General features: G+C 45.1%; 1 protein-coding gene across 1 annotated transcript; it reads left to right on the forward strand.

Moving 5' to 3' along the window:
• Window positions 1-15,224: 15,224 nt before the first annotated feature.
• Window positions 15,225-902,415, forward strand: LOC144809499 (sodium- and chloride-dependent betaine transporter-like). Its single transcript, XM_078673718.1, has 15 exons — window positions 15,225-15,481; window positions 237,680-237,891; window positions 345,161-345,295; window positions 530,712-530,852; window positions 533,006-533,087; window positions 541,116-541,248; window positions 544,835-544,969; window positions 574,735-574,838; window positions 690,844-690,968; window positions 805,024-805,136; window positions 806,635-806,772; window positions 839,814-839,916; window positions 867,501-867,601; window positions 888,837-889,007; window positions 897,834-902,415. Exons 2-15 carry the CDS (start codon window positions 237,684-237,686, stop codon window positions 897,993-897,995), a joined length of 1,851 nt encoding a protein of 616 aa, XP_078529844.1. The 5' UTR covers window positions 15,225-15,481; window positions 237,680-237,683; the 3' UTR covers window positions 897,996-902,415.
• The last annotated feature ends 251,018 nt before the right edge of the window (window positions 902,416-1,153,433 follow it).

A 1,153,433-nucleotide genomic window follows, 5' to 3' on the forward strand; every position in this document is an offset into this window, starting at 1 on the left:
GGGAGGAAAGAGAGCAGGAAAGCAGAATTATAGAATCTGCTTGGTGCTCCTAGAACAGAACAGCAGAGCAGGCTGGTGGAATAAAAATATAGAGACATGAGCGCAGCACTGTGAGACCCTTGTGGGGTTGGGTGGGTGTGTTAGCGGGGAAGGATGGCTGCAACGTGGGATCTGAAAGCTGGGCACAGGGCGAAATTACAAGATACAGTGGCAGTAGAGACACAGGGTAGGAGAACACAAATATGTGACCAACAGAGCCTTCCAAGAGCAATAAAGTGGAGTGGTCCAGCTAGGGAAGACATAGAGATTGGAAGGGAGCATTGAAGGACCCATGAGAGGTTTTCTGGGGGCGTTAGAATGGCAGTAGTGTTATATTGTGGGACCTGCAGTGGGGGAAGGGCAGGAGGGAAACATTACAAGATCAGTAGCCTCTCCCGGAGCAGGAGAATGGAACGGTCCTCGGTGTAAGACAAAATAAATTCACTATTCACTTTCCTGAGTGTAGATTTACACCTATGTGTGGATTAACTTGTCTCTACCCTCTCAGTCCAGGAGGTGGAGGCATCCAAGGTGGAATTTACAGGGTAAAGTTACTACTTTTTCACATGTAGGTGGAGATCTCTGCCTCTGGAGAGATATCTTCCTACCCAGTCTAGTATGATGCTAGACTTACTCCAAGGCTGGGCTGGAGTACACGTAGTACCATCTTGTGATCTTTCAGGCTGTATTAACTTTAGAACTACAATTTGTGAATAGCAATACTGGCTATTCACATCTAAATTAAACAGAAAAGTGTACCTCCATAATTAACACAATTAATTATTAATTAGACACATATTATTAATTATAAAACATATTTAAAAATTTAAAACTTAATGTACAAACCAAACGTTACAGCTTTTGAACCTAAACCCCCAAACAAAATAAAAACTAAACAATTAACAAAAATATTTATCAATTAATAAATGAATATTAATGATCAAGTAATGATTCATTAATTTAAACTAAATTAATTTCCACCCTCTACCCCAATACACGCCAAACACACACCTAAAAATATTTACACAATTTCCATACCTAATTTTACATTCATAAATTAATATCAATTAACAGCAAATCAATAATTAATTTTTAAAAAAAATACTTCCCACCAATTACCACTATAAACCCCACAACTTACACATCAAAATTATTACACAATTGGCATATTTAAAATTCAATTAATTAATTAGCAATTATTAACAAATAAATAATTAATCATAAATAAATTGCCTCCCACCATATCCCCCTATAAATGCCACCGCCAAGTTCGTAAAACATGACACAATTAACATAATTAATTAACAATTAAATAATTAACAATAATTAACAAACAAAATATAAATAATTATTAATTTATTCACAAAAATAGCACTATAAAATAGAATCAATTAAATATTATATTAAAAATTTAAATAAATGTATTAAAATTAAATTACCTCCCACCTTACTCCCCTATCAACCCACAACTTGCTCCTAAAAAATAGCACAATTAAAATAATAACCAATTAACTAATAATACTTAATAATAATTAACAACCAATTAATAAATAATTAATAATACATTCATTCCCAGAATTAACAATATAAAATATAAAATAATTCAATATTAATTCATAAAAAATAATAATAAATTAATTATAATTTATTTATTTACCATCCTACTCCCATATCAACCCACAACCCGCTCCTAAACAAATGACACAATGAACATAATTGCCAAATAATTAATAATAATTATCAACCAATTAATAAATAATGAATAATAAATTAATTCCCACAATTAACAATATAACATATCAAAATAAATAAATATTAATTAATAAAAAATATTATTCCTTATAATTAAATTACTTCCCACCCTATTCCTCTATAAACCGACAACCAGCTCCCAAACAAAATTACAAATTAACATATTTACCAATTAACTAATCAATAAAAGTAACCAGCCAATTATAAATTAATTATAAATTAATCACCACAATTACCACTATAAAATCAAAAATAAATAAATTCTAATAAATAAAAATTAATATTCAATTTATTATAATTAAATTACTTTCTACCCGATTCCCCTATAATCCCACAACCCGCTATGGAACTAAAACGCAAAATTTACTTAAAATAAAATTAATAACTTCCTAAAATTTAACACATATGTTAAAAAACAAATGCAATACTTGAACAAAAAAAAGAGCACATACACTTAAAATACATAACACTAACTAAAAAAACAATATTTTTTACAACTATATTTTTGCAAACGATATTAATCACGTCAATATTTTAGAAAACGATATTTCTTACCTTAAACTGCATATTCTTGACCACGGTATTCTTGCTGTTTATATTTATGTATCTTGATATTTTGCATCCAATATTAATGCAAGTCGACATTTCCAACTCGATATTCTGACTCTTTACCACGTGTGCTAAATCTGTGGTTTGCGCTGAATAGTGCATGCATGTGTTCATCGGTGTGTTTATTTGTTGTATAGCTCTTCAATCCCTGGCGGCCCAGCACCCACGATAATATCCTGCATAGCTAAAATGTATATGGTCCCAATGGCGGGACCTTTTGACTATGCCAATGCTTGTTTTCTGATACCGGCCGGGGACCAACTCCGACAATGTGAGGTGGGTGGGACAAAGCCACATTAATGTGGGAGGAGAGGTGGGAAAAAAGCAGAAAGATAGCTGAGGGAAGGAACCAGCAAAATGGATGGGGTGGTTGGGAAAGAGGCAAAGGGGAGAGAGAGGGGAAGAAGTAATGGATGGAAAAAAGTAAAGTATCTGATGCACAACAAGCAGCAGATAGACAGCAGACTCAAATAAAAGTAAATCAATCAGTAATTGGTTGCTGCACCAAACTGTTAAATAGGGAGCGACATCTGCAAGCGCTGGCCAATTAGGAGGCAGCAAATAAGAATGCCAATGAAGCAAGCAAATGGGAAGCAACGGGCGAGTTCCAAGCCCACTATTTAAAGAATACCCCTCACTGAAACAGGAAATGCTCTGTCAGCAGGTGTGACGGAAGAAGCAGAATGGGGAGTGGTGGGGGACACAATAGGAGAGCCATGAGGTGGAAGAAAGCAATGTTGAGAATAAGGGGGATAAGCGACATAAACAGAGAAGTAACTGCAAACACAACAATGATGGACAGAATGTGGATCAATGTCACACATTCACCCCAGTCCAAAGATCTGGGCCCAAATCCATCGTTTTTCTACTCCACACCACCCTGGGTTAGACAATGGCGATATGCAAATCAGCTCTGACCCTGTGCCCCATGGGAACAGTCCAGTCCGAACTACAAAAGCCATGTCCTTCCCAGAACGGAAACAAGCATCCGAGGACCGGCACGGTTTCGAGGTAACACCTCTCTTCAGCCCGGCTAGCTTGATTCCAGTGGTGTGGAGTAACTGGGACTCACGTCTGAGCATCCCCAGTACACTTAGAGCGGTAACTGCAAACACAACAATGATGGACAGAATGTGGATCAATGTCACACATTCACCCCAGTCCAAAGATCTGGGCCCAAATCCATCGTTTTTCCACTCCACACCACCCTGGGTTAGACAATGGCGATATGCAAATCAGCTCTGACCCTGTGCCCCATGGGAACAGTCCAGTCCGAACTACAAAAGCCATGTCCTTCCCAGAACGGAAACAAGCATCCGAGGACCGGCCCGGTTTCGAGGTAACACCTCTCTTCAGCCCGGCTAGCTTGATTCCAGTGGTGTGGAGTAACTGGGACTCACGTCTGAGCCTCCCCAGTACACTTAGAGCGGTAACTGCAAACACAACAATGATGGACAGAATGGGATCAATGTCACACATTCACCCCAGTCCAAAGATCTGGGCCCAAATCCATCGTTTTTCCACTCCACACCACCCTGGGTTAGACAATGGCGATATGCAAATCAGCTCTGACCCTGTGCCCCATGGGAACAGTCCAGTCCGAACTACAAAAGCCATGTCCTTCCCAGAACGGAAACAAGCATCCGAGGACCGGCCCGGTTTCGAGGTAACACCTCTCTTCAGCCTGGCTAGCTTGATTCCAGTGGTGTGGAGTAACTGGGATTCACGTCAGAGCATCCCCAGTACACTTAGAGCGGTAACTGCAAACACAACAATGATGGACAGAATGTGGATCAATGTCACACATTCACCCCAGTCCAAAGATCTGGGCCCAAATCCATCGTTTTTCCACTCCACACCACCCTGGGTTAGACAATGGTGATATGCAAATCAGATCTGACCCTGTGCCCCATGGGAACAGTCCAGTCCGAACTACAAAAGCCATGTCCTTCCCAGAACGGAAACAAGCATCCGAGGACCGGCCCGGTTTCGAGGTAACACCTCTATTCAGCCCGGCTAGCTTGATTCCAGTGGTGTGGAGTAACTGGGACTCACGTCTGAGCATCCCCAGTACACTTAGAGCGGTAACTGCAAACACAACAATGATGGACAGAATGTGGATCAATGTCACACATTCACCCCAGTCCAAAGATCTGGGCCCAAATCCATCGTTTTTCCACTCCACACCACCCTGGGTTAGACAATGGCGATATGCAAATCAGCTCTGACCCTGTGCCCCATGGGAACAGTCCAGTCCGAACTACAAAAGCCATGTCCTTCCCAGAACGGAAACAAGCATCCGAGGACCGGCCCGGTTTCGAGGTAACACCTCTCTTCAGCCCGGCTAGCTTGATTCCAGTGGTGTGGAGTAACTGGGACTCTCGTCTGAGCATCCCCAGTACACTTAGAGCGGTAACTGCAAACACAACAATGATGGACAGAATGTGGATCAATGTCACACAATCACCCCAGTCCAAAGATCTGGATCCAAATCCATAGTTTTTCCACTCCACACCACCCTGGGTTAGACAATGGCGATATGCAAATCAGCTCTGACCCTGTGCCCCATGGGAACAGTCCAGTCCGAACTACAAAAGCCATGTCCTTCCCAGAACGGAAACAAGCATCCGAGGACCGGCACGGTTTCGAGGTAACACCTCTCTTCAGCCCGGCTAGCTTGATTCCAGTGGTGTGGAGTAACTGGGACTCACGTCTGAGCATCCCCAGTACACTTAGAGCGGTAACTGCAAACACAACAATGATGGACAGAATGTGGATCAATGTCACACATTCACCCCAGTCCAAAGATCTGGGCCCAAATCCATTGTTTTTCCACTCCACACCACCCTGGGTTAGACAATGGCGATATGCAAATCAGCTCTGACCCTGTGCCCCATGGGAACAGTCCAGTCCGAACTACAAAAGCCATGTCCTTCCCAGAACGGAAACAAGCATCCGAGGACCGGCCCGGTTTCGAGGTAACACCTCTCTTCAGCCCGGCTAGCTTGATTCCAGTGGTGTGGAGTAACTGGGACTCACGTCTGAGCATCCCCAGTACACTTAGAGCGGTAACTGCAAACACAACAATGATGGACAGAATGTGGATCAATGTCACACATTCACCCCAGTCCAAAGATCTGGGCCCAAATCCATCGTTTTTCCACTCCACACCACCCTGGGTTAGACAATGGCGATATGCAAATCAGCTCTGACCCTGTGCCCCATGGGAACAGTCCAGTCCGATCTTTGGACTGGGGTGAATGTGTGACATTGATCCACATTCTGTCCATCACTGTTGTGTTTACAGTTACTGCTCTAAGTGTACTGGGGACGCTCAGACGTGAGTCCCAGGCACTCCACACCACTGGAGTCAAGCTAGCCGGGCTGATGAGAGGTGTTACCTCGAAACCGGGCCGGTCCTCGGATGCTTGATTCCGTTCTGGGAAGGACATGGCTTTTGTAGTTCGGACTGGACTGTTCCCATGGGGCACAGGGTCAGGGCTGATTTGCATATCGCCATTGTCTAACCCAGGGTGGTGTGGAGTGGAAAAACGATGGATTTGGGCCCAGATCTTTGGACTGGGGTGAATGTGTGACATTGATCCACATTCTGTCCATCACTGTTGTGTTTGCAGTTACCGCTATAAACAGAGAAGTAGCACACAATGAGAGAGCCAGAAAACACATTCGCTCCTATGATGAGATTAAAGTTAAAGAAAAAAGTAGTCCAATAAATGCTAGCAATGTCAGCAGTGGAAGGATACAATCCAACCAATCAGTACATTGTGAGACCTAAATATTGAGACCTAAATATTGCTCGGGCGGACAAACACATAAATAAGGAGGAAAGCCGGTAAAACAGGAAAACACAACTGAGATAGACAACAAATCCATCTACTCATGAGCAAAGGACTGACACAACCCCAGCTCAAGTATGTCTGATGTATAGGAAACAATAGGTATACTTATAGAAAGGTAACTTGTTAGTAGCCAAGGCCTCAAAAGTTGAAAGGCAGAATTATCCAGTTGCAATGCAGGGTCCCTTCCTTTTTTGTTAAAATGTGGCTGCTTAGGGGCTGTTTAAGCTGGCCTGGTTAAAATAAATTGTGTATACACAGCTGTTAATTACAAATGTAAAGCACCCTGTTAGACCTGGCTTTTTTTGGCGTGATTACCCCTGACTTTCTGCCTCTACCTCCTCTATTTTAGATGCTTTGGGCACTTTGCCACTGCTGGTCAGTGTCAAAGTGCAATTGTTCCCTGTGTAAAGTGTAATTGTAATTGGTTGTCCATGATTGGCATGTTTGCCTTACTAGTAAAGTACCTAGTAAAGTGCATTATGTGTGTGAGGCCTGGTAATGCAAATGCTACTAGTGGGCCTGCTACACTAATTGTGCCACCCACACAGGTAGCCTTACAGAGAGAACTCAGGCCTGCCACTGCAGTGCCTGCGCGCAGTTTGTTAAACTGCGATGTTGTCCTGACAAGTGCACCCACTTGCCAGACCTTACCCTTTCTTTTCTATGCACATCAGACACCCCTATGGTAGGTCCAAGGTACCCCCTGGGCAGGGTGAAGTGTATGTGAAAGGTAGGACATGTACTAAGGTGTGTACCATGTCCTGACAGTGAAATATGCTCCATTTCTTTTTTCACTGTTGAAAGGCCATCTTGCCCATAGTGCAGAATGGGGAGGCTGTGTAATATGTTTTCCAGCCTATCTTCCCATAAGCTTAAGATGGAGAGGTGAAATTTAGTATGCCTGAACTCACAATTCAATAACACATCTTTTTGTGAAGGTGGTTTTTGTATTGTGTGTTTAGAAACCACTCTTTTAGAAGTGCCTGGGTGTTTGTGCTCTAACATTTCTGTGTGTCTCTGCCTGGTTTTGGATTGACTGTCTGGATCTGAAAGTGATAGGATCTGGGGAATGTCTTGACCCAGGGGAGGAGGTGAGAGAGCAACAGGCTGACCTGCATCTGGAGGGTAGGGGGGAGGAGTAGCCCCTGGAGGTGAAAAGGCCTGGGCTGCTGCCTTAAAACAATGGCTAAATAAATATTAGGAGCGATTAAGGATCCAGACCCCACTATCAAAGGAAGGAGGTGTCACTGGCAGGGAGACACACAGACTGATTTGGACAGGGGTCATGGCCCCCCTGAACACACATACTTCAATGACATTTAGGGGTATAACTATGAGAGCTGAAAACCCCTGAACATTGGAATGGAACTGATCAAGACTGAACAGGATTGAAACTACTTTGTGGTCAAGAGGAACCTCTGCTAAGGAAGAAACAGCTGAAGAAGCTGAAGAAAAGGACTGGCCCTTGCTGTGTGTTCTGGGGCAGGCCTGCAGTTTGCTGATTAAACCAAGGAGAGGCTAAAGGACTTTGCTGTGTACTGTGTCCCCCCTGCTTGAAAGGACTTTGCTGTGTGCTGTATCCTAAAGTAACTTGTCCCCAAAGGCCAGAGGAGAGCTGGCTCCCTGTTGTGGAAATTCAGGAACATAAAAGTTTCCAAGGTCACTCAGCGACGCTGTGTGTATGTGCTTTGTGCAGCCCGAGACCTTTATGAGGACTGTCCTGTGATTGTATGCACCCGGAGTCCAAGTGAGTCTCAGCGATGCTGTGTGTGTGTGTGTGTGCTTCATGCAGCCTGAGACCTTCGTGAGGATTGCCCTGTGATCGTGCGCACCCGAAGTCCAAGTGAGTTTCAGCAACATTGTGTGCGTGTGCTTTGTGCAGCCTGAGACCTTAATGAGGATTACCCTGTGACCATGTGCACCCGTAGCTCAAGTGAGTCTTAGAGACACTGTGTGCATGTGCTGTTTTGCAGGCTGAGACCTTCGTGAGAAATTGCCTTGTGACTGTGTGTCCCGGAGCAGTCGTATTTTCTGAGTTGATCAACAGCATGACCAGAAGTACTGGGATCGTCATTGCCATTGCCCTGGACCGGCATCCCCAGAGGAGCTGTGAGGATTCACCGACGCCAGCCCGAGCCTGCCTTTGCCAAGGAGAGACCCCGAACCATCACGTCAGGGGTCCGTGTTCCACTGTCCAACATCAATGAAGTTGTATTAGAGGTGCAAGCCATGAGGAGAGGAGAGGATAGTGAGATCGTACCCCCAGGTAACGCTCAGCGACCGTGTGTGTGTCGTGCCTGGGGCGGGGTGTGGGCTACGAGAGAAACGCTCTCGGCCTTTCCCATCTTTGCAGCGCGAGCCTCCGCTCAAGTTCGTATCGCAGCCCATACTTGCCGAGGAGTGGCAGCACCAGGGCCAGAGTGTGGAGCTGCACTTTGTTTTACACCATACCCGTGTTTGGGGAATATTTTGGCAGTAGCAGACCGCGAGACGGTAAGAGTGGCATAGAGACTGTCCAGAGCACTGTGATCAGTGCCAGAGTACATTATTTGTGGCATTATCAACTGCTTGATTGTTGCATTATGCATTGCATTATTTTTGCTTAATGAACTGCCTGATTATTGCATTATTTTTGCATTATGAACTGCCTGATTGTTGCATTACGCATTGCATTATTTTTGCATTATGAACTGCCTGATTGTTGCATTACGTATTGCATTATTTTTGCATTACGATCTGCCTGATTGTTGCATTACGTATTGCATCATTTTTGCATTACGAACTGCCTGATTGTTGCATTACGCATTGCATTATTTTTGCATGACGAACTGCTTGATTGTTGCATTACGAATTGCATTTTTTGGGGCATTACGAACTGCCTGATTGTTGCATAATGAACTGCATTATTTTGACATCACGAAGTGCCTGATTCTTGCATTACGAACTGCATAGCATTTCATTAGGACTGCATTGGATCATTGAGAATTGCTCATTAATACTGCAAGAACCTACAAGGGCTTGCTGGCCTAATAACCGGCAAAGTGAAATATTACAAATACGCATATGTTGGATTTTTATTGTGTGGTCTCATTGTATATCTTTTCTTTTACAAACATATAATTGTTTTTTTAATGAAACTCGTGTGGAGTCCATTTATGGTGTCATCATTGGGTCGCTGAGAGCGTGGTTGCAAATACTTTACACATTTGCCTTGGAGATAAACCTGGCTGCTCGTGCCAAGCTACTGAGGGGCTGAGCAGATACTATCTCAGAAGATGTCCTTTCTTTCCCTGACATAGAAGCAAGGGTCCCTATTTGGACTACGGTACCTACCTTAGCCAACTAGAAACCCCCTGTTCTAACACACCCCAACTCAAACTCAATTTTCACTAGATAGGGGTGTGTTTTTGTACCCTGTTAACTCTATGGGGCAAACAAATAGGCAAAAACATGAACAAACGCATTTGCTCCACTTTTATCCATTATTACTCCAGCCCCAACATTCTAAAGGCATACTAAAGACAAGCCTGTCAACTCCCACCCACGCCTGAAGTGCGCCCGCCCAGCACCAGGGACCCTGGTTCTCCCCCTACCCACTGATACAATGCAGCGCTCATCCATGCTCTTAACCTTGGCCCCCGTTCAATGTACTGCAGTTACTCATTACCACACAGCTCAGAAGGAGCATTCACATGTGCCTCCTGCAAGTTCCTATGCAATCTCTGACAACTTACACCCATCACTCATGCACCGACAGCACCCATCACTCCACTTGCTCACACAAGGCAGCCACACCCTCATACTTACACAGACCAAACACCATCCAAATACCATACCACACTTGCATACGTGCTCCTCAAGACATGTTTGCTCACCAAACACATCACAGAGATATGGGCCCAACCATGCAACCATGCTCTGGACATGCTCATTCTTTTGGAAACATGGCTAATCCCAACCTTAGCACCAGACATCGCTACAGCCATCCCTGTCAGCTATAAAATCATTAAGCAAGATTGTCACCTCAAGTACAGAGGTGAATTGCCATAATATTCAAAGATACCATGAGCTGCACCACCTACATGCACACCCCCACCAATGATATGGGAAAACTCACATTCAAGAAACTCATCACAGCTAACTTTTCCCTGGGAAGAAATCCATATATACAGGCCACCAGAACCCTGCACCAATTTTGCCAGTGACATCATGAACTTTGTCCCTCCATCATTGACGCCAGCACCTGTATCCGACTCTGAGACCTTAACTTTCACCTAGACCACTGCACTGACCCGAACTCTATGGTCCTTCTAGAAAACCTCAGAAAACTTGGCTTAACCCAACACGTTACCGAATTCACCCACACTGCAAGACACCTTTTGGACCTGATTTCGCCTCAATCAGTAACATCACAGCTGACAAGCCAGCAACTATATCCTGGACAGACCATGCCCTCGTCAGTTTCTGCACACCTATCCCCATCCAGCACCCTACCCATCATGCACCATCACAGGCCTACCATCACTGAACGACCCACCACAGCTGCAAAAGCATCTCAGAAGAAAAGTGGGCTTAGACCCTCTCCGAACACTCACCCGAGCATACAAGCGACTTGCTGAAAGCCATCAAAAGCATCCACCACTTGATCAACACATGCAGAGTTTCAACAAAATATTGAGTCCAAATTATCAAGTGAATAAAATGTTGTGTCAAGAATATTGAGGACAAGAATATTGTAAAGGTACGTTTCTACTGGTATACAAAGTGTTACTGTACTTTGACAATATATATATATCTTCAAGGTACGTAGATGTGGAGTTAGTAATAGTAAATCCATACTTACCTATTTGCACTTCCCTTCTTGATATTTTGAGCCTTGATATTTTTGACACCATATCCTGTCCACACTATATTTTGTCCTCGATAGTCTGTCAGTAATCCCTGTATGCACCGACACCTTGGCTCCTCTCATCCTCAACCCAGCAGCACGAGCCCGACCACAGATCAGCCGGTACACAGAGACACTCGGCTCAAGAAAAGCCACGGCAAGCAAATAGAGTGCAAAGAGAGAACAAGTGCAGATAAAGAAATCTTCAAATCAACCCTAAGATGGTGAAGATCAACCCTAATATGGAACACCAAGTGCACAGCTCTTGCAGATTGCATCAATACCAGCACTTACAGCAGCAGGGAAATCTTCACCATCATCAAAGATTTATTTGCACCTCCTGATGCCTCTCACATCACTCCCTTACCACAGTTTTGCAAAAAGCTCCCTGAATTCTTCTGCAACAAAATCCCCTCCATCTACAGCAACCTCAACCCTCAACTGTACCCTGTCACCAACTCAACTTCCCTTCACAGCAGATGAAAGAACCCTGTTCTCTTAGGCTGCCATCAAATTGTCAAAATCCCTGCTACCATGAAGACCATCCTCTCGGGGGCTACATCTGACCATTGTTCATACCTAGCCTTCACCAAAGCACTCCTACCAATCAGTAAATTACTAACACCCATCCTTAATGCCTCCATCGAGTCACCCACATTACAGAACACCTGTAAACATGCCATCGTCATGCCCCGGCTCAAGAAACTATCCGCTGACCCAGCCATGCTTTCCAAATACAGAACCATCTTCCTCCTATTATATCGAGCAAAAGTCTACAGAAACTAATCAACCTGCCCCTCTCCGACCACCTCAGCAACCACCAACTACTTCACACCATGCAGTCTAAATTCAGGTCCAAAAAGAGTAAACCATGCCAGGAATGGCTTGGCAGTTCGGACTGGACTGTTCCCATGAGGCACAGGGTCAGACTGATTTGCATATAGCCATGTCTGAAATGGGGTGGCTGAGTGGGCTAAAGAATGGTGATGGATTAAACCCAGATCAGTTGACTGGGGGTGAGTGTTTGATTTGCTCAAACGCTCCGTCCATCATCCCCTTTTGTATCGCTTTGTTCGCCCTAAGTGTGGCAGGGTATGCTCAGACATGAGTCCCTTGCTCACTTGGCCACTGGATTCAAGATAGCCTGGCTGATGAGGTTTATGAATCCAAAACCGGTCCCAGGATGCTTGTTTCCGGTCCATGGAAGACATGGCTTGGCAGTTTGGACTGGACTGTTCCCATGAGGCATAGGGTCAGACTGATTTGCATATAGCCATGTCTGAAATGGGGTGGCTGAGTGGGCTAAAGAATGGTGATGGATTAAACCCAGATCAGTTGACTGGGGGTGAGTGTTTGATTTGCTCAAACGCTCCGTCCATCATCCCGTTTTGTATCGCTTTGTTCGCCCTAAGTGTGGCAGGGTATGCTCAGACGTGAGTCCCTTGCTCACTTGGCCACTGGATTGAAGATAGCCTGGCTGATGAGGATTATGAATCCGAAACCGGTCCCAGGATGCTTGTTTCCGGTCCATGGAAGACATGGCTTGGCAGTTCGGACTGGACTGTTCCCATGAGGCACAGGGTCAGACTGATTTGCATATAGCCATGTCTGAAATGGGGTGGCTGAGTGGGCTAAAGAATGGTGATGGATTAAACCTAGATCAGTTGACTGGGGGTGAGTGTTTGATTTGCTCAAACGCTCCGTCCATCATCCCCTTTTGTATCGCTTTGTTCGCCCTAAGTGCGGCAGGGTATGCTCAGACGTGAGTCCCTTGCTCACTTGGCCACTGGATTCAAGATAGCCTGGCTGATGAGGATTATGAATCCGATACCGGTCCCAGAATGCTTGTTTCCGGTCCATGGAAGACATGGCTTAGCAGTTCGGACTGGACTGTTCCCATGAGGCACAGGGTCAGACTGATTTGCATATAGCCATGTCTGAAATGGGGTGGCTGAGTGGGCTAAAGAATGGTGATGGATTAAACCCAGATCAGTTGACTGGGGGTGAGTGTTTGATTTGCTCAAACGCTCCGTCCATCATCCCCTTTTGTATCGCATTGTTCATACCTCGCCTTCACCAAAGCACTCCTACCAATCAGTAAATTACTAACACCCATCCTTAATGCCTCCATCGAGTCATCCACATTCCAGAACACCTGTAAACATGCCATCGTCATGCCCAGACTCAAGAAACTATCCGCTGACCCAGCCATGCTTTCCAAATACAGAACCATCTTCCTCCTATTATATCGAGCAAAAGTCTACAGAAACTAATCAACCTGCCCCTCTCCGACCACCTCAGCAACCACCAACTCCTTCACACCATGCAGTCTAAATTCAGGTCCAAAAAGAGTAAACCATGCAAGGAACCTCGAAATAATCCTCAGCAGCAAACTGGACATGACCGCACTATACAACGCCCTTAATGCATACTGTTTCTACTCTCTGAAGATGATGAAGAAGATCTTTAATAGGCTCCCTCACAACACTAGAAAAACTGTCACTCATGTCCTAGTCAGCAGCAAGTTGCACTATGAAAACACCCTCTTCACAGGTATCACCAGGCAACTCAGTAGAAGACCACAAACCACCTAGAACTCAGCAGCCAAAGTCATCCTCAAACTCTCACACAGAACTAACATCACGCCAGGAACCTCAGAATAAACGTCAAATGCAAACTGAAAAGGACCGTACTAGTCAACGCCGCCAACGCATACCGTTTCCACACCCTGAAGATGATGGGGAAGTCTTCAAATGGCTACCAAGCAACACTAGAAAAACTATCACTCATGCCCTAGTCACCAGCCAGTTGGACTATAGAAATACCCTCTTCACCGAGCTCACCAAGCAACTCACTAGAAGACCATAAACCACCCAGAACTCAGCAGCCAGATTCATGCTTAACTTCCCACCCAGAACACACATCACACCACACCTCAGTGAACTTCACTGACAAATGCATTCAATTCAGACTCCTCACACACACACACACATTCATGGCACTACATTAATCAAGCTCCACCTACCTGAACAGCTACATCTCCTTCCACCAGCCATGGAGACACCTCCACCCTGCAAGACTCTTACTTACACACATCCAAAGCATATACAGAACTAGATCAGGAGAACAGGCTTCTCTTACATCTCTCCTAAAGCTTGGAATGGCCTCCCACTGCACATCAGACCGCCTTCTCCTCTCTTCCTGAAGCTGAGGGCATAGCTTTTCCATTCACCAACCTACCAGAGGCAGGGCAAGGCACACACAACTGCTCAGTGCCAGGATATCCTCGTGGGTGACAGCGCGGTCTACAAATACACATAACATAGTATAGCAAAGCAGGCACTAAATGCCGATTAAACCTGCTTTAGTACTAATTGTAAGGACTTCATTACCCATTTGACACTGTATGATAATGTGCAAACGCAACCAACCAAGGCAGGTTTTTACCACAGACTCTGTAGTGCCAAACAAATGTGTTTCAGAGCGCGCGCCAGGAGCAGGCCTACACTATTTTTCAAAGCTGGATGAGTTGCTTGCACTTGTCAGGAGTTCAGATATTTAAACCCATCGCTTTTGTTTGTTTGAAAAACTGGGGCAGACTGCATCAGCATTTGATCTTTCCTCAGTCAGACAGGCTGTGCACCTGGCCAAAGAAAGACAGATAATTGCCCTTTGAAAATGAAGCTTGTCTAAGGGTGAAAGGAGACTGGGATTATTTTTGTGATGATGTTGCGATGACGCCCACGAAGGCCTGGCACGCGTTCAGCACACGAGGTCTGGCGACCTACCATGCCAGTTTTAGTTCTCAGCTTGCGCATTTCACCCACATTGTGTGAACCTGGGCAAGCCATTCTATGCTCCACGGAGTCAGTCCACTTTTCAAGGAAAATGACGAGTGCTTAGAAAGGGATTGCAACATCCTTATTAATTGGGAGATTAAAAAGCTGCCACTTCGATGAGCTCCTAGAAGTCATTATGTTTGGTGCGTTGTGCAATATCACTCTTTTCAATTACTCTCTCTTTCTGCCCAGGCATTTTCCTAGCGTTTTATGTTTAATCGAAGTGCAAAATCCCTCGCCTATTAATGCAGAACAAAATATGATAGAAGGCAGTGCCTTCCTCGCCCTCTCTCTGACACTCTCCCCTTCATCCGCTTCCGCCCTCTTTTCAATGGCAGGTTTGGGATAGTGGGAAGGAGGAGGAGGGACTTTGCTCCCCAGCCCTCTCTCACAGCCTGGGTTTGTTTAACTTCTTCCTTCTCATGCCCGCGTACAGTGGGTCTGCTGCTGCCTGACGTCCACGGTGAAGTGCATGCACGGCCTTGAAAGCACAGGTGAGCACGGGGCGGCTGCTGGCTCGTGCCTGCTGTCTGCTCGAATGGCGCTTTGTGTCCTGCGCCCGCACATTGAGAGAACTGCTTCTAGGCGCTGCTGCGACCCAAGTCAGTGGAACTTGAATGCTCTCATGATTAGGAAGATTCGAACACATGCTGCTTGCTCCGAAAACTATATTCTCTCCTGCTCTCATTCATTTTATATTTCTGCTTCCACCTCGAGACTCGCGCACTTAGAGCAGCAACGTATTACTTGGCAGATCCCCTCACTGCGTGTGCTGGGGCGGAGCAGGCAGCGGCTCCTATTACACGTCCCCGGGGTGTTATTGCAAAAGGACAATGCGAAAGAATTCTGCTTTCAGGCTTTTATTGGGAGCATAGTTTCACCATGTGTTAGAATGTTAGGATACTTCCCATGGGAGTACTATTGTTGTTGGGAATACGGAGAAATGCAACTCACAACTCGTTACGTTACGCTCCCTTGTGTTATGTTTTCCTATGTCATATTGTGATATATATAGTGTTGTTATTACGTAATTATACACTGTGATGTGTTAAGTTATGCTGTGCTACCTGCATGATGGTGTCATTTTAGTTGAGCGCTACATGCACAAGAGTTATGCTTTTTTGTGTTGGAGCGGTGAGCAGGATGAAATGTATCTCACACATACTTATGTTATGCTGGGCTGTTATGTTGCGTTATGTTTTACTGCGTTGTAGCATGTCATACCATGCTGTTACGATATGTTGTGTTATGTTTTATTGTGTCACTAAATATAGCGATAGTGCTATGCTATGTTGTGTGTATGTTATGCTATACTTTCCTTCCTGTGTGTGTAGTTTTGGTATTTTGCTGTTTTAAGTTGAGCGCTACATGCACAAGAGTATTTTTTGCGAACAGGGTGCACGGTGGCTGACATTTTACATGCTAGGCTGTGTTGTGTTATGTTGCACTATGATATAACTAACTATCAGCCAGATTCATCAATGCCCCGATTTGCGAGTCCTTAATAGCGATAATTAAGGAATCGCTATTAATGACTCGCAAAACGGGATTCATATAGAAATCGCAATTTTATTTGCGATTTCTACAGCTTCCTTATTTGCGATTAGCAAATAATTTGCTAATCGCAAATAAGGATGCGATTACAAGGGTGCCAGGGGTGTCCAACGGACAACCTGTAGCACCCCTGAAATGTAAATGTAGACTGATGTTGCACACACACATGTCCAAAGGACGTGTGTGTGTGTAACATACAACTTAGAAAAATGCACTAAAGTGCATTTTTCTAAGTTTTCGCTATTTACCACGAAGTCAGACTTCGCGGTAAATAGCGGCCAAAAATAGCGATTTCGCAATTCAAAAATGGATCATGAATTGCATTTAAGGAATCTCAAATAGAGATTCCTTAAATGCAATTCCTTGCAATTTAGCCATTTCGCAATTTGCGATTTATGCATTTGGGGGTGATGAATCCCAAATGCAAAAATTGCGCTTGCAAAGGGCCAGATTCTCAGAATCTGGCCCTTTGCGAACCGATTTTACAATGATGAATCTGGCTGTTTATTATGCGATGTTGCGCTACCTGTGTTATGCTGTGATATTATTTTTTGGGGGGAGAGAGATTCCAGGCAGGGGCGCAACACAGGCTCTTACAGCCCCTACTGCGCAGAGGGGCTTCCAGTCCTCACGGGGTGAAGGGGGGGAGGATACTAAATATTTAACGGGAGCTCCTATCAGCCCAATGCAACTACATATATTTGAGATATGGGAGCTCTGGCACTCCAGCCAAAGTGGTCTATTTTTGTCCTGTTTACACTATTTCGGCGTGTTTCTCGCAATCCATATTGTGACGTTTAAATCGCATTGTGTTTCATACATGACTGAATGAGTAGGCGACAAAAAGGTCCCAGGAGTTGTAGATCCCAATTCCACCTTAAGGTTCTTGTCATGGAAAGTCGCGGGCTTAAGCACTAAACTAGACAACATAGATGGGGGTCAAGTTTTTATTGACCAGTTTGTTATTTGTCTCTTCAAGAAACCTGGTTAAACAAAAAGGCACAGCGAGCTGGTTTTGTAACTCATAGTGCAGAAGCTACAACCAGGAGCAGGGGTGGGCTGCCTGGGGGGGCTTCTGCCATACGTGGGGAGTGGTGAAATAGTATATATAGTGAAATATGTAAATCATTTGTGAGGTGGACATGTTAGTCTATTATTTGTTTTTAAAAGGATAGTGGAGAAAAAGAAGAGGAAACACTTGTGACTTTTTTGTTTTGGAGGTCATAGCAGTCCGTGGAAGCTTGGGATGAGTAAAAGGGGTGTGGTCGGGGAAGAGTCAGAGGGAATTGCCTAGAAAGGCTTTTTTTGGGGGCTCAAAATAGTAAAAGAGGTATGAGGTGATGCAAAGAGGGGTAGAGTAGGGAAGAGTTTACAAAAGGTTATGTTACGTTATATTATCAATATTTTTAGAATGCAGCGGTTGCCCGTGGGTGTCCTGGCGCTAGTCACTTATCCTTTGAGCACTAAACGGTAGAGACAAGTTTTACTTATCAAAAATTCAGGTTTTTAGTCCCTTCCTGAATGCCAAAAGGGTTATTTTGGGGATCATAATAGTGGTGTGGGGTTTGGGATGAATAAGAGAGCGGAGGTTAGAGGATATAATGATCGTGGTATAGGGTGAAAAATAGGGTAGTGCATTGGATATGCTGAATTCCCCAAAAAATTAATAAATATATAGATCCATAAGTACATGGAAGGTATATAGATGCATAAAGGAAGTAAGTATATGTAGATTAAAGATGCATAAAATAAACTCTTTTCAATCAATCAATCAATCACAGAATTTGAATAGCGCGCTACTCACCCGTAAGGGTCTCAAGGCGCTGAGGGGTAGGGGGAGGGGGTCGCTACTGCTCGAATAGCCAGGTGTTGAGTTGTTTCCTGAAGGAGAGATGGTCCAGGGTCAGCCGTAGGTGAGTGGGGAGGGAGTTCCATGTCTTGGCCGCCAGGTAGGAGAAGGGGCGCCAGGTAGGAGAAGTGTTGTTCAAGTGTTGTTGTACTTAAAATTAATTTTATTATATATATATATATATATATATATATATATATATATATATATATATATATATATATATATATATATATATATATATATATTTGTAATTCAATAGTGAAGCAATTGTAGATGCATAGCTATGATAAAATAATTACTTATTTATGCAGTCACTAATATATGTGTTTAAAACATAGAATAATATAACTATCAGTAATATGTACATTTGTTTCACAGAACTAATGAATATCTATATTTTTCTAAAAACAATTATTCTACATGTTTATACAAAGCAATACACATATATAGGTACATATCTATAGTACAAATAAATGCTTATATACAGAGGGATAGGATGTATATTTCCGTTTGCGTATGGTGCTTATGTGGGGAAGAGCCAATTCTTGAGTAGTTTTTTGAAGATAAGGTCGTTATCTGTGGATCTTATGTTGGGGGCTAAAGAGTTCCATAGTTTGGCTGCTTGAACAGAAAAAGATGTGGCACCCATGTTTTTTTTGTTTGAATATTGGGATTTTGAGGCGAGGTGCCACTCTAGAGCAGAGGTTCCTTTGTTGAATGTGTTTGGTGATTTTATTCCTGATGAAGAGCGGTCCCGTTCCATTTATTGCTTTGTGGGTGATATAAAGCAGCTTGAACGTGAATCTTCTGGCAACCGGTAACCAATACAGGGCTTTCAAGGCAGGGGAGATGTGACCTTGCGGTTTTATATGTAAGAGTAGTCTGACAGCCGAGTTCTGAATCTGTTGTAGTCTTTTCATGGTCATTAAAGGTCATCCGTGGAACAGGCTATTGGCGTAATCGAGTTTGGACAGAACAAAGGAGATGGTAGCCTGAACCTTGTGTGAAATCCCAAATAAGGGAAGATTCGTCACATAGTTTTTATATTAACAATACTTGATTTTGCCAGTTTGTCCACTTGGACATTCATTGGTAGATTAGACTCCATGGTCCTTCCAAGGTTTCTTACTTCCTTTAATACTTTAGGCAGTGTTCCCAGCTCATCAGGCCAGGCATCGAGTGGGTCATAATGTTTCCAATCGCCACACATAAGTATTTCTGTTTTGGAAGCATTCAATTTGAGATGGCTCCACGTCATCCATTGATCCACGGCTCGGAGGCAACTGAAAACGGGCGAGTTTCCAATGTCTTTGGGGCATTCCAGCTGAAGGAGTATTTGCATGACCTCTGCATAGTTGTAGCACATGAGGTGAAATTGATTGATCAGTACCGGTAATGACTACATGTAAATGTTGAAAAGCATGAGCAAGATGATAGAACCTTGAGAGACCCCTGCTTTTGTGGAGTACGGTTTGGACAAGAAAGGTAACATTAGTTCTGTTGCGATCATAAGATACAACCCTTTCTAGAGCAGTCCCCTCTATGCCAGCTTCGTGGAGTCTTTGTATCAGTAGTGAAGGAACAGACCGCAATCACAAAACTAAGACTCTGGGGCAGCCGTCAGGTGCTGTAATGTTATACAGAAACTGTCCCAATAAATAAAATAGGTTAAAACATTACATCAGAGCACCACGGAGCATGCTCATGTAAAGCACTGCAATCACTTTTTTTGAGTTTACGCTACATACACATGAAGAATAGCTCTTGTATATTTGCTTTACTTTTAAAACGCAATGGTTATTACAACATTTATAATTTGATCACAATGACCAAGTGGATTAAATTGTCAAAATCAATCTGATAATGCCTACAATGTGCAAAGAAAGGTACTGAGGAATGAATAGAAAATGCCACAAACGTTCTACGGCTAAAGCATCTGCTTTACACAACATAGTAATAACAAGTAAGAAGAGTTTTGCAGGAATAGCTTGAGGACTGTTGAGAGGGTAGAGCACAGCAATGCTATAGATGGGAATTTGGAGGGCTTGAAAGGCATAACTTCATTATAGATAAGAAGTATGAGGGGAGGGCACAGCCCACTTGTCAACTGCAAAGACAGGGGTAATGTTGTTGTTATGGAAATGCCCTTCACATTAAACAAAAACAAACAGAAGAAGTAAGAGCTCAACCCCATTACGATATAAGGGATTATTTGTCGTGGTGCTCGCTTGGCACAAATTAATGTAATGCATTGCCCCAATTTACTTACCATTAAAAAGGCCAGCATGAGCAGTTCAAAATTATTCGGAGTCACCCAAGCACACACAATGCCCCTATTAAATATAGATCATAGTATGGTATCTTCGAAACACTCATTTTAATAGTAGATGGGAGACTGGAAGTGAGCAGCTTTGTTCTGCGTGGGCCGGTGGTCATGAGGACATGGAACAAGTTTTCGGAATGTTTACAAAGTCTGCCTGCTGCTGCTCAATCATAGATAATTGACCAACACTTGCTGTAAGTGACAAGCATGGCAGGAGAGATGGTCCTCACGCGCCCTTCCTGTTAAACTGAAGATTCTTGCTCACAGCACCAAATTACTGGGCTGAGCGGTACATCCTGCTTCATAACATCAATTAGATGTAAGCGTTGGGAACTTCTGCCAAGGAGCCCCGGCTTTCAGACTGGCACATTCTGCTATTGTGTCGCATGGTTGATTTACTTGACATTGCACACAGAAGTATTGTTCTTTTTCTAGGATGATGGTAGCAGAGGTCATTACAGAGCCCTTGAGTGCTGTCAGGACCTCAGATGGATCTGCATAGCCAGGAGGAGGCAGAACCAATCACTTGATTTATACTTGCATGGACCCTGAGCACGGGTGCTCGGAAGGGGTATTCTGAAGTGGAAAGAGAACACAGAAGTACATTCTGCAAAGTTTTATAAGCCAGAACAGTCCAGGCAGTGTATTTTCGATGTAAACAAATGATTCTTACTTTTTGCACCTGGCTGAATTTCTTGGGATATTTTCTAGCTCACACCTCTCAACTCACCTGCCTTCCAAGGCGCTCACTCTCCTTGGACCTAGTGCTTACTTTAAAACAAGTGGTCTTAATAGCCCATCCCTTTGAGGATGAAGTGACCGCAAGTTCACCATCTACAAATATGGTGGCACTGGGAGCAAGGCTTGCTGTGCGAACCACAGAGGCATGGAGCAGATGTGCGTTCCAAATCAAAAGAAAGAGAAGATGCGCTAACCAGCTGCTCAAACAGGCCGGATTACCGTATCACTGCCATAGCGCGTCAAAACCGTGCCAGGAGTGCATAATATAGAAGTCAAGTTATAGAAAGACCCCCACAACTAAAACCAGTGGGCTCCTATATCATCGGGGCTCAGATGCAACCCCCCACGTGTGATCTTGGCCTGCTCCGACGTCGCCTGGAACTCAGATGTAGCCGAGGAGCACGCTTGAAATGCGTGCAACGGTGAGATTAGGTAAAGGGTAGACCACAAACAAAGCAAGTACTGTACTCTGCAAAACATGAAAAAAGGTTCCCCAAAAGTGGATTAGAACAATACTGAAAGGAGCAGACACAAAAGGAACATCAGCAAATAGTGTGCTACACCCAATAGAAATAGAGGAAAAGTAAGTGACAAGCACAGGAACCAATGAAAAGCAAGAGGAGAAGATGTAAGCCCCTTATAAGATTTATATTGAATACAATAGATTTCACAAGCACAGCACAAGCAACATGCAGGAAAAACCTAAAAGTAGCTCCCCCTTGGTGCCAGCAAACTACAGCCCCCTCAACCTCATTGATACTACACAGAAACTTTTTTGTAGGATTATTTTATCAAAACTACAAGATTAGCTAGAGGCTAACAACAGTCTAAGCCCTATGCAAGCAGGATTCCGTATTCGCACATCAACAATAGATCAAGGGTTTTAGGCTGCAGCTAATACACTGGAAAAAATCCATTATCCTTGAAAAGGGCAGGCTTTACATGGTATTTGTAGATTTATGATCTGCATTTGATCTGTTTCCCAGAATTGTGCTACGGAAAGTGCTGGCTAAGATGGGTGTCCCAATTCACTTATGCTGAATCACTGAAAGGCTACACAAACAGAACTTTGCCTAAGTCCATTGTGGCCGACTAGGAGAAGTAACAGAACACTTTCCAGTTCGTGCTGTGCTGGGCTGTGATTCGGATCCAATACTTTTCACACTGTGTGTTAAGGATTTTGTTGCCTACCTGAACTCCTGTGATAATGATGCCCCTAGATTAGCCAATATGAGACTCCCATTGTTAATGTTTGCAGACAACACATTACTTTTATCTAAATCGCTCATGGGCATGCAGAGAATCCATGACAAATTCAAATGGTTCTGTATACAGAGAGGGTGGGAAATAAATGTAAGAAAAACAAAGTATATGGTATTCAACCTGTGTCGTGCATCACACGACAAGCCCACCTTAATTGGGTCCTCACTAGAGCAGGTCCATCTGTTTGAGTATCTAGGCATCACTCTGAACGAAAAGCTAGACAGGGCACCACATATCTTAAAACGAAGGCTCAATTTGGAGCAATATGTTGGCAGGTTGCTGAAGGACCACCAGGGCTCCTTTTTCAAACTAGTTATTCCAGTGGTCCAAATATACATCTACTAAGCACTGGGTGCTTCTCTTTATGGCGCAGAGTGCTGGAGTCACAAGGACACGAAACCCCTAGAAGTAGTTGAGAACAGGTTCCCTGAGCTTTCCGGTTAGCACTCCGCTAGTCCCATTAAGGCTAGATTTTGGGGAACAAGCCAATCTAAAAAAATAATTGCTGTCAGACCAATAATCTATTAGAGAAAACTATTGACTACTCCTAAACTCCTCCACTGCCGCCAGAGTCTAGAAGAGATACTTAGGGCCCCATTAGGATGTCGGGGGGCTGGGTGGGCAATCCGCCCGCCATCCCTGTACAAAAGACCCCCTGCCATATTATTATGGCTTGGGGGTCCGCGGCGGACGGAAAGACCGTCCGCCGCTTTTCCGCCCGGTAGACATGTTGACCAGGCGGAAAAGGGTTCAATATGGTGGCGGTGTCTAATAGACACTGCCAGCCATATTAGAATGCCTTTCTGTGGCGGCATGCGGAGGATGCTTGGGGGGCCCGTTGCAGGCCCCCAGGTACTCCGGGGGGATGGGGGGTGCACATGAGGGTAACTATGGTACCCCCTGCAGTTCCATGCACAACATGCCTCCCTGGCATTGTGTCGGGCGGTGCTGAGTGCACCACCTGCCACAATGTTAGGAATGCAGGATGCGCCTGCTAGTGTGGCAGGGGTATCCAAATGGCACATACGGGACTCTCGCCCTATGGCGGGCAGTCCGCCATCCTAATGTGCCCCTTAGTCTCCCAGGTGCTGGCAATCTCCACAGGATCAATCATTTTAGAGACACACTGTCAAGCTTGGGGTTAGCCAAACTCTGGGTAGATCCTGGGGCATTAATCCACTAACTAGCAAATTAGAGTTAAGAGGGGTTTTAGGAACTTTGAAACTGGTATGCTCATGTAAAGTCTGGCCCGGGGTACTTTGACTGACTCCTTTTTAAGGTTAACAGACTTTTCCCCAACATAGGAGTTCCCTAGAGTAAGTCTAACAAAATCTGTCCAGAAAGCTGTATATTCAGTTTAGACACGCATCACTATCATTTCGATCAAACATGTCGAAATGGGTGAGTACAGATAGTCAGTCTGAGTCAGTCTAACCATCTTGTGGTCACAGCGAAGAAAAGGAGGCTCACGCCCTGTCTTTGCCCTGAGTATAGTAGGGCCAGGGCCTAATGGATAATTCCTATTAGCAGGAACCTGGGAACTACACACTGTTAGGAGGCCTGCAAAATTGTACAATTAGACACTAGCAGGCAAATTGTATTTACAGTCTCCAGTTATCTATTTGCTATGTGGCGAATAAGGCGGAAAAATGTTTTTATATCGGCCGCTTGAAAGGGCTGTAGCACTGTAAGGTTGTTAGGAGAACCTCACATGGGGGAATGGTTTGTATTGGCTGTCGTTTCAATTAATCTTTTAACCCTAATCTACTAGTTAGTTGAGAGCATTGGTGCCTTGCATCAAGTTGATGGATTTAATTGTAGCCCTTTGAAAATTAGCGTTTCTGTTTTTAAGATGCAGCCTCACATTTGTGTATATATGATGTGGGGTACTGTTTTACCGATTTTACCTAACCATTTTAATGTATTTAAATTAGAGGTGGGTGGGGCTCATGGAGTTGCACTACACGGAATTCTGCGGCGTCGCATAAAAACTCAGTGAAATTCTGTGGTGGTCTGCTCCACCCTAATTTTTTTACACCTCTCTTGTTATCTGTCCTTCTGGCAACACCATCTGCAACAACGTGACCCATAAGCACAAGATCACTGAAAACCAGCTCGAGCTCGGCTGTAAAGCTGTCTGTGAGGCATCGGCTGTGCCTGCCTTTTCCAGATCTTGGCAAGGGGCACCCAACACAGCTGGCAGGAGCTGCCCGGTGTGCAAGGCACCTCCCAGCAACGCTGTCACATGCCGGTTATTAAGCCCCTGCAGGCCTCGTGCTGTTTACGAAGGGATGTTTACCCACTGGCACTTGGGCAGTCACTTCAGTCTCAAGGAAGAACACTACTCAGACAAAAACAACAACAAACCGATCCTTGGTCTCCATACATCGAAGGAAGGAAGTTTGGGCTGAGAACGTGGTCTGTTCACAGCGCCCTACAGTCCAGTAATTGTTTGCCGCTATATGAAACACACTGTTTTTCTATTGGGCAGTTTACAAAGCGCCACACGTCTACGAGGCCACTTCGGAACACCAGTTGTATGATAACTATAAACACAATTAATTAATTAATTAATTAATTGAATAAATAAGTCAGATAGTGAATGCCCCCAAAAGACGTGTCTCACCTGCTCAGGGAATAACAGAGAATAACAGAGCAATTAATGCCGGGGCATGCATTTTTTCTGGTTGATTTTCAGACCGATAGCGTATACTTTCCCCCATAAATACTTCTTAAAGATATGCTTTGCTAGTTATATTTAAAAAGCGGTTGGAGATTGCCCCACACAACTTCTGACCACAAAATATCTTTATTTTTAACTTTCCATTCGTACACTAAGTTATTTTTTAACAAAACAGTATGTGCCCATGCAACGCAAGTACAGTTGTCAAGTTGTTGGCTTCTTGATAGTGTAAGAATATAAAATGTAAGACTGCAGCTGAAAATGAATAGAAATATAGCATAAACTGACAGATAGCAAAGCGCATCCCTGTCTTGCACAAGCCTTGCACTTGCTTATTTTATTTGTTTTGCACTCAACCCCAGGCATGGACCTCCATTCTTTAGGTGCCAGCACTAGCAGTAGCAAATCAGCTCAATCAACACTAGCAGCCTGGTATTTTCACAAAGGGCCTAGCCTTGCTTTAGAAGGGGCTCTAATGCACTATGAGGCCGGATCCCTCAATGTGACAGGGGCTGCCAGACATTCACTCGGCAGCTGATGCTCACCCACTCTTCTGCTCCTGCAGGAACTCTGGGGACACAAGGTCTTTTCCGTAGCTCTGCCTCACAGATTCTTTTTCTATCAAGGACAGACCCCCTCATAAGCAAATAATGTCCATGTCTAGGGCCTACCACTGTGTGCATATAGAAGTAAGACTGATACAAGGGTCCACATGCTGCCTGGGTCCAGGTCCCTCCTTGCCAGTGGTCTGACTCCCTGCCTCACCCCACCCCCACACCAGGGCTGCTGGGGACAACCAAAAGAGGGAGGCTTGGCCTGGGAAACAGAGTTGGCGCATGCACAGCCCATCAGCAGCAGCTCAACGCTGATTGACAGAAGCCTTTGGTGAGGGTCCTCTTGCTTGCCTTAGGGCAAATGTTTTCTTCGTCTTGGGCCAAGGTAAAGCCATAGGCAATGAAGACTACCATTTCAGGCCTCTTGTGCTGTACAGTGCTCACACAGCCCACTGGCCTCTAGGCTGGATCTCGCTGCAGCGCAGCTCAGTCTGAAGCACACTTCCCTTCACCAACTTCACTCCTTTACAAACTTGCTATGGTTGGACGCCAGTGCCCCGGAGAACAGGATAGGAAGGCAGCCTTTCTGCTCAAATCAGTGCTGATGCTGCCACAGAAGCCAAGGTAAGCGAGGACCCAGCTACCTTAATTACAGGCACAAAGCACATTCCAATACTGCCTACCACACTTCAACCTAGAGCCTCAGTGCTTAAAGAGACAGAGAGGTGGGCGCTGGTAACCTCCGCTCCACCGGTGCTTGATAGATTTTTTTGTATCAAACTCCACACTGCAAGCAGAGCGTGGAGTTCCAAACCTCCACGAACTCCACCAGTGGAGCGGACACCCCTAATTTAAATGTTGGTTGTATGCCATTTTTATCACGTTGCATGTTGCACATAGTCACATTGATGTCGTACGTTTAATGTTTTTTATTTGCATGTCTCTTTTATGGCAATTGGCCGAAATAAAGAGTACTGACTGACTGATGACTAGCATTGTGTTTCACAAAATACAACCAGGATGGATATATTTCCTGCAGACAATCTGCAAAAGGGACTGGAGTATGTGTGCAGAGAGGGTGCTGTGTGCTGTGCTGCTACATGTGCAGTGTGTTCCCAGCATTGTCCCGGCAGGCTGCTCCCATCAGAAATGGATACTAGGAGGGGCATTACTGGACCGCTGTCTGGCCCGTGCTCTTGGTTCTCAGCAGAGCACAAATCCCCCCCAAAAAAGTGGGTGAGCTAACCAAGTGAGGCAGTAAGCAAGTGACATCCTGGCATCTGACATCACAGCTATGACATGACATCATGGTGTGTGACATCACACGTGGCATCACAGGTAATGATAGCACAACCCATGACCACACAGGAGGAGAAATCATAAGAAATTACATCATATGTGAAGGCCTCACACATATGTTAGCAGGTCTACCATGAGTACATTTGAGCGCATTACAATATGTAACAAATGATATTTTGGGGTGTTTTATATTTACACTTTGTCTATCCCTCTGTAGTGGGCCCATTTCCTCTTTATTAAACATAACACACTCACAGGGATGTTTTACTGGATTAACCCTAGAGCTAGTCATATCCTTGCTATAGAAGAAGGGGACCCAAAACATATAAAAAAAGATTAGATGTGTGTGCCATATCAAGGGTTTCTACAAAGCAGTGTCAATCAACAGGGAACAGGGAAGTGGGCAGGTTATAGAGGCACAGCGACGTTGATCTCACACCAATTTCTAGATCTGTAATTTTCCCTTTCTCGAGGCTTTACTTATTATTTCACAGACTGAAATGTAATATAAACCATGCTACAGTTAATGATGGAGGTCTCCACTGCCCCATCTGTGGCTGCAAGCTTCTCCATACACCCCCAGCGGCGAAATGAAAGTCAACACTGGGAATCCACCACTGACACAGAAAGCCAAAGCGGAAGTGGCGATGAAACCCGTCCCAGTCCAGCCAGACGGGGCAATGTCATGCGCCGCCGAGCCGGGACACCTGAACGGCATGACCGGCCCAGGCGACAGACCAAGCGGCCAGTGCGCCTTATTGAAGTAATCTAAGAAACAGCGAGACTTTGTACAAACGGGGACGGTGTCATATCGTCACTGCCTGACCCATGTCTGCGACAGGACAGGCAGGACAGGAAGGGGTGTGGGGAGGAAGAGTAAGTGAGGTTGGGGAAGTTGGGAAGTTCAGTTGCGAGTAGACACGCAAGAATAAAGACGTGTTGAATGCTACTCCTGGCTCCAGTGGTGATTAAGGGGAAGGCGCGACACTGGCGACGAGGGTGGGATCTGCTCCAAGCCCACACACTGCCTAAAACCCCTGCCGTCCGTGAACGGCCAAAGAACAGTGAGTCTGCAGCCGGTGTCGGCGCAGCATGTAAGGAGCGCGCAAAACGGAAAGCTCCACACGCCGCGCCCGAATGCTGTCCTAATATGCAACGACGGCGGCAACCACGAAACTGCCACACGACTGGAAGGCCACCCAGAGCGCATTCAGGAGAAGCGGCCAGAAAGAAAAAAAAACAGCGCGAAAACGACGCGAAAGCCAGGGAGCGCCCGGAGACAACCTGCCACGATCGGTGGTGCGAGGGTGAGTCCCGAAAGCCCGGAATTAGCCCAGAAGTCAGTTTCAAGACTTGGCAGGCGAGCTTAGGGCCTACACTGACCCAGCAAGAGACACTGAAGACTGCAAGTGCGAGCCTTCCTAAGGCCACGTGTCCTGAGCGGCGGCTAACTTAAAGTCAGGCATTTGCCCATTGACAATCATTGAAATTTTGATGTTGGCCATTTTGAGGTCAGGTGTCATTGAACTACATGCATAAAACATGCCAAGTGAACGTCAGAGAAGCTGAATTCACTGATTAAACTGCAGCAGCCAGCTGAGGGGACCAGCAAGCAAAGATGTCGGTTACCTGCTCAACAGGTGCCTCAGGAGGAGCGTCGACAGCCCCAGGCAACCCACCAACGATAGCACCAGCTCACCCAGCACTCATGGGAGTGCCATATCTGAGGCCACCGGACTCCCTGGAGCTGACGTCCGGTAACAGCATGGGGCCTAAGTGGAAGAGCTGGGCAGAAGATTTTGAAGATTACATGACCGGGTCCCAAGTACAAGACCCCGAGCAGAAGTTAATAGCCCTGCGAACCTGGTGGGGAAATATATCGCGCAGATCATTAAGGAACTGCCTAACGCGGCCACCGCCTCATACGACGATGTCAAGGGAGCCCTTGACCGTAGATTTCTACACAAGCACAACTTGGACTATGAACGTTACACGTTCAACCTGGCCACGCAAGAGAGAGACGAGCGCATGTGCGACTTCATCATGCGCATCAGACGGCTGGCTCGTCACTGCGAATTCGACAACTTCAACACAGAGGATGCGCTACGGCTCCGCATAATTGAAGGGTGCCACTCTGAGTCATTACGCCGGCGACTGCTGAAGAAGCATTACACCCTCGAAGACATTGAGGAAATGACACGCATTAACGACCAGGCTGAGGACCACGCAAAGAAGATGGAGACCAATAAGACTGACCGGAAAGAGCAAGCATTCAGGATGCAAGCACACAAGGAAAATAAGCATCGGACCGATCGCCACAAAACAAGTAAACCAGCACATTCTACGTCTTCCCGGAGGGTGTCGTCACGTCATGAATCACGACATAGCAAACCCAGTAAACCGGCACCCGCGTGCTACAGATGCGGCCAGGACTACCCCCATTCCGGACAATGCCCAGCCATCGGGCAAAGGTGCCACCGCTGCGGCAGGGACAATCACTTCGAAATTGTCTGTCAGACCCAATGCTCGGGGCGAAGGTCATCCAAAACTCGAACTACTACACAGCATCACGCCCGTGCGGTGAAGGGGAGAGAAGACCGCTCCTCTAGTTCTTCCCGGTCAAGTGTCCGGTCTGTGAGCTCATACCGATCACGAAGATCAACACGTCTTTATTCTTGCGTGCCTACTCGCAACTGAACTTCCCAACTTCCCCAACCTCACTTCCTCTTCCTCCCCACACCCCTTCCTGTCCTGCCTGTCCTGTCGCAGACATGGGTCAGGCAGTGACGATATGACAGCTACCTGGCATTGACCCAATGCTGCAGGCTCCTCTGCACTTCCATGGATAATGCAGGTTTCCCTGCACTGCTCCACGTCACAAGCTTATACTTAGAAGCCTTCACTACTGCAGGCTTCCCAAGGCTGCCCCTACATCACTTCAAGCTAACTGGCACTGCCCAAATGTTGCATGCCCCAATGTTTGCATGCTCCTCTGCACTTCCCTGGATAGTGTAGGCTTTCCTACACAGCTTCACATCAGAAGCTTTTACTCAGAGGCCTTACTACTGCAGGCCTCCCCACACTCCTCACTTCTGCAAGCTTCCCCAGGCTGACCCTACATCACTGTGAGCTACCTGGCCCTTCACCAATGCAGCTTTCTCCTTTGCACTTCCCTGGATTGTGCATGCGTCCCCAACTGCCACATACCTCAAGCCTATACTCAGAGGCCTTCACTACTGTAGACACCTCCATGCTGCCTCACACTGCCCTAGATGTTGCAACTCTTCTTTGCACCTCCTTTCAGTTGTGGCGCTAGAAGCAGAGGTGTGGGTGTCCACAACTAAGTCTCTATGTAGCCTCAATGGAGAATTAACAATAAAGAGTTCTTTATTTGTTAGCCTTGTTGCATTTACTGTGTCCAGGCCCAAGCTTTCATTGAGAAAGTTGTGCTAATTTTATGAACATTTCGAGCTGTGTTTGGTGTTTCTTTCTATCACTGCATATTCAGGGTATTTTGTCATTTTAACTGGTGCACTCTTGCTTGGGTACAGATGAAAGGTAATGCCACGGTATTCCAGTGCTTTTGCAATCCATTTGTATAAGTAAAGAAATTCAAAACCCCTGCTTGACGCATCTAAGCCTGAAACTACTGGCCTATATCATTGCTTCCTCTTTTTCCAAGATAGCAGAAAAACACATGAATAGGCAGCTCCCCAGTTTTCTGTAGGACAACTAGCTCCTGCACAAGACCCAATCAGGCTTCTGAACCTCTTACAGCACAGAGTTTGCCTTGCACCTAGCCTCTGAGTCCTCGCGGTGGATAATGGACGATGACAACACTGCGGCAATTCTTATGCTTGATATCCATGCCACGTTCAATACTGTATCCCATAATATCTTGGTCAAGAGTTCTCTGGAACACTGGCATTGGTGGTAAAACGCTTCTTTGACTGTCCTCATTCTTATAGGTATATACTTTTCAGGTCTCACAAAAGCCATTACAGTCAATGGTCCACTCTTTGCAGCAAGGAGTGCCACAGGGTTCCTCACTGAGCCCAACCCTTTTTAATGTTCATGTCCGCCCTATGGCAGAGGTCATTGAGCTCTCCGGTTTTACCATGCAACTTGTCATCACCATATCTCAGAACAGCGAGCTCATGGCCTCTTTCCTCTGTGCCTTTTTGTCAGAGGTGACTGCATGTATGGATCTCAACTGCTTGAAGCTGAATGCCGGAAAGAAGGAGGAACTGGTCCTGGGCAAGCACCTCAATATCTGGTCCAAATACTGGTGGCCTGATAGCCTTGGTCTTTTACCACCTCTCAAGGTCAAAAACGTGGGCATATGGTTTCACAAGAAATTCTCCTTCAATACCCAAATAATGCCCTTTCAGAAAAATGTTTTGGGATACTAAGATCCTTCTCCTTCCTGAATCTGCCCCGAAAACACAGTCCTGGTACAGGTTAAATCCAAGATAGACTATTGTGAGGTCCTCTACATTGGTCGTATCTCAGTCCCGTTTGAACAGAGTTCAATGGGTCCAGAACGCATCAGCTCGGGCACTGCTCATACTTCCAAGGCGTGCCTCCATACGTACTGCACTGAGAAAACTACACTGGTTGCCGGTGACGCAAAAAATTGCCTTCAAAGCTCTCTGCCTTTTGCAACAGGGCCCTCTCTTTTCAAGGCCTTGTTTACCTACAAATGATAATTACTCCTTATGTCCTAACTAGGAACTTTAAGATTGGCTACAGCAAAGTAGGCCGTCATTCAACATTTTTGGAGGTAGCGCTTTCAGTCATCTTAAACCAAAAGTCTGGAACTTACTCCCTGCTAAACTCTGACTAGCTCCTGCTGAATCGTCTTTCAGGTAAAACTTAAAATCTGGCTCTTTGGATTTGGTTAAGACCATCCAGCCATTTGAGTGAGACTTTTTCTCCAAAGTCAGTAGCCTATCACTGGGACACTTCGCAAGAAGTAGTCACATTTTGCAAGCTTTAATACACTATTACAAACGATGTAAGCATCTCTGTACTGTTCATCAATACTGCATGCATCCACAACAGTGCTCTTCATCACTGTCGTTTCTCATTGTGGCTCCCTAGTACTCACTTTTTCTCACTACTCCCCCACTGAACCAAACTTCCTTTCCTAGACTACTCCCAGCACATAAATATTCCCATACTGTCCCATTTCCACAATGCCCAGTATTACAAAGTGGTACCTAACCATTGTTGCAAACTTCTTACACTGCACTACCTATATTGCATGCTTATACATGTTGTCCACTGAAAACTGCAGGTTTGCTCAATCTGCCCCAATATATTTGTCAGCTTCCACTCACTTATGTTTAATTCAGCAAGCAAGTCCGCAATGCCATAACAGCTCTGCAAAATTAACTACAGTACACTCCCCTGCAAACCCTACACTAACCTAATCTGCCATTTACCCCCTCCTCTTTGTGGTGGATATCTGGAGTGCAGAGGAGGCCATTTTATCGGTTTCCTTTCCCACCACATTTACGATTTCAATCCAAATGCCTGGCTTTAGACAGTAAATGTGATGAAGTCACTGACCTTCACTTTTGGGGTTTGGAGTTTGAGTCTTAGTTCTCTTCTTGGACACATTGTAGTGTGTTGGTGAAAAGGTGATCCACTTCTGGTGTGAATGCTGGGTTAAAAAAAAAAAACTTTCAGAGAGTTCTATGTATGACTTTTTAAACTTTAGGCGACGAGTGTGCTTTAAAGGCCCAATGCAGCACTGTTTGGAGAAAGTTTTATTAGTGGATATATGATGGGAAAAACATGAGTAGAGCTGCGTGTGTGCCATGGTTTGAAATTCCTTGGCACATCTATGTGACTGCAGGAATTTGCACATTAAAACTCATCAAAAGGTGGATTCATTTTTAGGTTTGGCTTGACAGTGCAGTGCCAGAGAAACCTATTTTTCCAGGCATGGGCGGAAATTGCAGAATTTTACTGCATGGAATTTTGTGAAGTTACAAAAAAACTGCGAGATTCTGTAGAGTTCCACCAACAGGCAGAAATAGGAATGTTGCACTGCTTGCCCTGTGATTTAGCGCCAGGAGTGCATTCCGCGCTGAGAAATCAGTGCGAACAGCACCATCTGGTGCAACAAACGGCGCAGCTAATCAAGTTGATTTTGTTGCCGCTCAAGTCGATTTTCTACTTGAGTGGCAGCCTTGTGAGCGCGAATAGTCGCGACCACCCGCGTTGAAAAAATCTGGCCAGATGTCCTCCTAGTGACCAAAATTGCGCTTAGGGATGCCAAATGTCGCTCGGAAACGTACTGTCTGGCACGCGCAGAAGAAAAAATTCCACTGTGCGGCAATTGACTGAATTTGGCCGGAACAATGCGGAGTCACCAAAATTACACCAATTCCTCCAGCAAAACAGAATATACCACCCACTACTAATGTTTACCAATACTTTAAAATAAAGATATATATATATCTAGAGCAGGCTACGGCTCCACACAGATGAGTAGAAATGTCTGATCTTTTTCTATTTGTTATTTGATGTTTCCTGAGACCTCCTATGGATTACTTTCATTGCAATGCATGAGGCACTATTGTATGTATCAATCATATACTGAACCATTACACATTGTTATCTAGTAGAGGCCTTGTAGAAGAAAATAATTGTTTTAATTTTTTTCTCTGGGACGAATGTTAGGTTGCACCTATCAGGCAGTACAAGCTATCTTGTTGCGAAAGATCTATTGTGGGTTTAGCAAGAACTTACAGCAGGTTTAACCCCTGCCAATTGCTTACAATTGGTTGTCTTTAGTAGCATTCTCATTTGCTTGCTTCTTATTTGATTTCTTGCCTTGTCTCATCTTGTTCTTGTCACTCCCCTGAAGCATAGTCTCTTCACCATCCTCTGACTGACTAACTGGTATCTTTTCCACCTCTCACTTTTATCTTTTTTTGTTAAACACTCCAAAAGAGTGTATGTGTTTTCCAGCTCTCTCCTTTCTGTGATCCCCCCTCCGCTAAATATTCACCCTCCACACTCTGGGGCCGATTCCAATGTCGGATGGACCTGAGTCCGTCCGACATTGGCCGCTGTCGTCGGTTACAGCCCTGCTAGTACGATGCGACCGAACAGGGTTTGGTTGCATTCGTATACTTTGCAATACAAGCATGCATTCTGAGCGGAATGCACACCTGCATTGCTGAAAGTAGGGGTGCAGTTCATCCCTGCACCCTGTGGCCGGCAACCCAAGGTGCCTGCCACTGGGTGCAGGGGTCAACGGAGGGGTACCATAGGTGCCCCAGGCTGCCATCCGGCAGCCTCACACCCATGGGGGACACTGCCTTTTCGTGCCGGACACACTGGCACGAAAAGGCAGTGAACAGCTGCCATCGTACTCCCTCAGTTGTGAAGAGGCGACCGGGGGAGTACTAAGGGATTTCCGGACTGCGAACAGTAGTCCGCAATCCGGAAATCCGAGTCGGATTCCTTTCTGACCAAGCCCATCATAATGGCTCGGTCGGAAACGAATCCGGCCGGCACTGACCAATTTGGTCGGAAGGGCTCCGAACATGGTTCAGAGCCCTTCCAGCCGAAATCGGAATCGGCACCTCTGTGTTGTTCTACCCATCACATGCTCACTCTCTAATGTGCTTTTCTTCCTCATGTGTGGCTTTCCTCCTCCCACTCCCTGTTGCTTTCCCACTTCTGCCATTCCCTTCTGCTTCCTTTTTCAAACCTAATCTCGAATGCTTCTCACCTTCTGCTCATTCTTCATTGCTTTACCCCTTCTGCCAAGTTCCCCTTGCTTCACCTAGCCTGCTCATACATTTTTAAAGGATTTCTTTTACTGATACAAGATGGTGGAAATCCAAGTACTATCTGCCATCTTAAATTGGTTAATAAAAAAAATGGGAAAATGTGTCCGCGTCCTTACATTGGCATGCATATGTCATCATGTGTGCACAACGATGCAGGCAGCATTTCCTGTGAGTCATCTCACCTTTTTTAATTTCTTTTTGCCAGTGCTGCACAGCATCATCAAAATGTTTTGGCACAACCAGTAGCTCAACATGGGGAGTCTTATTGGCTTTGCCAATGCTTGTTTAATGTTTTAGTCAGGACTTAAAATGCAGGACAGACCTATTAGCTTTACCAATACTTCTTCTTTAAGGAGGCGGTGTTGGTGTCAGTTCTGCTGTTCACAGGACTGTGCTTCAAAGACGTTTCTTTGAACATTGAAGGATCGGCTTCATTGCGTGGTGCAGGGGATTTTCAGTTGAGGTCAGCTGAATGAGTGGAGGCAGAATCTACTATAATGGGTTTTATCTGGATGAAGAGATTGGCAGTGAGCTGTTGCTTCACCCCATGTAAGCATTTGAATACCAGAATTCTGAAAGTCCTCATGGCGTTTATTGAAGCCTCAGAGACTCTAAAGGTCTGAGATCTGATCCCATCTTTTCAGGCCAAAAACATACATCACAGAGGCATTCTAAATGCATTGAAGATGGAACAATTGAATTCTTTGCTGTAATTCAATATGAAATTTACTGAGGGCCACATTATCACTTTATAACTTTCCGGTGCTGTAATTGCAGTTCGTCTGCAGTTTGCAGGTTCACTCTTTTATCACAGCCCAAATGTGTGAACTAAGGTTAAGGTTACAAGTTAAGCTGTACTTTATCACTCTTCCTAATTAGTTGGGAAAATAAACAAGGTAGGCGGTTGCAGATAGACTTCTGGGTTTTAGATTGGATGTGGAGATCTGCACAACATGACTCAATTTTGTCCGCATTCAGCTTCAGCCTACTTATTTGGCAGCTCTTCAACCGTCCAATTAAGGCCCTTATTAGGAGCATCCTAGTAATCCAATTTTAGCTCAAAACTGTCAACTGGAAATACAATTGATGTAGTGTTACTGCACCAGGGGCCCTATAATGCATAGGGCGCCCTTTTAATGTTTGAGCCACGGTGTACCTTTAAATAGGACAATGTGCCCTATTATAGTGAACTAGCAGCCCGCCCCGACGTTGTCCGGGGGCAATGAGGCTTTAGGGCCAACCGCCCGCCCCGGCCCCCGCCCGCCCCGACATTGTCCGTGTCTCGGAGCCGGAGCCTTACCTGAGCCGCCGTTCTTCAGGGTCAACCGCCCGCCCTGGCCCCCTCTCGCCCTGACATTGTCCGTGTCCCGGAGCCTTACCTGAGCCGCTGCTCCTCCCCGTGCTCCTGACTTCACCGCCGCTCCTCGCCGCTCGTCACCGCTTCTCCCCGCCTGTCCTCCTCTCCTCCCCGCCTGTCCGCCGCTCCACCCTGCGCTCATGTCCGCCGCTCCTCCTCGTCAGCACGCACGTCGCGGCCAGAGCTACGTCGCGGCCGGCGCTACTTCCAGGGGACTATTTTTTTTTATGTTAAATTTTTTAAATAACGTTTCATTTTGACTTTATATAGCCTATGTCCATCTGCACACCCTGACAATTCCAACGATGTATCGGGTGTGTGGAATGGCGCTGTGGTTCCCGAGTTTACCCGACTCAAAGCTTCAAAGTTCTTCCTTTATTATAGTAGTATAGATTAGGTGCCCCCAGGGTAGCTGCGAATTTGTGCTGCCTTGCTGGCAGCGCCAATTCGCTCCGTCTTACACAGAGGAGGCATAAACCAGCCTGCACCTTAAGGAGGGACTAGAGATCCCTTTGCAGGTGGGTGCAGTTACTCACTGCACCCAGGTTCAAGGTAGTGTCTAGGGGAGTCCCATTCGACACGCCCTTACCTACTCCAGAAGGATGCCATCAGGGGACGCACTGACAGTGCACCACCTGTTTGTGCCACACTGTCAGTGCACCTCCTGACAGCTTCTTTGCGCCCACATCCATAATACTGTGTGGGTGCAGAGGTAAAGAGATTCGCTTATATGCAGGGGAATGACCCCATGCAAGTGAGGGAACGCTCTCTTGAGATAACACTGGTGCTACATGTGGCACCAGTGATATTTGTATTAAAAAAGTGGCTGCACAAGCATCTATGGCCCCTTCTGTAATACTTTACTTCCCCACCTGAGCACAAAGCAGGCACATATGCCAGTTGCGCCCGTAGGGCACTTTCTGTAATGAGGCCCCTGGTATTCCTGAGTGCCTTAATGCTGCATAGAATTCTAGGCACATATCCACCTGTTAAAAGCAGGTGAAAAGACATGCCTGGGAATATGGCCATAATTCTGGGTTTCAGTCAGTGCAGTAACATTAGTTATGTTATTCTCCATTCCGTAAGACCCTGCAGGGGACCAACTTGTCATGTTACAGTTATTCTGGGATGTTTTACTACAAAAAAAAAACATAGCGGGAGCCAAGCTTGAGCCAGCTGCCATGCTCTGGTTTAGGCTCGATGGCGTTTTGGAACCTGATTCTAAAATAAGCCAAGCAAAGCTTCTGTAGGAGGCGATGAGGCCTAGTATTTGCAGCAGCCCACCGAGTAGTATGCTAATCAAAGTTTGAATCCTCGCCTCAGCTTAGCATCCTATACATCATAGCAAATCACCCTGTGGCTAAAAAAGATGTAATGTAAGCTGTGTCTGTTGAGTGTTTTAATGTCCTTGTAAAACTGCCTCAAAAATGTGAATTCTGCCTGTCACTCATGCTCTCCTCTTATCCTTCAAGCATTAAGGACAAAACATAAAACTTTGATGTCAGAGAGTGATACCCATCTAGTGGCTGAAGTGCACACCGAGAAACTGAAAATCTCTGATCAATCCCAGCTTCCTTGCTTGTCCGATGCATGTGATCCAGGACAAATACTTTATTTCAACAAGCCCCCTTTTTTGCTCATTCATATGAAAGCACCTTCAAATACGTTAGGATATGGGCTGTACATAAATCTCTCTTATGTTATTATTGCATATGACGGCACCTTCAAATATGTTAGTTCAGGATATGTGCGGTACAAAAATCTCTGTTGTGTTTAGCTTGATAGTCTATAGTATTGGTCCATCTATAATACGTATCTGGGCCACATTTAAGGTACGTATGGCTATTGACTTGCCTGCTAGTTTATTAGAGCACTGTGTTCTGGATGGTGGCTGGCATGTTTCTCAGTTCATAATTAAAAACTTACTTTCAATAAACACTTCGCAATGCAGAGATATATTCTGATATACTACAGTGAATCACTTCCACATGTTAAAGAACTTCATTATTTTTTTATTTTGAAGACATTTTATCACATTTTTACATGTGTGTTGCATTATTCGCAAGCTAAATATCTTCACAGGCTCTTCCACAAGCTCTTAGAGCCATAGCTGATCCGTGACTTGGCTCCAGCTTGGCTCCCCCTTTTAATTTGTTAAGTCACTCACCTCTATGTGCATTCCTCAAAATGCAGAGAGGGACTGAGGTATATATTAACAAGTATTAGCAAAGCAAATAGGTCTCGCCTAAGTGAAAGTTGTTGGCTTTGCCATTGTCTTTTAACAGCCATGTTGGACAGCAGCGAGGCTGTGCAGCACAGCTAAATGTAAAGTTACAAAAAAAGAAAACGATATGACACAGCCAGTACTGGTCACGTCATAGCACACGAACAACAGTGAAGTTGGGGGTGGGCAGGAAGGCACATGCATAACGGGGACAGTCAACACCAGACAAGCAACAGCGTGGGAATAAGAAAAAAAGGGCCTTAATCCAAGTGCGAACAGCAGCAGAAGGACTCTAATCAAAGAAAATCAATTTGTACTCGGTCCATGTTCCTGAAGAAAGAAGAGGAACAGGAAGGGAAGCCAGCAGGAGCTGCCCAATTCGGAGGCAGGAAATAAGTGACAAGGAAGGGTAAGTAGTAAGCAGCTCCAAGCCTCTTGTTGTATACAATATCTCTTTCAAGCGAGAGCCCATGGAGCACATGCAATGTTGTAGGTGAGACCTAAAAATAGATAATAAGAATAGCCCCTAGGCATCCCACATTGGAATGGACCTAACCTTAGAATGAGAAATCCGCTCATTAAACAAGGGGCAGGATCTAATGAGTAAGATGGTCTAACTCATTGCCATCTTAATGCCTGGGCATGCTGGGCAGTTGCCCAGGGTCCCCACAAGCATAGGGGCCCATGCTAATCAATGCACAGACCAGAGTTTAACCAGGGGCGGCTCCTCAATAATTTACATTTTCATTCCTGTGAGTAGTTATGTAGGCAGGGACCACTGCACTGCTTTGCCAGGGGGCCTATAATGTTGTTAAGTGCTGGTCCCACTGACAGCTCGAACAAATTGAATAGGGACAGTTTTCCATTATCAGACTCACCACAAAATCATGTAAAACAGCAACCAACGCAGTCTCCACCCCATGGTCTTTGTGCTACATTTATCGAAAAGGGTATCATCCACCCGTTAAAAAAAATAATTTACTTGGAAAACCCATTCCTCACTTTTGCACATTTGTTACGGTGGCTGAAATTCAGCAAATTTCATGGTATTATGCCATTTTCGACCGTCATGAAATGAGAAACCACAAAACAGGTTACCAGCAAAATGCCGCCTTTTTTGTGAACGCGAAAAATCAAGGAAAAAATTGTTTATGGTGCGTTTAGTGATAGACAAAAACATTCTTCCAGAATTGTTTATGACACATTTTGCCGAAGCGCATGCTCAGAGGAGATAAAAAAAATATCTGTTTTGATCCTATTCGATATAAAATATCATGCTGGGATCTGACCATCACCACCCCTTGTTGTTAAATATTTTGTCCACCCTAAGCGTGGAAGGGTATACTCAGATGTGAGTCCCTTGCTCATTGCACCATCAGGATTCAAGCAAGCCGGGCCGACGACGGCTGAAATGCCAGAAACCGGTCCCCGGAAGCTTGTTTCCTTCCCAGTGTAAGAATTGGCTTGGTAGTTTGGTTTGCCCTGTTCCCATCATGCACTGGGACAGGAACAGACTAATTTGCATATAGCCAGGTTCTGAACTGGGATGGTGCAGTGAGCTAAAAAACGGTGTTGGATCTAGCCCTGATCTCTTGACTGGGTGAGAGTATTCTGCTTAATTCAGAAACTCTGTCCATCACCACCCCTTGTTGTTAAATATTTTGTCCACCCTAAGCGTGGAAGGGTATACTCAGATGTGAGTCCCTTGCTCATTGCACCATCAGGATTCAAGCAAGCCGGGCCGACGACGGCTGAAATGCCAGAAACCGGTCCCCGGAAGCTTGTTTCCTTCCCAGTGTAAGAATTGGCTTGGTAGTTTGGTTTGCCCTGTTCCCATCATGCACTGGGACAGGAACAGACTAATTTGCATATAGCCAGGTTCTGAACTGGGATGGTGCAGTGAGCTAAAAAACGGTGTTGGATCTAGCCCTGATCTCTTGACTGGGTGAGAGTATTCTGCTTAATTCAGAAACTCTGTCCATCACCACCCCTTGTTGTTAAATATTTTGTCCACCCTAAGCGTGGAAGGGTATACTCAGATGTGAGTCCCTTGCTCATTGCACCATCAGGATTCAAGCAAGCCGGGCCGACGACGGCTGAAATGCCAGAAACCGGTCCCCGGAAGCTTGTTTCCTTCCCAGTGTAAGAATTGGCTTGGTAGTTTGGTTTGCCCTGTTCCCATCATGCACTGGGACAGGAACAGACTAATTTGCATATAGCCAGGTTCTGAACTGGGATGGTGCAGTGAGCTAAAAAACGGTGTTGGATCTAGCCCTGATCTCTTGACTGGGTGAGAGTATTCTGCTTAATTCAGAAACTCTGTCCATCACCACCCCTTGTTGTTAAATATTTTGTCCACCCTAAGCGTGGAAGGGTATACTCAGATGTGAGTCCCTTGCTCATTGCACCATCAGGATTCAAGCAAGCCGGGCCGACGACGGCTGAAATGCCAGAAACCGGTCCCCGGAAGCTTGTTTCCTTCCCAGTGTAAGAATTGGCTTGGTAGTTTGGTTTGCCCTGTTCCCATCATGCACTGGGACAGGAACAGACTAATTTGCATATAGCCAGGTTCTGAACTGGGATGGTGCAGTGAGCTAAAAAACGGTGTTGGATCTAGCCCTGATCTCTTGACTGGGTGAGAGTATTCTGCTTAATTCAGAAACTCTGTCCATCACCACCTCTTGTTGTTAAATATTTTGTCCACCCTAAGCGTGGAAGGGTATACTCAGATGTGAGTCCCTTGCTCATTGCACCATCAGGATTCAAGCAAGCCGGGCCGACGACGGCTGGAATGCCAGAAACCGGTCTCCGGAAGCTTGTTTCCTTCCCAGTGTAAGAATTGGCTTGGTAGTTTGGTTTGCCCTGTTCCCATCATGCACTGGGACAGGAACAGACTAATTTTCATATAGCCAGGTTCTGAACTGGGATGGTGCAGTGAGCTAAAAAACGGTGTTGGATCTAGCCCTGATCTCTTGACTGGGTGAGAGTATTCTGCTTAATTCAGAAACTCTGTCCATCACCACCCCTTGTTGTTAAATAAGGGATCTGAGCAAGAGATCTGAAGACGGGCATGTTATCTTGGGAAACGACCTTAACAACGCGGTCAAAACACCGCAATACATATACATTGTTGCTTTTACAACGCAAGTCGTTGCACTGGAGGGCGCTCTAGACTAAGGAATAGTGTGATTTACTATTCCAACACCTTCCCTACTATACGTAGGCTGGAGTTGGAATAGTAACTCATACTATTCCTAAGACCAGCGCCCTACAGCGCAAGTCATTTTAACGACTTGCGTTGTAAAAACAGCAATGTAATGTACCGCAATCAAAATGATCGCGTTGTAACATCATACATCCGTTATCTTCATTTTGGATGATCTGGGTCATTTCTGTTCATGATCTTTGCATGGGGTTCACTTTATCCAGAAATTAGGTATACACTGTCTACTTACCTACCCAGCAACAGTACTATTTCGCACACTAGGAACTATTTTGTTTGCCCTTAAATAATATGAGCTCATTCTATCCTACTCGTTTTATTGATTCCAGGCAGATGAAAGGATAAACCATATCTTGGAAAATGTACACAGACAACTCTGCAGATTCTTCAGAGCAAAGTGAGATGATCTACAGGAATACATTCTCTGAATATTACTGAATCCATTTACAAACCAAGTTAAAGCTCCCAGTCTTCTTTCACATTACAGCAATATTTTCTAGCTAGAAGCAGTGGCAGTCTAAGTCCTCTCACAAGATGGCCGACCTGGTATACTGGTTATTATTTTTTTCTAATCTATTTATTTTCAAGAAAAGGGAAAGCCACAACACAGCGCAGCTTTGCAAAATTCAATATTAGTGCAACAAAAATTTTTATTTTTTATTATGCTGCATTAGTCTGAATTTCTCTCTCACTACTGTTCACCACTTGCATCACTAAAGGTGCATTCAAGTTTATGTCTTTAAAGACCTTATACTATTTGACAGTTTTGATGGAGCTCTTGGTCCTTGACAAATTCTTCTTCTTCAGTCGAAAAATCTTTAATATAGGTTGAGAGGTAAGAGGGAGTTAAACATCAGTCTCAATTTTAGTAACAGTGTAACGCATTAGGTCACACGATTAGACTTGGGCAGTTAATGAAATTTAAGTGGGCTTAAGACAGACTCAGAAAAAAACTCAATCAATCAATCAAGCAATTGTAGAGCGCACTAATCATCCTCAAGGCGCTGGGGTGGGGCGAGGGGGAGGGGTGCAGCTACTGCTCGAACAGCCAGGTTGCAATAAATGAGTCTCAAAAGCATTTTGTAAAAATATTAAATCACTAAAATGAGTCAGAAGCAGCTAAAGAAATTCAGTCTAAATAGCATGAAGCACACCAAGAACTCAGTAGCAGCGATACAGAATATGAGAAACAAAATATGCATGTAAATTTGAATCCTCTTGCCTAATCATGAGTAAACTCATGAAAATCGAATTATTCTACTCTACGGTAGGGGAAAGCCTAGTTATTCAAGGGATTAAAGAAAGGTATTAGCATACCGGAGACTTCCATACAAGTACTCCAGTTAGAAAGAGCGTTTGACCTAAAGCCACAAAATATCAGAGAGGTATGTACTTCAGGCCAGTCTAATGTCATTTGCTCTCTAACTAGCTAAGCAATACTATTTTACAAAGTTGGAGCCTGATTACGATGCCGGTCGGATTCTCTGCCAACAGGCACCGTGGTGGAAGCAGGACCGCCCGACTAGAAGTCGGTGGTCCCGCTGCCCAGATTACCTGAGGACCGTCTTCACAGCAGTCACAATGTGTATATTTTCTATTGTGCCCAATAGAAAATAAAAACATTTAAAACATCCCTGCATTATGTGGCAGGCACCATGCGTGGCCTGCCACACGGTGCAGGGATGTTTAGGGGGGAACTTAAGTGCCTACTAGGGGCCCCCAAAGTCACTTTCCTCCTGCTTTTACATGGCGGGTGAACCGCCATGAAAGGGCAGAGAGAAACGGAGATTGTAATCCCTACGGCCTGATTAGGCACCGCCCTCATTGTAGGGATTACTGACCCTCGACGTACCGATGTGCTCCTTGAGCCCGTATAAAGCGCGGCCCGTGTTTCCACCACCAGATGCCTCCGCCCCCTGCATCGTAATGTGGTGGGCGGACCGCAGGGGCCGATGTCCGTGGGTCCACCACAGATAAACCGTTGGTGTCAGACTCACTGACATCGTAATCAGGCCCAATGTTCAAAGAAATATTTGTTCTTGGTTCCCTCACTTTTCCATCTTTCAAAGCTTCCTCCCTCGAAGACATCAGTCAATCTTGAGCACCTCCTTTCTGCTTCGAATTTCATCTCCATCCTCTTTAACATATTTTCTTTTGTGAAATAAACCATCTCGTACCATGCTAGCACTACACAAACACTTGAAAACTACAGTAAATTAGGGGTAATCAATCACTCCATCTTCAGTAAATTAAGAGAAACATTTTATAGACCCTGCCCGCGGAGCACAAGAAGTCAACAAAAGGTCACGTGGTTTAACAGCATCTGTAAACAGGCAAGGAATACTCTTATAGAGGCTATTAAACATAAATCTCAGAGTGCCATCAAATCAGCTAGGGCCCAGTACAAAAACAGTATTGCTTCTTCCGAAGTTGCTTGGGAAATAGACAAATAGGACAGGTTAAAAACCGCCCTGGAATCCAAGGATCCAAGATCATTCTGGAATATTGTTGCAACCAGCAGTAGTGAGGGGCGGACTGACTTGGATGCAAATATAGCGGCAGAGAGTTGGGTTACTCACTACCAGGCACTGTATTCCATACCATCAGATAATGGTTCCATGGTAGTATCATCTCCCTTTACACTCCATACCGCAGATATAGATTCCCCTCAAATCTCCCTGGCTGAATTAGAAACTGTAATAAAAAAAATTCCCATAGGAAAAGCTGCAATACTTGACAACGTCCCTGGAGAGCTATATAGAAAAGAGCCTACAGTTTGGGCCTGTGGTTGATTTTTAATGCCATTCTAAAATGAATGAACCCACCTGAATCGTGGTTGGGGACTGAGGTAATTCCGGTATTTAAGAAGGGCTGTCCCCTCCAGCCCTCTAATTATAGACCTATAAGTCTAATAGACATACCCCAAAAGGCCTTCGCAAGGATCATTCTTGATCGAGTCCAGACCTGGCTGCAGGAAAACAAAATCATGTCTCATCTAGAGGCTGGGTTTAGATCCAAAACTTCGACCATGGACCAGATATTTAGGCTCCAACTCCTCCATTGGAAATAAGTAGTAGTGGAGGGGGGGGGAGCCTTTATCTGGTCTTTGTCGACCTGCGGAGCGCCTTTGACATGGTTTCTAGGGAGACCTTGTGGAGAGTGTTGTGGGAGCTGGGGAAACCCCCATATCTTTTAGAGATCATCATTCGGCTCCACGCAGGGAACTATGCCAAAATTAGGTATGGGAAAGGGGGGATCTCACCATCCCTATTTCAGTCAATAGGGGAGTTAGACAGGGGTGCGTCCTGGCCCCCACCTTATTTTGTATCTACATCAATGGCCCGGTGCGCGACCTGAGCCAATGCAAGAACATCGATGCCCCGAAGCTGGCTCGGGTCGCGTGCCGGCATTGATGTTTGCTGATGACACGCTACTCCTGTCTAAGTCCCCTATGGGGCTACAAAGAATTATGGATGGATTTTCACTCTTTTGTAAAGAGAGGGGGTTGGAGAATAAAAAAACAAATATTTGGTTTTCTACTCCGGGAAATCGCTCCATTCTGGCCCCTGCCTGAATGGCTCGCCCCTAGAGAGGGTTAGCGAATTTGAGTACCTGGGGGTCACCCTAAATGAAAAAATGATTTGGGGGCCCCAGGTCACAAAGGCTAATCTTAGACTAACCCAAACCTCGGGGGCCTGGCCAAAGGTTTTAGGGATACCCACCATAAACCTATGAGCCCCGTCTTAGAGATTTACAAAACTCAGGTGAGAAGTGCGTCATTGTATGGTGCTGAGATATGGGGCTACACAAATATTAGTCCAATGCTGATCACCGAAAACAAATTTCTAAGACAATTAGTTGGTCTTCCAGTGAGCACCCCTCTATTCCCTCTCCGCATGGACCTAGGAGTAAGACCAATCACCCAGGTTGTAGGATGTAGGCCACTTCTTTTTGGCGAAGGATATGGGCCACCCCGGACCTCGCTGTGTATAGATCTGAGCTAGAGGAGATTCTTAGCACTTCGGGGAACTGGAAGTTTCCATGGCTCATGCATGTTAAAAACTGCTTGATCACTCTAGGATTCTGTGACTTATGGAAGAACCCCAGATTGGCCCATGTAAGCATTACCAGGAAGGTCCTGATAAGAAGATACTGGGATGTTCAATTGGGCAATTTGTATCTCAGTCCTAGGGCCGGCTCCTGGCCGTCCATATTCCTGGATGTGAAATGTACATACTTGTTGGAGACTGTACTCGACGTTATTTATCCAACCCTGGCTAGGAAACTCTATTTGAAGTTCCGACATGGTTGTCTCCCGCTCAATGCATACACAAACCAATGGGTACCCGCGCAGGACCTGGGCTGCCTGGCTTGTTAAGCCAAGGAGGAGACTGACCTGCACGTGCTCATTTTCTGCCGAGGATACGGCAAAATACGTCGGAAAGAGGTTATAAATTTGTGCAAAAACTTGGGCTCTGGTCACTGCATGGAAGTCTACAGACTCTTAAAACAAATACGGACTTGCATATTGTATTTGCAGTCTCCAGATTTTTGTGTCGTATGTGGTGGGCAAGGTCAGAAATTTTAAAATTGGGTTGATTTTTAAATTATTTATTATTGTCACCTTTGTAAAAATTAAATTTTCCTGGTTTTTAATTATTTTTTTAATATTGTTAAATGTTTAACTTGCTGCTTCTTTTATGGCTTACGCCGTAATAAAGACTTTTTGACTGACTGGCAACAAACAATAGCTTTTTTACTAGCTAACGAAGTCAATCCACACCTGCAAATAATTGGAAAAATACAGGCAAAGGCACTTTCACGTTGAAGGTTAACCATTGGAACACAAAGGCTTAAGGCCTTTGTCTATACTAACTTAATGAAATAGACAAATGCACTCAAGATTTGAATATATGTGTACAGGTGACCACAACATGAAAACAACAATAGGATTATACCTTCTATGAATGCATCATAGTTTTAAGGATATCATGCATATATTATGACGATATAGTAAAACACACACATATAAATGAAACTAAACACATTAATAATCACACAATGCATGATTAATTTTCTCTAACCCTGATGAATGTACTGCATAAAATGCATTTTATCTCACCACTTTACAGTCTAAGCCTATGGAAGTTTTAATATCAGCAATCCAAGTACTCCTACAAAAGAAAACGTTAGTATACAGCTACACAGATCAAGGAAAACACATAATGGAATACACGTTTATATATTTTATGCACCATGTCTCGATTGCTAGCATTGTTTCACACAGATATAGAAGACTAAAATCAAAATGTATGTGGTCTAGTCAGATGCACAATGGTGGAGCCAAAATGGCTGCTCCAGTTTCCTCATAAGAACACGTGACAGGCCTCCTTTCCAAACAGCAAGCAAGGAAATGTCCCTCTTTGACTAATGCTGGAGTAGTAAAATGCAACAGTTAGGAGGGTTCAGTGGGCGCCTCAGGACTCTAAACCCTGGTGCCACTTCACCTGCTCTACCAACGGTAGCCACGCCCCTGGCTATCGGATTGTAAAACTCTTGGTCGGATCTTAGTTTTAGGTGAAACAGTGGCACCTTTAGCCCTCTCACTAGGCACTTTTTTGACCACTATATATTCCCTTCCCACTTTGAGAATAATACTCCCTTGGATTCGCCTCGATAATAAATGTAATTTAAACCAATCGTCCCTCACTGTTAGAGGTCAGCTGCCGATGACCTCTTTGAAGTTTTTATTGACAATGCTTTCAATTGTTTTAGGGTTTTAATTTGAAAAGCGCATTATTGTTTAACAAGAGCCAATAAACTAGACCTTTAATTGAGATACCTGGAGAAAAAGCGTAACCATCGATTATTGCTGACTGGCATTTTTTTTGTGAATCCATTTTTGATATATAGGGGAACTGATGCAAACAGAATCATGTGTTCGCAGTCACACCAGTTTGCTCAAGTGAGTAAACTGGAATGAGAGGATATGCTTAAAAGGTTCTAGGGTTTTAACTTGTTCACTTGTCCATCTTTCCTCCAACAAAGTTGTAAGAGCAATTTTGCTCTGGCTCCTAAGCGGATTAATACATCCACTGGAGGTTTCTATGTTTGACATCAGTTTCACGGGGGTTTAACTCACGCTGTCACATATAATACAGTAATCAGGAAAAGTCCATCTAAAAGTCTGTACAACTACAGGTGCGCCCTGGAATACAGATATAAAAATTGTATTAGTCAATGCTGCAGTTACCTTGTATTGTATTGTTTACCAGCATTATATTGTGCTTCCTTCCCATATGTGGGCCGCTGAATCACTTGCTTACATGAGTAACCCACTACACTGTGTAGGGAGTGTTCTTTTAGTTTTGATCCTATGTGGGAAGTGTTTCCATGTCGTCTGTGATGACCACTGAGGTGCTGTTATAGTATTACGGGACGCAGCATGCAGCAGTCCCTTTATGGTATTTCATATGATATAGTCTGCTGAGCTGGTTACTGCAATTGGTTATCCAATCTGATATTTTGTATATAGCTATTGTCCTGAACTGACATAGTTGACTTGAAAGAGAAGTGGAGAGATCTGTTGGGATGGATATATTTATCATCTCATATCTGAGTGTCTTTGTGTGATGTAAAACCAGTCAGATTGTATAGATATTTGGGACTCCAGTGGTTTGCTTTTTGTGTGTGTACAGTGCTGGTAATGGACAATCTTTATAGCAGATATGTCTTATGTGAATTTAAGAGGTATAGTTACACTTTGTTGCTGACCACAACATATTATGGTTTTAGTATTATTGTGGGCCATAACTGTTATATGTTGATGTGCATAACTATATAATGTTATGGCAAACCATAGGTCGGCCCTTTTTTTGTTTACCTGCATAACAACATCAGTTAGCTGGTTGAGTTGTTTCCATATTGTGGGTTGTAAACTGAGGATTGTGCTTGAGGGTGTTTCTGTTTTATGGGCTCTGTTGCTGGGATGCAAATGGTGCAGTTATTGAGAAAAAAAACAAGTTATTACCTGTCTTTATAAGTATATATGCTCCTGGGTGCTTCTAATGTTGGCTGGTAGTGAGTTCCAGAGCTAGGCGGTGTGTGCTGAGAAAGCAGTGCCTTCTACAGATTTTTACGGTAAGGTAGTATGATAATAAGTGGTGGAAGCTTGGAGCTCAGTATTCTGTTCAGTTTGTATTGCTTGAATTTAATGTTGGCGGCTCTGTGGACAATGCAGGGTGCCTTGAACATTGTCCATCTAGCGATAGGTAGCCAGTGGATCAATTGCAGGACTGATTTCATGCTTTCTTTAGGGTAAATCGGTAAAGAAGCCTTGCAGCAGCATTTTGAATGGGTTGTATTTTGAGTATAATGAATGCGGGTGCACCAAAGTATAGGCTGTTAGCATAGTTAAGCTTGGAGATTGCGACTGTAAGGATGGCTTGAAGTTTAAGTTTGTATGCAAGATATGGGAAGATCCACCATAGTGTTTTCATAGTGTAGAAGGCAGACTGTGTGACGTTGTTAGCATGTGGTATCAAGTTTAGGCCTCAATCCATCATTACTTCTAGGTTCCTAATTTCTCTTGATGTTGGAGGGGCTTCAAGTTACTTATGCAATATTGAGGTAGGCTGGTAGTTTTATCATTGTCTGCATATCATAATCTCTGTTTTTGCGGTATTGAGCTTTAGATGGTTATTCATTGTCCATGTATTTATGGCATAAAGGCAGGCATCGAGTTTCGAATTGTAGAGCACCTGCAGCACTTGAGCACTTCCAAAACACTTTGAAAACTCAAGGCTACAAGGCCACCGTACTCACCGACCTAGGGATACTTTAATATCCCAGAATCTTTGGTGCCAATAGACTCAAGGTCCGGTGCCAAGTCCTTTTAAGAGGGTAGTCAGAAATTAGAATGTACAACTGGATCTGTAGCACTCAAGGATCCCTGAGCACTTTGGACACCCAAGGGCGCAACAACAAATGTTCCACAAGCCAGACAATTCAACATCTCCAAACTTTTGGCACTGATAGACTTACGGCCTGGATCCAAGTGTCACCTCATAGAGAAATGAGAAATTATAAGGAACTCAGGTACTTGAACATTTTCAACAGTAAAGATCCATTCTTTTAACAATGAATTATTTGTCACCTTTTAATCTTTAACTAATTGATTTTAATTGAATAACGGATTAACATTGTTTTGGATTTTCTCCCACTTGCCTATTTAATGCATGGAATCATCTTTATTGATCTGCATTGACAGTAATAAAACTTGAACTTGAAACTTGAATTGTAGAGACCATTTGGAGTTATCCATTTTAAAAGTGATTTGGTTGTTATCCTCATAGATGAAACAGGTGAGGTTGTATGATTTATTAAGATTGGGCAATGGTGTTAGGTAGATGTTGAATAATAGAGGGGATATGATGGACCCCTGAGGAATGCTACAGTGTTTTGTGTGAGGAGGTGATTAGAAGGAGGGTAGTTAGACTACACATCTGTTTATGACATAAGAAGCAATCCACTTCAAAGTATTTTCATGGATTCCAATTATTGTGAAGTCTTTCCCCGTGTAGTAGTAAATAGTGTCTAATGCAGATGATAAATCCAGACGTAATAAGGCAGCTACTCTGTTTTTGTCCACTGTGAGTTTTAGATCATCCTAGATAGATATGATAGCTGACTCTGTGCCCCAGCCTGGCCTGAAACTGGACTGTTGGTCTGACAGGAAGCCATGATGTTTGGTAAAGTTAGAGAGTTAAGTAAAGAACGGTTTCTCAAAATGTTTTCCTAAAAATGGTCTATTTGATATGGCCCTGTAATTTGCTGGGTTGAGGTTTTTCTTTCTGAAGAGAGGTCTGATGTAGGAGGTTTTGAGTTTAGATGGGAATGAACCTATTTCCAGGGACTCGTTAGGTAGGCACCTCGCTACCACTCCTGCACAGGTTGAGAAAAGGATAGCTTTAAAGATTCTTGGCTGTGCTGAATTTGATGGTGATCCTGATGGCCTGACTGCAATGATATCGAGAAAATCTTTTCTTGACAGTGTATTGATGGTGTGCATTTATGGATAGTTATTGGTGTCCCTTAATGTGGTGGTTAGTTCATTTGCTGTTGTCCGCATTCTCCGTCAGGTAATTTTCAATCTTTGTAACTTTTGAGATCAATTCATTGAAGGTTTTCTCACAGAAGTCTTGTGATTGTAGTGTTTCTGTGTTTAGGTACTCTGGATTACGAAATTCTGTTATAATTTAATGGCATTCATTAGCTGTGTCGTCTGCTTCAATTACATGCATGGATTAGTGGTGTCTTTTTGGGTTTCTGATTGCTGTTTTCTAAGCTCTGTTATAGTTCCATAGTGTACTTTTGACTGTTTCATCTCCTAATTTTTTCCATTTGCATTGCAGTGTGTTGGGTTATGTTTTCATTCTTTTGATGTTTTGAGTAACCCATATGGTGTTCTTTTTCTCGTCAACTCTGGATGGGGTTTCTTTGGTATCTGTTTGTCCAGTGTAGCTCATTCAGAATTACTTATGTCAATTGCTCTATCGATTTTACTACTCTCACAAGAGTTACTTGTGTCAATTGCTCCCTGAATTTAACTACTGTAACATAATTACTCAAGTAAGTTGTTCCAACAATTTGACTACACTAATCTAAACTACTTGAGGTAATTCCTCTCTTAATTTAACTTATCTGACCTGAGCAACTCAAATCAAATGCTCCATGAATTTAAGAAGGCCAACTGGAGTTACTCAAGTCAATTTCTAAATGAATGTGATTACTTTAATATGAGTTACTCTACTCAATTGTTCTATGAAATTAACTACCCTACTCTGAAACAATCAAGGCAATTTCTCTGGGAAATTTACTACTGTAACCTGGATTACTCCGGCGAGTTACTGCGTGAGTCAGTGCTGCTTGGACAGTTATCTGAGTTGAGGCTTTGACATTGAAATAATATATATATATAATAATAATAATCCACATTTGTATAGCGCACAATTACCCGTTAGGGTCTCTAGGCGCTGGGGGGCCGTCGGGAAGATTAAGCAAGCTATTGCCCAGAGTCGCATGGTGCTGGGCTAACCTGCCGCCGGAGCCGGGGATCGAACCCTGATCCCCAGATTCCAGCGTCAGTCGCCCTGGCCGCGGCGCCACACCTCTCCACTAAAGTCAGTGGATTTGTTACCAATTCAATTGCTACTTACATTTTTAGTGTACAAAAGCCTTGAACGCTGTTCAGTGGAAGAGAGGAGTGTGTCTGTCATGCAATTTGAGGATAATGTTCACAAATATAGAGCTGAATGTTGCATGGTATTCTCATTTACAATAAACACATTCTCCAGCAAAATAATGGCTTTTTCGACTAAGCCACCAGAAATAATGAGTAAAGAAACAACCTAGTTTCAATTGGGGAAGAGTAAGGACATTTAAAATTGGAAAAAGTAAGGTGGTCTCTGCCTGTCTTTTGCCATTTGAGTATCAGCATGCCCCATCAAATACATGTCCTTTCCAGTATGCCACATCAATAAGACTAATTGCTTAGAATTGAGAGGTGGCTGGGGAACACTGGAGATGGCTAAATAGTTCTCCCATCTTATTTCGTATGTGAATCTATTGATTCTGAATTTTTCAATGCAAAGAAGGTGCCGCAAAAAGTAGGGAGGTTTATGTTCCTTTCCTCTGTCTCTCAGAGTGTGAAAATGATTTGAGAAATACTGTGGTCGAGGTGCAATCATTCTCGGGTGTCCCTGTTGTGGCCCTCTTGATTTGAAAGCAGCTTCAAGAAACCATTTAATATTTCACCATTTCTAAAGAGTCTTTGAAGTATTGTTGTATTACAGGGCTAACACTTATATATGTCAGGTATAAACATTTTATGTACACTTTCTTTAATTCCAGAAATGGATATATCCTGAAACAAACAGTCAGTTACAGCGAAGTAATGCCAACCATTAATACTGTAAGGGAAGTAATGACAATGTATAATATTGTGTTATTGTAAAGCAATAAGCAAAGAAGGCTCGTTATGCCTGATCAGGTAAACTTTGATTTCAGAACTATAACATGCCTATTAAAATGATGTCCCTTAGTGCTGGTCTGCAGTACAGTATTGCCTCTTAAGTACCTGCCTCTTGAATACTGGCTAGCAACTAAGCTTGAAAAATAATATGACAGATACCAATGCCGACTGTCTAAGCAGGAAGCACAATCCTAGTCAGGGTAAGTGAGGTACTTACCAAAAGATTCGAAAAGGATTGGGTTTGAGTTGGGAGAACAGGAAGCAATGGCGCTCTGAGCAGTGTGATCTTGCTGCTGAAATGTTCGTGTGGTAGGCACACATTGCAAAACAGGACAGGGGAACAGAAACCCAAAGGAAAAACAACCCCTGAGATGGTCTCGGTAGGCCTAAACCAAAAGGAAGTAGGACAGATCCTGTGCACACACTAGTAAGGTGCGTTGTCCTGATTTAGGGACTTGTGTACAACCTCTAACAAAGATATTTTGCATCAAAGTACAAAAACGTCAAACACAATGGTTCTTGTGAGTGAAAGTTGTTTATAAGTCAATTGTTGGTCAGTACAAAAAATAGTAGCCAGCCGACACATGTTTCGTCACACCATGAAAGAGATGTGACTCATCAGGGCTGAGGGGCTACGATAATATCAAGATCGTGGCGGCAATGAAAGGTAGAGTGCCAGACACGTAGTTGTGGACTGTCAGCGAAATCGTCAAAGACACCTGCTCATCTAGGAGGAGAAACACTCAAAGACGTGTACGTCCTGAGCTTCAAAAAGGGGCCTAAGACGGGGAGAGCGCACCTAGACCGTGCGTCCGTGTGGCGTGCGAGATCCGAGTGATGGATCTGGCCCCACAGCCCTGATGAGTCACATCTCCTTCACGGTGATGTGAAAGAGATGTGACTCTTTTTCCCACTTTCCTTTCCCCGTCACCTGGGGGTACATACACAGGCCGCTGATAACGCCACACACCGAGTATACGAATGTAGCACGCATGCTCTCACAAAAGGCCGTATGTAACCCAACCGGCATATAATGTTGTCAAGCTTTTTCCCCCCTCGGGCGACCTATACTATACTCCTGTATACTGTACCTTGTATATAAAACTCTTTTTCAATAAAATTCCCTTGAAATAAAAAACCAAAAAAAAGAATTGTGATGTACCTCGAGCTGCAAGCAAGAACTTTTGAGCTTCTTATTGATGCTGTGTTCTTAATTTTAAGACCTGAAAAAACACGAACATCTAGTGTCAGTGTCACATTATATGTGTTTCACACTTTATGCACCAAAGTCAAAGGAAATGTTTGACTTACGTTTTTTTTTTACGCGGAGGGGGAAAATGTTTAAACAGTTATGTGTCTTCTAAACTTTATGGCTGTCTGTTTCGTATTGGCATAAGCGATCTAAGGGTAAACAGAAAGTACAACCACATTTTAATAAGACGGTGAATTCACATTGAGGAATTGCAGTGAGAAGAATCTTTTGTGCGGGCAACTTACTTGAAAGCATGCATTAGCTTTTCGTGGTTAGGAGATGTAATATAGTTGACAGTCTAGTAGCTGGGGTGGGCGGAGCTAGGAGGGCTGAGGGGAAGAGGAGGAGTTAGAACAGGATGAGGGCAGTTAGAGTAGGGACAGGAGACAGGCTGGATGTATAAGAATAAAGCTCCAGTACCAATAACTAATAGTGTCTGTGGTTATTGTAGCAGGATGCTACAACTGGCGACGAAGGTGGGATGAGCAAGCCCACTGCGTGCAGAACCCCAAGAAGACACCCTGTCCCCTGCAGCGTCGAAAAGATAAAGTCTGCTGCTGTATGTGATGCTGCCAGCCAAAGGAGAGATAATAGTAGGTGACCCTGCCCCTCCTGTAATTGTGGGAGCCCAGAGGGAGCCGCTACCACGAGCGCTGAAGCGCTCGAGAAAAGAAGATGCCTTTGCGCCGAAAACGCGAGCTCCGCCTGATGCGTGAGTTTTGGCACGCTGCCGGCACCGGAGAGCGGGAACTCCGAAAGTGAGTTGGGAGCCTACCCCAACCCAACCTGACGACTGTAGTGGCCAGAGAAGAGTGAATCCTGGGGTGGATCGCCCCACGAAGGTCTACTGCTAAGTGCTGCTGAGCGCGCTGAAATTTGAGCCCGGGTGAGGTCCCATGTCGGAAAACCTCACCCCCGATGCGTGAGCTTTGGCAGGGCGCCGCTGAAGGAGCGCGAGACCCTGCAAAGTAAGGCGGGAGCCCACCCCAACCTCACCTGATTGTAGCAGTGACCAGAGGGAGCCAAATCTGGAGTATGCTGACCCTGGAAGCAACTGCCGGTGAGTCCTGTGTGAAGAATCAGGTCGAGTGCAGAGAGAGAAAGTAGTGCCTGCAGATAACCACGGCGGCCATCTTTGAGTCAGGCAACTCTTGGGACATCATCCCTGTGCGAACTGTAGGCGGCCATTTTGAAGTCAGGCAAGAGGCTGTAAGCAAGCATTGGTTGAAGCAAACAAACAAGCATTGGCAAGAAAAGATAAACAAGCATTGACGAGAGCAAAGAAACAAGCATTGGAGGAGACCAAACAAACATTAGCAAAAGCAAACAAGCATTGGTGAGTGCAAATAAACAAACATTGGTATATGCAAATAAAACAAGCATTAGCGAAGACCAAACAAACATTGGCAAGGCCAAGCAAGCAAGCATTGGTACATGCAAATAAACAAGCGTTGGTACATGCAAATAAACAAACATTGGTATATGCAAATAAAACAAGCATTGGCGGAGACCAAACAAACATTGGCAAAGACAAGCAAGCAAGCATTGATACATGCAAATAAACAAGCATTGGCACATGCAAAGAAACAAACATGGTATATGCAAATGAAACAAGCACTGGTGAATGCCAAGAAACAGGCATTGGTAAGGCAAATAAATAAGCGTGGATAACGGCGCGTGAACAACAATGAACAAGTCTTGGCAACCAAAACAGGATAAGCACGAGCAACCACAAGAGTGACTTAACAAACATGCATTGACAAAAACAAATGTCAGCACGGGTGGAAACTCGAACATTGAGAAACGCAAGCGAATGCGCAGTGGCGAATGTCATGAAGTAACACGTGTCTGTAAAATAAAAGAAGCACAATCGAACACCAGGACCAAGCAAAGACAACAGCACAATGGAACAAGCATAAGCAAATGCAAGAGACAGATAAAGACAACGCTGAGCACAAACCGAAGAGCGCCGAAGGGAGAAGAGCTGCTGGGCAGAACTGCAGAAGACCCAGAGGAGGGCAGTCCTACAGAGGACCCCGGAGAGAGTAGAACCATCCAAGTTCATTCACCGGCGCATACTGTGATGGTTACAAAGACTATCAATTTCTAAGCAAACGACCAGACCAAAGACCTTGACCAGAATCTCCCTCTCTCATGGCGGGAAGAGACGTAGCACAGCGGGCCACTCCATACATTGAAGTACCGCCCCCAGCGGTGCAGACTGATGATTGGATCTCGGATCTCAAACGACACTGGTGGCTCGAAGCTTTGGAAGATTTCTTAAAAGCCAATGGTGAGCAAAGAGAGAGAAAATGTTTGATACTACTCTTCCATCTGGTGGGTCCTGAGGGCCGATGCCCAATCAGGACATTTTCCAAAGAGGATACAGAAATCTATAAAAGACTCCAAAGGGAGCTCTGTGCCCATCTCAACGCACAGACAGATGTGGATCATAATCGCATGGTTTTCAATACAGCACGGCAGGAACCAGGCGAACCGTTGCCAAACTTCATCACTCGGTTACAAAGTCTGGTACGAGGCTGCCACTTCAACACTTTTACAAATGAGGATGCGGTTCGACTTCGGATAGTTGAAGGTTGCACAAACCCTGACACCAAGCGCAAGATCCTGCAAGGGCATTGGTCGTTAAAGGAAATCATCAAGAAGGCCGAAATTGGAATGCAGATAAAAGCAAGAGACGGATACAAGGACGTGCACCTGAGAGCAAACCATCAAGATACCGGGGAAGATAGAACTCAGAAAACAAACAAAACTGAAAGGAGAGAGAGGGAAGGCAGACCAGCAAACAAAAGACAACGGGAAAGATACAGCGACAAAGAAAGTGACAAGGATTACTCAGAGTCAGACTCCTCAGCGTCCGACTACTCAAAGTCAACCAAGGATTACTCAGAGTCAGACTCCTCAGCGTCCGACTACTCAAAGTCAACCAAGGATTACTCAGAGTCAGATGACTCAGAGTCAACCATCCAAAAGACAATTCCAAGGAGTTATTCACCCTCCAAGAGTTCCTCAAGGACTCATTCAAAGTATGACACACAGTACTCTGATGAGGAAAGAGCGTCAAGTGGGACAGATCGCACTCCTGGACAAGAGGGCATCCTGCACAACAAGTGGGAGAGAAAGACAAACCCTAGAAGAAGGGGTCGCACTGGTCAACACCGGAAGTCGGCGCAGGAACATCAGTCGCCAAGCAGTGAAGACGAGTCCAAGGAAACATCTGGCAGGAGAACACATCACCCCCAGATCAGAGGTGTTAGAGCATCAAACAAGCGTGAAGGAGAAACAGGTCGCACAAGACGGACTGATCCTCCACAGCAACAAATCAGAAAAGATCCATGCATCTTTGGCTCCCGCGACAACGAAGAAACGGAGAGGAAATCGTTAACTTCAGGCGAGAAGGACAAAGAGGCAAAAGCTTGGGATCAAGCACAAGGAACAAGCACGGGGTCATCAAACAACCCCCCAAATGAGACAGCATTGAAGATGCTCCAACAAAGGCACACGGAGAAGCATCTCAAAGACAATTCAAAGGGAAAGAGCAATTTGTCACGGACTACGGAATTCAAAAATCCATTACCCGAGACAGTGTCAAAGAAATGTTTGAGAAGGAATGGGAAGAAGGATCTCTCTGACGCGGAGCGCACATCCATCCAATCCTGGAAGTCGACAAAAGACTTCTCTGACCCAGAGAACATGTCTGTTCAATCCCGTGAGTCGACCGAGTCAAGGTCCCGACAACAGACATGGCGTCAACCATCCGAACGCACCATGGAACCAAAGGACATCCTTCCCGTCAAGAGCAACATGTCACACACTAAGGTCTCTGAATACTCAGTCACTCCACAGGACAACCTGTCATGTCAGTCACAAGTATATCCAGACACAGATCAGACACCGTCACCCCTGAAGGGGTCCGCGAGGCTGACTCAAAGGACCTACAAAAGGAAAACAGAGACAGTGGACCTTAGTAACCGGATGGGAAGGGACCAGCCAGTCACTCCGCAAGGAAAGCCGGACGTGTCAGGAGAGAGAGATCATCAGATGAGAGAGAAACATGCCTATGCACAGAAGCTGGACGTATCAGTAGAGAAATATCATCAGATGAAAGAGAAACATGCCTATGCACCGATAGCTCACGAGCTCGCCAGACAACCCGAGGCCGTGAATGAGTTATCGAACCAAACCAAGACCGTCTCAGCAGATAGCACCGTACTGTCTGGCATACATGACCCTGAATTGGAGGGCAGTGTTGCTCTCGACCGGACTAGCCAAAAGGAAGTAAGGGTAGATGCGGCGAATGAATTACCGAACCAAACCAAGACAGTCTCATCAGGTAACACCGTACTGTCTGGTATACATGACTCTGAATTTGAGGGCAGTGTTGCCCTCGGCCGGACAAGACAAAAGGAAGTAAAAGTAGACGCGGGTGCTCGGAAGAGGACCGGGACATTATCCACTCGTGAAAGAGATCGAGCATCTGAACCAACCGTAGTTACACCACCGGAAGGACACATGAGGACTGCGGACCGTGAGAGTAAACAGTTAACACGCAATGTGGTCAAGAATGCCTTGATCAAGACGACAGAAAGATTGACCAAAGCCAAGCCCACCACTGATTCGACACTACTGAAGCTTGAAAAACAGGCCGTCCGCCGACCCGTGTGGTGGATTGAAGAATTGCGAACACTGAAGACATTAAGCTCATTTTGTTAAGAAAGGGGGAGATGTAATATAGTTGACAGTCTAGTAGCTGGGGTGGGCGGAGCTAGGAGGGCTGAGGGGAAGAGGAGGAGTTAGAACAGGATGAGGGCAGTTAGAGTAGGGACAGGAGACAGGCTGGATGTATAAGAATAAAGCTCCAGTACCAATAACTAATAGTGTCTGTGGTTATTGTAGCAGGATGCTACAGGAGCCTTCAAGTTCGTAGTGTGTTTACCTCACTTCATCAAAAAAAAAAAAAAGGGATCAGGCACATTTTAACTTTAAGCATTTCATGAAAAGCGGCAGAAAACTGACACATGTTGGATACGTTGTGTCTACTGAAACCGGGACACACTTACTTGAAACTGTCATCTCTGCGCAAGTATTTTTCCAATTGCAGACTTGCTCCGCGGGAGCTAAAAAGTAAAAAGTGGAACCCGTATTTAGTCTATTTATGCAAACAGGCTTCTTCTAGTACGAAATTCATGCCTGTTTAATCACTTGTGGTCTTACCAACTGCGTTTCAAAATGATCCTCCTGTCCTAAGATTCGATAAGTAGAGAAGGAAGTGTGTCTGTTTGAAATGCAGTCATTGACAGGACGTTGAAATGACATACTTTTGCAGAATTGTAGGAATTAAAGGGGCATATTATCAAGGACCAGTGATAAAATTATCGCCGTTTTATCGGCAGGAAACTTTCGATAAAACGGCGATAATGGCCTTTATAATACGCCCTTGTTAATTCCCATGGAAGCCCATGTTAACACCATAACATGGGCTTCTATGGGAATTAACAAGGACGTATTATCAAGCCCATTATTGCCGTTTTATCGGCAGTTTCCTGCCGATAAAACGGCGATAATTTTATCACTGGCCTTTGATAATATGCCCCAAAGTTCCCGTAGTTATTATGGACGCTCCTGAGGGATTATGGGATTACATATAACTAATTATAAATTGAATTGGTGCAACATATTTTTATCCGATATGTTTGTGTATGGTTATGTACTTTGATGGCTTTTGCGTCAAAATAAACTAATCCGATTGAGTCATAGTAATCTAATATAGGATTGAAAGATGTGAGCAAACTCTAAACTAGCGAGTAAACTATTGGTACAATAGTTCAGTGGGGTAATGCGCCTGATGAAACGTCTGCACAATATTTCACAGAGAAAAGACAAATATTGTAAGTCTAAAGATAAAATAGCATATTAGTGATAAAATAATTGTAACATCCTATATCGCAAAGTTTGAAGTACATACACATCTTCGTCATTATAGCTCTAGTCTCTTTTGCCCATTCTAATTCACTATTCCGAATTTCGTTTTTACACCATTGTGATATTTTGGTGTTCTCCCCCTACTCCTAGGCCTTGCCAAAAAAGAAGAAGAGCCATACTGGCTAAGATGCCCCAAGCGGTCAGTCCTAGTTCAAGTCTCATGGCCTGTACCATTGCCGACGAGGGGAGTGAGAATAGATCTTTTACCTTCCTCGGCATCCCAACCCTTTTTGCCACTCAAACATAAAAGTTCCGCACCGTACAGAAACTGTGGAGGTACCATGGCAGAGTAGGCTTTTAACCCTGGTGCATCTGACATTGCGCCATAGGTTTTGTTGAACAATTTCAAACCACAAATCGATGCTGATGTTCTTAATTTTAATGCATCCAGATGGGTATGCCATTTCAAATTTCTTTCAATCCACATTCCTAAATACCTGTATTCTGGTTTCTACTTTCTCAGACCCCAAAAACCATGCAAACCCGACTTTCCTCCGACCAAAACTTTAGTCTTATCCATGTTCACCGGCAGTTTTTTTTGGAGCAATAATCATGAAATATATTTAGTTTCCTCTGTAGGCCGATTTCTGTCTGATCCATGATTACAAGATCGTCCGCATAGAGCAAACATGCAATATGCTTACCATCTTGTTTTGGGCTTGCCCCATTGGCGTTCTCTAAGGTCAATGGCAAGTCTGCCAAGAACAAGGAGAACAGCAGGGGAGCCAATACACATCCCTGCCGCAACCCATTTCCAATCTCAGTCTTCCTGGTTAAACTTCCATCTACATCTAAAATTATCTGAGCCCAATTCTTTATGTGGAGCATTTGGATCAGACTTAACAAATCTTTTGGGATACCATAACTGATTAGGGCCTCCCACAATAGCTCCCGGTCCACCAGATCGAAAGCTGCGCGGAAGTCTACAAAACACCAAAATAAATTCCCCCGCTGTTCGATCGATTTCCGCACTATCGCCCAGAGAGCAAAACAATGGTCAACTGTGGAATGTCCTGCTTTAAATCCCCCCTGTTCTGGGGGAATATAATCAGATTTTCTCCTGACCACTCTGTAAGTAGTCCTAAAATGACTTTTGCAAAAACTTTCTCCCCTATATCTAGGAGATTTATTAACCTGTAGTTCTTTGGTTGATTTCGATCCCACTTCTTGTGGATTGGTCTTATAATTGCACCCCTCCAGCTTTCTGGTACAATTCCAGTCATCAAAATCCCTTGGTACATCTTTGCAAAAAACTCTGCCCACTATTCTGGTCTGGTTTTTATTATTACTGCTGGGAGATTGTCTGGGAGACATGTAGTAAAGAGCCTAGTATTTCCAGGTCCAGCATGTTATTCCTCATTCTGGACTAAAAACTTGTGATGAACTATACCTGGAGACGTGATTCCGACCAGAATTTGGAATTCCAGGCTCAGTACTACCACCACTTGTTATCTGCAATCTCAGAATAAGGGCCATAATGTACTGAGCAATATGTGTAGACATCAGCTTTAAGCATGAAATATTGGTTGACACTGTAATGAGTCAAATATGTGAGAATGAAAATAAATCTAACTAGGCCAATGATACTCTTTTTTTTTTTTTTTTGTTAACATTTTTTTATTGAGCAATCATATAAAATACAAGGATGGGCCCACAACCACACGGGCTGGCCGCTAAGTCACATAGCAGTACACATGAATGAAACAATCATTTCCGAGGCCAGGCCAAATCATAGAATGAAATTGCTCCAGACAGAAAACCGGATACAACAATTTTCTATATAAAACATAAATGAACGAACACAAAAACAAGGCGAGTGCAATAATCAAGTCAGCCCAAAAAGCAGCGGGGAAGGTCACTAAACAGGAGAACAGACGTAAATCAATGAGATTCGGTAAGGCCGTGAGGGGGGGGGGGAGCAGGGAGGACAGGAAGATCCTAGAACAAAGTGAAAGATTACGGGAATGTCGGCCTAAGGAGACAGGGTAACATCGGAGGTGGCAACCAAGGGAGGGGTACAAATTTCTCCACGGTATGCATTCCATTGACCCCAAATTTTCGTCCATGCCCCTGGCCTGCCCCTAGCCACGTAGACTGTCTTCTCTCGGAACATGGACCAGTCCATGTTGTCCTCCCACACCGAAACGTCAGGAGGTCGGGATGCGCCCCAGAGTTGCGCAATGTCGCGCTTTGCGACCATGTAACCCAGGGTCGCCCATCTAGTCTGGGCCACAGAGTAATCGGAGGGTTCCCACACATTCAGCAGGCATCGTCGGGCCTCAGGTCGCAAGGCAACACCCGTCACTACAGTCATTATCGCAAGCACATCCACCCAATAGGCCGCCACCACAGGACACTCCCAAAGTATGTGCAAGAAAGTAGCGCTCATCCCACAACCACGCTTACACAAACCATCTGGGGAAAAACCCATCACGACTAGACGCGGACCGGTCACATACACCTGGTGGAGGATCTTAAGTTGCACCAAACGAAGACGGGCGGGAATGGCAACCTCCTTTGGGGAGGAGAGTGCCGACTGCCAGTCCTCGTCATCCAGTTCCAATCCATCACCGACCCACATCTCCCGGAGTCGGACCAACAAATCCGCACGATTATGAATCAGTTTCTTGTAGATGAGCGAAATAGTGCTGTCCGGCAAGTGTCCATCTAGTATACGATCTTCAAGGGGGGAAGACTCGGGTAGGGTCACATCAGGAGTCAAAACCGAGGCCAAGGCATGCCGGACTTGCAGATACCGGAAAAACTCTCTATCACTCAAGTCGTATTCCGCCTTAAGGGCCTGGAATGACTTCACGCGACCATTCACACATACGTCACCCACCTTACAAATCCCAATCACATCCCAGCGTTCAAAACCCTTAGTAGACCAGAGACATCCCAAACGTTCAGAAGCATAAAGCGGAGTCGCCAGCGTCAGTCGATTCTCCCACCCCAAACTCACATTCGCACTTTGACCGCAGCCCTGGACGGGCCCACAAGATGGTTCCCGGCTGATCTAGAGTATAGCGCTCTATTAAAGTCCCCACCCGGCAACTGGAGCCTATCCATCTCAAAAGCCGGATCGCGACCCGGCAAGTACATCGCGTGATTAATGGCCGATAGCTGGGCAGCCCAGTAGTATCTCTTGATGTCGGGGAGCGCCATGCCCCCATCATACCAAGGGATAGTGAGTTTCGCAAGGGCTATACGTGGGCGCCCGTCCCAAATCAATTGTCTTTGCAGACTCTCGATTTCTCTGAAATAAATAGCGGGAATGTCGTCGAAGGAGTTCTGAAGGGCGTAGAGGAACCGCGGCAAGGACATCATTTTAAATAGAGCTGCCCGACCCAGAGGAGACAGGGGTAGCTTACGCCAACGGGCCACATCCAGTCGTAATCGAAGAAGCGGGGGGAGGAGATTACGCTCAAACCGGAGAGAGGGATCCAGGGTAATAAAAATCCCTAAATACTTGAAGCCAGACTGGACCACCTGGATAGGGAACCTGTCCGGCAAAGGGGGCAAAACAGCCGAGAGAACATACACGCAGGACTTAGCCCAATTAATAATAAGGCCCGAATTAGCACCGAACGAAGTAAGAACATCAAATAAGACGTTCAAGGATTTACGCGGGGATGTAAGATATAGAAGAATGTCGTCCGCGTAAAGAGAGACACGGTCTTCAAAGTCTGGTGACCAACGGATCCCCTTGAGTGAAGGCTCCCATCGAAGCCACGCAGCCAACGGTTCCAGGGCCAGCGCGAAAAGCAATGGAGATAAGGGACAACCCTGACGGGTCCCTCTACCAAGGCCGAAGGGGACAGAAACTCTACCGTTCACCACAACTTGCGCTAAGGGTTCAACATACAACAACTTCACCCATCCGATAAATTCAGGTCCAAAACCAAATTTTTCGAGAGCTGCCCAAAGATAGGGCCACTCGACCGTGTCAAAAGCCATCGAGGCATCCAACGAGGCCAAAATGGCCGGCTCCGTCAGACGCCCCGCCCTCGCAACAGCACCGTGGAGACGACGTAGGTTAAGAGCCGTGTTGCGATGCGGGATAAATCCGGACTGATCCGGATGAACCAAGTCGCTAATGACCGTCAGTAGTCGAGTCGCAAGGAGCTTAGCCAGGACCTTAGGTTCAACATTTAACAGGGAAATGGGCCTATAAGACGAACAAAGGTCTCGCGGTTTCCCGTCCTTGGGAATTACCACTATCGTAGCAAGACGCTGGTCATACGGGAGAATACCCCGTTCCCGGGACTCCAAAAACATAGCACGAAGATGGGGCGCTACCTTGTCAGGGCGTAGCTTGTACAACTCAATCGGCAACCCGTTCGGGCCCAAGGCCTTGCCCGAACGGAGCGAACGAATGGCAGTCACTATTTCATCCGTAGTAAAAGGGGACTCTAACGAGGCACGGTCCAAATCGGAAACACTGGGCAAAGCTATATCGCGCAACAAAAGGCGAGAGTCAGCCACATCCCGTCCAGACACAGGGGTATAAACCACACGAAAATATTCTGCAAAACATTCCACTATTCCAACCGGGTCCGTCACTTCGACACCATTCAACGACTGAATCACAGGCACCACACGATTCGCTCTCTCTTTCTTATCCAACCACGCCAGCAATTTACCCGCTTTGTCCCCCACATCATACAGACGACCCTGCTGTTCACGAAACATCAGTCTAGCCGCATCCGTGACCAAGGATTTATAAGCAAATTGTTTCAGACCCAGGGCGTGGAGTTTATCAAAGGTGACTTCAGACTCTAAGTCGGCCTCCCTCTCCGCAATCTCTGTCTCAAGGTCCACAACCTCCCGATTTCTAGCCTTCTTGGATTTAGCAATAAGGGAAAGGGCCTGCCCACGTATCACTGTTTTAAAAGCCTCCCACAGGGACACAGCCGAGGAAACCGACCCCTCGTTGTCCAAAAAATAGGCATCTAAAGACTTAGTCAAAAGGTTCCGGGTCTCAGGGGAGGCAATATACCAGGGGTTAATAGGAGCCACTCGGCCCGCCGCCTCAACCCCAAACTCAAAACAAAGCCAGAGCGGAGAATGATCGGAGATGCCCCGGGGGAGGTGTTTGATCTCACGCACCGCCGGCGTCTGCGCCGCGGGCATCAGGAAATAATCCAGTCTAGACAGACTCCCATGGGCCCCCGAATGGAAGGTGTATTGGAGCTGGGCAGGATGCATGAGCCTCCAGCAGTCCACCAGACCAAATGTGTCCAAAAACCCACCCAGCCATTGTTGGGCCGAAGGAGTATCTCTAGGGGGGTAGCGATCCTGCTGACCGGATATAACAGAATTAAAATCGCCTGCAAGAAAAAGAGTACTGTCAGGAAGGTTCAGCAACACACGGCCCAAATCGGAAAAGGTGGAAGTCTGCAGACCGGGGGGCACATAAACAGTAAACAAGGAGAGGGTACGACCCTCATAGCGTCCCACGAGGACAGCATAACGCCCCCGATCATCAAGGATCACATCATCAATGGATAGGGGGAGGGAAGCCCGAACAAGGATACCCACCCCCCTGGAACCAGTGGTAAACCCCGAATGTGCAGCAAGGCGATATCCCCACCTATTCATCGCACGACAAGAATTGCCCACCAAATGAGTTTCCTGCAAAATAATATCTGGAGATAAACGGCGTAGACATTTTAACACCACGCTCCGCTTAATGCGGTCTCCCAGACCATTAACATTCCACGAAACCAGCCTCAACCCGCTACCCCCCATCCCACACAGTAACGCCGAAACCCCCCCGCAATGAGCATGACATAAAAAATATCAGAAACAAGATGGATTCGCCTTGAAAACATAACACTAAAACCTCAAACAACCCAATCACCCACCCCCCAACAATGAAGAAAACACCCCCCACCCTGCACCCCTGCAAAATGCTAAATAGCCACCCCAACATGCAGTGTGCCTGTCGCCCAAGAACCCCTATTCTACAAAAAGAACCCCGGAGGAGGAAAGGCTCTGGCCCACCCGCCACCCCGAGTAGGACAGACAATGAGGAGAACACACAAACAGTAGAGGCACTGAGGCATTAAATCCCCAAAGAGTTTACTCTATTCGAGGGCCCAGGTGTAGGCGGATTGTTCAGCTCTCCACGCCACCCTCAGCACCGCCCGGGTGGGCAGCGGACTCAGTCCCAGGAGGTCGGTCAGGCAGAGAGTCCATCCAGTCATTTACAGAATCAGGCCGATCAAAGAAGTAGGTTCGGTCGTTGTACTCGACGCGCAGCCTGGTCGGAAAAAGCATGGCGTAGCGAAGCCCCATGTCTCGGAGACGTTTCTTGACATCACGGAAGCCCATACGCTATCTCTGGACCTGTTGAGAAAAGTCCGGATAGAAGTTCACCGTGGCGTTCTCAAAGGCCACCGGGCCCTTCACACGCGAGGCTTGCAGGATAGCGTCCCGATCCCTATAATGGAAGAGTTTCGCAACAATAGGCCTCGGCGGGGCACCCGGCTTACCCTTGCCCCCCGGAACACGATGGGCACGCTCCACTGCGAAAAACTTTGTCAAACCAGACGGAGAGAGGTGGTTCTGGATCAAGTCCTCAACATGGAGATCAACAGAGTGAGGTTCTGGATTTTCCGGAACTCCGACCACGCGCACGTTACAGCGACGGGCCCTGTTCTCAAAGTCCTCCAAGCGCGGGGTCACGAAGTCGTTCACCTTACGAAGGTTGCCGATCTCCGTCTGTATCTCCGAAACGTCCTCCATGAGAGTGGACGACTTGAGATCCAATGATTTCACCTTCTCATTGGTTTTCGACAGGTCAGCGCGAATCAAGTTCACATCAATGGCCACGGTGTCAATTTTGTGGGCCAAAGCTTCATATTGTTGGCCTATTGTCTCCTTCATGGCAGAAATGGCGCCCATGACGTCCTGTAAGGATGGCTCCGTTGACGCATCCACAGTGTGATCACCGGTACTCGATCCGGGCAGGGCGGCTCCGGGAGACCCTTTGGAATGGGTGTAGCGGTCCATAACGTTGGACTGGACCGGGCCCCCACGCAGGGGCGTCTTGGTCTTCCGAGTCTCTCGGTCCCCTCTGCCAGCCATAATAGAACTGCGTCACCAGGAGATCAACCAGGCTCGATGGAATGGCCACCGGAAAGCAGGGCCTCGGGACCAAAGAACCGCAGCCAGGGTACCACTAGTAGGAGGGCCAACAGATAGGAGAAGAAACCAGCCAAAGGTCCGACAGCCGTTCCGTGCCCCGACTTCAGCCCAGGCCAGGCTCCTCTGCCAGATGTATCAGTCTGAGGCAGAAACGAAACCGAAACCTAAGAGGGGGGCCCACAAGTCGAATCCCCCTGCCGTTGTTGTTCAACTGCAAGACGGCCACTGAGACTCACCCCGTCCCGGGCGGACTTCGGGGGCGGAGCCCGAAAGTTCGAATCGATGTAACTCCGGCACCCCGGGTCCAAATCAAATGCCAAAAAGTCCAGGGCAATCAGCCCAGTGTCCTCTACACAAATCCTCGTAAAAAGTCAGGATTAATTCAGGATATCATGCCGGGAGTGGCGGGGGTCCGGGGAGCGCTGTGCTCACGCGGCCATCTCGGATGCCCGCCAAGCTCCTCCTGACCCAATGATACTCTTAACTTTACTCCTTCGCCAGAAAATAAAATAAGTTTGGGTTTCTAAAATTCTGTCAGTTGCACATTGAAACAGGACGTTACAAACATAGAATTACTAAATGAGAGAAGGTTTTACCATCCACATCAGTCAAATTAAATGCATTGATGTTTCAACATGCTTTATTCCCATCACACTGATGGTTACAGAAAGAATGGGTTTTGTTTATATTTCTCTTGCTGTTGATATGTTTGGAAAAAATTTAATATTTACTTGAAAAGGAAGTGAATGATTTTTATCGGTGCTTTACAAACCGTTAAGCCTTTCACATTGGCCTCAGTTCCCACTCACAGAAAGATCAACATGGCTCTCCAACTTAAAAGAATGAGCAGTAACTTGTCAGAAGTTGCCTGGCATTTAACAACCTTTGGATGAACACAAAGCAGATGCTGCAAGAAATAACAAGCATTTGCAATGCAATAGGTCTCGCATTTACACGAGTTTAAGTTATTGGCATTGTAAATGACAATGCGTTTTATTTATGTTTCAAAAACCAAAAGAGAAATAAAAGGCATTGTAATTTACAATGCCAATAGCTGAAACTTCTGTAAATGCGAGACCTGTTGCATTGCAAATGCTTGTTTTAAATTCTTGCAATTCTGACAAGATCTGGAATTTCAGGAGGTGAGCATTCCGTCAATACTGCGGATACAGAAAAAATGACGAGGTAATACATGCTTCCAACCCTACGATCTCAAATTGTAGTACAATTCAGGGCTTTTCGAGAACCCTGTAAGACCCATTATCTTCACCACAGGAGCCTGGTAGGATTGGACCATTAAATGAATGACCATTATGGCATGAACAGTCCAGTGTGAACTGGAATCTGGCGTCCAGGGGTAAACAATGATGCTCTTTGCTGAATGTTTTCTTTTCGAAGTGTCCGGATGGACCTTTCCTAGACATGTGTTGCAGAATGTTTGAAAGGTGAAAACTGTGTACACGTTCACAGCTGCTAGCGGCATCTTCCGGCAAGACAGGGCATCTGGTGTGCATTAGTGAACCAACAGGAGAAGCACTGGACCGTGGTTGACCTTTCACCTCTTGACAGCGAATGCCAGTCAGAACACGAGATGTTTCAGGCACCCACACATCTATGAGAAGAAACTCGTAATAATTCGATTTTAATAGAGATTTATCCGAACTTTTTATGTATTCAGTTTGGCCGATGCATTTTGATCCTCTCTGTTACACACCGACATGCGAGGAGTATCAGATTTAACTTTGACAAAGTGTTGCACCATTTGTTGCCAGAGTGGAATGGACGTTTATTTAAACCTGAAATGTAGAAATTGAATTATCTAAATTTTCTAAGCAATCGGATTGAACAGTTCTTTACTTAGCAGGTACTACGAACTGCTCATTTATTACCCAGTAATTATGCTAATTCAGTTACCTTTAAAAGGGTATGGCCGAAGATGGCGTCGGAGTGAGACGTGCCTCTGTGTCCCTCCGGCGCCACAACGTACCTAGCGTTGTAAAGCTGTCTCCTGAGGCCGAATTCACAGTCGACTCTGCGCCTGCCGGGGCCCGTGGTTCGGCGGGGGCGAGGGGAGAGGCATTCCGACCTCCCGGAACGGACAAACGAGCGACTTGCGGAGGAGCGGGAGGAGGCTTCTTCCGACGGCCGCTGTTGCCTGGGCCTGCCTACCGGCTCTGTCCCTGGATCCAGGTGGGCTGCGGCGCCGTGAACGCTCTGCCGGAGACTGCGCCTGATACGCTTGGATTCCCTGGCCGCGAAGCAGACCCGGCCTCGGCGTGTCCTGGGGCCGCGGGGACATGGTCGTGGAGAGGTGCCCGGGGATCGGCCGCTCCCAGAAGCCGGAGCCGCTACCTGAGGCCGCTGCTTTTGGGCCTTGTCGGACTGGAGGGCCTACTGTGCCTTGCGGGCCCTCCGCGCCCCCAGGTCCGGCCGTGAGTGCGGCGGGTTCCGCCGCCTTGGTCCTGTAGCGGGGAAAGCATCGGGAGCTGCCTGGGATCGCTGCTTGGTTCGGAGGGGACCCAACCATGTGTGCCATCGGGCCCATTCAGAGGAGGTGCAGCGGAGCTCGCTGGGCTGGCGGGGAACCCCACGGGAGCCTTCCTACCTGGTGGCGCCGGGATCGGTGGTGGCCCGGCCCTTGACCGGAACGCAGAGTGACCAGAGTCTGGGGTGAGCCTTGACCTCGGGGCCTACCTGTGTCAGCACTCCTGGCCCTGCCGCTGGCTGCACGGAGGAGGGGCGACAGCGGAGGCCGGCCTGGAACCTCGCTGGGGAACTCTCCGAGGGATTACGACGTAGTTGCTATCAGCGGGGCTTGCAGTGGGGGTCAACGATGTCCAGTGTCTGCAACCTACCGGCTTTGTGCTCTCGGACCTCCCGGTGACAGCGACCGAGGGTGCTTTGGACTCTGGACCCTGGCAAAGAGCACACCACTGAGGGTAGCTGCCGCAAAGTCCCCACTGCGGATCTGCTGAAGATACGAGCATCGTCACGACGGCTTGTCTGCGCTCACTGGCCCCGCACTCTTGGAATCAGTTGTGCGGAAAGACGTCGGACTGCCTTCACTAATTTGGACGACTTCTGGCCTAGAGCTATGACGACCAGACCACGTAAAGACAAGCCGGGCAAAGATGGCGCTTCGAAAGGCCTGTCGCAAGCCCCGTCCCCTGGAACCAGCAAATCGCCCCCACGTGGAGATGATGATGCGCCCGCCACCAAGGCCTTCATGGTCGAACTCTTTACAGCCATTAAGGATGACATCTCGGAGCTCCGCTCTCAGCTGGCCTCGGTCTTACGAGAGGTGAGGAGAGATGTGGATGGCATCGGAGAGAGAGTGGCGACACTTGAAGAGCACGACTTGGGGCTCGCGGAGGACGTACACCAGCTCCAACAGGAGGTACTTCGGCTATCGGAGCAGAATTTGGACCTGCAAGCCCATGCCGAGGACCTAGAAAATAGATCACGCCGGAACAACATTAGGATACGTGCGGTGCCCTGGGAAGGTGAGGGGGGAGACTTGCGAGGCTATGTGGAAGCTCTCTTCCTACAGATCTTGGCGGACGATGACCTCAAGGAAATTCATATAGATAGGGTCCACCGGGTGGGCCTACCACGGGGCCAGAGAGCGCCACCCCCTGATATATTAGTTTGTGTCCATGACTTCCAGCTGAAGGAGCGCATACTGAGGAAAGCACGAGGAATTAACCCCCTGCAATTTCGGGATCACCGCCCTCAGCTTTTTCAAGATCTGGCTGCCTCGACTCTGCAGAAACTGAGAGACTTTCTTCCCGTGACGGCATTCTTGTGGGTGCGGAATGTGGCCTATTCCTGGGGTCATCCCTTCCGCCTCATTTTTCGACGGCAAAACAGGCTCGTTCAGATCAGATCACTTTTGGCGGCCAGAGAGCTTCTTGGCCTGGATGACACCTCTGCGCCCCCCGAAGGGGGGGGTTCCCCGGCGAGACATCGCTCGCGCTCTCCGGCCTGGAGGAGAGTGGGCAGGCCTGCTGCAGTGGAGGGGCCGGATCTGTCGGCTCGCCTGCATGAGAGAGGGACAGCGGTTGCTTAGGTTGCGCAAGTGACTCAGGCGACCCGAACAGACAGCTCATCGGCGGCATGATACCTCAGGAGGGAGCTACGCGGACGCCGGAGGGACACGTTCCCATCAGGTACTACGTTTGATCTCTGAACTCCCTGGTGCGTCTCCCCAGAACTGTGTTATGGGTGGACACTTCCTGGCCCACCGCCCAGACCCTTGCGGTCATTGTTGGGGGATCCCCCTTTTGGGGTCTTGCAGTATTTTTGTTATATGGTTTTTTCTTGAACTTGTTTCCTTTCTCAGGGTTGGGAGGGGAAGGGTGACTAGTGAGAGAGGGGGGGCTGAGGTGGTGAGTAGTGGTGGTAGCAGAATGCCTTGTATTCGGACCCTGTGGTGGATGGAAGAGGTTCGATGCACTGTACTTGGAGGCTTGGGGGTGGGGGGAGGAGGGTCCGGGCATTGCTGGATGAGATGCGGATGTGGTCCAGGGCCTCTATACACTGCTTACACTTGTGGTGGGGGGCGTATGCAGGGACATTGGGCCTGGTTGGAACAGGGGAGACCTGCTAAATTGACTGTGTGCACGGAGCGAGGGGGGGGGGGTTCACCATCTATTATGCCGCTCACCTTAGGCACCTGGAATGTGAAGGGTTTAAACTCCCCTCAGAAACGCCAAAAGGTGTGGAAATATATCCTTGACCACCAATTAGATGTGGTGTGCCTCCAGGAGACCCACTTGGCGCGTAGGGATGAAACCCGCTTTAAGCATAAACAATTTCCCATTATATACCAATCTTCTGCCCCCACGAAACACAGAGGGGTGGCCCTTCTTTTCCGCTCAACCCTTCACTTTCAGCCCTGGGGTGTGAGCAATGACAAGGAGGGTCGTTGGCTTATGGTTAAAGGTATGCTCCTCGGCAAGCTAAGCACTTTTTTGGTACTGTATGCCCCCAATGTAAGCCAAAATGCGTTCATTCAAGATCTGCTGCAGAGGGTTGAGGACTTCGTTGAAGGGACCCTGGTCGTGATGGGGGATTTTAACCTAGTGTGGAATAGGGAACTGGACAGCTCTCATCACCAGAGATCCGATACGGGCCTCTTCTCCGTCGAGACGCAACAGCGATTGGGAGACTTGGGTCTTGTGGACGGCTGGCGCTTTCTTCACCCCCAGGCTAGGGACTTTACCTCTTTTCCCACGTACATCATTCTTATTCCCGCTTGGACCACATTTTCATTAGTCAATCCCTTCGGGGGTCCCTGCGCGATGCCAGAATATTCCCCTTATCTGTCTCGGACCATAGTTTGCTTACACTTTGCTTACACTGGGCAGCGGGCGGCAATGTCCGACGCCAGTGGTACTTTCCGGCCTCTTTGGTCCGGGATGATCCATCCTGTAAGGCGCTGGGGAAGGATATTCGGGATTATTTTGACCATAACCGCGAGAATGATACCTCTATCTTTATTCGGTGGGACACCTTCAAAGAAACGATACGAGGCAGTTGTTTAGCACTCAATGCCGCCCTTAACAAATTGAGACGGACGGAGCGGGAGGAGCTAGAAAGGGAACTCTCCGCTCTTGAGTTGGCGCACAAACAAAACCCCTCCAGACAGACACTTAGGCCGCTGACGGCTGTCCAGAGTAAGCTAAGAGCTCATTACAATAATAGAGCGGAATTAACTACTTAAATTGCGTCGCCTTTCCTACTCTCAGGGGAACAAGGTGGGTAGGCACCTGGCCCGACAACTTCGGGACAAGAGAGAGAGAGAATACATCGGAGGGATCTGCGATGTGGCAGGGTCCTTGGTACACAGTGACGAGGCCAAAGCGAACCTCTTCGGCGATTTCTACGCTGCATTGTACTCGGGCGATACCCTTGACCCCGAGAAGCAGAGTGATTATCTGGCTGAGCTCCCCCTCCCTCGAGTCTCTGAGGAATGGAATGAGCTGCTCACTGCTCCCTTCACCAGGGAAGAGGTCATGTCTACCATCAAGGCACTGAAGCCCCATAAGGCCCCCGGAGCAGATGGCTTCACGGCTCTTTTTTACCAGACCTTTGCCTCTGAGGTGGTTGATTTTTTGGTGCAACACTTTAACACCATGGCGGAGACTGGCATGACCTCCGGCTCCATGGCGGAGGCTATTATATCGGTCATCCCCAAGCCAGGGAAGGACCTCTCCAAATGCTCTGCATATAGACCAATCGCCTTACTTAATGTGGATGCCAAGTTATACTCCTCCATTCTTGCTACCAGGCTACAGGACCTGATGCCGGCCCTCATCCACCCGGATCAGTCGGGGTTCATTAAAGGGCGCCAAACTCACGATAACACAAGAAGAATAATCCACCTCATCGAAAAAGCCAACAAATTCAGGATCCCGGCAGTTCTGGTTGGCCTTGACGCCGAGAAGGCCTTTGACCGAGTGGACTGGGGCTTACTGTTTCGGACCTTGACGGCGTTTGGCTTCTCGGACGCGTTTTTGACTAATGCTCAGGGCGAATTACAGTACTCCCCAATCCAGAGTGGTGATTAACGGGCATCTTTCGGCGTTTTTCCGCATTCTCGAGGTACTAGACAGGGCTGCCCCCTTCGACCCCTGCTTTTTGCCCTGAGTATCGAACCTCTGGCCCTCGCAGTGAGAGAGAACGAGGATATTCAGGGACTGCCTTTCTCGGGGGAACAACACAAGATCACCCTGTTCGCCGAAGACGTCATGCTTTCCCTTTCGGACCCCGCTTGCTCCCTCCCCCACGTCCAGTCCGCCCTGCTGCGCTTTGAGGATGTGGCGGGCTTTAAAATCAACCACGATAAATCCTATATTCTTAATCTCACACTTTCCGCAGCCGCGGTGGATCATGTTCGGTCGCTCGCGCCCTTGCCGTGGTCCCACTCACCCCTATTGTACCTGGGGATACACCTGACCCCCTCGATTGGGAAACTATACTCTGCCAATTTTCCTCCACTAGTGGAGAAGATGCGGAGTGACCTAGCACGCTGGCGGCCGCTATTTATCTCTTGGTTGGGAAGAATCCACGCTCTCAAAATGACCCTTCTCCCTAAGTTCCTATACCTCTTCCAGGCGCTTCCCATTACTCTTGAGAGGGACTTCTTCCGCCGTGTCAAAACATTGATGCTTTGCTTCATCTGGCAGGGGGGTCGTGCTCATTTTTCCTTTAACATTCTCCGACGTCCGAGGAAGGAGGGAGTGGTGGGCCTTCCGGACTTGCATTTATACTACAAAGCGGCACAATTGCGGGTGTTAGTCGAGTGGTCTCAGCCCACTTCCGAAAAGCATTGGTTGCACATGGACAGAAGTATCGCGGGGAGAACGATCTGGGACTTGATATGGAAGCCCAAAGACGATAGGCCCCTGAACGCATACATTAGTACTCCCACCAGCACTACTTTGAAGGTGTGGGACTCGGTCTCTGGTGATGAGCGATGGACGTCATTCCCGTCCCCCTTTACGCCTATACACTTTAAACCTGCTTTTCCCCCTGCTGAGCGCGAGGGGCCCTTTGATGCCTGGCGGGAGGGGGGCTGCCTAGCTCTCGCGCACTTATTCCATGGCTACACCCCGCTTACTTTTGATAACTGTATGCGAGACTACGGGGTCTGGCGGCCAGAGCGGTTCCACCATATCCAGTTACTTCATTGGGCGTTGTCCACTTTGGTCAGAGACGCGGCCACTAGGCCGCTTACCCCATTTGAGGCCTTCCTCACTAAGACGACCACCATGCGGGGCACCATTTCCTTCCTATATGGCCTTTTGCTGTGCACGACCGTTTCCCCTAGACCGCGCTACATGGCCCTTTGGGAAGATCTCCTTGATAGAAGTATCTCAGACGAAGAATGGTCCCATCTGTGGCATGATATAGCTAAACACAACCACTCCTTGGAGCTTCGGGAGGCCCATCTTAAAACTATGCTGGACTGGTATTTATACACAGCTAAACTGAGCCGGATTTTCCCGGGCCCCTCGGATCGGTGCTGGAGGGGCTGTGGCCTTCTGGGAGATTTCAGGCACATATGGTGGGATTGCCCTGTCATACGTCCCTATTGGGAAGAAATTCTGTCCCACATAAAGGAGATTCTGGGCTACCCAATTGCGGACTCTATGGCTCATATTTTACTAGGCCTTCGGGATCCTGCATTGGAACACCAAACCAGAGCTGACAAAAAGATCCTTTGGCTTTGTGTTGGCGTGGCCAAACTGACCCTAGCAGCGGCCTGGAAGATCAGGGGGGCCCCAGCGATTTCCCTGTGGCATGCAAGATTGTGGAAGTTGTTGTGCATGGAGCGTATGACTGATATCTTCCTTGCGATTTTTGGAACTTTACATTCCGTTGGGGACCTCTGGTCCGCTTTCTCTCTACTGGCTTACCATCTGCGGTTTGCCCTCCTACGGTGCGAGCCCTTCATCTATTTCAAGTGTGAGAAGTACTTGACCAATGATGACGTGTATGTGTCTTAGCTACCACCACTGGGGGGGGGAGTGGGGAGGGGGTGGGATATGGGTAGTTTAGATCAAGTTCTTGTGACGCCCGACACATGGAGGAGGCGGTGAGATGGACACACATGAGACTGGGCTGGCCTCTTTCATCATTTTGTATATGCAATGGCACCTACTCTGGCTCCTGGCCCTGACTCTTTATGGACTGATCTTGCCTTTGGCCTGTGCCGCAATTACTTCCCTTTGAATTGTGCCTCCTTAGATATGGCTGCATGCACTTCTTTGAACTTATGACATCTCAGCCGCCTGTCAGAATATATGCCCCCTGCGTGGGAAGTTGTGCAGGACTGTCGCATGTTTTCTTCCTCTGTTTAAAAATACTCAATAAAAATACCTTTGACAAAAAAAAAGGGTATGGCCCTTGCTTACACAAAGGGTGGCACCGAGCACCTGTTTTGATAAAGCCTGAGGATGCCACCAACAGGCAAGGCCAGAAATGCATGGATGGATCGCCAGATGAACTCAAATGCCATCTGCGCCGGCTTTACCACTGGTGGTGCCCGGTGCGAAAATCTTTGCCCCTCCCCACCTTCATCCTTTGATTCCATCACTAACAACCCGGCAACAGTCCCCCTCATCTCTCCATAGCTCCTCTCTCATACATTTCATTTGCTTTAAACCACTGCCAAATTCTGGGTTTACTAATCCCCTCAGTTATCCACATAAAATAAAGATCTGTTCTTTGCAGCAGGTATATTAACCCTCTGCGCTACTCTGTGGTGAGTCAAAACTACCACTAGACATAGTTCCGATCTCTCTCTCTAGCAGGAACATTAATGGCAAGAGTTATTTTGACATTTTTATTGCCGCCTGAAAGCGGGGCGCACAAGGAACTCACCAGCAGGTGCTTTTAACTCGTAAACTATTGCTAAACACAGTGCCCCATCTCCCTCCTTAGTCCCCCCGCCAGGTGCCATCTCTTCAGCCCCTGGCTTCAAAGACCCATTCAGCATTATGGATTTGGCCAAGAAAGAGAGCGCGATGCGCTCAGTTAGACCCTCGAATAGAACTGACTTTTGTTGGCCCAGACCTGAGAGGTGTATGTGGGGAGCACCGTTAGGTTTTTAGCCTTGAGGATGTCTCGGTGAACCCCGAACCCTGCTCTAGCGTGAGCCAAACCACCCCTCATATCGAGGGTACGTGATGTGGCCCTCTTGTATTCTGTGTGGAAATGTTCACATGGATGGCGTGGGGGAAAACTGTCTACAACAGCATGTTATCTGGGTTTCTCGGGTTATCTTTCCGTAAAAAGAAAAAAACAAGTGACTATTTCCCACTGCACCAACCAAGATTCAATCCTGTGGCCCTCTGGCTAAATAAACAAATGAAAAAGTAAAACAAATGTGTTATTGTAGTATGGTTATGCTCATGTAATTAGAGGAAAGTCCAGAAAAATTAGGTCACGAGGGAGTTGTTTCATAGTAAATACACAAACCCCTGCAGTCATTGCAATAACCAACAGAGGTTTCATAAAATAGGGCATTTCCACTGATTCGTTTGACCTGCATTTCTTTTTCATTTTACATGCAGTTACCTGAAGATGACAGGCCAACACAATAGTCATAGAATATTTTGTTCAATTTAGCCACCCCCACGCTTACTGACATCACCCCATGGCACTCAGGATCACAGTTTCCAATTTTATTTTAATCAACTTCGACAGCTGTTAAGAATAAGATCTAATAAGATTAATGCATGTACATGAGTTGTAACTATTCGGACACAAATAATTCAGATTGCCACCTTTATGGGAGAAAAGTTCTAACGATCCGTAGTAATTTTCCTCCAGAAAGCGGTCTTTACCCTGCTTTTCTTCTGCTCGTAAAGGTTCTGTGTCTTTCACGGATGCACTGTGGTGTAAACAACGTCTAGGTTGCTTCACCCACAGAAAACAAGTCGTGTTCACACAATTCTTTCTGTTCCAAGGAGCCTGCTCACAGTGCCCGGCAGGTGGCAGCACAGCACATTAATGGCGAGGACTGAGGCACGGAGTTCCGCTGCGATCTTCAGCAGCACTCAAAACATGTTTTTGGGCCGTCTGTTGTGCCTCAGCTGATGCATTGTCTCGGAAAGGAACCCTGCCGAGTTCCCAACAAATTGACAGTTCTGCTGCCTGGAAAAAAAAACATTGCTTAAGCTTAGTGCATTACCAGCGTTTGACTGATAACTGCAGATTGGTTGCATTTAATGACTGACACACTTCGCGGACTTTCAGTGGCTTTTGTCTTTTTATTCCCATACTGAAATGATGTTGCTGTTTTTGCTTCCTGCTCTTTTCCACCCTTATGTGCCTTGCTTGCAGTTTCCTTTTTCTCCTCTTTGCTGGGCGGAATATGCTCCAGGTTGTGTGTGCGCGGATTTGTGTTGCATGATCGGCCATTAGCGGCATATCTGGGGGACAATGACCGGCGATCCCATATTCATTTGTCAGGGTAAAACATCAGGGCTCTGGGTCATATGTGCAGATCTGTACATGCTTTGTAAAAACCTACCTTGACATTAAAATGTTTTGGCAGATTCTGTGGCATTTATAAACAAGCACAGTAGGAGGTGGCGCGGCAGCAGGGGGAAGGAGGGGGGCCTGCACTTGCGGGAGCGATAATTGCTGCCATTTGCGGCGTGCGCTCCTGCAAGTAGATCGCCTCACATGCACGCATTGCCATTGATGGCAATGCAACAAGTTTTTTTTGTCCCAAAAAGCAAGTCAATTACATCAGGTCCCCTCCTATGCAACGCATGCGCGTTGCGTAGGCGAGACCTAAAACTACAGGGCTCTTTATGCTCCTTTTTTACTTGAACTGCTGAATCACCTCATACATCCCTAGGTCCAGTGCCACTGCCACCAATTTAACTGCTAAGAGCCTGATTTAGATGGTGGAGGACGGGCTTCATTCTGTCAGTGCAACGGAGTAAAATAGTCTGTTGCCCTGACGGAGTACCCACCCTCTACATTTAGAGATGTGCACTGGTCCTCGGACATCTCTTAGCATTTAGAGGAACTGGCTTTAGGCGGTTCTTGTCAATGTGAAAAATGTTGATTGACACCCAGTCAAACATGAATGCCGCCCATCAGACTTTTCATTTGTTTTTTCAAAAACAAAATCCAGCAACACAATCATACTTTTGGGATTCTGTTTTTGAAAAAAAAAAACTAAAGGCCTCCATACAATGGGAGTTGTCACCAGGCCGTGGGTCATTTAAAGATTTTCACTGTCACTTACCACCAGGTTTTTCACTGTGTTCAAGGAGAGTGAAAACTGCTATTCAACCACCCAATGTAAAATTAATTGCAATTCAATGGCCAAAAAGGAGTATATCATCAAAGGAGTCTGAGTAGGCTCCCTCGCTGACATTCTTAAGGTCCACCTGCCTGTTATTCAGGCGGGTGGACCAAGATTTTGGCGGAGAGGGTACTCTGTCAAGGTTGTGGGGGCGTAGCCTATACAGCTGACTCTAAATCAGGCCCTAAAACAGGAAGTCCTGTGGTCTGTTACTATTGTTGTGCAAAAATTGTATAATTTGTTTTCACATATATTACGGGACAATTATGCCAAATTCAACAATTACACAAATGTAGTACTATGTTTAGTGCAAAATGTATCCTTGTGTCAATATTTGAAGTAAGGAGGCATTTTGAACCCCAAAAAGTAGCGAGAAAAACACAATTGATGTGAGCAATAGCCACTTATATTGCAATTGTCTGTGTTGTTCCCACACCATATATTTTGCTTCACACACTGACATAATTACACAATGTGACGTAATAGCGTCATTTGGAGAATTTCTTGCAACAAGCGTACCATGAAATTATGAGAATAATGTCAGTTTAAATTAAATTACATTTTCCCTTGGTCTATCAATTACTCTTTGAATTGAACTACTTTAGAACAATCTGTATTGTTATTGCCGAATACATACTGCAGTATTTCATTCTTCCTGAACACTAATTGAAAGCAACAAATGCTCAAAGTCAATGCACCAGAGAATATACATAAGAAATCATTGATAGGCCTGGGAGTAATTTTAATTATGCTGGAGTAATCAGGATAATTTCGGTACATCCTTATTACTATTGATGCAGAATTACCAATAATTACGTGACTACACTCGCTCGCATAATTAAAACTAATTTGGGGTGAAAATAAACAATGTAGCCTCACATCCATATTGGATGTGAGGGTGCATTTTGCACTAAGAAAATAATACTAAATGCTGAAAGTAAGTTGGTAAAAGAATCACGCTACTGTTCATTTTCTGTTTCATTAAGCACTATTACTTTTTGCAAAATGCATCTCCAGGTCCGTTTGAGATGCGAGGAGCCATTTTTGCAGTAAGAAAATAGCTCTGCATGTCAAACTACTCCAGTCACGTAATTGCACAGAATCTCATTGATCATAGATATCCAGAGGGATTTTAGGCGATGGAGCATAGAAAACCAAGGCAGAGGCCCCCATGAGCGAATCTGATGATATAAAAAGTGTCCCACATTTCCAAATTGGGGCAGTTTTGAACTTTTAACGATGTGCCTCGCAGCCGCATTGCAAGGTCTGAGAGTCTGCCTGTGGGCGCGCTTGCTGCCTGTAATGTTTGTGCTAATATCAGGGACATCAACATTAAAAAATGGCCCATTGGACCATAAAACATGCCGAGAAACAGCCCAAAAAGGGACCACTAACTGACCTGTCAAACTAGCCCTTCTGGAACTGCCAGATTGCTCTATATACCAGTCCGACAATGACCTTACTTTTGGACGCAGGTCTACGGCATCTCATTCAGAAGTTTTATACAAATACTTGGATGCAGATTCACACCGACAATGACCCATTTTTCAAGAAACGAATGTAATGTAATGTAAATGGATGAAAGCAAGGCTGCATTTTGTCCCCTGTACTGTTTAATAGCTGCACTAGAGAACTATTTAACCAATATAAAGGAGTGAGTTGTTCCCCTCGCAAATTAGAGGGGCAGCATATTGATGATGGCTTATGTGTATGAACTATTATTAATCTATAAAACACCTAGTGACCTCCAGTTAACTTTTCTAGCACATTATAGCCAAAGTAATGATTTAAGAGTGAATCTCAGGAAAACAAAGATTATTATTTTTGGAAAGTCACCAACCTCATACTTATAAAGGATGGACTAAAGACATTGTAAATGAATATGACTACATTAGCATAACAAGCATTGGCATTGCAATAGGTTTCGTCTTTGGGACCTTACAAGTGTATAGCTGGAGCTATTGTCTTTGCCCCTATGTTTAAGCTATGTTGGGAGCTTACTTCAAGGGAGTTTTAGTGCGTAGTTGATTGGGGAGTAAAGGTGGGGTAATCATGTTCGTAGATCAATGAGACGTAGAAGATAGGATACAGGAAATCAGTTATAAATAAACCAAAATGGGCTACCAGTAGGGTAAGGAATGTGCCTCCTTTAGGAGAATGTAGCAGACTTCAGCACCCATTAGAAGCTACCTAGCCGTCCATTTTAGACAAAAAGGTTATAATTAGGGTTTAGTGTTAACCACACAGCGGAATGCCTGGATCCTTTAATACTTTATGGAATTTGAGCAGATTACCACCTACTAAAATTATAGCTTGCATTAAGGGTTTATATGTGGAAATCGGCGCAGTAATATTGATTTTGTAATGGTAGTCCCAAATGTATATGACCTTATGAGGTGTTATCTCAGTTTCTCTATTATAGCAAAGCGTTTGGATTCGCAAGAACGAGATTAAAAGTTAGAGTAAAAGACAAGAGATACAAAGGAAGGGAGAACAAAAAAATGGAATGCAGGGTGAACGACGGTAAAGCTTAGCTTTAATGTAATCGTAATATAATCATACGCTCTTGTATAGCGCCTTATCACCGTAAGGTCTCAAGGCGCTTGCTTTTGGGAACCCGTCCTGGTCTTTCCCTGCGAGATTACCCCTACTGGGCATCCCCAAGGTGAAGACCAGGCATCCCATCGCAGTGGGGCCGTAGTGGAGATTAAGCAAGCTATTGCCCAGAGTTGCAGAGTGTGAACCCACGATTCGAGTAGGCACCGAGGCGAGAATTATCGAGTCCGTGGACATTATGAGCTCAAGACCCTGCCGCGTCGGGAATTGAACCCTGGTCCTGGGTCTGACCTCTGCATCAGGGTCTGCCTCCTCTAACCGGTGAGCCACACTTCTCCACTCCACATGTACTATGCAAAAATCAGTTTTGCTGCACAACTGAAACTAAATAATCAAACTAGCCAAAGAGAAGTCTCGACATTGAAAATTCCTATGCAGTATATATAAGTGGATGGCCAAGGAGGAGGAAAGAGCAAACAGGCAACTGAGCTGCTGGGATTGAAGTGAGGAGTCATTAGATACCTAAGCCTTCAAGATAGTTCTGCTTTGTGAAGGCTGAGCTTTTAAGTTTGGTGTCAACTTAGGGTAGTGCCGCTATCTGAAACCTGGCCTGCAAATTCTCCGTACCCTGCTACATATGCTGTCTACTGCCGAAGCGTGTATGATCTGTTTCACCTGAAGGATAGATCTGCATAAAGCAAACGTCTAAAGCCAGGTTTTGTGTCTTATGTGGGATGCAGTGCAGTGTAGTTCCTATATCCCTAATAGGCTCTGCACATTGGAATAATATACACTATAGTTTTGACATAGGACTGACGTCAGCATGTCTCTATTGAGTAGATTAAACTTAATTACTTGTGTGTGCCAGCTAACTCTGAGGTCACTAGAAACTTTCTCGAAGGAACAAGAAGGGATTAGTTTCTGACAACAGCATAAACATGACAACTTTGTTTCCCTTAGAGTCGGTACAATATCTTCAGAGTGGTGGAAACAATAGATAACCATTTCACTCAGTCAATCGTGCATGCTTTGTTTCAACAGAGTTGCATAGAAGTAGATAGGCAGGGCGTTTAAATAAAAGGGTTTATTGAACAGTCGTATTTCTCATGCAAGAGATATGAACTGCTACAATCATAAGATAGAATGCAAAGTATAATGCGTACAGCGTTAACAGTAATATAAAATAATACTGTAATAGCATGGTCTGTAGCTATGACATATATAAAAATACATACATAAATAACACTGGCTAAAATACTCAACTGGTGCTTCTTAAAATAATCCTACCCCAGTGTACCTAACCTAAGTCTAGTACGAGGGAAGAAGTAGGTGCTGTTTTAGCTATAGTTTAGTTGTGCCAAGAATTGCCAAAAGTTTCTCTAGGTTCTAATCAGCTCCATACCTTTAGAATGAGAGAGGTTGGTGTCTCTTTCCCGGGACTCGATCTCTAACACTCCGCAAGGGGAGTCAGAAACACTGGAGCTGGATTCTGAGCGAGGAGGATGACAGCGTCTGGTCAGTGCGTCAGTTGGGGAGTTGACTTCCTTCGGGACTTGCTGTGGCGAGCCGCATCATGCAAGTAGGTAGCCGAACCACACCGTGCCTTGCCATAGCAAGTGAAGGTATATTTATACCTTGAAGGTGTTTAGGAATGCCTGTATTGACGTACAAGTCGGGCATATGAATGTCATCAATGAGCCCCTAAGGAATAGATGTTCATGCATAATAAATGAGTTCTTGGAGAAATCAATATCCAGGCAAGGGGAAGTCCTAAAGGCTTAAGAGTCTGGCTTTCCAAGAATTCGTTGTAACGAAGAGGATCGGATGTAGTTGACCATGCCTGTATTTGGTTAGCATGAGCAATGCCTAAATATGGGCTGGATTTCTATGCCCAAATAAGGGCAATGTGAATTTTACCTATATAAGGGCATGAATCTGGAAATCTAAAGACGGTATCTAAATCGACACACAACAACGGTAGCCTTGGCACTTTCCTCTACAAATTAGGGCAGCTTGCCCTTTAGAATTAAATAAGAATGCAATTGATTGTTAAGTAACAGCCCAGAACTAGAGCACGGTGCCTCGGATGAGATGGAGTGGTGGAGTGACCTTATGTAAAACCTGACTAACTTGAGAGATAGTCGTGCTGTGAGCCTAAATGCCTTTTGTGAATACCTAAAGACGTAAAGTTAGGGTTTTGTCTCGGATTATGTTTGTGAATCAGGCCCTCAGTTCTTAATTATATATTTATGTACATATAGGTATTCTTCAATACATTTATTATTTGCTTAGGTTGTGTTCCCTTGCATTTCACTTATTAATGTTTCATTATTCTCTGACTTGTAAGTGTTTTTTGCATTTGTTTTCCCATCATTATCTGCTTGTGTTTTATCCCATGCATTTAATTATTTTGTGAGGGTTTCATTATCATTTGCTTGCACATGTATATAAGTATGTATGAATTTTGCATGTTGTTTGACCTGATTTATTTGACATCTGGGAAAGCCTTTCTGTTAAAGAGTGTTGAGCTAATAAAACCCTACGCTTTATTTTGAAAATTGTCTTTTGATTTGCCTCATTTCATAAGTGTGGAGCCTCCTTTCACGGTACATTCTAGCTTTACTGAGGGCCTCTGCTAGGGAGCTCTGAATTTCTTTTATTTGGGAGCCTAAAGCAAGACTGCTCTATTCCCTGGAATCAATGAAGGGCTTTGGTGCGGTGAATGGGTGCCGATTACTGTCAGATTGCTGGTGAATACAGCAAAGGCAGGCAGAGTGCTCTAAGCAATCATCCGTTCCTCTGCTCAGCATGGCCACGCCCCTGACAATGATTGTTTTAAATGTTTTCTCTGCTCTGCATCTTTTCCTGTTGAGTGAGGCACAGCACCTGCTCTGGGGCGGATTTGGACTTCAGGGTTCAGATTTACAAACATTCTGCACCAGGTTCGCATCACAAAAGTGTCACAAATCCAGCACAAAGTTTGTAACTTACTTTACTATGCAAATCGTGATTTGCTAGGGAAAGTTGCCTAATTTAACACAAAAGTAGAAGTATGCATTACTTTGTGCAACTTTACACCAACACGGTGTCCCATGGGTGGTACATGGTATTTGCCATGCCATCACCCATGTGTTTTGCCGCAAATCTCTATTTACTAATATTTGTAGACAGGCATTTGCTGAAACCTAATATGCTTTTTCTAGATGGGGTAAATAGTTGAGCAAGTTTTGCATTCTCCATGTTTTTCCAACTTTGCTTGTGTTCTGCACTGTACAGCACCCATACAAAGTGGGAAAAGTAGTCAGGTACGGAAAGGGCCTTACATAGCAGGGGAAAAGCCTAGTTTGCCTGTTTGAGAATGTGTCTTTGGTGACACAAATTAACCAAATGTTTCAGAACAAACACATTGCAAAGCAGATCACTCCAAAAATAAAATATATATATATATATAACATAAATGTCAAAAAAAAACAACAGTAGAGGTCTGTTATACATTTGTAGTTAAATTCACTTCTTCATTCAGTTCATTTAGAATACTGTAGCCATTGTCTGTTTTTCACAAAAGTTTTAATTCATCATATAGAAAATTCTCTGTCCAGGCCAAAGTGTTTCATCCAATAAAATGGACTTCATCAGGGCTGCAAGAAACATGCAAAAACACCCAATGAATAAAAACGTATTAAAAAACTTTTTTTTAAATAAAATTCCACCCAACACATTATGGCTCACCTACCACCACACAGGTGGTTTTGCATTTACTAATTGACAAAATCGGAACTATCTCCAACATGAATCTTGCACAAAGTCTGTATCAAGTATCCAATTATATTCCACAATACTCAAAAGAAAATTCCATCAAACAATAATCTTAACTGTTGTGTGGTTATGTAGGCCCCGGATAAACACACTCGAATTTTACATGCACACATTTAAAGTTGACATCTTTTTAGACAATAACTTTTAACACACATTTGCTTGCATGGCCTCATTAGATAGAGTACTCAGAAATGGTTTTGCTTAGAGTTAAACTTCTTCATAGGCACACTATCAGGCCACATAACCTTCCGTACAAGGACTTAATACACTGAGTAAAATGTTGCTGTTTGTTGTCCGTTCGGAGACAGCCGTGCGTGGATAGGATCAACAATGACAGGAGGACCAGGACTTAGGCATGTAACGAATAAGTGCAGTTTATTATATAAACAACACTACACCTCTGTTTATGCGGAGGAGCATCTTGAAGGATTGCCGAAGATGTAAACATACATGAATTCTAGCCAAGCTCAATTCCAAAACCATCCTGAAGAGGATAGTGGCCTGTTCTACACCAAGGCTGGCTGCCAGATGGTACATGCCCACAGGTAAATGGGGAGTTACGCCACTCTAAAGTATTCTGGCAGACTCACACACCATATGCATTATAGGATAGGCAGCTCTAGGCAGGAGTGCAGCTGTATGTATTCATATAATCCAAAGCAAATACACAATGGTGAACTGTTCACTCTGTTCACCATTCTTGTAACTCTGGTAACCTTGTTCTGCCCTATTCTATTAATCATTGCAGCACACATATTTTACACAAGAGTACAACTGTTTCAATAAATGTATGAAATGCCAATTTGTGTAATTCTTTTGTCTGCCTTTGGGCATGCCGAAAGGGTAAGATCAGTGTCCACAATTTCCTTGGGATAAAGGGTTCTCATGTTCTGAGGTTGCAGATACCATCCTGTCAGTTTAGGGGCCCAGTTTGCACACCGTGAACTAGCAAGGAATTAAGTCAAGATATTCTGATGGTATGGGTGGACTCAGTCCTACTTAGTTTTGAAACTTATGTTGCCTGAACGCACAGTCTAACAGAGAAAATAGGAACTGTACGACAAAACCTCCAACCTATTGTCTCTTATCTTTCACATAAAGTTACTTTCATAATTCTCAATCCAATATTTAATTGAACTCAACATAAGGATAGAGAGCTATACCCTTAATTGCAACAAATATACTAAATTATTGAATCACCACATACGTCTCTTGGTAAAAGTGACATCTTAATATATCAACTAAACCTTTTGTGGTGATTAACATATGAACAGAGGACTTTAGTAATGATTTTCTCCAAAACTGGACATGTATAACTCACAAAGTGCCATAAAGCTGAGAAGCCTGCTCCGTAGAGATTCCAATGCCAAGAAGAGTTTCACAAGCTGCGGAGTGAGTTAGGTCACAGCGTTTGCGCTGATTTTTAGCACTGGGTGTTTGTCCCATGCTGGAAAATTAGCATGAATGACACCATGTGCAGCACAAGAGGGTGCTGCTTCTTTCTGTCACTCGACTTGATGTTCTACTTGAGCTGCAGCTTCCTCAATGCGAACGTATGGTTTCTCAATGCAAGCGGTCGTGACAATCCACGACCGCCAGCATTGAGAAATCTCACTGGGTGGTGGTCTAGCTATGGATTTTCCCCGCTATTAACTTTGGCGAGCGAGGAGAAAACTCTGCTTTGCAAAAGGGGTGCACTTCAACGTCCAGGCCAGCCCTTGATAATGATTGAATGTCTTTGGTCTTTATCACACTTCCCAAATCCTAATTCAATTGTTTGCCTCCCTCTTTTTGTGTTTGTTCTCACCAGAAATATTGAGGTCTTACAGTGTTCTAATTGCCTGAGTGCAGCCTTCCACTGTATGCATGAGTTAACTAAGTACTCCATGGGGGGCACATATGTCCATGATCTCTCCATGTTTTCCTCCCTCTTGTGTGCTCTCTCTTTACTCCCACCATTCACTTCTACTTCCTACCGCTGTGCATGTCTTACATTTTTTTAATTTACGCATCCTTAGATGACAATTTTGTTTTATCATTATAGATTTTTTTTTTACCAGTGCTTAGCAACTGGAAAGTGCTGCTGGGTCATTCGCTCAATTTTTCATGCTATGCACATCTTGTTTTATCTTTTTTTAATGTTAATTTACTAATAAAACATAACTCTCTGTCATGTTGGATTAGTAAATTAAAATGGACGGCTCGCTGCATTATGATGCTAGTGTGTTTGCATCACCACACGTGTGTGTTCTTTGATGGCAATTTTGTGCTAAGTTTTCTTAAATAGAAAATCAATTTCAATATTGTGAGTCACACATGTGCAGTTGTGTTGATCCATGCACACATAGGCAATTGGACAAAAAAATTGGCAAAGCCAATAGCTTAGCATTTTAGAGTTAATACCTACTGGTTTTGCCAATGCTTGTGTCCATTCTGACCCATTATATAATATCATTATTTACCCTCTCTTCTTGGTTCTTACTTTTCTTTCTAGGTCTCACCTAGGCAGTGCGCATGCGCTGCTCTAGGAGGGCCCTTAGCCATCGGTCTTCACTTTTGAAGCACTGCACTCATGCTTGTGGCGGCATCCACCTTGCGGGAGCGAGCAGCAGTCATATGTTTGTAATTAACGTGGCCGCGCCACTGCTCTCTCCCACAAGGTGGATGCTGCCACAAGCACGAGTGCAGTGCTTCAAAAGTGAAGGCCGCTTGGTTACCCCGAGTTTGTTCTGCTTTTCGCGGCTTACGGAGCGTCATTACGCTGCTCATGATTTCCGTGATGCCAAGAGGCATTGCAGCCCCTCCCACTCCTCCTCTTGTGCCAACATGTTCAACAGTTTATTTAAATAAAAAGAATTCGTATGTGTATACATTTCTGTACACCCGCTATCGATGTTTCCTTTTTTGCGTGCTTTTGAACTTTTAGCAAAGTGGCTATGACGTTTGCATAATCTTTTGTCTAAACTCCACCCAGTTGGACATGCGTGTTCGCGTAAGACGTTGTCTTGCAGGAGGGGCCAGAAACTCACAGGAGGCCGACACTTATAGGACAACAACTACAATTGGTTGTTGACATTTACTTCCAGGTAGCGTGATTTCCCAGTGGAGCATACTGGAATATTTCCCAGCAGGGGCAGGGGATTTCAGATGTGCTGCTGAGAGCTCAGGTCACACCAGATTCCAAGGTGCGAGTGATACTGTCTCAAACAGGTAGGCATGTTGCCAGCCACTACAACATTATGAACTCTATTTGGCTCAGAAATCAATTTTTCTTCATCTGCGAACCATCACGCTGAATAGTTTTCAAAATAAAATACTTAAAGGGCTAACTCAGTTTACGTTTTAACTTGCGCAGATTTTTTTTTATAACAGAACGATTTAATCGAAATGGGTGATGCTTAAATGAAGTCTGTTGGGGGACACAATGTACATACCTATATGGTGTTTCAGCGCTCTTCATCCCCATGATTAATTTTCTGATTAATGCACAGGTCACCATTGTGTATCAGTGACTGGCACATAATGACATTTTGTGAAGCTGTGTGACTCGATTACATGCGTCCAAGTATTTATTGTCTGCGTAAAACACAGTGAGTGAAGTGGAAAAGTATTTAATTCAGGGAGTCAGTTGTCCTATGTTCTGTTGAACAAGCTGAGCAGCATGTTTTCCCATGTGAGTGTTTAGTATGTCTTGTAATTATTAGAGATTTACAAAAAGAGGGAGATACCTTACTACTTGCGATAGGGACCGGGTCAAAGCTGAGCAACAAAGAATGTCCCACTATTTCCTATACAATTATGTGAACACAATTAAACAACAAAACATGTATAAGCAGCTACAGAATAACAGCTAAAACAACTCTACTTTCATTGTGTCAGCCAACACTGAAATAATAACCACGTATTCAAAAAAGGTTTGGTGTATAAAAAAGTTTTCATGACATTTATTTGTACATACACATATTAAAAACTGTTTATTGTTAAAAGGCATAAAAGTCACAAGCAATTAAAATACAATTAGTTACAGAAAACAGAAGTCGACGCAGCGTTTTGGTGATATTTGATTGATAGTTCACCTTCTTCAGGACAGTTTTCTAGACAGTAAAGAATACATGTGTTATTATTAAATAAACGTGTAGCTGACACCTAACTTACATAATGCATCTCCCATCTCTCATATATAATTTATTATACATCAAAAAGTCCTTTTATTGACTTTTTAAACTTTTTAAACAGAAACAGCCATTTAAAATATCTCCATGTGGATCTAACAATATTAATTCACAAGCTTGTATACAATTCCTTATTTGCAATGAACAATATGACTAATGGGGACACTGCAAAACATAAACAAAGGGTCCATTACTGATTTCCGAGCTATTGAGTGTGGATCTTAGTCCTCATACAAAAATAAATTAATAATATCGTACCTCGCTGTATTGCCTGGAAATAATTACAGCGTATCTGTGCGGAACTCCTATCTGATGGCGGAATCACTCACACTAGGTATCTATAAGTAATACAGATGGTACTTGAGTATTTTTTATATTTATCGGTCTATGCCCCCTGGAGTAGTACCGTTTATACATACCAGTTGAACTTTTCGTTCTAGATGGGGACTTTGAATGTAGCCACCGTAACCAATAAAAACAATTGTTTTGGATACAATCTGAAAGAACCAACCGAAGGCAGAAATTAGGGGTGTTGGTATCATTTCACATTTTAACTCTTAGTGGTCAATTAATTAGCCCTAATATCTAAGAGTAAGCTAGCCACTTGCCTCAAAACGCGCTGTATTTTCCAGTAGCCTGATGGGGTCTGCTGGACAGTCGCGATTAGATGCCTCCAACCATCGAGACGCCTCAAAGAGTATGATGAGTATCGACCTGATTAATAAATGGATAAAACCATATTTGCTCTTGTTCAGTCTATATTCTTAGTTATTGCTCTTCATTGTAACCTATCATCATTTGTGTTAATATACCTGTTTGAAGTCTTTTTATCGTCACCCTCAGTCGATAAAGGTGTATATATCTTCTTTTTAGTTCTTTTTTAGGTCATCTCCAATAGGCCTGCCGATGTATGGAGAAATTAATATAGGTTAATGTCCGTCTCTTCGGTAACTATGTTTCTATTTTTATCCCTGTTATTCTAATACACCACCTTTCGTACCCGAATATTTGTTGGTGGTCTTTTCCTTAAATGCCATACTCTATTTAAATTTACATTTACATGCAGTGCTCGATTTAAAAATTCGGCTTATAGTGTCAATTGGCGATTACAGGCTCCAAAAATAGTATGGCTGCATGCGCCACCACAGTAATTATTTCCTGCTCCCTGTCTTACTAAGATGCCTTATACTAATAAAAGAGCCCTTTAAAATTAGTAGCAAAGCCCCTGTCTGTTATTCTAAGGATTCTCGCCTTTTTAGCTTACCTTTTAGTCAAATTCCGGCCTCCCTGCATGCATCCAAAGTCCCGGTTTCCTCTGTTTAGGACATGATGACGGAACCCGATATTTATATCCAGGGTCAATTAGGAAGGGGCGTTGCCTTAGGTTAAGTTGTTTAGCGTATATCGTATATTTCTTTACACGTTATTTAAAAAAAAACGTAAACGGGTTCTATTGGTGTTTTCAATGTCCATATGTCTTAAATGCAAAATCCTAACGTAAAGACTATAAATACGAGTATATCGTCATTACTTCAGTTGGAAATTACCTATATGTCGAACAAAAGCGGCCAAAGGTGCGTATACGCGGCGGCCATCTTAAGTTAGTCATGTAAACAAAATTCCGACATTACTCTGAATCTATTTTTGTCCAATCTCTGTTGTTCATTAAAGTTATTCGTGGGTCCATTTGCTGATATACCGCTAGCCTCAGTATACACTACTTGTTTGTTATCACAGCTAGGTGGGAACCATTATTAGTCCTATGCGGGCTTTAATATTTGTTCGCATGTTGTCATGAAATTTTATGTTTTATATGTTTTCCGATGGTGTTTGTAAAACAGAAATTAGTTTTTACGCCAAACTTCAAGAGTTATCCGATTACATTTAGGTCAGCATGGAATACCAATGGCCATATTTGAAGATGAGGAGCTGGTAGATCAGTTAATTTGTGGAGGTAATATGAAGTACACATTAACTCACAGTAGTACAACCTCACATATGATGAATTAAGGAGAGGTCCATCCGTATCTACACTGGGTGAATGTCATCAGTAACCTATAATACAGGAATTACAGCCAATAGGTTTCTATTTCACTAGTGTTGGAATCTCAAAAGTGATAAGTCCTTTATTATCCGGGCAGCGATGTGGCATTTCGAGAGGCTCTTCCTGAGGCTGTCTGTTCACTGGCAGTAGGGTGTGCCAACTTTTCCATCATTGGAGATTTGAACCTCCATTTTGACACCATGGCCCTACCCTCAGTGGGCAGGTTGGGGGCTGATCTTGAGGCCCTTCAACTGGTCCAACTGGTCTCGGATTCCACTCATGTTGGGGGACATACTTTGGACCCCTTCTTTTCAAACTTAGTGGGGGTAAAGGTTGCCCCCTCCCTTCCCATGCCTTGGACAGATCACTCGTTGGTGACGATTCACTGCCCAATGTCAGAGGCTCTTTTTAAGTCCTTGCCGCGAGCTTTGCCCAGGCGACGTTTGAGCAAATTAAAGTTGGAAGACTTTTACCGCCTTCTTACGGAAGACCCATTGGGCGTAGTGGAGGATGTGGAATCTGGTTATGACCATTTCTGCGAATGGGTAACCAGGGCACTTGACTCCCTTATCCCGATGATATCGAGTAAGTGCGGTCCTCGTGATCCCAGCCCCTGGTATAATGATACTCTGCGCGCACTGAAAAGTTCTTGCAGACGTGCAGAGAGAGACTGGCGGAGAACGTACAATCAGAGTAAAAAAACCTTCTATATGGCCACTGTCAAGGTCTATCATCGAGCTGTTTGCAGAGCCCGGGCCGCTTTTTATGCTCTGGAATTTCGCAACAGCTCGAATCCGGTCAAAACCATCTTTAAGGCTCTTAAGGACCTTGTGGCAAAAAAGCCCGCTTCTGATACCATCAGCTCTAATGCTCATTGTGAAACGCTGGCGGTCTTTTTTCTGGAGAAGGTTCGTACCATCTACAGAGCCTTTCCTGCCACTGTGCAGGCCGGCACCGGGCCGCATACTGTGCCTGGACAGGTGGTGTTAGATTCTTTCCCCTGTCTAACTCCGGAGACTTTCAAGATTTTGGCTCTTCGAGTCAAATCTGGGTCTCCGGCAGATCCACTCAAGCCAGTAATGTTTAGAGACTCGACACTCTCTCACCCGGTCCGCGATTTGATTAACATCTCGCTTACATCTGGCCGGGTGCCTTCGAGGTGGAAGCAGGCAGTAGTAATGCCCATTTTGAAGAAGCCATCTCTCGACCCCAGTAAATCGGAGAACTATCGACCCATCTCACTTCTCCCGTGGCCAGCCAAACTCGCGGAGGGGCATGTTAACATCGCCCTCACTGACCATCTGTCGCGCACCAACGTTCTGGATGATACGCAGAACGGTTTTCGAGCTGGTCACAGTACGGAGACAGCTCTCCTGTTTATGGTCGAGCATTTGAGGGCAGTGCTTGATGCAGGTCAAACGGCGGCGCTTGTTTTGTTAGATCTGAGCGCCGCCTTTGACACTGTCTCGCATGAGATCCTCCTGCAGCGCCTCGAGGAGGCAGGTGTGACTGGTACTGCACTTCAGTGGTTCCGGTCGTTTCTAGCGGATCGGTCCTTCTGTGTGGCCGCCCCGCCCTACCAGTCAAAATCCCATCCTCTGTCGTTTGGGGTCCCGCAGGGTTCCTCGCTGAGTCCCACGTTGTTCAATCTCTACGTGAGGCCGCTGGCTGAGGTTATGAAGCTCTGCGGTTTGACTATGGTGTCATACGCAGATGATACTCAGCTAGCGGTCACGATCAGCGGGGACCCCGAGGTGGAGGCCCCACGATTCAGGGACGGACTTCGGGCGGTGGCGAGTTGGATGACGGCCAACTGTCTCCAACTGAACGCCAATAAAACAGAGGTGATGGTCTTCGGCAAGCGGACGGATCTCTGGGGAGATACCTGGTGGCCCTCTGAGTTGGGTCCCATCCCCACTCCGGTTTCGGAGGTTAAAAATCTGGGGGTGTGGTTGGCCCCTCACTCAGTTTTGTTGGTCATACCAAAAGGACGGCAGCCTCCTGCTTTGGCATTCTGCGTAATCTGAGACCTGCACTCAAATATTTTGACGCCGCAACCCGCCAACTTGTGGTTCAGGAGACGGTACTGGCTCGGCTAGATTATGCCAGCTCCCTTTTTATAGGGTTAAATCAGGCCGAGCTGACTCGTCTCCAGCGAGTGCAAAACGCAGCAGCCAGAGCAGTTGTAGGCCTCCCTAGGTTCTGTTCGGTCTCCCGCACCTTGTGTGCTCTCCACTGGCTGCCGGTCAGGCAGCGGATTCACTTCAAGGTGCTTTGTTTGGCTTTTAAGATCTTAAAAGGCCCTTCTGCTCCCATACTGCATAATCTTTTGCGCCCCTATATCCCAGGCCGTTCCCTCCACTCCTCTGATCACGAACTGGCAGCAGCTCCACGCTTTAAACTTAGTCGAGCTGGGGGACGCTCCTTCAAGGTGCGGGCAGTAGTTCTGTGGAATGCATTGCCTCGCGAAATTCGGACCCTTGCCGACCTGCTTTCCTTTCGCAAGGCCGTCAAGACTCTCTTGTTTCCTTAGCCCTGTTAAAACTCGAACTTTTAAATAAATCTGTTCCTTGGTTATGTTGCGTGGCTACCTTGTCGGGCGCCGGGACGCTCCTTCGCTGGAGCAGCTGCGCGCATCACAAATGCCATTAACATAACATAACATAACATAACATTGTATCACTTTTTCCCAATCTTCTCTGCTGTTTAATTCTCTTTTTACAGTATTGAACAGACACATGTAGTACTGTTCGCGTTTTTTTCTTTTTATAGACTCACTGCCCCCTCTAATACTAGTTGTCATGACTTCAATACCACACCATTTTAGTTCTTCAACCGTGTGTTTATTTTGTGTCCAATGATCAACAAGTGGGGCATTTTTCTTTTGCGTTCTTATGGCTGATTTATGTTCTGTTATCCTAATTTTAATTTATCTGGCCGTTTCCCCTATATACCCTAATTGACATGGGCATACGATTAAGTAAACTTTATTTTTGGTGTGGCAGTTGATAAAGTTCCTCACACTGGGTTTTACATTGTTGACCTCAATTTGGGGTCCCTTCAGTATGCTGGAGCAATTTTTACAATTGCAACATGCAAAGGTACCTGTTGGTAGATTAGTGTTAGGTATCAGGGCCTGTTTGTTCATCTTTACCTCTCTATAGGTATTAACAAGGCAGTTTCTTATCGTGCGGGTCCTTCTGACGGTTGAAGAACTAAAATGGTGTGGTATTGTGGTATTGAAGTCATGACAACTAGTATTAGAGGGGGCAGTGAGTCTATAAAAAGAAAAAAACGCGAACAGTACTACATTTGTCTGTTCAATACTGTAAAAAGAGGATTAAACAGCAGAGAAGAATTGGAAAAAGTGATACAATAAAGGACTTATCACTAGTGAAATAGAAACCTATTGGCTGTAATTCCTGTATTATAGGTTACTGATGACATTCACCCAGTGTAGATACAGATGGACCTCTCCTTAATTCATCATATGTGAGGGTGTACTACTGTGAGTTAATTTGTACTTCATATTACCTCCACAAATTAACTGATCTACCAGCTCCTTATCTTCAAATATGGCCATTGGTATTCCATGCTGACCTAAATGTAATCGGATAACTCTTGAAGTTTGGCGTAAAAACTAATTTCTGTTTTACAAACACCATCTGAAAACATATAAAACATAAAATTTCATGACAACATGCGAACAAATATTAAATCCCGCATAGGACTAATGATGGTTCCCACCTAGCTGTGATAACAAATGAGTTGTGTATACTGAGGCTAGCGGTATATCAGCAAATGGACCCACGAATAACTTTAATGAACAACAGAGATTGGACAAAAATAGATTCAGAGTAATGTCGGAATTTTGTTTACGTGACTAACTTAAGATAGCCGCCGCGTATACGCAACTTTGGCCGCTTTTGTTCGACATATAGGTAATTTCCAACTGAAGAAATGACGATATACTCGTATTTATAGTATTTACGTTAGGATTTTGCATTTAAGACATATGGACATTGAAAACACCAATAGAACCCGTTTACATTAAATTTTTTAATAACGTGTACAGAAATATACGATATACTCTAAACAACTTAACCTAAGGCAACGCCCCTTCATAATTGACCCCGGATATAAATATCGGGTTCCGTCATCATGTCCAAAACAGAGGAAACCAGGACTTTGGATGCATGCAGGGAGGCCAGAATTTGACTAAAAGGTAAGCTAAAAAGGCGAGAATCCTTAGAATAACAGACAGGGGCTTTGCTACTAATTTTAAAGGGCTCTTTTATAAGTATAAGGCATCATAGTAAGACAGAGAGCAGGAAATAATTACTGTGGTGGCGCATGGAGCCATACTATTTTTGGAGCCTGTCATTGCCAATGGACACTATAAGCCGAATTTTTTAATCGAGCACGGCTTGTAAATGTAAATTTAAATAGAGTATGGCATATAAGGAAAAGATCACCAAAAAATAATCGGGTACGAAAGGTGGTGTATTAGAATAACAGGGATAAAAATAGAAACATAGTTACCGAAGAGACGGACATTAACCTATATTAATTTCTCCATACATCGACAGGCCTATTCGAGATGACCTAAAAAAGAACTAAAAAGAAGATATATACACCTGTATCGACTGAGGGTGACGATAACAAGACTTCAAACAGGTATATTAATACAAATGATGATAGGTTACAATGAAGAGCAATAACTAAAAATATAGACTGAACAAGAGCAAATATGGTTTTATCCATTTATTAATCAGGTCGATACTCATCATACTCTTTGAGGCGTCTCGATGGTTGGAGGCATCTAATCGCGACTGTGCAGCAGACCCCATCAGGCTACTGGAAAATACAGCGCGTTTTGAGGCAAGTGGCTAGCTTACTCTTAGATATGAGGGCTAATTAATTGACCACTAAGAGTTAAAATGTGAAATGATACCAACACCCCTAATTTCTGCCTTCGGTTGGTTCTTTCAGATTGTATCCAAAACAATTGTTTTTATTGGTTACGGTGGCTACATTCAAAGTCCCCATCTAGAAAGAAAAGTTCAACTGGTATATATAAACGGTACTACTCCAGGGGGCATAGACCGATAAATATAAAAAATACTCAGGTACCATCTGTATTACTTATAGATACCTAGTGTGAGTGATTCCGCCATCAGATAGGAGTTCCGCACAGATACGCTGTAATTATTTCCAGGCAATACAGCGAGGTACGATATTATTAATTTATTTTTGTATGAGGACTAAGATCCATACTCAATAGCTCGGAAATCAGTAATGGACCCTTTGTTTATCTTTTGCAGTGTCCCCATTAGTCATATTGTTCATTGCAAATAAGGAATTGTATACAAGCTTGTGAATTAATATTGTTAGATCCACATGGAGATATTTTAAATGGCTGTTTCTGTTAAAAAAGATTAAAAAATCAATAAAGGACTTTTTGATGTATAATAAATTATATATGAGTGATGAGAGATGCATTATGTAAGTTAGGTGTCAGCTACACGTTTATTTAATAATAACACATGTATTCTTTACTGTCTAGAAAACTGTCCTGAAGAAGGTGAACTATCAATCAAATATCACCGAAACGCTGCGTCGACTTCTGTTTTCTGTAACTAATTGTATTTTAGTTGCTTGTGACTTTTATGCCTTTTAACAATAAACTGTTTTTAATATGTGTATGTACAAATAAATGTCATGAAAACTTTTTTATACACCAAACCTTTTTTGAATACGTGGTTATTATTTCAGTGTTGGCTGACACAATGAAAGTAGATTTGTTTTAGCTGTTATTCTGTAGCTGCTTATACATGTTTACATGTTTTGTTGTTTAATTGTGTTCACATAATTGTATAGGAAATAGTGGGACATTCTTTGTAATTATTAGAGCAAATGTATTGCTTAAAGCACTGACCACCGTAGTATGTCTCCGTATGAATCCAGCCCACCCTTCGATCTGCTAGAGAAGGGGTACTGCGTTAACAGTATATCAGCGTATCTGAGACTGACAAAGGTGAGGGGATGAACTTTCTTGCTTACCAGAAAAAGTTCATCTTCAAATATAAATATGTAACTTATAAAATATATCACAGTCTTACATAGTTATTATGAATCATGTTCATGGTTGCAAACTAAGAATTTAGTGTGTTAGGCAGAAGTACAATCCTGTCTAGATGTACTTCAAATAAATGTGTTTAACTCTAAGAAAAAGCTTCCCTGCTATTACCTCCTCTCTCTGTGCCCACCACCACCTCTCTCTATGCCTATCACCACTTCCTCTCTCTATGCCCACCATCACCTCCTCTCTTAGTGCCCTCCACAACCTCCTCTCTCTGTGCCCTCCACCGTCTCTCTATGTGCCTTCCACTGCCTTTCTCTCTGTGCCTCGCACCATCTCTGCTCTCTGGCCCTCCACCACCTTCTCTCTCTGTGTGCCCTCCACCTCCTAACTCTGTGCCCTCCACCACCTCCTATCTCTGTGCCCTCCACCCCCTCCTCTCTCTGTGCCCTCCACCACCTCTCTGTGCCCTCCACCGCCTCTCTCTGTGCCCTCCACCACCTCCTATCTCTGTGCCCTCCACCACCTCTATGTCCCCTCCAGCTCCCCTATCTGTCCCCTCACGCTCCTCTCTCTACCCCTCAATCTCCTCTCTATGTCTCCACCAGCTCCTCTCTCTCCTCCCTCCAGCTCCTCTCTTTTTCCTCTCCAGCCCTTCTCTCTGTGCCCACCAGCTCCTCCCTGTGTGCCCTCCAGCTCCACTCTCTGTGACCTCCAGCTCCTCTCTCTGTGCCCTCTAGCTCCTTTCTGTGCCCCAGCTGCTCTCCATGTGCCCTCAACCACCTCCTCTCTCTGTGCCCTCCAGCTCCTCTCTGTGCCCTCCAGCTCCTCTCTCTGTGCCCTCCACCTCCTCTATCTGAGCCCTCCACATCCTCCTCTCTGTGTGCTCTCCACCACCTGTGTTCTCTATGCCCCCAACTACTCTCACTGTGCCCTCCAGCACCCCTCTCTGTGCCCTCCACGACCTGCGCTCTCCAAAAAAACAAATCATACCTTTTATTCGCTGGTGCAGCAAGAGGTCAATCAACTATAGAACACTGATTGGCTGGGTGGCCTCACTTCCATTTCTGACTGGTGGCATCTGCTTGCCGCTGGGCGTGTCTAGTTGGTGGCGACGGTGGACAATTGATCATTTAGTTGCTTGACTTTTGTGCTGCGGGCTACTGCAGTTCAAGTGGTTGTTTGTGTGCGATGTATGCGAATTTAGGGGTTATAGGTAGGCTTTGTGCAGCCTTATACTGGATCAATTCGAATACCACATCCAAATTCCTGTACATTTAAACACTGCCTGTATTTCCAGCATATTATTCGTTTAGGACTAAATCAAGAAAATTAGCTTGTGTGTTTCTAATTTTAAAATGAGAGCAAGTTTAGAAAATACATGGATTGGGGGTTGGGAGCACACTGCCTCACAGTCCCAGCAAAGTTCGCCCCTTTGCATCCTGGTAAATGCAGGACACAGTTCAAACTTACTTCAAAAGTAGCTGGAGTTTTTCCCCAAAGTTGGTGCAGACATTGCTGTATATCTCCAGACACGTGTTTCTGGGTTGAGCCCTTCATCAGTAGAGAGAAGCAGTTTTAGAGAGCAAAGAAAAATCATCTGGGGTTGCTGAAAAGGCTGCCAAGTTCCTCTCAGGTCACAGTACCACTCACAGGCACACAGATGTATCTCCAAAGTTCATCAGCTTGCTGGCTCAAGGGAGCCTTTTAAACAGAATGGGGGTTGGCAGCACACTGCCTCACAGTCCCAGCACAGTTTGCCCCTTTGCATCCTGGTAAATGCAGTACACAGTTCAAACTTACTTCAAAAGTAGCTGGAGTTGTTCACCAAAGTTGGTGCAGACATTGCTGTATATCTCTCGACATGTGTTTCTGGGTTGAGCCCTTCATGAGTAGAGAGGAGCAGTTTTAGAGAGCAAAGAAAAATCATCTGGGGTTGCTGGAAATGCTGCCAAGTTTCTCTCAGGTCACAGTACCACTCACAGGCACACAGGTGCATCTTCAAAACTGGTCAGCGAGCCCTTCATCAGTAGAGAGCAGCAGTTTTAGAGAGCAAAGAAAAATCATCTGGGGTTGCTGGAAATGCTGCCAAGTTTCTCTCAGGTCACAGTACCACTCACAGGCACACAGGTGCATCTTCAAAGCTGGTCAGCTTGCTGGCTCAAGGGAGCCTTTTAAAAAGAATGGGGGTTGGGAGCACACTGCCTCACAGTCCCAGCACAGTTCACCCCTTTGCACCCTGGTAAATGCAGTACACAGTTCAAACTTACTTCAAAAGTAACTGGAGTTGTACCCCAAAGTTGGTGCAGACATTGCTGTATATCTCTAGACACGTGTTTCTGGGTTGAGCCCTTCATCAGTTGAGAGCAGCAGTTTTAGAGAGCAAAGAAAAATCATCTGGGGTTGCTGGAAATGCTGCCAAGTTCCTCTCTGGTCACAGTACCACTCACATGCACACAGGTGCATCTCCAAAGCTCGTCAGCTTGCTGGCACAAGGGAGCCTTTTAAACAGAATGGGGGTTGGGAGCCCACTGCCTCACAGTCCCAGCACAGTTCACCCCTTTGCACCCTGGTAAATGCAGTACACAGTTCAAACTTACTTCAAAAGTAGCTGGAGTTTTTTACCATAGTTGGTGCAGACATTGCTGTAGATCTCTAGACACGTGTTTCTGGGTTGAACCTTTCATCAGTAGAGAGCAGCAGTTTTAGAGAGCAAAGAAAAATCATCTGAGTTTGCTGGAAATGCTGCCAAGTTCATCTCAGGTCACAGAATTGCTCACAGGCACACAGGTGCATCTCCAAAGCCCGTTAGCTTGCTGGCTAAAGGGAGCCTTTTAAACAGAATGGGGGTTTTGAGCACACTGCCTCACAGTCCCAGCACAGTTCCCCCCTTTGCATCCTGGTAAATGCAGTACACAGTTCAAACGTACTTCAAAAGTAGCTGGAGTTTTTCACCAAAGTTGGTGCAGACATTGCTGTATATCTCTAGACACGTGTTTCTGGGTTGAGCCAGTCTTCAGTAGAGAGCAGCAGTTTTAGAGAGCAAAGAAAAATCATCTGAGTTTGCTGGAAATGCTGCCAAGTTCATCTCAGGTCACAGAATTACTCACAGGCACACAGGTGCATCTCCAAAGCCCGTCAGCTTGCTGGCTCCAGGGAGCCTTTTAAACAGAATGGGGGTTTTGAGCACACTGCCTCACAGTCCCAGCACAGTTCCCCCCTTTGCATCCTGGTAAATGCAGTACACAGTTCAAACGTACTTCAAAAGTAGCTGGAGTTTTTCACCAAAGTTGGTGCAGACATTGCTGTATATCTCTAGACACGTGTTTCTGGGTTGAGCCCATCTTTAGTAGAGAGCAGCAGTATTAGAGAGCAAAGGAAAATCATCTGGGGTTGCTGGAAATGCTGCCAAGTTTCTCTCAGGTCACAGTACCACTCACAGGCACACAGGTGCATCTTCAAAACTGGTCAGCGAGCCCTTCATCAGTAGAGAGCAGCAGTTTTAGAGAGCAAAGAAAAATCATCTGGGGTTGCTGGAAATGCTGCCAAGTTTCTCTCAGGTCACAGTACCACTCACAGGCACACAGGTGCATCTTCAAAACTGGTCAGCGAGCCCTTCATCAGTAGAGAGCAGCAGTTTTAGAGAGCAAAGAAAAATCATCTGAGTTTGCTGGAAATGCTGCCAAGTTCATCTCAGGTCACAGAATTACTCACAGGCACACAGGTGCATCTCCAAAGCCCGTCTGCTTGCTGGCTCAAGGGAGCCTTTTAAACAGAATGGGGGTTTTGAGCACACTGCCTCACAGTCCCAGCACAGTTCCCCCCTGTGCATCCTGGTAAATGCAGTACACAGTTCAAACGTACTTCAAAAGTAGCTGGAGTTTGTCACCAAAGTTGGTGCAGACATTGCTGTATATCTCTAGACACGTGTTTCTGGGTTGAGCCCGTCTTCAGTAGAGAGCAGCAGTATTAGAGAGCAAAGAAAAATCATCTGGGGTTGCTGGAAATGCTGCCAAGTTTCTCTTAGGTCACAGTACCACTCACAGGCACACAGGTGCATCTTCAAAACTGGTCAGCGAGCCCTTCATCAGTAGAGAGCAGCAGTTTTAGAGAGCAAAGAAAAATCATCTGGGGTTGCTGGAAATGCTGCCAAGTTTCTCTCAGGTCACAGTACCACTCACAGGCACACAGCTGCATCTTCAAAGCTGGTCAGCTTGCTGGCTCAAGGGAGCCTTTTAAAAAGAATGGGGGTTGGGAGCACACTGCCTCACAGTCCCAGCACAGTTCGCCCCTTTGCACCCTGGTAAATGCAGTACACAGTTCAAACTTACTTCAAAAGTAACTGGAGTTTTTCCCCAAAGTTGGAGCATACATTGCTGTATATCTCTAGACACGTGTTTCTGGGTTGAGCGCATCATCAGTTGAGAGCAGCAGTTTTAGAGAGCAAAGAAAAATCATCTGGGGTTGCTGGAAATGCTGCCAAGTTCCTCTCTGGTCACAGTACCACTCACATGCACACAGGTGCATCTCCAAAGCTCGTCAGTTTGCTGGCACAAGGGAGCCTTTTAAACAGAATGGGGGTTGAGAGCCCACTGCCTCACAGTCCCAGCACAGTTCACCCCTTTGCACCCTGGTAAATGCAGTACACAGTTCAAACTTACTTCAAAAGTAGCTGGAGTTTTTTACCATAGTTGGTGCAGACATTGCTGTAGATCTCTAGACACGTGTTTCTGGGTTGAACCTTTCATCAGTAGAGAGCAGCAGTTTTAGAGAGCAAAGAAAAATCATCTGAGTTTGCTGGAAATGCTGCCAAGTTCATCTCAGGTCACAGAATTACTCACAGGCACACAGGTGCATCTCCAAAGCCCGTCAGCTTGCTGGCTAAAGGGAGCCTTTTAAACAGAATGGGGGTTTTGAGCACACTGCCTCACAGTCCCAGCACAGTTCCCCCCTTTGCATCCTGGTAAATGCAGTACACAGTTCAAACGTACTTCAAAAGTAGCTGGAGTTTTTCACCAAAGTTGGTGCAGACATTGCTGTATATCTCTAGACACGTGTTTCTGGGTTGAGCCCGTCTTCAGTAGAGAGCAGCAGTATTAGAGAGCAAAGAAAAATCATCTGGGGTTGCTGGAAATGCTGCCAAGTTTCTCTCAGGTCACAGTACCACTCACAGGCACACAGGTGCATCTTCAAAGCTGGTCAGCTTGCTGGCTCAATGGAGCCTTTTAAAAAGAATGGGGGTTGGGAGCACACTGCCTCACAGTCCCAGCACAGTTTGCCCCTTTGCACCCTGGTAAATGCAGTACACAGTTCAAACTTACTTCCAAAGTAGCTGGAGTTTTTCCCCAAAGTTGGTGCAGACATTGCTGTATATCTCTAGACACGTGTTTCTGGGTTGAGCCCTTCATCAGTTGAGAGCAGCAGTTTTAGAGAGCAAAGAAAAATCATCTGGGGTTGCTGGAAATGCTGCCAAGTTCCTCTCTGGTCACAGTACCACTCACAGGCACACAGGTGCATCTCTAAAGCCCGTCAGCTTGCTGGCTCAAGGGAGCCTTTTAAACAAAATGGGGGTTGGGAGCCCACTGCCTCACAGTCCCAGCACAGTTCGCCCCTTTGCATCCTGGTAAATGCAGTACACAGTTCAAACGTACTTCAAAAGTAGCTGGAGTTTTTCACCAAAGTTGGTGCAGACATTGCTGTATATCTCTAGACACGTGTTTCTGGGTTGAGCCCTTCATCAGTAGACAGCAGCAGTTTTCGAGAGCAAAGAAAAATCATCTGCGGTTGCTGGAAATGCTGCCAAGTTCCTCTCAGGTCACAAAATTACTCACAGGCACACAGGTGCATCTCCAAAGCCCGTCAGCTTGCTGGCTCAAGGGAGCCTTTTAAACAGAATGGGGGTTGGGAGCACACTGCCGCACAGTCAAAGGTTGGTTGATGTCACTTATGGTGATGTCTTTGGTGGAGGGCATTATAATGGTGGGCAATGCAACTTCCAGTACCCTGCGATATTTGTGGACAGAAGACAGAGGGCGGGGGCTGCAGAAGTTACAGTGATTCACCATCCTTTCCCTGGCTTACTATTACTTGCTTAACGTCACGAGATGACAACCTATTGAATCAAGCAGAGGAAGGAATACTTGTGACGATTGTGCTCCCAAAATGAGGCAGGATATTTTCAAGTTTTGCAATGGCATTCCTGTGTATGAAATCACAATCCTCTACTACAATTATTTATTTATGTATTTATTTGAGAGTTTTTACAGCGCGACCCGAAGGTATCAGAGCGCTTTACAACAGTAAATGGACACATCATGACATCCCGTTCACATACTTTGGCAATAGTTTTCAGTCTCTGTGAATGTGTTTCATAACAATTATTTTACATGCCTTCTCCAAGAGCAGTTGAATGACCTGAAAAACATAACTCTCCATTGTAAATCTGTGGGTTTGTCAAGTATTAGAAGGGCTTAAGGCTCAGCAGTCATGGCTTCGCCAGGCATATACTTTAACCTCTAGCTGGGATGCAGCAGAGCCGTGTGATCTTTGAGCTCGATCTTCTATGGAGCAGGATGTGTTTTCAAACTTTCCTTTCTTGTACTTTGTTTGCCTGGTCAAAGTGTTGGCTGCCCAGAGTTCTATCATGCCTCTGAAGTTTCAACATCAAAGGCCCTGGGCATTGTCCTGCCACTTGGCACGACCTGCATTGGCAGGCATGTGTGTTGAGGAACAGATGCCATCATCAAGTTGGAACTGAACCCATGTTTTCTAGATCAGCAAGCCATTGGTACAAAGAATCTGAATTGTAATTGTAAATGTAATCATAAATTGTATTTGTTTAGTGCCTACTACCTCTAAAGAGGTGTTGAAGCGCTTTGAATGGAATAAATACTTCCATGTAGCTGCAGTTTATTCTGTATGTTTGCACTGCATGTTACTGGGTGTGATGGGTGTTATAAATGGTGCAGTATGCTTGAGACTTTGGAGCCTCTGGTAACCGCCCTTCGTGATGGCATAGCCCAAAGTTGAAAGAAAAGGGATGAGGTATGTTTTGAAAAAAATAACTGCAATGTTTGAAAGCCATTAAATATTCAGAAAAGACCTAGTACGCGACCTTCTATCAATTACTTGGTGCTTTATCACAAGATAGAGTTTTTATTATTGTCCCACCATTGTCTTCAGAATGGCAACTACCACAGAATTGTGAAGGCAACTCTGTATAGGTAAGTGTGAACTTAGTGTTTTTAACCCCACAGCAACTTAACTTGAAGATATTGTTTATTGGAGTTTTTACATGTGGAATTAGAATAGTAAATGTAAGGTTACCTACATATAGGTACTTTTACAATAATATGGTAGCATGATATTATGGCTGGGGATAGTTGCAACTCAATATATGATATATACATTATTTCCCTCCAAAATCCTCAGTTGTATAACTGCAAATTGCAAGTGCCTCCAAAACGCCTCACGTCATCCCGGCACTAACCATTTTTTGTTCAAATGACTCCTAAAGTTCACTTAGTGTTGTTCAGACTCCCATTCATGACACGAAGCCGGCCCTGATAGGTCAGCAAGCGGCTCCGCCCACTCCGACACTAATGAAGACAGATGTCCTTCGGCACAAGGCGCTGCCAAAGAAACATAAAGTGCTCCTCCAAAAGCTGGCACGCTGAGGAGATGGCGGAAGAGTAATGGTTCCCTAAATTAGTCACGGCGGCAGTCTGCTTCCAACAAACACTTTGTTTCTTTCCGGAGAATTATAACCGTCCCTGTGTCCATTCACCCCGGGCAAAATGGCCCCGCAAACCCCCTTTTTCACTAAGTTTTTTATTCCTTGATATTCAAGAACGTGGGGCGGCGCTGGCGTATGCTCCTTGAAGAACAAGCGCCCCTTTGGCGCAGAGCCTCCTTTCATCCTTTCAGAGCAGCCTTTTCTCTTCAGCAGCATCACTCTATCAATGGTGGTCTTTTGGCCTAAGCACGCCGTGGTTCTCAGGAGAGACGAGCATGAATGTCAATTCAACAAAATGCCTGGGGTAGTGGAAGTGACATCACCTGCCATTTGATCTTTACTTTCACTCACTCACACATGCTTACACACACATATTCAAACACACACATATGCAAACATACTCACCATCTCTTCGGTTAACACACACTCACCCTCAGCCAGCCAGGTACACAACATACATTTAAAACCATTTTTTACTTATTTCAGCTGCCAGAGAGGGTCATATTTTACCTAACTGTTCTCCACTCTTTATTGCACTAATAATGAATAATGTAATACTATTCACTACTAGTGTAATCAAAATGTGACTGTAAACAAGGAAACTGGGAGCCCAGCCAATGTCCAAAAGGACCAGCTGCGCTTATGTTCCTGACACTGATTTTGCCACCTCTATGGCCAGGGGTCTCAAAGGCTGTACTTAGGGTCACAAGGGGCAAGCCAGGGATTGCAGCTGTGACCCTTAAATGACATCCATGGAGACAGAGCCATAACAATGCAGTGCTAGTCCATGGGGCTGCGGGTGTAGCAGGACTGGTTAACCTCTAGGTATCTCCATAAGGATGTTATAAGCAACCACATTTAGGCAGATTGACTAGCATGAACAGCAGGCAGGCCCGACTGACACTTGATCCAGGGTCGGTCAAGGGCAGAAGTCATGACCTTTGGAAATCTCTCTCCTATTTGGTCATCTATTTGGTGGTCTGAGGAATTAGGATCTCCTCCCTGCCCAGTCACCAAGGTTAGAAATTTAGGAGTGATCTTTGACGATAAACTATCCTTTCTCCCTCATGTTAACTCTATTGTTTCTTCATCATTCCACACTTTAAAGATGATAACTAAAATCATACCGTGGCTCCCCGACAATGTAAGCAAGACACTAATAAGCACATTAGTAATGTAAAAAACGGATTATTGTAATGCCCTCCTTTTAAACGCCCAGGAAAAAGTAATAAGAAAGCTCCAACTAGTGCAGAATGCTGCCGCAAGAATTATATCAGGCACACCTAAATTCAGTTCAGTAACAAAAGTTCTTACTCAGTTACATTGGTTGCCCATAAGATCAAGAACCAAATTTAAGGCCTTATGCATTGCCTTTAAAGCCACCCGAGCTCTAGGACCAGGATATCTAAAAAAGCTTTTTCTTTCTATACCACTATTCGATCCCTCTGTTCTGCTTCAGCTTTCTTTTTGCCTGTCCCCCGTACTAACAAGGCCTCATGGGGTGACAGAAGATTTCTGTTCGCAACTGCTAAACTTTGGAACTCTCTTCCTCTTCATATTAAAACCAGCCCCTCTTTGCTTAGCTTCAGAAAAAATGTTAAAACCTGGCTCTTTACCCAATAAACTAACATGACCCTGTTGACCACAGCGCCGAGACACCCAAGGGTATTTGAGCGCTCTATAAATTGTAATAAATAAATTAATAAATAAATTACTAAGCTGCCTGACACAACCAAGCATGCTTAAACCACACATTCCTTAACAATCAGCTCGGAACAACAAATGTGTCTTAACCACGTATCCCTTTACCATGCAAGTCATTACAAGGACTTGCCTTAGGGAAAGCGCTGGACTTTAGAACAGTATAAGTTACTATACCATTTCTAGTCCACGCAACAGAAGGGAAAGCGTTTGACTTTAAATTCCAATGCCGCTTTACCTAAGGTATGTCGTTGTAATGACGTGCATGGTAAAGGAATGGGTGGTTAAGAAGACGCATTCATTGTTTGGGTGCGTTGCAAAGGCACTGTGTGTTTCAGCCGTATATGTAAATACTGTTTCCCCTTGCAAAGGGGTTGGGGGGAGGGACTGCCCCTATGGATACCAAATGTTGGCATATTATTGTGGAAGAATGAATGGTGGCGAAATGTCACTTCAACCAGGAAATAAACTACATTACTCCGGTCCTGCCCTAAACCCAAGATCCTTTGAGAGGGAAATGTCTGGTTTACCATGGTACTCTGGGAGTATTAAATGCATACTGCTTGATAATGTAGGGTGAGCATAAATTAAGCAAACAGCAAAATATGCCCTGAGTCAGTTTGTGGAGAGAACATCTATAGTGAAATGCATCAGCAAGCCAGAGGCACTCTGCTGCCAGCCCAACAATCAGTTTTCTCACAAAGTCCTTAAGCTTTGGATTATTGAAATTCTATTCACACTGAGCCAAACATGCCGTAAGAATACACGCCTTTAGTCAAAGAATTGTAACATTCAGCTAAAAACAAGACAACTCAAGTCCTCCTGGAGTGAAATAAAGTCAATCCTCATACGCTTGATTCTCCCAGAGTGTGCGGTCTCTCTACAGAGGAGCGGGGATCCCAAACACAGCCACACTTCTGTCACAACAGCCGGGTGCACACCAACTGTATTAGTGAGACAAGACAAACTGGGGAACAGCAAACCACTGGCTAAACCCAGACACAAATCCTCAATACCACTCTGACAAGAGAACTGGGAGATCTACAGATCAGGAACAGGAACAGTCCCAAACAATCACTGGCCAAGCCAGCAGGTCTTGCCTTTCAGCCTTATTAAAAATGTTTTACAACCCTTGTACGTTTTCGGTAAGCCTGTAATGGGTCTTGTGCTGTACGGAAGGGTGAACAACCTTTACAACGCAACTTTTACCACGCAGTGCCTTTACGACGCAACTTTTACAATGCAAACCATTACAACGCATTGTGCTGGGGGGCGCTCTAGGATAGGGAATAGGTTTAATGTACTATCCAACACCTTCCCTACTATCCACGGGGACTGGAGCTGGAATAGTAAATTAAACTATTCACTATCCAGCGCCCAAAAGCATTATGTGTTGTAAAGGTATTCGTTGTAAATACCGCGTTGTAAAGGCATGCGATGTAAAAGCATGCGTTGTAATGTCATACATCCGTACGGAAGGCTCAACCCAAAAATAGGATTACCAATAAAGGCTGTGAACAAATTCAGTCTGTAATGAGTGATCTATGGTCTGTCTGTGGTAGGCACTCTGGAGATTAAATGTCATGTACCTTCAGGTCAATAGGAACTGTCCTCATAGAAGGGAACAGTCCTGGGATCTCAGAGAAACCCGTCAAAAAATGTAAAGAGAAAGATCTAGCTCCAACTCCGAGCAAGTGATTTTCAACCCACCCACTCATTGCTTAAAGTCACAAAACTGCCTTAGTAGGCTCAGAATCCACGGTCCCAGGGACCGTAATGATTCTAAACCTTCAATGTCCAGTAGGATCGCGGTATAAACTACATACGACTTAGTAACACTCTTCATGCACTCAGGTACAAAGTTGATGTGGGGGGTCATGTGCAACAAGAGGCACCGGGGGTGGTGCACACCTAGAGGGTGGTCCCTTCCATAATGAAAATTCTGTAAGTGAAAGAGAGGATCCTTGTCCTCATATGCCTTGTAATAGCAACATTTGTGCTCCGTTAATTTGTGATCCCTTGTGGCGACCCACTGGTACCTTGGTGAAGCCCTCAAGCCCCAAAACTACTTAGTTAAAGTGGGGTGTGGGGTGCCAACATTCAGAAATATGTGGCAAAATGCTCTGTTTATGTTTTCAATCTCAATACGGTTGCAGAACACAAGGAGTCTAGTCTAGGTTTCTATAAATGTGTATATAATCTGAATCTTTTTTGTTTAAAAGAAATTACAATAAACATGATCAATAAGGTTCATAAATGTAACAATTTTCTATTTCAGCTCTAGGATCATACAACCTATATCCATAATTGAATTGCGTAAAGTTCATCCACATCCCCTCAATCAGCACAAAGAATGATACAGAAATTAGCTGATCTAAGTCGGGCACCTCTGTACTGCAGCTTAGAGTTGGAAATAATTACTGAACTTCTCAGCTGCACGTTAATCCGTCCTGAGTCTTAGAAATCTATATTTATTTTCATCCAGAACTATTAAAAAGCAATATGGGGCCTAGAAGGGCGATGCTGTGAGGTTCGGGAGAAATGGTGGAGTAAGATCTCCCTGTGGCAGACCATCAGAAGATGTAAAATAGTGGGTTAATATGCTTGCCAGGAGTATCTTTTCAATTCTCTCAAAGCACTCAAGTAACTGCAAGAAAAACAAGTAGCGTCTATAGGAGGGACAAACACAAGAAGAGGAAAGCAAGACATCGAATGAAAAGCAAGTCAATGACAGTGCCAATAATGCCAACCACTGGTAATCAATGGGCTGACTGTACACCCCTAAGTTTTTGGGAAGCCCACAAAAGGTCTTTCGCAACCAGTTTGCCCTGAATGGTTAGTGGGACCTAAAAATGGACAGTGAGAACTAATATTCCTCATGCCTCAAAGCAGCAAGAAAGGGGCATGACCTGTGTACACAGCAGGTTATGAATACTGTCCATGGTAGGGCACACATTAGCAGTATAGATTGATGGCAAGAGGTGGAGGAATTGCCATAATCTATCGTTCTGACTATACTGTCAGATTCACTTCTGAGTCTATAGTAGACGCGGAAGTAATGTCCTTCTCTATAAAAATCAACAATGCAGAACTATTTCCCGGTCTACTAATTTATAGACCCCCTGGCTCCAGACTGTCCTTTTTAAATTCCCTCCACGCCTATTTAGAATCCTGCTTGAATACAGACCTTTTTACTTTAGTAGGTGATTTTAACTTCCACTTGGAAGATAATAATAATTCAGATACTGCCAGTTTATTAGACAAATTAGCCAGTTTTGAACTTAATCAGATTATCATGGAACCCACACACATAGCAGGACGCACGCTAGATGGCATATGTACCAATAATTCATGTATAGAGGTTAGGAAGGTCTGTCCTCTGCCTTAGTCAAACCATTTTGCAGTGTACTTTAATATCATGCCTACTACATCTAACATGAACGGAGCTTTAGACCTTTGGCTGACAAATATCGTGCCTGGAAGTCAGTAAGTAAATCAGACTTCGTGCTGGCACTTAGTAACAGACCAGTAATCTCTACCGACGCAAACCAAGCTGCCGCAAATTTTCACAGCTGGTTAAAGATAGCTGCAAATAAGGTTGCACCCGAAGTGACCATGAAACCACAACATAAAAAAGTCTTGTCTCCCTGGTACTCTGCCAACCTTAAATTAATAAAAATTAAGTGCAGGCAAAAAGAACGTGTTTGGAGAGCCCACTATGATGATGCACATAAGAAATTATATTGTGCTGCCCTTGAAGAATATAAGGCCACTATTATACAGGCTAAAGCTGCTTACTATACTACTAAAATCCAAGAAGCCACTAACTCTCCAAAAGAACTGTTTCAAACGGTTTCTGCCTTGTTCAAATGTTATGTTATGTTATGTTATGTTACTTTGGTTTATATAGCGCCAACTCACCAACAGGTCTCGAGGCGCTCTAGACCAAAGGAACCACACCATATTCTTACCAGCAGAAAAGATGAAGTAGTGTACAGATTAACATATAGATCCAAAGGCCTCCCTAAACAGGATAGTTTTCAACTGCTTTCTAAAGCAAAGAAGATTGGACTCTTTGCGCAAGGAAACTGGCAACTTATTCCACAACAGTGGAGTGGAGAAGTGTGGCTCACTGGTTAGAAGCGGCAGACCCTGAAGCAGAGATCGGCCTGGGACCAGGTTTCAATTCCCGACGCGGCAGGGTCTTGGGTCAATGTCTGCGGACTCGATAATTCTCGCCGAGGTGCCTACGCTAACCATGGGTCCCACTCTGCAACTCTGGGCAATAGCTTGCTTAATCTCCACTACGGCCCCATCAACGCCGGGGATGCCTGGCTTCACCTTGGAGGTGCCCAGGAGGGACCATCTCACAGGGAAAGCCAGGACGGGTTCCCCAGCGGTATACAGCGCCAGGACACTCCGAGATGGAGTAACAGTGCGCTTTACAAGTATACTTACCTACCTACCAGTAAGTATAGAAAAGGATCTTCCACCTTTTGTAGCCATTTTAAAGCGAGGGCAGGTCAGCAGCCGAGCATCAGACGATCTTAAAGGTCGTTTCGGATTGTAAGGCATCAGACGATCCTTTATATAGACAGGTGCCTGCCCATATATTGCCTTGTGTGCAATGCACAGGCTTTTGAATTCCACCCTCTGTTTCACAGGGAGCCAGTGAAGCTTAAACAATAGAGGGGACACATGAGATCTTCTAGGAAGCTTGAAGATTAAACGTGCAGCGTTGTTCAAAACAACCTGCAGTCTGTTTATCAAGTTCTTTAGTAGGCCTAAATAAAGGACATTGCCATAGTCCAGTCTTGATAATATTCTGGCCGAAACCACAGTCCGAAGCATAGATTCGGATAGAAGGGGGACAAATCTACGCAATTGCCTGATTAGCCCAATGCAGGTTCCCACGACGGCTGAAATCTTGGCAGTCATTGACAATTCTTTGTCAATTTTTATACCCAGACTTTTTACATTTGACACTGGTGTTGGAGTGGGCCCCAGTTCTTTTGGCCAAAACAGATCACCCCACGGTGATATGCCAGTTGACACCACCAGAACCTCCGTCTTCTCGGGGTTGATTTTCAGCAGGTTATTAGTCATCCAGCTGACTGTATACCTAAGAACCTCCTGCACATGTAACTGTGCTCTATTAGAGTTCTCAATACTAAATAACAGTTGTGTGTCGTCAGCGTAGTTAAACACCCGACAACCCATGTGTACTAAGGACTCAACAAGGGGTTGCAGGTAAAGGTTAAAGAGCAGCGGTGATAACGCAGAGCCCTGCGGGACCCCACAATCCACATTGCCCACCTCAGAGATCTCCTCTCCCAGTTGGATCCTCCCATGCCCATGGGTTGTAATCTTTACACCAGACCAAAAATTTGTAGACAAATTAGCTGGTTTTTTTTCAAAACAAGGTTCAATCTGTATATAATGGTTTGGAAAAATCAGCTAAGGCAACAAGAGGAAATGCCCTAGAACAATCTGAACTTAGGGCTAAATACAGAGGCCTGCGGTACTTTCCGTTAATGACAGAGGATAAAGTGGCGGAGCTATTGTTAAACATCAAATCAGGCACCCCCCAGACCCCTGTCCACCGTACATATTACATGTAGCCTCAGAGGAGGTCAGTATGTCACTATCACCGGTATTAAATACAATTCTGTTATCAGGAGATTTTCCCATGGCCTGGAAAAAAGCTTGTATCCGTCCCCTTCTAAAAAAGCCCAAGCTGGATCCGCTTGATGAAAAGAACTATCGTCTATCTCCTGTCTACCGTTTGCTGCCAAAATTCTTGAGAAGGCCATAAATCTAGAACTTACATCGTATCTAGAGACAAATAAGATTCTGGATAATACGCAACATGGTTTCCGTTCAAAACACTCTACGGAGACAGCCTTGATCATAGCAGCGTAGGAGATTCGCAAGGTGATGGATGTAGGAGGAAAGGCCATACTGGTCCTGCTCGATTTAACAGCAGCCTTTGATACTGTAAGTCATGCAGTATTAATTCAAAGACAACATGATGCAGGTATCAGTGGTACATCTCTTACCCTCCTATCCTCCTTTTTATCATCTAGAACACAAATGATCCACTGGGATGGATATCGACCAGAGGAATTTACACTTCCTGGTGGAATCCCTCAAGGCTCGGCCTCATCACCTACACTCTTTAACATTTACGTAGCCCCTTTGGCTAGATTAATAAAGAGTTACGACTTCACATTGGTGTCATACGCTGATAACACGCAGCTTATAGTTTCTGTAACTGGCTCCGCGGATGTTACGGCAGCTGATTTTTGTAACTGCACCTCAGCTTTGATGACATGGATGAGCTCTAACTTTTTGAAATTGAACGCTGAGAAAACTGAGGTCTTGGAGTTTGGTCCAAAACCTCCTATTTGAATCAACGATGGTGGCCCACTACAGCCAGCACTTGTCCTGTGCCAGTTATAAAGGATAGGATTCTTGGAGTCATGTTTGATACAAATCTCACATGGGCATCGCAGATTAACCAAGTCTCTTCTGCATGCTTTTTTATGCTGAGGGGGTTGAGAAAAGTTCTTCCGTATATCTCTTTCTCCTTGAGGAAAACAGTGGTAGTAGCCACCATTTTAGCTAGAATCGATTATTGCAACACCCTCTATTTGGGAGCAGGCGCAGCTCAACTTGCCAAACTTCAATCTGTTCAAAACTCAGCAGCCAGAATTTTGCTTGGGTTACCTATATATCATCCCACATCAAAAGCTATAAAACAGCTTCACTGGCTTCCGGTACGGCGACGTATCGATTTCAAGACGCCTCGTCTAGTGCACAAAGATTTGTTTGGTGGTGGAGCTGAGGAAGTGCCATCCTTATTCTCACACTACCTTCCTCTGCTGCCTTTAAGGTCTTCCACCTCTGGCCTAGTTCAAGTTGCTAAAATAAAAAGAGTAAGATGTGGAGGAAAATGGTTTTTCTTTTTAGCATCTAAACTCTGGAATACACTTCCTGTGTATCTGAGAAAAGTACCTAACAGATCAGCTCTTAGGAAACAAATCAAGACATGGCTTTTTTTGCCAACCCTAACGTGTTAGTGGTTATAGCTCAGTCTCTTTACCTCAGAGCCAAGACGCCTCGACAGTAGTGCGCTTTATAAATACAATCAGTCAGTCAGTCAGTAGCATTCCCAAAGCAGCAGTTCTGACAGCAGTCCCCCTGTTTTGCTTTCATATTCGTCTATGGACCTGATTTAGAGTTTAGTGGATGGGTTACTCAGTCACAAATGTGGCGGATATCCGGTCCGCCGTATTACAAGTCGATTATATTCAATAGCACTTGTAATAATAAGGCAGAAAGGATATCGGTCATGTTTGGGCCAGTGTAACCTATATGCCAAACAAAATCAGCCCCTATGCCCCTATAGCATGCCACCTATGACCACCTTTTCATGGTCTTTGGAAGTGAAAAAAAACAAAAACAAATAATTGATGTGAATTCCAATGAAGTATCAAATCAAAATCCCATTGCTGATATTATAGCACACTCACGAAGCCAACAAGTATCAAATGCAAATAAAAAATTACAAAACTTTTTACTGTGTGTGCATTAATAAACAGCACTTTAAGAATCTATGCCTACATTCCCGCTGCGATTTACTTGCTGTATTTTATTTGTAGCGGTTTACAATTGTATTTTGTGCTCCAATTGACAAAATAAATAATAATGTTAAATAAAAATAAAATGCGGAATAAATGAAATTGTATGCACCCCTTCCAAAACAGCAAACCTCTGGGGGTTCTGGAAGATACTGAACACTAAAGCAGGGCCGAATTTAGCACTAGAGGGGCTTAGTGCTACACTGTTTGTTGGCACCCACAAATGACCACCTCTGCCATGGTTTCCCTCACTACCACCCTTTAGCAGCGCCCCTCAAGTCTCCTTAACCGTTCTCTCTCAGATGCATTTAATTCGTTTTATAGCTCCACCCCCACTCATATTAGCGTAGGATGTCAGACCCCATTACAACCCACATACTACACAGAAACAATCAATCATACGTGTGTGAATCAGTGTATAGTAAGCATTACATAAGATAGAGGACTACAAGGGGTGGGAGTCACATGCCACACATACTGGTAGACAGTACAATTTAAGAATGCTTGGTCTGGATAAGCACAACCTAGGAATTTTGAATGTAACACCATGGTTAGGGGTTCTCTTAAATAATTAGAATTGATTTCTATCCCAATGAACCCTTTTTCCAACATTTGGATAATGAAAGATTGCGTAAACAAATAATGCTCTAATCTGAACCTTGCAGTTTGCATTCAGCTCTTTGATGGCATTAAATAACTCGCTGTTTTATGTTAGGATTATAATTTATAAACTGCAAGTAACAAAGGATCTCTCAGAAAAAAAGCAGCAATCCACTGATCAATTTACCTTATATGCCCTTTGTGATCTGCGTGGTAGGTCATTTGCAGCATGCATCATAACCCCCGCAGCGTCGGATTGGTAACGCGGGCATTAGGGCAATGCCCGAGGGGCCGGTGTCCGAGTTCCTGCCATGGGCTGCTTTTTTTAGCAGTCTGGGGGCCGATTTGGGCGCTGTCTCAATTGTTCGAACAGCCAGCGGCCCAGTGGGGGTCTGAGTGGCCCTTCTATAGGCAGATGGGCGCTCGTTACCTCCTGTTTAGCAACAGGCAGAGGTATTACTCCCTTTGTCTCGCTGGCCGGCCCATTAATGTGTGCACATACTGAGCGGGGGCAGGGGGCCTGAGTAGGTGTATTTTAGCACTGTAAACTAACGTGTCCATTTTTTTTACCCCCGCTTTTTTTATAAGATTACGCCGAAGCAGTCATTTGAGGAAAGGCATTATGCAAATGTGGGCCGATTTTTTTTTTGCGTGCCCGGGCCGATTTTCAATCCCAATCCAATCCTGCCCCTGCGTTACCCTGCCATGAGTCAAACCTTACACGAGTCGAACGTCCGATCACTCTCTAGGAAAAACATTAATAAACGGAGTTATCTTGACATTTGTATTGCTGCCTGAACATTTCTGGAGACCAGGAACGGGGCAGCATATGCTTTTAATACCATATTATACTTCAAACACGACGCCCCCACCTGAAGTCAGCACTGGTGAGGTCGCACCGGTCGCACTGCCCTAGAGCGGGCCCTGCACTTCAGCACGCAAGTAAAAAGAGGGACAGCGCTGGCTGTGCCCAGACAGGATGCCGGGGTCATACTTAGAGCCAAGAATGTGGGCCTGCCTCCAAGACTACTATTGTGACCTCGTGTCTGAGCAGCGGAGCTACGGGCCCAGACTCGCAGGTTTATGTGCTGAGCAGCCGGTCCCGGGGCTCCACGGAGCACAGCAGACACTGTGTGACCCTCGGCAGTAATGGCATCTCAGCAAGGCAGGCGTGGGAAATGCTGCGTGTTCACACAGGCAACTCTAGAAAGCACGTCTACTGCTGCTAGGTGCAAGCAAAGGTAGACGTGCTCCGGGCACGTCACCAGCCAAGCGACGGAGAACACAGCGCCATTGTAAATTGAAACGCCTCTGGGCGCTGAGCAGCAACATGCATACAGATCTAGCACCCAGTGCTATAAATGTGCGAGCAGCATCGCTAGGGGCAGTCACTGAGCGGTAGATATGTAGAATGTGCACCAACAGATTGACATGCATTGCTTGGTATGTAGAGTGCATGCGTCACTTTGCATGTTGGTAGAGTACTAGATTGGTACAACGTGCATTAAGATATGGGCATGCATGTATGGCTTAATATGCCTAATGCGCTTACATCACTGGTAATGTGCATTCATTGATGGAGGTACATTTTCAGCCGTTGGCCACATACTTTCAGTGGTAGACGTATGAGCCGCTGCTAATGCAACACATGGGCACTGCATGAACAACCTGATTGCATCACAGCACATGTACGATACGCATCAAGTACCAGGCACGTGTAATCCGCGTAGCCAGATTTTCATTATCAATAGCCCTATGGAAAAAAATATAGATTTTACCACAGTGCACACAATTTTTCAGCGAGAAATAGAGTAACAAACGCCGGCTCACGTGTGGCACACTGCACATGAAGGCACCTAGAGAATGGCATAGGCAGTCTGCAGATACCATTTCCTTTTACTGTTTTACTGACAGATCTAAGATGGCGGGAGCCACTCAGATATGTCAATTAAGACAAAAATAAATTGATTTAAAAAATGAATGACAGAAGTTGGGGAGCGGTGGAGCGGGTGTGGCAGCGAGTTGGGGGTAAGCAACCGGGAGTGGGTTGGGGGAATGGTGGAAAGAGCAAGAAGGGGCCAGAGGAGAAGCACACACGGAAGAAAGCACAGAAGGAGAGAAGTGCACTAGGGACACAGCAACAAGAAGCAGGGGATGGGGATATTGGAAAAGTGTACAAGAGAGAGTCTGTGAGAGAGAGCAGCCACGAGGGATGGAGCAAACACACATATGTTTGGGGTGGGTACTTGGTGTGGTACTTGGTGTGGCAGGGAGTGAATAACATACAAGAGGGAGAGAACTTGAAAACACATGCACAATCATAGAGTGCTTAAACTTAAAGAAAAAGTTGTTTCCTAAAAGTAAGCAGTAGATGAACATGAGTCTGCCAGTCAAGGGGATGGTCAAGAGGCTGTGCTCGTGCTCCAAGAATGGGCAAACCCAGTGTTAAAAATGGCATCTAATAAGAGGCAAGCACATGAGAGTGACACTAAAGCCAGCCCATGGTAAGCAATGGGTCAGCTCTAAGCCCCTGCAAATTCACTATGCCTCTTCTCCAACCAGACAGCTTGGGCTATCTGGTAAGCACGAGCTGAAAAAGCATACCAAAAAGATAAAGACAGCTTACAGCCCACTAGAGCCGCTGCATTTGTGCAGATGCCTGGTCTGAGATGGCAGATGTGTTTTTGCCTGGTTCAGTACATGGTGCGACAGGGCAGATCTGAGGATAGTAGCATTTATTTGCAAGTCTCCTTGTTTTGACCTGAGTGTTCTTGGCAGATGTGGTTTCATTCAGGGAGGTGAGGAAGAATGAAGGCAGTGACTAACATAGGAGAAGTTAGATGCTTTCAATTGTTACTATAGCAGTTGCTAGAATGCCTGACTATTTACACATTGCGTAAGAGGAGTTGGTTAGTCCTGAACAAATAGTAGCCCAAAGGCACGCAATGTGTGATCCCTGGGTGTATCCCGGGTGCTTCAGGTCGTGCGAGCCTGTTGAGGGGTGCTCTCGGTAGTCCATACAAATTGTGAACTCCAAAACAATTCTGGGTCACCGGGAGTACACAATTTCTTGAAATTTAGTTTTCCTAGTAAAAGAATCCGGTGACCATAAATGGGAATCAACGGATTCTCCATGGAAATTCTGGGATACTGTATTATTAGGTTGTGTCCATATGCCCCAGATGTAAGCCACTACTAGAGGCATAGCTATCAAGAGTGAAGCAAGAGCATTGGCTCTGGGCTCTAGACCTATTAGGGCCAAACACACTTCAATGATGGCTGTCTTGTACTACTCAACCAGAAGGAAGGCCGATTTTCAATGTTTGTATTAGGGCTTGTGGCACCCTAATTACTTTACTAGCACCAACCCCTAACTCTTTGATGCCAACTCAGATCCCCAGTACTGTTGTCCAAAGTAAAATGTGTCCTTCCATCCTCAACCCCATAAAGTGTCTAGTTTTGATATACTTATAACACTTTTGGTTGTTGAACTGCCTACCATGTGCAAGGCTGAACTTGCCATTGAACTGAAAGGTGCCCCATTGCATCTTCAAACAGCAGCATGAGGTGCGCTTTTAGTCTTCAATGTAAACTCAAGCTGTGAGCTTGGCACAGATGGGCAGAGGCTTGATAGCACCAAGTACTGAAGTCCATTTCATCAAAGCAACACTCATTGCATTGCCCACCACATATCAAACCTGCTTGGAAGGTTTGAAAGGAAGTACAACGGTAGCACTCAATTAATCCATGTACTTCCTTCTGAGACTGACGACTTAGGGCCTTATTGAGAGTTTGGCATACGAGTGGATTCCGTCCACCATATTACAATGCATTATAGCCTATGGCACTTGTAATGCTGCAGATGGCATACACAACACGTTGTGATGGAGTACCCCATCCATCTAACTCCAAATCAGGCATTTGGCTGCATATGGCTCCGCTGGTGGGACACCCGCCAACTGATGTCAGGTTGGCAAAACTGCGGAATGTGGCCAGCATGTCACTGCTGCTTGGAATCAGTAGTTCAAGATAATAAAAATGGAATGGCTGCATGCCACAAAGTTATAATTTGAATTTCAAGAGTTAGAAAATTAAGGACACTGTGAAACATTTATCTTCAACCCAGCAACATACAGATTTTTTAAAATGTCTTTATGTTTTTGGTCTGCTGCAAAGCAAATCTGTCTGCATGAGTATGTTACAATGTTTAAAAAATATACATTGAGTGCGCTTTAGCTCCACCCAGAGCAGGATCACATTCTCAGCTCATTCTATTGGTTGTTTGGTGTTTAATTACGACCACCATGACGACCACTACCATTATCACCACTAGTACCACCAGAATATTTGTTGTGCCTGCCAGTGTTTGTATATTTTACTACATGAAAGCCAGACTTCTTGCCATTGCCAATGCTTGCACATATCGGTCAGTATGTTTTGCATTTAAAAGGAGCACCTCTAATGCTCACCAAATACACATAAAGGGGCATGACCCATACAATGCAGGGTTTTAGATAGGTCACCCTGTTTAACATTGGTTTCTTTTGAGCAATGGGAGCTCAAATCGCTCACTGCTTAACTTTCTTCTTTGTGCACAATGGTGTTGTTCACCACTGTGGTTTCATGGCCCCTTGTGTTGTGTTTCACATATGTTTGCAATAGCTGCATGAGAACTTGGCCAGAATGTGGTTTACTCAAGGGGTGACTTATTGCAGCTTAACCTGGGTAGATCCCATCTGGAGCCGGGTACTATATATCGGCTGGGTTGCGAGGGCCTGCTGATCTCACCCAGGAGTATTAGTGGGCGACAGCGCTCTTCCAATATACATACCCTGAGCTACGGTCTATTGAATACCCGCTCTTTGCAGAGCCATAGGTTGGAGGTTTTCACACTTCTGGAAGACGGGGAGTTAGACGTCCTCGCACTCACTGAAACATGGTTGGAGGATTGCTCAGCGCCGGATTTGGTGGCGGCTCTTCCAGATAACTATTTGGCTATTTATTTTAATAGGGAGGGAGCCAAGAGAGGAGGAGGAGTAGCCCTTTTATATCAGTCATGCCTCCGTGCCGATAGGAGGAGCAGAGGTTATGGGGGTTAAGCTCAGGAGGGGAGCGGTCTGTGTGGTGTTCTTGGTGGTATATCGGCCACCCTGGGCGTCGCCAGATTTCCCCACTCTCTTCTTAAGATTGGTCCAGGACCTGTGCACAAGATATGACAAAATGGTGATCTTAGGGGACTTCAATTATCATTGGGAAAAATCCCCCAAAGAAGGCCAAGCATTACAGATTGAGGAGGCGGTTTCCTCCTTAGGTCTCACTCAACAGGTCAAGGGACCGACACATGAGAAAGGTCATGTGCTCGACTTAGTCTGGACCACCATGCCAGTCCAGGGCACTACGGAAATTTTCCCCTGTGCCTGGTCTGACCATTCTCTAATAAAGGGTAGACTCATACTGAGGGGCCCCCTGTCCAAACCTGGGGAGGGCTGGATAACGGCCCGCAAATGGAGAAATCTTGATGGGGAAAAATTGGTTCACCTCTTAGAACACCACCCTTCAGCAAAAGAGCAGGATGTCAACGTTGATGCTCTATGTGGACTCCTCCAGCATAAACTGGGGAGTGCCATTGATGTGGTGGCACCTCTTCGCAGGATGAAGAAGGTGGCGAGAGGAGCTGGGGCGCCTTGGTATAATGACTCCCTAAGGGAGATGAAACGTGGGGTGAGGAAGAAAGAACGGGCTTGGCGTAAAAAATATGACGCCATCTCCAAACAAGAATATGTCTCATCCTTAGCCCAGTATAAACTAGCCATACAATCTAGAAAGGCTGTCTTCTTCGAGGAAAGAATAGCTGCTGCAAGAAATCCGCAAAAAGAAATTTTTCGGGTCCTGGCGGAGCTCAGGGTGAACAAAGAGCAAAGGCCCGAGTTCACTCAGGAGGACTGTCAGAGGTTTCAAGACTTCTTCGTAAAAAAGATATCCGATATCTTGGACGAAATTGCGGAAACTGCACCCCTCGAATGTCCTCGCCTACCGGACCTTATTGCCCCGTTAAACATCCCACCATTAGTTGAGTTCTCCCCTATCTCCAAACAGGAATTACTTAAAATCATAGGCCGAGTTAAATCGGGTTCCTTGGTGGACCCTTGCCCTCCAGACATACTCAAGGTGGCAATGCCAGGAATAGAGGAAGAGGTCCTGCATCTATTGAACACTTCTCTTCGCACAGGACAGATCCCTCTAGCTTTTAAGGAGGCTCGCCTGATCCCCTTACTGAAGAAACCTGGTGCAGACACAAAATGTCTGCAAAATGTCCGGCCCATCTCTCAGTTGCCTTTTTTGGCTAAAGTGGTTGAGCAGCATGTGTTAGCTCTACTATCAGACCATCTAGAGAATAACAACCTGCTGGAGACCAATCAGGCAGGGTTCCGTGCTAATCATAGCACGGAACTAGTTATGTTATCCATTCTAGATGAGCTAAGAACGCGGGCCGATGTAAAAACACCGAGCGCCCTGATACTATTGGATCTCTCCGCGGCGTTTGATACCGTGTGTCACAAACAGCTTCTGTCGCGGTTGAGATCCTTTGGCGTCATGGGTACAGCACATGCATGGCTTACATCATTTTTGCAGGGTAGGACACAACGAGTGCAGCTGGGTGACCTACTTTCCACCCCTGCCCCGATCACCTGTGGGGTTCCACAGGGCTCTGCCTTGTCACCCCTACTCTTCAACATCTACCTGCAGCCACTGATTGCCCTCCTGAACAGGATGGATTGCCTAGTGTATAACTATGCCGATGACACCCAGATAATCATCCGGTTGGATGATGGTCCGGGAGCATCCACTAGGCTACAGGACATACTGAAAACTACAGTCAATTGGATGTCCGAGAACTCTCTGAAAGTCAATCCGGATAAGACGGAAGTGTTGCCCATTTCCACCTCGGGTAACCCTTGGAGCGAGAAATTCTGGCCTAAAGAGCTGGGCGCACCACCAAAACCGGCAGTCGCAGTTAAAAGCTTAGGCCTATACGTGGATAATAAATTGTCCATGGAAAAACAAGTTACCACCGTAGTGGGCACCTGTATAGGCCTTCTAAGACAACTAAGGAAGATCTCTGCCCTACTCTCATTCCCAACTCTGAAACACGTGGTTTCAGCCACAATTTTGGCAAGGCTGGACTACGGGAACTCCTTATATTTAGGTTTGCCACAGCGGCTGCTGGACAAATTACAGGGAGTGATGAATGATGCTGCTAGGCTGATATTCAAAAAACCCAGGACTGCTCATGCCTCTCCTCTGATGCAGGAGCTGCACTGGCTCCCAATTCGTCAGAGAACTGTCTTCAAAGGACTGTGTATCGCTCACAAGGCTCGGTATGGCAAAGCACCAAAATACCTGAAATCCCGATTATCCCCCTACACACCGGGTAGGACTTTGCGTTCGTCGGACGCCACTCTTCTGTCCCAATCCCGCTTCAAATTGACCACGGTGGGGGGCCGTGCGTTTTCCAACACGCTCCCAGCTTTTTGGAACAAACTGGATCCAGAGCTCAGGAAGGAAAGTAATCTACTTTCCTTCAGGAAAAAACTAAAAACTGTATTGTTTAAGCAAGCATGGTGCAGATCTTAGGTGCACAGCTGGTTTCAAGTGAATGTAACATCTTATCACGTAAATCTGGACAGACAGCGCTTAGAGACCCCTGTGGTTATAACGCGCCATATAAATTAAATAAATAAATAAATAAATAAATAAACTTGATTGTGATGTCAACAAGATAGACACAGGTTGTGGTTTGTTCCGTGTGTCTACAGGATAGGCCTCCCCAAATTCTAATGGGAAACCCCAAAATAGACGCAAAGGGCTCAATGCACAGAGACTTTTGTCTGGGTAGATGTGACTTGGGGGCTCATTAGGATGGTGGACAGACTTGAGTCTCTCTGCCATTGTCACAGGAATTGGGACCGTCTGCCTATATGGTAGCGATCCCGACCATGGAATTACAATGGTGGCGGTCGGCTGCCTGTGGCAGATTCACCGCTATCGTAATGAGCCCCTTAGTCCTGAATGTGCAGGAAGAAGTCTCACTTACTCACAGAAAAGAGCTCTGTGAACCAGGACCAAACTCCTTCATTTCACCTTCTCATCTATGTTATTATTTGAACAAATTAAGGGACAAGTTGCAAAGCTTTTGAAAGTTTGGACTGATAAATAGGATCTGTTCAGCTCTACAGGTTTGTAAAGCTTGTGCTGAGAAATAGGAGCACTTAATCTCTACAGGTTTGTAAAGCTTGGGGTGACACATAGGAGCAGCCCATATCTATAGGCGTTTCTACAGAGCTGAGAAGGAATCCGTAAATGTGGAATTCTGTGGTTTCCTGACCTGCAGTGTTTTTTGGTCCAACCTACCATACATATGCATGGTTGGAGTGGGGAGTGCAAGCTCTAGTCTGTGAGACAGTAAAGAAGAAAGAGATTGTGCTGGTACTTCATTTGCGTTTTTACTGTGCCCTGTGATCCTGTGCCTCTGGTGTTATTTGCTCTGTTTCTGTTTCTGTTGCCCCTGGTTTCCTGATTGTGTTTTGACCCCTGCCGCCCGTTTCGGGACCGTTTTTTCCCGCTCTTTGCTCCCCCCCGCCGCTGCTCCCCTGCGGCCCGCCCCCCCCTTTTCTCTTCTGTACCCTCTCCCCTCCCCATTCACCGCCCCGCTCCCGCCTCCCAGCTGCTCCTCCCTCCCTCCTCGCCATTATGGCAGAGACCACACGAACGCGCAGCAGGCGCGCCGAAGGCAAGCCCGTCATTGCCGGTCCACGCCTGGACTGCGCTCAGCACCAGGACCCCTGACCCTCAACGTTACCGGCCCACCCGACTGAATTACGTCGCCGCCACCCTCCACGCACTCAACACTGGCCGGAAACCCGCCTGCCACCGAGCCACCCCGTAACGCACCCATGGACCCTTCACCAGCCGAACCTGCAAATTCACCTGCCTCCGGACCTGCACAGCACCCGCCAGGACAGACGCCAGCGACAACCACCTCAAGTGCATCCTGCTCAACACCCGCTCCATCCACAGGCACGCCGTCGAACTCTGGAACCTCCTCGACACAACAGCGCCGGACGTCGCCTTCCTCACAGAAACCTGGATGAATGCCTCCTCAGCCCCCGACATCGCCATAGGCATCCCGGATGGCTACAAGATCACCCGGAGAGACCGCGTCAACCAAACCGGAGGAGGCATCGCCATCGTCCACAAAAACGCCATCCGCATCACGACCAACTCCGACGACACCCTCACCACCGCAGAGCACCTTCACTTACAGATACACACCGACCCCAAGACCACCCTCAGAGGAACTCTCATCTACAGACCCCCGGGACCACGCACACAATTCAGCGAAGCCATCGCAGACTTCATCAGCCCGCACGCCCTCACCTCCCCAGACTACATCCTCCTAGGGGACCTCAATTTCCACCTGGAAAACAACAAAGACAACAACACCACCACCCTGCTGGACAACCTCGCCAACCTCGGACTCAAGCAACTGGTGAACACCCCCACCCACTACGCCGGCCACACGCTTGACCCAGTCTTCTCCTCCAGCAACCACATCTCCTTCAGCCACTCCACCGGACTACACTGGACAGATCACAGCTGCGTCCACTTCAACTTCAGGAGAACCACGACCCACCACCACCCGCAACAGGTTCCCTGAAGATGCTGGAGCAAGATCACCGCCGACCAGCTCATCACCTTCCTGAGCCAGAACCCTCCCACCAACACGACGGACTCCAACGAAGCAGCCCGCAACCTCACACAGTGGCTCACCAACTGCGCCAATGCCCTTGCACCACTGAAGAATCCTCCCAGCAGACCCGGCAGCAAGAAAGCCTTGTGGTTCACTGACGACCTCAAAAACTCCAAGAAAACCTGCTGTACCCTCGAGAAAGCCTGGCGCCACGACCAGTCAACAGAAAACATGGCAGCCCTCAAGAACGCCATCCGCAAACACCACCAGCTGATCCGCACCACCAAAAGGACAACATTCAGAGAACGACTGAACAACAACACGGAACTCTTCAGCATCGTTAAAGAGCTCCCCAACACCAGCGCCAGCAACAACGGCATCACACCCTCGCAAGACCTCTGCGACTCACTCGCCTCGTTCTTCCACCTCAAGATCGCCGACATACACCACAGCTTCGACGCCCAGACCACTCACCTAACCACCGAACCAGCACCCCCACCTCCACCATCTGCACCTGGACCTCGGTCAGCACTGAAGACACCACCCGGCGTGATGAACACCATTCACTCCGGCTCCCCAGCCGACCCCTGTCCACACCACATCTTTAACAAAGCCATCTCCATATCGCACCCCAACTCCGGAACATCATCAACAGCTCCTTTGCATCTGCCAACTTCCCGGAGAGCTGGAAACATGCGGAGCTCAGCGCCTTCCTGAAGAAACACACCGCGGACCCCACGGACCTCAAGAACTTCCGCTCCATCTCGCTCCTCCCTTTTCTTGCCAAAGTCATCGAGAAGACCGTCAACAAGCAACTATCCGCCTTCCTCGAGACAAACGGCTCCCTCGATCCCTCGCAGTCCGGTTTCCGAGCAAACCACAGTACCGAGACCGCCCTCATCGCAGCTACCGACGACATCAGGTCCCTGCTCGACAACGGGGAAACTGCTGCACTCATCCTCCTCGACCTTTCGGCCGCATTCGACACAGTCTGCCACCGCACCCTAACAACCCGACTCCACCACGCCGGGATCCAGGGGAAAGCTCTAGAATGGATCATCTCCTTCCTCTCCGACAGAACTCAGAGAGTCCGCCTCCCCCCCTTCCGCTCAGAAGCAACCAAAATCATCTGCGGCGTTCCTCAAGTCTCTTCATTCAGCCCGACCCTCTTCAACGACTACATGAGCCCCCTCGCAGCTATCGCACGCCAACATAACCTAAACATCCTCTCCTACACTGATGACACCCAGCTGATCCTCTCCCTCACCAACGACCCTACCACCGCCAGAGCCAACCTCCAGGAAGGAATGAAAGACGTCGCGGAATGGATGAAGCTCAGCAGTCTGAAACTGAACTCAGACAAGACGGAAGTCCTCATCCTTGGACCATCCCCCTCCGCCTGGGACAACTCCTGGTGGCCCCCCGCGCTGGGCACCACCCCCAAGCCCACGGACCACGCACACAACCTGGGCTTCATCCTAGACTCCTCCCTCACGATGACCAAACAAGTCAACGCCGTCTCGTCATCTTGTTTCAACACCCTGCACATGCTCCGAAAGATCTTCCGGTGGATTCCCACCAAAACCAGAAAGACGGTCACCCAGGCCCTCGTCACCAGCCGACTGGACTACGGGAACGCCCACTACGCTGGAACCACAGCCAAACTACAGAGAAGACTCCAGCGCATACAGAACGCTTCGGCACGACTCATCCTGGACATCCCCCGCCACAGCCACATCTCTGCCCATCTGAGAGACCTGCACTGGCTCCCCGTCAGCAAGAAGAACATGTTCAGACTGCTCACCCACGCACACAAGGCTCTCCACGACATGGGCCCCAACTACCTCAACAACCGCCGCACATGCTACACACCCACCTGCCAGCTCCGATCCGCCAGCCTCGCCCTCGCCACCGTCCCACGGATCCGCAGAACCACCACCGGAGGAAGATCTTTCTCCTACCTGGTGGCCAAGACATGGAACTCCCTCCCCACCCACCTCCGGCTGACCCAGGACCACCTCTCCTTCAAGAAGCAACTCAAGACCTGGCTCTTCAAGCAGTCGCAGCACCCCTGTCCCTCCCGTCCCCCCTCCTCCCAGCGCCTTGAGACCCTAGCGGGTGAGTAGCGCGCTCTATAAATGTGTTTGATTGATTGATTGATTGATCCTGAACCATGAGAGTTACTCCAGGGAATGGCACAGCTTCTTCCTGATTGGCTACATAGGAGAGGCGAGCCACAACAGCAGAGGTAGATACATACGGTCCAAGGGTGTAACGCAAAATGATGGGGCCCCTGTAGAATGTGATGAGGGGACCATGAGCCTCCCATATCTCACGTATATTCATCTACCTTGGGGTGAATTGGGCCCCCTTGAAGAGATGACGGGTTGGGGTCCCCTGCAAAGCAGGGGCTGCAGGGGCCTGTGTTACACTTGTGTACATATCCCTCACCAACTCTACAGGTTGACATGCATTTCAGTGCAGCCACAAGGGAAGCAGATCCGGACAGGCCTTTGATTCCATAATTCATTTCCCCGGAGGGCTGGAGCCCAGCTTTGAAAGCCAAGAATAACTTCTGGTGCCTCTATACCTTCCACAGCTGTCAGCTCCCCAAGGTTCACTGTAGAAGGCACTAAAAGGCATTAAGTGGGAGAAAAATACAAGGTGAGGAGGTAGCAAGAAAGTAATCAGAGAGGGAAAAGAGAGAGAATTGATGGAAACAACCAGAGTAAGAAGAGGAAGGGGGAGGTACTGGTTTGTGCATGTTTGCCGGAGCTTCTTTTGGTTCCTCAGTCCGGCGAAACGGAACTAGAGCTGCGCTCAGAACACTTGCAGAATCGAAAAGAAGTATTACTGGCAATGCCATCGTGTCAGCCAAAGACAAACAGCTCTAGAACATATAAAGTGGTCTCTAACCAGTATCTCGTGAGCTGCTGTAGCTCTCCAGTTACCTCTGAGTAGCTCACCTGTGTTGCACCCCAGCTTATTAAATTAGAAAGTTTTTGCTTGGTTGAATTATTATGCATATAAAATGTTTTTAATTATACAGCACTAGTTATATTAGACGCTGTCAATATGTTTATCTCTGTTTGGGGTCTGTTGATAGCTTCCGAGGTGTGGTGGTGTATTTTCAGATAGGGATATTCTAAGGAGGGCTTACAGCAAAAATGAACGGAATTGAGAAAGGAGTAAATTAATGGATAATTCTTCCAGCTTCAAACGCTCTAGAAAGATACAGCCCTCTCCACCCTCAGCTGATCCCTAGAGCCCTTTAAATAGGCATTTCAATACGAAAGCAAGGGGCACACATCGGTATAGAGCACTTAACTGGGGAAGGACCGTGTTTTAACATCAATCATTCAAAGTTAAACACAACAGACACTTCGCATCTCTTTAAAGTGTGTTGACAGGGCACTAACACCCGTAACTATGAGGTGCTAAAATCATATCCAACAGTTACCGAAATGGGAAAGGCAATGGATTTTTTCAAAAACAGGAGAATGAAAGAAACAACTTTAAAAGCAAGTAGACACCGTGTTCCTGAGACAAAGCCATCCTATTCACGAGTGTCTGGGAATTTGTCGTACTCGGGAGGGACTGTCTCTCCCAATACCCCTATTAACACTATTTCCTTACCTAATCACTAGAGAATACGTTCTGGTCGGTGTTATAAATTGGCCGGAAAGCGATACATCATTACACACATAAAGAGCACGGATAAAATAAAGACACGCCATTTTGAAGCCGCAGTATTTACTGAAACAGCATTATTAAGTGCTGAGTTCCCACAAAGAGGACACATTAGGCAGATTAGGCAGAACCCCACACTCATCCTGCACAGCAGAGATATGCCAAACAGGCACAAATCGAATTGCCTCAACACCTGCATAGAGGATTGGTCACAGAAAATAATGCAATGGGACTCCTTAGACAGAGAATCCCACATGCATCTCATGCAGTATAGATTTGCTAAACAGCCAGCAATCACATTGCACGCAACAGCAGTCTCCACTGAGAGCTCTCTCCTCTGAAACACAATAGAAGTTATTGGAGAAACCATCACCCATAAACTCAACCCAAATCACTGGCAAACCTGTTACTCCAAAAGCAGTAACTACTAAAGTTTCCACACACAAACAAAACAAAAAACATTTGACCCAAGCCCCCACTTAATATACAACCTTGGAAGAAACATAATCTCCTGTGCACTCACTGCTATCATCAACACCTCCATAACCACTGCCACCTTCCTTTCTTGCTGGAAAAATGCAGAAGTCAATGCTCTAGTGAAGAAACCAACAGCGGGCCCCAACACCCTCAGCAGCTATAGTCCCATCTCACTCTTCCTTTTCCAGCTAAAGTCATAGAGAAACCTATCAATACCCAACTCACAGACCACCTAGAACTCCATCAACTCCAAGATAGCTCTCAATCAGGCTTTCGCACCAACAACAGCACAGAGACAGCTCTCATTGCGGTCATGGATGACATCAGAAGCATCCTTGATCAAAGAGAAATCGCCACACTCATCCTCCTTGACCTCTACACAGCTTTCGATACAGTCTCCCTCAAGTCACTCATCAGAAAGCTTCAGCACTTGGGTATCTGTATATCGGCTCTCAAGTGAACATCCTCATTCCTCACAGACAGAACACAATGAGTTAGACTTCCCCCCTAAACCTAAGAACCCAAGAAAGTTATCCGCCGATTCCCACAAGGATTGTCGCTCAGCCAAACACTCTTCAACATCTACATGACAGCCCTCGCGTACATCGTCAGAGCCCGCAGCATCAACATAGCATTCTACACTGATGATAACCTACTCTCCTCTCCCTTACCAACTCAACCAGCACCTTCAATCCAAACTTTGCCAACTTGATGAACAACATCACTTCTTGGATGAAAAACAACTGCCTCCAGTGCAACACAGACAAAACCGAAGGCCTAATCTTCAGCAACCACTCCTCCTGGTATGCCTCTTAGTAGCTCTTCAAACTTGACCCTCCATCTATCCTTGCAGACAATGCCAAGAACCTTGCGATCATCCTCTCTGTGAGCAGGCAGATCAACGTCATCTTCCCATCATGCCTCCACATCCTGCGAATGCTATGCAAGATTTTCAAGTCGATTCCACTGAACACTAGACAAACAGTTACCCAGACTCTTATCACAAGTAGGCTTGAGTACAGAAATGCCCTATATATCAGAATTCCTGCCCATGTCCTACTCAACTCACAACTCTTCAGAATGTCGCCGCCAGACTGATCCTGAACATCCTGCAAATTAACCACATTTCTCCACAGCTTAACAGTCTCCACTGGCTCCCAGTCCAGGAAAGATGTAAGTTCAAGTTACTCAGCCACACCCACAAAACTCTCCACAACACCGGTCCAGCTTACCTCAACCACTGCCTCAACTTCTGCCAGCCCACCAGACTCCTTCAATCTGCGTCCCAGACAAGATCACATGTCCCTCGCATCAAGAGAACCAGAAGGAGGACGCTCCTACTCATACCTCACAGCAAAGACCTGGAATGACCTCTCAAAAAACTCCAAACCCTACCCCCCTGGACTTTCAAAGGAACCTCAAGACTTGGGTGGCTCTTCCAGACAAAACACGCATAATCTCCTTCTCTTCCCTCAGGCCTGCCCTATTTAGCAGCTGGATAACCTCAAGGGTGATTAACCGCGCTCTACAAATTCACATAATATACCATCTCACATACATCCAGGGCAGTACCGAAGCCCATATAGTCAGCTTTAACATCATACCAAACAGCACAAGCAATCAATATACACTACACATACAAGTTATATTATCTTATGTAGATCTGTAGAGCACACTATCCCTCCAGTAGTGTATCCTGGCACTGAGCAGGTGTGATTCTAGCCACAAGTAGGTGGAACTACATGAAAAGCCTGGTCTTCAGCTACTTGTGGAGGTCAATAATTTTGGAGGAGGCAGCAGGTCACCCATGCTATAGGAGTGATGTAGGGGAAGGCTTGATTGCCAGATATGGTTGTTTGTATGCATGGGATTTGTGCAAATAGTAGTCCGGATGTGTGTAGGTGTCTGGAAGGCTTATGGAAGGAGATGTGATTCTTGAGGCATGCTTGACCTGGATTATGTAGTGCCTTGAAAGTGTGGGTGAGAAATTTGAATTATGCTAGTTTTTGAATGGAGAGCCAGTGGAGCTCCTTCAGATGTGGTGTAAATGTGGTGTGAAAGGGTGAGACTTTTGGACGAGCCACCCAGTTCTGAATGGTTTTCAGCCTTCTGATGAATTTTTTGTTGATCCCGGAATAGAAGGTGTTCCTAAAGTTCAGCTTGCTTGTGACCAGGTCAAGCATCATAAGGTTCCAGATGCTGATTGGGAGCCATTTGAAAATCTTCCTCAGCATCGAAAGCACATGGAAGCATGAGGTAGTGATGGCGTTGACTTGGATGGTCATGTCCAGTTTGCTGTCGATGATGATCCAGAGGTTCTTATTGTGGGTGGTGGTGGTGGGTGTCCAGTGGACCCCCTATTATCCTCTCTGGGTTTTTTTTCACTTGTTTTGTTTTTGCTACTTCCTCTGTCTTTTTCTGTTCTGCACTTTTCTGCTTTTTCTAATTTTTCCACTTTTTCTTATTTCCGTTAGCCTCCTTTGTCTCGCTATGCTGTCCGCTCAGTCCTTCACTTGTTTATCACCTTTTTTCAGATCGTTTCTGCACTCTGTGCTTTTCCTGCCTTCTGCCTTATTTCACTCTTTTTCTCCTTTTTTCCCCCTTATTCCTCCTTTCCCGCCTGTTTTTTCCCTGCCGCTGCTGCTGCCCTTGCGTCCCCTCCCGCCCAGCACGACCTGCGTGATCAATCCTGCTCCCCTCCACGCTCCCGCCTCTCAGCTGTCCAGCCTTCTTGACCCCTACTTAATGGCAGCCACTGTGCGGCCACGTCATTGGCACGCTGTAAATACACCAAAGGCAACCGCCCGTCTGCGCCCGTTTTCAACCCGACCGCGACCAGCGCCAGGAACCCTGATTCTCCGCACCGCCAATGCTTCGACCCGGCGGCACTCCACACCCTCAACCCAGGCAGCAAAAACAACTGCAAGCTACCATCACCGGCCGACACCCATGGACCCTTCAGCTGTCACTGCTGCTGGCACACCTGCAGCACCGCCAAGACCACGGACCCAGAGCAACCCACCTGCAAGAACACACCTGAACTGAAGACCCTGCAATGCATCCTCCTCAACATCCGATCTCTCCACAAACACCACCCAGGACGTAGCGTTCCTCACCGAAACATGGACCAACACCTTCTCGGGACTGGACATCGCCATTGCCATCCCCAAAGATACAAGAGCTCAAGGAAGGACCGCCCCAACCGCCCAGGAGGAGGAATCGCCATCATCCACAAATCCACCCTCCACCTGAGCACACTCCCCGACGAACCCCCAGACCTGAAGGAACACCTTCACTTCAAGATACTGGCTAGCCCTACCACTGAGGAACCCTCATCTACTGACTTACGGGACTCTGCGGACCTTTTGTCCAATCCATCAGAGTCATCATCTCCCCACAGGCCATAGCATCCACCAACTACACCCTGCTGGGAGAACTCAACTTCCACCTTGACGACCAACTGGACCCCAGCACCACATCCCTCCTGGACAACCTCCACAACATTGGACACAGCCAGATCGTGACTGAACCCACGCACTCAGCAGGACACACCTTCGGCCCCCTCTTCACAACAGGAAACTCCATCAGCTTCAGCCACACCACCAAAATCCCATGGACCGACCATCGATGCGTCCACTTCACCTTCAGAACCCCACCATCCACAGACACCGGCACCTGCTCCCACAAAGAAATAGGACCAGAATCCCCAACGACCAGCTAACTGCAGGACTCAGCAACTCCACCTCTACCGTCACGGGAAACGACAACCCCAACGCCACAGCCCGAACCTTGCACAGATGGATCACCGACAGCGGCAACACCTTAGCCCCCCTCAAGAAAAACAACAACACCCACACCAGGAAAGCTAGATGGTTTACCACCAAACTTTGAGAGTACAGATGCACCTGCCGCCTCCTCAAAAAGGACTGGAGGAACACCTAATCCACAGGAGCCCACAATAACTTCAGAGACGCCACCAAAGTGCACCACCAACTCATCAGAAAAACAAGGAAAAAAGCGATCGAAGATAGAATCTCCACCCACGCACACAACAGCAAAGAACTCTGCAACATCATCAAGGAGTACGCCCAATCTACTAGCGAGTCCACCGACATCCCAACCTCACAAGACCTCTGCGACAAACTCAGTAACTTTTTCCACCACAAAATCAAGAGCATCTATGACAACTTCTATGAAGACAACCAACACACTGAACCCTCAACAACCACCCCCAACACCATGAAGCCAACGATCGACAACTGGACAGCCCTCACAACTGAAGACACACTGAAGACAATGATTTCAATCCACTCTGGGGCCCCCACGGACCCCTGCCCCACCACGTTTTCAATAGAGCCGCCGACACCATCGCACCCATGCTCCGCTATACCATCAACCGCTCCCTGGCAACCGCATCGTTCCCGACGACTGGAAATACACCAAGATCAACCTCCTCCTCAAGAAACCCTTGGAGGGCCCCACTGACCTCAAAAACTACAGACCCATCTACTTGCTCCTCTTCCCAGCGAAAGTCATCGAGAAAGCCATCAACAGCCAACTCGCCGTATTCATTCATTAATTTTGTTGTTGTTGTTGTGCCTGGGAGCCCGTCCCCTACGACCCGATCCCGCCTCCCAGCTGATCCTCCCTCGCCCCTCCCCCCTCCACTATCCACTTATGACAGATGCTTTTGCGCGCAGCGTTCACGCGCAGCGGTCGCGCCGAAGGTGTGCCACAGGTAAGCCCGTCTACGCCCGTCCGCGCCTGGACCACGCCCAGCACCAGACCCCCTGGCCCCCGCATTCCCCAGCTCTCCCACATAACATACGACACCGCAACCCTCACTGCCCTCAACCCCGGCCGTCCACCAAACTGCCACCAAGCCACACCAGGACACACACATGGACCCTTCTCATGCCACTCCTGCAAGTTTGACTGCACCAAGACCCACACCAAACCCACAAACACCAAACAGACATCCGACACTAACCACCTCAAAGGCATCCTGCTCAACACCCGCTCGATCCACAGACACGCCATCGACCTCTGGAATCTACTAGACACCGTTTCTCCGGACGTCGCCTTCCTAACAGAAACATGGATGAACGCCTCATCAGCTCCAGACATCACCATAGCCATCCCAGACGGCTACAAGATCATCCGAATAGACCGCGCCTCCCAAATAGGAGGAGGCATCGCCATCGTCCATAAGAACTCCATCCGCGTCTCAACCAGCTCCGACGTCAACTTCACTATCGCCGAACATCTTCACTTCCAGATCCACACCGACCCCAAGACCACACTCAGAGGCACCCTCCTCTACAGGCCACCAGGACCCCGTACACAATTCAGTGAAGACATCACTGACTTCATCACCCCACACGCCCTCCCCTCCGAGAACTACATTCTACTGGGAGACCTCAATTTTCACCTGGAAAAGAGCAACGACAGCAACACCACCACCCTTCTGGACAATCTAGCCAACCTCGGACTCAAACAACTAGTAAACGCCCCCACCCACTACGCAGGACACACACTCGACCCTATCTTCACCTCCAGCAAGCACATCTCATTCAATCACACCACAGCTCTCCATTGGACGGACCACAGCTGCGTTCACTTTAACTACAATAAAACCACAATCCACAACCACCCTCATCCTACTCTGCGAAGAAACTGGAACAAAATCACCATCGACCAGATCTCCACATCGTTTCTCCAAAACACCCCTGCCTATTCGTCGAACCCTAACCAAGCAGCCATCAACCTTACACAATGGCTAACCCACAGCGCCGACAACCTAGCACCCCTGAAAAAACGTCAAATCAAGCTAGGCAGCAAAAATGCCCCCTGGTTCAACGATGACCTCAAGAGTTCCAAGAAACTCTGTCGCTCACTCGAGAAAGCCTGGAAAAAAGACCCAAACTCTATCACCAGAGACGCCTTCAAAAACGCCACCCGAAAACACCACCAACTGATCCGAACAGCCAAGAAATCCGCATTCAAAGACCGACTAGATAACAACGCCCACAACAGCAAGGAACTATTCAACATCGTCAAAGAGTTTACCAACCCCACTGCCAACTCCAACGACATCACTCCCTCTCAAATACTTTGCGACTCCCTAGCCTCATTCTTCCACGACAAAATCGCCGACATCCATAACAGCCTCAACAACCAACCCGGAGACCAACCCACCCAACCTACCTCCGAACCCAAAACCTCCTCGAACATCCTTTATGACTGGAACACAATCTCCACTGAGGACACCATTCACCTGATGAACTCCATCCACTCAGGATCCCCCACAGATCCATGTCCCCACCACATCTTCAACAAAGCAGACTCCATCATCGCACCCCACCTCCGAGACGTCATCAACTGCTCCCTCAACTCCGCCACCTTCCCGGAAAGCTGGAAACACGCCAAACTCAGCGCCCTTCTGAAAAAACCCACAGCAGACCCCACCGAACTCAAAAACTACCGCCCCATCTCGCTCCTACCATTCCCGGCCAACGTTATCGAGAAAGCCGCCAACAACCAGCTCGCCACCTTCCTCGAATCCAACAAATCCCTCGACTCCTCACAGTCCGGCTTCCGAGCGAAACACAGTACCGAAACCGCACTCATCGCAGCAACAGACGACATTCGAACACTACTGGACAACGGAGAAACAGTCGCCCTCATCCTCCTTGACCTCTCCGCAGCCTTCGACACAGTCTGCCACAGCACCCTTATACAACGCCTCTACAACATCGGAATTCAAGGAAAAGCACTTGACTGGATCACCTCGTTCCTTGCCGGAAGAACTCAGAGAGTCCGCCTCCCACCGTTTAAGTCAAAAGCCACCGAAGTCATCTGCGGCGTGCCACAAGGATCTTCACTCAGCCCCACCCTCTTCAACGTATACATGAGTCCCCTCACGACCATCGCACGCCAACACAACCTCAACATCATTTCCTACGCTGATGACACTCAACTGATCCTCTCACTCACCAGAGACCCTAACACCGCCAAAACCAACCTACATGAAGGGATGAAAGAAGTAGCCGAGTGGATGAAGCACAGCCGTCTTAAACTGAACTCAGACAAAACAGAAGTCCTCATCTTAGGTACTTCCCCTTCCGCCTGGGACGACTCTTGGTGGCCAGCGGCCCTAGGAAAAGCACCCATCCCAACGGACCACGCACGGAACCTGGGCGTCATCCTGGACTCCTCTCTCTCGATGTCCAGACAAGTCAACGCCGTTTCCTCTTCTTGCTTCAACATTCTTCGCATGCTCAAAAAAAATTTCGTTGGATCCCCACCGAAACTAGAAAAACGGTAACCCACGCACTAGTTACTAGCCGCCTGGACTACAGAAACACCTTGTACGCCGGTACCACCGCAAAACTTCAGAAAAAACTCCAACGCATCCAAAACGCTTCAGCCAGACTCATACTAGACATCCCGCGTAAAGACCACATTTCCGATCACCTGAAAGACCTCCACTGGCTCCCTGTCAATAAGAGGATAACGTTCCGCCTCCTCACCCACGCACACAAAGCACTCTACGAACTTGGACCCGAGTGCCTCAACACGCGACTATCCTTCTACACCCCCTCCCGCCAGTTACGTTCATCCAACCAAGCCCTCGCTACTGTTCCACGCATCAACAAAACCACCATGGGAGGAAGATCCTTCTCCTACTTAGCGGCTAAAACCTGGAACTCCCTCCCCATTCACCTCAGCCTTACTCAAAATCACCTAGCCTTCAGAAAGCAGCTTAAAACCTGGATATTTGACAAATAACTTCCCACCCATCCTCAAGCGCCTTGAGACCCTCTGGGTATGTAGTGCGCTATATAAATTAATTGACTTGACTTGACTTGAAAAGGGCACAACATCCTCGACTCCTCCTAATCCGGCTTCAGAAAAAACCACAGCACGAAAACCACCCTCCTCGCCATAACAGACAGCATCTCCGCCCTACTGGACAAAGGAGAAACAGCAGCCCTTATCCTCCTCAACCTCTCAGTGGAGTTCGACACAGTCTCTCACTGAACAGGGATTCAAGACAAGGCCCTCGACTGGATCCGCTCCATCCTCTCGAGCAGAACGCAGCGGGTCAGACTCCCCCGTTTCCTCTCGGACCCTAAACCAACAACATGCGGAGTCCCCCAGGAGTCATCCCTCAGCCCTCCGCTCTTCAACGTCTACATGGCTCCACTCGCCCCCATCGTCAGAACCTATGGACTCAACATTGTGTCATACGCAGACAACACCCAACTCACCCTCTCCCTATCCAACTAACCCAACACCGCCAGACACGATTTTCAAGAAGGCATGGAAGTCGTTGCCAAATGGATGAAAAACAGGTGACTTCAACTAAACACCACCAAACAGAAGTACTCATCATGGGCCCACACCCAGAGGCGAAAACTGTAGGTCTGATGAAAATGTGTGAGCGCTGCAAGCCAGCCAAACTCAAAAGAGTTATGCAGGTGTATTTCTTGCCCTCTCTCCCCCAAGAAAATTTTGAACAAAACTGATTCAAATTGTAGATTACACAGCACACTGCCAGTAATGGAAAACTTTGCATTTCATGGTAACGTGTAGAGCAGTAGCACAGTGGGTATTATTTTTACCTAGCCATAGCTGCACACAAACACAAGTATGCACTGCCTTAATAGCCATAAGATCTCAGTAGAAAATGTGTATGTGTGCAGAATACTTTCTAACATCAGTCACTTTCTACAGTTCTATTGTATGTTTCGGCCTTCAATAGGTTAACACTGTAAATGATTGAATACATTAAAAAGGAAGAGGCCCACAGACACGTTGATCTCGTCCTTCAACATTTAAATTACTTTTAGAATGGTTCATATAGCCCCACAGTACAATTAACACATGCCAGCAAGCGTGCTCTCTGCATGCTGTAGTATGCCCAGTGTAACTGCTGCAGGGTGTATTCGTTTCCACTGCAGGGGGACGTGTTTGCTTCTGTCCACTGGGTCTTGTTTCATAACACCGCTCGTGACGAGCAGCAGTTTCTGGCTTCCAGCGCCTGGAACCATCCTCGGCTCGTGGCGCTGAGTGAGAGGTGATGGGCCACTTTGCGTGCTTCATCTGCTGTGAGCAGCTGATTCAATATTGAAACATGGCGGCGCATCTCCGAGTGGTGGAGGGCTCTGCTGGCAGTGCCCAGCTGGCAGGCCTGGCACTGGGGGCTCTCTCCAGCTCGAAGAAGCAGAGAACACCGCCTGTGGCAGCGCAGAAACAACGCAAGAGAAACTCAGAGGTGTCTATGGTGCAAAGACGAGTTTACAATTTAAGAAAAAAAGCTTACCAGACCAGGTCCATGAGGCGCCTCTCTGTTTCTCGGCCGGGTCCCGTTGGCGCCTCTTCTATGGAACAGCACTGGTTGGCCACCCCTCTAAGCCAATACTGACGCTCCTGCAGCGCCAGCATTGGCTTAGAGCAGGGTCACTCACCACCCGCCTGCCCATTAGGAGAACGAGGTTTGAGCCTTTGCTCAACCCTCGCTGTCCTAATGGGCATGCGCCAGCCACAGAAGACAGTAGTGCGCATGACTGGGCACGGCGAAAAAATTTGCAAACCTTCACCCAGCATACGCACTGCTGCCTGCTGTGCGCTCTGCACCACCCCTGGTCTGGTGCATGTCGGTCACTCAGCAGCATGATGCTGGACTGCCCACCCCCTTCAGACTCTGAAGGGGGTGGGCGGTCTGAGTTCATGCTGACTGACATGATTGTCAGACAGTTCTCCCTCGGCCTCTCTGAACTTTAGTAAACTGAGTCAGTTTACTTGAGTTTAGAGACGCCGAGGGAGTTGCGGGTGCGGGCGGCTTGTGGGGCAATGCCCCAGCGCCCTTAATAACCGCACCGCCACTGCTGCTATTGCTGTATGTATGATATTTCGCATTCTGTCTTACGATTGTAGAAGTTCATATCTCTTGCAGGAGAAATGAGACTGTTCAATAAACCCTCTTTTTATTGAAACGTCCGTCTATCTATTTCTGTGTAAACTCTGTAGAAACGAAGCATGCACAATTGACTGAGTGAAACTGTTATCTGTTGTTTCTACGATTCTCAGACTGTTCTGAGTCCAATGGAAACAAAGTTGTCATGTTTATGGGGTTGTCAGAAACGAATCCCTTCTAGTTTATTCGAGAAGTTTCTAGTGACCTCTGAGTTAGCTGGCACACACAAGTAATTAAGTTTAATGTACTCAATAGAGACATACTTACCTTAGTCCTATGTCAAATCTCTAGTGTATATCATTCCAATGCGCAGAGCCTATCAGGGATATAGGAACTGCATTACACCCCAAATGACCCTACGATCAGTCCTGCTCTCCTATGCCGGGGTCCCCATCACCAGAAAAACCAGATCAGGCGGTAGCTCCTTCTCCTTCCTCGCGGCCAGTGCCTGGAACGCCCTCCCTCTCGACCTCAGGCAGACAACAGCTCTCTCCAGCTTCACAAGAAACCTCAAAACCTGGCTCTTCGACAGACCCCTTCCTTGATGGACTGGAACCTGTGAAACCGCCCTCCCCTCGCGCCTTGAGATGCTCACGGGTAAGTAGTAGCTCTTATCAAACGCATAAATGATGATTGATTGATTGATTTCAGTCAGGCAGACAAGTAACAGAAAAAATTAGATGGAACTTTCCACATACATCGCACACAGCACAGATATGCCCTCTTGTTAGATATCACTTTGCTCCAAGAGTACGAGCCACTAAGATACCTCACCGCCAAGTCTTGCAATGACCTGCCAACATCTCCATCACTCGTGGACTTCAGAAAGTGCCTCAAGACCTGGATCTTCAACTGAGGACTGGTGATACCTCAGTGTCCTGATACCCCAGGGTTGAAAACCCACACTCTATAAGTATTAACTGATTCAAACAATGAGAATTCCACTAAACTACGTGTTGCGTAAGCCACTTCTCTTCCACACTAAAAACATATACTCATAGCTCGGTGAATAAGACACTGCTAACCAACCATCTAACATGACCTCTTAGGATGAACACAATACCTAATATTCACATTTTGCACTTGACACAATACAGTCTTAGGGATGGAGCATAAGCACAACACCTGGACCATAAGCACAACACCTGAAACACAAATGACTCATGCACAAGTCTGTAAGCAAATACTGGAATGCATACAGTGGAAGGCCATAGTGCAACAGGGCCATAAAATTGGCAATGTGCATTGCATAAATGTTGATATCATCGCATAACATGAGATGAAAGGTTTTTCAATAGCACTTTAGTGGACGATAGGGCAACTGGGCAAAGTGCACCTTTTCTCCTTTCTCCTAAACAGTGCTTTTACAGAAGAGCACCATTGTGCAGGACACAATGGTAAATAAGGTGCTCTGATTCTGGTTTTTTTTAAATGATTGACAATGGTTCCCGTTTATTGCAAGTTCAGTCAAAGGTATGCAGTTCCTAAGGAAGGGAAAGGAAAGGTCACGAGCACCTGATGTATCAGATCAGGAGATCTGATCCATCAAGAGCAGGAGTCCTCACACACCCTGAGGGGTGTCATGCATCATCATTGGGCAGGTCCACATTGGTCTGGCACTGCAATGTCCAATGGGCTGTGAGTGAAGCAGGAAGTGGTTAGGAGTAATTCCAACTGTTGCGGGTGCCGGAACTTTGTGGCCCGTGCCGCTGGACAGCATACTGGAAACTAGCATGGCAAAAACCGTAACTTGTTGGATTAGGTCTCACATATCATATATTCGGTGGCTAAAGTGATAGAAAGCCACAGGACGTGTCAGGCAGGATCATTTTAGGAGTGAGTGTTGTGTCTGTGGCTTTTAAATAAAGAAGCAAATATATGCAGCAGTATACACTAAACCTTCCCACTCTCACTATCCCTTGATTGCGGCTGGGTTATACATTGAGTCACTTATGCACTTTGTGGGGATTCCCACCTCCCCATCAAATGTCTACCCAATACTCCCAAGTGGAATGCCTTTCACTGGACTCATCCACTTACTGTGTGTCACAACCAGCTCGCCGCCTTCCTCGAAGCCAACAATTCACTCGACCCCTCACAATCTGGCTTCCGAGCCAAACACAGTACTGAGACCGCCCTCATCGCAGCAACAGACGACATTCGAACTCTACTGGACAATGGAGACACAGTCGCCCTCATCCTCCTCGACCTTTCTGCAGCCTTCGACACAGTCTGCCACAGCACCCTTTTACACCGCCTCAGAAACATCGGAATCCAAGGAAAGGCACTGGAATGGATCACCTCGTTCCTCACCGGAAGAACCCAGAGAGTCCGCCTCCCACCATTCAAGTCCGAGGCCTCTGAAATCATCTGCGGCGTACCACAAGGATCCTCACTCAGTCCCACCCTCTTCAACGTATATATGAGCCCCCTCGCGGCCATCGCCCGCCAACACAACCTCAACATCATCTCTTACGCGGATGACACTCAACTGATCCTATCTCTCACCAAGGACCCCAGCACCGCCAAAACTAACCTTCACGAAGGAATGAAAGAAGTCGCCGAATGGATGAAACAAAGCCGACTGAAACTGAATTCAGACAAAACAGAAGTCCTCATCTTAGGTAAATCCCCCTCTGCATGGGACAACTCCTGGTGGCCGGAAGCCCTCGGAAATGCACCCATCCCGACAGACCATGCACGGAACCTTGGCGTCATCCTGGATGCCTCACTATCAATGAACAGACAAGTCAGCGCCGTATCCTCTTCCTGCTTTAACATTCTTCGCATGCTCAGAAAAACATTTCGCTGGATCCCCACCGAAACAAGGAAAACAGTCACCCATGCTCTGGTCACGAGCCGACTGGACTACGGAAACACCCTCTACGCAGGTACCACCGCTAAACTCCAGAAGAAACTACAACGAATCCAAAACGCCTCAGCCAGGCTCATATTAGACATCCCACGCAACGAACACATCTCTGGTCACCTTAAAGACCTCCACTGGCTACCCGTCAATAAGAGGATCACTTTCCGACTGCTCACCCACGCACACAAATCACTCTACGACATCGGACCAGATTGCCTCAACTCTCGACTGTCCTTCTACTCCCCCTCCCGCCAACTCCGCTCTTCCAGCCAAGCCCTCGCCACTGTACCTCGCATCAACAAGACCACCATGGGAGGCAGATCCTTCTCTTACCTGGCTGCCAAAACATGGAACTCACTCCCCGCCTACCTTCGCCTAACCCAGAATCACCTAGCGTTCAGAAAGCAGCTTAAAACGTGGATATTTGACAAATAATCCTCCTCCCCTTCCTAAGCGCCTTGAAACCCTCTGGGTATGTAGTGCGCTATATAAATTTCATGACTTGACTTGACTTGACTGTGTACCCAGCTGTAGTACACATACAATGGTTTTCATAACCCTCTGCTACGCCTAGTGGCTTCTTAATTTAAGAGTCACTAACACAACACTCCTGACTGTGTCCTGTGGCTTTTTATCACTTTAGCCACCGAATATACGATACATGAGACCCGATTCAACATGGCATAATTTTTTGCAATGCTAGTATCCAGTATGCGGTCCAGCGCCATGGGCCAGGAAGTTCCAGCACCCGCAACAGATGGAATTACTCTTAACCACTTCCCAATCCATTCACTGACCATTCAGTGGATGCAGAGATCGGGGTAGGTCGGGGTAGGTCGCGCGCTAGTAGCATCTACAACCAATCGGGAGTACAAACCTAATTGATTTCATCAACACTGACCCTCAGCTGTCCTGCACCCGACTCCCGTCAATAGGACTCAGAGATATTAGCTTATTTGTTTGTTTATTTATTTGCCTTCCATGCGGACCAACACTATTGAGCGCACTCCACTACCAACTTTGGGGGCATATCGTGTCTTTTCAGAAGTAAGATCTCTGTCCCCCCTTGTTATTGAGACAGTAACCTCATGCTTGTCCCCACACTTCGCATCAGTATGGTATTTAGATTCATTATCACGTTGGGTAATTTCTGTGATATGGTATAAGGCTTTTCTTTAATGGTTCGCCATACTATGGGCCTGCCCGCCTTTATTTGTCTCTATGAAGTAATGTACTCAGCATGCAGACCTTTACATGTACAGCATTCTAATGTGCATGCATTGACTCAAAGCTGCTGCTTGATGTTCTGTTCCCTCTTTCCCCCTTTTTGTTCCCTCCAGGTCGGTCTATATACGTGTCTGAAGGTATACTGCATACTATGTGTTATTGGGGTATGGTATGGCTTTAGAAAGCACACATTCCTTTGACAGACATGCCCTCGAGTAGTCTAGCCTTCACTTTTCCCGGTCCTAAGGAATTGCCACAAATATATCGACCTCAACTTGATTTCAGAGTCAACGTGGACCATCGCATCAATTTTTGGCCATCCCTTCTTGTTACTGTAACAAAGCGATCCAAACATCAAATTAATTTTTGGATTGATTTTAGTTAATTTTAAATTCCCTTCAGTCTACTCACTTCAGCACATTCACACTGCACCTCACTCTTTACATCGGCAATAGCAAAAGAACTCCATCAAAGAGCCCCCCCCTGCGGGGCCAGGTGGGCATTGCAGCGCCGGCACAACGAGTAGCTGCCCGATGATGAAGCATGACACCCCTCAGGGTGTGTGAAGGCTCTTGCTCCTAATGGGTCAGATCCCCTGACCTGATACAATAGGTGCGCCCAACTTTTCCTTTCCTTTCCCTTCCTTAGGAACTGCATACCTTTGACTGAACTTGTACTATTGGAGGCATGTATACTGGACCTTCATTCGCCCCTTGTCCCCTTTTTGTAGACTTCACATTTATTGCAGCCAGTGGAAGGAGTATGTGGCAGCATTGCTTTGGTCTCTTTCCAGGTGACTCATTCCTCTTTTGGCACAGGTAACCTCACCAGTTTCACCAGAGAATACTACCTGGCCATTCTGTAGGGTCCCATCACTTCTCTTTGGCAAGTAAGACTTGGCCGAACCACAGAGATGGTATGAGGTCCTGTCCCAGCCCCAGCAGTGCACCCACAGTCTCCCTATAGAAGGAAGCACATTACAAGGACAGTAGAACCTTGTGGCCTATCAAGGAATAGTACAGGTATGTTGCACTACCAGTGGTATGTGTCCCAGTCCTCCCCGTAGCTCTCACTGTTAAAAGGAACAGCGTGGGACATCTAGGTCTGCAACACTGGTGAGGGGTGCAGAAACGTTGCCCTTTAACGATTGTGCAAAAGGAATGGGCTAACAGGGGTATCACTTGTTTCACCAGATAAGTCCACATTCTCTGTCATTACTGCCAGTCCCTGCTTCAAACTAGCCCTGGTGGCTTCTCTAGTGCCCTCTCCTGTTGCTGTTTTTTGTATGTGAGTGATGCCTGTACTGCTGCTGTCTGTGGTATTCCTATTCTGAAGGCTAATGAACTACTCATGCAGCTCTCATCTGTGTGCAAGGGAAGCTTGCTTGGTTACTGCCTGTGCTGTATTTATTCTGTGCTTGCTTTCTGCTGCCTTTGCTGTTTATGTTTTGTATATTTGAGGGGAGCATGGCACACTAACACCTATAAGGTACCTGTTCTGTGTATGAGGAAAACTCAGTTGCTGCTGTCTTTGTATCTTTGTATGCCTGTGAAAAACAAATTCCATATACAAGATCCCCAACTATTGGTTTTGTCAGCCTTTGTTTCTAGGTGCTGAGATGCAAAGGACACTATGATAAAGGAGTGAACCCACTGATTGCCAGTGCTCATCTTTCAGGGCTCAAATAAGTTGATCGCGAAGTAGCGCTACGCGTAGCTACGCGAAGTGCACTACGCGAGCTACGCGTAGCACTACGCGTACTGCGTAGTAGCATGTTCGCATTGTGCAAGATGTCCTTTTCAATGATTGCACAGTGCGGACAAGCATCCGGCACTGTGCAATCATTGAAAACAGCATCTTGCACAGTGCGAGCTGTTCTTTTCTGCCTCTCGAGTAGATTTTTACTCGAGCTGCAGCTTTCTCAACGCGGACTGGTAGTTTCTCATCGCGATCGGTCGCGAGCATGCGCGACCGCTCGCAATGAGAAACCTGACCTCCCCGCGTTGAGAATCTCGCCGGGAGGTTTATTTTCCATGCTCGCGATCGGCAACTTGATGTTGCTGATCGCGAACAAGGAAAAAGTCTCGCGATGACGTCATTTTGCTTGCTCGCGGTCGCCAACTTGATGTTGAGGACCGCGAGAAAGCAAGAAATTACCGCTGTGCTACGCATGTTTGCACTGTGCTACGTGTAGTTCGCGTAGTGCGAAGTTGCGCAAACTACGCGAGCGTAGGGTAGTGCTTCGCCCAGGGTTCATCTCAAGCCCAATGTAGTGAATCTGACTGAAGGGTCAGTCTGAACAAGCACAGCATGTTATGCTGAGGCCATTCATTAGTTTCAGACTCTTGGCTTTGCTCCTTAACAAAGGAAAACAGGGCTGTCAGAAGGTTCCCCAAAAGTTTGTTAAGTGGAATGCAAAAGGTTAGTATCACTAAAAGGGTTGAAGCCAAGAAACCTACCTAGGAATCCTTTTCAAGAGGCATGCCTATGAAATTAAAGGTGTGGCTAAAAACATGTGAACTAAAATCCCATGCTTCACACTGCCTGCCACATGACCGTTCTTTGGTTCCCTTTCAGCCAGTCTTCTCCTCTTGCATTAACATCACACAATGGTCCTAAGCCTAAAACAAGCCAATGCTTGTTAGCAGTATCAAATAACTTAGTAACAACGATTTCATAGTGAATTATTAGAATTCAAATGATTTAATTCTGAAAATATGATCCAGTTAATTAAACATTGCTAAAGCCTGTGGAAGAGAAACTTTCCATGCACATATCTCGTCATCTGTTTCCTTTTCACCACCGTCCTTTCTCCTTCTGCATGTACTTCATTTCATTTCCCCCACTTCCTCATCCCCCACACACGCATACCCAGAGCTCACCTGTAAGCACAGCATTTTTGTTTCCCTTTCCTGTATTTCTATCTACAAAAAGGCATGCGATTCCTATGCAGAATAGAGTGGAGGAGGGCAGGGTAGCAGGTCGGATAAAGCAGATCACGGGGATCTAGTTTTTCAGAAGCAAGAGCCCTCACACACCCAGATGGGTGTCATGCTTCATTATCGGGCAGCTCCTAACTGGGCTGGCGTGCTGCAATGCCCAACGGGCCCCTCCAGTGGGCTCTTTGCCGGAGATCTTTTGAAGTTTTAAAGAGCTGTGATGGTGTGTGTGTGGAGGTGCAGTGTGTGTAGATTGGTGACTATGTGGTTTACAAATGACTAAGAGGAACCAATCAGGTTTTGAACAAGCAAGTACTCCTGTCATGAGTAAACACATTGTGTGGCTGTGCTGGAAACGATGATCCTTTACAGCTCAAAACGTGGTGAAAAACAGGGGTCAACATGTTTGTTGCCTTTAATCGTAACAGTAGATCTTGGCAGTTCATCAGGACCATAACTAAAACTTAATCTACAGTTGATTGAGATTACAGGTACAATGTTCACTACAGTAGCCAATTAAAAATCACCTGAATGGTGTAGGGTTTACCGTATACAAGTACGTTTATACGAAGCATCTGTAAAAGAGAGAGACAGCAGGTGAGAGGCATCACTTCATGGGCAGGCGCGTGATGGTACCCATACGTGATTTGCAAAACCATTAGGCAATATAAACCATAATCATGCCTTAGGTGAAATCACGCCTGTCAGTGAACGTGCAAAAATGTAACAACAAACACACAGGCAGGTGGTCCACATGCGACAAGACAGAAACCCAAAATGCCAAGTGTAAATAAATGTAGCACATAGGTAAATGTCCAAATGTAATTTAGAAGTAGAAATGCAGTAATATGCCCTAATAGCGGATGATCAAAATGATTGCATTCTGTAAATATGCAACAGAGAATTAAACATTATTCAAGTCTGCGGAAGGTACATTTTCCATCTACATATCTCTTCATATGTTTCCTTTTCACCGCCGTCCTTTCTCTTTCTGCACATAATGTATTTCATGTTCCCCACTTCATCATCCCATCACACACACATCCCAAACACTCACCTGTAAGCACTGCTTTTTTATTTTATTTTCCTTTGACACTATCAGTATTTCATCAGCATTGTATCTTCTTCACAAAGTTTCCTACAATTATAATTGGTACAAATGTGACCATCGTTCAGTTTGCTCTACAGAGAGGGCATTCATCATATGTGTGCATGTAGTATCAACACATTAAAGATGCACTGACAGGCACTGTTGGAAATTCACAGTGTCTTAAGCCTTAGCTCTAGAGCTCGATTATATAACATCACCACACCATGCCTTTACCATGCATGCCTTTACACGCTGCCTTTGCACCATGTAGATGCCTTTATCACGCACACCTTTAACACCCATGATAAGTATCTTTACGGAAAGTAAAAAAATATATATATCCATGAGGTAAAAAGGAGCAGCGCTTAACAGCTGGTGCCAGTGTAGGAGTCCGACCCAGACCCCAATCTCCAATATGATACAAAGGTTCACTGCACTAAAGGAACTTCAATTTTCAAAGTATTTATTGCCCAAGACAATGCACGCACAACTGGTATTTCTCACGATTGGTGAGTCTCTCATCAGTTTCAGTTTATACGGTTCAAGGAGGCATTATGAGATGTGTAGTTCCAAATCAATCATAATAAAACTTCGGTATTATTATGCAATGTGTTTGCTACAGGATCACATGTTTTGCCTGATAATCGCTACATGTGTTGTTAAATGTAATCTACAGCGTTGGATGTATTATTAACATCCTTATTTATTGATATGTCCATAGTGCACTAAAAAGTCTCTCTGAGAGGCAGACACAGTGACGAGACATGCTATGATATGGGAAATGTAATGAATGTCATTGTATTACGTTATAGTTAACATTTAGTGTAACTTGTGTTACACTAGTGTAACTAGTGTTAGTGTAATCAGGGTGTCATGCTGTGGTTGTGAAGTATTTAAACGCTCCATGTCTAGTACATGCATATCATTCCCTTCATGGTGCCAAAGTGCGGTGGTGAAAAATGTAGCATTCTATGTCTAGTACATGCCCATCATTACCTCATGGTAGGGCATATGTGACAAGTTTAGTATGTTGTGTGCCTTTCAATTTTGTGTTCAGCATACTATATACAGTTGTAAACTTTCACCAAAACACGATATGGTATTATCTGAAGCCTTGTACTTTTAAAAAAAACTTTCTTTTCCTTTTTATAGTACCATACACATAAAACCACATTTTTGCAGATGGGGAATAGCAATACAATATCTTCTGTTATATGTCACAGACATCAGGTGAGACACAGGAAGTGAAACAGACATAAAAAATCTATAACCTCACAGGTCATTGTAAATGGATACAGAAGTTTGGAGTAGTCTCTTGTCATCCACCAAGTTCGTGTAGCAGCATATGTAATCACTGGCAGCCACCACTTACAAAAAGTGTGGGGGGTGGAGGGGGTGGGGAGGGGAGGGGAGGGACTATAATAATAATTTAAAAAAGTTAAATTTACCTGCTGCCGGCTGCCCCTCACATCACGCCTTGGTGCTGGAACTTCCTTGTCCCAGCAACATTGTGACTACATCACAGACTCACTGTCCAATCCCCACGCTGATTGGCCTGAGCGGGCTGTAAAGACGCTCCGGTCAGGGAGTCTGTATGGTTTCTCTGACCTGGCTGTTCAATACAGCTGAGTTAGAGAAAGCTAAGTGTGCATGTGTGTTTTGGTCAGCCTGAGACAGCCGGCCAAACACACATGAGCACTTAAGGAGTGCACGTAGCACTCTTCCTCCGCCCTCCCATGCCTCGCCCCTACCCCTCCCTGCACACGCTGACTGAGTCTGCAGCACAATAATAAAATTATAACGAAATATCGTTTTATTTTTTTTCTGCCTGCTCTGAGCCAGTGGGGCAACACTTTTCCACCATTGCGGAAGAGCCGCCTCTGTATGTGATGCCTTAGTGCATGAGGGAGGTTGCCTATAGCGATTGAGTGGTATCTGAAGTGGTAATTGTTAGAAGGTAGTCCCTCAATGGTTGCCAGATATCTTTAGGTCTAGAAGTGGGCGGCTGCAGAGATGCATAGAGCTCACTATAGGTGTTGCAAGGTATTAGGATGTTAATGCAAGCCTTTGTGGTAGGTGGGTGTTTGCTTCCCCAATTTATAGCCATCTCCCTCTTTGCAAAGAGCAAGGCAGTGGCCATGAAGCAGCACAGTGATTTGGATATGTTTTGTACATATCCCAGTAGGGCTAGCCAAGGGGAAGGTTCAGTAGTGTGTTGCGTCAAGTCTAGTACTTGAATTATCCATATCAAGATGTAGTTTATAAATGCACAGAATGAACTATGCTGGAGCCATATGTTGCATGAAAAACATACAACATCTGGAAAAAGCAAACACTTTTAGGGAATGCGAGATACATTAAAACGTGAAATGTAAAACAGGAACTGATTTGCTGAGGTGGATTATTCTAAGAGTATTTATAGTCATAGTTAAGAAAATCGGTCTGCATTTTCGCCTGTTAAGGTCAGGACATGATTATAGGGGTTGAAAGCGACCTGTTCCAAAGTCAGTTTTTAATCACTGCTGAGTCTGAGACCCGGCAGGACCAGCCCCTATTACAGCCCTGTCTCCAGTGCACAATCAGGAAGCCTCATCTCCCTTCGAGGAATGTCTGTTATTATTTATCATCAGTCTCACTTTTTGTGTAGGGAGAAATCCAATATTTGATTACATTTCTTCTCAGCGTGCAGGTTTGCAAACGCCTGGTGCAATTTTCAAATTCTCACGTGGGCTATTAGGAACCAGAGCTATTATCTGATCTGATCAAAGAAAGGCCTTTTCAGTTTCTTCATTTTATAATGGTGCGTTTTTATTGCGCTTCTGACAAAACAATTTGTCACACATACCAATACCTATAGTCTGACAGTTGTTTGAGGATCGAATATCACAGCTGTAGATGACCTGATATATTATGATAATTTAGGCGTTTTAGACAATACTTTTTTGGTTTTACTATTTAGCCAAAAGATTGTTAATATTTAACCCATACTTTTGATAATTAACCATGTATATATTACTGAACAGTTAACTGAATACGAATAAATGTATTTCACGCTTTTCATTTGTTTAGAACCTACAAGAATTCCGTGATAAACTTGGACTTTTGCATCGATTCACTACTTCCATCTCCCTGCTTTATCTGTTTTCCCTGCCACCCCAACACCCACGAGTCACCCTCCTCCCTGGAGCATCTGAATTCTGGAAGGGTCGAAAAGATATATTGATGTGCTGTGAAACAACCCCAAAATGTATAAACAATCATATGAATAAATATCCCTCTTGATCCCTCAATAGTCTTATTTTTTAAAACTAAGATCTAGTTTTGTCTTTGAAGTTAGCTTTTGTCTGCTCCAGTAGGTAAGGATTTTCACCTTTGGTAACAGCCTTTAAAACAAGCATTTGCAATGCAACCGGTCGCACCTTGGGGACATTATACTTTTTTAGCTATACAGCATCATCCTGGGTGCTAAAAAATCAAAGAAAGACATCAACAGCACTAGAGTCTGCAAAGACTATGACAGCAGAATATAAAGTTTAAGAACATGCCCAGTTGGATGACTAAATTCCGCAGTAAAGGAACATACAATTACAGGTATTACCACATGTGGGTCAGACTATGAACATCAAATTTCAGCTAATAGGCAACACCAGGGACCCATAAGGTATTACACGCTCTGGAATATCACGGGGACGAAACGCTTGTTTTAGTTATTGTTAGACCTGGCATCCTTGGCGTGGTTTTCCCTAACTTTTTGCTCTACCCCCTGTGTTTTTGACGCTATGCTGGATTTTGTTTTGCTGGCTAAGATGCTTTGGGCATTTTTGCACTGCTGATCAGTGTCAAAGTGCAAGTGCTCCCTGGGTAAATTGTGAATATGATTGGTTCTCCCTCATTGGCATATTTGATTTACTAGTAGGTCCTGAGTAAAGTGCCTTAAGTGTGCCAGGGCTGATAAACCAAATGCTACTAGTGGGCCTGCAGCACTGATTGTGCCAACCACATGAGTAGCCCTAAAAAGAGGTCTCAGGCCTGCCACCACAGTGCCTGCACGCAGTTTGCTAACTGCCATGTCGCCTTGACAAGTGTACCCGCTTTCCAGGCCATACCCTTCTCTTTCTGTGCACATAGGACACCCCTATAGCAGGTCCAAGGTACTCCCCTGGGCAGGGTGCAATTTATGTGAAAGGTAGGACATGTACTGATGTGTGTACCATGTCCTGTGATCCAGCGTGGCTCCAGACAAAACCTGCAAATCCATCACCATACTCCCTAAAAGCTATTTACACATTACTCGTCAGTGGGGCCCATAACACAGCGAATCATCTGTACACACATTCACCTTGCTCCCAGGATTGGTGAAGACTTAGAGGAGAGATGCTGGATTTTAGCGGAGTGTCGTATTTCATACTAACATTTATACACTATATACATCTGCAGTTTATCAATATTACCATGGTTTTATTTTCTAGAAACATTAAAGCACCCCACCATTATTGTCAATGGATCTGCTAGTAAAAGTTAACTAATGGACAACAAGACCAGCTTAATTCTCCATGTATTTCATTTTTGTTTAGAGATTAAGGGCCCGATGTTGGTAAATCTAATTTACCACTTCTAAAATACCGAATCATACCGATTCGGTATTTAAGAAGTGGTAAATTAGAGGGGGGGAAATGTAGGTAATTCTGATTCGGTAAATACCGAATCTGTAAGATTCGGTATTTACCGATTCTGTAAATACCGAATCGGTATCCCCCATTGATTCCTATGGGCCTTGAAGCCCATAGGAATCAATGTGGAATACCGAATCGGTATTTACCGATTCGGTAATTACCTATTCTTGCAAGGGTGCAGGGGGTGTCACTTTGACACCCTCTAGCACCCCAATTACAGGCTTTTGTGCCATGTGGCACACAGACATGCCCTAAGGGCATGTCAGTGTGTCACATGGCACAGGTGTGCATGCACAGATGTGCATTCACACCTGGATTCGGTATTTTACCACCCAATTGGATTGGATGGTAAAATACCGACTCTTGAAGGCCTGTGGCACTCTTCAGAGTGCCACCTACATCTTTATTTACCGATTCTGTACATTTACCGATTCGGTATTTTACCGAATCGGTAAATGTACAGAATCGGTAAAATTACCAAATCTGTACTTATGTAGCCCCCTAAATAAGAAAACCGTAATACCGGTCGGAAACGGCTGAATTCGTCCGTTTCCGACCGGTATTAGGGCTCCTACATCGGGCCCTAAGTCTCCTAGCATGACCTTACTTTTATTCACTATATTTTAATAATCACTTAAACATTTAATACCCTAGAGAGAAAGAGAAGTTACATTCAAACATGTATATTTATTAGCATGACAGTTCAGAAAATAAATTGAAAATATATTACCAAGATCTCAGGACACAGACATCAGAACAAGGACAGAACAGTTCCCAAAAACCACCTCTCTATTCTTTCTTGATTTTCACCTCCCAACAGAACTCTGCACCCATTCAAAAGTTAAAGTCCAGAAAAATGTTAAAGTCTTTGCACCATAGCAAAAATTCGTCAATCCGACAGCAAGCTTTTTTCTTACTTCCAAACGTCCTATTTTATACCCTTTTTCCCTAACTTATCTATCTAAGATTCGAAACTTTTAGGGTCCTCATTCATTCTTATTGGTCGAATAAAGGGGTGGATGAGCATAACTTCATCTCCTCATTGTCCATATTTCCACCAAGTCATCGTTAAAATAAAAAAAGAAATAAAGTCTCAATTGTCCTTTAGCAGTTCTTTCTGCTTGTGTCCTTTAAATTGTTATTTCAGATCATTTTCCCATGCTCACGATGCGGACATACAAATTGTTGGCACTAGCACGAACGTCCAGGCCACCTTGACCTTGACCCATGCTGTACAGGCACAGGCTGCTTGCACTTCTCTCGAGCACAGTCGCGCATGCGTACATCATCACAATCTCGGAGTCTTGAAACCCCCATCCTTTTGTAGGCCGCATGGGCCATAATGGGAACTATAATAGAAACAAACACAATTAAACGTAATTTTCGAAGTATAGCCCTTCTGTTTACCTCCCCCCATTCTAAGGTAACCCTGTTAGTTATTACCTAGCAATTTAGCCACATATAAGCATGGGTTACTCACCATTCTCCATCATTTCTGCCACAATTAGACATACAAAAAGCATGTACACACAGATTTTGGTTAGATTATGACATTTGTGCACAGGATTAATATAACAACTTCACTTAATTAGTAAATTATGATTCGCAACATAAGCAAATTAGTATCCCACGTTTATTTGTGTGTGCATTCTATTCTATGTTGGTTACTTTCAAAACCACATGATTAGTACATATTACTGTTATGGGGAAATGACTTCACGAGGGGTATACAAAAATATTTGTTTTCATCCTCGCTCCATCAACTCCCTCCTTTGGTGACTTATCACCAAAGAACACCCAAAATGTTGTAAATTTTATCTCAACATGCTTCAAATTCTTTCAATTAGTATGAGTTATACTCTAGTTTCTTCTAGTTTATTTCTGTCTTGATAAAGTTTCTCTTTGAACTCTTCCATCTCAATATCACCTATTTCATGTTCCCTTTCTTGTCTTTCTTCAAATTCTTTCTTTATAGACTTTGTAATATTTCTTCTCTTTCTGAGTTTACAATGTAATCTTAAAATCAAAAATACTACTATTATTACTGTTACTGGAATTAATACCTTCCCTATTATGGATCTACCTATTTCATAAATCCAATTTCTAACTGCTGAAAAACTTCTACCAAGTTTCTCAAGAATACTATCAACCTCCAGTGGTTCAACTTCATTATGCAACTCTGTAAGATGTGTAATATATCTTTCAATGTTTTGACTTTTGTGTAGAATGTAAGTACAACAGTGTTGTACATTTAAAACTCCACAGACTCCTCCTTCTTTTAGCAAAATTATATCAAGAGCAAGTCGATTTTGCATCACCATAGCTCTCATAGCAATCAGTTCAGTGTTTACCATTAGAAATCCTCCTGCTGTTTCTGTTGACAAACGATCTACTATAGTTGACAATTTCCGAATTCAGTTTGCATTAAAGGATATACCCACTGCTGGTATCAGTGCTCCAAAAACATCACCTATTATTTCTATCACACTTTCTCTTCTTTTACGACTTAAAGGTTTACCTATCTCATGAATTCCATTAGTTCCTCTATCTACATGGAAAATTTTAGGAAAGACCAGGCCTGCATAACATGTCCCATACCAGTGATCAGGCAATATATAACAAGCTTTGTTCCCACAAAGAAAGTATATCCCAGCAAAGACTGGGTCATTACCACATTTAAATTCCCAACCCCCTTTTATAATGTATGTATCTTCACATTGACTTGCTCCCACAAAATAATTATCATACAAAGTGTTATCTCTCCGAATACATAGTTTCCCTAATAATGGTGTATCTATATTTATAGCTACATTCACCGTACGTCCTTCTATATTATCATCCTCAAATGTCCACATTGTAGATTTAGTTTGCTTTGCTTTTTCTCTTCTTTTATACTGATTTCTCCTTTTTTCTACCATATCCAAAAAGGCTTTTTCTTCATTTCTCATTTTACAGGTCAAATTATGTTTAAAAGCATAATCATGGGTCAACTCTTGTGTTTCCCAAAAATATTATCCAAAAAGTTTTGCAGGTTTGATTTGATTCAGTTCAGCTGCAATTTTCAGTTTCGCAAAAGCATCATCAGAATTAGAATAATAATACTCTAATTGACCTGTTCTATAAAACAAACTAGTTAATACACTACAAGTAACTCCATATGTTAATGGAAGATGATGGTATGTAACACCCTCTGATACAGATGCTGGTAATTTTACACACACATAACAATCACTTGCATGAATTCTCACATATTCAGACAATAATCTTGAAAACGAATTACGGGAAAAGTCGCTAATCGAGTTATATTGATGTACTTCAGGTCTAGATACATGTAACATTTCACCCTTTGTCTCATAGGTTTTTTCTTTCATACTCTCATTTGCCTTTGCTTTTTCAAAATCAGGCCTGAAAGGAATTATGATAGCTAAGATCAACCATACCAACATTAATAATCCAGTACATATTAACCACATTCTACACCATGTTCTAAAAATGGTACATTTCGATTTTGTTACATCATTAGTAGCCCTTTTTTTTTTACACAGCGCTTTTCACAATCTTTTCTGCCCTTATATTGTCTCTTTAAACCTTTTCTTTGCACTTAGAGTGTGCTTACCACCAAAAAATTTCTAAATTATTGTTCCTTTCCTCTTTTACAGTTTCTCAGTTTTGGTACTACTTTTCTTTCTTTTGAGTTACAGTTCACTCACTTTCTTTTTCTTCACATTGGCAAATCAAATTTTCTTGGCTGCTATTCACTTCACTTATTGGAGGCAAAACCATATATGTCCATTCAGGAGACTTGTATTTTTGATTTAGTCTTCTCACTCTTTTTGGCCTTTGAAAAATCTCTATCTTTGTACCCAACGACTCCTTTTGACTGGTTATTTTGTTTACTTGGTGTTCTGGTACTCTTGCTTTATTAATCAGTTTGACTTTCAGACCAATGATTTCTTTAGGCCAATTATCTCCTTTACGAGCTCTCTGGTTTCAGGTCCAACAGTGTTACTTTTATTTATTTTATTTATTAATACAATTTATAAAGCGCATACGTATGCCCGTGAGCGTCTTGGCGCTAAGATTACAGCATAGGATCTCTGGGTGGTAGCGATAATTAGCCGTAAGGACTCATTACTGGTTGAACAACCATGTCTTCACCTGTTTTCTGAACTGGAGAAGGGATTGAGCCGAACGGATTGCTAACGGGAGAGAATTCCAGAGTCTGGCTGCAGACACCGTGAAACGCCTGTCTCCCCAGGTGACTGTTCTGGTGCGAGGAATAGCTAGTAGATGCAACTGCGTCGATCTCAATTGTCTTGACGGGCAGTAAATAAAAAGCTGCTCTTGCAAGAACCTTGGGCCTTGATTATGAATGGCTTTAAAAGCTAGACAGAGTGATTTAAATTTAATACGGTTTTTAATTGATAGCCAGTGATAGCTTTTTATTATATGGCTGACTGATTTAAATTTTGGGGTTCTGGAGAGTAATCTTGCTGCCGCGTTTTGGATCATTTGAAGTTTGGAGATTACCCTGGATTGTGCATGAGCGAATAGGCCATTACAGTAGTCAAGAGAGGAGAGCACAAGTGTGCTCACCACTGTTTTTCCCGCGCTATCCGAAAGAAATGGGACGATTTTCCTTATGATTCTGAGTTTGTGATGAGCATTTGCCACTGTCTGATTGGCATGTGCTTCAAAATTAAGCTTGTCATCGAAGACTATACCCACGTTTCTGACCTTAGCTGATGGAGTTGGTAGAACTCCTAAAGACGAAGGCCACCACACAGGAGACCATTGTGGGGCGATCTTCCCAAAAATGACTACCTCCGTCTACTCGGAGTTCAACCTTAAGCAATTGGCCTGCATCCAGTCTTTAATAGCCAGCATGCCTTCTTGAAACAGTGCCGCTACCTGTTCCCCATCATTATTGATAGCGAGCACCAGCTGAGTATCATCAGCGTATGAGGTAAGGCTCATCTGGTAGGTTTTAATCACTCTCGCCAAGTCCAACACATAGATATTAAACAGTGTTGGACTTAGCGATGAGCCCTGGGGAACTCCACAAGGTAAGGCCAGCTCCGGTGATTTGAAAGGTCCTAGCGTAACTGCTTGCGTTCTGCTGGAGAGAAACGAGGTAAGCAGCTCTTTCGCGCTGGATCGAATGCCCAGATTTCCGACACGGTCAATCAAGATGGAATGATTGACCGTGTCGAAAGCCGCCGATAAGTCAAGCATTATAAGAACAGCTGTCCCTCCATGATCTCTGATGGTTCGGATATCGTCTGCGGCTTTGATAAGAGCCGTCTCCGTGCCATGGAGCTTTCGAAACCCGAACTGCGTGTCATCCAGCAGCGTATTTTGCTCAAGGTAGTCAGCCAGCTGGGTATTCATTGCCTTTTCAAGCACTTTGGCCAGGAATGGGAGACTAGCGATAGGTCTGTAATTTTTCAACAACTCCTTGTCTAAAGATGGTTTTTTAAGGAGCGGTTTTAGCAGGGTGTTTTTTAGCATGTTTGGGTAAATCCCGGACCTGAAGATCGTAGTACAGACTTGTGTGATGGTAGTACTGATGGAGTCAATTACCGGTAAAAAGACTTTGGGGGGGCATGGGTCCAGAGCCGAGCCTGTTTTTATAGACATCATAATGTCCCTAGTTTGTTCCTCCTCCAATCCTTCAAATTGATCTAATGAGCAGGTGGGTAGGTTGATTTGAGAGACTGGGAAAGTAGTCATAAGTTGAAAACTCAGAATAAATGTCATTGACTTTGGTAAAAAAGAAATTGGCCAAAGAGTCACAGAGAGCCTGCGATGGAAGGGGGGTTATATCTGAGGACTTCCCCGCCAATTGCTTCACTACTTCAAATAGCTGTTTGCTAGAATTTTTAGAAGAATCAATTTGATCTCCAAAAAACGTCTTCTTAGTCTCGATAATCAAGTTTTTATAAATAAGCTGTGCATCCTTATAGCGAATTTTACTGACTTGATCGTAAGACCTTCGCCAGTGTCGTTCGTGCTTTCGACATTCTTGTTTTTGTTTCCTGAGTTCTTCTGTGAACCATGGGGAGGATGGGGTCTTTCTGTTTTTGGATATTGACTTAAGTGGAACTAGTTGATTCATCGCATTTCCAATCCACTCTGTGAATTGTTTGGCGGCTAAGTTGGAATCCGTAGATATAGTAGGGCGGGACTTAATCAATACCTCAGCAAGAGTTCCACTCTCCAAGCTCTTTTTCTTGAGCTTCTTCTCAATTGAGTTTCATCTTCACTGTCATCAGACTCAGTTTATGATCTCTCTACAGTTTCATTTGTGATGAACTTTATAATGTCTGTTTCTTTCTCTGAGCTTGTTTTCTCTTTGGTCAGTTCTTTCACTCTGTTAGGAACTTCTCCATAGCTGGTACTTGGAAGCTCATCCTCATCATGAGATATTTCCTTTTCACAAGTCTCGAGATTCTGGTTCCTGCTTTCAGAGCTTTTAGACTGCCCTTCAGTATTTTTCTTACTACCAGTTTTATCTTCACTTTGCTCAGTGTCCTTATTGGTATCAGTTCTTACCAAATCTCGACTTTCAGGTCGATCTTCAGAATTTGGTACTTCAATAGCTTCACTTTCTCCTTCAGACGCAGAACTTGCATCGGATATTTCCAGATGTCGACGAACAGGTTGAGCTTCAGTATCTGAATCTTTCTCTGGTTCACCCTCACAATCTGAATCAGTTGTGCTTTCTCCTTCGTCTTGTGGATTTTCAGGCTCAGGCACACAGATGGTGTGGCTTGCACGGACCCATCTCTTCACTCCAGCACATTTAACTGCAGGCGTGCTAACCAAAATGACTTGTCTGGGCTTCTGCCAACGAGGGACTAAGCAATTTCTTCTCCTGTGTACCTTCATCCGAACCCAATCTCCAGGGACTAGATCATGAGCTGGATGTTTATTCTTTTGAGTTTGCCTCAGTTCCCACCTGATGGAACACAGAAGTTACCACGTCAGACAGGTTTTTGCAGTAATCCAGTATGATATAATCATTAATAGTCAATAGTTTATCAACTTGCTCAAATGCTTGTCTCATCACTCTTCCCATCAGAATTTCATGTGGACTTAGTCCTGCCCATCAGAATTTCATGTGGACTTAGTCCTGCTTTTTTATCAGGTATGCTCCTTAGGGTCAACAGAACAAGTGGCAAAGCATCAGGCCATTTCAGTCCGGTGGCCAAACACATTTTTGAAATTCTGTTTTTTATGGTTCCATTTAATTGCTCAACTACCCCAGAAGCATCTGGTCTGTAAGCACATGCAATTTCTGGCGAATATTTAGTGCTTCACAAATCATCTGCATTAACTCGTTGTGAAAATGTGTTCCACGATCTGTTTCAATGGTTACTGGGAAACCGTAGCGTGGAATGATTTCTCGCAACAACAGGTTTGCAACAGTCACTCCATTATTCCGCTTTGTAGGAAAGGCCTCCACCCACTGAGAAAACAGGCAAATGATCACAAGTACATATCGAAGTTGATTACAAGGCGGTAGTTCAATGAAATCCAATTGCATTCGCGTGAATGGACCTCCCTCCCTTCCTATGGTTCCCAGACTCACAACTGTCTTTCTTCTTGGGTTCAACTGTTGACAAACAAGACATCCCTGACAAAGGCTCTCAGCAATCATCCTGAATTTAGGATTATACCATGTCTGTCTGAACATACGGATCATGGCATCCCTACCAATATGGGCTTGACCATTGTACATTCGGGCCATATTTGAAATCATGTTATCAGGCATTACTGGTCTTTCACCTTTATAAACCCAAACTTCTTCCTGTTTTCTTTTTCTACATCCTGATTTTAACCAGACATCTTAGTCCTCCTCACTTGCTTCTTCATGCATTTGTCTTACTTCCTGCCAATTCTCAACTACTGTGGTTAGCATTAAAGAACGTGAAACATGTTCAGCTTTTCTGTCCCGATTTATAGATGCAAGATTTTTAGCACAGTATTTTGCAATTGAGTCAACAAAAAGATTACCTCTGGTGACATAGTCATCTCCTTTCTTGTGAGCTGCACATTTCACAACAGCAATTTTATCAGGTAATTAGATTGCATCAATCGAAGTTTTCACAAATTCAGCAGAAGTTAAATAACCTCTTTGGGACCATAGCTGACCATAATCATGGACAACCCCGAAGCCATATTGACTGTCAGTCACTATGGCGACTCTTATCTCTTTTCCCAGTACACATGCTCGAATCAAAGCAATCAATTCTGCTATCTGAGCAGAACGAATTCCTTTTAGACAAGATGCTTCCAGGACATCTGCCACTGTGCATACAGCATATGCAGCACTCAGAACACCCGCATCTGTTCTCAGGCATGAACCATCAACAAACATTACATAATCAGATTCAGGCAATGGTCCATCTTTAATGCCAGGTCTTGGCTTGGTACAGTATTCAAGAACATCCAAACATTTATAATCAACTTCGTTTCTCACCTCAGCATCCATAAACATCAGGTAACTGTGTAGATGGGTTTACATTCACTCATCGTGAAATTGTCACGTTATCTGCACCTAGAATTGTCTTCTCATATTTTTTCATCCTGTTATTAGTAAGGATCTGCTAGTAAAAGTTAACTAATGGACAACAAGACCGGCTTAATTCTCCATTTATTTAATCTGTATTTAGAGATTACGTCTCCTAGCATGACTTTACTTTTATTTACTATATTTTAATAATCATTTAATTATTTAATAACCTAGAGAGAAAGAGAAGTTAAATTCAAACATTTATATTTATTTGCATAACAGTTCAGAAAATAAATTGAAAATATATTACCAAGATCTCAGGACACGGACATCAGACCAAGGACAGAACAGTTCCCAAAAACCACCTCTCTATTCTTTCTTGATGTTCACCTCCCATCAGGACTCTGCACCCATTCAAAAGTTAAAGTCCAGAAAAATTTCAAAGACTTTGCACCATAGCAAAAATTTGTCAATCCAACAGCATGTCGTGGTGCGAAATAAAATCGGAAAACAAGCTTTTTTCTTACTTCCAAACGTCCTCTTTTATACCCTTTTCCCCAAACTTACCTATCTAAGATTCGAACAGCTATTGCTGGTGAGGAGAAGAGAGAGACCGCACTACCCCAGGTAAACGCTCGGATGAAAGTCCAGGGAGCGTGAGTGTGGCGCCGCCTGGAGCGGGGGATCGAGTCTGTGGGAATTGGCTCCTGGTCTGACCTTGGCAGTGAGAGACTCTGCCCGAGTGCTCGTAGTGGCCCATACTTACCCCAAGAGGAGCGGCAGTACCGGGGCCTGTATCGAGACAGTTCTTATTTTCCATCTAGAGCAATTGGGGCATATTTTGGTAGTCCTTGACCGCGAGCCAGCCGTAAGTGGCACGAGGCCCGCACCAGACACGTGAAACCGTGCTGGACAGTATTGTCGATCTTTGATTAAGTAATTAGCCTACAGAAACCAGACCTTACAAACTCATTTTCGTTTCCTTACTAAGAACCCTATCAAAGGCATTTCTAAAGAAGAATCACTGTGTATGTTGGAATTCCTGTCGTTTTGTTCTTGCCTTAAATTCAGATAAAGATAACTATATTTTTATAATAACCTGTGTGGTGTCCATTTGTGGTGTTTCACTGTGTTACTGTGGGTGTTGGTGCAAATGCTTTGCACATTGCCTTCGGGATAAGCCTGTATGCTTGTGCCAAGCTACCCAGGGGGTGAGCAGGGGTTATCTACAGTGTTTTCCCCCTTACCCTGACTAGAAGCAAGGGTCCCTATTTGGTCAAAGGTACCTACCTCTGCCAACTAGAGACCCCCAGTTCTAACAGTTATCAACAGCCACGAAGGCTAAACAGGTTGAAAAATTGCATCCAAAGACTGTGTTCCAGTGCAGGTCACCGAAACTAGATATGATAGCTCCTCCAGGACAGGGCTACACTGACTTACCTGCAGGAAAACAGGTTGATAGGTCAAAGCCAGAAGAATTAAGCGTGGTAAAAAAAAGTTTGGTTTGGGCTCACAAAGTAAAAGTTTTGTTTCAATAACGGTGCCCTTCTGCTCGAAAGAGAGGTATCCCTCGATCAGGCCTAGTTATAAATAAAGAAATGCAGTTGTGGGCAGTCAGATCTACATAAGGTGTCGAAACTGGAAACGTGAGCTGACCATGGATGTAAAACAAGCACCTGCAGCCCCTGCGGTGCGGGGGGGAGGCGGGGTTGCAACCCTTTAAGGGGGCCCAATTCATCTGAAGGCCAAGTATTATCAGTGAGATACGGGAGACTATGGGACCCCTCTACACATTCTGCAGGGGATGGGCATTATTTTGCATTAGGCCACTGAAACTGACCCTGAGTGCACTTTGAAGACAAATCCTGAAGGACAGAATGCCATATACTAAACGTGCTTTAAAAAGCAGCAGCAACAAGCACTTGTGTTATTGTGGCCACACATCTCATGAGAGGCCCGGGATTTGTGGGAGGAATAAATACTGAAGACTGAGAATAAACCTAGCTCAACAGAAGAAAGAAGATTTTCCGTATTGAGCAGAGAAATGACAGCGCTCTACTCACAGGAACGGCGTACTGCAATGAGGTCCAAGGTTTGTAACGGTCTAACAGCACGTCAAAAAATAATAGCTCCCTCACTGGATAAACTGTAACCACCCCTCCACCAAAACGCCTGCCATAAAGTAATAATCCAAACAAGTGAACAGCATAATTTAATACAGCAAACTATAGCACAAGTTGCCAGGGTGTAAGAAATATTCCAAACCCTCCTGTAGGGAAATCCGTAGTTTATTTTTCCTGCTGCCTACTTTATACCATATCCCTACTCTGTATAGTGGACCATAATATTATAAACGAATTCCCGATAACAAAGTGCTATCAGGTTTGCTAAAAATTCTAATGGATTCTTGAAGTCATCACCCCTGTGGACTTCTTGGATTTGTATTTATAAGAAATTCCCAGAGGGTTAAAGGATTTCCCTACTAACAGTGTGATAAACACACATGCTGGCAGACATGGTTTTTGGTGGAAATGTGAAGCAAAGCTGTTTTTACAATGACTACTTGCTCCTAAGTCTACTAAACCTATTTTGTTTGGCTTACCACACTAAGGTTACTAGAGATTTAGATGAGTAAAAGTGGGTTTGCTGCCCACTTTTCTCAACCCAGTGTGTGCGGATCACACCACCCCCACTCCAGCTGATGAAGTGTGGGGTTGACAACGCTAATGAAACACTAACCATCTATCTTCTTAGTTTCTTTAGCTTTTGGTAGTGGCGTGTTGGGCTTCCACAAGGCGTTCCTCTGCTGAGAGATGCTCCTCTCTCAGCTGCAGAGTTCTGCAACCAAAAGTGATAGTAAGCAGTGAGTATTACCTCCTCGTCAGCACTCCCCATCCCAGTCCTAACCACATGAGCATAGCTCCTCCCACCAGAAACTCCCAAGCAAACTAAAAGCCCATCCCTTCCCTCCAGGCCACACCCACACCCTCAGGCATATAACCTGTGACCGACCCCCTATCCATATCCTGCTGTTTTTTTCTGTGGAAGATTACTTCCGGGCAAGACTTCGTCATGAGGGCTGCTGGAACGGTCTGCTTGGCGAACGTTAACTCCCCTAAGTGCCTGTCGTGTACGCGTGCGTTGAGTCCCTGCTTTGGTGGGCCTGTGGGCTTAGGGGGTCCAGACTGCCTGCTGTGGGGTGGTGGCTCCCTGCTGCGGCTTCCCCTCTTCCGGGTTAGTTCCCTGCTCTAGCGGGAACACCCGGGGTGGGAGTGGAAGTGTGATGGGCGCAGCTGGCTTTTCTGTGCGCGCCAGGGGTGTGGCGGATTAGCTCGCCCTAGGAGGTCTGTTTTGGGTGCTCGGTTCTTGTCTCTTTTTAAGCCTGGCTTTTTCCTTTCTTGTTTCCAGTTTATGGCAAAAATGGTGTGGGATTTGAGGTCCCGGCTTATTAATAAGGCGGTCTACACCTCGTGGTATCCCGCGGTTCTATGGAAATTAGCCCACTCATTGGGGGCTGCCTATAGTTCTAAACCAATGGGGGGTTCCATTTCCCTGTATAAGTGGGGGCGCCCGGTGTGGGATTCCCTGTCGTTTGCTCAGTGTTTTCTGACATGTGTGAGGCTTGAGGTGTTTTATTTGCAATAGAACACTGCTCCTTGCTGAGCTGCAGGGATATGTAGGTTCCTTACCTGAGTGTCCACTGGTTCCTGTATCGGGGGCTTCTGGAATCCTTCAGGTCCTTACAGTTGGGGCCTGATTCTGTCTTTCCTTTTATGGGATTGTGTTGTCTTTGATTGGCCGGTTTGGAGGCTGGCCTTCGGTCCTGCTTGGGGATTGGCTGTGGGTCTGGGTGGTGTTCTCTGGTTGGCCCTGGTGGATTTTTCATTGATTGGTCCAGGGTATTTCTTAGGAGCTGGTACGCTGTTCTCCTGTTCACATCATGGAGGGTAGAGGTTCGGACGTGTGTGAGCTCCGCTATGAGGTGGAGGTGGTGGTCGCTGGGTCTTCCGCTGCTCCTTCCATGGAGGATGTGCAAAAGATGATTGAGGCTGCTGTGGCGGTGGCCTTCATGGCTTGTGAGCCCAAGGGGCCTAAGAGGCAGAAATTGGATGCCTCGGTGGCGGTTGATAGGGACATTGATTCTGATTAAGTTGTGGCTTAAGTCTTGGAAAGTGGATTCTGCTCAAAAGGCTACAGTGATGAAGCTTCCCTTCACGGGCTCTAAACTGTTTGGGGAGCCATTGGAGGCTTTAATTAAGAAAACGTCTGAGGACAAGAAATTGTTGGCTGCGGTCCACTCTTCTCAGAAGAGGAGGTTTGCGGGGTATAAGCGGGCTTTTGGGAAGGCGTTTCAATCTAAGATGGCAGTTCAGCCCTTATGTGGTAGGAGACGTGGCCGGGGTGTCTCTTCCTTCCACAAGTTCAGGGGTCAACAGGGTGTTTCCTCTTCTGCAGGTCCCTCCAAGTCATAACTATGTGAAGAGTTCGTTGGTGGTACCGGTTTGGGATCACCTCATGTCTTTTTTTCTAGTTTGGGAAGAGTTTGTTCGGGTTCAGTGGGTCCTGCAGGTGGTCCGGTTGGGCTACAGGATCGAATTTGGAACTCCTCCCGTGGATGTGTTCAAAACTACCCCTATTCCCAGATCTCAGACAAAATGTCGTGCTCTGTTGGATGGTGTTCGGGACTTGGTTTCAAAAGGGGCTGTGGTGAGGGTGCCTGTAAGTCGGCAGGGTCAGGGGGTTTACTCGATCCTGTTTCTGATCCAAAAGCCAAATGGGGACTACCGTCCTGTCCTGGATCTAAAGGCTGTAAACTTGGGTATCCCTCATCAGTCCTTCAAAATGGTGACTCTGCAGTTGATTCTTCCCTTCCTGTCGTTGGGGGATTTCGTGGCTTCTCTGGAACTCCGGGATGCCTACTTTCATGTGCCGGTGCAACCGTCTTCGCTGAGGTTCCTGCATTTCTGTGTAGGGGTGGATCATTACCAGTTCCAGGTATTGCCATTTGGCCTGTCTGCCTCGCCTAGGGTGTTTTCTAAAGTGTTAGCACCCTTGGTGGGTTTGTTGCATGCTCAGGGGATCCAGGTGTTCCCTTACTTGTACGATTGGTTGATTTCTTCCTGTTCTTTCCTTCAGGCTCAAGCCCATACCCAGGAGGTTTGCAGGCTCCTTCAATGGTTCAGGTCGACCCTGAACTTATAGAAATTCCATCTTTGCCCCACTCAGGAACTGCTGTTCATTGGGGGGGGTCAACACTAGGTTGGGGAAGGTTTTCCTGTTGGAACGCCGCAGACTGACTCTGATGCATGAACTGAGGAAGGTGTTGGGGGCTCAGTCTTCCACGGCTCACCAGTGGTTGCGTGTTCAAGGGCTGATGTCGGCCACTGTGATGATTGTTCTTTGGGCCCATTTGCACTTGTACCCCCCTGGTGAATCATGTTCTGGGGAATTGGGATCTGGCCTCTCTGGATTTCGAGCTGTTAATACAGGGGGTGTGGCCATGGCCCAGGAATTGTCCTGGTGGATCGGAACCTCTTGCAGGGCTCCTCCTTTGTGTCCCAGGAGAGGTTGGTCCTTATGACCGATGCCAGCAAACTAGGTTGGGGGGCGGTGTTGGCTCAGGAGTCAGTCCAGAGGCTGGAGGCAGGAATGTCTTCGAATTGGAGAGAGTTGAAGGCGGGTCAGTTGCCTTTAGATAATTTTCTGCTTGGGTCCTCCAGAGGGATGTGATGGTGCAGTCGGACAACAGGGTGGTGGTGCATTATGTCAACCGTCAGGGGAGTGCGAGGGTGCCTTCCTTCAACTTGTTAGCTCAGCAGATCTGCCAGTGGGCGGAGTCGCACTTGTTATCTCTGAGGGCTTTACATCTGCCGGGGGTTTTCTACTCGGAGGCGGATCGCCTGAGCAGGGTGTTTCCCTCCCTGTCCGACATGTGCCTGATGCAGGAGGTGTTTAGTTGCCTGATGGCCTGGTTCAGGGTCCCGTGGTGGACCTATTTGCGGGCCCGTAGAACACCTTGATGGAGAGGTTTTATTCTCTAGTTCGGTCTGACGCGGTTTGGAGGGGTGATGCCCTGTCCTTCCGGTGAGAGGGGGGCCTGATGTATGCTTTTCCCTAGATTGCTCTAATTCTGCGAGTCCTTCTGAAAATCAAGCTGGATCGGGCCTCAGTGGTCCTGAGGGCTCCGGTTTGGTCCAGGAGGCCTTGGTTCCCCCTGTTATTGAAGTTGGTGGTGGGGCCTTGCTGGAGACTGCTGCTGGTCCCTTTTCCCCTGTTGTTTGCCCCTCTGTCTCGGAGGTGTTTGGACCACCTGAGACTGGCAGGTTGTCTGTTGAGAGGATGAACCTTGTAGCTTTGGGGTGTTCTCCTTCTGTGGCGGAGTTTATTCAGAGGTCCAGGCACCCTTCGACTCTCAGGTCCTATGCCAGGCATTGGGGGTCTTTTCTGTCTTGGTGTACGGCGCACGGGTGGTCTGCGTTGGAGGTGGATCCAATGCGTGTCACTGATTTTTTGAAAGATGGGTTTGACTTGGGTCTGGTTGTGACCTCCCTGAGGGCTCAGTGGGTGGCTATTCGGGCCTTTAGGGGTTCGGACTGTGAGCCGGTGGTTCCCCTGGTATCCCGGTTGTTGAAGAGCTGTTTCCTCCAGAAGCCTATCATTAAGTCCTTTGAGCTTAGTTGCGATTGACCTCTGGTCTTCGGGGCCTTGCAGGGAGCTCCCTTTGAACCTCTACATGAGGTTTCTTTACGGTTTTTATCGATCAAGGTGCTTTTCCTTGTCGCTATTACCTCGGCTTGGGGGATTGGGTAGTTGGGCTCCTTGCTTTGTTCTGTTCTTTTTTTGTGTTTTTTTCCTGATCAGGTTGTTATGTGGCCTGATTCTTCCTTTGTTCCCAAAGTCCCTTCCTCGTTTCATTACTCAGAGGAACTGGTTTTGCCTGTTTTCCTTCCAGGTCCTCTTTTGGAGATTGGGGTGTGGCTGCACTGTTTGTATGTTCGGCGGGCTCTGGAGGTCTACTTGCTATGTGCTAAGCCTTTTCGTAAGGTGGATTCCATTTTTGTGACCTTTGGGCTGGCTGGTCATGGTCTGAAATCTTCTGGGGCTACCCTCAGTCGTTGGCTGTGGTGGGTTGTGGGGGCTGCGTCTGAGGCTTGTGGTGTGTTGGCTCCTGGGTCGGTTCAGGGGAGGTCAACTCGGGGGGATGGCTGCTTCCTGGGCTTGTTCTCAAGGGGCTTCCATGGCCGAGATCTGCAGGGCAGCTACCTGGAGTTCTCCACACACCTTTATGTCCCATTATCGTTTGGTGGTGGGTGGGACTGATTCTGCTGGGTTTGGGGACGCTGTGTTGCGTTCTGCTCCGGTGGTGTGACTTTTGCTGTACTTTAATCAAGTCTGTTTTTGCTACTGAGTGAAGCCAATTCTTGCTTTGGTATCTGCTCATGTGGTTAGGACTGGGACAGGGATGGCTGACGAGGAGGTAATGACCGGTTACTTACCAGTAATATTCATTACTCCGAGTAGTAGCCCTCCCCGTCCCATTACAGGTTCCCATCCCTCCCTCTCTGTTCGGCTTCTGGTGCTTGGTGGTGCAGGATGTGGATAGGGGGTCACAGGTTATATACCTCAGGGTGTGGGTGCGGCCTAGAGGGAAGGGATGGGATTTTAGTTTGCTTGGGAGTTTTTGGTGGGAGGAGCTATGCTCATGTAGTTAGGACTGGGACGGGGAGGGCTACGACTCGGAGTAATGAATATTACCGGTAAGTAACCGGTCATTACTGCACCTCACCTTTCGTCTGCTGCCTTGTACAGTGGGGAATACAGCTCATATGGAGATGGACCGGGTGCCTGGAACTGTGGAGAGCAGCTTATGTAGAGCACCACACTGGAGCATAAGCTGGAGCAGAACACACAGCTCCAGCCAGCTCTGGTATTGGAAATAGCAGTGCCACAGGTAGGACTACTTAACCATTGTGGTAGTAGCTAACCCGGGGATGACGTCTGCACAGAGGAGCATCCTACGCATGAAGAGAAGAATATAAGGTGGGAGATGCGACATAATGGCCAGAGCTGCTGGCCTTGCACTGGGGAAAGAGGTTTGAGTGCTGGCCTTGGCTTAACATCCTCCGATCTTAGGCAAAATTACTTATCACCCATGCTAACAAGAAACTAACTGCGTGATGTAACCTGATGCTTGTGCAAAGCACTCTAATGTCCTTGAGCTAAGCTTGGGCTATGTAAAAAACTGGAAAAAATAATAGAATAAGATCCGTAGCAGAGATGTGCACATAGTGTGGCGCACATTTTCTGAGTTGTGTGTGTGTGTGTGTGGGAACAATAACCACATGTTTGCTGTGTGAGATAAAATAATAAAGCTGAACTCTAGCATAGCTTGCATTCAGACCGTGCTTTAACATTAAAAATGCCTGATGTGAAACATATTGCAAAATGCAATGCCTCTAATAAAACAAGAAACAGAAGAAATAAAACATACTTCTTTGTTTTAAAGTACACATGGGGCACAAGTCTTAAGCTAGCGCTGGTGTTCCGCCGACAGAAATACATATTCCTGGAAATTAGAGCTGTTGGAGCAAAGCATGCGCCTCATCGCAGCAGCAGCCACTGTGCGTGCTCCTGCTCGCTCCTGCAGCAATTCTCCATGGGAGTGAAGTTATGAAGAAAGGTGGGACATACACCCACCATTAGCCATTTGCAGGCTATGTTTTTTTAAGGACACACACGAAAGCCAATCCAAAGCGTGGGAAGAGTCAAACCCCCACAAAGTATCTACAACAGATCGTCTAACAGCACAAGTGCTGTATAGGCTCGACCTAAAAGGAGTTTGAAATGAAGATCAATACATCCAATATCGAGCAGCATTCCAGGAGATAAAGTCAGTAAAAAGAACAAATATCTGACATCCCCCTTAGAAACCTGGATATAAAAGCATATGCAGTGAAGCTCCCGAGGCAGTGGTTGAAGGGGCTGGATTCCACCATGACCTAAGTCACGTGTTTGATATGCTAGATGACAACAACCCCTCTTCTGACATTTCTCAGAGTGACAGACTTGTGCTTCCAAAAGTTGTCTGTTGTTTTGGAAAGCCTGTAGTTTTAACATGACTCTTAGAATGTGACTACTGCTGTGCGACAGCTGATTTAATTTTGCGGCTCCACTGACAACATCGAAAGACAACAGGGTACCAAGAACTATGGATTTCACTACCTTTTTTTACACCTATCGAGCCTACTGAAGCTCCAGCTTGACCCCAACTAACCCTATTGCCTCAGCAAGAGGATTATTGTAATTTAAGATCAAGCGGCCTGCATGTTTTCCAAAGCCAAAGTCACTGGAGGCATGTGGCAATCCTGAGCCACATTTTGGGTCCTAATAGCTTAGTTATGCGGGACGAAAAGTCAGATTACTTTGCATAATAGAACTTATTCAGTGGCAGCATTGTTAAACTATTTTGTCAGTTCAAAACTCAATAATACTGTTTTAGCAAGAGATTAATTTAATTAAGTCCGCTTTAAGACATTTTTTGCTGAAATCTGTAATTTATGCAACAGATGGTAGGTTATGTGGCAGGTATGGTAAATGTGCAATTATTCAGAAAACGCTGTAGAATTGCAGAATTCCATTGGCCTTCCTGTGGTCAAATGGGGGTCAACGTGGAAGTGAGAATATGAGGATAAACGTTGATGATATGTTCCCTGCCCCTAGCAGCATGGCAGACTAGGTGTATCACTGACCAAACTATAGTACCCACCATTTGTCTAAGTCGTCCTTTAAATCCAAAGTATTTCAAATTAAACTCACGGAGCTCCTTTTGTGTAGTAAGAGCCAGCCACGGTTGGTAGGGGAGTACCTGCCGGGGCGGTGACGTGCGGAGGGGGAGTGGCAGGGTGGGGGTTAGTAATGTATGATTAATGGAGGTTTGCAGGTAAGTAAACATTCAAATAAATCAAACGAATTTCGGTGCGCGCACTGCATCCCAATTGCAATGCAGTGCGCGCAACGAAATTTGTTTGATTTATTTAAATGTTTACTTACCTGCAAACCTCCATTATCCATACATTACTAACCCCCACCCTGCCCCTCCCCCTCCCCATGTCACTGCCCCGGCAGGTACTCCCCTACCGACCGCGGCTGGTAAGAGCACCAGCCTTCATGCTACTCCCCCTTACCATCCACCTATTCACTGTTTAGTCAGTATAACCGCTGGAAATGAAGTGCTGTTTTATGAGAGAGTGAGTATGAATGATTAATCCATGGGTTCAGAGGGCTGGTTCTTGCGCGGAATATTTCTTACTTGTGGTTCTCCCTAGTGGATGTCATTCCAGCATTTATTTAGTAAAACCATTTTGCTTTTGGCAGGACAGATTGTACATTGATAACACATGATTTTAAATGTCTCTGCACAGGACACGCTGCAGAACCCATCTTGAACTAGCTGATGCAAAGATTCACCCAACTGGCACAATACCCAACTCTCCTATAACTTCCCTTCTTGGTAAAGGATATAAAGAAGTAGAGAAATATGCAAGTTCCACTCCTTGCTAGGGATTATTTTACTTCATTTGATTGTCTGTTTTCCTTGCATTCTACAGTCTTTATTGGGCTGATCCTCCTGTGCCTAATATGGTTTAAAAAAGTGCAGGCACTCAAGGTGTTTATTCAGCCCTTTGCTGGATCTGCAGACTTATGGGATTTCCAGGTTCAAGGCTACCTCGTCTTGTTTCGGCTACATGCCCCTTTCTTCCATGACCCTTTACTTTCTGTCTGTTTATCTCATTCTTGCAGGCTCTTTTTTTTTATTTCCGATTTCTCCCATTGTCACTGATTTACCATCTTACTTTTCATCTTCCCTTGTTCTGCATCAAAATCTGTTGATGAATTATAGGCCAATAGGTCTGGCATTAAAGGAATGATGTATTGTAACGTGAAGCCTTACAAGTAGATAGGTTGGGATTGGATATGTATTTATGTGGAAGCAAACAACTATAGAATAATATTGGTGTGGTTAAAAGGTCAGGTACCAGATTTAAAAATCCATGTAGGTTAATAACTACCCTCCTCCCTTCTGTGCTGCTGCCAGAGAAAAACCACCATAAATGATCTAGTTATCTAAGACACTGTAATAGCATTACACTGTCATGTGTGTGCCCAGAAAATTCAACTTCAGGAAGCTGGATAAGTAAACAAAATGATCACAGCTGTGTGGAGTGCAAGCATCTTTTTGTGGAAGCACACAACTTCTGCCCAATCAAAACATGTACTCCTTTCCCAGTGGCGTAACATAGGCCCACGTGATGCGGGGTTCCCATGAGCTGTCGGGGGCCCTGCCCTGATAGCTCCTCAGTGATTCCGGAGGGGGGCCCTCTGCATACTTTGCAGGGGGGGCTACAAGTTTTATTACACCACTGTCCTGATTCCCAACATGTGGCCAGAACCAAAGCCATCTCCTGGTGATTCTTTCTCATATAATTGTCTAGCAACAGCTGCTCTGTCAAGTCAGACCAAACAAATGAGTGTTACTGCCCCAGATCATAAACATGAGTGTTTCAACCCACCACATGCAACCACCACCACAAAATAAGCACTGTGGTCCTCACTGTTGTTTTAGAAAGGCTATAAATGTGGATCGAGTTGGAGAAACAGCCAGAGAGTCTTGAAGCAGCACAAGGGGTCTGCATACAAATATTGTGGATGGTAAAGACCGTGCCAAGTGCGCTGATAAAAGACTAGAAAAAGGGATCACTCAGTTTTGGGTGCAAATGTGTTATATACTGTTAGAAACTGGGTTTCTGGTTGGCTAGGGTATGCACCTAAGCCAGGCTGAAATCACCACTCTAGTCTGGGCAAGGGAGTTACATGCTGAAGATAACCCCTGCTCACCCCCTTGGTAGCTTGGCAGAGCAGTCAGGCTTATCCCAGAGACAATGTGTAAAGCATTTTGGCAACACACTCACACAGCAGCGACACACTATGCACACCACAAAAGAAACTGAACATAAGGTTATATAAAAATAGCCATTGTATTATCCATAAAAACACATTAGAACATAATCACATATATCACTGTGCCGCTAGGCACTTGCCCTGACTTTACAGGGATTACGTAAATCACTTGGCCGATAGGGCAATTGTGATAAACATTTAGAGTCACCAGTAACTACTGGCAGGATTGCACTTAGCATGAAGCACTAGACATAAAGCCTCATCAGCAGTGCACCATAGTAAGCACTTGCAGCTGTCCACAAATCCTGTAATACCTTAAGTACATCATGCCCCTCTTAGGCGTAAACTGCACAATATCTTATGTATACACAACATCATTAGTAGTGCATCATAGTAAACATTTATCAGAGTGCACACATCAATAAAATCACCATAGTGATGCATCGGGTTCCAACCTTGGCAATATAACCCCAAAGCTTAATCACAACAGGGCATAGCGCAGCCCATAGGTTAGGACAACAATAAGAGCAGCCCTGGCTCTCCTAAGACAAGGCCAGCAGCATGTACAAATACCGTAGCCACAATTTACCAGGAAGGCCTCCTGGTCGTGTAGGTTTTCCCCCTGTAGGAATTGCGGAGGTCCACTTGACCCCCGGCACGAGGCCTCCAAATCAGCCTCCAAATGCCGCCAGGGCTGTCTCATGTCTGGGCCAGCTGCACGAGGGCAGAACCCGGCCCCAAGTTGTTCCTGGGCACTCCTGGGCTACCGGCCTATCTATGCTGGGAAATGCAGGAATCACTTTGGTGCTGCGAAAGCATCAGATTGGGCTCCGCCAGTGGCCCCCGGGCCAGAAAACAACAGTGCGGTCTGTTTCCTTCTGAGGGCACTCCTGAAACCTCGACTGGTCTCCCGTTGCCTCGTCCAAGACAGTGTGGCTCGGGAGAGAGACACGCCGTTCCCGCATGTACTGGCCCTGCTCCCTGCCTGGCTTCCGTGGTAGTCGCTGCTTCTCTTGCCTGAGCGCGGCCGCACGGCCCTTTGCTGCTGGGGCGCCTTGGTTGCCTGGCAACGCCCTCTGGGGTCGTTCCATTCTGCCGGACCTCAGCTCTATGGTGTTTCTTCACAGCACAAATGCGCTCCTCTGCGCCCGCCGTACTCTGAGTGTGAGTCCACATCTCGGGCTCCAACAACCAATTCCAGGCCCACCACACAGTGATCAGTGAGGTGAGCAGCCAACACGCTCTTCCCGCCAGGGCCTGTAAAAGCACCCACCATGCATTGATCAGGGAGGAGAGCAGATAGACGGCACAGCGCTCAACACATGCCATATCGGACAAAAAGCACAGCGCTCACCACACGCCGCTCCAAATCACCCAGCGCAAGCCACTCAGCCCTGGGATATCACTGGAGATACCAACAACAGGGCACAGGTAGGCCAGCACAAAAGGTCTAGGTAACCATAGTGGCAGTCCTTCTTTCTACCCAGCAGGCAGCTGGTCAGCACTCTTATTCATCAAGTCCCATGGCGGTTCCTCCAGGCGGCCAGTTGCAGTCCCACACAGTGTCTTCTTTTTCCAAATAATAGCAAGGTCAACAGACATGGGGGCACAGCCCCAGTACTTATAGTACTAAAAGTCTTTGTTCTTCCCCCTGGCGCAGGGCTCTAAGATCAGTCTAAACCAGTTCTGGGGGGCACTTTGCAAGTGCAAAACACTCCCCATTGTAAGTGTAAGCCCTGGCCCAAAACACACCACAGGGGGGCGGATCAATCATTCTGGAAGGCAGGCATAGCCCTATTCATGTGCAGCTGCTACTCCTCCACCACTCCAAATGCAGACCAGGCCTATTCAGCCTAGCGCAGACTCATCCAGACTCTCTGGCGCCACTGCACCTCCCCAGCCCTTGTCACTCCAAAGCCAGAAAATCAATACACATCCTAGCAGAGGACCAAAGATACATAGCACACAGAAATGCCTACTTCTAAAAGTGGCGTTTCTAAAATAGTAATAATAAATATGCTAACACCAATGCACAGCATTTATCACCACTATTCTAAACATACCAAACTTTATGACATTACCCCTCTCATGTCAGGAATTACCACTGAAGCACTTATCACTATCAGGGAATCTCCAATGCAACCCTATGAGAGGGTAGCCTCAAAATAGTGAGAAACCAAATGGGCTGTTTGCCACTACCAGGACATGCCACACAGTTAAGGCACATGTCCTACCTTTTATCTACACCGCACCCTGCCCATAGGGCGAGCTAGGGCCTACCTTAGGGGTGACTGATATGTAGTAAAAGGGGAATCACAGACGTGGCAACCAGTTTATGTGCCACGTCACAGCAGCAGTAAACTGCGCACGCAGGCCCTGCAGTGGCAGATGCCTGAGACAGGTTTGAAAGGCTACTTTGGTGGGTTGGGCAAGCAGCGCTGCAAGCCCATCAGTAGCATTTAATTTACTAGCCCTAAGTACATGGGATACCACTGTACAAGGGACTGACGGGTAAATTAAATATGCAAAACAGGTGTAGACCAATCTTACCAAGTTTACTATAGAGAGCACATGCACTTTAGCACTGAACAGCAATGATGTGCCCAAAGTTATAAAACCACAGGTCAGAAAAAAATAGAGGAGGACGGCAAAAGGTACTGGGATGACCCTGCAACAACATATACTGATAATGAGTAGCAGGGCTTTAGGCCCATCATTAGGGATAACTGTCTACAACCTAAAACACTGCAGCAGTTTACATTAAAAGAAACTGGCTTGACCAGTAGAAAACCCTGATTTTAAATATCAGCTAAGCCACCCATAACAGCTTGTGTAAAAGACTGGCTACTAAATGTACAAAAGTGCTGTGCATGTTATTCTCCATTCCAGGGACAATGCCACTGACACCTGGTATTCCTGCACCAAAATATCTGAAAGTTGTGCTGCTTAAAAAGCTCACACACATTTCTCTGGGAGAAGCATGTTGCTGTGTACCATAAGTTACCTAATAGGTTAAGCCAAGTTTTTTGCAGTTAACCTGTGCAGGTTATTAAGTTAGGAGGATACCTCATCTCAAATATATAACACAAAAATGCACTCAGTGTGTTCTACCGTTGTGAATCCATCACATAAAATAATAATTGCCACCCATTTTAATGTATGATTTTATGTTTTTAATTAACTGAAATAAATTGTTGATTGATTGATTGATTGCCATAGAATAATCTACCTTCCAAACGTGATCTGTAAAATTTTGGGATCTTTAGAAGATTTCCATTGGAGATCAAAGACCCTCATTAGGATAGATGAGATATTTGTGCCTACTGATAAATAACATTACTGATGGGATGTTATTTATCATGTGCTACAACTATGACGAGTTCATCCCCTAAAATGGGGCACAGCGTGTGGAATGTAGTGCTTTTTGCACTGAAATCTTTGTGTCCCGGTATTTAACAGGCATTTTCCCCAGATAAATATCAGCAGGTTGACCTTTCAAAATTTATCGGAGGATGCAATTTTTATCACAAAACTCATAATTCTGATATGTGCAGCAACTGGAGTTACCACACATATTGAAATTGATCAGCCAACATGTAATGCGTAGCCAAGTGCTTTAGTCAGGGAGTTGTGTGTAATCTTGTTTGCAAGGCCTGATAAGCAATATAAATAGTTTTGGAACCTAGACATTTTGCTTCAGCACTGCAGAAGTGTCTATGAAGACTAATGGCAATATGCCAATACATCTTCAAAAGGTAAACTGAAATATCATTATCAATATTCAGATATTAACCCTCTTACCTGCTGTAACTTTCCCCCCTGCAGTGCTGAGCCCTTTTTTGGCTATTTGGGGTAGTTTGCGCTTAGGGCGCCATCATTTTTTTTTTTACATTGGGGATTCACACCAAATTTTTGTCCTTTTCTTCTAACGTCCTGGGGATAATGAAGGTACCCAGGGTTTGTAGATTCCTTTGGATGCGACCAAGAAATTAGGCAAAACATCGCTAAATATTGAGGGGCTTATTTACAAGACCCTTTGCTCCACCGGTGCCTCACTTTATAATGGGAATATGGATCCCCCTAGGTCTCTAGTTTTCAAACGTGCAGGTTTGCTAAATTTCCATAGGTGCTGGCAGAACTAGGACCCAAAATCTACAGCTATCCACATTGCAAAATAAGGGCCACTGTTTCAATGCAAAAATTTGAGCATCTATGTTGCGTTTTGGGCCTTTTCCAGTTACAGGCACTAGACCTATCCACACAAGTGAGCTACCATTTGTATTGAGAGACTTGAGGGAATGGTGGGTGGTAGGTAATTTTTGGCTCACCGTAAATTCCAGTACTTCCCCTCACACAAATGTGAGGAAAATGTGTGTTTTAAGCACAATTGGAGGTTTGTAGGCTATTGGGCAGTAAGAAAACTGCACAAGACATGTTACCCTGGACTCCCCTAGTTCTTCAGTTCTCAGAAATGTGCAGGACTGTACATTTTCCTTCTGAGTCTATCGACATCTGAAGAACAAATTGATAGCGGTTGGCTCTGGCAATACCAGTAGTTATGGGTCAATGCATCAACACTACTAACAGCATCTGACTATTGAACCCATTACGTAGTGTAAGGAAGCCATCAATCCGCATCCAGGCACCAACCACTTTACAGTCTATGCACACCCCTTTTGTGCACGCCACACAGTGCCATTCATGCCGCCTGTCACAGACCCAACACACACAACAACTCGCACAATATTCACATCAACAAACTGGAGCGAATCAAAGGCCCATCACATTTAAACGGCAACTAGACTAAACATCAGTCACACTGCCAAATAGCCACTCATCAAGTTTTTATACAAACACACCACTTGCAAACCAATAAACATATTCCATTGACCAAACGCCACACATTTTGCTATTCTGACAGTTAACAGTTACACACTCTGCTAGCTGACAGCCACATTTTCCACTAACCAATTGCCACACTTTCCGCCAGCGGACAGCCACCCTTTCCGCCAGCCCACAGCCACCCAATCACCACTACAAACATACTCCCAGCTGTGGTTGGTCAGTTCTTGAACAGTTTCACTTTAGCCATGAACATCTGCTTCTACCTACACAAGATTACTATGAAAACAAAAACAAATCTAGGTCATGGTTTGACTTCCTGTTCATGTCCATCTCACCCACTGTCTAATACTGCAAAGGTGCAAGATGCACCTTTATTAAAGCCTCACCGTGGTAGCCTGATTAGGCCCAGAAAGAACTTTTTTTTCATGCCCCTTCACACACTAAATCCAACTCCTTCCAGTGTATGGAAGTCAGTTCTGGTGTGTGTGAGGATGCAACCTTTGAAAATGGAGCAAAACGTTCTTCAGTAGACTATACTAAGAGCCTGATTTAGAGTTCAGCGGATGGGGTTACTCCATCACAAACAAGACCAATATCACTTCCGCTGAATTACAAGCGCACGAAATCCTATGGCACTTAATTAGGCAGACAGGATATCCATCTTGCTCATGATGGACTATCCCATCTCCAAAATCTAAATTAAGCCCTAAATACCCTTAAGAGCACATCTGGAAAGACTAAGGTCCTTTGGGTTTGGTGGACTCAGTAAATGCATGAGGCATATCTTGTTGACCTCTACAGGCCGTGCACCTACTGAAATACACTTTTAATACAGTGGACAGAACCTCCACCACATTTGTGATGGGAGATGAAGGTGACAAGCAGACACAAGCAAGACCAATGTGTACCTCTTTACTGGAGTCAGTAAATACATTGTGGCTCAAATCTAATTTAGAAATAAAACATCTTTGATTAGAGTTCTTCTTTAAAAATTAGATGTCCTAATTTCCAAGGCTACACAGCTACTCATTTAATGGCCCAAGGAACGCTAGGTTTCCATGACCATTCATTTGGGGCAGATAGTAACTCCTAATCTATGTGCTCAACTTCAGTCAGTTTCCCAGAACTTCACTTTTGGGTGGTACAAAGTAAAGAAAGTTGGCAAACATAGGCCATGCTGAGATGGTCACTGGGGACAATACTATCTACTCTTCTGTCTCTTTCCTTACCGAACACAAACACAGCATTAGTGATCTCTACGACCCTTCTGCTCCGTTGCAGGAATGCAGTCAGCAAAGTACAGATCCTGTAGCCTTGCAACACCCTCCACAACAGTCATAGTAGAGGCTACTGCTTCTACTGCACTAAGGCTTTAAATAACAGATAACTGATAGTCAAGGAAGGACATCAGTCTTCTTGTGTTGGTCTCCTGATATATATACAATATACGCATTGTAAGCTGCCAACTGAATCAGATGAGCAGCCAACTTCTTATACCATATGCAAGTTTTACGACTCATATTATATGGTTGAAGAACTTTGTTGTTGTTATCCACTCCACCCATGTACTTGTTGTTATCAGGTATATAGGTCGACTTCTGCCATCTGTCCCAAATCGTGATGGGAGAAGTGCTCTCATCGTGAAGTATAGTGAGCACATATACCTCCTGCTTGTCTCAGAACTTGACAGCCAGCAGTTTGTTGCAAAGCCACCTACTACTCTGCCCTTTTTGGAGCTTCTTGCAAACAAGGTACTAAGGAAATCCTTTGTAGTGCTTTCCAGTTGAAACGCAAGCCGCAGTGCCATCTTTGTACACTTCACTAAACAGCTCGACTCCTGTATCGAAGTTATCTATATAAAGGTTAAAACCTTTGTGAAGGAGAGATTGGGCAAGCTCCCATGTGATCTTCTCACCTATTCCTAATGTGGAAGGACAACCTACAGAATGTATTGCAGAGTCCTTCCCTGTGTATACTCTCAGGCTGTACACATAACACGTAGACCTCTCACACACCATGTACATCTTCATACCAAAAGGGGCTCTTTCACTAGGGATTTACTGCTGAAACAGCTGTCACTCTTTGTACAATATCAAGAACCTACCAATTGCTAAATTCTTTCCTGGGGTATAAATCACTGAAAACTTGACAGACAATTGTTCAATGACAGGTCGAATTTTGAATAGCCTGTCATGGCCTGGGTGGTCCCAAAGCAATGCAGCAGTATTGTCATTGAAATGCATTATACATGGCAAAATCCAAAACCTGTCTCTGCTCATGACCGGTGAGAATCGGGTGTTAACCAAACTGCATGAGTAGACCAGTAGGACTGCACAATTCGTTTGTGGGCTCTTCCCATCATCAGCATTAGTCCCAGAAATCTTTTCAGCTCCCCACGTGAAGTGGCAGTCTGTAGGTGTGCCCGAGAGTGAGGCATGAGAGTGCCTCCATGCTCCCTCAGACAGTTCAGTATACAAATTTACTGGCTGAATACTTTTCTCAAGGAAGTGTGTCACCAAAAAAAGATGGAAGTAGTCAATAGGCAAAATTGTCGCTGTACTGACCCAACATCCACCATCTGCAGTGAATGGGGTAATTACTGGCTGAACTAAATTAGAAGTCTGCCAAGTGAGCACTCTGTCTGTGCTCAGCGCCCTATCTGCCTGCACTCAACACTGGTCTAGATTGTCACTAGTTCTTTGCTGCACAGGTAGTGCTTGCAAAGGGACCTCATGACTACCAGGCTCATGTTCCCCTGAATCACTGGAAAATGAGTTGTCATGTGAAGAAACTCCAATGGAAAAATCACTCCCAGAACCTGATCCATGACCCTCCCCTCAGTATCAGACCATGCCTCAGAGCTCTGTCCCATTATTTGAGTTAGAGCCTCAGAACAGAAGCAGTCATTCAACAAGATACCATCTCTGGTTTCTAACTAAAACATTCTGATCTACGTTGAATACAGTGGCATTTGTAGAAATGATTGCTGTGTGTAGGAAACAAGAAGGTATACTATGAAGTGAAAGAATGTAATGGTGTGAGAGTTTAGTACAGTGTGATCACAAGAGCAACAGTCTCAAACTCGCACTTAACTGACACAAAGAACTTCTTCAAAGATGCATTGCTGCCAGTGATTTATTTAAACATTCAACATTGCCAAAAACCTCTCCAACAAACCTAATAGAAAAAGATAAGAAACATATTAGTTCATGTTGAAACACACACAATAAGACAAAAGCACAATATGCTACATTTCTCCCCAATTTCTGGAGTAAATACTTTGCAAGACGTGCTTCTTATGAAAGAGCAGAATGCGGATGACTCACAATGAAGTTTGCCATTTCCAGTATGTACTGTTCTGCTTCCATCTACCACGGACCATATCAGGCATGGATCAGTTCTTGTGTCATTCACATCTTAGTTTCCCCAACACAGCATATATCATTATGAAAATTGGTGATCACACTACAGCCATTTACCAGTTATTGTGCCATTCAGATGATGTCTACCCAGCATGGCGGAAGCCACTTCAGCTGCTGCTCAGTCATTGCCCCATACACCTTTTCCTTCTGCCCCCACAGCATAGGCCAATGCTTCAGCCCACCCTTTATGGCATCCTAAAATACTGAGGCCATACTAAAACGAATGACTGCATAACTAATCACTGGCTAACATGAGCTCACCACTACCTCATGATCTAAGCTGTGCTGGGTGTAAATAAAATGTGAATGCGCAACTAATCAGTGGCTGAACTGCTGCCTCGGGAAAGGGCACCTAAAAACCCCAAGGCAACAATAATTAAGAAATGACTGGCAAAAACACCAGGCACATATACACATAAAAGGCACTCATATTTTCCCTTCATGGCCAGGTCGATCGTGCACCCCTCAGGGGCCCAATCTGCCCCCTATGAAAAAGGAAAACAACCAAATGTAATATATTGACTCCTGCGGGGATCCACACATGAGTGGGGGGGCTGAAAAGCCCCGGGTATATTTTAAGAAAACATTGCTGCCAAACATCTCTTCTCTGGGGGACCATTTAGGCACCACCTTGGACCAATATGGTCCAACCCTAGAGAAGGGAAAAGATAAATATACAAGGAAGGATTGACCATGCCTGGTGGGCTGACCCCTACACAAAGTAAGAATCCCTGTTCTTGAATTGTAGTACAGTCATGATATACAAGTGCGGATCTGTTTTATTATTATTATATTATTATATTAATTTTATAGAGCGCGTAGTCACCCGTAGGTATCCCAGCGCTAGGATCAATACAACTGGCGGGTCAGCAGGGCAGGGATGGCTTAAGGGAAGAGGTGGGTTTTCAGTTGCTTCCTGAACCTTAGGTAGATGGATTCAGTTCTCAGGTTGTGAGGTAGGGCGTTCCAGAGGCGTGCGGTATGGACCGAGAAGCGCCTACCTCCTGTTCGGGCCTTCTTGACTCTAGGGGTGACGATAAGATGTTCCTGGTCGGAGCGAAGGGATCTGGGGGCTTTGTAGGGTTTGATAAAAAATTTTAGGCCTGGGGGGCCAGTATTTTGGATCAGCCTGTGTGCCAGGCAGAGGGCTTTGAACATCACCCGTTCTCTCACCGGGAGCCAATGGAGGCGCTTCAGAGCTGGTTTGGCCGAGGCTCTGGCGGGGGTGTTAGTGAGGATCTGGGCCGCTGTGTTTTGGACCCTTTGTAGTTTGTTCAGAGTTGCCTCTGGGGCCCCTAGATAGATGGAATTGCTAAAATCCAGCCTGGAAAGAATCAGGCCTTGAATCAGCAATTTTTGGGAGTTGTGGGGGAGTAGGGGCAGGATCTTCCGAATCGACCTGAGCAACCCAAAGCACGTCCCGGCTACTTTATGTGCCTGTGTTGTGAATGATAGTTCTTTGTCGAGCCAAACGCCCAGGCTTTTTACCTCGGGTTTCGAATCCGGGAGCGGGCCTAAGCAGGGAGGCCAGATATTTTGGAGTGAAGTGGGTCCCTTCTGTCCAAGGAGGAGAATGTCAGTCTTTGACCCGTTGAGCTTCAAAGACGACCTATTCATCCACCCTTGTATCTGTGTCAGACAGTTGAAAAGGTCCGCAGGTTGTTGTTTAGGATGGGAGAGGGACACCACTAACTGTGTGTCGTCAGCATAGCTGACGATGCTCACTCCGAACGGAAGGACGACCTCCTCCAAGGGGGACATGTAGATGTTGAATAATGTGGGGCTCAGGGAGGAGCCCTGAGGCACGCCACATTGGAGGGGATTGTCGGAAGAGCAGGAGTTATTCTCCCAGATTTGAAAGGAGCGTTGACTCAGAAAGGACATCAAGGCATCACTGGAAGGGTGAAACTCTACCCTTCCCAATGATGCCTTTACACTTTTTGTGCTGCCCAAGAAAACCGGAAAGGCATCCGGCAGCACATAACTAAAATGGCTGCCGATTTGTCCCTTCCCAGGGGCGATGGGGGCGATTATGCCCCCCCTCAAGGGTTGATCACCCCCCAGAGAAGGGAAAGCATAAATATATAAATATATGGCCCACAGGGTGATCAACGATGAATGGGCCCGACCCCCCCACTTCTAAAATATTCCACTGGTGTCTAGTGATCCCTACTGATGAATCATGGTTTATCCGTGATCCATAAGCAGGTTTGAAAAAGGCATCCCTGGAAAGGGGAGAGTCTCTCCTTAACGGTGGTGCCTTTATATCTTTTGTGCTGCCTGGAAAGCTGGAAAGGCCCAGGCAGCACAAACGTAAAACAAATATAGCTGCCAAATAGTCCCTTCCCTGGGGGTGATCAAGCCCCGCTCTGGGACCAATCACCCCCCAGGGAAGGGAAAATACAAATATATAACATGTACCCCTTGGAGGGGTCGGCTGTGGCTGAGGTGCTGACCCCCTACTTCTAAAATAATATTGCCGGTGTCTAGTGGTCCCTACTCATGGATCGCGGTTCATTCGCGATCCACAAGCAAGGATCAATTTGAAAAAGGCATAGCAGGAAGGGAGATTCTCTCCTTTCCAGCGATGCCCCTCTCAAAACTAAAAAGTGTGCCTGGAGGGGCAAAAACCCACAAGACAGGCAGGGAACTGCCTTACCTGCTCCTCTTTGTACTGTCCGGTGGTATTAGTGAGATCAGCACCCACTGAATATACCAAGCGGGGAAGCCTCAGGTCAGAGACCTTGAGGTTCCTCAATGACCCCTGTGGAAGACAAACCGTTGATGTCCTCTACACTGTGAAGGTAGTGCAGAGAACATCAAAGGGTCATCCTCCGACTTAAAGGAATCAAAATATGTTTCATAGACAGAAAAATATCAGTGCCCGATTCACAAAGTGCCTCCACACTCGTGGTGGGGGCCTTGCAGTCCTGACAGGGGCCCCACACTTGTGGCGGGACTTTCGTAATTGCAGTGCGGACGTCTCACCACAAATGCAACATCCTCGCCATGGCTGCGGGGCACCGGCTACGAACGGCGGAGACCCTTTGTGAATCAGGCCCTCAGTGAACATCAGTCATTGTCTACATTTCTAAGAGGACATTCATCCAAAAAAAACTATATGTTTCTGCTTGCTTTCTCCCAATCTTTTCAATTTCACATATTGAATATAATGTGGAAAATTATTTCCACACAAGACTCTTTCTCTTGTCGGCATGCAAGTCTTATAATAAGTATTGTTTTTTACGTGGTCAACCTGATTTTTCACCTTTTGTTGGATTCTATTTTCTAGCTGGCTTTATACCTCTCTGCACTTTTTCCCTTCTAACCATTAGCAAAGTGCCTGTGCACCCCCTTTAAACATGGTTGAATTGGCTTATTCCCAACTGGTATATCTAACTTACCTATAAGTCCCTAGTGTATGGTGTTAGGTTTACACAGGGCCTGTAAGTTAAATGCCAATATCGGACCATAGCACCTATTGTGTCATCCACAACATTGTCAGTGCAAACATGGGTACAGGCCTACCACTGTCTCCTGATTGTTGCAGTATAAATTGCTCTACAACATGCCCAAGCTAGTGATTAGCACGTGTATGATTGGGAATGAGGTGTGAAATATGCCCCAGGAGCTACACAATGGGCCACAGTCATTGACTGGTCAACCTGAATAGACAGGGATCACTCCTTTGAGCTCAGCAGTAGGGTAGAGTCTCTGATGATCCTTTTTGACATTACAGTGCCCAATCCTGCTTGACATGGCTGCTGAGTACAACATTGGGGTGAATTTGAAAGGACAGTTACAGGATACCAAGACAATTCTTGTGTATCCATTGCCTGGTTGCTGGAAACCACTATTTTATTCTAAACGACTTCGGTCTCTGAATTTTCAATTGGTACAGGGATTGTCCCAAACTGGATTTCAGTATTAGATGTGGAGGTCACTAGGATTAACAGAGTACAATCCCCCACACCCTCAGAGCCCAACTTTAGTGTGACCGAACACTTTTGCTCTTTTGAAAATGTACAAAGTGGGTAGAGTTAACCCCAAGAACTTTTATCCCATTGGTTGCTGCTGCAGAGCAATCATGCCCACCCTTTAACTTGTGCCAGGCAGGCACCCACTTCAGAATGCTTCCTGGACCTTTGAAATATCAGAAAAGGACTTAACCTGTTGCTGAAGACCTGAGACAAACCCTGAAGTACTGCACCCGCTCCCTTTTCTACCCTGGACAAAGAAGTGCACTCCACAGTTTATGAGGCTGACCATTTGTTCTAACTACAGGAATACAAGCTACAAGAGGCCTTTCCTACAACTTCCCAGCTAATCAGTGGCAACTGGACTAGGCCTGGACTATGCTGTTGACCTCTGCCTGACACTCTGTAATTCTCTGAGTGGCTCCTCTGAAGGCCTGGGGTTTTAGAAGTATACTTCTGTGGTGGATTAAGACTTAACTTACTAAAGTAAGAAGGTAACTTTGTTGACCAGGACAAATCTGGTTGGTGCATCTGATCCATTCTCCATTGCCTCAGCACCAAATTATGCCTAGGTCCCGTCTACCACAACAATTGACTATCAATGGCACTTTGTGCTTCTTGGCACTATTCCTACTTACTAATTTTTAAAAATGCATATCTGTGGTTTCCTGTATTGGATTTTTGTCATTTTCATGTTGTTTTGTTTGTTAAATTGCACTCTATTTTTCAAATTTAGATTGGTATTTTTATTGGTTTGCAGTTTGACTTTATTACTGTTTTGGTACTGCATAAATACTCGCCTCTTTGCCCTAGTTTAATCCTCTCTGCTCTGTGCTGCAGCTGTCAGGGGGTTGAGCTCAGGGTAATTTAGTGGCTTTGAGGGTTCACCCTGACAAGGGTTGTAATGATTCCCTGAGGTGGCTAGTCACCCACCCCAAATAATAATCCAATTTCCTAGAGCATTATTACTTTTTGAATACATTTCCCAGACAGGGGCTTGGCACAAAAACTTTAAAGATTGGTGAACGACCAAATTATGGCTTCAAATTACAACAATCTTACAATCTATGTACTGTTTTGCTTGAGAAGTGCTTAGAGGCAGACCTAGGTCAAGAAACACATTTCCACCCCATGAAGTATTCTGGCAAAGCAGAAAGCAGCCATCGACTTAGCATTTTACAGAATCCCATGTCTCTTTTTACTTTTCTACATTTCCAAACCTTCTAAAGTGACATTATCTTGGCTGATGGGAGATCTAACAGTACTGCCATACTTTGCAAGACAGAAAATTGTAGGTGGAAATCAATGCTTTAATCATGGGGTAGGGGTAGATGGGTAGTTTAGGATCCCAGGATTTCACATTTTTCTTTTTGACGTAAATGAAACATACAGTCTAATTTATGAGATCATCCCTACATCTCATGGATAGATCTAACCATCATCATGTCATAATGACGTGGGCCAGTGGTTGAGGCACTGGAAATAGAATTCAATTTCCATTTCAACAAAAATCAATCTGTAATTGTTAGACCTGGCACCATTGTCGTGGGTATACCCTGTATTTTTGGCCTTTGCCTCCTGTGTTTTTGCTGTGTGTTGGACTCAACTTTGCTGGTCTAGATGCTTTGGGCACTTTGCCACTGCTATGCAGTGCCAAAGTGCACTTTGTAAATAGTTGTCATGGATTGGTGTTCCCATGATTGCCTGATTTGATTTACTAGTCAGTCCCTAGTACAGTGTACTGTGTGTACCCAGGGCCTGTAAATCAAATGCTGCTAGTGGGCTGCAGCACTGATTGTGCCACCCACATAAGCAGCTTGTAAATGTGACTCAGATCTGCTACTGCAGTATCTGTGGGCAGTCTAGTACTGCCATGTCAACTTGGCAAGTGTACTCACTTGCCAGGCCCTAACCTTCCCTTTTCTTACATGTTAGTCACCCCTAAGGTAGGTTCAAAGTACCCTTGTGGGCAGGTTGCAGTGTATGTGAATGGTAAGACATGCCCTGGTGTGTGTGGCATGTCCTGATAGGGAACTACTGCCAATTCTTCACTATTGCAAGGCTATCTGTTCCCATAGGATCGAAAGGGGAGTTTGTAACCACCCCTGGGAACAAGGTAGGAAAATAAGCAGCAGTAAGGAACCGACGCATCACCACCCGCGGAGCAAGGAACCAATGCATCAATTTCCCTGAGTGAAAGGAACCGCTGCATCACCTTCCCTGCGGCCCGTTTTATTTGTTTGCAAGACGCATCCAAGGTACTTTCTGTGAAAAGTGTTTCACCTGCAATTTGCTTTGAACTGAACTATTTCTACCATCTGAAAGTCATATTTTTATTACTGTATTGTGGATTTTTATTGTTTGGTCTTGTTTTGGTTTAGATAAATATTACTAATTTTTCTGAACTGGTGTGGTGTCCATTTGTAGTGTTGTCACTGTGTTACTGTATGTGTTCACAAATGCTTTACACACTGCCCCTGAGATAAGCCTGTCTGCTCGTGCCAAGCTACCAAGTGGGTGAGCAGGGGTTATTTTAGAAGTGTATCACCCTTACCCTGACTAAAAGCAAGGGTCCCTCTTTGGACAAAAATACCTACTACTGCCAACTAGAGACCCCCATTTCTAATAGTAATCTATTAGGCTAACTTGTTCTGTCATACATCAAGGATCAATCATCATGAAATTCACTGTGAAAGCACTCTTTTAATAACGCCTGGTCAAAACATCCGAAAAGAGGTAATGGCAGAGGCTGAAACCTCCCTCGATTTTCTCCCTACTCGCCGAGAATGACTCATGAATATAATCAAGATACCTTACTCATGGAGAAATACATCTGATTTGGCATTTCCAGACGATGAAGACATTACTACACTGGATGCTAAAATACACCATTCAACATCTTTCTAGTTCTAACCCCATATTGCATAGAGTACCAGCCTGTCAGAAGGGAGGGTGGCAGACGGTTCATTATTCAGCAAGCCCTGTGCTTTTTCAAAGACCAGCACTCATGCTGCTACATTTCCTTGTGGATTATAAAGCATTGCTGTCCTATTTATTAATGACAAGGCAACTGGCACAGCTAATATCACTAATGGGTTCCCAGATAATGGATATGTTGTGTTTTCTCGATGCAGGGCCTTTATTCCAGTCTTTGATACCCCTGCAGGGCCCTAGTTCAGTTTGTTAACCTGGACCCTATTTAAGCTAGCAAGAGCGGTGAGAGAGCTCAGCCCTCTTCCAGGAGAATCAGATCAGATCAGAAAAGGGGGCAATTCCTCAACAAAAATTCTATTTGCAGTTCGATTCAGCAAAGATAGTGGCTAAAAGCAACATTCTTTTATAGCAGTTTTAAGAGAAACTTTAGCAATATTTTAATTATTTAATACCTGGATTGCTACCCCTTAGCATTACTATTCTTCAGCTGCAGATCTTGTATGTGCCTGTAAGTAAATTGTGTGTCACTCAATCATTCCTACGTACTGAGAATTCCGAAGACCACCCAGCTCCAAAAGTGCCCCACTATCCTGGAGTCTACCAAGGTTTTGCCTGTATCCAGAATGGCCCTGGATAATGACAAACCCGGACTAGGAAACTGCCAAAAACCCTTGCTTTGCTGATTGTATGCAGTAACACCTAGTGTATTGTTAGATTTGTGCTTCATGCGCCTGTGCTCTGGTGCTTGCAGCTGTGCTTCAGTGTATTGTATTACTTGTACTCGTCTTATACAGCCATAATACATTTCGGCCAATTATGCCATTTCAATTACATTGGGACTGTCTGACTTGTCCCCTCAAATCATTTCATGCTCCACCGACCCCTGCTCTACGAAAAGTAGACCGCCTTAAGTATAAAATTGACTCCTTCCCCAGAATGAGATATGGAAAAATACTCTTGGGACTTTTAAAGATTTAAGGGTTATCATTTGCTTGGTTATTTATATGTTATAACGTGCTGAACGCCTCCCTTACGGAAAGCTTTGAGAGACAAACAATGCAAATAAATAATCCATACACACACCAAAGAATGCATTACACCACAGGGCAGTGAATATATATACAATTCAGTTATGTTAGCTGGTACTCCTGTTGCATTTTTGTTTGTTTTTTGCTATTCCAAGTAAGAGACACAGGCCCTGATTACAAGTGTGGTGAATGTACCCTGTGCTAAGGGATTCACCAGGTGCAGTAAATACCTCCTATTTCTCTATTTAGGTCTGGCGTAGCTAAGACCTTTAGATTTTACGCAAATATATGTAATATACTTACGTATAGGAGCTTTCAGCCATCTCTCTTCATCTATTGGCCTGTTGGTCTGCCATTCACATTTTGCTTCCACCCAATACAGCATACAGCACGGGGTAGTGGGTCAGGCTACTTAAACCACTGGTGAATTTCACTTTGAGTGTTCCTTCCTTCCTTCCTTCGTTCCTCCTTTCTCCATTTCTTTCCTCCTCTTTTTCATTCCTTCCCTTTTCTTCTCTCTTCCTATCCTTCTCAAATTGATACATTTCAAATGTAACTTTGTTTATTTAACATAAAGAGTTAATTAAAACCATTGCATAACTAAAAGCATAAAATGTCACAGCTCTTAGGTTATCCCTTTAATTACAAGTGAAACCCAGAACTTAGTACGATACAGATCAATCATTTCTTAATTGTCAGCAAATGAATGGTAAGGTTAAATAAAAAAGAAAAAAGCACAGGTAAACACAGTAGACCCCACACACTAACCTACAAACAATTAAATTAATTTAGTGCTTGTGCTAACATGAAGGCAGGTAGAAATAACCTTCCTAAATTCAAATAAAATAGTTGAGTGATCAGCAAGAAAAGGATGAACACATTACCATACCAAAGTGTTTGCTTAAACCTCAGAAATAAATATAAGATATATTCAGAGAATATATCTGCTTTCCGGGCACAATTGCAGTGCATTTAGTCATATGCAAACAGTTAAATTGTGTTAGACCTGTCAGCCTTAGGGTGGTCTCCCCTACATTTTTGCCCTTTTTGCCTCCCATTTTTATCCCATATTTTATTGGACTTAGGACTCTGGGCGCCTCACCACTGCTAAACAGTGCTGAGGTGCAGGTGCTCTCCCCTAAAACCTTGTGAGGCTGGCATATCTGCCACAAGCCACTGCTAACGCAGTAAGGCTTACTCCTCCATAGGCTAACATTGGGAACCTCCCCTTATGGACTAACTTCTGACAGTGACCTAATAAGTCTATCATGTTTGGTCTTGTTGGACTCTGGTTGGGGAACCCTTTCCAATGATATATTGGGTTTGGGCATTCCTTCGCTAGGGATCCCACTTTTATAAAGGGGACCTTTTCCTGCCTACACTTAGATTAGGCTGCAGACTCCCCCCTCCCCTCTGCATACTGATAGCCTGCCTGGGTTGGGAGGTGGGAGTGGTGATTCACACCTTCTTCCCTGGGATGAGCTGTGATGGGCTGCCCACTGTAGCCTTAACGGCCTGTCTCTCGTCACTGTGACAGCTAGGTCAGGGAAGGCAGGGAACATACCAGAACTCCCTGGACTCTTCCAGAAGCCCCTGCCCCCAGACCCTTCTAGAGACTTCCACCACTTTCTAGCCCCTAGACTAAAAAGATATATAAGGGAGGGTCCTGGCCTCACATTCTTGTTACACTACTGGACTTGGAAGAATCCCTGCTGGAGTGAGGACTGCTGCGCAAGAGGATTGCCACTGGGAAGGAGGCTGACTGCTCCAAGGAACTGCTGCCCCACAACCTGCTGAGCTGCCCTACTGTCTGCTGATCCTGCCCTGCATGGGAGCCTGCAACATCACCACCAGAGTGTCTCCACAACATCCCAAAGGAACTGCTTTTCTTTGAACAACATTTTAAAGAGTCTTCAACCTTTTAAAGATTGCCTTTTTGGGACTGCACCCTTTTTAAGCTAAAGGAAACTACCTGTCCTTGGACCACAGCGTTTTAAAGACTGCCCTTTGGAAAAGCAACAACACTCTCAAGATTTGCCCTGCAACGCTGTGCCTGCCCTCAGCACTGCATGCCCTGTGATCCTCCCGAGGGCTCTGTGATTGCCTCTGCTTCTGGTGCAAGCCGACTGAAACTGGCCCTGAGGTCACCGCCACTGGGACCGGAGCGCGCTGTGTAGCGCTGAGAAGCGAAGCGCTGTGTGGCAGGAGGCTCCGTTGTTGCCCCAGACTTGGAGGCACTGTTAAGCGCTGTGCTAAAGGAGCGCTGTGTGGCCGTGACCCTCACCCGTGCAGCACCTGCTGAGCCCGAGGCCCCAGGGGGAGAGGAGCCTCGCACCCGCGCCCGCAACCATCACCCCAGGTAACGCCTCAGTGCAACCGGGCTGCTGCGAGGGGGCGGGGTGCGGGTTGGCTGGTTACTTGGAGTGTGAGCTTTGTGCTTGGCTGGGAACCGTCCTTCACTGACCGGCCTACGGGGGCATAATTACTTGGTATTTGACACTGGGGCATTTTTTAGCATTACCAGCAGCGCCTGGGAAGCCGCACTTCCTATGCTGGGAGCATCATTTGTATGAGAGGCAAACTTATTACGCTACAAGGGAACTTTGGCCTAAGAACCTTCCCACAGTGAATTTTTACCATCAGAACCTACCTCAAGTGAACTTTTGCCATCCAAGGACACTGTGAGAAAGACATTACCAGCAGGAGCCCTTGGCACACATGAGCTGTTGGTGATTTGATCAGGCCTGGGTACTGGATTCATTCTTATTGGTTATTGATCTTGCTTGGAAACTGGAATCCTTTTTATTATTGATCAGGCCTGGGAACTGGATTCATTCTTATTGATTATTGATCTTGCTTGGAAACTGGAATCCTTTTTATTATTGATCTTGCCTGGAGCTGGATTTACCTGCTTTTGGTTCTCGCATAATTTTTAGATAAAGAAATTCTTATTCCTATACAAAACTGGTGTGGTGTTCCTTTTGTGAGTGTTTTTACTGTGTCATCGCCATTGTGTGTTGTACAAATACTTTACACATTGCCTCTGAAGTTACGCCTTTGCTGCTCTGCGCCAAGCTACCAGGTCAGAAGCGGTGGTCCCTACTTGGACTAGGGTGCATACCCCTGCCAACTAGAGACCCCGGTTCTAACATTGGTGGCAGCGGTGGGATAGGACTTGTGCTTGTGTAACACCACGCAGCGACGCAGTGTACACCTCAACCCTACACCTGACTCTACTGAATTTTTGTCTACCCTCTCCAATTGGCATTTTTGATTTTTTTTAAATTCTCCCTGACTGGCTGCTCTTTTTAAAAGTCCTTTTGCCTAAGTCTCAATTGGTTTTCTCTACAAACGTCTGAGGCCCCACCTAGCAACATGGAATTCGAGCTGGCCAATCTGGAAGTTTATACAGTGGCGCAACTCAAAGAGTTCTGCGAGGAGAAAGGGGTGCCCTTCAAGCGAAGCGCCAAGAAGGCAGAGCTTCAGAAAGCTTTGAGAGCATGGGTAACAGCCCACTCAGAAGGAGATGGGGATGAGCAAGGACCAGAGCATGACGCCACAGGAAACCTTGACCTACTGCACTTGGCGGGAAATGGTAATTTGTTACCAGGTACAAGGGTACCTTCCAGGGCAGGCAGTAGTGTGTCAGTGAAGAGCCTGTCCGTAGAGGACCTGGAGGACAGGAGGGAGGAGAGACAGCTCAAGTTGGAGCTTGCCAAGCTGGAGAAAGAGCGGGAAAGAGAAAGGTGGGCCATGGAGCAGGATCGCGAGAACAAGCGACTGGCTATGCGAGAAAAAGAACTTGCCCATGAGCTCAGCCTGAAGGAACTGGAAATCCGGGCCCTAGAAGTAGGGGCCAACAGCAACAAGAATGGTGGCAGCGTACCTATGGAAGCTTCACGTGAGTCCAGGGTCTTTATGCCTAAAGATGTGATGGCCAGTTTTAAGGTGGGGGATAATATTGATAAGTGGTTAGCCGCCTATGAGGTATCTTTAAGAGCCCATGGGGTCCCAGAGAGTTATTGGTGGGGGTGGTTTGTATAAGTACCTACCTCCAGATGTTAGGGACTCCCTCCTTTACCTAGAGAAGGAAGACCAGACTAACTATTCTGTCATGAAAGCCGCATTGCTTAAGAAGTTCGGTCTTACCCCTGAGAGGTATAGGCAGAGGTTTAGGAATAGCCACAAACTTCCCACACAGAACTGGGTAGACTTCCTGGACTACGCTAGTAAAGCTTTAGATGGTTGGGTGCGGGGCAGCAATGTGCATGACTATGAAGGGTTGTATGACTTGTTTTTAAGAGAGCACCTTCTAGAGAAATGTTTTCCAGAGCTGCGCCAACACCTGGTTGACCGCAAGTTGACCAATCCTAGGAAGCTTGCGGAGGAGGCGGACACCTAGGTCAGTACCAGGGTGTCCAACAAGGGTTCTGGGGGGACTCCCTAAGGGGTGGTCAGGGTTCCTACCAGAAGAAAGAGGGGGGAGATAAAAAGAAAGAGTTTCCCAAAGGCCCCCAAAATAATTCACAAGGGAAAGGGTCTGGGTCCCAGCCCCAATCTGGCCACCAGAAGACCACTTATCCTGACAAAGGTCAGCAGCCCAGAATTGTCCGGTGCTATGAGTGTGGTGAACTTGGACACTACAAGGGGGATCCCAAGTGTCGCAAGAGAGCACCACAGCCCACTGGAGGTAAAAACCCTGGGGTGGCTAGTGTAGCGCTTGGGGAGGAGCTGTCCCTAGATGATGGGAGTGAGGGGGCAGGGCTTGTCCTAGTGTCTCTGGGAGACAGCGAGATGGTTCCCAAGGTCCATGTGCCCTCAAATACTACCAAGTATAGGCAGTGGGTCACCCTCAATGGTCGGGGGTGGAGGCCCTGAGGGACACCGGTGCCAGCATGACTATGGTAAGGAGTCAGCTGGTGTCCCCAGAGCAAATAATTCCCGATGCAGTCCATCCAGTTGTGATGGCTGACAACAGGGGGGGGTCACTATCCCATAGCACAGGTTCCATTTGAGTGGGGAGGGGTTTCAGGCCTTTTAAGAGTTGCTGTGAGCCCTGCCATGCCAGTGGACTGTCTGTTAGGGAATGACCTAGAGCATACTGCCTGGAAGGAGGTAGAGCTCAAAGCGCATGTGGAGATGCTGGGGTTACCGCAGTGGATTTGTGCTACCACACGGTCTATAGCTGCCCGGAAAGGGAGTCAGCCAGGGCTGGAGCCTGGAAAAATGGCACAGCCAGCTGCTAAGAAGGGAGGAGCCCGAGGGCGTGGGAAGCCTGCCCCGGGGCAGTCACCCCGTGAGATGGATGGGGCACCTGAGGAGGTTGCACCGGAGTCCACGGAGGGGGACGTTGCTCCCTTGGGGGACCTACCTACCCCTGCAGGGTGGCAGGTGGAAGGAGGGCCCACCAGGGAGGAGTTTTGCCGGGCACAGAAGGAGTGTCCTACCCTTGAGGGCATGAGGCGACAGGCCGAAGCCCAAGCAGCAGGCAATGCCTCCGCGAAGTATCATATTTACTGGGAGGATGGGCTCCTTTACAGTGAGCCCAAGGCTCCTGTGCATGGGTCATCAAGGGCCTTAGTGGTCCCCCAGTGCTACAGGGCCTTTCTTTTGGAACTGGCTCATGAGATCCCATTGGCAGGACACTTGGGCCAAGACAAGACCTTTGCTAGGCTTGTCCCACATTTTTATTGGCCGCAGATGAGGATCTCCTCAGATACATTCTGCAGGACCTGTCTGACCTGCCAAGCTAGTGGGAAAACAGGGACTAAGCTGAAGGCTCCCCTGGAACCGCTGCCTGTCGTTAGCACCTCCTTTGAGAGGGTGGGCATCGACATTGTGGGGCCCATGGATCCACCGACTTCTTCTGGTCACAGGTTTATCCTGGTTCTGGTTGACCACGCCACCCGGTACCCAGAGGCTATTCCTCCGAGAACCATCACTGCACCTGCAGTGGCACGGGCCCTGATGGGGATTTTTACCAGAGTGGGTTTTCCCAAAGAGGTGGTGTCCGACAGGGGTACCAACTTTATGTCTGCCTACATGCAAGCCATGTGGAAGGAGTGTGGGGTTACTTATAAGTTCTCCACCCCTTACCACCCACAAACCAATGGTCTCGTGGAGAGATTTAACAAGACCCTAAAAGGCATGATCAGGAGTCTGCCTGAGGGCCTGAGGAAAAAGTGGGACATCCTCTTGCCCTGTTTGCTGTTTTCCTACAGGGAGGTACCGCAGAAGAGGGTGGGTTTCAGCCCCTTCGAGCTTTTGTACGGTCACCCTGTTAGGGGGCCTCTCAGTTTAGTGAAGGATGGGTGGGAGAAGACTCCAAGGAGGCTTCCCCAGGATGTAGTGAGCTACATGCTGGCCTTCCGTAGCCAAATGGCTAAGTTGTGGAAACAAGCTTCTGACAACTTAGAGGGCAGCCAGGCGGTAATGAAGGAATGGTACGACCAGAATTCTCACCCTGTGGAGCTAAAACCTGGACAGAAGGTGTGGGTCATGGAGCCTGGAGAGCTTAGTGCCCTCCAGGATCGCTGGACAGGCCCTTATGAGATATTGGAGAAGAAGGGCAAGGCCACTTACCTAGTGGACCTTAAAACCCCCAGGCAGCCCCACAGGGTGCTACACGCCAACCGCCTCAAACCCCACCATGAGAGGTCTGAGCTTACCTTACTGATGGTAACTGATGGGGCCGAGGAAGATGAAAGTGAACCTCTCCCGGACCTCTTTGCTTCCAAAGAGAAGGATGGAGCGGTGGAGGGAGTGGTCCTCTCCCCATCCTTGACTCCTGAGCAACAGAGGGACTGCCGCCAGGTCCTGGGGCAGTTCTCCTCAGTGTTCTCCCTTATCCCTGGGATTACCCACCTGTGTACCCATGATATGGACACAGGAGACATCCCCCCTGTCAAGTCCAAGTCTTACAGGTTGTCAGATAAGGTGAAGGCCAGCATCCAGAGTGAGGTCACTAAGATGCTGGAGTTGGGGGTGATAGAGCCCTCCAACATCCCTTGGTCCAGTCCGGTGGTTCTGGTACCAAAAGCTGCCCCACCGGGCACCACACCAGAACTTAGGTTCTGTGTGGATTACAGGGGACTGAACTCTGTGACCAAGACTGACGCTCATCCTATCCCGAGGGCGGATGAGCTCATTGACAGGCTGGGGGCTGCCCGATACCTGAGTACCTTTGACCTCACGTCAGGGTACTGGCAGATCGCCCTAACAGATGGAGCTAAAGAGAGGTCCGCCTTTTCCACCCCAGAGGGCCACTACCAGTTTAGAGTGATGCCCTTTGGGCTGAAAAACGCTCCTGCCACCTTCCAGCGGCTGGTGAACCTGGTGCTCTCCGGTTTAGAGGCCTTCTCTGCTGCCTACCTGGACGACATAGCTGTCTTCAGTAGCAGCTGGGAGGACCATTTGGGTCACCTCCAGGAAGTGCTTCAGGCTCTGCAGCAGGCAGGCCTAACTATCAAAGCTAGCAAATGCCAGATAGGGCAGGGGTCGGTAGTCTACCTAGGACACTTGGTGGGCGGGGGCAAGGTGCAGCCCCTACAGGCCAAGATAGAAACCATCCTGGCTTGGGAGCCTCCCAAAACACAGACTGAGGTTAGGGCATTCCTGGGCCTCACATGTTACTACCGCAGATTTGTCAAGGGCTATGGCACCATTGTGGCCCCCTTGACTGAGTTAACCTCTAAGAAATACCCTAGAAAAGTCATTTGGACAGAGGCTTGTCAAAAAGCCTTTGACTCTCTAAAGCAGGCCATGTGCACAGCTCCTGTGCTCAGGGCCCCTGACTTCTCCCAAGAGTTCATTGTCCAAACGGACGCCTCAGAACATGGCATAGGGGCGGTACTTTCGCAACTCAATGAGGAGGGAAGGGACCAACCAGTAGCCTTCATCTCCAGGAGGCTGCTCCCCGAGAACAGCGGTGGAGTGCGATAGAGAGAGAAGCCTTCGTGGTGGTCTGGGCTGTAAAGAAGCTGAGGCCATATTTGTTTGGCTCCCACTTCCTGAATCAGACTGACCACCGGCCCCTCAGATGGCTCATGCAAATTAGGGGCGAGAATCCCAAATTGTTGAGGTGGTCCATTTCCCTACAGGGGATGGACTTCAGGGTGGAACACAGACCCGGAGTAGACCACGCCAATGCTGACGGTCTCTCTCGGTATTTCCGCCTTAGTGATGAGAACTCCCTGGAGGTTGGGTAGTTCTCCCCACTTTCAGCTGGGGGGGACACATGTTAGACCTGTCAGCCTTAGGGTGGTCTCCCCTACATTTTTGCCCTTTTTGCCTCCCATTTTTATCCCATATTTTGTTGGACTTAGGACTCTGGGCGCCTCCCACTGCTAAACAGTGCTGAGGTGCAGGTGCTCTCCCCTAAAACCTTGTGAGGCTGGCATATCTGCCACAAGCCACTGCTAACGCAGTAAGGCTTACTCCTCCATAGGCTAACATTGGGAACCTCCCCTTATGGACTAACTTCTGACAGGGACCTAATAAGTCTATCATGTTTGGTCTTGTTGGACTCTGGGTGGGGAACCCTTTCCAATGATATATAAGGTTTGGGCATTCCTTCGCTAGGGATCCCACTTTTATAAAGGGGACCTTTTCCTGCCTACACTTAGATTAGGCTGCAGACTCCCCCCTCCCCTCTGCATACTGATAGCCTGCCTGGGTTGGGAGGTGGGAGTGGTGATTCACACCTTCTTCCCTGGGATGAGCTGTGATGGGCTGCCCACTGTAGCCTTAACGGCCTGTCTCTCGTCACTGTGACAGCTAGGTCAGGGAAGGCAGGGAACATACCAGAACTCCCTGGACTCTTCCAGAAGCCCCTGCCCCCAGACCCTTCCAGAGACTTCCACCACTTTCTAGCCCCTAGACTAAAAAGATATATAAAGAAGGGTCCTGGCCACACATTCTTGTTACTCTGCTGGACTTGGAAGAATCCCTGCTGGAGTGAGGACTGCTGCGCAAGAGGATTGCCACTGGGAAGGAGGCTGACTGCTCCAAGGAACTGCTGCCCCACAACCTGCTGAGCTGCCCTACTGTCTGCTGATCCTGCCCTGCATGGGAGCCTGGAACATCACCACCAGAGTGTCTCCACAACATCCCAAAGGAACTGCTTTTCTTTGAACAACATTTTAAAGAGTCTTCAACCTTTTAAAGATTGCCTTTTTGGGACTGCACCCTTTTTAAGCTAAAGGAAACTACCTGTCCTTGGACCACAGCGTTTTAAAGACTGCCCTTTGGAAAAGCAACAACACTCTCAAGATTTGCCCTGCAACGCTGTGCCTGCCCTCAGCACTGCATGCCCTGTGATCCTCCCGAGGGCTCTGTGATTGCCTCTGCTTCTGGTGCAAGCCGACTGAAACTGGCCCTGAGGTCACCGCCACTGGGACCGGAGCGCGCTGTGTAGTGCTGAGAAGCGAAGCGCTGTGTGGCAGGAGGCTCCGTTGTTGCCCCAGACTTGGAGGCACTGTTAAGCGCTGTGCTAAAGGAGCGCTGTGTGGCCGTGACCCTCACCCGTGCAGCACCTGCTGAGCCCGAGGCCCCAGGGGGAGAGGAGCCTCGCACCCGCGCCCGCAACCATCACCCCAGGTAACGCCTCAGTGCAACCGGGCTGCTGCGAGGGGGCGGGGTGCGGGGTGGCCGGTTACTTGGAGTGTGAGCTTTGTGCTTGGCTGGGAACCGTCCTTCACTGACCGGCCTACGGGGGCATAATTACTTGGTATTTGACACTGGGGCATTTTTTAGCATTACCAGCAGCGCCTGGGAAGCCGCACTTCCTATGCTGGGAGCATCATTTCTATGAGAGGCACACTTATTACGCTACAAGGGAACTTTGGCCTAAGAACCTTCCCACAGTGAATTTTGACCATCAGAACCTACCTCAAGTGAACTTTTGCCATCCAAGGACACTGTGAGAAAGACATTACCAGCAGGAGCCCTTGGCACACATGAGCTGTTGGTGATTTGATCAGGCCTGGGTACTGGATTCATTCTTATTGGTTATTGATCTTGCTTGGAAACTGGAATCCTTTTTATTATTGATCAGGCCTGGGAACTGGATTCATTCTTATTGATTATTGATCTTGCTTGGAAACTGGAATCCTTTTTATTATTGATCTTGCCTGGAGCTGGATTTACCTGCCTTTGGTTCTCGCATAATTTTTAGATAAAGAAATTCTTATTCTTATACAAAACTGGTGTGGTGTTCCTTTTGTGAGTGTTTTTACTGTGTCATCGCCATTGTGTGTTGCACAAATACTTTACACATTGCCTCTGAAGTTACGCCTTTGCTGCTCTGCGCCAAGCTACCAGGTCGGAAGCGGTGGTCCCTACTTGGACTAGGGTGCATACCCCTGCCAACTAGAGACCCCGGTTCTAACAAATTGCTTTTAGCGGTAGTAGAAATATGCAAGCAATGGAAAGTGGACCAATACTTAAACTCTTACACAGACATGGAATAGGTAGTCTTACACAGAGGATTTCCGGTAAACAACCTTTACAACGAAACTTTTACAACGCACTACCATTACAACGCGGTCATTACAACGCAAACCATTACAACGCATTGCGCTGGGGGGCGCTCTAGGATAGGGAATAGGTTAATTTACTATCCAATAACCTTCCCTAGTGTCCACGGGGACTGGAGTTGGAATAGTAAATTAAACTATTCACTATCCAACACCAAAAAGCACTATGTGTTGCAATGGATTGCGAAGTAAAAACCGCGTTGTAAAGGTAGGCGTTGTAATAGCCTGCGTTGTAACGTCATACATCCAGGATTTCCATGATCGAATATCGAACTGCACACTCTTATCATAAAAGTAGATTATTTTAATTCTCTTTCCTTATCTCTTTCCTATTTCTTAACTGCTCTCTTTTCATCTCTCTTTCCCTATTTCTTTCTTTTGCTCTTAATTCTTTCTTTCTATCTCTTTGCTTCTTTCTTTCTTTCAATCTTTTTGCTTCTTTCTTCCTTTCTTTCGTTCTCTTTCTTTCTTTCTCAAAGACAAAAGGCTTGCAGCCAGTGCATATTCCCAAACAATAACGTTTTGCTTTTTCAATTGAAAATTAGGCTTAGCATGTGGAATTGATACTTAAAGCACCAAAGGCCATATGTACAAACATTAGGGATACCGATTTCGTAGTTACGATTCTTTCCGAATAGCAATTAGGAAATTGGTTTCCCGAATTTATAAAACTCATTGAGTTCCATATAGGATTCTTTGTGGATCACAAATTGGCCTTCTCATGAATATTAATGAGGCAGATCACAGTTTACGACCCATTTGGAATCACAGCCATCACAGGAATGGTGGCCTGCTGAGGTCACCATGTCTGTGATTGCTTTTTAATAAAGCAATATTTGTTTTTCTTTTTTTAAATGCAGCCTGTTTTCCTTCAAGGAAAACTGGATGCATTTAAAAAAAAAAAAAAAATCAAACCTTGACTTTTCAATTTTTAAAAGAAGGCATTGATACATGGAACCACTGCCAGCTCTTACAAAATATTGATATTTATATTCTCAAAGGGGAAGGTTACCTTGGGGGATCCTTCCCCTTAGCGGATGGATAAAACTGTTTTACGACTGAAATTGGATCGCAAAACAATAATACATTCCATAGTGATTCAGCGTTTGGGAGGGACGCCCTAAAAACGCAGGCGAATCAAATTTTGAATTTTGTACATTTGAAAAGGCATTTTTCCAGTGACAAACAGCTTTCGGAAAAATGCTTTGTACATCTGGCCCCAAATAATGTATGTTTTGCAAGTTTGTCTTTACGAAATCTGTCAGGGAAAAACAGCCGGGCTAAACTATATAAAATGTTCCAAAAGATTAAACAGTCTTGCTGTCTATTTTTGCGTCCGTGGTGCACTTTGGAATTAAAGAAAGGGTCGTAGATGCTTGCACTGCCCTTTTTGTAAAGTTTATCATGCCAGCATACATTTACTGCTGATGTGATCACAAGTGGGCACAACCTTATTTATGTGTCAAAGATGCAGACAGAGAGGCCGTCAGGAGGCACACTGACTCTGCAGCACATACTGGTGATACACAGTCGATGTGACTCCAAAGGGCACCCCTGGAGAGGAGGGCACAACAACAACTGCATTGTAAACATAGAACATCATTTAGGGTTTCCCCAGCCATCCGCCTGCAGGCATGTGCAATCACTCACTGCCCCACCTGCAAGGGTATCCCTAACACCCTTTGTTAATGCTTTTTAACTTTTATATAGTTAATGAAATTTAGTTTGAGATAGATGACATCAAACAATGAGCAATGTACACAGCAGTCATAGGAACTGTTATCATAAGGTAAATGCATATGACGACAAACTACATGGTGTCATAGCACTGTGTGTGGGGCGAAGAGCTAAATATATATATATATATATATATGTATATATGTATATATATATATTATATATATATATATATATATATATATATATATATATATATATATATATATATATATATATATATATATGGTCGGTCAATGGTACCCCTATTTTTTATTTTTTTTAATTTAAGAAGTTTTCTATAGCGCTAGCCAGACCCCAGGGTATTGGAGCGCTTTACAGTAGGTACAGCACAGATAATCATCAGATATAGAATAGAGGGGAGACATATCCACCGAGGAGTGAAAAAGTGAAAGAGCAACACATTGTAGTAAATGACATTTTTTTTCTTCAAGGATCTTCAGAGTCTTAGAGCTGGAGCGGAGCTCGATCATTGTTAATTGCTCCCCACTATCCATTTCCAAAGGAGCGGTTGAGGAACAGGTTTTTGAGTTGGCGTTTGAATTCTACATAAGAGGGAATGGTTCTGATATGCGGGGGGATGGAATTCCAGATTCTGGGAGCGCTTCCGGTGAAAGATCGGTCAGCAGTTTTTTCTTTCTGGTCTTAGCTGGGATGAGTAGAAGGGAGTTTGAGCTTCTTAGGTTCCTGGACTGACCTGCTTTTATGAGTTTTTTTGCCAGGTAATCTGGTTTGCCGGTGTGACGGGCTTTATGGGTGAGGCAAGCTGTTCTGAAGCTAATCCGCATTTCTGCTGGGAGCCATATCAGTTCCTTGAGTGCGGGGGAGATATGATCATATTTCTTGATACCGGTGATCATTCTAGCAGCCGTATGTAGCGTTGTTTTGATGGGAGCCAAGTGTGATTTTGGAATTCCTGAGAGGACTGCGTTCCCATAGTCCAGTCTTGACAGAACCAGAGATTGGGTGGCCTGTTTGAGGTCATTGGGCGGAATGTAGGGTTTTAATTTGTTCAGTAGTCTTAGGCTAAGGAACGCGCTTTTGGCCAAATTCTTAATGTGTCTCGTCATATTCAGTTTTGGATCGAGAGTAATGCCTAGGGATTTGACAGAGTCCGCTAGAATCAGATTTCCATTAAGTGCATCAATATAGATATCAGCTGACTGTAATATCCCACCCTGCTTCAAATGTGAGGATGATCTGCTGCCTCAGTGAAAAGCAGACCGGGGGCTTCTATCAGCTACATACATGCCTTTCACCAATGCCCTGTTACCACGCAGGCTGGAGTTCAAGCCTGCACTGGGAACAGTGCATTGACTGAAATAGGCAGGGCCGGACTGGCTATAGCGGGCACAGACGTTTCCCCGGTGGGCCGGAAGGGTGGGGGCCTTTTTTGTTACTGGGGGCTGGTTTTTCAGCCCCTTGTAACAAAAGCGCAGTTGCAGTGCTAGCCCTCCACACCGACCTCCCACTTCGGGGCCGGCCTTATGTAATTGCCGGGGCTGGTTTTTCTGTCCCAGTTCGGCCCTGCGGGCTGTAATAGGGCACACAGCCTCAGTACATCCTCATAGAGCAGAGTCAATATTTTGGATGCGATAATTATGGTACGCGCCTGTTTGTACAGGGTTTGGAATTTAATCCCCAGACTAATTTGTTAAACAATCTAAGTAGCACTTCATGATAAAATGAGGAATCATAAAATATGAAGTGAATGAAATATCAGTTATGGAATGGAGGGCTGGAGTGTGTTCAGGAAGATTAAACTACGTCTAGTACACACTTAAACCACGGTGTTCACATTGAAAAGCTTTCCAAGGCGAGCATGAAACATTTTATTTGATTGGGACCAATAAAACACTAGAACTCAAATGCGATAATAGAAAACCTTGTACACCTGTTTAGTTCTCATTTTCACCTGATATTTGGAGGTAAAATAGTATTACAATGGAACAGCAAATCAGACGAGACATATATCAGGACGCAGGTACAGGGCTTTTTCACTTGGATTAACAGAGAACGACTTGATAGTGTCATGCTGTGGGGTGGGGGGGTAAGGGGGGGCACAAGGACTATCAGTGCTGGATCCTCCAGGCCCACTGCAAGGGGATATGCCATCACTTCCTTCTAGGCCCATTAGGAGGTGGGAAGGTTATTCTTCTCCAGGTCTCGCACTTTTTAAGGTGCCTTAAGTCATGCTGCAATATATTTATTTAAAGATTTACCAAAAAGCTGCCATCTCTATTATTGACGAGACAGCAAACATGGGTAAATTCTCTAGATTGCGCCAGATGCTGATCGGCCGTCTTTTCTCTCTCCCTAAAGGACATATTTGTAAACTTTGAAACAGGTTCCAGTCCTATAAAAGGTCTAGCGTTAATATGATGGCCTCACAAGAACCTCTGACATCAGTTGCACAAGCACAAAGGACTGGGCAGGGAGAATGGGGAGGAGTGGGGAACTCCAGGGTAGGTCAGCATAGTTATTCAGCTATTTGTTTTTGTTACAACTGTAAACTCAGTACAGGACGTCGTTATTCAACACTGCAAAGCAGCATTGTCACAATCAATGAAGAACATATTGTGAAACGAAAGAGTTACATCTTTTCAAGAAAGCTATTTAGTTGAAAATTGCGAAATGTCCTTAAATGCACTCATTAAATATAACAACAATTTTTGGTCTGGATTCAGGAACATCTGTGCAGAAAATTAGAATATTCAATATGAATCTGGGACAAAGATGTTCTTGAGAACTGTTTAATGCATTGAGGTATATGAAAGCATTCTTTTTTTTTTTTTTTTTTTTTTAAAACCTTTATTGACAATGAAAGCTCACAAATACTGGCCTACAACCCCACGGGCCGGCCAGAAACAGAATGGTCAAATAACCAGCATACAAAAAGAAGATCTGCACAGGATATAACATCAGGAGCACTGGTGAAACAAGAAAGACCATCGAGCGTTCAGCAAGAGCAGGATAATAAAGGTTAAGTTTTCTAGCACGGGGAGGGGACCAAAAGAATAACGGGCCGTATACGAGAATACAAGGGAGGGACCGCGGCAAGCCGCCATTTTATAAACACAACGTAAAAAATGAAGCCATATAATCAATTCGAGCAAAGGACAAAAACAGAATCAGACCATCAAATAGCGACAGTGGCAACAATCAATCGCGCACACTCACCTCCGCCCCCACCCAAACAAAGAAGACGTGGTCAAAAAGCCCCATCACAAAGACTATGCAATACGCTCCCCAACGGAAAAAGGGCACCTCCATAAAGGAGGAAGGGAAAGAGGGAAAAAGAACAACAGAAGGAACACCCGCCAGACCATGCATCCTCAGGGGGAAAAACAGGACAATAAAACCGGCATGCGATGTAACAGCAACATAATACCAGAATAGGCAGCAAACCACAATCAGCCACACACCGGAAGAAGAACAGAATACCCCCGGGGGAGATACAAGGTGACAGAGTCCCGAAAAAGTGAATACACAAGAGCCATAGAACAAAAGGGGAAAATAAGGGGGGAAAAGACCCCCCGACACAAACAGACCCCCCCCACCCACCCCTAAGCCCACCCTGCACCCCTGCAGAAGGCTACGGCCTACCCCCCCGCAGCGTGCCTGTCGCCCTAAGTTGAACCCGAAATTTAGTGGAACAAGAAAAGTTGGAATTAGAAGACAAAAAAGGGGGGGGGGGAAAGGGAGGGAAGGAAAGAAGGGAATAAAGACATACAAACATACACACGGGGGAGGGCCAAAGACAGGAGTAAATGCACCCATCCACCCGCCCGGGTCAAGGGTCCAAGTCCTCGGGAAGCCAAAGGGTATCAGGCCAAAGTCCAGGAGCACTAACCAGTTACACAGAGCCATATCAGGACACAGAGATCATCCAAACCGTTCATGAACCACCGCAAATAGGAGCCAGTTTTCATCAGCCCTGACCCTTTTTATCCAAAGCAGTAAGGGTCCGATCCAACGAGGACCCTGCCAGAAAGAGCAGAAGGCAGGCAGCAGGAAAGTCGAACGGCAGTCCAAAAAAGTCACAGGAAGAAAAGCATGGAAGATCCAGGAAAGTCACAGAATATAGCAAACGATGCAGGCACAGTTCCAAGGATATATCCATAAAAGCCGACCCATCCGGGCCGGTACAGGAGACGTCATCGGGCAGTGGTGATTGAGAGGGACCAGGAGAATCATGAAAGTCCGGCAAAACAAAATCCGGCTCCCGGGCCAAGGGCAGAGGAGGCAGCACAGGAGGAGAAGGCGCCATCAGGATGCGCGCCTCTGGGGTGGCAGCCGGGGCCGAGTCCGCCAGGAGAGTACCAGCCACACCCCGCGATATCGATGCCTCATCCGGTCGCGGGGGCCCGGAAGGCCCGTAGTGAGGAACCGTCTCGAGAGCCAGGAGTGGCGCGGCCACCGATAGCCGCCAGGATAGCAGGATGGTCAGGATCCCCTTAAGTGCAGGAAAACATTCACAGTATCCGACACCCGGGCCCTGTGGCGGGCCCCCAGTGCTCGTCTGGGCCCGGCCCAAACAAATGGGGCTGGTCGCCATCTTGAGAGCCCGAACAGGCCGCGCGGCCAACAACCTCCGCCGGGGCGGCATTAAAGCAGATGAAGTCCCGTCGACAGGCAGAAGAACACCCCGGACAGGAAGGGGGGCCACCAGAAGAAGGGGATTCGCCGGCCCTCCAATGTCGCCAGTCCCGATCTCCGAGTCCGGGCGGCAAAGAACAAAATGGCCGGACCGGAGAACAAAGGGGGAGGAAGCCGAACACACGAGGAACCCCAATAATGAAGGGCAGCGTCACCATCCAAGGCCGCTGCCACACAGGAGTCTCTCAGCCAGGAACCTCCGGCTCACACGAACAGCGGCCCTCCAATCACCTCCAGCGCGCCCCGAAGGGCAAGCCCGCAGGCTGCATCCGGCCCAGGAGCCGGGACGAAGAACCAGGCCAGTCCGCTCTCGAGTCCCGGGAACGATCGGGGACACTGCACCGGACCCACAGCAGCCAGGACAACCGGAACAGGTGGTAAGTGCCTGCAGTGCGTCGTAGTAGTACCACACAGCAAGGAGGGCTTCCCGGGGCAGGATAAATGCAGGATAAATGTGAAAAACACAGGCGGGCGAACGGAGCCGAGCTAAAGCGCGGCCATCTCGGTCGCGAGCTAGGCTCCTCCCCTATGAAAGCATTCTTATGTGTGCAGCCAGATTTCAGATGAAAGGACAGGTTCTTCTTCAGCTTTGGTGGTATCAATTGATACTGATTAGTAGAAGGTTCATGCTTCATCTTCCAGTCTCAGATCATTGTAACATATTTCCCAATCACTCCTCTTCCCACATCTACCTACCCATGCTTCAACGCTAGAATAATGCAGCGTTTAAATGTATAAAAGTGCAATTTACACACACACACAAAATAGTCAAGACCACATTGATGTTCTTGCCACAGGTCTCAAAAACCTTTTTCTATAGCAAAGTATGTTATATATAAGTGTTTTGTTTGGATTTATTTAGATTAATTAGATACATTACTTAAGAAGCTACTGTATTAATTAACCCTATATTGTCTGTTTCATTTAATTTATTTTTATCCAAAGTCATGAGTTAGCTTTGCTAGTGTCTAGATTAAAAATCTTCTCAATTTTAACACACCAAGTTTATGTTTATGGAATTTATAACGCGTACAACTACTCAAAGAGTGTCCCGACGCAAACCAAGTGGGGAGAGGTGGAAAGGACTACTAGATAAAAAGAAATGTCTTCAGTCTCGTCCTGAAGAGCTTGGTGTCCTGAGTGCTGCGGGGTTCCAAGGGAAGCCGGTTTCAAGTAAATTAGACAGCAATTTATAAAGCTCATACATGACCCATGTGTATCAAAGAGCTGTATAAAACCAATTTGGGATAAGAACATATTCAAGGTTATATACGAGGAAGAATATTTACAAGTTTTAGATACAGGAGCTAGAGAGAAAGGGAGAAAATCAATTCACCTCACTGAAAGGATTTAAGGCACTATCTTCAGTACATAATGACAGGTCAGTTGATAGATATCTTTCAAGCAGGAGTGATTTAACGCTCTTCTTGAAATAATCTGGGAAGGGGTTTGTGTGAATCTACGGGGATATCAGTAGCGGCTCATAGAGGGAGTGCTGCGGGGCGGGGGAGGGGCAGGGTGGAAGTAGTAAACTCCGGCATGCGGCCAATCGGAGTTAGGTAAAGAAAGAAAGAAATAAAACAAATTAAATTGCTTGCACTGCAACGAAATTTGGCCTTGCAGCAAACCCAATTTAATTTGGTTTATTTCTTTATTTCCTTACCTAACTCCGATTGGCCTCATGCCAGAGATTACTACCTGCCAACCTCCCCCTCCGCCACCCCACCCCACCCCACCGCCCCGCAGCACTCCCTCCAGAAGCCGCTACTGGGGAATAGTGAATTCCAGATCCTTGGAGTCTCTTAAATCTAGGTGGTTCAAGAAGTAGCGTGACTAAGCTGCACAGGGAGTGGCTGCCTCAGTATTGGATGAGTTTGCGGGCCAGTTATTTATGGGTCCCAAGGTGTAGTGCTTTTTTGAGTAATGCAAGCCATATTGACAATTCTGTTGGCTTCAGTCGGGAGCCTCTTGAGTGTGATCAACATGTGAGTAATATGGTCAAAGCATCTGGCTACCAAGACTAGCGTGCCCACCACATTAAGTCTGGCCTTCGTGAGAGGTGAGGTGAGACTTCAGCGTGCTGGCTAGAATTGCAGTATCATAGTCAAACCTAGAGATTACAAGTGCTTGTACAACATTCTGGAAGTCAAGTAACAGGTTAAAAGGGTTGACACTTTTTTAGAAGTCTGAGTTGGTATAAGGCCCTTTTGGCCATGGAGAAGGTATATATAAGCATATTTAGGTTTTTGTCCAATTTTATTCCAAGGAATGTGATTTTGGAAGTGCAATTAAGTCCATGTAGGCTGATGAGCCTGTATTCAATCTGAGGAGCTTTGTGCAGGGAGCAATGCGGCAGTCTTAGGAGGGCTTACTTTCAAATGGTTGGACAAAAGACACGGATGAACATGAAGTACATCATCCAGAGATGTAGGTAAAGCTGCATGTCATCCACATACAAATGATATGCTTGTTGAAGTATCAATGCAAGGGAATTCAAACAGAGATTGAAGAGTTTTAGAATGGAGCACTGAGTTACCCCTTAGCTGACTGGGGAAGGACTCATGATATCATCGAAGGTCCTGAGCACGTGATGGGAGCATCACCACAGGGAGGTGTAGAATGGGAAGGTGCAACACAAAATGATGATGAGCAGAATGTTGGCCATTGTCAAACATTCACCCCAGTCACAGATCCGGGTTTAATCAATCATTATTTTGCTCACCACGCCACCCCAGTTCAGACATAGACATATGTAAATCAGTCTTGACCCTGTGCCTCATGGGAACAGTCCAGACCGAACTGCCAGGCCATGTCTTCCCTAGACCAGAATCAAGCATCCTAGCACCGGTTTCGGGGTTCCACCCCTCTTCAGCCAGGATAGCTTGACTCCAGTGGCGTAGTGAGCATGGGACCCATGTCTGGGCATACCCTTCCCACTTAGGGTGAAAATGCAACACAAAAAGATGATGGACGGAATGTTAAACATTGTCAAACATTCACCCCCAGTCACAGATCTGGGTGTAATCCATCGTTATTTTGCTCACCACACCACCCCAGTTCAGACATAGCCATATGCAAATCAGTCTTGACCCTGTGCCTCATGGGAACTGTCCAGACCGAACTGCCAGGCCATGTCTTCCCTGGACCAGCATCAAGCATCCTAGGACCGGTTTCAGGTTTTTTTTTTGTGTTGCACCATCTTTTTCTGTAGAATGGGAAGGCCCAGTGGTCTAGTCCTGTGCTCTGTGCTTGCAGAGGCTTCATCTCTTAAAGGTGGAGAGGAGGTGAAAGGAGGGAAGACTGCTAGGCTCTCTGCTGGTAGGTAGAGGACTAAATGTCTAATCTTGCACTCTTCCTACCTTTCAGAAGATACTTCTTAACTGACAATTAGTATTCGAGCTATTGTCCCAAATGATACATACATCATTGGCATGACTTCTGTGCAACTCTGTTAGCAAATTTACAGACGGCATCACAACAGCAGCCACTCATTAAAATGTGGGCATTCCCTCATCTGTCTGTGGGCAGACATTCCCACGAATGACAGAGTATACCTTGGCTATGGGCATGCTCCCAATAGAGACGCTTGTGCAAGCAGGCTGGGAAAGGGCACTCTGAATGTCTGTCAGCCACGAAATGATGAACTCTCCCACCCCTCCTACACGGGAAGTGGGATGCAATCCTTACTTGCACTTCCCACTTTGGGGGGTGGGGTCTGACCCTATTCCAATGCAGGCCGGGGAGTGCACATGCACACATTCTGTGAGTGTGGTCAGGGGCACAGTAACTGGATATGTTCATGAGCATTATTTACACGTGCCCTTTAAATTGAACCTGGGGCCCATAATGATGAGTCCAGTCAAATATTGATCCTTCCATGCTTGAGGGAGGGTCTGAGGGACCACACAGTACCTGATTGCACCTGAGAAATAATGTTAATGCCGTCATTTCCTGTCACCCCAAATGTTTTCCCTGATGCATTTCAGTAGGTTTGCCTGCTAGATTTAAAAGTGAAGAAAAATTAGAGAAAATCTATCAGACATGTGGAAATAGACACACCAAAGACCCGTTTGTGGATGTAACTACACTACTTCCAAGTCTGAATTTGAAGTTCAGTCAGTCAGTCATGGATATTTATATGGCGCACAAATCACTTCCAGGAAGTCTCATGGCGCCTGCAGCAGACTCTGACATCAGAAAACGGTATTAATTTGCAAATAACCAGGTCTTTAGTCCTTTGCAAAAATGGCCATGCTCAGGGGAGTTACGGAGATGGAGCGGAATTTTGTTCCATGCGGCTGGGGCCAAACACGAGAATGCTCGGCCACCATTTCTGGAGGTACGTACTTTCAAAGGTATTAATAGAAATTCATTCTTGGACCTGAGATTTCTTGATGGCTGATACCATCTGAGTTTTTTGGACCAGTATTTAGGACCCCTTCCATACAATTGTCTATGCACCAGACATAGTGTTTTGAAAAAGATACGCTTTTTTACTGGCAACCAATGTAGGCTCTTTAAACAGGCAGCGGAGGATGTTTTTCTCGGGAGGTTAAGAACCAGCTGGGCTGCTGTGTTCTGGAGAACCTGGAGCCTCTTCAGATGGTGTTCATTTATAGAGAGCAGAAGAGCATTCCCGTAATCCATTCTGCTTATTATAAGGCCTTGGACCAAGGGTTTGTGGGCCTGAATGGGGATCCACTTAAAGATTTTTCTCAGGCTCCGCATTAGTCCAAAACAGGTGCCAACTATGCTGTTTATTTGGCTATTCATGGACAATTTGTTATCTAACAAGAAGCCCAAATTGCGGGTATGATCCTTTGGCACTGGGCATGTGCCCAACTTAGTTGGCCACCAGTCATCTGTCCAATGTTCCGCCTCCTTGCCGAAGAGCATAATCTCTGACTTACTGCCATTTAGTTGAAGGTGATTGATGGTCATCCACTCTTCAACTTGTACCAGGCATTTTTTGAAACGTTGTTTGGTTTCATTATAGTCAGAATCTAGCGTGACAAGAATCTGCGTATCATCGGCATACGACAGAACATCAAAACCATGGTCTCTGATAATATTGGCCAAGGGGGTCATATAGATATTAAAGAGCGTTGGGCTCAATATAGAGCCCTGAGGAACGCCCATTTTGACAGCTCTTTCATGTGCACTATGTTCTCTGATTTGGACCGCCGTAGTGCGGTTGGACAGATAACTAGCAAACCAGTCCAGGGCATTTCCTCTGACACCAATCTCCCACAGCCGACGAATTAGAATACGGGGGGAGATGGTGTCGAAGGCTGCCGATAAATCCAGCAGCACGAGGATAGCTGATCGGCGCTTATCCAGCGCCAGTCTGACGTTATCAACCACTTCAATCAATGCGGTTTCAGTGCTATGCTGTGCCCTAAAACCGGATTGTGAAGGATCCAGAAGTTCATGGCTTTCAAGGTGGTTCACAAGCTGCTTGTTCACGGGTGATTCAAGCATTTTCCCGAAGTATGGGAGCAGGGATATAGGCCTATAATTTATCAGGATGTTAGGGTCAACCGTGGGTTTTTTCAAAATGGGCCTGACTTTAGCGGCTTTCCATATTGTCGGAAAATCAGCATCTGTAAAAGACTTATTAAAAAGGTCAGCAAGATGTCCAACCAGCACCGGTGCAAGTGTAGAGAAAAGTTTAGGGGGGATGAGATCTGTAGGGGTCCCTGACTTAATTATTTGACAGGCTGACATCACCATCTCATGGTCGCATTTAATGAACTCCTCCAAAATGTGGGGGGAATCTAGATAAGGTGTAACCGAAGCAATCAGCTGCAGTTGGTCGTGATGATCGGGAAAAGAGAGATGAATGGTGGTAATTTTATCTTCAAAGAACTGAGACACTGCATTTGTCCATTCTAGAGTATTAGGGATTTCTAACGCAGCACTGGGGGCAGTAAATTCCTTCACTATTTGGAAGAGTTCCTTGGAGGAGTTTTGGGCTCTATCTATTCGCTCCGTGAGAAATGCTCTTTTCCTTAGTTTTATTTCCAGCATATAGCTAGAGTGCAGAAGTTTAAATGTTTTCCTATCTTTCTGGTCTTTACTCCTCCGCCATTTCTTCTCTGCGGTTCTACATTCTGATTTTGCAGTTCTTAGTTCCTCTGTGAACCAAGGCACCTTTCTGATTTTATGTTTAATTCTGCTCATAGGAGCGATTTTATTCAGTGCTATTTCTAGTGCTAGATCAAATTGCATTGCTATAGTACTAGCACTTGATGAAGGAGTATGCGGCGGGAACTGAAAATTTTTATGAAAAAGGGGTAGAGTGATCTTTTTCATTGATCTCTGCAGCCTTAAACCAATTACTGGTGCTATTTTTGTTTTAACCATTGGAAAGGAAAAATGCACCAGATAATGGTCGGTCCAGAGCAATGGGATGGGAGGGGCTACTTCCAGGTCGGAAGAGTTGGTGAAAAGAAGATCAAGTGTGTGGCCAGCTTGGTGTGTAGGGCCCATAATCTTCTGATCCAGTCCTATAGTTATTACCACAGCCAGTGAACGAGGCCTCTCGGGATATCCGTATTTCCGTACCCTATTACCCCCCACTAATAATCAGGGCCTCGTTATTTGCAAGGCATGGTGACATCACTGGCAGGTAGAGTCTGATAAGATGAGCGAAATACAAACAATTTGAAAGAAAAGCGCTTTTTGTTACAGAAATATTGCTTGGCGTGTGGTTGTATGTTCAACAATGTTGTATATCCAAAATTAACCAGAGTAATTAATTCATGTAGAACAATGAACGTCATACCATATCTAAATTCCTAGTTTAATCCCAGAAATGTATAATTTGAAATACAGGTACATTGTCAGAGACCATTTCTGAATTTGCACTGCCGGTTGAAAATGGACAAATCATTTGTTCTACCAGCAGCTAGAGTAAAAGCCGTGAGTCAAATTCCAGATGTTTTCATCAGCATGCTTTCCTGGGCACACATGATTGGTTTACTGCAAGCTAGTAATTGAGACAATACTGATGCAATTGAAAACCATGCTCAGGTCACTACTGGCAATGAGCCCACGTCTTTCTTGCACAATCTTCCGTCCTTTTCACAGCATTTCATGGTGGCTTTTCCCCCTTAACATTACTCTAGCACCTCTATGAAAACCAAGTATCAAATGAATCCTTACTTTGCAACATTCAAATCCCAATTCCTTCCTCTGTTGGTGCTTTGGTCTAAGAGCAATCAAGGGAGGGCAGTTGTATTTACACCTTACATGATTGGTGCAGACTAGTACTGTGTGTACTTAACTGACATACCTCTATTCCTCCAAGATGTTTCAGCGCGCTGTCTTCTACCCACAGCAAGGCAGGTTGCTCTAAACACACTATACTATTGTACAAAATCATGTCCCTAACTACAGCTGCCCTTGAAGACGGATTCATTAATGTCAAAGAATTCGACTTCCTGAATCACAATCAGGGAAAAACTGCGTGTATTTATGGCCTCCCCAAAATACATAAGCACGCCAGCAACCCCCCGTACCGTCCCATTGTTTCCACCATAGGTACTGCAACTGAACCACTGTCCAAATATGTGGACAATTATTTGCGTCCGTTCATCCCCAAAATTGACTCATACATACGCGATACAGGCCATATGATACAGAAAATTGAAGGAATTTCTTTTAACTGCAACAATGAACTATTAGTCACCATGGACGTAGAGTCCCTATATAGTAATATTCCCCTTACTGATGCTATGAAAACCACGAGTTGGTTCATTGATTTACACAAAATTCCCTGCCCAAAAGAATTTTTGCTCGCTTGCCTAGAAATTGTATTAACAGAGAATATATTTGAATTTGGATCCCATATCTACCGCCAAATCAAAGGTGTAAGCATGGGTGCCTCAGTAGCACCATCGATAGCCAATATCTTTATGGCAGCCTTCGAGAAGGAATTCATTCAAAATGAGATTGCCCCCTTTTACGAGTCTATCTCCCATTGGTCCAGATACATTGATGACATCTTTTTTGTCAGGACCGATGGGAGAGAAACTCTAGAAGAATTCCTTCAATGGATAAATGCAGCAAACCCTAACCTCCATTTCACCTCCAATATCAGTAACAAGAAAGTAGAATTTTTAGATATTGAAATCACGAATGAAGAAGGTGCCCTAAAAGTAGATCTCCACATAAAACCTACAGCTAGGAATACACTACTACACTATCGTAGCTTCCACCCAAGATCGCAAAAAAATAGCATTCCCTTCTCTCAATTCTTACGTGTCAGACGTAATTGTACGAACTTGAATGACTTTGATAAGCAAGCTATAGCTATGAGAACTAAATTTATTGATAGAGGTTATCCTCACCGTTTAGTGAGAGACTCATACAAGCGAGCAAGGTACTATGACCGAGACTGTCTCCTGCGAACCAAACCTTCCAAATCTACTGACCAAATAGTGTGCATAACAAAACACTCCACTGTAAATGAAAAGGTTAAACAAGTCATAAATTCGAATTGGCATATATTAAACAGTAATTGCACCAGTGAACAAAAATTGGCGAAGCCTCTCTTTGCTCACAAGAGAAATAAAAATATAAAAGAGTTCATTGTCCACTCCCGCTTTCAAAATAGTACTCAGAGAGAGAACTTTAGTCAAAGATCAATTTTAACAAATGATCCAATAAAAGGGACCTTCCCCTGTTCCTCATGTAACTCATGTGGCAATATTCTGCGAGGCGAAGAATTCGAACACAATGGCCACAAAACAAAAGCAAAGGAAATGTGGAACTGTAAATCAACCAACGTAGTATACTTCATACAATGTCCTTGTCTTCTAGGATACGTGGGAGAAACTTCGCGTATGATCCAGACACGCTTGAACGAACATCGCTCGGCGATAAGAACTAAAAAAATTGCATGCCCAATGGTAAAGCACTTCATAGAGAAGGGTCACTGTGCAGATGAATTTAAATGGAGGATTCTTGAAAAAATCCACACCCCAGACTCCAAAGGCGGTACAGCCATCCGAAAGAAAAGGGAAGTCTTTTGGATTTTTATTTTTAATACTTTCCGCCAGGGAATGAATAATGAAATTCCGTGGGAACACGCCATCTCCTGAAAATTCATGTCCTGTAAATTAACTAGATGCCTGCAAACCAAAAAAAACCCCCCAGTAAATATAAATAATGCTGTCACTAATCAGAACGGAGAATCAATAAAAAATTGATGAAGCTACTATCAAAACAAGGTAATAACATGAGTAATAGTCCTAAAAACGTAGGAAGCAATCCCTGTAGCGTAACACTATTCCAAAAAAGAATATACATTGTACAGCCTGCAATCTACAAATACCATTTAGAGAATAGCCGCTATTTTCTCTATATCAAAAAATAGGTTACCTTGAGTGAATTCGTTATTTTCATAATCATGTAATTCACTAAAATCCCTTATCCCGTAAGTCCCCCCTCCCCAATAACCAATCACATTATGGGTGCTTAATAGCCACAATGAAGAATCTACCTGCTAATTACAGAAATCAAAGTCTGTCTTCTCCTGTAAGCGCAAATAATATAAGCACGCAAATAGAATCTCTCAAATGCTTCACCCTCATGGGTTTATTTTGCCTCAGAATTAGGTACAGTTTAGGCGCTTCCCTTACCACCAAGTACTTTGTAGGCACCTAAATCGCCTCAATGATGTATCTACCTCCAAACTGCAGAAATCGAAGTCGGTTTTCACTCGTAAGCGCAAATAATACCAGCGCGAGAGTATAATCATTTATATGCATTTCCTTCGTGGATGTATTTTCCATAGAATCATGTGTTTTGTAAATGCCTAAATCGCTACATTTACCACCAAGTACACTGTAGGCACCTAAATCGCCTCAATGATGTATCTACCTCCAAAACTGCAGAAATCGAAGTCTGTCTTCACTCGCAAGCACAAATAATACCAGCGCGAGAGTATAATTATTTATATGCATCCCTTTCGTGGTTTTACTTTCCCTTAGAATCATGTGTTTTGTAAATGCTTAAATCGCTGCATTTAAAACATTTACCTCCAATTATAGTATCAAAGTCTGTCGTTTGACACAACCGCTAAACAACATAAGCAAGTGTATCCCACCACACTAAAAACTACAGAACTAAGTCCGTTTTCGCTTTCAGCGCACTTAAACAGGAAAGCGCCTCACTCCCAATCACAGAAGTGTGCAGAGCCAAACCACCATCAGGTGTTTACATGGGATACTCCTCACCAAAACTAGCGCGCTAGAAGAACTTCACGAAGAAACAACAGAGGTGTATGCAATTAACATTAATTATCAAAGATATATAAACACCTCCCACCGTCGGGCAGTTTATCAGCCTTTCCCGAACCATCACATCGCTAGACGGACTATCCCGCTGTCGCCGGACATAATGAGCCCTGCCGATCATCGTGAGGTAAGACGCTACAACAAAATGCTATGAATAAATAGCAGTACCCCAGTTTTCCAACCATTTATTAAAATAGAATTTAACACGCTTCCCTCTTTATGTCCCCAGGCAGGGAGATCTTTTAACATCACCTCCCCACCCAGCTAGAATTTTGGAACATCCTGTTAGCGCCATCCACGCTTTCTGAAATAGAAGACCTTGCAATCACTGGTAAGATTAAAAGAGTCAGAGAAATACTCTAGCCTGATCGGTCCAAAGATATAGATACAATTTTTGCATTCTCTCCTTTTCTCTTTTTTGGACCCTCAGAATATCACGTCTTAACTTATATGTAGCCCATGATCACATCAAAGATCAACAAGTGGGCTCACGAAAAAGAAATCAAGAATTACAGACATCATAGGTAAGATCAAAAATAAGTCTAGACAACTAACCTACTAAAAACTAAGTCCACCACTGTGTAAGAAACTGAATCTAATTAAATCATTGCTAAGATCAAAACCAATGGATACAATTCTGGCTTTACACTTTTTAAAAAAAAACAGATACCAGAAGTCAACTGAGGTGGATTCCGACCTAGGGAATCTTATCCGGCATTTCTTCATTTAAAGGGCTCCGGCCAGCGGGAATTTACTACTTGGGTCCTGGTCAATCAGGTAAAAACATTACTAAATAATACCTGTAAACTGACTTTCTCATCTGGAATATATAAAAAAGTAATAATTGAGATAATTTTATACCCAAGCTCCTGTAACACTGGATCCAAAAAGAGTTACCTAAGAAGTAGAGCACCGTCTTGACCAGTGTCAAATAAGTGATCTTTATTGTAAGTATTACAGACGTAAATACCAAACCATTATTTAGGAAAAACACCCACAAAACAAAAGAAACAAAGAATTTTATTTCCTCTGCCCTGTATAAAAGTAAGTTAAAATAATTTTCATGTCATTTGGTCGTTTTCTCATCAATACAGCATAATAAATAAGCCCTCAAAAGACCATTCGCTTATCTCCTCCTACACTAATTGAGTGGCTATACGTTGTCTGAAGCATATCAAATGCTCTTCAAACTACTGAAGTAGGATATCTTTTATAAAAATATCTTAATCTATCATGTAACCTCGTATCCCACTTTTTTCAATTCCCAAGTTAAGACAGATGTCTTTTTGGACTCAGAGAGAACATGTAAGGAAATGACAAGAATAAAATTGAACAATGGAAATTACTGTTGCTTCATAAATCTGTTAAACAGAAACTGGACTAAATGGCTGTATAGATTAAAATTGAAGATTTTAATAAACTTGTCTAAATTGCATAAATTTTGTCATTATGTGTATATATAATCTATGTATATTTTCACTCTCTAGAAATTGTGTGGCTACTCCATGAAGAAGGCGCTGGCCGCCGAAACGCGCGTAGAGACTCATTTCTCGCCACTGATTTATCACTGATGAATATATTTTTTACTTATGTCTTCATTTGTCCTTGTTTTAGAATCTTGTATGATATTTTAACTTTTATGATTGCGTTATAATAATGATTTATTAACTGTGTAACTGTTAAATAAAAACACTCAAGTCTTACAGTCAGTCTCAGCCAATTGTTTATTTAATTCACCATTAATGTGTTTGAGAAATTAGTTGCCTAGGTTGTTGCCTTTCAATTGTAACAATTCTAGTATTAGCCAGAGCTGGGGATCCTTGGTTTATGTAAACAAGGTCTTCTCCAACTAAGGGACCATTCACTGAATTTAGGTCCAATTGTTTAGAGACAAACGCATCAATAACATGTTTACCTGAGTAACACAGTAACATGCATGATGTGATGTCCCTATGCAGATATAGAACTGTAATAGGTGGATCAAACTGAAGTAGCATAATTTTGTCTCCATCATTCAACGCTTGGCTAGGTCACATATATATTATTACATATGGACTTATCTACTCATGTGACACAATAATATTAATACAATATATTACGTGTTTTGACATATGTGTGTAGGCTTGTTAAATTTTCTTTTCCTTTTTAGAGACATCTGGATTGCAGATAATAAATGTTCCATAGGTTTAGGTTGGAAGGTGCTGAGCTAAAATGCATTGCATTCACCAGGGATTAGTGAGAATAAATCACATGTGTGTTTAATGTTTCCTTTATAAATGCTGACGAGTTGTCGTTTTTGCTTAAAATGACTAGTATTGGTTATTGTGCCACACAAGAGAGCATTGCACAATAGAGCTGGATTCATTATTAAAGATTTTATTTTTTTGATTATGTGAAGGTTGGAATATTTAAATGTTTAAAGAGAAATGTTAAGTTAATGTGAATGTAGGTGCAGACCAAAGGCATTCGTTAGTTAGTGAAAAGCACATTGTATTTCACAGATAGAGAGGTGAAGAAAAGTTGAGAAGGTGAAATGATTTTAATAAGCAAAAAAGGGAGTGTTACCAGTTGGTACTACCAGTTTGAAGGGAGGACATCACTGATAGTGTTGCCTAATGCTATACATGACTCTATACTTAAGAACTTCTACAGAGGTTCTGATGCTGACATGTTTCTTGCTATCTGGAATCAATAGGGTTTCCCCTATCCTTAGGTTAGTGTAGGGCTTACTAGATGCTGCACATCTTTTTCATGTAAGGGGAATAATGTGTCTAGCTATCAAGTTCCTTTCCTCATATTTTGTATCGCTGAAACTGAGATTTTTATGTAGTGTTTGCTGTTGAGGACCAATATTGTAACATGCTTCGGGTTTCCTTTGATACTTTTATACTTTTACAGTATGTTCTTGAGATTGATTTATATTAGCCTGTTTTGAGTTTCTAATAATGCTTTTAGCCCCAGGTTATGGATACAGGGCTAGACGTAGGTAAATAGGTTTTACCGATTCTAAATTACCGAATTTTACCGATTCGGTATTTTAGAATCGGTAAATCCGATGTAGGTAATTAATCGGTAAAAAATACCGAATGGTTAAGATTCGGTATTTACCAAATCGGTAATTACCGAGGCCCATAGGAATGAATGTCAATTACCGAATCGTTAATTACCGATTCGGTAAAATTGGGAAAAATTCAAGGGTGACAGGGTGTCACTTTGACACCCTATTGCACCTCTGATTAGTGCTAGTGTGCACATGTGGCATACATACATGCCCCAAGGGCATGTATGTCTGTCACATGGCACAGGTGTAAATGCACATTTATGCATTTACATAGGAATTCCTTATTTACCACCGACTAATAGTTGGTGGTAAATATCGAATTCTTAAAGCCCAGAAGCACTGTTTACAGTGCTTCCTACATTTCATTTACCGAATCGGTAAATACCGAATCGGTAAATGATGATTCGGTAAATACCGAATCAGTAAATACCGATTCGTTATTTACCGAATCGGTAAAATAGGCTCCTACACAGGAAAAGGCTTTTACCGGTCGGTAACAGACGATTTCGGCTATTACCGACCGGTAAAAGCCTACCTACATCTGGCCCCTAGTCTTTAATTGTGTGGTCCTCACAATCACACTGTATTTTGAGATTTAAACTAATGTCAACCCCTGTTCTCTCAGGCAACTACAAAAGTCTATTGCCCAGAGCTAAATTGGGATGTAGGTAAATAGGTTTTACCGATTCTAAAATACAGAATTTTACCGATTCTGTATTTTAGAATCGGTAAATCCTATGTAGGTAATTAATCGGTGACAAAAATACCGAATCGTTAAGATTTGGTATTTACCGAATCGGTAATTACCGATTCGGTAAAATTGGGAAATTCTGACACCCTGTTGCACCCCTGATTAGTGCTGGTGTGCACATGTGGCATACATACATGCCCTTGTGTCTTTTTTTTTTTTAAAGATTCTTTATTGAAATTTTTCACAGTTTAATATACCCCCCCCCCCCCCAAATAAAATACCCCCTCCATACAGGCAACATTGATTGCTAAACGCGTACATCATCTTGATGTTATCCCAAACAAGATTACATTAAATAAGGTGATACAAAAAAGAATAAGAAAAAAATAACCAAGAAACAGGAGAACAGAGCACAAGAAATGCGGAGAACATTTCTGTTACAGAATTTAATCAAAATTACGCAACCGTTCTCCCTATCCACTGTGTGAGAGGATCCCATATGTCTAATCCTTTACTTTTCTTCTTTATACCCTTGCGGCTATATATAGCACTATCTACAACCCTTTCATCCAGGTAGTTAATTTGTCTATTAATTATAATCTGGGTTTTGGTTTGGTTCAATATATACCTTGAAATCTCCCAAAACCTTTTCGCTTCTTCTTCCATTAGCTTAACTGCCTCCCTTGGATCGGCTGTAACAATTGCAATATCGTCTGCAAAAGCCAAGGTTTTAGTTTTACCATTGGCGGTCTTCATGGGTAGTATAGATTGGTTTGTTCCCAGCCTCAAAATTAATGGATCTATAAAAATAGCAAACAGTAGGGGGAGCAAGGGCAGCCCTGCCTTGTACCTCTAGTCACTTTGATGGTATCGGATATGTCCCCATTAACCATGACCACTGCTTCAGGAGTGGCATACATCGTCCGAACAGCTTTGATGAAATGGTCCCCGATTCCTCTTTTTTTTTTTGTAAAATATATTTTTATTGTATTTATTCAGAGGAAAAAGGGGAAGGGAGGAAAGGGGGAAAAGAAAGGGAATAGGCGACAACCCCGCCACAAATCCCACACAGGGGAGTGTAATAAGCTGTAACGAAAATGCTGTAAGCAGTCCACGATAGTACACGCTACATCAGGTACGGACAGACACAACGCTCGTGCCATCCCAATGGACCAAAGAAACACTGTCCAGAAGCAATCAAGGAAAGGTGCTTGAAGCCATAGCAGTTCCTAGGCACCAAGCTAAGCAGAGTCGCAACAATAAACAGTAACCAAAAAAAAAACCCCAACTGGATCTCCCCCCCACCCCCGACCCCTCCCCGGTGGTGACGACACAGCCATGCTCCCACATATCCCGGAGGCAGGACACACAAACCAATCATACTTGGAACAAGTGCAAAGCTCGTAGCGTGGGCGGGCATACAGCAGACGGGAGTCCAGATGACAAAAAGCGGACTAGTGGACCCCATCGAAAGTGGAAATTCTTAAAGTCCCCCAGGAAGATGTCCGACATTCTCTCCATGCTCAGTAGGCCCCACAACCTCGAGTGCCACAATGATACAGCCGGTGCTTGCGGCTTTTTCCACGCCGCCGCCAGGGTGAGCTTAGCCGCCCGAGACATAACCACTGAATACGCTTATCAGCCTTAGTCTGGTGTTCCAACAATGGGTCTCGAAGACCCAACAGGACATGAGCCACCGAGTCTGAGATCGAGGACCCCAATATCTCCTTGATGTGGGAGAGAATCTCCGACCAAAAGGGGCGGATGATCGGGCAATCCCACCAAATATGGTGGAAATCACCCAACAGGCCACACCCTCTCCAGCAACGGTCCGATGACGTAGGAAAGATACGATGGAGCCTGGAGGGGTACAGGTACCAATCATACATCGTTTTCAGATGGGCTTCCCGAAGGCTCACAGAGTGATTGTGTGCTGCCACATCCCTCCAGAGGTGTTTCCATTCCGTGTCAGAAATGTCCCGCTCCAAAATGCTCTCCCATCGTTCCATATATCGAGGGCGCGGAGCAATCGCCGTGCGCAGGAGCAGGCTGTATAAAAAAGAAATCGCTCCCCGCATCGTCGAAGTGCGAAGTAAGAAGGATTCGAAGAGAGAGAGTGGATGAGTAGTCGCCTCACGCACCCCCTCTGTGGTCGCCCAGTGAAGAAGCTGGGCATGGCGATAGCTCTCTGTGGGTAAGAGACCATAATCACGCATACAATTATGGAAGGTGAGGGGTACGTTCCCATGAAACAAGTGCGTAAGCGCCCGACATCCACCCTCACGCCACTGGCGATAGGGACCCTCCTGAGCGGCCGGCGGAAAGGCCGGATTAAAGTGGATAGGAGTGAAGGGAGATGGGAAAGTGGTCCACCGATCGTCACCAGTGACCGTATCCCACACCTTTAAAACCGTGCTAGTGGGTGTGCTAATGTAAGCATTCTTTGGGCGATCTATCTTAGGCTTCCACGCCAGGTCCCAGATTGACCTACCTGCCACTGCCCGGTCCATATGTAGCCAATGCTTCTCAGAAAGCTGCTGGGTCCACTCAACTATCACCCGCAGCTGTGCGGCCTTGTAATACAGTAGCATGTCCGGGAGTCCAACTCCCCCCTCCTCCCTAGGCCGACGAAGCGTCGTAAAGGGTATCCGAGCCCGGCCCCCCTGCCAAACAAACTTCAGCATCATCGTCTTCAGGCAGCGAAAGAAATCCGCGTCCAAAGGTATAGGTAGGGCCTGGAAAAGGTAAAGGAACTTGGGGAGGAGGACCATTTTAAGCGCATGTATCCGACCGAGCCATGAAAGGAACTTTGGCTTCCACCGGTCAAGGTCATTGCGCACCGAGGCCAACAGGGGGGGAAATTCGCCGCAAAGAGGGAGCCCACAGTTGGCGTGAGGCGTACCCCCAGGTACAGTAAGGACGAGGGGGTCCAAGACAAAGTCGTCATTACGCGTAGTCGGTCTACCTCCGCTGAGGAGAGGGTCAAATTCAGGACATGCGACTTGTCAAAGTTGACTCGAAATCCCGCCACTGCTTCAAACCTGGATAGCTCCTCATGGACAGGCGGCAGGGACTGAGCGGGGTCAACTAAAGACAGCAGGACATCGTCTGCAAAAAGAGAGATTTTGTGTTGCTCCCCCGTGAAGGGTATGCCTTTGATGCGGTCATTCTCCCGAATCGCTAATGCCAGAGGTTCAATACTCAAGGCAAAGAGGAGAGGGGAAAGAGGGCACCCCTGCCTCGTACCTCTAGAGTGGGGGAAGGCAGCCGATCGGTGCCCGTTAATCAGTACCCTCGAGGTAGGACGATGGAAATTAGCCTGCAGCATTGTAAGGAATTGGTGGGAGAATCCGAAAGCAGTCAGGGTGCGGAACAAGAAGCCCCAATCGACTCGGTCAAAGGCCTTTTCAGCATCCAGACCTACCAACACCGCAGGAATCCGGAACCTAGAGGCCTTCTCAATCAGGTGGATCACTCTCCGTAAGTTGTCGTGAGTCTGCCGTCCCTTAATGAAACCAGATTGGTCCGGATGTATAAGGGCCGGCATCAGATCTTGCAACCAGCGGGCGACGAGAGAGGAATACAGCTTGGCATCCACATTTAATAAGGCTATTGGGCGGTACGAGGTACAGCTGGAGGGATCCTTCCCCGATTTGGGGATCACAGATATCAGGGCCTCAGCCATAGTGCCCGTGGTCTCCCCGGCTGTCGCCATGCTATTGAAAAGGGAGACCAGGCAATCAACAAGTTCCGAGGCAAACGACTGGTAAAAATAAGCCGTGTACCCATCAGGCCCCGGGGCTTTATTGGGTTTCAGGGCCTTGATCGCTTCAAGGACTTCCTCCCTAGTAAAGGGGGCAGCCAATTGGTCATTGCTGACGGCAGAGACCTGTGGGAGGGGGAGGCCGGATAAAAAGGCGTCTTGCGCCTCCGCATCTAGAGAATCGCCTGTATAAAGCGTCTCGTAGAACCGCCTTATCCCCGTCCCGATGATGAATCGTGCCTCCCGGGTCCCGGATTCCCCCTATATATTCCCTCTCCCTTTTTTCTCGAAGCTGGCGAGCCAAATGGCGGCCCACCTTGTTCCCCTGAGCATACGAACCCCGGCGCAACCGCAAGAGGGTTAGTTCAGAGCGGTTGGTGTAATGCGCCTTCAACTTCCCCCTAATAGCCGTCAGAGGTCGGAGTGTCATGCAAGAAGGATTCAGTTTGTGGGCCCGCTCAAGTCTCTCAAGCTCAGCCTCCAAGGTCTCTCTCTCCTCCCTACGCAGGCGATTAAGAGCTGCATTAAGCCCTATGCAGGTGCCCCTCAGTGAGGCTTTACAAGCATCCCTGGTATTAAACACCGAGGTGTCCGAACTCGGGTTAAGCGTCAAGAACTCCCTAATGGCTTTCCTGAGTTCCTTACAGGATGCCTCATCACGCACCAAAGCCGCCGGAAAGTACCACTTCCGATACCCATCCCCCCTCACTGACCACTGAAGCTGGAGTGTCAAGAGGCCATGATCTGAGACAGAGAGAGGAAAGATCGTAGAGGCCCGGACATCTCCCCTAAGGGCCTGATTCACAAAAATATGGTCAATGCGTGAGTAGGTGTGGTGCACATGAGAAAAAAACGTATAGTCCCTGGACTGCATATTCACCGCACGCCACCCATCTAGAAGACCCAGCTCCTCCATCCTTTGCTTAGTCACAGCAGAGAATACGCCAGAGTCCGACCTCTGGGCACGGGAGCTATCCACAACCTGATCCCATACCATATTAAAGTCCCCCATAACCACCAGGTGACCCTCGACGAAGGCCCCCACCGCATCCAACAGTACCTGAAGAAAATTATTTTGCTGGGCATTCGGCACATACACCACTACAAACGTACACAAGCGCCCATGAAGCACCCCTTTAACCATCAGCCACCTGCCATCCTTATCGCTATTCACTCCTAGAGGCTGGAACTGTATAGAGGACCGAAACAGAAGGGCCACCCCTCTATGCTTAGTAGAAGCGGAAGACCTGTATATGAGGGGGAATTGCTTATGTCGGAGCCGGAGCTCATCTCTACGGGCCAGGTGGGTCTCCTGGAGCCCCACCACATCTAATTGGTGATCCAAGAGGTATTTCCACAATTTCAGGCGCTTCTGCGGCGAGTTAAGGCCTTTTATATTCCAGGTACCCAAACTAATAGGCATGTGGGTAGTTCGGGCCTCCCAGCTCTCCAGCAGCTAAATCCAGTAAACCCCCTTCCTCTCGGCAATCCCCCTCTCCAGACACCTCCCAGGCCCAGGAAGTCTCCCCTCACACCAGCCCAGACACGCACAACCGACCACCCGTCGTCACCACCCCTCCCCCCCATCCCCCAGCCCCCATCCACCCAACAGCACCCCTCCTTTCCCCATTCTGCCCCCACCTACCCCTCAACTCCCCAACTACCCAACACACAAACAGAATGAGTCCCAAGGTGGACAGTCCCCGTAGTAAGTCTCCCAGGGGGCGTAGTCGGAGACCCAAGAACGAGTCTCCCAGGGCCAAAGACCGGGGTGTCTTCTCGGAAAGTACATTCATCGCCCCATTACCTGTAGGTGCGTGCCCCTCCGGCACCAAGGCAAGCAGGACAAAGATCAGGCCGCCCCAGAGCTCTGCTGCGACGGCGGAAGCGTGGCGGAGGCCACAGAGGCCACAGCATTTCCTCGTTCCTGAAGGCTAGTCGTGCGGTCGGGCCTCCTGCGATTCTCCGGGCCCACCCTGTGCCAGGACGATGAACGGCGCCTTCTCCGCGGTGAGGAGCTCCGACGGTCGGGTGTCGGGGTCTCATCCTCAAGTCCCAACAGCTCTTTTGCTTCCCGGAGAGAGCTAATCTGAGCCAACCTGTTCTGCCATCGAAAGATGATCCGGAAAGGGTGCCCCCAGGAATAGGAGACATTGTGCTCTCCGAGGTAGGTAGTGACAGGACGGAACTCGCGCCTCTTCTGGAGCGTCGTCGCGGCCAAGTCCTGGTAAAGCTGAGGGCGATGATCTCTAAATTGTAGGGAGGGTATGTCTCGCGCCTTCCTCAGAATCCTTTCCTTGACCTGGAAGTCGTGGACGCACACCAGTATATCAGGGGGGGGACCTCCATTCCGCCGGGGCAGGCACACTCTATGAACCCGATCCATTCTGATCTCCTGCACGTCTTCCTCATCCAGAATCTGAAGAAAGAGCGCCTGCACATATTCCCGGAGATCCCCCGCCTCACCGTCCCAGGGAACCGCCCGAATGCGAATGTTGTTCCGGCGGGAACGGTTCTCCAGGTCTTCCACATGGGCCTGCAAGTCTATATTCTGTTCCATCAGGCGGAGCACGTCCTGCTGCAGCAAGTGCACATCATTGGCCATGCTAAGGTCGTGATCTTCCAGGGTGGCCACTCTTTCCCCAATGCCGTCGACGTCCCGCCGCACCTCGCGAAGATCCGACGTCAGCTGGGCGCGAAGCTCCGATATATCATCTTTGATGGAGGTAAAAAGTTCCTTCATGAAGGCCTTAGTTGCGGGGGCCTCATCGTCAGATCTCCCCGATGATGAACTCTGGCCAGGGGAGGCCGGAGCCCGAGAGTTCTTGGCAGCTCCCTCTTTCCCAGCCTTCACTTTGCGGGGATTATTGGCCATCACTGCTCCAGTGCCTTGCTCCCAAGAGTCGGAAGAGCGTCCCGCAGAAGGATGGAGGACAGGCAGGGCAATCACAAGTGCGCCAGTTGTCTCTCACCGTTCCAAGATCCCAAGGCAGTCTCAAGGCGGCCACTACAGGAATGCTGCAGACGCTGGGCAAGCCGGTGCCACCACCTCGATCTCACTCCGTGCACCCAAAGCCCCAGCCGCAGCAACTAGCTTCAGATGTGCCCTCACCGCAAGCAGGTCCACAACTGTAAGGGAAGCCCCCGCAGCTCCAGCTCCCACACAACGCCCGCAGCTATCCACAACCTCAGCTGCGCTGATCGCTCGGGGGGTCCACCTCTCCCCTCCCTGCCGGCCCCTCAGGTTCAGTCTCGTAAACCAGTCCCCAACACGCAGGGGGGGCCACACCGGAGCTGTATGGTCAATCCGCAGCCTCCCCAGGGCTCTCAGCGACTGTTCACCCAAGTGAAGGGCCCACTGCTCATCCGCCTCCTCACCGCTATGTCTCTCACCTCAAGGGGCCCCACAGTCACGACGTCCCACGTCTTCGCCGCGATCTTCAGGCCTCAGGTCCGGCCAGCCACAACTCGTGGGCCCCAGACGAGGGACCCGACTCAGCCAATGATCATGGGGGGGGGCCCACCACAGTCCCCACAGGCCGCCACCACCACTCTCCGCAGATCGGGGGGTCCGGACGAGGCCCCCGGCAGCAGGTCAGCACGTCCGGCAGCTAGGCCTCAGACCCCGGCCTCGAGTGCGCCGACAGCCGTAGCGCAATGCCGGGTGCTTGGCCAGGAGGCTCCGCCCCCTCCCCGGCGCCGAGACTGATGCGCCGAGCCGGCCTCCTCTCGTCTCCGCTGGTTCCCCTCCACTCCGTGGCACCCGGTCTCGATGCCCCCAGCTGCGATGGGCCGTCGGGTCCCCGCCAGGGTCCCCACTCCGCCTCTCCGTGGTCCAGCCTCGGCGTCACCCAGGCCCCGGACACCGCCGCGGTCCCCGCCTCGCCACCGCGGGCTCAGAGACCGCCGGAAAGCACTCCTCCGTCGGCCGCTTCAGTGATGAGGCTCCGGAGCAGCCCAAAACCCCAGGTAGGCACCCGGGGACAGTGCTAGACAAAGCTATTTCAGGGCCCGGCGCCGGAGGGGACAAATGCACGTCCTACTCCGACGCCATCTTGGCCACGCCCCCCCGATTCCTCTTTTTGACATGGCTGTCCATAGATACTGCCATGAGACCCTATAAAATTACTTTTCTGCATCTAGCAGTATCAGGGCCATAGGGTCTCCTGCTACTTCTTCCATATCAAAAAGCGTGATCACCCTTTGAATATGGTCGGTGGTTGATCTCCCTGGGACAAAACCATGTTGCCTGACAGATATGATATTATGAATTAATGGTGAGAGTCTACTGGCTAATAGTTTAGAATATATTTTTGAATCATTGTTTATTAATGTAATTGGACGCTGTGCACCTAGTTCTGTAGGGTCCTTATTTTTCGGGGGGAAAACAATAATGTTTGCCCGGGCCCAAGATTCTGGAGGGCGTCCACCTTAAAAAACATGTATCATTAAATTAGTTAGGATGTCTTTCAGTGTACTGCTAAATCTGGCGTAAAATTCCACGGGAATTCCATCTAGGCCTGTTGCTTTGCCTGAGGGAAGGCTATTTATTGAAAGCAGAATTTCTACCCAATCCGGAATATCTGAGAGACTATCTTGATCTGATTGAGATAGGCGGGGCCGTGTAACTAGATCTAAATATTCATCAATTTTCACCTGGCTGTTACCTACCTCAGTGTAGAGATCCGAATAATACCTCTTGAAAGCTTCCCTGATTTCTTTGGGGTCATGAGTTAATCCATGGATAGGGTCTCTAATTGCTTTAATCGTGTTTTCTGAGTTCTGCTGTCTTGTGCTGATTGCCAGTTGGTGGCCCACCCACTCGCTCAATTCGTAGATTTTCTCCTTGTTCATTGTAGCCTTGCCAATCGCTTTGGTAGTAAATATTTCAGATATAAGATTTCTTCCTATAGCTACATCCATTACAGCCCTGTCTATATTGTTTCTGTCTTGAACAGCTCTAACTAGGTCTTCTTCCTTTCTTGCTAAGTTTTCCTGCAGATTTATTAGCTTTTTTTTTTCCTCTTTATTGTTTTTTATTGAAAATCTAAGAGTTTCCCCCCTTATTCCTGCTTTCAGTGAATCTCAGACCACCTCCAGCGGGGCACTTCCCATGTTAAATTTTAAAAATTCTGGGATCCGAGGAGGAGCCTAACCGACAACCATGATGGCCGCCTGATTCCTCGGCTCCGCCGACCCTCTCGCTTTTCTCCCGTTTTCCGCTCTATCCTGTTGTCGATCCTCCTGTTGTGTAACACCGGCGGAACCGGGAGGCGACCCCGGATTTATTGGTGTGTTTTTTGCTCGATCCCGGCAGTGAGAACACTGGAACGTCTCCGCCTCCTCCTGGCGCTGCGCGGCGGTGGCCGGGTCTTTGTTCTCGGACTGGGGCCGGCCCTGCTTCTACTAACGGCCACCATTGCCGGCGGATCGGACACGGTGGCGTAAGGCTCGTCCTGCTCCCTGCAATCTGCTTCATCACTTTGCGAACCCGCACGCCGCCGAGGCGCGGAACACATTGTATCGTGTCCTTCACCCGGAGACGTCTTTGCTGGATGCTTTGTCTCCCAACAAGCTGGGCTGGGCGCCATCTTACAGCCTGCTCTCCTTTCCTGGGATAGCGGACTCTGGGCTGCCACCGACGGAGCTGCTGCCTGCTCACATTACGCTGATACTGTGTGCAAATGGAGTGTGCTTCCCCTGTGTCCCAAGCCTGGTTGTGCCATGGCTCGTGTCTGCGCGGTGCCCAGCTGACTACGAAGGGTGATGGTGGACTGCTTATGGGTCAGTGCTGTGTTTGTTCGCCTGGCGTGCGGAGGACTGCTGAATCCTCTCTCACTGCTGCACCAGTGCTGATCGGTGACGTTTTGGGCGCCCTAGCTACTCTGAGAGCGGCTCTATGTACATTTGCCCGTGTATTGGGAGACCGGCTGGATGTGATTTCACCTGCAGCACCATTGTTTGATCGTGGATGCCTACAGGGGCAGGACACTTTGCCACACTCTGCTTCTGCCTTAGGTTGTTCCTCATCTTGGGCTGCTATTGCCGCGCTGAAGGTGCGAGATCCTGTTGTTTGTGAGGTGCCGGCGGTGGTGCTAAACTTGGGGCGAACTGTAGTTTCCGAAGATGCGATGTGGTTGGAGCCGCACAGCCGGGCGCCATGTTTAGCTGCCCTTCTGGAGGTCCCCGGCACGAATTGCTTCCCTATCCTGACGCGGCTCCTATTGACTGGGCTTGTCGATTCTGGTGGATCTGTGTTGTACGTTGTCACTTCCTGCGCTGCTGATATCTACATGGCTGTGTCTCGTGTGGACTTTATTGGTCGTCCCCCCACCCGGTTCTGGATTCTTAGCTCGCTCGCCTCCTTCAAGATGTCTGCCATGAGACTGGACTGTGTCGCTGCTGCGCATCGCAGGGGGCAGGGTTAAGTGTGCCTCTCATCATGTCAGGACTGTTCTCAATCGTACTGCTGGGACGCTGATGGACTGCCGGGGATGTTGAACATGGGTATTGTACTGGTCGCGGGGTCTGGGATCGGGCGGCCGGAGTGATACATGAGGGTGGTTTTGGGAATATCTACTGGCCCTCCTCCGGGCTTATGTGACTTATGTCTCTTCTTTTTCCTCTCTTTTTCCCTTTTCTGTTCTACATTTCGGGTTCAGTTTGTGGGCGACAGGCACGCTGCTAAGGGTGGGGTAGGCCGTAGCCTCTGCATGTGTGCAGGGTGGGGGGTTGGGGATGGGGATTTTGTTTTAGTTTCAGTTTCTATGGGCCCTTTTTCCTTTCGTCTTTTCTTGGTTTCCTTTTCTTTTTCTTCCTTTGGGTCAGTTAGGTGCGTCGGGGTAGTGATACCTATTCTTTCCGCTGTTGATGTTGTTATCTTCGTGGATTTGGGTTTACTGAGTCCGTGGGGCGGGCGATGACCGACATGTACTGTTTTACTGTGCATCTATCCTGAAGATTATTATCCTTTCCTAATTCCTCTCCTTTGTTTTGTTGCTGACTCGCTGGTTCGTTGCCTGCCATTTGCTTTAGGTGGATTGAATGCATCTGATCCTTCTTATCTACAAAACTTTTTAAATTAACCTTACTCCTCCTGTGCCTAGCGGTTCCACCTTGTTTGAGTCAGGTCTTGGACACTTATCACGTAGGTTTTCATGGGGACTGCTGGATCGTTCTATTCTTACTTTTTGTGCTACCGAATGCTTTCGAGGCCGGCCCGTGTGGTTGTGGGCCCGTATCTGTACGCTTACTATGCACAATAAAGGTTTTAAAAAACAAAAAAAAACAACAAAAAAAAAATTCTGGGATCCAATTTTCCATATGAATTCAGTACTTTTTGTAAATCAGTAGTGCTCTTTCGAAAGTCCAAATACTACGATCAGATTGGATCGTCCCAGTGTCCATGCTCATAATTAGAGGATTGTGATCCGAAAGAACCCTGGGTAGCCGCTCTATAGAGCAACTAGAAACAATAGTATGTGATACAAATATATAGTCCAGTCTAGCTAGTTTTTGATGGGGGTGGGAAAAGAAAGTGTAGCCGGGGTTGTATGGGTGTTTCATCTCCCAACAATCTACTAACCCTTGGGTATGGCAAAGCGCTTCAAGGACTTTAAAAGTTTTTGGTTTTCTGCCTTGATAATTAAAGTTGTTGCCTGAAAACCAGTTTGGTGGAAAGTTAAGATTAAAATCGCCGCAGACAATCATGGGTACCGACCAATGTGCGAGTTCATTAGATAAAAATAGCAATAATTCCGGGTCATCAACAACACACCCATACACTGAGAAAATCGTACGTTTTTTACCCGTAGCACATTGGCCCTCGGTGATTGCCCATCTACCACATGGGTCTGCAGCAGATCTTGTAAAATGAAATCCACCACCACGTGCCAAAATAGCCACCCCACGTGTTTTGTTTGTCTGTGTGGTAGCAACGACTAATCTATATCCTAGATTTTTTAATATATGTCTTTGGGACCCCTCGACATGTGTCTCCTGGAGACAAACGATATCCACCCCAATTGACTGGAGACCAATCGCTGTTTTTTGTAATTTTTTAAGATCATTAAGCCCACATATGTTGATAGTCAGTATTTTTAGTTTAGCCATTTATAAATGTTAAGGTTTTTTTTTTTTTGGTATATTTTGGAACATGTTTTTTTTTTTTTAATCGTGAGGAGTGCCCGTTTTTCTATCTTCATTATACAACAAGTCATAAATTCTGACCCGTTTTTTTGCCTGTATGGTCGCCCCCTCCCTCCTCCCCCTAGAACCCCTCTCTTAGCTCCCCACCCCCCTCCCCTAGACCCTACCCCTCTCCCTCCACCATCTAGTGAGGCTACGTGGGCATCATGTGATCAGTGGGCAGCTGGCATCTCCGCGTCCTAACCCCTGTATCTATTGGGAGTGGAAGTATAGTTAGTCTTAGGAAATAAATGTTCTTATATTCATTACGCAAAAACATAATATCTGTCTATGCTACCAATGCTATTCCCCCCTCCTCTCCCTTTCTCAAAATGTCCTTCACTTCATGCCGCTGGTGACCTATTGGTTAGCTTATAATTACAAACTATTTATTATGGTTTTTTCCCAGTTTATCTCTGTCTTTGATGTTTTCTGTAATCTCCTCTAGGTATGTTTGCGCCTGTATTTCACTAATGAACTTCTGGTGACACCGTTTAAGATGATCTTCAGTCTGGCAGGGTTTTGTAGAAATACTTTGGCTCCCAACTGTTCAAAAGGGGTAAAGAGTTGCCGCAGCCGCCATCTTCTTTCCACCGTCACGTTGGCGAAGTCAGGTCTACTAAAAAACATATACCCTTTGTGTTCTCTTTTGCGGGTTGGATGTGCCATGTCAAAGATTGCTTCACGAAGGATAAAGTTGCCAAAATAGACCAACATTGCTCTTGGATATTTCTCCGATGTGTGCGACCGTTTGTTGAGAGTAAGAGGAAAACGATGAGCCCGCTGGACCTCTTTGTCCCAATCCCAATTGGTTAGTTCTGGGAATGATTCTTTAAATAGGGATATAATGTATCCCCTAGAGTCGTTCCCTTCTACTCCCTCGGGAATTCCCAGGAGGCATAAGTTATTTCTCCGGGCCCTGTTTTCCTGGTCCTTCACTTTCATCATCAAGTCCCGCACAATTCCTTCGTATTCTTTTCCTTGTTTCTGGAGGACGGAAACATCCTTTTCAAGGTTCTCTGTCCGTAACTCAACCGAAGCCATTCTATCCGAAATTTCTAGACAAGTTTGGCCCACCTTGTTGATCGTTCCTTGAAGTTTTTTATTGTCAAGTTTGACGTCTTCTTGGAATTTCCGAAATGAGTTGAATACATCCCCCAAGGAAGGTTCTGTTTGACCTCCCCTTCGCCAAATTGTTTATGCTCGATCTTGTTCACATCTCTTAACAGATTATAATTTGGATCGGACAATGATGTGACTTGTGAAGATGGACTCCTATGTCGATGATCCACCCGTTCTGTATTGCTTCCTTGATCGGTAGTGTCTTCGTCGATAAGTTTATTTTATCTCCTTTGTCTTCTTTTCTTTTTTTCCTGCTTTTTCCTTGCACTGTTATCTTTAGGAGAATCGTTCGTCTTTTTAGAGTTAGGTTTAGAGTTAGAGTCAGAGGGTTCTGAGGTTTCAGTATTTATCTGCTCGTATCTCAATCTCTGAGGTTCACTTGAAGTAGACATCCCAGTCTCATATATTTCCGACTCCGCCTCTGACTCTGAATCAGATCCAGGCCTGTCTGAAAGTGGAGCTATATTGTCAGGATTTAGATCCGGGTATCGAGAATGAGCGTTTTTTTTCCGGCTCTGCACTAGTCGAGCTTAGAGGTGGTGGTAAAAGGTAGGTTGAAACAACATGGCCAGCTGTCTGTACAGATTCTTCAAGTGGTGCTGCTGTCGGATCTTCTGCAGATTCTTTGGGTTCAACTGTTGTAGAACTCGCACCAGTCGCTAGTCCGGTCGTGAATTTTCCACTTATGGCTTCCTGGTGCTTGCTCCGATTACCAGGTATTTTTGACAGATTTCTTGCATTGCTGTCAGTTTCTGCTAGCCTCCCCTATTCGAATTGTTCTTTGATTACTGGAGTAAAGATGCTTGTGATCCGGGGTTGAGAATCATTAGACAGACCACTAGTTTTAGTGTCAGACTTTAGATTTTTAATGGCCTGTAGCCGCTTTGCTTTTTTTGCCAATAGTTCCATTTTAGCAGATGCTTGCAAACCATCTAGACACATTTCTGTATCATGTTCATTGTCTTTATTTTTGTCTTTTGCCTTGTCCCTCTCCTTATCCCTCTCCTTATCCTTCTGTTTATCTTTGTCCTTATCCTTATCAATGTTTTTACATTTTTCTTCCTTATTTTTTGCCCCCTTGTCTCGGGCCGCCTTGCTGGGTTTACAGGGCCTTGTATGGTTACTTCATCAAAGCGGCTACCTGCCCCCTGTGTGCCCGTCGTGGTTATCTCGCTCTTAGCGCTCTCTATGCATTGTTCGCGTTGTACATACCTGGGACTGGACTCCATTCCAGCCATGCAGACCACCTTATTGTCCATCGATCTCTTGCCCTGCTGTAGTTTCTCTTGGCCCCCTGTACACCGACAGGAGCAGGAGCAGGCAGTTTTCCCCTCAGCTCTCATGTCTGCCTGCACTTCTTTGGCCTCAATGGATACCGGCACGATGATCAGCAACAGAACCGCTTCAAGGGGGTTCCACAACCCAAACGGGACACTGACCTCTGGAGTACAAGCCTCAGGAGCGCTACCACCGGGCAACCTGGACAGTGCTACCTGAATAGAAGCGCACTGAGCCTGAGCCTGTTCGAGCGTTCTGAATTGGGCCGATCTGCATTGGATGCTGGCGGTGTCGGGCAGCGTCTTGCAGCGTCTCCTTGGCTACCGACTGCGGAAGGCTGGGAGAGCCACGGAACAGCGAAGCATCGAACGGTGAGCGTCGAGACAATCTGTCAGTCGATCCGCCTCGAGGTTTAGCCAAGTCGATATCGGCGGTCATAGGCGGGATCTTCCACGAATTTCCACGGATTTCCGAGCATCTAAAAGTTGGGTTTTCAGCGGGGTTTCAGGTTTCAGGTTTTCAACGCCGGATCCCAGGCCCGACAGCAGCCCAACAGCAATGGAAACAGTGACACCAAAGCTGAGTCCAAGAGCCGTGACCCAAGAGCTGTAAAGTCGTGGATAGAGAGCCGCTATAGAGCCGCTGTAGAGCCGCTAATCCCCGCTTTAAACCGGGAGAATACCTCAGAATCGCCCCGATCACTCCTGACAGCCGATGCACCCGGGTTCATGAACAAGCATCAAGCGTCAGTCAGTCCAGTGCATATACAGGTAAGCTTCATCAAATCTATCGCTAAACAACCTTTACAACGAAACTTTTACAACGCACTACCATTACAACGCGGTCATTACAACGCAAACTATTACAACGCATTGCACTGGGGGGCGCTCTAGGATAGGGAATAGGTTAATTTACTATCCAATAACCTTCCCTAGTGTCCACGGGGACTGGAGTTGGAATAGTAAATTAAACTATTCACTATCCAACACCCAAAAGCACTATGCGTTGTAATAGATTGCGATGTAAAAACCGCGTTGTAAAGGCAGGCGTTGTAATAGCCTGCGTTGTAACGTCATACATTCAATCTATCTTTTCCGACTGAGCGTTGTTTCCGCCCGTTGCTTGGCTTGTAATACTGTGGGTATGCCAGCCGGTTACTTTGTGTACTGCAGCCTGTCGTCTCTATCAGGGGATCGATTGCCGACACTTCTCTGTGTTCACCATTATATCAATATCTATTACACACCACGGCAGGATTTAACCAAAGGGTCACCAGAAAGCCAGAAAGCCAGAAAAGCTGAAGCAGCAAAGAAATATCCATTTTGCACGGCACAACAACGCTCGGCAGAGTGGCAGAGTGGCAGACAAGAGTACAGGGGTCCGGGACCTCGCGGAGCTCAGCTTACTGCTCCAATCACACCGACGCCATCTTGCCTCCCCTCAGCCTCACTTTGAAAATCTAAATCTAAGGGCATGTATGTCTGTCACATGGCACATGTGTAAATGCACATTTATGCATTTACATAGGAATTCCTTATTTACCACCAACTAATTGTTGGTGGTAAATAACAAATTCTTAAAGCCCAGAAGCACTGTTTACCATGCTTCCTACATTTCATTTGCCGATTTGGTAAATACCGAATCGGTAAATGATGATTCGGTAAATACCGAATCGGTAAATACCGATTCGTTATTTACCGAATCGGTAAAATAGGCTCCTGCATAGGAAAAGGCTTTTACCGGTCGGTAACGGCCGATTTCGGCCATTACCGACCGGTAAAAGCCTACCTACATCTGGCCCCTAGTCTTTAATTGTGTGGTCCTCATGATCACACTGTATTTTGAGATTTTAACTAATGTCAACCCCTCTTCCTCTCAGGCAACTACAAAAGTCTATTGCCCAGAGCTAAATTGGAATAAACAGTCCAGAGCGTTCTCAAATATGTCACATGTAAACCCTCATTAAATGTGGCCCTGTAAAACTGGTTTGTATTGACTGACATAAAAAATGTGGCCTAAACATTGTTTACAAAAATATTGGTCCACTAGGTGTAGATATCCTATTGTTAATACCAATGGGACCTTTATTTTCGAAATTATTTCTGGGATACAATATTTTTGCCATACAATATTTAGGCCACGATATTCTGGTACCATAGAAACCCAGGTGGGATAAGTAACTGAAAGCAGAAGTGTCCAGGCAAAATACTGGGCAAAACCAAGTGGGAATTGATGCGGAAACACCATTCCCCATGTTATTTCCACTTGACTGTATTTATCAATCACTTGATTGCTGAGTGGTATTTAAATGTTACTAGAACTGCTGAGATGGCAATGTAGGACCATATTACATGTTACCAATCATCACGTTTCATATTACTTGTTTATTTTGGAGCAGTTAACATAAAAATAATCTGTCTATCTATCTATCTCTCTCTCTCTCTCTCTCTCTCTCTCTCTCTCTCTCTATCTATCTATCTATCTATCTATCCATTCACAAAAAAGACATCCTGTGTTTCATGGTTGAGGCAATGCCCTGAGAATTCCGAGACTTCACTTTTGCTGTACAGATACTCACTCTTAGACCCAGCTCTGCCCATGGATATCATCTACAGAAATATTATTTGACATAAGTATTGTGTAATAAATATAGCGTCTTGGGGCAGATTGTCTTTTATTAACCCCAATGGGTCAATATCTTTGTAGACGACTTTTATCCAACAATAGTTATGTCAGCCAGTATTCTATTTAGACGATATGTTTGTACCATACCCACAGGCCGAGCTGGAAGAATGAAAAACATGTATTCTGTGTTTTCCTTAACACATGCTCATCCCCAGTGCAGACGGAATAGCTCCCAGCCTGCAAGTGAAGTACAGAGCTGGTCTACAGTCCTCTCTTCCTGTCTGGTGGGGCACAGACACCGCTGGACTTTGCTGAAGAGGGCAGAGTTGCCTTCACCCTCAGTGGCGGCTCGCATAGGGCGTGCTATAGGGCGGGGCGGGGGAGGGGCAGGGCTGGATGGTAGTAAACTCGGACATACGACCGAATGAAGGAAGGTAATAATTACTTTCATCCGTTCCGTTGTATGTCCCAGTTTACTACCCTCCACTCAACCCGTCTCACCGCCCCGCAGTACGCCCTATGCGAGCCGACACTAACTCAGGCCGGTAGCACCACTGAATAGCAGTGTAGTTTGAGAAGGTTTTATTTTCAAGATGAGTCTCTGAGGCAGGTGTCATGCTTTCAAGGCATTTTTTTGAAAGAGGAAAGTCGCTTTTTTTCTAATGACTTCTTTTGTGAATAAGTTATGATTTTAATATTTTGTTAAATTACTCAACATAAGTGTGTTAAACCGACAATGGCGTAATGATGTCTTGTGGCTTTTATTTATGATCGACACATTTTGACAGTTTACTGTTTCTCTCTCTCTCCTTCTCTCTCTGTGCTCTACCGTGCACATACAGGGCCATGGACAGTAACATTTGCGTGGATGGCTCCAATGTGGTGGTGAAGCCCATTCAGATCCAGGGCAAAAGGAGGAATGAGGAGCAAGAAGAAACTAGAGACAGGGGACAGTGGAGCAACAAGGTGGAGTTTGTGCTGTCTGTGGCTGGGGAGATTATTGGCCTTGGAAATGTGTGGAGATTTCCCTACCTATGCTACAAAAATGGAGGCGGTAAGTCCAAACATTCAGTTGTCAGTCACCCATGATGTGGTTTTACAGAACTGGGCCACAACTGATTGGGGTTCGGCTAGTTGCTCTCCGTAGAGGTATAGTGCACAAAAAAACATTGGAATGGAATGCGGGCCCAAAGTGAGTTTCAGTGACTGTGATTCAGTCGTGCAATGCATCACCAATGCTTTTCTTTTCTCAGTCGATATACTTCCTGCCTGTAAAGGTTGATCTCTGACGCTTTTATCTAAGGCAGGGTAGACATACTGTGAAAGAGTATCTTTGAAACAGATGCAGTTAGGTGTAATTGAATTTCATGGGTTCTGTCATAGTGTATACGACTATTGCAAGTACCAAAGTTCTAGCTTCGTAAGCCAAAGTTATTCGTTATGGTAGCTTGGCAAGATCAGTCAGGCTTATCCCAGAAGCAATCTGTAAATCGTTTGCACTACAAACACACACCAGCAACGCAATGAACACACTACAAAAGAGACTCCACACAGCATTATATAAAAATAAACTGTATTCCATATACAACTTAGACTAAAATAGCATGAACCAATAATTACATTGCCTACTAGGCAATTGTGAAGCATCACAATGAGTGCAATAAAAGTAAGGTTTTTATGTTGCACATCACCACAAAACAATCACAGTGGATATTATGCAGCACCTGAAGTAACAGTTGGTATCCTGACAGTGCAGGGAAAACGACACAATATTATGCATTCAGGGCAGGTAACGCAGCAGGTAATGAACCAAGACACAGGGATCACCACATATTACTATTGAAAGACAGGGCACCACGCTCTTGTGCTCCTGCTGCACTCTATACTGTAATTGGGGACCCCAGGCAGGGCATAGCAGCACCTGCATGCCTCTTAGTAGTAGTACTGTAAGCCTTAAGCTCTACTCAGAACTACTCAGATTGTGTTGTCAAAGATGTGGGTGCTCTTATTAGGGGATTTACAGTACTTTGAATGAGCCCTCTGGCCCCGGGTCTACACGTGGAACCAAGCTCAGCACTTCGGCTCACCGGCCCCAGCGGGATCGGTGAGCATCCGGTAACACACGACTTCCGAACAAAGCACCCATGCCCAGTAGTGTGTGCGGTATCCACAGGAAATGCCTTCCCAGTCATGGAGGACTGCTCAAGCCTGTAGGCTTCCTCACTCTGCAGAGCTCGATGTCAAGGCTCCATTGTAAACACAGGCAACACATAGCACCTGCAGACATGCCCTAGTCAACAGTCTTTCCATTCACGGGGACACACCCTCGGTGAACAGCTGGGCATGTGAGATGCCAAGTATGCTGCTTTTGAGGGCTGCTGAGAAATTCTCCATGGCGCTCTAAGTTGGAAGGCAGACAGCTCAGCGCTGCAGGTAGAATCTCAGACATGCTTGGTAGAGAGCGATCTCTCCCTTCATCCTTAGGGGTCACGGCTTCACTGGGCACCAGCCCTCACCATGCACTGAATGCTGGCACACTGGGTGAGGAGAGACAAAGAAGCTCTCACCACATACTTCACTTCAAAGCAAAGATCCATCCCCAATGAAGCACTCTCCCCACTCTAATGGTAGGTGACTCGGAAGGCCGGACTGAGAGTCCCACATCCATTTCTGGGCATTCACTGGTCCCAGGAGAAGAACTGGAGGAACAAAAGCAAAGAACCAACAGCAAGCTAGCAAACCAAAGTCCTTGCAGCAAAGTTGCAATCCTTCTTGCAGCCCAGCAGGCCACAGGTCAGCACAACAAGCAAATCAGCCCCATAGCGGTTGTTCCTGGGAGCATAACAGTTCCTACTGGCAATGTGTAGTCTGTAGACCCAGCTGCGTCTGGTTACAAGTTTATGTAGTGTCTATCTAAAAACATCGGGCCAGAGCCCCAGTCCTTATACTCAAAATGTGTTTGATCGGTGGAAACTTCAAAAGAAACTTTAGAAGTGCACAACACACCTTCTCAACACAGTCCTGGCTACAGAAGTACAGTAGGGGATAAAAAAGCCCTTTGTATAAATACAGGACACACCCTATATAAATGTAAGTGCGCCCTGCCTCCCTCTCTCCCAGCCCAGGAACACTATTCAGTATGCAGATGAAGGCAGGTCCTACCCTGTCACACTCAACCCTCCCTGCGTGATGGTTGTCTGGAATGTATGCACAAAGGGTAACTGTCAATCAGGCCTAGAAGTGGATTGGAGTCAGACTGCAAAGCACAAACATAAGCATAGAGAAATGCCCCCTTTGTAAAAGTGGCATTTCTACAATAGTAATGCAAAACCCACCTAGACCAATAAGCAAGATTTATCACCACTATTTCAAACATACCAAACATGGTAACAATACTCCTTTCTGATCAGGAATGACCACTTAAGTACCTATAAGGGAATTCTTAATAGAATGAGAGAAGTAGGCCTCACTGGCGAGAAACCAAATTGGCTGTTTGTCACTACCAGGACATGCCATTCAATAAAAGCATTTGTTCTACCTTTTACCTACACAGCACCCTACCCAAAAGGCTACCTGAGTCCTAGCTTAGCAGTGAACTATATGTAGTAAAGGTGAGTTTCTTGCTTGCAAGTAATTTTAAATACCACGTCAATGTGGCAGTAAATTGTGCACGCTGGTCCTGCTGTGGCAGAGGCCTGAGACTGTTGCGAAAGGCGGCTTCTGTGGGTGGCGCAAGCAGAGCTGCAGGCCCATTAGTAGCATTTAATTTATAGGCCCTGGGTATAGAGGATACCACTGCACTAGGGACATACAGGAAAGTTAAATATGCTAAACAGGTGTAAACCAATCATACCATGTTTTAAAGGAGAAAGCACATGCACTTTAGCACTGATTAGAAGCAGTAATGTACACAGAGTCCTAAAGACAACAAAAACAGGGTCAGAAAAATACAGGCAGAAGGCAAAAAGTTTGGGCATAACTCTGTAAAAAGGGCCAGGTCCAACAATATCTTTACATCAGTTTTAAAGAACATCAACCTAATTATGTAGGGATATTACGCCATATATGATGGGGGACGTTACAGTACGAGAGATAGTCAGGGAAGAAGTAATGTGCAGGATAGACACTTGAGACATAGTACAGAAATAATGGCATTTACTTTTTTTGTACTTGCACCTTTTGGACTCTGACCTTCATATGATGCTTTTCCATGTCTTATGCCACTCTCCCCTCCTCAGAAGTCTTTACTTTGCCTGCAAAGTGGCGGGGTATAAGAAAGATCGCAATTTTATAGATGATTCCAGATAAAAGTGGGTACTGGGAGGCAATACAATTCTTTAACAGCACGTATGAGTCTGTCAAGTTTTCTGAGGTACTTGATTGATTCAAGCCACCAAGTGTGGAACACATGGTGTGCTTTGGAAATGCCAGGCAGAAGAGCATTGCCACTATCAAGGTGGGTCAGTTCCAGTGTTTGAACAGTTGTTCAGAAATGAGATTCCGCTAAGAAGGTGTTCAACTGATGTAACTGAGCGCTGAGTCAATATAGAAGACCAAGAACGTTGTACTCAGTGGAATGAGACGTGAAGCTGCCTAGTGACATCTATGCTACTCATTCCTGCACCTGAGGCTGTCAGCTAGTGGTGAATAGGACATCTGTACTGCTGAGGTTTCTTGATAGTCAGGCTAGGACGGACAGAGACAGTCTTTTACTTGAGAAATGGCCTTATGAGACCTGTAAGTACAGCTATGTGTCATTGCATACATATTAGTGGATGCTGATATGTTTCGGCTCCCATGGATTCCACGTACAAGTTGATAATAATGGTAGCACATTCACCATGGTCTTGCCTCACAGTCAGCAGTCTGTGAGGGCAAGCCCACTCTATGACCGGGATTGTGGATCCAGCCCTCTTGTACCCATAAGTTGTAATTGCCTGGAACCAGGAGCCCTACCAGGTTTTTCCTGTAAGGCTAGAGTTCAGGCTTCTGGCAGGAGCATTGACGTAAGCTTTTTTGACAGCTTACTGCACTTTGCCCTTGTGAATCATTCTCTACCACCGGTCTACTTTAGTTTCTTCTGTCTTTCTCTGTTAGCTGGTCACACTAGGAATGCACCAAAGAGATTACTTGAAGATAGCAAGTAGTATTTGCAGAGTGTGCCTTTCCTGTTCCTTTCAATACCTATACATTTATAATATGCAAGACTAGCTGGTGTGGGAGTGCACTCTGAATATCAATCCCAGAATATTGATGGAGCAAAAATTGAGGACAAAATATCAAAAAAGATATTGACAAGTAAGTTAGTCCAGATTTTCTATACTCAAAACCACATATTTGCACATATTCAGTACCTATAGCTTTATTGTTTGTATTTGGAGTTAGGAATAGTAAATCTATATGTCCCTATATGCACCTTTTGATATTTTGCCCCAGAATATTCTGTCCTCAGTATTCTTGTACCACATTATTCTGGGGGGTTGATGTTCTGTAGTACAATCTCTGCTTGTAGGCTCCTTCTGAGCCTGCTGATCATTTGCTTTTGTAACTGCTGAGTGTGTGTCTCAGTATCACAAATGTTTCTTCCTATTACTAAGCACACTCTTGTCTACTTCCCACAACAGGATGCGCAGCCAGTAATGTTCAATGTCAGCAATGAGAAGGGAGGTTGACAACCACTTGGATCATTTCTGTTTCTGAGGTCCTAATCGAGAATAGGTATCCTGAAGGAGGGCGTTGGTTTTTTTTCTTGTGGTGGAAGGTTGTGACCATCATCTCCATTATCTTCCTCAGGAGTAGCAGGTTTGTCATTCTACAGTTTGTGGGCTCCTTGAGTTCCATTTTATATATTTTTCAGATGTGGCCAGATCTGTCAAGCTTTGAGGGAATCAAGAAAGATGCCTTGCAAATGGGACACAAATTCATTAGAGGACTCCGGGCTTTTGTGGTTAACTTCATCACTGTAGATGATGAGATAAAACTAAATTCATATGGGCTAGTTTAATGGTGTGGAGTAAATTGGCTAACTGCTTACTGGTGAGGGTGTTGAAGGATGTCTATTTGTGCGCCTTGCAGAGTAGGATTGACAAGGGACTGTTGGGAGATGAGCATTCGCAAATATTTTGGTGGATTATAGCGATGTAATTATTGTGGAAGTTGCTGATGGCTATGCACTCCTCATTGTAGTTGGGCATAGGAGAGTCTGGGTTAAAGTTCACATAATGCTTAACTTCTAAGAAGCATGTCTTGTTGAAGGCCACATGGATGTTAATCTTGTAGTAAATGGCCTTGTTTCCTATGATGAGCTGCCAAGCTTCATGATAGGAGCGCGATTGGATCAGGTGCATCTGCTGTAGACATAAGAGTGTGATAAAGCGGTTGACTCAAGCACTGTGCTTAGAGGTTGCTTCAGAGTGCATCAGGTTATGGTCCAACACATTCTTAGATAATTCTTGAGTGACATTCTATTTATTATTTCTGATTTGGGTTAGTCCAGAAGGTTATTCAGGCATGGGTTAAGTCAATTCCTACGATGGCATGATCAGTCCATAAGCTGAGGTGCATGGTAGGTGCATCAGTTTAAGAAATTTCAGATGAGGTCAAGTGCATTCCCTCTTTTGTGGGCTGGGAGTGTCGTGGACTGGGATTGTCATGAGCTGTATAGTGTCAGAAGTGGTCTGCAGTCTGAGGATGGTGTCTCTTGTCATCTTAGTTCATGCATCAAGGGGATTTGAAAATGCAGATAAACACTTTGTTTGTGTAATAGCTGGAGGCTCATTTGATCTGGTCAGGTACCTTGAGGTTGGATGCAAAACAAAACTGCAGACTACCACGATAACAATGAAAGCAAAACAAATCCTAGAGGAACTGTTTCCGAGGAGAGTAGGCACTTAGGGTCTTATTTAAGTTTGGCAGATAGGATACTCCATCAAAACGTGGTGGATATCTCGTTATATTACAAGTTATGTTCAAAATATTTTATTAGATTTTTGAGAATAGATAACATACAAAAAAGAGCTCCAAAAAGGTATTAACATGAATCCAATTCTATAATATGAATAAAGATAAACATTATATTATTATAAGCAAAGAATTCGATATTATAGTACAAAATACCTACATAAAAGAATGATATCACTATAAATAAAATCACAAGAACAACATCAAAACTCATAAGAACAGATTACTGAGCTACTAAAGCTAAGAAGTCATACTATAGAAAGATAAAATTAAACTTGTACATACTATGGATTCAACAATAGATAATCATCAATTGGTTTCCATAAATGCAAATAGTTCGAATTAATATGATTAATACCAGATAAAGTCAAATTAGCACCCTTTCTTGTAAAAATAATCCAAACCCACCATGCATTGACAGATAAAGAAGAAGATTCTTTCCAATTAGTAGTCATTGACTTCACAGCTACTGACATTAAAAAATCGAAAAGTTTATTAAAAAAAAAGTTTAGTATTGAGGGAAGAGGATTTGCAAATAATGAATTCATATGACAAAGTATCTAATACATTCATAATACTAGAAATTCTTTGCCAAACTTTATCCCAAAAAGGTCAATCAAATAACATATGTCTTAATGATCCAACATTTAAAGAACAATTCCAGCAAGTAGAAGAAGTTAAAGGTTTGACAGTATATAATTTTAAAGGGGTCCAGAAACAATTAAAAAGTATAAAGGAGTTAGGGGGTCATTATGATGGCAGAAGGACCGCCACCATCGGCCCATCGGTGGCAGTCCTTCCATCATCACTGAGCATTTTACCCACTGCAAAATTTGGATGGCAGTGCATATCGCGGCGGACACAAAGTCCTTCCGCCGCATTTCTGGCTAAGGCAATCGCACCGATTGCCTGGCGGACGTAAAAGGGCCACAATTATAAGGTGGCGTGCCTAGCAGGCACTGTGCGCCATATTAGCATGTCTCCTGGAAGAGGCCTTTCTCCATTGAAAGGCTGGCGGGGATTGGTTTTGGGGGCCCATAGTGGTCCTCCTCTGTGTGGGGGAGGGTTTATGTGCACTGGGGGTACCCAAGATACCCTCCTACATTTCCATGCCCAAGGTGGCAGGCACCGCATGGTGTCTGCCACGTTGTGCATGGAAATGCACATTGTGGCATTTTGGCCCTAGATGCACCCGCCATAGTGGCGGGCACATCCTAATACACTCAGCGGGACCGCCGCCTTACCAGCGGCTGGTCCCAGAACCGCAACGATGTCAGGTGGACTGTTGTCGGCCCGCCATTGTAATGAGCCCCTTAGTTTGATATAATGTTACAGGCAACCAAATCTTCCTCCATGATTCCAAAGGAAAGGACGACTGTAATTCTGCATTCCAAAATCGTGCAAAAAAGTTGATATTATCTCCATCAAAAATATTTAAATTTTTATATAGTAAGGAAACTATTTGAGAAGAGGGCGCCGTTGTTTGGAGAAACACTACTAAATCAGAATAAACAGTGAAAGGAAAGATTTTCGGGAAAGAATCAAGAATAGAGTTACAAAGCAATTAATATTTAACAATATCTGATGATAGCAAATGAAATCTTTGTTGTAAATTATCAAAACTCATAAAGGCATTATCATGAAAAATATCTTTAAAGTACACAATTCCAGCTTTTATCAATGGATTCCAGAAACTTGTATGACAAATTAATTTTAATGATGAGCTATACCAAAGTGATAAACTCAATGTATTAGAAATAGTACACTGAAAAATAGAATCTAAATCACATAAAATTAATCTAGTAGATTACAATATTACTGATTTCTTTAAAATAACTGAAGAGTTAGACATTGTAAGCAGAGCAGCTAGAGGAAAAGGTGATACTGAATTCTGTTCAATACATAGCCATGCCAGTGAGTTATTATGCTCCAAATTTTGGAACCATAAAATAGTTTGTTTTAAAATAACGGCTTTATGGTATTTTAGACAATCTGGTAATCCAAACGCACCATTGAGTTTAGACCGTTTCCATTTTTTGTAAACTAACCATGGCTTTTTATTATTCCAAATAAAATTAGATAAAACTTTACCTATATCGCTATAATATTTGAGAGGAAGTTGAACAGGAATCATTGACAAAAATATAAAACAATTTCGGAGTTAAAATCATTTTAAAAGCATCTATTCTACCTCACCAACATAAACACAAAGAGGACCATTTATGAATTTTGACCTTATTATAAGTCAAAGGAGACTCAAAATCGAGAGACACAGTTTGTTTTACATTTTTGACAAATAATATACCCAAGTATTTAAGTTTATCTTTTTGCCAAACAATCTCGTTATTAGTTAGCATATCAGGTGAACAATGAATATTTAAAGGGAAAAATTCTGTCTTATTAGTGTTAAGTTTATAACCTGAAATAGTAGAAAAAATACCAATTTGATTCAGCAATGGAGGAATGGAAGATTCAGGATTTGCAATATATAAAATAATATCATCAGCATAAGCTGGTGTTTTAATAGGCACATTGTTTATTTGAAGGCCTTCAATTTCAGAGCAATTTCTAATAGCAGTTAACATTTGCAATAAAAAAAGTAATGTAGATAATGGGCAACCTTGCATGGTTCCTCGAAAAAGGTAACACTTCTGTGAAAGTCTGCCATTAATAAAAATGTTTAGCCGAAGGACTATAATAGAGTGCTAAAATCATACAGACAAATAAGGAGCCACACCTGAATGCATACAAGGAGCGAAAAAGGTATTGCCAATGAATTTTATCAAAAGCCTTCTCCGCATTTAATGCTAAAACTCCAGCCGGAAAAGAAAATAATGCTCCAGTTTCAATTGCATGAAATAATAGTCTAATACTATTTGATGAATGTCTCTTTTTCAAAAATACAGACTGATCCATATGGATAATAGAAGAACATATACAAGTTTACCTAGACGCAAGGATTTTAGCATATAGTGTACAGTCTTGATGTATTAAAGAAATAGGACGGTAATTAGTAACCAATTAATGGACTTTATCTGGTTTCGACAGGACAATAATCAGAGCTTCCATAAATGACCCAGACATAGACCCAGTATAACTAAAACGTGAAAATAAAGCAAGCACATATGATGAGAGTTGAGAAGAAAATTCCCTATATAATTCTGCAGGAATACTACCCGGACCTGGAGATTTCTTTAACTTTGACTAGTGATTTAATAGCTGAAAGTATTTCCTCCTTTGTAATCGGAAGTTCCAATTTAGTTTTATCTGTTTGTGAAATTTTAGGGAACCTACAACCTTCCAAAAAATTATCTATAAGAGCTGTATCTGATGAAGCTCGCATGGGAGGCAGATCCTTTCGCTACTTGGTGGCAAAGGGCTGGAACGCTTTACCCTTGGACCTTCGCCTAGAATTGGCTGAAGCCGACTTCAAGAAGAAGCTAAAAACACATCTCTACACACGCTAACTTTAGCTGACTCTGCGGCCTGCTTGTATGAGTTTTTTCTGTCTTAGCGCAGGGACACGCTAGTTGAGTGTAACCGCGCGCTTTATAAAACTCCCTTATTATTATTATTATATTATTATTATATAAAACTGAATAATAATTCATGAATTCTTTAATAATCTCATCATGGGATAAAGCAATTGCGCCATTTGGGGAATGTATAGCATTAATTTGATTTTTGTCATTTTTAATACGGAAGTAATTCGCTAAGATCTTGCCAGACCTATTTGCACTAAAACAAAATTTAGCTTTATTATAAGAATATTAAAATAGAATTCAATTCATAATGAAGTTTCTGTGATTTTTCTTTATATAAGAGTTTATTGGAAGTAATATATAGGCATTCGTATTTAGCTATCTGCTTTCCTAAGTTGTCAATTTTCACATTAAATAATTTATTTTCATGCGCCATAATGGAAGTAGACTCTCCTTTAATATATGGTTTAAATGCGTCCCAACGATTAACAATAGATGTGGAATCATCATTGGTTAAATGAAAAAAACTCTTTATTAGCTAATAAAAGTCTAGGTTTATTATTTCCATTAAGAACAATATTGGTATTCATACGCCAACAATTATGACTATCATGTTGGGATTCATTGCATAAAAAACACAAGATTAAAGCATGGTCCGAAATATCTATATTCTGAATGTCAAGTTTAGAAATTGAGGAAATTAAATTATGAGAAATTTAAAAATAATCCAACCTAGAATAAGAGTCATGAGGATTAGAGAAAAAAGTAACTAGTTTGCCAGTAGGATTATGTAGACGCCAAATATCCACCATTTTTGTATTCTTAAAAAATGCTTTAAGTGTGAAAAACGCCTTTGGAGGACGGAATTTAGCTTGAAATATTCTATATAGTAAGGGGTCAGAAATAAGATTAAAATCACCTCCAATATTCAGAGGAACATTACCCAAGTTTAAAACCTCTTAACCAAAACTCTGGATCATCATTTGTAGGCCCATAAACATTAATGAGGTGAAAAACTTTATTGTGAATTTTAATCTTAGCTATTAAAAAAACAACCTTCGAATCAGTATGTTTATGCAAAATTTGAACATCTTATTTTTTTGTAAAAAGAATTGCAACCCCATTTTTTTGGGTCTCGAATAGGCAACGCATGCGCTGCCTCTACCAGGCATCAAGTAATCTCTATATGTTAGCAAGCAGCTGATAGTTTCTCCTGCCTCTTGCCATTTGGTGAATGTTGACACAGCTCCTGTTACTGGTTTTTTACTGGCGGTTCATGTCAAATTGACTTCTGTGTAGTCCGGAAGCAGCGGCCACAAACTACAGTTTTCGTCCGCTAGATCGCACTTTTTTTTGTCACGTTTCTTTGCCTGACGTAAACATAGCAGCGGTGCATGTACATTCTACACCATATTCAGTGCTGTACTAAGCAGCCCTGTGACGTTGTATGTTTTAACCTGGGCCCAACTGGTGTCTGTCACGGAGGTTGCTTTGCCTGCACCTAATTGACCCCACGTATCACCTCTATGGTTCGGGCGCGCGTTTCGGCGCACAGCTGTTGTCTGCTGATCACCTGCTCCAGCCTGAGTTCCAGGACGAGGACTGCGTCACTGGAGAAGCTGGGCCATTGCTGGGTAACCAAGGACGCCTCAGCGAGAAAGCGCTGGCAGCATTGCACTCCGCCCAGCAGGACGTCAACAACCGGAAGAGGAGCTGCGCTTAAAGTTGGGAAGGCTGCCTGACCCCTCCGTGAGGCACCTTTGAGGGAGGAGAAGCCCTGTCTGCCGATCGCCCCGGCGGGGGCCGCAGTACCAGAATAGCTCCCCAGGTAAAAATCTTCTACCCGCATTACAGCTACGAATTTCCATAGCAGGTTGGAAGTTAACGGGTCTGCCGAGGGTAGACCAGAGATTATTGTGGACACTTATTTTTTTGCTCATGTTACTGTCCTAATACGTCTGGAACAGTGTTCATTGTGCGTGGGTGCTGATTTAGAAGTGGTACAGATGTGCTGAAGTGTCAGAGTGAACGTGTTGATGTACGCATGTGTGCGTCTGTTAATCCATGTGAACATGTCTGTGCCCGTATACAGATGTGTTCGTGTGTGTGCGTCTGTATACTGATGTGTTTGTGTGAGCCTGTCTGTGTCCGTATACAGAAGTGTTTGTGTGCGTGTTTCAGTATGCAGATGTGTTTGCGTGCACATGTCTGTATACAGTTGTTTGTGAGTGTGTCTGTATACAGATGTGTTTTGCGTGTGTGTCTGTATCCGTATACATATGAGTTTGGGTGTGTCAGTAAGAAGATGTGATTGTGTGTCAGTGTCAGTATGCAGATGTGTTTGTGTGCGTATATCAGTGCCAGAAAGCAGGCTGCTGTGTCAGTGCCTGTGGGTGGTAGTCTGTGTCAGACAATAGGTGTATGTGATTTCATTGTATTACACCACTGAAAATGCGCATCAATCCTTCTGAAAGTGTGAGAGCCCCCGTGTCACACTGTTTTTAAGTCCCAGGGAGGGGATCTCTGATGTTGATTCAAGTGTCAAAGTGGATGGGAGAAAATCATATGTTTTTTCTATTAGATTTCCCACCTGAACACATGCATGTTTTTGGAATGAGGTGACATATTTCTGGGTTTATATACAACATAGGGAACAATATTGACAAGGGAGCACGTACAAAATACAATACCATACTATGCTATACCATTAAAGTTAGTTAAAGCACATTATTGGACAATAACATTAAGTTGAACTAACACATTGCATTCTATTACAGCTGTACAATTTCTCATGTAAAAGTCAAAGCCAGCTAGCTTTTAAAAGCATAGTACAGCGCGATCTCATAACCTAGTCGGTTACCCAAAGGCTACTTTTTATCATACCCTTACCATATCACAGAAGACTCAAGCTGATGAACCCATTGACTTTTTCAGAAAAAAATAAATCTGGTCTGTTGTTTGCACCTGACATGGCCCTTAAGTGCTTCCTGACCACGCGGACAATGCACAGGGCCAGTGGTGTCACAACCACTTGAGTGTCAAATATATGCCCCCTTTATTTTGTCCCAAAAAATGTGTCTACTTTTCCTCAAAGTTGATTTTGAATAGTTATAAAAAATAAAGTAAAATGTACTGAGGGCAGCACTAAAATTAGTTCCAGATGATTTGAAATGCAGACAGCCCTATCAGTGAGGCTGGCTGCTTGCATCAGTCATAATCAGGTCATGAGGCCTGTTACGTCATCAGCCCTATCTTTGGCGCTAAACTCCACTCCCTGATTATGTGGTGGTAAAGTTGGCCCTAGGTGCTGCAGGCTAAAGTCCTGCATGGCCAAGAGCTTCAGTCAATCAGGGACAGGAGCAAACTCAACCCACCATTTTTTAAAACACTTGACAGGGTAGAATGGGTCAGTAAGCATCAGTGACGCCATCAAACCATGTGACGAGTTGTGGAAGGGCGAGGTTGGAAGATGTATGTGACAAGCTGAATACTGCAGTCGATGACGTTCATCACCCCACGTTTTGGTGACGCACGGGGCAGGTTCCAGCGCTCAGCTTCCAGTGCTGCAGTCAGCTTGTTACGCTGTTTGGTGACCGATATTTGAGAGGAGTGAATTCTGTGGATCATCATTGAGGCATCTTGAGCGCTCCCTCTAGTGTAAAATAAGAAGTGCATGATAATGTCACAATTTAATATGGTTTTAAACGGGGGCCGATTGTAATACATATTTTAAATCAAATTTTAATCATGTTCCTCTGATGATTCACCCATAAAATGTCATAAAAAGCATATGTAGTCCCTGGGTTCTTGTGTATGCATTAAAACGAATGAGTTAATCTGCAACATCTGTAACCCAACCAATCAAACAAGAATTTGCAATGCAATAGGTCCCGCATTCGCGAGAGTTTGAGCTATTGGCATTGTAAATGACAATGCCTTTTTGTTTACAAAACCTGCTAGCAGTGTGTAAACACCCACTTTGTACTTATAGTCCTTGCTTACAAGAAGCAAGTCATGCAGTAAAAGAGATGCAGTTACCGCCAGCCTTGCTTCTTATAAGTAACTACTATAAGTACAAAGTACAGGTTTACCCAGCACTTGCAGGTTTTCCAAACACATAAATAAAGGGCACTGTCATTTACAATACCAATAGCCCAAACTCTCGCAAATGCGAGACCTATTGCATTGCAAATGCTTGTTCCTATTTAGAGCTGGAGAAGAAATAACAATCCCAACCCATTTCTTATTCATATAATATAGAACTTTATCATCTACATGAGTTTCCTGAATAAAACAAATATTCGTTTTATACCTCGCTGAATAATCCAAATCTTTAGTACTTTTAACAGGGTGCCTTAAGCCTTTAACATTGAATGAAACGATTCTAATACCTTTAACACTTGACATTTTGAAAGAAGAAAAAAAGAAGAGTGGAAAATAGGTGAACTCGATAAATTAGAAAAAGAATAATAGTTCGAGAATTGAAATATAAAAGACACAACTAAAACCAACATACAACAAAAATAATAATAATAACCAAATAACACAGAAACACATATAGAACTTTTGAATCATGCACTACGCATATCAAGAGTAAGCCACTAAACAAGCCCTAAAAGAATACTTCAATCAAATTAAACATACTAGCAGTAAAAATTAAGCAATAAGGAATTCATGTGGTATCTGCATTTGTTTTCATCGAAGACTGAGACTACAAATCCAGAAAACGGCGAAGATCTTCAGGATGCTGAAAAGATTTAGGAAAACCATCCTTCCCGATTCGCATAGTAGACAAATCAAACAAACCATATCTATAACAAGCATTTCTTAGTCTAGGACGTAGGTTTGCAAAATACTTACAAATATTAACTGTCTCTTTAGCAAAGTCTCGGTGCATGAAAATGTTATTCCGTTGACCATTAAAGAAGGGATATCTCTGGAAGTCTTTCTCGTTAAAATTAGATGGTGATGACGCAGCCCATTGAAAATCATTTGACGAGGCTTATCTTGTCTTGGATTGCGATGAGAGGGTATTCTATGCGCCTTAACAATTTCAAAATTTTCATGAAACTTAATTTGCAAAAAAACTGGAATCAGGTTTTCTAATTATGCCCTGCAATCATTACCCTACACATCCTCTGGCAAATTGAAAATTCGCAGATTATTTTTTCTATTGCGATTTTCCAAATCTAATAGTAATTTATTCATTGACTCAATTCTGGCTGCGATGGGCAAAAGATGGTAAATCTTAACTCTATTGTCTTGAATTTTAATAGTATTGCCAGAGACCTTCATAGAAACACCAGCCATATCTATTCGTACATTTTTTATCTCAGTCACAAATATTATCAGTATTAAAACGCACAGCTTGAAATTCCTCCAATAAAGGGGATAATGAAGGCTCATTAATATCCACTAATTTAGATTTTACTGGTGGTGGAGAACATTTTGCTTCAATTTAGAAGACATACTGTGTGACTGCTTGCCTTCCATAAGTAAAAAAAGATAAACAAATGCAGGCAGTAATAAAAGAGCAGTCAAAAGTTCAGTTCCTGAGGCTCAGCCGGGAACACGCGCACATACTTTGTTTACAACGCTTGCAGTGTGATTTACAACTACTGTTTGCAATTTTTTTTTCCGGAGGACAGTGTGTTCTAAAGCTACTGTCTCACTCTCTCTTAGGTGCGGATGTCACTGTGAGGGTTTCTGCAGCCTTACCTGACTCGGGGCTGTAGTTTCACGTTCGTTTGCAGCGCGGCCGCCATCTTGGGGGGGAATCAGGTTAGCACGCTAGTGTTTAGCGTCTTGTGACCTTAAAAGGTCGGTCTGCCCTCGCCGCGTTAGTTCAGTTCCTGAGGCTCAGCCGGGAACACGCGCGCATACTTTGTTTACAACGCTTGTATCTGGATATTTTAAATATTTTAACCTTGCAGTGTGATTTACAACTACTGTTTGCAATTTTTATTTTTCGGAGGACAGTGTGTTCTAAAGCTACTGCCTCACTCTCTCTTAGGCGCGGATGTCATTGTGAGGGTTTCTGCAGCCTGACTCGGGGCTGTAGTTTCACGCTCCTGTGCAGCGCGGCCGCCATCTTGGGGGGAATCAGGTAAGCACGCTAGTGTTTAGCGTCACGTGCCCTACTCTCTCCTCCCTATTTAATTAGAATGCCCCTGAGGACGTGCAGGGGACGAGTGCAGCGGGCGCGCCTAATGTGCGCCGAAGGAAAGCCCGATTCGCGCCCGTCCGCGTCCCGGAGGCATCCGGGCTAGACCCCATTAACGGAGCCCAAGTAGGAACGCCACATAACATGCTTAAATATGATTCTATTCACTTGCTCACTCTGAGGGGAAATGTCGATTGCCATTGTCCCATGCTCCACATTAATCCATCGGAGGCCTTAAGCTGTGCATTTTGTGGATGGACAACTCAGATCCCTTCCCTTATTAAGGGCATTGTGTGTGTTTCTGACCCTTCTGCTCCGGTGCCGACTAGGGATAACTATCAAAACAACCGTTCTTGCATGCTATTAAATACTCGGTCTCTGGGCAAACATGCGCTTGATCTATTTAATCTGATCACCGAGTACAAGCCGACATGCCTTTTCTTGACAGAGACCTGGTTAGGTGACTCTTCTAGCCCCGATATCTCCATGGCTCTCCCTCTCAATCATTATATGGTGAGGAAAGATCGAGCGTTAGGGAGAGGAGGGGGAGTTGCCATTGTGGTGGATAGGCGCTATGCATGTTCGGTGATTGCGACGGAGGATATTACTGGGGTGGAGTCACTTGGCTTCTGTCTGTCCTTTTCTCCCCATCACTTGTGTGCTGGTCTATTGCTTTATAGACCAACTGGCCACACAGGCCCCTTTTATGATAAATTGCATGCTGCTTTGGCCCCATTAATCATGACATTTAAGCACTGCCTACTCTTAGGGGAGTTCAACATACATATGGATGATATCGGTGCAGTTGATACTCTGAAACATCAGGATGTCACTGGTACATTTAGTTTGTCACCTTAAGTTTTTTCGGCTACCCATAACAAAGGCCATACTCTTGACCAGATTTTTCTTCTTTGCCCATTATCTCCTCCCCTCCTATACCCCTGATTTGGACTGATCATTTGTTATTAAATTTTGATATTTTTGGCATTTCTAAAGTGACCAGTAGTGCTGTGGGTTTTCAGCTTTCAACCTCCCGCCCTTATCATCGTCTTACAGCCGACATGCTGGAGCAGTCCTTAGTGTCCCATCCCTGCCAATTTACGGGCAAGCTAGCGAACGACTTAGCTCTTTTTCAGGCCTGGCTTACGCAGCGTCTGGATGAGTTGGCCCCCCCTTTCCACTCAGCCTAAAAAAGATCAGCGGGCATCGGCTCCTTGGTTCACCTCGGTGCTCCATGAAAGCAGAAGACGCTGCAAAAAAGCCGAAAGAGTGTGGCGAAAAAGCTGTGATGCTTCACTAAAAAAGACATATAGGGACCTTATTAAAGGATACCATACTGCGATTGTTGCAGAGAAAAAGTTGCATCTTTCTAAAAGATTGGAAGCGGCAGCTAATATGAGTAAAGAACTTTTAAATGTAGTTAGGGAATTCACCTCCCCTATTTCTTTAACCGTAAAATTCTCTCCCACAGAGCTTTGGGTCAATCAATTGGCCAGTTTCTTCACAAATAAGATCATAAACATCCAGGCCTCTTTTTCACCTGTTGCCTCCTTAAGCGAATCCAGCCCAAATTCCTCCCCAATCTGTCCCTGTTCTGAGAATCATTTGCTTTCTTCCTTTCCCCCAATATCCCCCCAATCATCATTGGACTTATTACTCAAATTAAAGTCAGGTTCTCCGTCTGATCCCTGCCCTGCTAAAATCTTGGCCAAGTTGGCACATGTGATAAACCCTATCATCAATCCTCTCCTCAATGCCTCTCTCACAACGGGTACAGTTCCCAGTGCATGGAAAAGGGCACACATGCTCCCACTACTAAAAAAGCCGAATTTGGACCCCTTAGAGCATTCCAACTATGGACCGATCTTGTTACTCCCCGCTTTTGCTAAAATTGTGGAAAAGCATGTTCACTCCACTCTCTTGAACTTCCTTGAAACCCGCGACATTCTTCACCATACTCAATCTGGCTTCGCTCAAATGTGAGCACTGAGACTGCATTGTTGGAAGTCACAGAGTCACTAAAGGAAGTCCTGGATAATGGAGGAAAGGCGATGTTGGTCCTACTCGATTTATCGGCGGCCTTTGATACCATCCCTCACGGGCGTCTTCTTGCAAGACTCCAGGAGATTGGACTGAGAGGGACGGTATTCAATTGGTTCACGTCTTTTCTGTCAGATCGCAATCATTCGATATGGGCCCCCCATTTCACCGCCAATGTTTTGCCGCTGAACGTGGGAGTGCCACAGGGGTCAGTACTGAGCCCCACTCTTTTTTAATATTTATTTTTCTCCCTTGGCCAATCTGGTAGAATCTCATGGTGCCCGGATTGTGTCCTACGCTGATGACACCCAGCTTCTTTTCACCTGCGATAAGAACATGGACTTCGCAGGTGATGCCATCAGAAGCTGCCTTGGGGCCGTCTTTTCTTGGTTTCAAGTAAATCAGCTGAGATGCAATTCGGACAAGTCCGAGATTTTGTTTTTTGGCTGCCCTCCAGATGGCCATTGGAAATAAAGGTGGCCCTCCAATATGTACCCCCCATCTTCGGCTGCACCTCTGGCAAAGAATTTGTGTGTTAAAATCGATAATGGCCTAACCCTCAAACCCCAGATTCTCAATGTAGTTGGCCAGTGTTTTGGCTTGTTACGAGCATTTATTCCTTCAGCCATAGGAGGAATACGGTACAGGCATTGATTGGCTCCAGGTTGGATTGTGCCAACGTACTATATCTGGGCCTGCCGGAATATCTTCTCCGCGCCTCCAATCAGTACAGAATGCTGCGGCAAGGGCCATTTTTGGCCTTAGCCGTAGGGCCCATACATCGGCCCTTCTAATCTCGCTCCACTGGTTGCCGCTGCGGAAACTGATTCATTTTAAGACTCTGATCATGGCCTTTAAGTCCTTACACGGCATTGGTGCCGTGTACTTAAGGAAAAGAGTATGATTCTACTTTCCTTCTAGATCTCTCCGTCCCGCCTCGCAAGCACTGGCCATAGTGCCTGCAACCAAACGAGCATGCATTGGAGGTCGCTCATATAGACAGCTGGCACCTCAACTCTGGAATTAATACACAATTGACCTAGACCTTATAGGCACTTAAAAATTAGTCCTTTTTAGGTATACTGTATGTTACATGAACATTACAACTATACTCCCCTTCCTTTAATTATTGGGGTAGAAGGTATATCCAGAATTAGTGCCTCCTTAAACATTCGCCCATTCCCTGATAGAAATAATCCAGTTGCGAGACAACAAAGGCAAACACACCCTAGTGTCAAATTATAACAGAGAAAACGAAAAAAGTGTGTGGGAGCGAGATGGCACCTCACGGGCGCACCACCAACGGGAACCTGGCAGGTACTCACCAGGGTTGCCCTGTTCTCATCATTGGCACCATCAAGCTCGGAAAGGAAAATTGTGTCCAAGAAACACAAAAGTAAAGTATTTTGTGAAGGTATGCAGTGAAAAAAGACCACAAAACAACCAATAAAGTGTCAAACAACATATAAACCACACAGCAACACAGATATGCAATTTTATTCTGTCTCTTGTGTTGGGTGTGGAATCTAAAAAAAGTGAGTGTGGTTACTAACTATCCAACCAACACCACTTTACTTGCCGACATGTTTCATTGCCATCAAACTTTTTGGCAATTTCTTCAGGGCGTCACACATATTAAAGCCACTGCATAAGGACAACATAGTCTTCACAACTGAAAAACTGATAAAAACACTTGTGTAACAACTTGCCTTTAGAACGTGTACCGCCTCATCCTCAGCTCTGGAACAAACAGCCCTTTGCTCTTAGAAAACTAGATAACCTGCTGTCTTTTAGGAAAGGGCTCAAGACCTGGCTGTTTGAACAATAGTTTGCATGCTCTTTCCTGGGCACTTCTCTGTTGATCTGTATAGCGCCGGGACACTCTGCCTGAGTAGCTGAGCGCTCTATAAAACACCCAATAACATAACATAACATAACAAAAGCAATATTGTGAAAGCAATACTGATGAATGAGGAAAAGCACTCCTGAAAAAGCAATGTGCAGAAGCTTAAACCAGCTGTGGGAGTGGACCAGGACTCAGCCTTGCCCTCTCCCAAGCTGCTCTCCACCCCTCTGACAGGAAATCCTGGGAGAAAAACACACCACCCACCGGGGAGCAGCTCACCTCGATGTCACTTAGTTCTCCTTGCTGCACCAGGCTTCAACTGGAATTGCTGCAAGCGCCTACCACCTTCTAAACGTCAATTAAAATGGGCTGATTTTACCTCCGATCAGTGATTGGCAGCAATCTTGAACCGGTGCGCACGAGAGACTCCGTCGTTATATTACAAGTTATGTATGCTTGATGCACTTGTAATGCGGTCAACGGGCTATATGCCACCTTTTGACAGAGTATACAGTATAACCAAAGGGGATGATAGGCGGAGTGTTGAAAATTGCAAGCACTCACTCCCAATCAACTGATCTGGGTTTAATCCATCATCATTCTTTAGCTCACTCTGCCGCCCCAGTTCTGACATGGCCATATGCAAATCAGTCTGACCATGTGCCTCATGGGAACAGTCCAGACCGAACTGGCAAGCCATGTCTTCCTGGGATCGGAAATAAGCATCCTGGGACCGGTTTCTGGCTAATCAACCATCAGCAGGGGACCCACGTCTGGGCATACCCTGCCAACTTAGGGCGAAAAAAGCAAAACCAAAGGGGATGATGGATGGAGTGTTGAACATTGCAAGCGCTCACCCCCAGTCAACTGATCGGGGTTCAATCCATCATCATTCTTTAGCTCACTCCGCCACCCCAGTACCGACATGGTCATATGCAAATCAGTCAGACCATGTGCCTCATGGGAAACGTCCAGCTCAAACTGGCAAGCCATGTCTTCCCTGGACCGGAATGGATGATGATGGATTAAACCCAGATCAATTGACTTTGGGTGAGTGCTGGCAATGCTCAATACTCCATCATCCCCTTTGGTTTTGCTTTGGAAAAACGTGGTGATGCAGTGTCAAAATTGGATGACGGACATAAAAAAATTTGCTTTCAATTGATAATCCAGTTTTTTTTTGTTATCAACATTGCCATTCCTGCTCAAAACCCAACATAGTGTCTACCTTGTTGCGACAGTTCTGGTCAAGATGGGCAGGAGAGCTGATACATATTGCCTTAGGCAGTGCAGACGGAATGGAACATTCTTTCACACTGTGTGGGAGTGCCCAGTTGCTCAAAGTAACTGGAAAGCAGCCATGGAGCAAATGGAGAGAGCGGGGGGTGGGAAGGACTAATCGCCACACCAAAACAATGCCTATCCAACATATGGGTGGCCACGGATCTAACCCAAACAGAGAAATCATGGGTGACATTAGGATGAGCCCTAGTTAAGCGAAACATTGCACAAAGGAGGGGAGTGGGGGATTCACCGACACTTGCAGGATAGGTTGCAGATATGGATAGAGCCATGCTTGCGGAGAAGGATGTCTTTAAACTCAGAGGATGTAACCGCGTAAGTGGCCAACCTGTAATGTACATAGGGGTGAAACATGTGTGTCCCCTACAGAGGAGCTCTGTAATGGTGATCCAAGAATGCAAGACTTATTTAATATTGGGGGGGGGGGAATATACCAAGATGACAAAATGCTACCTGTATGTATATATCTGATGACCTGTATTGCTGTGCTTTTTGTTGTATTGTTTAATAAAAAATTATTTTAAAAAACATTGCCATTCCCAAATTTTCTTTCAACATTATTTTCATGTCCAATTTGACAGCCGTTTGTATCCCTTCTGTGTTATGTACATGTGCAGTTCTGTTTCTTTTACATGTAAGCTTTGTTCCAAATCAAGATTAATGCACTTTGTTGTTAAGGTTCACGCTTGGATATTCCCAACCTCAAATACTTGTAGAATCTTTACCATTTACACTTGTACACCTGCAGTTTATATTTGTGTTGCCTTTTCATATTTCACTCATACTTTTCAATATTTTCACATTCATCTTATTCCATGAGGAAACTGCATACATTTTCGCAGTTCTCTCAGCAACAAAATATTGGTATTAGAAAATCCTTAAAACTCTGGTAGATACCGCTCTTCATTGACTAATGTATATGTATAAATAAATATGCTGCTTAGTTCACTTATTCATCCTATATATGCTCTGTAATATCTTTTGCAATAACATGGCTAAACATAGGATAATTCTCAGTATAGAGGTTAGTTTAGAAAAAAGCAAATTCCAGATCAACAGGAGGTAGTTTTTATCTTCCTGGATTACTCTTGAAAACAATATAGTGAGGGGCCACATGTTGTGCGTGTGTGTGTATATATATGTATATATATATATATATATATATATATATATATATGTATATATCACCAGAATCCCTCCAAATAGAAAGGCAGAGGCCACAACGGGGAACATCATGAAGGTTTCTTTATTTCAAAAGGATGGCACATCGGGCGTATGCATTTTGGCTGTCGTGTAGCCTCCTCAGCGCCCAGCGTAGTTAAAAGGAAAGTCTAGTGCCGCTAATTGATTTGAAAGTTCACCTGTTGAAATGCTCGTAGATCACTCCGCCCTCTTTGTTAATGGCCATACACAGCATCCCAGTAGTTCGATGCACTGCATGTCCCAGCATGCAACAGTCTGCCAGGAAAGGGCGGCCAAGTGGATGTGTGATCTGCAAAGTGGCACTAGTCCCAGTGTCTCATAGTTGCCGTGTCCCCAGAAGTTAGTAGCCTCCTCGAGTCCCCAACTGCACCACCTAGGCTTGCAGAAAATTCCTTCACGGGGGTAAGTCCGCAGTGCGTCTCACCCAATGCGGGGTTAAGTAACTCCGAAACCATTTTGTTTCTTCTGTTTACCTGAGGTGGGTCTGATCCAATTCAATTGCTTGAATATATATATTACCTACTGGCCGTCGCCAGTAGGTAGTTATAGTTAGGACCTTTTTTCCATAGGAAATCTGCAACATTCTATATGCAATATCTTTAGCGCCGGTCGACGAATCTTCGTGAAATTGTCAGAACTTATGGCCAGCTCCAGTCCACTCCTATCTTGAAAGTCTTGGGGTGATTCGTCAAGCAGGGGCTGAGAAAAAGGGGGTCCCAAAACATGTTTTTAATATGCAATTTCCCATTGGAACATTTAGTCGCAGCTACAACCCGAACTGCTGAACGGAATTACACCAAATTTGGCAAAGAGGTAGACCTTGGTTCAGAGTTGTGCCTTTTGCTTAAATGGTGTAAATCCGTTCAGTAGTTCCTGAGAAAATCACAATTAAAATCACATATATATCTATGACCGTATAGGATCCGCGCACCCTGCCGAGCACGAGCTGCATGCTAATTGGCTGTCAACATCCAAATCAGGAAGTGTTGGCAGCCATTTTTTGCCTCGGTAGAAAGAAACCTAAAGAAAAAATGCGAAAGGGGTCCCATAAGGACCAACAAGGCCCCAAAAAAATTAGGGTGCACGGATCCTGCAGATAAAAAAAAACAACAAAGCCCGGTCTCCTGTGCTTCGATGCTAATTAGCCCCTGGGGGGCCACGTCCTGGGGCATTTGGAAAATAAAGTATGGGAAGCCTATTGATAGAAGTATTTCCCCTCTTGAGGCGGAAGCCGGGAGGTCTCTATTGCCGATCTCTGGGCATCTTTTTAATTCGTAACAGCACGTTTTTAAACTTTGAGCACTCGGCTTGATCTAAGAAGCCTGGAGACTTCCTGCCTCTCCCTTGTGTCCCGAGTTCCTTCTCACCACTCCCTCCGCCCGCGGACCGCTCTCGGCTGAGTATTGACGCCGAGGGTCGGTCTCCCGGGTTAGGCGGCCATATTGGGTGTGGGCCGGGCGGGTGACGCGCTCTAGTAGCACTTATAAGGAGCCTGCTAGCCTGCGCGAGTGCCTATTGATAGAAGTATTTCCCCTCCTGAGGCGGAAGCTGGGAGGTCTCTATTGCCGATCTCTGGACATCTTTTTAATTCGTAACAGCACGTTTTTAAACTTTGAGCTCTCGGCTTGATCTAAGAAGCCTGGAGACTTCCTGCTGCTCCCTTGTGTCCCGTGTTCCTTCTCCCCACTCCCTCCGTCCGCGGGCCGCTCTCGGCTGAGTATTGATGCCGAGGGTCGGTCTCCCGGGTTTGGCGGCCATATTGGGTGTGGGCCGGGCGGGTGACGCGCTCTAGTAGCGCTTATAAGGAGCCTGCTAGCCTGCGCGAGTGCCTATTGATAGAAGTATTTCCCCTCCTGAGGCGGAAGCCGGGAGGTCTCTATTGCCGATCTCTGGGCATCTTTTTAATTCGTAACAGCACGTTTTTAAACTTTGAGCTCTCGGCTTGATCTAAGAAGCCTGGAGACTTCCTGCTGCTCCCTTGTGTCCCGTGTTCCTTCTCCCCACTCCCTCCGCCCGCGGACCGCTCTCGGCTGAGTATTGACGCCGAGGGTCGGTCTCCCGGGTTTGGCGGCCATATTGGGTGTGGGCCGGGTGGGTGACGCGCTCTAGTAGCGCTTATAAGGAGCCTGCTAGCTTGCGCGAGTGCCTATTGATAGAAGTATTTCCCCTCCTGAGGCGGAAGCAGGGAGGTCTCTATTGCCGATCTCTGGGCATCTTTATAATTCGTAACAGCACGTTTTTAAACTTTGAGCTCTCGGCTTGATCTAAGAAGCCTGGAGACTTCCTGCTGCTGTCTTGTGTCCCGGGTTCCTTCTCCCCACTCCCTCCACCCGCGGACCGCTCTCGGCTGAGTATTGACGCCGAGGGTCGGTCTCCCGGGTTTGGCGGCCATATTGGGTGTGGGCCGGGTGGGTGACGCGCTCTAATAGCGCTTATAAGGAGCCTGGTAGCCTGCGTGAGTGCCTATTGATAGAAGTATTTCCCCTCCTGAGGCGGAAGCCGGGAGGTCTCTATTGCCGATCTCTGGGCATCTTTTTAATTCGTAACAGCACGTTTTTAAACTTTGAGCTCTCAGCTTGATCTAAGAAGCCTGGAGACTTCCTGCTGCTCCCTTGTGTCCCGTGTTCCTTCTCCCCACTCCCTCCGCCCGCGGACCGCTCTCGGCTGAGTATTGACGCCGAAGGTCGGTCTCCCAGGTTTGGCGGCCATATTGGGTGCGGGCCGGGCGGGTGACGCGCTCTAGTAGCGCTTATAAGGAGCCTGCTAGCCTGCGCGAGTGCCTATTGATAGAAGTATTTCCCCTCCTGAGGCGGAAGCTGGAAGGTCTCTATTGCCGATGTCTGGGCATCTTTTTAATTCGTAACAGCACGTTTTTAAACTTTGAGCTCTCGGCTTGATCTAAGAAGCCTGGAGACTTCCTGCTGCTCCCTTGTGTCCCGTGTTCCTTCTCCCCACTCCCTCTGCCCGCGGACCGCTCTCGGCTGAGTATTGACGCCGAGGGTCGGTCTCCCGGGTTTGGCGGCCTTATTGGGTGTGGGCCGGGCGGGTGACATGCTCTAGTAGCGCTTATAAGGAAAGGACCATGACTCCGCGCAGCGGACGCGCCGGACCTGCGCCGGAGTCGTGCCAGAGTCCTCCCCATCTGCGCTTGTCCGCGCACGACCGGGCCCAGGGACCAGTACCCCTGGTGGGCGGTTGACATATTCTTCGAGCGAGCTACATCTATTAGATCTAGGTGGGCAGACTCTAAATTTAACCACGTTGACCACATTAAAGGAGACTAACATCTTACGATCCCCTAGCTGTAGGTCCAACATCCACCAGCCCTCTCTGAAGCTTGCTAGCCTGAATACAAGATCGCTTCAAACACATCACCTTGAAATTTTTACCCTCCTTCAGGATGAGGTCATAGACGTACTAACCCTTTCTGAAACGTGGCTAGGTGACAATTCCTCCCCCCGATATTATAGCTGCCCTCCCAAATGGATATGACATTGTTTGGCACAATCGTGTGGATAATGCTCGGGGGGGGGGGAGTTGCAATTATGTTTAAAAAACATCTAACAGTGTGAAATTATTAGCTGAAACAGCAGATTCGGCGGATATACTTGGAGTGAAGATCACCTTGAACAATACTTGCCTTATTGTTCTTACTGTCTATCGTCCACCACAATGTACCTCAGTGTTTACTGAACTATTCGCCACCATTATCTCAGATATTTGTACTAGATATAAAAATGTCCTGGTGACAGGAGATTTTAATGTCCACTGGGATAGTGCATGTAAAGACTCGACAACCCGTCAGTTGGAGACCTCCATGACCTCGCTAGGCTTAGTACAGCTCGTGGAAGCTCCAACGCATATTAAGGGTCACACCCTCGACCTAATCTGGACCTCTGATCCAGAGGTGGTCCTTACGAACATTGTACCCTGCATTTGGTCTGACCATTATCTACTCCAGTGTGATATTCCTATTGATAGCGATCCGATCAAATCACCTTTAAAAACAAAAAAAGTACGTCAATGGAAAAAGGTCGATTCCAAAGCCTTAAGTGACGTCCTTCCTAAATATATACAATCATTGGCCCCCCATGGTGATTTAGATCAGGATTATAATGCTATAGTGGCGAATCTTAGACAGGCTATCGACCAGATAGCACCGGAAAGAGTACAGAAAATAAAGGGTGCTGAAAAAGGGGCCCCTTGGTTTACCCCGCTCTTGAGGGATCATAAAAGAAAGCTTCGTCATCTTGAGAGATGCTGAAGGAAAACAAAAGACTGTACAGGTCGAGAACAGTACAAAATATCTTTGAATTCATATAAAAAGCTTATCGTGTCAGCCAAAGGGGAATACTATGAATCCCGTATAAATAAGGCAGATAATGTACAGAAAGAGACTTTTAAAATCCTAAAAGAATTGAGTAAGAGAGTTGAAAAGGCTGAAATAATGATAGACTGTAACACCTTCCAATGTTACTTTCTCGAGAAAGTGGCAACTATCTTGTCTGATATCAAGAAGGATACCTCCAGTGGTCCCCTTGCACCACAGGTTTCTCAAGCTCCCCCGAAATCCATCATCTCTAGATTTCCAGGTATGGACTCTACAACCCTCGGGCAGCTTATAAGTAGAACCAAGTCAGGTTCCCCGGCAGACCCATGTCCCCCCGAAGTTTTCTGTCTGGCGCTTCCTGTTGTAGAGGACCATATCATCTCCCTCTTAAACAACTCGTTAGACACTGGCCTTCTACCAGCTAGTTTTAAAGAGGCACGAGTCAAGCCCCTGATAAAAAAGCCAGGGGCGGACCCGGCTATCCTGAAAAACTATAGGCCAATATCCCATCTGCCTTTTCTGTCCAAGATCATGGAGCAACATGTGCTAAAGTGCCTGTCTTCATTCCTGGAGTCACACCATCTACTCCAGGAGCGTCAAGCGGGGTTCCGCGTACATCACAGCACCGAGTTAGTAAAGCTCTCGGTGCTGGATGAGCTTAGAGGCTCGGCTGACAGTAAGAAACCAAGTGCCCTGATACTTTTAGACCTATCAGCGGCATTTGATACTGTCAGCCATGCCCTGCTCCTGGACAGACTGGCCGCTTTTGGGATAAAGGATCTAGCATACAAATGGCTAAAATCCTTTCTGTCCGGGAGGACCCAGAGGATTCAACTAGGGGATTGTATATCTGAGGTGGGTGTCCTTGAGTGCGGAGTCCCGCAGGGTTCTGCATTGTCACCACTCTAGTTCAATCTTTATCTACAACCATTGATAGACTCCTTGGCAAGCATGAGCTGCAGAATTTTTAGCTATGCCGATGATACTCAGTTGTTACTGAGTATTGACAACACGGCATTTGCACAGACCCAGGCCCAGAATACACTTAGAAATACGGTTAGCTGGATGACGGGAAATTTGCTGAAAATAAATCCCGAAAAAACTGAGGTTTTGGTGGTTTCAACTGCCGCCTCGCCCTGGAGTGATTTGTTTTGGCCTCAAGAGCTTGGCCCCACCCCAAAACCATGCCCCAATGTAAAAAGCCTTGGTATTAAGATCGACCATGAGCTGACAATGGCTAGCCAGATATCTTCTGTTGTTGGGACCTGTACTAACCTAATTATGCAGCTACGTAAGCTAGTTCCCCTATTCTCCCTAAATATGCTCCGGACCATTGTCTCGGCGACAATAATTTCAAGGATTGACTATGGGAACGCGCTCTATCTAGGTCTGCCAAAAATCCTGATCAACCGCCTGCAGGTAACTTTGAATGATGCAGCGCGACTCATCTTCAGATTACCTAGACAGACCCATGCCTCCCCACTACTGCGCAGACTGTATTGGCTCCCCATAAAGCAAAGGGCGGAATTAAAAAGTTTATGCATCGCCCATAAGGCAATCTATGGGCAGGCGCCTGCCTATATAAAAGAACGACTTGAGGTCTATAATCCCAAACGAGCGCTGAGGTCTTCCAACTCCCAATTGTTGTCTTGTCCGCGTTTCAAAATGGCAACCAAGGGAGGGAGATCTTTTTCGGTCCAAGTCCCACAGTTGTGGAACAAACTACCGGAGTCCCTTCGTAAAAAAGTAAATCTTCTTCACTTTAGGAAGTCATTGAAAATACTTTTATTTAGGGAAGCTTTTTGTTCCATTTGAGTTGCTGTTATATCTGTACCTTCTGTTTACCCACTCAGCTGTTGTTACTGCTTCTGTCATGAGCGCCTAGAGACCTGACGGTGATTTGGCGCTATACAAACCTCAGATAACAATAACAATAACAATGCCCCCCACACTGTCCTGGGGACCGCCACCCCCGGGGCAAAGTAACAATAATTGCGGGGGGCACACGGCCACCCCGCAGCCCCGGGGTCCGCAGCCCTTGGGGCTTAAAAGTTTAATGTTTTAATAAATAAATACCCTGTGTGGGGGGGCTCAAGCCCCCCACACCCCCCAGGGACCGCCACCTCCCCGGGACACTAAAGATTCAAATTGGGGGTCAGTGATGGACCCCCAAACCCCGGGGACCACCACTCCCCCGGGGCTTTGTAAAATATGGGAGGGTGGGCCACATGGCCCCCCTCCTGGAGCCATTGATGGCCCTGGGGACCACCACACCCCAGGCCGGCTCCTGCAGTGTCCACGGTGCCCACCCCTGGGACACTTTAGTTTGCAATGACAGGGCGGGAGCCTCACGGCTCCCACCCTGTCATTGCAAACTGCTTTGCTTCAATGAAGCAAAGCAGATTGCTTTTCCACATGGGGAGCAGCATGTTAGCTGGACGCGGGGAGCCGGCTGGGACCGAGGGGGGATTGGGGACCCCCTAAGGTCCCCAGGGCTACAAGTGTCCCGGGAGGGGGGCCACACACCTCCCCTCCTCAAATGTAAAACATAAAAAAATTAAAATAATAGAAAGGCCGGCCCTGGGGGATGGGGTCCCCGGGGCCACAAGTGGCCTGGGAGGGGGGCCCCGCGGCCCCACTCCCCAACAGTTTCTAAAAAAAAGGAAACGGCCATGCCCTGGGGATGGGTTCCCGAGGGCCGATTAAGTCCTCGGGAGGGGGGCCACGCAGCCCCCTTCCACATTTTTTTTTAAATAAAAAAAAATAATTAGGGGCAGGCTCTGGGGGATGGGGTCCCCAGGGCCTAAAAAATTGAAAAAAAGGGGGGCTACACAGCCCCCCTTCTTAAAAAGACAATAAAATAAAAAAACGACCGGCATTGCGCCGTACGCCACACCCCTCATTTCATCACTCTGCAAACGCGCCAGGGAACAAATTCCCCTTGAATACTGGGGGTTCCTGGGGGCCAACTAGCGGGTCTGAGTTCACATGTGTGGAAACACAGCCTGTTTTTATATATATATATATATATATATATAACACCACAATCCACTCTTTCAATAGATCACCCGGACACAGCACGCTGCTTGTGAAGTAGATTTAATGCAGGATCGCCTTGCTCACGGCGATAGCTGAAACGCGTTGTTTCCTGTATTAAATCTACTTCACAAGCAGCGTGCTGTGTCCAGGTGATCTATTGAAAGAGTGGATCGTGGTGTTATATTTTTGGGCTGCCGATAGCACCATCTCGGACCGCCCGTGATTTGGCCGGGCATTAAACCGGGACTGGTATTTGTGTATATATATATATATATATATAAATATATAGATATATATATCTATATATATAGATATATATATATATATATATATATATATATATCTATATATATAGATATATATACATATAATACACATTTAAATATCGAACCAAACCACATTCACTGGATGATGTCATCAGTGATGTCATTTGAGATGTCATCAGTGACGTCATCAGTGATGTCACTGATTATGTCATGAATGATGTAATATGTGACATCATCAGCAGTGGATTGCGGGCACGCGAGTTATAGTTAGTACAACTAACAATAACGGAGGAATTTCAATGGTTTTGTGCGAGTGATATGTCCAGCTAACTATAACAGCCCTGAAACCCATGGCTTTTTTCAGTGAATATATATAAATATATATCAAATGTACATGAGTGTTCATGAGTGTTGTGGAGAAGTGTGGCTCACCGGTTAGATGCAGCAGACCCTGAAGCTGAGGTCAGCCTGGGACCAGGGTTCAATTCTTGACGCGGCAGGGTCTTGGGTCAATGTCCGCGGACTCGATAATTCTCGCTTAGGTGCCTACGCTAACCATGGGTCCCACTCTGCAACTCTGGGCAATAGCTTGCTTAATCTCCACAACGGCCCCAGCAACGCCGGGGATGCCTGGCTTCACCTTGGGGTGCCCTCACAGGGAAAGCCAGGACGGGTTCCCCAGCGGTATACAGCGCCAGGACACCACGTAACGAGGTAACAGTGCGCTTTACAAGTATACATATATTACATTACATTACATTACATGTGTCTGCAGAAGAGCGGGTCACAGTTGTCCATGAAATTATTGTTTCTAGGACAGCATGGACAACATGATTTTGTGAGCTTCTTACGTACTTGAGCTCTTTTATAATGAAGCGCCATCTTGCAACTAATAGCTTTTTTTCATCCATGTCCAAGGTTTGCACGTGCCAAATCTGGGTCACTGATCTCGTCTTCCATCCCAGTGATAAAATCGGTGACAAAATCGTTAATGTGCATTTTCCTTCCCGTAAAGACTATTCTCTACTATCCAGAAAATAAAAAGTTGCATGAAAGTTACTTGCTCTTTACTGCACTGTCTAGAATCAATAATTGCCCTATGCTTCATCCTGTCTGTTGAACAGCCTGCGGTTAAACCATTAATTCAATTCACTCCTCAGTGCATCAGTATTCGGATCATACCGCAGTTACTGGAAAGTGCCCTTTCCCTTCCTATTTAATTATAAATTGCTGTTTGTCTCAGACCTCCAGCAGTTACCTACTATTTATTTTTAGGCCCAACCTTAATTATTCCTGAAGCCTCAGGCCCATAAGGTTGTCAGAGTCCCCCTTCAACATAAAGTTCCTTTGAAAATTAATTACTACATATAGCTGCCTCGGGAGCAGCCGACTATGTCATCTAAGAGGCGATGCTCTTACAATTGGTAATTTCGAGCGAGGAAACCCTTTCATTTGTAATCTGGATGGAAGGAGAGATATACAGTTTTTCTTTAAGCAAATGAAAGTGCTGTGCCTCAACTAGGGTAGTGACTCGTCAGGAAGACAAGTCTCATATTTTTTGGGCCATTAAATATTATCGCCTTTACTACTGGCCATTAAAGGCGGTTCCAGTGTTAAAGGCCTTTGTTAAACATTGGAATGTTGATGCTCCAGGCTTCTACCAACCAGCATTCCAATGATCTAATGAAACTTTAATTTCCACTCAATGGTTTATACTGCTCAATGCTGTAAAAGTCATGATGTCCTCTTAAAAAAACGGGACGTAAATATTTCTACGAAATCATGCAGCTTTCTTCGCACTCAGAAACTATTGTTAGTCACAGTGGCTGCTGGTGACCATTAAAAGTGGTGGGGCGAAAACCTTGTTTTGAATTCCAATGAGCAAGCTTAGCTTCCTTTTGAAGGGCTCTGTCACACTCATTTGCTCTGTTAACTCTCACTGTGACCTACTCAGTCTCACTCGGTCCCACTCCTCCTTACTCATTCTAGATTACTCAGCTTGACAGGGACTCACTCACAGTAGCACTCCGTTACACTCTGTCATTCTCCCTCACTTGCATTCGTTTTAGTCATACTCACTCTTACTATCACGCAATCTCACTCACTCCAACGCCTTCACTTTCTATTCTCTCTTTCACTCTTACAAGCATGGTCACACAGACATGCTCACAGTGCTGGGATTTCCCAAGCCCTGAACAATTTTTCTCATGACTAGAGCAGGCACCTTCATGCACCTGTGCCAGCAATCAAACAGGTCACCTGCTGCCTCAGGTTGCTGCTGGGCCCGAAGTAGGTCTGCATTTTTTTTATTCTGTCCGTCAAGCAGCAAAGGAAAGGATGTGTTGTTCAACAATCAACCATAGGATCAAATCTGAGTGAGCCTAGTGCCACTGCCTTCCCACCTCTAAATGGTATGATGTAATCATCCTTACTTTCACCGCGGGGACAGACCTGCAGTGTAACCACGCGCTCTATAAATGGATAAATAAATAAACAAAATCAACAATATGTTGTCCTTATACCTGTTAAAGAAAAATGCATCTACCTATGAACTAAAACTACAACATCTACATGTTTTTTTGCAAGGTCATCAACTGATATGTTATACGTAAAATGTGCATACTTACACCAACTGTATTGGGGTTGTTAGACAGATCTCTAGCTTCACCTGATCACACTGTGCAATAGGACATGAGCTAGCGAATACGGAGGCCTTCAGAGCAGTTCAGTATCCTGAAACATGTGTAGACCCAAAGGGTCTTCTTGAGGATGGTCTGCTGTGAGCGATACTGCTTTTTAGCCGGAAACGGAGAGAGAAGGAATGAGCACTGAAGCCAGTTGTGGCGTAAGCTATTGCCCAGAGTCACAGAGTGGGACCCATGATTAGACTAGGCACTGAGGCGAGATTTATCAGGTCGAGGGAAATTGAGTCCAAGAGCCACCGAGGCGGGAATTGAACCCTGGTCCTGGGCCAGACCTCTGCATCAGGGTCTGCCGCTCTAACCATTGAGCCACGCTTCTGCACTAGTCAAAGAGGACTGTGCATCTGGTAGAGAATGGTATATATAACGGTCTTCATGGATTTACCAATGCAACTCAGGTTCTAATGTACCCGACTTCCATAATGTTGTACAAGCACTTGTAATCCGCAGATCTGATTATGCTATTCCGGTGCTAACTGGCACACTGAAATCTCACTTGGCTCCACTAAATGCAGAGTAGTATCAGGAGCAAATCACTTTGAACGCATCACCCCATCTCTGATCACACTTAATTGGCACCTAGCAAAACACGTTGCATCCTAAAGCTGGATTTTCCACACACAAACATTTACATCATGGAACCCCGAAATACCTGGCCAAGGAACTCACCATCTGCAGAGGCAACCGCTCACTGAGAAACTCAAACTCTCTACTCTCTATTCCTAGAGCCACCCAGATTCAAAACAGAAAGATCCTACTTTCAGTCCTTCACTGGTAGTGCACCCACAATATGAAACTCTCTGCCACCGGAAATATGAACAAACTCCTTCTATCTGTTTTTCAAGAATAGTGTGATACCACTATTGCCTGAAAGATGCTTAATTAACAAAAAGTTCTGACTATATCAAGAGATCAGCTATGAACTACCATTGCAATCCTGTATTTTGCTTTAACAGCTGTGTCTATGCTACTGTAACCCATTTTGGTGTGTTGTAACTCGTTGTTTGTTTATGTTTCAATGTTTTATGCTAAACAGTGCTCTTACACCTTTGGGCCATGGTCGTGTTTTATAAAACGTTAAGAAAATAAGCAATAGACAAATAAATGTACATTTGTGAGTGCCATAAATGTACATTATGGGGTCGATTACGATCCTGGAAAAAAATGTCCGTACGATTCGTATCCGGAGCCCTCTCAGTACAAATCGTAAACATGCCGTACGACCTGACGAGTACGATCTGGACCGGGTTATGAGGACGCGATTCGTATGGTCCACGTCAGGTGAGGCCGATTCATACGGAAAAGCACACAATCCCCGTACGGTCCGTACACCCCATGATCGCATGGGTATGGTGCGTACCCCTGCGATCATGGGGTGTATGCACCGTACCCCGCGATCGCTGGGTGTACGCACCGTACACCCAGCAAACATGGGGTACGGTGCGTACACCCCATGAACGCGGGGTACGGTACGTACACCCCATGATCGCAGGGGTACGGTGCGTACACCTGCGATCATGGGGTGTACGCACCGTACCCAGGGGGGGGCGTTCTGTACCTGTTTCGAGGCGAACTCTGCTTCTCCGGATGTTTTCGGCTCCCGTAAAAAAAGCGTTGTACGGTGCATACCCGACACGAATCGTACCGTCGTACATACGGGGGACGTTGCAGGGTACGATTCGTACGGGAAAAACGCTCCGTACGGCTATTCGGAGCGTTTTTTCCTGAATCAGAATCGACCCCTATGTGATTAGTATCTTTTTACAGTGCATTTTACAACTTCAAAATAGGTTTATGTACATTGACATCATCTTTCGTTAGACTGCTGCTGTTTTAGTTCATAGTTAAGTTTACAATAAAGCTTTTGTGATTCAATAACATTTTACTTTCTCTTTAAAGGCATATAACTTCATTTCTCATTGACAACAGGGCTTCTAGGATTTCAGTGTAATGTGGTGAAATACAAGCCTTCTCACTTGGCACTCCTATATCCTGGAATTCCCACTCTCCTTCCATCAAACTAGTTGGTATCTTTAACTTGTAGAAAACAGATGAACCCCTTTTTACTTGAACACTTTGGGGCCTATTCTCAAAAGCAATTTCGAAATATGTAAAGTAATATTACTATACAATCTCCAAAATGCAATTCAGAAATCTCCAGTTGGAAATCTTTGCCTTTGCAACCCCTATCTTTTCTGCATGGGATTGTCTGCCCCAGAGGTAGAGAGCATTTAAGCAAAATAGAAAATCCCTGGAGGAGAATCTCATGCACTTTCACTCTTAACACAATCACTCTACGGGCTCTCTATTGCACCCATTCACCATGGAAGCTATCCAGTACTTTTATTCTAAGCATGCAGATCCAAGTTCATATTACAATCCCGAACTAACATGTACTGCTTACACTGTTTTATTTAAAAATAATTTTCTTCTCTCCTGTATCATTTAAAAATCTCGGAAAAACTCAGAAGTTGGCACAAGTGTTTTTAACATGTATGATCAACCCGGGGTACCGAAAAAATAAGGTAACAGGAGAAATAGGAGGCCAGAGCTCCCCAATCAGGAAAAAGAATTATTGAAGATACTAACCCTAAATCCCAAGGAACAGATCCAACAATTAGAAGGATCGAGGATAGGATAATAACTAATCCTACCCTGCAGTACTACCTACAGCCATTACAATATAAACTCTGTAATGAGGAGAAAAGTGACCCCATATCGATTTTTGACCAGAGGAAGGTGGTTTCAGTTCACAAAGTCTATACACCACCGAAACATGTCGATTCCTTTGTTTTTTAAGAATCCAAAATAGCTAGGGACACTTTTTTAACAGATAATTATGTCTGTTTTCTTTTGGGGGGTTTATTGTTTCTTTATCACTGTTTCCTTTGTATTTTAATATATTGACAAAAGATACTGCAATGTATAGATTTAGATTTTTATGTATTGATTGTATGCATATCTTCAGAGTTTTTCTGAGATTTTTAAATGATAAAGGAGAGAAGAAAATTCTTTTGAAAAAAAAACAGTGTAAGCATTACATTTCAGTAACACTCCCACAAATGAGTAAGACAATTTCCATTCACAAAATGCACATCAGCATTTATTTCTCTAGTAAGTCTGACAAAACAGGATAACATGTGCTCCATCTCAGCCTTGGAGTAAGTGAAGCACCACACATAGCCAACAACTCGTCCTACAACACACTCCAATGGAGATCAACGGAGATAGGCACTAACACTAACACAGAGAGAAAATACATTAGAAATGGAAATAAATAACGATTAAAATCTATCTGTATATAATTTATTTTTAATATTATTACATCATTTTTTAATTACTTTAAATATTATTTCTTACTTTACACTCAACTGAAGGGTGCTGCTAGGTGCCAATGTCAAAGACTCCTGGGTAGACCATCAGAAACCCAAATATTGGTAGAGTTATAAGCGTTAAGAGAAGTATGGACGTCCAAAGGGTTACTATGTGTAGCTTTTAGAAGAAAGGAATTAAAAGAAGTGCTAGAAATAAAAGCAAAATTGAAACAAGACTTATGAAACCAATTGTCAGATACAGACTGACAAAACCTAAGGATGTATGTTAAACAGATGACAAGTAATGTCACTTTTTGGTACAACCAATGCAAACTCCAGCACAAAGCCTATCTCATCCCCAGGTTTCTAACCAGGATATACCTGAATCCCCCAGATGCTCTGCAATAAGTGGAGGCCTTATGCATTTCGTATGACAATGTAGAGTGGTGGCAACTACTGGGAAAAGGAACTATCGACTTACAATCTGTAATAGGACAGACAGTAAGTTGTATATTCTAACACTGCCTTCTAAGACAATACCCTCAACTGAAATGGGGAAAATTAAACACAAGATGATGGCACTCTCCTCATTATTGGCAAAAACGATTCATAGTCGTAACCTGACTACAAAATACCGGTCCCTCCTCCTACTTTTGGTGTGAGCCAGGAGTTGGTTTTGGTTGGGCCACACTGCTCTTTCTAAAGATTCTTTGACAGTGGTCCTCAGGCTCTGGGAAGAGTCTGAACATTCCTCAAACAGGTGTTTGGGGGCTGCATGGGCACTCACACATAATACTGAATTAAATGTGTAGAGGCAGCGTGCCCATAGATGCCGCTACCAATAATGAAGCCTATGCAACTGCATTAGTGCCCAGCAGTGTGAGGGACCCAATTAACGGCAGCTTTAGCAGTTGTTTAGTGCTGAGGCATTGGTATGGGCCCATGTACTTTGATTGCAGTGGGACCCAAGGTTCCTTGCTACCCCACGGTTTATTTTTATATTTTGTTGAACTATTTATGTTCTACAAGGCTTTGTCAGCCTGTGACAGAGATTGTGCTATATATAAGCATAAGCTGTATGAATATATAAATACATACATAATAAATAAATATATAATGCCAGCTTCTTGCTAGCTCGTGTTTTGACATACCTCGGACTTGAGGTGCAATAGCCCATGCAAACCCAAGACAGGCATACATGCTTTGGAAGTGCTGATAACCAAAATACCCTCTATACAAATACCTCATGCATACAATTATTTCAGCAGTGACACACACATTGCCCTTTCCAATGCATAATATACAATATAAGGCACTTCTGCCTAAATCTTCAGTACTTTATGCTTTTCCTACAATAACAATGCACGTCTTTCAGTTTAACACTGGGTACCTCATATAAGGTCCGATTTAAATGTTGGTGGATTGAGTAATCTCATTTGGCCTGGCAGAGGACATGGGGGCCAGATGTAGGAGCCCTAATACCGGTCGGTTATGGCCGAATTTGGCCGTTACTGACCGGTATTGGGTTTTCAGATGTGGGGGCCATTATTTTACAGAATCGGTAAATTTACCGATTCGGTAAATTTACCGATTCTGTAAAATACCGAATCGGTAATTCTACCGATTCGGTAAATCCAAATGTAGGTGACACTCCTGAGAGTGCCACAGGCCCTTAAGAGTCGGTATTTTACCACACAATCCTATTTTATGGTAAAAACCGAATCCAGGTGTGCATGCACATCTGTGCATGCACACTGTGCAATATGACACACAGACATGCCCCTAGGGCATATATGTGTGCCACATGTCACACATGCCTTTACTTGGGGTGCTAGAGGGTGTCAAAGTGACACCCCCTGCACCCTTGCAACATTCGGTATTTACCGATTCGGTAAATACCAATTTGGTATTTCCCATTGATTCCTATGGGCTTTACAGCCCATAGGAATCAATGGGAAATACCGATTCGGTATTTACCAAATCAGTAAATACCGAATGTTTCCGATTCGGTAATTCAAATTTAAAAATTACCTACATCTCCCTCCTTCATATTTACCGATTCATAAATACCGAATCGGTAAAATTCGGTATTTATGAGTCGGTAAATTGAAGTTAACTACATCTGGCCCTTAGTGTTCGCCAGGCCGAGATTACTCTGCCCACCAAATTTAGAAATGACCTTCAAGCCGATGATCATTTCGAAACCATTAGCAGGAACTGCTGTCATGGAGGGTCCTGTCAATGCTGTTTATAGTTTGGTACAGCACTCTGTCAACATGGCAAAGCCCTACTTCAAACTGTTTTCTTTTTTATTTTCAAAAGGAAAATCCCAAAGCAGATATTTTTTTAAATAAAAAGCTCCCTTCGACATGGGAGTCCTCTCCTATGGCGAGAGAAGCATTTAGCTGTTTTCACTTCTCATTACTACCAAGGTTTTCCTGGTGGTGACGACCAGTGAATATTGACCTCTAATTCAGTCCATCTAAATTAGATGGGTGGAATTAGACTGCACTTATTCCGCAGGATCGTCACTTTAATCACAGCTGTGACAGAGTAGTCTCGGGCATGATGAAACCTAAGGTCTACAAGCGTGTAAATTTGATGGTCGGGCCGCAGTCTTGGTGGTATAGATACTCTGTGGCAGATTTACAAGCCCCTTGCGCCATTTCGGCGTCACTTTTCCCATGTTAAAAGTGATGCAAAAGTGGTACAAGGGGCTTGTAAATCTGCCCCTCTGTCATAAAGGAGTTTCTACACCTCCAAGATATAAATCGAACCCTTAGTCCTGTTTTCGTTTTTGTGTTTGTTAGCTGTTTCTAAAGCTGAATTTATTCCCGCGAAATTAAAGCTGCATTAACCAGAATGGAGAAAAAATGCAGCACTGCCTTGGGTACAATATGTAATTATATTAGAAACAGGCTAGAAAAATGAAGCAGGCCTCTTTTATTGATTACAATAGGTTGGGAAGAATCGATTTGTAAATTACTAATGAAAGCACATACATTAAAATAATTAGTTTCTTGATTATTTCTCCCATATTAAGACAATATGAAAGGTGGTACACAATAGAACAGTAGTGCCCTAGGGTAACTAATCATTAATAGAAAATCCTGCTGCATTTCATGCCTGGTGGGCTCCTATTGAAGATGGTACTAAAAAGTGTAGCTTGCGACACGCTTTGTATTATAATTAGGCTGTGGGATTTTAGGTTTAAACCTATAATAACTGATAAAACCCCACTGAAAGAGAAATAGCCCTCACCAGTGTAAACATATAAACACTGAAAAAACACCTGCACAACCACAAACTAAATGCCATTCAAAGAACGGAAAAAGAGAGTGAAATAGTCATTTTTTTCTTCCTGAAGGGCAAATACAATGTAACTTTGTTATACAAGCAAGCAGCAAGAAAGACTGGGCTAACATTATTCTGCTTGAGTTTTGATGTATAGGGATGCCACTAAAATATTGTTTCTTTTCCCTTTTGCTTTTTTCAGTTTTGTGGTCTTTGGTCTAAAGATGCAGGGTTTAGAAACAGGTTTTAGGTCTCATTTAATTATTTTATAAACTGAGCATCAGGAAACATCAAAATCATATTTGATATTTTGGCTGCGTTTGATTCTTTCACTGATAGGTAAAATGGCTGGTTTCATAAGAATCTTTCCTAATATGTGTCATCACATTTACTCACAGAGAATGGGTAAAAACCCTCAATACACCAGCCACAGTTGTTTCTAGAGGGTCAGTATTGATAGTAGATGAATTGCCAACACCTCAGGCTTTAAACACTCACTGCAAGGTATAGTGACAAGTATATGTATTAAGAGTGCTAACACCAAGCATATGGGATATTGGTTATTTTATTTATTTATTTATTTTTTCAGTTTGTAGAGCGCGGCAGCTACCCAAAAAGGGTGTCCCGGCACTAACGGAGACAAGAGCCACAAATACTGGATCATAGATTATTGATTAAACAGCCAGGTTTTAATTGCTTTCTGAAAACGACCATAGCAGCTTTCAGCGCGGATGTCCAGAGGGAGGGAGTTCCAAAGCCTGGGACCCATAGAGGCGAAGGACCTCCCGCCAATCCTTGAGAGTCTGACCTTAGGCACACAGAAAAGTTCTTGGGTGGACGACCGCAGTGTGCGTGTTCGGGAGTATGTCTTGACCAGTGATTTCAGATATCTTGGGGCCGTGCCTGCTTTAATTTTGTACATATAGCTTAGGGTTTTAAACTTCACACGGCTCTCAACTCTGAGCCAGTGAAGGTCTCTAAGACGCCCTGCAATAGGTTCCTATCTTTTGCAGCCGCAGAGTAGACGCGCCGCGGCGTTCTGAACCATTTGGAGGCGCCTGGTGACTGCCTTGGTGGCCCCCAGGTAGAGTACATTTCCATAATCCAACCGGGAGGTCACCAAGGCATTGACCACAGACCTCTGGGTGTCAACAGACAGCATCCACAGAATCTTCCTCAGCCAGCGCAGGATGGCAAAGCAAGTGGCCGCCACTTTCTTCGCTTGTGTCTGCATTGTAAGCCCCTGATCTATAATCACCCCCAAATTGCGGACATGCTCAGATGCGGATGGAATAGGGCCCATTTCGGCCGGCCAATGCTTGGAACACCACAGATCATGCAAATTCCCAAGGATCAGAATCTCAGTTTTCCCCCCATTCAGCTTGAGCAGATTTTGATTCATCCAAGTAGCTATTTCACTGAGACCTGACTGAAGGAGGGAAGTGGGAGACTGATCCGATTGTGAAAGGGAAAAGACGATCTGCGAGTCATCCGCGTAGGTGAACAGTGTGAGCCCCGCTTGCTCTGCGATGTAGGCCAGGGGAGTAACATATAGATTAAAAAGAAGGGGGCTGAGGATTGAACCCTGGGGCACTCCAAAAGGAGAGGCATGAACCTTGGATGACGAGGACTGGGAGAAGACTTAGAAGGTCCGATCGGCCAGGAAAGATTCCAGCCATTTCAGGGCCTTGCCACCAATGCCTATGGAGGCCAGCGCTCTAAGCAGAATGGCGTGGGAGATGGTGTCGAAGGCCGCATTGAGGTCTAACAGAATCAGTGCGGCTGTGTCCCCTCTGTCCAGCATGAAGCGGAGATTCTCAGTGACTCCCAAGAGTGTTGTCTCAGTCGAGAATCCTGGGCGAAACCCTGACTGAGAGTCATGTAACAAATTGTTTGTCGAGACGAACTGGGCCAAATGCTGGTGAATGTGTCTTTCCATTACCTTGGAAAAAACGGGTAATAACGAAATCGGCCTAAAGTTAGCAGGGTTTTTAGGATCTGCCATAGGTTTCTTCAACAAAGGAGAAACCATGGCATGCTTCCAACACGCAGGAACGCTGGCCTGATGTAGTGAGACATTGAGTGTGGAGCAAATCCTGATGAGCTGAGCCTCATCCAGAAGTCTGAGAACAGAGACAGGGAGGGGATAATTAGGTTAGCCTGATTTGATTTTGGCCAGGTCTTCTGATAAAGCAGCCGGATTAAGGTCAGGCCATTCGACCAGGGGGGCATATGTGACAGGCATGATGCTCGAGAGGCTGGGGCTAGTGGCCGTGGTCAGGGACGTGATCCAACCATTGAGCTCAGGTATGTCTTGGTAAATTTTCTCGATCTTAGTGGTAAAGAACTGAGCAAGCTCTTCGCACTGGGTACTGTCCAGGGTCAGCGGTCCGGCCACTGTGCCTGATCTGGCTAGGTCCTTGACCAGCCCAAAAAGCACTTTAGACTTATTTACAGCTTCGTTTATTGTTTTAGCGATGTAGTTGGCTCTAGCCTGGCCACACGCTTTATGGTAGCGCTTCAGTTCCTTTTTGTAGGCCTGATCTGCTACGGGAGAGTAGTCCTTTCTCCATAATCTTTCTAATTTTTTGCAGTAAGATTTGTCTGTTTTTAATTGTTCGTTGAACCACGGGGCCGGTGGTTTGTGAGTGACTGATTTTTTATGGGACAGGGGCAGGCAGCTATTAATGGCTTCCGAAAGCCAAGAATATGTACTAGCTGCTGCTGCTTCTACATTGTTCCTTTTAGTGTAATCTTTTAAAGGATGGGAGTTTAAGTGCTGGTTGAAGGCAACCACGTCCAGCTTTTTCCAGTCCCTCCTAACGGTGGACGTGGAAAATTTGGGCTGGACCGAGATGTCCCGGAGGGAGAGGCTAAAACAGAACAATGAGTGATCTGACCAATGGATGGGGAGTGCAGGACGGCATTGTATATGGACCAGATTGGAAAAGATAGGGTCCAGCAGGTGGCCCCCTTTGTGTGTGGGACCATGATTGTGTAGAATCATGTTCAAGACTGCGAGATCAGAAATTAAGTTTGTACTCACGCTGCACATGGGGTCATCCAGATTCCAGATGGATGTTGAGATCACCTAAAATCAGGAAATTTCTAGAGTGCAGCAGTGCGGTGGCTGCATATTCTGATAACTGCGGGGCCCAAGCATTGGCTGGGCCCAGGGGGCCATAAACTAGCAGGCCTGTGAGGGTGTACCTGGATGAAGTGCTAATTTGAAATTGACTGCCTCGCAGTCTTTAAGGTCTGCAAGTACAAGCAAGCAGTGAACATTTCTCTTTATTACAATCGCAATGTTTCCTCCCATTCTGTCAATTCTATCTTGCCTGAGAATAGTGTAGTTATCTGGCAGTGCTTCGGCAATGTCCGGCCCTGAGCCTTCATGTAGCCATGTTTCAGTCAAAAACAGCCCATCGGGTCGTTCGTCCACAAGGAGATCAAAGATCTCACGCTTGTGTTTCGCTAGCGATCTACAATTAAGGCTAATAAACGTGAACCCGATGTTTCAGGAAGGTCTAATGTGGGGCGCGCAACTCCGGCAGGGGTATGCTGCTTCCAGACCAAACGTACAGTTCCTACAGGCCCTCGGGGCCTTATCATTCGGATAGAAAACAGTGCAGTCAGACTTTGTAGATGGTCTGAGGGAGATCAGTTGGGCACCTGAGTAGGTAATCCTTAAGCTACAATTTCGAGCAGCGGAACTGGCCCCAAGGCCCGTATGGGCGCGGACAGGCGCAGACGGGCTTTCCTTTGGCGCGCCTTCGGCTCGCCGCCGGCGCGCCCGCTGCGATCGTCCGCTGCGCGGCCGAGTGACGATAGTCATTTGTATCTGATGAGGGCGGGAGTTCTCAACAACTCGACTGCCGCCCGAGTTCCTCCTAACATGTCCGCTTACCCTGTTAACTCCCTGTGTGTCCCGCGGCAGCGCCTAGTCGGCTGCAGGGACCAGGGTTCAAGTACAGAGGATAGCCGAATGCGAGGTGTGCAAATCAGCAATTATAAAATCAGGTCAGTGCCAAGGAATAAAATACAATTCTAAAAATGGATAGCGGCGCAATAATTATCCCGGCTTCCGCCTCAGGACCATACACAGAATACAATTTTTAAAAAGGCTAGCAGTGCAACAATTATCCCGGCTTCCGCCTCAGGACAATAGAAATGAGCACTGGAGTCAACCGGCGCAGGGGGAGAAGGCGCGGGTTTTAAGACAGCGAGGGTGGGAGTTCTCAACAACTAGACCGCCCCCCGAGTTTTGGAAAAACATGGAATGCAGTGTCACTTGGAATGCTCTGCAAAAAAGGTTCTTTCCAACTTCAACAAAGATTGGAGTGATATTGTTTGTATTAGCAGTGATTCAGCTCCTTATATCAAAAAGTTGTGTGATGACCTGTCAAAATTGATACCCGAGCTGAACTGATTCCCTGTAGGAGATCCTTGCCACTTGTTAGATGGTATGCTGAAGGCAACTTTACAATCTTCAGAGTTAATGAGGGATGCTATTGACTTTTTAGTCCATTCTGGTACTCTTGAGAGTAGGCTGGATGACACCTTTACTGACTTTGGCACTGCAACATGTTCCATGTTAGAGTGCTTGGCACTTGGTAAGCAAAGCAATGTATGAGAAATGGCTTGCAATGATGCATAGAAATGTCCCTTCACCACCAATGGCATTTGAAGGCAATGAAACCTCACTGTGGTACTCTGTACAAGTTCTAGATCCCTTCAGTAAAGGGGAATTTCCTCTGTCGTTTCAAAAGTGCTGCTTCATTTTTGACCGCTTTAATAACGCTGAGGGCAAAAGTGCCCAGCTCAATGCAAATGTTGCAGAACCTGCCCTGAGAATCACAATCTTCAAGTACACCAGTATTGGCATGGAAAGCTATGTCAGTGGCCAGAGTTAGCAAATTCTGTACTGGCAGTTTTGGCATTGCCCGTCTTAAGTGCCAATGTTGAGAGGGCCTTTTCATAGATACAAGTTTACATGGGAAGGAAAGAGCGAGCATGCATGACCAAAGACTCACTAAAGAAGTATTGTAAGGTGTGCTACAATAAGTTTAATTTAAAAAAATCTATTTGGACCTCATATACACTATACAAACACTGTCTATATGCCATGTTCTATTAGTGCAGAAAGCAAGCAATAATAAAAGCAAAACGTTCCATAAACACTGGAAAAACACTCTTTCTTTTGTTTTTAGTGGCGCGAAAATGTGTAACCACTGATAACAACTGTTTTTTAAGGTATTGAAATCACTGAAAACCCCCCACCAGAATTTACCAGAAATAGAACTGAAAACAGGAAAGCCTAAATATAATGAATGGAAATGGTAAATTATGCATAATTTTACGTGTTGCAGACACTTAGGGGTCAATTAGAATAGAAGGTGGATCGCCACCGCCCATATGGCGGTGGCAATCTGCTCTCACCGCTCACCTACCATTTCCCCCCCACACCAAATTACAATGGTGGAGGACCCCAGCGGACGGAAAGATTGTCTGCCGGTTTTCTGCCCATCGACGAATCGACCGGGTGGAAAAGGGGCCCAATATGGTGGCGGTGTCTGCAAAGGCCTGGAACTGCCTGCCCACCCAACTAAGGCACACTAACAACGAACCCACTTTTTAGAAAGCTACTTAAAACCTGGATCTTCAGTACCCCAGATCAGGAAATCCTAGCACTAATCTGATCACTCATTTATCATCCTCTATCCTGTACCTCCACCCTCCCTGTCTTTTCTTCGGTCCATGTCCATAAGCGCCAAGATGCTCCTTGGAGTGAACGTTGCGCTATATAAAAAATATCTTCATTCATTCATATTAAAATGCAGGCGGAGATGTGCCTTTCCATGGCAGCATTGCCGCCATGGAAAGGTATGTGGTTTCTGCATGTGGGGGCCCGTTGCAGGCCCCCGGAGTGTTGGAAGTGTGAGGGGGGCACATAGGGGGTACCTATGGTACCCTCCTACATTGGAGTGGACAAGGTGGCAGGCACCGCACAGTGCATGTCACCTTGTGCATGCCAATGCACAAGGTGCATCCACAGCATTGTGGTGGGTGGTGCTGTGAGCACCGCCCGCCACAATGTTGTGAATGGGGGATGCCTCCGCCACCGTGGCGGTGACATCCAAATTGCCAGTGCTGAACTGCCATACACTTGCGGTTGGTCCCAGCACCGCTAGGGTGGCAGGCGGATGAAAGTTCTCCCGCCATCCATATAGACCCCTTAGATTTGTTCTAAGTTATTCCATCAACAAAGTGTGTGAAAAGCACCTTTCTTCACTGAATCCTGAGGCAGGTAACTTACTTTATCACCTACTCCATAAATGCTTACTTTCAACTACTTACTCATTCTCTGTAGTATGGAAATTGTCAACCTAATTAGCTAGAATTCTCCGTCGGTCATATATTTTTTGTTAATCTTTTGTATATGGCCCATGTTTTTCTGTTGAGACAAAGCAAGTTATGTGTGCCTTACCTTTTGCAAATATAATGCTTTGATCCTTTGAGAATGTGCTTAACCTCTGCCTGCAAGATGGTTCGGTGAGTTAATCCAGGTGCGGAATGACCATTAGCTCAATCTGGTAAGTGCCAGATAGTCTGGCAATATTAGGGCTTAGTGAAAATGCTTCTGCTGGTGTAGAGCCAGTCCTCTGCTGGTTCAAGGCTGATTTGCTTTGTATTCACAATCCACTTAACCAGCATCTCCAAGAGTAAAAAGACATGTGAGACTCCTTCAGTTCTGCAGTTCTCCCATCTTATTCGTCATGTAACTAAAACTGGCCACTCAAGGGCCCTTCTATGCAGCTCTTGTGGCTGATTAAGGCATATCCCTCTGTTCCTCCCAAGGTATACCAGTCCAGTCCTAAGGAAAATGTTCACAAGTGACATTCACTCTGACCTACAAGTCAAAGTTACGAATGTTTGTAACAACAACTCACCTTCTATCCTACTGAGGCTGGCAAATTGGAAATGACCTAAAGCCCCAAATCTTGTGAGACCATAGTTGGCCATCTTGAGTGAAGATCCAAAGATTAGACTGTCCTCAATCACAGAAGGAACAGCATTCACCTAATCTTGCATAACTTTAGTGTCAATCTTGGACATAAAACGCTGGGCAGCCAAAGTTGTTCTCAAGTAAAATGACTACGCCAAACTCAGTCTGATAACTTTTTAGCTGTAAATACCTTTAATAATATTCTGTGCTTTTTATCTTCGTGGGATCCTGCCGACCTGTATCCTTCAGCTGTTGTGCACATCGGGCTGTGTACATGGCAAGATGCCCCATCTCTTTCATTGGCAACATGCAAACTACATTAGAACAAACAATAATCCAGGGTGTCAATTAGAGAGATATGGCCCAGATAGTTTTCTCACCTCATATTCCCCAACAAAATGTGCAATAACCTAATTGGAAAAATGCAGGCTTTGGGCTCCTCCCAGGTGGTGCACCTAGGCTATCAACTACACACGGAGCCTAGGGAACATACAAAATTGAGCTGCCCAATATAAAACCCATACAGTGTCCTACAATCATACACTGCATTTTTGATCACCCAAAAGTCTACAAGGGAGTGAAACACGGAGGGAAGACCCTTGGAGCCTAGGAGTTGTGGTTCCTGAATATTGACTCAATAATATCTGACCATAATATTATGGGTCAAAATATTGAAAGTACCAAATTATCAAGGGACATAGAATTTGAGGTAGGGCTGTTGTTTTATTATGCCTGTTAAGAATTATGATTTTTAAAATATAGCATGTTGAAATATTGTTGTATAAAATAATGTTTTTGTTATAATTTTAAATATTAGTAGGCTAAAAAAAATTAATGTTATTTTTGTATTTTTTCCCATGGTAGGTTGCATGGATAATGTTTTATTTGCATGTTTATTGATATATAAATATTATTTCTGTTTTGATTATATGATTTAATATTTATTTTAAACAGTACTTTTAAATTAAATGGTTATTATTTTATTAAATCAACTGGAAACAATATTAAATGACTAGGAGTATTTGTAAAATAATATAAATTAGTTGTTTATTTCATTGTGTAATTTCACGGGTAGTTTAATATTATTAGAATGATTTACATACATATTGCATGATTATTGTATTAATATTTATTTATAAAAGAATAATAATTTTAAAAAAAACGTTTCTGTTTACTGTTTTTGTCAATATATATATATATTTATTTTCTAATTTACCATTACTTTTTAAATATAACATGTGCTTAATTAAAATATTCAACATTTACATTTCAATATATTTAACATTTTTATTGAATGTTAACTAAAAAATGAAAGATTATTCTTAAAATATTGAATTTTGTGTATTAATTAATTTATATTAAATTACCATAAATTAATTTGCATTATGTTAGGGCAATAAATTGTACCCTCCTCCCCCCTCAATATTTCTATTGTAATGTGTGTGAAAGTAGAGTTGTAATAGTAAATATCACCCTCCTCAAATATATTCCCTGTTGCCATTGTTTATGAGACTAGAGTTAAAATAGTAGATTCTTCCCTTCACCCTTAAAAATGATATGCAATTTGTCCTATATTTGTGGGGCTGAAGTTAGAATAGCAAATCTGACTCCTCACTCCTCTCAATGAAGATATTTATTTCTGCAGTGCTCATGGAACTTACAATAGTGCATTTTGCCTTCATTATTCATTTAATTTAATCAAAGTTTGTAGAGTGAAATTAGTATAATAAATATAAGTTAGAAAAGTTATTTTGAAATTGTTAATAGAATTAATAGATAAACTAATAAATAGGGGTGATGCTTTTTTAAAATGTTTAGAACATTGATCAAAATGTTAATAATACATTAAATTAACATATTTTTATTTTCAAATGTTTTTTGTTTTTAAAGGATTATTTTCAAAGATTGTATATCATTTTATTATGTAAATGAACTTTTAGAAAATGTTTTTTTCATATTAAAAATAAAACATATTGTATACACATTAAATTGTGAAATTTATTTAGCCATTTTATGTTTCTGAATTTTTGCAAATGTAAAATTAAAATATTAGTTTAGATAATGCAAAATTAAATCGTAAAAGTTTTGTCATTACAAGAATAATTGTTTAATAATGTAATTTTTTAATATATTGTGTTAATAATAGTATTTTAAAATCTAATACATTTAATTTGTGTAGCTTGGTTGTTCACTTACAAAATATGTTTTTATGTATGAAAAAAGTTACAATACATTAAATATGTTTTTTTAATTACATTTACTTGTATTAAATACATGCTTTTAAAATTAATATTTTTATTCCTGTTATTATTGAACACATTTTTTAAACTCTATTATGTTATGTTATGTTATGTTATGTTATGTTAAATAAACTTCTATAGCGCATGACTCACCCGGGGGGATCTCGGAGCTTACCTAATAAAAAGAGGAAGAAGTCGGAATCATTTAAAGAGTGTAATTAGAACCATTTTTTTAACTGTTTCCTGAAAACAAAATAAAAGGTACAATTACGTAGGGATATTGGGAGCTGATTCCAGTACTTAGGAGCAATGTACGAAAAGGCTCTACCCCCGGTATGGCTAAGATGTATTCGGGGGACCTTTAGGAGAACTAATGAGTTGAATCTAAGATTACAACCAGAGATCTGCTTTGGGAATTTCTTTTGTAGGTAGAGGGGGCCCTTACCGTTCAGAGCGTTAAAGGTAAGGCAGCGAATCTTGAAAAAGGAGAGTTTTTTCACTGGTAACCAATAAAGCTATCTCAATAAAGTGGCTGAAAAGGGGTTTAATATCATCCTTGCCACGGTGTTTTGAATCACTTGTAATTTGGCAAGCAGTGTCTCGCCCACTTCTGCCAATAATGCATTCCCGTAGTCCAGACGAATCATAACCATCACCTGGACCACGGTTCTTCGCTGTTTCATTGGCAAGTAGGGGAGTATCTTGCATAGACGGCGTAAAGCATAATAGCAGGAACTGATGGTGGCAGCAATGTGGTCTTTCATAGTGAGGGACTGGTCCAATTTTAGTCCAAGATTTGTTCCAGAATGAGTTGGAATGGGAGCCGCTCCAAAACTGGTCAGGCCACCAGTCCGCCGTCCAGATGGTTGAGGCTTTACCCGTGAGCAAAAGCTCAGTTTTGCTGGGGTTTAGCTGGAGGCAATTTTCCGTCATCCAGTTTGAGAAGGCGAGCATACCTGCTGAAAATAGAGTTTTCTTATCTTCGAGATTCGAAACGATTGGGAACATCTGCTGAGTATCATCAATAAGAAATTATTTCAAACCCAAATTGTTCGACAATTTTGGCCAGAGGGGCCATATAAACATCAAAGAGTATAGGACTTAAGCAAGAGCCCTGAGGCACACCCCTATCTAGCCAAAATTTCTGGGACAGATACGGTCCTAACATTATGGTTTGCCATCTATCTGACAGAAAATTTACAAGCCATTTTAGGGCTAAGTCTCGGATGCCACATGAGTATTGTCTCTCCACGAGCAGTCGATGAGAAATGGTATTGAATGCCGCGGAGAGATCTAGGAGGATCCGCACCACTGATCCCCGCCGCATCCAGAACCTGTCTCACGGAGTCAGTAACTGCCAAAATGGCTGTCTCAGTGCTGAAACCTGGGTGAAATCCAGATTGTGAGGAGTCTAAGATTTTGTTAGACTCAAGGTGGGAGCTTAGGGGCCGATTAGGATGGTGGACGGAAAGCGTCCAGACCGCCAGTCTCGCGGGAAATGACCGTCCGACCGCACCGTGGGGAAACCGGCGGTGCTATTAGGATTCCCCTCCAGCAAAAAACGACCGCGGCAGACGGATGTCTCCAAAGACTGCCGACCGTGGACGGAAACATAGAAAAAACGACCGCCACGGACGGACGGTCCATGGCGGTCGGGTCCGTGCGGTGGGTCTCGTGGCAATGCTTTCCCTCTTCATTGTGGTGCTTCCGCCGTCTATGAGATGGAGGTGTTTCTTCTGCGGTGTTCTGGTTTATTTGCGACATCGTAATATTGCGGACGGTCGGGACGTCATTCCGCACGGCGGTGAGCCTGGATTGGCTCCGTCCGCTGTGGTGTATGGTGTGTTCCCACGGCGGTTCACGTTTTTACGTGGTGGGTGGTAAATGTGCCCAGTTCCCCTTTCTAATATGGCGGACGGAAGGCCCGCTGCTGGCGGACGATGAGGTGCATTTTCCGTCACCTCCAGCCCAGCGGTCATGCTTCCATCCGCCATCCTAATCAGCCCCTTAGTTGCCTATTTATTATTGTTTCCAATTGCTTGCCCAACAGGGGTAGCAAAGATATGGGTCTATAGTTGCTGTGCACCTGGGGTCAGCAGTAGATTTTTTCAAGATAGGGCATATGTAAGCTTCCTTCCAGATGGGAGGAATGATGCCTGATTGAACCAAGCAATTAACATTTTTAAGAATTTCCGGCGCACAGCTAGAAGAACAAAGGGCCATGGTTGTAGGTGGACACAAATCGCCAGGTGAACCAGATTTTGCAGACAGAAGTAAATTAGCAATCTCGTCAAGTGTAGTTATTTCAAACTGGTCAAGAAAGATAGCAGATGATATTGCCAGCTCATCTAGTCCAGTTTTTAGAGCTAGGTTCTGAGGTTCAATAATTGGAAAGTTCACATAGATCAGTGAAATTTTATCATGAAAATAGCTAGCTATTGAATCACATAGTTCCTGAGATTCAACTAGTGACTGTTTACAGGCTTGAGGTGAAACAAAGTCTTTTACCTCGTTAAATAGAGCTTTAGAAGAGTTATTAGGCTGATCAATTTGATTCAGTATGTAAGTTTGTCTGGCTGTTTTTATGTTCTGATGGTAGCTAGATAAAGCTAGTTTGTAGGCTTGTCTGTCCAATAAGTTTTTACTACTTCTCCATCGTCTCTCAAGTGTCTTGTAGTTGGATTTATCAGTTTTCAACTCGCCTGTATACCAGGGGGCAGATTGCCGCCACTGGACTGGGCTCTGTTTTATTTGAGGAATTACTAAGTCTAGTGCTGCCACTAACTCAGAGTTAAAACTTTCCAGCAAGCCAGAGACATCAGAATCATTGGAACCCTGTTCCCTCAGATGTGGGTGGAACGCCACCTTGAAGGATTCCAGCGTACGTTTATGCCAAGGTCTACGTAGTTCCTTCATTCCAAATGTCCGGTTGGTAGGTTAATATGACCATAAAATGGTCATATGGGATATGGAGAATAGCTGCTGAGGTGGTCCATATTAGTGAAAATTAAATCCAGGGCATGGCCAGCCCGGTGAGTGGGGCCAGGAACCCATTGGGAGAGACCAATTTGGTTAAGACTAGTGATAAGCTTGTTTACCTCTGGATTAGCGAGTTCTTCCCCATGAAAGTTAAAATCGCCCAACAAGATAAACTTGCTGGAGGCCAGGACCTGCATGGCAATGTGTTCAATCGGGTAGTTGGAAAAGTTTGCTCTCGGGCCTGGAGGTCGATAGATTAATGCTCCATTCCAGGAGTCCGTGGGGGACATAGTGATTTTAAAGATCCTCAATTCCAAGCTGTGGTTGCCTAAGGTGGATGTCCATTGCACCTTTAGATGGTTTTTAAAGGCTATAGCAATGCCTACCCCGGTTTTGCCCACTCTATCTAGATGGATACATTTGTAGCCCTCTGGGATGCCCAAGTTGATCGAAGGATGGTTTGTCGGTGTTAGCCAGGTTTCTGTAATAAAACAGAGCGTGGGAGATGATCATGTCCCATATCTCAATTGGGTGTTTAGCTAGAGATCGTACGTTACATAGAATGTATTTGGGACTGATAGCGTTTTGGCCAGGTTTGTTTAATAGTTTGGGGGAGCATGTAGTGACTAAGTTGCTCTGAAAAAGACAGGTTCTACAGACTACCAGACCTTCATGGACCATTGGGAACTTTGTTAAGCAACATATATTGGGAGAGTGGTTCATTAATCCTCTCATTCCAATTTCATGTAGGATTTTTCTGGAGTAAGTCTGGCAGGTTGTAGTCAGGGTGGCAGTCCTAGTTTGGGCAGCGTTTCCTGCCTCTGGGCTCGGTCGGGCACGGCCGGGCGCAGACAGGCTTGCCTTTGGCGCACCTTCTGATCGCCAGCGGTGCGCCCGCTGCGCACGTCCGCTGTGAGTGCGCGCTAGCGCTGTCATTATAGTGTCAGGGCGAAAAACAACTGGCCCGCAAACAGTGGTTCCCCCAAGATGGCGGCTCTGAGAAGATTCTGCGTCTTTCCACGGTTAGCGCCTAATCGGCTGAGAGGGTGAGAACGTGAATGGCAAGCAAAGTACAATAAAAAATAAACAGAGTGCAAGTTTTAGAAACCAAGCACTAAGTGCTGGCCGAATGCTTTAGAAAGATTCCCGGCTTCCGCCTCAGGAATCGCTAGGTGAGGGCGCGTGCTCGCTACCGCTGTCTTTATGGTGTCAGGACAAAAAACAACTGGCCTGCAAACAGTGGTTCCCCCAAGATGGCGGCTCTGAGAAGATTCCGCGTCTTTCCCCGGTCAGTGCCTAATCGACTGAGAGGGTGCGAACGTGAATGGCAAGCAAAGCACAATACAAAATAAATCAAGCACTAAGTGCTGGCCGAATGCTTTAGAAAGATTCCCGGCCTCCGCCTCAGGAATCGCTATGCTTAAATATGTTTATTTCTTGCAATACTATCTTTTTGGATCGTATATTTCTGTAGTTGATATTTTTGTTTTTTTCTGAATTTTACTGGTGAGATTTTTGTTGTCAATATTTTTCTTTTTTAAGTATATAATATTTATATTATTCAATATTTTGGGCACAATATTTTTCTGTCTAAATATTTTTGCTGTCAATAGTGCATACTGCCAAGTTTCTGGTCTCTGGTTGTGCAGTGCCTTGACTCAAAGTCTTAATACAAAATGAAACTTCATGCTCTTTGTGAAAAATTACAAAACAGAACTGTTCCGGCTCAAAATATCAGGTACAGGACTTCCCTTTACCTTCACACCCACCCTTAGGGCCCAATTGAGTTTAGCACAGCTGTGCCAGCTTAACGCTGGCTCTGCTGCGCCAAACCCATGTATGGATCGTCAGCCGTATTATGAGTTGTAAAAGTGCAACTCAAAATACATTCGGTGGTCCTTTGGCCTTTACGATGGCAGTACCTTGAAAATAGGCACCGCAATGGGAATGGCCAAAAAGTTCCATCACGGCATTGACAGTGATGTCCATGCAATGCTGGAACTGGGGGTAATACAGACAGGGGGGCACAAGCTGTGCCCCCCTGAATGTATCCCCATGGCGGGGAGTAATGGGGCCCTGGAGGGCCCCCTTTGTTCTTGCACTGCCAGCCTTTTCATGGCGGGGCTCCACCATGAAAACGCTGGCAGTTCAGGAACTCAAAATATGCTGAACAGGACTGCATCAGTCCCTGCTCAGTATAATGCGACGTGGCACTCCTGCGCCACTGCCAGGGAATGACTGATTCATTGCACAGCTGGCGGTCCACTGCCGATACGACTCACAAAGTCGTAATTGGCAAAACGGTAGACTGCCACTCGGACGCAACCACAAGTCTGGCAGTCGCAAGACCGCCAGTCTTGTAATCAGGTCATGAGTGCTATTAAATTGTGCCATAATAACTCCTGTCATTTACTGTGCTTAGAAACTAGAAACTGTGTTATGAAGTATTTTTATTTCTTGACCTGGATTTTAGTCTCCTTGACAGTGTATTAGACAAGTTAGACTTCAGTGACGACAACAATACCTTGTTAAGCGCCACTCACAGAGAAAGCTGAAAGTACAACTTATCAGACTTCCCCACACTGCTTTATAGCTTACCAACTCAGCAGGAGCCTAGATGAAATAATTAGCTTCAAAGGGAGTTTTGAATACAATTATAAATAGAAGCTGCATAAAATGACTGCAGAATGAAAAGAATTATGAAAACTGTTTCATAAATTGAAACCTATACACAGTAAACATAAAAATAGCCTAGCACGTTCAGTCTCTGATCCTCTTCTGCTGCCAAAGACCTTTGTTCATGTCAGGATGAGAGGCTCACTGGAGATGTACAATTTATGTCCACTGTGACATCTCTTTCGGTCCTTAAGCTCCCTCATCTCCAGTTTAGAGCCGCGATACTTCTGAATGGACCGTGGAATAGGCCTGAATAATGAGCTTGTCTACAAGCCTGTTCGCCTGCAGTGCCAGGAATACAAATATAATATGTGGAAGGATTTTATGAGAAAACCCAGCTCCATAGAAGAGCTGGAAAGTGCACCTGAGAGCTACCATGGACATTATGGATGCTTTGCTGAAGTTCTGTAGGTAGGAGCGATGACCTTTCCTGACAACCCAAAACCACTATTTAGGGTCCCAAACCAGTGGGACAACCTTTGCCTGACCCTAAGAAACCACAGTTAGTTAGAAAGTATAGACACCTGCGAAATCCGAGTTCTTGAAACTGAAGTGCTACAAAAAGATGGAATCAAAGTGAGAGGTCTGCGGCCTGGTCAAAACCATTGGATCAACAGTGATAGCTCCAGTCACCACATGCGTAGAGGACTTCTTAAGTGGGTCATACATCGCGACGAAACAAGGTCCTCTCTGGACTGAATCATTATCACAGTGTGGGGCCAATGAACATTTTGGGCCTCATTACAATGTTGATCGGTGTTGTTGCCTCCAAGTGCATCAGAGACAGATGCGCTGTGAATTGCTGCTGTTTTGGAGAAATTCTTTCTTTCACTGTACCCAGTGGTGCAACATTATCCCACTCAGCCCCTGCGGGTGACAAGTTCCAGGGGCCCCCCTCAGCATAATACACTGACGGGCCTGGACCAAAGAGGTAGGTGGTGTCAGGAGGGGGTGAGCTGTCCATATACTTTGAAGGGGGGCCCCTCAAGTTCCTTTATGCCTCTGACTGTACCCTCAAACGAGGCGCCACTTGCTCCCGCCTGAGTTCCTTTACTCCACTCTGTGCCAATCCATTCCATGACACTCTACAACCCTCCACTCTATGACCCCCCACTATACGACCCTCTACGACTTTATGATACTCTACTCCACTCTACCACACTCTACTCTGACACTCCACTATACACCACGCCATTCTATGCCACTCTACTCTACATCGCTCGATGACACTGTACTCCACTCTATGCCAATGCACTCCCTCTACACCACTCCACTCTATGATACTCTACTACACGTTATGCCACTCTACGCCAATCCACTTCACTCCACTCCACTCCGCTCTATGACACTCTATTCCACTCTATGAAACTAAGGTCCGCTCTATGACATTTTACTACACTCTATACTAGAAAGAGGAAGAGGTGTGGCGCCGCGGCTAGGGTGACTGGCTCCGGAATCTGGGGATCACGGTTCGATCACCGGCGGCAGATTAGCCCAGCACCATGTGACTCTGGGCAATAGCTTGCTTAATCTTCCTGACGGCCCCTAGCGCCTAGAGACCCTTACGGGTGATTGTGCGCTTTACAAATGTGGATTATTATTATACTATGCCAATCTACTCCCCTCCACTCTAAGACACGCTACTCCACTCTACAACTCTCTTCTCCAGGCCTTAACCCTCTATGTCCCTCTACTCCTCTCTATAGCCCTCCACTCTATGCCCCGCCACACTACGCCGCTCTATGTCACTTCATTTTACACCACTCTAGTCTACTTTACTCCACTTCACTCCACTTTACTCAACTCTAATCCACAGCACTCCACATTATGACAATCCACTCTATGTAACTCCACTCTGAAACTCTCTGCCACTCAACTCTACGCCACACTATACAACTCTACGCCTCTCCATTCCATTCCACTCTACGACACTCCACTCTATGACACTCCACTCCACTCCACTATACTCCACTCTACTCCACTCCACTATACTCCACTCTACTCTATACATCTCCACTCCATGCCCTTCCAACCTATGACACAGCACTCTACTCTACTCCATTCTACTCCACTCCATTCTACTTCACGCCACTCTACTCTACAACACTCTACTGCACACTACTGAGGTTCCGTGGTTTTCGGGACCGGACTCCATTTTGTTTGCGTTGTTCATAACGCCATTTTGTGTTGCCCTCACGTAGGCCGTGGAGGTAACCGAACGAACAAAGTTGCATGGACCTCTTTGTTCATGTATGCATTAAACAGGCCCTTTTCTGACTTGTGAGTGAACTGCAGGACGCTGACCTCTTCACCTGAAACTGACCCTTCACGAAGCCAATTTCTCTGGCTGATCGTTGTCTGAGATTGCCAATCAATGTTCAGGACCTCGTTAACCTTTAGTTTCCTTGCACATATCTTATCCTAATCAGCATCCGAATTGTTTCTTTCCTTACGACTTTTCATTACATGGGTAGTGCTTTCAATTAACTTTTGGGTTGGGTTACTGTAAATTGGGTTTTTGTTAATGTGATACTCAGTTAGAAAATGTGTCCTATTGGTCAGAAGTTTGCGCAGTGGGTGTACATTTATAATGAGAATATTGTGTATAAAAGGTGATGTCTTGCTCTATGAAATTGAACAGTTTCTTGAGTTGTACACCGTGTTGTGTTGCTGAGATTACTGTTACTAGCTGCAGCTAATAAATTTGATCTCTGACGCCACCTAGAAGTATTCCGTGTCTCTGTTTGCCAAGACTTTGGGCGTGCCCCTGGCGCCGCTGGGTTCTAAAACCCGGTTCTTCACTACGCCAATCCATTCCATGTCACTTTACAAATCTCCACTATACGACCCTCTACGACTCTAGGACACTCTACTCCACTCTACCACACTCTACTCTGACACTCCACTCTATGCCACGCTACGCCACTCTGTGCCACTCTATAACCTTCTATGCCACTCCATTCCATTCTACGATACTCCACTCTTTGACACTCCACTCCAATCTACTCCACTATGTTCCACTCCCCTCTATTCACCTCTACTCCATGCCCCTCCACTCTATGACACTACACTCCACTCTATGCCACTCTACGCTTCTCTACTCTATGCCACTCTACTCCACTCTACTTCACGTGACTCAGCTCTATTGCCACGGTACTCCACTCTACACGAGTCCATTCCACAACACTGTTCAATCCTCCACCCTACTCCAGTCTTCGTCACTCCACTCTGACACTCTACTACACTCTATGCCACTCCACTCTATGACACTGTATGCCACTCCACTCTACTCCGCTTCAATCTAAGACACTCTACTCCACTCTATGACACTTCATTCCACTCTACGCTATGCCACTCTAAGCCCCTCCACTCTATGACATGCTATTCCACTCTACAACAATCTACCCCACAACAATCTATGCCCCTCTACTCCATTATATGCTCTTCCACTCTATGCCCCTACACTCTATGCACCTCTATTCTGCTCCACTCTACGACACTCTGTCACTCTTCTATACACCACTTTACTTTACTCCACTCTACTCCACAACACTACAGAATATTCCACTCCACTCTTCGCCACTCTGCAATACACCACTCTATACCACTTTACTCCACTCTATTCTACAACTCTCCACTCAATGATATTCCACTCCACTATACTCCACTCCACTTTATGCTTCACTACTCCATGCCCCTCCACTCTATGACCCAGCACTCTACTCCACTCTAAGGCACTCTATGCAACTCTACACCACACTACGCCACTCTATTCTACAACGCTCTACTCCAATCTACTTCATGCCATTCCACTGTATGCTAATCTACTCCACTCTACACCAGTCCATGCCACAACACTCGACAACACTCCACTCTATGACCCTCCGCTAATCTACGTGACTTCACTCCTCTTTATGTCACTCTATCGTACTCTACTCCACTCTATGCCACTCCAATCCTTCTATGTCACTCCACTCTGACACTCTACTGCACTCTACACCACCCTGCTGTACGAGACTCCACTCTATTACACTCCACTCCACTCTATGACACTTTACTCCACGCTATGCGATGCCACTCTAAGCTCCTCCACTCTACAACATGCTACTCCACTCTATTCCACTGTACGCCAAGACACACTATGCCCTTCTAATCCGCTCTATGCTCCCGCTCTATGTCCCTCCACTCTACTCTTCTCAGCTCTGCATCAGTCTATGCTACTCTATGTCACTCTACTATACACTCTATTCTACTTTACTCCTCTCTACTCCATGACATTCCTCTCTGATGCATGACACTCCACACTATTACAATCCAATCTACGACACTCCATCCAACGACACTCCAAGACACAACATGCCACTCCATTCCTCTCTTCTCTATGCCACAAACTTTTATCCATGCTGCACAGCAACCACCCTGGCGTACAACATGGATAAAACACATTGCCAAGACCTATAGCTCTTGCATAGTCCAGACCTATTAGATTTACCAATGCTCGTTTTAATTTGTATTGGTTCGCAGCCAGCCATACGCAGATTAGTACCCCTCTGGATTTTAATGTCTGGTGGCACCCGCTGCCCCCACAATGTGGGGGCTGCTGGGCCTTCCATTACACCCCTGCTCTGTGGGCACTCCTTCAGTAAACACGGTGAGCAACTCCACTGCTTGCTTTTCTGATGGGGAAAATAAACAAAATCCCGTTTATTTTCGATAATCTTACTGCACTGAGAGCTCCCCCTCTACACTGGAACTTTCTCCTCTCTTACAACTTTCAGCTGGCACACCTCTGCTTACTCATTAATTTGAGTCTTTGATGTCTGCCATTTACGCTCCTTAAAGCATTATATGACTTTAAATGGAAATGCATATTGGGATAACATAGGCTTCCAACCATCGACTCATTTTATGAGGAAAATCAAGCATTTGGCCCAAGTTGTGATTGTAATTACTGTACCTATCTATCTCTGCACGTAGTATAACATTTTCTCACTTATAATGCGTTGTTCATGCCCATTCGGACAATTTTAACACCGTAGGAAATAATGAATATGTAAAAATAAAAAAGATGCATAATATAACCTTTGTTTGGTAGACGGTGGGTAACGCCTTTTCATCCCAAAACAAGGCTTCAAGACCCACATTTAGGGCCATATGTATCAAGCTAATTAGTATTCGCAAAGGCCGAAATTGTGCGAATTTTGGCCTTTGCGAATGCTAATTAGCAAAATGGTATGTATGTAACATGTTTGATGCAAAATAAGGAATCTCAAAATTTGCTATTCCTTATTTTGCGATTGCACTTAAGGAATCACAATTTTTGCGATTCCTTAAATGCAATGTATCAAATAAAAAATATTCAAAAAATGCCCATAAGGAACTTCTAGTTGGTGGTAAGTTGCGAATTCTTTTAAAAAAGCTTTTTTCAAAAAAAACAAAGGTGCCATATGACGTTCATACATGCCCTTAGGGCATGTATGTGCGCCATATGCCCCCAAATGTCATTTTCAGGGGTGCAGCAGGGTGTTCTTGAGACACCCCTGCACCCTTGAAAAAATTCCTAATTTGCGATTAGCAATTTGCTAATCGCTAATTGCCCCTTCATTCCTATGGGCCTCCTGGCCCATAGAAATGAATGGGTAATTAGGAATGGTAAGGAATCACTATAAAAAAGCGATTTTGTACATACATACCGTTTTGCGAATTCTATATAGCGATTCCTTAAAAAGCGCTATTTGGAATTCGCAAAACGGAACTATGAGACATGTGGCCCTTAATCCCTATTGTTCTCCAGAACTGAGTATCATAATTCGCTGTTGACTGGCACCTTAAAGCTCACCTTGTCCTTCTGAAAGAATACTCCATTAATCTGCTTATTCTGTTACTGGATGCAGTGAATGTCATCACAAATCACCTATCCTACCCATGCTTCAGTGGCTCCGATGAAATCTACATCTTTATACAAGACACAATGAGTGCCTAATAACAAGGTTATCCACTCAGCCTTTGGCCAAACTTCTGCTTGCAGTGCAGAAACCATCGGGCTAGAACCACCAGTATTCAGAAATGAGCATACAATACCCCTAGATAAACACATTATAAATGAAGGTATTTAAATTACACACATTTTACATATACTTCCCATCAGTGGTAAAGACATTCATTGTAAAAACATGCGTGGTAAAGGCATCTGTGTAGTAAAGGTTGCTCAAAAGACATGCATGGTAATTGCATGATAGTTGCATGCATTGTAAAGTCATACATTCTTCGCAGGCAGAGCAACAAGAATTTGAAACTCCCTCCCCTCAGCCTTTCACAACACTACAGGCCTGATTAGGTTGTCTTCCGACCCTTGGGTAAACACCTGTTTGCTCAGGGGTCAGAATTACGAGTTTGTTTGTATTTAAAGATTCCGATAAATTATTGGATTAGTTAAATATATCAATCATTGTTAAATTCTGTCAGGTTAAACCTGCCAAAGTTTAACAGGGGAAACGTATTTGGTATTACTTTATCATGTGGATGTTGGTGCGTTTACCACCAAAATCCACGTTACTCCCCAAAAACTCGTTATAGGCTCTATTTATCCCGAAAGATACCCTGGTGTATCGCTATTTCTAAAGTGTGATGAACGGCTTTTAGTTTAAAAAAAAGTCGAAGAGGAAAGAAGACTTAGAAAGTCTTGTTCCTCTGTGGGATCTTAGAGTTGACATGTTTATAACTGTTGTGTTCCTTCCTATGAAAGCGACCATTGTCCAGAGAGACGTCTACATTGTAAGATTTTTATGAGATAAATGTTCCCTCCCCCCACACATTTCAGATTCCTCTACTAGGCGGGGTGTGTGGTGATTCAATGTATCTTGCAGAGTAGCTCGAATGGCCCTTCAACTCAGATCTATGAATATGTCTGCCTTTTTAAAAAAGCATACATGCCAACATTTTAGGGCAGACAAGTGGGTGTTTTTTTTTTAAGTCTGTAGAATGTTTTTCCCCCACTTTTATGGAAACAAGGGCAATCTGCCTGGATTAAGTCAATTGGTATGTTAGGTGGTAGACAATCAGTATATTATTTGCGCTATGTGAAACTGCCAAAAATAACATCTCGAGGACTGTTGCATGGGCTAATTTCCCCCTTTACGAATTAAGAACCGATCATTAACCTGTGATGTCAGGGATAATTCTTGGAGGGGGAGATTGGAGTATGTGTGACAGGCATCAATACTTTTTTTGGGCAGTTTTACAAAACTCCAGATCGGATTTCTGCATGCAGCAATCAAGAGGTGGGAGGCTAGCCTTGAAACTGGTAGTCTTCCACCTAAATTGGGAGGGTTGGCATGTATGTAAAAGCAAAAAATTAACCGTTCATAAAACTATAGGTTTCCGTGCAGCTGCTTCGGGGACGTTCTTGGCAGTGAAAGAGACATCTTCATCAGGTCAAGTACCCTCCTGTGTCCTTCATCCTTTGAATCCCCAGTGCACGTGTAGGCCCCACTTGGAGGTAGGAGTGACCACAGCATCACGACTCTCTGGACACTCAGTGACTGGATCTGACTCGAACCTCACACTCTTGAGTACTTTTTAATAACTTATGCACCTTTGGCCTGGCTGTACCACCTCAGGCTGAACAAACAGAGAAAACCACTAACGCCCTTCACAACTGAACCATTGGAGTTTATCACTCCAAACATTACATTCCTTATCAACCATCAAAAAACAAAGAGCAAAACAACTAGACTAACACAGAATAATAGTGAAAATAAACAAAAGAAAATATATAAAAACAACATACCAACATAAATCAAACGGAAAACATACTTTCACAAAATAGATACCAATGCCATGGATGTACTTGCTGCCTCCTGATGTCTCTGAATGCCTCTGAGACAGGGTTGCTTTTTTCAGACAGTTTAGGTATGTTCTTGGTGGTTGATGTGCATGATTTAAACACAAGGAGTCCATTATGAATCACATACAAAATCCTTAAACTTCAGCGAATAAACAGGGCTGGGCCTCAGATGATACCTTCCCATTCCTTGTCTGAGGCCACTGCAGGTACAGCTCTCCTCAGGCTGGTCACAGGCGATTTACACATTTTAGGACTTTTTCTTGAAGAGTTAGCCGACTGTGTGCGATTCTTGGCCATCGCTGCCAGAGGGAATGGGAGGTACTTTTTGCAATGATTCACCCACATCGCGTGGGTCCTCTTCGATAGCCTCTGCACCAGGGACAGGTGGACTCCTCTCCTGGCCAGGTGCATCTTGAAAAATTACACAGTTCTAGCGATCTCAGATCTTTTTCTAAGTAGTCACCATTCTATAACTTATGCAAATGATTCTCCAGGGATCCATCGCAAATGGTAGGTTAAATTTGACTCCAAGGTGACAGTCTTTCACAAGATCCTGTTCGCCTACCCTCAGTGTACTCTACTTGGGTCTTCTACTGTTAGACTCTTTCTCGTTGTGGGCCTATTGTCTTTATAGTAATTGATGCATATTCCCAAAAGCATAGCCTGATCCTACAGGATGGGGAATGGTATTCACAATTCTGCACTTGAAACAGGCCTGGGTGGGGTTTATGCTTGTCATGGCATGAGGCGTTAGTTGATATTCTCTTAAGATCATATATACTGCACCTTTGACAATTTGATCTCAGCCTCAGTGATCCAGATAACCTTATTAAGTGTATGCATGAAGCGCTTCATTCTCCATTAGCCTGGACCATCAATGAGTTATGCACCGATGAAGGACATCCGCTGACTTCAGGTATTCCACAACCTCTTGGCTCGAGAAAGGCAGAACATTGTCAGTGCGGAGTTCCTTCAACAACCCATGGATTGCCATGATTTTCTCCAGACTCACTATGGTAGTGGTGTGATCATTGAGTTGACAATTTCAACTTCTGGATATTTTGTGAAATCATCAGTCACCACCAACATGTGGTGACTAATAAACCTGGCATCCTTGCTCTGGTTTTCCCTAACTTTTTGCCTTCAGACCTACTGTTTTTGTTGAATTTGTTTTGCTGGCCTTAGGATTCTGCACACTTTCTCACTGCTAACCAGTGCTAAAGTGCTTGTGCTCTTTCCCTAAAACATGGTAGATTTGGCTCATACCCAATTGGCAAATTTAATATACGTATGAGTATGCAGTAAAGTGCACTACATGTGCCCAGGACCTGTAAATTAAATGCTACTAGTGGGTCTGCAGCACTGAATGGGCCACTAACTTAGGTAGCCCTTTAAACGTGTCTCAGGTTTTCAATTGAAGAGCCTGTGCATGCAGTTTAAAAACAAGTCATTTCAACCTGGCAAAATAAACCTTTTACAAGCAAAATTGCTGCGGAGAACACTCCGTTCCCAATCGCAGCGCACAGCGATAGTCCCTAAGGTTTCATCATAATAATTAGATGCTAAAGTATTTTTAACAAAAATTCAATCAATAATTAAAGTAGAATTGAGTTCTTCAATCGTATTTTAAATGTAAACTGTATTAAGAAATCACAAATTAAACACTTCAGTGCAAAATTCACAATTCATGAAAATATGAGTTTTTTTAATTGCACTTCATTTTTAGCAACCCCTTTAAAATTGCATTTAATTTTTGACAGCCCCAATGCATCTCAGGTAACACCCTTATTCGGGGGGGGCAGGGGGGGATGCTGTCGATACAAACAAATCTTCCACGGCCTCCTCTTGGTCTTATGTATGGGTGTAGAAAGCACAGCGATTCCAAACTGACTAATAACGGCTCCTATAGCACGTATTCCATGTGTTAGGCCTCATATCCAAGATGGAAATCAGTGTTCTGTTCTTCCTTACTACGTCCACGTGACCCCTTTTGCCAGGCCCAAAACTTCCTATTTAATACATATAAATCTCTCTGGACCTGGACAGTCCAGAGGGCAGGCTGCGATGTATTAAAAAAGTAGGATGCTACTAGTGGGCCTGCAGCACTGAATGGGCCACTAACTTAGGTAGCCCTTTAAACGTGTCTCAGGTCTTCAATTGAAGAGCCTGTGTATGCAGTTTAAAAACAAGGCATTTCAACCTGGCAAAATAAACCTTTTACAAGCAAAATTGCTGCGGAGAACACTCCGTTCCCAATCGCAGCGCACAGCGATAGTCCCTAAGGTTTCATCATAATAATTAGATGCTAAAGTATTTTTAACAAAAATTCAATCAATAATCAAAGTAGAATTGAGTTCTTCAATCGTATTTTAAATGTAAACTGTATTAAGAAATCACAAATTAAACAATTCAATGCAAAATTCACAATTCATGAAAAAATTAGTTTTTTCAAATGCATTTCATTTTTAGCAACCCCTTTGAAATTGCATTTAATTTTTGACAGCCCCAATGCATTTCGGGTAACACCCTTATTCGGGGGGATGACGTCGATACAAACAAATCTTCCACGGCCTCCTCTTGGTCTTATGTATGGGTGTAGAAAGCACATCGATTCCAAACTGACTAATAACGGCTTCTATAGCACACGTGTTCCATGTGTTAGGCCTCATATCCAAGATGGAAATCAGTGTTCTGTTCTTCCTTACTACGTCCACGTGACCCCTTTTGCCAGGCCCAAAACTTCCTATTTGATACATATAAATCTCTCTGGACCTGGACAGTCCAGAGGGCAGGCTGCGATGTATTAAAAAAGTAGGATACGTACATTTAAAGTTTTACATGTTAATTTCATTTTGTTGTATTAATTTAATGTATAACGCACACAAGTCACCCAGGAGGGTTATCTTGGCAAACAAAAAAAATCACAGGTAGAGCTGAAACAGCTAAATTAGAACAGCACTGTCTTAAGCACTATTCAAAATTCAAAAATTATCCATGTACTTTCGAATGTGAAGAGGTAGCACATTCCATTAAAGAGGAGCTAGGTAATAAAAATACCTGCCCCCTGAATGGAACCTTCTGACTCACTGGATAGTGAGCAATGCTTTGTCACTGGATCTTCGTGCTCTGACTCGACGATAGTAGGTCATTTTCAACGATAGGTAGCTAGGACCTTCCCTTATCAAAGAGTTGTGTGTTAAACAGAACATTTTGAAAAGGACTTTCCTTCGGACCTGTAGCCAGTGTAGTGAACACAGGAGGAGAGAGGATGCTGCCCCAGGTGGAAGATTGCAAATGAGATGGGCAGCAGTGTTCTGCAGAACTTGTAGTTTTAATAGCAATGTCTCAAATGCAGAGAGTTTTCCTCGTTGGAAGTGGGAGGAATGAAAAAGCTCTAGTCAGCATGCAAATAGTGCAGAAGCAGGTGCCAATAGTAACCATAACCTGCTCTTTCATTGTGAGGGCTTGGTCCAAACGACTTGTTCTGGAATTGAGGACATGGCATGTTCTGAAGGCCACCAGTTGGAGAGCTGTTGAAATTTACCAAACGGCATAATCTCTGTTTTGCCTGCATTCAATTGGAGGCAGTTCTCTGTTCTCTGTCATCCAGGCAGCAGTAGCTTTCACTCCATCTGAGAAGTGATCTTCCGTTCTGACCAGATCTTGGTCAAAGGAAATTATTAATTGCATATCGTCAGCAAAAGATAATACTATGAAGCCAAAAGCTTTAACAATCTTGACAAGGGGGAAACATAGATGTTAAAAAGCGGGGGCTTAAACACGAGCCCTAAGGCACCCCCTTGTCCAGCTACATGGTACAGGATTTGTGAGAGCCCAGGGAGATAGTTTGTGTTTTGTTGGTGAGAAAATCGCTAAACCATTGTATTGCTGTGCCCTGAAACCCATTCCCCAGAAGCCTTTGGATCAGCCTAGGATGAGTCACACGCTGCAGACAATGGGTATGCTCAGACGTGAGTCCCATGCTCTCCACACCACTGGAGTCAAGCTATCCTGGCTGAAGACGGCTGATAGCCAGAAACCGGTCCTAGGATGCTTGATTCTGGTCCAGGAAAGACATGGCTTGGCAGTTCGGGCTGGACTGTTCCCATGAGGCACAGGGTCAAGGCTGATTTGCATATGGCCACGTCTGAACTGGGGTGGTGTGGAGTGCAAAAAAACGATGGATTTAGGCCCATATCTCTGTACTGGGGTGAATGTATGACATTGTTCTGCATTCTGTCCATCAACTGTTGTTTTGCATTCGTCACCCCGAGTGGGATGGGTATGCTCAGACGTGAGTCCCATGCTCTCCACACCACTGGAGTCAAGCTATCCTGGCTGAAGACGGCTGATAGCCAGAAACCGGTCCTAGGATGCTTGATTCCGGTCCAGGAAAGACATGGCTTGGCAGTTCGGGGTGGACTGTTCCCATGAGGCACAGGGTCAAGGCTGATTTGCATATGGCCACGTCTGAACTGGGGTGGTGTGGAGTGCAAAAAAACGATGGATTTAGGCCCATATCTCTGTACTGGGGTGAATGTATGACATTGTTCTGCATTCTGTCCATCAACTGTTGTTTTGCATTCGTCACCCCGAGTGGGATGGGTATGCTCAGACGTGAGTCCCATGCTCTCCACACCACTGGAGTCAAGCTATCCTGGCTGAAGACGGCTGATAGCCAGAAACCGGTCCTAGGATGCTTGATTTCGGTCGAGGAAAGACATGGCTTGGCAGTTCGGGCTGGACTGTTCCCATGAGGCACAGGGTCAAGGCTGATTTGCATATGGCCATGTCTGAACTGGGGTGGTGTGGAGTGCAAACAAACGATGGATTTAGGCCCAGATCTTTGTACTGGGTTGAATGTATGACATTGTTCTGCATTCTGTCCATCAACTGTTGTTTTGCATTCGTCACCCCGAGTGGGATGGGTATGCTCAGACGTGAGTCCCATGCTCTCCACACCACTGGAGTCAAGCTATCCTGGCTGAAGACGGCTGATAGCCAGAAACCGGTCCTAGGATGCTTGATTCCGGTCCAGGAAAGACATGGCTTGGCAGTTCGGGCTGGACTGTTCCCATGAGGTACAGGGTCAAGGCTGATTTGCATATGGCCATGTCTGAACTGGGGTGGTGTGGAGTGCAAAAAAACGATGGATTTAGGCCCAGATCTCTGTACTGGGGTGAATGTATGACATTGTTCTGCATTCTGTCCATCAACTGTTGTTTTGCAGGCAAATCCAGCTGCACAAGCAGAGATGTAATATTGGCGTCAATGGGACACCTAATGTGGTCAGTGACAGCAACCAAAGCTGCCTCATTACTGTGAAATGGTATGAGCCCAGGTTGTGACAGATCTAGAACTTACTTACCTCAAGGTAATCCACGAGCCGTTTATTTATTCGTCCTTCCTGCAGCTTCCCTAGTAAAGGAAGCAGTGAAACAGGTCGATAGTTGGCAACATTAGTGGGAGACATGTTGGCTTTATTTTAGATAGGTATCACCTGAGCCACTTTCCAGACTGAAAGGATTTTCCCATTGTTCACCGATAGATTGAATAAAGAACATATAGCTGGAGCTAGCTGACAAGATAGGACCACAGTGATGCTAGGGGGACAGGTATCCAGAAGGGATCCTAATATCGCGATGGCAAGCTCTTTCTGAATTACCTCAGGGGAGAAAGTGCTGAACTTTCCTAAGATAGCAGCATAATTGGAGGAGGGTAGATCAGAAATAATGTGCATGCATACCAGATCCGACAAATCGGGAAAGTTCTGATAGATCACTTTGATTTTCTTTCCAAAATAGTTAGAAAGTGTGTCACATAGTGTCATACGGTTTCCACTTTCTCAGTAGGAACTGTTTGTCTGTTGGAGAACATAAGCGTTGGGATTGTGCCATACTGATTCCATGCACCTCCTCAGGATATGTTGGCCTGTAGACCTGCTTGCTCACAGCGCCACCATAAGTCCCCCTAAACCTGGCAAGGTGACAAATGGTTTGTGCAACCTCAGAACATGACGAACCTGACTCCCCAAGGAATCGTGGTAACAGATCTAGAACCTTTTCACTCAATCACCTGTGCTCACTCAGAGAGATATACAAGAAATACAGAAAGGGGCTTTTCAATATTTATTGAACCGTTGTGATTCTTGTATAGAATATATGTGCTACAATGATTAATAGACAGAAGCAGATAAAAGTGATTAGCAATATAAGAACAGTGAAAAGGATAAACAGTTCCACAATTGTGCTTAAACAGTGTATATTTGCTGGCATATAAGTACTGGGTACAGTGTACTCCTACTATGCGCTCTCTAACATAGGGGTCGATTATGATGGCGGACGGACCTGCGTCCGTCCGCCACCCCGAGGTGGAGGGACCGTCCGTCTGAACTGCTTAATTCCAATCGAAGCCCATGTTAGATGTCTTCACATCTAACATGGGCTTCGATTGGAATTCCATAGAGCATATTATCAAGCCCATTATCGCCGCTTTATCGGCAGTTTTCTGCCGATATAACGGCGATAATTTTATTGCCCAGGCTTGATAATATGCCCCTAAGAACTTTGTGGGTCTGTAGATGAGTGCTGGAGATAAATCCACTTTCCCTGTGTGCTGGTCAGTCTTCCAGTGTGTGCTCCGTGGATGCGTCAGGCGTTGGGTGTGGAGGACAGGGGGCTGGAGATAGAGCCAGGGGTCAGCAGATTAAGAGGTGGCCACCCCTAAACCTCATTCAGGCTTGTATAGTTGTTATTATCCAGAGTAACTTTGTTCAGAGGACGGGCTGATGCACTGTCTGAGGTTGATTATCCATCCTATATCAAGTGTGTAGCATCTGAATTGGGGGCTCGCCATTCTCCCTGAGGTCCAAGAGAAACATCTGCGTCACTTCGTTCCATTTGTGTGTTTTACGTAGTACGTATTGTCATATCTATTTAAGCCTGCATTCACAGCCTCTGCCCCTTTTTATTCACCCCGTTGTGTTTACTGAGTGAGGGAATGTTGTGAGGGGTTTCCAGGCGATTGTGATTTACCTTTTAGCGAGCAGGAGAGACACATCAGGAAATGTATAATTTAATTTCCTGGATTTAGGTCTGGGGTATTAGCCAAGTAGGTATCCACCTTGTGCGAAAAGGTCTTTTCTCCCCAGATAAGCATCTTATCATTGCACAGTCCCTTATGATGTGGTAGAAACCTACATCTTCATCTGTGTACCTAGGGCATTCCGAAGAAACAGACTCATATACCTTACTCATCTTCCAGAGGTTACGTGATTTCTGTGAGAATCCTTAAAATGGACATATTTAGAACATTCTTTAATGGACACCTTATGCACATGTTCATGTACTTTCCACAATTCTACTTCCCCCAGTTTGCGACCAATGTCTAGATCACATTACATTTTCAACTCTTCTAGGGGGGGATTTTGTGAATGTGAAGACACTAGGTTCAGTCTAGGATACCTGTGCGAACCAAATAGGTATAAGTATGGTACAAAGCCACAAGACCTCATGCTAGAATTAATATGAACAAAACAGATGATATTTCACGTTAATATTTTCTTTTTAGAAATATAAAAACAGCTTGCGAGTGACTGTCAAACCATGTGTGGATTGCCCAAATCATTTCCAGCTTGTCCTATCTCAATCAAAAGAAGTACTTTCAACAGAGATGCCTGTTCATATATTATGGGTGTTATTTGGGAACATTTTTATTTCCTGTGCATTACACAAGTGAACATCTGCACAGGATGAACTAAAGAGTCCTGTCTAGTTTTAACACACGTTTTGTAAATGAAAACGAAGGTTCATCAGTTGGGAAAAACATTAAAACAAATGTAACTGATGTAATTTTGTAACTTGTGACTCGCTGATCCTCATGTAAAGCGCTCTGATACCTCCGGGTCTAGCCAGTGCTATATAAAACTCTGCAAATAAATAAAGAAGGACTGTACCTGCATCTATTGAGCCCAGAACCCAGAATAACTCCAAGGGCTAGTTGGCTGGCCTCCTGACCCTAAGCCACAGGGGAATAACAAGCTTCCAACAACCTTGCATCTGTACCCAGACTCTGCCATCTGTGCGTCTACCCTGCCAAGTGGTGCCACCCCAGTCCTGAACCCTTGGAAGTGGGCCTAAGGTGCTTACAAGTGGTACTGACTCATCTTTTCCACTAAGCGGTGCATCCTCGAGAGGAACTGAGGCATCTTCTCGCCTGAGGGGCACATCTTCTAGTAGAATCGACTCATTGCCTCTGCTGTGTGGAGTGAACCTGGTACAGAAGGCCTGCATCACCCTCGCGGTGCATCTCTGGTCCAGGCCATCGCATCTCTGATCAATGGTATCCTCGATGATGACACCAGACTCTGCATCGCAGTCTCACAGTTCTTCGGAACCACCTCATCGCCAGCTGCACGTCACATCACTGATGCCCGGACTTTGCATCACAAGTCACATCAACAGGATCCTCAATGACGATGCACCAGGACCTCGCACCGCAGCCTCACCGCATCTCGGAACAGACACATCACCTCGAATGCACAACGCTTCTTTGACCTGGATCCACGCAATGCTTCGTAGCCAGGATTTAAAGTATTTTGTTCAGTGGGTCTCATGGTGTCCCTGTAGCCGATCCGTGCTCCATCGTGGTCGGCCTAAACAGTAAACATGTGACTTTGTCCAGGTCCGCCGCAACCAGATATCCCTTGTTAGCACTTTGTGCTTTTTTGAGGTATTTCAACATAAAACTTAAAATCTTTTTGTGTGGTGTTTTCACTATTTTACTGTTTGAAGGGTTGCACAAATACTTTAAACATTGCCTTCAAGTTAAGCCTGACTGGTTTGTGCCAAGCTTCCATAGGGTGAGCACAGGAAAATGTAGGGTTTGCTTATGGCTTACCCTGACTTGGATAGTGATTACCTCTTGACCAGGGCGCACACCCTAGTGAACTAGAAACCCAATTTCTAACAGCAGCCCTCAAGGGATCTCCCACAATTTTACAGTAGAGCAATACCAAAACATCGCTGCAATGTCTTCGGTAGTTATCGGAGCCGATCGATTGGTGGGCCGGTAGCTTGCAGAGAGGGCAGCTCCTCAGTGTCTTCTCCACCCTTTAGTTGAGTCCAAGGAACCAGACTTTATTCCTTAGCTGGGCTTTTGTCTTGGGGATGTTCTAGTGAGCTGCATGGTCCAGATCCACAACTCTCTGTGCCAGTTGCCCTTGGACCTCAAAGAAGGGGATTTTGTAGAAGGGACCCTTCACAGATCGCTGCCAACTCATTTCTGACATGATGAAGTGATTGTAAGGTTTATCACTGCCTCATCCGTCCTTTGTGTCCAATGTTGGGTCAAAGTATTCCACTTCCCTGTGCTCACTACTTCCACAGTCAGTTGTAGGCATTTATCATCCTTGATGGCCACTGCTATCTCTGCTATAAATATGGGAATTGGGCTTGACTTCTCTAAAATGTGCCTAAAATGAGCCTGGTTTACTCTATTTATTTTGCATCCAACTTTTCATTGTCAGTGGCCAACCGCACATGGCTAGACAGATATTCAGCAGTGTTGTGAATGCCTGGGCAGTATTCCAAAGAGAAACAGTATTCTGGAAGTTAAAGAACCCACTTCTCAATTCTTGGGGGTGGCTTAGAAGATGGGACTTTGTAAAAGGGTACTAATGGCTTATTGTCAGTGTGGCCCACAAAAGGAAGCCCATACAATATGGCAAAGCCTGCTAACCCAATGTATCACAATCACCTATTTTTCAACGTGAGAAATGGAATACCTTTGTTTCTTCTCTTTCAAGGCACGACTGGCATACGTAACTTGTGCCCATTCACCATTGGCATGTCATTGTGAAACCACCACGCCAAATCCCATAGGACGTGCGTCTACAAACAGCTCAGATTCTTTTCACTGATCAAAATAGATCAACGTTTAGGCAAAGTGCTCTAGGTGACTTGTAATGCTTCTTCTTGAGCAGCGCCCTAGACTCATGGCGTATTTTCCATTGTCAGTTCTCGGACGGGGCCTGTGAGGGTCTTTGGTTGGCAATGAACCTTCCGCAATATGTGACCATTACAATAAAACTGTGGTGTTAGACTTGGCATCTTTTGGCGTGTTTCGCCTGAGTTTTTGCTTTCTGACCTCCCGGTTTTAACTCTGTTTTTTGCTGGCATATTGTTTCTGCGCACTCTTTTCACTGCTGATTAGTGGTAAAGTGCAAGTGCTCCTGTTGTAAAATGTGTTATGAATTTATGTTTCCATTATTGGCCAATTTGAGTTATGTGTCAGTCTCTAGTAAAGTGCACTTGGTGTGCCAGGGCCTGTAAATCAAATGCTGTTAGTAGGCTGCAGCACTGGATTGTACTACCCACACAAACAGCCCATAAATGCAAGTCTGGCCTGCCATTGCAGAGCCTGTGTGCAATCTGGTACTGCCATGTCGACTTGACAAGTGCACCCACTTGCCAGGCCCTAACGTTCCCTTTTCTTACATGTCAGTCATCCCTAAGGTAGTCCCAAGATACCCCTGTGGACAGGGTGCAGTGTATGTGAAAGGTAGGACATGCCCTGGTGTGTGTGGCATGTCCTGGTAGTGAATTATTGCCAATTTAGTTTTTCACTATTGCAAGGTTACCTGTTCCCCTTAGGACAGAATGGGGAGTTTGTTTATAACATGTTATAAACATAACTGGCCATGGAAATAAGGTAGGAAAATAAAGCTTAGTGTGCCTGAACTCAGAATCTAAAGATGCATCTTTTAGTGAAGGTGATTTTTACATTCGGTGTTTGAAAATGCCACTTTTAGAAAGTAGGTATTTTGTTGCTCAGCCATCCAGCAGGCCTCTGCTGGGTTTGTGGATTGGCTTCCTGGGTTTTGGATGACAGGAGCTGGGAGCAGCAGTGGCTCCAGATAGACTAGGTGGGTCTGGAAAGGGTTGAATAGACCTGGGCTGCATTTAGATTAGGGGGAGGAGATTTCCGTGCACCTGAATAGACCTGGTCTACCTCTGACAATACAGTCTCCACCTCCTGCCAGGAAGCCACTCCAGAGAGGGCAGAACTGGTTCTGGCTGGGCACACACACTCTCTGCCTGAGAGGACACAGGATTTTGGGCTATAAAAAGTGGATGCCAAACCTCTGAAATTTAGAACTCTTTTGACCAAGAAGACTGCCAAGAAGAAGAGCTGGAGAAGCTGTGAGGAGGAACTACCACTTTGCTGAGTGCTTTGGTGTGTTAGCCTGCAGTGGCTGCTTCTGTCTTGGACAGTGAAAGGACTGGACTGAACGTTCTGCAATCTATCTTTGTGAGTTTCTCCAAGGGCTTGAGGTAGAGCTTGCCCCCTGTTCTCAGGAACAGCAAAGACCTTAAGTTCTTCTGCCCTCAGCACTGGGGACTGTGTGTTTTGAGCTGCAACAGATGAAAAAGCAACCCGACGCCACTACGATGCCACTGCTGACTCCGAGTCCTGAATGCACCACAGAGGGCACCACCGCAATGCCGCACCAACAATACCTGCTGATGTCACCACTGAGTGGCTGCTCGCACCGCGACCTGTGGGCACCGCAGTCCGCATCACCTGGCTTCACGACGCATTGGTATCCCTGGCGATTCGGCTCCACACAGAAATTGACGCCACTGCTTGCACCGTGGTTCGAGGGCATTGCTCGTTAGGTAACACGATGCACCGCCCTCATCCAGCACCGCAGCCGTGACCTACCGATGCCGGTGCGATTGACTTCTGTTCGTCAGCCGACGACAGCGCTGCAGCAATGACGGCAATGCTGCCTGCACAGTGACCTGCCAGCACTGCAACGAGCACCGCATCACTTCGTACCGCGACCCTGGTCTCACAGACAACCCCATCTGATGCCGCCACTGAGCCTCTGCTTGCACCGCGACCTGAGGGCATCACACGCTGCACCGCTGCACTTTGCACCTCAGCACCCGACGCCTGCCAACACCAGCGCTCCTGACTTCAACTGCGAGGAGTTCGACCTGCAACACGTGTGACAACGAGAGGTTGCCAACGCCTTGCATTTCTAAAGGTACTGTTTTGCGGGTCTTCCTGACACCGTAGCTGGCCTGCGACACTGCGGTCAGCCAGAGCTGTTTGGATTTGTTTGCTCACGCCGTGATAGCCCAGAGGGAACTATCGACTTCAAGGAACTGTTTTCCAAGGGCATTTTGATAACTAAAGATTTCTAAGTACCGTATTGTGGATTTTTTTTATCATTTTTGGTCTTGTCTTGAGAATAAAAAAATATTGGAGAACAGGTGTGGTGTCCTTTTGTAGTGCTTACACTGTGTTACTATTGGTTATGTACAAATGCTTTACACACTGCCTCTAGAATAAGCCTGACTGCTCATGCCAAGCTACCAAGGGGATGAGCAGGGGTTATTTTAGGAGTGTAACTCCCTTATCCTGACTAGGAAGAAGGGTCCCTATTTGGACAAAGGTACCTACCTCTGCCAGCTACAGACCCCCATTTCTAACATGTGGACACCAATCTCATTGACAGGTGCAGGAGCTGCCTGTATGTCCTGAAGTTTAGCTAGGTGGGGCATGACCCCATATTCGAAAAAAAAAAGTACCCAAAGAATCTGATTTCAGTCCACAGGAATTCACATTTCTCGAGGTGTTGAGTGAGTCCTTTTTCCTCTACATGGCAAAGTGTCGCAGACAGGTTAGGTGCTCCTCGATGGATGAAGGCTGAACCAAAATGTCCTCACTAACATTGAGTGCACCTGGAAGTTTTGCTAGTACTCCCCTAATGACATCACAGAATACCTCTGCAGTGCTTAATATGCCGAAGCTCACGCACTTGTATCGCCTGAGGCCCACATGGGTGTAAATCGTAGTGATCTGCCTGAACTCCAGGGCAAGCATGAATTGATGGTTTTCATCTCCTAAATCCATCTTGGAGAACCACCGGGAGCCAGAGAACTCTGCCACAATATCATCAACAGTGGGCGTCAAATGTTTCTCAAGTTTAAATCCCATATTAGGTAGACGCATAGCCATGCACATCTGGACATCTCTGGACTGTTTGGGTTTTCGGGCTATGATATATAGATGAGCCCGTGCAGTGGGCAAATCCACTTTTTCAATAATGTCTGCTTGTCCGAGCTTCTGAAGCTCTGCCATCACTATTAAACCACAAATGGTCGGTGAGGGCAATTGGTTGTATAGATTTGTGTACGTGCAATTGAACCATCCTTCCTTTCAAACACCCAATTCTGTCAAAAAAGGGGTGCAAACTCTTCCAGTATCAAGGCAACAGCAGTTGCATGGATGCTAAATGCAAATGATACCAACTTGTGGTGTTCAGCTGCATGTCAGCTAAGAAGCAAACCAGTGCCTCCTTCTGTGACATACACTTTCGAATGTGTAAGCACAGCTCCATGGACAATGCCAGGGGTGAACTCACTAGCCAGTGGGAGCAACGTGGTCGTGCCAAAAGCGTTCCCTTTAGTTCTTGTTTCACAGAGCTTGGGTCGGTGTGGTAGAGCTTTGAACATGTTGTGGGCCTGAATGTTGATGGAGTCCCCTTTATCTATGAGCTCTGATATTGGGTGTCCTGCTACAGTGACACTGCACCATGGGGTCCCTCTGTCCATCCACTGTATTGGTTCGATGGTATATATCACATGGACCACTCCCTCTACATCGTCATTGTCCATAGCGCTCTCCTGCAGCTGGAGGACGGGCTTCCACCACTTTGACTGCTTTCAATTATCCATGAGGTTGCAGATTGGCAGATCCTTTGCATAGAGGTTGCATTTGCCACACAACAAGCACTTCTTACCTCGCATTGGGCACTCACCCTGTTGGGTGTAATGCCTTCCACACCAGTGACAACTTTTGAACATGGAGAACACTTTCTGACAGTCTTTCTTGGTATCCAGGGTGATGGTTCTTGAACTTGATAGCTGATTCACAGGCTTGTTTTTCACTGATCGTTGGAGTGCAGCTTCCTTATAAGGGGCTCGTGTTTTCATTAGTTCTTTTGAGAGCCCAAGGGTCATAATGTTAGCTTTGGTGATACATGGAGTTTGCAATATCTGCTCCCTCAATTTAGCTGGTGAACAGCTTTGAATAAACTCTGCACCTAATTCATCTTCCTCATCAGGCAAGATACATGTGTTGGTAAGGTCTGTCAAATGTGTGTTGAATACGTCGACAGGCTCTTCTTGACCCTGTCGAGCCTGATGCAGAAGGAACCGCTAATGAACTGAGTTTGCCAAAGTCTTGAAGTACCCTTTCAGGGTGGTCTTCAATGTGTTGTAAGTGAAAGGAGGACTTGCTTCAGCAACAGTCTGGAGAAGTGGAGAAGCATGAAGCCTTTCCTGTCATTCTCCTTCCCCGCTGCTGAAAAATAGTTCTCAAAGTGCTCCACCCAAGTTTTCTATTTATGCTCCTGAGATGAAGGGCACAACCACAAACAGCTGCAAGGCGGGGACTGTCGCCATCACTGAAAATGAACCTGGAGGTGCTGTGCCAAGCGACACCCAGGGGTGGTGCAAATGAACCAAATACAGTATGCTGCGGCCTTTCCAGTACTGCTGCTGATGGCAACTTTGATGCAGTCCTCCCAATCAACTTCGATGCCTCCTTTATAATGGGCAGAACCAACAATGAACAAATTATGTGTGTGTGCGGGCAACTACAGGTGTACAAGCAGTGATGTCTATGATGAAATCACAGCTCAGCAAGCCCTGCAATGTTCATGGGAGTGCGTGCAGGGAGGAGAGCTGGAGCTGGCCCTCTACGCAGCAGGAAACAGGCGACACAACTTGCAGGCAGGGGCGGAGCCATCACAAAGCAGATGCGCCCAATCCACATGATATAGCACAGCCAGCTCAAAGCTTGGACGTATGACTGACCAGAGGATAAAAACTCTGCGGACACTCAATGACTGCATCTGAACTCGAGTCTTGGTCTCAGGTTCTTTTTATTAACAACAAAAATAACAAACACCCCTCTTATTAACTGAACCAATGGAGTCTATCACTTCCAACATTACATAGTTCACAGGCCTTGGTATGTGGCGCCTTATGAACGCTTAGGGTGGAAGCGCCTTTATACAGAAGTACCCACAAGGCCCTAGCTAAATACTCACCAAAGCGCACCTGTGTATATCCGGTGCACTGGCAGGGCTTACAGGTGGGCAAGCCAGATAAATTATGATAATAGTTGAACAAGAGTCAAACCCAGGACTGGCTTTAAGAGTCTGTTTACTAGCCAAACCAACTAAGTAAGAGAACAGTTTCCAGAATGTTGGACATGTGCTTACTTTGCCTCACATCTGCCTTTTACTCACTGACACCATTGCACATGTACTTTTATACACACTCACTCTAACTCCCTCTCTCGCTACTACTTTATTCCCTTATTTTTCTGTTCATGCTGCCACTTTCTCACTAGCTGACTTGTCTTTTCCTTCTCTTTTCTCATTCTTTCTCATTCTCCGGTAATAATATTATATATATAACATATTTAAAGCCTTTTATAAGAAAATTACATTCAATGGAAGGGGGCAATAGTGAGGCACGATCTTTTTTTTTACAAAATCTGACATTCCTTCAAACTTCAGTTGAACAAGCCAGAGAGGTAGTAGCTCAAAAGAAAAGGAAATTAGACCAGTGATTACTACCCTAAAGGTTAATAAAGCACTAGAGTCAGATGGCTTCAGTAGTGAATTACACAAAAAATATGCATCCAAACTGGCACATCACATTAAAAGGCTGTTCCTCTCTATCATTGACAATGGCAATGTTACACCAACTATGGAAGAGGCCTCTTTTGTGGTGATCCCCAAACCAAGAAAAGATCACACACATTGTACAGCAAGTAGATTGATCCCTCTGCTTAAACTTGACATTAATATATATATGACTGATCTGGCTTTGAGAATGGCACATTGGATTCACACAACAGGAAGGCAAACCTTTGACAATTTCTGAATGTCAAGTAGGTGGTTAAAGAAGATTGAAAGCCATGTTTTGGTAATTTGATGCGGAAAAAGACTTTAACAGGGTGGGCTGATCATTTCTGAAGGCAGTGATGACAACATTTGAACTTGGAGAGCAATTCCTAAAACTGGTGTTGGCTGTCTATCAAGCCCCTAAGGAGAGAGTAACAATAGATGGTGCTGGATTGGCACTCTAGACCTTTTACGACGACAAGAAAGGGCTGCCCTGTGTCACTTCTGCTGTATTCGATAGTTATTGAACCTCTGATGATGAAAATACATCAGGCATAGACTATAAAAGGTATGCCTTTTAGAAATGTGGAACATGAGCTATTCTGTTTGCCGATGACGTTCTACTATCATTGAGGATCACACATAACTAACCTCAGGAGTTTTTGGAAATCCTAGTCAAGAACAGCCAGGCAGCTGGTTACAAGATAAATTACATAAAACAGAGGTGCTGCCCTTAGGACTAGAAATGGACAAATTGAGAGTGGTGTCCCAAAACTTGCCTCTCATGAGTGTGTCAAGCAAAACTAGCTTTCAATGGGTGGACTTAACACCATCTCTTACTAGTGGTACGCATAAAATATACCAAGAGTCTGGAACAAGGTTAAAGGCGAGCTAGGTTAATGCCAGAATCTATAAGTTTCTTAGCTGGGCTGCAAAACGGTGGCCAAAGTGTGGATTGAGCCTGTCTGTCTCCTAGGAGATTCTGAACAGGAGAAGCAGCTGCCCAGCCCCCAGCCCCAGCTCAGCAGGCCATTGGCTATTCAGCTACCAGGCAAGTCTGAGCCCTCCTCTCACACCATCCCAGGCTCCTTAAGGCCTTGCTGGGTGCACCCTAATTCATTCTCCTCCATCTTGTGAGTTGCAGCCTACCCGTGCCCCAGATTGCAGTGAGCAGAGTCCAGGAAGTGGTAAGGAGACAGACTAGTGCTGTCTCTTCCCAAGACAAAAAGTTGTTTAAAAAACGATTTTCACTTTCTGTGTTTACTGTCTTTGCCTGTGGTTGTTACAGTTTAAACGTGTAGTTTTAGCCTGCCTGTAATTGCATATTTTATCACCTGTGTTGTGTTTTAAACTAGTGGTTTTCCCTGCCTATGATTGCCTCCATTTAGAGTGTTGAATTGTGGGATTTGCAGTCCAACCTCTGTAGTTTGTCCCTCTCATTCCTTGGTGACAATTCGGTTTTCCCTCCTAATTTCTCCTTTGCTCTGTGCTAAGACCTGTTTGGTAAAACAGTGCACTCCCAACCACCATTTTGTGTTCACAAGCCAGTGAAACCAGCCCCCCCCCCCCTCATCAACAGGGATTTTCTACATCAGAGGGTGCTTTTGTGAGCTGTTTAAACTGTATTTTACTAGGGCGTGTGCACTTCAGTAACGTTTTATTCAGACAGTATTGTTAGATTTCAAGTTAGTGAGGCCCTTACTTTCTGTAGTCCAAAGTGTGGATTGAGCCTGTCTGTCTCCTAGGAGATTCTGAACAGGAGAAGCAGCTTCCAACTCCCTGGCCAGCAAACCTTGTCTGAGGTCGCTGGGACCTTATATGGTCTGCTAGTGGTTGGTACATGTCTACACTGATTGGTGGTTGTATCTGGTGTTTCTATTGGATTAGGGTTAATGTCCTCATTGGTTGGGTATTTGAGGATTCTGATTGGTTTCTGGGTCTGTGATTCAATCATTGTAGGGTTGGGACTAGGGTTAGGGTTAGAATTTCTATTGGAAGTAGGGACTAGGGCTTCTTATGTTATTGGTTGTTGGGAGTAGGGTGGGACTAGGGCTAGGTTTAGACCTTTAATTGGAAGTAGCGTTTAGGGCTTCTGGTGTGATTGGTTGCTGGACTAGGTGTGGGACTTAGAGTAGGGTTAGGCTTTCTATTGGAAGTAGGAAGTAGGGACTAGGGCTACCTGTGACATTGGTTGCATGGACTTGTTTTGGGACTACTGGTAGGTCTAGGGCCTTTATTCGACGTAGAGATCTGGGTTTTTTAACTGATTGGGTGCTTGGACTAGGGCTAAGATTGTCTGTGAGGTCCTGGTCTCCTATTGGTTCTAGATTTTAGGGCTAGTGTTGTGATTGGATAATGTTAGGGCTAAGACCCCATTGGCTGAAGTGGTCACCTGATTACTAGGGCTATAAAAGGCCAGGGTTAGGGCGTCTTAGCTCGGGCGTCAAGGCAAAAGGCAGAGAGAACAAGGGCTGTCATTGTTTGAGCCTGTTCGAGACTGGTCAGGACTAGGGCCAGAAATCCTGCCCCTTTTCTCATTTAGCAATACCCAATTCACTGAGTCCTCCCCTCCAAAACTCCTTTTTACTCATCCAAAAGCCTCCTCCTATTGCTAAGACCTAAAATAATAATAATAATAATCTTTCACTCTTTTATCCCTCCACTATCCTTTTTAATAGAAATTAACAGACTAACATGTTCACTTCTCAAATTCCATATTAAATTATACTAATATACTACCCAAATAACTGAATAACATATCCACTACTCAAATTACTTCATATTTTTTTACTATACTAATTTTCAACAGTAATCCTTTATGGGTTCTGGAGTGGCGTGCTATATGAATGCAAATCTTTCTTCCCCTTTTATCCCGGCGCTATCCTTCTCACTCCAAGTAACTGACTAATATCCACCACTGAAATTACTTTATATTTCACCATATTAAATCACCACTAATCCTTTGAAGGCTTCCTGAATAGCGTGCGTCAACAAGCGCTATATAAATACAAACCTTTGTCCTCCTCTATCCTTCTGCTATCATTCCAAATCCAAATAACTGACTAACCTATCCACCACTTAAAATGTACTTGCATGTTTCACTATACTAATTCAACACTAATCCTCTATGGGTCCCGGAGTAGCGTGATACTCGCCGAGAAAGCGCTTCGACGCCTCGTCAGGGGGGATAAGCGCTATATAAATGCAATTTCAATACAATACAATACAATGTGATAACAAGATTGCTGTACACCTCCCAGACATTTCCCATTTCAATAGAAAGAGTAATGAAAGATGCTCTTTAAATTTGTGTAGCAGGGAAAACACCCCCAGGTTTCACCTAAAACCTTGAAATCTCTGAGAGAAATGCACGGGCATGGCTTTATTTGTATTCGCAAATGCTAGAAAGTGGCTCAGTTACGTAGACTGGGAGCCACATAGCATATACTATGCTGAATATTTGGAAAACAATCACCACTACTCATGATGTTGCAGCCTTTCCTTCCCCAATTATACCCACATTTTTCAAACCTGATTTCATGCAGGAAAGGAGCATTACAGCTTCACTGAGAGGAGAGCAGGCGAATGCCAAATAACTGCAGATATGTGTAATTGGGACAAATAAGGTCTTTCAAAGTCTGCAAAAAAGTATGACCAACCGGAAAAAGATAGATTCTGGTATCAACAGATAAGGCATTTTGGTGCTTCAGCCAGGGTATAGATAGGTTGCAAAAAGACCGGTAACAACAGGAGAGATGATTCTCACATTTTACCAAGGAAATGAGGGACGGATATCTGCCCTCTATAACTTTGTTATTTCCCCTAGTTTGGTAGGACCTTGGAAGTATGTGTTGAATTTGGAAAAGGATCTCCACTCTGACCATTCAGTTGGCAGGTGGGAAATCGCATGGAGAGATATATAAAAATGAATGTGTCCACACAAGATACGGGTTTTGGCATTGAACATTATAACCAGGTAGTACCTGGCCCCAAGCAGGTAAAATAAATATATCTAGAGACAACTAACAAATGCTGGAGGGGATGCAGGTAAGTGGGGACACCTATTCATGTATAGTGGGCCTGCCTGAAAAAAGTGACATTGGAAGGAAGTGCTGGCCTCCATTAGAGACATGGATCCTCCAAGCCAGTTGACCCTGCAGTCACAATACTAAATTGAGAGTAAGTGGGAAAGGGATACTGGAAGTTGATTTACCAACTCCTTCTTATACCCTGTCTTAAACTGCCTAAACCCTGCAAACAAACTGCCAGCCCTACGTGACATACATGAAGTTGGAGAATTTGGTAGATACTGACTGTTAAAAGACTGTAGATATACATCAAGAAACTGAAAGACCACTTTACTTTGACTTGTTGGGCCGTTCTTGAGGCGTTCTTAACGTATAGCGGACATCATGTGAATATCAACGGTAAATATACTCTGATATATTCCAGTCCCTTGAGTAGTCACTGTGGTCAGGCACATTGTGCCCTCTTATGTGTTATAGGGATTCAATCAGTCATAAGGCTTAAGCACCTCCTGGAAATTCATGAAAGGAGCACTATCAACTGGCAGTTTTGCTTCACAAACTGTATTTATTTTCCTCATTTCACATTTTGTTAAAGCACAACTCAACTGGTGTACACCAGAAGAAAATTCGGATGCACACCAATGTCTTATAGAGTACTATAAACCCTGGACCTGATTCACTAATTACATTTTGTAGTGCATAAAGTAGTAGTATTCCAGTAGCAGTACTCATGTGCTACAAATACAATTCAGCATACCTTTTTCTTGCTCTGCTGTGGTTATTGTGGTTTACTGTATTTTGGTTTTATTTTCTGTTGTTGTATAATCTTGCTTTTCAAAAGGGGGTGGTGATGGACGGAGCATCTGAACCAATCAAACACTCACACCCAGTCAAAAGATCTGGGTTTAATCCATCACCGTTCTTTAGCCCACTCTGCCACCCCAGTTCAGACATGGCTATATGCAAATCAGTCTGACCCTGTGCCTCATGGGAACAGTCCAGCCCGAACTGCCAAGCCATGCCTTCCCTGGACCGGAAACAAGCTTCCGAGGACCGGTTTCTGGCATTGTATATTCTTGGGCGCTCCTAGAGCGTCCCTGCCCTCTGTGCCCCCCCCCCCCCGGCTCCCCGCTTCCCGCCGCTGCCCCCCACGCGGCCCTGCCCCCTTTTTCCTTTCTGTTCCCCTGCCCTCGCCCATTGGCCACCCCGCTCCCGCCTCCCAGCTGTCCCTCCCTGCCACTTGGCCTCTTATGGAGGCCGCGCGGCGCAGGTGAGTGTGACCTGACCCCAGGTCACTCCCCACGCCGCACGACTCCTCTGGGGGCCCGAGTGCTGCCGATGGTTCGCCGCTGGTGTGCCCCGGGTACTGCATACCTTTTTCTTGCTCTGCTGTGGTTATTGTGGGTTACTGTATTTTGGTTTTATTTTCTGTTGTTGTATATTCTTGGGCGCTCCTTGTGTGCCCCTGCCCTCTGTGCCCCTCCCCCGCTCCCCACTTCCAGTTGCCGCCCCCCGCGGCCCGCCCCCTTTTTCCTTTCTGTTCCCCTGCCCTCACCCATTGGCCGCCCCGCTCCGCCTCCCAGCTGCCCCTCCCTCCCACTTGGCCTCTTATGGAGGCCGCGCGGTGCAGGTGAGTGTGACCTGACCCCAGGTCACTCCCCACGCCGCACGACTCCTGTGGGGGCCCGAGTGCTGCCGAGGGTTCGCCGCCGGTGTGCCCCGGGTACTGCATACCTTTTTCTTGCTCTGCTGTGGTTATTGTGGGTTACCGTATTTTGGTTTTATTTTCTGTTGTTGTATATTCTTGGGCGCTCCTTGTGCGACCCTGCCCTCTGTGCCCCCCCGCTCCCCGCTTCCCGCTGCTGCCCCCCGTGGCCCCGCCCCCTTTTTCCTTTCTGTTCTCCTGCCCTCGCCCATTGGCCGCCCCGCTCCCGCCTCCCAGCTGCCCCTCCCTCCCACTTCGCCTCTTATGGAGGCCGCACAGCGGGCGCACCGCTGGCGCACCAAAGGCAGGCCCGTCTGTGCCCGTCCGTGCCTGGACCGCGCCCATCGCCAGAACCCCTGGACTCCGCGCCACCCGCAACGCCAGACTGCACTATGACTCCAGCACCCTCCACGCACTCAACACCGAATGAGACCACCCCTGCTACCGAGCCACCACGAAGCGCACCCAAGGGCCCTTCGCCTGCCGGAACTGCAGATTCACCAGCATCCAGCCCACCCAACCACCGACCAGAGAACCCAACCACCTCCGCTGCATCCTCCTCAACACTCGCTCCGCTCGCAAACACGCCATCGAACTCTGGGACCTCCTGGACTCTACCGCCCCCGACGTCGCCTACCTGACGAAGACCTGACTGAACGCTGGACATCGCCATAGCCATCCCACAGGGCTACAAGATCTCCTGCAGAGACCGCACCAACCGAGTAGGAGGGGGAATCACCATCATTCACAAAGACACCATCAGAATCTCGACCAACACCGATGACACACTCACTTCTGCCGAACACATGCACTTCCAGATCCACATCGACCCCAACATCACCCTCAGAGGAACACTAGTCTACAGACCTCCCGGACCTCGACCACAGTTCAGCGACACCATCGCTGACCTCGTCAGCACCCACGCCCTCACCTCCACGGAATACACCCTCCTCGGGGACCTGAACTCCCACCTCGAGAACAACAACGATGCCAACTCCACTGCCCTGATCGACAACTTTGCCAACCTCGGACTCAAACAGCTCGTGACGACACCCACCCACGCCGCTGGACACATGCTGGACCCCATCTTCTCCACCAGCCCCCACGTTTCCTTCAACCACACCACCGAACCCCACTGCACCGACCACAGATACGTCCACTTCACCTTCAGAAAACCCACCACACACCACCGCACCCAACAGCTGCCACGCCGCTGCTGGGGCAAGGTCACCAAGGACCAACAGACTACCACCCTCGCCCTAAAAACCACCCGTCGAGCCCACCGACCCCACCGACCCCGAAACTGCCGCGACCAACCTCAAACAGTGGATCAACGACTGCGCCGACACCCTCGCCCCTCTCAAGACCTCCACAACCAACAACACCAACAAGAAAGCCGCCTGGTTCACCAAAGACCTCCGGATCTTCAAGCTCACCTGTCAGAAGCCTGAAAAGGAATGGCTCCACGACCGATCTCCTGACAACCACACAGCCCACAAGACTGCCACCCGCAGACATTACCAACTCATCAGGGCCACCAAGAGGACCGCCTTCAAGGACCGCTTACACAACAATGCACACAACACCAAAGAGTTCTTCAGCATCGTGAAAGAACTCTCCAACCCCAGCTCCAACACCAACGACATCCCACCATCACAAGACCTGTGCGACTCCCTGGCCACCTTCTTTCATCGCAAGATTACCGACATCCACGACAGCTTCAACTCCGACACCCCCGCACCCACCACCAAGTCCTCCACCCCTGCGACCACCACCCGCACCAGCCGCCTGACCGCCTGGTCCATCGTCAGCGACGAAGACACCATCAAAATCATAAACTCCATCCACTCCGGATCCCCATCTGACCCCTGCCCTCACCACGTCTTCAACAAAGCCAGCACAACCATCGCACCCCACCTCCGAAAAACAATCAACAGTTCCTTCGAGACAGCAACCTTCGCGGAAAGCTGGTAGCACGCCGAGATCAACTCCCTTCTGAAGAAGCCCCAGGCGGACCCCACACTCCTCAAGAACTTCCGGCCCATCTCTCTGCTCCCGTTCCCGGCAAAAGTGACAGAGAAGATTGTCAACAAACAGCTAACCCGCTACCTCAAAGACAACAAGATCCTGGACCCCTCCCAATCCGGTTTTCGCAGCAACCACATCATCGAGACCGCCCGAGACCGCCCTCATCACCCTCATCGCCGCCACTGATGACATCAGGATCCTGATGGACAAAGGAGAAACAGCCGCACTCATCCTCCTGGACCCATCAGCAGCCTTTGACACAGTCTGCCACCGCACCCTATCAGCACGCCTCCATGATGCCGGAATTCAAGAGAAGGCCCTGGCCTGGACCACATCCTTCCTCTCCGGCTGAACCCAGATCGTCCGCCTCCCACCCTTCCACTCGAAATCCACCGAGATCATCTGCGGCATCCCACAGGGATCCTCCCTCAGCCCGATGCTGTTCAATATCTACATGGCACCGCTCGCCCACGTCGCACGACAACATAACCTCAACATCATCTCCTACACCGACGACACCCAGCTGATCTTATCTTTCACCGAAGACCCCCACACAGCCAAAGCCAACCTCCACAGAGGAATGAAGGCCGTAGCCGACTGGATGAAGGACAGCAGACTGAAGCTGAACTCAGACAAGATGGAGGTCCTCATTCTCGGACCCACCCCATCAGCCTGGGACGACTCATTGTGGCCCACATCGCTAGGCACAGCCCCGGAACCCACAGACCACGCACACAACCTGGGTGTCATCCTCGACTCCACCCTCTCCATGACCAGGCAAGTCAACGCCGTCTACGCGTCCTGCTTCAACACCCTCCGCATGCTCCACAGGATCTTCAAATGGATCCCTCCCGACACCAGAAAAACCGTCACCCAGGCCCTCATCACCAGCAGACTTGACTACGGGAACGCCCTCTACTCAGGAACAACAACCAAGCTCCTGAGACGACTTCAACGAATCCAGAATGCCTCGGCACGACTGATCCTCGACGTCCCCCGATGCAGCCACATCAGACCCCACCTGAGAGGCCTGCACTGGCTCCCCGTCAACAAGAGGATCACCTTCAAGCTCCTCATCCACGCACACAAGGCCCTAAACAACACCGGACCCACATCCCTCAAGAACCGACTCAGCTTCCACACCCCCACCCGAAACCTCCGCTCAGCCAACCTCGCCCTCGCCACAGTTCCTCGTATCCGGAAAACCACCGCCGGCGGCAGATCCTTCTCCTACCTTGCCGCCAAGTCCTTGAACGCTCTCCCCACCAGCCTACGACAGACTCAGGACCTGCTGGCCTTCAGAAAACTCCTCAAGACATAGCTCTTCGATCAGTGGGGGCCCCCCTCCCTCCCCCAGCGCCTTGAGACCCTCACGGGTATGTAGCACGCTTTATAAATGTAGTGATTGATTGATTGATTGATTCACAAACCTATGTCCTGGCACCTCCGCATCTATATTTTCTGTGTGGAAGTCTCAGCCACAAGTGGGGCAATCTACGCTCATGTAGGTATATATCTTTGTAGTAAATTTGGGAGGGACATCAGGAAGTGGCTGAAAAATTTAAAATATTTTCTGCAAAATGGGAGGGGTTTATTCAAACTTAAGGAGTGTTGTGTGAGGACATGCTAATACAAAACATGTCCCTCAGTTCACAAAACGCACTTCTAAAATGACTACAGCTCTAAAGGTGTCAAATCAAGTGTAGGTGCCTTGGAGTAAGGTATTAACATAACACCTCATAACTAATGGTACGTTATTTACATTAGTTCAATATGTACAATTAGTTATTATTGTATTTTTTTTTTAATTTATTGATAAATGTATTTAAAAATCCATTATACTTTTAAACATTTATCAAAAAATGAAAAGTTTACATGAATTAAATCTATAACTCACGAACATTTACTAAACGGTAATTACAAATATATATTTTACTTAAGGGAGTATTTTTTTTTTAATTAAATAATATTTCAACCCTAATTTATATTTTACAATTATTTTATTATTTAATAGACATTTAATTTGAGAAATTAGTGTGATATAACATTTTATGTCCATATTTTTCAGGTAAAAAGTAGATTTTTAAATGATTGTTTTTCATAAATAAGGAAACGTTATTAAATTTCTCTATCCAACACATAAGGATATCCTTATGTCCATGGTCAAGGAGTCTGCCAGCTAAGCGGAATATAAAATGCAGTTGTAAAGTTACTTGTAATAACCTTTACAGCTATAAATTCAGCTGTAGGAGGCTCCACCACCTCTTTAGAGGGGATGCAGACATGAAAGTCTACACCTATGTAAAACGGTCCACTTGGAAATGGTGAAAAGTTAAATAATAGGAGGAGGTTACACCTAGGCATCGTAGTAAATATACATGTGAGTAAATTTAGGTGTGTATATTTACCTTTGTGAATTGGTCGACCTATCTTTATTTCAGTTCAAAAAATTTTTATTGAAAGAGATGCATGATAAAGTACAAAAATGAACAGGTACCATAGGGAAAGGAGAGGGGGGAAAAAGGGGAAGGGGAATTATACGATGAAAAAATAATACAAGAATATAAAAGCAGTACAATGGTTCAGAAGGAATACATGGTATAAAAACAAATCATGGAAAATCAGGAATATACAATGCAAGAAAATGCAATGCGAGAAAAAGCAAATAGAACAATGCAATGAATTGAATTAGCTAACATAAGAGAAATGACAAGGGTATCAGGGAGGTTTAGGAACTTCCTGCTGAGCAGGAGTAGGACGAAAAGAACGGGCAGTACAATTATCTAAGTATGAGGTGATTGGAAGCCATAGCTCAGCACGCTTAGTAGCCATTTGTGGGGGGAAAACAAAGGCAGTATCCAGTCTATGGTTATGACACACATTATACCACCAGGCCTTAAACGTAATATTCGACGTAGATTTCCAATTGACTGTAATTTGCTGAAAGGCAACCGCCAATAACAAATCCACAATGCGAACATGAAGGTCAGTATGTTCCCAACATGGAGAAAGGCTTCCTAGAAAAACATGAGCGTGTGAAAATGGGATAGCAGTTAAAAAAATAACATTGATTTGAGCCCACACTTGTAACCAGAAGGCATGAACATTCTTGCAAAGGAACAGCATGTGAAACAAAGTGGCATTCGGGGAGGCACATGACCAACAAGTATCTGGTGTAGTGGGAAAACGTTTATGAAGGGAAGATGGAGTGTGGAGTAAACGGTTGTAAATGAAGAAAAGGGATTGCGTCAGGGAGGCAGCTCTCGAGGACTTGCGGAGTTTCGACCAGATCTTATCCCAAGTGGAGGTAGGCCAAGATAAGGAAAGGTCAGTCTCCCACTGCTCCTCTACCTTGCTTTTGGGTCTAGGGCGAGGTCGTGAGTGAAGATGTTTGTAGAGGTGGGCAGCCTTTGGATAGGTAAGTAAGGTAGAGTGGAGGTGAGTGAGAGGATCAGGAGTAGGTGCAGGAGGACGGGATTGGGGAAGTTTATTGAACGTGTCCAGAACTGATGCTTTGAGAAGGAGATACTGGGGAAGAGAAGAGAGAGGCAGTTGAAATGTGAGACGAAGGGTGTGAAAAGGTTGGAAGACGGAGTCGGAGAACAATTGTGAGATCCAAAGCAACCCTCTAGTTCTCCAAGATTTCCAAAGTACGGGTCTACCTCGAATTAAAAGATATTTGTTATGCCAAATAGTAGAGGAGAGGAAATCAGCAATACAAACAGGGGGCGAAGGGTTGGAAGATAGGAGTAGTTTAAGAGTAAACTTATGAATAGGAGTGAGGAGTGATGTAGGCTTGCGTGAAAAGGAGATACATTCGGCAAAAGAGAAAGGAGAGAGAAAGAGGCGCTCTACCTTGGTCCATAGGGGACAGGGAGAGTCAGGGTCTTGTAACCAAAAAGAGGATTGACGCAACAGAAAGGCCTTATGATAAGCAGAAAAATCTGGAAAATTAACTCCACCCTCAGAAGTGGGACGGATGAGCCGAGCCAAAGACATTCTGGGTTTACGTTTACTCCAAAGAAAAGAAGAGAGAATGGAATTAATTTTTTTAATGAATTTGGCCGGAATAGAGACGGGAATATTAGATAGGGTATACAGAATAATAGGGGAAAGCATCATTTTGATCGTGTCTAGACGACCCCACCAGGACAAGTATAGAGGGTGCCATCGAGCAGTGAGATCAGACAGTTTCTGGATGCATTTGGTTAAACAAAGTGAAACTGTATCGGGGATCGAGGGAGTGATATGCAAACCTAAATATTTAATATTAGAAGGACTCCAAGTAAAGTTCGAGGTATGAAAATCTTGTTTAAAAGTGAACTTTGTCAAAGGCAGGATTTCGCACTTATCATTATTAAGCTTGTAGCCAGAGACGGATGAGTAATGGTGAACTTCCGACAAAAAAGCGGGAATAGATACAGTAGGGTTAGAGATGAATAGCAAAATATCATCAGCGTAAGCTGCCAATTTAATGGAAAGGTCATGATATTGAAAGCCATGAATATTAGGGTTTTGACGAAGTTTAGACAGAAAAGGTTCTAGGGCCAAGTTGAAAAGGAAGGGCGAAAGAGGACATCCTTGACGTACACCGCGACCGAGATCAAAGTAAGGAGAGACTTGGCCGTTTGCAAAAACTGCAGCACGTGGGTGAGAATATAGCAGCGAAATTAGGGAAATAAATTTAGGGCCAAAACCAAACCAGTTAAGGGTGTGGAAAAGATAGGGCCATTCTACCCTATCAAATGCCTTTTCAGCATCCAAGGCAATGGCTGCAAGGGGAGTTTGGAGATGCGAGGATTTTGTCAGAACATTAAATAAGAGTCTAGTATTATCCGTAATATAGCGCCCTTTAACAAAACCTGATTGTTCAGCTCCAAGCAAATCAGGGAGCAGGTGATCCAATCTAAGTGCTAGTAATTTAGCGAATATTTTATAATCTATGTTGACTAGGGAAATAGGTCTGTAATTCTTACAGTACTGTACATCCTTCCCTGGCTTGGGAATCAAACAGATATGGGCATCAGAAAAAGTACCAGAAGAAGTACCTAAATCAACAAAAGAATGGAGAAGGGAGTGGAGTTTTGGAATAAGAAGTTTGGAAAAATGAAGATAGAACTCGACAGTGAAACCATCAGGACCGGGTGCTTTGTTCAGTTTTAAACGATTGAGGGCATCCAATAGCTCTTTTTGCGAAATATCAGATTCTAAGGAAGAGAGATCTAGAGGAAAAGAGGGAGGGACCTGAATGGTAGAAAAAAAATGAGTGAGAGTTTGAGGGGAGGAGGGTGTATCTGAGGTGTATAGGGACTTATAGAAATGTGAGAAGGTAGCAAGAATGTCAGCATCTTTATGATGCAAATGGGCATCATCATCATATATCGATTCAATGTTTATTTTATTTTGTTTGACCTTTAAGTAATTAGCGAGAATCTTCCCGGCTTTGTTTCGACCACCGTAAAATTTGGCACTAGATTTAAGTAAGTATAAAGAAGCATCCTCAGTAGATATCTCATTAAATTTAAGTTTGGCAGCAACTAGAGATGTCAGACTATCCGAGGAGTGTGAGGTAAAATAGGCGTGTTCCAGTCTTTTAATGTCCTGAAGGAGGGTGTTAGTAAATTGACGGGCAGATCTGCGTTTTTTGGCAACAAAGGTAATAATGAAATCCCGTGCAGCTGCTTTAAATGTATCCCAAAGGATATGTTTCGAAATAGGCGGGACATCATTGAACAAAAAGAATTCATCAAAAAAGGCAGAAAAAGAAGCAGAAAAATTGGGATCTAGAAGGAGAGCGTTATTAAAACGCCATCTCTTAGGACCGTCAATTTTGGGTAGAACTTCAAGACTGATCAGGACTGGGGCATGGTCTGAAAATAGAATTGGACCAATTTCCGCCGCCTGCAGAGTTTGAGAAAGGGCATGTGAAACAAAAATATAATCAAGCCGTGACTGAGAACGATGATGGGGGGAATAAAAGGTGAACTCTTGCACAGTTGGGTTACATAAACGCCAAGAGTCAACGAGCTTATGTTGTGAAATAGCTTGGGTGAACAATTTGTGGGGCCTTGTGGGAACATAAATAGCATCAGATTTCCTATCTAAAAAAGGGTCAAAGGGGTGATTGCAGTCACCTGCAAGAATGAAGTTATCATCCATAAATTGAGTAATACGGGGAGAGAGGTCAGCCCAAAAAAGGGGGTCACCTGTCGTGGGACCATAGACATTAAGGAGAGAGATTGGAACACCTCTAAGTGATAGTCTGACATGAGTCCATCTGCCATTAGTATCAGATTCTTGAGAAATAACCAATAAGGGAAGTGATTTACGGCAAAGAATAGCAACACCATTACGTTTCCCATCTCCCTGCGAAAAGAAGACATTACCCACCCAACCTCTTTGAAGTTTATCAGATTCTGCGTCCGATAAGTGGGTTTCTTGAAGAAATGCAATATCAGTATTCAACTTAGCTAAGTGAGATAGAATACGTTGTCGTTTAACAGGTGAATTGATACCCTTAACATTCCATGAGACCAGATTCAAAGACATAGTGTATAAATAAAAGCATACATAAACTTAGCAATGCATCTTAGAAATAACAAGGAAACTAAAAAAAAGAGATTAGAGTCAAAAAAGTACGTGATCAGAAGAGGAAATAGAAGAATAGAAGTGAGATGGAACATTAGGAAGAAATGGATATGAAGAATGAAAGCAACAATGGGAGAAAGGTCCAAAAGCAATGAGTGAGAGGTGAGAGATGAGGAAGAAGTACTGAAGGATGAAGAAAGAAATAAGAGTGAAAAATGAGACAAGATGTGAAGAAATTGAAGAAAACCTGAAAATAAGAGAACATCATCAAAAAGGAAAACAGGAAGTACAGTGATAAGGGAAGGGAAAAGGAGGTGGGACAGAAGACAAAAAGGGTACAAAAAACATGAGGAAAACATACCTACTAAGGGAGAATACGAGAAAAGGAGGAGGGGGGGAGGAGCCAGGTAAGGAAGGCAGCACAACGGAGGACATCCGGCAAGGAGTCAGGGAGAAGTCATCATGAATCAATAGGTTCCTGTGGAAACAAACACAAGGAAAAGCTGAGGGGGAATACAAAATGAAACAAAAAGCAGTAGCAAAAGTGAAGACATGGAAACGAACATAATTGAAAACGTCATCATATGGAGAACAAAAACAGCAAACAAGGGGAATACCAGAACAACAGAACTTATTAATAATCCAAAAAGCAACAAATAGAACCAGACAATCAGCCTAGGGCATGAGGCGAACAACAACCCAGCAATGAAATAGGATAAGTCTCCAATTAGACGTGCAGTGCGAGGAATCAGCCAGGAGAAAAGGATGAAGGACCAGAGGTATCCATAGTAGAGGTACGATGGGCATTGATGAAACTTTGTAATCTCACTGGATCCTCATAGGTGGTGGTTTTGTTATTGTAAGTAACTTTGAACAGACACGGGTGATACAGACCATACCGGGCACCCATGGCTCGCAGGGCCTCTCTCATGCTGAGGAAAGCTTTCCTACGGTTGGCAGTGGCTTTGGCATAGTCCTGAGCGAAGAATATTGGAGAGTCCAGCCAAGTCAATTTGGGAAGAGCCTTGGCCGCTGCCAGAACCTTCAAAAGGTCGGTGTACTCCAGGAAATAGAGAATGACACCCCTTGGCCTTTGAGACATGGAGAGAGATGTGGGTACACGGCCCAGACGATGCGCACGTTGGATATTGAGAGATGTATCCTGCGGTAGATGCAGCAGCTTAGGGAGGAATGATTGAAAAAAGGCAATCGGGTCAGACCCTTCAAGATTTTCCGCAAGGCCGTAGATGCGAAGATTATTACGCCTGCCTCTGTTTTCTAACTCCTCCACCTGCTTTTGAAGGGCCCCTACTTGTGTGGATAAATATGTGACTTTAGTCTGTGACTCCTGGAGAGAAGCAACAGAAGTTTCCACCGACGAGACTCTTGTGTCAATTTGAGACCAATGTTCTGTGAGTACTTGGAGCTTGGCATTTGTTTCTTCCATGAAAGGGCGAAGAGTTCCAATTTCTTCGAGAAACGGGCGAAATGATCGTATTTCCTCCAAAAGCAGCTCCATGGATACAGGAGAGGATGGTTTAGGCGGGGAAAGTGGATTTTTCTTTAACCTCTTGGCTGCCGTATTCCCTGAAAGTGCAGGAGAAGGCGGTTCCATAAGTTCCTCCGAACCTGAAGGTGAAAGAGAGTCTTCCAATTGAGAGAGAGCAGAAAAAACTTTGGAGTTCTTAATGAAGGCCGCCTTTGTAGACGCTTTGGAAGAGGAGCGAGACATGAGTTTTTGTGTTCCCAAAACAGGATAGCGAGTAGAGTCAGTAGATAACAATCCCAATTATAAGGAATAAAGCCTGAATGAATTGAAGAGGGAGCCCCGACAGTTATAGCCAATGCTAGATATGATGAGGTAAGTCAATGGAAATAACACTGCATACAGGGAATATATCACACAGGAAAGTGAAAACCTGTAGTCAAGTGCATCACAAAAGAGAGTTAAAGGCTGTGTTGAAATGTATGCAGCCCTGCATAGTGAATGAAGAACATCATGAAGGGATTAAAAAAAAAAGAAAACAGAAGCAGACAAAAATGAAGTATCTGCATTACTGAGGGAAAGTAAGCATTCTACTAACCCTGTTTGCAGGAAAACGAGAAGTGAGGCAGAAATGTCATTTCAGCAGACATCCAGACGATATTATTATTAGTGAGAAGTCAAGCCTTGAGGCGGAAATACAGCGGAGGAAACATACCGCGATGCAGGCAAGAAGAATCCAGAGCGCATAAAATGGCGTGCGCGCTATGTGGAAATGTAAACAGCTGCCGGTATGAGCGCTGAGTGTGCGAGACAGCAGGCATTTACCTCAAAAGGGCTGAGGATTTTATCCGAGGGTGTTTCAGCAGGCACGGTGATGCTGGGCGATCAAACCATCGACGGCGTCACCTGAGGAGCGCTCCGTGACAGAAACCGCAAGATGGCGGCCTCGAACACCGGAGCGCTCGGAGGAACAAGGTTGCAATTATCTCCGCCGCTGACGTCCAGAAGAGGATTTCAAAGATGCCGCCGCATGTCGGAAGTGTTCCGACGGCAAGATGAGGGCTCAGCACAGGAACAGCGTGCTAGGAGAAGGAAGCCTCCCGACGCTTCGCCGGAGCCTCACACAGCTGCCGCCATCACCCACGGCGCCAAGCCACGCCCCCGGTCGACCTATCTTTATGACCACACATAACTTGCCCTGTATTATACAAAAGTGGCATATGTCTTTGAAGGTACACTTTTGACGAATTTGTCTTTGTGAATCACATATTGTACGCATGTGTGAGTCCTGAATTTTTCAAGGTTTATGTCTATGTCTATTCTGCCAAAAATGTTTGGATCCAACCCTTAGCTTGTCAACAACGTTTCCCGGATGCGTGGGAAAGAAGGATGGCTTCTCTTAAAAATGTAAAGCATCTTAATAGTTTGCAGTCGTACTACATATTCAACATCACATGCCTCGCTGCAGTTCCGCCTACCAGCGCTGCTTTCATTAAAGGAGGATTTTCCTTAAGAGTTGCCAGATGACACACACAAACAGCATTGTGCTGCCAGTCAGCAACGCTTGCAGACATTACAGCAGACAACCAAGAACCTGTTTACATAGTGCTCGATGCTTCACTCTTGCAACTTCAAAGTATTGAGAAAATAGGCGCCTCTCATTTACTGGTGCTTGCTGTCTGGATCTTGGAGCGATGAAAGGCTGATCTAGCTGTTGTATTGAGGTTTGACTCCACAACCTACATTTTGGGATATTTCATATTCATGAAACTCAAGCATTACCACTGAGCTGTGTGATCTTTTGAACGAGCAACCGACAAAACATTAAGCAGCAAAAATGAGCACCATTCAGAGTATAGACAGCCATCCATCCAAACTCTTATGAGCTGCAGTTACACCCTACTGCATGGGACTGCTCTGCTCAGCTACAGTGCCACCAACAAGCATTGCTAAAGTCAACAGGCCTGGGTATTTTGTGTAGGTGACTGCTTTTTAATTATTAGGTGAATGTGTGTCTGTGTCTGTGTTTTTGTTATAGGAATCGGTGGGAGTGAGGGTGGAATGGCTGAATTGCATGTGTGACTGTAAGAGTCAGTGACTGTTGATGGATTGGTGAGTGTTGGTGTGATTGCATAGATGTATAGATGAGCAAGAAGCTGAGCACTTGGCTGGATTGATGATCGTGGCCGGATGAATGAGTGATCAGCAGGCCCACTGGAAATATATGATTGTGCAGCTGTGGAGTTTTTTTCATTATTATAAATGTGCTACATTTGCCACATAAGTCAATTTATGCTGCAAAATTTGCAGAGTTTAACAAAAAAATAGCTTCAATCTCAAACGGTTCAAAAGTTAGAAAAAATGCAGTGACACGTGTTGTCACGCAGTCGACCTACCTTTGAAAGGGGTCAATGATTTCCTTTTTGTTGCTCATGGTTTTATTTTGGGTGTGAAACTGGTACTAATGAACTGCAACCAATTGCCAAACAGTGTTAACAAATGTAAAAATATCAAAATATTGAAGTAATACTAATTTAAAATGTGAGGCATAATATTGCATAATTTGCCTTTTCATGACGCATAATTGACTCAACTTTGCCACATATTTTGGCCATCCCCTGCCTCATAATTCCAGTGGCCTTGATGATTAGAAAAGTAGATGAGTAGGTGCATAGACGCATGGGTGGGTAAGCAGATGAAATAATGGCTGGATGAGTGCAGGGATATACCAGTGTTTTGCCAGTGGAAGCATTTTCATTAGACAAGGTGAGCAAGTCATAATACAGAGCCTGCGCTGCTCCAAAGAGGACTGAGACTGGACAGCCACTACTCCTGTGTTTTAGCTGCTTGCCTGCCCCGCAATAAAGAACTCCAGTGCTGTGGCAAAGCAAGAATAACAGAGGCCGTATTACTCAAGTGCCCTGCGGGGCGCAACAGTCATTTGCGCCTGCTTTTTGGCACTCTCATCAGACTTTGGTATTAGAGAAGGGGCCGCAGATGCTTGGGCGGCCCCTTTTGTAAGACAGATATCACTGGTGCACATACAGCACCAGCACTATCATTCCAGGGTGTTCCCTCATGTGCATGGGGAATGGCCTGATGCAAATGCGGGAATCTTTTTGCCTCTGCTCTTGTGCCGTATTACCGATGTGGACGCAGAGGCAAATATGGCTTTAGAAAGCGTACTGAAAATGCACCACAAAAAGGTGGTACACTTTCGTGCGCCTTCTAAATGCAGCCCTCTAAAGGGATGAAAGGGGTTCCCAGGAACGCCCCCCAGACATCTCCTTGCAGGAATCTCTAATCTCTGAGGGGATCGCTAATCCCTTTTAAAAGTGCAAGCGGGTTGCCATCTGCACAGAGAAACACGGACAAGCTTTTAAACAGCTGCTTCCTATTTCTCTGGAATGTGCTGCCTTGGGGGCAGCGCCAGTTTGTGGCTGCCTGGAGGGTAGCGCATTCTTCCTTGATACGGCGCACCTTCCATGTTTGCACCCGGCACACCTGCTTTAAAGTGCGCCTTGGTACAAAATGGAAAGTGCGCATATCTGTACTTCAGGCCCTGCTATCCCTATGGAGGTTAGCAAAATGGGCGTCCTCTGATGGGTTAAGTACTGAAGTAGAGCCCCTGTTGTGGCGAAGATGGCCCGCTCAGACCCTCGGTGCCACTGCACCCGCTCTATTATGGATAGCCACGCCCTGTCCCCCTTGACTCTCATTTATATAAATGGCAATTTTTTTTTTTAAATGAATCCCTTTCTCTCATTTTCTCGCTATTTCTCACACGTTATCCCCAATTGTTTCTGTTTTTCTTTCCCTTTCCGTCTCTCACCCGTTCCGTTTCTCCTCGCTCCGTCTTCCACTCTTATCCCTGGTTTGCTCATGCTTCAGAATCAGCACTCTGAGGACACTTGACAATGTTCCTTCTGAAGTAAAACACGCTCAAACGTCTACAATAAAATCACAGCAGACCGTTCCTACCTAACGAAAGAAGAGCAGAAACGACAAACATCGGCTCATCACAGACAAAAAAGTGTACATTAACCGACCCACTCTTCCCCCATCCCTTTTACTCTTTCTATGTTACTGTATCTTCCTTCGTCTCTCTCCATTTCTCATATGTGCTCCTTCTTCCTTTCTTTCTACCTTCCCAATTACTACCTATTTCTCTCGTTTATCTTTTTCTTCCCCACCTTGCTTAAACTCTGATCCCCAGAGGCTTACTCTTTGCTTCTCTTTTCGGAATCGCTATTTCCCTCAATTCTACCTTCCCTTCTTTCTCTCGTTCTCTGTCTCTCTCATAGTCACTCTTTCTGTATTGGGTTCTCTTTTACATTACCATAGTGCAACACAGCTGACATGTGAAAATGACATTTCAGTGCCTCACATATTGGATGTAAAAAGTTACTTAACAACTCGTAGTAGTCGCAACGTCTCTTGAAAGTGATTTTGCCATATTGTGCATATTGTTTCGTTAAAACAAGTACACATGACAAATTACAGGGCGTAAACCTTATCTTCAGTTGTGCAACATATAATACACTATTTATTACCATTGTTGAAGGAGGGGTGGAGCATCACGACACAGAATGTTTACCTGCCTGAGTCAACACCCCTCTCCACACTTGACAGTCACAATAAATGGCGTCTATCTATCTATCTATCTATCTATCTATCTATCTATCTATCTATCTATCTATCTATCTATCTATCTATCTATCTATCTATCTATCTATCGATCGATCGATCGATCTATCTATCTATCTATCTATCTATCTATCTTTCTATCTATCTATCTATCTATCTATCTCTCTCTCTCTTTCTCTCTCTATCTATCTATCTACCTACCTGTCTATCTATTATCTATCTATCTATCTATCTATCTATCTATCTATCTATCTATCTATCTATCTATCTATCTATCTCTCTCTCTCTCTATCTATCTATCTATCTATCTATCTATCTATCTATCTATCTATCTATCTATCTATCTATCTCTATCTATCTAGCTATCTGTCTAGCTGTCTGTCAGTCTGTCTATTTAATTATTTACATTGCTCTCTCCACCCCTCATAGGGCAAATCAAGGGGCAGCTACAGTGCAAATCATTCTCTTAATGAGATTATTAGCTGTGGCTGGGAGTAAAGTGGAACTGGCGGCTTGAGGGGCCAGGGTGTAACAGGACAAAGCAGTGATTGAGGCCCAGTGCTGGAGCGCCCTTCTGTGTTCTCAACGCCGGCAAAAGGTTTTTCTTCCTCCGAAAAAGTCCCTTCCACTTGTTCCAGGCGGAACTGTATTCTGCTGGAGAGCTTGGCGCGCCTTCAATGACATCAAGGAAGAAAGGCTAATTAAGCAAAGCAGAAAGAAACATTTATATAACACACAAGGAGGCTGGCAGCGGGTCTCCAATGTAATGGGGGCAACTTAGAGTAAAGAAAAGAAGAAAGGAGGATTTAATTGAAAAAAGAGCCTGTGTAAGAAGGCCCGGGGGATGGGGGAGGGGGGAGAGAATTATTGGTTCTATTAACCCTATCACAGAGCGGTGGGAATGTGTAAGGGTGGCTTCACGCTCTTCAAGTCAATAAATTAGGCAAATATACCTCCTCGCCTATTCAGACGCTTCCGCTCCCTTCAGATGTGCACATTTGGGGGCTGGGAGTGTGGGGGGCTATTATGAAGTGCCGACTTTGCACATAGTAGCACTGTGACTGTAGGGTGAAGGGGCATTGTGGAGTCAGCACCCGCAACAGCAGGGCGGTCGCTCCAGCGAACACAGGCTGTGTGACTTGATCCTAAAGGAATTGTATGGCGGGAGTGTTGTTTATATGGACTGTTGCCAAGACGTGCAAGTGCACTCAGAGTTATAAATACGCAGGAATCAAAAGCCCGCCTTAGGCACGCTGTTTCATGAATGGAGGGCATGTCATTCCTCAATAGGGTGGCTTAGGGGTAGTTTCAAAGTGCACAGTTCAGGGAATCGTGAGAGATGCCATGCAGGCTGCTCTTTCTAAGCACCAGGATTGCTGTCATGGGCTCCCGGAGGGTGCTCCTATTTAAACTTATGCTCCATGGTATAACAAAGACATCCCAAGCTTAAAAGAAGTCATATGCTTTACCAAGTCCTCCTTTCTGCTCCCTATCTCTGGGAGTCTGCAGTAATAGCTCCGGATCCCTAAATGTGTATTTGAAGAAGTGAATTCTTCCATTGGATATAAAATCCAATTGCAGTTTTGTCACATGTGTGGTGTGTTGGTTATTTATTGACCCACCTGCATTTACCAGTGTTTGACGGTACATTGCAGCCCTAAACCCTAGTCTCTTTCAAGAAGGGCATGGCTATATAATTGAATAACCCCCCATCAAACACAGGAGACATTATGGAACAGAAACTCCTCACACTTCCTAGAGCGGGGAAGTTTACTACCTTCTTTTCCCCTGCTTAGCGAAAGGATGAGGGATGTATATTTTTTGTAATTTTTGCAGATTTTGTAGAACAACTCCTAAGATCATACTATTATTATTATTATTATTAAATCGGTTTTGTACAGCGCACGGTTACCCTGGAGCATCCCAGCGCTTAATACCAAAGTGATGGTGTTTAAAGTTTAATATTTCTTCTTGACCCTCTGCCTCTCACAAATGTGGAGTGGGCTTTGACTCCCTGACTGCTTCCCCACCTTCTGACCTAATGGTCTTGTGCAAAGATGTGTGTAGCTTTTATAATCATCCCTCCATGCACAAGGCCTCTGTTCATGCATTTATCCACTGCCTTGACAAGGACAGGGAAGTATATTTATATCACACATTGCCTTGCCCATTGACCCCTTACTGGCACATCTCCTGCCTTGTCCAATGGTCATTGACAAAGGCCCACTTATACAGAAGCTGTCACTGCCCCAGTCCTATATTCAAGCATGAAGGCACGGTGGGGCAGCTGTGAGATGCTTTGGTCCTCTATATCCCACAAAACTCTGCGGGACAGAAGGACTTGTGCAGTTATCAGCCTCTTCGGTACCCTATTAGGTACTGGGAATAGGTCATGGGGAACAAGTTGTTAGCTGTTTAAACTCCCCTCACTCTTGGTCAAGGCACTTTGGGTAAGAGGCAAATGACTCCCTATAATTGAGTAAGGCAGAGAAATTAAATAGTGCCCACATTCCCCCCACACTACTGCAACATGATGGACTTTTTGAGGGTATGCAACTCAGATTGTTCCAGCCAAGATGGGTGCATGTGGGGAGCCAACAGGGCTGTGTGGGCCCTCAGGCTCTACCTGCAGCAGCTAATGGTGTGTGCTGTGGGGACCCCAGTTGGGCCCCAGTGTGTTCACTTAGGGCCCTGGCTGTTAGGGTCCCATTGCCGCTATTGGCTCAGGAAGAGGGGCTGCACACCCCACTCCCCTTGAAAAAAGAAATGCCCAAGGGGATGGGAGCACTGGGGCCCAATGTGGCCCAGGGAGAGGGTCGTACACTCCGCGCCTGTAAGTTCATTGTTTGGCCCCGGAATGGGGTCCCTGGTACCACTATTGGCTCTGGGAGGGGAACTGTGCCCTCCTCCCTTAAAAAATAATGCCTAGAGGAATAGGGTCCCCGGGGCCCTGAAGGTTCAGAGGAAGGGGGCTGCGCACCCCCTCTCTTCGAATGAAAAAGACAGCCCTGGAGTATGGGGTCCCCAGGGTCTGTAGAGGCACGGGATGGGGGCTGCCCACTCCCCTCCCCTAAAAAAGAAAAGTGGTACCCAAATTGAATTGTCTGGGGCCCTAAAGTCTCAAGACGGGGGCTGTGTGCCCCATTCACAATAAACACAAACAAGTGCAATGTCAGTATCTTTTAATTTAATATTATGTACTAGTCCACCAAATCACCCTTAGGGTTTCTTTCGTACAATGGGCAAAACAGGCGTCCCAGGATGGCACCAGGGCACAAAAATGAATAACAAATAAGCAGCGGAAGCTGCTCATTTATTATTCACTTAAACTTAAAAAAGAGCCCAATAATGCCCTGTGAGGGCTTTTTTGTTTAGGGAAGGACACTACCAAGCTTTTTTGTAGTGTTGTTGGGGGCTGCACATAATCTAGTATCACCCCAGCAACACTAAAAACAAAAAAACAGTAAGTCTCTTGGGTCATTATATCCATGACCGTTGGAGAGCTTATATTTATAAAGTACTTCTAGCTGGAGCTACGTGGTCTTAAGCTGGAGTCCAATACCCTCTTGTGGCAGTTTATTTGATTGCATTTTATGGGCTAAAATATGTTAAAAGAAAAACTAAAAAAAAACAACAATATGTCTCTGACTATATATTTTAACATTTTTCACCCACAAAATGTAATAATAAAAGCTATGTTAAAAAATTCATAGACTTTTTTAATTAAAGTTGACTAAAACTTTTTATAATAATCAATCTTAATAAACATTGCATTGTATGAATTAATGAAATATACATTAGATTAAACATATTGCTGATTTTTGGAAAAATAGGCTAAATCCACTTTATATATATATATTGATATGCTCACCTCTTGATAAAGCTAATAGCCTCACTTTTTCTATTTTGGTGTGGTGACTCTTTTGACAAAGTCAGGAAGTCTGTTTGAGTTCGGCCTGGACCTGTGAGACCAACCGCATGCAGTGCATGGCAGAAGGCTGTGGATGGAGCGGCGTTGCCTGCCCACGCGGTCTTGGCTACAAGCCTAGGCCACTGGGAGGTTGGCTTTACATGTGGTAGTGAAATATTACGTTAAACAAACCCCAAAAATATAAAGTAATATTACAGTTAGGTGAATATTTTAGTAACAACGTAACTTTTTAAACAAAAAAAAATCACTGACATTCACCAGTTATAGATATCTCTAGTAACTCTAACTTTTGCCCTAAAAAAACTATAACTCACACCCTCGCCATGCACTGCTAATTACCTCACATATTACATCACTCATTACATGTTCTATGACATCATTGATTTTCAAATCAGATATGTGTGTAGTGTAAATCAGCACTGTAGTCCCCATGTGCCATCTAACTATTAATACCTCTTGGGCATTTTCTGCACTGTTGTACTGACGTCATACCTGCAAATTAGGCATCCCAAATTGGGTCAATCAATCACATAGTATTCAAGAACATGCACTGGGGACAGTTCTCCACTACCTGGTATCAAAATTACAGTCCATCCAGGTAAAAAAAAAGGTGATCATATAAAAAAGATGAACTTTCTTACAGAGGCGATTTACTAAAGATGGAAGAATGTAAGTATGGCAAGATCCAGATGAGATGAAGGAACGTACATTGGAGGATGCTTGGCAGAAGCAGTTAGCGCAAACCTTAGGTAACACAAGAAAGATCAAGAGTAGATGGATCACGACCAAGTTTTAGGGCACTGAGAGCTATGCAGTCTTTTATAGGCATTTCATGGAGGTGATATAATTGCACACCAGGGCCATCATTTCAGTACAAACCTGCTGAACAACTCATATCAGCAAGAAAATGTTTCCTAAAGCAGTTTAAAAAGAATAAGCCTGGCATTGAGAGCAATTAACTGAATGCACCATTACTAGCTGAGGATTGTCACATAGCAAGGATGAAAAGAATGAGCAAGAAATCTTATTTAATTTGTTTAATAAATGACGTCTCTGTATGAACAACTTTTAAAACACTTTTGTAGTCAGAGGTACATTTCGAAAACGGATTAATAAAGTGGCTCATTAAACTGGAGAGAGCATGAATGTCTGGTGTAAGTGTCCTGCAGGTGGGTTAGTTTGACTAAATGAGCCATTACCTGTTTGTAGGTTTGGGATGAACTTTCTTCCTAAAGGCACAATGGGTGGAATCACCTGAGATTTCGGCCCTTTCCTCTATAACAGTGCATATACTATACCAGACAGCCCTGGTTCTAGTGTGGTAAGTTGCCCTGGCTTTGGCAACATGGACATTTTTCACAAACCAGATTGTCCTAAACAAAGAGGTATGCAAATCAGCATGTGATAATTTATGTTTGGGATTATCTGTTCTTCAACATTCAGTTGTGTTATGTCTACCCATAACTATTAGCATGCGGATGTGATTGTCAGATGGAGCTGGAAATCAGTTGGCTGTCCATCATCCCATAGAAGTCTTCCAACCTTGCCAAATTGTGGATTTTTAGTAACGTTACCATCACATTACAGGTAGCTTCTCCTTACAAATTGCCTGTTATTTGGTTATACTGCGGGTGGAATGTCTAATTCCGTCTGGTGTTTCTGCATTACCAGAGCTGCCAAGTTTTCCAGATCCATGCGTTTTGAACTGGTGCAGTCCAGGTTTTTTTCTTCGAATACCGAGACTTGCAGTCCTGTTTTATAATGGAATAAACAAGACTACAAATCCGAAAATGCAAAGAAAAAACCTGGACAGGCGCAGAACATCATGCATGGATCCAGGGGCGGCTGGTGACATTTGAAAGTGGTGGGCGTAAACTAATTTGCATATTGCACCGCAGCGAGCGCAGCGAGCGAGCGCAGCGAGCGAGCCCGAACCACCTTGAATCCATCCATACATCATTCATGCATCCACCCATCCATCCATCCACCCACCCACCCATCCATCCACCAATTCTGCATCCATCCTGCATCCATCATTCATTCATGCATCCACCCATCCATCCAGCATCCATCATTCATTCATGCATTCACCCATCCATCCATCCTGCATCCATCATTCATTCATGCATCCACCCATCCATCCATCCACCCATCCATCCTGCATCCATCCATCCATCCTGCATCCATCCATCCATCATTCATTCATGCATCCATCCATTCACCCATCCATCCACCCATCCATCCATTCACCCATCCATCCACCCATCCACCAATCCATCATCCATCCTGCATCCATTCCTGCATCCATTCATGTGTCCACCCATCCATCCACCCATCCTGCATCCATCATTCATTCATGCACCCATCCATCCATCCACCCATCCTGCATCCATCTTTCATTCATCCACCCATCCATCCATCCACCCATCCAGCATCCATCCATCATTCATTCATGCATCCATCCATCCACCCATCCTGCATCCATTCATGCACCCACCCATCCATCCACCCATCCTGCATCCATCATTCATCCACCCATCCATCCATCCACCCATCCACCCATCCAGCATCCATCCATCATTCATTCATGCATCCATCCATCCACCCACCCATCCATCCACCCATCCATCATCCATTCCTGCATCCATTCCTGCATCCATTCATGCATCCACCCATCCATCCACCCATCCATCCATCCTGCATCCATCATTCATTCATGCACCCATCCATCCACCCTGCATCCATCCTGCATCCATCATTCATTCATCCACCCATCCTGCAGCCATCATTCATTCATGCATCCACCCATCCATTCATCCACCCATCATTCATCCTGCATCCATTCATGTGTCCACCCATCCATCCACCCATCCTGCATCCATCATTCATTCATGCACCCATCCATCCTGCATCCATCATTCATTCATGCACCCATCCATCCATCCACCCATCCATCCTGCATCCATCATTCATTCATCCACCCATCCATCCACCCATCCAGCATTCATCATTCATTCATTCATGCATGCATCCATCCATCCACCCATCCATCCACCCATCCATCATCCATCCTGCATATATTCCTGCATCCACCCATCCATCCATCATTCATTCATGCACCCATCCATCCACCCTGCATCCATCCTGCATCCATCATTCATTCATCCACCCATCCTGCATCCATCATTCATTCATGCATCCACCCATCCATTCATCCACCCATCATTCATCCATCATCCATCCATCCACCCTGCATCCATCATTCATTCATGCACCCATCCATCCACCCTGCATCCATCCTGCATCCATCATTCATTCATCTACCCATCCACCCATCCTGCATCCATCCTGCATCCATCATTCATTCATGCATCCACCCATCCATTCATCCACCCATCATTCATCCTGCATCCATTCATGCATCCACCCATCCTGCATCCATCATTCATGTATTTTTATGACCATATAACTTGCACACAGCTTGTCAGTGTTTAATACCAGTCTCGAACCTTGTACTCCAGCACCAATGATACATGATTAATATTAATTGTTTTTAAAAACATGTATTTATTCGACACCAATTTCACACCTTAGTCGGAACATCATTTTTATTTGTTTTTTTAAAATATCTATTTATTTAACACCAAAGTAAGTCATGTATACATTTTTATGGTTCGATAAGAGGCTCGAACCTGGTTTCCCAGCACCAAAGTCGGCCGTGCTATCCGTCAGGGGTTATGTAACCGGGCTATGTAGTGACCAGCCAATCCTGCGCCAGGATTGGCTGGGGGGGCACCATGACTCCTCGCCCAGTCGCCTTGTGTAACCCCGGGGGCTGCGGCCCGCCCCCTGGTCCTCTCTCTAAGGGGGAATTCACAAGAAAACGATCTGCGCATGCGCGGGCACGTTTGTGACCAAAAATACACTTGCGCAGCTGCAGAAGCCCGATCCTTCCCCCCCACCCCCCCCCTTGCGCACTCCGGGAAGGTCGGGTGTCTCCCGGTTTCCCGGCCGGCAGATAGCGCGATTTTTTTAAATAATTGTGTTTGGCTTCTAGTGACGACGTGGTGGGTCCATGGGGCTTAGTGGGGCTTCGCCCCTACGCCCCAATGGACGCACCGCGCCTGCATGGATCTGGGAAACTTGCCACAGCTGCGCACCCACTAACCATATTGCAAGTTATTCCACAGAGAACGTGGACCTGGGAATATTGATTCCTTTTTGAGCTTTGTGCAGATGTTGTGAGTCAGGTACCATGATGTGTGCCAAGGGTACCCCAGAGCAGAGAAGAGCAGTAGTGAGAGAGCATTATATGTAGTACAGACAGGGAGCCTGAAGTCGGGGTCCAGACTGTGTCTCTGCCCGCAGTTTGCACCAGGTGTGAATCCACACCCAGTAAAACTGCTGGGTCCAGTGACTCCTTAGCTGGAGTTACCAGGGGCCATATTAGCAAGGGGTCGCAATAGAATTATCGCCGCTTATCTTCCGTTTGTGGCCAAAAAGTGCGATAATTATATCGCAATATTAGCAAGGACACGCTAGCGCGTGTTTCCATTATTTAGCACCCGCTTTGCATCGCATTGTTAATGAGATGCAAAGTAGGCGTGCCTCAATTGACTACATGGGGACATATCGCGAAGGCAGCTTTGTGATATTTACAACAATGCCCCAGCCGGCGTAGCGATAAACAAAATAGCGCTGCCCGGTCATTAACGCTGGATTTTAACATCTGCTAAAATCCAGTCTTAGGCATACTTTGCATGGGAGGTGGAATGTGGGGTTACGACCACAGGGTCATATCAGCAAGGTCATCACTGTTTAGCAGGATATATCACTAGTTTTCCAACGATGTTGGGACATTTCCCTGCTAACGTTGGAATTTTCATCGCCAATGCGCTAAGCGTTATATATACAGCGCTAGCTTGGCGATGAATTCCAGCGATAGCAGTCGATAGGGAAACTTGCGCTACGGGCGGCCAGCGATAATTATCGCTGCCACTTGTTAATATGCCCCCAGGTTTGGTACTTGAGCATCCAGTAAACACCAGGCTACCGGAGCGATAACACCTAACCCACCTGGGGTACCGCTCCAGGACACTCATTATGAGCGCCTTAGTATCTGCCGACATTGCATTCTTTCTATATTACTGTTGTATAAATTAGTAGGCAAGGGGGTGTATTTCAACAAATTCCACATGGTCAGGGTAGCTCTCGACAAGAACACAATATCGGTAAATATACCACAGAGCTGTCTGTATCTTGACCTTAGAAATAGCTCGTTATTAGTTTGTTTAGAAAAAAGGGTGTTTTGGGATGTAAATTGTGACTTATGAGGCATTTGAAGGACTCAACCATTTTTTGATTTAACGCTTTGGTTGATGCTCATAAACACATATTATAATATGAAGCTTAATGTAATGCTTTTAGTGATAAATACTCGACAATAGTTGATAAGTTTAAGCAATATTACTGTCCGATAAATGCAAGTTATTTATCTTCCTTTCGTGTAGGTGCCTTCTTCATCCCCTACCTCATCTTCCTCTTCACCTGCGGTATCCCAGTGTTCTTCCTGGAGACGGCACTTGGGCAGTACACCAGTGAAGGCGGAGTCACAGCCTGGAGAAAAATATGCCCCATCTTTGAAGGTAAGATGCAGAACAATATTTTTTTATACGGAAGAGGTGTGCAAAATGGCAAAAACCTCAAAGAGAAAGGACCAGTAGTGTGGGGAGTGGGAAAGGGGGAAGGTGTGTGGACATATATGAACCGGCGCTGAGAAAGGATAATAGCTGTTGGAAAGCTGACTAAAGCTGCGATGAATCTGGCCAAGAAAGTGCCACACGTGGAAGACCAAATAACAGCGTAGTGCCTAGGCATTATATTAATGAGGCCCTGAATGTGTTGTTATAACAACAGATGGATAACTTAAGGATATATAGTTTAGAGGCAGATGGATAGACTGCACTATGCCGTTTATTGTCTTTTTTTCACTTAAAATATTTTTTATTAGATTTTAGACAAAAAAAACGTAAACAGAGGAGAGAGACATCCAGCTATATACACATGACTTCATGTATTTTAATAAAAGTATATGGCAAAATACAGGATCATTAGATATAGAGTTGTTTGCGCAGCGACATATATGGTTTATTTTATTAAGATTAGATAGATTGAAATTGTAGGATATCCTGTACATCAGAGGAAAGACTTATAAGCAGTAATGATGACCTGTAAAACTAAAGGGAGAGAAGAACTAATAAAGCAGGAAGGGGAATAGTGTGATCGATTCCAATAATATATGAGTAGGAAATATAAAACTGTATTGATTTGTATCAAATGAGTTTATAGCTAATCATGAGAAAGAGAATTATTATGGAGGGTTTGCCATTTGCAAATATTGGCCTAGTTTGTTCCAAAGTGGCTTAGAGGGTATGTTGTTGGTTAGAATATTGTCAGAATTCCTTATAACACATACTCATGCCCATCATGTGTGGAATGAGATGTTCTATGAGTTTTTCTATTCATATAGGATTGTCTTGAGACATTTTTTTTTAATTATTTCATAAATTAATGGTTACACCTCGGACCAAACTTTCCCAACAATAGTGCAGTAAAAAAAAGACATATGTTCCAGATCTGCTTGTTTGTGATCACAGCTCCAATGTGAGGGTGTGTCCGATAGGCTTGGTTTATATAGTTTCGTCGGTGTCTAGAAGCTTGTATGAATAGACCTGTAATTGCACTGGTGTAAAAATGGTGATAACTCGTATTTTAGGCATTGGACCATATGAAACTCCATATCTGTTATGAAGGTGGATTATTATTCATCGCTTTTTTTTAACACAATTTTTATTGAGATCAATGGTATGCAGGCACATTATACATTTCAACGGTTCTTTTGTCTGTATTACATTTACAGAGATCCAGTATACATCAGCATTTCTGACTTCATACTTATACAGTATTCGAGTAAATAAGTACGTTGTATTTATCCCCAATTGGGCTAAGGATGTACCTGTAAACCAATTTGCATAAAACAGTACACATGGTTATAATTGTCAATTGTCTTTTATCTTCCCCGGAACCCACCCCCTGTAATCCCACACACAATACAACCCACCCAAATAACAATTTAACTTTAAACTTTGCCGCTTCTTTTCAATCGCCCCCGTCTGGGCAGAATGCCCTATGGGGCAAATATACTAATACTGAGAGAGAGAACTCAGGAGAGGGATAGGGGGAGTGGAAGGGCCAGGAATGGGGAATAAATAGGTAGGGGAGGGGAATAGCCCTGTATGTCTAGACCGCAACCCATTTGAGAGTCAGGCAATGTTTGTTTAGTCTGTCAGTGGATCCTGGGGCTCTACTGTGTCCTCGTCAACTTCTGTTTTAAACTGCTCTAATAACTGAGCTCACTTAAGAGAAATCAGCTTCTTTCTCAATCCCCTATATTCTTCCTGCCGAAGTGTTTCCCCTTCGGCAACAGCCCATCTGATGACCTCCTCCCTCCATTTGCCCTCGCGTGGTGCCGTGCGGGATTTCCAGCTCTGTGTAATTAATCGTTTGGCGACCATCAAGGCTAAGCCGGCAAAACGGTGCAGCCATGTCGCCTTCTTCGGGAGTGGGAAAAGGCCCAACAAACACGCTTCAATAGTAGTCCAATTAGAGTGACCTGTCAGTTGGGATAGACCTTGGGTGACCTCCAACCAAAACCTCCCCAATGTAGGGCACATCCACAACATGTGGGTAAAATCTGCAGGTTGATGGGAACATATGGGGCAGTCGCAGAGGCAGCGGGATACATCCTCTGAATCGCTAGTGGTGTGAAGTAGGCCCTGTGTAATATTAATAGCTGTATTGTCTTTAGTCTGAAGTTACGGGACACCCTTCGAGGATGCTCTAGAGCGGAGCTCCATTCCCTATCCTCTAATTCCTGTGTCAGTGCCACTTCCCATTTCTGTCGTAGAGATTATAGTGGTGTATTTAGGTACTCCCTCAGTCCTCAGTACATCCATCTAACAAGATGGCGTCCATGCCCCATTATGTGTATGGACCGCAACAATTGAAATGTGGGGGTTCTTTCTGCTCCACTAGCCAGGACCTCCGAATATATTGTGTGATTGCCACGTGTATGAGAAACAAAGAATCTGGTATTGCGTTAGTGTGCACAAACTCGTAGTGGTGCATCAAATTACCATCTAAAAAGAAGTCCCTGACAGAATTCTTCCACGCTTGTGACCAGTCCTGCACCCGGACATTAGACAGAATTCCACGTCTGGTGGGTAAGCCACAAACAGAAATATTAGGGACATATGGATTCGGCACTTTCGCATATTTTAATGCTTGTTACTAATAGTGTAGTGTAATCTGCAAAAAGAAGGGAGGTTCTCGCATCCTGTCAGCTCCAGCGCACAGAGATGCTTGTACTGTTCCGCACTGTAATCGTGCAGGAGAATAACCAATTTCGTACAGATTATGGCCAGCCAACCATATGCCAGCCACTGCAGCTGCCCAACAATGCAATATGTCTAGAAATCAGGAGCCCCCATACCGCCTGCGGTGCTTGGAAGTTGCATTTTGGACAGGGCTTTCTGTGTCTCCCCTTTCCCCAAAATAAGGATGACAGTAGGGTGTCCAATGTTTTAAAAATTCATGTCGCAATGACAACAGGAACATTCACAAAGTGATATAAGAGTCTGGGTAACATGACCATTTTTGACACAGCTAATAAGCCTGCCAATGATAACGCCGAGATAGTTCAAACTTCCACTTGCAACCGAAGGGAATTATTAGCCCTTCCCACATTTCTGTCTATAGTGTCTGTAGTGGGCCTATACATTTGTATCCCAAGGTACTTGAAGGTCATGGGTTCTACCTTGAACTGTAGTTGGCCAAATTGCAAGTGGAGTCCATCGTAGTTGTCATAAAAGGAGTACGCTACCGACTTTGAGGCATTAAGATGTAAATCAGAGATGTCTCCGAATTGCTAGAACACAGTTGCCATGGACTGCATGTCCATGTTGAGGTCCTTAAAATATAATAGCATTTCGTCAGCGTAGAGTGAGACTGAGTGGATTACTGTATTTATTGGGATACCATATGTGGCCATAATACAACGTAATTGTTGTGCTAGGGGTTCCAACACAAACAATAGGGGCGATAGGGGGCATTCCTGACGAGTTCCACAATAGATATGATATGCAGGAGAAATAACTGCCACCGTCTTAGTGCAGGCTGTGGTATTGGTATAAAGCAATTTAATCCAATTGCAATATTCGGAGGTGGGGGGTGTATTCCAAACTTTGCCAATACGGCAAGTATCTATGGCCAACTCAATATATCGAATGCTTGTCGTACATCTAGTGAGAAGCATCCCGCTAGTGGTACTGTCCCAGCCACTGCATGCATCAGGGCATGTAAACTGCGAATATTAAGTGAAGTGCTGCATTTGGGGATAAATCCACACTGGTCCGGGTGTATTAATTTGGGAAGTAGAGGAAGTAATCTTGATGCTAAGATTTTACTAAGTATTTTGTATTCGGTGTTGCGTATTGGTAAGGGTCTGTAAGATGCAAGATCAGTGGGGGCCTCATGTGGTTTCAATAGGGACGTGACTATTCCCTCTCTAGTAGTGGGGGCAGTGTGTTTCTGCGAGCGAGATGGTGTAAAGTTGTAACAGTTTTGTAATCAGTGACTCCGCAAAGGTGGAGAAAAATTCAAAGGGAAGACTGTCTGAACCCGGAGTCTTATTACATGCCAACGCCTTAATTGCATCGCAGATCTCCACTGAGGTAATCGTGGCTGCCAATTCCTTAGCGGTCGAGTCCAGTATGGTGGAGAAGTCAATTCCCTCAAGTAACTTTGCAGTTACATCTGTCATATCTAGGGGAGGAGCCGTGTACAGGTTTATATAATGTTCCCGGAAAATCCTGTTTATGTTGGTTTGAGAAGTAACCAGTGTTTGCTGTGAATTATATATCGCTAGTGTGGGAGTGAGAGTCATTTGGGGTGCGATCAGTCGTGCTAGTAACGTGCTAGGCCTGTCCGCCTCAGCGTGTGTGCGTAGTGTATAAGCATTTAAGTCATTTGTCCTCAGTCGCTCTAACATTTCAGCAAACCTTATCCTAGCTTCTTGCAGTCTTTCTGTTCCCGTCTCGTCTGCTTGGGCTTCCACTTCTAGTGCTTGCAACGTATTCTCTGATGCCGTGAGATCTCTAATCACCTCCCTTCTACTCCCACCAAGGTTCCCATGGAAACCCCTGTATTGTGATTTTAAAAGCCTCCCACTCTACCGACCTGGTCGTGGCTGTACCTTAATTTTCCGCAAAATACATGGTAATGGTTTCAGCCTATGTGGTGCGAAATACTTGGTCCTCTAAGTGTAAGGGCTGCAGCCACCATCTTGGTATAGGCGTGGGGACTCAGCCCCAATTTAATGTCAGTTATATGGGATTGTGGTCATGAATGGTTTTGCCCAAATAAGTACTCTGTTGAATGGCCGGGGATAAATCCGGGGTACAAAGAAAGTGATCCAATCAGGTATGCAATTTATGTGGGTGGGAGTAGAAGGAATATTCACGCATATTCATGTGTTGTGACCTCCAAACATCAAAAAGGTTCCACCCCATGCCCATCTAGTCAGGGCAGCAGCTGCATTATATCACTGGTGTTAGGTAATGGGGGATGGGATCGGTCCCAGTATACATCAAATACCACATTGAAGTTCCCACCCAGGATCCATGGGTACTGCACCCAGTCTGAGAGTGCCTGAGTTAGTCACAATAGAAATGTGTCTTGATCCATGTTTGGAGCATAAATGGAGCCTAATACTACCTGCTTACCAGCTAGGGACCCCCAAATTAAAACATTCCTGCCTTGGCCGTCTATTCTACTCTCGCTATGGGAAAACGAGACTCCTACCTGTATCCATATTGCAGATCCTCTAGAAAAGGCGGAATACGGCGTTGCAAAAAATTGACCTCTTCACCTTTTCTGCAATTTACTTGTCTCTGATGGTATTAAATGCATATCTTGGAGATAAACGATTCGAGCCCTGCGGCGGTGGAGTTGTGCTTCTTGACCGACCCTATCCCCCGGACATTCCAGGATATGACCGTATCTAATGTGGCAACCGACATCATCAGCTGTTATGCAAAAAGGACCCCCCCAACCCCACCCCCACCCCACCGACCCATTCCCACCACCACCCTGTGTCCTACATCAAAATGTGCGGCAACGCTATAAACAATGCAAGTAAATCCCAATACAGGGGCCGATGATTTAACTTTGCTCAACCAAACTGTGCAAAAAAGGCAAACATTATACTCTTTTAACTCTTGCTTTCGCCTTTGGGGTAAGCGGCATGCTTCATTAAAAAGAATGCTAGTATACCCAAAACAGGCCAGGGCTAAGAACTGATATACTACCTCCTTCATGTGTGTGCGGCATTATGTCTTAATCAATGTACAGTATATGCTAGTTATAAAGGCACCTAGGCCCCCACATGGCCCAACTGCAAGGCTGGCTGAGTGTGTTCCAGTTACATAGAGGCACTGTTCCTTCTTTTACCTTACTGGTTCAGCCCAACGGGCCATGGCTGTGTTGTGTAGTTTCTGACGGGAATAATGCCACACTACCTCCCGAATATGAGTCTGTGTTCCGCCTCATTGGAAGGGCTAGTACTAATAGGTGGACGTAAAACTCGGAGTGCCTCAGCAGACGGGAGGACCCCCTGCCTGCCCTCTATTACCTGTTGGTGAGGTGGTGGACTCGATCCTGTGCTCTGCGTAGTGAGGCCTGTCCTGCGCCTCAGGCGGCCAGCTCAGATTTTGGTTGTTTTCTCTCCAGCCACCTCTCCGGCAATACATCAGGGAAATGCCTGTCCAACCAATCCCATGCACTGTCAGGGGTATCAAAATATAAAGAACGCTGGTTGTAGTTAATTTTCAGTTTGTCTGGGAAAAGCTGTGCAAATATCAGGCCCACCGCCCGGACTCTTGCTTTGATTTCCATAAATGAGAAGCGTTGAAATGCCAGTGTGCAGTCCGGAAATATGGAAATATTTGCATTATCCACTTGTAGTGGCCCATTGTCCCTTGCCGCCTGTAACACATGATCCCGGTCCCTATAGTTCAGAATTCTAGCCAATATTGGAAGTGAGTTTTGTCGTTGTATTGGTCGGTGGGTGGATACTCGGAGGACTCGTTCTACCGTAAAATGCATAGACATGCCCGTATGGGCCACAGAAGACTTCATTTTGTAGGTATCAAGGACCCCCTGATATGGATAGGACTCCTGGGTCAGGGAAAACAATTTTTATGTAAGGGTATATACCCAGGCAGACTTACGGTACAAGAAAAATGGCTAGTCAGAAAAACATTTTATATAAATTTTATAAATACTAATAATAAAAATAAAATTAGTGCAATGGACTGAAATGATATCAACAAAGATGATTTTAATTCCAATAAAAACAGATAAATTTGTATACACAATATAGACGATAAAAGCTATTGATTCATTGTGTGACCTCTCTTTTAACACATCTTATGGAATCATAGCAATTTAATAAAGGGTTACGTTCCCTTATTATTAAGTCTCTGATTTTGAAGAATAGGGCTGTGTGTGTCAACGCGTTTCGACAAGGTCTTTTGTCTTCATCAGGACAGATGAATATTCAGCCACTTTTTCTAAACAAAATAAAACAATATTTATATAAATGACATCAAATTAACAGTGCATTGCCTCTCTTTTTTTATTTTTTTTATTTATTTTTTTAATTTTCAGAATTCTTTTTTTTTTTTTCCCATTTAATAAAAACATTTTTCATTTTTTCTTTCTTAGCCAAACTTGTATTCTCACACAAATCTTTTCAAATAGAAGGGGTTGGAAAACATACATATCTTATAGATCTTGATGTAAATAATGACGATGTCAAAGTGCACAATCTATCTTCATGTTCAAGATCAAGTACAAGAAAACATTACTGGACACATAAACATATTGATGTCAGAATAAATAATTGGCGTAACATTTTAGCGCAAACAATTTAGCGTTTTTTAAAATAGACATGATATCTGTATTTGTATTTAAAGAGTTTCTACTGCAATAAAGAGAAGCATTCACTGCAGAGAAAGAAGGCATTTAATTTTAAGTATATCTTCGATTCACTCTGTCTTTATTTTAGATTCTTTTGTATTGACCGGTTTAAGAAGTAGGATTTCACTATCAGATTTTGTTTTGCTGTGAAATGCTTATTATCCAGAAAAAAGGTTTAAAGGACATTTTATGCAAGATACAGAAATTATCTTAAAAAAATGCAAATCGGAATTATTCCTATTTGTTCTTTCTGGATCAAAGGGTCAGGGGAAAATACATTTAACTCAGAAAGAGGCTGAAAAGGGCTTTCCTTAACTCGTCATTTTAAAACTTATATTTACTGATCTTCTTACCTAGAAACGAAATGTGAAACAGTTGTTCGTAGTTGATGGAGGGAGTAAGGCACCTTTCCTTTTTATATCTGGAATAGGTATGTGATATCTGGTTTTTTTTAATGAAAAGAAAATTGCGGTCTGTTACTTTCCAAAAATGAATTAAACATGTTTCTTTCCGACGTTATTTAAAACGTTTCTGAGTTTTCCTATTTTATAATTAGCGATCCTGTAGGTACATCTTCTTACCTGTTTCAACACTGTTCACTGCTTTCATCTTACTTCCACCTGCATTAAAGTCTCATTGGCTATCTTTTCGTTGTTTACCCTTCTCTATAGTAGCAATTCTAAGTTTTTGTAAGCCCTGAATATCAGTTGATACCAGTTTATATATTCTCTTTATTTAAATAGATGACCAGTTCTAGCAAATCACAACGCTCTGTGCGGATGAGAATGACGGAGAACGTCTGATGTTTCCCTTTTCTCCATAAACCTTTTTTAATATAAACAACGAAAAGATAGCCAATGAGACTTTGATTTGATTTCGTTTCTAGGTAAGAAGATCAGTAAATATAAGTTTTAAAATGACGAGTTAAGGAAAGCCCTTTTCAGCCTCTTTCTGAGTTAAATGTATTTTCCCCTGACCCTTTGATCCAGAAAGAACAAATAGGAATAATTCCGATTTGCATTTTTTTAAGATAATTTCTGTATCTTGCATAAAATGTCTTTTAAACCTTTTTTCTGGATAATAAGCATTTCACAGCAAAGCAAAATCTGATAGTGAAATCTTACTTCTTAAACCGGTCAATACAAAAGAATCTAAAATAAAGACAGAGTGAATCGAAGATATACTTAAAATTAAATGCCTTCTTTCTCTGCAGTGAATGCTTCTCTTTATTGCAGTAGAAACTCTTTAAATACAAATACAGATATCATGTCTATTTTAAAAAACGCTAAATTGTTTGCGCTAAAATGTTACGCCAATTATTTATTCTGACATCAATATGTTTATGTGTCCAGTAATGTTTTCTTGTACTTGATCTTGAACATGAAGATAGATTGTGCACTTTTACATCGTCATTATTTACATCAAGATCTATAAGATATGTATGTTTTCCAACCCCTTCTATTTGAAAAGATTTGTGTGAGAATACAAGTTTGGCTAAGAAAGAAAAAATGAATTTTTTTTTTATTAAATGAAAAAAAAAAAAAAAAAAACTTTTTCTGAAAAAAAAAAAAAAAAAAAAAAAAGAGGCAATGCACTGTTAATTTGATGTCATTTATATAAATATTGTTTTATTTTGTTTAGAAAAAGTGGCTGAATATTCATCTGTCCTGATGAAGACAAAAGACCTTGTCGAAACGCGTTGACACACACAGCCCTATTCTTCAAAATCAGAGACTTAATAATAAGGGAACGTAACCCTTTATTAAATTGCTATGATTCCATAAGATGTGTTGAAAGAGAGGTCACACAATGAATCAATAGCTTTTATCGTCTATATTGTGTATACAAATTTATCTGTTTTTATTGGAATTAAAATCATCTTTGTTGATATCATTTCAGTCCATTGCACTAATTTTATTTTTATTATTAGTATTTATAAAATTTATATAAAATGTTTTTCTGACTAGCCATTTTTCTTGTACCGTAAGTCTGCCTGGGTATATACCCACAGAAGACTTCAGCCATTCTTCTATGTAAATTGTTGGGTTGGGGCCCTCCGTTCCCTCAGGGAGAGCCACTATCCTAAGATTGTTGTGTCTGGCCCGCCCCTCGGCATCATCCGCACGGGCTTGCAAGGATTCTATTTGCTGGCGCATTTATTTCAATTGTCCATCATGCTCTAACACTTAAGGCCCGATCGTGTCCTATAGTTGCTCTGTGTTCTTGACCTTATTGGACAGCTTCCTACGGTCATCTTTGAGTAGGTTAAGTTCTACTGTGATTGTGCCCTGCTGGTTTTCAATCGTAGGCCGTGAATCGCGAATTGCCTTCAGGATCATGTCCAGTTTGTCTACCGGGGGAGCAGATGTGGTCTCCACCTCCATCTGTTGAGAGCGTCCAGAAGAGGACTCCGATGGTTGTGAGGGAGATCCCATCCTTCTGGACCTCAAGGTGGTTCTCGACTTCCCCCTGCCCATGATCAGTACTAATCTGGTAGACTAGATTTCATGCACTGAAACGTTAGGTTAGTTCAGTATTCTGAGTACAACCACTATTTATCTTCACCCACTCACTGTTCCAGCCACTCATGATTACCGGGTTCTGTTCTTGTGGTACCTTACCATGTCACCACTGACTGGGCACTATCAGGTCACACTCTGACTACAGCACGTGGGCCCACACGGGGAGCGTTGCCAAACAGTCTCCCCCACTCCAGTCAGCGCATCTAGTGACTTTGCAATCCTGTCACAGGTTATAGGGGCACCACTGCATAGGACTACTTCCAGACAGCTCACCAGCTTGTCCCCTAAAGAAAGATAAAACAGAAGGTAGTAGTGTTTCCAAAAGGAAATAACCGCACAATCACAGAACTAGTATATGAAAAATAGTTTTTGGACAAAGTTGTGACAAATTGTGAATATTACAAGCGGAGTGCTACAGAGACCCCGTCACCCACTACCAAGGGTGACACAATGCAAATCAAGAAAGATTTGGCACACGAAAATACAACTGGGTTGGGTCAGTTGTGCACTATCCTTAATTAGGTATCAAACAAGTGACATGTTAATCACAACATTTCATAGCAGAAAAATGAAATTCAAACATATGTATATATATTCATCAGGTTTTCTTGCATGAGACAGAAGAGACAGATCAATGTTCTTGATGCATCCTATCATCTGTTTATTCAAAACCAAATGTTATCATCAATGAAAACATCCAAATTGTCATCAATGGACACAGCCAATTGTCATCAATGGAAACAGCCAACACGTGTTTCGTTGGTACAAATGAGTACTATAACTTCCTCAGGGCTGAAGACCGGTTAGGATGTGATGAAAAGATAATAAGGACAATGAATGAAAAACGTTATGGACCTATAAGACCATAAACAATCGTAGGAATCAGATTTGCCGCAAAGTTGCAAGATAGGCGATCTGTAACAGAAGACGTCACGCCTAATATGAAGCGGTGAGAAGTCCACACAATAAATTTGCAATTTTAAAAGTTTCCATGGCATACATGTAATCTCCACAGTTCTGAGTCTTGCCCCGTTATCATGCGGCCTCGGGTTGTCTGACTCAGAACTGTGGAGATTACATGTACGCCATGGAAACTTTTTTAATTCTCTTCCTTTGACTCCGGATGTGCGTCTGGTCTCGATTTTTCCAGAGTACATCGCATATAGTTTATTATCCTTTAAGAGACGCTTCATTTCGCTTTAACAAGCTAAAATATGCTCATTTTGTAACACATTCCTGCAAACCCCAACTTGCAAATTTATTGTGTGGACTTCTCACCGCTTCATATTAGGCGTGACGTCTGCTGTTACAGTTTGCCTATCTTGCAACTTTGCGGAAAATCTGATTCCTACGATTGTTTATGGTCTTATAGGTCCATAACGTTTTTCATTCATTGTCCTTATTATCTTTTCATCACATCCTAACCGGTATTCAGCCCTGAGGAAGTTATAGTACTCATTTGTACCAACGAAACATGTGTTGGCTGTTTCCATTGATGACAATTGACTATGTCCATTGATCACAATTTGGATGTTTCCATTGATGATAAAATTTGGTTTTGAATAAACAGATGATCGGATGCATAAAGAACATTGATCTGTCTCTTCTGTCTCATGCGAGAAAATCTGATGAATATATATACATATGTTTGAATTTCATTTTTCTGCTATGAAATGTCCCCTAAAGAACCCTGCTGTGTCTGGGGGTGGGGGGGAATCTGGGGTGGAGAGCCTCCAATACTGACCCTAAGTTGTAAGTATTATCCATGTGTACTCAGTGGGCCAGACAGTCGTCAGTGTTCCCAAGCCACCACATGATGACCTGATTATGCCAGCCGCTGTATTCTCAGTTGATCAGTCAGCCTCGGGAGGATCTCCAGCCACCTACCGAGTGCACCGTCAGAGGAGCCCCCACACCGCCGATAGCGCGGCCACGCAGGAATGTGGGCACTATACCTTGGTAGCCTTGATAAAAGGAGGCACGGGAGCTATCAGGGGCAGGAACTTTCCAATTGTTCAGAGACTGGATGGCTTTGATAATTTCCATGCTGAAAAATCAGTTTGTGTAAAGCAGAGGTTTTTGCCCTACTCAGTGTTGGTAGGTTCATATTAGCAATGACGTCTTGGCACACTTCACGTGCCATTGGTTTCAAGTAGCATAGAAGGATTGAAAAGTTTTAAAGATATTTTTCCTACCAAGATCAACTTTACCCTGTTTTTCTTTTATTGCTGCAATAATGGATTTATTCTTCTTCTATTTGAGGTAGCTGGCTATTACTCTACTGGCTATGTTACATTCTATGAAAGATGTGGCATTCAAAAACGTAACCCATTTATGTGTTCCTCTTTAGCCAAGGATCTTGTTATACTCATATTTTATAGGCTTCAAAGTATGAATTATTGTTCCAGATTTTTGATGTCTTCTTCTAGAGAGTTAGGTTTAGCATTTCACATTTTGCTTTTATTGGACATAGTTACAATCATAATACTTCATAAAGTACCACTCATGGCATCCTATTATATGGTGGCTTAAGTTGAGTCTGAGTAATTCTTCTCAAAGAAATGATTAACCACATTTTGCTAGGGTGTCATCAAGTAATTCTTCAATCATCCTCCAAATGTTCTTCTCAAGTTTAGAACTAAATTCCAGATCAATTACAGTGGTAGACGGCAGGATCGGGGTGGGGGAGCAACGGGAAGTGGGGTGGTTGACAGCAGGAGGAATGGGAATGTAAAATAAAAAAACACTTACCTTATCGTCATGTCCTTTGTCTCTGCTCCATCTTTCCTCCGTCAGACTCGAGCCAGGTACAGGGTCCCCTGACCAATCACAACACTGCAAGTCAGCGTTGGGATTGGTCTGAGTGCTGTAGTTCGGCACTCAGATGGGGAATGGGGGCCTGGGCATGTTTTCCATGCAGGCTGTAATTCAGTCTGCGTGGAGAACATGCAAAGTGCGCATGACTGTTTGGCAAACCCTAGAGAGCCGACCAAGCTTTTTTGTGCATTTGGAGTGGACAAACCACTCCTCCACTGTCATGGTCTAAGACCAGAGCAGCCCCACACGCATGGTGTATAAGATGCACAGATACCCCTAAAACTACTAGAAAGAATAAGGATAGGAAATTAATATAATAAAGGAAGCAAAAGGATAGACAAAGAGGATAAACAAAAAGAAAAATTCTCAGCTAACTCCCCACCACCCACTCATCTATCCTACTTATGAGTAAGAGAGCAGCGTAGGCTCTGGCTATCCACCCCGATAGAGCCCAAACGGCAGGCGGTGAGTGGTGACATGTTAACTAGATAAGGCAGAATTAACAATAGTGATCATTGTAGAAAGCTTAAGTTGCAAACAATGTATGCGAAAGATGATCATAACTAAATACTGTTCCTCCATTGTCTAGCTGAGGAGTTTCTGGGAATAGATATATTAATTAATACAGTGACAGACATCCACTGTTGTTGTGTGAAGAACATCAAAACATATCAGAAGCAAAGGAACTTACATTGAGATTATAAGTAAAGACTCATTCAACCAGCAGCAATTAAATGTTCATAGTAGTACATACTCAGATCTGCGCAGGGATTACCAACTTTAAGTGTTTTAGTATACAGTGAAGGAGCACTACAGTGTTAAAGAAACAGGACTATTTAAGTGGGTAGGATGAGAGTAAAGATTATTATAGCATTTTGTGTTAACGCATGTTAACACTTAAAATTAACAGTAATTAATATATCAAACATGCAAAAGAGTAATGGTTGTATATTCATGCTTTCCTCTTCTGACATGAATTACAGATCCACTGGTAATAATTGTAGACCCCACAGCATGGATATCAAGTCATAACTATGTCAGGTGTCCATGCAAGAGTGCTGCAAAACCCCAATGTCATTTTCGAGGTCCGCAGGTTCGTTGAAGATCATGTTTTTCCCATTGTGGAAAATCCTCATTTTAGATGGGTCTGCAAAAGAGAAAGGTATGTTTCTTGATTTTAAAGTAGATCTCAGCTGAGTTGACTGTAATATGCTATGTGTTGGCATTGTGAGTGCAGGGAACATATATAAGCCAGAAAAGGAAACATGATCTAATGAGACCCCAGACGGATCACTATTTAACACAGCAGAATAACATAAAGGCATATAGTTGATATGCTGATAGGTAGACTCAGTATAAGAGTCATAACAACCAACGTCGGATAACACAAGAATATATCGTTTACATGCAGATGCTGAGACTATAATATGGAATTTATTCTCAATATTGAGTGTGAATTAACTCATAAAAGGTGGAGTCTCTGGTGAGTCAGAATGCCAATCCCCTCCAATAACATTGGCAGTAAATAGAATATTATTCTTTTTTTTCCAATTTTTATTTTTTTACTTTTTCAATTGCATTGAAAAAACAAGTACAATACAACGAGGGAGAAGAAAAAACAAAGTGTAGCAGCACCCCCTCTCCACCCCCAACAGGCAGAAAATAAAAGTAGAAAGCCGATTCTAACAAAGCAAAAAAGTTATGAACAATGTCTTACAGCAAGAGATACCAATAAACAATATATCAACATCAGTATCTCAATTAGACAGTTTTATCCCAACACAGCACAAACATTAATTCAGCAAGAATAAGGATTTTTTTACACCTTTAAAGGGAGACAATACATACAGTGACCAGCGCAGAAGTTCATAAAAAAAAAACAATGCATCCCTACAGGACAGATATTGTCTAGTTTCACACAAAAAAGGTATATGCAGAAGCAGCAATACTGAGCAAGGAAAGTGACTAGTGCATGATTGTAAATAAGGAAGGCTTAGTCGTTAAACTCACTAGCTTCTATCCTTAGTGGGTTACCCAGTGAGAGAGGGGACCCCAGATGACTAATCCTTTTCTTTGCCTTAAGTCCCATTTTAGCATATATTGCCTTCTCTAATGAATGAATTGAATAAAAGCGGGCTAGCCAATGTGTAAAAACTGGGGGATTATGATCCAACCAAGTAGAAGCACTGCACTGCCTGAGAACGGCAATGGCAATAAATATTAGTGCGTCTCCCTTCTTTCTGTCTAATAAATCCCATATACCCAGCATTATCGTGGAAGGAGCCAGCACTAAATTATGAAATAGCCCCTGTCCCAAAAATGTTTGGATTTTATTTATTAATGGATCTAATTTGACACAAGTGGCGGACATATGAATTGAACCGGCTTTATGCTCAACGCAGCGAGGGCAGTATGTTCCTTTACCAGAACCCCATTTTGCAATCTTGCTGGGAGTGAAATATAGAAAGAAGTAAGTCTTATAAAACTGCACCTGAAGTTTAGAAGATAACAGCTCACTTTGAGTGGATTCAACTGCAAGTATGAAAGCATTATTAGTGATGTTTAGTTTCTGTTGCCACTTGGTAGATATTACAAGCAGATCGTCAGTCATTAAGGAGTTAAACATGTTATAAATAACTCCAATGCGTGGTGGCGCTTCCCCACAAAGCTTCTCTATCAAATCACAATTGGTGAAACCTAGAGTACCCCCAGTCTTTTGTAAAAGAAAAGATTTAACTGCTAAATATTTGAAGGATTCCCTCAAGTCTAGATTATAACAAGATTGAAGATCTTTAAAAGGCAAGACTTCATTGGATGAGCAGAGGTCACCAAGTTTATTTACTCCCTTATCTATCCAATTTTGGAGATAGGATGAGCTGAAAATATCCGGTAGGTAGAATTGTTTCTAAAGGGAGTATAACAGTTTGGTCTACCAATACCAAGGAACTTATGTATGGCTGAAAAAACTTTATAACCCCCAAGAAGAGTCTTGAATTTCACCCTTTTATAGTAACCCAGTTCAAGTTGCCGCCACAGGCAGCCCCAAGCGTTGGGTCAAAGCAGGAGTTCGAAGGGTGAGGGCAAACCCACAGCAGGCATAGGGGGGGAATCTTGTGGTAGTATTGGGCATGTTTGCAAGACTGTGGCCCAATAATAGAGTTTTAAATTAGGTAGGGCCCACCGCCCTCTATCTCGGGGTAGTGACAAGAATTTGAAAGCCCTTCTAGGTTGGGAAAATGCCCATACAAATTGGGAAAATAACCTTTCAAACCTTGCAAGTGTCGGCTTATTAAACTCTAAGGGTACAGCCCTGAATAGGTAAAGTATTCAAGGAAAAATATCATTTTCAGCAGATAATAACTCCCAACGATGGAAAGATGTAAATTGTTGAGGCGGTTCAGGGTCTTACTTGTTTAAAAATAAGAGGGTCTGTATTATGGCTTACTATAAGGTCAGTATCTGCTAAGATGTTAATACCCAGATATTTGGCTTTGACCACTACCCTTTCGTCATTCCAGATGATCTTGTTATTGATTAAGATTTGAGTTTTCCCTTTGTTTAGTTTATAGCTCGAAAGGGAGCCGAATAATTGAGCTTCAGCTTCAATTACTGGGATAGAGTTCTTTGGAACCTGTGTGACCAAGGCCAAATCATAGGCATAGACCATGATTTTAAAATCTAAACTGAATCTGCTCACTGTTGGTATGGCCTCTAGTTTTTTAATGAGCGGGTCAATATATATGGCAAAATGTAGCGAGGAACAGGGACATCCTTGGCTGGTACCCGGCATGATTTTAATTTGTTCTTTCAGAATATTGTTCTATGTGGATATGCAAATACATTTTGCCATACTACTGTTCTTGGTTTACTAGTGATAAACAAAAGGTTTTTTCATTGAGTACTATTAAATATATATTAAGAATTGTTGGTAAAGCAAAGCATTGATAATTTACATTATATTTAGAGATGTTTGCTCTTCTCTGTAAAGTGATATTACACGTGTGTCCAATCAGAACCGTTTGTTTCTATAATTATCTCAGAACACAAAGGCAGCCTCCCAGGATCATGTTACACAACTTACGTTTATCCCAAAGAACAAATGCCTCATGCCAGCAGCCTACGGCAAGTTAACTGTGATTGCCTGAAAAAAGACTTATTGTCCCCGAGCACAGTGTAACAAATTAAATCATTAGCGAAAAGAAATACCAAATCATGTTCTTTTCCATATCAAAGTTTCATTATGTTATGTTATGTTATATTTATTTATATCGCGCATGGCTACCCCAGCAACAGGGCGTCCCAGCGCTTGCAGACATACCTAATTATAGTGTGGCCAAATGGAGGTGTAAGTGCCAAATCATCAGGAAATCCTAAGCAGAGGAAAACAACCAGGTTTTAATATGTTTTCGAAAGAGAAGATGGTTAGAGATAGTACGTATGCTTAAAGGAATGGAAGTCCAGAGTTTTGGAGCGAGATACCTGAATGACCGGCCACCTGCTCTGCACCTCCGGATCTTGATGGTACATGCCAGAGAGAGGTCCGCAGAGCGGAGAGCCCGCGAAGGAACATAGAAGGAACAAAGGCCCTGTAGAATTTGAGGGCCAAGGCAATAGAGCATTTTATGAATTAGACAGAATGTTTTGAATTGTATGCGTTGTTTAACAGGCAGCCAATGCAACCTACGCAGAACCTGGGAAGTATGGCAATGTTTTGGCAGTCCGAATAGAGTGTGGGCAGCGGCATTCTGAGCCCTTTGCAGTCTATTGGTGACTGTCAAATTGGAACCAAGCATGAGAGCATTGCAATAGTCCAAATGGGACAAAACCATAGCTTGGACAATTGTCTGCCGCATGGGAGACCGGAGGCGACCATAGCAAGTGCCAGCCACTCTTTTGGCATGGGATTCAAGGGTAAGTGAATCATCTACAATCACCCCTAGAATTTTAACTTCTTTCTTAGGAGTAGGTGGCGGGCCCAGTGTAGTGGGCCACCACTGCTCCTCCCACTTCTGAGTGTCATTTCCAATGAGGAGAACCTCAGTTTTAGATGAGTTCAACTGAAGGCAATTCTCTGTAAGCCAACTGGAAATGGCCAAGATGTCATCCTGGAATTTGGCTCGATCACCCACGGTGTCATTAGAGAAAGTAAAGATTAGTTGCGTATCGTCCGCATAGGAAATTAATTTGATGTTACGTTCCCTGGCCAACATGGCCAAGGGGCGGACGTATACGTTAAACAAAGTGGGGCTGAGAGCAGAGCCCTGTGGGACACCGCAACCTAAAGGGAAACTGCTGGATGAGTACAGTGGGGCATGAACCTGGAAGGAACGATCTGATAGAAATGACACGAACCAATCCAAGGCTCTGTCCCCGACACCGATCTCCCCCAGTCTCCTAAGAAGGATCCCATGGGAGACCGTGTCGTACGCCGCACTCAAATCCAGCAGAACCACGGCCACGGTGTTATCCATGTCCTGTGTCTCCCTTAGCTGTTCCGTAACGGCCAATAAGGCCGATTCGGTGCTATGTTTAGCACGGAATCCGTTCTGAGAATCCTCCAAAATCCCATTAGTCGCCAAAAAACCTAGCAAGATGGAATTCACATGTCTCTCCGCCACTTTAGCCAAGTACGGAAGCAAGGAGATAGGCCGATAATTTTCTGGCCTAGAAGGGTCCAGAGTAGATTTTTTTAGTAGGGGGACAATTATATCTGTTCCTTTTATTTTATTTTCTCTTCACAAACTTGAAATTTCCATCAAGCTGTCAATCTTCATACAATGTTCGTTAAGATCGTACAAAATGTAGCCAAAAGAAACCAAAGCCGACACGTGTTTCGTCATGGGAAACAATCACCCATTGACTTCTTCTGGGCTACAACAAAACAACAAAGACAAATAAGATATACAAATACAATCACAAATTGGCTTTTCTTCACCTCCACCAATATTGAAAGGAGAAGCGAAATTTAGAACAAAGTTTATAAAGAAGAGAAGAGAAGGTCGCAACGACACCAGACGAAAAGGAAATCACCCAATGTGAACTTGATAAGTATGTGAACCAAAATAGATAGTGGAGCTAGTCAGAACGCATATACCCCAAAAATATTTTTCATCAAAGGGGTACAGAAGGAAAGGTTAAGAAACATGAGTTTTAGGAAGTGACTGATGGTGCCTGTAGTACCACAACGGTCACGAACAAAAGACCAATATCTCTACATAAATCTAGATTGTAGCTAGATAGCCATAGTACAAATGTAATGATAAGATCCTATTAAGAGTAACCCGATACTATTATGTGTCAAACATCGCTAAACTTATGACTCACCATAAAAGACTCCTCACAAAGTCAAGTACCACATTCCAGGTATAACCTCTCTATGGTCCAATATTCTATAAGATCAGTAAAATATAAAGAAAACAAAAAGTAAATCAGCACACTGTCTGAAAGGTACATAAATTGCAATAGATATAGTACTGCAACTCTTTATACCTAGTTGAATCTGTATATTTCTCAAACTAGTAAGTGTCCATCCATCATAGGACCGTTAAATATCTAGCGAAGAAAGAAAAAATCCTTAGATTCCTCAGCTTAAAAGTCAGTTGAACCTCATTCAACTAAAAAGATATTAGTACAAGGAATATGTCAATAAACAGTTTCTTTAATTTAAAAGATCTATAGTAAGAACAAGGGGAACTATACTCGGACAGATTTCTTCATCAGAATAATGACCTCCATATGATTCACGAGCCCGTGATGATTCAAAAGAAATTGTATAGAAAATCTCTAAAAGATAAAAGGCAAGCGAAAAAATCATTTGTCTAGTCTAAATATTCAGAAAAAAGGAATTCATCACAGAGTTAAAAACTCCTAATGTTGCCATATCCTATCTTTGATTATGATCGATAGTATTCATGAAATTATACTCTTTTAAATCTTACCATAACAATTTTCACTCAATAAGGATATGTATTTAGACATCTATTGCAAATCCGTCATAACCTATAAAGAATAATACGGAAAAGGCAATCTAATCTAAAGGCGCAGTATATGCTGCATTTACATTGAGAAGCGTAAATATATCCCCCACAGTACCCCAGTACCCTAGTATTAATGGTATTGTGAAGACAATCTCTGTGTGCTCCCCTTTTTTGTATCCAAGATGGCAACCAGGTGGACTTCAATGGATGAAAACTAAAAAATTGACTTTGACAAATGTAGAACATAAGAGAACAATCACATCTTCATGACAGTTAATTGGATCATGTTTATTTTGGTTAGTACCATGTTCCAGATCTTTTCCATTAAAGGCCTAGAAACCTCTGCAAGATGGATGTTTAGCTTCTTTGAGAATGATCAGATAATAGTGAGGCAAGTTTAGATGACCATATTGCACAACCTCAAGAGATATTTTGCCAAAATCAATGATTGCACTTTGGGGGGAAGCAATTTAGCCTAAATACTCAATAGCAAGTCTTGTCTGTGCAGCAGTTTCCTGTTCAGTCCCATTGACAGGTAAAATAGTCTGGACACCACCACTGTCACAGCCTCTGTGGTGGGATGAGTATCATCGTGGCATTGCAATGTTTCAGCATCATCAATGCTTATAGGACCAAAGGTAGTGGAGGAAAAGAGCAAATAAATTTTGGGACCAATTCATCAAAAACGCATTGCCCATGGACTAAGTTCCCATTAGAGTTGTGCCAAAATGTGTGTCATTTGCTTTGTGTAATTAAGTGAAATCCTAGGAAAATAACACATAATTATGCGAAATGCAAATCCGTCATTTAGCTTTAAATTTTACAGTGAAATGCCTCTTCATGGTAATTTTTGCCACGAGGATGCATTTTATGGTAAAATAAATACGACAAAACCACAAGTGATGTAAGCAACATTTGCTCGCCTTTTGCCACAATCTCTCTGTAAATAATTCTCACAAATGTCCTGTAATTGCTCCTGAGGTGAAACTCGAACATTTTGCATTTTGAATGGTGGCAAACAGGTCTACTTGGAGGAATCCCTAGTCTCGAAAAATGTATTGCAAGATGTTGTCATCCAATAGTCATTTGCCATCGTACACAAATCATCTGCTTAGCAAGACTGCTTGACGATTTTGGAGATCTGGAAGACGTATTGCTTGGATGAATATCATCCTTTCTAGGAGGCAGCACCAAATTGCTTGAGCCTTCATAGAAACAATCCTGGATCTGGTGCCACCCTGATTCTTCAGGTAGTGTATTGTGGTTGTGGGTCAACAAAAACGAATTTCAGTAGAAAAATGTATATAAGTAGGCTAAAAGTGTGGGGTAGGAGCACACTAAGGCTGACAAGTCTAACACATGTCATCACCATCTGAAAGTGATTAGAATTACCCATCCTCCAGGGAGTTCTCATCACTAGGGTGAAATAATTTGGTTAAACCATCTGCAATGGAGTGGGGTGATCCACTATAAAATCCATTGCCTGTAGGGAGATGGACCGCCTAAATAATTCTGAATTCTCACCCTTCATTTGCATGATCCACTTGAGAGGCCTGTGGTCTATCTGAACCTGCTAGAGAGTGCCAAATATGTATGTTATCCTTCTCCCAAAGGAGACTCCCAAACAAGTTTGTTCTTCTTCAGTGCCCAGACAATGAAAAAGACTTCACTTTTAATAGCGCTCTACCTCTATTCCTTGGGGAGTAGCCTCCTAGAGATGAAAGATACAGGTTGGTCTAGGTCCTCCACATCATACTGTGATATGACTGCCCCTATGCCATGCTCAGAGCAATATGTTTGGACTATGAATTGCTTAGTAAGCCAGGGGCCTCGAACACAGGGGCTGTGCACATGGCCTATTTGAGGGAGTCAAAGGCAATCTGGCAAGAATCTGCCCAGATCACCTTCTTTGGATGCTTATCGGGAGTCTTCTCAGTCAAGAAGAAAACATTGGTGCCAAACTCCTTGACAAACCTCCTGTAATACCCAGTAAGGCCCAGGAAGGCCCTCATTTCGGGCGGAATGTGTGGGGGCTCCCAGGCCAGAATAGGTTCTATTTTGGCCTGGAGGGCTGGAAATCACCGCTCACCGACAAGGTGTCCCACGTACATCACAGACCCCTGCCCTATCTGGCACTTACTAACCTTGATATTGAGGCCTGTTTGTTGCAGGACTTGAAGCACTACCTGCAGGCTACTGAAGACAGCTACGTCACCCAAGTAAGCCGAACTGAAGGCCTCCATGCCAGACCTGGTTCACCAGCTTCTGGAAGGTGGTAGGGGCATTTTTCAGCACAGAGGGCATCACCTAAAATTGAAAGAGGCCCTCTAGGGTAAAAATGGCCAACCTCTCTTTAGCCCCCTTGACCAGGATAAACATTTTCCCTAAGGCTGTCCTGGGGGCCCAAGAGTCCTACAATGTCAATTGCAACCCTGTCAAAGGTGGTGCCAATGAAAGGTAAGAGGTTCAGGGGAACTTTCAGCCTTTTCCATGTCTTCTCACTGACCTGACAGATGAGACAAGTCAGGCTGAATGCAACTGGGGATATCTTCATCCTGGGCCAATGAAAGTGGGAGGAACGACTGGCAAAAGTCTTGTTTTGCCCAGATGTCCTGACAGGGGAATTTCATAAGCCAGCCCCACTGATAAGGCCCAGTAACATTGGGGGACTACCGATACACTTGTTGTTCCAGGCACAGGTGGCTTAGGCTCACTATACGGGAGGTAATTCGCCCAATATATGACATGAGGTATCACCTGCTGACTGGGCTTCAGCTTGCCGCCTTATGCCCTCCAGGGTTGGACACTCCTTCTGTGCCTTACATAACACCTTTCTGGTGGCCCCCCCTTCTGCTTACCATCCAGCAAGCTCAGGCAGGTCACCAACAGAGGCAATGTCTTCCCGGGTAGGATCTGGCGCAGCCTCCTCCGGCCCCCATCAACCTGTACTGTGGAAATGTAGGGGCTGGTTTCCCACACCCCTTGTCCTTCTCTCTCTTGGCAGCTGTCTGAGTCATTTTGCCAGGCTCCTTGACTCCCCTCCTGGGGAGCCATGGGCCTGGTGGTCACAGACCCACTCAGGCAACCCCAATATTTCCAGGTGTGATCTGAGCTCCACATCCTTTCAGGCAGTGTGCTTCAGATCATTCCACAGGCATGGCAGGGCTCACAGCAAATTTCAAAAGACCTGAGACCCACCATTCAAGGGGAATCAGACCCACAGGGTAGTGGATCTCCCAATTGTCTGCTACTACAACATGGTGAACTGTATTGGGTATCACCTGTTCTGAGGATACTAGATGACACCTGACAGCAGTCATACTGGCTCCTGTGTTCCTCAGAGCCTCAACCCTCTGCCCATTGATGGTGACCCACTACCTGTCCTTAGAAGTGTTTGGAGGCATGTGGGCTTTGGGCACCATATCCTTGTCATTCAGGGATGCCGGGGTAACCTAAGCTGTCTCCCTCCTCACTAACTGGGGCCATCTCCTCCCCTAGCACCATGCTAACCAACCCCAGGGTCTGCCCACCTCTGGGGGGCTGTGCCCTCCTGGGACACTTGGGATCACCTGTGGTGCGCCCATACTCGTAACATTCATTGCACTTGGGAATAAATATACCAGTGTTCTTGTCTTCTTCTGGTGGCCAGATTGGGAATGGGATCCTTTCTCCATATAACTTTTTTGGGGCCTTGAGAGAACTCTTTTTTGTTTTTATCTCTCTCCTCTTTTTCTGGAAGGAAGTAAACCTTGATCTCACTTTTGGAAGTCCCCCCACCACCTTCCCTGAGTGCTGTCTTGGACCCTTTGGGGCTCACCCAGAGTTCAGCCTCCTCAGCTAGCTTCATGGGATCAGTCAGCTTGCTATCTAACAGATGTTGGCTTAGCTCAGTAAAACAAGTATTGAGCATGTGCTACTTCAGAATCAGGTTGAACAGCCCATCAAAATCATTCATTTTGCTACCCCTCACCCAGCCCTTGACGGCCTTGCTGGAATAATCTAAGAAGACCACCCAGGGCTTGCTTGGGAGTCTGTGGCTGTCCCTGAACTTCTGACGGCACATCTCCGGGGTCAGCCCAAATTTGGAAATAAGAATGGCTTTCATTGGTCATACTTGGCTTGGTCCTCTACTTCAAGCGTAAAAAGTGTGTCCCTTCCCACTATAGGAATGTGCTTGCACAAGCTACCACAGTATTCCTCTAGGACCTTGTATACCCTCGGAGCGTTCTTATACCAGGAAACAAGTTATCAATATAATCTCTTACCACATAAGTGGGCACAAGTTCCTTGGATATGTAGACCCTCACCTCTCCAGTGGACACTGCAGGTATGGACACCATTGTTGCTGAACTCCACTTGTTTGGCTTTTATGCCCAGGTTTTTGAGACTGAGCTCATGGGATATCCTCCACTCATCCATGGCCAGTCCCTCCCTTGCCAAGGCTCTCTCAGATCCAGCCTTTCTCTCCTCTGCTTCCAGCTTAATCATGGCCAGCTACAGCATGAGCTCCCTCTCCACTTCCCTGTCTTCCAGCTCCTCTGGTGTCTGGACCCTGGCCTACACACTGCTCACTGCTCCATCCTGGGCATCTTGTTTATCTACAGGGGTCAAGTTGGCCTCTTCTTGCAGATCAGGACCTTGGACTGTGTCACAGATCCCCTCATCATTTGATAGGGCTCTCTCCTCCTTATTGCTGGACTCCCACCTCTGCACCTCCTCAAAGTTTCTGAGAGTTACCTGGAGATCCTGTTTAGTAGCCCTCTTGTCTGCCTTCAGCCCCTTCTGCTTGCAGAGATTCAGCAGCTCAGCCTTGCTGAGGGTATCAAAGTTGGACAGCTCCATCTCCATGATGCAAAAAGAAAGGTATGGCACTTAAATTTAGAAAACAGAAAAACAGCCAATGGAAAACTAAGGAGAAATTAAAAGAAAAAAGGCAACTCTGTGATTGGGGGAGAATGTTTGAATATGTTCAGCATTCCACCCATCATATTTTTGTATAGCTATAAGTCGCCCTTAGTTTGAAGAGTATTCACAGATATGGGTCCCCTGCTCACCTTGTCACTTGAGTCAAGCTAGCCTGACTAATGAGAGGTAACACCCTGATATTGGTCCCAGAATGCCTGTTTCTGGTTCACGGAGGACCTGGTAGTTCGGGCTATGCTGTTCTATGGGGAGCATGGTTAAAACTAATTTGCATATGGCAGGGTCCAAACTGGAATGGCATGGTGAGCACATATGATGGATTTAGGCCCAGATCTCTGTACTGGGGTGAATGTTTGACATTTATCAACATTCCGTTCATCAACTGTTCTTTTCGCATTTGTCACCCGAGTGGGACAGGTATGCCCAGATGAGGGTCCCGTACTCACCATGCCACTGGTGTCAAGCTAGCCTGCCGGATGAGAAGTGATACTCCAAAACTGGTCCCAGGATGCTTATGTCTGGTCTAGGGAGGACCTGACCTGACAGTTTGGGATGGACTGTCCAATGGGGAGCAGAGTCAAGACTGTTTTGCATATGGCTGGGTCCAAACTGGAATGGCGTGGTGTGCATAAAACAGTGGATTTAGGCCACTGTACTGTATTGGGTACTGGGTGTGAATGTTTGACATTGTTTTGCATTCCGTTCAGCAATTTCTCTTTTTGCGGAGGGCCACTAGTAGCATTTAATTTATAGGTCCTGGATATATGGCATACCACAATACAAGGGATTTATAAGTAAATTAAAAATGTCAATCAAGTGTAAGCCAATTAAAGTACGTTTAGGGGAGTGAGCACAATCAATTCAGCACTGGTAAAGTGCACATAATCAAAAGGGCAACAAAAACGAATTTCAGCTGAAAAATGTATTTATTTTAATTTCATTTATTTTAGGCATTTGTTAAGCGCACTGTCACCGTTGCAGGCATCCTGGCGCTGACTGAATCATATGAAGGCAGGAAAGTAGGAACACAGGAGCGGGGGTTCTCTGGCGGTAGTTTTGGGGAATAGCCAGGTTTTAATCCTTCTCCTAAATGGGAGAAGTTCGGAGATGAGCCTGATTTCTACTGGGAGCGTATTCCAGAGCTTGGCAGCTGCTACCTCGAAGGATCGGCCTCCGGATCTAACTTTCTTACATCTGGGAACCACTGCTAGCTTGGCCTCAGAGGAGCGAAGCTGCCTAACTGGCGTATACCAGGCGAATTTCAATTGTAGGGAGGCCGGGCCAATTCCATGGAGCGCCCTGAATGCTATACAAAGGGCCTTGAATTGTACTCTCTGTCTCACCGCAAGCCAGTGGAGTTTGCTCAGAGAGGACGACCCGTGTGCTCTTCTAGGAAAAATGGAGGTAAGTAGGAAAAAGGTTTGGGGGTAGCCCACCCTAAGGCTGAAAAGATCTAACAGTGGTTATATTTCCTACCTAGATCAGAAATCCCCTCATTGATGTGGATGATAGGAAAACCTTTAGATAACCTGCTCTGGATAACCTGCTATCAACTCCATATCATCTATATGATATTGTTGTTGTTTCTTCAACCATAATTCTTGAACAGACAGATGTTGCAGATGGAATCCCTATTTCGTTCAGGGATGCATCTGTAATGATATCTTTAAAAAGACATGTCTTGACTGGATATTTTGTACCACAGTTTCAGGGATTCCTTAGCTGGAGTAGATTATTTTTCTTCTCAGAGAGCAAGAGCCTGGCTCTATTACTTCTTTTTGAGTGAGAGATGTGATTTCCACTCTTAACATGTGCAGCTGATGTTTTGGCTTAGGTTTTGGAGAGATCTGAGGAGGGAATTTGAATTGAAGGATGTAGTCAATTTGATTCATTTGTAGTACCTATCTGTCGGTTGGGAATATCCATTCTGCAAGGTGATTTGAAACACCCTCTACTACCGGAGTAGGGAATAGATGAGAAAATGTGCTTTCTTTGTTTGATATCTAGGTTTCCTTGAAAAGGAGGGGAATGATATCATTGTTAAGCTCTTCCTTTGCTGGGGCATGTAAGCCTCCTCTCACAAACAATACTATACAACCAAATCCATTGCATGAAACATATAAATCAGCACCCTTTTTCACTACTCCTCAAAAGCAAAACATATCTCACACACCAGCACAACAAGATCTTCAAAGTGCAACACCTCATAATACTTACCATCACAAAATACAAACATATACCCACCTTTCAAACCACAGAAAGGAACAAACTCCAATGCCAAGCTTTCACTCTTCCACCACACCTAACACAGATACAGCAATACAGCATCTCTCTCCTAACCACCTCTCATCCATTAGACAAAAAAATATAAGCAACATGCCACACCTCACAACTTGCTTCCCCATGTCTACTTCACAACAATGTTACACCACAAAAGCAACACAGCACTCCAACTCACTCTCAAACACCATCTCCAACACATACACATGCAGACCTATCAAAAGCTGTTGTATTAAGGCAAACAATACATATCACTAACATTGACAACAGCTCCATAAAGAATTGTGAGGCTCTTCTAACAAGATGCAATCCTACACCGTCTTCCTCCTGTAACTTCCTGCTCCTTTACAGACCTCCACCTAGCAAGGCAACATTCCCAGGCGCACTTCTAGAAACAGTTTCAAACCTGATGACAGTACACTCCAACCTATGCGTTTTGGGTGACCTTAACATTTGGTTTGATAAACCCAATATGACCCATCCAAAAACTATAATCACCGGCCTAGACGCATTTAACCTGCATCAGATTGTCCACAATCCGACACACACCGCTGGACATATCCTGGATGTTATTTTTGCTAATACTGAACTAGTTACCTTTCAAACTATAACTCCAGTCACATAGTCAGACTACCACTTGCTTGCCTTCCAACATAAAACAACGCTAAGCGACTCACCTAAAACTACCTTACATTCATCCACCTATCAGGCGTGGAACAAACTCAATTTGGAACACTTGTAAACACAACTAACATCCAGTACAAATATGGAAACCATAAATTCTGTTCAAAATCTATATGAGTGGCTACAGGAAGCTTTTGACATCCTGATACCACTCAAAACCACACAACAGAACAAAAGAAAAAAAGCGCCTTGGAGAAACATGGAAATAAGACATAAAACAACAAATTAGAAAGCTGCAACGTACCCGGCTCAAAACAAATGCCAAAAAAGACAAACTTCACCTACAGAAAATTAACAGATTATACAAGTCTGCTGTCAAAAAAGCTAAGAAAAGGTACTATTCAGACAGAATTCAAAACGCTAAATGTGCAAATAAAGAATTCTATAAAATACTCAATCAATTTTGCAAACCAAATTGCCTAGAAGGAACTCATCCTGTTGCTCAAGATTTCACAGACAAAGTGGCAAATCATTACGCGAACAAAGAGACATGTTGGAATCGTACTTAAAACAGAAACAAAGCACCAGCAGTAACCCTTGTACAAAACAACAATCCAAGAATGCTCTAATCAAGCCTCTCTGTTCCTTCCAATACATCTCACGCAATGAATTTATGTACCTGGTCAAAGCAAGCAGGCCTGCCGGCAGCCCTTCTGACCCTTGTCTGACAACAAACTTTCAAGACAATTCTTTTAACAACCTCTGCTGCCACTCCACTAAGAAGAATCATCAACGATTCCTTAACTACTGGAATATTTCCAGAAGAACTGAAAAAGTCATACATACACCCTTTACTGAAGAAAACAAACTTGGACCCGCTGAACCCTGACAACTACAGACCCATTACAAATGGACCGTTCCTGGGCAAACTGATAGAATTAGCAGCGTTCGCCTAGATGTCACAATTCATTAAAGAGAATTACATACTTTCAGACTTCCAAACAGGATTCCGTCCGGGAAGAGGCACTGAATCTGCCCTCCTTGCCATCTGGGATGACCTAAAGAATACAGTTGACCGCAACGGGGTTGCTGCGCTACCCCTCTTGGACCTCTCAGCTGCCTTTGACACGGTTGACCATGACACTCTGAAACAAAGACTCTATGTAGCCGGCATAGAGGGAACTGCTGTAGACTGGATCGCATCCTACTTTCGAAACAGAACTACTATCATCTATACCCCACCTTTCTCGTCCAAACCATACTCCACAAAAGCAGGGGTCCCTCAAGGTTCTATCATCTCGCCCATGCTTTTCAACATCTACATGAAGTCATTACCAGTACTGATCAATAAATTTCACCTTACGTGCTATAACTATGCAGATGGCACTCAAATACTCCTTCAACTGGAATGCCCCAGAGACACTGGAAAATCACCAATTTTCAGCTGTCTCAGAGCCGTGGATCAGGGGATGACCTGGAGCCATCTCAAATTGAATGCTTCAAAAACTGAAATACTCACGTGTGGCGATTGGAAACATTACAACCCGTTTGCCGCATGGCCTGATGAACTGGGATCACTGCCTAAAGTATCGAAGGAAGTAAGAAACCTCGGAATGACCATGGACTCCAAGCTGTCGATGAATGCTCAAGTGGATAAACTAGTAAGATCAAGCTTTGCTATTATAAAAACACTGTGACTAATTTGTCCTCATTTGGGATTTCCACACAAGGTCCAAGTTACCATCTCCCTTGTTCTGTCCAAACTCGATTACGCCAATAGCCTCTACCACGGATCACTTTTAATGACCATGAAAAGACTACAACGGATTCAGAACTCAGTTGCCAGACTACTCTTGCATATCTAACCGCGAGACCACATCCCCCCTGCCTTGAGAGCTCTGCATTGGTTACCGGTTGCCAGAAGGTCCACGTTCAAGCTGCTTTGTATTACCCACAAAGCAATACATGGAATGGGACCACTCGTCATCAGGAATAAAATCACCAAACACATTGATTAAAGGAACCTCTGCTCTAAAGGAGCATCTCACCTCAAAATCCCACCATACAAGAAAAAAAAACATGGGTGGCACATCCTTCTCTGTTCAAGCAGCCAAACTATGGAACTCTTTACCCCCCAACATAAGGTCCACCGACAACCACCTTATCTTTAGAAAACTACTCAATTTTTGGCTCTTCCCCACATAAGGACCATACGCAAACAGAAAATTACAGCATATCCCTCTGTATACAAGCATTTTTTTCACTATAGATATGTACCTATCTTTTGTGTATTACTTTTTATAAACATGTAAAATAATTATGTTGTTGAGAGAATTTTTTTTAATAATAATAAATAAATAAAAATCTTCTTTGGTCTACTTGTACATACTTCCATTGTGCATCTATGTACCATCCATGTACTTGGATCTGTGTGTGTTACTTTTCTCCTGAAAAAGCATATCCAATGCACTACCCTATTTCTCATCTTGTGCCTCTACCAATATCTTTAATCTACATATACTTACCTCCTTTATGTATCTATATACTTTCAATGTAATTATGGATCTATATATTTATCACTTTCTTCTAATTTAGCATTTCTAATGCACTACCCTATTTCTCAGCCTATACTTCGCTCTATATATCTTCTAGCCCAACCTTCTGACTCATCTCAAACTTCTTTTACTACTCCTTCCAATATACTACCCTATCTCTAATCCTATACATCTTTCAATATATCCTCTACATCCACTCTCTCATTTATCCCAAACCCCATACCACTACTATGATTGCCAAAATCTTTCTTCCCCTTTTATCCCTCCGCTAACCTTCTCACTCCAAGTAACTGACTAATATCCGCCACTGAAATGACTTCATATTTCACCATATGAATTCACCACTAATCCTTTGCAGGCTTCCTGAATAGCGTGCGTCAACATGCGCTATATAAATACAAACCTTTGTCCTCCTCTATCCTTCTGCTATCATTCCAAATTCAATTAACTGACTAACCTATCCACCACTTAAAATGTACTTGCATGTTTCACTATACTAATTCAACACTAATCCTCTATGGGTCCCGGAGTAGCGTGCTACTCACCGAAAAAGTGCTTTGACGTCTCGTCAGGGGTAGTAAGCGCTATATAAAGGCAATTACAATACAATACAATACAATTCAGGGATTGCTCTTATTGTCCTTGTGACTGTTGGTGATGGGACCACTTAGGGGACTGAACACTCTGACTCTGCTGGAATCTGTGATCCCACCACTGAGATTGAGATCTATATTTCTGTTCTTTTCTACAATCCAACAATCTTCAAAGGTTCAGCCTCCTTCGTTATATGTTCCATCTCATCATCCACATGAGAACCAAAGAAAACTAAAACAGTGAATGGAAGGTTACTGATTTTGTTTTTGCCTGCCCAGCTTCAAAGATTTTGGGGGGAGATGTGCCAGCAAACTCTGCTAAGTAAGTGACAGGAGTAGTTACTTGACTGAGAACCAATTGATGTTTCTGCATTATTTCCAAGACGTTTCGTATCTGGTCTCTCTGGAGATTGTCTGCAAATCAGCCAGAGATTCCAAGAGGGCTCAATTATAATATCCCAGTTAAACAGCCTAACTAGCTGTTTTAAAGGCTATTGTTGCGGATATAAATTTAAAACCACGGAGTGTCCATCTGCTTACTGTCATTGCCAGGCACAACTGGCATTTTGGAGAAGAGGAGTGTTTCTTTCTAATCGTTGACACTCTCCTGGAATCCTGTCTTAGTTCAAAGGTTTGTACTACTTTAGTAACCTGAGGGATGCCATTATCTCAACTCAGCAAAGCCCTGTTCCTAGGGCTGTAGAGAGATTCTCGGCTGTGACATCTCCATAATCACTGGATTGACGGACTGGAAGTTTACTCGTGGGACTTCCACCTGAAGATTCAATTTTTGGCGTTCCCCTAAGCAGCTCATCATGAAACGTGGTGATGTCATACATGGGTGAAGATCATATAGGTGCTATGAGGGAAGATATGAAGAATAGGAATCAGAAGAATGATGCCTCAGTGACGAAGGGAAGGTGGCTGTAGATCTCCTCCTTTTCCTCCTCCCAGGTGTTGATTGCGGTGGAGTAACTGGCAGTGGTGAAGAACTCAGCAAAGAAGGAAGTGTTGGACATACAGGCATCTTTCTTACAGGAGCTACTGGTGAACCTTTGGGAACCATGACTTGTCTTGATGGAATGTCCAGAGGAGCAAAAGGCACGTGAAATATATCCTCTGCTAGAATAATCATCCTTGGTTTCTTTGCAGAAAAAGCCAATATCTATGTTGGAAAGAAAAGGCACCCAGGAGATCCTGATAGGTCAGATGCCTAAGTGTGCTTCTACAATTAATAATAGGGTAGTTGGGAAAGGCCTCGACATTGCCTGTATTGGCATCGGGTGACTCGAAAGCAAAAGATTGTTTGATGGTACTTTTCTTTTCAGCATTTATGTAATCCCTGCCACTGAACTCATCCACATGGGAAAGCATGTCAGAGCCCTGCTTCGATGTCAACCAGGGCTCCAGGGATATGGTAGGAAGGCTTAGAGCAATCGTGATAGTACCATGGCTCTTCTTCCTGGATCTTCCTCTTTGGGAGTCCTTCTCAGAAAAGTGCAGAGATGCAGTAGAGGGAGTCTCGCCTCTTGCCTGCTTCCAGTATTTTTCCTCTACTCTTTTGCTCTGATGTCTTGAGGTTTTCACCTCAGCTGGATACTTTATCTTTCTTTCAGGGCTTTCTTTGATTAAACAAACATTCCTTGATGGAATTGAAAGAAAATAAACAGAGCACACGTACAGAGATGGGCCTGTAGCAGCATACTTTCTTCCAGGTGAGGGGCAGTTCTCAAACAGTGAAGACATTTGTAAAGCCAATTCCTTCAATAGTCTGGGACAAAGAAGGGAAGGCTTCCCAGATGTATACAACATTGAAGGTTACAACAAATTCTGAGTTAAATTCTTAAAGAAATAGGGTTTAAACCCATGAAGTGTTCTGAGATTCTCTCAGCACCTGCTAGATTAAAAGTATTGAAGCTGTGAGGTGAATTGCCAGTACTGTGCCATCTGGGGGATGGAACTCTGCTGGCTCCTTAAAGGAGCATTGCACCTTTTTAGGGCTTGTGCACACTTGACCTAACAGGCACCCTCTTCCCTTTTTCCTCGAAATGCAAGGATTTAAGGTTCAAATCCTTATTTCTGACCTAACATTTTTTTCACCTAGGTTCTGCAATGAAGTATAGATGTTCCAGAACGAACAATTTAGTAAAAATTCACCTGTCGTTTTACTGTGGAGGTGACACCTATTTTTGAAAGTTTCAAGTGTTGACCTCCAGTTCTCTTTTTATTCGCACTCCAATGAGGAAAAGTAGTGGTTTGGGGACCCTGCCTGCTGTTGGGCATGATGTACATTTATGATTATCAATGAAGATCCTACAATACAGACTAGCATTTACTGATGTCTGAAAGTTTGCAGTGGCATTGCACAAAACACAGCCTGAAAAGAAAGCTCGAATATTAAGGCCTTCTCCTCCCTGATTTAAATTTTTTGGGGGGGCATGCATGAGTCACAGTCTCCTTTGAAATCTGTATTTAAATGATTTATCTAACTCCTCTACTGACCTCTGCATGGTAGGTACATCTTTGCTCCTCTGCTTCTCTCTGCCTTCATTTTTCCATCTATCTCTCTCTTTTTTTCTCTCCCTCTCTCTCATTTTTGATTCCCTCCACCGGCTCTCATCTTTATTTCTTTCTCTATATTGATTTTAAGCTTACCCATAGGAGAGTTCCACCTTACCTTTCTCCCCAGATAATGAGGGTAAAATATATAAATAAGAATAGATTTACTGTTCTTAACGCCACTTCCACATACCTAGTAGTAAAAATATGTGGGCTTAAGTATAGTAAACCTAGCGTATCTATACATATATGGTTACATATATGGTTTACAATACTCGAGTACTCGGTTTTTAGGCCGTGATACTTTTGTCTTGTGATATTCTGCCCACGATATTCTGATAGGAAACCTTCCTCCCTGGTTGCTGTCTATAATCCCTCCAATGATCTAAACTCTGCTTTGGGAATTCAACTTGTGCCGATCTTTTCCTCTTTTCTCCAATTCCATGCCCGAGCTCCCTCTCTCTTTGCACCCAGAAACATGTCAATGCCTGTTTCCCAGTTGTTTGTTCTACTTCGGAATCATTTACCTCGGCTTATGAAGGACATTTTAAGTCTCAAGAGAATGTTTGCCAGAAGATTGAGACTGCTGATGCAATAAAGGCTCACATGTAAAGACAACAAATTAGTTTCAATAGTGAGGTAGTGAACTGGGCTATCCAGGCAATGTGATAACATGACTAAGCAAAACAAGCATTGGTGAAGCAAACAGGCCTGGGGTTGACTGCAAGCCTTTTTGGCTCCGTCAATTTTTGCTTTGTTTCTCATGGTTTGGGCTAAATTTTATTGTTGGGGAAGTTCCCGTACCCTTATCAATCTATCAAAACAATAGCCAGAAGCAAAGTTCCTTTTTACCTTAAAAAAAAGCACTCGTTGCTATAGTAGTCCCTGGTAATTTATTTTTCATTCATTACATTTGTAAGGCGCAGCAGCTACCCAAAAAGGGTCTCCCTTTGCCGGAGCAGATCAAAGATTGTATAGCAGCTTAAAAGATTACTGGTTAAAGAGCAAAATCTTCAGTGATTTGCGAAATTGGGTATACACTGTTTCGTTCCGAATAGCTGTGGGTAGGGAATTCCAGAGTGAGTGACCAAGGTATGCAAACAATCTACCACCCATTAGAGATAGTCTGATTCTGGGCACAGAGAATTCCCCTTGAGTGGATGAGCGAAGACATCGGGGGGCACATAGGGGCATACCAGAGACTGCAGATACTGAGGGGCACCACCTATTTTGATTTTGAACATGTAACTCAGGGCTTTGAACTTAATTTGGTTCTCCACCCTGAGCCAGTGCTGGTCCAGCAAGTGACTAGAGACAGAGGTGGCTCTAGGAACCCAGCATAGTAGTCTTTGGGGGACTAATTTGATGTGCTCCTGGTGACAGAAAGGGCAGATTGCCGTCACTCATAGATCAGTAAGCCAATGGCTTTAGTGGTGGACGAATGAGCCAATGCACACGCTGTAGTAGCAGAAGAAAAATGTACATGACACAATATTAGGCCAATCAATGCAGAGGGCTGGCTGAAAGTCCCTACCATAGTATGTGTGTGCATGTGTTTGTGTCTTAAAATGTATTACATCAAAAGATCTTTTTTAAAGTAACACCTAAAAATATCTCTTAAAACAGATGCCCAAACCCTGAATGTCAATTAACAGCTTATGAAATAGTCACACGTCACAAACGTTTGAAAAAGAGTATGGCCATGCCAGCGTAGATTGGTTAAATATGTCTGTGAATGAGAACGAGAGTGAGCTTGAACAAGTTAAAAATACATTTTCATTATGCGACATAGTGAGTGTGACAACGGTGGGCTTTCCAAGGTGGAGAAGGGACGGAGAAACTGATCTTATACGAAACTAAAGAGAAGATATTTATTGAAACACATGGCACATTTGTGAATACATGGTGGATAGACCTTTGAAAGATCTGTGGGTGTGGGGTGGATCGCCTTTGAATTCTGGCCCATAAACCATACTATCCAGAGAAGGAGCTGCCAGGCTGTCATTCAAGACTGGCAGCGACGTTTCAAGAATACCAGAAGAACATTGAAGGCTGACAGCCCAGTATTTCCCAGGGAGGATTTTAGCTCTCCATTCCTAGTTCTGCTCCTCTGAATGCGAACAACATGCTAATCCCGCACATTTCACACTCGATCTGAGTAACTCGGAATACAGCAGTTTACCCCAGCACAAATTCTTCTAGGGTTTGCATAACAAAATTTGAGTGGGGGTGGAAAGAGTGCAATCCTTTTGACATTACTTACACCAACAATTTGAGCTCAAATTCTAGGCTTTGTCTGAATCAGAGTTATGGTAGCCCATGGAGTGAGGGCCTAATTATGTCCCAGGGGCATGGGGCGTCCTCTAATTGTCCTTAATAGCAAGAGAAAGGTTAATGAGCCGACAAGGACGGTTTGATTGTGCCCACGGAGCCAAGGGGAAATGGATGTATGTATGTTTGGAGATGCCGGAGAGAATGGAGGAAGGTATCAGAGAGGGATCCAGAGGACGGAGCTGTCAAGCAGAGCTCGGAGAAAGGCAAGTTCTGGAAGTGCAGAATGGGCTGTATCATCAAGCATAGGATGAGCTGATCGGTCACCAAAGGGTGTTATATATGAGGTTAGAAAATGACGCTTATGTCAAACGTGCAGGGCGCACATTTTAAGTCCACGCCATGGTAGGAATTTAGGAATGCTGTTAACTGAAGAGATAATGTGAAGAATACTGGCATCTGGCCTTGACACTGGTATGCAAACTGCTGTTAGATGATGCATTCAGGGTGTGACAGGCTGTTAAAAGAGGCGAGTGAACTGTATAGAAAATAGTTGTGGATTTTATAGGGTCAATAAGACGATAGCTATTACACAAGTTATTACAGAGCCATGCTGAATATAGGGCAGGTTGAAAAGCCACACGGTTACATTGATGGCAGTTGAATGGCCTCCCCGCGCATTTGTCTGTGCGTGTGTGCTTCTATGTGTCCTTCAGTGTACCTGGGTGTGTGCAGATCTTCATGACTCTGTCCTATATCTCTATGTAGCAGCGTATTCCTTTAAAGGTACTTGGTTGTGTGCACATTCATCTTTCCCTAGGAAAACAAAAAGTCTCTCTTAAATACTTAGGGATGCATTCCAGTCCATCATGTTTTGGGCCACCATGCCACTATAGACAGAGACCAGTCATAGGTAAGTTAGCCATGGTCCTAGTTTAATAAGAATAGTCCAGCACAAACTGCAACACAAGGTCCCCACAAGATGGGGTTAGAAGCAATCTCAGACTGATTTTAACCTATTTAGGCATCTTCCATGAGGCACAATTTGATTCCTATGGAACAATTGACCAGTGTCTGGCAATACTCGTCACACTTAGAATATCATACTGAGAAAAACAAAAAGTAATGGGAACTATGCCAAGACAGGTCCCCTGCAGATGGCAACCTAAGCAATACCAGACTAATTTTAGTCTATTTGGGCCTCTTCAGCGAGCTATGGCTTGATTGCTATGGCACAATAAGCATGGGACCATATCTGTCCATCGCACTTAGGGTAAAAAGTGACGTTTGTTCATTCCAGCAACTCTATAGGAATTCGGCCAATCAGCGGCAGCTCCTCCAGTAAGGCGGAGGCGCGTCGCCCCACTACTCTCCGAGTAGTTCAAAATGGAAAAATCAAATAATAATAACGCAGCGTTATCATCATTTTATTTTTTCTACTGCAGTGGCTCAGGTCCTTATGTGTGGGCGGGACTGGGCTTCGTGATGACAGAGCACTGCAGGGGGAGGAGTGGTGGGCACTCTGTAAGTGCGCATGTCAGTTTGGCAGGCCGTCTTGGGCCAGCTGACCCAATTATGCACACTTTGCATGTTCTCCATCCTGGATGAAGAACATGCCCAGGCTCCCAGTGCAGAACCACAGCACTCAGACCAATCACAATGGTGCATTGCAGCATTGTGATTGGCTATGGGGAGCCTGGGTGCTTCCTGCTGCCGGACTCGAGAAACATGAAGAGAAAGGAGGAGAATCGGCGGCTTGCCTTAGCAAGGTGAGTGTGTTTAAAAAAAAAAATCATTTTCATTCCTCCCCCCCGCCCCCTCCCCTCCGCCACACGACCCCCGTCGGGTAGCAGTCGCTACTGCGGCCAATGTGGGCATTTTTGTGTAATTGTGAAACTTGGACATTTGTAGCCATTTAACTGGAGTGCTAGGATCTATGTGATATAATTCACATGTTTTAATAGAATTTTTATGGCTGTGATATTTGCAATGATTTTATTTTATTTACGCAAATTAAAATTTGTCCTTGTTTTGACTTTTTGGAAATCGGCACTATGGGATGAAGGACATTTTGTGTACTAAGTGGCTCACAACCAGTTGGTAGTTAAATTCCAATATGTGCTGTAACTCATGTTACCATTGGTTGAGGAGAATTCAGAAAGCCCCCTGTACTGTTGTATTTCAAATCTCTCTATGTCTGACTGACGTTGCTGTTTCAGCGTGATTTAACACGAGTCCCTTAACACAGTTTCTCAAAAGAAGAACCTAAGGAGAGCCCAGGTCACTGTTAACTTGAGTTCAAAGCCAGGGCTGTTCCTCCTAAATAGCAGAGGAGCGTCGCCCCGCCTGATGCGAGTGTAGCAAGTAAACACACATTAATAACATGGCATATCAATGCCATTTTACTTTGCCGCTGAGGTGTGAGGGCAGGGGGTGGGGCTGAATCCTGCAATTGCAGAGTAAGAGGCTGCCTCAGCCAGTGCGCATGCCGAATTAACTGTTTGTCTTGCACCGGACAGCCACACATGCACACTGCTGACCCAGCAATTTCAGCACTGTTTAACAGTCAGGGGATTGTTAGCACAGGTCCCCACCCACAAATTGAGTGCTGGGTTAGCCTGCTCCAACCAATCCTGGAGCTGCTCTCAGCATGAGAGCAGCTCCAGGATTGGTTGTATTCTCCTTTCTTTGACAAGGAAGGAAGTCCTTCCCTTTCCTGCTCGTCCAGGATCCCGCCAGGAGAGAAGAGACTCAACTATTAAAGTGAGTTTTGTGCCATATTTTCATGTCGCTAGCCGCCACTGGTTCAAAGCCTGCATATTCTCACAATTTTAATGAGCCTAGTGTGTTTTAAAATGCTTTCAAATCACCTTCTTAATTTAAGTTTAAATACCTTGTAGTTTTAATCAACATTATTGGATCAATATACTTTACAGGCACCATTTGGCACAACATTACCAAACAATGCTTCAGGTTGAGGGCCATCAAGCCATTTGCGAAATTGTAATCATATTTCAAGTTGACTAATGTTAATGGTCGAGTGCACTTAAAATTTCACCACGTGCTAAATAAAACCTTTCAAATGCATTACTTACAGGGTTAACCCAAACCTGTGCGTGCACATTTTCATTAAATGCCTATCCATTAATGAGCCCTGCTACTGATCCAGAATACTTTGAAATCTATTATCTACCACTAGTGTTCCTCAGAATTCTTTGGGAGAGAACCAAATACCCTCTGTAAAGTTCCCTTTAAAGGTCTTATAATGAGTTTTCTACAGAGGATACAGCTCCTTCAGTTGCCAGTTACATGGTGTATCCCTTGCTATCTGCACCACAGGCCACAGTAAATTTCCAATATCCATTTGCCACCTGCTCCATTCTATTCCCGGGAATAGGAAAAACACATGGAATTGGACACAGCCTTTTCGGATCCATCATTTATTCCATATTTTGGGAGGGCAGTACACGTTGTGTATGACCTTCAGTTGTGCACAACGAGGATTGGGAGTAGGGTTGGCCTTTGGACAAGGCCTGCAGCTAACCCCTAATGTCCATGGCCAAAGTAAAGTTGGAAAATAAGAAGAGAGTAATAAAGAAAAAAATAGGAGAGTCTAACAAAAACATTATTTTTCAGAGTTTTGAATTTTCTTTTTTTCGTTTGTTTTTATGATTTGTGTTTTGTGCTATATTTTGGTTAACTTAAAAAACAAAAATAGGATTTTTGCAAAGGAATTGCTTTCTATTTTACATCATACATGGACTTGTTGCAATTTTAAACCATTTTCGTCTCCAATTATTGGGTTTTGCTCTTCACACCAGGGCCCAGATTCTAAAACCTTTCACTCAACGCAAAACAGCAACAGCACCCAAAGGTGCTACACTGCGTTGCATGAGAACAACAGAGCAGGAAAGTTAATAGCTCAAACGGTGCAAAAGTTATTAAAAACCTAGCGGCACGTATTGCCATGCAATGGAAGGCCCTTTCCAAATGTCACCTTTCTGTTGCTTATTGCTATATTTGAGTGTTAAACAGGCACTTATGAGGTGCAGATAGTGTTTTCAAGTGTACAAATGACCAAATAACCAAGTATTACTACCACAAAATATGCTGCATTACGCCACATAATATGCACTTTCTTGCTGAACAATTTATTCAACCCTGCTGCATAATTTGGCCCTCCCCTGCCACATAATTCCAGTGGCCCTGCATATAGCTTGTCCCCAAACCAACTCACGTCCTACATTTTTTAGCTTAATTTTTTCTACAAGGCAACCATCAGACACGAGTCATACAATTAGAAAAAAATCACAACATTACAGTTGAATAAGTAAAATACTAACTCTCCTTAGATAGCTTAACAAGGATTCACACATACCAAGACTTCTATATCCGTGGTTTGTCACTCTGAGTGACCAACACCAAGACCATTGCCTACTATTGTAATCTGTGAGCCTCCATATAACAAAATACCTATATGTAGGCTTCAATATAGAGTAATAACAACCCACGTGTCAATCCCAATTGACTTCAACATATCTTTTTCACAATAAATATGTCAGCCATGTCACCTTTATAATAATATTTCATAATAAAGCAATCAGGACTAGAGTCATGGCCATTGACTTGCCACCATAACCAACTCAGTCCTGCTGTATTGAGTATAGACTTTGCCACAAGTCAAAAATTGAAACAAACCAGACTTGTTAGTGTAGCATCCAAATTCAACCCAATCATATGCTGTACTCTTGAGATCAAACATGTAGGTGGAGCCCAAGTGCTTCGCCCTGTAGGACTTAGATTGCCCTTTATTGTTGATCACAAAAAGTAAGGCGACAGTTCCACTGCCAAGCCAGACCTAAAAATCGATGTAGACTAGTGTAGCCCTTGGCCCTCAAATACAAAATTGCACTCTGAAGCCTAAAGTTCCATCTAGTTTAGATAATAGCATTATAGTGTCAACAATGAGCTCTGTTAAAGTTCAGACAGCTTGATAAATAAACAGAATGAGCGAAGGAGGGCATAACGGCTGCCAATCTAAACTGTTACTTTTAGTTACCAAGATTTGGGCAGAACCAAAGCCCCTCTCCTAGTAGGGGTTTATAAACTACCTTGTAGGTTATTCATATAATACCTGGTGACATCTGCGCTGTCAAGCCAGAACTAAAAAGGATCACTAGTTAAAACCAGTAAGCTAAATGCAAGCAATTGATTAAGGTACTGTAGTGAATTTCTCATTCATAAAAAAAAAACTGTTTATGGTATTATGAACATACATCAATATTGATTTTTGGAAAGCCCCATTGCGTGAGCAGAGGAGGCAAAGCCAGACCAGTTAGGGACCACGTGGAACCCCTCCTGGCGGCAGAAACAAACACCAAGGTTGTGAGGCTGAAAGCCCGCAAAAAGTGTCACAAAGTGATTGGGTGTGGGATTCAAACTCGCAAGCCGCCCAATAGGAGAGCGAGGGCGGGCAAGAGAGGAAATGTCAAAAAGGAGGGCACTGGCCCCCTGGTTCACAAATGACTTTGCCTTGGATTGAGGAAAGGTCGTGCTGCCCAGTTTGCCTCATGCATGAGTACATGGGACAGCGAGTGCGTCCCCACAGACCACTATTCTTACACAAGGATGGAACGTACCTCAGCAGGTTTCAATTCATGGTGGCACTGAGAAAAGCCCTGAAAAGGGCGGGTTTCCCACCCAGGGAGTTCAGGTCACACTCATTCCGCATAGGGACAGCAACCACCACGGCCCACATGGTGTTAAGTGCTGAGCAAATCAAGAAATTGGGCCAGTGGTCGTCGGGTGCTTACAAAGGGTACATACGGCCAGCAGCAGGCATCTGAATTTTGTTTATCTTCCAGCAGAAGGCCCACAGGGGGGCAGGCGCATCGTGTGGACCGTGGGGCTTTCTTACATTGCACTTGTGCAATGGTGGGCGGCGATGCACAGACTTTAAAGGGATATGACTGAGAAACACGGATGTGACCCGGCTGGGGCAAACAGGCATTAAGTGGGACCAGCTGCTCCCGGCAATACAAGGAGAAATGCGGCGAGAAGCGCTACCTGGTGCAGTAGTCGTGCACCTAGGAGGGAACGACCAGGCAAGCATTGGAAGAAGGGAGCTGCTGGGGGCTTTGTCATCGGGACAGGTGGCACTGGCTAGGATGGTCCACCCAGCGGACATCATATGGTCAGAGTTAATAGTCCAACGGGTATGGAGAGGGGCTATTGACCAAGGGGCCGTGGACAAATCCAGGCGTAAGTTGAACATTACAATGGCAAAAATATGCCGAGCCAATGGGTAGGGATTTGTGCAGCATGGACTGATCAACCTTAGGTCACCAGGGTACCACACAGAGGATGCAGTACACATAACTGGGTGGTAGGGCATAGCTACCACCGATTGGGAAACAACTGGCAGCATGGCGGTGGCAGCACAACAAGGTTATCACTGAAAGGAGTAACCTATATAGAAAAGCTGCTCAGACAGTGTCCTTGGGATGCCACACGGCTGGGGCACGGTGAGCAGTGGAGTGGTCAGCAAGGGTTAAGGGCAAGTGGAACAGCACTTGCAGCCCTGGCCAGGTCTGATGGGCGCACCCACAAGGTCGGTAGCAAGGGAAGCCTAGAACCGCGAACACTGAGTTACCTGCAGAAGGGGCCACTGTGCAAGGTTAGTGCTGTCAGTCAGAAACAGAGGTGAAAAGCAAAAGAGGACAATGTTACTGAGAAATGTGAAGCCTGACAAGAAAACATGGGTTTTCGAATGACCAACCAACAAGTTGAGAAATGTATGATCTATGTTTGAAGCAATAAACTGTGGTCTTTTATTCACCATAAACTGTTGTCCTCTGAATGAAGTGAGGGGATGAGGTGGGTGCATTGTTTGGCCAAGAAGGAGAAGGGGGAGTGAGCTTTCAGACCTGGGAGGGGTTCTTCTTTGTGACAGGTTTTCATCTTACACCTGAGAGCTAGGAAACATATTTCCATCTCAGTGATTAAAGTGCGCTAACAAATGTTTGGTGCATCACCTTGCATTACTCATGTGTCATTTTGGAGTTATACCTACATCCCTCTGTAACTTTAGAATGTCGAGACAACTGCACCCTATAAAGGTGTGGTCTCACCTCATCTTGGTCGACAGTGTGACTTGTGAGAATGATTTATCTGTATGTCAGATTTAATTTGGAAACACTGCTCCTTCCACATGTGCCAGTTTTGAGAGAATGGTGTGTCACTTTTTGAAACAATTCTTTACCTCCTTGATTAGAGCCCAATGCATGTGTTGTCATGGGTGAAGTGATATTGTATCACCCTCTAGCTATCACAATCTAAAACCAGCTGCGGTCACTGTGGCAGAGGTACCGACTTGGCGATGTTCCTGTCACATGTCCGCTGTGCATAATTTGATTGGCTGATCCTGCTATGGTACATACTAGGCAATAGATAGTCCCATTAAACAAGTTAAATTTATAATTTGTGGGAATTTCCCATTTAAACCGTTGGTATTCTGGTTTTAAAAATCAGAAAATATTGCAAGCACAATTCTCCTGGCAATTATTTCAAAGCTGATTTGAGTTGGTTCTATTAATTACCTTTCGGGAGTGATTCATTAATTTAGGATTATTGATATGGGCCAGGCTAATCAATGATTTATCAAATCCTCGCTTCCATGAGATCCTGCTGAGCGTGCTTCCTATACCACACAATAAGGTTTCTCCAATAGACGCTTACTTGGGACAGAGCCCCTCTGGTTGGTTGTCTCGAAGATTCATCGTAGGAGTGGCAAAGTAAATGTAACACAAATATGCTCTTTGCCCACGCAGTAGCAGCAGTTTGGGTATCCACAAACATTTGCCATTCAATGCCTATCCTTACCTAAAAATGTAGCTTGCACCCAAACAGAGCTGTTCTATGAAGTGCAAACCGTGTGTGCACCTGTTCCAAGCATTCCACTTGCGTCAGGATTTGAGTAAAAAGAGGTATATTTATGCTAACATATTTATACAAGAAAAACAGCTAAAAATAAAATTGTTCAATGCTTAATACCATATGTATATATGACGTGTACTTCACATGAGCGATAAATATTAATACATGTATATCCTAAGTGTTAAACACTATGTACCCTTGTAGGGGTAAATTACGCAATACACAGTTCATACATTCTTATAGGTGCATTTGTAAATCAATCCCTTTGTCTGTGTGCACGAACTGATGCAGTGAAGTGGAATGGGGAGCTATGGGTCAGTACAAGCTACATACTGTCTGAGGAATCACCGACTGCTCTCCTAGTGCTTCTGCAAGGGTGAGGCGGGGTCCAGGCTGTGCACCTGCCCACAACCCCTTCAGCATGTAAAAGTGTCTTTTGTGACTAGGCCCAGAATTATGTGGTCCAGATTTTGTGTACCTGATTATTCTAGGCCTGGAGACACTTAGGGGCTTGTTACGATTTCGTCCCAAAACCATTCCGAGTGATTTGGTGGTAGAATGCTTTCCGAACGACTTGGATCGGGGGAGTCTGACCTAGCTTTTTTGATGCATCCGGATGCTTACGGATATGATTCAATTGAACTCCTATTGACTTCAATGAGAGCCTGGGTTGCAAACAAGAACACAGGATCCCATTGAAGAAAGAGGTGGTTGGGGAAATCCTTGCACCCTGTGGCGGATGGACCTTGGTGCCTGCCACACTGTTCGTGGTTGGGAATGGGTGTTGCTTGGGTACCCCGACGAGCCTGATTCAGAAGGCCCCGGGTGAAGAGGGTCTGCAATGGGCCTCCAAAGACAGATTCCTACTGCAGTTTTGTTTCGGGCAGACCAAATCGGAATGGCTGTCCAAAGTGGTCATCGTAATCGCTCGCTCGTAAACCGAGTCCATAGAGCTGTACGATTCAGCCCCGAAAGACTCAACCTGTCTGAATGCCTTTTGGAAATGATTCGGACAGCTCTAACGGTTTCCCGGCATCGTAACGGGTTGTTGGGAACTGTACAATTATGTCGGAAACAAGGGTTCCGATTCTGCGAAATCCAAATCCGATTCGGAGCTCTTCCGAACGGCATTGTCAGTGACCCCATAGAAATATGAATGGCAATATTCCTCCTAGAGTTATTGCTCTGAGTGAAATTCTGCCAATTGACCTGCATGCCATAGTTGGCTTTGGCTCTGCCTAGTAGGGTATTTGCCTTTCACCTCAAACTGTTGGCTGATTGGTGTAGGCTGACCAGGTATCCCTGACTTCCCCAGACTCTCCCTGTTTTTACAGAACTGTACCATCGGTTTATGGGCCAAATGTCAACTCGTTCTGCAAAGTAGAATTGAAAGGTATGCTCGGCACCGCTAAATCAGTCTTAAATAGTCTTTTTGTTTTAGGAAACACAAGAGAAGGTAACCCGCAGCTCCCAACAGAGGGGGAGACAGAGCTGGGAATGATGGCAGGAGAGCACAGAGTGAAGATCCTGCCATAGCTAATTAGCTGATCTTATGTAAATGTAGCCTTGTAAATGTGTGCATTTACAAAACTACATTTGCATCTGACCTCCTCCTATGCTGGTTAAAATAATGTTATAGCTATGTGAATTTGTCACTGGCAACATTAAAGTTTTGAACTGAAAAAACACAGAAATCCATCAGTTATAGTTAGCAGTGTTAACTATAACTTGCTCCCCCCATGCCATACACTGCTTATGACCTCACATATAACATCACTCATGACATGTTCTATGACATAATTTATGACATCACTGATGACATCTCAAATGATGTAATTGATGCCATCACTGATGACATCACCCAATGTGTGTGCAAGTTTGTTTTACAGTTTCATAGTGGCGGGTAACTACCATTTAATTTTTCTTTGTAATTTTGTACAACTTTGGTCCAGCTAGTTGGTGAAAGTGTTTACAAAAATGTATGTGCTCCCAATGCACCATAACCATGTAGAGGTTTTGAACCCATTATAAAGGTTTGTATTCAAGAGTATCCCTCTTCTGCATTTCAGTCCCAGGGAAGGCTCCTTGAGGCCTTTTCATGCTCGCGGAGGGAATCTGCACAGGCCTCTCTCTGCATTTTCGGCCCCGGGGTGGGCTCCTTGGGACCTTTAGAGGCTCGGGAAGGAAGGTTGTGTGCCCCCTCCTCATAAACATTTATATCAGCACAAGGGGTGAGATCCCCAGGGCCTCTTTAAGGTATGGGGGCATATCACCCAACCCCATAAAAATGTTTTTGGCCCTGTTGGTAGACTCCTCAGAGTTTATAATGAATAAATGTGGCTTGGCTGCCTTTTTATGCTGTTGGTTTTTCTTTTTTGGCCATGTGGGGGGTTCCTTTGGGACCTCACCTAGGGCATCAGGGTATCCTTACCCTGACCTCATAAACCTTTTTTCACAACTTCAGGACAGGGGACTAAGTCCCCGAGCCCTGTAATAGCTGCCAGCCCCATTTTTCTTATGTTGCTGGCAGTCAATCAGAGTGCTCGCTTTCGTGGGTGTCTGACTCACACAGGAGCAAGATGCCCCAAGAGAAATAAAGTGCCCTGGGCCAATCAGAATACTCTATTTTTAAAATAGCATTCTCCCAAGAGTCTTCTAGACTCTTGCAAGCCTAACTGACACAAATATAAAATACATTTGTACCCCTAATTTCTCAAAAACTACTGAACAGTTTGCACCAACTCACAAAAAGTACAATCTGCAGATCAATATCAAGGTTCCTGACGAATTTGTTGTAATTCTGTTCAGCTGTTTTTGTATTAATCTGTCTTAAAGAAGTATATGAAAAATACATGGGGATTTAAAGTTTTTGAACACCTCTTTTTTTTCACCACGCTTAACAGATCACCTCCAAACTTTCTAGGAAGGAGCTGAGGTGAATGAAATTTTTTTGGGGAAAATTTCTTGAAGATTCGTCAAAAGGGGCAAAAGTGATTAACAAACCAAAAATTGCTATGTCTATGGAAAAGAAAACCCAACTATAACTACATAGTGGCAACTGCCACTAGGTAATATATATATATAACTATACCCAAACCTATATATATATAGGCCGAAGGCCCATGGCCGAAACGCGTAGGCCATTTGTTGTTCCTGATGCACTTGGCACTTTGCACCTTTCACTAAAGAATGACTGAGAGAAAAAACTAAAAATAGAAATAAACAATTACAATGCCGGTTCCTTATTAACTGTACCTCATATCAATTAAAGGTCTATAGCCACATGTATTTACTGCGGCTTTGTCTTCTCGGGAGAAGATCTAACTCAGTGAGTTAGATTCTCCTCTTTCATTCTAACGATTATTAAATAAGGGCAATAATTCAAGTTGACAATAAAGAACTCTGCTTAAACATATTTCATATTGGAAATCGGTTACAATTGTACATATCAATAAAGTTATTTTTGTAATTTCATTCTATCAATTAGAAATCCTACCCAGGTGGGTATACATTAGTCAATAAAATCAAAACCAAAAAACCCATATCAAAGGGAATCAGCATACAATCTCACCCCAGTGGGCAATACATTCCTGTAGTTTATCTCCAAAGTTGTACAAGTTCAGTAAGACAGTACTGCAGTATCATGGCAAAAACGCATTCCCTGCAATAAAAACAAATAAACCTCTAAATCATAATACATAAAAAAATCACTAAACACACAAAACCTTTTAAACATTAAGAGTTAAAAGACTGTATGCGGGTACATATTTATTAGCGAAACAATGGGTTCTCTATACAGGAAAGACTGTGGTGGCTCGCAGTTAAGAACTATAATTAAGCTTTATGAAAGATGTGCAACACTTAATGATCTTATGTTCCTACCCTAAGTACACTTCCAATTCCTCATCGCAATTGTGTCCCAGGGGAGTCATTGTCCTATACAGTATTATAAATTTGGACTCCAACCTACGCAAACACTGTAATCGGTTCCCACCCCTTTCATTGAGTTTGGTGGTGTCCAGGACACAAAAGCTCCATAGATTTGAATTCTGATCATGATGGCTTTGGAAGTGTCTTGCAATTGGGTAGGTCTTGTCTACATTTTTGATAGCTCGAACGTGTTCGAGGATTCGCAGTTTAGCCTTTTTAATTGTGCTGCCTATATATGCCTTTCGGCATGGGCAGAACAGCGCGTAGACTGCGTATTCGGTGTTGCAAGATGTGTGTTCTCTTATTACAAACGGTTGAGCTACTGATGATAAATTAGCTACTTTCATATTGTGGCTGTTTTTGCAGGCTTTGCAATTCCTGCAAGTGTGGAACCCCTGTACACCCATCATTTTAGTTTTAATTGATTCAACTGCCTTGGAAAGGTAATCTTTCAGGGATCTTGCTCTCCTGAAAGTGACCTGAGGTGTAGTTTCTACGCATGTTGAAATGTCAGGGTCAGTTTGTAGCATTGGCCAAAATTTATTCAAGCTTTTCCTTAGCATAAACGCCTTACTGCTATAGGTGGTACCGAAACGAGTTTTTCATCTTTTTTCTCCTCATCACTACTATTAGGTCGTTGTACTAGTAGTGATTCTCTAGTTCTACTTGCTACTACTTTTTGAGCATTCGTGATTGTTTTAGAAGAGTAGCCTCTAGATGCAAATCTCTCAATCATTCTTCCTTTTTCGGCCTGGAAACTCTTATTGGTGCTGCAATTTCGCTTAGCCCTAAGCAACTCTCCCGCCGGAATACTCTGAATAAGGGAATTCGGGTGGCAGCTCCGGGCATGCAGGAGACTGTTTCCTGCAGTTGTTTTTCTAAACAATTCGCTCTCAAGCCTATTATTTTCAACTTTGAGTTTCAGGTCGAAGAACTCCAATTTATCTTTTTACCAATGACTTGTAAATTTCGAATTTAACTCATTGTCATTGAATATCTGTACAAATGTCATAGCTTCGTTCTCTGTTCCTCTCCACACTACAAAAATGATGTCTATATAACGCATCAATTTAACTGCGTTTTCTTTGTACATAGACAACCTGTAGGTGACCTTTTCCTCCCAGTACCCCATGAAGAGACCCGCAAAGCAAGGAGCAAAGCAGGTCCCCATGGAAGTACCGAGAGTCTGTCGGTAAATCTTATTGTCAAACAGAAAAAAAAATTCTGTGAGACATATGCGCATCATTTGGATCAACATCTGTGTGTGGTGCAGGTATGAAACAGATCTTTTAGATAAAAAGTGCATACAAGCATCTAGCCCAAGCTGGTGCGGGATGCACGTGTACAGGCTTGTGACGTCAAGGGATAGGAGAGAAAAACTCTCTTCCCATTTGATCGTCTCAATTTGTCTCAAAAAGTCACTCGAGTCTCTTACATAAGAGGGGAGTTTCTGGACTGAGTTCTGTAAAAACTAATATACGTACCTTGACGTATTTTCTAGGTAGCTGCCATTAGATGACACAATTGGCCTACCGGGTGGGTTATCACGGTTCTTATGAATTTTCGGTAAAAGATAGAGTGCCGGTAATTTAGGGAATTTACAGTCTAAAAACTTGAACTCTTCGACCTCAATTACACTCTTATCCTTCCATTGTGACAGCTGTTTGTTATAAGATTTAACAGAATTCTCATACTCCATACGATTGCTTCTACAATACGTGGTAGTGTCAGAAAGTTGCCTCAAACCTTCTTCAATATACTTTGCTCTTGATTGGACCACCACATTGCCACCCTTGTCCGATTTTTTGATGACAATGGTATGGTCGTTTTTTAGACTCTCTAGTGCTTTTCTCTGTGAGTGTGTGATATTATTCCAGTCTTTATATTTTTTATCGTTAGCAATGTGTTGTAACTCTTTATTCATACTTTTCTCAAATACATCAAGGACTTCATTCTTGATAGGGGGTAAAAAAACAGACTTGGGTTTAAAGCCACTGTTTGCGCTCAATCCCAGTGAAATGTTATCAGCTAAGAGACCTGCATAAAGATCACAGTTTTCGTCTACCTCCCCAGCTAACACATTCAAAGAGTGTATCAGTTCTGCTTCAGCCATACTTAATTCATTAGGTTTGTCAGTTATCAGGGTATTTTTATCACAAACTTTTGTAGCGTACCATTTCCTTATTTGTAGCTTTCTGGTGAAAAAGAACAAGTCAATTTTACTTTGTGTATAATTAAAAACATTCGACGGGCAAAAAGTCAATCCCATAGAAAGTAAATCTACCTCACACGCAGAAAGTTCTCTCGTGGATAGGTTAATGACCGTCTGTTTGTCTGTCATTTCGCCTTCAGTTGGCCCCTTGTACATGCTCCCACGGGGCTCCCTAGTCCTCCTAGGGTTGAGGTATTTTTGCTTTTGCCGCCTCTGTTTCCTCTTCCTCGCTTTTGATACCCTTGTCTGTTGTTCCCTTGTTTGTCCTTCATTACCATGGTGAATTTTGCTAAAACACTGGTTTTTACTCCAGAAAAATGTGAATCACTCGAAATGTCGCTGCCACTTGTTATACTACTTCCGGATTGTACTTCGTTATCCGGCTGGTTTTCAGTTGTGTTGTCCGAACTCCCTACTTGAACTGAGGTCCTTGTTGTTGGTTGCATTGCTGCTCGCAGATTGTCATATTTTTGGGCAAATGTCAATATTTGTCCCCTCTGATAATCTATTAAGTCTCTCTGAAATTTTCTTTGTTTTCTGCTTTTAATGTGATCTTCGATTTTATTTAGATTAACCTCCATTTTCTCCATTTCGCTCTTAAATTCGTCTTCGCTGCATATTTCTTTTAATTCTTTAGTGTATTCATCAATTTCTTGACTTAGTCTTTCAACATCCTTTGTAGCGAATTTTACTAGCATGCGAAGCATATTGATTGAGCATTGATGGTTATTTTCTGCCCATTCTGTTATTAATTCTGGGTCTAGATTTTGGAAAGTTGGAGTGACAAAAATACTCAATCCCCTGGGAATCCTAGCCACATCAATGTACTTTTGCAGCGTGGTAGCTTCCCACCATTTGTTTTGTTCCCCCTTTAGTGCCTTCCACAATTTCTTCCAGAGAATCCTTTTCGCCGATTTATTTGTTGGTGTAACTTCCCCTGTACTAGTTACGTTAATGTTTATTTTGTGGCATTGCTCGAACATCTCATCTGCCACTTGTGCTCGCTTGTCTCTTCGCGTTGTTGCCATTATGTCAATGTCTATAAACGCGCCTTACACAAGCTGCGTTTCCGATGCCGTCTTCCTAAGCTTACTTCCTTGAAGCCGAGAAAACACTTTCTGTCTCCGGAGTTAATTACCGGCAAATGCAAAATCGCTTCAGAGTCTCGGACTTACTTGTATACTGTTCTCCTGTTTTTTACAAGTCGCCGTGTCTCTTGCGAACATTTCATGCCACAATCTTGACTCCGTGGGCTGGGTCAAACTTCAATCATAAATCAAACAGGTTCAGCAAACGCCAAACGACACCATGACCCCTCCACTGGACGACAGCGGTTCGAGCTGGAAGGCGAATCCTTATATCAAAATCAAATCACACCAAAGATTCCTTGATCCTCAAGGGTAGTATGAACGCACGAACACCAACTTTCATCAAAGTGTTTTTATTTGACAAAATCCATCGGCAACAAAGTAGTAACTCGATGCGTTTCGGGAAAGCCTTCCCTTGGTCACGAGTTAAGGTGTGTGAATTTGCTATTGGTTTAAATAAACTTACATGTGATCCCAACATAAAATAACATAAACAAAAGACTTCCGTTAGTGCTTAATTTTCACTAACTAGTCAGGGTGCGTGACTCTCCATGTTCTATCGCAGGATACTTCTGAACAATATGATAAACAATAATGTTGGAGGCAAAATGCAACTAAATGTACAATTACAATGCCGGTTCCTTATTAACTATACCTCATATCAATTAAAGGTCTATGGCCACGTGTATTTACTGCGGTTTTCTCTTCTCGGGAGAAGATCTAACTCAGTAAGTTAGATTCTCCTCTTTCATTCTAACGGTTATTAAATTAGGGCAATAATTTAAGTTGACAATAAAGAACTCTTCTTAAACATATTTCACATTGGAAATCGGTTACAATTGCACATATCAATAAAGTTCTTTTTGTAATTTCATTCTATCAATTAGAAATCCTACCCAGGTGGGTCATACATTAGTCAATAAAATCAAAACCAAAAAACCCATATCAAAGGGAATCAGCATACAATCTTTATATATCTTCCCCAAAAATAACGCTGGGCACTCAGGGCTTCTTTCTCTTGATATTAATGTTGTATTTGCACGAGAAACCACTGTCTGACAAACACATTTTGGCTCCCTAGCCTTTAATATCAGCAAACAAAAGTAAATCAATACCTTAAATACACCAGTGTCATATTATGAAAAGCGAAAAAGGTTACTCTCTATTGAAAAAAGGGGCTTAGAAAGAGGATTGAAGAACACCCACTCAGGAGCCCCCACGGACCCCTGCCCTCGGCATATCTATCACAGAGTCACCGCCACCATAGCACCCGAACTAGGACGGACCATCAATGCCTCCCTCGAATCCGGCATCTTCCCCGACGACTGGAAACGGGCAGCGATCATGCACCCCCTCAAGAAACCCTTGCCCGAGCTGACTGACCTGAAAAACTACCGGCCCATCTCTCTCCTTCCCTACGCAGCCAAAGTCAGTCACCGAGAGATTCATCAACGCCCAGCTGACCACCTTCATCTAAGAGAATGCCATCCTCAACCCCTCCCAGTCTGGATTACGCAGAAACCACAGCACCGAGACCGCCCTCCTCTCCGCCACCAATGAGATCCTCATGCTACTCAACCAGGGCCACACTGTGGCCCTCATCCTACTAGACCTCTCCGCAGTCAGTGGCAAGTGCATTTCCATATTTTTCAGAAGATAAGTCCAGTCCTCAAGGCGGTTTAAGCCATTGCAGATACTATTAGTTTTTAGTATCCATTTTAGTTCTTCCTTATTCAACAGTTGGTGAATATCAGGTCCTCTCGGGGGAGGTCTGATTGCACTAATAATAGTCCACTTAAAATCCATTTCAGTGTGTCCAGCTGCCACGAAGTAAAATATGGAAATGTACTTGCCACTACAGTGCCCTACATTGACTTTTTGATTTACTGAATCATGTAAATAAGTGTCCTTCAAAACGCTATGTTAATTTGTGATTTTAAGCTCTCTAATGTTGCAAATTCTTATCTTTTTACTGTCACATGTCTGTTTAGCATTATATAACGCCCATGCAGCATGTCGATTGCTTCATTAATAACCAAATTACATCACACCAGAGTTTTAACATCTGGTGTGATGTATTTTGGTTATTAATGAAGCAATCAACATGAACAAGAACATGCAGCATCAAATACGAAAGCGTTCAGTAATGCGCAAGCATTCTATTAAGTCATTATTATATCACAGAAGGCATTCTAAGTAATTGCATCACAATTAAGGTCTACCAATGGAATGCAATATGTTAAATACATAGTACGAAAGTGGTACCAAAGTAAACAAGCATAGAAATGACAAATACACATGTACAACATCTCCCTTCCTTGCAAAAACAAAATGAAAATGTAATACAAAACAAAATCTTTAAAACGATTAGGCACTCCAAAATTCCTACAAGATGTTCCCCCACCATCATTGAGATCTGAATTAAATCAAACTTCAACATTAGGAAAATTTGGCTTCAAACCTTTTGATTCTTTTCCAACTTAAATGCTAAGATGATTTGTAAATGAAACATCTAAAACATGCCGGTCATTACAAATGCCAGAATTTGTGCTAGAATTTAAATAACAACAGCTTTGTGGTTCTTCTTTATTTAAACTTCCTTCACTTGTATCGAAGTTTGAAACAAATAGATTCTCTACACCACTAAACTCTGAAAGATCCTAAGAATCATGTTCTTCATTAGAACTACAGTTTTTTTTATTTGACAGTAATATTTCTTCCTGTTCAGGTTTGAGTTTGATTGCATCACTCTTACTCCACTACCTTTTTCTCCTAGAAAAACAGATCCCTTGGAAACCTCTATGTATTTATATGGTTTGATGTATTTGGATTCATCTTTGAGAACCCCCGTGGGTTTTTTGACAATTACCCAATCATCTTTACCTATTAACTTGACAATTGTTTTGTTCCTAACATCGCCATGTCTCGTACTTATTTGTTGTTCCTCAATTTTCTCTTTTATTTTAATTTGTTCATCGTCAATTTTCTTACATTTAACACTATCTTTGAATAAAAATTCAAATTTAGATGTAAGCAAGGTAAAACACTCTCTTCCTCTCAATAAATAAAAGGTGTTTGTTTGGTGTTTTCATTCACTGTATTATTCTAACCGTTAACTTTCGCACGCAAAAACTCTCTGACTGGTCAATGTCAAGCTGCAGCCAGTTGCACTGCTTCTTTTAAAAATCTGTTAGTTCTTTCGACTTGACCATTAGAAAAAGGACTATATAGAGGTGTTTTCTCCTGTCTTATCTCCAAATTTCTCAGAAACTTTTTCATTTTCTCAGGCACAAGTTGGGTTCCATTGTTGGTGACAACTACCATAGGTTGACCTTCAATGGCAAAAATACTTTTCAGAAAATCAATCACATTGTCTGTTGTAATGTTAGAAATAAATGCATAAAGAATCCATTTTGAATAGTAATCAGACAACACAACTAGAAATATGCTACTTGCATCAAGAATGGTAAAAATTCTTAACTTCCAATGTTTGCCAGCACTCACACACTCTTTGCAAAAATCAACATACTTATTGACTTCCACATTCATGCCAGGCCACCAGTAATATTGTTTTAGTAAGTTCTTAGTGGCACTTGAACCAGGATGACCTTGTTAGCAATGATAATTCGTTTTTTCCTTAAACTAAAAGGCGGAATAAATAAATCATGCCTCATCAAAAACCCATTAACAACAGTTAGTTCATCTGCTACTTGAAGATAACACTTGTATTCTTGAACTAGATTCATTTCTGGTAGCCAGTTTTCAGTTACATGGTCTATCACTTTTTGGAAAGTACTATCTTTCTGCAACCTGTCTCTCCACTTCGATTCCATTATAGCCCCTTCACACATTTCAATAGCATCTATATGGGCAGCAACACATTCAGTTTCTTCCACACATACATCCTCTGTGTCCTGAACAGGCAGTCTTGATGGAAAATCTGCTCTGCAATTTAGACCTCCAGGTATGTGTCTGATGTTAAAATTGAACTCTTGTAGTTTTAAAAGAAATCTGGCTAGTCTTGAGGATGCTTTACCATTACCTCGAATACAGCCATTCATCATGTACATAAGAGGCTTGTGATCAGTTACAATTTCGAATTCCTTTCCTCATAGGTACATTTAAAATGTTTCCACTGTCCAGACACAAGCTAATGTTTCACGCTCTATTGTGCTATAAAACCCTTCAGCACCCTTCAGTCTTCCTGATATGTATGCAATAAAAAAATCCTCATCACCTTTCTGTTGGCTAAAAACTGCGCTAATTCCAACACAACGCATCATATGGATGTAAAGCTGGTGCTTCAATGATATCTTTTTTAACCTTTTTTAAAGTTTACGTAAAGGTTCAACTTTATCAGCATACCCTGAAATAAAACAAGAATACTACTTGTGAAGACCCATGAATGACTTCAATGTGTCTCTATCAAATGGCCTTCACTCATCTCTTATAGCTTTTACTAAATAATGTTTTGGTTTGATACCCTCATCTGTAAGTAAATGTCCAAGGTAGTCAATGCTTTTTTTGTAGAAACTTACACTCATTTTTTGAAACTGTCATGACTCTTTTTTTAAAAATAGACAATACCATATTAAGTCTTTCATTAAGCTCTCCTTCATTTCTGGTATGAATAAGTATGTCATCCTGAAATGTTTCTACTCCATCAACATCTTTAAATAGCATATCCATAAGTTATTGAAAGACACCAGCAAAAGATGTGCTAGTCCAAATGGCAATCTCACATATCTATAAGCTCCATATGGTGTAACAAAATGTGTAAAATCTTTTGAATCTTCTGCTAACATAATCTGATCGTATGCTGACTTGAGGTCAATCTAAGAAAAACACTTTGAACCAGAAGTAGATACCAAAATGTCATGAAGTTTAGGTAGTGGATGTGTCAGGATCTGCCTGGCAAGCCTCAATCCAAAAAGGGTTCAAATGAAAATAAACACTTGTTTGAGAATTGTGAGGAAATGTTACCATAGGAAGAATAAATTGTTAGTTACGAGACTCTTTTTGAAACAATGTATCATAGCTTTGCAGAATTCCAACATGGCAGAAGCGGACTCCACCATAGAGTTGGCAGAATTGAGTCAGAGCTCTAGACCTCCGTGGCTCGCGACGAGCCAGCTGCTGAATTCACTAGTTTTTTAAAAGAACTGCATACTTCAACCGTCTGTGTGATGAAGCAAGGTGTCTTCTCTTTCACGCAACCAGTTTTGTTTTCATTGAAGAAAAAATGTAGTTTGAGAGCGTCTTGCGTCTTAGTGTTTGTTCAGAGCGCTGATAGGCATCAGAAAATCAAACGCGCATGCGCAATGAGGTACGTCGAGTCACTAATCTCCTCAGAGGTGGCGCCAAAGGACGTTCCGAGTATCTTCTCAACGAATCAAGAGTTCACGAGTGAAGTAAATTGCCAGTTGCAGAAATGAAGTACTGGTAGTTGCAGTGGTAAGTGGTGTCTATTGGCACCAGTTTAACTACCCAACCTTTCGATAATTTCATGTTAGTGTGAGATTAAAATTCAGGATTGTTCTTTCATCGGTGATGAAGATTAAAAACTATAGTCTAATTGATTACAGAAATAAAAAGGAATACTATTTACAGAGAACATTTGATTAAAAGCTGTCAGTTAAATTAGGGTTAAATATTTTGAAGAGCAATAAAATAATAATCAGAAAAATAGGGTGAAGTAGAAAACTGGTTCATAGTTTTTATCTCCTTATACAGGTGCTGAAATACCACATCCCATATCAACTCTTAGGAAGAGAGAAGTAATAGCCTAGGGTTATTTGGGTAATTAACGCATGTTCAAAGAAAATGTTAGTTGTTTAACCATGTAGCACTGTATGCTTATTGGCTTTTATCATCCACTGCAGGCTCAGCGTACAAGATTATCCAAACTCAGCTGACCCAACAGCGTGATTGAACATCAACCCTCAACTCCAGACTGTCCCTTTTTTTCTTCCACTTCCCCTTTCCCCCCGCTTGTACGCTGCCCTGAAGATTACAGTTTTCGAGTGACGGACTGGTGGTTATCTTCAAAATAACCAACCATGTCGATTTCATAATACCCAAATGCTTTTGGGTTCACATCAGTTTCTTTTAACTGAACATCATCCCAGAGCTTGTAAAACATTTAATCTGGTATAATTGTTATAGGCAAACCTGAATCTGCCATAACTTGAAGTTTAAAATTACCAATATGCACATTACCTAGAGGTGCAACTATTTTTCCTTCAGGTACATCAACTGTTACAACAATACCTCACCAAACACCCCGCAATGCAGCCTCCTCAACGTCCGATCCCTCCACAAACACGCAACTGAAATCTGGGACCTCCTCGACAGCACCACCCCAGACATCACATTCTCCACTGAAACCTGGACCAACACCCACCTCGGGACCTGATATTGCCATCGCCATTCCCCAAGGATACAAGATCTCCCGGAAGGACCACCCCACCTACCCTGGGGTGGGAAATTGCCATTGTCCACAAATCCACCCTCCGACTGAGCACACTTCCCAATGAGCCCCCAGATGGAACACCTATACTTCAAGATACAGGCCAGCCCTACCACCACCCTCCAGTGAACCCTCATCTACCGACTAGGCCTGGGCAGTAAATTCAGTTCAGCTCGCAGAATTTGTGGAATTTGGGTAATTTTGCGTTCCGCGGAGAATGCAAAATTGCCCTAAATTCTGCGTTCCGCGACTCCGCAACATGTTTTGCTTGTTTGTGTTCTCAAAATGCGTGTTCGCGGAATTCCTGCATGTTCGCGGAGATATTTTACCGTTTCGTGGAGATTTGCATAACGCGATTACACAAATTCCGCCCACCCCAACTACCGACCCCCCGGACCCTGCAGACCATTCACCAACTCTATCACGGACAGCATTACCCCGCAGGCCATCTAGTCCACCAATTACTCCCTTCTGGGAGACCTCGACTTCCACCTTGACAACCACCAAGACCCCAACACCACATCCCTCCTGGAAAACCTCCACAACATAGGACTCTGCCAGATCCTGACTGAACCCACGCACTCAGCAGGACACACCCTCAACCCCATCTTCATAACAGGAAAATCCATCACTTTCATTCACACTACTGGACTGGACAGATCATAGCTGCATCCATTTCACCTTCAGAATACCCACCATCCAAAGAACCCAGCACCTGCTCCCATGAAGAAATTGGACTAAACTCACTGCTGACCAGCTGACCACCTCACTCTAAACTCCACACCAACCATCACGGACAACGACGACCCAAACACTCCAGCCCGAACCCTGGACAGATGGATCTCCAACTAGGCCAACACCATAGCTCCCCTCAAGAAGAATAACAACACACACGCCAGGAAAGCCAGCTGTTTCACCACCGAACTATGGGAGCCCAGACGCACATGCCCCCACCTTGAAAAGGCCTGGAGAAACTCTAAATCTACAGAAGCCCATAACAACTTCAGAGTCGCCACCAATGTCCCCACCAACTCATCAGAAATACAAGAAAGAAAGCGATCAAAGACAGAATCTACACGCACTCGCACAACAGCAATGAACTCTTTAGCATCATCAAGGAGTTTGCCCAACCCATCAGCGAGTCAACAGACATCCCTCCCTCACAAGACCTCTGCGACAAACTCAGCACCTTCTTCCACCACAAAATCAAGAACATTTACGACAAGTTCGATGAAGACAGCCAACACACAGAACCCTCACCAACCACCCGATACCTTGAAGCCAACGATTGACAACTGGACATCCCTCACCACCAAAGATACACTGAAGACGATAAAGTCAATCCACTCTGGGACCCACAGACCCCTGCCCCCACCACATCTTCAACAAAGCTGCTGACACCATCACCCCCATGCTCCGTCACACCATAAACCGCTCCCTCGTGAATGCCTTCTTGCCCTATGACTGGAAGCACGCCGAGATCAACCCCCTCTGGAAGAAACCCTCAGCGGACCCCATCAACCTCAGGAACTACAGACCCATCTCCCTGCTCCCGTTCCCAGCAAAAGTTGTTGAGAAAGCTATCAACAGCCAATTCGCCACCTTCATCAAAGAGCACAACATCCTCAACTCCTCCCAATCCGGCTTCAGAAAGAACGAAAGCACAGAAAATGCCCTCCTCGCAACAGATAACATCCACTCCCTCCTGGACAGAGGAGAGACAATAGCCTTCATCCTCCTCGACCTCTCAGCGGCATTCGACACAGTCTCTCACCGCACCCTAACATGCAGACTTCACGACGTGGGGATCCGGGACAAGGCCCCTTTACTGGATCCGCTCTTTCCTCTCCGGCAGAACGCAACGGGTCAAACTCCCTCCCTTCCTCTCATACCCTACACCGACCACCTGCAGAGTCCCACAAGGATCTTCCTTCAGCCCCACGCTGAAGGGCTACATGGCTCCGCTCGCCCCCATCATCAGAACCCACGGACTTAACATTGTTTCATATGCAGACGAAACCCAGCTCATCCTCTCCCTATCCAACAAACCCAACGCAGCCGAACACAACTTTCAAGAAGGGCCCACACCCTGACGCCTGGAACGACACCTGGTAGTCCCCCGCCCAAGGAAGCCCACAACCTCGGAATCATCCTGGACTCTGAACTAAAAATGGACTGCCAGATCAACTCTGTCGCATCCTCCTACTTCCACACCCTCAGCCTCCTACGCAAGACCTTCAAATTGATCCCCTTCGAGCACAAAAGGACCATCACTCATACCCTCGTCACCAGCAAATTTGACTACGGCAACGCACTCTATGCATGAATCAACAAAAATCTCACCCGCAAACTTCAAAACATCCGGCACACCACCGCCAGACTAATCCTCAACCTGCCACGGCACTGCCACATCTTCCAGTACCTGCGCGCACTCCACTGGCTCCCCATCGAGGCAAGAATCACCTTTATGATTCTCACCCACACACAAAAAGCCCTCCACAACACCGGACCAGCATACCTGAATAGCCGACTCACACTCTATGCACCCCAAAGGACCCTAAGATCAGCCCAGCTCTCCCACACTGTGGTCCCCCACACCAAGAAGTCCAGATCGGGAGGACACTCCTTCTCTTTCCTCATGGCCAGAGCCTGGAAAGCCCTCCCGCTCCACCTCAGACCGACAACACTACTCCCCATCTTCACGAGGGACCGCAAAACATGGCTCTTCGACAGACCTCCTCATTGATGGACAGGACCCTGCGCCTCTCACCCCCCTCCCACCCAGAGCCTTGAGACCCTTACGGGTGAGTAATCGCACTTAATAAACCCATGATTGACTGATTGATATCAGAGCAAATTCCTCATCAAATTATTCAATACTGTTGATCTTAACTTTACTATTAACATTACTTTTATTATTTTTGTAAGATGTAGCAAAATGCCCCAATTTGCGACATTTAATACATTGTTTACCAATTGCAGGACATCCCTGATAATCTGCTAAATTATGCTTTAAACCACACCTGTTGCATGCATGGTTTACCTTCATAAACTCTTGGTTCACTTTTCTCAACTCCCTTTTGTTCTACTCTCTTCTTCTCCTGTTAAGCAAAAATCATCAGTACTTTTTACAGCTTCATTAGACTAGACTTTAGAAGACAAATGTTAGAAACGGGATCTCTGGCTGGCCAAGGCTTGCGCCAAAGTCAGTCAGAGACCACCACTTCCACGTCAGGGCAAGGGAGTCACACACCATGATAACCCCTGCTCACCCTCTAGGTAACGTGACGCGAGCAGCCAGGCTCAACTTGGAGGCTATGTAGGTTAAGTGTTTGCGCCACACCCAGCAACAACACCCAAGGCCCACCACAAAGGAAACTCCACACAAGGGTATATAAAAATAGCCTTTGTATTATACCAAAACACATTAGATAAGAACACACATTTTACAATGTGCCAACAGGCACGGGCCGAATGTACAGGGGATATGTACAAGACAGGGCCACATGGACCACTGTCAGGAATCATCACTTTTTAGGAATAATAATTAGCACATAGAACACTTGTAGAACCAGCTAGAAAATGTAGCACACAACCAGTGACTACTGGTAAAGGGTAAGTACCTCCTACGCAACCCTAACCACGGTAGGAAAATATTGAGCAGGGAACCAAGACCTCACTAGCAACACCTGTACTAGGAGAAAAACAACCACCTAAGTATCACCATACCTGTAGGGGTATAAGCATTGGAACATTACACATGATGCATTAACATTCAGCGGTGTAGGGAAAGAAAACACATGATGCATCAAAACACATTCAGAGGTGTAAGGAAGGAAACACATGATGCATCAAAACACATTCCGAGGTGCAAGCAAGGAAAAACACATGATGCATCAAAACACATTCAGAGGTGCAAGCACAAGAAATTGCGCAAAACTCACATGAGCCACAACCTGTGGCAGTCCCTAGGCCCTCTGGCCTTGTTGGGGCTAGGACGCCCTGTGTCCCAATGTCAGGGAGGCCGAAACGTGGCAGCTGCCCACGAAGTGCTGGGCAGCTGTGTAGACAATTATGGGGCCAACGCTGGAGCCTCGCAGGCTCTGGCCAAAGCACTTGTGTCTCCCCCCAAGAGCCTCCGTGGCTCTGAAGAAAGAAATGCCTGGAGCCTCTCTGGACTCCAAGTAAAGAAATGCCCCCACGAGCCTCTCTGAGCTCGCAACTCAAGAAATGCCTGGAGCCTCTCTGGACTCCACAACACAATACGGGGTCGTTGGAGCCCCCCTCTGGGGCTCGAGATCACTAAGATGGCCCTCTTGGAGCCACGGGGCTCAGTGATCAATTAGCGCCTTGAGCCCCTCGTGGGCTCTTAAAACAAATGCGGTGCTGGGAGCCTCTCGGGGCTCTGAAAAACAATGGAGCGGGGTGGACGGAGTCCCTCTCGGGGGACTCGGCATCAAGTGAGGCCTCACGGGCCTCTCTGCACCAAAGCACTCGCACTGGAGGGGAGGCGCGGGCACCGGCAATGTGCCCCGATGCCCCTCCTCTCCATCAATGCACTCACCGGGTCTGGCAGGGCTTGGCAGCGGCTCTATCTCCCGGGTGGCGGTAGCGCATGGCGGGGCTCTCCCTCCTCATGGGAGCCCCGCCTTCACAAAGCACCTGCTTCGCTTCGCTGTTCACCCGGTCCCCCATCTCGGGACCGGGACTCGATGTGGAGCCTTCGTGGCTCCCGGGACAGCAGTTCCCTCTTCCGGCCGGGCAGCCAATCGTGGCACAGCAGCGGGCGAGACTTCCTTCGCAAACAGGAAGTCCCGCCCAACACCAGGCGCCCGGCCGCCTGACTTCCTTTTCGCGGCGTGGGCAGCCGCGGAGGGGGAAATAAAGCGCTCAGAGCGCTAGGTGCCAAAGGCAAGTGCTCCCAGGCGCTAGGGCGACAGAAAGGTCCTCAAAGATAAAGGAGAGATCCTGGGGCAAGGAACAGGAGCAGCAGCTCCCAGCAAAGCCAGTCTCCCAGTCATCCAGACAAGGCAGAGGGGTCCCCAAGAAGTCCTCCAGCAATCCAGGGTATCCAGGGGCTGGGCAGGGCCCAGGGAGGCAAGCCTTCCCCTGGGCCCCAGCAGCAGCACGCCCCTGGTGATTCCAGTCAGAAACAAGAACCTTTTAGAAGAGGTCACAGCCTATTTTTATACATGAAATTCCTTTGTCTAAAGGTGCAGGGTGGGGGAAGAACCAGTCGCAGCTGGTTTGGGAGCACCCTTGATGTGCTCAGCCACCCCTCCCATTCACTAGGCAGGACAGGGTCATCAGTCGCACCACAGGGGGCGGAGCCAGCATTTTGTGGGGAAAACCCAGCCCCATTCAGGACCCAGGTGCACTCCTACCCTCACATCAGCATGCTAATCTCAACACTCACCACTGGGCAGACCCATCCAGACTTCCTGGAGCCAGGCTCCAGCCAATCACGTGTCAGCACACTCACTACACACGCTCACCCATGTCTAGAAGTGGCACTTCCACACTAGACACATTCATGCCACATACATCATTACGCAGCATTCAATCTCACGAGTTCGCACATACCAAACTCGACCCTGCACTCCCCACACATCAGGAACTACCATGGTCACACAGATTCCTCATGCATTCCTATGCTGTACCACAGTGAAAAAGTGCGCAGAGGCCTAAAATCACCAACACCAGGTTACAGAAATAGGCTAGTCAAAAGCAAAAAGTTGCGGGGTGAACCTGCCAAAAGGGCCAGGTCCAACAATAACATACTGTGCTCAATCCCTTTTGGTATGTCAATTACTTTATAAAGACTAGGATTATGGCACCCTGAAGGTCGTCTTGAATCTTCATGGGAAAGCAATGGAAGACAAACTGGTCTCAAATGTGCACGTCAACAATTTCATTGTAGTCATAATTTGGAGCCAGTACTCTTAATGCTGCAATATACTCCTCTATAGTTTCATTTTCAGCTTGTTTACGTATAGCAAATTTGTGACTACCAACCATAATGTTAGGCTCCTCAGAAAATTGCTTCTCCATCCTTTTTACCGCTTCCTAATATTCATCAAGCGGAATGAACTGCCCTGGCGCATTTTCAAAGTCAGGCGGACTGTTAAAAATGTCCTGCCCTGCATTACCTTACAAACCAAACATTATTGCCTTTTTCCTCCCTGAGTTATAAGCTTTGCCAGTTCTTCCAACGCATGGGTAGTTTTCAAGCTTGACTTACGAAATGAGCAGGTACCATTTGCATTGTTTTGTGCCATTATATTTCATGCTTATAATTTTTTCCAATACTTATTTTTTTTTGTCTTAGATTGACACTATGAATTTTCTTTAAATGCAATTTATACTTTCCTACTTATTTGCTGTTGCACAGTTCAAAGAGTATCTGTAAACAATCACTTTTTCCGCTTTCCTTTTTTTTTCTTTACCGGCAAACGTTTAGTAAATTTTTTGACACGAGGTTTCCAATCTGCTTCCTACGCGCTTTCAAATAAGATAAAATGCCTTTCAAAATTGAGGCACGCTGTGACGATGTGAACGTGCCTGGAGATATGGTTCCCCAGATTGTCCAAACTTGCTGACTCCAAGCGCTCGAGCATCCGTTACGTCATGCAATCAGTGTAGCCAGATTGAGCTATTACCCCACATTTGGGTGACATTTTTCCCAATTGTGCCGGGAAAAACCCATACCTGGCAGGGGCTACTTTTTGGGCTGTATTTAGTGCAGTGTGCGCAATTACTGGCTGTGGGCGGCGCCGACCATGGTGAGTCAGTGGCGTGAAGGTCCAGGGGCAAATGAGCGCGCTAACACATCAAGTGCTCATTGGAGGAGGACCGATGAGGTCCTGCCTTTGCGCACATGATGACCTCGAAATTGTGTAACATTGTAAGTGTAAGTGCAAGCGCACATTGCACATGCGCGCAGCGCTTGTACCACAGATCACCACCTAGCTTGTTAGTATATTGTGTGCAGGAGGTCCCCATGGCCATCAATCTAGTAGCGCGTGAAAGCGCTACCAGTGACGGCTCTGGGCATTATTTTTTGGCAAGCCCCCGTGCGGTTCCATATATGCTGGGGTGGGTGACTAAATTGACACGCTCCTTTTGGCGCGGAGCGGTTGTCGGATTAGTGCTGCCTGTGTCTGTAGACAATTGTTGCTGGTCCTCATCTCGTCAATCTCATCATGTCTGCTGCCCTCCAGAGCTCATCATTCAATCTTGCTCGCGAAGCTTAACGGTCACTTCCCAATTGTAATTTTCCTTTTCTAAGTATTTTCGCCAGGCTTCACAGTAATACAACAGTTTTAGCAGATGAACACAAGGACATTTAGCGAATTAAACAGACGTCTCTCTGGAAGTTGAATCACTGTGACTAGTGAAATAGCGAAGACAGGTGTCCCGACAGAAATGCACACACTGCTGTGGACCCATACTCCTTTTATAATCGTTGCCAATTTTGTTATGACAGGAAGCCGTAGAGATGGTGAAAGATGTTTATTAAATAAATTACATCTAAAGGGCCCACGCGCAGGTAGAAGCAGGAACATGCAGCACCAAAAAACGAAAGCGATCAGTAATATGCAAACAATCTATTACGTCATTTTTATATCACAAAAGGCATTTTAAGTAATTGCATCACAATAACGTTCTAGCAATGAAATGCAATATCTTAAATATATAGTACAAAAGTGGCACCAAAAGAAACAAACAGAGAAATGACAAATACACATGCACAACAACGTCCCTCCCCTTCTTCCTTTTATATGCTTGGAAACTAAATTGAAAATTAATTTGAGCTAATTAAATATGAGATAAAGGATCCAGCTATCTCGAAGACGGCAGTTAGACATGTTTCGCAGTTATAAAATCGTACTGTCTGGTTGCAAGTGTGTCAGAACGTCCACACGGGGATAATTAGCCCATTTGATATTTTAAACCAATAAACGCTGGCTGATAGTACTGTCTAGCACCATAAGTAGCTATGCGAGTTTCGTGCAATACGGATGCTAATTCATGTATAATTGTCTTCCTGTAAACACTATCCAGTGCAGAGTCTGGCAGCATCATGATGTCAGCACTGCCTCGCTCTTTGGAGGGGGGGGGGCAAAGTATGAGGTAATGCGCTGGGGTAGCATTACATTTACTGCCCTAGTGACCTACAAATGTGTTGTCCAGTGAAAATAAAACAGGAACAACGAGCGACAGCAAGATTTCTGCACTTGATCCCACTCGTATTTGGCTTGGTGTTCATGAGCCTTATGCTGCTGTAAACTATTCACGGAATTTTTATGGTTAGAGGTGGAAATAGTACTTCTATTATACTGTATTACAGCAGGGAGCTGAAAGTCTAAATGAACATGCGAGAATGGCTATGTGGCCTGGACATTTGTATTTTTATATGGATGTAATTATAGGGAAGAAATCATAAACCGAAAGTCTGAAAAATAATGCTCTTACAAGGAGATTCCACAAAGGACCGAATCTAGTGGTCGATTATGATGGCGGACGGACCTGCGTCCGTCCGCCACGCCTGAGGTGGAGGGACCGTCCTCAGGGGCAGCGGCGTTCCCTCCATACCAATTAGGATGTGACCGCCACCCTGGCGGTCACATCCCATATCTTTAACATTGCGCGGGTGTTGCTTCAAGCAGCACCCGCCGCAAGGTTAAAAATGCATGCTTTGCATTTACATGCACAAAGCAGCAGGCACCGCCCCATGTGCCCCTCCCCCCCTTCACCCTGAGGGCCCGCAAGGGGCCCCCAGAAGCAAAGGTCCACATGCTTTTCCTAGACGGAAAAGCCGCCGCGGAAAAGCATGTTTACACACACATCATAATTTGGCTGACGGTGTCTTGCAGACACCGTCAGAGAAGTGGAGAAGTGTGGCTCAATGGTTAGAGCGGCAGACCCTGATGCAGAGGTCTGGCCTGGGACCAGGGTTCAATTCCTGCCTTGGCTGGTCTCGGCGGATCTTGGGCTCATAATTCCTCGGACCTGATTTCTCGCCTCGGTGCCTACTCTAAGCATGGGTCCCATGCTGCAACTCTGGGCAATAGCTTGCTTAGTCTCCACAACGGCCCCCTACAGCGCTAGGGATGCCTGGTTGCACCCTGGGGATGCCCAGGAGTGGACATTTCATGGGGAAAAACCAGGAAGGGTTCCCTAGCGGTATGAGTATAGCGCCAGGACACTCAGGAGTATCAGTGCGCTTTACAAGTACGGCTACATTTACATTTACACCGTCATCAAATAGCGGTCAACACCCCACGGATCAGCGGCGGACGGACCTGCCGTCCGCTGCTGTTCCCACCGCCATCCTGAACTGGTGGTGGGTGTTTTCTCTGACCGCGGCAGTGAATCCGCATCCTCCGGGCTGGCGGTGGCTTCCACCGGCCCGGAGGATGCGGATTCACTGCAATCATAATCGACCCCCTAGAGTGATTAATCAGCATCCTGTTCCTGCGTGCATAGCAAAACAAGCTTTATTCCCTTAAGCGATATACAGTATAAGAATTTTGATCCCCTAAATAACACACATCATAAGGCAATTGAAAATAATAATGTCCATCACAAATGTAATCAATTCCAGGCATTACAGGGTCCTGGCCTCCAATAAACAATTTCCAATTCCCTCCATATTCAAAGGTATTATCACATTCACATTCCTCATAAGTTTAGTGTGTTCTACGTATCTACCTCTATTATACTGTATTACAGCAGGGAGCTGTAAATCTAAATGAACCTGCGAGAATGGCTACTTTGCCTGGACAATCTAAGTCGCCTACACTAAACCTGAACTAAACCCTAATTTGATCCAGTAAAGTAGGAAGGTGTAAACATAGTGGAACCTCTATTGAAATTCCCGGAAAGAGTGTTGCATACCATGAAGCCACACAACAGGGCTGTCACAGAGAGATCTGTACCCCTCTGAGTCTAAAAGGTATCTGACTAAACTGAGGTGTGATCATCAATTAACAAGCATTGAAAATGCAATAGGTCTTGCCTTTGATTAAGTTAAAGCCATTTGCTTTGGTAATGGAATTGTATAGCAAACAAATGGCTTTAACTTAATGAAAGGCGAGACCTATTGCATTTTTAATGCTTGTTTCTATAGGAGTAGTACCAATGTCTTAGGTGAGGCATTGAGAACAGGGGGCAATATTCCAGATGAGTGCCTCAAAACAGGACACGTTATTCCAGATGAGAACTTTTCAATAATGTGTTACAGGAGAAGAGAGAGAGAGAGAAAAAGAGAGAGAGAGGTGCAATTTTTTTTTGCAGAATGTTTACTGCTGCTACATGTCACTGTTATATGTGAAACATGTGCTGCTACATGTGTTCTGTGTTTGGGAACTTGGAGACTGCTGGTGTCCGTACTCTACCTTGTTATTTGTGTAATGAAAGGACTGCAGCTGTGCATGCTGTAATTGTGTGTGTATTAGTGGAGCATGGTAAAAATATGTTACTACACAAAAGCGAAAATTATTTAATTAGACAGTCCTCGTTTTATTGTATTCACTGCTGCGTTCATCAATAATTATTAAAATATTTTTAAATGCAAAGAAAGGTCTGCCCATTCTTCCAGGTGCTCAAAACTCTTAAGAACCTATTTCAAACTTGAACATGCACTGCTGTAATGCTTACTCTGTAGTTTCGCCATGAAATATCTTAAACAAACAGTCCAGTACAATAGGTCTGACGTTTTTTACCTCAGGGCGAACCCTCATAAGAATGAACTGCTCAGGAACTGGTACTGTCTGTCACAAGTCCCTCCTCACTGCTGCCTCTCAGTCCATCCCGCACACGCTGCTCTGTAAATGTTTAACGCTCTTCCAGCGGGATCATGCTGTGCCCATGGTGACAGTTTGAGCTCAGCAAGTTCCGTGGTGTCGGAATATATAATGGACATGGTTGCTCGCGGCCAAGATGGTGCACTGCCCATTCTCCACTCAACAGCCTCCTAAGCTGCCCGCACGCGAATCAATGCCCGGAGCTGAGCTGTCAGCCCTGCTCAGACAGGAGTTTTGTTTCATAGTAGCTGTTATAATGTAGAAGAAATTAAGATATATAGTTAAAAGAGAGGCTGGTCGCACCAGTTTACCCTAAAGTGCTTCTTTGATGCTTTAATTCTGAAATCGTTTAGGTATTTACCATCTTTTTGATGCGTAAAATGGGAGGTGGGTGAAAGGGGCTTTGTTTTTTGTCTGGATTTGTGGACCTTCCAAAAAAATGCACTTGGATATTTTTATGACTAGTTTTGACTGCTGATCCTGTGACAATGGGCATCGTTAATTTTCACTGCTATTTGCACTGCCTCTTGCTCCATCATCTACCGCGCACTAGGAGAATCTCAGTACTCTGTGCAGCTCGTGCAGAGAGCTGGGTATCGCTGCTGGGATAGGGGAGCAGCAACCAGGGCTCACCACTGACAGCAAGGTACTGAGGACTGGCAGTAGGGGACTGAGTGGGTGCTGCGCACATAGCGCTAAAGGGCGAGCTCAGCAGATAGCCTTGTGCAGGTGCAGTATCGTGGTCTTGGAGCTGCGTGAAGGGGGAGACCACTGTGCAGGGTGTCAGTGACTCTCAGCAGGGAGTGGAGGCTGAAGAAGACTTATTGGGATCATCCTGTGTGGATAACCCTAGAGTAAAAGGAAGAGAACACCAGGGACCAGTGAGCTGCACGGGGTGTGCGGTCACCTTAAATCCAGCAGGTGAACAGCGCTTAGAAGCACCATCTACATCTCTGAGCTTTAGCGTGTTGGATTTCGCTCTGGGAATTCCTCTGCATGTCTCTGTCTTTTTGTTGTTTAACTTAATGAAAGGCCAGACCTATTGCATTTTTAAATGTAAGGTCTCTTTTGGGAGAACCTGACTTACGGCTATGACATCCTTTTAGCTGAAAAAGATTGGCCGCCTGAAATTGTTATGGATTGCCCAAAGGGAGAAACAGTGATTTTGCCAGCTTTTTCCAACCTCCTTCCAATATACTTAAAACGTACATATGGCTAGGAGTGGGCAGTAGCACTTGCTCCAGCCTTATATCACAACTACTTTGGGTGGGATGCTGAGTCACCTCACCATATAAACCCAGTAAAAATGACTCCAACTCCATAGAGACAGTACCCAATTAAACAAGAAGCAAAAAAACAGGTCAAGGAGATCTTAGATCAACTTGAATACCAGGGTGTATTAGAACCTTGGACCTCTGTAATGAATAATCCTTTGTTTACCGTAATGAAACCCGATAACTAATATTGTCTAGTTTTAGACTACAGACATCTGACCATATGCACTAAAATATTTGCAGTACAAAATGCACACAGTGGCGCATTAAAGAGTAACATTATGCGGGAAAACAAAAAACAACACTAGATATCTGAAATGGAATTTTCTGCCAAAACATAGCACCTGAGAGCAAGTATATGACAGCATTCTCAGCGCTAGGTTCTCGGAGTTAATTTTGTCGACTCCCCCAAGGGTATAAGACTAGTGCCGGTTTGCTCAGCGCTAGATAACAGAGCTACTTCAGAATTTGGATGAAGAGGCATTGTCCTATGTAGATGATATTTATCTGACGGATGATGATTTAAAGAATCACTTGACCAGGGTGAGCAACATAATTTGGGGGTTCGCCTCTGAGGGCTACAAATTCAATTTAAAAAAATCAAAAATAACCCATCTCAATGTCCTATTTTCGGGATATGAGCTTTCAAGTGAAGGGAAAAGCCTGGCAGCTAACTTTTTAGAAAAGTGTGCGCTGCTCCAACCTCCTAAATCTTTGAAGAACTTACAATCCATATTGGGATTTTAAAATTTTGGCGGAACATGCATTTTAGATTACGCAGAAAAAGTAAAACCTTTCTACGACCTAATAAAACCTGATTTTTCAGTTAGGCATTGGACACAGGAACACACAGATATCCTTTGTTCCCTAGAAGCTGACATGATAGCATTAAAACACTTGCAGTCATGCGTGAATATCTGCAACCTGGCGATGCGGGTCGTCCCTGGGTCATCAGGATATACTTACCTAACCTTCAATGAAGGTGAGATAGTTCCAACTGCATTCAAATCACACCTGTACACAAATGCATAAATGTGTTTTGCTTCAACAGAAAAAGTTTTGACAGTAGTACAGACCGCTGTAGCGAAAGAACGAGCACTAGCTCTGGGGAAACAAATAATTGTCGTAACTCCAGTACCACCTTTAAAGGCTGTTACACAGGCTAGCATTCCTACTGCTAAAGCCTTACATCCAAGATGGATACAATGGGCTAATTCTCTCACTGCCACAAATGTAGAATACAGATATGAATGTACACTTAAAACACAAGCATTTCTGCAATATGAACAAGAATATCCTCTCCCAAATTAAATAATGCCTCTAGATCAGTATGAATACATTATTTACACTGATGGATCTGCTCAGTCGGCCATAGGAAGTAAACAACAATACAGCGCTGCATGTGTGATTGTGAAGGGTCGTATGCAGGAAGGCAAGTTACATCCTAGCAGTACAAAGGCACAGTCTTTAGGAGACTGCATGGCACAGCTAGCAGAATTAAAAGCACTGTTACTGGCACTAATAAATACGAATCGATAATTCCACACACTGTTCATGTGTGATTCTTTTTATTGTGTCCAGTCATACAATGAGTATCTTCAATGCTGGGGTCAAAATGGTTTTAAAGACTCAAAATGTGGCAGAATCAAGCATAACATGCTATGGGAGCACGTGGCTGAGTTAAAAAAAAAAACTACCAAGAGCTCATGTGATACACACGCTGAGTCATCAACGTGATGTTGTTCATGTTGAAGGGAATTCATTGGCTGATGAAGCTGCGAAGGGGGCAGTACGAACTGCTGCCATAGTTGCAATCACTCATTCCAAAATGAGAATAGACCGACAGATAATGGTAGCTTCACGCAAAAACAGCACAGCCTTACCGAAAGGCTTTCTACCCAAGTACTCCTACAAGTTAGAAGCAAATAATATTCCGTATGCTCAAATCCCAGGAGTGGGGGATAGAGTAATACCAAACATGGATCGCAGATTAGGTTTAATTCTAGCTGCACGCGACGGTCTAGGTTCTGCACATGCAGGGATTACCCCAATGGTTTCTTTATTAAACAACTCTATTGGTTGCCAGGGTTAACTAAACAGACAAAGAATTTTGTCCTAAATTGCGACATCTGCCAGCAGATGAAGGGTTCCACTGTAGCACGTCCAGCGCAGACACCATTACTAATATCAGACAGACCACTCGCTTGTGTCTATTTGGACTACTGCGGCCCCCCACAATCGGATGGGACTGTCAAGTATATCTTGGTGGGAGGAGCTACGCGCGCATCCAAGATGGCCGCGTGAGCCCACGGCTCCCGAGACCCTCGCCACCTCTCGCAATTATCCTGAATATTATCCTGCCAACATCGACGGGCTATTGAAGACGCAACCCAGCTGACATACGAGCTGTTTTCAGAAATCGATTTGAACTCTGGGAACCGAACTTATGACACTCTGAACCTTTGAGGCCTGCCCCATGGACACCTCCGGGCCTCGGGTGGTCTGAGTGCCCGGGCTACTATTCAACGACAACGGCGGCGGAGTCTTGGTTGCTGCCCTAAGTTCACTTTCGGTTTCGTTTTTGGATCTTCACCCTCACGCATCTCTATCCTGAAAGGCGAGAACTATTGCATTTATAACAGCCTCCTAAGCTGCCCGCACGCGAATCAATGCCCGGAGCTGAGCTGTCAGCCCTGCTCAGACAGGAGTTTTGTTTCATAGTAGCTGTTATAATGTAGAAGAAATTAAGATATATAGTTAAAAGAGAGGCTGGTCGCACCAGTTTACCCTAAAGTGCTTCTTTGATGCTTTAATTCTGAAATCGTTTAGGTATTTACCATCTTTTTGACGCGTAAAATGGGAGGTGGGTGAAAGGGGCTTTGTTTTTTGTCTGGATTTGTGGACCTTCCAAAAAAATGCACTTGGATATTTTTATGACTAGTTTTGACTGCTGATACCGTGACAATGGGCATAGTTAATTTTCACTGCTATTTGCACTGCCTCTTGCTCTATCATCGACCGCGCACTAGGAGAATCTCAGTACTCTGTGCAGCTCGTGCAGAGAGCCGGGTATCGCTGCTGGGATAGGGGAGCAGCAACCAGGGCTCACCACTGACAGCAAGGTACTGAGGAATGGCAGTAGGGGACTGGGTGGGTGCTGCGCACATAGCGCTAAAGGGCGAGCTCAGCAGATAGCCTTGTGCAGGTGCAGTATCGTGGTCTTGGAGCTGCGTGAAGGAGGAGACCACTGTGCAGGGTGTCAGTGACTCTCAGCAGGGAGTGGAGGCTGAAGAAGACTTATTGGGATCATCCTGTGTGGATAACCCTAGAGTAAAAGGAAGAGAACACCAGGGACTAGTGAGCTGCACGGGGTGCGCGGTCACCTTAAATCCAGCAGGTGAACAGCGCTTAGAAGCACCATCTACATCTCTGAGCTTTAGCGTGTTGGATTTCGCTCTGGGAATTCCTCTGCATGTCTCTGTCTTTTTGTTGTTTAACTTAATGAAAGGCCCGACCTATTGCATTTTTAATGCTTGTTTCTATAGGAGTAGTAACAATGTCTTAGGTGAGGCATTGAGAACAGGGGGCAATATTCCAGATGAGTGCCTCAAAAGAGGACACGTTATTCCAGATGAAAACTTATCAATAATGTGTTACAGGATAAGAGAGAGAGAGAGAAAAAGAGAGAGAGTTGCAATTTTTTTTTTAGCAGAATGTTTACTGCTGCTACATGTCACTGTTATATGTGAAACATGTGCTGCTACATGTGTTCTGTGTTTGGGAACATGGAGACTGCTGCTGTCCGTACTCTACCTTGTTATCTGTGTAATGAAAGGACTGCAGCTGTGCATGCTGTAATTGTGTGTGTATTAGTGGAGCATGGTAAAAATATGTTACTACACAAAAGCGAAAATTATTTATCATCCTGTGTGGATAACCCTCGAGTAACAGGAAGAGAACACCAGGGACCAGTGAGCTGCATGGGGTGCGAGGTCACCTTAAATCCAGCAGGTGAACAGCGCTTAGAAGCACCATCTACATCTCTGAGCTTTAGCGTGTTGGATTTCGCTCTGGGAATTCCTCTGCATGTCTGTGTCTTTTTGTTGTTTAACTTAATGAAAGGCGAGACCTATTGCATTTATAATGCTTGTTTCTATAGGAGTAGTAACAATGGCTTAGGGGAGGCATTGAGATCAGGGGGCAAAATTCCAGATGAGTGCCTCAAAAGAGGACACGTTATTCCAGATGAGAACTTATCAATAATGTGTTACAGGAGAAGAGAGAGAGAGAAAAAAAGAGAGAGAAAGAGCTGGAATTTTTTTTTTAGCAGAATGTTTACTGCTGCTACATGTCACTGTTATATGTGAAACATTTGCTGCTACGTGTGTTCTGTGTTTGGGAACATGGAGACTGCTGCTGTCCGTACTCTACCTTGTTATCTGTGTAATGAACGCATGTGATATATCCTATGATTAAAGAATTGCAGGAAGGACCTGCAAAATGTAAAGTAAACATTATGAGTGCTTGCGCCGGGGCCGCTGCAGGCCTGTAAACATTTGGAGTCTGGGGTGGCCTGGTCCAAGTGTTGCACTCGCACACCTTCAGATAGTGTGCGATATGGGGCTCCTGCTCAGAGGATCATACCTTTCAGTGTCATTGTTCTTGGGATCTTTCTAGGGTGCCATGATTCACAGCTGGGTATACAGACTTCTCTTGGTGTACTACACTGCTGGGATTGGAACATGGGGGGGGTGGGGTTTACGTTACTGCTTAATCCTGGAACGGAGGTGCCCCTAGGCCTCCTCCCCAGGTGAAAGGGTGAGCTGGGGCATTGCGGGACCTGTCACACTCAGATTCAACATACGGGTGTCTTAATCCACTTCAGCTCTCTGCCTGGTCGTGACTGGATGGGGGTTTAGTTTAAAACTGCGACTCCTTGTCACAAGTGCTTCGTAAACTATTGACACTCCTCACCGTGGCATGGCAGAGAGGCCCTCTACGGCTGCATTTACACTTGACCATTCCTGCTTATGTTTTTGTCTCATAAACGCACTCCTAAGCAAACTTTGTCGTAACGTTGTGAGAGGATAAAGAGATGATGGGCGGGCTGTGATATCCCGCAGCGCAGCACTTTTCACCCCCAGCAGTGGCATATTAAGTAATACGCTGCTCGGGCGCCTTGATTGCCGGAAACCCTCTTCCCCAGTGTAAACGCTGCTCTTTTGAAGAAACGGCTTGAATGTTTCTATGGAGTTAATGGGTTGAGCTTGTTTGTAACGAAGCGCAAGCGGCCTGCTTTCCTTCTGTTGTATACTTTTGGCTTTTTCTCTCGGCCCACTTTGATGGGCTCGTCTGCGTTCCATGCGTCACAAACGTTTTCATGTCTTTATGGGGCCATGTGTTTAAACAGATGGCCCCATAAAGATAAGAAATCGTTTACGATGTACGGAAAGCAGACGAGCCTGTCCAAGTGGGCTGGGAGAGAAAGTCAACAGCATACGTCATAAAAAGTTCTTTTCCAATGGCTGGCCACCGTTTAGCATCAATGGTGATGCCAGCCAATGGAAAAGAGGGGCAGGGCTTAAAGCCCTTTACTGAAACTCCTCCAAAACATTAAATCTCGCCGAACGAGCTGCGCATGTGCGCAACCACACTAGCCGGGACCTAAAAAACACAAAAAAACCTTTGAGAACCCAACATCACGTGCCTCATTACTTTTCACGTGCATACAGTTAAACTTGTCAGCTGCTCTTGAAACATCTTTCCTTTGGTCCGGACATTAAAATGTCCTTGGATTCTTCCTATCTCCCAATCTGCACGGACAGTAGTTATCCCTCCATTTTTTTTAAACGTCTCATTCCTACCAAAGATACTCCTCCTGAACCTCACTGTCTCCCATGCACAAGGGTGCCTTTCTCTATTCATGAGATCATGCAACTGCACCTGCAGAGGAGTGAAAAACGTCACAGCAGAAACAAGCTTCTTGTTGAAGGTTAAACTTTAAGAAATCCAACTGCTTAAGGCCTTTGGTCAAGTTAACACGGTAAGATTTCAGTACATGTTAGAATGCATGATTATGAGTACACGTACACTACAATATATAATATGTTTGAAAAACACTTCTAATTAATACATGAGTATATAAGAGTAAGCAACATTATTTAAACCTCACAAATGCAGCTAAATATAGGAACTGCAATTCAATTGTACTGTAAAGAAACCATAAGTATGCACACTTGTGTAAATGTTGAGATTATACCATGAATGCGTTTTCTGTAGCTGTTCAGTGCACCTCATCATGGTAATATTAAGACACACAATAACATGAGTCCATATGTAAATATATATATGTGGCCTAGTCAATCGTAAAAGACTGGAGCCAAAATATGCTGCTCAAGTTCCCCCTCTGTTGGGGAATCAAGCCATCACAGATTGCAATCAGTTTGTGTCAGATGGACCAATTAAAACCTTACGGTCTTAAGCATCTTTCGTCTAGATTCCTCTAGACGGTTTATGTCATCATAGTATCTTCTCTGACTCTCTTCTAATTCTACATCTACTCTCTTCCCCTTCACTCCCAGTTTAATATTTGCATACTTATAACCCTTAAAGATCACAATTAGAAACATCACACAAAGGGCGATTATCAAAATAGGATTCAAAATTGCACCCAAAATTCCACTTCCTAGGTTTCCAAACCAGTTTCCCATTGAAGCAAATCACTCCCCATAGCATCCCAAGCACCTGTCACTTCTAACTCCCTTAAAAGTCCCTTAAGACTTGAAATATTCTTAATGTACTTCTGAAAAGCCTTATTCTTGTCAGGAATATAAGTGCAGCATTGCTGGACTTTTAACATCTGAAAGACTCCCCCCTCCTTTGCGAGAAGGATGTCTAACACAAGTCTATTCTGCAAAACCATTGATCTGATGGCAACCACTTCAGTATTTACAACAAATATAGCTCCTGCTGTGTTTGTGGCCAGCTTATCCACTATAGTAGACAACATTCTAATCTTGATGTCATTCAGTATCACACCCACAGATGGAATCATTGCACCAAAAGTATCTCCTACAACTTCCTCCTCACTTAGGCGTAGAATTCTGTTTCCACACAGTATCTCTGAAGTGTTTCATATGATACATCTTTGGAAAAACTACACCTAAATAACTCACATCATAAGGTGTAGTGTAGTTCCTATATTCCCAATAGGCTCTGTGCATTGGAATAATATATTCAGCAGTGTAGACGTAGGACTGAGGTTATCTAGGTCTCTACTGACTATATTAGACTTAAGGTTTGCCAGCTAGCTCAGAGGTCACTAGAAACTTTCTCGAATAAACGAGGAGGAGTTTAACCTCCCTGGATAGACAAGAAGGGGTTAGCTTCTGACAACCGTACAACATGACAACTTTGCTCTCCCTGAATAAGAGTGTATCTCTAGAGTCGTGTGAAAACAAAAGACAGCTATTTCACTCAGTCAAATGTGAGTACTTAGTTTCACCAGAATGCAGAGAAAAGAGAGACAGGCATTTTCAATAAAAAGGTGTTATTTATTGAGCAGTCTTCTTCCTCATACAAGAGAAATGAATTGCCACGATTGTAAGGCTCATGGTAAAGTAAAGTGCGTACAGTAAAAGGAGGATTATAAAATAATACTGTAAAAGCATTGATATGGTTTCTTAGCCATATGATACTTTAAAATAGATAAAATATATACATACATATAGACATTGACTAATCGTACTCAACTGGTGCTTCTAAATACGCCTACCCCGGTGTACCTGACCTAAGCCTAATAGGTGGGAAGGAGTAAGTAAGTAGCAGTTTAAGTTAAGTTTGTTTTGCCAAGAATCTGACTCAAGAATTCTCTGTAAGGGTTTAGTCAGTTCCGTACCTGGGTATTAGAAAGCAGGAGGTCTGGTATCTCTCTCTCAGGACTCGATATCCCAGCAACCCGCAAGGGTAGGCTGGAAACGCCGGAGCTGGATTACTCGGCAGGAGAAAAGACAGCGTCTTTCTCAGCGCATCAAGGAGGAGGGGCAGCGTCCGTGGGCTCTCGCATCAGCTGGGCTCCCGGGCAAGTAGATTGCTGCTCTGCTCCAGAATCACCACCGTGTGTTTGCTTAAGGCAACGTTGGTATATTTATACCTGAAAGGTGCCTCGGTTTGACGTAAGGTTGGACATAAGACGTCAATAAAGATGTCACTAAGAACTGGCCATTCTTACAGTGCTTTACAGGAGTTCTAGGACGAAATCAAAACAATAGCAAGGGGGATTTCCCAGGTTGCTGGAGGCTTGGTTTTGTTTAGAGAACTCGGTGTGCTTACTTGGAGGCCGGGGAAGTAGCCTTGCTTAATGTGACAGCATGTGCTACGACTGAATTATGGATATGATTATTATGCCGTTGTATGGATATTATTGATTATAGCCGGACAAGGGCATAAAATAGGAATATCGATTCAGGTTTCCTAGATAGAACACTACAAAGGCAATTGAAAATAAGCATGTCCATCACAAATGTAATAAATTCCAGGCATGACAGGGTCCTGACCCACCATAAACAATTTCCAATTCCCTCCATATACAAAGGTATGATCACATTCACATTCCTCATAAGTTTAGTGTGTTCTACGTATCTACCTCTATTATACTGTATTACAGCAGGGAGCTGTAAATCTAAATGAACCTGCGAGAATGGCTACTTTGCCTGGACAATCTAAGTCGCCTACACTAAACCTGAACTAAACCCTAATTTGATCCAGTAAAGTAGGAAGGTGTAAACATAGTGGAACCTCTATTGAAGTTCCCGGAAAGAGTGTTGCATACCATGAAGCCACACAACAGGGCTGTCACAGATAGATCTGTACCCCTCTGAGTCTAAAAGGTATCTGACTAAACTGAGGTGTGATCATCAATTAACAAGCATTGAAAATGCAAAAGGTCTTGCCTTTGATTAAGTTAAAGCCATTTGCTTTGCTAATGGAATTGTATAGCAAACAAATGGCTTTCACTTAATGAAAGGCAAGACCTATTGCATTTTTAATGCTTGTTTCTATAGGAGTAGTAACTATGTCTTAGGTGAGGCATTGAGAACAGGGGGCAATATTCCAGATGAGTGCCTCAAAACAGGACACGTTATTCCAGATGAGAACTTATCAATAATGTGTTACAGGAGAAGAGAGAGAGAGAAAAAGAGAGAGAGAGAGTTGCATTTCTTTTTTACCAGAATGTTTACTGCTGCTACATGTCACTGTTATATGTGAAACATGTGCTGCTACATGTGTTCTGTGTTTGGGAACATGGAGACTGCTGCTGTCCGTATTCTACCTTGTTATCTGTCTAATGAAAGGACTGCAGCTGTGCATGCTGTACTTGTGTGTGTATTAGTGGAGCATGGTAAAAATATGTTACTACACAAAAGCGAAAATTATTTACTTAGACAGTCCTCGTTTTATTGTATTCACTGCTGCGTTCATCAATAATTATTAAAATATTTTTAAATGCAAAGAAAGGTCTGCCCATTCTTCCAGGTGCTCAAAACTCTTAAGAACATATTTCAAACTTGAACATGCACTGCTGTAATGCTTACTCTGTAGTGTCGCCATGAAATATCTTAAAGAAACAGTCCAGTACAATAGGTCTGACGTTTTTTACCTCAGGGCGAACCCTCATAAGAATGAACTGCTCGGGAACTGGTACTGTCTGTCGCAAGTCCCTCCTCACTGCTGCCTCTCAGTCTGTCCCGTACGCGCTTCTCTGTAAATGTTTAACGTTCTTCCAGCGGGATCACACTGTGTCCATGGTGACAGTTTGAGCTCAGCAAGTTCCGTGGTGTCGGAATATATAATGGACATGGTGGCTCGCGGCCAAGATGGTGCACTGCCCATTCTCCACTCAACAGCCTCCTCAGCTGCCCGCGCGCGAATCAATGCCCGGACCTGAGCTGTCAGCACTGCTCAGACAGGAGTTTTGTTTCTTAGTAGCTGTTATAATGTAGAAGAAATTAAGATATATAGTTAGAAGAGAGGCTGGCCGCACCAGTTTACCCTAAAGTGCTTCTTTGATGCTTTAATTCTAAAATTGTTTAGGTATTTACCATCTTTTTGATGCGTAAAATGGGAGGTGGGTGAAAGGGGCTTTATTTTCTGTCTGAATTTGTGGACCTTCCAAAAAAATGCTCTTGGATATTTTCATGACTAGTTTTGGCTACTGATCCAGTGACAATGGGCGTAGTTACATTTTCACTGCTATTTGCACTACCTCTTGCTCCATCATCTACCGTGCACTAGGTGAATCTCAGTACTCTGTGCAGCTCGTACAGGGAGCCAGGTATCGTTGCTGGGATAGGGGAGCAGCGACCAGTGCTCACCGCTGACAGCAAGGTACTGAGGACAGGCAGCAGGGGACTGAGTGGGTGCTGCGCACATAGCGCTAAAAGGCGAGCTGAGCAGATAGCCTTGCGCAGGTGTAGTATCGTGGTCTTGGAGCTGCGTGGAGGAGGAGACCACTGTGCAGGGTGTCAGTGACTCTCAGCAGAGAGTGGAGGCTGAAGAAGACTTATTGGGATCATCCTGTGTGGAGAACCCCAGAGTGACAGGAAGAGAACACCAGGGACCAGTGAGCTGCGTGGGGTGCGAGGTCACCTTAAATCCAGCAAGTGAGCAGCTCTTAGAAGCACCATCTACATCTCTGAGCTTTAGTATGTTGGATTTCGCTCTGGGTATTCCTCTGCATGTCCGTGTCTTTTTGTTGTATGCATGTGATTTATACTATGATTAAAGAATTGCAGGAAGGACTTGCCAAATGTAAAGTAAACATTATGAGTGCTCGCGCCGGGGCCACTGCAGGCCTGTAAACATTTGGAGTCTGGGGTGGCCTGGTCCAAGTCCTGCACTCGCACACCTTCACATAGTGTGCCCTATGGAGCTCCTGCGCAGAGGATTACACGTTTCAATGTCATTGTTCTTGGAATCTTACTAGGGTGTCATGATTCACAGCTAAGTAGACATACTTCTCTTGGTCTACTACAGTGCTGGGATTGTAACATGGGGGGGTCTATGTTTCTGCAGAATCCTGGACTCGGAGGTTCCCCCTAGGCCTCTTCCCTGGGTGAAAGGGTGAGCTGGGACATTGGGGGACATGTTATGCTCAGATTCATCATACGGGCGTCCTCCTAATCCACTTCAGTGCTCTGCCTGGTCGTGACTGGATGGGTGCTTAGCTTAAACTCCGACGCCTTGTCACAAGAGCTTCCTAAACTATTGACACTCCTCACCGTGGCATGCCAGAGAGGCCATCTACGGATGCATTTACACTTGCCCATTTCTGCTTATGTTTTTGTCTTATGTACGCACTCCTAAGCAAAGTTTGTTGTAACGTTGTGAGAGGATAAAGAGATGATGGGTGGGCTGTGATATCCCGTAGCGCAGCACTTTGCACCCCTGGCAGCGGCATAGTATATAATACGCTGCTCGGGCACCTTGATTGCCGGGAACCTTCTTCCCCAGCGGAAACACTGCTCTTTTGAAGAATTTGCTTGAATGTTTCTATGGAGTTAATGGGTTGAGTATTTTTTTAACGAAGCGCACGCGGCCTACTTTCCTTCTGTTGTATACTTTTGGCTTTTTCATGTCTTTATGGAGCCATGTGTGTAAACACATGGCCCCATAAAGATAAAAAATCCTTTGCGACGCACGGAAAGCAGACAAGCCTGTCCAAGTGGGCCGGGAGAGAAAGTCAAATGCATACGTCATAAAAAAGCTCTTTTCCAATGGCTGGCCACCGTTTAGCATAAATGGTGATGCCAGCCAATGGAAAAGAGGGACAGTGCTTAAAGCCCTTTACTGAAACTCCTCCAAAACATTAAATCTCACTGAGCGAGCTGCGCATGTGCGCAGCCAGCCTATCCGAGACCTAAAAACCACAAAAAAACCTTTGAGAACCCAACATCACGTACCTCATTACTTTTCACGTGCATACAGTAAAACTTGTCAGCTGCTCTTGAAACATCTTTCCTTTGGTCCAGACATCAGAATGTCCTTGGATTCTTCCTATCTCCCAATCTGCACGGACAGTAGTTATCCCTCCATTTGTTTTAAACGTCTCAGTCCTACCAAAGATACTCCTCCCGAACCTCACTATCTCCCATGCACAACGGTGCCTTTCTCTATTCATAATATCATGCATCTGCACCTGCAGAGGAGAGAAAAAAATCACAGCAGAAACAAGCTTCTTGTTGAAGGTTAAACGTTAAGAAATCCAACTGCTTAAGGCCTTTGGTGAAGTTAACACGGTAAGATTTCCGTACATGTTAGAATGCACGATTATGAGTACGCATGCACTACAATATATAATATGCTTGAAACACTCTTCTAATTAAGACATGAGTATATAAGAGTAAGCAACATTATTTAAACCTCACAAATGCAGCTAAATATAGGAACAGAAATTCAATTTTACTGTAAACAAACCATTCGTATGCACACTTAGGTAAATGTTGAGATTATACCATGAATGCGTTTTCTGTAGCTGTTCAGTGCACCTCATCATGTTAATATTAAGACACACAATAACATGAGTCCATATGTAAATATATATATGTGGCCTAGTCAATCGTAAAAGACTGGAGCCAAAATACGCTGCCCAAGTTCCCCCTCTGTTGGTGAATCAAGCCATCACAGACTGCAATCAGTTTGTTTCAGATGGACCAATTAAAACCTTACGGTCTTAAGCATCTTTCGTCTAGATTCCCCTAGACATTTTATGTCATAATAGTATCTCCTCTGACTCTCTTCTAATTCTACATCTACTCTCTCCCTCTTCACTCCCAGTTTAATATTTGCATACTTATAACCCTTAAAGATCACAATTAGGAACATCACACAAAGGGCGATTATCAAAATAGGATTCAAAATTGCACTCAAAATTCTACTTCCTAGGTTTCCAAACCAGTTTCCCATTGAAGCAAATCACTCCCCATAGCATCCCAAGCAACTGTCACTCCTAACTCCCTTAAAACTCCCTTAAGACTTGAAATATTCTTAATGTACTTCTGAAAAGCCTTAATCTTGTCAGGAATATAAGTGCAGCATTGTTGGACTTTTAACATCTGAAAGACTCCACCCTCCTTTGCGAGAAGGATGTCTAACACAAGTCTATTCTGCAAAACCATTGATCTGATGGCAACCACTTCAGTATTTACAACAAATATAGCTCCTGCTATGTTTGTGGCCAGCTTATCCACTGTAGTAGACAACATTCTAATCTTGATGTCATTCAGTATTACACCCACAGATGGAATCATTGCACCAAAAGTATCTCCTACAACTTCCTCCTTGCTTAGGCGTATAATTCTGTTCCCACAAAGGATCTCTGAAGTCTTTCAGATAATACATCTTTGGAAAAACTACACCTAAATAACACACCATACAAATCATAAGGCTATTGAAAATAAGCATGTCCATCACAAATGTAATAAATTCCAGGCATGACAGGGTCCTGACCTCCCAAAAATAATTTCCAATTCCCTCCATATTCAAAGGTATGATTACATTCACATTCCTCATAAGTTTAGTGTGCACTACATATCTACCTCTAAGAAAGCACCATTTCCCTTTATGTTTCAAATGTAAGGTGAGTGCAGCTTGGTTAACCTTTACCTGATGTTCTATTTCTTCTTTTGCCCACTTATTCTACTCATTAATTTGTGGTTTGATTTTTGACCTGTTCTCCATGTCTCTTCTCCTATCCTCAACTAGATTCAGAAATGTCTTCTCCACTTCTGTTAAAAGGCAAGTCAGATTGAGTTGATGAGCATAGGCAGTATCTAATGTTTGAATGAGTTTAACGAAACAATCAGCTATCTACATTTCTTGGGAACTGAGATGACAGTACACATGTTTAAGTAAGGGAACTTCTGAAAGGACTAAATCATAATTTGAAAAATAATACTGGAAATGATCCTTTCCATACAAAAGACTTAATAAGAGACTACACGTAATGCCATATGGCAAAGGGATGTGAGGATAGGTAATGCCCTTTGCAGCAGATGCAGGTAACTGAGTGCAGACGTAGCAGTCTCTGGCAAACATTGTGTCAATGTACTCATATAGCAGTTTACAAAAAGCATTTGAGAAAAATCCCCTCTAGATGTATCTATATGTAAATCTTTATCACCTTACATGTGTGACCCATCACCTACAGGATGGGGTGTAATACAAATGACTGTGGATTTAATCACTACTAAACTAGATGTGGATGAATATCATTTTGTAAGTAATATGATTAGTACCACAACTACAACTATTAATGTGCTGCACCCTGGGATTTCACTTGCTGCCTGTTGCAGCCTTTAACCTTGGTCACTTGCGGAGGAGGGAAACTACACCCCCTAGTATCCTTTGCATTTTCCGCCACGGCTGTGGTGGAAGGCGCCGGAGCACCATAAAACCTCGAGAGGAGTCCAGCAGTGTGGGAAGCGCATGGGGCATGGCCCGGGGAAGACCGGGCCGAGTACCCCTATTAAATCCCATACTGTGACTACATTGGATACCTACTTGCCGTGTGTGGTGGGTAAAATAGCTAAGAAAATAGACCTGGCCGAACGATGTCTTTATTTGGGTGAGGGGGCCTCTCCCTTGAAGAAACAATACAGCCTAATAACATTTAGAGTAATAACTGTGTATCTACAGAGGCTTTAACAATTTCCCCTTTAGCAGCTGAAGCAGACCCATCGGTAATCAGTGGGGAAGAATGTCTAAATGACAGTGAATGTGCACCCGTGGCCAAAAGGAAATGTGAAAACAAATGACCAATATCAGCGAAACCATGCACACGACATGCTAGGAAAAAGGAACTGCCTTAAGACAAGGGTACAGAAACTGTTAGGAGTTTGGCTCCCAGTAACTGGGATTTGAAAGAGGAAAAACTTAAACAACTAATAGAAACATGTATTGCCAATTTCTATGAGAAACTTCATAATTTAGAATGAATGCTTAAAGTATTATCCTCGAAAATAGACCATATACCTGGCTATTGAAATGTCAGTTATTTCGAGAGGGGGTCAGAGGCTACTTATTGAAGGGCTCTGAGTGCTAAGGCATACCCCTACCCAAATAGTAAATTGAAACCTCTTGAGCAGAATTTAGGGATGAGTAACTCTCATGAGCCAGCTACCATTCCTGCCTCCATGACAAGTAGTGATCCAGTGCCAGTAGTAAGGGGTATAGGAGATGAAACCAGGAACAGTAGGGGGATAGGGAAGGTTTAGGAATTTGAACACTGAACAAGCCTATCCTGCCTACACTAAACCTACCCCCTGAGTGTGGCCCATACTTGGTAGTAATGACAAGGGTCCCTGTGCTACCCTTAACCTCTAAGGAATCTGCCTTACAGCTATGTAACAAAGTTCGCCACTGGTTCTGTAAAAATGCTCAATTTAATGTAATGGAGCACAGAAATATCCCTTTTGCCAGAAGGGTAGGGTCGTTGGGGCCAGGAAGAAAACAGGGAGAGGGGATTGCATTGTGGTCAACTGCAGAGATCCTGTGCTGCTGAAGCAACTGACATACAGTTATCATTCCTGGTGGCTGCAGTTGAGGGCATTGGCCTTGAATCATTGGGCTTTTTTTATAGACATCTGCTGCCCATAAGTAGAATCACCCGTTTAGCACCGAGCAAAATCCTCCTATTCATATTGCTAACAGGTTTCTTCCACAAGCAACCCTTGATAGAAGCGACTGAATACACAAAACATTCACCCCTCTAAACGAAGGCAATAAGGGGGAACTGATACACACAAAAAGGAGTAGAGAGTAATGATCTCGGTGGTGGCACTAGCTAAGTGTGAAAATACTGCCCTCACTCGCAAGGTTGTGACATGCTTCATCATTGGGCTTGCTTCAGTACGCCCCTGCACAGACCAATGCCTGGGGTGGAGCAAAAGGGAGGGGAAGACAATACAAAACACTAAAAATATACAACTATTTCTTGCCAAAATTTAATGGGATCACCGAAAGAAAAAGTGCAGTGAAGGTTAAAACTAGCGCAGAGGTATCACTACTCGAAAATGTATTCCTGGACCCTCCCGCCAGAGCTAAAAAAACGTGAAGGATGGTGGTGACAGGAAAGAATTAAGAATTTCTACACCCCTCCTTATTGCCAAGTCGTGGACATGTTTCTGCAGTTTTCATGGTGCCCGCAGTTTAGGGTCACGCCGGCATTCTTCAGGACCTTTCTGAACCCAATAGTGTTTTTTGCCCTCGATAGCAGGATAATGTTATCCCTAGGAACCAGTTGTTCCCACCAGGAGGGTATCCCTACATAACACACTCTTGTTGTACTAAAAGGGATAATACAAGCATAGAGTCTCATTACTTATGCATGAAATATAGCCATTATTAACACAGTGCTGTTCCTCAGCTCGCTTGCACCACCATGTATTTGGTGTCTCACCACAGTCGGACCTACACACTGTATGCATATCCATACTCAGACATGTCATCCATACCCTAGGTAATTTTACCTTAAAAATATATACCCGCAGGTAATTGTACGTCCCTGGACTAGTGTCCATCAAATATCAGCTCTACTCATTCACACTATTAAAAACAGAAAGCTCATCTCACCGAGGTTCTCAAATAATATGCTAAAACTGGCGAGAAAGAGGGAGAGCCACCCTGTGGTCACACACTGGGGGAGACAGATAAAAACAAGGAAAACACATAGTTAGGAAGTAGCTGATATCCTGGTCTCGAGGGCGAAAAACACTATTTTAACACAGTACTCGGGGGCAATCTTAATACTAAGAAAGGCACACCCTGCCTTGACTAGAACCCTTTTTGTGAGGGAAGTGCATCATAATCATTCAGCTCGGGAAGATGAAAGAGGGCGGTAGCTCATAAGAGCCCTCGGTCGGACAGATCTGGCAGAGGATGTAGCCTTACAGCTAGAGCAGTCGACCTCGAAGCTAGGGAACCGGGTTCGAGTCTCGGAAATGACGCTAAGCATCCTGTAATTCTGAGCAAATCACTTAATCTCTCCCTGCCTAACAAAAATGAATGTGTCCCTCTGTAACGAAAACTGTGGCTCAAGTAAAGCGCTCTGATACCCGATGTCTCGGTTCTGGTTTGTGCTATATAAAACTTTATAAAAAAACAAAATTAAATCTAGGTTATTTAGTATGGCAAGGTTTTAGTTATAAACCAACTTTGATAGGGTGTAGAAAGGGAACGACTATTGCTTTTATATTTGTCTCAATGTTAATGGGAGAGCGGGTAAAATCAGGCCACGTTCTACACACCAGTTATAGTGATCAAAAGGTCATTGTATTTGAACTATTAACACCTCTTGGAGAAGTAAGAGCTAGCAACCCAGGTTTGATTAGCCCGAACACCACAGATAAGGGGCGCAGAATTAGGTGGTGAAACTTTCAGATCTCTGAGCTATTTAAGTCCCTTGTTAGCGCCAACCTGGATCTGCTGATGGACCCACTGCGTATGAACGATCCCTGTTCTGAAGAGGTTCTGGATGCCTTTGGGTCCCTTAACAAAAGCGCTAAGGAGATCATGCATAGTCTTTCTGCCCCAGGGAAGCAGAAGAGATGGGTTGGTTTGACCACAACTGCAGATTAGCAAGTAAACGGCTTAGTGAGGCTCTTAATTACTAGGCCTACAATTAAAGCAGATGTTATCCAGGCTTGAGCAAGCTATAAACTGGACATAAAGCATAGGAAGAAAACACTAAAGGAAGTAACATGGGTCAGATTAATGAATGCCTGTGCTAAGGGAGGATCTAGGGGCTTTTTGAAGATAGTCATGGGCAAGGATTTGTTGCTAGATGCCCATGATGACATAGGTATAAATATCTCACCAGAACAGTGGTTAAATCACTTTACTGACATCTATTCAGAGGACCCAAGTATGTACAATGAAAAGGACGAAGATCTAATTAAGTTCCCCCTAGCCATAATATTTGTGTTGGGGGAAGTATGGGAGGCAATCAGGATCAGTCCTGCCAACATGGCTCCTGGCCCTGATGGGAGCCCAATGAACTCATATAAATCAAATATTTTATTTTGGGCCCCACCATTGGCTAATACCCGCAATGCAGCTGCAGCGAGAGGTATTGCTAAAAAGTAGATGTCTGCCACAATTGTACCAGCCTTTTAAAAACCGTACCGCCAGAACTTAGCTGCTATAGGCCAATTTTCTTGTTATATTCAATTTTAAACGTGGCTGGAAGAGTTATTTCGGGGAAAATAGAGGAATGGGCCCGAACCAATGTGGTTTTAGGCAGGGAACAATGCCTCAGCCTAGAGCTGCTGACTGGGAAATGTGTGGTGGCAAAGAAAAGCACCATCCACCTAACGTTTGTGGACTTAAGCAACTCTTTTGACCGAGTCAATGAGACAAAGATGTGGTCTTTATTAGCGGCTATGGAATTGCCTAAAACTCTGATGGATTTTTTACGTGCTATGTACTCCTAGATAGCTGCTACTGTCAGGTTTGGCCAGGACAGAGAGCGTACACATCCCCTTAACCTCCCGAGAGGCAGAGGACAGTTTTGGCACATCTTTTATTTTTATTGTACTTTAATAGATTACATTTGTTTTTAATTACCAACGTAAAAAATATGCTTCGGGTTAACTCTGCTTTTGTCTTGTCTCTGCTTTATGCAGATGAGGCGGTTTTGTTATCTCACATAGCTAGTGGTCTTAGAGGATTGGTGGATTCATTTGAAAATGTTATGAATGATATTGACCTAGAACATCTTAAAAATCCATCTAATGATTTGTGGGAAGATAACCTTCAAAGTCAGGCCTTTAACTAGTAAGGGCAGAGTAATTTTGCGGGTTAGCTCCTTCCCATATTTGGGAGTTAATTTTGATCAGCATGACAACTAGAGATCTTGCATGTGTGCTAGAGGCCAATGGTTTAATCAAGCTTGTGGTGTTCTCTTTAAGTTTTACGGCTACAAAAAGAAATAAACCCATAGTTTTCTGCTTCAAATTTACAAGATGAAATGCCTGCCCGTAGTTACATTCGGCACACCCATTTGGGACTATCAAAATTGTACAAAAATACAGAGGGATGAGAACCTGTTCTGTCAAAAACTGCTTGGTGTTGGTCCCACCAGCCCAAGTACTTTTATCTATGAGGAAACTGATTTTGAGGTTTGTAGAAGATTCTGTAACAATAGCCCCACTTCTTTTATGGATTTCCATGTGGTGTGGGGCCTTCAAGCTTTTAGCAGGCAGTAATCCATGATTTTCTTGATTGTGATCTGGGGCATAAGATACCATAGTTGGCCTAGATCAAGAATTTTGCAATTAAACTGGAGCATCCAGAATTGTACTATACTCCCCGATTTATTGTTAACCCCTTCCATGCCGGCGGCAACGCTACCTCGCGGGTGCTGCCGTCAGCCAATGTCCGACGCGGCCACGCCCGTTTTCCGGAAGTGCCGCACAGTGGAAGGGTTAAAGCAGATGGGAAAAGGATGAAAGAGACGTTTTTTAGTCTAACTATGGAAATTAGGGAAACTAGGGCCCTGGAGACACCAATTATGAGAGCTTTCAAGATAATAAAAAAGAATCTAGGACTTACGCTTTATCTTACCATGGTTAGCAATCTGTGGGAGAGATCATTGCTTGCAAGGTTTCAATTGGGCTCAATATGGTGCTGTCTATGTTTCCCTCCTAGGCAATATGAACGTAATTCCATTCTAACCTGTCCATGTGATGAAGCTACCCCATAAACCTTGGACCATCTGATTTGGTTGGCTGCTCAGAGGCTGTTTAGTCTGTGCACGGCAGGGAACTGCTACTACGGTTTTCACTGTTGTTTTAATATTTTCACTTACTTATGGGATGCTTAGATGGTGACTTTGTTCATCTTCCTCCCGCTAAGATCCTGCTGAGCTCCTTGATTTGCGGTGTCCGTATGTGCGAGCGGACCCGTCATCTTGGATTTAGCGGTCTAGCTCTTTTCGCTCCTCACATCAGGGCTCTATAAAATTCGACGCTGGCACGAACGCGCAGCATTTGATTTGCTGCTCAGAGGCTGTTTAGTCTGTGCACGGCAGGGAACTGCTACTACGGTTTTCACTCTGTTTTTAACCTGTTGTTTTGATATTTTCACTTACTTGTGGGATGCTTAGGGGTGACTTTGTTCATCTTCCTTCAGCTAAGATCCTGCTGCTCTCCTTGATTTGCGGGATCCGTCCGTGCTAGAGGTCTCGCCATCTTGGAGTTAGCGGTCTAGCTCTTTTCGCTCCTCACATCAGGGCTCTATAAAATTTGACGCTGGCACGAGCGCGCAACTGATGCGTGCAGCAGGCGTGCCAAAGGCAAGCCCGTCTGTGCCCTTCCGCGCTAAGGACACGCTCAGCGCCAGCCACACTGCCCTTTTTGGTGCTGGTGTGGCATCTGACATGAGGTCTTGCCCTATAAGTTATACCAGTGAAAAGCTTTATGACTTTGGTGAGCTGGGTAGAGATAGGGGGGTTCTCTGGTTTGCTGAGTATGCCGCTCCTATAACAGACTTTTTAGATAAAGGTATTCTGAGCCACACTTCTCCACCAGCCAAGATAAAGGCTGCTTTTCGTTGCAGGACGGTCCGGGCCTGCAAGGCATTATGGGGAGCTCTCCTCCCAGCTTCCTTGAATATTGTAGCAGCGGCTCTCCCACTGCTTCGGGAGAGCCGCGATCGCACCTCGGGCGGCCTCCTGCCGCTTCCGACATCGTTGGGGGTCCGGTCCCACCCGACCCCATGCTCCTGGTGAGTGCTCCCGCGGCTCGGAGAGCCCACCCCGGCTGTTCCTCTCCTCATTGCGGGGGCCGGGTCCCACATGGGCACCCCGTGCTGGCAGATTGATGGAGATTTTAAACAAACAAGGGAACCCGATGAGTAACTAAGGACCCCGGGTATCAATCTTATAAAGAACAATGGTCCTTAGATAGAGAGTACAGAGGAAAAAATATAACATATAGACCTTGATGGGTACTATAAACATTCAATGTCCAGCCGGACAGGGAATTTAATCAAAATGGCAAAAATAAAGAGCGACAAAAATGAAGCGGGACGCAATCCTGCACCCGATATGAGAGACAAGGAATGAACAAACATAAAACATAAAAAATTTCAGGCAAAACTAGAGCTTAGGTAGCTTGAACTGATCATAGAATAAAGCAAGCTAACCAACACAGTGAACACATTATTCATACACATTGCAAAACAGTGGCACTATTTAGTTTGTCGACGACGTTTTGACCGCTCTTTATTTTTGCCATTTTGAATATATTGCACATTAAAAAACTCCCTGTCCGGCTGGACATCGAATGTTTATAGTACCCATCAAGGACTATATTTTATATTTTTTCCTCTGTACTCTCTATCTAAGGACCATTGTTCTTTAAAATAATGGCAGATTGATGGAGGGCAGCCCGGGGACCCCACTCTGGGCTGCCCCTGCCGTCTCCCTCCAGGCCCGCACCCTGGTGTGAGGCAGTGGGAGACTGTGTGTGCATTCTGGTCTGCCCACTCCGACAGGCAGACACGGAGGCTGCTCCCTCACTAGTGGGTCTTCGGGGGAGTGCAACAGCACTGCCCCACCTTTCCAACACCGCAGGGAAGGGCAAGAGCACTTCCCCCGCCTCCGTCTTCCATTCAGGGCCCGGAGATGGGGTCCCGTGCCCCCTTGCACTTCCGGTTCTGTCTTTGGGGCTTGAGGATGGGGTCCCGGGGCCCCTTGTGGGACATATTCACGCGCTCCCCGGCTTTACTTCCGGGGGACGGGGCCCGGAGTTGGGATCCCGGGCCCTCTTGACTTCCTTGCGGGGGTGCAACGGCACTACCTGCACTCCATGTTCGCCGGGGGTCACAGTGGGCTCCTTAACGGGGAGTGTGACGGAGCTCCCCGACTTTTGTCTTCGCACCCCCAAACCTTCAGTGGGGCTAGAAGTTGTGATCTTTGGCCCTTTAGTTTCCTTTTTCATGGGGAGTGCGACAGCGCTCCCCGTCTTAACTTCTGTTGGGGGTACCACCCGGGACTTGACCCACCCCAGGGGCACATTCAAGACGGGCAGCGGAGCCCCACATGCTTTGTCGTCGGTCTTCTTGGAGGTCAAAGATCACTTACCTTCTGGGGGGCATATCATATCATATCATATCATATCATATCAAAGCCCCCACGGTACCCATCTGTGCCATTTTTGCCTCCTCATGCTCCTGGTGGAGTTCCCTAGCCACTGGGAGAACTGTCTTTTGCCCTCTGTGTCTCCCAGGGGGTGGATTCAGCAGGGAGCTGTCTTCACTGGCTCCCTGTGTCTGCCACTCACCTGGCTCTTCTCCTGGGATTCTCTTCTCCTTGTGTCGAGGCCCAGGCTTCTCTTCACTGGTCCTGGTCTCCCCTTGTGGCACAAGTCAGGGTCCTGGGCCAGTCTGGAAGTTCTTCCTTCCAGCTGCCCATGATGCCAGGCTCCAGCACCAGTCGTCCTCAGCAGGCCACACCCAGAGAGAGCTTCTTTTCCTGTGCAAACACTTTTTTAAGTTTGGGGAGGGGGCTGGAGGAAGTTTCTGTTTGTCCTATTAAACAGCGACACATCACTTCACTGCCCCTGCTCCCTCCTTCCTGCCCAGGCCTCTGGGTTGGTCCAAGATGGCGTCCTCCAGGGGTCTCCAGCCACATGGACTCTGAAAGCCCCATGTGCCTACTCCCTTGTGCAGCTTGGTGCCTGGCACCAGGTGAAAGCTGCTGGTGGATTAACCTGTAGCTCCACCCATCTTATCTTCTTGGAGAGGAGGCCTTTCGCTTTTGAAAGGAAAGTCATTAATCCGGCCTGCCAGGGTCAGCCCCCAGCCAGGCCCTGGTTATGAGCTGCCTCAGAGAAATATGATATTTTTGGTTGACCCAAAAGCAGTACATATATGACTTTGGACTCTGCAGAATACTTCTTCTCACACCAGTTACAGTGGACGTTAGTGTGTGTCTGGAATTTGTAGGCCTTAGAAAAGTGAAACTAGCCTATGGGTTCCACATCCCCATAGGAGAATAATGAAGTCAAAACAGTAAAACACACTGACTTTCCCTGGCATGTTTCTTCCCACAGTATAAAGCCTATTCCATGTCACCACCCAGTTCTGCATAAGTCCTGCCTCACCAGTCTATCTGCCATGTTTCTTGGCTGTGCATGCCAGGAATCTACCCTGCGCAGCCCCTACACGTCTGCAATTGCATGTACACATATGTCTGCATGTAACCAGCCTGGTGCCCCTTACTCCAGCTGCAGCACAGCGGCCTAGTCAAGGTAGGGGGACACCAGTAAAATCCACATGCAGTCTCTTTCATAATGAGTTCATTGTGGGTTGGTCTCAACTTATGAGGCTCTCCCACAGTAAAAGCTCAACAATTAGGTGCTCAAAAAGTGAAAAATCCAGGCGGCTCAGATGGTCAGAACCACCTTCTAACAGGCATACTGAACTTTATTTTCCTACCTAGTTCCCAGGGCCAGTTATGTTTATAAGATGTTATAAACAAACTCCCCATTCTGTCCTAAGGGGAATAGGTGGGCTTGCAATAGTGAAAAACGAAATTGGCAGTAATTCACTATCAGGACTTGCAACACACACCAGGGCATGTCCTACCTTTCACATACACTGCACCCTGCCCACAGGGGTATATTGGGCCTACCTTAGGGTGACTGACATGTAAGAAAAGGGAAGGTTAGGGCCTCGCAAGTGAGCGCACTTGCCAAGTCGACAGGGCAGTACCAGACTGCACACAGGCTCTGCAATGGCAGGCCAGAGTTACATTTAAGGGTTGTTTGTGTGGGTGGCACAATCCAGTGCTGCAGACTTACTAACAGCATTTGCACTTTACTAGGGACTGACACATGAATCAAATAGGCCAATCATGGAAACACCAATCCATGACACATTTTACCACAGGAGCACTTGCAATTTACCACTGATCAGCAGTCAGAAAAGTGCGCAGAAACACTAAGCCAGCAAAAGCAGAGTCAAACCGGGAGGTCAGAAAGCAAAAACTCAGGGGAAACACGCGTAAAGAGGTCAAGTCTAACAATAGGCATGAATGGTGATAGGGTATGTGTGGCTATGGCCGCCATTACCCGACCCCTCCACCTACCCCGACAGCCCTTTACCTCTGCGCTGTTCCTAAAATCCGACCCCTTTACTAACACTACCTGGCCCCCCGCACCGCAGTGACTCTACCCATTCCCCTCCCTCTCCCCTAAGGCCTAAAACCCTGTCCCTTTACCAACACTATCCCCTAAACCCGCATTGTCCCTCAAGCTACCCCAACCCCTTGCACTTCCATGACCCCAGCCCTATAAACTACTGTACTTTATTAGATAAAATTTTATAATAAAAGTATACACATCCTTTACAGTATAAAAATAACCACCAATCCATTCGTACATACAACTGTGCGTTAAAATTACAAAAATATGCTTTAAAAATAGTATATACAATAAAAGGAGAAATACATAACCGCATAAAAACAGCGTACCATGAATCCATATGAAATCATCTATTCGGGGTTTGCTTTATCCTTCGAGTGCGAGTATGCCAGGCACTGCCCAGGAATTTTGCTACCCCACAGACCATAACTTGGGAAGACGTATCAGTAATAAAAACCCGCAAGGACATCTTATGACACCTAAGGCCCAACTCCTTACATATTGGTTTTAACCATGACTTTCTTGCACCCCTGTATGCTGGACATGCAAAGAGGAGATGAGCCACAGACTCCTTAGGGGCTGCACACCCAGGGCAAGATTTTGCTGAAGAACTTGAATTGTTCCACCCTACAGTAATTTCGCTCACCGGGAGGGTCCCGAACCTTAGTTTTAAATAGAGTGACCTATCCAGGGATTTTTGTATAAAGTCAAGGAACGGTTCAAGTTTCCTTACGGGTTTGAATTCTAAGAACCGCTCTGTAAGGGTACCCCCTTTGCCTCTACATATGTCCTCCTCCTGTACCGAGTCCCAATATAGTTTCTTCATTGCTTGCTTTGGGGGTGGTGTTTGGCTAGCCCATATTACATTCAAACCTAGGCGCACATTATGATGGAGGATTTTCCGCATCCTCCGAGCCGGCGGAAGCCACCGCCGGCCCGGCGGATGCGGAAAATCCTCTGCGGACCCACCAAAGACCCACCGCCACATTAGGATGGATGTTGGTCCCTGGTTTAAGTCCGCTGCTTTTCCGCCGCGGTTGGCTTACAACCGCGGCGGAAAAGGCCTAATGGTGGTGGTGTCTCTCAGACACCGCCAGCCATATTAGGATGTCTGAATTACAATGCCTTTACACGGCGGCATGTCCGCCGTGCAAAGGCATACGGATTCTTGTTTGGGGGCCCCTTGCGGGCCCCCAGGGGTGAAGGGGGCATGGGGGGTGCACATGGGGGGTACCTATGGTACCCCCTGCATTTGCGTGCAAAGAGCGACAGGCACCGCGCGGTGCCTGCCGCTTTGTGCATGCAAATGCACAGCTTTCATTTTTAACACTGCGGCGGGTGCTGCTTCAAGCAGCATCCGCCACAATGTTAAAAATAGAGGATGTGACCACCAGGGTGGCTGTCACATCCTAATTGCACAGGAGGGAACGCCGCAGCACATGCGGACGTTCCCTCCTACTCAGGGCTCGAGGACGGAGGCAAGTCCGTCCGCGATCCTAATGGGCACCCTAGTTTTAAAACCAGCTGTCTAAGGTTACTCAACCAATTAATTTTGTTACTCGAGTTGAGTGAGATTAGTTCATCCAAAACAGCCGCATAGTTTGAAAGTTCTGGGGTCCTCCTAAGACGTACCCAGAAGAGTAGCGGGCGCAGACAAACTATGTCTTTTAGTGAGCGCCTACCCATATCTTGACGTAATGGTTTTACCGGAGTAGAGGTGGGGAGTGACACCAATTCTCTCAGGAACTTATTTTCTGATCTCACTACGTCGATTGTATTCTCGAACCCCAACAGCTCGAATCCATAGAGTGCCGAGTGCAGTGCTTGACCTTCATACACAGAGAGAGCCGGGGCTACAGGTTTGCTCGTAGATTCTCGATGCTCGCGCAGGATCGCTCCAGATACTCGTTTATGATTTAAAAGCATTTTGGTCAAATGGTTCTTCCAATTCATCCTACTATTAACTCTTACCCCCAAATAGTCGAATGAGTCTACCAACTCCAGTGGGGTACTGTTGGACCTGGGGTCACCAAGTCACCTAGGGTAGCTTGACACTAAGCAGTAAGGCTCATCTCAGGGCATTTGTGTGAAGTTTGCGTTCCACCCATTCAGTAACTCAGTGCACATCCATCCCAAAAATGACACTACACCTTAATTTTTATAAAAGTAGAAAAAGCTTTATATTTTCTCTTGTTGTCAGTTACTTATTTCTTGGGCTCATTAGGGAATACACATCTTAATCTTGTAAACTTTTTCTCTCCTCCTTATCTAACTTATTACTGTACTTTTGACTTTACATTAGACATTCTCTGCAGTTGATTGGTTGCCCTCTTTACTTTACACTCTTCGAACATTTAGGTATCATACACTTAGGTTGGCACCTTGGCACCCAAAGGGTGACACTCTCTCCCCTCGAGCAGGTGAATATTCGAGGATTTCCTAGGTCAGGAACAGTGTTTAACACAGCTTATGTATCACAGCCTAATGCACTTAAACAAGTATGCCCAGAGCTTCTCTCCCCCCTCCCGCCTCTGAAAGAGAATGCAGGACTATAATACAATCCCCACTCTTGTCAGCCTCACAGGGGTTCAAGTAAACTTTACTGGGCAGTTCCCCCTTTAGTCTCACTGTTTCCTCTCTTTGTTGGTTCACTTAGCCCTCAGTCACAGTCTCCTCTCCTCGTGCCTCTCAATTACCCAAGTACTGGCAGGCTAAAAAGAACCACCCCTCCTCTGTGGCACACGGGTGTGTCCCAGTCAAATGTCAGCCCCCTTTTCCACCTTACTTGGGCTGGATGTCATTGCCACTGCAGCCGTAGCTTCCTTCGGGATTGGTGCCTCCCACATGGGCCGGGTCACTTGCCCAGCAACCCCGCAACACGGGAGGATTTCCTGCTGTCACTGGAGACTCGGTGATACCATTCGCCTCCACTCTCTCCTCACGAGTGGTCACGCTTACACACAGGCGCGATGGGGCAGTGTCCCCGCTGGGCGCCGCCTCAACCGCTGCCTCCGGCGCCGCCTACCACACTTCTTGGGCAGCCGCGTTACCGCACATGTGCAAAGGAGCAATGTCTCCGCCGGGCGCCGTCTCTTGCGTATACTCCAGCGCCGCCTAACTCACTTCCTAGGCGGCCGCGCTGAGAACCAGGCGCGAAGGAGCAGTGTCTCCACTCGGCACCGCCTCCACACTCCTCGCGATCACCGCGCCTCTGGGCATGCGCGAGGGAGCGGTGTCTCCCGCTTCAGTCGGCGCTATTCTCCACACCACTCTCGAGGGTGATGTACCTCCTCAGACCCACGCAGGGTCCCAGTGCCTCCTTCACTATTATGCCTCCCCAGTACCCTTCGTGGATTCGCGCTTCGCTTCCCACGAGGCTGGTAAGTCAGTCTTTTAGAAGCCTTGAAAAAGGGGGGGGAATGATCAGGAGGAACCCGAGGGGGGGCCAGCAGGAACTTAAAGGGCCACTTCCCTCAGGGGTCATGTACCATACCAGGGCTCAGTCAAAGGGGCTCAGGGGGGACGTCCCCAAGAGAAGGTTGTCAGCTTTAAAGGAAACTAACCACTACTTGTGCGCCACCCTCCCCGGGCCACAGCCTCACTCCTCAGGTTCTATGGTCATTACAAAATGGCCGGCCTCTCACCAGCCTTTATATAGGCTGACCTCATAAGGTCCAGAAGAGACCGGAAGGTTCTAGAAGGTTCCTATTGTGCCCTATGGGCCCAGTCCCAGTCTTGGCAGTTGTGGCAGTTAATAGCCACCATTTTGTGTGTCATGTAAATCCAGTCAGAAAGGCGCCTAGGCCTCTAAAGACTATGAGGGCAAAGAGCACCTAACCCCTATCAACACCTCAAAAAGTCAGTGAACATGAAAAGATAAAGAAAGGTTTGAGGGGCAAAAAGGGGACAAAATAAATAATTAATTAGGAGGGACTACCCAAAGGAAGACAGGTCTAACATGCGTCCCCCCCAGCTGAAGGTGGGGAGAGCTACCCAACCCCTTGGGAGTCCTCATCACTAAGGCGGAAATACCTAGAGAGACCGTCTGCATTGGCGTGGTTCACTCCAGGCCGGTGTTCCACCCGGAAGTCCATTCCCTGTAGGGAGATGGACCATCTCAACAACTTGGGATTTTCCCCCTTCATTTACATCGGCCAACGAAGGGGTCGGTGGTCAGTCTGAACCAGGAAGTGTGAGCCAAACAGGTATGGCCGCAACTTCTTCAGAGTCCACACCACCGCAAAAGCCTCACGCTCAATTGCACTCCACCTCCGTTCCCGGGGAAGCAGTCTCCTGGACAAGAAGACTACAGGCTGATCCAGACCCTCTTCATTGAGTTGCGATAACACTGCTCCAATGCCATGTTCTGATGCGTCTGTCTGGACAATGAACTCCTTGGAGAAGTCTGGGGCCCTCAGGACCGGTGCTGCACACATTGCCTGCTTCAATTTCTCAAAGGCTTGCTGACAAGCCTCAGTCCAGACTACCCGTCGAGGTTGTTTCTTAGAGGTGAGCTCTGTGAGGGGCGCTACAATAGTGCCATACCCCTTCACAAAGCGACGGTAGTAACCTGTGAGGCCCAGGAAGGCTCAGACCTCAGTCTGTGTCTTGGGGGGTTCCCAGGCCATGATGGCCTCAATCTTTGCCTGGAGGGGCTGCACTGCTCCCCTACCCACCAAGTGGCCTAGGTACACAACCGACCCCTGCCCAATCTGGCATTTACTGGCCTTGATTGTCAAGCCAGCCTGTTTCAGGGCCTGGAGAACAGCTTGCAAGTGACGCAAATGGTCCTCCCAACTGCTGCTGAAGACGGCAATGTCATCCAGGTAAGCAGCGGAGAAAGCCTCCATTCCAGAGAGGACCTGGTTCACCAGCCGCTGAAAAGTGGCAGGGGCGTTCTTGAGCCCAAAGGGCATCACGCAGAATTGAAAGTGTCCCTCAGGCGTGGAGAAAGCTGACCTTTCTTTTGCTCCATCTGTAAGGGAGATCTGCCAGTACCCAGAAGTAAGGTCAAAGGTACTCAGATATTGGGTAGCTCCCAGCCGGTCAATTAATTCATCCGCCCTAGGGATCGGATGGGCATCAGTCTTAGTCACTGAGTTCAGTCCCCGGTAATCCACACAGAACCTCAGTTCTGGAGTGGTGCCCGGTGGAGCAGCTTTTGGTACTAGCACCACCGGACTGGACCTGGGGCTACTGGAAGGTTCAATAACTCCTAGCTCCAGCATCTTGATGACCTCATCGTGGATACTGGCCTTCACCTTGTCTGACAGTCGGTAGGTCTTTGACTTCACTGGTGGGCTGTCTCCTGTGTCCACATCATGGGTACACAGGTGGGTCCTTCCCGGGACAAGGGAGAACAGCGAGGAGTAATCAATCAATCAATCACAGACATTTATAGAGCGCACTACTCACCCGGAGGGTCTCAAGGCGCTTGGGGGGGGCGTGCTGCTACTGCTCGAAAAGCCAGGTCTTGAGCTTCTTCCTGAAGGAGAGGTGGTCTTGGGTCATGCGCAGGTCGGTCGGGAGGGAGTTCCAGGTCTTGGCGGCCAGGTAGGAGAAGGACCTTCCTCCCTTTGTCGTTCTTCGGAAGCGGGGGACGGCGGCGAGGGCGTGACTGGCTGATCGGAGGTGGCGTTTGGGAGCGTAGAAGTTGATGCGGTTGTTGAGGTAGCTCGGGCCTTGGTCGTGTAGGGCTTTGTGTGCGTGGGTGAGGCGACGGAAGGTGATTCTTTTGTTGACGGGGAGCCAATGCAGGTCTCTCAGGTGTCCGGAGATGTGGCTGTGTCGTGGGATGTCGAGGATGAGTCTGGCAGAGTCGTTCTGGATCCGCTGGAGTCTCTTCTGGAGCTTCGCGGTGGTTCCGGCGTAGAGAGCGTTGCCGTAGTCCAGTCGGCTGGTGACGAGGGCCTGGGTGACCGTCTTCCTGGTCTCGGTGGGGATCCACCGGAAGATCTTCCGTAGCATGCGCAGGATGTTGTAGCATGACGAGGCGACGGCGTTGACTTGTCTGGTCATGGTGAGGGAGGAGTCCAAGATGAATCCCAGGTTACGTGCGTGGTCTGTCGGTTTGGGTGCGGTGCCTAGGGCGGGGGGCCACCAGGAGTCGTCCCAGGCGGAGGGCGAGGAACCCAGGATGAGGACTTCCGTCTTGTCTGAGTTCAGTTTCAGGCGGCTGGTCGTCATCCACTCGACTACGTCTTTCATCCCTTCGTGAAGGTTGGCTCTGGCGGCGGCGGGGTCGTTGGTCAGGGAGAGGATCAGCTGGGTGTCGTCAGCGTAGGAGATGATGTTGAGGTTGTGTTGGCATGCGATCGCCGCGAGGGGGCTCATGTAGACGTTGAAGAGGGTGGGGCTCAGCGAGGATCCTTGAGGGACGCCGCAGATGACTTCGGTGGCCTCTGACTTGTACGGTGGTAGGCGGACTCTCTGCGTTCTTCCGTCGAGGAAGGAGATGATCCATTCCAGAGCCTTCTCCTGGATTCCGACGTTGCTGAGGCGCTGCACTATGGTGCGGTGGCAGACAGTGTCGAATGCAGCGGAGAGGTCTAGGAGGATGAGGGCCGCTGTTTCTCCGTTGTCCATCAGGGCTCGGATGTCATCGGTGGCAGCGATGAGGGCGGTCTCGGTGCTGTGGTTGGCTCGGAAGCCAGATTGTGAGGGGTCGAGGGATCCATTCGTCTCGAGGAAGGCGGCCAGCTGTTTGTTGACGGTCTTCTAGATGACTTTGGCTGGGAACGGGAGGAGCGAGATGGGGCGGTAATTCTTGAGTTCGGTGGGGTCTGCTGTAGGTTTCTTTAGCAGGGCGCTGAGTTCGGCGTGCTTCCAGCTCTCTGGGAAGGTGGCGGTGTCGAAGGAGGTGTTGATGATGTCCCGCAGGTGGGGTGCGATGACAGCGTCGGCTTTGTTGAAGACGTGATGAGGGCAGGGGTCGGTTGGAGATCCGGAGTGGATGGAGTTCATCATGCGGACGGTGTCTTCGGTGCTGATCAGAGTCCAGGCGTGGATGGTGGTGGTGGGTGGTGGTTCGGACGTGGCATGCGTCGGTTGAGCGCCGAAGCTGTTGTGAATGTCCGCGATCTTGTTGTGGAAGTAGGGGGCGAGGGAGTTGCAGAGGTCTTGCGATGGGGTGATGTCGTTGTTTCCGGCGTTGGGGTTGGAGAGCTCTTTCACGATGTTGAATAGTTCCTTGCAGTTGTGTGCGTGGTTGTCCAGCCGGTCCTTGAAAGCCGTTTTCTTGGTGGCGCGGATCAGTTGGTGGTGTTTCCGGGTGGCAAGCTTGAGGGTGGTCATGTTGTCCGGTGTTGGTTCCCTTCTCCAGGCTTTCTCGAGGGCTCGGCAGTTCTTTTTGGAGCTCTTGAGTTCGTCGGTGAACCATGGGGCCTTTTTGTTGCTGGGTCTGCTGGGCGGGGTCCTCAGTGGGGCGAGTTCGTCCGCGCAGCTGCTGATCCACTCCATGAGGTTGTCGGCGGCCTGGCTGGGGTTCGCTGAGCTGGTGGGAGGGTGCTGGCTCAGGGAGGCGGCGAGCTGGTCGGCTGTGATCTTGTTCCAGCTTCTTCGAGCAACCTGTTGCTGGTGGTGGTGGATTGTTGTTTTTCTGAAGGTGAAGTGGACGCAGCTGTGGTCCGTCCAGTGGAGTCCGGTGGCGTGGCTGAAGGTGATGTCTTTGCTGGATGAGAAGACGGCGTCGAGTGTGTGTCCGGCGAGGTGGGTGGGGGTGGACACCAGCTGCTTGAGTCCGAGGGTGTCGAGGTTTTCGAGCAGGGTGGTGGTGTTGCGGTCGTTGTTGTTCTCCAGGTGGAAGTTGAGGTCTCCCAGGAGGATGTAGTCAGCGGAGGGGAGGGCATGCGGGCTGACGAAGTCGGCGATGTCCTCGCTGAATTGTGTGCGTGGTCCCGGGGGGCGGTAGATCAGGGTGCCTCTGAGGGTGGTCTTCGGGTCGGTGTGGATCTGGAAGTGCAGGTGTTCGGCGGTTTTCAGGGTGTCTTCGGTGTTGGTCGTGATGTGGATGGTGTCCCTGTGGATGATGGCGATGCCTCCTCCAGTCTGGTTGACGCGGTCTCTTCGGGTGATCTTGTAGCCCTCTGGGATGGCGATGGCAATGTCGGGCGCTGAGGAGTCGTTCATCCAGGTTTCCGTGAGGAAGGCAACGTCAGGAGCTGTGGTGTCGAGGAGGTCCCAGAGTTCGATGGCGTGTCTGTGGACGGATCGGGTGTTGAGCAGGATGCACTTGAGGTGATTGCAGCAGGCGTTCGGCTTGGCGGGTGCTGGAACGGGGCAGGTCCGGATGCAGGTGAACTTGCAGGCATGGCAGCTGAAGGGTCCGTGGGTGCGCCTCGGGGTGGCTCGGTAGCATTCAGGGGTTCCGCCGGTGTTGAGTGCGAGGAGTTCGGTGGCGTTGTAGGACAGTCGGGTCGTCTTCCGTCGGTGGGGGCCAGGAGTCCTGGCACTGGGCGCGGTCCAGGCGCGGACGGGCGCAGACGGGCTTACCTTTGGCGCGCCTTCGGCGCACAATCGGCGCGATCGCTGCGCGTGGCCGCTGCGCGTTCGCACGGTCGCCATATATGGCCAAGTGCGAGGGAGGGCGGAGCAGCTGGGAGGCAGGAGCGGGGAGGGTACAGAAGAAAAAGGGGCGTGGTCAGCGGTGGTGGCGGGAAGCGGGGAGCTAGAGTCAGGCGGCAATACAGAAAGAAAAAAGACAATTACACAATGCAAAACAATATGAAAACAATACTAAAGGGCAAAGCACTTCAGGCAGGGGGGACACAGAGAACAACGGCAGCAGGATAGGCGAGCACAGCGAGGCCATGCCGCTCGGTGGAAGGGGGCGTGGTCACCCGGAGGAGGCCGGGCAGTGAGGCAGGCAGGCGGGGAGCACACGCAGCGGCTGGTGGCCGTGCGGCGCGGGGGGTGTCCTAAGCTAGAACTGCTCCAGAACCTGGCGGCAGTCCTCCCGCTGCTCAGGAGTGAGGGATGGGGAGAGAATCACTCCCTCCACCGACCCATCCTTCTCTTGAGACGAAAACAAGTCAGGGAGAGGTTCGCTTTCCGTTTCCTCTCCTCCGTCAGTCACCATCATCAAGATGACCTCGGGCCTCTCATGGTGGGGTTTGAGGCGGTTAGCATGCAGCACCCGGAGGGGCTGTCGAGGGGTCTTTAGATCCACCAAGTAGGTGGCCTTACCCTTCTTCTCCAACACCTCAAAGGGGCCTGTCCAGCGATCCTGGAGAGCGCTCAACTCTCCAGGTTCCATCACCCACACTTTCTGGCCAGGCTCCAATTCCACCGGGGGAGCGTTGTGGTCGTACCACTCTTTCATTACTGCCTGGCTGGCTTCCAAGTTGTCAGAAGCTTGCTTCCACAACTTTGCCATTTGGCTCCGGAAAGCCAGCATGTAGCTCACCACATCCTGAGGAGGTTTCCTGGGAGATTTTTCCCATCCATCCTTCACCAGGCTGAGAGGTCCACGTACAGGGTGCCCATACAGTAGGTCAAAGGGGCTGAAGCCCACTCCCTTCTGCGGCACTTCCCTGTAGGAGAATAGCAAACAGGGTAGGAGGACGTCCCATTTCCTCCGCAGGCTCTCAGGCAGACTTCTTATCATGCCTTTCAAGGTCTTGTTGAACCTTTCCACGAGGCCATTGGCCTGTGGATGATAAGGAGTGGTGAACCTATAGGTCACCCCACACTCCTTCCACATTGCCCGCATGTATGCTGACATGAAGTTGGTCCCCCTGTCTGACACAACTTCCTTGGGGAAACCCACTCGGGTAAAGATCCCCATTAGGGCCCTAGCCACCACAGGTGCAGTGATAGTCCTCAGAGGAATTGCCTCTGGGTACCGTGTGGCATGATCCACCAGTACCAGGATAAACCTGTGACCAGCCGTAGTTGGTGGATCCAATGGCCCCACAATGTCGATGCCCACCCTTTCAAAGGGGGTGCTAATGACGGGAAGTGGTTCCAGGGGAGCTTTCAGCTTCACCCCTGTTTTCCCACTAGCTTCGCAGGATACACATGTCCGGCAGTATGTGTCAGACGCCACTCTCATCCGAGGCCAGTAAAAGGGGGGGACAAGCCGGGCAAAGGTCTTGTCCTGTCCTAAGTGTCCTGCCAAGGGAATTTCATGAGCCAATTCTAAAAGAAAGGCTCGGTACCGTTGAGAGACTACCAGGGCCCGTGATGAACCGGGCAAAGGTACCTTTGGTTCACTGTAGAGGAGTCCTTCCTCCCAGTAAATATGGTAGTTCCCTGCAACGTTCCCTGCTGCCTGGGCTTCGGCCTGTTGCCTCAGTCCCTCAAGGGTAGGGAGCTCCTTCTGGCCCTTACAAAACTCCTCCCTGGTAGGCCCTCCTTCCACATGCCACTCAGCAGGGATAGGCAGTCCTCCAGGGAGACTACTTCCCCCTCCATGGACTCCTGGTCCACCACCGCAGGTGGCCGATCTGTCTCATGGGGCAGGGAAGCCGAAGCAGGCTTCTCCTGTCTCCGGATCTTTCCCTTTTTGGCAGCGGGCTGGGCCATTGTTCCAGGCTCCAGCCCAGGCGAACTCCCTCTCTGGGTAGTCGCAGACCTTGTGCTTGCATAGGCCCAGTCAGGTGTACCCAGCATCTCTGAATGAGTCCGGTATTCCACCTCCTTCCACGCATTGTGCTCCATGTCATTCCCCAACAGACAATCCACTGGCACGGCAGGGCTTAGGGCAACTCGAAGTGAACCTGCAACCCCTTCCCACTCAAATGGAACCTCGGCCACAGGGTAGTGGCCCAATCTGCCGTCAGCCATCGCGGCGGGGTGGAGTACATGTGGAATCACCTGCTCTGGAGACACCAGTTGACTCCTTACCATAGTCATACTGGCTCCTGTGTCTCTCAGAGCCTCCCCTCTCTGGCCATTGATGGTGACCCATTGCCCATACTTAACAGTATTTGAGGGCACCTGGATCTTAGGAACCATCTCCCGATCTCCCAGGGACACTAAGGTGACACCTGCCCACTCACCCCCCTTATCTAAGGGCAACTCCTCCCCGAGCACTACACTAGCTACTCCTGGGGCTTTTCCTCCAGTGGGAGGGGGTGGTCTCTTTGGGCACTTGGCATCTCCCTTATAATGTCCAACACCACCACACTCAAAGCAGTTGACAACCCTTGGCTGCTGGCTTTGGCCAGGATGAGGGTTCCGGGGTGGGTTAACCTTAGGGGGGAATCCTGTTCCCTTTCCCTGGAAACTATTTTGGGGACCTTTTGAGAACTCCCGCTTTTTATCTCCCCCCTCCTTCTTCTGGGGGGCGCCCTGTCCGCCCTTTGGGAATCCCCTCCAGTCCCCTTCGACGACACCCGGGTACTTCCCAGATGTCCGCCTCCTCTGCAAGCTTCCGGGGGTTGGGCAGCTTGCTGTCCACCAGGTGTTGACGCAGCTCAGGAAAACATTTCTCGAGTAGGTGCTCTTTGAGGAAAAGGTCATATAACCCCTCAGTCCTTCACCTCGCTGCCTTGTATCCAGCCCTCTAGTGCCTTCCTAGCATAGTCCAGGAAATCCTCCCAGTTTTGGGTGCTTAATTTGTGGCTCCCCCTGAACTTTTGGCAATACTTCTCCGGGGTTAGCCCAAACTTTTTAATTAAGGCTACCTTCATGGTGGGGTAGTGGGTCTGCTCCTCCTGTTTCAGGGCTAACAAGGTGTCCCGTCCAGTAGGTGGCATGTACTTGTATAACCCACCCCCCCAGTGTTTCTCCTGGATCCCATGGGGTCTTAGGGAGACCTCATAGGCAGCCAGCCACTTGGCGATGTCATCTTCTGGGCTGTAGCTGGCAACTATGTCCTTCGGTAAATAGGGTCTGGGTTCCCTGGTCAACTCCCTTGGTTCGCTGCCACCATTCTGAGAATTGGAAGTCCCTACTTGCAGGGCCTTAAAGTCTAATTCTCTGAGGCTCAACTCGTGAGCCAACCTACTCTCCTCTCTTGCCTTCTCCAATTTCGCTAACTCCCATCTTAACTGTCTCTCCTCCCTCCTATCTGCTAGTTCGGCTTCAGTCAAGCTTCTCGCGGCGACACTGCTGCCCTCTCTTGAGAGTGTTCTGGGACCTGTTAACAAGTTTCCCCCCTCAGATTGGTACAACCCATCTACGCCGATGACAGTATCCCTGTCTGTCTCCTCCTCCTCCTTCTTCCCATCTGGGTGAGCTGCCACCCATGCCCTCAAGCTGGTTTGAAGCTCCCCCTTCTTAGCACCACGCTTGAAGAACACTCCCATGTTTTGACAAAACTCTCGGAGCTGAGCCATAGTATAGGTCTCTAACTCTTCCAAAGCAAATTCCATCTTGCCAATGAGAGTCCGGGACAGCCTCTTGGAAGGAATTGGTTTTAAAGGAAAACTGGAAGCTACCTCCACCCACCACCAGGAGTAAATTTGGAAAAACAAAAAGATATAATTGGGGAGTCCACCAGGAGAAAACTCCAGGTGTAGGTCTATGGATTACACTTAGTTACTAAAAGAGTGGACGCAAACACAGTCTCGATCCCACCGCTAGACACCAAACATGTTGGACCTGGGGTCACCAAGTCACCTAGGGTAGCTTGACACTAAGCAGTAAGGCTCATCTCAGGGCATTTGTGTGAAGTTTGCGTTCCACCCATTCAGTAACTCAGTGCACATCCATCCCAAAAATGACACTACACCTTAACTTTTATAAAAGTTGAAAAAGCTTTATATTTTCTCTTGTTGTCAGTTACTTATTTCTTGGGCTCATTTGCTGTTTCAGTTTCACATTTACAATGCAAATTAGGGAATACACATCTTAATCTTGTAAACTTTTTCTCTACTCCTTATCTAACTTATTACTGTACTTTTGACTTTACATTAGACATTCTCTGCAGTTGATTGGTTACCCTCTTTACTTTACACTCTGCGAACATTTAGGTATCATACACTTAGGTTGGCACCTTGGCACCCAAAGGGTGACACTCTCTCCCCTCGAGCAGGTGAATATTCCAGGATTTCCTAGGTCAGGAACAGTGCTTAACACAGCTTATGTACCACAGCCTAATGCACTTAAACAAGCAGGCCCAGAGCTTCTCTCCCCCCTCCCGCCTCTGAAAGAGAATGCAGGACTATAATACAATCCCCACTCTTGTCAGCCTCACAGGAGTTCAAGTAAACTTTACTGGGCAGTTGCCCCCTTTAGTCTCACTGTTTCCTCTCTTTGTTGGTTCACTTAGCCCTCAGTCACAGTCTCCTCTCCTCGTGCCTCTCAATTACCCAAGTACTGGCAGGCTAAAAAGAACCACCCCTCCTCTGTGGCACACGGGTGTTCCCCAGTCAAATGTCAGCCCCCTTTTCCACCTTACTTGGGCTGGATGTCATTGCCACTGCAGCCGGAGCTTCCTTCGGGATTGGTGCCTCCCACATGGGCTGGGTCACTTGCCCAGCAACCCCGCAACACGGGAGGATTTCCTGCTGTCACCGGAGACTCGGTGACACCATTCGCCTCCACTCTCTCCTCACGAGTGGTCACGCTTACACACAGGCGCGATGGGGCAGTGTCCCCGCTGGGTGCCGCCTCAACCGCTGTCTCCGGCGCCGCCTACCACACTTCTTGGGCAGCCGCGTTACCGCACATGTGCAAAGGAGCAATGTCTCCGCCGGGCGCCGTCTCTTGCGTATACTCCAGCGCCGCCTACCTCACTTCCTAGGCTGCCGCGCTGAGAACCAGGCGCGAAGGAGCAGTGTCTCCACTCGGCACCGCCTCCACACTCCTCACGATCACCGCGCCTCTGGGCATGCGCGAGGGAGCAGTGTCTCCCGCTTCAGTCGGCGCTATTCTCCACACCACTCTGGAGGGTGATGCACCTCCTCAGACCCACGCAGGGTCCCAGTGCCTCCTTCACTATTATGCCTCCCCAGTACCCTTCGTGGATTCGCGCTTCGCTTCCCACGAGGCTGGTAAGTCAGTCTTTTAGAAGCCTTGAAAAAGGGGGGGAATGATCAGGAGGAACCCGAGGGGGGGCCAGCAGGAACTTAAAGGACCACTTCCCTCAGGGGTCATGTACCATACCAGGGCTCAGTCAAAGGGGCTCAGGGGGGGACGTCCCCAAGAGAAGGTTGTCAGCCTTAAAGGAAACTAACCACTACTTGTGCGCTACCCTCCCCGGGCCACAGCCTCACTCCTCAGGTTCTATGGTCATTACAAAATGGCCGGCCTCTCACCAGCCTTTATATAGGCTGACCTCATAAGGTCCAGAAGAGACTGGAAGGTTCTAGAAGGTTCCTATTGTGCCCTATGGGCCCAGTCCCAGTGTTGGCAGTTGTGGCAGTTAATAGCCACCATTTTGTGTGTCATGTAAATCCAGTCAGAAAGGCGCCTAGGCCTCTAAAGACTATGAGGGCAAAGAGCACCTAACCCCTGTCAACACCTCAAAAAGTCTGTGATGATGAAAAGATAAAGAAAGGTTTGAGGGGCAATAAGGGGACAAAATAAATAATTAATTAGGAGGGACTACCCAAAGGAAGACAGGTCTAACAGGTACCATTAAGGGAGACATTATTCCTATATCTCTTTGAAGGTGAAATGGCCATAAGCTTTGTCTTGGAAGTATTGATGGTAAGACCTCTATCCTCACAAAACGGGCTAAAGCGATCCAACAGCTTTTGTAGGCCAGAGGGGGTTTTAGAGATCAGGAGGGTGTCATCCGCAAAGAGCAGGGTAGGTGTTTTTTTCCCCGCCAGGGATGGGGCGTCGGCTGGGTCCTCCCTCAGATGGTCCACCACCCCATTCAAAAAGAGGGAGAACAGAGTTGGCGCCATTACACATCCCTGGCGGACTCCTCTTCTCACGGCCACCCTCTCTGTCAACTGGCCCTGAGTACCCCATCTAATCCTTGCATAATTCCCCTCATGTAATTTCTTAATAAATTCAAGGAGGATGATGGGAAGGCCCATCTTTTGTAATACATTTCATAATCTAGAGCGTGGCACTAGATCAAAGGCAGTTTTAGGATCTATAAACGCCAAATACAAGCTGCCCTTCCCGATGGTCACGACCTTCCAATAAATAGCAAAGAATCGGAAGACCTGATCCATCGTACCCACCTTCTGCCTGAATCCCGCTTGAAAATGGGAAAGAATCTTCTCCTCTTCTATCCAGAACCCCACCCTAGAGATAATGACCCTGCCAACCACATTCTGGACCACGTCTATCAGACTGATCGGTCTGTAGTTGGCAGGGTCGTCTCTTGCCCCATTTTTATACACTGTTACCACCTCCGCCCCCTTCCAAGAATCCGGAACTGGGTGGCCCCTTGAGATCAAGTTCATTATTAGGGAGATGAGGTTTGCCCAAGTTGCAGGGTCGTTTAGGAGGAGATCCCCAAGAAGCCCATCAGGACCTGCCGCCTTTTCCGGGGTCAGATGTTTAATGGCCGTTTTTACCTCGGTGATGGAAAAGGGGTCATCGAGAACCATAAGTTCTCTACCATTATTATCAAGCACTAGAGGTGGGGGACATGGCTCAACTATGCCACAATACAGATCATGAAAATGTGAGTGCCATTGTTGTTCCGTTATGTGATTAGTGATGGAATTCGATCCCCCTGGCTTTATTGATTAAATCCTAGAATAGGAAGGAGTTCTTCCTCTGGGATGCGGATTTAAGATCCTGCCAATTTTGTTCTTCCCATTCGCCTTTAGCTAGCACTAATGACCTAGCATAATCCTTCCTAGCCGCTCTAACTAGTGTAGCATTCTTTTTGAGTAAGGCTGCTGTTAGCGCCTTCCTTTTACCCCTACATTGAGCCGTATACCAGGGGTTACTTGATTTTGCCTGAGTATGGTTTTGTCTACCACTACTACCCAGTATAATTAAATATTGGCCCACTTTCTCTATTGCGTTTTTGTAAACTAGAGGGAAGGAAAGGCCCTGAGAACTTTCTGTTGCAGCTGCAAGTTGCTCTAGGTCTGCTATCATCTCTGCTAGGTGCTCACTAATCTTACTTAGGTTCCCTTCCTGTGATTGAACCCTAGCCCATTTCAGCCGGCGGTTGGAATTAAAAGGAACAATCTCCTTAGTTTGCATTAAAGGGGCTTTGGGTCTATCTTAATTTTTTGTTCCTCACCTTAACTTCATACACAAGGGGTTATGATCGCTATCCTGGGATGGTATTACCTCCAAATCAATTAAATCTCGCCACAGGTTAATGTCCAGTAAAGTGTAATCTATTCTTGACGGGCCATTAAGCCTATTGAAGGTATTTGCCCCTTCTGGATCAGAGATTGTCCTGCCATTTAGCGCTCTCAGGGTATGTTCCAGGGTCAGGGCATTGATCTGAATTGCCCTCGGGGACCATTTTCTAATTGGTGCTAACGTCAAGGCCGGTATAGACCATCTGGAGTCTTCCTCCTCTATTCCCAGGGCATCTTCTCTGCTTAGAGGTTCAAAGGAGCAATTAAAATCACCTCCTACAATGGTTTTAGAAAGGGGAGGACTGTTAGCTATTTCTAACTTTAAAGCTGCTATTGTGTTTGACATTTGGGCCCCAACAGACCCTCTTGCATAAACATTATATAGGTCTATCTTGCTGTCCCTATCTTGCCCTTGGATTGAAGGTCACTGATTTGTGGACAGTGATGTCCCAATTTAATGCAATCTTGATCCAGACATGGAGGCCCCCTGCTGGTCTGCCCTTCCCGGGACTTGTTGCGGGGGTGTAAAAAGTTGAATACCCAGATTTATATACAGGAAGCAAGATCCATGTCTCTTGGAACATGCAGATGTCAAATTTGTCGATGAAGTTGTTCCAGTCTGGTATGACCATCTTTTTTTGTAACCCAGCAATGTTCCAAGAGAGCAATTGTATCACCTTCTGGTTCATTACCGGGACAGCTGATATAACTCCCTTATTCCCATCCCTCGCACAAGGGTTTAGCTCTATACTATCTGCGCTAATACTTGTTAACTTCTGAGGGGTACTACTGTCACCATTACCCACCGATTGCCCTGTTAACATACTCAGACCGCTACATTTTTGGGGTGAGGGGCACAGCCACACCGGGCGTCATTCAACCTGTTCCAACATGCTGTACCTATTTCTTTGTGGGAATTGTGAAAGTAAGGGGGAGTACGGCTGGTAGACCTCCCCAGATGTTATTCCCTGATGAGTTTTTGATGGCAAAATGTTCTGACCCTCCTCCTGTCGAATACCTCTATTCTGTCCAAATCTCCGTTGAGGAGTGGGGTAGAAATAAGATAGGTACAGAGGGAAAATTTGGGTATTTGACCAAGATGGCGACTTGCTGCAGATATATTCTACTGCACGGGTGCTCCTGAAATTAATCACTATGCAGTTTCCCGCGATTGTTTTAGGCCCAGTCCCAATCCAGTCTACCCTTCTTACACACAATATTTCACCAGAGGAGTTGGGAGGAAGAGGCCTGTTTGAATTAAGCCATTGTATGCATTTGTTTTTTAATTCAAAGTGATCCTCACTTTTTCCCTGACTTAGTGGGGGAACCCCAGCAAGGACCACAACATATGGTAAGGACTCGGTCGGAAGATCAAGGGTGAACAAAACTGGAAGGGTCCCCTCCTCCGAACTATTTCTACTAGCTCTGGGTTTGCGGTTCGATGAATCTGGTCTGGTTTCAGTGGATCCCCTCGACACTGTGGTTTTTCCAACATCTGCTATTCCAGCCGTAGGCGGAGGTAGAACAGAGTCAGGGATAGGATTTGAAGTTACCTGAGTCAATACAGCTGGAATATTTTTGCAGACTGGTGGAATTTTAGGGTTGGAGATAAGAATAGGCTTAACAGTGATAGGGTTCCCTGATGGACTGCTCGGCTGGGATCTCCCTAGGCCTGAGTTATTAATCGTGGAGATCAATCTATCAAGCCTAGATGTCAATGGTTTGAAATGAGAGCCAATGATCTGATCAATATGAGCTTCAAAATCAGATAAATGTTAAATGTTAAATGTTGTATACTTGTAAAGCGCACAGCTGCCCCAGCAAAGGGGCGTCCCGGTAAGAGGTGTGTTACCCAAACAGGAGTTCCCAGATTGTGCAGAGGAGGTCTAGCAACAACCTGCACACCAACAGGTGAGGTTGTGGATCTTTTAGCTAGTTTTTTATTTTTACTTTTCTTGCTTCTCAAGTGGGGTTTAGGAGCTTTTCTAGCTACAGAATGTGGAGGGGAGTTAGAAACCTCTGGGATGTCAATTACATCTTGTGCAATTTGTGCACAGGTCAACTCTGCAAAAGAGCATATAAGTGAAGAACTAAAGTCAGGGGGATTAACAGTGCCAGCAGAAAAATCCCCTACAGACTGGAGAAGAGGGATAGCCAGAGTGATAGATAATCGCCTCTCCGTATTCTCTATTGCAGATGCCACAACCCCAATCGTCTTCTGTAGCATCTTATCGATGGCAGTAAGGCTTGGGAGAGGTTGTGCCGTGGCAACCTGGAGCCTAGTAATGCGGCGAGAGGAAGCGGGCTTAGACATTTTTCCCTTATCACTCATTAATACAATTATGTGAGATAGGTCCCGCAATGCACTATGCTTAATACTTCCCCCCAGATGTTCAGAAAAATCTAAAAACAAAATTAAATTATTGGGATTAATGGTCCTACTACATAAAATATTGAATAATCAAATCAATTGTCCAAGATGTTGTGGATTTAAAAGTACCTTTACATATGGAACAGTTCCAGAGGAGAGTGGCAAGATATTAAGGAGGGGGCCCAGCCCAGCCTCTGACGGTCGCAGAAGGCCCCGCCCTTGTCCCGGGCTTACCCCGGCACGCCCCGCGCGCGACCTCGCAGAGCGAGGGACCAGACGGGGCTTTATGCGCCTCCTGGCGCGTGCAGTTCTGTCATCCTGCCCCAAGGGATCCTGGAGCTTGTAGGCAGCAGGAGGAGGACCGGCGGAGCCAAGCCCGGCCGTACGATGGTACTTGAGAGCCCGGAGGGGCATGGGTGCGGAGCCAAGCCCGGCCACAAAAGAAAAAGCAGGAAATCCAAAGGGCGACCCCGACAGCAACACACAGTGTCTCGCAAACACCAGGGGACTCAGCCCCAGGCGGGGCTTTATGTGCCTCCTGGCATGTGCAGTTCTGTTGACCTGCCCCAAGGGAACCTGGAGCTTGTAGGCAGCAGGAGGAGGACCGGTGGAGCCAAGCCCGGCCGTACGATGGTACAATGAGAGCCCGGAGGGGCAAGGGTGCGGAGCCAAGGCCGGCCACAAAAGAAAAAGCAGGAAATCCAAAGGGCGACCCGACAGCAACACACAGCGTCTAACTACCCATTCCCCTCCCACTGTCCTAAAGGTTAGAACCCTGCCCCCTTACTTACACTACCTTGACCCCCGAAACCCCACAATATCCCTTAAACTACCCCAACTTCTTCCACTGCCCTGAAACCTCCCCTGACCCCCAGACCTAAAAAACACCCGACTGCCCATTCCCCTCCCATTGCCCTAAGGCCTAAAACCCTGTCCCTTTACTTACACTACCGCCACCCCAGTGTTGTCCCTTAAACTACCCCAACCCCTTACTGTCCTGAAACCTACCCCAACCCCCGCCCTAAAAACTACCCCGACTACCCATTCCCCTCCCACTAATATTAATAATAGCAACATTTCTAAAGCGCGAAAAGCTACCTCAAACAGAGGTGTTCCCGCGCTAAAGTGAGACAGAAGTGCGTGCAGCAATAACTCCTACCAAAACCTAGTCCATCAGTTCTAGGCTAAAAAGCCACATTTTCAGTGCTTTCCTGAAATGTGGCTCAGATTCTATCTGTCGCAGGAAGTTTGGCAAGGCATTCCATAACTTAGCAGCCTTAACCGTGAAGGATTTACCTCTAATTCGTGCTTTCTTGAACCTCAGAACACATAGTAGGTTTAGAGAATTCGATCTCAGGAGCCTATTCTGTTTGTACCTGCCTAAGCGCAGTTTCAAATAGCTCTGGCATTTACCATGTAAGGAGCCGATGATCTCACCCTCCTCTTCAACTAAGTTTGAGGCATATTGGGGTTTGAAGTGGTTCACCCAGTCCTTCTATGATACATGGTTTTGCGGCTGCTCTGCCTGTCCCCCGTTGTCCATTTATAAGCATTCCAAAACTGTTTGTAATTTTTCATGGCACAAGCCTTCCTTAGTTCCTGCCACCGTTTATCGCCCCATGTTTTCTTAGCTTTTGTCTGGGTACACCTAAAGAAGGGCCTAGCTACTCGAACTGCTGTAGGGTCTCCTGCTTTAATGGCTGCCCCTAAAGCTAGACGTGCCTCTCGACATTCTTTATTGTACCACTGCCCCACTTTCTGTTTTGGAGCCTTGATATTTTTACCCTGCTTAAAAAAATACGTACTCAGATGAGTGAAAAATCGATTGTGTATGTGGTTGTTTGGGCTAGGGCCGTGTGTTTTACTACACTAGCCTCTAGTTCGTATATAGCGCTATCCATGGCCTCGTTAATGTTTTCTAACAAACCTGGCATTTCTATTATTTTTACCCATTTTAGAAGTCTCAAATCATTAGATGGTACAACGTCGCTTGGGGAGTATTCGTTTCTTGGTTGCGTATGTGCCTTTTGGCTGCTCAAATCCATAGTCACCCACAAGGAATTATGGTCACTTTCTAACCTAGCTATGACCACCATGTCTCCAAGGGCATGCCATAGCTCCAGGCTCATCAATACATAATCTATTCTGCTAGCACTATAGCCATTGTTAAAGGTGTTAGCCCCGGATCTATCAGATTGTGTGCGTCCATTTGTGGCCCACAAGCCCTTTTCCATGCAAATATTATTTATTTGAATAACTACATCAGACCACTTACTTATGGGGTCTACTTGTTATCTTCTTCGTCTATAAGGTGACTGTAGGAAAGTGGCTCTTTATATCTATATATACTGGAGGAACTTACCAAGCCGTGAGGTGAACGGCCAGCGCGTGTGTCCAGGCTCCAGCGCTCCAGCACCGCCGTGAGGGGAACGGCCAGCGCTACCGGGGGGACTACATTACCCAGGTGCCCTGCGGCGGAAGTGACGCTGCACGAGCGCCCAAAGGCGCCTTAAAGAACGGAACGCCCCTTGCACCCGCGAGTCGCGCGCGGGAGCTGCCCGGGAGAAGCCCGGGACAAGGGCGGGACCGTCTGTGGCCGTGCGAGGTCAACCAGGGACGGGACGGGCCACCCCCCTTGGTCTCAATCGTGAGTACGAGTCTAATTCTGTCGGGATAGTGGCATTTTGTTGTCCTTAATTTATTGACTGTGACCCCACTGCCTGTGACTTTGGAGATACCCCCAACATGTCTATCCAATCTACCTTACCAGATAACTACCTATTGAAAGTAGTCACTAGAATAAACAGTGACAGAAGGAAATCGTTCGGCAAAGGTAACTTACCTGACTCTCCTTTGGTTTCATCTCTGGACCCTACTAATACGGATATTAATACCACCAATAATACCATTATAGCAGCTGAGACTCATAATTACTGTATTGATATTGAATCCACTGATGTTGAGGCCCCTGATGACCTTACCCTGATGGAAGACATACCTAATCCATCTGAGCCTCTTGAAGGCACCCCCCTACAGTCCACTAGGGCCACAAAATTTATGAGAGCCTGTAGGAAACCGGCTCCTAAACGGGGAAACCATTTGGCTGGAAAAAAAAAGGACACCATAAATAAGGAGAATACTAGTGAAATAGGGGCAACATCTAAAGTCAATTGTGTTTCCATCAATACTGACCAAATTGATCTGTTAGTGAGTACTATTGATGATAAACTGAAGTTGGTTGTGGAGCCTTTATTAGCTAAAATTGATGAATTGGGGGCTGAAGTATTGAGATTGAGGGCTGTGGTGGATCAGCATGTTATTAATTTGGATAAATTCATACCAATTTTAAAGGATACTACATGCATTCAATCTGCATCCAAACAAGATAATGGAAGGCATTGCCATGTTAACAGCACCCCTCTAGCTACTATTGGAGCAAAACAAGCACCTAAGGTGACACCTGTATTGGCTCGCCCACTAGATCTTGACGCAGGTCAACCTCAGCACATACCGGCGTTTGCGTCAGCAGCCGTAGTGCCTGTAGGTTCAAACCCTGATGCAAGACCATTACCAGCAGCAAATAGAGACAAGATCATGCCGATGCCAGTCGTGTCAGCCACACCAGCCACACCAGCCGCTTTAGGGGGCACTGATGGGGTATCTGTACGGATATGTAGACGACCACTAGATCTCCCCCCTGAATGTGTACCCTATGTTGTGGTCCTAACTAATGTCCCGGCTTTAACCCAGGCCCCAGATACCCAGGAGTCCGGGGATTCTTTAAAAAACAAAACGATTTCATGGCTGAATCGTCATTGTGGTTATCCAGTTGGCTACTCTGATCAAATTATATCTATCAGAAGGGGTAACTGGATTGGTAATACCCGGAAGAATGGTGGGGGTGATTGTGTGATTATTAACTTTAAATATCCGCAACATGTTGCGACTGTCCTGCTCAGAGCAGCTGCAATAACGCAGTCAGAGACAGGTGTCGTTGCAAGACCATTGGGCTATTTTTATAACCATCTTAATAGGTTGCCTTCTGCTAACCGTAGGGAGGGGGCTACTAATTCTAATGTCAACTTTTCATCTATTGGAAATAGACCTGTGTTGCCCACCTTTAGCCCTGGTCTTCTTGATGGTAGACCTGTTTCGCCTATGTATGTGTGGAATTCTGTCCCCAGAGGGAACCGATATGTAACACACACCCCCAATTTTGTACCTACTTGTGATAGCATCTTTTCATCTGCTAATGGGATGGTTTACCAAGTCCCAATCCAGAATAGGTATCAGTCCCTGAGTTTCCTGGACCAAAATGATTGACATCAGAAGGGACCTGGAGTTAGGAGGGATGTTAACAAAAATTGTAATGGAGAGTCAGTTACGTTTGAAAATGAATTGGTTAGTAATGTACTTATAAATTGTATGTCTACTGAAGGAAATGATGAGAATTTTAGATATAACATTGAGCTTTCTAATTTAGATGAGAACCTGTCCATATTGAGGGATGGACCGCAAAACGTTAGCCACTGTAGGAATAGTGAAATTTGCTATATCGCCAGTTGGAATATTGCAGGCTTGACGGCCAAGGAAAATATCTTAGGATGGAAAGAATTTATCGGTTTATTTGATATTATTTGCTTGCAGGAAACATGGTGCAAACGTTTCAAAGGTATCGATGGCTTTGTATCATATGAACTTCCTGCCTTGGCATCACCCTCTGGTAGAGCAAAAGGGGGGTTGTTGGTTTTGATTTCAGTCAAGTTACCAATTCTGGTGAAAAAGCATGTATTAGTGGGGGCTCATTCCCAAATTCTATGGCTAGCACAAGAAGCGGGTAGAAATATCCTTTTGATAAATTTCTATAATAATATATTTGATGGTACTAAACACACAGCAATTACTGACTTAGAAAATGTGCTAAGTAGTATTATGAATAATTTTAATGGTGTTTATGAACTTATTTTTGTGGGGGATTTTAATATTTCAGTTTGCCCCTTATCATCTCAGAAGTTATGTGGTGTCTACGATCGTTTAGGGGATGCCGATGTTCATTTTCCTCATAATCTGTATGGAGAAACTCTGAATAGTTTTCTGATAGATTATGATATGGAAATCTTGGAAAATGGAAAGAATGACCTAGGAGAAAGTCTACCGACTTTCACAGGGAGGGGGGCCAACACTGTCATTGATTTTATGTGCATGTCCTCTAACCTAATCGCTTTGTGCTCAGAACTAAAGGTGATGGATGTTATGCTAAGTGACCATAACTGCTTAACTATTGTAGCCATGATCTGGAAACCTGCCCCCGTTTCCGATTCGGATACTGTTGTTAATATTGAACCCCACAGACCCAATGGTTCTAGGCTGAGGTGGAAAGGGGATAAAGCCGAAATAGCATCTGACTCTATCATTAACAGCTGTATGATAGAAATCACGGCAATCCTCGAACAGGAAGAAAACATGGCTGACAGTATTGATCACTTTGGCAGGATTAATGCAATTATTAATAAGAAATTCACTAGAGTAGCTGGGCACAATTGTAGACAAAAAATGGGGTGGTTTGACCATGCCTGTTCTACCGCCCGGAAAGACCTCAAAGAGGCCTTAGCAGTCAAACCGAGAGACAAGAGTCTGGTGACCCAACTTAGGCTGGATTATAACATGACCCTTAAGCGCAGAAAGGCTGAACTTCAGCAGGAAGCGTGGGATAATCTCAGCCAAGCTGCAGAACTGAAGAATTGTACATTGTTTTGGGCCACTGTGAATTGTCCATTTCTTAAGGACAAGAGGGTTCCGGAGCTAACGTCTAACGTGAGTAAGGAATCATGGATTCAACATTTTTCCATTATTTTTGACTCTGGTAACGGATCGCTCTCCTCTGGAGATAGTTGGCCCATTGTTGCCTTAAATATTACGGTACCTGAGGTTATGGATAGTATTAGAGCCAGTAAGGGAGGGAAGGCCCAGGGACCAGATGGGGTGCCTATAGATGTGTACAAGACCGCCCCGGAGATATGGGGCCCATTGTTGGTAAAAAAAATTAATACAGCAGTTAGTTGTGAGATACCGTCAACATGGGCTGAATCAATTATTGTTCCCATTTTTAAAAAAGGTGAGCGTGGTGACGCAAAAAATTATCGGCCGATATCCTTATTGGATTCATCGGTAAAAGTCATGAGCAGGGTCCTTTTAGTCAGATTAGAGGAATGGGCAGAGACCAACGGGATTTTAACCGACAGTCAGTTTGGGTTTAGGAAGGGTCGTGGCACCATTGAGCAATGCTTTAATTTAGAACTTTTGGTAGGGAAATATACCCAGGCCAAAAAAGGGTCTATTTATTTATGTTTCGCTGACCTTAGCAGTGCTTTTGATATGGTAGATCACGCTATACTTTGGGCCAAACTAATTGAAATGGGAGCCCCTGAAGGCATAGTTTACTTCTTGGCCCGTTTGTACGAAAAATTATGTACCAGTGTTCGGTATGGAACTAATGGGGAGTGTACGAGCAAGTTCAGGATCGGAAGGGGAATAAGGCAGGGGTGTGTTTTAGCACCCCTGCTCTTTACACTCTTTATTAATTAGGTGGATTCTGTTCTACAAACAGTTGCGGCGGACGTCCCGAGAGTTAACAATCTTAACATTCTGGTGTTACTCTATGCGGATGACGCCGTGCTGCTGTCCAGGACCCCGTTAGGTCTTCAGCGTTTGATGGACAGGTTTGTACTGTTCATCAAGAGTAGGAAGCTGGTGATCAATAGGACAAAAACCTATGTCATGGAGTGTGGGTCAGGACGATCTAAAACGAATCTTAATTCCCATTATTTCATAGAAGGTAAACCGGTCCAAAAAGTTGATAACTTTTGCTATTTGGGGATCACATTCACCAAAAACGGTAATTGGGATATCGAACATAAAGCTGTCAAAACAAAGATGACGAGGAGTGCCAATGGGGTATTTGTATTTGCCAAGAAGTTGGGGAATAGGCGTATTAAAGACATGTTAAACATTTTCCAATCTAGATGTCTTTCAGCGGCCCTTTATGGGGCCGGAATATGGGGTTTGTCACCAGCCGGGAGCCTGCAGGTAGAGGAGAACAATTTTCTGAAAAGGCTCCTGTGCCTACCTAAATCTACCTCCAATAACTTGGTACATAAGGAAATGGGGATCCAATTTTTGAATGACATGATTATGTTAAGACCCTTATTATTGTGGCGCAAGGTATGGCTGAATGATGGTACTTCTCTGAATAGAGCCATCATCAATGATTGCCTTACTTTGGATCAGCATCTAAAGATCCCCTGGATCAAATATACGATTGATAGCTTCCAGAGGGTTTTTGGGTTTAATGTGTCCAATGATCGATATTGTGCCTCTGAAATCTCTAAGTCCAATTTGAAAATCACCTTCCTGAATTATTGTGCAGAGAGACGTGCTTTGGAGGAATTGAATCTCTCTACTTGTCTGTTGTATAACAGTTTGAATGACTTTATTGGACTCCAACCGTACCTGACACAGGTGACAAGAGTTTCGCACCAGTTTGTGCTGACCAGGATGAGGATGGGAACAGTACATCATCTAGTAGCGTGTCCTAATGTAAAAATGCGCCCATCCGGACCTTGTGCTTGTGATAATAATGCTGAGCAAAGTACTATGCACTTCCTCTTATCGTGTCAATTGTATGGTGAACTGCGGAAAATTTTCTTAAAGCCCATGTTGAAAAGATTTGGAGTAAGAACAATCAATGACTCAATGAAACTGCTTTTTAATTTGCACCACCTGGACATTTGCTTTTTTACGGCTACTTTTCTGCTCAAAGCAATTGGTGCTAGGAAAAGCATGTGTTTTTAATTATTTTAATTATTTATTCCATTCCCTTCTGGATAATTATGTGTTTTTTTTTATTTATTTTTATTATCGATCAAATGTTCTGTATTCATCACTGTGTGTGCTTTTATGGACATGTTTTCTATGCTCCGAATAAAGCTTTATGAAACTGAACTACTGGACCAAAGTAATGTAGAGTGTGTATAGTGTCCCCAGTCCCTAGAGGTTTGGCAGAGGCTAAAGTTAGATATAACCCTACTCTCTAAAGTGGTAGCTTGGTCGAGTAGTAAGGCAGGATCAGAGGACAGTGTAAAGCATTTGTTGTTCACACTCATTCAGCAAATGGTCTCCCACACTCAAGAACTGAACTCTAGGCCAATTGTTTTGTATCAAAAGATATAGTTGTTTTATTTTAGAACCAACAAGGTATTAAAATATACTTTCTCAGGATGAGTTACTTTAGTTAAATACTTTTCAAATAGGCAATAGACTTTTTTAATGCAATAGTTACCGCCTGTTGCAATAGGCAACACAATTGCAAACACAATGCACCATTGACCCCAACGGGAATTTCTAGTTAAATGCAATTAAATACTTTGTAGATTACTTTTCAAACCACAGGACTGGATCCTAGATTCAGTCCCGGGATCTGAGCTGTAAACAGTTAAGTAAAAGCGTTTTGATTACAGTAGTGATTTTTAAGGAATGTTATTGTATTTTAAAAGTTGACACTTAAAAACTTTTTCTGTTGAAATTACCAATGTTATCCCATGAAAGGAAATTCAATTTGCAGGTTAAGTATATTCATGTTACTGCACTGAGACCTCTATCTAAAACAGGTAAGTAATTACGTTTTGGTAGTTGGTACGATAGTTGTAGTTTGCAAAAATCGACACTTAAAAGAAATTTCACAGAAAAACAGTTAATGGTTTCCTATGGAAGAAAATTCAGGTTACTGGTAAGTACAGTTAAAATTACTTTTCAGGGTTTGTGCTGGGCTAAAAGGTGCAACACTGAGGTCCCTCCTGATAACATGTGAGTAAATTGGAATTCGTTGTTCAGCTGATTTTAGGTGAATATTTTAAAGTTCCAAAACTCCACACTTAAAATAATTTCCAAGTGAAACCAGTCAATGTTAGCCTGTGGAAGAAAAGTGAGTTATTGTCTTTTAGGTAAGTACTCAACTGGCAGAGTTAAGGTTCTGGGCATAGACTCAGGGGTCTCCCAGGGTCAGGTAGGTACAGTTGGTACACCCTCAGCGGCACAGGGGCAGCCGGGTGGAGAGGTAGTTATGCCCAATGTTATCCAAAGAGAGACAGGGGGCCTTCGGTTGGTGGCTGCTGGCTAGCAGGCCACGCGACTGTGGGAGCTGGGCTCCTGGTCACTTGCTCAGGGCAAATGGGAAAGTAGAAAAGAACAAAGGTTGCACTGCCAGGGGCACTCAGGCGGCTGGGTGCAGGGTGCTTTTAAGCCGTCGGGCGCTCAATGTTATTCAATGGAGATCTTGAAAAGGGAACAAAGGCTACAGGTCCGGGGACAGTGAATCTTCTGGAGCGACCAACACTTTGAGGGGTAAGTTGGGATCTTGGAGGGTAGGTAGGCACCATGGAGTTGGGCACAGGAGGCTGGGGGGCGCCAGGTGCAGGGGTGTCTTTGGAAGTCGGGAAATCTCACCCTCCGCTGGTCGCGGTAGGAGGGGTCCCTGGTTTTGAGTCTGCAGGCGTCATCTGGGTCATCAAGGAGAGTCCTAGGGCACTGGATTCCAGGTCAGACTCACTGGGGGGATGCCCTCAGGGTCTTTGTCCACTTGGGCACAGGCCGGGCTTGGCAGGTGTAAAGTGGGCTGGCTTTGTGGTTCCTGGCTGGCACCAGGGGTATTGCTGTTAGAGCAGTGCCACTGCTCGTGGGAGTCCCAGTCTCTAAGAGGGTCAAGGCAGGCAAGTCCTCCAAGGTTCTTGAAGTTGCTGTCCGCAGGAGACACCAGGATTTAGCAGGAGCTGCTTCAAGGATCAACAGGCCTGTAGGGCTGGGGCCAAGTCAGTTAGTGTCGTCCTCTTGTTAACAGCTACACGGCAGGTCTTCTTCTTCTTGGTCTTCTTTCTTGTTTCGTACTCGGGATCTGAGGAAGGAAGATTCAGGATGCCCCTAAATACTACATTATGGGGCGTTACAGGTAGGGGAAGGGCAGGGACCAATAGGTCCCTGTCCTGGGGTCAGTACACCCCCTATCCTGCTCCTCTCCTATGGGAGGGTGCAGGAGCCTAACTCTGATTGGGCAGGGCTCTCCATCCTCAAGATGGCCGGAGCCCTGAGTTGTGCTTCACCTCACCTCTCCCACCTGAGGGATGGAGTTGGCACAGACTGGCACACCCCCTTTCCTCACGCAGGGTTTCCCGCCAGTCTTCCCACCAGAGTGGGGGTCAGAACTGGTGGGGGCCAGTTGCTGAGTACAGCAAGTGGCCTGGAGAAGCTCACAAAGGCGGTATGCCTTTAAAGCTTCCCCCTGCCCATCCTGGGGGAAGACTCCTAGAACCGCTCCCAGGATGTGCATTGTTGCAGGCCCAGGAGAGCAGGGGCTCTCCTCCCAGGGGTCCAGGAACATGTCTGCTGTGTGGCAGCCTAGGCAGCCTCTCAGACCAGACGTGGATTGTAGGTTTGGTTTCAGGGGGCATCTTTAAGATGCCCTCTGTAGTTCATTTTACATTAAATCCCACACTGGCATTAGTGTGGGATTAATGTGCTGAGAAGTTTGATATCAAACTTGTCCGTCTTCAGTGTAGCCATTATGGTGCTGTGGAGCTCGTAATGACAACCTCCCAGCACCATATACTTTTAATGGCATCACTGCACTTACAGTGCCCAGGAATGGCCCTGGGTACTGTAGGGGCACAGGGCTCATGCACCTGTGCCCACACCACTGGCATAGGGCACCCAGCTAGAGGGCTGACTGATGTATGCCAGGGCAGTGGGTTTGTGGGCATGGCACACAGGGATATCTGCACCAGGACACTCAGTCTGCCAAGGCAGGGTGTGGGTGTCAGGGAGCAGGGCCCCTAAGGGAGGCACAATAAGTGATGCAGCCCTTAGGGGTCTTCTCTGGTCACAGGTACTTAGGGTACCATTTACCAGGGGCTGACATATGGCCAGAGATGCCAATTGAGTTTCAGCTTTATACAGTTTATAGGGAAGGAACACAGGCCCAGAGCACCTGATTGGCAGGAGCCCAGGGCACACTCAGTCAAAGCACATCAGCAATTCCGCAAAAAGTGGGGGCATACCATGGAAGAAAAATGGCAATTTCTCACAGTGACCACACTTTTTGGTTCGGAGCTCAATGTTATGTTAAAATCCCCCGCTACTATGATATTCTGAACATCCTGTTGTGAGTCAAGGAGGTCGTCGAGAGCCGCCAAAACTCCAGACCTTTTCCCTCTCGCACCTCTCACATAGACATTATATATGTCTATGTTCCAATGTTCACGCGTAGTCAATCTAACTGCCTGGATATCTAGACTCTGGGTTGAAAGTACCTGTATGTTTATCTCTAGTTCTTGTCACCCAAATAGTCAGTCCCCCTGATGGCCTCCCTTTTGCTCCCTTGCTAGCCACGATATAATAGTTTAAATAACCACACAAAAAAGGGGAGCCTCTGCCCAAGTTTCTTGAAAGAAGCAGATATCATATTCTTCCAGTGTACCATCTATCTGGGTAGAAAGGGCCGGGTTAGTCTTAAGAGATGGTGCCTGCACTACAGTAAAATCTTTGGTGCTTGCAAAGAAGACCCCAGGGATTGGACTAGCTGTTAATGTTTTCCTCACTCAATTATTATTATCAAGTGTGGAGCAACCCTGCATGCTAAATGGCTTAAGGCTGGGCAGGTTGTCAATCCTACTGCTAGGGGTAGAGCATCTAAATTGGATTGTCGACTGCTCAGGGGGACTAGTCGAAAATCCAGTGTAAAAAGGTTTTCGACTAGATCTATGCTTTTCATGATAAGCTTGATGCAGTCATGGCGATGGTTTGGAGAAGTTAACCTTCGGGCCGCTAATATATCTTCCCTTATCACCGAGCGGCATCCTCTAACATGCCTTATCCAATGGATAGCTTTATTCGTTAAGGAATCCCCATTCTCTATTCCTCTACATGCATCATATTTTAGTACATTTACCATAAATATTCTAGGGGGGCTAGCTATGTTGTGTATGTTCTTCACTCAGGACCCCACCAAAGAACCAATCTGTGATAATTCCGTGTGCGATGAGGTTTTACTTCTAGGCCTATGAAAAAAACATGCAAAATGCGAAAAGGGGGCAGGGTAAAAACACCCTGACCCCCTAGGCCTGTTCAGAGGGTCCCACAAGGACCCCCAAGGCAAAGATCATTTTTGTAAAAATAAATCTGTAAAATCCGTGCATTGTGCGCGGATCTTGCCATGCGCTATATTAGTTATTAGCCCCCAGGGGCCAAATCCCAGGGGCATCTTGATAAAAAAAAGTGTGGAGGGGCCCAATCCCCCCCACACTGTCCCGGGGACTGCCGGGGCAAAAGAATGTATAATTGCGGGGGGCACACTGCCCCCCGCAGCCCCTGGGACCGCCACCCCCCCCGGGGCTTAATAATTTAATGTTGAGGTGCCTCTAAGGCCCCCCGAGCCCTGAGGTCTGCCAATCCCCGGGGCTTTTAAAAAAAATGTATATACCCTGTGTGGGGGGGCTAAAGCCCCCCCACACACCCCAGGGACCGCTACCTCCCCGGGGCACTAAATATTTAAATTGGGGGGTCCGTGATGGACCCCCCCAGCCCTGGGGACCACCACCCTCTTTGCAGATGGTGGGAGGGGGGCCGCACAGCCGACCTCCGGGAGCCTTGTGATGCCCCTGTGGACCGCCACCCCCCAGGGCCGGCTCCTGCAGGGTCCCGGGGTTCCCACCCCTGGGACACTGTAGTTTGCTAAGGCAGGGCAGGAGCCTCGTGGCTCCCACCCTGTCATAGCAAACTGCTTTGCTATTTGGAAGAAACGTGCTCTATCTTCCAAATAGCAAAGCAGATTGCTTTTTCTCATGGGGAGCAGCAAGTTAGCTGCTCCCCATGTGGAAAAGCAATGCCGGCTCCCGCAGGAGGCGGGGAGCTGGTGGGACCGTGGGGGGATTGGCGACCCCCCACGGTCCCCAACGGAGTGGGCCAGCCCCGGGGTATGGGGTCACTGGGCAGCCCCTCACAAAATGTAAATTACAAAAAATAAAAATAAAAAAGGCCGGCCCCGGGGGATGGGGCCCCCCGGGACCGATTATGGCCTCTGGAGGGGGGCCACGTCACCCCCTTCCCGAATTTTTAATAATTCTTTTTTTTTAGGGGGCAGGCCCTGGAGGATGGGGTCCCCAGGGCCAAAGTATTAGGAAAGAAAGGGGGGTCACACAGCCCCCCTTCCTAAACCAAAAATAAAAAGGAAAAGCCTGGCATTGTGCCAGAGGACACACCCCCTTCTTGCAGCACTCTGCAAACGCGCACCCCCTGGCGCGTTTGCAGTGGGGGAACGAATTCCCCTTGAATACTGGGGGTCCCTGGGGGCCAACTAGCCCACCAGAGACCTCCAGTATGCCCAAGGGGGCTGCATTGCAGAGAGGTGTTCTGAGGCCATGCCCCTTTTTACACATCTCTGCAATGAGGCTCTGTGGCACTTACTGGAGGTAGCTGGTGGGCTAGTTGCACCCCAGGGACCCTCAGTATTCAAGCAGAGTTAATCCCTCAACTTAAAACGCACCACGTGGCAAGTTTGCACAGTGGTGAAGGGAGTGGGCGGGGCCTGAGTTCACATGTGTGCAAACACACCCTGTGACGCAGTTTAAGTTGGGGAATTAATTCCTTGTCAATCCGGAGGGTCCTTGGGGGCCAACTAGCCCACAAGGTACCTCCAGTAGGCGCCACGAAGTTGCGCTGCAGAGTGTTGTAAAAAGGGGCGTGGTCTCTGAACACCTCTCTGCAATGCAGCCCCCTGGCGCATACTGGAGGTACCTGGTGGGCTAGTTGGCCTCCAGGGACCCATAAGATTGAGGAGGAATTATTTCTCTAACTTAAATCGCGCCACAGGGCGTGTTTGCAGACATGTCACCTCAGGCCACGCCCTCTTCCTTTACCACTGTGCAAACGCGCCCTGTGGCGCATTTTAAGTTGAGGAATTTATTCTCTTTCAATACTGAGGGTCCCTGAGGACCAAATAGCCCAACAGGTATCTCCAGTATGCACCTGGGTGCTGCGATGCAGACAGGTGTTCAGAGGCCATGCCCCTTTTTACACCTCTCTGCAACACAGCTCTGTGGCGCTCATTGGAGGTACCTAGTGGGCTAGTTTGGCGTTAGAGACCCTTGGGATTGAAGGGGACTTAATCGCTCAACTTAGAACGGCCACAGGGCGCATTTACACAGTGGTGAAGGGAGGGGACGGGGCCTGATGGGATCTGTGCAAACACACCCTGTGGCGCGTTTTAAGTTGGGGAACAAATTCCACTTCAAACCTGAGGAACCATGGGGGCCAAGTAGCCCACCAGGTGCTTCTAGGAAGCGCCACTGCGCTTCGTTGCAGAGAGGTGGTGCAGGCCGTGCCCCTTTTTACATCTCTCTGCTGCGCAGCTCTGTGGCGCTTACTAGATGTACTACGAATTCCGATTTACATACCTGTTATCAGGGGAGACCTCAGTGCTCCATATTCGAGCCCAGTACTGATCCTGAAAAGTAATTCTAACCATACTTACCAGTAACTTGAATTTCCTTCCATAGGATACCATCGCCTGCTTTTTGCTGAAAAAGTTTCAAAGTGTTGATTTTTAAAACTTACAAATATTCCTCTAAAATCAGCTGAACTACGAATTCCGATTTACTTACCTGTTATCAGTAGAGACCTTAGTGCTGCATCTTTGAGCCCAGTACTGACCCTGAAAAGTAATTCTAACCTTACTTATCAGTAACTTGAATTTCCTTCCATAGGCTAACATTGACTGGTTTCACTTGGAAATTCTTCCAGTGTGGAGTTTTGAAACTTTAAAATATTCACCTAAAATCATCCGAACAACGAATTCCGATTTACTCACTTATTATCAGGAGAGAACCCAGTGCTGCATCTTTTAGCCCAGCACTGACCCTGAAAAATAATTCTAACCATACTTACCAGTAACTTGTATTTCCTTCCATAGGAATCCATTGTCTGGTTTTCACCAGAAAAGTTTCTGTGTCTATTTTCGCAAACTACAAATATTGCTTAAAAATCGCCTGTATGACTTAAACGCATTCTTTCAACTGTTTACAGGAGATGCACCAGTGCTGGATCCAGGATCCACCACTAAGTAAGAAAAAGTAACAATAACACTACTTACCTGCTAAGTGAATTTCCTCCCATAGGATAACATTGGTGATTCTTTGTGAAAACATTTTTGTGTCAACTTTTAAAATACAATATTATTCCTTAAAAATCACTACTGTAACCAAAACGCTTTTCCTCAACTGTTTACAGGAGATGTCCCAGGACTGAATATAGGATCCAGGCCTGTGGTTAGAAAAGTAATGCATAAAGTAACTAATTGCATTTAACTAGAAATTCACATTGAGCTCAATGTTGCATTGTGTTTGAAATTGTGTTCCCATTGCAACAACTGTAACTACTGTACTTAAAAGACTATTGCCTATTTGTAAAGTATTTAAACTAAAATAATTCATTCTGAGAAAGTGTATTTTGTAATGTAATGTATAATTTAATTATAATGTAATTTTAAAAAAACAACACATCTAAAAATAAATAGTTTAAAAAAATGTAGTAAATCAGTATCAAAAAAATAAATATAACAATTAATACATTTAAAAATTGTCATTTATAAAACCTTTGAACTTCACTGAGAAAACCATAGGTTTCAGATATGTTATAGTTAGGAATTAGCATTTACAAAACATCCGAAATGCACTGAACAAACCATAGGTTTCAGACATGTTATAGTTAGGAATTAGCGTTTAAAAAACCTTAGTAATTCACTGAAAAAACCATAGGTTTCAGGGGTGTTATAGTTAGCTGGACATTTCACTTGTACAAAACCATTGAAATTCCTCCGTTATAGTTAGTTCTACTAACTACAACTCGCGCGCCCGCAATCCACAGCTGATGATGTCACATATTACAACATTTATGACATGGTCAGTGACATCACTGATGACATCACTGATGACATCTCAAATTACATCACTGATGACATCACTGATGACATCATCCACGTGACAATCTGATACACCTCATCATACACTAGTATAACCTTTCAACACTCATTATAAAATATGGATTACCATATTTGAAACCATTGACACACCAATACAAGTTTCTACAAACCCACTCAGTGATTCCTACATCTACACACATCTAAACACTTACCTATAGATTCACTCATACATGCTAACAAAGATCAATAGAACATTATTAAATATACTTATACACCTACATCGCCATTACACACCAGCACACATCCTATTCACTTATGCAGACATCCTACTCACTTATACAATTGATCATACTTACATTTACTAAGCTACACACTTATACAAACACCGCTTTATTTATTCTTATAGATAGTAACTCATACTTAGTGTGTTATAAAATCACAATTACAAGTATACAGTTTTCGATACAGTCACTCATACAATCATTGAGTTCTAAGTATACTTATTTATAAACTACAACTGTCACATACACTGCATTTTATATTTCTACTTTGTTGGACATGTATCATTGAGAAATATATTTACTCGTCAGCACACCCATAAAGAGATTCACTCACCCAAACAAGTGTTTCCACGTGCAGTCTTAACCTCATATACCTACTAAATCAACTATTTATATATATGTGGCCTAGTCAATCATAAAAGAGTGGAGCCAAAGTGTTGCTACTCCACAACTTAGGGTAACATCTAGAAATTGTGCTTTTTTTTGGTATACCCAAACATGCAGGAATACACTTGCAGTTATTTATTCATCTACTTTACATTAAAAAAGACAAGACATGACTGGGGCAAATCATGAAATTCCATCAATTTGCTCAGTTAACAGGTTGTGCTTAGGGAGGTGTGCCATACATAGTAAAATGGAGAGCACGAAAAAAACCACTATGGTAGTATCATAAGGATTTTATATTTTTCCTAACCATATGTATGAGTAAATGACACTGTATCACAAGCATGCACAATTAGGTGTGTCAATATAAGCGAATACTATAACCCACATGCAGTATAAAAATAGATGCTTTCTTTATTTATAGCAAAGGAGTGTATGTGGATTTTAAGTGAAAAAATAGAAAGCTATACACATGCTTATAAAACCTTTGTGCATGGCACAATTCATGTGTGCCACACCTACAACCTTCAAGGGTCGCTCCCATGCTGCTTTGCCTAACCCCAATTACACGCATGCAGCAGCTACCTTGCAAAGAGGTTGGAATGATATCAAACAAAACATAAAAACATTCTCTAATAAATGTGTACGTCAGACACCTCCTGCAGCTTTGCACCTAGTGTCAGAAAGAGGAAGAGTGCAAAGAGTGGCTGTTTGGAATGCACCAGGCTCTGGCATATTTTTACAAGGTCTGCGCTCAGACTTTGCAATCGTTGTCTCAGAGCATGATTTGCTAGGCCACAAAACCGGCTTCACCGCCTGACACCGAGGAGCTGACAACACCACTTGCTTACTCTGGTTCAAAATGTGGTGTCAGGCGATGTCCTAACAGTGCCATTTCTTCTGACTGCGTCTGGCCGGGTTGATGATAATGAAACCCGAAGGGCCACACTTCGAAGTTGAAAAAGCTGGGCTGAGCCACACCGATGAAAAGTGTGAGATACTGACAGCCGGAGACAACACTGGTAATATGCGAAATTACACTGCAGCTGTTGTTTCTTACAGTGGCCCTGCTCCTGCAGCAACAAGCAGCGTGCTCAATTATTCATTTGATTATATTAGTCCTCTCTGTAGCCCAAATAATAGGCCTATTTATTAAAGAGGGAAAACATTTAGATTTTTTTTATCACGAAATATTGCATGATTTTGTGAAATTATGCATATTGTGTGAAATATAATTCAGGGGTATCTCGAATAACTTTTCTCCACGAGGATAGATCCTGGCCAAAAAAGTGACACACACATTGGCTAGGTCTGGCTTTAAAGGAATGTTGTATGACAATGAGAAGAATTATAAGTAAATAGCATGGGAATTAATATGCTTTTCTGTGGAAGTAAAGAACTGTAGAATAATATTGGTTAAGGTTAACAGGTCAGGTGACACTTGAACTTTCTAGCCAGACCTAAACATCCGTGTAGGTTAATGGTTGCCCAACTCTCTGTGCTACTGCCAGAAAAGAATACCTTAAATTATCTAGTTATATAAGACACTTGTCTAGCATTACAGTGTCATGTCTGTACCCCGAAAAGTTCAAGCTCAAGCAGTGGATAAATAAACAAAATGATCACAGCTGTGTGGAGGTCATGCACTTTTTTTTTATGGAAGCACCCAACTTCTGCCCAATAAAAACATGTACTCCTCACTCCGAACATGTGGGGAAAGACAAGGCCTCTCTCTAGTGTTCTGCGCATAAATATTTGGCTGCGTTTTCAAGCCAGTCCATAACAATCATGCACAGAGGCAGAATCATGCTGCCAGAACACAGAAACTATTTTTTCCTACGAAAATATAGTTCAGTTTCCACAAATGAGCTCCTATCTCCCATAAAAGTATTTTGAGTCCATGTAGTGTCAACGGACACAACTCCAATGATCATGCTCACACAGAGAGGACTGTCTGATTTGTGTCCATGGTCCCTGCGGTTGGGTCTCCGGACTTCAATCTGTCAATGGGTTCATGGACTATGAATATCACGCATCAGTGTTGGGCTCCCTTTCGTAGGCTGTGAACCAGGTAGAGAGTCTGCAAAGTACCCAACACGTATCTAGACTACTTTCTTGGATTTTGAACCTTATGCTTCGTCTGCAGACTCTGTAGCATGAACCTGGAGACTGAGCCTGTCTCTCCGTTCTTCAACTATACCAGCACTTTGCAGATCCATTGCACTAAAGTGCTCTTTTAAATGGGAACATATGCCTTAACCTAAAATGTTGTCTTGCATCCAGCAAATTAGAAGCTTCGAGTGCGCAGATGGTTGCTTGATTAAATATAGTGGTACAATAATATTGCTGATAGGCAGGAGTCATTTGGTGAAGGCATGTTGGGGACAAGGATCAGATGGGGCCCCCAAAAGGATGGTATTCACAGAAGAAGAGATTTCTGTTGGGTGATGGTGGACCACAAGGTCAGGGTTTATTCTTAATCCGTGTTCCGAAGTTTAGCTACTACAGTGAATATTCCGGTTGAGGGTCAAAGTTACAATGCATGGAGGTGATTTTGTTACAGAAGAATACCAAGGTCTTGTGAGGGGGTGATGTTGCTGGAGGTAGCAGGAGGCATGGTGAAATCTTTGATGATGGTGAAGATTTCTTTGCTGCTGTTAGTGCCAGCGCTGATGCGATCTGCAAGAGGGGTGCACTTGGTGGTCTGTATCTGATAGCAGTAGCCTCCTAGGGCCGATTTGAAAATGTCTTTATATCTGGTGTCTTGACCTGTTCTCCATTTGCACTCCAGTTGCTGGCAGTGGCATTTCATCCGCCTGAGTTCCTCTGTGTACTAACTGGCATGTGGTCAGACTCTTGCTGTTGGGTTGTGCTTGAAGGGAGCCACGTTGTTGGTACATGATGTAATCCAGCTCCTGAGGTTCTTGATGGGTTTTGGCAAATTGCTGTTGGGCTTAGGTCAGTGCGGGGAGCGGGAGGAAGGTAATTTCTCTTCTGTCATACTTTTCCAGCTGCGATGGGAGTCCCTGTGGTGGTTCAGGATGAGTATGCTGAGCCTGAAGGGCGTGTTCTGTCCAGGTCATAGTTGTTGGCTTGGCCACCGTGATGTTGCTGATTGAGGTGTCAAGCAGTGTGGGTGGGTTTGGTAATGTGCTGGGTGAGGCCAAGCTTTCTGAGGTTTTCTAAAAGGGTGAGGAGTTTGGGTTGTTGAGGTTTTCTAGTTGAAATGAAGGTCTCTGATGAGGATGAAGGTGCTGGCTTTGACAATGAGGGGTGCAATGATGTCCGTGATGTCACTGACAAAATTGGTGTCATTGTGCTGTTCATATGAGGGCTCCACCAAGGAATAAGTTGGCTTTGATATATATCTTGAACGGGAGGTGTTCCATGTAGCTGGTGGGGGTGTCTGTGTAGGTGCTGCAGCTGATGGTATCTTTGAATATGATGGTGACTCAACCTCCGGGCTTGTGCTGATGATTTTGCCTGGCTATCTTATAGACAGTGGCAATGGCTGTAGCAATATCCAGTGCAGTGGTTGGGTTTAGCTATGTGTCCGTGAGGCAGACAGGTCCAGGGTATAGTTATGGAGTAGATATCATATCTTAGTGGCATGCTTGGTGAGTGCCTGGGTGTTGGGGAGCATGCATGCGAGTGTGGTGTGTTTTGTGGGTGGTGTTTAGTCTGTGTGAGCGGGTTTGCGTGAGTGTGAACGAGTGTGGTGCTGTTGGTGCTAGAGTGGTGGGTGTGGGGCATGAGACAGTGAATGAGAGCTTGCAGGAGGTGCACATGAACACTCTTTCCGTGTTGTGTGGTGGGCCAGCAGGACAACAAGTGGCGGCTGGGGTTGAGAGCATGAGGAGCTCATCCGGGTAGTGGTGGGTAGGGAGAGAACCAGGGTTCCTTGTCCTGTGTGTGGTCCATGCGTGGACTGGAACAGACAAACTTAGCTTTGGCGAGCCTGCAGTATGCCAGAAGTGCATCTGGGCTGTAACCACCATTAATTAGGACCTAGGAAGGGAGAGGAGCATAAAGTGCTGCAAGTAGGAAACCAATAATTTAACTTTATGTGCAGATGGATAATCGAAATCTGGTGATGCCACTTCCTGTACAGTTGAGTGATGGAAAATTAAGTCCTCTTGCTTGACTACTTCTTTTAAAGTCGTTTGTGGCCGGAAACCAGAGATGTCACTTACTGTGCAGGTGGATCATGGGAAATCCAGTGATTCCACTTCTTGGGCAGATGTATGATGGGAAGTTCAGTGATATCACTTCCTGTGCAGATTGTTGATGGGAAATAAAGTCCTTTTGCTTGGCTTCTTCTTTCAAAGATGGTTTTGGCAGAAAACAGGAGATGTTACTTCCTGTACAGATGTATGATGGGAAATCCAATGATCTCACATCCTGTGCAGATGGATGATGGGAAATCCAGTGATGTCACTCTCCGTGCAGATGTATGAGTAAAAAGGCATGAAACTTGAGATCCCTACTGTTAGAAATTGGGTCTCTAGTTGGCAGTGGTTAGCTCCCTGTCCAAGTAGGGACCCACACTCTAGTCAGGGTAAGTGTAGTACATACTAAGTTTACCTGTGCTTACCCACAAGTAGCTTGGCTCAGAGCAGTCAGGCAAAACTAAAGAGACAATGTGTTAAGTATTTGTGCACACACACAGTAACACATGGAAAACACAAGAAAAGTACACCACATCAGTTTAGAAAAATGTCAATATTTATCCGAGTAAACCAAGACCAAAATGACAAAAAAGTAACACACACAAGTCAAGATAAGAATTTTTCAATATTAAATGCAGTTATAGCACTTAGAAAATATTAGCGCCAAATGGAGCAATCTCGACGTGCATGACGGCACCGTATCCATAAATTCAGGCTAAAGACGATGGAGCATGGACCAGCTACGGAGTTGTACAGACCCTGGTTACAGTACCTTGGAAATGTTGCGAGATGCCAGGGAGGTGAGGCATCACTGAGGCCAGTGTGGCATCAGTTCCTTACTGCTTTGCAGGTCATTGGCACATCGACGCTCGGGGATGGAGTGCTGTGCAATGAAGGTGAGGCATCACTGAAGCAAGTGAGGCGTCCTTTCCAGCAGAGTCATTGAGCTGCTGACACCCAGGAATGCTGCGAGGTGCAGGGGAGGTGATGCAACATTGGCGGTGAGGCATTGGTTCCACTGGTAGTGCAGTGTCAATGAAGCGTCAAGGGTCAAGCTGCACCGCATCGACTACACTGTGTCACACTATGGGGCAACAGGTGCTGCGGCGGAGTCAGGTATCACGGACATCAGTGACTTCTGCTTGAGATTCATTCTACGGCAGAATTCCGGAGGGGCTGCGGCTGCATCGGGCTTGCACTGTTCTTCCCATTTTAATTGAACCATCTACTAACAGGCGAACCATCAGCAGGAAGCCTGATAAATATCTAGCTGAGCTTCTGCAGTTAGAAGCCCTACTGGGTAGGGGGGAGAGGTCTTTTTCTCCAATCAGGGTGTATTAGACATATTTCAGGCACTGATATCAGAGATCAAATTAATTTGGACATGCCTGGTCAAACATACTAACCGTGGACAGGTCCATTAGCCCATATTTGCTTGGTATGATAAAGAATGTGATGAGGAAAAAAGGCTATTTTCCCAAGCTCTTATTTATCGCCACTCAGATTAGCAAAGTGAAATGTATTTCCAGACCCGCAGGCAGGCCTACAAACATCTACTGAAAGCTAAGAAAACTAGTCGACAATGCTTGTTATGGGAGGAATTGAAGAAGGCAGCAGACGAGAAGAATACCAAGTGCTTTAATAGATTAGTCTGTAATATTGAAAGGCTAAACACTAATTAGCAAAGTCATCACATTGATCCAAAGCCCATTGTAGCAATTTGTATAGAAAGGGAGTGGAGGAGGAACCTACGCAGTCACTAGATCACAGACAACAGTGCAGAAACATCAATGAATAAGAGGTTGTCTGACTAAAAATCTTAGGAACAGAAATTGAGAAACCACTCCTGTCTGTGAAAAAAAATAGGGCACCTGGTCTGATGCAATGCTGGTAGACATCTTTCAGATCGATCCAATCTAATGGTCCTGGGTCCTGACTAGGTTCTTCAATGCTGGCATAAACAGTGGCAGTTTGCCTGTCTCCTGGTGCACAGCAATTTTATTTCCAATCTATAAAAAAAGGTAGCCTAGGGGATCCATCAAATTACCCCCCCCCCCATTTCCCTCCTGGATAGAGTGTGGAACATATTGGGTAAGGTTTTACTTATTAGGTTACAAGGCAAGGTTGATTCTGTTAACCTCTTGACCAATTTACAGGCTGGCTTCAGGTCAAAGGTTGGGACACTTCACCAGATATGTTGTTTATATCTAATCTGTTGTAAATACATGGAGGAGTGACAGGCCCCACTCTGTGGGTCTCCAACATAGTCGTGCCCAGGAAAGCCCAAACAGCCAGTTGCCATGCAGATCTGTGTTGAAATGAGGGTACCAAATCTGGCCATCAAATGGGAGCGTCAACTGACACCCACGATAGATAACATCATTGGGGAGATCTCAAGTTTAAAGTGGTTTTCCAAAATGGATCTCAGGTTGGGACACCCGCAGATACCATGCACCCAGGATTCACATCTATAATAACTTTTTTCACTCATGTGGGTCTCCGGAGATTCACCTGGCTGAACTTCTGCGTATCCAGTGCTTTGATGTTTATCAAAGAGGTGCTAACCACCCTCCCATGCATCTTAAACATAAGTGACGATATCTTGGTACATGCGCTAGCTTTGGACAGTCACTTCACACACCTATGGGCAGTATTCAACAGGCTGAGGGATCTTAGCCTAACACTTCACTGAGAAAAGTGTGAGTTTTTACAAAGGAGCATAACTTTTTTGGGTGGTTATCAGTTCTCCGGACGTGGCATTGAGTCTAATGTGGCAAAGGTGAAAGACATTCAAGGTGCCCCAGCTCCCATTTCAGTGTCGGGAGTCCACATTTTTTAGGCATGGTGACATGCTGTGTCAGTTCAGGAAGAACTTGTCTGACCTCATGGGCCCCCTCTGCAAGCTCACCAAATCCACCAGCCCCTGGTTGTGGTGAGAGGAGCAGGAACTAGCTTTTTTGAACAGGAAGCGTTGTCAGCAAAAATAACCTTAGCATACTTCGACCGAAGGAGTGGAAAGTGACAGTGGATGCCAGCCCCACAGGACTTGGGCCAGTACTCTCCCAGCGTCAAAGTTGCAGGGAATAGGCTCCTGTTGCCTAAGCATGCCGAACCCTCCCGCCTACCAAGCAACTGTAATCACAGATAGAGAGAGAAGCCATTGAGATCCACTGGTGGTGCCACCATTTCTACATCTGGCTGTACGGTCACCCCTTCACCATATGTACAGATCACAAGCTGCTGATTCCTTCATTCAAAGGATCCACACCAAGCTGCCCCCAAGAATCGAGAAGTGGATCCTGGAGTAACAGGAATTTAATTTCACTGTGGAATACATTCAAGGCACTTGCAATTCTGCAGACTTCCTGCTGCGCCACACTCTGCCAGCTACTCCCTTGGAGGCCAATGAAACCCAAGACACTGAGAGGTAAAGCCACTTCCCATGCCTCTGAGAGACATTGTGGAGGCCACAGAGCAAGACGATTGCCTGCAAATTACCATAAAAGTAAAATGAACCAGCAACTGGAGCACCCTTTGCTATCATTCTGCCAGCTGCAAGAGCTCTCTGTGATGGCAAAAGGTTCCTCCTGCGAGGAGCCCGCTTGGTTCTCCTCAAAAACCTTAGCCAACAAGCATTTCAGTTAACACAGGGAGTCCACCAAGGAGTAGTAAAAACGAAAAGCTGGCTCAGAAATAAAGTCTGGTTTCCTGGCCTGGATCAACAAGTGGAGGAGGCTGTCAAAGACTGCACCGCCTTCCAAGAGACCAGTCAATACAAACCTCCACCGCTAGTCATCACCGAGGAGGTACCCACTGCCCCATTGCACACGTATACGTATACGTATAAGCAACAGGAGTAAACCCATAGACCAGGCTGAGAACTGGGTAAATTGTATATAGGAACAACAAGATCTCAACTGGTATTATTTACGAGACTGATAGATAAGCATGCACAGAACATTGCAAGACAGGAAAATAGGGAGACCTTTCATTTGGTTAAATGTGCTGAAGGCATCATATATTTGAGAAAATACAAGAGAGAACATACATTTTGAAAAAAATACGGACAAATTGGAAACAGTTGTAACAGCACTGTAAGCAATAACTACGTAAGTAACCCAACGGACTTTGTGCATGTAAGTGCTCGTGACACTCAAGGTGGACGGCGTAGGTGACAAGTCGAACATCGGTAGACGGTGCAAGGTGAGAGTGTGACAATAATAGAAAGCACTTGTGGTTCACAAGTAAGTATTTACATAAATTTGTACAGAGTTAGACATTTTATATATCTGACCCAGAGAACACAGAAGGTGGCGCTAGGGACAGCTTCCTCAACACCTAAGGCCCTTAGCTGCGGCGTCCCTCAGGGATCGGCTCTAAGCCCACTATTATTTAATATTTACCTAGCTCCACTGTTTACGCTGATTGCCAATTGGGGGGTCAAAGCAATCTCTTATGCCGACGACACCCAACTGGTGTTCCCGTATTCAGAGGTGTCGGAAGCGTCCTTCTTGAGCTTCAAAGGCTGTCTTCAAGATGTGGCCTGCTGGAGGAACACAAATAAATTGAAACTCAACGCTAATAAGACAGAAGTGATTTTTTTTGGCAAAGGCCCCCCCCTCCTTCTGATCTTTGGTGGCCGGCGGAGATGGGACAAGCTCCCTCTCTCAGCCATTCGGCAAAAAATCTGGGAGTGCGATGGGATGACAGTCTGTCCTTTGCATCACACATCCAGCAAACAGCTGGCTGCTGCCTATGTACTTTGAGGAATCTACGTAAGATTCTGCGACTCTTACCGGTAAATTGCCGAAAAACAGTAATCCATGCACAGTAACATCTAGGCTGGATTACGCTAATGGCTTGTATCTGGGCTTACCAAAATACCTTGTACAGCGACTGCAACTGGTCTAAAATGCGGCTGCGAGACTATTACTGCGGATCCCTTTCAAGCATTCGGTCTCTCCGCATCTTCTCTCACTTCACTGGCTACCGGTAGTAAGCCGAATCAAGTTTAAGGCACTTACACTGGCTTTCAGATCTCTGTATGGCACTTGCCCAAACTATCTGAAAGCCCGACTACCTAGATACACCCAAGCTCGCTCCCTCCGATCCAACAACCGTGCTCAGATTGTTGTTCCTCGAGCAAAGAGAGCTCGGCTGGGGGGACGGACTTTTTCAGCCAACGTGGCAACACTTTGGAACTCCCTGCCTCCAGCTCTTCAGCAGGCCCCTTCCGAGCCTTGCTTCAAGCGCATGCTGAAAACCTGGCTCTTCGCCCAACCACGCTAGATGCTAATCCCTCTTAGTCCTCATGGTCAAAACGTGTTCCTGAAGCGCCGGGACACCTCCTTGTTGAGGTAGCTGTTCGCGCTTTAGAAAATTCAGTATTATTATTATTATTATTATAACTACGTAAGTAACCCAACGGACTTTGTGCACGCAAGTGCTCATGACACTCAAGGTGGATGGCGCAGGTGACAAGTGGAACAGCGGTAGATGGTGCAATGTGAGAGTGTGACAGTAATAGAAAGTACTTGTGGTTCACAAGTAAGTATTTACATAAATCTTTACAGAGTTAGGCATTGTGGTGACCCAGAGTATAGGGTCCCACAAGTTGCGCTGGGATGTCGATGACGTTTCGATCCATAAAGATTAGGATCATCATCAGGAACGCGTTCACTGGCAAACTCTGTAAAGGGTATGCACTGTGCGCACATCATTTCGGTTCGAGCGTATGTTCTTTTAATAAAATTCTTCAAGTCAGGCTGAATATGTAATGGAGGCGAGTTGGTAACATTCCGACGAAACTCACACTATTGCTAATGAAGGGCTGGGGCCGAATTCGCTTTCTGTCATGCTTAAATAAACGATGGGTCGCGTGATGATAACTTTCACTGAAATGGAGACGTCTGCAATCAATAAGTGTCTCTCAAAGCTGAGGTATTTAGTAATCCGCTGGGAGTATGCACCTAGCTGTTGGCATTTTATTTCCACTTCTGTGCATTCCCTCTTTCTAGGAAGTGTGATGTCCTGCAGTTCTGCTTGCTGGAAAAACTAATATCTTCAGGGTAATCTATACTGAAAGGCAGGGAATGTATTTGCATTTAGTATAACTTGCGTCCTTAGTTAACTCGCATCTCAAATTCAATGCCCCAGGTGACGAAGGTAGATACATCTGTTACAATAATTTCAGGAGATTATTCTTTATTGCACCCGGTTTCCACTTATGTCCGTCTTTACACCTAAGAGCATAATGGATATTTTGTGTAAAGGGCTTCAAAAACTCAACAAGGTATATGGTTCTCAAATATGCCAAAAGTTGTGTTAGTGACATTTTTTTTTCCATCAAAGAGTATTGTATCATAAATTATCGGTTACATTCTGGGTTTTCAAGAGTGGTTTTTTTATGTAAAGTGTGTTTTTTTATGTAAAGTAGATCAGATACTTTATGTCCTAAATGGCAGCCTTGAGATTTCACCTTGCTTGGTTCCCAGATATTGACAACAAAACTACTCAATTGTTAATGCTGTTTACCTTTTTCAAGAGACAGTCGGGGTCCCTGGCAGCAACACTAAACAATGGAATTAGGTAGGCAACAGCAAATATTCAAAGGGGGTGCCAGGAGCATGTGGTGCTTTGGGGTGTTATTTCTCAGTTTCCATCTGTGGTGCGGAGGGCGAAAGTTGCAAACTTCTTAATCTGCCTGTTTGAACCCCTCACAGCCTCTCAGCATCAGGGGGTGGGGGGCTGAGAGACATCCTAAAGCTTTGAAGGCCATGGAAGAGAGCCCTGACCAGGCATAGGAGGGGACAGCGAGTCTGTGCATGCTACATGAGAAGGAACTGTGTGACTGCATCCAGGGAGCTAAGGGGGCTGTGTGACTGAAACTAGAGACTGACTGAAGCCAGAGAGCGAAGAGGTCCGTTCGACTGAAACCAAGGAGCGAAGAGGTCTGTGCGACTGAAACCAGGGAGTGAAGGGGTCCGTGTGACTGAAACCAGAGACTGACTGAAGCCAGAGAGCGAAGAGGTCTGTGTGACTGAAACGAAGGAGCGAAGAGGTCCGTGTGACTGAAACCAGGGAGCAAAGAGGTCTGTGTGACTGAAACCAAGGAGCTAAGTGGTCTGTGGGACTGAAACCAGGGAGTGAAGGGGTCCGTGTGACTGAAACCAGAGACTGACTGAAGCCAGAGAGCGAAGAGGTCTGTGTGACTGAAACCAAGGAGCGAAGAGGTCCGTGTGACTGAAACCAGGGAGTGAAGGGGTCTGTGTGATTGAAACCAGGGAGCGCAGAGGTCTGTGTGACTAAAACCAGGGAGCGAAGGGGTCTGTGTGACTGAAACCAGGGAGCGAAGGGGTCTGTGTGACTCACACCAGGGAGCGAAGGGGTCTGTGTGACTGACACCAGGGAGCGAAGGGGTCTGTGTGACTGACACCAGGGAGCAAAGGGGTCTGTGTGACTGACACCAGGGAGCGAAGGGGTCTGTGTGACTAAAACCAGGAAGCAAAGGGGTCTGTGTGACTAAAACCAGGTAGCAAAGGGGTCTGTGTGACTGACACCAGGGAGCGAAGGGGTCTGTGTGACTAAAACCAGGAAGCAAAGGGGTCTGTGTGACTAAAACCAGGTAGCAAAGGGGTCTGTGTGACTGACACCAGGGAGCGAAGGGGTCTGTGTGACTAAAACCAGGAAGCAAAGGGGTCTGTGTGACTAAAACCAGGTAGCAAAGGGGTCTGTGTGACTGAAACCAGGGAGCGAAGGGGTCTGTGTGACTGACACCAGGGAGCGAAGGGGTCTGTGTGACTAAAACCATGGAGCGAAGGGGTCTGTGTGACTGAAACCAGGGAGCAAAGGGGTCTCTGTGACTGAAACCAGAAAGAGAAAGGGGCTGTGTGACTTAATCCAGAAAGGGAGTGGTGAAAGTGGTGCCCTGACAGGGCTGCATACATGTGAGCTAGATCATCGCAGGGAGAAATACGCCCCCCTCCCATGAGGTTAGGATAGGGGATGTGGTTCTGTATAGTTGCAGAAACTTTAAACATGCCTATTTCAAAGTGGAATACTCTGCTAAAACAGGTTCCACTGATTTAAAGGTGAAAAGGAAAGATTATGTGCAAAATAAAGTGCCGCAATAATGCCGCAAAATGTAAAAGTTTGTGCTGCTAAATTTCTATTTTTACGCCGTTAAATTTGAAAATCTATGCCGCAATATCCTGGGGGGGTCTGTACAGACAGCCTCCGACATGCAACCCCAGCATACCACTTGGGTCAAAACTCTTACAAGCAGTTCAAAGCAAGTTAAATTTTCAGTGGACATCAGAGCAATGATTAGCATCTGTTCCGAAGAAAAGAAAATGGTGGTCCCCGTAAAAAAGCACTAGAGAACTAATCAAACTTAAATACAACAAAGGGGGTGGGACGTGGATTTAACAAATGCAGAAGTAGATGTCTTTCAACTTAAAAAGCAGTAAAAAGACAAATATCATCTTCATGTAAAAGTTTGATGCATCTTTTAGCACATACGTGCACAAACGCACACAGATAAGTTGTTGCCTAAAATGACCTGGGCTGAAAAAATGAAATACCAGCATTTGTAAAGGGCACCGCTACCTCTGGAGAGGTGCCCTGGCGCTGGGGGCCGTCGGGAAGATTAAGCGATGTATTGTCCCGAGTCACATGGTGGTGGACTAACCTGCCGCCGGCAACTAGGATCAAAGCGTGAACCTCGTGGTCGGGGGTCAGGCGCCCTGGTTGCTGCGCCACACCTCTTCCACTAGTTATCAACATTTGTTCAGACCAAAGATCTATTCTGCTTCAGGCCTCGAGTTATTTTCAGCCAGCCTGCTATGGTGTCTGGCAGCAAATCCCTGTCCTCCGCCAGCAACCAGCTACGTTATGTTGTTGCTTACACTCCTCTTGCCTCCTTTACATGGAGTTCATCTGAGGTCAAAGTTCCAGAACTCTATTACTTTGCCCCCGGCATCCTTCCTGACCCTAAACTGCTGCCCTTTCATAGTGCCTTAAAGACTTATACGAAACACGAGTCAAGCATTGCGAGTCTATAACACTAGGCACAACACGAAAGGAAGCAACTAAGCCGTGTAAAAGCAGTCCGAAAAAAGGAGTGGAAACTTTAACTGACTCTTGCACTTGTTTCCAATGTGTGCTGTGCTAACTACAGTGTCTATCATGCGCTTCCTCCAGTAATGCACCGACGACCACAAAAAAATTGAACCAGAAATTGGAGATTTATTTGGTTCTGGGGCATAGTTGATGCTTATTTATCTTATGCAACTAATAACCATTGACAAAGCCAATAGTCATGACTTGTTGTAGGTATGACGTTACTTGTTGTATCATATGTCTGGATGCAATGACAGAAACAGCAAAATACAAGTCAGGCGGCACACTATGCTACGCACAGATTTTTAGTTTATGTGTTTTTAAGCCATGCCCTTAATTGCATTGGCCACGCCCCTTTGAGAGACCCCCCAGTTTTTTATCCCACTTAAAGCCCTGCACAGTTGCTATGGGTATGGGCAGAGGTGCGCATGTCTAGGTTGGACAACACAAGGCAGCCGGCAAAAAAGACATGCGCACTTCGCACTTGTTGTGTCATTCCTGCTGCTGTCAATTAGCAGTAATCACCACTGCACTCGCCGGTAGCAAAATGAGTAAGTTTGAAGACATTTTAATGAAGTTAATGTCTTTGTTCCTCCTTTAGGGTGGAGGAGCCTCCTACTTAAAAGTAAGGGGATTACACACCCAGATAACCCCAGCTCACCCCCTTGGTAGCTTGGCACTAGCACTGTCTTATCGTAGGCAATGTGTAAAATATTTGTACCACACACACACAGTAACACAGTAAAAACACTACAAATGAACACCACGCCAGTTTAGAAAAACAGAAACTCTTTATCTAAACCAAACAAGACCAAAACGACAAAAATCTAACATCCAGAACTTAAAATATAATTTTTAAAATGTTTAAGCAATTCTATCAATAGAACTCTATGGATGCGATTATTTTTACACAAAGTACCTGTGGTGCGTCAAAATTCAACAAGAAAAACAGCCGCAAGAGAAGATGCATCAGAAAACACAAGTGAGGTATGGATTCCTTCAGCCCAGAGGAGTGGAGGCGTCAGTCGTTCCTGCGCACAGGAAAAGTGTTGCGTTGTATCCTTACTGCGAGTGGAAGCGATGCATTGGACACTCAGTGTTCTGGACTCGGTCTGCTGTGGTTCTTCCAGCGGCGAACAGGTGCTGCGCCAATTTTCAAAAAGAACAATTGATGGACAGAATGCAAAACAATGTCATACATTCACCCCAGTACAGAGATCTGGGCCTAAATCCATCGTTTTTTTGTTCACCATGCCATTCCAATTTGGACCCAGCCATATGCAAAACAGTCTTGACCCTGCACCCAATGGGAACAGTCTAGTCTGAACTGCCAGGCCAGGTCCTCCCTGGACTGGAAACAAGCATCCTAAGACCGGTTTCAGGCTTTCAGCTTCCTCATCAACCAGGATAGCTTGACTCCAGTGGCATGGAGAGCACCAATTTTTCAGCCACACCGCAGCTTTAAATTGTTTTTCCAACCGCCCGGGAAGCTTGTGGCAGAAAAAAGGTGCTGGAAGCGTGATGCTTGGGTTTTCAGTTCTTGAAACAGCAAAACAACCTCCAAGGGCCCAGAATTGGCGCTGGCACCACGTGGCAGGTCAGAATTCCAAGCAGTGGAGTTCAGGGGAGCCGCAGATGAAGTCTTTCATGGCCCTGAGACTTCCAGCAGGAGGCAAGCACCCACAAGCCCTTGGAGAACCTTGGAAAAAACAGGATTCAAAAAGCAAAGTCCAGCAGTAGTAAGTAAAGCAGTAACAGAAGGCCAACCCAGCAAAGCAACACATATCAAAGGGGCAGTACTCCTTCTGACAACTCTTCTGCTCTTCTTCTTGGCAGAGTCCTCAGTCCATAAGTGTTCTAAAAATGTGGGGTTAGAGATCCAACACATACTTTGAAGTAGTTATACTACAAAGAAAAGTATTTTTTGTACACAAGATCCTTCCTTGGCTCCAGACACACTACAGGGGTGAAGATGATATTGTGAGAGGACAGGCACGGCCCTATTCAGGAGTCAGCGACAACTCCTCCCACCACTCTAGCTCAGGAAGACCCATCTGTCTGGTGATGGGCAATCAGGATATGAAGAGCACACCTCAACTGTCTTTGTGTAACTCTCTGGCCCTTCTTATGGTTCCACGTTTTAGAACAAAGAAGTGGGGAGGCTCTAAATTTTCCACTCTGGCCCCGTCCCAGTGGAACTCTCTTCCTTTGGAAATTCGATCCCTCACCTTGTATTCACAATTCCGGAAACAACTCAAGGCCCACCTATTCAAGAAGTCCTTTGAATAAATCTCCAACGGTCCCCCCTCCCCTTTTTTCTTCTCCTCTGTAGTCTGTCAGTTGTAGCGCCAAGAAACCGCCGGTGTACGCGCGCTTTTACAAATAATTTTAAACTCAAACTCAAACTCAATGCACGAACAGCCTCTATCAGTCTAAACCGGTAATTAGTTTCACAGGCAGGCAGGCAGAGGCACAGAATGGTAAAGCAAGAAAATGTCCATTTTCTAAAAGTGGCATTTTTCAACACACAATTCAAAAAACAATTTCACTAAAATATGTATATTTAAAGTCTGAGTTCAGGGACCCCAAACTCCAAATCTCTATCTCTTCTCAGTTGAAAGTTAAACTTGTAATATGTTACAAGGCAGCTCCAATGATAACTTATGGTATAGATAGTCCTAGCAATAGTGAAAAACGAAATTAGCAGTATTTCACTATCAGGACATGTAGACCACAACAGTACATGTCCTACCTGTCACATAGACTGCGCCCTGCCTTTGAGCTACCTTGAGCCTAACTTATGGGTGCTTTACATTTAGTAAAAGGGAAGGGTTGGCCTGGCAACTGGGTGCACTTGCCAGGTCGACATGTCAGTTTACATTTGCACTGGCAGACACTGCAGTGGCAGGCCTGAGACATGGTTACAAGGTAACTCGTGTAGGTGGCACAATGAGTGCTGCAGGCCCACTAGTAGTATTTTATTCACAGACCATGGGCACATACAGTGCACTCTACTATGGACTTACTAGTAAATCAAATATGCCAATCATGGATAACCACTCATAATCATAATTTACACAAGGCGCACTGGCGCTTTTTAGCACTAATCAGCAATGGTAAAGTGCCCAGAGTACAAACACCAGCAAAAACGGAGTCAGGAAAATACAGCAGGAAGGGGGTGTAAAAGGACAGGCGCGTGTTGAGGTATTCGGGTCCTAGGTCGTAGAGGGCTTTGTGTGCGTGGGTGAGGAGACGGAACGTTATTCTCTTGTTGACGGGGAGCCAGTGGAGATCTTTCAGGTGGACGGAAATGTGAGCTTGGCGGGGGATGTCTAGGATGAGTCTGGCTGATGCGTTTTGGATGCGTTGGAGTTTTTTCTGTATTTTGGCTGTGGTTCCGGCGTAAAGGGTGTTTCTGTAGTCCAGTCGGCTTGTGACCAGTGCATGGGTGACCGTCTTTCTTGATTCAGTGGGGATCCAACGGAAGATTTTTTTGAGCATACGTAGGATGTTGAAGCATGATGATGAGACGGCGTTGACTTGTCTGGTCATCGAGAGGGAAGAGTCCAGGATGAATCCCAGGTTACGTGCGTGGTCTGTTGGTATGGGTGCGGTTCCCAGGGCCGGTGGCCACCATGAGTCGTCCCAGGCGGAGAGGGATGATCCCAAGATGAGGACCTCCGTTTTGTCCGAGTTCAGTTTTAGACGGCTGTTCTTCATCCACTCGGCTACTTCTTTCATTCCTTCGTGTAGGTTAGTTTTGGCGGTGTTTGTGTCTTTGGTGAGGGAGAGGATCAGCTGGGTGTCGTCTGCGTAGGAGATGATGTTGAGGTTGTGTTGGCGCGCGATGGATGCGAGGGGACTCATGTATACGTTGAAGAGGGTGGTACTGAGTGATGATCCTTGTGGAACGCCGCAGATTACTTCAGTGGCTTCCAATTTGAAAGGGGGGAGGCGGACTCTCTGGGTTCTCCCGGTGAGGAACGAGATGATCCAGTTCAATGCTTTTCCTTGTATTCCGACGTTGCTGAGGCGTTGTATGAGGGTGCTATGACAGACTGTGTCGAAGGCTGCGGAGAGGTCAAGTAGGATGAGGGCAGCTGTTTCTCCGTTGTCTAGTAGAGTTCGAATGTCGTCTGTTGCTGCGATGAGGGCTGTCTCGGTGCTGTGTTTGGCTCGGAAGCCGGACTGTGAAGGGTCGAGGGATTTGTTGGATTCGAGGAAGGCGGCGAGCTGACTGTTGACGGCTTTCTCAATGGCTTTTGCAGGGAATGGGAGGAGCGAAATGGGGCGGTAGTTTTTAAGTTCAGTGGGGTCTGCAGTGGGTTTCTTCAGGAGGGCGCTGAGTTCGGCATGTTTCCAGCTATCCGGGAAGGTAGCGGAGTTGAGGGAGCAGTTGATGGCGTCTCGGAGATGGGGTGCGATAATGGAGTCTGCTTTGTTGAAAATGTGGTGGGGATATGGGTCGGTCGGTTGGCGATCCTGAGTGGATGGAGTTCATCAGGTGGATGGTATCTTCAGTGGTGATTGGGTTCCAGGCGCAAAGGTAGTTGCAGGGGGGTTTTAGTTCGGAGGTGGGTGGGGTGGACTGGTCTTCGGACTGGTCTCCAAAGCTGTTATGTATGTCAGCGATTTTGTTGTGGAAGAACGAGGCTAGAGAGTCGCAGAGGTCTTGGGAGGGAGTGATGTCGTTGGTGCCGGCGGTGGGGTTGGTGAGCTCTTTGACGATGTTGAATAGTTCCTTGCTGTTGTGGGCGTTGTTGTCGAGTCGATCCTTGAATGCTGATTTCTTGGTGGATTGGATCAGTTGGTGGTGTTTGCGGGCGGCGTTCTTGAAGGTAGCTAGGTTGTCAGTGGTTGTTTTTTTCGCCAGGCTTTCTCGAGGGTGCGACAGATCTTCTTGGATTTCTTAAGGTCATCATTGAACCAGGGGGCTTTTTTGCTACTTTGCTTTATTTGATGGTTTTTTAAGGGTGCTAATTCATCAGCGCTGTGGGTGATCCATTGTGTGAGGTTGGTGGCTGCTAGGTTTGGGTCCGATGGTTTGGTAGGAGGGTTTTGGTGGAGTGATGTGAAGAGCTGGTCGGTGGTGATTTTGTTCCAGTTTCTGCGGGGAATTGGTTGTGGGTGGTTGTAGTTTTTTTGTAGTTGAAGTGAACGCAGCTGTGGTCCGACCAATGGAGAGCTGTGGTGTGATTGAAGGAGATGTGCTTGCTGGAGGTGAAGATTGGGTCGAGCGTGTGCCCGGCATAGTGGGTGGGGGTGTCAACAAGTTGTTTGAGTCCGAGATTGGCGAGGTTGTCCAGAAGGGTGGTGGTGTTGCTGTCGTTGTTCTTTTCCAGGTGGAAGTTGAGGTCTCCCAGTAGAATGTAGTCTTCGGAGGGGAGGGCGTGTGGGCTGATGAAGTCAGTGATGTCTTAGCTGAATTGTGAGCGGGGTCCTGGTGGCCTGTAGATGAGGGTGCCTCTGAGTGTGGTCTTGGGGTCGGTGTGGATCTGGAAGTGAAGGTGTTCGGCGGCTGCGAGGTTATCGTTGGAACTGGTCGTGATGCGGATGGTGTTCTTATGGACGATGGCGATGCCTCCTCCTGTTTGGTTGATGCGGTCCTTTCGGATGATCTTGTAGCCGTCCGGGATGGCTATGGCGATGTCGGGCGTTGATGAGGCGTTCATCCAGGTTTCTGTAAGAAAGGCGACGTCTGGCGATGTGGTGTCAAGTAGGTTCCAAAGTTCAATGGCGTGTCTGTGGACCGAGCGGGTGTTGAGTAGGATGCACTTCAGGTGGTTAGTGTCGGAGCTCTGTTTGGAGTTTGTGGATTTGGTGTGGGTCTTGATGCAGTCGAACTTGCAGGAGTGGCAGGTGAAGGGTCCATGAGTGTGTCCTGGAGCGGCTTGGTGGCAGACTGGGAGACGGCTGGGGTTGAGTGCAGAGAGGGTTGCGGCGTCGTACGTTATGCGAGTGGAGTGGGTTTTGCGGGGGCCAGGGGGTCTGGCGCTGGGCGCGGTCCAGGCCTGGACGGGCGTAGACGGGCTTACCTTTGGAGCGCCTTCGGCGCGCAAGGGCGCGATCGCTGCGCTTGTGTTGCTCTGACATATGTAGATAGTGGAGGGGGGCGGAGCGAGGGAGGAGCAGCTGGGAGGCGGGAGCGGGGTGGAGAGACGGGCTGGGACGGCACAACAACAAACTGGCAGCAACAACAACAAAGCGAAACAGGGTGAGATTGGGGCACAATGTGTAACGTCGCAATGGGCAGTGGCACCGACACAATCAGGCACTAATTACAATGCGAGCAATAGAGCGCTATGAATAATTTTAAAGCATAAACAATTTTTAAAGTCGAGCAATGCAACGCGAGTGATAGAGTGCTACGATGTTAAAGAGGCACAAACAGTTTGAAACGCAATGCGTGCAATGTGCAATTGGTTCTTTGGCAGCAGTCAGCGATATAGCGCTACGATACCCAGGAGATCAGGGAGTGAGAGGAGCGACCACTTCTGCACGGGTCAGGACGGTCACTGTATAGCGCGAACATGACCCTAGTGCGTATCAGAGCGCTTTACATGACAGGGCATAATGTAACATTTGGTCTGCAGAAAAAACAAAAGTATCACTGGAGAGCCAATCAGACTCCATCACAGCAGCATACAGACTTCATATCCATCCAATTCAATCCACCCACCTTTTGCCGAACTTGGGAAGCTGAAAACTCCTGTTCTAAGTTTATGTTGTTATACGACCCATGTTAGCAAATGATTTCCATTGCTGTGTAACTGCTATCCCTGAATAAGGGAGGGATGTAGTGTTGAAGATCTTGAGGGACAGTGACATTTGGGACATCCAAGAGGGGTAGTTCACCAGTCTTCCTCCGTGGGTGCCAGGACATTAATTCGGCCTGGCATTCCTACGTCAAGAGTTAAAAAAAAAAAAAACTACCACCTAGGTGGGGAGTTAGTTAAACAGCATGCATGTCTGTGTGGTTAAGTCTGTAGTCTAGATTGGGGTTCAAACTGAGCAGAAATCACTGCTTCAAAATACAATAAGATGCTCTGTGTAACTAACAGAATAATATATTGATACGAGGTTACTGGTACTATGCGATCAGGGACATTTTAAGGATTTTGTGGGCCCTGGGCCAAACTTATTTCAGAGGCCCCTGTTCAGAACAGCTTTGAATTTATGATCCAATTTCAGCTTTTCCATGCTGCAGAGGTACAATGGTTCAAATTCTAAATGTGCTTTCATATAATATTCAGGGATAGTGATATGTGTTTTCAAAACTGTAACATAGCAGCAGCTCACTTATATTATTGCAAATAATCTCTGTAACCGACTGCGAGTTCTCATATGTGGGGTGCTGTTTAGATCTAAAATGAACTTTTATTTTATGGATATTGCATGGTGTTGAAAAACAAACTATATAACAAACCAGGGTGTCCGGGGGTCTGACGAAAAACCTACGAATCTACTACTAGGACATTTGAACAAAAATATTATGTGATGTGACTATGTGTCATACCGCACTCAAATCCCTATATTAGGAAAAAAGTGCCCATCAGTTCCCGCCTGATTCCGCCCTGCATCATTTGGGCTCTCCTTGCCCAGGAGAAGGTGCAGTATGTCTATCAGTGTGATGATGATAGATCAACTTCCAAAGAAGTTTATGGGACTTTTTAGATCATTTTCTGCGGGTAACTAAATTACAGTGCCAACATAAGTGTGAAAAGATAATGTGATGTTAAAAATAGGTAGTTATTGAGTGGAAAACAACCATATTTTAATCAATTCCCTCAAAACTCCCAATATTAAAATGTGAAAAGAGTATCAGATTTGACATAATATCTGATATTCAGTAGGGTCAACATGTTTCAGCAAATGTGACGCTGAATCTGTCACTGCTTTCTTCAGGACCTGGATCTTAATGGCTACTGTATAAGAAAAAGGAAAAATATCACCTGTATATTTTCCTCGAATTTATTCAATCTTCTCCACTAAATGTAGTAGGAGGAATAGCATCACCCCACCTGGCCGCTGCTCAGGTAAGAGGAGCACCGCTCGTCCTGTCGGTACCCCGAGCGTCCCTCTGGGCAATCTGGGGTTGCATCACAAATACATTAAAGCAAAATGGTATTTCAAACAATCTATGTTTAAAAATCATACATGGTCATCAGCACAGGACTATGTAGAGAACAGAACCGATGTATTAAGGTGGCCCCAGATAGACTTGGGCCCGGACTAGAGCCCATGCCTTAAAAACTCTCTGTATGCAATACTTGTTTAATAATTTCAAAAGGAAATTTGTGGCTAATAGTCCCCTTGAGTTTTTATGTCGAACCTTGCGCTGCTCTGCGAGGCATGCTGTATTCGAGTATGGACTTGAAGCCCCGCCCACTCCCACCCATATTTGTTATTGGCTTGTGGCATTGTCCTTCGTAAATGCTGGCTTCTGACTCGTTAATAGGGTTGTTAGTCTCTCTGTGTCTTGATTTGTAACCTCCCATGAGGACTGGCACTTTTACTTCGGTTGTTACAGGGTATGTCTTGTTTTAGTCTGTAAGTACTATTTTCTTTGATGAGTTTCACCTACCGCAGGCACGACACGCTTTCCTGCAACGCGCTTTTGCTTTCAAAGGGACAATGGCAGCCGCTTCTTCGAAATGCAATATGTCTCGTATTTACAAGTTTGAGCTATTGGCATTGTAAATGACAATGCCTTTTATTTATGTGTTATTTATCAAATCATAAAATACAAGGCATTGTCATTTACAATGTCAATAGCTTAAACTCTAGCTGCATTTGCTAGAGTCTAGCAAATGCGAGACCTATTGCATTGCAAATGCTTGTTTAACTTCTAAAGACTCCCGCTGATAAATGATATATGACAATGCTGAACCCTGTTCGTCAAGACTGCGATCCATAAAGCCCACAGAACTTTCAAGAGAACTTTTGTGTTAGAGTAAGAATGACAGCATCGCGAGGACAAGAAGAAAACCGAGCAATTTAATCCAAAGGGAAATAGTTTAGTAAGCATTCAGGATTCCGAAAGTGCACCACAGTGCCCTCCAGCGACACACGAGAAATCAGCAGGCAAATAAACATACCAGGACTGCACCTTTAATGGGTTTTGCCTGAATGTTTGCTCAGTTTTGAGCTTTATTCCGGATCGATCTGTTAAAAGAATACAACTCTGCCGTGCTGTATCCACTGCGGATTGTTGCTGGAGGTGCTGCGAGCACAGGGATTAGCGCTGGAGAAAATAAAGCAATCTCATTTTCTGCAACAGACTAACGATTTTACACTCCTGGCATTGGTTATATAGAATTGGAAGGCATAGAAATGCCGCCGGGACTCTGAAAAGTATCTTGTTTGTTGTTTTTCGAAATGGACCTCTAATGACTGCGGGCTCTGTCCAAGTGTCCATCTGTGGCACTGCTACTTTACAAGGGCTTCACAGGCATGGTGTGCATGAGATGGCGGAGACCCCTGTTAGATTGGCACTGTTAGCTATTAACCTTGCTGAGTCCGACTCTTATGCCACGCGAAGGGCGTGAACCCGTAGGGCGTAGGCACAGAAGCTACACCCACGCGTGTGCTTCACGAGCTCAGAGGCAATTGAGTAAGTTTGCAGCCTCACACCCAGCATTGTTAAAATGTGCCTTATTTCAAGTTTGGGATTCGTCTGTCCTATGCCTTAAAGTAGCTAGCCCTCTTTAGAATTTTTGGGCATCGTGGAGGAAGACCACCCGGCGTTCGGAAATATATGGCCCGTTGAAAAACCAGTACTCCGGCTGTTTTATTTAGAGCCCGTTGTCCATTGGCGGATTCACGGAGGAAAATACCTCACACCTATTACGGATAGGGTGACCAACTGGCATTGGTGCAAATTCAGGACGGTGAGTGTAGAAATTCAGGACAAAGGGTCAAAATTCAGGACACAAATTCGGGACAGGAGGTCAAAATTCAGGACAAAACTTCAGGACAATAGGTACGTTTTACAGACACATCAGAGGTCGCGCAATAGTATATAAGTAAGCCCAGCCATTTCCAAACATATTCAACCATTTGCAAACCTATCCATCATGTATCCTTCCATCTATCATTTCACTCATCCATCCCTTCATCCATCCCCTCATCCATCCTTTCACTCATCCTCCATTATCCATCCATCCATCCACCCTTTCACCCTATCCATCTGTACACTTATCCATCCACTCTTCATCCCATCCATCCATTCACTCATCCATCCAGCCATTTACCCTTTCACCAATCCAGCCATCCTTTCACTTACTAATCCTTCCACCCAGCCACTCTTTTAGTTATCCATCCATCCTCCCTTTCTCTCTCCATTGACCCTTTCACTTAGCCATCCTTCCTTCCATCCATCCATCCACCCATCCATCCATCCATCTACTCATCCACTCATGAATCCATCCATTGACCCTATCATTCATCCATCTATCATTTCACTCCTTCACACATCTATTCATCCTTTTGTCCATCTACCCTCCCTTTCACTCACTCATCCATCCTTATATCCACCCTTTCACTCATATGTCCATTCATTCACCCTTGCACTTATCAATCCATCAATCCATCCATCATTTCACTCATCCACCTACCCACCCATCATCCACCCAACCATCCACCCACTCACCATCCACCCACCCACCCACCCACCCACTGATCCATCCTTTCACCCACCCACCATCCAATCCACTGATCCACCCTTTCACCCACCCACCATCCACCCACTCATCCATCCATCCATCCTTTCACCCACCCACTCATCATCCACCCATCCTTTCACCCACCCACTCATCATCCACCCATCCTTTCACCCACCCACTCATCATCCATCCATCCTTTCACCCACCCACTCTCCATCCATCCTTTCACCCACCCATCATCCATCCATCCTTTCACCCACCCATCATCCATCCATCCGTCCTTCCCCTCATCATCCATCCATCCTTTCCCCTCATCATCCATCCATCCTTTTCCCTCATCATCCATCCATCCTTCTACCCACCCACTCATCATCCATCCATCCTTCCCCTCATCATCCATCCATCCTTTCACCCACCCCCACATCATCCATCCATTCCCTCATCATCATCCATCCATCCATCCTTTCACCCACCCCCTCATCATCCATTCATCCACCCTTCCCCTGATCATCCATCCTTTCACCCACCCCCTCATCATCCATCCATCCATCCATCCCCTCATCATCCATCCATCCATCCTTCCCCTCATCATCCATCCTTCCCCTCATCATCCATCCATCCTTTCACCCACCCATCCATCCATCCCCTCCATCCATCCATCCCCTCATCCATCCATCCTTCCCCTCATCCATCCATCCCTCCCCTCATCCATCCTTCCTTTCATCCAGCATCCATCCTTCCCCTCACCCATCCATCCATCCCATCCATTTATCCTTCCTCTCATCCATCCATCCTTCTCCTCATCCATCATCCTTCCCCTCATCCATCTTCCCCTCATCCATCATCCAGCTACCCTTCCACTCATACATCCAGCTATTTACATTTTCTCTCCATCCTTCCCCTCACTCATCAATCCATCCATCCTCTCTCATTATCCATTTATTCAATCTTTCATTCATCCATTCACCCTTTCACTAATTCATCCAGCCATTCACCCATCCCTTCACTTACTTACTCGCCCACCTTTCCATATTAATTTTGAGCTGAGCCCTTTTGAGAAGAGGCCCATCAAGAACTTCACCCTCGGTGCAGGGGCCGTTTCAGGACTGGGACAGAAGCCACCCAGGGCGGAGACAGGATCCACTACAGGGGGGGACAAGAGCCATCACAGGCGGGGGTGGACTGGAGCCACAACATGGGGGGGACAAGAGCTATCACAGGCGGGGGTGGACTGGAGCCACCACATGGGGGGACAGGAGCCATCACTGAGGGGAGGGCAGGAGCCATCACAGGAGAGTGAACAGGAACCACCAGGGTGGGCACAGGGGTGGGCATGCAGTATTCTAGTATCATCTTGGGTTCCTTGCCCTCTCCTGCACAAGACAACGAGAGGCTCTCTGTCCAAAATGCCACCCCCACTGTGATGTACAGTACTTACAGGAGATACTCTAAGAGAACTGATTGAACTGATTTTCCTCTATACTTTGTTAATCAGTGTGGGTGCGATTGTGCCATTTCTTTATTGTATTACATTATAGACTGCATGTTTGAAGATCCGAGGTTTGCTTACAATTTAGTGACAGTAGTTACGCTCGGTGAAGAGAAGCACATGCTGCCTCGGTGTAATCAGGGGTGTAATCTGGCCGAGTCTAGGATGTTTGGGGCCCTGGGTAGAAATGTAATGTGTGAGCCCCCCTCTAAATAGCAGAGACATGATTCATTCAGGGCTGTTTGCATGTGAATAGATGTCGCTGCTCCTGAACCTGCAGCCCCAGCCCCTCCCTCTCAGTCACCTTCGAAGCACCTCTTAAAAGGTCATCAAGGGCTGAAGGTGTGCAGGTTGCCATCCCGCTGTGCCTCTCCAATGCTGCTGAGTATCTTAGGAGCTTTAGTGCAGCATCGGAGTGAAGAAGGGAGGTGGGTGCAAGCTGTGCCGGCTTTAGGGTGGGGCAACCGGCGCCCTGTTAAAATGACGGACAAATGGCGTCCGTTAAAGAATCCTTCACGGACAACGGACAGACGGCCGAAATTACGGACTGTCCGTGAAATTTACCGACGGTTGGCCACCCTATTTACGGAGGAAAAAAAGTACAAATAACCAAAGCCTGTTTTCCTTCTGAGAGCTTTGGCAATGTATGTGGGAGATATTGAGGCCAAAATGCCGGCTGCAGAAGCAGATCTAAGGTAATTCCACAACATAAAAGAGGTAAAAGTAGTAAATGTTGCATGCAAAAAAAAATAATAATAACAATTCTCACTTTTTATAAATTTTGTCTGCACTCAAACCATACATATAGGTTAAGGTACAGCAAAATGTAAAGTCCTAAAAATGTTACAAATGAAAAAATATTTAAGGCTCCTAAAACATCCACTCATTTAATGTAGCCTATCAGTCAGAACAACTTGCAAATCACTTATTGAACTCCAAACTCTCACATCATATCACATCAATCATTAAGTGTTCCTTTCAATTTTAAAGCCGGACAGATGAAAATCAGTAATTCCAGTATCTTTTCTAGAGCTGTTTAGATACTACACTACAAGTACCATAATGCCTCACGCAGTAAGCAATATGTCTAGAAGTTGTAATGTAGAAACATTTAACTTACAATCAAATATGTACAATATCAAGCACCCTCCTGCAGGCACCCTTTTCTTTAAAAATACAGTTGTAAGGTAACACAAAGATAAGGGATTTATTGCATAAACATAATGCAGTATACATAAAACCCTAGGCTTTAGGGAGGGGGGTAGGGGCTTGAAAGTCAAGAAACAGAGGGAAGATTAGAAGCTTTGCAAATGTCGTGTCTGACCAACTTAATTGATCGACTTCATTCTTATTTTGGGAATCTTCCAACAATGTAGCTGGAGGCCAAGAGACCTCAGGTGAGGGGAAAGAAGGAGATTGTGGAATGGGGGTAAAGGTGTTTGATTTTATCAAAGGATGGAGGCATGCATGAGCTCTGCGAACGGTGGGGAACAACATGGGAACCACACTCCTTGTTTCCAAGGAGGCAATACATCCCTGGGCAATAACAGATGTGGTACCATTAGACCATCCTGTTCTCATTTCATTTAAAACCATTGTAGGCGCAATGTTTTACACATAACAATATTATATGAATAATTGTGCTTTCACATTGTTTAAATGTAAGGATTTACTGATGCAGTATTCCAAATACTCAGTCATGCAGTAATGCCAACAACAACAGACGTGGAGTCCTGTAAACACTGAACTTTTTGACAGTTAGCAAACAAAAATCTATATGGAAGTAGAAGTTACTGCACATATACTCTTACATCATTCATAAGATAAGTGTTCACAGCAGAACACGTTGTTATGACAAAGTGGATTACTGGTTGGGGTAGATGGTAGCCCACCACAAGCAATAATGTCACTATTCTTGTTTGGTCCAATAAAGGTTTCAGTAATTTAAACATGAGTTCCACCCCTGGTAGATGTGGCACAGAGCAGACAGATTTCAGAAAATGTGTAAAGCATTTAGAAGTGACAAAACAGTTAACAAGTCAAATACACAACACAATAAAGGTACCACTCCAATTTATAAAAATAGAGACTATTTTAATGAACAAAATAACACCAAAACATAAAAGAAAAATACAGTTGGAGAAACCAGAGATATGAATTTGTAAAGTTTAAAATAATAAACAGCTTTAAAAAGTGCCACGTTTCCATCCGCGGTCAACAGATCACACTAGACTGGGACAAGGATACGGTTAGATGCTGACCATGATGGAGCACGGGTCAGATACGAGGACCATGTTGGTCCTGGTCAAAAAGTTACCTTTGGACTCAGGCAATTTAAAAAAAGGTAAAGTCCTCAGCAGGTCAAGGCTGCAGGCTGGAACCAAAGACAGGCTTGTCAATGGTGGGTTGATGAAGGACAAGCTCTTGGTGAAGCCGTTGACGAGGAGAGGCAAAACCTTGAGCTGGAAATGTACGGAGTTCATGCCCAGGAAGCTGTTGACATTGTTTGGATGCTGTTCGAGGACTTTTTTCTGGAACTCAGATTTCCTCAAAGGGACAAATCGGTATGCTGTAGCTGAAGAGGGTTGACGTCATTGAATGACAGCTGGAGTTGGGCCTGCTGAATCGGAATCTCTGCTGGAGAGAAGAATGTTAGGGGAACTGTGGCATAGTCAGAATTACTTGTGATGCACCCTCTGTGGATTGGCTGGCTGTTTGTTCCTTGTCCCACCATGGTTCATTAGGCAAAAGTTAGCAAAAAACTATCCCAGCCTTTAGGGTTCAGGAGGAGGACTGCACTCTGATATCAGCCAAGGGTTTCAAGTCCTTAGGAACAGCATTTGGGGGTCAGGACTCACTCCAACAGAAGCCATCAGCAAAGTCCATGGCAGGTCCAATTGAAACTGGGCAGCTGGGCTCTTTCAGGAAAGTGGGCTTCTTGTAACTTTTGTGTCCCTATAGGTAAACAGGAGGCCAGCCAGCTGATCCCTGGAGTCTACTTCCTTGTACAACTGGGAACAGCTCAAGCCCTTAGGGTTCTCCTCACAACTCTCAATGGCAGGTGCATTACTTCTTATGTCTTCCACTGGTCCAGTAGTGTTCTGAAGAGGTTCCCAGGGGTGCCACATTTATGAGTGCTACTATCGTGTGGGTGGGGGGTGACTGCTGCCCCCTCTTACCAATAGAGAAAATGTACCCGGAGTAAACCAACCCACTTTTACAGCAGTTCCTGTGTGTCCTACCGCGCACAATCCAAGAATGTCACTCTCTACCTAAATCCAACATGGTAGAACCTTATTTCCCCTGTAAAGAGCTGCTTGCGCACTCTAGAGGTGTGATTAGGGAAATTAGAAATCCGTCCTCCAGGGTCACTCACAACTGGTTTTGGGGTCGGCTACACTCCAATTGAGATTGGAGCCTTGCTGGCTTGGAAGACAAAAGGGAGACATGCCTAGGCGTGAGCTACATCTGCCAGTGACAGTGTAGGCATCCTTTGAAGATAAGCAAGGGGCTGGATACAGCTGCCAGGCCTTCCTTTCAAGGGAAGATCAATCTCGCTCGACACACAAGGCCTTTGTCTCAGGTCTGGGAGCCAGTCCCATCTCATCTAGGAGCTGTTATACTCTTGTTTATAGTTGGAAGCTCAGGCAAATGGGCTTCTTGAGGCTTTAGGCAGGTTAAAAGTGATCTTTTTAAAACAACCTTTTGCAAAATACACATTTACCAATGGATTTGATTTGTAATAGAAAACAATAATTTACTTTTTGTCTGTTTTCTAGGTGGACATATCATTATGAACTTGAATAATCTATCCCAATGCTTTCCTATTGAATAGCAAACCCTGCCAAATCTGGTTTCTAGGTGGACATATCATTATGAACTTGAATAATCTATCCCAATGCTTTCCTATTGAACAGCAAACCCTGCTACAGTGAAAGTATCTCTAATAGGGCACTGTCACTGTAAGGACATGTTTTACATTAATTTGGTATAGGTCCTCCATTTAAATATCATGCACTCTGTGTTATGGACACTCAAGGCCTACTTAGGGGTGATTTATTATTATTTAAAAGGAGGGATGAGGCCTGTCAAAAGGGGTTATTCTGACAGGTCGAATTTGCAGTTTGAATGAATGATGGGATTTATAAAGCACTCAGCTACTGCAAGAGTGTCTCAGCACTTAGGTATAATCCCACCGGGGGGATCCCAACCATCTTTACTTTTAAACAGGTAGGTTTTCATTGGTTGCGGAACAGCTTTTTATCTGTAATACATGTAATGGGCAAGGGGAGTTTGTTTCAATGTTTGGCAGCCAGTATTGAGCAGGTCCTCATATTACTGTAGGGAAAACTAGGTAATAAAAGTCGTTTTCAAGTACATCTTTCCCTAGTTGCCTTGGGAGTGTTTCTCATATCAAGGCCTTTTACACCCATAGTCAGAAGGACTCTATGAACAGATTTTGGTCTTTTGGCATGATGTAGCTCACTCCTGTTGGTTTTAAGCATAGGCTTGATGTTGTACCTAGTGGGGCTGATATTTTGGTCCCAAGTAGAAGGACTCGTTTCCCCCTCCACACATCGTCCTCTTGATGCAACCACCCACTAATCTCCCATGCATCTTTCCTCTGTGGGCCTTTTGGCAACTTCGTCATTGGTAACTGTGTGAGAACAGAGGGACTAAAAAAAGGTACTTGTCCTCTTAATATCTCTGGAATCTGAGGGCAGCCACTGGGAACCTGTGGTGTGCAGTGAGAAAGCAAGAATGTTCTTTATTTCTAAAACATCCATATGGAAAACCTAAAATTAGATGTTGAAATAATCCCTATCAGGTGAACGTTCCTGGGTATGGTCACCAACAAACCCAGGGGGCCCGATTCACAGAATGAACTTAAGACTCAATCCTACACTTACTACTATTTTGGTATTCACAGAATGCACTTACTACTTTTGGCATTCACAGATTGAACTTACTACTTTTGGTATTCACAGAAGTTAGGATTTTGTCTTAAGTCTGTCTTAAGACAGACTTAAGACAGACTTAAGACAGACTTAAGACAAAATCCTAACTTCTGTGAATACCAAAAGTAGTAAGTTCATTCTGTGAATGCCAAAAGTAGTAAGTGCATTCTGTGAATACCAAAATAGTAGTAAGTTTAGGATTGAGTCTTAAATTCATTCTGTGAATCGGGCCCAGGCTCTCCAGCAGACCAAAAATCAAGGTAGGACAAATGTGAACACGGTCGTGATTACCCTAATGCTTGGATGAGTTGCCCTGATGCATGTTGTCCTTTCAGCACTCTACAGGAGTTTCAAGGCTACATGCCAGTACTTTACAAACATCCTAACTTACTAAACTAACTATCTAACTCACTAATGTCCCATTGACTGAACATGTGCTAGCAACCGGGGGTGGAAAGGGCTGTGGTTTAGCCCCCCAATAAGTGGTCTACTATTTACACATACTCAGCCTTAGAGAGACCACTTGAGCATGAGCCCCGAGAGTCATGAGACTCACAGTATGTGTAAAATTTGCAAAGTTTTCTCTTGCATATTTACTTCGAATGCCAACAAAATTACGCAAAATGACGCGTAATTCCACGAAATGCAAATCTGTAGTTTTGTGCTATGTTCTAGCGTGAGATGCGTACTTGTGTCAGTTTTAACAGTGAGGAAATCTTTTACTCAAAGCACCCTGAACAACAGCTGCTTGCATTCTGCTGTTCTTGTGCATTTGCAGTAAAATATTACTGCAAATGGTGACATTTACAGTAACTGTTTAGCTCTAATGGTGCGTAATTACCGGAAGTGATGTAATGACGAGTTTTCAAGAATGGTGTGTAGTAAACGTAATGCACATTTCCTGGAATTATGCCAATTATGCCAGCGTAATTTTCACTCAGGCCCAATTAGGACTCCTTGAAGGCCTTTTCATGAGAATCCCACTGGTGGGTAGGGGGTTGATTGTAGCCTGGCAGTGGAAGAGTTCGAAGTTAATGCACCCTCTCTGACTGTACCCTTTTCAGGTACATTTTGAGTCTCACCGTGGGTGTGGGGCGAATGACCAAAATGTATTTTTGGAAACATTGTGGTGCAACAATATGGTGTCAAAAATATTGTCAAGCCAAAAATATCACTGGGCAGAATAAAGAAGTTAAGAATATATTTTCTTTATGTGTATACTATTGCTTTTTAAAATATTGTTGTATATAATATTGTTTAGTTTAATGTCATTGTATTAAATATTGCTTTGTATTGAATACGTATATATATATATATATATATATTATCACCAACCAAACTTTCATCATCAAAAGAGGCGCTGACTCCGTGTATCTCAGTTCAAGAATTTTATTTCTTACATCAGCTTCTGCTCAGACGCGTTTCGGCGGCTCTTCCCGCCTTGCTCACTAACATCAGACCCATTGAATCTGTGCTATATATATATATATATCAGTTCCTATATTATTTTAGATTAATTCTTTTAGCATAGATCCTAACTAATATTTTGGTGGACAGGGTTACTTCATCACAAAGGTAACAGGTATCCCGTCCACCACATACAATTCCATTATATCCTATAGAACATGTAATTTGGTGAACGGGATATCCGTCACGTTTGTTACAGAGTATCCCATCCACTAAGATCATAATCAGGCCTATAGTTTGTAAGATTTAATGTGTAAATATTTTTTTACATTTAATTAGTCATTTATAATTTAGCATTTTAAGGTATTGTTGGGTTTGTAGGGAAATAGGGTAGGCAGTTAAAAAAATATATAAATGATTGCTTTTTACTTTAAAACATGTTTATGTTATTTAAATATTGAATTGATTATGTAAATTATTTGACTAATTGTTATTTTAACTATTTAAGTGTATTTAGCTTTTTACCATGTAATTCAACTTTTCTATAGTTTGATTAGAATTTTATAATTTAGTAGCATGTTGTTGTTTTTTCAGAAAATAGGCTGTAAAATAATGTAAATGATAATTGATTTCAATATTTATGTTAATTAAATATTAAATATTACATTGGCAGTTAAGTACATCAATTATTAGTTGATTTATAGGTATTTGAATTCTTTGTTGTATTTCCATCAATTGGTAATTCATTGTTAAGTGCAAAAAATATTAAACGTTTTGAAATTAATTTTATCCCCACTGTTGCTTAGTTTGGAGTTGGGAAATTAAAAATCTAACTCCCACCCAAGAGTCCAACACTTTCCCTACTGTTACTTTGATTCAAATGAAAATAGTAAATCTGACCCCTTCAAAACCCAACAGTGTCCCTTTCATTGCTTGGATTGGAGCGGGATCATTAAATCTAACCTGTCCAAAGTCTATTATCTTCACAGATTTTCCATTTACTGGGGTGGGTATAGTAAATCTAACCCCTCCAAAGTCCAACACTTTCCCTACTGTTGCTCAGATTGGAGCGGGAACAGTGAATCTAACCCCTTCAAAATCCAATACTTTCTCTGATTTTGCATAGTTTGTGGGGAAATAGTACATGTAATCTCTCCAAAGCCCAACAGTTTCTAAATATATTTCTATTATATTGTATTTTTAAAATTAAGTTTAATATATGTTTCCATATATATATATATATATTTATATATATATATATGTATAATATATTTATATATATATATATATATATATATATATATATATATAACATATATATTGCATACACATATATCACTATCAAAGGAGATCCTCCAAATGTCTGGAATAAACATATATTCACCTTACTCCTTGTGAGGAATTCCATTTTTCTCTCTGAAATATATATATATCACCCGAGCCACACCATAGCCAGCCTACCCTATGGCAAATTTCTCAGGGTAAAGAGAACATGCAGTACGGAACTTGCATGTGAGGAAGCCCTTATTTCAATCAAACATAGATTGTTAGAAAGGGGCTATAATGAGAGAAATCTGACAGCTGCCCTGCAAAAAGTTGCTCTAATTAAAAGAGAAACCCTTTTACAATCTAGGGTAGACAAGAATATTCAAGGAACAGTCCCTACTACCAACACAAATGAAGAGAAAGATAGTTCCAATAAAACGTGTAGATTCATATCGACCTACAGCAGGCAATCTAAGATCATCAGAAAGATCGTGAATAAAGAATGGCCTATTGTGATGACTGATGGCATCATAAAAGACATGTACGTTAACAAGCCCAATTTCACCTTTCGTAAGGCCCATTCTATGAAATCTGACTTGGTGAAACCAGTCCGGAGATTTTTAATAAAGATAACTGGCTTTCCTCCCGAAATGGCTTTTTTAAATGCTTTTCCTGCCGAGCCTGTAAATTTGGCTCTAATACCACAACATACACCAACGCATTCTCAGACCGACCCATTAAGATCAAAGGGCATTATACTTGTAAAACTGAGTATGCGGTGTATATTTTAACTTGTGAATGTGGATTAAGATATGTTGGGAGCACTAAGCTTCCGGTACAGGCAAGAATTTCACAGCACTTAAGAACCACGGTAAATTCAGACCCGACGTACCCTGTTGCTAGGCACGTAAAAGCTGAACATGGAGGAAACCTCAATGTTCTCAGCTATTTTGTAATAGATCATGTCCCTAGTAGTAAAAGGGGTGGAGACAGGGAAAAACAACTTCGCTGGTTAGAAACCAGTTACATAGTGGAACTAGAAACCAAGAGTCCATGAGGCCTTAACATTTGCGAAGACCTACACCACTTCCTAGGATAATTTTGAGACACTGTTGATATTTTATAACCATACAGGAGCATTTGTACATGCAGATTTGTCATGACCAAAAATATAATGTACAACATTCGATTTGTAGTATTTTGAAATGTATAGAAAACCTTTGATAGGTATAGTAATAGGCTTTAAATCCATTAATTTATTGTTTATGTGATGAACCTACTTGATAGGATACCGTGTAACCAATGAAAGGTATCAAACCATATATTTAAATCTAAAATAATACATAGGAAAAGATATTACAAACTTTAAAAGGTCACTAATGCTAACTTGGCTATAAGATTCACCAATAGATATAGGAAGAGTTGAGGTGTTTAAAGGTAAACTTTAAAGCAAGATATGGGCAGAAACGTAAATGCGAAAATGGCATGATTGAGAGTGATAATCCAGGAACCATCTGTTCTGTCAATCAACTGAGATGGATATTGTATTTGTACAGTTATGATTTTTTACCATTAGACAATGGGTCGTCTGCCTTCTTTCCCTCGACTCCCCCTCTGATGTTAAAAATTACATTGTCGAAGCACTCACACAAACTTTGTTATAATACTCCCGGCAGGGAAATGCTAACATTGAACTTCGACTAGAAATGTTTTTAATTCTTGCACTTAACACTAACGTAGGTGGATATCATGGACACATGAGTAGTCAAACGATTTAGCATCGAAAATACAGCAATGGAAAACAGTTTAAGTACAGATAATTCTACACATTTGGTAGAATAGGGGGAAAGTAGACAACGCATTTCAACCGCTATAATGATGTTCAAACATAAGAATGGTTTGTTCTGTCTGTTTAGAAATTTATACACAAAATAACAATGTTTATATGTGTTCTTAGAAAATGACCGGGCAGCATCATAATATATTGGATCTGTTTTCTGTCTTATCATTGCTATATCAACACAAGCTTTCAGTATGTTGTTTATATCTACTGTGGAACCATGACCAATCACGAAGGTTTATGTTTTTTTAAAAAAGAGCAGGGTCTTAACACACAGAACACCAGCGAACAAGGCGTCAGGGAACGCCGAAACGCTTTTGGTTTTTTGCCACAGCAATGCACAGAATATTTGATTAATAAAAAATACCAGCGGCTGCTGTACAAAGCAAGACTCGGTCTCTCTCATTTCATTCGAGCGCTGCGAGAATTGCTGCGAGGAGAGTGGAACTTGGAGATATATATATATATATATATATATATATATATATATATTCTAGCTCCCAAACAACGGTATCACGAGTCACTCGAGTAGCAGGTGCTGTTACCGTGGCGGTGACCCACGGAAATAATGACGGCTCCACTCCTTCAATTCAGGTTTATTCCAACAAACAGGCCCCCGCAAGCAATTCTCGCATGCCTTTCCGTGGCGGCAATGGCGCCATGGAAAGGCATCTATCGGCCCCCATAGTAATATGGCTGGCGGTGTCTAACAGACCCCCCCACCATTAAATTCTTTTCCGCCCGCTCGACTTGTTGACCGGGCGGAAAAGCGCCAGACGGTCTTTCTGTCCACCGCGGTCCCCCCGCCATAGTAATATGGCAGGGGGAAATGGGTGACGGACAGGGACGGATCTCGGGCCCCTATGTATCTATACACACACACACACTCATATATATCCAAATATAGTTATGTCTATATTTAATGTACATTATTAATAAGAACAATTTATTATTGATTATTTCATTATTTAGTATTTCAATATTTTAAATAAATTACATATATTGGCATGTAGGAATTTTCTGATATACTTCCGTTTTTGGGGCAATATTCTGTTCAACAATATGTTTACTCAATATTTTGAAAGTTTACTTATGTAAACTCTATCTTTTTGTAGATAATATGTTTGACACAATGTTGTTGTCGATATTCTTTCATACATCCGGCTGTTCTAGCACACAAGAGGGACTACCACTTTCTAACAGTTCACTGGCTACCTGGGTTCAAAGGTTCAAACTCTGTGTGCTCCTGCGCTCTTTATCAAGGTTCCGCCGTTTGCACGAGGAATGGCCCACTGTACAATCAAGTCAGAATTATTCTACGTAATTTGACCTCTGTTTAAAATATATGATCCATGGAAAACTAACCGGTGTATTATCAATAAGGCCCCATTACATTCGTATATAGGAACCAATAGTCCCTGAAGGGGGAAGTGTGACCTCAACTTCCACGGCAACCGTGAGAATAGCCCTCAGTAGATTTGTTTAACTAGAAATTATATATTTTATTTGATTACTTAACATTTTGAATCGTATGAAGACAAAATCATTTAACTCTGTTAACATATACATTCGAAATTAGAGAGGTGTTCCCAAACAACGCAATGGTGCAGTGAAAGTAAAGTTAGTGAGTAAAAGTTTGCTAGTGCTATACAATATATACATTGATAGGGACTGTGGAGGATGCACAGATGTTTGATCTAAACTCTAACATAGAGTTGCAGGCTCCAGACGTTCATGAACAATACAGTACACTACTAAAGTGTCAATGTTTCGAGCCCTTGAGGTCCCTGCAATAAGAAATATTCTTGTAAAAGTAGTACGAGCAACATAGATGTTGAATCCTAGATTGCTCTACTTCCAGCACTACTACCAGAAAATGAAGCAAACCAACTGATGTCTCAAGTCTCTTTCTGTCCTTCAAAGTGACCTGCAAGCAGCACGCAGTGCCCATAAGCAATTACATAAAACATGGTCTCTGTCTAATCATAAGTGGCAGAGAGATTATGAGGGACACAAGACCTAAACATTGATCTCATGAAGTAAAATTAAAAGGGAAGAGAAGGAGCAAAGGGAGGAGAATTCAGACAGCCTCTGAAGTGAGGAGAAAGGACATACTCCGAGACTAGTGTCGGATTGCCTAGACAGAAAATTCCTTTCCACTCATGTCCGATGGCACAAATAACATAACAGTCTTAAAAAACCTATTTCCCTGCTGTTTATGTATTTATTATGCAAAATCTGTTAAACAGGACTTCATTGCCAATTTTAGATCCCACCACCTACATACCGGTAGTGTTGCATCTAGTTAGATCCCTGGAGCTCCAGGTCCCAGATTCTGGAATTATTTATTCCCACTTGTTTTCACTCTGCGTTTTTACCTTCCTAGCACCAGTAGAACCTCATGGTGAATGTTGCAATCTCATGAACTTAAAGGCCCTTATTACGTTGTCGGTTGAAGTTGTCTTTGAATATCATCGCTGTGGATGTGGTACCAACCGACCTCGGGTCGGCGGTTCCGACACCACAATTAGGATGCGACCATACATGATGTTGTTGCTAACATCCATTTCTCAATTGGAGCTTGTGCAGTGGCCCATACTGCCCGCAGCACAAGCTTCCATTGAAAAATGTACGTTTTTACACATCCCTGCACTCACACGGTGCAGGGATACACCATAGTTGCCCCTGCAGGGCCTCATGTGGAGGGCCAGGGGGGAAGGGGTCCCTTCTAGGGGCCCCCAAAGACACTTTACCGCCAGCATTTCCATGTCAAAAGGGCGTTCATGGAACTGCTGTTGGATAGTGTCATCATAATCCCGACGGCGATAACGCCGTCTTTTAGAGAGTTTGAGGCCTTTCCGACGGAGCCGTTAGAACCGAGTTAGATTCCCAAGCCAGTTTAAACTCCGACCACTGTCATTGTTATATGGCGGACTGAGCTTAAACCTACAATGTCAGCGATCGGAGGCTTTCCAACCGACATTGTAATTAGGCCGATAGTCTGAGCGCCAGTTTTTTCTAAATAGGCAGAGATTAAAAAATACTGCAGAGTGGACTCTTCCACACATCCAGTTGGGCCCCAACTGTCTTTATCAAGAATACACTCTGCCTATTTTTAGTATATGACAATTTCCATAATTGACAATGTGGAGGTATACAATAACTACTATATAAATAAATGAGTAAATTGCTGGGTCATATTCTGCAAACCTCTTCCAGCAAATAGTGGCCAGTATCCAGATGTAACTTGCACTGCACCAGAATGTGTTTATCGCATATAAAAGTCATTCCCCATGGCAAAAAAGTTGTACAATACATATTGCGATGGCTATACCGCTGTTGCAGTATCACCTATTATACAGAGTGGCTGCAACACACATTGCCAATGGTCTCTTCAGTGAGCCTTCATGTGTGGGTTCAGGTTGTTCCATGGATTTCCCATTTATTTGGTTGTGTGTTTTTGTCTATTCAAAGCTTGTGAGAGCATCATGTGGCAGGAGACGGGACTCTGGTGGCTAGTCAGAACGTAATGGGATGGCTTATTTTGAAGGCACAAACACGAGAAATGCTAGGGGATGGGAGAAACTATTTTTAATCCCTCTCCAAATTCCTACAGGTATCAAAGATAATTGGATAGGTCACCTCCACCACTTATATTGTGGCATGATTCACCATAGATGACCTGTCCACACTGTGGTAGGACTAATATTAGGGGTAACAAAGGATATTAAGGAGATTATGCTAGATTGAGAGATCTATCTCTCCACTGGTGTATTGATGTAATACTGGAGGTAACCGTGCCCTGTATCACACCAGGCTCTGCTGAGTGTTTTAAATGTGACCCTTGACTCTACCAAGAGCCACTGGAATGCTTTTTTGGCTGGCTCTACTGTAGCTTCAAGCACATTCAGGCCACCTAGTTTCCAATATTGCCACAGACCTTGCACGCCCATCATGGGCTTATATAAACGGATGGGGTAGAACATATATCTATCACAGAAAAGTTGCCGAAGATGCAATTGACGGACACCCACAGTGAGCATTAGAAATATGAGAATCCTGAAGGAATTCTCTTGGGTTGACCAATTTCGAACTGCTTAAGTGTCTTAAATCTACACCAAATGTAACAATTTTGTTATAAATGATATTTAAGGCACAATATGTGTGTCCGGATCACAGCAACTCATGAGACTTAGGGCCATATGTATCAAGCAAATTCGCATTGCAAAGGCCGAAAATCGCAGAATTTCGGCCTTTGCGAATGCGAATTTGCTAAATGAAATATATTCAGAAAAATTTGGTGCAAAATAAGGAATCGCAAAATTTGCGATTCCTTATTTTGCAATACATTTAAGGAATTGCAAATTTAGCGATTCCTTAAATGCAAAGTATGTAGCAATTTTTTTTTAGCAAAATGCCCTTAAGTTGCGAATTCCTTGAAAAACGCACATTTTTGCATTTTTCAAAGTGCCATGTGACGCACATACATGCCCTTAGGGCATGTATGTGTGCCACATGTGCACCCATGCATATTTCAGGGGTGCAACAGGGTGTCCTTTGGACACCCCTGCACCCTTGAAATTATTCTCAATTTGCGATTAGCAAATTGCGAATCGTAAATTGGGAATAACTTCACATTCATTCCTATGGGCCTCCTGGCCCATAGAAATGAATGGGAAAGTATTCCTTGATTGCGATTCGCAATTTGTGAATCGAAATTAAGGAATTTTAAGGAATCGCAAAAAAAATGTGATTTTGTACATACATACCCATTTGCGATTCTCAAATAGCGATTTCTTAAAAATCGCTATTTGAGAATCGCAAATGGGTATCTTGATACATATGGCCCTAAGGCTCATATAAAGTTGCCACAGGTATATTCCTCATCTTACGTTTTTTTTTTTTTGCCGTAGCTTATGAGAAACATTGAAGATAACTGTATTAAGATCTCACTGTATTCAGCAATTTTCTAATCCAAGAAACTATGAAAATTTCTGTAACCTGATTAGCTGACATTTTTACCATTTTAAGAGGTGAAGTGGCCAAGAATGTCTTTAGAACTAATGCAAATTGATCAAATCACCAACTGTCCTAAGATCACATCCAGGTTAATCTCAATAAACTCACAGTCCTTCCACAGTAGTAGGGCCTGAAACACTCACAGTCCTGCCACAGTCGTATGGCCTGACGTACAAAGTAGTCGTCACAAATCAGCCAGTGTTTTTGTACACACTGGTTTGGACTCCACCTTCATTTTCTGATGTGACTGATGTATTAGTTAGTCACATCACAAAATAGCCATACTGAGGCTGTTGAAAAAACACACAGCCTCACTAATTTATTTGTGAGCCTGGAGTCCCTTTGTAACTCCCAGCAAGTGGCTGCGCATATAAGCAGGAGACTGTGAGGGAGAGGAGACCTCTGGGCCATATGTGTGACGATTGAGAATAGTGATTCCCAAATAGCAAATTTTACCAAATTGCTATTTGGTAATTGCAATTTCTGATGTAACATTGCAAGCGACATCGATTTTGCAATTGCTTAGGAATTGCAATCACACTTTTACGATTACCAAGTAGTGATTACCTAAGTAGGTATTCGCAAAATTGCAAATGTCCCATTTTGGAGCAGCTTGATCACATCACATTGAGGAAGTGAGTCAGTCCATGCTGTTTCTAGAGCCCAGAGCCATAGGAGAAACCCGACTGTGGCAACAGAGGGGCTGAGACCTTGTTTGGAGGTGTGTTTTACCACTGCACACACCATGGCCACTGACAACAGCGACAAGGGGGCAGGAGGGTGCAAGAGAAAGTTAAAATCCAGTGAACAAGAACTGGAGGTGCTCACTCGGGAGTGTGTAAGAAACCATGACAAGTTGTTTGGTCAACAGCTCACTTCAGGTTCCAGAGAGTGAGAAACGCAACATTTGGAATGACATCTGGGCAAAGATCAGTGAGGTGGGTGTTACACAGCGCTCATGTGAGGAGATTCGCAGCGCTGGTATGACCTATGGACACGGACCATGGAGAAAGTAGCAAGCAGTCTTGCCGAGGCATGGCGAATAGACAGAGGACCATCCACTCAGACAAAATCCACCACTCTGGAGGGCATGATAGAGTCAAAGTTGCAGCCCGAAGCTGTTGTTAGGTACATATTATTATTACAAAGTTATTCGTGTAAACTTATACACACAACAGAATATATTGAACTGAACTATTTATCGTTCTTATCACAGAACTACCTGCACCAAATGCAGGAGGAAATAAATTGGTGGAAACTGAGGGGACGCGGCCACATTTAAAGGCTGAAAACATTGTGTCTTCAACATAGACAACACCTGCACCACAAAGACGCAGGACAACAGTGTCTCCACTGCCTGATTTTGATTCAGAGTCTGCAACGTTGCACAGACGTCAGTCCCTTCTCATGCGCCAAAACCATCCCCTCAGAAGGGATAGATTGGCTGTAAGACCTGCAACAGAGGAAGGCGATGGTTCAGCTGCATTTAGAGGTCTGGAGGCATCAATGTTAAAGGTGCAGTGCCTACAATGCAAGTAAATGAGGTAAATGCAAACACAGTTGGTGTCACTGAATAACAATGTGTGGCAGGAGCAGGAGCGGCCCATGCAGATAATAATGGTGACGCCAGGTTGGGGTGAGGGATTCAACAGACGACCATGAGGGAAAATGAAATAAATAATACACTTTCCCACGTCATCTGTCGAAACCTCCTCCCCCCACCCGGCTCCACCTCCCTACCGCTCTTCGTGCACGAGCCGCTGCTGCATTGGGAGAAGGCCAAAAAGCCACTGCAGACAATTCGGTGGCGCTAAAAAAATGTCATTAAGGAATTTTGCAAACACAAGGAGATGATGGACGGAGCGCTGAATCTTTTCAGACACTCATCCCCAGTCACAGATCTGGGTTGAATCGATCATCATTCTTTAGCTCACTTTGCCACCTCAGTTCAGACCCAGCTATATGCAAATCAGTCTTGACCCTGTGCCTCATGGGAAAAGTCCAGCCAGAACTGCCAAGCCAGGTCTTCCCTGAACAGGAAACAAGCATCTTGAGACCAGTTTCTGGGTAACACCCTTCATCAGTAAGGCTAGCTTGAATCCAGTGGCAAAGTGAGCAAGGGACCCACGTTTGGGCATACCCTGCCAACTTAGGGCGAACAAAGCAAACACAAGGAGATAAGAGGACAGAGAGCTGAAACTTTTCAGACACTCACCCCCAGTCACAGATCTGGGTTGAATCCATCATCATTCTTTAGCTCACTTCGCCACCTCAGTTCAGTTAAGGAACTTAGCACAGTAATGCAGCACAATCATATCACACACCGTAGGCGTCATCACCAACTGATGCGCAGATTAGATAGGTTTACAAGATCAATCCATCGCCTGACAAATACAACTGCATTATTGTTGCGACCCCATGTTACCATTCAAGTGAACATGGCACATTGAAGTGGAGATGTTGCAAGAGGGTTAATGCGAATCACCAACGCAATAGAGAACATGCAGATGGCTCAGAATGGAGCAAACAGTGACTTAGGTAGTGGGAAAAGTGAGGAGCTTTCCAGCCTCAGTAATGAAAATAGGCATTGGAGTTCTAGACACAATGCCTCTTCAGAGGCCTCATCAAGGCATAGTGCTGAGCCCACTGAATGGCATAGTGGAGAGCGTGGGAATAAAAAGTAATTATTGACCTGTGTTTATGTTGGTTGTTTAGGGCCATTTCTTTACATTTGTGATGTCTGAGGTGACACATTTGGTTTTGCACAAATTGTGCATTTGTTATTCAGTTTACATGTGATAGCAAAATGTACCTGAAGTTAAGGTAATATATATATCACTATTGTTAAATACATTCTGAAATGCCTTTTCTCTTTCATTACTTACCTTTAAAAATGAATGTGAGTAAATGCTGCACATTGTTCTCTGTCTTCTGCTGCCCTTGATCCATCTGCTGGTTGACGTGGTAGACGTGTCTGCTCATCGTCATCTGACTCAGAATCTGACAGGTCCAGGGGGTATGCCTCCAGATGTTGCAATGTTGTGCAATATGGTATTGTAGCCATTATTTTGTAGCAGGTTTCTGGACTGTGTTGTAGTGCTCCTCACCCTTGTGTAGGCATCTAAATTGACTCTTCAGCAGCCAAAAGGTCCACTCTATCAGGTTTTGTGTAGGTTTATGGGCAGCTTTGTAACAGTGTTCGCTTGTAATGGTTGGGTTACAATATGGTCACTGGCGTAACAAAACTTGAGGGGGCCTCCCTGCAGGATACATGGAGGGGCCCCCTCCGGAATCAATCAGGAGCTCTCCGGGCAGAGTGCTGTGCTGAGGGGGTCCACTGGAGCTTGAGGCCCCCCGCACCAGGGGGCGGCTGCGGGGCCTGTGTTACGCCCCTGAATAGGGTGTCAATGTGAATGAGCACACATCATACGCACTGTCTCCTACAATTATGAGAGCAAACAAGTCTTCACTGACAAATATGAGAATGACACTAATATATACAGTTCAGTCTTACCTAGTAGATATACTTCTCCAAACTCACCACCAAGTAGCTGTGCGTAAATTCCCCCATGGAAAATATGAAGGAATCATGTGTATTGCCAGGGAATCTGGCCACTATATCAGTTATCATATACTGAAGAACTGAAATCTTCATTCTCAGGGGTCTCACTAATACAAAAGAGCTTGGCACAGAAGCTGAAATATTAAAAGACATCTTTATTAAACTTAATAAGTGAGACTACGTCGCACAGGAGCCTTTAACACCTGAATGAGTCCTAGCTTCTGCAAGCATACAAAATACCTAATATGAAAATACAAGATCTGCAAAATATTAGCCAATAGAAAAACATCATGTAACCAGAATGTCCCCCTTACGTCGTGTTTCTGCCCAACCCATAAGTTAATCAACTTCAGCACTTATAGGTCAATCAGTAATGGCAGAACGTGTCACCTGACACAGGTCACCTGACTAATACATACCAGGTTGATCTAGAGACTAAGTCAACACACACGAAGAAACACTCACAGAATAATCATGGCACAGAACACAGGACTATCCTTTTCGGAGGATGAAGTTGATAGAGCCATTGCCTCCATGTTACCACACGCAGGAGCACCCACAGGAGAAAACAGTGATGCGAGCCAATGTTGGGACGAATTGACTGAATTAAAGAGAACACAGATAAAAACACTGATTCATGGCGTCATGATGGCAGAATACTTACAAGCCAACGCAGCACCGAGGGGTCTCATAGTCAGGAATGAACCCTTTATATTCCAGCACGACAGACAATTCAAGCTGGACTGGTCCAAAATATCCTGGCATTGTACCAGAGACTGGCTGGTCTTGATCATTAAAACCGCAACCAGACTAGTAGATTCCCTGAAGGAAGAGATAAATTCCATGGAGATACGCCTCAAGTCTTTTCAAACTCCAGCAGAACTAACGAAAAGACTGAATGAGCTAAATAAGACGATGTCTGAATTCGAAATTAGCCTAAGAGATTCAAAATACATCAAACTATCTAAGGATAAAAAAGCATTCGCTCACGAGAAAGTGTATCCTTACATTAGGGATGATTACAGAACCAACAACAAAAACTCAGGATACAACACTGATAGTGACGGTTCCGACACAGGATCTAATAGCTCTGGGGGATCAAGTAATTACAGCACTACCCCTAACAGAAGAGCCAGAAGAGGAAGAGGCAATGGAAGGGGTTTTAGAGGCAACCAAGCACCGATGTGGCCTATGTACCAAGACCCATATAATTATTGCCCTCCGCCCCCGCCTTTCTTCTATGGCCCACCTATGTACAACCAACCCAACTATCAGAACTGGGGAAATGATCAAGGAAGCCAAGGAAATCAAATGAAACCTTTTTTAGGGAGAGGCCGCCAGGCACAAAGAGCAAAAAACAAACCCAATCAGGGAGTACAGTGGGCGGAACCAGTGGTGACTACCACACGTCACACACGGAGCAAAGGCCCGCCGGAATCAGCTGCGAGCGCCAGCTCGACTTAGTGGTAAATCTATCCTCACTATGCCTCACAGCTATACAGACCCAAGTGCTTAACAAAGGCCTGGGTTTTGTACCCACCCCAACCACAGACAAGTTCAAACTATGCTGTGAACTAAAAGAATTCCTGAGGAAAATCAAACTGCAGGTATTCTTTCAAGACAAAGATCCCCGAGTACAAACAAAGAGTGACACAGGACTACATAAGAAATCAAACTTTGTCCCTCCATCACACAGCCTACCAGTGGAGGTATTAACCTTTGAGAAGGCGGTCATGCGAGAGGTTCAGGAGTTAGACCCACGAACTGTCAAAGTATTTCATAACACCAGCAAAGCTGAACATTCCGCGTTACAAGAACTGTCAAAAAACAATCAAATTACCATAAAACCAGCCGATAAAGGCGGGGCAATTGTTTTACAAAATACCACGGATTACAGGAATGAATGTCTCCGTCTACTAGGGGACACAAGGAACTACGCCAAACTAGATGAAGACCCGACAGAACGTCTAAGAATCTCAATTGCGTACCTAACAGAGGAATGTCAAGCCAATGATTGGCTTAGTAAAAAAGAAATTGATTTCTTAACAAACAAAAAACCAACAACACCGTACTTTTATACCATCCCCAAGATACACAAGAGACTGGAGAACCCACCAGGGAGGCCCATAGTCTCGGGGATAGGCTCAATTTTAGAGCCCCTTTCACAATTCGCAGATGCCTTTCTCAGACCCCTTGTGCAGAAAACAGACACCTATCTGAAAGATACCAAGGACGTACTATGCCTGCTACAAGATCTAACCTTTGATACGTCATCCAGCCTATTGATAAGTCTGGACGTTGAAAGTCTTTATACCAGCTTGCCACACAGAGAGACTTTACAGATTCTAGAGGAAGTATTGTACGAAAACGAGTGGTCATTCCAGACTCCTCGCCATGTAGTACTCGAATGCTGCCAACTGGCACTATGTGAGAACTTCTTCCATTTTGAATCGACCCTGTATAAACAACAACATGGGACCAGTATGGGCAGCACATTCGCGCCGAGTATAGCCGGATTGTACGTCCACCAACTGGAGAAAAACAAAATACTGATTGAAAGAAATCCACATAGACATCATATCCTCCACTGGAAACGCTATATCGACGACATTTTGTTGATCTGGCAAGGCACTGAGGAAGAAGCACAGACCTTTCTCACCTGGCTTAACACACAGGATCCTTTCCTGAAGTTCACCTGCTCAATGAGTAAGACAGATCTAGTTTTCCTTGATCTAAACATCCATGCTGAGTCTGGTAGACTGGTGACAACAACTCATTTTAAAGAGACGGCAAGAAACTGTCTCTTGACCTTTGACAGTTTTCACCCTCGCCATCTCAAACAAAACCTGCCATTTGGACAATTCCTCCGTTTACGCAGGAACTGTAGCAAGAAATCAGACTACCTAACCCAAGCGGAAGACTTAAGCAACAAGCTGAAATACAGGAAATACCCAAATAAACTGATCAAAGAGGCTAAAAAACGGGCGGCCAACAACAACAGGGAAGCACTTTTAGAACCCAAAGAAAGAACCCAACCTGAGGACAAAAAACCAATCTGTATCACCACGTACAATCAAGTCTCGAACAATGTGTCTAAAATAATCAAAAAACATTGGCCAATACTTAACAGCGGCGGCCTACACATACCTACTCCTATGTTTAGTCATAGGCGGGGTAAAAATTTGAAGGATTATTTGGTACACACCCGTCCCACAGCATTAATTCAGACAGTAAGATCCCAGCCACTACCGGACGGTCATTTCCCATGCAACAATTGCAGTGTTTGTCATTTGACCTCCCCAACCAAAAACGTTATCTTCAACAACAGTACGAGATGGGAACTAAAAGGTTTTTCTAATTGCAACACAAGTGGGGTTGTGTACTTGATAACCTGTACGTGCAACCTTCACTATGTAGGAATGACGACCAGGAAGGTCAGTACTCGCATAGTAGAGCACAGAAGTAACATCAGGTGCAAGCGAGCCACAACAAGAATGACCACCCACTTCATTGAGCAGAACCATACACCCAATGATCTGACCTGGGTAGTATTAGAAACAGTGAAAAACAAAGACAATCTGGAACGCACTCTCCATGAAAAAGAACAAAGATGGGTGTTTCGTCTTCATACAGATACCCAACTTAATGATGAAATCCCGTGGGGAGCATTTCGCCCATAGTTACTTTTTCCAATGACTGTTTGGGGTTGGTCCGAACTGTTTGAATATCATAGGAAAATGTCGCCCAAAACAATACAAACCCTACTATCAGAAATACCTTTTTCCTTAAATACTAATACACCCAGCTGAGCCTTTCCAGACACGATAGGTACCATCCTTCCTATCTGCCAAAGTTAAAATACCCGCCCTTTCATAAATAAGCCTAAACCAATCTAAAAACTTCTCCAACCCCGAGAAGTAATCCTGTGTTCTAAATTTATGTGCAAGGACGTGCTTGTCCACATTAGCGCCCTAAATTATTTCCTATCCCTGAACCCAGCGGTATTCGGTAATATTCACTATTTTTAACTTTCACTCGCGCCGAGCGCGATCGCATCCTACCAATATGGCCGCCCCAAATGCGCGCTCTAGCAAAACAAAGGCGTTTCCCGCCACCCGGAAGCTCACGCGTTTTAAATACACCGCGAGCCCGGCTTCAGATCAGTATGCGGTCGGGTGAGGAAGCAACCAGGTAGTACCGAGCGGGTCTGCCGATAGGAAGTAAGTGTATGGACTATGTAATTTTGCAAGAAAGTCGGCAATTCCGAATGGGCAAACAAAAAAGAAAAAAACCTCCTAACTCTGCAATTTGATAATCCTTTTTTCAGCAATGTTTCCACGAGGCGTTCCTGCCCTTGCCTAAGACCATGGGGTGTAACCATACACTCTTTTATGTAAATATGACCATCTGCCATATTATTTCGTGTGTATATGTTGTGTGTTTTGTCAATAGTCACATTAAGTCTATATGTTTATATGTTTTTATGTGTGAAACCACTAAACCACTTTATTCACAGTGATTTATTTTTCAACACCGTCTTGAAAACCAGCACGCGTCAATATGATGCCATGGGCACACTCACGCCCTAGTTGGAGTGAGATGCTTGTGAGTTGTTCCCCTTCTTGGAAGGGGATGTCCATCATTTAACAATTGTTGTTCTATTTTGCAGAAAACGAAGTGAAATACAAAACGTATGTACAACACGCATGTTTTATTAACAACAGCGTTCATTGTAAATATATTTTTTAGCAACACTTTTTTTCATTTGGAAACAGGAGTGGCAATACAGGGCTGGACCCTGTATGGTCCTGAAGAAAAGCTTGGGGGAGCTTGAAACATGTTGACCTTAACACTGATCTAGCTCAGTAAAAGTTAGAATACAGTGTTACCCCTTTTTAATTTTTTATACCACACTAGGAGCGAAATAAATTGTTGAGGCCCACTAGCACGGTATTTTTAATCCCACACCCACTCCACCATTATCACACTTGCACCACACATAGTCATCTCACAAAACCAGTGCTCCAGCGTAGTCGCCTTGTCGCAGCACGCCCCTTTTCGTAGAGAACTGGGATGGCCCCAATGATGAAGCATGTCACCGTGGGGCAACCCCGGTGAGTGAGGGGACTCTAGAAAGAAATTTTTCTTTCTTATATATATTTTTTGGTACACACTGACTCAGTAAGCAGTAACCATAAAATCACCCACCAGGTCTCTGGACCTTTGACATAAGGTCCCTGTATTTCGTACACAGACTGGAGGCCGACCTGGTCTGGTTTAACCTCCTTCTCCCCCTTCTTTGTTTATGTATGCAGTTAGGCCAGCTAGTGTCTGAGATTGCTTTCAAAGCAAGGACAGGGGGGGGGTTTCTACACGTTGCAGTCCAAAGGGCAGAAATACTTCATGAATAGAGCAGTCTGTGTAAAGGCAACACAAATTCATGACAAATGTAAGATGGAGTCAAAATTAAAGAACCTCAGACCTCCCTTTTGCCATTACACAGACAAATCCTAAAATTATTTTGCAAACATTATGTATTTCAGTGACTCTGGACAATGCCAATAAAACAATAAGAATCAGTCTCCAAACACCAATTCTATACAATCGCACGGGAAATACCCAGAGTCCGTCAAAGCCTCTTCTGGCAGGCTTCTATTGTCCATCAAATCCTGTTTCTGTTCTTTTCTTCCGCATGGGCCTCTTCATTCAAACCTTTCATGAAAATGATGTTACTCAGTATCCGTTGGACTGCCTTCCTGGCAAACACTCACAGCTCACTTGAAAGTCTCAATGTCTCAATGCAGTGCACCAATATTTCCTGTGCTGCAGGCACTACAGATAGTGTGCTCTTCATTGATCAAGGCCACAGATCATCTCATGCAGACCCAAGTACTATTAATCGGGGAAGAGCAACAGACTGTCACTCTCAGCAACACTTTCAGGCTTCAGCACTCTCTTATTCAGTGTCAGAGGATGCTCGGGCTGCTCTTTCATGGGCACCATAATGTAGTGCCTTTTGCCAATCTCAAATCCTCAGGTGCACTGCACTTCCGTTGGAGCAAAGGAAAGGGGTGTGTGTGTGGCCAAAACTCAGGCCAAGGGGCTCAAGGGACTGCACACTGTCAGAGGTTAACCAGCACATGACAGGTGGGTGGAAAACTGAAGCCTCAAACACAACAAGAATCCTTCTCTTTCGCTCTTTGCACTCAAATTCTGGTTCTGTGGCAAAACCAGATCCTCCTTTTCTGATGTGCAACACCTTCTGATGAAGCAAGCACAATAGTTGGAGATATCACTGATGGCACGCTGGCGATCGCTGTCTGTGTGCTGGGACTTTATGGCCAAGGTATGTAGCCCTCATCTGTAGCTGACACTGATGGGAATTAGAACTCATCTTTATCACCGTTCTGCAGGGTATCATTCTCCCTTTGACTCTGGAAGATCCCGCAGAACCTAGTGACGTAGGAAATGTGACACAGTTGTTTCCTTCAATTTAAGTACAAAAACAGTTCATTGTATAACAAGGGACTGCAAGCAAGTGGCCTGCAATCTTTAGAGGAGTGGCCATATGTCATGGGACATTTCTGGTCTAGAACACACTGTTATTCTGAAAGAATACAAAAACAAAGGCAATAAGCAAAACAGTGCCTCTGATTTCTTCAATTGGGTTTCCATATGAGAGCATATCCTCTACCATCTAAGGGTAGATAGCTACATGGGAATTCTATCTGGATGGATGTTCTCACACATAGTGGCATTGTCTAATGGGGCAAACACATTTTTTTCTCAATGATTACATATAGGTGTTCCTAAATTCCTTATCTAGAGCACCTCAAAAGAGAGATCACATCATACATATTATCAGGGACATGTAGATACCTCCCTTTAATAATTGTGCATCAGGTGAACCATACAATACAAAAGCTAATGATCAAAATGTGGAAACAAAAGACAAGAACTAGAGAGTCCTGGTATTTCCATTATTTAAAATACATCTGGTCCATCAAAAATTAAAGCAGCAGAAAAAAGGAACTAAAAACCAAATTAGAATAGGCATTGAATTTGTCATATTCAAAAAAACGTAAGGTGTCTCCTATTGAGGTAGAAAACCAGTCTGGTCATACAAAAGGGAATTATACACAATATGGGGTCTCTGGTACATTACTGCAATCTGGAAGTGTGAACCTGAGCAATACACCAACTGGTGAAAGGGATTTGGAAAAGGGAAATGGGACTAGGTAAAAAGTCATACACTACTTAGGAAGCAGAACAAAACTGACTAATGTAATATAGAAATTAAGTCACCATGTACAAGAGTCACAAATCTATAATTTATCCTTACATCCAATCAAGGATACATAATTTTAGGGCTGCCTGTTCCTTAACGGAAGAGGACAGTATCGTGACTAATTGCAGATGACACACTTTAATTCTGTATATCTCTTTTTTATTTTCCTTCAAATACCATTAAAGCCAAATTTGACATACACTGGTGAAGTGATGTCTGTCTATCTGTGAAATTTAGTGTCAGAGCAAATCTACCCAACTGTTGTGGTAAACTTGTAATAGTATCAAAAAACAGCAACATGAAACAAAAACATGCATTAAAAAAAACACACACAAAACGCACATATCAAGCCATCAGATATACTTGCGTATATCAAGCACAAAAAGCATAGACAAAACAGTAGCATATGTAAATAAGCGGTGACAAACAACACTATTGCATGCACTTTTATGCACTGTGAACCTGCAGCTCAAAACAGAATATTCAGGCCTGCTTAATTTGTCAGGCTTAAAATCCTCACCAGGAACAATTCATAAAAGGACAAAATGCAAAAATATGTAAAACGCACGAACATGTCTGCACATAACACCCAAAATATCAACTGTAACAACCATCTTTTGAAAACATGCTAAACCCTTTTAACTTTCCAAAAACTTTTTCACAGACACTCTGCGTGTCCCCTGCGCCAACACCCTTTGAGGCCCTGCTTTTCCAAGCGATAATTTCTCCATCTGTTTACACTTACTCCTAACTCCCACCTCACTCTAAGGCTGAAAAAGACAAAAAAAAACCTTCCCAACTCTTTCTAACCTGCAATAACCAACCCTATTAAAAAACACATGATATATATATTACTCCTGTTAGGGGCTACAATTTATTTCTATACTTAGATTATTAAAACAGTTACTGTGACTAATTCGCAGAACATAACACACATACCAGTTTTTTAGAACAAATGCTTGTTTGCAATGGTACTAATTTCATCTACCTTAAATGGATGAAGGCTCAGTTAGGTCCAGCAAAAGTGAAAACCTTCCACCCTGATATCAAACTCAACCCTCTGCACCAGGCACATTGGCTCACTGACCTATTTAAAAGGAAACCCAAATGGGAATAACCTGCAAATTTGTATTATACCTAAATGTATGCATTTACTGAAGCCTAAAGCACTTTTAAAGCTATTGTAAATGGCAAAAATGCCCAAATTTTACCCAAATTCGACTTTAACATTTGGGGCACTTAAAAATAAATATCCTATAATAATGTTACATATTAATCATCCTCAGAATGTTCTTTACATATTGCAGAGATTGAACATTAAACATATCTCTTGCAAATCCTGAGAAAAATGAGTTTTTCACGCCTGCGTCAAGTGAACTTCTATATGCTAATTTCCTCATTATGCAGTATACCATAACTTAAATTAAATTATAATGCTAGGAGGTCACAGTATAAGTATTAAGCTTCATGAATAGTAAAAAACGAATTTTGTAGCACTTATTTTTATAACCCTATCATTTTTGATGATTCCACATATTAAGGCTCTGTAATTCCTTGAATCTGACTTCATTTTCTTTTCTTTTTTTTTTTTGTGCCACTTAGGCTGACGAACAAAGTGGCCTGGCCTCCCCAGGTCATGTACACATTAACCAGATTAAACTGTAAGAAACTAACTTTCGTCACCCGAAACTGACCTGCAAAGCCAATTTCCCTGATTGATCTTTATCTGAGATTGCCAATCAATGTTCAAGACATCGTTAACTTTTTAGTTTCCCTGGACTTGCCCTATCTGGTTTCAGCATCTATTCTGGGTTCCCTCTTTTTAACTGTTTCTTCACTACATGGGTTAATTATTACTTAGCAACTGAGCCAAGAATATACTTACAGAAATGCTTAAAGAGAGGAAAACCCTTAATTAAAATGTCTTCCCATAATACAAAATAATGAACCTTAGTTTTGAAACCTTTTTAAAACAACATTCTTGAAATGCAAAGTTTAACCCGTGCAACTGAGGGCAAAATCCTGGCTGAATAAATATTCCTGTTTATTTAGCTTGTCTCTAAGTATTTATAACATGAGCAGCTAGCAGTCTTTTTCAAACTAAAACATATCAATGCGTGTTCTATATTATTTTGAGTTCAGCAGGAATTTACTTCAGCTGATCTGTTTGCCTGTTAATACCTAACACAATGTATCTAAGGAAAATGTTGCAGGTTTATTTATTTTTTTGCAAAACTCCCAATTTTGTCTTTAGGGGCTTTTTTATTCCTAGTGAATGTGAATTTACATTTTAGTTTTTAAACATTTAGACATCTTGCTTAATAGAGTGAAAACATCAAAAAGAAACACAAACACACATTTGGGCTCATTTCAGACAAACAGAAAGGGGTCAAACACTCAGGACACACAATACGGCGCGCTTTTAGCCATGCATTTTGTGAATAGCGCCAACGCTATGTACTTACAGAAATTGCACTAATGGGAAAACCACATAGACATTTAAACACACATTTAACCCACATATCAATACTCAGAACAGAAATAAAGGACAGCCCACAGACTGTACTTAAACCAAACCATTTGTAAATACTAGTTGTAAGTCATATTTACAAGAAACGCTTCTCAATTGTGTTCCAAAAGACTGCAAAAACAGCCCAACAGACCGATGTATGTCCAAGAAGCAAAAACACACTCAATTCACTAGCTTTGACTAGCAGAACACCAAAAATCGCTCTGCATATCTTCATTCATAAAATTGCGCAGAACAAAGGATCCTTGTATGTATTATGTCCATATTTTAATTCCCTGGGGATACAAAATCACCAAGGAAGAAATATGTTTATATACCTAAACCTATTTCGATATTCCCTCTAGGGAAGCTGGCTAATTTACTTCACATCACAACATGGTACCTTCCAAATATAAAGCAACACATTCTCATGTGAGCTTTTAAACAGGCCTGCCCAAATATATTGCAAAATATACAATATTATAATCAAAATAGTGCTTAATGTACTTTTCGTACGTGCACCGTTCAACTAAACCAAATAGAGAAAATTCTCCTCATTACCTGTCTACACAAATTGCAATTCGCGTATACAAACCTATACAAATCCAAAAGTTGGCCAACACAAATTTCAAAGTTCCAAAGCTACAGTAAGCGTTACTAAACTACCTTACTCTTCCAAAGCTACAGTAAGGGTTACTAAACTACCTTACTCTTACCAATCAAAAAGGTTATCCAAATTCTAACTGTCAAGTTCTAAATGACCTAATGGTCTCTTTGTTTTTTTTTTAATACTCACGCCAAAAAGGTTCTCAGTCAGGAGTGACATCATGTGGAGGATCAAAATCAGGAAGATCAGAAATACACTGAGCTGCAGAGACGAAGAATCCCCAGAATCCCTGTGCACAGAGTACCTTCTTAGTAGAATCCTGTCTTGTCTTCCTCAGTAGCTTTCTGTCTCCTGACAACATCACTCCCACAGAAAGTCACTTCTCTGATGAAGCCCGCGTTGGCCGCGCCATTCGAAGAACTGAAATCTTCATTCTCAGGGGTCTCACTAATACAAAAGAACTTGGCACAGAAGCTGAAATATTAAACGACATCTTTATTAAACTTAATAAGTGAGACTACGTCGCACAGGAGCCTTTAGCACCTGAATGAGGCAGTCTAAAGAATACAGAAGACAGAGGTCTTTTATATGCTTAGGATTTACAAACTCAGCATAAAGAAAGGGGCAGTCCGAGCTTCTGCAAGCATACAAAATACCTAATATGGACATACAAGATCTGCAAAATATTAGCCAATAGAAAAACATCATGTAACCAGAATGTCCCCCTTATGTCGTGTTTCTGCCCAACCCATAAGTTAATCAACTTCAGCACGTATAGGTCAATCAGTAATGGCAGAACGGGTCTGTATGCAGTTAGGCTCGCTAGTGTCTGAGATTTCTTTCAAAGCAAGGACAGAGGGGGTTTGCTACACGTTGCTGTCCAAAGGGCAGAAACACTTCATGAATAGAGCAGTCTGTGTAAAGGCAACACAAATTCATGACAAATGTAAGATGGAGTCAAAATTAAAGAACCTCAATACGAGGCATTGCATATGACTCGGATGTTCAAAGGATGGCTACATTTTCTATTTCTGAAGATGTTATAATTGTCAGATGGTGGACATATTAATGCAGCCAATGGCATGTGGGAATTGGGCTAACTAGTAAAATTACAGTTTATTTAGCTGTAAATCCTGTGGCGTGTTAGGGAATCTGATATAATCATTGATTTCGAATACCATTGGATGCAGGAATGCATGGAAAAAGCATGACCCCTCGGTGGCTTCCAGAGGCTAAGAGGTGCAGAGAACATAAAACCTGCACATGAGTGTGAATTGCATTGGTCCTGCGAGTGTGCCTCTGCAGTTGTGGTTGGAGTTCATCTAGTAAATCTAAAATCATGGCAGAATTTAATCAATACTTTTCAAAGATTTCCTCCTCTGCGCTCCTGTCTACTTTTTCTTCTCCTCAAACCTACCAGGAACCTCATCCTCCTCTCCATTGACATAGAGAGCAACCATTCTGGGAACTGCAGGGGCAGTCTGGGCCTGTTTATATAAATTGTACCTGGTTACCACCTGATTTCAGTTGGTGGTAATTTGCACATGCAAAATCCTAATTTTACGACCATTCTCAATTTGTGAATGATTCATTTATACATTTTGAGATTACCTATTCGCAAATCGATTTGAAGTCACAATTTTAGCTAATCGCAAACGTTGTGATTCCCAAAAATTGGCCTGCAAATGCCTTTCACACATCACAAAAGGCTATTTTGCATTCACAAATGGTTAAGTTTAGCAATTATACTGTTTGCAAATGTGAAATGAGTTGATACAGCTGTCCCTCTGCCCCTGACAGGAAACATCCATTAAAACGCAGTCATTACAATGACCTACCTTTACAATGCAACTATTACAATGCAACTGATTTTACATCACATACCATTACAATGCATGCCATTACAATGCATGTCACTATAACGCATGCCATTACAACCCATAACATTACAACGCATGCCATTACAACGCATTATAAAGTACATAATGGAGATTTGTTTAGTATTCAGGTGTGTATGGGTTTTGGGGTACATGGGAATAGTAATTTTTACCCCTACACTATCCAACACTTAGTAGTTTTTACCCATACACAATCCAAAACTTACCCTACTGTTGCACTCACTGGAGTGGGAATAGTAATTTTTACCCCTACACTATCCAACACTTACTCTACTGTTGTCCTAAACGTATTATGCGTTGTAATGGTATGCATTGTAATGGTAGTTTTCAAAAATGCGTTGTAATGGCATGCATTGTAAAATCATGCATTGTAATGGTAGTTGTGATATAAAGACTGCGTTGTAAAAGCATGTGTTGTAATTGAAAGCATTCTAACGTCATATATTCATCCATGGTGTTAGGTGAAGTACATCAGGGTCATCATGCTATGGTGCCCTGGGCCACTTTTGCTCCCAAATGCCTACATTCACAAGGTGGCAGCTGTCTAATAGGCAAAGCTTCCACCATACGAATGAGTTACCATACCTTTTAGGGAGTCAGTATTAGATCAGTTGTTGTGGTTGCAAATCATTGATACATTCCACTGCTTTTTCATATGAAAAGTGAGGGCCACCTGTCACTACATCTCCTCCCGCCAATTTGCAGTCAGTCACAACAGAGTTTTTGGAGCAGGGAGGTCATTTGTGATTCACAACGGGTCCTTTGTAAATCACAGGCTCTGAAACCATAAAATGGCAAATGCAACAGACCCTTAGCTTTGAGGACCCATTGTGCGTATGCATCTGAATCTTTGTGAACAGCATTTACATTTGTGTCCCTCTTTCATCCTTAGGCATTGGCTATGCCTCTCAAGTGATCGAATCCTACCTGAACATCTATTATATTGTCATCCTGGCATGGGCCATTTTCTACCTCTTCAGCTCCTTCTCAGCAACGCTTCCCTGGGCCGACTGCAACCACACGTGGAACACAGGTAAGAGGCCACGCCAGAAGCCTTTCAATAAGTGGAAACGTAGGTTGTCAGAATATATTGGCGACCAAAATCCATCTGCATCAATGTTGTGTCAAAAGTATTATTCACAAACATATTGTCCAATTGAATGCAGATCTTTTAATAATAAAATCAATGCGTGATATTTTTGCAAATTATATTTAGGATGCAATATTTCTGTCAGAAGATATTTCCACAATATTCTAGTACAAGCCCTGCACAAAATATCTGCTTTAAAATCTTTTTCGTAACTATCTTCATTGTTGCCATTGTTGTCCCCCTTTTAACATTTGGTCCTTGTTTGACCTTTTTTCGTAACGATCCTAATTGTTGCCATTTTTTACCCATTGTAGCATTTGGGCTTTGTAGAAATGGGAACTGTGGTATTAGTAATTACTGTCTGCAGGTGTTACTGCAAAGAAGCTTGCGTTCATACACTGGAACAGGTTCTTACACTCGTGAGAATGCACATGATTGTCACATGAATAGCCCTGCTCATTTTCCATAAACGTTAATACTCAATGGGCACCATAACAAGATTATCGCAATATCCAATGGGACCGGTAACAGGAGTTATATTCATTGCTCTGGTATGGCAATGTCACCACGAGAACTGCCAGGGCACTGGAAATAAGTCCCAACCCGGTTAGAAAATAATAAGCATTATTTTAATGATTTAAATACTTTGTATTTAGTCTGTTCTCGGAGGTCCCCTGGCCAGTATTTGCCAAAGACTGTATACAATCTTTTGTGGCATCTTCTGTAAGCACATTGCAGCCATAGATATAGATATATTTATTTAGGATGTTTTTAAAGAAGCACAATTTGCCGTGCCCAACTTCAGAGCACTAGTCAACGCACAAAAAAAATTATTTTCTGCACCATTGACACTGAGAAGCGATTTGTGGGTAGACTTTGTTGAGGTGCCCTGGGGGCGAGACAGTGGAAGCTTGCTGGCTGTTGTGGCATGATCCCATTATTGTGTAGGTTGGCATCAGAAAACCTCTTGAAAAAAATCCACTTTGAGCTGGAGATTTCTCTGACTAAACAGGGCTTGCAGAGAAATTCTGATGCAAAAATGTTTTTCCACAGAAAACGCGTCAGGGTTACAGAGTTGGGAAAGTTGGCACATCTAACCTAACTTCGACAGTAAAGTTTGTCCACCCCTACTCTTGAGTCAATGTCTGTGAATACCTTTGCTTAAAACATGCACGGCCATTTAAATAGGCGTGTATTTACAAAAAACTGGGGCCAGGTGTACTGTTCTGGGTTTGCATCACGGATTACATCTTCGTGGCGCATACACAATGCAACACAGGAAGTCTTTTGAGATGCAACATATGCACTATTCCCTCACAAAGCAAACATGACAATACGGATTCGCAGAATCCCTGCCCATAAGTTTAAGAATGCAGGGAATCCATTTGTGAATACCTTTGAATGTAGGGAAGAGCAGCAGCAGATCTTCCCCCCTTCATTTGCATTTTCACATTGCAGCCCCTGTATAAGGGATAGGGATGCAATTTAAAAATTAAACTGGTGGCGCATGCAGAAGTCTCCTGGGACATTGTCTGCACTGCACAGTGCCAGGAGCTCCATTTGCAAAATGGAAGGGACAACTTCCACTTTGCAAATGGATGCCACTCCCTTTGAGGTGTCATCATCCAATTGCATTGCAATTTGCAAGGGGGTTGGATGCTCCTTCATGCCATCTCTTACTTGTAAATTTCAAGGTGCTTTTATGTGCACACAGCAAGCCGCAAATAGATTTGTGATTTGCAATGTACTTTTAGTACATCAAGACTTCGGTCGTTGTGGTCGACAAGCATGTGCTTTTGTGCACCACAGGATTTTAAATCTGGATACTGCAAGTCCTGTACACCAGCATCATGGCGGATGTATGCATTTCATTGCTACAACATATATTTCATATATCAAGTTGCAAGATGTAGAGAAAGTTTGGTCTCAACGGGTGATAAAAGCTCTAGGATGGCAGCAATGTCATTCCTTATCTAACTGACAGTGGCTGTGCCTGTTGTGAATGGTTTTGCTGTTAATGAGTAACAGAAGGAATAGATTGTTATAAATGAGAATCAAGCGCAGGTAAATAATCGATTTGATCCTTTCTTCTGCAGCAAACTGTGTAGACTTTTCATCAAACTCAGGGAACTGGAGCAGCACAAGTACGCCCACATCCCCGGTCATCGAGTTCTGGGAGTAAGTATGTTTCCATCTCCATATGGTTCCTTACAAATTAGCTTGGACACACAGGTTTTGAAAGAAGTGGAAAGCTTCAATGGCCAATCTAGATACTGTAGCCCCCTCACGTGATCGCATCTTAAGTTCAAGGGTCCTTCTTCCAAGGGTTGGAACATGTTGACCCACTGCAGGGGTATATCTGCTGCTAACCCCCTCTACGTTTTTAGGTTTCGACTTTTGGCGAGGGGCGAAGCTCCTCCCAGTCGAAATCTTTTGTTGTTAGTAGTGAGGTTAGGACAGCCTCTGTTTCCAATTGGCTAGCTCCATAAATGGAGGCTAGCCATTGGGAGGCAGAGGCTGTCATTCGCGCTTTCTCTCGAAAACGTGATTCGGGGGCGTTTCTGGTGCTTTTTTTAAGCCCCGCCCCTTTGTCCCGGGCCGCGCTGCGATTGGCTGTCGGCCCGGGACACCCCCGTGACGTCATTCCCGGGCCGCGCTGTGATTGGCTGCCGGCCCGGGATACCCCCCGTGACGTCAGCCAATCACAGCGCGGCCCGGGACCTGACTTGTTTTCCCAGGTACGCCCCCTTCACAGTCCTTATAACATTTTAACTTGTTTTTAAGAAAAGTTGGTCTTGTACAAAGAGACAAAACAGCGGCGGTATGTAGTTTTACACGTCTGTTTTTGCTGTCACCTGGACTTTTTGATTGTCGCCGCTCTCGGTATACTTGGCAATGTCCTCACCCCTCACCTCTGCCTCTGCCCAGGCATGGGAGCGCGTCCTGCCCTGTTTCCGGGGCTCGTTAGTGTTTCTGGACACTGCAAGCGCCGAGAGCCTGCACTGGAGCGTGGGAGGCGTCGGGGCTCTGCTGCGGGCAGGTGCACTCGCCGTTCGGGGGCTCACCGGACCGGTGGGAGACCCTGGACAATCCAGAGCGGTGCTAGTCCTGGTCGGACCGCCTCGGGGCCCCGGACTGGACGCGCTGCGGGATCTGGTGCTGGGCAGCTGCTTCCAGCATTGCCATGTGCTCCTCGTCTCCCCCGCTTCCCCCGAGGAGAGAGCGCGCCTGGAGGAACAGGTCCGCAGGTGGATGGGAGACGACACTGGCGTGGTTGAGGTGAGGCACGCGCCTCTGTCCTGGGCCCCTCTGGCTCCCTACTTGATTCTCTCCCCTGCTCTAGCCGCTCTCTTTCCACCGCTCCCCGCGGATTTTCAGCGCCTGTCCGGCCGACCCCGGGCCGACAGGAAGAGACCGCTGCCCCCGGCTGCAGAGACCGAGTTGCCGGCTGCCCTGCAAGCTCAGATACGTGGCCTGGCCCGTGAACTGGCCAGCCTCTTGGAGGAACTGGGGGTTCGCGAGGAGTGCTTCGCTATGGGCGCAGTCAGCCGGCTCGTAGCTGGGGAACTGGCTGGAGACCCGCAGGGCAAGAATAGGAGGAAGGTTGCGCCACACAGATGCTCCTTGTTGCTGATCGATCGAAGCTTGGACTTGACAGGTAAAGAAACATAATCAAGTGTATTGTAATACCGCGCTGCATAATTCCTACGCCATAACATGTCACGAGTTTCTACTTTCCATTGTATTAGTATGTGCATGCATCTGGTAAAGTACTACATGGTGATGGTCCCCATAATAGCAGTTCTGCACTTCGTATTGGGACTCCACCCACCCCCTTTGATACTCTTTTCAAGATGGCGGCCGGGCAGTAGCTTTTAGAAGTTGTCGTCTCTGTCAGAAAGAATTGCGCCATCTTGCTCCGACCTCTTCGCGTGAAGCCACGGCGGTTTCATTTTGGCAGCCATTAGTAGATCAGAGCAGTAATTTCACAGTATTCTGGTCAGGGTAATTACAGAACCAGGGCCTGCGCGGGGCTGGGAAATCGCATCCTCCGTCCAGAAGTACCAGGTGAGCTTCCTTGTGTTCACTGGGACGTTATGATTAGTTTAATTGGCTGCCCTTTGATTCTCGCTGCCCGAGCTGTTTGTGCTGCGGCCTGCAGTGACTTTTCACGTTCGCCGCCCTGACCTACATTGACAGGACCTATTGAAATGGAGGGCGTTCTTTGAAGTGGGGTTCTCGGCGAAATGGTACTAAGAATCGGAAAGAAGGTGGCTCAGAAGTAGGTTGGTAAACTGGGGCCATTTAAAACAAAAATCGCCATTCCTCCATTTTCTGAGGTAATTTGCTTGTGTGTGATATGTGCAATTTTGCGCTCTTTTGTCTCCTGGACGTTTCTTCAGACACATCATAGTTTGGTTTTTCGTCTGTAGTTCTTTGCATGAAATACGGGTGTTACAAATTACGTTTCTCGTGTTCATGGTGCCCCCAGTGAAGTAACTACGCAGAACTGCAGTCTTGCGTTGCAGCGCAGCCTTCGAAGTCTGCCGTGCTAATGAGAGGGCAGCCAAGGAGCTTTTTGGCAGCTACCCTGACTTTGGTGCAGGCTGTCATACATGACTGAGTGACTTTGTCTATAGGATTTAGTTTAAAGTGAATCAGGAATTAATAGGTAGAAGCGTTGTGTACAGAAACGAGTTCAACACTATTTTCACTTAATAAATATACGTGGGTTATAGAATTTAGCCCTACAAAATGGTCTCCAACATATACGTTGTATTGCTCTCCAGGCTGATCCCCGGAGAGTGGTGCTACCAGTTTGTGGCCATTTCCTTCCCGTGGTTTTAGAGCAGGGATGTTTTTTTAGGATCTGAATGTCCCCACGAAGCAACTTCTCTCGCTCCCTCCCTCTCTCTCCCTCTTTCACTTTCCTGCGCCCCTCATTGGTCAAAGCATTGTATTATTACTTTTCTCGAGAGTGGTCTGTACTTGGTCAGCCTCCTTCCCTCCCTATCTCTCTTCCTCCCTCCCTCTATCCTTCTCTCTCTCTCTCTCTCTCTCTCTCTCTCTCTCTCGCTCCCTCTCTCCTTCCCTCCCTCTCGCTCCCTCTCTCCTTCCCTCCCTCTCGCTCCCTCTCTCCTTCCCTCCCTCTCGCTCCCTCTCTCCTTCCCTCCCTCTCGCTCCCTCTCTCCTTCCTTCCCTCTCTCTCTCCCTCCCTCCTTCCTTCCCTCTCTCTCTCTCCCTCCCTCTCTCTCTCCCTCCCGCTCTCCCTCCCTCGATCCGTCCCTCTCTCTCTCTTCCTCCCGCCCTCTATCCTTCCCTCCCTCCCTCTCTCTCTCTTCCTCCCGCCCTCTATCCTTCCTTCCCTCACTCTCACACACTCTCCCTCTGTGTGCGTTGGGGCTCTGTGCGCGTTGGGGCTCTGTGTGGCTAGCTTTTTTTTGTAGGTGGCTCTATGTGTGGGTGGCTCTGTGTGTGCATGTGTGGCTCTCTGTGTGTGTGCGTGTGGGTGCAAATGCAATAGGTCTCGCACTTGCGAGAGATTAAGCTATTGGCATTGTAAATGACTGCCATTTATTTATCTGTTTTCAAAACCAACACATAAATAAAAAAATTGTCATTTACAATGCCAATAGCTCTAACTTTTACAAAGGCGAAACCGTTGCATTGTAAATGCTTGTTAGGTTTTGCCTGGCGAAAAGATGCGCTCTGCGCATCTTTTTCGCGCAGGCGAAAACCTAATGAGAACTGTAGTGTGGGTTTGGGTCGGCCCTCGTCATTCATTGGCTGGCTCCATAAATGGAGCCTAGCCATTGGACGAGGGGCCTGTCCGTCAATGCCGGACCAGATTCGGGGGCGTTCCCGAGATTCTTTGGCTTTTGCCGACGTCACGCGACGTCAGCCGAAAGCCGGGAACGCCCCCGAATCTGGTCCGGCCGGGCCGCAAGCAAGCCGGAAGTCCCGCCGCCACTTGTTAATTGTTGGTTAATTGTTGTCTATTTATCATGTGTGTACTGGCAATGTCAATTTGTGTGAATGGAATATGCAAACACAGGCCTGCACAAATTCTGTTTTCATACTTTAAAGCCAGACCGATAGGGTTTGCCATTGCTTGTTTAACGAAAGCTGCTCCCTCAATGAAGATCAGGAGCCGCTTCGATGAAAAAAAACACACCGTCGAGGCAAAAAACAGAATGAGTATGGCAGGCCACCCGCAGCTGGACCGGAAGTGGTGCAGTCTCCACCGCTCCAGAGGTTTGGCAGCCAGCTCATCAGACGCAAAATGAGGCCATAAATCTTTCTCACTTTTGGTGGAGTCACGTGCCTTGAGCTGATCTGAAAATGCGCAGGGGCCTGTATCTGATTACCCTCGGCAGGTAAGCCAGCCTTATCTTCCCGAAGGCTGAGTGAGTCATAGCCAAGGCTGTAAGCCGCGCCTGGCTGACCACCGGCGACCAATGCAGCCCGGCCAGCTGCACGGAGATAGGGCCGCTCTCTCTCCGCTTCCAAACACCCTGACAGCCTCACCCCGAGGAGCGCAGTGACTCATTTGGACGAGCAAGCTCCCTTATGCAAAATGAGATTTTTCTTCCGAAGAGCGCAGCGATTTTGCCATTCACAACGACCTGATAACACGCAACACTATTAAACTGCTGGGTTTCCTTGCGATGCGAGCCATTACACCTGCCGTCTCGAGCGATTAACGCCGTGAGCAAAACCCACACACCCGACTGCTCGGCGGTGATTTAAACACTTATAAACTAGGGAATGGGGAAAAGTCCATGAATGAGAAAAGAGGCCGCGGATGGCACCTCAACCCATAATAATTCTCTGTAATCTTGTCTGGCTGATGGGAGAGCAGATATTTGCAGAAGCGCTGTCGATGGCACTCTTCCGTAACCCGCGAGACCGGAAGTGGCCATGCTGCGTGGTAGGGGCTCGTAGCGGCAATAACGACCGCCTCCTCATTTCCACCACGATGAAAGATGCGCATCCGGAAATTGATTGACAATCAAGAGAAGCATAATTACTGCAATCGATGCGCTTCTTGCTGATGGCAGCGGGCACTGCCGCATATCTGAAATAAGGAAGGGGGGTGGCTGTGAGGGAGGGGTGCAAACACATTCCAGCGCAGGTGTAATTCTAAAACAAGGGCCATCAAATATGACTTATAGAGGGAGTCGTAGATAGGATATTGATTTGAATTTGAAAATTGTAGAGCGAACACCACAAACAGAATTACGTCTAGTTGATACAACGAGCACAGGCTACATCGCACAGGGAATACACGGGTTAGAGGGCCTCTGAAAAGACTCGTTTTGAGCATAGGTCACAATTTTAAAATGTGTGCAAGCGTTGTTGCTCCACTTTCAGAGGAAGGAATGGAAACAACATAAAAATTGTGTGTTTAGCAATTGTCAGTGTATTGTCTGCAAAGGCTGTAATGTGTCGTACTAAAATGAATGTGTCAAATTATACTGTCATGTTGACATAGACGGAGAGGGACGTACAATCAGAAGGTCACTTGGGGCTGCATTGTAGAAGTGCCCCGGTGTGTGTCTGGCTCTGTGTGTGTGTGTCTCTCCCCCCTCCCGCTCTCCGTGTGGTCCTGCCTTCCTCCCGGAGCCTGGTAATGAAAGCCTAAGCAGTCCGGTGAGTTTTGAAGTTCTCCGTGTCCCTCCTCCCGCCGTCCCTCCTCCCGCTGTCCCCCCTCCCGCTCTCCCCCCTCCCGCTCTCCCCCCTCCCGCTCTCCTTGTGGTCCTGCCTTCCTCCCGGAGCCTGGTAATGAAAGCCTAAGCAGTCCGGTGAGTTTTGAAGTTCTCCGTGTCCCTCCTCCCCCCTCCCCTCTCTGCTTCTTTCTGTCAGTACAGCCCGGAATCACCACCTCCTGTTACTAACATTCTGCCAATACAGGCATTTCATTGTTTTTGTGAGTGCTAGAGTGCTTGGTTGCCTCATTAAAATAGGTTTGCTTTATTAAGCGAATGTGTACTATGCACCTCTATTTATATTAGAAAAGTGTGTTTCCTACTTGGTGTGCTTCAGTAGTGATGGGTGTGAGTGTTGCCGGTAGTGTTATTACTAATCTGTGTGGGGTGTGAAGGTAATGTGTGACTGCTAATGTGTAAAAGTACTCCTGGTAGCGTGTGGATGCTAGCCGGTGAGGGGAGTGAATATGCTTCCAGTTGTGTGTGACTGCTAGTCTGTGGTGGATGGGGGGGCTTTTAGTTGCATGTGACTACAACATTCGGAGGGTTGTTAGCCCTGCTGGTAGTGTGTTGTGCTAGTCTGTGAGGGGTGTGACTGCTACTCTCGGAGGGCTGTTAGCGCTGCTGGTAGTGTGTGGTGCTAGTCTGTGAGGGGTGTGAGTGCTTATGATAGTGTGACTGCTACTCTCGGAGGGCTGTTAGCGCTGCTGGTAGTGTGTGGTGCTAGTCTGTGAGGGGTGCGACTGCTACTCTCGGAGGGTTGTTAGCGCTGCTGGTAGTGTGTGGTGCTTGTCTGTGAGTGCTTGTGATATTGTGACTGCTACTCTGTTAGACTTTTAGTAGAGTAGGGTTGCTGGTCTTTGAGAGGTGGGAAAGTGCTATTGGTAGAGTAGAGAGAGTGCAGAGTAGAGAGAGTGCAGAGTAGAGAGAGTGCAGAGTAGAGAGAGTGCAGAGTAGAGAGAGTGCTAGGGAGTGCAGAGTGACTAGGGAGTGCTAGGGACTGCAGAGGGACTAGGGAGTGCTAGGGAGTGCAGAGTGACTGCAAAGTGACTGCTAGAGATTAAGCTAATGGCAATGTAAATGACAATGCCATTTATTTATCTGTTTTCAAAACCAACACATAAATACAAATGTTGTCATTTACAATGCCAATAGCTCTAACTTTTCCAAAGGCGAAACCATTGCATTGTAAATGCTTGTTTAATCCTGTCCCAGAAAACAACTGGCCTTCGGCAGACAGTTTTACCCATCTATTCTCTTTTGCCCTGTTCCCTTCACTCACACTCTCTACTATTGCTCTCTAGTTTCTCAAAACACCTCGGCTCCTCCTCACTCTATGAGGAGTTGTAGCCCACACTAACCCACAATAACCCAATGTTGAAACATTTAATTTTCGGGGAGTGAGGGTTCTCTTACTCAAAGAGGTTCTCTCTTGAAAATGATTGAAACACACTGTTCAACACCCGCACTGCCACAATATTGGTACAGTGTATTTTTATTTCTATTTAATTCCTACCAGACGTACATTTTGTGAGATTCATTGCAGTTAGGGAGTAGTATGTCATTGGTTGGGCCTCTCCCGCTAGATCCTTTATCTGTAAATGGTAACGTCAGGAAGTCAACCTGCTTCCATGTGGCACACCTGATCTCTCAAAGCTATGTGGTGTGGTGGGGACACAGGACAGATAAAGTGACAAAGTCCTCTTTTGGAGAACTGGCACAGGAAGCATCTGTAAGAGCATAGGTGACCAGGTGCACACAATGACAATATTCACGCTATGCCACCTAGACCCATGTTTTAGTTAATTCAGTGATCATCACATTTTGTTGATCAGACGGTGCTCGTTTGGGTTGCCCAGCCCTAAACTGTGCAGATTATACCTAACACAGTATGATCATTTTTGCATTGTTGTTGCATCAGGGAAAATCTGTACACTACTGCATGAGAAGGGAGGATTGTGTCTGTCCCATGTCATAACATAACTCACAATTACAGTCTACTTCATAAACATGTCAAACTATAAGGGCTTGATTCACAAAGGGAATTTACACTTTTGAGGAAATGTACTACTTTATGGCTATTTACAAAATGTGATTGTAAGTTACACTTTTGCTGTAAATTTACACCCGTATTCTGTGAATAGCTCAAAAGTAATAAATGTATTCAAATGTGTAAATTAACCCAAAGTTTATAGCACCCATACCCTTCAAGTTTGGAGCCAATGGTTGTTCGGATATTGGGAGTAGCCAAAAGGTAAAGTGCAAGTTACCTTTGTGAATCAAGCAATAGTTGTGTCTGTATGGAGAAAGGTGCTTGCTAAACTATCCTATAGGTGTTGAATATCTCTATTCAAGTTATCTAGAGCGATGAGTAGTGTGTCTAGGGTACAGAAAGAGATAGACAATTCTATGCAGGCTATAATATGGATTGTCTCCTTGAAATCTGCTCTGGATTGATTCGATTTTCAATAATTCCCTGTATTTTCTGCACTGGCAGGAACCGGGTTCTGGGACTCACTGATGGCATCCATAATCTGGGCACGGTACGGTGGGAGCTGGCGCTCTGCCTGCTTCTTGCCTGGATTGTCTGCTACTTCTGCATCTGGAAAGGGGTCAAGTCCACTGGCAAAGTAAGTTCAAGTTGGTCATTTGTAACTTTAAAGATATGGCAGGTTTCAATTGGTCACAGGGCAACTGTCCTGTTCCCAAACCAATTTAATTGTGAAAGAGCTTGTCCACTCAGACCTATGTCTTTGTTAGACTTGACACATTTTAATTACATGTATTTATATGAGCCAATGCATAGGACTCTAAATCAAAGTCTGGTATAAAATCAGAGTTCAAGGAGTCCACAAAAGAAAAAGAGGAGACCATCATAGAATGGCCATACCTACAAATATACTGACTTCTGTAAGTATGCAGGTGGTTCTGGACTTAACATGTTTAGGATGCTCAACATACTGTTCCGTCTATTCACTTTTATGCTTTGCTCCATCTTTGTGTGCAGACATCTGCAGCTTCAGAGTATCTCCCTAGCCTCTGTATGCCTGTGTCCGTCTTGTCTGTTTTGGACAATCACTCTTAAAATATGGCGAAGAACCATATTATTGGCACAAATTTTCAAACTGATTTCAGATATTGATTTCCTGCACACTAAGTGGAAAAAGAAAATGAAATACAAAGGTTAGGGGGAGCAGATTAAAAAACGATAGATTTGGGTGCTGTAACTGTGTGAAGAGGGAAAAGTTGTTTCTAGGCAGTGGTCAGGTGGATAAATTACTGACTTTACAACCAGTAGACCTGCATTCTTGTGAAAAGGGATATCAATCAAAATCTTTTTGAAGTAACAGAGAAAAGTCAAACATGGGGTATCCCTTGTCTGTCTAGAATAAGTCCTTTCCTGCAAGGATACCCAGTCATTAATTAGTGACGAAAAGGGAATCTTTTTTTGTATAACCATTACCCACTCTTGTAGTGGCATGCTTCATCATCAGGTCTCATCCTGGGCCCTAAATACAAGGATGGGGTCAACCATATTCCAGAGAGAACTTTTGAGATTTCCGTGACTGGGGTACCTAGAATCGATAAAAAAACACCTCAGACAGACCTAGGTTTCCCTTTATTAATGGTCTGAGAGTGTATGGATTAAAATTACATTTGAGGGGGGTAACAATATTATGGTCCTACGACACTCTAGTCATCGTCAACATGTTTCAGCCCCTATTCTCAGGCCTCTTGGGTCCAGGTCTTTTGTCGGAATGTTAGGGTATTATTCGCCCTAGTATCACAATCATTCTGTGATTTTTTTTAAAAGGCAGGCAATGCTAAATTGCACGCAAGTGGAGTCTTTTACTCACCTATTTGTAGGATCTCCATTCCCATTTGGGACTATAACCCTACTACTCAGGGGGATGGAGGAGTATGTCCCTGTAGTCACACAGTCATGAAGGGCAATTTGCCTCTTAGTCACCTATCTCGTTGCCCACACAATCTCCCGGCCCTTCTACACTAATTAATGACTAAGGGCCCGATGTAGCTAATTTCGATTTACCTACTCTTAAATACCCAATCATACCGATTCGGTATTTAAGAGTAGGTAAATATGAAGTAGGCAGATGTAGGTAAATTTTCTTTTTTAATTACCGAATCTGTATGATTCGGTATTTACCGATTCGGTAAATACCGAATCAGTATTTGCCATTGATTCCTATGGGCTTTGAAGCCCATAGGAATCAATGGCAAATACCGATTCGGTAATTACCGAATCGGTAAATACCGAATCCTGCCAGGGGGAACGGGGTGTCACTTTGACACCCTGTAGCACCCCACTGTCAGGCTTGTGTGCCCTTAGGGCATGTCTGTGTGCCACATGGCATAGGTGTACATGCACAGATGTGCATGTACACCTGAATTCGTTATTTACCATGCAAAAGTATTTAATGGTAAATAACGAATTCTGAGGGGCCTGTGGCACTGTTTAAAGCGCCACCTACATCTGCATTTACAGATTCAGTATTTTCACCGAGTCTGTATTTACCAATTCGGTAATTTTACCGATTCGGTAAATACAGATTCGGTAAAAATACCGAATCTGTGAATACATGCCCCCTACATTGGAAAAGTCATTTACCGGTCCCGACCGGTAAATGCCTACCTACATCGGGCCCTAAGTGTCCTTGTGGGGAAGTACTTGTTCTAGACATGCAAGGGATACCCAGTGCTTGAGTTAGTACTGAGACACTAAGGAGAGTGTATCTCTTGGACCAATTTACTTAAAGGTCTCCCCCTCCTTCCCCGTAGGCAGGGCTCCATCTGGCCCCCTGCCTACTGATTGTTCATACAAAGGAACCGAGTAACCTTTGAGTGGGGTAGGAAGAGATTAATCAGACATCTATTTGGGAACCTTCTTTGTTAATGCCTTGGGTTTTAGAGGGAACCCTTCTAACTGACATCTCTCATTAATAGGTACCCAATCCAATGTTTTCAGGAACGGTTTCAAGTAGTTATGTCACTGAGAGTTGTAAGTCAGTCTTAGAGTCGGGCTTTGGAGGACGCAGAGGTACATCTTATGAGGGTCTTGCAGATTTCAAGGAAGACATTGCAACTGTCCACTTTTTAGGAGTCTGTGGGTACTATTTGATTGACAGTTATGATGTCAGTGGTGGAGGGTAGATGGTTCACGTTATCAAAATATTCCCGGGTAACATTTCCTCTAGGCATTTGCATATGGATGTGTCGTGCAAGAGATTTAAAGCAGAAATTGTTTTAGTGAAATGAGGGTTAGGAATTCATTTTTCAGGACAACGAGGCAAATCATAGCGATGTTCTTCCTAGTCTGAAGAGATTTCAGAATGTCTGAGATTTGGGAGAGATATCCTCGAAGATCCACATAGTGGACATTAAGTCCCTCATGTTTGCGACACATCTCCTGTAGGGCAAACGTTGACATTAGATAATGACAATGAAAGAATGAATCCCTGAGGGGCCACTGCAGATTAGAGAAACTGAGAGAATTAAAGTGAAGTCACTTGCATGTTTTGATTTGGCAAGTAGATTTCAGATCAGCAGACAGCATAATCAGACACATTGGATATTTATTGTTGACAAATTTAGTATGGTGTCATGATCCGTGGTACTAAAAGCCACAACAAATAGGCGTCTACCTGTACGAGCTATAGGTGGATGCCTGGAGGGTCCCAAGAACCCCATTTCCTGCCTTTTTAAGGGAACACTCTCACAGAGTGTACGGACTATGTACCACCTCTAATGACGTCTTTGCCTTTGAGCCAGCATCTTCAATATAATAAGAGCAAAGGATTTACCCATTTGCAATGTGTCCTGTCCCATGCAAATGAGGGAACCCCCTCTTGAGATCATGCTGGTGCACTCTGTATAACAGAAGGGGCCGCTCAAGTATCTGCAGCCCATTCTGTAATACAATGGTGATCCAAGGGTACAAAAATGGGCACACATGCCTATTGCACTACCTCTGAGCTTTGTATAATAGGACCCAAGATATCTTTAGACATTTGATGGAACTAGCCATTACAATGATGATGATGCACTTATCATGTTAAGGAGTGAAACAGGCTGTCTTAATAAGCAAGACTTACGGGAAAGCACACGTCCATAGAAATGTAATTCAAGCTTCTAATATGATCGCACATCTGTTGCTAGTTTATTGTCTCTTATATCAGCACTCACTTCTGCTTGCAGGTGGTATATTTCACAGCAACCTTTCCCTATGTGATGTTGGTTGTCCTCCTGGTCCGAGGAGTAACGTTGCCCGGTGCTTATGAGGGGATCATGTACTACCTGACACCAGACTTTTCCAGGCTGAAAGACCCACAGGTGAGGCTATTCTCAGCAACGCCGAGGAACAGAATGTGTACATAAATTACTGAAGTCTGTGTATCTATGCTGAACCCCATTCGGGAGTCCACAGAGCAAGCAGGGACTGCTGGGCCTCAGCCATGAGGGATGTGCTTGTTTGCCTCTAACGGGGTCTGTCCTACTATGGTTCTGCAAACTGGGCTAAGTACAACACCTTCAGCATTTGACTCTCAGTGTTCACGATGGCGAGCAGTTGCAGGCTTTTCAGGGAGGTAGTGTGGAGGTGCCCAAACTCAGAAATCAAGAATCACCCAACAGCACATTAACGGAATGTCCAACCTCGTGCCTTCCAGTGGGATAGGAGAAGTCCTTTAATCTACACACTTAAAACATAATGCTTCACTGTACTTAAGACAGTCACCATTATTCTTCTGGCACTTGGGCTACTGCAAGTTGTATTCTGTCTCACTTTGCCCCTCTCTTGGATGTCTCCCCCACTTTGGTAGGTCTTCGATCATAGTTTGAATGTCCGTTGCACACATATCAAGGTTTAGCTACGTTTTACACCAGAGTTGAACTCTATCACTCAGTTCTCAGCTGAGGTTGCATGAAGTTTTGAAATGTACTGTTTCTTTTTTCTCAACTGCATACTTAAGGGTAAAAGTATTGAGGATAATGAGTTTTTTATGAATATTTGAGTGAGGTGGCATAGGAGGTAACATCAGGATTTTTAAATAGGCTCAGAAGAACTAGTGTTAGGGTGAACACTGATTCTAATCAGTTCTACTGATTGGATTTTTGTTGTTCTGCTGTAATGGTATTTATTAAAATGTACTGTTTTTCCAAATTGGTTTGGAATCTTTCTTGTGTTTTCACTGTATTACTGTTTGAATACTGCAAGTACTTTACACATTGCCTCTAGGTTAAGCCGGACTGATTTGTATCAAGCTTCCAGAGGGTTAGACATAGGTTTTTGGGGGGGCTTGGGGACACTAATGGTTCACCCTTACAAGAAGCGTGATTATTTTTTGAGGTGGGTTCTTATCCCCCTCAACTAATACTCGAATTTCTTACAGAAATATATAGCTTGTCGAACATAAGGGACAGTGGAAGAGAACAGGGCCATTTACCCAAATGCTGAAATTCTTCACTAGGGGGGAGGGGGAGGCCTAACAGAGAACCAGTCTCTCTGGCTAACTTAGCCCACTTTGGGCGATATGCAGGGTCCAAGAACCTGCAGAGCTACATGTCAACCCAAGTAGGAAAATGCGTTAGTGCTTTTTAGAGAGTTTAGAGCGCATGGATGTTTTAGAGCGCTTGGGGCAATAATTTTGCCCATTGGGTGCAGATTCTCTATAAACAAATCCAATGGGCGATATTTTGTTCTAAGTGATATTTAGCTGACAATATTTCTGGCGGACAATATTTAGATAACAAAATTCTGCCATTATACCTGCTAAAATGACAGAATCGTTCACACAAATTTGCACTGTCAGAGTAGCAGTCAAGCTGTCATGAGAGAGGCCAAACTAGCAAGGCTTGCGTGGGGCTAGAAAGGAACAAAGCAGCAAGGGAACTTAAAGACCAGAGCACTCTAATGTCATATTCTGCTTCTTTTGACCTATGCTCCCCTCCTCTGGCTCTTACCACCTCATACATTTGGTGCTCTTGTCACCGACAACAGTCCTTCCACAAATCTAGAAACTTAGTAGTGCTCAGCTGTACACAAAGTAGCAATGCGACTGGCCATCCAGCTAACAACGCATTCACTGGAGTATTTGGTGTCATTATAGGTCCATTGAAAAGCCGGGTCATTGGGCGCTTGACACCTGCTGCTATAGGTAGGAAGACATGCAAAGGAAATTGAGAAAACATAGAAATGTATGTTGTTTAAAAGCAGGCATGGCAAAATCACCATAACAATGCCATGTTGGGTGCTTCTGAGAGATGTTAAACATAGGGGGGCTTGTGTGGGGGCCCGTGCATACAAGGGCTTGTGCGATGGCCCTTGTTAAACCAACACTGGAAACTGGGTGCTACTTCGCATACAACTTGGTTGCCTTGCACATGGGACCACTTGGCGTAATAATAATAATTCCTATTTGTAAAGTACGAACATATCACCCCTTAAGTTTTCAAGGCGATGGGGGCTGTCAGGGAGATTAAGTGAGCTATTGCCCAGAGTCACATGATGCTGGGCTGTTCTCTGGGATCGAACCGTGAGCCCCGTGCTCCGAGTCAGACGCTCTGGCCACTGCACCACACTTCTGCCAGGTGAGTTCAGCAGGAAGCATGGCCCTTTCCTGCTTTCCTGCTCCACTGCCATTCCCATTAAAGACATTCATCTCACTCCGTACTGTGGCTGTTTCAGGTAGGCTTCCTAAAAGTAGACAGGACAATATTTCAGAAATATTCCTAAACAGCTGTCCACGAACCAATAGTCAATTGTTGGTTTGTTCTGTGATTCACCTTGTATTGTATTACAATTGAACAGTATTGAAATTGTATCTATATTGCACTGACGAGGCGTTGAAGTACTTTATAGAAATTAGAATGCTACCCAGGAGCCCCAGAGTCAGCTCATTGGCTATTGGGGTTTGTCTTGCAAATTAAGGAAACCATTCCATGCATTTACTCCAGTGTCCTTGCAGTACATTAATGGCTAAGGTGTGACCTTTAGTGGGGGCTATGTGAAGAGCAATGCTTGCTGGAATGAATAGATATTGTTAGGTTGAAGGGATATGGTTTCAAAGAAATTAAGATAGACAGGCATGAAATTTAGAGTACTTTGAATACAGAAGTGGCATGCATAAGGTAGAAGGGGAGGAAAGGCCCATCATCTATATATATAAAAACGAATGTATGTCTGTATGTCTGTTTGTCCTTTATGCATTACTACACCATTCATCTGATCGCCATGAAACTTTGGGAAGTTGTTGAGTACACTCCCGTGAAGGTTTCTGGCATATGCATTACTACACCATTCATCTGATCGCCATGAAACTTTAGGAAGTTGTTCAGTACACTATTGCGAAGGTTTCTGGCATAACATTTTTTTAAATATCGGCCCCCCAGGGCCCTCATAATCTTTTGAATACTGAATTTTTCCATTTACGGAATACCAGGCGAAGCAACAACGTAGAAGTCCATCGATTCTGTGATGAATCAAGACGAAGTTGTCAATTACCCAACGGAATTCTTGAAAGCACTGGATTTGCCATCGCAGATTTTAACATTGAAAATTGGCGTGTCGATCAACCTTCTCCGGAACATCAATCCACCATGACTTTGCAACGGTACAAGACTTTCGGTGAAAAAGATGATGAACAATGTCATCGAAGCTACAATTTTGAATGGGAAATTCAAGGGGGAAGATGTACTGTTGCCACGTATTCCAACTGTGATTAATCAAGACAAAGTTGTCAATTATCCAACGGAATTCTTGAATTCACTGGATTTGCCAGGTATGCCACCGCACATTTTAACATTGAAAATTGGCGTGCCGATCATTCTTCTCCGAAACATCAATGCACCACGACTTTGCAACGGTACAAGACTTTCGGTGAAAAAGATGATGAACAATGTCATCGAAGCTACAATTTTGAATGGGGAATTCAAGGGGGAAGATGTACTGTTGCCACGTATTCCAATGATCCCAACAGATATGCCTTTTGAATTCAAACGTTTACAGTTTCCGGTGCGACTCGCTTTTGCAATGACCATCAACAAAGCACAAGGACAATCGCTGCAAGTGTGTGGACTAGATTTGGAGAATCCGTGCTTCTCACATGGACAACTGTATGTGGCCAGCTCTCGCGAAGGAAAACCTTCTGATTTATTTGTGTACGCACCAAACGGAAAAACTAAAAATATCGTGTATCCACAAGCACTCGAATAAATAAATAGAATTAAAACAATACTTTGAAATGTTTTCCATATTAAAATGAATACGTTTCAATAAAAATGACACAATGTAAATTGAATGTTATCATAACGAGTTACCTTGAATTTCCTTTCTTATGAGATCGCAGCAACGCGTGACGGGTAAGCTACTTCAAAATAAATAAAGAAGAGGAAAAAGGAAAAGTCTATTTTTTGTGCAGGGTTATTTAAAGGAATCTGATAGCATGCAATCTGTGAGTTGCTTTGCCCTATGAAAACACAATCCCAGCGCTTGTTATAAGCTTTTCAAAAGCAACCAACAAGTAGTGTGACATTCAAGCATATCCTGTTACCCATAAATACAATTTGAATCCACCACTAGCGCCCCACTGCATGCAATACAAGCAATACTTTCAGAACCTCCGTTGTGTACTTATTTTAGCAGTATAATACATTTTGCAAGTTTGCAAAGGTAAGAAAGCCAGGTAGCCATGTCTAAAAACACACATACGTACGCTGCCCCAAAAACTTACATATATGTGCTATACATAAGAAATTGAGAGTGGCGGAGTGTAGTAGAATATGAGAACATAGTTCATAAAATGGAACTAAAGCCTGATTTGTACATTTTTCTTTCCCAAATAAAATGAGAGGAATCGAGGAAAGAGATATTATAGTTTTTCTGAGGGTCCTCACCCAGTGAGTTTCACCAAAGGAATAATAAATATAGTCCCTTAGCCCTTCCAGGTTTCTTCATTGAATCAAATGCAGTTTATCAATTATCTTTCAACTTCACACCCTCTCCCACTTGACAGTATGACACTTAAAAATACACTTTGCAGGGACTTGCTGCTTGGTTAAATGAATAAAAGGAATATATACTTTTACTTCCCATGGGTTACATTGCATACCTGTTATAACACAAACTATTACATTGCAATTAATTTCAAGGGCTTGCTGTAGGGAGCGCGCTGGATTTAGGAATAGTATAATTTACTATTCCTACACCAGTTTGTGCAACAGCAGGGAAGGTGTTGGATTCTAAATCCAACATGCGCCCCCTACAGCAAGTCGTTTGAAACGGCTGGCGATGTAAAGGTTTGCGTTGTAACAACGCGGTCATTGTAACAACCACGTTGTAAAGGCATGTGATGTGAGGCATGCAGTCTTATGGCTGTTTCCCGAATAAAAGCAGTATTTTACCTTACTGGATCAACCACCGTAATGACTGTTGATGCTCAGGATTAAGGTAATTTGTACAGGTATCATCTGCACTCTGAGGCGACCATTGTGTTGTGCACCACTTTATAACACCCCAACCTTATTACATCAATAAATATAAGGGATAAAGTACCATATGCTGGACATTAGAAGGATATTGCAAGTCACAGAGGAATTCCATAACCATATAAAGTAACATGGCAAATGGCAAAGTTCTTTTATAACTTTATGAAATGCCGAGGTGACTTGTAATATCCTTATTATGTGTGCCGGGGGGTAATTTATCTTACATAATGCCTAGACACACCATCACCTTTCCCACAAATCACTTTAAACTTTGTTGTGTAGCTCTCTCATATGATAGAGCGAGTATGTCTGCCAACATGAAGAATACAAAAAAACCTCTCGTGCAAAATCACCAAGCACCTGTTAGTTATTTGTTGCAAAAAGAGATTAGAAACAGTTCCATACAACTCTGTTGAAAAAATAAAAGCTATACTAACCCGGACTGTGTAGAAATGGGGGGGAGTTGACAGATGACAGAATAGGGAAAATTAAATAAATAATAATTCCTATTCCGTCATCTATCAACATCCCCTCTGCCCCGTCTCACGGGGCTTACCTGCACGGACCGCTGCTGGCAGCTGGCTCTGGCAGCAGGCATTTTTACAACATAAGTCAACTGTAATAACTTATAATAGTCCAGTTCTGACATCTTTTCTTTATAATTAGCCAATGGGTGCGGCACAAGTCACTGGTTATAGAGAAATTAGAGACAGTAGTTTATACAGGGATTGCAGAATCCCATGTATTATCTATCTATATAAAAATGAATGTCTGTCAGGATGTCTGTTTGTCCTCTATACATTACTACACCAATCATCCGATCGTCATGAAACTTTGGGAAGTTGTTGATTACACTCGGGCAAAGGTTTCTGGCATACATTTTTTCAAAATATGGGCCCCCCAGGGCCCTCATAATCTTTCGAATACTGATGTACGCACAAGACAGAAAAACAAAAAATCGTGTATCCACTAGAACTCGAATAAATAAATAGAATTAAAACAGCATTCATCCGATCGCCAGGAAACTTTGGGAAGTTGTTGAGTCCATTCCCACAAAGGCTTCTGGAATACATTTTTTTAAATATCGGTCCCACAGGGCCCTCATAATCTTTTGAATACTGATGTACGCACAAGACGGAAAAACAAAAAATCGTGTATCCACAAGAACTCGAATAAATAAATAGAATTAAAACAGTATTCATCCGATCGCCAGGAAACTTTGGGAAGTTGTTGAGTACACTCCTGCGAAGGCTTCTGGCATACATTTGTTTTAAATATCGGCCCCCCAGGGCCCTCATAATCTTTCGAATACTGATGTATGCACCAGCCAGAAAAACAAAAAATCGTGTATCCACAAGCACTCGAATAAATAAATAGAATTAAAACAACACTTTGAAATGTTTTCCATATTAAAATGAATAAGTTTCAATAAAAATGACACAATGTAAATTGAATGTTATCATAACCAGTTTCCTTGAATTTCCTTTCTTCAGGGATCGCAGCAACACGCGATGGGTAAGCTAGTCTATCTATCTATATATATAAATACGAATGTATGTCTGTCTGTCTGCCTATCTGTCTGTTTGTCCTTTATGCATTACTACACCAATTATCCGATCGCCATGAAACTTTGGGAAGTTGTTGAGTCCACTTCCGCGAAGGTTTCTGGCATAAATTATTTTTTTTTACATATCGGCCCCCCAGGGCCCTCATTATCTTTTGAATACTGATGTACGCACCAGATGGAAAAACAACAAATCGTGTATCCACAAGCACGCGAAAAAATAAATAGAATTAAAACACCATTCATCCGATCGCCATGAAACTTTGGGAAGTTGTTGAGTACACTCCAGCGAAGGTTTCTGGCATAATTATTTGTTAAATATCGGTCCCCCAGGGCCCCCATAATCTTTCGATTACTGATGTACGCACAAGACGGAAAAACAAAAAATCGTGTATCCACAAGCACTCTAATAAATAAAAAGAGTTAAAACAGCATTCATCCGAATGCCAGGAAACTTTGGGAAGTTGTTGAGTACACTCCCGCGAAGGTTTCTGGCATAAAAATGTTTTAACAATCGGCACTTCAGGGCCCTCATAATCTATCAAATACTGATGTACGCACCAGACGGAAAAACAAAACATTGTGTATCCACAAGCACTCGAATAAATAAATAGAATTAAAACGACACTTTGAAATGTTTTCCATATTAAAATGAATACGTTTCAATAAAAATGACACAATGTAAATTGAATGTTATCATAACGAGTTTCCTTGAATTTCCTTTCTTCGGAGATCGCAGCAACGCGCGACGGGTAAGCTAGTAATAAATAAAACTGAGTGCACTCCAGCTGTCTCCATCTCAAATCGGAGAGTAGAAAGAATTTTTTTTTTTAATGCCAATTACTTTAGCTACTAAATGTTTCCAAAATTAGGCAGGTACACATTGTACTTATATATGTCATTGGTTCGCTATTCCCATGGACCAATATGTTTCAGGTACACTTATAGACATAAGAGAGCATTCCTCAGGGCTTACGTTACAACATGCACCTAACCAATTTGTTCCTCAGTTAATGCTTATGGTTCTGTTTCATGTCTCCACACCTCATATCACAATACCTGCAAAAAACAGTTTAAAGCACATGTAATAAAGCACAGCATAATTATTTCCCCTGCTGTAAACAATCTCCAAGGTAGCATTGCTCCTTGTGCCTTCTGAAAATTACCACAAGTGTGAATTCAACCATATGTGAATAGCATTAGAATATGCTGACCTGTGATATAAGTACAAGCACGTACAGCTGCTCTCATTGCAAGCCCATTACTCTCCCAACCAGTGGTGGCTCCTCCACTAAGGCGGAGGGATGTTCCCCACTTGGTGGGCACCATGTAAGTATGCATAAATGTTTGGCCGACCCTATCGGGCAGGCCAAATATTCATGCACACTTTGCATGTTCCCCACCAAACCTGCATTACAGCCTGGTTGGAGAACATGCCCAGGCTCACCTTCCCTAGATGAGAGCCGAACCACGGTGCTCAGACTAACCACAAAGCAGCATTGCAGTGTTGTGATTGGCTATTTGGAGCCGGGTGCTTCCTGTATGCAGAGTAGAAGCCAGGAAGAGGATGGAGAAGATGGAAGAGAGGTGGCATCCTTCCTTCCTCCCCCCCCCGCCCCACTGCTGCTTCCCGGGAGAAGCTGCTCTACACTGCTCTACACCCAACACAAATAATAGTGAAACTAGCTCCATTTACAAATCTTTAAGTTCAAAAGAAAGTTTTATTGAAAAGAGTAAAGGTGTCAATATACAATATATGGTGTTAAACCTACGTAATTACAGTACAAATTTACTACAGCAAATTTACAAGAATTGGATTAATTAGTGGAGAAAAAGAAAACGAAACGATAAAAAAAGGATGTGATCAGCGTAAAAAAATATACAACTGTAGGAACATTTGGGAGGTTCAAGGTGGTTTAGAAACTTCTTGTTGAGATGGGAGCGACAAAGAACCTTTTTTGGCACTTGCATCAATAGACAATGTAACAGGTGACCATAATTCTAAAAGTTTCGTAGCCATATGTATGGGATACACAAAGGATGTATCTAACCTATGATTGCGGCATGCAGCATACCACCAAGCCTTATAAGAGATTTTAGTGAAGTCCTTCCAATTTATGGTAATTTGCTGAAAAGCAACCGCTAATAACAAATCAATAATTTTGATGTTAGGTACAGTATTATTCCAAATAGGTGAAAGACTTGCTAAGAATACATGAGTGAGGAAAAACAAAAATTTGTGCCAAAAATTAAATTAATTTGAGTCCACATATGAGCAAGAGAATAGCATATGAAATAAATCAGCATTCGAAGATGAACATGTCCAACAAGTATCTAATACAGTAGAAAACCTTTAATTTAAAGTATTCGGAGTTAGTAGGAGTCTATTATATATAAAACACAGAGTTTGCATTGTATTTGCTGCTCTGGAAGATTTTAGTATCTTAGCCCAAATGATACTCCAGAGAGAAGATGGCCAAGATGTTTTAAAATAGTGTTCCCATGCAACCTCTGTTTTAGATTTTTGTCTAATAGTTGCAATATCTTGTAGGGAGCTGTAGATAGTGGATGCTTTGGGTACATAATGAAGTGTGGAGACGTTCCGATGAATCAGTAGTGTTAACATTAACAGGTGCATTGGTAAACTGAGACCATGTATCTAACAGAGCTTTTTTAAGGAGGTTATATTTTGCCGCTCATGCTGGGCTGCTGCTGGGGAGAACGACGTGGGATCCCTGCGCTCTGTAAGCACTTTCTGAACTCTGCGGGCTGCCTTGAGGGGAAAGGAGACGAAGTGGGCTGCACGCCGAGGGACTGCGAGGACCAGCAGGCTCGGTGCCTCACAGCTGCTGCCTCTTCCCTCGGCGTTGCCGCCCCCCCCCCACCTGGACATTTCAAATACTTTTCGCGGCCCCCGCTCCGCGGGTGCCGCTCATGCTGGGCTGCTGCTGGGGAGAACGATGTGGGATCCCTGCGCTCTGAAAGCGCTTTCTGAACTCTGCGGGCTGCCTTGAGGGGAAAGGAGACGAAGTGGACTACACGCCGAGGGACTGCGAGGACCAGCAGGCTCGGTGCCTCACAGCTGCTGCCTCTTCCCTCGGCGTTGCCGCCCCCCCACCTGGACATTTCAAATACTTTTCGTGGCCCCTGCTCCGCGGGTGCCGCTCATGCTGGGCTGCTGCTGGGGAGAACGACGTGGGATTCCTGCGCTCTGTAAGCGCTTTCTGAACTCTGCGGGTTGCCTTGAGGGGAAAGGAGACGAAGTGGACTACACGCCGAGGGACTGCGAGGACCAGCAGGCTCGGTGCCTCACAGCTGCTGCCTCTTCCCTCGGCGTTGCCGCCCCCCTGCCTCCAGCGATTTATTCTCGCTACTATTCCCGCGATGCGGGACGCGCGCGGGATATAGCCCGGGGCTAAGCCCGGGCAAAGGGTGGGCCCTCTATGGCCCTCAAAGGCCGGATAAGGACGGGACGGGCCATACCCTTTGGCTGTCACATTGTAGGCCTACCATCAAGAGGGTAAATACCCCCCCCATTCGTTCCGTTTCCCTACTTGTGGTCCTGTTCATATATCGCATCCCTATTTTCCTTATCTACCATGACTTCCAAGGGGGACCAGTCTACTAGCGTAGCGGGCTTTGGGCAAATGCCCTCCCTGTTAGACGAGTTAAATCTTTTATGTAATTCCAACTATGCTTCCTTGGAAACTCCCCCTCCGCCCAAAAACGCCAGTACACTACCAGATAAGCTTACACTTTTAGATGCCCCTATATATTTTACCAAAACCTGCAGCCCGATTACCGTAAGTGTTGTACCCCCCCTGGTTCCATCGATGAAATGGAAACATAAAGGTGCCATTCAAGGTATAAACAACCCTAAAACTCAAAAACTGTGCTTAAACACACCCTCCGCCAATTCCCCAATGATCCCTTCGAATGTTGAGAATCCAGAGGCTCTAACACCTCCTCCCCACTCCCACATTCTACCCCTTATCGAACAATTGGTAAGCTCTATGATAGCACCACTGCTTGAAAAAATTAACATGTTAGGGGATAGGCTCTCTAGAATAGAGAAAGCCATCAAATCAAACCCGCGGGTTGATATATGCAGTGACATATTTAACCACCCTATGTCACCTCCTACTCACCTAGTCTCTAAACCCCCTGCGGAGGACAAAAGGCGTCAAACACAACCTGCTGGCCCTAGTGCATCAGGGCAAAAAATAGCTAAATACCCCGCCAAAGCCTCCCTTCCCCAGACGACCTCACCTGGAGTAGGTCAGAACAAAGTTAATACTATTCATCTACCACCAGAAGCGGCCCCATTCGTGTGCATCCTTGCGGGTGTACCTGCTCTCCAACCTGGAAAAACTGAGAGACAATTTGACTTACTTAATAAAACCAAATTCTGGCTGTCCAAAAACAGGCCACTCCCTCGTAACTTATACAGAGCAATAAGGAGTGTTAGAAGGGTGGGTTGGTTGGGCTCCCTTCACAAAGATGTTGCTGGGGACTTGATACTTGTGAGATTCAGAGACAGAAATATTGTCCCTTACCTAAAAACTTGTCCGCCTCAAGTAAGAGACGGCCCAATATCCTTATGGGACTTACACGACTTTTACCCCAAATTCCCCAGTTTTCCTCCTCTTCCGAAATCTTACGCAATGTGGTAGGACACGTAAAATCACATATGAACTCATTTGATACTGTCTAATTTTGGAGTGGACAATTCTCTTATGATGGAATCCCTATTTTTACTGTATTTTGGTCACTTTAAGTGTTCCTTTAATAATCATGGATTGTTAAGTGTATATTTTATGAACTTTTATGGTTTTGTATCACAAAAAACGAATAAAGTATATTTGATTTGATTTGATTTGACTTAAAAGAAGCAGGTAAACTGAATGATTGGCTAATGTAGAAAAGGTAGAAATTCTAATTGTGAAAATAATTGATGTATCCAAATGGATCCCTTTTTTCTCCAAGTCTTCCAATAGATAGGTTTATTACGAATGATCACATTTTTATTGTGCCAAATTGTTGAGTTGAGAAAAGAATCTAGTGTATTGTGTGTTGAAGGAGAGGTTGACTCCTGGAGCCTCATTTATGAAAAGTGACGCATCGCTGCGTGAAAACAGCGATGCGTCACTTTTTTTTTTCGTTTCAAAGCTTTATTCGATCATTTAAAAAAAACATCATAAAAGCATACAAGAAATTGCATCAAAATTCCACAACAGCTGTAAAAATTTTAAAATGAGGAATTCAGTACTATCACAGAAAAAGGAAAGGTAACAAATCAACAATAGCAGCTAGTTTACGAAAAAACAGTACATTCACAGTTGGGGTATAAATTCCATACTTTTCCTGGAGGACACGGATTTCAAGATAAATGTTGCTGTAAAAAAACACACATCCGGTACATCCAGAGCAAATAAAAGCCTCATGGCAGTTTTAACAGTGGACACCGAGTATTTTTTAAAAAGGGGTTTAAGGTAGGCAATACGGAGATACAAATATAAAGGACAAATAAGCAAAAAGTGCACCGTGCTCTGCTTAGAAGTCCCGTCGCATGGACAGGGGATTGACGTATGCTTATTTAACAGGGGGAGAGCCACCAGATTATGGACGATGCCTAATCTTAGTCTGGTGAGGACATACTGGTGAGATTGCTTAGTGACAACTTGTAAATACTTCGGAAAGCCATCGCCTGCCAAGTTATTAGAATGGTAAAATTGATGAGTTACAAACTGGCGGCTCGCTTCACTACGCAATTTTGCTTTAACCCCCAGATAGACGTGCTTTAGCTCCTGTTTGGAAATATCTGTGGTGCTAGCTGGATCCGAAAAGACATCCATATAAAAATGTCTCTATATGATGTTACAATATATTTAAGCCATGGGATCAGACTATATTTATCCAAGCGGAGGCAGTCATTAATGATTCTCCTAGTGAAACCAGTTGCGTCCTTGGCCCAGATGGATCTCCAGGCCAATAGTGGTCTCAATCCTATTAAATCAGTCAAAAATTGCAACCCAACTTCTTGGTGGACCAGCTCATTGGAAACTGAGGTTGGGAGACAAAGAAGCCTCTTTAGAAAGTCATTTTCCGCCACTTGCAGATTCCCATGGCGACAGTGTCCCCAGACTCCCGATCCATAGAGTGCCACTGGAGCACATCTGTGTCGGTAAACATACAACATGTCATGAATACGACGACTTCCAATTTTAGAGGCAAATTTTAAAACACCAGAAGCACCCTTATTCATCTTAGCCTTAATATTAACTATCTCCGGTGCCCACATGCCACTGCTGCTAAAAGTAATCCCAAGATAACAGAATTTATCCACCACTTCAATTTTTTGATCCTTGAACTGGAATGATCTTAACTTCTTTAACTTCTTCCCGCAGGCCATGATAAAAGTTTTCGAATTATTGATTTTTAGTTTCCTCACCTTTATAAAATCAAAACAACTATCCATTAATCTCTGGAGACCGACAGGTGTTCTTGATAATAAAACAGTGTTGTCTGCATAGAGCAGTACGGGGATCGATAGGCCCTCAACAAGCGGTGCATCAGCATTAACCAGTTTCAACTCGGAGTCCATAGCATTAATAAAAAGGGAGAAAAGGAGTGGGGCAAGGACACAACCCTGCCTGATACCTGATTTGACCTTGATGTTATTGGTGCATTCCCCCGCTTTGCCAAATCGAATCCGGGCCGTCAGCTTGCTATACAATCTGGCCAAAAAATAAATAATTGCAGGAGGGGCGCACAAATCAAGTAGTGTGGTCCACAATAGGGCTTGATCCACCAGGTCAAATGCGCTGGAAAGATCCGCAAAACAGAGGAATAACGAGCCCTGCTTGGCACGGGTGTATTTACCAATGATTAAGTCTAAATTAATACACTGCTCGATGGTACCGAGGCCCTTGCGGAAACCAAATTGGGAATCCGCAAGGATACCATTAACCTCTGCCCACTCTTCCAGTCGCAGCAAGAGCACCCGGCTCATTATTTTCAGGGATGAGTCTAGAAGGGAGATTGGGCGATAGTTCTTAGCCTCGCCTCTATCGCCCTTCCTATAAATCGGAATTATTATGGACTCACCCCATGTAGAGGGAGTGCACTCCTTAACTGCCGCATTAAAAACCTGGGTCAAGAGAGGGCCCCATAACACTAGGTCCGCTTTATACAAGTCGACCGGCACCCCATCAAGTCCAGGGGCCTTTCCTCCCTTACTATTCCGAATAGCATTGTCTACCTCTATTGTTGTAATATTCAGGGGTAGATTTGGGCCGGGGGCTATGGCCCTGGAACATGTAAAATCTTCCCCGTCCGGGTTAGAGATCCCGGTAAAATACGAAACCCAGCTTGCCTCACTAACCTGGGCCGATAATACAGGGAATTCCTCTTTCTGGATGAAAGGGCTATTGACAGTATTCCAAAAAAGCTTACTGTCCCGGAGCTCTGACGCTTTTGAGAGATTGTCCCATGCTTCTTCCCTTAGCTCCTGCTTCCTGCGGTTCAGATGGAGTTTATAGGTTGCCCTAAGAGATTTAACAAGTTCCCTGTCCCTAGGGCGATTTGAGAGAGCTTTCTTTAGTTCTCGTAAGGACTTTGTACAGGCCCTATCGAACCAGCCTATAGTCTCCCTAGAACTACTGGCCTTAGTGATAGTTAGAGTCCTCTTGATAATGTCATTTAGTTTCTCAAATTCGAGAAGGATACATGATGCTCCTGTATTAACATCTAAACAGCGTTGCATCTCTTGAAAACTAGCTACCACAATTTTAAACAACAATTGTTCTGAGTTATCCCCGCACCATTTGATCCTGATGCCGTTCTGTCTACAGGGAGTTATTTCAGCAACAGTCCTTCGGACGGATTGAGCCTTCCTCCCCCAAATTAACGTAGACATAGTGATGCCGTTATGGTCACTCAGGCCCACATCCACAGTTTCTGGAATAGTACAGAGAGAGCTGATATTAACTGAGACCAACAGATAGTCGATGACAGAAGCTGAGTTCCTCCCTACAAAGGTAGGGACAATATTACCCTCACTATCATTTCCCGGCTGGTGAATTAACGGATCTAGTTTCAGCATAAATGCATTAAGAGACTCTCCATATGGGGTATGGACAAAGTGAGCCCGGTCCTCCCCTCTTACACCATCAAAACCGCAGACATTCTTAAACGAGAAGGGGCATGTGCGGATGTTAAAATCCCCCCCCGCCCAAATGATGTCAAGAGGGGCATGATTAGCCCTACAAATTTTCTCAACTGCAGTCTCCAATTCATTAACTACTGTGGAGCATGAGGGGTCAAACACATTGTTATAATGGTTAATTAACAAAATATTTCGGCCCCCACTTTGTTGTAACCAGAGTACCTGTGAATGGAATCCAATGGTGGTATGGGATCTTACTTGCACCGGAAACTTCACAGACAATAGAATCACCAGCCCACCTTTTGCCCTGCCCATGGGTGATTCCTGCGCTAAACAATTATAAGACACGTATCCATCAAAATGTATCTCTACCGTGGACCACGTCTCTTGGAGGCAGAGTATGTCGTAACTGGTAATAGTCTCCCTCCAACCAAGAGTCTCTTCTTTATTTCGCCAACCGGCGATATTCCAGCTCACTAGTTTATACCCGGTACCATAGAGGCCGTCCTCCACACCTATGAACTCTCTTAAGGACACAGGGGGGGCACCTTATGTGGTAAGGCCTCTGGGCTATGGGGTCGTTTTTCACTGCTGCCCTTGATTGTAATAAGGTTGTTGGCCAGTGCTCCACAAGGTTATCACATAAGGGGTTAGTAGAGACCAACTGTTTTTTTTATCCCCGGTTGTGCTACAGCCACTAGTAAATGCTCCACAGGGTCATACTTAGAGGGGTCAATACTTCCCACCAAAGTTTCTTTAATAAGGTCTGGGATTCTTCCCGTTGATAACAGCTGGGGAACAGGGGGTAGTCAGTCTACTGCATCAAGACAACTAAAGCGATTATAGTCGCAAAAAGGAATGCGGGTTGGCAAGGGGACTGGTTTACCATCGAATCTTCTGTTTCTTCCCCTACCCTTGACCTTTGTCCAGTCATCCGTACCTCTTCCATGGGCCATATGATTAGGGGGATAAAAGAAGGACAATGGAAGCGTCTGGAAGGTGGAGTCATATGACCTATTAAAGCCAGCACAGATATGGGAGACAGTTCGGGGGTCTCTAAAATTAACTGTTATACAGTCCCCATTTATAGTCTTAGCTGTCTTACCCAACCAGGGCAACCTTCTAACCATGATAATTTCATTATGTAAATGAGCCGGTAAGGGTCTATTCCAATTTAGCCATCTGACTACCTTATTTTTTAAGGATGCGTCACTTTTCATTGCGCCCTCCTTGCGACACCAATGATGCGTCATATTTATAGTATGACGCATCATGTCGCAAGGAGTTACAGATACGTCAGTATTTCTGACGTATCTGTAGGCGCAAAAATCACGCATTGCTGGAGTGTGTCACAAAAGTGACGCAACTCCAGCAATGTGTCCTTTCACATGGGGCAATCCCCATGTGAAAGGGCTTGCATCAGTCTTACGCCTGCTGTGAGGCAGGCACAAGATTTTGACGCATTTGAGTCCTAGAAGTGGCGCAGTCAAATCACATAGATTTCACTGCATCACTTCAATGACCCTTTCTTGAGTCAAAACGCCCCCCTTGCATACATTATACCTGGCGCAGGTATAATGTGGCACAGGGGTTTACAAAGTGACGCATCTACCTAGATGCGTCACTTTGTAAATATGGCGCAACATGGCGCATTTTTTACGCCACTGGTGCGTCACAAAAAGTGACGCACCGCGGCATAAAAGTGACGCACAGCCTCATAAATGAGGCCCCAAGAGCTTAGAAGTAAGGGATTGTGATTTACGTGAAAAGGAAAGATATTCCTGAAAGGAGAAGGGAATTAAAAATAGGCGTTCGATTGAAGTCCGTAAATGGCAATCTTCTGTTGAGTCGAGCAGCCAAAATGAAGCTTGATGAAGAAAGAATGCTTTTTGATATGTCAGAAAATTGGGAAAATAACTCCTCCTTCTGTTTTAGGATGGGATAATTTTGAAGTAGATATTCGGGGACTCTTATTATTCCACAAGAATGTAGGGAGGATGGAATTTACTTTTTAAAATAATTTAGCAGAAACAGGTACAGGGATGTTAGAAATAGTAAATAATACTATGGGGGAGAGCATCATCATTATATTGCGCAGACAGCCCCACCAGGACTCCACCAGGACAACTAAAGAGGATGCCATTTAGTGGTTAACTCTGAAATCTTTTGAAATCATTTATTCATGCATAGTGCTAACGTGTCCGAGATTGAAGGGGTAAAACGTAATCCTAGATATTTAATATGGTTAGCATTCCATGTGACATTAGAAGGGGTAAAGTCCAATTTAAAAGTATATTTAGCCAGGGGTAAGATTTTGCATTTATCATTATTTAATTTGTAGCCAGAAACAATGGAGAGTGAATGAACCTCTGATAAAAAAGCAGGAATTGATTAATTTGGTCATGCCAGAAAGAGCAATATATCATCAGCGTAAGCTGCAAGTTTAATATGAAACGTTGGTCATTCTAAGCCCTGTATGTTTGAATTTTAACGTATTTTGGAAAGAAATGGTTCAAGGGCCAAATTGAAAAGGAAGGAGATAATGGGCAACCTTGATGTACTCCTCTGCCTAAATAAAAAAATGGAGAAATTAAGCCATTAGCGCAAACAGCAGCTTGAGGATTGGAGTGAAGGAGAGAGATTAGGGAAATAAATTTAGGGCCAAAACCAAACCATCGAATGGCATAAAAGAGGTAAGACCATTCAACTCTATCAAACGCTTTCTTCGCGTCTAATGCTATTGCTGCGAGTGATTGTTGTAAATGGGAAGATTTGGATAAAACATTAAAAAAGAGTTGTGTATTGTCTGTTATAAGACCCCCCTTGACAAAGGCAGATTGTTCTTTACCTAATAAATTTGGTAGGTAAGAGTCTAAACGAAGGGCTAATGCTTTGAAAAAAATGTTATAGTCAATGTTAAGAATGGAAATGGGTCTGTAGTTTTTACAATATTTTGAATATTTACCCTCCTTAAGAATAAAGCAAATGTGCGCTTCTTAAAAAGAGACAACGGATCTATTCATGGATTGAAAAGAGTTTAGGAGGGAGTGCAATTTGGGTAGTAATAATTTGGAAAAATAAAGAAATAATTCAACGGTAAAACCATCAGGGCCTGGCGCTTTATCTTTTTTGAGGTGTTGGAGAGCATCTAGGAGTTCCTGCTGCGTTAAATGTACATCTAGGTATGACAAATCAGGAGGAACGTGATGAGGTTTTTGGATATTATAAAAGAATTGTGATAACAAATGTTCTGTGGATTGTGTTTCAGAGGTATATAGTGACTTGTAAAAAAGAGAAAAATCATTCACTATTTCATCATCTTTAAATTTTAAAACAGAATGGTCATCAAAGATAGATTCAGAGGTTAGTTTGTTGTGCCGAACTTTAAAGTAATTAGCCAAAATTTTCCCTGCCTCCGTAGAATTTCGCACTAGATTTTAATAAGTCTAATGTTGCATTATCTTATGCCTTCTTGTTAAATTGAAGTTTAGCGTTTATGAGGGCTGTTACACAATCTTTCGAGTGAGAAGTGTAGTACGAGTGCTCCAGTCCCTTTATGTCTTGAAAGAGGTCATTGATATGTTTAAGCGCAATTTTTCGTTTCTTGGCAACAAATCCAATAATGTAGTCTCTTGCTGAGGCCTTAAAGGCATCCCAGATAGTTGAAAATGATAGGGACTCACTTTGATTTAACTCAAAATACTCATTGAAAAAGGTGGTAAAGGAAGAGGTAAATACTTGATCCAGAAGAAGAGCATTATTAAAATGCCACCTTTTAAGAACATTTACTCTGGGCAAGATATCAAGGCCAATTGAAACAGGGTTATGATCCGATAATAGGACCGATTTCAGTGTTTGTGAGATGTTGTAAAATATTATGCGATACAAAAGAGTAATCTATTTGTGATTGGGTGTGGTGAGCAGGGGAATAAAAGGTATATTCCCTGGTAGTAGGGTTACATAATCTCCATGCATCTAAGAGTTTATGTTGAGTAATAGTATGAACAAAAGATTTGTGGGGCTTGTTGGGGATAAAAGCAACTTTGGAATTTCGATGTATAAATGGGTTGAAAATCTGATTACAATCAACCGCTGGTATAAAATTATCTTCAATGCATTGAGTAATTTGCTTAGCAAAAGAGGTCCAAAAAGAGGAGTCACCACCAGTGGGAGCATAAACATTAAGGAAAGAAACTGGAGCACCCTTCAAGAGCAATTCAACATTAAGCCATCAACCCTCAGCATCAGAATCTTGTGATATAAATTTAACTGGAAGCGATTTGCGACAAAGTATCATAACTCCATTACATTTACCATCACCCTGCGAGAAGAATACTTCCCCTACCCAACCCTTTTTTAGTTTTAACGATTCAATGTCTGTGAGGTGCTTCTCTTGGAGAAATACTATATCAGCATCCAGTTTGGCTAGGTGAGTTAAAACTCTGTGGGCCCGATTCACAGAACTAACTTAAGACAAAATCCTAAACCTACTACCATTTTCGTATTCACAGAAGGCACTTACTCATTTTGGTATTCACAGAAGACACTTACTCATTTTGGTATTCACAGAAGTTAGGAGTCCTAACTTTAGGACTCCTAAATAGCTTCTGTGAATACCGAAAGTTCTAAAGTTAGGATTTTTTTCAGTTTAGGAGTCCTAAAGTTAGGATTCCTAACTTCTGTGAATACCGAAATGAGTAAATACCTTCTGTGAATACCAAAATGAGTAAGTGCCTTCTGTGAATACCAAAATGGTAGTAAGTTTAGGATTTTGTCTTAAGTTAGTTCTGTGAATCGGGCCCTCTGTCTTTTCATATGAGAATTTAAACCCCTAACATTACAGGAGACCAGTTTTAATGGCAAATAAGATCAAAAAACGGAAATAGCAAGAATAATAAGCACAAATCCAATTCAATGAAAAAAACAATAGACAAACAGGAGTAACAGATGTATGATCAAATCAATAATAAGATAAAGGCAAGTGAAAGAAACAGTTAGTCGAAGCAAGCCATAAAAACAAGAAGGAAAGATGTTTATGTAAGGTGATGTCTTCGATAGAATGTGAGTGAAAGGAGGAATAGGAAAGACAGGACAAGAAATGGTGTTGATATTTGTGAGGCTAGAGAAGAAAAGACGGTAATAATAGAGACACCAGAAAAAAGAATAATATGGGAATCCTTACAAAAATGAAACATGGATGTAGGGAGGGATGGAACCACATGGAACAGACGACACTTCCAGGGTTGACTAGGCCAAAACCGGGGGAGGATCACGCCACAACCTGGATATATCTGTGAAAGCGAAGAGTAAGATATTTAATATAAATTTATGAAGCAAAACAATGAAAAGGTGAGCAGTGGGACATAATAAAACAAACGAGAACATGCAAAAACAGCAATAATAAACTGTGAAGCTATTTAAGTTCAGAGATCAACATATGTGTGAGATGAACATCATATAAACTGGATTAAGAAAATAGATGAGAACTCATATATAAAGTTCAGAAAAGTCAAGTAATATGTGAAGAGGAAGGTCCTGAATAGTCCATATGATCAGTCTTGTGTGAGTTAATAAAGGTTTGTAGCCATATTGGATCTTCATATGTTGTTTTTCTGTTGTTGTACGTAACCTTAAAGAACCAAGGGTGAAAGAAATCGTATCTGGCTCCCATTGAGCGAAGATCCGGTCTCATGTTGAGAAAGGCTTTGCGTGTGGCTGCAGCAGCTTTGGCACAGACTTGTCAGAAATAAATGTCGAACCAGACCTGGAAATCCATTGAGTAGTTTTCACTGCTGCCAAGACTTTTAACAAATCAGTATATTCTAGGAAGTAAAGAATGACTCCTCTTGGTCTCTGCGAAAGTGAAGCATTTGAAGGGGGACGGCCCAACCTATGTGCTCATTGTATGTTAAGCGCAGTGTCCGCTGACATATGAAGAATTTTGGCAAGGAGGATTTAAAGAAAGTAAGTGAGTCTGTACCTTCCGTCCCTTCCACCAAGCCATAAATACATAAATTGTTTCTCCTATTGTGGTTTTCGAGGTCCTCAACCTGCTTTTGAAGGACTGACACTTCAGAATCAAGGTGGGTAACGCTCTTAGTGGTATCTTTAATTGAGGAGACATTTTCCTCTACTGCTGTAAGTCTTGTATAAAAAATGAGACCAGTTATCTGAAAGTTTGGTATTAGTTTCCTCAACAAAGGGTCTAAGTGCTCCTATTTCTTGTAACAATAACTCCATTGAAACGGGTGAGGCTGGTTTAGGAGGTGAAGGGGATCCTTTTTCAAGTGTTTCACATTGGATTTCCCTGGTGGTGCCTGAGCGGAATCCATGTCTATATTATAGCTCTCAGACTTAAGTAATCCTGAATCTTCCAGTTTGGAAAGTTCAGTGAAAAGTGTTGAGTTTTTGGTGAAGGAGCGTTTAGGCTTAGATGAAATAGAAAGGGATCGTCTCGATCTACCCATCAACCTTGGAGCTGAGTGTAAAGGGGAGTCTTGGAGAAAGATCTGAGAAGTCGTTAAGAAGCAGGCAATAGAATTAGTAGCAAGCTTTGTTCCAAAAGAAATGTAGCCAGTAAGATAAAAATACGGACAAAACTGTGCAACCTAGAGAGGTACTGGGTGAAAATATTATCCACAAAATAATTGAGGCCTTTTGACTCTAAAGACCAATATAGTCACTTGAGTACTAATAAAATAAAATAAAAATTGGCATACTTTCATATTCCTATTTCATATTGTTGTAGCACACATATATTAATATGAAAAGTAAAGAGAAGGAAAAATGAAGAAGGAATTCCTGGTTAAGGCGTTATGCATTGAAAGGATGCATAACATACAGGCATATTCTTCATAGGAATGGGAATTTTCTTCATACCTTGCTGATATCTGTTCACAAATTGGCGGCTGCAAACACATCACCTCAAAATATTCCACTTATGAAGGACAAACTGGGTTGTTGAGCCGCTTGAAGTCCTTGAGAAGAAGAGGACTAGAATGAATAGTTATAGTAAAAACTAAGGTTCACGTGAAAAAGAAACATTTTCGCCGCGTGTGAGGAGAGCTTGTGCGGCTCGAGCCATGATTCAAGATGGCAGCCGCAGTATCGCGGCGTAAAAAGGAGCAGTGTATCTTAAAATTGAGCCACTTTGATGCGCTAAAATGGTGGGAGCAGGGTCACATCTTTGTCCAGAGATCTTTAGAGAAGTTGTCCTCCAGATAACTTCGCGCTAGTTGAACGGAAGGCGCAAAACTGCCATACCGGTCCAGAGAGCCTCATTGAGACGCCACAATTTCCATCGGTGCGCCAAGCCACGCCCCCCTCCATTTACAAATCTGATCACGCACTCTGGACAGTGTTTGACTCCTTTATGCCTATAACACCATTGCTCTTGCTTTGGACAGTGGACTCTGGCTAGTCTTTGTGTTATGGATAAACATAAATGCTCACACACATACACAGCTCCACACAACAAAGATCCAGGCATGCGACATATAAGCAGGCACAGGTTTCCTTTACTGTCCTTCAGCTGACTCGAGAGTCAGTTGGTTCTCTGTGGCTTCACCTCCCCCTCTCTGGTGAGGGGCTGCCCATCGAATTCAGACGTCCTTGCCAGGGTAGTGGGGATAAATGTGCCGAAAGTGCTCATATCAATGTTTCAGTAGCACTTACTTGAAAATTGCGATGCCAGCTGGCCACCATATAATGTTGGTGGGTTGCTATTTTTTGTATTTCAGAAACAAGCCCCCAATGAAACAGTTAATTTCTGAAATACAAATAATAAAAGGCCCTCACAGGCAGGAAGTTATTTCCCTGCTCCTGGGGGGCATTTATAATTTTTCCTGTTTGGGTCAGCTATGGTGCACATGGTCTTCCCTGAAAAGTCAAATGTGCAGTGGAAGGCCTGTGTTAAATAGGGTGGGCTTTCAAACACATTCTTGCTGGCTGCCCCAGAGTAGAAGAGCTGACAGAAAAGGGTGTGTGACAACAAAGCAAGCTGAGGCTACTCTGACAGAAACCTGGCACATCCTTCTCCCCCAAAAGAGGCAGAGGAACCTTGGGTTTGGCAAAGTGGGTGAATTCCCATCTGACAACACTTCAACCAATCTGCCAATCTCTGAATGATGTCCTTCATCTAGAGATCCTTTTTGACTAAACCAAACTCGAGGAGGGATGGATCTCAATGCATTGATTTCTCTTTAGAGAAATCAATTCAATTGAGTGATGGTAAACTTCAGTTTTCATGCCCATTCATACATTACCCTCTCTAGAATGTCACCTGTGGGTGAAGTGTCTATCCTGTTCTTAGCGCCTTTGCTATATTCATGCATTTTCAGCAATGCAATTTTGTGCTTTCATTTCCTTACTCCAGACATGCGACACAGTACACTTTGCAACATCATCCATGTACACCAAACACCTGAGCACCATGTCCCAACTTTCCTTTTAATTGACTAATGAACACTACAGCTCAGAGAATTAACTGATTTGTTAAATGAAATCTCAGAACTAAAAATTGGTTCCAGCTCATAAAGAACTAACTGGGTAAATATATATCTATTTTCATATTTTTGCTTTCAAGCAAATGAAATGCACCTGGGCATTTGACATGGGGAAAAGCTATAGAACATTACACATTTTATTCTGAACTATGTTTTTTCTTTTTCTGTGCTTAAGATTGATTTATTGGTTAGGATGTCTTCTTTTTGGGTTCCTGCTTTCGAATAAATTAAATATTTTACCATTGAACAACAAGAATACTAGCAATACCTAAACAAGATCTATTTAGTTATTTTGTTGTGCTTCAATATTAGCATATTTTATTTATCCTGTTGAGAAATGTTACAACGCAATAGATACATTAAATGCCAGGAAGGATACAACGCAAATAGCCCTCACTTTAAAAAAGTGGATGTTACCTCCAGGCAGCCCCGCACTGACATGGATAATGCAGATATCCCAATAAATTCCTACCTTGTAATGTTCTCCAAACAAACAGTAAGTAGGGCCAGCTTTACCAATATTTCATGCAATGCTGCAAGGCAACTTGCTGTGCTGTGTTGAGGTGAAAGGGAGAGGGCAGAAATGCTCCATGTTTTTAAAGATACTGGAGCATTTCTGCTCTTTCCTTGCACCGGCACAGTGTATGCTGCTTAGAGCTAAGGGGTACCTTCCTGAATTAAAACAATCCTTAGTGGCATATTCATCTTTCTATGGGTGCTACAGTAGAAATGTAGAAAGAGGAATTAACAAGGAGAAATGAAGGTGTGTCTCCTTGTTGCATCTCTGTCGGGTCGGCGCACTATTTTGGCATAAACCCAGGTTTGAGTACATGGATGTATGCAAAAAATCACCCATGCTCCAACCATGAAACACCTACCCGATGCAAGGTGACACAAGGCAGCACTATCCGCTGTGTTGTGTTACTTTGTGGCTTTACTTGGCTTAGTAAATCCAAGGTAAGGGATTGCGTTGCCTTTCAACGACTTGTATTACGCAAGGACAACACAAGGCCTTATTTTGACACACATCAATCAATCAATCAGGGATTTGTAAAGCACAGCCACTCACCCGTGAAGGTCTCTCAGCCTACTGCAATGCAATTATACATATCAACTCCCTAGTCCCTCATTTGCCATAAATCGTGCAAGCAATATCAAGTCACGGCTAAAAAGTTCGAGTGAAAGGGGGAAGACATGTCATTACATTTTTCGTGGGAGAGCCCGTTAACTAATTGACTCAGATCTAGCTGCAGTGCAGTGCATATGTGTCTCTGAGCTTTGAAGCATGCACTCAATAACAAATCTCACAGTGAAAACGAGCACATATCATACGCTCTGCACATTTCTGCCAGATAAATCTGCTGTGTGCAGGGATGTGTGTGTGTCATCGAGTCAATGTGCCTTTGTTTATACTTTTGCTGCTATAGCTAAATCTGGGAACTGATGGGATTGGTTCGGATGAATGCACAAGCAAATGGCAGATCTTCCTGCTGCTTATGAGCTGAGCATGATTAATTGAAAGAAGTAAATACAACAAAAAGCCCAGAACTAATTACCACAGCCACTGTGCGCTAATTCCCCAGACAGAGCCTGCCGCAGGCTCTACTGAGACCCGTGGGCCTCCATTCTCTGCACAGCGAGGGGTCAGCATCTGCTAATGAAAATAGCAGCTAGCTGTCAGTGGCAGACATGTGGCAAACAGCGTTAGATTTCCAGCAGAGCTAGGCCGTAAACACTGGGAAATTTAGTGCCCACAAAATGACTTTGGATGAAGATGTTGGTGTTCGGTTGAACACTGTGGTCCTAATTCTGTGCCACTTATACCTAGGTTGAAACGAGGGCGCCACCTTCAGAGGTGGCTGCACGCACTGTGTGTTAAAGAAGTGCATAGGCAATGCTGGCTGGGGGTGTCGGAAATACATCTCAAACAGTCGATGATTGTGTGGTATCAACGTATTGCAGAACACTTCTTTTAAGTCGTTCCTGGAGCACGAACCCGTCTCTCCCCCTCCCCCCTCCAGCCAGCGGGGGCTTTTGTTACGCCGCTGGTTGCTAGTTAGTGATGCTTTATCCATACTCAAAGGGCAAACCCAATCGCTTTTTTTCCCTCTGCGGGGAATAGAGGTACCACTGCTGAGTGCCTTCGGGTGCCACTGTTGCATTATAGATCAATTCCTGAGCTACGGAATGATAGCTATGACCTTAACTCTTCAGTCTAATGTCGTGAATTGACCCCTTACAGCAGTGGACATCTACAATTTTAATACTGCACGCCCCCCCACTCAAAAAAAAAAAAGAAATCAGCGGGGGCTGCCTCAACGTTTTTCACAATTATTCTATTAAACTGGCAATGTTTAAATATGTCTAGACTTATTTCAACATTGTACTTAGGTTTTACCGGTTTTAAAATCAATCAAAAGTACATGATTGCCAGACATACTATTCTGGTCAAGCAGGCCTTACTAACATGTAAAAGTATCCAGAGTGTGAATATTAGAAATAGAGGTGGGGGATTCCAAGTATATTTGGAGTCCCTTCCCTTTTTACACCTTCTCCAAGCCAGGATATAAATCACAAAAGATTTTATTGATTGCCCATTACAGAGCACATAATGGTCTGAACTTGGTGCCCACCCTGTGATCACTTGAGCCCCCCTTTCCAGGGGGGATAGCGGGGGGAGGACCCCTTTCTTACAGTAAGGTTAAACCACGTGTGATGTCACTTCCACTATCAAACATGATTTAAAAGAAGTGACGTCACTGATGTAATGTAGACTTAATGTAAAAGCTCATGCTCAAACATTGTGGGAGAGAATAGCATTCCATCTGATCATAAGCATCTTACACCCAAATCATGTTTTCCTGACGGCGTTAGTGAATTTGAGTGCCTTAATGTATGTATGTTAAGCATGGGCGGATTTTGCGAATCAGCAATCCGCAAAATTGCGTATTTACGGATTCGCAATCCGCAAAATCCGGGAACTCTCGCGAATTTTGCGGATTCCTTGTTTTTTGCGTTCGCAAGTGTTTCTGCCATTTCGCAAGGGTTTTTTACCAGTTCGCAAACGCGAACTTACTTGTCGGTAGCAACGGTCGCGACCATGTTGTTTCTACGTCTGGTTCATCACAGCACCCTCTGTTTCACCACTGCCACCCTCTGTTTCACCACTGCCACCCTCTGGCTCACCCATGCCACCCTCTGGCTCACCCATGCCACCCTCTAGTTCATCACTGTAGATTATGGGAGGAAAAGCACACCTGCCCGGCCTCAACTGACATGAATGAATTAGGTGCTGATTAATGTGTCACTGAATTTGAACTTCCAGGCTGGCACCTGCTTCCTTATCTGTAATTGCTTTCTGTTGCAGTGTAATTTTTTTAATAGGACCTTTGTTGTATACTCGTAGCTATTCTCTGAGCCTGCTGTGAGGGTCAGAGCAGGGTCATAGAATAGTTGCAAGTAGGCAATTGAACTCTCAAGGGGCCCCTCAGGAAGCACTACAGGGAATGGTTACTGATGATAAGATTGAACTTTTGCACCTGCTGAGTGCTTTCAGTTTTTCAAAAATCCAAATATCCAGCAGCATCCACAAAAAGTAATCCTTCCAGGTCAAGATCCAAATCAAAGTGACCAACACATGTAGAAAGCACTGGGAGGAGCCTGCTGGACAGGAACAGGAAGTTGGAGACTGTGGGGCACTTCCTTTCTCCCACCCCCCCCCCAAAATGGACTCCTTGCAAAAAAAAAGTGCAGGCAAATGTCAACCTGAGGAGTTATTCTGATAAAAATCATAATTTTCGAGGTTTATGCTGCCTGCTGGTGGATTTCTTGTGCGAAATTGCAAATTTTGCAATCTCGCAATTGCGAGATTGTCGCTGCCCGCCGCATCTACGTGTTCGCAATTGTTTACTCCCGCGATGCCTGATCACGGGCCTTATGACGTACTCTCGCTGTGCAAGGTGGCAAGCCGCGATGACGTCGACAAACTCCCGCGGGATCCCGCAGCAAAATCCAAAATGGCGCAGCACACGCAAACATGGAGGAAAACAACTCTGCAAACGCTGAATGACGGTAAGTGAACGCTGCGCGCCGCTAAATTGTATAGTATTCTAGTTGGCAAGTGCGACCAAGCAAAAAATCCGCTTCGCGCGGATTTGCGAATTTTCGGCAAATTCGCGAGAGTTCGCGGATTGCGAATTTGCCGAAAATCCGCAAAATCCGCGAGCGGAACGGATTTTCTGCCCATGCTTAATGCATGTGCTTGTCTTATGTTAGACTATGTTATCTCGGTTTGTGGAGAGCAATTATCACCTGTAAGGGCATGCAGGCGTTTTTTGAGCTGGTGTGTAGGCGTGTGGTCCTAAAAGACTAATTTGAAGAGCTAGGTTTTCAGCTTTTTGCGGAACTCAAGAAGCAAGGAGGGGTCTCTGATGTGTTGTGGGAGGTATTTCCATGTTTTGGTAGTGATGTAGAGAACAAGCAGCCTCCTACTCTGCTTTTGTGGATGCAGGGGGAGAGTACAGAGAGACGCTGAGTGCAGGTGTCTGGCAGGATTATGTAAGTGTATGCAGATTTTCACATATGCTTGTCCGATGCTGTGAAGGACTTTGTAGGTGTGTGCAAGAGTTAAAATTGGCTGCATTTGTGAATGGGGTGCCAGTGGAGCTCTCAGAGGTGAGGTGAGATGTGGGGGGTTGAGGATGAGTCTTGCAGTGGGGTTCTGAATGATCTGAACTCTGTGCAGGAGTTGCTTGCAGATGCCCAGATTACTGCGTAGAGTGCATTGCTGTAGTCGAGTCAGCTTGTGATTGAGCCTATGTGATGGTATGTCTGGTGTTTTCTGGCAGCCACTAGAAGATTTTTAGTTTCATTCGCAGGATTTGGAAGCAGGCAAAGTGCCCTGGATTGACTTGTGCTATAGGTTGAGCCTTTCATCCAGCGTGAGCTCTAGATTTCTAAGAATGGTTGGTGGGTGTCCTAATTCTGTTGGCCACCAGGTGGCATCTCACAGGGAGTTATTGTTTACTAAGACCACTTCTTCTGCTGCTTCATCAGAGTTAAGCTTCAAGCTGTTGGTTCTCATTCATTCTGCCACCATAGTCAAGCAGTTGGTGAAGTTGGTCCTGACGGTGTTCAACAGGGAGAGGATGAGTTGGTTGTCGTCTGCGTAGATGACAGTGATACCTTGGGATTGGATGGGGTTTGTGAGTGGTGTCATGTAGACATTGAACTGGGTCGGGCTGAGGGACGATCCCTGTCGTACTTTGCAAATTAGTTGTTGAACTCTTACTTGAAAGGAGGCAGTCTGACTCTTTGGTTTCTTCCTGTGAGGAAGGAGCAAATCCGAATGAGTGCTGGTCCTTTGATGGCAATCTTGTGGAGTCTTCTAATAAGTGTGTTGTGGGAATATGTGTCAAATGCTGTGCAGAGGTCGAGCAGGATGAGAGCCACTCTTTCTTCTCGGTCTAGAATAGTCGTGATGTTGTCTATGGCTGCAACGAGTGCAGTGGTTCTTTCTGAAGCCTGATTGAGTGTTGCCCAGTAGATGGTGGAACTTAAGGCAGTTTGTGAGTTACTTGTTGATACACAAGGGACAATCAATTTCATATTCAAACAGGTTTAGTGTAGACAAGTGGGGATCAGCGTGCTGACCTTGAAGCAGGATTGTTTAAGGTGTGGTGTCAAAGTGAGGGAGAAATTGTGTTGCAGAGATTCAGTTTGAAAACAGAACTGTGCCATGGGAGAACAGGATATCAGAATAAAAGGACTGAGTATCTCTAATACATCAGTAGCTATAGGCCTAAATCCGACTGGCTCTCAGTGCCTCACCTGAACTCCTAACTGTCCAGAGTAACAGGTGATTTCAGAAAACTTACAAAATGAACCTCTTGTCCCCAAGGGAACCATGGAACCTTTCATTCTCACTCATGCATGTCCATAGTCAACCGAAGAAAGACACAAAGGAAGTTTACAACATATTTATTTAAACTATTGTAGTCTATATTAAAGCAGGGTCGCTGAAATTATTGAACAGATACAACTAAGAAAAGTAATCCCATTACTAACAGGCTATCAACAATGAACGGCTATCAACAATGAACAACCCGAACATGGCAACTTATATATCTTTTTGTCGTTCTCAATGATGTTATTTTTATTTTTCACTTACTTACCTGTACTGTATTACCTTCACTCTTCAGGTCACTTCCTACTGCCCTGCTCTATGATTGCCCTCACAGATATGTTTCCGAAATTGCAATAAAATTTTGTTCTTGGTGCTTTTTGTTGCTTCAAGGAGGAAATAAGAGTCAACACAGCAGAAAGTGCCACTCACCCAAATATCAAAATCCACTTCTCATAACGTTTTTTTCTCTTCCAGGTATGGATGGATGCTGGAACCCAGATATTTTTCTCATATGCCATCTGCCAAGGGTGCCTTACTGCCCTGGGCAGCTACAACAAGTACAACAATAACTGCTACAGGTATGCCACCTGACTATTCCTCTTCCCTTTGTTATAGTCCCTGCAGAGTGAGCTGATATCTTTGGAGTTATACATTTTGGTTGGGTCGAGCTATTACATAGAAGAGATTCAATATGCATATATTATCATACACTTCAAAAAGTGGGAGAGGGACAGCACGCAGAGACGATTGATCTGTGTGATATCAAAGTGCACATTCACCTTCATGGGAATCTTTTGACCGTAATAAAAGATACGAGATGTTAATTGTTACCCAACTCAATGGTGCTCATTCTATTAACCTCTAAAGGAGGAAAAGCAGAGTGGCCCAAATTTGAACCTTTGATCATGGGTTCAAATGCAGATCTCTGTAGTGGATGCATTATGACGACAAAAATGTTCAGTGCTTACTATCTGATGTGAAATCTATCAAAAAAAATTCTGTGCATAATAAAGTGGATTCTCTTGGTGTCTGACCATCCAGAGAAGAGGCAACTACTGAGTTTCAATAAATACATAGAAGTTGAAGATAAATATTGGCAGCTGAGGTTTGTCCAGAGAGGAGAAGGCTTTCTCCCCATTGTTCACAGATAGAAATGTAATGACCTACTTAACTTCAGAAGGCTCACTTCCTCTGGAGAATAGAAAAGGTGGTTAGAAGTGGAATATTCCTGCACTCTCTCTAAAATGTGCAACCAGTTTTGTTCTAAAATGTTTATCCTTTTGCTAGAATGGATTTGAAGCTTGTATATAAACTTAGAAGATGATGGTTAAAATAACTGTGCCGGCTTAGAGCAGACACAGTCTTAGCTTAGATATTAGAAATGGGGTTACTGGTTGACTGGGCTGTGAGCCCTGGTCAGGCAGCATCCACAATCCTATTCGGGGTCGAGCACAAGCAAACTCCAAATTAACCTGTGCTCAAAACCCTGGTAGCTTAGCATAGATCAATCAGGCTTCACTGAGAGGCAATTTGTAAAGTATTTCTGCAACACTTCAAACAGGAAAACAGTGAAAACACCACACAAAAATATCCCACACCAGGTTAGATAAATAGGCGTGGTTTGTGGTCCATGTTGGCGAATAATGCTTATTGTGCAATGAGACAAACTTGCTGTGGATCGCTGTAAATGGGACGTTTGCAGTCATGAAGAGGTCAAAAGTTCAAAATTGGGCACTCAAGAGCCACACCAAGGGCCCAAGACCCAGGAGGTGTCTCTTGGGGGTCAGGAACTCATTAAAGACGAGTCCTAGAGATGTGGAAGCCTGTTTTGTGGTGCATGAGGCTCAGATCAGGAGGCTAGCAGACTAGCCCTTAAAGTCACAATGGGGTTATGGGTTTAAGGTGGAGTTACAGGTCCAATTCTTTCCCAGGCAACAGGGCAGCAGGTCAGCACACAAAGGCAGCAGCCTCTTCAGAGTAGCAGTCCAGCAGAGTGAAGGTCTGTGTAGCTGCACAACAGTCCTCCTTCCTGGTAAAGTATCCACAGATCCAGAAGTGTGCTGAAGTGGTGGTGTATGGGGTCCTTCTTTCATACACTGGTGCCCTGGTTCTGAAAGGTGGGAAAAGCTTCTAGACAATGTCTTTGAAGTGCATGGAATTCCCTGCCTCCTCTGTCCTGGCTACGAGCTGGTTAAAGTGACAATGCAGGTTTCGCAAGCCCTTTGTGCGGAGACAGGTTACATCCTATTCAGGTGTAAGTAAGGCTGGTGCCAATGCCCCCCTCCCAGCCTGCCAGTCACACCTAAGCTCCCATTGCATGTGGTTGTCCAGGAGGAATGCACAAAGCCCAACTGCCAACTACAGTCATGTGACCAGAGACAGGATGCAGGCGCCATATGTCCAAGGCAAGAAAATACCAACTTTCTAAAAGTAAACACAAGGAGATGATTGACGGAGAGCTGAAACTTTTTAGACACTCACCCCAGTGACAGATCTGGGTTGAATCCATCATCGTTCTTTAGCTTACTTCACCACCCCAGTTCAGACTCAGCCATATGCAAGTCAGTCTTAACCCTGTGCCTCATGTGATGTAATGTAATGTTGGATACTTGTAAAGCGCACTGTTACTCTACCCGAGTGTCCTGGCGCTGTAGACCGCTGGGGAACCCGTCCTGGTTTTCCCTGTGAGATGGTCCCTTTCTGGGTATCTCCAGGGTGAAACCAGGCATCCCCGGCGTCTGTGGGGGGCCGTTGTAGAGATGAGGCAAGCTTAATTCCCAGAGTTACCGAGTGTGTTCCCTGGTTAGAGTAGGCACTGAGGCGAGAATTATCGAGTCCGTTGACCCTGGTCCAAGACCCTGCCGCGTCGGGAATTGAACCCTGGTCCCGGGCCGTTCTCTGCTTACAGGTCTGCCGCCTCTAACCAGTGAGCCACACCTCTCCTCATGGGAACAGTCCAGACCGAACTGCCAAGTCAGGTCTTCCCTGGATTGGAAACAAGCATCCTGAGACTGGATTTGGGGCAACACCCCTCATCAGCCAGGCTAGCTTGAATCCAGTGGCAAAGTGAGCAGGGGATCCACGACTTGCCATACCCTGCCTACTTAGGGCAAACAGAGCAAATACAAGGAGATGATGGACAGAATGCTGAAACTTTTCAGACACTCACCTCCAGTCACAGATCTGTGTTGAATCCATCATAGTTCTTTAGCTCACTTCGCCACCCCAGTTCAGACACAGCCATATGCAAATCAGACTTGACCCTGTGCCTTATGGAAACAGTCCAGACCAAACTGCCAAGCTAGGTCTTCCATGGACCAGAAACAAGCATCCTGGGATCAGTTTCAGGGTAACACCCCTCATCAACCAGTTTAGCTTGAATCCAGTGGCAAAGTGAGCAAGGAACCCATGTCTGGGCATACTCTACCAACTTAGGGCAAGCACAAGGAGATGATAGACAGAGCGCTGAAATGTTACAGGCACTCACCCCCAGTCACAGATATGGGTTGAATCCATCATCGTTCTTTAGCTCAATTTGCACCCCAGTTCAGACCCAGCCATATGCAAATCAGCATGACCCTGTGCCTCATGGGAACAGTCCAGACCGAACTGCCAAGCCAGGTCTTCCCTGGACCAGAAACAAGCATCATTGGATCCGTTGCTGGGTAACACCCCTCATTAGCCTGGCTAGCTTGAAACCAGTGGTAAAGCGAGCAGGGGTCCCACATCTGGGCATACTCTGCCAACGCAGGGCGAACAGAGAAAACACAAGGAGATGATTGATGGAGCGCTAAAATCTTTCAGACACTCACCCCAGTCACAAATCTGGGTTGAATCCATAATTGCTCTTTAGCGCACTTCGGCTCCCCAGTTTAGACCTAGCGATATGCAAATCTGTCTTGACCCTGTGCCTCATGGGAACAGTCCAGACCGAATGAGTGGCATTTTCAGAATTATAAGAATTGGAAATTTAACTTCAACTTCACCATAAGTTAGGATTTTATAAATTAGGGTTCGAGAGACACCAAACTTGAATGGGTTATCTCATCCCATTTGATATGTGCCTTATAAAATGTAACAAGGCAAGTAGTGAAAAACAAATTTAAGATTCTTTCACTACCAGGACATGTAAAACTCAAAAGTGCATGTCTAACTTTTTAAATACATTGCATCTTGCCCTCTGGAATGTCAGGGCCTACCCTAGGGGTGACTTATATGTATTAAAAAGGATGGTTTGACCCAGGCTCTGTAATGACATGTTGAAAGGGCTACTCTAGTAGGTAGCACAATGGTTGCTGCAGACCCACTAGTAGCATTTAATGTACAGGCCCTGGACACAAGTAGTGTAATTTACTAGGAACTTATAAGTAAATTAAATATATAATTTGGGTATAAGCTAATTCTACCATGTTTTTAGGAGATAGCATAAGCAGTTTAGCACAAGTTAGCAGTGGTAAAAGTCCTAAAGCCAACAAAAAATAAATTCAGCACAAAGGAGAGGAGGAAGGCAAAAAGTATGCGGATGACCCTGCAGAAAGGGCCATTTCCAACATGACCCTCCTCCTACCTAAAGCCAGGGTAGATGAATCAATACCTTGAAGGGCATTTCTTCTTAGGTGATAGAATGTGGACCATGGCTCTCTACTGCAGGGATAATTGTCAGATCTTCGTCTCTCTCAACTCGGTTGGATCTCTCTGTCTATACTCTCCTTAGCCACAGAACTGACCCATTGGGAACAGGTCTCCTCATCTCTGGACCCCATCTGTGCAGCACTTGCCGGTAACTTGCTCACAAATGCCTCCGAGTCTGCAGACTACCACCATGGCCAACAAAGTGGTGAGGCCCACTCCACCCCTTAGATCAGATTTCTGACCCCAGTCCAAGGAAAACTCTGCTCATACGTACAGTAACAAACAGAAGTCATTGATAGCTGTCAGTGTCAGGAGCCAGGCACTGCACCATCTACTGCCAGGTGGATTCTTTAAGCGGGACTATTCAGGTGGCCTCTCTTATGGCCTTGGGGCTGGCAAGGAGTTCACTCTGGGCTCCTGAGGTTTCTCTGACCTCTGAGGTTTCTCTGAGTGGGCAGCAGTAGCTCCAGGTGTTTTGCACCCTACTTTCACTCTACTTCCACCAGAGCATGGCTCGTATCCTAACTCTGGCCAATCAACCCAGGGTCTGAACAGGGGACAAAGGTGAGTCCTTCCTCATCCTACCCCTCCATCTGGGTTCCCGTACCCTCCACTTGAAGCGGTGCCTCCAGAAATCTGAACTGTCATGACACCCTTAGCGATTGCCCCTCTCAGTTCCCCTGACACTGGGAACAACTCATTCCCAAGAATGCAGTCTATGTGCATTTGGGGACTAACTATGAACCTCCTCTGGGTCAGCTCCCCACCACACTCCAGTGATACTAGGGCCATATGGTGGAAAAAGTCCTGCCCATGGGCCGGAGCCACCCTACACACCTGCCCTATTTCTCAGATGGAGCAGGAAAACTCTTTCCTCCCCCTTTACTTTGGAACTTGTCTGAGCCATCTTTAAACTTTCCCTCTCTCTGCCAGTGGGAACCTGAACCACCCTTCTTGGGGTCACTCCCATGTACCTTCTTGGACACTCTGGAACTTACACAGAGGTCCACCTCCTCAGCAAGCTTCCGGGGGTCAGTCAGCTTGCTATCAATTAGGTGTTGGTGCAGCTATATAAAACTGGGTCTGAGCATGTGCTTTCGCACAATTAAGTTGTACAGCTCAACATAATCATTAACCTTGCTGCCCCACAACCAGCCATTTAGTGCCTTGGTGCCATAATCCAAGAAGCCCGCCTAGGACTTATTCTGCATCTTCTGGCTGTCCGTACACCGGATGCAGTATTTCTCTGGAGTGAGTCTAAATTTGGTGACAAGGTTGGCTTTCATGGGGGCATATCCATTTTAGTCCTCCTCTCCTAGTGTAAGCAGTGTGTCAGTCCCCATTGGAGAACTGTGTTTTGACAAGCCACCCAAGATCAATTTCTGCTCCTCTATGACTAGTTTCCTTTGCTCTGCCTCCACGGTCAGTGTCTTTTCCTCCATCTTGAGCTTGGCCATCTCCAGCTTGTACTTCTTCTCTGCCTTCCTGACTGACAGCTCCTCTGTGGACAGGCCATGTGATGAAACACTGCTTCCTGCTCTGACAGGGGGGTCCAGTCAGGCGATGAGTCTTCCCCTCCCCTGAAGACTGCATTCCAGCGCTGATGTCCTGGTCCGGGGATCCTGATCCTCCATATTATCCTGCTACTCTACGGCTATCCTCAACCGGCAGACCTCTGTCAGCGCCCTCAGATTTTCTGAAGCTCCAACCTTTTGGTGCCGTACTTCATTTCAAGGCAGAACTGCTTAAGCTCAGCCACTGTGTAGCCTTCCAGGTTGGCCAGATCACACTCCATTTCTGCAGGTATGGTTTCAGACAGAACCGGAGCCTAAATTAGGCTAAATAAAAATAAATACAAAAAATAAACCAATAAAAGGAGAATATAAACCTCAAATTGGTCGTAAGTATGGGTTGGTAGTGTACACCAAATCACTGTATGGCAATTCATAAACACAAGTCCTATCCTCACCGCTGATCGCCAATGTTAGAAATTGGGTTACTGGTTGACTGGGGTGTGAGCCCTGATTAGGCAGCAACCATAGTCATAGTCAGAGTAAGGCACAAGCAAACCCCAAATTAACCTGGGGTTTGATTGTGAAAACAGCACACAACGAGATCCCACACCAGGTTAGGTAAATAGAGCACAATGCAATAAATAAAACTTAAACAAAACAATAAAAATCTAGCAAACAAAACTGGAGTTATGAATTGTTAAAGATTAAACTTTGAAATAGTGCCTAGAAAAAGAAAGCACCAACCGTGGCTATATGGTTGAGCTAGACCAGGCCAAAGTCAAGGGTATAGTCCAATGGAGCCGGGGTCAGATAAAGTCCCAGATTAGTTCCACTGAAGATTTACCTTCTCAAGTTTTGCGCCAAAAGTCCCATTAGTGTGGAAGAAGATTGCTGGGAGTAAAGAGAGCTCCACTGGTGGTAGTTGGCGTGGTGCGAGGAGCAGGCTGGGCATCACAGCTGGGCAGTCAGGTAGGATTCACGTTGGCTATCCATGCAGGCGATAGATGCTTGCTGTGCAAAGAGATGACCTTGCAACGGCTCACTCTGATTTCCATGCGAGCTGTGTGGTTCTGGTGAGAATGGGCCTGTTCACAGTCACGAAATGCCCAGACCTCAAGAGCCCTATCAAGGATCCAAGACATGAGAAGCACCTCCTGGAGGTCAAGAACTCATTGAAGATGGGTCCAGGACCTGTGAGGATCTGGTCTATCTTTTATACACTGGTGCCCTGGTTCTGGAAAGTGGGAGAAGCTTCTAGACAGTGTTTTTAAAGACTTGGAATTCTCTGCTTCACATGTCCTGGCTCCAAGCTGACTGAAGTAACAATGCAGGGCCATAAAGCTCTTTGTGTGGAGACCGAACACAGTCTACTGACGTGTAAGTGAGGCTGGCCCTAACTTCTCGCTCCTATTCTGCCAGTGATGGCCCATCCAGTCACACCTAGACTGCCTACAAGGCCTACAGAAAGCCAAACTTCCAACTACAACCAGTCATGTGACCAGAAACTGCATATTTCTGAAGGCAACAAGACCCTAACTCAATGTTGTAAGAATCTGATTATAACACAAGTGCATTTAGATATGCTTGTACGCATAATACTGTTGGACCCTTCTAAACAAAACTCTATTTCAATTGATATCACCCATATAACATACTGGAGGACGTTTTGATTGAAATACATTTTATGAGAAGTGATAGGATGTTGACTTAAATGCACTAGATTAATAGTTCTGAACCTTTAGACTTCAGTGGAGCCCCATGTAAGCAATTTCTATGTTTTGAACCTCAAAAAAATGCACAAAAATACAGACAAAAGTTCATATCGAATAAACAAATTATGAAATATTTTAATTCACAAATGACAACAGTGGCAAAAACCAAAATTATAATTTTAATCGGATGGTTAGAACGTTTCAAAATGTAGGTCCCAATTCACATAATTGACTTAAGACAAAATCCTAAATTCACTACTTTTGGTATTCACAGAATGGACTTACTACTTTTGGTATTCACAGAATGCACTTACTACTTTTGGTATTCACAAAATGAATTTACGACTACTAACTTTATGTCCGTACTCGGGCCGGAGATTCCGGCCCGGAGGTGGAGCTTCCGGCTCGTAGGTGGAGCTTCCAGCTTGGAGGCGGAACTTCCGGCCCAGAGGCGGAGCTTCGGGCTTGGAGGCGGAGCTTCCGGCCCAGAGGTGGCGATTCCGGCCGGTGGTGGAGATTTAGCCATGGCCGAAATCTCCACCTCTGGGCTGGAAGCTCCGCCTCCGGGCCGGAAGCTCCACCTCTGGGCCGGAAGCTCCGCCTCCGGGCCAGAATCTCCGGCCCGAGTGCGGACGTAAAGTTAGTAGTCGTAAATTCATTATGTGTATACAAAAACTAGTAAGTGCGTTCTGTGAATACCAAAAGTAGTAAGTGCGTTCTGTGAATACCAAAAGTAGTAAGTGCACTCTGTGAATACCAAAAGTAGTAAGTTTAGTAGTAGTAAGTTTAGGATTTTGTCTTAAGTTAAGTTAATTCTGTGAATCGGGCCCAAAGTTTTATTTGTAAAAGGCGACATGACATTCATTCATTGTGGTCAGCATTAGTCCATACTAAATTCCTTTTGATGTATTTGTTCTGCTCCCATAAATCAAAATGAAGATACCAACTTAATTTTTAGCCTACAGTTTCCGAATCTTCCACAAAGAGCGTTTTAAAATGTTCCGTTTTGTTTATTTTGTATATAAACTTCTTTAACCTGCTAATACTATTACATTTACTAAACAGATTTGGAACCCAGAGTAGGCATTGCAGACCTCCGGGGGTCTGCGGACTACAGGTTTAGAATCACTGCACTAGTTCCTCTACAGATTACTTGAATATCTACATTTCCTAGCCATTAAAATGAAAATATTAGATTTAAGGACACAGATGTGAGGCTTATGTTTAATATTTCTTTTAGACATGGCACCCTTAGCAAGGTTTCCCCTTTTTCAGACCTTCTGTTTTTACTGTTGTTTCTGACTTCAATTTTGCTGACTTTAAGAATCTGGGCACTTTGCCACTGCTAACCAGTTCTAAAGTGCATGTGTTGTACCCACAACTGGCATGTTTAATTTACCTATAAGTCTCTAGTAAAGTGTACTACATGTCCCCCTTTTGTACCACTTTGTTCGCCATAAGTTGGCAGGGTATGCTTAGACGTGAGTCCATTGCTCACTTTGCCACTGGATTCAAGCAAGCCGGGCTGAAGATGACTGAAATGCCAGAAACTGGTCCTCGGAAGCTTGTTTCCGGTCCAGGGAAGGCATGGCTTGGCAGTTCGGGCTGGACTGTTCCCATGAGGCACAGGGTCAGACTGATTTGCATATGGCCATGTCTGAACTGGGGTGGCAGAGTGGGCTAAAGAACGGTGATGGATTAAACCCCGATCTGTTGACTGGGAGTGAGTGTTTGATTGGTTCAGATGCTCCGTCCATCACCACCCTCTTTTGTACCACTTTGTTCGCCATAAGTTGGCAGGGTATGCTCAGACGTGAGTCCCTTGCTCACTTTGCACATGGATTCAAGAAGCCGGGCTGAAGACAGCTGAAATGCCAGAAACCGGTCCTTGGAAGCTTGTTTCCGGTCCAGGGAAGGCATGGCTTGGCAGTTCGGGCTGGACTGTTCCCATGAGGCATAGGGTCAGACTGATTTGCATATGGCCATGTCTGAACCGGGGGTGGCAGAGTGGGCTAAAGAACGGTGATGGATTAAACCCACATCTGTTGACTGGGTGTGAGTGTTTGATTGGTTCAGAAGCTCCGTCCATCACCACCCCCTTTTGTACCACTTTGTTCGCCATAAGTTGGGAGGGTATGCTCAGACGTGAGTCCCTTGCTCACTTTGCCACTGGATTCAAGCAAGCCGGGCTGAAGACGGCTGAAATGCCAGAAACTGGTCCTCGGAAGCTTGTTTCCAGTCCAGGGAAGGCATGGCTTGGCAGTTCGGGCTGGACTGTTCCCATGAGGCACAGGGTCAGACTGATTTGCATATGGCCATGTCTGAACTGGGGTGGCAGTGTGGGCTAAAGAACAGTGATGGATTAAACCCAGATCCGTTGACTCGGTGTGAGTATTTGATTGGTTCAGATGCTCCGTCCATCACCACCCCCTTTTGTACTACATGTGCCCAGGGCATGTAAATTAAATGCTGGCAGTGGGCCTGCAGCAATCACTGAACAGCCCACTTGAGTAGCCCTTTTAACATGTCCCAGGCCTGCCACTGCAGAGCCTGAGTGTGCAGTTTTAAACTGCCATGTCGACAACTTACCAGGATTAAACCTTCCCTTTTATTATAAGTAGGTCACACGTAAGGTAGGCTCACAGCAGCCCATTGGCAGGGTTCACTATATTTAAAACGTAAGCATTGCACTTTTAAGTTTTACATGTCCTACTTTTGAGATACTCTTAAATTCGTATTAGGCTACTGCAAGGCCTATCTCTCACATAGGATAACATTGGGATTTGCCGCATTACAGTTAATCAATGAAATTTTCAATTGGGAAGAGATGGGACCCCCAAATGGGATGTCTTTCGAATCACAATTTAAAAACACAACTTATGGTGAAGTTGGATTTTAAATTTCATTTCTCAAAAAAGTTGGCATTTTCTCACTGCACACACAACAAGATGATGAATGGAGTGCTGATACTTTTCAACCACTCACCTCAAGTCACTAGATCTGGGTTGAATTCTTTGTTCTTTTGCTCACTATACCACCCCAGTTCGGACACAGCCATATGCAAATCCAATCCAATCCAATCCAAAAAATCTTTATTTCGGCCATTGAGACCATAAAAGATACATAAAAAGACATACAACATTTAAATCAACATTTGATACATGTTATACAAATGGATACAAGTTTTGGAAGTAAGAGTTAAATGAGATAAAAATGAATAAGAGAGATACATCACAGTTATATTAATTGAGTTTAAAATAACATGATTTAAAAACTTTGCCATAGGGGCTAAAATTTGGTTTAAGACAGTGGCCGGAACTATCATCCTATGTTGGTAAAGCCTTGATCAACTTGGACCTAATACGCCACATGGCGAACAGATATTTAGAGACTGCAAAAACAATGTGAGCAGAGGAATCAGATTTCAATATTCTATAAGAAGTTGAACAGTTTCTTATTGCCATGTTTCTGCATAAAGGCACCAACCAATACTTCCTTGGAGACCTATAGGTGGAGCAGAAAAACAGGACGTGGATTTCCTCCTCATCACAGGAATTGCAACCAGGGCATAGTTTGTCCCCTCCATTGGTCCATTTACTCGTGAAGGATTTAAGGGGGAGGGTTCCGAACCGCCACTGTAAAAAGAGCTTCCTAGCTGCGACCGGATAGATAAAATCCAAAAAAGATTCAAATTTATAGGTATTTTTGGATTGGGTAAAACAGTGGGTTAAAATGCCAATGCTGGGTGCAGTCAATTGGGTCACAAGATTTTGTTGCTTGCAGGCTTTCACAAGACTTTTCCGAGGGACCTTGATACAACCAGTTTCGGGGGCCAACCACAATTCATTTAAGCCTAGCCGGAACAGTTCTTTTTTGACAAAAGTCAGCCAAGGGATCTTGTCATTAACGTTTAGATTCATGACATGCACAAGATCACTCCTGTAGTGGCTAAGCTCCTTAGTTGACCAAAGTCTATGCCAGAATCTTATGGGGTTGAGTTCAGCATCCTCCCTGATAGATGATAAGCCCAAGTCAAGACGTAGGGGAAGCAAGGGAGTTGCAGCTGGGAGGGCCAAGAGGCGCCTCATAAAATTATTCTCAACACGTACCAACTCATTTGCAGCTTGGTGCCCCCAAAGTTCGCTGCCATATAATGCAGCAGGTTTTACTTGGGTTTTATACATCTCAACTGCAGGGGCTATAGGTTTGTATGTTGAAGTGTTGGTAATCTTCAAGATAGCCCCAGACAGTTGAGATAACCTTATTCGCGAGCTTGCAATCTGTGGACATCATGATAAGTTCTCTTGGAGGGTTACGCCCAGGTATTGGAATGTTTTTACCCTCTCTAGGACCGTGGAGTTTAGGGACGGGTTGGGTCTGGTTGTGGAGGAGGGGTTAAAGATCATATACTTGGTCTTCCCGGCGTTGATCTCGAGGCCAAACTGCCTGCAGAAGAGATCAAAGCCATCCAAGGTTCTCTGGATACCCATGGGCGATTTGGAAAGCAGGAGGGTATCGTCCGCAAACATAATTGCCGGTACCCTCCTGCCTGCCAAGACCGGGGCGTCGCTATCTCCAACATTGGCTAGATGCGAGATGACACTGTTCATATAAAGGCAGAAAAGGGTTGGGGCAAGTACGCACCCCTGCCTGACCCCCCGGGAAACAGGGAACCTTTGAGACAGAACACCACCCCGCCCACAACGTACCTGGGCGAAATTGCCCTGATGGAGTCTTATGATTGCCTGGAGTAGATTAATGGGGACTCCCATCTCCCTCAGGACCTCCCAAAGTTTTTTCCGTGGTACAAGGTCAAAGGCTGACCTCAGGTCTACGAACACCATGTATAATCTCCCTCCCTCGATGGTCACTGTTTTCCAATAAAGGAGAACGAGGCGGAAGATTTGGTCCATGGTGGACGTATTTTTCCTGAAGCCAGCCTGGAGAGGACTTAAAATTTCATTTTCCTCCATCCAATCCATGAGTTGATTCAATAAAAGTCGCGAATAAATCTTCTGGGGGACATCTATCAGGCTGATCGGCCTGTAGTTGGATGGGAGCAGAGGACAGCCCTTCTTGTAGATAGGCACTATCTCTGCCCCCAGCCAAGTGCAGGGGATCGCCATTCCACATGCCAATGAGTTGAAGAGGATAAGTAGATAAGGTGCCCAAATATCTGGGTGGGACCTAAAAAGGTCACCAGGTAGTTTATCAAGGCCAGGGGCCTTGCCCATTGCTAAGCCATCAATTGCACTGGCCACTTCCCCTAGCGTAAACTCTAGGGTATCTCCAGGGAGGGAGAGGAGTGTTGCAATAGTGGCATCAGTATTTTCTGAATCATCTGCGTAAAGTTTCCCAAAATGGTCTTCCCATATATGTGCAGCTATATTGTGTTCGACCGCAGCTTTGGGTTCCCCTGAGCCAGTGGAGACTATGGACCAAAATCTTCTAGTGTCCTTAGCTATTAATGCTGCTGAGAGATCATGCCATCTGTCCCAGTCCCAGTCTGACCTCGCACGGGCCATAGTGACCTTGTAAAGTTGTCGCAAGGCAGACACCCTATTACGGGGGGCACCCTCTTTGACTGCAGCAATAAGATCAGATTTAGCCTTTCTGCAGTCCGAGTTGTACCAAGTGGAAGTTCTGGTTTTATGCTTGGATTTGGGTACCTCTGGATAGAGGACCTCTCCCAGAATTCCCACTAAGTCCTCGTGTATGGTGGGTAAGGTGTTGGATAGGTCCTGAGCACTGGAGCGACTAATTACTTCTTCCAAAGCCTCTAATCTTGGGAGAACAAGGCTATAAATTTTCCCAATATTTTCTTCCGACTTGGAGAATTTCTGCCATCTCACCCTACGCCTGTTAGAAGCTAGTACAAGATTACCCCGTTCATCTCCTTTCCCCGGAGAAGAGAGTCCGATGGACTCAGGAAGGTAATGCAAGGTAAGAGAGAGGGCATTATGATCACTATCAGTGCGGGGGATTATAATAAAGTCCTCAACCTTTGGCCACAGACTGGTATCAACAAAAATGTAGTCCAGTCTTGACTCCTGGTTTGGTCTATTAAATGTGCATTTTGAAGGGGTGTCTGAGGGTGTGCGACCATTGCATGCTCTCAGCGCATAGTTGAGAGTTAGCGACATAATTTGAACCGCAAGTGGCGACCAGGCTCTGGGATGGGGGGATTGACACGGTGGTATACCCCAGTGATCGTCTTCTGCCATGAGGGCCCCTTCCCTCAAGCCCTCTAAGGGTTCAAAATGACAATTAAGATCGCCACCCAAAACCACCTTATAGTCTGTCGACAGCTGACTCAAAAAAGATGCAAGGTCTTCTAATGTGGTAGACTCCGCCGTTGGTCCTACTGGACGGGAATAAACATTTATTATTGCCAACTTCGGGGCGCCTGTCCAGGTTAGTAAAACACACTGGATATCATTAGAAAGCGTGGCTATACTTTCCGCTACACACCCAGTGTGAGATGCTATCCACACCGCCAGACCGCCTGAGGGCCTTCCCCTTCCTTTCCAAGTAGCAGGGATTTCAAATACAGCATAACCAGTCTTGTGGACCGGTTCCCTCGCCCATGTCTCTTGAAAAAGGCATATCTCGTTATTATTTATCAGGGAATCCCATTCTTCAGTTTGCATTTTGTTGGCAATCCCTGCAACATTCCATGAAAGTAGCCTCAGGGCTCTGGACTTAGTATGGAGTGAAGGGCCTTGGCCCACGGGAGTAACTCCACCACTGCATACATAGAGTCTGGAGAGCCGTGTGGGGGGAGATAAACTTTGTTTGCTTCCCGCTAAATGGGTTAGGGTTATGCCGAAATCTTCTCCAAGCAATTGCCGGGGAAGGTTACAAGCTTGAGCAGCAGAGTTACCATGATGTTCACTTAGGGCCCCCTCAGCAGTAGAGTGACCAGAGGAGCACCCCTCGAGTCAATCACAAAAGTCTAAACCAGAGAATGCTTCAAATCTGTTGCTGACTTCCAAGGGTGTGAAAGGAAGCAAATGGTCCATCCCCCCAATTTGGGAGGAGTGGTCCAGACTCCTATAGTTGGAACCATAGCCCCTCTGAGGGACAGATCCCCACCTATGAGCATTCTTTTGGATCAAGGGGTCAAGGTGCAAGGGGGGATAGTGGTTGATTTGGTTAGGGCCATAAAGGCCTGTCGAGGGCATAGAAGGCCATGGACATGACAGGGGGGCCACTAGAGCTCTAGGGTAAAAATAGGTGAGATCACATGGCATGATGGATTCCCTGGCATCCAGCTCAAAATGTGCCTAACAGCTTCCGGGTCCCTGAAGTTGATCACAATCAGGTCGCCATCTATGTCTTTCACCCGCCCCCCCAACCAAGGGAGTCGGCGCACATGCACTATGTCCCCGTTTACATTCCCAGGGAGTGGTCTGTTCTTAGACAGCCAATACATGGTCTTATTTTTAAGTTGTTGTGGGCCTTCTCGCTTGTCAGGATCTAGGGTGGGAACACCCGTAAGCACCACTACATAAGGTAGTGATTCCGGGGGCAGTTCAACCTGAGGGATCCTACGTTTTTGTACTATACTAGGAGGTTCCCTCTCTTCAACCGTCTGGATTGGTCTAGGTAACATGTTGTTTCCGCCCTTGGGAATGGCACCAGTCAGGTGCATGTCAGGTCTTGGATCATTTTTAGAAGTTGAAATTCCCAAGGGATTGTTGGCCACTTTTTTGGTGTAGTGATTGGCCACGGGGAGAGAGGCCATTGTGGCTATGGTGGAGGTTATATGAGCCGCCTTAGCTAGATTAGAGGAAGTTGGGAGGGGCTTCTTGGGTGCAGAGAGTTTTAAACTATTTGATGAGCTGGCTAAAGCTGTCACTGTAGTAGATGCGGGAACAACCATCTGGGTGTCAAGTTTGTTGTGAATGATCTTCTCCAGATTCCCTAACCGCTCTTCAATGGCCCGTAATCTATCCATGATTGGGGAAGTGAGCGTCCTGAGCATTTTCCCAAGAAACTCCAAGGTGGGGGCAAGCGGGAGGATCTCCTCAGAGTTTGGATTTGGAGGGGAGGTGACTACTAAGGGAGGTGGAGTACCTTGTATAGTCACTGGTGGAGTATCGGGTCTTGTGCCTTCAGGTGATTTAGAAGCAGAAACAGAAGCTGTAACTGTCCCCCCCCCCTTACCCTTACCAAATTCAGTATGGCTAATTTTGCCTTTATGTAAGGAGCCCCCCTTCCTCATTCTCTTATTGGGCGGGGGACCATAATTTATTTGGGCCTCAACCTTCCTCTGCTGATTTTTGGGGATTGTTTTTCCAATTTGGATGGAAGCTGGCGGGGGATTCGGGGCTACAGCAGAGTTACCAAGTGGTTGGGGGGCAGGAGGAGAAGGACTAGAGTGATCCACAAGAGAAGGTGGTGCAGAAGAAATATCTCTTAAGAGTTCAGGGACGCCCTGAGATGAAAAGGGGTCCTCAGTGATCAGTTCCACACTGGGTGATCGAATAGGCAGGGATGTACCCAGGGTGGATCTAGCCTTATGACCCTCAATGGAGCGACGACGCTCCATCCTTTTCTCTTCCAGAGCTTCTTCTCTTTCAATCTCAGAGATGGATTTCTTAAAGTAATTGTCCAATGTGCCCTTGTTAGGATTAGCCCCCGCTTTCCCAGGTGAGACCATGTCCATTGTAACAGAAAATAAACAACTATGAGAAGTAACCAGAAGCAACCGTCGTAATAATTACCCAGTCAACAGTTAAAGGGACTTAACAGTCACTGACAGTCAGCTCAGGCACGTGAGACAGCACAATGAGGGAACATACGTTAAGTATTCCAGTTCAGAGTATGTGTCTGAGAGACTCAGGGACGGGGCCCAGCCCAGCCCCACCAGCCACCTAACGGCCACACAACGGCCCGCTCTTAGCCCGGTCTTCGCCCCGGCCTTTGCCCCGCGCGCGTCCCGCGTGCGCGAGGCTGAGACACAATATCAGAGGATATGACAGAAAGGGGCGGGAAGAGGACCAGCTGCGGCCGATCTGCGCCGCACAGCAGGCTGGTCCTCGCAGTCCCGCCTCTGGGCTTGAACAAGAAAAGTTCAGCTAGCGCGTTGGTGCTCCGATGCACAGCAGGGAAAGATTGTCTGCTCCCTTTGTGGTGTCTTCAGCCTACGAGCGGCACCCGCGGAGCGGGGGCCGCGAGGCGTGGGTTCTTAGCAGGCAGATCAGAAAAGGCAACCGGGACAGCACTCCCAGGACGGCAGAAGGACAAACCCAAGCAGCACACTCTCCGGACCAATTTGAACAGGTGAGAGGGGCGGGAAGAGGACCAGCTGCGGCCGATCTGCGCCGCACAGCAGGCTGGTCCTCGCAGTCCCGCCTCTGGGCTTGAACAAGAAAAGTTCAGCTAGCGCGTTGGTGCTCCGATGCACAGCAGGGAAAGATTGTCTGCTCCCTTTGTGGTGTCTTCAGCCTACGAGCGGCACCCGCGGAGCGGGGGCCGCGAGGCGTGGGTTCTTAGCAGGCAGATCAGAAAAGGCAACCGGGACAGCACTCCCAGGACGGCAGAAGGACAAACCCAAGCAGCACACTCTCCGGACCAATTTGAACAGGTGAGAGGGGCGGGAAGAGGACCAGCTGCGGCCGATCTGCGCCGCACAGCAGGCTGGTCCTCGCAGTCCCGCCTCTGGGCTTGAACAAGAAAAGTTCAGCTAGCGCGTTGGTGCTCCGATGCACAGCAGGGAAAGATTGTCTGCTCCCTTTGTGGTGTCTTCAGCCTACGAGCGGCTCCCGCGGAGCGGGGGCCGCGAGGCGTGGGTTCTTAGCAGGCAGATCAGAAAAGGCAACCGGGACAGCACTCCCAGGACGGCAGAAGGACAAACCCCTGCAAATCAGTCTTGACCCTGCTACATATGGGAAACGTCCAGCACGAACTGCCAGGCCAGGTCTTTCCTGGTCCAGAAACAAACATCCTGGGACTGGTTTTAGTGTATCATCCCTCTTCAGCCAAGCTAGCTTGAATCCAGTGGCCCAGTGAGCTAGGGATCATGTCTGGGCATACCCTTGGCCACTTAGGGTGAACCTAGCAAACACAAGTTTGATGGGCGGAGTGCTGACATTTTTCACCCATTCACCCCAGTCAACAGATCTGGGTTGAACCCATTGTTGTTTTGTTCACTATTCCACCCCAGTTTGAACCCATCCATATGCAAATCAGTCTTGACCCTGCCCCTCTTGGGAAAAGTCCAGCCCAAACTGCCAGGCCAGGTCATCCCAGGACCAGAAACAAGCATCCTGGGACTGGTTTCGGGGTTTCTCCCCTCATCAGGCAGGCCAGCTTAAATCCAGTGGCACAACAAGCAATAGACCCACATCTGGGCCTACCCATGGCCACTTAGGGCTAACATAGCAAACACAACAAGAGGAAGGTATAGTGTAGTTCCTATGGGTCACATGCATCAAGCTTTTTTGCATTCGCAAACGGTGCGAATCGCAAAATTCTGCCGTTTGCGAATGCAGAAACCTTTTTTGGGATGCATCATTTTTTTTCATTTTTCGCAATTTAAGAAATCACAATTTTTTGCGATTTCTTGAATTGCGATAGCATTTAAGAAATCGCAAATTTTGCGATTTTTTAAATGCTATGCATGATTTTTTTGAAATTGCGAATTCGCAATTATGAAGGGAAAAATTACCATGAAGTAAACCTTCATTGTAATTTGCGAAAAGTTTCAAAAATGCACAAAAGTGCATTTTTGAAACTTATATTTTACACACACACATGCCCTTGGGACATGTGTGTGAGTAAAATTTACTTACGTGACATTTCAGGGGTGCAGGGGGGGTCCTTTGGACCCCCCTGCACCCTTGAAATTGCATTCTCATTTTGCGATTCCTTAATTGCGAATTCGCAAAATGAGAATGACTTCCTATTGATTCCTATGGGCCTCTAGGCCCATAGGAATCAATGTAAAGCGATTCCTTAATTGTGATTCGCAATTAAGGAATTGCAAATAAGGAAAATTAAGAAATCGCAAAAACTTTTGTGATTTCTTGATGCATAGGAATTTGCGATTCCTTAATTTTCGCAATTTAGGAATCGCAAATTCCTACAATGATGCATGTACCTGTATATTCCCAATAGGCTCTGCGCATTGGAATAGTATATCCTATAGATATGACGTAGGAATTAAGTCAGTAGGTATCTACCGAATATAATAAACTTAATAGTGAGTGCCAGCTAGCTCAGAGGTCACTAGAAACTTTCTCGAATACACAAGAAGGGATTAGTTTCTGACAACCGCATAAATATGACAATTTTGTTTCCCTAGGACTGGAATAACTATCTTCAGAGTCGTGGAAACAATAGATATTTATTTCATTAAGTCAATCGTGCATGCTTCGTTTCGACAGAGGGTGCACAGAAAATAGAGAGACGGGCGTTTCAATATAAAGGGTTTATTGAACAGTCTTCTTTCTCATGCAAGAGAGGTGAACTGCTACAATCGTTAGGCAGAATGCAAAGTATAATGCATACAGCGTAAACAGTAATATGAAATAATACTGTAGGAGCATTGTATGGTTTCTAAGCCATATAAAAATACATACATAGATAACACAGGCTAAAATACTCAACTGGTGCTTCTAAAATACACCTACCTCAATGTACCTAACCTAAATCTCGTACGAGGGAAGAAGTAAGTGCTGTTTAGCATAGGTTTAGTTTTGCCAAGAATTTGCCAAAGGTTTCTCTAGGTTCTAATCAGCTCCATACCTTAGAATAAAGGAGGTCTGGTATCTCTATCTTGGGACTCGATTTCCCAACACCCCGCAAGGGGAGTCAGAAACACTGGAGCTGGATTTCTCGGCATAGGAGGGCAGCTTCCTGATCAGTGAGTCAGCTGGAGAGTCGGCTTGCTTCGGCACTTGCTGTAGCGAGCTGCGTTGGGCAGGTAGGTCGTCGAACTGCACCGAACCACAGTGCTTTGCTATAGCAAGTGAAGGTATATTTATACCTTGAATGTGTTTAGGAATGCCATGTTTGACGTAGAGTCGGGCATATGAACGTCATGAATGAACCCCTAGGGAATAGTTGTTCTTTGTAAAGTAACTGAGTTCTTGGAGAAATCAATATTCAAGCAAGGGGAAGTCCCTAACGGCGTAAGCTAGTTTTCCAAGAAACCGTTGTGACGTTTGGTGAACAGATGGAAGTAGCCATGCCTGTATTTGGGTTGCATGGGTTATGCCTAAATAAGGGCTTGATTTATATGCCTAAATAAGGGCAACTTGAGTTGTACCTACATAAGGGCATGAATCGGGAAAAACCATTCGGAATCTAAAACGCCATACAACACCCACTCCACTTTCTTATGTACGACTTCTACTAAATTCTAAGTTCTAAACATGAATAAACGTATCCAAATACTATCTATACAGCAAGTATTTAAAACCCACCCAAAATATATAAAAATGCAATGGTACCGGTTGTACACGAAAGGAGCATTTGTGCTGTACGCATTTAAGCAATGTTTCTTTCTAAGCATATAGGTGACATTTGAGAATGCTATCTTGAATGAATCACAAAAATACATTTATGAAATGGCTCAAAAATACAGAAAAGAAAATGTGCCAAAACCATTTCATGTCATATTACATATAACTGTTGGTATGAGGACAAGGTCAAATATTGTCTCTGGAAGTTTTTTAAAGAATTCTTGTTCTCTATGAATAGTTTTACTTTAAGCAGATTACTTTGTGCCAAAAATGAAAAATACAAATTTGGAAAAAAAATTAAACATAGGAGAAAGAGTCCAAAGTTAGAAAAAAAGTTTTGAAAAAATGAAGGTCAAATTCAAAGTCTCTCAGAACACTGTGTGCCAAATCAAAAGTCAGTGTTATTGTTTGGAGAAAACATAAAATCTTCTAAGTCTGTAAAAAAGTTGTCTACCATTGTAGGTGAAAGTTGGATTACCTCGTTAAGAAGATCAACCGCACATAGATGTGAAGCATCGCCGTCAGCATTGGTAGCATTAGCAATGTTCGTAGTGGAAGGTACCTGTGTGCCTGTTCCTCTCGTACATCACCATCAGCATTTTACAACTGTGAGATCTCAACGAATGCCGTCTTCAGAATTGGTAGCCGTTGGGGACAACACAGTGCCCGGGTCGTTACTGGTTCAAGCAAAGTATCAACCTCCGTTGGCATGACTGATAGGAGTGTGAGACATGTGTCAAACACGCATTCTTCTCCGCATAGCAGGCAACATAGAACAGGTAAGATACAATATTGCCAAATTGGTCTGAATGACAGAAACCATGTGGTATTTAATTCTCTTAGACGAGCTGGGAGTCCCAAAATGTGGACGATGCGCTCACGACCCTTCATCGCCAGTAGAGTTGTCTCCATGGAGCACTGGGTATCGCTGGTGAATTGACTAGCCAAATCGCAGCAGTAGGAGCAAAAATAGTATCCCTGCAGCGAGTCCCGAAAGGAGAGGCAATCCGCCAAACAAAGAGTGCACAAAATTTGGAAATATTCCTAGGACTGCTTCAAAAGGTGCTAACAGTCCAGAAAATACTGTCTTAAAATACATGTACAATACCACTCGTATCAGACATGTTTAAGATACGACTTAACATTTCCGAGAAATGTATAGGGCAATTTGTAGTTAAGAGGGCATGTATCTCTGCAGAAGTCCTTGCGACTTGCAGATCATAAGTTTCTTTGGCCAAGGTCAGTGGCACAGTTTTTTGCAAAAGAATGGCTTTCATTCTGCCTAAAGAATCAATTCGTATAGAAGAGATGTTCAGTGAAAGCCATAAAGGCGACTCCGCTCTGTCTTCATTTTAGGAAACAATACTTGAATACAGCAAGTAGGTCGTCGAACTGCACCGAACCACAGTGCTTTGCTATAGCAAGTGAAGGTATATTTATACCTTGAATGTGTTTAGGAATGCCATGTTTGACGTAGAGTCGGGCATATGAACGTCATGAATGAACCCCTAGGGAATAGTTGTTCTTTGTAAAGTAACTGAGTTCTTGGAGAAATCAATATTCAAGCAAGGGGAAGTCCCTAACGGCGTAAGCTAGTTTTCCAAGAAACCGTTGTGACGTTTGGTGAACAGATGGAAGTAGCCATGCCTGTATTTGGGTTGCATGGGTTATGCCTAAATAAGGGCTTGATTTATATGCCTAAATAAGGGCAACTTGAGTTGTACCTACATAAGGGCATGAATCGGGAAAAACCATTCGGAATCTAAAACGCCATACAACACCCACTCCACTTTCTTATGTACGACTTCTACTAAATTCTAAGTTCTAAACATGAATAAACGTATCCAAATACTATCTATACAGCAAGTATTTAAAACCCACCCAAAATATATAAAAATGCAATGGTACCGGTTGTACACGAAAGGAGCATTTGTGCTGTACGCATTTAAGCAATGTTTCTTTCTAAGCATATAGGTGACATTTGAGAATGCTATCTTGAATGAATCACAAAAATACATTTATGAAATGGCTCAAAAATACAGAAAAGAAAATGTGCCAAAACCATTTCATGTCATATTACATATAACTGTTGGTATGAGGACAAGGTCAAATATTGTCTCTGGAAGTTTTTCAAAGAATTCTTGTTCTCTATGAATAGTTTTACTTTAAGCAGATTACTTTGTGCCAAAAATGAAAAATACAAATTTGGAAAAAAAATTAATCATAGGAGAAAGAGTCCAAAGTTAGAAAAAAAGTTTTGAAAAAATGAAGGTCAAATTCAAAGTCTCTCAGAACACTGTGTGCCAAATCAAAAGTCAGTGTTATTGTTTGGAGAAAACATAAAATCTTCTAAGTCTGTAAAAAAGTTGTCTACCATTGTAGGTGAAAGTTGGATTACCTCGTTAAGAAGATCAACCGCACATAGATGTGAAGCATCGCCGTCAGCATTGGTAGCATTAGCAATGTTCGTAGTGGAAGGTACCTGTGTGCCTGTTCCTCTCGTACATCACCATCAGCATTTTACAACTGTGAGATCTCAACGAATGCCGTCTTCAGAATTGGTAGCCGTTGGGGACAACACAGTGCCCGGGTCGTTACTGGTTCAAGCAAAGTATCAACCTCCGTTGGCATGACTGATAGGAGTGTGAGACATGTGTCAAACACGCATTCTTCTCCGCATAGCAGGCAACATAGAACAGGTAAGATACAATATTGCCAAATTGGTCTGAATGACAGAAACCATGTGGTATTTAATTCTCTTAGACGAGCTGGGAGTCCCAAAATGTGGACGATGCGCTCACGACCCTTCATCGCCAGTAGAGTTGTCTCCATGGAGCACTGGGTATCGCTGGTGAATTGACTAGCCAAATCGCAGCAGTAGGAGCAAAAATAGTATCCCTGCAGCGAGTCCCGAAAGGAGAGGCAATCCGCCAAACAAAGAGTGCACAAAATTTGGAAATATTCCTAGGACTGCTTCAAAAGGTGCTAACAGTCCAGAAAATACTGTCTTAAAATACATGTACAATACCACTCGTATCAGACATGTTTAAGATACGACTTAACATTTCCGAGAAATGTATAGGGCAATTTGTAGTTAAGAGGGCATGTATCTCTGCAGAAGTCCTTGCGACTTGCAGATCATAAGTTTCTTTGGCCAAGGTCAGTGGCACAGTTTTTTGCAAAAGAATGGCTTTCATTCTGCCTAAAGAATCAATTCGTATAGAAGAGATGTTCAGTGAAAGCCATAAAGGCGACTCCGCTCTGTCTTCATTTTAGGAAACAATACTTGAATACAGCAAGTGACCCTGGCTGACAAAGTTACTAGATATGGTATTCCTGGCAACATGGCACAGCAGCTGTGATCGTTCAACATAATGTAACTTCCATGTAAAAGTTGTCCAAAAAGTGGATCAATCACCGGAGCCGGAGAACCTTGTAGGTGGCAGGATAAGTTGTTAGAGGAACCATCGCAGGCCCCATGTAGGCTTAAACACTGACAAAAGAGGGAACTGCTTAGTGCATTTTCACAGTTTTTCCCCGCTAAGAAACACTTCACGACCCCCACTCCAACATCTGTAAGTGTATGGTAATTCCCAGGATGTCTTGATGTATTCTTTACCCAACCTTTCATATGTGCCTGCTGTTATGTGTTTTAGGAAATATTGAAAATGGAAAATTGTAACCGTGTTCCGCGTATAATCCATTCTGTAGCTGGCTTTTCAGCTACAGTAAATGGCAATCTTTCCAGTTTTTCAATGCCAAGCACCGTATAGTCTGCTCCCTTTTGTGCCAATTTGATCTGTTTATCAGTGAGATTAAATCTGAAAACAGTGACGTGGTATTGAATAAACGCCCAGACACATAGCCTGAACGAAGGTTATGCAACGTCCAGCCTAATAGCATGATAGAACGTAATTGCGACTGACCATGTTGCAACATGACAATTATGTCTATGGCAGAAGGCACTATGCTGTCCAAAGAATATATCCTGGACGACCAACCACACAGAGAGTTTTCTCTAAATTAATACGATCAATTTCTCGTATTTGCTCTGCAGTTGCTGCATGCGTAATCCTCCATGCTTCATTATCAGCAGCATAGATACCGGCATATATAAAACATTTATGATGCGGTGTTCCTGGTCCTAACAAGAATTCTCTAAGATCAGCGCCATCTTTAAGTAAAGATAAGTGTTTTTTAACATCCATAAAGTGGAGATCTATTTAGCCAATCAAGGCACAGCTTCCCTACACTGTGTGTTGTTACTATTCCTGGATGCTGTCTCTGAACATATCTTGGATCTCGCCTAGTGAATGTGAACCCCTGTGTCTTATTTAGGAATCTATCTTGACAGATGTTTGTCTGTGGGCCAGATTAATAATTTTTTCCAATCTGGATCTGTCCTGTTGTGAAGCAAAATAGTATGTACGCCGACCTCCCCCTCTGAAGTGTTACTATCAGGTGTAGGTGTAGGTGTAGATATGGACAGATTGTTTAGGTCTTTTATCATGGCTAACCCAAGCCAAGACGTCTGTTGGACAGTGTCATTCAAAAACATAATTTGCTCAGGGATGATGCAGGCTCTAAATAAAGCTTCTATACCCTACACTTGCCAATCTTTTGTGCCCCAGACAGTTTTTGTCTCAATGTTGTCTTTTCAAAAGTCAAAACCTAGTGTAGACAGCTTAGCATAAAAGGCTGCAGAATAAATTTGGTTGGTATTTGTCAACATACTTTTCAATCCTGTCTTGTTAACATTTTTAAAGTAAAATGATTCTGGATTGGATACATTAAAACCTGAAAAGTATGGACATTTTCCATTAAATGTTTTTGAGCTACACTTTGGTGGCGTAGGACAGTGTTCCCATTGGTTATACAGAAATACATTTCTAGGGTTTGCAGATTTGTGCAAGAAAGGATGACCATAGTGATTATAACAATACATTTGTTCATAATCTGATGAACCTTCTAAGTATTCATGATTTGTAAAAACAGCAGACATTTCTAAGTCTGACATCATATTATTAACAGTCTCGAAGTCTCAATCATCAGAAAAGGTACTAGATGAAACAAAGTCATTCAAGGAAATCTTGAACTGGTGTGGAAATCTTCAACAACTCTGCAGGGCTACAAATGTCATATTCAGTTCTGTCCCAAGCTATACCCCCTGATATAAGAACGGCTGTGATGTTCACTGATGACAAGTCTCTTTGTTCACGATGAGATGATTTGTGTGGCTTGAGGAGTAAGTTGATGTTCTTACTTGCTGTGTCCATTTTTACATATCATCCATTTATCAGCATTCCCAAAGTTATCACTAGAGTCAACCAAATTAGAAAAAAAGTACACCGAACACAATCCAAAGTTCAATCCATGGAGAAACCAGATAAGTCTTTCCCAGGTGATGAAAAAGGTCTGTTGCTTGTTCTTGAAAAGTTTCTTTTTACTGGCGCATTTTCAGGTTCGCTCAGATCCTCTGAAAACGTATCAAAGTTAATGAAATAGCCAGAGTTAGTTCTGTCAATTGTAAGGATTGCATCAAGATTTATTGAAATCGCTGGAAACACTTGATCACTTGTTACATTTGTATAGTCAGATGCTACATTGTTGTAGACAGGTGTTTCTTGACAAACTGTCAATTGGGTTTCAAGAGGTACAAGTGCCATAGCTTTGTTGCTTAGTCCTTCATTTCTCACTGCAGATTCTTCAAAGGTGATGAGTCTCTCAGTTTGAACCTTTTGGATAGTAGCTAGATTAGGGCGTCTGCTACATTGGCAGAGTCCACTTGGCCTACTGCTTATGATCGGCCACATGATGTGGACATGAACCTGTTCTCCTTTTTACCAGCAAGGGGCGGCAGTAATACTGTTCTGGATCCGTGGATTGCTAGGACAGGTACTGGTTGTCTGTAAGAAGGCCCAAATTCCTTCTGGTCTGTGATCTTTTCTCTGACTAGATCCCCAAGCTTAGGAATCCAGACAGGCCTTGCTGGGACGGTCAGTTTTTCCTCAGTGGTGGTTGGCTTCAGGAACACATTACTTTTTTTGTTCTTATTTCATTTAAGTCCAGTAAAACAGACAAACGGTCTTTGATATCAAAGGGTTCTTGGTCTACCACTGAAGTCTGACAATCGAGGTCCGATACTAACATTCTGGTCCCAAAAAGGACTTCATATGGAGTGATACCCCTTAGAGAACTTCTTGGCAGATTGTTAAGACTACGTTGGACACTTATTAGATGTTTGACCTACCGTCACCTGAGCCTAATACCCTATCTGTTATAGATTACTTTATGTCCCTTTTTTTCTTTCCACTACCGAATTTCCCCTAGGATGGAATGGACTAGAGTACCGCAATGCAACACCAAATTTGGCTATGGCCTCCTTGTAAGCTTGAGCGCTAAACGCAGGACCCTGGTCAGAATGTAGTGTGCCCACTGTGTATGTGCCGATAAAGACTCGCAAATCTTTTATAACAGTTCGAGCGTCAGCCGAGCGCTGAGGCCACATCCAAATGAATCTTGAACACAAATCCACTGTGACCATGATATATTTATAGTTACAATCCCTCTGTAAGGGACCGCAGTTGTCCAGGTAAAAGCAAGCTAATGGTTTATCTGAAATGAACAGGGGCGTCTGCGCAGGACGTTTCACAGTAGAGACTTTCATCTTTTGGCATATTTCATATTCCAAAACATAGTTTCTGGTTTGTTTCCTCATGCGTGGCCACCAGTATCTTTTTTTTAATAATGACACGGTGGCGGAAACACCTGCATGTGCAGAGGCGAACCCTTCATGTGCTGCTAAAATTAGTCCTAATCTATATTCCATGTTTGGAATCACTCTATCCCCCACTCAAGGGATTCGAGCAAACGGAACATTGTTCGCATCAGTTATGTATGAGTATTTGAGTGGAAACCCTTTAGGTAACGTTTTACCACTGTCTTTGCTTGTGGCTTTGACAGCTTGCATTATTTCACCGTCTATTTTCGTTTTTGAACGAGTGATTGCAGCTACGGGAGCCGTTTGCACAGCTGCCTTTGCGGCTTCATCAGCCAATGAATTCCCTGCAACGTGAACACCATCACGTTGATGACTCAGCGTATGTATGAGTGTTTTGTAGTCCTTGTCGTAACTGAACTACTTGTTCCCAAAGCATTTTATGCTTGATTGTGCCACCTTTTGCATCTTTGAAACCGTTTTGAAGCCAATTTTGCTAATATTCATTGTAAGATTGAACACAATAATACAAATCGCACACTATGAGTGTGGAGTATTCGCGGTCTGTATTCTCAAGTGCCATCTTGAATGCTTGTAGTTCAGCTCGCTGAGCTGTACAATCTCCTAGAGATTGTGTTTTAGTGACCATTGGTTGAAATTTGCCATTGCGCCAGCGACCTTTAACGATCGCACATGCCCACTATAGGCTTGTTTACCCTCCATAGCGGGTTGAGCTGATCCGTCAGTATAAATTGTACATTCATACTGCTCTAGAGGCAGAATTTCAGTAGGCAGAGAACATTCTTGTTCATATTGTAGAAATGCTTGTGTTTTCAAGTAAGGATCAAAAACGTATTCAATGTCTGTTGCAGCAAGAGAACTAACCCATTGTATCCATCTTGGATGTAAAGCTTTAGCATTTGGAATGCTCGCTTTTGTCACTGCCTCTAAGACATGTATAGGTGTAATGACCATAATGCGCTTACCCTGTGCGAGGGATCTCTTTTTTGCTACTGCAGTTTGAACCGCTGGCAGAACTTTTTCTGCTGAAATGAATTTCAGTTCTGCTTGTGTGTACAAGTGTGATTTGTAAGCTATTAGTACTTTTTCACCGACATTAAAAGTTAAGTACGTGAATCCGCATTGTCCTGGAATGATTCGGATCACTAAGTTGCGTACGTTTACGCGTGTTTGCAAATGTTTCGTTGCTAACATGTCTGTTTACAATAAACGCAAAATTTCTGTGTGTTTTTGTGTCAGGTTTTAAAATCAGGTTGATTAATTCGTATGGAGGTTTAACCCTTTCTGCGTAGTTTACAATGTATGTTCTTCCGAAATTTAGGAAACCAAGAATTGACTGTAAGTTTTTCAGCGTATTTTGGAGGTTGGAGCAGCGCACATTTCTCTAGAAAGTTTGCTGCCAGGCTTTTGCCCTCACTTGATAATTCATATCCTAAAAACAGGACGTTGAGATGGGTAATTCTCGATTTCTTAAAATTGAATTTAAAACCCTTCAGAGGCGAAGCCAAGTATGATGGTGTTCACGCTGTTCAAGTGCCTGTCCAAGTCATCTTCTGTTAGATAGATGTCATCTACACATTAAAATGCTTTGTCATCATACATTTGTAGTAACTCTGTTACCCTTGATGACAATAACCCAGGACTATTCTTAAATCCCTGAGGGAGACGACAGACGTGACGTTTTGTCCCCATAATTGAGAAAGCAGTCAAATACCTACTTTCTGGTGCAATGTTTTGACAGAAGAAACCGTTAGAAATATCTAATGTGGTTTTATATTTTTTACGCACAATGTTATTCATTAATGCTGCACTGTGTGCATTTTGTACTGCAAAAGTTTTGCAACAAGAGTTTAAGTGTCTGTAATCCAATACTAGATGATATGTATTGTCTGGTATGGAGATAGGAAACAAAGGATTGTTCATGGACGAGGTGCATGTTTCAATCACCCCTTGGTATTCAAGTTGATCTAATATCTCCCTGACCTGTTTTGTAGCTTCTTGCTTAACTGGATACTACCTTTGTGCAGTTGGTTGATTTTTTAACTGGATCTTATGGTGAGGAGAATCCTCATCCAATCCTACATGATTTTTGTATAATGCAGGAGCCTTGGCTACTGCTCATTTCCTGGCATAGGTATATTTTAAATGAATTGGAATGTGGTTGGAGAAGGCTGGTATAATGATGTCTTTGCCATGTGGGTACTCCCGGACAAATTCTGGTGGCCAGTCTTGTTCAGCTAGAAGAATGTAATAACCCTTTGAAAGTCGCTCCCAAAAGAGTGCTCTCACTTTTCTTGGTATGTCTCCCTCCATCCGGAGTGTTATTTCATATAACTTATGTGGACAACTAACCCTGGTATCTGCAGTTTCAACTTGAATAAATTCATTAAAGTGGTGCCTTCTGCTGCGCTGTCCAACATTGTCTGAGCCCATTCCCCATTCTTGAGTTGTGTCCTCAAGATCCTCAGCATGTCTGATTTCTAGACCTGCTACCTTCTTCTTGGTGAATTGAGGTTTCTTGCTTTTTTGAACGTGTTGATCGTCTTTGGACATCACACGTTCTTCCTTGAGTTCTGAACATCCTCTTCTTTCGGATTTCTGTGACGAAGTCTAAAAGGTACGAGAGGAATATGTATCGGTATCTTGATATCTATCAGGTTTTCTCAAATTATCCCTATTCCTGAGGTTATACCTCCTTTCAGAGGGCTCCTTTTGAGGAGCCATATAAAAATACATACATAAATAACACAGGCTAAAATACTCAACTGGTGCTTCTAAAATACGCATACCATGTAGCTAACCTAAGTCTAGTATGAGGGAAGAAGTAAGTGCTGTTTAGCATAGGTTTAGTTTTGCCAAGAATTTGCCAAAGGTTTCTCTAGGTTCTAATCTGCTCCACACCTTAGAATGAAGGAGGTCTGGTATCTCTGTCTCGGGACTCGATTTTCCAACACCCCGCAAGGGGGGCCAGAAACACTGGAGCTGGATTTCTCGGCAGAGGAGGGCAGATTCCTGATCAGTGCGCCAGCTGGAGAGTCGGCTTCCTTCGGCACTTGCTGTCGCGAGCTGCGTCGGGCTAGTAGGTCGTAGCACCGAACATGCTATATCAAGTGAAGGTATATTTATACCTTGAAGGTGTGTAGGAATGCTATGTTTGACGTAGAGTCGGGCATATGAACGTCATGAATGAACCCCTAGGGAATAGTTGTTCATTGTAAAGTAACTGAGTTCTTGGAGAAATCAATATTCATGCAAGGTGAAGTCCCTAACGGCTTAAGCTGGTTTTCCAAGAAAGTGTTGTAACGCTTGGTGAACGGATGGAAGTAGCCATGCCTGTATTTAAGTTGCATGGGCTATGCCTAAATAAGGGCTTGATTTCTATGCCTATATAAGGGCAACGTGAATTGTACCTATATAAGGGCATGAATCGGGAAAATCCATTCGGAATCTAAAACGCCATGCAACAGAGGACCTATTCTGGCAGTTGCGGCTGGACTGTTACCATGGCGAGCAGGGCGATTAGCATACGGCTGGGTCCAAGCCGGTATGGCGTGGCGAGCAAAATAACAATGGATTAAATCCAGATCTGTGACTGAGGGTGAATGACAATGTTCAGCATTCCGTCCATCATCTCTTTGAGTTGCATTTTCTTAATGGAACTTATTTATTTATTTAGTGTTTTCAATAGCGCGAACATGACCCTACAAAGGGTGTCAGAGCGCTTTACAGGAGTATTTCGATAATCCAAAACGTATGGTGTACAAGACATTACTGATTTATGAAAACATTTTGATTTCAGGAAAGCATATACACATATAAACAGTCAGCAGTTAGATTACCATAAAGCAGCTTAAACCATAAGACCATTTGAGAGTGAATATACAAGCCCATAAATGATTAGCGAAAGTCTTGCGTGAACTTTGAAACAAACATGACATGATTGTAGCCAGACGATCGGCTATACAGATTCATGGAAGAAACGTCCTCATATAAAACGATTTTGCTTCCTTTTTGAATGCTGTGAATGATGGAATTCTTATAATGTAGGGGGGGGGAGTGCGTTCCAAATTCTCGGTGCTGCCCCGGAGAATGCTCGCTCATAAGTTATTTTCTTGCAAAAACGAGCCGGTTTCAGTAGTAGGTCCGCTTTGCTCCTGGAGGACCGGTTCCCTCCCGAAAGCGTGAGTTTCTGTGCAAGGTAGACTGGTATTTTGATGTGAATTGCTTTATGAGTGATGCATGTCAGCTTGAATTGAATTTGTGCTTTGAAAGGCAGCCAGTTCAGTGCTCTCAAGTGAGGGGAGATATGGTCGAATTTTTTGGTTCCCGCTGTAAGTCTAGTGGCTGCATTAAGACAAGCTTTCAATGGCGCTGTTGAGATCTTGGGGAGCCCCGCCAAGGTAGTGCAACCATATTCGATCCTTGATATAACCAGTGCCTGAACTGCTGTTTTAAGGTCTGTTTTCTTTTGGAAAGGTTTTAGTTTTCGCAAGTAGCTTAAGTGGAACCTGGCGTGTTTTGCCATTGTGTTGATGTGTGCTGACATGTTCACGTTTTTGTCCAGGGTAATACCCAGAGATTTAGGAGAGTCAACAATCTTCGGAGTACATTTTAGAGCAGTGATCAGGGTGGACCATTCTGCTATCATTAGTTTGCTTTTCTGGGGTGTAATCAGTAGGAATTCGGTTTTCAGAGGATTTAGCTTCAGGTGATTCTTGGTTAGCCATTGTAGAGTTCTCGTTAGTGCTTGGTTCAATGTCTTTATCTCTTCTGTTGATGCAACCTTAATGTACAGCTGAGTGTCATCAGCGTACATGTGGAAAGCAATGATCGCTTTTTGCAATATTTCCACGAGAGTTTTCACGTATAGATTGAAAAGCGTCGGAGAGAGCGTTGACCCTTGCAGGACTCCGATAGTATTATTGGTTGGGCATGAAAGAGTTTGGTTAACAATGACTTTTTGCGATCTATTTAGAGCAGTGATCAGGGTGGACCATTCTGCTATCATTAGTTTGCTTTTCTGGGGTGTAATCAGTAGGAATTCGGTTTTCAGAGGATTTAGCTTCAGGTGATACTTGTTTAGCCATTGTCGGGTTCTCGTTAGTGCTTGGTTCATGGTCTTTATCACTTCTGTTGATGCAACCTTAATGTACAGCTGAGTGTCATCAGCGTACATGTGGAAAGCAATGTTCGCTTTTTGCAATATTTCCACGAGAGTTTTTTTTTTTTTTTTTTTTTTTTTTTTTTAAAAACCTTTATTTGAGCAAGCAGAAATGTACAAGGATGGGCCTACAACCACACGGGCCAGCCGCTAAAAAGGAGAAGAGACATATCACATAAGCCCGCAAAGGTAATCGTGAATCAACAATGCAACACTCCACATTATATACAGGACCAAAACAGGTTTTATATATATAAAGAACAAACACACAAAAAGGCGAGAGTGTATCACTGAAGGTCAGCCCAAGGGACGCAAGGGGGGGGACAGCTGCGGAGGTACAGTAATAATATCCTAAGCACTAAGGAGCATGGAGCGGGGGGGGGGGGAGGGGGGCAGAGATCAGGACGAAGAAGGGGGGAAGAGCCGGCGACACCGGCTCAGTCCCTCTATGAAGATTCCGGGAACGCCAGCCTAGGGAGATAGGGCAATCTCGATAGTGTCCACAAGGGGAGGAGTACAAATGTCGCCACGGTATTCGTTCCATTGACCCCACACCTTCACCCATGCCCTGGGTCTACCCCTGGCCACATAAACAGTTTTCTCACGGAACATGGACCAGTCCATATTATCCTCCCATTGCGAGAGGGCGGGGGGCCTGGAGGCCCCCCAGAGTTGCGCAATATCTCGCTTCGCGATCATATAGCCCAGGGTGGCCCATCTAGTCTGCGCCACCGAATAGTCCGTGGGCTCCCAAACATTCAAAAGACAGCGACGAGGTTCCGGTCGCAAAGACACCCCCGTCACCACAGTCATCAGATCAAGCACGGCCACCCAATAAGCAGCCACCATCGGGCACTCCCAAAGAATATGCAGGAAAGTAGCACGCAAACCACATCCACGCTTACACAGGCCATCGGAGGAAAAGCCCATCACCATGAGTCGCGGTCCCGTAACATATACCCGATGAAGGATCTTCAATTGGACCAGACGGAGTCGAGCCGGTATAGCCACCTCCTTCGGAGAGGAGAGGGCCGATTGCCAATCCTCATCATCAAGTTCCAACCCATCCCCCATCCACTGTTCCCGAAGGCGGGCCAATAAGTCAGTCCGATTGTTGATCAACTTTTTATAAATCAGGGAGATAGTGCTATCAGGAAGATGTCCGTCAAGGATACGGTCTTCAAGTGGGGAAGAGTCAGGCGGAATCTCACCAGGGGCAAACACCGAAACCAAAGCGTGCCTGATCTGTAAATAACGAAAGAATTCCCGACTACTCAGGCCGTAGTCAGCCTGGAGGGCCTGAAACGGCCGCACAGAACCCTTAGAATATACATCCCCAACTTTGGAAATCCCAATCAAGTCCCAACGGTCAAAACCCTTGGAAGACCAAAGACCGCCCAGACGTTCCGAAGCATAAAGCGGCGTTGCCAACGTCAAGCGATCCTCCCAGCCCAGGCTCACATTCACAGCACGCCACACAGTCAAAGCAGTCAAAGTAGGCCCCACAAGATGGCGCCCAGCGGAGCGAGAATAAAGTACTCTATTAAAGTCACCTCCCGGAAGCTGAAATTTATCCATCTCAAACGCAGGATTACGACCCGGAGAGAACATAGCGTGATTAATAGCGGACAGATGGGAAGCCCAGTAGTATCTCTTAATGTCGGGGAGCGCCATGCCCCCATCGTACCATGGGATAGAAAGTTTCGCGAGAGCAATGCGCGGTCGCCCATCCCAAATAAGTTGTCTCTGAAGACTCTCAATCTCCCGAAAATAGGTCTTGGGGATAGGATCATAATAATTCTGGAGAGCGTAGAGAAACCGCGGTAGTGACATCATCTTAAACAGGGCCGCCCGACCCAGCGGAGACAGGGGAAGTTTGCGCCAGCGGGCAACGTCCAAACGGAGCCTAAGCAACGGGGGAAGGAGATTACGATCAAAACGAAGGGAAGGATCCAAGGTAACAAAAACCCCCAAGTATTTGAAACCATCCCGGACCACCTGAAGAGGAAGTCTACTCGGCAACGGAGGCAAAATACCAGACAAAACATATACACAGGATTTAGACCAGTTGATGACAAGGCCTGAGTTAGCGCCAAAGGACGCAAGAACGTCAAATAGAACAGATAAAGACTTACGAGGAGAAGTAAGATACAAAAGGATGTCGTCCGCATAAAGCGAGACGCGGTCTTCGAAATCCGGGGCCCAACGAATACCTTTAAGGGACGGCTCCCAACGGAGCCAGGCCGCCAACGGTTCAAGAGCGAGCGCGAACAACAAAGGGGACAAGGGGCAACCCTGACGGGTACCCCTGCCCAAGGAGAAGGGGGCTGACACTCTACCATTCACTACAACTTGCGCCAGAGGTTCCGCATACAACAGCCTAACCCAGCTAATAAACTCGCACCCGAATCCAAATTTCTCAAGCGTCGCCCATAAATAGGGCCACTCCACAGTATCAAAGGCCATGGATGCATCCAGGGACGCCAAAATGGCCGGTTCAGTCAAAAGCCCCGCCCTCGCCAGCGCGCCGTGGAGCCGACGTAAATTCAGAGCAGTATTGCGATGCGGGATAAAGCCAGACTGATCCGGATGGACCAACTCCCCAAGAACCGTAAGGAGACGGGTCGCCAAAAGTTTAGCCAACACCTTAGGTTCAACATTCAATAGGGATATGGGCCTATACGAGGAACAGAGGTCACGCGGTTTACCTTCTTTGGGAATGACGACGATTGTCGCCAGACGCTGATCATAGGGAAGCATGGTCCGCTCACGAGCTTCTAGAAACATGGCGCGGAGATATGGCGCCACCTTATCGGGGCATAACTTATACAACTCAATAGGCAAACCGTTCGGGCCCAATGCTTTGCCCGAACGGAGCGATCGAACTGCATTGGCTATCTCATCATTCGTAAAAGGGGAGTCCAAAGCAATACGGTCCAGGTCGGTGACACAGGGCAAGGCGATATCACGCAGAAGAAGGCGGGAGTCGGCAATATCTCTCACGGACACGGGGGCATATACCACACGGAAATATTCCGCAAAACGATCGACGATGGCGGTCGGATCTATCACATTCTCACCACTCGCAGACTGAATCACGGGCACCACACGATTAACTCTTTCTTTCTTGTCCAACCACGCTAGGAGTTTGCCCGCTTTGTCACCCACATCGTACAGTCTTCCCTGCTGCTCACGAAACATCACCTTTGCAGCGTCAGTGACCAAAGATTTATATGCAAACTGTTTTAGACCCAGGGCATGGAGTTTGTCAGGCGTGACACCAGATTCCAACTCGTCCTCCAAAGCAGAGATCTCCCCCTCAAGGTCCACCACCTCCTTCCTCCCCGCCCTCTTAGCTTCAACAATCAAGGAAAGGGCCTGTCCACGAATCACAGTTTTAAAAGCCTCCCACAGGGACACAGCCGAAGAGACCGACCCCTCATTTTCCAGGAAATATGAATCCATGGACTTGAGCAAGAGGGTACGAGTCTCAGGGGAGGAAAGATACCAAGGATTAATGGGAGCCACTCGACCCGCCGCCTCTACCCCAACCTCGAAACGAAGCCAAAGCGGCGAGTGGTCAGAAATACCCCTCGGCAAGTGTAAAATCTCACGAACTGCCGATGATTGGGCTGCGGGCATCAGGAAGTAATCCAGCCGGGACAGACTGCCATGGGCCCCAGAATGGAAGGTGTATTGGAGTTGAGTCGGATGCAACAGTCGCCAGCAATCCACAAGGCCAAAGGTGTCTAAAAACCCACCCAACCACTGCTGAGCTAGCGGGGTATCTCTAGGGGGATGGCGATCGTGAAGGCCGGAGAGCACCGAATTAAAATCACCGGCAAGAAAGAGAGTGCTATCAGGGAGATTCAACAGAACACGGCCCAAGTCAGTAAAAGTAGAGGCCTGCAAACCCGGGGGAACATAAACATTGAAGAGAGATAGGGTACGGCCTTCATACCTACCCACCAGGACAGTATATCTCCCACGGTCATCATGAATCACCTCATCAATAGCCAGGGGGAGGGAGGTTCGAACAAGAATACCCACCCCCCTAGAGCCGGAGGTAAACCCTGAGTGCGCCACAAGGCGGTAGCCCCATCTATTCATTGCATAACAAACATTACCAATCAAATGGGTTTCTTGCATGAAAACAATGTCCGGTGACAAACGTCGTATACATTTTAAGACCACACTGCGCTTAATACGATCTCCCAGGCCATTAACGTTCCAGGAAAGAAATTTCAACCCTCTACCCCCCATCCCAACCACCCGAGCCAAAACCCCCCGTCCATGAGCTAGACATCAGAAACAGCAGCAAACACAGGAGCAAATCGCCTTGAAAACAACAAACAGAAAAGAAAAAACTTCCCAACCCCCCTCCCCCCAACTGAAGAGAAACACCCCCCACCCTGCACCCCTGCAAAAAGCTAAAGAGCCACCCCAACCTGCAGTGTGCCTGTCGCCCAAGAACCCCTATTCTACACAAAGACCCCGGAGGAGGAAAGGTCTCCGTTCCATCCACCCCCCGACCTCAGCAAGAACAAAAAAACCAACAAAAAGACAGAAGTATCACAATGCAGAGGGACGCCGGCCAATACCCCTGAGAATGTATTCAAAATAAAACAAAAGAGCCGAACAGTTAGATCTCCACACCACCTTCGGCACCGCCAGGGTGAGCGGCGGAGTCCGTCTCAGGAGGACGTTCAGGCAGTGAGTCCAGCCAGTCATTAACAGCATCTGGCCGATCAAAGAAAAGGGTACGTTCATTGTACTCAACCCGGAGTCTAGTGGGAAAAAGCATGGCGTAGCGTAGGCCCCGATCCCGGAGACGTTTCTTAGCACCACGAAACTCCATACGTTGTCTCTGAACCTGTTGGGAAAAGTCCGGGTAAAAGTTCACCGTAGCATTCTCAAAGGCCACCGGGCCCTTCACCCGCGAGGCCTGCAGGATAGCGTCCCGGTCCCTATAATGAAAAAGCTTCGCTACAATGGGTCTCGGCGGGGCTCCCGGCTTGACTTTGCCCCCTGGAACACGATGTGCACGTTCCACCGTGAAAAATTTCGTGAGACCAGAAGGGGCCAAATGGTTCAAGACCAGATCCTCAACCAGGAGATCCACCGAGTGGGGTTCAGGGTTTTCCGGTACACCAACTAGGCGAACATTGCAGCGACGCGCCCTGTTTTCAAAGTCCTCCAGGCGACGGGTCATGAAGTCGTTCCCCCGACGGAGGTTCCCAATCTCTGTTTGGAGCTCCGAGACATCGTTCGTAAGGCTAGAGGATTTAATATCCAGTGATTGTACCCTCTCATTCGTCTTGCCGAGATCAGCACGAATCAGATTCACCTCAATAGCCACGGTGTCAAGCTTGTGGGCCAAGGCCTCGTACTGTAGGCCGATGGATTCCCTCACACCCGAGATGGCGCCCATGATATCCTGTAAGGAGGGCTCCGCCGATTCTTCCAAAAGTCGCTCGGACGCAATACTAGAACCAGGCAGGGCAGCTCCGGGGGACCCCTTAGAATGGGTATAACGGTCCATGACATTTGATTGAACTGGAGCCCCGCGCAGAGGTGTTTTCGTCTTGCGCGTCTCCCTGTCCCCTCTGCCCGCCATTTTGAAGATGCGTCACAGGACAAGCCACCAGGTTTGACGGGCCCGACACCCAAAGTACAGAATCAAAAGTACAGGAAAAGGGGGGCACCACTCGGGTAGAGGTCGCCAAACCAGCAAATAGGTCAGATGAAAGCCCAACAGCCGATCTGCCTCCAAATCGCAGTCGCAACACGACTTCCACAGCCGTGGCCCAAGTCTGAACGGAATCGAAACCGAAACTTAGGAAGGGGGGACCCACAAGGCCAGATCTCCTGCCGTTGTTGTTCAATTGCAGGACGGCCACAGCACCGCACCCCGTCCCGGGCGCACCTCAAGTGCGGAGCCCAAAAGTTCAGAGCACCATAACTCAGGAACACGAGATCCAAATCGATTTCTGAAAAGTGCCAGGGTAATCAGCCAAACGTCCCCTACACGAATTCTTGCAAGAAATCAGGATTCAGCCAGGATAAATTGTCGGGAGCGGCGAGGGTCCGGAGAGCGCTGTGCTCAAGCGGCCATCTCGGATGCCCGCCAAGCTCCTCCTCTCCACGAGAGTTTTCACGTATAGATTGAAAAGCGTCGGAGAGAGCGTTGACCCATGCGGGACTCCGATAGTATTATTGGTTGGGCATGAAAGAGTTTGTTTAACAATGACTTTTTGCGATCTATTCTCAAGAAAGAAACTAAAACAGTTGAGGACTGTACCCTCTAGATCCATTCTGTTCTTCAGCCGCTCTATAATTTTGGAATGGTTCACCATGTTGAATGCTGACGACAGGTGCAACAGGATTAAGAGGCATGTTTCGTTGTGGTCGAGAGCCAGTAATGCGTCATCTACTATGTGCAGAATTGCTGTTTCTGTACTATGATTAGGACAGAAACCAGATTGGCAATCATTTAACAGCTTAAAATCAGATATATGCATACTCAATTGGTGTTGGACACATTTTTCCAGAACTTTGGCTAACATGGGAATGTTAGTTACAGGTCTGAAATTGCTTGGATCTGAGGGGTTCTCTGTTGGTTTTTTAAGGAGCTGAATGACTTGTCCTGTTTTTAGGCAGGCTGGTATTTGGCCTTGGGATAATGAGGCATTTATGACCTTAGTCCACGACGGGATAAGCAGGCGGTTTATGGAAGATCAGAACTTGCCGGTAGGGGATTCTTATAGTGATTGTTAGGTTTAGTGTTCAACATGATCTTTGAAATGTCTAATTCGCTGACCGGTTTAAATCCTGACCAAGGGCATTGTTTTTGGGTTTGTCTAATTCTTGTAGATCCAGTACTTCATCCAGCGTACCTTTCTCATACTCCATGTCTTCTGCTGCTTTTTTGAGCTCTCCCTTCCAGGAGTTAGCTTTGTTTGAAAAGAAGACTGAGAAATCTTCACTATTTAGACTTGTTTTAGTGATGACTGGAGCTAATTTGGCTGATTTGTTCGATTGTTCTTTTAGTAAATCGAATAATTTCCTAGGTTTATTTACTGCATTATCCAATTCTTTCCTGAAAAAGTATTTTTTGATTTAATAATTCTTTTGTTATAGGCTTTCCTAGATTGTCTCAGTAGGATTAGATGGGGCGAGGAAGGGTTTTGATGCCATTTGCGTTCTGATAGTCTCAGTGACTTTCTTTCTTCGTTAAGGACTCCATTGAACCACTGTTTTTTGTCTTTGTCAGAGATCCCTTATAGTTTTATAGGGGCTATGTCCTCGATAATACTTGACATTGACTTGTTATAGTGCAACCTAATGTCACTGACGTCAATCATATTCTTGGGTGGCTGCAATTCTATTTAACAGCGCGCTGCTATGATTTTCATATTGATTCCTCTAGTGTCTCTTGTCCATTTTTTGAGTTTAATCGCTTGTGAAGAGGATTTGTTTTTTCTGAAGGGAATTTCAAAAGTGATTATGTGGTGATCAGACCAATCGCAGGGTGTGATTACAATATTTTCGATAGTTTCCTCTTTAGCTATGAGCCAGTCTAAAGTGGAGCCTTTGGAGTGGGTGGGGAGATGACATCATTGTACTAATGATTGCTCTTCCTGGAAGGTTTTAAAGAGGGTGATTTGACTGTCATCCTGATCCTCCCAGTGAATATTGAAGTCTCCTAAGAAGATATCGTTAGACTGCAGACTAGAGTTGATAGTAATGATTTCTATCAACTGGTCTTAGTACCAGGGGGGTGGTAGAGTGCATGGAGTTTGCAGTTTTGGTTATCTGCTGATCTTAAAGACATGCCTAGATATTCACAAGACTCTAAAGGGTCAGCCTGTATTTTTGTGATGGAGATGTTTGATCTGTGTATACAAGCGATGCCTCCACCCATTCTGTCTCATAATCTGGTAGTTCGGGGGACTAACAGGTCTAAGCATGGCGAAGACGAGTCAGAAAGCCATGTTTCAGTTAGAATGGTTACGTCGACTTCATGGTTTAGTATGAGGTTGGCTATGTCAGCCGCGTGTTTATTTGCTGAGCGACAGTTGAGTAGTTTGCAGAGAATGTGTTTCTGCGAATTAATAGCTGGCTGAATAAACTCTTCAGGCATTAATGACACTTTCTTAAGGTTGTTGGCATTGAGCCTTCTATTGTTAGACTGAGAAGTTCTGCCAGCATTCGTAATGATAGTTTGGATAACGTTTTCGCCTATCTCAGTTTGAGAGGTAGGAGTGGGTTCATATGAAGGCAGGATGGATAATATCTCACTATCTGTCAGATAGTTGAGTTGCGAATGTGGGATGTCAATTCTGTTAGACGCCACCATTGGGGTGGAACGGTGTTTGACTTGTGTTTCAAGGGAGGAAGATTGAAGAACCTCCATTTTTGCAAGCCATTTTTCTGATATGCACAGCAGGTTTTTCATATCTCTAATAGCGGAAATCATTGCTTTGTAAGTCTTGTTAGATTGAAAACTGAGATTTATAAAATCCCCATTTGTTTGTGGGGTTCTGTTCTTTTCCGAGTCTGAGTCTAAAGGTATCCTAGTAGGCTGTTGTGTGGGTGTCCCTATTGGAAGGTGAGCTTTGAGTATCTCTGCAGGGATCGCTTCATTGTCTTGTTCGTCTTGTGTATCTTCCAACCTGCTGACTGTTCCAGTTAGTGGGTCGAAATCAGAGATAAGGGTAGGATGGGAGCTCGATTCGAAAGGAGAGGATACTAATGATCGATGCGTGTTGATGCCCATGTCTTCTGTTTCATTGGATTCATGATTCAGTTGTTGTTCATCTTTGGGTGGGATGACTTTTAATGCCAAGGCATGAGCCATCTGTTGGGATTCTGTAACTCTGGCGGTTTCAGTTTCATTATCACCCGAGAGATTGTCTTCCTAAGGTAATCTTTGGGGTTCAATAATAAGGTTTATGCCAACTATCGCACTAGCTCTATCATTTGCATTAGGCTGCGATATACTAGATTCTTCATACACTGCTTGGGGTTCTTCATTAAAGTTAATGCCATCTATCAATATAACTTGATTCAGATGTTGGGAGTCATTTTTCCTGCCGCTTACAACCATAGCCGGTTGGTTCCCACGTGGGACAACGATGACTTGAGAAGTAATGCTTGGATGTTTTCTTTTTGAAGTGGAAATGCTGAGGACGTGGTTTTTTAATATTGAAAAGAATTCGTTAAAACGTTCCAGATCTTTGTTGGCAGCTTGAATGAGAAACGTGTCATTTTTATAACATGTTATATTTAATGTTGCCCTGAGTTTTCTAGAAGGAGTTATGAGCAACTTAGTTCCATATGGAATGTTTTTAGATTCCTGTATTTTCAATAAGTTATTTAGTGAGTTTCTCCATTTGGCCACTTTAGTAGTAAAGAAAATAAAGTTGTTAATGATCGCGCCTTTTTTTACTTTGAAGGATGGGTCAAGTATTAATGTCTCGAGATTAGCTCTGAGAAGGTTTTGTTTAAAAGATTTGGAGGCATTTTTAGTAATATTGGGAGGGTAAATTATTGAGTATGAGTTCGTTCCTTCCGGTTTTAGATGATGCCCTGTCATGATTAGGATAAAGACTTTGAATCCTATTTTACTGAAAACGCTTCTGTAGGTAGTGCCACTTTCCCAAGATTCTTTGACGGAAATTCGTGCCAGTGACTGTCAGTAATATAGTTTAAGACACTTGCTATCGAGCTCAGGAATTAAACACTCCAATGCCAACCATCTAAATTAAGGATGCAAAGGGTAGCAATGTATTGCACCTATTCTCAATTTCACTGATGTGTGAAAAGACACATTAAACACCCCAATGCCAACCATCTAAACTATCTAAATTAAGGATGCGAAGGTGCCTTCTGCCTGTCTCTGGGATACACGTCTGGGGTGGGTGATGGATTGCTTTCTGCATTCCCTCTAGACAGCCCACAAAAAGGAAGGGAAGGTGTGTGACTGAGTGGGCATCTGCATCCTATTGGGCCATCCTGAGCTGACACTTACGCCTGTAAAGGCTGTGTCCTGTCCCCACACAAAGAGTTGCATACCCCACTGTAATGAGTCTGATACCAGGGTAGGAAAAAAGGGACTTGTGCACTTCAAAGGTATCTCTTTGAAGTGTCCCCACTTCAAAGGCCCAACTGGGTATAGGTACTAGCCCTCTGACACCACCAAAACAGAACACTTCTGGAACTGAGAACATTCATCCAAGAAGAAGGACTGCTGTGCTACTGGAGGGACTGCCACTTTGGTGAACTACTTTGTTGTGATGGCCTGCTGCCCTCTTACCTGGGAGTGAGAAGGACTGGACCTACGTCCATCCCAGAACCTAAGTAGGCTTGTTGGCATGCCTCCTGTTTCTGAAGTCTAAGGGATTTCAAAGACTTCTCTCTTCACCTTGCAAACAGAACCTGGACTCTGTCTGCTGTGAGTCCAGCTCTACCAAGTGGTACTAATCGAGCTCTGGGCCCTTGAAAGTGAGATTAAAGTACTGCATCTTTAAAAACCCATGCACCAACAACATGGCACTGATCAGAACAGAAGCATTTCCCTCGACACCGACGCATCACTGCTGTTGCACAGACTCTGCATCGCCAACTGCATGACTCATCGTCTCCAGTTTCTGATTCATCTATAACTTTGTGCAGCTCAGTGCTGATCTATTGCTTTGTGCTTTTTGCATCACCTTCAGCCCAGCAGTTAGACGATAATGGATCACCTGTTTGTTATTCACATCTTGACTCTTGATGCAACAGTGCACAGCTTGGATCGAAGGCATCACCTAAATCTGCGAGATTGACCATGATGCATCGCCTCCTTTGCTCCCTGCACCTCCCTCTACATCTATGCATTCAAGGTACTGTTCAGGGGTCCAAGGCTGGTCCCAGTATCCAACCCATGCTCCATCGTGGTCGGCCTGAACTTTTGGCTTTGACCAGGTCAAGCGAGACGAGATAGCCTAGACTGGTACTATTTGTTTCTAAGCACTATAAAACTGTTTATTCTTTTTAAAAAAAATCATATCTTGACTTCTACTTATTGTATTTTTGTCGTTTTGGTCTTGTTTTACTCATACAAATAGAAGCAAGCTTGCTAAACTAGTGCAGAGTCTTTTGTGGTGTTTTCATCGTGTCACTGTTTGATGTGTTGCACAAATACTTTACACTTTTCATTACTGCTCTGTGCCAAGCTACCGGAGGGTGAGCACAGGTTAATTTAAAGTGTGTTACTGACTTACACTGACTAGGATTGTGATTCTAGTTTGGACAGGTTGCAAACCTCTACCAACTAGAAAGAAACCCAATTTCTTACAATTTCTCTTTACTGTTTGCAGTCTCCCAGCACAATATCATAACACAAGCTACTGTTAATGACATGAGACTTTTACAAAGGTCCCTCAGATTGAGTGTATTCCAATAATAAAATGATGTTTTGTATTCTCTATTTTATGGTCTTTATCATATCTGGGAGTTGTGGTAGATGCCTGCCTCTCCATGAACCTGCAAGTCTCCAGGACAGTGGCTACCTGCTTCGGGCTCATCCGGATTATAAGGAAGATATCTCAGTTCCTCTCGCTTGAGGCTCGTAAGAAAGTGGTGGTTGCATTAATACTGTCCAGACTGGATTATTGCAATGCCCTTCATTTGGGCATCAATAAAGGCCAGCTGTGACGCTTACAACTGGTGCAAAATGCCGCTGCCAGGCTGGTGATGGACATACCTAAACATCATTCGGCCTCGTCCTCCCTTAGGTCACTGCACTGGCTCCCCGTAGACTGCAGAATTTTGTTTAAATCCCTCTGCCTCACTCATAGTCAGTGCTTAATTTGTGCCGGTGCTTTCCGGTGCTTAGCACCGGCACTTATTTCCTAGGGCCGGGTCTTCAGGCAATATCCACTCACTAAGCTTCCCTCTGTCTCCCCAATGAAGAGCTGATGTGGCGCGGTAAATAAAATCCATGCCTGCCTGGATTCATTGCCGGCTTGCTTTGTCCGTAAAATATTAAAATTTGGACGTCCCGGCCTCCTGACCTATCATGAGGCACACATACACACCCACACGCATAAAGAAGTCACTTTGACCCTGAAGCGGAAGTGGTGCGCTCCGGGCGGGAGACGCTATTCATCATTCGGTGGATCTCACTGCAAACACTTGCCTGTATGCCTTGTTTTTCTCTTCACAAGCACTCCGTGCTATTCAGTCGAAGAAGAGTCCTTTTTGAGGGTGAGCGTCAGAGTGTGAGCAGAATTAAAAGTGCACTGCATGCTGTTTTTAAATAGTCTAGTACGCCGTTGTGTATGTCATTTTATGCTTACCATAGATCAGATTATTTGTAGCACTTTTGCTTCTTGTACAGTAGTTATTTATAAAGTCTCTCATCCAGTAGTTCATAACCTTTTTTGAAAACTAGTAGAAAGCTGTCAGGTCACTTTTACTGAAAATGTTTCTAAACAATTCCTAGACGTTTGTGCAAGCCTGCGTGTTTATACACTGATTTTGAGAGCACTGGAAAGGGGTGACTTGGGGCGCTAAGAGTTATTTATTTTGTTTTGGAAGTGGAGCAAAGTAAAACTCATTGAACTCCCAAAAGGCAGGCTGGTACCATATGCACGTAACTAAAACAAAGTATTACTTGTTGGTACGAGTCTCTGCTGACCAAAGCCGTGCTGTTTTTCTCTAGTCCGAAAACCAAACTTCACATTAACAATATTTTATAGCCACATGTTATAGAGTTGTGACATAAAATTACAACAAACCAGTTAGTTTAATATTAAAATTGTTCAACGAGGTGTTTACTGACTACTACATTTTAACATTGATCTTCAAAAGATTCTTTTTCCAGTGAAGAAGAAGATTAAAAAAGTTTAATTTTCATATAATTGCTTGGTCTGCCAGACAGATAAGGAAGATGTAATACAACGTTTTTGCTTATGATTTAGCACCGTTGATTGCTGTGGCATAACTCGGGGCTACTGGAATGATGGAACAATGTAGCCCCAAATTATGGGCAGAGCTGGCTAAATTATGCAGTAATAAAGAGCAAATAAGGCACATTCTGCAGTCCTATTACTTTGCTATTTTCACAGTTTAGCACATAAATATTATCTCAGAAAAGGATTCAGCTCTTTAGTACCAGTTTAATACCAGGATAACAGTTGGCAAATGTAAGGTTGCCCAGTTCACAATTGTAAATGGTTTGAGGGTAACACCTGCGTTGGTTAAGTTAGAAAGACATTTTTGTTGATATGTAGATGGTGGATCATCTGACAGATGCAGAAAAGCCATAAGTATGTGGAAACCACTACAGCTGCAGAAACGCAGAATTCTAGTGGCCCCACTTACACTGCACACCACAAACCATAAGGGTCACTGACCCATCTCAGTGTAATTTGTTTCAATGTGGTCTATCAGTCAGCGAGCAAAATGCAAATGCTCAGCAAACTGAATAGTTTCCTGTGAAATGGTAGCCAGGTTGAAAAGAGTAAGTCAGGGATGGCACCCCAAAAAAAGTTTGATGGATTTTTTTTTTTTTTACTTTAGCAATTCTATCTTCCCTGCTCTATGTACAAAACTTTGTGCCTCATTTAGTTGTTGTTAAAACTAAATGCTTGCCTTCCCTCCTCTATTTAGAGCCTGAAGGAGTACCATGTTTCTAATGGAAGAGCCTATGCTCGCTCCGATGTAAGAACTCTTTTGATGGGTCGCTGATCTCCCATTAGTCAATCACTCAATCTACGTCAAACTATCCATCCTATTTAGTCCTGCTGTAGATATTTCCTGTTCTAGACAACCAGGGCAAGCCTGTCCATTCCAAACGGAAAGCCAAAGAAATGACCCAAGTGCACCTGTAGAAAACTCCCTGCATGCCAAGGCCATTTTTTCAGTAACTAATTGCTGCAGACTTGCTCACCTGCTGGGACCCTGTGTTTCTAGTCCCTTTGTGCTACCCTCTTAGCGCTACTTCTCGCGGAACTCGCTTCGCGGGTCCCGCTTCGTGTGAGCCTTTTGCCGGCGTGAGGACGGTGTTTGTGGTGGACATCGGCTGTGGGTGTACGAGCGGCAGGCAGGGCTACGAGCAGCGGGTCCGGGACTTCAACTCCCAGGAGCTCCCGCCAGCCCGAATTACCAGCACCTGGGCTGCTCTCCCTGCTTGTCCCGCCCCACCAACGAGTTCAAAAACCCCAGCCCCTGGATTGTACTTGGGACGCTTTGCTGCAGACTTGCTCACCTGCTGGGACCCTGTGCTTCTAGTCCCTTTGTGCTAGCCTCTTAGCGCTACTTCTCGCGGAACCCGCTTCGCGGGTCCCGCTTCGTGGGAGCCTTTTGCCGGCGGTGAGGACGGTGTTTGTGGTGGACATGGGCTGTGGGTGTACGAGCGGCAGGCAGGGCTGCGAGCAGCGGGTCCGGGACTTCAACTCCCAGGAGCGGCCGCCAGCCCGAATTACCAGCACCTGGGCTGCTCTCCCTGCTTGCCCCGCCCCACCAACGAGTTCAAAAACCCCAGCCCCTGGATTGTACTTGGGACGCTTTGCTGCAGACTTGCTCACCTGCTGGGACCCTGTGCTTCTAGTGCCTTTGTGCTAGCCTCTTAGCGCTACTTCTCGCGGAACCCCCTTCGCGGGTCCCGCTTCGTGGGAGCCTTTTGCCGGCGGTGAGGACGGTGTTTGTGGTGGACATCGGCTGTGGGTGTACGAGCGGCAGGCAGGGCTGCGAGCAGGGGGTCCGGGACTTCAACTCCCAGGAGCGCCCGCCAGCCCGAATTACCAGCACCTGGGCTGCTCTCCCTGCTTGCCCCGCCCCACTAACTTACGTCCCTATATTTATAACTTACTAATCCCGCTGCGCGGGAGCGTCCCGGGAGAAGCCCGGGACAAGGGCGGGACCATCTGTGGCCGTCAGAGGCCAGAAGAGACTGGACTGGGCCAAGGCTCTTGGTCACCCGCTGTAGAAAAAGGTTGTCTATTTTGTTGTGTTACTTCTTGCACTGCTGAGGCTCGTGGAGTGCCGTGAAACCAGAAGTGAAACCAGAAGTATGGTTGCGGCAGGCAGAAAACAATTGACCGGAACCTTAGATGTTGCGTACTAACTCCTTAATTAATCAAGGTATTGTACTTATGGAAAGGAGGGTTTCCCAGGAATTAGCAATAGCTAGAAGATCGTCTTTAGGTCCTATTGGCTCCGCCCGCACGCCTGATACTTCATTACTTATACCCAATCAAGTACAGGTCCTCGCTGATATCCATGAGATAGACCGTAGTCAACCAAGTATATTACACCCACTACCCCTCGACCCTCAGGTTGATATTCACGATCCAATAGTGACTAGCCTGGAGCACAACCAGCTTAATTCCCAGGTTGATCTTTTGGTAGTGTCTACCGATGAGCAAAGGAGGGGGAAGAGGGAGGGGGCAATCCCCAAACGAAAGCAAACTAATACTAACATCACTGGAGCTAAGAAAGCTTGTGTTGACTCTCTAAGGAAAAATAGTAATGAACTAAATGGGAAGGGAGGATCTGCAGAGACGAGAGTCTTGGATATTGAACCCATCGGGGAGAAAACAGGGGCAGTAGTGGCTCACTTGGAGGCTGCCAGCCTACCCCTTGCTATTATCGATGATACGATCCTGGATGATTCTATGGTGGACATCCTTGAGGATGACATCATTGCTGACACGTTAAGGGAGGGTGCAATTGGGACGGCTAATGGGGAGGAGGAGCCCATAGGCTGCACTATAACAAAAATTATTAAAACTTTACTTGCTCCTCTAGAGGCTAGGCTACATGGCATCGATACATAAGGATATAAGGTATCATGATAGTAGCCTCGCTAACAGGGTCACTACTAACATCGCTCCAGCTAGTAAATCTCGACCCGCGGCTAAGTCTATAGCCGGGGTAAAAAATAAGACGTCAAAGAATCTGACATTAAACCCCCCCAATCACCAGATTAATAAAGTTAGCACCCAAACCCCAATAGATAATAAGTCCAGTGACCAAATTGACCCGAATAACCCTGCCATCCCCATTCCCAAAATTGGTCCTGCACCAACCCAAAAGAACCTGATACGGAGAAATATTCATCTACCGCCAGATGCCTCTTCCTACGTGATTATCCTGACGGGGGTCACAGAACTGGTACCCCCTAATAAAGAAACTTATCAGGCGCTCAAAAATAAGGTATGCCACTGGTTAACGAATAATCACCCTTTACCACCAAACCTTTGTGGCAATATCCTAATGGTGGAGAGAACGCCTTGGGTAGGACATAATAAGAAAAGAATTCAGGGAGACTGTATTGTGGTGACCTTTGAGGATCCTCGTATGGCTGACTATATCTGCCGGGGTAATCCTCGTAATGAAAATAAAGGCACCACAGTTACGGCCAAGCCCCTTTCTTATTTTTACATGCCCAACGAACAGCAGGATTGTAGATGGAGTTGGCTTAAAGATTCGAACCACCGTAGAGGAGAATTTAGCCAAGAGACACCTAGGGAAAGGTACACCTATAACTGGGACAGGGGTGGCGAGGAGAGGTGGATCTTGGCCCAGAGACGAGGAGCTAGACATAGTTGAGACATTAGTCATCATGTAGACAGGTTTAGGGACAGTGGGACGAATGTCGGTTACACTTACAATCATGCCCAATTCCCCTATCCCCCAGATAATCTTTTTAACATCCCAATGTCAAACCAGTATGATTGCCTGTCCAATCTAGGCTGAGTTGATTGACAAGAGGCAGGAATATTACTGGGAACCGTTGAAGGAAATAAGACCAACCCCGTCTCCCCCGCAAACTTAGGTGTGGATGTTAGGGTACTGCCTAATGTCGCCTGTGAGCTCGGGAATAGTAAAGATTTAGAAATTAGCTCAGTAGGTAGGGATGTCCCTAGAGACACTAGATATATCAAGATAGGAACCTGGAATATCGCAGGGCTTAGAAATAAAGCAGATGACCCGATCTGGAGGGAATTTTTGGGAACGGCAGATATCATCGCCTTGCAGGAGACGTGGGACACAAATAACTTATTTACCATGGATGGATACACCACCTATTCTCTCCCCGCGGTCCCTACTACTAGAGGGAGAGCAAAGGGAGGGTTGGTAACTCTAGTGGCAGCTAATATTTTAGGAAAACATACGGTGATTGATTCTGGCTCCCCCTATTGTTTGGTAGTTAAAATCATCTGTAAAGGGGCTTATGATGTTCTGATTGTCAACTTTTATAACTCATTTGACAGAGCTACCACCACCAGTAACTTAACAGCTTTACATTCCTTTTTAGTAGACTATAGGGAGTTGTCTGAAAATGAATGTTACATAATACTATTGGGGGATTTTAACATCCATAGATGCCCAGATAAATGCCCGCCCAATGATCCCTTTGCTCCTATTGAACAGGCTGACTCACATTTTGAGCATACGGAGCAGGGGACTTTATTGAAATATATCTTAGCTGAACATGGCTTAATGTTACCTATGGGGGATGAGGTGAACATACCAACGTTTAAGGGAAATGGTGGTGAGTCAACCATTGATTTAATTTTTACAAGCCTAACATTAGGGAACAACTTGGTAGATTATTTCCCTGTCTGGTCTCATTTTAGTGACCATAATCCCGTTTTTTTGCGTGTTGGAGGTATTTTTAGTAGATCCGGGACGCAACTGAACGGGGTTGACAAACAAGATATTAGGGCCACAGATCAGGCACGGAGAATTAAATGGTGTAAAATCATCCCTGAGGATTTTCAAGGCAATCTTTTAAATAGTAGGGGGGTGGAGTTGCATACATGTATGGACAAGGAAGCTGGGGATAGCGAGGTAATGGAGGCATTCCAAAAGGTCTGCCAGCAGATATTTTCTGATTTAACGCATCAAGGAAAATTTAATGAAACAGGGCCAGTTGGCTGGTTTAATCACAACTGCTCAGCAGCCAACCGCAAACTGAAGGAGGCCTTGAAATGCAAGCCTGTTGATAGAAAATATGTGGCGCTTTTAAGGAAAGCTTACAAAGTAGCAGTTGAACAGAGGAGGCGGGAGATTGGGGAAGATGCATGGGCAGAACTGACCTCCATTGATGTTATAAAAAACAGCGCCAAATTTTGGGCAGTGATAAATCAACCCTACTTTGTAGATACTAGTAATAACGTTTTAGACTGTGGTATACAGGAGGATAAGTGGTTCTCCCATTTTAAGTCAGTTTATGAACATGTGTCCGTAGGGGTTGACGATCTAACCTTAGGGGTTACTCATCAATATACCTTAGTAGTAACCGAGGCTGAGGTAACTGAAGCCATCTGTAAAATGACAAGTAACAAGGCCCCTGGCCCTGATGGCATACCAGCCGATCTTTTTAAGTCTAACATAGCAATATGGTCTAAAGTTTTATCCAATGTTTTTAATAGAATTTCTAAATTCGGTATCCCAACGACCTGGTCACAGTCGGTAATTGTACCAATCTTCAAAAAAGGAAATAGGGGTGAGCCAAGTAATTATCGGCCAATATCCCTTATAGATTCTGCAGTGAAGGTCCTGGGCAGAGTGGTTCTGAGTAAATTATCTGATTGGCTCGAGGACACTAACACTCTGTCAGCATTACAGTGTGGGTTCCGAAAGGGGCGCAGTACCACTGATCAGTGCCTTAATCTCCAATTATTGATTGGGAAGTACACCCAAGTGAAGCAAGTCTGTTTGTACATAGTGTGTATGGACCTGTCCTCAGCCTTTGACCGGGTAAACAGGTCCAAGCTATGGGGTCAACTCTTAAAGATGGGCCTTGATGAAAACATAGTATATTTTTTAGCCGATCTCCATAGGGACCTCACAGCCACAGTAAGATATGACCGTAAGGGGAATTGCACGGGGAAGATCGGTATAACTAATGGGGTCAGACAAGGCTGCATTCTAGCCCCTTTATTATTTACACTATATATTAATGGGCTAGCTAGTGTTTTGGGTGCAGCCTGCAAAGATATCCCAAAGGCGGGTAAGTTCTGTCTTCCCGCGTTATTATAAGCGGATGATGCCGCACTTATAGCGCGAACACCAGTTGGGCTACAAAGTCTGTTAAATGCTTTTTATGAGTTTATGTCTTCCCTGGATCTTAGCGTTAACTATACCAAATCACATATCATGGCTGTGGGCACAAAGGGCGGGCATAGGAAGCTTATGTCACTCCATTGTAATGGGAATAAGTTAACTAGGGTAACCAAATTCCCATACCTTGGGGTTGTTTTTGATGAAAGTTCCACCTGGCTTCCTCAACTGTCCGTGAAAAGAAATGCGTTTGTACGGTCCATTTCTGCTGTTCTGGGTTTTTCCCGCAAATTGGGGGTGAAGCCATTACAAGCAGTGTTAAAGGTCTATGAAGCAAAATGTGTGTCCATAGCTATGTATGGCGCAGATCTATGGGGTTTTAAAAATGTTAAGCAGTTACAGGTAGCTGAGGACACATTTTTAAAGTCCATTTTGTCTGTGCCACAATCGACTCCAGGTTTTATAGTTCATCAAGAATGTGGGGTGGGATATTTAGAAGATCGGATTGCCATCGCGCCTCTGCTACAGTGGATTACGGTCTGGCTAAATCCAGAAGTGGATGTGAATCATGAGATTCTGGCGGATTGTCTTAAATTAGAACATTGGCAGTCCATTCCGTGGTTAAGCAATGTTAGAAAGGTTGCAGTCTTACTGGGGCGGCCAGAAATATTTAAGGAACCATCCAAACTGGTCAAAGGAGACATAAAATGGGTCAAGTCAGCCTTTAAACGTCACAGAGAGATGGATAGAGAGGGCCTTGAACTGAGTAAGCCCACTGTGAGAGCCCACCAGTTGACTGTAACATCAGACAATGACCTAGAGTTATATCTGAAGATTGTTAATAATGCAAACCACAGATACTTACTAACCAAGTTCAGACTAAATAAAATTAATCTACTTATTTCAGGCCGCCCATGTTGGACTAAGGCCACAGATCTGAAAATATGCACTTGCGGATGGTTTTTCCGTAATGGACACTGTTCACTTCATGTTCTTTTGTGGCTTTCTTAAGGATATACGGAAAAAATTTATTATACCCCTTTTGAAGGATAAAGGCTTCAAACAAGTGAAAACTGCATTATTATATCTCCAACTGTTGACCAATACGTGGGAAATTTTTAATGTTGCTACTTTTTTAAACATAGCAATGAGACTGAGGAAAAATATAGTTAGTCTTAGATAAATATTCTTTTTATAGTGCCAATTTCAGAATTTTTAAATTGAGATGAAATGTGTAGGTTTTTAAACTCATTCATGAAATTGTTATTTATATTGAACTGTTTGTGTTATATTTCTTTCCTTACTCGATGTGCTGTTATTGTTAGTTAACCATATTGCAACTGAATGTTCTTCCCCTTTTTTGGACCCATGTATACTTTTGTGGTTTTTGTTATGAACCGAATAAAGTATTTTTTGACAGTAACTAATTTGAGCTTTTGCAGTATGTTTTTGAAAAACAAAACTTTGAGCTGGTGCATTCAGCATGGGGCCTGCTAAGTAAAGCACTAGTGCTTTCTGCACTGTCACCACAATGACAGCTTCACAGAGATCCCTTACTGCCTGTCAGAAAAATCTATAAACATGGTGGGTGGACATCCTCCAATGAAACGAAGGACTTGCCTCAGTAGACCAGGCGACCATTCAACAAGCTCTAAACAAGCCCTTAGGCTTTAAATGAGTAGTTAAGAAGTTAATTGACATTTGTCTTGAAATCAAATGATCCAAATGTAAGTGAGAATGCAAATTGCTGTAAACCGAGGGTAAATGGGTATGTAATGGACGTTTTAATACAATGTCTGAATTGTGAAATATTACGGATGACAGGTCCTTGATGGCCTTTTATCAGTTTAAAGAAATGTATTTTGGATACATCAGGGGCCTATGAGTTAAACCAATCAATTGCTTGCAACTGCCTCAACTAAGGTCACTGTGATGCATTTACCTGTTCCAACTGTGTGAGGTATAATGTTCAAGCCAAGTTTTTAAACTTGTTAGTTTTTGCAGTAAAAACAAACAACACTACATGAAATGGAAGTGAATGAGATCAGAGCTCCTATGGTTTGTCGTCTACTGTTGTGTAATTTAGCAAATCTGAACCAATTGCTCAAGTGTGCTATCTTATGGTTGGGAAAAAAGCAGCTAAGGTACCTATACTAAAAGAAACCCAAATAGAAGAAAGAGTACAGTTTTCGTTATGGGTACAGAATTAAATGAACTGGAAGTCATGTGGCTTGACCCTGATTCTCTCACCCTCTCAATTTGCTTATTTGTTGATCAGAAACAATAGAAGTGGTTCTTAACCTGTTGGCTTCTGTAAACTCCCACTAAATCAGAGTTTGGGGACTGCCACTGAATCATGACTGGAATCAGGCACCCAGTCGTAAGCAATTTTGATGATGAACCGCAAAACAATACACAAAACAGACAAAGGCATTCATCAAACAAGTACACATGATAACATATTTTGTTTAATTCACAAACAAATGTATAAATACAATTTTAATGGGAATTTTGGATCTTTCTAAATTCAACTGAAGCCTCCCTTCATCCATATTATATACTGTTTGATGTACTTGTACAGACTGCTCCAATTAATGAATATGAGGATACCAATATATATTTACCAATATATATTTACCAATATATATTTATATATATTTATATATTCCCTCCAATTTCAAATTCCTTCACATTTACAGAACAGAAAATGTCAATTTTACATCATTTTGCTTCTTTATGTTCTCTTTACTGATCTGTAAATATTAATCATTTTTCTAAACAGTCGTGGACCCCCTAAAATTTGCTTTCTTGACCCTCAGTAGTCCCTGAATTACAGATTAAGAACTACTGGATTAGAGAATCGCTTCACATTGTGTTACAATAAACGTGGTAGTAGATGGCTATGCTCCATGCCACTAATAACGAAATGTAGTTGAAGGATAATTATTGCTCTAATGCTTCACTAAGGGGCTGCATTGATAGCAAGGATATCCTGTGTATGCACAAAAGTACATACTTGCATATCTCAGTACTGTTACTTGTTGCACCCTATCCTGATCTGACCTTTCTGTCATGCTTTGTTTCTTCACTTCGTCCCTGAGGTGCTTATGTGAAGAGCCAAGTCTTCAGCTTCTTGGGGCGCACGAGCTGAATGGCCGCACTTCAGTGAGGCTCCAGCGGCCTGGCATCCCTATCCTACACTAATCCTTCATTTTTGCTCCCACCCGCCTGAAAATCCCCACAGAGGAGCGACAGGTGACACTGCACACTCGGTGCAAGTTTGGGACTTCTACCGCCTGTGGTCACGGAGATAGCGCCGGTTGACTGAGAAGCCGGGGTGCGTGCTGACGGAGTGAGGCCAGGCGGCGGCTACAGAAACCACGCAAGCCCGGGGATCACCACGAGGCGCGCAGGCCGGCAGGGCACAAGCGGGCAGCGCTACTGATCTCGGTGGCGGAGACGGACACTGGCTGGCATAGGCAGGAGTACCGGTAAGAGGCGTTAGGCGAGTGTGGATGGCGACGCTTGAGGGGGCTCCTGAACCCCGTTGAAGCTGCTCTGCCCCGGTGGCCTCTGCCCTACACTTTCGACAGGCGCGAGCGCATAGCGCTGCAATCGGCCTGCTACTGCCCCCCTTGGGGGAATCCCGAACCCCGGCCTGCCTGTGCTCCTTATCTGTGCAGACAAAATTAAGATCCCTACTCCCGCCTTTCCTCCGGGCTCGCGCTGCGGAGGCAGGCGCACCCTGCAGTGCCAGTGATCCTGTGAAGGGCCTCGGGACGCTACCTTTTGCCGGTTCTGGGGACCTAGCGGCGACACGTTTGGCTCGAGTGCCTGGAGCCCTATAAACAATATCTGCCCTGATCCGCGCTTTACTGCCCTTGGGCCCCCACAGTGGCTGTCTGCCGAATCTGCACTGTTATCATTGAGACCCGAGGGGAGTATTGAACCTACGGGATAGCGCCACATCCACAGTGAGCGGGCCTCTTCACCTCACATTCCGCCGGCCACGGTGTGCGTTGAGCTGGAAAGCGCCCCTTCTCCTTGTCACCATGGGGAAACCGGATAACAGACAACCCAAGCTGCAGTTTGAACCTGCGACGCAAAAGAAAACGACTAGACACACGGGCGACAGCAGGCAGCCTCAGAGTCCGGCAGCGGAGGTCTCCACCTCGGCCCACACAGCCCCCGACATCGCCACGATGCTGCAGGAAATGTGCCAGGGCTTTGCCACAGTGGTAGACAAGGTGGATAGGTTGTCCGCTAGAATGGATGGCATAGCTCAGAAAATGGATGTCCATGAGGAGCGTATTACGGAGGTTGAGCGCCGAATCTCAGACAATGATGACACCACGGCGGCGCATACTTCACGACTCTCACGAATGGATAATGTATTGAGGGTGATTGCCGCCAAAAATGAGGAGTTGGAAGCGAGAAGCCGACGGAACAACATACGCGTCACAGGCATTCCAGAATCGACCAACACCGGGAAAATGGAGCTATACATTGAGAAACTACTTACAGCAGCAGTAGGTGAGGAGGCTCTCTCGAACCAATTTATTGTGGAACGCGCCCACCGCTCGCTTGGTCCCCGACCCCAGACTGGTGCCCCACCGCGGCCCATTATTGCGCGCTTGCTCAACTATCGGGATCGAGATGCGGCGCTGCGAGCGGCCAGGGCGAACCAGAACCTCACATATGATGGAGTGCCCTTCTCTATATATCCTGATTTCACCCCGGTGGTTCAGGAGCAGCGGCGGAAGTTCCTTATTGTTAAGAGAAAACTTCGAGACCTGAACATTGATTATGCACTTTTGTACCCGGCCAAACTGCGAGTAACCCACCAAGGCACACAACATTTCTTTCTCAATCCCCAACAGGTTGAAGAGTATATTAAAGCTTTGCCTAAAAGAGATAGGAGACCTGCGAATGCTGAAGGGCTACGTGATTCTGGTTCTGAATGACTGCTCAACGGTCCTGTATTGTTTTGAGTTTCTGGTCTGCTGAAGTATCAACGCTGTCTTGCTACATGGCGAAAGATATCACTGTGTGCGGTGGTTACGACTGGCTCCTGGGGTCCCGGAGACGGGTGCTGGACTGCAGGTGGTAATGTATGCCAGGCCCCCACCCTCCCTACTCCTTCTCCATTCCGCAAAAAGACGCTAAGTGAGGACTTCCACAGAGCGGGAGGACTGAGGGTGGTAGGCAGTGCACCTCTGATGACCCGTATTGGGTATACCCCAAAGACCTTGACTTTTGCTCTTTTGATGTTCAACTGTTTTGGTTACTGTATGGGTGGGGGGTGGTCGTGGGATGCTGGCGAGTTGGGGACGCTTCAGTGGGAGGGGGGTGGCGGGCGAGAGACTTTGCATGGTGGAAATGCAGCTGGCACTGTACTTTCGTTGGGGTTTCTTGGGGGGCGAGGGGGGAGGGAGATCCAGTTGGTAAACCTGTTTGTTTTTGGCTCACAATTTGTGAGATAGGTATCAAACTTGTTTGGTTTCGGTTCATAACATGTGCACTAGTTCTCGTAAGATTGCTTCGATGTCACGCTGAGAGGCGGCTTGCTGGTGGCCAAGAGAGGGATGGGGCTGTTTTGAGATATGTGAAGTGTGAGTTACTAACACGCAGTGCTGGTATCGGGGGAGGTGCTCCCGGGAGGCAGCTCCCATCCCCCCTGGGTATTGAAAAGTGGGCGAGATATAAGTTGGTTATGCACCCTATTGATAGTGATTACGCCTTGATGGATGTCTTGATTCCTAATATATGTATCCAACTGCACCCATGGGGGACACATACCTGAATGTGCTCACGTGGAACGTGAGAGGGCTCGGGGACCACAGAAAGAGGAGACAGATACTGGGATACCTGGATCGCCATAGAATCCATATTGCTTTCCTACAGGAAACGCATTTTGCGTCTAATAGACCACACTCCTTTGGTAGCAGGTGGGCCTCGTATACTGCCTTCTCCTCATATTCCTCCTATGCACGTGGTACAGCTATTCTGATCAAAAAGAAAACGCCCTTTTACCTAGCAGGCTCACGTACTGACCCTCAGGGGAGATACTGCTTAATGTGGGGTAGGCTGGGACGTGTGACGGTGACGCTCGCCTGTTGTTACGGACCTAATGTAGATGATCCGCACTACTTCACCGCCTTATGGGCAGCGATAATTGAGACGGGGTCGCAACCAATGTTCCCTCTAATTATTTTCCTCTGTGTGCGGCAGAGTAAGGTCTGTGTGCGCTGCAGCCAAGGCAATGTGCGCCAAGAAACTGACCGCGGGTGTAGACTAGGGCTTTGAGAGGGATGAAAATACTCGGAGATCTTTCAAAGGGGAGTAACCGATGCAATTAAGGGTGTGGCTTAAAGGCAATTACACTAACAAGCACTGGCGTTGCCAATAGGTCTCGCAGTAGGAAAGTTGGAGCTATTACAATTGCAAATAACAATGCCTTTTATTTTTGTTTTCATTTAAAAAACATAAAGGGCGTTGTCATTTACAAAACCAATAGCTCCCACTTTCCTACTGCGAGACCTATTGGCAACGCCAGTGCTTGTTTTTGTTTCCTGGTACGAAGGTAGAGCAGCCTCGTGTGGTACAGTGAAGTTAACCTTGGGGCAGCAATTGCAAAGTACAGGTTCAAGTCATAATCTGTGACAAAGTCTAAATTTTACGTCTGAGTTTAGGACAGAGGTGGGATTAAATGAAGTCCTAGTCTTTAAGGCAGTAATTGTAAATTCATTAAAATAAAATCATCTGAGGGCGATTAAAAACGTTCAACAATAGAAAGCACGTACAATTTGTTGATCACTCATTTAGTCCCTTAAGAGATCATCGAGTCTTATTGGACATCTGAGGTTGCATATAAAACAAAACCCAAGCTATGAGGAACAGCCTAATGCACGCTGGGAAATGTAGTGTTTGTTTCCAATGAGAGAGCAGCAACAATCACACTGTTTATTTTGCATTTTAAAAGGCTTTCCTCACTAAACACAATTAATTACATGTAAAGTGGCTAAACCTAAAGCCCCGCTAATTTTGGTGTTTTTTAAATGATGGCGTCGGCTCAATATCCTGTGATTTTGGGCACATCACTTTCCCTGTGCCTACAAAAGAAGAATGTGTCCTTGTGTAAGGCAGCTAGTGCTCATGTGAAGCGCTCCAGTACTATTGGGCCGTGTTCGCACTACGTAAAGGTACAATATAAAATAAAATAAAAAAAGTTGGTAGCTACGGTAAAAAAATAAAAAAAAGCACATGTGCAGCCATAGAAGTATATTAGACGTGATTCCTTCTGCAGGCGCTCTTTCAAACTTTCACAGGACTTGAACACTGTTCATGGATAAAAAAGCACAACCACAGTAATAATAAACAAGTAGCTCCTGTGAAGAACGGGAGTTAGCCGGACCTGTGCAGACGCAGTGATAATACATATAACACATCACCATCAATGAGCATGACTTAACCGGCCTTGACGATGCAGAAGCAAAACACACAATTAGAAACCACATTAAATGTTTTCTGTGATGGACATGTCGCAATATACTCTAGACAGTTCTACCAGGCCATACCAATGGCAGAACGCGTGCTATATAATTTCTACCACTTAACTTCTGATGCAAAATTACTTGAGGTGGTAAAAAGAGTGTATCACAATATTCAAAAACAAACGATGCGCGAAACTTCGTATGTTTACGAATACCTGGAAATATTTGTAAATTACGTCACATCTGAGTGCATGTAAATAAGTCTGTATTCGTGTGTATTAGCCGTGTATTTATTTAGCAGTGCCCTCACAGATCGATGCAGCGATGAACCGCACAGGGAACAGAGACTCCCGCGCTTTCATTTACGAGTGGCGTAAAGTGGACATTGGAGAAATCTATAGGGAAGGAAGTAAAAATGAGACGACCTATTAATGTAAAAAGTCATATACATTTTAAAAGTCTGCGCTGTCACGTGTAAGACGGTGTCCACGCTTGTTATTGACAAACATGATGTATCCTCTGTCCTGGCTTCAGGCCGATTGAAGTTCTCATTTGCTGGCTGACACTTTGGTGCCTTCACACTCAGGATGTTTTTGTTGTTTGCACGCAGGTTCTTGGCTTTTGCAGCTCAAAGGAGGAGAGAGGGGGAAGTATGGGGCGAGAGAGGACAGAGCCAGAGGAGAGAGAGGCGACAGGAGGAAGAGAGCGAGCGGCAGAAGGGGTGGGAGGTGGGCTGAGAGCGAAAGCTAGAGAAGGAGGCAAGAAGCTGGCAAATGTGGGCCGGGAAAGGCTTTTGCAGCTCAAAGGAGGAGAGAGGGGGGAAGTATGGGGCGAGAGAGGACAGTGCCAGAGGAGAGAGAGGCGACAGGAGGAAGAGAGCGAGCGGCAGAAGGGGTGGGAGGTGGGCTGAGAGCGAAAGCTAGAGAAGGAGGCAAGAAGCTGGCAAATGTGGGCCGGGAAACTGAAAGTACGGCCGGCCACAGAACGCGTGCTATATAATTTCTACCACTTAACTTCTGATGCAAAATTACTTTAGGTCGTTCGACTGAGTTATCTGGAGAGAGGCCGGAGGGAAGCCGGATGGGGGCGGGAGAGCCTGGTGGGGGGGCGGGAATGCAAGGGAGGAGAAGTGTGGCAGGCGGAATGCCTGTGTGCGAAAGCGCGATGCGCTTGGAGAGAGGCCAGAGGGAAGCCGGATTGGGGAGGGAGAAACTGAAAGTACGGCCGGCCACCGGCCAGCCATGAATAATTTGGGGAGGAGAAGCCGCACAGCGCACGCTGGGCGAAGCCCTTTGATGTGCTGTGCGGCCGTTAAAAAAAATGCAATTAGGAGGGAGGGAGGCTGATGCGCGTGCTTGTTTGCTCACGTGATTCACGTGAACTTAAAGAAAACCGCACGAACGAAACCCTTGGTTTCACGATTTTTTGGAGCACTTGAATTCTCGCTCCCTCAATGCGCTTGCGCGCATTGATAGGTCACGAGACCTAAAAATATGTACATCGCATAGTGTGCCACCCTACTGATATTTTGCTGCTTCTGTCATTGCATCCAGATATATAATACAAGTAACATTGCACCTACAAGAAGTCAAGACTATTGGCTTTGTCAATGGTTGTTTTTTGCACCAAGTTGTATATAATATTGAAAATGCTTCCGCTCTTGTGGTTGGGGTTGTGGCTAATGCTCGAGTTATCGATTTAGGAGATGGGTTTTTAGTCTCGGGTCAGCCTAACATCCTGTGATTCTGTTCATTAATCTCCCCATGCATACAAAAAAATATATAATAATAAAGCATGTACATTTATTTATTTTATTTAATGCGGTTTTATATAGCGCAAACTTTACCCGAAGGTGTCAGAGCGCTTTACATAAGAACCAGTTGCAAAACATAAGGACTTATACAAACAGAACGAAAAATTGCAAATGTACAAGTAGTAAAGTCACTCAAGGAAGAGATACAAATGGATATACCCTAAGAGTCACATAGGAATGGAAGAGACTACAAAGGTCTACTGCATATGCTAGTGATTAGAGTTATCTCTATATACACATAGTAGATTTTCTCAGGTCAAGAGCGTTCAATGCGTACCAACACGTATTTGTGTGTAAATAGAATAATTGAAAATGCTGCTCATCACCTCAGACTTAGTTTTAAAAAAATCAGTATCCACTTAAAATCTGAGTTTTACTCACTGAAATAGATCTATATAAATGTATGTGATGGAAACTGTTCGATACTCGGTGGGAATATATAAAATCCTACTCAGACACCAGGCAACAGCTAAGTGACAGAAACTCACGATAATATGACAGCGGAAATCTCAATATGATAAACTTGCAACATACTTTTACTAGGCTTTGTGCTTTGGCTAATTTTGCTAAGCCTGCTTTTCATGCTTGCTTTAATAGTGTCTGTGAAAGTAGTGCAAAATCCTCGGTGTGGAATAGGTTCAAAACACCCCCCCAAAAAATTGGACACTGGCAAAGTCGCGGTCAAGTATATTCTTAAAGAATCATGCGTAAATACAAGTGTATACTAGATGCAGAAACGGAACGAAGGTCAACAGGATACTAGATCAACCTCTTGGCGAACCAAGGAGTGTAATAAGAAAAGCATGTTAAAAAAAACCTTTCTAACTCTTTATAAGACACACCAAACATTGAAAGCATCTATTCAGAAGTTATTTTTCTGAACATTTACAATATCCCTCATTACAGTGTTGGGTCAGTACCCCAAGAAACCCCTCCTTCGCCTAAATGCCGTTCCTGCTTTTCTATTGCTGCCATGGATGACAACATCTGCATTAAGGAATCCAAACGGAGACGGTCCTTTGTTTCACGCTCTCCGAAAAGGAATGGAACACTTAACTGCTGGGAGCATACTTTATACCGGACAAACCATTTACAGCGTTATATTCATGAGAAATGGTACAGGTCGCTGCTCGAGTCAACTTCTCATTCGCATCGTGACTTATTCTAGACCACGTCTCGCCTTTCTCCAAGCACGGAAGGGCCCCACCCAAGCAAAGCGTCCTAAATCTCCTCTGAAATAATTAAGGAACGCGCGTGGGGAAAGGTATAGCATAAACGAGCTGCCTGATTCGCTTTCAAGAAGTAGGCATATGTAGGGTAAATATAAGAAAGAAGCAGCAGCAGATGTAGGGGTGGGTGTGCCTTTGTTGGTGAGAGTTGAGGATGCACGGGAAGGGTCTGGAGCTGGTACTAGAATGGAGCATTGTCTGAATGATCCTTACCAAGCCTCCCGAAGGGCAGCCGGTTTCTCTGTTCCAGCCAGCATCAGGTTGAATCTGGGATTGTCCCTCTTAAACCTCTTCCACTAACCGGTGGAGAGGAGGATCTTGGACACCTCTGCATAGACGCTGCTGTTCTCATCCCGCACTACAAATGTATACATGGCTCAAGCTTCAGTTCCCTCGGACTGCGGCCACCGCTCCAGGATCAGAGGTAAGAGCTCTGCAGCAGCCTCACAACGGAAGCAGTAGAGGCGTGCGGATCCCGAGCCACAGCCATCAGCAGCTATTGCATGGGCCCTACGCTGTCACACCGGCTGCTATTCTCTGGTGGGGCACAGCATGGCAGCTGCATCCGCTCTGTCATACCAGGCCCAAAAGCAAGAAGTGTGCTTTACAGGTTGTGCTTTCAGAGGCGCTTCATTTCTTTTCTAAATAGAGCGCAGCAGGGTGCTGATTGTGGGCCATTGTGAAAATATTCCTGTTAATTGCAGCGCATGATGGGCGCTGTGATTGACAGGAATCCTTTCACAATGGCCCACAATTAGCACCCTGCTGCGCTCTATTTAGAAAAGAAATGAAGCGTGTCTGAAAGCACAACGTGTAAAGCACACGTTGTGCTTTTGGACTTGCTACATGTCTTTTCTCAATGGCGAGAGGCAGCGGGATGATTGTGGGCATTTGTGAAAGTATTCCTGTTAATTGCAGCGCCCATCATGCGCTGCAATTAACAGGAATACTTTCACAAACGCCTCAGGCAACCATTAAAATGCCGTTTTTCGCCGCTCGCGCTTTAAAAGCGGGCGGCAGCGAGAACGTGTGCGCGCTGCACTGGAGGCACTGCGCGCTCTGTGCCTTAAAGGTGTGCGGGAGCGCAGGCGTGCAGGTTAGGGGGAACACTGGTCGCAACACATAATATGGGGGGGTGATTTCAACATAACCTTGAACCCCGCCTTGGACAGATCACACCCCGCCCCACATCATTACACGAATGGGAGGGAGATCCTACGTGCGACTGTTGACGACAACCATCTTATAGATGCATGGCGCTCTCACTGTGGGACGAAGGGGGAAGGTACTCACTTTACCGCGCAGGCAAAATCATGGGCCAGACTTGACTACATACTCCTAACATCCCTCCTCTACACGTCATTGATACACGCAGCGCACCTCCCCAGAACATATTCGGACCATTCTCCGGTTCTTATTACATTGAAAGGTGCTGAATTGGGCCCCCCTGTCACCGCATGGCGCATGTAACCCTCGATGCTCCTAGATACGGAATTCCAGGAAGAGCTTAGAGAGGAATGTCTAGACTTCTTTAAACGCAATAAGGACTCCGTTCGTGATGTTGAAACTATATGGGATGCATTTAAAGTCACGCTTAGAGGCTTCTGCATTTCGAAGGGCTCGGGGGTACTCAAGAGCATACTGAACAGATTGAGGGCCCTGGAAACGGACCTGAGGCAAGCGGAAGAGGCCCTTAGTGTGAACCCGGGTGGCGACACCTTGGCTAAGATACCAGAAAAGATATCGGAGTATACAGATGAGGCTGCCCGGGAGGTGAAATTCAGACACAAACACTGGGTGGCACGACGGTATGGAGAGGGCGAGAGACCTGGGAAGGCTCTGGCCACTACAGTTAAACTTATGCGCTCGCCCACTGTCGTACTTGAGTTAGAGACTGCTGAAGGGTTGTTACTTAGAGATTCCACGCAAATACTTAATGAGTTTGTAAGACACTATAGTGCACTTTACACCTCAACCAGAACAGAGGAGCTGACACTGGAGGACTACCTGGCAGATGTATCGTTGGGATGGCTGAGCGACTCCCAACGGGCGTTCTTAAGTGCCCCATTTGAACTTGAGGAAGTCAGGGAAGCCGTCATGCATATGCAATCGGGCAAAGCCACTGGGCTAGATGGCATCCCCATAGAATTTTATAAGACGTATAAAGATTTCATGGCGCCGGTCCTGCGTGAAGTATATGAGGATGCGTTGGAGGTTGGTCACTTCCCCGCTTCCATGAGAACTGCTCTCATCACATCCCTGCTTAAGCCTGGGAAGCCCGCTTCCCACTGCGATTCCTATAGACCCTTGTCGCTATTGACTTGCGACGTGAAGATCCTCGCTAAATTAATTGCGACGCGCATAAGTCTCCTACTACCAGACCTCATACTTCCAGATCAAGCTGGGTTTGTCCCAGGCAGAGCGACGTCACACAACCTCCGCACCTTCTTCTCGGTCTATGATTCTGTCCATGAGGACTTGCCAATGGCGGCCATTTTCTTGGATGCCACTAAGGCGTTTGACTCCCTCGAGTGGGATTATGTATTCCGTGTGCTTGAGCGTATGGGCTTCCCTATTATTTTCATCTCCTGGATCAGATTGCTGTATACACGTCCTGTAGCCAGAGTACTTATTAACGGGCAGCTATCCCCAGAATTCCCTGTCTCCAGGGGGACTAGGCAGGGTTGCCCCCTATCCCCGCTCCTGTTTGCCATAGCCACGGAACCCCTCGCTGCTAAACTTCGTCAACATCATCGGGATCGTGCTCTGCGGTGCTTTCAAAGGCAGATTCTCATCTCAATGTATGCGGATGATATTACACTCTATATTCGCCGCCCGGATGAGAATCTACACCCCATGCTCAGAGAGTTCATCCGATTTGGGGCCCTCTCTGGAGTGCAGATTAACTGGAACAAGTCGTGCATCTTTCCACTCACTGCCTCTACACGTAAATTTCCATTGGAATATCCACTTACCTGGTGCGAGGGGGACTTCAAATACCTAGGTATACATGTAGAAAAAGATAGGGAGGCGCTCATTCGTGCCACATATGGCACGGTGATGGATAAAATCGGTGACAACATTTCCCGGTGGATAACCCTTCCCCTGTCCATGGCCGGGAGGGCCTCACAAGTCAAGATGGTAATACTCCCTCAACTTCTGTATTTATTTCTGAATATCCCATTTCATCCCGGTGTGTTCTTTTTTAAGCTGCTGCGCTCGGAGTTGCTCAGGCTGGTCTGGGGTGGGAAAACGCCCAGGCTTAAATGGGAGGTCCTCACCAGGCCGTACTCGCTGGGTGGTTTCGGGGTTCCTGATTTCGAGCTTTACTACCGAACTGCCCAGGCCCACTTCGCCTATTTCTGGGTGCGACAACCTAGATACATGCCACAGTTGGCGGCTGAACACTGGCTAGCGCACCCGACGCCGATCGAGGGAGCACTTTACTCCCCAGTAGAGGGTAGAGACAAGACCCCAAACACAGTCCTCAGTACAGTAACGGCGTGGAATCATATTAGCTTGAAACTTGATTTACAGCTGCTATACGCCCCCCTACTGCCCCTGACGTACCACCCACAACTGCCACTACTACAGGAAGCTGGCTTTCAAAGGCTATTGACAAAAATCCATGTTCAAACATGGGGTGACCTGTACAGAGACGGTACTTTCTGCACCAAAGACCAACTCTATGAAGGGATACAACCGACGCCACTAGAGGTCTTTTACTATATACGACTCAGACATGGTTTGCAGGCTATTACACCTGATTTCCCACACGAACCTCCTGTGTTACTCCCTTTACAACACATACTTCAACTTGATAACCCCAACAGGCTTGTCTCCACGCTTTATAGATCGATCCGTGCCAATGTGGAATACGCTGCGTTGCCTGCTAGGGAGCGGTGGGACCAGGAACTGTCCGTACCCCTTACTGATAAACAATGGACATTTTGTCTGCAGCAAACAGAACGCATTTCCTCCAGCAGTAGGTACAGGATCGTACACTATAAATTCGTTCACAGATTATATTATACACCTGCGCGTCTGCACAGATTTCGGCTGCGGTCTACTGACACTTGTGACAGGTGCGGGGCTCCGGGGGCAGATTTCCTGCACCTTGCGTGGGGCTGTGCTCAAGTACACCACTATTGGGCACAGGTCTTTCAGGCACTCTCCAAGATGATAGATATGACAGTGGAGCCGTCTCCGGTGTTGGCTCTGCTGGGCTATGTCGAACCACTCCAGGCGGCCCACCGCAAATATGTAGCGATGGCCCTGTTATTGGCCAAACGTAGAGTAGCCTGCAGGTGGGGAAGGGGAAGGGCGCCGAAATTCAAGGAGTGGATGCGGGACATGGTGTACTGCCAGGAACAAATACATATTTACGCTGAACTGATACCTCCCACTTCCAGACCCACTGACATATGGGCCCCATTACACTGCTATTTGATAACGGACTCCCCGCTGGCTGATGAGGATTAAGGTTTGAATGTTGGGAAGTTGCTTTGCTGTTCACAAAACATGGGGTGTGTGGGGATCTATCAAGTAGCTGTGAGTTCCGTTGCTGCTGTCGTAGCCCCCCCTACCCCCCCCTCACCCCGTGCCCCCAATCATTGTGCCCCTTCGCTGCCCCACTTGTTGCATTACCTCGGTGGGTGGCGTTATGGTGTTAACTGCCCTTTGCCTTAGCCGTAGGGGATCCGATGGTCAACTCACAAGACATGATGCCTAAGTACGACCTACTTGTGTACCTCATTCCATGTATTGCACGGTATTACTTTGCTACTCCTTTTCTCAATCACATTTCATGCTGACGTTGGAAGTAGGCACGCCATCCGGCTGGCACACGGGCCCCTCTCTTTATGTGACTGGGTTATTGCACATGTTTAAGTTACTAAAAAATGTTTAAAAAAGGCATGCCGAATTGATATGCTTCTAATACATTTGTACTTGTCAATAAGTTGATGTTCTATTTATATAGAACTGCTTATGCTGATTTGTGATGGTCCTTACTTTTCCTGCTGATTTGCACCGATAGCGGCCAGTCTCCGGGTTGTGGGCATCGCGCTGTGTGTCCTTGACAGTACTCAATAAACGTCTTGAAGCAAAAAAAAAAAAAAAGTCTTCAGCTTCTTGTGGAACTCAAGAAGTGAGGTTGTGGCTCTGATGTGTTAGACTTGTGGATGTGAGTGGAGCCTATAAAGGAAGTGGGTGGAGCCAATAACGGTAGTGGGTGGAGCCAGGGAAGTGGGTGTGGCCTCCTAAAAATATTTGAGCACCTGCACTTCATTTTTTACAAATTAAGCACTGCTCATAGTGCATACTATGGCCTGGGCCCTTTGGGCATACAGACCATTTTTCAACAGTATGTGCCCGCCAGAAACCTGAGGTCAGCTAAAAAGAATCTCCTTGTTGTTCCTAGGGTTAAAAAGATGAGATGGGGCGGGAGGGCCTTTTCATTTGCGGCGGCAAATGCCTGGTACTCTCTCCCGGACTCTCTCTTGGGGCAACAAGAACACTCAACTTTCCATAAAGCACTGAAGACATGGTTGTTTCCCTGAAAGTTGGGTTAAGTAGGATTCGGCGCTGCCTGTATGGTAACTGATTTTAGCGTCTTGATGCCCTTGGGCTAAGTTCGCGCTTTATAAATCTCTCATTCATTCGTTCATTCATTCATTCATTCATTCATTCATTCATATCAACACTGCTGCTATAGAATGCTTTCAATTAATAAAATGGTCTTCCAAGCTGTCTGACCATTTCATAGTCTTTGATACATTATTAGAACGGCTTGTTTCACACATGAAAGCATTCATCATAACTTGTCATCATAGATAGCACAGAAATGAAAAGTCCCAGGAAAAAACTGAAAAGCTAGGAACTATGAATTCTCACTTTAGCAATCCCAAAATTCAAGAACTTAACAACCATCAATTAAGAATCTTGAATTCCAACCCAAGTATAGAATGCCTAACTTTTACAGTGCCTTCGAGAAATAGATAAAAGGGTTCTTAGTTGATGATGCACTCAATGAGAACTGGCATTCTCCCTACCTGAGAGCACACTTGCCAAACCAAAAGGCTGCCTTCATTAACATTTTCTTCTAGATGGCAGTGTTGGAACATTAGGAAAAGATGGGCATGCTCATCTCCTACTTATCATCTTTTACTACTATACTAATACCTTCCTGTTAGGTTGGGTGATCAAAATTCACTCTATGTTTATTTGCTCTGCAGTGAGTTATATTATTATTGTTTTTTATCTGTTGACCTGCAAATATATTAGTTTAAAATGATTCGATATATAAATCCATTCTCCAAAGTAATGCACTCTGTTGTCGACAATGGCTTGGTTCGCTCTATAAAAGTTGAAGTGAAGAAGTAAATTAAATATAATGACTTCATGCCACTCCCCCAGTCTGTAAACTTTGGCTACAGTTACTTAAATTGATCAGTATAGAGGAAAATCAAGGGTAATGCCACTGTCCAGCAAATAGGCATGATTGTGAATTCCTTAAAAAAATTAAAACACGGCAGTGAATCAAAAGTATAATTCAGAACACCAGCTCTAGATGATGAGCATTTAGTAATATATTTTTTTATACCTTGTTTAAGTCTACACTTCAAGGACGTTGATTAAAGTATTTTATAGAAATTATGATGACAGTGCCCTTTTTTGTCTTTTCTTTGTTGTGGAACACTAGGAGATGGAATATGCCACAGCTCACTTGCCAGTCCTTCAGGGGCATATTTACAAGCCCCAGTCGCCACAGGAACGTCACTTTTAGTGACGTTCCTGTGGCAATATGTGCTTCGTCTTATTTACAAGGCACTATTAAGACACTTAACTTGGTTTAATGCTGACTTGTAAATAAGGCCCCCTTTCACGCTATACTTAGCGTGAATGGGGAGGGCAATCGGTGTTACAGTGGGTGTTCCACCGTAACACTGATTGATTTTGATGCTGGCCAATATTTACAAGGGCGGTGTTAATATGGGGCAGTGCCAAAATTAAGACCAGGGAAAACCTGGTCTTACTCTGGAGAAACTTGTTTTTGCTGTTTCCATGTGTGCTGCGTTGCACAGTACACATTGAAACAACAAAAGGCCTTTGATTGTTTTTGTGCAGGGAGGTGTCCCTTCCTGCGCATAAACAATCAATTAAAAAAATTATGTTTTGCAACTTCTATGTGTGCTGCTTTAAGCAATGGGGGTCAGTACGAAAAAGTTTCAGAAATGTTAACCATGAGCTGAGCGGCAACTCTGAAGGGGACTTTAGCTTATTCGGTTATTTTCAAAAATAGAACACCTGGAGCTAGATGTAGGTAATTGTAATTTACCGATTCGAAAATACCGAATTATACCGATTCGGTATTTTTGAATCGGTAAATGCAATGTAGATAAAAAGTTGGTAAAAAATACCAAATCGTTAAGATTCTGTATTTACCGAATTGGTATTTACCGATTCGGTAATTGCCATTCATTCCTATGGGCCTTTAGGCCCATAGGAATGAATGTCAATTACCGAATCGGTAAATATCGATTCGGTAAAATAGGGAAAGAGTCAAGGGTGGCAGGGTGTCACTTTGACACCCTGTTGCACCCCTGAATAGTGCTGGTGTGCACGTGTGGCATACATACATGCCCTAAGGGCATGTATGTCTGTCACATGGCACAGGTGTAAATGCACAGATTTGCATTTACAGAGGAATTCCTTATTTACCACCAACTAACAGTTGGTGGTAAATAATGAATCCTTAAAGCACAAAAGCACTCTTTAAAGTGCTTCCTACATCTCATTTACCGATTCGGTAAATACCGAATCTGTAAATACAGATTCGTTATTTACAGAATCGGTAAATATACCACCTACATCTGAAAAGGCTACTACCGGTCGCTAACGGCAGATTTCGGCCGTTACCTACATCTGGCCCTAAGTTTGTAGTTTGTTTCAGAAATCACATAACGATGAAAATAGCACCATGCGGTGATGGCATGGATGGGCCTGCCGCTGACTTTTGTTTTACTTCAAAGCTGCTCCGCCCTAGGTGCAAGAGCCATTTTAGTGGAAAACTGCCACCCGAAAAGGCAGAAATCTTTATATTAGGCACTAATGTAGCCATCTGAAAGGAGCGCGCTATTTCCTTTAGCTCTTTATGTTTCCTGAGTCCTCTGATCTAATGCTAATTTCTGTTGGAAAATCAATTGCCATTATCCAACCACTCCACCACATCAAACACCCTCATCACATTTGCCTGAAGTGTAAGAAGTACACTATATAGACCCTCAGTTACTTTAGCCTTCAAGCACGATTTAGCCTTGACACTTTTACTTCTACTATGGATGAAAACACTCTTAACGTTTTTGAGCCTATTAATTCCAACATTTATTTATCTGAATCAGCTCCATGATATTACCCTATTTTTCAGTATTAATGCATCCTCTACATAATTTCAAAGATGTTTCACTTACCTCTTCTTTTTAGTACCACCTAATACAGTTATATCCGTAAGAGAATTTGCGGGTGAACTAAACTGGGATCACTTTGTAGCCAATTCAGCAGAAGAAGTCTGGGATGGACTTAGACTGAGTGGCTTAATGTGGAAGACATTTCACATCTTTGTGAACATTTGTTTTTCTTCTTAACATTTGATGATAATAAAATGTTTTTATAGGAAGCTTGTATATTTTGCTTTCTTCAATACATGTGCTTCTATGCCTTTTTTTGTAAGTCTGTGAAAGGTGTTATGTCTACTGCTGGTCCTGTAGATTCAGAGGTATTTCATATTTGGTTACCTAGTCCACAGCTGCTAAATCAACCTGTACTCCAAGAGGATGCTCATTCTTCCCTGTAAAATATTCCTCATTTTGATTTTTCAAATGAATCCCGGCCTTATTCATTCCTCTAAGTTATAATTTAGTGAGGGCATGCTTCCAGCCCGTAATCACTTAATTGAAACTCTGTGTAAGACCTTGTAATGTATCTAGTAAAGTAGAACACTTACACCTTGTTGTATCCTTTATTATCCCCCCAGACAATTTCAGATTAGCAGGACCAAGATAACCGTGTTACTAACAGGCTCTGTGAGAGACAGAGTTTGCTAGATGGATACTTGCACTTCTGGTTCAGAGCTAAAAGACTATAATGCTTTACTCTTCAATCATGGGCAAGATGGCCAATCTGCCAAGATATGGGTTCGTGTGAAAACTGGGCTCAGCATACTTTCTCATAAAATCAACACTAATCCAGGCCTAAAGCAGGGCTGTGTCTTTGCTCCCCTGCTGTATAATCTTTACTTTGCTGATGTGGGTAAATCTTTGCAGTCCGGCTGTCTGGTTCCTTCCAAGCTAGGAAACACCTATCTCCACATATTACTGTATGCGGACGACATTGTGATCATGGACCACACCAAAACTGGTATACACTGGGCATTAAACGCACTGAACACACTCAATCTAACCAACTCCAGGTAAATCAGAACAAAACAAAAGTCATGATCTCCGAGAGATATAGGAATTAAAAGAATGTGACCTAGCACTTGGACAGTAAGACAATTAATAAACTACCTCAGCGTGTGGTTCAGCAAAGATGGCACACTGGAAGAACAAGTGAGAGCTCTCAAAAAGAAAGGTACCGCCAGTACGTAATTGGTTGGTCAACTTAATCAACAATTAACCACTTGGATGCTAAGGCTATTTGTTGTCCTTCATGTAATTTCCATTGAAATGAATGGGCACTCCATGACGAGTTACCCTTGTCATTAGCATCCAAGTGGTTAAGCAGTGCTGTGGCAGCCCCCCTTCTAAGGGTATTGAAGGTGTCTCTTCTCCTAGCATTACAGTGTGGTCACCACGTTTACCCAGGAGCTCTAGATTCAGCTTTGGAGCAAATTCATTGTAGTGCCTAAAGGAAAATCTTTCAACATCCACGATACATACGATGCTCAAGGCTAAAGCTAGAACTGAACCTAGTGAATCAATTGCAAGGCCCCCCCGCTAACATGTTATATCAGGTCAAGTAAGGCCCCATCATTCTCATTAAAGGGTCACGTGAAATTCATATTTGAAGCTCGAGGTAATCCTTGTTTTACTCAAGTAAGGAGTGCTATTGCATCCCTCCACCTTGATGAAGCATTCCTGCATGTTCAGGACGTTTAATATACAGGCTGGAAAAAAGCACTCAATCCGCAACTGAAGGAGATGCCAAGGGAGCAAGACCTACTATTAGTTGGTAACTAATGGTGCAGCCCCTGAATTACACCTACCTCGTTGGAAAGCCCCAACCTTATTTTTTGAAAGCCATGATTGGCAAAACACACAGACTGATATTGTGTAATTGATTACTTGTGCTCCTAATAAAAGACTCTAATCCAGCCTGCGTTGGCCGAAGAGGTAAAAGGGACTGCAGACTATGTAATTACATGCATGATTCTTAAATACATCTGCTATGCTGTTCCCCTCTTTAGACCATCAAAGGAGGTTGTTGCTTAAATCAGTCTTCTTTGTTTCTAGGGGCGAGTACATGCCAAGAAGCTTCTTCAATCTGCTTTAAGAAAATACGACCTGATTACGAGTCTGGTGGTCTTCCGACCACAAAACTCGTGGTGGTGCAGCTGTGGCGGTCCACTGTCTGCCATATTATGACTTCTAAAGTTGTTGCAGCAGTGGAACGTCGGCTGCGCCAGGGAACAGTAGTTCCCTGTTGGTGGTGCAGAAGTGCCACAATGCAATATGCTGCATGAAGACTGGCTCAGTCCCTCTCAGCATCTTGACTGGGGGTGATTGTTTTGATTTGCTCTGCATTCCGTCCATCAATTGTGTGTCTTTTGCTTTCTCGCCCTAAGTGTGCCAGGTATGCCCAGACGTAGGTCCCTTGCTCACTGTGCCACTGAATTCAAGCTAGCCTGGCTGAAGAAGGGTAACATACCCTGAAACCGGTCCCAGGATGCTTGTTTCCAGTCCAAGGAGGACCTGGCCTGGCAGTTCGGTCTGGACTGTTCCCATGGGGCACAGGGTCAAGACTGATTTGCATATGGCTGGGTCCAAACTGGGGTGGCGTAGTAGACAAAAGAAGGATGGATTTAACCCAGATCTTTTCACTGCGGGAGAATGTTTGCACTGTCAGCATTCTGTCCATCATTTGTTTGCTGTAACACTTTTCGCCCTAAGTGGGAAGGGTATAGCCCAGACGTGGGTCCCTTGCTCACTGTGCCACTGGATTCAAGCTAGCCTGGCTGAAGAAGGGTGACATACCGTGAAACCGGTCCTAGGATGCTTGTTTCCAGTCCAGGGAGGGCCTGGCCTAGCAGTTCGGTCTGAACTGTTCCCATGGGGCACAGGGTCAAGACTGGTTTGCATATGGCTGGGTCCAAACTGGGGTGGCGTAGTGGGCAAAAGAATGATGGATTTAACCCAGATCTTTTGACGGGGAGAATGTTTGCATTGTCAGCATTCCGTCCATCATTTGTTTGCTGTAACATCAGAAAATCACTGACAGCCACTGTTGTTGCACTCTGGCTCTTTGTAAATGGTACCTGGAATATTTTGAACTGCCTTTTACCTGAGGCACCAAGGATCTCAATGCATTTTTGTACACAACTGGCAGAAATCAAACAGGTCAGGGCAGGTCCTACCACACCATCCTGTTTCTTGGTAGCTGGTTCACCACTTTAGTAGCCGCCTCAGTAAAGTACTAACTGCCTACGGTAACTGCTCATTGTCTCATCGCATACTGTTCATTGAATAGTATAAGTTTTTTTAGCTGATTTTTTTTTTATTGTAATGATTTTAATTAACTAAACAATAAAGCAATGAATAATAAACCCAAATAAGAATAGGTCAATGGTTTGCACTATGTGGGAGTGGAGGTGACATTTCTTGTTTCATAAAATTATCTAAAGACAATTTGCACAAATGGGATTAAGCTTTAGCCTGGGTATCTCTAGTTCCTGACAAAGTTTGCCTTTTGATTTCTTTTTTGCCAGACACATTGCTCAGGTTTTTAACAGATACCAAAACGATATAAAGCAGAATATAAAAAACCACACATTTTAAGGGGTGATGACTGTCACTGAGCCTTGATGGCATTGTATTTAGTATACTTTAAGCACAAATGGTTAAAACTGTCAACCACCTTATGTCCACCTGCTCATGCCTGTCTCACCCAGCTCATGAGCAGGAACACATCAAGATACAAAGAACAATGGGAGATATTATTGTCTTGGCAGTGTACTGATTACTTACTTGTCATCCTCATTACTCAGCTTAAGCTCCCATGTCCCAGTACCTATTAATTAAGGTGTGGCCACCTCCCAAGGCATTATGAGCCAGATGCAGGACCATCTGGCCCGTTTGCAATTGCAAAAGAAGGGTGGTGGTATGTCCAAATGCTATTTTGCGAGTCGGTGAGTCATTAAATAGTGTTTGCGAGTTGCTATTAGGAAGGGGTGTGCCAAGGGCATCCCTTCCTAATACCGAGTCAGAATGGTATGTACCATTGTTTTGCAACCAATATTTGCCGTTGCAAAACACTCACAGTTTAACGCTTACTTCAAGTAGGTGGCTGGTAAGCCACTCGCTAACGGGGAAGGATCCCCAGGGACCCCTTCCCCTTTGTGAATGTATGCAAAAATATGTTTTAAGTGCAGACAGTGGTCGCATGGACCACTGCCTACTCTTAAAAAAACACAAACATTACATTTTCATTTTTTAAATGCAGCGTTGAATGCTGCTGCCAGACTGGTCACCGATACAAAAAGAAATTAGCACATATCCCCAGCCTTAAGATCTCTAAAGTGGTTACCATACAAAGCAAGAATACAACTAAAGATTGCTCATCTGATGCAGAAAGCCCTCCACTTCAAAACCCCTGGCTACCTGACTCAAAAACTGTAAGAAAAACGGGCTGACAGGAAGAATTTAGAAAAAAATTGCTTTATTTTAAAAGCAGTACAAAAGGGGGTGGTGATGGACGGAGCATCTGAACCAATCAAACACCCACACCCAGTCAAAAGATCTGGGTTTAATCCATCCCCGTTCTTTAGCCCACTCTGCCACCCCAGTTCAGACATGGCCATATGCAAATCAGTCTGACCCTGTGCCTCATGGGAACAGTCCAGCCCGAACTGCCAAGCCATGCCTTCCCTGGATCGGAAACAAGCTTCCGAGGACCGGTTTCTGGCATTACAGCCGTTTTCCGCACGGCTTGCTTGAATCCAGTGGCAAAGTGAGCAAGGGACTCATGTCTGAGCATACCCTGCCACACTTATGGCGAACAAAGCGGTACAAAAGGGGGTGGTGATGGACGGAGCATCTGAACCAAACAAACACCCACACCCAGTCAAAATATCTGGGTTTAATCCATCACCGTTCTTTAGCCCACTCTGCCACCCCAGTTCAGACATGGCCATATGCAAATCAGTCTGACCCTGTGCCTCATGGGAACAGTCCAGCCCGAACTGCCAAGCCATGCCTTCCCTGGACCGGAAACAAGCTTCCGAGGACCGGTTTCTGGCATTACAGCCGTCTTCAGCCCGGCTTGCTTGAATCCAGTGGCAAAGTGAGCAAGGGACTCACGTCTGAGCATACCCTGCCACACTTATGGCGAACAAAGCGGTACAAAAGGGGGTGGTGATGGACGGAGCATCTGAACCAAACAAACACCCACACCCAGTCAAAATATCTGGGTTTAATCCATCACCGTTCTTTAGCCCACTCTGCCACCCCAGTTCAGACATGGCCATATGCAAATCAGTCTGACCCTGTGCCTCATGGGAACAGTCCAGCCCGAACTGCCAAGCCATGCCTTCCCTGGATCGGAAACAAGCTTCCGAGGACCGGTTTCTGGCATTACAGCCGTCTTCCGCACGGCTTGCTTGAATCCAGTGGCAAAGTGAGCAAGGGACTCATGTCTGAGCATACCCTGCCACACTTATGGCGAACAAAGCGGTACAAAAGGGGGTGGTGATGGACGGAGCATCTGAACCAAACAAACACCCACACCCAGTCAAAATATCTGGGTTTAATCCATCACCGTTCTTTAGCCCACTCTGCCACCCCAGTTCAGACATGGCCATATGCAAATCAGTCTGACCCTGTGCCTCATGGGAACAGTCCAGCCCGAACTGCCAAGCCATGCCTTCCCTGGACCGGAAACAAGCTTCCGAGGACCGGTTTCTGGCATTACAGCCGTCTTCAGCCCGGCTTGCTTGAATCCAGTGGCAAAGTGAGCAAGGGACTCACGTCTGAGCATACCCTGCCACACTTATGGCGAACAAAGCGGTACAAAAGGGGGTGGTGATGGACGGAGCATCTGAACCAAACAAACACCCACACCCAGTCAAAATATCTGGGTTTAATCCATCACCGTTCTTTAGCCCACTCTGCCACCCCAGTTCAGACATGGCCATATGCAAATCAGTCTGACCCTGTGCCTCATGGGAACAGTCCAGCCCGAACTGCCAAGCCATGCCTTCCCTGGACAGGAAACAAGCTTCCGAGGACCGGTTTCTGGCATTACAGCCGTCTTCAGCCCGGCTTGCTTGAATCCAGTGGCAAAGTGAGCAAGGGACTCACGTCTGAGCATACCCTGCCACACTTATGGCGAACAAAGCGGTACAAAAGGCTGATGAAGGCTGATAGCCAGAAACCGGTCCTTGGATGCTTGATTCCGGTCCTGGAAAGACATGGCTTGGCAGTTCGGGCTGGACGGTTCCCATGAGGCACAGGGTCAAGGCAGATTTGCATATGGCCATGTCTGACCTGGGGTGGTGTGGAGTGCAAAAAAACGGTGGATTTATTCCCAGATCTCTGTACTGGGGTGAATGTATGACATTGTTCTGCATTCTGTCCATCAATTGTTGTTTTTGCATTTGTCACCCCGAGTGGGATGGGTATGCTCAGACGTGAGTCCCATGCTCTCCACACCACTGGAGTCAAGCTATCCAGGCTGAGGAAGGCTGATAGCCAGAAACCGGTCCTTGGATGCTTGATTCCGGTCCTGGAAAGCATTGGCTTTGCAGTTCGGGCTGTACTGTTCCCATGAGGCACAGGGTCAAGGCTGATTTGCATATGGCCATGTCTGACCTGGGGTGGTGTGGAGTGCAAAAAAACGATGGATTTAGGCCCAGAACTCTGTACTGGGGTGAATGTATGACATTGTTCTGCATTCTGTCCATCAATTGTTGTTTTTGCATTATTTTAAAAGCAGTCACTAGCATGGTGATCTGCTGACCCCAGCAAGCCACCATCCCTTGGAGTGCTTGCCATTCCCAATGGGTCGCAAATTGCGACCTGCCTCATGAATATTGATGAGGCAGGTCATTTGCAACCCCATTAGGAATCGCAAACAGTGTCTGAGACACTGCTATGCATTCCAATTTGCGAGCCACTAATTGCAAATTGCAAAGGTCGCAATTTGCGACTCACTAAATGGAATGGTTGTACATCTAGCCCTATGTGACCTAACAAAAACCCAGAAAAATATCCCTTCCTATGTCTTTTCTCCTTTTCTTGAAGCCTTGAAGTTCATAAAGCACTCCACGGCAAAAGCCCCAGGTTCATTAATCATCTAATAAATAAATATGAACCAAATCGGAACCTTCGCTCTGCCCATCAGTCTCTCCTTAAGCTGCCACTGTACAAGAAAAAACGACTTGGAGGATGTCGATTCGCCTATCTTGCCCCAAAGACCTGGAACAGCTTCCCCCTGCCTCTCCGGTCCTGTACTAACCTGGTGAAATTCAGGGGTGATCTGAAGACCTGGTTATTCAAGCAAGCGCACGGTTAGACCACTTCCTTACCATCTGTCTCCCCTCAGCGCCATGAAACCTTCGGGTGACCGTGCGCTTAACAAATTCTGAATAACATAACATAACATAACATAAAGAGAGAGGACATTAGGACACAGTTCTGTCATCACCAAGCAGTGAGGATTAAGGTGGAAACATTCAGAAGAAGGGTTGGTACATAAGTACTGAGATAAGTAAGGTTTAATAGGAGTAATGAGGATTACCAGTAATTTCACAACCAAATTGGCAACAGCACATACAAACTTCAACAGTAATGCAGTACATCTACTTTAATAAAGACAGCAGCTCAGTCATGGAGTATTGCTACAAGCATGCTGGTCCCAAAGTCCACGAATCTCCAATCCCCCACTTCCAACCAATGGCAGAAGACAAAATGCAGGGAACATCCCAGCTATCAGTTCAGCAGATATCTTGGTAGGAGTCGCACAATCTTTGACAAACAAGACAGTCATCCCACAAGGGATCCACCCCTGCACAGAAAAAGGCGGAAGAGACTCTTGAGAGTCAACAGGCAAAAGACACAAAAGAGTTGATCCAGTCAATCAGCAAAGTAGTAGAGGTGTTACATCCCTTCTGGGATACTCCAAAGTTGATAGACCTACTGCACAAACAATAGTTTACAGACCAACAAAGATATATGTGCTCTTTTGTGGTCACATGAATGAGATGCAGCGCCTTGCCCCTCCTGGCAAGAGCAGGCTGGAAAAAAGAACAGGAGGGTGTGCTGAGTGTTCCGATAAACAAGGACATGACTTCAGGATCAAACCTTGCCAAGACTCATTTATGGGAGGAATCAACCACTGAAACTCAGAAGAAGCTGTAGGTAAAAGTTAGAAGAAAACTCCAAAACAATGGAGGGATAATATCAACTTTGGAGCTAGAGCCATCTCAACAGGGGATATCACCCCATAAGCGGTCAGATGGAGCCATTGAAAATGAACACCATCTTCTCCTGGTAAACCCCAACCACTCGTCATTTTGGCAATCAGGGAAATGACCGTAAAGCCATAGAGTGGACCAAGGAGAAGGCAAGGATTTACCCCTAGGCCATTTTTCTTCATGAACTCGGAGAAGAAACTGTATTTGGAGGTATTGCTAGTGTAGTGAGTCCCCCCTGTGGTAGCCTCAATCTCCTGCACAGCTCCAAGAAGACTGAAAGGGCCAGAAGAAGTTACTTTGGAAGGGAGCTGGGACTATCTGGCACAGCACTGTCCACTGCATAAAATGGAACTGGTTTCAATGCCTGTCGGTAACGTTCCACCCAACACCAATTTGGAAGGCTAGTGAGGCCAATGACATAACACACCTCCCTAACTGCTTGTTCATATGATTTTGTGATGTGTTGTGCGAAGAGGAAGAAGCAGACCATGTAGATAAGGAGCAAAGCAGAGGAGTACCTAAAGCACAGTTGCCAGTCTCTCCATCTGGGCAGGCAAACGTTCTCCGATTGGAAGCTGTCTGCCTGCACTGACAGAGTCTTTTGAATGACTCCTCATCCCAGCATGCTGAAATATGTATTTTCAACAATAGGCACCAGATGGTAAAGATGAATACTTTACTTGGGGTTTGATGGCAACAGCCAATCCTGAAGAGCATTTTTCATGCCACTGGTCCCCTCCACCAGATAGTCCACACACTGGGAATATGAAGCAAATGAAACAGAACCAAGGTGCACATGATCCCAGGGGTTCATGAAAAACACAGGCCTATAGGAAGATAAGAACAGAGACCCAAAAATGATCCCATCAAAAACCACAAAATGACAACAAGTGCTTAGCATGTAACGCTGCTCGTAAACTAAACCCTTCAACCAGATGTGCATCTAGTTAAACATATGCGGTCGTTTTACGGGTGAACTCTGTGCGTCATTGGAGTTGTATACCCCTGTCTTGCCATTGTGGCACTAGCGGTTTCCATATGCACATGTAATTATTTCTCAGCTCAAGTGTTAAGTACTAAGTAAGCAGTGGAGTCATTAGAACAGTGGGGAGCCTATGCATGCAGTTACCTTGGTTCTCCATGCGAATCCTGGCGGCAGTAGGTGTCTGAGATCAGAACGGGAAAAACAAGCATTTGCAATGCAATTGATCTCGCATTTGCGAGAATTTGAGCTATTGGAATTGACGATGCCTTTTATTTATGTTTTGAAAACCTTGAAACTGTACATAAACACGCACTTGCACTTATGGTCCTTGCTTATGACAAGCAAGGCTGGCAGTAAAAGAGGTGCAGTTACTGCTAGCCTTGCTTCTAGTAAGCAACAACTATAAGTGCATGTTTATGCACCATTTTCAAGTTTTCAAAACACATGAATAAAAGGTATTGTGATTTACATAGCCCATAGCTCAAACTCTTGTAAATGTTTTATTGAGTTTTGAGATGGAGGCAGCAGCCGCCATAGGAAGGCAGGGACCGTGATGTTAGGTGGTGCATTTCATAAGCAGGAGGGAGGAGGAGGCAGCTTCAGCCAAAATAGAACTCGGTCTTTAAATGCACAGCAAATGTGGCAAGATAAAAGCAGATTTACAGCCCTGTTAACAACAGAGCTCTGTAAAACACAAGCACTAGTCTCCTCTGCTTCAGCTTAAAAAAAGAAATAGTGGTCACAATCATGAGCAACAACACATGTAACAGTGGCAGTCCCTGAAAATGGGTGGAGCTTTCAAAGCCCTTATCCTGAATACAGCATGTCTCTCAGAAGCAGTGCAAGCTCTGCCTAGGCTAGACCTAAGAAAGAGGAAGATAACACTGAGGAAAGTGTAGTAATCTGCTTGTTAAGTAATGCACCTTCCCTGCCCTTTGTTCTCTGCCTGATGCTCTAACAATATGATGTAATTTGGAATGTGAGGAATGTTTGTACTGGTGAGATAGCAGTTGGAGAAGATGGGCTGAGCAGCCAGGAGGCTGCTACTGGTGGGGCGTATATTGGAGCTTAATAAGATGTAACTAGAAGAATAAACCACTAACTACAAGAGCTGTCTACGAGACTTCTTTGAGTATTACAGAAAGGCTTTCCATATAACATTAGAGGAAAGTCCTTAAGCATTTGTGGTGGAGGGAAAAAAAAAGGATTTACCAGAGGAAGAACCAGAAAACAGGAGAGAGCATTGGTGGAAATTGAAGAAGATACAACACTGTTATTCTTTTAGATTGTTATGTTGGATTGTTATCCTAGGTTGTTTTGGTAGTTTATTATATTAAATATTTATTAAAATTTTTAATTTTAAATTTTTGTTTTGCATTTTTTTTTAGGTACCATGTTAGATCAGAGTATGGTATCCCTGTCTATTTTTAGCATCACATGGTGAACCAATTATAAACTGGAAAACAGTGGAATTAAAAAAAAAACATATTTATTAACAATTGGAGGGGATAAATATGGTCTTGTGCAAAGGCAGGCCATTTTACCATCATTTGAGTGTGGAAGGAAGAAGGCTGTATGAGGATCTACCTGAGATATCGTTAGGGATGTGGTATGGCCAACCTAACAATGTGTATGAAATTACTCTTCAAATGTTGCATTTGATTTTTGCACCTAAATCTAATTTGGTGCTGAAGCAGCATAAGTTCTTTTCAAGACTACAAAAAATTGATGAAGATTTTGCATCTTATGTAGCTACATTGAGGGGTCTAGCTTTGTCCTGTCATTTTGAACAATTAACTGACTCATTGATAAGGGATCAAATAGTGCGATGTACCAACAACAAGAGGATTAAGGAAAAACTTTTGATAAAAGATTTTACAACTTGTCTGATGTTTACTATCTCACGGACTTCTATAACTCTACTATCTCTGGTATCATAGATTCAATAGCACCTCTACAACAAAAAAATGCTGACTCCAAATTCTCCAAACCATCGTTCAACGATAACCTAAACTCTGATTGCCGCAACTTAAGGGCAGCTATGGAGATCAAAATCTTCCGTGTATCATCTAAAAGTCCTTAGGTCGGTTAGGAGCTCCTACAATAAAAATATCAAGAACACTAAGGCTGATTATTTCAGAACCCAACTTAGACAAGCCTAAAATCGCCCTAATTTTTTGTTTGAAATTGTTAAACAGCAATCAGCAACAGCTCCCAATCACATCGACTCAGCAGTCGATTCACCTTTCTGCACTGATCTGGCTATCTTCTTTATGGAGAAAACTAAATCAATCAGTCTTGACCTTGAAGCCAAGAGGTCCCTTCTTACATCACTTGACAGTACGGCTCATCCTGTCCTCTCTGCGGGTCTAAAACCTCTCAGTATTAGCACTAAGTACATGGCCACGTGGGGCTCCTTCTCGCCCCTCAATGAAAACAACATCTACAAAACCCTTCTTAGCCTTAACCCATCTTCAAAGATATAAAGGAGGCCCTCGACCCCCTCTGGACTAAAATTGTCAACTCCTCTTTATCACAAGGCAATATCTCTGAATGTCTAAAAGCAGCTCAGGTTACAGCCATTAAAAAAAAACTGATGCGGACAGATCTGATCTCAACAACTTCCGTCCCATCTCAAACATCCCTACTCTGGCTACACTCCTAGAAAATGCATCCAATAGCAACTCTACTCGCACATTGAGACTTTCAATCTCCTGGATCAACACCAATCTGGCTTTAGGAGTCGTCACAGTACTGAATCGGCACTCATTCACATCATTGATGACATCTTAAACATGTTAGAACCATAATGAATCCTGCCTCCTAATCTTCCTTGATCTTTCCTCTGTATTTGACACGGTTAACCACAATAACCTCTTAGCTATTCTGGAACACAGGATGGGCCTTTCCGGCTTAGTACTGCAATGGTTCTCTTCCTTCCTGCACAATAAATCCCAAAGAGTTAAGGTGAATCATACCCTATCCCATCCGACTGCAGTCTCCATGGGGGTCCCGCAGGGATCTGCCTTTTCTCTTATACGTTTTAATGTTTTCCTTGAACCACTAGCGAACGCCCTATCATCCATGAACATTATTTTCCATATGTATGAGGATGACACCCAACTTTTTCTTAAAATCGATTCCTCTGAAGACTTCGTCTCACTCAACTCCTCCTTTTCATTTACCCAAAACTGGTTAACTGAAAACCACTTCCTGATGAACACTGCCAAAACAGAATTCCTTCTCATTTCCCCTCCTAAGCACACCCCGAAGATTGACCTTTGGATTAAAAACACCTCTCAACCTTCAACGGCTCCCCGGTTATCATCGTCTCAGCTAAATCTCCTGAAATCACCCTAGACTCACACATGAACATGAAGAAAAAACATTAGTAAGACTTGCCAGGGTGCAAACCACCAAATGAGGATTCTTAGAAACCTAAAACCATTCCTCCCTCAAGAGTACTTTAAGCAGGTGGTACACGCACTTGTCCTACAGAGGCTAGACTACGGAGAGCGACGCTCTGTGGCCTCCCCAAATATAACTTGGCTCCGCTCAGGGCCTCGTTGAATGCTGCTGCAAGACTGGTCACCGATACAAAAAGAAATTAGCACATATCCCCAGCCTTAAGATCTCTAAAGTGGTCACCCTACAAAGCAAGAATACAACTAAAGTCTGCATGTCTGATGCAGAAAGCCCTCCACTTCAAAACCCCTGGCTACCTGACTCAAAAACTGGAATCATCAGGAGGGGGCATATCCTCAAGAAGTGCAAATTCTCTACTACTGAATCCTCAGACCTTTCGCAAAAAGAAAATGAGTCTCAGAGCCTTCTCTGTCATGGCACCTAAGATCCGGAACTCTCTCCCACCGGAAATTCGCAGAATCCCCTACACGGCTGCTTCCAAAGATGAAGTAAAAACATTCCTAATGAACAAGTTCCTGCCTTAATTGGTCATGGCCCGTTAGTTTGTGAAATGTCCTATTTTGCTGTTGTTGCTTTGCTTAACAATTGTAATGCCTATGATTCCCTGCCTTACCTTATTAAGTAATGTTTGCTCGCATCCTTGTACAATCTTAGTAGCTCATTATGTTACCCTCTCTTACCCTCTCCTCAATGTCCTCTTACTTTGTTCCTCCCTCTTTTACTGTGAAGCACTCTGATACCCTTCGGGGTCTTGTTCGTGCTATACAAAACTTTTTGAATAAATGAATAAAATAAATTAGAGGAGGTTATTCAGATAGCGAAGGGGACGGAACACACAGCCATGTGGTTGAAGGAGTTCGAAGGTACATCAAGCAGTAAGAGAAAAGTGGTGGAGGTTGTGGAAGAAGAAGGAAAGAAAACAACGGATGTAAAAACACCAGTAGAATTTACAGAGGGGAAGAGTGAGAAGTTTAAGTGTTTCCGGTGTGGTACCCCTGGACACATCGCTTCAGCTCAAACTGCGCTGCTAGAAATGTTATATTTAGAAATTGTAGCAGGAGGAAATTTTTGGCAAAGGTTTGTAAGACAAGGATACCAGAGAAGAAGAAAATTCAGGAGGTGGATGATATTTGTGAAAAAGCCAAGAAATTGTCCTGACAATTGATGGAGTTGAACATGTAAATACTACAGAAGAGGTTGTAAGTGTTGAGTCATATGTAAAAATGGAAAGTATGGATAAGTTAGATAAGCCTCATTGTGATGTGTTTTTTTAAGACAAGTGCATTAGCAGATTCAGGGAATCTGTATGCACTCATTTTCAACAAAACATATGAGGAAAAATAGTCCATGGTTAGTAGTCTGAGAGAACCAGACATCAAAGCGGTAGGCTACTCTGGTAAAAGGATAGTGGTTCTGGGCATGTGCTGAATGACAATAAAGTTCAAAAGTGAAGCAGTGAAAGGGACAGTGTACATGACCAACTTTGGATCGGATCTGTTGGGGTGGCGTCACCAAAGAGATTTAAGCATCATTATAAATCCTAATGCTGAAGAACCGGTAATGGTGACTGAAAGAACAGATGTTGGAGAGATTGACGAGAATAGTGGTTGTGTAAGGAAAGTATCCGAATGTGTTTAGTGAGGATTTGGGTTTATTAAAGGGACTCTCTCACAAGGTAATTCCTAAGGAGCAAGCTAAACCAGTAGTTCATAAATTAAGAAATATTCCAAATATAATGAGAGAGCCGTTGCACAATGAATTGGAGACATTACAGGACCAAGGGATCATTGAGCCTATTGGGGCCTCAGAATGGTTGGCACCAGTGGTGATAGCACCTAAGGAGGCAAGAAAAATGTGCTTATGAAAATATTTACTTGATTTTAACGACAACATTTGGGTGGACAGACAACCCATTTGCAATATATCTAAGAGCATTTAGTGACTGTGGGAGGGGTTGCCATCAGGCGAACTTGCATGAAGGTTCAAGGCATTTGACCTCTATTGTGACACCATTGGGAGCTTTCCGTTATAAAAGGACGCCATTCGGTTTAGCTTAGGCTTCTGCGGTATTTCAGAGAGTGATGAGAAATATTTTTGGGGACAGGCCACAGGTGTGGTGTTTCCATAATGATATCCTGGTTGTAGGGAGGAATGAGTCTGAGATGACAAAGTATTTGATGAAATGATGATGTGTTTGGAGAAAGATGGTTGGACGATTAAAAAAGAGAAGTGTCAATTAAGGAGAAGGTAGATTACTTGGGTCATGAAATAACTACTGATGGTGGTAGAGCATTGTGGTGGATGTAAGACTGGCACCCAATTCAACCAACAAGGATGAGTTGGGATATTATTTGGGTTGACAGGGTATTGTGCCAAGTATGTTAGAAGTTTTTCAGAGATTGTGGAACCATTACGAAGAATAATGAAGAAAAATGTAATATTTATATGTGATGATGATTGTGAGAATATTTTTGATGTGATCAAGGAGAGTATAAGCCAGGCAGCTACACCAGGGCATTTTGAGGTTTCTGGCAACACGTATTTAACTACTGGTACTAGTGGGGTTGGAATCGGCGCAGTGTTCATACAGGTGGTAGGAGGGGAAGAATGTATCATTGGGTTTGCATCTAGTAGGTCGCAAGGGGCACAACCCACTTTTTCTGTCATTGAAAGAGAAGCGTTGACTTGTGGCTGGGGGATAAATCATTTCAGGTTCTATGTGTGGGGTATACCCTTTAAGGTATGGACTGATGTGTTCAAGGGTGGTAAAGGTTTAGAAGGTGGTATTACCACATGTTTTTCTAGATAGATATTATCAGCGATGGATTACAATTTTGTGGTAGAATATGTGAAGGGGAGTAAAAACATAATTGCTGATTATCTGTCAAGGGTGCCTGTAGTCGAAGGCAAAGAGGAAGTGTGCCATGACATTGTGAACGAGGGAGAGGGAGAAGTGGCTTTGAGCAAGGAGGAGTGGAGATATGCAAGGGAAAGTGATTCCTTGTTGAGAACAATGGAGGAGACAACTGTGCAAGAGGCAGTGTGGATAAAGAGTTGAAGGAGTTTTTATAAGGTAAAGGATGAGTTGAGCTTAAGTAAGGGAAAAGTGAAAAGGAAATTACAGTTTGTGCCTCCTCGTGGTGCTCAGCGTATTATGGATATCGCGCATGAGTAGCATCTAGGGAGAAATATGACCAAAATAATGGTAAGACAATCATTTTGGTGGCCTGGCATGGATGATGATATTGAGGATGCGGTAAGAAACTGCCATATGTGTGCCAATAGTGTCAAGTCCAAGCTGGTGAGACAATTTTTGTTAGTGTTTGCCAAGTTTCCTGAAAGGATCTGGGAAAGAGTGGCTATTGATTTTGTTGGGCCTTTGGAAAGGTTAAGTTTGAGAGATAAGTATCTTCTTATTCTTGTAGATTATCACTCTAAATAGTTTGTGGTGGAAACGATGGGGAAATAAATACTGCCAGGATAAAAATGTTATTGGAGAGAGTTTTTTTTGAGGAGGGTATTCCTAAGACGATAATGTCTTACCATGGGGTGTAAATTATATCCAAAGAAATGACGAGTATCTTGCATGGCAGGGGACTGACACATGAAGAAGTAGCTCTTTTCAGACCTCAGGCAAAGGGTTTGGTCGAGAGGGTAAATTGCCATGTCATGGAGAGTGTTCAGTTGTCTTTGGCTGATGTGTTGTCATGGAGAAAGGAATTGAGGAAATTGATGTGGGCACGTAGGATAACTCCTCATTCAATTACATGTGTGTCACCGTTTGTATCTTTTAAGGGAAGAGAACTGTGTAGAAAAAAGTGCCCGGTCTGGTTGTGTGAGAAAGATAGGGTGTGGATTGATCATGAAGAAATAAAAAGGAGGGTTGGGAATGTGCAAAGGAGGTCTGAACAGGGTTACAACATGAGGAAGGGTGTGAAGAATGTGTGTGTGCCATGTGGTGATTGGGTAGTGGTACAGAGGAATGGTGTGGTTCGCAAGGGTGAAAGTAAATATTCCAGTCCATACCAGGTTACGGAGGTCAAACGTAATGTAGTATTGTTAGAAAATGGTACTGCTTAGAGTATGGGGAATATAGGCAAGCCTTATAAGTCATGATAAAGTTGTGAAGTATGTGCTGAAATCATATCCCTTTATGCGAAGCATGGGAAAGAAATGTCCTGAATTAATCTGTCTCTATAATTGAGTTTAGCTGTGGGGTTGATTTCTTATTTCATGTATTATTGTTATTATTCCTATGAATTATTAAAGGAGGGAGATATGTTGAGACATTGGTATTGAGGTTTGTCTAGGCGACCACAGTATTCCAGATGACATCAGATGGATGAAGTTTCTTTACAATATGTTTCTAGTTCTTGAAGATATTTCAAAGATGTTCCTCTTGCTGATCCTCAATTAGCTGACTGCACAAGAAGGCATGTCCAGAAGAATTGCCTCTAGGCACCATTAGCCGTCCAATCATGAAGAAGATTCTGCTACCTGGCAACCTCATTTGACCCTGATGCAAAGGCAGAGGCCTTGAGCAGATTGCCATTGACATCACAACAAAGAATACTTTGCTGGCATGTCATCCCGATCCTCACCTTGCTGGGCAGTGGCTGCTATCACCTGAAAGTCTTTGACCAGAGTCTGAGAGGCATAAACAGCATCCTATCCTATTGGATAATTTCAATCCAGAATACCTCTTCATGGGGGCTGCCTCTACTCCAATATTCACTGGAAGATCTGCCAGAATGGACACATTAAGATCCGGACTTACAAATGAAGGGAGGTCTAGTGCATCATTAGCCAGCAGGTAGAGCTTAGTGAGAAACCTGAGCAACATTGTCTTTTCAGGTTTCTTCCATTCTCACAAAAGGAGGTCCCAAACCACTCAATTTACATGCAGATGGATTGCAAATGAAGCAGCTGTAACACACTGATACTAGCATTAGACAATTCAATTCATCTTCACATTGAAGCTGGCGATAATCTACCAAATATGTGACGATGACCACTGCACAGACTTGTCCTGGGGAATCGATTCAGAGTAAGTGTCCATGCCACCCTGATAGATTAGGGAGGGCCAGAAAGAGACAGAATTTGGCAAATAGACCTCCCACATAGATCCAGATGAAGTAGAAGGGCTAGGAATCCTTTCTGGCCTCGCTCCAGATCCAGGAACCTATGGCTTGATTGTGAACCTCAGGAAAAGGCAGAGGGGCCATGACCTCCAAGGTGTAGTCAGCCTGCTCCCGATGGTGATAATTGAGGAGTGCTTCCTACCACAATACAGGAACCACACTGAGGCCTGAACCCTGTCCCTGCAATACAGCACCAAGAAGGTCACAAGTGGACAGTGCACTGCCTGAGACAAGCATAGGGGACAAATACAGGAAATCTAGCAACACAACCCTGCCAAGCAGAATTCATGCGGACCCCACTCCAATGACTAGATTCAAAGGAGGAGGCAACATTCACCACTACACCCTTACCCTAAATCCACAAACACCACAATGTGTTTCTACAACACAGCCAGTAGGGCAGAGAGATGGAATCAAGATAGAAATGCTTGCGAGACCCTTCTAGACCACATGAACCAGGAAAGACAGTCTGCATGTTTTCAGGCTGTAGGTGTTTCACTTATTGGGAGAGGATATGATGTCCGTCTAAAGCCTCAATAGGTGCACAGCAGAGTAAAGAGAATAGCAAGCAGGTCTTGGGCAGGAAGCCAGGACCACACAATTTGTATGTTCTTGCGCAGGAAGCTCGGATCACGCAATCTGTAGGACTCAACTAGTTTTGCCCTGCACACACATAGGGCCTTATTTATCATTATTTGATGCAGCACAATGTAGCAAGGGCCTGATTGAGAGTTTATGTGTTATTTATCACACATGATAAATAATGATACCACGTGGTATGGTATTTATCATGTGTGATAAATAACTCCTATTTTGAGATTGTGGGGAATAACATGTGGACTTTGGTATTTAGCACCATAATCCACATCGTACTGTAAATACCTTACAAAGACCCTTGCTAAATGTCAGCAGCTTTGACAGACAAAATGTAAAGAACGTTAAGTTATTTAATGCATCTGATAATTATTGGATGTGTTAAATAGACCAAAACACATAATTTCAACCAATGCATAATCAGGGGTTTATACATGCATTGCACTTAACTAACCCATTTGTGATTAGGCCCCAAGAAAACGTATTGCTTTGTGTCAGATTGAGAGGGCAGGAATGTGGCCTATTTACCAAGATATGGTGCATTCCTGCTGTCTCACGGTGCTAGCCCACTATGTGCTGTTTAGTGCCAACATAGGTCCCCTTGCACCATTGGGCCAGGGTGCCTTCATAGTAAGCATGATTGGTTTTGTGCAGGAAGAAACACCTTCCTGCACAAAAAGAATCAGGAGAGGCTATCTGCAGCACACTTACAAAGAGGAAACAACGAGGAGGAATAAAGCCTCGTTGCACTTCTGTCACAAAAGTGTACAATTTTGATGTAGTCCTAGATTTACTTGTATTGGTAAATTTGGGAATACGCCAACCTACATGGGTGGGTGCGTGGGAACACCCATTTTCCTCCCATGTAACTCGTTCCTGGTGCAGAGAAATGCAAGGCAGTGACTTGTTCTGCTTTGTGTTAGTTCAGAATTACCAAGCCATGCAAGGGTCTTGAACATTTTGAAAAAAGAGTGGGCAAATGGTGCATTTTCAAGCAAATTTGAGAAAGCAAGAAGGTGAATAAAGCAACTGTGTAAGTGTAGTTTTTACATCAATAAAGAAGCCTCATATAATAATTATGTTGGCAGCTTCTTATTCAGTATAACCAAATAACTTCTTAACAGACTTTGAGATAACAACGCTGAATTAGTGCACACACAGCCCTTTGCCGTCAGGATGAAAGGAGTCACGCCTTTGGGACCTTATATGCATTTAGCTATGCAGCACATTAGCTTGAGTGCGGCCCTTTTCTTGTTTGATGGGGCTGGTGACTTGCCTCTAGATAAAAATCGCAACATCACATACACACTCTGATACAATATAAAGCATCACTTAAGTAGTATTTTCTGATATAATGTAAGACAATAATAAATCCTAAAGTATTTACTTAAAGAAGAAATACTATGGACAGCATATTAGGCGCTGTACGTATTGGAAAGCAATAGTTATAAGTATTATATAAGGCTTCGACCTGTACACCTTATATGCTCCAGCATTCCATATACATGTGTTTAACGAAAAACCTTTCATGCCAGGGAAATGATATAGACAATGAAGTCCACTGGAACACTCACAAACACACACAGCAAAGACCTCGACTTGTGCCAGATGCTGTGCAATATACCACATTTGTGCTGCCAACGTTACAACACACCTCCCATACTCAGGAATCTAGAACAGCGCCCAGAGGTAATCAGATCCTGTGTCAGGGCCCAAACTTGTGGAGGGTTTTGGAGGTGTTCTGAGATTTAGGGGCGACTCTAGGCTCATGGTGGCCCTGGGCAGGGAGGGTAGGTAGGGGGCCCCCGGAGGAACGCAGGCGCGGAGGCCTGTGAAGAGGGAGGGGTCAGGGGTCGACACGCAAATATGTATCCATCCTCAGAGGACTATTATATTAAGGATATATATTGGCGTGGCGGCCTCTGGGGTTTGCCGGCCCTGTGCAGGTGCACAGCTTGCACATGCCTAAGGCCGCCCCTGTGAGACTTTGTATTACGCGGTGCAGTGTTTGAGCAGTCTGCTGCCTATCTTGTCCTGCCGTCATTCTGTGGAAAGGAATCAGACAGAGTACACTGACAGAGACCACTTGGTCTGGTACATGACTCAGTTTTTCGCACATGTTACATATGGATAATGGAGCCCGTCCCCCTGGGCATCCCTGAAAACGAACGTGCAACATTTAGAACTATGGTGGACACGACACAGAACAGCTATCTATGGTGACCGAGGCGCGATTTTAACATAGAAACAAAACCACATTCTCGCCTCAACTGGTAGATTAAACCAGCACAATTACACAGGAACCAAGCGGGCTATTGCTGTACCTTTTGACAACATTAAATTGCGGTTGATGCGGAAACATCATGCATATCCCAGTCAATCCACAGGGGCCAGTGAGGAAGGCTATGTTAGTTGCAAAGAGCTTTACAGCCCATTATGAACATTTAAAACCTGTCAAAATTAAGCGCCAACCGCGTAAGGTAACAGATTGCAAGGCTGAGCCCTGACATGAATAGTAAAATATGTCATCTGAAAAGCAGTTTTGTAAATAATATGGAACTAAAAAAGTACTTTAATAGAATGTTGCTCCAGTTGGACTGTGAGAAACGTACACGTTTTTAGCTCTTTGTATTTCAACAATATCCTCTGTCCGAACCGCCTTTATTATCAGTGTTCATTGCCACATAGAAGTAAAAATTGGATGTGAAACAATAAGGGGCATATCAACAAGGAGGCAATAAAAAATTATCGGACGAAAAGCGGCGATAATATTATCGCAATATTAGCAAGGTCACGCTACCGCGTGAATCCTTGCTTTAGCGCCCTTTCCTGTAACGCCCACCTTTGCATCTCTAATAAGATGCAAAGTGGGCGTTCCAGCTCAAAATAACTGGTGAAATGTCGCTAACCTACATTTCTCCAATTATCAATGGGCACGCTAACAAGCATAGCGATAAGAAAAGTAGCGCTAACCTTGGTTATCGCGACTTTCCTTACGCCTGCTTTTCCTTTGACTAAACAATGTTAGTCACTGGGCGGTGGATTATGGGACTGAGACCACCCTGCCCTATCAACAAGGATATCGCCATTTTCCATGGAACATCGCTGGAAAACCAGCGATGTTCCATGGAAAACATCGCTATCTCAGGAACAATTATCGCCATTGTGCTATGCGTTGGTAATACGGCACTAGCATGGCGATAATTATCTGAGATAGCAGGCGATAACCTTCCTGACGCTAAGGGCGGCCAGCAATAATTATCGCTGACGCTTGTTGATATGCCCTTTAATTACCAAGTGCTTAAAATGGAAATATAGAAAAACACGTTACTTTTCATGCATTCAAATTATATTTTGAACAGCTCGAGCCTAATTGCACCCTGACATTGCTTCAAGCAAACACATACCAAAAAAAATGTACCTGCTGATTCAATCGTGAGAAAGTAAGAGTAGCACACTTACTTATGCCCACAAATCACTCTGGGTGACTCGTGCAGTGCAACAGGCATGGTGACCAACAGACATGCGGCTCCTCGGAAGAAGAAGAGAGGACATGGAAGGATGGACATGCTGGAAGGACAGCCTCGTGTCCAGCCTTCCTGTCTGGCCGTCCCTTGGAGCATAGCTGACTCTGACCTGGTATTGGAGTCCATTGGGGGCTGCAGAGCAGGATCACCAGAGAGTGGCCTGGCCAGCAAGGATCTCCGCTGCTTCCAGAGGGCAGCTTACGGGAACGCGGTGACTCAACCCGTGAGCCGATGTCTGACTGCACATGCTTCTGGACAGACACTCTACCTGTGCCAGCTCTCTACTCCTCCTCAGTGCGGCTGGCCAATAACAAGCACAAGCCTTTGCAATGCATTAGGACTCGTATTTACGCTAGAGCTATTGCATTGAAAACGGGAGTGTGGGCAGCGAGAAGGCATGAACGGGAGGGAGGCGGCGAGGGGGGCTGAGAAGTCACCGACTGCGGGAGGGGGCGGGGGGACACAGGGAAGAAAATAGTGTTTTGAGTTAAGGGGCCAGTAGTCATGGAAGCATACAAATGACAATATGGACTGGCCATGTTGAGGAGGGACTAACAAACCTAAAACCAATCAGAAAGCAGCATTTAGGACCTAAGCCAATGAAAAAGATGGGTGGAGAGTTGGCAGAGCTCCCACGAAGCTTCCACGAAGCTTCCACGCTATAATGTATAACGCATGCCTCGCAAAACGTTCAACGCATTCTCTGCAACGTTTGGCAACACCTAAAAAGGGCACACAGTGCTCGGGCTTTGCAGGAAATCATCATACCACTGTGCCGGAAAGCTGGGAGGCCAAGCTTGCAACTTCCTCCTGATTTCACAGTTCCTTAAGCATCTGGAATGCACCAGGGACTTTCCACGTGGATCTTATGATCATGTTGCTGCTGGAGATTTCCAATTTTGTGAGATACACTTTTAGTGTTCCTCTTGTCAGTACTATGTTACTGATGTCCCTGCTGTAATTATAGTGTGCATCACCACAGTTCGCAGGGGAATGTCACCCATAGTAGGGCATAAATCACTTTACACAGGAAAAATGCACAATAAAAATCATATTTAATAGAGAAAGAGAATGACACTGAAACAAGTGGTTTATTGTCGAGAAGATACAGAGGCGATTAAATTAAGCATTTAACATCTTCATGAGTGTTGCTGAGTTAATGGAAATACTGTCAGGCGTCATGAGTCAATCAAGAACAGCACCTTTTGCAGAGGAGCACATGTTCCCACCTGCTGTGCCAGGTTTGATAGCCTGCCTTATCTGTTTGCCCCCGCAGCACGCTGAAGAACTGTTTCACACCATGTGCCTTTGAATGAAGCATACGAGGATAAGTGCAGGTGAATAGCATTTAAATTATGTGGTACTGCTGCCATGGCAGGGAAGAAGAGAGGGGTGTGCTGTGCCGCATCAGTGTCTGTGATTGTTCATATGTTAATCACCTCTCAACGCTTTGAAGGAAGGGCACTCAAGAGAGGAGAGCTTGGAAACTTCTACAGTGTAAAGATTAATTTAAGATGTGTTAACCTGGGAGTGGGGAGGGAGGGAGAGAAGGGAGGAAGTGTTAAGAAGGGCCATGAACATCGACAAACATTTTTCTAGAAAACTTCTGGGGGCATATTATCAAGCCATTTATCGCCATGTTAGCAACGTGTTTTTTCTTATTGTCAAGCTGTCGCTAACAAGCGTTTGCAACAGCTTTCTGGCAATCGCAGCCAGATTTACCATTGCCTTGCATGCCAGCGATATTTATCGCTAATAACATGCAAGGTAGGCGTTCCCTCTCAAAATTAATGGAAAACTCACGCTAACACCACTGCGCCCTATTATCAAGGACGAACAGACCCGCAAAGCGATAAAAAAAGTTGTGCTAAGGCCCGTTTGTTGCAGGAACTTAAGACCAAAAAATAGCTGGTCTTAAAAATGGGGACAAGACTTGGGCCCAAATGTATGCATGTTTTTGGTGCTGGACAGCGCTGCAAGCAATGTTGCAGCGCTGCCCTGCGACAAAAATACAGTGCTGGAATGCACACCATCAGTGAGTTAGTGTGCATTCCTGTGCCCCACTCATGAAAAGCGCTGCAACAAGACAGCGTTGCAACACTTCTGATTACGCCCTCCTTGCAACAGCACGGATGCGCTGTACTCACTGGACAGCGCTCCTTGACGCAAGTAATGACAGATATGTCAGGAATCCTGACATATCTGTCTGTGCTAAAGTCACGCATTTCTGCAGTTGTGTCACAACCATGACACAACTCCAGCAATGCACGGGGCCAGACTAACCCTATGGCACTGCCTCACCTCACACCTGTTATCAGGCAGGTGGAAGGTACTGACGCAGTGCCGTTCATGAGGGGTGCCAGAATGTTAGCGATGTTGGAGATCCATCGGTGGTGGTTGCGCACTGCGGTGTCATCATTTGGAAGAATTGATGGAGTGTTGGTGCGGAGGCAGATAACCAGATGTTCTGCGGTGGCCCTGATCCAGCTGCGGCGGGGTGCGATGATGTCGCTGGAGTCGGGTGGGCAAGGTGAAGACGTCATTCATCCAATGATGGTAGTGCCAGGAGAGTCCGGTGTTGTGGCTATAGTTGAAGTACCCACTGGCAGAGGGGACATGCTCGACCATGTATCCTGCTATGTGGCCTGTTGAGATGACTTGCGGCTTGCGTCTGATGCCAGTGACAGGAGGGGTTGGGGCTCTGGTCACTGGAGTTGGCCAGGTGGAACTTGAGTACACCAAGTTGGATGTCGTTGGTGGATGGGATACCCTGGGGTGCAATGATGTCTACAATGGGATTGTAGAATGGAGGGCCATGGCCCAAGGGGCCTGCACATGAGGGTGCCACAGAGGTTGTTCTTGGTCTGGATCTGGGAGTTGACTTCGTCCATGGTCACCCTTGGCACTTTAGAGTGTCTGGTCAGTCGGAGTGTGCCTCTGCAGGTGATGGCAATTCCTCCTCCTTGATGGTAGGGGTGCTCCTCGCGGGGGATACTGCAACCGTCAGTGATGGCAAAGGCGTTGTTCATTAAGTAGCAGAGGTTTGTTCTGGTATGTGAGGTGGCATCCAGGGTTGATGTCAAGGAGGATGCTGGCGTCGTAGTGGTGGAGTGTCCAAGAGGAATGCACCTTTGTGCTGAGCATGGTCCAGGGGCAGACTGACGCAAATGGCATAGCCTATTTGTTCCTGGGGAAAGGTGCGGGGTGTCACCCAGTCTGAAAGAGGAGGTACAGTCTAGAATAGAGGAGATGTAGATAAAGACGGTGAAAAAGAGAGAGAGTCTGAGGTTCATCCCCAGTTTCATATTATATGTATGTGTTTAAGTTGAGATACGTTTTGTTCTGGTCACGCTGTCAGGTATGCAATCCAGTTATCTTTTCTGTAGGATTGTGGGGCTAACAGCACATGATGCATGAGTTTCCTTTTCTTCCCCTTTTCCCTTTGTTTCATCCCTTGTAGGTACCGCTTGGACATATATACTTATAGAGATTGTGGACCTCTCTAGGTATACCTCTCCTGTGGTCCACCCCAAGCTACCTCACACAGCTGCGGGGTTACCACTCTGAAACCCCTTTTCTCTCTGACGTGCACTTTCACTTTCCTTATCTAGGTCCTGAAGCAACGTTACTGATCATTAGAACATACATAGCATGAAATATGTCGACCTAGTGTTTAGTTACACCGGCACATTAGACCTCATTGTAACTCACTAACCCTTTGGTTTTTTAACCTACCTGGGGTACCACACGAATAAAAAACCCACCAGTGGAAACCCCTAGGTAATTTTATTCACCTCTGCACACGCCTCACCACCACTTCTCACTTGATCCACACCCACACTCACCTAACGGCTTTTCACTTAAAAGATCTCCACCAAAGAGACCCATCAGGGGCCCGTCGGGCATTGCAGCGCTGGTCCGGCGAGGAGCAAAAAAAGCCAGATGATGAAGCCTGAAATTTTTTGGGGTGTGTAAGGGCAACTAAGAGGCAATACCTGGCACTCCCCTTCGGGATTGGAGCCTTGATAGTGGGGATGAACCTCTGCCTCTCTCTCTTTTTCACCCTCTTTTTCTACATCTCCTCTATTCTAGACTTTACCTCCTCTTTCAGACTGGGTGACACACCGCACCCTTCACTAGGAACAGTGTCCCTTATGATTTAACTATCATTTGAGGAGCGAGGACACTAGACCATAATTTGCTCCCGGTCCCCCCTTCCTTTTGTTGACTCAGTAACCTATTTGTTGCCTTTGTCATGGGAGACAACCATTAAAACGCAGGCAGTACATTGTTAACACAACTCTGACATCGCGGATCCCTGAACATCGCATTTGATTTCAACGCATTGTGTGGTCAGTAATAGGGTAATTTAAAATTTTGCAGGTGTGTATGGGTTTTGGATGTAAAAAATTTAAATTGGTGTTTTTCTTGGGGTAAAATATGAAAAATCGGGTGTTTTCTGGGGTAAAATATGAAAAATGGGGTGTTTTTTGAGGCAAATTTTGGGTGTTTTTTTTGGTAAAATTTCCAAATCTTGAGTGCGTTTTGTACCAAAATAAAGAAAAATGGGTGGGGGGCATGTGTCTCAAATGTGATCTTTTGGATTTCTTTTGGGGGTTCAAAAAGGAATTCCAGGGTTCACAGTTGAATTTGTTGTGCAAAGGTTATTTTTGGGTTGCACTCACTGTAGTGGGAACAGTGATCTTCATGTCTCCGCTATGCAACACCTACTCTACTGTTGCAATGTGCCTAGTATTAGTATGTATTGGAATGAAATGCTATGTTATGGCATGCGTCGCAACTACATATGTGCCCGCTGTGCATGTGTGCACAGCGGCCACCATTGAGAAGTGCGGGGGTGTCTGGACAGCTGTGAGGTGGTAAATGCCGCAAAGAACACTGGAGTGTGCGTGGACGCGGGGATGTGTGAGTGAGAATGTGTTGTTAAAAATTTATTGAGGGAAGTCTTACCTCTAAGCAATGTCCGAGGTCTTCGTAGCTCCTGCCCTCCTGTGTCTGCTTCCAGGAAAAGGAAGTAGGCAGCCAGGCTCCCTCCACTGAGTCAATCACAATGCTGCGATGCGGCGGTAGGATTGTTAATTGGCAACGGGACGAGTCATGCAGCTAGGGGACGGAAGGATGAGCATGTTCTCCATGCAGGCTGTAATACAGCCTGAATTGCGAACAAAGAAGTGTGCATGTCTGCATTGGGCGGCCTGAGTGGGCCGACTAAACAGTCATTGCGCACTTGAGTGTGCATGCCAAGCCGCACATTTCCTGCTCCGTTTTTGGAGCAGTGCTAACAACCCTCCCACCCCCTGAGGATACATAGGATGATTACATCAGTTAATTATCCATTGTTTTTCCCTTTTTTCAACAGTTTTTTTTGGCCTATCTGAGCCTGCACTTCCCGCTTCCCGCCGCTGCTGCCCCTGCGGCCCCACACTCTTGTCCTCGCACATTCCCACCTCCCACCTGATCGTTCCTCAACCCTCCCCTACTTAATGGCAAACGCTATGCGATTGCGCAGCGGACACATGCTGCTGGCTCTCAGAAGGCACACCTAAGACAAGCCCGTCTGCGCATGTCTGTGACGTGACCAGCGCCAGGAAGCCTGGATAATGGGCCACCCACTGCTACAGCACAGCCACCCTCCAAGTACTCAACCCCGGGAAAGTCAGAGACTGATAACACGCCTTGGCAAACATGACCCACAGTCAGTTCTCCTGCCTCCACTGTCGCCAGAGCTTAACCACCACCCCGGACTCCAACACGGCCGACGCCAGCACCGGCGACACCCTAGGATGCATCCTCCTCAACAGGCACTCCATGCACAAACAGGCTGTGGAAATGTGGAACCTACTCGACTCTCTCTCACCCGACTTCACGGAGACTTAGACCAACACCTCCTCCACCCCTGACATCAACACCGTCATCCCAGACGGATACAAGAGCCAGAGGAAGGACTGCACCAACCACCCGGGAGGGTGCCTCGCCATTGCCCATAAGAGCACCCTCCGCCTCACCACCTCCAGTGAAACCTTCCCCTCAGCTGAACACCTCTTCCAGATCCAGACCAGCCACTGCACACTCTGAGGAACCCTCGCTACAGACACCCCGGTCCCCGGACACACCAGCCAGCCCACTATCTCCACCTGGACGCCAGTCAGGGCTGAACACACAGCCTCAACCATGAAAGGCATCCACTTGTGGGCCCCCACCAACCCATGCCCTCCCACATCTACCACAGAGCCGCGGCCACCATCACACACGAACTGCAATGCACCATCAACACCACCTTCAAAACAGGCAATTACCCAGATGACTGAAAGCGAGCAAAAGTCTGGCCCCTTCTCAAAAAGACGACAGCTGACCCCACCGACCTCAAGAACTACCAGCCCATCTTGCTCCTCCCCTTCATGGCCAAAGTTGCAGAGTAAACAGTCAACAGGGAACTGACGTGATTAATTGATGACAACGCCATCCTCAACCCATCCCAAACCAGATTGCGAACCAACCACAGCAACGAGGCCGTCCTACTCGCCGCCACAGATGACATCCGTACACTCCTGGACCAAGGCCACTATACACCCCTCTTCATACTTGACCTTTCAGTGGCCTTCGACACCATCTCCCACCACACACTAGTCGCCAGATTACACGACGCCGGCATACAAAGAACAGCCCTCAACTGGATCCGATCATTCCTCCCTGGAAGAAGCCAAAGGATCAGACTGCCAACCTTCCTCTCCAATCCCATGTAAACAATTTGCGGAGTTCCAGAGGGTTCATCTCTGAACCCGACAGTCTTCAACATCTACATGGCACCCTCGATGCCATTGTCCGACAACACGGCCTCAACATCGTATCCTACGCTGATGCCACCCAGCTCATCCTCTCCTACACCAAAGACCCCACCACTGCCAGACTCAACTTCCAGAAAGGAATGCAGAACGTTGTAGTCTGGATGACCAACAGCTGCCTGAAGCTCAACGCTGAGAAGACAGAAGTCCTTGTCCCTGGAACGACATCTTCAGCATGGGGCAACACCTGTTGGCCTTTGCCCTTGGACAACACCAGAAACCCCAGCATCATACTTAACCCATCCCTCACGATGAACAAACAGGTCTATCCCGTCACCTCCATCTGCTTCAACACCCTCCGCATCCTCCGCAAGACCCTCAAATGGATGCCCACAGAGTCAAGGAAGACGCCCATGCACTTATCACCAGCAGACTGGACTATGGAAACGCACTCTACGCCGCCATTTACAAGTCCCTACTCCGCAAACTACTGACATTACAGTACACCGCCGCCAGACTCGTCCTCAGCATCCCCCAGCACTAACACACCAGCCAGTCCCTCGGCTCTAACACATCAGCCAACACCTATGTAGACTCCACTGTCTTCCCGTGGTGAAAAGAATCACCTTCAAAATCATCACTCACGCCTACAAATGCCTACATGACAATGTAACCAAATACCTCAACGACAGAATCAACTTCCACGTACACAAATAGACATCCGATCTTCCAACCTCGCACTGTCCGAAACTCTGCGCATCCAGAGAGCCAGAGCAGGCGGAAGATCCTTCTCCCACATTGCATTCAATACCTGGAACAAGCTACTGGCAGACATCAGAGGTGCCCCCCCCCTGAACACCGTCAGGAAGACCCTCAAGACCTGGCTCTTTGGCTAACAGATATGCGGCCCGTCACCAGTGCCTTGAGACCCTCACGGGTGAGTAGCGCGCTTACAAGTCCTCTGAGTGATTGATTGATCGAGTTATCATCATGTGATGATTGTTCATCTTCTGCACTGCTTGAGGTGGTGGAGCAACGCTCTTCCAACATAGCGGTAGAGCCGCCACTGGGGGTGTGTTGTTTACGTGTGTTAGGCATGAGCGACTCCCCCACCGGCCCCCCTGTGCTATGCGTCCCACCTTCTCCTTACCTGGACATTGACCCAGTAGCGCAATCAACTGCACTCTCTCCAAATCTGTGACTCAGCCAGCAGGAGCCTGAGTCAGGTGTGCTTTCACAGGGCTGGGTACAGCAGTCACTGCTGGTGAACCAACTGATGCAGTTGATGCAGCAGGGCTCCCTTAGGTGTGTAGTTGCAGTGCTGTGACCACACAAGTTCGGCATAGCACAGGGGCCTCACCCTCCAGAGCATCCGACAAGCCCGACTTCATCCATCCTGCGATGCAGGGAGACGGCACCCACCGTTGGTAATCCCCTCCGTGCACCCCGATGTAGTGGTGGATTATAGTATGCGAAGCGGACCTCACTAAGTTGGTGCTCACGATCACCTCTATCATTGACTGCACCAAGGTGCGCAAGGCGGGCTTCTCACACAGGTGAGCAACGTGTCTCCATGCGACCTGCCAGACTTCACCACCGTCGCACATCAATGTCTCCCCCCACGGCTCATCGACTCCACAGCTACTCTACATCCCAGTCCAGGCCACAGATGCAGGTCCAGCGAGGGATCCAGGAACCAGATGCAGGTCCAGCGAGTGATCCAGGAACCAGACCTCGGTCCAGCGAGGGATCCAGGAACCAGACCCAGGTCCAGCAAGGGATCCAGGAACCAGACGCAGGTCCAGCGAGGGATCCAGGAACCAGATGCAGGTCCAGCAAGGGATCTAGGCACCAGACGCAGGTCCAGGGAGGGATCCAGGAACCAGACGCAGGTCCAGCAAGGGATCCAGGCACCTTACGCATGTCCAACAAGGCATCCAGGAACCAGACGCAGGTTCTGCGTGGGAACCAGGATCCCATCCTGGTCAACAGGGATGTTGGGTGGCTTGAGGGGGTTGTTGATGTGTGCTGCACTATGCTCTGGCTGCTCATATTTGCATTTTTTCTTTTTTTTTGCATCTTTTATATTGGAGGTGGACAGATAGGTCAAGTCCAAACTTGTGGGTTAGCGTGCTTTTTGCTATCGTTAAGGTCTTATTGCTGGATTCCACCCGCTATCGCTGGTTTCATTTACACCCTTGTGCTAATTTTAGCAGCGGTTTTTGCAGCTGATCCGTGAAGCTATCGTCTGTTAGCAAAACATTGCTAATATGTTGCTAACGGGGCAATAACTTGCAGGGATCGACGGCGATAGGAAAACTATCGCTAACCTAGGTTAGCGATAGTTATCGCAATTTCCTGGTAATATGTCCCCTAGTTTCCCCGCAAAAACTATAAAAAATATTTAAAGTGAGGGAAATGTCACTAGAGTTGAAAATGCGGACTTTGCAAGTGTCATTATTATTGAATTCCCTGAGTGGAAAGGCTAACCAAGTCCTGCGCTTGGGGACAAAATGCACTGTTGTACATGACTGATTTCTGTTAAGTAATATTAAGTGCTTTACAAAAGTCCCGAACAAACACAAGCTAATAAATGAATAAGTAATCAGGGAAACAATAATAAAAGGGTGCTTTTGGATCTGTGCTGTCTTTCCACAATTTTTTTAAATCTCTAGCAGCTTGCTTTAGACTCTCCCATAGGTGGAGGTCATAGAGCATGCTAGTAACATCAGAGAATAATCTAAGCTTTTCCTGGGGAGCAGTGGGGAAGAACCAGTCCAAAGCAAACGAATCACAGGGCAGCCGAAGGTCGTTGTATGTTAAGTAAACTATGGGGGATAGTCTCAAGAACGTGTGATAACCATCACAAAATTAACTTAACGCAACTTTGCATATCGCAGTCTACTGCGAGAAAATAACACTGTCTTAACGTCCAATTCCCAACCCAGCGGCACCATGCAATAGTAGCAGGATAACGTGCCAAATGACCGCATAAAAATCAACGCTACGCACAGAAAATGCGAAACATGAACGCCCAAAAACTTGCGTTGCCCCAAATAACGATACAAAAATCAGCAACAACCAGCGACAGGCCTGCAATTCCCACGTGTCATGCGGGAAAATGCACTATAAAAGCAACAAATAAAACTTACCAAAACCAAATTAAACCTCGTAGCACCATGGATGGACCCGGACCGAGTGCAGAGGACAACCCGAACACCACAAGCCCCACGGAGGACCAGCCAGGAACCCCGTGTTCGGGGAAGGGCAAGGAGAAGAGGAAGAGGAAGACGGGGTTCAGTCAGCAAGAAGATCAGATCATCGTCACGGAGGTGACAGAACACTACCAACAACTGTTCGTCACCTCCCCTGCGATACTGGAAACCCAAACGGAAATATGGCAGACCATCTACAACAACGTCAATGCAGTCTGAGTGTCGAGGAGGACAATGGAGGAGGTTAAGAGGCGCTGGCATGATATAGAAAGCCAGACCAAACAGAAACTCGCCACCAACAGGAAGGCAGCAACGGTGAATGAAGTTGGGAGTCCTGCGCCACAGTAGGAACTGGATAAGCTGGAGGAAATAGTGGCCGTGTGGAGACTGTGGTAGAAGTTGGGGGTCTGGACAAAGCACAATATGACCTGACCCAACAGCAACAGGTTGAGTAACGACCAGGGACTGGGGGAATGAGGGGAGATGGGCACAATGGCACATATGCACAACCATGTGTAGCACACTGCACACGCACAATGATAGTGAAACATGTCCCTGATACCGTTGGCACACTGCAGCACACAGGGAAACACCAAGTAAGCCCCCATCCACTCTGTGCACATATGGGCCCCCTCCATATCACCAACGACACAACCTACCCATGCACATGTGCAGAATCCAGAAAAGCAGCTGCTGTGTGAGCCACACTGACTATGAAAGTGACACTGCATGACCGATAGCATGGCTGCAGTCAAAATACATGACACTGTGCACGATTAGACATTGAGGTGGCCTAGTGTGGATCACATCCGTAAAGGAGCAGGTCGCACTCTGCAACAGCCACGTGCACCTACAGCCCATGACGTCCATTACACATCAGCAGACAAACAATGTACAAGACCACAAAATCTGTCCAAGAGCACAAATGACCCAAGTGGCAATCATTTCAGCCCCCGAAAAGCACACACTTCAAAGGCACACTGCCTCAAAGAGATAAGGGTCCGCGAAATCAGAGCTGCAGGGGCGACTCTCCCACAATGCAGCACACAAACATAGCAATCACAACACATCAACATTGACAATGTGGTACAAAGTGCAACACCTACACCACAGGACAGAAGACACAACAAGTTCCGGTTGTGCGTAGAAACTGGCCCCTCACATCTGGAATTGCCTGACACTGTGTAATGATAATGTACGAGTAGAACCACACATCCGTCATGTAGTCGAAATTTCCACTATCTGCCATCAAATAGCCAGCTCCACCAAAACAGTCACAATGTACATTGTCATGCCGTCTGTATGTAAAAAAATCTACAAAGCGTCAACATACATGGGACACTCTGTCAACCTGCATTTCCCCTTTACATTGCAGAGGGACAATCAACACCTACTGTAGAGCAGAACATAAATCTCATCAGTAATGATGAAGAGGACAACCTGCACATATGCTCAGACACCCTCCAATGGCTAATGGACAGCCTCCGCACCCCACACCCAGAAGCAGGGCAGCCCAGCTGCCTTGAGGTGACCCCCACCCCCTGGACAGACCACCCAGCAGGAAACACACACCACCACAGCTGACTCCCAGGACCATCCCGAACATAACATGGAATTCCAATGCCGTGTGTTGGTTTGCCAGGTGGTGATATCTGATCAGCTGCGGGTGGGTTTTGATCTTGTGGCAGCCAAACTCGATGCCATACATGGGTGTCTGAGTCCCATCAGGGACCACTTCCAGTCTCTAATGGACATCCACTGTCAGCACCATGCTCCATGACAATCCTTGGCTGACATATGTGGGGCCATTACTCGGATCTAGTCAGACAGGCACCAGCGAGGACAGCACAGAGTTGGCACAGATGCGCAGGACAATGGAGACCATGGAGCAGATGAAGGGTGGAAGTATGGCTGCCTCGGCTGAACACCAGCAAGATGTTGCTGGGATCTTCCATGCCTTGCAGTTCTTCATCTTGCCATTGCTGCCACTAAGCCTGTCCCAGATAACTGCAGCGGGAATTTCGACACACACATCTCCGACCCCTAATGTGTCAGAAGCACATAGTGATGCAGCTCTATCACCTTCGCACCCTGATGTGTCAGTGGCACACAGTGATGCAGCCCTATCACCTTTGCACCCTCATGTGTCAGTGGCACACAGCAATGCAGCCATTACACCACCACACACACCGGACATACTGGACACAGAAGAAGTATCAGAGGAGTAAGATGTGGATGGTAATTACTGTGTGAGGAAGGAGGTAGTAGCATCCATCCCCGCCATATTACCTGTCCCTGCCTGGTTCTGTCCAATGCATCATGCACTGGGACAACACTTCCCACTGATCCCCGGAACACTCTGCGACATACACCTGGACCCAGACATGGACTGCCATGTCTTCACTGATTGCCAATTACACAGCAATCATGCTGTGGACTGCACTCTTCCAATTCACTTTTCAATCCCCAAAGGACTCTGGTTGGCCTACCACTAGGCTACCATGTAATGTGGGCTTGGCATGGCCATGTAGAACTCTAGCTCCGGCATTCACCAGAATGTGAATAAAACATTCAAAATCACACAGATGTGTCATGTCTATGTTCACTCAAGTAAGAAAGTATGGATGGATGTAGGGACATTGATGCACAAGAAGGTACACCCTGGTAAATATGATTTAATCAAAAAGAGACTAGCTCATGTTTTACGAAATTTACAAAAAGTAAAAAGACTCGAGTATGTTTCGTCATGGGGTGGGAACACCTGGTGAGTGTGTTCATAAAGCCCTCACCCACCAACCTAGTTGGTGGCATGCTTCATCATCGGGCCCACCCAGTGACACCTAGCGTGATTACAGCGGAGCAGGTATATTGCTGAGTGTGCAGTGAAGGGTGTTCTGAAAGTGATGTTAAAACGGCTTGGCGGGGGTCCCAGTACCCGAGGGTAAATTAGACTTTAATACCTGGGCCTCCGTCAGCGGTTAAAAATAAGGCTGTTGGATGTTAGAGGCGAGTTACGACCTCCCACATCCGGTGGGTCAACATGTTTCAGCCAGTGCCTTACCGGTATGCGAAGGAGGCACTACAGGTCCAGAGCAGGCTCTGCCCAGAAAAGCTGGTCAACCCCCTGCCACCTCTCAACCTTGAGGTCCGAAACTGCTAAAACTAGCGTGTTTTGAGAAGGGAATCCCCCTCTCACACATAGATAAACACTTTAGGGCGTGTAGACACATAGTCTGAATTACACACCCACCAGCTTAATTACACCCATTTTATTATAGGTCCTGAAGAAAGCCAGCATATACATAAGGCACTGGCACTGGCACTGCTCCGCTGTAATCAGGCGTCGAAGCACACCCGGGACACGCTAGGTGTCACTGGGTGGGCCCGATGATGAAGCATGCCACCAACTAGGTTGGTGGGTGAGGGCTTTATGAACACACTCACCAGGTGTTCCCACCCCATGAGGAAACATACTCGAGTCTTTTTACTTTTTGTAAATTTCGTAAAACATGAGCTAGTCTCTTTTTGATTAAATCATATATAACCCCGGGGTTAAGGACTAGCTTTCTGGTCCTCTCTCTCTCTCTTGATTACGCACACCCTGGTAAATTACATTAATGTGCATGTTTGACCCTGAGCCACATGGCCAATTAGATTACTGCAACCACCCCAACGTAGGCACATGACCATGTATTAAATAGGGCTGTGTGTAGAAATGACAAAATTGGTAGTGTTAAACCTGGCACCATTGGCTTGGGTCTCCCTACCATTTTTGCTGTTGCCTCATGTGTTTTTGCTGGTGTTAGATGCTTTGGGCGCTGTGCCACTGCTGTCCAGTGCCACAGTGCAAGTGCTCCCTACTGTAAATTAATGTATGAATTGGTGATTCCCTGATTGACTGGTTTGGTTTACCTGTCAGGCCCTAGTACAGTGGACCAGGAGTGCCCAGGGCATGTAAACCAAATACTGCTAGTGGGCTTGCAGCACTGATTGTGCCACCCACAGGAGCAACCTGTAAAAGTGTATCTCAGGTCTGCCATTGCAGAGCCTATGTGCAGTCTGGTACTGCCATTCTGGCTGGCCAAGTGCACCCACTTGCCAGTCCCTAAACCTTCCCTTTTCTTCATATCAGACACCCCTATGGTAGGCCCAAGGGCAGGGTGCATTTTAAGTATAAGGAAGGACATGCCCTGGTGTGTGTGACATGTCCTAGTTGTGATTTACAGCCATTTTTGTTTTACACTATTGCAAGGCTACCTGTTCTCCATAGGCCAGAATGGGCAGTTAGGTATTACATCTTATAATCCTAACTGACTCAGGGAACATGGTAAAAATTAGAGTTTAGTATGCCTGGACTCAGAATGATAAAATACATCTTTCAGTCGTTCAGTCATTCAACATTCAGACATCCTCCAGATGGGAGGGAGGAATTGCACCTGGGACCTGAATAGGGCTGTGCCTTCCCTCCAAAATGCCGGCTCCACCTCCCGGGGTGCGGCTGATGTCTCTGCCCTGCACTGTGAAAGAAGAGAAGGAATCATATCAACAAAGTGCTCCAGGGCTGTGCTTTCCCTCCACAATGCTGGCTCCACCTCCGGTGGGGCGTCTGATGTTGGTGCCATGCACTGTGAAAGGAAAGAAGGAGTCATGTCAACAGAGTGCTCTAGAACTGGTTTGGACTGGGCAAAGGCCCCTCACTTTTGGACAAACAAGAAGAAACCTTTGCTGAGGAGTGGAACCAAAGAAACTGAGGAGAGACTATCCCTAAGCTGAAGTGCTGCTTGGGGGATTGGCCTGCAGCGGTTGCCTGACTGCCAAAGAGAGGAGAAAGGGACTTTGTGTACTTCCATCAACTTGTAAGGATCTCCAAGGAGTTGGAACAGAGCTTTCCTCCTGCTGAAGTCTCAGGGACAGCAGACTTCAACCCCCAGCTCCCCAGGGTTCTTTGGAAGTGCCTGCTGCTGTTTTGGGCCTTCTGAGGGACTGCGTGTCGCAAGGAGCTGTAAGCGAGACTCAAGAAGCGTGTCACCGTCGCTGCTGCTGCCAACGCATTGTGGATGTCGCTGCTGTAGCTGTCGTATTGCACCACATTAAGAGAAGCGTCTCGCAACTAAGAAGAAGCGTGTCGCCATCGCTGCTGCTGCCGTCGCATCTTGGATGTCACCGCTGTAGCTGTCATATTGCACCGCATCGAGAGAATTATCTCGCAACGGAGAGGAAGCGTGTCGCCGTCGCTGCTGCTGCCTTCGCATCTTGGATGTCGCCACTGTAGGTGTCGTATTGCACAGCATCAAGAAAAGCACCTTGCATCCACAGAGAAGCGTGTCACCGTCGCTGCTGCTGCCAACGCATTGTGGATGTCGCTGCTGTAGCTGTCGTATTGCACCACATTAAGAGAAGCGTCTCGCAACTAAGAAGAAGCGTGTCGCCATCGCTGCTGCTGCCGTCGCATCTTGGATGTCACCGCTGTAGCTGTCATATTGCACCGCATCGAGAGAATTATCTCGCAACGGAGAGGAAGCGTGTCGCCGTCGCTGCTGCTGCCTTCGCATCTTGGATGTCGCCACTGTAGGTGTCGTATTGCACCGCATCAAGAAAAGCACCTTGCATCCACAGAGAAGCATGCCACCGTCGGAGCTGTTGCCGTCGCATCTTGAATGTCGCTGCTGTAGTTGTCGCATTGTGCGGAAGCGTCTCGCAACGTCAGAGAAGAGTGTCGCAGCCAAAGCTCTTGTCGTCGCATCGCGGAACAAGGGTGTCGCCGCTGCAGCTGACGCATCGAATCAAGACTTTTCGCATCATCGGAGAAGCATGCCGCATCTGGAAGATCTTCACGTCTTTATTTCTTTGCACTGGAACTTTGCCGCCTTTCCATCGCTGAAACACTTTTGTTGTGGAAGCGTAACGCATCGTAAGGTACATTGACTCAAAGTGTTGCATTTTAAGAACTGAACAGAACTAAGCTAAAACTACCATTTTAAGTACAGTATTGTGAATTTGTGTTGTTTATGGTCTTGTGTTAAATCTATATAAAGCATACTTATTTTTTATATAAAACCTGTGTGGTGTCCATCTGTAGTGTTGTCACTTGATTACTGTATGTGGTCACAAATGCTTTACCCACTGCCTCTGAGATAAACTTGTCTGCTCGTGCCAAGCTTCCAAGGGGGTGAGCAGGGGTTATTTTAGGAGTGCACCCCCTTACCCTGACTAGAGGCAAGGGTCCCTATTTGTCACACGTACCTACCTGTGCCAACTAGAGACCCCCAAATTTAACATTGGCGGTCAGTGGTGACGATTCTGGACTTGCATTTGTGACTCATGTACAGCGATTGGTGAACACTACTAGTGAGTGCAGACCAAAACGCGACCACATACTTTTTGGTTGATTTCTTTTTGGGGATTTTCTATTTTTGAGAACTGCAAAGTTTAACCATGATGGAGCGAGCAGAATCCATAGCCTCTGTTGATGGAGATTGGGAAGAGGAGAGGCTGGAAAGCTACACAGTAAAGCAGCATAAGCACTTATGCAAGAAATTCAATGTTTCCATTATTGGGCTCACCAAGAAGGAAGAGTTCTACAAGGTGCTGAGAGCCTGGGTAGAAGCAAGGAAGAGCCCTGAGAATGAGGATGGGGCTGAGACTGCAAATGTGCAGATGGAAGGGCCAGTGAGTCCAGGAGGAAGGAAAGCACCTTCCCCCGCAGGTAGCAGTGTTTCTGGCAATAGTCTGTCTCCAAAGGAGCTGGAGGACAGAGAGAGATGCAGAAGGCATGAAATGGAGCTGACCAAACTCAAATTGAATGGGCCACTGGAGTTAGAAAGTAAGAAATTGGCCCTAGAGGAAAAGGGATTGCAGTTTGAACATGACAAGGTTTTGAGGGAGTTGGATTTAAAGGCCAAGAGCAAGGGTCCCTATTTGTCACAAGTGCCTACCTGTGCCAACTAGAGACCCCACATCTAACAGGTAGCAGACCAGAAGTGGTGTTCTCCATCACATGTGACAACAGAACGTCACTTCGCATACCTACTCAAACACATCTGTGCGGACACATTCTGTTTTGATGTATAACATTGCGCTGCATGGCCAGAGTTTGGACACCATGCTCACATTGCTGAAGACACGTAAGTGCACAGGTCTGCTACCAACTATCCCACCACAATGTCTGGCTCACAGAGGTAGAGCTGTCAAAAGGGACCCACCACCATTGTACAGGAGTTAGTCAGTCCCTCCATGTGTAGGGACGATGCTCATTGTGGCACACGATATGGCGATCAAATCAACACTCATCACAGTTAGACACCAGTGGAGTTGCGTAGACTTTTTTGGCACGTGCGTATCAGTGCAGACAAGGCAAGGGCCACAACATGCATGGAAATTCTTATGACACTTATACGCAGCATGGGAACATGTCGAGGTGCAAGAAATGGGGAGGCAAAAATGTACACAATATCATTACAGATGGCAACGGCTCAGCCCACTTTGCTTTGCTGGACAAGTCATGTGATGTTTGGCATCTCATCATTGCCCTGTGTGAGGGGACATGACTCAAAGCCCATGGGCTCTGCATAGTGCTGTACCACCGGACAGAGCCGACTGTCTGCTCTGCTGACAGTGAGCAGGTAAAAGGGTCCGACAAGGTCACATGTGATGCTACATTGCCATCTGTGTACTCTCCCCCCCAGCAGTATGTCCGAATTGGGAACGTTGCTAAACGACGCTGTGCTGCTCCGACAATGGAACTGCATCACCTTGCACAGGTGTGTGTCCAGACGCGTAGTTCCACACACATGTATTCTGATTCCAGACAAAGGCAGACATGCCAACTGTTGTGGTGGCATATGTGAGCATTTCCCACGATGCCAGAAGGTGCTGGTACCTGTGCTGTGGCTGACAGTCCGATATGGCTGCAGGAACATAGTTACTCGTCCATGAATGCGAGCGCAGCTTCATGGGCAATATGTGCCAATAGTACGTCGTTGTCGTGTTCAAGGAACACCAGAGTGAGCCAATTCATTAACTGGTCCGGGCAGATGTGCTCGGACCACTCCGTTTCACCTATCCACACCACAGCGCAATAGGGGAGCGCATCAATGTGGTCACTGCACACGAGAAGTTGTGTAATCTCCAATGCACAATGGCCAGTACATTCACCAAAGATCAGTGCATCCAGGCACAGGTATCCTGGTGACACTCCTGTCCGTGAGCCACCGGGGGTGCACTGCCAGGTTATAATCCAATTCAGCTACTATTGCGTTGGATAGGCAGACCTCCATGGGCCACTTGAATGTGCATGATCGGCAATGGAACCAGGGCTGGACGCAGGTGACGTAGGCAAGACAGAAACTCAGATGGAAACTGATTCTCAACACTGCCATGGGCAGTGAGCCCAACAGATGCAGCATCTATGAACTGTACAGTTCCACGTGACAGGGGTTGCGCATGTGCCCGGGATTACCTGCCATTGTGTTTGTTGGTCTCGTAGCACGGGCAGTCCTCAAACCGGCAGCAGTTCTGTGGACCATATGCCACTGTTCTGCGCAATGAGTCATATGTGTGTGCAACGTTTGGACGTATGGGTTGTTTTTAACCAATGTTTCATGGGCATCCCTTGCAGTTGTAGCTCCTGTAGGTGCAAGTATGTGTGGGGTGTGGGCACGCTGGTCTTTTATTAGCGCAGTTTATTGGGTGGGAGTCGCCAGAGGCTGGTATGGTATCTCACGCAGGGTGAGCCAGCCGCATTCAGGCCCAAAGTTGGGGGTTCGGTTGTCCTTCTGCCTTGTGTGTTGAGATAAAGGAGCTTTCATACCTAATTTTAGTCTGACTACTGCTTGCATTTCTTAAATGTGATGTAGCCTTCGCGCAGACTTTGATGCCATGCCGGTGATTTGGGGTGCAGCAATTACGAAACACACGCAGCAGTTAGCATGTTTGAATGAGCCAAGGGCCCGATTGGCCTTGCGCTTCTTGTTCAGTCTCTCTCTCTCTTTCTCTCTCTTTCTTTCTCTCTCTCTCTCTTACTCTCTTTCTCTCTCTCTCTGTTCTTTGATGAGTGCCTGACACACCTTCTTATCTTGGATATTGTCTTGGAGGCTGTGACTCACAGATTGTCCAGGGATGCCCCGCCATGACTCTTCAAAATAGTTGTTTGGAAACAAATTAGAATGTGATATTTTGTTTGAACTCTCATTGGTGAATGAATGAATCAGGTTTTCTGTACTCACATGTATGTTGATTGTTGTAATTGTACGACATCAAGCGGGTGCTTTTGTTCATGGTTTTGTGCCATTGATGTGCAGTATCTTGGTCCGGGGGAGGTGGGGGGTACCCGGGGTAGGGCCCGGGGGTTGTGGGGGGTGGTGGCGGTTGGTGTTATGGTTCTCTTGGGGGTCCGGCCCGTATGATCAGTGGCTCCATGGCATCTGTTGCCCTTCAAGTGTGGCTGTGGGCTGGTCTACCTTTTGTGGTGCAGGCTGTCATCTGATTTTGCACCAGGTCTGAGCAGGTGTTAAATTCCCTCTGCTAACGCACCTTATCCCTTGTTTGGGCTCTTATCGCCGATCTGACTGGTTGTTGAGAATGTTGCTGAGTTGTGTTGTCACAGCTTTTGGCACAGGAACGCCTACTCTGCATCTCATTAGTGATAATTGCCGGGGTCATCTGTGGAGATGTTTTTTGCGGCTGCTATCACGGGTAAACTGGTGGTATGGGCTTTTAGCACCAGCTTGTGAATGGGGAGTTAAATGTATCGCCACTTTGGCTTTGATAAAGTGCCGCTAACTTGGCGATAAGTCCTTGAGAATATGCCCTCATGAGTGACAGCATGCAACCTTACAGATGCATTTATAATGCCATCCTTCCCTTGCACAACGAAATTAAATGCAGCGACAAGTTTTACTAGCACGGAGTCCATCCTAAATAATAGGTTTACCCTGGCAGCGTACAGAAGCATCTTTTCATTTTTTTGTTAAAATGCTGACCCGGGAAAAATTTTAAAAAATGTAAAATTCTGCAGCGTGGGCTAAGAACAAGGGCACACTGATGTAATATCAGGACACTTTCATTAGCATACTCTCACACACAACTTTAAGTGGTCACACTGCCCCAAGGCCACATTTATGCAAAATCCCATTTTAGAAGAAAAGGAGCGTGTATAAGTCCATCCTTGATTTGTCTTTCCAAAAGTCAACTAATAATACTGTGCATTCCTCAATTATCATCAGTCCATTCTAAACATAATCACTTGGGAGTCTTGTGTTTCTTAAAAGATCCAAAATTCTTTATTTAATCAATGCTTTTCATCAAAAGCAGTCAACGCAGCCCAGCCAATGCATTTCGCCCTACGGACATCATCATGGCGTGCTATCAGTCCCAACAATGTGTTCATGGAGACCTCCTGACAGCTGCCTATCCAGTATCTACCTAGTTAAACTAGACTTCCAAGTGAATCTATTTTTAATGGACTGATAATAATTAGGGAATCAGTATTATTCTTTAAATTTTGGAAAGACAAATCAAGAATGGACTTTTACATGCTCCTTTTCTTCTCAAATAAAAATGAAATAAAAAAATTATTTACAGTATGCTTCCTCGTCTTCTTCACTCTGTGTTTCTTCAGGAATGCAGTTAGCGAGAGTCCTACTCGAGTTTTAGCCAACTCCCTCTACTAATCTGGACACTGCTCTCATGCTGGTGATAAAGTTGAGCAGCATGAGAGCAGCACCAGGATTAGCTGAAGGAGGCTGCCTTGACTCATTAAGCACTGGGGACCCGTGCCTGCTCTCCACCCAGCTGTCTAAGACAGCTGAGTAGAAACATTTAAAATGTGCATGTCAGGCTGGCCGTCGTAAGTGACATGCTCAGTTTAAATTGGAGAAGCAACACTGCTCCCTGCTGCCAATCTGCAGCTATGTCCCCGTCAAGCGTCTCCACTCGGCTTGGCTGAAATTAAAAATAAATTGGTAACGAAAATTCTTTATTACCATTCTATTTCTAATGCTTGCTGTATTGTCAGGGGGGTGCAAGGCTACTACTGCCGATAAATAAGAAAGCTAGAAAAGCTTTGACCCAATCCCTCAAAAATATCCTACACATGCTTAGAAAAATAGAGAATATTTATCTGACAAAAAAATTTCCACAACAATAAGAATCCAATAAGTAGAAATCGAGATATGAATTTTTTAGGGTTAAATATGTAAACAGGGCTTAGAAGTCACTAGAAGGTTACTTGAGGTTGCGAGGGACCGGTTCAAAGTCAAAGTTCAGGCCAACTGCCATGGAAGGCAGGTAGCAGGCTACAGGACTCAAACAGATCTAGTTGAAGAAATGCCTTGGATGGAGCTTTCATCATCGTCGAGAGTCTGCTGCATCGTTGTGCCAGGCATAGAGCGTTCCATGTCGTTGCCGCATCTATTGAAATCAATGCAAAGCTTCATCTTCAAAACGCATCGCCGCCAAGCTGCGTAGGCTGTGGATTGTCACCAAGCAGCCTCGGCATAGGCAGCCAATGCGTCGACAATTCTCACGCAGTTAAGACAATGGGTTGGTTTTTTGCAGAACCCATTTCTGAGGCCTAGGTATGAAGGAGCACCTTAAGCAAAGCAAGGGTAGGACTCACAGATGGAAGAGTCCAGCAGTGCCAGCAGGATTGCAGGAAGTCTTTTTTGTCCCTGAGGCTTCAGAAAACAGGATGCAAGCCAGAAAATCCTTGTAGTCACTCTGGGTTCAAGTGAGATGGGTCCAGTCTTCAACAGGGCAGAGATCAGCAGGCAGCACGGCAGCTCAGCAAAGCAGAGAAGCAGTACCTCAGAACATTCAGTCACAGCAAATTGGCAATCCTTTCAACACAGCAGTCTTTACTCCAGTAGAGTTCTTCCCACGTCCAGTAGTGTACAGATTTCGTAGTTTCAGTGCCTCTTTACCGATACTCACAAGTGCCTTTGATGTAGGGGGAGACTTCAAAGGATTTCTCTGAAGTGCACCAGGATTTCTTTTAAGTGCACAAGGATTTCAGCCCTGTCCTGTCTTTCATGCTATCTACGGGGGCTAGTCAGACCCTTTGTGTGAGGACACAACACAGCCTTTTCAGATGTAAGTGTGAGCCACCTCTCCCCCTTCCTTCGCAGGAAGGCTATCAGAATACAGATGAATGCAAATGTATCCCCTCTCTCACCCATCCCTTCCTGTGTTGTGGCTATCTAGAGACCAGAAACTTCCTCTGCCTTTAAGACAATGTAAAGAACATCTGACATTCCGCAAACTCCTAAAAACTGTTCTGTTTATAAATGAAGTATAATTCCATCTGTATATTATGCCTAATGTCCTACCGGTTTCAAAAAAGCGCAGAGATACTCCTGCTGGAGTGGATTCAAGCGCTATATAAGCCAATAAATAAATAAATAAATAAATAAATGCACAAAGCATAGCTGTCACCCAGACCAGACGTGGATTGGAGACAGGCCACAGGCATACAGAGCTAAGTTAAGAGCAGTTTCAAATCCAACTTTACCACGAGAATTTATCACCACCATTCCAAAGATATTAAAAATGAAGTAGAAACTTCTTTCCAATCTGGAATTACAACTTGAAAGGTATTTTAAGTAATCCCCAATGCTAGCTGATGGAAGAAGTAGGTCCCAGAGCAGTGAAAAACAAATGTAGCTCTTTGTCATTGCAGGACATATAAAACTTGAAAGTATGTGTCCTGCCTTTCCGTTACACTGCGCCCTGCTCTTAGGGTCACTTAGGGCCTACATTAGGGGTTACGTATGTGTAATAAAAGGGTAGTTTAAAGCTTGGCAAATGGTTTCAAATGCCAAGTCGAAGTGGCAGTAAACTGCACACATAGGCCTTGCAATGGCATGCCTGAAAAGGCTACTTGTGTGGATGGCACAACCTGTGCTACAGACCCACTAGTAGCATTCAGATTACAGACCCTGGGTATATGGTATACCACTTCACAAGGAACATATAGGTAAACTAAATATGCCAATCAGGTATATACCAATGTCAACATGTTTCAGGGAAAGTGCTCAGAGTCCCATGGCCAACAAAAAGATACAGCAAAAATGAGAGGCAAAAGGCAAAAAGTTGGGAGAAAGACCACCCTAAGTATTACAGGTCCAACAGTGTCCTTCGGCTTTTGTCCCCCAGTAAACGGGAGAAGCCTGAATGGGAAGATTAAGGAAAGATGGTAAACAGCTATTATGAAGTTTAGCATGATAACATAGTGCCAGGGGTAGTTGGGCACAACTCAGTTAGCAATGACTGTGGAAATTGATGCTTGAGAAGGTTAATGCAAATAAAGTGCACAGAACTCTACTTTCTAACATGTGCCACAGCTTCTGATGTTGGGTCACTTATCCCAGCTTCTGGTTTATCCTCAGCGAGCACCTCAGTAGCTCCAACACATCTGGCCTCTAGCTGCAGTTGGGTTGCATTGATGGGAAGTAAGGGCACACCAAGACACGCAGAGCACTCAAGCTTTCTGGTTTCAAGTTTATGTAGCTCATCTAGTCCAAGTTCTATCTGTCCATTCTGGCATTTGAGCTCTTGTTGTTCCCATTCTAAAATAAGGACTGCAAGTCCATGAATGCAAGGAAAAGACCAGGACTAAAGGCCTATGAAACGTAAGACCCTTGAGCATAAGGATGAATGGAGAGTGGTTAGTGCCATGAAAAATCACAAATAAAGAGCATGGTGCTCCAATTTCCTCTCACTGTTGCATTAAGGTAAGGATGGATCTTTCTACATGCACACATTGATACCTGTTTCTATTCACACTAACACAAAATCTGAAACAAATCGACACAACAGTAAACAGATTTTCTAATTGTGAAACACAAACCATCACACACACCAACACCACCTACTCTTACATATACTCGGACATAAACAGTAATAACCACAAATAAACAGTGGCAACCCATCTGAGACAGTCTCTAACAAAGACTGATAAAGCTTGTTGAAGGATCCAAGGTCCCAGGGAAAGGATGACTTGAGGCTGGATACAAAGTTGAATATAAGATTTATTCTTATAGGAAAGATCCCATCCAGGCAGAGCATGTCATTACATCAAAAGCCTCTTCTCATTTAAAAGATCATATTCTAAACCCATGTAGCTAGGCAGTAAGGGTAGACCTTGTGACATACATACATTCTCAAGTAACCATTGCATTCTAATAACAATAAGCAGATGCCACAGTTGTCTGTCCAGCCTCTAGTTTAGCAAAGGGATGTGGTTTATTACTTAATTGAATGAATACATGTACCATGGTAATGTGCTAGGTACATGGATATTTGTGTCACAGTGTGCTCTGCTGACACCTTTTGTGTCACATCTAATGCTCACTTTGCATTGCACATTTCTTCTTTTCAGGGACTGCATCGCGCTCTGTTTCCTGAACAGTATCACCAGTTTTGTTGCTGGCTTTGCCATCTTCTCTGTCCTGGGCTTCATGGCACGGGAGCAGGGCGTGCCCCTCTCAGAAGTAGCTGAGTCAGGTATGTTGGGGAGTTCCGTGTTTATACATGAAATAAGTAGCCTGGGCCTGTATGTAGCTATGTATGAACGTATTATGTATGTATGTGTTTTTTTCACAGAATTCAACTAGCTGAAGGACAGTAGTTCACTTACAAGTCCTTACCTGTGCCACTCCTCACTCACTAAGGAACAACAGTAAGAGAATGCAATAGTCCGGCATTTTGTCAAAGGAGAGGCACAGCTGGACCCCCAGCTTATGAAAAACCTGCCAGGCACATGTCCTATCTGTCGCCATCTTCTCATAGAATATTTTGCCTTGTGACTCTGTGAAGTGCTTTTCATTGTATAAAATAATGTAGTGGTCCAACATTACGTCTTTAGGGACCCACCGCCTCCTTTCCTCACCAAAAGCTTAGTAGTTGTTAAAAGGAGAGCAAACCATTATTCATGAAGGTAGAGGTGTTTATATGCTGGGACAGTGCATGTGGGCAGGCTGTTAGAAGTAGAACAATTGGGTTTGATAGCTGTAGATAATAGGACTATGGGGTTCATGTAAGGAAGGCGTGCATTTGACCCAATGTTGTCAGAGCCGCCCTAGGGAAGAACCAAGGCATCTAGCGTGCATAATGCTAGAACATGTCTGTTGAGAGAGGATCACAGCATGTAGGAAGATGGCTCTGTATATATTATACCAAAGTAAGGTATGATGTGCATAAAGTCCAGTGAATTCCCAGAGGTTTACAGCGGCTCAAGTAGATAACACTAAAGGCTCTATTTGTGGTAGTATGGTCGAGCAGTTAGGCTTATAAGTGGGCTGTATAAAGCATTTGTTGCTCAGACTCAGGCAATACATGATTGCACACACTCAAAGACTAAATCCAGACTAGTTGTTTTGTATAAAAAGTTATTACTTGGCTATTTTATTTCTAGATCGAAGAAATACTCAGTTTCAGGTAAGTAGCAGTTTTCAAAGCAGTAATACTTTCAAAAAGACTGTATGAAAGGTTTTGCAAGGCAAAAGATACGCTTTACAGTCTTAGTAGTGCTTTTGTTTTTGCCAATCAGAAACAGTAGCACGTAGCAATGTAAAAGATAGACAGTTGTACACAATAGATGGAACACAATGCAGTCCTGTGGAAGGAAAACAATGTTATGCACTAGCAGGTAAGTACTTGATTTACAATCCCAGTCTTCGGGGATTTGGACCAACACTGAACAAGGTTCAGCTTAAGGTAGATATTGAAACACCAGCAGCACAGGGGCAGCAGGATGCAGAGGTCACTGCCACAATTAAATCAATGGCGGCTGAGGCCACCTTGAAGATGCACGCTTTGCAGGTAAGGAACCATGGTTTCGGGGCACAAGCTCCATGGTTTAGGATCAGCTCAGGGGTGCCAAAAGGCAGCACCAAAGCTTCCATGGGGAATGTCAGTCGCACAAAGACGCTGGCTGAAGGTGACCACCTGCTGGGCAGGTGAGTTGGACGGCTGGGGGAGGTCAAGCACTGTCAGTTGGGCTCTCCACGGCCAGAGAGCTGAGGATACAGGGTTACCTTTTGGGGTTGCAACTTCTTGGTCGAAGTTGGTAGCGGTCAGGGGGACCCCTCGTGTAGGTACTTCACACCTACTCCCAAGCAGGAACATTATTCAAGGTTGTGAGCCTCAAAGGGGCTTGCCCATGTGTAATGATCCATTGCTGGAGTTGCGTCACTTTTGTGACCCACACCACAGAAATGCGCCATTTGTACACCTACAGTTATGTCAGAAATACTGACGTATCTGTAACTCTTTGCAACATGATGCGTCATACTGTAAATATGATGCATCATTGGTGTCGCAAGAAGGGCGCAATGAAAAGTGATGCATCGCGGTTTTCACTCAGCGATGCGTTACTTTTCATAAAGGAGGCCCCCTGTATGCCAGGAGGAGCTTCCGCTACTACTATGGCCTAGGATTTGGGTCATTGCTTGGACCTAAGGAGAACTGCTGTGTAGGAAAGTGGGCTTCTGTTGTCGTAACCCCCACACTTGTTGCCAGATTTCTGATGCACTTTGACTGAATGTGCCCTGAGTCCCTGTCAATCAGGTTCCCAGGGCTTGTGTTCTTTCTCCCAACTGCATCTTTGTTTTCAGAATTGGCACTCTGCCTCACATGTAGCTCCCTTGTAAATGGTACCAATGGTACAAAGGGCCTTGTGACCACAGATGGTCTCTAAGGGCTGCAATATGTATTGTGCCACCCTGAAAGGCCCCTCACCAAACACATACACCCTGCCATTGCAGGCAACTTTGTGGGGTCCAGGAGAGTTAAGCCACCGATAGAGATGAGGTCAGACTGCTGGGTAGATTTTACAGGACAGGTGAGCCACTCGAACTCGGGCCATGGGCGTTGGGTGCAGAGTGGACAGGGGTGGTGGATCCACCTGTATCTGGAATCCTTGGTGTAGTTTCTTTTAGATAGGGCCACTATCCTTGGGAGATCTGGTCTTGGCTGGAAAGGGGCAGGTGTTTTTGGAAGTGGCTGGCCATGGGACAGGCAATGTCTTCTTCGCAGGGTCTTTGAGCAGGAGACAGACTAGTGGGGTTGGGGCCAAATCACTAGTCGACATCCAGGCTCGGTTGCATGGCAACTTCTTTATCCTTTTCTGTTTGGGTCACAGAAATCTGAGGATGAAGGTTTAGGGAGACCCCTGAATACTGAATTTAGGGGTGTTACAGGGGCTGGCAGATGGTAGCCAATTGGATGCTTGCATTTAAGGTAACTATACCCCTACAATGTCCCATCCCTTTTGGGAAAGGGCATCACCCTAGCCTGATAGGGTTAAATTCTCAAATTCGAGGAATTCCTAAGGAGGGGTGACTTCAGTTCAGGGCACCTTCGGGGTGGTCCTGGCAGAGAGGGGACACACCTCTCCTGACTGCTAAGTTCCCCACCGACCTTGCTGCCAATAGTGTGACTTGGTCAAGGGGGCGGGCATCTCCACTAGCTGGAGAGGGTCTGGCTAGCATAACAAATGTCAGATAGCCTTTGAGGCTCACCACCCTGAATGCTGTTCCTGCTTGGGAGTAGGTATGAAGTACCGCCATTGCAAGTAGTCTTTCTCCCTGGCCCACGGGAGCACAAGGGCTCCCACCTCAGGGGGTCAGAAACATGTCTGTGTGTGGCAGGCTGGTGCAGACTAGTCAGCTGGACACAAGAGAGTTGGTCATTTTTCAGGGGTATCTCTAAGATGCCTTCAGAGTGCATTTTGTAATTAATCCAACACGGGCATCAGTGTGGGTTTAATATGCCAAGGAGTTTGATGCCAAACTCCTTAACATTCAGTAAAGTCATCATGGAGCTGTGGACTGTGGAGCTCGTAATGACAAACACCCAGCCATGCACTCAATATGGCTCTGCTGCACTTGCAATTTCTCTGAGTGGATCATACACTGTAGGGGCACAATGCTCATGCAACTGTGCCCTCACCTGTGGTATAGTGCACCCTGCCTTAGGGATGTGTGGCCTGCTAGAGGGGGGCATACTTACCTATGCCACAGGCAGCAGTTAGTGGGCGTGGCACACAGGGATGTGTGCCATGTTGACTCTTGTTTTGTCTGCACCAGAACACATACTCTGCAATGGCAGGGTGTATGTGTTTGGTGAGGGGCCTTTGAGGGTGGCACAATACATATTGCAGTCCTTAGAGACCATCTGTGGTCACAAGTCCCTTTGTATCATTGGTACCATTTACAAGGGAGCTACATATGTGGCAGAGTGCCAATTCTGAAAACAAAGATACAGTTTGGAGAAAGAACACAAGCCCTGGGAACCTGATTGGCAGGGACTCAGGGCACATTCAGTCAAAGTGCATGAGAAATCTGGCAACAAGTGGGGGGGGGTTATGATAACAGAAGCCAACTTTCTTACACAGCAGTTCTCCTTAGGTCCAAGCAATGACCCAAATCCTAGGCCATAATAGTATCTGAAGCTCCTCCTGGCATACAGGGGCCTCATTTATGAAAAGTAACGCATCGCTGAGTGAAAACAGCGATGCATCACTTTTCATTGCGCCCTTCTTGCGACACCAATGATGCATCATATTTACAGTATGACGCATCATGTCGCAAGGAGTTACAGATACATCAGTATATGTGACATATTTGTAGGTGTAAAAATGACGCGTTGCTGGAGTGTGTCACAAAAGTGAAGCAATTCCAGGAATGGGTCATTACACGTTGGCAAGCCCCATCTTAAATGTGCCTGCATCAGTCTTACGTCTGCCATGAGGCAGGCATAACATATTGACGCATTTACGTTCTTGAAGTGGCGTAGTGAAATCTTATAGATTTCACTGCGTCACTTCTAAGACCCTTCTTGCGTCGGAACGCCCCCACTGCATACATTATACCTAGCGCAGGTATAATGTGGCGCAGGGGTTTACAAAGTGACGCATCTGCCTAGATGCGTCACTTTATAAATATGGTGCAACAAGGTGCATTTTTTACGTCGCTGGTGCGTCACAAAAAGTGACGCACCGGCGGTGCAAAAGTGACACAAATGCTCATAAATAAGCCCCATGGTTTCCACAGTAGTCACAATCCGGGCACAGATTCACCTTATGCAATATCCTCCACTTTGACGACCCCTCCTGGCATATTTGGTCAGCACAGTAGTGTGGCTTGGTGCTTCCTGCCTAGTGCTTCTGATACGGCTCATAACAAAGCAGCCCTCTCCTGGTATACAAGGATCGCAGAACAAATACTGCACATGAACAATTGCCCAATCGGTGCACAACCTCACACCTTGCTCAAATAATCGATGTGCATGTCTCCCCACTGGACCTGTCTTCCTCCAAAGCTCTCCGCTCACTCACAAGGCACAGTGGTCCTGGCAACAGGCAGGCAATGGTGCTCCGTGGCAGGTGTTCTTGGTGTCCTGGGTGATGTCATCTCACCCAGAAGGGAGACTAGCAGGCCTTTGCCTCCAGTTCTGGTCACAGGCAGACGTCTTGCAGAGCTTCCCCTTCTCACACAACCAGTCTGGCTGCTTGGCAGATGACAAATTATTGGGGACTCAACCTCCCCTTCTTGTGGTCCTTTTCCAGGCACCAAATGTAATTTAGTTTCTGATAGATACATCTGCCGTGTGGATTCCTCACCTTGTGAATATCCCCCTGCGTCAGCAACGTTCGGAAATTTTCTTCGTAGCACGCCGACGTGGACGACGTCACAGGAGTACGACCTCGCGCGTGACTCGGTCTGACGTCGCCGACTCCTTATCAGGCCCACGCCGGCGTGATGACGTCAGTTCCCTTTTTTCCGCGTCTTCGACGCTAACGGTTTTTGGGATCTTCTGCGATACTTTGTATTCTTCTACTATTACAGTGTTGCTGTTTTTCCTTTAATTCTTCTTCTTTCATCGAAGATGTCGTTGAAGAAGACAGGCTTCAAGCAATGTGGGTCTTGCGCTCGAATGATGTCGATCACCGATCCGCATGGCGACTGCTTGTGGTGTCTTGGATCAGACCACGACGTTAAGAACTGTCTGTCTTGTTTCAAAATGAACCCTAAGGCACTACGAGAGCGTGAGGCAAAACTTCTTCTTGCGAAGATAAAAGGAAGAGAGACTGGGAGATCTTCGAGGTCGATGTCGAGACGCTCGAAGTCGAGGCAAAAATCTCGTTTGAAGTCGAGGTCGGCGTCGAGATCCAGAGGGAGGTCGAGGTCCGGAGCGAGGTCGAGGTACAGGGAGAGATCGAGATCTGGATCCAAATCGGCTTCGGGTCACGCTTCGAGCTCCTCGAAGAGGAAGCACAAGAGGAGGAAGCACAGCTCTAGACATCATTCGGGGAAGGAGTCCTCGGATTCGAAGAAGAAGTCTCGTAAGCATCATAAGGACTTCGTTTCTCCTTCTCCTGCTCAGTCTCTCGGATGTTCCCCGGCTCCGGAACAAGAACCGGATCCGATGTCTCAACATTCTTCGGAGCATGAGGAAGAGGAGGAGGTAGTTCCTCAAACTCCAACTCAGATGGAAACTCCTGTGGATCAGGAAGGTCAGAATGAGCCTATGTCGGAGCGACCTCCTTCAGAACATCCGGTAGGTTCGTACCCTCCTTTTCCTGGTCCTCGACAGGACCCCTCGCATTTCCTTAATGCGATGTTTGGAGTTTACTCCAGGGCAATGTACCCCACTGGAGCACCTGTTGGTCCCATGGGTCCATTAGCTTACAACTTGGGCATTCCTCAGTCTTACGCCCCAGCTCCATTTGTGCCATTTATGCCGGCGCCTCTTACACCTTGGCTCGGTACGACCCCACCGAGGTCTTCGACTCCGCATGCGGCTTCGCCGACTCCGGATCGACCTCGTAGTTTAGATCGAGGTACCACGCCAGTCCATGAGTCTCGTCTTCCTGTTACCCCAGCTCCTCGTTCGACGTCGGAACCGGCTCCGTCGGAGTCGTTACCGGATCCGTCGACTTCGGTTCGTGTGGAGTGGTCGAGACGCAGGGCTCAGCGTCTTTTGGAAGAGAAGAGGGGTGAAGATTCTGATGTGGAAGAGGGTGAGCTTCTTGATCATGATGATTATTTTGAAGACCTACAGAATGCTAGTGGTCTGGAGCTCTCTCCTGAGTGGGGTTTGCCTTCAGTTTCTGATGCACCATCTAAGGACGTGGCACCCTACCATGTTGTTATTAGGAAGGCTGCAGATCTTCTCAACTTAACCTTGCCTACTGTTGAGTACAAGCCCAACATCCTTACAGAGGTTTTGCACTCTCCTTCTTCCATTATTGAACCTACACTACCATTCACTGATGCCTTAACTGATCCGATAAAGGAGGGCTGGAAGAAACCATTGACTGCTCCTGCTGTTTCTAGGTCTGTTCAAGACGCTACAGAGTGGCGCCTGGTGACCCTGAATTTCTCTCTTCGCATCCTTCTCCGGAGAGTCTAGTAGTGCAGGCTGCATGTTCAAACAGATCTGCTGGTTCTTTTCCTCAGGTGCCAGCAGACAAAGACTCAAAAAAATTGGATCAGTCTGCAAAGAAGATTTTCTCTTCGGGCAGCATGGCCCTAAAATCCACTAATGCTACTTGCCTTTTGGGTAGATATGTCCATGCATTGATGGATTCTGTGAAGCAATTATCATCTAAGCTTTCAGAGGAGGATAGAAAGAACTTTAATGAAGTGGTCTCCGATACTCAGGCTGCGGCACGTATGGTTATTCAGAGTGGCATGGACACAGTTGATTCTGTTGCCAGGATTATGGGCTCTACTGTTGCAACCAGGAGAGCCGCATGGCTAAAATCCTCGGATTTTTCTGCAGATGTGCAATCCACGTTGCTAGACCTACCTTTTGATGGGACTGGTCTTTTTGGGAAAAAGGCGGATGTCGCACTGGAAAGATTTAAAGATAGCCGGGCTACTTCAAGGTCTTTGGGTCTCCAGATGAGAGGATCGACAACTAGGAAGTTTAGAGGCTTCGGTAGATCTTCTTTTCGTCCCTTCAGGCAGGGCCAACAGCAACAGCAGCAGAACCCTCTGTACAAGTCCTATAGAGGTAGACAGAAGGGTCGTGGACGTGGGCGTCAAGTCTCTTCCTCCTCCACTTCCTCCAATAATGCCCAACCCCCACCCGCATCAGCAAAGTAGCCCTAGATCCACCATTCTGGATCATGTGGGTCTGGTAGGGGGTCGGCTTACTCATTTTCTACGAGATTGGGAATCGGTTACATCAGATCTTTGGGTTCTCAATCTCGTAGAAAATGGGTATGCACTTCCTTTTCAGGAGTACCCTCCCAATTACCCTCCTTGCCAAGGTTATTGTTCGGAGGACCACCTGCTTTTCCTGCAGGAAGAAGTCCTGGCTCTGTTCCGAAAGGGTGCAATAGAGGTGGTTCCAGAGCAGGAGAGGGGTCAGGGATGCTACTCCCGGTATTTCCTGATACCCAAGAAGGATGGCAGGCTTCGACCAATCCTGGATCTCAGGATTTTGAACCTCTATCTCAAACAGGAGAAGTTCAAAATGCTCACCCTTGCTCAGGTTCTTCAAGCGCTGATGGAAGAAGACTGGATGGTGTCGATCGACTTGCAGGATGCGTACTTTCTTATCCCAATCGCACAGGAAGTATCTCCGTTTTACGGTGGGATCGCAGCATTACCAGTTTGCGGTCCTTCCTTTTGGACTTCCTACTGCGCCTCGAGTTTTCACCAAGGTGATGGCGGTGGTGGCTGCACATCTCAGAAGGTCGGGGATTCCTGTTTTCCCCTACCTGGACGACTGGCTGATCAAAGCAGAGTCGCCGGAGAAGGTGCTCCATCATCTGCAAGAGACAACTCTGTTGTTACACAGGTTGGGTTTTTCAATAAATGTGCCCAAGTCTCACCTGGTGCCCTCCCAGCGCAACCTGTTCATAGGTGCGGTACTGGACACTACTGTGTGTCGTGCATTCCCTCCTCCTCAAAGGATTCGCGACATACAGGAAATGATTCCTTTATTCTACAATGGAGCGGTTGTGCCAGTCCTGAAGGTCCTTCGTCTGCTCGGTCTGATGGCTTCTTGCATTCTGTTGGTCAACCATGCACGCTGGCACATGAGGACACTCCAGTGGTGCCTCCGCAGGCAGTGGTATCAGCACAACGGAGATCTCAGGGAGTCAGTGAGGATCTCCAGAGAAGCTGCAGCGGATCTATCTTGGTGGGGCGTGGAAGACAATCTGTCTCAGGGAAAGCCTTTCCAACTGCCTCCTTCGGTTGCCCCAGTGATCACGGATGCCTCCACTCTAGGGTGGGGTGCTCATCTGGGGGATCTGGAGGTCAAGGGTCTTTGGTCTCCAGAGGAAAGGTTGCTTCATATCAACCTTCTAGAGTTGCGGGCGATACGTTTGGCGCTCAAGGCCTTCCTCCCTTCCCTTCGTGGTCAGTCAGTTCAAGTCCTGACGGACAACACGACCGCGATGTAGTACATCAACAAACAGGGAGGAGTAGGGTCGCAGTGTCTCTGCAGAGAGGCTCTGCGTCTCTGGTCCTGGGTTCAGGACCACCAGATTTGTCTGATGGCAAATCATCTGGCCGGAGTTCTGAACGTTCGTGCAGACGTTCTCAGTCGGCAGTTCTCACGAGTGGAGGCTTCACCTGGAGGTTGTTCACGACATCTTTCAGATGTGGGGGACTCCTCGGGTGGACCTATTCGCCACTCACGAGAACGCTCATTGCCTGTCATTCTGCAGTCTCCAGTATCCGATGCAAGGAGCTTTGGGGGATGCGTTTCAGTTGAGTTGGGGCTCACAACTCCTTTACGCGTTTCCTCCCATACCTTTGATTCCTCGGGTTCTGAGGAAGATTCGCCAAGACCGGGCCCAAGTCATATTGATCGCCCCGGATTGGCCAAGAAGGGTGTGGTACACAGACCTTCTCCACCTCTCCTCTCACCCACCGCTCTGTCTCCCTCACAGGGCAGACCTCCTCTCTCAGATGGAGGGGCAAGTTCTACACCCCCACCTCCAGACATTACACCTTCATGCCTGGAGATTGAGCGGGGCAACTTGAGTTCTTTTTCTCTCCCTCACGATGTGGTGGATGTCATTCTTTCTGCCAGGCGTGACTCCACTAAGTCCATTTATTCGTATAGGTGGTCAAAATTTGTCTCTTGGTGCAGGGAGAGGGATGTTGACCCTTTGAGGGCTCATTTGTCTGACATTTTGCAGTTTGCTCTTTCTCTGGCGCAGCAAGGATTTGCTGTTGCCACAGTCAAGGGGTATCTTTCAGCCTTATCGGCATTTCTCTGTTTGCCGGATCAGCCCTCTCTTTTTAAGTCTCCAGTGGTTTTGAGATTTTTGAAGGGACTCACTAATAAGTTCCCTCCTACTCCTTTTGTGGTTCCTCATTGGGATTTGAATCTTGTGCTGACCTTTTTGATGGGTTCTCCCTTCGAACCTTTGCACAAGTGTCCCATGAGACTTCTTTCTTTTAAAACGGTTTTCCTCGTTGCAATCACCTCGGCAAGGAGGGTAATTGAGCTTCAGGCTCTTAGTTCCAAGCCCCCATTCCTGTCCATTCATGCTGAAAGGATGGTTCTTAGGACCAGGGCTGCTTTTCTGCCTAAGGTGGTAACTCCCTTCCATCTTGGACAATCCATTACCCTTCCTACCTTCTATCCTCCCCCTCACCCTTCTAAGGAGGAAGAGAGACTGCATCGCCTGGACCCTAAGAGGGCGGTGTCTTTCTATCTGGACAGAACTAAAGACTTCCGGATGGATGACCAGCTGTTTGTTGGTTTTGCTGGCTGCAAGAAGGGCAGAGCGGTGCACAAGCGCACACTTTCCAGGTGGATAATCCTGTACATCAAGATTTGCTACTCCTTGGCGGGTAAGGACCCTCCTGAGGGTATTAGAGCACATTCAACTAGAGCAAAGTCTGCAACATCTGCTTTGTCTAGAGGTGTACCTGTTGAGGACATTTGCAGAGCCGCGACTTGGGCCTCTCTCCACACTTTCGCGAAGCACTACTGCTTGGATACCGAGGTGAGGAGGGATGGCCACTTCGCACGTTCTGTTCTCCAAGATTTCCTGGTATAGCAGAGTGGACACCCTCCTCCGGGAGTTGGGACTGCTGTGGGACTCTATTCACAAGGTGAGGAATCCACACGGCAGATGTATCTATCAGAAGAACAAGTTACTTACCTTCGGTAACGCTTTTTCTGGTAGATACAATATCTGCCTGTGGATTCCTCACATGCCCACCCGCCTCCCCGTTGTCCACTCTGTTATACCTGGTCTTTATGTATATATGTTTGCTGCTATTGTGCTATTTCTAATGCACACTTTGTGTGCGTATTTGATTTGTATGTACTGTGTACACTGTATATTTGCATATTTGCTGTCGTTGGTCCGTCCGTGTGCCTCGAAGGCACGGAAAAAAGGGCGGAACTGACGTCATCACGCCGGCGTGGGCCTGATAAGGAGTCGGTGACGTCAGACGGAGTCACGCGCGAGGTCGTACTCCTGTGACGTCGTCCACGTCGGCGTGCTACGAAGAAAATTTCCGAACGTTGCTGACGCAGGGGGATATTCACAATGTGAGGAATCCACAGGCAGATAGTGTATCTACCAGAAAAAGCGTTACCGAAGGTAAGTAACGTGTTCATTTGAGTCTTAGTTTTATGTTGGGGTTATGCTTCTTTTGAAGTGGACACCTCTCTTTCATCTTTCTGAATGAAAGATGTCTGTCACAGTAGGCATGATTTCGAAGCTGAATGTCTCACAATACAATTTATGGGAGTGACCAGAGTTTACAACTGGATGTCAGCCACAGTGATGCATGCAAGAACAAAGTTGATTCTACGCTCACAGACCTACTATTTATATTAGCTATTCCTTAATATTCCTTAATGATGAATCGATAACTGAGATTCGTTATTAAGGAATACCTAGCCATTAATTACTATGGGCTAGGAGGCCCATAGGAATGAATGGGAAGATAACCACAATTAGCGATTCGGTATTGCAGAATCACTAATAGCGGGATCTATTTCAAGGGTCCCAGGGTGTCCAAAGGACACCCTGTTGGACCCCTGAAATGTGCATGTGTGCATATGTGGCACACATCCGTACCCTAAGGGCATGGGTGTGTGCCACATGACACATTTAAAAATGCAAAAAAATGCTTTTTTAAAGGAAATCGCTAATTACCACCACCTTGAAGTTGGTGGTAATTAGCGATTCCTTAAGGCTGAAGTGCACTTTTTTTAGTGCTACGTACATTGCATTTAAGGAATCGGTATTTTCGATTCCTTAAATGCAATAGCAAAATAAGGAATCGCTATTTCGCGATTCCTTATTTTGCATGTAGGTTTAAACCCACCTACATTGCACTCTGCGAATTTCTGCGTTACCGCTCAGTATTTGGTCACCCATATCTGGCCCTACATCTCTACTGTAATGTATTCCTCTTAGGCATGCATACCATCAGTACATGTATTCATCTCACATTTACTAGATAGTACTGCTCTATCCCTGTACTGTTCTCTTCCCAAGCAACATACAAACAGCAAAGAGTCACTATTCCTGCACTATGCAGTACCAAACATCATCTAATGTAGGACAAGTGTGAGTTAAGCAGACAGCAGCGGAACCTTTTTAAAAGGTGAGTGATCCTGTAGACCTCACTCCAGTGACATGGGATAAAAAGGTTCTGTTCCCTACTACTGATCACTACATGGTATGCTGCCATCACTGCACTTCTGCTACTAAACTCCTGGTAAAGGTAGTAGCCTTTCCATCACTATGAGGGTAGCCCTTTGGGCATTCCTCCTGTAGTGTAGCTCCTATTTTCCCAATAGGCTCTGTGCATTGGAATAGTACCTACAGCAGTAAAGGCCTAGGCCAGACGTTAACTAGGTCTACTACTGTCGATACTAGACTTAATTTTTGGGTTTGCCAGCTAAGCTCAGAGTTCGCTAGAAACTTTCTCGAATGTTCAAGGAAGGATTAACTCCCCTGATTAGACAAGAAGGGATTTAGTTTCTGACAACCATAGAACATGACAACTTTGCTCTCCCCTAATCAAGAGTCAATCTCAAGAGTCGTGTGAGCACAAGGCAATTATTTTACTCAGTCAGTACGTGCATTCTTAGTCTCATCAGAATGTAGAGAAAAGGAGGAGACGGGCGTGTTCAATAAAAGATGTTATTTATTGATCAGTCTCTTTTCTCGTACAAGAGAAATGGATCGATATTATTGCAATACTTATAGTTAAGTAAAGTGCATACATTAAAAGCAATAGTATAAAATAATACTGTAAAAACATTGATATGGTTTCTGAGCCATATGATGTTTAAAATGATTAAAATATATTTACATACACATATACATTTGACTAAACGTACTCAACTGGTGTTTCTAAATACGCCTACCCCGTGTACCTGACCTAAGTCTAATACGTGGGCGGGAATAGAAAGTTACAGTTTAAGTTAAGTTTGTTTTTGCCAAGTGAATAACTAAAGAATTCTCTAGGAGGGGTTATTCAGTTCTGTACCTGGAATTTAGGATGAATGAGGAATGGTATCTCTTTCTCTGCTCTCGATATTCCAGGCTGCCTGCGAGGGCTGCCCAGAAGCGCCGGTGCTGGGTCTCTCGGCTTGAGATAGCAGCGCGTCTCTCAGCGCGTCAGGAAGGCGGGGCTGTTGCCTGCGGGGTCTGCTTCTGCTCTCGGCTTCGGCAAGTATGGCTGCTCCGTCTTGTCACCACGCTTGTGTTTGCATAGGGCAAGGTCGGCAATATTTATACCTTAAAGGTGCCGGGATTGACGTAAGGATGGACATAGGTACATCAATAAAGATGTCATACGACTTGCTCGTTAGCACATTCTTTACTAAAGTTCTCTGTGAAATCAAAACAATGGCCGCACGGATTATCCAGGTTGTCATAGGTTTGATTTGTTATGAGAACGTCGTATGCCTTATCAGGGGCTGGAGGAATGTCGCTTGTCTAATTAGATCTCAAGCGTTATGACCTAATCAGATAACACGTTCCTGTGCCGTAGTGTGACTGCGTCAGATAACGGTATCTGCATCATGGGGGATTTCTTGCCTCATGGGCTGACTGTTAGTTAACTAGCTAGGTAGGTTAACCAGAATATGGTCAGGAATAGGGGGATCGATTCAGAACCTATAGAAATACACGACACCCACTCCACGCTAACTATGGTCATATCTACTAATCTATGCATAGTATAACATAGTACAACATACTATAGAGTATAGTGTATACCTTACCACCCCAAAATACATAAATGCATTTTGAAATTTTCAAATATACTGAAAAATTGCAGTCATATATATTGTATGCACTTAAGCTATGAATTAAATGCAAAAGTAAACACGCATTGTTATGCATTATTGCTTTTTGGTATATGAGAAATACACATGAAATGGCTCTTAATATTGCTATACAGAAAAAAAGTCGAAACCATTTCATCACATAAAATATATTGTGAACATACCAGCGGGCAGCTAAAGTCTATATAAAGTCTATAAAGTATCTAAAAAAATAGAAATCTTAGTTCTCTAGGAATAGTTTCTTACTTTAAGCAGAAGGTCAGTGTCCCGGGGAAAAATATATTGAAAAATATTTTAAGGGCTTGCTGAAAAAAGTTGCTGTCCGTGAACTGGATTGTAATTGTTCATGTGACTTTATTTTTTAAGTTGAAGGCCGGATTCAGGGAACGCCGTGTGCGAGTTTACTCAAAAGTCTCTATTTCTGTTCCGGAGAGAACATCATATCATTCAGGCTTTCGAAAAAACTGTCAACAGCTTCATGGGAAAGTTCCACTAAGTCGGAAATAGGGGTAACCATGCATTCATGCGCATGATTGTCTGCATTGACATTCTGATTTGCATTGCTGACAGAAGGTCGTACCTGTTCGATGCTGCTTTCATCTCGTACTTCACTACTCTTCAATCGCAGTGGTGAAGATTCCAGGAATGCCGTCATCAGAATTGGCAGCCTTTGAGGGCAGCACAGTGCGTGAACCTTGGTAGGAACCAACAGTGTATCTGCATCCACCGGCGCATCCGATTGTAGCGTCAGACAGGTGTCTAACACGCATTCTTCTCCGCATAGCAGACACCTTAGTACAGGTAAAACACACCTTTGCCACATTGGTCGAAATGATAGAAACCAAGTCATGTTCAGGTCTCTAAGCCGGGAGAGTCCCAGGATTTTTGATATCCGGTCCCGGTATCCAATGGCTAGGATCGTATCTTCCATTGTCGCGAGAGTTTGATCTGTGACATGGGTTGCCATATCGAAAAATAAGGACTAGGAATAGGATTCCTGCAATTAGTCCTAGGATTAGGGGAAGTCCGCCAAAAATCGAATGGACGAAATCTGGAAAAATACCCAGTATGGCTTTGAATGGTGTTAATGCCATCGAAAATACTGTCTTAAATACCTTTGAGACCCCTGTGGTATCAGAAATATTTAAGATTTCGCTCAGGATTTCCGCGAAATGTACGGGGGAATTGGTTGATAATAATGTATGTATCTCTGCAGTCGTCCTTGCGACTTGTAGATCATACGTTTCTTTTGATGACGTGAGCCTTGTAGGCGTCTGAAGAAGCACTGTTTTCATTCTGCTTAAAGTGTCTATTCGAATAGAAGTAATTTTCAAACTGGGCCATGCCCTCGCCTCCCTGTCTGGAAAGGAGCTGGGGAACAAAGAACGTCCACAGCACTTGACCTTCGCCGTCGTAGTGACGAGATAAGGAGTCCCGGGCATAAGACTACAACATCTGCGGTCTACAATAAGAATGTAACTCCCATTATAGAGTCTTTGAAAGAATGGTTCTATTTCAGTTGCAGGTGCGCCTTGCTGGTGACATGAAAGGTTGTATGAATTCCCTTCACAGGCTCCGTGCAAACTAATACCGTTACACAGAAGCGTGCCGCTTAGTGACATAGCACAATTGTTGCCACTAAGAAACACTTTCTGTCCTTTGTTACTGACACATGCATGTGAATAGGGCAGGTTCCAAGTTGTTTTAAGGTACCCCTTTCCCAATTTCTCGTACATGCCAGCCTGTATATATTTTTGGCAGTATTGAAACCTGAAGGTTGAGATTGGAATATTTATGATTCCGTGGATTATCCATTCACTGACAGGTCGTTCTGACATTGTCAACGGTAATCTTTCTAGTTTTTCAATGCTCAAGATTGTATAATCAGCACCCTTCTGCGCCATACCGATTTGTCTATCAGTAAGGTTAAAGATTTGGAATAGTGACGTAGTGTTGATTAAACGCCAAGGCACATAGCCTGAACGCAGATTTTGTAACGTCCAGCCAAGCTGTACGATAGAACGCAATTGTGACTGACCATGTTGTAATAACAGTAAGTCTTGCGATAATATATCGATTGCTGAAGACACAATGCTGTCCAATGAAAAAATTCTGGAGGACAGAGTCATTAACCCATTGTCCACTACAGAAAGTGATTTTTCCAAATTAATACGGTCAATTTCCCGTATTCTTTCTGCTGTCTCAATTTGAGTAACCTTCCAGGCCTCATTGTATGCTGCATATACAGAGGCTGCTATGAAACGCTTTTGACGCTGTTTGCGTGGTCCCATTATGAAATCACGCAAGTCAGCACCATCAGTAAGTAAAGTTAGGTGTTGCTTAATTTCAGGCAGTGTGGAAGTTTGTAGCCATTGAAGGCATAATTTGCCCACACTGTAGGTTGTTATTATCCCTGGGTGATGTCTTTGGGGATATCTAGGGTCTGGCCTGGTCATTTTGAAACCCTGTGTTTTATTCAGGAATCTATCTTGACAGTTATTTGTATCTGTGGGCCAGATCAACCATTGTTTCCAATCAGGATGTGTTCTGTTTTGGTTAAGTATATGGTTTATGTCTATTTCTTCATCTGTATCAGAGTTATTGCTAAACATTGTTGGCTTTGGAATAGACGGGTTATTTAAATCTTTGATTTTGGCTAAGCCAAGACAGGTGGTTTGTTGAACAGTGTCATTTAAAAATATCATTTGTTCTGGGATCATGCAGGCTCTAAACAAAGCTTCTAAACCCTGTACTTGCCATTCTTTTGTGCCCCAAACACTTTTCAAATCAACATTTTTGTCCCAATAATCGAATCCAAAAGTATTCATTTTTTCAAAGAATGAATCAGAATAAATCAATTTTGTGTTGGTTATCATGGTTTTGGTCCCTGTCTTGTTTGACAATTTATAATAAAATGTTTCAGCATTACTAGTGTTAAAACCTTGAAAGTATGAATATTTGTCATAAACGGTTCTAGAGCTCCCTTTTGGAGGTGTAGCACAATGTTCCCATTGATTAAAATTTAAAACATTTCTAGGTTGTGCAGATTTATGCAAGAAATGGTTACCATAGTGGTTATAGCAATACATACTATCATAATTTGTAGAACCTTGCAAATAATCATGTTTTGTAAATTTAGCAGACATTACTAAGTCAGACATCATATTGTTTATACTTTCAAAGTCCCAATCATCAGCAAATGAGTTTGGTTTTGCAAAGTCACTCAAAGAGATCTTAATTTGGTGTGGATATTTCAGGATCTCGACCGGACCATAAATTTCATAGTCAGTGTTGTCCCAGGCTACCCCACCAGGTATTGGAATTGCTGTGAAGTTGGCTGAAGAAAGTTCTGAAGAAAGTTCTCGTTTCTCGACGTGTGAAGATGTGTGTGGTTTGAGGACCAAGTTGATGTTCTGACTTGCTGTGTCCATTTTAGCATATTTTCCCTCAATGAAGCGTCCCAAAGTAAATACCATGATGAGCCAAAGTATGAGGATAAATGCACCAAAACCCACCCAAAATTCAATCCATGGAGAAATCAGATATGTTTCTTTTAGTTGTTTCAAAAGTTCCTTCGCTTTGTCTTTAAAGGATTTTGATGATGGCTGTGTCTTTTGTTCGCTGAAGCCTTCAGAGGAATCATCGAAGTTGATGAAGTAACCGGATGCAGTTCTGTCAATTGTTCCAATTGGTTCAGGATTTTTGTTTTTTGCATTTTCACTTGGTACTTCAGTATAGATTGGTGTGTCTCTGCTAAATGTCTTTATTTGGGTTTTCAGAGGTCTAAGTTCTATTGCATTGTTGCATAGTCCTTGTTGTTCTTCTGTAGGCGTTTCGAATGTGATGAGCCTCTTTGTTAGGACCTCTGTACTGGTAGCAAACCTTGGTGTTCTGCTACTTATTGGGAGTCCACTTGGCCTACTGTTTGTTATTGGCCACATGTTGTGGTTTTACCAGGTCGATGGATACAACTCGGTTCTCCTTTTTTCCAGCAAGTGGCGGTAGTACAACTGATCTTGTCCCGTTGACAGACAAGACAGGAACTGCTTTTCTGTAAGAAGGCCCAAATTCCTTCTTTACCGCGATCTTCTCCCTGACTAGATCCCCGATTTTTGGAATCCAGACAGGTCTTGCTGGGACAGGTGGTGATTCTTCAGTGGTCGTTGGCTGTTGTTTCAACTGTATGTTGCTCAGGTCTTTTCTTATTTTGTTTAAGTCCTGCAAAATAGCCAAACGGTCTTTGACATCAAAGCTTTTTTCTGTTACCACTGAAGTCTGACTATCAAGGTCAGAGATCAACATCCTAGTTCCAAATAATAATTCGTACGGACTGAATCCCTTCAGAGAATTTCTTGGCAAGTTATTTAGACTACGTTGGACACTTATTAGATGTTTGACCCACCCAGCTCCCGAACCTAATATCCTTTCTATTATAGATTGCTTTCTGTCTTGGTTTTTTCTTTACACCATCCCATACCCTCAGGAAGGAAGTGAGAAGATTCCCGCTGGGCTGTGCTCATTTGGTCATTCTTTTCCCCCCAGGCTGGATTGCCTGAGAAAAAGAAAAAAAAATGGTCGAACGTAGCATGCTCTTAGCGTATATGCCATTTAGACTCGCAAATCTTGTATAACAGTCCGGACGTCAGCTGAGTGCTGTGGATCTACATTATAAGTGGGAACTAGCCTGTATATGTTAATCGCAAGCCATTCTTTTTGCTGGTAACATTATCTGCCTTGATACGACGAGGTATTAAACTGCTTCTCTCCCCACTGCGATCTCTGTTGCAGTTTGGGCAGTTTTTTACAAAGATGGTAAGATGGAGGCTCATGCCTGGCCACCAGTACCGTGATTGTAAATCTTCCAGAGAATCTTTTAATTTAAGGTGTCTGTGACCCTCGCCCATGTGTGCGTCTGCGATTAACAAGTTTCTCCTGTCCTTGTTTGGAATCACTCTATCCCCCACTCCAGGGATTCGAGCAAAAGGGACGGAGTTTGCATCGATTATGTATGTATAATTGAGTGGATAGTTGATCGGTAACGCTGAGCAGTCGCCTTTTGATGACGTTTTCACCGCCAGCAATGTTTCACCGTCAATGTATTTTAATGTATGCTTTTTTCGATCTACGGGAGCCGATTTAGTGGCTGCCGCTGCGGCTGTCTCAGCCAATGAATTCCCCACAACGTGAACGCCATCACGTTGATGACTCAGTGAGTGAGTCACGTGAGTCTTTGGTAGTTCTTTCTTCAAAAGAGCTACTTGTTCCCAGAGAAGTCTCTGCTTTATTGGTGCACCTGTGTCATCTTTGTAACCGTTCTGAATCCATGTCTGCAAATCCTTGTTATATGCTTTGACGCAGAAATATGAATCTGACACTATAAGTGTCGGGAATTCGCGATCCGCATTATCTAGCGCCATTTTCAAAGCTATTATTTCAGTTTGCATTTCTGAATTTGTTTCTACTGAGTGTGATTTTGTTAATAGAGGTCTTAGTTTACCTCCGCGCCACACTTCTTTTGTGATCTCACATGTGGGATTGTATGCATGTTCTCCCCAAACGGAGGGTTGAGCATGTCCGTCTGTATAGATTACACAGGCGTAATGTCGTAGAGGCAGAATGTCGATTGGCAGAGGATACGTTTTTTCATTTTTTAGATTTTTTTAATTCTTCTAGTTCTGGATCAAAGAAGTAGTATACTTTGTCCGTTGTGATTGAATTTACCCATTGTAACCATTCTGGATCCAATGTTGTTGTTGGTAAATTACACGGTGTTGTTAATGCTTCAAAGGCTGATTCAGCTGTTCTGACTGTGATATGTCTACCGTCAGCTATGTCTTTTTCTCTAGCTATTGCGGTTTGAACTGCTTGAACAATTTTTCCTTTGTTGCTGAATCTCTGTTCAGCTTTTGTGTACAAGTGTGATCTGAATGCAATTGGTACCTTTTCTCCCTCATTAGAGGTCAGGTATGTGAATCCGCATCTCCCTGGGATGACTCGGATCACAAGGTTGCGTGTATTATCACGGGTTTCTAATTTTGTTTTAATTAGCATGTCTGTTTGTAAGGATCTCAAAATTTCTGTGTGTGTTTGAGTCCAACTGGATCTTTTAAAGTCTGGTTTAATTAGATCGTAAAGGGGTTTGACCCTTTCTGCGTAATTTGCAATGTAAGTTCTTCCGAAATTTAGGAAGCCTAGAATTGACTGTAGGTTTTTTAGTGTTTTAGGAGCTTGGATTACGGCACATTTCTCTAGGAAATTGTCTGCCAGGCTTTTGCCTTCACTTGATAACTCATATCCTAAGAATAGGACTGTCAGATGGGCAATTCTGGATTTTTTGAAGTTGAATTTGTAACCCTCTGCAGCGAAACCAAGTATTATGGTGTTCACTCTTTTCAAGTGAGTTTCCAAGTCATCATCTGTTAAGTAAATGTGCCGACATAAGATAATGCTTCATCATCATATTGTTGTAGTAATTCTGTTACTCTCGCTGAGAATACCCCCGGGCTATTCTTGTACCCCTGGGCTAACCGACAGAATTGTTTTTGAGTGCCATTTACTGAGAAAGCTGTTAAATATCTGCTCTCTGGTGCTATGTTTTGACAAAAGAATCCGTTGGAGATGTCCAAGGTAGTTTTGTATTTTTTGCGCACTATGTTATTCATTAGTGCAGCACTGTGTGAGTTTTGCACTGCAAAAGTTTTGCAACATGTGTTAAGGTGTCGGTAATCCAAAACTAGACGGTATGAATTGTCTGGTTTGGAGACCGGAAACAAAGGATTGTTCATTTGTGAGGTGCAAGTTTCAATCACCCCCTGGTATTCTAGCTGATCTAGTATTTCATTTACTTGTTTTTTAGCTTCTTGCTTAATTGGGTACTGCCTTTGTGCAGTTGGTTGTGATTTTAACTGGATTTTGTGAGGAGGAGAATCCTCATCCCATCCTACATGATTTTTATATAAAGCAGGTGCTAAGGCCACTGCCCACTTTCTAGCAAGTGTGTATTTTTTATGAATCGGGATTTGATTCGAGAAGGCAGGCATAATTACTTCTTCGCCATGAGGGCACTCCCTGACAAACTCTGGTGGCCAGTCTTTTTCAGCTAGAAGTATGTCATAACCCTTTGAGAGGTTATCCCAAAATAGTCCCCTTATTTTCCTAGTCTTATCTCCCTCTATACGTAATGTTATCTCGTATATTTTGTGGGGCTTGCTAACTCTGGTATCTGCAGTTTCCCCTTGAAGGTATTCATTCGTGTCCACTGTCTCCAGATGATCCATAAGGACTTTGCGAGCTATGCTCACCTCTGCTGCGCTGTCTAGCATTGTCTGAGCCCACTCTCCGTTTTTCAGTTGTGTCCTCAGTATTCTCGGCATTGTTAACTACCTTGATACTGGCTACCTTCTTTTTTGGAAATTGTGATTTCTTTTTCAGTTGAGCAGGTTCCTTGTCTTTGGACTTGGCGTGCTCTTCTGATCGTCCTCTTCTTTCCGATTTCTGCGAGGAATTCTGAAAAGATTGAGAGGGACGTGTATCAATGTCTTGATATCTATCAGGTTTTTTAATATTATCCCTATTTCTAAGGTTATATCTATTCCCAGAGGGTTCACTCTGAGGTGACCTTTGTCTCGGGTTTGGAGATTTCTCTCTTCGCCTAGGAGACCTTCCTCTGGACTGGAATTTCTTTTCTTTTGGATTGGATTGTTTGTTCCCATCCCAGTTCTTTTTTGGTGAATTATTATTATTATTAAAAAACATTTTTTCTGGACTTGTAGTCAGTTGCGGTTTTACTGGTATTTCACCTAGACTATCTCTGCCTAGTTCTTCATAGGATTTTTCTATGATTCTGGCAATTTCAGCTGGTTGGTCTGCTATATCTGTCTCTTTTAACCTCTGGCGGATCGCCACGTTTGCTGCTTCACCCTTTATGTTGGCTAGTAATATAGCCGATACCTGCTTGAAGTCTTTTAGTAATTTCATACCAAGAGTTAAAGCAGGTTCTGGACCGTATTCATCTTGAATTTGTTTTAGCACATCTGGTATTACCGAAATGGATGGAACACCGTGCGTTTTTGTGTAGATGGAAGCAAAGACTGTACCCCAAGTGTCACAGTCCTCAATGTGTGGTGCGATTCCCATTGGGAGACATATAGTCAGAATCCTGTGTTTTTCTAATGGGGTGGTGTCAGGAAACACCGCCTCTATTTGGGTAATTTTCTGTGCCAACCAGAATGGTATTTGTTCCCGTTTAGCTGGAACTTTACCTAGGCAGGATTGGATGTTCTGTGGTGTAATTTTATTTGTGTTCCCCTGGTGAGGGGTCAGCTGTGGAAGTTTAATCGCTGGCTGAATTGTTGAAGTCCGCATTACATACTGAACTAATTGTCTGTGAATTTTTAGTAGTTGTTTTAGCTGTATTAGCAGCTCTGCTGCAGGCATTCTTTCGATGTCTGGATATGGTGTGTATCCGGCTAAGACCGGCCACGTTGCTCCTGGTCTTCCTAAAGGACCGAGCCTTGTAATGTGATTATTATGTTTTAGGGCGCCATCAAATAAGAGCAAATGCTCTTGGAATTTGAGTGGTACTTCCACCTCCTCGAAAGGAGTGTACTCATTAGGAGGTTCCTCTACTTTGTAATAGTGGAAGTACTTTGTTATAGTATTAGCTGCTGGAAAATGTATCCATGTATAGTATACCTCTGTCTGCCGATATTCGTGTGCCTCGATTACGAATATGACTGTGCCACCTCTAGGTGTCAGTCCATTTTCTATAAGTTTTAAGGTTATAGATCTCCTTTTGGCGACCGGAATGAGTATTATATCCGCGTCTGCTGCTTGCATGGTAGCATCAGCATCTGCTATTTCAGTAGCTAATCTAGTAACCTCTCGTTCTTCATCGCTGTCCATTTTGCTGACAGGATGGTATTATGTTTATTTGCAGATCAGGTTTCTTTATGGAAACAGAGATTAGATGCACAATATTTTGGAACACTGTTTATCCTTCAACGTTGACTTAGACCAAGAACCATACATAGGAGTTCTCTCCTGCGAGGTTTTGGAGGATATTATAACCTTTCACCCACTCCAGACGTCTTTGGAGTATTTGGGAAAAGGGGTCTGAGTGAGAAAGCACGACTGAGTTACTCTAAATGTCTTACGTTAGTTTTATCGCCCTTTCCAAACGCGTTGGGCGCCATGTAGTGTAGCTCCTATTTTCCCAATAGGCTCTGCGCATTGGAATAGTACCTACAGCAGTAAAGGCCTAGGCCAGACGTTAACTAGGTCTACTACTGTCGATACTAGACTTAATTTTTGGGTTTGCCAGCTAAGCTCAGAGTTCGCTAGAAACTTTCTCGAATGTTCAAGGAAGGATTAACTCCCCTGATTAGACAAGAAGGGATTTAGTTTCTGACAACCATAGAACATGACAACTTTGCTCTCCCCTAATCAAGAGTCAATCTCAAGAGTCGTGTGAGCACAAGGCAATTATTTTACTCAGTCAGTACGTGCATTCTTAGTCTCATCAGAATGTAGAGAAAAGGAGGAGACGGGCGTGTTCAATAAAAGATGTTATTTATTGATCAGTCTCTTTTCTCGTACAAGAGAAATGGATCGATATTATTGCAATACTTATAGTTAAGTAAAGTGCATACATTAAAAGCAATAGTATAAAATAATACTGTAAAAACAGTGATATGGTTTCTGAGCCATATGATGTTTAAAATGATTAAAATATATTTACATACACATATACATTTGACTAAACGTACTCAACTGGTGTTTCTAAATACGCCTACCCCGTGTACCTGACCTAAGTCTAATACGTGGGCGGGAATAGAAAGTTACAGTTTAAGTTAAGTTTGTTTTTGCCAAGTGAATAACTAAAGAATTCTCTAGGAGGGGTTATTCAGTTCTGTACCTGGAATTTAGGATGAATGAGGAATGGTATCTCTTTCTCTGCTCTCGATATTCCAGGCTGCCTGCGAGGGCTGCCCAGAAGCGCCGGTGCTGGGTCTCTTGGCTTGAGATAGCAGCGCGTCTCTCAGCGCGTCAGGAAGGCGGGGCTGTTGCCTGCGGGGTCTGCTTCTGCTCTCGGCTTCGGCAAGTATGGCTGCTCCGTCTTGTCACCACGCGTGTGTTTGCATAGGGCAAGGTCGGCAATATTTATACCTTAAAGGTGCCGGGATTGACGTAAGGATGGACATAGGTACGTCAATAAAGATGTCATACGACTTGCTCGTTAGCACATTCTTTACTAAAGTTCTCTGTGAAATCAAAACAATGGCCGCACGGATTATCCAGGTTGTCATAGGTTTGATTTGTTATGAGAACGTCGTATGCCTTATCAGGGGCTGGAGGAATGTCGCTTGTCTAATTAGATCTCAAGCGTTATGACCTAATCAGATAACACGTTCCTGTGCCGTAGTGTGACTGCGTCAGATAACGGTATCTGCATCATGGGGGATTTCTTGCCTCATGGGCTGACTGTTAGTTAACTAGCTAGGTAGGTTAACCAGAATATGGTCAGGAATAGGGGGATCGATTCAGAACCTATAGAAATACACGACACTCCTGGTTCAACAAGATTACAATCTGAGAGATAGGCTTATGGCAGGGCGCACACACATGATTCGTGTTTGCCTATAAAAAAAAGTCAGCATTAGAGATTCAGACAACAGTACTGGTGGGCATTCAGGGTTGGGGCATATGTCTCTTACGATGCAGAGGACTTTTCTGTCTCAGCAATGGTTTTTAAGTGAAGTCTAATACTCCTGTCTCACCAATTTAATCTATTATGGCCCTTCCACTGTTAACAGTCGTGTAGTGCTTGTGGCGTCCACCCCAGCCTGGGTACTCTATAATGACTGCATCACACACAGAGCTTAATATTGCATGTCTTTATTCTTCTGTGTGTACCTTGGAACTTAACATTCTAAACTAAGCTTTCATTTAATTTCGAGTACTGCAACAGATGAGCCTTCTGTAATCCTACATAAATTGCACTGATTATGTAATTCATGTCGTTTGCAACATATGATACTTTCGTTAATCCTGCATTAATTGCACTACTTATGTGATTCATATAGTTTTGGCCTTAATGTGTTTACAATATTGTGATCTATTTGTAACTGTGTTACTGTATGCTTTACACATTGCCGCTGTAGATAAGCATGCCTGCTCCACGCCAAGCTACCAGAAGGTGAGCACAGGTTATCTTGGTGTGTATTTGATTTACCCTGACTAGAACGTGGGTCTGCCAGGCTGAGGCACATACTTTAGCCAACCAAAAACCCTACTTCGAACACACACACATATATTTATTCACTGGAAAAAAAACAAAGGTTACAGGGACGTTATTGGTAGGCCTTAAGTTTCACTCATACAGAACCAGTGAAATTCAGCAGTTATAGTTAGCTGAGCTAACTATAACTTGTGCCCTCGCAATGCACTGCTAATGACTTTTGTTTAACGTTATTTAATTCCATTTCCTAACTATAACGTCCCTGTAACCTCTGGTTTGTTTGTGAATTTTAAGGCTTTTTAAATGCTAATTCCTAACTCTAACATCCCTATAACCTTTGGTTTTTACAGTGAATTTCTATGTTTTTTTAAGTCGTAATTACATTTGCAGAGTGGAGGGGAAAAGGGATGGGGCTCTGACCAGCTCTCATGAAGCCCACTGTGTAGGACTTACAGGAGGTACCAGGAGGGCTTCTTAGCTCCCAAGGTCCCTCAGCATCAAAGAGGTCTTAAGTCCCCAAGCAGTAGTGCGCCATGAGTTACTTTTACAGAGTTGTGGAAAACATGGCGATTGGTCAACGAAGACCACTTAGCAATCAAGCTGAAGCAATTGGAATTGCCAGTAGGGTTCAAGAGGCAGCTCAATCATCGCCAAAATAACTGACTGTAATGATGAACTACAGGTGCACTAAGAAGTTTTGAAGAGCAGATTTAATTCAAGAACAACAATTGGCTGCCTGGCAGGTACAAGAATGCACTCTTTGCTTTCACAGTGTCCAAAATACCAACTGTAACAATTCAAACACTAACATTCTTAGTCAGAACCAGGGAAGTAGAGCATTCTACATTACGCGCAGAGGTTCCAATGTTAAACAGGATACAACAGATTCTATTTGCACTCTTGTTGAAATTCCAGCATGCTTTGTGGGGACCTGTTGAGGTCTCCAACCTACCCCATGGAGGGGTTCAGGCAATGAGAACCTGCTTGTAGAATTGCAGCATGAATGTCGCTGATATACATCTGGCTGGTGTCATATACTGCAACCACAACTCATTTTCGACCTTTCCTACACTTGAGTTCCTTGTGAAATCAGAGCCATGCCAAGCCACGAAAAAACTGAATCCTGCCATCCGAATGATGTCCATATAGTTGAATAATTGTTACTCCGGGCATTTCTCACAAAATATACCGGCCTACATTATTGAATGTCGACATCCATATGTCAATATTGATGGGAACCCTGGGTCGCTTCACCAGCTCCCTTCCTTTGTATTTGGACCACTTTCCTGGATAGATCCATATGCAGCAGTTTAAATATGTGGGCATACTCGGTAGACCAGCTCTTCTTTTTCACAGTAGTTAACAGCTGACTTCCCACAGGAGTGACAGGGCCCTTGTAGGGTACTCTCACCATGCTCTCTGTCCCTGCTTTTTAGTTATCTTTGGCAGCCCTCCCATCCTGCCCACACGTCCCTGTCTTTAATTTGACTTTGTTGCCCTGTGTCCATTCACTGCCTTTGGCCAACCCACATGACCCATTGCCACTCACACATTCTGCCTTTTCCACACCTTCCGGTCGAGCTATGTCTCTTTGCTCTACTTGTGTTACTCATCCTGCTTTCCCTGTAATACCCCTGCTTTTCAGAAATGCGTGCCATCACTTCATTTTTTTTAAATTTAACTGTATTTAATACTTTTCAAAAAAATACAGAACATAAAATATACCAAGTCGTGGTTACAATATTCACTGTCAAACCAACAACAGGTAGCAAGGGGTCAATACCTGTGCACACTAAGTTGGAATCCTACATAGTGAGTTGAAAGGAAAGGAGGAAAGAACTACTAATGTATTGTGAAGAATACATATCGGGTCTCTCGTTACTGTGAAAAGATACCCATCAGTCACCACTCGGATCCGCCCTTCATCATCTGGGATCCCTCTTCACCAAGGGTAGATTTTGGAACCCACTGTGGATTGGCAGTTGTTGCAAAGCCTAAACCTACAGATGGTACCCAGTGTGAAAAGAACACATGATGTATAACATGGTGACTGAAAAGCAGTGCTACAACTAAAGTGCAAAGTGAAGTTGTGAAAAAATGTGAAGTAAATATAAAATTAGGTAAGGAAGAGAAAAAGTAATTTATTAGGATTCTCTTCAATCCTAAGGATAAAAAAGTGCGTAGTGGTGTAAACAAATAGCCACTAATATAGATCTTAGGTCGACATGTTTCTGCAGACTAACTAGATCCACATGGCATCTCGCTGCTTCTTCAGGACCATTATCGCTACTGCTTTTAAAGAAAATAGTGAAGAAAAGGTAAAATATCACCTGTTTTTTAGTGACAAAATCCTTCTCCTGACTGTGTAGTTCAAACCAGATAGTGAATCCATTTCCAGCACAACACACATGTAGGAAAAAACAAAGGCACATATACAATTAAGTAAAAAAAGAAAAGAAAACTATATTGAAGCGCATCTTTCCAACACTGTATGATCTTTCAAAATGATCTCATAGCATAACAGAGGGTGGTTTCCTTAATTAAAAATCACACCCGTCTTCTAGGCACACGCATAGCGTCGCTGCTCACTCACCCAATTTACAGGAGAGAAAAGTCCCACCTCACCTGGCCACAGCGCAGGTAAAACAGGGCACCGCTCTGAATAGCGAAACAGAAACATGAAAAGAAAATTAGGACACACCAGGCATCGCCCATCTCCAACACAGGACATTAAGTCAAAATAAATAAAAATATGCACTGTTGATGTTCATACAGTGCTAGCGCTTTAAAGTAAAATCAGCTATATAGTGCAAGCAATACATAGGACTTATCCACACTCATTTGTTGGTAACCATTACCAAGTTTATTGTGGCAATAATGGTATCCAGATGGTTATGGTGACTGAAGCTATTTGCTTCATGTATAGACTATAGCCAGAAGAAAAGTGCTATGTTCGGCAGTCAATCAGTGGCTTGTGAGCAAACTATGATACTGACCCAGTCACCAAGGGTTACCAATATCAAAATAAAGATATCCGTCATAACTACTGTTTTTAACAGCAAAACAGTTTAGGTGGAAGCTGTAATGACAAAGACTAGTGTTGTACACTTGCCACACCCCCACGCTCCGCTCGCGTTCAGAACCAGCAAAAGAAAAAGAAATGCCCAGCCGGTAAAGAAAGTGTGTCATGTGCTTACCTATCCGTCGGTACCCTGGGCGTCCCTCTGGGCTGTCGTGGGAGGTACCGACGCGGTGCACACACTCACACCTTGTAGCCACCGAGTCGGCGTCTGAAGATCGCCCGCATGACGTCAGGGCGTGCGCGATGAGCATTGTATCATGGGAGAAAAGGTTTCTACAGAGGCAGTGTCGGTAGGACGCCCGTATGACGTCAGAGGCATGCGCGACGCGCATAGTATCATGGGAGAAGTAGTTTCTTCAGAGGCAGCGTCTGTAGGTCGCCCAAAAGATATCAGAGTGCGCGCGACACGCATTGCATGATGGGAAAAATAGTTTATTGTAGCAAAAAAGACTACAAAATGGTTTCACTTGTCTCTCGTGATTGTATTCTTTAAATGGAGAGAAAATGCGTTAGGCAGCAGACATCATCCCAATAAGTATCTTAGTATATTAAAATACAGTTGCCATGCAGGCCATGTAAGTTGTCCAAAGGCTGTACCAAATGACAAAAAAAGTATATAATAATATCTTAGTATGGTAAATACAGTTATAATGCAGGCCATGTGAGTTATCCAAAGATTGAAAAACACACAACCGAACCGGATCAGGTAGAGCAAGAGAACTCCTTTCAGGATGTTCATGTATCAGTATTTAGGAGGAATGACAACCAGAAGATTACAATGATTTTAGTAGGTTCTCAAGCACCCAAAGGCATTAAAGTGACATCCATGGGATGTCCTCATTAAGTCCCACCCTGTGTGTTTGCAGTTTATACACCCATCTTTGTTCTTTCTTGAACAAGAAACTGCTGATGTCTGTTATGTGGGGTAGGATTATGGGTTGCTCGATGACCGTCCATCTCAAGTCCGTGGGTGAGTGGCCGACCTCCAAAAAATGTTGAGTCAGTCTGGTTGCCTGTTTGCAACACCTAATCGAGCTCTTGTGCTCTGAAATTCTTATTTTCACTTTACGTGTAGTCATCCCTACATATTGTTTATTGCAGGGACATGTGATGAGATAAATGACATTTTGACTATTACAATTGGTAAAGCGTCGTTGTTCCCATGGACGACTTGTACCAATATCAATCTGTGTGGACTTGGATGTAAGTGGACAAGATACACAATTGCCACACGGATGGTGGCCTGTGACTGCTGGCATATCCCACAGGGTCCCTATCGTGCGCGTAATAGTGTTCCTGGGTCTAGTATGGACCAGTTGGTCCTTCACATTACGTCCGCGCTTGAAGGCAAACAGTGGGGGCGGTAGGTTAACAGTGTCGTTACCGGTGTTAAGCATCGCCCAGTGTTTCTTCACAATTTTCTGAATACGATTGGACTCCGTACTGAAAGTATTTACACATGTTATTCTTTTCTGTGCTGGTTTGGTAGGCTGTAATTCCAGCAGACCCTCTCTGTTGTTATTCGAGGCGCGTTTCTTAGCCATCCTGACCAGTCTCCTCGGATACTTTTTCTCAATCAGATGTTGCTCTAATGTTAGAGAGTGTTCCTCAAATGCAGACTTGGTAGTACAATTCCGTTGGATTCGGAGGAATTGTCCATAAGGCAAGTTGTTAAGAAGTGCCTTAGGATGAAAACTCTCGTAGCTCAGCAAAGCGTTCCTGGCTATTGGCTTACGGTAGATCTCTGTATGCAAGCCAGTGGGGGTTATCGTAATCAATAAATCCAAGAACGCTAGCTGGTGTCTGCTACATTCCATGGTGAATTTTAAGAAGGGGTTCCTCTCATTCAACCACCTATGGAACTCATTCAGATCACTTAGTGTGCCATGCCACACAACTAGAATGTCGTCTATGTATCGTTTCCATAGACGCACACATTCCAAGAAAGGGTTGCTTTCATTGAGTACATGATGTTGCTCAAAACTATGCATATACAGATTAGCGAGACTAGGGGCAAAACGCTGCCCATACTAGTCCCGCTAATCTGGAGGTACACAGACTCTTCGAACATGAAAAAGTTCTCCGTCATGGCCAGGGTAGCCAGATTCATAATTAGTCTCACAGGTGTAATGGAATCTGAATCCCTGGCAGAGAGGAGACTCTCTATCACCTCTAAGGTTTCAGTTTGAGGTATGGAGGTATATAAACTCTCCACGTCGAAGGAGACAAAAAAATCTGATTCAGTGTCGAAAGCGATCTCTGGAAGGACTCTAAGCACAGCTTTGGTGTCTTTCAAGTAAGTAGGCATTTCAAGTACCAGCGGTTGGAGAAAGCAATCCACAAACGTGGAAAGGGGTTCAAGCAAAGAGCATATGCCCGATATTATAGGACGCCCAGGAGGTGGTCTCTGGGGTTTGTGCACTTTAGGCAATACATAAAAGTATGGCATCACAGGATTGGTTGCACACAAATATTGTGCCTCTTTGTCCGTGAGCCAACCCTCAGCAGAGGCCTCTTCAATAATAGAACCGATGATCGTGGTCAGTCTGGCTGTGGGATCTGTGCTGAGTTTGCGGTAGGATTTTTTATCATTTAGTTGTCGCAAGCATTCATCCCGGTAGGTACTAGTATCTAGGAGAACTATTGCACCCCCTTTGTCTGCCGGCTTAACTGTAATAGATGAATTCTTTGACAGATCATTGAGGGCTTGCTGTTCCCTTTTACTCAGATTGACAAAAGGTTTATGATGTTGTTGAAGTAGCAACTGTACATCGTGGTCCACCGCCTCTTCAAAAGCCATGACTTTAGCGGGTAGACCTATTGTGGTAGGGTTGAATCTCGAAGGTTTCCTCAAACCCGTGTTATCATCAGAAGTCTCACCATTTGTATCATGATCATCTTTATTGACAAATAGGAAATGCAAACGGATCTTCCTAAAGAATTTATTCATTTCAACATTTGTCAGGAAAGGATCCGCAGAATTAGTGGTAACAAAACCAAGGCCTCTGTTCAATACCTGTTCTTCAGTTGGTGTCAGAACATGGGAACTTAAATTAATTACGAGAGAGGTCCCGCTGATGTCCCTGGTGTTTCTTGGGAGATCTTCTTCCCATTCCTCAGATCCATTGTCTGGGGCAGTAGGTTCCATTGAACCTGTCCCTGCTGTTGGGATCGGCGACGACCTCTTGTTCTCCTTTGGCCATGGCCTAAAAAAGGCTGCTGAATATAATCAGAATAGAAATGCTGGGGACCATAAGGCCCTCCTGGCGATGGGAAAGTAGGGGCACCCCACGGCATGGGTTGCCACCATGGTGGAAGAGGTGGTGGGCCGTAGCCTTGATTCTGGCCACCCCAAGTCCTCCTATTGTATCCTCTGCCTCTCTTATTGGTAGATGTATTGGCAAAGCTTGGTGTGTCAGAGTCACTTGACCCAGTATCTGAGCCAGAGGTACCATAAGTAGAGCCCCCTTTATGGCCTTTCTTATTAAACGGTACAGGTATATAGTTCTCGCTAGTATAAGGATAAACCTTATCCATGGCAAATTTTGTTAGATCTTTCTTACATTGCTCGAGTTTAGTAAATAGAATCGAATCTTTAAACTCTTTACCAGCTTTGTTGCGCTCATCCTGATTCTTAGTGAAAATCTTAGTAGTCAGGGTTGCTTTAATCCGACCCTCAAGAAGCTGGATCTCTACTAAGATCTTGTCAGCTGCTTTTTTAGCTGTTTTTATAATGAGCACCAACCAATCTCTGGTACACTTCCAAGCGATCAGAGACCAATCGCGGAGGAAGTCTTTGTCGTCCAAAAAAAGACGAGGGGCATTAGTGACAATAAGGCCACTAGGGGCACCATTGCCACGAAGGTATTCCGCCATGGAAATACCATGAACACAAATCCTTGCCTGGCTCTTCTTCAATATCAAGATTTTAGCCCAACCTTCTTCATTGGTGACCTGGACTGGTGGTAGCATGTCAAGGACACAGGGGTTTTCCGATAAAATTGACTGAATTTCCATTTCGTCGAATGCCAAACCAGGGCAAGTCGCCATTCTGAGTGATAATATTTATCTATTTAGACAGATCAAACTATGCTGGGAGGGTAGAACACCCGGAGCGTCACACAACGTCCTTCTGATGTAACCAAGATCCTAAGTACGATCTAGAGATTAAAAAGACCCGCAGCTCAGCAGCTGCACAAGAACATTAAATACACGGATAGATGAGGGTCTAAGGGACGGTTTTACGACCTACCAATGCTACTATCCCTAAGTACAATCAAACCAACAACAGGTAGCAAGGGGTCAATACCTGTGCACACTAAGTTGGAATCCTACATAGTGAGTTGAAAGGAAAGGAGGAAAGAACTACTAATGTATTGTGAAGAATACATATCGAGTCTCTCGTTACTGTGAAAAGATACCCATTAGTCACCACTCGGATCCGCCCTTCATCATCTGGGATCCCTCTTTACCAAGGGTAGATTTTGGAACCCACTGTGGATTGGCAGTTGTTGCAAAGCCTAAACCTACAGATGGTACCCAGTGTGAAAAGAACACATGATGTATAGCATGGTGACTGAAAAGCAGTGCTACAACTAAAGTGCAAAGTGAAGTTGTGAAAAAATGTGAAGTAAATATAAAATTAGGTAAGGAAGAGAAAAAGTAATTTATTAAGATTCTCTTCAATCCTAAGGATAAAAAAGTGCATAGTGGTGTAAACAAATAGCCACTAATATAGATCTTAGGTCGACATGTTTCTGCAGACTAACTAGATCCACATGGTATCTCGCTGCTTCTTCAGGACCATTATCGCTACTGCTTTTAAAGAAAATAGTGAAGAAAAGGTCAAATATCACCTGTTTTTTAGTGACAAAATCCTTCTCCTGACTATGTAGTTCAAACCAGATAGTGAATCCATTTCCAGCACAAAACACATGTAGGAAAAAACAAAGGCACATATTACATATTCAATTAAGTAAAAAAGGAAAAGAAAACTATATTGAAGCGCATCTTTCCAACACAGTATGATCTCTCAAAATGATCTCATAGCATAACAGAGGGTGGTTTCCTTAATTAAAAATCACACCGTCTTCTAGGCACAGGCATTGCGTCGCTGCTCACTCACCCAATTTACAGGAGAGAAAAGTCCCACCTCACCTGGCCACAGCGCAGGTAAAACAGGGCACCGCTCTGAATAGCGAAACAGAAACATGAAAAAAAAATTAGGACACACCAGGCATCGCCCATCTCCAACACAGGACATTAAGTCAAAATACATTTTAGTGACAAAATCCTTCTCCTGACTGTGGACAATATTCACTGACCTATAAATCTAGACGAGAGAACATTTATAAACAAAAAAAACCCACAAAAACAGTGGAGAAAATACAAAGAGTTAAATCAATAAACCTTATAAGAAAATAAGAAGCATAATTGAAAAAGGGAGACAAATATCAAATAAAAAGATTTTTCACAACTTGGACCATTGCTCTAGAGGAGCCCAAATCTTAGAGGCCAGCACAAATTTTCTCCTTCCCTTTAATAAATACACGGAGGACTCTAGATTATAACAAGCTAACATCCTAGCTCTCCAATTGAAAAAAGTAGGAGCTTCCATACTTAGCCACTGCGAGGTTATACAGAGCCGTATCATTGCATGGCTATAAACAAAAATGCACTGAATTTGAATTTGAATTTAAAATATTTATATAGCGCTACATTCACCAAACGGTTTCTTGGCGCTTGTGGAAACTAAAGTAGCAGTAGGAACAAGAAGCCAGTGCGGGGAAAATTAAAATTAGATTACGTTAGGAAAAGCCTGGGTGAACAGAAAAGTTTTGAGATCTTTTCGAAAGAGGGTATATTGACTGGCCAGCCGTAGGTGATCGGGAAGGGAGTTCCAAAAGGACGGAGCCAAGAATGAAAAGTTGGCTCCGCCCCATTTCTTACGTCTGTAGCGGGGTACATAAAGAAGAGATTGGGTGGAAGAACGGAGCTCACGGGCAGGGGTATACTCTTTGAGCAAGGAAGAAATGAAGGCAGGAGCCGTGCCCTGGCGTGCCTGGAAAACCATACAGCCAGTTTTAAAAAGGGATCGCTCCCTAACAGGTAGCCAATGGAGTGCCTTCAGTAGGGTGGTGGAGTGATGGGAACTGGACAGACCAAACACCAATCTGGCCGCCTGGTTTTGAACCAGCTGGAGCTTCCGCAGACTATACGCCGGGATGCCGTTGTATAGAGCGTTGGCGTAGTCCAGCCGGGAGATCACCAGAGCGGACATGATTAGTTTGAGTGCAGGTGAAGAAAAGAAATGGGAGACAGAGCGAATAGTTCGAAGAACAAGAAAGCAAGAAGAAACAACAGAGTTGACTTGTGAATGAAGATTGAGTTGGTTGTTGATTTTAATACCCAAGGTTTTAACTGAGGAAGAAGAAGTGGGAGGGGATCCAAGAGAAGGAGGCCAGAATAAAGAGTTCCAGGGACTGGAGGAACCACCTGTAAGGACCAGTTCTGTTTTGTCTGGGTTCAACTTCAGATGGTTGTGGTCCATCCAGTCCCTGATGAAAATCATAGTAGTCTGAAAGTTAGAAACAGAGTGGGAAGAAGAGGAGAGAGAAAAGATAAGCTGGAGGTCATCCGCATAATTGTAAACGGTGACCTCCAGTTGTTGAAGTGCAAAGATCAGAGGGTAGATATAAAGATTGAACAAAAGAGGGGATAGAGAAGAGCCCTGGGGAACACCACATGTGACCTTAAGTTGGGTAGCTGAGAAGTCCCCCAACCGAACCGCCTGTGTGCGGTCCCTCAGGAAGAATGATAACCAAACCAGGGCTGAACCCCCGACCCCCGCCGCTCCGACACGGGAAAGTTAGATGGAATGGTCCACCGTGTCGAAGGCGGCGGAGAGATCGAGGAGTACCAAGGCCTGGTAGTTGTTTTGGTCCATACCCTCCCTGAGGTTGTTCAGGACCGACACCACCACAGACTCGGTGGAGTGCCTAGGCCGAAAGCCAGCCTGGCGGGACGCTAGGCCTCCATTGGCTTCCACATGGGTACTGAGGACCGATGTTACATGTCGCTCCAGCACCTTGCCCAGATAGGGCAAAAGGGAGATCGGGCGATAGTTTGCTGGCGCAGAAGGATCTGCGCCAGGCTTCTTCAATATGGGCACTATGGTTGCAGATTTGAGGCCTGGAATTACCACCCCCTGGGCCAGCGAGCTATTGAGGAAGGAAATTGGTGGTTTGGGGCAGATAGAATAAATTTGTTGCAAGATGTGAGCTGGGCAGATATCTGCCGGAGATCCAGATTTTACTTTTGGAAGTAGTGCGAGGAACACTTCTTCAGTAAGCGGAGGGATAGATGTGAGACAGACGTGAACAACCGGAGGGTGGGGGTCAACAAAAGTAGGGGAAGGGAGTGAAATGTTAGCTTTAATTTTGCTAATTTTTTCCAAAAAATAAGAATTCAAGGAATCACAGAGGGAACTGGGTGGGGGGAGGCCTAGGAGTGGCCCTGTCAGAATAGGCCAGGTCATGGATGATGGAGAAAATCTCCCTAGGTTTATTCTCCGCCACCAAAATTTTGGCTGAAAAGTAAGCAGTTTTAGCGCCTAATATGGTCCTTTTATAGTCGCTCAGTAAGGTCATGTAGTGTGTTTTTAGTAGGGGGCAGTAATCCCTTCTCCATTGCCTCTCGGCCCGCCTGAGGGTCAGCTTTTTTTTCTTTAAGTCATCGCCGAACCATCGATTTGACTCCTTGGATCTTCGGATTGAGATCCGACGTAAGGGGGCTACCGTATCGCAGCCTCCCGCGAGCCAAGTATCGATGGCAGCGGCTTGAGAGACAGAAGATAGGCCCTCTAGTATATCTTGATCTTTCGATAGTTACAGGGTATTCACACCCCATTATGACCAACATTGGCGAGATCTCCACCGGAATATCAAGCACCTCATTGATAAAGACCTCAATATCACCCAAGAAGTCCCCCAGATTTGGATACGAATAGAACATACAAATTGCGTCTGCCGCTTGGAGTCTGCACCTGGAGCAAGAGTCTCCCTTTCTCCCCCCCATTTAGCAATTTTAGCAGGAGTGAGATATAAGTCAAACATAGCCATATAACTTTGCGCCTGTAAGCTGCCAGATACTAGGACATAGCTAGCTAATTCCAGCGCAGGCCGCACATCCACTCCTGCCATACTGAATTTCCCCGCCCACTTAATATTCTGAGCATCCAGATTGTCAAGAAGGCCTGATAAGAGATATCGGTAGATAGCACCTATTTTGGCCCTCCTTTTAACAAGTTCAATTAGAACAATGTTATCATAAATGGTGGGAGTGTTATGATGATATTTATCTAAGAAGCTCCTAATTTGAAGATATTTTAAAAAATCTGTGGTTTGAATATGGAACTTTTTTCCTTAAAGAGGAGAATGAGGCCAGCTGCCCATCAAAACCTAAATCCCCAATATAAATCCAACTCATACTCTGCCATTTAAAAGTGACATTATACTGAAATATAGATGGCAACACCCCTAAGGCATTAAAGGGGGTATAGAAATTAATCTTCGCGACAGTGAGTTTATGACGAATTTTCTGCCAAACTGAAAAGATAGCCCAGATAATTATGAACCTTGTTTTTTTTAAATAACCAGGCTCCAACACACATTAAAATGCCCTTAGCAGCCTACCCCAGGGCTATCGTATATGGCTGACCTAGTACATAAGGGAACATCTGCCCTGTCGCCCAACAATAGAGAACCAAAGTGTTGTAACATGGCAGACCAATAGTAGAATAAAAGGTTAGGGACCGCCCAACCCCCTTGATCCCTGGGGTGGCAAGTCTACTTGGCCGCTCTTTGTGCCCGCCGGTATCCCCAGAGAAACCGAAGACAAATCCTCTCAGCCCTGGCCAGCGTTGTCTGTGAAATCTACAGAGGAATAGTCCTGAACAAGTAGAGAAACTTTGGAAGGACTAACATTTTCCGAACGTTACACCGGCTATGCAGTGACAGGTGCAGATGATCTAGCCTCTCCACCTTAGTGTTGAGGAAGTCAACAATCTGAAATTTAAATCCGAAATTTCAGCAACTACAGACGAAATTTCGACCCCAAGATATATTTCTTCCGTTACAACAGACACAGCAGAAAGGGGCATGGCTTCCGACTTAACCACCTGAGTTTTTGCAATATTTAACTTATAGCCTGAAAGTGCCCCAAATTGTGCGGCAAGCGTCTCTAAGGCAGGAAAATCAGATCCAACATCATTAGTTAAAACCACGTCGGCGTAAGCTAGAGTCTCCTAATCTACCCCCTTAATCCTAATCAGACAGATGGCTTCGCTCGCTTCAATTTTGCTAAGAAAGGGCTCAATATACAGGGCAAAGAGCAGGGGCGAACAGGGGCATCCTTGTCTGGTTCCCCTGCTGATGTTAAAGCACCCTGACTCTTGCCCAGAAATCCAAATTGTGACCACTGGAGAGATATATAATGACTGGAGGGCCCGTATGACCTCGGGGCTGATGCCCTTCCAGCGCAACACAGCCCACAGGAACCCCAGGAGACCCTGTCGAATGCCTTCTTGGCATCCAACAGGATCACAACAAGGGGGGATCCTGTGGTCTGGGCCCAGTCCAGAAGCGCAATGACTCGACGGACATGGTCGGCTGTATCCCTGCCCGGGATAAACCCGAGCTGGTGCAGCGAGACTAGAGGTGTAATGACCTGTGCAAGTCTAGAGGATAAAATTCTAGAATAGATTTTGCTATCGGTGTTCCTAAGTGAAATTGGACGATAGGAAGAAGGATTTAGCTCAGGCTTTCCTTTTTTTTTTAAACAATACCACCATAGTTTGATGCCAGGAGTCCGGTATGACACCGCCCTACGCAGCCCTGAATACTGACAGCATATCCTGGCTGATCAGTGCCGAGAACATCTTGTAGAATTCTAGAGGAATAGAATCCGGGCTGGCGGCCTTCCCATTAGACAAAGATTTAATTGCAGACTCAGCCTCTTCCCAAGTAATTTGGGCAGAGAGTACCTCATTCTGCTTTGGCATGATCACCAAGGTCTCTAGGTTCTGGAGTAAAGCATCCACCAAAGTCTCACTTTGGGAGGCACCGGGGTCCTCGTCATACAGCAAAGTATAAATACTCTTAAAAACGTCCATTACCCCCACTGGTGTATCCTGGATGCGACCCTGCTGATCCACGCAGTGCTGCCTTGAGCCTGTCCCAGACAATGCAGTCTGATGCGGTTCCCGTATTAATATTCATGAATTCAGCAATCCAGCCTTCCATATGATCCAGATAGGATTGAGCCAGAAGGAGCTTTCTTTCAAATGTCCAGGATCTAGGTAATTTAATAGAACACTCCCAAGGACTTTCCATTACTAATGCATTATGATCTGATAGAGTCCTTGGCAGGGTAACAATAGTGACCACCCCTACATGCTGATCAGAAATGAAAAAATAATCTACGGTGGCCATTTTTTTATGGGGGCGGAGTAATAAGTACAGCCGTCATCTTCTTTATTATGACAATGCCAGGCATCAATCAGCCCATGCTCTAAAACTACGGTCTGGAGAGCCTTAAAAACCCGAGATTTCCTGCCAAAATACTTTTGATCACCTGATAAATTAAATTGACTTGACAAATTAATGTTAAAATCCCCACAAAAAACTTTGGGTGTGACCTTGCTGCCAGTTCAATATTTAAATGTCTAATAACTTCTGGGTCGTCTAAAGTGGACCCATAGATCGTACACACAGATAGAAACCTATTATTTATGACAATTTCAGCTAACGCCCATCTGCCTGCCTTATCCTCTTTAATTTTCTTACTAAGCCCTACTTCTTTCTTAAGCAGAATAACCACGCCTCTAATCATGGATGTCTGGCGGGAGCAGGCTATAGGATCATAACCAGGCAATAAAAAAAATTAGCGCTTCCCCTATGGTATGTGGGTTTCTTGCAGACACAGTATTTCAGTAGGTCTAATTAGCTATCGTAATAGGTAATCCTCATTATGAAGGATCAGAGTAATTGATACCTAGTGGTTATCTGAAAAAACACAGGAGAGCAATCAGAACAGTCTCAATTCGTGAGTGAAGGAACCCATCAGCACACCGATTGGTGGAGCCTCATCATCTGGGTTTTGTAGCTGCGAATGATGCCCGTGAGGCAACTCCTCAATTAATTCAATGAGGGTTGTAAAGTGCGGATCATCAAACGCGCAAGAAACAAACCATCACACAGAAGACGGGTGTTATAAAGAGCTGATAGGAAAAATTGCAGTGCCCAAAAGAAAACAATAGTGGTGAAAAAGTTAAAAATACCTGTCGTGATGACTAAAGAGTAATTTTATTGGGGGTGACCATCAGGACGGTATGTTTTTAAAGCAGAGTGGGTATAGTATTTTGAAAAATATTACTAACCATCAAAGATATAAAGTGGTCAACATGTTTCAGCCCTTTCAGGCTTTCGTCAGGACCTATGAAGTTCACTACTGCAATTGTGAAAAAGGACCTACCGATGGTATGGTCTCTTCAGTCCAAGAGCTCTCCTGTGAAGTCAGGACACAAAAAAGAGGAAACAAGAAAAGAAACACTCTATATACAGTAGTCTCTCAGAAGTTTAGTAGATCTAAGTATGTACAGACTGATTTCCAAACACTGTAAATATCATATTACAGTCATATATTATCTACTCACCCATCATTGAAGGGAGGATAGGCCTCACCTCTCCTGGCACTCGCTCAGGAAGAAAGAGGCCACACTCTAAATGAAAGAAGAGGGGATGAACTTGCAATCTTAAGCATAGAATATATAACTTTTTGAGGAGCTAACAACTAAACAAGCGAACAAAGCAAGGCAGGACTGCGGGGCATAGGGAAAATGAGAGGTGACTCCTCAGTATGCCCCCTATGGAAATGATAAACTTATTACCATAAACCTATGCTCTCATCAATATTGATAATAAAGGACTATTTCCAGATAACAGAATATTTCAGAAAAGGAGTTGGTTGCTGGGCGCAGTTACTCTGAAAAATCCTGAGACCAAATTGGCTAAGTCAAAACAACTCGCAAATATCATGGAAAGACTCAGTATTACTCCATGTATCTGCCCATAGAGACCCGAACGTCTATTTTACAAAGATATTAATGCCTGTAAAGATAACGCAGCGCTCACCCACCTGTCCGTCCTTGCCTCGGTCGTTTGACTGAGCCGAGGGGAAGGTGGTGAGGCTGCGTGTGTGAGCGTGTCAAAAGGGACTGTGGCGGACCTGAATGGCAGCTAGCTTGAAAAACGACTGCATTCTGATTGGTCATCAGTTCTAGACCCCAACCAATAGTGAGCTGGGAACGCGGGGACTGTGTGCCTCGCTGTTTTCCCCATGTTGCAATGATGTCAGTGCTAACCTGATTGGGCGCAGAAACCGGATGCGGAAATAAATAGTCCCGGTTCATGTTTGTTATTGCATTAGTACTCGCTCATTGGTTGAATGGACTGCCAATGACCGAGCAAGGCGACCGAGGAAAATAAACACTCGTGTTTCATACGGGAACAGAGTATTCATAATGTAAAGAACATTCACTCAATAGATCGAGCGCGTTGCGTTAGTTAGCCAGATTCGGGAAACTATCTCCGTTGTTTAACCTCGTCGGCTTCTTTTCAATATTCGATGATGCAGACTGCCCTGATTGCTAAGAAATCCCTAATGTGAATAGAGAGCAATCAAGTTTCCGCGCCAAAAGGGCACAAAGACTAACAAAGAGCAGCGTCATGGGTGGTTGAATGTAACACATTCCTTCAAAGCAGGTGGAATGGAGAGAAACAATCTACCATTGATCATATGTTGCTTTGGCCTTTCTGACTAGTTATGTTATTTTGTTGAGTGATGGTACGCATTCTTATAGCACTTAGTATCGATGCGGGTATCCACAGCATTCTGTGATGACTCACGTTTTATTTAAAAAAACGTGTGTTGAAGCTATGGGCAAGGGTGACTGTATTTACAGAATAGAAAAGATATATGTATACCTTTGTTTTCAAAACATGATCTCATCAACCTTAAACCCTTGGGGTTGGTTTAGAGCTGTAACCAAGGAATATCATCGTTCAACCCCCGTGTGTCGCATTTAAGTTTAAAAACCCATTTTTGTTCTTTTCTGAGTAGGTAATGTGAGATGTCACTAACATGTGGAGGTATGTATGGTTGTTCCAAAACCACCCATTCCAAATCATCAGCCGAATGTTTCATGCTGAGGAAATGGGAAGTCAGGCGTGTGGCTTGTCTGTTGCATCGAATCGTGCTCTTGTGTTCTTGTATCCTTAGTTTTATTTTTCCCGTTGTCATCCCTATATAGCGCAGGGAGCAAGGGCAGGTGATCTGATATATAACCCTTTCGCTGTTGCAATTGGTATGATTTTTCAACACCCATGGACGAGTTGTTCCAATATCTACTGACAGAGTTTTCTTCGTCTGGGGACACACCGAGCAACTCCCACAGGGATAATGACCCTGTACTGGTGGCAAATTCCACAGTCTGGTGGAAGTGTCGCATCTGGTAGTCGTAGGTCTGGTGTGGACTAACTCGTCTTTTAGATTTGTACTCCTCTTAAATGAAAAAAGAGGCAAAGGGATGTTATCTCCTGTATTGTTCAGAATGCGCCACTTATGTCTGATAATCTTCTGTATTGTGGACGAGGCAGTACTGAAAGTAGTTACACACACCAGTCTATTGAGTGGAGGTTTTACGATAGCCGGTGCAAGGAGTGCATCACGATGGTTGTTGGAGGCTCTCTTGCATGAATTCTTAATAAGCCTGCTGGGATATAGGCGTTGTTTCAATGTGTCTGACAGGACTACCGACTGGGTGCGGAAGTCTGATGTGGCTGAGCAATTCCTTCGAACCCTCAAAAACTGCCCAAACGGGAGATTCTCACGGAGGGATCTAGGATGATGGCTGTCAAACCTCAACAGAGAATTGCGTGACATGGGCTTGCGGTATAGGCTACTCGCGAGGTGTCCCTCCTCTGGGATGATCAGCAAATCCAAAAAAGCAAGTTCTGTTTTGCTGTAGTCCACTGTGAATCTCAGAAATGGATTCTGGTCATTTAGCCAGGTCTGAAAAGATAGTACAGACTGGCTGTCTCCACGCCATATTACTAGGATGTCGTCTATGCACCTCTTCCACAACACCATCTGATGGAAGTATGGATTGTTGTGGTTGAGGACATGATTGGTTTCGAAATGGTGGACGTAAAGATTCGCCAGACTCGGCGCAAATTTACTGCCCATAGACGTCCCAGACGTTTGAAGGTATAGGGAGTCTTCGAAACTAAATTTTTTTTCGGTCATAGCAATTCTGGCTAGATCCATAATAAAGTGGATAGGTGTTATACTGTCATGTATAGTATTTTCAAGAAGTTGCTGTACAGTTTGTAGGGTTTCTGCTTGCGGTATGCATGTATACAGCGACTCTACATCAAAACTGACAAGCATGTCTAAGTCAGTGTTGAAAGCTGTCTCTGGTAACAATCGCAAGACATCTTTGGTGTCCTGGAGATATGTTGGCATGGTTTTGACAAGTGGTGCCAAAAACACATCTACAAACGAGGACAAAGGTTCCAGCAATGATCCAATGCCCGATATTATTGGGCGTCCTGGAGGGGGCCTGATAGTTTTATGAATTTTGGGCAGCGTGTAGAAGTACGGAGTGATGGGGTGGTTAGTGACCAGGAATTTGGCTTCACTCGTTGTGATCCACCCCTCCGCAGTAGCTTCCTCAACCAGATGTTTAATCTCAGTAAGGAGTCTGATTGTTGGATCCGTACTCAGAGGTGTATAGAACTGGTTGTTCCCCAACTGTCTAAGGCATTCAGACCGATAGGCGGTGGTGTCTTGAATCACAATGGCACCCCCTTTGTCGGCCGGTTTGATCGTAATGTTTTTGTCGTTAGATAGAGTGGCAAGAGCTTGTCTCTCGTTCTTGGATAGGTTTTGAAAATTGCCCTGTTTGGAGAGATCCAGTGTTTGTATCTCATGTAGTACAGCGTTTTCAAAGGTGTCTACTCTCGATGGCACCTGGTGTAACAAAGGCATAAAAGTTGATTTGGTCCTAAGCCCTGTATTCATATCAATAGGTGGTTGTGTAAGGTCTGCGTTATTTTCTTTGAAAAAGAAGTGTAATCTCACACTCCGAAAAAATCTCTCCACTTCACCGCGAAGTTGAAAGGCATCTCCATTGTTGGTAGGAACAAAGCCAAAGCCCTTATTGAGAACTTGTTTTTCTTGGGGAGATAAAGTGCGAGTGCTTAAGTTCACTACCAAATCTTCAGTATCATCATGTGTCTCAATCATAGGCCTCGCTTGCTGCGAGTGACTGGGGGATCTGCTTCGTCTGCCCATTGAACTTGATTGGGGCCTCTCCGTCTCCCTCTGTTCCAGCCTCGGGCTTGCCCTAAAAAAGCCTGGCTGTCATAATACTGTGGTTGCATGGCATAATGAGGCATCGGTGGTGGAAACTGTGGGTAACCCCAAGGGGTGGGTGGCCACCATGGTGATTGCTGGTACATATTACCTTGCCCTTGGCGTCTACGGTTAGGTCGATTGTTGCGACCCCGACCTCTACCTCTCCACTGGGAAGTATCATTGCCATCCGAATCGGAGGAATCTGCATCAGAGGAGGTGGTGTAGTTTGATCCATATGATTTGCCTTGTTTATTGGAATCAATGGGAATATAATCTTCACTAGTATATGGGTAGATTTTTTCATGAGAAAATTTTGCCAGATCCTTTTTAAATTTCTCAATTTTTGCAAAAAATATGGGTTCTTTATATTCCTTATTAGCTTTATTAGATTCCTCTTGTTGTTTCTCAAAGCGTTTCGTAGTTAGAGTTGTTTTGATTTGTCCTTCTAGGAGCTGTATTTCTACCAGAATAGCATCCGCTACCCTTTTGGCAGTTGAAATAATTAAAATAAGCCAGTCCCGCGTGCAACGCCAGGCTATCAGCGACCAATCTCTAATAAAAGTTTTGTCTGTCAGAAAAAGTCTGGTTGCGTTGGTGACTATCAGGCCTGTGGGGGCGCACTTCCCATGTAAATATTCGGCCATAATCTGTCCATGTACTATAGTGCGTGAATGGCTTTTTTTGAGATTCAACACAGTGTCCCAGTCCCCTAAAGGTGTTTGTGTTGTTGTGGGAACGAGATCAAGCATACTGGGGTTATCATTTAGAATGGTTTGAAGAGTCTCATCATCAAAACCCAAGCCAGCAAACTCTGCCATGTTCTCGCTTAAAGTTGTTTCTCCTCAGAAAAAGGCTTAACTTAAGCAGAAAGCCTAATTGTAATCAGACCCGCAGCCAGAGCTGCACATAATACAATACAAACAAACAAGTGAGGGGGGTCCTAGGGGAAAAGTTTAAAGACCTATTAGTATCTTGTCCCCCAACTCAATTATCAAAAAAACACGGAAGATACAGTAGGTCTAATTAGCTATCATAATAGGTAATCCTTATTATGAAGGATCAGAGTAATTGATACCTAGTGGTTATCTGAAAAAACACAGGAGAGCAATCAGAACAGTCTCAATTCGTGAGTGAAGGAACCCATCAGCACACCGATTGGTGGAGCCTCATCATCTGGGTTTTGTAGCTGCGAATGATGCCCGTGAGGCAACTCCTCAATTAATTCAATGAGGGTTGTAAAGTGCGGATCATCAAACGCGCAAGAAACAAACCATCACACAGAAGACGGGTGTTATAAAGAGCTGATAGGAAAAATTGCAGTGCCCAAAAGAAAACAATAGTGGTGAAAAAGTTAAAAATACCTGTCGATATGACTAAAGAGTAATTTTATTGGGGGTGACCATCAGGACGGTATGTTTTAAAAGCAGAGTGGGTATAGTATTTTGAAAAATATTACTAACCATCAAAGATATAAAGTGGTCAACATGTTTAAGCCCTTTCGGGCTTTCGTCAGGAACTATGAAGTTCACTACTGCAATTGTGAAAAAGGACCTACCGATGGTATGGTCTCTTCAGTCAAAGAGCTCTCCTGTGAAGTCAGTACTCAAAAAAGAGGATACAAGAAAAGAAACAGTCTATATACAGTAGTCTCTCAGAAGTTTAGTAGATCTAAGTATGTACAGACTGATTTCCAAACACTGTAAATATCATATTACAGTCATATATTATCTACTCACCCATCATTGAAGGGAGGATAGGCCTCACCTCTCCTGGCACTCGCTCAGGAAGAAAGAGGCCACACTCTAAATGAAAGAAGAGGGGATGAACTTGCAATCTTAAGCATAGAATATATAACTTTTTGAGGAGCTAACAACTAAACAAGCGAACAAAGCAAGGCAGGACTGCGGGGCATAGGGAAAATGAGAGGTGACTCCTCAGTATGCCCCCTATGGAAATGATAAACTTATTACCATAAACCTATGCTCTCATCAATATTGATAATAAAGGACTCACTTTGGGAGGCACCGGGGTCCTCGTCATACAGCAAAGTATAAATACTCTTAAAAACGTCCATTACCCCCACTGGTGTATCCTGGATGCGACCCTGCTGATCCACGCAGTGCTGCCTTGAGCCTGTCCCAGACAATGCAGTCTGATGCGGTTCCCGTATTAATATTCATGAATTCAGCAATCCAGCCTTCCATATGATCCAGATAGGATTGAGCCAGAAGGAGCTTTCTTTCAAATGTCCAGGATCTAGGTAATTTAATAGAACACTCCCAAGGACTTTCCATTACTAATGCATTATGATCTGATAGAGTCCTTGGCAGGGTAACAATAGTGACCACCCCTACATGCTGATCAGAAATGAAAAAATAATCTACGGTGGCCATTTTTTTATGGGGGCGGAGTAATAAGTAATAAGTACAGCCGTCATCTTCTTTATTATGACAATGCCAGGCATCAATCAGCCCATGCTCTAAAACTACGGTCTGGAGAGCCTTAAAAACCCGAGATTTCCTGCCAAAATACTTTTGATCACCTGATAAACTAAATTGACTTGACAAATTAATGTTAAAATCCCCACAAAAAACTTTGGGTGTGACCTTGCTGCCAGTTCAATATTTAAATGTCTAATAACTTCTGGGTCGTCTAAAGTGGACCCATAGATCGTACACACAGATAGAAACCTATTATTTATGACAATTTCAGCTAACGCCCATCTGCCTGCCTTATCCTCTTTAATTTTCTTACTAAGCCCTACTTCTTTCTTAAGCAGAATAACCACGCCTCTAATCATGGATGTCTGGCGGGAGCAGGCTATAGGATCATAACCAGGCAATAAAAAAAATTAGCGCTTCCCCTATGGTATGTGGGTTTCTTGCAGACACAGTATTTCAGTAGGTCTAATTAGCTATCGTAATAGGTAATCCTCATTATGAAGGATCAGAGTAATTGATACCTAGTGGTTATCTGAAAAAACACAGGAGAGCAATCAGAACAGTCTCAATTCGTGAGTGAAGGAACCCATCAGCACACCGATTGGTGGAGCCTCATCATCTGGGTTTTGTAGCTGCGAATGATGCCCGTGAGGCAACTCCTCAATTAATTCAATGAGGGTTGTAAAGTGCGGATCATCAAACGCGCAAGAAACAAACCATCACACAGAAGACGGGTGTTATAAAGAGCTGATAGGAAAAATTGCAGTGCCCAAAAGAAAACAATAGTGGTGAAAAAGTTAAAAATACCTGTCGTGATGACTAAAGAGTAATTTTATTGGGGGTGACCATCAGGACGGTATGTTTTTAAAGCAGAGTGGGTATAGTATTTTGAAAAATATTACTAACCATCAAAGATATAAAGTGGTCAACATGTTTCAGCCCTTTCAGGCTTTCGTCAGGACCTATGAAGTTCACTACTGCAATTGTGAAAAAGGACCTACCGATGGTATGGTCTCTTCAGTCCAAGAGCTCTCCTGTGAAGTCAGGACACAAAAAAGAGGAAACAAGAAAAGAAACACTCTATATACAGTAGTCTCTCAGAAGTTTAGTAGATCTAAGTATGTACAGACTGATTTCCAAACACTGTAAATATCATATTACAGTCATATATTATCTACTCACCCATCATTGAAGGGAGGATAGGCCTCACCTCTCCTGGCACTCGCTCAGGAAGAAAGAGGCCACACTCTAAATGAAAGAAGAGGGGATGAACTTGCAATCTTAAGCATAGAATATATAACTTTTTGAGGAGCTAACAACTAAACAAGCGAACAAAGCAAGGCAGGACTGCGGGGCATAGGGAAAATGAGAGGTGACTCCTCAGTATGCCCCCTATGGAAATGATAAACTTATTACCATAAACCTATGCTCTCATCAATATTGATAATAAAGGACTATTTCCAGATAACAGAATATTTCAGAAAAGGAGTTGGTTGCTGGGCGCAGTTACTCTGAAAAATCCTGAGACCAAATTGGCTAAGTCAAAACAACTCGCAAATATCATGGAAAGACTCAGTATTACTCCATGTATCTGCCCATAGAGACCCGAACGTCTATTTTACAAAGATATTAATGCCTGTAAAGATAACGCAGCGCTCACCCACCTGTCCGTCCTTGCCTCGGTCGTTTGACTGAGCCGAGGGGAAGGTGGTGAGGCTGCGTGTGTGAGCGTGTCAAAAGGGACTGTGGCGGACCTGAATGGCAGCTAGCTTGAAAAACGACTGCATTCTGATTGGTCATCAGTTCTAGACCCCAACCAATAGTGAGCTGGGAACGCGGGGACTGTGTGCCTCGCTGTTTTCCCCATGTTGCAATGATGTCAGTGCTAACCTGATTGGGCGCAGAAACCGGATGCGGAAATAAATAGTCCCGGTTCATGTTTGTTATTGCATTAGTACTCGCTCATTGGTTGAATGGACTGCCAATGACCGAGCAAGGCGACCGAGGAAAATAAACACTCGTGTTTCATACGGGAACAGAGTATTCATAATGTAAAGAACATTCACTCAATAGATCGAGCGCGTTGCGTTAGTTAGCCAGATTCGGGAAACTATCTCCGTTGTTTAACCTCGTCGGCTTCTTTTCAATATTCGATGATGCAGACTGCCCTGATTGCTAAGAAATCCCTAATGTGAATAGAGAGCAATCAAGTTTCCGCGCCAAAAGGGCACAAAGACTAACAAAGAGCAGCGTCATGGGTGGTTGAATGTAACACATTCCTTCAAAGCAGGTGGAATGGAGAGAAACAATCTACCATTGATCATATGTTGCTTTGGCCTTTCTGACTAGTTATGTTATTTTGTTGAGTGATGGTACGCATTCTTATAGCACTTAGTATCGATGCGGGTATCCACAGCATTCTGTGATGACTCACGTTTTATTTAAAAAAACGTGTGTTGAAGCTATGGGCAAGGGTGACTGTATTTACAGAATAGAAAAGATATATGTATACCTTTGTTTTCAAAACATGATCTCATCAACCTTAAACCCTTGGGGTTGGTTTAGAGCTGTAACCAAGGAATATCATTGTTCAACCCCCGTGTGTCGCATTTAAGTTTAAAAACCCATTTTTGTTCTTTTCTGAGTAGGTAATGTGAGATGTCACTAACATGTGGAGGTATGTATGGTTGTTCCAAAACCACCCATTCCAAATCATCAGCCGAATGTTTCATGCTGAGGAAATGGGAAGTCAGGCGTGTGGCTTGTCTGTTGCATCGAATCGTGCTCTTGTGTTCTTGTATCCTTAGTTTTATTTTTCTCGTTGTCATCCCTATATAGCGCAGGGAGCAAGGGCAGGTGATCTGATATATAACCCTTTCGCTGTTGCAATTGGTATGATTTTTCAACACCCATGGACGAGTTGTTCCAATATCTACTGACAGAGTTTTCTTCGTCTGGGGACACACCGAGCAACTCCCACAGGGATAATGACCCTGTACTGGTGGCAAATTCCACAGTCTGGTGGAAGTGTCGCATCTGGTAGTCGTAGGTCTGGTGTGGACTAACTCGTCTTTTAGATTTGTACTCCTCTTAAATGAAAAAAGAGGCAAAGGGATGTTATCTCCTGTATTGTTCAGAATGCGCCACTTATGTCTGATAATCTTCTGTATTGTGGACGAGGCAGTACTGAAAGTAGTTACACACACCAGTCTATTGAGTGGAGGTTTTACGATAGCCGGTGCAAGGAGTGCATCACGATGGTTGTTGGAGGCTCTCTTGCATGAATTCTTAATAAGCCTGCTGGGATATAGGCGTTGTTTCAATGTGTCTGACAGGACTACCGACTGGGTGCGGAAGTCTGATGTGGCTGAGCAATTCCTTCGAACCCTCAAAAACTGCCCAAACGGGAGATTCTCACGGAGGGATCTAGGATGATGGCTGTCAAACCTCAACAGAGAATTGCGTGACATGGGCTTGCGGTATAGGCTACTCGCGAGGTGTCCCTCCTCTGGGATGATCAGCAAATCCAAAAAAGCAAGTTCTGTTTTGCTGTAGTCCACTGTGAATCTCAGAAATGGATTCTGGTCATTTAGCCAGGTCTGAAAAGATAGTACAGACTGGCTGTCTCCACGCCATATTACTAGGATGTCGTCTATGCACCTCTTCCACAACACCATCTGATGGAAGTATGGATTGTTGTGGTTGAGGACATGATTGGTTTCGAAATGGTGGACGTAAAGATTTGCCAGACTCGGCGCAAATTTACTGCCCATAGACGTCCCAGACGTTTGAAGGTATAGGGAGTCTTCGAAACTAATTTTTTTTTCGGTCATAGCAATTCTGGCTAGATCCATAATAAAGTGGATAGGTGTTATACTGTCATGTATAGTATTTTCAAGAAGTTGCTGTACAGTTTGTAGGGTTTCTGCTTGCGGTATGCATGTATACAGCGACTCTACATCAAAACTGACAAGCATGTCTAAGTCAGTGTTGAAAGCTGTCTCTGGTAACAATCGCAAGACATCTTTGGTGTCCTGGAGATATGTTGGCATGGTTTTGACAAGTGGTGCCAAAAACACATCTACAAACGAGGACAAAGGTTCCAGCAATGATCCAATGCCCGATATTATTGGGCGTCCTGGAGGGGGCCTGATAGTTTTATGAATTTTGGGCAGCGTGTAGAAGTACGGAGTGATGGGGTGGTTAGTGACCAGGAATTTGGCTTCACTCGTTGTGATCCACCCCTCCGCAGTAGCTTCCTCAACCAGATGTTTAATCTCAGTAAGGAGTCTGATTGTTGGATCCGTACTCAGAGGTGTATAGAACTGGTTGTTCCCCAACTGTCTAAGGCATTCAGACCGATAGGCGGTGGTGTCTTGAATCACAATGGCACCCCCTTTGTCGGCCGGTTTGATCGTAATGTTTTTGTCGTTAGATAGAGTGGCAAGAGCTTGTCTCTCGTTCTTGGATAGGTTTTGAAAATTGCCCTGTTTGGAGAGATCCAGTGTTTGTATCTCATGTAGTACAGCGTTTTCAAAGGTGTCTACTCTCGATGGCACCTGGTGTAACAAAGGCATAAAAGTTGATTTGGTCCTAAGCCCTGTATTCATATCAATAGGTGGTTGTGTAAGGTCTGCGTTATTTTCTTTGAAAAAGAAGTGTAATCTCACACTCCGAAAAAATCTCTCCACTTCACCGCGAAGTTGAAAGGCATCTCCATTGTTGGTAGGAACAAAGCCAAAGCCCTTATTGAGAACTTGTTTTTCTTGGGGAGATAAAGTGCGAGTGCTTAAGTTCACTACCAAATCTTCAGTATCATCATGTGTCTCAATCATAGGCCTCGCTTGCTGCGAGTGACTGGGGGATCTGCTTCGTCTGCCCATTGAACTTGATTGGGGCCTCTCCGTCTCCCTCTGTTCCAGCCTCGGGCTTGCCCTAAAAAAGCCTGGCTGTCATAATACTGTGGTTGCATGGCATAATGAGGCATCGGTGGTGGAAACTGTGGGTAACCCCAAGGGGTGGGTGGCCACCATGGTGATTGCTGGTACATATTACCTTGCCCTTGGCGTCTACGGTTAGGTCGATTGTTGCGACCCCGACCTCTACCTCTCCACTGGGAAGTATCATTGCCATCCGAATCGGAGGAATCTGCATCAGAGGAGGTGGTGTAGTTTGATCCATATGATTTGCCTTGTTTATTGGAATCAATGGGAATATAATCTTCACTAGTATATGGGTAGATTTTTTCATGAGAAAATTTTGCCAGATCCTTTTTAAATTTCTCAATTTTTGCAAAAAATATGGGTTCTTTATATTCCTTATTAGCTTTATTAGATTCCTCTTGTTGTTTCTCAAAGCGTTTCGTAGTTAGAGTTGTTTTGATTGGCCTTCTAGGAGCTGTATTTCTACCAGAATAGCATCCGCTACCCTTTTGGCAGTTGAAATAATTAAAATAAGCCAGTCCCGCGTGCAACGCCAGGCTATCAGCGACCAATCTCTAATAAAAGTTTTGTCTGTCAGAAAAAGTCTGGTTGCGTTGGTGACTATCAGGCCTGTGGGGGCGCACTTCCCATGTAAATATTCGGCCATAATCTGTCCATGTACTATAGTGCGTGAATGGCTTTTTTTGAGATTCAACACAGTGTCCCAGTCCCCTAAAGGTGTTTGTGTTGTTGTGGGAACGAGATCAAGCATACTGGGGTTATCATTTAGAATGGTTTGAAGAGTCTCATCATCAAAACCCAAGCCAGCAAACTCTGCCATGTTCTCGCTTAAAGTTGTTTCTCCTCAGAAAAAGGCTTAACTTAAGCAGAAAGCCTAATTGTAATCAGACCCGCAGCCAGAGCTGCACATAATACAATACAAACAAACAAGTGAGGGGGGTCCTAGGGGAAAAGTTTAAAGACCTATTAGTATCTTGTCCCCCAACTCAATTATCAAAAAAACACGGAAGATACAGTAGGTCTAATTAGCTATCATAATAGGTAATCCTTATTATGAAGGATCAGAGTAATTGATACCTAGTGGTTATCTGAAAAAACACAGGAGAGCAATCAGAACAGTCTCAATTCGTGAGTGAAGGAACCCATCAGCACACCGATTGGTGGAACCTTTGTCCTCGTTTGTAGATGTGTTTTTGGCACCACTTGTCAAAACCATGCCAACATATCTCCAGGACACCAAAGATGTCTTGCGATTGTTACCAGAGACAGCTTTCAACACTGACTTAGACATGCTTGTCAGTTTTGATGTAGAGTCGCTGTATACATGCATACCGCAAGCAGAAACCCTACAAACTGTACAGCAACTTCTTGAAAATACTATACATGACAGTATAACACCTATCCACTTTATTATGGATCTAGCCAGAATTGCTATGACCGAAAAAAAATTTAGTTTCGAAGACTCCCTATACCTTCAAACGTCTGGGACGTCTATGGGCAGTAAATTTGCGCCTAGTCTGGCGAATCTTTACGTCCACCATTTCGAAACCAATCATGTCCTCAACCACAACAATCCATACTTCCATCAGATGGTGTTGTGGAAGAGGTACATAGACGACATCCTAGTAATATGGCGTGGAGACAGCCAGTCTGTACTATCTTTTCAGACCTGGCTAAATGACCAGAATCCATTTCTGAGATTCACAGTGGACTACAGCAAAACAGAACTTGCTTTTTTGGATTTGCTGATCATCCCAGAGGAGGGACACCTCGCGAGTAGCCTATACCGCAAGCCCATGTCACGCAATTCTCTGTTGAGGTTTGACAGCCATCATCCTAGATCCCTCCGTGAGAATCTCCCGTTTGGGCAGTTTTTGAGGGTTCGAAGGAATTGCTCAGCCACATCAGACTTCCGCACCCAGTCGGTAGTCCTGTCAGACAAATTGAAACAACGCCTATATCCCAGCAGGCTTATTAAGAATTCATGCAAGAGAGCCTCCAACAACCATCGTGATGCACTCCTTGCATCGGATATCGTAAAACCTCCACTCAATAGACTGGTGTGTGTAACTACTTTCAGTACTGCCTCGTCCACAATACAGAAGATTATCAGACATAAGTGGCGCATTCTGAACAGCACAGGAGATAACATCCCTTTGCCTCTTTTTTCATTTAAGAGGAGTACAAATCTAAAAGACGAAAAGACGAGTTAGTCCACACCAGACCTATGACTACCAGATGCGACACTTCCACCAGACTGTGGAATTTGCCACCAGTACAGGGTCATTATCCCTGTGGGAGTTGCTCGGTGTGTCCCCAGACGAAGAAAACTCTGTCAGTAGATATTGGAACAACTCGTCCATGGGTGTTGAAAAATCATACCAATTGCAACAGCGAAAGGGTTATATATCAGATCACCTGCCCTTGCTCCCTGCGCTATATAGGGATGACAACGAGAAAAATAAAACTAAGGATACAAGAACACAAGAGCACGATTCGATGCAACAGACAAGCCACACGCCTGACTTCCCATTTCCTCAGAATGAAACATTCGGCTGATGATTTGGAATGGGTGGTTTTGGAACAACCATACATACCTCCACATGTTAGTGACATCTCACATTACCTACTCAGAAAAGAACAAAAATGGGTTTTTAAACTTAAATGCGACACACGGGGGTTGAACGATGATATTCCTTGGTTACAGCTCTAAACCAACCCCAAGGGTTTAAGGTTGATGAGATCATGTTTTGAAAACAAAGGTATACATATATCTTTTCTATTCTGTAAATACAGTCACCCTTGCCCATAGCTTCAACACACGTTTTTTTAAATAAAACGTGAGTCATCACAGAATGCTGTGGATACCCGCATCGATACTAAGTGCTATAAGAATGCGTACCATCACTCAACAAAATAACATAACTAGTCAGAAAGGCCAAAGCAACATATGATCAATGGTAGATTGTTTCTCTCCATTCCACCTGCTTTGAAGGAATGCGTTACATTCAACCACCCATGACGCTGCTCTTTGTTAGTCTTTGTGCCCTTTTGGCGCGGAAACTTGATTGCTCTCTATTCACATTAGGGATTTCTTAGCAATCAGGGCAGTCTGCATCATCGAATAATGAAAAGAAGCCGACGAGGTTAAACAACGGAGATAGTTTCCCGAATTTGGCTAACTAACGCAACGCGCTCGATCTATTGAGTGAATGTTCTTTACATTATGAATACTCTGTTCCCGTATGAAACACGAGTGTTTATTTTCCTCGGTCGCCTTGCTCGGTCATTGGCAGTCCATTCAACCAAGGAACGAGTACTAATGCAATAACAAACATGAACCGGGACTATTTATTTCCGCATCCGGTTTCTGCGCCCAATCAGGTTAGCACTGACATCATTGCAACATGGGGAAAACAGCGAGGCACACAGTCCCCGCGTTCCCAGCTCACTATTGGTTGGGGTCTAGAACTGATGACCAATCAGAATGCAGTCGTTTTTCAAGCTAGCTGCCATTCAGGTCCGCCACAGTCCCTTTTGACACGTTTACACACGCAGCCTCACCACCTTCCCCTCGGCTCAGTCAAACGACCGAGGCAACGACGGACAGGTGGGTGAGCGCTGCGTTATCTTTACAGGCATTAATATCTTTGTAAAATAGACGTTCGGGTCTCTATGGGCAGATACATGGAGTAATACTGAGTCTTTCCATGATATTTGCGAGTTGTTTTGACTTAGCCAATTTGGTCTCAGGATTTTTCAGAGTAACTGCGCCCAGCAACCAACTCCTTTTCTGAAATATTCTGTTATCTGGAAATAGTCCTTTATTATCAATATTGATGAGAGCATAGGTTTATGGTAATAAGTTTATCATTTCCATAGGGGGCATACTGAGGAGTCACCTCTCATTTTCCCTATGCCCCGCAGTCCTGCCTTGCTTTGTTCGCTTGTTTAGTTGTTAGCTCCTCAAAAAGTTATATATTCTATGCTTAAGATTGCAAGTTCATCCCCTCTTCTTTCATTTAGAGTGTGGCCTCTTTCTTCCTGAGCGAGTGCCAGGAGAGGTGAGGCCTATCCTCCCTTCAATGATGGGTGAGTAGATAATATATGACTGTAATATGATATTTACAGTGTTTGGAAATCAGTCTGTACATACTTAGATCTACTAAACTTCTGAGAGACTACTGTATATAGACTGTTTCTTTTCTTGTATCCTCTTTTTTGAGTACTGACTTCACAGGAGAGCTCTTTGACTGAAGAGACCATACCATCGGTAGGTCCTTTTTCACAATTGCAGTAGTGAACTTCATAGTTCCTGACGAAAGCCCGAAAGGGCTTAAACATGTTGACCACTTTATATCTTTGATGGTTAGTAATATTTTTCAAAATACTATACCCACTCTGCTTTTAAAACATACCGTCCTGATGGTCACCCCCAATAAAATTACTCTTTAGTCATATCGACAGGTATTTTTAACTTTTTCACCACTATTGTTTTCTTTTGGGCACTGCAATTTTTCCTATCAGCTCTTTATAACACCCGTCTTCTGTGTGATGGTTTGTTTCTTGCGCGTTTGATGATCCGCACTTTACAACCCTCATTGAATTAATTGAGGAGTTGCCTCACGGGCATCATTCGCAGCTACAAAACCCAGATGATGAGGCTCCACCAATCGGTGTGCTGATGGGTTCCTTCACTCACGAATTGAGACTGTTCTGATTGCTCTCCTGTGTTTTTTCAGATAACCACTAGGTATCAATTACTCTGATCCTTCATAATAAGGATTACCTATTATGATAGCTAATTAGACCTACTGTATCTTCCGTGTTTTTTTGATAATTGAGTTGGGGGACAAGATACTAATAGGTCTTTAAACTTTTCCCCTAGGGCCCCCCTCACTTGTTTGTTTGTATTGACACAGTATTTCAACCTGAAATGTTTGAACAATCTTAGACAACAGACCGCGCTTTCTCCCATCATTCAGCTCGCAGATGTTCCATGAGCAAAGTTGCAATCTATTCTGCCCCATTAGCTAAAGAATAGCATCCTACTCTCCACTGGTATAGAACATATTTTTTAATCCTGATCTGAGGAATGAAAAACATCCTGTTGCTATCCCTGACGACACCGTACCACGACTAGGACTCAGAACCAGAAAAAAACTCACCCACCACACCACCCACACACTCACCCCGAACCCTCCCCGTCCCCCTCCCACCCAACACAGCCCATCCCCCTCACCCCCCTATTTGGGGTTGAGACAGTGTCGTATGCCGACGACACGCAATTGATTGTGACGCTGACGCAACCAGAGGAGCAATGTACGGCAAATTTCATGAGATGCATGCAAGAACTGGCCGGGTGGATGGCGGACAACTGCCTCCATCTTAATGGAAATAAGACAGAGGTAATGATCGTAGGTAAATCTCCATCAGTGTGGACCTCAGCATGGTGGCCGGACGAACTGGGTGAACTGCCCACACCCAGCAACCTAGTGAAAAACCTGGGAGTCTGGCTAGATAAAAACTTATCCTTCGACCACCAGACCAAACAAGTGGCAGGCACTTGTTTTGGCACACTACGGGTCCTCAGGAAAACGCTGGACCTCATGCTCATGCCGGTACACCAGACCCTAGTCCATGCCCTGATAACATCCAGGCTGGACTACGGAAATGTACTGTACCTAGGGGCCAGCGAAAAAATGCGTCTCTAGACTGCAACGTATACAAAATATGGCGGCCCGTCTGATCCTTCAACTACCTAGAATGGCATCATCACAAAAAGCTCTGAGAACTCTTCACTGGCTCCCTATTAGGGAACGGGTGACGTTTAAGGCCCTCTGTATAGGACATCGGATCCTCCAGGGAAGAGGCCCTAGGTACCTGCATAACTATCTTAAGCGGTACGAGCCCATCCGCCAGTTAAGATCCTATGGCACGGGGCAGGTGCAGGTCCCGAAGGTAAAAAGAGCAAGAATTGGGGGAAAATCTTTCAGAGCCTTGACTGCTAGGTTATGGAACAAGCTGCCAGAAAAGCTGCGCTTGGAAACCTCGGAGCTAACGTTCCGGAGAGAGCTCAAAACAATCCTGTTCCCCAAACCGCAGGGCTCGAAGTAGGATCTTCGCACAGTCAGACCAAAACGCTAAAGGAAGCAACGGCAGCAACCAGCGCGGGGACACACCTGCTGGTGTAACCAAGCGCTTTATAAAATATATATAATAATAATAATAATAATAATGTGGCAACAGGACCGAATATCCTTGCGATGGTTTAGGTTGGTACCCCCCATTCTCCCCTGGATCTAACCTCCCCTTTTAACAACATCTGAGGATCAGAGCTGACTGCCAAACAAGAGAATACATAATGCAGCAGAGAAAAAACGAGAGAGATCAGCCCAGCCCTCATTATAATGCATCATCAACATCAAGTACACCGCCCCTGGTGAACAGAAAAAACAAATTAATAACTAAATAGAATTCAGAAATTCCTTCGCCTGGGCCTCGGATACAAAATACTTAGTTTGGCCCTGAATGATTACTTTCAGTTCGGAAGGGAAAAGCAGGAAGGATTGGACACCTTTAGCCTGGAACGGAGCAATTAGCTGGCAGAGCTGCCACCTCCGCTCAACAGTTACTGGACAAAAGTCTGGTTTGACAAAAAATTTGCAGCCCTTCCCAGCCCTCCTCCTATCGGGTCTAGCAAGATCATACATTTTCTACCTGGTAAAAAAGTTATTTAAACAATAAGAATTGCTCGAGGCCTATCTCCAGGAGGGCCAGAGTTGTGCTTCTTCTTCAATGGGAAACGATGCGCCCGTGTGACTTCCAACTGCCAGTCCCACTGCGTGACCTCAGGGAAGGCTTCAGTGAACAGCTCGAAGACAAACTGCCTGACGTCTTGACCTTTCTTGCCTTCATCAATCCCTAGAATCCTCGGGTTATTCCTTCTAGCCCTGTTTTCCAAGTCAATCAACTTCCATAGCATATCCTCCCGTTGGTCTTTAATTATATCAGCAAGTCCCTTCTGAGTGGCCATCGCGTCTTCCAGCGTAGAAATGCATTCATCGGCTTCAACAATCCTGACAGCAAAATCCAAACAAGTTTCTGCAACTCTACGAATTGAGTTTTGCATCCTGCGACAGGCTCCTTGCGTTCGGGCACTCTCCTGTCGCGTCTACTCACGGTGGGCCATAATAGTTTGGTAAATAATAGACAGTTATTTCGGCTGGAGGCTCTGGGAGAGCCCCCATCCTATCCCCTACAGCAGTGATAAAGCCAACCCCACCGGCTAGGCCTGGCTGTGCCGACAAAGAATAATCCCACGCCATTGAGGCGAGAGACCCTGGAGCATTACTTAGTGCTGGTGGCCCTTGATCTTTGAGCTTCGTAACGTTACGAACCGTGCTGGCGCCACAAAATGAAGCCTCATCCTTGGACACCTGACTCAGACGTCAATCAGCAGACTTGCTGTCGTAATCTGACCATTCTAGCTCAGGACCCTCTTCCTCTGATAAGCCGGAGTGATCCGACATAGAATAAAAATGATCAGTTCCTTCAGATTCCTTTAAATCGCCAGAGGCTTCTGAGAGAGGATCTAGGCAAGCACCTTGGAAGTTCACAATTGCAGGGTGAGCAGGGACTTCAGAACTTAGTTGGACTACAGGACCCACAATGTCCTGCTCTGAAGACCAAGCACCAGAATGGATTTGATTGTTCCCTGCCCTGCTGCTGGCAAAAGTTTCCTCTCCCCCCCACGTCACAATGCTACTCACCAAAACTGCCCCAGCCAAACTCGGTAAACCACTCGGGGTAGTTTCGGGTATCACAAAATCAGTTTTCTGGGTGGGGGGTTGCTATGATACAGACCTCGCCGTGATTGGAGGTGGAGGGTGAGCAGACAGGTACTCCCTCTCCCGCCTTTACAGCAGGACCTTTTGGTGATTTTGAAGTATTTAACGATTTCTGCTTTCCACCACATCCGTCTAAGGGCACTTTCCCCTTCATAGACTGAAGTCTGGAAGGGTCTGCTTGCCCTTCCCAGAAGCTGTGGAGACCAATTGTAGCGTACCTGCTGCTCCTGCAGCTGCCTCCTCGCTTCCACGGGCAGCGCGCGGCTCCTTCACGCCATCCGTCGCTTTGCCTGGGCTTTTGGAGCATGTAGTGCCTAGGGTCTTAGCAGTTACGACCGCATTCTTAGGAGCTACCTTCGGAGCCATACCAGCGAAAGTGCAATACGGGAGGTGCAGCCCCAGGAGGGAGCAGCCGTTAGAAGTGGATCCCATCCAGAACCAGAGCATCTTGGAGGTAAGCTTTTCCTGAAGGTGGCAAGTCTCAAAAGCATATCAATGTAGCTCGCAGGGGTGCAGAAAAGATGAAAATGTAGCCATGATACAGAGTTTCTTTACCCAGGTTACAAAGTATTCATCTCCAAAGTAAGGTGGGGGCAGAGAAAACCAAACTCGGGAGGAATTCCCCAGAGTAGCCCTGACACCAGCCTACTCAGCCGAGTGACAGTCCACCATCTTGCGAAATTTAATGGTGTTCCATCATTTCATCTGAATCCTTCATAAAGAGGAAGCCCCACTATCTTGTCTCTCTCTTCCCTGCTCCCATTCCTGACTGTCTTTTCTTACACTTTCATATGACAATCCCATTCTGCCAACTAGTTTCCTTCATGCCTATACATGCTGTACTGCATCTGAGCTCTCCTCTGTTCTTGAGGAGTCAGCTCTGTGAAACCTGCTGTTTCTAATTGCTGTGTCCCACTTGTGACTGATTAGATGGAGAAATCTGTGAAAAATGATGGAAAAGCAAAAAAAAGAACTCAAAAAACAGGGGAAGGGGAAAGATAAAGTGGTGAAAATGAGAGAACATCAAGGAGAAAGCACTGAGAAAATGGGAAGAAGAGAGGGGGAGAGAAGAGAAAGAGTGATGCAGAAGCACGGGGAGAACTCGGCCTGGGGCCATCATCATTTGATCCACAGGTGGTTTGTATGTTACAGGTCCACCAGGTTTCCTATCTTAATATTGGTAAGCTGGCATTGAGGCTATCAGAGAGTATTTTGGTTAAATTTGCAAAACACGTGCTAGGATCATGGATTTGAAGGCACAACTGCACCTGATGCCACCCGCCCTGCATTAGAGCCGTTCCATCCCCTTCGCATGTGGCCCTCCTTCACACACCATCACAGTATTTTTTTATTTTTTTTCCTCCTCAATTGCCTTTTCGCCGCCATTACTCAACAAAACCACCCTAGGCTTTTCAACTCATTTACTGGCTTTGCAGAAAAAAGGCTTGCGCAACGCTGTTCAGAAGTGAGACTCTCCTCCGGGCATAGCCATCTGTATGAATAGGACAGAAAGTCTTCCTCCAGAGCGTGTCCACCCTTACCACAAGTCTTCACAATGCCTAAGAAGACTTCAACCAGCTGAGGTAGGCGAAGGCTTAATCATTGGTTTTATATTTTATCAAAACGCGAAAAACCTTTTCCCTCACCCAAAACACAAAAAAAATGGAGTCCAAAATGTATACCTCTTTTTAGTCTGGTCCGAAAAATCCAACTTAGCAATAAATCTCATAGCTCGTAACCAATCCAATTCTGTTGGGGGGGGGGGAGTGCGGTGAAACCCATAATTTACAAATCTCTCTCCGTGCAAGAAGTATAGCGTAAAAAATAAGTTTAGCATTATCATCTGTACCCTTACCTTGCAGGTCAAGTCTTCCAGATATAACTAGCTCAATGCTTACCTTGATCTGCAGGCCTAGGGCTCTTGACAGACAACTACCCACGGAGTCCCAAAACTCTTTTATCTTCGGACATAGCAGGAACATGTGCAGGTCATCTTCGTTGGGACTCTTGCACTTGGGGCACGCCACCACACCGGAAGAGCTGAATTTAGAAAGTCTTCGAGGGAACCAATATGCCCTGTGAATCGTAAAGAAATTATTCCGCCTTAAATTTGCAGGTTTCACTATTTTATAGAGAATAGATATTGTTACTTGCCATTGGTCTTCTGTTGCGATCTCCGGCAAGCAATCTCCCCACAGGGTCTCAGGCAACTTGAAGGGGCCGTCTTCCATCTCTAGCATCAGCCAATACCACAATGCAACTTCTTTTTTAAATAGGCAGTTTGAAAAAAGCTTCTCCTCCAACTCGTTGTAACTTCCAATTTGGTCTCCCATTTCCATTGACCAGCCACGAATCTGCAAATATTTAAACCTGGAGAAACTCCAGCCCCAAACTTGTTCACAAAATCCCCATGAGACTAACTTCCCATCAGGAAATAAGTCCTTCCATCTCTGGGGACCCCACCCTTTCAATAGTCGAGCCAGTGCGTCCTTTGACCAAAGGGGAGACCCTGGCGCGTCCTAAATCAGAGCCGTGTAGCTATAGTATGGAATTTTTAGTGCCCTCTTGATTCTAAACCATAACTCTGCTAAGTCTCTTAAAACCTTTAGCCTAACCTTTTTAAAGAATTTCGGATCAGCAAACTTATATAAAAAACCATGCTCATTAAAATTATTCTTTCTGAGCATTGCACAAAACATTTTCCCAATCACGGAGTTTGTCGGGGTATCCAACAGCATTCCACAGTTTTTCAACAAGAATGCCCATGAATAGAGTTGGAAGTCCGGAACCGCTAAGCCTCCTTTAACAAATTTTCTCCTAAGCTTCTTCCAAGAGAGACGCGGCCCTTTTGATGCCCATAGGAAGGAACTGATCTCACTCTGTAGCTTTACAAACTACTCTTTCTTGAATATCAAAGGAACTGTTTCAAACAAAAATGTTATCTTTGGCAAAATCATAATTTTCACCAAGTTCGTCCGGCCAAACAAAAAAAAGCAGTAGATGTGCCCAACCTCGTAGACTACCACATATCTCCTGCTGCTCTTAAGAAAAAAATAATTGAAGTAGATGGTGCTAGGGTGGAGGTAAGATCAGATTTGTCATCAGTAACTGCTAATAGACAATGGGAGCTAGGTAAGAGGATGGAGCCATTGAGAAAACTGGAAACTTCGGTTCAACTGAAGTTTCCGTTTTTTTTAAAGGTCATGTGGAATAATAAAATGCACTCTTTTCTATCTGTTGATGAGGTTGATATTTTTCTGGAACAATGCCAAACTGGGAGTTTGTAAGCAAGGCAGTGTTATGTTTGTGTATTGTTTTTAGGTTTTTTGGTGCTTCAAAAAGCAGAGGCCTGGCAGGCATATCATTAATTTAGTTTAGTTGGAAGGTTGTTTACGCGCACCGTCCGCTGCAGGGCATCCATAGGGGCTTTGTCCATGGGTATTCAATAGGGGTTTCCCGGGGGGAAGGGTAGTTTTTTTGGGTGTTTTGGGGGGGGGGGGAGGGGCAGGGGGTAAGGGTAAGGGGAGAAATGGAGAAAAATTCCTCAGAAGCTTTTTTGTTGTCAGGATGCACGAGATTGTTGGCTTAGGCTGGTATGAGTGGGGGTAATGTAAAAGAGCTGAGAATCCTATCTTAGAATATAAATGGGTTGCATGTGAAAACAAGCAGAGAGTTAATTTTGAAATACTTGAGGGATTCTTTGGCTCACATTTTAATATTACAGGAGACCCATCTATCAGGGGATGAAAGTAAGGAACTCTTCTCAGCACAGCGGTGGGTGGCTCATGCAGTTTATACTCCTCAAACAGCTGTTAATAAAGGAGTTGCAGTCTTAATCAGGCAGAGTGCAAATATTTCAGTTGAGGGTAAAGCTGCTGATGTAAGAGGGGGATGGCTGATTGTGAAATTAAAGATTTGTGGGCAAATGTTTCTTATCGTTGGTTACTATGGCCGAATCAGGATGATATAGGCCCTTTAGATGATCTGGCTAGGGAGCTATTGAACTTCCCTGGTAGGATCATTATGGCTGGTGATTTTAATACTGTGCTGACCATAAGCTAGATCGTTCTGAAAAGAGTAGAGCTATGGTGAATCCCAAAATTTCGAATAGAGTTAAGTTGATGATCTCCCAGTTAGGATTGTGTGATATTTGGAGATCCAGGTTTGGACAGCAAATAGGGTTTTCATTTTATAATAAAAAATATAATCATAAATCTTGAATTGATTATTTTTTGATGGATTCTAGGCTGGTCGATTCAGTGACCCATGTGGGTCATGTTGGAGTACATCTTTCGGATCATTCAGCTACTACACTTTGGTTGGAAATAGGGGACGGTATATCGGGTTCAATATGGAGGTTAGATACGGTCCTCTGTGATCAGGAAGCACTAGAGCTTTTGAATGAGGAGACCAAAGTATTTTTTGAAAACAATTTGGGATCAGCTAGGATTGAGATTGTCTGGGACACATATAAGGCAATTTTACGAGGACAATTGGTAGCTATGGGAGCGAAGAAAACAAGACTATATTATGGCTAGGTTACAGATTTGGAGAAGAAGATCCGACAGCGTGAGGCTGATATGGTAAATCTTGGTAGAACTGCTCCAGATGAAAGGGTCCTTCAAGAGCTAATAGAGTTAAAATCAGATCTAGTGGAAATTCTGAGTGAGAGGGTTATGGAGAAATGGGATGCAAGTCAACTTGCGCACTTCGAATATGGTGAGGGCTGTAGTAAACTGCTAGCGTGGAAGGCGAAGAAGGACCAAGTTCGAAATCTGATTAAAGAAGTAAAGGATGTGGAGTTAGGGCTGACGATTATAGATAGCAAAGGAATAGCGGCTGCTTTTCATGAATATTTTGTGAAGGTTTACATTGAGTGTTAGAACTGGCTATTTCTGGTAGGTTAAGGCTGACGCCAAAGCCAGGCAGAAACCACCATTCTAGTCAGGGCAAGGGAGTCACACCCCAAGATAACCCCTGCTCACCCCCTTTGGTAGCTTGGCACGAGCAGTAAGGCTAAACTCGGAGGCAATGTGTAAAGCATTTGCGCCAGCACACAACAGCAACAACATCCAAGGCACACCACAAAAGGAACTCCACACAAGGTTATATTAAAATAACTTTTGTATTGTCAAAACACATCAGATAGAAATCACACATGTACATTGTGCCAACTGGCACGGGCAATATTCATAAGGGATTATTTACAGGACAGGGCCACATGGGCCACTGTCAGAATCAACACTTTTAGAAATAGAAATACTGTCAAGAAATTAGAATAAAGGATATAAAATCCCTGTAGCACAAAATAACAGTTATAAATCACAACCAGTAACCAGGGTCGGATTGGGATCACAATTTGGCCCGGGCACTGACGAAAAAAGTGGCCCATGTTCAAGGGGCGTGGCATATATTTAAGGGGCGTGGCCTACAGTTAAGGGGCGTGGCCCACGTTCAAGGGGCGTGGCCCACATTCAAGGGGCGTGCCCTTTCATGAAACACTATTTGGTTACTCTTTGAGGTCTAATTCGTAGAGAAATATTTAGTAAATTAAGCCTTTTAAAGCTTACAGAGCAAGTAACATTGGTAAAGACTAGGAGCACTGCAGGTCTGATAACTGAATACTTACATGCAGTCTTAACGCCCTGCACAAGGTCGTTAGATACTCTTTCCCAACCAGCTAATCATCACATAAATCAGAAATCTAGTACAAAGTCAAGGAGAAAGGGTAAGACTGGAATCTCTGGGAACAGAACATGTAATAACAAAAGTAAGAATTCACAAATGAGGAAAAGGCAGTCTGGGGTGTAAAGAATGCTGAAAAAATGTATCTGTACAATCTAGTCATAAATTTATTTCACAGCCAGCAAGTGATGTCTATATACAAAAAACACAGTTTTATTCACATCTGTTGCTGCCTTCAAGTCTGGGCCATGAGGAGACTGAGGATTACTCAATTAACCATGAAAATGATATAAAATCTGCAAAAAGGAATTCTAACCTGAACATGCTAGAAAAGTTAATTCTTCTGCACAGAGAAAGAAGTGCCAAGTTTGCAAATGTTGCTTAGGCCTCGAACAAGGCCTAGCACAGAATGAGGCTAAACAGCTCTCTTTTGAGAAATCACATTACATAAAGTCTTAGACATGTCCTGAAATCAACACACAAACATGTTGCCACATTCTGGCCTAGGACCTAAAATAGAGTGCAGTCAGACCTACACACTACAAACAAAAACGAACCAAAACTTACTAATTAATATGTTTCGCATATAGAGAAATATGCCCCTTGTCTGCATTTTGGATGAGGCCTTTAAAATAAAGTTACATTATTAACTGGAACACAAATGAATCAGTAAATTGTGCAAAGAAATGGTAAACAAAATGGTTCCTACCGGTTCCTTCTTGCTTCAGAGGAAGGGATCGGCTAGCAACACATTGCATTTCTGGGTGCTGGATGTGGCAAGTCAAGTAAACCTTTGAGGAAGACCTACTGAACTGAGTCTAGTGCAGTATTTTCTGGATTCGGTGGGATGACAATTGAGGCACACTCGATGTAGCTTTGAGTACTTAGGTACTAGCTTTACTCAGCCTACTTTGGTCAGCCCTGTGGAGAGTGGGATGCCAAGGGGATTAGATGGCCCCTCTTGAGTTAGAGCTTGGCAGTGTGGTGCATCTGGTTACAAGAGTAACCAAATAGAAAAGGCAGGGTGAACACTCTGTAGTTCTGTATGGGAGTGTCAGGACTAGGGTGACCAACTGGCATGGGTGCAAATTCAGGATGGGGAGTGTAAAAATTCAGGACAAAGGGTTAAAATTCAGAACAAACCTTCTGGACAAAAGGTACGTTTTACAGACCCATCAGAGGAAGTTGCGCATTATTATGTAAGTAAGTAAATAGACAACCATTTAAGCACTAGTCAAAATAAGTTTATATCAGGTTGAACCAATCGTGTACTTCACTGTTTTTCGGTATGCACGCAGCTTTGATCAACTGTGCAGGTCTTTTTGTGATATTTCATATGCTAATAATCTATATATATGGTTACAGCACTGGGTTGTCCAGTCTGATATTTTGTTTACAATTCATGGTTCTGAGCAGGCATGTTTGGTGAGAGAAATGGTCGGGAAGATCTGCTTGGATAGTCATTGTGAGATGTAAAGTGGCAAACATAAGATGCCGCTAATCCAGATCCAAACATATTCAACCATTTGCAAACCTATCCATCATGTATTCTTCCATCCATCATTTCACTCATCCATCCCTCCATCCACCCTTTTACTCATCCACCCATTATCCACCCATTCATCCACTCTTCCACCCATCCATCCATTCACTCATCCATCCATTTACCCTTTCACCCATCCAGCCACCCTTTCACTTACTCGTCCATCCACCCAGTCACTCACCCTTAGACACATTCACCCTTTCAGTCATCCACACATCCATCCTCACTTTTTCTCTCCATCCACCCTTTCACCCAATTCATCTCTTCACTCATCCATCTAGCCATTTGCCCTCTCACCTATCCAGCCATTCTTTCACTTTCTTATCCATCCACCCAGTCACTCATCCTTCCACCTATTCACCCTTTCAGCCATCCGTTCTCCCTTTCTCTCTCCATCGACCCTTTCACTTAGCCATCCATCCTTCCTTCCATCCACCCAACTATCCATCTACTCATCCACTCATGCATCCATCCATTGACCCTATCACTCATCAATCCTTTCAATCATCCATCCATCCATCCTTTCACTCCTTCACTCATCTATCCAATCTTTTGCCCATGTACCCTCCCTTTCACTCACTCATCCATCCTTACGGCCACCCTTTCACACATCTGTTCATCCATTCACCCTTTCACTTATCAATTAATCAATCCATCCATCATTTCACTCATCCCTCCACCCATTCTCTCTCATCATCCATCCATTCACCCTTTCATTCATCCATTCACCCTTTCACTGATCCATCCAGCCATCCCTTCACTTACTCTCTCACCCACCTTTTCATAATAATTGTGAGCTGAGCCTTTGTAAGCAGCGTTGCAGACAGAAGAGACTCATCAGGAACTCACCCCTCGCTGTAGTTCCTAAAGCAAAGGGAGGCGTTCAAGATGCCCCTGCACATAGTCAATCTGAAACCTTGGAAGTCATGAGTCATGCATGATGCACAGTGCCAGACCCTGAGGTGTCTGTGACATGGTGTTGTTTACAGGGCTTTAAGTGGGATGACAAAACTGAGGGGTCTCTCCAAAGGGGGTGTTCAATGTAATTATGGGCGTAGCTTAAAACACCTAAGCTACAAATCTGTGCTTAGCATAGTGTGCCGCCCGACTGGTATTTTGCTGCTTCTGTCATTGCTTTCAGATATATAATACAGCAAGTAATGTTACACCTACAACAAGCCAGAACTATAGGTTTTGTCAATGGTTGTTAGTTGCATAAAATAGAAAAGCTGCAACCATGACTTCCTTGAATGTAATATTGAAAATGCATCAGTTCTAAAATGACACCGAGAAAGAACTCTAACCCTTTTTTTTAAAACTTCTTGCACAGGGGGACCGGGGGGGGCGGGGGGGAGGGGGGGCTAAGGTGAAGATTGTGCGCTTTCAAAACATCACCTGGCCCCCACAGCCAGACCCATTCTTCCTCGCCCACTGTGCCCTGAATGTGAGGGGCTGTGGGCGAGGTGTTAAGACTATCACTGTTTCCCAGGCGGCGTGGGCCCCAGCGGGGCCATGGTGAAAATGGCTCAAAAGGCCTGAGAAACACCTGGCCCCCAGGGAGGCCGATTCTTGTAAACAATCACCCCCTCCCCAGCCACCCTCAGCGTGATTGCTTTGCAGGGCAGGGGGTGCAGTAGAGGCCACAGCTGATAATCGCTGTATGGCCTGCACAGTGAAGCGCTTTCATTTCTGTCTCTGTCTCCGTGCTGTGGGCCGTTTTTTTTCTCCCATTTCGCAGTCGACAGAGAGCAGACAGCAGAGAGCACTCTCTGTGGACTGGGAAAGGGGAGAAAAAAAACGGCCCACAGAGGGCACTGAAACAGCGGCCCTTCGGCCGATTCCCGAATGCCCGCAGTGCCAATCCGCCCCTGCCAGTAACTACTGGTAAAGGTAGGTACACACTACGCAATACTAATAACCATAGGCCTAGATCACGCATGGACACATAACCTCTCTAGTATAAACTATACTAGGCAAGACACAACCACCTAAGAATAAAATATATTTAGGGGTAGAAGCAAGAACACATTACACATGATGCATCAAAAACACATTCAGCGGTGTAGGGAAAAAGGTAAACACATGATGCATAAAACATTCAGAAGTGTAAGGAAAGAAAACACATGATGCATAAAACATTCAGAGGGTTAAGAAAGGAAGACACATAATGCATAAAAACATTCAGAGGTGTAATAACAAGGCACATGATGCATCAAAAACACATTCAGAGGTGCAGGGAAAGAAGAACACATGATGCATCAACCAACACATTCAGAGGTGTAAAATTAAGGAGGACACATGATGCATTAAAAACATTCAGAGGTGCCAGGAAAGGAAACACAACTCAATAGCGCAAAAACACATGATGCCTAAACATTCAGAGGTGCAAGGAAAAACCACACAATTGCGCAAAACCTTACATAAGCCACCACCTGTAGCAGTCCCTAGGCCAACTGGCCTTGTTGGGGCTAGGACGCCCTGTAGTCCAAAAGGCAGGGGCCTAAACGGTGCAGGTGCCCACTACTTGCTGAGCACCTGAGAACATCCCAAAACCTAAACGGTGCAGCTGCCCACTAATTGCTGGGCAGCTGGGAATCATCAAAACTGCGCCAGGGCCCTCACTGGCCCTAGAACCAAAGCTGCGCCAACTGGGAGCCACACAGGCTCTGGGCATATCACATGCCCCAAACTTTGGAGCCACACAGGCTCTTAAACAACTGCGGGCGGGGAGCCTCTCTGGCGCTCAATCAAAAAGAATGCCCCACTCGTCAGAGTCCCCCTCCTGGGGACTCGGAATCTCACACATGCCCCCAGAGCCTTCTAGGCCCTAACAAGACACATATGCCGCCTCACGATGATGGAGCCCCTCACACGGGGACTCAGAAACAACTGTGAGCCTCTCGGGGCTCTTGACTACGAAGAACTGCCCCCTCGAGCCTCGACCGGCTCTTAAATAATAATGCTCCATCATTGGAGCGGCCCACTAAGCACACGGGGCCGCTCTGACTCTGCGCCTGCCCTGGCACAGCCACCACTTGGCCTCACGGAGCCCCCCAGCCCTTTCTACTCACCGGGCTTTCTTCGGCGATGCTCCTCTGCAGAGGCGGCAGGCGGGGCTTGGCGCTGGTCTCCCTCTCCTCACGGAAGACCTGCCAGGTGCGGCCCGCACAGGACGGCTTCTTCCCTTGGTGCGGGGCTCTCCCAACCTCACGGGAGCCCCGCGCCATCTCTGCCCCACTTCTCCTTTTCCCGGGGCTCCCTCAGCACACGGGAGCCCCGCAACAGCCCGCACTACCTCAACCGGGCAGTTTCTCCTTCGCGGCTGGCTCACGAGCGCTGGACCAATCCCAGCGCGGGGCTAACAACGAGCCCCCGACCACGTGACTCTTCCCTTGGCCGAGCCCCAATCAGTGCGCGGCTCCTCTGTTGAGCCCTCGGCGATGCGCCAATCACAGCGCGGCTCGCTGAGGGGGGCTCGTCTCTCTGAGCCAATCAGGGCTCAGCTCCTTCGGTTTCTTCTCTCCGCGGCCATTAAACACAGCTCGGGCCGCGGCGGTGAACAAAGGGGCATAACGAGGGGTGGGCACCCTCGGTTACAAAAATAAACGTAGAAACGGGGTGAGCACCCGTTAGACACTTAAATAAATGGGGTGGCACCCATCAATAAAAATAATTAAAACACGGGCAATAGGCAACAACAGCGCCCGTGGCTGTAAGAGTTAAACAGTGCTCCCCAGCAAAGAAAATAAAGCGCTCTCAAGCGCTAAAGACAAAATAAAGCGCTTCCTGCTCACAATAAAGCGCTGGGGGGGCTGCTCAAGGTCCTGGCATCATTAACAGCCAGCAAAAAGAAGTCCCAGCAGTCCTGGAAGAATAAAGATGGAGCAAACCAGCTCCCTACAAAGAAGAGTCCTCCAGCATCCAGGAAAGTCCATCAGGTGTCCAGGGGCTGGGCAGGGCCCATGGATTCCCCTGGGCCCAAGCAGCAGCACGCCCCTGGCAAGGTTCAAGTCCAAAAACAAGAACCCTTTGGAAGGGGACACAGCCCCTTCTTATACAGAAAAAAGTCTTTGAAGTCTTTGTGCAAGTGGACCCTGAACCCGGTCTAAACCAGTTCTTGGGTGTTGCTGGAGCCCTGGGGCTTCCTGGCTTCCTTCTTTCTTTCAGTATCAGGGACAGAGGTGACAGTCGCCCAGCGGGGAGGTGGAGCCAGCATTGTGTCAGGCAGGCACAGCCTCATTCACTCCCAGGCGCTATCTCCTCCACTTCCCTGGCAGCAGATGCAGCCTTTCATCCACGGGCTGACTCAGACAACCTCCTGGGGGCTCCCCAGCCCCTGTCATCCTCAAACCAGATAGTCAATCCACAAGCAGGCCCAGGCACTCCTGGGCCAGGCTCACCAGCCAATCACACGCCAGCCACAGACTACACAAATATGCCAACTTCTAAAAGTGGCACTTCTAGACTAGACACAATCATGCCGCATATACCATTGCGCAGCATTCAGTCTCACGAGTTCTCACATACCAAACTCGACTCTGCACTCCCCACACATCAGAAACTACCATGGGCATACATATTCCCCATTCATTCCTGTGGGAGGGCAGGTCACTCACCACACATACACAGAGAGCTCACGCACTTTACGCTGTACCACAGTGAAAAAGTGCGCAGAGGCCTAAAATCACCAACACCAGGTCACAGAAACAGGCTAGGAAAAAGCAAAAAGTCTCGGGGTGAACCTGCCAAAAGGGCCAGGTCCAACATTGAGGATCTCAGGGTTGAAGAGCAGGCGGTACAGGGTTGGGTGGAGCATCTGGAGCCTTTATCGGATGAGTTTAAGGATGTTTTAAATCAGGAGATATCTCAGTCAGAGGTCGAAGGGGTTATTAAAGGGGGAAAAAGAGGTAAAGCACCCGGGCCAGACGGTCTTCCTGCCGAAGTTTATAAATCTGTGGTAGGCATATTAACACCAATTATCTGCCAGTTGTTTAATCAGATTTTTTTGGGTAAGTCTTCTCTGCCTTCTTTTTGAAACGAGGCAAATATCATACAAATACCGAAGCCAGGGAAGTCACCAAAGTATATGGATTCATATAGGCCTATATCGTTACTCAATTGTGATTATACATAATTTGCAAAAATTATGGCTGATAGATTGAGTGTTGTCATCCCACAGTTAGTCCATGAAGATCAAAAAGATTTTATAAAGGACAGATACTTGAAAGAATTAACTTTTTCACTCATTGATACCATGGATATGGCTTTGGCCCATGATCTTCCCTTGGCGGTTATCGCGTTAGATGCCGCCAAGGCGTTTTATCGTGAAAACTGGCCTTATTTGCATGCCTTAGTAAAACATCTTAATTTAGGTCTGAACTTTAGTAAATCCCTTGCAGCTATATATCAGTCCCCCACGTCTAGACTGTTAGTAAATGGGATAGTTACGCAGCCAGTGCCAATTATGCGTGGGACCAGACAAGGGTGTCCCCTGTCATCACTTTTATTTGATTTATACATTGAACCCCTAGCATGTAAGATAAGATCTGTAGAGAATATTGTCCCTTTTGAATTTGAAGGTTGATCCAAAAAGATTGGGCTATATGCTGATGATATAATTATCTATACCCCTAATTTACATCAGTCAATGGAATGTCTTTTAGAACTGACCAAGGAGGTCAGGCTGTTTCAGGCTATGCTATAAATAAGGACAAAACAGAAGTCATGGTCTGGAACACAAATGCTGAGGGAATTGTCTGCAAGAGTGAGATGAGATATCTTGGGGTTAGGATAACGTAGGATATTAGGGATCTCACTAAAGTTAATTTTCTCAAGCTAAAAAATCACAATCACAGTTTTGTTTAATGCGACCTGAATAAACATTCTTATGGAGAAAACAAATTAAACATTCATTTGGGGTATCTGGTGCCTCTTAGAACAAGGCAGTTTATTATTGATGTTTGAAGCCCTAATTATTACTTAACTGCAACTGTCCTTATGTTGGTAGTTAATAGATTCTTATTGCAACTGGTATAACCAAGACTATTCATAAGTTTTTATTTGCATATAGGAGAATGATGGCGTTTACCTAAACCACATTTGTGAGGAGAATGATGGCCTTTACGTGAACCACACTTGTGACCTACTCTTTGAAGAGAAGGAAATGAGGAGTCAGATTAGTTGTTCCATACAATTGGATATGTATTTCTAATGAGATTTTTATTTATTTGCTGAGTTTTATATAGCGCTGGCTAGACCTGGAGATATCAAAGCGCTTTAGATGAGGATTAGTGATTTACAAAATTATGTCAGTTACAGGAGCATAGTTTAGCATAGGAAAAAAACCAGTGTTACACAGTAAAACGAGTTGCTAGAGCATAGCTTAACATATACACATATCCTATGGGGTATAGAAGAAAGAGCGGAAAAGTAAAATTGGTTGGAATGAAGATCAGGACAGGAAGACCACAAGGGGGAAAGTAAGTCAGGGCAACCTAAAAGACAAAGTGAAAGTCAAAAGAACCAGCTGATTCATCGGAAGGCGGGGGAGGAAAGGAGACACGGCGGAGAGACGACGGAAAGTCTGCCCAATGTCCAGCTGGGTAGGTGACGGCTGAGGGGGTGATCCACAGCCAATCTCCTCTATAGTTACCTAGGTAGCTCCACCGGGCATCAGCCATATTGCTAGGTCTCCGTGGTGTGATCCCCACTGCAGCAACACCTATGTTCTGGCACAAGTAACAGCAAAAAAGGATTCTGAGGCACATTCAACTCAAGCAGTGGTCTCTTACAGAGGACTGAGGCAGCCTCTTGTGGCTTGATCATCTCGCTGACCAAATGTCCGCAAACCTCATAACTGTGTGCCCCTCCCACTGACATGGCATTCTCAAAAACATCAAGGATCAAGCGAGACTCCTACGTAGAGCCACTTGCATCCTTTCCTCTCTCGGTTTCAACCGCTCCTCCACAACAGCCAGTGTGCCCTCGCTTGGATTTCCCATGCTCTGCTCTACATCTCCTACATCCCCAAGCAAAGCTTTCTCCACCACAGAGCTGGTGTTGGTGTCAAAAGTTACGCCCTGCAGGGACCTGCCGCCCAGGCGAGAGGCTCCTGCAGAAGGGAGTCTCCAGTCTCTTGGGGTGTTCGGCCATATTTTCTAAGGAGTCTATGTCTTGCTGGAGGTTCAGCATTTTACACAGTTCTGTTTTTAAATGCTTCAAGGAAGGATTCCGAATCAGTTTTTAGCTCCTCCTGGAGTTCTCTCTTAAACTTTTGGGTTGTACCATCCACTAGGAAGTGTCCCTGTCAGCCTCCCGAGTTGGTGCTTTAATTACACATGAATTCTTATGTGCCTGTTCTATGCCTAAAACTTAATTCACATTGCACTACAGAAAGGCATTAATGTGTTGCTGTGGGGAAAATTTTCGGAGGGCTTAATCAGATTTGAAGCGGAGCGTTGGCCCTGTGGGTGCGTACAATCCAGCAACCCTTTGTAGCTTTAGTGTGAAGCGTATCAATGTGTTGTGGCCATGCAGGAAATCTCAAACTGCTCTTTGCCAGTATAGTGCTTATTGTGGGCACTCCCAATGTCAGGAACTTTCTTCTTCTAAAGGTGGGGTTCTAGGCTGCTCTATAATTCTTGTAATGGAGAGAGCAGATCCATTGGTGCCTCCATGTTGGAGTTATGCATGGTGGTATGGATAATTTTGGCTGACAGAGATCGGAATTACTGCTAAGTTTGTAGGGCCTTCCAATATCACTCAGGAGTCCCCAAGCGGGTTATGCACAAGGCTATAAAATCCCACAGCGTTCTCCACGTTCTTCTATTAAGCAATGTCAGGCAATGGGCACCCTGTTGAGGTCAGGCAGGGCACTTCTGTCCCATCTGGCTGGAGCTGCCGGCATGGCTCACTATGCCCCAGGTAGCGCTCTTTCTTATTGCTCTAATCCCCCTCACACTGTTGTTTGCCAGTTTCAGTGATGGGCTACCTACGAGCTGCCCATGGGCCGAGTTCTTTCACTCAATCAGGTCTCCCGCCCAGCACCCCGCACTCACCGGATTTCTGTAGTGCCACAGTTTCCTTGTGTGGTGCCGGTTTCACTGCCTTCTCCGCTACTCTGCTGGGGCAGCTATGTCGATTTTGGGATCCCTGAAGGTAGGATTTGTCATCCGGGCTGTTTTAAGTATGAGGTGCCTCCATTTTGTCTCCATTCACTCGGACTGTAATCTCGGAATAAGCGCCGGAGGCTGGTGCGGCACCTCCGATAACCAGAGTGAGGGTCCACAGCTGTCCCTGCTCTTGCCACCATCTGTGCTGCTGTCACAGTGCTCCACCGTACCGGGATCGCGCTACAGGGGCTGCTACGGTGCATCTTGCTTTTGAGGCACTGTGATGCCACGGGCCGCGCCACACCAAATTGGCAAAAACGGCAGAGCGCCGCAACGAAAGTCCACGACAGGCTACCCTCTGCCTCACACCACCTTCACATATTGGCACACAGAGTTTTTTGGCTCCTCCGATCGGAAGAAACACCATCCAGCATGTTAGACCTGTCAGCCTTAGGGTGGTCTCCCCTACATTTTTGCCCTTTTTGCCTCCCATTTTTATCCTATATTTTGTTGGAATTAGGACTCTGGGCGCCTCACCACTGCGAAACAGTGCTGAGGTGCAGGTGCTCTCCCCTAAAACCTTGTGAGGCTGGCATATCTGCCACCAGCCACTGCTAACACAGTAAGGCTTACTCCTCCATAGGCTAACATTGGGAACCTTCCCTTATGGAATAACTTCTGACAGGGACCTAATAAGTCTATCATGTTTGGTCTTGTTGGACTCGGGGCGGGGAACCCTTTCCAATGATATATAGGGTTTGGGCATTACTACGCTACGGATCCCACTTTTATAAAGGGGACCTTTTCCTGCCTACACTTAGATTAGGCTGCAGACTCCCCCCTCCCCTCTGCGTACTGATAGCCTGCCTGGGTTGGGAGGTGGGAGTGGTGATTCACACCTTCTTCCCTGGGATGAGCTGTGACCGGCTGCCCACTGTAGCCTTAACAGCCTGTCTCTCGTCACTATGACAGCTAGGTCAGGGAAGGCAGGGAACATACCAGAACACCCTGGACTCTTCCAGAAGCCCCTGCCCCCAGACCCTTCCAGAGACTTCCACCACTTTCTAGCCCTTAGACTAAAAAGATATATAAGGGAGGGTCCTGGCCTCACATTCTTGTTACACTGATGGACCTGGAAGAATCCCTGCTGGAGTGAGGACTGCTGCGCAAGAGGATTGCCACTGGGAAGGAGGCTGACTGCTCCAAGGAACTGCTGCCCCACAACCTGCTGAGCTGCCCTACTGTCTGCTGATCCTGCCCTGCATGGGAGACTGCAACATCACCACCAGAGTGTCTCCACAACTTCCCAAAGGAACTACTTTTCTTTGAACAACATTTTAAAGAGTCTTCAACCTTTTAAAGATTGCCTTTTTGGGACTGCACCCTTTTTAAGCTAAAGGAAACTACCTGTCCTTGGACCACAGCGTTTTAAAGACTGCCCTTTGGAACAGCAACAACACTCTCAAGATTTGCCCTGCAACGCTGTGCCTGCCCTCAGCACTGCTTGCCCCGTGATCCTCCCAGGGCTCTGTGATTGCCTCTGCTTCTGGCGCAAGCCCACTGAAACTGGCCCTGAGGTCACCGCCACTGGGACCGGAGCGCGCTGTGTAGAGCTGAGAAGCGAAGCGCTGTGTGGGAGGAGGCTCCGTCGTTGCCCAGGACTTGGAGGCACTGTTAAGCGCTGTGCTAAAGGAGCGCTGTGTGGCTGTGACCCCCACCCGTGCAGCGCCTGCTGAGCCCAAGGCCCCAGGGGGAGAGGAGCCTCGCACCTGCGTCCGCAACCACCACCCCAGGTAACGCCTCAGTGCAACCAGGCTACTGCGAAGGGGCGGGGTGCGGGTTGGCCGGGTACCTGGAGTGTGAGCTTTGTGCTTGGCTGGGAACCGTCCTTCACTGACTGGCCTAAGGGGGCATAATTACTTGGTAATTGACACTGGGGCATTATTTAGCATTACCAGCAGCGCCTGGGCAGCCGCACTTCCTACGCTGGGAGCATCATTTCTATGAGAGGCACACTTATTACGCTACAAGGGAACTTTGGCCTAAGAACCTTCCCCCAGTGAATTTTGACCATAAGAACCTACCTCAAGTGTACTTTTACCATCCAAGGACACTGTGAGAAAGACATTATTGAGCTGCCTGTGGAAAGCGCCGGACACTCTTTTAGAGTAGCCGTGCGCTATATAAACCTGGTTTAACATAACATAACATAACATAACATAACATTACCAGCAAGAGCCCTTGGCACACATGAGCTTTTGGTGATTTGATCAGGCCTGGGAACTGGATTCATTCTTATTGATTATTGATCTTGCTTGGAAACTGGAATCCTTTTTTTTGTTATTGATCAAGCCTGGGAACTGGATTCATTCTTATTGATTATTGATCTTGCTTGGAAACTGGAATCCTTTTTATTATTGATCTTGCCTGGAGCTGGATTTACCTGCTTTTGGTTCTCGCATAATTTTTAGATAAAGAAATTCTTATTCTTATACAAAACTGGTGTGGTGTTCCTTTTGTGAGTGTTTTTACTGTGTCATCGTCGTTGTGTGTTGCACAAATACTTTACACATTGCCTCTGAAGTTACGCCTTTGCTGCTCTGCGCCAAGCTACCAGGTCGGAAGCGGTGGTCCCTACTTGGACTAGGGTGCATACCCCTGCCAACTAGAGACCCCGGTTCTAACATTGGTGATCGAGCGGTGGGATAGGACTTGTGCTTGTGTAACACCACGCAGCGACGCAGTGTACACCACAACCCTACACCTGACTCTACTGAATTTTTGTCTACCCTCTCCAATTGGCATTTTTGAATTTTTTTAAATTCTCCCTGACTGGCTGCTCTTTTTAAAAGTCCTTTTGCCTAAGTCTCATTTGGTTTTCTCTACAAACGTCTGAGGCCCCACCTAGCAACATGGAATTCGAGCTGGCCAATCTGGAAGTTTACACAGTGGCGCAACTCAAAGAGTTCTGCGAGGAGAAAGGGGTGCCCTTCAAGCGAAGCGCCAAGAAGGCAGAGCTTCAGAAAGCTTTGAGAGCATGGATAACAGCCCACTCAGAAGGAGATGGGGACGAGCAAGGATCAGAGCATGACGCCACAGGAAACCTTGACCTACTGCACTTGGCGGGAAATGTTAATTTGTTACCAGGTACAAGGGTACCTTCCAGGGCAGGCAGTAGTGTGTCAGTGAAGAGCCTGTCCTTAGAGGACCTGGAGGACAAGAGGGAGGAGGGACAGCTCAGGTTGGAGCTTGCCAAGCTGGAGAAAGAGCGGGAAAGAGAAAGGTGGGCCATGGAGCAGGATCGCGAGAACAAGCGACTGGCTATGCGGGAAAAAGAACTTGCCCATGAGCTCAGCCTGAAGAAACTGGAAATCCGGGCCCTAGAAGTAGGGGCCAACAGCAACAAGAATGGTGGCAGCGTACCTATGGAAGCTTCACGTGAGTCCAGGGTCTTTATGCCTAAAGATGTGATGGCCAGTTTTAAGGTGGGGGATAATATTGATAAGTGGTTAGCCGCCTATGAGGTGTCTTTAAGAGCCCATGGGGTCCCAGAGAGTTATTGGGGGGGTGGTTTGTATAAGTACCTACCTCCAGATGTTAGGGACACCCTCCTTTACCTAGAGAAGGAAGACCAGACTAACTATTCTGTCATGAAAGCCGCATTGCTTAAGAGGTTCGGTCTTACCCCTGAGAGGTATAGACAGAGGTTTAGGAATAGCCACAAACTTCCCACACAGAACTGGGTAGACTTCCTGGACTATGCTAGTAAAGCTTTAGATGGTTGGGCGCGAGGCAGCAATGTGCATGACTATGAAGGGTTGTATGACTTGTTTTTAAGAGAGCACCTTCTAGAGAAATGTTTTCCAGAGCTGCGCCAACACCTGGTTGACCGCAAGTTGACCAATCCTAGGAAGCTTGCGGAGGAGACGGACACCTGGGTCAGTACCAGAGTGTCCAGCAAGGGTTCTGGGGGGGACTCCCAAAGGGGTGGTCAGGGTTCCCACCAGAGGAAAGAGGGGGGAGACAAAAAGAAAGAGTTCTCCAAAGGCCCCCAATATAATTCACAAGGGAAAGGGTCTGGGTCCCAGCCCCAATCTGGCCACCAGAAGCCCACTTATCCTGACAAAGGTCAGCAGTCCAGAATTGTCCGGTGCTACGAGTGTGGTGAACTTGGACACTACAAGGGGGATCCCAAGTGTCGCAAGAGAGCACCACAGCCCACTGGAGGTAAAAACACCGGGGTGGCTAGTGTAGCGCTTGGGGAGGAGCTGTCCCTAGATGATGGGAGTGAGGGGGCAGAGCTTGTCCTAGTGTCTCTGGGAGACAGTGAGATGGTTCCTAAGGTCCATGTGCCCTCAAATACTACCAAGTATAGGCAGTGGGTCACCCTCAATGGTCTGGGGGTGGAGGCCCTGAGGGACACAGGTGCCAGCATGACTATGGTAAGGAGTCAGCTGGTGTCCCCAGAGCAAATAATTCCCGATGCAGTCCATCCAGTTGTGATGGCTGACAACAGGGGGGGTCACTATCCCATAGCACAGGTTCCATTTGAGTGGGGAGGGGTTTCAGGCCTTTTAAGAGTTGCTGCGAGCCCTGCCATGCCAGTGGACTGTCTGTTAGGGAATGACCTAGAGCATACTGCCTGGAAGGAGGTAGAGCTCAAAGCGCATGTGGAGATGCTGGGGTTACCGAAGTGGATTTGTGCTACCACACGGTCTATGGCTGCCCGGAAAGGGAGTCAGCCAGGGCTGGAGCCTGGAAAAAAGGCCCAGCCAGCTGCTAAGAAGGGAGGAGCCCGAGGGCGTGGGAAGGCCGCCCCGGGGCAGTCACCCCGTGAGATGGAGGGGGCACCTGAGGAGGTTGTACCGGAGTCCATGGAGGGGGACGTTGCTCCCTTGGGGGAATTACCTACCCCTGCAGAGTGGCAGGTGGAAGGAGGGCCCACCAGGGAGGAGTTTTGCCGGGCACAGAAGGAGTGTCCTACCCTTGAGGGCATGAGGCGACAGGCCGAAGTCCAAGCAGCAGGCAATGCCTCCGCGAAGTATCATATTTACTGGGAGGATGGGCTCCTTTACAGTGAGCCCAAGGCTCCTGTGCATGGGTCATCAAGGACCTTAGTGGTCCCGCAGTGCTACAGGGCCTTTCTTTTGGAATTGGCTCATGAGATCCCATTGGCAGGACACTTGGGCCAAGTCAAGACCTTTGCTAGGCTTGTCCCACATTTTTATTGGCCGCAGATGAGGATCTCCTCAGATACATTCTGCAGGACCTGTCTGACCTGCCAAGCTAGTGGGAAAACAGGGGCTAAGCTGAAGGCTCCCCTGGAACCACTACCTGTTGTTAGCACCCCCTTTGAGAGGGTGGGCATCGACATTGTTGGGCCTATGGATCCACCGACTTCTTCGGGTCACAGGTTTATCCTGGTTCTTGTGGACCACGCCACCCGGTACCCAGAGGCTATTCCTCTGAGAACCATCACTGCACCTGCAGTGGCACGGGCCCTGATGGGGATTTTTACCAGAGTGGGTTTTCCCAAAGAGGTGGTGTCCGACAGGGGTACCAACTTTATGTCTGCCTACATGCAAGCCATGTGGAAGGAGTGTGGGGTTACTTATAAGTTCTCCACCCCTTACCATCCACAAACCAATGGTCTCGTGGAGAGATTTAACAAGACCCTAAAAGGCATGATCAGGAGTCTGCCTGAGGGCCTGAGGAAAAAGTGGGACATCCTCTTGCCCTGTTTGCTGTTTTCCTACAGGGAGGTACCGCAGAAGGGGGTGGGTTTCAGCCCCTTCGAGCTTTTGTACGGTCACCCTGTTAGGGGGCCTCTCAGTTTAGTGAAGGATGGGTGGGAGAAGACTCCAAGGAGGCTTCCCCAGGATGTAGTGAGCTACATGCTGGCCTTCCGTAGCCAAATGGCTAAGTTGTGGAAACAAGCTTCTGACAACTTAGAGGCCAGCCAGGTGGTAATGAAGGAATGGTACGACCAGAATTCTCACCCAGTGGAGCTAAAACCTGGACAGAAGGTGTGGGTCATGGAGCCTGGAGAGCTTAGTGCCCTCCAGGATCGCTGGACAGGACCTTATGAGATATTGGAGAAGAAGGGCAAGGCCACTTACCTAGTGGACCTTAAAACCCCCAGGCAGCCCCACAGGGTGCTACACGCCAACCGCCTCAAACCCCACCATGAGATGTCTGAGCTTATCTTACTGATGGTAACTGATGGGGCAGAGGAAGAGGAAAGTGAACCTCTCCCGGACCTCTTTGCTTCCAAAGAGAAGGATGGATCGGTGGAGGGAGTGGTCCTCTCCCCATCCTTGACTCCTGAGCAACAGAGGGACTGCCGCCAGGTCCTGGGGCAGTTCTCCTCAGTGTTCTCCCTTATCCCTGGGATTACCCACCTGTGTACCCATGATGTGGACACAGGAGACAGCCCCCCTGTCAAGTCCAAGTCTTACAGGTTGTCAGATAAGGTGAAGGCCAGCATCCAGAGTGAAGTCGCTAAGATGCTGGAGTTGGGGGTGATAGAGCCCTCCAACAGCCATTGGTCCAGTCCGGTGGTTCTGGTACCAAAAGCTGCTCCACCGGGCACCACACCAGAACTTAGGTTCTGTGTGGATTACAGTGGACTGAACTCTGTGACCAAGACTGATGCTCATCCTATCCCTAGGGCGGATGAGCTCATTGACCGACTAGGGGCTGCCCGATACCTGAGTACCTTTGACCTTACATCAGGGTACTGGCAGATCGCCCTAACAGATGGAGCTAAAGAGAGGTCCACCTTTTCCACCCCAGAGGGCCACTACCAGTTCTGAGTGATGCCCTTTGGGCTGAAAAACGCTCCTGCCACCTTCCAGCGGCTGGTGAACCGGGTCCTCTCTGGTTTAGAGGCCTTCTCTGCTGCCTACCTGGACGACATAGCTGTCTTCAGTAGCAGCTGGGAGGACCATTTGGGTCACCTCCAGGAAGTGCTTCAGGCTCTGCAGCAGGCAGGCCTGACTATCAAAGCTAGCAAGTGCCAGATAGGGCAGGGGTCGGTAGTCTACCTAGGACACTTGGTAGGAGGGGGCAAGGTGCAGCCCCTACAGGCCAAGATAGAAACCATCCTGGCTTGGGAGCCTCCAAAAACACAGACTGAGGTCAGGGCGTTCCTGGGCCTCACAGGATACTACCGCAGATTTGTCAAGGGTTATGGCACTATTGTGGCCCCCTTGACTGAGCTAACCTCTAAGAAACAACCTAGAAAAGTGATCTGGACAGAGGCTTGCCAAAAAGCCTTTGACTCTAAAGCAGGCCATGTGCACCGCTCCTGTGCTCAGGGCCCCTGACTTCTCCAAAGAGTTCATTGTCCAAACGGACGCCTCAGAGCATGGCATAGGGGTGGTACTTTTGCAACTCAATGAGGAAGGAAGGGACCAACCAGTAGCCTTCATCTCCAGGAGGCTGCTCCCCCGAGAACAGCGATGGAGCGCGATAGAGAGGGAAGCCTTTGCGGTGGTCTGGGCTGTAAAGAAGCTGAAGCCATATTTGTTTGGCTCCCACTTCCTGATTCAGACTGACCACCGGCCCCTCAGATGGCTCATGCAAATGAGGGGCGAGAATCCCAAATTGTTGAGGTGGTCCATTTCCCTACAGGGGATGGACTTCAGGGTGGAACACAGACCCGGAGTAGACCACGCCAATGCTGACGGTCTCTCTAGGTTTTTCCACCTTAGTGATGAGAACTCCCTAGAGGTTGGGTAGTTCTCCCCACTCTCAGCTGGGGGGGACACATGTTAGACCTGTCAGCCTTAGGGTGGTCTCCCCTACATTTTTGCCCTTTTTGCCTCCCATTTTTATCCTATATTTTGTTGGACTTAGGACTCTGGGCGCCTCACCACTGCGAAACAGTGCTGAGGTGCAGGTGCTCTCCCCTAAAACCTTGTGAGGCTGGCATATCTGCCACCAGCCACTGCTAACAAAGTAAGGCTTACTCCTCCATAGGCTAACATTGGGAACCTCCCCTTATGGAATAACTTCTGACAGGGACCTAATAAGTCTATCATGTTTGGCCTTTTCCTGCCTACACTTAGATTAGGCTGCAGACTCCCCCCTCCCCTGTGCGTACTGATAGCCTGCCTGGGTTGGGAGGTGGGAGTGGTGATTCACACCTTCTTCCCTGGGATGAGCTGAGACCGGCTGCCCACTGTAGCTTTAACGGCCTGTCTCTCGTCACTGTGACAGCTAGGTCAGGGAAGGCAGGGAACATACCAGAACACCCTGGACTCTTCCAGAATCCCCTGCCCCCAGACCCTTCCAGAGACTTCCACCACTTTCTAGCCCTTAGACTAAAAAGATATATAGGGGAGGGTCCTGGCCTCACATTCTTGTTACACTGCTGGACCTGGAAGAATCCCTGCTGGAGTGAGGAATGCTGCGCAAGAGGATTGCCACTGGGAAGGAGGCTGACTGCTCCAAGGAACTGCTGCCCCACAACCTGCTGAGCTGCCCTACTGTCTGCTGATCCTGCCCTGCATGGGAGACTGCAACATCACCACCAGAGTGTCTCCACAACATCCCAAAGGAACTACTTTTCTTTGAACAGCATTTTAAAGAGTCTTCAACCTTTTAAAGATTGCCTTTTTGGGACTGCACCCTTTTTAAGCTAAAGGAAACTACCTGTCCTTGGACCACAGCGTTTTAAAGACTGCCCTTTGGAACAGCAACAACACTCTCAAGATTTGCCCTGCAACGCTGTGCTTGCCCTCAGCACTGCTTGCCCCGTGATCCTCCCAGGGCTCTGTGATTGCCTCTGCTTCTGGCGCAAGCCCACTGAAACTGGCCCTGAGGTCACCGCCACTGGGACCGGAGCGCGCTGTGTAGCGCTGAGAAGCGAAGCGCTGTGTGGCAGGAGGCTCCGTCGTTGCCCAGGACTTGGAGGCACTGTTAAGCGCTGTGCTAAAGGAGCGCTGTGTGGCTGTGACCCCCACCCGTGCAGCGCCTGCTGAGCCCAAGGCCCCAGGGGGAGAGGAGCCTCGCACCTGCGTCCGCAACCACCACCCCAGGTAACGCCTCAGTGCAACCAGGCTGCTGCGAAGGGGCGGGGTGCGGGTTGGCCGGGTACCTGGAGTGTGAGCTTTGTGCTTGGCTGGGAACCGTCCTTCACTGACTGGCCTACGGGGGCATAATTACTTGGTAATTGACACTGGGGCAATATTTAGCATTACCAGCAGCGCCTGGGCAGCCACACTTCCTACGCTGGGAGCATCATTTCTATGAGAGGCACACTTATTACGCTACAAGGGAACTTTGGCCTAAGAACCTTCCCCCAGTGAATTTTGACCATAAGAACCTACCTCAAGTGTACTTTTACCATCCAAGGACACTGTGAGAAAGACATTACCAGCAAGAGCCCTTGGCACACATGAGCTTTTGGTGATTTGATCAGGCCTGGGAACTGGATTCATTCTTATTGATTATTGATCTTGCTTGGAAACTGGAATCCTTTTTTTTGTTATTGATCAAGCCTGGGAACTGGATTCATTCTTATTGATTATTGATCTTGCTTGGAAACTGGAATCCTTTTTATTATTGATCTTACCTGGAGCTGGATTTACCTGCTTTTGGTTCTCGCATAATTTTTAGATAAAGAAATTCTTATTCTTATACAAAACTGGTGTGGTGTTCCTTTTGTGAGTGTTTTTACTGTGTCATCGTCGTTGTGTGTTGCACAAATACTTTACACATTGCCTCTGAAGTTACGCCTTTGCTGCTCTGCGCCAAGCTACCAGGTCGGAAGCGGTGGTCCCTACTTGGACTAGGGTGCATACCCCTGCCAACTAGAGACCCCGGTTCTAACACAGCAGTTTCTAGCTATGGAACTGTGACGGATCACGTCCCATCTGCCATCTTGAATGTAGATGGTTGGTTGAGATAGTGAGAGTGCTGCACAGAACGCTGCTGGAAAATGTAGTCTTTAAACCCCGAATGATTTAATAACATACTTGGACAAGACCTAACAAATAAAAATGGCTGATGCAGTGGAAAACAAGCACTGGCAAAGACAATCGGTCGCATCACTAAAAGGTGGAAGTCTTGCCTTCACCATTGCTTTTTTATGTTGCATTCATGTGTAGGCCTCAAGACACATGCACAAACACGGGTAACAGTGTACAAACAAGCATTTGCAATGCAATAGGTCTCGCATTAGCAAAGTTTGAGCTATTGGTATTGTAAATGACACATTTTTTACTTATGTTTTGTTTTTGAAAATAGCTAAATTAATAGCTTTGTAATTTACAATGCCAATAGTTATAACTTTCGTAAATGTGACACCTATAGCATTTGTAATGCAATATGTGTTGTATTTACGTGCCTTACGTGTATTGATATTACAAATAACAATGGCTTTTCATTTTTTAAAATAATTAATACTTAAATAAAAGTTATTGTTATTTATAATGGCAATAGCTTAAACTTTTGTAAATAACTTTTGTGAAAATTATGTTCAGTGTATTTTATTGTGACGAAAATCCAAGAACAGAACTGAAATATTAACATCTTTTTGTTACATTTGTAATAAAGCTTGAAACATTGAGAGAACATATTAGAACCAGTTGTTGTTGAATGGTTGCACAGATTGATGCTGTGGTGGCGCTGAGTGATGCTGTGGTAGCGCATAGTGATGTTCTGGTGCCCCAGAGTGATGCTGTGGTGGTGCTGAGTGATGCTCTATGCTATGCTATGTTTTGTTTTGCTATCCTATGTTTTGTTTTGTTATGCTATGCTGTTATGTTTTGCTATCCTGTTATGCTATGCTATGCTTTGTTGTGTTTTGCTATGCTGAGTTTTGTTTTGTTATGCTATGTTTTGTTTTGCTATCCCATGCTTTGATTTGTTATGCTATGCTATGTTTTGCTATCCTATGCTTTTTTTGTTATGCTATGCTATGCTGTGTTTTGTTATGCTATGCTAAGTTTTGTTATGCTATGCTGGTGAGGGTGTGTGAGGGCAAGTGAGGGTGTGTGAGGGTGAGTGAAGGGGTGTGGGGGTGTGAGGGTGAGGGGGTGTGAGGGTGAGGGGGTGTGAGGGTGAGGGTGTGAGGGTGAGTGAGGGTGTGTGAGGGTGAGGGGGTGTGCGAGTGGGTGAGGGGGTGTATTCAAAGTGCTTTTATGTAAAAAAAAAAGTATAATTGTCACATACAATATGGCCACTTGAAAGCATGAAAAACATGTTATGGCTCACACCAATTCTTACACCCTTGTACAACTGCTACACTCATTAATCACAGTAGCACAAGTCACATTAAGTCTGTGCATCGTCTCTTACAAGGTATGATAAAGGCTATTCAACAATATCAAAAACATGATCCATGTTTATGTCAATATGCATACATAAATAAACATCCACGCAAAAGCGTTTTATCTGTGCTAGTCAGCTGTGCATATTTGCATTTGATGTTTGTCAAATAAGGCTGAAAGACAACCTTGTCATTGTCAACCAGGTTGTACATAAAATGATGTTGGCGCCCAGCCATTATTACTTGTGCATTATACGAGACAAACCTGCAAAGTGTGTCACAACTATTGCCATGTCTGACAAACTGGTGGGCTTGTCTTGACCAAGTTGTAAGCAGGACTTCCTGTCCCTTGTTAATTTCTCTAACTCTCTGGGACTTAGTTTACAACAAACGCAAGATTAGGAGAAAAGCATCAATCTTCCTTTTCATGGGATATGAAGGTTTTCCTAGTGTGTTTTAAGTTATTACTTAGACCCCTGCTCGTAATTCCAGTTTATATCACAATCTCTTAACATCAATGTTTGTACTGGTGCCTACCTGGGCTCAACTGGTATTTTCATGTAATCAACCCCATTGGTCCACTGAGCCATATGACCCACTCCACTTGAAAGCACTAAAGTGGGATATATCTGAATTCGGTGCTGGAAGAAAATTGAACTTCACCAATATTCAAAAGTGGACAGTGTCAAGTGCTGAAAATATGGATTCAAAAGTATCCTGAGCACTACAATGAAAACACTACGTGCACTGCAAGTTACTGTAAACATGTTCAGTGTGATGATCCTTTAGGCAGCAGCGCTATACATTCTGGTATTTGTAGACATACATAAACACGTAATTGCAACATCACAACTCTCCAAGTCCGAAGTCACATCCGTTAAACAAGCTAGCAACAAAACAAACAAGCAAACAAATCCCGCCGCCCTCCCCCGGTCCTCACTTACCTACCTCAGGCCACAGAAACGCTGTGACGCACACCGCAAGTCGGCCTGGAGCGCGCCTCGGCAGAGACGCGGGAGGACAGGAGCGTGATGCGCGTGAACGTGCACGTTGACGTTCCCGTGCGTTCACGGACCTGAGTCGGCTCGTTCACAGGTCTGGAGCTGCTCGTTCACAGCTCTCACTCCCTTGGCAGGGAGGAAGGTGACTATAGTCGAGCTGGCGGGAGCGCTTCGTGCTCCAACGCCAGCTCGACCTAAAAAGGATTAGTTTTAAGATTGACAGAGATGCGCACGCCTGCATTGTGATGTATGTGCATGCATGGATGGTGTTGCCAAGAGACATTTTCAAATTATTACTGAACAAAACAAATGGCAATGTTCGTTAAGTAAATTCAAATATTTTTAAAAAGTCAAATTAAGTTGCAGCACTTTGCAGTTGCCGGTGCCTCGTAAACAAAATATACATGCATAAATACCCCAGGATCTGGAACAAATTGACTGTATTCATCAAGAGTGTGCCAGTGCTGCTTTAATTCAGGAAAGAGTTGAGGACGTACCTCTACACCACATCAAAAGTCATTACAGATCCACAAACCAACTACCTATCCTATCATACTTGTCTTTGACCCTGTTCAGTGCTCTGCTGCCATTTCTGATACGTTCATTCTATACAAAAACAACTTACATATTTAAAATATATATTTTAGCACAGGGCGTGAATCCGATTTAGGATGGGACGAAGGAAGGAAGCATCAATAAGTGAGGGAGGGGAGAGGTGAAGATGAAAAGACATTGATTACATTACATTCCGAGAAGCCCACATTGGACCCTGGGATTTTAAAGAATTTTCGCCCTATCTCTTTACTCCCAGCCCCTGCCAAAATGTTAGAGGCCCATCTTAAAAACCATCTGAGTGCCTTCTTGGAGAACTCCAGCCTTCTTGACCCCTCTCAACACGGTTTTCGGAAGGCTCATAGCACCGAGTCCGCCCTTACAGTGGTCACTAATAGCATCCGCGCGAAGGTCGACAGTGGCCAGACTACCCTTCTGGTCCTGCTCGAACTCACAGCCCCATTTGACACCCTGTCACCCTCCATCCTGGCCATGCGCCTTAGGGAGATAGGAGTGGACGGACCGGCGCTTAGCCTCCTAACATCTTTCCTCGATCACCGTGAACAGAGGGTCAAGCTGGGTGAGTTTCTCTCCCCAGTCAAGCCTGTGCAGTGTGGTGTGCCTCAGGGCTCGTCCCTGAGCCCCGCACTGTTTAATATTTATGTGACCCCTTTAGCCAGGCTTGTAAGATCCTTTGGGCTGGAAGTTCTATCCTATGCTGATGACACTCAGATTATGGTCTCCCTTTTGCAAACTGTGGACTTCACGGCAATAAATTTCAGGAACTGCATAGAAGCAGTTGCAGGCTGGATGGTGAGGAACTTCCTCAAATTAAATGGGGAGAAAACGGAGGTGCTTATTTTTGGAGGCAAGCAGGAGATCTGGTTGATTGACTGGTGGCCTCCTGCTCTCGGAGCCTGTCCCACGCCCTCTCAGTCTGCCCGGAACTTGGGCGTAATCTTCGACACCAAGCTCTGCTTTCATAAACAGGTTAGCAGGACTGTATCAACCTGCTGTGGTGTCCTTAGAACCTTGAGGAAAATAGTGCATTATCTCTCCACTGAAGCTTGTAAACAGGTTACGGTGGCCCTTATATCCTCTAGGTTAGACTACTGCAATGCGCTATATCTTGGAATTAATAAACGACTTGTCCAACGCCTCCAAGTAGTGCACAATGCAACAGCAAGGTTTGTTGTTGATGCCCCGAGGCTTTCATCTGGCTCCTCCATTAGGCAAAACCTGCATTGGCTCCCCATGCAGGTTAGGATTAAGTTTAAGGTTCTCTGCCTTACCCACCATGCCCTTCACGGTTCTGGGGCGGAAGACATTAGATCTCTTGTGTCCATCTACGCCCCTGGTAGGGCACTTCGCTCAGCCAATAAAAGCCTTCTTTCTGTGCCAAGAATCACTAAAGCAAGGTGGGGCGGGAGGGCATTTTTCTCTCTCGCTCCTAGGATCTGGAACTCCCTTCCGCCTGAGATTAAGGACCAACCCCCCTACCCTCTCTTCCGAAAGACCTTGAAGACCTGGCTTTTTAGGAAGCCCTATCTATAGCCGGTGCACCCCCCCCTCTTCCCATACAGCATTTCCATCCTTAGCGCCTTGACGCCCATGGGCATAGTTGCGCTATATAAATTACCGTTCAATTCAATTCAATACTGTAAACTCCTACTAGAGGAGGTCACCAAACAGCACACCCAAGTCATCCGCAGGGTTGACAAGATGAACAAAGCAATGGAAAAGTTAATAAAAGAAAACAGAGCCTTGACTAACAAGGTGGAAATCCTGGATAACATTGTGGGACTAAATCAGGTCAGGATTCTTGGGGGGATATTCACAATATCACTTAGCTCTGATTTATCCCCACCTTAATGCATCAAAAGTGGAGATAGATTTAAAACCGCATTCACAAGCTGGTGCAAACTGCAGACATTGCCTGTATTCCTGTGATAACTGCCCCAAAAATGATCTCCACGTTGGACACCACCAACTAACCCTAATGAGATGCAGATTAGGCATACCCGTGCAAAAACACACGAAAAAACCACAACACCACGTTCACAACGAAATGCAAGATCTGCGATGTGAACCACAACCACGCTATAAGCCACGGTAGCAGCAGGTATTTACACCTGCCTCCTGCAGGTGTAAAGCTGGACGACTACCTGCAATAGGCAATGGATCCCTGCACACAGCCACACCTGGAGTACAAACAACACCATGAAGCTACTCATCATGCAGCTCGGAGCCCCAAAAGGGCCACAACACCTACCACCACAACCACCCCCAGGACCACCGCCCCCCACAGGACCCAGACCCGCCCCCCGGACCACCACAGAGGCAGCGCAGAGTAAGACAGCGGACCTACCAAAAATGCACCAGTCTCACAGACATAACACCAGAGGAAGCCATTGCCCACTAGAGACTCAAAAGGACAACCATCATCCGCATCATGACCCACATCGCCCACAAGTTGAATGTCCCAACACAGCGGAGAATCAACATCCCTCCACAGACAAAGCTGCTGGCTGTGCTGCACCAGATGGCCTCTAGCACCTTCCAACCAACAACTGCCAGAGTCGGAGGGGTCTCACAGCCAGCCCTATCAAAGTTCATCACAACTGTCCTGGATGCCATCCTCAGCTTCATTCCCCAGTACCTTCACTTCCCCAACACTGCACAGGAACAGCAGGAGACCAAGCAAGGCTTCTACGCCATAGCCGGATTCCCTGCCGTGTTGGGGGCAATAGACAGAGCACATGTCCCACTTGTTCCCCCTGCGGATACAGCACAACACTAGCGTAACAGAAAGCACACGCATTCCATCAATGTGCAGGCAATAGTGGACCACCGGGGACTCTTCATCAATGTCATCGCAAACTACCCAGGCAGCGTGCACGATTCCTACATCTTCCGAAAGTCCATCATCAACCAGCACTTCCAGAATGGCACATATGGAACTGGACTGCTCGTGGGTACGTGGCCAATCACTACACTTCAAAGCCACCATCACACAACGCACAATTGTGGGATAGCACCCGTGACCAAACCACATACAACATGGCACTCAACATGCCCACACGACAACACCACTCCTTGGTGATCCTGGCCTACCCCTGCGCACAATACAGCCATATCATGGCACCATAGCCACACAACAGATGAACGTGTGTAGATGAGTAATGCAGCCATTTGCGAAGGATGCAAGTGACCCGTGAATGACAATGTACACAACAACAAGTGAGGTGTGGATGTGCAGGACAGACATGGGTAGGCAAACCACAGATATGTCCATGCAGACAGTGGACGCAACCATGTCACACCAGGCCGGTGCTCAGATAGCGGAAATGTCGCTCACCCCCCCCCTGTATGTGTGGGCTTAGTGGGTGGGCCCTGAATATGCCAGGGCTGCGCAGGGTGTGGACAAAAATCCAGTGGCACAGAGCATGGTTCTCTCCCGGAAAGGCCAACGTCTCTGACAGGGCAACTCCTTGCAGTCTGCTACGAGGCCGACACCATGAGCAGCGGGGCCTACAACCCTGTGCACCTGCTGCACCCCAGGACGCTGATACCCAGACCAGGCCTGCCCGAACCAGCACCACAGGGCCTCACCGCTCACCTGCCGACACCATTGTGTGTCAAAGAGGGCCTACCACGATCCGGGGCAAGCTCCACGCCTCAGTCCCGCAAGCCCGGCGACACATGGTGCCACTAACCCTGTTCAAAGCAAGCTGGTGACACGTGGTGCCACTAACCCTGTTCAACGCAATCTGGTGACACGTGGTGCCACTAGCCCTGTGCACCGTGAGTAACCGTCAGCCTCTGGCGGAACATCGTTGGTGTCTGAGCCTGTGGACTGGGGGTTGTCATCAGCAAAGGGCAAGTACGGACTTGGTGTCTGGCATGAGTCTGTGGCATTCATATCCTACATGTTGCAGGACACAGCTGGCATGTGCCCTCTGCATCATGCCCTGGGGGTACACCTTCCACTGTCCACCGAGTCACTCCGCGACACGCTCCTTCAACTTCGACGAGAACCTGCTCTAAACTCTTGACCCTACCCCAGTCTCCCGCAGGTCAGCGTCTTGTGGCGGTGGGCCTGTGTCGGCCACTAACCCTGCGCGACTCAAGTCATCCCCCCTTGTTGTCCTCCCATTGCTTGTCTGAGTGCCTGATGACTGTTGGAGTTGTTGCCAGCACCAGCTACTCCCTGAGGGCTGGCTTACTCTCACCCTACACACAGCCAGCACAGACGTCGCTGGATTAGTTGACCTGCCATCACATCCTGCCGAACCAAGAATTTACTCTTTTCTCCCTGCACTGTCACAGATGATCAAGGATATGCACTCTGCCCTTGGATGATGACACCCCTCTGAGATCGAACACACCTGCCCAGAGGCAGTTCAATGCAGCCCACATTCGCACCTGGGGCATCGTTGAGCGCACATTTGGCGTGTTAAAGTCACATTTCAAGTGCCTGGACGGCACGGGTGAAAAGCTCCTGTACGGTCCAGAGATCGTGTGCAAGATGATCGTTGCATGTTGTGTCCTGCAAATCTGTGTACGCACCAAGGCCCCATGGATCCCAGTTCCAGAAGTCCCGGACGATGATGGGGATGCCCACATCCCACTGCAGCTGCGGCAGGAATCTCCCATAGGAACACCATCCTTGACAATTACTTCTCATGAGCACGTGACATTGTGGCCGTCCCTGGCAATCATGGGACAATAAACAATGTCAAAAAATACAGCATGTGTGAATAAAACATAATTGCTGTTTATAGGTTGTACTAGAACATTGTGATGTCACGGTTCCCTGCTGGGCCATGTGGCGCACGTTTGTGGCACTAGTTGTGGCCTGTGTTCTGTTATGGAGGTGCTGCTGTTTGTACCAGGATGTTGTCAATGTCAAGGTGCACTCATACTTATGTGCATATTCTGCATGATTGGTGATTCGCTCCTGATTTGTCTGCCACTGGTCCCTTTCATGCGGTGTACCAGTCAGTTCAGTGCTGCCATGGTGCTGAGATGTTGCAGACTTGGGTAACTTGTGCTCTTTGTCGAGTTGTTACACTTGGGCATGGTTTGTCCACAGATGTGTCGTTGACGTCAAGGGTTGTTTGTGCAGGTAGTTTTGTCCTAGTGTGACCCGCTTCATTCCGGTTGTGGTCCGCAATCAACCACCTCAGTGTCGTGCCGTGTACATTGTCATGGTGATTGGACAGCAGCCATGCTACTCGTCATGTGGTGTCTCTTGCATTGTCAGTGTGGCTGACGTATATGCCTGTTTGCTGAGTTTCACACTTGTGAATGTGTTGGTTGTGTGCTTGCTGTTGTGTTGTGTGTGCCCCTTTGGGCACATGGTGTACGTAGGACTACTTGGTGTCTGTGTGTGTGCTGTGGTGTTCCCATGAGATCAGGGACATCATCCTGAGTCATTGTGGATGTGCAATGTACACTGCTTAGTTGTGCATATGTGCAATTGGGCCCGTCTACCCTGTCTACCCATTCCCTGGTTGTGCGCACCCTGTTGCTGTGGTGTTGGGTCATGTGGCATAGTGTCCGGATCCCCAACTCTTGTCTCCGTCTCCCGCCTGGTGACTGTGGCCACCATCTTCTCCATGTCATTCAGCTCCTGGTGTTCTGCTGGCCCCCTTCCTACGGGGTGCGTTGCTGCTTCCGTGTTGGCAACAAGTTTCTACTTGGTTTTGACATTCAAATCAGTCCAGGGCCTCTTGTACTCTTCCATTGGCCTCCACTGCCATGTGACGGCATTTTAGATGGTCCGAGGTGGTGTGCCATCTCTGCCTCTTTGTTGCCAATGACACGTTGGAGGTCACGTACTGTTGGTGGTGGTGTTCTTGCTCATCCGTGGCGGTACTCGGATTTTCCTGGCGACTGTGCCCCGTCTTCCTCTTCCTCTTCTCATTGGCCTTCCACAGGCCCTGTATTCCTGGGTGTTCCTCCATGGGGTTTGTGGGGTTCATGTTGTCCTCTGCAGTGGGTCAGGTTGCATCCGTGGTACTCTGCAGTTGGTGTTGTTTTTTCACTGGCATTATCCGTCTGCCGTTCTTGTGCTTTTTCTCACATTACACGTAGGTATTGCTGGCCTTGCGCTGGTTGTCACTGTTTTCATATTGAGTTTGGGCACATCGCATTTTTTTCCACATTGTGGTCTGTGTTTTTATCTCCGTCGCGGTGGTTGTATCGCGGACATTGGCCGCAGTTTCAGCAGACTATCACATGCTACCGCCTTGTTGTGAATTGCACGTTAACGCAGGGTTATTTTCCCACGATCTGCTGCGGTGTGTAATGGTGCGTTAGGATTTTTGGTGATGTTTAGCACACGATCTTGTGAACGTTATGTTATTTTGAATTTATAAGGCACACAGCTACCCAAAGGTTTCCCGGCGCTGCCTGAGGGGACCAAAGAGAGAAAAAGAAAGGAAGAAACCTATTGATTAAATAGCACGGTTTTCAGTGACTTACGAAAGTGGGCAAAAGTGGTCTCTTTCCTTAATAACCGAGGGAGGGAGTTCCACAAATTTGGGCCGGGGCAAGAAAAGGATCTGCCGCCAATACGTGGCAATCTGTGCCTAGGAACCGTGAATTTCACTTGAGTGGATGAGTGGAGGGAACGTGACAGGACATATTGGTGGACAATAGTGTTTAAGTATTTCGGGGCCTTGCCAGTTTTAATCTTGAACATATAGGTTAAAGTTTTAAATTTGATGCGGTTTTCAAATTTAAGCCAGTGAAGTTCACTTAAAGAGCTTGAGATAGATTCAGTTTTCGGAATATGGAAAAGTAGACACGCTGTAGCATTTTGTACAAACTGCAACTTGTGTATCACATCCTTGTTGGCTCCTAGAAAGAGGATGTAGTCCAAGCGTAAGATGACAAGAACCTGGACTACAGTTCTTTGAGTAGAGACTGGCAGCATCCACAGAATTGTCCTGAGCCATCTAAGGATGCAAAAGCAGGTTTCAGCCACCTTTACCGCCTAGTGTTTTATAGAAAGCTGATCATCCATAATAATAACTAAATTACGTGCTTGGTGGGTAGGCTGAGGAAGGGCACCCAGTTCTGGTGGCCAATGTTGGGGACCACAAAGCTCATTATTATTGCCCACTATCAACACCTCGGTCTTCTCCCCTTAAGTTTTAGTGAGTTGGCTTGCATCCACCACGCAAATGTACGTAACCCTGTTTGAAGGGATGATGGTTTGGGCGCTTCTTCAGCAGAGAGGGAGAAGATTATTTGTGTGTTTTCAGTGTAGGAAAAGATTGACAACCCTGCCTCTGCGGCGATATATGCCAAAGGTTTCACGTAGATATTAAATAATAAAGGGCCAAGGATAGAGCCCTGTGGTACCCTGAAAGGGGGTGCGTGGGTTATGGAAATTGCAGCTGAGGAGAAGTCCTGGTACGTACGGTCCACCAAAAAATCCACCACCCATTTCAAGGCAGGCCCAACCACACCAATGGATCATAAGGCTTGAATAGCACAGTGTGGGATACTGTGTCAAAAGCGGCACTCAAATCTAATAGTATGAGTGCCACAGTGCCATCGGCATCTAAACGACTGCGCAGCATCTCAGTTACTCCCAAAAGCGTGGATTCTGTTGAAAAGCCTTTGCGAAAGCCTGACTGAGAGGGATGTAAGAATCCTTGGGACTCAACATACCGAGTCAATTCCAAGGTCACATGCTTTTCTAGGATTTTGGATGAGATTGGAAGCAAGGAAATGGGGCGAAAGTTAGACAGCTGTGTCGGACTAGTATTTACTTTCTTTAAAAGTGGGAGAATCATAGCATGCTTCCACTCTGGTGGATCACAGCTTCCTGCAAGGATGCATTCAGTAACTCCACGATCAACCTAATGGCAGGTAACTCAATTTTCTGTAACACAGCGGCAAGAAGGGTGCCTACGCGAATATACCCCTTGGTCTTCAAGTGGGAGCCAAAGGAAGTGAATATGCCAGGGCTGCGCAGGGTGTGGACAAAAATCCAGTGGCACAGAGCATGGTTCTCTCCCGGAAAGGCCAACGTCTCTGACAGGGCAACTCCTTGCAGTCTGCTACGAGGCCGACACCATGAGCAGCGGGGCCTACAACCCTGTGCACCTGCTGCACCCCAGGACGCTGATACCCAGACCAGGCCTGCCCGAACCAGCACCACAGGGCCTCACCGCTCACCTGCCGACACCATTGTGTGTCAAAGAGGGCCTACCACGATCCGGGGCAAGCTCCTCGCCTCAGTCCCGCAAGCCCGGCGACACATGGTGCCACTAACCCTGTTCAAAGCAAGCTGGTGACACGTGGTGCCACTAACCCTGTTCAACGCAATCTGGTGACACGTGGTGCCACTAGCCCTGTGCACCGTGAGTAACCGTCAGCCTCTGGCGGAACATCGTTGGTGTCTGAGCCTGTGGACTGGGGGTTGTCATCAGCAAAGGGCAAGTACGGACTTGGTGTCTGGCATGAGTCTGTGGCATTCATATCCTACATGTTGCAGGACACAGCTGGCATGTGCCCTCTGCATCATGCCCTGGGGGTACACCTTCCACTGTCCACCGAGTCACTCCGCGACACGCTCCTTCAACTTCGACGAGAACCTGCTCTAAACTCTTGACCCTACCCCAGTCTCCCGCAGGTCAGCGTCTTGTGGCGGTGGGCCTGTGTCGGCCACTAACCCTGCGCGACTCAAGTCATCCCCCCTTGTTGTCCTCCCATTGCTTGTCTGAGTGCCTGATGACTGTTGGAGTTGTTGCCAGCACCAGCTACTCCCTGAGGGCTGGCTTACTCTCACCCTACACACAGCCAGCACAGACGTCGCTGGATTAGTTGACCTGCCATCACATCCTGCCGAACCAAGAATTTACTCTTTTCTCCCTGCACTGTCACAGATGATCAAGGATATGCACTCTGCCCTTGGATGATGACACCCCTCTGAGATTGAACACACCCGCCCAGAGGCAGTTCAATGCAGCCCACATTCGCACCTGGGGCATCGTTGAGCGCACATTTGGCGTGTTAAAGTCACATTTCAAGTGCCTGGACGGCACGGGTGAAAAGCTCCTGTACGGTCCAGAGATCGTGTGCAAGATGATCGTTGCATGTTGTGTCCTGCAAATCTGTGTACGCACCAAGGCCCCATGGATCCCAGTTCCAGAAGTCCCGGACGATGATGGGGATGCCCACATCCCACTGCAGCTGCGGCAGGAATCTCCCATAGGAACACCATCCTTGACAATTACTTCTCATGAGCACGTGACATTGTGGCCGTCCCTGGCAATCATGGGACAATAAACAATGTCAAAAAATACAGCATGTGTGAATAAAACATAATTGCTGTTTATAGGTTGTACTAGAACATTGTGATGTCACGGTTCCCTGCTGGGCCATGTGGCGCACGTTTGTGGCACTAGTTGTGGCCTGTTTTCTGTTATGGAGGTGCTGCTGTTTGTACCAGGATGTTGTCAATGTCAAGGTGCACTCATACTTATGTGCATATTCTGCATGATTGGTGATTCGCTCCTGATTTGTCTGCCACTGGTCCCTTTCATGCGGTGTACCTGTCAGTTCAGTGCTTCCATGGTGCTGAGATGTTGCAGACTTGGGTAACTTGTGCTCTTTGTCGAGTTGTTACACTTGGGCATGGTTTGTCCACAGATGTGTCGTTGACGTCAAGGGTTGTTTGTGCAGGTAGTTTTGTCCTAGTGTGACCCGCTTCATTCCGGTTGTGGTCCGCAATCAACCACCTCAGTGTCGTGCCGTGTACATTGTCATGGTGATTGGACAGCAGCCATGCTACTCGTCATGTGGTGTCTCTTGCATTGTCAGTGTGGCTGACGTATATGCCTGTTTGCTGAGTTTCACACTTGTGCATGTGTTGGTTGTGTGCTTGCTGTTGTGTTGTGTGTGCCCCTTTGGGCACATGGTGTACGTAGGACTACTTGGTGTCTGTGTGTGTGCTGTGGTGTTCCCATGAGATCAGGGACATCATCCTGAGTCATTGTGGATGTGCAATGTACACTGCTTAGTTGTGCATATGTGCAATTGGGCCCGTCTACCCTGTCTACCCATTCCCTGGTTGTGCGCACCCTGTTGCTGTGGTGTTGGGTCATGTGGCATAGTGTCCGGATCCCCAACTCTTGTCTCCGTCTCCCGCCTGGTGACTGTGGCCACCATCTTCTCCATGTCATTCAGCTCCTGGTGTTCTGCTGGCCCCCTTCCTAAGGGGTGCGTTGCTGCTTCCGTGTTGGCAACAAGTTTCTACTTGGTTTTGACATTCAAATCAGTCCAGGGCCTCTTGTACTCTTCCATTGGCCTCCACTGCCATGTGACGGCATTTTAGATGGTCCGAGGTGGTGTGCCATCTCTGCCTCTTTGTTGCCAATGACACGTTGGAGGTCACGTACTGTTGGTGGTGGTGTTCTTGCTCATCCGTGGCGGTACTCGGATTTTCCTGGCGACTGTGCCCCGTCTTCCTCTTCCTCTTCTCATTGGCCTTCCACAGGCCCTGTATTCCTGGGTGTTCCTCCATGGGGTTTGTGGGGTTCATGTTGTCCTCTGCAGTGGGTCAGGTTGCATCCGTGGTACTCTGCAGTTGGTGTTGTTTTTTCACTGTCATTATCCGTCTGCCGTTCTTGTGCTTTTTCTCACATTACACGTAGGTATTGCTGGCCTTGCGCTGGTTGTCACTGTTTTCATATTGAGTTTGGGCACATCGCATGTTTTTCCACATTGTGGTTTGTGTTTTTATCTCCGTCGCGGTGGTTGTATCGCGGACATTGGCCGCAGTTTCAGCAGACTATCACATGCTACCGCCTTGTTGTGAATTGCACGTTAACGCAGGGTTATTTTCCCACGATCTGCTGCGGTGTGTAATGGTGCGTTAGGATTTTTGGTGATGTTTAGCACACGATCTTGTGAACGTTATGTTATTTTGAATTTATAAGGCACACAGCTACCCAAAGGTTTCCCGGCGCTGCCTGAGGGGACCAAAGAGAGAAAAAGAAAGGAAGAAACCTATTGATTAAATAGCACGGTTTTCAGTGACTTACGAAAGTGGGCAAAAGTGGTCTCTTTCCTTAATAACCGAGGGAGGGAGTTCCACAAATTTGGGCCGGGGCAAGAAAAGGATCTGCCGCCAATACGTGGCAATCTGTGCCTAGGAACCGTGAATTTCACTTGAGTGGATGAGTGGAGGGAACGTGACAGGACATATTGGTGGACAATAGTGTTTAAGTATTTCGGGGCCTTGCCAGTTTTAATCTTGAACATATAGGTTAAAGTTTTAAATTTGATGCGGTTTTCAAATTTAAGCCAGTGAAGTTCACTTAAAGAGCTTGAGATAGATTCAGTTTTCGGAATATGGAAAAGTAGACACGCTGTAGCATTTTGTACAAACTGCAACTTGTGTATCACATCCTTGTTGGCTCCTAGAAAGAGGATGTAGTCCAAGCGTAAGATGACAAGAACCTGGACTACAGTTCTTTGAGTAGAGACTGGCAGCATCCACAGAATTGTCCTGAGCCATCTAAGGATGCAAAAGCAGGTTTCAGCCACCTTTACCGCCTAGTGTTTTATAGAAAGCTGATCATCCATAATAATAACTAAATTACGTGCTTGGTGGGTAGGCTGAGGAAGGGCACCCAGTTCTGGTGGCCAATGTTGGGGACCACAAAGCTCATTATTATTGCCCACTATCAACACCTCGGTCTTCTCCCCTTAAGTTTTAGTGAGTTGGCTTGCATCCACCACGCAAATGTACGTAACCCTGTTTGAAGGGATGATGGTTTGGGCGCTTCTTCAGCAGAGAGGGAGAAGATTATTTGTGTGTTTTCAGTGTAGGAAAAGATTGACAACCCTGCCTCTGCGGCGATATCTGCCAAAGGTTTCACGTAGATATTAAATAATAAAGGGCCAAGGATAGAGCCCTGTGGTACCCTGAAAGGGGGTGCGTGGGTTATGGAAATTGCAGCTGAGGAGAAGTCCTGGTACGTACGGTCCACCAAAAAATCCACCACCCATTTCAAGGCAGGCCCAACCACACCAATGGATCATAAGGCTTGGAATAGCACAGTGTGGGATACTGTGTCAAAAGCGGCACTCAAATCTAATAGTATGAGTGCCACAGTGCCATCGGCATCTAAACGACTGCGCAGCATCTCAGTTACTCCCAAAAGCGTGGATTCTGTTGAAAAGCCTTTGCGAAAGCCTGACTGAGAGGGATGTAAGAATCCTTGGGACTCAACATACCGAGTCAATTCCAAGGTCACATGCTTTTCTAGGATTTTGGATGAGATTGAAAGCAAGGAAATGGGGCGAAAGTTAGACAGCTGTGTCGGACTAGTATTTACTTTCTTTAAAAGTGGGAGAATCATAGCATGCTTCCACTCTGGTGGATCACAGCTTCCTGCAAGGATGCATTCAGTAACTCCACGATCAACCTAATGGCAGGTAACTCAATTTTCTGTAACACAGCGGCAAGAAGGGTGCCTACGCGAATATACCCCTTGGTCTTCAAGTGGGAGCCAAAGGAAGTGAATATGCCAGGGCTGCGCAGGGTGTGGACAAAAATCCAGTGGCACAGAGCATGGTTCTCTCCCGGAAAGGCCAACGTCTCTGACAGGGCAACTCCTTGCAGTCTGCTACGAGGCCGACACCATGAGCAGCGGGGCCTACAACCCTGTGCACCTGCTGCACCCCAGGACGCTGATACCCAGACCAGGCCTGCCCGAACCAGCACCACAGGGCCTCACCGCTCACCTGCCGACACCATTGTGTGTCAAAGAGGGCCTACCACGATCCGGGGCAAGCTCCACGCCTCAGTCCCGCAAGCCCGGCGACACATGGTGCCACTAACCCTGTTCAAAGCAAGCTGGTGACACGTGGTGCCACTAACCCTGTTCAACGCAATCTGGTGACACGTGGTGCCACTAGCCCTGTGCACCGTGAGTAACCGTCAGCCTCTGGCGGAACATCGTTGGTGTCTGAGCCTGTGGACTGGGGGTTGTCATCAGCAAAGGGCAAGTACGGACTTGGTGTCTGGCATGAGTCTGTGGCATTCATATCCTACATGTTGCAGGACACAGCTGGCATGTGCCCTCTGCATCATGCCCTGGGGGTACACCTTCCACTGTCCACCGAGTCACTCCGCGACACGCTCCTTCAACTTCGACGAGAACCTGCTCTAAACTCTTGACCCTACCCCAGTCTCCCGCAGGTCAGCGTCTTGTGGCGGTGGGCGTGTGTCGGCCACTAACCCTGCGCGACTCAAGTCATCCCCCCTTGTTGTCCTCCCATTGCTTGTCTGAGTGCCTGATGACTGTTGGAGTTGTTGCCAGCACCAGCTACTCCCTGAGGGCTGGCTTACTCTCACCCTACACACAGCCAGCACAGACGTCGCTGGATTAGTTGACCTGCCATCACATCCTGCCGAACCAAGAATTTACTCTTTGCTCCCTGCACTGTCACAGATGATCAAGGATATGCACTCTGCCCTTGGATGATGACACCCCTCTGAGATCGAACACACCCGCCCAGAGGCAGTTCAATGCAGCCCACATTCGCACCTGGGGCATCGTTGAGCGCACATTTGGCGTGTTAAAGTCACATTTCAAGTGCCTGGACGGCACGGGTGAAAAGCTCCTGTACGGTCCAGAGATCGTGTGCAAGATGATCGTTGCATGTTGTGTCCTGCAAATCTGTGTACGCACCAAGGCCCCATGGATCCCAGTTCCAGAAGTCCCGGACGATGATGGGGATGCCCACATCCCACTGCAGCTGCGGCAGGAATCTCCCATAGGAACACCATCCTTGACAATTACTTCTCATGAGCACGTGACATTGTGGCCGTCCCTGGCAATCATGGGACAATAAACAATGTCAAAAAATACAGCATGTGTGAATAAAACATAATTGCTGTTTATAGGTTGTACTAGAACATTGTGATGTCACGGTTCCCTGCTGGGCCATGTGGCGCACGTTTGTGGCACTAGTTGTGGCCTGTTTTCTGTTATGGAGGTGCTGCTGTTTGTACCAGGATGTTGTCAATGTCAAGGTGCACTCATACTTATGTGCATATTCTGCATGATTGGTGATTCGCTCCTGCTTTGTCTGCCACTGGTCCCTTTCATGCGGTGTACCTGTCAGTTCAGTGGTTCCATGGTGCTGAGATGTTGCAGACTTGGGTAACTTGTGCTCTTTGTCGAGTTGTTACACTTGGGCATGGTTTGTCCACAGATGTGTCGTTGACGTCAAGGGTTGTTTGTGCAGGTAGTTTTGTCCTAGTGTGACCCGCTTCATTCCGGTTGTGGTCCGCAATCAACCACCTCAGTGTCGTGCCGTGTACATTGTCATGGTGATTGGACAGCAGCCATGCTACTCGTCATGTGGTGTCTCTTGCATTGTCAGTGTGGCTGACGTATATGCCTGTTTGCTGAGTTTCACACTTGTGCATGTGTTGGTTGTGTGCTTGCTGTTGTGTTGTGTGTGCCCCTTTGGGCACATGGTGTACGTAGGACTACTTGGTGTCTGTGTGTGTGCTGTGGTGTTCCCATGAGATCAGGGACATCATCCTGAGTCATTGTGGATGTGCAATGTACACTGCTTAGTTGTGCATATGTGCAATTGGGCCCGTCTACCCTGTCTACCCATTCCCCGGTTGTGCGCACCCTGTTGCTGTGGTGTTGGGTCATGTGGCATAGTGTCCGGATCCCCAACTCTTGTCTCCGTCTCCCGCCTGGTGACTGTGGCCACCATCTTCTCCATGTCATTCAGCTCCTAGTGTTCTGCTGGCCCCCTTCCTACGGGGTGCGTTGCTGCTTCCGTGTTGGCAACAAGTTTCTACTTGGTTTTGACATTCAAATCAGTCCAGGGCCTCTTGTACTCTTCCATTGGCCTCCACTGCCATGTGACGGCATTTTAGATGGTCCGAGGTGGTGTGCCATCTCTGCCTCTTTGTTGCCAATGACACGTTGGAGGTCACGTACTGTTGGTGGTGGTGTTCTTGCTCATCCGTGGCGGTACTCGGATTTTCCTGGCGACTGTGCCCCGTCTTCCTCTTCCTCTTCTCATTGGCCTTCCACAGGCCCTGTATTCCTGGGTGTTCCTCCATGGGGTTTGTGGGGTTCATGTTGTCCTCTGCAGTGGGTCAGGTTGCATCCGTGGTACTCTGCAGTTGGTGTTGTTTTTTCACTGGCATTATCCGTCTGCCGTTCTTGTGCTTTTTCTCACATTACACGTAGGTATTGCTGGCCTTGCGCTGGTTGTCACTGTTTTCATATTGAGTTTGGGCACATCGCATGTTTTTCCACATTGTGGTTTGTGTTTTTATCTCCGTCGCGGTGGTTGTATCGCGGACATTGGCCGCAGTTTCAGCAGACTATCACATGCTACCGCCTTGTTGTGAATTGCACGTTAACGCAGGGTTATTTTCCCACGATCTGCTGCGGTGTGTAATGGTGCGTTAGGATTTTTGGTGATGTTTAGCACACGATCTTGTGAACGTTATGTTATTTTGAATTTATAAGGCACACAGCTACCCAAAGGTTTCCCGGCGCTGCCTGATGGGACCAAAGAGAGAAAAAGAAAGGAAGAAACCTATTGATTAAATAGCACGGTTTTCAGTGACTTACGAAAGTGGGCAAAAGTGGTCTCTTTCCTTAATAACCGAGGGAGGGAGTTCCACAAATTTGGGCCGGGGCAAGAAAAGGATCTGCCGCCAATACGTGGCAATCTGTGCCTAGGAACCGTGAATTTCACTTGAGTGGATGAGTGGAGGGAACGTGACAGGACATATTGGTGGACAATAGTGTTTAAGTATTTCGGGGCCTTGCCAGTTTTAATCTTGAACATATAGGTTAAAGTTTTAAATTTGATGCGGTTTTCAAATTTAAGCCAGTGAAGTTCACTTAAAGAGCTTGAGATAGATTCAGTTTTCGGAATATGGAAAAGTAGACACGCTGTAGCATTTTGTACAAACTGCAACTTGTGTATCACATCCTTGTTGGCTCCTAGAAAGAGGATGTAGTCCAAGCGTAAGATGACAAGAACCTGGACTACAGTTCTTTGAGTAGAGACTGGCAGCATCCACAGAATTGTCCTGAGCCATCTAAGGATGCAAAAGCAGGTTTCAGCCACCTTTACCGCCTAGTGTTTTATAGAAAGCTGATCATCCATAATAATAACTAAATTACGTGCTTGGTGGGTAGGCTGAGGAAGGGCACCCAGTTCTGGTGGCCAATGTTGGGGACCACAAAGCTCATTATTATTGCCCACTATCAACACCTCGGTCTTCTCCCCTTAAGTTTTAGTGAGTTGGCTTGCATCCACCACGCAAATGTACGTAACCCTGTTTGAAGGGATGATGGTTTGGGCGCTTCTTCAGCAGAGAGGGAGAAGATTATTTGTGTGTTTTCAGTGTAGGAAAAGATTGACAACCCTGCCTCTGCGGCGATATATGCCAAAGGTTTCACGTAGATATTAAATAATAAAGGGCCAAGGATAGAGCCCTGTGGTACCCTGAAAGGGGGTGCGTGGGTTATGGAAATTGCAGCTGAGGAGAAGTCCTGGTACGTACGGTCCACCAAAAAATCCACCACCCATTTCAAGGCAGGCCCAACCACACCAATGGATCATAAGGCTTGAATAGCACAGTGTGGGATACTGTGTCAAAAGCGGCACTCAAATCTAATAGTATGAGTGCCACAGTGCCATCGGCATCTAAACGACTGCGCAGCATCTCAGTTACTCCCAAAAGCGTGGATTCTGTTGAAAAGCCTTTGCGAAAGCCTGACTGAGAGGGATGTAAGAATCCTTGGGACTCAACATACCGAGTCAATTCCAAGGTCACATGCTTTTCTAGGATTTTGGATGAGATTGGAAGCAAGGAAATGGGGCGAAAGTTAGACAGCTGTGTCGGACTAGTATTTACTTTCTTTAAAAGTGGGAGAATCATAGCATGCTTCCACTCTGGTGGATCACAGCTTCCTGCAAGGATGCATTCAGTAACTCCACGATCAACCTAATGGCAGGTAACTCAATTTTCTGTAACACAGCGGCAAGAAGGGTGCCTACGCGAATATACCCCTTGGTCTTCAAGTGGGAGCCAAAGGAAGTGAATATGCCAGGGCTGCGCAGGGTGTGGACAAAAATCCAGTGGCACAGAGCATGGTTCTCTCCCGGAAAGGCCAACGTCTCTGACAGGGCAACTCCTTGCAGTCTGCTACGAGGCCGACACCATGAGCAGCGGGGCCTACAACCCTGTGCACCTGCTGCACCCCAGGACGCTGATACCCAGACCAGGCCTGCCCGAACCAGCACCACAGGGCCTCACCGCTCACCTGCCGACACCATTGTGTGTCAAAGAGGGCCTACCACGATCCGGGGCAAGCTCCTCGCCTCAGTCCCGCAAGCCCGGCGACACATGGTGCCACTAACCCTGTTCAAAGCAAGCTGGTGACACGTGGTGCCACTAACCCTGTTCAACGCAATCTGGTGACACGTGGTGCCACTAGCCCTGTGCACCGTGAGTAACCGTCAGCCTCTGGCGGAACATCGTTGGTGTCTGAGCCTGTGGACTGGGGGTTGTCATCAGCAAAGGGCAAGTACGGACTTGGTGTCTGGCATGAGTCTGTGGCATTCATATCCTACATGTTGCAGGACACAGCTGGCATGTGCCCTCTGCATCATGCCCTGGGGGTACACCTTCCACTGTCCACCGAGTCACTCCGCGACACGCTCCTTCAACTTCGACGAGAACCTGCTCTAAACTCTTGACCCTACCCCAGTCTCCCGCAGGTCAGCGTCTTGTGGCGGTGGGCCTGTGTCGGCCACTAACCCTGCGCGACTCAAGTCATCCCCCCTTGTTGTCCTCCCATTGCTTGTCTGAGTGCCTGATGACTGTTGGAGTTGTTGCCAGCACCAGCTACTCCCTGAGGGCTGGCTTACTCTCACCCTACACACAGCCAGCACAGACGTCGCTGGATTAGTTGACCTGCCATCACATCCTGCCGAACCAAGAATTTACTCTTTTCTCCCTGCACTGTCACAGATGATCAAGGATATGCACTCTGCCCTTGGATGATGACACCCCTCTGAGATCGAACACACCCGCCCAGAGGCAGTTCAATGCAGCCCACATTCGCACCTGGGGCATCGTTGAGCGCACATTTGGCGTGTTAAAGTCACATTTCAAGTGCCTGGACGGCACGGGTGAAAAGCTCCTGTACGGTCCAGAGATCGTGTGCAAGATGATCGTTGCATGTTGTGTCCTGCAAATCTGTGTACGCACCAAGGCCCCATGGATCCCAGTTCCAGAAGTCCCGGACGATGATGGGGATGCCCACATCCCACTGCAGCTGCGGCAGGAATCTCCCATAGGAACACCATCCTTGACAATTACTTCTCATGAGCACGTGACATTGTGGCCGTCCCTGGCAATCATGGGACAATAAACAATGTCAAAAAATACAGCATGTGTGAATAAAACATAATTGCTGTTTATAGGTTGTACTAGAACATTGTGATGTCACGGTTCCCTGCTGGGCCATGTGGCGCACGTTTGTGGCACTAGTTGTGGCCTGTTTTCTGTTATGGAGGTGCTGCTGTTTGTACCAGGATGTTGTCAATGTCAAGGTGCACTCATACTTATGTGCATATTCTGCATGATTGGTGATTCGCTCCTGATTTGTCTGCCACTGGTCCCTTTCATGCGGTGTACCTGTCAGTTCAGTGCTTCCATGGTGCTGAGATGTTGCAGACTTGGGTAACTTGTGCTCTTTGTCGAGTTGTTACACTTGGGCATGGTTTGTCCACAGATGTGTCGTTGACGTCAAGGGTTGTTTGTGCAGGTAGTTTTGTCCTAGTGTGACCCGCTTCATTCCGGTTGTGGTCCGCAATCAACCACCTCAGTGTCGTGCCGTGTACATTGTCATGGTGATTGGACAGCAGCCATGCTACTCGTCATGTGGTGTCTCTTGCATTGTCAGTGTGGCTGACGTATATGCCTGTTTGCTGAGTTTCACACTTGTGCATGTGTTGGTTGTGTGCTTGCTGTTGTGTTGTGTGTGCCCCTTTGGGCACATGGTGTACGTAGGACTACTTGGTGTCTGTGTGTGTGCTGTGGTGTTCCCATGAGATCAGGGACATCATCCTGAGTCATTGTGGATGTGCAATGTACACTGCTTAGTTGTGCATATGTGCAATTGGGCCCGTCTACCCTGTCTACCCATTCCCTGGTTGTGCGCACCCTGTTGCTGTGGTGTTGGGTCATGTGGCATAGTGTCCGGATCCCCAACTCTTGTCTCCGTCTCCCGCCTGGTGACTGTGGCCACCATCTTCTCCATGTCATTCAGCTCCTGGTGTTCTGCTGGCCCCCTTCCTAAGGGGTGCGTTGCTGCTTCCGTGTTGGCAACAAGTTTCTACTTGGTTTTGACATTCAAATCAGTCCAGGGCCTCTTGTACTCTTCCATTGGCCTCCACTGCCATGTGACGGCATTTTAGATGGTCCGAGGTGGTGTGCCATCTCTGCCTCTTTGTTGCCAATGACACGTTGGAGGTCACGTACTGTTGGTGGTGGTGTTCTTGCTCATCCGTGGCGGTACTCGGATTTTCCTGGCGACTGTGCCCCGTCTTCCTCTTCCTCTTCTCATTGGCCTTCCACAGGCCCTGTATTCCTGGGTGTTCCTCCATGGGGTTTGTGGGGTTCATGTTGTCCTCTGCAGTGGGTCAGGTTGCATCCGTGGTACTCTGCAGTTGGTGTTGTTTTTTCACTGTCATTATCCGTCTGCCGTTCTTGTGCTTTTTCTCACATTACACGTAGGTATTGCTGGCCTTGCGCTGGTTGTCACTGTTTTCATATTGAGTTTGGGCACATCGCATGTTTTTCCACATTGTGGTTTGTGTTTTTATCTCCGTCGCGGTGGTTGTATCGCGGACATTGGCCGCAGTTTCAGCAGACTATCACATGCTACCGCCTTGTTGTGAATTGCACGTTAACGCAGGGTTATTTTCCCACGATCTGCTGCGGTGTGTAACGGTGCGTTAGGATTTTTGGTGATGTTTAGCACACGATCTTGTGAACGTTATGTTATTTTGAATTTATAAGGCACACAGCTACCCAAAGGTTTCCCGGCGCTGCCTGAGGGGACCAAAGAGAGAAAAAGAAAGGAAGAAACCTATTGATTAAATAGCACGGTTTTCAGTGACTTACGAAAGTGGGCAAAAGTGGTCTCTTTCCTTAATAACCGAGGGAGGGAGTTCCACAAATTTGGGCCGGGGCAAGAAAAGGATCTGCCGCCAATACGTGGCAATCTGTGCCTAGGAACCGTGAATTTCACTTGAGTGGATGAGTGGAGGGAACGTGACAGGACATATTGGTGGACAATAGTGTTTAAGTATTTCGGGGCCTTGCCAGTTTTAATCTTGAACATATAGGTTAAAGTTTTAAATTTGATGCGGTTTTCAAATTTAAGCCAGTGAAGTTCACTTAAAGAGCTTGAGATAGATTCAGTTTTCAGAATATGGAAAAGTAGACACGCTGTAGCATTTTGTACAAACTGCAACTTGTGTATCACATCCTTGTTGGCTCCTAGAAAGAGGATGTAGTCCAAGCGTAAGATGACAAGAACCTGGACTACAGTTCTTTGAGTAGAGACTGGCAGCATCCACAGAATTGTCCTGAGCCATCTAAGGATGCAAAAGCAGGTTTCAGCCACCTTTACCGCCTAGTGTTTTATAGAAAGCTGATCATCCATAATAATAACTAAATTACGTGCTTGGTGGGTAGGCTGAGGAAGGGCACCCAGTTCTGGTGGCCAATGTTGGGGACCACAAAGCTCATTATTATTGCCCACTATCAACACCTCGGTCTTCTCCCCTTAAGTTTTAGTGAGTTGGCTTGCATCCACCACGCAAATGTACGTAACCCTGTTTGAAGGGATGATGGTTTGGGCGCTTCTTCAGCAGAGAGGGAGAAGATTATTTGTGTGTTTTCAGTGTAGGAAAAGATTGACAACCCTGCCTCTGCGGCGATATCTGCCAAAGGTTTCACGTAGATATTAAATAATAAAGGGCCAAGGATAGAGCCCTGTGGTACCCTGAAAGGGGGTGCGTGGGTTATGGAAATTGCAGCTGAGGAGAAGTCCTGGTACGTACGGTCCACCAAAAAATCCACCACCCATTTCAAGGCAGGCCCAACCACACCAATGGATCATAAGGCTTGGAATAGCACAGTGTGGGATACTGTGTCAAAAGCGGCACTCAAATCTAATAGTATGAGTGCCACAGTGCCATCGGCATCTAAACGACTGCGCAGCATCTCAGTTACTCCCAAAAGCGTGGATTCTGTTGAAAAGCCTTTGCGAAAGCCTGACTGAGAGGGATGTAAGAATCCTTGGGACTCAACATACCGAGTCAATTCCAAGGTCACATGCTTTTCTAGGATTTTGGATGAGATTGAAAGCAAGGAAATGGGGCGAAAGTTAGACAGCTGTGTCGGACTAGTATTTACTTTCTTTAAAAGTGGGAGAATCATAGCATGCTTCCACTCTGGTGGATCACAGCTTCCTGCAAGGATGCATTCAGTAACTCCACGATCAACCTAATGGCAGGTAACTCAATTTTCTGTAACACAGCGGCAAGAAGGGTGCCTACGCGAATATACCCCTTGGTCTTCAAGTGGGAGCCAAAGGAAGTGAATATGCCAGGGCTGCGCAGGGTGTGGACAAAAATCCAGTGGCACAGAGCATGGTTCTCTCCCGGAAAGGCCAACGTCTCTGACAGGGCAACTCCTTGCAGTCTGCTACGAGGCCGACACCATGAGCAGCGGGGCCTACAACCCTGTGCACCTGCTGCACCCCAGGACGCTGATACCCAGACCAGGCCTGCCCGAACCAGCACCACAGGGCCTCACCGCTCACCTGCCGACACCATTGTGTGTCAAAGAGGGCCTACCACGATCCGGGGCAAGCTCCACGCCTCAGTCCCGCAAGCCCGGCGACACATGGTGCCACTAACCCTGTTCAAAGCAAGCTGGTGACACGTGGTGCCACTAACCCTGTTCAACGCAATCTGGTGACACGTGGTGCCACTAGCCCTGTGCACCGTGAGTAACCGTCAGCCTCTGGCGGAACATCGTTGGTGTCTGAGCCTGTGGACTGGGGGTTGTCATCAGCAAAGGGCAAGTACGGACTTGGTGTCTGGCATGAGTCTGTGGCATTCATATCCTACATGTTGCAGGACACAGCTGGCATGTGCCCTCTGCATCATGCCCTGGGGGTACACCTTCCACTGTCCACCGAGTCACTCCGCGACACGCTCCTTCAACTTCGACGAGAACCTGCTCTAAACTCTTGACCCTACCCCAGTCTCCCGCAGGTCAGCGTCTTGTGGCGGTGGGCCTGTGTCGGCCACTAACCCTGCGCGACTCAAGTCATCCCCCCTTGTTGTCCTCCCATTGCTTGTCTGAGTGCCTGATGACTGTTGGAGTTGTTGCCAGCACCAGCTACTCCCTGAGGGCTGGCTTACTCTCACCCTACACACAGCCAGCACAGACGTCGCTGGATTAGTTGACCTGCCATCACATCCTGCCGAACCAAGAATTTACTCTTTTCTCCCTGCACTGTCACAGATGATCAAGGATATGCACTCTGCCCTTGGATGATGACACCCCTCTGAGATCGAACACACCCGCCCAGAGGCAGTTCAATGCAGCCCACATTCGCACCTGGGGCATCGTTGAGCGCACATTTGGCGTGTTAAAGTCACATTTCAAGTGCCTGGACGGCACGGGTGAAAAGCTCCTGTACGGTCCAGAGATCGTGTGCAAGATGATCGTTGCATGTTGTGTCCTGCAAATCTGTGTACGCACCAAGGCCCCATGGATCCCAGTTCCAGAAGTCCCGGACGATGATGGGGATGCCCACATCCCACTGCAGCTGCGGCAGGAATCTCCCATAGGAACACCATCCTTGACAATTACTTCTCATGAGCACGTGACATTGTGGCCGTCCCTGGCAATCATGGGACAATAAACAATGTCAAAAAATACAGCATGTGTGAATAAAACATAATTGCTGTTTATAGGTTGTACTAGAACATTGTGATGTCACGGTTCCCTGCTGGGCCATGTGGCGCACGTTTGTGGCACTAGTTGTGGCCTGTTTTCTGTTATGGAGGTGCTGCTGTTTGTACCAGGATGTTGTCAATGTCAAGGTGCACTCATACTTATGTGCATATTCTGCATGATTGGTGATTCGCTCCTGCTTTGTCTGCCACTGGTCCCTTTCATGCGGTGTACCTGTCAGTTCAGTGCTTCCATGGTGCTGAGATGTTGCAGACTTGGGTAACTTGTGCTCTTTGTCGAGTTGTTACACTTGGGCATGGTTTGTCCACAGATGTGTCGTTGACGTCAAGGGTTGTTTGTGCAGGTAGTTTTGTCCTAGTGTGACCCGCTTCATTCCGGTTGTGGTCCGCAATCAACCACCTCAGTGTCGTGCCGTGTACATTGTCATGGTGATTGGACAGCAGCCATGCTACTCGTCATGTGGTGTCTCTTGCATTGTCAGTGTGGCTGACGTATATGCCTGTTTGCTGAGTTTCACACTTGTGCATGTGTTGGTTGTGTGCTTGCTGTTGTGTTGTGTGTGCCCCTTTGGGCACATGGTGTACGTAGGACTACTTGGTGTCTGTGTGTGTGCTGTGGTGTTCCCATGAGATCAGGGACATCATCCTGAGTCATTGTGGATGTGCAATGTACACTGCTTAGTTGTGCATATGTGCAATTGGGCCCGTCTACCCTGTCTACCCATTCCCCGGTTGTGCGCACCCTGTTGCTGTGGTGTTGGGTCATGTGGCATAGTGTCCGGATCCCCAACTCTTGTCTCCGTCTCCCGCCTGGTGACTGTGGCCACCATCTTCTCCATGTCATTCAGCTCCTAGTGTTCTGCTGGCCCCCTTCCTACGGGGTGCGTTGCTGCTTCCGTGTTGGCAACAAGTTTCTACTTGGTTTTGACATTCAAATCAGTCCAGGGCCTCTTGTACTCTTCCATTGGCCTCCACTGCCATGTGACGGCATTTTAGATGGTCCGAGGTGGTGTGCCATCTCTGCCTCTTTGTTGCCAATGACACGTTGGAGGTCACGTACTGTTGGTGGTGGTGTTCTTGCTCATCCGTGGCGGTACTCGGATTTTCCTGGCGACTGTGCCCCGTCTTCCTCTTCCTCTTCTCATTGGCCTTCCACAGGCCCTGTATTCCTGGGTGTTCCTCCATGGGGTTTGTGGGGTTCATGTTGTCCTCTGCAGTGGGTCAGGTTGCATCCGTGGTACTCTGCAGTTGGTGTTGTTTTTTCACTGGCATTATCCGTCTGCCGTTCTTGTGCTTTTTCTCACATTACACGTAGGTATTGCTGGCCTTGCGCTGGTTGTCACTGTTTTCATATTGAGTTTGGGCACATCGCATGTTTTTCCACATTGTGGTTTGTGTTTTTATCTCCGTCGCGGTGGTTGTATCGCGGACATTGGCCGCAGTTTCAGCAGACTATCACATGCTACCGCCTTGTTGTGAATTGCACGTTAACGCAGGGTTATTTTCCCACGATCTGCTGCGGTGTGTAATGGTGCGTTAGGATTTTTGGTGATGTTTAGCACACGATCTTGTGAACGTTATGTTATTTTGAATTTATAAGGCACACAGCTACCCAAAGGTTTCCCGGCGCTGCCTGATGGGACCAAAGAGAGAAAAAGAAAGGAAGAAACCTATTGATTAAATAGCACGGTTTTCAGTGACTTACGAAAGTGGGCAAAAGTGGTCTCTTTCCTTAATAACCGAGGGAGGGAGTTCCACAAATTTGGGCCGGGGCAAGAAAAGGATCTGCCGCCAATACGTGGCAATCTGTGCCTAGGAACCGTGAATTTCACTTGAGTGGATGAGTGGAGGGAACGTGACAGGACATATTGGTGGACAATAGTGTTTAAGTATTTCGGGGCCTTGCCAGTTTTAATCTTGAACATATAGGTTAAAGTTTTAAATTTGATGCGGTTTTCAAATTTAAGCCAGTGAAGTTCACTTAAAGAGCTTGAGATAGATTCAGTTTTCGGAATATGGAAAAGTAGACACGCTGTAGCATTTTGTACAAACTGCAACTTGTGTATCACATCCTTGTTGGCTCCTAGAAAGAGGATGTAGTCCAAGCGTAAGATGACAAGAACCTGGACTACAGTTCTTTGAGTAGAGACTGGCAGCATCCACAGAATTGTCCTGAGCCATCTAAGGATGCAAAAGCAGGTTTCAGCCACCTTTACCGCCTAGTGTTTTATAGAAAGCTGATCATCCATAATAATAACTAAATTACGTGCTTGGTGGGTAGGCTGAGGAAGGGCACCCAGTTCTGGTGGCCAATGTTGGGGACCACAAAGCTCATTATTATTGCCCACTATCAACACCTCGGTCTTCTCCCCTTAAGTTTTAGTGAGTTGGCTTGCATCCACCACGCAAATTTACGTAACCCTGTTTGAAGGGATGATGGTTTGGGCGCTTCTTCAGCAGAGAGGGAGAAGATTATTTGTGTGTTTTCAGTGTAGGAAAAGATTGACAACCCTGCCTCTGCGGCGATATCTGCCAAAGGTTTCACGTAGATATTAAATAATAAAGGGCCAAGGATAGAGCCCTGTGGTACCCTGAAAGGGGGTGCGTGGGTTATGGAAATTGCAGCTGAGGAGAAGTCCTGGTACGTACGGTCCACCAAAAAATCCACCACCCATTTCAAGGCAGGCCCAACCACACCAATGGATCATAAGGCTTGGAATAGCACAGTGTGGGATACTGTGTCAAAAGCGCACTCAAATCTAATAGTATGAGTGCCACAGTGCCATCGGCATCTAAACGACTGCGCAGCATCTCAGTTACTCCCAAAAGCGTGGATTCTGTTGAAAAGCCTTTGCGAAAGCCTGACTGAGAGGGATGTAAGAATCCTTGGGACTCAACATACCGAGTCAATTCCAAGGTCACATGCTTTTCTAGGATTTTGGATGAGATTGGAAGCAAGGAAATGGGGCGAAAGTTAGACAGCTGTGTCGGACTAGTATTTACTTTCTTTAAAAGTGGGAGAATCATAGCATGCTTCCACTCTGGTGGATCACAGCTTCCTGCAAGGATGCATTCAGTAACTCCACGATCAACCTAATGGCAGGTAACTCAATTTTCTGTAACACAGCGGCAAGAAGGGTGCCTACGCGAATATACCCCTTGGTCTTCAAGTGGGAGCCAAAGGAAGTGACCCACCATACTCTATATACTTTGAAAGAAATGATTGAAAAAAGAAAGCTTTCTCAAAAACAATATAGCTGAAATTCTCAGTGTTTGATTTCACCAGAAACAGTGGGTCCTTATTATCCTTTTAGATCTTCTTTCTGCCTTAAGGACCTAATCGTTCCAAGAAGTTGCATGTGAACAATTGCTTACACTGTTGTTTGTTTTCTGTAGTTAGTACTGTTGTTTCTGGTGTTTGTGTCTTACCTAATAAAATACCATAAATAGATTGAGTTTTTGTTTGGATGCTCCTTCAGAGTGTTTTTTTAGATTAGCCTCTGTTTCCACATCTGTGTTCATACTGGTAGATGTATAATTTATTTCTCTATTTGTAACAACAATAACATTTGAATGAAAAAAGAAAGTCGTAGATTGCCTCCTTCTCAACTTGTGAGGTTATGGCCTGAGCTCTCTAGAGTTTGAATCTTTGTTGAGCGCCACCAGGATGGTAGGAAATAACTCCGGGTACATTTGCTCTTCACAGAGTGATTTGGGAAACTATTAATACTTAAATTAGTTTATTGATAACTCCTCCATTGAGACCCCTTCTTGGGTCTGCATTAATGGTTCTCTGACAGAATTCAGTGTCATGGGTAGTGGTAGAATAATGTATATAATTTGATGGAGTTGTGTGTGTGTATGTGATTGTATTGATCATTGAATTGCGTTAAATGTATATGTAAATTTTCAGGGTCAAACTGTTGGAAGAAGCCTCATTACCCAATGAATTCTCTCTGTCACAGGTCCTGGCTTGGCATTCATTGCGTACCCAAAAGCTGTGACGATGATGCCAGTGTCTCAGCTCTGGTCTTGCCTCTTCTTCCTGATGTTGATTTTCTTGGGTCTGGATAGCCAGGTACTACTAATAAACCGCAGACAATGATGAATATTTTGTTCTTGTTGGTCTTTAAATCAAGTTGCGGAGTTGCATGTTGCCACTTATTTTATTGTCAAATACATCCGGGAATTGTAGTTCCACTTCTGCAAATCCATTATTCTCCATTTGCACTCCTTTATTAACTGTTATTACAACCTGAACTCTCTAGAGGAGTTAAGTGGCTTACATCCCTACACTTTCCTCCACACATTTTGTTCAAGGTACACCCTGTATAACATATCCATTCTCTATAGTAAACTATGCACATTACCATGGTATTCCATTGTAAATAGCAATTGCTTTTTAACACCCATCTACATCCAGATAACACCCCCAAATTCTGTATAGTTCTTAAAGTGATAGAATCTGTGGCTTTCCAGTCAGCTGTTTCTTCATTTGTCATTCATTATATACCAGTTGAAAAGAAATTACCTTCTCATATTCACCACAGAGCTACTTTCCACCAAATGTATTAAAGTTCTGTAGTATCCGCTGCCTGCCAAATGTCCAGGCATTATGTAATGTGTGTTATGCACTGTCCCACTTAGTTCCCTTCTTCATAAGCATCAGGGTGTGTTACTCTATGAAGTTCCAATATCCATGCATCAGAACTCGAGAATTGCTTTATGCCTCATTAGAGGCATATTAGAGCACAGTTTGAGGCATGCCAGAGTACAAAGAGTGCACTTTAGGCAATTTAGGGCCCCATTAGGATGTCGGGCGGATTGCCTCCGCCAGGGTGGCGGTGGCCACCGCCACCCTGGCGGAGGCAATCCGCCCGACAAGCACGCTCGTTTTCCCCTCCGCCAGATTATAATGGCGGAGGGGACAGCGGCGGACGGAAAGACCGTCCGCCGCTTTACCGCCGCGGTCGCCTTGCGACCGCGGCGGTAATGGATTAATATGGTGGCGGTGTCCAATGGACACCGCCAGCCATATTACAATGGCACAAAGTAGAGTCCTTTCCGCGGCGGCAATGCCGCCACGGAAAGGCAGGCGGGGATTCCTGCGGGGGCCCCCTGCAGGGCCCCCTGGTTGCCACCACTGTCGGGGGGCACATGGGGGGTACCTATGGTACCCCCCCACCTATGGATATGCAAAGCGGCAGGCACCGCGCGGTGCCTGCCGCTTTGCATATGCAAATGCAAAAAAGCATTTTTAGCATTGTGGCGGGCCGTGCAGAGTGCACCGCCCGCCACAATGCTAAAACTACAGGATGTGCCCGCCACTATGGGGGGGACATCCTAATTCCCCCCACGGGACCCCCGCCCTTATGGCGAGCGGTTCCGTTCCCCACTATGGTGACGGGCGGACAAAGTCCGCCAGTCATCATATTGACACCCTTAGTGTCTCCTAATTTCATTAGGCAATGCGTAAAGTTGATAAATGGGAAAGGCAAGCTGGTCTAGCATTGAATCTAGCAACTGAGGCAAATACACAGTCTCAATGTTTTTATTTGGTTTAATTACCTCCTCAGTTTGTCTGTGTCGAAAGCTTGGTGACGGCGATTGTTGATATGTATCCAGCTGTGTTTCTGAAGAAGTATCGCCGGGAGCTCCTGATCTTGGGAATTGCAGTTGTGTGCTACCTTCTTGGCCTGCTTCTGATCACTGAGGTGAGGAGTAACTGGGTGGTCCATCCTGGTGTATCATGACTTATAACTCAGAAATATTTCCAGCAATACATACATTACAGCTCACATGTCTTACACTGTGTTGACTCAATTAAAGCATTTGTTCTATTATTTTGTTTCTGGAATGATAGGATTCCATAAATAACTTTCCATTCTTATTGGTATTATCAGAACCGTAGAATATATTGATCCATGTTCTGAGAAGGGTAATACAGTTATCAGACATCAAATGCTGTCACTGCAATTGCTCCATCTTAACAGCTTGTATTGCATTTATACAGAAACATAGAACAGTGACTGCAAAGTGAAGATTAATACAGAACTTTCATGAGAAATCAGTTTTGGTTTCCTCATACTCTTGAGAAAAACGAACTATTCCTCATTATCAATGCAAACATTTAATACAGCAGAAAGCACAGGAGTGTTCTGTTTGTAAAAGTTGATAAGAATTGGTTGAAGCATTCAACTTCAAAAGGGATGGACTTAAAATAATTGATTCCTTAGCTTTACCTTAATTTTAAGTCCACATATTTCCTAAAAACTTTTGACCAATAAGCACCTAGCCAGCCAATGATATTGATATTGAAAAGTGCCAGTGCCTACCTTCATATTGTTGACAAGTGGACTGCCCTCTTTCGGTATTTTTATTTTAATATTACATTTCAGTATAGCATGTTATAGTAAAATATTCAGACTCATTCATCATGCTCCTCTCCATAATTATGAACATAATCTGAAACTATATCCAAACTCTATCAATGCCAGTGCTTTTTGCTTGGTGTAAAAAGGGATGTGTAAAATCAGCAATTTCATTTCCATGAACAAATCATAAATTTAGCAAATTTACACATATTACAGATTATACGTTTTTGTGGTATCTCAAGCATCTTTTTCATGAGTGAGGGCATACCTATCAGAGAAAAACCATGCAAAGTCTAAACAGGAGATTATTTTGAGAAGAAAATATCTAATTTGAGTAGAAAATGCATACTGGAGACCGATTGTCATCTGGAACAAGGCTACCTCAGGCAAATATTGCACAACAATTCTTGATATTTGAAAAATGATGAACATTTTGAAAACGTTACATTTATTATGTGAGACTACAGTGACATAACACAAATCCCACAGTCCAACTATTTAAATGCTAAGACATACAGGTGTACCAACACAAGAGGAAAAGATATTAGAGAGTGAGTGAGTGAGTGAGAGAAAGCGAAGTAGAGTGGAGGAAAGGTAGGCAAACTGTAGGATCTTTGGTACATTACCAATCAACTTTGAAAAAAGCGGCATTGAGCGATAAGCGCAGCAGGCCTTCCTGCTGTGCTTCCCTACGTCAAAAGAAAAAGGCTCTGAGATACGGCGCATTCCTGTACTTTTCCCCTGGGCCGGCGCACAATGGGCTGCCGTGCGCCAACGCAGGCACCTTTGCACAATGGTGCAAGGGTGCCTGCGTTGCAGGGATGATTATTTTTGTACAGGGAAGGAAACCTTTCTGTACAAAAATAATCACAAGAGGCTTTTCCTCTTTCTACTTGTGCTGCAGAATGCAGCACACATAGAAAAAGGAAAAACGAGGAGAAAAACAACTATTTCTCCCCATTGCGCCTTCCTTACGCCTCCCCTGGGGAGGCGTAAGCTTTTGGCGCTGCCTCAGATTCACGATTTCTTGTAAATCTGGGGCAGTGTCAAAAGGCCATGGATGTTTCTGGGAACGCCCCCAGTAACACCCATTGCACGCCCCTTTAACGCAGAACACTGCGTTAAAGAGGCTGATATTTATCAGGCAGCAGTACGCCAAAAAAGTGGCTTAGTGCTGCCTGATAAATATCACGCAGGCAGCTGCGCCACGGAACGTCACAAACAGTGAAGTTCCGATGGCGCAAGGGGCCTCATAAATGAGGCCCATGGACACTAACGAACCTTCTTTATCCGTTTTATTGGAAGCCTTACATGCGGTTTGTGCTAACACAGAAAATATGGCCTCAGAAATCAAAAATATCCGTAAAAACATGGCAAGTCTCTCTAGGAATGATTCTGACAATGCGATTAAAATTCAGGATAACAAATCAAAAATTTACAGTCTTATGATAATTGCTGCAAATGTCATACCGATGAGTCATCTGTTACTTGATTTAACAAATCCCAATCAGCAATGCAATTTATGCATTTTTAATTAGGCAGAAGACGTAGAAATAAATGCAGGTGGAATCTGAAAAACCTAATACCTGGTCTTTTGCATTCAAAGTTCCTGGAAAAATATACAATCGATAAGGCATAAAGAATTCCTTCACATCGTAATCCAAGTCATGCCAAGCCACTTTAAACAATCTTTAAAGTTCTACCTCATCACCTCTTAGTGATCTGGAAGGGAACAAGAGACATCCCATCTTTAATGGTCAATAGGAACAACATTTTTATCCATTAAGACTTCGCCAAGAAAACTTTTAATATCCACAGAGATTACAGAATACAGACCATGGTTAGGAACCTCTAGTTCTAAGTACGGCATTTTTGAGTCATCAACCATGAAAATATGGAATGATGGTTTCTCCAAGTCCTTTCAACTCTCTGATGATCTTCTTTCCTTTTTAGGCCAACACTCCGCTCTCCATGGATACCAATGAGATTGATACTTGATGCTTTTGTTCTATTACTTACAGCTAGTCAATTTTTTCCGATTTTCTTTGCTAGGGCATTGTCTCAGCTGGTCATGCACGTGAATGATTCTAGAAAATTATTTATGTTTCTATGTCATCTTTTCTACTTTTTTCTTTGTCATTCCTTTTCCTTTTTTCATTTATCCCTAGAGCTACTTTTGTAGATTACCTTTTTTTCTTCATGCTTACAGTTTTCTCTTTTTTATGAACATGGATAATGTTAATAGACTCAAAATTGTTTCTAGTAATGTATGAGTTTAGGACACCCTCTTAAACATATGGGGCCAGATGTACGACTGTTTTTTGGGTTCACAGAGGGGCATTTTGCCTTTTTGCAACAGCACAGAAGAGTAGCACAATGTACCAAACCCTATTTTGTGAGTCACTAATGTAATAGCGACTTGCAGAATAGGGTTAGTTACTCGCTATAAGGAAAGACCGTTTCAAGTGCTCCCCTTCCTAAGAGTGACTCTGAACCCTATGTAAGAATATTTTGTGACCGCTTTTCAGGTCGCAAAATACTTGCAGTTTACCACCCTCTTCAAGAGGGTGGTAAACCATTTGCAAACAGGAAGGGCCCCCTCCCATTCCCCTTTGTGAATGGGTCCACACATTTCTTTAAAGCAGGCAGTAGTCCCACGGACCAATTCCTGCCCTTAAAAGAATAAACAAAAAATGTTTAATTTTTTAAAAAATGCAACCCGTTTACCTTTAAGGAAAAAGGCTGCATTTAAAAAAAAATGCTTTATGGAGAACGCAGTCCTAGACCTAGCAGGTCACCATCCCTGGGAGAGCCAGCCATTCCCAATGGGGTCACAAATTGCGACAGCTTCATTAATATGCATGAGGCATGCAATTTGCGACCCCTGTGGGAATCGCAAACAGTGTCTCTGACACTGTTGTACATTGATGTGTGCGGCTCGCAAATTGCGACTCGCAATTTAATGCAATTTGCGAGTCGCAAACATCAATGGTACATCTGGCCCATTGTTCCAATTTTAGATTAAGTGGCAAGACGTAACCATATTTTATCTCCTGGAGACTCATATAGATTATATCATTTTATCATACATGAATTAAAAATTGGTTCATAATGTTATTTCTTTCCCTGCTGTGAACAAAAAAATGATCAGATGCTGATGGTCATAATCTTATTGTCAATATTAAAATCTATAATGCCATTTTACACTCGATTAATGTTTATGGTGCAGCAAAAGATAACCCAAATTTTTGGTCCCTCTTTACATCTAAAGTGCTCAAATGAGAAAATGTTCCATTTATTTCTGGAGGTGATTTGAACCTAATATGTGACTCCTTGTTGGACAGAACTTCTCTAGCTAAGAACTGTCCTCCCAAAGCATTTTATGCACACAAATCCATTTTTAAAACAACCAAACTGGTAGATAATTGGCGCTTATATCACCCAACAGCATAAAACTTCATTTTTTCTCTAATACTCATAATTCCTATTCCTGAATAGAATATTTATTAGTATCCCGTCAATCAATCCATTCAATTTGTGACCCTATTATTCATCATATCAATCTTTATTCCCATGCACCTATTTACTTTGTTTTACTATTTAACTTCACTCAACAATTTGAATGTAGATGACATATGAATGTGAATTTTGCCCTTAATGAAAAAAATAAACCAAAACGTTTGGCTGAAATACATGATTATTTTTCATTCAATTCAGAAGACTCTACTTCAATTGTAATCAATGGAATGCAATCAATAATATGTCACAGGTGAAACCATATCTATTATGACACATGACAATAAGTCACTTAACTCTAAAATTAAGGATTTGGATAAACAAATAGGTGAATAGGAACATATCTCTTTATCACATCTAATGATATTGAATACAAAATACACCTACAAAAACTCTTTCATGAATCAAACTCCCTAATAAATGGCTGGCATCCACATTTCTAATAATATGGTAACATTTTATTTCAATGCTTGCAGGTCTGGACGGCTTCTAGCAAATTATCTTCGTATTAGAAAAGATAAAATTCAAATTAATTTGATTCATATTTCGAATTGTAAAATTGTACTAACTCACAAAGAAATTATCAATGTCTTTTTGGATTATTATAGGATCTACTGATCCTCCTCATTTTGATAATTTCTTGGACTTTTGTGGGTTTACTTAAATTTCTCAATCAGTTACAGATAAATTGGACTTACCGATTTCTCTAGAAGAGGTTGAGTCAGCCATTAAATCCCTAACTCACTTAAATTGCCTGGTCCTGACGTTTATTTCAAGAAAAACTTCTGGGTCCTTCACTGAAGCCTTCATTATAGTTCTCCTGAAACCCAACTAAGATCCCACTATTGTATCAAGTTATCTCCCTATATATTCAACAAGGGAGCAACCAGCAAATTAAAATACTCCCCACTGCGAATAGAGTAAGCCCTACTCACTCTAGAAGAGGTCCCTTATCAATGCCTTGTGTTCATCTTTAAATCTTTCATGTATACATCCATCTATCCATCTTTTCATACTTTCATCCATCCTTTATTATTTCATCCTTCCACTTTTTAATTATTAGTTTTCCATCCATCTATTGTTCCTCTCAACTTCCAAACATTCATACATCCTTTTACCCATCCATTCATCCATCAATTCTTCTTCAACCATTCACCAATTCACCCTCCTTTTATCAATCCAGCAATCTATCCTTCCACACCGCCATCCAGGTAACCTTTCACCCATTTATCCAGACCTTCAGCATTTAAGCCACTTTATTTCTCCCACTCATGTAAATATTGTTTTATCCTAACATTCATCAGATTATTCACTTGTGCATCCATCCTTTCATCCTTTTTCCCCTTCCTTCTCATCACAGTTTCTTCTTTATTTTCATATACCCTTCATTTTATTCTCCCTTTCAGCCCTCTCTAGACCTCTCTCTCCCATTCTTTCCCTCTCCATTTCTTTGTCTTAATTAAGATTCATTGCTTGACCTGATATCGGAGCTTTTCTCTGCAGCGCTGCAGACAGGAAAGGCTCATAAACAAATGTACCCCACTTAAGCTGCAAAAGCGGGGAGGTCATGACGTCACTGATCTTTAATTAATCAAGACTGTAAGCTTTATGCGAAAATTCTTGAAGCCACTGTAATTGACACTCTCATTCATAATGATCGGTCTGGTTTCATGAAACAGACACTCTGTGAACAATACTAGATTATTATTCCATGCGATTGAAGCTAATCCATTCTTGCCTCTTCCTTCCAAAGTCCTGCCACTGGATGCTGAAAAATCTTTTGATAAAATTCATTGGCAGTATTTCTTTCATAACTTGTCTGCATTTAATTTTTGGTATGTTCACTCATTTGCATGATAATAGCACTTTCTTCAGGTCCTTTCACCAGACTTCCCATTAATAGTCAAATCTCTAGTCATTTTTTCCTTTTTAGAGGCACTAGGCAGGTATGTGCTTGTCACTATTACTTTTTCTCCTTTTTCTCCTTGCTATTGAACCTTTGCTATCGGAAACATTACTGAAATCAAAGGTCTTCTTTTTAATGGTGTTTATTGTCAAACAAACTTTAGGCTAAGCTGATGATGACTTCATATTAGTAATCCTGACACTTCCATTCTTCCTCTATTAAATCTAATGCAAATTTACTATCAGATTTCAAGTTATACTTCAAACACTAGTAACACATAATGTTTTCCTCCGAATGTTCATTGTACCTCTGATATGCTTCACAACAATAAGTTAATATGCAAATGAAAAACTTAAATATCTTGGTATCTTTTTTTCTCAAACCATTAATCAATTACATTGAATTGTGAATACACTCTTAAAAATATGAAAGACAACTCATGCATAAGTTGGGTTGCACTTCCAAGGAGGATTGCCAGTGGGGTGTGAACAGAAGGGGAACTTTTTTTCATATAGTTTGGGAATGTCCTGCAATACAAAGATTCTAGGGGAAGATAACATGGGTATTGTCGGAAGTGAAAGGGCAGACAATCTCTACGGATTACAGATGGCAAATACTATGTGTATCGGGGGATCAGACATGGCCAAAATACCCCCAAATCTGGCTGCGAGTGGCACCAATGGTGGCCAAAAGGAATATTGCAAGCCGTGGGGGACCTCTCAACCCCCGACGATAGCTTAATGGAAAAAGACATGGATTGGTGTTGTGCAGCTAAGAAGACAATATAAAAGGGTAGAGGCTGCCCCAACAAGTGGGGAAATATATATGTGGGGACAATGGAATACATATAGGAATCCTTGAGGGAGTTTATGCTATCAAGGTGGGAGGGATTAGATCGATAGGGGTAGACAGGCTTAGGGTATTACTAGGGATGACTATTGATCTGTTAGGATTGTCGCAATAAAGAATCTGTAGATTGCAATGTTAGGTGGGATGCACATGCACAACCGAATACTGAATGCTGTAATGCTGTACATTATCACTGACCTTTGTTTAATAAAAAGAAGTTTAAAAAAAATATGAAAGACATCTATCCTAGTGGAGGGAAATTTAATCCATAAAAATGGTTATTGCACCTAAAATATTTGACCTCCTTTCTATGATACCTACTCAACTTCCTCTTAAGTTCAATAAAATTGTAGATACATTTTTATCTAAATCTCTTTGGAATAAGAAAACCCCCGGTATAAGTTATAAAAGATTTAAAATTGCAACAGTTATTGGGGGCGTTGGGTTAACAGATTTTCATAAAGAGTTTCTTTTAAAACAAGATTCTTTTTTAGGTTCAGTCATACAGAGTTCAATAAATCACCTTTGTGGATTCTCATTGAATAAGGATTGATATCACCATTCCCTTTACCTGCATTATTGACTATGACTAATTCTACCACATTACTAAAAGGGTCCACTATTCTTAAATCTACAAAACTCATATTACAGGACTCAGACTCTCTTTTTCAATCTCCTTTTCCACAAACCTCAAATATGTCGTTATGGTATAGCTCATTGGCAAAAAAGTTTTGCAATGTTGGATAAAGCCTGAAATTTTTTACTCAAAAAATGTATATTTTAACAACAGTTTTCACTTTTGATAAATTGCAACAAAATGTCACTTACCTCCCTTCGTAAATCCTCAAATATGAACTTTTGTGCAATTCCAAAATGTTGCCTCTTATTTAGATATGTACATTCAAACGAAAGCTGCTTCCTCACATGTTATCTCAAAGTTTTATAGGAATTAGAACAATTTAGAGGGGATAATGAAAACTCTATGTCTCCTTTTTGAAATAAAGAGTTAGATATATCTCTTGCTCAAGATATATGGAAGACATTATGGTTGAATAATATCTCAGGCTGGGTGCGTGTTTTTAATTATACCAAACTAAATCTTTCATGCTATTTAATTGTTTATGTACTACTTTAAAGTCATACATTGCAAAATTTGTAAATTATCCAAATTGTCGGCATTGTAATCTGACCCCAGGCTCATTGAGACATAATCTATATGATTGCAATACTGTTTCTAAGTGCTGGAAGATGTTTGGGGTGTTTCAAAATATATATATATAAATCTTAGATAACATTTCTTATGAAATGCTGATTTGTAAATCTATTTCCTTTTCCTCAATCTTGTCTGATTAAAGTCAATTACTACTAATTGGAAAAATGCCTCATTATTAACAATCCATTCACGGCGGTCATGGACAATTTTTGCTTGAAGAGGAGCTAATTTGACTCTTTTGGGTGTGGTTCACAACACATCTATTTATCATTTTTTTTGTAATCAGATTGATGATTATATAGCATTATATTTATTAATAAGTATAACTAATATGGTATACAACTCGTAAATATGTAAGATTTTTGAGGTTGAAGTTAGTAGCTCTGTAAGCCTTTATCTGTAATTACTTTTTTATGTATCCCCTTTTTATTTTAAATATAACATTGCAATTGTATTTGTATAGGTACATTTATCATATTAATATTAGTTTGAAATAATTTGGTGCTCTTGTTTGTATGGCCATTTGTCCTATCATAACATTCAATAAAATATCTTGAACACAAAAAAAGAAATGTTGATTGTACTCCAATGCTCATGGATATTAAGCAAAACTGTCACCTCTACAACATACAGGCCTTAAGTTATGTTGGAAGGCAAAACAGAAGAAACTGCCTGGTCTATTTAGTTGGCAGAATATCACACCATAATCCAATGATGCTTAAAAAGTAATCTATACGTATATATATGTATGGATGTATTCATCACTACGATTCAGAGTAAGCATACTAAATCATCAATTTCATTATAGTTCTTTTTTTTTTTTTCTCATATCCACCATGGTATAAGAAAGCCATATAGAACAAACCATAAATCAGCTGTCTCAGTATTATAACTGGAAGGGATCAATCGTGATAGGGGAACCAAGCATCCCTCAGCTGTCTCTGGTTGGTCGCAATCTTGGCTACCATTGGGGGGGCCTACAGCGAGGCCAGGGCCGGGCTATGACCGGATAGCTGCTGTGCTCGTGCAAAAAATAGGCACCATAGTAGTGTAATCATTGGACCCGGGGAAGAAAAAACAAAAAAAAAACGGATTTTTATTGTGCCCAAACAAGCATGTGCCAAAAAGCTCTTTTACTTGGATTCCCGGGCCTAGCAAGGTCAATTTGTGCCGTCTGCAAACAAGAAGCCAGCCAATCTCCATGGGAAGGGGGTAAGGGGTCCTTCTACCTCCTGCATATCTCCCTCCTTGCCAGGAGGACCGTATAAAACACTAAGGGGTATATTACCAACAACTAGCGATAGTTTTTGTCTCTAACTTGTTTAGAGACAAAAATTATCGCCGCAAACCGGCGATTTTTATCGCAGATAAATCTTGCTATTAGCAAGGTTTATCGCAAATGCGATAAAAAACGGCCGCAATGCATGAATATCGCTGAAAAGTCAGCGATATTCATGCATTATCGAGCAAATGCTCTTAGCCATGTTATCCACCTCCCATTGGATAACATGGCTAAGAACTGCTCAGGGCAGGTGTTAGCTTTTGGAGATATTCGCGCTTAGCGCGAATATCTCCAAAAGTTGGTAATAGGAGATAGCGATGTTAGCGACTGTTTCCAGTCGCTAACATCTTGGCACGCCCACTTTGCATGTCATTAGTGATAAATATCACTGACATGCAAAGTGGGGCCCATGATGGTCGCTATCTCCTATTAGCTGTCGCTAACTGGTGTTAGCGACAGCTTGGTAATAGGGAGATAATTTTATCTCCGCTTTCTTGGCTTTTAAAGTCAAAAAAGCGGAGATAAAACCCCTTGATAATATACCCCTAAGCTTCTAGCTGCATTCTGTGATCCTATTAGGATCCCAAAAATCACTAAAGATAGATCAATAGTGACAGGGTAGCCCAATGACACTGTAAGAGTTTTACCAATAGCTTCCCAAAATGTAGCAACCCGAGGACATTCAAAAAACATATGAATGTCTGATGCTGCCTGCAGCCCACACCTTGCACATGCCACTAAATTACCTATGACAAATTTAGATAGTCTCTGGGGAGAGTAATACGCCCTATGGAGGTTATAGAGGTGGTTCCTTCGAAGCCAGGAAGGCTTTACTATACTTTTCACGAGCTCACATGAAATGGACCAAAGCTCTTGCATGTCCTGGTCAATTATTAATGCACCCCACAACTGGGCAGGTAACTTGAACTCCCCATCCGATTCCTCAAGTAAAAGTTTATACCATTGTGAGATCTCGCTTTTAGTCGGGCCAATGCTCACTAAATTGGTAATTAATTGGCTATCCCCTCCAAGGGGGAACCTGTTTCTTTTGGAAGGTGGAATTTTATAGGTCTGCGTCCAGCTACTCATTTGTAGGTATTTAAACCTTGAAATAGTTGGACCTATCCTATTCTGGAGGTGCCCCCACGAAAGCAGGTCCCCTTCATAAAAGAGGTCTCCCCATACTTCAAGGCCCGCCTCTTTTAAAGGCATAGCTAGGATGTCTTCTAGCCAGGCTGGGCTTTCAGGTAACCCCCAAAGCGAAGTTTTATCGCAAAAGTACCCCTGCTTGATTGAGTTTGTTACCTCACACCACATTTTAGCCAGTCCATAAAGGACCTTCAGTTTGATTTTTTTTTTAAATTTCGGGTTGCCAAATTTAAATAGATAACCCGACTGACAGAGACCTTCCCCCTCCAACATGGCAGAAAACATTAAGCCTACCCCATAGTCCGTAGGCCTTTTTAATAGCATTCGAGTATGAGACAGCTGAAACGCCCAAGCATATAATTTCAAGTCTGGGGCAGCTAAGCCCCCCTTCTCCCATCGCCTCCTCAGCTTCTTCCAAGCTATTCTAGGTAATTGTTTGTTCTAGATAAAAGAAGTGATTTCTGACTGTAATTTAGATATATGTCTGGTCAAAATAAAGGGGAATAGTGTTGAAAAGAAATGAAATTTTAGGCAAGATCAACATTTTAATCAAGTTTACTCTCTCAATCAAGGACAAATGAAGGTGAAACCATGACGGCATTAACCTCCTACATTCTTTAGCAACTGCTGTAAAGTTTACTGTAGCAAGTTTATTAAGATCCTTTATTATGTTCAGGCCCAGATAGCACATTGATTCACCCGCCTGTACTTCCAATGCACTCACATCATCGTTCCAAACCAACATCTCTGTCTTTGATGTGTTAATCTGGTAGCCTGATATCCGGCCAAACTCCCGAGCCATTTTGAATATTACAGGGAGAGCGGTATTTACGTCTGATGTGAGGATGAGCAAGTCATCGGCATAAAGGGCCACCTTCCTCTTCCACCCTCTGTGACAAAAAGGTCTGATGGCAATCTCTCTCCTCAGTTGTTGCACGAGAGGTTCGATATAAAAGTCAAACAGTAGGGGGGAGAGCGGGCACCCCTGCCGTGTCCCTCTAGTTATTGAAAAGGGGTCTGATAGCTCCTCATTGATCAACAGGCTCGCCACTGGGCTACCATACAGCAGCCGAACTGCCCAGAAAAATCCCTCACCCACACCAAACTTGGCCAAGGCCCCCGACAGGTATACCCAATTGACCCTGTCGAAGGCCTTAGTAGCGTCTAGCGTGAGAGCGGTCAAGGGCAAGTTTTGTGCCACTGCTATATCAATTGCGCCTATTAAGTCATACGTCAATTCGTATAACTGTCGCCCCTTTACAAACCCTTTTTGATCCGCATGAAGGACCGATGGGGCTACCAGGGCCAACCTAGAGGCCAATACTGTGGTAAAGATCTTATAGTCCACATTTAGAATTGATATTGGCCTATAGGATTCACAGGCAACCTTATGTTTCCCAGGTTTCAGAATGAGCTTTATTGATGCACTATCCCATGATGAAGGAGGGGTATAACCTTCCAGGAGAATCTGATTAAAAAGCTTGGTGAGAAAGGGGTCTATCTCAGCCTCTAAGATTCTATAGATTTCTGCAGGTAGCCCATCGCGCCCTGCAGCCTTCCCCTTCTTGCATTTTTTTAGAGCGGCCCTAACCTCTTCTTCAGTGATGGTGCTATCCAAGAATTGGGACTGTTCATACGTAAGACAGGGTAAATCCACTTGCCTTAACCACTCCTCGACCTCCTCTCGCTGAGTACCAATGTCCTCCTTATAGATGGATTCAAAGAATTCCCTGAAGGCCTTCCTGATGTCAACATCTGATGAGAAGGAGTTATTACCCACGTTGATAAGGTCTATGTTGTTCCGGACCTGATCTACTTTGGTCTTCCAGGCAAGTAATTTGCCTGCACCCTCACTATACTCAAAATGAGCCAATTTGCATGCCTCCCATCTCTGCTGTAATCTGAGATTCAGTACTGAACCTAAACTGGCTTTCAGAGTCGCCATTTCCTTTCGTTGACTGTCTATGATGGAGTCATCCGCCCCTGTACCAGTATCGATGAGACTTTGGAGATTGATTATCCTTTTTTCAATGGTAGAGATTTGCTCATTATACTGCTTCCTTTTATAGGATACTTTCCCTGTTATAAGACCTCTCAGAAATGCTTTAAACGAATCCCAGATGATCCGCGTAGTTGCTGAATCGTTGTTAATCAAGAAAAAGTTATGTGTCTCTACATTGAGGTAAGCCGTATCATCTGGAGAAGACAGAAGTGATCGGTCAAAGGACCATCTAGCGAGCAATCTCTCCGTACCTTGAGCTAGTTCCATTACTACTGCCGAATGATCGGAAAGGTGTATTGGTAGATATTCAATGGATCTAACATGCTCAGCCAGCCTCAGACTAATTAAGATAAAATCAATCCTTGACTGGTGCTTATATTTGTAGTTCCGGAAAGACACCCCTTGCTGATGACCCAACCTTTCTCTCCATATGTCCAGGTAGCCGTATGTTTTCATTGCAGAATGTAGCACGGACCTAGATTTAGATGAAACTAAAGATCAACTATTAGGAGATTTGTCCAACACAGGGTCCAACACAATGTTAAAGTCGCCAGCGATGATGGTTGGCTCTGGAAAGGAAAGCAGATGAGAAAACATAGCCTCCAATGTAGCCGGATCATCCTGATTAGGGCCGCAATAACCCAAGACTGTAATTTGAGAACCTGCTATTACCACAGATGTGATGGCCCATCTGCCACCTGGGTCCACCACTTGAGATTTCAGCCTGGCTTTAGCCCCTTTTTTGAAGATTATAGAGACACCTCTGGTGTTAGTGGTCTGGGTAGTTGAAACTGCGAAATCTATCCATCTATTTCTTTTAATCAAGTCAAGCATTTCTATTTGCGTTAAGTGAATCTCCTGGAGTATAATGACCTGCGCCTCCGTATCTCGCAAGTATTGCATAATTTTATTTACCCTTGGTTTTGTGCGCAGGCCATTAACATTCCAGGAGAAGTATTTTATATTACCCATCTTTGTCATTGAAAACCCACTGAGGAGAGGAACAAACAAATAAGGCTAATCCAACCCATTGTTGCCCAAATTTCTTTCCAAAAGACTGCAAATTCCCTTCCTTCCTAACATATCTTGGTTTACTGAGGACTTTTTTCCTTTTTTCCCACCCCCCACCACCTGTCCTACCTAAGTGACCCCCCCAAATCCTCCACACAACCCCTGGAAAACCCTTGCGATATCTAACCGGAACGATGTCCAGTTGATAGCGCCCCTCCGCGAACTCCCGGAGAAATATGCCCACCATTAAACGTGAAAAAAGATTAATCAAATAGTAATATTTAATCATTATATTTCCCTTCCTAAAGGCTTTGCAATAACAGTACTCTAAATACAGATATCACCAGGGATCACCAGGGAAAGAGAGAAGGCCGCGAAGCACTAGGGCATTATCGCTAAACCTTAGTATTTGAAAGAGTTAAGCAACTCTCTAATCAGCTATCTAAGCTAGATTTCATACTTTATTTTTACTGCCCATCTGCATCAAAAGTTCATCTGCTGCCTGTACTGACCTGATGTTAGTCATCTTGTTGTTATACATAATTTTCATGGCAGCTGGGAACATTAGTTGGGCTGTGGCCCCCAACGCCCTGAAGGCTTCCAGACGCCTCCCAAATTCCCATTGTTTCTCTAAAGTTATTCTGGAGAGGTCCGACCTTATTAAGAAAGTAAACCCCTTCCCAGCAAGAGATTTCTGCTTAAGCGCCAGATTGAGAATTTGCTCTTTCAAAACATATGTGTGAAAGTTAACTAGTATTTTGCGAGGCTTTGATCTCTGGGGGCTGCGTTTAAAGGGATCCCTATGTACTCTTTGGATATGCAATGCTAAATCTTCCAATGACTGCTCAAGCCTCAGGGACTCCTTCAACAAGACTGTTATAAATTGCTTTATGTCAGAACCCTCTGAACCTTCTGGTACATTCAAAATACGAAGATTCCCTCTCTTTGCATTGTTTTCTAATGTTTCCATTCTTTCATTCAATGCTTGCTCCTCTCTAGAGAGCTTCTGGATGTCAGTTTTCGCCTGGTCCAAATAAGTTGATAGTGATGCTGTTGTCTCTTCAAGGACCCCAGTTCTAATGGAGAGCCCATCAATTTTATTATCGAGGGACTCACAATACGCTCTTATTTCGGCTTGATTCGCAGAAGACTCTGCAAAACCCCTTCTTATTTCCACCGTTAGAGCAGAAAACATGCCACTATAGAAGCCGGAGTTATGTCATCCTTAGCCTCGGATTTGAATTTGAATTTGAATTTAAAAACATTTGTACAGCGCTCGCATACCCAACGGTTTCATGGCGCTAGTGGTGATCAGTGGATGGCGGCAGCGGAGAAATTTAGGGGTAGGCTTGAGTGAACAAAAAAGTTTTAAGATTTTTCCTGAAAAGGGGATAGGAGAGTGAGGTACGCAGAGCAATCGGGAGGGAGTTCCAAAACGTTGGAGCCAGGACAGCGAATCTCGCTCCGCCCGCCCTCAGCTTTTTAAAGCGAGGAATGGTAAGGAGGGCCAGATGGGCCGAGCGGAGTTCTCTGCCTGGGCGATATGGTTTAATGAGGGAGCAAATAAACTCGGGAGCAGTGCCTGCTCTGGCTTGATAGGTAAGACAGCCGAGTTTAAACTGGAACGTTCAGTGGGGCACTCAGCCTGGCCCGCATGCCCCCCCCCAACAGTGCTTACTCCTCCTTTAGCACCACTAGCTGCGGTGACAGTTAGATCATTACCACTAGATCTCCTGAAGGGGTGGCCGGTAACGTTCCCAGCTCTAACTCCACCTGAGCCCGAGAAGACAGTGATCCCAGACCCTTTTCCTGGCTCGGCTGACTCTCTTGTGGAGGCTGGGCTTCCCCCCCACCTCCAAGAACCAACATACAGGCCTCATGCTCTATAACCTTTACTTCTGCTCCTTCTTGCTCAACAACACCATGCCCAGGTAGAGGAGAGACTATGTCCAATACCGCTGTTGGGGGGGAGGCCTCCAACACAGATGCCATAGCTTGATCCTCTGTGAGATGTACAATCTGGGGAACAACTTTGAAATACGAGCGTACGGAGGGAGTAATATTAGAACCTTTCGCTAGTGCAGTAATGGGTGTTTTTGATTTTGACTTAGTTTTCAAAGTGTGTTTAGTGCCTCTGCATTTAACCTCTGTATTTAAATAGGAAGAGGGCTTTTTTTTCTTTATCACCTCCGCGGTACGGTCAACCTCCCCACTAGATAGACCTGGTTCCCCTGGTTCCCCTCCATTCCCCTCTAGCAAGACAGCTTTCTTCTTCCGCCCTCTCTTGCCGTGACCCTTACTCAGGGTGGTGGCCCCTTTCCAGATATGTCAGGAGCAACTGCCGTCTCTGATGTCCCCTCTTGCCCTGACAGTATAACAAAGAGAGGGTCTAATGTATCCAGAACCGCCTTACCACTCTTTCCAGGTGATACTCCCTCCACTGTATCCGCCTCTGATATTATTAAATTGGAGTGATCTTGTCTTACCTGAGGGCTTGCATCCCCTGAGGTGCCGCGCAAGTTTATATCAGAGGAACCAACGCAAAAAGGCTGCCCCATATATGTATGGATGTATTCATCACTACGATTCAGAGAAAGCATACTAAATCATCAATTTCATTATAGTTCTTGTAGAAAAATATTATTTATTGTAATCATATCTGTATAAATATATCCATAAGCATCACACAGCAAGGCATTCGAAAAGTTCACAAGTACAAAAAAAGATTAGCATATGTTCTAGAACAACATATTGAAAACTGCTTGTAATACTCAACTCGTCACCCATACCACTCACACCACTCCAAAACCCACACCACTCAGAAAACCCATTCAATATTGCAAAAACCCATGGACAAACAAGGCATCACAATGGGACATATTATATGCCCTACATAGAAAAGAAGAAGTATTTCACTACTCAGTTATTTTGCATACAGCATGTAGAGACAGAATTTATTTGTTAAACTTCTTCACTTGGTGAGCGTGTTTCGGTCAGGGCACACCGTCTTGGCCGCACCTTCTTCAGGGCGCTAACAACATAAACAGGTAATAACGAGGGGTACATACAGAACACAAATTTGCTTAATGCTTATCACTCTGAGCAATGAGGATACTTCACTGCACAAGGATCTATATAGGAACAGAGCTGTGTCTACAGCTCCAGAGGATTATCTCTTTAGAGAGTGAAAGTGCAAGGATTTCAGGAGCGAATACATAAACTAGAATACATGTAGGAGAAAACTGCAGCTTACACTGACAATAATTATATAAATAATATGGAGCTCCCAATGCTCCAGGGACAGCAGTTCAGTCAAACCTCATCAAGGTTTTACAGCGAACACATCGCTGTCTCCTGACTTCTTCCCATGGCGTCTCGCATAACGGCATCTCTAACGTGAAAACTCAGCCTCAAGTTATGTTGGGTCAAAAGTGACCATATTCAAACTAAATACAGTTACAAAATCTGCCTGTTCAAAGGCTACAACCTTGCCCAGTTTTCACACATACAGTCCAAAAGCAATGTACAATGTTAATGAACACCACACACAACCCGAGCAACAAAGTCAGTGCATGCCATCATATGCCTATTTGTCACACCCACCACATCAGTCGCGACTCGCATGACTCGCGGGTGGGCATCTGGTGGAGGATCACTCAGAGGTTTAAAAAAAAACGTACCTTACCGGCTTCCGTGCCACCTCCGCTCCTGGCCAGGTCCTGCACTCATGTTTTCCTGCTGCTTTCCTGCTCTCCTGCATCCGACAGGAACAGGAAGCTGGCATCCTCCCTCCCCTACCATAAGGCAATCACACTGCTGCTATGGCAGTGTTGTGATTGGTGCGGACGGCGCCCAGCCGGGTGCCCCAAGGGAGGCCATTTCCTCTATGTAGGCTGCGTGCAGCCTGCATAAAGAAAATCCAGAGAGTGCAGGACCAGCCAAACCGTAAGGGCCCACAACATTGGGCAAACCACTCCTCCCCGACTCACCCACCCCCAACCAGGCATACCATTCTGCTTTCTCACAGCGCGAGCAGCAGAAACATATAATAGTATTTAAAATACCATTTTATGTTTCTGCTTCTTGCACTGTGAGAAAGCAGTGGGGCAACGCTTCTCCGCCCTAATGGAGGACCCGTCCGTGAACCACATGCACACCCAGACTCCAGTTTATGGTGTGTTAAAGAAACATAAGCAGAGATTTGGGAAATTTGGACACAAAACAAACACAATTTGTGTGCCTCAACTTCTCGAATGCGGACCACATAAGATTATGTAGGCTATCAATATACACACAAATTAAGTCTCTTTAATGATGTTCACAGATGTCAATAGGACCCAAAATACATTTTAAACAAGCAATAACATGTACATCACAACCATTAGAAGGGTGAACAACCTTTACAACGAAACTTTTACAACGCACTACCATTACAAAGCGGTCATTACAACGCAAACCATTACAACGCATTGCGCTGGGGGGCGCTCTCGGATAGGGTATAAGTTTAATTTTCTATCCAACACCTTCCCTATTGTCCACGGGGACTGGAGTTGGAATAGAAAATTAAACTTACCACTATCCAGCACCTCTAAGCGCTATGCGTTGTAAAGGTTTGCGATGTAAAAACCGCGTTGTAAAGGCAGGCGTTGTAATAGCCTGCGTTGTAACGTCATACATCCACAAGGAGAAATAACAATGACACAGCAGTGAAACTTAATTAAAAAACTATAGGTAATGATACAATGAAACATGCTGAAAACGCCATGATGGCTGTAAAACATTTCGCTGGGAGATCTAAAGGTAAGAGTGGTCAACACTCTTCTTGATTGTTTTGGGCAGAAAGACGAGCTACATGGATACAGCAACTCAAGCAGAGTGACTTAAAAAAATCAAGCAGAAACCTGAACAATTTAGTAATGACTGACCGCCAATCATTCTGAGGCATAAAGCACATGGGAAAGTCAATGGGAACACCAGTTTGTTCTAAAACGTTCAGTGAAACTCAATAGGAAAAAGTGAAAATGGTGGGAAAATGGAAGACAAAAGTTACCTAAGGGTATACCTGGAACTTTTATGTGGGGCTTTAGCAAAAAGTAATCTGACTTGCTAGAATGTACAATTGTATAAAGATAATGGATAAGGACAAGGTTCATTAGAAACATGGGTTCCAAATCATTTTCAACTGTGGTCCTCTTGAGGTTACTCTGTTTATGGTATTTGGAGTGAAGTAAAAATCTTACTGCAGAGACTTCAAGGAGATTGTGTCTATTACAGAAGACAAGGAGAGCAAATCTGCAGGCATAGTGCCCTTCTAATCACAGAAGTCTATAAATGTGCTTGGGGCGGGATGTCCACCCTGGTTATCAGGTTCTGTCCAGCAAGGACTGATCCACCAGAAGAGGCTGTCTGTTCTTATCTATGGAAATGGGGTCCAGCACTGTTACAAATTGAATGACCCTTAACAAGCCACTATATGGTTGAGTTCACTTGAGTGCATATTATAAGCCCAAGACAATGCAGTGGTAAGTTAACCCTAAAACATGCTGTACCCACTTTTAAAACAAAGTGACCCCACCAAATGCACCAGATTATCATATGTCATTCTCTTTAATTCCAAGATACCATAAAGCTTAGGTTGGCTTGATGCCTTTGATTTCAGCTTTCTCTGCGAGCTGGTTTTCACATGTTTAGACAGTGCAGTGGGGGAGGCCAAAGCCTGGCTCGGAGCAAATAGGGCTATCCTGCTGCCCGTTCAGACAAAGAATTTTGCTGGGCAAGGTAAAAAGATTTTAGTTTACAAAGTTGTTACTTACCCTATGAATATTTGTATAATTCCCATTTTTAAAAGCCAAAGTATCCTGAGAATGGTATTTGCATTTTAGCTATGGAGGGGGTGGATTTTTAGGTCCATTTTTAAATAACTTCTTGTAAAGATTTACAAAACAACATCATGCTGAATAAAACATCATGCTGAATAAACATCAAATCTTGTTTGTGTTACTACTACTAATGTATGCCTTTCTCGTTATTTTATCCACTACCAGGGGGAAGTTATGAATTTATGCTTAAAACAATGAGTCGTTACTTGATACACTGTATCATAGACATCCTATAAAAAACGCTGTCTGACAAGTCCCTAGTCAACATGAAATTGAGGAATACAGTAGTACGGTAATTTGCAGCAACTGTTAGCTAATATGAACCAGACACCTCAAAAATTGGAACATTTATTTTTAAGCCTGGGTGTAGTTTGCGTAGCAGCACTACACGTAGCTTCACGTAGTATACTTTAAACTACACTAGCGTAGCTGATGACACTGTATACTTGTCTGTACTGTACAAAAATTGCAAAAAGCTTCCTGTACATGACCAAATATGATAAAATAAGTATTTCTATCTTTATATACTAAAGTGCATATAGTTCTTTCACAATGGTGAAACTGAAAAATTAGCAAGCAGTGGGAGATGTGATGAGTTTGGGATCCTCCCTAACCCAGGGGGAGTAACAAACAGATGCCTTGAAAACAAAAAAGCACATCTTATTGAACGATTTAGTTGTGGTCCCATCCTCTTAGGACAAACCTAAACACCGTTATTGGCAAAACAAAATTCCCAACCAAAGGTTCTGCAAAGCATTATGGGATGAGATTAGCAGTGGGCAGTGAATATTATATAGTATACAATATCAAAAGAATTCTACAAAGAGCTGCAGTTCAACTGGTGGTTACTAGATGTCCCTCACGAGTCAAATGCAAATGCTTGATGAAAGGGTTTGAATGGTTTTGCATTCGACTCGTGAGGGACATCTAGTAACGACTTGTGGAACTGCAGCTTGATGTAAGAATAATTTCAATGCTTTGCATTTGACTCGTGAGGGACATCTAGTAACAACTAGGTGAACTGCAGCTCTTTGTAGAATTATTTTGATATTGGATACTATAATATTCACTGCCCACAGCTAATCTTGTCCCATAATGCTTTGCAGGGCCTTTGGTTGGGATTGTTTTTTTTCCAATAACTGTGCTCGGGGTGGTCCTAAAATGATGGGACCACCACTGAAGTTCAACAAAATGTGCTTTTTGTTTATGCTCTTTGTGTTCAAGGCATCTGCTTGGTGCTCCCCCTAGGTTAGGGGGGACCCCAAAATCATCAGCTCTCTCATTGCCTAATGTTTTCATTGTAAAAGTTCATTTTTGTGCTTTGGTTATATGCTGTTAAGCATGTAAAATTGCTTTTTCAAAGCATCTGAGAATATTGTTGATTTAGTTCCTATGCTATGTGATTAAGCACAGTTTTGGTACTGTACTACATGCAATTTGCAAAGTGCTCCGTCAGTGTAGTGTAGCTTTAAGCCCAGGGCTATTTATGTTAAACAGATTGTCACACCAGTGGACCTGACCTCTCTATTGTTAAAATTGTGATGTGCACTTTATTTTAGTATTGTTTGCAGAATTCTATAGCTCAAACACAGCCCAAGAAAATCGAAGCACTTTACAGGAACACAGATTTGATTTTCTGCAATGTCCACATGTCCATGAGTGTGGTGAAGAGGTGGTTCAAGAGGTCCAATGCTTAGACCTGGTGTCAGCCTTTGAAGTGACGGTGACATCCTGGTTACCGTTACATCTGGGTCTTGTCCCTGTCAAGGTAAAAAAAGACTGGTGTCAGATTCCTTTGTGTGTCCACTGGAGAAATCCCTTTGAAATGTAAATGGAGCAGGGAACAGCTCAGCCCCATCCATCTTAACACGATGACCCATCCTGCCAACACCCAGTCGCCCTTTGTCTCGCTGTATGAAAGGAATACACAAAGACCAACTGCCAAGCTATTTACAGTCAAGTGATCCAGGACACAGGCTACAAACATCAAATGGTTAGGACACAAAAATTTAATTTTAAAAGTGCCATTTTTAGAATTGTGACTTAAAATTTACTTTTAACCAGTATTTTAAATTACAATTAATTTGAGTCCCAACTTGACATTACTATCTGCTCCCAATCAAAGTTAGCACGTATTACATGTAACAAGATAACCCAATATTAGCCTATCGGGAGACAGGCAGTGCAGTAGTGTAAAACAAATGTAGGAATGTTTCACTACCATAACATTGTAACGCTTAAACATGTCTTTAAAATACCATGCACTCTACACTATGGGCTCATTAAGGTCTGCCTTAGTGGTGACTTATATGTTTTAAAAAGAAGGATTAGGCCTGGTAAAAGGTTTGCTTGATCAGGTCGAATTGGCAATTTTAAAACTGCACTGAATGTTGCAATGGGAAGCGTGAGGCATGTTTAAAAATGTTACTTAAGTGAGTGGCACATTGAGTGCTGCAAGCCCAGAAGTAGCTTTTAATTCGCAGGACCTGGATACATATAGTACCATATACTAGTGACCTATAATTATATTAAATATGCCAATCAAGTGTAAACCAATTGTACAATGTTTTAAGGAGAGAGCACTGGCACTTAAGCACTAGTTAGCAGAGGCAAAGTGCACAGAGTCATAATGGCTACAAATACTAAATTCAGAAAACAGAAGGAGCAAAGACTCTGGGGCAGATTTATGAGGCCCTTGCGCCACGTTTACGCCACTGTTGCGTCACGCAAGGCGGCGTAAACGTGGCGCATCCCTACGACCGATTTACAACGTGGCGCATCTGCCTAGATGCGTCACGTTGTAAAGCCCTGCGCCGCTTGTGGGCGTTCCGGTGCAGGGTGGGCGTTCCGGGGCAGGTGCGCCTCGCAAAAGTGGCTGAGTGAAATCTATAAGATTTCACTCAGTCACTTTCAGGCCAATGCTGCGTCAAAACCCTGCGCCTGCTTGAAGCAGGCGTAGGTCTTGACGCAGCATTGCAAAGATGGGGCACCCCCGAGCCTTGCTGGAGCTGCGACGCGCTTGCGACGCAACTCCAGCAATGCGCCACCTTAACGGCACAGATGCGTCACGCATCTGTGCCGTTTTTGCCCCATGGTGCGCCGCATTATAAATGCGGCGCACCATGGGTGGCGGAGCAGCGGCGCAAGATAACTGGCGCATCCCTGGGGATGCGCCAGTTATCATAAATCTGCCCCTAAATGTTTGGGGGAAGACCACACCAAGGATGACCGGTCTAACACACAGTTTATTGTAGACACCCATTTTCTCTGCATAGACAACAGAATAGCATAAATATCTTTATGTAGTAGTGTCTTTTCTGCATTATGCGTACAGTTATTAAAAATAGAAATGTACTACTTTCCTCTCTTCCTACCTCACCAAATGGTGGATACATGAAGACCAGTTTCTAGGTAGTGATGAATATTCTCTTGGATTTCATACTGATGATATCATATGGCATTAGTGATAGTTTTAAAAATAAATATGGATAGATAATACTATTAATAATAGAACAATTCATGAAAATAATAATTATATCAACTTGTAATAATAAAATGCATCCTAATTTTCATACCAAAGTGAATGATTGTTTGTGTCAATGTATTTATGTATTTATATGGTATTTCCATTAAGCAAATCTAGTCAAAAGGCAGCAAAGTGCTGTACAGGGTAAAGAATAAGCATACAATCCATTAGAAGTACGAGAGGTTGCTGGATTGTGGACAGTTAATGCATTGTGAAGTGGTGAGTCTTCAACTCCTGTCTAAATCAGAGCAGCGTTACAACAATTCTGATGGAAATGGAGATAATGTTCCAGTTCCTGGGTGTATAGATGGAATAGACATCCTGCCTTCTTTTCTATACTTTTTTACCTTCTTAGTTTTCACTGTGGGTGTGTCACCGAGAACCACCAGAGATGGTGGGCTTCCTGGAAGATAAGCTGAGCTGTTGGGCATGATGGCTTTGTAAATGATGTTGTTGGTTTTGGAGCTGATACGGACTAGCAAGTGGAGTCAATGAGGTTCCATCAGGATGGAGATGATGTGATCATATTTCTTCACGCTCTGGATGATATGCACTCCGATGTGAAGGTTGCCTTTAAGGGAGGAGTGTCAGTGTGGAGTATGGGAGGCCAAGGAGCAGGGTGTAACCACCATCCAAAATGAGAGTATGAGGGCTTGATCAGCAGTTCTGAAGTCACCTTCTGGAAGAAACAGTTTCCTTTTCTTCAGAAGAGAGGGCTGGCTCATGTCTGTCTTTGTTTTTTTGTTGTAAAACTTTTATTTGTAGTTTGAGGAAACAAGAGAACACAAATAGGTTACCAAGGCACCATACAGAGCCCACAAGGGCGCAAGAAAGCTTTACAAGGTATCATAAGCATAACGGAACCCAGAAGAATGTCTCAGGAGTCATCGATCAGGACCATGCGTCCAGCTATATGGACGAGCGTTGGAAAGGTCAGGCAGACGCAGTTCCGCATTCCATAACTGCATAGGCTCCGGCCTTGTTAATATGTACCTCAGTAACCCATGAACAAGAAACACCCCCCCATCCCCCCCTCCCCCTCTGGCGGCGACTCCATTCATACCCACACTCATCCCATCAATAGTATTAAACTTGAAACAAGTGCAGGGACCGTACAGAAGGCGGACATACAGCGGATGGCAGGCCTTTAGAGAGGAATGCGACTAGAGGGCCCCACTGAAACTGGAAGTTTTTAAAATTGTCGAGGAAGATGTCCGCCATTCTCTCCATGCTGAGGAGTTTCCAAAGTCGAGCATGCCACAGTGATATTGCCGGTGCTTCCTTCTTTTTCCACGCAGCAGCCAATGTAATCTTGGCAGCTCCAACACACAGCCACAAGATTTTCTTATCCGCTCGTGTCTGATGTTCAAGACCGGGATCGCGTAGACCCAGTAACACCGAGGCCATAGAGTCCTCAATAGGATATCTAAGAATGTCCCTGATGTGCGAGAGGATTTCCTCCCAATATGGGCGAATTACTGGGCAGTCCCACCAAATATGCTGGAAGTCCCCCAGGAGCCCACATCCCCTCCAACATCTATCGGAGGTATCCGGATAGAAGCGATGAAGCCTGGTAGGGCATAAGTACCACTGCATAAGGGTCTTAAGGTGGGCTTCCCTGAGATGGAGCGAGTGATTGAATGTGGTCAGATCGCGCCATAAGGCCGACCACTCACTGTCGGAGATATCTCTCCCTATCATTGCTTCCCAATGCTCCATGTATCGTGGCCTAGGCGATACCGCTGATTTAAGCAAAAGTTGATATAAGAAAGAGATGACGCCTTTCATGGCCGATGTCCGCAGTATAAAAGCCTCGAAGGGCGACGGAGGTCTCGTAGCCGCTTCCAGCACCCCTGGCGACATAGCCCAATGGAGCAATTGTACATAGCGATAGTGGTCTGACCGGGGTACCCCATAATCCCTCATGCAGTTAGCAAATGTAAGTGGATCCCGACCATGAAACAGATGGGTCAAAGCCCTACAGCCACCCTCTCTCCAAACATCAAAGGCTCCCTCCTGAGACGCCAGTGGGAAAGCCGGATTAAAATGCACAGGCGTGAACAGCGATGGGAACGTAGTCCAGCGCTCATCCGTTGCTAGAGTATCCCACACCTTGAGCGTGGTACCCGTGGGCGTGCTAATATAGGCGTTCCGGGGCCGATCCTTCTTTGGCTTCCAGGCCAGGTCCCATATCGACCTGCCTGCCACACTCCGGTCCATGTGTAGCCAGTGTTTGTCAGACATTTGCTGCGACCACTCCACCAGGACCCTCAATTGCGCCGCTTTATAATACAGCTGTAAGTCAGGCAGTCCCACTCCACCCTCCGCTTTCGGCCGGCGCAATACTGAAAAAGAAAAACGCGCCCGGCCCCCTTGCCGCACAAATCGCAGAATCTGCGTCTTAAGACGCCGAAAGTAGTCGCTGTCTAAAGGTATGGGCAAGGCCTGAAATAAATACAAGAATTTAGGAAGGAGAACCATCTTCACAGCGTGGATCCTACCCAGCCATGACAGGAACTTAGGTTTCCACCTCTCCAGCTCCGCTCGAAGTTTCGCCAGCATGGGTGGAAAGTTAGCCGCGAATAGTTTGCCCACAGTCTGAGTCAAATGGACCCCCAGATAGACAATGGAGGTATCGGCCCAAGCCAGAGGCATCAGCGGACGTAAGCGGTCTATCTCAGAACGCGATAGAGTAAGGTTCAAGATATAAGATTTGCTATAGTTCACCTTGAAACCAGCTACCTCCTCATATCGCCGCAGGGTCTCTGCGATGCAAGGCAAAGAGCCCTCTGGATCCGCTACGGATAAGAGAATATCGTCCGCAAAGAGCGTGATTTTATGCTGCTCCCCTGTGAACGGAATGCCCCGAATCCCCTCCTGCTCCCGCACCGCCACAGCCAAAGGTTCAATGCTTAGCGCGAACAGGAGAGGTGACAGAGGGCAGCCCTGTCGAGTGCCTCTAGAGTGCGGGAAAAACGCCGACATGTGACCATTCACAGTTACGCGGGACCGAGGGTTGGAAAAATTAGCCCTCACCATGGTGATAAACCTCTCCGAGAAGCCGAAGGCTACCATCGTATGAAACAAGAAGCCCCAGTCCACACGATCGAACGCCTTTTCGGCATCCAACCCGACCAAGACCGCCGGTATGCGGAACCGGTTAGCTTTTTCTATCAGGTGTACCACCCTGCGGGTATTATCGTGGGTTTGACGCCCCTTGATAAATCCAGACTGGTCAGGCTGAATTATCGCCGGCATCAGATCTTGTAACCGATGTGCTAGGATGGCCGAGTACAGCTTGGCATCGATGTTAAGGAGTGCTATGGGGCGATAAGACGCACAATGGGTAGGGTCCTTCCCCGGCTTCGGCAAAACCGTAATCACCGCCTCCGCCAATGAGCCAGGAGAGGAACCAGACTCCGCCATGTCATTGAAGAGGGATACCAAAAAGTCGCACACGTCAAGGGCGTATGTTTTATAAAAAGCGGCAGTATAGCCGTCCGGCCCGGGGGCCTTGTGTAGTTTTAACCGCTTGATAGCTTCTAGTACCTCGTCCCGGACAATCGGGCCTCCCAACCGCTCGTTCCATTCTGCGGATATTTGGGGAAGGGGTAAGCGCCGCAGATACTCCTTCTGTGCATCTGCCTGTAGGCTATCCCCCGTGTAGAGGTCCGCATAAAAGCGTCCGAAGACGGCCCCCTTCGCCTCGTCCCTGTGCTGCTCCTCACCCGTAGCATCCCGAATACCCCCGATGTACTCACGTTCCCGCCTATCCCTCAACTGCCGCGCCAGATGCCTCCCCACCTTGTTCCCACCAGAGTAGGATTGCCTTCCAAGTCTCAACAGCGTCAGTTTGGCCCTATTGTTGTAGTGGGCCCTCAATTTCCCCCGGACCGCGGTCAGGGGACGGAGGGTCACCCTCGAGGGTTTGAGCTTATGCGCCCGCTCGAGGCTCGCCAATTCGGATTCCAGTTCTTCACGGTCCTTACGTCGTAACCTGTTGAGGTTAGCATTGAGACCCAGGCACGTGCCCCTGATAGACGCTTTAAAGGCATCCCATGTATTGGATACCGAGGTGTCGGCTATGGGGTTGAGGTAAAAAAACTCCCTAATGGCCTTCCGCAACGCCTTATTAGAGGCGTCATCCCTCAGCACCGAGGCCGGGAAATACCATTTCCGTTGTCCGCCGCCGGACGACGACCAACGAAGGCTAAGAACCAGCAAACTGTGGTCAGACACCGAAAGTGGAAGAATGGTGGCATCGAGAACATCTCCTCTAAGGGCCTGGCTAATGAAGATGTGATCTAAACGGGAGTAGGAGTGATGTACATGTGAAAAAAAAGTGTAGTCTCGTGTGGTAGGATGGAAAAAGCGCCAGCCATCAACCAACCCCAGCTCCCCCACCAGCTGCTGCGAGGGAGCCGAAAACACCCCTGTGTCAGTTCTACGAGACCCAGAGCTATCTACATCCTTATCCCACACCAGGTTAAAGTCCCCTAGGAGGAACAAGTGGCCTTCAGCAAAGTCTCCCACTCTCTGCAACAACTTTTGTAAAAACTGATTTTGGCCCGCATTGGGCAGGTAAGTCACCACAAACGTACTCAGCCATCCCAGGACCATGCCCTTCGCCATCAGCCAGCGGCCCTCCTTATCACCGCACACGTCAATAGGTTGGAAGTGCAACGCAGCACGGAACATGAGTGCCACCCCCCTATGTTTTGAAGATGCAGAAGCCCTGTATATAAGGGGATAAGCCCTATGTCGGAGGCGCAACTCGTCCTTGCGAGCCAAATGGGTTTCTTGTAGCCCTATGATATCCAACTGGTGGTCATTCAAATACTTCCATACTTTCTGACGCTTCTGCGGCGAATTCAAGCCCTTAACATTCCAGGACCCTATACTAACAGGCATAGTGGAACCATAAGATCAAAGCTTTCAGTAGGCATTCCAGGGACCCCCCCCCCCGCGTAGACGAGCCCACCCAACAATGTTGCCTGGTAAGACGATCCACCCCTCCTCCCCAATCACCAGCACAATAATCGGCAGCCTCCAAGAACTCTAACAATCCCACTTCTTGTCCCACGCACTCCCCCGACACCCCCCCAACACCACCATACATGCCCCACATCACACATGTCGCCGCCATCACACTCCCCTGCACTCCCCCCCCAGGTTCCACCCCCACCCCCGCCCTCAGCCCCCCCCTTCAAACCGGAAACCAATAGAAAACAGCCCAGAGCACAAGCCCCCCAACTCCAGAACCCCCCCCACTCCCTCCCCCCCAACAGAAGAACAACAAGAAACCCATCCAGGTACTAAACCTGAGTCGGATAGTCATCAGTCCAACAGACCGTAGTTTGTCAGGCCCCCTCGGACTGATACTGGAGCAAGTAGATCCACCTGGTGACCCCCAGGCCACGGTTCGGGGTGTCTTCTCCAAAAGTACAATCGATCCCCCAGAACCTCAGGGCCAGAGCCCCTCCGACGACAGTCAGCGAAACAGGGGTCAAGCCGCTCCAGAGCTCTCCTGAGAATCAGTCACGGTGGCGGAGGCCACCGAAGCCACCGCAGCTCCCCTCTCCTGCTCACTGGTCGCGCGGTCCGGCCGTCTCCGCTCCGGGGAGGAACCAACTCTATGCCAGGAAGAGGAGCGGCGTCGTCTCCGCGGTGACGAGTTGTGGGTCACCTGAGTCGGCGCGATGTCCTCAAGACCCAGAAGATCCTTCGCCGCTTGCAAGGATCTGATCTGGACCAGTCGATTCTGCCAGCGAAATATGATGCGGAAGGGATGACCCCAGGAGTAGGAGATATTGCGGTCCCGTAGGAAGGCGGTCACAGGTCGGAACTCTCTCCGTTTCTGAAGCGTCGACGCCGCCAGGTCCTGGTATAGCTGCGGACGATGGTCCCTAAATTGCAAGGAGGATATGCTTCTAGCCTTCCGCAAGATCCGCTCCTTCACCTGAAAGTCATGCACACAGACGAGGATATCCGGAGGCGGTCCCCCCCCTCGCCTGGGAACCCCACCCTGTGCACTCTGTCCATCCTTATTTCTGTAACTTCCTCCTCATCCAGAATCTGCACGAACAAGGCCTGGACGTACCCACGCAGGTCTCCTGCCTCTCCCTCCCACGGTACCGCCTTGACACGAATGTTATTCCTTCGGGAGCGGTTCTCCAGGTCCTCTGCGTGGGACTGCAGATCCAGATTTTGCTCAGTAAGGCGGATGACATCTTGTTGTAATTGATGCACATCGCTCGCCACACTCAAATCGTGGTCTTCCAATGTCGCCACTCTCTCACCGATCCCATCGACATCCCGCCGCACCTCCCGAAGATCGGAGGCTAATTGCGAACGGAGTTCCGAGATATCCTCCTTAATGGAAGCAAAGAGCTCAGTCATGAACGCCTTCGTGGCGGGCGTCTCATCGTCCGATTGTCTCGACAAGCTACTGGCTCCTGGTGAGGCCGGTTGTTGCGAAGACTTGGAGGCACCATCCTTCCCCGGCTTCCCCCTCCGCAATGCGTTAGACATCGTGGGTCCCCCGCTGTTGTGCGCGATCAGGCGCCTCCTCCGCACCGGATGCCCAGTTGGGGGGCTCAGTTGGGGGGCGCAAGCAGGGCCCGCGCTGGCAGTCGGCGTAGCTCTCCCCCCCGGGGAATCCTAGCAGGCGTGAGACCACTCCTCCCGTGATAGGCACTTCTTGTAGCTATACAGTAGGTGACCAGGTAGCCCGCAAGCCAGAGAGTGTAGAGGGCGGGGGGGGCTACCTCCTCCGGCCCTAAGTTCACAGGGGGGCGCACTGGTATCGCGAAGCCCACCTGACAGCAGCCCAGGCCACAGGAGCAAGCAGGGCCCGGCCGCCCGAGATGGCGCAGTCAAAATGGCGGCTCAATACCGCCACTCAGCCTCGCACGCAGAGGTGAGGCAGCCGTGCGGCCAGGCCGTGCGGGCCGCTCAGGTATCTGTGCAGGGGCCCCCCCGCTAACAGAACCAGAATCCCCTATGGGCCTCCGCAGCTTGTCCCAGAGATGTAGGCAGGGTCACGAGGCTCAGCGACCACCCCAGGCAGAGGTTGCGGTAAAGTCCAAATAGGGTTTGCCTCCGCCCGTGCTCCAGGCCGGCTCCTGCCTCGGCGGCCCCCAAGCGTTAGTCCTGAGCCCCCAGAACCCCTGCTGTCTTCTCCCCCACAGTGCCGGCACGCTCAATGGTCTGGATGGGGGGGGGAGCAGCTCACCGTCGTCTCTCCGGCTCTTCCGAACTGCCGCTCCGACAGCTGCCTCCAGCGGGACCTTGAGCGCTGCTCTCCTTTCCCCTCCGCTCCGGTGGGCCAGCGCCGTCGGGCCTCTCCCTGTATGCTTATGGGAGACCCCACGGCAAGACGTCTCCTCCGCCCCTCGGCAGGGCCACAGGCCGCAGCAGGAACGCCAACGCGGGTCGCCTCTTCTTCGCGCCTGGCTCCGCCCAAATCGAGACCGGCCCCCCCAGCACGCAAGACCGGTGCTCCACAGGCCGCAGTCCAACTCCGTGTCGGCGAGCGCCGCAGTCCCCGCTCCGCTCCTCCACCAACACCGGACCGCACCTCCAGGCGTCGGTGACCTCCGCCGTCCGTCTAGCGTCGGACAGCACTGCTTAGACCCAGCTTTCAGGTGCTTTGTTGGGACGGCGTCGGAGAGGCTCAAAGAAGCGTCCTACTCCGGCGCCATCTTGGCCACGCCCCTGTCTTTGTTTTTTGTTGACAATGTGTTCCTTAAGGGTTTGTTTGCTATTGAGGGTGAATCTAATTCACTTGGCATTCAGTGAACATTTGGGTTGATGTCATTGAGCCAGGTGTGTCCTATGCCATGTTTGTTATTTTTGGCAAATAACAGGATTTCTGTCTTGGTTGGGCTGAGCTTTCAGGTAGTTGTTGGACATCCAGATGTGGATGATATGCAGGCAGTGTCTGAGGCAATGAATTTCTGAAGCTTAGGATACTTTCAAACTGAGTTGTGTATCAAACGCATATTTGTGAACCCTGCTGCTGTTGTATGTAAGTAGGTCATCAAGTGAATCAATGCATAGGTTGAAGATGAACCAAGACAGTATGGAACCCCGTGGAACTCTGCAGGTAGTAGGCATTTTTTCGGACTTGGAGGTGCTCATAGGAACAGACTGGTGTTGGTTGGAAAGATAAGAGAAGAACCAGTGAAGGACATTGCCTGTGAATACCATTTGACCTCCAGGGTGCGTATGAGGGTTGAATGGTTGACTGTGTCAAAGTCAGCTGAGAGAGCCAACAATATCAGGAGGAATTCATCTTCATCTGTGGTCTGCAGACACATTGTTTGATGTGTAAGATAGCAGGCTCCATGTGCCAGTGTGATCTGAAGCCAGACTAGTAGTTGTGTAGGAGATGGATAGGACTGATATGAACTTGGAGTTGAACATACACTGCCTTTTAAATCATTCTACTGATGAATAGTAGGTGAGCGCTGGGCTCGTAGTTGGTGAGTTCATCATGATCTATTGCAGGTTTCATTAGGAGATGGAGTATCTGGAATGTCTTGTAAGCTTCAGGGCAGATGCCTTGAGTGAGGAAGGCATTGACAATTGTTACAGAACTTAATAAGTAGTAAGTACTGCTGAAGTCAAAGTAATTCTGTTGGGTTGTCTCAGTGCAACTAGGGGTGGACAATATATTCTGCCCTGGCCTGTGGAGTATGCAGAGTTTTGGCCACTCCGCCTTATGCTTGTAACATGCAGTTCAAGTCAAATTCTGCCAACCGTTGCGTGGTGGAGTTTTCTGCGTGCGTGGTGCTCTAACAGTAAGTTTACAAGCAAGATTTTGCATCCCCTAGTGCAATTTTCGGTTGCTAGGAGGGAACCCAGCTAGATTTATCCAAAGCAAGTCGTCACATTAGGTTGCGGCCTTTTGCGGCCTGAAAGTTGGCACTCAAGTAGGAATTCTGCCCAAGCGGCAGCAAAATCAACACGAGAAGCTGAATGGTGCCTTTCATGCTGATTTTGCCATGCGGAACAGGCTCCCGGTGCTTAGTAACAGCATTAGCAACGTGATGTGCCTATTTCCACCCCTTCACGGAATTCTGCAGAATCTTGCGGAATTTTTTTGTGAAACTCATCATGTTCCACCCATCCCTAGGTTTAACGTGACCTGTTAAATTTAACATAGAGTCAAAGAAGGCTGTTTTTAAAATAGTTCACATTCTCGATTATGTACAAAATCAGGTGTCCATATTTAGTCCTCGACTACTGGCAGATTTAGCAGTTTATAGGCAGATTTAGTATTTGAGATGCATTACATACACCTAAAGTCAGCTTCGGGTCTGCCCCCTGCTGAATACTTGTTTTGTTCTACTCACTTAACCTTTTTCTGATTCAGTGGTTTGCCTCCCTATTATTTTGTTTGTCCTGCCAAAAGTATTTTAGTTTCACAGTGTTTTAATTGGTTAATGCATCTTTCCACTGCTTATGCCAGACCTTATTTGTAGTGAGGGTTTATGGTTTATATTATCTGCCTGTTGCCATGATTCCCCTCCTTCGTGTGAATCCTTTTTCCCCCTTTGCATCCTTTTGTGCTTCAAAGTAGCCTTTTAAAAAAAAAATATCTGCCCATTGTGCTATCAGCCTGTAGCCATCTTAAAATATTTTTAAATCATAGTTTTGAGTGTGCTCAGGTGCATCAATGTGCAGCACACATCTTGACAAAGGTTTTATTTCTTTTAACAAATCCCATTCAGATTTCAACACTGCAGATGTGCACACATTCACCGTGTCCGTCTTTGATTTATATTTGCAAAAAAGTACAAAATACATTCAAATATTGCAGCCAAGAGTGCATGAGGATCCGAGTAGTCATTGTTCGAATGCATTTTGTTATGTTACACAAACTCTTCAAAGATGGACACCACAGATTCCAGAACATTTGTGGCTTGCATCTAAGATCAAAAAGAGCATTGACAAAAGGTTAATGGCTAAGAACTGTTCGCTTTGCAATTGATTATTTCAAGCTGCTGCTTCAACCACTCTATGTGCTTTTCTTCCTCTGTAGGGTGGGATGTACATCTTCCAGCTGTTCGATTATTATGCAGCCAGTGGCACTTGCTTGCTGTTTGTTGCCATTTTTGAATCTGTCTGCATCGCATGGGTATATGGTGAGTAAAATGTATCACGTTGCTGTAGAGACTACATGTACAGAATCATGGAGATTTCCTGAAGTCCTGGAGTCTTGCAGATATGAACTGGGGTCCTCCTGAATCGGATGGACTATTCCTTAGACCATACTTTGTTACAAGTTGATCAGAGTGGTATCCCTCTGAAGAGGTGAGGCAGAAAACTCTTTCCCCTCACACTGCCATAACTTGCTGAGATCTCCTACTGCCCCAGCTCTTACACTTGGCTCTTGATCTACACCAAACCCCACTTCAATTTACCATGTGTTGTTGTAGGTGCTGAAGAGGTAGATGTGGTGGAAAAGGGCCCATTGCTTGACCTAGAAGGGAAATGACTTGCTTTATTCCAGGTGCAACTTATTAATCACTATTCCTCCAGGGTATGCACATCAGAAGAGATAACAAAAAGCATGTCTGGCATAAATATCTGAGATTAAATATCATTTACAAAATATTGCTACATTGAGTGTAGATTTTTTTTAATTCCAATGTGTGATGCTTTTGTAAATGATATTTAGGACACAATAGTTGTGTCAGATGACAATTAAGCTACTGTGTTCTAGTACCATACTCCAGGTATCCCCACAATTTGAAATAAGTCCCATAAAGATTACAGAGGGTGATCAGAGGTAATCCCTTAGACCTCTGGGAGGTAGGGATATTTACTGCCACACTGGCGGCATCTTGAGCAGATCCAGTTCCTCAGTATATTAGGATGAGTTGGTAGATAGATGCGTATGTAGTAAGTTGGATAAAGCTAGCCTTTAAGTAAGAACTGTAAGCAAGATGCAATTTAGTCTGAAGGTGCATATCATGGGCTCTCAATACAAATAATGTATTTAATCCCAAGTGGACTCAAGATGTTACTAGAAATTGGTGCAATTGTATTTTACGGCTCTCAAGGGCAAAAACGACATTAGGAGTTTTTCACTGCCAGAACATGCAGAACTTAAGTACACATTCCCTACTTTTTAAGTACAATGCACCTTGCCCTGTGAGTCTTTAGAGCATGCCTTTGGGATGACTTATAGACTTTAAAAAGGAAGGCTTAAAACTGCACCATGGGCTGCAGTGACTGGCTTGAGTCATATTTACAATACTACTTTAGTGGTTGGCAGAATGAGTGCTGCAGTCCACTAGTAGCCTTTCATTTATAGCCCCTGGGTACATGTACTACCCTTTACTTGGGAGTCACAAGTACATTAAATATGCCATTCAGGTGTTGGACAATTTTCTATGTTTGGAAGAAAGAGTGCAAGACCTTTACCACAATTCAGCAGTGGTAAAGTACACAGAGTCCTAATGTTCTAATGCTTTCTTCAGATCAAGAACATTTTAAAAACCTCTTATTTTGTGAGAGTATGATGCTGATGTGGTATGTTTGTGTAGCTATTTTCAGTTTCATGATGCCGCAGCAAACTAGTGCTTTAAAAATGGTACCTATGAACCCATGGACCATAAGTGTTAGGAGAAGTTGGGTTGCAACACTCCAGAGTAAGTGTCGCTAGATGCTGTGGCAACCCTATTCTTTGTAACTGCATCCTTTCAGTCTCCAGACCATAGAGCGTATCTTCTTTGGATAGGGCGCATGGGATGATGTATTGGGGGTGGTACTAACAGTTGTCTCCTAGGAGGGTGAGTTACCAGATATTTTGAAGAGGGTCAAACAACTCCTTCCTGGCCAAAATGGGATTACTACAATGACCTCAATTTATTCTTCCATGATCCACGTGAGTAACTTATGAATTAGAGGAAACAGGGCGAAGGCATAAAGCAGCTTCTATGACCATATTACTGCCATTGCATCCACATCCAAGATGCCAGTCACTGGAAACCAGGAGTAGAATAGGAGAGTGGAGCAAAGGAGAAGAGAAAGATCTTGAGAGGCAGGAAGGAATCCTGCTCAACTGATCTGTTTGAGTATGGTCCACCTTCCAGAAGTGAATTGCAGAGAGGCACAGGAGATGCAGTTGTGCTTAGGCACACATATGAATTACCACCAGAACTAATGATTGGGAATGCATTCCCCTTGGTGGTTTATTTATACAACTGTTAGTGTCTGGTCCAATTATATTAAAACATGTTGGTGTACAGTGTAGGATGGAAAATGCTGTTGAGCCCTTTTGACAGCTTGACAGCACCCTCCAGTTGAAAGTATGGCTACTCTCTCTAAAACTCCATTGTGCTTGACTATACAAAGTTTTGAATTGCTTCCCTGCCGAAGGAGCTAGCACCTGTTGTTGTTACCACTGGGGGATCCTTCTGAAGTAAAATTCTTGTGTAAAAGGACAGAGGATTCAACTACCACTACAAGGAGTCTCTCAATGTGTGAGTCACCGGAATCACTGGGCCTGATTCACAAAGGTAAACTTAGATAAAAAGTCTAAGTTTAGACCTAAAGTCTAACTTTACTACTACTAAAGCTAGCCTTTTAGTCTAAACGTAGACCATCAGTCTAACTTTAGTAGTAGTAAAGTTAGATTTTTGGTCTAAGTTAGACTTTTGGTCTACACTTACACCAAAAGTCTTTTGGTCTAAGTTTAACTTTGTGAATCAGGCCCACTTTCTGGAAGTCGTGTAACAGTGCTATCCAGTAAAAATGTAGATGAACCCATATTGGGTGTAGATAAAGCCTTGCTCATGGAATTGTAAATAAATATGCTGCCATGTGACCTTGAAATTTTAACTACAGGTGAACTGGAGCACATGACATCTCCAGTAGAAAAGACAACAGTACTCTAAGATGCAGTGTTTTTATCTCTGGAAAAAGCGTACTATTCAGATCTGTTCTGACGCATGCTTCAATTAGTATCTGATCTTGCGAAGGTGACAACTGGTACTTCTGAAGATTGGGAATAAACCATATTGTTGAACACATTAGTGTACCTCTTTCAAACCCATAGGAATGTGCTCTGCTGAAGGGGCATGACTCAGGTGGCTCCACAATCTTCATAAATACTTGAATGTCTGACTTCAGGCCAATTGATAACATTTGGAAGCAAAAGTATCTGTTCTGGACACAAAACCTGAGTTATTTCTGGCGTTTACAATCAGTATCTGGAGACACACATCTTAGTTGTTGCTAGTCACCTGTTGGTATGAAGGGGATAATTCACCACAGGGACTCCAGTATGAAGAGTATAAACTTCATCCAGCTGATGAGATTTTTCCAGTTTACTAGCATCCTGTTTACCCACTCGATAGCTTGGAGATTGTTAGACCCAATATACTTGGCATTGTAATCCCACAAACCATTTGCTTTCACACTTTCTGTTTTGCTGAATTCGTTTTTGTTGGCATTAGGCCTCTGTGCACTCTATCACTGCCCAGCCGTGCTAAAGTGCTTGAGCTCTCTACATAGTAAAATTGACATACACATAAGTGGCCCTTTTTATTTACTTGTAATCCCCTAGTAAATGGTAATGCATTTACCAAGAGCCTGTAAATTAAATGCTACTAGTGGGCCTATGACACTTACTGTGCCACCCACTGATGTAGCCTTTTAGAATGTGTCACAGGCCTGCAACTTCTACCTGTAGTGCAGTTTTAAACTGCCATTTCAACCTGGAAAATGAACCTTTGACTAGGTCTAAACTTTCCTTTTTATTACATGTAAGTCACCCCTAAGGTAGGGTCTAAAGGCTTGTAGGTTGGTATGAAAGGGATAATTCACCACAGAGACTCCAGTATGAAGAGTATAAACTTCATCCAGCAGATGAGATTTTTCAAGTTTACTAGCATCCTGTTTACCCACTCGATAGCTTGGAGATTGTTAGACCCAACATCCTTGGCATTGTAATCCCACAAACCTTTTGCTTTCACACCTTCTGTTTTGCTGAATTCGTTTTTGTTGGCATTAGGCCTCTGTGCACTCTATCACTGCTAAGCCGTGCTAAAGTGCTTGAGCTCTCTACATAGTAAAATTGACATACACATAAGTGGCCCTTTTTATTTACTTGTAATCCCCTAGTAAATGGTAATGCACTTACCAAGAGCCTGTAAATTAAATGCTACTAGTGGGCCTATGACACTTACTGTGCCACCCACTGAAGTAGCCTTTTAAAACTTGTCACAGGCCTGCAACTTCTACCTGTAGTGCAGTTTTAAACTGCCATTTCAACTTGGCAAATGAACCTTTGACTAGGTCTAAACTTTCCTTTTTATTACATGTAAGTCACCTAAGGTAGGGTCTAAAGGCTTGCAGGGCAGAGTGCACTGCATTTAAAAATAGGACATGTGTAGTTATAGTGTAGTATGTCCTGGCAATAAAACGCTGCTAGTGTCGTTTTTCACAGCTGGAAGTCTTATCTCTCCCATTGATTAACCCTGGGTTAACTTTTTACATTTAATAAGTGGGTTGGGAACAGATAGATATGTACTGCTTACACTCTAATGAACTGTATTTTAAACTCTTCTTTAATAGTAAAGTGTGATTGTAAGGCACTATTCTGAAAATGCCACTATTAGAGGGTGTGTGCCTATTGACAGTGTCCTGGGTCACATGACTGTGAATGTTGGAGTTTGTCTATTCCTCCCAGAAAGGGAGACAAAGGGGGTAGGGTATGGGCAGGTTGAGCCATCCTGCCATGATAGCTGGGGGCAGAACTGTGTCCTGCCCCACTTGTACTTGAAAGGGCATTCCTTAAGCACATGCAAAGGAACCTAGCAGCCTAATGTCACCCCAGACAGTTTGGAACATTGACAAGGACCATGCCCAAGAACAGCACACTTCATGCCTAGGATGACTGCCTGCTCTGCTGAAATCCTGCTCTGAGTGCTACAGTGACCACCAGTGACAGGAAGCAATTAGGTACAGCAACAACAGTCCATGGTGACTGACCAAATGTGAAGTTCCAGCAACAACCGTCCATGCCACCCAACCAGCTCCTCATGAAATGAAATGAAAAGGCATTTATGAAGCACATGGCTACCCGGGATCGTCCCAGCGCTAAGAACCGACACGGGGGAGGAGGAAGAGCTAAGGAAACAGAAAAGTCTTCAGTTGGTTACAGAAAGCCAGATGATTGGGAAAAATGCGAAGAAGTAGTGGCAGGGAATTCCAGAGTTTAGTGGCATTATAGGAGAAGAGCCATCCACCGCTTCTGGACTTTTTGATCCTAGGGACCTCGGCAGATGCAGTTCGTCAGACCGAAGTTTCCTATTTGCTTTGTAAGGACGGATCATGGCTGAGTTGATAGGAGGCCCGATCCCTTGCATAGATTTCTGTGGTATGCACAGGGCTCTGAATCTGATGCATTCCTGCACTGGAAGCCAGTGAAGGTAGCTAAATGCTAGTTTTGCCGATTGTCTCTTGCTACAGCGACAACAGCCCGTGCTGCCTGAAGTGCTCTTCGCCCTACAGCGATGACCATTTTATTTTTTTTAACCAATTTTTATTCAAGTTTTTTACAACACAGTTTTAACCCCCAACCCTCCCACCCCCCTCCCCCATGAGGACAGGTACCACTTATTGTTACATACATAAGTATTTAAGTACACAATAACGGATACACCTTAAAGAGGGAATAAGAGAAAAAACACAAAAACATAAAAGCTCTAAGCACACTTAATCATACATTTCCTCCTGTAATGTCTCTATAATACCACATAATTGTGCTGTCAAAACAGAATTGGGCCATTTAGTAATTTAACATTTTAGAATTTAGCACTGGCTGTTCCCATTAATCTGCTCAGTGCTCCTGAATCCAGTCTAGCCGAGGTGCCCAGATTTTCATGCCCCTCCTCCGGATATTACGCCCCTTCTGCTTATAGATGGCGACCTCGAGGATGCATGTCGCAAGTAATCTAGCCCTCCATTGAGGAAAGGATGGTGGTGTAGGATCTAACCAGGCTGATGCAACGCAATGCCGAAAAATGGCCATTGCAACGAAGATCAGCCCTTGTAACTGTTTAGGACGATCATTACTAGAAATGCCCAACATGACCTCTTCGGTTGTAATGTTAACCCTAACATGGGTTATGTCCGAGAGAAAGCCAGGTATTCATTTATTACATTTATTAGGATATTACAAGTGGCGAACATATGGACAATGTCTGCAGCGGGGAGCGTGCATCGTGGACATGCAGTGCCCTTACCAGTCCCCCACTTTGCTATTTTATACGGGGTATAGTATAATGAAAAATAAGTCTTGTAAAATTGCGCCTGCAGTTTTATAGACATTAAGCAAGTGAGTGACAAATCATATGCAATGAGAGGAATACTGGAGGGAACTTCAAGTTTTGTCTGCCATGCCGTCCCATGTTTGTCCATATCATCTGGTAGTAAAGCATTAAAGTTTTCATAGATCTCGCCAATTCTAGGGGGCGTATTACTACATAGATTTTCTATAACTTGGCATGCTTGGAATTTAATACGGCCTCCCCCTTTCTTTAGTAGGAAATCTCTCACCTGGAGGTATTTAAAAAAATCCCTATTGGAAATATTAAAATCTGTTTTTAGTTCATCAAATGATTTAATTCCCAGGACCGTAAAGAAGCACCCGAGCTGCCCTATCCCTAATGCACACCATCTCCGTATACAGGAGTCATGAAATATTTCTGGAAGGTCCGTATTCTGTGACACCGGTGTATAATGTGAATATCGGCCTAGACCAAGTAGCTTTTTAACCTTCCCCCAAACTTTGACGACACTAGAGATAGTTTTGAATTTCACTTTTTTCAGATGATCATCATTAACATGTCGCCAGAGACATCCTGTACTCCCATTCCCCAGGATGAGTTCTTGTGGAGTGGGGATATTCGAATCATCTGGGTTAGTAATTAATAGTCTTATGCTATAGTTCATTACTGAAGCCCAGTAGTAAAGCATGAAATTAGGTAGGGCCCACCCCCCACGCACTCTTGGTAATGTAATCCATTTGAGTGCTCTACGTGGCCTGCTATAACCCCATATATACCGTGAGAACAATGTGTCTATATTCTTGAATACTTGTGGGGGAAATTCTAAACATATCGCCCTAAAAAAATATAAGAACTTAGGAAAAAAAAGCATCTTCACTAGATTAGTTCTACCTCCAATGGATAAGTGCAACTTGTCTAGACGTGACAGTTCTCTCTTAGTGTGCAGCATAAGTGGCGCCAAATTATTATTAACAATGTTCTCGACATCAGCACTGATACTAACACCCAGGTATGTCGCCTTATGTGTTATTCTCGGATCTCTCATCATGATCTTAGTGCTAAGCACAATCTGTGTCTTGCTGGAATTTAGCTTATACCCCGAGACTCTACCAAAATCATGTGCTTCGTTTTCTATCTGATTCATAGCGTTTATAGGATCCCCTGTGAGAATGGCGATATCGTCAGCGTATGCTAAACATTTTGTTTCTAGACCACGCACGCATATAGGAGATATTAGCACATTCTTTTCGAGCCTGTGTATGAATCCATCAATATAAATGGCAAAAAGGAGGGGCGAACAAGGGCACCCCTGTCGCGTCCCCCTGTTGATGTTAAAATTGTCGGATAGATCCCCATTGATTAGTACGCAGGCGCTGGGATTGACATAGAGCTGTTGGATTGCTGTGATAAATGTCACTCCTATGCCACAGTTTAACATGGCGGCCCACAGGAACTTCCAGGAGACCCTATCAAACGCCTTCTCTGCATCAAGCAGTATAAGTGCCATAGGGTCTCCTGTCGTCCCCGTGTAATCAAAAAGAGATATGGCTCTTGGCACATGGTCAGTCGTGGATCTAACTGGGACAAACCCATGTTGTCTTTCAGAAACTATTTTATGGATCCGAGGGGCTAGCCGAGCTGCTAATAATTTGGAGTATATTTTGGAATCCCCATTAATCAGTGTGATTGGTCGATACAACCCCATTTCCTGGGGGTCTTTGTTTTTCTAAGGGAAAACTATTATTTTGGCTAACGACCAGGATTTCGGTGGGTTCCCACCATGGAAGATGTATTGAACGAGTTCTGTCATGATAGTCCTGAGTTGTGGTGCAAATTTGATATAGAACTCAGTCGGGATCCCGTCCAGGCCTGCAGCTTTCCCTGTAGCTAGGGAGTTCATAGAGAGTAGGATTTCCTCCCAACAGAGTGCGCTATCTAAAATCTCCTGATCTTCTGTTCCCAAACCCTCTGTGACGGATGGATCTATATATCTCTTGGGATCCTCGCATTCATTCTCATCTTCGTGGTATAGCTTCTGATAAAATCTTTGGAAAGCCTTTCTAATATCTGCCGGATCTGACTTCAAACCAAGCACAGGATCCTTAATTTCTTTTATTAAAGTACTGGATGTCTCTTCCCAGGATCTAACAGCTAATTGGTGTCCCACTTTCTTGCTCAGTTCAAATGTTCTTTCCCTGCGGGTACTTGCTCTGACAATTGCTTTCTCGACTAGAATTTCAGAAATGTAGTTTTCAGCAATTGCCACCTTATTTACCTCCCTGTCTGTTACCTCGCCATCCTGTACTGCCTTAATCAGATCTTTTTCTGCTCTCCGCAGATTTTACTCTAAGGATATCATTTTTTGTCTTTCTGCTTTGTTAAGTCGGAATGAAAACCGCATAGTTTCACCCCTGACACAGGCCTTCAGGGTATCCCATACTGTTTCTATTGAGGTGGACCCTAGATTATCCTCCAAAAAGGCCGGAATCCAGGTTCTCATATGCAAGCAATATTCTTCGTTATTCAATAACGCTCTTTCAAATGTCCAAATAGCACCTGTGGGTCTATCAGCCCCCCTTGTAATGGTAAGTTCAAGTGGGTTGTGGTCAGAGAGGATTCTAGGGTATTTATCTATTTGGCAGATTGATTTTAGAGTATTAGACATAAACATGTAATCAAGTCTTACATGCCTAGAGTGTGGATGCGAGTAATATGTATATCCAGGATCTCCCGGGTATTTCTCTGACCACCCGTCTATTAAGACATGAAGCACACACATATGTTTCAGAGATTGATATACCTTTCGTTTCCTACCCTGAAATTTAAATCCTGGGTCAGATGACCAATCGCCAGGTAAATGAATTTTAAGGTCTCCACAAACAATCACGGGGAGGGGCCAGTGAACCAGTTCATTGGATACCTTAATCAAAACATCCGGGTCATCACTAATGTTGCCATATACTGTGCATAATGTCAGTTTGCTTTTCCCTTTATTATAACAGCACTTGGTTATCGCATAACGCCCAAATCTATCTGCGATTGAGCGCGAGAACTGCATCCCCCTCCTTTTGCCAGAATGGCCACCCACCTTGTACGTGACCCTTGCGATGTGGCTGAAATAAGTCTATATCCGAGTGTTTTCAATAGGTATTGCTGTGACCCCTCAATGTGAGTCTCCTGGAGGCATATAATGTTTGCACCAGACAGCTTAAGTCCTTCTGCCACTCTCTGCCTTTTCTTTATATCGTTCAGGCCCCATATGTTCAAAGAAAGTATTTTTAATTTAGCCATCTTAATCTTTCAGAGTCACCAGATGAATTATATGTGATCCCTGAATACAGCCTTCTCTCCTTAGTCTCCATTCCTTTTTTCCCCCTGAAAACACCCTGTGACCCTTGTGGAGATCCCAGTCCCTGTCCTCCCCCACCCCTCATCCCTCCCTCCCACCCCCCCACCTTTATTGAAGCTGCCAGGCTCAACCTGAGCCTGTGTGATGACGTCTGACTAACCTCCTCCACACACCACACCACCACCCTCTCTTATGTTCAATTTTGCACCCTACCTGACAACAAGAATTATTAACATTCCTATATTATAAGCCCACCTTTGTCACCGCTCAAAAACTAATATTAACCTCATATTGATTCCTTCATTGGGTCGCTGAGCATACATAATAATACACAGTAATACAAGACAAGAGAGAAAAAAAAGAATAACTTGATGTTTTTTTGATATCAGCATAGCCACACTGTATCTGATCCTTAGTCAGTAGGTTCATTATTATCTCCCCCCTACCGCACTGTTCTTCTCCAGGGTAATATCTTTTAGGGCCTGCTCTGCCTGAATTTCTGAAGTAAAAAACATAGTCTTGCCCTGTGAGATTACCTTTAGTTTAGCAGGGTTTTGTAAAAAGGCTACGGCCCCAGCTTTTTGGAAGGGTGTTATCAACTGTCGTAAGCGCCAACGCCTCCCTACAGTCGCATGTGCGAAGTCCGGCTTGGCGAAAAAAAGAATAGCTCCCCCAGTTTTGTTTCTTGTTAGGCCTAGCCAGATCATAGACCGCCTGTCTAAGCATAAAGTTACCGAAGAAAACCAGGATAACTCGAGGAAACACCTGGTCTCCTCTCGGGTGCTTGGGAAGTGAGAAAGGGAATCTGTGCACCCGCTGTATCTCTTTGTCCCAGTCCCAGTGTGTAAGCTCGGGAAACGCATTTTTAAAAAGATCGATTGTGAACGCCCTGATGTCATTCCACTCCCTTTTTTCCGGGATGCCTAAGATCCGATTCCTAAGGCTGTTTCTCCGTTGGCGGTTCTCTGCCTCTTCCATCTTCCACATTATATCCTTAACAGTACTATCCTGTGAGGTCACCTGGGTTTTGAGAGTTTCCACTGTGTTCTCAAGTATTTCCGTGCGGGTTTCCACCATGCTCAGTCTTTCAGCAATGTCCGTGCAAGTTTCCCCAACTTTACTGCGCCTTGGATTTTTTTTCCCGCAGCTCTGGCAATCCGACTTTCCGCCTTGACTTTTTTTTTTAAAGAGCTCAGGGATTGAAATATCATTGCCAACGTTGGTTCCGTAATTTCGTCTTAAGCGTTGCCTAGATCATGAGATTTCTGCAACCTTGCGCTTTCTGTGATTGAATCTTTCCCCTCTGTTGTGCAAAGTGGCTGTGCATCCGAGTAATCCCATCTGAGATCTTGCTCTTCCTCTGTATCTTCTTGCGGCCTTGATTTGTGCCCTCCTGACACCCTTTTTGATCTTCTTATTTTTTATTGGCTATCTTGTTATGTTCCGTTACTTGTTGAGGACTCCTCGCCCCCCTCTCCACTACTAGCACTGAAAAGGTGTGTATCCTCAGACCCCCCCCGATTCCTCATTCACTGAGTAAAAGTTCTCAGCCGGGTCTGGAGATGCATAGCCTGTTTCCGTCTCTGCTTCTGTTTCTGAGGTTTCGACATTACCAACATTGCCATTGTTAATCGCGTCGATCTCCTTGATTAATTGTTTAGTCGCCAGTGGATTATTTACCCCCTCTGTTGCCTCCAATGGGGTGTCAACCAATTTATCATCCGTGCAAATTACAGTGTCAGATCCATTGATTTCCAAGCTTGACCCCCAAGATTTTTGTACATAGCTACTGGTCACCATACTTGTATCTATTATGTCTGTTGTGACTTTGTTGGGGTTGTTAACTTTGACTAGCATCAGTTCATCCAAACCCTCTCGGTTTCAATAATCGTACCATGGTCAGGCACGGGTTACCCTTAACTACAGAAGTATTACCCACGATTTTACTTGCTTTGCCTGAAAAGAGACTTGTGATAGCAGCCAGTTTTTTACCTTTCAAAGGGGCAGGGTTGCTGGATGAATTCCCAGCTGGAGGTTTAATGTTTTTATTCCAGGGTTTCTTCTTACCCGTATACGCAGCGAGTTCACGTTGTTCCTTCCGTGCCTTGCTCTTTTGTTGCGGGGTTGTCGCTGCATTCACAGGAGTCGGTACAGTTGAGCGTGTCTTGGACCGCGCACCGCCTCGGGCTGCCATTGCTCTTCCGCGTTCCTGGCATGCCTCTCGTTCCCCGTTGCCTTGGATTCCCGATGCTTACTGCAGTTGCTCAGCAACCGGCCACGCACTTCGCTTTCTCCCCAGCCGGGGATGACGGACAGTAGGAGCCGCGTTAGGGCCTCCCAGCGCCGGCTGCAGTCCGATGAGCAATGCCGCTTGTTCCTGCTGCTACGATGTTGGCACTCGATCGTCTCCGCATTCACAGGAGTCGGTACAGTTGAGCGTGTCTTGCACCGCGCACCGCCTCGGGCTGCCATTGCGCTCCACGAGGGCTCTTCCGCTTTCCTGGAATGCCTCTCGTTCCCCGTTGCCTTGGATTCCCGATGCTTACTGCAGTTGCTCAGCAACCGGCCCCGCACTTCGCTTTCTCCCCAGCCGTGGATGACGGACAGTAGGAGCCGCAATAGGGCCTCCCAGCGCCGGCTGCAGTCCGAGGAGCGATGCCGCTTGTTCCCGCTGCTACGATGTTGGCACTCGATCGTCTCCGCTCACGCCAGCAACAGTAGCTGGTTCCCAACATTCGAAGCCAGGGTCCAGGGTGCCTTTACACGATCAGCGAAACGGTACAGGATGAGGTGGTGTGGAGGTGAGTTACGGGAGATCTCACTCAGCCGCCATCTTGCTTCTTCTCCAAATCCAGCCCTACAGCGATGACCATTTTTGATGCTTTCTCTTCTCCTCATGAACTTCTCCACCTCAAATGGAACTCTTCTCACCGGACTTTGATATGGTAAGCTTTTTAGCAGGACTAACCTGGTCCATGTGTCTGAACTGCGCTCCATCGTGATTGAGCTGAAATTGTGACTTTCCCCTGGTCTAGTGTGACCTGATGATCGAAAGTGGCTCTCTGTGCTTTTAGGTGCTATTTTTACCTGAAACTTTGAAATGTAATATCTCGAGTTCTACAGATTGGATTTTTGTCTATTATTTTAGTTACTAAAATCTGTTCTATTTTTCCTAAGTTGGTTTGGAATTTTATTGGGTTATGTTTTCACATAATTTCTGTTCGTGTGCTTCATATATACTTTTCACATTGTTGATAAGTTAAGCCTGAGTGCTTTGTGCCTATCTGCCAGAGAGTTTAAGCACAGATTAATTTATTGACTCTTTGTGGCTCACCCTGACAAGTAGTATGGTCGTTGCCTGACTGGAGCTTCCACCTCGCTCAACCAATAACCCAGTTTCCTACAGGGACCATAAGATGGGTGAACTATATGCTTGATCACACTTCTGATGTAGCAGCTGATACCATTGCTTGTTTTGGAAGTAGTGAAAATACTGCTTGAAGGAAAGCTAATCCTTTGATAAGACACCAAAGCTAAAGTGTCAGTTTGATCCCTGAAATAATTGAAGGTAATATAAACTTGATCTTGTTTCTTTTGCTGATCACTTTTAGTACACAGTATCTGAGGTAGAGTTTTCACAGACTTGTACAGTAAAGTTGTGACTATTTCCAACATAGTCAGGACTGTTGCTGCTGTGACAAGGAGGGCTGCTTTGGTTCTGGATGTAGTGATTACTGTGCATCTTCCCTTTATCATTTCAGTACTGTGACTTATACAGCTGCATTCTGGAACACTGATGGAAAGGAAACCTCTTCCATAACTTGAGGTGGAAAAAGAATGCATTTGTTTGTTATTTTTGACCAAGGAGGAATGATTCTGCTTCTTAAAGAGCTTATCCATCTTGTCTTCCAGCTCTAGGCTAAAAAAAGAATTCTCCATAGCAAACAAACAGCTGCCATTTTTAATGCTGTGTCATTATATCAGCCATTGAGTAGTATGTTTTGTTGTTCAGCAGTGGAGACTCCACTGGTTAATGCTCAAGCTTGAGCTGCATGGAAAGTATTATCAATAAGGAATTTGATTTAATGTTCAATCCTTTCAAGCAAATCAGAAAATTTAGCAAAGGTTTCTACATCTATTTTTTTTTAAACATGCCTTTATTGAGATTTTGAATAGTACTCATACAACAGTATGGCTCAACCAATATTGATTCAAACAATGTTAGCAAACGAGTTACACTGCTTGTGGGAGAGGATTCTGCACATCAGTGACCCCAGGAATCTGACACCTTCTCTTCTCTAGCTTCTGCTGTTCAGTGCAATACTACCAGCCACTCAGTGTTCAGCTCAGTATCAACCAACCCTTCACCAGTATCTCCCATGACAATAACTATGTATAACGTTTACTAAAACTAAACATACAAAATCTCTAATACTAAGCAGCAATGGTGGACAATCAGTGGCAGTCCTTTATCCCCAGGCCCCCAGGCAACGTCGAAGGGGAGGGGGAGGAGGGATGGAAGCGAGTGACCCAGCAACAACATCAAACATTTTCACACACACACAAGCCCATCATAAGAGTGTCCCTGCCACCTGGAGCTAGGGGGGCTGCACAGTAACAACTCTTTTCCCGCCTGGGCGTCCATGTCCTCTCCAAGTCACTCAATTGCATGTACCATCCCATCCTTTGCCAGGAGCCATCCTGACTATGACAACAATCTGTGAACCCTGGGATTCAGATCTGGGGTGCAAAGTGATGGGTCATCCCCCAGCGGCTCTACAGCCTCCAGACTAACCAGCATGGCTCCCCATAGGTCCCGGTTTGTGTGCTTATCTGTGCACACAAATCCCAAATGCTATTCTTCTGCCACCACCCATTTTCATGCGTCCTTCAGCCAGTTATGGATGGCGGGTGGTCTGGGTTGCGTCCAGTGTTTGGCCAAAAGCTGCTCAGCCAATATCAATCCCAGAAGGGTGAACCAGTGTCTCATTTTTTCCCCTGTTTAGGGGTCAGAAGCACTCCCAGCAGGCAATGCTTGACTTAGAGGTCTGTGTGCAATCCCCCCAGATACCGCAGCACCCCCCTCTCAATACCTCTGCACCCTACTGCTCTCCCACATCATAGGTATGAACGACGATGGATCTGACCCACATCTGGTACATGCACGCCTTTCATACCGGAAGTTCTTATTGATGCAAGGCTCATTCATTGAGACATTGACTTTGGAGGCATTCGGAAGGCTCTCTGGTGTGCTGAGCCGGGCCCTCTTTCCCCGCGGCCGGCTTCTGTCTGCTGCAGCTGCTCACGGGGACTCGAATGCAGTACATACCTGGAAGATCCTAACCTTTGTTGTTGCTAATTCTGTGCAGCTGTTGCAATGATAGGTAGACCTGATGTATTGGTATGGATATGCACCCCACAGCTTTGACATTTTTGCGCTATGGCAACATATCTGGGCTCCACCTTAATGCCATGAAATCTGTGGCATACTCCTTTTCTGATGTATACGAGGGAACTCACTTGCAATTTGGTCATTTACAATTCAGGGTAGAACCCATTACATTTAAATACATTGGGATACAAATTTATAGACTGACACCATAGATGGCAATTTAGTGAAGACTATAAATTCACTCTGTTCCCAAGTGACGTTTTGGAACTCCTTGCCGTTGACAATAGCGGGCGGCCTAGCCATCTCCAAGATGGTAATGTTACCCAGACTCCTGTACCACTTCGTGAATATCACTGTCGCAGTGTCTGCCTGTATTTTTCGGGTGCTGGACACCATGCTTACTGCACTACTGGGGGAAAGGGTAGACACAGACTGGTACTGTCTGAGATGCAACTTCCACCCACTACCGGCGGAATGGGAGCGCCTGACTATTGCATCGTTGGGCAGCAACAATGGTTACTGTACTGGTTGGCGGGCCACAACTTATTTGAAATAGGTTATACCCCTGCGAGTTTCTGGAGTGGGTAGCTACAAACATTATTGTGTTGTGGAGCCAACAGGGCACGTGACCCCCCTTATCTTTTATCCTTAGCATTACAGTACTGGAAGCTAGCTCTAAAATATCCGAAAGTGCAAAATTCATATGCTCTCACTATCCCCCTCTACGGCTTGCCCACCCGCCGAGGCATCTTATCCACTGTTCGGGTGCGGGATTAGATACACGCGGGGACGACCACTGTGGGCAACTTATTCTTGGATGAGACATTAATGCCCCATGAGGAGTTTACAGAAAGAAATGCAGTGCTGGACACCTTGTTCCTCATGCATACATCGGTCTCGCTCAATGTCAGACAGTACCTGCGAAGAGATCAGAGGGAACCCCCTGCGTTTCAATTACTTCAGTCCTTACACATGATGGGACAGGGGCGCCACTTGGTTCACGGGCTATACTGTGGGCTACAAGAGCACTTACACATTTCACTTGCATCACTCCGACAGAAGTGGGAAGGGGTTCTAATGAGAGACTTATCAGACAGGGAATGGACCTTTGCAATTGAACATCCCCGCCGGGTGTCCCGGAATTTCTGCCTGAAGACAATACAGTTTTTAATATTCCACAGGACCTATCTTACACCTTTCGCAATTCAAATGATGTATCCCACGACATCCGCTCTCTGCCCCAAATGCTCCCTCCAGCACGCTGATTTTACACACATGTTATGGAAATGTACAACATTGGAGAGGTTCTGGACGGAGGTCACTAAGGGATTAACTCGACTAACTGAGTGCTCTCCTTGGGATAAAATGGAAGTATGCTTACTGGGACTTTTCCAATTCCCCAAGAAGGCGAAGTTGTTACATCGCTTTGCGGGCAGGGCTTTAATGCTTGCCAAATGGTTAATAACTCAATTATATGTGACCAAGGAGGGAAAGTGGAGGGATGAGGTTATAAGATGTCCAGTAGCAGAAGGGGGAGAGCTTCGACATGAAGAATACCTTGATATGCGGAAAAGGCCGATCTCCCTTGAATGGGCACAATTAATAGAGCAGTTTAAAGCACTAACAGCCAATGAAGTAGTGGAACCACTTGCACCATATCTGGAGAAGCTTAACTGAGTCTGGCACCTAGATGGGTGCTGATGTAGGCAAGGGGTGTCTCTCTCTCTCCTACATTTTCAGTTTCCTCCCTTCCACCTTTCTCCCCCCCTATTTTTCCTCTCTTCTTCCCTCTTCCCATCCTGAGTTAGTTCATGACTCCGACTTCGTCCTCTCTGTCCGCCCACCTACCCCCTCCTCACTGATCAGTCCCCTCCCCCCCTTTTTTCCCCTTCCCTGTTCCCCCAGAGAATTTGTTGCATCATCATTAAGTTTGATTCACCAGGGTTTTTGCCCTGGCAGTACGGAATGTTCATAGGCGGCTATGTTCACAGTTTATTGTTATTTGGGATGGTATAGTTGTGGGTGGGGTCCAGAGGGTGGGAATTTAGGGAGATAAAGTGACAATGGACCGATGTCATGAGAATATTTTTTCAATACTGTGGTTCTGTTTATACGTATCTTTCATCGACACAAATTGAAGAATCCTAATGAGACACATACGAAAGTTTTAAATTGTAGGTATTGTATATATGTGTAACACCTATCGTACGCTGTAACACCGAATGTTTAATGATATAAGATGTTTCAATTACTTCTATGACAAAAATCAATAAAAGTTTGTGGAAAAATAAAAAGGTAGACCTGATTTAAATAATAAAAATGAGTAAGCTTGAACCACCTTTTGCTACTTACTTCCCTGACCTGAGCACAGAGCTGCATCCATTCACTCTCCGTAAGTTGCATAGGTGAGTCACCTGTCAACCTATCCCAGACCACTGCCATGTCCATCTTTCTTTCCCGCTTCAGGGCCTTATAGAGGCGAGATATCAGGCCTCTACTGGATCCAGGATCCAGAAACATCATCAGTGTCTATGATTCCGCTGGCTCTGCAGGAAAGTTTCACCAGGCTTCCTGACTTCCATACTGAAAGAACTGATCCAGCTGTACTGAAACAAACCCTGTGCCTTCCCCATTGTAAGAAAAATGCCATTCAGGTACAGGTCTCCAGCCATGGTGCAGCCCCCTCAGCCTGCCATGACATATCTATCACCGTTTGTATATATCATAATGGCTGTAGCCAATGCAGGTAGAGCAGCCTGGCGTTATTATTATTATTATTATTATTATTATTATTATTGCTACTATCATCATTATTATTATTATTATTATTATTATTATTATGCATGATTTATGATGCACATGGCTACCCAAAAAAGGTTTCCCAGTGCTAGGCTTCTCAGGAAACATGGGTCGGACAAGAATGATTTTCAGAAGGAAGGAGGTTTAGGAGAATTAACCCCTTGGCCGCAGCGGTAATTCTGCTAAGGCGCTGGGGGGGAGGGGTCGCACAGCGCCGCCATGCTCATGCGGAACCACTCCGTCAGGAGCCACGGGCGCGATGTGACGGAACCAGTCCGTCATTAGCACAGCGCGCCAATGGCTCCTGACAGAGTGGTTCCGTCACGAGCACGGAACGGGTTAAAGGAATTGGAACAGCAAGGTTTTAAGCAATTTGAGAAAGGTAGAGAGCGAGTGACATGCTCTCAGCTTCCGTGGCAGAGCGTTCCAGAGATTAGGGCCTAGAAAGAATAATGCCTGGCCTCCTTGAAGAGATTTTATGACTCTAGAAATGCAGCCAGTATGAGATGGCTTGAACACAATGATCATGTGGGTGAGTACAGCGACACCAAAGATTTAAAAAATAACTGTATGGTATTGCATAGGCATTTATGCATATAGTATAAAGCCTTGAATTGAACACGTCGTTCATTCGGCAGCCAGTGCCGTTCAAGAAGCATGCAGGCTGTAGAGGTGAATTTGGGGGTCGGGGAAGGAGCAGGAGTCATGCAGCCGTGTTTTGTATAATCTGGAGACGTTTGACTTGAGCTTTTTCCCCACCCAGGTAGATATTGTTACCATAGTCCAGCCTGGAAATAACCAGAGCCTGAACTAGAGTTCTCTGGGCTGTGGCTTAGGTAGGAAGACAGTTAAGAATTGTCCTGAGCCATTTCAGGATGCCGAGTGGCTTCCACCATCCACCTTGTTGATCTTATGGCTCATGGTTCGTTTGAAATCAAGCCAGACTCCTAGATTTTTCACTACCGGAACTGGGGTGGGGGCATTACCCATAGTCGTGGGCCACAAAGAGGGTCCCCAGAGGTTGGAGAGATTTCCCACCAACAAAACCTCTGTCTTGTCCCTGTTTAATTTGAGAGAGTTGCATATGTTAAGGCAAGTTGCACTATGATAAGCCTTGAGGTCAGGTAAACCACGATTTGTGTGTCATCTGCATATGATAAGAGAGCGGGAGACCAAAGTTTTCAACTATTTATGCTAATGGTCTCAGATACAGACTGAAGCGAAGTGGGCTCAGGGTAGATCTTTGCCCACCCCCCAAGTAACAGGGTAAGGTTTTTAGGACCTAACTTGGTGTGTGTGAACCTGAAAGATGCGATCTTGCAGGAAAAATCTCAAACAGGCCAGGGCAGTGGCCTGTACTTCCATAACCCCATATCTTTTGTAGGAATGTGGTGTGATTACAGTGACAAATGCTGCACTGAGATCTAACAGGGTCGGTGCAGCAGCCCCACCATTATCTAGCTAATGCCTCAGGTAATCAGTAACACAGAGGAGGGCAGATTCAGTGCTATGGCCCGCTCTGAAACCTGATTGTGAAGGGTGGAGTAGGCCATTAAGTTCTGTGTATGATGTAAGTTGTTGTTTTTAATACTTTGGCCAGACAAGGTACGAGTGATATGGATTGGTAATTTGACCAAGTAAATAGGTCCAAATAAGGCTTTTTAAGCAACGGGCAAGTTCCCAGGTTTTGAGGACAATATCCTCTGCCAGCAATGAATTCAGCAGTTGGGTAAATTGCATAAGGGCAGGATGGGTGAGCTTCCCAAGCACTGACAGGGACAGGGATACGATGGAGAGCCTGATTTGGTGGCTGCAAGAAGAGACATGAAGGAAGGCATATCTATGGGATGCAACATACGCAGTTCACTGGACACATTGGGGTGAGTTAATTGAAAGCTTTCCTCAATTGTGTTAGAGAAAGCGGCATGGATTACTTCCACTTTGTGTGGGGGAAAAAGTCAGCCAACTCATCACACTGAAGTCATGATAGGTGGGTAACAGGGCTGATATTGGAGGGGTCAGAGAGTGTTTAACTACCCGAAAGAGTGTTTTAGGGCAGTGTTTACAGTGCTTGCTGCCTCTCGCCTACGACATGTGACTCCCACTGGAGGTCCACTAATGACAGTCCCTCCCCAGCTAACTCTGACTCGAGGTGTCTCCCAGTTTCTCCGGGTGCAGGTGCCACAGGGGCCCCCTCGGCCTGGCTCCACCCACTCCCCACTACATGGTCTGAGAGGATTCTACCCAGAATTCGCACACCTGACACTGTGGCAGGTACTCCCCAACACCAGAAACCTATCAAGGTGGCTATATGCTTGTTGTCTCTGTGTATAGTATGTGAACAACCTGACCCCTTGGATACGTATCACACAAGACATGTACAGTGCACTTGCTCCATTATGGCTTTCAGTGCAGCTGACATATTTGGCTTCATATGAGGCTTAGGGGGTTTCTATCCATGTGCCCATCTAGAATACAATTAAAATCGCCAGCCCATATGAGAGGGATCTTGACATAAGGAGAAGTTCTCGCTCTATCTCAAGGTAGAACCCCCATAATCATAGGCGTGTACACATTCAGAAAATATACTTCTGAACCATCCAACAGACTTTACAATAAGAGGTACCTGCCTTCAATGTCTGGCTGAAAGCCTCGGACCTGGAAGGGGATCTGCAGAGCAACTCAGATCAGAACTCCCCAGGCATAGTTAGAGTAACTGGCGGAGTATAATTGCCCTCTCCACTTCCTTTGCACTTTCTGTACCCACACCCTCCTTCAAATCCGTCTCTTGCAACATAGTGATACATATGCTCTATCTCCGGAAATACGTCTGTATTCTGTATCATTTAACATATGAGTTGAGTCCACAGACATTCCATGTCACCAATCTAATCTGTGTAACCATAATGCCTTTGTCCATACACAACCACCCTCCAGTCCCTCAAGCCCACCAACCGCCCTAGCCCCAGACCACCACAATATCAATGACCACACTGCTACTGCTGTACACCAAACTTTGACATAAAACCTACCGCACCCCTTAGGTAAACACAAAAAGGAACAACATGTGCCTCCCCAAACATCCGAACACCATAGTCCCCAACCCTTTTACAAATGTAAACTCTTGCATGCCATAAAAAAAGTCTGGAAGGTCCCAAGCTTGCACCTCACTCACAATCTTGTTACGTATCTAGGTGATACTTCACTCAATTCCAGCCACAGAAGCAGCCATTTCACCGCGCAGTGAACCTCAAACTTACGCCTGCCAGAACACTCAACACACACCTGCCTAAACCAAACACTCACCCACTATTACACAATGCCTAAACGCAAATCTTCCACAACCACACACACCCAGCTCAAGTCACTCAAAACTACAGAGGGGATGGAACTTCCCTTCTACTCAGTGCATGTTACTCAGCCGCAGACATAAACTATGCTATTACCCGCACAACACACTAGCCAGTTCACCAATCCATGGAAGAAGAACTCCTAGTGGATCTCCAGGCCATATGTCCCAGAAACACAGTTCAGGAAGCCACCCACACAAGAAATATCAGCGCAGTGTTTATTCAGTGCAGAGGGATACTATTGTCATCCAGAGCCATCTCCATGTCAGGACACCCCCAGTTCTGGGGTCCCTTCACTACATCTTCTCCAACTCCTCTGAGTTAGTGGTGGTCGCCGCCTCCACCAGCGCCCTTGCTTCTTCTCTCTCCGACCGCAGTTGTTCCATATCTTGCTTGCCATCCTGGCAGACCACCACCTGGATGGAGGACCAAGAGACCCCCTCCCCCATGCCACCGCCTGTGTCTCCCCACCAGTCCCGAGCGGTGGCCACTCTGGGCCCAGTCTTCCGAGCCACGGGGAAATGGTGCAGGGACATGGCCATCTCCTTGTATCTCCAAAAAATTCTATACTGCCTCAGGTGTAGTGAAGAAATGTGGAAGTTTATTTATGGATTATTTTCCATTTCACCAGGTAGAGTAGCATCTAATGCAGTCCCATTGCTTTCCGCTTCTGCTTTACTCCCTCAAATGTCAGTCGCATTTGCGGCACATTTTGTGTGTAATCTTGGAATTTGTGAATCACATTATTCTTGAAGGCAGGAACCCCTGCCTGTTGGACCGCCTGCAGGATGGTATCTCTGTCCCTGTAGTTGAGGGTTTTTGTCATTATTGTGTGCAGAGGCCCCCTTCCAGGAGTCCTCAGCGTCAGGGCATGATATGTCCTCTCTATCACAAAAAGTGATGACAATTTAGCAGACAGGATTGTCGATGCAACCCAGCACTCCAGGAAAAGATCCCGGGTCTGTCCCTCTGCATACTCTGGAAAGCCAACAAACTGGAGATTGCACCATCTGGATCATCCCTCCATGTCCTTGGCCTTGGTATCCAGCATGACAGTCCTGGGAAAGAGGTAAGTCAGTGAGGTCTGCAAGCCAGCAACCTCCTCCTGAAGTTCAGTCACATCTTTCTCAGTAGCCAGCGACCGCTCCGCAACCTTATGGAGGTCCACTCATAGCAAGTTGATATCCTACGATACAGACTAAATCTTGGCTTGAACAGTTGCACTTGATGCCTCAATAGCTGCTGAAATCTGAGCGCCAGTGGGGCCCCGTGGCTCTTGCAGGCCCCCTCCAATCTGTCAGAGGGGGGCTCATACTGTGCCCACCCCGGGGTTTCTCCTTCTGCATGGCCAGGCGGATTCCTTCTCTCTCTCATCAGAGCAAACACAAGGATATGATGGATTGAGTGCTGAAACCTTTCAGACACTCACCCCAGTCACAGACCTGGGTTGAATCCATCATTGTACTTGAGCTCACTTAGCCACCTCAGTGCAGACCCCGCTATATGCAAATCAGTCTTCACCCTGTCCCTCATGGGAACAGTACAGCCCAAACTGCCAAGCCAGGTCTTCCCTGAACCGGAAACAATCATCCTTGGACCGGTTAAGGGGTAACACCCCTTATCAGCCAGACTAGCTGGAATCCAGTGACAAAGTAGCAAGAGACCCACTTCTGGGAAAACCCTGCCAACTTAGGGCGAACAAAGCAAACACAAGGATATGATGGACGGAGTGCTGAAACATTTCAGACACTCACCCCCAGTCACAGATCTGGTATGAATCCATCATTGTTCTTTAGCTCACTTCGCAACCTTAGTTCAGCTCCAGCTATATGCAAATCAGTATTGACCCTGTGCCTCATGGAAACAGTCCAGCCCGAAATGCCAAGCCAGGTCATCCCTGAACCGGAAACAAGCATCCTTGGACCGGTTTCGGGGTAACACCCCTCATCAGCCAGGCTAGCTTGAATCCTGTGGCAAAGTGAGCAAGGGACCCACGTCTGGGCATACGCTAACAACTTAGGGAGAGCAAAGCAAACACAAGGAGATGCCTTCACATTCGCGTTGGGACCAGGCAGATACTCAGCTCCCCCAACAGAAAGTGCAGACTTAGGGCTTAACTACGAGTCCGGAAGTTCATGGGACTGCCAAACCTATGGTACACCCGCCGTATTACAACTACAACAATAGGACTTCCGCAGGATCGCTGCTACCGCCAGTATCCTTGATCCAGTGGTGGTGGTGCAGTGGTCAGAGGCCATAATATCCTGGCGGTGCAACTGCTCGCAATCAAGCATATTAGGAGTTTCCTTACTGCCCTCCTTTTCATGGTGGTCAGGAAATTAAGGGGGTCCTACAAGGCCCCGTGTTGCCTCTATGCATGGGGTTGCATATGCCTATAGGGGGCCACATGTTGTGCCCCATGTCTGTATGCACCTTCATGTTCCTGCACAGAATGGAATGCACACCATTGCATTTCTGTCGATGCAGGAATGTGCTTTGCCATTCCCATTGAGGTGCTTTCTAAGGCTCACCACAAAGCACCACCTGCCAGACCAGGAAAATTGCTAATCTGGTGAGCAATTGGTGGACGGCTTTGGCGGTGTAGCATTGGGGGGCTGGCATGGCAGCCCATTGCAACACCGCCAAAGTTAATTTCAGGCCCTTAATATGATGTTCTTTAACTTCTGGGACACTAGCTGTCAAGCAGACACCAACCTTCATCATAAAGCAATATTGCAAGTACTCTGGAAAACTTACTTCTTTGGTCTTGAAGAACTTGAAATGACCTAAGTGGGTTGATTTCACTTGTACACCATTTTCTAGATGTGGGATGTGGATCCACTATCTCAAACTTCAGAACTGATTTGGGATGGCTCTACTCCGAATGCTCTCCAGACACAACCTTTGTGTAAAGTAATGCTTCTCACAGCAGGTTACCACCACCATATGTGCTCAATCTAAGAGAGGAACAATAGTCCTCCTCCTACTCTAAGCATACACTTAATGCTCCCCTCCAGGTCACAGGACAGAACCTGCATCTTGCGTTGTCAGGAGCAAGCCTTGATTATCATGATACCAGTGTCAAAAGTAAATGTCATGATACCAATTACACATGCAGATGGGCAGTCAGGGCAAGGGTAAACTTCCATATCACATGCATGGGATATTCTTAGAACAACAATGTTCTGTCATCATATATAACAACTCTCAATGTACTGGACTTTTCAAATTCTCCTCCTCTGCCATATCTGTCATTGTTTTATGCCCAAAATGTATTCTTCACCAAAGAGTCAGCAGTAGCTGCACCAGGCAATGTTTCAGTCATTTCTGATAATGGGTTGAGCCATAAATCCGGGAACAACTATTTTATCCAGGTCTTTCCATTCTTTAAGAATCAGATCCATTATATATAGATGCGCAGGAAGACTATGTTAAGCAGTATATTGGAATTAAAGCAACACGGTCTGGGAAACCCATAGTACTTTTCACATGCAAAAAGTTTGCAGGCAAAAGATTGTTTCCAAGCTATTTCCCTGTTTGTTCTTCCCTATTAAAACAATGAACTTATCATCATCAAAGGGCAAAAAGGAAGGGCACCTCTCAGGAGAATTCTGAGTGACATCCATGTTCAGAGCTTGCTGACCTTTCTTTTATAGAGCAGAACGTTTTCAGAACTGTCCTCATAGGTTTGTCAACCTCTGGCTCCCTAGAGCATACTTTACTTCTGTTCTTCACAGGAAATAGAGAGCTCGAGATAGAAGAAGAATAATCTATATGTTGCCTCTTTAATTGTTTCTCTATATTTAATAACTCAAAGGGAAAGGATTGTGGGCGTTTTAAGGTCCAGCATATGCGCCTCTTCAATAATCAATACAAGAAGGTAGGCAGTTCCTTAGAAGGGAAGACAGAAGGGATAACAGGACTGGGTGGTCTTCAGTCCAAGGTTATAGGAGGAATAAGGAATTATCCCTATTGGAATTAGGGCCCTCACACACCTGGTTGAGTGTCATGCTTCATCATTGGGCATGCTCATCGTCAGGTCGGCACTGCAATACCTGACGGGCTCCCTATGAGTGGCTCTTTGCCGGAGATCTTTTATTCCAAAGTGCCGTTGGGTTCTGTGTGTGTATAGGGACTTGGTGTGTAGATGGATGTGAAGAAAGTGGGTGTTCTAAGTTGTGGATTAAAATTGGATATGGAGATTCTTCAGTGAAACACTTTAATCAACGAGACCTCCAACCCAATTAAAACAAGGGTGGCACACTGCTGAAATAATGTTCAGGTGGGAGCAATTTTAAATCGTCAACATGTTTCTTGCCTGAATAGTCCTAAGACCAAATGGCAATTTGTCGTGACCAGAATACTAAAAAACTATCTACACAGTGGTTGGTTGTCTGGTAGTGTGACCCTGATTAACCAAACCTAAAACCTACAGTGAGGTACCTGAAGTTGGATGACCGACCCCATTGGGGTTGGCAGCAATCAACAACAACTCTCAGAAGGGAGGACACTGGGAAGTACCTAGTGTCACTTGCAGAGTGGCAAGTGCGCCGTCAGAACTACCCTCTCTCTGCCAGAATTTGACTTCAGACCTTCATTAATCAATACCATAACATGGGTAATAATGATATCTGTTATTGGCAACGCTTAAAAATGGAAGTGTGTTGTGAAGTGCTGTGTGAAAATAAGGTTTCATTTTAAACAATAGCTAAATGAACACTGATGAGTTGATAGTTATAATAGGCAGACAGGGGAACACGGGAAGTGACATTATAAAGAGTAATCTAATGGAACACATAGGGCCCTATTAGGATGGCGCATGGACTTGCGTCCGTCCGCCACCCCAGAGGTGGAGGGACCGTCCGCAGGGGCAGCGGCGGTCCCTCCGTGCAAATTAGGATGTGACCGCCACCCTGGCGGTCACATCCTGTATGTTTAACATTGCGGCGGGTGCTGCTTGAAGCAGCACCCGCCGCAATGTTAAAAATGCAAGCAGAGCATTTGCATGCACAAAGCGGCAGGCACCGCGCGGTGCCTGCCGCTTCATGCATGCAAATGCAGGGGGGTACCATAGATACCCCCCATGTGCACCCCCACACCCCCTTCCCCCTGGGGGCCCGCAACGGGACCCCAAAGAAAAGACCGTTGCCTTTTCGTGGCGGCATTGCCGCCGCAGAAAGGCATATCAAAATGCAAATCCTAATATGGCTGGCGTTGTCTGATAGACACCGCCACCATATTAGAGCTTTTCCGCCACGGTCTCGCGGCAGAAAAGCGGCGGACAGTCTCCACGTCCGCAGATGACCCCTCTGCCATCCTAATCTGGCGGGGGGTCATTTCTCACAACGCAGCGATGAATCCGCATCCTCCGGGCCGGCGGTGGCTTCCGCCGGCCCGGAGGATGCGGATTCACAGCAATCGTAATCGGGCCCATAGAGTGTGGGTAAAATCTTGGAAAAGTGAGGTGTGTGATAGATGATTAGGACCACAGTGTGATATAACAGTTTCTTGGGCAGGAGCTGGAACTCCAGTGATCAAGAGCCTGCAGTATTTTAGGATTGAGATGATGAAAAGATGGAGAAAATGATAAAATTCCAAACAAACTGTAATGCTTGTTAGTTAGCTAGCGGCAGCTCGACTGTTATGGCGGAGGGGCATCGCCCCACTGACAGCAGACGAAAACATGTAACATGTAAAATAAAATGATAATAAAGCCATTTATATAACTGCTTTATCATTTTATTTTACTATTTTACAATAGGAGCCGAGTCTTGGAGGCAGGGCCATCCTCTGACAGCAGCAGGAGGATTGGTGGGCACAGGGCACTGCAAGTGTGCATGACGGTTTGGCCGACTGTTTTAGGGTGGCCAAACCATCATGCGCGCTTAGTTATCTCCATGCTGGTGCATGGAAAGCAGCAGGCACAGGCTCCCACTCCTTGTTGGAGCGGACAACCAGCCCGCTCTTCCCATTCCCAGTGCTTGTCACATGGTGAGTAATACCAGCATGATAGGAGCGTCTGGATTGTCACAGGGGAGCCTGGGAGCATTAGCATCATGAGCTGCAGAACACTGAGGCGATGAGGTGACAGGTAAGTTTTCTTTTCTATTTTTATTCTTTTCCTCAGTGCTGGGCCACTGCTTTTCCGCGCTACTAGCGGCCGCTGTAGTTAGTGCCTGCTACTGAAGAATTTAACACTGAATGCCTGAAGAACCAACGTGCCAACAAGGTAACAAATTGAATTACATTCAATTTCACGGTTCCAGACCTCTAAAGAAATTGCAATACATATATTATGCATTTGTAATGTATTTCCATTTACTCCCTTGAGCTTGCCTTTCCTATAGCATAGGCACCACAAGGGTAAGGTTCATAATTTATCTGCTTGCTTGTAAATGAAAAAGCACCTCACTGTGTACTTTTTTTTATTTTTTTATTTATGAAGCAACAAAGTAGAAGATACAATTATTTTTGTTGAATACCTGGCTGAGTTTCCATTTTGAATGTTCCCAACACACTATTTCTCTTTGTGTAGGTGCTGATCGTTTCTATGACAATATTGAGGATATGATTGGCTACCGACCCTGGCCAATTGCCAAGCTTTGTTGGCAGTTTGTCACTCCAGCTATTTGCTTCGTAAGTACAATTTTTATCTTTTGTGCATTTTGTGCAGATGGTAAATGGCATGTGATGGACTTTAGAGAAAGGCATTATCATTGTGGGGTATTTGAGATTAATCATGTGCAATTTGTCTCTTCGGAATGTGTCAATGTTATACAAAGTTTCAATTTGTATACTTAGTTGTCCTCAACGGTGTCGTCAGAAAATACAGACCCCCTCCCCCCCACCCCCCACCTCGCCATCTTTCAATCACAAAGGACACACCAACGTGAACAATCCTGACCGTTTATGAAAACGTTTCTGGGAATCATTCAATCAAAAAATGGTGAAAGCAAATGGTGCCAAGTGGTGCATTTTACAGCACTATTTTAAAAAATGTGATCAAAAGCTACACAGACATCAGCATTCCTAAAGGCCACTCAAAAAGTATCCCAAAAAAATCAAGGATTTTTGGCATTCACGCCCTCCACAACAAAATTCTTAAAAAGTGGGACTAAATTCGAATTTTATAAGAGCAATTTCAAATAAATGGATCAGAAAAGGTGAGGTTTTGCAATCACACCTGAAAAGGCATTCATGGATTATCCCAATAGTACTACAGTGGGCTAAACTAGTCTCGTCCTCACTGGTAAAATGCTGACAAAAAAAGCACTTTAAGTTCAATTTTTATCATAATTGGCTACAAAGCAATTGGATAAAATGCAGTTCACATAGTCTGGGTAGGCAGAAAGGAGCACTGTCCTCCTAGTTTCACTGATTCCTCCTTTTTCCATTCTGACTGTAAATCTGCCAGCTTAACACCATAACGCGTATCACCATTTTCATGTATTTGGACCTTGAGTCCAGTGACGGCTCCTCTGCTATGGCGGAGGAGCATCACTTCACTGCTCTCTCACAGTGCGATAGTAAAAAAACATAAGATGGTAATACATTTTGGTAATTACCTTTTTATGTTTCCTTTGCCTTTGGGAAGGCAGGGCTGCTCTGCTGAAGGAGCAGGTCAGGGGAAGACTGGTTTGCTCACTCCTGAGTGTGCAATTACTGTTTGGTCAGCCCTCTCGGGATGCCCAATCCAGTCATGCGCACTTTCCCCTTCTCCATGCAGTTTGCAGCCTGCAGCCTGCATGGAGAACATGCTCACCACCCCAGCCCCTGGTTTAGCTCAAGGTCATGGCACTCAGACAAATCACAATGCTGCATTGCACTGTTGTGATTGACTTAGGGGAGAGAGCCTTTCAGCCTGCTTCCTGTCCAAGTCGGAGACAGGACAACAGGAGCAGAGAAGACGCCGGACCCAGCCTCAAGGTACGTTTTTGTATTTTTTATTATGACCCCCCTGCACAACCTCCCACACAGCCCCCGCACGTGACCCTCCCCCTGTGAGCTCCCCCCACGTCCGCCTTCCCCATCCGCAAGCCATGCCGTCCGCTGCTGCTTGAGTCACACAATTCCACTCACTCAACCCTCTTAATTTATTTTCTGTCAGACGATTCACTCCTGAATGCTCACTCTCTCTCCACCCATGCTTCTAGAAAGCCATTTATTCTGATTCTAATCTCCAACGTTCTCGTACATACTACCAAACATCATGTACCTTCTCCCCAACCCCCCCTAGTCTCAATCCTATATCTCGCCCTTTATTCATTCCTTAAAGACAAAAATGAAGGCACTCATCCACAAATGACAAACACCTTATGCCACAGAACACCGAGAGGACTGCAACAAGCATTGAGCGACCGTCCCTCTGCACTAACACTACTGAATCAGCATGCTTTCAAGAACTATTAACCCCACAATGCTCCTACCCAAATAGACACACTCACATCATCAACCACCTTATTTTACCAACTTGCCTCTCACTCACCCAGTCCCTCTCTCTGCCTCTAACTTTGCATCATATTTATCCTCTAAAATCACAAACATTTGGACCATTCACCACTTGCTCTTGACAACACCACTTCTCCCTTTCACCTACCATTAACAACATCAAACTATCTGCTTTCTCCCTGACATCTCTTGCTACCCTCATATCTACAGTACTTTATGCGCATCATCTGACCCTTTGTATCCACATATCAATTCTCTAGTTTTCTCATCACACACCCTGTCCTTTTTAGCATCAAATGTAGCTATTCTGAGCTCTGTTTCTTACTTTTTGGTTCAGATCAGGTAGTGGTGCGGTGTAACATAAGAAACCATTGCCAACCCACCCAAGCCTGCATACCACCATCTTGTTTTACTGGTACCATTCTTCTCTAAAATCTTATATTGCCTCGACCATAACTGCCTCACTGATTTTATTATTTCCCATAACCTAAGTTACCCCTTCCAATCTGGCTTTAGATCTTTACACTACACTGAAATTGCACATTTGTATGTAACCGACTTCATCACCTATCATTTATAATAATACTCCTTGACCTCTGTGCCATTCTCAATACTGGCGACCACACTATTCTCCTGTCTGCTCTCAGCACATTATGGATAACTAGCCAAGCATTCAACTAGTGTCCCTACTATATTTTGCCTGATTTTTATGGCTTGTGGTGTTCCTGACTCTCCAGCCAAATCCTCTGCCAGTTGGTGATCTACTTGACTTATTTCTGGGTCCTCGATGCTGCTCATTTCACACTAGACTCTTTGATTGTCTTCTCCTATCAGCTATATGCTTATGATATGCATATTCTTCTTCCCAACACTTCCCCCCCAAACTCCAATCAAAGTGATGAAGTGCCCTACTACTGACAGTCTTTTCCCACTGGAGGTCTACAAATTGCCTTCTGCTGAAGTCTTCACTATGTAAATGATGTACTTCCTTCTTAAATCAGAAGCCTCACATCTACTACTACTACATTATATGCTGTTATGTTTCAAAACAGTAACCTACACCTTCAGCCAGAAACATGGAAGCATATTTACAAAACAATGGCGGAGCACGAAGCTGCTCCAAATTTAGCATTGCCACGTCCAATATTTTTAAAACGCAGTGATGCACCGTCTTCACAAGAATATGGTGCACCCCTCCCATAGCACTGGTTAGTTCCTCAGCATGCAGCACTACCAAACACCAAAGCTGAGCTCGGGTTGGAGGGTTCACGGATGGTGCAGATGTTGACTGACTCACTGACTGAATTATTTATTAAGCGCACTTATGCCGGGCGTCTTGGCGCTGCATGAAGGAGTTAGGCCATGGTGAAGAGCCAGGTTTTTAATGCCTTTTTGAAACGGATCTTGTTTGTTTCTAGACGTTGCTCGGTGGGCATGGTGTTCCATAGCTTTGCTGCCTGGTGTGAGAAAGACTTGCCGCCCCACCTGGCTCTCTTTATTCTTGGTAGGCAGATCAAGCCCAGATTACCAGATCTTAGTGTGCAAGGTGGCACATAGCGAGGAAAAAGACTTTTCGTGTCCTCAGTCCCTCCTCCATTTATAGTTTTGTGGACTAGACAGAGGGCCTTGAACTGTACTCTACGTCGAACAGGAAGCCAATTGAGTTGGCATATGCCATTGGATGTCGGGTGACGTTTCGAAAGATCCAACAGAACTCTTACTGCGGTATTTTGCAATGACTGGAGTTTGGAGAGCTGTCTTTCACCAGTTCCTAGGTACACTGCGTTGCAGTAGTTTATGCGTGATAAAACCAGGGCTCCAACAACCGTTTTCCTTAATGTAAAGGGTATAAATGGCAGTATTTTCCTAAGGACCTTGATTGTGAAAAAACAGGCCGATGTGACTTGATTGACTTGTGAAGTGAGTGTAAGATCTTTATCGATCACAAACCCTAGGTTCCTAACTTTTTGTGCCGGGACAGGACAAATGCCAGCTTCTAGAGACCACCATAGTTGATTCCAGATAGAGGGGTTTTGTCCAAATTCAATCACCTCTGTTTTTTCAGTGTTTAGTTTTAGAAAGTTCTTATTCATCCAGCTCTTTACACTTAGGAGGCATTTACGGAAATGCTCCGCTGTGACTTCTACTGTCTGAGTAAGTGACACCACTAGCTGAGTGTCGTCTGTGTAAGACACCAGTTGCAGGCCATGAGCTTTTATGAGTTGGGCCAGTGGAGTCACATACAGGTTAAATAGGGTGGGGGAGAGTGCCGATGCCTGGGGAACTCCGCACGGGAGAAGAAACTCTCCAGACTGAATTCCATCCCAGTGGATTTGTTGTACTCTGGCGTCTACGAAGGACCAGAGTAGGGTTAGGGCAGTGTTTCTGATACCTACGGCTTTTAGCCTTTCTAATAGGACCCCATGGTTAACGGTATCAAAAGCTGCCGTCAAATCCAACAGCGAGGGGCTTCCTACCAAGCAGCACTCCCCTCAAACAGCACAGCTGACCTCCAGAGGTCAGTAAACATTTTAATATACAGCACTATTAGCAAATAGAGTAGAGCCTTCTTGCCGGAGGCTGGAATACTTTATCGTACAGCACTGTTCTCACATACAGCACAGTTGTACTGCAGGGGGCTGTAATCATTCCCAGTACACAGCACAGCTAGCTTTCAGGAGGCCAGGACATTCCCCAGCACATGCACAGCAGACTCACGTGCACAAGGCAATCCCCACAGAAGCCCTATTATAGAAAGACAGGGCCTTCCCTGTTCAAATGCTGGTGCCCTGGCTGGTTGCTAGGAGACCACGTGATGTGCCCCCGACTGGAGCTGAATTTTCCATGACAAATCCTGCGCTTCAAGCAAACAAACAGGCAGCGGTGGCCCCGGGAGAAGCCCAGGCAGCCAGCGCCTGGGAGATGGAAGTGCGTGTTTACCCCCTCGGTTGACATGGTCCTTCTAACCAGCCCGTACGAGCCCATGGCAGTGGCGGGCGCGCTTAATTAAATGTCAAGGGATGCGGGCCATGAGTGCCTGTAAAGAGAAAGTCAACACTATTCAACAGTCTAGAGAGAACAACTAAACAATTACAGTGTAGCTGAAAGGACCCAGCACAAAAAATATTTGCAATGCTATAGGTCTCACATTAAAATGCAAGACCTATGGCATTGCAAACAAACAGCCACCCTTGTCCCGGCTGCTTCGAAAATGATAGCGTCCAAGGCCCATTGAATGTAAGCAAAACACGTTGTGGTGCCTAATGTAGGAGAAACTCAATAAAGAAAATATGAGATGAATCCAAGCCAAAGCATTGCCAGGACAAATGTTACAGCACTGCAGACAGAACCATTGACCCGAAAAGATTCTGAACATGCCATCTAACTGATCCCTAAAGAGTTTGTGACCCTCAAATAGGAGCTTCAGATTGGAGGCATTTGCTGAGAATCTTGAGCCAAAAATTCCTACAGGCCATCACCACAGAGTTGGAGGCTACAGATGCAGTCTTGATGATATCCGAATCAACGGTAGTTAAGATTGTTGCTCCATCGGAACCAAAATGTCAGACACATCAGTTCCCTCCTGCATTGCTTCAGCCATAGAGTCGAAATCCTCGCCCAAGGACTGAGAAGCAAAAGCCACATATGATGCTGCCCTCAACACCAGATGCGTAACCCCAAAACATCGCTTTAAGCCAGACCCCACCTTTCTACACATAGGATCCGCTGGAGAACAACCACCAGGGTTCAAAAATGACCTATCAGTCGTGGGAGCCAAGATCGAGTATACTTTAATGGATGGACGGAGAACATCCACCTCCTCCAAAGCATAGGCGTAATGCAGGAATCTGAAACTAATCTGGCTCCTTTTAACCCCAAACAATAGTGCCTTTAACCTTGGGGTGAAGAGGAAGAGCCACCTCAGTAGGCTTGGCATATTGTGGAAATAACCCCAATCCTCATCGACAGTATGCAGTGGATCCAAACCTAGATTGTCCCTGTTATGCAACACTTATGTCGGGAAATATTTTTTTCACAAGGCACATCGGGTCTCCCAGATAATGAGTCACTATCAACATCAATGTCCACATACCTATACGCAGATGCCTGTGTCCGAGCATTGGTAGATTTGGAACCAAAGGCACTCGGCACTGCTTCAGAAATCATGGCCTGAACCTGCAGGGCTGTCAGCCTCTCAGAATCATCAGGAAAATTACCCTCATGTTGCAAAGGCACCTCTCCATCCTCTCCCTCAGAGGAATGAGAGGGTGAACGCTGCCTCTTGTCACTCCTTTATCCTTCCATGTTACAATGAAGAAAAGAAATGCCAGTTCCTTAAATACTCCTTGGAAAACTCCACAACCCAATGGGAAAGCCACAGACACAGGCCTCTTATAAAGGCAAGCAGGAAAAAAAGGGAACCCATTTCTCAAAACTATAGACTCACTATAGTTTTATAAAAGTGCCCTTCTCACCTGCAGGACTGCTCAGAAGAGGAGCGCACCCCCGTTCCATGCCGCACCGTAGAAACATCCTCATGTGAGGCATCGCACTCTCCATTCAGGACTCATACCAATACCGATCAGTGCACTCTGTCAGCCATGCAGTGTTCCAGTGTGCAGGCGCTGTGCTCACCTCCTACAGCCGAAAACACGAATACCACTTCCCACACTGCAATTGAGGGTGCTGTGTCTAAATTCTGATCACCGCTGGCCCTAAAGCACCTGAATCCCGCGCCCACATTGTCTCTCCCTGGCTGTTGCAGGAACCGCGAAGGAACCACATGCTGGAGAGAATGTACCAGGTTCACCCACAGGCAATGGGAGATGATGAAGACAACTAGGAAGTAAGGAGGAGCTTTTATGCTTTGAAAAAGGTCGGAGATGCATGGAAACCTCATATGGTGAGGAATCTAAGCGAGAAGGAAGAGGAGGCAATGAGTGTCTGATGTTCAACACCGTAAGATGTTTCAAGACTCAAAGGTCGTAAGTGCCGAGATGAATGTCCCTACCCTGCCATTTTGCGCAGTTCCTACTGCATGACCCTCTTCTCACTAATTCTAGGCTCAGATAATGGGGCTATTTCTCAGAAAGGGAAGTACAACTGCAAATCTAATGATCCCAACTGAGACCTTTTTCTATACCCTATGATAAGGGGAACCTTAATCGGGTCTTCCTACTCCATAGTCTTAAGGGGATAACCCCATTTTATCACATTGTCTGAAGTCTTGGCTGGTGGAAACAGTGCTGTAGTTTCAGAACATACTCAGGAGTTATGCAGCCGGGCCCCAGTGTAAATTAAATCCAAAGACCTTTAGTAATGGGAAGTGCGTTGCATTTATTTTTGAATGAAAGTTGATTTTTGCAAACAGTGTCATGATTGCATTGGAAGCAATGATTGCCAGTCAGTCAAAAAGTCTTTCTTTCGATTTGAATCATAAAACACAGCATATAAAACATATCTTCGTTAAAATATCACCAGAAAATACATGAATCCAATACATTCTAAGAATCTGTTAAAAAAGTATTAAATATAAGTACAAAGACACTTAACTGTTACAATTCATATATAGACTAAAAAAAATAAAAAATACTTTGGGAGTAGTAACAATACACAACCTTCAAACTAACATAGTGACACAGTATAAACACAATGAATTACGACCTCAGATACCGAAGCCGAAGAGACCAGGCCCAACTAATAAATTTAGATACCCCTATAACAATACACTCCGTGGTATCAGATCTCAAGATTCTACAAGCAGTTTGGGCTGATCTGGTTCCCATAGAGCGGCACACCGGTGCCAACCAAACTCTTCTAGGCAATGAATACAAGGGACAGCAGAAGAGGACGTGATCTACAGTTTCCACCATATCTGTACAAACGGGACATTTGTCAGTAGTAGGTGGGATCCAAGAGCTCGTTAGCCCTCAGAGCGGGAGCATGCCCACTGATGGTATAATTTGCGATCTAGTGGCTTTGTGATGATGTCCCAATAATCCTCATAGACCGGTACATCCTTAATATCCAGAAACGTTGCTGTCTTAGTCCCACCCAGAGCTGAAAAATACCTCATTTCTTGGACCCTACTCAAATACAGTTCCTTGAAGAGTTTCTTGGACGGGAAAACAGCGGAGGCAGGGTCATCCCAGAGGGACCCTAACCCCATATCGAACAAGGAACCCTTTATTTCACTCAGCCAAGATATCCTAGATGAACCGGGTAGATTTTTTACTTCTGCAAGAGCCCTAGCATACATGGACAGTTCCGGTGTCGACCACATACGTCGCCAGAACGCCAGTGGTCTAAACCGTACTATATCCTCAACAGGGTTACAGCCTAGATCATATAAAAAGGGGATACGAGATTAGGATTGCGGTAGCCCAATTGCAGACCTTAGGAATTTATTCTGTGCTACTCTGAGTTGAGTCATGTCACTAAGGGCCAGATGTAGGAGGCCATTTACCGACCGGTAACGGCCGATTTCGGCCGTTACCGGCCGGTAAATGGGTATTTGCGATGTAGGTGGCCAATTTTACCGATTCGGTAAATTTACCGAATCGGTAAATTTACCGAATCAGTATTTTTACCGATTCAGTAACTGCCAGAAGTAGGTAGCACTGTTTACAGTGCTACAGGCCTTCAGAATTCGGTATTTTACCACACAATCCTATTGTGTGGTAAAGTACCGAATTCAGGTGTGCATGCACATCTGTGCATGCACATCTATGCCATGTGATAGACAGACATGCCCTTAGGGCATGTCTGTGTGCCACATGGTGCACATGCCTGTTTTTGGGGTGCTAGAGGGTGTCAAAGGGACACCCCCTGCACCCTTGCTGAAATCGGTATTTACCGAATCGGTGCCCATTGATTCCTATGGGCTTCAATGCCCATAGGAATCAATGGGCATTACTGAATCGGTATTTACAGAATCGGTAAATACCGAATCTTAACGATTCGGTATTTACCGATTCAGTGTTACCTACATCACCCCCCCTCCATTTTACCACTTCTAAAATTCGGTATTTAAGAAGTGGTAAAATTAAATTACCTACATCTAGCCCTAAAACCCCATAATTCGGCTCCATACATAATGGCCGGTAAAATCTTGGAACCATAATTTTCCATTAATGGTGCCAGAGGTTTAGTTAGGGAATTTCTGTGTTCCCTCAACAAGGCGCCGCCTAGTTGGTCATGCTTGAGGGATAAAAGATCTATCTGTGGTTTCCAACTCAAGTTTTCACAGAAGGTAAACCCCAGGTATGTGAACACAGCAGTCTGGTCAAGAGTAACCCCACCCATTATAACCTTAGCTTTAACAGGTTTAGTTGAACGTAGGACCATAAACTTAGTTTTCCCTACGTTGACTTCCAACTCATGATCACGGCAGAATAACTCAAAGCGAGACAAAGCAAGCTGAAGCCCCTGTCGCGTCTTTGATATTAAGAGCGTATCGTCCGCGAACATGAGGAGGGGGACTTTCTGGCCCGCAAGAGTAGGTGCATCAGTCGGGCAATTAGAAAAGTAATTGGTAACCCCATTGATAAATAAGGAGAACAAGGTAGGGGCCAACACACACCCCTGCCTTACTCCTTTAGACACCTCCAACCTATCAGTAACCTTCCCAGGTTTCCCCCAACGGACTTTGGCATATGTACACTTGTGTAAACTAATAAGTGCCACCATTGCTTTCGGCATACCTAACCCCAATAGAACTTCCCACAACTTAGTTCTTGGGACTAAGTCAATCATTTTTTTTTTCAATTTCAAGGCTTTATTCGATTATTAAAAACAATCATAAAAGCATACAATATATAAAACACAGGCTACAGACATTTCAGTAGAAAAAGAAAAAAAACAGCTCATCAATAATGGGATTAAAGGGATTAAAACACCAGGCTTTTCCTATGTGAAACAGCTTTAAGTAAAAAAGTAGCAGTAAAAAAGCAAATATCCATGGTATCAAGTGCAAATAACAATTTCAATGCTTGGGCTGTAGTATACACAGAATATTTCTTAAAAACAGGTCTGAGATAGTAACGACGAAGGTGCATATAAAAAGGGCAAATAAGCATAAAGTGCAAAGTGCTTTGCCTAGTAAGGCCATCACAGGGGCAGGGAGATTGGCTATGAATTTTCATCTCTGGAAAAGCCACTAAATTATGTACAATACCAAGTCTCAGCCTCGTGAGAACAAACTGGTGCGATTGCTTGGTAATAGATTTAAGGTACATAGGCATGCCCCTGTCTTCCAACATATTAGAATAATAAAATACATGAGTTGACATGAGGCTGCATTTAGCCCGGCGTGAGTTAGATTTGGTCCCTATAAAGACATTTTTAAGTTCCTTTTTTGGTACAGTAACAGCACTATGGGGGTCATTAACAATGTCGAGGTTAAAGATTTCACTAAAGGAAGATGAAACATAATTTAACCAGGGAATCTTGTGGGCGTTGTCCAAATGGAGACAATCTAAAATAATCCGCCTGGTAAAATCAGTCTCATCTTTAACCCAGATTGACCTCCAGACCATTAAAGGTCTCATTCCCATTAGGTCTGTAAGATGGTTCATGCCCACCTCGCTATGGCACAGTTCATTAGATGCCGAGGAGGGTAAACAAAGGAGTCTTTTGAGGAACCGGTTCTCAGTGACTTGCAGTTCCCTGTGGTTACAATAGCCCCATATACCAGAACCATATAGAGCAATGGATACACATCTATGCCTATAGATATTTAACATGTCTGGTATGCGGCGACTACCTAGCTTAGATGCAAAGCAGAATACTCCAGAGGAGCTTTTGCCCATCCTAGCATTCACGTTTAAAATCTCGGGTGCCCTAAGTCCCTCTGTTATTGAATGTTACTCCAAGGTAACAGAATCTGTCCACCACCTCAATTTTGTGATTATTAAAATGAAACGGCTTGGAAAGTTTCATCCGTTTGCCACAGGCCATAATGTAAGTCTTGGAGTTGTTAATTTTCAGTTTTCTCCCCTTAATGAAGTCATAAAAATAGTTAATTAAATTTTGGAGCCCGTTTGGAGTACGCGAGAGTAAAATCGTATCGTCGGCATATAGCATGACTGGCACAGGATAACCACCAACCTGCGGAGAATCAGCCTGTACCCTCTTCAATTCGGACTCCATAGAATTTATAAAAAGGGAAAAAAGCAGAGGGGCCAGCACACAGCCTTGTCTTATGCCTGTGTTAACCCTAATTTTCCCAGTGCATTCACCTGCCTGGCCATAACGGATCTGAGCCGATAAGTTATTGTAGAGTCTGGCCAGGAAGTATATAATTGCTTGGGGGGCTCCCATGTCCAATAAAGTGGGCCATAACAAAGTATGGTCCACTAAATCAAAGGCACTCGAGAGATCAGCGAAACAGAGAAATAGAGAGCCCTGTTTCGCTTTTGTGTACTTTCCGATGAGGAGGTCGAGATTGATACACTGCTCAGTTGTCCCAAGGCCTTTACGGAAGCCGTATTGGGACTCGGCCAGTATTTTATTTTCCTCCGCCCATTCCTCTAAACGCATCAGGAGAACCCTACTCATAATTTTAAGGGAGGAATCCAGAAGGGAGATAGGGCGGTAGTTCTTGGCCTCTCCTCTATCTCCCTTCTTGAAGATGGGTAGGATTATGGATTCACTCCAGGTAGGTGGTGTACTCTCCATGACTGAGGCATTAAACACCTGTGTTAGGAGTGGACTCCAAAGTGTCGGGTTGGATTTATACAGGTGAACCGGGACCCCATCAGGTCCCGGTGCCTTTCCTCCTTTACTCTGACTAATAGCAGTTCCACTTCATGTAAAGTAATGTCCAAGGATAACTTCGTTTCGAACATGGGGGGGGGGGGGAAACTGGCGCAATCCTCCCTAATCGGGTTAAAAATTTCTGAAAAGTGTGCAACCCAGTTCGCTTCACTAACCTGGGCTGACAATATAGGGAAGTCTTCTTTTACAAGAAAGGGGCTATTAACCGTGGTCCAGAAGAGCATACTATCGTGCAATATAGCTGCTTTGTTAAGAGCATCCCAAGCTTGTTCCCTTAGCTCTTGTTTCCTGCGTATAAGATGAGTTTTGTATGTCATTCTAAGGGATATAATAGCCTCCCTGTCTCTGGGTTGTTTAGTGAGTGCCTGCTTGAGTTCCCGGAGAGATTTAGTGCACACACTATCAAACCAACCAACATTTTCCTTCTTAATTTGGCCTTTGGTAATGGTAAGACATCTTTTTATAATTGTGCCTAACTCCACAAAATCAACTATAATGCACTCAAGGGATGCCTCTGGATCCAAACATTTATATATTGCAGCAAACCCTGCTTCTATGATTTTAAGCTGCAGCTTCTCGGAGTTACCCATACACCACTTAATACGGATACCATTCTGCCTACAGGGGGTTACATCTTCAATTATCAAGTGTTGAGTGTTAACTGGTAGCCCCCAGACAGAGATCGACAAGGTAATAGCATTATGATCACTACTTCCAAGGTCGGCAACAATGGGAACCGTATAAAAAGGGACAAAATGTGTAGAAACCAATAAATGATCGATAACAGAGGCCGAATTCGATCCGACAAAGGTTGGGACAGAGTTACTTATTTATTTATTTATTTTGAAAGTTTTATATAGCGCGGACAAGATCCTTGCGGATATCAGAGCGCTTTACACAGAAGGAGTACATGAGGGAGCATAGTCAGACAGGTAAATCAGATGAGCAAACAGTACATCGTCAGACAGGTAAATCAGAAGGAGCAAACAGTACAATCAAGTAAATCATGCATAGGGTGCAATATGGGCTAACGATCGGTGCATTAAAAACAAGTAGAAGTATAATACTGCAATAAAAGGCATACATTCGCTAGTTGATAATAGTCTAAAGAGGCCATTTCTTAGGGTGCTATATGAGCTAACGATCGGTGCATTATAGACAAGTAGAAGTATAATACTGCAGAAAAAGGCAGACACTCGTTAATTAATAATAGTCTAAAAAGGGCATTTCTTAGGATGCTATATGAGCTAACTATCGGTGCATTAAAAGCAATTAGAGGTATGATATTGCAAAAATGGCAGACATTCGCTAATTAATATTAGCCTAATGAGGCTTTCTTAGGGTGTGTTCAAGTAGTGAGAAAGACTAGTCCAGGATGGCCGACAAAGAGAGAGAGAGAGAGACCAGTCTAAGATGGCAGCCAAAATGTAGGGATTACAGAGTTTGGTTTCCCTTTCTACTCTGGGAATGTCGAGTTAGTCCATCTTCCATGTTGATTGAGGGGGAGAGCAGAGTTCAGCTTCTATGCTGCTAGATGGTGGCTTATCTCTGTTTTGCAGCTCCCTGACCGCGTTGGTATGTAGCTTCATGGTCATCTGGTGGGCGATTTATGGTTCCAGCTTTATGGCCCCAGCCAGATTAGCCAATGGAGAGTGAAAAAGCCCGCGAAAATACCAGTCACATAAAGATATCAGTATAGAAGTCCGGGCAAAGCGTAAAAAACCTGCAGGAGGGTTTAAGATGATGGGATTGCGAGTAGTTGCCCTTCGAGTCGCCCCTGAAGCTGTTCAAATAGTTTTGTGTGCTGTATTCCAGGCAGAGAGTGAAAAGACCTGCATGGGTATTTTGGTAAATAGCTCTGCATCTGCAGCCGGAGGGTGAATCATAAGGTCCATATTTAACATAAAAGAATTAAGAGAATCACCATAGGGTGAGTGAATAAAATGTGCCCTGTTTTCCCCGTTATCCCCATCATATCCGCAAATTCTGGTAAATGAATGGGGACAGGTACGAATATTAAAATCCCCTCCCCAGATGATATCGAAAGATTTATGAATGCCCTTACGAATATTACTCACGGCTAAACCCAACTCATCCACCACAGTAGTATTAGAAGCATCAAACAAATTGTTGTAGTGGTTAATCAACATAGTTACATGGCCCCTTACATGTTCCAGAATTAAAACTTGTGAATGGTGACCCACAGACTGGTGTAATTTCATACAAACAGGAAGATTCACTGAAAGTAGAATTACTAGCCCCCCTTTGGCCCTGCCCATATTGGACCTTTGTGCCGGGTTGTTATATGACACAAATCCATCGAGATTGATATCAGTGGTTACCCAAGTCTCTTGTAGACATAAAACATCAAAATCAGAAAGGATTTCGCTCCAGCCCAAGGACGACATTTGCCGACTCCACCCTGCAATATTCCAGCTGGCAAATTTAAAACCAGGGAAACAGGGGGATGGTTCAATGGTCTCGGTTACATTGGAGATTGGGGGCTTGTTGGCAACTGAGGGAACTATCGTAGCAGGAAAATGGGCAGGGACGGGTGAATGAGCTCCATGAGAGTGTATGTGCACCAGTGTAGAGATGGAAGGGGTTACGGCTACTAGACATTGGCCCATATCTGCAACTACATTATTATCGATGGTTTCTATTCCCTGGGAAGGTGAGTACACCGGGACAGCGGTAGGAGGCATTACAGATGGGGGAATGAAAGAAGAGCTGGTACCCGATGTTACAACTAGACCATTACCACTAATGAGGGGGGTGGGAACTAGGGCTGGAGGCAGTCAATTAACACCCTCCAGCCCGTTAAGACAGTTGAATCGGTTATAATCACAGAAGGGGGTCTCCGGGGGCAGAAAAACCGGTCTTGCTTCATACCCACGAAATTTACCCCTCCGCTCAACCCTCGTCCAATTACCTAGGACTTGGTCATGGTGCATATGGGTAGGGGGGAAGAAGAAAGACACTGGCAATGTTTCCTTCAGGAAAGCTCTGAAAACACACCTGTATGTGAAGTCATGCTGATCTGCCCTGAGTCTGCGCTAGTAAGTTTCAGTCATAAGCGCTACGAGGCCTCCGGGTAGATAGCGCTATACAAGTGTAATTTAATAATAATAATAATGTCTGAATGGTGGAATCGAGAGATCTATTAAGCCCGGCACATATGTGTAGAACTGTCCTAGGGTCTCGAAAGCTCACCGTAATACAATCCCCAGTTATAGATTTTCTGGTTTTACACAGCCAAGGTACCATTCTCACCATGATAATTTCATTATTAAAATGGGCCGGGAGGGGTCTATTCCAATTCAGCCATTTAATGACTTTACTTTTAAGTGAGTGAAAGTTCTCACCTTCGCCCACCTCAAGAGGGGGGACCCCAGCCATAACTACCATGAAGCGATTGGCCTCAGGGGGCAGGCCGGGTCTACGTGGTCTAAGGGCAGGCTTTTCAGGGGGTGGGGGAGCTATATAGTCATTGTATCTAGCCCCATTGGAAGCGGTCGTAGGGTGAACTGGACCTACTGGTTGCAAAGGTGGAATAATAGGTTTACTATTGTGTATCGGGGCAGGGTTGACCATAAGAGGTTGCGTAGGGGGTGTAGTAGTAATCACTAAGGGAGGTCCTAGGTTAGTTGCAAGGGTTTGAGAGTTAGGAAGAGGATTAGAGGGAGAATTAGACTCAGAGAGTCTACCTAGGATAATAGCCGAGGTTTTCATACTACTTATGGCAGTCTCCAAGTTGGTGAGTCGAACCTCCACTTTCTTTATGCTCTCACTGATGGGCAGGAGCAATGACCTAAGTAAAAATTCCAGGTTCCCTAACGAAGTAACGGGGGGTAATGCATTCGGTTGTATATCCCCCGGAACATTGTCATGGTCTGTGATGTTGGTGCCCCTGACAGATGGAACTTCAGGCACCTCCACTATTGCCCTATCAGGGAAGGGAGGGGGCTTTGAAGCTTTCCCGAAATCGGAGTGGTGGATTTTGGTTTTACCCAGACCTCCCTTCAACTTCCTTCTTCTCTTATTTGGGGGTGGGCCATGCATCTCTACCACTACTACTTGCTTCGCCTTCGTTTTCCTTAGCTTTACTGCAGTAGGGATCTGGGTGGTTAGATCAACAGCCGTACAACTGAGACTGGGGAGGGGGGGGCACTTGAGTCCTGGTCGGGAGGCAAACAGGCGTTGGGAATACAATCCCGCAATAAAAGAGGGACGCCATCCTGAGATAATAAGTCCTCACTAATGTTTGATGAGCCTCCCTCCTGGGCGACAAGATGAAGAATGGTGTCGGTAAGGGGCCTATTTTTCATGGTCTCAATAGAGCGACGACGCTCAGCCCTACGCTCAGCCAGGGAGGTTTCCTTATCCCCATCACCCAGTGCCCTAGAGAAATAATTGTCCAAAGTCCCATTTCTGGCTCCCACCACCTTCCCAGTGATTCCCTCCACAGCCGGCGATGTCATGTCCATCGCCTGTGTCAAGGACCACAGATCCAGTACAAAGCAGGCAAAAGAGAGTAGGCCCAGCCCAGCCTACACTGGCCTACGAGGGCCTCAGAGGGCCCGCCCTTTGCCCGGGCTTAGCCCCGAGCTTTGTCCCGAGCGCGTCCCGCTTCGCAGAAAGCCCAGACTACTTTTATAACCCTCAGTAGTTAAGGGGGCGTGGCCGCTGCGGGAAGAGGCTGCAGCTGGTTCGATCGCCTCTCAGTCCCGCAGTGGAATGGGGGTGGTCAGCGGCTCACCGGCAAGCAGGCACGGCGCCTGCAAGGTCCACACTGCCCCAGCAGCAACACAGCAAGGGTCCAACTTCCCCAAGGTCCAAACAGGAGGTCAGCAACAAGTGAGTAGCACCCGCGCAGCGGGTGCTACGAAAGGTTATACTTTCCGATGTCAAGGGGGCGTGGCCGCTGCGGGAAGATTTTTGGTTAACCAAATATTAAAGTCTGCTCAGCGTACCAATAACCATTTATGTAAACAATGGGGAGGGTACCCCTAATCTGTAATCAAAATCCCCAGTGGGATATAATCCACCTCGATAAGCGGTGGATCAAGGGACTAAGTCGAATGCGGGCCGCAGGTCTACAAAGGCCGCATAAAGCTTGCCTCCCCCAAGCAAGACCTCTTTCCAATACAGGAGCATAACCCTGAATGCTTGGTCTAGTGTGCTGATATGGGGCCGAAAGCCTGCCTGTAGTGGAGTTAATATCTCAGAGTCAGCCATCCAGCCCTGAATATGTCCCAGAAGTAAACGGGCCACAATCTTTTGTATCGCATCGATAAGGCTGATTGGCTGATAATTGGCCGGGGCAGATCGATCGCCCTTCTTATATATAGGCAAAATCTCAGCCCCTAGCCAGGAATCGGGAACCGTTGCTCCACTTGCAAGGGCATTTGCCAGCATGGTCAGGTAAGGAACCCAGACAACTTGTACATGTTTAATAAGGTCCGCTGGTATACAGTCAGGCCCAGGAGCTTTGCTAATTGGGATGCTAATTAAAACAGCTTCCACTTCACTAGAGGTAAAAATCAGTGGATCGTCCTGCAAAGACGGCGGAATTACAACAATTGACCTGAGCCTAAGTTTAAATTGATTTTCGAAATAAGAAACCCACTGCTGCGGTTCCACGAAGGATGAGGGAACATTAACCGTGGAATGGTTACCCCATTTCAGAAGATGCCAAAACTGTGTCATATTGCGCCCGTTGCAAGTCAGGAGAAGCCCCCTCCAACGGTCCTCATCCCAGCTTCTCTTAGCATACAGTTGGGCAGTTTTGTATAAAGCCCTACAGTTGCGAATGGCAGCTGGTATTCTGGATTTATTAGCTATAAGCAAAGCTCGTTGTGCCTGCCTACAGCCTTTATCATACCATGTACTAGAACTCAGGTCTTTGCTTTTGGAGTTCTGTGGAATACTTTTGACAAAGAAGGTTTTGAGCTCAGAAAATTAAAACATTATGTATACCGGTGATGTTATCATTTAGCTCCTCCTGGGACTTAAAGTTTTTAAGATTGTCCACAGTACAAATTAGCAAGTGCCTAATAGAAGACAATAAGTCCTCATTCAGAAGGATTTTTGGCCATCACACTCTGCGTTCATCATTGGCTAATAAGACTTTGCCCTGAACTACAGGGACTTCAGCCATGGGAGAGTCAATAAAACTGGAGTCAGTCAAGGACAAAACTAAAGGGTTATGATCACTCTCTAATCTAAATGTTACCATCATATCCTCTATAGTTGACCACAACCCCAAGTTAACCAAGATATAATCTATACGTGACTTCGATCTGCCATTATCAAAGGTCATTGCCCCTAGCCTGTCAGACTTGGTTCTACCATTGGCCGCCCGCAAACCCTTGGCTAAGCACAGCCCATTCATGTACATGGCCGCTTGCGTCCATTTTTTAACTGGAGGAAGCTCGAACTGTGGGATCCCCCACGTAGAATCTTCAACCTCAGAGAGCTTCCCATCGTCCCTACCAAGGGGCTCGAAACAGGTATTAAATTCCCCCATCACGATCCTGTTATCAGTATTCTATAAGGAGCTGAGAAAATCCTCTAATAGGTGAATAGTATGCGGACATCTCCCCCCAGCAATCCCCCTTGAATATACATTGATAATTATTATATTAAGGCCCTTTGTGGAATTAATCTTAATTGCCAAGATATCAATACAATTAATCGGGATCTCTGTCACGTTAACACGCCTCACATTGGCGTACCCAAATTGACAGTCCACCCACCGGTCTACCCCTAGTACCCTTTGTTGCTGGTTTAGAGTAATTTAAATAGCCTAGGCGGTATAAGGGGGCCAGAGCCCATGTTTCCTGGAAGGACCAATTATCAAAATCTTCAATAAATTTGGATCAATCGGGTAGGTCCAATTTAGCTTCCAGGCCTGCTATGTTCCAGGAAAAAACCTTTGTTATGAATTTAGCATTTATCGGGGGAGGACGGGGCTAACAGACCCCCCCCCAAACAACTTCCACTAGAGTTTAAAACAACACTTGCCATAACAGTGTTATTATTAATAGGGTGAGTAGATGGAGATAGGAGAACCTCATTAGACGTTGATCTTAAGCTACATCCTACGTCCCCTATGGTTTGTGGCAGACTCCCCGTAGAGACGTACATAGTCACAGCCTTACCATCTTGGGAGGATGGAAGACTGATCACAGTCACCTTTGGCTTACCTATTGTTAATGTCAAAGTTTTTTTTGTACAAAAGCTGAATGCAAGATGGAGCGCCACCATGAAAAAGGGTTATCACGGTGCTCACCTTTTCTACCTTTGATCATCCTACTTTATCCCAAGGGTCTGTCTGGAAAGCATACATTACAGCTTTCACCAAAACTTACTTTTAGAGAATGTGCATGCCTGATGTAACATAGATACCAGACCAAAATAGCATTCTGGGAGCTGGGCAAACCTTCAATACCTTAGGTATGGAAAATGTGCCCCAACAAGCTTGGAATTGTAAGACTGCATTAAGTGATTGGCAGTGAACTGCTGCCTAACTGTCAAGGACAGTTAATATAAACTGGAACCCCACTCCAGCAATTAGAAGAGCTACATTAACACAGACCTGTGTGAATGCTTCCGTAGTGCTTCCAGGACTACGGTTGGTGCTGTTCATTTCTGTATTCTGATGTCCCAATATCACTGTACTGGCCAGCTGCTGCTGATGCTGCTAACCGTACCTGTACGGAAGACTCAGCCTGCACAGGGAGTCCAGAGAGCTGGACAGAAAAGACCAAGAATCTCTCACAATTCCTCATGAGAAACCAGAGGACCTCCCTGGATCAAATAAGTACAGTTGAGCTGAGAAGTGACCCTGGCAAAAACACTTTCTTTCTCTGCAGACATTTTGCTTGATTCAGCCTTTGTGGGACTCCTTCCCATCAAGACCTTTTCAGGTAACCACTTTTCTCCATGTAGAGCTGAACTGAACACATCCCATCACCACCCTTGGTGACCTAGGTACAAGAGATATGCCCCAAGCGACACCTCAAGGGCCACTGAATCTGTCTTCCTGTGCAGTGATTTAGCACACAGCTGGCTACTGACTGACGTCTGAGCTCAAATAAGGTTCTCCACAGTCTTTATATGGTCTCAGAGTTGCACACTCTAATTTTCCTTGAGAGCCAGGCAAATACTTATCCTCTTGACTCCCATATGTAGATTCATTGACACAGTGCTCTTAACATTTTTATATCACAATATATCCAACTAAAAAAGGTCCCAGCCAACCCTAACAATAAGCCCGGAAAAATAGTTTGCCCTGGAAGATATGTAATTATTGTGAATATTGCCTTGATTTAATTGTGTGAAAATGTTATTTTTCCCTGGATGTTGCCCTTTTTGAATTATAGCTTGTTTGTACTTTCCCATAACCTCACGGTCAGTAAGTGATTTAAGAGCAGCATGTTAGCAACAACCATTTTTGGCCAAGGGATTGCAGTACTCATTGCTCTCAATGACTTATAAACAGCATGATGTGAGTGAGCAGCTGATCATAAACAGTACATTTTTAGTGCAATACAAAGTTTCATTGTGACATTTTGCTGCTTCATTGAATGACGTATTTTCTCTATTTGGGATTCACATGTATAAGGGATCGTGCACTCTCAGTATTACAGTCTTGCATGGAATCGTATTCAATTTGTAGCGTGCATAAAGGGTTTCACTCACTGATCATTGAGTGTAAACTAATAGTGATGAAAAGCAGCGTTCTCTAATTGGGGTTCATCCCCTTTAGCACTGCCAATGTCCCTATCACAGGAGTATATACTCTTCATTGATGTAAATCAAACATTCATCAAGCTTCAGTTACAGTATTTTATTTTATAATGGTAATATTCAATGTTCCTCATTCCACCTAATTTAAAGTCATGCTACTTCATGTCAAGTTTATCAACAATAGAAGTGTTGTTTCATATCATCCCATCCCAATGCATTTCAGGCCGATGTAGCCCTTCGTCAGGGGATACCAACTACGACTTTCCGCTCGGCAAAACGCTGCTTTTTATCACTATGTTCTACAGGCATTATTAAAGTATTTTTCTATTTTTTTTAAAACAGCTCTTGCATGACATCCATGTCTGATCGGGTGTTATGCTGGTTTAAGGGTCTGATTTAGATATCAGCGGACAGGTTACTCCATCACAATGGGGATGCATTTCCCATCCACTGAAATCTTATTAAGGGATTTATATTTCGGCGGATGGGATATCCGTCCTCGTTTTGATGGAGTAATCTGTCCGCCGCTATCTAAATCTGGCCCTAAGTCTCAAACCTTATGCTGCTTTTTTTAAAAAATGTATAAAGTGCAACTGTTATCCCTCAAGTATTCTGATGCTTAGTGGAATGTAGAGTAAATGAAAGGTCAAAATATTAGACAATATCTTTGTAATAAATGAAATGGAGGATCTTAAGGCTTTCCTGAAACAAAGGTGATTGGTAAAATGGTGAAGTTGGAGTTGAAGCAAGTTGTTTGAAACTAGCAATTTCTAGACTAATGAATGCTTTTGCTATTTTTTGTGGTCAACTAAAACTGGCCTTGTGGATAACCTAAAAAGAATATTTTTACTCTAGAGTTTTCCATCTGACTTGTTAATTTCTACTTCTGCAGGGGACTTTCTTGTTTTCATTGATCAAGTATACACCCCTAAAGTACAACAACTCGTATGTGTACCCTTCCTGGGGATATGCCATTGGATGGTTGATGGCGCTCTCCTCCATGATATGTATTCCTGTGTACGCCATCTACATTCTGCTGAAAACCAAGGGCACGCTATCACAGGTGAGAGATGGAAGGGGGTGTCAAATGACTCTCAACAAATGTCTTCCCCAGTTTGATAAAACCATTCTGGCCAGGTCACAAATCTCTCTCTCAGCAGGGGAAACAACTACTGTCAATTTTTCTGTCCGTTTGTAACAGCGCTAAGTGCCCCATTGTGACTACTCAGGATTAAGGTGGACAAATACTGGAGGCAGGGTGACATTTCTGATTCTGGCCGGTATCCTCAAACTTAAATACAGCCTTTTCAAATTATTATAAAGAAGACGTCCTGACATTGGCGGCCGGGACCAGAAGTTGCCGGCCGCACAGAAGCCGCAGTTCCTTGGTACCCTGAGTGGCGTCTGCCTCCGTATCGGGGCTGGGCGGTAAGAGACGCTTTCATCCTCCCCCCTCCCTCCTTTGACAGCGATCGCTTCACGCCTGCCAGTTCCCTTCGACAGTCCAAGACAGTGGGGAGGGGCATAACATCTACGGGGCACCGCCGTAGCCCGCCACGGTGCGGCACTGAGATTGGGGGTTTGGCGGGCATGGAAGCAGACAAGAGGTGCGGAGTATGCGCCAGGTGGGGGGGGGGGCCGCCTCACTATTCGTAGGGAACAACAGCGTGGAGCGGAGGCAGCTGCGAAGAGAGACCTTCAGTCTTTTGAGCCGCCATCTTGGGGATCATATCCATGCTCTGCCTGTGATTTGCAATACTGGGATGGCGCTGGTGCAGGTGGGGAAGGGCAGCTGCGGGAGGCATGAGGAGCCGCATCCCTGAACAGTGCAATTGGGTGCAGTCAAGCCTGTAAATCTCCCCAATACAGATAAGTGGCTGACGGATACTCTGGTTGCGCTCTGTCCTGTGGGCGCTGGACAGTTTTCTTGGCTATAGTGGGACCCATAGTAACTGAAGCAGATCGACTGGAGGTGATAGGGGGCGGACTTTCCTGGCGTGACTCCTGGACACCCATGGAGTCGTGGTGTGCTGTTGACTGGAAACCCGATCCGGATTTGGCCTGTGTGGTGTGCGACTTAGGTTCTTGTGGGCATAGAGATCACGAACGGACACCCCTGTGTCAGCGACATGTGAGAGCAGTGGGACCAGGCCCAAAATGGCGACTAAACCAGAAAGTGACAAGACTCAGTCTAGGGCCCCTAAAGGTACGTGGCAGATACAGTCCAACAGACTAGACCGATACATGCTGCCTAGGGGGTCGCAGACAGACTCTCGGCAAGCGCCTGCGGGAGTGTCAGACTCTGCTGGTCAAAGTATGGAATTGACCCTGGCAATACTGGATGGCGGCCATTGATGGGGTCAGAGCATCCCTGGGGAACAAAATGGAGTTGCTGGATCATAATTTGGACATAGACCCAATTGAGGTGAACCTTATTCGAGCTGATCTCACTAAGGTCAATGAAAAAGTCAAGTTGCTGTATATAAAGACGGCTAGTTTGACGGAGGAAGTGACACAGCTCCAGCAGGAAGTAAGGGACTTGAAATCTTTCTGCGCAACAGCCGAACGGAAGTGGACGACTACGAAGGGAGGTCCAGACGCAACAACGTCTGCATCTTGGGAGTGCCTAAAAAAGCAGAAGGCCCAGCCCCTGATCTGTTCGTAGAGGAACTTAACCTACAACATCTCAAGCCCAAAGGACTTGACAAATTCTTCACTATCGAACGGCGCATAGGTCCCCCAGTGAGAGACCAAGGCCCGGTGCACCCCCGCGGCCGAAGATAGCACGGATTTTAAATTTTAGAGACAGAGATGCCATCCTGCAGGTGGCCTGGGCGGCGCTCCCACTGCGCTATGAAAATGACAACCTTTCATTTGTTCCCGACTTCACGCAGCTGGTGCAGAGACAACGCAGAAACTTTCTCGCTTCAAAGAAGAAACTTAGAGACAAAGGACTTAAATATGCTATGATGTTCCCGGCGAGACTCTGAGTGGAAGTGGAGGGTAGAGCATGGTTCTTCGATACACCGGAGGTGGCATATGACTGGCTAGATAGTTGTCCCCCTGGTGGCACTGGAGCAAGAGACAGCGGAGAAGAACGAGCGATGCAGGAACAAGATTGACAGTCGGCCGAATAGAAGGACAGACGAGGGTCAGGTACAGGGGTTGGGAGCCCCACGAGCAGACATAAGCCTTGCGACCTTCAGGAACTAATTTTCTTTTCATGTAACTTGGACTTGGGGGCGGGGGACGGAGTGCCGGCCTTCCTCCTCCTTACTACTTTTAGTTCTTAGATAGTGTTTGTGTGTAGGGGAACAGGCACTCTGCTAATTTGGTAATGGGCAAACATTGCGAGCAGGGTTGCACGGAGGAGGGGAGTTGGGTGGGGTGTATATTGTTTTTTAATTTTGGATTTGTATTGTTTACAGTGTTCCTTGTTTCGACTGCTTCAAACGATATTGCAGAGCAGGTGATATATTCACACAGAAATTGTGATGAGTGATGGACGGGGATTGGGGATCAGCGTATTGAGTTGGAATGTGAATGGTCTGGGAGACAAATAGATAGCTGGCGATCTCACAACCCAGGAAGAACGCAATACATGCACGTATCCTGTGCACACCAAAGTTTGTTGAGAATATATTATTTGCTGGTCCCTGCTGCCCAGGCCCATCCTCTACGGGAGGTGCGTCACCGGGGTCGGGGCATCTCAGATCACTCCCCTGTGTGACTCAAGATGGAATTTGATCACGTAAGCGCAGGTAGGGTCACCCCCATTAACCCATGGTACGTGAAAGACCCAAGCACAAGTGCCACAGATAGGTACTTCCAAGAAAACCAGGGTACGGTTGGGTCAGCGCAGACTTTGTGGGAGGCATATAAAGCTTTTATTCGGGGGGAGGCCCTCTCCTTGATTGCAGGGAGAAAGAGGGAATGACAAGCTGAGCTTAAAAGAGCAGAAGAGGACGTGTTGAAATCGGAAAAAGAGGTGGCCCGAGCGGTAACCCCTGAGGGCCCTCACCTTTTGAGGCTGCGGCAGGGTTAATTCAATGGCATTGCCAGGGACAGAGCTACGGCACAGAGTAGAGAGATTCAGAGTAGGTTATATGAGCACGGCAATAAAGCAGGAAAGTTGATAGCTTGGTTGGATAAAAGGGAGTGGGTGTTGAGATTAGTGCCCAAAGTGCAAGGGAAAGACTCCAGAGCTATTACGGACCTGAAGGCTATAGCAGATGCATTTGCAGATCACTATCGTGAGGTATATAGCATGTCGGGCAGATTCACCGAAACGGAAAACGGGGAGATGATTAGAGATATTAAGCTACCCACGTTATCGGGTGACAATTGTGACTATTTGGAATCCCCGCTAATGGACGATTAGGTTGCCCAGGCCATCAGCGGTGTACGATCAGGAAAAGCTTCGGGACCTCACAGGATCCCTATTGAGCTCTACATATTGAGCTTGAATATGCTTGCCCCGCACCTCCGTTCCATATTTGGAGAAAGTAAGGAGAAGGGGCAGCTCCAATATGACCAAGGGGTAGCCAATGTCGTGGTCATCCACAAGGAAGGTAAACCCAGAACCAGTTGCACAGCTTACAGGCCCATATCGTTGCTTAATTTGGAGCCCAAAGTCCTTGCGAAATTGCTAGCGTCGTGGTTGGCGAAAGTCATCACCACTCTGATACACCCAGATCAATCGGGCTTTATGCCCCACCGCAATACGGCCCTTAATTTGCGTTGCTTGCATGGGCTGCTGCAGAGGACCCCCACGATAATGGACTCGGCAGCCCTGGTATCCTTAGACGCCACCATGGCATTTGACATGGTTGAGTGGCCGTAACTGTTTACGGTATTAGTCAAACTGGGCTTCAGTCTGGAATTTACGGTCTGGATACGCCTCTTGTACTCCGATCCAATGGCCCGGGTGGTGGTAAATAATCACAAATGCCCTGATGTTCGCCTGAGCAGGGGCACCCAACAGTTTTGTCTCCTATCTCCGCTTCTTTTTGCTTTGGCCCTGGTGCTGCTAGTGGCATGGGTCAGACAGGACCGGTCAATACGTGGAACGAGGTGGTCTTTGGATTGGCAAGATAAGATCTCCCTGTACACAGACGGCATTCAGCTCTATCTCACTAATCCGAGAGGATCGTTGATGTGCCTCCTGGACGTACTGGCAATCTTTGGCAGATACTCTAGCTTTGCGATAAATTGGTCTAAATCGGTGCTGCATGTTCTCTGAGGTGACATGTCGGCTATTCCAAGGGCCTGCCCGATTCAAATTGCCCGTGAAGGTTTTAGATACCTCAATATCTACATAAAATTGGATTCAAAACTCCGTTATGCTAACAATTTTAACCGTCCCTTATTGAGACTTAGGAGTGATGTCGCTCACTGGTAATCCCTCCCGCTCTCCTTGCTGGGTAGAGCAGTGCTTTTTTGAAATTATGGCTCTGCCTCGGTTCTTGTATGTGCTTCATAACGTGATGGATCCAGGCCCAGCCTCTTATTTTAGAGAAATCGAGGGTCTCCAGAGACAGCTCCTCTGGGATGGTAAACCCCGTATAGCGTTTTCAAAATTAACCCTAAATTGGTATGATGGAGGAATTGGGTTGCCTGACCTTAAAAAATATTACTGGGCGTCCCAGCTTGCAGATATCAATCACAGGGTGTACAGTCAGCCAAATGATCTGGTATTTGCCATGGATAGGTGGCAGCTTCCTGGGGGAGAATATACCAGAGCGCTATATGCTGGGCCCGTAGGTTTCCTTTGACTGGACCCACGGCGCACGTAGTTCAGATTTGGCACACAGTCAATAGGCACCTAAAGTGGGAAAACAAGCTTACACTGGCCACCCCGCTCTGGAACTCGGAGAAATTAGGAAGCCTCTGGAAATACAAAGGTTTTGACAAGTGGGACCTTATTGGGATCTCGTGAATACATCTTATCTGGGGAGGGGGTACGGTTCTCCCGTTTGAAACACTTAAGCCTCAGTTCAGTCTGAATGACAGTGAGTACTTCTGTTACCTAAAAGTTCGACGCGCGCTACTTTCTCACATCCCCAGAGACACGTAACTGCCGGACACCTCTCCCCTAGAAGATAGGGTGCTTGACGAACCATCTCTTTGATATATTGGAAATTAATAAATAATATGGAAGATCCATTACTAAATCTCAAACAACTTTGGAACGAGGGTGGCCAGGAAATAGATGACGAAGAATGGCAAGACGCGGTTTCATCCCGCGGTTAGTTGCAATCCAGGCCAGGCTGCATTTAGTGCAGCTTAAAATACTGCATAGGAAGTATGTCATGGGTCCTCACCTTGTTAAAATGTGTTATTTAGAGAGTGGTGAGTATAGAAGGGGCTGTGGAGAACTGGGGACGTTTAGCCATATCTTGTGGCTCTGCCAACACGTGCAATCATATTAGAGGGAGGTCCACCACACGATGCGGGTGGTTTTAGGGATTTAATTGCAGCTAGTGGCTCGTAGATGCATATTAAATGTCTGGGAACCCACGGACCTCAACACCAACACAACGCAGTGGGCAACGTGGCATTTATGGTAGCGAAGCGTAACATCGCTCAACTGTGGAGGGGCTAGTCAAACGCCTCAGATTGGGAAGTGGATGGAAGACCTGGACTGGTGTATGTTGACGGAAAAGTCTGTATACGTCGCCCGGGGTGCCCGGGAAAATGGAATAAGGTATGGGAGGCTTGGAACCAACATAGGGGTGATATCTGTACCCCGCCGGACCGACTGAGGGAGATAGATGCGCTTGAGTCCCTGTGATCCACCTATTACAACAATTGTGCATTATTTTGAAATGTATAAAATGTTATTGAGGAATGATGGAGACACCTGCTTGTAACCATTTGATGTGTTTTGGTCGAACTGTTTAATAAAAAAAGAAATATAAAAAAAAAAGTAAACTAATTTCCGCTGAAGGTTTCTACTGAGACTGTCTTCATTTTGCTCAGTCCTCTATATACCTAATGGTTTCTCAGCGTCTTCATTTTCTGTGTAGGATGCTTTGATGGAGGCAGGTTAGAGGCAGCACGTAAATGTCTTAAGCACGTCTGTGCTTTGCTGACTGACAGGGACGTTCTCAATTTTAAAGAGTCAGACAATGATGAAGGATCCAGCCAGAGACTAAATAAAGGAACCAACATTTTCAGCACCTCAAGAGGTTTATGGGTGATTTGCTGTGCTTTATAAATGTTTGATTGATTAAAGTACAGTTTATTTTAGTCCATCTGTGACTGCTACATCTACACAATCTGGAAAGCTCAACTTTGAGCATTTCATCATTGTCACAGTATAGGCCTAATTCAGAGCCGGTGGTGATCAAGGATCTGTTTGCAATGCAGATATTCAATGCAGATCTTTTATAAGAACTCTGCACTCTGATGTTTATGATCTTGTTATTTATAATTCCTTTTTGATATCTTTAATAAATGAAGTTTTGGAATACAATTACTGTTTGGGAATAGATTGAATATATCATTTCCCTATGTATTGAGTGGTGGTGCACCTGGGCTCTTGTTATAAAATTGTGGAGTTCCTTCGGGAACAACCTTTTGACAGTGGGGGTGATACAGTGTGCACACATTTCCTCATGAGGATAGAAGAGGATAGAAATATGGAGGGATAGCAACTTAGGTGCTGTCTACCAGAAGGGATCCACTGTCAGGTTCTTTGCTTTAGCATTTGTTATTACCAGCCTTGGCACACTCAGTGCACTTTACTAGGGACTTCTTGGTGACATAAATATGCCAAGCATGGATAACCAATCATAATACCAATTTACACAGGGAGCACTTGCACTTTGACACTGAACAGCAGTGGCAAAGTGCCCAAAGCATCTCAACCAGCAAAAACGAAATCCAGCACAGCATCAAAAATACAGTAGGTAGAGGCAAAAAGATAGGGGGAAACCACGCCAAAGATGCCAGGTCTAACACCACCACACATTGAAGCTCCACTTTCTGACTGTATTAGCCTCTAGGTGTAAAAATGTTACCACCTTGTTCTACTTCGTCATTATCCAGAGCGGACAGTGACCATGCCACGGAAATTTTCACTGACACTTGAGAGGATCCAGATCTATCCGGGGATGTAACTGAAGGTAAATGCTCCTTCAGCTGTTTCATGAAGACCTCTGAAAGGTGTAGGCTGGGAATATCAAGTCCTGAATATCAACCGGACAGAATATCATTACGACAATATCATGGGACAAAATATTGAAAGTTAAGTTTTAATACATTTGCTATATGTAACTCCGCATAAAAATACCTTGGTGAGGTATCTATATTTTAAGGGCATGTAGATGTGGAGTTATAAACAGTAAATTGCTGTGTCCCGTGTGCACATACCTTTATATATTTTGTTTCTCTATATTGTTGTAATAATATTCTGTCCCATTGGTAGTCAGGATTCAGTATTCCCCACTACAATTCCTCTGAAATTGATTTCACCAAAAGCTGAAGTTCTTTATCTGGCTTAGTAGCTGAAACATCCTTTACTTTTCAAGTATGCCTTCCTCTACTCAGGTGTCTATAATCTCTCTTTGGGGAAGGGGAAACACGGGATGCATTTTGTCAGAAGTCTTCTGTATGGTAAATTGTCTGAAGGCATTGCCAAACATCTGCATAGGTCCTGAAATATCAAACATTGAGACCCAGTGCCTCCTCACTTTTGTTCAGGCTTTTCCAATAAGTACCTCTTCATACAGAAACAAGGAAAACCAATATGTAGTTATGTATGTATGTAGTTGAGCTTATATAGCGCACAGCTACCCGCAGTGGGTTTCCCGGCGCTTGCTTAGGGAACCCTTCCTGGTATTCCCCTGTGAGATAGCAGGGTATCCACAAGGTGAAAGTCAGGCATCCCGCCGCGAGGGGGCGTTGTGGAGATTAAGCAAGCTATTGCCCAGAGTCGCAGAGTGTGAACCCGTGAGTCGAGGAGGCACCGGGGCGAGAATTATCGAGTCCGTGGAATTTGTTTAGCCCAAGACCCCGCCGAGGTGGGGAATTGAACCCTGGTTCAGGACCGATCTCAGCCTCCGAGTCTGCTGCCTCTAACCCCTGAGCCACACTTCTCCACTTAAATAGACCTGAGCTGAAACATCATAAAGTAAAATAAACAAGAACAGGCAATCATGCAAGCCTGCCCCCTTATCTCAAGTGCTAAGTCATAGGCCCTGGAGGAAGTTATAAAATCTCCCCCAGTCATCAGGCCACTGCAAAGCAGAAGCATTCAGCATCATACACAGGTAAGAATATTTGGATTTCTAATATGCAGGCCCATCATCATGCACAGCTTGAAACCTCTGCCGGAACAGCCTCTGCAGAATTCTCTCAATGGTAACTAAGAGTGCCGGATGTGCACATGTCAACATGGGACACAGACTTTAAGCACCACTCCTCTGGCGGGGTCATACACCAACCCTGGATGCTCCAATTTTCAGGTTTGGTGTACCATACAGAGTAAAGGGAAAACAAAAGACAAAAATCAACACAGGAATACAAGAGCAGTAGCAAAGGAAACATAAGAATAGCTCCAAAAAGATGGAGCATAGCGCCACGAGAGCAAGCACAGAAAAACCCTGGAGAAGTGTTCGGAGTTCCCTACCTCTATGTGACAGGAAGGGGCTGTATATATGTTTGTTAATGAAAAGCTAATAAAGATCTTTGAAGGGCTGCTGGTTAATAAAGTTAAAGTCTCTCTCAGTTAGTAAGTAATGGGAAGACAATATGAGATGAGGAGGTAATGCTTGTAATTTTGCTGGGTTCATCTTCTGATCAAAATAATGAACATTGTACTGGAACAAAAAGTCACCTGTATGTATCATTCATTAAGAGCCTCTTATTGTTTTATTTTGAACAGCGCCTAAAACATCTTGTTACTCCTGCTGAAGACCTGCCACGGCCAAAGAGGCACATGTTAAATTGCGCAGAGCCATGGGACAGCTCAAATCCAGGCTTCAAACCCTCTGCTTCTTCGTACAAGGATGGTCTCATGGCATCAGATAAAGAAACACCCTTCTAGACATAAACATCAGACTACTGGAGAGAGCTTGCCTTCCACCTTTGAAGCATTCCTTCTTGGCACCTGGAATACATTCTCCTCCAGATCCATTAACATTCTCCTTTAACTCAGGGGAAAACCAACTTCTACACCTGAGACTATGATCATTTTAACCAAGGAGATTTTCCTGAATCACGTGTAAGAACTTTTTTTTCAAAAATGAACAAAACGGATTGGTGTAAACAGGTTGTAAGGTATAATTGCTGGAAGCTCTGTAACAACGCTCATAATCTTGAACATTACACCTGGTACAGCTCCTCCTAAATAATTGCAATATGATCCACTTCATCTGAAATAGGGGATGGACACATTTAATCTACACAGCCTTTGTCTTAGACCTGGATTGTCCTTCTTAAGTAATCAGAGATGTTGCAAAGCAAATCAAAGATTTCCTTCTCACCAGGACTTACATTCAACTCCAGACAGACTTAGAACATCCCTTCTTTGTCTGAAAGGACCAAATATCTGATGTGCCTCTAAAATGACACTTATACGTCCCTGATTATACATTATTACAATGCTGTTGTTGATTACCTTTCTCATATTTCAGGACAATTGTGACTTCTACTTTCATACTGGATCTATCTATAAAAAACGTTTGAAGTGGAGCTTTCTGTGCAGTCCTGTGGGAGAGGGCTTACTGTGTACCTTTGGATCAGTACTGTCATAATACCTTCTTTCCATGCCATCCAAGGAGATTTCTGGAATCGCACCTCAGTCATTTGTCTTTCTCCACCTAAAATGTATTGTTGCCATCATTTCTGAGATAGTCGACTAAAACAATTGAAACAGATGTACTATCGCTCTTGTTATAAAATATTGCACATAGGTGCAGCAACTTGATAATGAGACTAATATAACTCTCCATGCAAGCCTTGAACATCAGACATTAATACCACGATCACCCTCTTGTTTAAATCTTAAACATTGAGAAATAGTATTGAGCTGAGCTTGTCTTATACACTTTGAAAATACAAATCATAGATGGTTAAATTGGCGTTGTGCAACCGTATAACTGTACAGTCCCATGTAAATTGTCCACATGTATAAGTCTGCAATCCCAATATCTGTTCTTATAACCCCGAGTTTGCTTTGAGTGACATTGGAGATAGGCCAACACATGCATACGGGTCAATTTTATATGCGCATCTAAAGCAGGGCACACATTGAGCTATAAACTGAATTCCCTTTCATCTCAAATAATCTGGAATGTACAAGATGTTTCTCTAAATTGGAAGTAAGAGCAGCATTTTGTGATGAGCAACTTGAGGTAGAGACAACTGTTTCCATTCAGCTGGAATAGGTTTCCCATGGCACATGAGACAGTCATTGTTTGAATGTTTTAGCCTCATTCTTGCGTTTTCCAAGTTGTTAAATGGGTTTCTCAACTCCATATCAAATTCTGGCTCATGGCAAAAACTACTTTGTACAATGCTTTTTTTGGAATGAGAACCTTAAAAACTGGTACAATGGCAAAAACCTGGGAAAGTGAATGGCTCCTCATTGCACAATACTACAGAATATCACTATTGTTACTAAAAATTGCTTTATTCTTTAAACACTGAGGAGAATAAGATTCATAACAGAAGCAATTTCACAAATTAACATTATGTTTTAAAATCCATTGCAGTTCACATCAGATTGCAACACCAAATGTGAAAACGATGGTCAACAGATGTGCAAGCACTGGTGCATACAACCTTTTACTGAGACCCTCAGAAACATTAATTGATGATTTCAATACAATGAAGCAGCTAGACCGCTATTCTTTGGTCTGGTGTATCTAGACTGTGAATCCATTCTCCCCAATGGAGACTGAGCCATATAAAAACAGGTCTAGCGCTCTACCTGAGACAGTAAAGGAACACTTCCAAAGGTCACAGTTAGATTGTTACAGATCCAATGACCCTCAAGCAGTCACTTTCAGAACTTTTCTCTATGATACCTTCAGAGCTAAAAATATCATTTCTGCCAGAAGCATTGCTGAATCTTCTACAATGTACAGCTGATTGGACAATCTTGGAGAACCACCTGATCAGTTCTTGAGTCACAGATGCTTACCAAGCAATTTCTGCACCATACACAATGTAGGCTGATCATACTGTTTGAGCATATCTCATCTGATTCATCATTGATGCAAAATGCAATTGTCTTATACACTAGATAATCCTTCGGAAGCATCTTCTTCTTTCTCATTTTTCATTTTCACCTAGGACAATCTAAATACTCCAGGATCCATTTGTAGAGAACGCTCAAAGTATGTAGGTTTTATACAATTATTTACTTTTAATAACTTGCAAATGGATAGTGGTTTATACAGGTTCCGTGAATGTTGATTTACAAACAGTTCTAATAAATTATTTGCATGGACCAACACAATAGAAGATCTTTTTATGGCATCAAATAGTGCTGCTCCTATAAAAGCTACACCTTCACAAAGAGGGACATAAAATAAAGGAGGATTAATCATCAATTTTAGATGTGTCTATGTCATGTTAAATTAAATCTCTCGCACAATGATCCCCTTGATAACAAAAGAGTGAAAAAAGGGTGCTGTATATATCTTCAGCCATGAAACTAATCTCACCTTAATGGATAAGAAGACCAGAGATGGAACTATGTCTTCTGGAACTAACATGATTGTATAAACTGTTATGCATGCATGTCTGCCTGCATAAGAGTAAAGTCAAATCTCTATTTTCAATAACTTGTTAAGGTGAGGTTCACATATAACTCTATGTAATTCCATGCATGAATAGTTACAGCCAAGTTTACTGACCATAGAGTAGCCAAACTAAAAAACAAAATGAGTTTAGGAATACTAGGGAGATATGGATTAAGGTGTTACCAACCTTAATCAAAGTTGTGATATGGAACGACAGTTAAATCAAAAATTGACTGGAGCAGTGCAAGGCATTGTATGAAGTAGTGACAAGAGTTGAAGAAAAAAAGGATATTGGGAAATTTTTATCCAGTTTTTGCTATAGAAAGCTTGAGTTAAAAAAATGATTTTGTAAACTCACAACAGTATGTAAATGGAAATCCAAAATGGTGTGGAATAAGAACTCCTTAGTCGTTGATGAGTAGCTCAGTGATTAAAGTAGCTGAAGTCTAGTGGAGTCTAGGTTCATAATAGAGCTATACATATGCCTCGAATGTATTGGTAAGTTGTTGTTCAGTTCAAAAGAAGTTGTTAAAAAGCATCACAATATTAGAATGGAAGGAGAATGAACTACGAAGTCACAGCAAGAATGGAAATGTGTGGAACCACCTCCCAGCAGTCCGTGGAGACAGAAATAGGAACAAAAGAAGGTACTCATAAAATAGCTAGATACAATTATAACAATCAGATTGCCAGTGGTTCAAATTTGCCATCAAATTCTATGTTTTTACATAAGACATGTGAAATGGGATACTGTCTCTTGGGTGCATCAAACTTCAGAATCCCTATAGTTGTCCCAGCATCACTTCATACATTTCATCATGTAGTTAAGTTATTAAGCATTTATGCCCTCAACCAGTACGAGCATTGATCAGTCTATCACCCCTAGCACTTTACCATGACTTTTACTGAAACAAATGTTGGCTTAACTAGAACGTTGCTAAAATAGCATTACTACAGACTTGGAAAACAGGTGGATAGAAAATATTGTTACATGTAACTTAAGAGGGGCTCAAATAAGAAAGATTAACATTTGTTTCCCCATACACCACTTTGCTACAAAGATAAAACAAAGGGCGATTCTTTAGGGTTGTATAAAGCTGTGTAGAGAGTCATTCACCACAGACTGGTTTGGAAGATTGATGTAAACATAATTGTTGGTGAACAATACTTTGCTAGTATTTCTTCCTTTCTTTTAGTGGCTTGAAAATGCATGAAAAGTTAACTGATAACATAGAGATACATCTTTGGATATGTTTTACATTTGTCTGTATCTCCACCAAAGTTTTGTTGAGGCCGACTCTAATGGACTGTCATATTCCCATTCCTATCTAGATTCCCCCATCTTCAAGATTCAAACACCATGTTTGGGTGTCAATAGGCCTATAGGATATTTGGTTCAATTGTACATAGGAACGTATCATGTGCAAAAAACTAAAAAGTGATATCTTTGGCTAGCAGAGAGCCATTTCTGTTACTGGTACCCACAAAAACGTCTTGCTCAAGGAGTTTAGCTGTTCCGACTGTGAAGGATTAATGTGAAGTCCCGAGTCATGATGTAGCATGTTTTAATCTAGCTGTTTAACCATATCTTGTTTGTGTCAGAGGAATCCTCGTCTTTTGAAAACATTTATTACTGTATTAACAGTTCTATGTATATTTTATAAACTTTGTACTCACACATTCTTTAAAGAAATAAAGGTTTTTAATGTAGACTTTGAATTGGCCATTGTGAGTTGTGTGTTCAATGTTGCCAAGTGCAAATTCCATTGATGAGTCAAATGAGCTTTGGGTGAGTGGCTTTGGACAGCAGGCACAGTACCTAGATAAAAGATGTTAAATGTCTCTAAACAGATTATTTTCAAGAAGTCACATCTAGAAGTAGACTTGAGAACCTAGAATCAAGAGGAAGATTCACCACAAAGGTAGCAGTGTTTTCCATAAGTATGTTTCATAACTAGGAACAAATAATCAACTGAATAAACAATGAATAAAGAGATTACATTTAAAATAACTTACATTGGCCATTAACTGTCTGCAGAGAATCAGACTTAGGAGTAATTGGGCTCTGTATATTAGTAGATTTTTATTTATTTAATTTATTTATTATTTATAAAGTTTTATATAGCTCGGACTAGACCCAATGAGGGTATCAGAGCGCTTTACAAAAGTCACATCAAAAGAAAAGTTGAGCACTGGTCACATAGAAATGAGTAGCTAACATGAGATCGTATATGTTGCAGGTTCTCGTTGAAGATCAGGAGTGTGTTAGTCATTCTCGTTTAGAGTTCATCACGCATCCTGGTAGGTGAGCAGCTTCTAGTTGGTATGAACTCGCAACAGGGCTGGGATCAGGAGAAAGTTAAATTCATTCAAATTAGTTTGACTTCTTTTTTGAAGGAGGTGGTGGGAGGTTTATTCTGATTGCCGGGGGCAGGGCGTTCCAGGTCTTTGGTGCTAGGCTAGAGAAGGTGCGTGTGTAGGTTTTCTTTTTCCTAAGTTTTTACGGTTTCAATAGCAGGGTGTTGGTGTTTCGCCAAGTTCTGCTATTGCCTGATAATTCCAGTTAATTGGCTAGATACTTTGGTGTATTGAAGTGCAGGGCTTTGTGTGTCATGCATGCAGTTTTCAGCTGTGCTCTTGTCTCATAAGGGAGCCAATTTAGTTCCTTTAGATGAGGGGTGATATGGTTGTTCTTCTTGCAGCCAGAGACAAGTCTACAAGTCTTGCAGCCGCATTAAGTGAGGCTCTTAAAGGAGCCAAACTGGATCTCGGCAAGCCACATAGGTTTGTATTCCCATAGTCTATTCTGGGTATAACTAGAGCTTGAACAGCTGGTTTTAGTTGGTTGTCATTGAGCAAGGATTTTAGTTTTCTGAGAATGCTCGTATAAAAGTTGGCTTCCCTGGTGGCTGTGCTGGTGTGTTCCTTCATGTTGAGATTCTTGTTGAATATTATTCCCAGTGATCTTGTGGAATCGATAATGGTAGGTTTGCATTTGAGGGCTCTTAGGTGTTTCATCCAGTTTACTTTGTCACCTTGTCCTTGTGGTTGGGAGATTAGGAGAAAGTCTGTTTTGAGCGCATTGAGTTTGAGGTGTTTTTTTGTCAGCCAGATGTGCTTTAAATATTGGTCATACAAATCGTGTTTAACCAACCACTCTTTGGGGAACTGGACGTCCAGTTATTGAACAACAGAAGCTATGGATAAAAGTAATTGTGAACATGTATTAATTCAGCTAGGTCGAAGAAAAAACAGGCAGGAATTGAGTATTTAAGAAACAATTTAATGAAATGCAATTAGTGACACTAACATTTGATAAGATTAACGCCATACTTGAAAAAACATTTTTCAGTAATCTTATGAGATTCATCAGTTCGAAAATCTTCTATCTCCCAATGGTTCTTAATTATGAAACATTGTATCTTGGAGTACTTGCAGGACAGCAGCACCACTGTGTGAGCCTCACTTTACCTTGTAGGAACTGCCTGTTCACAATGAGTTTGCATTAAAGAAAATCGATGGGAACAAAAGTGACTATCTCGAAAGCTGTGATCTCTCTCCTATATTTTTGTACAAAGCTTATCAAATCACTATGTACATAAAAATGGAAACATAGGATCACCTCAATAACACCACACATGAACTATCATTTCCTCTGACCCAACACATTTGCCTCTATTCTGACCTGACCCTCCCCTTCAACTGAATCCATGTCTCTCACTTTTCCCATGCCTCCCCTTCATCCTCACCACTCAAACTCACTCAACTCAGACTTATCAACTTCACTCCCTCTTACATGTCCTAATCCTGCTAATGCCACTGCCCTGTCTATTTTCATTAGAGAACTGGAGAAATTCCTACATGAAATCTTAACTCCATACAGGATTCATTTGGACATCCTTATACATCATCCTTCACTATCACCACCAGCTTTACAACTTTACCACAACTCAAGACAAAACTTATCCTTTGCTACTCTCTCTTTACCCAGTCCTGCCTCCACACCAGAACTTGAAATTTCCTTCACAGAATTACATTTCAGTTCATATGTCAGAACATCATTGCCCACTTTAAGTCTCACTCGAACCCACCCTTAACCTTTCTGCTCTTTACATATTGTAATGTACTTTACTTCCTACTGCTCTTATCCTGCACTTATTTGCAGCCTTTCTGATCTTCTTTTCCCAGAATCTACCACCCACTCTGCTTGCCCTCCGCTGGTAATCATCCAAGGTCAACCCATGTGACACCAAGCTGTCCTCTCAAGGCCTCAGAGACTGTTGTGGAGTGCTAAGTAATGCAATTTGCCCACAACATCTTCCTAATAACATCATACATGTATGTGCAGTTCTCTACTCCTAGTAGGGGAGTGGGGAGAGGGGTGGGCCTAAGGGCTAGGGCGGTCGACCTCGAATCTGGGGAACTGGGTTCGAGTCTCGGCAATGACGCTAAACATCCTGTGATTCTGGGCATATCACTTAATCTCCCCGTGCCTAACAAACATGAATGTGTCCTCATGTAACGCAATTGGTGCTATGTAAAGCGCTCTGATTCCGATACCTTCAGGTCAACATCACACTATATAAAACTCCGTAAAAAAAGAACAAAGATATTGGTAGCCATTTGCCATTCTGTGTATTACCTTAAGGAGGAGAAAGGTTACATGCTTTGTGCATAATTCATATTTTTTTCTGCAAACTGCTGCATATCTCTCAACAAAAACTAAACACTTTTATATGAGACTAGCGGCCCATCCCGGCGTTGTCTGGGTATGACCGACATGTCTGCAATTAGAATGCGCCCCAGCGATATGTGCCTCTTGCCTTCATGTCTGCAATTAGAATGCGCCCCAGCGATATGTGCAGGCGCCGACGCGTGTGTACCTGCTCTGAAGTTCTGGCCTCACAGTCTGCCCCAGCGATATGTGCCTCTTGCCGTCCTACCGTGCATATCGTGCCCAGGCTCTGCATCCACAACACGGCGTGATGCGCTGAGACACCACACGCCGCATCAACGTCACCCGACAGCGTACTCAGCAGCCGCGATAGAACGCTATTCACACGCTCCAAACGTCACCCGACGGCGTACTCAGCCACCGCGACAGAACGCTATTCACACGCTCCAAACGTACGCACACGCCCACCTCAGAGCCGGCGCTACTTCCAACGGACTACTTTGTCACACAACGTGCTTTGTCCCTTCCAAAGTATATGTTGCGCCGGTGTATAGCCTATGTCCATCTGCTTTGCCTCACCTTTCCAATGCTGCATGCGGCGCTCCGGTTGGTGCTGTGGTTCCGGAGCTTACCCTCCTCAAAGGTTTGGTCTCTCTCTTTATTATATTAGTATGGATCAAATACTTGGATAGCCCGTCTTTTGAAACCACATTTATGAGGATTTCAGTGACAGATTCAGTGTCTCAGTTTCCTGTGAATTTTATTCTCGTTCACACTCTGAAGTAATCTAGAAGTACTATCATACATACTAGTTCATGAAGGCCCACCAATGCATGTACCTGAGTCTCTTTGTACTCTGCGTCATTCTTAAATGCCCATGTGGTTAGGTTTGATCATTTCACCCTCTAAACACCTTTTGGTCAGCCATCCTGTTTTTCAAACTCCATTACTTTCTTGTTACACCATCATCCTTGTAGTCCTTCCTCGAATCCTCTTTTATACCACATCATTCATCGCTTATATCCAGTCCAGTTACAAACAATTCCATAATTTCATCCAAATCCTCATCCTCCGATTCTTTTAACCTCTCCCAAATGCACTCTTGTCAAGCAGTCCTCCTTTTTTCCGAACCTGCAGAATGTTCTTGTACAGAACTGTTTTTTGTACCCAACATTGCGAGCCATGCCGTGGATTGTTCATTGATCACTCCCAGTGTGTCTGTTAGTGATTTATATTCTACCCTTTATATGAAAGTAGAAGAACAACCATATGTATTACCTTTGGACAAACCATGTACAAGCAAGCACGTCTTTATTACTGAATACTATTTTTCCTGGGATTTCAGTGTATGCGATGCAAAAGCATTGTGTTTTCCCCATTTCACTTTTTGAGTCAATGCTGACCAGTGGCATCCAAAAACTCAGAAACCGACATCCCTGGCAAAAACTATTGCAATAAGTGAATTGCTAACTTCTTTTTTGATGCTGGCAAATGCAACCGCCTTCACTTCTACCTAAAAAAAAATGTTTCTGAAAAAAAACGCTTTGGCCTGCAGCTGGCCTTATATCAAACTTGGTTAAGAATTTGGGCCCAGCCACCTTTGTCATAATATTAATAATTATTAGGAAATGGTGTCCATACACCCATATTGCATAGTTTAAACTTTATACGGACATGCAACTCTTTGTTCCTTTTGCATAATAGTACAATAGGAGAAAACCTTTGGTTTAATTGCCACATCTGCACACATTCTTTCATTATCCACAGTGGGTTTTACACAGAGACACATGAATAGCTTGTAATTATTTGGTTCGGCACCCCTTTTCAGTTTAATATCACGATCAAAACCTAATGCACTATCTCCTCACAAAACATCTGTGTATGCATGCATATCAATGTGCGTGCTCTGTACCAGCTTCTCTCAAACTCATACACTCCTTCCCAGCCTTAGTGTCATCACTAAAAGGCCCGGGTGGACCCAGCCCAAAATGCCTCGGCCCTTGTACATCACATAGAATTTGCCAAAAATACTCCTCACCCTGAATTTGATGCATGCTTCAAGAAAACCAATCAAACTAGTCGAGCTCTCCATATACCCCTTGACTCAAGTCAGGCTATTGCACAGCCTCATTATAATCCCAGGAATCAATAAAAAGATCAAGTACAATCCCTTCAACTATAATCCTGTCAATGTTGGAACGGTATCTAAAAATTGCTTGGCATCCACAGATATATCCTGCATACTTAATGTCACAGTGAGAACCATGGGCCATACCATCAAGAAAGGGCGATACATTATCGCCGCTTTTATCGGCAGGAAACTGCCGCTAACAGCGGCGATAATGGGCTTGATAATATGCCCTTGTGAATTCCCATAGAAGCCCAGGTTAACACCAGAACCTGGGCTTCTATGGGAATTCACAAGGCCATATTATCAAGCCCATTATTGCTGCTTTAGCAGCAGTTTCCTGCCGATAAAAGCAGCGATAATGTATCGCCCTTTCTTGATAATATGGCCCCATGTTTCCCAAACTCTTAACCAAGCCATCACTATCTTCATCCTCCATATTCATCCTGGTCCTCCTTGCAGTGTAAGACAACCTCATCCGCATCTGTGGGCTGCTGATCAGCCCACAAATGTTACATATTTTCTTAGGTGCATTATAAAATCTAGAGTTTCGCAGTGGTCTGAGGGAGCCGCACCTTAGGTCTTAACCTTAGCGGTGGATTCCTGCCCCACTTGTTTTTCCATAAATTTTTGACCCATGAACCAGATGGTTTTTCTGTGTGTATGGAATAAACTGGGCCTCCTCCTGATTGTTTTAATTGTTTTCCTGCACCCGAATGACAAGCCCCAACAAGGGTGAAACTGGTCTTGGTTGCTTGTGTTCGGGTTTAGAGAGGACCTGGCTAGGCAGTTTGGGCGGGACTGTTTCTATTGGAGCAGGATCAAGGGTGATTTGCATTTGGCTTGGTCTAATCTGTGGTGACACTGTGGGCAAAAAAATGATGGGCTGGCCTTCTGCCCTGAGTAATTACCCGAGACTATTTTAACCATCACTTTTTTTGTATACTTCGTTGTGACAACTTAAGTGAGACAAGAATGCCCAGGCATGGTTTCCATACTCTATTTGCCATTAGAACCAATCTGCAATTGACTGACAAGCACCAACTAGGGCAAAACCGGTCTTGGGTTGCTTGTGTTCCATTTCAGAGAGAACCTGGCTTGGCAGTTCAAGATGGATAGAGGAACAGGATCAAGGCTGATTTCATATGGCTGGGTGTAATGTTAAGCGGCATTGTGGCCAAAAACGATAGACTGGGATGCAGCCTGAGTAATTACCAGTGGCTAAAATTAATCCAAGCATTCCATCCATCACTTTTGGTGTAATTTCGTGTAATGTCCTAAGTGCAATGGGTTTGCCCAGACATGTTCCTGTGCTCACTTTATTTTTATTTTTTTTATTTTTTTTATTTTATAAAGTTTTTTATAGCGCGAACATGACCCTAGTAGGTATCAGAGGGCTTTACAAGAAGGGAAGGTAGGGTATAATTGAAGTAACTTACATGATCACATATTTGAATGAAGTAAAGGTCCTTGAGAATAAACATATTACTACTCTTGTTATCAGAGGTAGTTGTTGTGTAGTGCCTGGGAGTCCAAGCACTTGCTGTATCTCGCTCCGGTATCCGTAGGTGAGGTTATGGACATGGAGCCAGGAGTGTTGCTTACAGTGGCTGCCGTGTACACGCGTCTCCTGATGTCATGTGCGCGGTGGCCATTTTATTAATAGTGCATCACATGACTGGGACCATACCATGCGGCCCGGTCACAACTGGGGAGTGCTAGTAAGACCCCCATGGCGATGTACACTTTAGGGGCACCATCACTATCGCTGCTGCTACGTCACAGCTGCGACACAACAGTAGTCAGCTAAGAAAAAGTCTAGCATCCTAAAAAGAGTCACTGGTATGTTTAAAATCAATAAACACAGAAGGAGGTGTAGCTTACGGAGCAGAGAAATGGCCGCTCATCCGGGACCTAGCTGCGTGGCCCGCGAGGAGTGCCTGGTCATGCGCCCTGACGGGCTTGGCGATTGATCACATCCGCGGCTGAGGACGGAGAGACACTGACTCCCCTATCAGGGGTGCCTGAGTTGGCTCCGCTGGGACTGCGGCTGTGGCTGGGTGCAACGTGCGGACTTCCTGCGGCTTCCTGAGAATGGAGCCATGCCCGGCTGCATCAGGCGCATGGTCCAGGCGTGATGGCGGGGGAAATATCAGAAGCCTGCTCAAGAATTAAGGGGCCACCAACACCAGCCTGAGGTGAGCAGACAAAATCTGGGCAGAGCATACTCACTGTGCATGGTCAGATCCTACCAATACGCCAGGGGGGACAAACGGATGGCAGCTCCGTGCGGATCGCACCGAGGTACTGTGCGCGATGCGATGTCCTGTGTTAAGTGTGGATGATTTAGTGGATGCGCAGCCCATTGAATGCGACCTAGGCTCTGAGAGCCACAAGTTATGACTGTGCATACATATTGAAAACAGCAACAAAAGCCCTTAAACCAGAGGCTGCTTTGGGAGGCACTGAAGTACAGCGGGAGAGGCTTTGCCAGCACACGGGTCCGTGCTTGGCCTTCTAGTTCTGTTTGGGGACTGGAGGTTGACGATGGAAAACAGGAGCAGTACACCACTGCAGGCCCTGCGGGTGCATTGTTTTGTTTTTTTGTTTTTTTTGGGTTATAAACTTTTATTCGTCATCAGTGCACACACACAGCTTTTCGCCTACAACCCTGGGGCCGGCAGCAAAAATAAGGCAATGTCAATGTTGAGATTAGTGTCATTACAGAAAGGCAATTCGCCATCGATCCGGGGGTCCGGCAATACATGTCCCGGGGGAACCATCCCCGTCTGTTCTCAAAGATTGCCTGCAACCCCTCTCCCCGCCCCTCCCACCCCGGGCAAACTTGAAAATGACGGCTACTGTGCCTTGGGAGAAAGTTGCTTGGCTCTCGACTGTGGCCTAGTTTATCCTGATTATCCTGCAGGTGAAGTGGTGCCGCCTCCCTGGCTAGATACTGGCTGCTCTGTAGGGCCTGGCGCATTCCGTTGTGGCCTACGTGAGTTTGCAGTGCGGAGAGTTCTGCAATTAAAGCAGATTCTGTGGAGGAGCAGGAGACACCCCCAACCCCAGAAGGGGAAAACTCTTAAGGCTCATCCATGTCTATTTGATGATTTGTTAAAGGAGTGCGGCGGATCTCAGATACCATCACTGAATAGAGGCACAGACTCCTCCGGGGTGGCTCTGGTGGCATACAGAGGCCTTCGCTGCGTGGCACTGATCCTGACTTGGGAGATCGGTGCGACATGGGGAAACATGACACTAAAAACAAAACTCCCCTTTGAACACAAAAGACTCACCCCCCACAGGGATGATGAGGCAGGCATGGATACTGAGTCAAGTGTAAGAGAGGGTACGGAAGGAAGCAGTGACGATCTACGTGCCTCACAACTCGACATGAAATCCAGTTTAAAAAACATTGATAATAAGTTGGACTTACTAACCTCATGGCTGGACCAGGTAAAGAAGCAGGTGGATACCCATGAAATGCCCCTGGACCAGTTAGACAACCTCTCTACTGAGATACACGAGTTCCAACTTGAAACCAAAGAGCAAATGCTCCAAATGGACAAAGTGCTTAAAATTATCAGTGCCGAGAACAAAGACTGGGAGGCCAGCTCGCGCAGAAATAATGTCCACATCACAGGCATCCAGGAAACGACAGTGATTGCGAAGATGGAAATGTTTGTGGAAGAACTGCTGCTTGGACTATTCGGCCCAGGGCTTTCAGCACTGTTCATAGTGGAAAGGGCGCATCAGACACTGGGACCAAGACCGCCAGTGGGAACCACGCCTAGGCCAATTCTAGCATGTATATTGAATTATCGTGATCAGGACACTATCCTTTGCCTGGCCAGAGAGAGTGGTAATATTAACCATAAAGGGACCAACATCTCCATATACCCGGACTTTACAAAAGCTTTTCAGGCATCGAGGCGTGAATTTGTGCCAGTCAAATAGATTCTATATCAAACAGAAATATTGTATGCACTGTTCTACCTGGCTAAGCTGAAGATCAACCACAAGGGATCAGTTCATCACTTCACTGATGCCAAATCGGCCCTGAAGTTCGCTAAGCACATCGTGGGCCCAAAACGATCAGCCAAGTAATCCTCAGATTATCCCCCGGAAGCTGGATTCAGTGACAATGATTGATCCACAGTGCTATGCACTGCCAAGTATTGTTATAGCTAGTTACACTGTGGTAGTCCGCGACATGATGGTTTTCTGATCGTAGCAATACAGTTGCGGGTCGCAACTGCCTCTAATGCACTACATAAGTGGTTCAGTTGTTAGGTTCTCACACACAAGTGTAGCCACCCTGCTGCAAGGTGGGGTTGTAGGCCGGTACAGTCATGCCCTTAGGGGGAACTCCCATTACTTGTCCCCAGGTACGAGTCTGGGACATAATACACCGTTTGTTTGCAGGGGAGGGATTTTATGCTCAACCTAATTGGGGGGTTGAAGTGGGTGGCAGGAGGGACAGGTTTGTTAAGTTTGTAGAAGAAGCAATGTGACTTGTTTTACACAAATCCTTACCCAGATACCATACTCACATACAAATGCGTTGGCTTCTCACAGAAACACCCTGCAGTACTCTAGGAAAAAAGCAAGCCAAAGCCAGCCACTATTTGATATTTGATCATTAAAACTACCCAGCCATGACAGCTTATAATCTCCTTACATGGAATATTAGGGGGCTAAACAATTATCGTAAATCCAGACTTATCCAATCTTGCCAGACATAATATCGGTATATGCTTCATTCAAGAAACACACTTAAATAGCACCTCACACACCAAGCTACACAGTAGACGCTGGGGTTCTATCTATTCCTCCATTTACTCCAATTTTGCCAGAGGGTGTCCATACTAATTAGGCGTGGGCTGGCCTCGACGTTGATGGTATCGCATATTGATCCAGAAGGGAGATATGTGATTTTGGGAGGTAAACTGGGCGACAGTGCACATAACCTTGGCGGTGATATATGGTCCAAACGTGGACAAGCCTGAATTCTTTCATGACATATGGGCCAAAATAAACACAGTGGGGTATGACACCATTATATGGGGTGGAGACTTTAACACCCTGGTGGACGATGCCATGGACAGGAAGGGAGAGTCCCTTAAGTTACACCCGAGATCAAACACTGCTCTCAACGATATCATTGCAGAGGGTGACTTGACGGACCTATAAGGCAGAGGGGACTTGCATCATTGCTCACCACAGCACCTGATCGTGATTAGATTACTGGCTGGTGTCCTAACACATTGCAGCCTGGACTACAGCTATTCAACACTTGCCCAGGACGCTGTCAGACCGCGCCCCGGTCCAGCTGCAACTGTCTGTACCAGATGGACCACCGAAAGAAGTTAGCAGGAGACTCCCACCACATGCCTTCACAGACACGATATTCAGGGAAGAAATCAGGGGGGATATAGTAGAATATTTCTCCATTAACTCTGGCTCTGTGCAAATGCAGGCTACGTTGTGGGATGCTTTCAAGGCTGTAATTCATGGAAAGTGCATATCTAGACAAGCTGAGGTACTAAAATCCATTAGACAAACTCTTAATAAATCGGAAACCAACATCAGAGAACTTGAGCTACAATATTATAGCACAGAGGACACAAAATTATTGGTAGAAATTAGAGATAATATCTCGGAATACAAAGAGGAGGCCATTAGGGAGGTGAAGTTCCTGGGGAAATATGCCCACGCCTGAAGGTATGGGGAGGGTGACTGGCCTGTAAGTACCCTAGCTAACGCCCTATGCCCACCAAACACTTAATCGTTCATCTCAGAAATCCTAGATGATAATCAAAACTTGGTTAGAGGTCCTCAAACAAATACTGGACCAATTTACAAAATATGACTCCACACTGTACTCTTCTCCTCTAGCACGGTACCTGAGGAACTGCAGCTTATCAGGACTCAATGACCCCCTTCCCCCAACTTCTTTAAAGAAATGATAGGTTCACTTGCGCCACTCTGGTCCAAAAAAATCAATGCCTCACTTCTTCAAGGTAAGATCCCTGACTGCTTGAAGGTGGGCCTGGTGCACCCTATTCTTAAAAAAACCAAGGCTGACCCGGATGACCTGAACAACTACTGTCCAATCACAAACATTCATACCCTGGCAAAACTTCTGGAGAAATGTGTTCATGAACAACTCCGCAAACACATTGAGCAATTCCAGCTTCTTGACTTATTCCTATCGGGTTTTTGCAGAGGCCACAATACCGAAACGGTCATCACTCACATCATAGATGACACCCTCACTTCACTCGACCAAAATTAAACCTGCCTTTTAATTCTGCATGATCTCTCATCTGCTTTTGACACTGTCAAACACGACAATTTTCTTTACCTATTGCAACGCAGAATGGGACTCTCTGGCACTGTCCTTAAATGGTTTGCATCTTTCTGCGACAACAGAACCCAGACAGTCAAATCCAGCCAATCTCTCTCCAACCCAAGTCCCTGCACACTTGGTGTTCCCCAAGGGTCCTCACTCTCCCCCACCCTCTTCAACCTCTTCCTGGAACCTCTGACTGTAATTCTTAAAACCTCCAACATACAATATCACATGTATGCTGATGACACCCAACTTTACATGAAAATCTCTTCCCCCGAGGACATCATATCGCTCAATGGAACCCTTCTCACAACCCTCAACTGGCTTACTTCCAACCACCTCAAATTAAACGCCCTCAAGATGGAATTTCTCCTCATTGCACCCGCTAAACAATCCCCTACTGTGCTGCAATCTCTTCATAACCTTACCGCCCTCAACTGCACTCCTCACATTGTTGACTCCACTAAATCTCTAGGCGTTGTGCTAGACAAAAATCTAAACATGCAAGGCCACATCAGATCTTTGACCAAAGGAGCAAACTTTCAACTCTGCATTCTAAGAAAACTCAAACCATTCCTTCCACGTGATGAATTTAAAGTACTCTTTGCAGTTTACTTAAACTCAGTCTAGCTACCATTAGAGAGTCTCTTAATGCTACTACCAAACTCATCACGGGCTCTAAGGAGACCAATCACATTTCACTGGACTGAAATCGCTCAACTGGCTTCCCTTTGAAGCTAGGATACAATTAAAGATTGCATGTATGACCCATAAAGCACTACACTTCAACACCCCACTCTACCTGACTAACAAGCTCGAGCTATCTGGTGGTTCCAGGTCCACAAGGAGCTCAGGCACTCTGCTGCTCAAGCCCAAGAAATGTAATAAGCTTAAAACCTACAATCGCTCATTCTCGGGCCTCGCACCGAGAATCTGGAACTCCCTTCCAGTGGAAACAAGACTGATTCCTTCTACCCTTGCCTTAAAAAAGGAAGTAAAATCTCTACTACTGAACAAACTCCTCTAATGAACAATGCGCTGTTCTTGATGATTTGCTCTTCATGTATATTGCCCTAATTGTCTCGCTCGCTACCTAATCCTATATAAAGCACTCTGATACCCTCCTGGGTCATGTTCGCACTATACAAAACTTTAAATAAATACGTTGAATTGCTGTGGCTGAGCAGGTGACATAGTGCCTACTTGGACAAACCCTTCACTGTGGAGGATATCACACAAGTGATAAATGGCATCCCCTCTGGCAAGGCTCCCGGCTCGGATGGGCTGACGGACGATTTTTACAAGACTCAGACTGATTTATTAGCGCCTCATCTCCTGTCCTTATACGAGGAAGCACAGGAGACTGGGATGTTCACTCCCAGGATGCGAGAAGCAATCATATTGTCATTACTACCACCTGGGAAACCTAAGAACGATATTTGTACCACCCCCTCTCACTGCTAAATATCGGCACCAAAATCTATGCTAAGCTCCTTGCCAACAGACTGCATCCCCTGCTCACTCTGATCACTAGACCCGACAAATCGGGCTTTATTCCTGGCAGGTCCATGGTGCACAACCTACGTACCTTCTTCACAGTGATGCACTATTTAGATCCTCAATTTCCATCTCTAGCAGTGCTTCTAGACGCCACCAAGGCTTTCGATTCACTTGAATGGGAAAACTTTTCGAGCGAGACTTAGACAACATCATGCGGCCAGGGGACTGGGATTCACGCCCTGTGGTATCACTTTACACGGATCACATAACTCTATACATTAATAACCCGGTGGACAGTTTGAACCCGGTACTGTACAAGATCCTACGTTTTAGGTGTTTGTCTGGCATACAGATTAACTGGTCAAAATCTGTCCTGTTCCCATTGACTGCAAGCACCCTACCTCACCAACTGGACTGCCCCTTCAATGGGCTGATGGTCATGTGTGGTATTTGTGAATATGGCTTAGCTAAAATATACAAGAGCTATTGGATGCGGATTATGGCAAAGCAGTGACATGATTGGAGAACATAATCAAGACCTGGTTTAGACTATCTGTAGTAATAATCCAGTCAAATTGATTAAAATAAGTCTTAATTTATTGACAGCAAGAATAACTGTCATCAATTATCTAAGTTCAGCCTGTACTGAACTTCAACAGTAAAAGTCCTAGCTAGCAGTCCCTAGAATTAAGAACAGCTTTGAAAACAAACATGCCTCATGCACTGGCATGCGACCACAGCATTACATTTAAAGAGACATGTAATGGATAAGAACATAACACATCTCCCTCATTACAAATAAAAAAAATCAAATAAATCAATTAACATATCTTTTAGGCATATTGATGACACCTTTGGTACCTTTAACTCTATGAGCAATGGAATCAGATGGATTTCTCTCATTACTTATAGCAGTACATTTTGCTAATTTCTTAATGTTCCAAAATTTGCCATCTTGTGTCATAACACTATTGGAAAATACTTTCCTTATCTGAATAGGATCACTAAATTTATTAGACTCTTTAGATAACAAACCTGGTCTAAGAATTCTCATCCACTCTCCTACATGAAATTCTTGAGATTTTGTGTTCCATTTCCTGTCATACCACACCTTAGTTTTAAACTACTTAAATTCCACACGTCTGGCCACATCATCCATATTATCTTTATACACTAAGAACTGATTGCATTTCTCCTTTAACCACCATGGTAACATCCTTGATGCTGGATAACGGCCTTTGAACAACTTAAAAGGACTCACCTCAGTAGTAGTATGGGGTGTAATACAGTAAGTCCATAAACGTTCCCTCAAAGCACTTACCCAATTGACTCCAAACTTAACTGATTCCACCACAAAATTCTTCAAAACTCGATTAAACCTTTCAACTTGGCCATTCTCATGTGGTTCGTATAACAAAGTCAACCTGTGAACAACGTTACACTCTTTGAGAAATTTGGCCATTTCACTAGAGGTCAATTGAACACCATTGTCAGAGACCATTACAGAAGGACATCCTTCTCTAGTAAAAATGTCTTTAAAAAAACTAATCACAGTTTCAGTGGTAGCCTTGGGGACAAACTTTACTTCAAGCCACTTGAAATGATAATCTACTATTACTAAAGCATATCGTGAGGATTCTGGTAGCATATTGAAAGGACCGATATATCAAACGCAATTTTTTGCCACGGCTCCGAAGGCCATTTGACTATATTGAGCGGTGAAGTATGTACCTTTAACATTCTTTCCTTACACACACACTCTTGACACTCTCTAACTGTCCTATCAACGAATCTGTCAATACCTGGCCACCAAAAAAAAGATCTAACTAACCGTTTCATAGACGAAATACCAGGATGTGTGTCATGCGCAACCTGTAAAATGATCTCCTGCATGCTCTCTGGCGGTATGAATTTGCCTGACTTGAAAATGAAACCACTGTCAAATTCCAGCTCATCCGAAACTTTGTAAAATGGCATTAATTCCGACTTGATATTATTTTTATTTAGCCAACCATTCTGAATATAATTCACCAAATCTTCCCACTTGGAATCTTTTTTTACACATTCTTGCCAATTTGATTCAGTAATGCTTTTAAATGTTTCCTGTAACACATCTTGGGTAGCAAACACAAAATCACATTCATTAACTACACTGACATCATCCACTTTGCACGGTAAACATGACAAACAATCAGCTGTGACATTCTTTTTGCCAGGTACATATACCGTGACAAAATGATATTCCTGTAACCTAGAAGTTAGTCTCACGATTCTGGCTGTGGAGTTCCATCCACCTCCCACAGATAAAATATTCACTAAGTATTTGTGATCCGTCCTTAATGTAAATTTGGATCCCCATACATAAAGTCTAAAATGCTCAATCGCCCAAACGCACGCTAACAATTCCTTTTCTATTACAGAATATTTACGCTCACATTCATTTAATGTTCTCGAAGCAAATGCCACATTCCATTCTCCACTGCCTTCCCTTTGTGACAAAACTCCACCCAAACCATACAGGCTTGCATCAACTGTGATGATACATTCTTTGTTAATTCTAAAAGGTTTTAGAGTGGGAGCTTTAACTATGTCTCTTTTAATTTCATCAAATGCTTGTTGTTGTATATCAGACCAAGTATATTCCACACCCTGTCTTAACAACATTCTTAACGGTTCCATTTTATTAGCAAAATTCACTACAAACTTGCTGTAGTATTCGCACATACCAGCGAAAGATAATAATTGATCCTTGGTTTTTGGAACTGAGCTTGGGTAATAGCTTCTACATTGGATTTTTTGGGAAACACACCCTTACCCGATAGTGTATGTCCCAAATATTCAACTGACTCCTGAAAAAGTTTGCACTTATGTGCTTTCACTGTTAATCCATTATTCTGTAGTCTTTCACATACTTCCTGCAAATGGTATTCATGTTCGTTCGTATCTTTTGAAAAAACAAGGATATCGTCCTGAAAGCATTTTAAATATGTATCTATATCTCTAAATATATGAAACATGACTCTTTGAAAAACAGATGCAGCGGACGCTAGTCCAAATGGCATACTTTTTTTTTTTTTTTTTTGGTTATAAATTTTTATTTGAAATCAGTACACACACACAGCTTCTCGCCTACAACCCTGGGGCCGGCAGCAAACCATGGCAATCATAGTACAGGGAGTAGAAACAATATCTTAGAGTGTGCTGCCCAATCTGTATCCTAAGCACGCTTACCCCCATCACCCTGCCCCCCTTCCTAAGTGAGTGTGTAGTGATGGATGCAGTGATGTAGTGGATCTTACGGCGGAGTGTGTGTGTCCGCCAACCTAACCAGAATCTGACTGAACTCCCGCAACAATCCCGCCCAACCCCCTCCTCCCCCCGACTGCCTATGCGTCTACCTCCGCCATTACTCTGCCGCTTGGGTTCAGTGTGCTACCCTGCCCCACTCAATGCCCACTTCTTATCGTCCCACCCCACTGCCTTCCCTCTCCCGCCAGACCCCTCGCACTAGGTGCCCCCCCGTGCAAGTGTTGTCTATTTGTCATGTGGCCCTCCAGCGTTCCTTGGGTTCAATATGTCTTGTCCACCAACCCACTCAAGCTATTGGGTACTGTTTAACAGATCCTCTGAGCCCTCCTCCCCTTCCTGCCCCTCCTCAGTCTCCTCCTGAGCCGCATCCGCAGAGTCCTTAGTGGATCTGTAAGTCAGGTACAGGCCCCAGAAGTTTTTCGGTCTGCTAACAGGGGGTTGGAGCTCGCTATAGAGCTGTGTCTGGGTGCAGCTATACAGCATATCCCTGGCCCGTATGTGTTTGGACGGAAGCGGACCTCGCATCCAGCAGAGTGCCACCGCACGCCGAGCCATTAGTAACCCTATATCTGCTAGGCGACGTGTCGCCGGTGGCAGAATCTTTGTATGGCCCAGTAACGCCAGCGCCGGGTCAGCCGGGAGCTCCAGCTCAAGTATCAATGCTAATTCCTGAAAAATATCGTCCCAGAATTTGTTAACTCCCGGGCAGGACCATGCCAGATGCATGAAATCCGCCACCTGTGCGTGGCAACGTTCGCACTCCGGCGTCTGTCTGAGTCCGTATCTATGTAAGCATTCTGGGGTGTAGTACACACGTTGTAGAAATTTAAAGTGGATGAGTCTGTGCCTGGCGTTGAGTGACACCTTTCTAGTGTTCTGGCAGCAGTATTTCCACATTGCGTTGTCGATTGGTGTGTTGAGGTCCTGTTGCCACGCCAACCGGGCTTTCATGAGCGGCTGTTCCTTATGATGCTGGCCTGACTTGTACAGCCGCGAGATCAAGTGGCTCGGCGAAGGCGTTTTTATGACATATGTCAGTTCTGGGAGTTCGGGAGGTTCCGCCATAGTCGGACCCAGCAGCTCATGAAGCGGTGTAGCAACGTCACTAAGGTTCGGGGAGGGGCAACCTGTTCCCACGTAACCACCGTCCCGTCCTTGAATAGGTCCCCCAGTTTCAAGATGCCTAGTTGTTTAAGGGCGCGTGTGACCCCCTTCTCCCGTAGCGGCGCCAGCCACACGGCCCACTCAATGGGCACAAGTGGGGAGTATAGGAGAGCACATTCCTGTCTCTTGGCCAGGGAGTGCCAGGCATGGTTCGTCAAGGAGATCGAATCCAGAAATCCCACTCGACGCGTGGCTGGCTCAAATACTGTAGCCGGTGGGGGGAGGGGATCAGTGAACAGAGTCTCGAGCACCACATGCGGAATATTACGATCCCCATGTATCCATGTGTGCAAGTGAGTCGCCTGCGCGACCCTGTAATACATCTCCATATCCGGGGCCCCTAGGCCACCTTGTTCGTACGGGAGGGTCAGAACTTGCCACTGGACCCGCGGCTGTTTACCTCCCCAAGCCAGCCATGTGAGAGTCTGCGTCAACATTTTAAAGAAGGCTCTAGAGAGAATCACCGGAATATTATTGAAGAGGAATAAGAACCTCGGGAGTACAATCATCTTCATTAGAGCGATACGGCCCGACAGGGACAACGGCAGTTTACACCATCTGTCCACATCCTCAGTTAGTTTATTGTAGGCAACGCCATAGTTTTCTCTCACTAAGTTGTCTGGATCCGGATGTAGCTGTATGCCCAGGTATCGTATCGGGTCGTCAGACCACTGTAAAGGGTAGTCCATAACAAATTTACTTGTCACCGGGGTCAGAGGGAACGCCACCGATTTCTTCCAATTCACCTGTAATCCGGACAGCGCGCCAAACTGTACCACTTCTCTTAGCACAGGGGAGAGGTTGAGCTCCGGGTCTCTAATATACAGGAGCGTATCATCCGCGTACGTGGAGATGCAAATCTTGTAGGTAGGGAAACTAACGCCTTCATGACTATGATATTCCCTCAGAGCACACGCTAAGGGTTCCGCCAACAAGGCGTATAATAACGGCGAAAGGGGGCAGCCCTGTCTGGTGCCCCTGCAAATGTTAAAAGCTTCAGAGACTCTATCACCCAGCCGCAGCCTGGCCGTAGGCTTGTAGTACAAGGCGCCTATCATTTGTAGAAAGGGTTCGCCCAATCCCATCTTCCTAAGCACTCTCGACATATAGGGCCACTCCACAGAGTCGAATGACTTCTCAATATCGAGGAAGACTGCCAGCGCCTTATTCTCTGGCTTCACATGCTGCATCGTTCCCAGTACCGTGCGTATATTGTACGTGAGGTTCCTGGACGGGATAAATCCGGCCTGTTCCGGGGCTACCAGTTCCGGAGCGAGTAATGCTAGGCGTGTCGCTAGGACTTTGGCATAGAGCTTCGCGTCCACATTGATCAGGGACAGTGGTCTGTATGAGCCGCACTCAGTGGAGGGCTTCCCAGGCTTCAGGAGCGTTACAATGAGAGCATGCTGCCTTCCATGCATATGTCGTCAAACAGCGTGGAGAGGAAGGGCACCAATTGGTCTTTGAAGGCCTTGTAAAAGCCAACAGTTAACCCGTCGTCCCCAGGGGCACTACCTGAGCGCATGCTCTCGAGCGCCTCCACTATTTCCTCCTTTTGTATGGGCATCATGAGGAATTCTCTCTGCGAGTTGGACAGCTGAGGCATTTTGATATAACTCAAGTAGTCGTCAATCGCCTCCTCCATTCCGGTTGCCCTTGACTTATAAAGGGTGTAGTAATATTGCCTGAATTCCTCGAGTATTTGCCCCTCTTCGGTAAGAATCTCCCCCGAACTCGACACCAGTTTGCCCACTCTCAGTTGACGCCTCTCACTGCGGACTAATTTGGCCAGGAGAGAGCCAGGTCTATCACCTTCGCCATAGGTGCGGGCAGTGGCGTATTTCCCCATATGGTGCACCTCCCTGTCTGCTTCTGCGTTGTATTCCGTCACCAGCTGCTTAATTTGCTCCAGGGCTTCACCCTCAGGGTCCGCCCGCTGCCTTTCTTCCAGATCAGAGAGCTGATTCTCAAGATGTTGGAGTCTCTGCCTAATCGATTTCAGGACACTGGAGTGTTTGGCCATGACTATCCCGCGCATGTATACCTTGAATGCCTCCCATAACGTCTGGATGCTCTCCACAGAACCCGCATTAGTTTAAAAAAAGCCATCGATTTCGTTAGCGATTTCACCTCGAAAGGCCTCATCTAATAGGGAGTAAGGGGGGGAAACGCCATGTAAAGGGTGGGATTCTATGCACCGGCATCTCCAGAAGCAGGAGGAGTGGAGAGTGATCGGACATGGTGCGCGGCAGTATCTGGCAATCCCTCACACTATTGGAGAGGCGTTGTAATGCCAACCAGTAATCTATTCGGGTGTGGAGTGCATGATAAGCGGAGTAGTGTGTGTATCCCCCTCTAGCATGGTGCCGATCTCGCCACACATCAAGGAGATCCAACTGTATTAACTCAGCCCGGACCACCATGGCGGCAGCTGACAGGGCCCGGGGGGGTCCCGCCGACCTGTCAAGATTCGGATCTAGAACTAAGTTGAGATCGCCGCCCCAGAGTAAGTTAGTGTAGTCGTATGATTTGCACCTCCGGGCCAACTTTGTGTAGAAGTCGGGGCAATCGTAATTCGGGCCATACACATTCACTACCATCAAGTCATGTCCCTTACCACGACACCTACATATTACATATCGGCCCTCAGGGTCCGCCTCTAGGAACGTCAGTGTGAGTTTGGAACGTGGATTGGCCCATGTGAGTGTTCCCCGTGAGTGGGTAGTGAAGCCCGACACCAAACTACAACCCGCTAAACCTTTATGTGTCAACATCTTGCTGTTAAGGGGCAAATGAGTCTCCTGTATGAGAGCTAGGTCTATGTGGGGTCTACCCAGATAGCTGAGGATCTTACGTAGTTTTCTAAAGTCGTTAAGGCCTCTGACGTTCCATGTCAGTAACCGCAAGTGATCTGGAGCAGTACCCTTCTGTGTACTATTGGCTTCAGCCATAGCCTCGTCGTGCAACAAGTGTATTGTAGTGATGTCGAAAAAGGCTCGGGCGTCCCGGAGGGACAAAGGCGAACAGGCAGTGCAGTGTGTATGTGGCAGTAGTGTGCACAACAGGAGCAATCCAATAGACATCTAGTAGCGCAACAGCAGTCGAACAAAGCAACAACATGTATTCAATTACGGTCCCCAACATTCCACCCTCCACCCACAGCAGACCCACCCCAATTTGGCCTTGCATGTCCCCAGCCCTCCCCAGCAACAACCCCATGTGCAAAGCGCTCGGGGGCAACGGTAGCAAGGCTACACGTACTCTGCGCCCAACTCTCATCTCCAGTGCCCAGCCCCCCTCCCCCCGCCCTGCACCACAATGAAACCATCAAAGCATCAACCTACAGTCCGTTGCAGAATTTCTCCCAGCCAACTCCTGACTGTTCCCCCACCCCCTCCACCCCACACACAATGTCCACAATCCGCCAACTCGCAAGCGCGCCAGGAAAGTTCAGAGCAAGTGTTCAGGAGGATTCACAACCCGTAGTAATCCGTCTTCACCCTGGAACCCCAGCCCCACTTATCTGTCACCACGTCCCTGCGGGGATCAGTCACGGGACCAGAACCTTCCCTACTCAAGGGCTGCAAATTCCACTGCTTGAGGTCGCCGTTCTCTAGGCTTGGGGTATCCACTTCAATCTTGTTCGTCCAATTGACCATTGTCCACCTCCTTTTGATTATCAGGTAGTCCATTTTTCTGCTCCCTGGCCCATGATTCCAAGGCCTTCTGCATCTCTGCTGGGTCAGTGAAAAAATGTGAGTGGCCCTGTCTATTCACTCGCAACTTGGCCGAGTATAACATTGCATAGTTGAGGCCCATGTCTCTGAGGCGTTTCTTGTGAGGGGCGAAATGCTTCCTTGCCTCCTGAACCCGCGCCGTAAAATCCGGAAAAATGGAAATCGCTGACCCCTCATATTGTAGGTCCCCCTTGGTTCGTGCCAGCCTAAGCGCCGTGTCTCTGTCACGATAGTTTAATAGCTTCGCAATGACTGGACGGGGAGGGAGCCCTGGTTTAGGTTGTGGGCCAAGCGTGCGGTGTGCACGTTCCACGACGAACATCGATGAGAACACTCCGTCACCTAGTAGGGTGGTGAGCAGTTTTTCTACAAAGAGTTCCATCCTCCCCGTCTGAGTGGTCTCCGGAAGGCCTGTGATGCGTAGATTGCAGCGGCGGGACCTAGCCTCCAAATCCTCCGTCTTATCCTGGGGTGTTTTGATGAGTGTCTCCGCCCGCCGTCTCGCCGTGTCCAACTCCGTCTGGGCCTCCTCCACCTCTGTGATCCGCCGTTCAGCCATGTCATGCCTTTCCGAGTGCTTATCAAGGCGTTCCGCCATGCGGTCCATTCGGTAGGACATGGCGTCCATCTTGGTTCCCAGCGCCGCTATATTCGACTGTATATTCTGCTCCATGGAGCGGAGCATAGACTTTATATCTGAGTCGTCTTCTCGCGCTTCTCCCGTATGCGTCTCTTTGTCACGCGGTGCCGGGGGGCTTGGCATGGGCAGTCGCCTCTGTGAGAAGGGGAGCTTGCTTTGAGTCCTGTCCCCCTTACCCATGCCTGGGGGTGTCTCGTGCCCGCCTCGCGCCGCTGTGTGGAAAGTGCAGGTGTAAAGAGGACCGTCGTAGGGCAAACCGTCAGTTCTCCGCCCAAGGGTTTCTCAAGTGTCCCAGCGGGGTATTAATGAGTCAGAACACCCCGTCAGCCTCCTGATAGTGTGCAGAGGAAGCCCACTTTACTGAGCCAGGTCATAATGTGCCACACCCCGCAGGAACGCTGCCCCTGACCAAACTTGGGGATGGCGCCAATCTGCCCACCAAGATTACAGCTGGTACAGGCTCTAGCAGTTCGGACAGTGGAGCGGGCCGCAGCAGGTGTCACTACCTTCCCAGCTGCGCAGCCAAAACTGTCTCCTCACTCCGGTGGTTGTAGTGTGTGGGGGGGGTCAGGGCACCTTGATCTCAGCGACCCGCCACTCCTCCGCCCCCCCACCTCGTTAGTCTCCCGCTGGTGAAGTTGCTGCAGCCTCCCCTGTGTGCAGGCGTAAGTGCGTCAAAATGGCGCCCTGGGGCCCTCTGCTTACCGGCGATCCGGGCTCTATGTCCGCCTCGTGGGCACTCTGTGGTATCGGGCAGCGGCCCACGAGCTCTCGGAGTTTCACCCGCCTGCTCCCGCCGCATCCGCGGCAGCCCGGTGTAGGAAAAGGGGGACCGTCGGGGGACGGCGCTTTCCCAGTAGCCGCACGTCCCCTTACGCCGCCCGGGTGGCGGTATCACTTGAGGCCGCGGTCTGCGGGCCCGCTCGTCGCTCTGATCCTCGAGCCTCCGACTGACGTTAGGAGTGTAGCCGGGTCCTTTCAAGAGGACCGGACCGTCTCCCGTGGCAGCAGGAACAGTGTGGGTGGCGGCGTCGGCGGAGCTCGGGAACTAGGCAGCCATTCTTCGCGCTCGCTAGCTCCGCCCCCAGTCCAAATGGCATACGTACATACTGAAAAAGACCCTGAGGCGTTATAAATGCCTTAAGCTTTCTAGACTCTTCCGTTAATTCGATCTGATGGTAGGCAGATCTTAGATCTAACGTAGAGAAAATGTTTGCACCATAAAAAAACGACACTAACTCATTTATGTTTGGCAACGGATGGCAATCAATAACTATGTTGGAATTCAACGCTCTCAGGTCTACACACAATCTTAACTTTTGATCCGGTTTTCTTACCAAAACTATGGGAGATACCCACTCTGAGTACTCTATCGGTTCAATAATGCCTTCCTTCAATAAATCATCTAACATGGTCTTGAGTTCCTCTCTTATGTTGATAGGAACCCCTCTGAGTTTTTGAATAACAGGTGTATGATCTTTTTTTAATATAATTTTGTGTGAAAAAGTCTTGTCTTCCTAACTTTTCACAGAAAACTGAATCAAAACGCTTGATAAGGTCACATCCTTTACCACTTAATATGGAGGTATTGGAGAGTTCAACTACTGAAATTTTGTTCATCAGGCTATCATCACACACTGGTTCTTTTGCCCTGGGGTTCAATATAATACCTAACTTCCATTGGGCCAACCACCCCAACACATTGATGCCTTTAATAGAAATGTATAACTTAATACTGGCTTTCCTGTTCTTGAACTGAATTTCAACTTGGAAGAAACCAATCATTTCAATCTTTGTACCAGAAAAAGTTACAGCAACAATATCAGACTCATTAATCTTTCCTAACTTTTTTGAATGAGCAAAAGTATTTTTGAAATAATCTTGAGGAATTATGGTCCATGGGGATCCTGAGTCTACCATAAGGTATAAATCAATTTCACAAATTGTAAACATACATTTTGGAGAATTACGTTGTAAATCAGATTGGTTATCTACAATCGATACTACAAAACCAGATTCATTACTAGATTCACTAATCCTACTTTTGCCTACATTTTCTTCAGAAACAATGGATACAGCGCCTTTATTTTGTACTGGAGGACCTCTATCCCTGCACATGTTACTAAAATGTCCAATCCTTTTGCAAAAATTGCATTCTCTTTTCAAAGCTGGACAACCTGAAAAAAAGCAACATGAAACTTATTACCACATCTGAAACACATGCCCTGAAAGTTCTGCTTGAAGGACTCATTTCTCCTTTGTGATGAGAATTGTTTTGTTCTATTGAAAGAAGATTCATGTTTAGTTCCTTGTTTGTGTTTTACTACACAAACTTCCTCCTCAATCTGTTTCTTTTCTGTGTTATTTCTTACAGTGTTCATCCATAAATCTGATTGTTCTTGTGCCTTAGCTACAGCAATGGTTTCAGTTAGATTTGGGTCCCCCATAACCCATAGTTTTTCTTGAGTTTTTTTACATTTGGTATGGACAATAACTTGATCTCGTATCATTTCATCTGTGATGGTACCAAAATTACAATGCAGACTTAATGATCTTAGAGAAGTTAAAAAATCATCAAAAGACTCGTCTTCTTTCTTTTTTCTCGTATAAAAACGTTTAAGTGCAATGCTTAAATTTGGTTTAGATCTTTTCTCAAGTCTTGCTAGAGCTTCAGTGTAATGATTCAAATTATCTCCACCACCTTCATTGATAGAAATAATTTGGGGCAAAGATCTAAAAATCTCCTGACCCTCTGAGCCAAGACAATGGAGAAGAATACTCTTTTTTTCTTTCTGAACCCATCCTCTCACCATCAATAGCTTTCATGTAGTTCATAAATTCCTCTTTCCATCTTGTCCATGGCATGGGTGGATCACCCTTTACTTGCAAACATTTGGTGGGAGGATCAAATTGCATTGTATAATAAAGATGATGTAAAAAATAAAATAATAAATATATCTATACCAAGGAAAATGTAATTAAATGTATCTTATTCAATAAATAAAATGGTTATAATGTCCTTTTTTTTTAGGTATTTTGTATACAATAGAGTAGCTTATGGATTATAAATACCCTGAATGGTTAAATTGTCTTTCTTGAATTAGAAATAATGTATACAAACGACTGAAGATTGACTAACATCCGCTTTGACAATTAAAATAATCTGCTGAGTTGAGAAATGTTTAAATATAAATAAATGAATATGCTTACATTTGCTTCAAAAATTTGAAAGATATGCTGAATTAAACAACATTACGATGTCAGCATCGATGTTTCCTTTTCTGTGAAAATTCACTCTGTAACCATGGTAACTGAAAGGTTTTGTAAACAAATGGCTGCCAGACGTTTTACGCTGTGCGTGATGAACGTCTTCACGCATGCACCTTACCAGCGTACATCGGCTCCTGTCATCGAGAGCTGCGGCGCGAAGATTCCAGGTACAGAGTAAGACGCAAGCTCTTTTTTTTTTAAATTAAACAAATGTCGCGCTCTAATGTATAATCTTCCAGCTGCGCTTCCCAAACTTTTCTTACGTTGTGAGCTTGATGAAATTCACAAAATAATGAAAACCAAAGCGGAAAGTTAACGAAAGTCCCAAAAAATATAGCCACTTTGTTGAAGTTGATTTAAATGACGGAAACAAACAAAGTGCAATTAAGAGCATCCAAAATAATTATTATATCAAATAAATACTGCCGCAGGTGCAATCCACGCACATAGTTACAGTACAGCCGCTGGCAAAATCAAAATGCTTAAATATACAAATTTGGTACATACCAGAAGAAACTCACAAAAAGGAGAAAACGCTTAAAATGGGTTCCAAACACCACTTGAATTCGTGCTGTGAAGTGGTGGTTTCCCTCGTCGCCAAAATTGTAGTAATAATTCAGTCAAATTGATGAAAATAAGTCTTAATTTATTGGCAGCACGAATAACTTCCATCAGTTAGCTAAGTTCAGCCTGTACTGAACTTCAACAGTAAAAGTCCTAGCTAGCAGTCCCTAGAATTAAGAACATTCTTGAAAACAAACATGTCTCATGCACTGGCATGCGACCACAGCATTACATTTAAAGAGACATGTAATGGATAAGAATATAACACTACCTCTCTCACTTGCAGGGCTTATAGCGATTGCCAAAATGATAGTCTTGCCTAAATTTTTATATCAGTTCATAAATCTCCCCCTCCCACTTACACAGGGATTTTTCAAAACATTGCGCTCCTTTATGATGTCTTTTGTGTGGTCCGGAAAACAAGCTTGAGTATCATGGGAACTCATGTCCCTCCCTTTGGCACAAGGTGGCTGGGGCGTGCCAGATATCCCTCTGTATGACTACTGCAAACAAAGCCAATTTTTGCATTACTGGGTTCACCCCACTCCATTTCAGCCTATGTTGCGGTCAAGGCAGATAGAGCTACGCCAACTCCACTTTCAGTGGAGCTATATCATCCATACAAACGTCCTCGGGTGAAATATATATGGTAGAGACGTTGCGATGGGGCTGGGAGGGACTGCGCAAAAGAGCCAAACTTGAGGTCTTATATGCCCCTTCAATGCCATTGGCATACAAAACCTCATCGGCCACCGATGGAAGTCAAAGGAAATGTAACTCTGGCAAATAGACTAGGAATGAACACATATGAGGAGCTATATCCAGATGACACCTTTCGGCCCACTCCTACTGAGGAACGGGGTGTAGTACCTAAATTCTCTGAACTCTTTTTACATTATCAGGTTACAGCGACATGCGACATGCAGCCAGGTGGACACTACATTTAACAACCCGCCGCCCACATTGCACGCCCTTAAGCAAATATTGTCTGGCTCGTCCCAACGCAGGCTCATCACGCGGCTATACAGCACTATGCAAAACACGTTACTAATGACAATGCCCAAAGCACTACAAGATTGGAACACTAAAATAAACCTGCGAATCTCATACGAGCAATGGCAATTCTGTTTGGCCAACCCCCAATGACAAATTACGCCTGCTATCGAAGGGACTGAATAATGACATCAAGAAAATGGGTGACAAGAATACCGACCTGAAGGTAAGAAATATTGTTTTTGTTAATATCGAACTCAGTAATATCATTTGCAAAAATATCGTTGTTAATAAGATCGATGTTTATATTAGTGTTATATATTTTAGTATGTATTTTATATGTGTGTATTCAATATTTTTTGTTATGTATTGTATTTTGTTTTAAAAATATGTATTAAATTTTTAGAAGGTAGTAATTTTTTTTAAAGTAAATTTTGCGTTTAGTAGCACAGCAGGTTGTGGGTTTATAGGGGAATAGGCTGGGAAGTAATTTAATTATAATAAATGAAATAATATTTTTTAGACATTATTAATGATTTTTAAATACATTTTTAATTGTACTTCCGTAGTGGGTTGTGGGTTTATAGGGGAATAGGCTGGGAAGTAATTTATTGTAATGAAGTAATTATTAATTTGTATTTATTGGTATTGATAATTAATTTATTGTTACTTATTTATTAATTGTGAATTTTTTTTTTAATGATAATTATATTAATTGTGTTAATTACGTTTATTAGTGGGTTGTGGGTTTATAGGGGAATAGGGTGGGAAGTAATTTATTATAATTAAGTAATTCTTATTTTTTATTTATTGGTATTGAAAATTAATTTATTGTTAATTAATTATTAATTGGTAACTAATTTTTATTAATTGATTAATTGAGAATTATATTAATTGTGTTCGTTTTTTTCGGACTAGTTGTGGGTTTATAGGGGAATATGGTGTGAAGTAAATTCATTACGTTAAAGTAATTATTAATTAGTATTTATTGGTATTGATAATTCATTTTTTGTTAGTTAATTAATAATTGTTTATTAATTTGTATTAATTTCTTAATTGTTTATTATATTAATTGTGTTAACTTATTTTAGGAGTGTGTTGTGGATTTATAGGGGAATAGGGTGGAAAGTATTTTAATTTATTAAAGTAATTATTCATTTTAATGTATTGGTATTCATAATTAATTTAAAGTTAAATAGTTATTCATTGGTTATTTAATTTAAATAATTATTTAATTGATAAGCATGTTAATTTTAACCCTCTGCTATCCAACACGTTCCCTACTGTTGCACTCACTGGAGTGGGAATAGTAATGTTTACCCCTACGCTATCCAACACTTTCCCTATTGTTGCACTCACTGGAGTGGGAATAGTTCATGAAAACTTTATTTCGGCTGTTACAGCCATAAAAGCACATACAAAATAACAACCTCTTAAAGTTCATATAATAGTATTCTAGTTAAGAGCCAAGAAGGGAAAGAAAATACAATATCATAGAGGGCACTATATAATAAAGTGGTACCAACATACAGAGCAGCAGTGTTCACCTGTTGGGAAGCAGGCAAATATAGGTTCTATAAAAGATAGTTCATTTCATCTCTATGGGAAATATGATGAATTAAAAACAATCATTAAAAATATAATTTAAACTAAAAATGCTAAAAGGAAGTTCACAGCCTATGTTTTTACAAAAACTAGGATCACAATAATAGTCAGATAGGAGCGGGTATTGCTAATTCTCACATAATTTTTTCAACAAATACCTTCGCTTACACCACATAGCAAATAAGAATTAAAAAATTGCCATGACGAAAACCGGATTGGTATCAGATTTTAGAACTCTGTAGAATTCTCTATAATTTCTGAAGCCCAGGTTTCTACAGAGTTGAATAACCCACTTTGACCTGGCCCACTTATATGCCAAGCAGAAGAACAACACATGAATTTCAGATTCTTCCTCTACTAGGCACCCCGGGCAGAGATGATTGGTGGCAGCAAAAAGAGAGAGCAAAAACCCTGCCCGTATCATCTATAGGGGTCCAAAAAAGGATCCTAGGGTTCAACAGTCAGCGACATAGGGTGGCATCAGAGTCAGATCACATAAAGTCTTAGTTTCTTTTTGTATTCATTTCTTTATTAGTCATTATATTAGAAATTTATTATAATATCAAAATTCATCATTGAATATACATTACATTAAGTGCATTAAAATATGTGCAACATTTCCAAAGAAAATGATGAACTGTCCCACACACACCTCAAACATCAAATCATCAAATCTCAGTCATATCATCAACACTTAAGAAACTTTCATACCTTTTATCAAACATCCATATACAACAATCACAGTGGTACAACAAAGCCTTAAAATGCAGTCAAGATGGACAAAGCTGCATAGATGGAGATGAAAACAACGTGTGGGGCAAAAGAAGGTGCAGAGGTCATCTATAACAGGGAATGTCCTGCCACCAACATGAACCACACCAACGCGCGTTCCGGTGTAAGGCCAAGATCGGGCCGCACCTTCGTCAGGGCGGTGAGGTATCATGAGGTGGAGGACAACAAAACCAGAGGGAGGACTTTAATTCGCACCACCACTCATTAAGGGTGGAATTATCTAGTACTGCACATGCCGGGTTCCAACTCTTGGACAGTAGCCAGTCCACAGTATCTTTACATAAGGCTCATAATCATAAGGCTCATAATCAGTCAAGGGGACTCGAGGTCCGCTATGTAAGGGAACACTTCCAGGTCAGGAGTACGGAATGCACACCTACTTCCGGATCATCAAAGGTCCTGCCGGGGACTAAGGCCAAATCAGGGTCCCGGGGTCTCTAGGAGACTTGGGGTCCGTTCTAATAATAAACTTCCAATTCAGGGGACAGAAAGGTACTTCCGGGTTAATAGGAGCACCACCGCAGCTTTTAGCAGATTCACGATCCCGCAATGTCAGATCAGTTCGCAGTCGGGCGAGGATCACCCCGTAGTGCTTCCGGGTAGCTGGATTAACTGTCTGTAAAATACGTGACAGTTTATAATCTTTCAAGGCACTTGCCAACATTTTTTGGGAGATAGCTGAGCATGACTCCTCCTGTGCCGACCATAAGTCCTCCCTCCCTAGCGCATGAGTCCCTAATAAAGGACAGCCACGGGATATTGCCCGCCCCCAGAGCAGACATTACAGCCTTTAATTCCTCCCTTTAATGTCCTAACTCTGACGTACTCAACAGCCGTCGCCAGTAGAGGAGTGGACATGAAGCGATTAGGTCCACAATGGGCAGAATACCCAGGTCCATCCTTAATGGTATTAAGGGGGTACTTTTAGGCAAACACAAAACTTGTCTTATAAAATTATTTTCTGTTACAGTAAGGACATTGGCTGGGCCATGTCCCCACAGTTCGGACCCGTACATAGTTGCCCCCTTGCTTGAACCTTATAGATTTCTACAGGTGGGCTTATAACCTTTAGGGCACATATGAACTTTTAAGATCCCCCAATGGCCTGAGTTAGCTTTAAGTTAGCATTGATTTGTGGTCCGCACCCCATTTTGTCATTTAGCGTAAGATCCAAGTAGCCAAAAAATAGGAACCCTTTCCAGAGGTCTAACATCCATTTTAGAGTGCGGACAATTTGTGGAATCAGCATGGAAGACCATATATTTTGTTTTCTTAATATTTACTTCCAAATTCCTCATTTTACAAAACAGGCTAAATTCCTCTAAGACACGCTGCATCCCCATTGGTGATTTCGAGAGGTTGTCGTCCACAAACATTAAAGCAGGATATTTGCGGTTAGCTAGTTTTGGGTAGTCAATATCTTTAACGGCAAGAAGGTCTCCAATTAGCCCGTTAAGGAAGAGTGAGAAAAGGGTCGGCGCAACCACACAACCCTGGCTCACACCCTTTCCAACGGGGGAAGGGGGCTGTTAATTTCCCATTCTTGCCAAATCTTACCCCAGCAAAAGTTCCCTCGTGGAGGCGTTTGAAATGGTGACAAAGGCATGGTGGAGCTCCCATATCCAGGAAATAAACCCTAGTCACTATCTACCATATCAAACGCAGATTTAAGATCCACGAATGTAAGGTACAGAGTACCACCCACCAAAACTATATGTTTCCAGTTGATCAATTGGAGTCTAAACAACTGACCTATGGTGGATGTTTTGTGTAAAAGCCTGCTTGTAGGGGAGTTAAAATATTAAGTTCTTCTATCCATTTCTGAAGTCTTCCCAGTAACACTGAAGCAAAAATCTTTTTTGTTATTTCAATAAGGCTAATTGGCCTATAATTTGCTGGTTCCAGGGGGGAACCATTTTTATAGATAGGGATAATCTCTGCCCCGGCCCACATGGGGGGGGGGGGGAGGGGGTGTCATGCCATAAAGAATAAAGTCTGGAGGTATGGGGCCCAGACTACTTGTTCATTTCTATACAGGTCTCCGGGGATTCAGTCCATCCCAGGACCTTTATTTGGTAGTACTTTGGCTAGGGCCGCTAATACCTCAGCCCAGGTACAGGGAAGTATGTCTCCGGGGAAATCAAAGGTTTGGGAGCAAACCGACATTCTTATCTCACTAGATCCATTATGTAGGCTTGAATATAAATCTTTAAAATGGACACGCCAGGCTTCCGCGCCAATATTTGGCTTGATGGTAGTCCTACCCTCGATTTTTCCAGGTTTGACTAAATTCCAGAAGCCTCTTATATCTTTGTGGTCCAAGGCGTTCTTAATGGCCTGCCATCTTTCCATTTCCCATTCAGATTTTCCTGCTAAAAGAATTTGTTTTTAAAACACCCTTGCTTCTCTTATTCGCTTGCTGTCCCCCCCCTTAATGTAGAGAATAATCTTTATTCAGATATAAAACATATATCTTTAAAAGGGAAATTTCCGATTCATATTGTTTACAATATTAAAAACAGTACAGACAGTCAAACACACAGCAGAAATATAAATAGTCATCTTCCTCGGTCTCTTAGTTGCAAATATGTTAAAACTGCTCCCCTAATCTGGGATTACATACATAAAACAAACCATGGTCGTAAAAGTTATTTAGCTATTCTTGTCTCTGATTCCCTAATGGTTTGGTTGTTTTTAGTTTAAAAACGTTGAATAATTAAAAAAAGGTTAGGGAAAAATGTAACTGGTCACTTTTGTGTAAAATTGCGATATGCCTGCTGAATCAGGTTTGTCAGTCTTATGTTTAGGTCTGTGTTGTCTGGGCTCAAAGCCGCGATAATTGCTTGCCTACAGGACCGGACACCCAGCCGATTCCATTCCCCCCTCAGCTTGAACCTACGTTGGAGATCAAAGGCTGGACAAATGCAAACCACATGCAGTAGTGTTTCTGCTGCTTCGCCGCACCCTCTGCATGTTGTATCTTCCTCCGTACGACGCCAGGGAGGTAGATTTTCCAAAAATCGCAAGTCGCCCATTCTAATTGGTATGAAACTACGTTTTTAGTACAGTGAATAAGGGCTGGAGAAGTAGGAGGCAGGGGTTAGGTGATTATAAGAATTGATAACTGCCCATGAGTGGCTTCGTTTTGCAAACAGTGCTTTGTCACTAATGAGTGATCGCGTTCTTACACATTTTTTAATTGCAAGCTTAAACGCTGACTGACTGGGGTTAAGGGCCCAGAGGCCGTCTGCTGACATTTGTTGAATGTAGTCCTTAAAAAGACGGCCAAATGTTCCTCCTGGGTTCTTCACACTTATTTCTTGCCAGACTAGGGACTCTAGTGTGCCTGGGTTAGATTGTCTTAGTTTGTGACACAGGTTAAGAAATACCCCAATACTGGAAGCGTCATAATTCAGTAACCCCATCTCTAGTCTGATCTGTGGGGGGGAAGCAGAGTATGGCAACTGAAGGACCTTTTTATAAATTTTGGTTGTGTGCCAATTTAGAGCGGTATTCAGTTTGCCCCTAAATATCCCTTTTTTTTTTTTTATTGGAGTTCATGGCGCAATAAGGAAATACATAAATAAATAGCCATAAGCAAGGTATAAGAACATCGGATACATATATGAGCAGTTAAAGAACACAATATTTTATGTGGGGATAAACAATTATATAAAAGATCTGTCAATAAATATAGCAATACAGTACATTTCAAATTCTTACTCTATCGTCCAGCCATTTCTTGACCGGGGCCCATAATCGTCTTCCCATTTCTCGTTTTTTAACACCTTTAAATTCATAGAGGCCAGACTCAATATTATAAATGGCCAAGAATCTGGAGATCCACATCTGAAAAGACGGGGCTTTAGCATCCTTCCATCCGTCCGAGATAATGATTCTGAGCACGGCGACCGACATAAAAACCAAAGCGGCCTCGTCATCTGTTAAAACCAATTTAGAATCTGAGCCAAATAACATTAGTGTTGGGGATAGATCGATCTTATGACCTAGCAGCCCCTCCCAGAATTTTATTATTCCATCCAAGGCGGGGGTCAGTCGTTCACAAGTAAAGAACATATGTAATAGGTCGGCTTGCCCCTTATTACATCTCGGGCAGCAATCATCATTCCTTCCTAACACCCCAAGCAAATAATTTAACCGGTGTATGGTACAGATTAAAAACTGTTTTAAAATGTTGTGCTCGTAAGTTGGACGCCCGAAAAATCTTTTTATTCAAGCTTAATGCTAGGTCCAAATCTACATCCGGGTTTCCCAATTTAACTGCCCAATCACTTTCTACTTTTCCTACATCGTCCTGTAATCTGGAGACCAGCATGTTGTAAATATCTTTTATCTTCCTACACCTTCTTCTCATACCCTCACCCACAGGAAAGTCTACGAGGGGTTTGAGCTTTGGCCTACAAGCCTGTAAGATACCGGAGATTTGACCATATATAAGCCATTGATTTGAAGGGAGGCGATATCTCCTTTGCATGTCCTCAAACCCGCTTCTCCTATCTCCTACCATTAGGTCTCCAATAGTCTTAACCCCTAAGCCCTTCCAGACTTGTAGGATCCCGTCATTGCTTATGTGAGGAAAAAGGCTAGAATTTACCAAGAGGAGAGAAGGGTTGATTTTAGGGATATGAAAATTTTTTAGGATTGATTTCCATACTTGCCATGCCCCTAGCAGGATCTTAAATCGTGCCTTTCTATAGAACCTATATTCCAGTTCCATCAACAGTAGTCCAGTAGCTTTCATCCCCTTAAATATCCCTATGCCATACGACAGAGGAGGGCCTATTTTCGCTTTCAGGACTTCCAGGAGAGGGGACAGGGTGGGACCTGACAGATTTTTCGAGAGCTTGGTCAATGACACCGCGAGCGTCGTTGCTTTGACCGCGATCTCATCACCCTGCTTATTAAGGTTGCCCCTAGAGTCTAAGTGAATCCCCAGATATTTATACGACTTGCCTGCGGCGAGGCCGTAGTTATTAAATGACCATCCGCCACCGACATATCGCTTCTTCCCAAAACGGGACTACCTGGGTTTTCTTCATGTTGACTTCTAATTGGTTCTTAATCATATATTGCAGCAGTGTGTCAAGGAGCCTTTGCAACCCCACCCTTGTGAGGCTGAACAGCACCAGGTCATCGGCATATAAGAGATTACTTAGTGCCGTGCCCCCTACCTTTGGCGGGTGACTATTAACGTCGTCCAGGGTGCTGGATAAGTCGGCCAGGAACAGGTTGAAAAGGAGAGGAGCCAGCACGCATCCCTGCTTAACTCCTCTCGTTGTTGGAATTTTTCGCGAGAGATGTGTGCCGGTCCCTAACCTTACTCGAACCCAGGTGCGTGAGTGCAGTTCAATAATTGCACTCAATAGTTTGTCTGGAATTCCCCACTTCCTCAGCTTTTCCCAAAGGGCCTCCCTGGGGACCCTATCGAAGGCGGCTTTGAAGTCGACAAAGCAACAAAACACAAACCTAGATGTGGAGAGGGCTTTGTCGACAATGGAAGACACCGCTAGTAAATTGTTCATGGTCCCCGAGTTGGCAGTGAACCCCGTTTGATTCATTGGCACCCGATTATGATCTTTTGCCCAATGCCTCAGGTCCTCCAGGAGGAGCCCTGCGTAGTGTTTTGCCTCAATATCCAGAAGGGCTATAAGTCTGTAATTATTGTGGACAGCATGCGAACCGGATTTATAGATAGGTTGAATTATTGCACCCCGCCATGAGTCTGGGATTGTAGCAGTTCACAGTGCATAGTTAAAAAGGTTTGTTAGCAATCCAGACCAAAAGATTATGTCCGATGTAAAAAGGTTTTGTGGGATGCCGTTAGACCCGGGTGCTCCGTCTTGTCTGGCCTTTGTCACTGCGGTGATGACCTTATCTTCGGTCACCTGATAAGGCTCGTCAGACAGGTGTTGTAGCTCGGTAGGGAAGCACCCTTTGGGGCCAGACTGATGCCCGTTTCTCCTTGCAGTCCATGTCCTGCGAAGTCTAATCAAGCTTGTGACTTGAAGTGGTCCGTGAGGTAGTTAACCCATTCTGCTTCTTCTATGTTTGCGGTTCCAAGGTTTAAAGAGCTCGAGTTTGAGTGGTTGATTAGGGCCCAGAATTTCCTTGGGTTTTTGCTCTTACTCTCCCACACCAGTTTACACCAAAATTGATTTTCGTGGGTCCCCTTGTCTTCAGTGATCGCCGTCCTAAAGACTTTTCGGGTTCTGTGATATGTGTTTAGGATCTCACTGTTCCCAGGGAATTTAACAGGTAGCCGTAGCGCGTTGTTTCTTGCTTTTTTAAGCGATTTTGTTTTTAGAGATACTACAAACTTACAAGACTGACTTCGGCTGTGACCCTGTGTTTTAGATGGAAAACTGCTGGTCAGATGGGAGCAGAGCCACGTCCATGTAACGGACGGTGAGGCGTCAAAGTTGTTACCGCCATTTAGATAGTCCATGCTCGCTTGTAGAATTTTGGGGCTGATGTCGTCGCTCCACTTCAGTCGCTTTAGATTTTCAGTATATATTCCCCGACAGGTTGGAGGTGCCGGTTTGGGAGACTCTGGCCTTGTATTGAGGGAAATAACTTGAGGCCTGTGGTCGCTTTCGATACGTGGGAGGATACTAAAGGTTTCTAGCTAGAAGAGGAGGTCAGCATTGCAGATAGTAAAGTCTAGATGGGAGTGTTTGCTGCCATTTGACCAAGACCAATTTAGCGGAGTGTCACCTGCGGACCTGCCGTTCATTACCAGGAAGCCTGCACTATAGAGTCTCGACACACAGAGTTCTCCCAATTGACTGTGGGCTTGGTTAGGTGGTCTGGTTTGGGTTATGGCCTCTGTGATGTTGAAGAGAAGATGTTCATCGGTTTCTGTAGTTATTCCCTGAAATAGGTTGGTGTTGAAGTCCCCCGTAGCAATGCAATCGGAGTTTGGCTGCTCGGCCGCTATGTTGCTCATAATTTCTGTTAGGCGGGCCAGATGGACTTTTTTGGTACGGGGGTTTGGATTGATATACACATTTAAAAGAAATAGGGAACGCAGAGGTCGCCACCGGTTGATTTTTACCCGTAGTATCCAGTCTTCTTTGATGGGTAGTTGTTTAGTTGTACCTTTTAAGTTGGTGGATATGTACGTTGATAGGCCACCTTTTGCGTGGCTGTAGGGGCTATCCCTAAGAGCTGGGTTCCAAAATTCAATAAATCCAATAATGGGGTGGCCGTCTGTTGCCCAATTTTCCTGCAAGGCTATTGCTGTGTGCTCACATAAGAAGGATAACGTTTCTTGGTTCTCGATTTTATGATGGATCCCGCTGATTTTCCAGGAGCACATTGAAAATGTGGCATATCTTTGGTGTTCATCTGTAATGGGAAAAACTATGGGCCGTGTTGGAGCGCCCTGAGGTTTGTTTGTCGTGGGCGGAAGCCCTGCCACTGGGATTCATTCTGTGCCTTTAGATGACAAGATGCCTGGAAGCCACCACCAGCTCTGACTAGGGTCGACCTCATGGACCTCTGTTTGCAGAGTTATACGATGGTCTAATGGCCCTGATGCATTTTTTAAAATTGAATATGGTCTAACTTTTGCAGACTGTCTGTTGCTGGCGCCTTGCTGGGGCAACGGCGATTGAGGAAGCAAGGAAATAGGATAGCCAGGGGTAGAGTATGAGTAGACTCTAATGCCCCAATTCCGCAGGGTGGACTTGTGTTCTAGGAAGGCTCCCACCCATCTGGCCCGCTTAAATGACACCAAAGTTACCTCAGACGGTTGGGTGCCTCTGGGGGGGAGGGACTCTATAGATTCAATGTCCTCCGAGGTCAGCCCTTCAAGCCCCGGGATGCCTCCGACTAATTTCAGTATGTTTGATCTGTTCAGAATATCTTGGCGGCCCTTTGATTTGTATTCCGGGGCCAGTAGGAGCTGTTGATATGGCGTATCGTTTTTTGTCGCGAGCTCAGACGTGTTTATTTCATTGGGCAGCTGCCCTATGTCTGTTTCATGCTTCGGGTCGGTCTGCCGATAGGGAGTCTTCCACGTTAGTTGTGTGGGGCTAGGCTGCTTCACATGATCGTTGTGAATTGTTTTTTTGTAGGTCATTCTTGGTGTAACATTGACCACTCCGGAGAGGGTTGGGGCCGGCGCTAGATTGTTTTTTTCTTGTTTCGTCGTCGGCCTCCTTGGCTTAGCCTCGTTGGTTTCGTTGATTTTCAACCTTAAGATTTCTGTGGCTATACTGGACTCGTCTATTGCTGTCTCCAAGTCTGGTTTACTTGGGGCGGGTGCACTCGTCATGCCCTGTTGGCTGGCGGACCCAGTCGATTCTTCTTGACGATTCCCTCACGCTCCCCTCACGCTCCCCTCACGCCCTATCCGGAGCCAACCAACGACCGCACAATTAAATAGCATGACCAGGCTGACTCACAAGATGGGCAGGGGGGCAGCCGAGCTGGCCACCGCTGGGCCGGGCCTGGGCACGGCGCAAGGTAAGAAGGCAGGGGGAGCAGCCCCAGAGCTGGAGGCGACGGCCAGGCGGCAGGGCTGGCTGGCGAGCAAGGGCCACAGGGAGAGCGCGGCGTGCGAGCCGGTGGGAGCCGGACTGAGCGAGAGAGCAGACAGAGCAGGGGAGCAGCCAGGAGCCAGAGGACAACAAGGAAGCAGCTCTTGAGCAACGCTGGGGTTGACTGGTGAGGCAGGAGGGATCAGACGACTCGCGGAAGTGTACTTCTGTGAGGGGGGGCTAGTTAGGGCAAGAGAGCGTCCCGGGGCACACAAGAGAGGAGGCAGCAGGCCTCTCGACCCGCAGCCCACAGCCCAACACAGGCTTGGCTCAGCGCGTTGTTTAGCGGCCGTCGGCCGACTTACCAAACAGGGCCCGCTCTGTCTCTGTTTTCCACCTCCTCGCCTCCTCCTCTGACCATCAGTGGGGCCTTATGCGTCTCTCTTCCCTCCGCACCGCTCACGCCTCCGGCTCCCGAGCAACTCACACCCGCACACTCACCGCTGTCCTGCCTCGTCACGCCTACCCGCCGCAGACAGGCCTGTACTTCCGTTAGTGGGACGCGGCCTGACGACCCCTTAAGGCTTAACAACAGGGCACTCTTTTCATCCCTGCATGACCTGTTGTACCAGGGTTTTTTTCTTTGTGTTGGTTACCCTTGTTACTATAAAACAAATCGGCCAGGGTTGCAACCAGGTCCTGGTGGATTTTGCCTAAATCTTTATAAGGTTCTAGGTTGGCACTACTTCCAGACACGAGGCTTGCATTTTCTAATAGAGGAATAATACAAGTATACATATTCAACATTACTTCTGGATATTGAACTATAGAACCCCAGCAAACTCTTCTCCCTGCTTCAACCACTATTAAATTGTCTGGTGGGAGATTATCCAGGGCATGCCCTTCTTCTACTAAATGTAAAGTTACGACCAAACGGGTTATGGTCACTTTCTTCATGGGGGTGGAAAAGAAACTTTGCAACCTTGTGCCAGATTTCAACATTTATCAAAATATAATCAATTATTGTTGCCTGGCCATTTCTATCAAAAGTAAAGTACCCAGGAGTGTCATCAGGGAACCGACCATTGCATGCCCTCAACGAATGGGTGAGGGTAAGAGAGGTTAATTGCAATACTAGTGGGGTCCACCCCCTTATCGGGTAGGCATTACACGCAGGGATTGACCAGCTTGAATCCTCATCGCTAGTAATGGATGATGGTAGACCGTTAAGGGGTTCAAAATGACAATTGCCGTCCCCGCCAATTAAAAAATACGCTTTCCCACACAGTGTAGTAAGAAGAACAGCCAGACAGTCTAGCGTCAAGGATGTCTGCCCATACTTTACTGGGCGAGAGTAAACATTGATAATGGCCAACTTTGGAAGGTTTCTATAGAGAAAGGAGAAAACATAGAATATCAGGTGAATGAGTTTCAATCCTCTTAACTGTACAACCCAAATGGGTGCACACCCAGATACACAAACCCCCCGAAGGTCTACCCCTTGGACACTTCACCGCCTCTTCACAGTACACTACAAAACCTACTCTATGTAGTGGTCTTAGTGCCCAAGTTTCTTGGAATAGGCAGATCTCATGGGAGTCTATGAAATCACCCCAATTGGGGAGCTCCAATCTGGCCATTAGACCCGCAATATTCCATGACAGAATCCTAGGACTGTGTGGTCTTACTTCCTTTTCACTCTCTGGGGTCACCTCCAATTCTCCACTATTTATAACTTCTAAGACCTCATAATTATTTTCAACGGTCCTGAATGGTTGGTGGTTTAATGCCACATCTCTAGTTGTTAAAGTATTATTCTTGGATACATCAGAAGGTTTCCCCGTCTACTCATGATCACTATCTTTAGTGGTTTTGCTAGTCTCCTGGTTCACCAACTAATTTCTTAGCAGTACCTGTTGGTGTATTACCTCAGCTCCCACACCCAAGGTACTATTACGCAACTGTTTAACCATAATAGGTGAACAAAGATCAATTGGAGTCAGTCTATCCACCAAATCTAATACACTGAATCTATTGCTGAGAGGGGCACTAGGTGCAAGAAAAATACCGTCATTCCCTCCCCTATTATGGGCATTGCCTAACTGGGCTCTCCTTTCCCAGTTCTTGCCTGAATATCCAAAACTCTCTATTAAGAGTGGGGAGGATAAAAGTAACTTAAATTGAGAGTCTGGATACTAGTTCCCGTCCTTTGGTGAGACCAATCACAAATATGTTGAACCACCCGTATATCTCTGAAATTAATCACTATGCAATCACCCGTTATGTCTTTCACTCTAGGACCCACCCATCTTACCCTACGTGCAAATAAGATTTCACTATGCATATTCGGTGGGAGGGGTCTATTGTTATTTACCCAAAGAATAGACTTATTTTTTAATTCAGTATAATTTTCTACGCTCTCTTTGTCTAATTCAAGCACCCCGGTCAATAAGACAACGTATAATGAAGAATCAGGGGGTAAATCAATAAATGGCAGGATGTGCTTAGATTCACTAGTATTTGGTGTTTCCTTGGCTTTTCCAAATGATTTTTGGGCCAGTCCTCTTCCCAGGGATTGTTGCTCTACTCTCACACCCTGGGGGCAACCTGTTCTTCCATGTACCACTGCACCACTATAGGTAGTCGATCCGGCTACGTCATTCCCACAAGATTGGACATCTAGGGCCCGATTCACAGAATGAACTTAAGACTCAGTCCTAAACTTACTACTATTTTGGTATTCACGGAATGCACTTACTACTTTTGGCATTCACAGAATGAACTTACAACTTTTGGTATTCACAGAAGTTAGTATTTTGTCTTAAGTTTGTCTTAAGACAGACTTAAGTTAGGATTTTGTCTTAAGTCTGTCTTAAGTCTGTCTTAAGACAAACTTAAGACAAAATCCTAACTTCTGTGAATACCAAAAGTAGTAAGTTCATTCTGTGAATGCCAAAAGTAGTAGGTGCATTCTGTGAATACCAAAATAGTAGTAAGTTTAGGATTGAGTCTCAAGTTCATTCTGTGAATCATGCCCCTACTGTATTAGATATAGTTGGGGTGGGCAGTAGGGGATTGGAGGCTACAGAATCCCGGATTACATTCGTTATCACTTCATTTTGCTTAACACTCCTGCCCAAACTATTCTTTATGCAATCAAAATTGGTTACAGTCAATTGTTAAAATTTTACCAATCTGTCAATTAATGACAACCTCTCAAGGAAAGGCAGCATAGATTACCTGATGAGGGCTCCTACTTTGGACCAGAATCCCTCTTCATCTAGGGACAAGGAGCAGTCAGCAAAAACCGTAGGCGAAGTATGTGATGAAGAGGTAGTTGCCCGGGGAACTTCTGTGCTAGACAGAGCTGTAATCGCCGTCTCCCCAATCTTGTTGGTTTTGGACATCTTTGGGGTGTTTCCCTTTGTGCGCCCCCCTCCTCACTTCCTCATGGAGGGCAGTCCCAATACATGGTCCGTCGCTAGGGGCAAAACTTTGGGTGTGAACCTTGTGGAGGCGCTATCAGTGTCTATCAAAGATAAATCCATAGATGGAACAATAGAGCGAGGCTCCCGAACCATAGATGTATTCGCTAGATCCTGTGACACTTGACTACTAAGTTCTACCAGATCCCTAGGGTCAGTTTCTGCGAGTATATGCTGCTCGGGTGAGTGTGCCGACATCAGGCCCCCCAAAGATGAACATTTGGCATACACAGGGTCCAATGAAAGGCGACACTCAGTTAGTGCAATTTCATGAACTAGCACTGACGTAGCTCTGGTTATAAACTGGTCAAGTGTTCCGGCAACACTCCCGCCCATCACGGCTTTCTTCCCCTTCCCGTCACGTGCAGTCATCATAGGCTGGGTACTACACTGTAGTTTTGGGACCAAATATCGCATCCCTCATCAACAATTGACAGAACAGTTAAACAATAGGGCTGACCTTGTGATGTTGAAGGCATTGGAGAGGGGCCTAGCCCGGCCTCCTCCGGTCTCCAACGGGCTCAAACGAGCCCGCCCTTGGCCCGGGCTTCACCTGGCGCAGGCCCGCTCGCGTCCCGCGCAGCGGGTATGACGGTTAAATAAATAGGTAGACGCCCACCACGTGGAAAGTGAGCACAGGTGCGGGCGGTGGAAGAGGCCCCTGGGACTTGGAGTCCCTCTTCTTGCAGCGTCCTCTCGCTCCTCTTGCTCCTCTCGCTCCTCCAGATATGGCAAATAGACCGTGGCTCCCGCGAAGGGGAGCAGCAAGGAGTTATGTAGCACTCACCACAAGCAAAAGTGAGCACAGGTGCGGGGGGTGGAAGAGGCCCCCCGGACTTGGAGCCCCTCTTCTTGCAGTGTCCTCTCGCTCCTCCAAATATGGCAAAATACACAGCGGCTCCCGCGAAGAGGGAGCGGCAAGGAGATATGTAGCGCCCACCACAAGGAAAGTGAGCACAGTTGCGGGTGGTGGAAGAGGCCCCTGGGACTTGGAGTCCCTCTTCTTGCAGTGTCCCCTCACTCCTCTTGCTCCTCCAGATATGGCAAAATATGCAGCAGCTCCCCAACAGTGGGAATAGTAATTTTTAATAATTTTACCCCTACGCTATCCAACATTTTCCCTACTGTTACACTCTCTGGAGTGGGAATCATAATTTTATTCTCTCCCCCCTCTCCGATATTTTCTCTACTGTTTTTGTTAATGTATTCTATAATTTATTTAAAAAAGTAAAAAAATATTGTATTTTTTTAATTTGTTATATATATTTTTTATATTTTTATTTATATTATTGTTGTATGTGTATATATGAATTTATAATTTATAAAATGATTTTTAACATTTTATAAGTTATTAAAATAATTATTTATGAACATTATTAAGTAAGTATATATATTATATTTTATATGTATATGTTTAATTTATTTTTACATTGTATGTTTTAGTTATAATTTTTAAACATTTTAAAATATTTTTAACTATGTTTCTATTAAGTTTTTGTATCATTTACTTTATATTACATTGTTTTTTTAATATAAAGAAACTATATTTTTAACAACGATATTTTCAACAACGCCATTTTTTTCTATATATTTTTGTACTTACCATAATGTAGATAGGACTTCCATATTCTGGACATTGATTTTCTTGCATCGATATTTCTGTTGCTTGATATTCTGACTGTCGATATTCTGTCAGTGATCCGATAGGTCTATTGGGCTATGTGAGGGAGACCCCAGCTGACACATAAAAACTGCATGCCATGCTATTATTAATGGCAAAATGTGGGGTAGCCATATACTGGGGAGAATTTGGTTGCTAGATATCATCTATTGCCAAACTCAGCTCTCAACATTTTGGGAACTCATGCCCACAGCATCTAGGCTCAAAGACATTTGGGGGACTATTAGGATGGCAGACGCACCTTTGTCCGCCCGCCACCCTAGCGGTGCTGGGACCGGCCACCAGTGGTGCAGCAGTTCCGCACCGGCAATAAGCATGCCACCACCATGGTGGCGGTGGCATGCCCCATCCACAACATTGTGGCATGCGGTGCTGACAGCACCGTCCGCCACAATGCCATGGATGCACCTTGTGCATGTACATGCACAATGTGGCAGGCACTGCGCAGTGCCTGCCACGTTGTGCAAGCAAATGCAGGCCCCCCATAACACCCTGGGGGCCCGCAATGGGCCCCCACAGTCATGCACCACTTGCCTTTACATGGTGGCAATGCCGCCATGGAAAGGCACTAATCCGCCTGTATGCTTACATGGATGGCGGTGTCTTCCAGACACCGCCACCATATCCAGCCCCTTTTCCGCCCAGTCGACCGGCAGAAAACCAGCAGATGGTCTTTCCGTCCACCGGGGTCCCCCCGTCATAGTAATATGGCGGGAGGAAATGGGTGGCAGCCGGTGTATAATGTCGAGCTGATCGCCACCGCCATACGACGGTGGCGATCCACCCAACATTATAATAGACCCCTTGGAGTTCAATACTAGAATGAATCATATAAATCAATCTGAGACTGCTGGTGAAGCACCCGCTGATGCAGCAGACACGTGTGCATGACCGCCAACTTTATGCATAAGGACCTTGTGCGATGTGTTGTAAAAACAAGCTTCTGCTGGAGTGGTTAAATGGGAAAAATATCCCACCACTACAACTAGGCTTGAGCACACTGTTGATGCAAATGTATGTAGTTGCTTCCTAATAATTATGTAACAAGGCTGCCCAAAGTTTTCTTAACTGTTAAGTTTGTTGTAATACAATGAGACTATGTACATTTAGCAGCAATGTGAAATTCTGCAATTTGATATGTATGTGTAAATGCCACAAAATAAAATCAAAATCAAAATCAAACAAAGAAGTGATAGCTTAGGGTAAAAACTTGTTCATCAGAAAAGATTTTGCTTCTTTTTGGAAGGAAGCGGTAGATGCGGTTAGGCGAACATACAGTGGTAGAGAGTTCCATATCCTAGGCGCCACACCTGAGAAAGCTCCGCGTTCTGTTTTCTTTTCCTGGAAATATTGTAGGTTCGGTAACAAGGAGTTTGCGCTTCACGACGGTCTGCAACCACCTGTTTTCTTTATTTTTTTGCCAAATATTTGGGAGTATTGAAATGTAGGGTTTTATGCATCATGCATGCTCTCTTTAGTTGAATTTCTGCCTCATGAGGTAGCCAGTTCAGGGTTTTTAGAGCAGGGGAAATGTGCTTGTTTCTTTTTGTTCTGGAGATAAGTCCAACATCCGCATTAAAGGAGGGGCCAATTTGTATCTAGGTGTGCCGCATAGTGTGGTACTACCGTAGTCCAGTCTGGCAGCACTAGAGCTTGAACCGCATGCTTGAGGTGCTCATGAGGGAGGTACGGTTTAAGTTTCCGTAAAATGCTCATCTCATAATTCGCTCTTTTGGTGACTGCACTGATGCGATCCTGTATATTCAAGTATTTGTCTAAAGTAATTACCAAGGATCTAGCAGAATCAATGATGTGAGGAGAACAGTTTAGTGCTGTAAGATGTTTCCGCCAGAGATCAATTTGGGAATATTGTTCAGAGGTGAGTAGTAATTCCATTTTGGCGGCATTGAGCTTGAGATGATTTTCGATGAGCTACAGATGAGTGTTTTGTAGTGTAGAGTTTAGGGATATGATGTCCTCTGGGAAAGATATTTTGAAATATAATTGTGTGTCATCTGCATACATGTGATAATGAATGTTAGCAGATTTTAAGGAGTCTGCTAGCGGTTCCATGAATAAATTGAAGAGAATGGGTGAGTGGGTCGATCCCTGTGGAACACCCAGAGTGACCACGTACGGGTTTGAAAGGCATTGATTCATCTTGACCCTTTGAGATCTGTTGTGGAAGAATGAAGCAAACCATTGCAATAAGACCCCTGATAGGCCCATCCTTTGTTTAAGTAGGATCAACAGACTATCATGTTTAACAGTATCAAAGGCAGAAGATAAGTCAAGTAGTATCCGAAGGCATGAGTCATTTAGGACCAGCATTTTTAATATGCCATCCACCACAGGCGTGAGTGATCATTTGGTGCTGTGATCATTATGGAAACCTTTGTGGTCCAAGGCGTTCTTAATGGCCTGCCATCTTTCCATTTCCCATTCAGATTTTCCTGCTAAAAGAATTTGTTTTTAAAACGCCCTTGCTTCTCTTATTCGCTTGCTGTCCCCCCCCTTAATGTAGAGAATAATCTTTATTTAGATATAAAACATATATCTTTAAAAGGGAACACCTCCATGAACGCCGATTCAGGCTTACCCTGGCTCCGTCCGGTTGCGACTGAGTAACGCGGACCCTGGCAGCCTTTTACTCGAGGCTGGCAGTACCGGACCACACTGAGCATCGACTCGCATGGGTCCAAGTTTTTACTTCCTCGGCAATTTGAGGTTTAGTGCTATAAGGCAAATAATTTGTTTTTGTCCTGATGATGGTTCCAATTATCCTCTAGGGGAACCGAAACGCCGTCGACTTGCTCATGCACCATATACAAACATATTTGATTGTGAAATTAATGTAATGGTGCAATTTGATATTTTCTGTGCAATGAATGTGTAAGCAGAAAAACGTTGCTTTGCCTTTAAACTTTCTCTACCACTTCCTCACCTGTACTTACCCCGCAAGTGTTGGGCACAGGCTTGTGTACCTCACAGGGGCATTGTGGAAGGTATTCTTGTTATATGTTGGATACTTGTTTATTGAGTAAACTTGAGTGACCTCTGTCCGGCTGGACATGTCACTCTAAAATATAGATTGGATTCTCGTCTATATTTATTGTTACTGCATTTTATCCTTGCATGGGACCACTGTTGTTTTACAAAGTAGTATCCGAAGGCATGAGTCATTTAGGACCAGCATTTTTAATATGCCATCCACCACAGGCGTGAGTGATCATTTGGTGCTGTGATCATTATGGAAACCTTTGTGGTCCAAGGCGTTCTTAATGGCCTGCCATCTTTCCATTTCCCATTCAGATTTTCCTGCTAAAAGAATTTGTTTTTAAAACGCCCTTGCTTCTCTTATTCGCTTGCTGTCCCCCCCCTTAATGTAGAGAATAATCTTTATTTAGATATAAAACATATATCTTTAAAAGGGAAATTTCCGATTCATATTGTTTACAATATTAAAAACAGTACAGACAGTCAAACACACAGCAGAAATATAAATAGTCATCTTCCTCGGTCTCTTAGTTGCAAATATTGTTAAAACTGCTCCCCTAATCTGGGATTACATACATAAAACAAACCATGGTCGTAAAAGTTATTTAGCTATTCTTGTCTCTGATTCCCTAATGGTTTGGTTGTTTTTAGTTTAAAAACGTTGAATAATTTAAAAAAGGTTAGGGAAAAATGTAACTGGTCACTTTTGTGTAAAATTGCGATATGCCTGCTGAATCAGGTTTGTCAGTCTTATGTTTAGGTCTGTGTTGTCTGGGCTCAAAGCCGCGATAATTGCTTGCCTACAGGACCGGACACCCAGCCGATTCCATTCCCCCCTCAGCTTGAACCTACGTTGGAGATCAAAGGCTGGACAAATGCAAACCACATGCAGTAGTGTTTCTGCTGCTTCGCCGCACCCTCTGCATGTTGTATCTTCCTCCGTACGACGCCAGGGAGGTAGATTTTCCAAAAATCGCCAGTCGCCCATTCTAATTGGTATGAAACTACGTTTTAAGTACAGTGAATAAGGGCTGGAGAAGTAGGAGGCAGGGGTTAGGTGATTATAAGAATTGATAACTGCCCATGAGTGGCTTCGTTTTGCAAACAGTGCTTTGTCACTAATGAGTGATCGCGTTCTTACACATTTTTTAATTGCAAGCTTAAACGCTGACTGACTGGGGTTAAGGGCCCAGAGGCCGTCTGCTGACATTCGTTGAATGTAGTCCTTAAAAAGACGGCCAAATGTTCCTCCTGGGTTCTTCACACTTATTTCTTGCCAGACTAGGGACTCTAGTGTGCCTGGGTTAGATTGACTTAGTTTGTGGCACAGGTTAAGAAATACCCCAATACTGGAAGCGTCATAATTCAGTAACCCCATCTCTAGTCTGATCTGTGGGGGGGGAAGCAGAGTATGGCAACTGAAGGACCTTTTTATAAATTTTGGTCGTGTGCCGATTTAGAGCGGTATTCAGTTTGCCCTTAAATATCCCTTTTTTTTTTTTTTATTGGAGTTCATGGTGCAATAAGGAAATACATAAATAAATACATACTTAAATCGCCATAATCAAGGTATAAGAACATCTGATACATATATGAGCAGTTAAAGAACACAATATTTTATGTGGGGATAAACAATTATATAAAAGATCTGTCAATAAATATAGCAATACAGTACATTTCAAATTCTTACTCTATCGTCCAGCCATTTCTTGACCGGGGCCCATAATCGTCTTCCCATTTCTCGTTTTTTAACACCTTTAAATTCATAGAGGCCAGACTCAATAATATAAATGGCCAAGAATCTGGAGATCCACATCTGAAAAGACGGGGCTTTAGCATCCTTCCATCCGGCCGAGATAATGATTCTGAGCACGGAGACCGACATAAAAACCAAAGCGGCCTCGTCATCTGTTAAAACCAATTTAGAATCTGAGCCAAATAACATTAGTGTTGGGGATAGATCGATCTTATGACCTAGCAGCCCCTCCCAGAATTGTATTATTCCATCCAAGGCGGGGGTCAGTCGTTCACAAGTAAAGAACATATGTAATAGGTCGGCTTGCCCCTTATTACATCTCGGGCAGCAATCATCATTCCTTCCTAACACCCCAAGCAAATAATTTAACCGGTGTATGGTACAGATTAAAAACTGTTTTAAAATGTTGTGCTCGTAAGTTGGACGCCCGAAAAATCTTTTTATTCAAGCTTAATGCTAGGTCCAAATCTACATCCGGGTTTCCCAATTTAACTGCCCAATCACTTTCTACTTTTCCTACATCGTCCTGTAATCTGGAGACCAGCATGTTGTAAATATCTTTTATCTTCCTACACCTTCTTCTCATACCCTCAACCACAGGAAAGTCTACGAGGGGTTTGAGCTTTGGCCTACAAGCCTGTAAGATACCGGAGATTTGACCATATATAAGCCATTGATTTGAAGGGAGGCGATATCTCCTTTGCATGTCCTCAAACCCGCTTATCCTATCTCCTACCATTAGGTCTCCAATAGTCTTAACCCCTAAGCCCTTCCAGACTTGTAGGATCCCGTCATTGCTTATGTGAGGAAAAAGGCTAGAATTTACCAAGAGGAGAGAAGGGTTGATTTTAGGGATATGAAACATTTTTAGGATTGATTTCCATACTTGCCATGCCCCTAGCAGGATCTTAAATCGTGCCTTTCTATAGAACCTATATTCCAGTTCCATCAACAGTAGTCCAGTAGCTTTCATCCCCTTAAATATCCCTATGCCATACGACAGAGGAGGGCCTATTTTCGCTTTCAGGACTTCCAGGAGAGGGGACAGGGTGGGACCTGACAGATTTTTTGAGAGCTTGGTCAATGACACCGCGAGCGTCGTTGCTTTGACCGCGATCTCATCACGCTGCTTATTAAGGTTGCCCCTAGAGTCTAAGTGAATCCCCAGATATTTATACGACTTGCCTGCGGCGAGGCCGTAGTTATTAAATGACCATCCGCCACCGACATATCGCTTCTTCCCAAACGGGACTACCTGGGTTTTCTTCATGTTGACTTCTAATTGGTTCTTAATCATATATTGCAGCAGTGTGTCAAGGAGCCTTTGCAACCCCACCCTTGTGAGGGTGAACAGCACCAGGTCATCGGCATATAAGAGATTACTTAGTGCCGTGCCCCCTACCTTTGGCGGGTGACTATTAACGTCGTCCAGGGTGCTGGATAAGTCGGCCAGGAACAGGTTGAAAAGGAGAGGAGCCAGCACGCATCCCTGCTTAACTCCTCTCGTTGTTGGAATTTTTCGCGAGAGATGTGTGCCGGTCCCTAACCTTACTCGAACCCAGGCGCGTGAGTGCAGTTCAATAATTGCACTCAATAGTTTGTCTGGAATTCCCCACTTCCTCAGCTTTTCCCAAAGGGCCTCCCTGGGGACCCTATCGAAGGCGGCTTTGAAGTCGACAAAGCAACAAAACACAAACCTAGATGTGGAGAGGGCTTTGTCGACAATGGAAGACACCGCTAGTAAATTGTTCATGGTCCCCGAGTTGGCAGTGAACCCCGTTTGATTCATTGGCACCCGATTATGATCTTTTGCCCAATGCCTCAGGTCCTCCAGGAGGAGCCCTGCGTAGTGTTTTGCCTCAATATCCAGAAGGGCTATAAGTCTGTAATTATTGTGGACAGCATGCGAACCGGATTTATAGATAGGTTGAATTATTGCACCCCGCCATGAGTCTGGGATTGTAGCAGTTCTCAGTGCATAGTTAAAAAGGTTTGTTAGCAATCCAGACCAAAAGATTATGTCCAATGTAAAAAGGTTTTGTGGGATGCCGTTAGACCCGGGTGCTCCGTCTTGTCTGGCCTTTGTCACTGCGGTGATGACCTTATCTTCGGTCACCTGATAAGGCTCGTCAGACAGGTGTTGTAGCTCGGTAGGGAAGCACCCTTTAGGGCCAAGACTGATGCCCGTTTCTCCTTGCAGTCCATGTCCTGCGAAGTCTAATCAAGCTTGTGACTTGAAGTGGTCCGTGAGGTAGTTAACCCATTCTGCTTCTTCTATGTTTGCGGTTCCAAGGTTTAAAGAGCTCGAGTTTGAGTGGTTGATTAGGGCCCAGAATTTCCTTGGGTTTTTGCTCTTACTCTCCCACACCAGTTTACACCAGAATTGATTTTCGTGGGTCCCCTTGTCTTCAGTGATCGCCGTCCTAAAGACTTTTTGGGTTCTGTGATATGTGTTTAGGATCTCACTGTTCCCAGGGAATTTAACAGGTAGCCGTAGCGCGTTGTTTCTTGCTTTTTTAAGCGATTTTGTTTTTAGAGATACTACAAACTTACAAGACTGACTTCGGCTGTGACCCTGTGTTTTAGATGGAAAACTGCTGGTCAGATGGGAGCAGAGCCACGTCCATGTAACGGACGGTGAGGCGTCAAAGTTGTTACCGCCATTTAGATAGTCCATGCTCGCTTGTAGAATTTTGGGGCTGATGTCGTCGCTCCACTTCAGTCGCTTTAGATTTTCAGTATATATTCCCCGACAGGTTGGAGGTGCCGGTTTGGGAGACTCTGGCCTTGTATTGAGGGAAATAACTTGAGGCCTGTGGTCGCTTTCGATACGTGGGAGGATACTAAAGGTTTCTAGCTAGAAGAGGAGGTCAGCATTGCAGATAGTAAAGTCTAGATGGGAGTGTTTGCTGCCATTTGACCAAGACCAATTTAGCGGAGTGTCACCTGCGGACCTGCCGTTCATTACCAGGAAGCCTGCACTATAGAGTCTCGACACACAGAGTTCTCCCAATTGACTGTGGGCTTGGTTAGGTGGTCTGGTTTGGGTTATGGCCTCTGTGATGTTGAAGAGAAGATGTTCATCGGTTTCTGTAGTTATTCCCTGAAATAGGTTGGTGTTGAAGTCCCCCGTAGCAATGCAATCGGAGTTTGGCTGCTCGGCCGCTATGTTGCTCATAATTTCTGTTAGGCGGGCCAGATGGACTTTTTTGGTACGGGGGTTTGGATTGATATACACATTTAAAAGAAATAGGGAACGCAGAGGTCGCCACCGGTTGATTTTTACCCGTAGTATCCAGTCTTCTTTGATGGGTAGTTGTTTAATTGTACCTTTTAAGTTGGTGGATATGTACGTTGATAGGCCACCTTTTGCGTGGCTGTAGGGGCTATCCCTAAGAGCTGGGTTCCAAAATTCAATAAATCCAATAATGGGGTGGCCGTCTGTTGCCCAAGTTTCCTGCAAGGCTATTGCTGTGTGCTCACATAAGAAGGATAAAGTTTCTTGGTTCTCGATTTTATGATGGATCCCGCTGATTTTCCAGGAGCACATTGAAAATGTGGCATATCTTTGGTGTTCATCTGTAATGGGAAAAACTATGGGCCGTGTTGGAGCGCCCTGAGGTTTGTTTGTCGTGGGCGGAAGCCCTGCCAGTGGGATTCATTCTGTGCCTTTAGATGACAAGATGCCTGGAAGCCACCACCAGCTCTGACTAGGGTCGACCTCATGGACCTCTGTTTGCAGAGTTATACGATGGTCTAATGGCCCTGATGCGTTTTTTAAAATTGAATATGGTCTAACTTTTGCAGACTGTCTGTTGCTGGCGCCTTGCTGGGGCAACGGCGATTGAGGAAGCAAGGAAATAGGATAGCCAGGGTTAGAGTATGAGTAGACTCTAATGCCCCAATTCCGCAGGGTGGACTTGTGTTCTAGGAAGGCTCCCACCCATCTGGCCCGCTTAAATGACACCAAAGTTACCTCAGACGGTTGGGTGCCTCTGGGGGGGAGGGACTCTATAGATTCAATGTCCTCCGAGGTCAGCCCTTCAAGCCCCGGGATGCCTCTGACTAATTTCAGTATGTTTGATCTGTTCAGAATATCTTGGCGGCCCTTTGATTTGTATTCCGGGGCCAGTAGGAGCTGTTGATATGGCGTATCGTTTTTTGTCGCGAGCTCAGACGTGTTTATTTCATTGGGCAGCTGCCCTACGTCTGTTTCATGCTTCGGGTCGGTCTGCCGATAGGGAGTCTTCCACGTTAGTTGTGTGGGGCTAGGCTGCTTCACATGATCGTTGTGAATTGTTTTTTTGTAGGTCATTCTTGGTGTAACATTGACCACTCCGGAGAGGGTTGGGGCCGGCGCTAGATTGTTTTTTTCTTGTTTCGTCGTCGGCCTCCTTGGCTTAGCCTCGTTGGTTTAGTTGATTTTCAACCTTAAGATTTCTGTGGCTATACTGGACTAGTCTATTGCTGTCTCCAAGTCTGGTTTACTTGGGGCGGGTGCACTCGTCATGCCCTGTTGGCTGGCGGACCCAGTCGATTCTTCTTGACGATTCCCTCACGCTCCCCTCACGCCCTATCCGGAGCCAACCAACGACCGCACAATTAAATAGCATGACCAGGCTGACTCACAAGATGGGCAGGGGGGCAGCCGAGCTGGCCACCGCTGGGCCGGGCCTGGGCAGGGCGCAAGGTAAGAAGGCAGGGGGAGCAGCCCCAGAGCTGGAGGCGACGGCCAGGCGGCAGGGCTGGCTGGCGAGCAAGGGCCACAGGGAGAGCACGGCGTGCGAGCCGGTGGGAGCCGGACTGAGCGAGAGAGCAGCCAGAGCAGGGGAGCAGCCAGGAGCCAGAGGACAACAAGGAAGCAGCTCTTGAGCAACGCTGGGGTTGACTGGTGAGGCAGGAGGGATCAGACGACTCGCGGAAGGGTACTTCTGTGAGGGGGGGCTAGTTAGGGCAAGAGAGCGTCCCGGGGCACACAAGAGAGGAGGCAGCAGGCCTCTCGACCCGCAGCCCACAGCCCAACACAGGCTTGGCTCAGCGCGTTGTTTAGCGGCCGTCGGCCGACTTACCGAACAGGGCCCGCTCTGTCTCTGTTTTCCACCTCCTCGCCTCCTCCTCTGACCATCAGTGGGGCCTTATGCGTCTCTCTGCCCTCCGCACCGCTCACGCCTCCGGCTCCCGAGCAGCTCACACCCGCACACTCACCGCTGTCCTGCCTCGTCACGCCTACCCGCCGCAGACAGGCCTGTACTTCCGTTAGTGGGACGCGGCCTGACGACCCCTTAAGGCTTAACAACAGGGCACTCTTTTCATCCCTGCATGAACTGTTGTACCAGGGTTTTTTTCTTTGTGTTGGTTACCCTTGTTACTATAAAACAAACCGGCCAGGGTTGCAACCAGGTCCTGGTGGATTTTGCCTAAATCTTTATCAGGTTCTAGGTTGGCACTACTTCCAGACACAAGGCTTGCATTTTCTAATAGAGGAATAATACAAGTATACATATTCAACATTACTTCTGGATATTGAACTATAGAACCCCAGAAAATTCTTCTCCCTGCTTCAACCACTATTACATTGTCTGGTGGGAGATTATCCAGGGCATGCCCTTCTTCTACTAAATGTAAAGTTACGACCAAACGGGTTATGGTCACTTTCTTCATGGGGGTGGACAAGAAACTTTGCAACCTTGTGCCAGATTTCAACATTTATCAAAATATAATCAATTATTGTTGCCTGGCCATTTCTATCAAAAGTAAAGTACCCAGGAGTGTCATCAGGGAACCGACCATTGCATGCCCTCAACGAATGGGTGAGGGTAAGAGAGATTAATTGCAATACTAGTGGGGTCCACCCCCTTATCGGGTAGGCATTACACGCAGGGATTGACCAGCTTGAATCCTCATCGCTAGTAATGGATGATGGTAGACCGTTAAGGGGTTCAAAATGACAATTGCCGTCCCCGCCAATTAAAAAATACGCTTTCCCACACAGTGTAGTAAGAAGAACAGCCAGACAGTCTAGCGTCGAGGATGTCTGCCCATACTTTACTGGGCGAGAGTAAACAGTGATAATGGCCAACTTTGGAAGGTTTCTATAGGGAAAGGAGAAAACATAGAATATCAGGTGAATGAGTTTCAATCCTCTTAACTGTACAACCCAAATGGGTGCACACCCAGATACACAAACCCCCCGAAGGTCTACCCCTTGGACACTTCACCGCCTCTTCACAGTACACTACAAAACCTACTCTATGTAGTGGTCTTAGTGCCCAAGTTTCTTGGAATAGGCAGATCTCATGGGAGTCTATGAAATCACCCCAATTGGGGAGCTCCAATCTGGCCATTAGACCCGCAATATTCCATGACAGAATCCTAGGACTGTGTGGTCTTACTTCCTTTTCACTCTCTGGGGTCACCTCCAATTCTCCACTATTTATAACTTCTAAGACCTCATAATTATTTTCAACGGTCCTGAATGGTTGGTGGTTTAATGCCACCTCACTAGTTGTTAAAGTATTATTCTTGGATACATCAGAAGGTTTCCCCGTCTACTCATGATCTCTATCTTTAGTGGTTTTGCTAGTCTCCTGGTTCACCAACTAATTTCTTAGCAGTACCTGTTGGTGTATTACCTCAGCTCCCACACCCAAGGTACTATTACGCAACTGTTTAACCATAATAGGTGAACAAAGATCAATTGGAGTCAGTCTATCCACCAAATCTAATACACTGAATCTATTGCTGAGAGGGGCACTAGGTGCAAGAAAAATACCGTCATTCCCTCCCCTATTATGGGCATTGCCTAACTGGGCTCTCCTTTCCCAGTTCTTGCCTGAATATCCAAAACTTTCTATTAAGAGTGGGGAGGATAAAAGTAACTTAAATTGAGAGTCTGGATACTAGTTCCCGTCCTTTGGTGAGACCAATCACAAATATGTTGAACCACCCGTATATCTCTGAAATTAATCACTATGCAATCACCCGTTATGTCTTTCACTCTAGGACCCACCCATCTTACCCTACGTGCAAATAAGATTTCACTATGCACATTCGGTGGGAGGGGTCTATTGTTATTTACCCAATGAATAGACTTATTTTTTAATTCAGTATAATTTTCTACGCTCTCTTTGTCTAATTCAAGCACCCCGGTCAATAAGACAACGTATAATGAAGAATCAGGGGGTAAATCAATAAATGGCAGGATGTGCTTAGATTCACTAGTATTTGGTGTTTCCTTGGCTTTTCCAAATGATTTTTGGGCCAGTCCTCTTCCCAGGGATTGTTGCTCTACTCTCACACCCTGGGGGCAACCTGTTCTTCCATGTACCACTGCACCACTATAGGTAGTCGATCCGGCTACGTCATTCCCACAAGATTGGACATCTAGGGCCCGATTCACAGAATGAACTTAAGACTCAGTCCTAAACTTACTACTATTTTGGTATTCACAGAATGCACTAACTACTTTTGGCATTCACAGAATGAACTTACAACTTTTGGTATTCACAGAAGTTAGTATTTTGTCTTAAGTTTGTCTTAAGACAGACTTAAGTTAGGATTTTGTCTTAAGTCTGTCTTAAGTCTGTCTTAAGACAAACTTAAGACAAAATCCTAACTTCTGTGAATACCAAAAGTAGTAAGTTCATTCTATGAATGCCAAAAGTAGTAAGTGCATTCTGTGAATACCAAAATAGTAGTAAGTTTAGGATTGAGTCTCAAGTTCATTCTGTGAATCATGCCCCTACTGTATTAGATATAGTTGGGGTGGGCAGTAGGGGATTGGAGGCTACAGAATCCCGGATTACATTCGTTATCACTTCATTTTGCTTAACACTCCTGCACAAACTATTCTTTATGCAATCAAAATTGGTTACAGTCAATTGTTCACATTTTACCAATCTGTCAATTAATGACAACCTCTCAAGGAAAGGCAGCATAGATTACCTGATGAGGGCTCCTACTTTGGACCAGAATCCCTCTTCATCTAGGGGCAAGGAGAAGTCAGCAAAAACCGTAGGCGAAGTATGTGATGAAGAGGTAGTTGCCCGGGGAACTTCTGTGCTAGACAGAGCTGTAATCGCCGTCTCCCCAATCTTGTTGGTTTTGGACATCTTTGGGGTGTTTCCCTTTGTGCGCCCCCCTCCTCACTTCCTCATGGAGGGCAGTCCCAATACATGGTCCGTCGCTAGGGGCAAAACTTTGGGTGTGAACCTTGTGGAGGCGCTATCAGTGTCTATCAAAGATAAATCCATAGATGGAACAATAGAGCGAGGCTCCCGAACCATAGATGTATTCGCTAGATCCTGTGACACTTGACTGCTACGTTCTACCAGATCCCTAGGGTCAGTTTCTGCGAGTATATGCTGCTCGGGTGAGTGTGCCGACATCAGGCCCCCCAAAGATGAACATTTGGCATACACAGGGTCCAATGAAAGGCGACACTCAGTTAGTGCAATTTTATGAACTAGCACTGACGTAGCTCTGGTTATAAACTGGTCAAGTGTTCCGGCAACACTCCCGCCCATCACGGCTTTCTTCCCCTTCCCGTCACGTGCAGTCATCATAGGCTGGGTACTACACTGTAGTTTTGGGACCAAATATCGCATCCCTCATCAACAATTGACAGAACAGTTAAACAATAGGGCTGACCTTGCGATGTTGAAGGCATTGGAGGGGGGCCTAGCCCGGTCTCCTCCGGTCTCCAACGGGCTCAAACGAGCCCGCCCTTGGCCCGGGCTTCACCTGGCGCAGGCCCGCTCGCGTCCCGCGCAGCGGGTATGACGGTTAAATAAATAGGTAGACGCCCACCACGTGGAAAGTGAGCACAGGTGCGGGCGGTAGAAGAGGCCCCTGGGACTTGGAGTCCCTCTTCTTGCAGCGTCCTCTCGCTCCTCTTGCTCCTCTCGCTCCTCCAGATATGGCAAATAGACCGTGGCTCCCGCGAAGGGGAGCAGCAAGGAGTTATGTAGCACTCACCACAAGCAAAAGTGAGCACAGGTGCGGGGGGTGGAAGAGGCCCCCCGGACTTGGAGCCCCTCTTCTTGCAGTGTCCTCTCGCTCCTCCAGATATGGCAAAATACACAGCGGCTCCCGCGAAGAGGGAGCGGCAAGGAGATATGTAGCGCCCACCACAAGGAAAGTGAGCACAGGTGTGGGTGGTGGAAGAGGCCCCTGGGACTTGGAGTCCCTCTTCTTGCAGTGTCCCCTCACTCCTCTTGCTCCTCCAGATATGGCAAAATATGCAGCAGCTCCCCAACAGTGGGAATAGTAATTTTTAATAATTTTACCCCTACGCTATCCAACATTTTCCCTACTGTTACACTCTCTGGAGTGGGAATCATAATTTTATTCTCTCCCCCCTCTCCGATATTTTCTCTGCTGTTTTTGTTAATGTATTCTATAATTTATTTTAAAAAGTTAAAAAATATTGTATTTTTTTAATTTTTTATATATATATTTTTAATATTTTTATTTATATTACTGTTGTATGTGTATATATGAATTTATAATTTATAAAATGATTTTTAACATTTTATAAGTTATTAAAATAATTATTTATGAACATTATTAAGTAAGTATATATATTATATTTTATATGTATATGTTTAATTTATTTTTACATTGTATGTTTTAGTTATAATTTTTAAACATTTTAAAATATTTTTAACTATGTTTCTATTAAGTTTTTGTATCATTTACTTTATATTACATTGTTTTTTTAATATAAAGAAACTATATTTTTAACAACGATATTTTCAACAACGCCATTTTTTTCTATATATTTTTGTACTTACCATAATGTAGATAGGACTTCCATATTCTGGACATTGATTTTCTTGCATCGATATTTCTGTAGCTTGATATTCTGACTGTCGATATTCTGTCAGTGATCCGATAGGTCTATTGGGCTATGTGAGGGAGACCCCAGATGACACATAAAAACTGCATGCCATGCTATAATTAATGGCAAAATGTGGGGTAGCCATATACTGGGGAAAATTTGGTTGCTAGATATCATCTATTGCCAAACTCAGCTCTCAACATTTTGGGAACTCATGCCCACAGCATCTAGGCTCAAAGACATTTGGAGGACTATTAGGATGGCAGACGCACCTTTGTCCGCCCGCCACCCTAGCGGTGCTGGGACCGGCCACCAGTGGTGCGGCAGTTCCGCACCGGCAATAAGCATGCCACCACCATGGTGGCGGTGGCATGCCCCATCCACAACATTGTGGCATGCGGTGCTGACAGCACCGTCCGCCACAATGCCATGGATGCACCTTGTGCATGTACATGCACAATGTGGCAGGCACTGCGCAATGCCTGCCACGTTGTGCATGCAAATGCAGGCCCCCCATGTGCACCCCTAACACCCTGGGGGCCCGCAATGGGCCACCACAGTCATGCACCACTTGCCTTTACATGGTGGCATTGCCGCCATGGGAAGGCACTAATCCGCCTGTATGCTTACATGGATGGCGGTGTCTTCAGGACACCGCCACCATATCCAGCCCCTTTTCCGCCCAGTCGACCGGCAGAAAACCAGCAGATGGTCTTTCCGTCCACCAGGGTCCCCCCGTCATAGTAATATGGCGGGAGGAAATGGGTGGCAGCCGGTGTATAATGTCGAGCTGATCTCCACCGCCATACGACGGTGGCGATCCACCCAACATTATAATAGACCCCTTGGAGTTCAATACTAGAATGAATCATATAAATCAATCTGAGACTGCTGGTGAAGCACCCGCTGATGCAGCAGACACGTGTGCATGACCGCCAACTTTATGCATAAGGACCTTGTGTGATGTGTTGTAAAAACAAGCTTCTGCTGGAGTGGTTAAATGGGAAAAATATCCCACCACTACAACTAGGCTTGAGCACACTGTTGATGCAAATGTATGTAGTTGCTTCCTAATAATTATGTAACAAGGCTGCCCAAAGTTTTCTTAACTGTTAAGTTTGTTGTAATACAATGAGACTATGTACATTTAGCAGCAATGTGAAATTCTGCAATTTGATATGTATGTGTAAATGCCACAAAATAAAATCAAAATCAAACAAAGAAGTGATAGCTTAGGGTAAAAACTTGTTCATCAGAAAAGATTTTGCTTCTTTTTGGAAGGAAGCGGTAGATGCGGTTAGGCGAACATACGGTGGTAGAGAGTTCCATATCCTAGGCGCCACACCTGAGAAAGCTCCGCGTTCTGTTTTCTTTTCCTGGAAATATTGTAGGTTCGGTAACAAGGAGTTTGCGCTTCACGACGGTCTGCAACCACCTGTTTTCTTTATTTTTTTGCCAAATATTTGGGAGTATTGAAATGTAGGGTTTTATACATCATGCATGCTCTCTTTAGTTGAATTTCTGCTTCATGAGGTAGCCATTTCAGGGTTTTTAGAGCAGGGGAAATGTGCTTGTTTCTTTTTGTTCTGGAGATAAGTCCAACATCCGCATTAAAGGAGGGGCCAATTTGTATCTAGGTGTGCCGCATAGTGTGGTACTACCGTAGTCCAGTCTGGCAGCACTAGAGCTTGAACCGCATGCTTGAGGTGCTCATGAGGGAGGTAAGGTTTAAGTTTCCGTAAAATGCTCATCTCATAATTCGCTCTTTTGGTGACTGCACTGATGCGATCCTGTATATTCAAGTATTTGTCTAAAGTAATTACCAAGGAATATTGTTCAGAGGTGAGTAGTAATTCCATTTTGGCGGCATTGAGCTTGAGATGATTTTCGATGAGCTACAGATGAGTGTTTTGTAGTGTAGAGTTTAGGGATATGATGTCCTCTGGGAAAGATATTTTGAAATATAATTGTGTGTCATCTGCATACATGTGATAATGAATGTTAGCAGATTTTAAGGAGTCTGCTAGCGGTTCCATGAATAAATTGAAGAGAATGGGTGAGTGGGTCGATCCCTGTGGAACACCCAGAGTGACCACGTACGGGTTTGAAAGGCATTGATTCATCTTGACCCTTTGAGATCTGTTGTGGAAGAATGAAGCAAACCATTGCAATAAGACCCCTGATAGGCCCATCCCTTGTTTAAGTAGGATCAACAGACTATCATGTTTAACAGTGTCAAAGGCAGAAGATAAGTCAAGTAGTATCCGAAGGCATGAGTCATTTAGGACCAGCATTTTTAATATGCCATCCACCACAGGCGTGAGTGATCATTTGGTGCTGTGATCATTATGGAAACCTGTTTGGTTTTGGTGAAGGAGTAGGACATTGTCTATGTGCCTACAGAGTTGGATCTGGACACATTGTTCCAGGAGTTTCTCCAGAGTGGGGATGTTTGAGATAGGTCGGTTATTGTTGGGTTCTGAGCAATCTGCATTAGGTATTGGGGATTACCTGTACTACTTTTAGACAGTCAGGAGGGTGCCTTGATGTAGCGAGTCATTTACAATATTAGTACGTACACAAAGAGACTTTTTTTAAAGAACTTTTTCAACCCCTGGGGGGTAGAGAGGACTTGGGTTGGAGTAACTCCTCCCAAGTGAAATCATTAAACCACAATAATTACTCCAACTGACCGTGTGATGGTCAATCCGAAATGCACCCAGATGGAAGAAACTGAAGCTTATGGTGTGTACAGGAAGGTGTATCTTCACCATTTGGTGAGGAAGGAAAAAAATTCCTTTTTATTTAATTACCCTCACACACCCTAGTGGTGTCATGCTTCATCATCGGGTCACCCCGACGCCTATAAGTCGGGGTGGGCTCGTCCACAGTATTGGGAGCTCTTTGAAGATTGTAGAAGACCAGGGGGTCTAAAGTAGTAAAAAACCTGAGACAGAACCCCAGTTTCCCTTTATTATTGGGTTCGTCACGGTTATTAAAATAATTTAAAGAATGGGTTGGTATAGGAGTGTTATGGTTCTAAGACCCTAGTGCCAACATGTTTCAGTCCTTAAGTGGTCTTAAAGATCCAGGACTTTATTCAGGGCTCAGGTTGTAGTGTAGTTCCTATTATCCCAATAGGCTCTGCGCATTGGAATAATATCTTCAATAGTATAGACCTAGGGCAGAGGTTAACTAGGTCTTCTACCGACGATATTAGACTTAAAGTTTTGTGTTTGCCAGCTAGCTCAGAGTTCACTAGAAACTTTCTCGAATAGGCAAGGAGGATTTTAACCTCCCTGGATAGACAAGAAGGGATTTAGTTTCTGACAACCATAGAACATGACAACTTTGCTCTCCCCTAATCAAGAGTGTATCTCTAGAGTCGTGTGAAAACAATAGACAACTTATTTTACTCAGTCAGTACGTGCATTCTTAGTTTCACCAGTTTGTAGAGAAATAAGAGATGGGCGTGGTTCAATAAAAGATGTTATTTATTGATCAGTCTCTTTTCTCATACAAGAGAAATGAATCGCTATTATTGCAATACTTGTAGTTAAGTAAAGTGCATACAGTAGAGACAGAATTATAAAATAATACTGTAAAAGCATTGATATGGTTTCTGAGCCATATGATACTTTAAAATGGATAAAATAGATACATACATATATACATTTGACTAATCGTACTCAACTGGTGCTTCTAACCACGCCTACCCCAGTGTACCTGACCTAAGCCTAATACGTGGGCGGGAGTAGATAAGTAGCAGTTTGAGTTAAGTTTGTTTTGCCAAGGGACTGATTCGAGAATTCTCTGCAAGGGGTTATTCAGTTCTGTACCTGAGATCTAGAATGATGGAGGGCTGGTATCTCTTATCCCAGGTCTTGATATTCCAGCTGCCTGCGAGGGCTGCTTGGAAGCGCCGGAGCTGGATTTCTCGGCAGGAGAAAGGCAGCGTCTCGTTCTCAGCGCGTTAGGAAGGCGGGGCAGCGTCTGTGGGCTTCGCTCTCTGCTGGGCTCCTCAGCACGTCTCGCTGCTCCGATCTCGTCACCACCGCATGTGTTTGCTTAAGGCAATGTCGGTATTATTTATACCTGAAAGGTGCCGAGATTGACGTAAGGATGGACATATATACGTCAATAAGGATGTCATATGAACGGGCTCGTTCGCACATTCTTTTGCTGAAGTTCTCGGTGAAATCAAAACAATGGTTATGGGAATTTCCCAGGTCGCTGTAGGTTTGATTTGTTTTGAGAACTCCGTAGCCTTATCAGGGGCTGGAGGAATATCGCTTGTCTAATTAGATGGCATGCGTTATGACCTAATCAGATAACGCGCTTCTGTGCTGTGGTGTGGCTTAATCAGATAACGGTTTTTGCACCGTTAGATGGCTGCTAGTTAATTATTAACCAGACCAGGGTCAGGAATAGGCGAATCGATACAGTACCTATAGGAATACATCACACCCACTCCACGTAGACTATGTCCATATTTACAAATCTAGGCATAGTGAATATCAGTAGCGTTTGTGTATACCGTACCACCCCAAAATACATTTATATGTATCCTGAAAATTTTGAAACCTAATCACATGTACTATCACGTGTACTATATGCACAATCAGTCTAATAATGCTAAACATATAACGCATATTTCTAAATTCAGCATGAATAAATGCGAAAACCACACATGAAATGGCTCTTAATACAGAAAAAAAGTGCGAGACCATTTCATCACAATCATAAAGTTATGTATAATAGTGCTAGAGGATAGCTAATGTCTCGTGACTACCTAAAATAGAAATTCAGTTCTCTAAGAATAATGTCTACTTTAAGCAGAAGATAAGTGTCCCAAAAAATCGTAAATATTTTGGAATTTGGGGAAAAAGGTTCTTGCAGTCTGAAAAAAAATTATGAGAAACTTTTTTTTCATATCGCTTTTCTTCAAAAAGTTGAAGGCCAAATTCAGCATGTAGGGAACTCCAAGTGCTAGTTTGCTCAAAGTTATTCCTGCTGCTCTGGTGAAAACATCATATCATTTAGACTGTTGAAAAAACTGTCAACAGCTTCTTGCGTAAGTTCCACTAATTCGGAAAAGGTTGTTACCATGCATTCATGAGCCTGAGCATGATTGCCTCCATTGATGTTTGGATCAGCATAGCTGACTGAAGGTCGTACCTGATCGATGCTGCTTTCATCTTGTACTTCACTACCCCTCAATCGTAGTGGTGAAGACTCCACGAATGCCGTCATCAGGATTGGTAGCCGCTGGGGACAGCACAATGCATGAGCCGTTACCGGACCCAACAAGGTATATGCGTCCATTGGCACATCCGATTGTAGTGCCAGACAGGTGTCCAACACGCATTCTTCGCCGCATAGCAAGCACCTTAATACAGGCATAACACAACTTTGCCACATTGGTCTAAATGAAAGAAACCAAGTCATGTTCAGGTCTCTGAGCCGGGATAGTCCAAGGATTTTAGTTACCCGGTCCCGGTAGCCAATGGCTAGGATCATTTCTTCCCTTGTCGCAGGTGTTTTGTCTGTGACATGGTTTGCCATAGCGAAATAACAGGATAAAAAATAGAATACCCGCTACTTGTCCTAAAAGGAGAGGAAGTCTGCCAAAAATGGAATGGACAAAGTCTGGAAAAATACCCAGGATGGCTTTGAATGGAGTTAAAGCACCCGAAAACACTGCTTTAAATACACTGGAGATACCAGTGGTATCAGAAATATTTAAGATTTCGTTCAGTATTTCTGCGAAATGTATGGGGGAATTAGTTGATAATAATGAATGAATCTCTTCTGTTGTCCTTGCAACTTGGAGATCATACGTTTCTTTTGATGACGTGAGCCTGGTCGGCGTCTGTAGGAGCACAGTCTTCATTCTGCTTAAAGTATCTATTCGAATAGAAGCAATTTTCAAATCGGGCCATAACCTTGCCTCCCTGTCTGCAGACTCGCTGGGGAACAATACATGTTCACAGCACATGACCTTCCTAGTCACAGTTATGAGATAAGGTTTTCCGGGCAGCAAACTACAACATCTGCGATCTACTATTAGAATGTAACTCCCGTTCGAGAGTCTCCTAAAGAATGGTTCTATTCGTGTTGCAGGTGTGCCTAGCTGGTAACATGAAAGGTTATTTGAAGTCCCTTCACAGGCTCCGTGCAAACTAATACCCTGACACAGAAGTGTACCGCTCAGTGATCTTGCACAATTATCGCCACTGAGAAACACTTTCTGGCCTTTATTGCTGACACATTCGTGTGTATAGGGCAAGTTCCATATTGACTTAATGTATCCTTTACCCAACCTTTCATACTGGCCTGCCTGTATATATTTTTGGCAGAATTGAAACTGGAAAGTAGTTATCGGAATATTTATTATTCCATGTATTATCCATTCAATGACAGGTCGTTCTGACATTGTCAATGGTAATCTCTCAAGTTTTTCAATGCTCAGAATTGTATAGTCAGCACCCTTCTGTGCCAAACTGATTTGTTTATCAGTGAGGTTAAAGATATTAAATTAATGACGTTGTGTTGATTAAACGCCAAGGCACATAGCCAGAACGCAAATTTTGTAACGTCCAGCCAAGCTGTACAATAGAACGCAATTGGGACTGACCGTGTTGTAACATCAGTAAGTCTTGCGATATTATATCGATTGCTGAAGACACAATGCTGTCCAGAGAATATATTCTGGAGGACAGAGTCATTAACCCATTGTCCACCACAGAAAGTGATTTTTCCAAATGAATACGGTCAATTTCCCGTATTTTTTCTGCTGTCTCAATTTGAGTTACTTTCCAGACTTCGTTATAAGCTGCATATATAGAGGCCGCTATGAAACGTTTTTGACGCTGTTTGCGTGGTCCCAATATGAAATCACGCAAGTCAGCACCTTCTGTAAGTAAAGTTAGGTGTTGCTTAATTTCAGCCAGTGTGGACGTTTGTAGCCATTGAAGGCAGAGCTTGCCCATGCTGTAGGTGGTTACTATCCCTGAATGTTGTCTTTGGGAATATCTAGGGTCTGGCCTAGTCAATGTGAACCCCTGTTCTTTGTTCAGGAATCTGTCTTGACAGTTACTAGTATCTGTGGGCCAGATCAACCATTTTTTCCATTCAGGATGTGTTCTGTTTTGGTTTAATATATGGTTTACGTCTATCTCAACATCTATAGAGCTATTACTGTTCACTGTTGGCTTTGGAATAGACGGTTTGTTCAAATCTTTGATTTTGGCTAAGCCAAGACAGGTAGTTTGTTGAATAGTGTTGTTCAAAAATATAATTTGTTCTGGGATCATGCAGGCTCTAAACAATGATTCTATACCTTGCACTTGCCAATCTCTTGTACCCCAAACAGTTTTTGTTTCAATATTATTGTTCCAGAAATCAAACCCAAATGTATTCATTTGTTCAAAGAATGAATCGGAATATATCAATTTTGTGTTTGGAAGCATGGTCTTCATACCTGTCCTATTTGACAATTTGAAATAAAATGTTTCTGCATTACTTGTGTTAAACCCTGAAAAGTATGAATATTTATCATAAAATGTTTTCGAGCTATCTTTTGGAGGAGTAGCACAATGTTCCCATTGGTTATAATTTAAAACATTTCTAGGTTGAGCAGATTTATGTAGATAATGGTTACCATAATGGTTGTAGCAGAACATCTGATCATAATTAGACGAACCCTGCAAATAATCATGTTCTGTAAATTTAGCAGACATCACAAGATCAGACATCATATCATTAATACTTTCAAAGTCCCAATCATCCGCAAATGAGCTTGGTTTTACAAAGTCACTCAATGAGATCTTGAATTGGTGTGGATACTTCTGGATTTCAACCGGACCATAGATTTCATAATCAGTTTTGTCCCATGCTACACCGCCTAGTATAGGATTGGCTGTGAAGTTTACTGAAGAAAGTTCTCTTTTCTCGATGTGTGAAGATGTGTGTGGTTTAAGGACCAAGTTGATTTTCTGGCTTGCTGTGTCCATTTTAGCATATTTCCCTTCAATTAAATGTCCCAAACATAGTACTAAGATGAGCCAAAGAATGAGGATAAATGCACCGAAGGCCACCCAAAATTCAATCCATGGAGAGATCAGATAGGTTTCTTTCAGCTGTTGAAAAAGTTCCTTAGCTTTGTCTTTAAAAGTTTTTGTTGATGTTTGTTACTTTGCTTCACTCAGGTCTTCAGATGAATCATCGAAGTTGATGAAGTAGCCGGATGCTGTTCTGTCAATTGTTCCAATTGTTTTTGGATTTTGCTTTGTTTCATTAGCAAAGTCTGCAGTTACATCATCATAGGTTGTTGTTTCTTGATGAAAAGTTTTAATTTGGGTTTTAAGAGGTTCAAGTTCCATTGCTTTGTTGCATAGTCCTTGTTGATTCACTATAGATTTTCCAAATGTGATCAGTCTTCTAGTTTGAGCCTCTGTATTCGTAGCAAACATTGGTGTTCTGCTACTTCTTGGGAGTCCACTTGGCCTACTGTTTTTTATCGACCACATGATTGTGGTTTAACCAGGTCGATGGATACAACTCGGTTCTCCTTTTTACCAGCAAGGGGCGGTAGTACTACTGATCTTGTCCCGTTGACAGACAAGACAGGAACTGCTTTTCTGTAAGAAGGCCCAAATTCCTTCTTTACCGCGATCTTCTCTATGACTAGATCCCCGACTTTTGGAATCCAGACAGGCCTTGCTGGGACAGGTGGTTTCTCTTCAGTGGTTGTTGGCTGTTGTTTCAGTTTTATGTTGCTCAGGTCTTTTCTTGTTTCATTTAAGTCCTGTAAAATAGCCAAATGATCTTTGATATCAAAGCTTTTGTCTTTAACCACTGAAGTCTGACTATCAAGATCTTGGATCATCATTCTAGTCCCGAACAATAGTTCGTACGGACTGAACCCTTTCAGAGAATTCCTTGGCAGGTTATTTAGACTACGTTGGACACTTATTAGATGTTTGACCCACCCAGCACCCGAACCTAATACCTTTTCCGTTATAGATTGCTTTATGTCTTGGTTTTTTCTTTACACCATCCCGTATCCCTCAGGAAGGAAGTGAGAAGAGTCCCGCTATGCTATGCTCATTTGGCCATGCTTCCCCATAAGCTTGAAGGCTAAAAGGAATACATTAGTCAAAGCGTAGCATGTTCCTAGCGTATATGCCATTATAGACTCGCAAATCCTTTTATAACAGTCCAGACGTCAGCCGAACGCTGGGGTCTACATTATAAGTGAAAATTAGTCTTTTTATGTTAATATAACGCTTTTTTTTTTCATGATGGGGGCTTTCTTATTGTTGTTGTTCATCTGGAGTGAAATTTCATGGCAATAGTCCTCCCCGCTCGCCACTGCGATCTCTATTGCAGTCTGGGCAGTTTTTTACGAAAATGTGATGATGCAGGCTCATGCCTGGCCACCAGTACACTGATTGTAATTCTTCCAGAGAATCTTTTAGCTTAAGGTGTCTGAGACCCTCACCCATATGTGCGTCTGCTATTAACAAGCCTCTCCTGTCCGTGTTTGGAATCACTCTATCCCCCACTCCAGGGATTCGAGCAAAAGGGACTGAGTTTGCATTGATTATGTATGTATAATTGAGTGGATAATTGATCGGTAGCGCCGAGCAGTCGCCTTTTGATGACGTTTTCACTGCCAGCACAGTTTCACCGTCAATGTGTTTTACTGTACGCTTTTTTGTAGCTACGGAAGCCGGTTTAGTTGCTACCGCTGTGGCTGTCTCAGCCAATGAATTCCCTGCAACGTGAACGCCATCACGCTGATGACTCAGTGAATGTATCACGTGAGTTTTTGGTAATTCTTTCTGTAAAAGAACTACTTGTTCCCAAAGCACTTTTTGCTTTATTGTTGCACCTGTGTCATCTCTGTAACCGTTTTGAATCCATTTCTGTAAATCGTTATTGTATGATTTGACGCAGTAATACGAATCGCACACAATAAGTGTCGGGAATTCGCGATCGGCATTATCTAGCGCCATTTTTAACGCTATTATTTCAGTTTGTTGTTCTGAATTATTTTCCACTGAGTGTGTTTTTGTAAGTAGAGGTCTTAATTTACCTCCGCGCCACACTTCTTTTACAATTTCGCATGTGGCCTTGTAAGCCAGCTCTCCCCAAACTGAGGGTTGAGCATGCCCGTCTGTATGTATTACACAGGCGTACTGTCGTAAAGGCAGAATGTCGATTGGCAGAGGGTATTCTTTCTCATATTCTAGATATTTTAATTCTTTCATTTCCGGGTCAAAATAGTATTTTTCTTTGTCTCTAGCAACAGAATTTACCCATTGTATCCATTCTGGATTTAGTGCAGTTGTCGGTAAATTACATGGTGTTGTTAATGCCTCAAAAGCTGATTCTGCTGTTCTGACTGTAACCTGTCTACCGTCTGCTTGGTATTTTTCTTTTTCTACAGCTGTTTGAACCGCATGAACAATGTTTTCCTTAATGCTGAACCTTTTTTCAGCTTCTGTGTACAAATGTGATTTGTATGCTATTGGTACCTTCTCTCCCTCATTAGAGGTCAGGTATGTGAATCCGCATCTTCCTGGGATGACTCGAATCACAAGGTTGCGTGTGTTGTCACGTGTTTGTAATTTTGTTTTAATTAACATGTCTGTTTGTAAAGATCTCAAAATTTCTGTGTGTTTTTGAGTCCAATTGATTCTTTTAAAATCTGGTTTTATTAGATCATAAAGGGGTTTGACCCTTTCTGCATAATTTATAATATAAGTTCTTCCGAAATTCAGGAAGCCTAGAATTGATTGTAGGTTTTTTAGTGTTCTGGGTGCTTGGATTACAGCACATTTCTCTAGGAAATTGTCAGCCAGGCTTTTGCCTTCACTTGATAGTTCATATCCTAAAAACAGGACTGTTAGATGGCCAATTCTTGACTTTTTAAAGTTGAATTTGTAACCCTCTGCTGCGAACCCAAGTATTATGGTGTTCACTCTCTTCAAGTGATCGTCTGTTAGATTGATGTCGTCGACATAAGATAATGCCTCGTCATCATAGGTTTGTAGTAACTCTGTTACCCTCGCTGAGAATAACCCTGGGCTGTTCTTGAACCCCTGGGGCAAACGACAGGAATTCTTTTGCGTGCCATTTATTGAAAACGCCGTCAAATATCTGCTCTCTGGTGCTATATTTTGACAAAAGAAACCATTAGAAATGTCTAAGTTTGTTTTGTATTTTTTGCGCACTATGTTATTCATTAGTGCAGCACTGTGCGAGTTTTGTACTGCAAATGTTTTGCAACATGAGTTAAGGTGTCTGTAGTCCAAAACAAGACGATATGAATTGTCTGGCTTGGAGACAGGAAACAAAGGGTTGTTCATTTGTGAGGTGCATGTTTCAATTACCCCCTGGTATTCAAGTTGATCTAGGATTTCTTTTACCTGTTTTTTAGCTTCTTGCTTAATCGGGTACTGCCTCTGTGCAGTAGGTTGTGATTTTAACTGGATTTTGTGAGGAGGAGAGTCCTCATCCCATCCCACATGATTTTTATATAAGGCAGGGGCTTGAGCTACTGCCCACTTTCTTGCAAGTGTATATTTTTTATGAATTGGAATATGGTTTGAGAAGGCAGGCATAATTATTTCTTCGCCATGTGGGCACTCCCTGACAAACTCTGGAGGCCACTCTTGTTCTGCTAGAAGGATGTCATAGCCCTTGGACAGATTATCCCAAAATAGTCCCCTTATTTTTCTAGTCTTATCCCCCTCTATACGCAATGTTATTTCATATATTTTATGAGGTTTGCTAACTCTGGTATCTGCAGTTTCCACCTGAATGTATTCATTCGTGCCCACTGTCTCCAGATGATTCATAAGGACTTTGCGAGCTATGCTCACTTCTGCTGCGCTGTCTAGCATTGTCTGAGCCCCTTCTCCGTTTTTCAGCTGTGTCCTCAGTATTCTCTGCATTGTTAATTACTTTAATACTGGCTACCTTCTTTTTTGGAAATTGTAATTTTTATTCAGATGAGCAGGTTCTTTGTCTTTGGACTTGACGTGCTCTTCCCTTTGTTCTGATCGTCCTCTTCTTTCCGATTTCTGCGAGGAAGTCTGAAAAGATTGACAGGGACGTGTATCAATATCTTGATATCTATCAGGTTTCTTTATATTATCCCTATTTCTAAGGTTGTATTTTTTCACAGAGGGCTCCCGTTGGGGAGACTTGCGTCCTTGGTCGGGAGATCTTTCTCTCTGCCAAGGAGACCTTCCTCTGGACTGGAATCGTTTTTCTTTAGGATTGGATTGCTTATTTCCATCCCAGCTCTTTTTTTGAGTGTTTAAATTATTTTTTATAAATACTTTTTCAGGACTTTCAACTAGTTGGGGTTTCACTGGTATTCCACCCAAACTATCTCTTCCTAGTTCTTCCTAGGATTTTTCTATGATTCTGGCAATTTCCGATGGTTGGTCTGCTATATTTGTCTCTTTTAACCTCTGGCGAATCGCCACATTTGCTGCTTCTCCCTTTATGTTGGCTAATAATATTGCAGAGACCTGCTTGAAGTCTTTCAGTAGTTTCATACCGAGAGTTAAAGCGGGTTCTGGACCGTATTCATCTTGAATCTGTTTTAGCACATCTGGTATTACTGACATGGATGGTACACCATGTGTTTTTGTGTAAATGGAAGCAAAGACTGTTCCCCAAGTGTCACAATCCTCCACATGTGGTGCTATTCCCATTGGAAGACAGATAGTCAGAATCCTATGTTTCTCAACAGGGGTGGTATCTGGAAACACCGCCTCTAGTTGAGTTATTTTTTGTGCTAGCCAGAAAGGAATTTGTTCCCGTTTTGCGGGTACCTTACCTAGACAGGACTGTATGTTCTGTGGTGTAATTTTATTTGTGTTCCCCTGATGACTGGTCAGCTGTGGAATTTTAATTGCTGGTTGGATTGTTGAAGTCCGCATTACATATTGGACTAATTGTCTATGTATTTTTATTAATTGTTTTAGCTGTGCTAAAAGTTCTGGTGCAGGCATTTCTTGAATGTCTGGATTTGGTGTGTATCCGGCTAGGACCGGCCACGTTGCTCCTGGTCTACCTAGTGGACCGAGCCTGGTGATGTGATTATTATGTTTTAGGGCGCCATTAAACAAGAGCAGATGCTCTTGGAATTTGAGTGGTATTTCCACCTCCTCGAAAGGAGTGTACTCACTAGGAGGTTCCTCTATTTTGTAATAGTGGAAGTCCTTTGTTACAGCGTTTGCTGCTGGAAAGTTTATCCATGAATAGAATACCTCTGTCTGCCGATATTCGTGTGCCTCAATTACGAATATGACTGTACCACCTCTTGGTGTCAGTCCATTTTCTATAAGTTTTAAAGTTATAGATTTCCTTATGTTGACCGGGATGAGTATTGCATTTGGGTCATTTTCCAGCAGAGTATTGTCTGCTGCTATTAGTTCAGCTGCTAGTCTAGCTGTCTCTCTTTCTTCTTCAGTGTCTGACATTTTACTGACATGAAGGTTATTCTGTTTGTTTGCAGATCAAGTTTCCACGGAATATAAAGATTAGATGCACAATATTTTGGAACAGTGTATCCTTCAACGTTGAATAAACCAAGAACCATACATAGGAGTCTCCTCCTGCGAGGTTTGGCGGATATGACCTTTCACCCACTCCAGACGTCTTTGGAGTATTATGGGAAGAAAGGGGTCTGTGTGAAAAAGCACGACTGAGTTACTCTAATGTCTTGCGTTAGTTTTATCGCCTATCCAAACGGTTGGGCACCATGTAGTGTAGTTCCTATTATCCCAATAGGCTCTGCGCATTGGAATAATATCTTCAATAGTATAGACCTAGGGCAGAGGTTAACTAGGTCTTCTACCGACGATATTAGACTTAAAGTTTTGTGTTTGCCAGCTAGCTCAGAGTTCACTAGAAACTTTCTCGAATAGGCAAGGAGGATTTTAACCTCCCTGGATAGACAAGAAGGGATTTAGTTTCTGACAACCATATAACATGACAACTTTGCTCTCCCCTAATCAAGAGTGTATCTCTAGAGTCGTGTGAAAACAATAGACAACTTATTTTACTCAGTCAGTACATGCATTCTTAGTTTCACCAGTTTGTAGAGAAATAAGAGATGGGCGTGGTTCAATAAAATATGTTATTTATTGATCAGTCTCTTTTCTCATACAAGAGAAATGAATCGCTATTATTGCAATACTTGTAGTTAAGTAAATTGCATACAGTAGAGACAGAATTATAAAATAATACTGTAAAAGCATTGATATGATTTCTGAGCCATATGATACTTTAAAATGGATAAAATAGATACATACATATATACATTTGACTAATCGTACTCAACTGGTGCTTCTAACCACGCCTACCCCAGTGTACCTGACCTAAGCCTAATACGTGGGCGGGAGTAGATAAGTAGCAGTTTAAGTTAAGTTTGTTTTGCCAAGGGACTGATTCGAGAATTCTTTGCAAGGGGTTATTCAGTTCTGTACCTGAGATCTAGAATGATGGAGGGCTGGTATCTCTTATCCCAGGTCTTGATATTCCAGCTGCCTGCGAGGGCTGCTTGGAAGCGCCGGAGCTGGATTTCTCGGCAGGAGAAAGGCAGCGTCTCGTTCTCAGCACGTCAGGAAGGTGGGGCAGCGTCTGTGGGCTTCGCTCTCTGCTGGGCTCCTCAGCACATCTCGCTGCTCCGATCTCGTCACCACCGCATGTGTTTGCTTAAGGCAATGTCGGTATTATTTATACCTGAAAGGTGCCGAGATAGACGTAAGGATGGACATATATACGTCAATAAGGATGTCATATGAACGGGCTCGTTCGCACATTCTTTTGCTGAAGTTCTCGGTGAAATCAAAACAATGGTTATGGGAATTTCCCAGGTCGCTGTAGGTTTGATTTGTTTTGAGAACTCCGTATGCCTTATCAGGGGCTGGAGGAATATCGCTTGTCTAATTAGATGGCATGCGTTATGACCTAATCAGATAACGCGCTTCTGTGCCGTGGTGTGGCTTAATCAGATAACGTTTTTTGCACCGTTAGATGGCTGCTAGTTAATTATTAACCAGACCAGGGTCATGAATAGGGGAATTGATACAGTACCTATAGGAATACATCACAAGGTTGGCCTCCCTGGGGTACAGTGAGGGGAATTCCCTATCCTGTCAGTGAGAGCAATGGAAGAATAGCTGCTCCTTGAGTGTGTGATAAGAGATTCTACCACATGTGGGTCTCCATCTGGAAGAGATTTGTAAAAAGAGGCAAAAAACATACAACAAATTTTGAGTATACATGTGATTATTCGACACCTTCATTTTCTCCCAACATGTGCATAATTGATAGAGCGAGTACACCAGTGTCAAGCAATGTGCAACCCAGTAGTATTCAACTCCATCAATCTTGTGCCACTCCCATCAATGTCTGCACACTTTCTCAGTTCTGTGATAGATTAAGGTGGAGTGGTGAGCTCAACTCATATGTTGACAGTGACTATTTGTCACATAGTGCGCATTACAACTGAATTAGACCACTGTAAAATCTGACCCTTCGTTCGTCCCTCATCCCTTCTTTGTCTTATTGTTACTTCTTAGCAAATGTGTTTCTCATTCTCTCAGCGTTACATACATAAACACTCTCAGTGGTCTTACCCTGATTCTGTGGAGTCTTCGTGTCTCATGGGACCGGAAGGCCATGTGGGGTAGCTCTGTAGTCAAACCCTATAAAGTGCCCCCAAGGGAAGTAGATAAATACAATTTGCTTAAGGGTTCTACTATTAATTGTGATATCGGGCTATAGTAAGCAGGCAGCGTAACCACAACGGACCACGCGGGTAACACTGGTTCCGCTAGTATAGACTCGCCCACTGACTTACTTCAGCAAGAGTCCTGCCCCACCTCGTAACCTGTTCGGTCTCGGTCTCCAGCTTTTGCATGGTTCTGACTGGGGGCGGTGTATTTGTAAATAACATTCACCCGCGAAACGTCAGGGAACGCCGGCTCCGCCCTGTGTATGACGTGGCGGGCCGAGCGTAGAGTGGAGCGAGGCTCGGAGCATCACGGGAATTGTAGTGAAGAAACCCAATATCTCGTAATTTCAACTCGTGCGTGGCCTTTAGAATCATGGGGATTGTAGTAATTATGGTCACGAGAGGAGTCACTGATTACTTGCTAGCGAGGATGTTTTGGTATTCTCCACTAGTAAATCGTTTCTCATAATATTTTTAGCATTGTCCATATACCGTCCCATGCAAGTTTATTAGGATATAAGACACCTGTTTCCTTGACAGATGAAATGCACTGACCAGTAAGCAGCCGTTTACAAATAGTTAATGCATCTGTTGTATCTCGGTAAAGGGTGCTACGTAATTGTGATTGTGTGGACTTATGAAGGTTTGTACACTACAAGCATTAAAAATAATGATGTCCATATCTTTCGCTTACAGATAGGCCCATTTTGATGCCTGCTCAGAGCAAGTACACAGGACATGTAAAGTCATAAAGACTCCGATATTCCAGGGCACGTTAACATCACTCATTTATCTAACTGGCTCCATGGGATATACTCGTTCAAGCCCACTATATGTGTTTTCAAACGATATTCCCATCGTTGTTCGCGTTCAAGCAATCTCTGCTGCAGGTTGGGCGTATCTTTCACCTTCTCTATAATGGTCCACCTAATCTCAGTCTTTATGTCCCTTTTCCCTGTAATGCGCTGTGAGCTTTGTGGCTGTTATAGCTCGGCGTATTGTACTTCTATGCTCGCTGATGCAGGTCTTAATTTTACGGCTTGTCATGCCCACATACATGAGATTGCATGGACATCTGATGAGGTAAACCACTGACTCAGAATTGGAATTAGTGTGGGATCTTTGTTCCCACGGTGATTTTAGTCCCAGTTCCAGATGTTTGGTGTGCTCTGTAAATGGGCAAGCTACACAGTTTCCACAGGGATAATGACCCATTACTGAAGGAGTATGCCATAATGTAGATTGACTCATGGGTGGGGGTTTTCGTGTGCCACTGTGTACCAATGAGTCTCTCAAGCTTGTATTTCTTTTAAAAGAAAACATGGGTACTTCAAATTGAAGTTTGTTTGAAGTAAGGATAGGATATTTCCTATTTATTATTTTCTTTACATCATCAGACGATGAATTGTATGTAGTGACACATATGAGTTGCTCAGGTTGTGTTTTTGCCTGTGTCTCCAAAAGGGCTTCTCTAGGAGTGTTGCGTGCTCTTTTATTCGCTTTTTCAATAATCTTTTTTGGATACTTCTTATTTTGTAGTTTCTTAGTGAGGAGTACTGCCTCCTTTTTATATGTTTGTATGTGTGTGTGAGGGTAATTAAATAAAAAGGAATGTTTTTCCTTCCTCACCAAATGGTGAAGTTACACCTTCCTCTACACACCATAAGCTTCAGTTTCTTCCATCTGGGTGCATTTCGGAATTACAATATTAGCAAATAAGGGAAGAATAATGGCTTTGATCTCTTTGTAGATAGTCGGAGGTAGATGGTCAATGACGTGATTAAATGGGCTTAGGGATGACAGAATATTTAAGATATCATTATCAGTAATTGATGTGAAAATGGGCCGAGAGGAGTTGTTTTTGAGTACCTGCCTGGATGGATTGCTCCATTCACTAGGGTCGGGGTGTGAAAAGATGACTGAGGCCACTAGGAGTATTTCCTTCGCTGATTCAAGTTTGTTCTCAATATTTGTAGTTTTTTCCAGGAAAAAGGAGGCCAACTCTTTACAATTTGGGAGAATGATGGCTCCAGTGTCAATCGGATTTGATACATCGCATGATTTCGAATATTTTTTGGGGTTAATTTAGGGTTTGGTCAAGCTGAGTTCTGAAACATTTTGCTGTTGTGTTTCTTATCCTTCCGTTGTATGGGTTCCCCACTGATCTTAAGCGTTTTAAGAGCTCCAAGGAGGGAGAAGATCTCCAAGCTCTTTCTGCTGATCTTAGATTGGGTCTGTCAGAGTTCAAGTTGTCATTGAACCATGGTTTGGAGAATTTAGTCGATAATTTCTTTTGTTGAAGGGGGCGAAAGAATCAGACTTCCAGTATGGCAGTATTGTAGAATTCTGTGAGGTCATGGACATCATCTATGTTGGTCCGAGGTCCAAGGTGTTGATAAATCATTGAAGTTTATGTCCCCAAGATTTCATTTCCATTGTTGTATTTGTTTTGGTTGCGCTCTCTTGGGGATCACCCTTAAATTGATGAGGAATGTGATGCAGTAATGGTCAGTCCAGTCACAGGGGCTAATGGACTTCAACATGATGTTGTCCATCTTTGAGATGATAAGATCCAAAGTCTCGCCATTATTGTGAGTTGGACACAGAATTGGGTCAACTCATGGTCTGATATAAAAGACTTCAGGCTTTTCACTGCCTGGTCAGGTGGGTTGTTCTAGTGGAGGTTAAAGTCTCTGAGGAAAATATGGGTTACTTGAGAATTATCGTTTTTTGTGATGACCGTCATGATTGGTTCGATGAATGGAAAATTATCACCAGGAAGGTGGTAGAAGGCATGTAGTCTACAACTAGGTTTATTATTGCTAGTAATGTTGATGCATAGATATTCACATGCAGGCAAGTAGATTGATTCTGCCTGAGATACAGAGAGGGTTTTGCAGTAGATGCAGGCAATTCCCCCCACACCTTCCCCCCCCCAGATTTCTTTGATCTACCTAGCCAAATGATCCTGTGACTAGGGGGACTAGTAGATTTATAATAGTATGCAATGATCTGTTTAACCAAGTTTCAGTGAGGATGCAATGTGAAATTTATATGTGAGGATGAGATCATGAATATCAGCTGCGTGTTTATTTGCCGATCTGCAACTGAGGAGCACACCCTTCAGTTGGCTATTGGTGTGAGGCGAGACTAGCCGTGTTATGTTAATGCTCATGAGGTTATCCTTGTTTACCTCTCTCTGTTTGAGCTAGGTTCTCTGAAGGGGTTAGCCTGGATGGTTTGGATTTTATTCAGGCCAGCCTTATATGTATATTTCTTGGGGGTGTAAGTGAGGAGGAGGTCATGGATATCATTGTCCGATAGATCTTTTCTCAATCTCATCGGTCGGGAAGAGGCATTGTGGAAGGGTATAGTTTTCAAACCAAGATTGGGAGTGTGGAAGACATGGGATGGTAGCGTTTAAGGGTTGGTCCGAGTCATCAAGGCACTATTGGGTCTATGATTAAGCCATAGCTCCGAAGTGATGGATGTGAGTCTCCATAGTGCTTCCTTGAGATGGAGTGAGCTATGAGCGATCTCATTAAATTTTTAGGTATGTTTACAGGTAGTTATGGGTTGAGAGGCGTGATCCAAGTGGGGAGGGAGGCCACATGAGGGTTCTAGGCAATTAGAGTGGTCATACAAGAGGCCCAGCTGAGGGGAGAGGCTATTGATGGGCGCCTAGGGTACTTGTGAGTCAAGGTGGTTTTGATGAGGGCCTGGCTGAGTATTAATTGATTCTGGGAGATAGGGTGTGGTGGGGCTGAATAAGGGATCCTTGGATGTGATAGATGAGGGGATATAGGGTTGGATACATTGGTTTTTATGTTACAGAGGGGGCAGTAGGGGTATTTGGTGGTGCCTTCCTGGGAGGTGCAGGGGACGAAAGAGGGAGCTCATTTGAAGGAAAGGGTCCGGTAATGGAGGAGTCTATGCTTGACCTAGTAGGGGCGGGGGAGCTGATGCGATAGTTCTTCCAGTCGCGGATTGATTTTCAGGCCCTGTCAGAGATGAGAGCTCTAGAATGGGTATGGTATCAGAGAAGGTGGGGCAGTAATCCCTGATGACTGGAGATGAGCTGAGGACACTAGTGTGATTTTGAGAGGGAAGATGGTTCTTATTGTTAACCATCTTCAAGAGGATAGGGAAGATGTTGTCCATTAATTAAAGTTTTTTTTTGTGGATTGTATTAGAATGTTCCCTTTCTTGTATATAGATATGGTAGCAGCCGCCCTGCAGAAGGGCAAAGGAGAGATAGATAGTCTAAGACCATGGGGTGCTTTCCTGGAGTAGCTAGCGGAGTATAAAATATTCCTCCATCGAGCTTGCCATTCTGTGTAAAAAATGAAGTCATTGGTTAGAGTTCCCTTGCTAGAGCCGAAGTATGGGTCTGAGATAAGTGTTTCAGGGTAAGTTTTGAGTAACCAGTGTTTAAGTCTTTTTGCTGCATTTTTGGAGATATTTGGGGGGTATTTTATAGTGAAGGAATTGAAGGTCCATGGGTTCCAATTTTGTGTCAATTGCTTAACGAACAAGGGTACCACCACTAGGAGGGTGGACCAAGGAGAAGGCTTCTACCAGATATCTAACCCTTAGGGTGGAGAAAGGTAAAAACGGTTGTAATGGCTAGGTACTTATATTTCTCAGTAGTCCGTACTGAGACTGTTATGAGAGTAATGCCCCCTTCTGATTGGAAGTCCCTGTAGAGGTGCCAGGGTCAGTCAAAGAGGGATTCCAGAGATGTAGATATTAAATAAAAAAGGATAAAAATTCAGGTATATACATTGGAACATTGGCTTAGTGGGTGCTATTGGGTTAGGAGAGTAACTGTCCACCAGTAGTGTGTAAGATAAGGGGGCAACTCAATGTGGAGATGAGTGGGGGAAGTAGATTGTTTTTTGTAGGGATGTATAGTCCAATGCAAGATGGCTGCTCTCATTCAGTGTGTGGGGGGTCAGGCTTTCTATAGACTTGAAGTCTATCTTTTTGTAAGACTCAAGTTTCAATACTCTGTTTCCTTTGACCAGGGTAAGATGGCTGCTAATAGTCTATTTGAATTGAAGTCCCCTTTTCTTTTCCATCCATGAGGCTGAGATTTCAGTTCTCTGTTTTTTTTTTATGCCAGGTCAATTTTGTATAGGGAACACCTTTGCTCAGAGAAGGAGGGAATGTTTCAAAATGGAGCCCAATCCCCTGTCAGATATATCCTCCCTGGGGCCAAGGGCTTCAACCCCAACAGAACAGTATCAGCCCACACTGTATTCCATACAGGCGGCGCAGCTGCACCGATGTGGGCAGGGCTGAAAACGTGGTTGTGAGGGGTCTGGAATGCAGATTTCCACAGAAGAAGCTGACCGGCATCCACTGCTGTATCTCCTGGTCAGCGGTGCCTTTGCCAGTGGAACCAAACAGCACTCAAATGATGAACTCCAACTAGGGCAAAAGAAGTCTAGGGTTGGCAGTTTGGGCTGGATGGTTCCTATTGGAGCAGGATCAAGGCTGATTTGCATATGGTAGGGTCTAATCTGAGGTGGCATTATCGCCAAAAAACAATAGACCAGGATGCGGGCCTTAGTAATTATCAATGGCTGAGATTATTTCAAGCATTACATGCATCACTTTTGTTTATACTTCTGTATGCATTCTAGACTCATGCATTGATGAACCCTAGTGACCAACAATGCTGCTACTAACCTTACCTGTGTGGAAGTCCACCGTCAGCTCAAAGAAATCTAGAGATGGTGATATGGGGCACAAAGAAGCCATCTCTTTCCCTCACTTGTGGGGTTCCATGTTCAAGGGCTCTACATCAGCAAATGAAGGTGAGCCAAAGGAAACGGACATTGCCTCCTCAAGTCTTTTTCTTGCTGCCAAAACCTGCAATATATGCCCTTATGCAATATGCTGTATTATCAATAGTGGTGAGCAGTACCCCTGCAAGGTGTGTGTAGAGGCTTCGGGACTCTTCCAGAAGATCTTCTTAAACAGATCAGAGTTCAAACCCTTCCGAGAGAATGGGCATGTTGGATGCAGTAGGATGTCTTCCTTCTTCAGGTTTCACATGCTACTTGGATTCCTGAATTTAGAACACAGTGTTTCTGCTGAAACCATGCTCCTGAAGATACTTGTTAATGTATATGTTCCTTGTTTCTGGCTCCATCTTTTTTCTTGGTCCTCGTCGGGTCTTTTACTGGATGTCCTCTCGCTCTCAAGCCTATGGACTAAACCTATAAAGGAAGATAAACCAAGATGTTAGTCACATCTTCAATGCTTTCAAGGAAATTATAGGACAGAATGTAAGAACATTTGTGCTTAGTGCTCTCATTAAACAACCAGAAGTAAACATGCATGCTACTAGGCAATGTTTAGTTATATTAAGCAGAACATTGAAAGATAATCTAAACACTTGCATGACATTCATTGGCTTGTGGTGTGAAAGAGAATTATTTTCATGGCTCTCTGCCTTACTTAAACGGCCGTAAGTGAAGTCTTGATTTGTTTGTAAAACCCAAGAATCCTGTGTGATTTTTTCCCATGTGTGTCAAAAAAAATTCAGTCGACCCCCCACTTTTTTCGCTGAAATGGAAGGAGGGGGTAAGTTGGTACTTACTTGAGAGATTGGTGGAGCTTTGTGCTCTACCTCTGAATCCTCTAGAACGATTGGGACTTCCTCTTGGGGGTAGAATGAAGGTAGAGGCATCCGAATCCTCGTTGACTAAAGAAGGGTCTTTAGTAAGAACCCATTCTGCCAGCCCTGGAAAAAACACTGGGGTTGAACACTCTGCGCATGTTACTTTGAGCCTTGTCTAGCGCCATATTTCCCCAGACTTTTAATCATATCCTCCCCGAAGAGGAGTCCTTTGGGGTTAGCCGAGGGTTCTTTATCAGCCGTGTCACTAAGTCTGGGATTGATTTTAGTCAGGACAACCCTCCTCCTTTTCACAATGATTGCAGCATTTGCATTCCCCAGAAGGTTCAGTGTCCTTTGGCTTCATCCTCTGATTAACTAAGTCTGGGCGGTGAACTCCGCTCGCGAAGTTTGCAGAGTTTTCTGCACGAGGAGCGGTGTTTTTCCCCTCACTCGCTTTCATCAACGTCAAGTTGGTAAACACGAGCGAGGAAAATCCACCTCCCAGTGAGATATTTCCTTGTTCGCGATCTTCATCATCAAGTTGGTGAGCCCTAACATGGAAAATCAACCTTCATGCGGATTTCTCAACGTGGGCCGTCAGATTTCTAATTTCGAGTGGTCGTGTTTGCTCGCGACCGCTCGCGAAGAGAAACAGTCTGTTCGTGTTGAAAAAACTGCAGCTCCAGTAAAAATTTACTTGAGTGGCAAAAAGAAAGCAGCGACCACTTGCGATGATTGCACAGTGCGGAGAAGCACCTGGCACTGAATATCATTGCTAATGGCATTTATCTAAAGAAACTCTGCCGTTTGCGGAGCACCGCATAGCGCAGTGGAGTTTTCTTTGCACTTCACGGAGTTCCGCAGCGGAACTCGCGTACTCCTGCCAGGCTTATTATCAACTCAAGGTTTAGGGGGGGCCGTTAATGCTGCTTTCTTCGGTTAGATTGATAACTCTGTGAATAGAACCTAACATAACAAGTATGCGGTCCAGACATGCATTTAGGGACCTCTCCATGCCCTTCCTGGGGTCTCTGCCCAGTCTGAACAAGAATTATATAAGTTGGTCTTTGGCAGTCCGTCTTTAGAATGCTTTGTGTGTCTCTTTCAAGGGGAATTCTGATCCATCTGTTAATGAATTTAGCAATGTGATTTTGGGGCCACCATTCTGTGCTCCTGGGGTGTTGGATATTGTTGGACGAAAATGGGAGATGTCTATTACAACGCAGGCTTTACATCGTGATGCCTTTACAATGCAACTTATACAACGTAACTACCATTATATTGCATGCCATTACAACGCATGTGCCATTAAAACGCATGCCACATCTCCACACCCAGAGGGTTAAATAATATTTCTTTAGAGGAGGAGGGTAGTTCTTCTTCAGAAAGGGCGAACTCCAGGTCTGGTTCGTCCGGGTCAAGGTCAAGGTCGAGTATGTATTCATCAAGTGTCTCCAGACGTCCTTGTGGATGTAAATCGACTTCTTGAGGATAAAAAATAGAACTTTGATACTGTGTGCCGGTTCGGAGACCCTGATAGTGTTTGCTGCGTAGGACACCAGATATTTTTGGGGCGTGTAGGCATCCCTTATAATTCGAGACCTCCTTTAAAAGATGAGGTGCGTAGACCTCCCAGTATGTTTGAGGTGCTTGGACCTCCCGATGTGCTCATTGGGCTTGATCTTTCAATAGTGTTCGTTTTTCTTGACCTTTTGCCCCCACTTTTGGTATAGTCATCACTTGGCCCTCTTTGGGGGTCAGAAGTGTTGTTTTCAACCTCAATTATGGTTCTCCTGCCTGCCATGACTTGGCTGATGGTCTTACGCATACAAGAGTGCATTTCTTGCTAGATTATCTTTTTGATATGGTCATTGTCATGGTTGGAAATAGGAGCAGGAGCCTCAGAGTCATCTGATTCAATGTCAGACACGGTAAGGGTAATTCTGATTGTTATTATTAAAAGGGTTGGCAGACAACTATAGGTATATGTTGCTTAGAGAAGGGTTAAAATATATATATATATATATATATATATATGGTGCAGAGGGTTAAAATATATATCTATATATGTGCTGCAAATAAGATTTTTCCTGCCGGGGAGCCTGTAGTAGGTACCCCTGATCGGTCATGGTCCCACTGCCGTTTTTCCCCAACGTCGGAGGTCTGCAAGCGATCAGCTGATTGTTACTGGGTAAACTTGGTAACGAGCGCTGCCATGATTCAGGTGCATGGGAAGGTTGAGCAGGCATTGTTGTCTTCCTTTTTTGTTTTATATTAGCAGGGGCTATCGTTTGTATCTACCTTATCTCTCTCTTTTTTTTGTTTATAAATGATTCAGAGGTGCTTACAGCCAACTCAGCAATGTGGGCGTACTGCCTGCGTCGCGGGTGAAGGACCTTTCTTCTAATGATGTCTGGATGGTAGGAAAGCTAGTGAGGAGCAATCGAGTGGATGAGTGTGTGAATGTGCGCGGAGCGGTCTCAATCTGTAATGAAAATGGAGGTTGGAGAAAGGGAGGGAAAGCAAATTATCAAGAATTAGAAGGGAGTAGAGGAGGGAGGTATAGTCTCCATAAATAGGAGAGCGAAAGTAAAGCAAAAGGGTCACTAATGGTTAGAGTACTGGGAAAATAAAAAACGCTAAAAACCAGCATAAAATGATATAGATAAAACTACCTATTCAGCATTCTCATCAAGACATAGTCAAAAGCAAGTCAAAAACTACACAAAACAAGTATTCTTGTCAAACGATAGTAAGAGCAAGAGTAACAGAAAGTAGTACTTATCTGCTTAAAGCCACATTTCAAAGAGGCAGATCAATCTATGTATATGATGTATTACTTCTAAATGGCTGCTTGAAGTGGCATTAAAAGAAATATACATAATGGTAGCATCTGGTCTTGTAATGAAATTATTTTCATGGTGTTCTACCTTACTTAAAATGCTGTAAGTGGGAGTGAACTGAGTTATCTTCAGGGCAAGACTCTTCCGTACCACCATTTGTGTGGACTTTGATCTTCCAATGTGGTCTTGCCATCTTTTCCAGGAATATAGCACAGCTGTTCTGTGGTATATGTTTCCTGATCTGGCCCCATAGCCATAGAATTCCCTGCCCTTTATGCTATGAAGTAAGATAAACTACTTGGTGTTCAAGAAATAGTTATATATGTTTTAGTGGTCCTCGTTGGGCATTTTGGCAGCTCCACCAGCACGCATTTGGCTTATGTCAGATGCTTTTTAGTGCTATGACACCTGTGTTGGCTACTAGAGTGCTTTACAAATTAAACAATAATAATAATAATAATAATAATAATAATAATAATAATAATAATAATAATAACAATAATAGTAATAATAATAATTGAGCAAAAAAGAGGGTATACAGACTTTTTTAGAATAAAATAAAAGTTTGTGTAGTCACACACTTTGCAACACAAAGGTGAAAATAACGTTGAGCTGTAACAAAATACATACGTGCGGACCGCTTCCCCCAATATTAATCAAATGCCGGACTTGGTCATTCGCATATGTCGTGCCCAAATTCAAGTATCTCCCTCCTCTTGCCTTGACCTACTGTGTCCTGGAACGCCAACACATCACATGCCCGGAACCTACTTACATCTTCAAGGAAAAGACACTGCCACCATCATCCACCAGCTTCACTGTTTAGGTGCCGGCTCATTTAGGAACTCTAAATGCATACACTCCTCGCTGGTCACGTGAACCGAAGCCCCGGTCACGTGAATCACGTGAAGTCGCCTATGCTATTTTGGAACCAGCCTCCCAATTGGGTGTGGGACTGCTGCCATGTTGCAAAATGATTTTGTTCAGTAAAAAGACTCATAGAGTCATCTGAAAACCCTAATATGTGCTGAAAAATAAAGACATGTATGTGTGTACCAGTTTTTATTGCACATTGTTTAAAAACATACCCAGAAGGAATTCACAATGCAAATATGAATCATTTGTTGTTATATATGTACTTGCTTGCACGTGATATTTCTACTCAATCTGCTTCAATTCACTCCCTCAAGTAATCTCATTGAAAATCCCCACTAGATAAATCACCCACTACTATTTAAAACATGTCTATTGAACATCTAGCAGTATTTTAGTACACTATGTTTTAATATACTGCTAAAGGATGCACTACAGTTGCAAACTAGATTAAATGTCTGTACACAATAGGTTTTGGTCATCAACACTGAAAGTCTGGTAAGTAAGTGCAATGGTCTGTCATCATTTTGACCAACCTAATGACTACGGACCCGATAAACCCACTTTTGTTCCCTGATAAATAAGTTCCTAATTTCTCCAATAGTAATAGGAATGTTAGGCTTATTCAATACTGTCCAGTAGATATTGTCAACTGTGTGTTTCTTCTCTAAGAAATATGTGTAGTGAATTTTGTCATCGCTTTATAGTACATGATCTTACTTTTGTGCTCCATAATCCTGATCTTTGATTTACGGGTTGTCATCCCTATGTAAAGAAGATTACATGTGCATCGGATCATATAAATCACATTCTCTGAATTACAATTTGTGTGCTTAGTCTGTATCCACAGGTATCTCAGACCCACATCAATATACTTTGTGGTGCTTGTCAATGTGCATACCCCACATGAACCATACCTAGTCTAACCAGAGACTCACCGGATATCCCATAATATCGGTTCCTGATCTGGGCCCTGGTGCTGTGGCCTGGTATGCACCAGTAAGTCCCTGATACTCCCACTCTTCTCTAGGAGGACAAGGGTTTTTGTAGATTCAGACCATTTGAATTCAAAATGAGCAAATTCTTAGTGATGATCCGTTTCACCCAATTGGATGCAGAATTGAAGCTTGTTATGCAAATAACGTTCTTCACTTCTGGCCTCTCTTTTATTTCCAAATGGACTTCCCTGTTGCAATTCAATGCTCTCTACTATGTCCTGTCTATCACTCTCATAGGATAGTGCTTCTCTAGCAATTTGCCACAGAGTTTCTTGAGATTCCTATTTGAAATTCCACACCTCTGGGATATTTCCAAGCCAGTTTTATTCATGGTTACATTGAGATTCTGCACAATAAGATCCTATAGACATGTGTTTTGTACTGTGTTCCCCTCCCTTTTGCTCCATTCCAGGCATTTGCCCAAGCAGGGATTTTGTTAGCAAGCTCAATGATGAAGCATGCCAAGACTAGTGGTTGAGAGCTCTTTTAACAAACGTTATGTTTTGTCTGTTTCACACTCATCCAAGATTAATCTATTTACCCTCCCGCTCCAGTTTAACCATATTGTGAAACGTGTTGCACACCAAAGTGGTGACATTTACCTTCCCCCCACAGTCTAACAATATTGGGGGATGGTGTTGTACAGTAAAGGGGTGACATTAACTATTCCCAAAACAGTCTTACCATATTGGGGGAAGGTGTTGGGACGCTAAAGCAGTCAAAAGACACACAAATGATGAACGAAAGGCAGAGCAAATCAAACATTCTCTCCTAGCCAATAGATCTGGGCAGGGCCGGACTGGCCACCGGGCATTTTAGCATTCTGCAGAGCTGGGGGCCGATTTCGTTGATTGGGACCTGCGTGTGCAAAACGAAATTCGTTTTGCATTGTTGATTTCGAAGCACACGCAGGTCTCCATCTACGAAATTAGCCCCCACCGCAGTGACATCAGCCCCCAGCTCTGCAGAATGCTAAAATGCCTGGTAGCCAGTCCGGCCCTGGATCTGGGTTAAAGCCATTGTTCTTTTGCTCACCATGCCAGCCCAGTTTAGACCCAGTCATATGCAAATCAATCTCGACCCCTGTGCCACATGGGAACAGTCCAGACTGAACTGCCAAGCTAGGTCCTCCCTGGACCGGAAACAAGCATCCTAGGACCGGACGCTAAGGGAGTGACATTAACTATTCCCAGTCCAATCTAAAACTATTTGAAGGTGTTACACACCAAAGTGTTAAAATGTACTCTATAAACACACAATTTGTTAACCATAAAATACAATACAATTAAATCTTAAAACACTATATCCAAAACCTCAGACCTATAAATACTTATTTAAACACCAAATATGATTTTTAAAAAGACTAATTAATATAAGAATAAAAAATATACTACCATTCCTACACTATATACCAAATAAAATGAAATAAAATCATAACCCTAAATAAAAAATCATTGATTAAAAGCATCATCCAAAACAATGTATTGTAAAGATTTCATTTTAATATATAATTTTAATTTTCCAACAAAATAAATATATTTTTAATTTGAAGAAATATTGTTTAAAATGTCCTGTTTTTCAAAATATATTTTGAAATGTTGTTATTTTGTGATTGTATTTTTAATTCTAACTTTTTTAAGAGGATTAAAAGTTTGTTTCATTTTAGTACCAGTAATATATATTTATACTGCTTTATTTATGTTTTATTTTATTTCCTATTAAATAGAATATATTCTAGAAACGTTTTACATTTTGATACTTCTATAAAAAAATTCTAATTATTTTAATTTGTTACAATAAAATGTTAAATATTTTCATTTTGTTAAATTATTAAAATTATTAACAAACCAATGTCTTTAGTGATACATTCTGAATCACTTGAAACTAATCCCATAACTTATTGGAAATGTATTTTGTAGCTAAAGACATGCTACTAAAAAAATCTGCTGTTCTATTTTTTGCACCAGAAATGTACTCTACTGCATACTTGTATTCTAGTATTCTTAAGGGCATGCATGCAGAGTGGGATGCAGCATTCAACATACCATAAGTTGATAACAGTTCACTAATTGTTTACGATCTGATCTTAAAAACACTGGAACTCCCCCCACATACTGTCTAAAATGTTCTAGTGCCCAATAGTTTCTATTTCAATAGTATTTATATTTAGCAGGGGTCAAGGAGCATGCCCATATGCAACAATACACTCATTGCCATTTCTTTCTGGTTTAGCACTGTTCCTAACCCCTTATTGCCTGCATCCTTTGTCGCAAAACAGGAGATTTCAGAATCAAAACCCTGCAAGGGTGATGCTGTGTAGATTGCATTTTTCACAAGATCAAAAACATGTTGCCATTGTGAAGACCATACAAATTTACACCTATTCTTTAATAACTGTCTAAGACCACAAGTTTCAGAATTTACATAATTCCCAACACCCCTAAATTTCTTTACCCTAGTACTGACGGACCTTCAGTAGCTACATATGGCTTCCTTTCTAATTTTCTATCTTAAAATTCAAGTAACAGGCTACTATAACAAGTAGTATTATAGGTTCTCCCATGAAACTCTCTTGTTTAATGTCCCCAGACTCCAAGTTTTCCCCAATTCACTGGTAAATGTCACCTATCATACATTTGACTTTAACATATCTTTTGTTTTTGGTACCAGTGCTTCTTCTTCTACACACTCTATCCTAATTGCCAATGATTCCACAGGCAGAGAACACTTCTGTTTAAGTGCAGGGCAACTCTTACTATGATCCAAATGATCTTGACTACCACACCTGTAGCACTTACTCCGTCTGACAGAATCCTTTAAATAACTGTTGTCAGCGCCCTTGGAACTGCTCTTACCTTATTTTGCATTACCTTTATAGTTTAGTTTTTGATCCATTCTTGACTATTCTTGACTTTTGCAATCACACTTATCTCGTTCCACATAACTGTGTTACCATTTATTGCCACTTTAGCAGACAAACCACTTAACGCAGCCTTCTACACAATGGCGTTTCAACACTGATTCCTTAATCACTCATAACTGACATTGATTACTATTATTATTAACATACATTATTACACGATTCCTTATCAATTCATCGCGCAGCGCTCCAAATTTACAAGATAAGGCAAGTTATTTTTGAGACGCTACCTAATCAATCACTGTTTTCATTTTTTCCTTGCATTCCTTGAAAGAATATATAGTAAGTTATTGCTGCATACACCGAAGGAGAAAAGTACCCATCTAAGTCCTCCAAAGAATGATGAAATGCATCCTCTTCTCCTCCTTGACTAGGTTTCTTAGGCAGTCTGTCTTAATTTTATTCCCTGGACATAACAGTGGACCAACATTTTCTATTTCTGATCAGGAGACATAGCTTCCTCATTAAATGTCGAAATATAAATAATAAAATATGCCTTCCATTCCATTTATTGCATAGTAGGTTCTAATCTGTAAGGTATAAAAGGCTGAGGTAGTCTCACATTCAGGCACTAAGCACATATATTTGATTTGAAAAACCAATACAATTTCTTCAATAGTCAATGTAGACACACTGTAAAAACAATTCTGATATCAAGGAATAAATAAAAATCGAAACCTCATAACAACTATAAAGAAGAGTGAAGTGGTATCCTCCAATCGTGGTACTCAAACACATGTAAATTAGGTACTGCAGCGAAATACAAAGAGTAATACGTTGGTTGGTCAGTCGACGGTTTATATGCAGAACTGAAAACTGGTACACAAAGAAAAGAATATCATTAGTGTTATCTTTATCACCCAAAATGGTGGCACATAAGGTCATGCAATGTGACCTTGATGCATTGACACAGAGGACAAGTTCTGATTTAACCTGGTGTACAGTTGAATTGGGTTTACCACCAAGATGGCAGCACATTGGGTCACTTAAATACCCTTGCAGTATGCATATGTTTGCATGGCTAAAAAGAACAAGTGATGGACTGAATGTGGATCAATGTCACACACTCCCCCAGTCAAAAGATCTGGGCCCAAATCCATCGTTTTTTTGCACCCCACACCACCCTGGGTCAGATAATGGCTTTATGCAAATCAGCTCTGACCCTGTTGCCCCATGGGAACAGTCCAGTCCGAACTACAACAGCCATATCTTTCCCAGACCGGAATCAAGCATCCGAGGACCGGACCGGTTTCGAGGTAACACCTCTCTTCAGCCCGGCTAGCTTGACTCCAAGTGGTGTGGAGTGCCTGGGACCCACGTCTGGGCATCCCCAGCGCACTTAGGGCGGCAATTGCAAAAAAGAACAAGTGATGGACTGAATGTGGATCAATGTCACACACTCCCCCAGTCAAAAGATCTGGGCCCAAATCCATCGTTTTTTTGCACTCCACACCACCCTGGGTCAGATAATGGCTTTATGCAAATCAGCTCTGACCCTGTTGCCCCATGGGAACAGTCCAGTCCGAACTACAACAGCCATATCTTTCCCAGACCGGAATCAAGCATCCGAGGACCGGACCGGTTTCGAGGTAACACCTCTCTTTATGTTTGCATGGCTAGCACAGAAGCCATAGGAAAGCACACGCCAAAACCATTAGCATTGCCGTTCTTTTGAAGTAAAAGTACGAGTATTTAAAAATGCCAATATGCTCACATAGCTGATCCACGATAAATGTTAAGTAAATGATTGCCCGTGAGATGCAATAAATACAACACTCAGTGGAGGAATGCTGCACAATACATATAGCCTTATTATGAGTTTGGCGGTGCGGAAGCAGGACCGTCCCACTTCTGCACTGCCAAATCCATATAGGGACCGCCCACCAGATCACGAGTTTTCTCCTGGTCTGGCCGGCAGTTCTTTGGTGTTACCAGGATGGTGCCTATGAGATAGACACCGCCCAGGGAACGCCAAAGGCAGTACATGCATGGCATGGACTGCAGCAGTCTATGCTGTGCAGCTACTGGGGTGCATGCACACAGGATGGAACATGTTGTGCCGCCCCGTGTGTATTCACATGGCATGAGGCACCAGGCGGTCCTGAAGAGCCCCCTTTGTTTCCTCTCTGCCACTGTTTCCATGGCGGGCTCACTACCATGAAAATCATGGCAGAGAGGAAACTCGTAATATGCTTAGCGGGACTGGGCCAGTCCCACCAAGCATATTGCGCCTCAGGAATGCCATGCAACCACCAGGGAACGGCTGTTCCATGACGTTGCGGGGTTCCCAGGGTGGCCGACCACCCTAGTTGTAATAGGGTGGTAGGACCACCGTCATTGTGAGTCTGGTGGCCCATGGACCGCCAGACTCATAATAAGGGCCTAGACTGACCAAACACTTACGAACTAAAACTTCTATTGTCAACGTAGTATTGAGTAGAAATCAGCAAGGCACTCCCTTGCAACTGGGGCATAGGTTCTTGTCTGGGGCTCCCTCAGTTCGTCACCAATCTGTAATGAAGACTCTGCTCAAATAACATTTAGTTGTACTTCATTGCAGGCCCGACAACAGAAATCCTTTAATTTTCAAGCCCACTACCACCCTTCCTCTGTCCTGAAACTTCCAGCCCATAGCATATTACATGTGTATGTTCTACTATTGTACTACAAGGCCTAAGCAGGATAGCCCCCCAGAACTTTGTGACTCCCACACATGAGCACCAGTTAAGCATAGTCTATTGGCCCTGTTCACAGGGCAGGGCTCATCTTGTTCTCACCCCAACTCCTGTGTACTGGTGTAACGAAACCTGAGGAGGCCCCCCAGCAAGACACATGGCAGGGCCCCTTCTGGACTTAATCATGAGCTCACCGGCCAGAGAAATGTGCTGAAGGGGCCCCCTGGAGCTTCGGGGCCCGCGCACGGCGGTGGCTGCGGGGCCTTTGTTTGCCACTGCTCAGGTGCCATACACAATAACAGCTATCCCTGTCAGCCAGCTCACTCCAATATCATTGAACCCTTTAGCAAAGTACACTTGCCTACTTCTAGCCTAACATCAGGACAGGACAGGAAACTGGATCCTGTAAAAATCCCCCCTGTGGAGGCACCAAATCTATAAAAGTGAATTGAAGTTTCCACTCACTGAGCCAATCACACTCAATAAGGATGGTGTCAAGTGAAGCTAGCGTTCATAAATTCCTGTTCACTGTCTAGAACAGGGTTCTCCAAAGTCGGTCCTGGAGAGCCGGCTCAATGCCAGGTTTATAGCATATCCCCATTTAGATAAATGTAGTTATCTTAAAAATCAGCCATGGGTCCAACCCTCCAGAACTGACTTTGGAGAACCCTGATCTAGAAGGAATGAAGCAAAAGTGTGCTACACTCCAGGCAAAATAGCTTCTTGCTGTGGAAGAAGGATGTTTTCTGTACTTTCCTTGCAATTTACTATACTTAGTGGTATGACCTCTTGACGACTCTCCTACCTCGCCATATTGACGTGGGCCCTGCTCTCCAGCTCTTCTGGAGGATACCAACAAGCGCATTCCTTTAAACATGTGGGTTCGAATCTGAAGTTACGTACTGTCGCAACACGCTCGTGCGTGCCAAAAACTTCCCGACTACGTTTAACTTGAGGGCTTTTAACACGCCGCTGGGATCCCGGCTGTCTGTCAAGCATTACTTTTGAACGACTGCCCTGCAGTTTGAAATATTTCTATCACGGTACTTATTGGCAGCTGTTCTCACTGTGACTTTTCAGGGGGGAGAAATTGTGATTACAAGTCTACAAAAGGTCATTTGAAGCTGACTCTGCCACTTCCTAATCTTAGATTTCTTTTCCCGAAAGCTTTGAAAAAGGTCTAGAACATGCCGATTCACCTTTTATATTTCAATTTACAGCGAGCACAGCTTTCCCGGGGATTGCCTGCTGCTATTGCCTTTAATGAACTGTGAAAGAGCCCGCATTGGCATCCTGTCAACAGAACGCCCTCATTCCATCGCTGGTTCCTCTGCACTGCCTCCGAGCTGCAAACTCTGCACTACGCCTCGGTATTAATAGGACCGCTGACGTCACCTCTCGCGCACATCAGCCCTCATTTCGACTCAGTCTTATGCAAGGCAGGCGTGCCATAGCAAATTAGTTTTGATGCATTTTCAATGTAGGAAAAGGATTTCAATGAATTAAACCTCTGGTCCACGTAGAATACAGCCACAACGCTAAAATAAAAGGTGACATTAAAGAACATTCTGCAATTTAAACAGATCCAATAACATTCACATTGCAAGCAACTTTGCTCTTTGTCTTTTTTCATTATGAGAACTTCCTCCTCAGGGCAAATGCAAGAGGTAATTCTCGGCTCGGATCTCCAGATAGAGATTTCATGTAAATAATGGTTTATAAATTCATTCCCAGAGCAATGAGAGTGAGTACTTTCATGTGGGGTTTTTGATTTCTTTTCTATTAAAAACAGACATTGGTAAAAGCAGTCAATCTTGTTTTCTGATTGCTTGTCCTTTGTTGGTATTGGTTTTGCCAATGCACACAAACAATGGCAAAGCCAATAGTTGCACTATGTATCTTGGAATGTTTGGGGCTTATTAATAAAAAACGGATACATCTGTATAGATGCTTCAGTTTCTCTGCGTCTGCGTGCAAAACCCTTGCGCCACCATACATGTTCCGTATTTATAATACGGCGCACCATGGCGCAAAGATTGACAGATGTGTTAGAAAATGCATCTGTCGGCGAAAAAGTCATGCATTGCTGGAGTTGTGTCGCAAGCACGACGTAACTCCAGCAATGCATGGGGAGGCTTATTCCTAATACATTGCGTCACTCCTTATGCCTTCTCCAAGTAGAATTTGGACGCAGTGGCATCCTAGAAGTGGTGCAGTGAAATCTTGTAGATCTCATTGCGGCACTTCTACGAGCCATTCCCGTATGGGAATGCCCACCCTTCATTCATTGTACCTGACGCAGGTATTATGTGGCAAGAGCTTTACAAGGTGATGCATCTCCATAGACGCGCCACGTTGTAAATGGGCCACAACGTAGTGCATTGTTTATGCCGCCTCTGCGTCACAAAAAGTAACGCAACAGTAGTGCAAAAGTGTCGCAAGGGGCTTGTAATTCTGCCCCTTAGTTTTTATACTTCCTAGATAACATACACTTTGCGGTGATGCAGGGGCATATTTACAAGCCCCTATAGCCACCACATCGTCACCTATATTGATGTTGTGGTAGCAATAGGGGCTGCACCTTATGTACAGGGCAGCGGTAAGCCATTTAACGTGCCTTAACGCTGCCTTGTACATAAGGCCCCCTTTCACGCTATGATTAGCGTAAAAAGGGTGGGCAGTGGGTGTTGCGGTAGGTGTTCCACCGCAACACCTAATCATTTTGATGCTGTCCCCTATGTACAAGGGTGCTGTACCTAGGAGGTAGCACCAAAACTAAGACCAGGTAAAGACTGGTCTTAAGAAGGCGAAAAGAGGAGAAATTGATTATTTCTCCTCGTTTTTGCTTTTTCCATGCGTACTGTCTTGTGCAGCACACATTGAAAAAGCAAAATGCCATTGTTTTGTTTATGGGAAGTGTTAGACCTGGCAGCCTTAGGGTGGTCTCCCCTACATTTTTGCCCTTTTTGCCTCCCATTTTTATCCTATATTTTGTTGGACTTAGGACTCTGGGCGCCTCACCACTGCTAAACAGTGCTGAGGTGCAGGTGCTCTTCCCTAAAACCTTGTGAGGCTGACATATCTGCCACAAGCCACTGCTACCGCAGTAAGGTTTAATCCTCCATAGGCTAACATTGGGAACCTCCCCTCATGGAATAACTTCTGACAGGGACCTAATAAGTCTATCATGTTTGGTCTTGTTGGACTCGGGGCGGGGAACCCTTTCCAATGATATATAGGGTTTGGCCATTACTAGGCTAGGGATCCCACTTTTATAAAGGGGACCTTTTCCTGCCTACACTTAGATTAGGCTGCAGACTCCCCCCTCCCCTCTGCATACTGATAGCCTGCCTGGGTTGGGAGGTGGGAGTGGTGATTCACACCTTCTTCCCTGGGATGAGCTGTGATGGGCTGCCCACTGTAGCCTTAACGGCCTGTCTCTCGTCACTGTGACAGCTAGGTCAGGGAAGGCAGGGAACATACCAGAACTCCCTGGACTCTTCCAGAAGCCCCTGCCCCCAGTCCCTTCCGGAGATTTCCACCACTTTCTAGCCCCTAGACTAAAAAGATATATAAGGGAGGGTCCTGGCCTCACATTCTTGTTACACTGCTGGACCTGGAAGAATCCCTGCTGGAGTGAGGACTGCTGCGCAAGAGGATTGCCACTGGGAAGGAGGCTGACTGCTCCAAGGAACTGCTGCCCCACAACCTGCTGAGCTGCCCTACTGTCTGCTGATCCTGCCCTGCATGGGAGACTGCAACATCACCACCAGAGTGTCTCCACAACATCCCAAAGGAACTACTTTTCTTTGAACAGCATTTTAAAGAGTCTTCAATCTTTTAAAGATTGCCTTTTTGGGACTGCACCCTTTTTAAGCTAAAGGAAACTACCTGTCCTTGGACCACAGCGTTTTAAAGACTGACCTGTGGAACAGCAACAACACTCTCAAGATTTGCCCTGCAACGCTGTGCCTGCCCTCAGCACTGCTTGCCCCGTGATCCTCCCAGGGCTCAGTGATTGCCTCTGCTTCTGGCGCAAGCCCACTGAAACTGGCCCTGAGGTCACCGCCACTGGGACCGGAGCGTGCTGTGTAGCGCTGAGAAGCGAAGCGCTGTGTGGCAGGAGGCTCCGTCGTTGCCCAGGACTTGGAGGCACTGTTAAGCGCTGTGCTAAAGGAGCGCTGTGTGGCTGTGACCCCCACCCGTGCAGCGCCTGCTGAGCCCAAGGCCCCAGGGGGAGAGGAGCCTCGCACCTGCGTCCACAACCACCACCCCAGGTAACGCCTCAGTGCAACCAGGCTGCTGCGAAGGGGCGGGGTGCGGGTTGGCCGGGTACCTGGAGTGTGAGCTTTGTGCTTGGCTGGGAACCGTCCTTCACTGACTGGCCTACGGGGGCATAATTACTTGGTAATTGACACTCGGGCATTATTTAGCATTACCAGCAGCGCCTGGGCAGCCGCACTTCCTACGCTGGGAGCATCATTTCTATGAGAGGCACACTTATTACGCTACAAGGGAACTTTGGCCTAAGAACCTTCCCCCAGTGAATTTTGACCATAAGAACCTACCTCAAGTGTACTTTTTCCATCCAAGGACACTGTGAGAAAGACATTACCAGCAAGAGCCCTTGGCACACATGAGCTTTTGGTGATTTGATCAGGCCTGGGAACTGAATTCAGTCTTATTGATTATTGATCTAGCTTGGAAACTGGAATCTTTTTTTGTTATTGATCAAGCCTGGGAACTGGATTCATTCTTATTGATTATTGATCTTGCTTGGAAACTGGAATCCTTTTTATTATTGATCTTGCCTGGAGCTGGATTTACCTGCTTTTGGTTCTCGCATAATTTTTAGATAAAGAAATTCTTATTCTTATACAAAAATGGTGTGGTGTTCCTTTTGTGAGTGTTTTTACTGTGTCATCGCCGTTGTGTGTTGCACAAATACTTTACACATTGCCTCTGAAGTTACGCCTTTGCTGCTCTGCGCAAAGCTACCAGGTCGGAAGCGGTGGTCCCTACTTGGACTAGGGTGCATACCCCTGCCAACTAGAGACCCCGGTTCTAACATTGGTGATCGAGCGGTGGGATAGGACTTGTGCTTGTGTAACACCACGCAGCGACGCAGTGTACACCGCAACCCTACACCTGACTCTACTGAATTCTTGTCCACCCTCTCCAATTGGCATTTTTGAATTTTTTTTAAAAAAAATTCTCCCTGACTGGCTGCTCTTTTTAAAAGTCCTTTTGCCTAAGTCTCATTTGGTTTCCTCTACAAACGTCTGAGGCCCCACCTAGCAACATGGAATTAGAGCTGGCCAATCTGGAAGTTTACACAGTGGCGCAACTCAAAGAGTTCTGCGAGGAGAAAGGGGTGCCCTTCAAGCGAAGCGCCAAGAAGGCAGAGCTTCAGAAAGCTTTGAGAGCATGGGTAACAGCCCACTCAGAAGGAGATGGGGACGAGCAAGGACCAGAGCATGACGCCACAGGAAACTTTGACCTACTGCACTTGGCGGGAAATGGTAATTTGTTACCAGGTACAAGGGTACCTTCCAGGGCAGGCAGTAGTGTGTCAGTGAAGAGCCTGTCCGTAGAGGACCTGGAGGACAGCAGGGATGAGAGACAGCTCAAGTTGGAGCTTGCCAAGCTGGAGAAAGAGCGGGAAAGATAAAGGTGGGCCATGGAGCAGGATCGCGAGAACAAGCGACTGGCTATGCGAGAAAAAGAACTTGCCCATGAGCTCAGCCTGAAGGAACTGGAAATCCGGGCCCTAGAAGTAGGGGCCAACAGCAACAAGAATGGTGGCAGCGTACCTATGGAAGCTTCACGTGAGTCCAGGGTCTTTATGCCTAAAGATGTGATGGCCAGTTTTAAGGTGGGGGATAATATTGATAAGTGGTTAGCCACCTATGAGGTATCTTTAAGAGCCCATGGGGTCCCAGAGAGTTATTGGGGGGGTGGTTTGTATAAGTACCTACCTCCAGATGTTAGGGACACCCTCCTTTACCTAGAGAAGGAAGACCAGACTAACTATTCTGTCATGAAAGCCGCATTGCTTAAGAGGTTCGGTCTTACCCCTGAGAGGTATAGGCAGAGGTTTAGGAATAGCCACAAACTTCCCACACAGAACTGGGTAGACTTCCTGGACTACGCTAGTAAAGCTTTAGATGGTTGGGTGCGGGGCAGCAATGTGCATGACTATGAAGGGTTATATGACTTGTTTTTAAGAGAGCACCTTCTAGAGAAATGTTTTCCAGAGCTGCGCCAACACCTGGTTGACCGCAAGTTGACCAATCCTAGGAAGCTTGCGGAGGAGGCGGACACCTGGGTCAGTACCAGGGTGTCCAACAAGGGTTCTGGGGGGGACTCCCAAAGGGGTGGTCAGGGTTCCTACCAGAAGAAAGAGGGGGGAGATAAAAAGAAAGAGTTTCCCAAAGGCCCCCAAAATAATTCACAAGGGAAAAGGTCTGGGTCCCAGCCCCAATCTGGCCACCAGAAGCCCACTTATCCTGACAAAGGTCAGCAGCCCAGAATTGTCCGGTGCTATGAGTGTGGTGAACTTGGACACTACAAGAGGGATCCCAAGTGTCGCAAGAGAGCACCACAGCCCACTGGAGGTAAAAACCCCGGGGTGGCTAGTGTAGCGCTTGGGGAGGAGCTGTCCCTAGATGGGAGTGAGGGGGCAGGGCTTGTCCTAGTGTCTCTGGGAGACAGTGAGATGGTTCCCAAGGTCCATGTGCCCTCAAATACTACCAAGTATAGGCAGTGGGTCACCCTCAATGGTCGGGGGGTGGAGGCCCTGAGGGACACAGGTGCCAGCATGACTATGGTAAGGAGTCAGCTGGTGTCCCCAGAGCAAATAATTCCCGATGCAGTCCATCCAGTTGTGATGGCTGACAACAGGGGGGGTCACTATCCCATAGCACAGGTTCCATTTGAGTGGGGAGGGGTTTCAGGCCTTTTAAGAGTTGCTGTGAGCCCTGCCATGCCAGTGGACTGTCTGTTAGGGAATGACCTAGAGCATACTGCCTGGAAGGAGGTAGAGCTCAAAGCGCATGTGGAGATGCTGGGGTTACCGGAGTGGATTTGTGCTACCACACGGTCTATGGCTGCCCGGAAAGGGAGTCAGCCAGGGCTGGAGCCTGAAAAAATGGCCCAGCCAGCTGCTAAGAAGGGAGGAGCCCGAGGGCGTGGGAAGCCCGCCCCGGGGCAGTCAGCCCGTGAGATGGATGGGGCACCTGAGGAGGTTGCACCGGAGTCCACGGAGGGGGACGTTGTTCCCTTGGGGGACCTACCTACCCCTGCAGGGTGGCAGGTGGAAGGAGGGCCCACCAGGGAGGAGTTTTTCCGGGCACAGAAGCAGTGCCCCACCCTTGAGGGCATGAGGCGACAGGCCGAAACCCAAGCAGCAGGCAATGCCTCCGCAAAGTATCATATTTACTGGGAGGATGGGCTCCTTTACAGTGAGCCCAAGGCTCCTGTGCATGGGTCATCAAGGGCCTTAGTGGTCCCCCAGTGCTACAGGGCCTTTCTTTTGGAGTTGGCTCATGAGATCCCATTGGCAGGACACTTGAGCCAAGACAAGACCTTTGCTAGGCTTGTCCCCCATTTTTATTGGCCGCAGATGAGGATCTCCTCAGATACATTCTGTAGGACCTGTCTGACCTGCCAAGCTAGTGGGAAAACAGGGGCTAAGCTGAAGGCTCCCCTGGAACCACTACCTGTTGTTAGCACCCCCTTTCAGAGGGTGGGCATCGACATTGTTGGGTCTATGGATCCACCGACTTCTTCTGGTCACAGGTTTATCCTGGTTCTGGTGGACCACGCCACCCGGTACCCAGAGGCTATTCCTCTGAGAACCATCACTTCACCTGCAGTGGCACGGGCCCTGATGGGGATTTTTACCAGAGTGGGTTTTCCCAAAGAGGTGGTGTCTGACAGGGGTACCAACTTTATATCTGCCTACATGCAAGCCATGTGGAAGGAGTGTGGGGTTACTTATAAGTTCTCCACCCCTTACCACCCACAAACCAATGGTCTCATGGAGAGATTTAACAAGACCCTAAAAGGCATGATCAGGAGTCTGCCTGAGGGCCTGAGGAAAAAGTGGGACATCCTCTTGCCCTGTTTGCTGTTTTCCTACAGGGAGGTACCGCAGAAGGGGGTGGGTTTCAGCCCCTTCGAGCTTTTGTACGGTCACCCTGTTAGGGGGCCTCTCAGTTTAGTGAAGGATGGGTTGTAGAAGACTCCAAGGAGGCTTCCCCAGGATGTAGTGAGCTACATGCTGGCCTTCCGTAGCCAAATGGCTAAGTTGTGGAAACAAGCTTCTGACAACTTAGAGGCCAGCCAGGCGGTAATGAAGGAATGGTACGACCAGAATTCTCACCCTGTGGAGCTAAAACCTGGACAGAAGGTGTGGGTCATGGAGCCTGGAGAGCTTAGTGCCCTCCAGGATCGCTGGACAGGCCCTTATGAGATATTGGAGAAGAAGGGCAAGGCCACTTACCTAGTGGACCTTAAAACCCCCAGGTAGCCCCACAGGGTGCTACACGCCAACCGCCTTAAACCCCACCATGAGAGGTCTGAGCTTACCTTACTGATGGTAACTGATGGGGCCGAGGAAGAGGAAAGTGAACCTCTCCCGGACCTCTTTGCTTCCAAAGAGAAGGATGGATCGGTGGAGGGAGTGGTCCTCTCCCCATCCTTGACTCCTGAGCAACAGAGGGACTGCCGCCAGGTCCTGGGGCAGTTCTCCTCAGTGTTCTCCCTTATCCCTGGGATTACCCACCTGTGTACCCATGATGTGGACACAGGAGACAGCCCCCCTGTCAAGTCCAAGTCTTACAGGTTGTCAGATAAGGTGAAGGCCAGCATCCAGAGTGAGGTCACTAAGATGCTGGAGTTGGGGGTGATAGAGCCCTCCAACATCCCTTGGTCCAGTCCGGTGGTTCTGGTACCAAAAGCTGCCTCACCGGGCACCACACCAGAACTTAGGTTCTGTGTGGATTACAGGGGACTGAACTCTGTGACCAAGACTGACGCTCATCCTATCCCGAGGGCGGATGAGCTCATTGACAGGCTGGGGGCTGCCCGATACCTGAGTACCTTTGACCTCACGTCAGGGTACTGGCAGATCGCCCTAACAGATGGAGCTAAAGAGAGGTCCGCCATTTCCACCCCAGAGGGCCACTACCAGTTTAGGGTGATGCCCTTTGGACTGAAAAATGCTCCTGCCACCTTCCAGCGGCTGGTGAACCGGTTCCTCTCCGGTTTAGAGGCCTTCTCTGCTGCCTACCTGGACGACATAGCTGTCTTCAGTAGCAGCTGGGAGGACCATCTGGGTCACCTCCAGGAAGTGCTTCAGGCTCTGCAGCAGGCAGGCCTGACTATCAAAGCTAGCAAATGCCAGATAGGGCAGGGGTCGGTAGTCTACCTAGGACACTTGGTGGGCGGGGGCAAGGTGCAACCCCTACAGGCCAAGATAGAAACCATCCTGGCCTGGGAGCCTCCCAAAACACAGACTGAGGTCAGGGCATTCCTGGGCCTCACAGGTTACTACTGCAGATTTGTCAAGGGCTATGGCACCATTGTGGCCCCCTTGACTGAGCTAACCTCTAAGAAATACCCTAGGAAAGTGATCTGGACAGAGGCTTGCCAAAAAGCCTTTGACTCTCTAAAGCAGGCCATGTGCACCGCTCCTGTGCTCAGGGCCCCTGACTTCTCCAAAGAGTTCATTGTCCAAACGGACGCCTCAGAGCATGGCATAGAGGCGGTACTTTCGCAACTCAATGAGGAGGGAAGGGACCAACCAGTAGCCTTCATCTCCAGGAGGCTGCTCCCCCGAGAACAGCGGTGGAGTGCGATAGAGAGAGAAGCCTTTGCGGTGGTCTGGGCTGTAAAGAAGCTGAGGCCATATCTGTTTGGCTCCCACTTCCTGATCCAGACTGACCACCAGCCCCTTAGGTGGCTCATGCAAATGAGGGGCGAGAATCCCAAATTGTTGAGGTGGTCCATTTCTCTACAGGGGATGGACTTCAGGGTGGAACACAGACCCGGAGTAGACCACGCCAATGCTGACGGTCTCTCTCGGTTTTTCCGCCTTAGTGATGAGAACTCCCTGGAGGTTGGGTAGTTCTCCCCACTTTCAGCTGGGGGGGACACATGTTAGACCTGTCAGCCTTAGGGTGGTCTCCCCTACATTTTTGCCCTTTTTGCCTCCCATTTTTATCCTATATTTTGTTGGACTTAGGACTCTGGGCGTCTCACCACTGCTAAACAGTGCTGAGGTGCAGGTGCTCTTCCCTAAAACCTTGTGAGGCTGACATATCTGCCACAGCCACTGCTACCGCAGTAAGGTTTAATCCTCCATAGGCTAACATTGGGAACCTTCCCTTATGGAATAACTTCTGACAGGGACCTAATAAGTCTATCATGTTTGGTCTTGTTGGACTCGGGGCGGGGAACCCTTTCCAATGATATATAGGGTTTGGGCATTACTACGCTAGGGATCCCACTTTTATAAAGGGGACCTTTTCCTGCCTACACTTAGATTAGGCTGCAGACTCCCCCCTCCCCTCTGCATACTGATAGCCTGCCTGGGTTGGGAGGTGGGAGTGGTGATTCACACCTTCTTCCCTGGGATGAGCTGTGATGGGCTGCCCACTGTAGCCTTAACGGCCTGTCTCTCGTCACTGTGACAGCTAGGTCAGGGAAGGCAGGGAACATACCAGAACTCCCTGGACTCTTGCAGAAGCCCCTGCCCCCAGTCCCTTCCAGAGATTTCCACCACTTTCTAGCCCCTAGACTAAAAAGATATATAAGGAGGGTCCTGGCCTCACATTCTTGTTACACTGCTGGACCTGGAAGAATCCCTGCTGGAGTGAGGACTGCTGCGCAAGAGGATTGCCACTGGGAAGGAGGCTGACTGCTCCAAGGAACTGCTGCCCCACAACCTGCTGAGCTGCCCTACTGTCTGCTGATCCTGCCCTGCATGGGAGACTGCAACATCACCACCAGAGTGTCTCCACAACATCCCAAAGGAACTACTTTTCTTTGAACAGCATTTTAAAGAGTCTTCAACCTTTTAAAGATTGCCTTTTTGGGACTGCACCCTTTTTAAGCTAAAGGAAACTACCTGTCCTTGGACCACAGCGTTTTAAAGACTGCCCTTTGGAACAGCAACAACACTCTCAAGATTTGCCCTGCAACGCTGTGCCTGCCCTCAGCACTGCTTGCCCCGTGATCCTCCCAGGGCTCTGTGATTGCCTCTGCTTCTGGCGCAAGCCCACTGAAACTGGCCCTGAGGTCACCGCCACTGGGACCGGAGCGTGCTGTGTAGCGCTGAGAAGCGAAGCGCTGTGTGGCAGGAGGCTCCGTCGTTGCCCAGGACTTGGAGGCACTGTTAAGCGCTGTGCTAAAGGAGCGCTGTGTGGCTGTGACCCCCACCCGTGCAGTGCCTGCTGAGCCCAAGGCCCCAGGGGGAGAGGAGCCTCGCACCTGCGTCCGCAACCACCACCCCAGGTAACGCCTCAGTGCAACCAGGCTGCTGCGAAGGGGCGGGGTGCGGGTTGGCCGGGTACCTGGAGTGTGAGCTTTGTGCTTGGCTGGGAACCGTCCTTCACTGACTGGCCTACGGGGGCATAATTACTTGGTAATTGACACTGGGGCATTATTTAGCATTACCAGCAGCGCCTGGGCAGCCGCACTTCCTACGCTGGGAGCATCATTTCTATGAGAGGCACACTTATTACGCTACAAGGGAACTTTGGCCTAAGAACCTTCCCCCAGTGAATTTTGACCATAAGAACCTACCTCAAGTGTACTTTTACCATCCAAGGACACTGTGAGAAAGACATTACCAGCAAGAGCCCTTGGCACACATGAGCTTTTGGTGATTTGATCAGGCCTGGGAACTGGATTCATTCCTATTGATTATTGATCTTGCTTGGAAACTGGAATCTTTTTTTGTTATTGATCAAGCCTGGGAACTGGATTCATTCTTATTGATTATTGATCTTGCTTGGAAACTGGAATCCTTTTTATTATTGATCTTGCCTGGAGCTGGATTTACCTGCTTTTGGTTCTCGCATAATTTTTAGATAAAGAAATTCTTATTCTTATACAAAACTGGTGTGGTGTTCCTTTTGTGAGTGTTTTTACTGTGTCATCGCCGTTGTGTGTTGCACAAATACTTTACACATTGCCTCTGAAGTTACGTCTTTGCTGCTCTGCGCCAAGCTACCAGGTCGGAAGCGGTGGTCCCTACTTGGACTAGGGTGCATACCCCTGCCAACTAGAGACCCCGGTTCTAACAGGAAGGAAGATGTCCCTTCCTGCACATAAACACACTTTAACAAAATGCCATTTAGTCACTTTCATGTGTGCTGCATGAAGCAGCACACATGAAAGGTAAAGGATGGCATTTCTAGGATTGTTTATGTGCAGGAAGGGACACCTTCCTACACATAAACAATCCGTCCCTGCACACAGACACTCTTGCACTCTGGTGCAAGAGTACCTGCGCTGGCGCTAAGTTGCTAAACTTAGCGCCATTGCAGGGGGAAATGCAAGGCGGCACCACATTCTTGTAAATATGGTGCGGCCTTGCGTTTCAGAAGTGGAGGAGAGAGGCATCAAACCAGGAAGGCTAACACCTCTCTCCTCCACTTCTTTGTACATATCCTTCCCAGTGTTTTCTAGGCCCGCACTTTCCTTACACTTGGTCATCCAATGGAACTTTTTAGATGCACTTAAGGGAAAGGGAGTTATCATCTAATAACTTCAATCTGATTCTTTAAACAGCGCAGCCCATTTGGCTACACAATGAGGACCAGGAATCGAATTCAAATAGATTTCTCCTACTGCCATGCTGTAAAGATACAGTATTACAAAAGGTAGACCAAGTCTCCTGAAAATAATTATGTGGATCAAAATTAAACAGACAAGCAATTCAGTGGTAGCTATGCAAAACAACAGCATCAGTACCGGATGCTGACAAAACAATTTTAGGTTCTCCCGTCTACACATTAGTAATCTAATATTGTATCTAGTTATTGCATATTGTATTATATCTAGTATTGCCATATTGTTTAATATTGTATCATTTCTGATTTTAAGAGCATTGCTGATTTTAAGAGCACGTATGATGAACTTCTAACAAACTTTGCCTATTTGCACATTCACTCTCATGGTCCGCGGCTGATTTTAAAAGCGCGCCGGATTGACCATTTTTAAATGTTCATTCTTACCTTTTGTATGTGACAGGCGCATTTCCTGCACGTTATTGCCCTCGTGGTCCCGTTCCGCCCCGGCTTGTGCCGTTTGCTGCGGAGGACCAGTCCGAGGTGCGCACTTCCTGGAGGTTGACACCACTTCCGCCCTGCGCTAGGCCTTGCAGGTGAGCGGTCTAGTGGTCCCTCACCCTTAGTACTTAATGAGGGCATGGAGGAAGCGCAGCGGACGAGCGCAGCGGGAGCGCCGACTTCGCGCCGAAGTCGCGCACAAGTCAAGCCCGTCTGCGCCCGTCCGCACCAGCACGGGCCCAGGGCTCAGTCCCGATGCCCCAAATTGTGTCACGTACTCCCGTACTGCTTTATTGCGGTTGCGGGAACCCCCTTGTTCTTCGAATTTCGTTTTTAACTGTCACAATGCTCCAACTTCTTGTCCCTCCTGTAAACTTTCATTGGAATCTTCTACCTCTCGGATAGACTCTACGTCTTCTACCTTCTGGAACCCTGCCCCCCGGCGCAGCTCTCTCCCTTCTAAATTACCCAATCCTGGTCCTTCCTTGAAATTCATTAGTATTAATTGCCGTTCTCTCGCAAAACACAAGAGAGACATATTTGACCTTCTACAGACAGTCAGCCCAGCTGCCATGTTTATAACGGAAACATGGTTAAATGAGAGCTCTGGCCCTGACATCGCCATGGCTCTCCCCAATGATTACACCTACGTTGGGCGAAACCGGCCTCTTAAAGATGGCGGGGGAATTGCCATCATTTTCAGGAGAGAATTCTCCTGTAAATGGGAAGATCTTGAGTTCCCCAATTGCGAAGCTGGTTTGTTTAAGTTATTACTTACTCCACACTTCACTCTAACCGGCACGCTGATTTATCGTCCCCCTGGTTCAGCGAGTAGCTGGGCCTCCTCCCTCCCGGATCTCATTTCCCCACTTCTTGCACAATCTAATAATTTTATGGTTGTTGGTGATCTAAACATCCATTTTAACTCTGCTTCGTGTGCCATTTCCACACGTCTTTTACAGGATCTTGCAGCCTTAGATCTCCACCTCCATAATTCTGACCCCACTCATAAGGCCGGCAACCTTTTAGACCCTATTATTTCTAACCTCTCGACCATCTCGTATCAATCTTCATTGCAGGTCCCTTGGTCGGACCATTTTATTGTAAATTTCTCTATTGAAATGGCTACTTCTAACCCCTCCATTCCCACTCACCCCCACAAAGCCAGTAGGAATTGGAAACGCCTAGATATAGACAAACTCAACGTGTGTCTTACTAATTCAATGCCTCCATTGGCCAGTAGCATGTCTACCAAGGAGCTACCCTCTGTTAAACAATGGTTGACCAATGCCCTGGATTTCTGCCTCCCAATGCAAAAAAATAAATTGCATATCCATCACCCTCCAGCCCCCTGGTTTACTGACGCCCTACGCTTAGAAAAATCTAAATGCAAAAAATTGGAACGCATATGGCGCTCCAATTATGATGCTGGTCAGAAAGCAGAATATAAGGCTGCTCTTAAAATCTACCACACGTCCTGTGATAGCGCCAGAGCTTCCTTTGCGAACACCTCGCTCCTTACGGCACAGAATAGACCTAAGGCCCTGTTCAAAATTGTGAAGGAGCTGTCAGGTGCATCTACTGTACCCAAGGCCCCCATCCTTGACACCCCCCAGTGTGAAGCTCTGGCCAATTTCTTTGTTGAAAAGATCGAGAAGATCTATGACACTTTCAATTCTTCTCCTGTTGTGTCCACTCACCTTGTTTCAACCGCATGTACTCCCCCTTCTGTCACCTCCTCTTGTTTTACTTCCGCGCCTCCTCAACTTCTCGCCTGGGACCCCATCTCCCCTTCGCTTCTAAAAAAGTATTTACAGGACATACAATCTGGGTCCCCTCTTGACCCTATGCCTCCTCAAATCCTGAGTTCTTTGGACCCCGCCCTACTCCTTATTATTTTGAAGGTTTTGAATGCCTCCCTTACTGAAGCTATCGTGCCCAACGAATGGAAGCACGCTATGGTGGTCCCATTATTAAAAAAGGCCAACTTAGATCCTAATAACCCATCTAATTTTCGCCCTATTTCTTTACTTTCATGTTTCTCTAAAATCTTGGAGAAACACGTTAACTCTCTGCTTAACTCTCATGTGGAAACTTCTAACTTTCTTCATGGCTCTCAATCCGGGTTCAGGGCTGGCTTCTCGACTGAAACCACTCTCCTTGGTGTGTCAGAATCCATCAGGCAAAAAGTGGACAACGGGGAGACTGTGGCACTCATTTTGCTTGATTTGAGTGCCGCATTTGACACCGTCTCCCATTCCATCTTGTTGTCCACTCTGAGAGAGGCGGGTGTCGATGGTTCTGCCCTGGCCTGGATCTCTAACTTTTTGTCTAATCGTACGTTTCAAGTTTTTTCCTCTACTTCTGTCTCATCAACTTTTCCCTCTAATCACGGTGTCCCACAAGGTTCTATTCTCAGTCCTCTTTTTTTCAATTTATATGTGAGACCTCTTGCTTTTTTGGCGGAACAGGCAGGTCTCTCTATTTATTCTTATGCTGATGACACACAAGTCATCTACTCTCTTTCCACCAACAAGCACCTCCCCTTCTCCTCCCTTCAAGCTGGACTAAAACAGATTTCGGCATGGATGTTGGAGCACAAATTAAAACTAAACGGGGAGAAAACAGAACTGCTCCTGTTTGGCTCCGACATCTCGCTCTGGGGCCCACAACATTGGCCGCCGGAGATGGGCCCTCTTCCCACTCCAACTCCTTCTGCTCGTAACCTTGGGGTCCTCCTGGACAATCAACTGTCCTTCAGGCAGCACGTCGTGAAAGTCTCTGCCACCTGTACCACCATCTTGAGGTGGCTAAGGAAAATCTCGTGGATGCTGCATGTTGACACCGTGAGATCTGTAGTTCAGGCTCTTGTCATCTCACGCCTGGACTATGGTAACATCTTACTTCTGGGTGCTTGCAAGGAGGTAACTAAGAAGTACCAGGTAGTACAAAATATGGCTGTTAGTCTTATTTGTAATCTACCCGCCAGAACCTCAGCCTCTTCCCACATGCGTAATCTACACTGGCTGCGGATCGAGAGCAGGGTCAAATTTAAGGCATTATGTTTCATGCATAAAATCATGACCGGAAAAGCTCCACTTTACCTATCTGTTCTGGTGCAGCAATACCTCCCACCGCGTACACTTAGGTCTTCCACCCAGAATAAGTTCAGGATACCGCGTATCAAGAGAGCAAAAATGGGAGGTCGCTCATTTTCTTTGTTGGCCCCCTCTCTTTGGAACTCTTTACCCCCCCCCTTTGCGTTCTGAAATGTGCTTCCTTACTTTCCGTAAGGGAATTAAGACCTGGCTTTTCAATATGTAAGACTGCTGACTAGACTCCTCCCTCACTTTGTATACTGTTTTATATTCCCAGCGCCGGGAAACCTACGGGTAGCTGTGCGCTTAAGAAATGTAATAATAAATAAATAATCTAAATATCCCAAGCATAGTCCAAAAGGACTCTTTAATCTGAAGAGTCTTAGAAATCAATACGTTTCATGTAAAAAACAGGAACAGAGCAAGGTAAATTAAGTTGAACAAATGTTAGCATCTCAGAAGCACGGTCAAGAGTTTCCAGTGGGTCAGAAATAAGTGTGTTAGCCTAAGCCACACTTAGAGCGGAATCCAAAGGAAGCATAAAGTTCTAAACCTCTCAAAGTCCATTCAAGGGGTAGTGGGGAATCAAGGAAGGTGTCTGCAGGGAGTCCAAGGGGAATTCTGCATAGAGATTGAGGAAAGAAGTCCGCAAGGAATCTGTAGAGAGATCGGTAAAGTTCCAACAAGTGTGATACAGGTTTTTGAAGGGATCTGTAGTCAAAAAGTGGTTGTCGGTATATTATAATCCAAAAAGTCCACAGGTGACACCCCTTTGGTCGCATCAATATAGAAAGTCCATTGTCCATGGTGTTCGTATGTTGCAGACTGCAACATTTTCTAAATGTCCCCCACTAGACATCAGAACAGCATCTTCTCACACCCAGGTCAGGAAAGAATAGTCCTTTCATTAATGCTCTGTTTTCTCGTGTAATTTTGTCAAGGTCTGCTTCTTTTTTGGACTTGACCCAAGCAGGCCTGCAGAAGAAGTTACTCAGATTTAATAATTATTGTGAGGGTAATAAATTAATGGTGAATCTGGTAAAAATTAAAATATTCCCCTTCGGGAGAAAAGTTAAGCCGTATAAGTGGATGTTGGGTAATAGCAGGGTTGAGGTTGTATCGTACTATAAATACTTTGGTATGACATTTACAAGACAGTTGAGTTGAGGCCTTGTCCATTTTATGAATACATTCTGCGTCCATTCCTGGTCTCCCCTTTTGACAGCCTACAATGTATTATCCCTACTCAGGGGGTCATTAGGATGTCATGCGGAATCACTTCCGCCGGACACTGACTCGGTCATGGCACCGACCAACACCCGGTCAGCAGTCCCCACTACCTCATTAAGATGCGACCGACCACAAGGTACAGGGATAAGCAGCGGAGACACCATAGGTGCCCCTTTAACCTCCAACCGTAGGCTGTGTACTGAAGGGAGTCCTGTGGGGGGAGTCGAGCATGGAAACCATTTTGGAAACCGTCACTGTAACTCAAGAGCGGAAAGGTCCGCCTTCAAAATTACAACCCAGCTGCCAAACTGGCGGACAGGGATTCCGTACCCATTGGAAGCCAGCCAGAATGACTAGTCAGTTTCCTTTTCGACTGCCTCTGTTAGATTTGGGGGTCTCTACTTGGCACAGGTAGGTGCTTGTGACAAATAGAGACCCTCTCATCTAGTCAGGACAAGGGGATTACACTCCTAAAATAACCCCTGCTCACCCTCTAGGTTGCGTGGCGCGAGCAGTCAAGGCTTATTTCAGAGGCGTTGTAAGTTAAACAGTTGCGACCACATACAGTAACCCAGTGACAACACTACAAATGGACACCACACAGGTTTTATATCAAAAATACGTTGACTTTATATAAAGTTACCACAAGACCATAAACGACAGAAATACACACTATGATTACTTTAAAGATGGTAGATTTAAGCTTAGTTCAGTTCAGTTCTTAAATGCGACACTCTGCGTCAATGTACCTTAAGTTGCGTTGCACTTCCACAACAAGCAATGTCGCAGCGATGGGAGATGCGGCAAAGTTCAGATACAAAGAAATAAAGATGTGAAGATCTTCCAGATACAGCACGCTTCCCGGGGGATACGAGAAGTCCTTGGTTCGATGTGTGGACTACAGCGGCGAGACCCTTACGATGCGACAGCAACAGCTCCAGCGGCAACGCTCTTCTCCACAATGGGAGAAGCTTCCGCTTAATGCGACAACTACAGCGGCGACATCCAAGATGCGATGGCAGCATCTCTGACGGTGGCGCACTTCTCGGGGATGGGAGGTGCTTTTGATTGATGCGGTGCAGTGCGACAGTTCCAGCGGCGACACCCTCCTTCGAAGTTACGATGGCAGGCCCAGCGACGGCGACACACTCTGACCTCGTTGCGAGATTTTTCTTCTGATGCTGTGCAGTGCGACAACTACAGCGGCGACACCCTCCTTCTTCGGAGTTGCGACGGCAGCAACAACGACGGCGACACGCTTCCTCTTCATTGTGGCACGCTTCTCTCCAATGCGGCACAGTGTGACAGTTCCAGCGGCGACACCCTCCTTCAGAGTTGCGACGACAGGCACAGCGACGACGACACGCTTATTCTCGTTGAGTCGCGTTTCCAGCTCCTTGCAACACGCAGTTCCTCAGAAGGCCCCAAACAGCAGCAGGCACTTCCAGAAGAACTCTGGGGAGCTGGGGGTGAAGTCTGTTGTCCCTGAGACTTCAGCAGGAGGCAAGCTCTTTTCCAAGCCCTTGGAGATCCTTCACAAGTTGAAAGCAAAGTACATAAAGTTCCTTTCTCCTTCCTTTGGCAGTAAGGCAACCACTGCAGGCCAAATCCCCAAGCAGCACTTCAGCTTGGGAATAGTCTCTCCTCAGTTTCTTCAGGTTCCTCTCCTCAGTAAAGGTTTCTTCGTGTAGTCCAAAGTGATCTAATTTCATGGGATCATGGTCCCAATATTTACACCCCAAAATCCTTTGTTCTCTGAGGGGAGAGGGGCCTTTGACAAGTCCAAACCAGTTCTGAAGCACTCTGTTTATGAGACTTCTCCTTTCCTTTCACAGTGCAGTGCAAAAACATCAGGCACCCCACAGGAGGTGGAGCCAGCATTGTGAAAGGCAAGTACAGTCCTGGCGCACTTTGTTTACAGGACTCCTTCTCTTCCTTCAGTGTGCAGGGCAGAGACATCAGCCACTCCCCAGGGGGTGGAACCAGCATTGTGGAAGACAGGCACAGCCCTATTCAAGGTTCAGGTGCAACTCCTCCCTCCCATCTAGATGCAGATCTCTCTATTCACCACTGGGTGACTCAGCCTGTCTCCTTGAATTCCCCAGCCCTGTCACTCACAGAACCAGACATAGGAATACACAACCTAGCAGAAGCAGGTTTGAATGGTTAGACAAGCAAATACCTACTTTCTAGAAGTGGTATTTGCAAACACAGAATATTAAAATAAACTTTACTAAAAGATGTATTTTATTATTCTGAGTTCAGGCATACTAAACTCGAATTTCTACCATGTTCTCTGAGACAGTTAGGATTATAAAATGTAACAATTCTAACAACCCATTCTAGCATATGGAGAACAGGTAGCCTTGCAATAGTGAAAAACGAAAATGGGTGTAATTCATTATTAGGACATGCCACACACAGCAGGGCTTGTCCTACCTTATACTTACAATGCACCTTGCCCTTGGGCCTACCATAGGGGTTACTGTTATGAAGAAAGGGGAAGGTTTAGGGACCGGGAAGTGGGTGCACTTGCCCAGTCAGCATGACAGTACCAGACTGCACGCAGGCTCTGCAATGGCAGACCTTCGACACATTTTGCAAGGCTGCTTCTGTGGGTGGCACAACCAGTGCTGCAGGCCCACCAGCAGCATTTGGATTACACGCGCTGGCACACTCAGTGCACTAGACTAGGGTCTGACAAGTAAACTAAAACAGCCAAACATGGAATCACTAATCTATACATCAATTTACAACTGGGAGCACTTGCACTGTGGCACTGGACAGCAGTGACACAGTGCCCAAAGCATCTAATACCAGCAAAAACACATGAGGCAACAGCAAAAATGGAAGGGAGACCCACGCCAATGGTGCCAGGTCTAACAGCCTCCATCATAATGAGGCGGTCAGAAAGGAAACTGAGTGGCACATTACAATGCGGCCGTAAAGGCTCCGACCTTAGGTCGGAAACTTTGTGAGCCGCATTGTAATCAGCCCCTCAATGTCTTTACGAGGCTGAGGTATTGTCCCTATGTATGGAGGGAATTGGGAGAGATGTTAGAGCACATCATTGAGAAAATTGTTAGCTCTCCCAAAAAGTGAGATGAGCCAGGCATTGTGGGAGCATTAAAAATGGAATCGAAGATACCAGATGCACCTTTCTAAAGGAGAATTTACAATGTCTTGTAAAAGAGAGTCCAGACTGGGAAACAACCTTTACATTACGGATTCTACACTGTGATACAATCACAACGCGGTTGTTACAACGACAGGGTTGTTACCGAGCAGTGCCATTATTATGCAGTTGTTACCACGCAGTGCCATTACAATGCAAGTCATTACATCGACTTGCAGTAGATGGCGCTCTAACATAAGTAATAGAATAGTTTACTATTCTAACATCTTCCCTACTGTTACGTAGGCTGGAGTTGGAATAGTAAATTATACATTTCTAATGTTAGGGCGTCATCTACTGCAAGTGGATGTAATGACTTGCGTAGTATTGGCATTGCATGATAAGGACGCGGTTGTTGTAACAAACGCGGTGTGAGATACCGCATAGAAAAAGCATGCGTTGGAAAGTGCTATATTTTTCCAGTCTGGCTGACATGGAGTATGTAGGGAATAGAGTCTCTGCAAAATATATGGTAGAATCTGGGGAAAACAGGAGGTCATTTCCGTACTTATCAGTACTTCCTGTCCTGTCATAATTTTATAGGTTTCGCCATTTGATTTTTTAACCACTTTTTATATGATATGATATAAATCATCATAATGATGCACGTACACTTTTGTTTAACATGGAATTTTTAGATGTTGCATGCGCCCTGGCAAACTTTTTCAAAATGTGCTTGGATTAGTGATCCAAGAGTTTAAGTTAGCTATTTTGGTGTAGGAGTGTCCAGTCCCAAAGGAATCAGTCCGCAATTTAGGTTTCCGCATGGATAACAAGTTATCCATGAAGGACCAAGTTAACCATACGGTGGGCACCTGCTTCGGAATTATGCGGAGTCTAGGCAGGGTCTTTAAATGGATACCAGCTGAAGCACGTAAAATTCTGGGCCTGATTGTAAATAGACTAGACTATGGCAATTTGCTTTTCCTTGCCATAAACGAGTGCCATATCAGGAAACTGCAGGTTTTACAAAATACGGCTGCTCGTCTGGTCTTAGGCCTGCCCCGAACATCTCCTTCATTGCCGTGTCTGAAAATCTTACACCGGCTCCCTGTAAATAAAAGGATTACTTTTAAGATCCTATGTCTGGTTCACAAATACTTGTATGTAAATGTAAATGTAAATGTAGTTGAGCTTATATGTATGGATGGGGACCAAAATATTGGACCCATAAATTTACATGGTATATGCCTGGCAGACAGCTGAGATCGAGCACTAAATTACTGCTCACGCCTCTAGGAGTTCACACTGCCAGAAATGGTGGCCGTGCCTTTTCTTTTTTGGCACCATCTCTTTGGAACAAACTACCTCTGAGTCTTCGTACTATCGCAGAACATATGAACTTTCGAAAACAATTGAAAACCTGTTTTTTCTGCTAGATCTATTTTAGGGCTCATCTCCTTTTTCAGGACTGTCTGCATGCGCCATGAGACTCCCTTGGACGTGATATGTACGCAATACAAATGTCCATACTAGACTAGACTAGCAGTGTTAGGGGAGTGGAGAATTTATGTATTAAATGGCGCAGTACTTTGGTACTAGCCTGGTTTAAAATCGGGGTAGGTGGGGGTCGTTTAAATTAAAATGCTATTCTATTTTAAATTGTATGTTTTAAGATATGTGTCTAAACATTAATAAGGTTGAACTGAAGGTCTTCTTTTCAAGCTAGGTATCTATGTCTAGTACCGTCCAGGGACAGGACAGTGACCGTCCTGTCCCTGGCAGTAGCGGTCGCTCCCCCACGCTTCCCTGGCCATCGGATACCATAGCGCTTGGCTGCTTGGTAAAATTTGTTTCCTTTGCTCACACATTCTAAAACCTAGCGCTTTCACATAAATATCGTAGCGCTTGGCTGCTTTGTGACTTTTGAATACTCTGCTTGCACAATCCAAAACGTAGCGCTTTTGCAGAAATATCGTAGCGCTTGGCTGCTTAGTGACATTGGAATTCTTTCTGTGTATACTTATAAGCGTAGCGCTTATTGCATACTCGCAGCGCGTTAAGATTGGTGCCTGGGTCTTTGCTGCTCTGCTCGTGCTTTGACATTGTATGTGTGCCGAATCTCTGTTGGGTGTTCGTGCTGGCATATTGTAGGAGCGCTTTAATTTTATTTTTAATTAGAGGTCCGCTTTGGTTGCTGTAAGGATCCCTGCCTGCTTGCTGACACGCATTCGCCCCGTGTTTTCGTTTGTTTTTGCCGCCATCTTGTGACGGTGCCTCCCGGCCCGTAGCTCCACCCCGCTCCCACCTCCCAGCTGACCCTCCCTCGCCCCTCTCCCTCCACTATCCACATATGACAGATGCTTCTGCGCGCAGCGGTCGCGCCCCAGTTGCGCCGAAGGCGCGCCAAAGGTAAGCCCGTCTACGCCCGTCCGCGCCTGGACCGTGCCCAGCGCCTGTCCCCCTGGTCCTCGTCGCCCCCACCCCACCAGAGTCACATATGATGCCGCAACTCTCCTCGCCCTCAATCCAGGACGCTCTGCACACTGCTGCATAGTCACCCCAGGACGTACCCACGGACCATTCGCCTGCCTCTCCTGCAAGTTCAACTGCTTCAGGACCCTCACCAAATCCTATTCCTCCACACTCAGCTCCGTCTCTAATCACCTGAAGTGCATCCTGCTGAACACCCGCTCGGTACACAGACACGCAACTGAACTCTGGGACCTACTTGACACTGCGTCACCGGACATCGCCTTCCTTACAGAAACATGGATGAACACATCATCAGCTCCCGACATCGCCATAGCCTTACCGGACGCCTATAAGATTATCCGAAAAGACCGCACCAAACAAACAGGAGGAGGCATCGCCATCATCCATAGGAACACCATCAAAATCACGACCAGCTCCGACGATCTTCTTGCAACCGCTGAACACCTTCACTTCCAGATCCACCCCAACCCTAGGACCACACTTAGGGGCACCCTCATCTACAGGCCTCCAGATACCCGCACTCAATTCAGCGATGACATCACTGACTTCGTCAGCCCACATGCCCTCGCCTCCGAGAACTACATTCTTTTAGGAGACCTCAACTACCACCTTGAAAACAAACAGGACAGCAACACCTCCACCCTCCTGGACAACCTGGCCAATCTCGGACTCAAACAACTTGTTGATACCCCCACCCATATAGCCGGACACACGCTCGACCCTATCTTCACCTCCAGCAAGCACATCTCCTTCGATCGCACCACAGCCCTACACTGGACGGACCACAGCTGTGTTCACTTCAGCTACAAAACCACCCTGACCCACAACCGCCCACAACTTATTCCTCGGAGAAACTGGAACAAAATCACCTCCGACCAACTCCTCACATCACTCAACCAAAACCCTCCCACCCTCTCATTGGACCCAAACCAAGCGGCCACCAATCTCAAACAATGGATCACCCACAGTGCTGACGAATTAGCACCCCTGAAAAAGCACCAGATCAAATCAGCCAGCAAAAAGGCCCCCTGGTTCAATGATGACCTTAAAATATCCAAGAAACTATGCCGCACCCTGGAGACAACATGGAGAAAATGCCCAACCACCGACAACATGGCCACCCTCAAGGCAGCCACCCGCAAACACCACCAACTGATACGATCCGCCAAGAAATCAGCATTCAAGGATCGTCTCGACAACAACACTCACAACAGCAAAGAACTTTTCAACATCGTCAAAGAATTCACCAACCCCACCGCAGCGTCTAACGACATCACTCCCTCCCAAGACCTCTGTGATGCGTTATCCTCCTTCTTCTACAATAAAATTGCTGACATCCACAACAGCTTCAAAAATACTCCCAGCGATCAACCCTCCCCACCCCCCGCACATCCCACTCTGTCATCTAACAACCTTAGCGCTTGGAACCCAATCACCACTGAAGACACCATCCGCCTAATGAACTCAATCCACTCTGGCTCGCCAACTGACCCCTGCCCCCACCACATCTTCAACAAAGCTGACTCCATCATCGCACCCCATCTCCGTGATGTCATCAACTGCTCGTTAAACTCTGCCACCTTCCCAGAAAGCTGGAAACACGCCGAACTCAGCGCCCTTTTGAAGAAACCCACAGCAGACCCCTCTGAACTCAAAAACTACCGACCCATATCCCTCCTCCCATTCCCGGCCAAAGTAATTGAGAAAGCCGTCAACAGCCAGCTCGCCGCCTTCCTTGAATCCAACAACTCCCTTGATCCTTCTCAATCCGGCTTTCGAGCCAAACACAGCACCGAAACCGCCCTCATTGCAGCGACCGACGACATCCGAGCTCTCCTGGACAACGGAGAAACAGTGGCCCTCATTCTACTCAACCTTTCCGCCGCCTTCGACACTGTCTGTCACAGCACCCTCATACAACGCCTCAACAACATCGGCATACAAGGAAAAGCTTTGGACTGGATCACCTCGTTCCTAGCTGGGAGAACCCAGAGAGTCCGACTTCCCCCTTTCACCTCAGAGGCCACTGAAGTCATCTGTGGAGTACCTCAAGGATCATCTCTCAGCCCCACCCTCTTCAACGTTTACATGAGCCCACTCGCATCCATCACGCGCCAACACAACCTCAACATCATCTCTTACGCCGACGACACCCAATTAATACTTTCCCTCACCAAAGACCCTAACACCGCCAAAACCAATCTTCACGAAGGCATGAAAGAAGTAGCCGAATGGATGAAACATAGCCGCCTAAAACTCAACTCAGACAAAACGGAGGTGCTCACCTAGGATCTTCCCCATCGGCCTGGGACGACTCTTGGTGGCCTTCCGCGCTGGGCACAGCACCCACACCCACAGACCATGCACGTAACCTTGGCTTCATCCTAGACTCCTCTCTCTCGATGTCCAGACAAGTCAACGCAGTTTCATCCTCCTGCTTCAACGTACTTCGCATTCTCAAAAAGATCTTCCGCTGGATCCCCCTCGAGACAAGAAAGACTGTCACCCACGCACTGGTCACGAGTCGACTGGATTATGGTAACACACTATACTCCGGAATCACAGCAAAATTATAGAAAAAACTCCAACGCATCCAAAACGCTTCAGCAAGACTCATATTGGACATCCCTCGCCAAGATCACATCACCGGACACCTAAAAGACCTCCACTGGCTTCCCGTCAACAAAAGAATTACATTCCGTCTTCTTACCCATGCACACAAGGCCCTCTACAATCTAGGACCCGAATGCCTCAACACTCGACTGTCCTTCTACAAACCCTCCCGCCAGCTTAGATCGTCCAATCAAGCCCTCGCCGCAGTCCCGCGCATCCGAAAATCCACCATGGGTGGCAGATCCTTCTCCTTCCTGGCTGCAAAGACCTGGAACTCACTCCCCACTCACCTCCGCCTTACTCAAAACCACATCTCCTTCAGAAAAGAACTTAAAACATGGCTATTCGACAAATAATGAACCCCTGCCCCCAGCGCCTTGAGACCCTCTGGGTGAGTAGTGCGCTATATAAATGCCCGAACTTGAACTTGAACTTACCGAAATGTATCTATTCTAAACCAACAATGCATGTGATTACTTGCAACAAAGCCATGTTAGCAGAAACTGAAATAGAGTAATTTATTAAATCCACATGGCAAAGTACAGACCTACAGAATTATGTCAACTTAAAATGTAATTCAGTGGTGCACCTTTAATATGCGTGTGCCCAACTAAACATTACCAAATATAATTTCCTTAGTACTTTTAGTTCATATTGCATAAGAATACATTGTATATTCAAAATACTCAATGGTAAGTATGACTGAGAACTATGTTAAAGGTACATACATAGAACATTAATATATACATCACAACATTTTTGTAGTTTAAATGGAAATGACATTCTACACGTGAAGATGGTTTTAAAATCAAGTCATTAAATGTTACTCAGACAATATAATAACATAGGAATCATGAGCCATATATTAGCTATGAAGCACAATAATGTGAGGATGGTTCTGAAATATTGATACGTTTAGCTGTTACTTATAATCACTTTATTAAACTTACATCAAAAGATTATTTCTAGATCATCTATATCGAATGCATGTCTACTAATTGAGGATAGTTTCTTGACAAAGCAACAGAGAGTATTTCAATTAACATGGTTACACACAATTTGGGCCTGCTTACTAGTTTGGTGGTGTGGTGCGGGTCTGTCCCCCCCGCCGCACTGACAAACCCATGGTCGGGCCATCCGCAAGATTACGAGTGTTTCTCGTGTCTGGTGTGCTTTTTTACTGTTACCATGGCAATGCCTCAGAAAATGGGCACCACAATGGGGACACCAAAAACAGTTCCTGCACAACATGGACTCTAAAGTCCATGCTTTGCAGGAACTGGGGTGCATGCACACAGGGTGGGAGACATGTTGTGCCCCGGTGCATGCACCTCATGGCCCTGATGCACAAGGAGGGCCTGTAAGGTCCTGCCGAGCATTTTGCGGCCTCAAGACTGCTGCAACACTGCCAGGGAATGGTGATTCCCGGCGGCTGAGGCGGGGCAATGGCCTTCTGATTCCCGTAATTGTAATAGGGCAGTCGGAAGACTAACACCGTCGCACTATGTGAGTCTGGCAGTCTGCGGACTTCCAGACTCGCTATTGAGCCCTGTGTGAGTAAATTCACAACTTCTATGATCAATGCAGTCTTTGAAAGTAATGTACAGCAAAATGTTCCATTAATCATTGTGCCATGTAAGAACTATGTGCAAAGTGCACTTTCATAGTATATGTCTCTATGAACATTCTGGTGATGTATATGTGACGTATAAAGAGTGGGCAATTTTGCACTGCACCAATCTCCCCTCTGATGGCAAATCAAGCCATCGCATCAATGCCTTATAGAGGGACAGATTAGGATTTTGTAATCTTCATTATTTTCCTTCTGGAATTCTCCAGAAATTTCATATCATCATACTATTTACTCCGTTTATCCTCCAGTTCTCTTTCTCTTCACTTCCTTTTTTACCTGTGCACATTTGTACACCTTAATAATCACGAACAGGAATAATCCACAAAGAGCAATTATCACTAAGAGTTTCAAGATGCTTCCACTGTTCCACTACTTAAGTTTCTAAAACATCTGCCTGTAGCAGAACATCCAATCCCCATTGCTTCCCAAGAACCTGTTGCTGTTAAGTCATTCAAATCTTTCTTTAAGTCAGTATTGTTGCTACTATATTTCATCAGGTCCTTACTCATGTCTGGAATGTAAGTACAACATTGTTGAACCTTTAACATCTGGCAGACTCTACCCTCTTTTGCGAAAAGAATGTAGAAAGTAAGTCGATTCTGCAAAACCATCATTCTGATGGCAATCATGTCTGTATCCCTAATTAAAAATCCTCCAACTGTTATAGTGAATAACTTGTCAACTACTGTAGAAAGCTTACTAATCTTGTTAGTTGAGAATCTCTCCTACAGAGGGTATCAAAGTACCAAAGATGTTACCCACAATCTCACTTGCACTTGTCCCTCTCTTAGCTCTCACATGTTGGTCCCTTGTCAAATCATCAATGTGTCCCAAATGATACATTTTGGAATAACTACTCCTCTACTCCATACTATCTCTTGGGTAACCTGTAAATATAGTAAACTCTTGGGAACACAGGATCTCCTTAATCTAAATGTAAACCCCAATTTTCTCTGACCTCAAATGTATAGTCACATTCACTAGTCCCTATGAAATGTGTGTAAGTTGTGGATTTCCTAATGAAAATGCTTAATCTTCCTCTATATTGCTAAACTAAAGCAAATGCTGCCATCTTTTCCACTAATCAGTGTTCCCTTTCATCTTAGCCCATTGTTGCACTTTTGAATGATTTGTTGCTGTAATTAATAAATCCCTCCTGTCTACTACTGAATCAATGAATTTCTTATCTACATCTGACAAGAAACATGTTAAGTTTTATCTATGTTCATAGGCCGTATCCAGTGTCATGGTGGGTCTAAAGAAATGTCCCACTATTTCAGAGTTTTTTTTGCATCAGGCTGACTATTCAAGTGTTTCAGCACAGGATCTTCTGAAAAGACCAAGTCATGATTTGAGTAAAAACTTAATCTACCTTTCCCATAGAGTAAGCTTAGCAATAAACTACAGGAAACTCCATATGTCAAAGGAATTTGATGATATGTTAGCCCATCAGCATCTGATGCAGGCAACTGCATACACACTTAGCAATGACTCGCATCTAGAGTGTCAACATATTCATGAAGCAGTTTTAAATAAACATTCAATGAATAATCTCTTCTAGAAAAATCTACATGAAACTCATTCTCATATATTGCAGGTAAACTATTGTCAGTAGGATCCGGTGTTTGCGGGTTACGGCTAGACTTAAACTCTTCTACCTGTAAATTATGGTAAATTCAGGATTATAAGAAAAGCAACTCGCACTATTGTTGCAGCAGAAAATACTGCTGCACATATGTGTTTGTGTCTAAGGGAATTTGCATTAGGCTCCCTGGGTTCCCTAGTGACTGATCGTTTGGCTTAGAAGATTTGATTTCAGCACAGTTCTTGCAGTTTTAGTTTCCACTTGCACAATCAGCAAAGCAAAGTTCAAATGTCTTTTCCAGCAAACCTGGTATATTGATTTTCGTGAGGCTTCCTTAGCCATACTCTGTGTATTTCTAAGGGGCAGCTGTTAATTTTTCACCAACTCTGGCCTTGGAACTCTTCTTTGCAGTTTGGTCAAAGTTATTACGTTCAGTCTCAATTAAATATGCAGTTCAAATTCTCTAATAATCACTTACAGAATAAATTGAGTCAGTCTGTTGAGTGGTAATGCAATTTCAAAACTCAGTTCAGATTACGACACAAAGTTTGGTTCAAGGAAGTTCAGGTGGATGCAAATTGTAATAGCAAAAGGTGCTGCCAAATAAGTGCACTCAGGTGAGGAGTACCTTTGATAAGGTACTCTTGCTGTATTTGATCTCATTGTTGCTGGCCCTTCCTATTCACTATCACTCAGGCCAGATCCATCAGCACCCTCTGGAATGGTGCGTGGTACATGTACATGGTACAGTTTAAGTCATCACCCCAGAGAGCAGGGGAAGATGGGTACTGCATTAGCACTAGGGTGAGGGGACCAAGAAATTCACACTGGCAGGTGTTGGGAGCATATACTGCCTCTAACAACAGGGGTGAGCGATCGAGGAGGCCCTCCGGTACCACAAAACTGTCCTGTGTCTATCCTCTGAGAGGTCACCACATACAGTATTCCTGGAGCAGCCCATATAAAGACCCCTCAGGCGAAGGAGAAGGCAGCAGTGCCATGGACCTAGCCATGCCACTTGGTATGCAATTTACATAGTTTGGAGGCAGTGAGCTGAGTTCCTTGGAGCATTGCTATGTGGATATGGTGTCTTTTAAGGCATGTGTAGATGTGGTAACAGATTCACAAAGCGAGTCTAGGACATAATGCCGCACTTATTTATGACTTGGGAATATTGTTGGCTTTGGGTGAGTAGATCAAAGGAAACAAGACCCCTTAGCCTCCTAAATTAGTGAAAGAGACTTTCACAACAAACAATTACACCAAAAGTTTGATCCACACACAATGAAAAAGTAAAGAAACAGTTCCACCAAATTATCTTAATTTACATATTCCTTTATTATAATTTCTTCCTTCACAGTAGCCAAAGCGTTTCGTCCTGTCGGAGGACTTCTTCAGGGCTACAAAACACAGACAACATACAATTTTAAAAATTATCTTAAAAATCGACATTTGTCTATAGACCCAGTCATTTGCACAATAAATATAACCAATCAATAGAATTCTATTTACATGATTACATAATTGTACCTATAAGGCCATGTACATATTAAGCACATTGCTTTAACTCCAATTTTAGAATAATAAATCTAATTACATCACAGGATATGACAGTATGGGAAACTCCTACAACATGAGTACGGTCAAACACTGACATAATAAGCATATATTTTTACAATCCTATATTTACAAAATAAAAAGCCATATAGTACATATTTACAGGCTGAGCAGAATACATCCCAAGTATGGGATTACTTAAGAGAAGACTCCTATTACTATGCGCAGTGGCATTGGGAGATCCTTATATTTATCGTGTTCGTCCTGTCAAAACACCATCTAATAGATAGGCCTCATATGAGTATTCACAGCAGCATAAAAGACAACCACTGTAATCTCATGAAGCGTATGGCACAAACCCAAGAAAAGGACAATGACAGTCATGGTTAGTTATACCTTGTAATTACGTCATCAACTGTTCTCTGAGTAGTACACATTTTCTTCGTATTCCAGTTGTCAACCGACATGTATCTATCCTTTCTGAAATACATATAATTAATAAGGGATATTATAGTACCCGATAGCATATCGTAAATAAAACTAAAAAAAAACAAGAAAGGAACCCTCAGATAGTGGGGGAGGCCAAGCCCCCTTTCCTGCTCCATTTGTGGCTGGAGGAAAGGCAGGAAAATTTGTTAGAGGAGGAGGAGGGTCCCCCACATAGCCTGCACCACATTTAGGGCAGGGCAGGGGAGGTGAACCCCTCTCCTGAAATTCCTTCATCGTGAGATAGTGAGAAAATCTCCAATCAGGGCTAGAGTAATGCCCCTTCCCACAGGAGGTGGTCACAAAAGGGTGTAGACACCCTTGGCTATTACTTGCCTTCCCTTGTAACACCCCTAAATTCAGTATTTAGGTGGCTCCTCCAGACCTGAGCGTCAGATTCAACAGACCAAAGAAGACTAGTACAAAGAACACCCGCTGCACGAGTACTGAAGCCCTGCTGCAGAATAAAATGGCACCAAACCCTGACAGCTGCTCCAATGTCTCCTGAACCTGCAAGGACTCCAAGGACCCCCAGAGCACCTGCAACCTTTAAACAATTGTCAAGAAGATCCCTTGGAGTGCAAGTATCATTCTTCTGCACTCCGCAGGCACTGATCCCGCTTCGTCAACTTGCTGCTCTTCAACGACCTCGACGAGGCACCAAAGCAAGAAGTGGGGACAACAGCTCCAGAGGGTCATATCTGCCTCTCCACCAAGTTTGGATCCACCAGGCCCTACGGGAGCCACGGTTTACCAATACTTGGGGTACCAGATCCCCAACCCTAAAACCGAGAAGAAGAGTCCACCCCGGATTCCCAAAGCACCAGAAGCAAGCATCTATTGAGGGATGTCGAGACACCCGAGACCCACTTCCTGAGTGGCCCAGCTGTCCCGAGATCGCTTCCCAAGTTTCCTGCTCCTAGCAGGAGGACGCTAAAGATGCAAGGCATCCAGCTGAACTGTTTGCTCTGCCCCAGCCCCACCAGCCCCAGCATCGACTAACCAGCTCTGTTCTCGTGTTCCCCAGACCCTTGTGATCTCCTCTGTCTAACTAGACCCACCAGACTCACCTATAAGTCCACCTGTGCAGTGCATTTTTAAGTGGACCCCTTTGTCTTTATGCACCAGTTTCTATGACCCTCAGCACTCTGCACCTGTCCGATCCGGGATGCTCCCAAACTTCTCCTGCTGGAACTTTGGACCTTTCCTGACATAGGCCCAAAAAGAGAAGGTGAACCTCGTGAAAGCATTGCCTGATTTTATTTGCATGTTTCCTCTTTTTCTCCATTGTTTTCTATGGTGCGTAATTGCGCACAAAAGTAATGTATTTTCCGAACATTGAAAAATCAAAATTCCGAAAGTACTTACTTTAGAATTGTGGGGCATATTTTCACAAAAGTGCGGTACATTATCGCCGCTTTTATCAGCAGGAAACTGTGCTTGATAATATGCTCTATGAGTTCCAATCGAAGCCCATGTTAGATGTGAAGACATCTATTATGGGCTTCGATTGGAATTCATAGAGCATATTATCAAGCCCATTATCACCGCTTTATCAGCAGTTTCCTGCCGATAAAAGCGGCGATAATGTAACGCCCTTTCTTGATAATATGCCCCTGTGTTCTTAAAAAATATTTAGGGGCGAGAGACTGCTGAATCGGTGATGGCGTTCCAAGTCCAGTGGGCTCGGTGGTTCTGCTGCCATATTCCAAGTTGGTTGGATCAGCTTAGCGAAGACCACTGCAGGGTCGCCAAGACCACCAGCAGGCCCCCGACCTCTGGGTTTACAGTCGGGGAAAGGCATCCACCATAGGGCGGTACAGGGGAGCTGCACCATCGTGCCTTTTATGAGTTTCCTTTTCCACAAGCGGACTGTGGTGGTTCGACCACCTGCTTCTTGGTGGCTGTGACAAAGGATTTGGGGTACGTACTCATCCCTTTTTCTTCTGCCAGGCAGATTCTGAACTGCATTCCTTTCTCCAGATCCCCCTTTACAGCAGATCTTCGTCCCTACGATAATGACCCTGTTTGCGGTGACAAAATACATACAGTGCACAGTACATACACTTTAGGGGCTAACTGACTGAGGTCGACAACTGTAATTAGATGAATGCTGTTTAGTCAATTTAGTGGCATTTTGTCTATTGAGACAGGTGGCAACCATTATTATTATTAGCACACAATACTATCTTGGTCTGGATGGTCCAAAATGTTTGAAACAAGGCTACACTTAAAGCTGTATGTATGTAGCATGTATGTATGTATGTATGTAGCGTGAACCTACAGTGTCATAGGCAAAAATACAGTCAATGAGTGATTGGAGGGCTGGCTGAATTCTGAGAGCAGAGAAGGTATGTTACTTTGCAGTGATTAGGTGTTCTTCAAAGAGGCATGTTGTCCTATATTACAGCAGGGTTGAGATGGTCCTGAACGATGCAGGTATGTTGTTCAATATTAAGGGTGCATAAATAGAGATGATTTGCATGTTTTCATTTTCAGGCCGATGGTATTCGGGCTGTGGATGTGCTGAGAGCCACCAGCAGTGGTCAACATGTCAACCAATAGGGAAAAGGGAGGTGGACATGGTTGCTATGTAGAGGATATAACTGGTTTTAAAGATAGTGTGAACTAGCAATGGGAGCTAGTAAGTTCCAATAGGGCTGAAGTAATGTGGTCCTATTTCTTCAAGCCCTTGATCACATGTGCTACAGCGTCCCTCATGGGGGCCAGTGTGGCATCTGGAAGGCTGTGGAGCAGGGCATTTCCAGCATCCAGATGCACGCATATGAAAGCTTTAACTACAGTTCTGGAACTGCTTTCTGGGAGGGATTCTTTCACTGCCATTCAGTAGAGAGAACTGATACTGGGCTACCTTGGGTTTATTGGTGAATTGTAAGTGTTCATAGAGGGTGAGATCGATGCATAGAGTGAGTTCAAGAGACCCTGTATTGGGAATCAAAGTGGTCCAAGTTAATGCTGGAGCCTGATTTGGACTAGTTGTTACTTGGCAGATACTATAAATTCTGTCATGGCAGGTTTGAGCTTCAGGTAGGTACTGGACATCTTGGTATGGATGAAGTATAGGTAGTGTTGGAAGCATTGAATATCTGGAGTTGAGGAGACTAGCAAATGTAGACTTTCAAGTAGATTCTGTGAACTGAAGTTGAGTAAAGATGTCTTCAGTCAGCATATCAGTCTAATTCACTGAGCCTTTCCGCCATCAGCAATATATGAACACATTTAAAGACATCTAATGGAGAGCCTGCTACATAGGGGTCTAACGCTATTAGAACATTCTACCCACAGAGAGCAGGGTGTTCTAATTTGTAAAACAAAAGCCCAATGGAGCCCAAGTGGGCTGAAATCCCTTCAGGATCCATGAGGCCTTTGTTAAACATTGGAATGTTATTGCTCAGGGCTTCTTCCGGCCATTAGAAGCCCAGACCACGCTATAGTTTTCAATGGAGCACTAAACATTCTAATGTTCTAATGGGGAAAACACTGGTTCTGGGACCCTGACACCATACAAAATCTAAGGCAATATATTTGTAAAAATAAATGCATGGGTACACTTCTAGCTTTTGCTTTGTATTTTTGTAAAATGAGTGTGCTTATGCATAAATGAACCCATAAGATATATTGAAGTCTTCTGGGCAGGACCAAGGCACTCATTCATTGTGAGAAATCAGGTTTAGGAGGGAAGTCCAAGCGCAAACAGTGGTTATTGGCCCTTAACTTTTATCACTATGGGTTGTTTACTTCTAGTGTCCCGAGTCCCACATAGTGCGGACTCTCGAATTTGTAATACTTTAGCACTTGACTCCCAGGTAAGGAGGTAAAGCAGTCCAAGGCTGACTTGGGGAGGTGCAGTCTGCTAGACATTCAGAACTCAGCAAAACATATCAATAACACTCAACAAATCTTGTGCTTTTAGTTCACAAAATTAAAAATGCTTTGATGCTTACACAGTTAAATGCTATGACTAAAATTAGAAATATATGCAAAGTAAAAGGTTGCAAAACAGTAAACAGCCTCACCTAAACGATGTGACAAGGACTAACAGTGCAACCCATCTACCACCTCGGTGTGCAAACTGGTATATGAATTGCTATGTGCCATTACGCTAATCAGTGGAATTTCAAGCAACCAAAGATTTGCCTAGATTTTGACATGATCAGTAAAAAATGGCTGGTATCCTGGGGGGCGTGGCCAGCCAGCTAACATGGCGAACACGAACTGTTAGCGCTCCGATTTACCACCCCTAATTCTCCTGTAATTTCTCCTTCTGAGGTGTCTTCCACGTTTGCATCAAGCGGGAACGGATAGGGGACACAGCGGGGAGTATGTGAAGCCCGGTGGTTGCCGATTGGGAGCCGATGAAGAGAGGGCTGCGGTCCGGCTGAGTGGTGCGGCTCCAGAGGCGAAGGCACGAAAAGTGCTCCGTGACCCAACGGCCGTCTACGGGGCCTGAGGTGGCACGGAGACACCGTTAGGGGCACTGAGAACTGCCACTGTGCTGTCCCGACTGGACAGGTGGCGTGTTGTGGAGGATTGACAGACTTCACAGTCCCCTGCTGCCCACTGCCACTTTTGGTGCTGTGAGTAGAAGCGAGGACCGGGACGGGAGGCAGACACACGAAGGCGACGGGACAAGTGTGGAGGTGACCTGACCTGAGGTCTGTGCAGACTGCTGTAGACACTGCTGAGCGGCCCGGGAGCCAACGGGCGGCCGAACATTGGAGAGCTGTGCGGCAGGGCTCAGGAGGGGAAAGTGCGCCTGGTGCCCCCGGAGGAGACAGCTTTTATTGAGACCTCAGGCGGGGGTGCTGAGAGCCGGGCCCTGTACTGCCCGTATGCCGAGGCCCGATAAGTGTTGCGGGCCCATCCTGCCCGTCGCTACTTTTGGATTCTGAGGTGGAATGCGAGGCCTGGGGCAGGAGGAGGGCTCGCGACTGCACCGAGGCAACGGGGGAGGCATACTAATCTGAGGCCAGTGAAGCCTGCCGCAGATGCTGCAAATAGAGGAGGCCCAGGTCGGGGAAGTGAGCCTGGTGCCCCGGAGGCAACAGCTAATCCTGTGTTCTGAGGCCACAATGCAAGTCAGTTAAAGGAGGGCCCGGGTCCAGGCCCTGAGCCGGCTTGATTCGGTGATATGACCCCGGAGAGAGACTCTGCAAGGGGATGCCCCCCAGAAGTCGGTGCTGTCTAGGAGTTTGTGGGGGCTGGCGCAATCGGCAGGCAATGCGGCGAAGACCACGGTGAGAGGCCCGGCCGGTGACCTTGGGAAGGCCAATGCGGACATTCTCACAGAGTGCAGGCCCACGCTCTGCCCAAGAGGGGCACAGGGAGTGGAATAGGCAGTGGGGCCCCCCCGGCTAGCAAGTAAGTGAGGAGCCGCGCTGTGCCTGGCGTGATAATTGAGACGCAGCCATCCAGAACAGGGGGAACCGTGAATCTGTTGTGTCTGGGGTGCCTAGAGGCACCGGGGAATGCTCGCTGGCAGGGCCTGTGAAGCTGCGAGCTGAAACACTGGGACTTGGGCACCATTTTGAGGGCAGTGACATTTTGAGCAGGACTGCAGCTGGAACGGTGTGCCCCTGGCACGAGAGTCGTACCAATCGTAGGGGAAGCCTTGGGCGGTCAGAGGTGCCATAGGTGAAATGTGCCCAATACTCCCATGAACTCACAGCGATTTCTGGCCGGATGCACCAGGTTGGGCCGAGCTGAGTCTGATCGGGAGGCGAGAGCAGTGGTGTGGCGCCCTGGGCAAGCGAAGACGGCAGAGGAGAAAATCCCTGTGTTGCAAAGGGAGGGTGTGCTACAGGCTAAAAAAATCCCACGGCCAGTAGCTGATACATCGTGGCTGGTCCCCCGACAACGGCAGCGCCTTCCCGGGAGGAGGTCCTCTCTGCTGGCAACATTGCCAACAGATCGACACGGCAGATTTCTCTTTTGACAACAGGAAGAGACCTAGGTTCTGGTGGCCTGTAACTGATCGCGTCCGTCCGAAATAACGACGTAGCTAGTGATGGGCCAGCTGAGGGACAAATCGCAGCATGGACAGCCGAGGGCTGATAGTCTTGGCCCTTCATTGGGGCATCAGAGTGGAAGCATGGAACCCCAAGTGGCGGCCCTTGCAGCCAAAATGGACACTGTGCTTGCAGCGGTGGAACAGATCGGCACCACCCTGGAGCAAACAAAGGAGTCCCTAGAGACACAGATCGACAAAGTCAGGTCGGATTTCACCCTTCTCCATGCTGATCATCGGAAGCTAGCGGAGTCGGTTGCCTCGCAAAGCCAGACACTTCAGGAGATCCAACCTGTGGTCCAAAACCACACTATAGCGCTACAAGATATGATCGACCGAGTCCACGCGCTTGAAGACCCCATAGAGGATGCGGAAGGGCGCTCACGGTGCAACAATGTCCACGTGGAGGGCCTTCCAGAGGGTGAGGAGGGCAGAAGCCCAGAGCAGTATGTCAAGAACTAGTTGCGCGACCTCCTGCCCCCGGGGGTGCTATCGCCGCAGTTTGTGGTGGAGAGGGCGAACATAGTGCCAGCGCAGAAACCCAGGCCGGGAGCTCGGCCTCGCCCGTTCCTCTTCAAACTCCTTAATTATCGGGACAGAGACGTGGTGCTCTGCGAAACCAGGAAACCGGGCGACCTGACTGTCGGAAACGGTCAGGTATTGTTCTTCCCGGACTACACAGCAGCGGTGCAGAGAAGGAGAAGCACTTACATGGCAGTGAAGCATCAACTAAGGGAACTGGAGTTGCCTTACTCCCTGCTGTTCCAGTCTCACCTCAGAGTGATCTCGAAGGAGGGTACCCGCTTCTTTGATGCCCCGTCAGAAGTCTGGGACTGGCTGGAGGAGACGGGGCCCCAAGGCCCGGAGGACGGCAGCTGTCAGGAGAGGAGATCGAGACCGCGCAGACGGCGGGGAGCCCGTCGGGACATGAAGCCGGGCCCAGTTGCGCCCAGTCCAGAGAAGATCAGAAAGGAACACCAGGAAGCTCTTGAGGCGGTGGCAACCCTTGGGACAGTGACCAACAATAGCCGCATGACGACTCACGCACGTAGTGACCCAGGAACCAGCGGCTCGTTGTCCCCATCCACCGTGTTCTTCGAAGACTTGCACCTGCCTGTGGTGACGCCTCAGACGGCTGACCAGATCATGTGATAGATCGGTGCTGTGTTGCACCTATCCACGATTGACAAGCATATGTACACCGTGCACAATTTTATCTTTCATATGTCCGCACACATGCTGTTGAAATGTACTACACGCTAGAGGTGCCTCTGACACTTAATGCGATGCATGCGCACAACCGAGAGATAGCTTGCTTTTCGGGGGGTGGGATACGCTGCGCAGATGTTACAGTTGCAGGCTCCTACTGCTGCGGCTCGCACCGGACCTGCGAGATCGACTTGATTACGACTCACTGCACACCTCTTGCGAGCACAAGAGGCTTGAGACAGGGGCATAGTGTAGACTAGTTGCTGACATCACACACACCCCACCAGCCACTGCACTTGACTAGCTCACCACTATATGTGTTTAAACTTGAGGTTTGGATGTATGCCCTTTCGGGGATTCGCCTCATTGGTTGCATTGTTTGCGGTTGTTTAAGTTGCAGCACACCAACACGCTTCTCTTGGATCACGGCTCCAACCTCCCCGAAGTAGCCCCTTTGCCTTGCACTGCGATGATTTACCCAGACGCATGTTGCACACTAACATTGTGACTTGGAACATATACGTGGTATGCACACACCATCGAAGCGCTACTCCATCTTTTCTTACCTGCAGCGACACTCTGTAGGGATTGCCCTCCTGCAGGAAACCCACGTGACCCAGACAGAACTTGACAAACTCTGCAGGCGCTGGAGGGGGCAAATCTATGGTACAGTCTTCTCGGCGCAGGTGTGAGGAACCCTGATCTGGGTATGGGCAGGCATTCCCTTTATATGTGAAGAAATAAAGATAGACCGAGAGGGCAGGTATTACCTAGTGCGGGGGAAATTGAATGGTCAGGTGGTATTATTAGGATCACTTTATGCCCCGAACGTAGACCAGCCATCATTCCTAGTGCAGCTGACCCAGGTCCTCCACCCTTATGTTGGGCTCCCTTGGCTGCTTGGCGGGGATTTTAATATGGTACTAGATGTACAACTAGAAAGGTCTTTTCCCCCCCTTCGAGCTGCAGCAGTTGCGTTCAATGCGCAGGCGTTTAGGGACTGGCTTTCACACTGGGCGTTACAGGACCTATGGCGCTTACTACACCCAGACGACAGAATTTATTCTTACTATTCAGCAGTCCATGGCTTGCATGTCCGGTTGGATAGGATAGTGGGTTCCCAGTCCCTGCTCCCACTTATTGCACAATCGGAGTACCTGGGGGGACGCACTCCGATCATAACACGCTGTGGTTTCAGATCAGCTGGGAGGCGGATCGCCCGCCTGTCCCTCTGTGGAGGCTGCAGCCCAATGCACTAAAGGATTCTGAGTTTCGCTCGTCTCTGGGCGCGGCCATCCTCGCATATTGACATTGAAGGGACAGCGAGCAATTGCATGGTAGAATGGGATGCTCACAAAGTGTCCGTCCTGGGGCACTGCTTGGGGGCCACATGGAACATACGCAGGATGCTCTCCGCCTCCCTGGTGCGCATAGAGGCTGAGTTCCTACGCTATGAATAGGAAGGAGAAGGAGGGGGCAGGCACTCACGCAGACTGGGGGACCTTCGCACCCAGCATGCAGAGCTTCTGGAGAGATTGAGATGCCACAACTACGTAGCACACACGGCCAGAACGCATGCCAAGACAGACAGAGCAGGCCATCTGCTGGCCTGGTTGATAAAGCAAGAGGGGCACGGTGCCCCGATAGGAGCTCTCCGTACCGTGGGTGGAGGAATGGTGTACACACAACGTGAAATCCACCGTGCCATAGCAGATCACTATACACAGCTGTGCAGAGCCCAGGGCATTGGCATTTTAGAGGAGTTCTTGGACTCTGCCTAATTGCCCACGACCTCCGAGGAGCAGAAGGAGACGCTCAATGCGCCCCTCTCATTAGAGGGGAGGCGATTCAGTCCATGGCATCCGGGATTACCCCAGGGCCAAATGGCTTGCCCGCCGAATACTATAAAGCATATCGGGAAATCCTGACGCCACTACTCTATAAGTTATACACCGTAGCGGTGGAGGAAGGATCGCTGCCCCCTTCTATACTGGAGGCATTCTTGGTTTCCCTGCCTAAACCGGACAGGGACCCCACGGCTCTGGCCTCGTATAGGCCACTGACAATGCTTAACTTGGACTACAAGGTATTCACAAAGGTGCTAGCGGAAAGGTTGGCACTGGTGGTCCCCTACTTAATCCACACTGATCAAAACGGGTTTGTCCCTGAGAGATCTACGTCATTAAACCTCAGGAGGTACTTCAGGGTAGCAGCTGAGGCCACACGGGAGTTTGACCAGGGCAGGGTGCCTAATTCTGGATCTGGAGAAGGCGTTTGATTGCCTAGAATGGGGCTCTTGGTGATGCTGTTGCGCTATGGGTTCCTACACATGGTCGGCCTATTATACAGGAACCCCATAGTCCGGGTGCGATTGGGCCCTTATATCTCAGAGGCGGTGGCGGTGGGCCGAGGCACCCGGCAGGGGTGCCCTCTTTCCCCGCTACTGTTCACGCTAGCAATCGAGCCCCTGGCTGTAACTATACGAACAACCCAGAGGCACGCCAGAGGCAAGCCCGCCTGCGCCCGTCCACGACCTGCCGGGACCAGGGGCCATAACCCCTGGCCCATGCATCGCGTATTCCAGGTCCGCACTTATGGCATTTAATCACGGCAAACTACAGCTTAGTCATGGGACCATCACGGACCTACGGCGGGAAGGGCTGCTTAACCCTTTTTGTACCATCGTGAAACGCGGGCCCAACAGAAAGGACTCAGCAGAGAGGCTTAATTTTGCACTACTTAACACCCGTTCTCTGCAAAAACATAATTTGGAGATCTTTTCATTATTGCAGAAAGGGGAACTGGACATCTTGGGTGTTAATGAAACATGGCTGAAACATGGCTCGAGGAATTCTTGACTCCTGATCTGGTGGCCTCCCTACCATCTAATTTTGTGGGCATTTGTAAAAATCGACCAGGCACCATGAAAGGGGGAGGTGTCGCTTTCCTATATAACAGCCGCATGAAAGCAGAAAGAATCTGCGCAGAAAGTCTGGAGGGTGCCGATGTTCTAGGGGTTAAATTCCATGCTGCCACTGAATGTCTGGTTATGCTCCGTCTACCGGCCCCCACGTACTTCACCAGATTTCCTGGACTCTTTTCTGGAATTAGTACACGACCTGCGGTCACGCTATAAAAGACTGATGGTAACGGGAGACTTCAACTTGCATTGGGAGAAGTCTCCTAGAGACTGTCAGGCAAATCAGCTAGAGGAGGCGCTGACCTCACTCGGTCTTGTTCAACAGGTAGTGGGTTCAACACACGACAAAGGTCATACCCTAGACTTAATCTGGATGACTGCCCCGGAGCTGAGCCCCATTGTTATCTCACCTTGATAATGGTCAGATCGCCATCTGCTGCAGGGTCAGCTTGCTGTCCCAGGGCATAGGGAAAAGCCAGGGTCGGGATGGAAAGTTATAGGAAGCTGGAACAAGATTAGAGAGGGGGATTTGGCAGCTAATTTGCAAACCTCACCCTCCCACAACAAGCCCGAGGCTATGTGTCACAATTTGACAACTAAACTTGAGAGAGCTATTGAAGTCATTGCACCATCACGGAGGGTGAAAATCGTGGACAAGGGAATAGGGGCTCCATGGTTCAATGACACACTTAAGGTAAGGAAGCGTGCCTTGCGTAAAACTGAGAGAGCCTGGCGTAGAGAGTACGATCCTAGTGCACGGATTTTGTAAGTACAGGAATTTGCTCACTATAAACAGGCAATCCTGTCTAGGAAAGCAGAATTCTATGAGTATAGAATTGCGGCGGCAAGAGACCCCCAGAAGGAAATCTTTAAAGTCCTAACAGAATTAAGAAAAAACAAAAAGCAGAGCCCTTCTTTCTCACAGGACGACTGTCAACATTTTCAGGATTTCTTCTCTAATAAAATTGTGGATCTTCTAACAGAAATCTCGCATACCTCAAGACTTGACTGTCCGGTTCAACTTACTCCGGTCGCCCCTTCGATCACCCACCCTCTGAGTACACTGCCCCTGATTACTAAGGAATTACTGGCTAGCCTAATGGGGCGAGTAAAGTCTGGGTCGCAGGCGGATCCGTGCCCCCCTAGGATATTCAAGCTAGCACTACCAGGAATAGACAATGTCCTTGCCCTCCTTAATAGCTCTTTGGAAACAAGACTGGTCCCCACTAGTTTTAAGGAGGCATGCCTGATTCCTCTCCTGAAGAAACCAGGTGCGGATGCTAAGAACTTGAAAAATGTCAGGCCCATTTCCCAGCTGCCATTTCTAGCAAAAATTCTGGAACAACATGTTCTTATACATCTTTCCAGCCATCTCGAAAATAACGAGCTGCTAGACCGGAATCAGGCGGGTTTTAGGGCACATCATAGTACGGAGCTGGTGATGCTGTCCATACTCGACGATCTGAGATGTAAAGCGGATAAAAAGACCCCGGGCGCCCTGGTGCTGTTAGACCTCTCCGCGGCATTTGACACAGAGAATCATAGTCTATTGCTGTCGCGGTTGGGGGACTTGGGCATCCAAGGAACTGCGCACGCCTGGTTAACTTCCTTTCTACAAAATCGATCGCAGAGAGTACAACTGGCAGACCTGGTTTCAGCATCAGCCGGCATTTCGTGTGGAGTGCCGCAAGGATCGGCACTCTCACCTCTTCTTTTCAATGTGTATCTGCAGCCATTGATCTCGGCATTAAACCAGATGGAATGCCAAATTTATAATTATGCAGATGACACTCAGATTGTCATTCAAATTGAGGACTCACCCTGTGCACATGCAAGACTGCAAAACATCCTGACATAAAATACACGGTCAACTGGATGTCCGCTAATTCTTTAAAGATAAACCCAGATAAAACAGAGGTGCTGCCAATTACCATCTCTGGTAGCCCTTGGAATGATATATTCTGGCCGAAGAAATTAGGGCCGTTTCCAGAACCGGCAGTAGCTGTGAAAAGTTTGGGTATCCACATAGATGGCAAACTGATAATGATGAAACAAGTATCTTCAGTCGTCGGAACGTGTGTAGGCCATTTGAGACAACTTCGGAAAATTTCTCAACTTCTGTCCCCGGCAACTCTGAGACGTGCTGTTTCAGCCATGATTTTGTCATGCTTAGATTATGGCAACTCGCTGTATGCTGGTCTTCCCAAGAACCAGATGACTAGGCTACAAACAGTCATGAATGACGCAGCCAGATTAGTCTTCAAAAAACCTAGGAGGACACATGTGACACCTTTGCTGCGCAAGCTACACTGGCTGCCAATCGGACAAAGAGTAATGTTTAAGGGACTCTGTATCACTCATAAAGCCCTATATGGAATTGCGCCAAGCTATATCAAAGGGCGCTTGGTCCCATATGTCCCCAGTAGGGCTCACCGTTCAACAGATGCCACTCTTTTGGATGTATGACATTACAACGCATGGTTTTACCACGCATTCCTTTACATCGCAGTTTTTACAACGCATGCTGTTACAACGCATAGCGTTAAGGGGTGCTGGATAGTGAATAGTTTAATTTACTGTTCCAACTCCAGTCCCCGTGGATAGTAGGGAAGGTGTTGGATAGTAAATTAAATCTATTCCCTATCCTAGAGTGCCCCCCAGCGCTATGCGTTGTAATGACATGCGTTGTAATAGTTGTGTCGTAAAGGCACTGCGTGGTAAAAGTTGCGTTGAAAAGGATGTTCCCCCACTCTTTTGGTCCACCCCCGCGTCAGACTGTCTACCATGGGCGGGCGTGCTTTCTCAAATGCGATCCCAGTGGCCTGGAACAACTTGCCAATACATCTGCGCAAAGAACCTAGCCTCCTGCCTTTCAGGAAGATGCTCAAAACTGTGCTCTTCCGGGAGGCATGGGACTCGTCCTAAGGTTGCTCTGGCCCTGTGAATATTCTGTGTGTACCTCTGGACAAGCGCTTAGAGACCCCTGGGTGATAAGGTGCTATACAAATCTAAATAAATAAAAATAAATAAATGGTATCCCGATGGGAGACGCAGTCCATCAGGTATCGCTCTTTGCTGACGACCTGCTGGTGTATGTGAGGGATGTGGGACGCATACCCGAGCAGCTGGCCCAGCTGCTACATACCTTTGCTGCCATCTCGGGGCTCCGGGTGAATGTGGGTAAATCCTGCCTTTACGCTTTCAGTGAAGGGACCGAGGACCAGGGATACAGACTAGGGGGTACAAGAGTCCAATGGAAAGAGGATACCTTCAGGTACTTGGGGATATAGATATATCGTCGCCCAGCTGACCTGTTCGATGGGAATCTTGGGAGGGCGGTTGCAGCGCTTAGGTCGCAGATACGCTTCTGGAACATACTCCCACTGACAACTACGGGCAGAGTGGTGCTTGCTAAAATGGTCATGCTTCCCCGCCTTCCGTACTACTTTGTCAACTTACCGTTATTTATCCTGGCTTCCTCTTTTACTATGCTCAATAAAACGCTGCACGACTTTATCTGGGGCACCTCTAGGCATAGGCTGGTGCTAGGGAAGCTATACCTGCCAACGGACTGGGGAGGCCTGGCTGCTCTTTGCTTTGAACACTACTACCTGGCCGCGCAGCTACAATGGGTCGCTCGCTGGTTGGCGGAAAGAGGTAGAGATGATACAGCCACTGTAATGCCGCCTTACTCACTAGAGCGTATAACCAAACTTTTCCACCCCAATGCCACTCCTCCTAGCGGTGGCATACAAGTGCTACCAAAGGGCTTTATACCTTACCCGCAGTACGGTTCCTTATGTGCCGGCTATACCCCTCGAGGGCTCGCCTAGTGGTGGAGGGGTGCTCACAGCCTCTATGCTCATGGAATGGTGGGAGGCCGACATTCATACACTCAGAGACCTATACAGGGAAGGGGAGCTCACGACATATGAGGCGCTAGTAACAGAGGAGGGGCTTCCCCCCAGGGAGTTCTTAATGCCCCGCTCATTGATAGCGGAGCTGACCGCCAGATGGGGAGATGTAACTACGGAACCTAGGCAGCACTTAATCATGCAGTATCTACACGTTATGGGGAGGGCCAGGCACCTGGTTCGCTGGTTTGCGGCATCATTAAGGGAACATGTGACAGTTAGTTTAGACCCCCTTAGAGGCAAATGGGAGCTAGAATTGAGGCGGCCGCTAGCAGACAAGGAATGAGAAGGGGTGCTTAAAAGTCCTGTACGAATCCCCAGAAACATGAGATTTTGCCAGATTCAGTTTGTCCACAGGGCTTACCTCACGCCCAAGTTGATTAACAAGTACTTCTGTCGTGACGATGCGCTCTGCCCCAGGTGTAATGAGTTTGGGGCGGGATTCCTGCATATGCTGTGGAGCTGTACTGGGCTGAGCACTTACTGGCGAGCAATTAGCGAGCTGCTGCGGAGATGCACAGGTCGAACCATATCCTTTGACTGGCCTGAGTACATCCTGCACCATTTCAAGAGATCCCCCAAAGATAAGGTGACATCCCGCTTCCTGGACCTGGGGCTGGTGGAAAGCACATGACCGCCATGTGCACGGGCATGGAATTCCTCGTTTCAGGCATGGTCTAGGGCAGAGTGGACCGCAATCCACAGGCAGGAATCACTGGGGATCCAGAAGGAACCCATAGCGGCACACTGGGAGCGAATGCTTGGTGTATTACAGCAGACGGACAGGGAAGGGGGCACAAATTGTACGGAGGGGATGAGAAGTGCACATGCAGGTGGGTGCATGCCACAGGCTGCTCTCCTGCCGGGATAGTCTGATATGCTTTACTCCTGCTCCACTAGGGCATAAAGACAACCATGCCAGCGCGGCCACAAATGAGGAGCGCGCGCATTAGTCAGGAGGGGGCAGAGGGTCAGGGCCTGGGGGAGGGGAGGGTGAAGAAAGAAAGGGAAGAAAGGGAGTTGAATACACATGAGGTTTCTGCTGCCACAGTTAATGTTTCTTGTTTCATGCATATACTACCTGTTTGCAAGCCCAAGATGGAGGGTCAGCCCTGAACTACACAGACCATTGAGAGGTTAGCACTCCGGTTCGCATGGATAGCCTTGGAGTCTGCATCAGGGCGGCGAACTATAGTTCAGTTAACTCTGGGCGAGCATCTTTTGTTCTATTCATTGCAAAGCTTGATTGCTTGTAACATAATATGACAATGCGCTAATGAATTTATGAATGACCTGCCTATGACTGTGAGCTTTTATAAGTGATGCTTGTACTGTTAAGTGTAACTTTAAAATAATAAAAACAGATTTGACAAAAAAAACAAAGGCTGGTTTCCTGTGGCAGTGAGTCTTTAATAGCCTTTACTGGTATTTACTACAAACCTCAAAAGCTTACTGACTTTGACATCGCTTTTCACAATAAAAAAAGGCTGAATGCCTTTAGCATGATGTCTCCTATTTAAAATAACAAAGTAACACAATGGCCAACCTTTATTGGCCATTGTGTTACTCCACTCCAGCTGAAATGTGGGGAGAACTATCCTAACTCCTGAGTTCTCTTCACTAAGGCAGAAAAATCTGGACAGACCATCAGCTTTGGCATGTTCTGTACCAGGGCGGTGTTCCACCGTAAAGTCCATACCCTGTAGGGAAATGGACCACCTCTACAGCTTTGGATTCTTACCCCTCATCTGCATCAACCATCTGGGGGGCCTGTGGTCTGTCTGAACCCAGAAGTGAGTCCCAAACAGGTTTAGTCTCAGCTACTTCAGTGCCCAGACCACAGCAAATGCCTCACGCTCAATAGCACTCCACCTCTGTTCCCGTGGAAGTAACCTTCTACTGATAAAGGCTCCAGGTTGATCTAGGCCCTCCTCATTCATCCGTGACAGAACACCCCCCACACCATGCCCTGAAGCATCTGTTTGAACGATAAACACTCTTGAGAAGTTGGGTGCCAGGAGCACAGGCCCCGGGCACCTGGCAGCTTTCAGGCCTCAAAAGCTTTCTGAAAGGTATCAGTCCGGGTCACCTTCTTGGGCTGCTTCCTGGAAGTCAGCTCTGTCAAGGGTGCAACAATGTTGCTATACCCCTTGACAAACCTCCTGTAATACCCTGTGAGACCTAAGAAGGCTCTCACCTCTGTCTGGGGTTTGGGAGGCTCCCAAGCCAGGATGGTTTCAATCTTGGGTTGTAGGGGCGCCACCTGGCCGCTCCCAACTTGGTGTCCCAAGTACACCATGGAACCCTGCCCGATCTGGCACTTACTCGCCTTGATCATGAGGCCTGTCTTCCGCAGCGCCATCAACACTTCCCAGAGGTGGCGCAGACGTTCCTCCCAACTGGCACTGAACACTGCGATGTCATCCAGGTAGGCGGCACTGAACTCATCCAGTCCAACCAACACCTGGTTGACCAACCTCTAAAAAGGTGGCAGGGGTATTCTTCATCCCAAAGGGCATAACACGGAACTGGAAATGCCCATCTGCTATGGAGAATGCTGACCTCTCCTTTGCCCCATCAGTCAAGGCGATCTGCCAGTACCCAGACGTTAAGTCAAACGTGCTGAGGTACCATGCAGCCCCTAGCTGATCAATGAGCTCATCAGCTCTGGGGATGGGGTACGCGTCAGTCTTATTATTATTATTTATTTATTAATAAACTGCATGATTACTTAAAATCTTTACAGTATAAAAAATAAAAAGCTTTATGAACGTCCCAACTCACCCCTCACCCAAGTTCCATCCAAACATAAAAATGAAAATCACTTTGAGTTAAAAAACTAACATATTAATCCTAATAAGCTGTCCAAAACAGAGTTCTTTTTAAAAGGAGTAATGTATAGGTTGTACAAGTTTTTCCCAGCTGATAAGGGGAGGCACATGAAAGTTCGGTAGAGTCAATTCATGTACCAGGGGCTGTTAACGAAAGATGGATTCTTCGTAGATCTTTAAACCAGCCCAGGTTGGATAACTGGGGCGGAAGGCTTCCGGTTACTTTGCCGACAATGCCGTTAAGTGGGAGTCGAGTGCCATTTTTACCTGGTATATAAATTTCCCAACTCTGGCTATCAAACAGGTCGTGGAGACTGAGAGGCACCAGTCCGAAGCCTCTCTGCAAGTTCTATAATCCGTGTTCCGTAAAATCGGGAGCAGCAAGCGATGGCGGTCATTGGCCAGCTTTGTGCAGCAGCACAGCAAGTGTTTTCGTTAATTAAAGGAAATGACAATAGCAAGCTTTGGCGTTTCATTAACAGTCTGACCCCCAGAGGAGAGCAAAAGGAAAACAGTGTTGCAGGGAAAGCGTGGGAACAGTATGCCAAAGGGTTGTATACCTGCGAGTCAAATCAGGCCACTGCAGGAAGCCGTGCATGGTCCAAGGTGGCGGCGGAAATTATCGAACCCGAAAGAGCTACGTCAGAAGGCGTAAATTCGACCTGCACCAGATTGTTCACAGAAATGGAGGTACTAAAGTGCATCAAGGCCATTAGAACTGATGGCGCTCCAGGCCCAAATGGGATTCCGGCCCAGGTTCTGAAAACTGCCTCAGCCTTTTTTGCATCCAGACTCACCCCTTTATTTAATCATTCTTTTGCCACGGCAATGTTGCCATCCTCTTGGAAAGGTTCTATTCTATTCCCCATCCATAAAAAGGGGGACCACACGAACCCGGCCAATTATAGGCTTATAGCTCTCCTCGACGTAGAAGCAAAGATGTATGCCCGCCTTCTTCTCAGGGATCTGGAGGACTGGGTGGACAAGAATGGCATTCTTCCGCCCACACAGACTGGCTTTAGGGCTCATAGTTCCACTCTTGACAACATCTTAGCCCTTTCCTACCTTGCGAAGAAGGCCAATACGAGGAACAAACCGCCCCTGTTCTGCTGTTTCATAGACTACTCCACAGCCTTTGACCGAGTGAACAGGGGTCGGCTCTGGGCAAAACTTGACTCGTGGGGGCTACCACAGGCTCTGCTAAAAGCTATAAAAGCGCTCTATGAGGGCACCTGGGTTAAGGTGAAGCTAAGCCCCACAATAACAACTGCAAGAATTGAAACCAACTCGGACCTCAAGCAGGGGTGCGTCTTGGCTCCCATGCTTTTCAACTTGTATACTGCGGACATGGGGACAGCTCTGAAAGATGCCAACTTAGCACCTCCAAAACTGGGGGGGCTCGTCTTGGGAACACTCCAGTATGCAGACGAGCCAGGATTCTCTACGGTAATTGCATAGACGACAGGCCAAGGTGCCATCCGTACGGGCCCATTTGGGGTTGAAGTCCATGATCCTGAGGGCCAAAAGTCGAAAGTACTAAATTTTCTTTCTCGCGTAGGTGGATACTGGATCTTGCAGGTAAGGTTGGGGTTTACCTGGAATATATGATTTGTCCAGGGCCTGAGTTAGTGGATTTTGCCGAAGAGATGCTAGGTCAAGACCAAAGGAGATGATCCGGACTTGTCGCTTGACTGCTTGGGCCCAAGCTGAGAAAGGAATTTCGTGCAGGTGCAAACTCCTTCTTTCGATTTTCAATGCTGCAATAGCTTGTCCTACCTTTGAGTACCAGGGGGAGCCCACCTCATCAAAGATTGATTTTAGGGAGTACTTTAGCGAATGTTCTGGTGCTTTCAATACTCTAATGTAGAGTTTTAAAAGGTCCCCCAGTAATACCAGCTCAGGTCGCTTAAGGCCTATTTCTAGCCTTAATCTAGTGTTCCTTGCGTATCTAGGGGCCTGTAGCACCATCTTATAGGCTTTCGCCTGGGCCGCGTTGACCATTTTGTCAAATGCACCAGGGTAGGCTATGTGCCCATATGCAATGGCAGGGATCAGTTTTGCCCGGAGCACTGTCAACATTGGTTCTGCTGAGGGACTGTCCAAGCGGTGGCATAAGCGTCTTAGCGACAGAATGGTTTTGTCAATTTTAGGTTTCAGCTCCTTCAGATGTTTGGCTGCAGAGGCACTCTCAGATACCCAGGTGCCCAAATAGTTGTAGGATGGGGCAGTGACGATACGGTGCTCTCCCAGAGACCATGAAGCTTCTTTTTTGTGGGGGTATTTGCCAAAAATGACGATTTTGGTCTTGCCCACGTTGATCCTTAAGTCATTTGACTTATTGTATAATGCCAAACTGCTTAAGGCTCTTTGGAGCCCCACCCTAGTGTGGTCCATGATCACCGTGTCGTCTGCATACTGGAGTGTTCCCAAGACGAGCCCCCCCAGTTTTGGAGGTGCTAAGTTGGCATCTTTCAGAGCTGTCCCCATGTCCGCAGTATACAAGTTGAAAAGCATGGGAGCCAAGACGCACCCCTGCTTGAGGTCCGAGTTGGTTTCAATTCTTGCAGTTGTTATTGTGGGGCTTAGCTTCACCTTAACCCAGGTGCCCTCATAGAGCGCTTTTATAGCTTTTAGCAGAGCCTGTGGTAGCCCCCACGAGTCAAGTTTTGCCCAGAGCCGACCCCTGTTCACTCGGTCAAAGGCTGTGGAGTAGTCTATGAAACAGCAGAACAGGGGCGGTTTGTTCCTCGTATTGGCCTTCTTCGCAAGGTAGGAAAGGGCTAAGATGTTGTCAAGAGTGGAACTATGAGCCCTAAAGCCAGTCTGTGTGGGCGGAAGAATGCCATTCTTGTCCACCCAGTCCTCCAGATCCCTGAGAAGAAGGCGGGCATATATCTTTGCTTCTACGTCGAGGAGAGCTATAAGCCTATAATTGGCCGGGTTCGTGTGGTCCCCCTTTTTATGGATGGGGAATAGAATAGAACCTTTCCAAGAGGATGGCAACATTGCCGTGGCAAAAGAATGATTAAATAAAGGGGTGAGTCTGGATGCAAAAAAGGCTGAGGCAGTTTTCAGAACCTGGGCCGGAATCCCATTTGGGCCTGGAGCGCCATCAGTTCTAATGGCCTTGATGCACTTTAGTACCTCCATTTCTGTGAACAATCTGGTGCAGGTCGAATTTACGCCTTCTGACGTAGCTCTTTCGGGTTCGATAATTTCCGCCGCCACCTTGGACCATGCACGGCTTCCTGCAGTGGCCTGATTTGACTCGCAGGTATACAACCCTTTGGCATACTGTTCCCACGCTTTCCCTGCAACACTGTTTTCCTTTTGCTCTCCTCTGGGGGTCAGACTGTTAATGAAACGCCAAAGCTTGCTATTGTCATTTCCTTTAATTAACGAAAACACGGTCAACCAATTCTGTTCAGTCTGCCATTTTTTGTGGGCCCAGACTTTCTTTTTATAGTCTGTTCGCAGAGCAGCAATGTAGTATCTCCCTGACAAATGAGTGCCTTTCTTTTGTGCCCTGATTGCCTTATTTAGAGCACGCTTACACTGTGACAGGCACCACGATGTTGCACGGCAAGGATCAGAGTGGAATTGGCGACTTCTTGAGTGATGATTATTGCCCAGGCGTTCCAATAAGTCGGAGGTCAGAGTTTCCCAGAGGTGAATGATGTTCTTAGTTTGAACTGGGTTAGGTTCTTCCTCCCTTCTAGCTACATAGTCAAGCAGGCTATGACAGAGATTGGTTGACCATTTTATTCTTTTAAGCACTTTGTGATGTTCCTCCCCCGTGGTAGTTCCAATAACTACTTGTAATTCTGCTTGTACCCGCGCCAGATTGAATGTGGCGCGGAGGGGCCTATGGTCGCTTTCCTCTCTGTCGTCCACTGTGAAGTTGCAAAGATTGTGGGCAAGCCCTTCGTTGATAAAGATGTAGTCTATAGTAGAGACATTTCTAAAAGTCGGGATGGTGGTCCATTCAGGTTGGGTCTTTTTTTGTATTCCATGGATGGATTGCAGCTTAAAGTTTGCGAGAAATTCAGTCAGTAAGGCTGACTTCTTGCTTGATGGAGCCTCCGGAATTAAACCCAGGCCTCTGTGATTGAAGTCGCCCGCGATTATTACGTCTTGGTCCTTCCAATTTATTAAAAGATCTTCCAAAATTGAAATAAGTGATTCCATGGCCTGGGAGGATTGATACTTAGTTGGGTTGAAATAGCAATTAATTAATAGGAGGGGGCGAGATTTTTGACCCGATGACAACCCACTGATTAGGATGGCTTGAAGATCAGGAGACTCCAACTTTAATTCAGTTGTGTTAATTTTGCACGCATGACTTACGTAGATAGAGAGACCCCCTGACGGGCGTCCAAAGATTGTCCTTTTGGTCGCTGGTTTAAAATGTTCGTAAAAGCCACCAATGGCGGTCGTTGCCCTTGCCCAGGTTTCCTGAATACACAGTATGTCCCCTTGTGCGAGGTATTCAGGTGTAGTTATGTCCCTAAAGATGTTACTCACCCCCGCAATATTCCATGAAATAATGGATAACTTGCGGACTAGGCCCCTGAGTGGATTTGCGCGGACTAAGCCCCTGAGTGGATTTGCGCGTCAGTCTTCGTGACTGAATTGAGCCCTCTGTAGTCCACACAGAACCGGAGTTTGGGTGTGGCACCCGGCGCAGCAACCTTCGGGACTAACACCACTGGGCTGGCCCAAGGACTGCTGGAGGACTCAATCACCCCTAGTGCAAGCATCTTGGAGACCTCCTCTTTGATGCAAGCCCTCACCCGGCAGTTATCCTGTAAGTTTTATGCTTCACAGGTAAGCTGTCTCCTGTGTCCACATCATGGACGCACCAATCTGTGACACCAGGAACCAGGGAGAACAGATCAGAAAACTGTCTCAGCAACTGGCGGCAGTCCTTCTGTTGCTCATCTGTCAGGGTTGAAGAGAGGTTACCACCATCCACTGACCCATCTTGCTCTGAGGCTGACAGGAGGTCAGGAAGAGGCTCAGTCTCCTCCTCCATCCAAGCATCTGTTGCCAAGAGCATGCCCACCTCAGACCTCTCCAAGTGGGGCATAAGGCGGTTGACATGTAGGACCCTCAACCCCTTGAGGGTCCTAGGAGACAGCAAGTCCACCAAGTAGGTAACTGTGCTCCACAACCTCAAATGGTCAGGTCCAATTATCCTGGAGCGCACAAGGCTCCACGGGGGCCATGACCCACACTTTCTGGCCAGGTTGAAGCTCTACCAGAGTGGCATTCTGGTCATACCAGCGCTTCATCTCTTCCTGGCTGGCATCCATATTCACCTCAGCGAGATGCCTAAAACGCCTAGTCTGGTTCCTGAAGGCCAGCATGTAGCTATATACATCCTGGAGAGGTTTCCTGGGAGATTGATCACAGGCTTCTTTAACCAGACTCAGAGATCTTCTGACCGGGTGTCTATAGACAAGCTCAAAGTGGCTGAACCCTAGAGATTTCGGTGGCACCTCCCGGTATGCAAACAGAAGGCATGGTAAGAGGACGTCCCACTTAAGCCTCATGGGTTCCTCAAGACCCATTATCATGCCCTTTAGGGTCCGGTTGAACCTTCCAACCAACCCATTTCCTTGGGGGTGGTAACTGTCTATGCCTGTGGTTGTTACAGTTAAAAATTGTAGTTTTAGCCTGCCTGTAATTGCACATTTTATCACCTGTGTTTTGTTTTAAATTTGTGGTTTTGCCTGCCCATGATTGCCTTTATTTAGTGTGTTGAATTGTGGGATTTGCAGTCCAACCTCTGTAGTTTGTCCCTCTCATTCCTTGGTGACAAATCTGTTTTCCCTCCAAATTTCTCCTTTGCTCTGTGCTTAGGCCTGTGTGCTGAAACAGTGCACCCCCAGCCACCATTTTGTGTTCACAAGCCAGTGAGGCCAGCCCCCCTGCACCCCCCCCCCCCAGCAACAGGGATTTTCTACATCAGAGGGTGCTTCTGCGAGCTGTTTAAACTGTATTTACTGGGGCCTGTGCACTTCGTTTTTTGGCCAGCAGGGGGAGTAAAGCTTTATTCAAACAGTGTTGTTAGATTTCGAGTTAGTGAAGCCTTTACATGCAGAAGTCCAAAGTTGTGGATTGAGCCTGTCTGTCTCCTAGGAGATTCTGAACAGGAGCAAGCAGCTGCCCAGGCCAGCAGACCATTGGCTATTCAGGTACCAGGCAAGTCTGAGCCCTCCTCTCACACCTGCCCAGGCCCCTTAAGACCTTGCTGGGTACACCCCAAATCATTCTCCTCCATCTTGTGAGTTGCAGCCTACATCTTCCCCAGATTGCAGTGAGCAGAGTCCAGGAAGTGGTAAGGAGACAGACTAGTGCTGTCGCTTCCCAAGACAAAAAGTTGTTTAAAAAACGATTTTCACTTTCTGTGTTTACTGTCTATGCCTGTAGTTGTTACAGTTAAAAATTGTAGTTTTAGCCTGCCTGTAATTGCATATTTTATCACCTGTGTTGTGTTTTAAATTTGTGGTTTTCCCTGCCCATGATTGCCTTCATTTAGTGTGTTGAATTGTGGGATTTGCAGTCCAACCTCTGTAGTTTGTCCCTCTCATTCCTTGGTGACAAATCTGTTTTCCCTCCAAATTTCTCCTTTTCTCTATGCTTAGGCCTGTGTGCTCAAACAGTGCACCCCAGCCACCATTTTGTGTTCACAAGCCAGTGAGGCCAGCCCCCCTGCGTCCCCCCCCCCCCCAGCAACAGGGATTTTCTACAGCTGTTTAAACTGTATTTACTGGGGCCTGTGCACTTCGTTTTTTGGCTAGCAGGGGGAGTAAAGCTTTATTCAAACAGTATTGTTAGATTTCAAGTTATTGAAGCCTTTACCTGCAGAAGTCCAAAGTTGTGGATTGAGCCTGTCTGTCTCCTAGGAGATTCTGAACAGGAGCAAGCAGCTTCCAACTCCCTGGCCAGCAAACCTTGTCTGAGGTTGCTGGGACCTTATATGGTGTGCTAGTGGTTGCCACATGTGTACACTGATTGGTGGTTGTATCTGGTGTTACTATTGGGTTAGGGTTAATGTCCTCATCGTTTGGGTATTTGAGGGTTCTGAATGGTTTCTCGGTCTGTGATTCAATCATTGCAGGGTTGGGACTAGGGCTAGGTTTAGGATTTCTATTGGAAGTAGGGACTAGGGCTTCCTATGTTATTGGTTGTTGGGAGTAGGGTGGGACTAGGGCAAGGGTTAGACCTTTAATTGGAAGTAGCTATTTAGGGCTTCTGCTGTGATTGGTTGTTGGACCAGTTGTGGGACTAAGAGTAGGGTTAGGCTTTCTATTGGAATGTACCATTGGCTGCTTGGACTTGGGTTGGGACTAGTGGTAGGGCTAAGGCCTTTATTGGACGTAGAGATCAGGGTTTTTTAACTGATTGGGTGCTTGGACTAGGGTTAAGATTGGCTGCAAAGTCCTGGTCTCCTATTGGTTCTAGATGTTAGGGCTAGTGTTGTGATTGGATAGTGTTAGGGCTAGGGTTCCCATTGGCTGAAGGGGTCACCTGATTACTAGGGCTACAAAAAAGGCCAGGCTTAGGGCGTCTCAGCCCGGGCGTCGAAGGGAAGGGCGGAGACGACAAGGGTAGTTGCCTGTTTGAGCCTGGTTGGTATTAGGGCCAGAAATGCGGCCCTTTTTCTCATTTAACAATACCCAGCCACACCATCCACATCCACTCTTTTATCCCTCCACTATCCTTTTTAAATCAAAATTAACAGACTAACATGTTCACTTCTCAAATTCCATATTCCATATTCAACTATACTAATATACTGCCCAAGTAACTGAATAACATATCTACTACTCAAATTACTTCATATTAAATACTATACTAATTTTCAACTCTAATCCTTTATGGGTTCCGGAGTGGCGTGCTACTCGCCAGAAAAGCGCTTCAACACCCATCAGCGGTAACAAGTGCTATATGAATGCAATTCCTTCTTCCCCTTTTATCCATCCGCTATCCTTCTCACTCTAAGTAATAGACTAATATCCACCACTGAAATTACCTCATATTTCACCATATTAATTCACCACTAATCCTTTATAGGCTCCCTGAATAGCATGCGTCAACAAGCGAGCGATAAATAAATACAAACCTTTGTCCTACTCTATCCTTCTGCTATCATTCCAAATCCAAATAACTGACTAACCTATCCACCATTAAAATGTACTTGCATGTTTCACTATACTAATTCAACACTAATCCTCTATGGGTCCCGGAGTAGCGTGCTACCCGCCGAAAAAGCGCTTCCACGCCTCGTCAGGGGTAGTAAGCGCTATATAAATGCAATTACAATACAATACCATACAATATACTTGGAAATGATGTTGGGTCCCCGTTCAGACACTACCTCGTGAGGGAATCCCACTCGGGAGAAAATTCCCATCAGTGCTCGTCCCACGACGGGGGCCGTCACTGTCCTCAGAGGTATGGCTTCCGGATACCGGGTGGCATGGTCCACCAGGACCAGGATGAACCTGTTACCCATGGTTGTCTTGGGGTCCAGTGGCCCCACAATGTCAATCCCCACTCGCTCAAAGGGGGTACTGACCACAGGGAATGGCTGGAGAGGAGCCTTGTGCTTCCTCCCACTCTCTCCACTTGCCTGGCAAGTCTGGCAGGTCCTGCAATGAGTGCCTGAACTCTTGTGCATTTGGGGCCAATGAAAGTGGGTAACAAGCCTCTCAAAGGTCTTGTTCTGCCCCAAATGTCCTGCTAATGGCACATCATGAGCCAGCCCCAGTAGGAAGGCTCTGAACTTCTGGGGTACCACCAGCGCACGGGCTGACCCAGGTTCAGCAACCTTAGGCTCACTATACAGGAGACCATTCTCCCAGCAAATCAAGTGTGACCCTGACTGATCACCTGCTGCCTGACCTGCAGCCTGTTGCCGCAAGCCCTCAAGAGAAGGGCACTCTCTCTGCTCCTTGCAGAATTCTTCCCTAGAGGGGCCTCCTTCTTGCTGCCAATGGGTCAGCTCAGGCAGGTCACCCAGTTCAGCTACTTGCTCCCCGGTAGGCTCCTGGGCATCCCCCTAAGGGCCTACCTCCTCCTGGGCCGTTATAACTTCAGGTGCCGGTTTCCTGCTCCCCGCCACTTCTCTCTTCGGCAGGATCCTGGGACTCTCTCTGAGGCTCCAGGTCCTCTTGAGAACCCCTACTGGCTGACATTGACTGGGTGGTCACGCACGCCTAGTCAGGCAGTCCAACTGGCTTCAAATAAGTAGTTTTCTCTACCTTTTCCCACGGGGAGCTCTCCAAATCATTTCCCAACAAACAGTCAACAGGCCTGGCGGGCCTCACAGCTACTTGAAGAGTACCAGAGACCCCCCCCACTCAAAGGGAACCTGAGCCATTGGACAATGACTCTCTGTGTTGTCGGCTGTAACAACTCTACAAAATGCATGCTGGATAATCTGCTCTTGAGACACCCGGTGACACCTGACAGCTGTCACACTGTCTCCTGTATCTCTAAGAGCCTCCACCTTTTGGCCATTGATGGTCACTCGCTGCCCATATTTCTTAGTGTTCCTGGGCAGCTGAGCTTCTGAGACTATCTCACAGTCTCCAAAAGAGACTAAGGTCATCTGTGCAGGACCCCACCCACCATGGACATCAATCTCCTCCCCCAAGGCTACACTAGCCATCTGTCAGGGCGGAGCACCAGTGGGTGCTGGATTACCAAATAGGCGGCACCTGGGGTCACTCGCCTTGTGACCCAGGTCGCCACACTTGTAACACTTCAGGGGCCCCTGGTGAACAGGACTACCTGTTGGGGCCCCTTGCTTCTTCTCAAGGGGAGGCTGGGAACCTTTCCCTTGGTTCTCTTGGGAATTACTTTGGGGCCCTTTGCGGAACTCCTTCTGTTTACCCTTGTCCCCCCACTCTTCTACTGGGGACCCTGCACACCTTTGGCTGAGACCCTTGTAGACCCGGGTGCTCACCCAGCGGTCCGCCTCCTCAGCAAGCTTCCTAGGGTTAGTCAGCTTGCTATCTATCAGATGCTGGCGCAGCTCTGGAAAACAATTATCAGACAAGTGCTCCCATGTAATCAAATCATAGAGACCTTGAAAATCATTAACTTTGCTGCCCTTTACCCAACCATCCAATGCTCTGCAAAAGTACTGTTTTCTAACTTTTTGCATTTCCTGAACCTCTGTCTATAGAGTTCAGGTGTCAAACCATATCTAGACATCAATGCATCTTTCATGTGGCTATATGAATTGGAGACTTCAGAAGGCAAGTCTAACAATGTGTCCCGCCCCTCACTAAGGAACCTTCCCCACAACCCGGCTCCCCAATCTCTCTCAGGGACCCGGTGGGTAGACAGGGCTACCTCATAGGCTCTGAACCACTGACCAATATCATAATTTTTGTAAAACTCTTTCACCACATCCTTGGGAATACACTTTACTTTATGTATGTACTGATGGTATGCTGCCACCAGAGGGAGTAACCTCCAAACTTTTTGTTTTAAACTCCAACACCCTCAAAACTGTATTTTCTTTTCCTCAATATCTAACGTTCTATTTTCTAATTCCAGTTGCCTGTTCACCTTTTTTTTTTTTTTTTTTTTTAAAGCGCACAATCACCCGTAAGGGTCTCTAGGCGCTGGGGGGCCGTCAGGAAGATTAAGCAAGCTATTGCCCAGAGTCACATGGTGTTGGGCTAATCTGCCGCCGGTGCTGGGGATCGAACCGTGATCCCCAGATTCCGGAGTCAGTCGCCCTAGCCGCTGCGCCACACCTCTTCCTTAGAACTTGGTCATCTCCATTTCATGCCTTCTTGATCTCTCTCTGTCCTCCAACTCCTCTGGAGACAGAGTTTTTGCCAGAACCAATACTACCTACGGGGGAAGGTACTCTCCTTCCTCCTGAGCCCACTGGCCCTTCTTGCTGCACAACTGCCGGGTCATCCTCCTCAATCACAGGAGTTTTCCTTGCTTCTACCCAGGCCTTGTATAATTCTTTCTTTACTCTGAACCCAAAAGTGGAATCATTCTACTTTTAGCAGAAGTACTTCAGTTGTTTTACTTTGTAGCTCTCTAGCTTCTCTTCTTCCCATTCACAATCAATAGAGGCTTTGATTTCTGTATCTCCCATGATAACTGAATCAGGCATCTTTCAAAAATAGGACAAAAATCCAAAAAGGAATCTACCAAATAGTATGTGGTTGCATTATGGTCTGCACTCACTAAGTAGTGTTCACCAGTCACTGTACATGAGTCACAAATGCAAATCCAAAATCCCTTCCTCTAACCAACAATGTTAGATTTGGGGGTCTCTAGTTGGCACAGGTAGGTACTTGTGACAAATAGGGACCCTTGCCTCTAGTCAGGATAATGGGATTACACTCCTAAAATAACCCCTGCTCACCCCCTTGGTAGCTTGGCACGAGCAGACAGGCTTATCTCAAAGGCTGTGTGTTAAGCGTTTATGACCACATACAGTAACCCAGTGACAACATTACAGATGGACACCACACCAGGTTTTATATAAAAATTAAGTATACTTTATATAGAGTTACCACAAGATCTTAAACAACAAAAATACACAATACTATTACTATTACTGTAAGATGGTAGATTTTAGCTTAGTTCAGTTCAGTTCTTAGATGCAACACTTTGCGTCAATGTACCCTAGGTTGCGTTGCGCTTCCACGACAAGCAATGTCGCAGCGAGGGAAATGCGGCAAAGTTCAGGTGCAAAGAAATAAAGACGTGAAGATCTTCCAGATGCGGCACGCTTCTCGAGGATGCGAGAAGTTCTCAGTTGGATGCGTAGACTACAGCGGCGACAACCTTGTTCCGCGATGCGACGGCAGCAGATCCACTTGCGACACTCTTCTCCCACGATGCTTGAAGCTTACGTGCGATGCGACAACTACAGTGGTGACATCCACGATACGATGGCAGCAGCTCTGACGGCGGCGCGCTTCTCGAGGATGCGAGGCGCTTTTCTTCGATGCGGTGCAGTGCGACAGTTCCAGGGGCGACACCCTCCCTTGGAGTTGCGATGGCAGGCACAGCGACGGTGACATGCTCCGACCTCGTGAGATTCTTCTCTTGATGCGGTGCAATGAGACAGCCACAGCAGCGACACCCTCCTTCGAAGTTGCGACGGCAGCAGCAGCGACGGCAACACGCTTCCTCTTCGTTGGGGCACGCTTCTCTCCGATGCAGTGCAGTGCGACAGTTCCAGCGGCGACACCCTCCATCAGAGTTGCGACGGCAGGCACAGCGACGGCGACACGCTTCTCGTTGAGTCGCGCTTCCAGCTCCTTGCGACACGCAGTTCCTCAGAAGGCCCCAAAACAACATCAGGCACTTCCAAAGAACTATGGGGAGCTGGGGGGTGAAGTCTGTTGTCCCTGAGACTTCAGCAGGAGGCAAACTCTTTTCCAAGCCCTTGGAGATCCTTCACAAGTTGAAAGCAAAGTACACAAAGTTCCTTTCTCCTTCCATTGGCAGTACGGCAACCACTACAGGCCAATCCCCCAAGCAGCACTTCAGCTTGGGAATAGTCTCTCCTCAGTTTCTTCAGGTTCCTCTCCTCAGTAAAGGTTTCTTCTTGCAGTCCAAAAGTGATCCAATTTCATGGGATCAGGGTCCCAAAACTAATACCCCAAAATCCTTTGTTCTCTGAGGGGAGAGGGGCCTTTGACAAGTCCAAACCAGTTCTGAAGCACTCTGTTTACCAGACATCTCCTTTCCTTTCACCGTGCAGGGCAGGCACATCAGACGCCCCACAGGAGGTGGAGTCAGCATTGTAGAAGGCAAGTACATTCCTGGACCACTTTGTTTACAGGACTCCTTCTCTTCTTCCAGTGTGCAGGGCAGAGACATCAGCCGCTCCCCAGGAGGTGGAGCTAGCATTGTGGAAGGCAGCCACAGCCCTATTCAAGGTTCAGGTTCAACTCCTCTCTCCCATCTAGTTGCAGATCTCTCTATTCACCACTGGGCTGACTCATCCTGTCTCTTGGAATCCCCCAGCCCTGTCGCGCACAAAAGCAGACAAGGAATACACAACCTAGCAAAGTTAGGCTTTGGATAGCTAGACAAGCAAACACCTACTTTCTAAAAGTGGTATTTGCAAACACAGAAAGTTAAAACCAACATTACTAAAATATGTATTTTATCATTCTGAGTTCAGGCATACTAAACTCGAATTTCCATCATGTTCTCTGAGACAGATAAGATTATAAACAGGTAATAATCTAACAGCCCATTCTGGCCTATGGAGAACAGGTAGCCCTGCAATAGTGAACAACTAAAATGGCTGTAATTCACTATTAGGACATGCCACACACATCAGGGCTTGTCCTACCTTATGCTTACAATGTACCCTGCCCTTGGGCCTACCATAGGGGTGACTGATATGAAGAAAAGGGAAGATTTAGGGACTGGCAAGTGGGTGCACTTGCCCAGTCAATGTGCCAGTACCAGACTGCATACAGGCTCTGCAATGGCAGACCTTAGACACATTTTACAAGGCTACTTCTGTGGGTTGCACAACCAGTGCTGCAGGCCCACCAGCAGCATTTGGATTTACACACCCTGGGCACACTCAGTGCACTAGACTAGGGTCTGACAAGTACACCAAATAGCCAAACATGGAACCACTGATTAATAATCAATTTACAATAGGGAGCACTTGCACTGTGGCACTGAATAGCAGTGGCACAGTGCCCAAAGCATCTAATACCAGCAAAAATACATGAGGCAACAGTAAAAATGGAAGGGAGACCCACGCCAAGGGTGCCAGGTCTAACAGAGATATATTACAAATCTTACAGAGTTGCATAAGGAAGTTGAACCACTGGAGGTTGATGGTGTTCTTGAGAACCTTGGTAGAAGTTTTTCAGTAGTTAGAAATTGGTTTTATGAAATAGGTACATCCATAATAGGGAAGGTACTAATTCCAGTAACAATAATAATAGTAGTAATTTTAATTTTAAGATTAGGTTGTAAACTCAGAAAGAGAAGAAATATTAAAAGGTCTATAAAGAAAGAAATTGAAGAAAGACATGAAAGGGAACGTGAAAAAGGTGATATTGAGATGGAAGAGTTCAAAGAGAAACTTTATCAAGACAGAAAGAAACTAGAAGAAACTAGAGTATAACTCACACTAATTGAAAGAATTTGAAACATGTTGAGATAATATTCACGAAATTTTGGGTGGTATTTGGTGATAAATCACCAAAGGAGGAAGTTGATGGAGCGAGGATGAAAACAAACATTTTTGTATACCCCTCGTAAAATCACTTCTCCATAACAGTAATATGTACTAATCGTGTGGTTTTGAAAATAACAAACATAGAATAGAATGCACACACAAATACACGTGGGATACTAATTTGCTTATGTTGCGAATCATAATTGACTAATTAACCCCTTCAGTGCTAATGACAAGGGTAACTCGTCATGGAGTTTCCATTGATTTCAATGGAATTTACATGGACAAAAACAAATAGGCTTAGCATCCAAGTGGTTAAGTGAAATTGTTACACTAATCTCGTACGGAAATGTCATAATTTAACAAATATCTGTGTGTTTATGCTTTCTGTATGTCTAATTGTGGTGAGTAAACTATGCTTATTTGTTGCCAAATATGCAAGGTAATAACTAACTGGGATACCTTAGAATGGGGGAGGCTAACAGAAGGGCTATACTTCGAAAATTAACGTTTAATTGTGTTTGTTTCTACAATAGTTCCCATTATGGCCTATGCAGCCTATAAAAAGATGGAGGTTTTCCGCGACTCCGAGTTTGTAATGATGTACGCATGCTCGACTAAGCTCGAGAGAAGTGCAAGCAGCCTGTGCCTGTACAGCGTGGGTCAAGGACAGCTTGACCTGAATGTTCGAGCTGGTGCCAACAATTTGAATGTCTGCATCGTGAGCATGGGAAAATAAAGAGAAATAACAAATTAAAGGACACAAGTGGAAAGGACTACAAAAGGACAATTGAGACTTAATTTTTTTGATTATAACGATGACTTTGCGAAAACGTGGACAATGAGGAGATGAGGTTATGCTCATCCACCCCTTGATTTAACCAATCAGAATGAATGAAAAGTTATGAGTTTTAGATAGATAAGTTAGGGAAAAAGGGTATAAAAGAGGACATCTGTAAGTAAGAAAAAAGCTTGCTTTTCGATTTTATTTCGCACCACGACATGCTGTCGGATCGATGAATTTTATGGTGTAAGGACTTTGACATTTTTCTGGACTTGAATGGTGCGGCTTCCTGATGGGAGGTGAACATCAAGAAAGAATAGAGAGGTGGTTTTTGGGAACTGTCCTGTCCTTATGCTGATGTCTGTGTCTTGAAATCTTGGTAATATATTTTTTGCTTATTTTCCTGAGCTGTTGTGCTAATAAATATAATGTTTGAATTTAACTTCTCTTTCTCTCTAGGTTATTAATGTTTAGAATGATCATTGAAATAGAGTGAATAAAAGTAAGGTCTTTCTGGGAGATTTAATCTCTAAATAAAAATGTAACTTTTACTAGCAGATCCATTGACAATAATGGTGGGGTGTTTTAATGTTTCTTGAAATAAAATCATGGTAATATCGATAAACTGCAGATGTATATAGAGTATAACATTTTAGTATGAAATAAGACACTCCACTAAAATCCAGCAGCCCTCCTCTAAGTCTTCACCAATCCTGGTAGCAGGGTGAATGTATGTATAAATGATTCGCGGTGTTATGGGCCCCACTGACGAGTAATGTGAGAATAGCTCCTTGAGAGTATGGTGATGGTTTGCAGGTAATTTCTGGAGCTGCACTGGATCAAGGGAGACAAAGAGGATATTATATGATTGAGACGCTTGGGGGAGAGGGAGTGATGAATAGAGACAACAATATTATATGAGTGAAATGCACACAGAGGAGAGTGAGTGATAGAGAAGGACTGATAGAGAGAGACAGGATATTGTGTGATGGAGACACAAACAGAAGAGATTGATTGATAGAGAGGAAGTGATGGAGAGAGACTCGAAGGGCATAATCTGTCATCTGAACCCACAGACCACAACCCTTGAAGAAGCACCGACAGTCTCGGAAGCAGACCTGCGGACAGTGGAGTAGGCAGACATTTAGCCCCCCCCCCCAAGACATGTACCCTGTGGAAGTCCTACATGAAGAGATCAATAGGAGGGGCCCCATCCACGTATCCTGCAGGGGGCCCCCTCAAGTTTTGTTACACCACTGATTCGTCTTGCAGTACAAAAGGAACGGCTCCATAGAATTACAAACAAGTTGGCATGAAGGTGTAACTTTACTCAAGAAAGTGGTTTTGCTTAGTTTGGTGTTTTTGTGCTGCCTGGAGTGAACAGAGAAATGCCAGCCAAAGTTAGTAAAGCCTCTAAACTAAATTTCCTGTGTGCATTCTCATGCTGGTCTGGAATTTCTCCCTTGACCAGGTTGTGTTCTGAACGAGCCCCCCAGGATTGGAGAAATACTTAAGATCTTTTAAAAAGGTTACAAGGCTACATCTTGAAGATATAAGTACACTTTAATTACCCAGAGGGATTTATAATGTGTACAAAACCATTTTTAAATCTCTTCCATAAAGTTCTGGAACCTTTTTCTAACCTTCCTTCCCAAATGTTGCAGAAACGTCTTTAACCTTCCTCAATGTTCTAGAACCTTCCTATAGCTTCCAATCCGAGATGGCAAAACTTCCTGTTGACAAGTTCTTCTTTCCTATTTCAGCTCATTTTAAGAGCTTCAAAACTGCTTCTTGTTACATCACATTACAGTTGAAGTCCAGTGCTCAATAATTTCTTTGGCTTCTGCCAGAGTTTGAGTGCTCTTTTGGGAATCCTGTCCTCTTGTTTGATGCATTTGTTTCTGGCAATCTATCCTGAACCACTTTCTTGCCAACAACCATTATTGATTATTTGCTTCCGCCAAGGCTTGATCTGCCTAGTTTAAGGGGTTTGGGATTTTTCAGATTCCTCAATTGCAGATCGCTCCTTCAAATTCCATATCATGTAGAGCTAAAGTGGCTACCAGAAGGCATATTGCATATCAAAGACGGCCCAAGGCCAGGTTGAAGAAAACTCCATAAGGTCTAACATTTGAAGGTTGTGACACCAGAGACAACATTTTAGTGAAATAACTATGGATCCCAATCTTGATATGGGCTCTCTATTACAGCAACCAAGTCAATAAATTCTTGACATCCAAGTAGAGAATTCAACCTTAAAAGAGGGATAGGCTAGTGAAGCAAATTACATTGCTGCTGTTGATTCAAATTTTACTTCCCATGACAAGGCAGCTCCACTGAAGGAGCTTATCAATTCTCCAACCATGGCTCTGTTGGAAGAGACCTCCCTGGCTGGAAAGCAAATTGTTTTTAAGCCATCCAAATATTCTTGTAGCTCAGTAGGAACCCCAGGGAAGTAATGAGAATTTGCTGATGATTTCTTTCTGACTAGTCATCCTGAGTCTATTTAGGATGTTTGAGAGGCCAGATGGAAAATTTATTTCAGCTGACAAACCTTCTGTGAAGGATGTCCTATCCAAAGTCACCTGATTTTGTGTTTCTAAAATGACCTGCATCGAGAGACACTTGTTGGAATTATTCAAGCAGGCTATGAAGATTCATTAGCATCTGAGTGAAAGAAATATGAAAAAAAGTGTAAGTAGTTTGGTTCCATAATGGAATCTCGTACTCTTCTCTTGAGACATTCTGGTCCAATGTGTTCTCCATTACCTAGTTCCAATGAGGAGCCCAAGCAAATTGGTACTCCTCGGGTCCTCTTTCTGATGTTGGGAAGGAGACAAGAAGAAATGCTGAACTGTATATTTATTGCACTGTCCCAGGGCATTTGGTAAAAGGTTTCAATTTCGGGACAGAAATGAGGAAAATTCCAGTTCCAGTCTGTGGGAGAGCAGGAAGAGAATCGAGCAAATCCCTCCCTTTTTCGAATCCTATTTCTCCAATGGGGCTTCTTTATGATTATTTGTTTTTCTAGAACAAATCCAATTCCCTGGTAAGATTTTTATTGTAGTTTCACTAGAAGCAAGTGCTTGTTAGCTGTGTGTGGACAAAGAGGTGTCCAGGCAATGTGTATCTCTAAAATCATTGAGAGATGGCCCCGCTGGGGGCAGTGGCGCTGTGCTCATGACGAGCTGAGCTCGTCATGACCTCGCCCGTTTTCGCGGAACGTTCAGCACAGCTGGGGAATTAGCCCCACATGTGAGCGTTCCACGGCTCATGAAGAGCTCTGCTCATCATGAGCACCCGAGCATCGATCCTCATGACGAGCAGAGCTCGTCATGAGCACGGAAGGAGTTAATACCTACCTATGTAGCACCTCTGGTAGAAATTTATGGGATCTTGCTGGGTCGAGATCGTGTCCTATGCCGATGATACCCAACTTCTCCTCTCCTTCGGACCAAACTAGGAAAAGGTAAATCTCAGTTTATGAGCTGTATGAGGGGAAACAGGGCCTGGATGATGAACAACTGTCTCCAGCTTAATGGCGAGAAGACTGAGAAATTAGTATTTGGTAAGGCACATGAGCTATGGTCAGCTAAATGGTGGCCCATTGAACTTGGCCCAGCCCCTTCTCCTGAACAAGTAGTGAAAAGTCTTGGAGTAAAAATAGACCAATTGCTACCTATAAAAGATCAAGTCACTGCAACCCACGGCACTCTGCCATTCTCAGCCCTCCAAACAGTTAAGGTCCACAGATAAAGCTTTCTGGCAGATCCCATGGATATGCACCTCCAGATTTGATGGCAGATCTTTCTCATATATGGCCCCTTGTCATTCAATCAAACTCCCTGCTGCGATTTCACAAATGTTAAGAAGATGTTCAAATATGTATATTATTAAGTGCATTAGTTTCAGAGCAGCCAAGCACCAAGATACTCCTTCGGGAGTTATTTGTGCTCCTTACCAAGATTAAATAACATCAAGAAAATATCAATCATTCTCCCCAGTTAGCTGTTTTCTTTAGTCTATCCTGAACTACCTTCTTGCCAACTGCCAGTAGTGACTGCTGACTTCCATCCAAGCTCCATCTGCCTAGCCCAGCTTGTGGAGTTTTACACATTTTAAGATTTATTCTCACAGGCACTGTGCTCCTCCATGCTCCATATTGTGCAGATCAAAAGTGTCTACTGGAAGGCATTGCACATACACCCAACACACAGACAGGCCAAACGCACATTGAAGAAAACTCTATAGCATTTAGGTTTGAGAGTGTATTCTATTCAATAAGGTTCACAAAATTAGTGTTTTAAAAGAGCTTGGGTTAAGCATAAACAGGGTACATTTTAGAAGTATCTTGACCATTAATTCATCGAGGTCCACTAACCCCGTTTGCATAGCTCTGCAGATTAAAAATTTAAATACGACTCACATCTGATTGACCCAAGAAGATTTTGCAATCAGTGGCCATATGCAGAGTCAGATCCATGAAGCTGAAACAATCTGATTGGCTGGATCCAGCATTGAAGAAAATTGGTTCAGCTGCCATTACAGGGTATGGCAATTCTGTCAGAGTGACCTGATAATAAAGTGACAGGGAAAATCAGGTGGCAGAGTGATTACACCCCGACCCCTAGACCTATTAGGGAGACATAGGGATCCCACTCTCAGTGTTTAAAATAAAATAAATTGCATTTTGCCTTTGGGTTCCCAATACTGTTGCTGGTTGAACAGTCCACACCATGGCCTCCGTTCAGTGGATCCTAGACAGGAACTGCAATAGGCATGTGACTGTGAACGCAGGCAAGTTTTCCTGACTAATGTTGATCTATTGTTGAATTGACAGGTCTGGTTCTGGACCTGTGGATCCAGCAATGGTCAGTGAAGCTTGGCCTGGGGTCATGGTAACGGACAATGAAGTTTGCCCAGGATATTGCTGTGTATAAAAAATCCTATTTTGGGATCAATAAACCAGGGGTGGGCTGCCAGCAGCAGGTGGGGCACAGTGGTGGCCTGGTTGCAGGTTTTGTCCAGAGGCTAGACCTTGCAACCAACCTGTGCTGCGCTCAACTGTACCCCGTGTGCAGAGGGGGTTGGCCACATATGGCGGGTAGGGTGCAGGCTTGCGCCAGGACCTGAGGTCAAGCCCTCTCACCGAATGTTGGGCCCAGCAAACACTTGGTTGAGGTATTTGGTCAAAAAACTCAAATATTCACTGAAGAAAATGAAGGCTAAAGTGAAGTTATTGTTAGCTTGGTTACCCCTTCTCAAAGTATGGCTACTAAAACCTTATAAATTCACTTAAAGAAGCACTATTACAGTTCAGTTATGGTTACGAATACAAATTGAATAGTCACTTTAATTCCAAGTATTGGTCAGGGACGCAGCTCATTACTCTCACAAACGCCATGCAGACCGTAACTTGCACACCCAATTCAATACTTATGACCTCACACGAATTTTGGCAATACAGAATGACTCCTGAGAGCAAAATGTAATTAAACAACACATAAGCGAACCAATAAACTGTACTATATTCACAGTTGTCTATGTCAAAGTGGTAAGCCTGGTGGCCTAGTAGAGCAGGCCTCCAGGCTACAATGGCAGAGCGTGTTAGAATGGTCAGAGGCAAAAGATTTTTGACAAGCAGTTTTCTCCCTTCAGAATAAAGCGGGCAAACCACATTTTTCGTGGAGTGGGGCTACAACTGTTTTACAGCAATTATTCTACTTATGCCAAACCCTAGATGAGCCCCTGAGTGTCTGTATGTGTATAAATGGAAGATCCAAAAAGCTGCTGTTTAATACCTTTCAAAGCATTAGTTATCATGGAGTTTGAAGTCCTCTATCTAGTCCTAGAATTCTATATCAATGGGAATCACATTCACTTTTTATAAGTGATTTTAAATGGCTCCAATCTCGTGGCAGCAGACAGGGCAACAGCGCAGTAAGGAACAGAATGTCCTTGGTGTTTCTCATCAAGGCAAAGAAACTGCAAGAAATCTTCCAGGTAGGATTTAAGCTCCAAGAACAAATTGGGCAATTTAGGCTGTGCACAATTTACAATCCAAAAAAGAAAATATATGCACATTTTCCTGGAGGTAATGTGACAGATGCTCCCAGAATAAAATCGTTGAACGGTGTGGATGACATTATGGTTTATAAAATATTCGTTTTCTCCAATACTGTTTTTCATTTGACATCATAAATATTAAATATTCCATTTTGTATAGAGAGAGAACGCGGGATCTTATCAAATTCACAATGCAAGTTTGCAGGTTTTTTGGAGTTAAATTTACCATGCTGATGAATCAAACCCTATTTTGCAGCAGGGACAATGGTATTGAGGAAAGGTGTTAACAGTTTGGTGAGGCTTCAGTGTGATGGGATTTTTTTGCCACAGCTGGCAGTTTATTAAGTTCTAAAATTGAAGGAATATGAAAATAGACTCACAAAAAAACAAAAGCATCAGAAATTATGTAAATTCATTGGGCAATTAGATGTAGCAATTAGTGGTAATGCAACTAATTCGGATTTTTTTTTTGCTGAGACATCACATATAAGCATCGAACCAGCTTTGTTTGTCAGTCATATTCCACTTCAGAAAAGAATTTAGGAGTTGTTCAGAGACAAACTGTGATGAGGCATTTCAGATCAATGACAGGGCCCCCGTCCTGCAATCTCTCAAATTGTGTATACTTATGTCCTATTAAGGTGCACTATATTTCGCTTTGGGTACAGAAGTTTCCAGTCATGATTTACAAAGCAGATGTTTACGCTCTCAAAGAGATTTTGCAGAACTCCCTAAAAGCTACAGTTCTACAGAAAGACGTAGGGCCCATATGTTCCAAAAGACCGACAAGCATTTACCAAAAAGCGAACCCTTGCAAATCGCTATTTGCTAATCGTTAGTTGGCATGTGAGTACTGAACCGTAAAAAAAATAGGGCCAGATGTATCAAGCTATTTTGCGTTTGCAAGTGGTGCGAATCGCAAAAATAGGACGTTTGCAAACGCAAAATGGCCTGATCCAATGTATGAAAGCTTTCGCAGTCGCAAAATTGGTAATCGCAAACAATGAGAATGGCAATTTTGGGAAACAAGATTTTTGTGACTTCCAAATTGCGATTTCGCAATTTGGGGGTATCAAAATGTGAATTTGCAAATTTGGGGCTTGCTATTTGTGGTATCGCAATATTCGTGCTCGTGATTTGTGAACTCACAATTTTGTGTTTTGCAAAATGCGATTTCTTAATTTGGAATTTGCAAACCAATGTATGAAACATTCGCAAATTGCGGATGAGCCAAAAAACCAACTATTTCGCACTTTCAATTTACCACCAACTCAAGGTAGATGGTAACCAAGTGCAAACTATTTACAGACCCAGAGGGCCTCAGATTCTTTCACACTGGCAGCGCTGAAATAATAGCAAGGAGAATGCGGATTCAAGTACCAGCACATAGAAGGAGGAAGAGACAGGAAAGTATTTACAGAGTGCACATAACCCTGTTTCAGCAGACAGAGGAAGAAATCCATGACAAAATTAGACTAGACCCAGCAACAATACTAGGCCTGATAGCTGACCTACATCCAATACTGGAGCCTCAGACCCACAGGACCCCCAAGCCATTCCCACACACGTGCAGGTCCTATGTTCACTAAACCTACTAGCATCAGGGAACTTCTTGGGGTGGGGGTGATAGCTGCAGCAGGAAGGGTGTCCCAAAGTTGTGTTTCACTCTACCTGAATGCTTTCTTGGATGAAATGGTACTGAGGATACACCATTACATCAGATTCCACACTACACAACAGGTATTGCTGGAGACCAAATTGGATTACTACCAGATTCCACATGTAATTGGGTGCATTGATGGGACACATGTAGCCATCTGTCCCCCCTCAGATAATAAGTATGTGTATAGGAACAGGAAATCCTATCATTCACTCAACATCCAGGTCATATATAATGACTCATGATTCCTTCATATTCAGACACAGTGGAATATACACACGTCTCACTGGGGGTTAATTTGGCGAAGGATACCTGCTAGGTAAATGCATGTTACTCACTCTGATAGACTCCTTAGATATGTAGAAATAGGACAGTGATTAACCATATGCCTTTCATCCAATAGGTGACAGTGCATATGCTGTGCGCTACTTCATATTCATACCATACCTTAATCCAGCAACTCAGAGTGAAAGGAAATACAATGGTGTGCACAAGTCTAGGCACAATGTCATAGAGCGGACATTTGCCTACTGTAGATTAGGTTTTGCTGTCTACACAAAAGTGGAGGTGCACTGCAGTATAGGCGAGAGATCTGTTGCAAAATTGTGACCAATTGTGCCATGCGGCACAACATAGCAACAACCAATGGCATATCAATGGACCTCACAGTTTCAGAGTCTGATGAAGAGGAGGAATCAGGTCCACGTCACAGAGCAGCTGGTGGTGTAGGTGCTGCAGATGGCAGACAGAGACGTGATGAAATAACACACAACTATTTCCAGGTGAGTAATGATGAGACGAGGCGCTTTATGATTGTTGAACAACTGTGTTTATACTCACCTTAACATCAGGTAAACTGTATGCACACATCAACTCCTTACTCGTGTGTGGCTTTTGTAGGTCAACATTGGATATATACAACTATGCACAACATTCAACCCTTTTCCTCATATACCATGGGTTACCTCACCCATTTGCATGCCTCGGCCATACCACTGACTTTTTCTTGTGCCCACACACAGCACTTAAATGGTCAATGTTCACACTGTCCTCCCTTGATGAGGTATCAGATGCTGTTCCTTGCCTTTCACTCCACCAACTGGGCTTAGTCACCGGTGGAGTAATGCTGCTGCGGCTGGAGGCCTCCTCACTGTCCCCTGCCCCCAGTATACCTGTGCCAGCTATGTTGGCTGTCTGTAACTGTTCAAAAGCAGTGGTGACCTGCACCAATCTCCTGGCAACATTATGGCTGCAGTGAGCCATTACCACCTGCATGAACACAGTGCGTCTGGGCAGGACAGCTGTGGCATTGCACAGACAGTTTATTTATTTATTTATTTATTTAGAAGTTTGTAGAGCGCGCAGCTACCTCCGACGGAGGTGTCCCGGCGCTGAAGACAACATCTGGTGAGGTTCGGAGAAGTTCAGGAGGAAAAGAGTGGGCTAGATCAAGGAAAAGAGCCAGGTCTTAAGTTTCTTTCGAAACAGAGGTTCAGAAGTCAAAAATCTCAGTTCTATAGGCAGATGATTCCACAGTCTGGAGGTGGCCACTGCAAAGGCTCTACCTCCCGTTCGCGCTAGACGAAAACAGGGGCAGATCATTAGGCGTAGATGGTTGGATCTGAGATTTCGGGATGCTTGTGAGATCTTCAGTCTGTGTCTCAGGTAGGCGGGGCCTCGACCATTAAGAGCTCTAAAAGCAAGGGTCAGGGACTTAAACTGAATACGTAATCTCACTGGGAGCCAATGGAGTTTGATCAGATGGGGTGAAATGGAATGACGGTAGGGAACATTACAGATCAGCCTGGCCGCTGAATTCTGTACAGTCTGCAATCGATTTATGAGATACGCCGGGGCTCCAACGTACAGACTATTTGCGTAGTCCAAATGAGAAGTTATGAGGGCGTGGACTACTGTCTTGCGTGAGTCTAATGGTAGGAAAGGGGTGATTTTTTTAATCATACGGAGCTTTCCAAAACAAGACGCTGTGACTTTATTAATTTGGGTTTTGCAGGAGAGGGCAGTGTCAAATTGGTAGCCCAGATTGCGGGCAGCTTGGACAGGTACAGGGGGCGGATCTAATTCAGCCGGCCACCAGAGGCTAGTAGAGATGGGGGATTTCTGATTAAAAAATAGGACTTCCGTCTTATCAGTATTCAGTTTTAAATTGTTTAAGGACATCCAGGCGGCGATGTTCATCATGCAGTGGCGAAAGTGTAACATCGAGCTTTCAGAGTGATCTTTGAAGGAGAACACCAGCTGAGTGTCATCAGCATAAAAGATCACTCTGACGCCCCATGATTCCACCACTTTTGCCAAAGGTTTCAAGTATACATTAAACAGGAGCGGGCTGAGGGCAGATCCCTGTGGAACCCCCCATGTCAACGGTTTCTTGGTGGAAAAGAAAGAGCCCAGCATCACTTGTTGGAATCGATCCGTGAGGAATGATTTGACCCAGGCGAGAGGGGTCCCACCAACTCCCACCTCCTGCAGGCGTGTGAGTAGTGTTTCATGGGAGATTGTGTTGAATGCTGCGGATAAGTCGAGGAAGACCAACATGGCCTCCTCTCCCCTATCCGTGCACTCACGAATCGACTCGGATACTTCTAGCAGAGCCGATTCGGTACTGAAGTCTGGCCTGAATCCTGACTGAGAGTCGTGGAACAGCAAATTTGACTCAAGATAGTCCGACAGTTGTACTTGTACCGCCTTGTCGAGCACTTTGGCTGGCTTGGGTAGGAGGGAAATCGGTCGGTAGTTGCTCAAACACGTTGGATCAACACCAGCCTTTTTTTGAATGGGGATTAGCAACGTGTGTTTCCATAAGGAAGGGACAACACCTGAGTATAGGGAGGAGTTCCAGATTTCAAGCAGGGGGGTAATAACTAGCGGGGCAATCTTATTCAGGATCAGAGCCGAGGCTGGATCCAGTGGTGAGCCTGATTTGCATTTTAAAAATAGATTCAGGGCATACTCTTTAGTGAGTGGTTTGAAAGTTGTAAATGCTTTTGTACAGGTGGTGTCAAGATCTGAGGTAACTTCTGTACAATTCTGAAGGATTGTTGCCGTAATATTGGCAATTTTTTCAGAAAAAAAGTCTGATAAGCCTTCACTAAGAGCTTGGCAGGGGGTGACTGGAGCGGACAGAGCAGTGGGATTAGTAAACTCTTTAACGATGTTGAAGAGGGCCTTAGTGGAGTTTTTTGCGTTGACAATAGTTTCTTCAAAGTATACACTCATGGTATTACGTTTGAGTTTATGAAACTCTTTAAGTGCCTGTCTGTAAAGAGATTTGGTTGCAGGGTCATAGGTCCGACGCCATAGGCGCTCCAGTTTTTTACAACTGCTTCTGTTTTCCCTTAATTCCTGGGTGAACCAGTGAGCTGACGGTTTTGATCTGCGTGAGGTGAGAGTCTGTAAGGGGGCGACTTTCTTAATGGCGGTCGTGAGATCTTTATTAAATGTAAGAACCGCTACATTGAGATCGTCACGGTGAGAGTCCAAGCTATTATTGTACGTTTGCTCTAGGGCAGTACATGAGATCTTGTGCCATTTTCTGCCTTGTTCTCTATTGGCAGATTCCTTCTTAAGAGATTGGAATATAGACACCTCGAACGGAATCAAGAAATGATCAGACTATGTCAGAGGTGTGGAAGGGAGAATTTTGAGCATAGTACAATTAGAAAAGATAAGATCAAGGGTGTGTCCCGCAACATGTGTGGGGCCACTAACCCCTTGTGTCAGATTCAAACTTTGCATGGAGTCAAGAAGATGGGTGGCGCGACTGCAGTTACTTACATCTACGTGATGGTTAAAGTCTCTCAATACCGTGAAGTGAGGGTGTTTAAAAGACAGAGGCCCTATATTCGTGATTTTTCTCGACGTGATCGTCAGGTAAGTCTGTAAGATTACCGCGATTCCGCCTCCCGTCTTGGAGCCTTCGCAGCTAATACCTGTAAGGCGGTAGCCCGGGGGCAAGGCGAGGGCAATGTCTGGGTTGGAGGAGTCTTTAATCCATGTCTCAGTCAGGAAAAGTAGGTCCCAGGACATAGAAGACAGCAGCAGCCAAATGTCACTAGCGTGACATGGCAAAGAGCGACAATTCAACAATCCCATGGAATATGTTCTTATGGGTGTAGGATGACTGATTAATGAATCATGGGGGCATTTTGTATAAGGAGAGAAGGAGAAAGGGCAGCTGTTACATTTGAACTGGAGAGGGCCGGTCAGACAGAGGTTGCACTGTGTAGAGGGAGTGCAAGTTGTCTTTCTTAGATCCATAAGCTGTGATCTAGACCAGACCTGCCTCTGTACGGGATGGAAACCGACAGCATGGCTGACCCTTGGCCCGGAGCTGGCGCGGACGGGCGCAGACGGGCTTGCCTTCGGCGCGCAGACGGCGTGCCCGCTGCTCTCGTCCGCTGCGCGTCTGGAAAATGCACATAATTTAAAAGAGGAAGGAGTCGAATGGAGGGCGTGGCCTCACGAAAGGGGCATGGCCTGAGGGTTCGCCTGTAATGGCGGCAGTGGTGTTTGTTTAGGGTCCCGCGGCAGCACTAAGATCCGCTGCACGGGCTTAACAGGTGCGTGCTTGAGCCCAGAATCAATGTCAAGGAATGGAGATCAGGTAGGTAAAAGCACACAACACAACAGTGACACTCAACTGCCTTTGTGTAACCATCCAAAAGGCTAAATAGGCATTGCTTTTGTCGGCGTCTGGAGGCGTGGTCCCTCTGCATGGTGGTTCAGAGCTCTTTGATTGTTGCTGTCATATCCTTTATACTGTCTGTATTAGCCCTATGACCCTCTGCCACTGTGCTGTTCAGCTCCCTGATGGCATCCTTGATGTCAGTCATGTTGTGATTCAGGCACACCAGCTGCCTTTGCATTTACCATCTGCTTTTTAATTGCAGCCGCTGCACTTTCACCATAGTGCCCTCCAGCCCAGCAAAGACAGAGGATTCCTCTCCTTCGGTGTGCACTTGCTCTCCGTCTTATGTGATTGGTGTTGCTACGCTGCATGAGAGACTGATCACTTTGATGCTGTGCCTGCTCTTCAGGCCTTGACTGTGGCTCGTCCTGGATGTCTTCCCCTCCTACCTCCAATTCCTGTAGTGGAGCCACAGTGTACCTGCATAGTCTTGGCACAGGTGTTGTTGGTGTTGTGGTGTTTGACTCTTCTTCCCCTGCCTGTTCTTGGAGCTCAGCTTGCTCATCTATTGGTGTGTCTTCACCCTGTGGCATAGGTTCATCTGTGATTACAAGAGAACTACTTATTGTGTGTCCTGCCTTCTGTTATTTTTAAAGTAAATGTACTTAAGTTGGTATACCTAAATGCTGTGTCGTGGATTTCAAACTGGAACTGCTCAATTGTAATGTGAATGGACTCTGTTTTGGTGCAGCCATTTATTCAAGCAGTAGACGTTTTTGACAGACTATCAGTGTCATAATATAGAGGTATTCTGTGTCTATTCAAATTGTCACATTTAGGTGTTCATTTGAGATCTTTGTCACCTGCATTTTGAATCTTGGTCAGAGGGAGTCCTAAGCTGCTGAACTTGCTTACAATTGTCTCTTCACCACTCTAAAGGTTATTATCTCATACTTGTATCTTTCTCTCCACCAACACACATACAGTTCAATGGATTAAGAATGTTATTGACCCTCTTTTTTTAATTTTTTGGGAAGTTTAAGAGTTGAGGTTACTTCCTTACTGTATCCCTTATCACGCTCCAATGCCCTCCCCATGCAGGTATGGGGAATAAGCACTGGACTATTGCTTAGCCTATCAGTAATTGTCTTGTGTCCTCATCCGAATGGTTGCAAGCTTGTTGGTATCTATTTGACTATCAACTCCTGTATATGTTCGGGAGTAAAATGCTGACCACTTAATCTTATATAGTCCTTTCCTATTCACAGATGATTTTCATTGGTGGATGTGTGCATGCTTGACATTGCACTTTCGACAGGTTGTTCCTATATTCAGTTTTATTTGGGCAGAACCTGAGATCTGTTTCTGCTCATGTTTTGTGCTTTGACTCCACATTATCTCTCAGTAGTTTTGGCATCTGAGAATTCCCTTGAGAGCTCCGAGGCTCATAGTGTTAATTTTTTTTGATGATGTTAGGTATCTGTTGACATTTTTCTTGTTTTGGCTGCTGTTCAGTGGCCTTCATGCACTTATTCAGTTAATGCTTAAGAAGAGAAAAGGTTGCATTTGAGGTTCTCCTGGGGGTGAAAAGCGCACTCGTGATAATAAACAATGATCTCAGTTTTGTATTCTCCCAGTACACAATGCTCAGTGATTCTAGACCTTATGGGTTGCAGACTTGATATGTATCATTATACATAGGTCAAAGCTAGTGCAAAGTGATATTTAATACCACATGAATTTGATACTTTGCTATTAGTTTGTAATATTTTTCTGTTATAATGTTGTGTGGAAGCATTACATTTCTTAGTTCTCCCTCATGGTCTGGGGGGTTTGCTTTCATATAACATGATCAGCATAACATGAGTTTCAATGGCTCACAGGATTACAGAGCATGTGTTGTGTGGATGTCTTCTTGGTGAGGAGATCTCCCATCTTGGCCACTTGATGGTGGTTACAGCTTTTGCCCTCCTGGGCATTTAATGTTTATCCACCTTCTGGCATACTTTATATCCTTAAAATGCTTGGTTTATGTCCTGTGAACTACACATTTCTGTCAATGTTGGGTAATGCTCTCCTCCTATAGGAGTGTTTGCAGTCCTAAGTCCAACTCTATATTTTCACAGTTGTGTGTTCTCTCATTCTCTCCCTCCTGTACAGTCTGTGTTTATAACCATTAATGGTATTGGTTTCATCATACTGACATCCTTCTTGTGGTCAAGCCTGCAGCTTAAAAGTCCCTTATCTGTCATTACATGTCATAGGCATCCATATGCAGGATTTATTTGACACAAAAGGTTTCTACACAACACACGCCTTAGTGATGCTGCTTGCTAGACCAGCAAGGTGCAGCCATTCCTTTTTAACTATCAAGCCATGCACGTTTCTAATACACAAGTTGTGGTGTATGCCTTCAGTAAAATATATTTCCCCCCTATAGTGAAATGCAAACACGTCTCAGATTTTAGAATAAACTTCTGGCTTCCTAAAAACAGATTTGGGCATCATACTTAAAAAGTTGACTTGAAGATACTTGAGGACAGAATAATATAGGCAGATGCATAAACATGTTCTTGATATGACAGTTTAAAGCGTGTTTTCACTCTTCATGAATATTGATCCAACATTTCCATTCACGATTGTGCGGCAGGCAAGTCAACAGATGAGTACATAATGTGCTTGTTGAACTTAGAATACCAATACTTCCTGGAAATGTACTGTCATTATGAACTATTAGTAATTTCAACACTCTCCCAAAGTTACTTATTGTACAGCCTACTGTTATCCTTTCTTCACTAGGAGAAGTGACACGCTCATTAGACTAATAATTCACGATATGTAAGCCAAAATATCTACTTTCCATAATATACTGATGCACAAATGTGCTTGTACTATAACCAGCCTGCCTCTTGAACAGCTGGAGTTTTACATTCATAAAGTCATTCAAATGATACACGTGTTGAATGCCTTATTGCTCAATTGTGAAAGTAATTGTAAATCAGCCTACACAAAGAACAAAAAAACTTAAAACGATTACATTAACTATGTGTTGGCATGCTTGTATATGTTAATTTGTTACAATTGTTATTAACATTTAATCTGCTTCCTAAGCCTGTTCCTAAATCTTTCCCCCTTAAGGTCTAGCACAACTAGTTTGTGGCCTCAGTGTGTAATGAGCTAACTTTAAGCAACAGGTTAGTGTTGGGTGCAGTACTATGAGTACCGCGTTACTTTAACTTCAACACTGGGGGGCATATGTACAAGCCCCTCTCGCCACGGAAACGTCACTTTTTTATAACATTCCCGTGGCGATAGGCCACTTAACGCGGCTTAACGCTGCCTTGTACATAAGGCACCGTTTCACACTATGTTTATCGTGAAAGAGGGGTGCAGTGGGTATTGTGGTGGACTTTCCATCGCAAAACACATTGTATTTGACGCTGCCCCCTATGTACAAGAGTGGCGTACACAGGAGGCAGCGCCAAAATCAAGACCAGGAAAACCCTGGTCTTAAGGTGGCGAAACGAGGAGAAATGCACTATTTCTCCTCGTTTTCGCTTTTTCCAGAAGCAGCACACATGAAAGTTAGAAAATTGCATTTTAGCATTGTTTATGTGCAGGAAGGGACACCTTCCTACACATACACAATCCTCCCCTGCACACAGACACTCTTGCACTCTGGTGCACCCTTTGACGCTAAGTTGTGAAACTTAGCACCATCGCAGGGGGAAACACAAGGCTGCACCACATTCTTGTAAATATGGTGCAGCCTTGCATTTCCAAAGTGGCGGAGCGTGTAGTTAAGCCCAGTAGGCTAACGACACGCTCCTCCACCTCATCGTACATTTGGCCCTGGGTCTTTTGTCGTGAATATGTTATTCTGAAAACTCACAGCTGTTTTCTTGTAATAGTTTAATCCTCCTGAAAACTCTGGGCGAGATCCTTACACTGGGTAACTTGGGCAAAAGTTAATGTGTGATATGCTGACCACCTATGACCATTTCAATTACTGCTGTGATTTAAGTGAGTCTCATTATCATCCAGCACTTCGAACTAAAAACTGCGAGCAGGATCATGCAGAGCACGACTTCCTTAAAGTGCTGAGGTATATTTGTAGCATGATGTAAATGTCTTTGCCAAAACTGTATAAGAACATCCAAGTTACTGCTCCTTTGCCTTCCCTTGTACTTACAGGCGGCCCCGCTCCCTTGCACAACAGATGTCAACGGAATGAGTGTAACATCATCTGATGGTTCTTCTGGGGGAAAATGAGAATGTCTATTGATGGAAAACATTGCTGAAAAGGCCAGCGTATAATGCTGCTTACACAGGATGCAGAAGCATCTCACCAGGAAAGGGTACCTTCATGCAGTTAAACAAAACATCATAATGTATTATCTCATTTTGAAAAGGTTATTTCAATACCAATTTGTGAAACATACAAAGCCCAAAGGACGTGGTTTGGCATAATGAAATATAAAATGTGCACTGCGATTGGCTAGTGTTAGAAAACCACCAAAACGCCTGTATTGTAAATAAGTATTTCCAAGCAAGTTGGTAACTGATTAACTCTGAGTATTTCAGAGTCACATGTTCACCCCGTATAATATTGCCAATGTCCTTCAGAGTTGATAATATGTGTAACATTCTGTCGAATAAAGGACATGAATGAATTATGTTAAATGAGATCAGGGTGAGACCTTTAGTTATAGAACTGCCATCTCTAAATAGGATTCAAATTGCGCATTTCGGCTTTCTTTTACTTTGTTGATTAGGCCATTATTTTTATGAGTTAGGGCCCGATTTAGAATTAGGGGAAAATTAACAACAGGTCTTCACAACCTTTGGTGTACCCGTCCGTTGCCATGGAGGTCCGTCCGTCCTATTTAGGGAATGGTGGTTTGCCAGACCAAATGCTGTCATCTGTCCGCCATCTCTGCTGCAGTTTCCTCACTCCTGCGACAGTGGTAGTTCCTAAACACCCCAGAGAGAGCAACAGAAAGTCTATACTCCGTCTGCCATATTTAGAGTATAATGTCTGTTGATCGGAACAGGCCAGTTCATCCTCCACAGCTGTGTTGGAAGTACAAGAGGATAAATAGCCAAACCCCTCCCACAACAATGATAAAACCTACTTAATCAACATGTCCCTGCTACTCCAAGCTCTATGACTCTATCTGCCAGAGTGAATTAATAACAACACAATGCCCAAATTACTTAAACTATTATTAAATGCACTATGTTAACTAAACATAAGTTTATGTACACCAAACTATGTCTAACGTGAATTTATCCTGCCTCTGGGCCTGGTCATTCACCTAAAACAACTTTACAACCGCCCACACCTTAAATCAGTATAAATAACTTTAAACTGAAGTAGTTTTAATTCAAATCACACAACTATTCTGAGGCTGCCATTCATCCCAGTTTACCCAGTTATCACAATCTTAATCATATGATGCACCCGTGCATTCAAAGTTGATGATTTTACAACTCAATCACCGCTATGTTATGTCTTCAAATCTTGCTCATAATATCAAGGGTGAGAAACACACTCACATCCTAGACGCTGTACACATAAACTTAACCTAGGTATCGGCATGTATGACATATGGCATGCACTCGATGTACATCAAAAAATATGCGGATATGCTCATATTTTAACTAAATAAATAATTAAGTAAAATGTAGTCAGACACAATCTCACACTGAATGTCCCACTCAACACCATTATCAGTTCCTATAGGAATACATACATATAGGAGTGCACGGTCTTGTAACAAATAAGTCCGGACTTTTGTAAGATTTTCTTTTCAAGATTCTTTATTGTGGTGATGCAAGACAGGAAAAAATCCAAGAACACATATGGATTTCCTTCTTAGCCGACGTGTTTCGTCTCTAACATTGAGACTTCTTCAGGGCTCAAATATTGAGTAATAGTCAACAGTCAGTACATCTCGGTAAGGTTTCTTGAGAGCAGCAAAATAAACTAATTTCTCTTTCTCTTTATCTTGATGAAATGAGATGCTGCCCTACCTGTGATGTGTTACTTTTGCTGGCTACCATGCCTCTTCCTGCATAACAAGATTGAGTACGGCAAGAACAGCAGCACAAGCCCAAGCAGGCTATAGACAGGGACTCCTGAACCTGCACGAGTTACATTTCTGTGAACTCATTTCATCAAGATAAAGAGAAATTAGTTTATTTTGCTGATCTCCAGAAACCTTACCGAGATGTACTGACTGTTGACTATGTTAGAGACGAAACGCGTCGGCTAAGAAGGAAATCCATATGTGTTCTTGGATTTTTTCCTGTCTTGCATCACCACAATAAAGAATCTTGAAAAGAAAATCTTACAAAAGTCCGGACTTATTTGTTACAAGACCGTGCACTCCTATATGTATTGTGGACATTTGAAATTACTAAGAAAACACTTCTTGGATGGGTGCTGATTCCTTATTATTTCTTGCATTTTTCGGGCTTTGCCCTTGAAGGAACAGACAGGGTTGTGTTCTTTGGAATTACAAGCACCATCCCCATTACTCTCAAGCCACAGGTGTAAGCAGGTGCATTATTTCTTTGCCTCAACCCTTGCCTTTTTGTGTAATTTACTTATTTTCCTCTATTTGTAAATGCTGTGCATCAATGAATCCCCATACCTCGCTTCCATAATGAACTTTAGCACAACACATAGAGCTGTATAATCTCAGAATTTGCTCCAGTGACCAAGGGCCTAGCCTTCGTGCAAAATTCATGATCGACCCAGAGCTACTAGCTAACGTGCAGCATTTCTCCTCTAAAAGATCTTTAAAATTTAAATGTCTATCAAATAAAATCCCCAGGTATGAGAAAGACTGCACCTTTCCCAACCGGTGAGAATTAATCATGTAATCGTACTTTTTGCTTGTTTTTTTGCACACTTCCATTATGTACAACTTGGATAGATTGGGGGTCAGATCTAAGTTTTCCATGAAGGAAACAAAGCTGTCTATCAGACCCTGAAGGCCTTTCGGTGTACGCGCATGGAGGACCGCGTGATCAGTATAGAGGAGGACAGGGATCCCTCTTGAACCAATCCTCGGTGTTTCAACCTTTAAAGTGCTAAATGCCAGATCCAAACTATTTATGTACAAAGTGAATAAAAAAGGGGCCAGGATACAGCCCTGTCTGACCCCGCTAAGGCATGGGAAGGGGTCGGTGGTACTTCCCTCCTGGTTGTACCTAACTGTGCCGGTAGTGTTCTGATGCAAAGCTTTTAAAATGCTAATAAGTCCAGGGTCCACGCCAAGGCCACACATTATTGCCCATAATTTCCTATGGTTAACTCGTTCAAAAGCCGCCGTCAAGTCCATGAATGCTAGGTACACGGTTACTTGGCTAGCAATAGTGTACTTGGCTAACAGTAAATATAAGTTAAGATATTGATCGGTGGTTGGCTTTCCTGGCCTAAAGCCATATTGGGTGTCAGTTATGATGTGCTGATCCTCAGCCCAGTCCATTAGCCGGCTGAGGATAACCCGTTCTAAGGCATTTGCTGACACGTCAATTAGGGAAATGGGACGGTAGCAAAGTAGGCTATCTTTGTTGCCTTTTTTGAAAATAGGGACAATCGTGGCTATGGACCAGGATGGCGGCATGCCAATGTCTACTGCCTCTTTAATGAATCTGGTCAGTATTGGTGCCCAAAGAACTACTTTGATCAAAAAAAGATCAGGTGGAATCCCGTCAGGACCCGGGGCCTTGTTTCGGGTCAGGCCTTCAATCCCTGCCTTGATCTCGCCCAGTGAGAAAGTTATCGGGTTGATGGTCTGTTCCCCCTGATCATCCTCCAACTGGGCCTCAGTCAAGCTATGATTATAGAGCCCATAAAAATGCTCATTCCATAATTCCGGCAGGATGTTATTGGCTACCCTGGCTTTGTTTGCCTCTTGGAAGCAAGGACCGTTTATAACTTTCCAAAAGGCAGTTATGTCCTTTAGCTCTATTCCTCCCCATAGGTCCTCCCAAGCCTGCTGTTGTAATTTGGATTTGCGGCCAATTTGTAATTTATCCTGCAAAGAGTCACCCTGCTCTTATTTCTTGGGGAGGATTTTAGAGCAACTTTCAGCTCTCTCAGGGCACAGGAGCACTGTTGGTCAAACCACCTTGGATCGTTCAATCTAGCTTTGTGTGTTGTGGTCCTGAGCAGCCGCGGTGCGTCCATTGGGGCGTAGGGGTGTAGCCCCACTAGCCCCAGGACCCGCGACTGCAAGAAAAATAAACACTGACACACACTGTCGATGAATATAAATTTAAGCGCCGAGCGCCGCTGGGAATCCGGGCAGCACCCGGCGTATCCGGGAGTGCGCTGCGCAGGGGGGCTGGTCTCCAGCTTGAGTGACAGCAGACAGCCAAGGTATCAATCTGTGTAATGTAAGTAACGCGTAAGTGAAGCTTGGGGCTGAAACTTGCCCGAGCATGCGCAGTCAAGTTCCCCCATAGAGAGTGACCAGGGGGGTGCTGGTTGAACCGGGCCACAGCCCCCGCATTAGAAAGGGCGACACAGGGCGAGCAGTCAGGGTGCCCCCCTAGCCAATCCTAGCGCTGCATGCAGCACCAGGATTGTCCGGTCACCGCGCAGCAGGGCAGGGCAATCCATTATTGGATGCCGCGCGTGGGTGGTGAGCCGCGCACTGCATAATGGCCAATCACTGTGTGTGACTTCATGTAGTCATGCAGTGATTGGCCATTTCGCGGCGCGCTGCGCTGCTGACGTCAGATGATCCTCTCTCTCTGGGGCCCTGAGACTCCCCTCGTGGACCGTGGTGCGTGTGTGCATGAACCAGCCTGTGTGCCCTCGGCCCTGTGGTTTCTCTCATCTCTCTCGAGTCTCGACCCGTGGTGGGCCGTACAGTCCTCCTAGATTCAAGCTTGCTGAGTGTTGCTGATCATCAGGTATTTTCATTTGCTGCTGTAGTAACTAACTGTGGCTTCTGGCTTGGATATGTCAATGTAACGGTAAAAAAATAATATCACTCACTCGTGTTCTGGGAGTTTCCTTTCGACGTTTGCCAAAAATAGAACGCATGCAACATTATTTTTTAATCATATTTCAGTTGTTTCAACCAAGACGAGCGCGCGCCGGGCCGAGAACGCACCCGCTCTCCCCCGCGCCGGCTGAGCAGTAACTTTGGCGGAGGGGCCTTTTGTTTAGAATAATGATCTTCAATAAATCATATTGTCAGGGGTTACTCCGTTTTGGAGTTGAGCCGGCGTAAGAGAACGAGCATATTTGAAAATTTCCATCCTTGTTAATCCGAGCTTTTGCTCTAGTAAGTTAACTTTTAATATATCCAGTGACTGGATATATTAAAAGTTAACTTATTAGAGCGAAAGCTCGGAGCGGTCACACAGCCCCGGCCCTCATGCGCTCCAAACGGCACTAGTCCCTCCCAGCACTGATCCGGCCATGCAGCAAAGACCGTACCTCGGAGCAGCACCCGTGATTGATGACACCCAAACAGTTTGGGACAAGCTGCAGAAAAACCTCAGGACGAGAGCCCTGCCCTGGCACTTATTCTTTTACAATTAAGCAGTATAAGCACTGCCCATAGGGCTATCAGGCAAAGTATGAAGCTCCCGTCAGACAGGTCGGTGTTTGGGCCTATATTTTTGCCGTATGTGAGCCTGTTTTATGTTCTGGTGGGCCGGTTTTTACTGGTAATGTCCTGATATTAAAACAAATATTGCCTGCAGCAAGTCCGGAAGCATGACTTCTCCCAGACCTTGTAAAACACCTATACAGCGTGCCTTTATAAGTACAAAACTCCTTATATTTCCAGAATGTGGGTCACTTTTTTGGCAATACAATTCGATAACCGGGGTCACTTTTATTTTGGGTGCTCAGGCCTAGTCTCTGTCGCAGGCTGGCTCTGACTGTAGAGGTTCCAGGTACGGACGTACGCTACGTTGCTTGACTGTTCCATCAAGGTTCTCTAAAAATCTCTTCTGCATTATATTATTTGTGTCTATGCACTCCTCATGAAGAGGTTTGAAGATCATCATGGTGCCTTCCCTACATTTTGTTTGGGTTCTCACTGAAAATTATGTTACTCGGTCTTCACCCACCTTGTACTGCTTATGCCCAGGCCTCAAGGTATAGCTGATCAATGCATATACTTTTATCCCATCTATGAGTGTCCCCAAGTCCACAAGGTATAATCTATTTTTGTGTACACAAATCTGTGTACCAGACAGACCCTGAAATCAGGCGCAAACCTAACCAGATCTGTCTTCTCTGGTCCAAGGAGAAGTTCTATGCTAAAGAAAAGCCACATCTTAAGATGTCACAATGTAAAAACAAAATATTCCTTAAATTGCTGCAGTCAACATTGAAAATGTTCTTGCACTGACGGGACAGGGCGGGTTATTGCTCCTCTGAACATGCTCGAACTCCCCTGATGTTACTCCTGGCGGGGAATTCCTCTTTACCGTTGGTACTCTATATTTAAATAAATGTATTTATACATTTCGCTAATCTGCCTGCTTCCTGCGGAAGAAGGGAGCTACCGAGGGCACTCTACCGGCCCAAACAAAATCATTCAGTGCGGACCCCTCCCACCCACCCACACTGCAGCTAATCTTCGTGCAAACAGTTCGCCCACAGGGTCTTTCCAGCAAATCCTTATATTGTCTCTAGCTGTAAGGTCTACCTTTTTCCTCACAAAGGAGGAGTAAGACAGACACACCATGACTCAGAGCAGCACGATAATTTAGACAACTTAATTCAGTTATTGTGGGGTTTCCACTTGTTTAAAAGGATCATTTTTAAAAGAGGGATTTCTATTTCAGTGATTGAACTGAAAAGCTGTTTTAAGAGATAATTCAAAGGAATTGGAAAAGTTTCACTTACTATTCAGGAAAAATAGCAAACTGTAAATCATTGCAGAAACGCAGGTGCGAGAAACTCTGACATATGTTAAAGACAGAGGCGTATCTTCTATTGGTGCAGCAGGTGCAGTAGCGCCGGGGCCCAGCGGCCTGAGAGGCTCGCTGGACCCTGAATATTCCTGTTGCTTACTGTGCAAACAACGACCAGAGGGCCCATTGGCCCACATGCATCAAAGGTTGAGAATGCGATTTCTTATTTGCGATTTTTAAGGAATCGCAAATAAGAAATCGCAAATTGGAATGCATCATTATTTCCGCTATTTTTTTGCGAATTGCAAAAAAATCGCAATTTTATGCGAATCGCGCATATTTCTTCATTTTGCGAATTCGCGAAATGCGAATTCGCATTTTGCGAATTCGCAAAATGCGAAAAAGGCACAGTTGATGAATTGAAGCACTCTGATTACAAGAAAGCAAAGGAAGGCAATCAGGTACACCTGAGAACTCCTTTGAATGTAGCTCTGGCAGTTGGTCTCAGAGCCTGTTGTGGAAGGTTGCTGGTGCTGCAGTCTGTGCTATTCACTGGGAAGGAGATGGAAAACCAAGAGGCAGAGGGGCCCTCCAGGAAAAGGAAAGTGACATTTTCTGAAAAAGAGCTGGAAATCCTCATTGAAGAGGTGACTGACAGGCATGATCAGTTGTTTGGCAAGTTGTCTCATAAGGTGCCTGATGCTGTGAAAAGAAATGTGTGGCTCAACATACAGTCCAAGGTGAATGCAGTTGGTGTGGCTCACCGGGAAATCAGCAATTTACAGAAGAGGTGGTATGACTTGCGTAGTCGCGCTAAGGAGAAGATTGCGTCAAGAGTGAAATCTGCAAACAAAACAGGAGGTGGTCCCCCCAAGGACATACCCACAACCCCTTTGGAAGACCTTGTTGAAGGGACACTTTTGACTGAGGCAGTTGTGGGTGTCATGAACATAGACACGTCTGATCTTATCACTCCCTCTGAAGGTAAGTGGACATGTGTTTAGTTATGCAAGTGGGTTTTGTAAATACATGGATTATTTTTGAGATAGTCAAGTCATGAGAAGGAAGTTTTTCACAACACCAAATAACAGGTCCATTACATTTACTGCAGTTCCTTGCCTCATGAAAGGGAACTGAACATGCCTAGAACAATGGATTATGGGCAATGTAGTTCTTATTTGTAATTTTTAGAAAAAAAGTCCATTGTTTAAAAATTGAAAACACAGACTCAAAATTTTTGAAAAGAAGCAATGTTTATTAAGAAAACAACCATCAAGGTAAATAATTTTATTTGAAATTCATAGCAAAACAGTTCCAACACTAAATATATGTTTCCACTTTTCACACAGAATTGCTTCAAGAATTAATTGAACAAGACTTGCGAGATTTCAGTAACTTGGATATTCATGTAAATGAGGATGCCACTATTCCAAATACATCTACTGCAAATGTGACATTACATGAAAGGCAAAGAGTTCGCCAATTACTGCAAAGTGATTCAGAGGAGGAAAATAGTCCAACAAATCCAGTTGCAAGACCAGAACCCACACCAACAGTCACCAATGCCAGGCCTAGTAGGTGAAGGAGGCAAACTCAATTTTATAGAAGGCGTCCAAGAACCTCAACCTTGTCCATGTTTGAGGAGGGTTCCACCACTGGAAGTGCTGTAGAGGACAAAATATTAAAGATACAGCGCCTGCAAGGCAAAGATATTAGAATTATGAAAGGGAAAATGGTATATATGTGCAAAGAAGTTGCAGGCATTCACAGCACTATGAATAAGATGGCAGAGGAATTTAAACATAGCCATGAGGCTACTGTTGGGAAACTGGACAGTATTGCAAAGTCTTTGGAATCAATGTGCACAGTCATGAAAATGCAACATAAGCAAAGTATAAATAGGCACCTTAGGCAACAGACCAGCTTACATGCTCAGAACAGACTGTTGTCACAAATTTCAAATACTGCATCCAAAATGTGCAAACAAAATGTAGACATACATGAAAAAATTAATGCTGTTTTTGTTGAAATAACAAGGGGAATGGTGAGAGAGATTAACTTAGAGCATGCTTCAAACAGTGGTAACATACCTGCAATTACTTTATCAAAGGAAGACAGTGCTATGGGTGGGAAAAATGTAAATCCACCAGATGGGACCATTGCTGGGTCTAGACGGAGTATTAGAATTGTAAAAGAAGGGTGCCAGATGGTGATGGGTAAAGGAAAAAAAGGTTCAAAAGCTTTGGGTGTGCGTGGGCGTATAAAATAATATGAAAGCAAGCCATTTCTCAATGCAGGTCTTCCAGACAAATTTTTCTTCATTGCTAATTTACTGATAGCAAGTAAATCTTTTTTGACACAGGTCTTGAACATTTTTTGACTAATGAAAGACAATTAGTTTGAAAAATCCTCACATGTTTTTGGATAGTTGCAACACAGTATCATGATGTATGGAAAAATACAAATAAAGCATGGTACCTTCCTCAGAAATAATTCTGTGTAATTTCTGCTCTTCTTATCCGTCCTTCTGCTGCTTCTGGTCCATGTTGTCTTGCTGGGGGTTGCTGTGGTTCATTTTCATTTGGTGGTAAAATGTCTTGTGCTTCCAAAAGTATGCCTCTCTCTGTTGCCATGTTGTGTAGCATAGCACAGACTGCAACAATTTTACAGCATGTTTTTGGATTATACTGCAAACTACCACCAGTCTTATGCAGTATGCGAAACCTTGATTTAAGTACTCCAAAAGTTCTCTCAATGACATTACGAGTGGATTTGGGAGATTGATTGTAATGTTGTTCCTTTCTACTTGCTGGGTTTAGGTATGGAGTCAATATGTATGACCTAACACCATAGGCACTGTCACCTTCAAAAAAATAGAAATGGACATTTACTTTACATATGTAGTACTTGCTAATTTGGATAGATGTTATTGTTGGAGAAAGGAAATAATTATATATTTACCTAGCAAATACCCATCTCCAAACTGTCCAGCGAGAAGTCTTGCATGTATTGCACTATGTTTAAATATGTAAGAATCATGGGCACTGCCAGGGTAACTAGCCACTATGTCAGTTATAATGGTCTTAGAGTTACATATCACTTGAATGTTCAGTGAATGAAAACGTTTCCTATTACGGTATATATACTCATTTTCTGAGGGAGGACAAATAGGTACATGAGTCCCATCCACACATCCAATCACATGTGGAAATTGAGCCATACTATAAAAATCAACTTTGGTTCTTTGTAAATCAAGTTGTGAAGATGGAAACTTTATGTAATGACTAATTCTAAGTAACATTGCATCCAAAAAAGAATTAAAAAATCTGGACAGCGAGCTCTGGGATACACCACCAGCAATAGCTACCACCCCCTGAAAAGAACCAGATGCTAACAGGTGTAGACAACACAGGACTTGAACATGAGTAGGAATAGCATTTGTCCTGCGAGTCTCCCTTTGCAACATGGGATCCAAATCATTAATTAAATCAATTATTAAGTTACCAGTAAGCCGGTACCTATCATAAATCTGATCTTCAGTTTGACCAAGCAAGGTGATCCTAACTCTAAAAATTCTCTCTTCTATCTGCCTTCCCCTCAAACCTGCAGCTATTCTCAATCTGTGGCGGCGCGCCAGGAAGAAAATTGCTGCCATTCTGCAAGGCTCCTGTTTGCTCTCTGAAAAAAAGCAACAGTGGAAGCAGCAAAACCAAGCCTTATATAGTGGAGCTGGCAATCAGCAAGGCCTTCACAACATCTGGTGTGCAATCAATAGCAGTGCAGGCTGATATGGGAGAACAAAATTCATCACCACTATTATGTTGAAAAACAAGTACATTCAAAGAGAAAACAACACACTTATAAAAATAAAAATGATTATTCTTACAAAACCAAACATCCAAATATGGATGTGTCCAACATCCACCGACATACATTGAACTATTCACACATATGTGTGCAAATACACATTTCTTTAATTAATTCCGCAATTATCATGCCACATGAACAAAAGGTCAAAGGTCGAAAATGATCAGCCCATAGTACTTTGGGTTTTTTTTTCAAATAAAAAGTAACAACGTGTCTTAAACTCGAGAACCTTTCCAGGCTCCTCTTTCAGGAGATGTCCAAATGTTCGCCGGTGGAATGTTTCCTCGAGCTACTTTCCAAAAAATGTATTTTTATTCTCCAAACACAGTTTACAAACGCTGCTACTTTCTCAAAAAGCAACCGCAATGTCCGACAAGAATTAATTAATGCTGTTTTTCTATAGCGTCTCTGTTGTTCTTTGAGGAAACTTCAGTGCGCTTTGTACGGTACATAAATTATGCAAGAATTAGCAGCGTGTGCACAAATTAGGCAAGAATTACCAGCGTGGGCAAGAATTAACAGCGTGTGCCACTATATTTTTCTGTTTGTCAAATAAATGTATACCCTAGCACGAAACATAGAAAGCAAACTAAACAGTGACATGAACTCGTTGGTTGTATTCTCTTTTTATGCCATTTTACAGTATAACATACTCGATTGCTTTGTTAGATTACCAATTGTAGTCTATAAAATAGACAGCTGCATTTAACTGGGCACCTGAATAACTCCGATGGACTTAGTTGATTCCAGTTCCCAGCATAACTGGTTCCTCGAGTTAATAATTCATTTTAATAGGGGAGATTGGGGTTCAAATATGGAGTTTAAATAAAACAGAAAGGCTGGTATTTGCCTCGTCATGTGCAGTAAATGCAATACAAATGAATGAATAGTTTGATGTAGCGCACATCTGGGGGACGCATTCGCACCATAGCGCTCCCAGTTTGTGGCATATAAGCGAACCTGACTCACAAGAGGTGGACAGCGACTTCCCCAGGGTCACACCGCTTAAGCGAACGGGGACGCCGGGATTCAAAGAAGAGAGCCAAGTCTCTCATTTCACGAAATGAATATCTAATTGGTCATCTGGACTATGGACGTTATGCCCCTTACCTAAGAGAAGTCCCCTGGGCGTCGTCATTTTGAGGTCCGGCTTCCGTCCCGCAGCTCAGGTTGTCCCGGTGTCTCCAGAAAGGGCAGAGCATGACATGTAACATCATTAAAACTATTTAGAAATGCACTCTGTCACTTTGATTTGCTCTCACAACTTCACTAACGCCCACAGAACAAGCTTTCCTATTGCAGCGAAAAAATAACACCATGTCAGACTTGTTCTAATTTTTAGAAATGCAAACTGCGATTTCTACAGCATTTGCATCTTCCTAACTTTGATGCATAGGCACTTTTCCTTATCTGTTACGAATCGCATCCATTGCGATTCATTTTAGAACTCGCACTTTCAAATACGAATTCTAAAATAACGAAAAGTAAAAAAAAAATGATGCATCTCAGACTAGTAGATTGCATTCGCAAACGGACGTTTTCTAAGAAAAAAAACAATTGCGAATGCAATCTACTTTGATGCATGTGGGCCATTGTCTTCCTTGCACTATGGCCCATGACACTCTGGCTACCTGAGTACAGTACAGACAAATATTTTGGGGAGTGTGGGCAACATGCCGGGGCACAACTGACACTAGTGCACAAATGAAATTGTTCAAAACTTCTTGTCTATATTTTTGTGTTCTGGCTTTGTTTTGTTTTGCAAATGATTGCGTATATATGCTCAAAATGTATGCATTTACCAATAGGGACAAAAAACAAAGCGCGGAATAAGAGGTTTCCTTCCCCTTGGAAGAAATATTATACTTGGAATAGCACTAAGTGATTTTTTAAAGTTTTTTTACCTACAAAGAAGTAATGGATCTGAGGTTAGGTCACATAATTGGACTCGGAAAACAGACAACACTATCGCAGCTGACACGGGTTGTTTTTTAAGGTTAAATCTTCAACCGCCTCCCCCCTCTGCCTTAAAGCAACTCACAGATGTAAAACCTCACGTTAATGACATCCTCACCCTTAGTATAAGTAGGGACTCAAATGGGGTTTAAATTATGGGACTAATCGACTAGGTATGAGTTTCCATTGCAATCATGGATTTGGAATGTTAAATACTTCTAGTCGACCTTGTTTCTTTCAATATATGTGATTGTTTTAAGGAGCCGACCTAGACGACGCCTTACTATAGGGAAACAAAAGAAAACCAATTTATGGGATAAATTGTTTACATAAGATTTTGCAAATTAAGCAGGAATTTGTATTTTAATGTTTTTAATGGGAATCTCTTATGGAATTGTCTTATCCGTATGTTTTAATGTTATGTATGTGTATGCATTGTAAATGATGCGAAAAAAGTTTGTGATGATGACATCATCACCTGTAGCTTGACAAGTGGTCAGATCTTCAACACCATGGCCCAGGGAGCATTAGACGCCCGAGATAACGTGCAATACCGGCTTCCCTGCTTATCCAAGCTGTGTGATCCTAGGCAAACATTTTGTTCCACAGAGCCTCATTTTTAGGTCAAAGCCTACCAGAGGGTGCAGCTATTTGGTTTGCTCATGACATCGTGGGGAAATTCTGAAAGCTTCTCTGGGAATACATTTCACCTATTGCTTACCATTGAGTAATTGAATACATACTGATTGAGGTACTCAGAAATCCATTGTTATCTCTGTTTTTAAAAGTTTTCTAGTGTTTGTTCTATTTGGACACTACACAGATTTTACTGATCAAATGCCATATTAAGCACATTTTGTTTCACCTACACACTATCCTCTGTGTGGAAAGACATGCGTGATAGTCACATGCGTTCTAATGGAAACGTGGTAAAGGTAAGGCGTGGTTCCCAATGCTTTGTGAAGGCTGTTTCCCAACTGCTGTGCAACAACTTCTACTCTTAGAGCTGAGATTTTCATGAAAGTCTTATAGTCTGAATTCAGCACCTGAGCGTAATAGGACGGAATGTATGAAGCTCTGTGGTTATACTGAAAAAGCAGCTACCTATGTTATGCCATCTATTAATGTAATAACTGCACTTTCACAATTGCTTTATTAACCTTCTGCTTTCTCAAATTTGCTTGAAAATGCACGATTTTTCTTCTCTTTTTTCAAAATGTTCTCGGGCTCGCTCACTACGGTGCAGTATGCAAATCAGTTTGCGCCTCACCACTTTCAAATATCACCAGCCGCCCCCTGGTCCTGAGCAGACCACCAAATAATTGGGCAACACCCTCAAATGTCCTGACTAATTCGGCCCCCTCCACATTTGGGTCTAGACAGTCCGCAACGAGCTGTTCACCATCTTTCACTAAAGCTCTATAAAAAGCTTCGCCATTACCCTGTGACCATCTCAACCTCCTTCCTTGGTCTGTGGCGCATACCCCCCCCCCCACTCTGGGTGGGTTCTTGCAGAGATTTAGGTCCACGAGGGACATGACTAGGGGATTATGGTCACTGAAGATACTCAGACATATTTTAAAACCTGTGACCCATTTTTTAAGTGTTTTGGAAACAAAGATGAAATCAATAAAATAAACACTTCCTCTGCCTTTGAATGTGGGGTGTACCATTTTATCCTTCCCAACTTCAGCCAGATCCATAGTGTGAGTAAGGGCATGTGTGTTTAGTAACTTACATAGCACCCTTCCCTCCTTTGTATGTTCTATTTGTGGGCCCTCTTCCAGAGTACACGATGACCAATCCCCCATCAACTTTCAGATTTGGGCACAGATGGCAATTGAAATCGCCAGCTAGAACCAAATGAGGCATTGACGTCCCCTTGCTCCTGAATGCGAGCGAGCCTACTCTCCAGTTAATTCACTCTCCCAGTACTCTGGCCCGGTAAGATCGCATTATAAAAATTAATAACAATTAGCTTATGGCCCTTGTTATGAAACCTAAGACCCAACATGAAGTCTGAGTTCCAACCTAAATCAGACCATCTGCCCTGTAACCTGAGAGGGACATATATAATCAATCCTTGCTCTCCCTGACACTGCCTTGCACGCTGGAACAAAATAAGTTTTGTAACCCTCAAGGTGGAAGGTGCTACTCTCTACTTCCCATGTTTCCTGTAAACAGATGACTTGGAATCTCCTAATATTAACTAGCCAGTCATCATTTTCGAATTTGGCAGATAAACCTGCTATGTTCCAGGAAACTATTTTGAAATCTCTCTGGTTGTGTCTGTTTAGGCTGTCTGATGTGGGATAGGATTAAGATCCATGAGGTTCCATGTTTGGGCGATTGTGCTCTTGCGTGCAAGGTGCCAAGTGCTCTAAGTGGGTTGGGTTAACAACTCCCTAATTTAAACTCGCCGCGACTGTTCCTCCCAAGTCTATGTGAATACATTATTCTCATGTCCATAAACACCCTTAGTTGCCCCCGACAAGCCCAGTCAGTCAACATCATTTAAGTCCCTTACATTATTGAAGGGGGCATACCGGTTATGTACTGGGACTATGGGGCCACCCCCAAACGTTCCCCCCACGTGCCCCCTTTGTTTGTCACAGTTGTTCGGGTTCATCATGTGTCTGTAAAAGAAACCTAAAGGGAGCATTTTAATACTTGAGCCACCCTCATCTTGGTAAAACCCCTTACTCTGCGCGAGCAGGTTCTGTACAAGCTCGGGGTACCATAAGTTCACAATCACGCAGCCCCCTGGGAAAACTTTCCTGGAATTGCCAATCCAGGACACCCTTCTAGCCATTAAAATGTGCCGGTGATTGGTGATGTTAAATCTTACATTCCTACTCATCCAGTGCGCTGCCTTATTGATCAACATTAAAGGAGATTCTTCTCCTTCGCTCGTGCAGGCCGGGACACCTGTCAGGACCACTGTGTATGGACATGATGCGGGTGGTAGATCTAGAAACGGCAGGTCTGGGGTGCCCCAAGCACTGTAAACTGGCATCTCCCCAGACTTTTGGTTTGTGGAGGTTCTGCCCCCTTTGTTAGTGGGCTGATTGTTGGACTGTGATGTTACCTACGGTCCCTGCCCTCGAGTGCCTGTGACCCCTGGGGTTAGTATTTATATTTCCTTCCCTGGGGGTGGCACTCTGCTTGTCCCATTCTGTATGTCGCAGAACTGTTCATTGGCTTTCATTCCCCTCCTTCCCCTCTACTCCGGTCGGTGCGACTGATAAATTGGGGCCCTCCTGTACACCAGTTGACCTCAATATTTGGTACACTATTCTGGGTCAAAAGCAGAGACAATTTTTCTTCTATAGCCTTGATTTTGACTAATAATAGCCCCAAAAGAGCGGTTAGAATAATTTCCATCCTTTTCCAAAGCTCAGTGTCCGCTCCCTGCCCCGCATTGTCATCTTCACCGTTTTGGGTCATTTGATTATCTACAGTGCCTGCTGTCTCAGGGGGCCTAATTTCTTTAGGCGCTGGTTTGGGCTTTTATTTCTGTTTTTGTTTAGAGTTAGAAGACCCCCCAACCCTGGCTCGCTTTACTGGAGCCGGGTCGCTATCTGGTGGCTTTGTGGAACTAATAAGTTTGGAGGCCCTTTTTGAGCGAGTGATAACCTCCCCGCCTGAACTTGAGATAGTTACATTACTTGCGGTCAGTGTATTCAGTGCAATGGCCCCAGCTCCCTGCCCTGACAGTAAGCCAGGATCAGTGTCCCCTACAGTATCTCTTGCAACATTCTCTACGAGGCCACTATTAACAGTCTCCGTCTCTATGAGTTCTTGATGACAGGGGAGATAACAGCGGATGCGGGACGCTAGAGATAGCTCTTTCTGTGTTATTACTACCTCCCGACATGGCTAAACACGAATTAACCCCCTCATTGAGGGACCTGGTCATAGCCAAGTCGCCCATAGACGAACGTTTTTCAGCCACAATAGAGTCCAGGGAAAGTCTTTTCTCCGTTACCTGGATTGGGTGACCAGTAGTGATTCCGCTCTGATTAAAAAGGCATCTAGAGTCCCTGTGACCCTGCTACTCACCAGAGAGCCCATTGCCTTGCGCTTACTCATTCTGTAAGCAGAGTACGCTTGACACAAGATGCAAAAGACAGTACCTTTTATATCCTTGTTTGGCCACCCCGGAATCCACTCTGTATTCAAAACGTTTTTCTTAGTACCTGGATGTCAGGGGGTTGGCCCAGCCCTGCCTCGTCCTGTCGCAGATGGGTGCAGATGGGCCTGCTCTTGGCCCGGGCTTCGCCCGTGCGCGCCCGCATGCGTCGGGCAGCGCGGGAGGCAGTGGCGGCTTTTATGCGCCAGCTTGTGTGCAGGTGAGGCAAGTGTGGTGCGGCTCCTGCCGTGAGGCCCCCTGGGCCTGGAAGTTTCCCTTGCATCTGGTGCAGTAAACCGCGGTGCAGGAGGCAGTGGTGGCTTGATGCAGTGTCCTGCGGTGCGGGATGCAGTGTCCTGCGGTGCGGGAGGCAGTGGCGGCTTTTAAGCGCCGGCTGGGGCGCAGGTGAGGCAAATGCGGCTCGGCTCCTGCCACGAGGCCCCCTGGGCCTGGAAGTCCCCCTTGAATCTGGTGCAGTATCCCGCAGTGCGGGAGGCAGTGGCGGCTTGGTGCAGTGTCCATTGGCGCGGGAGGCAGTGGCCGCTTTTAAGCGCCAACTGGAACGTAGGTGAGGCAAGTGCAGTGATGCTCGTGCCACTAGGACCCCTGGGCCTGGAAGGCCCCCTTGCATCTGGTGCAGTATCCCGCGGTGCGGGAGGCAGTGGCGGCTTGGTGCAGTATGATCAAAATCCCTTGTCATCTCATTTGGTCTTCTAGCTTGCACCACAACCCCACATTATTGTTCAGGTGTAACGATGATGAAGTGCCTGTGCATCATGCGGCCACTCTAGGGGATCATGGCTCCATTTTCCTTCTACCTCAGGCCGCAGCCCCACGTTGTTGTTTAGTTAGAACAGTCATAAAGTGCTTATACATCATAGAGACAAACAACGAAATATTAAAGTGCTTGTGCATCCTATGGGCAATCTTGGAGATTAATACATTATCTAAAATATTGAATTCATAAAGAGCCCATATGTAGGCGGAGCATGGCCGTAATCTAACCTAGCAACAATAAACAATTGTGCAAAGCAGCAAGAGTGAATATCTATTTTGAGCAGTATAGTTAAAAAGTTTTCTTAAAACAATTATAAAATGGTTGCCTACAACTTACAAAGATACCAATGACGAACTAGAAACTGGGCCCCTCGTGCAAAGTATGATACAGTGTGTTGGCCCACAATAGGGAGATAACTTTAAAATGGCACTACGAACACACCACATTGAGATAAAAATTGTGAGACAGAAAACACAATAGGTGGGTGGGTGTCATTTTTCAATAACCTGTATGCCTCTCTACAGTGTCTAACTCCCAGATTTCTCTATATCTGGCGGAGCTAGTGAGTCCTTTTTATAACCTTGGCCAATAAACAATTCATGAATGTTTGTCTCCTCTATATTTCTGCAAGCTGGGCAACCCCGATCAGATGTGTCCACCCATTTACTAGTAAATGCACGCAGTGGGAGCACCCCATGTCTGAACTGAAGATATCATTTTTCATCCAAGAATGGCTGGATATCATCCAAGACTGATTCTAGACTATATTGGTCTTTTACTTGTAGAAACTCGAGTGTTAAACGACCAACTGAGGGATTCCCTGTGGCCTGAATTTGTTTGTGTTCCCTATAGCTCTCCACTAGGGTATTCCTGGGCGTAGCAAGGCAGGTTTCTTCTGCGTTGGCCCACAGGTTAACTCTCCCTATTGCAACGCAGGTGTTCCTAATGTGTACCAGCCAGGCACATTTGGCCACACCCTGAAGCCTCAGCACTTCAGTCAGCTTTCTCTATAGGCTGACAGTTCAGGGGTGCTCCACAGGCGACACCAGAATAAAAGGGGTCGGAGGGTGGCTTCATCAGAAATTGGTCTAATCCCCAGGTCCATTCTGAGTGGTGTAAGAGGGGAGCTGGGGGGAAGACCAAGCAGTTGCCAAAGTCACCAAAGGTCTGGATACCATTATTCCAGCGAAATGGACGAGAGGACGGAACACCCCCTCGAATCCATGGTATGATAACAACCTAAAAATTCTTAAGAAAGAATGTAAAAGAATGGAGCGCAACTGGAGGAAGGAGTATAGGGACACCGACAAAGCATCCTACTTGATCACACTCAAGCGATACCATAAAGCTATACGCTCTGCCCGTGCGTCCTTCTACGCCAAAGAAATTGATTCCAGCCCCAACCCCTCAAAAATTATTTTCAAATTGGTCCAAAAATTACAAAACGGCGGCAATCCTGCAACAGGCATTTCCTCCACTCAGCAGTGTGAGGACCTCGCCACCTTCTTCACAGAAAAGGTGAGAAAGATCTATAACACCTTCCCACAGAACTCCTCTGTTCCTGCCAATCCTCTCCAGATCCCTGCCAAAGGCCCCGGCCTCACTTTTCTGCCGCCCATCTCCCATGAGGAGCTAGCTAAGCTCTGCAGAAAGGTGAAATCCGGCGCCCCCTCTGACCCCATGAGACCAGCCCAGTTTCTGGACTACCTGTAATTTTTTCTTCCCTCTCTGGCTATGCTCCTTAATCTTTCTTTCTCTTCTGCCATAGTACCCACTCGTTGGAAACAGGCCTGGATTACCCCCATCATTAAAAAACCCACTCTGGACCCCACAAAGCCGGAGAATTACAGGGCCGTCTCACTGCTGAACTGGGTGTCCAAACTGGCAGAAGCCCATGCGACTACCGTACTCACTGCCCATATGGCCGAAAATAACATCTTGGACCCTTCCCAACACGGGTTCAGGCCTGGCCACAGCACGGAGTCCGCCCTCCTCTCCACTACCGAACATCTTAGGATGATCTTGGACGCCGGTCAGAGTGCTGCGCTGATATTACTGGATCTCAGCGCGGCCTTTGACACGGTGTCCCACGAGATCCTATTGAGCCGCTTGGAGGGTATCGGGATCAGGGACAGAGCACTAGAATGGTTTCGATCATTCCTCTCGAGCAGATCCTTTCGTGTGTCTGCCCCCCCTTTCATCTCCCACTCTCATGAGATTAACCAAGGAGCACCACAGGGCTCTGCCCTCAGTCCGTCCCTCTTTAATTTATACATGCAGCCCCTGGCGGCACTGGCCAAAGTATGGGACCTCACGCTGGTGTCGTATGCCGACGACACACAGCTAGTCATCACCCTAACGGAAATGCCCTCTACCGCGGCCACAAAATTTAGGGACGGGCTGGCCGCCGTTGCCACCTGGATGACTCAAAATTGCCTACAGCTGAATGCAGGAAAAACCGAGGTACAACTGCTAGGCAAGAACCACAACCACTGGAGTGACCACTGGTGGCCCCCTCTGCTAGGACCTACCCCCCTCCCAAAGCTCTTGTCAAAAACTTAGGAGTATGGCTGGATTCCGCACTTAATTACCAAACCCACACCAAAAAGGTAGCAGCGACATGCATTGGGTTACTGAGAAGCCTGCACCCCATTCTAGGCTTCTTTGACCCCAAAACACGGCAGCTCGTTGTCCAAGCCACCATCCTGTCCCGTCTGGACTATGCGAGCGTTCTACTATTAGGCGCTAACAAATCCGAAACTACTAGGTTCCAGCGAATACAGAACTCTGCGGCCAGAGCAATTGTAGGCCTCCCCAGAAGGTGCTCCGCTAGAAGCACCATCCAGAGACTACACTGGCTTCCGGTGGTAGCTCGCATACAATTTAAGGCCCTCACGACTGCTTTTAAAATCTTGAATATGGAGGGCCCTGAACTCCTACAATCACTGCTTACTCCCTACACCCCCCAGCGCAATTTGCGCTCGATAGGTCAACATTTAGCAGTGGTCCCCCGCACAAAGTTCAGCCGCATCGGAGGTTGCTCCTTCAGACTCCGGGCGGCAAAACTATGGAACTCCCTACCCCTCCACATCCGTTGTATCGACAACCTACTCACTTTCCGCAAAGTCATTAAAACCCACCTCTTTTCATGTTGGTAGGTCCCCTCTCCCCTCCCTCACCCCAGTAGGTTGTGCTATGGTTCTCAGCGCCGGGACGCCCCGTTGCTGGGGCAGCTGTCGCGCAAAAAAAAACCCATAACATAACAACATAACATAACATAACAGTTGCCTAGCAAAAGAGTTCACAGAGTTTACCAAGGAGCCCAGGGGGCGATGGCCCCAGATTTCGGTACTGTACAGAGCAGCACCACTAGCCTGTACTTTGTTGATTTCAATTTGCGGGCTAGGGATTTTTTGGGGAACAACTCCTATATACCTTAGTTAGACCCCATCAATTGTGGTAGCTTTAGGTTTGCCCTCTGGATTTGTGCTCCGCGGTCCAGTTTTTCTGTAAGCCTGATGCGAAGATACACAAAGATGGAGACCCTCTCTAGTGGTTTTCCGTCTAAACAGGGATTGGGACGAATACTAGTACTTGCATTGAAGACCATATACTTAGATTTTTGTAGGTTGATCCCCAAGCCTCAGTTTCTGCAGAAAACACAAAAATTGATAAGGGCCTTCTGGATTCCCATGGGTGATTTAGACAGAAGGAGGTATCATCCGTGAACATCATTGCTGGAATTTTGCGTTTCTTGAGTTTAGGGGCATCAATGTCTAGCTCTGTGGTTAGTGACTCAACTAGGCTGTTAATAAAAAGACAGAAGAGTGTCGGGCCAGGACGCAACCTTGGTGTACACCTCTTTTTACCTGCAATGGAGCAGTTAAGTCGCCTTTTTCCCCATACCTGATTTAGGCATAATTCCCTTGGTGGAGGCATTCCAACAAATTACAAAGATAGGGTGGGACGCCCAAGTCCAACAAGAGTGCCAACAGTTTCCTCCTCGGGAACAGATCAAATGCGGACTTAAGGTCCACAAAAATCAGGCGGAGGCTGCGACCCTTTAGAAGTACACACTTCCAATATAACATTTGGAGCCTAAAAATGTGATTAATTGTTGAAATCTTGGCTCTAAACCCAGCTTGGAGGGGGCTGAGTACCTTGTGCTTATCCATCCAGATCTGTAGCTGTCCAAGAAGGATGCAGGCAAATAATTTTTGATTTATGTCAATTAAACTAATTGGGCTGTAATTTGCAGGTAGAAGTGGCAATCTCTTTTTAAAAATGGGTATAATTTCAGCCCCAGCCCAGGTGGCAGGTATCACCATTCCACAGAGTATGGCATTGAACAAGGAGCACAGGTAGGGGATCCAAATAGTGGGTTTGGAGCAAAAAAGATCACCTGGGATCTTGTAAAGCCCAGGGTCCTTGGAGGGTAGAATCTTATTTACTGCCTCTGATGTCTCTTTCAGGGTGATGGGTGGGGCATTTATCTTGTGTGACATAGAAGTGGTGCCCACTGGAACGTCTGCGTCCACCTTCCTCACATATTGTGATTAGAAATGTACCTTCCATTAGCTCTCAGCTATGTTGGATTTGATTGCGCTGTTTGATTCCTGTGATCCTGTGTTCACTATATTCCAGAAAGTTCATGTGTCATGCGCACTTAGGGCGTTGTTCAGGGTGTCCCATTTCTCATTTGAAAATAGCACAACCAGGGGGCACTCCTCCATTTGTTTGTTTACCATTTCTCATTTTCCCATTTTGCTTTCTTGCAAAATGGCTTTACTATGTAGCACCCTTTTCTCTCTGATCAAGGGCCTATCATTTTTTTTTATTGCGGTAATAAGATCTGACTTAGCCTTACAGTGGCTTACATTGTACCATGGATGTCTTGAACTTCCAACACCTTTCTTGCTTTTGATTGGGTTGAATATATTGGCTAGACTGTTTACTAGCTTTTGATGATTATTAGATATTTCGGAAAGGGAGTTTGGAACCCCTTCAATCCAAGTTATATGTTCTGCTGTTAAAAGAAAGGGAATAGATGTTTGATATACTAGAGCCATCTTTGCTTCGGATTGGCAAAAATCACTCTCCTCCTGCAATTGCTCAATTTTAGCCTGTGATATGCTGGTGATGCTACTACAGATACATTCTTGTCACAAGGTGAGATTACCTCTATTGTAAGTGTTTTGTTGTCACTATTGATACGGGGCACAATATTAAAGTCTAGCACCCTGTGCCATGATTAGAGTCTACGAAGGTGTAATCTATGATAGATGTTTGCCCCGGTCTATTAAAGGTATGATGCCCTGATGTATCTGATATAGTGCGTCCATTGCAAACTCTCAGGGAGTGGTTGAGTATAAGAGTATTCATTTGCAACACTAAAGGGCACTATGCACATGAATGAATGAATGAATGTATGAATGAATGAATGAATGAATGAATAGAAACATTTTAAAGCTCGGCCTTAGCCCATGGGCAGGCGCTGAATACACACCAATATGCAAGCAGACAGAAGCCCACTCAAACCCGCCTCTCAGGGAACAGCCAGGTCTTTAAAGTCTTTCGAAAGATTGCGGGAGACAGTTCCAAGTGTTGGCAGCAGCAAATGAAAAAGCTCTCCCGCCCCATCTGATCCTTTTGAACCTAGGAACCGTAAGGAGATTCTCTTTTGCTGACCTAAGGTTCCTGGAGGGCGCATACTGTTGGGATAAGGCCTTGGTGCCGGACGGGCCCAGGTCATAGTAGGCATTGTCGGTGAGGCAGAGGGTCTTACACATAATTCTGAGATCCACTGGGAGCCAGTGCAGCTTAAGAAGGGAAGACGAGACTGAGTGATGTTTAGGTAGATCCATCACCAGCCTTGCAGCGGCACTCTGCACCAGCTGCAGGCGGAGCAGCTGGCCTTTATTGGTGCCTGAATAAAGGGCGTTGCAATAGTCCAATCTGGACAGTGTTAATGCTACCGCCACTTTTTTACAGGCATCAAATGAAAGGAACTGAGAAATTTTCCTCATGAGCCGGATGAGCCCAAAGCAGGTGGCCACTGTCCTAGAGACCTGCAAATTCAGAGATAGGAAATCATCCACCACAACTCCCAGGTTTTTACCATGGGAGACAGGAGTTGGGCAGGTACCCAAGGAATCAGGTCACCACAATCCCAGACCAGATGTCTGTCCTGGCCTAAAAAATCAGGACCTCTGTCTTCTCGCCATTCAGTTTTAGATAGTTTTGTACCATCCATGGCGAGACTGCTTGCATGCAATTTTTTTAATTCTGCGCGAAGTCACTGTCATTTTGCGTGATCGACACCATTATTTGGGTGTCGTCCACATAAGAAAATGCCTCCAGCACAAACGATTTCACCACCCTTGCAAGCGGGGCCACATAGACATTAAACAGAGTATGGCTCAGGGAGGAGCCCTGAGGCACTCCGCAAACAAGGGGGGTGGAATCCAAATAAAAACCTCCCAGTTTAACTGTTTGAGACCGCTCACCAAGAAAGGAGGCAAGCAGGTCCAAGGCTGAGCCCCCAACCTCTATCTCCCTGAGACGCTCCACCAATCTCAGGGGAGACAGAGTATCGAATGCTGCTGTAAGATCAAGTAAAATCAAAAGGGTGGTATGCCCTGCATCCTCCTGAACTCGTATGTTATCAAATACCGCAGTGAGGGCAATCTCCGTGCTGTGAGACCTTCAGAGTCCATGTTGAGAGCCATCAAAGAAATGATGCTCCCTCAAGTAGGCACTCAAGTGAAAATTGAAATGGGATTCTAAGATTTTCGCTGGGACCGTTAGAAGGGAAATGGGATGGATTTTTTTTAGATTTGATGAATCTAATGAGGGCTTTTTTAAAAGTGGCCTAACCACTGCCGCCTTCCAGGTCAGAGGATACTGGCCCAGGGAAATGTCTAAATTTAAGACAGTGGTGAAGTGCGGAATGAGTACCACTTTAGCAGTTTTAAGAACCTTTAAAGGACAAGGATCCATGGGCAATCCCGACTTAACTCCTTCAAGTAGGGGGCGATGTCTGGCTCCGAGACAGCCCAGTGGAGATCTTCATCACTTGGGTTGTCAGTGGTCCATCTATTCAGTGGTTCATACTGACAATTAAAATCCCTGCCCATTATAACCCCAACATTTTCAGGAATTGATGGACGAAAGAGTGTTAGTTGTTCAAGGATTGGTGACTCTAAGCCATAGCTTACAGTAGACATTAATCAAAGCGATTCTGATCTTCGCGGTGAAGGTTAATAAAAATGCAAAGAATATCCTGGGATGATGTCTCTATCTGTTTGGCGACACATCCCAAGTGCACACCAACCCAGGTACATAATCCCCCTGGTGGCCTTCCCCTGCCCGTACTGGATGCTGTTATGCTAAATTTACCATAGCCCTCTCTGTGAGTGTCTGTCCTAGCCCAGGTTTCCTGGAACATGCAGAACTCATGATGATCAATGAAAGATCCCCATTCTGTATTGACCAGTTTGGGGGCGAGACCTGCTATGTTCCAATAAAGGCATTTTAACCTGGGTAGACCCTTGCAAACTGTAGGGTTTAGGAGGCGATCGCCCTGTTTTGCTGTTAGGCTTTGAGGTGCTGAGCTTATCGCCGTCGGCCTAGCTAGGTGTGGGCATTAACTAGTGGCGGGGGGCCAGCAGTGTTATCTATGTTGTTTACAGTCAGACACTGTTGTACTAGGGATTGAAGTTTTTTTTTTAGGGGGGACTGATTCTGGGGCTTCTTGGAGAAATGTCTATGGGAATGGTGAGGTTTATGGGTACGCAGTTTTTCAGGGTATAGAGTGATTTCGAAACAGATGGAATAGGGGGGAGGTGGAGGAGTTGGGTTAGCAGCAAGGATTGGGCTGACCTTTGGTGAAGGGTCAAGGTTTTAAATGGGGTCAGAAAGAATGGGTCATAGGTCGGAATAGAGGGATAATGAGGAATAGGGGCAGATTTCCCAGAAGTATCAGTGTCAGCGTAAACGCTAGCAGATACAGCATCCCTCTGCGAGCAGACAGGGCACATGGCCATGTCAGCCAGGATTTCAATCATGTTTATTTAGAACCTTCAGTGCCCCTCGGGCACCATTTCTTGTAATGGGAGCAGCAGGAGAGGTGCCTGGGGTGAAGGAAACTCCAGTCCATATAAGGGTGCGGTCTTGGTACTGGGGGAACACGAGCGAGAGTGGTCCTGATGGTAGTCATGATGTAGAGTCCTGTGATTTTTCATCCGCCACAACAAAGGGCTGGCCAGAATCACAGGTCTCAGAATCAGATGGTAAGGTTGTCTACTCGTCTACTCGTCAAGCCCCTCACCCCCAGCCCCAGCCCAGCATCTCCCTTGCTTGTTCCAGAGGAGGCTGAAAGCAGACTTAGGCAGACATCAAGTTACATCCTAGAGATGGAAATACAAGGGAGATGGCCGCGATTTACGGGAGTTCCGTTGGGACGTAGGTGTCCGAGCTGCTTCCAGGACTTCTTTCTTCCTTTCGGACCTGGATTTTGGCATTTCCCGGCGTCGGAAAGGATGCTGCCTGCCCTGCTGCCAGGACGGCTGTGCTGTGTAAGGACTTGCCCCTCTTTTTAATGATTTTGTTGCCGCTCTCCACAGCAGCGTCGCGGCCGCCATTTTGTTTTTCGGCGCGTCCGCGTTTTCCCGCCTGCACACTCTCCCTGATGCTTTTCCCTCACAATATTTAAACGGACCCTCTATTTTTCGGCCATAAGTCTGATTTTTGCCTCTCTTTGCCGATTTTTGCTGTTTTTCCTTCCTAATGTACATGGGTGCTCTTTTAAAAACCGAAGCCAGTCTGTTCTCTCAGGTGTACTAGCCTTTATCAAATACGCAGTGGTCGTTTCCCTCCCGTCTATGATGGCTAAGGCACGTACTAATCGCAATGGGTCTTTTCCACCAAAGGAAGCAACTGTGGAGGACTTTAACCCTTTTAATGCCTTGCAAGACTCTCAAGAGGATGCCCTCATGGACTCTACTAAATCTAAGGGGTCTGCTCCTTCGGTGTCACGCTTGACTACTAAGCAAAACCCTAAAGCGCCCCTTACTGTGCCGAATTCATCCTCTGTACAAAGCAAGCGAGTCAAGGTGAATCCCCCGTCCCCTCCTCCTACATCATCCACCTTGAATTCCTCAGACCTCATTCTTGAAGAATTATGTGCCCTTAAACCTCACATGGAGGAAACTAATCTGCGTCTGCGTCCAACTGGTCCGTCAAGGAACAGAAGGTTGGAGTGTTGGAGAACCGTGTTGATCTTATTCAAGGTCTTGCGGATCAGGTTCCACCCATGTCTAAAGAGATTGCGCACCTTAAACAGCAGGTTGAACAGTTAGAAAAACGAAATAGGCGCAATAACCTGCGCATTTATGGCTTAGTAGAGGGTTTGGAGGGTCCAACACCGATTTCCTTTTTTTCAAACTTTTTTGCCAACGCTTCTTGGTCTTCCTGATTCTCCAGTTTTGAACATTCAGCGAGCGCACCGTCTTGGTCCAAGTCCATCGTCTTCAGCATCCTCTCCCAAACCTAGGGGAGTTATTTTCTACTTTCTTGAATATACTGAGCTACTTCGTGTGTTGCAAGCTGCCAAACAACGGGGGAAGATCATTTCGAATGGATCTACACTATTTTTTGCGCAGGATTATGCTAAGGCTACGGCGGAACGACGTAAGAAATTCCTGGATATGAGGCCGGCGTTACGCAGTTTGAATGCGAGATATGGTCTATTCCATCCATGCCTTTTTAAAGTGACCTATAACAATAAAACCACCACTTACGAAGATCCTGCTCTTCTCCAACGGTTCTTGAACAGCTGCAGAGTGGATTCCATGGACATTCCTTAACCATGAATGTCGAAAGCCTCCTTCACATAATTTTTGTCCTTCTTTGCTCCCTTTTGTATCCTGTAGTGTCTCCTTTTACTGGTGATGTTTGCCTTTCCTACTGCTGATACTTATTTTTTATTGTACTTTTTCACCTATACTGAGGTTTTTGTTTTGCTTGTTTCTTTTGTAGGCTTGTTGTACGTTTTCCCTTGTTACTCAAGTTTTCTCTTCCCTTCTAGGTGGTTTCGTGTATGGTGCCAAATTGTCTCTTTTATTTACTGCTCTGCGTCCTGGAGTTGTTTCCCTCTCTGCCGTCTCGTCGTGGAGTTTTTCCCCGTCTTTCGTTCCATCTCCCTCATGTGGCTTCACCATCCCTACTTTTTCGGTTTCCCTGTGGTATGTTTTTCATATAATCTACTTCTCCTATTTTTGTTCTGTACTTTCCCTTTCTTTTGCTTTCTTCTTTCTCTATTTTCCCTCTTCTCCTTTTATCTTTTTCACTCTTTTCCTTTCTCTCATGTTTCAATCATCTCTTTTTCTACTCTACTTTTCTTTCTTTACTTTCCTTCACATTTCTGATCTTTACTTTATTATCTTCTGTTATCATTGCTACCTTGCGGTTTAGTTGCATATTTTGCTGGTTACTCATGTTAATGTTGCTACTTATTGTGTTATTCACTATTACTGATATGCTTTGATGTCCATTAATGTAATTTCGTGGAATGTCAAAGGTTTGGGGTCCCCGATCAAGAGACAACGTGTTCTTTCACATTTAGCACATTTGAAGGCTGATATAGCTTTATTGCAAGAAATCCATGTTAAAGATGCTGAAATAACTAAGTTACGTCGTAACTGGGTAGGTCATGTTTATGCTTCTCCAGGCTCGGGGAAGCGTAATGGGGTTGCAATTTTATGTCACAAACGTTTAAATATACAGCTCCTTTCCCAAGATAATGATGTGGAAGGTAGATGGGTGGTGGTTTCGTTATTGGTTAATAATATTCCTCTAACCGTTTTCAATTTATATGCTCCTACTGTTCCTGATAAATTGTGTTGGCCTTCCATCCTTCAATCCTCTATGACTTATACTGATGACTATCTTATACTTGGAGGAGATTGTAATATGATTATAGATCCATTTCTAGATAGGAAATCCAACTCTCGTTTTTCTCCTTCTCAGGTTCATACCCTATTTACATCCACTATTTCTCAGAGGTCTCTTGTTGATTCCTGGAGACTTTCCAATCCAACTTTACAAGAATATACATATTTCTCACCCGTCCACTCCTCTCAATCACGAATTGATTATCTCTTTTTTTCCAAGGCCCTATCACAACATATCACTCATTCTGACATTGGATCTATACTAATTTCGGATCATGCCCCTGTTTCATTAGGTCTTGATTTACTCCCTCCAGTTAAGGGTACACGAAGATGGCGATTTAATAACGCCCTCCTTTTAGATACATCTTTTACTTCTGCTTTCCTTGATTTTGCACCACGATTTTTTACAGAAAATGAAACATCACAATCCTCTCCTCAATTAATTTGGGATACGTTTAAAGCTGCTTCTAGGGACTTCATTATTTCTTATGTTGCCAAAAAACGTAGCCTTGCTCACCAGTCTTTATCTTCTTTAACTTCTCAGATTAAACAATTGGAACTTTCTTATCATTCCACCAAATCTCAGTCGACCCTTACTCAACTCATTAATGTTAAACTTTCTTTTAATAAATTAACTACCAATTCGGCTAACTTGTTTTTACTTAAGTCTAGCGCTAAATTCTACTCTGCACAAAACAAAGCTGGGAACATTCTTGCTAAGTATCTTAAAGTAAAAAAAGAGCGAACAAAAATTGATTCGATTGTGTCCTCTTCTAATACTATACTTCATAAAGATGAAGATATTTTAAATTAATTCACTACCTATTATCAAAATCTTTATACTCCAGAATCTCCTCCCGTGTCCTCCGATATTGACCAGTACCTATCCTCTATTCCTCGCCCACAATCGACTGATGTTAATTTTTCTTCTTTAGATAAAGATATTCTTCCCAAAGATATTTTAGATGCCATTCATGTCCTTAAAAAAGGTAAAGCGCCGGGTCCAGATGGATTTTCTATAGAATTCTATTCTCACTTTTCCTCCTTTCTTGTTCCCAAACTTCACCAATTATTTAGCTTTTTTATAACGTCCCAAAAAGCCGAGGGTACTTTCCAAGAAGCTCTGATCTGTCTCCTTCCTAAGGACAATAAGGATCATACCCTTTGTAAAAATTATAGACCAATTTCATTAATTAATTTAAATTACAAAATATTTGCTAAGATTTTAGCTCTTCGTTTGGACAAAATTCTTCCGTGTCTGATAGGTAGAGAACAATGTGGTTTTATCAATGGACGTCTTCTCTCCGATAATACTCGCCTTTTCTTTAATGTTCTCAGTAAATCTCCGACCTTCAATCATTCCTTAGCTGCAATCGCATTAGATGCAGAGAAAGCTTTCGATAGAGTTGACTGGTCTTTTATGCTCTCTACTCTCTCTTGGTTTGGTTTTGGCTCTAGATTCATATCTTATATTTCTCTCTTGTATTCCTTTCCTAGGTCTTTTATTTTTGCTAACGGTCTTGTTTCTTCTTCCTTTCCTCTTTTTCGTGGTGTTCGACAGGGATGTCCTCTTTCTCCTTTACTTTTTATCCTTGCTTTAGAACCGTTTTTGTCAAAAGTTAGATTAAACAAAGATATCTCTGGCTTTCCATATGGGGATAAGCAGTTAAAACTCTCTGATTATGCAGACGATATTCTTTTGTTTATTTCTCATCCCCAAACATCTATTCCGGCTTTTTTATCCGAAGTCTCTTCCTATGCCTCAGTTTCTGGTTATAAACTTAATGTTCATAAGTGGGAAATTCTCCCTCTCAATAAATACTGTTTCCATGCTGATTTTTTAACGTCATCTTTTCATTGGAGTCCTAGTAAAATCAAATATCTGGGTCTTGAATTTACTCCTTCTATTAAAGATGCGGTGGCTTTAAATATTAAGAACCTACTTGACACTATCACAAACTCCACTTCTAGATGGCACCCCTTATTTTTATCCTGGTGGGGTAGATTAGACTCTATTAAAATGATGTTGGTTCCGGTGATTTTATTTTTTCTTTCTAACCTTCCTGTTAATCTCCCTAAGTCCTGTTTTAAGAACATTTACTCTGTTCTTTCAAAATTTCTATGGAATCACAAGAGAGCTAGGATGTCTTTTGCCAATCTTCAACGTCCCAAGCTTCTCGGTGGAGTTAATTTTCCGGATTTCGTGTCCTATCATTCTTCATTTTTCCTTTCCCACTCAACTTCTTTTTTACTGGATTCGGAGGCAGATGTCTCCTCACTTCCGATATGGGTTGCAATTGAATCCTCCTTCTTCCATCCTTTTACTTTTAAGGAATGTATTTCTCTCTCTCATGTTCCTACTAAGATGTCTCTTCCTATTCTTAAAAATGCTAGAAAACTCTTCTTGCCTTTCTTCCTTAATGGTCTTGATGATCGAGCTCAATTTTTGCAATCTCCCATATGGTTCAACCCTTTTGTTAAAATTAACAATAGAACATTCTTCTGGAAGGATTGGCATTCTCTTGGTCTTATTTGGGTTTATCAATTCTTTCAAGATGACCTTTGTCTTCCTTTCTCGTCTCTCCAATCTCGTTTCTCTCTCCCTCACTCCTTTCTTAGTAAATATAATTTGCTACGTGTGGCTCTCCAATCATCATATAACTCTTTTCTTACTCCTTCTTCTCCCCTTGTCACCTCTTCTCTTACTCTTCCTTTTCTTTTGTCTTCGCCTTCGGCTTCACAAGTTTATAAAAAACTACATGATTTTCCTCTAGTTCGAGATAAGTCCAAGACAGAACTAGATTGGGAATCTGATTTAGAAGATACTTTTTCTAGTTCATTATGGCATGACATATGGAATAAAATAAGAAGATCTTCTAGAGCAGCTAACACTACTCAGACTTTATTTTTTGTTTACAATAGGCTTTTGATCACCCCTGCCAGAGTACACATTATAGACTCATCTATTCCCTCCACATGTTGGTCCTGCTCCAATACATGCGCAGATCTCAAACATATGCTTTTCACTTGTCCCCTTATTCATTTATTTTGGTCTAAAGTATGGCAACAAATTAATTCTATTTTCTCTACACATTTTCCTTATTCAATCACTCACATTTTCCTAGGCAGCTTATCTGATCTATGGACCTCTATGACCTTTAATACTTCTATTATTGACCTGCTCTTAGCGGTGGCTTTTCAGCAGATCACTAAATCTTGGAAAGATACATCCAGCGTCTCTTTTCAAGCTTGGTGGTATGGTGTATGCTACAATCACAGATTGGATAGAGCATATGTCTCCCCTCTATCTCTGGCTATTAAACGTGACCTCTTATGGCTACCGATTACCAATTTTCTTGATGTATCTGCTCAGTCTCGTTCACTACATACCCCTGCTATTGAAGAAGTCCCCAAACCTCCATGTTATTGCTATTGTTTCTATAGAAATTTATATATGTATTACTTAAGAATTTTTGCATTGTTTAAAGTAAGAAAATTTTAAACGGCAACATTTATCTCTTTAGATGTATTTTAAGCAATTTATATAATGAAATGTTTCTATTTTCCTGCCCCATCCCATTTCTTTCTTTTTCTTGTTCTTTCTTTCTTCCCTTTCTCTTCTCCTCCCTAATATTGTAGTATATTATTCTATATTTGATTGCTGTTTTAATTGGTACTATGATTACTTTGTGTGTTTTCTGGTGCGATCTTTTCTTGAAATAAACTTCCTTTTAAAACTTAAAAAAAAGAGATGGAAATACAAGAATGTGCATACATCAAAGAGGCGCACAATGTATACATTGGAGATTAATAATTTCAAGAAAGGGCGCACAATGTGACATCACAAAGGGATTTATTTAGAATTAGGTGCTCGTTTATATATGTCGTGGATATCCTGCCTGCATTATTTCAAGTTCACAATAATATATAGCTCTTGTAATAAGGAGGATAAAATATCCGTCATGTTTGTGCAAAACACTAAATAATGCCCGATATCTGTTAATTTACTCATTTAAAGCAATGCTTATATATACTAATCGTTTAACGGTCTAAAACACAGTGTCAAATCTATAGAGTTTGACCGATAGGACACACGAACAAAAATGTGATATCCATTTTGTCCAACACATTACAAGCTAGATACACTTTATGGCACGTGTAATACAGTGCTGTGTGTTCTGTCATGTTTGTGAAGGAGTGTCTCATCTTTCAAACGTAAAATCAGGCACATGTTGGTATTTTCTTTTTGGAAATATTCGTAAAAGCAATTTCCAGTGCATAGTGTTGTTTTAGCACGGTAATGGCAACACTCCATGTTTAACAGAGATGTGAGCTTGAAACACTTTTGTCGTGCAGTACAGGAGTGTGAGTCTTGTGACCCACTTCAAGAGCCTGGTTTCAGGTTTGCTGGAGGTGATACTCCTTCAGTAATCTGCTATGTGACAATGACATTATTTTATGTGTTACTTATAAGACAGCAAATGAGATATCAGTCCTGCTTTTCATAACAACAACATCTTCAACACATGATCAAGTAGTGTTTAGGGGCCTGATTCAGAGTTTACCGGGAGGGTTACTCATTACAAAAGTGGCAGATATCCCATCCACATTACTGCATGTGAATTATTTCCTGTGGCACTTGTACTCAGGCAGACAGGATACCAAAACTCAAAATCAGACCATGTAGCTTTAAAAACATGCCTTTTATGTTGGCTATGCATACATATGTTAGTATGCATATTCATGCCCGGACATGTTTGGATGCAAGCTATTGGCACAAATGTAGTAAAGCATAGTTAGTACAGACATTGAAACAAATGTGGAGACACACAAGTGTTAATTCACGGGATTTCTAGGCTTACTCAGTGACTTATGTGACGGATATACCATCCATGGATTTAAACGTTTATTATATCAAATGGCACTTAAAATGAACACATTAGTATGTCGTTAAAGTTATCACGTACAATCACAATCTGAAAACTGTAAAAAATGCTTGAAAGGACCTTCCAAGTTGGTTTAAATCAAAGAGACACGGCCATCTTCAAAGGTGCTCCAAACGTTTGCAGCAGTAGATTCTGCAACAACGGAACACCCTCTGTTCGAGCATTGATTTAGAATTGGCCTGCCCGACCTTTTTCTTTAGATGAGTGCTGGCCTACATAATGTGTGATGAGAAATCAAAAAGAAAATGCTACTAATAGCAATGCCCTGGTAAGGATCACAATTTGTATGAGTTAATTGTTTATAAATTATTAGAATTTGACTTAACATGTATTGGGACTGATCTGGCCATCTTACTCCAGCCCAAATGTGATGTATATACAGTCTGCCTTATTAAAAGTGCATTTTTCTGCTATGTAACTTGTACTAAAGGTGAAGGGATATCTGTCACATTGTGATGGAATAACCCTTTGACAAACTGAAACGTAGAGCCACTGTGTTATATGTGGAGGCGTTCCCTATCCACAATTATAACAGTATTATTATTATCTTTAGACTCAGGTGACCTGTGAAATAATAAGCAACAGGGGCCAATCGATTTGCCTGTCAGAAAGATTACTTTCACAGCCAGGGCCACCCTCGGCTTGAGGTTCTTTAATTTTGACTCCATCTTACATTTGTCGTCGTTGTGCGTTGCCTTTACACAGGCTGCTCTATTCATGAAGTGTCTCTGCCCTTTGGACTGCAACGTGTTGAAAACCCTCCTCTGTCCTTGCTTTGAAATCAATCTCAGACACCAGCTGGCCTAACTGCATACAGACATGTCCTGCCATTACTGATTGACCTATAGGTGCTGTAATTGATTTACTTGTGGGTTGGGCAGAAACACGACGTAAGGAGGAGGTTCTGGTTATATGATGCCTTGTTTTGAATGTTTTCCTATTGGCTAATATTTTGCAGATCTTGTATGTCCGTATTAGGTATTTTGCATGCTTGCAAAAGCTAGGACTGCCCCTCACTTTTGTGCTGAGTTTGTAACCCTAAGCATATAAAAGGCCTCTGTGTTCTGTACTCTTTAGACTGCCTCATTCAGTTGCTAAGGCTCCTGTGTGTCGTAATCTCACTTAATTAAGTTTAATAAAGATGTCTTTTCATATTTCAGCTTCTGTGCCAAGTTCTTTGTATTAGTGAGACCCCTGAGATTGAAGATTACAGTTCTTCAAATGGCGCCCACGTGGGGCTTCATCAGAGAAGTGACTTTCTGAAGGAGTGATCTTGTCAGGAGACTGAAATCTACTGAGGAGGACATGACAGGATTCTACTACGAAAGTACTCTGTGCACAGGGATTCTGGGGATTCTCTGTCTCTGCAGTATATTTCTGATCTTTCTGATTTTGATCCTCCACATGATTTCACTCCTGACTGAGAACCTTTTTGGCGTGAGTATTCTAAAAAAGGACCGTTAGGTCATTTAGGTCATTTAGAACTTGGCAGTTAGAATTTGGACAACCTTTTGATTGGTAAAAGTATGGTAGTTTAGTAACGCTTACTGTAGCTTTGGAATTTTGGAATTTGTGTTGGCCAACTTTTGATTTGTATGGATTTGTGCAAATTGCAATTTGTGTAGACAGGTAATGAGGAGATTTTTCTCTATTTGGTTTTGTTAGCCGGTGCACGCACGAAAAGTACATTAAGCACTACTTTGATTATAATACTTGTATATTCTGCAGTATTTTTGGCATGCCTGTTTTCAAAGCTCTCATAGAGGAATGTGTTGCTTTTTCTTGGCGGTACCATAGTGTGATGTGAAATTAATTAGCCGGCTCTCCTCAAAGGAATACCTAAATAGGTTTAGGTATGGAATGGAATGGAATGGAATATATTCTTATATAGCGCAGACTGTCACCCTACGGGTATCCTGGCGCTTAGATCAAGAAGAGGTTAGACCGGTCAGCAACTAGTTTCAGGCATTTAAAAAAAAGAAAGAAGGGGGAGGATCAAACCCTAGGGAAGAGCCATGTTTTAATGTGCTTCCTAAATTCGGGTAGAGATCCATTTGTCTGATATTCTGAGGAAGCTTGTTCCACAGAAGAGCAGCGGTCACACTAAATGACCTTCCTCCCATCCTAGATCGCTTAAATCTGGGAGTGACCAGCAGCCTGGCACTTGAAGAACGAAGTTGTCTTGTGGGATGGTACCAGGAAAAATTTTCTTGCAAAGGAATGGGGCCATTATCGTGTACCGCTCTGTGGGCTAGGCATAATGCCTTAAATTGGATCCCCTCCTTAATAGGCAGCCAGTGAAGTTCCCTCAGAGCTTGAATAGATGAGGCACTGCGCTGTCTATTTAATGACATTTTTGCCGCTGCCGACTGGACTCTCTGCAACCCCCCCAATGATATATTGTGGAGCCCCCAAATATAGGGAGTTGCAGTAGTCCAGTCTGCTAAGCACCGTGCTTCTCATCATCGTCAGGCGCAATTCTTCCGGTAATAGTGGAAGCCCCCGACGCAGCCCACGTAGCACCGAGAGACACACCCTGACAGTCTGATTAGCCTGTGATTCCATTTGGAGGTCACCATCAATCAGTACTCCTAAATTGCATACTGTAGCGACTGATTGCAATGGTTCCTCCTACGGAATCAGTCTCAGCTCAAAAGCAAGACCGTTGGACAACATAGCAGACGAGCAGTAGACTACTTCCGTCTTACTACAGTTAAACTGCAGGGAGTTCTCTCTGAGCCAATAGGCGGTGCTACGCATGCATCGTTGGAAAGTGTCCACGGATACCGCATGTTCGCCTTCTAAAGAGAAGGCTAACTGAGTATCATCGGCGTAGTTTATTAAGTCCACTCCAAAAGATTTAATAATAGGAAACAACGGCTGAAGGTAGATATTAAATAGTATGGGGCTGATTGCTGAGCCCTGTGGTACCCCAAACACTACCGGTGTTTTTTTGGATGTAAATGGTACCATAGACACCGTCTGATGTCTTCCTGTTAAATAAGACAGTAGCCCCTGCAGGGCCTGCCCTTTCACCCCTATCCTTTCCAATCTCTTTACAAGGATAGGGTGACTAACGGTGTCGAAAGCTGCCGACATATCGAGAAGCACTAGTACAGATGCATTCCCATTGTCGGCCCGCATGCGCAAGTTGTCCAGCATGGTTGCCAAGGCCGTTTCAGTCCCATGCCCTGGGCGGAATCCAAATTGGTCCTTATCCAGGATTTGACTACCCTCCAAAAAGTTGGATAGTGTCTTACTTGCTGCCTTCTCCATGATTTTAATTGGGAAGGGCAGCAGAGAAATGGGTCTGAAACTAGCCGGTTTTGGCGGATCCAGAGAAGGTTTTTTAATCAGGGGAGTTACCACTGCCTGTTTCCATTTTTCCGGAACTGTTCCAGTCTCCAGAGATTGGTTGCAAATTTGTCGCAACCAGCGAAACGTTCCGTGTCCGAGTGTTTTCCAGATTTTATGGGGCAGGGGATCAATAGGTGAGCCTGAGGACACGGTATAGGCTAGGTTAGTAAAGGCAGTGTCGGTGAAGGTTTGTAAATTGTCCAGGGTCACTGTTTGCACCTGGTTCTTAACCTCTGCCTCAGAGGGGCTATCATCTACTTCATTATTGCCCGAAGGGTGGAGAGCAATGTTCCCTCTAATTTTTTTCCTCTGTGTGCGGCAGTATAAGGTCTCTGTGCGCTGCAACTAAGGCTATGTGCGCCGGGAACCAGACTACGTATGTGGTTGCAGCGCCAAATATCACTCCAAACCTTTGCTAAAAAAAGTGAAAAGAGAGTGCATTTCCACACATGTAGCACCACATGAAGTGTCTTAAGGCAGGTTTTCAATTTAGATATACACACAATTACATCAATTTGTTACACAGGGGAGTACACTTTGGGTTTAGAAACGTACAGGACTCCAATGGTGGTATCAAAATAAGATTTTACTGAAGATCCTCGGCTCAAGGACTGTTCATAGGGTGGGGAGAGTCTCCTTCAGACTTGAACAATTACTGGCTGGAGGTGGGCAGTATTTGTGCATATGTGGAAGAACTGATGGTTAGCCAACCAAAATGAGAGCACAGACAATACCTCAGTAAAGGTCTTTGGAAGTGAGGCAACTACCAGCACAACAATTTACTGACTGTGATGCTCCCAGTGTCCAATCAGGAGGCCACAGGAATCCAAACCAGCATGTTCACAAAATTGTAGGTCAGATTCAGAGTGTATTCCAAGGGTCACTAAAATCAAGACCAAGGGGTTCACCCCCAGCCTAGCGTATTTACTGGGTTATAAGCCACACCTATAGTCAGGGCCACTGAAATCCAGACCTGGGTGTTCACCCCTATTATAAGCTACACTTGCAGTCCATTCAAGGGAGCACAGAAATCCAGCCAAGAGTCTGGATCGATAATAGGTCATTTTCAAGTTCATTCCAAGGAACACCAGCACCCAGTCTATCGTACCTACCAATTATGGCCACAACCATTGGACATTCCAGGGGACACAGGAACCCATCCCAGATTATTTAGCCAATAATAGGTCACATCCATAGACCTTTCCAGGGAACACACAACACCAGTCCAATGTATGTAACCAACTATAAAGCCACTTCAATGTTAACATGAAAACAGGAACTCCAGAAAAGTGATATGGGGTGAGAAACAAACAGTACATACAATGCATTGAATTTAAAATATCTTCACTGTTTGTTATTGTTAGAAATGTTTTTTTATATAATAACAAGAATAAATAAAATTAAATATCAGAATTGTCGCCCCGTCTGACTGACTTGTCATATATCTTTAAAAATGATGAGATACAAATCTTGTTAAAAATAATTTGGTGCATTTTTTTAATCCCACGCACATTTTTCAGGAGTTCCTGGTTTGGAGACATTTTAGTGGTGTAGTGTTTACCCGCCCCCTAAGTAACTGAGGGTTAGCTCTCTTTGTGCATATATCATTACACCCAGTTATAGCCTACACACCCATAGTTGTATCAGGAGACACATGACCCAGTCTATTGTATTTACACAATTTTAAACTGCACCTAGTCAAGGCCTCTGGAATTGTGCGAATATGTGACCATGGCATTTTCAACATAATTATAGATTTGCCTCATTTCCCTCTTAATCATCATCTGATGCATAATTTGCATATTTTAGTTTTAAAAAAATGATACTGGCTCAGTCGGTTCAACAGTTACTAAAAACATGACACACATGTTCCCACACATTTCAAGGCCCTTCCCAAAGGTTGGCTGGTCACCTTTCATTTGTCTATTGCTGTATTTGGTTGTTACACTAGTACTTATGAGTTGTCATCTTTGCATTGAGAGTGCTACAATGTGTAAAAATGACAAAATGATGAAGGAATGCTAGTACAAAATGAGCCACATTACGCCACATATTTTAGCTTGGCTTGCTGCATAATTTAGTCACTGTGCCGCATAATTTTCTCATCCCCCCCACCGCATAATTCCAGTGGCCCTGCCTATGATCCACTCCAGGGGACACAAGAATCCAGCCCAGGGTCTGTGCCCCATATTAGGTCACACCCCTTTTCCATTTACGGGGACACGGAAACCCAGGCCAGGGTATTTACCCAATTATAGGCCACGCTCACCATCCATTCATGGGTAACCAGCGCAATGTCTTTACCTCGTGGGATGCCATCACTGCAGGGGACAGAAACATGTTCAGTGTCTTACCATTGGATACATCCGAGCCCCAGAGTGGGCCTCAACTACCCAAATGCATTTGGCACAACTCTGCGAAGCCACCTAGCGCTGGCACGGCACCCTTGGCATCGGGAGGGTTTACCCGAACTGGGAACGGGAGCCGCGAGGACAGAGTGACAGACAGAGGAATTATCCGGGGTGATTACTCGGGGGCTGAGTGATGGGACATTATTCAGGGAATAATCGAGCAGGGAAGGGGGTGACATGGAATTATCCATGCGCCTTCCCGGCAATGTATAGGTCTTGCGAGGGAGCGGAGGCGCCCGGGTGATGTCCTACGTCCTGCTTATTGAGGGCGAACAGGTGTCTGGGTGAAGACAGGGCCTGAAGGAAATTCTTACAAGGAGGGGCTGCGGGGTTGAGGAATCTCTGGACGTGGTGTCCAAGGATTAATGCTGTTCACAGGGGAATGTGCTCTACGGATGCTGCACTTCTAAAAATACGTTAAAGAATTGAGATGATAAAAATGTACACATGCTTCCTGTTGAGGAAGTATAGAAAGTCCATGCTTAATTTGTAAATAGAAGAATGCCGGTGCCCGAAGCTCTGGCTCTGAAGTCCTCTGCCAGTGCAATTTAACATCGGCCTCTTTAATTCACTGCCAGATACACTTTGCAATTTAATCTGCTTCTTGCACGTTCGTGCTTTCTCCCTTTGTGCCAGTTACAGGAAGTGTGGAGATGCAGGGGCTAAGAAGGGGTGAAAAAAAAAGACAAAGCTCATTAACGTGCAAATGGTCTTTCAAAGACCTGTGAGGTACCCGGGCGGCTGTTGTGTGCCAGCGAAGCTGTCTCAGCGGGGGGTGGGGGGCACACAGGACGGTGGGGGTGTGGAGAGGGGCTGAAGCACTTTGAACACAATGGGCTTTGCAATGGGCTTTACGTGCCTGCAACACTCTGCCTCGGGCCTGGATTTCGCGCTGCTCGCGTTTTAAAAGCGGCAGCGCGACCTGTCTCGTGGGATGTCTGTGAGCTGTGTGCGCGCTAAATCCAGGACACTGCACGCTCTTGGTGACCATCGTGCGCGCGCCCCCACGCGCGCAGGTTAGTGGGAACAGTGGTGGAGAGTGCCGACAATTTTGACTATTTTTTCATCAAAATAGGAGGCAAAATCGTCTCACAGACTTTGTGTGGCCACCACATTATTATTAAGGCAGGTTGGTGAGGAGAGCTCCTTCACTATCTTAAATAGAGCTTTCGTCCCATTTGATGCCTGGATAATGGTGTTAGCATAGAAGTCTGCTTTGGATCTAGTAATGAGCTCCTTATATTTCAGTTGTATTGTATAGAAACATATTTCTTCCTTGGCGATTCTGTATCCCCAGGGAATTAAAATATGGACATAATACATACAAGGATCCTTTGTTCTGTGCAATTTTATGAATGAAGATATGCAGAGCGATTTTTGGTGTTCTACTAGCCTAAGCTAGTGAATTGAGTGTATTTTCGCTTCTTGGACATTCATCAGTCTGTTGGGCTATTTTTGCAGTCTTTTGGAACAAAATTGAGAAGCGCTTCTTGTAAATATGACTTACAACTAGTATTTACAAAAGGTTTGGTTTAAGTACAGTCTGTGGGGTGTCCTTTGTTTCCGATCTGAGTATTGGTTTGTGGGTTAAATGTGTGTTTAAATGTCTATTTGGTTTTCCCATTAGTACAATTTCTGTAAGTGAATAGCTATGGCGCTATTCACGAAATAAATGGCTAAAGCGCGCCGTATTGTGTGTCCTGAGTGTTTGACCCCTTTCTGTTTATGTCTGAAATGAGCTCAATGTCTGTTCGTGGTTTTTCTTGATGTTATCAGTCTATTAAGCAAAATGTCTAAATGCTTAAAAACTAAAATTTAAATTCACATTCACTAGGAATAAAAAAGCCTCAAAATCGAAATTGTGTGTTTTGTAGAAAAATAAACTTATAGTATTTTTTACTTACATACATTGTATTAGATATTAACAGGCAAACACTTCAGCTGAAGTAAAATTTTTGCTGAACTCAGACGCATATTATAGAACACGCATTGATGTGTCTTAGTTTGAAAAAGATTGCCACCATACTCATGTTACGATACTAAGAGGAGAACTTTTATTGCCACTGAGCAAATAGCTGTTGCCTTTGTAAGGTCACAGAATAGACAGGAATATTTACTCAAGCCAGGACTTTGTCCTCAGTTGCACGGGTGAAACTTTGCATTTCAGAATGTTGTTTTAAAAAGGTTCCAAAACTAAGGTTCATTATTTTGTATTATAGGAAGACATTTCAATTAAGGGTTTTCCTCTCTTTAAGCATTTCTCTAAGCATATTCTTGGTTCTGTTGCTAAATAATAATTAACCCATGTAATGAAGAAACATTTAAAAAGAAAGAAACAGTAACAGATGCTGAAACAGGATAAGGCATGTGCAAGGAAACTAAAAAGTTAACGATGTCTTGAACATTGATTGGCAATCTCAGATAAAGATCAATCAGGGAAATTGGCTTTGCGAGGTCAGTTTCAGGTGAAGAGGTCAGTTTCTTACAGTTTATTTCAGAGTAAACCTGGTAAATGTGTACATGAACAGGGGAGGCCAGGCCACATTGTTCGCCAGGCTACCTTTGCAGGCCTACGTGGCACAGAGCAAAAAAAAAGAAAATAAAGTCAGATTCGAGGAATTACAGAACCTTAATATGTGGAAAAAATGATTGGGTTTATTAAAAATATTTATTAATTAAAATTAATTATTAAAAATAAGTGCTACAAAATTTGTTTTTTACTATTCATGAAGCTTAATACTTATACTGTGACCTCCTAGTTTTATAATTTAATTTAAGTTATGTTATACTGCATAATGAGGACATTAGCATATAGAATTTCACTTGGCGCAGGCGTGACAAACTCATTTTTCTAAGGAATTACATGAGATATGTCTAATGTCCAATCTCTGCAATCTGTAAAGAACATTCTGAGGATGATTAATAAGTAATGCAATTGTAGGATCTTTATTTTTAAGTGCCCCAAATATCAAAGTCGAATTTGGGTAAAATGTGGGTATTCTTGCCATTTACAATAGGTTTAAAGTGCTTTAGGCTTCAGTAAATGCATACATTTAGGTATAATACAAATTTGCAGGTTGTTCCCATTTGGGTTTGCTTTTAAATGGCTCAGTGAGCCAATGTGCCCGGTGCAGAGGTTTGAGTTTAATATCAGGGTGGAAGGTTTTAACTTTAGCTGGACCTACTGAGACCTTTATCTATTTAAGGTTGATGAAATAAGCACCATTGCAACAAGCATTTGTTCTCAATACATTAAAGAACTTAATTCCAAAGGGAAAATGTGAAAAAAGGGTTTCTTTCAAAGTCCCAACATCATGCTAAATGCTCTGCAGAAATGATACATTTGTATCTCTGCTCTAAAAAATAATGTCCGCTAGTTGCTTTTATTTGACAAAAAATGAGGTATTGCATTAAGTCTTAGACAGAAAATAAGACAAAGCTCTTTATTAAATTTTTGAAGGCTACATGCCAAAGTGAGAACGATTTGCCAATTAAGAATTATTTTTCACAGTGGAAATTGTGGCACAAAGCTTACATGGAGTGTCAGTGAAACAATTTTACTTTTAGTTTAATGTTGCAAGCTGACTGACAAGATGGTAACAGTTAAGTAATGGAAATTTATTTTTGTGTTTATTAATGTGTATCATGTTTTGTCTTCTGATTAAACGTTATAAAGGATATTTGTTTGTTATGAGAAATGTCTCTCTTTTGTGTGTTGTGTATTTTTTTTTTTGCTTCTTCCCACACATCATTCATGGATTGTTCTGGGTGATTTTAAGGCTGACAAGACACGTGAGTTTGGTTGGTTGAAAAGAGATGTGTTTTTGCGTAACTCCTTTGGAAAGGAATGTTCATGTGATTTTCATGTTTGTGTATTTGGTCATATCATGAATTGTTCTTGCTGGTCCTGTATATCAGAAGTGACACAGTAGAGTGTATTGACAGCCGATCACAACTGACTAGTGACCAGCTGTCAAACGGAGGGTAAGGAAAGTAAAAGAAAGTGTGAGAAAAGTAAAAGAAAGTGCGTAAAAGAAAGTGTAATTTTGATTTTAAGCCTGACAAATTAAGCAGGCCTGAATATTGGGTTTTGGGCTGCAGGTTCACAGTGCATAAAGTACATGAAATGTTGTTGTGTGTCACCGCTTATTTACATATGCTATTTGTACTTTGTCTTTGCTTTTTGTGCTTGATATACAGCGCGTATATCTGATGGCTTGGCATGTGTGTGTTTTTTTATTTTATGTATGTTTTTGTTTTATGTTGCTGCTTTAGATACTATTACATGTTCACCTGTGTTGTGAAGGGTTCTACATGACGATATATATTGCTGCACAACAGTTGCGTGAATTTGCACTGATACTAAATTTCACAGATATGATTTTTTATGCTGTGAACATGACATACAACACTTCACCAGTGTATGTCAAATTTGGCTATATAGTATTGAAGTAAAATAAAAGAGATATACAGGATCAAAGTGTGTCACCTGCTGTTAGTCACGCTACTGCCCCCCTTCCCTTAAGGAACAGGCAGCCCTAGATTTATGTATCCTGATTGGACGTAAGGATAAATGATAGATCTGTGACTCTTGTACATGATGACCTAATTTCTATATTACATTAGTCAGTTTTGTTCTACTTCCTAAGTAGTGTATGGCTTTGTACCATAAAGGAAACAAGGTTTCATTTTTCCCTGAAGAAGGAACTGGAACAGCTAAGATTACCGTATATGGTGTAGCGGCCAGCGGTAGAGCTAACATTTGTGAACTATTTTGACTTTTGTGCATCACCCATACTCATGGTATTATGTCACAAACTTGACTATCACCCGAGTATTTTTTTTTTGTTCTTCCTATACATTTTTCTTTTGCCGCTTCTCCCCTGATTGATGTTGCATCGTGCCTAGTTATTGGGGATTTTAGCTGTGTCCTAGTCCCATTTCTCTTTTCCATATTCCTTTCACCAGTTAGCCCTTTTATTATTTTTGTATTGTTCAGGTTCACACTTCCAGATTGCAGTAATGTACCAGAGACACTCATATTATGTATAATTCCCTTTTGTATGACCAGACTGGTTTTCAAGAATTTTCTTTAGGCCTACTCCGATGTTTTCCAGTCTGACCGTCATGGTAGTGATGGACTGGTTAACTGACTCAATACTCTTGTAAGATAAGTTTTCCACCTCAATAGGAGACACCTTACGTTTTTTTTGAATATGACAAATTCAATGCCTATTCTAATTTGGTTTTTAGTTCCTTTTTTCTGCTGCTTTAATTTTTGGTGGATTAGATGTGTTCTAAATCATGGAAATACCAGGACTCTCTAGTTCTTGTCTTTTGTTTCCACATTTTGATCATTAGCCTTTGTGCACCTGATGCCCAGTTATTAAAAGGGAGGTATCTACATGTCCCTGATAATCTGTATCATGTGATTTCTCTTTTGAGGTGTTCTAGATAAGGAATTTAGGAACACCTAGACGTAATCATTGAGGGAAAGAAATGTTTGCCCCATTAGACAATGCCACCATGTGTGAGGACATCCATTCAGATAGAATTCCCATGTCGCTATCTACCCTTAGATGGTAGAGGATATGCTCTCACATGGAAACCAATTGAAGAGGCTAGAGGCACTGTTTTGCCTACTGCCTTTGTCTTTGTATTGCCTTTGAGAATGACAGTGTATTCTAGACCAGAAATGTCCCATGACGTATGGCCACTCCTTTAAAGATTGCAGGCCACCTGCTTGCAGTCCCCTTGTTATACAATGAACTGTTTTTGTACTTAATTGAAAGAAACTAACAACTGTGTCACATTTCCTACGTCACTAGGTTCTGCGGGATTAAGTCATAATAACCTGCGGAACTCACCCACAATCCCATCAGTGACAGCTATAGATGAAAAGTCCCAGCACCCAGAAAAGTAGCAAGGCTGGACAGTGAATGCCAGCGTGCCATCAATGGTATCTCCAAAGTATTGTGCTTGCTTCATCAGAAGGCGTTGAACATCAGAAAAGAAGGAGGAGCTGGTTCCATGCAAAAGAGCGAAAGAGAATGTTCCCTGCTTTTGATGGCAGGATTAGTTTGAGGCTTACATTTTCTACCTGTCATGTGCTGGTAACCTCTGACAGTGTGCAGTCCCTTGAGCCCCTTGGCCTGAGATTTGGCCACACCCCCCCTTTTCTTTGCTCCAACGGAAGTGCAGTGCACCAGAAGATCCAAGATTGGAAAAAGGCACTACATTATGGTGCCCATAAAAGAGCAGCCTGAGCGTCCTCTGACACTGAATAATGAGTGTTGGAGCCTGAGAATGTAGACCCGGGTCTGCATGAGATGATCTGTGCCCATGACTAACGAAGAGCACAATATCTGTAGTGCCTGCAGCACAGGAAATATATTGGTGCACTGCATTGAGACATTGAGACTTTTAAGTGAGTTGTGAGTGTTTGCCAGGAAGGCACTCCAACGGATACTGAGAAGCACCATTTTCATGAAAGGCCTGAATGAAGAGGCCCATGCAGAAGAAAACAACAGAAGCAGCTTTGATGGACAATAGAAGCCTGCCAGAGAGGCTTCATCGGACTCTGGGTATTTCCCGTGCGATTGCATAGAATGGGTGTTTGGAGAATGATTCTTATTGTTTTACTGGCATTGTCAATAGTCGCTGAAATAACTAGGAGCCCTGAAAATGTTTGCAAAATAATTTTAGGATTTGCCTGTGTAGTGGCAAAAGGAGGGTCTGAGGTTCTTTAATTTTGACTCCATCTTACATTTGTCGTCGTTTTGCCTTGCCTTTACACAGGCTGCTCTATTCATGAAGTGTCTCTGCCCTTTGGACTGCAACGTGTTTAAAACCCTCCTCTGTCCTTGCTTTGAAATCAATCTCAGACACCAGCTGGCCTAACTGCATACAGACATGTCCTGCCATTACGGATTGACCTTTAGGTGCTGTAATTGATTTACTTGTGGGTTGGGCAGAAACACGACGTAAGGAGGACGTTATGGTTATATGACGTCTTGTTTTGAATGTTTTCCTATTGGCTAATATTTTGCAGATCTTGTATGTCCATATTAGGTATTTTGCATGCTTGCAAAAGCTAGGACTGCCCCTTACTTTTGTGCTGAATTTGTAACCCTAAGCATATAAAAGGCCTCTGTGTTCTGTACTCTTTAGACTACCTCATTCAGTTGCTAAGGCTCCTGTGTGACGTAGTCTCACTTAATTAAGTTTAATAAAGATGTTTTTTCATATTTCAGCTTCTGTGAAAAAGTTCTTTGTATTAGTGAGACCCCTGAGATTGAAGATTACAGTTCTTCAGGCTCATATAGTGCCGTGTACTAAATCACTAATGACAGTAGAAAACCATTCAAGGCAAAACACGACCTGCTATGTGCGACTGTGGATGTTAGTCAACCTCCATGGAAGTCGCTGTTGCCTGGTCGACCATACAGCTCCCCACTCCAAAGAGAGGCTTTTCATGCCCAAACAATGGTCTGACAAAAGGTTTTATGACAACTTACCCGTTTTTTGTTGTGCAATTAGTAAGGGTTGAGGTCTACATGACATCACAAATGCTGACCTACTACTGGCTGAAAATATAAACTTGCCGTAGATTAGTGTTACAGGCAGATCTTTATTACCTAAAAATATGTATGTGTGGGTATCTGGTTGGGCATTGGATTTTTATTGGGAAAGCAGGGTAGTCGCTCAGGGCACTCTGTTTTGAATTGTTTAAGGGAAGTCAAAATAAATAAAGAGACCAGACCTAAGTTCTACACACACAAGTAACATGCACATATTTTTTTGCAGTATCTTGTTTGTAAAGCACAACTTTGGGGAATAATAGGGTTTATGACACTTTTAATATTGCAGATGTGGCATTCAGCACATTAGGGTCTGAGTGTCCAGATACTCTCAATATTTTTAATAGCAAATTAGATATAACTTTAAGTAATATTCATGCATGTAGCTTACCTGACTCTCTGCTGGTCCATACAGCTGGCTAAGGTTTGTCAGGACCCCCTCCGCAAGTAAGTTCAACTCGTTAGGAGTTAAGTTGGGGGCCCTGTCACCTGTACCGTCAGCCACGGTGGGTCACAGCAGAAGTTATTTGGGGGCACTGTAGAGGAGGTCGACTACCTATGGTGGTTGGGAGGGAAATTAATAATTGGGATTAAAAAACATGCACGGCAATATGACAAGTTTTTTATCAATGGATTTCATCAATCAAAAATCATTCCAACCAAAGAGCGACTACAGCTGCCAGAGAAAGCATGTACTTGCTAGTCCATGGTCCATCACAGGCACATCATGCATCTGCCACATTTGATCTGCCATTGAAAATCAACATTGTCAGCATAGGGTATGCCTAACAATATGGCAGATAATTAGTATTTTACTGGCAGGAGAACCTGGCATCTTTGATGTTGCTCCCTCTGATGGAACTTTGATGGATTTCTGATAAAAAATGGCAATTTAGGAAAACAAACTGAAATGTAATATTTGGCAATACATACTAATATATGCATTATTTTCAAAAAATGTATTTGACTGGTTAAAATTAAATATATTTTTGAAAAAATTTATAGAAAGTGTGTTCATTTTTGCCCATTTTTGTTAAGTTCTGAGATATTTCATTATGTGAAATATATTTATGTTTAGGACAAAATATGTTTTGGAAACAAATGTTCATAAATTATTCTAATTTTTCCTACATTACGTGTGTCTGTATTTACCCATATAGCTAATTGTGTTATTTTAAAGTGTCCATCAAATGTGTTTTTATAACATTTACACATTGTACTCATATGTTGCAGACATGTACATTAACCACCCCTGGCAATGAGTGTAACGTAATGTACATGTGCTGAAACCACATCTGAATCCTAATGCCCATGCAGGAAAGAAACATCATTAACAAGTACAAGCTGAACTGTAACCCCATTGAGGGTTTAGCTCAACAATTTTAATGCAGCCTTTTGCTGAACATCAGAATTCAGATTGTTGTGGAGGTTATGGGATCGTTATACCTTTCTGTGCTGCTGGCTTTTTCCATTACACAGCTCTAACTCTGGTGTGAACTCATCAAAAACACCTTTGACTGAGGGTATAAATTAATTTAGGAGTGGAAATAGTGAATTTAAGCCTTCCAGGGTCCAACACTTTCCCTACTGTTGCTAAGGATGCATTGGGAATAGCAAATCTGACAACTCCAATTCCAATGTTTCCTTGCTATTGCTTTCTATTGGGTGGGAGTATTAAATCTGACTCTTCCATAGTCAAATAGTTGTCATATTGTTGCTGAGCTTGGTGTGGGGCAAATCATTTTGTATGTGACTTTTTTTGCTTTTGTCTTTTTTTCAATTACTTTTTGTGCTGTCATTTTCAATTGTTCTCAGTTATGAATTTTTTATTTTCAAATGTACATAATATTCTTTGAATTATTTTTAAATGTAATTCTTTTCTTGTATATGTATTTTATAATATTTAAGATACAGGGCCTCATTTGGATGTCGGTCAGAAAGCCTCCGACCTCAGGTCGGAGGCTTTCTGACCGACTTCCATAGTTGAAACTCTGACCGCCTTATTACAAAGAAGGCGGTAAGAGTTTAAGCTGGCTGGTCAAACCGACTGGCTTCAGAGGGTTTAAGGAGCCTGTAGGACAGTCGTAAACTGCACATAATCCAGAAAGGATGAATTTTCCGCCATCTGGGTTATGATGTCGGTTTCAGACAGGCTTTCCCTGTTGGGCTTTCTGACATGGAAAGCCTATCGGAAAGTAACTTAGAGGGCCCCTAACCTCTATGGCCTCTGGTTAATGGCCTGGTGGGGACCTATGGTTCCCCCTTGAAAATCCCTGCACCATATGGCAAACACCGTGAGGTTCTATAAAAGCTTGTGCTGCTGGTGGTTTCCGCCCACACCACAAGCTCCCATAGCAGCTGTGGCTGCTCCATTAGGGCATAGGAGTGCGCCCCACTGCTTTCTCTCAGTGCGAGAAGCAGAAAATAAAATGGTATTTTAAATACCATTTCATTTTCTGCTTTTCGCGCTGTGAGAAAGCAGAGGTATGCTGGTTGGGGGCGGGGTTGGGGAGGAGTGGCTTACACCACTCTGTGTGCCGTGACTGCTTGGTCGGCCCTGGGCCCGACCAAAGCAGTCATGCGCACTCTACATTAAAATGGCCTCCGTAACAGTGCACAGCTGGGCGCTGCCTGCTACTCCGCACCAATTACAATGCTGCCGTTGCAGCATTGTGACTTGCCTTACAGGAGGGGAGGGAGCAGCATGCCTGTTCCTGAGGAGCAGCAGAGGCAGTAAAGTAAGTTTTAATTTAATGTCCCTCGCGGTCAAGTCAGTGCTATTTATTGATGCTGTAAATGGGTTTTTAAATTGTGCCCGGGTTCCTATCGCTGGCAGTAAAACATTTGGTTTGTTGCTATCTTTGTGTGAATCTGTCTTCACAGCAATGTATGTGCGCAAGTATTTATGTTACTGTGCGTGCGTGTTAATAGTAGGAATGCTGTGTGTGTTTTGTTAGTGTTGCAAACTGTGATACTTTAGCGTGTCTTTTGCTGTCAGTGAAGATTTATGGATGGTGACTGTGGTACCATCAGTGATGCTGCTTGTGTTTTGTGCCTGTGTCACTTGAGATTGTATTAGTATGTTTGTTTTCCGTGGTTCTATTTTATGGGCAATTTGCGTCACTGTCAGCGACATAGTGAGTGTGCAGGTGTGTTTGTATCAAAGAGGCTGTTCTGTTGTGTCCTGTTCTGTAACTGTGTGGATGTTTGTGTTATATAGTATGTTGGTGTGTCTTTGTCGGCGATGTTGTGCCTGTAATGCTTAGTATAATACTGTGCGACTTCTGTTATTGTGTGTTACTGTCAGTTATGTTGGAATCATATTGTTGTATCGGTTTCAGTAGCACTGTCTTGTGTAACCGTGTGTCAATGACGTGTATTGGTGTATGAGATGCTGTGTGTAGGTGTGTCTGTGACACTTGTGTTGTGTAAGTGTATTGCGCGGTGCTGTGTATTAGTGATGAGAGTGTCTCCGTGTTTGTTTGGCAGAGTGACTGACTCTATTATCGATTTATGTGATGAGCAACTGTGTAAACATGCAATGGTTACCAACCCTACCCGTAGGTCCATCCATCAGGAGTAAATATGTGCGGAGATTCACAGTGGCTGGATGTCTGGTATCACCGCATACATTTTACCCATATTACAAGTTAAGCTCCAAGGAATGGAGAGCAATTGTCTGGTTTTCTTGGCCTCAATGCCAAATTCTGTGTGGTGTGTTCTATTGTTGCAGTAAAGTCCTGATGGTGTAGTTCAGTCTTCTAATGCTTGGATAATATACTAGAGCAGTGATTGTATGTTCCATTGGTGCAGTGTGTTCAATGTTGTGTTTGTGCTGTAGGTTCTGTTGGTAAAGTGCTGAACAGTCCTGTTGGTGCTGTGCTTGGTATGTGCCTTTATTCAGTGCAACTAAATGTTCTTTTGAAGTGGTACATTCAGTGTTCTGTTTGTGGAGTCATTCAAAGTGCCATCTCCTCATGCATTATTACATATTATGTTGGTGTAGTGCTTAAAAGGTTCTGGTAGTGCTTTACTTGGTATGTTATCTTTTTTGGGGAGCTTAGGCGTCCTTCTGATGTTCCCTCCTACAGTGCATTAGAGGCTACTCTCTCGCTGGTTGGTAACGCATGGGCTGGGCCAGCTACATGGCTCAAAACATCTCTGGGATGTAGCACTGTTGCACTAAACACAGATTCAGATTTAACACAGTCACAGGCTTTCCACTTGGTATGGGCTAATGGTTTTAATCTGTGTGTTATACATTCTTATAATAACAACTTGACATGTATTTTATTTTCCAACCCCAAATTTGCCCTGCTTTTTTCTTTTTTTATCGCTCTATAGGGGAGCTGCAGTAACAGAGGTGTGGGCTAAACATGATTTTGGCCGGGGATTTCAATGCTAAGCTAGGCAGTGAAGCCTGCCCTGAATAGACGTGCGAGGGTGTACCCTGCAGGGACAAGTTAAGAGAGGTTATTACCAGTCTCTTAATGTCCCCACTTTTGATTTGTGTAATGCAATAGAGATCACAGGGGTGACCTTAGTAGGACCTACTGGGTGCAGGGTGTGGAGGGGCCGGGGACTGGATGGGGTCATCAGACCTCAGAATGGTTGACATCTTCCTGCTTTCTCAAATTTGCCTAAAAATGCACAATTTGCCCACTCTTTTTTCAAACTTTTCTCCAGGGAGAACCTCCCCAAAGCCCCCGTAGGTGGTTCGTGCACGCTCGCTACACTCGCTCACCGCAGTGCAGTATGCCAATTGTTTTTCGCCCCACCACTTTCAAACGTCACCATCCACCCCGTCCCATAGGTAAATGGGAGTTAGCAACCGCACCATGCGCGGTTGCATCGTTATTGGGGTTTCGGATCACTGACCAGAGATCGTTTGGTTCTGAAACCGCAGAGATGTTGGTTGGAAGCAACACAATGTTTAATTTTTTATACTTTTATTCATTTATATGTGAGTGTTATTTTTAATTTATCTAAAGCTTTTATTTTACATGTATGTTATAAAATGTTATTTTGTTGTTTATATATTACATATATTTTCAGTAGAACAAGAGATATGCAATTTTAAAGGTTTAAGTGTAAGTAGTGCCAAAAAGCACACAGATTCAACTGTAGATCTCTGGTCACATTAGACCTAGATCAAATGACAAATTCAGGCCGACTGCGATGGAGCACAGGCTGGCTACATGGACACACTCATGCAACCTGAACAAGAGTAAACATCAAAAGAGAAACTCTCATCCAACCTATATTTCTTTATAATCTGGCTCATTAACAGCAACCAACCCAATGTCAGTGACATACAACAACATTAATTAAAAAATATATATATATATATATTATTGCACATTTTTCCATATAAAAATATTTAATACTTTTTTATATAATAGTGGGACTACTGGCTGGTCTAGGCCCTCTTCATTCAGTTGTGAGAGCACGGCTCCCACACCATGCTTCATGCTCTGAAGAGTCAGTCTGCACGACAAATTCCTTGGAGAAGTCAGGTGCCTTGAGCACGGGCGCCGTGCACATGGCTGCCTTCAGGGCGTCAAATGCCTTCTGGCAGGACTCAGCCCAGATCACCTTCTTGGGCTGCTTCCTGGGAGTCAGTTCCGTTAAGGGGGCAACAGTGGTACCGTAGCCCTTAACAAACCTCATGTAGTACCTGGTGAGACCTAAGAAGGCTCTCATCTCTGTCTGTGTCTTGGGGGGCTCCCAAGCCAGAATGGTGTCAATCTTTGGTTGGCGGGAAGCCACCTGGCCGCTTTCTACCTGGTGTACCATGTACACCACAGAACCCTGCCCGATCTGGCATTTACTGGCCTTGATCATGAGGCCTGAACCCTGCAGAGCCCTCAACACTTTACCGAGGTGCTGCAAGTGTTTTTCTCAGCTGGAACTGAACACAGCAATGTCATCCAGGTAGGGGCGCTGAAACCCTCCAGTCCAGCCAACACCTGGTTGACCAACCTCTGAAAGGTGGCAGGGGCATTCTCCAACCCAAAAGGCATCACCCGGAACTGGTAATGTCCTTCTGGGGTTGAAAATGCTGATCTCTCCTTGGCCCCATCGGTTAAGGCAAACTACCAGTGCCCAGAACTTAAATCAAACGTGCTGAGGTACCGGGCAGCTCCGACCCGATCAATGAGCTCATCAGCTCTGGGTATGGGGTGCGCGTCTGTCCTGGTGATGGCATTGAGCCCACGGTAGTCCACACAAAACCGTAGCTCTGGAGTGGCACCGGGTGCAGCAGCCTTTAGGACCACTGGGCCGGCCCAAGGACTGTTGGAAGGCTTGATCATCCCTAATGCCAACATCTTAAAGACCTTGGGCCCGATTCACAGAATGAACTTAAGACTCAATCCTAAACTTACTACTTTTGGCATTCACAGAATGAACTTACTACTTTTGGTATTCACAGAAGTTTTGTCTTAAGTCTGTCTTAAGTCTGTCTTAAGTTTGTCTTAAGACAAACTTAAGACAAAATCCTAACTTCTGTGAATACCAAAAGTAGTAAGTTCATTCTGTGAATGCCAAAAGTAGTAAGTGCATTCTGTGAATACCAAATAGTAGTAAGTTTAGGATTGAGTCTTAAGTTCATTCTGTGAATCGGGCCCCTCCTCCTTGAAGTTGGCCCTGACCCGGTCAGTCAACCTGTAAATCTTGTGTTTTACAGGAGGGCTGTCACCAGTGTCCACGTCATGGGTACACCAGTGAGTAACACCTGGGGTTTGAGAGAACAGTGAAGAGAACTGTCCCAACAACTGGCAACAGTCTCCTTGCTGTTCTGGGGTCAGTGTAGGGGAGAGGACCGAACCTTTTACTGATCCATCGTGCTCCTCAGTAGACAGGAGGTCAGGGAGAGGCTCACTGTCCTCTTCCACCCCATCATCTGTCGCCAAGAGCAAGCTCACTTCAGACCTCTCAAAGTGGGGCTTGAGGTGGTTCATGTTGAAGACCCTCAAAGGGGTCTTTGGAGTCCATATATCCACCAGATAGGTAACATCACTTTTGTGCTTCACCACCTCAAATGGCCCAGTCCACTTGTCCTGTCAGGCACAAGCTTCCACTGGGGCATTGACCCACACTCCCACATTTTTTGCCCAGGTTGAAACTCGACCAGAGTGGCATTCTGATCATACCATTTCTTCATTTCTTCCTGGCTTGCTTCTGGGTTCGCCTGAGTGAGTTTCCTGAAGCGGGCAGTTTTGTTACGAAAGGTCAGCATGTTACTAAACACATCCTGGGGGGTCTTCATGGGAGCTGCCTCCCAGCCTTCCTTCACCAAACTCAGAGGTCCTCTGACAGGGTGGCCATACAGGAGCTCAAAGGGACTGAACCCAAGAGACTTCTGACTGAGGCATCTCCATGTATGCAAAGATAAGGTATGGCAAGAGGACATCTCACCTACGCCTTATGGGTTCTGTTAGACCCTTAATCATGCCCTTCAAGGTCTGGTTGAATCTCTCCACCAGACCATTACCTTGGAGGTGGTAAGGAATGGTGAACTTGTAGGTTACATCACACTCCTTCCACATGGATGTCATATACTTGGATATGAAGTTGGTTCCCCTGTCAGAAACCACCTCTCTGGGGAACCCCGCACGGGAAAAGATCCCCATTAACGCCCGGCCCACCACTGGTGCCGTCGTTGTCCTGAGAGGGATTGTCTCCGGGTACCGGGTGGCATGGTCCACGAAGACAAGGATGTTCCTGTTGCCCATGGCTGTCTTGAGATCCAGTGGCCCCACAATATTCATCCCTACGCTTTTAAAGGGTGTTCCAACAACAGGAAAAGGTTGGAGAGGAGCTTTGACCTTCTTCCCGCTCTTGCCACTTGCCTGGCAAGTTTTGCAAGACCTGCAATGTCCATCTGACTGCCTTAGCATTTGGGGTCAAAAGAAGTGGGTGACAAGCATGTCAAAGGTCTTGTCTCGCTCCAAATGTAGGCACTTCATGAGCCAGACCAAGTAGGAAGTTCCTGAAGCACTAGGGTACCACCAGCACACGGGCTGACCCAGGATCAGCAACCGAAGGCTCACTATACAGGAGACCCTTCTCCCAGTAGATCAAATATGATCCGGACTGATCACCAGCTTCCTGGTCTGCAGCCTGCCGCCATAAACCCTCCAGAGAAGGCCACTCTTTATGCTCCTTGCAGAATTCCTCCCTGGTGGGATTCCCTTCTTGCTGCCAATGGGTCAGCTCAGAGATGTGCCCCAGTTCAGCTACTTGTTCCCCTGTAGGCACCGGGCGTCTCCCTCAAGGTCAGCCTCCTCCCAGTCCATGGGAACTTCAGCAGATGGTTTCCTGCACCATCTGCCCTTTCTCTTGGCAGGGACCTGGGCCACTGTTTCAGGCTCCAGGTCCTTCTGATCACCCTGTCTGGCTGCCAGTGACCGAGTGGACACACATGCCCACTCTGGCAACCCAAGCATCTTTAAGTGAGTCCTGAGCTCAACATTGTTTCCTAGCAGACAATCTACTGGCATGGTAGGGCTCACAGCCACCCTCAATCTTAGACCCCCCCATTCAAAGGGAACCTGTACCACCAAACACTGGCGCTTTGAGTTGTCCACCGTATAACAACAAAGGGTATGGCTCATTTGCAGTAAGGCTGAGCACTTCTCAACAACAACCAAGAAAGAATGCCAATACTGCTTATTATTCAACAATTATTTCAACCCTAAAAATGTTTTGAACATACCATCACCCATTTTCAAGCACATTAGTAGAATTTATTCATTTATCCAAAAAGTTTTTTTAGAGACTTTTCAATTGTATATTACACAAATATCTAGTACTTCTTTTGTCAAAAAAGTACACAACAATATATATTACAATCTCATTCAGTATGGGGCCCTTTAGAGAACTCTTGTGCTTTACCCTTGTCCCCCCACTTTTCTGCTGGGGACCCTGCCCACCTTTGGCTGAGTCTCCCCCTTACGCTTTCTTGTGAACCCTGTACTCACCCATCGGTCCACCTCTATAGCAAGCTTCCTGGGGTCAGTCAGCCTACTATCAACTAGGTGCTGGCGCAGATCTGCAAATCATAGACTGGACAAGTCCTCACACGCAATCAAATTGTAGAGGCCCTGAAAATCTGTCACATTACTGCCCTTCACCCAGCCATCCAGTGACCTGCAGAACGTATCTACACATTCCAACCAAGTGTTGGCATCAGACTTTTTACTGGACCTAAACTGATCCCTGTACTTTTCAGGAGTGAGTCCATACCTAGTGAGGAGAGCATCCTTCATGTTAGCGTAGGTGAGGTTCTGCCCCTTACCCAAAACCATCCGGGTATCCCTTGTTTCCCCAGGAAAGAGATGCCATAACCCTGCCCCCAAATTCCTTTCAGGGACCCCATTCATGTGAATGGACAACTCATACCCTTGAAACCACCTCTGAATGTCATCACTCTTCTTGTACTCCTTGCCTACATTCTTGGGGATGTGCACAATTCTATCTGCCTGCACTGATGAATTGCTGCCACCATCTGAGCTGGGCCTACTCCTTAGTTCCAGCTCCTTAAAACTTCTCTCATGATCTAAGGTCATCTGCCTTTCTTATAAGGCTCTTCTTTTCTTTACCCTCTCATTTTCCATCCTGAGTTTTTCCAATTCGAACCTCCTTGCTTCCCGCCTGCCCTCCAACTCCTGTAGGGACAAGCTACTGCTGCCTTGCCTGGAGGGTTCCCCCTCCCAAATGCACATTCACCCTTAGAACAGGCTTCTCCGCCCCATCCCTGGGAGTACCGGACTGCTCACTGGTATGTGTGGATGCTACTTTATAGCTCCTCCTTCCTAGTGAGGCCTCTGATTTGGACTTTCAGGTTCTTGCAAATCGCTTTCAATTCTTTTACATTGTAGGATTCTAACCTATCCTCCTCAAAGGCAATTTCCAGGGATGCAACAGATGATGCTCTTGATTCAGGCATGATGAAGTAGGAAGTTTAAACTGGCAAGATCAAACAATAGGTCAAAAAGAACCAGTATGTGGTACGTAATGGTCTGCGATATGGTAGTAGTGCACACCAATCACTGAAAGTCAAGTGCAAACACAAGTCCTAATCCCACCACTGCCACCAATGTTAGAAATGGGGTTTCTAGTTGGCAAGGGTTTACACCTTTGTCCTAATAGGGACCCTTCTTTCTAGTCAGGATAAGGGAGTTACACTCCTAAAATAACCCCTGCTCACCCCCTTGGTAGTTTGGCACGAGCAGTCAGGCTTATCTCAGAGGCAGTGTGTAAAGCATTTGCACCTAACCAAGGGTAATACAGTGCAAGCACTACAAAAGGACACCACACCAGTTTAGAAAAATATACAATATTTGTATGCACTTAAGACAAGACCAAAAACTATTAAAAAAACACAATACAGTACTTAAAAATCTTTAGTTATCAAAATAACCTTGAAAAACAGTTCCTTGAAGGCAATAGCTCTGTCCGGGGCTATCACGCCGTCTTGAGCAAACAAATCCAAACAGTTTTGACTGACCGCTGCGTCGCGGGCCAGCTACGGTGTTGGGGAGACCCGCAACCAGTACCTTTTAGAAATGCAGGGCATCAGCGACCTCTCGTTGAGCTTCCGAAAGTACGGTATCAGCAGGCGTCGGTTCTGGAGGTCGCTGCAGGAGCCTTAGGGCCCTCAAAGTCACACGCGTTGCAGATCAAACTCCTCTTTGTTGAAGTCAGGAGAGCTGGCGACAGCAGGCGTCGGGGGGCTATGTGCGAAGTGCAGCGGTGCGGTGCCCTCAGGTCACAGTGCGAGCAGCTGCTCGGTGGCGGCATCAAATGTCGTCATCGGTGAGACCAGGGTCGCGGTGCAAAGTGGATGTAGTGCTCTTCACTGTGGTGGCAGGTCGTGGTGCAAGCAGCAACGTGGTCATTGTGGAAGTGATGTCGTCGGCCGAACTGGAATCGATGGCACCGGCGTCAGTAGGCCAAGGCTGCGGTGCGGGATGAGGGCGGTGCGTCTTGTAACTTTACGAGCTGTGCCCCCGAACCATGGTGCAAGCAGCGGCATCTATTCTGGCGTGGATCGGCGTCTTCAGGGATACCATCATGAAGCAAAGCGGTGCAGAGTACAATGTCCACAGGTCGCGTTGAGGGCAGCGGTGCGGTGGCAACATCAGCAGGCGCTGCCGCTGAGACTAGAGTCACGGTGCGGCATTGCGGCGCTGCTCTCTGCGGTGTCACAAGGACACGGAGTCAGCAGCAGCGTCGTCGATGTCTTCGGGTTGCTTTTTCTTCTGTTGCAGCACAAACCACACAGTTCCCAGTTACCAGTGCAGAGGGCAGAAGAGCTTGAAGTCTTTCTGTTCCTGAGACTTTTTGAACAGGGGCAAACTCTACCTCAAGCCCTTGGAGAAACTCACGAAGGTAGATTACAGAACGTTCAGTCCAGTCCTTTCACTGCCCAAGACAGAAGCAGCCACTGGAGGCCAACACAGCAAAGCAAACAGCAAAGTACTAGTTCTTCCTCACAGCTTCTCCAGCTCTTCTTCTTGGCAGTCTTCTTAGTTCAAAAGAGTTTTAAAGTTCTGGGGTTTGGGCCCCAATATTTATACCACCAAATCATTTGTTCTCTGAAGGCAGAGAGGGTCTGTACCCAGGCCAAACCAGTTCGGTCATCCCTGGTGCAGCTTCCTGGTAAGAGGTGGAGACAGTATTGTTGAGAGCAGACCTGCCCCAGGTAGCTGAAAGGAAAACTCCTCCCACTACTCTTTATTCTATGAAGGCTCAGGCAAGTGAAAGGAAATCTCCTCCCCCTACTCTCTATTCAACACATGCGTTCTTTGTTCTAGGCCGCCTTTTTTTGGTTATTTCATATATTGTTTTCCTGCAAATTGTGTGTAAGACTAGGTTGAGTAATGGATTTGAAGGATGTGTGTTGTTGGAACCAATTTTTTGGGCCCTGGTTATTTTTGTTTTTGGTATTGCTGAATTAATGCTATGTTCTCTTTTTTACCATGCCTCCTTTGTCTGGCCAGTATGTGTGTGTTTGCCATAGGCCACCATTTTGTGTAGGTAGCCAGTGTGTGCATGCCATAGGCCTGCATGCGTTCTTTGTTTTCTAGGCCGCCTGCTTCTTGTTGTGAGTCTGTGACTATGTGGCTGGCAGCCATTTTGTGTAGGCAGCCAATGTGCTTTTGCTATGGGCCTGCATACGTTCTTTATTCTAGGCCTCCTGCTTCTTGTTGTGACCGTGTGCCTGGCTGCCATTTTATGTAGGCATTCAGTGTGCTTCTGCCATAGGCCTGCATACGTTATTTGGCTTCTAGGCCACCTACTTCTTTTTGTGACCATGTGGCTGGTGGCTATTTTGTGCAGGAAGCAAGAGTGATTTTTGCAATAGGCCTGCATGCGTTCTGTATTTTATAGGCCTCCGGCTTCTTTTTGTGAGTCTGTGACTAAGTGACTGGCTGTCATTTTGCGTAGGCAATCAGTGTGCTTATGCTATAGGCCTGCATGCATTCTTTAATCTAGGCCGCCTTTTTTTTTTTCATAACCGTAATCTAGGCCGCCTTTTTGGAGGGAATTTATATATTTCGTTTTCCTGCAAACTGTGTGTAGGACTAGGTTGAGTAATGGTTTTGAAGGATGTGTGTTGTTGGAAACAACTTTTTGGGCACTGGTTATTTTTGTTTTTGGTATTGCTGAATTAATGCTATGTTCTCTGTTTTACCATGCCTCCTTTGTCTGGCCAGTATGTGTGTGTTTGCCATAGGCCACCATTTGCCTTTGTTACAGATGCCATGTGGCCACTGACCATTTTGTATAGTGAGTGGACTGTTCATAGGCCTTTATTTGCTTTTTGTTTTACAGGACTCCTGCCTCTTGTTGTGAGTGACCATGTGGCTGGCGGCCATTTTGTGTAGGTAGCCAGTGTGCTTTTGCCATAGGCCTGCATGCGTTCTTTGGTTTCTAGGCCTCCTCTTCTTGGTGTGGGTCTGTGACTATGTGGCTGGAAGCCATTTTGTGTAGGCAGCCAGTGTGCTTTTGCCATAGGCCTGCATGCGTTGTTTGGTTTCTAGGCCTCCTACTTCTTTTTGTGACCATGTGGCTGGTGGCTATTTTGTGTCGGCAGCCAGTGTGCTTTTACTATAGGCCTACATGTGTTCTTTGTTGTAGGTCACCTACTTCTTGTTGTGACCATGTGGCAGTCTGCCATTTTCTGTAGAAAGCAAGAGTATTTTTGCCATAGGCCTGCATGCGTTCTTTATTCTAGGCCTCCTGCTTCTTGTTGTGACCATGTGGCTGGCTGCCTTTTTTTGTAGGCAGCCAGTGTGCTTTTTTCATATGCCTGCATGCGTTCTTTATTCTAGGTCACCTGCTCCTTGTTGTGACCATGTGGCTGTCTGCAGTTTTGCGTGGGTAGCCAGTGTGCTTTCTCTATAGGCCAGCATGTGTTCATTGTTCTAGGCCTCCTTTTTTGCGGGTATTTCACATATCGTTTTCCTACAAACTGTGTGTAGGACTAGGTTGAGTAATGCTTTTGAAGGATGTGTGTTGTTGTAACAAATTCTTTGGGCCCTGGTAATTTTCGCTTTTGACATTGCTGAATAATTGCTGTGTTCTCTGTTTTACCATTGCTTGCTAGTGTGTGTGTGTTTGTCATAGGCCTGCATGCTTTCTTTTTTTTCTAGGCATCCTGCTTCTTGTTGTGAGTCTGTGACCAAGTGGCTGGTGGTCAATTTGCGTAGGCAGCCAGTGTGCTTTTGCTAGAGGCCTGCAAGCGTTCTTGGTTCAAGGCCTCCTGGTTCTTGTTTTGATGATGTGGCTGATGGCCATTTTGTTTAGTCAGCCAGTGTGCTTTTGCCATAGGCCTGCATGCGTTCTCTGCTTTCTAGGCCTCCTGCTTCTTGTTGTGACCATGTGGCTGGCCGCCATTTTGTGTAAGTAGCCAGTGTGCTTTTGCTATAGGCCTGCATGTGTTCTTTGTTCTAGGCTTCCTTTTTTGGGGGTATTTCACACATCGTTTTCCTGTAAACTATGTGTAGGACTAGGTTGAGTAATGGTTTTGAAGGATGTGTGTTGTTGGAAACAATTTTTTGGGCCCTGGTTATTTTCGCTTTTGGTATTGCTGAATTAATACTGTGTTCTCTGTTTTACCATGCTTCTTTGTCTGACCAGTGTGTGTGTGTGTGTGTGTGTGTGTGTTTGCCATAGGCCACCATTTGCCTTTGTTCCAGATGCCATGTGGCCACTGGCCATTATATATAGTCAGTGGACTGTTCATAGGCCTGCATTTGCTCTTTGTTTTACAGGACTCCTGCCTCTTGTTGTGAGGGACCTTGTCGTTGGCAGCCATTTTGTATAGGTAGCCAGTGTGTGTTTGCCATAGGCCTGTATGCATTCTTTGTTTTCTAGGCCGCCTGATTCTTGTTGTGAGTCTGTGACTATGTGGCTGGCAGACATTTTGTGTAGGCAGCCAATGTGCTTTTGCTATAGGCCTGCATGCGTTCTTTATTCTAGGCCTCCTGCTTCTTGTTTTGACCATGTGCCTGGCTGCCATTTTGTGTAGGCATTCAGTGTGCTTCTGCCATAGGTCTGCATGCGTTCTTTGGCTTCTAGGCCACCTACTTCTTTTTGTGACCATGTGGCTGGTGGCTATTTTGTGCAGGAAGCAAGAGTGATTTTGCCATAGGCCTGCATGCGTTCTCTATTTTCTAGGCCGCCTGCTTCTTTTTGGGAGTCTGTGACCAAGTGGCTGGTGGACATTTTGCGTATTCAGTTAGTGTGCTTATGCTATAGGCCTGCATGCGTTCTTTAATCTAGGCCGCCTTTTTTTGGGGAATTTATGTATTTCGTTTTCCTGCAAACTGTGTGTAGGACTAGGTTGAGTAATGGTTTTGAAGGATGTGTGTTGTTGGGAACAATTTTTTGGGCCCTGGTTATTTTTATTTTTGGTATTGCTGAATTAATGCTATGTTCTCTGTTTTACAATGCCTCCTTTGTCTGGCCAGTATGTGTGTGTTTGCCATAGGCCACCATTTGCCTTTGTTGCAGATGCCATGTGGCCACTTGCCATTTTATATAGTCAGTGGACTGTTCATAGGCCTTTATTTGCTCTTTGTTTTACAGGACTCCTGCCTCTTGTTGTGAGAGACCATGTGGCTGGCGGCCATTTTGTGTAGGTAGCCAGTGTGCTTTTTCCATAGGCCTGCATGCGTTGTTTGTTTTCTAGGCCTCCTCTTCTTGTTGTGAGTCTGTGACTATGTGGCTGGAAGCCATTTTGTGTAGGCAGCCAGTGTAATTTTGCCATAGGCCTGCATGCGTTCTTTGGTTTCTAGGCCTCCTATTTCTTTTTGTGACCATATGGCTGGTGGCTATTTTGTGTCTGCAGCCAGTGTGCTTTTACTATAGGCCTACATGTGTTCTTTGTTCTAGGGCACCTACTTCTTGTTGTGACCATGTTGCAGTCTGCCATTTTCTGTAGGAAGCAAGAGTATTTTTGCCATAGGCCTGCATGCGTTCTTTATTCTTGGCCTCCTGCTTGTTGTGACCATGTGGCTGGCTGCTGTTTTTTGTAGGCAGCCAGTGCGCTTTTTCCATATACCTGCATGCGTTCTTTATTCTAGGCCTCCTGCTCCTTTTTGTGACCATGTGGCTGGCTGCAGTTTTGCGTAGGTAGCCAGTGTGCTTTTGCTATAGGCCTGCATGTGTTCTTTGTTCTAGGCCTCCTTTTGTGCGGGTATTTCACATATCGTTTTCCTGCAAACTGTGTGTGGGACTAGGTTGAGTAATGCTTTTAAAGGATGTGTGTTGTTGTAACAAATTTTTTGGGCGCTGGTAATTTTCGCTTTTGACATTGCTGAATAATTGCTGTGTTCTCTGTTTTACCATGCCTCCTTTGCCTTGCCAGTGTGTGTGTGTGTTTGCCATAGGCCTGCCTGCGTTCTTTTTTTTCTAGGCATCCTGCTTTCTGTTGTGAGTCTGTGACCAAGTGGCTGGTGGCCAATTTGCGTAGGCAGCCAGTGTGCTTTTGCTATAGGCCTGCAGGCGTTCTTGGTTCAAGGCCTCCTGCTTCTTGTTTTGATGATGTGGCTGATGGCCATTTTGTTTAGGCAGCCAGTGTGCTTTTGCCATAGGCCTGCATGCATTCTCTGCTTTCTAGGCCTCCTGCTTCTTGTTGTGACCATGTGGCTGGAGGCCATTTTGTGTACGTAGCCAGTGTGCTTTTGCTATAGGCCTGCATGGGTTCTTCGTTCTAGGGCTCCTGCTTCTTGTTGTTACAATGTGGCTGGTGGCAATTTTGTGCTACCACTAGCCGGTCAGTGTGCTTTTCCCGTATGCCTGCATGTGTTTTCTTGTTTTGGATCATGTGGTCGGTGCTTGGCCATTTTTGAGTAGGCTAGACAGCCAGTGTTCTTTCCCGATAGGCCTTCATGTCTTCTCTTTGTTCCCAATGCCTGCCTGTTCAGTGGTGTTGTTGCTGACAATGTGGACCTGGCTGGCAGCCATTTTATGCGTCTAACCGAATTTGGCCCTTTGCCATAAGCTGCATGGATGGTTGAGCAATGAGATAGCAGTTCAAGAACTTAATATTATATCTTTGAGGATAACTTCACTTACGCTTAATTTTTTTTCTTTTTTTCCTTTTTTAAAAATATTTGGTTAGTTATTTTTTTTTACTTTTTTTAGTTTTTTGTATAATTTTATATATTTTTTTGTTTATACCACTTTTTTCACTACATTTGGCATCAATCAATTTAACCCCATGTCTGCTATAGGTGCATAACAGCATTCGTTGTATAGGGATTATTCCTCTCATTGTCATTTGTCAGCTGCACCTCACTGAGGGCCACGTCACACGTGAGAGATGTCACATGACACACATAAAGCCTACTGTTTCATCTGTATGTTGTTGTTGTTTTTGCTCTCCCTTATCCTGAGTGTACAGTCAGTCACCATGAAAGTTTATGTTGGTGTGGTTTTCCGTTTTATGGATAGATACACAATATTGTTAACTATTTTTAATAGGGAATAACCAGTGACCACACTAAATAATATTTTGTATGTTTGTACTACTAATTGAGCAGCAACAATGACACGTTTCACTGATGTCTTTCTTGCTTCTTCTCTATTAGGTGCACAAGTGACAACATCACCCACGTTACTGCCAGAAAGAAGGCCTGCGCACAGCATGAGGTGTGTGTCACCCGCACATCACAGACATGTCTTCAACTTGTCAAGGTATGTGCCACTGCTAACTGACAGCTTCAAAATGGCCCCAAAGAAAGGTGCTATAACTGCTACCAGGAAAGTGGCCAGTGAGAAAAAGAAGGAGCTTACCACCACCACCAGTATGTCACTCCAGATCTTTTCTGAAAACAAAAAACTGTGCCTGTGGCACAGGCCTATGGGTAGCAAGCTGAGAGCAACACCCCCAAATCAGTGGACCTATCCCAAACTAGGCCCAGGCCCAGGTTTGTCACAAAGGCAGCCAGTCTAATCATGTCATCACTGACGAGCAGTGATGTTAAAATTGACATCTCTATTGCAAAGTAGTACCCAATCGTCGAAGGAAACTCTGAGAAGTGGGCAACAACAACAGCCACAACCGTCAATAGTAGTTGCTCTGGAAGTAGGAGCAGTTCAAGAGATTGAGCTTCATGCTGAGGACGTAGAGCAATCTGTTCCAGAAGATCCATTCCCTTCCAGATCTCCAACTAGAAAAAGAAGGATTAGTAGTGCATCATCTTCTTCTTCAAGCCCCCGTCTGATGATCTAGACACCAATTGGATCCTGCCTCAGTCTGAGAGTGAGACATGCCTTGAGATGAGGCTAGGGAAAAGGAAGGTTCCAGAAAGCCTTAAAGTTATGGATGCAGATGTAGAAGAGGAAGATGATGACAAGTCAATCATCATGGATGTTAGCCCAGCCCCAGTGGAGACTGATGTTACTAAGCATGGGCTGAAAATTCGTTCCGCTCCGAAATTTGCGGATTTTCCGTGATTTCGCGATCCGCGAATCTCGCGAAATCGTGGTAAAATCCGCGAATCAGCGGGGACGAATTTTCAGCCAAGCACTTACAGGGTTACAGCAGCAGGTGCAAAAGTTGAAGCTAATTTTTTGTAACCTTTTACAAAAGGGTTACAAAGAAATTAACTTCAACTTGGGCACCTGCTGCTGTAAGCCTGTAAGTGCTTCCCGGCGCCTCGTTGCCTACTTGCAACTATTCTCTGACCCTGCTCTGACCCTTGAAGCAGGGTCAGAAAATAGTTAGAAGTAGGCAATGAGGCGCCTGTCACAAAAATTAAACCTCAACAGGAAGCACTGACAGATATAAAAACAAGCATTTGCAATGCAATAGGTCTCGCATTAGGAAAGTTTGAGCTATTGGTCTTGTAAATGACAATTTTTTTTATTTATGTGTTGGTTTTGAAAATAGCTAAATTAGTAGCTTTGTCATTTACAAAGCCAATAGTTATAACTTTCGCAAATGTGACACCTATAGCATTTGTAATGCAACATGGTTTGTATTTACGTGACTTAGCTGTATTGATATTACAAATTACAATGGCTTTTAATTTTTTTTAATAATTAATACTGAAATAAAAGTGATTTTAATTTATAATGGCAATAGCTTAAACTTTTGTAAATAACTTTTGTGAGGATTATGTTCTGTTCAGTGTATTTTATTGTGACGAAAATCCAAGAACAGATGTGAAATATTAACGTCTTTTTGTGACATTTGTAATAAAGTTTGAAACATTAGAGAACATATTTGAACCAGTTGTTGTTGAATGGTTGCGCAGATTGATGCTGAGGTGGCGCTGAGTGGTGCTGTGGTGGTGCTGAGTGGTGCTGTGGTGATGCTGAGTGGTGCTGTGGTGGTGCTGAGTGGTGCTGTGGTGATGCTGAGTGGTGCTGTGGTGGTGCTGAGTGATACTGGGATGGTGCTGAATGATGCTGGGGTGGTGCTGAGTGGTGCTGTGGTGGTGCTGAGTGATGCTGTGGTGGTGCTGAATGATGCTGTGGTGGTGCTGAGTGATGCTGTGGTGGTGCTGAGTGATAATGTGGTGGTGCTGAGTGATGCTGTGGTGATGCTGAGTGATGCTGTGGTGGCGCTGATTGGTGCTGTGATGGTGCTGATTGGTGATGTGGTGGTGCTGAGTGATGCTGTGGTGGTGCTGAGTGATGCTGTGGTGGTGCTGAGTGGTGCTGTGGTGATGCTGAGTGATAATGTGGTGGCGCTGAGTGATGCTGTGGTGGCGCTGAGTGATGCTGTGGTGGCGCTGAGTGGTGCTGTGGTGGTGTTGAGTGGTGCTGTGGTGGTGCTGAGTGATGCTGTGGTGGTGCTGAGTGGTGCTGTGTTGGAGCTGAGTGATGCTGTTGGTGGTGCTGAGTGATGCTGTGGTGGTGCTGAGATGGTGCTGAGTGATAATGTGGTGGTGCTGAGTGATGCTGTGGTGGTGCTGAGTGATGCTGTGGGGGCACTGAGTGGTGCTGTGTTGGTGCTGAGTGGTGTTGTGGTGGTGCTGAGTGATGCTGTGGTGGTGCTGAGTGGTGCTGTGGTGGTGCTGAGTGATAATGTGGTGGTGCTGAGTGATAATGTGGTGGTGCTGAGTGATGCTGGGGTAGCGCTGAGTGATGATGTGGTGATGCAGAGGGCAGAAAGGCACACAAACAGTCTGACAAGGGTAGAAGGGCAGAAAAACAAGGGAAAAACGAGTCTAACAGAGGGCAGAAGGGCACAAAAAATGAGTCTAACGTGGCAGAAAGGCACAAAAACGAGTCTAACAGAGGGCAGAAGGGCACAAAAAACGAGTCTAACAGAGGGCAGAAGGGCACAAAAACAATGGAATAACAGAGGGCACAAAAAACTAGTCTAACAGAGGGCAGAAGGGCAGAAAAACAAGGGAAAAATGAGTCTAACAGAGGGCACAAGGGCACAAAAAACGAGTCTAACAGGGGGCAGAAGGGCAGAAAAACAAGGGAAAACGAGTCTAACAGAGGGCAGAAGGGCACAAAAACAAGGGAAAAACAAGTCTAACAGAGGGCAGAAGGGCACAAAAAACGAGTCTAACAGGGGGCAGAATGAATCCCGCCCTGCGTGTTTGTTCACGAAGATGCCACCTTTTTGTGCAATACCTCTACTCAACTGGAGTACTTTCTACTGTCTAATCAGTAAGTGCTCCCTCGTTGGCTAAATGTAAAGGGGCAGATTTACAATAACTGGCGCATCCCCACGACCGCATGGGTAACTTCGCCATGCAAGCGGCCCGCGAACACGCAAAAACCCCCTCGAACACGCAAAAAAACCCACGAACACGCAAAAAACCCCGCGAATACGCAAAAATCCAAAAATCCGCGAATCCACACGAATTTGCGGATTTTGCGGATTGCGAATTTGATTTCACGCGAATTCGCAGAACGCGAATTCTCAAATTTCGCTCATACTTAGATGTTACCCCATCCCAACTTCCTGGGGAGAGTGTGGCAGTGGCACCACAGATCAAATCACTGCCAGCTGCCATATTTGCAAAGTCCCGACAGAGACCTACATCCACAACCAACTCAGTAGAAGTAGTAGTAATTCATCCGACTTTGGCAATGTCATCAGCGTCAGAAAGTTGAGCTCCCCAGTTTAGGACTTTTTTTTGGTTAGTCAGAAGGAGGCAAAAATTGCCATATGCTCCCTTTGCTGAGCGAGTGTCAGTCGAGGTAAGCTTGGCACAAACTATGGTACTGAGAGCACCAAACGATCAGTTGGGAGGCTCACCTTAACAGCCAAAAAACTGCAAGTGTTGTTGGTGAAGCGGGTGAAAGCCGGAAGAGCAGAGAATCTGAATCCGATCCAATTACGGTGGAAGGTGAAGAAGAGGAAGACATCGTCATTACGCAAAGCAGCCGTCTCCCAAGCAGTGCAGTTGTATCTCCCACATCAGAAACATTGCATTGCCATAAGACTCAGGTTGAGACACCAAGGCAACAGAGGACAGTGACTGTCCTGCTGAAAAGCACATTGAGCCTACCACCGCCTACTCTCAAAAAGTCACCTGCATCAGTGGCATCAGGAAAGAAAAAAATTCAGGCTACTATTCCTGCCATGTTTAGGCCAGAGGGGCAATATGAAGGCAACCATCCAACAGCACGGTTGTACTGCGCGAATCTGGCTAAAGTGTTAGCGCTGGACCTCCTCCCTTTTTCTTTTGTGGAAGAGGTGGGTTTTCTTGAATTTCTGGCAGCCATCTGCCTGACATGGAAGGTTTCCAGCCGGTCCTAGTTTGCCAGAGTTGCTGTTTCAGCCCTATAATAAAATTAAACTCCCAGAATGCAGTGATATGTTAATTCAAAAGCCAGTCCCAGAGCATTTTTGTCCTTGTCACATGGATTCATCTGTTCCAGCTTGTACCACCAGAAAGGTTTAATATGCTATTGTAACGTATCGAGAGGTAAAACGCATTAGTGGGTGGAGCTTACACTGTAATGAATAACTTGATAAATGTTTAAGGCTGGGTTGCAAACTCTGCTCTACCCATGGAGCTCTCAGAGTTTTGCCTACCCCGCGAACCGGCGGAGAGGCAAAGTTTAGCAAAAACACTCCACCGGTCGCGTAGTGGTGGAGTTCACTGCCTAACCCTGCTATGTGCTTTATATTATTTCCCCCCTCCCCCAGAGTAAAATATATTGCTTGCATTTCTGCACAGTAGACTGTTTATTGAAGAATGACAAAACAGACTAACCTTTGTGTGATGATCCTTCGCCGGCTCTGTGAACACCACTGTCTTCCCTGCGAATGAATGGCATACACAAGCAACCACAGAAATGCTGAAAGAGAAATAGCGGCTGGACAATTAATTCTCTGGGATGCCAGCGAGATCTTCTGAGTCAGCGTAGCCATCGCTTCCGGGGCAGGGCAGAATGAAGCGTTTTACTCCGATGGTCAGAGTCTCAGAGACTCAGAGACAGAGTGATTAGGTGTGCCTTGTGGGCTGGGCAGTTTTTATTCCAGTAGAGAGAAATTAATGGCACTATTCTTGACTTTAGGCAGTTACTTCACCTCGGTCATCGGCAGGCTGAATTATAGAGCAGCACCTGCAGGTATAGGGAAAATGAAAAATATTCATTTTGTGGAATTAATTTTGATCTCAACTGGCAATATGCAAAATCATGGCCAGTAGATGGCAGCATACAAAAGTATTCATTGTATGTTTTTTTTTTGTAAATTGTTAACAAAAAGTATTTATTTAATTTAAGTTGCTCAGCGCGAAGTATTTGTGGAAAATAATAATGTATACACTGCTATATTTTTTAATTGAGGTACAAAAATGAATGATGAAGCTTTCTTTATCCTGTATATTTGGAGTGATATTTGAAAGTACGAACGGAAAAGAGGTCCATGAAATTTCAGGGATTACAACTCCATGAAGTCCTGGACTTATAAATGTTGTTGTTACATGGGAGTTTGATTTGTGGTCCAAATGTAAGGTCACACCCGGTTGATTGTATTTCCAGTATGAGTTATGTTAAGGAGAATGATGTGCCAGAGTGAGTAAATGGTAGATTGTGATTACATAGGGAATATAGTGAGTTGTGACAGTCATCAGGTTGATTACGGATTACATTCATTTTTAACTGTTGCAAGGCCTACCTCTCCCATAGTTATCTTATTACATTTATTAAGCTGTAATTTCCAACTGGGCCCAAGCAACCAGTTCATGTTTAGCATTCTTGGAATTGTAAGGAAAAAGCCTTCTGTGTGGGAAGTCGTATTTTTAATTACAATTATTAAAATGCCACTTTTAAAAAGTTGGCATTTTCCTGCCTCAGTCAATGAGTGTCTGTAGCCTGTACCTGGGTCAAATGGCTGGGTGTTGCGGACAGTTGAGCTTAGTGTATTCCTACTTAGCCTCACACAAGCTAAGAAGGGAGATTAGGTGTGCCTGGATGGGCCACCACTGTCAGGATAGGAGGGAGGAGCTGGGCACTGCCCCACTTACATTTGAATAGGCTGTGCCCTGTCTTCACAAAAAGGGCTGCATACCCCCTGTAGTTAGTCTAGAGCCAGGACAGGGACTGCAGGATGCCTGGGAACTTTAAAGGGAACCCCCAAAAGCTTCCCCCACACTTCAAAGGCATAAATTGGTATAAATACTGGACCTCAGACACTAACTATTCAGTACACTTCTGGACCTGTGGATACTCTGCCAGGAAGAAGGACTGCTGTGCTGCTGAAGGACTGTCAATCTGCTGGACTACTGCCTTGCTGTCAGGGGTGGATGGTGTTAATGGGTGTAGGGCTGGTGCGGTGCGTCCATTGGGGCGTACGGGCGTAGCCCCTCCGCCCGCACCCGCAGCTCCCTCGGCGTGCTTCAGTAAACTGAATCAGTTTTGTTTACTTAAAAGTTCAAAGACGCGGCGTGCCGAGGGAGAACTGACAATCCTGTCAGTCAACATGACGCCAGCCTGCCCACCCCTTGGGTGGGCGGTCTGACGTCATGCTGACTGACAGGATTGTCACCAGCACCAGCAGGCAGCAACACAAGTGCGCATGAGTGGGGACGGAGGGCGAATTTTCGCAATCTGCCCACTCATGCGCACTTGTGTTTTCACCTGTTTGCGCATGCCCATTAGGAGCCCTTCGGCCTCCTAATGGGCATGCTGGGGCGAAGAGAAACCTGTGCCCCAAGCCATGCCTGGCGCGCCAGGATTGGCTGAAAGAGGCTGCCAGTGCCCGACGTGAAGGCGCTAAGCCAGGGGAGAGCAGAGGTGGCGCGGACCGGCTGACGCTGTGAGGTAAGTTTTGTTTTTTATTATAATTCCATGCTCCCCCCCGTGAGCCGCGACTGATTGTAAATACTGTCCTGCTTCCTAAGCAAACCCCCCGCGTGAACCTGTGATATTTCTCCCCTCCCCCATCATGACGGCCGCATCAGGTGGTTGTGTGTGCATGTGTGTAGAGAGTTGTCCTGGAGGGTGTGTATGAAGAACATACTCACTCGCCATTGCACTATGATAATTCCTCTTTAACGTTACGCAAACATGACATTTTACGTGTAACCGTGACCAGTGACGTCAGTAAGTAACACCTGTTAAATGTAGAGCTGCGCAGTATTTGCAGTTCGTGCCAGTGCACACATCTCAGTAAATCTGGGCCTTTCAACGGTTTCTAAGAGCTGCGGTGTTTGTTCCCTGAATACAAGTTATATAAAGTGACCCCACGCGCAGGAGGACAGGGGTGTGCAGTGATGTAAAACAAACAGATTATATACATGCAGGTCATGCAATGACCCGTCAGTCCACGGGAGGGGTTGAAGGCAATGGGGGCGTTGGGAAGGAGCGGGTGGGGGCGAGGGAGCGCTTATTGAAGCCCCTCATTCGCAATCTTTTTAAATCCTACACTTGGCTGTTAGCAGCGCCACTTTCTTTGCTCCCTGCAGGGCTGTCAGCTATAAATGGAAAGCCGAGGAGCAAGGAGCTTGACAGGGCAGACCACCGCAGGGATGGAAGCAAGGTGGGTTGGGGGGACGTTTGAGCGGGTCAAAGGAGGAGCCGGTAACGTAGCAAGGTTATCATGGGGCCTTGTGCAACGAAATAGCACCAATTATCAGGGTTAGATAGTCCCAGGGTTCTGGGACCGGTGCCACTGCACCTGCTGCACCAATAGAATATACGCCTCTGGGCTCCATGTTTCTGCTCTCCGTTTGAGTGTGCTGACGAGATGACAAAAGGAAACTCAGCCGTTTGTGCTCTCTACTCCTGAGAAATGTGAATTAGTAGGTGCAACTCAGCTCTTCATCATACTGAGGTCGGCAAAAAGAGCATCCCTGAGCAAGAAAGCTCACATATTTAAGATGAATTTTACATTTAAGGACTTAGAAGCAGTCTGGTTTGCGCAGGTGCTATACAGGGTAAAAATGAATAAAATTACAAAACGGGCAGTAACAATGTCAGTCCTGGCACGAGCAGCGCCCACGTAAGCACAATTCCTTACAACTTTTGCTTCTGTCATGAGAAACGAAATCTGACCTACTTGTGAGACTTGAAGCAGAGGAAGTTCCTTTTAGCTGCATATTTACATAATCTTTATTAAAGCAGTTTTTTTTCTTTTCAAAGAGGCAATGGTACCTTTTGAGTCTAATAACGTCCCCCCCCTGTGTTTACTATGCCCAGAGCAGGGTGCCAAGAGAGGAAAGCTCCGTTGTAAACGAACATCCCCTTGCATTGTTCGAGGGCATTGTGCGTGAAAGTGTCACAAGAACTATCCGCGCTTTGATCCGCAACCATTGAAATCAGCGGGCTACTGCACCTGCTGCTGCATTATGTGTGCGTTCTACCTGTCAATGCATCTAAGCTCTAGCGCAGCCTTTCATCTTTCAGTGGTTGAGAAAAGGATGAATACTGGGCTTCGAAATGATAATGTTGCTTACTGGCAGTGCTTCGACTCTACAGCTGCTAATTAAAACATGAGCAATTAGTCAAGGCTCCTCCCATCAACAACCAGCGCTGGAGCAATGAAAACCTCCTCTCTTCTCTAAACAGTACCTAACAATGGGAAGAAGATACACGCTTGGTTTGCAAACCAACAAGATTGTGATTTTGTAAATGTGTGCGGACAGTTTAACTGCTCTGCAGCACAGCGCACGTTTGAAAGAGGTGCGTGACACATTAACACGTACTTCTGCATTTGAGTTTGTGTATCTTCAATAATGCACCATCGCACCCCGTTTCGACCACTTCGGAACGCTTTACACAAGTTGTCAGTTTTGAACACATTTTCCGATTGCAAAAGCCGTTATTGAGTGTTGTGTTACTAATTATTGTGAAATATGTCCACTTGACTTGTTGCAGAGGATATACATTGGATATTTTCTGTATCAAATGGGTCTTTGGACAAGAGTCAGACTAGATAACTTATACAACAATATAAGGAGCCTCATGGGACCAGAGAGTCAAAATAAGCTTATAAATCTTACCTACTTTCCCCATTAACACTTAGTAAAAGATATCCTGCCCTATCTCACACTTGTTGGTCCTGCTCAACTCCTCAGGCAGATCTACTACACATGCTTTTTAATTGCAATCTGGTTCACCGGTGTTGGGTTCAGGTTTGGTCTCAAATTAACAAAATCTTTTCCACTACACATCCGTTTCATATATCCCATATTTTTTTAGGTAGTATTTCCACTATCTGGAATCCTTACAATCTCGATATAAAAATAATTGACCTACTTCTTGCGGTAGCTTTTCAGCAAGTTACCAAAGCTTGGAAAGACTCCACTAAACTCTCTTATCAGGCTTGGTGGTATGCTGTGTGCTATAATCATAGATTAGATACAACATATGTTTATCCACCTGTTTTAGCCCCAAAACGAAAGCAGTTATGGGACCCAGTTACTTCATTTTTTGATTCTTGTGCCCTTCGTTCTCTGCCTAAATCTCCCTTTCAACAAGAAGTTGCTAAACCTCCTTGAGTTCCTATTTTTGTATTATTATTTTTTTCTTTTTCATAATATTCACAAAATTGCTATGTTGTTTCTTATTATATTTCAAAGTAATGTATTACTCTTTATCTCGTAGCTGGTATTTTTCTTTTTTCTTTTTGTACTTATCTCATATGAACTGTTTTTTCTTATCTATTTTTGATTTTTGATTCTCGTTCTCATGTGTTTCATTTATTCTTTCTGTATCAAGTTCATGCTTTCGTGTATTTAAATTGTGTATATGACTTTTTCAAAACTTTCAATAAAGCTTATTTTGAACTTTAAAAAAAAAAAAAAAAAAAAATAAATAATCTTACCTAGGACCCTGGGATGGCTTTTCTATTGAGAATTTTGGGAAACAATAACATATTATGTTATGTTATGTTATGTTAGAAGGAATTTATTAAGCGCGCGTACACCCGAGGGTTTCATGGCGCTGATTACTGAAGTCAGGTGCGATCAGGATACTAGGCGAATGCTTGCTCAAATAGCCATGTCTTCAAAGATTTCCTGAAGCTGAGGAGATCATTGCAACTTCTCAAAGCTAGAGGAAGGGAGTTCCAAAATCTTGAGGCGAGATGAGAGAAACTACACCCTCCCTGACGTTTCAGTCTGAAAGACGGGGTATTAAGCAGAAGTTGGTGGGCTGAACGGAGGCTACGCCGAGGGGTATATTGGGTAAGTATGCAACAAATGAATCTAGGGCTGTTTCCGTGAAAGGCTTTAAAGGCTAGGCAACCCGTCTTGAAGGATACTTGATGAGCTATCGGGAGCCAGTAAAGTTGTGACAAGTAAGGTCTAGCTGGTGACCACTTAGGCTGTTTATATATCAATCTGGCTGCCTGGTTCTGAACCGTTTGAAGACTTTTTTGCAAACCAAGTGGAAGGCCGAGATTGATCGAATTGGAGAACTCAAGCCGTGAAAGAATAAGTGCAATCACCACCTGGATTAGAGCAGAATGGGTTAACGAGTGAGCTATTTTCCTTATTTTCTGCAATTGATGAGACACTGGAAGAGATCACGGAACTAACCTGTCCGCGAAGCGAGAGGTCAGCATTGATAGTGACCCCCAGGCTTTTCACGGAGGGGGAAGGGGTGGTGGGGACCAAGTTCAAGCGGCCAAATATGCGGACTCCAACTGTTCTTGCTGTCCCCAGGCAGAACCTACTCTGTTTTGCCAGGGTTGAGTTTCAGATGGTTCATATCCATCCAACGCAGGATATGAAGCATGGTAGATTGAAACTCGCTCACGGCGTTAGGGGAGCTGAGGGAGAAGATAATCTGAAGATCATCAGCATAATTAAATACAGTGATATTTCTATTTCTATTTTTTAGTGAGTGAATCAAAGGGCTTATGTAGAGATTAAAAAGCAATGGGGACAACGAGGAGACCTGTGGGACTCCGCATGTGGAGGGAAGTTTGGGGGCAGAAAAATCTCCCAGCCTGACCGCCTGAGTGCGGTCGGCGAGGAAGGATTTGATCCATTCCAGAGTGGGGCCCCGCAGACCGGCTTGCTCGACGCGGTTCGACAAGATGGTGTGATGGACCGCGTCGAACGCGGCCGACAAATCCAAGAGTACCAGAGCTTGATGGTCACCCCTGTCAGCATTAGCTCTGAGAGTATCCAGTACCGCCAGAATCACAGCCTCCGTGGAATGTGCCGGACGGAAGTCGGCTTGGTTAGGTTCAAGGTACTCAGAGCATTCGATGAAATTGGACAGGTAGCTAGCTACATGGGCCTCCAGGATTTTTGCGAGAAAAGGAAGGTGGGAGATAGGGCGGTAGTTCACAGGGTTACTGGGATCTGCCCCTGGCTTTTTTATAAGAGGAACTACCGTGGCATGCTTAAAAGCCGTTATAACCTTGCCTTGGGATAGTGACTCATTTAGAAGGGGGAGCACGCACTGAGGTAGGGTGGTAAATATCTCTTTAGAGACGTGCGGGGGACAGCAGTCGTCAGGAGAACCCGACTTGACACGGGTCATGGAACATGGGAAGCCTTTGCAGTTAGATGCAGGCATTTTTTACACATTCGTAGATTGTTCGGGCTCGCTTGCTACGCTCGCTCGCTGCAGTGCAGTAGGACAATAATTTTACGCCCTACCACTTTCAAATGTCACCAGCCGCCCCTGGCGTAGGGGGCATTGCCCTACCACCCTGAGGCCGGGAAAGGAAAGATGAGCAAAAACGCCCTGCAGCTAGAAACAAATGACCACATGCTGATCTGCAATAAACACCAGTTGAATTGTGGACATGTCCTGCTGCGAAGGGCGAGGTATTGCTCAACCTGCAGGCACAAGCTGTAGCAGTGACGTCATTTTAGAGGGAGTGGTGAATTACAATGCGATTTAATAGGATGCCTTTGGGGCGCACAATACATTGGACCTGGAAGGAGTTAACAAAATTATATTGATTTCAATGGGAGGGGGTGCTCCAGGCTGCAGCCGAAGGAGACAAAGAGGTAGTGGATTGGTCATCCCAAGAGGTGCGGGGTGTAGGAGGGTGCCTCTCTTCTCGAATATTTTGCTGTATCAACGTGTTTAAAACGGAATGGTTTTACTTTTGAAAACCTGAAGAAAGAAGCCTGAGCCGGAACCTGTCGCATCAGACGGGCCCCTCATCTCGTTTCTTACACCAGAGGCCTGAAAGAAGGAACCGACTGTCAACGGAATACCTATTGATCCGTTTAATCTGCCTGTGATACCAGCCTTTCAGCCGGTAGTGCGCTGCACGCTGCACGCTGCACGCTGCACGCATCCGGTCAGAAACACCATAATAAGCTTTCTAACTGTTGTTTTACAGAGGGGGGAAATCATTCAACAAATAGATTAGAATCTGAAAAGTCTCTATAGAATTGAAAACCCCGTATTTTTTTTAACACACTGACGTGCTTCAGCCTAATTCATAAGATTGTGTGCACTTTATTCTTTAAAAGTGTATGTTTTTAAACTTCAACTGAGTAACGTTCCTGTGCTTAACCTCTGCCCGGATGACAACAGCACAGCTGCTTAACTTGGGCTGTTCTTTGCCAGCGAAGGTTCTTATTTTTTTAGACCAATGCTCATTTTACTAGTGCTACGGGAGGCATCCTGATCCAGTCCCTCAAAAGTGGAAATGTCACATGGCTGCATTTCCTTTTGGCAAGGACGCCAAGGCACTATGTTGAATACTCTGCGCCAATGTGCATTAGGATGCAGTTGAGCTTGAGCAGTGTGTGTTGTTATACAGTACTGTGCAGTGCTAGTAAAGTATTGTGTTTGCTGCCCTGGTAGTCTTTCTTTACAATGGTTGTGGTGTCTCCCAGAGGCTCATACTATCCCTGGCTTTGCACAGGCAGCACAGCGGACTGCATAGAAGGGACTCGGGAGAGGTCCTCAAAGCGAGCAGTCACAGGACTCTTGTATAGAAATAGTGACCTTGCTAATTCATGCCTCCATTCATGCTCTGGTATCGCCAAATAAAACCTGCCATGATGAAAAGGGAATACTGTTGTCCGGCCTGGGCCCGAGCCTAGGGCTGTTGAGTCGAGGCAGTGTACCTACCTGCAGTACTGAGGGTGCTTTCCTTGCCCATAAATCAAAGAAAAGGACACCTCTTGCGACCAGGCATTACCAAAGACCATAAGTTACTGTACTCTGATCTGTGAAATTTGGAATAGTTTTATAAAACACGTTTTAAAAGTATGGAGCGTGTGAATACTTAAATACTTCTGATAATATTTAAATAAATATTTAAAATGTTGACACCTTTTAAATTCTGCATTTATTAAAAAAGAAATAATGCATTCAAAATTCACTGCACGTAAAATTAAAGTTCATTTGAAAATCTGTATCTTTTCATGAACAACTCTTTAGTGCCAAGATTATGTAGATTTTCTAGAGTTGGAAATGTACTTGGGATAACAGCAATGAAACTCTTGTTCCTAATTTTCCTCCTTGGGGCTATCAAAGGATCATTCTTGGTGTGTGTTTCTAGCTTTCAGGTACATTATTTCGTGCCTCATTTTTCTTTATTCTCAACCTTGAGAGCTGAAGCACCTGACAGTACAATGAGGGGCTATATGAACCATTCTAAAAGTAATTTAAATGTTGAAGGAAGAGATCAACGTGTCTTTGGGCCTCTTCCTTTTTAATGTATTCAATCATTTTCAGTGTTGACCTATTGAAGGCCGAAACATACGATAAAACTGTAGAAAGTGACTGCTGTTAGAAAGTATTCTACACACAAAAAAGTTTTCTACTGAGATCTTATAGCTATTAAGGCAGTGCATGCTTGTGTTTGTGTGCAGTTATGGCTAGGTAAAAATAATGCCCACTGTGCTACTGCTCTACATGTTACCATGACATGCAAAGTTGTCCATGACTGGCAGTGTGCTGTGTAATCCACAATTTGAATCAGTTTTGTTCAAAAGTTTTCTTGGGGGAGCGGGGGCAAGAAATAGACCCGCATAACTCTTTTGAGTTTGGCTGGCTCGCAGCGCTCACACATTTTCATCAGACCTAAAGTTTTCGCACACCATGTTTAAAATCCACCAGCCGCCACTGCTTGCTGTGCTGCTGAATTGGTGTGCTGATCTGCTGACCTCCTACCCAGGTGGGAAGGACAGGACCTGCATCCCTTAAACCCAGAACCTCAGCGTGACTCCTAGAGCTAGAGGGCTAGCCTCCTGACTTGAGTCTCAAAGACAGAAGGCTCCAAAAACCATGAACCTGCACCTGGACTCTGCAATCTGTGATTCTTCCCTGTCAAGTGGTGCCACCACAGTCCAGGACCCTCGGAGGTAGGCCTAAGATACTCTGCCAGCCTCTGTGAATCAAGAGAAACCAATGCATCTCCTCTGCTGCACGGTGCAACCCAGAGTACAACCGATGCATTGCAGCTGCTGCATGGATAGCAACTTCCAGAAAAACCTGCATTGCAGCCTGTTGCCGCATCAGAACCGCTAGAACGCGACACATCCTCTGCACAGGCCCTCGCATCCCTCACCGATGGCATCTTGGTCACCAATGCAGCCGGACGGCACACCACAGCCAAGATGCATCTCGTAACCAACGCATCGGTTCGGCAGAGCAATTCATCTTCAACGTGGATCCTTGCAACGCTCCACAAATAAGGTTCGAAAGTACTTTGCTCTGTGGGCCTAACTGTGTCCCTGTAGCTGGCCCACGTCCCATCATGGTCAGCCGGAATTTGTGACTTTGTCCTTGTTAGCCACTTTACGTCTTTTGGCGTTTTTTTTTACTGTAATCTTGAATATCTCTGGTTCTATTGACTGGATTTTTATTGTTTTGATTTTGTTTTATTTACTAAGTTAGTCTATGTTTCTAAATCTGTAGTGGACTCCTTTTGAGTTATGTTTTCACTGTGTTACTGTTTAAAGTGTTATACAAATACTTTACACATTACCTCTGAGTTAAGCCTGACTACGATATGCCAAGCTACCCGAGGTTTGAGCACAAGTTAATTAAGGGATTGCTTTTGACTTCACCCTTAGAAGAATAGTGGTTACTATTTGAGAAGGGTTTCACCCCCTCAACATTATCCAATTTGTTACATCCACATTGTCCTTCTCTGGCTGATGGTCGTTGTCTGAACTAGCGCTCCAAGCAACTGGAACTAGTTGGAGGCACATTGAAACCGCTCCATGCTGGTAACACTAAAATGTGTACTTGCAGACAAAAATGTTAAAATTTGAAGTACAGGGTTTTGGAATGTATGGCTTGATTTACGCTCAATGTCTAATGTTGAAGACCTATTGTGTACAATGCAATACATGGAGTAGTCTTTGGGCACCTTTCTCGTGATTGGAGAATTTCACTGTCAATCTCTGTTTAATTATCCTCATTCGTTAGCCTTCTTGCCTATTATTGAGTTTACCCCATCCCTGGCCTGTAGCACTTCTTCTTTACTGAACGATTTGTATCCTTGCATTGCTGTCATCTCAGAGTTATTTATCCTTTGTATTTTAGCCCCCCGTGTCAGTGCATGGCTTCCCTCTCTCTTCTCCTTTACCTTACGGAGCTCTATGTGAGCATATGGCTCTCTCTTTCTCTCTCACTTTCTCATTTCCAAAAGCTAACCACCATCCCTGCTCTCCCCTTACACATCTGTTGGCCCTTCCCCCTTTTCCCCTCTAGCTTCATTAATTTATTTTAAAATATTTCGTGCACGAGGCCAACAGCTTCACACTGTTTCTAGCCTGCTCACTTCTCTAGTCGTGCTAGCCGCCACTACTCTTTCTTCCGCAGATGTTTTTTCCCCACATTCTTTCTGCAAGCAGCACAATGTTACTGGGCTGACCCCTTCTTTGCTTCTCGTTGTCACTCCTCTTCAATTTGTGCTTGTTTCATTTGGTTTTTTAAAAATCTTTTGGCACACGGCTCACAAGAAAACTATTTTGCAAACTTTTTCTCCTAGCTTTAAAACATTGTTTGCAGTTTCTTGAATTTTGTTGTTTTTATGTAGTAGTGGAAACTTTCCAAAAGTGATAACTTGCAATTTGAGCACAAACCTATGGGCGCCCTCAGCATCTGAGTTTATGAGGCGGTAAAAAAGAACATGCGAGCGCAACCTATGAATGTTCCAAAATATTAATTTATCCTTATTCAGACTTGGAGCCTAAGCACTAACATGGTTACCTTTTAACGGTACCCCAGATAGATATGCGCTAGAATAACGCGGTAGGGGGAGTTTGTCAACTAGATGCCAGGGTTTTAACCAGAAAAGATTTGTGAATGTCCTTCAGAACCGTTTATTCAACTCTTTTCCGTGTGAATCTGTCATTCACCCAATGATGCGAAAGTCCTTATCAATGATTTGATTAGACATGAGCCCGGATCTCATTAAGTTCTCATCAATAGTAGTATTGATGGCCAAGAATAGGGGCTGGAGGGTGGGCAATGGTCATGCAGAGAGATAGTTTACGTAGGGGGTTCAATGTTCTCTTGCTTAAACTCACCACCATCAATGAGACATCAGTCCTGGAGTGAGCCTCCCAGAGCGGTGTCCTGCCCAGAATAGCTGACGGATTCACTGAAAGGTAACTGGGGCTACCTCAAATCTTACAGGCGGGGAGTTAGAAAGTGCGAAGAGGTGGAAGCACAGAGCAGGCCAGCATTTTATGGAATTGTATTTCATGCCATCCTGTGTCATGTCATGCTATGCGATGCTATGTTATGTTATGGTAACGTGTGTTATGGTATGGTATGTCATGTTATGCTATGTTATGCTATAGTATGTATGCTATGCTATGGTATGCTATGTTATTGTGTTGTCTTATCATAGGCTATGCCATTTTTTTTATTACACTATGCTATTTTATGTCAGGTTATGATTTATTATGGCCTGATGTATTTGTGACCTTTTGTTTCGCAAGGGTAGATTATGCTATTTTACATTTGGTTTATGACGTCAGGTTGTGCCGTGCCCTATCGTGCCCTTTGCTAGTTTATATTAAGTTATGTGAGACGCTGATATTTTAGGATATTAGATTATATATCGACACATTATGCTGTTATATTACTATATGATGCTATGTTATGACGTTTGGATATTAGCTCATATCAGGCTGTGAGGTCAGTGATGTTGTATATGCTATAAATCCACATTTTTGAAATACTTGAAGAAGATATCAAGCAGCAATGTCCTACACAACTCTGATCCCTTTCTCCAGCAAGAACATTATTCACAAGTGTTATCTTGACATTTTTAATGCTGCCTCAGAGCGGGACACACTGCAACTCTGCAGCAGGTTTTTTAAAATTGTTATTGATTGCTAAACACAGCGCCCCCCTTGAAGTCAGCACCCCCTTTTTCAGGTCAGCGCCCAGTGCGGCCACACCAGTCTCACCACCCTAAAGCCGGCCCTGCTAGGCACCTCAAAAGCCTCCTATGTGCTTCTGTGGGGCTACATGGGAGAGTAAGGAAGTGGATGCTATAGCAAGGAAACAGGACCCAAGAGTCCATGTTAACTGTCTGCTACATGCAGGGATTTCATGACCCCTGAGTGCATGGATAGAAAGTAGAAGTGACAGAAGGCTTGTCTTTTTTTGTCAAATATGCTATCTACTGGCTCCCATTGAGAGAAAAGACAAAGCACACGCGATGAGGTATGATACATACTGCATACAGCACATAAGTTTGCGTTTGTAATGTTTGCACCTCGGTCACACACTCACACACTGGTCCCTGAATTGCCTGGTACATAACCTTGCTGTTGCTGTATTGCTTACACTAAGGAAGACCTCACTGAATCCTTTCCTTGCACTGAAAGGCACATGTCTAAAGCTGTAATTAATTGGTTGGTCCTCC

Source organism: Lissotriton helveticus, chromosome 1_1, assembly GCF_964261635.1.
Source record: "Lissotriton helveticus chromosome 1_1, aLisHel1.1, whole genome shotgun sequence".
Taxonomy (NCBI): domain Eukaryota; kingdom Metazoa; phylum Chordata; class Amphibia; order Caudata; family Salamandridae; genus Lissotriton; species Lissotriton helveticus.

Bases quoted from the DNA above. Each gene is read 5' to 3' on its own strand.
- LOC144809499 (XM_078673718.1), top strand. From the start codon at position 237,684: ATGGACAGTAACATTTGCGTGGATGGCTCCAATGTGGTGGTGAAGCCC. The intron at 839,917-867,500 runs GTGAGTAAAATG...CTCTTTGTGTAG, and splicing joins CTGCATCGCATGGGTATATG to GTGCTGATCGTTTCTATGAC. The intron at 889,008-897,833 runs GTGAGAGATGGA...TATTTTGAACAG, and splicing joins CCAAGGGCACGCTATCACAG to CGCCTAAAACATCTTGTTAC.